Source organism: Carettochelys insculpta, chromosome 1 (genome assembly GCF_033958435.1).
Source record: "Carettochelys insculpta isolate YL-2023 chromosome 1, ASM3395843v1, whole genome shotgun sequence".
Lineage (NCBI taxonomy): Eukaryota > Metazoa > Chordata > Testudines > Carettochelyidae > Carettochelys > Carettochelys insculpta.
The window spans coordinates 359,773,519-360,897,500 of NC_134137.1; the positions used below are offsets into that span (position 1 = coordinate 359,773,519).

General features: G+C 43.4%; 2 protein-coding genes and 1 long non-coding RNA gene across 5 annotated transcripts; all 3 read right to left on the reverse strand.

Moving 5' to 3' along the window:
• Nucleotides 1-39,871: 39,871 nt before the first annotated feature.
• On the reverse strand, nt 39,872-45,687 carry LOC142025022 (uncharacterized). The gene is made up of 2 exons (XR_012648585.1): nt 43,789-45,687; nt 39,872-42,052 (listed from the first exon to the last, which is right to left on the reverse strand). It is a non-coding gene; the product is annotated as an uncharacterized LOC142025022 (long non-coding RNA).
• Nucleotides 45,688-63,294: 17,607 nt separating this feature from the next.
• On the reverse strand, nt 63,295-160,245 carry HGF (hepatocyte growth factor). The gene is made up of 18 exons (XM_074984166.1): nt 160,075-160,245; nt 151,516-151,681; nt 145,975-146,087; nt 144,819-144,933; nt 133,683-133,810; nt 129,705-129,825; nt 123,828-123,946; nt 111,095-111,269; nt 103,329-103,456; nt 99,358-99,460; nt 97,535-97,674; nt 95,363-95,401; nt 94,814-94,910; nt 90,774-90,848; nt 86,967-87,110; nt 85,153-85,259; nt 84,132-84,277; nt 63,295-67,925 (listed from the first exon to the last, which is right to left on the reverse strand). Exons 1-18 carry the CDS (start codon nt 160,148-160,150, stop codon nt 67,764-67,766), a joined length of 2,154 nt encoding a protein of 717 aa, XP_074840267.1. The 5' UTR covers nt 160,151-160,245; the 3' UTR covers nt 63,295-67,763.
• A 91,207-nt stretch (nt 160,246-251,452) lies between these two features.
• Nucleotides 251,453-972,209, reverse strand: CACNA2D1 (calcium voltage-gated channel auxiliary subunit alpha2delta 1). 3 transcript variants are annotated; one of them, XM_075017417.1, is made up of 40 exons: nt 971,508-972,209; nt 875,211-875,292; nt 847,236-847,352; nt 658,981-659,040; nt 594,646-594,690; nt 544,838-544,967; nt 461,352-461,483; nt 442,129-442,198; nt 440,285-440,335; nt 438,441-438,540; nt 398,334-398,492; nt 393,468-393,572; nt 362,866-362,944; nt 360,591-360,640; nt 357,237-357,326; nt 353,385-353,453; nt 350,315-350,389; nt 349,550-349,624; nt 340,078-340,134; nt 333,878-333,949; nt 332,140-332,211; nt 324,245-324,306; nt 320,445-320,521; nt 318,402-318,462; nt 316,434-316,531; nt 303,314-303,398; nt 302,984-303,046; nt 300,441-300,544; nt 298,810-298,896; nt 298,373-298,440; nt 295,935-295,973; nt 293,803-293,874; nt 292,304-292,456; nt 292,160-292,212; nt 289,333-289,388; nt 289,088-289,217; nt 279,817-279,929; nt 270,509-270,591; nt 268,445-268,533; nt 255,709-255,825 (listed from the first exon to the last, which is right to left on the reverse strand). In XM_075017417.1, exons 1-40 carry the CDS (start codon nt 971,651-971,653, stop codon nt 255,789-255,791), a joined length of 3,366 nt encoding a protein of 1,121 aa, XP_074873518.1. In that variant the 5' UTR covers nt 971,654-972,209; the 3' UTR covers nt 255,709-255,788. The 3 variants fall into 3 exon arrangements, with proteins under 3 accessions (XP_074873500.1, XP_074873508.1, XP_074873518.1); XM_075017399.1 differs by lacking the exon at nt 268,445-268,533 and having other exon boundaries at nt 251,453-255,825; nt 971,508-972,193; XM_075017407.1 differs by lacking the exons at nt 268,445-268,533; nt 340,078-340,134 and having other exon boundaries at nt 251,453-255,825; nt 971,508-972,194.
• Nucleotides 972,210-1,123,982: the final 151,773 nt, after the last annotated feature.

Here is a 1,123,982-nt window from a genome sequence, read left to right on the forward strand (position 1 = left end):
ATAGCGCCCGCCACGTCTACAAGTAGCGAGCGCTATTTCGAAGTTGGAATCGACGTAAGGTGGTGAGACGTCGAAGTCACTATCCCCAACAGGAGATGGGAATAGCGCCCTACTTCAACATTGAACGTCAAAGTAGGGCACGTGTAGATGATCTGCGTCCCGCAACATTGAAATAGCGGGGTCCGCCATGGCAGCCATCAGCTGAGGGGTTGAGAGACGCTCTCTCCAGCCCCTGAGCTCTATGGTTGCCACGTGCAGCAGCCCCTTAAAGCTCCCCGCCCCCTGAGTTCCTGGGCAGGAAGCTGAGAGCACGTGCAGGCAGCAGCACTGCCACGTGCTCAGCCTGCATGCCCACAGCAGCTGCAGCCCAACACCCTGCACCGATGGCAGCCCCCAGCCCCCCAAGCACCCCCAGGGCACCCCACCCAAGGGGAGTCAGGACTCCCAGGCTGGCAGCCAGATGGGGAAGAGGCAGCGGGGCCCCTCCTGGACAGAGGCCGAGATCCAGGACCTGCTGGGGCTCTGGGGCAAGGAGGAGGTGCTCCAGGTAATGGGGAGCAAGAGGCAGAATGCGGATGCGTTCACTCAGCTGGTCGAGGGCCTGGCTGCCCGGGGTCATCCTGCCCACACTCCGGATCATGTCCGCAGTGAAGTAAAGGAGCTGCGGCAGGGTTACGCCCGGGCCTGGGATGCGGCCAGCCGATCTGGGGCCACCCCCCCGACTTGCCCTTTTACAGGGAGCTCAGAGCCAGCCTGGGCCCCCCTGGTATACCTCCTCCCCGCCCCCAGCCACTCTTGACACCTTGGCTGACGAGCCCCAGCAGGCTCCGGAGACGGAGTCCACCCCAGAGGCAAGCCCTGCACCCCAGGGGCCCCCCCAGGAGCCCACCCCTGGGATGCCAGAGAAGGAGGAGGGGGACTCCTCCAGTGATGGGGGGCTCCGCATCTCCCTCCCATCCCTCAGCTCCATCAGGGCGTCCGCCCAGTGGGTGTCCCCCAACCGTGGGAGCGGACTGTCAGGTATGTACCCCCAGGTGCACACCCCCCGGCGTTAAGGGGTGGGGACAAGAGACATAACCAGGGCCCTCCACATGCCCAGATGACCATGGCCCCAAGGACAGCAGTGGCATGTCCCTCAGAAGAGTGCATCAGCCCCTGCCCCCCAGCACGACAGTGCCATGCCCCATCCCTGGGGATGGGGGGAGCAGAACCTAGGGTCTCCCGTTGGAGGGGGACACCCAGCAGCAGCAGCAGCATCTTCGGGGGATGGGGATGGAGAACCAGCAGCAGAGGGGTGGGGGGACAAGGGCCACGGGTCAGGGACCCCATTGACGGCTGTCTCCCCTCTTCTTCCCCCCTGTGTTCTGCAGCTGCACCATCGGAGGGCCCAGAGAGCGCCAGCGAGGTGTCCGTGGTCCCGGAGAGCCCACCAGGGCCATCCCAGCAGGCCAGCCCCTCGGCGGAGCACAGACAAGCCCCAGGACGAGGCCAACGGAGGAGCCACCCGTGTACGGCCATGGACCCACAGCTGCTCACGACCCTCCGGCATCAGCTGGAGGTGTCAGAGTGGCGCCTACGGGTGGAGGAGTGGCGGCTAGAGCTCCAAGAACGAGCGCTGGCCTGGTGCCAGGAGGCTTGGGGGGGCCTTCATGCGCACCTTTGAGCATATAGCGCAACACCTGGTCCCCTCGCCGCTGTGCCACCCGCCGCTCCACCCACCACTCCGCCCGCCGTCCCTCCACCATCTGCCACTCTGGGGCCTGCCGCCAAGGGGGACCATAGGCCTGCGGACTCTGGCCGGCCGTATTTGCTGGTTCTCCCTGCCCCCACCCAGCCTCGATCAGGGCTCCGGCCAAGACGAGGGTCGCACCCCACCCCCAACACCGGGCGCTGGACATTAGGGTGCGGGGCCAAGGATGTGGCCCCCCCTCCTTTGTACATATCCCCTATTTGTACAAAGTTTTTGTTGGACCCCTGTTTTGGTAGCTGCCCCCCATGTAAATTGTTCCCCCCTTTTTTTCTGTGTTAATAATAAGAGGTTGCACTGTTTGGTTTGAAGCAACATTTCCATTTATTTCAAAGAAAAGGTGGTGGGGGGGGTGCTCTCGGGTGCTCTGTGGTGTGGGCGTGGGGGGAGGGAGTGTTGTCGAGGATGGGGTGGGTGCAGTGGGTGGCTTGTCTGCAGCTGGCCCTGCCAGCGTTCAGCCCACAGCCTGGTCAAAATGGGCTCGCAGGGCCTCCCGGACCTGGATTCCCTAGGGGTCGACCTGGCGACTGGGGGTAGCGGGTGGCTGGACGTCAGCCCTGCCAGCCTCCATAGCCCAGCCCTGGAAGAAGGCCTCTCCCTTGCTCTCCACCAGGTTGTGGAGTGCACTGCACACGCCCACAACCTGGGGGATGTTGGTGAGGCCTGCATCCAGGCGGGTGAGGAGACACCTCCAGCGCCCTTTGAGGCGGCCGAAAGTGCATTCGACCACCTGGCACACATGGTTCAAGCGCGTGTTGAACTGCTCCAGGCTGGCTGTGACATGGCCCATGTAAGGGTGCATGAGCCAGGGCCGGAGGGGGTACGCCGCGTCTGCAATGACGCAGAGGGGCATGGTGGTGTCCCCCACAGGGATTTCCCACTGGGGGATGTAGGTCCCCGCCTCCAGCTGGCAGCACAGGCCCAAATTTCTGAACACCTGGGCATCGTGGGTGCTGCCAGGCCAGCCCACATAAATGTCCAGGAAGCAGCCCCAGCTGTCCACCAAGGCCTGGAGGACCACGGAATGGTAGCCCTTCCTATTGAGGAAGCGTCCTCCGCTGTGCTCCGGGGCATGGATGGGGAAATGGGCCCCATCCAGAGCCCCAAAGCAATTTGGGAAGCCCAGGCTGGCAAACCCCGCGATGGCAGCATCCGGGTCCCCAAGCCTCACGAGCCTGTGGAGGAGCAGGGCATTGATTGCGCGGACGACCTGAAGGGGGAAGGACATGAGAGAGCACCAGTGAGGGGTGTGTCTGGCCCTCTCCCCCCCGGGCTCCCCCCAGGGCTCCCCTCACCCCGGGTCCTCTTACCTCCATGAGGACAGCCCCGACGGTGGCCTTGCCCACGCCGAATGGCTGCACTATGGATCGGTAGCTGTGTGGAGTGGCCAGCTTCCAGACAGCGATGCCAACCTGTTTCTCGACGGTGAGGGCATGTCACACGGAGGTGTCTTGGTGCCGTAAGGCAGGGGTGAGCCACTGGCAGAGCTCCAGGAATGTCTGCCGGCTCATCCGGAAATTCTGGAGCCAGCGGTCATTGTCCCACTCGCTGAACACCAGCCGCTCCCACCAGTCCTTGCTCATGGGGTAGCTCCACAGCTGGCAGTGTGCGCGGCGGGGGGGGAGGGTGGGGCTGGGAGGGCAGCAAGGTCTGGGGCTACTTCCTCATCCCCTGGGGGCAGCTCCTCTTCCACAAATAAAAGATGATCAGCTGCCTCCTGCACAGCACTAAGCAGAGCAAGCACTGCTCCTCCAGGGGCGGGTGTGTGGACCTCTGGCTGCTGCTGCTGCTGCTGCTGGGGGTCAATACTGCTTCCATGGGGTGTGCGTGCTTGTGGCTCTGCAGACCGCGTGCTGTGCAGGCTGCGTGTGCCTGGGAGGGGCCCTTAAAGGGAGCGGCTTGCTGTTGCCCCGGAAGTGCTAGTCCGCCCTGTGACCCTGTCTGCAGCTGTTCCTGGCACCCTTATTAAAATGTGGGCCGTTTTGGTGTGTAGACACTCCCCTGCAGCGCCTACTTCGATGCAGTGCTGCCCAACGTCGACGTTGAACGTCGACTGCATGAGCCCTGAAGGACATGCAGGCGCTATTCATCGAAATAGCTTATTTTGATTTCGCTACATCGAAATAAGCTATTTCGATGTAGCATCCCCGTGTAGATGTAGCTAATAGGTAAAAATAAAATATTAAAAGCTTTAGAAGAAAAACAAACACAGTTTTCATGAAAGAACATTCAGAATAGTTAGTTTCTCTTTCATGAGCTTTCCAGACATATTTCCATTTCATCACTCTTTCATTGTATAACATCAATGAAAAAAATGTTACTCTATTTATTTGTTAGGATCCATTTCCATTAGTTTCGGATTGCAGAAGAATGCCATTGATGGAAAAAATGATCACTGTATATGAGGGGTTTGGCTGGAAGTACAATGAAAACTTTGTTGATACTCTTGCTGAGAACAGCCAATATCCCATTAGGCAGGAATTGTATATTTTTGGTATAACTGTGTAGTATTTCAATAGTTTTTTATCCAAAGAACTTTACAGTTTCTTCAAACAAGAATCACTTAATCCATAACTGAAGCACAGCCACCTCTTGGAACAGAATTGCTGTTTAACTGTGCATAGCCTGTTTTTGACCACCTTTAGGGTGCCTGATGGGATCACTGCCTAGATATGGTGGGGTGCTTGCATTTCTCAGGGACCCCCAGAGCTATGCCAGTGAGAGCCTCGTGCTCCTGGTATGGTCACCCAAGCCAGACAGGTCAACAGATAGAGACCAGACAAAAAGTGATTCCTTGGTCCTCTAGGTTGGGTATTGGGGGACGGGCTAACAACTCATCCTCAGAAAAACAAACAAACAAAATGTTACAGAAACCTTTAAGGAGGCCCTATGCTCCTCTAGGATCCCAAAGGATTAAGAAGAAGAAGAAGAAAAAGAAGAAATGCAACACCAGATTTTAAGGCAAGGACATAAAGAATGCAGCTGATACAGGAGGAAAGGTATTTCAAAACAGAAAAATTTCCTCGAAACTCTGGGATTAAGCACCATTGTCTGTATAAAAAGTGCCTACATTGCTTTGCAGGTAGCATAGGTCTTCATCCAGGGTACCCTGTATGCTTTTCCAGGATTTATTCAAGTTCAGTAAGTTGCAATTATTCATACTTTTGCTACAAAGGAGTCATTGCATTGAATCCTGGTGCCATTGATGTCAATGGCAGAACTCCCATTGACTTACATGGGTCTGGGATTTTGCCTGCCTTTCTATTTATGGGGTGCATATACACTGGGAACTAACTTTGAAGTTAAGTACTATGTCGAAGTAGCCAGCAGAGAGTCTACACACATTTTCCCGTACTTTGAAGTTAACTTTGAAGCAGGGAGCCCAAATTTGAAGCCCTTACTCCAGTCCCGGGAATGGAGTAGTGCTCTACTTTGAAGTTTAACTTCGAAGTAGGGTGTGTGTAGACACTCTACTTCAAAGTAAGCATCAAGCATGAAATAGGTGGCTTGATTTTAAGAGGTGCTGAACACCCCTACTGCCTTTAATATCACTTTCAGATGACTAAGAGTGAAAAATCAGGACACTTTTTAGGGGGGTGAATAAGAACTTTGATGCATCTAAGTCTTCAAATACTTGAAAAACTCCTGTAAAAAAATGGGGAAAGGTCTCTCTTGTCAAAGAGCACACAATAAGAGTCAATGGTTTCAAGCTTCAGCATAGCAGAATTAGGTTAAATCTCAGGAAAAACTTCCTCACTGTCAGACAATGGGCCAACAGTGAAAGCTCCTTCAAACTAGTTGACCTTGTGGTCCCTGCTAACCCTATAGACTCATAAAATTATAGAATCATAGGGCTGGAAGGGAACTCAGGAGGTCATCTAGCCCAGCCCTCTGCTTCAAGCTGGATCAACCCCCACTAAGTCATCCCAGCCAGGACCTTGTCAAGCCAGGACTTAAAATCCTCGAGGGATGAGAATTCACCATCTCTCTTGGCAATGCATTCCAATGCTTCACCATCCTGCTGGTGAAGTAGTTTTTCCTAACATCTAACTTAAACGTCTCCCTCTTCAACTTCAGACTCATTACTTCTTGTTCTGCCATCTGACACCACTGAGAAGTTTCTCACCCTCCTCTTTAGAGCTCCCCTTCAGGAAGTTGAAGGCTGCTATTAAATCACCCCTAAGTTTTCTCTTCTGTAAACTAAACAAGCCCAAATACCTCAGCCTATCCTCATAGGTCTTGTGCTCCAGACCCTTAATCATTTTGTTGCCCTCCACTGAACCCACTCTAGCACATCCACATCCTTTTCACACTGGGGGGCCCAGAACTGGACACAATATTCCAGATGTGGCTTCACCAGTGCCAAATAGAGGGGAACAACTACTTCTCTAAATCTGCTGAAAATGATCCGCCTAATGCACCCTCGTATGCCGTTAACCTTCTTGGCTACAAGGGCACACAGTTTACTCATATCCATCCTTTCATCCACCATAACCCCTAGGTCCCTTTCCATCATACGGCTACTGAGCCAGTCAGTCCCCAATCTATAACAATGCTTAGGATTCTTCCACCCCACGTGCAGAACTCTCCACTTCTCCTTGCTGAACCGCATCAGATTTATTTTGACCCAATCCTACAATTTATCTAGTTCACTCTGGATTATCTCGCTACCCTCCAATGTATCTACCTCTCCCCCTAGTTTTGTGTCATCCCCAAACTTGCTGAGGGTGCAATCCAGTCCCTCATCCAGGTCATTAATAAGGATGTTGAACAACACCAGCCCCAGAACCAAGCCTTGCAGCACTCTGCTTGAAACTGACCACCTTACAGATATTGAGCCATTGATCGCTACCCATTGGGCCCAACCACCTAGCCAGCTTTCTATCCATCTTATAGTCCAAGGATCCAATCCATATTTCCTTAACTTATGGACAACAATGTTGTGGGACACTGTATCAAAAGCTTTGCTGAGGTCAAGGTAAATCACATCCACTGATTCCCCACATCCACAGAGCTCATTACCTCATCATAGAAGCTAATCAGATTGGTCAGGCAGGACTTGTCCCTGGTGAATCCATGTTAGCTACGTTTGATCACTTTCCCCTCTTCCAAGTGGTCAAAAATGGATTCCTTGAGGATTCACTCCATTATTTTCCCAGGGATTGAGGTAAGGCTGACTGGTCTATAGTCCTCTGGATTATCCTTCTTTCCTTTTTTAAAGATGGGCACTAAGTTTGCCTTTTTCCAGTCATCCAGTATCTCTCCCGATCTCCAAGAGTCTTCAAAGAAAATGGCCAAAGATTCAGCAATGATATCTGCCAATTCCCTCAGTACCCTGGGGTGCATTAAATCCAGACCCATGGATTTGTGTACATCTAGTTTTTCTAGATAGCTCAGAACTTGTTCCTTCCCCACAGATGACTGCCCTCCACCTTCCCATACTGCATTGTCTAGGACTGTCGTGTGGGAGTTGACTTTGTCCGTGAAGACTGAGGCAAAAAAAGCATTGAGTACTTCAGCTTTTCCTACATCACCTGTTGCTAGGTTACCTCTCTCATCCAGTAACAGCCCCACACCTTCTCTGATAACCATTTTATTGTTAACATGCCTGTAGAAACCCTTCTTGTTACTCTTCACATCCCTTGCCAGCTGCAGTTCCAATTGTGCTTTCACTTTGCTGATTACTCCCCAGCATTCTACAGCCTTATGTTTATACTCTTGCTTAGTCAACTGTCCACTTTTCCATTTCTTGTACGCATCCGTTTTGAGTTTAAGCTGACTAAGGATTTCCCTGTTAAGCCAAGCTGGTTGCCTACCATGTTTGCATTTCTTACTATGCAGAGGGATGGCTTGTTCCTGTGCCTTCAGTAAGACTTCTTTAGAATACTGCCAGTTTTCTTGAACTCTTTTCCCCTTCATCTTTGTTTCTCAAGGGATCCTGATTCTATGATTCTATGCCTGGTTTTAACAAGATTCTTTGAAAAAGTTGCCCTCAGTCTTTCAGGGTACTTAGTTTTTCTAGTCCTCTGTGTTTTACAGTTCACTGCTGTGTCTCTGGTACACATGCAATAAAAATGTGCATATATTTTACTAAGAAGCTTTCTGTGTTTGTGGTGATGTTAAGGATAAAATCCAACAATTGGGAAGAAAAACCTATTCTGTTTCAATTTTCCAAGTTTCATGATAGGGGAAATCTTATGCAAAAGAGAGGATTGTGAAAACTGCAGCTTGCAGATGGTTTCACATGACAAATACGATGATGAAAACAGAAGGAATTTCTAGTAATAAACCACATGTCAGACTGCAGCTACGATTCAGACAGTTATCAACTTCGAAAACAAGCTTTAGTTACAAATCACGGGATAAAGATATAGCTACTTTATTCAGAGTGATCAGTAGAAAAACAAACAAAAGTCTGACCCAAAGATGAGTGTGAGAATAAACAGAGGAACCTGCAAATACAGACTCTACTGTTATACTGATGAAAGGAAGAGATGCGCATCTTCTTGTCTTTGACAATGTTTAATTAGCTTACCTAAAGTAAGCTACAGAATTTCAAAATTGATGTGCTGGCACTTTAATGAGAGGAGAATGAAAGGAAAGTCAGCACTAGGAAAGAAGAGACCATGGAAATGGTCTTTGAATGGACTGTCATAACCTTTACTCAGCCCTACAGACAGTTAAGTGGAACCAGGTCTGTGTTTCTCCCCTTCTCAGCCCTTCTGTAGGCATCTTCTGCCCTTCTGCTACCTCCCCTTGCAAACAAGTACATGGGAAGGGGATGAAAAGAGTGACTAACAGAAGGAGCTATTATTTCCACTGTCCTCTCCCAGGCTCCATGTGCCCTGGGTTCTGCAATATTGGTCACAGTAACTGGTTGCACCATCATCGATAAGTTGCTTCCAGCACCCGAGATGGTGCACTCATGACATCTTACTCATCACAGATGATGGAAGCGATCACAATTCATGCCACATCTACATTATAAGATAAATTTGAATTTATGAAATTCAAACTTGTAACACTGGGTTATAAATTCAAATTTGAGTATCCTCATCTCCCCACAAATATGAGCAACTGCTGCCACACTAAATCACTAAAGATCACCTGCTGCTGCAAAGCATTGTGGGAACCTATCACACAGTTCCCTTAGGACTATAGCATTCTGGGTTTTTTCACTGGTGCAGTATGGGAAAAAATGCCCCACAAGTGGTGGTGAGTATATGATGTCATCTTTCCACATTGTATTGACCTAATTCTTCCTCATCAACAGCCAGCCCCCAAAATCTTTGCCACTGGGGGGAAGGGAAGACTACTCAGAAAGAAAATTAATTTGCATTCCTGATCCCATTCCAATTCAAATTCACAGGCTTCCTATTACTTTAGTTCCTCACACCTGGAGGGCATTGGACATGCAGCTGGCCAGAACAGACAATTGTAGGGCACATGTGGGACTCCTCTGGATGCCAATAAATCTGGGTTAAACAAAAGCTGTTTCCACACTACCATTAATCCAAATGTGTTTACAGTTGAATTCCTGTTAATCCCATTTGGATTGTGGGAGTAAGAATATTGGCTGTAGTTGTCCCCTAAATTTGAAATAATGGTATTTGAAGTGTGAACAGTCCCAATTTAAAATCGAGCTAAGTGCCTCAGATTTGAATTTTTGCTGTAGTGCAGACATAGCCTTAGATATGGTTGAGTCCAATCACAAAGCACCAAGCTTGATCCAGAAACTGCAGACTGAAATTGTAGGGTCTTTATTCTGCAGCATGAAAGATAAGGTGATCACAGTGGTACCTTCTGATCTCGAATGCTACAAAACACTTGTTGGTCTCCAGGCAGTCTCTTTTATGAGCTGGATTGCCCACAATGGAAACACACTTAGGGAAGGAGTGAGAAAGGGACCCACTTACACTCTCCCCATTCCACCCAACAGCTTTCGTCAACAGGGAACATTAAATGGATGTAGGTCCATCTTGTGTAAACAGTAATGATATGGCCTGCATCCCACAGTCCGTGTTTAAAGACAGTTAATGAAAGTAGGTCCAATCACAGAGGGCATCCCAGAGGGTAATTTCACCTCAAGCTCAAAGGGATCCTCCAATTTAGACACATTATTTTTTTTCCAGTTGATAAGTTTTGCAACTTTTTATGCACATCCCCAAATAATTAGTGCATTTCCACAGAAAATGTCTGGAAAAGCCTTTGTTGAATTAAAATATTCAAATTATGTCTCACTCCTTTCGGTGCCTTATTTTGTATTTGTGTGTCATCATCTTTTTGTTGTTATGATGACGAGGGTCCTCAAAAGCTGGAAGTGGCCCTGGCTTCTCTGGACCTTGGAGAAGAACTGAAAAAGGGTAAAACACTCGGCCAAGTATGAGTACGTCTATGTGATATATGTGCGTTTGCAATAACTGTTGGCTTCATTAGTTTAACTTTGTTTAAATAATAATTATTATAAGTTTAGCTACTTCACATTTCTTTTCCCCCCAATACAGTGGCATTCTTAAATAAAGCCATAAATGCGTTTAGACATCTTGGTTATATATTGAAGTTTTAACTGGCCACTTACAATCTAGTACCTTGTGATGCTGTATTTTAAAAGAGCACAGACATTTTTCTTATTTTAGCTTGTGTTCATTATTCCTTTCTGGATCAAGAGTCACTGAATCTAAATATTTACAATTTGAATGGAACTGTGTAAAAAATGGAATGTGCTTTGAGGAGTTGTTATATCCCTCCTACTAGGTGTAGTTGGAGTTCAAACGTCTACACTGCAATTAAAGAGCTCCTTAGCCTAAGTCCAGGGAGCCCAAGTCCGCTGGCATGGGCCAGCCACAGGTATCCAACTGCAATGTAGACTTGCCCTAAAAATTGGCTTCACACATGAGGTCACAAAACCCAGATTTGCAAGTGAATTATCAGAGTTAAACAGAAGTTCACTCCTATGCAAAGGGACCAGCACAAGTCCTATGTACCACTAAGCACCATAAAAAAAGATCTAAGTAGCACTTACGTGGTGTACAGATCTTATGCTGGCTCCTCTGCTTAGGGTGAACTTCATCCTTAAAAGAAACATAACATTTACCAATAATATATTCATGAACCTTTTTGATGCTTGTTTTTCAAACATGTTTGTATCCCTTGTTCACTATTTGCAAATATTTCCATGACCAAGACTTTTGCCATGCCAAATATTTGGAGAATGGCCATATTTCATATGATTACTGATATTCTCATATGAATAAGGACATTCATGTATGTTTCCCCATTATTCTCTAGCTTTAAAAGTTTCAGTCCACAAATACAAAAGCAGAAAAATTCCATGTGGCTTAGATGATGGTGAATACCTGAATTGGTAAACAATCTCAAGACTGCAACGAAGGGTCCTGTGGCACCTTATAGACTAACAGAAAAGTTTTGAGCATGAGCTTTCGTGAGCTCAGACTCACTTCATCAGATGCTGGTCTTGGAAATCTGCAGGGCCAGGTATAAATAAGCCAGAGCAAGAGTGGGGATAACAAGGTTAGCTCAGTCAGCAAGGGTGAGGCTTCCTACCAGCAGTTGATCTGGAGGTGTGAACACCAAGGGAGGGGAAGCTGCTTCTGTATTTAGCCAGCCATTTGCAGTCTTTGTTTAAGCCAGAGCTGAGGGCGTTGAAATTGCAGATGAATTGTAGCTCAGAAATTTCTCTTTGGAGTCTGGTCCTGAAATTTCTTTGCTGTAGGATAGCTACTTTTAAGTCTGCTACTGTGTGGCCTGGGAGATTGAAGTGCTCTCCTACGGGTTTTTGTATATTGCCATTTCTGATATCTGATTTGCGTGCGTTTGTTCTTTTACGTAGAGACTGTCCAGTTTGTCTGATGTATATCGCAGAGGGACATTGCTGGCACATGATGGCATAAATTATATTGGTAGATGTGCAGCTGAATGAACCCACGATGGTGTGGCTGATCTGGTTAGGTCCTGTAATGGTGTTGCTGGTGTAGATATGTGGGCAGAGCTGGCAACGAGGTTTGTTGCCTGGATGGGTCCCTGAGTTAGAGTGACTGTGGTGCGGTGTATAGTTGCTGGTTAGGATTTGCTTCAGGTTGGCAGGTTGTCTGTGGGCAAGGACTGGTCTGCCTCCCAAGGCAGTAGGGGGAAAGTGGGTGATCATTGTCCAGGATGGGTTGTAAATCCCTGATGTTGCGCTGTGGAGGTTTTAGCTGAGGACTGTGGGTGATGGCTAGTGGTGTTCTGTTGGTTTCTCTCTTGGGCTTGTCCTGTAGTAAGAGGCTTCGTGGCACACGTCTGGCTCTGTTGATCTGTTTTTTCACTTCCTCAGGTGGGTATTACAGTTTCAAGAATGCTTGGTAGAGATCCTGTAGGTGTTTGTCTCTGTCAGAGGGGTTGGAGCAAATGCAGTTATATCTTAGTACTTGGCTGTAGACAATGGATCATGTGGTGTGTCTGAGATGGAAGCTGGAGGCATGAAGGTAGGCGTAGCAGTCAGTAGGTTTACAGTACAGGGTGGTATTGATGTGGCCATCGTGTGTTAGCACCATGGTGTCCAGGAAGTGGATCTCCTGTGTGGACTGTTCCAGGCTGAGGTTGATGTTGAGGTGAAAGTTGTTGAAGTCCCGGTGGAATTCCTCCAGAGTCTCCTTCCCATGGGTCCAGATGATGATGTCATCAATGTAGCATAAGTAGAGACGGGGTGTTAGTGGAAGAGAGCTAAGGAAGCGCTGTTCCAGGTCAGCCATGAAAATATTGGCATATTGAGGGGGCCATGCGGGTACCCATAGCTGTGCTGCTGATTTGAAGGTATATATCATCGCCAAATCTGAAATAGTTGTGTGTGAGGATAAAGTTACAGATCTCAGCCACCAGATGTGCTGTAACATCATCAGGGATACTCTTCCAGACAGCATTTATTCCATCTTTGTGTGGGATGTTGGTATAGAGAGCCTCTACATCCATGGTGGCATCCCACCTGAGGAAGTGAAAAAACAGATCAGCAGAGCCAGACGTGTGCCTCGAAGCCTCTTACTACAGGACAAGCCCAAGAGAGAAACCAACAGAACACCACTAGCCATCACCTACAGTCCTCAGCTAAAACCTCTACAGCGCATCATCAGGGATTTGCAACCCATCCTAGAAAATGATCACCCACTTTCCCCCCACTGCCTTGGGAGGCAGACCAGTCCTTGCCCACAGACAACCTGCCAACCTGAAGCAAATCCTAACCAGCAACTATACACCGCACCACAGTCACTCTAACTCAGGGACCCATCCAGGCAACAAACCTCGTTGCCAGCTCTGCCCACATATCTACACCAGCAACACCATTACAGGACCTAACCAGATCAGCCACACCATCGTGGGTTCATTCAGCTGCACATCTACCAATATAATTTATGCCATCATGTGCCAGCAATTCCCCTCTGCTACATACATCGGACAAACTGGACAGTCTCTGCATAAAAGAATAAACACACATAGATCAGATATCAGAAATGGCAATATACAAAAACCCATAGGAGACCACTTCAATCTCCCGGGCCACACAGTAGCAGACTTAAAAGTAGCTATCCTACAGCAAAAAAGTTTCAAGACCAGACTCCAAAGAGAAATTGCTGAGCTACAATTCATCTGCAAATTTGACACCCTCAGCTCAGGATTAAACAAAGACTGTGAATGGCTGGCTAAATACAAAAGCAGCTTCCCCTCCCTTGGTGTTCACACCTCCAGATCAACTGCTGGTAGTAAGCCTCACCCTTGCTGACTGAGCTAACCTTGTTATCTCCACCCTTGCTCTGGTTTATTTATACCTGGCCCTGCAGATTTCCAAGACCAGCATCTGATGAAGTGAGTCTGTGCTCACAAAAGCTCATGCTCAAAACTTTTCTGTTAGTCTATAAGGTGCCACAGGACCCTTCGTTGCTGTTAGATCCAGACTAACACGGCTACCCCTCCAATACTTGAATCTCAAGACTGAAATTTGTTTGCGTGAACTGTTCATTGTAAACTATTAATTACAAATAGTGAATAGCTTTATAAAATTGGTTAGTGATCCCTAAAAAGAAAGGATAAATTTGCTTTAAACTCTTCAAACCCCTTAGTTACATCCAACAATTGCAGACATCTTCATTGTAAATATAGATGAGTGATGTGATTTCCCCTTTCTTGGTATTCCTTTGGGAAAAAAGCTCTCTTGAAAGCTATGGTGTAATGAAGTCAGAAGTAATGAATGTACTAACAAATGGCTTCCTCTCATAAGTGACTTTGTGAACCTACATCTGGCAGATGGTGACTAATGCAGGACAATCAAATTAGACATCATTGAGACATGAGGATCTAGTGACCACAAAAAGTCCAATGACTGACAAGATTAGCAGTTGCTATGTGTAAATCACAACTTGTTCTAATCAGATACAGAAGTAAGATTTCAGAGAGGTCATTTTGGGGAAGATGTCAAAAAAGCTTAGAAACAGTGGAGTGGGTTAAAAAAATGAAATACACTCTACACCAGAGTATAAGGAACTGATGGAGCTCTGTAGATGTAGGCAAGAACAATTTAAAGGCATAGCACACATAAGAATATGTAGGACTAATAACAGCTTTTTTCTGTCTATAAATTTTAACCAAGCAATCTTCTAAATAAAAAATCTTGTTTTAAATCACTCACTTGATAAATTTATTTTGTAATAATGGTCTATAAATTGCCACAGAGCAGTTTGGTGGTGATAGTTGACATTTGATATTTCAAACCATGTTTGTAAGATAGTTTAAATAGGATCCATCAGATTCTCCATGTGTTTCTGTTACCTGATTTGTAAGGCACGTCTACATTCCAATCTGAGGTTGGCAGTTATACGTTTAAAGTAGCAGTGTAGATGCAGTGATATAAGCTTCAGCATGGGCTAGCCATGCAAGAACATATCCAGGTTTGTCAATGTTTGTACAACCTATTTCACCACATCTCCATGGCAAGCAATCCTCAATAAACAATGGGTTCAGCAAATTGGCTATTGAGCAGAGACTAATTTAGCTAAAGCAACTTGTTTGCTCATCTCAATTCTCCAGCTAATATTTTGGGCAGACAAATTTCAGGGTGTGATTTGTTCCTCAGTGTTCTGAATATTTCTGAATATAGTCAATGCTGTGAGATTGACCAGATGAATCACATGGTATAATTTCTTCTCCTAGCTGCATGACTGTTCACCTCACAGATGTACCCAGAGATTTAATAACAACTATTTGAGTGCGGGGGGTCCTCTGAATTTACGTTCACTTTCCACAGATAATCTTGCAATAGCCATACAAAAACTCAGCAAATCATGGGAGTGGGGAGTAAGCATTTTTAGGTATTTTGCAATACTAGAACAGGAATCAGGGTTGCCAATGGTCTAATCACACAGACTTTAAGACCCCTGTCCCACCATTTGCTGAGACCACATTCCTGTCCAGCTCTTTCCCCAAGATCTAGATCCCTGGCTCCATTTTTTCCTCCGTTATTGGCCCTTCCCCTCAACTCACTTTCACCAGGCTGGGATAGAAAGTTGGTGTGTGGTAGAGGGTGTGGTCTCTGAGATGGAGTTTGGATGCAGTGCCTGGCCAATGGGAGCTATGGAGTTGGCACTCAGGGGCTGTGTCTACACTACAAAGAAATTTCAAAAGGGGGAACATCGAAAATCAAACCTAAATAAGGGATTTCGAAATAGCGCAGCTACACACACAAAATGGATCACTGTACCGATCCGCTATTTCGAAAGAACCACCCCCCATGCTTTCAGAGGGAGCGTCCACACAGGAACGCAGTCTCTTTTGAAATAATCAGCTAGGAAATAATCACCACACATGGGGTCACGTGGCTGACAAGCCCTTCTGGGTCCCACAGTCATCAGCCACCTTAAAGGGCCCCTACCAAACACACCCACCTGCACACACAGAGCACCGCAGAGCAGTACACAGCACTGTGTGGATCGTGCTCTGAGAACCGGAGAAGAATGGAGCAACAGCAGCTGCCTGAGGTCGATACCTCCACCCACACCGGGACCCAGGCGGTGATTGTCATCCTGGGTGTGGTGGATGCCCTGAGGCCCACCTTCCCCCCACTGGGGTCCTGCAGCGCCAGGCAACACGGCAGCCACCATTCCCCATCCCCCACGGAGCCTCTGGAGCCACCCCAGCAGTGGGGACGGTGGGAGAAGCTGGTACTGGGCCAGTGGAGTTTCCTAGTTGATTGTTTCGGAAAAGCCCACCTTCCTGTGTGGACGCTGTCACTTTTGAAACAAGGGGGGGCGGTTCTTTCGAAATAGCAGATCAGTACAGCAATCTGGTTTGTGTGTGTAGCTGTGCTATTTTGAAATCCCTTATTTCAATTTTGATTTTCGATGTTCCCCCTTTCCAAATTTCTTTGTAAAGTAGACACAGCCCCAGGGTGTGCGCAGCACAGAAACCCCCTACAGGGACCACAGGGACGATGCCGGCCAATTCTAGAAGTAGCACTCAGCCAGCTAGGTAAGTAAGCCTGCCTAAACCCCACAGTCCTGCCAGATTGTTTGCTTTTCAAATCTCCCAGGCTGGCTGTCATAGCCCCTAGACGATAGGGTGTGACTCCAGGAGACTCCTGGTGAAACTGGGAGGTGTGGCAACAATGTAAGTGTGAAAGCCTAATCCAGCCTTCATTGACTGGGACCTGTGATCACTCAGCAGTAATTTTCAATTGTTAAACAGGGGTATGGGTTGCATTGAAGAGTGATAATGTATGTAATTTTGCAATTATAGTTTTCTTATCAGATGAATAAAATATTTATAATTTATCTTCTGCTTCCTTCATGTACACACAAAAATATTTAGGACCTGTTTCTGCACCAATGGAATCAAGTCACCTCTCTTATTAGCTTTAATATGCAAGAGACCCAGCCCCTAGTCTCTATGAAAAATCCTAAAACCCGAGAAAATGTATAAATTATCATTGTACTCTAAGGGTGAAATTGTGGTTCCCAATGAAGTCAACAGGAGTTTTGCCACTGACTTCAGTTGGGCTTAGATTTCCCCCAAACACATTGTACCAAACAATTTATTTCCAGTCATAATTTCCCTCTACATTTGGTGAACACTGAATTATTTTATGTCTAATAAATATGTTTGGCAATACTTATATATTAATCACATTTATCTTAATTTTTGAAGGATAGAGAGCAATGTCTTTTTCAGTTCTTTGGTTGAATAAGCTATATAGTTCTAATGAAAAAGGATTGCCCAGATAGATACAGAAAAAAACAAAATGAAACAGTATGTTTAAATACCTGGGGATGTTTAAATACTAGCATGGCTCTGGACCAGGGGGTCTGCAACTTGCAGCTCCAGAGCTGCATGCAGTTATTTAAGGACTTCTTTGTGGCTCCCAACACTATAATTGCAAAGTAAAAAAAAAAAAAAAAACCTCTTAATTATTTTTGATATTTCAGTGAACATCTGAAAGCCGAGCAATGACTAACTCATATCAAAACAGCAAATGAAATGTTGGCTCAAAATATTGGCTAACTCCCCCTTTGATATGTGCAGTGCATTGTGGTTTATGTATGTGCGCTGTTCTTAAAATAACAGTCACAAAAAGTATGGCTTAATGTTATTTAATAAGGACTGTCTTACATTCACATGCATTGCAGCTCTTGAAGTATTGAGATTTTTACCAAATTCAGAAAAAAATGGCTCTTCTTTCTCTTTTGGTTGCCCACCCCTGCTCTATATATATCTAAGCTTTATATATCAAGGTGGGCTGTATTTTGCAAGAATTCAGATTAGATGGTCAGATTGGTCCTTTCTGCCCTTAAAACATTTTAGCCCTGGTCCACACTAGACATTAAAGTCGATTGTAGGTACGCAGTCCTAGCTGTAGCAATTGCATAGCTGAAATTGACTATTCCACACTCAACTTACCTGTCCATCCTCATAGAGGGAGGTTGATGGAAGAAACTCTTCTGCCAACTTCTCTAACCTCTCACAATATTGAAGAGCACAGGGGTCAACATTCAACCACAAATAGTTTGATTTCACGCATCCCTGCTAGGCGTGCAAAATCAAACCCTGGGTGATTGAACCTGACTGGGTCAATCTTCCACTTAGTGAAGGCATTCCCCTCTCTTCCCAATCTCATCTCACGAAGCTAAGACACTCCATAGCCGTGTCTACATGTGCACGCTACTTCGAAGTAGCAGCACTAACTTCGAAATAGCGCCCGTCACGGCTACACGTGTTGGGCGCTATTTCGATGTTAACATCGACGTTAGGCGGCGAGACGTCGAAGCCGCTAACCCCATGAGGGGATGGGAATAGCGCTCTACTTCGACGTTCAACGTCGAAGTAGGGACCGTGTAGTCGTTGCGCGTCCCGCAACATCGAAATTGCAGGGTCTTCCATGGCGGCCATCAGCTGAGGGATTGAGAGGAGCTCTCTCCAGCCCCTCAGCTCAATGGTGGCCGCGTGGAGCGGCCCCTTAAAGGTCCCTTCCCCCTCCCTTTCCTGTGCAGGAAGCTGAGAGAACATGCAGGCGGTAGCCCAGACACGCGGACAGCCTGCACGTCTCACAGCCAGCACAGCCAGCCACCCCAGCTATGATGGCCACCCAGCAGCCCCCCCAGCTCCCCCAGGGGACCCCCCCCAAGGGGAGCCAGGGCAGCCAGGGCTCCCAGGCTGGCCGCCAGGCCGGGAAGCAGCAGCAGGGCCCCTCCTGGACGGAGGCCGAGATCCGGGACCTGCTGGGGCTCTGGAGCGAGGAGGAGGTGCTCCAGGTAATGGGGAGCAAGAGGCGGAACGCGGATGCGTTCGCTTTGCTGGCCGAGGGCCTGGCCGCCCGGGGTCACCCTGCCCGCACTCCGGACCATGTCAAGAGTAAAGTGAAAGAGCTGCGGCAGGGTTATGCCCGGGCCCGGGATGCGGCCGGCTGATCTGGGGCCGCCCCCGTCACTTGCCCCTTTTACAGGGAGCTCAGGGACATCCTGGGCCCCCGGCACACCTCCTCCCCTCCGGCCACTCTTGACACCTCAGCTGAGGAGCCCCAGCAGGCCCTGGAGCCAGAGTCCGCCCCGGAGGTAAGCCCCGCACCCCGGGGGCCCCCCCGGAGCCCACCCCCGGGGCACTGGAGCAGGAGAAGGAGGAGGAGGAGGAGGGGGACTCCTCCTCCACTGAGACGGGGCTGCAGATCCTCCTCTCATCCCAGAGCAGCAGCTGGGCGTCCGCCCCCCGGGTGTCCCCCAGCCTTGGGAGTGGACCTACAGGTATGTACCCCCCCGGTGTACACCCCCCGGGGTTGAGGGGCAGGGGTAATAGATATGTGGCCAGGGCCCTCCACATGCCCAGATGGCCATGGCCCCAAGAACAGCAGTGCCATGTCCCTCACAGGAGTACATCAGCCCCTGCCCCCGACCCCCCAGCACGACAGTGCCATGCCCCATCCCCGGGGCAGGGGGGAGTGGAATCTCAAGGGTCCCCCGGGAGGATGGGGTGGGACACCCCGCAGCAGCAGCAGCAGCAGCAGCAGCAGCAGCATGTGATGGAGTGGGGGGAGTGCAAATGCGAGACTCAGGCTAGATATGAGCAACAAGCTGAAGAGCTCCCAGGGGCAAAGGATGATCATGGGGCTACAACTGGCAGGTTACACCTCTGCCCTGAATAAAGAGGAGGGAGGAGCCGAGCTGGCTTTGAATCGGGGGCCGCAGGTAGAGGCTAGGGGAAGGGAGAGCTGGAAGGCAGCCAGCCTGAGGAGAGGGAAAGCTACGCCCCAGAGGGGCACCCCTTGGGGTCTTCTCCCCAGGACGGGTTGGAAGGACTGTCTCTGACTGCTGTACTGTCACTTCTGGGAGAAACTGGGCATCTGTGGCCTAAGAAACCTCTCCTGTCAGACCCTGCTGAGTGAAGTGAGAGTCACTCCCACCGGGGGATGGGGTGCAGTGCAGGGGGACCCGTGAACCCCATCACAGCAGCATCTCCTGGGGACGGGGATGGGGAACCTGCAGCAGAGGGGTGGGGGGACAAGGACCACGGCTTGGGGCCCACGCTAACACCTGTCTCCACTCTTCTTCCCCCCCTCCTGTGTTCCGCAGCTGCACCATCGGAAGGACCGGAGAGCGCCGGCGAGGCTTCAGTGGTCCTGGAAACCCCTCCAGGGCCATCGCTCCAGGCCAGCCCCTCAGCGGAGGACCGACCGGCCCCACGGCGGGCAAGACGGCGCACCCAGCACCACCACCCGATGGCGAAGGACCCCCAGTTGCTGGCCATCCATGGTCGTCAGCTGGAGGTCACGGAGCAGCGCCTGCGGGTGGAGCAACGCCTCCTCCATCTCCAGGAGCGGGCGCTGGCCTGGCACCAAGAGGCATGGGGGGCCTACATGGACACGTTCAACTGCCTAGTGGACTACCTGGCCCCCCATGCCGCGCCGGCCGCCACTGCGCCTGCCCTGAGTGCTCCACCCGCCGCACCACCCGCTGCTCCGCTCGTCGCCACGCCATCTGCCGTCACCCTGCCACCCACCACAGAGGGTCAGACCGCCAAGGGAGACCTGGGGCCAGCTGAGACTCGCCGGACGTATCTTCCGGTCCGCCCGGCCCCCAGCCAGCCCCGGACAGGGCTGCGGCCAAGGCGGGGCTCCCGGCCGCCCACCCCCAGTGCCGGACTATAGGGGCGTGGGGCCCAGGACGTGGCCCCCACCTTGTATATAGTTTGGACTTTTTTATATGTGCCCCCCGTTTGCCCCCCTCCCATGTAAATAGTTCTCCCCTTCCTTGCAATCCCTGGGTTTTTTTTGTAAATATATGCATACTTTTTTATTATTCACTTATAATAGTTAGAAGTTCTTGTATATAGTTTGGTATTAGTTACAACAACAGTTAAAAGAAAACCAGTTTGATTTTACAAACAAGTGCGTGCTTTTATTTGTCCAGGAAAAGTGTGGGGGGGGGTGCTGTTGGGTGCTCTGTGGTGTGGGCGTAGGGGCAGGAAGTGTTGTGGAGGAAGGGGCGGGGCACAGTGGGGGGCCTGGTAGAGTTCACCCCGCGGCCTCATCGAAGTGGGCCCACAGGGCCTCCCAGACCCGGGTCCCTTCGGGGTCCACCTGCCGACTGGGGGCAGCGGGTGGCTGCATGTCAGCCCTGCTGGCCTCCACAGCCCAGCCCTGAAAGAAGGCCTCCCCCTTGCTCTCCACCAGATTGTGTAGGGCGCTGCACGCACCCACAATCTGGGGGATGTTGGTGGGGCCCACATCCAGGCAGGTGAGGAGACATCTCCAGCGCCCTTTGAGGCGGCCAAATGAGCGCTCCACCACCTGGCGCGAGTGGTTCAGGCGCTGGTTGAAGCGCTCCTGGCTGGCAGACAGATGGCCCGTGTACGGGTGCATGAGCCAGGGCCGGAGGGGGTATGCCGCATCTGCGATGACGCAGAGGGGCATGGTGGTGTCCCCCCCAGGGATCTCCCGCTGGGGGATGTAGGTCCCCGCCTCCAGCCGGCAGCACAGGCCCGAGTTCTGGAAAACCTGGGAGTCGTGGGTGCTGCCAGGCCAGCCCACATAAATGTCCTGGAAACGGCCCCAGCTGTCCACCAAGGCCTGGAGGACCACTGAGTGGTAGCCTTTGCGGTTTATGTAGCGTCCTCCACTGTGTTGCGGGGCGCGGATGGGGTTTGAGTCCCATCCAGAGCCCCGAAGCAATTGGGGAAGCCCAGGGTGGCAAACCCCTCAATGGTGGCATCTGGGTTCCCCAGCCTCACGAGCCCGTGGAGGAGCAAGGCGTTGATGGTGCGCACGACCTGCAGGGGAAGCACATGGGAGAGCACCAATGAGGGGTGAGTAGGGTGTGCGTGGCCCTGCCCTGCCCGGGCCCCGCTGCCCTCCCCTCCCCTCTCTTCCCCTCCCCTCCCCTGCCCTGCCCTGCCTGGGCCCCCCTGCCCTGCCAGGGCTGCCTCCCCGCCCTCACCCCATGGGTCCTCTTACCTCCATGAGGACAGCCCCGACGGTGGCCTTGCCAACGCCAAACTGCTGCCCCACAGATCAGTAGCTGTCTGGAGTGGCCAGCTTCCAGACAGCGATGCCGACCCGTTTCTCCACTGGGAGGGCACGCCGCATGGCGGTGTCCTGGTGCCTGAGTGCGGGGGTGAGCCACTGGCATAGCTCCATAAATGTCTGCCGGCTCATCCTAAAGTTCCTGAGCCAGCGGTCATCGTCCCACTCCTCAAGCACCAGCCGCTCCCACCAGTCAGTGCTGGTGGGGTAGCTCCACAGGCGCCGGCGTGTGAGGCGGGGGCGGGGGTTAGGGTGCTGCAGGGTTGGGGATTAAGTCCTGCTCCCCTGCGGGCCGCTCCTCCTCTGGTGTGGCAAGGAGGTGCTCAGCTGCCTCCCACATGGCATGGAGCAGGGCGAGCCCTGCTCCTGCAGGGGCAGCCGGGTGGACCTCTGGCCGCTGCTGCTGCTGCTGCTGCTGCTGCTGCTGCTGCTGCTGGGGGGTCCATGACTGCGTCGCCCGAGGTCTGCATGCCTATGGCTCTTCAGACTGCGTGCTGTGCAGGCTGAGTGTGTCTGGGAGGGGCCCTTTAAGGGAGCAACTAGCTGTTGCCCCGGAAGCGCTAGTCCGCCCTGTGACCCTGTCTGCAGCTGTGCCTGGCACCCCTATTTCGATGTGTGCTACTTTGGCGTGTAGACGTTCCCTTGCAGCGCCTATTTCGATGTGGTGCTGCGCAACGTCGATGTTGAACGTCGACATTGCCAGCCCTGGAGGACGTGTAGACGTTATTCATCGAAATAGCCTATTTCGATGTCTCCACATCGAAATAGGCTACTTCGAAGTAGGCTTCACGTGTAGATGTAGCTCATTTCAGTCAATGGGGAATTCTCCTCTTGAAATGCCATGACAAAGTGTTAGTACTTTGGCACCCATGGGGGTAGGATTTATTAATGCACACACTTAAGATGTCACATGTGAGGAAGTGCTCAGAAATCTAACCTGTAAAGCTTTGCAAATGCATTGGTTTTTCATAGTTGACAACTACTTTGTCTATTCTATTCTATTCAGGTTATTCTACTCCCTTCACCACTGAAGTTTCTGAGCACCTTCCAGCCAGGCCCACCAATGGAGCAGGGTAAAGGGACAAGTGCCCTGGGGCCTGGTGATTCAAAAAGGCCTGCAGCTACTAGCTGTGTCTACACGTGCACGCTACTTCGAAGTAGCGGCACTAACTTCGAAATAGCGCCCGTCGCGGCTACACGCGTCGGGCGCTATTTCGAAGTTAACTTCAACGTTAGGTGGTGAGACGTCGAAGTCGCTAACCTCATGAGGGGATTGGAATAGCGCCCTACTTCGACGTTCAACGTCGAAGTAGGGACCGTGTAGACGATCCGCGTCCCGCAACGTCGAAATTGCCGGGTCCCCCATGGCGGCCATCAGCTGGGGGGTTGAGAGACGCTCTCTCTCCAGCCCCTGCGGGGCTCTATGGTCACCGTGGGCAGCAGCCCTTAGCCCAGGGCTTCTGGCTGCTGCTGCGGCAGCTGGGGATCCATGCTGCAGGCACAGGGCCTGCAACCAGTTGTAGGCTCTGTGGATCTTGTGTTGTATAGTGCAACTGTGTCTGGGAGGGGCCCTTTAAGGGAGCGGCTTGCTGTTGAGTCTGCCCTGTGACCCTGTCTGCAGCTGTGCCTGGCACCCTTATTTCGATGTGTGCTACTTTGGCGTGTAGATGTTCCCTCGCAGCGCCTATTTCGATGTGGTGCCGCGCAACGTCGAAGTTGAACATCGACATTGCCAGCCCTGGAGGACGTGTAGACGTTATTCATCGAAATAGCCTATTTCGATGTAGGCTTCACGTGTAGACGTAGCCACTAGCTGCTGCCCTTTAACCCATTCCACACAGCTCTGAGGGCTGGCTGCCAGCAGCTCTGCCCCTTCTGCCCAAGGTCACCCTTTCTGGGAGTGCAGAGCCAGCCCCTCCCCCTTATGCATCTTGGTCAGGGTCCTGGCAAATCTGTCCGCCCCATTGCTTCCAGTAGTGCACTAAACGATATGATTAAATCATGGCACATGTCATTCTTTCCCTCTGTCTCCACAGAGAGTGAGGAGGGGGCTTAATGGTGGGTGAGGTGTCACTTTATTTTCTTTGATTTTTCAATCTGAATAGGCATATATTGTGTGAGGATATTTCAGCCTCCTGTGACTTGTGAATATATTTACTTCCACTAAGAAATCAACTATTGTCTATTATTCTGGAAATGAATGATTGGCATCACCTGACTCATATGGTAGTGTTTCTGCTAGTTTATTGTCTGAGGCTGTGTGTGAACATAGCAGGAAGGCAGACAGTATAGAAGCTGTAAGATGTTCTGAGCCAAAGCTCCACAATGAAGCAGAAATGGAGAAACACATGCCCAAAGCTGCATTTCCATCTTTCTAATAAAGTGTTCCTTGTTGAGTTATTGAGGAAGTGATTCTTTCTGGGATTCTTGTCCATGGCTACATGACAGCATCTTTATAAAAGGAAGTGCATCTGAAGGAAATAGCGATTGGCAGCACCCAACCAGGAAGAGTTCTACAAACTTCCACTCTTTCAATGGAAGTCTTGTGCCCTTTAGTGTTCTTCTTAAAGGCCCAGCTTGTGGAGCCGTGAGAATCTCAGGTTTCATTTATAAAAAAGCCAGTTTCTAACCATGATGGTTATGGGGGAGAAAAGCTTTAAAATGTGACCCAAGCCTAACAAAAAAAGTTAAAAATCCTGAAAGTAAAAAGAATAAAAAATATCAAAATACATTCTTTAAAATCTTACGATTTTAAATGTAATTCCATCATTTTTTATCCAAATCGTGATTACTGATCATGGGTGGCAACAGTCCATTAACCTTGTTCTCAAATACCAAAATAACTGTGAACACAAGTCTTTGCAGAAAGAACGGTCGTTCTCCAATATTCACATGAACAAAATGAGAGGACTTGGCATCATGAGTCCTGTTTCTGATCCCAGCTCTATCCCTAATTTATAATGTAGCCCCAAGCAAATCACAAATGGCACCGTTTCTCTTTCTGAAATATACTGGCAATGCAAGGCCTAATTAAATAGTTTATATAACATGTTGAGATCCATGAAGGAAGGGCATGAAAGCAGTGCAAACACGCGAGAGTCTGTATGTGCAGAAGATTAACTGACACAGTATTGGAAAGCACTCTTCCAGCCCTGGATCTGATGACTAACTATTTCTAACACATAATAAACACTCAGCCATCCAGTCCAGGTTGGCTGTCGTTGTTACTGTAGTTAATCTAAAAAGAGTGGGCAGAGACAATGTCTTGCACGGGCAAACCCCAGTGTGAAAAGGACAGTAATGTTGTTGGATTACGTGATGTGATTAGCAGGACTGCACACAACCCGTGATAGCTGCTATTGTTAGTCCTAAATTTGGATGTGGCTCTGAAATGCTATGAATCAGTGACGCCAGGGATGGAAAAAAAAGATATAGTGCTAGTCATGTAGTCCATTCCCCTTGCCAGCAACTTATTGTTCTCTAATGTTTTCTCCAGTCCTCTCTTAAAGGAGCTGCCATCATTTTCCTTGGGACACTTCCACATTTCAGTAGATCTGACTCTACGGATTTTTGATTTTTTTCTTTATTTCGTATAACCCTCTCATTGTACCTCTCTGTTCTCCCCCCAGATACATTCTCTCCTTCCTTAAGGCCAGGTGGCGACTGGCCCCTGCACAGCTGTCTCAGCAGGGCGCAATCAAATGAGTAGCAGTAGTCCCTGTGAGCAAGTAATGGCTGCACCCTGTAAACAAATCACCTGAAAGAGGACAAGAGTGGTGGGAGCTGACAGAAGGCAATGACCAGCTGTGGGAGCAGATCCAGCAAATAGTCTACTGTATGGTACAGAATGTGAAGCCAGAACACATGGTGGTGAGACAGTGAGAGAGGCTGCAGGATACAGTCTGCTCTAACTTACAGCAATCTCCCTGGGGCTTCTTACAGCCTACAACAACATTCAGAATTGCGCACTGTGTGTGTACCCCATTCTACTGCCGATATACACTGCCTGCCCATCCCCTGCTGAGCAGGAGCCATGCAAGAGCAGTGTAGGCGAACTTACATGAACTCCATGTTCCTCCTTTGCTGAGAGAATTTGCCCTAGATCAGGTCTTTATGGGGGCCCTTAACACCCAGACCAGTGTTATAGGTAGGGCCCTAGCAAATTTTTGGTCCATTTTGGTCAATTTCTCAGTCATAGGATTTAAAAAATGGAAAATCTCATGCTTTTAGACATTTAAATCTGAAATTACATGGTATTGTAATTGTAGGGATCCTGACCCAAAAGGGAGTTGTGTGGGTGTCACCAGGTTATTGTAAGGGGCTTGGGTACTGCTACCCTTACTTCTGCACAGCTATTGGCAGCAGCATTGCCTTCAAGGCTGGGCAGCTGGAGAGTGAAGGCTGTTGGACAGGAATCCTGATCTGAAGGCAGAACTACTGCCAGAAGCAGCATAGATCTGAGGACGTTATGGTAGGGTATTGCCGCCTTTACTTCTGTGCTGCTATCTACAGAGTTGGGCTGTTGAGCTGTTAGTCATTCAGCTCTGACAGCAGCATTACAGAAGCAAAGACAACATGAGTATGGTATTGCTACCATCACATCTATGCTGCTGCTGGCAGGGTCCTGCCTTCAGAGCTGGGCACATGGCTAACATTGCAGCCATCACACGCCAGTTGCCCAGTGCAGAAGTAGCGGTGGCAATATCATGACCCTCCTAAAATAACCTTGTGATCCCCCTGCAACACCCTTTTGTGTCAGGATCCCCAGTTTGAGAAATGCTGTGAAATCTGTATAGTCGAGGGTAAAGCACATGAAAGACCAGATTTCCCAAGAGGACACCAGATTTCATGGTCCCTGGAACATTTTGGATGGCTGTGAATTTAGTAGGGCCCTAGTTATAGGGGTGAGGCCAGGCCAGAATTTGTTTAAATTCTTTTAGGCTCTCATATTGCACCCCATACTGATCATAATGGGTCTAGTATGAGTAAATACAATTCATGGGAGCATGTATCTCCATCATCACTCAATTAATGTTTGCTGGGACTGTGCCAGCTACAATTCCTGCAATGGCAACAGTTTTTTAAGCAGAACATTGTGTGTATGGAGAGCTAGGGTGTGACCTTACTATTGCTAGGCAAACTCCAGTCCCAGAACAACAGCTCTGAGTAAAGGTGGCAGTGAGAATGAAGATCCATGTCCTGTTCTCACTGGATTGGTTAACTAAGGGGCAATTCGTGCCTGCTATTGAATATTCCCATATATATATATATAAATGTATGTGCAATAGCATGTTAGTGAACAGCTAGATGTCTTTCTGCACTTCATAGAAATCCAGACAGTGTTGTCCCTAGTAAATAATGGTGACAAAGCTGGAACACTGTGTGGAAATCTTTATTGTAGAAAACTTGTAGCAATGTTCTTCAATAAACACATCCTGTTCAAGTCAGCCTATGATTCCAAATATCATATTGCCCTGGACTGAGAAAATAAATCCTACATGCCTGTATCACCACAGAGTGTAGACAGCAAACTGAGCAACTGGTGTGCCCCAAAATGTTCCCCCAAAGACTGAAAAATTATGTATGTTAAATGATATGAGGGAAAAAGAGCTTATGGGAACTGCAACCAAGTCATCCTCAGTATTCACTGAACAAAGTTGGTTCAGACTGACCCTCACAGTGGATTTTGCTTTTGGGACAAAACTTGAAAATCAGCAGGATTTAATCCAGAATTCTGTGGTGGGACCATTGCAGTGGCAAAGACATGAATTTTTGACTTCAGAGTGACTTAGGTAAAAATGATACTTCCTTTCTCAATAAATCAGATCCCACTATGTATCTGATTTTTGTTACAGAGAAAAGTATTTTATTGCTGGACCTTTTGTATGGTCCTCCAGAATCCTGTAGAGTCAACAGAGCTAAGAGACTACATACATCATGCACCTGAATTTGTTTACTAACATGCAGTCAGATGTACCCATGCAACCTCCTCCTAGACAGCTGGCAGCATAGGTCAGGATGGCAATTAGAAATGGCTTTTTACATGCAGTGTAAATCAGTGAGTCAAACTAACGCGGAACCCCATGATGTCATTTGTAGAACCTTTTTGTAGGCTAAATGTACGTGAAGGAATCCTCAAAGTAGAATTACCATATACTTAGTAAAAAAAATAATTTTCCAAATGATTGACTGACTGTTCCTCTCCCATCAATCACCACTACCACCCCTGCCTACGTGCAGAATTGCACAGCTGGTTAAATATATCATGGGTTTTGTTTGGGTTTGGTCATCCCATCAGCAACTGGCTACTGTCAGGATGATTTAGTTGACTGGTAGTTTGAGCTGGTATGCAAAATCCCATTTCTACTGTGTATATTGCCTTCTGGGGATGAGCCATTTTTATTCTTGTCTTAAAGCTACAGAGTGCAAAAGTGTCAGTATCCTGATAAAGGCAGTTGGGACAAAGAGTCACGAGAGGGGCAAACCTACACTGAGAGCCGCAGAGGAGTTCACAGTCAAGTTCCAGGCTGGGGCTGAGACCAAGTCTGAGTGAGGATTCAGTGCCTGGATCAGGAAGTGAGGTCACATTAAGCCATGGTCAATACCAGGAAATCAAGAATAGGGAGAGAGAATGGTCATGGGAGCTATGGGAAATCCATGCTGGTGACTGAGTACTTCCTAGAACTTCTCTTGGGTTTATGTGGGGTGGGGAGCAGTGCTCTCTGTAAGCTGAGCACTTGGGTGGCCACCCAACAGAGATTCATATGCCACCCAGCTAATTAGCAGAGCATTCACAGCTGGCAGCATGTGTGTCTATTGGTGGACCACATCCACACATGCCTCAATGCACACAACAAAATTTATTCCACACATGGATTGAAGAAATTAGAGACAACACTAGTGGGGAACCAGTAGGGACCCATAAGGCTGCTACCTGTCAGACCCCTTAAGGAGTGAATTCCCAGGGCCCAAGCCCAGAACACATTGTGGTAATAGAGAACAAGTTGGTTAGAGCAGCCACTGAGTAGCAACATAGTATGTTTGCTGCCTGGCAGGCTTGGGTTTGAGACCTACTGGCCCTGTTGACCTGGACTTGTCTATGTGGACCACATGGAAACTGCCATGCGATCAGGAGTATTGATTGGGATGCTATCTCCCTGAATTGCTCTTCTGCTCCATAGAGCTTCCAGTCTACAACATACCAGAGGCAACTATGTTTGATAAAATGAAATTTCATACTGGTATTCATCATAAATAAAATTAAATTTTCCTACAACACTGGCAGGTGTCTAAATAACTTTCAAAAGCTGGTTACTAGTGGAATTTATGAAGTACCTAAACAAGTTAGAGTCCTAATGCCCCGCTCACTCACTTTCTTCATTCATTTTTACCTTTCTCCTGTGTTGAAGCTTTCTGTTTCTCCTTTATTCCTCCATTTTTCTGATTACTACATTTAACCTTTGGCCCCAAAAAGCAGGATAGCATTACTGTTGTGCTACAGATGGAATGCTGCAGCACAGCATGGCCCGAGACCTACCCAAACTCAAGATAATGTAGAGCTGAGATATCATTCATGACTTCATTCCTGACCTTCATCCCAATGGTTATCAGTGCACCAATCTGGTTTAGGGATCCCACAGGTAGCTCATCATATAAGGAAAACAAATATGGCATTGCAACACCATGGGCTGTATATTATTGCATTATGTGCAGACCTACTGACAGGTAGGGCAAAAGGGGTACCTGCCCTGGGGCCCAGCAATTTATAAGCCCCAGGGTTCCCAGCCACAGCTTCAGTGGAACCAACTGCATCTGGAGCCATGGGTCCTTTCAATCACTACCAGAGCTCCAGATGGCATGCCCTGAGAAGCATTGAAGTGCCGTCTGGGGAAGGCTAGCCCTCAGCCCCACTCCAGCCATCTGAGGCCCTGCCTCTTCCAGGGGCTTAGAGTCACCCCCCACACCTGGCTCAAGGCCCAGCATAGTCTGTCAGCCCCCCGACAATGGGCTATGTCCATAAAACCAAATTCTAATGTTCAGAGGACAAGGCAACCTCTAATGGACAGGGATTATAGAGACAACTCCCCTGTTGGATGATTAATAACTGTTTGCTATTGATTTTTAACCTCCTCCATATTAGCTGCTGCTGCCCAATCTTACAGACTTGGTGTTAGGATAAGTGAACCAGTGGTGTGAGTCACTATTTCAATTCCTACAGTTCTACATGGAAAAAAAATCAGAAAACAAATTCTCCTGTCTTGCTTGAAGTTCATTTTCCCTGTATCTAAAATCTCTAGAGGAATCTGAGAGGACGTGTCTTTCTTGAAGCTATGCAAAAGATCCACAGTAAATCCCCACAAAAAACTACTGTTTCATCTTTTCTATGGAAACCACAACATTGAACCGGATTGACCAAAAGCTTTGTGAGTCTAGTCTGAGTTCCAGTAGAGTCTGGACTGGTGAGTTTTGAGCCTAAAGCCAAATTATGATTTTGCATGGAAAGCATGCAAACCTGCTCTCAAAAGCAGGCAAAGTCAAGATTGTCTTAGCCTGAAAGCAGGATATTCAGCTATTGTAAAACAGTGCTGTTCAGTAGTCAATGAAATTGTGCCACTTCATACCACCTGAATCATAGCCCTGGAGCTTAATTTATTTTGTTTCTTATGGGGCAGGATAGAGAACTTTGTACAACCAAACAGCATGATGCGCACAATTTCAGAAATCAGTATTACACAGGGGATAAACAGAAAGCCCCCCTTCTTAACCTTACTTTGCCAAACAGACCCACACTCATTCTCAGTTCAATCAATAGTGTCTTATAAATAAAGTGAGCACATTCAAGATATTCTAAAAATAGAATTAGCCTACATATGCTTGCTTACGTGCTATGTTAACTAAAAAACAGGCTCAATTTTATAGCAAAACTACACAGAATTTAGACATAATTTGGCATTAAGATAATAAAAAGGCCTAAAGGAGATCAGAATCATTGTACCATTTAATACAGTCAAATACAATTGTAGAGATTCTTAAAATAGTACATAAATCTACATATGTCTACGCCATCTTATTCTGTTTGAACATTAAGAACAGCCAGACAGGGAATCACTCAGGCATCATATGTAAATAATACTTCTACATAGCCAGAAATAATATTTCTATAATGATAAGAATAGTCTAGATTCACCATTGCTGGAACAAAACTAGTCTTCTCAACACAACAATCTCCATGGGATAGTCCCCAAGTGAACTCCTGTCTCTGAGCCAAAGAATGTAGTCAAACAAGCTATATCAAACAAGATATATACACACATATGCATATATATGCACATGCACACACACATATTGTATGTGTGGAGTGTGCACACACACACACACACACGTACTGTGTGTATGAAGCTTGGATTCTTTCTTTACTGTCTCAGTTCAGTAAAAGACCTCATTTAATAATATTCCAGACATTACAGAACATCTTCCAGATAATGTTCTAACAGCTGCTTTCAGTTTAAATAGTTTACCGTAGCTAAAAGCTCTGATAGTCCAGGGACATTTTGCTATCCAGGTTTATCTCAACTTGTTAAAGTTTAGATAAGAAGTGGCCAGCTTTCCTGCTTCAAAAGAGACAAGAGTAACTGTCTCCCTTAAACTCCCTTATTTATCATTGAAATGCACAGTTTTATAGGACCAAGAGAAAGCATCTGTATCTCAGCAAAGATGACAAGGCACAGAGTATGCAGTTTTAAACTGAGACTGCTCGGTAGAGTAAATCACTTCAAAGAAGTGTACAGATGTTAATGTGTACTCACTTATAACCAAAAAAGAGAAACTAGCACATGCCTAGTCAGAAGATTGTTTGAAAGACCATAATAAGGCCCTCATCCTGTTTGGTACTTAAGAATCTTTGACTCTCCATTTACTTCAGAAGTAGCCAGTGACTCTCAGTACTTCATAGAGAGCACTCAGCAGCTCTCATAATCAGGCCCTGAACATTTTCCCAATATTGTTTCTCCCACTAGTTCCTTGTCATGAAGAGAATTTAATACTAAGCTGGTGTACTCATGAGAATGTTGGCTTCATATTTATTTATTACAATATTTTAGAAGATTTTGAAAGAAAAGCACTAAGAGAGTTTAGGAAGACTGATTAATTTAGGAGACTTATTTTCATCAGCAGCCAATTTATCATGTACTTGCCACATTAACAAAAATGAAGTCTACCTCATGCCTAAAGAGGTAGGATTCATGTAAGATTACCATGAGGACTGACCCACTGGAATTTGCTCTTTCCAAAGAAAACAGACCTTTCAAATAGCCATTTGAAATCTTTTCAAGACAGAAACAGCCCTTTGGAGAAATGGGTTGTTCTTTATCACCAGAATATAGGACTCCTAAGTTCAAATAAAGGTGTTTGCCAGAGGCTGCACCCCAAAGTAGCTTTCAGCTTCAATTTGCACATGTTTCAAAAAACCCTGATCCAGCATATTTAGCCTCCTTCAGTTCCCATTGGAATAGCCCGTGGATGGTTACTTGATAAGATACCATTAGTTTCACAAGCACAAGATGCTGCAGTAATTCTTTCAAATGTCACCTTTTGTAACTGCAGAAGAGGATTTGTGTTGACATATCATTCACCAGAAAAAGGCCTTGCCCTTATGGAGCTTGAACTGGTTGAATTTCAGGACACAGTAAGCTTATCTGTTTTTGTGGAATGGGTGTGACCAGCTTTCAATAAGATGTAGTTGACCATGCAAGGCTGAATGAGTTGAAGAAAATTATTATTGATACTGAGCCAAATGGGGACATTGAAATTTATTTTATATTGTTCTTACAGGGAAATGGTCATAATATGAATTTAAAGAAAGAGATGAAGAGACTTTGAGTCCTTTCTTACTGTTCTTGCATCATCGTTTTAAACAAGTTGAAGGGTGATCTCGCTCTGCTTTCATTGAAGTCAGTGTTTTACCCTTGATTTGAATGGGCCCTCTCAAGCAAACGTGAGAATCCCAAATAAAACCAATACCTGTAGTCTTATGTGGAAATTGAATACGGTTCTAAAGACAGTACCCATTGTATGCAATGGATACCATTATTAAATCTTAGAGGCCTCTAGGATTTATCATCCTAGAATGTAATATAGCCTTACAACAGAATTTTGTTAAGTGGAAATTAGAATTATATAGCAAGGTTACAGGTGAAATTCTAGTTTTCCAGAAAGGTCAGGCCAACCAGCATTGCCTAACAGGAAAATGGTATTGAGCCCTTTTCTGGGATTACTCTAGATTTCTTGTTATTAAATGTTCTATATTGTTTAAATGTTATTGCTGCCAAATCAGTTGGTAATCTCCGCATATATTAATCCCATAAATAGGGAATTATTCAGGTCTGTGAACAGTGACATTTCTGGTTTGGATCTGAGTTTTAAATGGACAAAGATACCAACAACATTGCAAGCCTATAATATAAAGACAGACTTTTGTATCTCCTTGGAGTCCCACTAACTTTAATGGAGTCCTACTCACTTTGCATAGATACATTTATCTGCCTGTATATCATAGAATCATAAAAATAGAGGGCTGGAAAGGACCATGAGGATTCAACAAGTCTACTCCCTGGTGGTATAACAGGACCAAGTAAATGTAGACCATCACGGGCAGTTGTGGGCCAACATCTTTTTGAAAATCTCCAGTGATGGTGATGTTACAATCTCACTTAGAAGTCTATTTCAGAGTTTAACTACCTTTATCGTTAGAAAGTTCCTCAACCCCTGCAAACTTGTATACACCTATAATATCTAAACATTTTTATACTCTTCATTCTCTACTTTGACTTAAAAACTTGTATCCCTTGTTTTTACTACCAATTGTGTTGAGCATCTGGTCATCCTTAACCTTATTAATAGACAAACTTGTCAGCCTTATTGATGTCATTAGTTGTTAGCTCTTCTTCCCAGCTAAGTAGACAAACTACATTTTCTTTCATCTGTCTCTTGCACCTAACATATTTAAAAAGTCATTTCTTGTTTACCTGTTACTAAGAGTAACATTAAATTAAAAATTCTACCTGTAATAGGTAGTGGAGGGTTTTGAAGCTCACATACCAAATCCGTACCTCAACATCCAGCTGTAGAGCATGCAGGATAGGGCACCAATTGTGAAAAGTCCTTGTCTCGCAACACAGGAAAATATATATGTTGTATTAAACCATCTCTAAAAGCTCCCACACTGCAGTCTTGAACCTATTTTAAAATTCCTTTTAAGAGCTGATGAACTATCCTAATGTATAATTTTGCAGCAGATTAAACATACATGTTAAAATAGAAAAATAAACCAAAATACAATAGTCTATTCTTTAAAAAAGAATGTGTACAATTTGGAGAAAAGCCCAGAGGAGAACAGCAAACATGATAACATCTAGAAAGCGAGGAAAGCATGAAAAACTGTGTTTGTTTAGTCTGGAGAAGACTAAGAGGGACACGATTACAGTCTTCAAATACATAAAAAACCATTTTAAAGAGGGGGCTGATACATTGCTCTTCTTAACTGCTGAGGAGAGGAGCAGTAATGGGCTGAAACTGCAGCAAGGGAGATTTAGGTTAGGCATTAGGAAAAAGTTTCAACCTGTAAGGGTTTTACAAAGTCCTTCATCAAAGGCTCTTAGGTAAAATAAGTTGTCATGGGGCATGAGGGAAGGTCCTTTCATGGATTGAAAACTGGTTAAAAGACAGGAAACAAAGGGTAGGAATAAAAGGCAAGTTTTCAGAATGAAGAGAGATAACTTGTGGTGTCCCAGGAGGGTCTGTACTGGTAACAATCCTATTTAACCTATTTACAAATGACCTGGAGAAAGGGGTAAACAGTATGGTGGCAAAATTTGCTGAGGATACTAAATTTCTCAAGAGAGTTAATAACAAAGCAGACTGACACTCTTCAAAAAGATCTCACAAAATTAGAAGGACTGGACAACAAAATGGCAAATATCAGAGGGGTAGCCATGCTAGTCTGTATCCACAAAAACAATAAGTCCTGTGGCACCTTAAAGACTAAGGCTGTGTCTACACATGCCACTTCTTCCAGAAGAAGTGGCATGGTAATTAGCAGCTCGGCTGAAACTAATGAGGTGCAGAGGTAAATTTCCTGCACCTCATTCGCGTATGGCCACATGATTCAGAGTCCGGAAGAAGCTCTTCTGGACTCCAAAATACATGTGTGGATACGCAGCCTATGGGGATATTCTGAAAGGAAACTTTCCTTACGAAAGCCCCCTCTTCCTCAAAATTTTAAATTTTCTAAATTTGTAATGTTTGTAAATTTTGAGGAAGATGGGGTTTCTGGAAGGAGGGTTTCGTTCTGCAAGATCCTGGCAGGCTGCTTGTCAGCACATGTATTTTGGAGTCCAGAAGACCTTCTTCCAGACTCTGAATCACGTGCCCATATACTAATGAGGCATGAGAAATTTACATCCATGCCTCAATAGCATCTTCCAGGCTGCTCATTACCATGCCACTTCCAGAAGAAGTGGCATGTGTAGATGCAGCCTAACAGATTTATTGGGGCATAAGTTTTTATGGGCAAAGACCCACTTCATTAGATGCAAAATGGCACATGAAATTGAATGTTGATAAATGTAAAGTAATGCACATTGGAAAAATAGTCCCAACTATACATACAAAATGATGAGGGGACCAATTTAGTTCTAACTATTTAAGAAAGATAGTGGATAGTGGATATTATATATCACTGTGGATAGTTCTCTGAAAAGAGTCACTCAATGTGCAGCAGCAGTCAAAAAAAAAACTAATAGAATGCTAGGAAACATTAAAAAAGGGGTAGAGAAAAAGACAGAATATCGTATTGCCTTTATATAAATCCATGGTACATCCACATCTTGAATACTGCATCCAGATGTCATCATCTCATCTCAAAAAAAATGTAGATACTTGGGCATTGGAAAAGGTTCAGAAAAAAAATGATTAGGGGTTTAGAACGGGTGCCAGATGAAGAAAGATTAAAAAGACTGGGACATTTCATCTTAGAAAAGAGGAGACTAAAAGTGGCTAGAGGTCTATAAATTCATGACTGGTGTGGAAAAAATGAATAAGGAAAAGTTTAATGGGCAGCAGGTTTAAAACTAAAAAAGGAAGGTTTTCCATCACACAATGCATAGTAGGCCTGTGGGACTCCTTGCCAGAGTATATTGTGAAGACCAGAACTTTAACAGGGTTAAAAATAGAACTAGATAAAGTCATGGATGCTACATCAATCAACAGCTTATCAGCCAGGATGGGTAGGAATGGCGCCCCTAGTCTTTGTTTGTCAGAATCCAAACATGGATGACAGAAAAGGGATTGCTTTTGATGATTACCTGTTTTGTTCACTCCCTATGGGGCATCTGGCATTGTCCTCTGTTGGGCTAGATGGACCTTTGGTCTGATCCAGAATGGCCGTTCTTAAATTCTTATGTTAAGCACTGGAACAAATTATCTAGTGAGGCAGTGGAGTCTATTTCAACTGAGGTTCTAAAAACAGGCAAGGCAACACCTGTCATGGATGGTATAGGTAATATTTAGTCCTACGTTCATGTCAGAGACTGGACTAGATAACCCGTCAATGTTCCTTTCAGTCCTACGCATCATAGATTTCTACAACACTATTTACTAATTTGTCACTATTTTTAATTGTTATTTCATATCCACAAAATGTCATTTCATGAAACTCTCACAGTGACATGAGAAAAGAATTCCTTCCCAGTTGTTTTGTTAGGCTGCACTTAAAAAATGGAGTCCTGGCCAAATTCCAGCTTCAATTCATCCTGCTTTTCTAAATGTGTCCTTTCAAGAATATCCTTCACTTTCTGTCCCAAGCTCTTGTGTGTGATTTTGTTTCACTTCAGCGATTGATAAATTGATTCGTATGTAAAATCCACATATAAATCACTATGGGCTTGTCGACACTTGCCCCCAACTCTGAAGGGGGCATGATAATCAGGGAGATGGGAGATTACTAATGAAGTGCTGCAGTGAATATGCAGCATTTCATAAGGCTAATTCTCCCTGGTGACAACTTTGAAGTGCCCAACTTTGAAGAGCTGGTATGCATGTAGCCGCGGGCACTTTGAAGTGACCACACTACTTCTAAGGGCCTTTACTCCCCAGACTTTGAAGTGCCCAAAGCTACATGCGTGCTGGCACTGTGAAGTTTGACACTTCGAAGTTGCCACAGTGGAGAATTAGTTTAATGATGTGCTGCATATTCATCGCAGCACTTCATTAGTAGTCTCCCATCACCCTGCTTAACATGCCCCCTTCAAAGTTGGGGGCAAGTGTAGAGCCAGAGTATGAAAAATATGGCATAACAGACTGATTGGGTCCATTATCTTCTAGACTTAACTACTAAAGTATAAATTTGTATTCACCTGCATGAAAGAAAGATGATGCTTGGCATTTTATTTACAGCACTACCATCATTTTTCTACCAACAGGGCAGTGCTCCCACATTGTGGGGGAAATGGCATAATACAGCGGAACATTTCCTTACATGCTGTAGGGCCAGTTAGGAACTTACAAGAGTGATTCATAGAAGAACAAATACAATGTTGTTGTTACTGGTTGTTGCCTGAACCAGCCAATAGAAGATACAGAGGAGAATGCATGCTTAAGACCTACCCCTCTCAGGACTTAAAGGCCTAAGTCTGGGTCAGAGGAAGGTGCATATCGCCGGTTGAGATGCATGGCTATGAGCCTTCTCCTCTCCTAATTCATGTCAGCCTTTTTCTCCCCCCTCACAATGACAACTATGAGCCCCACGGTTAAAGTCCTCATATGGGTGATGGGGCACCCAGGTCATTCTTTCTATTTCTCTCTAGCCCAATGACTAGTTAAATAGTAACGCACAGTGGAACAGCTTCCGCAGGAGAGGGCAAAAGAGCCCACTCAGAGCCCAGTGTTTAAAGAACTCCCCAGAGACATGGGAAATTGGAGTGCAAATTGCTGCCTCACATCAGGTTGAAGTTAGAACTGAAGATGCAGCTTGTGTGTTGGAGCACCCTAACCAAGAGGGAATCTAAAATTTATAAAGGGGTACCACTCTTCTGTGTTGTGTGGGTTTAGGCATGCTCAGAACAGACCAGGTCATAGGTGATGCAACATATAGTTTGCGAATCCTTCTGTGACTGTGTAAAAAACTGTACTAAGTGTCTGCCAAGAAGTAAGACTCTTTGAATTTAATTCATCTGTATGCTTGGCTGTTCTCAGGTGATGCAAAGCAGCCATAAACCCAGCTTAACAGCTAAACCAGTTGTATGGCTGCTTTGTGTCAGCAAAGCCACATAAAGCAGCCAGACTGTACCAAGTGAAACTGGCATTTGAGTTTTAAAGACTTTTTTTTTCACTCTACTGTTCCATTTAGTTTTGTCTTTATGAGAGTGAAGATCCAGCAGTTTTCTATCAAGAGGACAATGCTCCCACATTGGCTGGGCACAGGTTCTATGAAATTACATGATGACTGACCTTACGCTCCTAGCTACCGTAGGTGTTAAGTAAGGTCATGACTCCATCTCTCATAGTGTCATTTAATCTTGGTGAAACAGGTGTGCAGAAAACGCTAGCATGAAAGTTGGTGTTTTCTTCTATTGCTTGCTGAGTGGGCTATTCCTGAAGGGAGTGAGGGATGCAACTTGTATTTCTCAGTCTTTGTGCCAGAATATGCAAGTCATTCATATGCCTCATTTACAACAAACATTAGCAAGGCCTGATGGCTCAAGGAACTGAGAGTCTGCCTGTCTTGGAAAAAAGATGGACAAATTTGAATCTTGGTATCACATGATAGATGCTTACAAACCCTTTTGAGTTACCTCTCTTGCTATTGGATCTCTGCTGAGCGAAATAGTAACTTCTCATCAGAGCTGAATCTTTTCTTCCATTGAGCATGAGTTTAACTTAATAAATATAATTAGCACAACTTCAGTATGTAATTTACCAAATACCCAGGTCTACACTGTTGGAAAAAAGGAATGGTTTCATCTGTTTTCATCTTTTCTCCCAGGAGGCAAACAAATGACTAATTAGATTGCCAGGGTATTTTGGTTTCTGGAAGTCAGCAGTGCATAGTAGGGGAATCCAGTCGGCTTTGATTTCCTATCAAGTTTGCTAATACTGCTGCAGGTTGCAAAGCCCAGTGTTGTTGTCTGGCTTTTGTTTTTATGGCCCTGGCTATGTGTGAATTGGGGGTGTTGAAGGGCTAAATCCTCATAGGGATTTAGGGGTGTCAATGCCCACTATTACTTCCTGCCTTGCCACCTGCTGTAATCCTCCCCTTTGCATTAAGGGGATATAAAAGAGTCTCTTTAAATTAAATGCCTCAACCACTGGGCTATTGGGTAGTTTGGAACTCTCTCTCCTCATCAACTGCTCACCCTTGCTTCTGCCCTCTCCAGTGGTTAGACATGCTCTGAGCATGGCCTCCTGGAGCCAGTTAGTGGAACACCTAGTTTGAGAATCCTGCTGAGGATTAAGCATTTGAAAAGGCTCCAAACAGCTCCTGAGCTGCAAGGTGGCACTGGAATTAGGCAGTTTTGCAGCTGCTGACCATCAGAAACTCAGGCACTGGAAATAAAGACGAAAATATTTATATGTTGGATGCATAATCAATGTTTCCAAAGCAAGAAGCTTGTATGAAAAATTCTCTATATAAACACAAAACAGGTGTCTTAAATCACCTCCATATTCCTTACATGAACATAGTTTTGATGTCTAATAAAACAGATTAACGCCATTAGGAAAGAGATTTTTTTTTTAAAAAAAAAGGTAAACTTTATTGGGAGCAACCCAACAATAATATTTGTTACTATGTATTACTTACACAGTCACACAGATGTGCATGATGCTTGTTAGCCGGTGGCCAGGTAATGTGCGGTGAGGTACTCCCCTGGGTCCTAAGCAACCCAGTTTTTTACTGTTAGAGCAGGCAGCTCCTAGCACACTCACCCACGGCCAGGCTGTAGTAACCAAATGGTTAAAGTTCTTTTGTTGTGCCGGCTGTGTTGCAGTGATAAAAGGGTTAACAAAATAGTTAGGCTTGGATCTTAACTAGTTACAAGTTTATTAAGCTACAGTTATAAGCGTGCGGTTACAAAAGGCTATTGTTTACTTCTTATATGCTAGCAAAGTACAGGTGTTAACAAGTTACGTTACAATCCAATACAAAGATATCTGTTATCATCTAACACAATGATATCTTGATACTAGTTACAGAGCTCTAATTCTTTAGCTGTGCACAAAAAAAAAGTCAGAGACCTAGCATGGGTGTATCTTACCCTCTCTGCGTCTCTCGATACCAGCGTAGCCAAGCCGGATCGGTCACTCAATTCCACGGAAAGACGAATATGAGGTTGGGCGTCCCCAGTAGTGGACCTCGGGAGTCAATCACCTGACCCGACCAGCAGGAAGTTGGTTGAATGCACTCCAAGTTAGAGTTCTGCTGGACCCATCTTTTATACCCCTTTTGGGTTATGTATTCTCTTTCTTATCTATGGTGCCAGATCATACTGGTCTGTCTTTGTGACGCCAGTTTGTTACAAGGGCATTTCTATTTAGTTTGCACTTGTAAGACAAGAGATAAGCAATTTAGGAGTACAGGACATTCTTTTGTGCGGGCGGGGCACATCCCCTTCTGGGTGATTGTGTGTGTGCATCATATTGATCAATGCCAGCTGGGGTGATTTCTGAGGGTCCCACCCCCCCTCTCATGTTGACAGTCTGGGCTGTTAGCCTTCTAGCTGTACTTTCTGCTTCTCAGGGTCACGATAAGCTAGCATATCTGGGCCTCAATGAGGGCATCAAAGACTGTGCTGTCAGCAGCCATTTCCGTGCCCTGTGTGCTCCTCAGTGGGGGGGGCAACGAGCAAGCTGGCTTGTAAGGGGGAGACTTTGTCTGGCTACATTCCACCCCCTGATGCACCACACTACATCCCAGAACGCAAGGTGGTGGTGATGCCAGCACCTTTTGCCCTCCTTGGGGGAAGTCTAAAAGTGCCCAATGATCCGATCAGTACGTGGGGAATCGCGGAACTGGCTAGGATCACTTGTCAGCTCCATGTATCGGATTTGCGTGGAGGAGATAGCCACGTCAATTAGTCTCCTAACGATGCACAGTGTTATGCAAAACACAACTACTATGATAAGAACAATCAAAATAGTGGTTACAATAGAATGCAGGAATGGAGTAAGAGAAAATTCTAATTGTTGAGCTAACCATTTTAACCATGAGATCTTTCCATTCTTAGTTACAGCATGTAAGATTTTAACTGCATCTTTGATGGCAGATACATCCTGTTTAATCTGTTCTGAGTGTTTACCTAAAAGCAGTAAGATTGGTTAATTACAGCACAAACTCTTCCTTGTTGGGCCAGTACTACATACTTTGAGACCCACCCATCACTTGCTGACACTCAGACAGAGAACAATTAGACAGGAAGGCAGATGAGAATTATGGTCTAATCCAGAGAGTTCAAACCAGTTACGTCTACCCACACCAGCGTGGGTGGGAGGACGGGACAGAAGGGCCCAGCTTAACCTTGGAGCTTCCTCACACGCGATGGCTTCCACTCCGAGGAATTACAAGCAAGACACTCAGTTCCATGAAAGTTTAAACCGGTTACCTCTACCCACACCAGCTTTGCTAGGAGGACGGGACGGAAGGGCCCAGCTTAACCTTGGAGCTTCCTCGCACGCGATGGCTTCCACTCCGAGGAATTACAAGCGAGACATTCAGTTCCACCCTCCCAGCACCCGGGATAACAAGGTTGTCAGGGACTCAAATCCCAGCAAGCCTCATCCTGTTACAGGGTACAATAACAAAACCAGAACCAGAACTTCCCACCAATCATTCAGGTTCAGAGGGACAAACTTAATTCCCAATGTGGTAGAGGAGTTCAGCAGGGTACACATCCAGTAATCCGTGGCACCAGCGGTGGAGATGATGGGCTGGATGGCATTCCTGAGGGGATGCTTAGGTGTAGAAGAGGTCAGCGAGGTAGTCAGGAAGATGATGAGGAGTTGAGGTGCCATGCTGTCATCTGGGTTGAAGGTAGCTACAACACAACTAGGCCTATAGCAATTACTGTAAGTCTATTAGTATTAATATGGCATCTAGCAGCATGCATATATTATGTACATTAAAGTTCTTTGGTGTGTACTGATGTTACAGGTGGCCGTTGCCTTGCTTCCTCCCAGGGAGGTGTGTATTCCAGGTGGTTCCTTCTTTTCTGGAGAGAAAACACAAGGTCAGCCGGTCTTGGATGTGATCCAAGCCTCGGTAATGGTTATTGGTTCCCTTTTAGAGTCTAAAGCAGTCTACACCCCCACCTTTGTATGAGTGCAGTACATGAGTCTGTGTTCCCAGGCTAGGGTGTTTAATTACAACAGTATCTCCAGGATTAGATTTGGAGTCCTTGAGTGGTGCAACCGAAGTTTGAGGAATTTTCCCCTGTAGAGAAGAATCCTCTGCTGACTGGACTGCCTGTAGGGGTTTGCTCATTGTTTAGTTGCTGTACCACCTTATTCAGCCTGTTTTTCCAAGTGCCATCCACGGGCTTCAAGTGGCTTTTTAACAGCCCATTCCAGTGCTCGACTATGCCGTTGGACAGGGGTCGGCAAGGGCGGTGGTAAGTCCATTGAATTCCATGCTTAGTAGCCCACTCTTGTACTACTTTGTTTTTAAAGTGTGAGCTGTTGTCAGACTGGATTTCATGGGGTGCTGGGACAATTGCTGTTAAGCAGTTTAGTCCCATAATTGTGAACAGTCCTGTTGCCAATGGGGCAGGGTATGCAAAACCAATTCCTGAAACAACTTCCATTCCAGTCAAGAGGTACTTACACCTTTGCCTGGTAGTAGGAAGTGGGCCAATGTAATCAACCTGCCAGGTTGCCCATAGTGTTTTCCCATCTTTTAGTCTGGCAAATCGTTGTCCTTCAGCTATGTGTTTTCAGGTTTTAGCACAGATAGTACAGGCTTGCAACAGGTCTCTAGCCTTTCGGTGGGTGATAGGCCACCCCCTGATATGTGCTTGCCGCACCGGCTCATCACTCCCTGTGTGCCCCAGAGTCTCATGCAGCCATAGATACAAACGTTCCCAATCTACTTGGGTGGCAGAGATCTGGGCTGCTGCATCTGCCAGGTTATTTAGCTGTGCAGCCGGGGTGTTATTCTTTTGCTGGGCTGACGTATGTCCTATACTTAGGGGTTGCTCGGTGGCATGGTGGTACTCACTAGGCATTCCCACCTTCCATAGGGATTCCTTAATTAAGGTGGAGTTCTGTGCGGTGTTAGCTTTCCAGCATGGACATTCCTCTACCCATCCCGAGAACAAACAAACAATAACCAGCACATTTTAAAAAGATTTACATTTGGGTAGCTGAATGAAGCTCATTTATAACTTCAGGAACAGTCCTAAAGGCAGAGATCTGGTTGCCAGAACTGTCTTTACAGGTTTGCCCACATCATGGGCTTGGCAGACAGGGCAAGCCAGACAGTAGTTTGGGCTACTTAGGAGAATTTGGAAGCAAACCAATTTGCTTGAACAGCAGTAATCATCCCCCTGCTTCGCTTACATGAGTCAGGCTGTGGTGCATGCAAGCAAGATAAGGGAGAAGGACCTTGGGTGCAACCAGGCGGCCGTTCAGGGAGTGCCAAAGGTGTTCAGGATGCAAAAGGCATTCATCCAGTCTCCAGATAGTTTCTTCTGAATTTAGGGCCTGATCTTGGAATAGTACAGTATCAATAAGGGTTGCAATAGGAGACTGGGAATCTGTAAAAATGGGAAACAGGGAAGTGGTCCAAGAGGGGAAAAGGTCTGCAGCTTTAGCTGCTGTGTCAGCCAAGGCATTTAATAAGGCAGCAATATACAGACCATTTTGTTTTCATGAGCCCATATATATTCTAACTTACCAACATAGACAATTTGATAATGCTATTAATAAAATAAGCACAAACATAACATACAAAACCACGTTCTTCATTTTAAAAGGAGATTCATGATGTTTAGGTTGTTCTTCAGTAACTACCAGCTTTTCTCTGTGTTTCTGAAAGACAAAAGAATACTTTTCTACCCCCTTTGGGGTGGCAGGTTACATATTGGAATATTCCATTTACAAATATGCTCAGTTCTTTCTAAACTCTGCAAGTTACTGACTCTGACTTTTCTCCAGACCCTTTAGAGTTAAGGACTTACTCACTTACTCTTAACCTCAAATCACACGCTTATTTTCCAAAATGACATTTTATTGGATATTACCATTTTAAGTATTACTAAAGGGATTTAGATCTTTTGTTCCCATATTGAAAGGTGTCCATATCGGAAGGCGTCCCCTCCTCATGGATGCACCAGCAGGACAAACAGACAGACAACATTGAACAAAACTCCATGACAAGACACAAACACGTGTTAGCAAAACAATTAATGTGAACAAAACTCCATGACACATACACATACACCACAACATAAATGTTTACACAACTACACTTTGTACCACAAAGAGTTAAGAACTTGAACTAAAGCTTTCAGAGTTGGGCAGTTTCTTCAAGGTCTTATAATCTGGGCTTTTGTCCAAGAAGCTGTATCTCACAGCCAGATACAAAACTACTCCAATATTCCTTTTTCTCTTTTAGTTTACAAGCAGTTCTCTGCTTACAGAGCTGCAACCATAATTCCTCTGATTGTCCCCAGTTCTTTTCCAACATTTCCTCGTCCCATTTAGGGTCACGCCATCCTTCCTGGGTGAATTCCTTCTCTATGTTGGGGAAATCCATGTTGTTTATCATGACTGGTTTCATTTTGTCACTGTGGTACAGCCTGTGTCACAACCCTGCTCGCTGCGCCAATTCTGTTAGCCGGTGGCCAGGTAATGTGCGGTGAGGTACTCCCCTGGGTCCTAAGCAACCCAGTTTTTTACTGTTAGAGCAGGCAGCTCCTAGCACACTCACCCACGGCCAGGCTGTAGTAACCAAACGGTTAAAGTTCTTTTGTTGTGCCGGCTGTGTTGCAGTGACAAAAGGGTTAACAAAATAGTTAGGCTTGGATCTTAACTAGTTACAAGTTTATTAAGCTACAGTTATAAGCGTGCGGTTACAAAAGGCTATTGTTTACTTCTTATATGCTAGCAAAGTACAGGTGTTCACAAGTTACGTTACAATCCAATACAAAGATATCTGTTATCATCTAACACAATGATATCTTGATACTAGTTACAGAGCTCTAATTCTTTAGCTGTGCACAAAAAAAAAAGTCAGAGACCTAGCATGGGTGTATCTTACCCTCTCTGCGTCTCTCGATACCAGCGTAGCCAAGCCGGATCGGTCACTCAATTCCGCGGAAAGACGAATACGAGGTTGGGCGTCCCCAGTAGTGGACCTCGGGAGTCAATCACCCGACCCGACCAGCAGGAAGTTGGTTGAATGCACTCCAAGTTAGAGTTCTGCTGGACCCATCTTTTATACCCCTTTTGGGTTATGTATTCTCTTTCTTATCTATGGTGCCAGATCATACTGGTCTGTCTTTGTGACGCCAGTTTGTTACAAGGGCATTTCTATTTAGTTTGCACTTGTAAGACAAGAGATAAGCAATTTAGGAGTACAGGACATTCTTTTGTGCGGGCGGGGCACATCCCCTTCTGGGTGATTGTGTGTGTGCATCATATTGATCAATGCCAGCTGGGGTGATTTCTGAGGGTCCCACCCCCCCTCTCATGTTGACAGTCTGGGCTGTTAGCCTTCTAGCTGTACTTTCTGCTTCTCAGGGTCACGATAAGCTAGCATATCTGGGCCTCAATGAGGGCATCAAAGACTGTGCTGTCAGCAGCCATTTCCGTGCCCTGTGTGCTCCTCAGTGGCGGGGGCAACGAGCAAGCTGGCTTGTAAGGGGGAGACTTTGTCTGGCTACAATGCTTTAAAGAAATAAATAATAGAGTGCCTAAAAGCTCCTTTTCATCACCTGATTGTGTGGTCTAAATTTGGCTTGAGATGGATGTTTTGTTTACACAGTGCCCAAGAATGTGCTATTGGCTGTATTTAAGCAAAGGAACAAAGATGACACAATTTGAAGAGCTTAAATTAAGCAGTGGCACTGGAACTATTTTTAGGGTGGAGTGCTGAGCTACACACCCCTCATACCACACACAACTGTTTGTGCCTTTCACCCCCGCCCCCCCAGGCTGGGGTCACACAAAGGGTTACTAACTCTGGTGGACCAGACACCATTACAGCAAGTGGTGTCTAGTCCACCCAGTCCAGGGGGAGCTGGCACCTCAGTTGTAGCTGGAGGCAGTTGCAGATCCCTGGGCTGGTGGCAGGACTCCAAGTGGAAGCACAACCTCCAGGGTCAGTGGCCTGGATCCCGGGACCAGCAGGATGCAGCGCCTGTGAGGACAGCAGGTAGAAGGATCCCCGGGTGGGTGTCAAAGCCAGCAGGACCCTGCAGGCTAGAACCTGGGGCTAACCCATGGAAGCCAGATGGAAAAACTGCGTGTGATGCAGCACCCCCCCTGCACACACCTCTACTTCCTGTACCTATGAAATTAAGGTCCCAATACTACAAAAGCTTATACACAGTCCCTAAGTAGTTCAGTTAGCCTGAGGTACACTGCCCTTCCCTTTTGGAAGGGGCATGCAAAAGCAGCTGATGGGAAACGAAAATGAGGTGTGGATTTAAATATCTCACACCTCATTTACATACTCACCAAGATCTTGATACCTGAAAAACTGATTTTGAAAGGCAAAACAGCCGTGTAGACGGGGTTCATTCGAAAGGAAACCCCACTTTCAAAAGCGCCCTTCTTCCTAATCTTTTCAGGAACAAAGGTGCTTTCAAAAGCGGAATTTCCTTTCAAATGAAACCCTTCTACATGGCTGTTTTGCCTTTTGAAATCTGCTCTTCCAGAATCACGATCACGTGTGAAGATGCAAATGAGGAGCATTATATTTAAATCTGCATCTCATTTACATTTCCAATCTTCCACATTTTCATGCCCCTTCCGAAAAAATGGGGCAGCATAGCCACAGCATTAGAGTCTCTGGACAGGCTAAATCGCACACTTTACATTTAAAAGCTGTAGAAGCCTTTGCAGGCTTGAGTCTAGTTTTAAGTGTGACTCCGTGAAAAAGAGTAACAGACATTGAAGGGAGAGTTGTTGTGGTGAGGAAGGTTAAAGGTCACCTATTCCAGCAGTGCTTTTTTGTGCATTTCTTGAACATTTCATTTATTCTGCAAACAAGCCATGTGAATTGGAATTCATTTGCAAATTTGACACACTTAACACCTGAACAGAGATCTTAATTATTTTACACATTATAGGAGCAATTTCCTCAGCTTTGGTATTTGTAGGAACAGCACACATCCTACTTGACTTAATTTGCTTCATCAGCTGGTCCTACTAGTGACAAGTAACCCATTTTTTTCCCTCCTTCACTTCCCCCCCCCCACCCCCTGCTATATAAACCCTGGATTCTAATTGTCTACTCCAATATTCTGAAGAAATGGGTCTTACCCAAGGCCGTTCATGACTTAATACCTGTTAGTCTTTAATGTGCTAGAGGACTGCTTGTTAGTTGTGAAGAATAATCCATTTCTATCAAACCCTATGTACAAACAATGTAGCTTTTGTCAGTACTCAGATGGAATGGTGTGAAAATTGTAGTCGTTTTTTGTCTGGAAAACTGAAGCTTTACGGGAAGCGGGTAGCAGCAGTTCTTTGAAAATTCTGTGGCTGAGCCACTGTAGAAAATGGCATGCAGTTAGAACCGTCCAGGATGGAACTCTCATGTGGAAAACCAAGTTTGCATGAATGCTCATTGTAAATGTCAGTGTACAGGCTGTCTCAATAAAGTGAACTTGAACAAGTCTCATCTTTGAGAACATTTCTCATTCAAGTGCTGCTGCTGCAGCAGGCAATAAAGAAAATGTGGGAGGTCCCCTAGGCTGGCATTTAAATTTTAGTCTTCCTCCATGCACATACACCCCTTCTCCTTTCTCCAACAAGCTAGTCTCTTCCCAGGGAGCTCTTCCCCCAAACTAGGAAAGCAGGAGGGTGGCAGCATTCTGGAAGTTGAACCCCTGCTGCTACTTCAGGCTGCAGCCCAGGTAGTTGCAAGTCAGCAGTGCTGGTGCTTCCCCTGCTAAAGATGAGCTGCAGGGCAGGTTTTGGCAGGCAGCAAAGTTGGCTTTCTCAGCACTAGTGTGCTGCCCTTGAGTGGAGGGTCAGATGTGGTGACAGCGGTGTCTTTTTCCCAACTCCCTGTTCCAGTGGTTGCTTTGGGTACCAAATTCTTAGAGGCACAGTCAGTTTTTCCCTTAAGACATCAGAGTAGATGTAAGGAAAGTGTAATGCCTTGCTGGGGGACATCTTGGGCTAACACATGGCCTTCTGAGTGTATGCCTAGTTTAGGGTTATCTGGATTCTCTAGGGTGTTTGTATTACACAGTGTAGGAAATTAGCTCAGCTACTAAACAAATACTTGCTGGAAGTCCTGGCATAAGTCTTGGGGTAAAATGTACTTCACTATGGTTGTTTGAAATAGTTGGCTTAATTTTAGTTGAACTATATTTGACACATTGTCCTTACTGGCACAGTAGAAACTCATGAGGGGTCTTAAGGATTTGCTTCTACAATCTAGACTACATAAATATTAAAAAGTACTGCAGTTTCCAGGGTAGGTTTACTTGCTTGGAACTTTTGATCCACTGCACAAATTTAATGGACCATGATCCTCACAAACTCCAGCATAGTCACTCTGGGCTTGTTGACACTAGAGCGATTGGCCAAAATGTTCCCTAAAGACCAGTTTGTAGAGTGGAGAAAATCCAGTGTGTTACATCTCACACTGAGGTGACTGCCAGGCTCCCCATCAAATTAAATTGCATTGGGTGGTATTCAGGCTTAAATGTGAAAAAAAAATTTGTCATCAATCTCACTACATTTTAGTGTAGCAGAAAACTCTGATACCAATGCTACTGGAGAGGTTGAAGCCTAGTAATGCATGCATGAAGTGAGTACTTGGCGCCAGACATGAAATGGAATGATTTTTCCATGTAGTTGCTGCAACATCACATGATGATTGTTGAACTTTTTCATTAAATTTTCCTGCTGTGCCACTGTCTCATACATTATCAAAGCAAAAAGCAGTCAAGTAGCACTTTAAAGACTAGCAAAATAGTTTATTAGGTGAGCTTTCGTGGGACAGACCCACTTCCTCAGATCATAGCCAGACCAGAACAGACTCAATATTTGTTATGCTGGCAAGGGTGTTTAAAGTCTGGCTATGTGTGAGTGCAATGTCTTTGCTAAAAGTTGAAATGTATGGAAGCAAAGTGTGGTAGTTGAGCTAACAGTCTTATTAGATGTTGCTTACTAATGAAGTAAACAATTGTTTTGAAATGACAAGTCTGCAATTCTGGCGTATGGGGAGGGCTTACTGCCTTTTTACTTGCACTGTGAAATTTCAAAGGTTGAACATTCTGCCATTCTAAACTGTCAGGTATGAAGGTCCCATGTGATGCTGAGTATAATGGGAAAATCCCAAGCAAAGCTGCAAAACTTTTGTACTTACATATACCATTTACACGATATAGCAAACATTATTGTTGGATTATACCATTTGAAGTAATGTACAGGAAGATAGAATCTTTTTCTGTTTGTGTGTTTCCAGGTCTCTGAAGAGAAGAGCCTGAAGAGCGATGGGGGAAGGTGGACCTGGGGGCACTGACAGCAGCTTGGGGGAGAGGGGCAAGTGCAGTGAGGAGGGCGGACATGGGAGCAGATGGGGGTAGTGGGTTGGGGATGGTCCTATGGTGATGGTAGCTGGGGGGAGGGGCAGTGAAAGGTGGGGAGGAGGGTCCTGGGGTTATGAGGTCATTGCTCCACAGGCAGCTATGGTGACTTGCGGTGACAGAGAGGTATGAAGTAGTGGGATCCTTAACCACATTCTCCACACCCCACTGCCTTGTGGGTTATCCTGGGAAGGAGAGAGGCTAAGGGAGTAAACCCTGACAGAAAATCCAGAGTGGAGTCTGAAGGCGGTTTGGTGTCAACTTCTGGCACTGTCCCGGAAACTCCTGCAGCTGAGCTGGTACCAGATGTGGAGGTTATCCTCTCCTTTGGACTATATCAGTAAAGCCGAGAGGGGGACACTGGTGTCTGGGCAGCCCAGAGTCTCCATAATAAGTGCCCAGGCTCATGCCCAGAGAGGTACTCCAGCATCGCTGAACAGCGTTGCATCAACACAGGAGGCAACAGATACCGGTTATAAGCTCTTCCTCGATTGGCATAGAGAACGAGCACCAGGGGTTGCCTTCGATGGTGGGAGAGATCCTCGCATCTCACTGGACAGTCACCGCCCGCCTCCAGCTGGGCAGCCCCCAGCCAATAGAGTACTGTCCTGCCACAGTTCACCTGCCTCGCTGGGTGTGTGAGGCTTAAGGTTCCTAAACCTGACAAGTGACTGAAATTTGGGCACCAGGCAAACCAACAAGAAAATCAACAAGAAATGAGAAACATCAACAATTTAAGCTTGCTTGCTGGAATGTGCGGACCAGGCTGACTGGCTTGACTGAAGATCTTCAGGCCATCAGTGACACCCGCAAGACCGCTGTCAGCAACGAGGAACTGAAGAGGCTCAGAGTTGATATCGCTGCACTGCAAGAGACGTGACTCGCAGATTCGGGATCTCTAAAGGAAAAGGACTACACCTTTTTCTGGCAAGGTAAAGCCCAAGAAGAACCCAGAAAGCATGGTGTTGGCTTTGCTGTCCGAGACACCCTTCTACAAATGGTTGATTTAGTCACGGGCAGATCAGAAAGACTTCTTCGGATCACGCTTCAAACTTGCGCCGGTCCCGTCCACCTGATCAGCACTTATGCTCCAACCCTGTACGCCACACCAGAAGTAAAAGACAAGTTCTATGACGTGCTTAGTGCTGCTGTAGCACAAATACCTGCTCGTGAACAACTGTACATCTTGGGTGACTTCAATGCAAGAGCTGGAGCTGATTGGTCCTCATGGCCTTCCTGCTTAGGACACTTCGGTGTGGGAAAAATGAATGACAATGGACAGCGTCTCCTTGAACTGTGCACGTACCACAATCTGTGCATCACAAACACATTCTTCCAAACGAAGCCACAGCACAGAGTGTTGTGGAGACACCCATGCTCAAAGCACTGGCATCAACTAGATGTGGTCATCACTAGGCGTAATAACCTCAAAAACATCCTTCTGACACGCAGCTATCATAGTGTTGACTGTGATACAGATCACTCGCTAGTTTGCTCCAAGCTCAAGCTGAGACCCAAGAAGCTGTACTGCTCTAAACCTGCTGGAAGGCCCCACATTGATGCCAGAAAGATGAAAAACTTGGAGAAAGCTGAAAAGTTCAGAGAGACCCTCCAGGAAAATCTGCGCAGTGGCCCTGGGGGTGCTGATGCGACATCCAAATGGCAACATCTGAGGGATACAGTTTACAACACGGCCTTGTCGGTGTTTGGAAGAAGAGCTAGAAACACGAACGACTGGTTCGAAGCTAACTCCGATGAGATGATTCCAGTCATTGAAAAGAAGCGTGCTGCACTCCTGGAGTACAAACACTCACCGAGCCAGAGTACCCACAAAGCACTTAGAGAGGCCAGAAGAACAGTACAGCAGACAGCCAGGCGCTGTGCCAACAACCACTGGCTCCAGCTATGCAGCAACATCCAGACCTGTGCCGACTTTGGTAATCTCAGAGGAATGTACGAGGGTATGAGGAAGGCATTAGGACCCACCCAGAACAAGATGGCACATCTGAAATCCAAATCTGGTGAAGTCATTGCTGACAAAGCCAAACAGATGGAGCACTGGGTTGAGCACTAATCCAAGCTGTACTCACGCGAGAACGTTGTGGTTGACGCAGCCCTTGATGCCGTCGAGCTCCTACCAGTAATGGACGAACTGGATCAAGAACTGACTGTGGATGAACTGAAGAGAGCCATCGACAACATTGCAGCAGGAAAGGCCCCAGGTCAGGATGGTATACCACCAGAGGTAATCAAATGTGCCGCGGACACACTCCTGGAACCCCTAAATGAGCTACTGTGCCTGTGCTGGAAAGAGGGTGAGGTTCCACAGGATATGCACAATGCTAACATTGTAACGTTGTATAAGAACAAAGGAGACAGAAGCGACTGCAACAACTACCGTGGAATCTCCCTCCTAAGCGTCACTGGTAAACTGTTCGCTCACGTCATCCTTGGCAGACTCCAGAAGATTGCTGAGAGGGTGTATCCCGAATCGCAGATTCTGCACAGAGAGGTTTACCGTTGACATGGTCTTCTCTCTAAGGCAGCTGCACGAGAAGTGCAGGGAGCAGAGAAAGCCACTCTACATAGCCTTCATCGACCTGACCAAGGCCTTTGACTTGGTCAGCAGGGATGTTCTGTTCAAACTGCTCCACAAGATAGGCTGTCCTCCACGGTTACTCAAGATGATCCAGTGTTTCCACAAAGACATGAGAGGAACCATCCAATATGACAGCGCATTATCGGATGCTTTCAGAATCAGGAGAGGCGTCAAACAAGGATGTGTGCTTGCTCCGACATTGTTCGGGATCTTCTTCGCACTCCTCCTGAAGCATACCTTTGAATCTTCAACAGAGGGCATCTTGCTGCACACAAGATCTAATGGGAAACTGTTTAACCTTGCAAGGCTGAAAGCTAAGTCTAAGGTGCAAGAAGTCCTCATCAGAGACATGCTGTTCGCAGACGATGCTGCTGTAGTGTCTCACACAGAAGACCAGCTTCAAAAACTGCTGGATCAGTTCTCCAAAGCTTGCAACGACTTTGGGCTTACCATCAGCCTAAAGAAGACAAACGTACTCGGTCAGGATGTTGCTGAATCCCCATCAATCAGCATTGACAACTATACGTTAGAGGTCGTCCACGAGTTCGTTTACCTTGGGTCCACCATCACTGACACCCTGTCATTGGAGACTGAGCTAAATAGGACGATCGGAAAAGCAGCCACAACTCTGTCCAGACTCAGCAAGAGAGTGTGGAATAACAACAAGCTGTACACTCACACCAAAATGCAAGTCTACAGAGCCTGCATCCTCAGCACCCTCCTTTATGGCAGCGAGACTTGGACCCTGTATGCCCGCCAGGAAAAGAGGCTGAACGTCTTCCACTTGCACTGCCTCAGGCGCATCCTTGGAATATCATGGAAGGACAGAGTGACCAACACCGCCGTCCTCGAGCAAGCTGGAATCCCAACCATGCACACCCTCCTCAGGCAGCGTCGACTCCGCTGGCTTGGCCACATCCACAGGATGAATGATGGAAGGATTCCAAAAGACATCCTGTATGGTGAGCTAGCCTCTGGCAAAAGACCTCCCTGATGACCCCAGTTGCGCTACAAAGATGTCTGCAAGAGAGACCTCAGAGAGGTAGACATCGAGCTGGACAACTGGGAAGAACTAGTAGATGACCGCAGCAGATGGAGGCAGGGGTTACACAAGGGCCTTCAGAAGGGCGAGATGAAGATCAGACAGCTAGCAGAGGAGAAGCGAGCGCACAAAAAGCACAATAAGGACTTGCCAGACACCCACTACATCTGCAAGAGATGCAGTAAGGACTGTCACTCTCGTGTGGGTCTTCATAGTCATAATAGACGCTGTAAATGAAGTCCTCAATTGAAACTTTAAAGGGCGCGATCCATAGTCTATGCAGACTGAAGGATGCCTACTATCAAACCCTATGGTATGGACAACTATAATAATAATGGTAGTCCATCGATCTGATGATGACAAGTCTGTGCAGATCATCTGTTATTGGTCTCATGGTGTGCCCTCTGGTGACTGTATAAGCTGTTCTAGAGGTGCACATTTTGCCGCAGATGGTGCCTGGGAATTTTGCAATCTGTGGGTTGTGCATTGCTGATGTTCTGTGATGTCGTTCGCGTGCCTCTTGTAGATGCCGGTAGCAGTCTTTTTCAAAGGTAATGCAGGTATTTCTGACTGTTGCACGCCACTGTGTTCTGTCACTGGCGGTGTCCTCAAGGTCCCTAGGTTTGATACTGCTGTACTGCAGATTGGCTTTGATGGTATCCTTACAGCATTTCCATGGACGACCTATACGCCGGATGTCCTGGGAGAGTTCACCATACAGAAGCTGGCGAGGGATTCTGTTGGCATCCATGCGGCTGACATGACTGGTCCAACATAGATGTGACTTCATAATCATCATTTCGATACTTGTCATCTGGGCTGTCTAAAGGACCTCAACATTGGGCACTTTGTCTTGCCACCGGATCTTCATGATGGTACAGAGGCAGCGCATGTGGAATGCTTCGAGCTGCTTGATGTGACGCCTATATAGTATCCATGTTTCACACCCATACAAAAGAGATGAGAGAACAACAGCTCTGTACACAAGCAGTTTTGTTGACATCCGGATGTTATGGTGGTTTAGAACTTTGACTTGCAAACAGCCAAGTGCCTGGCTCGCTTTGGATATTCACGCATTGATCTCATTATCCAGTGATCCATCACTGGATATGACACTACCCCGGTATTTAAAGTTCTCCACTACTTTAAGCTGAGTGCCATCAGTTGAGATACTCAGGACAGGAGCATTTGATCCAGGTGCAGGTTGATGGAGAACTTCTGTCTTTCCAAGGCTGATAGTTAGTCTGAAAAGTTGCGAGGCCTCAGCAAACTTTTTGACAATGTGCTGAAGAGCGTTTTCATTGTGAGCCATAACGGCACAGTCGTCGGCAAAGAGTGCCTCAGAAAGGAGTTTCTGCACTGTCTTAGTCTTTGTATTCAAGCAACGGAGGTCAAAAAGTGACCCATCATTCTGGTATTTCAAGTATATACCTCGGCCCAGATCTTTCATTACATGGTTAAGGACACATGCAAAGAACAGGTTAAATAAGACAGGAGCGAGAACACATCCTTGTTTCATGCCGTTGGTGATGTTGAATGGGGCTGATGTGGCTCCCTCAGACAGTACTTCACCTGTCATGTCATCATGGAAAAGGCATATAATCTGGACAAATTTTCTTGGGCAGCCAAGTAGTATTAGAATGGTCCAAAGGGCTTCCCTGTTGACTGTATCAAATGCCTTTGTCAGATCTATGAAGACAGCATACAGGTGCGTGTTCTGTTCAATGCACTTCTCTTGTATTTGTCTGACAGCAAACACCATATCGGCTGTGTTCTGGCCAGGTCGAAAACCGCATTGACTTTCAGGTAGATTTGCCTCGGAAATACTGGCTATTAGGTGGTTCAAGATGATGTGGGCGATGATCTTCCCTCCAATGGAGAGGAGAGATATACCTCTGTAGTTTCCACATTCTGCTTTGCTGCCTTTATTCTTGAAAAGGGAGACAATAATAACATCGCGGAGGTCCTGTGGTATGTTTTCATCCTCCCAGATGCTGGTGATCACGCAATGGAACACTGCTAGTCCTGCTGGACTTGCCGCTTTATATATCTCTGCTGGTATCCCATCTTTTCCAGGAGCTTTTCCTGAACTCATCTGGCTAACAGCTTTCTTAATCTCATCTATAGTGGGCAGAAAGTCAAGATCTGTCAGGACAGGTTGTTGTGGAATTTCATTGAGGAAGCTGTTATTCATGGTCGATGGTCTGTTAAGGAGGTTGCTAAAGTGTTCTTGCCATCTTTCATTGATGCCCTCTTTGTCTTTGACCAGCTTTGTGTTGTCTGATGAGAGCAATGGAGTAGTCCTTGGTTTAGAACGTCCATAGACAGTCTTAATAGCACTAAAGAACATCTTTGAGTTGTGGGTCTCAGCATAGTGCTCAATTTCTTTGGCTTTGCTTTCCCACCAGCTGTCTTGTATCTGACAGAGGTCTTTCTGTGTTTTGCTCTGAAGGTGCTTGAAATGGTCTTGTTTGGAGGCTAAGGAGGGGTCATTTTGCCATTCAATAAAGGCTTTTCTCTTTACTTCCAGTGCTGAACATATTTCTTCTTGGTTCTCATCAAACCAATCCTGACGTATTCTTTTCTTTGGTCCAAGCAACGTTATTGCTGTGTCAGTCACTATCTGCTTGAACTGATCCCACTTTTCAGTTACAGTACCGATCAGTTGACCATGGGATGTTAATTTGCCATTGAGACTCTTCTGAAAGTTGTTGAAACATTGGGCATCCTTCAGTTTGGCTATGTTAAAAGCAGATCGCACATGCTTAAGGCATTTGTGCCGAGCGGGAGTGATGTAAAGTTGAAGAGACATCCTGACTAATCTGTGATCTATCCAGCACTCTGTGCCTCGCATTACTCTGGTGATCAGTACATCTCAGATGTCTCACCTTCTGACAATGGCATAATCTATCAGATGCCACTGTTTAGACCTAGGGTGCATCCACGTCGTTTTGTATTTATCCGCTTGTCAGAACAGAGTGTTGGTAATAATCAGGTCATTTTCAGAACAGAGGCTCAAAAGGAGTAGGCCATTGTTGTTCATTTTGCCTATACCCTGTGGCCCGGTTACTCTTTTCCAGTTCTCGTTGTCAGCCCCGACTTGGGCATTGAAATCTCCAATTTGAAGTAGTTTGTCTGTTGCAGGTGTGGCCTTGATCAGTCTGTTGAGATCTTCATAGAATTGTTCCTTTGAGTTTTCAGGGCATGTTAGAGTGGGTGCATATGCACTGATGATGGTGGCATGACATTTGACATTTAGTGGGAAGCGTAGTTTCAGCAATCTTTCATTGATAGCCACTGGAAGGTCTGGGAGTTGACACATCAATGAGGTTTTTATTGCCAGACCAACTCCATGTATTCTATCCTCTGTCTCAGTCTTACCCTTCCAGGAGAAGGTATAACCACTTCCTGGTTCTCTCAAGAAACCTTCCCCAGACAATCTTGTTTCACTTAAAGCTGCTATATCGATGTTATAGCAGGCTAGTTCATGAGCAATGAGAGCTGTCTTTCTCTCAGGTCTTGCAGCAGCTTCTTGATCCATGAGAGTACGAACATTCCATACACCAATGGTAGGTTTTCTCAAATTTTTCTTTTGGTTTCAACCGCAAGCAGGGTTGAACTGCCAGCCGCAGCTTGCTGGCCAGTTATTGTTGTAGGGCAGGCAATTTTTAGGCCACCTTTTCTAGGCCCCTCCCTTACTAGGGTGAGCAGTGCTGTCCTAAAAAGGACTGCTCAGACGCCCGGGATGCTGCTGGGCAACTCTGCTGCCCCAGGTACAGAGCTGTACGACCACTTGTCCACAGGCCACCTACATGCGGGAGTGGAACTACGACTCCCAGTGGTAACCTCCACCTGTCGCTTTGCCCCTCCTCCATCGCTGCAGGACTTGGGTGATGTGATGATATGATGATTTGCACAGGACCTGTGCTTGAAAGCTTTTTAAGTGGTAGAGCCGTTGCACAGGAGCAATCCCACTCTCTTGACCTTGGAAGCCAGGCACCAGTGGTACATAGAATCGTCACGACTGGTAACTTCTTTGGTTGCAGTGGATGACCTTGACATCTTTTGTGCCTTGTCAAGCCCTTCACTTTCTAAAAAGTGTTGCAGAACTGCCTTCTTGGCCATTGGATCTAAATGATCTCTTCCGCCCAGTCCACCGGAACTGACTTCACATGCTGGGTAGGCACATCCAAAATTTCACCGAGGGTTTGAGCCCCATCGGTTACACTCACCTGGTTCGGCCGGCCTGTCGAAGCTGTTGCCCGGGGTGTGGCCACTGCGCATGCTGCAGCTACTTGGAGCCACAAGTGAGAGCTGAGTGACAGGTGGGGACCAAAGTGGAGGGACTAGCCCCAAAGGGGTCTGACAAGTCCCTCCAACAGAGGTACTACCCCTCCCTGTACACCCCATACACCCCAAGTACATATGGACAACTACATGCCCACAAAGCCACCAACTACCTGATGTTAGCACATAGCCAACAAGCAGCCCTAGTTCAAGCAAAAGCCCCAGAGCCCCTCCACCATCAAACAGGGCTCCACATTTCAAGAAAGATGTGGAGAAATAAGAAAGTGTCCAGACAAGAGCAACAAAAATGATTTAAGGTTTAGAGAACATGACTTATAAGGGAAGACTGAAAGAACTTGGTTTATTTCATTGGGAAAAGACAAAACATGGCAGCAGTTTCCAAGTGCCTAAAAGGATGTTACACAGAGGAGGGAGAAAAATTGTTCTCCTTGTCTTCTGATGATAGCAAAAGAACCAATGGGTTTAAATTGCAGCGTGGGAGGTTTAGGTTGCACAACATTTGGAAAAACTTTGTAAATGTGAGGGTGGTTAAATACTGGAATAAATTTCCTAGAAAGGTTGGGGAATCTCCATCACTGGAGATATGTGAAAGCAAATCATATAAATATCTGTCAGGGATGATCTGGATGTTGCCTAGTCCTGCTGTGAAGGCAGGGAACTGGGCTCAGTGACTTCTCAAGGTTCCTTAATGTTCTAGTGTTCTATGATCCTATGAATTCTCCAGCTAGACAGGTGCATCTATAAATGTCAAGGAAGACCTGTTCCTGGGGGCATGCTCAGAGCATGCCTAATTGCTGACCCCTGTCAGACTGCACAATAAGAGGTCCAGAGGTAATTCAATAATGTGGGGTGTCCAGCATACACACAAAAAAACAACAGGAATGGACACAGAGAAATGGGATGCATGCAAGAGGGCATGATGCCAGAGAGCTGGCTGGCCAGGGAGTTTTGAGCAGCTCATTGACAGGGCAAAGGAGTAGTCCTGTGCGTTGCCGAAACCTAGCAGCCTTGGCAAACTGATGGGCAGCCTATTGAAACAGGTGTCTGGACTAGCAGGAAACCAGGCAATTTTCTGTCAGACACCTGATGAGGGGAAAAAAAAACCTTACGTCAAAAATGTTCCAACCAGCTCTAATAGGAAGCATGTTCAAAGAAGAGTTGAAATGACTCCACAGCAAGTGTACAAAACTGCCAGGAAGTTATGATAAAAATCAAAGCCTCTGAAGAAAGTCAAAGAAACTAATACTCATGGATTAGTGCTGGCGTGTGGTAACAACTGAGGAGTCATTAGCTTTAAGTGGGAACAGACGGTACTTAAGAATTAGATGTTTACAACTAAACCAGGCCCTCACTCTTAGGATCAAAGGAAGTGGGGAGTCTGGAAAATCCAGCCTGTGTTTGAGAAGGAATGTTCATAACAAAAGCAGGTGAGAGGGGGAGCCCAGAACAGACTTTGACGGCACACATACTTGCTGTCGCTGTGAAGCATACTAAAAGCTCAATTCTTGTATGTGTGCATATGCTACCAAAGCCAACCTCAGTGTAGATTGGAGCCCGCAAATGGTGAAAGCTGTGGTAACTGATGTGGCACTAAAGTGAAAAACAAGCATCCAGTCTTAAGAATAGTAACACCCTCAAATGTAATTTAATTCAATTGTTATCAGCCAGTGTGGAGCCACAGGCTCAGCCTATATATGAGACAATTGGTTCAGAGGCCATCCGGTTCACTCAAAAAGCAAACTTTTGATCCTAAGTTGCTTTGTTACATAGTGGCAATCCAAATAAGATCCCTTCCCTGCTAAAAAAGAAATTAAGTTTTAAAATGACTTTGTAATGAAAAAACCTCTTATTTTTATTTATTGAGGCAGACATCACTCAGAGGGTTGCTTACTCTGAGCTGAGCAGCAGCTGTTCCAAGTTTTCCTTTAATTCGAAGGAAAAAAAGTAGAAGCGAAAGCATTTCAGCTACTTCATGGCGTAACACTGTTGTGAAACTTGTGAATGTGCTGCAGATGGCACATTTACGCACCAGGCCTGATGAACCCATGCTGACACAGTCCTTATTGCCAAAGCTTATGTGATACATTAAACCCCATCTACCCCCGCTGCCCTCTCACCCCCCACCCCCCAGTTGTATTACATGACCTCAATCTGCCAGGAGACAAAACCAGATGGGCGACATTTCAACTAATATAATCTAAACCACATTAGCGAGTTAAAGTAACTCTTATCACCAGTGACAAAAACCTCACCCTGTCAAATCTCTGAAAATCTCTGCAGTTTTATTCTTTCTTTTAAAAAGACCCCCTGTAGCACCTAACACTTCGAAGTTCATGTTTCTTGGCTTAGCCACCTGCATATATAGCTTTATAAAACTGAGGCACTATCCTAAGCCACCCAACCAAGTGCAATACAGACTGGAAGAAAGGCCCCATGCTGACAAATTCCAGAAGCTTATGACAGAGACTGGGTGTCCTCCATTTCCATTGGTATGTAGGGATGCTCAGCTCCTAATAACCATTCTTTTAACACCTGCAATCACCAGGGACAGAGGGATGCCATCTAGAACAACCAGTTGATTTGCATATTAGCATAAAGACAATAGAGCTAGGTCATCAGCAGGTGGAATTGAACCTGGTACCTTAGAGGATAAAGGCCAATACACTCTTAGCTAAGGCTATAGAGCAGCTGTCACTCATTCTTCTCTGGGGGCTTAATGCCTCTGGGTTACATAAGAGAATTAAAGCCCTTGAAATTCAAACTGAACATGTACATACATGGAAAAAGTGGTCATATGGACAACAGATGCAGAAAGTCTGTTCAGCTTACTCATTGGGGCAGATACAGTAAAGCCTTTCTATGGGGCCAAAGCATGTGCTTTGCTGAACCAGGCAGGCCCACCAGTGGTGCAAGGTGTTGGGGGCAAAGGGTGCAATTGCTCTGGGGGGTGCCATGAGACTTCAGGCAGTGAGGGGTACTATGTGATCTAGGCAGTTCTGAGCGCTGGTTGTTCCCACCCCCACTTTCCACCTGAGGCCCTGTCCATTCCAGAACCAGCTCCTAGAGCAGGGTCAGCAGTCTGTGCAGGCGGAGTGCTGAAATTTGACCTTTTGACCTCTATGTACGGTCCGAGTGCCAATGATCCATTTTAAAGTCACTGGTATACCTACTTACCACAGCTTTGTTAATAAAACAATTAAGATGCAGAGCTTTACCATTTATATGGTGGTTCGGAGCATTAGCTGGTCTTTTATTAATCCACAGGTGGCATGGTTTGATTGAGCTCCCAGCTGCATGGGGGGAGGAGGGACGGGGCTGAGTTCTCACCTTGGCATGCCAATGAAACTCGGCTCATGTACCTTTCTTGGCACCCGTGACAGGGGTTGCTGAACCCTGCCATAGAGCAATTCTGCTGTACTCTGTGGAAAAGTTCATGGGAATAAGGGGAGAGACTTTGAGGTGTAACCACTGGACTCAACTGGGATTTGCCATTGACTTCCACGGGACAAAGAACAGGCCCCATCACTCTAAGGTAAAGTGTGCATGTCAGCCTCTGTGTGCATATGGAGAAGTCATTGCACTTCAAGTGTTTTGAAACAGTATGGATCATTTTTAAGTAAACTGAGGCTATGAGCCTACGCTAGGGAAGCTTTTCACACCGTATATCCCATGTTATAAAAAGTGAGACCACATAAAAGCATTTTATTTATTCATTTTTGAGTGTACTAGGTATTAACCTTTTTATGGCTTGCATTTTTCCTTCCAGATGTTTCCTTTCTTATTTATTGCAGCTGTCCAGAGATTCGTGGTTTTGAAGGCATGGGTGATATAAAGGACACAGCTTAATTGTCTGCTGTGTTTGAATGAGGATTGGAGAAAACAAACACTACACATCTGCATCATTTATGCTGTGCACTCTTCTTGAAACTCCTGTAGATAAAGCAATAACTACTGAATTTAATATGATAGCAATAACACTTAACAGGGATTTCTCACCAAACTACTATTCAACCATTAGCTAATTCTCACAACACTTCTGTGAGGTTACTTAAGCATTAATATCATTGTCACTTAAGACACTATGGTGACACCTAATTTTTGTATCATTTGCATTTCTAATTTTTTAAGAGGCAAATATTGACACATTGCTGCACCTGCATTCTTGAGGTTAGTGCCAAAATTCCCATTGACTTCAGTAGCCATAGTTAAGGAAACACTAATTTAAAATGTTCTTTAAAAACCTTTTTTGAAACCAAAATAGATTCAAGAAGCAAAATTCAAATCCAGATTTCAAAACACCCCACAATGTGTGTGAGTTTTGAAACCAATATTTGTGGTCTACCAGTGCTTTTTTTGTGCTGGTATTGCCAGTTGCAGCCCCAGCTGTAGGATTGGATGGGGGAAGAGCGAAGGGGCAGCAGAGAGCCAGCTGAGTACTGTCTCCCCCCCTCTTTCCCCCCAAAAATAAATAAATAAATAAATAAATATACAAACCACTGGTTCTACTAATAGACATGGGGTCTTTGGCCAAATTCAGATCTGGCTTTTGGATGTTAAAAAGCTGAACAGAGGTTTTCATTTGTGACCATATTAATTTTCAAAAGTCAAGGAGTAGATTTTTAAACTCACAGGCCGTTTCTACACAGGCCACTTTCTCCAAAAGTGGCATGGTAATACATGGCCCGAAATATGCTAATGAGGTGCAGATGCAAATTCCCTGCGCTTCATTAGCATATGGTCACGTGATTTGGAGTCCAGAAGACCATTCTTCCACACTCCAAAACGCCGTGTAGAAGCGTGGCCCCGGGAAAGCTTCCGGAAGGAAGTCCTTCTTCCGGAGGCCCTTCTTCCTGAAAATTTTTGGGAAGAGGGGGCCTCTGGAAGACGCCCGGGGGCCGCACTTCTAAACGGCATTTTGGAGTCCAGAAGAATGGTCTTCCGGACTCCAAATCACGTGACCGTATGCTAATGTGGTGCAGGGAATGTGTATCCACACCTCATTAGCATATTTCGGGCCATGTATTACCATGCCACTTTTGGGCTGTGTCTACACGTGCCCCAAACTTTGAAATGGCCATGCAAATGGCCATTTCGAAGTTTACTAATGAAGCGCTGAAACGCATATTCAGCGCTTCATTAGCATGCGGGCGGCAGCGGCGCTTCGAAATTGACGAGCCTTGCAGCCGCGCGGCGCGTCCAGACGGGGCTCCTTTTCGAAAGGACACCACCTACTTCGAAGTCCCCTTATTCCCATGAGCTCATGGGAATAAGGGGACTTCGAAGTAGGCGGGGCCCTTTCGAAAAGGAGCCCCGTCTGGACGCGCCGCGCGGCTGCAAGGCTCGTCAATTTCGAAGCGCCGCTGCCGCCCGCATGCTAATGAAGCGCTGAATATGCATTTCAGCGCTTCATTAGTAAACTTCAAAATGGCCATTTGCATGGCCATTTCGAAGTTTGGGGCACGTGTAGACACAGCCTTGGAGAAAGTGGCCTGTGTAGAAACAGCCAATATGGGGTCAATTCCCCCTTTTTATATGCATACTGTGTTACTGGTAGCATTAAATACACATCAAGACAAGCATGCGTCTGCAATCCCAATCCCACTTTCTTTGCACATCCAATATTCCCAACTAAAGTTGGGATTGGGCTTCTTGTCTTCTCAAGGTCACTTTACTTCTGCCCAACAATACAATTTCCAAACTCCGAATAAGAAATATGATACTGATTTGGTTGAGGTTTTTTATAAAATATTTTATTAAGAAGGATAAACAAGGTTACAAAAATACCAACTTTATTAACTAACAAAAATGTCATTAATTACATAACTTTTGTAATAGAAATTATAACCACAGTGTTCCCTTTTTGATAGGCATTCAATGAGTCTCATTCAATAGGCAACAATAGTATCTTCCTATTTAAAACAAGAAAAAGAATCAAACCATCCACAGTGTTTCATTGACAGTTCCCTGAAGTCAGATTCCAAGGTAGGAAACATCCTATGCATGTGTCCATGAGTCTATTTTTAAATACACACTGTAAAGGTAAGATGAAAATCGATGTTAGTTCTAGCCAGCAACCCCAGTGTTTATAGCGCAGTGCATGTGGAAAAAGGAAGAAAGTAATTGATAAAAATTTAGTAAGTCATCCAATAAACATTACACTGCTAAAACTCCTACTGACTCCCACTGGGGTCAGCTTGTTCATACCCTGGATTCTTGGCGGAAATGATTTTTCATGCCTTGTGATACTTGGGGATTATACAAAGAGGTGTGCGGCTGTCTGACACATTACAAAGAAAACTTCATGGTCAGTGCTGCAGTCTTTTGGCAAAATATCTAGCTAGCTAGATATTCATTACTTTTAATGGGAGTTTTTGCCCAAGTAGACTGTGTTCCTTACAAAAAGTAACTTTGGTCCTTATTCTGAAAACCCCAAATTACATGAGTAGCCTCATGAAATTTCGTGGCACTACAGGTTTTCAGGATGACTGCATCTCATCTTAAACCTGGGAAAATGATTTCAGCAGATCTAGATGCCTCAGAGCTTTAATTCCCTGGAGAGTCACAAGTTTTTTTCCCCTGAATCTTAAAGTAATAAAAGGAAAACAAAGTTTGGAGAGGAGATTTGTGGTAACAAAGGTAAGAGCTCTCAACAGGATCAAGGACAATCAGTAACAAAATTCCCATTGATTTCAATGGGGCAAAATAAGCCCATAAGTTTCTCAAAGTCCCGTGTCAATTATTAATTATTTTTTTGTGTCTTATAACAGCTCAGGGAATAGTTATTCTGGCCCAGTAAAAAAACTGAGAAAAAAAGCTGAGTTTGGGTTAAGACTATATCAGTGACTTGAGATTTTCTTTTGTTTTTCTTTTTGTGAGTTTTTTACATTTTTCTAATTACTTGTTTCATATCCTTTTCACTGACTACCTAATTACCTTCTCTTAAACATGGCAATGACCAACAATGCATCCACACAGCCCAAGAAAATGGACTTTTAAATCAGTAGGAGGCTTTCCCATGACTTCAGTGAACACTGGCTTCTACTTGTTACAAAAGAGAAAACTGTTAAAACTATGAAAAATCCCTTAACAGTGTCCTTTTCAAGGAGAATACTGTAGCTATAACATTTGCATGGTAAAGTACCATTGGTACCAACAACAAATATTCACAGGAATAAATGAAGTACAAATTCATTACCACGTTATTATTCTTCTCTTTCTTTGCTTCTCAGACTCTCAAATTCCCTCCATACTGAGAGAGAGAGAACATCTGATAAGCAAGTGCTTACAAACACATTAAGTTCTAGAACATTGACTCAGCACAACTCATTTTACTGAGACACTGCCCAGAACAGACAGGTAAAAATCCTTACATGTTGTCTAACAAAAAACAGAACATTTATCATATATATCTCTCTCTCTATATATATAGATATCTATATATATATAAATCATATTGTCTTCTGCACAGCAGATTATAACTAAAATACTTTAGGATCCAATTTATTTTATTTTTGGTAGACATAATAAAATGCCTGCAAATATAAGAGTGACCATATAACAAGTCTTGAAATAGGAAAAGTAAATATATAATTGTATACTTCAGCCATGCTCTTCTCCATGTGACAGAAAATAAAAACTCACTCAGAGTTCCTCATCTCTTCTTCAAAGTTAATCCTTTTCATTTACATATATTTAATTAGAACATATACATTACAAAAATGGCAACAATTTCTCATGAATGCTACAGGTTAAATCCAACCCTCTGCTGCACTAGAAAACCGGAGGATCTGAGGAAAAGAGATTGTATTGAACCTAAATCTCTATGCTAGGGGACAGAGTGGGAAGTACAGCCAGTTACCATCCAGGCATGCAAGCCAGAAGCCAGAAACTGCAAGTATTTACAAGTAGTCTTCTTCATTTGAGTAGTCACATCTTCCTCATGTGAGTAGTCCCACTGACCAAAGATTTTCAGGAACATGCCTATTTATCTGCTTTGTGCTAGTAGAATGTTTAGGTTGCCATTCAGCAAACATATGTGAGCCTAGACTCAAATTCACCCCTGGTTAGCAAAGCATTTAACTACGCATTTAATTCCCATTAAAGTCAAAATACTTTGCTCATTAGGGATACTTTGGGGAAATCAGAACTTTGTCCACCTTGCAGGTTATTTATGCCAGGAAGGATTCATCCCTATGTCACTTACATGTAATTACACTAAAATGTTCTTTACTTTAACGAATCAATACAATGATGTCAGTTTAGGGGCTATGTAGTTGGAGATGGTGCATACTTTACAGCTTGCTCACATATATGCAGTTACATCGTTCATGAATAAAGTAACAATGAAGTTCCTTATGCATTTTAATGTACAGTAATGGTAAATACACTGGGATTATATAACGTATCATTTTTTTTTCCAACAGGTACATGATAATTAGTGCTCTGCAACATAAAATATTGCCATTTGCTAATTGTTTAGTACTTTCAGCTATACATGTTCTAAAGGAGTACAAGGAAACCTCATAGATGTTGACTATTTGTTCTTTTGCATATTTTTCTTGAGCATAGAAAATTACAGTCTTCGCAGTGCAAGCAGACATGGAACTCACGCAATTAAGCGACTAGTGACATTTGCATCCTTTACAACAGGCCAGATCCATCTCTGCAATCATTGTTTTGGCTTCAAAGGAGTTATACCAGAGATGTATTGTTTAATCAAATGTTTAGTTTTTTATTAAAGATAATATAACAATTATAAATAAGACATATTCAATGTCATTGAAAGCAAAATAGGTACTCCACTCTATTTGAAGTATTAGTTCTGTGGTTCTGTTTCGTGGTTCTCTTTGTTAAATATGAAGGGCTGAGGCTGCCTTCAGAAAAGTATGTAATATCCAATACTCCCAGTTATACCTGAGGGCATAATTTGATTTTAAATGTACTAATAATGACAATAGTATTCTTTTTTCCGCTGTTGATGCTATCAGTTTATGGGAAGATTTTACTCTTACCTTCAGTGCTGTAAATCCAGAGTTACTCCCTTGAGTTACTGAGACATCTGACCCTAACTCTCTGTTTGAATGGAATTAATTTTAAAAGTAAAAATGGTCTAACATTAGCTAATCAGGATACCCTTCTAAGACCCTGTGAAATACACTCTTAGGGTTTTGGTTTTTTCTTTTAATCTGGGGGTTAATCTACCCTGCAGCTGGAGGGACAGCTCCCAGCTTTGATTGCTAGCATACTAAAGATAGCACTATAGGCATGACAATCTGGGCAGCTGCATGGGCTAGATGTCTGACTGCAATCCCCTCAGAGATGGTAGGTAAGTATTCAGGCAGCTAGCCTATGCCACCACCAAAGCTACACTGCTATTTTTAACATGCTAGTTCCATCAAATCATGCATGTGCAGGTCTGTCTGAGCAGTGAATTACACCTCCAGCTGCAGAGCAGATGTACTCTGTGACAATTAATAAAAGTATTGATAACTTATTAAGCAACCTGTTTCTTGGTCTCATCCCTCATCCGCAGGGTTCACTGGGACAGTAAATACAGAGGCAGATTCTACAAATTCAGGGAACAAGGAGCTCCCACTGATTTCAATGACAGCTCTGCTCATGGAGGGCTTGCTGACATGGGCTACAGTGAAGTGAGCAAATAAAGAGAGTATGCTTTAAATTTAGTATTTAGCATATATTTTGCATGTTGGGTAAGAGAATGCAGTCCATACCTGCTCTTCTCGATCAATGCACAAGGTCTCAATAGAACTTTTCCCACAAAAGAACAGTATATGGTACATAGCAAGGGTAAGGGTAATTATTTTTTTTTAAAAAAACCTTTCTTCATTTCCTATTGAGAAGCTGACCTCAAGAAGCAGCCTAAAGAGGCCACATGAGCTATTTCCAAAAGAATACTTCTGCATCCAGAAATGTTGTCTTCGCAATTTTTTTTCCCATTCAAGTATCTTCAGGAGATATGTCACCATACTTGCATATACTGTAGCTCACTTCAACATTTATAAAACAACACTGATAGACAAAACCTTCAGGAAAACACCCATAAATATCAAGAGAAGATCAAGAAACTTGACTATCAAGTAGTTTTAAAAATCATGGATCTTTACATTACACATTAGTTTCATGCTCTCTGAAATCTTCATGTGAATGGGATTGGTTATTTCGTGTGGAATATTTAGATACAACTGAGATTAGTAGGTCAACAAGATTTTGCGTATCCACTTGGAGTAATATGCCACTCTCACAAAAATGCCAGGACGATTTGGAATGGCACATCCACGGCCGGGAACGATAACACCAACTATTATTTTCATCCTGTTTTGTTCACAGACCAAGGGGCCACCATAATCCCTCTAGAAAAAATTAAAATAAAGAACATTAATTCTGGAACAGCTAGAAGACACAGTTCCCACTTGGTTTTTAAGGGTGCTCGGGGAGCACATCACTCCAGGAACCTTCAGTAAGACCTTCTATGGAATACAGCAATATATTTATTTATGCAGAGTATAAAAACAGGGCCTGGTTTCAGCCTAGGTTTTTCCAGGTCTCTATGCAAAGTGAAACATGAAAGAACCCAGTCAGATATCTCTTTACTTCCAAACTTCTACATCCCAACAATATTGCTTCCTTTTCTTGGCTACCTGTCAAGTGCCAGCTATGTAAGTTGTACATAAAGGCCAACTGGCAAATGGGGCAGATGGCTGAAACATCTCTGGTACAATGGAAGATTGCTGATAGAAGGGAGGTGAGAAAGCCAGCAATGCTCTCCCCATGTCATGTATTGAGCAGCAACGCCCCTGGGTGCGTAGAGTCTCACACAGGCACTACTCAGACTGACTCAAAAATGAAATAGTCCCAGACATAAAAGGAGCAGCCCTCTTCTCTCCTCAGTGCATATGCCTATTTCTATGGGTGATGTGCACATGAAGCCATCCAATTCTACATGTATGATGTTGACTTTGAATGTGTGAACTAGCATGTCATGCACTAATGGGCCCAAGGGGATGCTGATGGCACGTAAGAAAAGTCCCCATCTTCTTTTTCTTCTTCTTGGACTGAGCTGTCTATTGACGGATCTTATCCTCTCTGATGCCACCGGTAAGTGACTAAACCAATCATTGATTGGCAGATGTCACAAAAAAAGCTACCAACTGCAAGCATTGTACATTCATTTTGGATCCTACACTTTTCCTGTAGTGCCTGTATACCCTGACTCTCAAAGCAATTTAGAGCCTGTACAGTAGTTTGTCACAAGGACAGGACAATCTGTCCTGAACTAGAGTTTCCAGATCATTGGGATATATGCCGCATGACTTCACATTGGCCTTTAATGTGTCTTTATAGCACTTATAAGCTGTGTCTACACGTGCACGCTACTTCGAAGTAGCGGCACTAACTTCGAAATAGCGCCCGTCGTGGCTACACTCATTGGGCGCTATTTCGAAGTTAACTTCGACGTTAGGCGGCGAGACGTCGAAGTCGCTAACCTCATGAGGGGATCGGAATACCACCCTACTTCGACATTCAACGTCGAAGTAGGGACCGTGTAGACGATCCGCGTCCCGCAACGTCGAAATTGCCGGGTCCTCCATGGTGGCCATCAGCTGGGGGGTTGAGAGATGCTCTCTCTCCAGCCCCTGCGGGGCTCTATGGTCACCGTGGGCAGCAGCCCTTAGCCCAGGGCTTCTGGCTGCTGCTGCGGTAGCTGGGGATCCATGCTGCATGCACAGGGTCTGCAACCAGTTGTCGGCTCTGTGTATCTTGTGTTGTTTAGTGCAACTGTGTCTGGGAGGGGCCCTTTAAGGGAGCGGCTTGCTGTTGAGTCCGCCCTGTGACCCTGTCTGCAGCTGTGCCTGGCACCCTTATTTCGATGTGTGCTACTTTGGTGTGTAGACGTACTACACGTACCCTCGCAGCACCTATTTCGATGTGGTGCCGCGCAACGTCGAAGTCGAACATCGACGTTGCCAGCCCTGGAGGACGTGTAGACGTTATTCATCGAAATAGCCTATTTCGATGTTGCTACATCAAAATAAGCTATTTCGATGTTGGCTTCACGTGTAGATGTAGCCATACTGACCACTGATAAGGCATTTTCCATGAGCAAGTTGGTCAAGGAAGGCCATCTTTTGTTCCATGTGTCATCCATCCTCATAATGTGACCAGTCCAGCAAAACTGTCTGGCCATAAGCATTGCTTCCCCACTCATGACACGACACAGCTTAAGAACCTCCGTGTTTGGAGTTTTGTCCCACCAATTCACGTGGGAGATCTTCCTCAGATAGTGCATATGGAACTGAACAAGTTTCAAAATATGTCAGTAGTATATTGCCCATGACTCTGAGCCATACAACAAGATACTCAGAACTAATGCCTGATAAACTGCTACCTTGGTAAGGAGTTTAATACCATGGTCATTCCATAGGCATTTTGTTTATTTTCCAAAGGCAGCACTGGCTTTGGCTAATTGAGCAGATACATCATGATCCACGTCTATACTAGAGGACAGTACACTTCTGAGGTAGCAGAACTTGTCAACAGCCTTAAGGACTATACCAACAAGAGTGATCACTGGTGTTCTGGGCTCTTTCCAAACAGGCTGAGACACAACTTCTGTCTTTTTGAGGCTCACCATGAGTCCAAAGCGTGAGCAGAAGTAACAAAGAGATCCAAGAGCTCCTGTGAGTCCCTCACTGAATGAGCCAAAAATATACACTCACCAGCAAACAGAAGGGTACAGATAGTTGTAGTAACCACTTGAGTGCAAGCCTGAAGTCTCCAGAGACTGAAAATACTGCCATCGGTTCAGAACTGAATAGGTATACCCAATGGGCAGACCATAAAAGTAACTAATAGCATCACTCAAAAGTAGATGTTGCACAGGAGCTACAACAGATCAGGAAAGGGATCTTGGAATTATAGTGGATAGTTCTCTGAAAACATCTACGCAGTGTGCAGCGGCAGGCAGTAAAGCAAATAGGATGTTAGGAATAATTAAAAAAGGGATAGAAAATAAGACGAAGAATATCTTACTTCCCCTATATAAAACTATGGTACGCCCACATCTTGAGTACTGCATGCAGATGTGGTCTCCTCACCTCAAAAAAGATATATTGGCGTTAGAAAAGGTTCAGGAAAGGGCAACTAAAATGATTAAGGGTTTGGAACGGGTCCCATATGAGGAGAGGCTAGAGAGACTGGGGCTTTTTCAGTCTAGAAAAGAGGAGACTGAGGGGCGATATGATAGAGGTATATAAAATCATGAATGGTGTGGAGAAAGTGAATACAGAAAAGTTATTTACTTGTTCCCATAATATAAGAACTAGAGGACACCAAATGAAATTAATGGGTAGCAGGTTCAAAACTAATAAAGGAAAGTTTTTCTTCACACAGCGCACAGTCAACCTGTGGAACTCCTTACCAGAGGACGCTGTGAAGGCCAGGACTCTAACAGAGTTTAAAAAAGAGCTCAATAAATATTTGGAGGTTAGGTCCATAGATGGCTATTAGCAAGGGGTCAGGTATGGTGACTAGCCTTTTGTCGAAGGTGGGAGATGGATGGCAGGAGACAAATCACTTGATCATTGTCTTCGGTTCACCTCCTCTGGGGCACCTGGCATTGGCTACTGTCGACAGACAGGATACTGGGCTAGATGGACCTTTGGCCTGACCCAGTATGGCCGTTCTTATGTTCTCATGTAGGAGAGGAGCACGGACACATCTTTGCTTGGTACCATTTGATATTTCAAAAGGTGCTGCTATCTCTCCAGTGTTTAGGATATGAGCAAGCATGGCATCATGAAAAGATGGGACAATGTTGATAAATTTTTCAGGACAGCTAATTCACCCAAATATTTTCCAGAGCCCATTTCTGTTGACCATGTCAAATGCCTTGATCAAGTCAATGAAGGTCACACAGAGGTCCTGATGTTGCTCTCTACATTTCTCTTGTATCTGTCTGGCTGCAAATGTCATATCGGCAGTGCCTTGACCAGCACAAAATCCGCACTGGCATTCAGGAATTGTGCCATTTTTGAACACGTGTAGTAAAAGGTGGGTATTAAGGATGCAGGCCAGGACCTTACGAGCTATAGAAAGCAGAGAGATGCCCCGATGGTCAACACAACACTCATGATCACCTTTACCCTTGTATATGTATATAACCAAGGCATCTTTGAAGTCCTAAGGGACTAGCTCCTTCTCCCAAATGTCACTAAATCAGTAGGTGAGGTGGTAATGCAACTGGCCACCAGCAGCTTCATAAACTTCTGATGGATTTGCATCACTGCCAGGTGACTCTAGGGTGGCATTTTCAGAAAAGTTTCCAATTCCATGCACAGGGCCATGTAGGCAGGCAGAAATTCAGGGTCTCTATACATGGAAAAGATAATGGTGTAGGGAGGAGGGGCTCAGGTTTATTAGGAAATGGGAAAACTACTGGGATGGGGGAACCTATACAAGAGGGATGGACGCCATCTAAACCAAACTGGAACCAGACTGTTGGCACTGACCATTAAAAAGGTCATAGAGCAGTTTTTAAACTAAGAGATGGGAAAAAAGCCACTTGGTGCAGAAGAGCACGTGGATCACACAGAGACTTCTCTTAGAGGAAAGTCTATTGATAAATATTTTATCAGTTTTAGTCAGGAGGAGAGGATGGAAGAGGATAAAGTATGGGCAGGATCGGAAAAGAAACAATCACATGAAAAAGAATCTAACACGTCAGGAAAGGGCAGATGAATAAATAGTGACAAATTTGTAACGTGCTTATACACAAATGCTAGACGTTTAAATAATAAGATAGATGAACGAGAGTGCCTAGTATTAAAGGAGGATATTGATATAATAGACATCACAGAAACCCGGTGGAATGAGGACAATCAATGGGACACAATCATACTGGGGTACAAATTATACTGAAAGGACAGAACAGATCATGCAGGTGGGGGAAGTAGTACTATATGTGAAAGAAAATGTAGAATCAAATGAAGTAAAAATCTCAAACTCATCAAAATGTTCCATAGAATCTCTATGGATAGAAATCCATTCTCAAATAAGACTCCAGCAGTAGGGATATATTATAGACTACCTGACCAGAAGAGTGATAGTGACTATGAAATGCTTAGGGAGATTAGAGAGGCATTCACAATTTAAAAAAAATCAATTAATAGTACAGGATTTCAATTCTCCCCTAATTGACTAGGTCTATGGCACCTCAGGATGAAATGAGGAGATAAAATTTCTCAATACCTTAAATGACTGCTTCTTGGAGCAGTTGGTACAGGAACAAACAAGGGGAGAGGCAATTCTTGTTTTAGTTCTGAGTGGAGTGAAGGATCTGGTCCAACAGGTAACTGTAACAGGACCGCTTGGAAATAGTGATCATAATATAATAACATTTAACATTCCTATGGGCTGTGTCTACACTTGCACTCCTTTTCCAAAAGAGGCATGCGAATAAGGGAAATCGAAAATGCCAATGAGATGCAGATTTACATATCTGGTGTTTCATTTGCATATTCTTCTTTCAAAAGAGCTTCCTTTGAAAGAAGAAAAGCAACACACATGTGGCTCTTTTGAAAGTAAACCCCAACTTCAAAAGAACCCTTCTTCCGATTTTTTTATGGGAAAAGTTTCCATGCAGTTTGCAGGGATTTTACTTTAGTCACTGTACCTTTTAATTGCTGTTTCACTAACCTCATTTTTGCATAGTTCCCCTTTCTGAAATTAAATGCCACAGTGTTGGAATGCTGTTGGATTGCATTTTTCATGGGAACAAGGGTTCTTTCAAAGATGGGATTTACTTTTGAAAGAGCCATGTCTACATAGCTTTTCTTCTTTCAAAAGAAGCTCTTTCGAAACAATATGCAAATGACACACTGGGTATGTAAATCTGCACCTCATTTGCATTTTTGATTTCCCTCATTTGTGTTCCTCTTTCAGAAGAGGAATGCAAGTGTAGACACAGACATGGTGGGAAGAACATCTCAGCAGCCCAATACTGTGGCATTTAATGTCAGAAAGGGGAACTATGCAAAAATGAGGAGGTTAGTTAAACAGAAATTAAAAGGTACTGTGACTAAGTAAAATCCCTGCAAGCTGCATGGAAACTTTTCAAACTTTTTTTCAAAGACACCATAATAGAGACCCGACTTAAATGTACAACCCAAAATGAAAAAAAAAAACATAGGGACCCAAAAAAGAGCCACCATGCCTTAAAAACATGTAAAAGAAGCAGTGAGAGATAAAAAGGCATCTTTTAAAAACTGGAAGTCAAATCCTAGTGAGGAAAATAGAAAGGAGCATAAACACTGCCATTTTATGTGTAAAAATGTAACAAGTAAAGTCCAATAGGAGTTTGAAGAACAGCTAGCAAAAAATTCAAAAAGCAATAACAAAATGTTTTTTAAATACATCAGAAACAAGAAGGCTGCTAAACAACCAGCGGTCCCCCTAGATGATCGAGACAAAAAAGGACCACTCAAATATGATCAAGTCAGTGTGGAGAAACTAAATGAATTCTTAGCTTCAGTCTTCATGGCTGAGGGTGCTAGGGATATTGCCAAACCTGATCTGTCCTTTGTAGGTGGCAAATCTGAGGAACTGTCCAAGATTGAGGTGTCATTAGATAAGGTTTTGGAACAAACTGACAAACTTAACACTAAAGTCACCAAGACCAATAGCATTCACCCAAGAGTTCTGAAAGAACTCATGTGAAATTGTGGAACTATTAATTGTGGTTTGTAACCTATCCTTTAAATCAGCTTCTGTACCCAGTGACTGGAAGATAGCTAATGTAAAGCCAATATTTAAAAAGGGCTTTAGAGACGATCCCAGCAATTGCAAGTCTAATGTCACTACCTGGAAAACTAGTTGAAACCATCGCAAAGGATAAAAATGGCAGACACATAGAAGAACATAATTTGTTGGGCAAAAGTCAATATGGTTTCTGTTAAGGGAAATCATGTTTTATTAATCTATTAGAGTTCTTTGAAGGGGTCAACAAAAATGTGGACAAGGGAGATCCAGTAGATATGGTGTACTTAGATTTCCAGAAAGTTTTGCACTAGGTCCCTCACCAAAGGCTGTTATGTAAATTACGTTGTCATGGGACAAGAGGGAAGATCCTTTCATGGATTGAGAACTGGATAAAAGGTAGGAAACAGAGGGTAGTAATAAATGATAAATGGAGAGGGGTCATTAGTGGCGTTCCCCAAAGGTCATTCCTAGGAGCAATCCTATTCAACTTATTCGTGAAATGATCTGGAGAAAGGGGTAAACTGTGAGATGTCAAAGTCTGCAGATGATACCAAACAGCTCAGGATAGTTAAGACCAAAGCAGACTATGAAGAACTTCAGAAGGATCTCACAAAACCAAGTGACTGGTCAACAAAATGGCAAATGAAATCTAATGTGGATAAATATAAAGTAATGCACTATGGAAAAAATAACCCCAACTATACATACAATATGTTGGGGCTAATTTACCTACAACTAATCAGGAAAGAGATATTGGAGTGATTGTGGATAGTACTCTGAAAACTTCCATGCAGGGTGCAGCAGCAGTCAAAAAAGCAAACAGGATGTTAGGAATCATTAAAAAAGGATAGAGAATAAAACGGAGAATATCTTATTCCCTGATGTAAAACCATGGTATGCCCACATCTTGAATACTGTGTACAGATGTGGTTATCTCATCTCAAAAAAGATATACTATCATTAGAAAAGGTTAAGAAAAGGACAGGTAAAATGATTAGGGGTTTGGAATGGGTCCCCTATGAAGAGAGATTAAATAGATTAGGATTTTTCATTTTAGAACAGGGGAGATGAAGGGGGTATGTGGATATGATAGAGGTATATAAAATTATGAGTGGCGTGGAGAAAGTGAACGAGGAAAATTATTTACTTGTTCCCATATTATAAGGAGACGTCAAATGAAATTAATGGGCAGCAGGTTTAAAACAAATAAAAGGAAATTTTTCTTCACACAGAGCACAGTCAAAATGTGGAACTCCTTGCCAGAGAAAGCTGTAAAGGCTAGAACTATAACAGGGTTTAAAAAAGAGCAAGATAAATTCATGAAGGTTAGGTCCATTAATGGCTATTACCGAGGATAGGTAAGGAATGGTGCCGTTAGCCTCTGTTTGTCAGAAGCTGGAGATGGATGGAAGGAGAGAGACCATTATCTGTTTGGTTCACTCCCTCTGGGGCACCTGGTATTGGCCACTGTTGGCAGACAGGACACTGAGCTAGAGGGACCTTTGGTCTGACCCAGTAGGGCAATTCTTATGTTCTTGTGCCTTTCCAGATTTCATCAGGTTAACAGCTTTTAGTACCTCATCAAGAGTTGGTCGTATGACCAGCTGTAAATCATTAGCCCACTCAGGAATCTCTTCAAGAACACTGTTGCCAAAAGCTGAGGTCTGGTTCAATACTTTGAGAAAACATTCAGCCCAGCCGTCAAGGATTTTAGCACCATCTGTGATCAAATTGAGTCCATCAGCAGAGTGCACTGCTGTACAGCCAGCAATGCATGGCCCAAAGACTGCCTTCAGCCTGTCATAGAATGTTTTAAGATCATGTCTATCAGCCATATCTTGGAGTTTAACTGCGTGATATTTCCACCAGTGTATGTTAACATAGGCTCATTGCAAACAGTATTATGTTAGCACATGCTAGAGAACTTTTAGGCTACAGCTACTCTGCCTAGTTATTTCAAAATAACTGTAGTTATTTCAAAACAACTGAGTTGTCATCTAGACTACACACACGCTATTTTGAAATAATTTTGAAATAGCAGGTGCATTATTCCAAAACCGGTAAACCTCAAAGTGAGAGGAATAATGCCTGTTTTGAAACTGCTATTTCTAAATAGGCGGTATTGAGATATGAAGGAGTGCTATTTTGAAATAAACCATAATGGGCTCCAATAGCACTATTTTGAAATAGTTGTGTACTATTTCAAAACACATTTTAGCTTCCTCTACACTAGCCTCTTCCTTTCAGAATGGACATGCTAATGTGGTGCTCCATGAATATGCAGTCTCTCATTAGCATAATGGCAGCTGCAGCAATTCAAAAAGAGAAGTTACTCACCGTAGTAACGATGGTTCTTCGAGATGTGTCCCTGTGGGTGCTCCACGATAAGTGTCGGGCTCACCCCGGCGCCGCAGGTCGGATCTTTTCAGCAGTTTCTGCTGGACCACGCCTGTGCCGGCGCGCGCCGCTCCCTTGCGCGCTCCCGGCCGCATGCGCAATCCGGTCCCCGCCAGTTCCTTGACCAACCGCCTCGGATGCTCCTGAAAAATATGAAACAGAGATCCGAAGCGGGGAGGATGGGCGGGTGGTGGAGCACCCACGGGGACACATCTCGAAGAACCATCGTTACTACGCTGAGTAACTTCTCTTTCTTCCTTGAGTGTCCCCATGGGTGCTCCATGATAGGTGACTACCCAGCAGTAACCCAAGATAGGAGGTGGGTAATCGGTTTATGTGCAGCTTGTCCCCGAGAGGACCACTGTCGAGAAACGGGTATCCTCTTGGAATACCCTGTGAAGGGCATAATGCTTGGCGAAGGTGTCATAGGATGACCAGGTCGCCGCTCTGCAAATGTCTTTTAGCGTAATGCCCTTGAAAAAGGCTGTTGATGCCGCCACCGCCCTAGTGGAGTGAGCCCTAGGCGGGGCCAGTAAAGGGGTCTTTCTAAGTTCGCAGCACATTTTTATGCAGGATACGATGTGCTTCGAGATTCTCTGCGAAGAGAGACCTTCTTGTTTTGATTTGGGAGCGAGAGAGACTAGGAGTCTATCCGTTTTCCGGAAGGACTTAGTCCTGTCTATATAGAAAGCCAGCGCCCTCCTCACGTCCAGGAGGTGTAGGCGCGCCTCTTTGTTGGAGTTATGAGGCTTTGGATAAACGAGGGTAAAACTATAGGTTCGTTGATGTGAAACTCGGAAGAAACTTTGGGAACAAAGTCTGGATGCAGCCGTAAGGTTACTGCCTCCTTGGAAATTACTGTGCAGGGTGGCGTTGCCATAACTGCCGCCAGCTCGCTCACCCTGCGAGCTGACGTGATTGCAAGAAGGAAGGTCGTCTTTATCGTAAGGAGACGGAGGGAAACCGTGGCTAAGGGTTCAAACGGTGGTCCCGTTAGCGCATTAAGCACCAGGTCCAAGCTCTACGAAGGTGGAAGCGGTTTCCGAGGGGGGTATAGGTTTACCAGCCCTTTGAGGAACCTGGTAACCATGGGATGGGCAAACACCATGTACCCTTCCTCTTCATGTCTGAAAGCCGATATAGCGGCAAGGTGGACCTTCAACAAGGATAGGAAGAGTCCGCCTCTCTTGAGGTCCAGTAAATACTCCAGTATTACAGGTATAGGTGCAGCAAGGGGGGCTAATTGCTTGGTAGAACACCATGCAGTGAATCGAGTCCATTTTTGCTTATAGGGCTTCCTGGTGGAAGTCCTCCTGCAACTTTCTAGGACTTGTTGCACTCCCTCCGTACACGTGCTCTCTAGGGAGCTGAGCCATGGATTAATCATGCTTGCAGTCGCAGGCCTCGGGGGTGTGGATGCACTATGGATCCCTGGGCTTGCGTGAGCAGATCCGGCGCCACCGGGAGGGGCATCGGTGGACGGTCCGACATGCGCAGGAGTAGGGGGAACCATTGCTGTCGATCCCACGTTGGGACTATCAGGATCATTCGGGCTTTCTCTCTCCTGGCTTTCTGCAAGACTTTGTGGATAAGCACTGTGGGAGTAAAGGCATAGAGCAGGGGGCCCCTCCACGAGATCGCGAATGCGTCCCCCAGGGACCCCGTCCCAGTCCTCCCCTGGAGCAGTATTGTGGGCACTTCTTGTTGTGTTGAGTGGCAAACAGGTCTATCTGGGGAAATCCCCATGTGTGAAAAATCGGTCGTAGCAGATCGGAACGGATCTGCCACTCGTGTGTGAGTGCGAAGCGCCTGCTCAGCTGGTCTGCCTTCACATTGTGAGCGCCTGGTAAATACGAGGCTTTCAAGGTTATATTGTTGGCGATGCACCAGTTCCACAATCGGACTGCTTCCGCACATAAGGCACGGGACCGAGTTCCTCCTTGCCGATTTATATAAAACATGGTGGAGGTATTGTCTGTACTGATCCCGACTACTTGCCTTGTATATGGTCTCGAAAGTGTTTGCAGGCGTTGAACACTGCTCTGAACTCCAGTATATTTATGTGCAGTGACTGTTCCGTGGAGGACCACAGTCCTTGCGTCACCTTTCGCCCATGTGCGCTCCCCACCCTATGTGGGAGGCGTCGGTAGTGAGAAAAACAGATATTTGTGGTTGGTGAAAGGGCACCCCTGTTAGCATGTTCTTGGGGTTCACCCACCATTGCAGGGATCTGCGCACCTCTGTCGTGGGCGACACCACCCTGTGAATGGTGTGTGCTGCTGGTTTGTAGATGCTCGCCAGCCAGTGCTGCATGCTGCGCCTATGCAATCGGGCATTCTGTACCACAAACGTTGCTGCTGCCATGTGGCCCAGCAGCTGTAAGCACGTCAGAACCGGCACCGTAGGGCTGAAGGTGATGACTTGCATGAGGGAACCAATGGCGCGAAAGCAGGCATCTGGTAGATAAACCCTTGCTGTGATGGAATTTATACGTGCCCCTGTGAACTCTATGTCCTGTGCAGGGTCTATCTTTGATTTTGCCAGATTGATGACCAGGCCCAGCGAAGAGAATGTGTCTGCTGTGACGCATATCATGCGAAGTACCTCCTCCTTCGAGGCCCCTTTCAGTAGGCAGTCTTTTTTTTTTTTTTTTCAGATATGGGAATATAAACACCCCCTGTCTGTGCAGGTAGGCTGACACCACTGCCAAGGTCTTGGTGAAGACTCTGGGGGCCGAGAAGAGGCCGAACGGCAGAACCTTGTACTGAAAATGTTTTTTGCCTACCATAACCCGGAGAAAACGCCTGTGAGCCGGGTGAATAGTTATGTGGAAATACGCGTCTTGTAAGTCGAGGGCTGCGAACCAATCTCCATCGTCCAGTGCCGTAATTATAGAGGCAACTGTGATCATCCGAAAGCGTTGCTTGCGCAAGTACCGGTTGAGGCCTCGAAGATCTAGGCTGGGCCTCCAGCCTCCTGTCTTTTTCTCTGTGAGAAAGTATCTTGAGTAGAACCCTTTCCCTCGGAGTTGCTCCGGCACTCTTTCCACTGCCCCTATAAGCATAAGATGGCCTACCTCCTGCTTGAGTCTCGCTTCGTGGGAGGCATCCTTTACGTGGGGTCTGGGTGGAGGTCGTGGCGGTGGGAGCGACTGGAAGGGAATCGCGTAACCCGTGGCTATGATCTCCAGTACCCATTTGTCTGTGGTGATCTTTTGCCACTGGTCGTAGAATGGTCGGAGGCGATGGTGGAACAGTAGCTTCGGATGACATTGCACAATGGTAGCGATAGTGCAGCCCTCGATCTGTGTATCAAACTTGTGGCCTTTGGCCCTGCCCCGAGGACGCACGGCTCTGTTGAGATCATCGCCTGGGAGTTCTGTACTGTTGGTGCTGTTGATGTCGCCTTTGCTTGTAGCCCCTGTGGTACTGGGGACGCTGTGGTTGATACTGCAAACAGCTTCTGCGTGTCAAAGGGGAGATCAACGATCTTCGCCTGCAGATCCCTTGGGATATCCGATGTCTGGAGCCAGGACTCCCTGCTCATGACCACTGCCGTAGCTGTTGAGCGTGCTGCCGTATCTGCTACGACTAGGGCGATCTGAACTCCTGCCCTCGAGGCTGCGTAGCCTTCCTGCACGATGGCCTTGAGCACCGGCTTCATGTCCTCTGGAAGCAAGTCCATGAGGGAAGTCAGCCTGGGGTAGCTGTCGAAATTATGGTTCACTAGATGCGCTGCATAATTCGCCATTCTCAACAGTAGGGTAGAGGAGGAGTAGACCTTTCTGCTGAACAACTCTAGTTTCTTGGCATCTTGTCCGTTCCCCCTGTCTTGTACTGAGAAGTTTTCAACCTCTGTTGAGACGATTCCACCACCAGAGAATTTGGTTGCAGGTGGCTGAACAGGAACTCCATGCCCTTCGTCAGGACGAAGTACTTCTTATCCGCTCTCTTGTTTATAGGTGGAGTGGACACAGGGGTCTGCCATATTGTGGTGGCGGACTCCATGATTGCTTCATCAGCGGAATAGCTATTTTGGAAGAGGCCGGAGGTCTCAGGTTTTTAAGGAGCTTATGGTGTTTCTCCTGCACCTCTGCTGTTTGGATGCCTTGCGTGAAGGTCACCCTTTTAAACAGCTCTTGGAACTGTTTGAGATTGTCCGGAGGATGGACGTCCCCTGGGGCTGTGGCCTCGTCAGGGGAAGATAGCGAGGAACCGCTAGGGTAAGCCTCTCTGGACCCCTCTGGGTCCTGTTCATGGTGATACATCCTCTCGCTAGATACTTGTGAGGGAAAATCTCGGGGTTCCAGAATCAACTCCCCCTGAGATATCTGCGTTTCCGTCCCCATCCGCGATTGCCCTCGGGGATATTGAAACGTCTGGGGGGATCTGTCCCTGGGAGTATGCCTATGGTGTCTATGCCCCGCGTGATAGGGGCGACCATGGCAACACGGGCACTGTTCCAGAGATGGAGACCTGGACCACTCTGGAGGCACATACCCCCTGCGTCTGGGGAAGCGAGATTGTCTGGGTGATTGAGATAATGGAGAGACTGATTTGTGGCAGTACTCCAGGGGTTCAAAGCCCAGGAAGGGCGATGGTGGTCCGAGCCATGGCGATGCTGGCTGTAGGAATAGGGATGGGGGCTCAGAGTATACTGGAGGTGACCCCTGCCACCTTGTTGGAGTTTGCAGCATAAGCGGAGGGCTTAGAGCGAGTAGCCCTGCAGCCCTGTCTGGAGAAGGGCTGCGGTGCTGGGTTTTCTGTGCTGCCTGTCCCCTCCCCTGTGGGGCTGGCTCCGCCCCTTTCTGCGTCGCGGATCTCGGCCCCGCTGTCTGTGCTGCGCTCGGCACGCTCCGCTGCGGTGCCGCGCGGGTGGTCTCCCCCGGTGCCTGCAGGTCGCGTGCCTGCGAGCTCTGCACCACCAGTTCCCCGGGGGGCAGTGCCGCTAGCTGCGGTGCCGCCGGTTCCAGCGCTTGCCTGGCCGCCGCCCTGCCCACAGTGCGGGGCAGCTGTTTGATTATCGGAGGCTCAGCCTCTGCCACGTGCGTCTCCGCACCACCGCCGCTCAGCTGTGACTGCAGCTGGGGGCTATGCGCTCCACCCGTCCCACTCGCTGTGGCTGCCGGCAGGGATTGGGTTTGTGAAAGCTTCCTCCGTTTTTGCGCTGATGGGGTTAGGGAAGCAGCTTTCCTTTTATGGGCCCCTGCGGGTCCCTCCTGCTGAGGCCGCTCCAGCGCATCTGGCTGGAGAGCCTTGTCAAAGAGCAGCATTTTCAGCCGCATCTCTCTGTCCTTCCTTGCTCTGGCTGTGAGCTTTGCGCAGAAGGAGCATTTCTGTGCCCATCAGAGGCCGGCATCTCTTTGCAGCATGACTCACACTTTTTGAATCCTGAAGAGGACATTGTGGTGAGTCTTTGAGTTGTTAATAGGGTACTTAGCACCTTCTCTGTGCCTGTTCCCCTCTCGGACTCAGCCTGCCGCGGCAGGAGGCCTAATGGCCTTACGTCCCCGGGCCTCCGCTGCTCCGCTCGCTACTAAGGCTGTAAAACTTTACTTTTTACTCTCTTTTCTTTTTTTTTTTTGAAAACAATAACAAGCTAACTTAAGCTAAAGACTGAAAAAGAAGCTCTAAACACTTTAAAAACATTAAATACGCTAACTCTGGCCGTAGCCTGAGCGGATTCCGTCTGCAGCCGATGGCGGTTAAAGAGGAACTGGCGGGGACCGGATCGCGCACGCAGCCGGGAGCGCGCAAGGGAGCAGCACGTGCCAGCGCATGCGCGGTCCGGCAGAAACTGCTGAAAAGATCCAACCTGCGGCGCCAGGGCGAGCCCGACACCTATCGTGGAGCACCCACGGGGACACTCGAGGAAGAATTGCCACTTTCAAATCGCACACCGCCCATTATACAGGGGCCTTTCAAAAGGACCCCCCAGTCTTCAAAAGCCCCTTCTTCCTAACACCAGATAGGAGGAAGGGGCTTTCAAAGACTGGGGGTCCTTTCAAAAGGCTCCCGTCTACATGGGTGGTGTGCGATTCAAAAGCGGCCCTTTCAAATCACTCACTCATTACCATGCCCATTCCAAAAGGAAGAGGAAAGTGTAGACACAGCTTTTGTGTGTGTTTGAGTTATTTTGAAATATGATATTTTGAAATACCTATTTTGAACTATCTGATTTTGCAAAAGGGCTGCAGTGTACCTGCAGCCTTAGCGTGCCGCTATACATCTATACAGTTCAGTACGCAACACACCAACACACTAGTGTGACAAGAATTTACATCCTCTGGTGCTCACTAATGCACAATGTAGACAAGTCCTTTGTTGGCACTGAATTTTTTTTAAGTTTTGATTAACTAATGGCCTATAACATCATGCAGTCTTCTTTCACTGATGCCAGCTAGCAAAGGCCAATGGATTGGGCACTAAGAAATGTTTGTATCAGATCTGGAAATTCTGCCTTAAAACATAAAAAACAACAATTTTTCTGTCGTCTCCACATCACTTGAGAATTAACAGGGTTTGACCTTTGCCAAAAACAGATGATTTGCTTCGCTCTTGCTGCTTGCAGGCTAATTCACAGACAATTCATGTACTATTATAGCATTGCAAAGCACTGCTAGAGAAATATTTTCTGCTTGGGGTTTCATCTACCATTCTGATTAAACTTCTCCCTTTCTTATAGCTCTAAGTTTTATGCTCCATACTCAAAGAAGCTGCTCCAAGACAAACATAGGAAGAGAGAAACCATCTCAATATTAATTCACTCCATTTCATCTTACAGGACAAAATGAACAGATGGATTTCCTGAGAATTTCTATGCAGGTGCATCATTTATACCTTAGCACTCACAAGAACTTTTTTAAAAACAACCACATGTTTAATTTGGAAGAAAAGGGCTTGTTATAACTAAATGATCCTACAGAGGATTTATTTTAATGTGCCTCCTCATAAACAGGATCTACCTCCCTCAGGTCTTGGTGTTATCCTTGAATACAGAAAAGTCCATTGTTTTATTTATATTGAACCACTCAGAATTTCCTTTTGTGCATCTAAACCAAATGTGAACTCATACAAGTCACTGTTACCTCATCCACACATCACTTTGGTTAACAGATTGTCAGTTCCAAATGGTATAGCACTGCCAAGAAGAGGGTTTTAAACAGTTCTGCTCATATCTTTTCCTCTATGTTCTACCAAATCCCAGTCTAAGACTATGTTTAGAATGCGGGTGGTATTTCGGGATGCAATGTACCTTGAAAGGAAATAGCATCCAGATCTCCTTTCCACTTACAAACTATCTGTGGAGAAAATAATTAGGCAAGCACCAGAAAAATATTAGGAATAAAGACAATCAGAGCAGGTGTCTGTAGCTTATTACACTCTATCGCTAAACTTTTATACCTCACACGGTCCGGTGCCAGTGCTCTCAGCCCCTGCGCAGATTTCTGACTCATTCACCGTTATCTTTCCTTTGAGATCTTGGTTGCACTTCTCATTTCCCACAATAAACAGGTTTGCTACTCGGAGCAGGCCGTCAAAGTGAATCACTAACAGGAAAAACAAGAGCAACAATCAATTGGGTACATATTACTTTACATTTTAATTAAAAGGAACACTAAGTAAAAAGACTGTTTATATTATACGCTCTTCATCAGCTTCAGGTTCTCCCAAAATTCCCAGTAATATTCATGTATATTTTATACTTCTTACACTGATTACAGGTTGAAACTCTCTAATCCAGTGCCCTCAGGGCCTGATCGGGACTAGATGAGAGAATTTGCCGGACCATGGGAGGTCAATATTGTCTAGCAGCATTACCAACACTTCCACTTCTTATTGGGCTCTGAGAAGACATTTAGGGGTAAATTACAGCTAAATAACAGCAAAGAATACTGAGAGCCAGGACTGATGGCTGTAAGCAAACTTTATGGGATCATGGAAAACTTGGCCACACCCATGCTAAGTGGTCATCCAACTAACTAAAATCAAGCCGGATTATGGATGTTGCCACACAAGAGACAGGGATGGACCAGAGAAGTTCAACCTGTACAACAAAAAGAGAAGTAAGAAAGTTTGTCTGGCATGTTTATAATATTTTATACATTGAATACATAAACATGAATCTGCGTAACAGTCCTGGTCCCAGTACAGATCCGGAGGGGTGGGGGAGGGACACTGCTATTTACATATCAGATACAGGACTTCTTAGAAATCCTACAACTGCCCTTCAGCTGATAGAAAAGGTTAAAGTTTGTGAGAGGGAGCATGTATGCCAATACTCTAGGGGGATGGGACACTGCAATGTGGTTCACTCATTAGCCTAAGTTGCCTATCGCTGCTATAATAGGTTGGAAATGGGAATTAAGTAGGCTATAAACATAAATCGTCATTCGGTTTAAAAAAAAAACAACTAATCTCTTACATCCTGTGTATCCCCATCCGTAAACACTGCAAGTAGTCCTCTCTGGAATAGTACATCCAGAAATGGGCAGTCTGATTATATCCACAAAATTGTTTAATATTGCAGCTCTGCAAGGAAAAAAAATGAGCAGATATGATGGATCTTACGTGATACTTTAAACAACTTTTTAAAATATTATCTACATTAGTTCACAGCAGTAATTAGTAGTTGTGCCAATTTTTCTGCTTTTTCTTCACATGAAAATCAGAATTCCTTTTAACTCTTTTTAAATTGCAGCTGTTACTTTTCAAGAAGTTTTCCTGCAATGCTGTTACTGCTTTTATTCTGTTTAATTTGGGTTTTCTGTACAAAGATAAATAACACAGGCACAAAGAGAATACCCTTGATTTTAATAAACATTTGTAATAATATGACAGTACATATAAAGGTCATATGTACAAAAAGCTCTTACTTACAATCTGTTGTTTATATTATTCTATATATTAAAGCCACACACCATACTCATTCATGTTTTAAATTAGTCCTGGTTATCAAGAAAAAAGATACACATAGGCCATGATTTTTCAGCAATAGCATTTGCTTTTATTGATGCAGATGGTGAACTTGAATTACATGTGCATCCTAGACCCTCTGGTGGCTGCTATTTCACTCTGCTTATTGGGACTGCTGGATCAGTATAAAGATAGATCTGTGAGCCCCCACTTGGCCAGACTGACTCTGGCCTTTTATATTAAACTTCACGAGTCCAGTGTAAAAGCTGCTTCTTCAGTACATCGTGAGTGCACGGGTAACACTTTTAAGTTATTCCACTAGCAGATGCCAGCACAAGCCCTCAAAAGAGATCTTGCACTAGACATAAAAATCACAAGTTAATTCCACCAGCAATGGGCTCTTGGTACATATATAATCAAACTATTATTCTTTGAATCAAAAAAACAGGATGTCTGAAAGTTCAGGCACATACTGAGAAGAATATTAAACCAATCCCCAAAATAGGAAAACAAAGATTAGCTCCAACTCATCAAGTTGTAATTTATGTCAACATTGGTCAACATTTTCTGTCAATGTTTTTCAAAGAAAAATAGCTTTCCAACCACCAAAAATATATCCACAAAAAAGTGAGAGTTTCATCATTTTCCCCCTTTTTTGAAAGGGGAATTTTTTTCTACTTTTTTCATTTTATTTGGCTGTGGAAAATCCTAGTATGTTGTTGTTTTACTTTAACACACCCTTTTCCAGCAGGGTGAAGGAAGCTAGATATTGTAAAGTTCTTGTTATTTCTCTTCCCAACAGATTATTTTTGCTTTAAAAAATATGAAGAATTTCAAACACATTGACAATGTTTCTTTTGCATTGTTTCATAATCTATACTTACTTTACCTTTCTATGATTGGCTATGTCGAGACAGCGGGCACTATTTTGGGATACGGTGGTATCCTGAAGTAACTGTCCTCATTTATAGAATGTGTCCATTGCCTCACAATGGTTTTTGAGATGATGGTTGTGCTATTCCAGCATCCCTGTACACCTCATCGCATAAGGAGTACAAGGATTCCGCAAAATAGGGCTTGATTCTTTATTTATTTTACATAGTGACACATGCCAAAATAGCCTATTTCAAAATTTACTCAAAATAAGCTACCCAAATTTTGTAGCTTATTTCGAGCTTACAGCACCATATAGACGTAGCCTGTGAGTTTAATCTATACAGACATCATCCATTTTGCTACTATCAAAGTTGGAACTTGTAGTTCTTTCTTAGGCAAAGCACCCATCAACCAGACATCCTAGAGTTAGCAATATTAAGAACTAACCTAGTAAGTTTCAATAATACCAAATCAGACCCTTCAGGTCCATATACCAACTGGGAGATATTCAGAACTTGCTTATGTTTTTCATCTCTTCTTTTAATATTATGAACTCCAAGCCAAACTTCATAGTCTTTCAAATCTTTGTATCTGAAAAAGGCAAAATTAGTATGACACATTTGCATTTTACTTGGAAGAAGGGTTCTTTTAAAGATGGGGATTACTTTTGAAAGAGCCAGATCTACAATGCTTTTCTTCTTTCGAAAGACGAATGTGCAAATGAGGTGCCAGATATGTAAATCTGTGCTTCTTTTGCATTTTCAATTTCCTTCATTTGCATGCTTCTTTCAAAAGAAAAATGCTAGTGTGGATGTAGCCTGAGAGACATTATCTGACACTCTTTGGTACAGATTGACCCACGCTACCATTTCAAAGTCAAATCAGAACTTTCCAAATTCAACATATTGGCTATTTCTACACTAGCTCCCCCCCGTTTCGAAAAGGGGATGCTAATGAGACACTTCAGAATATTCTAATAAGGTGCTGTAATGAATATTATGCAATTAGGATAATTGTGGCTGTGGCACTTTGAAAGTGCCCATTTCAATCACACGTGGCTTGTCTACATGGGATCCTTTATGAAAGGACCCCACACACTTTGAAATCCCCTTATTCTTATAACCAAATAGGGGATAAGGGGAGTTTGAAGTGTGAGGGGTTCTTTCGAGAAGGACCCCATGTAGACAAGCCACGCACGATTGAAAGCGGCACTTCATTATGCTAATGGGGCACTACATATTCATTGCAGAGCCTATTAGCATATCCTGAAGGGTATCATTAGCATCTCCCTTTTGAAAGTGGGGGCGGCTCATGTAGACATAGCCATTCAAATATAGGGTTTTCGTTTGGAACCATTATAGAAAGAGAGGGAAACCAAAAAGTTCACATCCAGTTCCAAGGTTTTCCAAAATCCAAACGCATTTTGGTGAGAACACACCACTACTATTCCTGTATTCTTGCTCCCTTAGGCTATGCCTACACTAGCCCCCAACACTAGCCCCAGATATTTGCATGGCCATTTCGAAGTTTACTAATGAAGCGCTGAAATACATATTCAGCGCTTCATTAGCATGCGGGCAGCCGCGGCACGTTGAAATTGACGTGGCTCGCCACCGCGCAGCTTGTCCCAGGGGGGCTCCTTTTCGAAAGGACCCCACCTACTTCGAAGTCCCCTTATTCCTATGAGCAGATGGGAATAAGGGGACTTCGAAGTAGGCGGGGTCCTTTCGAAAAGGAGCCCCATCGGGACGAGCCGTATGGTGGTGAGCTGCGTCAATTTTGAAGTGCCGCGGCCACCCGCATGCTAATGAGGCGCTGAATATGTATTTCAGCGCTTCATTAGTAAACTTCGAAATGGCCATTTGCGTGGCCATTTCGAAGTTTGGGGCTAGTGTAGACACGGCCTTAGTTTTACATTTTATATCAATTCCACCAAGTCTAAGATTTTACTATCCCACTTTTCAAGAAATTCAGCTTGATAGAGAATCTGTTTACTGATTATGAAAGTTGCAGCATCAAAGGCTATAGCTTCTGAAGTATTATTTTTAAAAATGGAAGTGATCTTATTGCAGGTTACCCATCCTTTCTTCATGCCTAAGTTGGGAACATTTATGATAATAATTTGCAGTCCCTTCCACATATATTCATGGCAGACCTCTTAGTCTGTAAAATGGTATGGCTGTGGTAGTATAATATAGCTATAGTAGTAGCTGGGTAGAGAGGTGCAAAATCGAACCATCTGGGGTCGGCAGTCAACCCCTGTACTCCTTGCTATCACAAGGAGTAAGAGAGGCTGAGGAGAGAAACTCTCCTGTCGACCTCCCTCAGTGAGGACAGCCAGATAAGTTGCTTGTACATAAGTTGACTGCAGCTACGTAATTGCCATAGCTAGAATTGCGTATCTGAAATCAACTTACTTGCCTGATATAGACCAAGCCTCAGAGGCTTAGAAAAATCCTTACAATTCAGTTAGCCTGAGTTAGTTACCTTGGTGCCTATGAAATAAATGGAAAGATACAAGCTCCTTAGATTGATTCACAGAAGCCAATATGCTAGACAGGGAGCTAATGAACTAGCCAATGGGAGATGCAGACCAAAAGTGAGTCTTGAGTCTCATCATCACATGGAGATAGGCACTTAAGTCCAGACTGTGGGGAAGCTGCTATGTCGGCTAATAATTCTCAGCTCCAAACCCTCTCTTGCAGTTAGAAACCTTACACCATTGATACAAGTATTTGGAAGAAAAGGAGGAAGAAATCATAACTATAGCCAACTCATTAAGATATTCACCTGGGACTTGGGAGGCTCCCCATTCAAGTCTCCCATGGGCCCACTGACAGGGAAACAAAGGGGAGCAGTTGTCCCAGGGCCTGGTGATACAAAAGGGCCCAGAGTTCCTCGCAGTGGCAGAAGCGGCCAGAGCCCCAGGCCCTTCAAATCGCTGCAGTGCATTCGCAGTGGCTCTTAGGGCTGCCTGAGGAGGTTAGCACACTGCACAGTGTGCTCCAGGAAGAACTAAAGACTGGAGGGAATGGGGCAGGTTGTGGTCTGGGTGGTCCTGTGGGCTGGCTGCCTTCAGCCCTATCCCTTCTACCACAGGTCCCACCTTATCTGGGGGCATGGAGCAGTGCCTTCCCTTACCCAGGGGCCCAGCAACACTGTCAGCCCCATTGGCTCCCATTACTTGAGGGGGAAAAGAGATTAGAAATGGAATCTATCACGTCTAAGGTGACTGCCCTACCCACTGGGCTATGGACATTCTGAAGCAAGGCTCCTTCAATCTCTCCTGATGAAGCTGCTGCACAACGAATAGCTAGTCAGTCACTTGAGTGGGGGACTAATGATCTAACTATCAGCCTATACATTTATTCTTATACATGTTCTCTCCCTCCCCATCTCTCCCCCCTTCCACCTCCCAGCAACTCCAGGGGTTCAAACTCTGTCACAAAAATCTTCCTCTTACTTTCTTGTTTCCATTTCTTGGGGTAGTGTCCTAATAATATCCATACTTCCAGATTTTCAGGTGAACTGTAATTTTAAACTTTCTGGCTGTGCCCACACTACCCCCTCCTTTTGGAGAGCATGCTAATGAGCCATTTTGGCAGATGAATACGAAGCACCTCACTAACACAGAGGCAGCTGTGTGTGCTTTGAAACCACCAGTTTCAAAACACACAACACCCGTGTAACCGGGGCCTTTCAAAACGACCCCCTGATTTTGAAAGCTAGTGCTTCCCATTGGGTTTTGGGTAGAAGGGGCTTTCAAAATCAGAAGGGTCATTTTGAAAGGCCTCCAGCTACACAGGAGGCATGTGTTTCAAAACGGACACTTCCGAAGTGCTCATGGCCGTTATTATGCTAATGAGACACTGCACATTCATTGCAGTATGGAAGTGCCTCATTAGCATGCCCCCTCTGAAAGGAGCGGATAGTGTGGCCACAGCCTTTGAGATTCATTCAGTTCACCGCAGTAACATGAGGTTAAATTAGGAGGAAATTGTCCATCACACTTGAAAGAGATCGTCATACACCACACTTGTTTGTAAAATGTCCAGTGCTCTTTTGGATAAGTAGTAGTAGTACTACTAATAATAATAACAACAAATGTTCCATAAAGACATTCATTATCAAGAGAAAAGGACTAAAGATAAAGCAAGAGGGAATGCTGCAGAGTTTAAAGGAAACATGCATTGTGCCACAAACTTAAAGAAAAGAAAATATATCCCAACTATGCAAAGCTTCAAAGTACTGTACCGAGAAGGGAAACATTGTCTTGCAGTTAGAACCCAGTTTTCCTTTACCAAAGAACCTCCACAGATATGTTTATTCCTGAAAAAAACAAGAAGAAAATGTACTATGTACTTTTTACCCTGCCAAAACTTCTAAGAGAATTTCTAAGGCCACCATTCATTTACACACATCATGATATTTAACTGAATTTAATGCCACTAAAAAGTAGATTGACAGCCCCACAAATGAAGATATTCTTCTACAGTGCAGTTTTATCAGATATAATAGCAATGTGGATTTTGCTCAGACTGCCCAACCAACCACTCTCTAAAGATGAGAGGGAGGTTAATTCCTCTGTTCATTCATGTTTTTGGCCTCAATGCTGAGACTAAAATAAGGGAACCAAATGTAGAGCTCTGATGTGGCTGTTGGTAGGAACCAGACTGAAACAACCAGCTCATTTCACACTGGCTCCTAAACTGCCACCAGATGGTAGCAGAATTTGGTCATTACTCAGCCAAATCATATCCTGAGTATTGACCTAAAGGTAGAAAGCGCCTACATGATTACCAATCCTGTGGGTTATCCAGTCCCCACATATTTCAGTTGGAAACAATCTGCAAAATGTAATGATGACATGTGTGAGATTATAGACACTGCGACACACTATATCATGTAAAATTAAAAGGATTAAACATGACAGATATTCCAGGAATAAAGAGATTTTGGAATACAGATTAGTTTGCTTCTATGTACAGTATTTCCAAAATCGTTATATTTATTTACTGCTGCTCTTTGGAAAGAGGGTCTCAGACATCAGTACTTTGGGAAAAGCTTAACTTCTCACATTTTATAAATTCAAACCATACAGATGTCCAAAGCTTTAACAAGAACTACTGGAATGAGACCAAATTCACTTATGCTTATTCTATGCTTCAGTTCAAAGATAGCAAACTAACACAGATGTTTGCCTTCTAGTTCTTTTTGGACTGTATTTCAGCTGGGGAACAAGTTGGATTCTTTTTAAAAGAAAAGTTCTGACCATATTCTTTGTAACTGCTTCACAAGGGAGAGTACACATAAACTTTTTGTCAATGTCAATTGGCCAGATTGGCATTGTCTCATTTACTAGTTATACCTGACTGGTAGATTTATGCGAGCATTCACAGAGATCAAAATTTTGCTTTTCCAGTGGCACAAATCCAGAATAACTTCTCTGCAGAAGAAATTACTCCAGAATTACTGACATATCATCAGTAATAGAATCTGGTGCAGAACTCAGGATGTTCACAGTATTTTATTTATTTATTTATTGTGCATTTTTGAGATGGTCCTTTGCATGCTTAATATGGACCCAGATCTGGGTTTTAAACACCACAAAGGTTGGAGGCGTTCAGCTCTGATTTTGGTTTTGCCCTTTTTAAAACTTCCTAATACTTTCAAAATTAGGATTAGAAGACAGACTCACTTGTGAAACTCTTTCCCTTTATACAGAAATAAAGCTCTAGAGCGATCTGAGAATTTGGTTCAAATCTCTATTCTAATTATTCACGTTGTTTCTGACAATGCAAAAGTTGAATAATAAAACCATATTCTTATTCACCAAGGCTACAACTACACTAGCAGGATTTTTTGAAAAAGCCGGGGTTCTTTCAAAAAATCCCACAGACCGTCTAGACACAAAATGCGTTCTTTCAATATTAAATTGGAGGAACGTGGCACTTTTTCCAGCCTACCTCTTCAGCTCCTGGATGAGGAAGAGTACCTTTTTCTGAAAGGGTCTGACAGAAAAAAAAGTGTGGACCCCTCCCCGCCCCAGGGCCCTTTTCAAAACTGTAGTCCTCCATGGCACCAGATTTTGCAATCCATGGCATTTCCTGACCCATTCTTTTGAAAGAGTGGCCAGGGTATGATCACTCTCTATCGAAAGACAGGATTGATTTTTCGATCCACTTTTTTGTGTGTGGTCATGATATTTCAAAAGAAATTGTTTTGGAAGAGGAGATCTTCTGAAATAATTTCTTTTGAAGGACTGCTGTAGACCCTAGCCCAAAATATTTTTTCACCATAACATTGTTCCCTGTGAATTTTGCTCACCTTCCCTGCTACCACACAAATGAAAAGCTTTTTGGAATTCATCTTTCAGAAAAGTCCCCAAAATCTTTTAAATGTCTTTTGTCATTCCCCTGGTAATTCTGTATTGTTTGATAATGCACTGTGGTATGGCATGAGACACAGTGTCCAACGACACATTCTAATTGGCCATTGGATGGGCTTTTTCAATTACATCACCTGTGCTGCAATATCTGAAAATGCAGAGACGCAACCTCATTATAAACCCCCACCTCAAAAAAAAAAAAAAGAAAAAGAAAAAAAAGAGAAAGAAAAAGAACATCCCCTAAGGGGCTATCCCCTTTCTGAGTACAGTTTAGGTGAAAGTTACCGAGGAAGAACAAAGACAACTAGGGCCACAAGAGAAGCAACATTTGCAAAATGACAGAGCAAAGCATTTGAACAAAATGCCTTTTCTGCGACCATTTCTGAAGCCATTACAAGCTACTTTTAAAGACCAGCCAGAATAAAAGCTAAATTTGGATTCACTTTGGTGACCAAATATTCAACGTAGAGAATCAAGACATATGCCATAATAGGCAGGTGGAAGGTCGTTATGGAAAGGGGCAGAAGGAGAATATATGGTAGGGTGTGGGCAACAGTGGTGTAAAGCAAAAGCCATACTCACTCTTTCTATTCCCCTTCCTATATTCCTTTCCCTCTACCTCCTTTTCCCTCTTTGCTTGCTTATGCTGAACATACTAGTCTGGTTCAACACAGAACCTATGCACCTGCACAGCTTTGTCAGATGCCCAGCTCAAGTCAATGCTTCACATTTAAGCATGCATTCAAGAGTTTTTCTGGATTACACCTATCTTGCCGGGCCAAGACCTCAGCCAGCTGATCAGCAGCTTATTCAAGAAGACAAAAATATTGTTTTATATACAACCAACCAGGACCTTGAGACAGACCCTGAAATTATCATGAATTACCATTGTTGGTATTTTTGGCAGTGCCTAGGAACCCCATGCATGGACTAGAACCTTGCGTTGGTAAAGCTGCTATAAATGCATAAAACTCAAATTTGATGAGACATTCCTAATATTCATGGAATACAGAACTGTTTGATAATACAAAATTAGTTTTCCTAACAGAAAGCAAATTGGAGATGGCTTTTAGGACCACAGACTTCTGGGGAATGGGAGGGAGTACAAAGGGTTCAGATGGTCCTTTTTTAAAGCTCTGTGGACTAAGACAGTTATCAAAATAGCACAGAAATAGTGCATACATTGGAAAAAGCAAACAAATGGGTTAAGAACTGCATTTGTGGAGGAGCAGAATAATGAGTTTAAGAAACATTTGTTTTTATGTTGGTAGTTCTTAATAGGGTACTTAACAGAAAACAATGAGATAAAATATTACTATAATTTTATCAAATAAGATCCTGCATAATGTAATATATGTTTTCAGTTAAGGAAATTAGGGTCTTGTTTTACAAGGAGAAAAGGGATTTCCTTATTGCCCATATTTAATTCTCATGCATATTGCATTTCAACCACATGTAACATGAAAAGAAAACTTTAAAATTTGACACTGGTATAATTCCTTCATGTCAGTTTAGATCTTAATGCACTGCTGTTAATTTGCGGAAGGGAACATGCAACTCAGTTGTTTTATAGGAGTCTCTAGAACAAACATTTTAAGGCTGGACATGGTGCCAATGATATATATGGATCAACAGCAGCTAATTTGGAAATCAGAAGGTTATGTGTGGTTTTTAAAGAAGAGTTTTTATAAATAGGATAGAAATAATGAGCTTATAACCAGTTCATTGCCATAAGCTATACTGAATTGGATTCAACAGTTATTCCAGAATATTTATGCTTGCTTATACAGTATTTAACCACAATATATGTATGTCTTCACTCTAGGTCTATATTTTAGTGTAACTGAAAACTTGCTTTTTTTTTTTTTTAAAGTAGGGTCAGTTTTCTATGCAAAATGATAGTTACCTGTATGTCAAACTAACCATCCATCCTTTATTAGTTTGTGTTGGGATTCCATTTACAACTCTCAAATGTTTTGTTGAGGCACAAGAAATGACAGTATCTGAAAGCAGGTGCAGAGATCACATTATACTAAAAACAGCAGTATGAAGCCTTTACAGTTGCATATAACATAAGGACCACACAAAGGTCAATTTGAAATAAACAGATTTTTTTAAAAAAAATATATGAGTTGGAGTGGCATTATGCCATCAAATGCTTAATAGGCTGCTGGCATACATACATTAAAATAGATTCATTGTTGAGATTCATGCAGTTAATAGTAAAAGCTACCACCATACCTCATCACCTTGAAGTATGTCTATCACAGAACACAACAAAGATTTTTAAGTTTTTCTTTTGTAAATCTCATTTTCTTAATCCTAGAAGTAATTTGCTTTCTTTAGCTGACCTTTTGGCAGGCCAGTCAGAAAACAGATTGGCTAGTTTTAAGGGACTTACTCAATTACTTCATCATAATGGAACATATAGTGTATATATGTAACAATTACTTACTGTCTAAATTGGTTGTGGTAGGAGTTGTATCACCTTCACCTAGCAGATACACAAGACGTCCATAACAGTGAAAAATAAAAGAAAGTCTAAAATTAAGAGAAGTCACAATAGAAAAATAAATGCTATATTGTTGCTGATTTCAATAGCTCACAGATTAAGGTTTAAATGGGTTTTAGAAAGGGCCACAAAGGCACAGAGGCAAGAAAATGGGGTAAAATTTCATTTAAGAAAAAAATGGCAATGTTTATAAATGTTTATTTCACATTTTTGCTCTTGGATGAATTTTGGATACATCTGAACAACACAGACATTTAGCAATGCACACATCTGGTTTCACATATGCATCAGCCAATACTAATAAATCAGCTGGTGCTACTAAATGGAATTACTTGCCCAAATTCAAATGACTTTCAAAAGAAATCTGACTAACTTCCTTAACTTAGACCCCTTGGAAAATCTGAGCCTTAGGTATATATTTATACTAAGGAAAAAACACCTGAAGCCAAATTTGGTATCTGAAGATCAAGTCTATGATCCAATTGTATTTTTTCCGTTGCTTAAGCTTTCATTAAGTTAAAAGAACTTTCACTTCTAACTGCCAGTGGTGATCAAAAACAATTACCATTGCCACATAGCCCACCAGTGCTTGCTGTAAACAATCCAAAAGTACTGATAATAAAAATCAAACACTGAATAGATTTGACATTTGCTCAACTATTTCTTTTCCTCTACACTGACAAAAAAAAACAACCCACCTGTACAAGGTTTATTTACTTTCAACTGATATAACAGCACCTGAATCAGAGGATCTAACTCTAAGAGCTGGTCAATACTTAAAACTTAACCTAGGTGTATCAGCTGAGGCTAAACACACACCTGAGAGACAATGGGCACAATGGACATAATGGCCGTGTCTACACGTGCCCCAAACTTCGAAAAGGCCACGCAAATGGCCATTTCGAAGTTTACTTATGAAGCACTGAAATGCATATTCAGCGCTTCATTAGCATGCGGGCTCCCGCGGCGCTTTGAAATTGGTGCTCCTTGCCGCCGCGCGGCGCGTCCAGATGGGGCTCCTTTTTGAAGGACGCCGCCTACTTCGAAGTCCCCTTATTCCCATGAGCTCATGGGACTTCGAAGTAGGCGGCGTCCTTTCGAAAAGGAGCCCCGTCTAGACGCACAGCGCGGCGGCAAGGCACGCCAATTTCAAAGCACCGTGGCAGCCCTCATGCTAATGAAGCGCTGAATATGCATTTCAGCGCTTCACTAGTAAACTTCGAAATGGCCATTTGCGTGGCCATTTCGAAGTCTGGGGCACGTGTAGACGTAGCCAATGAGACGAATGGAAGAATTCATAAAACTTTGAAGGAAGTACCCCAGACATATATTCTGTAGTCACCATATATTGTAAAAATGCAGAAATTCACAGAGAGAAAAATACACAGAGAGAAGTAAAAGGTAATAAAAATTTATACTTTCTTCATATCGAATACGATAAACTATAGAAGATGAGTATAATGCGGCAAATAAACTCTTTGTACAATGAAACAAAGATTTCTTTGTCTCCTTAGAGCATCTGAGTTATTTAAACACTGTAGAAATATCAGAAAATCATCCCGTTAAGGTAGTTTTTATTAATACCACTTCTCCCAGCATTTGGACTCAACATATTTATCTGCCCAACTCCCATGCATTAGGCAAGTACTATTATCCTTTTGCAGGTGGATAACTGAAGCACGATGAGGTTAAGTGATTTGCCCATGGTCACATGGGAAGTATATGGGAGAAAGAAAAAGTAACTGAACCTGGGTCTCATGAGTCCCAGGCTAATAACCTAGCTCTTGAATCACCATTCTTCCTCTTCTTGCCTCACAATCACCAGTATCACCTTCTGCTGGGCAGGATTCTTTCATCTGCTACAGACCTTTTGTCCTGCTGTGGCATCATAAATAAGCCAATAAAGGGAGAACGTCCCTAGCACTGGCTTTGCACAGGGCAGTTCTGCTCCCCACTGTCCCCAGGTAAGGCACAAATTATTCAAGAAAAGAGTTAAAGTTTTGTGGTGTCACATATTATATACAGAACATAGACAAATGTACGTGACAACTCAATATAGTCAACATTGTAGAGCTGACACTAACTCCCAAGTGGAAAGGCATCTTTTGTGCTTACATCGAGAAATTGGGCAGTAGTCCCAGGGAATGAGAGGGTTGCTTGTGTAGCACCAGGGTCCATGAGCATCATCATCTGGATTGCGGCAGTAGTTTTTCCTCAGTTTGCTAATATCCGGTTCCCTGAATACTGGTATGTGCCTACAGGGAAAAAACAAGTAAAACATGCTACCAATAAGTATGAATGAACATTCATTCATAATTTACCTGAATTCACATTGAGTATATTCAAGCATAAGGACTATAGGAAAGCCTGCGGAGTTGCTTTGTAGTTGCTTCAAGGCCTGGCAGAAAAATTAATTTCCTCAGATTGATATGAAGAATCTTAGCACAAAGCTCTATATTCCAGCTGAGTGCTCAATGGGAAGCTTTGGGCCAACTTAAATGGGAAATCCTAGTTCCTTTCAATTCGGTGAGAGAGGCTGATGAATCAGGCTTCCACATTCCACACCAGAGATGAGAGAGTGGCCTAAGGAAACCACCTCCACATCTCAAAGAATCATTCATTCAGAGTATGCATGTACATACACACACACAAGTGCATAATCACAGGGCTTCTCTTCCGGCTAACCTGTAGAGCTGTTCTATTTATGCTGATGAGAATGGGAAGCACAAACATACTGAGTCCATTAGCTAATCCAAACAGAAAGTTTATAAGTCTCATTCAGACTATACATATTAGTGCATTCAGAGCATGAGAAATTCCCTTCAGTATAATTGGTTAATAATGATTGTCAGAAAACATATATAGCAATTCACGTTGACTATGGTTACACTACGGGGAACTGTGAACAGAAGTCACTATTGGAAGAGATTTCACAACAAAACTTCTATCGACAGAGTGTGGCAGAGAGAGTTCCATTTGTACAGGCCCAGTTCCATTTGTACAGGCAATTCTAGGCCGCAGGGCAATTTAGTGATAAGACCCCCACCTACTCACATGAGGCAGCTGCACAGATGCAGTCCACCTGACATTTGGGCAGTGCTGTACATGTGCTGGCTGGTGTGCAATGAGCTGCCAACTGCACTGTTGGGCACACTCTTCTGGCATGGTCTGGGCTTCCGGCATGGCCTAGATTGCACTGCCAGCGGTACCATCCGATGGACACCTAGGAGCCTTGCAGCCCACAGCCCTGGTGGTGGCTGGGGATGCCCCAGCCCTTTTAAATTGCCTGGACCCCTGGGCAATTGTCCCTTTGGCCCCTTCTCCCTGTTGCCAGACTTGCATTTATGATTAATCTAGTGTGGAGGAGCCGATGTCTTTAATGCATCTGCACTTTCTGCTGAAGGAGTTATCCGGAGCTCTTTTCTGTGCAAGTGGGAATACTGCTGAGAATATAGCTGAGTTATGGGCAGTCCAGACAGCTCTTATTCTTCCTTGGAACCCTTCTTGGGTTGTTTATCCATTTTCATCCTAAACTCAAACTGAAAATTTGTCTATTGAACTGAGTTGCCTTTTCTACCAGCTTCCCATTGAAGTCAATGAGACTCGAGGATGCTCAGCTAGAGCATTCAGCAGTTCACAATATGTCATCCATAGCAAGTAATTATGATACATTCCCCACCTCCCACCCCCACAACTGTAAAAGGCAGAGTTGGGAAAATCCCTCACATTTAGCGTACTGCCTGAGAGATCCCAAAGCCTGTAATTAGTGGCAAACCTGAACAAAGAACCATTGTACAATGTACCAAAATGTTGAAGGAAATTGTGCTTTGAACTCTGGGATATTTTGAAGTGATAGAATAAGAGAAAGATGTGCCAACTGCAGGCACTGCTTGTGCAAGACTCACTGGACATTCTCTATATATCTTGAATCTCCATACCTCCTTAAGTCTTCAATATTTTTGTCCCACATGGAGCAAGTTAGCCCAGATCTTGTCTTAGAGAAATTTCCCATGTAATTCTTGCCATTTCCACGATAGCAATCTGGAGAAAGTATATTGAAAAAGAGAAATATCAGGGGAACTTGTACAATGGTGAAAGGATTTTTTTTTCTTTTACAGCAAGCATCCAAGTAAGTGAAGACAATTAAATGCTATATTTAGCAGACACTATACCAGATAAAGCAAAACATAATCAAAACTAGAAAACTAATGAGAGAAACTGAACCCTTCTGAATTTAGATGGCTATATCCCTTTCATGAGGCCTAAAGTATTAATTAAAGTATATTATAACTTGCTTTTATTGTGCCTTCTTAGATAAACGGGGAGCTTTTCAGTTTAAATACAATTTGCTTACAGTTTGCAGGGTCACTGCAAATTATTCTACTTCTAAAAGCTGCCAGGATACATTTTGCTCTTTTTTAAAAAGTCTAGATGTCTTCAATTGAATTGAGAACAAAACTTCTGCACTCATTAAGAAACAGCTCTTGATTTTGGCAGCACCAGATAACACTGGAATTTTTCTGATCTCTGGCAGGGCCAAGGAGTAGCACACCTTCAACTTAAATACAATTTAGAAACATGTCTTCAAAAGGAAATATGATGTTCTGTCAAACATTCAGGAGTAAAAATAATTGGAAATGGTCTATACAGTAGAACCCTCAGATACGTGCACTCAAGTTGTGCATATCTCAGGTGAGCAAAGCTAACATCTGGGAGCTGGCACCTGGCTCTGAGGTGCCCGCCACTCAGGGGAGACAGGAAACTGACCAATGCAGCAGCACCTGTCAGTTTCCCGGCTCCTGGGAGTGGCAGGCAGTCTGGAGTCAGGCGCCAGCTCCCCACCACTCACAGGAGCTCTGGTCAGTTTCCCAGCTCCTCCCAGGGGAGGCTGCTGCCACTGACAGAAATAGGGAAACCACTCTTATCAGGGGTGGCAGCCTGACTCTTGCCACCCCTGACAAGAGTGGTTTAACTTCTCTTGTCAGGGATGGCAGCCTCCCCTCTCCTGTCAGGGGTGGTGAGAGTCAGGCTACCATCCCTGACAGGAGCAGTTTCTCAGCTCCTCTCAGGGACAGCAGCCTGACCCTTGGCTGCTGCCTCTGACAGGAGTGGGGAAACTGACCAGCACTGGTGGTCAGTCTCCCCTCTCCTGGGAGTGGTGGGCAGCCCAGAGCCAGGCTCTCATCTGCCTGCCACTCACAGGAGACAGGAAACTGACCAGCACTGGTCAGTTTGCTGTCTCTCCCAAGTGACGTGAAATTTGACTTATGTGGGGTTGTGCATGAACACAACACCTGCGTAAGTTGGGGGTCTACTGTATCTGAAAGACTCTGTATAAAATGATTGATTTAAATGGTCAACATTTTAACTCCTGACAGATCCTCCTCCCCTTTTTGATTTACAAATATATAAAAAGAGGAGACCAAAGCCAAGTTAATCACTGTAATACAAAAATGTATCAAACCCCTTATTCCCACCAAAAATCTTAATGAGATGCTAGGATAAATGGAATAAAGTGAAAAACATTTCTGATTTCTTAATATTACCTTTACATAGGTACTAAAATATGGTCAAAGCCTGAGCATGTTCTACAAAATGTTGAATGCAGTCAATACCCATTGATAGCAATGCAACTTGCAGGATCAGTTTCTCATACAGCAGAGAGCTAATAGGAATATACCTACAGAAAACTCACATAATGTTAAAGGTTCAGATTAGAATGGTTTCTGAGTTTGTTTAGAATTCACAGCTGTCCAGGGTAGGTTGCATGTTATTGTCTAAACAAAAAGCAGTCAAGTAGCACCTTAAAAGCCGTGTCTACACGTGCACGCTACTTCGAAGTAGCGGCACTAACTTCGAAATAGCGTCCATCACGGCTACACGTGTTGGGCGCTATTTCGACGTTAACATCGAGGTTAGGCGGCGAGACGTTGAAGCTGCTTACCCCATGAGGGGATGGGAATAGCGCCCTACTTCGAAGTTGAACGTTGAAGTAGGGCACGTGCAGACAATCCGCGTCCCGCAACATCGAAATAGCGGGGTCCGCCATGGTGGCCATCAGCTGAGGGGTTGAGAGACACTCTCTCTCCAGCCCGGGCGGGGCTCTATGGTCACCGTGTGCAGCAGCCCTTAGCCCAGGGCTTCTGGCTGCTGCTGTGGCAGCTGGGGATTCATGCTGCATGCACAGGGTCTGCAACCAGTTGTCGGCTCTGGGGATCTTGTGTTGTTTAGTGCAACTGTGTCTGGGAGGGGCCCTTTAAGGGAGCGGCTTGCTGTTGAGTCCGCCCTGTGACCCTGTCTGCAGCTGTGCCTGGCACCCTTATTTCGATATGTGCTACTTTGGCGTGTAGACGTTCCCTCGCAGCGCCTATTTCGATGTGGTGCTGCGCAACGTCGATGTTGAACGTTGACGTTGCCAGCCCTGGAGGACGTGTAGACGTTATTCATCGAAATAGGCTACTTCGAAGTAGGCTTCACATGTAGACGTAGCTAAAGACTAACAAAATAATTTATTAGGTGAGCTTTCGTGGGACAGACCCACTTATTTAGACCATAGCCATACCAGAACAGGCTCAATATTTAAGGCACAGAGAACCAAAAACAATAATCAAGGAGGACAAATCAGAAAAAAATGATCAAGGTGAGCAAATCAGAGTGTGGAGGGGTCAGAGGTGGGGAAGGTCAAGAATTAGATTAAGCCAAGTATGCAAACAAGCCCCTATAGTGACTCAGAAAATTCCCTTCTTCTCTGGAGGTGCCGTCACTGGACCTGGCCAGGTTGTTCGTGAAGTCGCAGGCGCATTCTCGTGCTCCTCGACTGGCATCACATGCGCTGTCATGTGCCAGCAATGGCCAGATGCTTTGTGTGTTGGGCAGACTTCTGGCTCCCTTGGACGGGGGGTTGATGGGCACGGGTTGGGCATCGGGGCACTCCAGATCCGTGGGCCAGTTGGTCAACATTTTGATGGAGTGGGCCATTCTGTTGGTGACTTAAGAGTATGCGTGTTACTGAAGAAAAATTTTCACACCACTATTCAAAGGGAAACGGCCAAGCTGTCTTTTATATTCAAATTCGGCACATTAACACATGGTTTGTACCAGGATGGGAATTTTCTGAGTCACCACAGGGACTCATTTGCATACTTGGCTTAATCTAATTCTTGACCTCCCCCCCACCCCCCAGACCCTTCCACTCTCTGATTTGCTCACCTTGATCATTTTTTTCTGATTTGCCCTCCTTGATTACTGTTTTTGGTTCTTTGTGCCTTAAATATTGAGTCTGCTCTGGTATGGCTATGGTCTGAAGAAGTGGGTCTGTCCCACGAAAGCTCACCTAATAAATTATTTTGTTAGTCTTTAAAGTGCTACTTGACTGCTTTTTTGTTTTGATACTATATAGACTAACACAGCTCTTTCTCTTTTATTGTCTAAGTCCATTTCCTGGTGGTCAGGAGTCCACATTAAAACAACCAACCATCTATACATCATATTTGGCAGCTTTGCCAATTTCAGCAGAGAGATCAAGTTTCAGCTGGGGCCGGAGAATGATCTAGAGATGGTCTGTCCATCTCTAGAAGGACACACAATAGGCCAGATATTCAACTGGTATAAAATATCACAGTTCCTTGTTTTCTATGGAACTGTACTGATTTGTATTGGAGAGGATCTGATGCAATAGGGCATCACGTGGTGGGGAACACTTTCACTGTTGCTTCCTTTGCCTGATAGCGGGACCATGACTGATTGAGATGTCATTTACATTATGCATCCAGTGAAATACAAACGAAGCCAATGGAGTTGCTCTTGGTTGCATAAGTGCTACTGATATCAGAAACTGTTATTCCAGTCTCCATGAAAGTCAATCTGGCACCTTGAATTAAAAATATTTGAGCTCCTTCATGTCAGTTACCTTGCTCACTTGATACATCACACTTAGGTATTTGGGAACAATAACCAATTCGGATATTTGGGTCGGTAGTAAAACACCAAGGTGACTCAGATCCATCTGGATTTCGGCAGTAGTTCTCTCTTAAATCCCTGTGAAAATAAATATGCTATTTTATATTAGGCATAACCTAAAACTGCTGCGTTCTATTGCTTTTCTATTAGAAGTTAATTTTAGTAGAAACTCCTTGAAGTCTGCTTGCTATTAATTGGTATTAGTGCAGAGTATCAGATGAGACAATAAGCATGAACTCAAAGCAAGGTAATTGTAACTAGATCATCTTAACTGGGAATCATCTCCAGTAGATCTATGTTTAGACTAGTTACAGGATTTCACTTGAAGCACAGTAATATTTGAAATATAGTATCTTTACATATGGGAACTTAACACCATGCTTTTCAAAACTTTCTCTGATTACAAAATTCTTACATGGCATCGGATACACTTAAAACCCACTAAAAGTACTTTTTAAAAAATGCAAACTATACCATACCGTTAAAAATTCTCAGTACTTTGAAAGGCTCTGTAGAGCATACAGAAATGATGTCCTGTAATTTCTCAGTGATTTAACTGGGAAACTGAATCTGAATATAAGAAAATAATTGTGTTGAAAATCTACACAGGTGTTACCTTTTGAATAAGGGAGTCTCTCTTTAAAAAATCTCTCACAGTTGAATTACATATTCAAACATCTCAAACATAGGTTGTAGTCTCTAGTCTCCTAAAAGGCGTTCTTACTTTCTCTGCAATTTCACATTCTACAGTATTTTCCCATCTCCAACAATCACTGGTAACTTACAGTATAATGAATAGGCCTGAGCCTATATGCCTTATTTGCATGGTTTTTCCTCAGTCATTCAAGCAGTTCCACTGACTTCATTATGACTACTAGCTATAACTAGCACATCTGCCTCATTATTAATTTCAGGATGAACTGCTACAGAGCTATTTTTTTAAAAAAGATTAGGAAAACTGTACACAGAACCTAATCTTACAGTGGTAGGAACTTGGGCAAAATGCCAAACAAAATTGGCTGAGAAAACACTGCAGGAACAGCCCCACAGATTGTCTTTCAGGTGGGCTCAGGAAGGTCCTGCTTAAAGTCCTATGAGATTTTTACAGAAGATTCAGGACCGTTACAAAAGGTTAACATGTGAGTGATTTTAACTTAGTATTCTTCCCTAAGAAAAGAACGCTTTTAGCTTTGCACCTATATCCAAGTGACTCTATTGTTCATTTTACTCCTAACTCTCTAAAACAATGTTTCTTAAACTATGTTCCATGGAACACTGATATTCTGTGAACAACTCACAGGTGTTCCATGACCATCTTTCACTTTTTTGATCTCATACACTGATGGTATATATGTTCTATGATTAAAACCAGATACAATGTTACTTCTTCCTAGCTATGATACCTCATCAAATTACTTCTTTTTGTTTTTACTGTAAGTGTTACTGTTTATTTTATGGGATGCAGGAGTCAGGGGGGGAGCTGTTTTGGTTTTGGTTTTGGTTTTGGTCTGACAACTGTTTTTTGAAGAAAATTTTCATAGGTGTTCCACATAAAATATTGTTGTTTGGTGTTCTCAAAGGCCACATCTACACTACAGCAATCTTTCAAAAGATGATCTTATGGGCAAAATCTTCCAGAAGATCTGTCAAAAGACCACATCCACACACAAAAAAGTAGATTGAAAGATCAATCCACTCTTCCAATAGAGAGTGTCTACACAGTCCCCCGCTCTTCAAAAGAACGTGCCAGGGATTGAAAAATGCAGCCACATGATGACTGCTCCTTCATAAAAAGGGTCTGCAGAGTGTCGACACATGCTTTTTTTCAAAAGAAACTTTCAAAAGGAGGCACTTTTCCTGATCTGGGAGCAGAACAGAGCTTCCAGAAGAAGAGCTGCATTATTTTGATTTCGGATCGAAAGAACATATTTTGGCCGCATCTACACGTGCCGGCTACTTCGAAGTAGCGGCGCCAACTTCGAAATAGCGCCCATCACGGCTACACGTGGCAGGCACTATTTCGAAGTTGACATCGACATAAGGCGGCGAGACGTCAAAGTCGCTATCCCCATCAGGAGATGGGAATAGCGCCCTACTTCAACATTCAACGTCGAAGTAGGGAACATGTAGTCGTTGCACGTCCCGCAACATCGAAATAGAGGGGTCCGCCATGGCGGCCATCAGCTGAGGGGTTGAGACGCTCTCTCCAGCCCCTGAGCTTGATGGTTGCCATGTGCAGCGGCCCCTTAAAGCTCCCCGCCCCCTGCCTTCCTGTGCAGGAAGCTGAGAGGGTGTGCAGGCGGCAGCCCAGCCACGCGCCCAGCCTGCACGTCTCTGAGCAGCCACATCAACCCCCCAGCGCTGTGATGGCCGCCCGCCAGCCCCCTAAGCGCCCCCAGGGCACCCCCCCCAAGGGGAGCCAGGGCTCCCAGACCGGCAGCCAGGCTGGGAAGCAGCAGCGGGGCCCCTCCTGGACGAAGGCCGAGCTTCGGGACCTGCTGGAGCTCTGGAGTGAGGAGGAGGTGCTCCAGGTAATGGGGAGCAAGAGGTGGAACGTGGATGCGTTCGCTCAGCTGGCCGAGGGCCTGGCCACCCGGGGTCACCCTGCCCACACTCCGGATTATGTCCGCAGTAAAGTGATGGAGCTGTGGCAGGGTTACGCCCAGGCCCGGGATGCGGCCGGCCGATCTGGGGCCACCCCCGTCACTTGCCCCTTTTACATGGAGCTCAGGGCCATCCTGGGCCCCCGGCACACCTCCTCCCCTCCAGCCACTCTTGATACCTTGGCCGACGAGCCCCAGCAGGCCCCAGAGGCGGAGTCTGCCCCGGAGGTAAGCCCCGCACGCCAGGGGCCCCCCCAGGAGCCCACCCTTGGGACGCCGGAGGAGGAGGAGAAGGAGGAGGGGGAGTCCTCCTCCAGCGATGGGGGGCTGCACATCATCCTACCATGAGGGAGCTCCAGCAGGGCGTCCGCCCACTGGGTGTCCCCCGACCGTGGGAGCAGACCATCAGGTATGTACCCCCCCGGTGCACACCCCCAGGGTTGAGGGGCGGGGGTAACAGACATGACCAGGGCCCTCCACATGCCCAGATGATCATGGCCCCAAAGACAGCAGTGGCATGTCCCTCACAAGAGTGCATCAGCCCCTGCCCCCCCAGCAGGACAGTGCCATGCCCCATCCCTGGGGATGGGGGGAACGGAACCTAGGGTCCCCCAGGGGGAGGGGGGGGACACCCATCAGCAGCAGCAGCACCATCTCCCGGGGACGGGGATGGGGAACCTGCAGCAGAGGGGTGGGGGGACAAGGGCCACAGCTCGGGGCCCTGTCTCCACTCTTCTTCCCCCCTGTGTTCCGCAGCTGCACCATCGGAAGGACCGGAGAGTGCCGGCGAGGTGTCAGTGGTCCCGGAGAGCCCACCGGGGCCATCGCTCCAGGCCAGCTCCTCAGTGGACCACTGACCAGGCCCACGGCGGGGATGGCGGTGGAGCCAGCCCCACTCCTGGACGGCGACGGACCCCCAGCTGCTGGTGATCCACCGTCGGCAGCTGGAGGTCACCGAGCAGCGCCTGCAGGTGGAGAAGCGGCGCCTTCAACTTCAGGAGTGGGCGCTGGCCTGGCACCAGGAGGCATGGGGGGCCTTTATGCAGACATTGGAGTGTATCGCAGACTACCTGGCCCCCCATGCCACGCCCGCCGCCACTCTGCCCACCCTGCCTGCTCCACCCGCTGCTCCATCCACCGTCGCACCGCCACCCGCCACCAAGGGCCCTTCCACTGAGGGGGACCTGGGGTCAGCTGACACCCACCGGCCTTATCTCCCAGTCCGCCCAGCCCCCAGCCAGCTCCGGCCAGGGCTGAGGCCGAGGCGTGGGTCACGGCTGCCCACTCCCAGCGCTGGACATTAGGGGGTGTGGGGCCCAGGATGTGGCCTCCCCCCCTCCCCCTTTGTATATATCCCCTTCAGTTTTATCTTCTTTTGTAAATAGTTTCTATTAGACCCCTGTTGTTATGATGTTGTTATGCTGATACCTGCCCCCCCCATGTACATAGTTCTCCCGTTCCTTGTCTTCCCCTTTTTTCTTTCATCTTATCTGACTTATAATATATATATATGTAATATTTATTTGGCCTGTAAATAGTTAGTTAGGATAATAATAATGAGAGTTCAACATATATCTGGTTTGACGAACAAATGTCTGCTTTTATTTACAAGAAAAGTGGGGGGAGGGTGCTCTTGGGTGCTCTGTGGTGTGGGCGTAGGGGCAGGGAGTGTTGAGGAGGATGGGGGGTGGTGCAGTGGGGGGCCTACCAGCGTTCACCCTGCGGCCTCATCAAAATGGGCCCGCAGGGCCTCCCGGACCCGGGTCCCTTCAGGGTCCACCTGGCGACTGGGGACAGCAGATGGCTGCACATCGGCCCTGCCGGCCTCCGCAGCCCAGCCCTGAAAGAAGGCCTCCCCCTTACTCTCGACGAGGTTGTGGAGGGCGCTGCATGCGCCCACAATCTGGGGGATGCTGGTGGGGCCCACATCAAGGCGGGTGAGGAGACACCTCCAGCGCCCTTTGAGGTGCCCAAATGTGCGCTCCACCACCTGGCGCGCGTGCTTCAGGCGCATGTTGAAGCGCTCCTGGATGGCTGACAGATGGCCTGTGTAAAGGTGCATGAGCCAGGGCCGCAGGGGGTATGCCGCATCTGCGATGACGCAGAGGGGCATGGTGGTGTCCCCCACAGGGATCTCCCACTGGGGGATGTAGGTCCCCGCCTCCAGCCGGCGGCACAGGCCCGAGTTCCAGAATACCCGGGCGTCATGGGTGCTGCCAGGCCAGCCCACATAAATGTCCAGGAAAGGGCCCCGGCTGTCCACCAAGGCCTGGAGGACCACAGAATGGTAGCCCTTCCTGTTTAGGTAGCGTCCTCCACTGTGCTCCGGGGTGCAGATGGGGATTTGGGTCCCATCCAGAGCCCCGAAGCAACTGGGAAAGCCCAGGGTGGCAAAGCCCACGATGGCGGCATCCGGGTCCCCAAGCCTCACGAGCCTGTGGAGGAGCAGGGCGTTGATGGCGCAGACGACCTGCAGGGGAAGCACATGGGAGAGCACCAATGATGGGTGTGCAGGGTGTGTGTGGCCCTCCCCTGCCAGGGCCCCCCTCCCCTTCCCTCCCCTGTTAGACCTCCCCTCCCCTCCCCTCCCCTGCCAGGGCTGCCTCCCCCTCCCCCTGTGGGTCCTCTTACCTCCATGAGGACAGCCCCGACGGTGGCCTTGCTGATGCCAAACTGCTGTCCCACAGATCGGTAGCTGTCTGGAGTGGCCAGCTTCCAGACAGTGATGCCGACCCATTTCTCCACACTGAGGGCACGCCGCATGAAGGTGTCCTGGTGCCTCAGTGCAGGGGTGAGCCACTGGCATAGCTCCAGAAATGTCTGCCGGCTCATCCGAAAGTTCTGGAGCCAGCGGTCGTCGTCCCACTCTCCGAGCACCAGCCGCTCCCACCAGTCGGTGCTGGTGGGGTAGCTCCACAGCCGGCGGCGTATGAGGCGGGGGGGGCAGGGTGCTGCAGGGTTGGGGGTTGCGTCCTCCTCCTCTGTGGGCAGCTCCTCCTCTGTGGCAAGGATGTGCTCAGCTGCCTCCTGCATGGCATGGAGCAGGGCGAGCACTGCTCCTACAGGGGCAGCTGGGTGGACCTCTGGCTGCTGCTGCTGCTGCTGCTGCTGGGGGTCCATGACTGCGTCGCTCGAGATGTGCGTGCCTATGGCTCTGCAGACCGTGTGCTGTGCAGGCTGTGTGTGTCTGGGAGGGGCCCTTTAAGGGAGCGGCTAGCTGTTGCCCCGGAAGCGCTAGTCTGCCCTGTGACCCTGTCTGCAGCTGTTCCTGGCACCCTTATTTCTATGTGTGTTACTTTGGCGTGTAGACGTTCCCTCGCAGCGCCTATTTCAATGTGGTGCTGCCCAACGTCGACATTCAACGTCGACGGCACCAGCCCTGGAGGACATGTAGATGCTATTCATCGAAATAGCTTATTTCGATGTCGCTACATTGAAATAAGCTATTTCGATGTCGTGTTCATGTGTAGACGTAGCCTTTGTGTGTAGACATTCGGGCTACGTCTACACGTGCACGGTACATCGAAATAGCTTATTTCAATGTAGGGACATCAAAATAGTCTATTTTGATGAATAACGTCTACACGTCCTCCAGGACTGGCAACGTCGACGTTCAACTTCGACGTTGGGCAGCACCACATTGAAATAGGCACTGTGAGGGAACGTCTACACACCAAAGTAGCATACATCGAAATAAGGGTGCCAGGAACAGCTGCAGACAGGGTCACAGGGCGGACTCAACAGCAAGCCGCTCCCTTAAAGGGCCCCTCCCAGACACAGTTGCACTAAACAACACAAGATACAGAGAGCCGACAACTGGTTGCAGACCCTGTGCATGCAGCATGGATCCCCACCTGCAGCAGCAGCAGCCAGAAGCCCTGGGCTAAGGGCTGCTGCACACGGTGAGCATAGAGCCCCGCAGGGGCTGGAGAGAGAGCGTCTCTCAACCCCTCAGCTGATGGCCACCATTGCGGACCCCGCTATTTCGATGTTGCGGGAGGCGGATCGTCTACACGTGCCCTACTTCGACGTTCAACTTCGAAGTAGGGCGCTATTCCCATCCCCTCATGGGGTTAGCGACTTCGAAGTCTCGCCGCCTAACGTTGATTTCAACTTCAAAGTAATGCTCAACACGTGTAGCCATGACGGGCGCTATTTCGAAGTTGGTGCCACTATTTCGAAGTAGCGTGCACGTGTAGACGCAGCCTCTATGTGTTCTTTCAAAAAAGGGACAGATTTTCTAAAAGAACTTGCTAATGTAGACACAGCCAAAAAGCTTAAGAAATGCTTCTCTCAAGGCTACAATGTGAATTGCACAAGCCTGATCATCCTCCAGGTCAATGAAGGGTCTGAGAGAGAAAGGATACGTGTCTTGCTCAAAACAACAGAGTAAGTGCACCTCAGAACCAAGGTTAGACTTCAGGATGGAATCCTTTGTGCTCAAATCTTTTACTCAGACCAGGGGATCACGGTCAGTAAATCCAGAGCACGGGATAAAAACATACCCTAGATATGTAATCATTAAAGAGGAGAAAACAGACCTGACACAAGGACAAAATAAAAACCTAACGTCATAAAATATTAGATATGTCAAATATCCACAGTGATATTGTTTAGCTAAAATAGTAGGGAAAACACAATAAGACTTTAACATCTGCACATCAAAACTTCAAATAAACAATTGTCCCCTTCCAAAAAAGAGTGGATGGTATGTTAATGGGAATTTGGCCTCATTATTGTAAACACACATGTACGAAACTTTGAAGTCAATCAGTCTACCCATATGGCCAAAATTAAGCTCATGGGAGTTTTCAGAATAAGGGTCTCCAGTGTGTAAAAACAAGGACAACATTGAACCAATTCATCAGTGACCCATAATAACCCATAATTTTTGTTTTCAAAGAGAAGGAATTATTTATAGTGCACTCTTCTAATGTTTGAATGGTTTCCTATGTCAGAGGCAACAATGAACATGTCAGCATGCAGAGTAATGATGATGATGACTACATTAAAGTAACAGTCGGTCTCTCAATACCCTTTGGCAACATCAGTGTTTAAATTGCAGGAACTGATCTCTGCCCTGTAATCTATGACACCTGCATGCACTACTCACTTGCACTTGAAGTTTTCTGGAGTGATGTTGTGCTGGTGAGGAAACTGGGAGTCCCAGTGCTGGCACTGGACTCCACTCCATATGGTGTTCACAGTACCTCGGTAGCCCTCACCTTGCCCCTGGATGCACTCTGTTGTTTCTACTGCAGCATAAGAGATGTTCACAATTGGCTGAGCTGTAAATGGAGAGAAAAAGAGCTGTTTTCTTTTCCTAAAAGTGAGTCTGGTTTAAGTGCATTGCAGATCATACTCTATAGGTATTCAAATCTGGGGCCTCTGATTACAGCCAAATCTGGCAACTCCAGAACAATTAATTTCTGGTTTAAACTTTTACATGACCAGCAAGATTCTCTGTGAGTGTTATGATAGCCCATTTGCTTTCAGGATTAGGGCATAAAATATCTGAAATATATATGGGTTCTTATGCTACTCTTGCTGCACAGAGAGACACCAAGCCACTACTACAGCAGTCAGTGTTAGAGTGATATTCTTAATTATTATAATCTCAATCCTGAAAGTATTTACACGCATTCTTAATTTTACACGATTGAGTAGCCCCAGTGAGACAACATGTTAAAATGAAGCATTCACACAAATGTTTGCAGGATTCAGCCCTAACATATTGTTTCAAAGTACCCAAAATACCAGTGACAGATTAATGAGCAGTACCTACTTAAAAGCCAATTAATCTTATTAGCTAATGACGTACTGGCTCCTTTAAGCTACTCATTTTTATGCTCAGAAAGTCAAGAAAAAGAAGTGTCCTAACTGCTGGAAATCTGAGCTGAGAATTCTCCATAGAGAGATATTTTAAGACCAATAAATATATCACACTCAAGAGCTTTGTCTACACTAGCCCCCTTCTTTTCAGGGGGCATGGTGATCAGCCTGATCGGAGAATACTAATGAAGTGCTGAGATAAATATGCAGCACTTCATTAGGCTAATTCTCCCCACAGCAACTTCAAAGTCTCAAACTTTGAAGTGCCGTCAAGCCATGTAGCTGTGGGCATGTCAAAGTGCGTGCACTACTTCGAAGTGCCATTACTCCCGAAAATTTTTAGAAGCACTTCGAAGTAGCATGGACACTTTGAAGTGCCTGCAACTTAACGGCATGCCAGCACTTTGAAGTTTGACACTCCGAAGTTGCTGCAGGGAGAATTAGCCTAATGGAGTGCTGCACATTCATCACAGCACTTCATTAGTATTCTCCAATCAGCTGATTACCATGCCACCTTCGAAGAAGGGGGCAAGTGTAGACATAGCCAAGAAGTGTCACAGATACCACTACAACCTGCACTAATCCTAGCCTGTTCTGAAATAATCTCATGCAAACTGTGACTTCTCAATTTCAATCACTTGAAAGCTTCTTTTTATTTCTTGTAATTGAAAAGTTGGTGGGACAGGTGTTGTAGCACAGATTCACTAAGTAATGCAAAACTAAACATGCTACAGTAATGTCAGTGTCTTCTAAAGGTCCCCAAAAATCCACCTTTAAATGATTATTCTTGAGTAATTTTGTATCTGTTGCTAATTGGTATTTGTTCACCATCTAGAGAATAATCTTACAATTTAACTTATCAGCTAAAGTTAGCAACTGTAAATAATGAGCCTCTAAATCGATTCTGGTATGTTACACCAATTACAACAATATAGATGCGTTGTACTGATAATGTCGTTCATTTTTAGTGCTTCAGTAACTCAAGCTAGCTTTATTAACTTGAAAAAGAAAATAGATCTCAAGAAGACTAAATGTTATAACACAGAGTTTCTGTAGGATTTGTTTTCAAATCCCTCATTGCATAAATCCCATTAACATCAATCAAGATGCAGGGTGGTATTACCTGTATCTAAGCTAGATTCCACATTTCTCTTTTATTCATCTGTTGGATGCTTTTCCCTCTGGTTAGCCAGATTAGCTGGCAGTCTCCCCTTTCCAAAACAGCCCAGCCTCAAAAGTTGCCCCTTTGCTCTAAGGTGATGATTCACAGGCTCACTTCAAAGTCAAAAAGCCTTAATGATAGCCCTTGCCTATCTAGGATATTGCAAGCTAGTAGAAGTCCCCTACAAGGTGACTTCACTAAACGGATTTGCAGCAGTTGTTCTTCATGTTTCAATGTTTAAAAATACTTTATTCAGTTTATAAATAAAGCAAGCTATGCACATGCATTGACAAAACTATATACAGTTACATATTTCATGCCACATCACCAAAGTATTAAAAAACAGAAATACATATTCTAGAGTAGTTCTCAAAGCCGTCAGACTCTTTGAACATGGCAATGAATACAGTCTAGAACCTGGAAATGCCCTAACCCTGAAAGCAAATGGGCTAGCGTGACACTCACAGAGAATCTTGCTAGTAATGTAAAAGTTTAAACCAGAAATTAATTGTTTTGGAGTTGCCAGACTTGACTGTGATCAGAGGCCCCAGATTTGAACACCTATGGAGAATGAACTAATTGAAGGTCTGAAGTTAATGTGCACAAAGAGCACTAAACACCCCAGTGGACGCTCTCATTCAAAAGTGTCTTTCAGAGGACTGAGCTACAACAAACATTACTTCTTAATGAGAGTATCACAAAGAGATAGTGTTTTATGTGCTCCACAACTTTAGTTAATTCATTTTAACTCCCTATCTAAAGTAGCCCTAAGTAACAGCTCAACATTTAGATCTGCAAGGAAATCTCTGCTACTAAAAAATTTAGTTGGCAAAATAGAGGTGGTCCATTTCCTTATCCAATCACCAGTTGTGCCTCTGACCCACTCTCTCAACCTTGTTGTTATTTCTGACTTCTCTTTTTTTCTTCTCCATCATCTCCAGGCTTTCACTGAGTCCTGCTACTTACAAACATCATCCTTTCTTCTCCGGCCCTTCTACAGTAACCCTGCTCTGGTCTAGGCTTTCAGTTCTTCTGAAACTGACATCAGCAGCCTTCTCTCTGGGCTCCCAACAAATACCTCTTCTCTCCTCATGCTACATCCCCTTTTTCGGTCATATTAGCCATGTTACCATGTTATGATATGCTACCCATGTTATAACAGACATCCACTCTCATTTCTGATTAATCCCCAATTCCTAGTCCTCATTTCCTCTTCACAATCTCTGTCCCATCTTCCATCTCTGCTCTGATTTCCTCCTACCACCTTTCTGGCTATTTTAATGCTCCTTTGTACCTTCTCTCCACAGTACAAATTGGCCCAAGACAAAACCACATATGTGAAAAGCTTCCTACCAATTATTGTGCTCAAAATCTCAATCCAGATCCCATTTTTGAATCCATCTCATCTCTAACTTCATTGTTTCAATCATCTCCTTCTCTCACACTTGGCTTTATGCCTTCGCTAATACTGTCTTTTATGCTTGGAAGAGACTTCAGTTTCTGATGCACCAAGTCTCCTCCTTCTGCCCTTCAAAGCCTTCCATAGACATTTATTTTACAGAGTCATCCCTACATCGATTTCCAAAATGTCACCATCTTTGCCTGAACCATTTTCTCATATACCATACTTCTAAATTCAACTGCAAAATGTTGAATGTGACCTATCAAATCCTGAGCTACTGCTGGCAGGAGTGTTCATTGTAGCTGAGGGGGTGAAGTGGGGGATTTCAAAAGTAATTTAAAGCCAAAAATTCACCTGTGCTGAGGAATCACATTGTAGCTGGGTAAGCCAGCTTCAAGGTAATTTTGTGCAATGCTGATCTAATATACAGTAAGATCAGGGGCAATAAATAATAGTAATATCAGTAACAACAGGCAATTTCAGGTTCATGTGCATATTAACTGATTATGAAGTTTTTCTAATTATGAGGTTTCATCATCTACTGTTAGTATTTATATGGCCTTTACCCTATACACGAGCACCTCACAATTTTTTGTTACCTTCACAACACCCTTGTGAAGTAGAAAGTGCTGTTATCCCCATTTTACTGATAGGAAACTGAGACATTGAAAGACTAAGTGACTTGCCCAAGGTCACACAAGAAGAATGTGGTTGATTGGGGTTTGAATCCAGGACTTCCAAGACCTCAGCTAGTGTCCTAACCACTACATCAGCCATTTTCAAACTTTACAGGCTCCATACCCCTTTCCAAATAATGTGGATTCTCACACACCCCTATCTGAAATAGACAGATAGATGGGGTGGATGCGCAGAGCATGGGGGTTCACATGTCCCCTAAGCAGGCCAGCTGGCAGGAATTCTGCCCCCCCACCGACCTCTCCCTCTGACAAAGCCACCAGCCACAATACACCCAGGGAAACCCTAAGCAACCCCCTTCAATCAGAGAACCCCCTGTTCAATCACAACCTCATGCCCCACTAGCCCCTCCCACCCTCCTTGCACTCTCTTCCACCCCTTTCAACCCTGCCCAGCTCTGTCCTCCCAATGATTCTGTTGCACCCCCTGACCCCACTTGGCCCTCTTCTCCCAGCCATCTCTGCCTGTCCCTGGTACCACCCCTCTGCTCTTTTTCCTTCCGAGCCTGGCTCTTCCCTCATCACCCCTGGTCCTGTGCCTAGATCTATCCCCAGAGCCCGGCTCCCTCCTTCTCTTCCCAGCCTGGATAACCACCTCTGTTCCCAGCCCAGTTCTCCCCTCCCAGCTTACTCACATGGTTACAACCTCTGGGCCCCCCTTCCCTCCCTGCAGCTCTGTGGATCCCAGCTTTGGGGCTTCCTGCAGTCCTACCACACTGCAACAGCAGCACTATGTATTAGGGCCCCCTTTAGTCCACCAGGCTCCAGCGTAATTGTCCCCCTTGACTCCCTGTCTTGGCAGGCCTGTTCCTAAGATTTCTGTCTTCCATTTAGCAACAACTGCTTGCAGTTTTCAAACCATGAAGCATGCCCCCTAGGGTGAGAGTAGGGTGACCACATTGCCCTTATGGCAAATACAGGACACCAGCCTCCAGAGATGGGGGGCTGCAGTCCCATGTTAGGGCTCCTCAGCAACTGGGGCTGCAGCCCTACAGTTACACAATGGGGATGAGGGTGGACACGAGGAATGGCTTCCACAGGGCAGGCTGGGGAATGCAGCAGCAGCCCTGTGGCAGGGGCTCCTTGCAGTGGGGAGCTGCATCCCCAGAAAACAGGGAAGTTGCCCTACAAATGAGCTTCCCTGCAGCACGAGCTGCCTCCCCAAGATGTGGGTTGCTGGAGAACAAGGCAGTCACCTCACAGAGGAGCTCTCTGCAAGTGAGGAAAAGAGGGGGAAAAGAGTTGAAGAGAACTAGAAGTATTTTAAAGAAGTCTTACTGAAGACATAGGAACAAAAAATCCCACTGCGTAGTAAGAAATGCAAACATGGTGGGCAACCAGCTTGGCTTAACAGGGAAATCCTTAGTCACCTTAAATTCAAGAAATGGAAACGAGGACAGTTGACTAAGGAGGAATATAAACATACGGCTGGAGAATGCCGGGCAGTAATCGGGAAACCGAAAGCACAATTGGAACTGCAGCTGGCAAGGGATGTGAAGAGTAACAAGAAGGGTTTCTACAGGCGCGTGAACAATAAATGGGTTATCAGAGAAGGTGTGGGGCCATTACTGGATGAGGGAGGTAACCTAGTGACAGATAATGCAGGAAAAGCTGAAATACTCAATGGTTTTTTTGCCTCAGTCTTCACAGACAGAGTCAACTTCCCAATGACGATCCTAGATGATGCAGTATGGGAAGGTGGAGGGCAGCCATCTGTGGGGAAGGAACAAGTTCTGAGCTATCTAGAAAAACTAGATGTGCACAAGTCCATGGGTCTGGATTTAATGCACCCCAGGGTACTGACGGAATTGGCAGAGGTCATTGCTGAACCTTTGGCCATTATCCTTGAAGATTCTTGGAGATCGGGGGGAAATACCGGATGACTGGAAGAAAGCAAATGTAGTGCCCATCTTTAAAAAAGGAAAGAAGCACAATCCAGGGAACTATAGACCCGTCAGCCTTACCTCAATCCCTGGGAAAATAATGGAGGGAATCCTCAAGGAATCCATTTTGGAGCACTTGGAAGAGGGAAAAGTGATCAAAAGTAGCCAACATGGATTCACCAGGGGCAAGTCCTGCCTCACCAATCTGATTAGCTTCTGTGACAAGGTAACATGATCTGTGGACATGAGGAAGTCAGTGGAAGTGATATACCTTGACTTCAGCAAGGCTTTTGATACAGTCTCCCACAACACTGTTGTCCATAAGTTAAGGAAATATGGATTGGATCCTTGGACTATAAGATGGATAGAAAGCTGGCTTGATGGTTGGGCCCCACGGCTCAATATCTGGATGGCGGTCTGTTTCAAGTGGAGTGCCGCAAGGCTCAGTTCTGGGGCCAGTGTTATTCCACATCTTTATTAATGACCTGGATGAGGGACTGGGTTGCACCCTCAGCAAGTTTGCGGATGACACAAAACTAGGGGGGAGAGGTAGATACGTTGGAGGGTAGAGAGAGAATCCAGAGGGACCTGGATAAATTGGAGGACTGGGCCAAAAGAAATCTGATGCGGTTCAATATGGAGAAGTGTAGAGTACTGCACCTGGGGTAGAAGAATCCCAAACATTGTTACAGGCTGGGGACCGACTGGCTCAGCAGCAGTACGATGGAAAGGGACCTAGGGGTTATGGTGGATGAAAGGCTGGATATAAGTAAACAGTGTGCCCTTGTAGGCAAGAAAGCTAACGGCATATTGAGGTGCATTAGGAGGAGCATTTCAAGCAGATCTAGAGAAGTAGTTATTCCTCTTTATTCAGCACTGGTGAGGCCACATCTGGAATATTGTGTCCAGTTTTGGGCCCCCCAGTATAAAAAGGATGTGGATTTGCTGGAGCAGGTTCAGCAAAGGGCAACAAAAGTGATTAAGGGTCTGGAGCACAAGACCTATGGGGATCGGCTGAGGGATTTGAGCTTGTTTAGTTTACAGAAGAGAAGCCTATGAGGTGATTTAATAGCAACATTCAACTTCCTGAAGGGGAGCTCTAAAGAGGAGGGTGAGAAACTGTTCTCAGTGGTGTCAGATGGCAGAACAAGGAGTAATGGTCAGAAGTTGAAGAGGGAAAGGTGTAGGTTAGATATTAGGAAAAACTTCTTCACCAGGCAGGTGGTGAAGCATTGAATGCGTTGCCTAGAGAGGTGGTGGATTCTCTATCCCTTGAGGTTTTTAAGTCCTGGCTGGACAAGGTCCTGGCTGGGATGACTTAGTAGGGGTTGATCCTGCTTGAAGCAAGGAGCTGGACTAGATGACCTCCTGAGGTCCCTTCCAGCCCTATGATTCTGTGATTCTGTGGCATCAGGGAATGAGGCAGCTGCCCCATGGCAGAGCTCGCTGGCAGTCAGGGCTGCCACTGTGGGATGCTGAAGAATGGGGCAGGAGCTGCCACACCAAAGCATGGGACACCAGGGAACTGGGCAGCTGCCCTGCAGCGGGACTCCACAGTAGTGAACACTGCTGCCCTGGGGCACTGGATGGTGGGGTACAGGAACCACACAAAATATGGGACATTTTGCCCATTTTCTGGAAACAAAAAAAAAAGAAGTAGGGATGCCTGTGAGACAGCTTAAACAGTGGACTGTCCAGGTAAAAATGGGATTGATGGTCACCCTAACACAGAGAAAAGTTCCAGAGAGTAGGGGCAATACCAGGCAGCTCAAGACAGTGAGCACAGGCAGGAGGGGGAACGAGTGTTGCTTCCATCCCTTGACTAAGCTCAGCGGGACACCCAGCTGGTCTGGGTCAGGAGAGTAGGCACAACCAAAACTTGAAACTCAGAGAGGGGCATTCAGCTTAGAAACTTTTGAAAAAGTTCACCCCGAACACTATTTTAAACCTGCTTACAGAGGGCACTCCACAGTTTGAAAAGAGCAATGCAACAGAAGGGAAACTTACACTAACACAGCTGCAGTTTTAATTGAAAGAAGATTAAACTCGATTACATTGCTAAATCTTACTAAATAAAATGCACTTTTGACCATAATATGATTTTTCTCATGTGCCCCCTGAAGAGAGCTCACATATCCCTAGGGGTACACTTACCCCAGTTTGAAACCAGTGCAGTAAAACATCCATCTTTGTTTAATGGAAAAGACTTGTAATTATCTGAGTTTTATTTAGGTTGTAAAGATCAAAGAAGTAGAGGGGTTTTTTTTTCTGATGTAAAAGTAAACAGATTAGAATACTGCTTAAAAGTATCATGTAATTGTCTGAATAGTTATATGAAACAGAATAGGGAAATTTATCAAATGAATATTTGTATTCTGGATGCATATTCACCTTACGTAGAACATAAGTTTATTGCAAGAAAAAAATAGCTTCAAGTGTGAAATTCCCACTACTGATGTCAAATGAAATCAAAGGAAGACTATGTACTCAATGCATGAACCCAACTTCATCACATTATCATGAGCAAAGTGGCTGGGATCATTAATGGAGGTCATTTGTTTTTAGAAAGGCTGGTACTGAGATTGCATTTAATAAAAGTCCAACATAATATTTACTCCTGCGGGAGGAGAATCACTGCTAGAGTTTGGAAAAGATCCTCTAGCATATGTCTTTTACGACAATTGGATCAGACTGATTGTTAAGACTTACAGTGATGGTAAGCTTACGTGACCACCAAAGGCAGATGTGAATCATCAAAACACTGACACATCAACTTCAAAAATGGCAAAGGATAAACATTTATAAAAGTTGTATTTGTAAAAACAGACAGAAATGATAACTGAGACATATTTTTAGTATTATAAACTCCACTACCCGAAAAAAGCATATGAATATGTTACAACAGAGAGTGTGTGTACGTTATAGAATTCTGAAAGTCATAGGGGTTAGAGGCAGATTAGGGGTTTGTGGGACCCTGTGAAAGAACAAGGGGGGAACATTCCTCAGCTCTTCCACCTGCAGTCACTCTTGCCTTCCCACAGAGCACTCCTTTCACAGATCAGGGGGACACACAGGGGCTTGCCCTGGCATTATCTGCCCAGTGCTCCTGCTGGAACACAAGGTTACAGTGTAGCGGGGGGAGCTTTTCCTGCTTCCTAACAGGAGTGCTGGGAGAGCAGGTGGAGTGGGGCAAGCACCTGTATCCTGACCCCATTACCCACAGGGCAGGTAGAGAAAGGAGGTCAGGGCACAGGGACAACCACTTTTCTAAAAGTCCCCAAATTGCCAATGGCCCCAGGGAATTGGCCCTTTTGGCCCAGCAGCTAAGCTGACACTATCCAAAAAAAAAAAAAGTCAGTAATGGTGACACACCCTCCTGCCTCCTTTTATTTTCCCTTCTTCTCCCTTGCCTCCACTATATAATTGTCTGTGATTATGTAATTGAAGTCTGCCTCATAATAAATACACTCAGAGGGGCTGAATTAAGAATGCACAGGCAAACTTCCTGTTGGTGTTTCCTAATCATTCTGTGCTTGATTGTGCACCTTACTGTTCTTTTAGCTTTGGTTTCATTGTGAGTACAGCCCAATAAGCTGCCCTTGGTGTGGCAGTTGGTGGGCAAAGACAGAATTTGGGGACATTCCTTATCCACCAAATGTGACTTCTGTTGGAGAATGGATGGACCCCATAGAATTCAAGACAAACACCTGGAGGGCAAGGAGGTGCAGAGACCTAGTGGTACCTTTAGAATCTGCTGGAAAAGGGTAAGCAGTACACGACAAAGTGACCAGGGCTAGCAGTTGAGCCAGCACTCTAGGTGCTGTTAGTAGTAATATTTAGGTTCTGCTGAAGAATGCCTAATTGGCCCGGGGTGTTCCCAACTACCAGAATAGATTCAGCTGAGCCACAGTCACCAGGGGCCCAGGGGCAATGTGGGGGTGGGGGGGTTGCTCCATGCCCCAGAAGGGGCAGCACCTCAGGTGAAAGAGGCAGGGCTGAGGGCACCCAGAGCACAGCCCTGAACCCTCCTCAAGAGCCCTCAGAGCTGTGCAGAGCTTTCAAAGGGGAGCAGGGCTCCAGCCACTGCCACTACCACAGTAGCAGTGGCAGCAGCTAGGAGATCTGGTCCCCTTTGAATCACCAGGTCCCTGTGCAATGACTTCCCCTCCTCCCTGTCAGTGGGTCTGGACAGATTGGGACTGGTGAGTGAATGATTCTATAAGCAGGGAAGCTGAATAAAAGGGCATATGAAGGCACATTCAAGGTGGAAAAGAGAAAAGAAACAGAAAAGTAGGTGAGACTGTCCCACAGGACTCTTTGATTAGAGATATCTTATCCCCTCCTCTTCTGGAAAAGGGGATATAAATTAAGATGCAGTATGGAAAGGTATGCAGAAACTGCCATATATTGGTGGAAGGTTTATCATAATGATAACACAGTGCTGTTTACAAGGCAGACGGTCTCAGTGCAGTCTACGTTTGTGGAAGAGGCTAGGGTACGGCATGTGGCCCTGTGACATGTGAGTAAAGGAATAACTAAAATAAGTGATAAAAATGCATTGCTGATTATACCTATTGCAGACTATATTACATGAGGCTGAAAAGGCAATTCTTCACTTACTGTACAGTAACAGAACCAAAGTAGTGCCATTGAGGCTAAACAACAATGTGAAAGAAGCAGTCACAGACAAAAAGGCATCCTTTTGAAATGAAAGTAAAGAACCAGTGAGGCAAATGGAAAAATCATAAATTCTGATGAAGGAAGTATAAAAATATAATTAGGAAGTCCAAAAAAATTTAAGACTAGCTAGCTACAGATATAAAAGTAATAGGAAATATTTTTTTACATACACCATAAGCACGAAGCCTGCTGAACAACCAGTGGGGCCACTGGATGATCAAGATGGTAAAGGAGCACTCAAGGATGATAAGGTCATTGCAGAGAAATTAAATTAATCCTTTCCATCAGTCTTCACAGCTGAGGATGTGAAAGAGATTCTCAAACCTAAGCCATTCTTTTAAGGTGACAAATCTGGAGAACTGTGCCAGACTGAGATGTCATTAGAGGAGGTTTTGAACAAATGGATAAACTAAACAGTAATAACCCACCAGAATCAGATGGTATTCACCTGAGAGTTCTGAAGAAATTAAAATGTGAAACTGTGTAACTACTAACTGTGGTTTGTAACCTGTCATTTAAATCAGCTTCTGTACCAAATGACAGGAGGACAGCCAATGTGATGCCAATGTTTAAAAAGGACTCAAGAAGTGATGCCAGCAATTACAGGTCAATATGACCAAATTCAGTACCCGGCATTTTAAAGGAAAATCATGCTTCACCAATATAAAAGAATTCTTTGAGGAGGGGTTATTAGGGGGTGGACTAAGCCCTGACGCCCCCTATAGGAGACAAGAGGCCTTGCCACAGCCCATCCCACAAAAAGGAGCAAACAAGATGTCCTCCGGGCAGGATAGAGCGGCTATCTCTGCTGCACCCAATCAGGATCCAGCAAGCCAAAATAAAAGAAGCTGCTGGCTTATGGCCTGGCAGTTTCTCATAAGAACTGGACCCAGGCAGGTCAATATACTTCTTGGGGGACCAGCAGCACTATAGACAGAGTGAATCAGATCCTATCCCCAGAACTTTGCCAGGTGACCAAGCAAAATCTTATCTGGCACTCCTTGGCCATGGGGATGCTCACAAGCGTGTGTATGCTATCGTAGCGGTCAACAAGCATGTGGGATGGGGGGTCCAGTGTGTATAGTGTACTTAGATTTTCAGAAAGCCTTTGACCATTACTAAAGACATTTAAGCAAAGTAAACTGTCACAGTATAACAGGTTAAAAGGTAGGAGATGAAGGATAGGAACAAATGGTCAGTTTTCCTAATGGAAAGAATGAAATAGTGGTGTCCCACAGGGTCTGTTCTGGGACCAGTCCTACTCGACATATTTATAAATGAGCTGCAAAAACAGTAATCAGTGAGGTGCCAACATTGCATATGGTCCAGAACTACTTGAGATAGTTAAGTCCCAAGCAGACTGAAGAGTTTCAAAAGGATGTCACAAAACTGTCTGACCAGGCAACAAAATGACAGATGAAATTCAATGGTGATAAATGCAAAGTAATGCATGTTGGTAAACAATCTCAACTACGCAAAAAAAAATGATGGGGGCTAAATTAGCCATTGCCAGTTGAAAAAGAGATCTTGGAGTCATTGTGGATAGTTCTCTGAAAACATTGACACAATATGCAGCAGCAGTGAAAAAAGAAAACAGAACTTTGAAATCATTAAGAAAGGGATTTATAATACGACATACAATATCATATTGCCTTTATATAAACCCATGGTATGCCCACATCTTAATACTGCATGCAGATGTGGTCACCTCATCTCCAAAAAGACAGTAGGTTTACAACAACTAAAGGGTGTATTTTTTGCATACAATTCACAGTCAACCTGTGGAACTCCTTGACAGAGGATGCTGTGAAGATCAAAACTGGTTTCAAAAGAGAACTAAGTAAGTTCAGGGAGGATAGGTCCATCAATGGCTATTAGGATGTGAAGAGATGGTGGCAATAGCTTCTGTTTGCCACAAGTTGGGAATTGGTGACAATGGAGGGCTCACTTGATAATTACCTGTTCTATTCATTCCTTCTGGGGCATCTGGCATTGAACAGTGTCAGAAGACAGGATATTAAACTGCATAGACCTTTGATCTGATCCAGTAAGACCAGTCATATGTTAAGTTCCTATTCTAAAATTAAGCAAAACACAGTGAATGAACATATGAATGAACCCACTGAGAACAGACTATGTGATTCCAGATTTGGGAAAGGAAAAGGAAGCAATAAATTTTTGCTTTAACTCACCACATGTTTTAATTGCACAGAACTCCCATGGGGTAGCAGGGTCAAGCGTGTAGCACCACGGTCTCGGCTTGCCATCAGGATTGCGGCAGTAATTATCATCAAAGCCTTTGTCAGGATATCTGCAAACCACACCAACAAATGTTTTCAGCACGTCGGACTGGCAATGCTACATGTAAAGACATGTAAAGAGCTAATTCCAGAAGAGTTGAGTTGGGTACAGTGCCTGCTGGCTTGGAATGTGATCCTGGGATATACCCTCTATTCCCACAGAGGGAAATGAGGGTGAAACCTCTTTAAGATGCACTGAGCAGAATCAGGCCCTTGGAGGATGGCATGAAGAGGGGGCCTCTCAGCTATGAAAGGCTACCAGCTGGGATAACTCAGCTAATTGCTTCACTGAATTAGACCATGGACATTGGCTGATAGACACGCAAGCCTCACATTTTTTTCCCCAAACAGCCCAATTAAGGGTGGATTATATAAACAGGGCCTAGCATGCCAGACTCATTAAGAAAACAGGTTCTCTCGTGCAATGACCCTGGGCTCAAAGTGGAAGCTATTTTCAATTGCTTTGTTACTAATGCTAGCTCCATTTTCGTAACAGGGCTTGTAAGTCATGCCCTCTTTTCCAGCAATGCAAAAAAATATTTAAAACTTCCATCTCCTTTTATCTGGTCAAGATTTAAAACTGTTATTTTAATTGTTTCCATATTTGTCCTGCCACCATTAATCAGACAAGTGGGGGACCACAATATGGTTTACTTTACTTAAGGGTCATACTAACAGACAGAAATGTCCAAATGTGGGGATAAAATTAAATTGTATTGATTACCAATAAATTCAAAATGCTATGGGTTTGCAGTTTTTTGGCAACGTGTGAAAAAGAACAAAAAGTTAGTCCTGCCCCAGGGACAACTGTAAACATTTATTCAAGGGGGCAAAAATGTTAACTACCTATGAACCTGAGACCTTTCCCAACTACAAGCAGATGTGCTTTTCATGAGCTGATGGACATGCGATTTACAAAAGTGTGCCAATGGGGAGTTTCTACCCACCATATATTCATTCCAAGGTCTGTTGGATAACCGTACCCAGACAGTAGTTATTAATGGTTTTCAATCCTGCTAAAAGTATAACTAGTGGGGTTCTGCAGGGGTCTGTTTTAGGACTGGTTCTGTTCAATATCTTCATTAACGATTTAGATATTGACATAGAAAGTACACTTAAGTTTGCAGATGATACCAAGTTGGGAGGGGTTGCAACTTCTTTGGAGGATTGGGTCATAATTCAAAAGGATCTGGATAAACTGGAGAAATGGGCTGAGGTAAACAGGATGAATTTTAATAAGGACAGATGCAAAGTGCTCCACTTAGGAAGGAACAATCAGTGTCACACATACAGAATGGGAAAGGACTGCCTAGGAATGAGTACAGCAGAAAGGGATCTAGGGGTTATAGTAGATCACAAGCTAAATATGAGTCAACAGTGTGATGCTGTTGCAAAAAAAGCAAACATGATTCTAGGATGCATTAACAGGTGTGTTGTGAACAAGACATGAGAAGTCATTCTCCCGCTCTACTCTGCGCTGGTTAGGCCTCAGCTGGAGTATTGTGTCCAGTTCTGGGCACCGCAGTTCAGGAAGGATGTGGAGAAATTGGAGAGGGTCCAGAGGAGAGCAACAAGAATGATCAAAGGTCTAGAGAACATGACCTATGAAGAAAGGCTAAAAGAATTGGGCGTATTTAGTTTAGAAAAGAGAAGATTGAGGGGGAACATGATAGCAGTTTTCGGGTATCTAAAAGGGTGTCATAAGGCAGAGGGAGGGAACTTGTTCTTCCTTGCCTCTGAGGATAGAACAAGAGGCAATGGACTTAAATTGCAGCAGTGGAGGTTCAGGTTGGACATTAGGAAAAAGTTCCTAACTGTCAGGGTGATCAAACACTGGAACAAATTGCCAAGGGAGGTGGTAGAATCTCCATCACTGGAGATATTTAAGAAGAGGTTAGATAGATGGCTTTCAGGGATGGTCTAGAAAGTGCTTGGTCCTGCCATGAGGGCAGGGGGCTGGACTTGATGGCCTCTCAAGGTCCCTTCCAGTCCTACTCTTCTATGATTCTATGATTCTATATGGAGCTCAATCTTGCCTTCCTTGGGACAAATGACACTCCCTCTGCTACAGTCAGGTTTGAGAGGTGAGGCAGGGAGAGACTCAAAAGGGTGCAGAGAGGACTGTGTCAACATTAAGAGGCTTTTATCAGCAGTAGCTGCTGTGTTCCCCAGTACTGAGAGCAGGAAGGTGAAATTTAAAAGGACCCTAATACTTGGAAAGAGGGGAAAAACAACTTCTCCAGTAGGGTGGTGAAGCATTGGAATGCACTGCCTGGAGAGGTGGTGGATTCTCCATCCCTTGAGATTTTTAAGTCCCGGCTGGACAAGGTCCTGGCTGGGATGACTTAGTGGGGGTTGATCCTTCTTGAAGCAGGGGGCTGGACTAAATGACCTCCTGAGGTTCCTTCCAGCCCTATGATTCTGTGATTCTGTGAAAGAGCTTTCTCTGACCCCCCCACAACTGATCAGTCTGTGGGATGGGGAGGACACTAGCTGGGTTATGATCATCAGAACCATTTCCCTAAAGGCTATTAGGTAACTACATTAAGGGCTCCATCTTGCAAAGTGCTGAGCACTCTGATGCCAATCCAGCAAGGCACTTAGACACAGGCTTAACTTCAATTGAATCACTTGTGAGCTTAACAGCAATCACCATGGTGGTCAGCATCTTGCCGGATCAAGCCATATAGACAGAAAAACAGGAAAATTTTCTGCACTATCCACTGACTGCATCCTCAATATCTACTATACCCTGAATATAACAGGATTCTTAGGGATCTTCTCCTTGAGAGGACTACAAAGGACCTGGTTTGCAAGAGGATATTTGGGTACAGAGGGTATTAGTCTGAGCATCCTACATGTAGAAAGGCAACAGGAAATAAGCCCCTTTTGACTTCCTTCTCTCCTTGGGGGAACAGAAGAGATCCAGTTTACATCTGTCATGTGCTCACATGCACAGAGAATGAGTAGGGAAAACAGTCCTGTCCAGTTACTGATTTTGCCTCCAGTGTTCTCAGATCTGCTTGCTCCTTTCCACGTCCAAGGGAGACAGCCAGCAGCTATGTTATTCCCTACTGCAGAAGACCATCTAAGCTATGTCTGCATGGCACACTGCTGCCAGCAGGGTCATGCAAATGAGGGCACTTGACAATGAAAATGGATACTCATTTGCATAGTCACATGAGATCGCTGTCCCAGCAGAGGCTTCTGTTGTCACAAAACAAGCTGTGTAGGTGGGGTTCTGTCAAATAAAACCCCTCTTGTCTACAGCCCCTTATTCATAATTTTTTTCAGGAATAAAGGCTGTCAACAATGAGCTTTTTGGTCGATAGAACCCTATCTGCACAGTTTGTTTTGTGACAAGACAAGCCTCTGCCAGTACAGCGATCTCATGCGACTAGCTAATGAGTGGCCATTTGTATTGTCAAGCGCCCTCATTTGCATGACCCTGCCAGCAGCAGCACACTGTGTAGGTATAGCCTTAGGGTGTGTCTACACAGCCAAGTTATTTCAGAAGAACAGCCACTATTCCGAAATAACTTTGCGAGTGTCTACACCACACAATTGCTATAGTGGACAGCTTGTTTTGAATTTGGCAACTTCATTCTGGCTGTGTCTACACGTGCCCCAAACTTCGAAATGGCCATGCAAATGGCCATTTCGAAGTTTACTAATGAAGCGCTGAAATGCATATTCAGCGCTTCATCAGCATGCGGGCGGCAGCAGCGCTTCGAAATTGACGCGCCTTGCTGCCGCGCGGGGCGTCCAGACGGGGCTCCTTTTCGAAAGCACGCCACCTACTTCGAAGTCCCCTTATTCCCGTGAGCTCATGGGAATAAGGGGACTTCGAAGAAGGTGGCGTCCTTTCGAAACGGAGCCCCGTCTGGACGCGACGCGCGGCGGCAAGGCTCGTCAATTTCGAAGCACCGCTGCCGCCCGCATGCTAACGAAGCGCTGAATATGCATTTCAGCGCTTCATTAGTAAACTTCGAAATGGCCATTTGCATGGCCATTTCGAAGTTTGGGGCACGTGTAGACGTAGCCTCTATGAGCAATAGTGCCTATTCCAAAATAGGTATTTTGGAATAGAGGCTGTGTAGATAGAGAATAAGGGATATTTTGAAATAAGCTCTAATGTGTCCAAAGGCTCTAATCCAAAACAGGTTTTCTTGTGTCTGCATGCTCTATATTGAAATAGCTGAGCACCATTTTGAAATGCATTGTGTGTGTAGGGCTATGTCTACACAGTCAGCATCTGTCAACAAAACTGGGTTTTGTTGACAAAACCTGCGGAGCATCTACACGGTTTAAAGCGCTCCATTGAGAGTTTGTTGACAAAACCCAGCTGTTCAACCGACAGCATTATACCTCTGCCTGATCAGGAATATTGCCTCTGTTGACAGTGTTCTGTCAATGGAGTGCCCATGTAGACACTTCTGTCGACAGAGTGGCATTCGGATTCCCCAGGCAGCCCTGCTGTGTAGACATAGCCTTACTGTCCCTTCCCTCAGAGGTAGCCATGACTAGCAGTTCGAAGACTGGGGGGGATCCTTCTGAAAGGCCCCTGTCTACACGGGTGGCATGCAATTCAAAAGCAACATTTTCGATTCATCATGGCCACCATTATGCTAATGAGGTGCTGCATATTCATGGAAGCACCCCATTAGCATATCCTAAAGTGTCTCATTAGCATCCCCCTTTTGAAAGGCGGGGACTAGTGTAGATATAGCCATGGTGACTTAACTGTAGTACAGAGCAGGCCTCAGACTTCTTTTTCCCAGATTGCTTTAATTTATTCACACACTTGAGCAACAAATAATGCCAATATAACTTTAGGCGATGTCTGCAGTAAAGCTTGCCAGCATTTTAGTCCAAAGCATGATTGCATTACATTATTTGTACTTGGTCATTTTTATGGGCACATTCAGAGGATCACAGATATTTTCAGACACTAATCTCAAAAACTTCCTTGCATGTTAGGTTAGCATCATTTTACCTATTTTATAAATGTGCCTACTCAAGTCAAAATTTTCAGAAACTCTTCTTTCTGTGGGAGCCCATGCAAGATTATCCTGTCCCAATGCAATATGAGATCAAAGGCCTTTATGTGTGGCCTAAATCCACCCACATAGCCTCTACAGAAGGGAGTGTCAATGTTGAAGATGGCTGCCTGCATTTCAGTAAATTTTACCCACTAGAATAAACCCTTTCTTGTCTGCATTTTTAAGGTTGTTTCTGACTCAGTTTTTGGCATTATATCTCTCTCTCGTCAAATTACTGTCTAAACATAAATCTATGCTCATAAAATGCTGAACTTAACCATGCACAATTGCTTTTCCAGGCTGAAAACCAGGCCTGATTTATAACACCTTACACTACATTAATTGAATAGTTCAGACTGATAATTACATGGGGTCTAACTACTCATTATGGAAGTAAATGGATATATTGTAAATTACTAATGTTGGAAGACTACGTCCATCAATATTTTTATAGAGGTCAATGTCTTATAGAGATCTTTGCTGGGTGAAAAGTATTATTTTCATTAATAATAATAATAATAATAATAATTTGTTTTGTTGTTATTATGTTAGAGTTTTCCCCAGAGTGACTCACTCACTCTATGACATATATATCTCTTCAGACCATGTAAATTCACACAGCTGAATTGAACTTCATGGACATTCTGATTTACACCAGCTGAGGTTAGGCCTAACAACTACTAGAGTATGTGTAATTTTAAAAGATAACAGTGAAGAAGTATTTTACCTCTCTGGTCTGAATTTGTGCCTGTGTGGTCTCTGAAGGTCCCAGCGCTGACATTCCTTGCCTGATTCAGTGTGATCCATTGGCCCTCTGTAACTTTCTCCATTGCAAGTCATGCATTCAACTGAAAACAAAAAATAGTGTGCTAGTAGCTCATAACTCTAGTAGAAAGAAACTGCTGCCATAAACTGCAGTCCTGCACTGAGAATTACAAAAATAAAAATTCCAAGATCATCGATTTCACTCAGGCATAAGAAATGCCTTTCAGAATAATGTCTCATAATGTTCAGATTTGGTACCAGGTTAATGCAAATTCATGTTACTTTTGGATGCATCTGGGTGGAAGAATAAGAGGCATTTACATACCTACAATCTTTTTGGGCCCTTTATGGAAATTAGTTTGAGTGTTAAATGAAGAGCCAGATTTCAGTGTTCCTCTGCAGCAAGCCGCACCCTTAAAGGGCCCCTCCCTGACACAGTCAGCCTGCACAGCACGAGGTCCGCAGAGCCGACAAGTTGCAAACCCCATGCACACAGCATAGACCCACAGCTGCAGCAGCAGCAGCAGTCAGAAGCCCTGGGCTAAGGGCTGCTGCACATGGTGACCACAGAGCCCCGCAAGGGCTGGACAGAGCATCTCTCAACCCCTCAGTTGATGGCCGCCATGGAGGACCTTGCTATTTCGATGTAGCAGGATGAGGATCGTCTACACATGCCCTACTTCGATGTTGAACGTCAAAGTAGGGCGCTATTCCCATCTTTGGATAGGAATAGCGATTTCGATGTCTCGCCACCTAACATCGATTTCAACATCAAAATAGCACACGGCGCGTGTAGATGTAACACGTGCTATTTCGACGTTGTGCCAGCTACTTCGAAGTAGCCGGCTAGTGTAGACGCACCCCAAGTGACCTATACTCCATGCTGCAGAGGAAGGAAAAAAAAATCCCACATTCTCTACCAATATGACCCAGGAGAAAATTTCTTCCCAATCCCCAATATGGCAATAAATTATATCCTGGGCATGACTGCCTTTAGTTCTTCCTGCATTGAGAGAAGCAAGACAATGTTCACTCCTTGTAAATAAACAAAGCTGCATCAAAGAATGTATCAGATTCCATCATTATATTCTGCTCCCAACTGAAATATCCCCAGGCCCAGAAAAAAATCACTTCAGACTTGTATATCACTAAATTTCATAGTGACGTCACTGATCTGACGTCAATTTCATCTGACGTCACTGAGGCAGATACTACCTACCTCAAATAGGAGGGATTCTCCCATTGGCATAGGTAATCCACCTCCCCCAGGGAAGAATTCATCTGTTGACCTAGTACTGTCTACTCAGGGACTTGGGTCAGTTTAATTATGCCTCTCATCCAGAAAAATCCATAACCCTGACCAATGCAGCTAATGAACCTAATTTTCTAGTGTACACCAAACCTTTAAAAATGACAATTTAATTTAGGGACTCTGAAAATGATTTCCTCAGTCAAATTATCAGTCAAAAGGGCCTTGATCCTAGATTCAGCCACTGGTCTGATCCCAGCTGGAGCTCACTTTAGAGTCAGACTGTAAATTTTGGTTCTTGGTCCACCAGAGCCTGGATCTGTTAGCCTTTCAAGCACATGGCAAAGCTCACTCCAAATGCCAGCAGTAAAGAAAGGAAAGGGCTGATAAGCAAGGTAGGAAGCTTGGATCTGAGGTAAGTAAAACAGTCAGATTAATATAGTACTGAACTATAGAACAGCTAATACCTATACTTAGTCTAGGTCTACAGCCATTATTTCGAAATAACTATCTCAACATCTACACAACACAATCACTATTTCAAAATAATTCCAACATAATTTTGAAATAGTGGTTGATTTATTTCAAAATTGGTTAACTTCATTCTGGCTATGTCTGCTCCTACAGAAAACTTCAAAATGGCCATGCTAACAGCCATTTTGAATAATACAGATGAGATGCTGAAATGCATATTCAGCCCCTCATTAGCATGCTGCCAGCCCCGGCACTTCAAAATTGCCATTTTTCACTCCCGTGTGGCTCATCCAGATGCGGGTCCTTTTCTAAAGGACACTGCCAACTTCAAAATCCCGTTACTCCTATCTGCTGATTAGCATGGCCATTTTGAAGTTTTCTTTAAGTGTAGACACGGCCATAGCATGTCCAGTGGCTCTATTTTGAAATAGGCTCTATGTTTGAAGACAACGGCTTCATGACAACGGCTTCAAGACAAGAGGCTAATACGGGGCAGATGCAAATTCCCCGTGCCTCATTAGCATAACGTCACATGATTTGGAGTCCGGAAGACCGTTCTTCTGGACTCCAAAATGCCATTTAGAAGTGTGGCCCCAGAGGAAGCTTCCAGAAAGAAATCCTTCTTCCAGAGGCCCCTACTTCCCGAAAATTTTTTGGGAAGAAGGGGTCTCTGGAAGGAGGACTTCCTTCCGGAAGCCCATCTGAGTCCATGCTTCTACACGGCGTTTTGGAGTCCAGAAGAATGGTCCTCCGGACTCCAAATCACGTGACATTATACTAAGGAGGTGTGGGGAATTTGCACCCGCACCTTATTAGCATCTTTCGCTCTGTGTATTAGCATGCCACTTTCAAAGGAAGTGGCCTGTGTAGAAACAGCCAATGTGTCTATGAGGAATAGTGCCTATTTCTAAATAGCTCTTTCAAAATAAGTGCTGTTAAGACAGGCAACAGAACGTATTTAGAAATAAACCACAGTGCATTCAATGACTCTATTTCTAAATAGGTCCTATATATGTAGATGCTGTATTTTGAAACAGCTAAGTGCTATTTCAACATGCATTTGTGCGTGTAGCAGCCTTACTTTGAAATAAGCTCTTTCAGAATAGCTCCTTCAGAATAATTTATTTTGAAATAAGGCTGCTATGTAGACATACCCTGGGAAGAAATATACTGAGTATTATTGGTCACATTCTGTGAAGTGCTGAAAGATTTAACTCTATAAAAATCAAAACTAATCAATTGCTATAAGAAGGACAGAAAAGCTTCATTATGAGGAGACATTAGGAAAGGTTGATACCGTTCATCTTAGAAAAAAAATGACTGAGGAGGATTATGATAGAGGGCTATAAAATCACATATGGTATGGAAATCACATATGTTGTGGGCAAAGTGAACAGGGAAATGTTATTTACCCCTTCAGATAACATAAGAACTGGGGCGACCAAATAATGTTAATAGACAGCATGTTTAATTAATTAAATGCTTGAGTATGTTGTGAAGTCCAAAAGTGTAAATGAGTTCAAAAAAAGAATTACAAAACCTAAGGAAGGGTACATGCATCAACAGCTAATAGCCAAGCTGATCAGGAGTGCAATCTCACAGTAGAGTTATCCCTATACATCCAAATACTGAAGTTGGGACAGGACAACAGGGAAGGAACACTTGAAATTTCCTTGCTGTGTTCATTTCTTCTGGAGCATCTGACAAAGGCTGTGGTCAGATTACAGGATGAACCATTATTCTTACCCAGTATAGCTTTCTTAAATTCTCATTTACCAATATCAGCTGACAGAAGGCATCTTATCAGAATGCTCTTTACTAATCTCATTGACCAAGGTTCCTCACAGATTGTCACATGCGCATTTTATTTGGAAGACGGAACAAAAATTCATGTGCAACATTTATCTTCAGAACCATTATCTAGATACATATAAAGCGCAAAACGCAACTCAGCATTTACTATGGACCTGAAATGGGTGCTTTCATAATGTACTGAACACAACAGAGATTGTTAGCTGATCTGTAGTGGACGAGAGAGCTGTTCAAATGATCTAATGTGTGTGGTAAGAACATCATTAATCAAATACCACATGCTAAATAGGTCATTCTTACTAAGAATTGACCTGTTCTTTGTTCAAAGACCATATATAAATATCACTAATAATTAATAAGAGTTACACTCTTGCTTCTAGGACGCAAGAGACTTTTCTGTGTTACCTTCTGAACAGAGAGGAATGTCACAGACTTCATGGCGTATCTCTGGATTGCTTGTAAAACACCAAGGCCCTCCTTCTTCCCCTCGGGGATTCCGACAGTAGTTTTCCTGCAGGTCTTTACCTCGATAGCTCGAAGGCAAAAAGCTAGTTTTAAAATGACAATCATTACAGTATAAGAGCATGCAAACTTCTTTGGAAAACTTGCTACTTTGATGAACAGCTACAACTTATCAAACACCTTCTTCCTTTCCCCTTCCCCTCTCAACACTACAGGTGCTTCTGCTCACACCCATGTAGCTCTACCTTAAACAATGCACTGTTTCTTATTTTAACTTAGGACAAGTCCAAAACCATGTTCAGCCATCTTTAGGAAGGTGTAAGTCAACAAAAATAGTCAACTAACTCCACTGATTTCACCCTGCAGCTACTACATTTATGTGTGCTTGTCAGAGAGATGCAGAGTTAAAGTAATGTAATTAAGTTTTATCAGATAAATGAGGCAATTAAACAGTAATCTATGCCACTAAATTTCTATTGTGTTCAGTACATATAGAGATAGCTAGATCCAGTGCTTTTTTGTGCCAGTGTTTGTCATTACTGAGTATGGGCACCTCAGCAGCCATGAGACAGGCTGAGGGCAGCAGGGACAGGGAGCTGGCTGAATACTGTCACCTCTTTTTTTTTTTTTTTTTACGAAAAAGGCACTGCCTAGATCTATTCGAAGGGGGAACTTGTGTGATAAAGTGCTACACAACCTGAGTAGAGAGAGCAGAAACTGTCCCTCAGCTTGTGTGTTCAGTCCAGGTGGCTCACTCTTATTTATAGATAGCTCAAAGACTAGTACTGATACACTTTCTGTTGTAATTTAGGTTTATGGTATGAAAACCACACTATGACAGCTGCTGACCCAGACTGTAAACTTTCATGTGTTATAAAAACAACATAATTACACTTTACACCTGGGTTAACCAGACCCAGGCATTGCATTCTGGAATGTGTTTCCATCTTGTTCCAATATAAACTTTAACATTGTGATGCCACATAGGAAGACTAAGGAGTAAATTAGCATTATGCTCCTGCACAGTTTTAGAACATTTCCAACAACCAACCAAGTAAAATATTTAAGAAATTACTTCACCCAATTTGTCTCTCTTACAGCCTGCAACCAACATGGCTATAACATCACTGCAAATAACAATGGAAGATATATTTTGCCATCTGACATGAAATCTCCACAACATTAAGAAGATGGAAGTCAAACTTAACATCTACAACCAGTAAAAATGCATGAAACAACACATCCTCAGAGGATTCACCATCTATAACCCTCTGACAACCACATAACTCTGAACTGCTCTGCCAAAAGATTTCAGAAAAACTGATGAGTGATATCTTGCATGCCACATACTCCAGAAGGAGCTGGACAGACAGACAGACAGACTTCAAACTCTCTTAGACAAAGAGTTAATGGGCACAAAACAGACATAAAAACACTCCTGACCCACAAATCGGTCAGCCAACATTTTAGTGGAGTGGGCCATTCTGTTAATGACTTATGAGTGCATCTTACTGAAGACGAATTTTCACACTACTTTGGAAAGAGAGGCTGCTGAATTATCTTTTATATTCAAATTTGACACATTAACACGTGGTTTGAACCGGGGTGTGAATTTTCTGGGTCATTATAGGGGCTCTTTTGCATACTGGCTTGATCTAATTCTTGACTCCCCACCACCACCCCTCTACTCGTTGATTTGCTCACCTTGATAATATTTTTTTCTGATCTGTCAACCTTGATTACTATTTTTGGTTCTCTATGCCTTAAATATTGAGTCTGTTCTGGTATGGCTATGGTCTGAAGAAGTGGGTCTGTCCCACGAAAGCTCACCTAATAAATTATTTTGTTAGTCTTTAAAGTGCTACTTTACTGCTTTTTTGTTTTTACTCCAGAAGGGATTACCTCAGTTGAGAAATTATCACATGCTCCCACACAGTGGCAGGGTAAATTCGGGAAAATTAACTGGAGATCATACAACAGGGGTTGACCACCTTTGGCACACAGTCCATCAGGGTAATCCACTGGCAGGCCCTGAGATAGTTTATTTACATTGACCATCTACAGGCACACCCCCCTACATTAGCCAGTGGCCACAGTTCACCATCCTGCACTGCTTCCTGAAGCCTCCATTGATTCAGAACAAAAAATATCACAGCCACAGGGAGCTGCAGGTGACTGTGCCTCTGAACAGTCAGTGTAAGCAAACTGCCTCATGGCCCACCAGCAGAATACTCTGATGGACCACAAGCCAAAGGCTGGCAATCCCCATCATACAAGAAACCTAAAGCAGCCATGAAATAATAATAATAATAATAATAATAAAACAGAAGTGGAATCATTTACTACTCCACATCACAGCAAACTTCACCTCCGGGATAAATCATGGCAGCAAGGCACTTCAAAAAATCCGTTATCTATAACCAGACAATCAGATGCCACAGAATATATGCTGAGAAGAAAGTCTGGGATACAAACCCTTAACACACTCAAATCCACCTTCAGCAAGTAAGGACACACCATTAAAGAAGCAGATTAGGAACAGGTCAGACAAACACCTGAAGAAAACATGCTTCAGCACAGACAAAAAAAAATTGACCCCCATATTCCTCTTTAGCTGTGTCTACATGTGCACGCTACTTCGAAGTAGCGGCACTAACTTCGACATAGCGCCCGTCGCGGCTACACACGTCGGGCGCTATTTCGAAGTTAACTTCGACGTTAGGCGGCGAGACGTCGAAGTCGCTAACCTCATGAGGGGATCGGAATAGTGCCCTACTTCGACGTTCAACGTCGAAGTAGGGACCGTGTAGACGATCCGCGTCCCGCAACGTCGAAATTGCCGGGTCCTCCATGGTGGCCATCGGCTGGGGGGTTGAGAGATGCTCTCTCTCCAGCCCCTGCGGGGCTCTATGGTCACCGTGGGCAGCAGCCCTTAGCCCAGGGTTTCTGGCTGCTGCTGCAGCAGCTGGGGATCCATGCTGCATGCACAGGGTCTGCAACCAGTTGTCGGCTCTGTGGATCTTGTGTTGTTTAGTGCAACTGTGTCTGGGAGGGGCCCTTTAAGGGAGCGGCTTGCTGTTGAGTCCGCCCTGTGACCCTGTCTGCAGCTGTGCCTGGCACCCTTATTTCGATGTGTGCTACTTTGCCGTGTAGACGTACCTTCGCAGCGCCTATTTCGATGTGGTGCCGCGCAACGTCGAAGTTGAACATCGACGTTGCCAGCCCTGGAGGACATGTAGACGTTATTCATCGAAATAGCCTATTTCGATGTTGGCTTCACGTGTAGACGTAGCCTTTGTCACCTAATACCCACATTAGAACTCAAGTGAGATATCAGACATTTTCCACTCATGCTTGATGGGGACCACATCCTAGAAGAAATCGTTCCCAAACCCCTTCTTCTGGCTTTCAAACCCAAAGTTCACCAAGGTCATTTTCAGAAGACTGCTCCTTATAGACCAGGACTTACCAACCCAAAGCAGCAACAGACCCTACCAGGAAACAGATGGAAAATATACAGATATATATATATATATATATATATATATACTGTTGAAATGATTGATGTCCCCAGCAGCACACTGTTCAAGATCCCTGTATCCTACAAATGCCAATCATAACACAGGGCATACCTCATCCAGAGCTTCAGATATCCCATCCCCTTTACTTTTTTCCTAGCTTAGATTTAATTGAAAATCTGTTAGGCTGCATCTACACTACAGCAACCTTTTGAAAGAAGCTCTTCTGGAAGATCTCTTTCGAAAGAACATTTTTCAAAAGAGTGTGTCCACACACAAAAAATGTGGATCAAAAGTATGATCTGTTCTTTCAAAAGAGAGTGTCCACACAGCTCCTGTTCCTTCAAAAGAATGTGCCAGGGACTGAAAAATCAGGTGCCATGAGGACTGCTCTTTTGAAAGAAGGGCCCGTGGAGTGTCTACATGTTTTCTTTCAAAAGAAGGCACTCTTCCTGAAACATGAGTGGAAGACTACTTTCAAAAGAACACTTTTCATGTGTAGACACTCTGCAGAATCTTTCTAAAGACCCCCATTCTTTCAAAATCTCTTTCAAAAGAACTAGCTAGGGCAGACGCAGCCTTACAGTAAAAGGATTTAAAATTACATGAAGCTCCAAAATGAAACAATCAGTGAGCTTGGGACTGGACAAATCTAACTAAGGCACTTCTACACTCTCACTCTCTTATCAGAGCTCCCATGGTAATGAGGCAATTTGAAGCACACTAATGAGGTGCTAACATGCATATTCAGTGCCTCATATGCATAATGACAGCTGAACGAATTTCAGAGTGCAGACTTCAAATTGCACATTGACGGTGAAGATGGGGGCAGCTTCGAAATAAGTGCCCCACTTCGATATTCCCTTACTCCCATAGAACTAGATCGGCATAAGGGAATGTCAAAGTGGGGCGCGTATTTTGAAGCTGCCCCCATCTTCACTGTCAATCTGCAACTTGAATACTGCACTTTGAAATTCGTGCGGCCACCATTATGCTAATGAGGTGCGGAATATGCATGTTAGCACCTCATTAACCTGCTTTGAATTGCCCCATTATCATGGTGCCTCCAAGGGGAGAATAGTAACAGAGAGTAAGCCGCGCTAGTCTATACACTATCAAAACAAAAAGCAGTCAAGTAGCACTTTAAAGACTAGCAAAATAGTTTATTAGGTGAGCTTTCGTGGGACAGACCCACTTCTTCAGACCAAGAGTGAGAGTACAGAAGTAACCTAATACTGTAACATAGCAGAGATGGTCATGTCCTGAGATAGATATAGGCAATAACAAAAAGGGTACTCAGAAGTTAGGAGGAAGATATGCTACTTGTCTGAAATGACTTAACCTAGAAAAAGCTGGAGTTTGTGTTATGGTTCTTTTTATTAATTAGCGTGCTATTTGAGCCATTTCTTAAGCTTCCAGAATCTGTTTTCCCATCTCTAATTCATGCTTTAATCCCATTCTTGTTTTGGTCTCATCTGCAGTGAAAATAGTTGAGGTTTTGTGAAAGAATAATTTTTGGAATCAAATCACTGGACAATTTCCAGGAAATATTCTAAAATTAAAATTTTAAACAAATATTGTTTTGGGGTGCAGCCACAGAAGACCCCCTTGGGATGTTCCTTGGTATGCTGATCATGCCATTGACACCCACCTTTTTGTTCCCTGAGGCTCCCCACCACCTTGTCCTGCTGACCCAGAGCCTGTTCCTGTCCTTTTTAGGTAATCAGCCATTGCCTACTCACTGGTGTGAATGTAGACAGCAAAGTTCTTTAGTTGTGGATCGCTACCCATTAAAGGCCCTTTGTTGGCCAGGTACTTCTAACCTCTCACAGGCCACACTTCACAACGGGGTAGTCACATCTCCTGATGAGGTCTTCACAGAGACAAACATTTGAAACACAAATATGTAGAAAATACTTATAACTTCAATTACAAAAACAATACATACACAAAAATAGGAATTTCAGATCCAGCAAATTATACCATTGAAAATGATAGGTTACAGGTCACATGTTGTACAAAGCATATGTCAGTTATGCATATTTATATTCATAACCCGTTTTCCATAAGGCATGAAGAAAATGGCAAAAAATGAATACGAAACAAAGAATATGGCTCATAAGACTGCCAATGAAAATCAGAGCCTTTCACTCTGATTTATAGCCCTCTCAGCCAAAGCTGGCAATGAGCAATTCTAGGATCTCTCTTTGGTAGTACAGAAAGAGTTGCTGTTCCCACTACAGTACAAGCTGAACCTCACTGATCTGGAACTGTCTCATCTGGCAAACTCCATAATGTGCTATGATTTTAGTTAGCTGGAAAACCATTTATCATGAGTGTGGCCAAGTTTCCTGTGGTCCCAGAAAGTTTGTTTACAGCCACCAGTCCTGACTCTCAGTGTTCTGTAGTTACTCAGCTGTAATTTACCCCAAATTTCTTCTAAGAGCCCAGTAAGCAGCAAAAGTGTTGGTAATGGTCTAGAAAATTTGACCTCCCATTGTCTGGCAAATTCTCTCATCCGGCACCACTCAGGTCCCAAGGGTGCTGGATGAGAGGTTCAACCTGTAGTTAATGGATGTGTTGCCACATGGCGAAACCATAAAACACCCTTTGATTAGTATGAATTGTCACATTTGTTGGCAGCTTTATCAGAGACCCAAAGACTGAGGGGGCGTGAAGTTTAAACTTAACTTTTAAAGTATACCCTAGAGGTGAGAAGAGAATTGAAGCACATGAGCATGAAGAAGCTGGAAGTGCTCCTGAGAAGTATCTGCTCTGTGAATAACTGAAGACCATATCCATGGTTCTCGGCCTTGCACTTTTCACAGCACTATACTCACTTTAAAAAAAAAGAAAAAAAGCTAATACAACTGTTTTTCTGCAGAGCCTCAAAATAAAAAGGTTAATACAGGGAGAGAAACAAAGGCATAAGATGCCATCATCTCACTGCACTCAGTAGAATGATTCCCATTGATTTCAGTGGATTTTAGATCATTTCCATAGGGAGATGGAGCGGCAGTAAAGTAAAAAAATATATTTCCTTTGTTTAGTGATGAGCCCTTTGGAGTGAGTATTTGTGTTTTAGGACTCGTCTTGATTAGGGATTTGCCCTAATTACAGCCAGTGGTGTAACAGGACTGGTAAAACTCCCAGGAAAAGAAATTATCAGCATAGGTAGAGATTACTCTTCCTTGAAACTAGAGTAAGTGCTTCTGAGTTAATGGCCACTCTGCTCGGCTTTTGATGGAGCTTACAATAGTGTGAGGGCTACAAATAGGACACAGATCCCCAATTTAGAACTATACCTTTACATTTTATTTTTAAAAATTAATTATCCAGTTGTTGCTCTCATACAACAGAGCTGCTCCAATTCATACAAGAACAGCACACATAGAGTTGCTGCCTCACTTGGCTAACTGCATAGTATGAATAAATAACCAAAGGGAAAAAAAGGAAAAATCCCTTTCTGACCATGCCCCGCAAAAATGTACTTTGTCGTTTTTTCCTCTGCTTAAATAAGTCTTGGAACAGACCGAGGTGGAAAATACCCTTTACTCACATCCTGGCTGCAATCAGCAATGTGTAGAAGCATTATTTAATAGGAGTTTTTCTTATTCTTGGTCCTTGCTGAGAACAATTTCCTCACTTTATTGCTGCCCATTACATATTTGGATTTTTTCTCTTCTGCACTCTCATCATCAAACTCTCTCAAAACACCTTAGATATTGTCTACATTTGCTATGTGTGGCAGTAAAAAGTAAGAAAAAGACAGCTCTAGGCAAACTTTTCCAATGGAGAATTACATCTTATGTGCACTAAGTGGTGTGTCACTCCATATTAAGAGTATTCCATTTTACTATTTTACCACTGGAGAGTCTGTTAGCTCAGAAATGATAGCCACTGGCAACGGTCAATCCAAATTATCCTGAATATACTCTCTGAACAAAACTATTTCTGAAATCATTCATACTATATAGCATTATGTTGAGACCATGATGGCTGAGAATATGCAAAAGCAGCATCAGTGTGTTAATACAGCACCATGGTGAAAATGCAGAATGAAGAGAACCAGCCAGGGCAAGACCTCCTGAGACACAGAACTGTTCTGTAAGACCCTTGCATCACCACCTTTCCCTAAGACGTGTGCTAAAGAAAGGAACAAATCTTCAGGCTACAAGCCAGAAACTCAAACCAGCAATAGCTAAAGAAGCAATTTCAGGTAGCATTGAAGTCATTATAGCACTAACAAGAAGCTTGCAAACATATCTAAACGATGTTCTAGATCAAAAGTGTGCTACACACTAGCTCTTCACCACATGTTGCTATTTGGCCAGTTGAGTGTGGCTTGAACAAAAACTCAAAATTGTTGCATTCAATTTTTTAAAAAATAAAAAACAAACATGTTAAGAAAATAAAAAAAATCCTCCCTCTACAATATTACCTGGTAATAACCAGATGTTGTGACAAAACTGACCTAAAACTCTCATCCTACATATTAGTAAACCCAAAACATTCCACTGTTTGCTTCCATCTCATCTCACTCAAGCCTCAAATGATTAATTTAAAATTCCTGATGTTGCGAAATGAAATTAGCATGTGGTCACTTTATTTATCAAGTGACCTTTTGAAACTAAATATATTGTGTAAGGCAGGAGTAAGTCAGCTTCGCAGCATGCTTCTCAGATGAGTGACCATACAACTTCATTACAACCATGCAAAAGTAAAACTGGTGAAGATATTTACAGTGACAGCAAACCAAATTACTCTATCCTGCTACAACTGCAGTCAATGGAATTTTACCAACGGTCCCTAAAAAAGTGCTATCTGAGCATGATTTTGCAAGATTCTGAGTGCTGAAGTCTCAGTTGCTTTGACAGCTAAGGATTCAGTTCCTTTCAGAATCAGCCCCTAAACTCAAGAATAAACTCCTGTTTACTGTACTTTTCTCTAGTTACTGATGTTACACACACATACACAATCCTAAACCTGAAAGTATAAACCAAAACAATTCTATATATATTTATTATGACTAATTCAAAAAATGATAGCCAGGACTTTTCAAAACCTCTACAAACTGCATGTAACTCTGCTTCAAGGCCCACTTAAAACATATTTAAAAAGGAGAGAGGGGTAATTAACCTCTGGAAGTGAATGACAAGTCATTCATTTATTTGTTAGTGATTTCAAATACCTATCCCATGCTCTAGGTACTTTAAACAAATATTACAATCCATAAGATTTGCAACATGAAACAAAAAATAGGGATGATTTTAAAACATGAACACCCACAAACCTGCCACCCTACATTCTTAAATTTATTCTTTTCCCAATGGTCTGGGAGAGAAAGTCAAAGGATGAGGTTTGCAGAATTTTACAGCTCATTGTAAATTTAAGGGACAAATTCTGCTCTCATTTAATGCTGACGAATATCAATGTAGTGTAATTTCACTTCTCAGGGTAAACGAGGGCAGAACTTGCCTCCCGGAATCTTTAACATCAAATTATAGATTTTTAATATCTAGAAGAGATTATCCTATTCATAATGCCAACATTTACATGTGGGGCTTTTCCCTGCAGAACTGAGCTTCTGTCACAAAAAAATGCAAAGCATCTACATGCAAAATGTGCTTTGTTGCTAGTTTGTTAACAAAACCCAGAATACCCACAGGCAGCATTATACCTCTTCCTGTTCAGGTGTAACACCTCTTTCAACAGTGTTCTGTCAACAAAACAGCTGTGTAGATGTTCTAAGGGCCTTATGTCAACAGACAGGGCTTCTGGTTCCCCAGGTAACCCTCTCTGCAGAACTTCCAGTCCGCCGTTCTGTTGAGAGAGGGGCAGGCAGTCTGGCTGCTCTCTGTTGACAGAGCAGATTATTCTTTCGATCCACTTTTATGTGTAGACGCAATCTGTCTACAGAAGTTTTGCCAGGAACTCTCTTCTGACAGTGACTTCTGTCGACAGAGGCTTCTCATGTACATGTGGCCAATGTGTATAGACAGCTGCAAACATATGATACACTGGCTTTCAAAAGGTAGAGAGTTTGATGGTTGCTGGTGTTGGTATTATGACTCTACTGTGGTTAACCCACATTTTAAAAAGAAATAGCCTAATTGGTTAGATGGACTGGTAGGATTTGGATGCAAGGGCCACCAGCAGAAAGGAAGGAAGAAGATTGCTCTATAATCCTCCTGATCAGCAATAGTGCAGCCCCTTGATTCTACCCTCTGTACACCTCCCATCATTTGTACTTTCCTCATCGTTCTTAGCTATGAGACAAGATACTGCTTAAAACTGTTTTAGAGCCAAGTGGTTGTACTGTAGCACTCAGCCTGCTGGACACACCTTTAGTCAGCTCCTTCCTTCACAGCAAAGTATGGTGCAGGTTAGAAACCCTACAGCCATCACCACCCACCATGCTTCCAATCAGAAACAGCATCCACTGAGTAATAGTCACACACTTCCTCCAACTAGCTCTAATGTCCACCCAGCACAGCAAGAAGCACTCTAAAGTCACTCCTGGATTGCTGTCTCTGCAATATACACCACCATGCTATCTCGGGGATCTTTGGGCATTTATGATTATTAAAACTAAACTTAATATTAAAAAATTGCATCTGTAAAAGATAATGAATTTGGAGGCCCTGGCAAAAGAAAATCTACCAGCAGAATATCATAGACATAGAAAGTCTGTGGATCTCAGGCTTCTTTAGTTGTTTGAGAGGGATATGAATTAGGTCATACATAGGTTACTGAATTCAATGGAGTTATTTAGTTATTTGGTGACATAACTGAATGTAGAATCTGATCTACCACCTGTCACAAAAAGTCTTCATTTAAAATACAGGTTGGTAACTGAAAAAGTCCCAATTAGAAAATACCTAATATTTCTGGTTCTAGTGACCATTTCAGAGACTGAGGGGTGAAATGCCCAAGACTCTGGAAGGGGAGTAGAGTTAAAGACTCATTTGTTAAATGAAATATAAAACAGAAGCTACACCTCATCATACATACTTGTATTCCATAATATACAAAATATCAGCACAGTTCCAAGAGACCATGTCTACATGACCCCAGAGCATAGTAGTTCTGCCAGCAGCACTTCGCTAATGAGTTTCAAGAAATTGCAAATGGTTTGTAATTTGAATACTCATGCAGTTAATTAGCATAGCCACATAAGATTTTGCTCTTGGCAGAGGGGACTGGCAGCAGTAAAGAGGCCAAATGGATGGACCTCTGCTGGCTAAACCTCACCTCCTCCCCGCAGCTCCCCCCACAGTTGCCAGTCCCTTAACCCTGAAAAATTCAGGGATAAGGGACTCTTGACGGGGGAGTTTAGCTGGCAGAGGCACATCCACACAGCCTCTCTACTGCCGGCAACCCCCTCTGCTGACAGCAAAATCTCGCGCAGTTATGCTAATTAGCTATGCTAAGTGCAAATTAACCATTTGCAATTTCTACAAACCTAATTAGCATAGTGCAGCTGGTAGCAGCACCATGCTCTAGGACCATGTAGACACGCCCAGAGAGTTTGTCCTTCTTATGTTCAGACTATGCTTACCTGTGCTCGTGGGGTATCATAGAATTCCATGCCTGACACTGGATGCCACTTTTTGTAACAGAAATTGTTCCCCTGTAGTTTGCGCCTTTACCAACGATACAATTTCTAATATAGTCTGTTGGCAGAAAGCAAGAAACAAAATAAGAACCTAGTAGAAAGTTTTGTTTACTTGTTAAAAATTACAGCTGGTCAACATTTTTCAACCAAAATTTTTTGCCAAAAAGTAGTCTTCCTCCCCCGCCCCCCGCAAAAGTGATTTGCTTTTCTAGGAAGTCATGTCATATCATAACTTTTATTTGTTTTCCACAAAAAGTGCCTTTTTCAAAATAGTTAATCCTAAACACTATCAAAAACACTACTGAAGAGATTAATTTCTTTTATCAAAACACATCATGGCCGTGTCTACACTAGCCCCAAACTTCGAAATGGCCATGCAAATGGCCATTTCGAAGTTTACTAATGAAGCGCTGAAATACATATTCAGCGCTTCATTAGCATGCAGGTGGCCACGGCACTTCGAAATTGATGCGCCTCGCCGCCGCGTGGCTCGTCCCGACGGGGCTGCTTTTTGAAAGGACCCCGCCTACTTCGAAGTCCCCTTATTCCCATGAGCTCATGGGAACAAGGGGACTTCGAAGTAGGCAGGGTCCTTTGAAAAAGGAGCCCCATCGGGACGAGCCGCGCGGCAGCAAGGCGCATCAATTTCGAAGTGCCGCGGCCGCCCGCATGCTAATGAAGCGCTGAATATGTATTTCAGCGCTTTATTAGTAAACTTCAAAATGGCCATTTGTGTGGCCATTTCGAAGTTTGGGGCTAGTGTAGACGTAGCCAATGAGTACTATCAATTCACAACGACAAGGGTGGCCTGAACAGGAGCAAAACCAAGTCCTTTAATTAGGCCCTTAAGTAAGCAAGCAGTTCAATCCAGCACACAATATGGTACATAAATACCAAATGTCACACAACTAAGGTTCTTAAGTATACAATCCATCACTGTGCTCAAAAAGATAAAGGGCATCATGTAAACAGAGTTCTAGGCACAACAGATCAACTCTCAAACGCACAAACCATCCTTCCTTCAGGCAAGACATAGTCATAAATATCACTTGCTGGCTCCCTTCTCAATAGCACTGCATTGGGGGAATAAATCAGTTACCTTTCCTTTCATACAGATCAAACGCATGGTCTTGCTTCTTCCTCACTCCATTTGTCATGCTGTTGAAAGCAAACCAATGGCATCGTTTTGTAGTTCTGTCAAAAGCAAAGGCCCTGAAAAGAAAATCTCAGTGAGGAATGGAATTCTACATGGTTTATAGCAATAGTAGATGGCATGACAAGAGATCTATTTGTTTTTGTTTGTTTTTTTTAAACTGGAAAAGGTACAGAAGCATCTCAAATTGGTATTTAAACCCTCAACTCAGCTGACAAGCATAAAGGAAAAAAGAAATTAAGTGGCTGTGGTTGTTGCACTAAATACCAGTTTTGCTGCTTGTACAAATGTCAGATTTGACTAGGTATTAAAAATCTCTATTTTAAAAGTGAAACTAATGTGGCTGAGGTAATATGTGAAACCCCAGGTATGTTCTTTTCTAAAAATGGCATTTCCTTCACATAGGACATCTGGAAAGAAAGAGGGAGACACACTGTATTGAACCTTAAAGGCCAAATTCACTCCTCATGCAATTAGATGCAACTCATCTTACTTCAGTTCAGTGGATTTACATGGAGATGAATGTAGAAGATTAACTTGAAAATAATGGCAATACCTTGCACCTATACAATATCTACCACCCCAAGACCTACAATATTAATTTAAACTTCCTACAGGCATACAAGTATTTCATCCATGTGGCTTAAATATCAATGGAAGCTCAAAGTGGAATCAGGAATATTATTTTTAATAATTGCAGTTATAAACCCCTTTCTTCCCATTCCAGCTTTTCTTGTTGTTTTGCTCCACTCCAGTTTTGGCTTTTTTGCCCCTTCTCTCTCACCCCGGTCTGTCCCTCTAAGCATAGTCACTTTTATCCATCATCTGCTTTCTCCACTCTGCTCTGCAGCTACTCAGAATTACTGTAGGCTCTCTCATGACCAAGTCTAGACTTCATCCACCACAAGCTCAGCAGGGAAGGATAGCTTGGCAGCTTGAGCATTGGCCTAGTAACCTCAGAACTCTGAGTTCAATCCTCAAGGAGCCCACTTAAGGATTGGGGCAAATAGATGCCAGGGATGGTTCTTGGCCGTGCTAGGAGGGCAGACTAGGCTAGATGACCTCTTAAGGTCCCTTCTAGTTTCAGGAGATTATACACAGCCTACTATTTAAAAAAAAAAAAAAGTTTGTCCACCTCTCAAAATAAAACCATTTTTCCAGCTTCACTGGCTTACACTATTTCTGCAGCCTTATTAATAGATTTTTAAACATTTTTGACTCCTTCCTAAAATCCCCCATTTCCTGGTGCCACAAGCCTCTCTTTCTTTGTAAGATTTCATTGCCTTTTTTCAAAGAAAAAATATTACATGATAAATTGCAGCCTCCCTCCCCTTCATCTTTTTTCCTTAACACCCCCACCAAAGTTTCTTGTCCTTTCTCTAATCATTCTGCCTGTTTGTTGGACTCCAATCACTCCAATTTGCCCATCTGCCCCTTCTTCAGCCTCTGTAAGCATATGTCTACACTACTGGGAAGACTGACCTGGTCAGGGTGGTTCTTCTGGAGTTTTACTTTGTGTGCCTAACAGACATGCACGAAATTGAATTGTCTGGGGTCGGCAGTCAACCCCTGTACTCCTTGATAATATGAGGAGTAAAGGTCAACAGGAGAAAGCTTTTCATGTCGACCTCTCTCGCTGTAGACGGCTGAGTAAGTTGACTGCAGATAAGTCGATTCTAGCTACACAACTGCTGTAGCTAGAATTGTGTATTTTCAATCAACTTAACTCCCTAGCCTAAATTCTGCCCAGATCTCCTGAAGATTCTATATCCAATCTCCTCTTTTCTCACAGTAATCAAGTATTGTCCCCACTGATCTCTAAACATGTTCTCATTTCTTCTCTTCAATTCCAAGCTCATCAAATGCATCATTTATAGCCATGTCCTTGAGTCCTTCCTCCAGCTCCATCTGGATATCTTCCAGTGCAGCTTTTTCCCTCTCCACACAAAGATCTCTAACAATCTTTTCCTGACCAGATCTTCAGGGCTGTTACACTCCCCAAATTATTCTTAGGTTTTACTATTTTTATTATTGGATCTGACAGCAAACCAAAAAATAAATTAGTCTTGCAGCTTGACTCATCGTTTTTATCTTATGTCTACAGTCAGTTTCATTTTCTGATTGTCTCACACTAGCACAGTGCTATGGATTGGGCTTGCAATAGTAAAAGAGAAAGTTAAATGTTTATACGTTTAAACATTTATATTTCAAAATATTTCTTTTTCACTGGCATTGAAGAAACCCTGTCACCCTACGTGGACTCTCCTGCCTTTATACCAATATTTAAGGCCAAATTGGCTTAGAGCCAAAACCCAGCCATACCAACAGAGGGCCCTTGATATGAAAAGTTCAGTTAATGCTGCATGGGAGATCTGGGTTCTGGGAGCCTAGGCAAGAACTGTGAATCTTCCCACAATGTATGGAGCTGAACAGCATGGAAATCTCTGCCTGACATTGAGAAGTGGGAGTTGGGTGGCAGCATAGAGAAGCAGCAGATGCAGGGCCTGTGGATCTACGAGGCAGATTTGTAATTCATTGTAACTCAGGAAGCACATACAAACCAGTAGTGGGACAGTGTTGCCACTCTGCCACGTGGATGAAGAATTCGTCCCATCTAACACCGTGCCCACATTTCTGTATCTCTCCCCAGTATGCCGCCTTTTTACTCAGGCTGTGCTCAGAGGAAAGGATTTGCCCCTGAATGAATGCAATAGCCCACTGTCATAATGGAAAAACCTTCACAAATGAGAACGTAATAAAAAAATATGACCAGTTATAGATTATTTTTCATAACGGATTAAAATAACACACATGCATTAACGTACTTTTCATGACACAACGGCCAGAGGAGCCACTAGTGAAAGCTTGAAGCAATTTCCTTGAGCAGATGTGGGAATTTAGCTTCAAATTCTGGCAGAGTTCAGAAATAATTCTTATATTATGAAACTAAATTAATCTTATTTTGGGCCCCATTCCTGCAATCCTTCACCTCAACTCACCATGCAGGATCCCATGATGATGTCTTGAAGCTCATGTATGACCTGATCCGGTCCCACTGAACACAATGGCCGCATCTACACTAGCAAGTTCTTTCGAAATATTTTGGAAAGAAGGGGCACTTTTGAAATATCCAGCAGAGCGTCTACATACACACAAAGCGTTCTTTCGAAATTAAATCTTGTTTGTGTGTGGAGGCACTCTTTCAAAAAAGTTCTTGAGATCTTCTGGGAGGACTTCTTTCAAAAGACTGCTGTAGAGTAGATGTAGGCAATGACTGTGGGTTTAATCCTGTTCTCACTAAAGTATGAGTGGGAACAGGAGTAAGCCCACAATCATTTACATCAGGTGAAAAGGAAGGTCAGGTAGGTGCAAAATGCTAACTACATTAATGTTCTCTGTAAGATGTGCACTTGTATGGCCATTCAGAAGAAATTCAAACATCACCCAGCTGATTAGTAGAACACCCATAAGTAGGGTTTGTATTTCTGTTGGTGGTGCACATTCACACATGCCTCATTGCACATAAAATTTATTCCACATATGGATGGAAAAGAATCCACACATTCTTGTATTCATTTTTCTTGGGTGTACATGAATGCACAAGTAACATGGCAGTGTGGGACAAGATCTAATGACTTTAGGAGTCAGAACTTACACCATCCAAGTTCTTGACTCCAGGGGGAGAACGATCAAGCTACATATGAAGATTTATGCAAGGAAGGGTCTCCAAATAAAGCATCTAATACTGCTCCCAGTTGTAGTCAATGGTAAAATTCCCACTGCCTTCACAAAACAAAGCCAGCAGTCATATAGTATCTTAAAGACTAGAAATTTTATGTATTAGGAAACAAGCTTTCATGGGTAAGACACTGCCTTCAATGTTGGTTGATCCTATTTTCCAGCACAGAACTTACCTGCATCAATCCTCAACAATCATTTTCTTACTTTTGTAGTCACAACCTCAGATGAACACAAAGGGAAATGCAGAGAAACTAGAGGAAAATTCAGGTCTGGTGCATAATGGACAAAACAGTGTGTTTTATTCCAAAAGAGAGTATAGAACAAGTGTTATTATAGGCTGGGAATCAATCAGCTTCAAGATGTGCTGAAAAAACTACAGCAGGCGCTTCGGGATAGTTATAGCTCAGAGCCTCCATTATGTAATTATTATTCAGACCAAATGTTTGATCACATTATATCATAAATTCTATGTACATGGCAATAAACTTTAGCCATTCAACCATGTTCCATGTATAGAATACCCACTGAAGTCAACAGGAGTAACATGCAAAGGATGAAGGCAGAACATGACTTAAAGTGGTGCTGCAGCTGTAATATAAAACAACCATTTTTAAGCAATGTAGAAAAGGAGGAAAAGAAACAAACATTCCTTTAACAACCACCAACACCATAAAGCAAACTATCCACATCTTAATTTGAGTTCTTTTCTTCAGTTCTACTGTGAAAAAAGGGGGACGGGGGAAACAGATTGCACTGTAAAAGAAGTCAGATCAACACCAATTTCAGATTAAGTGTTTGAAAAGAACAGAGAAACTCTGATGACAAAGAGCAAAAATCAAAGCTGTCAAAATAAAACTTCAGTCCATACAAGCCATAGACCTGATCTGGCCCACTAAACTACCTCATCTAGCTTGCCACTGGCCCACAGTTCAGAGCGAGCCTCAAGTAGGTTTCCAGCTTGCTGCACTCCTGCATACTACTCAAAGCAACTGGATGCAGAGCCATGTGCGTCTCTGTGCACTACACACCCTGGAGTGGGCATGCTTCGTGCACTGCCCCCAGCCCCACCATAGTCTCACAGCTCTCATTTGTCAGAAACCATCCAGTGGGAGTTACCTGTGCCCAGGCAGCAAGCAATGCCCACTCACAGAACACATGGCCTCCACAGCTAGTCACTCTGAGTGGCAGGTAGGGGAGCAGCAGGCAGGGAGCCTGCCCAAGGCTCTTTCTGGGACGCTGGCTGGAAGCCACCTATGGTCAGTACCTCCTGGCCAGAGCCTGCAACTGGCACCCCAGCCCCACCCACACTCCAAATCCCTACCTGAGATCACATCCTAAATCTTCTGCACCCCTCTCCTGCGCCCATTCCCCTCCCAGACCCTGCACCCCTTGCTACACCCCAATCTCCTACCCCAGGTCACAATCCTTTTCTTCACACATACTCCATCCCAGATCCCACAACCTCTCCTATGCCCTAGTACTTTGCACCAAGCTCCCTTCTCCACTCAACCTCCGTCCTGGCCCCGCACCTCCTGCATTAATATCATGGAAGAGTGTGGCCCTTGACCACTTACCAAATTGTCAAAGTGAACCCCCATAAATTGTATGGCCCACCTCTGCTCTATACACTGCTCTCTATCCACCCTGGCAGTCCTACTGATGCCAGCGTAAGTGGCGTCCTTGGCTAGAAGGCAGCGTCTGGGTCACTTTAATAATAAAACAAAAATATCAGATGTAATAACTTACTTGCAAGGGAATGAAAAGCTTTTATTCCTGCTGCATCTCTTAGCACATTGCTCTGTGGTGTTTAACAGCTTGGTTTTTCTCCCTAGTGATAGGTCTGATCCAATTAGCATAGTCTCAGCCATCTTTTTGAAGTCATGAAGAGCATTTCTCTTTTTCCCTTTGCCCTCTGCGGAAAAATTGAAGAAGACAAATGAAGATAATGATTTCACTGGACAATACATAAAGTTTGTGAAGAATCCAAACCCACACCAGACCCTATACCACAGAAGACATGTCACTTGCTGTCATTGATCTGCATTCATTCAAAACCACAGAGATCTCTAAAAATACAGCAAATAATTTCATATAAACAATTGAATAAGATACTAGTCTACAAGACTAGGCAAGGATTAATGCTAGGAGTACACCACTTTATTTTCCATGATTAACTTTCTTGTTTCTGCTTTTGTAATCATTTTTTCTCTTTTAGGAGTTGCAGCGATGCATATCACAAAAGATGTTTGGCAGCAAGAGGTTACAAAAGAGGTTCACTAGCATTTATTACTTTTTGCAAATATAGACCACAAGTCCAATTCTTCATTACCTTCCACCAAGTGCAGTTACTTGTGCCAGTGTAACATGAGTTAATGTTATTGTGTCAGAATGGAGTGATTTACATACACTGCGCAATGACATAAATGACTACACAAGAGAATCAGGCCTCCAGTCTCAGAACGGACGTCCACCAACAACAGGAAGGTTTCCAGAACTCCTGACTAAAATTGAACCCTCCTGTTGTTTGAAAGGCTGTAATACGCTCACTCCTTCACTGAAAGCTGCTCAACCAACCATTCAAGAGGTGATGTATCTGCTTGGCATCTCAAAAGTTTGAAGTGGTGTGTGTGTGGGTGGGTGGGTGGATGGGTTCTTGCCTTCCAGACTAAGCTTAAGATATCAAAAACAGCATTTTCTGAGACAGCCTATCCCTCCTGCAACAAAACTGCTGCCTGCCTCTCCCCCTCATTTCAATCTGTGCAAGCTGAAGAATGGGATACAGCTACATATAGTCATTTATTTTTCAAGGACAAATCACAATGACTGCCAGTTATGGGCAGGATGATAGAGACTTCTTATACCAGTGGTGCTGATTACATTCATGGGATCTTATTATTACATAAAAAAAACTTTTGTTTAAAATTAAAATGGTAATAGATTCCATCATTCCTCACTTTTTTTTCCTGCAACTCCTGCATTTCGTGGACAAAGAATTAATCACATGCTAAGGGGAGAAATTTATGGTGAGACCATTGTTAAAATATCAACAACATATCACTGATATATATTTTCCCTTTATTGTGTAAAACAGGGCAGCTTAAATGAAATTGACTTTTCCATAATACTGATGCTGGGACTACCAGCATAAAGCAATCCTTATTTGACAAGAAGTAGTACAATGCTGAAAACTCTTAAGAGATTTCTTTATTATTGCTGAATTAGTTTTATAGAACCTGAGCCAAGATTTCTATGACAAATGAAGGTGAGAATGCATTCAGTAATATCAAAATATTTCTTTCCAGTTTCTGCTGATAACATTTCCCACGCACTGATAAATGTCATTATCATAAATCTCTATGATAATGGGTTTTAACCTGTCAGTAGCTAGCATGAGAGAACTTGATAAAAAAAATCAAAAGTAGCTTAGTTAAAGTAGCCCAAAAATAATGTTACATAGAGGTGTTTTTCTTTCTTTTTTAAAAATGAACAGTTGCCCAAGGACGATTAAGAGTCTGATCCTGCATTTAGCAATTTTCAACAACCTGAAGCAACTATGTTCTGAGGCCCTCACTGCAATCCATGAGAAAAAAGAGTCAAATTAATCCTTCATGTACTTCCATGCAAGCCAACAGAGCTATACCATTGATGAATTTTAAGTGTCAGCACTTATAACTTTAGTAATAACCCTCCCACACAGAAATGGTTGAATGAGAGCATGAACTTTTACTTTAAAAATAATCAACTTGATTTATTACATAATCTTAAACAGTTCTCAATAAAAGTTCTCTATCAGATTAAAGCCCTTCAGATTCCAGGAGGTAGTCAGGAGATAATGCACAGCATGAAGGATGATCACTGAAGCATCTCTAGAGAACAGACGAACCCTCACTTGTCCCCATCTACACATGCCAGCATGACAGAGGCCTGGTCTACACTAGGGATCAAAGCTGATTCCAGATATGCAATTCTAGCCATGCCATTTGTGTAGCTAGAATTGACATATCAGGACCAACTTTCTGCCATGGTGTAGACCAGGCTTCTTCAGGTTTGCACCAATGTCCCTTACTCCACACGGCAGAGTAGAGTACCAGGGTTGACGGCCAAGGCCAGAGAGTTCAATTTTGCTGTGTCTTCACACAGACAGCAAAATTGATCCCCAGGAAAAAAAAAAACCAATCACAGCGCACCAACCCCCGGTAAGTATAGACATACCCGTATTTTCAGCTTTCTACGCAGCTTTCCTCAGAAATGAACAAGCTCTTGAGTTTTTGCTTGTTTCTGATTATTCTTTTTTTTAAACAAGATATCTACCCTGTTGTCAAATTCAGTTGTAAACAAGGCAACCTCAACATAGTAGTATTTTTATTTCAGTATAGCTGGTGAAGATGACCCCATGAGGCAAGAGAGAACCTATGGATGACCTGAACCATCTACATGAAGATAAAGCTAACATTTCCCTTGTCTACATGATGATTTTAAAATAAAATAGATATGTCTTTGTTAAAAGACATCTTTTTTGTATTACAAACACTTCCATAGAGTACACAGCTATAGAGTAACTTCAGACCTGCAGAGCCAAAATGAAGCCTCCATCTGTTTCATTTAGTTAAATCTCCAATTTCTACTGAGTTGTCAGATATCTCCCAAAATTTCAATAAAATCAGGGTTCTAATGCATTCTACTTGTCAGCTCCAAGTGTTTCCACTTACGGCCTTATTACTTCCAAGTTGTAATGAAGAGAAACTACAGAGAGTAAAATCTTCTACATTTCTACACGTAGCAAGGTCATCAGTACTGGAGACCTACCCACACCAGGATGTCACTTGGGAATGGCACTTCTCAATACAAACACAAGCTCACAAGTGATTCCAGTGATCATCATATTGATTATAGTGACCACAGTCACAAGTAATAAACTAAGTTCACCTCACTTAGAACTGGTAACAGAACAGTCAGAAGCTACGTCTACACAAGAAGGTTCTTCCAGCAAAACCAGGCTTTTTTTTGGAAAAACCCACAGAGAATCTACATGCAAAATGTGCTTTTTTGGCAGTTTGTCAAAAAAACCCAGCACAACCACCAGCAGCATGATACCTCTCCCCGTTCAGGTATAACGCCTCTCTTGACAGTTTTCTCTCGAGAAAACAGTGGTGTAGACACTCCAACACCTTTCTGTCAACAGACAGGGATTCTGGTTCATCAGGCAGCCATGTTTGCAGAGATTCCAGTTAGTCGTTCTGTTGAGAGAAGGCCAGGCAGTCTGTCTGCTCTCTATCGACAGAGTTGCTTGCTCTTTCAATCTGCTTTTATGGGTAGATGCAATTTGTCAACAGAAGCTTTGCTGAGAAATCCCTTCTAACGTCACTTCTGTTAACAGATGCTTCTCGTGTGGACATAGCCAGAGGGTAAAATTATTTGTGGTATAACTGTTACCCGTTCAATGTAAGAAAACTAAACTTTGCAAAGAATAGGAAGTAAATGCAGTGCTGATGTAAACTGTGCTTCACAAATGAATCGAGAAGCAAGCAATGAAAGGACTGAAATGCATCTAAATTTAAAATATTCACTGAGGCACAGAGGCGAAATAAACAAATGGCAAAGATTATATTCATTAGGAATAAATGTAAAAACAACCACAGAATATGATGCACATTGCCAAACGAAAGGAGCAACCCTTCTGCAAGAGAATGCTGCATATGTTCCACATTGCAAAAGAAATATAAAAGCAAAACATATTAACAAATATACAGCTGAAAGTGAAACCTGAATGGTGCCAATGTAGAAACCAAATTGTCTAGTTAGGCCTCAATAACATTTACAGAGCCAGATTACACAAAAGACCAGTTTCTGTCAAAGGAAATAAATGAAAAAAGAGATTTCAAAATACACCCTAGAGCTGAGTTTAGTATATACACAGAGAGCACATTGTTAAAATCAAAAACTATGCATTTAAATAATCCAGACAAAAGCTTATGGGGCAAAGCCACACTGGCATGTTTATATAAGAAGAGACAGCAGCTACCAGAGTTTGAAATAACTGAAGAGGAGTACCACACGTGTTGAAGAGTAGTCTGCAAATCTAAATGGTTAAATGGTGTAGAACTAGTCTACAAAACAGGATCTGAAATAATTCAATGAGGTTTTTAATGGACTAGTCTACTAGGACATTATTCATCGTGGTATATCATATATTGATACAGGTTGTAGCTTGCAACTACAAATATTTATGGAAGATAGAAGCTAAATTTGGACAGACAGAAAAATTAGACTATCAAAAGAATACTGACACCAGATGACTGGGTTAACAACATGGTCATCATAATAAAAATCAAACAAGTTGAAGATTTAGGTAGAATCAATTTTTTAATACTGCCATCAGACATTTTTTCTGAGCAACAAAATGATCAGACATGGTTCAAGTAGGCCATTCCTGGACTACTAATTTCAGGACAATCTTCAATTTTGGATGCAAGCCACAGTTTTTGGCAGACCCAGAGAAAGTATAATACTTAGCCTTTCCTTCATCCCTTTTGGTAGATATGTTCAAGTGACTTCCCTTTAGAACTGCTTCATCCCTAGCAATGTCCCAAGGCTTTGAGCATATGGATGAAATGAGTAATTACCTATGGCTGTTGATTTGGGGCAACAATGATCACCACAAACAAAAGTTAAAGGAAGTTCTGCAATGTACCAATGAAAATACTTTAAACTCAATCTGGCATTTTTTTTCATATTTAATTATGTAGGACACTAACTTGGTGAGAAAAGACTTTTCCTAGACCCAAGACAAGTAGAAATAATTGTACAGATGGAAAGTCACTAAATAAAGCAAGGAGACCATACAGATTCACCCTTAGATTGTCATGGTTAAGTGCTTCCCTCAGAATGCTACTTGAAAACAATACAAAATAGTTTGAGGTTAATTTTAGTGTTCAAAAGTTTTCTCTTGGCAAAACTGTTGTTGATAATGAACAGGTGCTTCTGTAACAGCAATCCAAAAAAAACACATATGGCTTGTTATTATTTTTGTGCTTTACTGGTGCTGTTGAGGTCAGTTGTCAATAAGGTGGGAGAAAGGAAGATAGTTTTGTTGACTGGTTCATTGGTACTCTTTATTTTACCAGTGACTTTTTCCTACAGCCAGCCCATCAGAAGCAGGGCCAGGATTAACCTTTCATTAAAAATCTGACTTTCAAATTTAGTAAATCCTATCTTCACAACTCATCTGTACACAGTACCAAAGCCCAGGAGGCTTAAGGTAACAGCAATACAAGATGAAGTGTTCTAAAGGCAAATATACATATGCACAGTTCTTCTTTTCCAGGGAAAGGTTATGTGTTCAGGAGGAAGCTGTGACAGACCAGAAGAACTGACTGTTCTGCTGTATGTTTTCTGACTTGCTGTATTTAGTCTCTGGCTATAAAATAAGCCCTTGCTTTAAAGATCTGTAGTCCTTCCACAGGAATAAGACCCACCCTTACACTTGACTACCCACAGTGAAAGCAACAATCTTGAAAGTGTTTGGTGTCACTTTCACTTCCAGCAGTGTGTGGTGTACATCTTGCTGCAAAAGGAGCTTGATGGCAGTTGTGTACGCAAGGCAATGGGAAAGGTTGCAAGACAGCCCGTCTCCCACACACGAGTATCGCAGCATAGTAGGCAGCCACAGAGTGGTTGAGGAGCAGAGAAATTGCTCAATGCTAGAACTGGGCTCCCCTCATCAGGTGGGGATGAAAAGAGGGAATGTGACGCACCCCTTTAGTTTCCATGCTTTCTAGAAGATTTACTCAGGGACTGCAAACAAAGTGTGCCGGTCCCATTTAGAAGATGGTAAAGTTGTTGCTGTAATATGTTCTCCCTGAGTGACTCATGAGGACTTCTAACTATGTTGGTCCTCCCCCAGATATTGCTGTTGCAGGCTAGCCCTAACGTGGATGCTCCTGGGACAAGTGCAAGTCTCTAGCTCCCCCTTATATCCTAAATTGTAACACCACTCTGCAGGGCCCAGAGGACGTGGTTTTGAGTTGACTGCCCTCCAACGACAGCAGGATAAGCAGGCCCATATCTCCTCATTGCCTGTCCTGTATTATCCCCACAAAGCCACCCTTCCTCACATACACAAGTATTACATTGCATATAATACTGAGCAAAAAAGGACTCAGAGGAAAAATGTCCTCCTCTGTGAGACAGATCCCCCATTTCCCTCCCAACTGTGGCCTCAGTTAAAGTGTTATCTCAATAAGAGATAAGCCTCTCTACTAAGAAGCTTTTCTTTCTCTGACTTCAAAGCACATTTTTCCAGTTTTTATGCAACATCCTAATCTCAAGTCTTTCTATTCTATTTTTCTCTGGTTATGTTGTACACAAAAATGCTATTACTGGAAACAGAAAATCTTTTTAAGTTCAGTAAACACTATACTGCATGTGAGAGCAAAACAAGCAGCCATTGTCACTCTGCACCAAATTGATTCTCTTAACCAGAAGGAATGTAGTCTTCAAACCAGTAGAGTACCATTTTGCTTTGCTAATGGCATATACTATAATGATTATTTATAACTAGGGAGTGAAGAAACTAAATCATATTAGACATGTAAAATACACACAGATATTCAAGCCCAGGAGCATGCAACACTCATATGGCTATGAATATTTGTACAAAGCATTTTTAATTTTTAAAAAACCTCCTGTACTTCATATTCATCTCATCCCATGTAACCCAGACAAAATGCTGTGAAACTTGATTTTAAGACAAATCCAATATTGGAGACCTCTTCCTGTGAAAATGTGATGCTTTTTTGTAAGTTATACCCTCTGTTGCATGTGCTAATGGCCAGTCCAGGGTCAGGTAGATATTTCAGTTCCACATTTTTTACTGAACTAAGCAGTCCTTTTTTTAACAGTGTAAAAGACATATTGCTTGGGAATACTTGGATATTATTAATAATCTCTAAATAGGCTGAATATGATGGGGAAAAACTGCGAGAAAAGTTTATAACTTATAGATTAGTTTCTCAGTGTAAGTGACAGATACCTACAGAATGTTAGCAAAAGGTAACAACTAGCTCCTAACTTCACATATTTATCTCATCTGTATTTCTATTATTACTTAAATGTTAATAAAGAATCAAACCTCTCACAGTTGACATTGTTAACTTGTATCAACACATCAATACATGTTCTCAGCAATGTATTCATTGCTTTCTCTTTTTCCCTCTGCGCACTGAGAGAATCTGATTTCTGAGTGCTGCAACTCAGTGACTCTGTGTTCATTTGGAACCTAACATGTTGGACCACCAACCCTTCACTGGACAAATTTAACATTGTTTATCTTCCCTGCCGGTCTGTGCAGCTATGTTGCCCATTGCTGCATGCTATCTTTCCTTCTGTCCTTAAGTGCTTCACTTAAGGGCCAATAAGAATACAGAGCCAGTCCATCAGCTATCAAATGGAGCACTTTAGGGAATCAATCTAACTAGACAGCATCCAAGAGTTGATTGCTTATTCTTGTTCATTCTTAGCACCTTCCACATCCTGATTTCAGCAGAAACTGAACTGAGACACAAATGAAATTAAAAATAATTTGGATTTAGAAATAACATCTTCCTGCTGCTGAATGTGCTCGCAGACATGCTTGCTGCTGGACAGTGATTCCAAGCCACATATCATCATATGTTTTGGATGCTCATTGTCATCTCAGGATTATTTAATCTATTACTAAGCAATAGAGCACAGATGTTTTCTCTCACCCTGATAAGAGCCTAGAGTTCCAAGAGGCAAGGATAAAATACACTCTGCCATTTTTAGTTCATTCAGTTCCCTGTCAGCTGAGACATCCCTAATTGTGGGTGTGAGTGAGAAGGTAGGAATCACAGAGCTAAACCACAACCTATCCTTGCAAATCATAGACACTGAAACACGCAAACGCAATGAAAACCCATTGCCCCGGATAGTATAATATTTCCATCCACTACTCCCCTTCCCACCAGAAGATCCCTCATGTTCAGAAACTATTTCCCAGGAGAAAGGAGAAGATCCCTTCTCTCTCCTTCAGTGCAGTCTGCCAGAGCAGAAGGGTTGCTCAGCTCCAGCGACACTTGGTTTGCAACGCCCCAGTTTGGGCTCTGCAGCCCTGTGGGAGGGAGAAGTGTGGCGTGTTTGTTTTACTGAGGTAAAGAGCCTCCGAGTGGAGAGTGGCTTTCGACTTAGCGTCCTTTCTAAGGGTTTGTAAACAACGCACACGCCTACCCACCAGCGCCCTGGGGAAGGAAAGCGGGATGGATGCAGGAGGGAGAGAGAAAAACTAACCTGCCAAAGGGAGGGCGATGGGCAGCAGCAGCAGCAGATGGAGGAGCAGGGCCGGCAGGAGTTTGGTGGCCCCCATGGTGCCCCAGCAGCTGGCCGAGAGGAGCGCAGGCGGTTCAAGGAGCCCAGCGCTCAGTTGGTCGGTCGGTGGGTCACTGTAGGAGGCTGAGCGAGCGGCGCGGCCTTTTATTGAGATGATCTAAGTTTGTTGTGTGATTAACTGGAAGGAGCTGGGTCCCAACTCCCTCTTACGGTAAGAGACTGTTTAACAACATCCCCTCTGCCTGCTCCCCCACCGCCCCGCACCCCCGCGCCGGCAGGGGCTGCCTCCTTCCTCCCCCGCCTGACCGCCCGCAGGGAACACGCTCCGGGGGCAGCGGGACGCCCCGCGAGCATGCATCGCCCGGGGCAGGGGCTGGCAGGGAGTTCCCGGGGGCGGGGCGGGGCGGGGCGGCGCCGAGCGCCAGGGTCCCGAACCCCCGCGAGTCACTGGGAGCTTTGCCTCGCAGATCGCCCAGCCCGGCCCGGAGAGCGAGCGTCGTGTGTCACTGCACCTCGGCGCGGACCCCCCTCCCGTCCCGCCTCAGCGGCACCCGGACCCCGCTCCCCCCAGCCGCCCGTCCCGCCTCAGCGGCACCCGCTCCCCAGCTCCCCCCAGCCGCCCGTCCCGCCTCACCGGCACCCGGACCCCCGCTCCCGCGCCGCCCGTCCCGCCTCAGCGGCACCCGGACCCCCGCTCCCCCGCCGCCCGTCCCGCCTCAGCGGCACCCGGACCCCAGCTCCCCCGCCGCCCGTCCCGCCTCAGCGGCACCCGGACCCCAGCTCCCCCGCCCGTCCCGCCTCAGCGGCACCCGGACCCCCATCCCCTGCCCCAGCACCAGCCAACAATCTCCCCCCTCCGCTCCCTGCCAGCAGCCGTGCCCCCCCATCACATCCTCACTAGCAGCTGGACTCCCCCTCCCCGTCAGCAACAGTTGTGCTCCCACCATCCCCTGCCTCATCACCAGTGGCCCCGCTTCTATGACCTACTTCACTGGCAGCCAGGCTCCACCCTCATACCCTGCCTCACCACCAGCCAGGGATCTTCCCCAACCCATCCCCTGCCTCACCAGAAGCGGTGGTTCCACCCAACTCCTGTATCACCAAAATGTACAGATCCCACCCTCCCCATAGTCCACTGCTTCATCAACTGTCAGAGCCCCCACTGTTCCCTTACCTGCCAGCAGCTGGGGTCCCCCATCCCCTTCTCATCGGCAGTCAGACCCCCATCTCCTGGCCCACCAGCAGCCAGACCCCCCCATATTCTATCCTCTGCCTCACCAGTACCCAGACCCCTTCATACACTCTATCCCCTGCTTCACAAACAGACAGACAGACCTCTCCTGTTTCTTGCTTAACCTACAGTGGGCCTCCCTCCTGCTTCACCTAGGGCAACACCCTCAGCCCCATTTCCTGCCTAACTTGCAGCCAGACCTCCCCACCTCTCCTGCAACCAGCCCTTCTCTCCATCTCCTGTCTCACCTGGGGCCTGACCATCTCAGCCAGCTGCCCACCTCCTGCCTCACCTACGGCCGGACAGCACTCATTTGTAGTTATATCCTCCTGGCTCACTTACTGCCAGCCCTGTAACTCACCCCTGACTCTCCTACAGCCAACCCCCTCCACCAATCTGCAGCCAAACCACCAACATCTTCACCCTGACCTAAGTCTCTCCCCTCAACGTTCAGACAGACCTTTTTCACTGCAACCTCCAGCTGGACACCTCCAAGTTCCCTCCCTCACCTGCAGTCAAATAACCCTTGTGTCCCATTCTCTTTCCTTCAGCTTCAGTTAAACCTTCAGGTCCCCTCCCTGATAAGCAGTCTTATTGTTTATTTCAGTCAAATTCTCCCACTGTCTCCAGATGACCCTGTTAAAGCAGCAAGATAGATACCCCACCGCCCCATCCCTCCACAACAATTAGCCAATTTCTTCCACAGACCACCCCAGCTCTTCCCATGCCAGGATGCCTGAACTCTCCTTCCCCACCCTCACTCACTCCACCAGCCAAGTTCCAGTTCCCTAAAATGTTAGAAAGTCAGAAGGGCAAATCAAAAAATGGTAAACACAAGCTGGTCTGGTGCAATTGGAAGAAACAAACAGCAGAACCCAAAGCCACGTTTATCATCACGTTTCACTGGCAAATGTCATCTAGGATTCTTTTTTTCCATCAAACTTTAGTGTTATTTACACTGAAGCAATCTCATTAATGCTGGATTTAGGTTGTAGATCATTTTAACATATAAAACTGTAGCATTCAAATTAGAGGGAAAATTCTGTTCAGGCTCCTATGCTGACCTTTACTCTGCCCCCTCATCACTGGAACCCAATCTCCTTCTCGCAGACAACACAAGCAGGAAGGAGATCATAATTCCCTTCATTTTCCACAAGCCAGCCAGAGACCTCCACTGTTGCCATGCCAACCTTCACAGCAGCCATATTCACTCTCCTTGTATTACTCAGAGAATCCTTCCCACTCCCATTTCTACTATCTACATTCATTCTACTCATTGCTTTTATCCCATCTTTGCCCTACTTAACAAATGCAAGCAATAAGTTTGAATTGACCTTATGCTACATATTACCATGTAACAACAACAAAAAAAAGTCTGACGCATATTTTGTATCTTATTGTGAGGTGCTGGCTGGTGTTGATGGCCTTTGTTATAGAGGAAGTCAGTCTCAATGTGCCTTCTGTTTTTAAACCCTGTGACTGTTACTTTTTCAAAAATTACCTTTTTTCTTAAACAGAGTACTTTGGAGAAAAATAATTCCCTATTTTTGAATCCCCAAGCATTATTTTTAATTTCTTCCTTCCATTTTATTCTCCTCATTGGTATAATGGAAAAAAGAGCAGGAGGAGAGAAGGTAAGGAAAAGTGAAATGAAAGAATAAAGGACATGAAGAGGTCTGTGCAGCTAAAATTTTTCCATAAGGAACATTTTGCTAACAATTGCAAAGTAAAAACAATGCTCCTTTTCAAAACTTACAAAATGAAAGTGATTTCTATGTTGTTTAAAAAAAAAAAAACTACAGTTGTGCAACAAGGTCCCTACTCAAGACTAGCAGCATCAGGAATCACCACTGCCCATTCTCTACATATGGGCCTGACACATTTCTTACCATCGCCAGACTTCCCCTATCATATTTTCTATGTTTGAGTTAAAACCTCTGCAATCTCATCCATCCTTCCAGCCTAAACTAGATAATCCACCTTTCCCACATGTGCCATCTCATAAGGGCTACAGACCCCTTTTTCTATCCCAATACTAAATATAGGCAAGGAGGGTGAACTGAAGTCATATTAGCATACGACAAAAACATTTTAATGCACAGGTCTGTCATCGTAGAAAAGTTATAATATAACATGAAATAATTAATTTTTGGTCCCTCTCTCCAAAAATGGTAACAATATAGATAGCAGTGGCATAAACAAAACCTCAAACCACTCATCTGCTAAGACTCACCACTTTATTGCTTTCTGTTCCTGGTCCTTGGTTATCCATTGAGGCAGGCAGTATGTTTAATACTCATTTTCTCTCTTTTGTGCCTGCCATGCCTTGAAGATGCAAATCATACCACGTAAACATCTACTTACCTGGATTAACCAATTAATCAAGCTTCGTAGAGTATAAATCTTGTCTTAATACTTGTCTGTAAAGAGCTGGACACACTTCTGATGCTATAGTAAATAATTACTACTACATTTTTTCTTCCTCCTGCAAACTGACAAAAACATTTAATATAATCTTGAGGTCTGCTTAAGAGAAAGCGAGGGCAGGTGGACATATGAGACAGACTTGAGGATGGTGTTGGATCTTTGAGAATTTGCTCACTTTTTTGAAATTCCATTGTTTTGTTTATTCAAAGAGATAGCCTCCAAACTCAACTTAAATTTCCATGGGATTTGAACACCTAAACTCCCTTTGCATCTTTTGAAAATTCCCACCCTCGGTATTTTTTCTATGAAACAGTTGTCAAACAACGTTTAAAGAAAAAAAATCAAGAAGCAAAACATCATATTTATTTAACTTGAGTAAAATTTTGAAAAAATGCCGGGACAACTTTTGAAAAATGTAATTGAGGCTTTTTTTAAATCTTGCAAGAAGTTGGAGAAAGATACCAAGGGGAAGCTTTTTTAGGTTTGATTTCAACAAATAGGAATTTACTGTTTGAAAATTTAAAAGTGTCAGGCAGCTTGGGTAGAAGTGATCACGAAATGTTAAAGAGTTCATGATTCTAATGAGTGGTAGAAGAGAGAAAAGCAAAATGAAGACAATGGATTTCAGGAAGGCAGAGTTTAGTAAGTCAGAGAGCTGGTAGGTAAGGTCCCATGGAAAGCAAGACTACAAAGAAAAGCAGTTAAAGTCAGTTGTCAAGTTTTCAAAGGGACATAACTAAGGGCACAAGAGCAAATCATTCCTCTGTGTAGGAGATAGGAAGTGTGGCAAGAAACCAGCTTGGCTTAACCAGGAGATCCTGAAGGACCTAAAAATCAAAAAGGAATTTCATAAAAACTGGAAACTAAGTCAAAGGACAAAGCAGGAATATAAACAAATAACACAGGAATGCAGAGGCAAAATTAGAAAGCCAAAAGCTCAGTCTAGCTCGAGACATAAAGGAAAACAGGAAAACATTCTACAAGTATATTAGAAGCAAGAGGAAGATCAAGGACAGAGTATGCCCATTGCTCAGTGAAGAGGGAGAAACAATAACAAAAACCATGGAAATGACAGAGGTACTTAATGATTTACTTGTTCCAGTTTTCACCAGAAGGATGATGCAGACTTGATGCCTAACATACTGAATGTTAGTGGAAATGGGGTAGGTGGAGAAGTTAAAATGGGGACTGAAAAGGTTAAAAAATTACATTAAAAAGTTAGCAAAACCCTCTTCATCAGATGCATGAGTTGGGGAGTGGGGTTCAGAGGAGTATTTAAAGAGTGGGCTCCCGGTATAAGGGAGGACCAGAGCTGACAAGGTCTATTCAGTCAGGGTGGAAATGGCCCATTATCAGTAGTATAGATCAAGAGAGGAGAAAAAACAAGTCAGATCAGTCAGGGGGTATGTGGCCCATTGTCAGATTCTAATGTGGAAGTGCGAACTTCCAGCACAGAGAAACTCCCAGTCTCTGTTTAATCCTTGGTTGACAGAGTCAAATTTGCAAATGAATTGCAGCTCAGAGATTTCTCTCTCCATTTTATTTCTGAAATTTTTTTGATTGTAGGACTGTTACTTTTAAATCTGTTACTGAGTGTCCAGGGATATTGAAATGTTCTCCTACAAGTTTGTGTATGTTGCCATTGCTGATGTCTGATTTATGTCCATTTATTCTTTTACGTAGAATTCATACCTCCACATTAGAATCTGACAATGGACCACATCCTTGCTGACTGATTTCAGTGGAGTAACAGAATCAATGGGAGAGTGATCTGCAGTCTATTTAGTGGGTCTTCACTAGACCTGCTAAATCAAACTTCATTGCATTAATCCCTGCAACATCGATCTCCAGGTAGTCAAAACAAGCCCCATAGTTGCCTATATTTCCTGTAGTCAGCATTTTCATTTGCAAAGCTACATAAGCCATGACATCACCCATCAGCTAATGAACAGCTCAGAATCCTAGTTTAAACTGAAGTCCCAGAGGCCCCAGTGCAGGATTTTTTAATTAGTTGAGTAAGTGCCTCTCTCCAATAAATGGCTATTAGCCAGGGATAAAGTATGGTGCCCTAGCCTTCATAACAAGGGCAGGAGATGGATGGCAGGAGATAAATCACTTGTCTTCTGTTCTCCTTCTCTGGGGCACCTGGCATTGGCCACCGTCGGCAGATGGGATGCTGGGCTTGATGGACCTTTGGTCTGACCCAGTATGGCCATTCTTATGTTCTTATGTTCTTATGTTCTCTCTCTCTAGGTTGGTCTAGTTTTGTGGGCACACTCTGAGTACACACAAGGCCTAATATCTATCAGGCCCCATAGTAGGTGGTCCAGATGGAAGTCACAAATAACTAGAGGGTTTTTTATTATTTCTATTTTGGTAGTGCCAATAAACCCAAATCAATTACTAGGACACCATATTGCTAGCTGGTGTCCCCACACAGAGTAAGAGATGGCTTGTGCCTTAAACAGCATACATTTTAAGCTTGTTTTCCTTCACATTTATCAACTTCTTCTTAGAGAGCAATTATTCTCTGAAAGGGAGTCTGTGAAAATGGAATTCCATGCTTATAATCAAGTAGTGATTTCCAAAATAAATTTGATGTTACAGGTAAAAAGATTAATAAAGATTTAAACATGCTGTAGCTGAACTAGAAGGTGTAGGTCTGACACAGAAATTGCTAGGGAAAAATGTATGGACTCCGCCATGCAAGAGATTAAACAAGGCTAGGTGACCATAAATGCTTGGTTTTGGCCTTCAAATCTAAGAGTCAAGCTTCCCTCTCCTCCCCCAACTGCCAGCCTTTCTAATTCACTCTGATAAACCTGTCCCCAGGACATCAGCAGGGTTAAAGATGAAGTATTTGGAAATTAGCACAATAACCTTGTGGACGATATCCAAGGAGCAAAGAATCTTGTTCATTTTACCCTAGAGCCATGTCTACAAGAGTGGCTTTTCCCAGTAAAACCAGAATTTTGCTGGAAAAAAATGCAGAGCATCCGCATAGCAAATGCCAGCACATCCACTGGCAGCATTATACCTCTCCCCATTTAGGTATAATGCCTCTCTTGACATTGTTCTGTGAACAAAATAGCCGTGTAGATGCTCCAGGGTCCTTTTGTTGACAGACTTCACCAGGCAGCCGTTCTGTTGAGAGAGGGCTGGGCAGCCTGTCTGTTCTCTGTTGAGAGAGAAGATTGCTCTTTCAATCTGCTTTTATGTGTAGACATGATCTGTTGACAGAAGTTTTGTTGGGAAATCCTTTCCAACCGTCACTTCTGTTGACGGAAGCTTCTCATGTAGACATGGCCAAAGAGACTGCCACATAGGTTCTGTTTTAATAGCTCTACTGTTTAACAGACATGGAACCTGATACTGTTCTCACTGAACTCAGTTTTAAGGGTTGTGTGTGTGCAAGTGCACTATATTTTCTATGTATGCATTTATTTAGATTATGTAAGCATCTATCGTACAATTGGAGTATTTTGTAACAACTTGATAAAAAAACTTAAAACATTCAATGAAGTTTGTCTTGTGATAGTGCTAGAAAAGTAAAACCCTAATGGCTATGGCTATATTAGCAAGTTTTTTTGACAAAGCCAGCATTTTATCTACAAAACTCACGGCACATCCAGATACAAAATGCGTTTTGTCAACAATCTGTCAAGAGAACTCAGCACTTCTGCTGGCAACCTTCTGCCTCTCCCAGAAGAGGAAGAGTGCCTTTGTCGACAGATTCTATGAAGAAAAATGCTGTTTGGATGCTCCATGGGGCCTTCTGTTGACACAGAGGGCTTCCAGGACAATTAGCAGCCCTGTCTGCTGTGCTTCTGATCAGCTATTTTGTTGTTTGAGCAGCTGGGGAGTCTGGCCACTCCATCAACAGAGAAGATCACTCTTTCAGTCCCCTTTTGTGTATGGCCACACTCTGTCGATAGACATTTCGTTGGAAAATCTCTGCTGACAGAAACATCTGTTTACAGATGATGCTAGTGTAGCTGAAGCCATCCTCTTTCCCTTAAATTACAACACCCTGAAACTATATCAATGATTCCTCATCTCATTGGCCCACTTCCTCCTTGCATCCCTGAAAGATAAAATGGGATGTATTTTCTTGAGGTTGATAATTGTTTAATTATTACTTGTAGAAGAAGAAGAAGAAGAAGAATTTACTAAGGAAGGCATAATACAAACAGGATACATTTCACAGAGAAGTTCAATTAAAATCAGTGGGACTTAATGCAGTAGTACTATGCAGGTTTGTTTATGGGAACAGGTATTTCCTGGTCTCTTCTCTCTGGCTGTTTCTATACATGCCACTTTCTCTGAAAGTGGCATGCTAATGAACGGCCCAAAATAAGCTAATGAGGCACATATGTAAATTTCCAGCACCTCATTAGCATAAGGCCACATGATTTGGAGCCTGGAAGATGCTCTTCTGGACTCCAAAACAATGTGTAGAAGCGCAGCCCCTGAGGGGTCTTCCAGAAGGAAGTCCTTCTGGGGGCCCTTCTTCCCAAAAATTAGCCCATTAGCATATTTTGGGCTGTTTATTAGCATGCCACTTTCTAGAAACAGCCAGAGAGAAGAGACCAGGAAACACCTGTTCCCATAAACACACCTGCAAATATAGTACTACTGCATTAAGTCCCATTGATTTTAATTGAACTTCTTTGTGAAATGTATCCTATTTGTATTATGCCTTCCTTAGTAAATTATTATTATTATTATCATTATTATTATACAAATGTATCCTGAAATAGCAACTACAGGGCTAAACACCACTTGAAATGGTGCTGCTATTTTGAGCACGGTATTCTGTTTCCGCTACCCCTCTGCACGAGAGGGGTAGCAGAAACCTTAAAATAGCCCCTTATTTTGAAATTAAATGGCACCAAGTGCGAAATAGGGTAACTCAAAATATCCTACACAATTTGCATTGCGCCAAGTGTGTAAGTTATAACTACAGTGTAGCTGTAGCCTTAGAGAATGTTTCTTCTTTTTGCAAAGATTTTGCCAGTTTGGGACAGACTTCCTGTAGCTAAAGACTATGATTATAAAAGCCCATCAAATTTTGTCATTAGGTTCACTGAGATTTGAATCAGGCTTAATCTGCAAAATTCTGCCTATACTGTTAATATATTTCAGACAGAGTTTTTTGACTTGTGCCCACTTTATGAAGAGAATGAATCAAATGCACAGAGAAGAGTGAGACTTAAAGTTTGATGAGTAGAGCTACTTAAAATCCAGAGACACATAAAAACGATAGACCTGGAAATTCCAGAGGATGAAGACTTCCAGGATCAGCTTGTCAAGTGTAAAATGTCTGAGCTTGGATATCAAAGGAGATCCTATATACCTACTGAGCTATTGTACCGTTCAATTAAAAAAAAAAAAAAAAACAACCAAACCCTCCAAGATGGGGGTGTAAGTCATTGTCATGCAATCCTCAGACATGAAGGAATATTAATAGGACAGAGCTGAAAAAATAAAAACAAAAGAGGAACTCACAATTCAGGGCCATAAAGTGCTGATATTTCCTGATTTAAGCCTGGAAATCCAAGGGCTACAAGCTCACAAAGACATCAGAAAAAGGTGTTATCAGTGAAGGAATCTCAGACTGAATTCTTTTAAAGAACAGGTCATGGGTCTTTCAGTTGAATCAAAGACTCCTGATTTGCCATATGATCTTTGCAATGCAGCTACTGAAAATTAGTTGGGGAGGAAAAGAGACATTTGACTGTGGATCATGACAGGAACTCTCAGAAGAAAACTAAAGACACCTTGAATTTCCTAGCTACTTGGGCTTTTTGTACTGAATAAGAAAAAAATTCCATATGCAGTTTATCAGTTAAAACGCTTAACCACAATTATTGAACAATACTGAATATGGTGTAAACTTGGGTATAATTATTTTGCAACTATTGCTTTGCAGCTATTGCAAGATCTGTTGCTTTTGTGTTTCATTCAGGTTCTGCACCTATCACCAAAGTATCCGAGTGCCTACTGAATATCTGTTCATATTTCATTTATTGTCTTTATATCTGGGCATTGTTTATTTTCATATATAGGGAGCACCTACTGACTGGATGAAATTTGAGCATGGATGAAACCTGGCTTGCTGAAGCTTAGTCCCAGATAAAACAGAAATTATGGCAAAAGGAGAGAAAGAGTAATTAGAAGATGTGCTGAAGAGTATATATACCCATTTGATATAACGTGTGTTCCATTGCTTACTCAGTTTTGTAATGTGTTAAATGCCTAGCATTTGTCATTAGGTGATCAAGTATCAGTAGTGGGCAGCATACCTTAATTCCATTTATGTCTGGCCTGGAAGCTGTAATAATTTCTTTCAGATTTGAATCTCATTACCATCATCCATTCAATTACCACATCTGCCCTAGACAACCTCACAGAGCCATCATTAAAATGAAGCTATCTTGACGTCAGCATATGAGAAGGAAGCTCTATCTCCTGCATAGACCATCCTTACCCCTTCTCACAGAGTCAGAGTCTGGTCTATAGCTCCAGCCTCACATTAGTTTCTTGGGACTGACCTCTTTGGTTTGCCAGGCCCCAACACCCACACAGCTCACAGGGGCAGGCCTGTGGCCTCCTCCAAGACTGGGCTTTTGGCACCAGCATCCCCCTCTCTCTCTCCAGGGCTTCCTGGAGACTCCTATAGCAGGCTTGTGTTGTATCTTTTCAGGCCACAAGGCTTTCAGAGGGTATTTACAGTGATACAGGGAGCCTTTTCAGAACAAGGCAACCATTTATTAGTTACCCGACACACAGAATCCAGAAGTTCTTAGGTTAGCACAGAGAAAGGAATATTCCAACTCCATTCCAGTTAGCAAGAGCCCAGACAAGTGGTAGTGAACCTCCTTATTCAGACCATGTTAGTCTCTCTGTCTGACTTCCTTTGTTAAATCGCAGGACAGGCCTGACTCCTTCTAGCAGCCATCTCTTATCCCCCGACCACACACCGTCCCATGCTGGGGGATCTTGCGTGATTTACCTATTGAGATGTGGAGAAATACATGTCCTTCTGGGTTATTGGTTACAAGGTGTCAGTGTCCTGGTGACTGACTTTGCCATTGTCATTTTGGGGTCTCTACTGAGATGGGGCAAGTCATCTCATCTATTTGTTTAGTTTGCAAACTTACTTAGAAGATTTTCCTGGAACCATCTTCCTAACCAATATGCATCCTCTATTTATGTTCACAGAATAAAAGGTAAGTTCTGTTACATGGGAGAATAGTAATTTTTGAACAGTTTCTCTTGATCTGTACTTAATGTATTTTAATTTCCACAAGATTGTTCATCAGTTCAACTCTCTCTTTTGCCATTGAAAGTGATTTAATCTCTAAACATAATTAGACAAAATTTAGAAGTGGGAACTCCAATTTCAAGTACTATAAGGCTTTTGCAGGTTGTTGTGCAGAGCTATACATTTCAGCTGTGCAAAATATGTTCAGGGTCCAGTGAGCCAACAAACTATGGGTCTTCACATATTTTTAGACAGCAAATGTAAAGTGGATCAGTTTAAGTATTTTTCATTAGTAAAGAAAACAATTCAAAACACTGTTTGTAGTTGACTTTTATCTATCAGATTATAGAATTCAATTTATGAAAAAAAATAATCTCCTTCCCACAAACACTTGGATTTTCCTGCATTGTTGTGGTTAGTTGCCTCTCAATTTATCATTACAGTGTTCACTTTAAATCAAGCATAGACATGCTTCTTCTCTTGTTAAGGCTCAATAAACACTTCCCATGTTCCTCTAAGATTATTTTGTGTGCAAAACCTTCAAATTTAGAGTCATGACAAATAACCCATAGGTAAATATGGATTAAACTCCCCTTAAAACTGTGGGAGAAAAAAATAAGCTGGGTTTCACAGCTTGTGAAAAATCACATCTATGCCTTTAAAAAAGTAGTGCCCTTTGTATGATACATCTGGAATTTATTCTCCAGGACTAAAATAACTATTAGTCTACCTGCAATCAAACTATGCCATATCCCACTGGAAGAATTGTTATGGAAAGTTGACTCTAAATCTGGAAATAAATTGCAAGATTAACAGAAGCATGCAATTAATGAATACAGTAAATGGTGTAAGTCACAAGTTTAAAAAATTCTAAGCACTGATTACAAAGGTAAGCCACTTCTCTTCAGGGTTTCTAAGAACTAAATGGTAAAGAATGTGGGATTTAAGTTGAATGTTTGAAATTAATTTTATAAGAAAAATCATTATTACATGACACAAATGTCTTCCAACCTATTAGTTATTCTTTAAAATGTCTGCTTTTCCATAGTAATAGAGATAACAAAATTTAATTAAATGTGACCAATAGCAATAAAATTACTCAGAAAGTTAATGAAGCATTGTGCTATGAGGAGCAAATCTTAGTCTGTACCAGCAAAACTAATGAGCATTTTATGTTAATTAAGGCATTTTATCAGGTTATTAAGAGGGATATCACCACACCAAAGCCTGCGCTAACCCTCTGAGCATATCCTATATCAGCTAGATCAGTGTTCTGCAACCATTCTGCTGTGGCACACTTGTGTGCTGTGAAGCAGCGCTTAGTGCGCCTCAGAGCTGCACGTCGGAAGTGCCATCCGCTGCTCTGCAGAGATACCCCACCACTTGGTGGGAGAAGTGCATGGTGGCAGTGGCAGCAGTGGTGGCGGCAGCCCTGGGGCCGCAGTGATGGCTCTGGTGAGTCACTGGCATTGAGTTAGAGTGATGGAGGGACTGGGGGTGTCTGGCTTGGGGTGGGGGGATTGGGTTATACTGGGTAGCTGGTGGTGCCTGGTTCTGGAGGAGTGGAGGGGAGATTGAGTTAGACCAGGGACCAGGTGGTGCTAGCTCAGGAGAAAGGGTGGGGGATGGGGTTATATATAATGGGTGTGTCGTGAAATTATAACAAGTACTGAAGTGTGCCACAGGGTGATAAGTTGCTGAGCACTGAGCTAGATAATTCAAATAACTACATAACTCCAGAATAATTTGCAAAGGCTACATATATACTAGAGTTTTTTCAACAAAAAGCCCCAGTTATTTGGACAGAACTCATGGAGCATCCATACTAAAAATGTGTTCTGTCGACAATAACCCAACAGAGCGTGACACTTTTGTCAGTAGACTTCTGCCTCTCTCCCGTGAGGCAGAATGTCTTTCTCAGCAGAATTTGTCACCAAGAAAGCTGTATGGCTGCTCCAGGGGGCACTCTGCGGACAGACAAAGCTTCCAGGTCACCAGGCAGCACTGTCTGCTGTGCTTCGGGTTGGCTGTTCTGTCAAGAGAGCAGCTGGGGGCAGTCTGGCCACTCTCTGTTGATAGAGTGGATCAACAGAGCAATCTGCTTTCATGTGTGGCCATGATCTGTCAACAGAAATGTTGTCAGAAGGTATCTTCCAACAGTAACTTCTGTCAACAGATCACTGTAGTGTAGAGATAGCTAAAATGACTAAGGGACCTACAGACTAGTGTGGGAAAAAACATTTGTAGAACCAACGAAATTAGTTAATTGCAAATGTGGGTTCTGAACAAATCAGTCTATAACAAACAGCTAGTCTTTGTGACATTTTAAAAAAATGATGGATGGGCACAAAAACATAACATTCAAAAGAGGAATGAAGGGTCATCTGACAGTCACAAATTCCCATGCAGTATATGTGGCTGAAAAAATACATCAAGAAACTGCCCAATGTTTGTAAGTATGCTGTAAATGCAGTAATGAGGGGAAAAAAACATTATTCAAAAAGTAAGTCATACAGTTACAGCTGAGTGACCATCTGCTTAAAGAACAGCAAAGCAATGACACAGTAGGTAAAGTCATTGTAGAGCAAACTGCTTCAGAAGGGCAAATGCAACTAATTGTTAATCACAGTATATTTTTTAAACTGAATACTATAGCAAAAATGAACTGTTACTCTAAAAAATAGGTAATACTATAGCTAAGGAAGTAGTACAAAAATCAAAAGCAAAGCTGCATCATAATCTAGATTTTAAAATGTGATAAAAATAGTAAATGTTAAAACTTATTGCAGAAATCATTACCAGTTAAGACGGCAAGGGTAACTGCAGATGTTCCTCTTGTTTGATAAACGGAAATGTGAATAGTCATAAAGTTAGTTAAATGAACATTTGCTTTAAATGCCTCAGAATGACAAATACAAAGAGGGAACAAGTGAGAAATCTCAGATGTCTTGCATGATGTCTGATTGGATACTACAATAAGAAATGCAAATCACTGACCACAGAGATCAAATCACACTGATACAATTCACTTGCCCTAACAGATGTCTGAGAAAACTTAAACTCTATAATGTAGAAAATCTGTGAATTATTAGAAAACCAAATAAAATAAGGATATGTGCCAATTCATACAATTTAAACACAGTAATAAAATATGAAATGAAAAAAAGTGTCAAAAAAGCTCCCAGAAGTGAAAAAATAGTCTCTGTCCTAGAAACAAGAAAAATGTTCTGTGAAATAATGTTAGATAAGCCCAATTCTAAGCTAGTGAATTTCCATAAAGACATTATGGATTGAATCTTCAGTTGATGTGAACTTTCATAGCTCCCTTGAAACCAATGGTGTGATGGTAATTGACACCACCTGAAGAGCTGCCCCTGTAAATTTAAGCAAATAACATTAGGTATTAGTTCTATTCCCAAGGTATTTCACAGGAATTGCACAGAACTTTAAGCAATTGCAAGGTGTTGAAGTTATAACAGATGATGCTTACATTTGTACTTGGGATCTTCAAAATGCAAGATTCATGCAAGTTTTACAGAGAACAAGAGAAAGACATGGGACAATGACCTTCCAAAAGTTAAAAATGTGGGGACGGCTAGAGAAAATTCTGTATATTGGACATAAGGTGAGCAAAGATGACATAATTGCTGATTCAGATAAAATAAAAGCCATGATTGAAATACACACTCCGCAATGTAAAGCAGACCAACAGATATGGAGATGGTAAACTCTTTGACTATAGTTACACGACAGCTATCTGTCCACAGAAGTCACTGTCAGGAAAGTTTACCTGACAAAACATCTGTTGACAGATCACGTGTTCACACAAAAGCCAATTGGGGGAGACTAAACACATGCCTAATGCAAAAAGGACAGTCAGAGGAATTTGAACTAAGATCTCTAAACAAAGAAGAATCAATAATTAGGCACCTCTGGAGGCCAGGGTTCAGCAACCTTTGGCAAGAAATCTGTAAGGTAACCTGCTGGTGGGTCATGAGATCGTTTCTTTACATTAAGGCTATGCCTACACTAGAATTGTCTGTCTATAGAAATTATTGTTGGAAGAGATGTTCTGGCAAAACTTTTGTCAATAGATTGTATCTACCCATAAAAGCAAATGGACCTTTTGACCCAATCTTTTGACAAAAGGGTCCCCTGAAGCATCTACATGACCTTTTTGTTGATGGTTTCTGTCAACAAAATGCATCTTGTATGTAGATGCTCGACATATTTTGTCAACAAAACACGTTTTGTCGACAAAACTCACTAGTGTAGATGTAGCCAATGTGATTAAATAACTTGGTCATGGCTGTTTTAAGAATAGAATCATGATCTCTTATTTGCAGCTGCTTTCACTTCTGGATACTTCAGTACAATCTAGATGTGATGTGTGTGTGTGTGTGTGCATCTGTGTTTTTTCTCAGATAGTTTTCCAGAGGGACACTGATGATTTGTACATAAGTACATTCCCCCCAAAGCAGCTGCACTTTTACTCAAATAACTGTTTAGGTACTTTTTCTACCTCTGGTCCTATCCCAGCCATGCATTAAACCTATGCACTTATGCACACAAACACATGAATAGGTGCATATAATGTAAATTACACTACATCAAGGATATTTTAAATACATAAAAGGCAAGAAGGCTGAAGTATGGTTTCCTTTGCAACTGTAAGACAGGTCCCTTGAGTAGGTAAATTATCTTCTTGGATAGAGAATGGCTCTAAATGAACTCCTAAGAATTGAGGTTGGAGAATTGGGGCTGGATGTAATCAGAAGTAGAGCTGGGTTGCACATGATTTTCCTTTTCTCTGAGCATCTGAGATTTTGAAATTTTTCCCATCCCAAACTGGGGTGAAAAACAAAGCCTTGAAAATTGTCGTGAACTGATAATCTAAGAACAATTCAGACTGATTTAACTCAAACACTTTTATCGCTTTCAACTATTTAATTTAATTTTTAGTCAGTTTTTTAATTTTTTAAATTTCCTTTTAAACCACAAATTGATTGCAGTTTTGAAACAGAAAATACAAGTTTTTGTTTTAAAAACCAGAAGGCAGGATGTTTTGAACAATTTCAGAACGCTTTTTTTTTTCAAAAAAACTCTTTTGACTCAGGAAATATGTTGGAACTAATCCTTTCCCATAAAATGTTTCAGTTTTGATTTTTGGCAATTTTCCCATGAAAAATTATTTTGTTAGAAAGTTCCTGATCAGCTCTGATAGGGCTTATGAAATTCAATAGGCAGGTGAATACTGCTCAGTATACAAATGCCATATTTATTTATATCACTTTGAGGTTCTGATCTTTTAATGCTTTCGTAAGGGTAGCCACAGTGTGTTTGATTTTCAAAACTGCTGAGCACACACATTTTTACTTACGGGAGAGGCAAGTATTCAGCTTCTCAGAAAACCAGTCATAATATCTTTTCAGCTCCCACCACCCTCTGCATCCTGCCAGCCTGCCTCTGTGGCTACGGTTACACTACAGCGCTGTGTTGACAGAAGTCACTCTCAGAAGACATTTCCCAACAAAACTTCTGTTGACAGAGTGCAGCCACACACAAAAGCCAATCAGGAGAGCACTCCAGTCTGTCGACAGAGCAGCCGAACTGTGCTCGACAAAACAGGCACCAGGAAGCACAGCAGACATGACTGCCCATTGTAGAAGATGCCTTGTCTGTTGAGAAGAGTGTCATCCTCCTCCTCCCCCCGAGTGTCCACACAGTGTTGTCATTGACAGAATCTGTCAACAGCAGCATTCTGACTCAAAGTTTTGAGGCAGAACACTGCAGGCAAAAGTGCTGTGTTTCGTGCAGATACTGTCGACAAAATGCATTTTGTGTGTGCACACTCCATGAGTTTTGTTGGCAGAATGAGGGTTTTGCATTCCATCTGCTCACAGGAATAAGGGGACTTCGAAGTAGGCGGGGTCCTTTCGAAAAGGAGCCCCGTCGGGATGAGCCGCGCGGCGGCAAGCCGTCAATTTCAAAGTGCCGCGGCCGCCCGCATGCTAATGAAGCACTGAATATGCATTTCAGCCTTTCATTAGTAAACTTCGAAATGGCCATTTGCGTGGCCATTTCTAAGTTGGGGTTAGTGTAGACACAGCCATGGTCAGATACAGGACTGGAGTATGGGTCTCCACAGATTGTATATGAAAATCAGGTGGGCATCGAAAATGATCCAGTTTTGCAAATTGTAAGTTTGATCCATGTGGTACACAGCTGTTCTTTACAGGAACAAATTCTTGAGGAGGTAATTGGTTGGAAGTAGAGTAAGATTCTTGAAACTCACAGTGAATATATCACAGTCCTGTAACAGTTTTTATTTGTCCCTATTCCATTGATAATTTGCAGCATTACATAAGATAAGATACTCACTGATTTGTGTCTTTTAAGATGGTATTTGAAAGCTCAGAAAAGTGATAATATGCAACATGTGTTTTGGGGGATGTAATGCCTAACAACCACAGAAAATTATCATAGAATGCCTAAGAGATGGGTGATAATACCTAGTATATTGACAAGATTATCTCTAGAGAAGATGCTTCTTGTTTTAGGTTGCTATTTTCAGGAGTGCTCCGAACTTGCCTAATTCTGTTTTCGTTGATATTTCTGGTTATAAAACTCTCATTGACTTAAGCAACTTTAGGTTAATGCTGAGTACTTTTAAAATCCCAGTCTGAAAAACTTACTGTACAAATATGAGATGGGAGCATTAGTGTTGGAATGACTTTGACCACAGTTTTAGTCTATCTGTTGAATCCCTAAATTAAAATAATTTTAGACCCTACAGACCACAACTGAGTAAAGCACTTAAGCATATGAATTGGAGCCCTGGAGAACAAGGTTCTCAGACTGGTATTTGTGGTATCATTCCACTGAAGTCTGCAGAGCAATGCCCATTTATACCAGCTGAGGATTTAACCCCAAATCTTTTTTATCTCTGCCTATGATAGTATGGCCCAGTCTCTCTCTACTACTCATGAGCAGTTCTGCCCTTCAGCTCCCTCAAGGTACTTGATTGATATGGGGCTTTCAATGTCAGGGGTGTGTAATGCACTCTTGCAACACGTTTAATGGGAAAGACCCAGACTGTGTGAAAAAGGAACATACCGTCCTCATAAAGAAACCAACACCCTGCTGGCCTCCACAATCAGATCACCAAAGCTATGGGCGATGAGAAGGAAGAGATTTATGGTGAGGCAAGAGGATTGCAGCAAAGTGATGTAGAGGGATTGTTTGTCTATCCTCGTGTAGGGTTGATAAATGTTTGAGGAAATAGGTGAGGTCAGGCCCACCGGGGTGGGGAAGCATGAAGGGGGCAATTTCATAGGGGTCTGGTGGATTTAAGGGGCCCCAGGGGGTGGTGCTGCCACCTTTGCTGCTGTAGCTCTGCCTGGGTTCCAGGATGTATAAAATGTACATATTGGGTGCCAGGGGAGTCCTCCGGGCGCTCCGTTACAGCCACCTGGGTAGCGGCCGGAGGGGTGTTGGAGGAGGGCGCGGGCACAGGGAGGGCCGTCTCGGCCTCTTTTGGCTCTGGCTCCGGGGCCGAGGGGGTGTTAATCTCCTCGGCCGCCGCAGCGGCAACCTCCGTCGCCCCCGGCAGATGGTTGGTAGCCGGGGGTTCGGCGGGTGGAATGGGGCTGGCGGATCTCTTGGGTGCCTTGCGCGGCACCTCCACCCCGTCCTCCGGCAGGGTGGGGTGCCGGACACACGCACCCCCTTTTTTCCTTTTCCCCCCCACCAATACCCAGTCCTCCGAGGAGGCGGGCTGGGCGGTAGAGGAGGAGGGGTCAGGGGATAGGGCCGACAAGGAGGGAGGGAGGGAGGAGTGGGGTGGGGCGGCAGGGGAGAGGGGCGACCCGCCCTGGGGTGGGCCCTCTTTTGGTCCTGCCGCCGGCCCTGCCTCCCTCTCCTCCGCAGGCCCGGCTTTTGTGCCCGCTCGGGCGCCGGCGCCCGCTTCTTCTCTCCCGGCACCATGCTGCTGGGCGCCCTCCGACGCCCGAGCGGCAATGGATCCATCCGGGCCTAAAGGAGGAGGGGCGGTCCCAGGGCCTGTCGCGGTTGGGGCACCGCCGGTCTCGTGGCTGACGCCCCCCGGGTCGGAGGAGGTCCCGGGCTCCTCTTCTTCGTGCCGGGCCAGGGGGCAATCCCTCCGGACATGCCCCGCTGCCCGGCACCCAAAGCACCGGGCCTCCCGCAGGGTGTAGAAGACCCGGTACTGGGCCCCTTGATAGGGCACCAGTATAGTCCCCTCCTGGGCCACCCCGCCCTGTGCTGCCGCCGGCGGCAGTTGGACTCGGGCCTGCCAGCAGAATGAGAGCACGTGCCGTAGGGCGGGGTCTTTGCAGCCTAGGGGGAGGGGACTCAGGACCGTCAAAGGCCGGCCCAGGGCGGTGAGGAAAGGCAGAAGGGCGGCGTTGGGAAGGAAGGGCGGGACGGACGAGAACACCACCCGCATGCCCAGGTCTTCCAGCGGCTCCAGGGGCACATGCACGCCCCCAACCGCCAGGCCCCTCTCCACCGCCTCCTGGGCAGCAGCCTCCGAAGCCAGGAAGAAGATGATCTTCCCGAACATCCGGGAGGCCGCCACCACGGTCGCGGACCCCACCACCCGTGCCAGCTCCCGCACGTAGGTTTCCACGTGGGGCGAGGCAGCCACCAGGAGGCAGCGGACCCCGTGCCTCCTGGTGAGCGCGGGGAAGGGGCCGCGACCGTCGGGGATGGTGGTCCTGGCGGAGGCGGAAGGAGCAGGGTGCGGGGCGGCGGCCGCCACCTGGGCATACGACCTGGGGGCCGAGATGTTGGGGCCCCCAGGGGTGATGGAGGGAGCAGGGGGAAGGGGAGAAGGGGATGCTGCGGTGAATGCTTGGGCAGCGGGGGGGAGAGTCCCCGCCACGGGGGGTTTAGCCTTCCGGGCGGGGCTCTTGCCCTTCCTTTTCCCCTGGCCCTTCCTGCCCTTTTGGGTGGGTGGGTGCGGGGCCAGGTTGCTGGAGGACGCCGCGGCGGAGGTGGTGGGAGCCCCGGAGCCTGCGCCTGCGCCCTCAGCCAACATGGCAGCAGAGTCTTGGGTGGCCCTGGATGAGTGGGCCGCCGTTTCGGGGGTGGGAGGGGTGACAGTGGAAGACGAGGGGAGGAGGGGGTCACCGGATGACCCTCCGGCGGGTGTGGGGGTCATGGTGGCGGGTTTATAAGATGGGGGAAGTTTGTTGGGCGTGGGGCCTTTAAGAGAGAGCGGGGGAGGGGAGGAGAGTGGAGTGGAAGGAAGGGTGGAGGCGTGGCTGCCCCTCCCCCACCGGCCAGGCTGAGGACCCAGTCAGGTGGGGGAAGGGCAGAGCAAGGGCAGTGAGGTCAGGGGAAGGTGAAACCTAAGATGGCTGCTGCTCCCAGCACAAGATGGTAAGATGGCTCCTTTTCTGCACTGGGATGTGGGGAATTAAAGTTTGTGCGTGTGTGGTGGGGGGCTCAGGCGCTTGGGTGAAGTGAAAAATAAAAGGGGGGTGGGAGGGGGCGTGGGCACAGCCAACCTGGTGGAAATGGGGGGTGGGGGTGCCCACGTGCGCCTGAGGGTGGGGGGGGGGGGCCCACAGCAGCTGCTGCAGAGCCTTCAAGAAACCAGGGGGAGAAGGAAGGGGCAGTTGGTTAGAAGGGGGCCTAGGTGGAGGAGGGGCCCCCAGCGGCGGCTGGGTGTGGGTGGGGGGGCAGTAAGGGGGGGGTGGCTGCAGGGGTGGGGCAGGGGCACACCCTAACACCCCACCCCTGGCTATGCAGCCACCCCTCTGGAGCCTCGGTGGAAAAGAAGAGCTCTGCCCAAACTCACCCCTCCCAGGCCACTCCACAGGAAGAGGCCTGTGGAGGGGGCCCAACCGCCGCTTTCAGAAGCCCCTTACCTTTCCTGGGGGGTGAGGATGCAGCAGCTGCTGGATGAGGAGGTGGGCTGCTCAAGTGGGGGGCAGCAGCAGTTCCCCCCTCTTTGGTTGTGTGGGGAATGGGGAGCAGGGGAACGCAATGCTGCTGAAGGCTGGGAGGAATGAGTCTCCCAGAGGTCATCTGCATGAGAATGCAAAAGGTGTGCATGTGTGATACCTTTTCAGGCAAAGCCTAATGGGTAGCAAGTAAGCCATGAGATTTGGTCTATTGTAAACACGTAGTTGTAAAATCACAATTTAAGCTGACACTTAATGTGGGAGTTGTGAGATCTCACCAATGCTCTGGGTTGTTGTGGGGGACAGGGCAGTCGCCTTAGCTGTGTAAGACATTGATTACACAGGGCTCCCTGGTTTAAAGCATTGTGAGAGAGAAGGGGAGGGGTACTGGTTGAGCCAGCTTGCTGAGTGCCTTGGCCCTGCTGATGCCTTGGCCATATAGTTATAAGCCTGGCTTGACTAACTCTCCCCACCTGTTAAAAGATAGAGCTGGATACTAGGGTGTTTGTGAAACCCCACACTAGAGATACCAAGAGCTGAAATCACAGAGTGGCAGCTGAGGCCACACAGAGCTGAAATCACTGGGTTCTGCCTTAGGGCAGTCCCAAGCAGTGGGGTTAGGACCGGCGGACAACAGCAGGACCAGCGGGCAGCCAGTAGGAGCGGCGGTAGATGACGGCGGGCGGCTGGTAGGAGCGGCGACGACGGCGACTGGCGGGCGGCCGGTAGGAGCGGCGGCGGCGGTAGACGACGGCGACCGGTGGGCGGCTGGTGACAGCAAGGGGAGGCTACAGACAAGTGGACAGCTAGTATTGCCCTGGTGATGTATCTGTGGGCTTTGAGTTTGGGACTGCCCCGCAGAGGGTACACCCTGTAACTGTGTGTGTGTGTAAAAGGGCCAAGAGCCCCAGCAAGAGACTGGGTTCTACTGCATATGGGGATGGTATCTGGGTAAAAGGGGTTTTGTCTCTTCTGTGCTGAGATATACTGCATCTGTTGCTGTAACCTTGGGGTAGGTTATGGTCATTAAACAAGCCATTTCTATCTCAGACTCTGTGCTTGCGAGAGGGGGGAAGAACCGCCTTACAGGCACCCAGCACGGGGGGTGAAATTGTCCCAGGCCACTGGGTGGGGGCTCGAGCCGGTTGATTGTATCCTTGATAGGAAAACCCCACAAGAGTTGAACCCGGCCCTTCTGGCAGGCATCTGGCGTTAACAGAAGGGTTACAAAAATAGCAAAGCTATAGCCATGTTGTAGGACTGTGAGGTGCCAAGGAGCTGCAGGGTGGGAGGGGGACCAAGAGGTTGTAACTGTGTGAGTGAGAGGAGCGGGGAGAACTGGACTGGGAATGGAGAGGGGCAAGATGGGAAGAGAATGAGGAAGCCAAGCTCTGGAGGTAAAGCCAGGCATTGGCCCAGGGTAGTGAGGGCTGAGGTGGGTAGAGGGAATGGAACCTGGCTGGGAATGGAAAAGAGCAGAGGGGTGGAGGCAGAGGTAGGCAGGAAGAAAAGATTCAATCTGGCAGAGGCACAGGACCGCTGAGGGGCAAAGTTAGGCTGATGAGGGTCAGGGAGGAGATGGAGCCAAGTTGGGTATAAGACCACTAAGGGCCAGAGCTGGGCTTGGGGGGCAGGACAGGGAAGGGGTAGAGGTGGACACAGAAGAACTGTGGGGGAAAACTGAGCTGGGGAGCAGAGCTTGACACAGGAACACGGAAGTGCAGAGCTAGGAAGAGGGCATTTGGAGGGGCAGAGGGGGGAAGGAACCTAGATGGGAACAGGATGGCATGGGAACACTGAAGGGCAGAGATGGGCTGGTGGGGAAGGGGCAGAGCTGTGCACAGGACTGCTGTGGGACAGAATTGTGGAGGAGTGACAGGAGAGGCAGAGATGGAAGAAAGTGGGAGAGGTACTTCCATGCAGGTGGGGGAAGTGGCTACGATTGATATGGGGGTCCTCTGATTCAGGGGTAGCACTCGGGGTTTATCTGGGTGTGAAGTGATTTGTGACTCTGTCCAAGTGAGGGGTCAGTGGCCCATTGATTGTGCTGTCCTGGGGCCCAGAATTCCTGTCACCGGGCCTGGATGAGGTGATAGCTTTTCCATACAAGTTCAGTCATCACTCATGAGCATGGTTTAAGTTCATTTTCTGGGCTACTATGTTTTTGCTGTGAGGACCAGGATACTGGGCTTCTTCCTAATCTTAGTGGACATCTTTGCCAAGGTCAGGTAGGGCACAGAATGGGCATCTTTTAAATATTTTGTACAAATTTACATAATTGAATGAATTAGGTACCAAAATATCTTGCTCTATTTTCATTCTTCAACTTCTTTTCAGCTCTTGATGAAAGATGCCTGGAGATAAATATTAAACCTTACTTCAAACAGCAATTTTTAAGAGTCTTACATTCAGAAACTTTTCTTTCTATTTTCTAAAATTATCTGTCATGAAAGTGTTTTCTTCCATGTTTTTCCACGTCTGTTTTCTTAATTATATTTTTTATTTCCCTGTGACATTTTATGTTCTCAGCCCTTCACTTTGCATTATAACTGCCCAGTAACATTCACAAATGATAAATGACTTGATAGCTTGTGCTGCTTTACAGCATGAAACCCACTGATATACCTTTCCTTTGGGGTCAATTGTCCTATGAAACAATATCCTTTACTTGAGGCATGAAGGTCCCATAAAAAGCTGGAGCTGAAGTACTTGCAGAAATTCAAAATACCTGTCTTTGAGCTACAGGATTTTTTCTGCCCTACTTTCCTTTTTCACCAAATATCAATCACTTAATTTCAATTGCTGAAAGGTAAAATGAAAGAGTACAAATTATTGTTATATCAACACTTGTTTGTTGTAGCATGGTTTATTAAAAACCAAAACAATTGGCTGCAAGACATACTTCATTATGTTTTATGTGTAATTTGGTTCAGTTATGACCTATTAAATACATATTATAAAAATATGTTTTTATAAATGTCTAATTTAGTTCTTTTACAGAAAATATAAAAATAAGCAGCATGCATATTTTGTATTTCCTCTTTGCCTGGTAACCATAAGATTGCAGAAGAATACAAGGGACAATTAACAGTAATTACATTAAACACACAAGTCTTGGGTACATTGGCTATACTGTGATGACACTTTGTACTTTTATAGGGTTTGAGTCTGCTCTACAGACATTAGTTTAGCTTAAAATTCGTGGTGAGTTAGGTATATTGACCCCCATTTTATAGATGAGGAAACTGAGAACAGAAGGCTAAAGAGCCTGAGAGCTGAAGCATTCATCTCAGGACCTCACAATACTTCAGTATCGTGATTTAGTCTGACTGACTTCTGTGGAATTGCTCGTATTTATCAAGATACATTTCATAAGAGTGTGGCCCAGGAGATTTGACCAAGATCACACAATTATTTTGTTACAGAGATAGGAATAGAATCCAGGTTAGTCTTCTTGGAACTTGATCTTCTCAAACTTGAACGCTTATCTGTGAAACATGTTATCAACACATATGATGAAATTACACCAATTTGGAACCCTTTGATGTTGCTGCGTGATATTCCATGAACAAGAAATTATAATATCTTTTAGTACAGTAAACTCTTTCATATCCAATAGCCCTGGAACTGTGAGGCTGCTGAACAGTCAAGTATTCTGGATAATAGAGAGTTATACCTAGCAATGCATAACCCTAAAGAAAAACAAGATTAGATATTAAGAAACAAACAAATATGTAGGCAGAGTACTTCATTTACTAATAACACTGGTATTGTACACTGTAAATGTGTACTGTATTTGATGTATTTATTTGTATTTACTTTCACTATACTATACTTATGGAAAATGTAACTAAATTTCCTTATGGTTACCATGCCAGTTATCTGAGAGTTCTGGATGGTAAAATGCTGGTTAAGACAGAGTTTACTGTATGCATTTCTCAGAAAAAGTTCTCCTATTTGCTGATAAATCAGTTTTGTAATCTTTAGAAGATGGGAAAGAGTCCATGCCCAGGCTCCTTCATGTTAGAGAGGTGGCAGGATCCCTGCACTAGCTTCCTGTGGAGATGGGACTTAAGAAGTGTTCAGCCCAGGTCAAACAATACATCCCCAATGGTTTTCCAATCTTTCAATAACATTAGCAAAAGGCAGCCCTCCCCCAGTTGATGCAACACTTCCTCCATGCAACAGGTGGACTTATGGCAGGCTGTCCCTACCAGCAGGGCCTGCAGAATGTTTGCCCACAGTTGCTCCTTTCTTCTGGCAGTTCTGAGCCCTATGTTCCTCTGGTGCAAAGCCTGTGAATGAGGAATCAGAGATACTTAGGAGCAGGACAGGTAGTGTTTGGAATTCAGAGATGACTCATGCCTTCTGATACTGTGGGGTGGCACAATGTAAAGGAGGGGCCATATGACCACCCCATGTATTGCATATGAAATAAATATTCCAGCCCCAACTCCATGAGGCAGGACAGCCAATCCTCTTGTCTTCTGGCCCTGGCCCTGGCCCTGGCCCTTGATCTGGGAGACACATAGCACCAGTGTCTTCCTGTAGCTCTGGCACTCAGGACACCTCAGTAGGAGGAGTAGTAGAGGGCAATGCTACTACCTCCAGATGAGCAGAGAGAACCTGCTCTCAGCACCTTCCCCAGTGACTCACTGAGCCCAGTCTGGGACCTCTGTGCTCTCCCCCACAGACTTATTTTGGGGTGCCTCTGACCTCATGCTGCACCTCTTCCCACAGCATATTTATGGCTCACTCAGCTCCTTGGCATTCAGGCTGGACATAGAGAAGAAGGGATGGGATAGAGACATTTTTCAAACCAGCAGAGGGTGGCTGCTTTTCTGGGCAGTGCAGCGAATGCCTGAGAGCAACCCTGGATAGAGGGGTGGCAGCAGCAGCCCCTACTCCTCTGTTCCCCATGTAGGCCTGACAGCTGGTGTAGAACATGCTCCTATAAAGTTTGCGGATGATACCAATCAGGGAGAGATTGCAAGTGCTTTGGAGGATAGAATTATAATTCAAAATGATGTGAACAAAACTGGAGAAACAGTCGGAGGTAATTAGGATGAAAATCAGTAAGGACAAGTGCAAAGTACTTCACGTGGGATGGAACATACAAAATGGGAAATGACTTCCTAGGAAGGAGTATTGCAGAAGGAAATCTGGGGAGTCATAGAGGACCACAAATTAAATATGTCAACAGTTCAACACTGTTGCAATAAAAAAGCAAATATTCTGTTATGTATCAGCAGAAGTGCTGTAACTAAGAAATGAGAAGTAATTTTTCCACTGTGCTCCATGCTGATCAGCCCTTAACATTTTAGGAAAGAGGTGGACAAATTGGAAAAAAGTCCAGAGAAGAGCAACGGTCAAGGCTGGTCCTCACGCAGGAACTGCGAGTTGCAGAAAATGGGGGCTCACAAGAATTTTAAAGTACCCTGCCACTAACAGCTTCTCCTGAAAAAAAAAAAACTCTCAAAGTCACAGATTCCCTGACCTTGGGTGCTGCTGCCACCCAGGTGCAAAAACCCCTTGGAAAATCCAAAAGGATATACTTGGGTTGTTTTCCTATAGGGTAGGCCCAGGCTCTTAGCCTTCCCTCAAGATACAGCTTGAAAACAACTACAGTTTCTTAATAGCTGTCATCTCAGTACCAGGCATGTGCACACGACATCCTGCCTTCTAGGATACAGAAATCAGATCATAATCTTAAAAAGGCATTTTTATTAACAAAACAAAGACATATTTGGAAAGTCTACCTAGTTCCTAGGTGTTACAGAGCAACTGAAAAAAGACAGATTAAAGTACAGAGAATGGCTTCAAAATTACAGTGGATGGGAGGAGGGGGGACAGACATCAACCAGAGAAGTCCCATAAACTAAATCCAACATTAAAAATAAATGGCCTGATTATGTCTGACTAAACACCCCTTTTTACCGACCTATCCACTGTTCAGAGATTCAGTGCTTTCTAGGTCTGAATATTACTAAAAACTTCTATACCTGGATCATTTCATCTTGGCATCTCTCCTCTGACCACACCTAAAGACTCACTCTCTTCCTATTGGCTAATCTGGCTCCCTGCCAACACTTCCTGGGACCCACTGCCTCTGAGTTTAATTTGGTTAACTGAAGGGTTGAGATGTCTAGAAAAGGTTAGTGGTCGCCCATACATCACAACAGAAATGGTTAGTCTAGAAAAACACAATATTTGAAGAAAGGTTGAAAACATGGGTTTGTTCAGTCTAGAAAAGTGAAGACTGAAGGGGCACATAAGAACAGTCTTCAAGCACCTACAAAACTATTACAAGGATGAGGGAGGTAAAAAGTATTCTCCTTTTCTTCTGATGACAGGACAAGAAGTATTGGGCTTAAACTGCATCACAGGAAGATTAGGCTGGACATTAGGTAACATTTCCTAATTGACAGGGTGGCTAAGCACTGGAATAAATTGCCTAAGAATGTTGCGGCATCTCCATCAATGGAGGTTTTTGAGAGTGGGTTAGACAATACTTGTCAGGGGTGGTCTAAATGGTGGTTGGTCCTGCCAGGAGTTCAAGGGGATTGGATTTGATGACCTCTTGAGATCCCTTCCAGCCATATGAATGGGGGAGAGGTCATTCAGCTTGCTCAGCTCCCTACCCATCCAGACTCCTATTGCACACAAGATTGTTTCCCAGTCACTGAAACCCTGCCCGTGCCTGTGCATATTGGAATACTGTGACTTCTGTTCCCCTCCCCTGCAGATATTCATCCCCACTCCACACCCCAATTTTTGTCTGTAGTGGGCATTTTTCTGTTTTGCCAACTGACCAATTCAGCAAGAGCAAAGTGGACAAAGAAATTGTAGAACAACAAGAAGTCTTGTGGCACCTTATAGACTAACAGATATTTTGGAGCATAAGCTTTCGTGGGCAAAGACCCGCTTCATCAGATGCACAGGGGGGGAGTGGTTTCAGAGGGATATTTAAAGAGCGGGGCCCCAGTAAGAAGGAGGGCCAGAGCTGACAAGGTCTATTCAGCAAGGTGCAAATGGCCCAGTATCAACAGTACTTATCAAAAGAGGGAAAAAACAAGTCAGATCAGATAGGGGGATGTGACCCTTTGTCAGCATCTAATGGGGAGATATGAGCACCCAGAGCAGACAAACTGCCTTTGTATGCTGCGAGCCACTCCCAGACTCTGTTTAATCCATGGTTAATGGAGTTAAATTTGCAAATAAATTGCAGCTCTGAGATTTCTCTCTCCATTTGATTTTTGAAATTTTTTTGTTTCAGGACGGTCACCCTTAAATCTGCCACTGAGTGTCCAGGGAGATTGAAATGTTCCCCCACAGGCTTATTAGGTGGTTCCTCAGTGTCTTAGAATGTGTGGCGCTGAGAGATTGTGCCACACACTCTCTAAGAAACTGAGGAACCACCTAATAAGCCTGTGGGGGGAACATTTCAATTTCCCTGGACACTCAGTGACAGATTTAAAAGTGACAGCCCTGAAACAAAAAATTTCAAAAATCAAATGGAGAGAGAAATCTCAGAGCTGCAATTTATTTGCAAATTTAACTCCATTAACCATGGATTAAACAGAGTCTGGGAGTGGCTCGCAGCTCACAAAGGCAGTTTCTCTGCTCTGGGTGCTCATATCTCCCCATTAGATGCTGACAAAGGGTCACATCCCCCTATCTGATCTGACTTGTTTTTTCCCTCTTTTGATAAGTACTGTTGATACTGGGCCATTTCCACCTTGCTGAATAGACCTTGTCAGCTCTGGCCCTCCTTCTTACTGGGACCCCACTCTTTAAATACTCCTCTGAAACCACCCCCCCCAACTCGTGCATCTGATGAAGCGGGTCTTTGCCCACGAAAGCTTATGCTTCAAAATATCTGTTAGTCTATAAGGTGCCACAAGACTTCTTGTTCTCAAAGCTACAGACTAACATGGCTACCTCTCTGATACTTGTCAGCAAAGAAATTGTAGGTGGACCGGGACAGGGTTTAAAAAACAGGGATCATCCTGGCCAAAAGAGTATGTATGGTCACCCTACACAGAACCCTAATACTTAGACCCATTTCAGCCACCTTTCTTTCACACTTCCCTCTTGTGAAAAAGGTGTGGGCCCAAACTAATTTCAAAAACCTCAGATAAGGCACCATTGCTCTGTCCCAAGAAGCAGGTTTCTAGGGCCTCTCTTTCATACACATCTAGCCACTTACAGTCTGTTCCTTCAGCTGCCTAGTGCCTGCCAGTTAAACCTGTTACCATAGGGGAATCTTTGAACTTGTTTTGTAGAGACTGGGTGCTTATACAGCAATGGGTTCTCACGCACTTGCTGAGAGTAGTTTCTTCCTTCAGAACATTCTTTCTTTTTCCTCTGCCATGCATTGTTCTATCTAGGATGTCTGCTCATGAAGCCGGTCCTTCTCCTTTGCTGGACAGGGAGAAACTGCCTGACTTCTTCTCCTCTGCTGCCCAAGCCCTTATATCCAAGATACCCCAGCAAGCTTTCCCCTTATTGGCTCCTAATAAGCCTTCTTCTCATTTGCTAGGAGGTTTTTGCAGCCTTTCTAAGGCTGCCTGCCATCTCTGTTCCCAGTGTGTGGCAACCACACCACCACACATGTTAAGAGACTTCTACCACAACAGGGGCCTACCTGTTCTTTCACACCTGCCCTACTTTTCTATGATTTTGTGTTTAGTTTCAGATTTGAAATCAGGTGCTTTCTGTGAAGTAAAAAGGCCCATTCCAGCAGCAATAGCAGTCAGGAGTTATTAATCTGGGAAGACTCTTCCGGGCTTTTCAGCAGTTGACAGAACTATACAACACTTAGCAGAGGGGTGGGAATACAACCAGCTTTGGGGAACGCACAACACTTCATCTCAAAAGTGCCAATGTTTAAATAAAGCATGAGGAAATGAGAACAGTGTTTATCCTATTCTTTGGAGTTGCACACTGTAGTCCTGTCTGTATACTGCACCCCTTGCCATCTGAATTCACACTGGCCTTGCTTCTCCTTGCACGCTTCCTATGTTGTAAGCAGTATCCTGGAGAAGAGGAGCCCCAGTGGACACTATTGCCCCTGTCCCCAGCTCTTGTCAGTGGGAAGAGAAATAAGCAGAGGCAATGTCCCTGCCACTCCGTACACCATGGACTGTGTACTCGTGCAGGACACTTCCCCTTCAGACCAAGGGGGAAACCAGGATACAGTCGATGGGTTACAATTTGCTTCTCCATCTGCTCATCAGGTTGCTCAGCTACATTCTGTCCCAGACATGGAGCTTATGGGGGAAAGCCACCATCTAGCTCTGAAACACCATTAATTTCATGTGACAACCCTTTATACCGCTCTAAATAATTCTCTTCCTTTACAGTGTTTTTAAATCTCTCAGACACTTGCAGGTACTTTTGTCCCAATGTCACAAATTGCTTCGCCAAGATGCAGATATTCAGTTATTTTTCTTTTGTGATCATTCAGCCCCTTGAGGAATTTATTTTTTATCATCTCTGAATTCCCTTCATCTTGTCACCATTCTTTTGCTCTTGAGAGTGCCCAGACTGAATGTCCTATTGAGATTCCAGTAATGCTTCATCTTAACATAAAACACAGATTAATAGAGCCATGAAATTGTGTTTTCCTAGGACTGATGGTGCTGAAATGTTAAATTGCCTTTTTATATGCACTTCTCAGAGTGGGGAGGGAGGTTACTTCTCTCTCTCCTCCTCCTAAAATGAGTAGCAAAAGCCACTATTCTCTTTGGAATAATTTATCAAAATACAAATGACTTTTTATATAAGGAATCTAACTAATGAGTGAAAATGAAACTGGTTCCTTTCTTCTTTGTGGGGAAGAAGACATCTGGATTAAAAGGCAGGGAAGTATTTCATTTATCTCATTAATATGAAATGCACAAGGGTTTTCAAAATCTGAGATGGAGGGGAAAAAAAGGACAGGTCTGGTAGGACTTAATGAACATCAGCCTCAGAGAGAGTCTGTGTTATTGCAGGTCCCAAGAGAGCTCAGTCAAACTGTGGTTGCCTTTCAGCCTATATGTAGGAGAATGAGCCTGGATAGGTAATGTTCACCACTGTTTGCAAACTGATTTATACCAGTGAAGTCAAAATGGGAGCATTTCTGTTGACATTGTGTTTAACAGAACACAGCAATGACTAAAGTCTTTTAAAGGTCACTCTGGCCAGATGTTCAGCTATTAGTCACTGTCATCCAACCAACTTTCTACAGTAAATACAGATAAAATAAGGAAACATTGCAACTTTCAACAAGATTTGTCCTCGGGGGTAAAAGATTCATGTATTTCTGCTTTTTTTTTTTTTTTTTTTGCTTTGCTAAATTTAGCTCCTCCATAGCACAGACTGCTACTGGAAGTTAATTTTATGTGACAAAGAAATAGGACAAGTTCTTGCTTTTCTCAAGCAAGTATTGTTCACTTCCGTGAGCAGCCTCATTACAGATTTTGGCACTATTTTATTCTTATCAAATTCTTTATTAGAGTGCTGATTGAGCCACAAAGTTCAGATCTGGAACCAAGTTCTTCCAAAGCTGTGGCATGTTCACATAGTACTTAGTACTAATTCTAGAGTTGTAGGTAATATGCATCTCTACTGTTGTGCCGATTTTGAACATTCATATTGAACATTCCACGTTATATAGTAGAAACTCACTGATTGGCACTTGGGTAAACTAGACAATTACCATTAGTACACAAACATCCATCTTCCCCCCTTGTCTCATGGATTTAATAATTAAGTCCTGCTCTGAGCTGTGATATTAATGACTATTCTTAGTCGTTAAAAAGCATGCCACAGTGCCTTTACAGAGTGCAATGGAATATTATTGCAAATAATTCAAACTAAAGTAGTTATCAAAATAATGTCAAAAGTACATTTGTAATAAAGTATTTGGGGGTATTATTAAATATGTTCACATATGGCCCAATCCTGAGGGAAGTAGTTTAATTCTATATTAATTGAGAGAGTTCAACATCTCCTACAAGGTGCTTGGCCCCTTGCCGGATTTAATCAAATATATTATCTATGAAGTATGAGAAATTACCACTACAGCACAAAATGAACTAAAAGGGACATGGAAAGTTTAGGGTTTGTGATATTGTTTAAAGTACCTCTAATTCTTTCATAGAACATACAAGTCTTTTACAAGTTTTCCATTGTGTAAAACTTTTTTAAAGCAATTATTTTTCTCTCACACTCAGACAAAACATGGATCTCAGAAAGGTCTGAAATGTCATTAATTATGGCATTCAGGATTCTTTTTTGTAAACTTATATAAAATTCAGCATCCCCAAAAGTACATGATCTGTTGAGAACTATTGTGCTAGCCAGAGTGATACAGTTGATGTCATTATATTAGACATCACAGAGTCACATTCCTGGATCTAGCTCAATCCAGCAAATTTGTGAAACTCTGTGGCAGCTCTCTGGGTGATGCCAGGTAGAGGTAAGGTGTGTACCTCTTTCCTCTTCTTTGAAGCCTTTGAGAGCACGGTGTGCAGGGTGGTTTTGCCCATCCTGGTGAAATGGCCAAACAGCATGTAAAAATGCTGCTCTTGAAGAAAGTGAATGATTGGACGATCTCTGGGAGATTATGGTACGCCATGCAAAATTGAGCCACTTTATAGACAGGAATTTGTGCTAACACAATATTTGGAATGCCTCTAGCTGCTCCAAACAGCCTGACTTACGTAGCAGAACAGGTTTGAGATAGCCTGAACTTTGTCTTAGCACACAGATGTTACTGCATCTGTATGCAAGACATGGGCTTCATGCAAGAGGCAGAAAGACAGTAATTGCAGTACATCCATTTTATAATAGACATTCATCATCTTGTACTTAAACATTTCAAGAGCCAACCCTGCTACCAGTACAAGTCAATGGCAAAACTCCCATTGACTTTAATGGGACCAAAACTAATATAATTGCAACTTCTCATGTAATACCCATGACTCAACCTTTGAAAAACAACAAAGAAATTCTCCTCACTTAACAGGCTGCTGCAGGCATTGGACCCAAATATCTTAAAAAACTAAACACTTTATTCCTAGGCTGTTTATAATTTATTTCTAGAGAGGATCTGGATTAAATGAAATCAGCTGTGCCACTACAATTTGAACTTCAAACCCTTTTCTTTTAGACATAAATTAATTATATTTACTTGCTCAAAGTGAACACTTTCCATCAGTATGCTAATTAGTAACTTAAAATATGACAGTGCAGTTGTTTGTCATTAAAAGCTGTACAATTGCTTCTTTGCAAGTAATTAACATGACCGTAGAACAGGGAATACTAGTAATGCCACAGTAACTTTAAATAAGGAAAGGGTGAAACTGCACAGATATTGTTTACTACTACACAAACAGAAAAGTGGTAAGACAAATCTATTATTTCTAGTGGATGATCAACGATGTAACACTTTCCCTTCATCAAAGGAAAATGACGCTCCTGAATCGTCCTGTCTATCCATCTTTGTGAGGGCTCAGTCATGCCCCTTATTTCTCAGCACTCAAGTTCCCACATGAGATAAACTACATTCTTTCAAAGATATATTGCCAGACATTACAGGAGAATTCATTTGCTGGAGTGATAAATCTAGAAGCGAGTTCCATGATGCTTGAATACAGTTCCATTTCATCTGGGAACATTGTCAAAATTTATGTAATGTGCTGCTCTAAAGGTTAACAAGAAAACATCCAGCCTCTTTTTTCAAATGTCAGCCACATACTTTACAGATTTCTCTCCAGCCCCTTCTGTAGCCCATTTAGTCAAATTAGTGCCGCTGCCTGAAAGATCAGATTTAAGGGCTTTGAATGTTCCCCGGAGCCAAAAAAAGATGCCTCAGGGGCTTGCCAGTCAAAAGGTAAGGTAAGTGCAGCGTGTTTTCCAAGCACACTGTGTAGACAGAAGTGACAGGTGGTAGGGCAAAGGTCCAGTCTGTCTACTGGGAGATTCTCAAGTGCCTGGAAACAAATTTACAAATTGCCAGTGGGCTACAACACAAAGGGCACCACTGCCCTTTATTTATAGGCACTGCAGGTCGTGGACCATTTCTGGCCGCATGTTGGTTCCTAAAGGGATATAAATGGCATGTGGCAGCTTGGCTCAGAATTACCAATGATATGGCACTACAGGGAACACACTTTGCAAAAGAGCAGTGAAAGCCTCTGGCCTGTTCATGCTGCAGATGACAACATGGCTGCTAACCAGAGGGCCGGATTGTTACATGCCCTCTTGAGACTTTACCAGCTAGTTCAGGAAAGCTTCCTTAGCTGTCCCTTGAGGTTTAAACAGGGTTATCTTTTTCTGTTACTTGGGAACTGTGACCAGAAGGTCCATTTCCCCTCCTTTATCACTAATAGAGCCACTCTGCATGGATAAGATTTTCTACTCAAAAGTCTGTAAAGCAGACAATATGTATGACAGAGAGAAGTTGTGAGATGTTTCTTATGCCCATTGCTTGACCTCCACCCTTGATTGTTGCACTGGTAGTCCCTGTGAGCAGGATTCCTCCATCAGTTAGCAAATCACCTGATAAAAGGCAGTAGGGGCCGTAGGTCAGCCCTTTTACACTAGCTCTCAGAATAGTGTCAGCACATGAGAGAGAAGTGATGTATCTCTCCCCTTGCTAACTAATTGAATGACTGATATGGCCTCCATTATCACAAGCATTTCACAATCCTCACTGTATTTGCTCTTTCCACACTCTTGTGAGTAGGGAACTGGTTTTATCCATATTTTACAGAGGGGCAGCTCATGTATTTAGATTATTGACTAGATATTGTTAAGGTATTTAGGTGCACAAAGGTGAAGACAGGCAACTAGGTGCTTTTGAAAATCCAACTAGATGCCTCTCTGCACCTGTATGCACACACAAGGCCAAAATTTTAATTGGTCATTGTCCAACAGAAAGAAGCTGAGAATTGAACTTGGCTCTTTTCAGCCCTTAGCTCAGGCTTTAATCAAAGGGCTGTCCATCTTTTTAGATACACCACATAGCCCACTAGGTATAAAGTATGTAGGGATCCCTGGTGTATAGTGCAGCTTCACCTCTCTGCCAAATACATGTGCAAATTCAAACTACAATGTATTGTGCATTTGTGTGATGGGGCAGTTGCCCCACATTGGAGGACCAAGGGTTAAACCCAGCCAGCCAGCCCTAGGAGATGAATGAGACTGTGAATTTAGCAGCTGGGGCAATTATGAGTCAAGTAGAGCCCAGCTGGGGGCTGTAAAATAGGATCTGTGGGAAAGGCTAGGAGAAGTTTCTTGATCCAGCTGTGGAGCAGAAGGAACTTGGCTGCCAGAAAAGCTACAGCAGTTTCCTGGGACAGAGTAGTGCTGGGTAAAGGCAGGCAGAGCTGAGGGAGCTCCGGCCTGATCCCATTCCAAAGCTGCAGTGCCAAAACAAGTCCTGAGGTTGCTAGGGCTGTAGGGGTCAGCTAGGGCAGAAGGCAGCCCATCCACAACCTCTTGCCAAGGATGAGTGGCCATTTCAGACTGCAGTTTGCCCCAGGGTAAGGGGCTAGATGATGATTAGGACTGTGTCACTGAGGCAAGGTGGGCATGGAGTGATGAGGTTGCCTAGGAGGGGAGGACCCCAGAGTGTAGGGCAGTGCCACAGGGCAGTGCCCTGAGGGAAGGGCACCATAGGGAGGGATGCAGGTCCTGAGATAAGTTAATGAACAGAAGGGAGGTGACAGCAGGAGAGACGCTGGCCAGAACAGGGTATTTTGTAGGCTGAACTGAGCTAATTCCCGAGTGACCAGCAGGAGGTGCTGTTACAGTGAGGGCGCTCCCAGTTACAATTTCTAATGGAAGTAACTAGTTACTGCAACTTAAGAAAATGAGACTGTGGTGAGGACCTTGGGGAAGATCTAAATCCCCCTAGTACACTCAGTAGTATATTCACAGAGTTGTCCAGGGATATTACTGATTGAGATCCACTTATTTTACAAATGCTCAGGTCCAGTCTCTCACTGATGCACATGCATGAAACCCATTAATATTATGGGAGATAGTGATGTGTCAAAGACAAGATAGACGCTATTATGAAGCCAGTCCTGCAGTACTGGTGCTGGCTTGTCTCCACTGGCTACTATATATAAACTATGAGGTGGACAGAAAGCCACTTAGATCATCATGCTCAACAGATACTGATCAATGGCTCAATGTCTAGCTGGCAGCCAATATGAAGTGGAGTGGCCCAGAAGTCAGTCCTGGTGCTGGTTTTATTCAACATCTTCATTATTTATCTGGATAATGGGATAGATTGCACCCTCAGCACATTTGTGATGAAAATAAGCATTGGGGGAGGTAGATACGCTGGATAGGGATAGGGTCCAGCATGACCTAGAAAAATTGGGGTATCGGACCAAAAGAATTGAGTGAGGTTCAACCGGTCAACTGCTGAGTCCTGCACTTAGGATAGAAGAATCCTATGCCCAGCTACAGGCTGGAGACTCACCAGCTAAGCAGCAGTTCTGCAGAAAAAGATTTAAAGATTAGAGTGGACAAGAAGAAGGGTATGAGTGAGCAATATGCTCTTGTTGCCAAGAAAGCTAACAGCATATCGGGCTACATTAGCAGGAGTATCGCCAGCAGATCAAGTGAAGTGATAATTCACCTCTTTGCAGGGCTGTTGAAGTATCGTGCCCAGTTTTGTGCTCCTTACTTCAGAAAGGAAGTGGACAAAATGGAGACTGTCCAGGGGAGGATAAGAAAACTTTTTAGGGGGCTGGGGTACATGAGCTGAGAGAACTGGGTTTATTTAGTCTGCAGAAGAGAAGAACAATGGAGGATTTGATAACAGCCTTCAACTACCTGAAAAGGAGGTGGGGGGGGCAGTTCCAAAGAGAATGGAGCTAGTCTGTTGACAGTTGCAGATGACCTAACAAGGAACGATGGTCTCAAATTGAAGTTGGGGAGGTGTAGGTTGGATATTAAGAAAAAAAATTATTTCAATAAGAGGGTGGTAAGGCACTGGAATGAATTACCTAAGGATGTGATGGAATCTCCATTCTTAGAAGTTCTTAAGACAAAGCCCTGGCTAGGATGGTTTAGTTGGCGCTGATCCTGTTTTGAGCAGTGGTTTGGACTAGAGGACCACTTGAGGTTTCTGTCAACCCTATTCTTCTATGATTCTATGTTATAAAGAATGAAGAAAAAAATTAAAAGTGCTTAAATTACACAGCACAGCTTAAATTACAAGTCCCACTGAAAGCCAATGAGATTTAGACTGCTATGAAAAATAGGCACTTACCCTGAATAATTTATATTATTGGTATTTAATGAGCAACTCTTTATTACAATAGGAAGGTCAAGATACATTAGCCACCCCCAAAAAGTGAACAATTTTGTCTACTCACTGCACTGTGTTAGAGACTGCACGACAGTCACTACCACTGTTCCATTATATGTCAGAAAAAAATAAAATCTGACAGGATGGATTAGATATATCTAAAAGACAAATTACATTGATCACTCCTAATCTTTGCTCTTTACACCAACCTCTCTACCAAGTCTAATTCAAATATTTCCAACACCTGAAGAAGTGTAGCTACTTTGGCTAGCTCTTTGTGTGTTACTGTGTTTATGCATGTGCATATACACCTTTCAGAACTGAGGCATTAGAAAAACTGCAGAAGTTGTAAAGAAAGAGAAATAAAATATATTTTAAACCCAGTGTAGGTGTAAGTGGATTTAAAGTTTATTTGAAACACTTATAATATCTTTCACTGGTCCATTTTCTTCTGACTTGTTTGCTTTAGTGACCAATATATAAAACAGATATATTACTAATTTAAACATAAAGTGTCTGTGTTTTTGTATATATTGGCAAGTTGGTTCTTTTTCTAAATCCTTCCTTGAATTCCCTATTTACATTCAATAAATATAATTTAAATTATGTTTAAAATGTGGTCAATTATAGACATAAATGTAGATTTCTGTACCTACAGATAAGACATTTATGAATAAAAATGGTTATTTTTAAACTACCACGAGAAGAATAGGATCATAATTTGGCAGAGTTATATTTGGCAGATATAATCAATTTAAAGTAATTTAAAAGTTCTTATCTTTTTAACAAATAATATTTTTCTTCAAATTCCAGATTAGCAAAATAATTCACAGCTATGGCGTACTTAGATCCTGGCTTCTTATATGTTCCCTTTTGCAAAGTTCTAAATATGAATAACCTAATTTACCAGACTCTTTCAACAGTTTCTCAGTTGTGCTGTAAGATTAGTAACTAGACTTTGGCTGGAAGAAGTCAGTGGCATTTAAAATTTACTTAGCTTTACAAGCAGGTTGTTCAAGCACTTGGGGTTTCATAAGTATTGTGAAACTTCCCACCCACCCCATGATTAAACTAGTATTTGTTTTTATGGAGTTTAAATTAAAAACATGGTTTTTTTTTAACCTAAAGGAAAGTCTGACTCAAGCAAACACAAAGAAAACTTAAAAAGACAAACTTGTATCATGTTACTTCTCCATTTAAAACTTTAGGCCAAGATGAAAGTCTTGCACTTGACATAGGGGGGTCAGGATTTCTTTATAAGAAATTAGGGAGGCCAAACTTTCCAAAGGTAGCATTAATTTTGAGTGTCATCTGTCTTGGAGTCCCCAGTGTTATACACTCTGGGTCTGATTTTTTCAGAGATACTGAGTTTTCAAAACCCTATGAATCAAAGAGAGTTACAGGTGATCTGCCCTTCTCTAAAGCACATCCAACCTCTCACACTGGACACCTAAATTATTGTAATACCAAAAATCAACAGACACTTTTGGAAATTTTGACATCATTTCTTAAAATAGAGATTGAAATAATCTCCTGTGTATATAGAAAAGTGTCATTATTGTTATTAAAATTAGCTGTGTGGAATAAATTTGAGAGCAGAAGTGAAAGTTGGCAACTGATGGGATCATGAAAAATAGCAGCTCTTTGCACTGTCTAAACCTGGCTTCTGTAACTCGTGACCCCTAATGCATGGCATTTTGCAAAACAGTTTGCATCAAAGAGATATGAAGAGTCTAAAATTCTAGACAACAGAAGTGACACATTTATAGCAATTGTGGAGGAGAGGTAGGAAGATTGAATGTGTTTAAAGGGCACTGTTAAATTTAGATTGGCAGTTTCATTCTCTTTAATCAAATTCCTCATCACAAGCTGTATTTTTTTCCAGAGCTTAAGCACACTGCAATCAATCATCAGCAAGAAAAGTCTATATGAAGATCTTCTGAAGATGGCAATAAACAGTCAATCCAAGAAAGTGTTAATTGCAAGATGTGGAATCACAACCAGTTCTGCTGAATGCAGTAGGCACTTAGCAATTTCCTGGAATGACCCTTGACTTAGGCCGTGTCTACATTGCATTCCCCTTTTGGAAGAGGAATACAAATGAGGGTGATTGAAAATGCAAACTACACACTGATTTACAAATCTCACACCTCATTTGCATAATCTCATGCAATCTTGTTTCCAGAAGAGGCTTTTCCGAAAGCAAAAACAGCCTTGTAGACGGAGTTCCTTCAGAAAAAAATCCCTCTTTTGAAAGAACTCTTCTTCTCAAAACAAAATAGGAAGAAGGGTTCTTTTGAAAACAGGTTCGTTTGGTTTTTTCCCTGAGGGAATCCTGCCTAAATGGCTGTTTTAGTTTTCAGGAAACAAAAACTCAATGTAGTAGAATGAAGTCTTCAAATCTCACAAAAGTAGAGGGAAGAGCATCCCCACATCCACAGAGAGCTATCCATGCTGCTGCTTTGTGGCTCTGTCTCATTGGAGGCATGGAATAGAAACCATATTGAGTAGCTGATGCAGCTCAGCTTTCCAGAGATCCAAATGGAAATATAAGTTGTCTTTGAGGGACCCTCCCTGCTCCATGCTTTATCAAAAATGGGTTATGAACATATATATGCATAAGTCAGAGATGCTTTTCACAAAAGGTGTCTTGTAACCTATCATTATAATCTACTGGTTTTGTAAATCCTATTTTTGTTCATGTATCATTTTTGTGGTTGAAGTTATAAGTATTGGCTACATATTTGTTTTCCAAATGTTTGTCTCTATGAAGACCTCACCAGGAGGTGTGACAACCCTATTGTGAGAGTGCGGGTTGTGAAGGAATAGCAGTACTTAGCTGACAAAAGGTCTTAATGGGTGCCAATACGAACCTGAAGAACTTCATGTTCAGACCAGCGAGTAGCAATGAGTGATTGCCTAAAAAGGACAGGAACAGGTGGTTCTCTCATGTGACAATCTCCATCTTGGAGTATACTCTTACACAGAAGCCGCATCTATACCACGCACCACCTCCTTTCCAGAAGGGGCATGGTAATGAGCAGAGTAGAAGATGCAAATGAGGCATGGATTGAAATATCTTGCACCTCATTTGCATAGTCCCATGAGATCTTACTTCTGGAAGATCCCCTTCTGGAAGCAAAAACTGCCATGTAGCGGGTATCCTTTGGAAGGAATGGGGGTCCTTCAGAAGGAAATCCCCCTTCCAGAAGACCTTCTTCCACAAACGTTTATTATAAAGGCAGCTGTTTAGGATAAGAACTCACAAGTAACTAGATTTTTAAGGGAATAGAACTAGCTCTATATTCTCTCTTAGCTTCATGTTTTGTTCATTTGGTAATTCACTTTGAGCTGCTGGTTTAATTTATAACTGCTTAAATCCTACTAGTTTTCTCAATAAAAGCTCTTGTTTATAACCAAGCCCAGTGTAAATTGCTGTAACCTGGGGAGGGATACCACTATACGGATCTCCCTTTCACTGATAAAGGGGGCTTACCTAATGAGCCCTCCCTGTGCAAATCTTTTGCACAGAGAGAGATTATTTGATCTGGGGGTTTGATCCCCTCAGGGGACTGATTTCCCAGGAGCTGTGCACTACAGGGGCATCAATCCAGAGCTGTGGTTAAACAGTGTCTGCATTGCTCTGCAGGGGGTGGTTACTCCTACTCTGTGCCTTGTTTGGGGGAGACCAGAGTATCTGGCTCAGCAGGACCGGGTGGTGGGAAGCCTCAGAAAGTGGAGGGGAGGAAGTGTCAGTGGCATGATCAGCACACAGGGGAACATCCCAATAGGTCTTCTGCAACCACACCCTATCACATTGACATGGCGGTGCTGCAGCTCCTTGCCCTCTTTTCCAAGCAGTGTTGACTGGGCAGTGCCATGAAGATATAACTCCTGTCTCTGGGACAATTTGTGCATTTAATGGTCCCTCCCCATATGGATCTTCAAGAAGTGATCTGAACCAGAGAGACACTGAACTAACCTGTAAGGCAAAGAAGCAAGAGTACAAGTACAAAGCTTGGCTAATGCGAACAGAATTATCAGTGGTTTGTCTCATTTCTTTTCACAAGCATATGTCTGCAGAACTACCATAACTGGTAAACTTCAGGATTTGAAAAGCTTTCTGTTATGAAAGCCTTCTTCCCAGCTGGTCAGAACTTAGTGACGCTCTCACTCGGTTTTCCAGGGTTGGTCGCTGCTCAAAGGCACTTTTTTGGGAATGCTGGGGTAAAACTTGAACAGTTCTTGGGTGAGAATGGAAAAAATAGTTTTGGGTTTGGGCTTCTTTCCCCCGCCCTGCATTATTAAAAGAAAAAAAGCTCTAAACATGAGAATTTTAAAAATAAAAGCCCAAGAGAATAGCTGAGGTTTCATTGCAGCATGGAAATAGCCTTCACAGTTGATTGTGCAATGGACAACTTTGTTCCAGACCTAACTAATTTTGCTCATTTGGAAAAAAAAATCACACGAGGAGACCTCAATGGGATGTTTTGGTTTTGATTTTGCTTAACTTGTTAAAGGCCTGATTCAGCTTCCACTATATTTCTACTTCTACTACATTTCATACAATCTTAAATAGGCTTGTGGAGGATTTAGTAGAATGGGGCATTAGCTACTCTCAGCCTGTGGAAATTACCAAGTAAGCCAAATTAATGCCCCATTTGCAGCACACAATGAAGTGAAGCAATAATTTAGAATTGAATTACAATGTTAACTCTTTAAATTACCATCTTGCTATGAAAAGTACTTCAGATGCATATTTTACTGTAAATACACTGTTCCAGTTTAACAGTTACATATTTTATACTTGGAAACACAAGGTTTGTATCCCATCTCACCGAAATAGTTTTCAACTTATTTATACTTGTCAGTTTTTGAGGTCTCATGATAACTATCAAATCCATTATGCAGAACTAAACATTTTGGACACAAAGTATAACTCATTTGTCTCTGGCGAAAAATTAAAAACCATTTTGGAAAAATACTTTAATGTACATTCAGTGCTCAAAGAAAGTATAAGCTAAATTTTTAAAATTACTTACATGCCAATCAAAGGAAAAATACAAATCAGTTTGACTCTTCTGTAGATATCCATCAAGGAATGTTTTGAAAAAGGTGCTATCAAGCATGGATTTATTGCCTTCTGAGTGAGATAATAAAAGTGCATATGTTTGCAAAAAGAAAGAATCCTGTGAAATATACAGTACATGAATTCTAAGAATACTAGGGCATAGAGTAGAGAAATAGGAACTTTATGAAGAGAAAATCACTAAATAGATATTAAACTGTGATGAAAATGAAATTAGTGTAAGTATGAAACAATGAATACATATTGCAAGGTGCTGCACGTGTTTAAGATTTCAGTAGGAAGGTATTTTTTATACTGTATCTGAGAATTATGGTGTCATTTACTAAATTATGATATACTGTACAAATGGGTAGAGGTAAGGTTGTGTTACTATTGTCACAGAACCAGAAATTGATCCTTTGACCTAGTTATTCCCCTGTTAATACAAACAATTAAAACATATCAACTGTTCTGGGATACAAAACACACAATGTTGTAGTTGGAAGTATTTCAAGCAAAATAACATGAAACAATATATTTATGGACCAAAGTCTTGACTATCTAGATAGGATTCTGATATACCAGCAGCTATACTTCTGTAAATCAAGAATAATTCCAATGAAGCTAATGGAAATAACTTCACTCCACAAATCTGTCTCCAACAGATACCAAAAAAACATTACACACCACTGTGATATGGCAATTTCCATCAAATCTGACAAACTCACTACTCCTACAAATTGAGGCCATAGTATTTATATCTAAAAAGTGTCTTATAAGGTAACAAAACCTAGTAACACACTGATCATTATTACCATAGTTATATGTTTGTATTAACACTATGAGGAATTATGGATACTTACTACTATTACTTTTTAAAGTCTAAAACCAACGTGAGAGTGAGGTTTTCTTCCAGAGAAGAAGAAAGGTAGTTTATCAATCTGCCTCTAATGTAAATTAAGCATAATGAAATCAACACAAAGGAAGCCATATTTCCATGTATGTTAAAAGGAAAAGCCAGGTTGCATGGGGGATGTGAAATAAGCATGGGACCAACTGGACTCTGAGTGCCTTCTTGACTCTGCAGCAAAGACGACCAACTGAGAAAAATATAAAACGAACCAAAAAAGATGCTGCAGAGTTCATCATTGAAGACAGCAAAGAGGACAGTGTTTTTGCATCCATGAAAAACTGTAAGCACACTCTTTCTTTGCAGATAGTGGGCTTGTTAGTTACTGCTGTGAGCAACCAGTCACAGGAACTTGATATGACACCACAGAAGAATGCTCTTCAAACAGTCACAGGCTACGTCTACACGTGAAGCCTACATCGAAGTAGCCTATTTCGATGTGGCGACATTGAAATAGGCTATTTCGATGAATAGCGTCTACACGTCCTCCAGGGCCGGCAACTTCGATGTTCAACTTCGACGTTGCGCAGCCCAACATCGAAATAGGCGCAGCGAGGGAACGTCTACACGCCCAAGTAGCACACATCGAAATAGGGATGCCAGGCACAGCTGCAGACAGGGTCACAGGGCGGACTAGCATTTCCGGGGCAACAGCTAGCCGCTCCCTTAAAGGGCCCCTCCCAGACACACTCAGCCTGCACAGCACACGGTCTGAGGAGCCATAGGCACACAGACCCCGGGCGCCGCAGTCATGGACCCCCAGCAGCAGCAGCAGCAGCAGCTAGAGGTCCACCCAGCCCTCCCGGCAGGAGCAGGGCTTGCCCTGACCCATGCCATGTGGGAGGCAGCTGAGCACCTCCTTGCCCCAGGGGAGGAGATGCCCCCAGGGCAGCAGGGCTCAACCCCTACCCCTGCAGCACCCCGGTCCACCCCCTGCCTCACACGCCGGTGGCTGTGGAGCTACCCTACCAGCACCGACTGGTGGGAGTGGCTGGTGCTTGGGGAGTGGGACGACGACCACTGGCTCAGGAACTTCAGGATGACCCGGCAGACATTCCTGGAGCTGTGCCAGTGGCTCACCCCCGCACTGAGGCACCAGGACACTGCCATGCGGCGTGCCCTCACAGTGCAGAAATGGGTCGGCATCGCTGTCTGGAAGCCGGCCACTCCGGACAGCTACTGATCCATGGGCCAGCAGTTTGGTGTCGGCAAGGCCATCATCGGGGCTGTCTTCATGGAAATAAGCGAACCCACGGGGGGAGGCCAGGGCAGGGGGGCCAGGGCAGGGGGGCCAGAGCAGGGCAGAGCAGGGCAGGGCAGGGCAGGGGGGCCAGAGCAGAGCAGGGCAGGGCAGGGCAGGGCAGGGGGGCCAGGGAAGGGGGGCCAGAGCAGAGCAGGGCAGGGCAGGGCAGGGCAGGGCCACGCACACCCTGCTCACCCCTCGTTGGTGCTGTCCCATGTGCCTTCTCTGCAGGTTGTGCGTGCCATCAACACCATGCTCCTGCACAGGCTCGTGAGGCTGGGGGACCCAGAGGCCACCATCGCCGCCTTTGCCACCCTGGGCTTCCCCAACTGCTTCGGGGCTCTGGATGGGACTCACATCCCCATCCGTGCCCCGCATCACAGTGGAGGACGATACCTCAATCGAAAGGGCTACCATTCTGTCGTCCTCCAGGCCTTGGTGGACAGCCGGGGACATTTCCAGGACATTTACGTGGGCTGGGCTGGCAGCACCCATGACACCCGGATTTTCCGGAACTCAGTCCTGTGCCACCGGCTGGAGGCGGGGACCTACATCCCCCAGCGGGACACCACCATGCCCTTCTGCCTCATCGCAGATGCGGCCTACCCCCTCCGGCCGTGGCTCATGCACCCCTACACGGGCCATCTCTCTGCTAGCCAGGAGCGCTTCATTGAGCGCCTGAACCGTGCGCGCCAGGTGGTGGAGCGCTCATTTGGCCGCCTGAAGGGACGCTGGAGATGTCTCCTGACCCGCCTGGATGCGGGCCCCAACAACATCCCCCAGATTGTGGGTGCCTGCTGCGCCCTGCACAATTTGGTCGAGAGCAAGGGGGAGACCTTTCTCCGGGGCTCGGCTGCGGAGGCCGCCAGGGCACACGTCCAGCCACCTGCTGCCCCCAGTCGGCAGGTGGACCCCGAGGGGACCAGAGTCCGGGAGATCCTGCGGGCCCACTTCGACGAACAGGCCGCGGGGTGAACTGTGCCCAGGCCCCCTACTGCCCGCCCCTTCCTCCCCCACACTCCTGCCCCAATGCCCACACCATGGAGCACCCCACCGCCCCCCCCCCCCCCACACTTGTCCTGGACAAATGACAGCACGCACTTGTGGCTGAACGTAAATTTTTTTTTTCCTTTCCGAACCTTTTTTTTTCCTTTCCGAACTTTTTTTTTTTTTTGAGGTAAATAAATGTATGTGAACCACAAACAGAAAACAACGAGGTACAAAAGTTCAAGAAAAGCAATATGTACAAAAATAAAACAATCCAAAGAAACAACTGTCTGCCATAAATAATAAAAAGAAAACCAGGGAGGATAAAGGGGAGAACTATGTACATGGGGGGGCGGCGCAAACAGGGGGACCAAAAACAGGGTCCAACTATATACAAGGGGGGGGCCACGTCCCGGGCCCCTCGCCCCTATAGCCCGGCACTGGGTGTGGCCGGCCGGGAGCCCCGCCGCGCTTGCAGCCTGGTCCGTGGCTGGGTGGGAGCAGGCTGGACCGGAAGGTATGGGGGCCGGCGAGTGTCAGGTGGCTCCAGGGGTCCCTCGGCGCTCTGGCCCTCTCGGGTGGGTGGCGGGGCGACGGCGGACGGGACGGCGACGGGCGGAGCAGCTGGTGGTGGGACTGCAGGAGCAGGCAGGGCGGGCGATGGTTCGGCCGGCGTGGCATGGGGGGCCAGGTAGTCTACCAGGCGGTTAAATGTCTGCATGTAGGCCCCCCATGCCTCCTGGCGCCAGGCCAGCGCCCGCTCCTGCAGCTGGAGGTACTGCTCCGCGATCTCCAGCTGCCGGCGGTGGATGGCCAGCAGCTGGGGGTCCGTCGCTGTCGGCGGTTGTAGGCGCAGGGTCCGCCGTCTAGCCCGCCGTGGGGCCGGTCGGTCCTCGGCCGAGGGGCTGCCCTGGAGCGATGGTCCCGGAGGGCTCTCCGGGACGACTGACGCCTCGCCGGCGCTCTCTTCTGGTCCTTGTGATGGTGCAGGATACAGGAGAGGAGGTGGGGAAGAAGAATGGAGACAGGCGTTAGTGTGGGCCCCGAGCCGTGGCCTTTGTCCCCCCAGCCCTGTGCTGCAGGTTCCCCATCCCCGTCCCCGGGAGATGCTGCTGTGATGGATGGGGTTCAGGAGTCCCCCTGCCCTGCACCCCGTCCCCTGGTGGGAGCGACTCTCACTTCACCCCGCAGGGTCTGAGAGCAGGAGAGTTTTCTTAGGCCACAGATGCCCAGTTTCTGCCAGGAGTGACAGCACCAGCTGTCGGAAGAGACAGTCCTTCCAACCCGTCGTGGGGAGAAGACCCCAAGGGGGGCCCCTCTGGGATGCAGCTTTCCCCCTCCTCAGGCTGGCTGCCTACCAGCTCTCCCTTCCCCTAGCCTCTGCCTGTGGCCCCCGCCCTCGCCCCCCAATTCCAAGCCAGCTCGGCTCCTCCCTCCTGTTTGTTCAGGGCAGAGGTGTCACCTGCCAGCTGTAGCGCCAGGATCCTCCTTTGGCCCTGGGAGCTATTTGGCTCTGGTTGCTCATATGTAGCCTGAATCTCCCTTTGGCACTCCCCCCACTCCATCACATGCTGCTGCTGAGGGGTGTCCCACCCCCTTCTCCTGGGGGCCCCTCGAGGTTCCGCTCCCCCCTGGCCCGGGGATGGGGCATGGCACTGTCATGTGGGTTGGGGGGGGGGGGCAGGGGCTGATGGATGCAGTGCTGTGAGGGCCATGGCCCTGGTGTCCTTGGGGCCATGGCCATGTGAGCATGTGGGGGGCCCTGGACACATATCTCTTACCCCCGCCCCTCAAGCCCAGGGGTGTCCACCAGAGAGGGGTACCTACCTGTCGGTCCGCTCCCACGGTCCGGAGATCCCCGGGGGGCGGAGGCCCTGCTGCTGCTCCGGGATGGCAGGAGAAGGATCTGCAGGCTGGATTCTGCGGAAGAGGAGCCCCCCTCCTCCTCCTCCTACTCCTCCTGCCGCAATGTCCCGGGGGTGGCCTCCGGGGGGGGGCCCCCGGGGTGCGGGGCTTGCCTCTGGGGCGGACTCCGTCTGCAGAGCCTGCTGGGCCTCGTCAGCCGAGGTGTCAAGGGTGGCCGGAGGGGAGGAGGTGTGCCGGGAGCCCAGGATGTCCCTGAGCTCCCTGTAAAAGGGGCAAGTGACGGGGGCGGCCCCAGATCGGCTGGCCGCATCCCGGGCCCGGGCGTAACCCTGCCACAGCTCCTTGACCTTACTCCTGACATGGTCAGGAGTGCGGGCAGGGTGACCCCGGGCAGCCAGGCTGTCAGCCAGCCGAGCGAACGCATCCGCGTTCCGCCTCTTGCTCCCCATTACCTGGAGCACCTCCTCCTCGCTCCAGAGCCCCAGCAGGTCCCGCAGCTCGGCCTCCGTCCAGGAGGGGCCCCACTGCCGCTTCCCAGCCTGGCTGCCCTGGCTTCCCTTGGGGGGGGTCCCCTGGGGGCGCTGGGGGGGCTGCCGGCCAGCCATCACAGCTGTGTGGGTGGCTGAGGGATGTGCAGGCTGGCCGTGTGTGCAGGCTGCAGCCTGCACGATCCCTCAGCTTCCTGCAGAGGAAGGGAGGGGGAGGGGACCTTTAAGGGGCCACTCCACGCGTCACCAGTGAGCTGAGGGGCTGGAGAGAGCGTCTCTCAACCCCCCAGCTGATGGCCGCCATGGAGGACCCGCTAATTTTGACGTTGCAGGACGCGGATCGTCTACACTGTCCCTACTTCGACGTTGAACGTCGAAGTAGGGCGCTATTCCGATCCCTTCATGGGGTTAGCAACTTCGACGTCTCGCCGCCTAACGTCGAAGTTAACTTCGAAACAGCGCCCGACGCGTGTAGCCGTGACGGGCACTATTTCGAAGTTAGTGCCGCTACTTCGAAGTAGCGTGCACGTGTAGACACAGCTACAGAGTCCCAAGATGTTGGTTTGGGGTAGCTTAGAGAACAGAGTGCCAGTGAGTTGTTCAGCTCCAGCAAGTCTCTCTTTAGCTAAGGAAAAGGGGTTAAAAAATCACCTAAAGTTTGTGCCTGGACTTGCCAGCACCTCAGCAGCCCCAGCCATGGGATTGGCTGGGAGTGAGAAGCTGGCTGAGTACTAGCTCCTCTTTTTTTTACGATTAAAGGCACTGCCTATACTACTGGGCACTCCAAGAAACTGTCATGATCTTGGATTCATCTGACTCATGCTCTCCAGCTCTACCTTAATGGTGACATCAAGACAGACTAACTTTCCAAATGAACAGTTGATGTTGTAGTGGTGGATCTTGCTACAATGTGGCTATAAGCGATAATAGATGATCACCATCAAAATTTTGGATCTGGATTAAGTTGGATGAAGCTGGGGAACGGATGGATAGTGCTTTTCAGTATCTCTTGGCCATGGAAAATAATGCCTTATGGAATGTCAGAGCTTGTTTGTGACAGCATTCTAGTCAGTATAATGGTAGGCAAGAATGCTGGAGGCTGTTCCCATAACTTCTTATTTCCATGTTTTGTGGGCTTATTGTGGGTTGATATGTCTTGTTGAAACTTTAACTCTCAGAAAACAAGGCTTTTGTTTGTGTTAATAATAAAATGTTTTATCTTGCCCAGAACCACTGAGTGAGGAGATTGGAATATTACCTTGATTTGCATCTTCACTATTACAAGTGAAATTCTATACCCAGTGATCAATGGCAAAACCCCAGTCACATGAATGGACTGGGATTTTACCATACAAATATAGCTAAATTATTTGGCGTATTAAGATCGTATCTTTTTATGATTGCAGAACTGCCATATCTGGGATAGATGTCGAAAACAGAAGAGGACAAATCTTGCTAGCTTTTACCCCTGTGAGTTGTCTTAAGGAAAGTTCCGTGAGGGAACGAGTACTTGACCCAAGATTAAAAGATCATTAAAAATCTGAGGTAGAAATAGCTCATAAACAAAATACTCTAAAATAATGGAAACATCTCCTAATTTAAACTTGTCTGCAGACAGGGACCCAACATACACTCTGTTGTATACATAATAAGATTGTTCTTCAATAAAGTAGGCCCCTTCTCACCTTGGGGTCTGAACAACATTAGTGAAAATTCTGTTAATTGTAACCAGCAGAGTATGAGCATGAAGTCCACAGAAATATATATTTTGGCTTGGAGAAGAAACCAATCCAAATGTGGGGTATTCAGGGCAGCAGGATGTTGTGGGGTTCAGGGCAGAGCAATGGGCTGGGTGGTGGTTCAATACATAGTCTACTCCAGCTTTTCCTAACTCCTGTTTCCATAGCAAGGTTTTGTAAAATAGTCCCTAGACCAAAACTCCCTTCTCACATTGGTCAGCAAAACACAGTAGAGCAATGTTAGCAACAGATTTTATTAAACATGTTTTTATTTGCCCAGTTTTGTTTCCAATGATCAGGAGTGCAAAGCATATACAGATCTGTATTCAGCATAGGCAGCTTTTGGAGTATTCATCATTGTAAATTTGGTCCTTGCCCTACTGTCACAGTGCTCCCCAGTTTTCATTTTGAACTTGTCAAAGAGACTCTTTCCTTTTCAATAGGCAGGGTCAGATTACCCTAGACTATTACACACAAAAGTTGATTCCTCAGAAGGATAGCAAGTGCACTTTTCAATTTTAAGGACTTTTTGACCACAACACCTTTGCTACCGGTTACTGTGCAGAGACAACAAATCCTTGCCGAAGCAGCCAGCCATTTTATAGTTGTGTGTCTCCTGTACTATCCTTCTCTTCCAACTGGTAAGAAATCTTAACTCCTGTTTACTTTTTAATATTTCTGAGGGTGGCAAAGTCTCTCAAACTTGAGTACCTTCAGTGAATGTTATGAAGCTAAGATTTATACTGTCAGGTCCTAAGAGAAACATTAGGATTGGAACCTCTTTCTAATCCTTTGTGTTTATTCATAACCAAGGTAACAAATTCCTTACAGGTAGCATTCCATTACAACCTTCGCCCACCTACCTTCAGGGTCCACTGTGATAAAACAGTGCCTGTAAGAAATGTAAGAGTTGAGTGGAGTGCTGGGGGTTCAGGGCAAAGGGATGGGCTGGGGTGGTGGTTCAGGAGGCAGGGGGTTGAAGAGTGGGTCACTGTTCCCTCTGAGATTTTTTTATCCAATCCTGAGGTCATGTGTGCTTGTTCAGATGTGTGCTACCATGGCACCACAACCATCAGTTAGTAATGGAGGTGTTTTTAAAGCAGGCAGCTGCATCCTACCCCCAAGGCAAGTGGGGAGCTCAGCCACACGTATATACATACACATACAGAGGGAGGTGGGGAGCCTACCCGCCCACCCATGACAGGAAGGTTCAAGAGGGGAAATTGTCCCGGGCCAGCCCTTTGAGGATCTCCAGGGTTCTTTGAACTGCCGCATGGAGCAGTTCACAGGGGCTGGAGCGGCGTTGTACCTCTCTGCCATTCCGCCCACTTAGGAGGGAGCCTGAGGTATGACTGCCCTCATCTCCCTCTTTCCCACAGACATGGATCCAGGTCTCCTCATCCTGCTCCTGCCTCCCTGCCCTCAGTGCTAAATTGATGCCTCCGGTTATGGCATTCCTTTACTGTTAAAAAAAATCACATGTGGAGTAAAATAGGTAGAGAGCTAGTGAAAGAGATGCATTTGAGGCCATCCATTCAAAACAATCAGAGGAATACAAATAATATAATTTAGATTGGTGTCTTCCCTTCCTACCTCTGAGTCAGCTCCCTGAGTGTCAATACTGCTGGCAGACCAGACTGATCAGCCCTTTTACTCCTTCTGAGGGCCACAGAAAACAGGATCATGCTTTGGTTTTGTTTTTAAAATTGGATAACAGAACATGTAACAGATGCAAACAATAGGAACAAAGGAACACAGCACACCATGAGTCCAAGTGTACTTTTTTATGGGGACAAATACCAGTCTAATAAAGCACAGGATCAGAATTCTCATTTCCTTTTTTTTCCCCATTCTCTCCTTTTAATATACATTGTGAAATCTATGATTCATTCTAGGACATTTTATGAGAGAGGTTTCCTGGTTGGTGGGATAGCACTCAAAATGATTAAACAAGGTTTTAATTCAGCAGGTTACTTTCATACATGCCTAATTTCAAGCATGTGAGTAGACCCTGCAAAATCAATAGGGCTATTCATGCTTAAACTTGGAGACATGCTTGATTACTTTGCTGGATAATGTCATAATCTTCACATTGAAGCCTTAAGGAAAGCCGAAAGGAGCCTAAATTGCCTTTGAATTTCTTCAGTTATTAGTACTGCCACCTACAGGCATCAGCCAAGATTGGGATGCCATTGTGCTAGGCAATGTGTAAAAATAGAGAGGGATGGTTCCTATCAGACATGTTCAGTGCATTGAATGTTTCAGGCCATTCTCCCATAGCTCCATGATTTAGAGGGGTCCCCTGGGCCGCGCTGGGCCAGCTTGAGGGATTACCAGGGGTCTGACACTTGCACAAGAGGCTGATCCCACAGTGATGGTGGGATCTACAGAAGTGGAGCAACCCAGCCACACAACTCCAGCTCTTCCATCTCTCAGCTGGGTCACTCCCCTGAAGAACAAAGCTGGAGCTGAGTCACTCTGCTTCCTGCGATTGTGGTGACCTCTGCTGCTGCTCCCAGGCCTCCCTAGTCACATCCCCCAGGTTACATTGTTCAGGAGAGCACGCTTGGAGGAAGGGATGGAATGGGTTGGAGCTCTGGTGGGAAGAGGTGGGCAGGAATAGACCCAGGGGTACTGGTGGAGTGAGGGCAGAAGAGGGGTTGGGAAGAGGTGGGACCAGAGCTTGTGGTGGAGTGTGGTTTGTCCTGGAACCTGCACTTGACAGTGCTGGGCTCTGTTTGGAAGAGCTACAGGAGGAAAAAGAGAGGAACTGAGATTTGCTGAAGATTGCACAGCTGGTAGCGATAGAACCTGGAGCAGAACGCAGATGTCTGAGCCCGAGTGTAGTGCCCTATCCACCAGTCCACATCCCCTCTTACACAAAGTAGTTACACCATATCATACCTACAGGCAGCTTTTAATGTATTAAATCAGCTGGACTCGAGGACTTGAAAAAGTGGTGGCTAATAACATGTAACACTTACCTCATGCTTGAGATCTTCAGTCCTCTATAAACACTGACATCATGATTAATAATCCTCCCATCTATAGTAGCAATTACTCCAAGTTCTTTTGCACATTTGATTGATCAGGAAATAGCTGCAATGTCTATTGAAAACAAAAGTATTGCTACTTAGGTGGGATTGTCTCCTATGGGTACTTGATTCTGTGTTTATTTTAAAATTCTGTTTCTTGGTTTTTACTAGTCAGCCTGAGTAGCAATTTCCTTGGGATTCAGGCTGTACTTCAAGCAATGTTTTACTTCTAAAAGCAAGGAATGCTTTCAGCAGTGCAAACTTCTACTAAATCTGGACCTTTGGGATATGTCTAAAAAGCAAACTAAGACCTGTGGCTGGCACCTGAAAGCTGACTGTGGCTGACAGGCCTGGGATAGTGGAGCTGTTTCACTGCTGTGCAGACTTCCAGGCTGGAGCCCAGAATAGAGGATCGTGTGAGATGGAAGGGTCCTACAGCTCCAGCTTTAGCCTGACCTTAGATGTCCATGGTAATGGACCAACTCCACAGCCCAAGTTCTGTGGGCCCAAGGTACCTGGCACATACCAGCTGCAGGTTTTTCTTTATTGTGTAGACCTCCCCTTCTGAGGCTTGATCCAAAGCCCAGTGAATTTAGTGGTAAGACTCATATTGACGTAATACAATTTAGATCAAGCCATAGGTATACTGCAGGCCTGATTTTTCATCCCATTGTTAATATCAGGCCTTCCTGTTTGCAGCTACAATTTCTGATTCCAAAAACATAAGATTGCCATTTCAGATCTTCAATTATCGAAGTAGTGCAGGTCACATTGTCTAGTTAGCTAAGCGGCAGATTTGTGGTACAACTATGGGCAGGGACATCCATAGATAGAGGCCAATGTTTGAAACAAATCAGTCCCTCAATTAGAAATGTATCACCCAACAACAACATGGCTGCGATTCAACACAGTTGGGTCCAATCTGTTTTTAACCTAGTTTTACAACAGGGTTTTCTCCACATGACATATTAAAATGTTATGTGGTATTGTGATATTCCCATACGTTTTCCCTTCTAGCTCCTTCTTTTACTCAGTTACATGATATGCATAAGCAGCAATTTAACACTTCTCATCTTCAACAACATTCTAGTCTCACTGCTCACATGTCTAATCATAGAGTCAAAGAGAGTTTGAAAGCCCTGTAGAAGACAAATATTTAGTGGGAGTTAGATACATTTCACTAATGTCCCTGGCTACTTGGTATCTGACTGGTAGTGCTGAGATACGATAAGAAACTATGGTAAAAGGCCACCTTGGCCTAACCAGGAATTTTACAGTGATCTGAAACGCAAAAGAGAGTCGCACAACAAATGGAAATTAGGTGAAATTACAAAGGGAAATTACAACTCTTCTGCACACTTTTCCCCCTAACCTTGCTTCCCAGGGAATCTTATCTACCATTTTGCTGAGTTTGCTGAAGTCTACCTTCTTGAAGCGCGCTGTCTTTATTCCACTGTTTTCTCCCGAACCATTCCTCATGGGCATGAAGCATCATTTCATTATTGCTTTTGCTCCAGTCTGCCTTCCACCTTCAAATGCTAAATTAGTTCTCCTTCCCCCACCCCCATGTATTAGAATGAAATCCATAATAGCCTCTCCCCTATTCATTATCTCCATCTCTGGTAATGAAATGTGGCCTCTAATACATTCCAAGAACTTATTGGATAATCTGTGCCCTGCTCTATTATTTTCCCAAGCCTGTGTAGTTGAAATTTTCCATCATCACCAAGTCCTGTGTTTTGGATGATTTTGAAAACAAAAGCCTCACCCACCTTTTCTTCCTGGTTAGGTGACTTGTAGCAGACACCTACATGACATCATGATTATTAACTCTTTTATCCTTACCAGAGACTTTCAGCTGCCTGCCTTCCACTACTATCTCAACCTCAGTGCAATGTATTTTCTTTTTGTTTCTCCTTTGCTGAAAACCACAGGGTAAGACAGTAGGACAATGTAGAGTTAGAACTCAGGACTCTCCTACTTCTGTCTAAGTTCTCAGTTCCTCAGCTTCCAGATGGTTATGCTTGAAAAAAATGTGATATATGGGATTGACATTTGGATACAACCCATCAACTGCCATTCCTTGTTCAGCGCCAAGAAAGATGGAGGCAAGATATGAGAAAAGGTTATCATTTATGCTCTTTGTATCCACTGCCTGGCTGCTGGCATCATGAAGTTAAAAGGCTCAAGAGGATATTTTTAAATTGCAGTTATTCTTTATTTCATTCAAGAGCATCAAGCTTATCATTGCTTTTGAGATTTATAACTCTTCCTTTCATAGCCAGCTTGATAAAAGTGAAATGCTTGAGAGCCCAGCATAGAAAATATGAGCAGTAAGTAAAAGTTACAACTGGATTCATAGTCCACTTCAGAAGCTTCCTAACAGCCTTCTCAGATGTGTGCTCAATCCATTGGCAACCCAAGGAGACTGATCACTGGCCTCAGATGTTCTCTTCTTGAGGTCATGCTACTCAGCTCCCTTTCCTGCCCAAGCATATTGTGATGAGAAATTATGGAGTAGAGAATGGCTGAGACAAAAGTGGTGGAGCACACAGAATCACAGAATCATAGGGCTGGAAGGGACCTCAGGAGGTCATCTAGTCCAGCCCCCTGCTTCAAGCAGGATCAACCCCTACTAAGTCATCCCAGCCAGGACCTTGTCCAGCCAGGACTTAAAAACCTCAATGGATGGAGAATCCACCACCTCTCTAGGCAACGCATTCCACTGCTTCACCACCTGCCTGGTGAAGTATTTTTTCTAATATCTAACCTACACCTTTCCCTCTTCAACTTCTGACCATTACTCCTTGTTCTGCCATCTGACACCACTGAGAACAGTTTCTCACCCTCCCCTTTAGAGCTCCCCTTCAGGAAGCTGAATGCTGCTATTAAATCACCTCATAGGCTTCTCTTCTGTAAACTAAACAAGCCCAAATCCCTCAGCCTATCCTCATAGGTCTTGTGCTCCAGACCCTTAATCATTTTTGTTGCCCTTCACTGAACCTGCTCCAGCAAATCCACATCCTTTTTATACTGGGGGGGCCAAAACTGGACACAATATTCCAGATGTGGCCTCACCAGTGCCGAATAAAGAGGAATAACTACTTCTCTAGATTGCTTGAAATGCTCCTCCTAATGCACCCCAGTATGCCATTAGCTTTCTTGGCTACAAGGGCACACTGTTTACTCATATCCAGCCTTTCATCCACTATAACCCATAGGTCCCTTTCCATTGTACTGCTGCTGAGCCAGTCGGTCCCTAGCCTGTAACAATGTTTGGGATTCTTCCGCCCTAGGTGCAGGACTCTACACTTCTCCTTATTGAACCACATCATATTTCTTTTGGCCCAGTCCTCCAATTTATCCAGGTCCCTCTGGATTCTCTCTCTATCCTCCAACGTATCTACCTCTCCCCGCAGTTTTGTGTCATCTGCAAACTTGCTGAGGGTGCAACCCAGTCCCTCACCCAGGTCAAGACAAGAATAGGAAAATAATATATTAAGCAGATCTTAAATAACTATGATCAAGGATCCTTTGCAATCTCATCAGCATTTGCTGCTTGGTATGATGTTTACTTGATTCTATCCTGTCTTCCTTCCCCTCTCCCCAAGTCACTGGCTGGATTATTTACAATTGCTGGATTGTTAACTTCCTTTCCGCAGTCTCACTACAGGTTCAGCTGCACTCCAGAGTCCAAACCTTGCCTTGGAGAGTCATTCTTGTTTCTTCTGCTGCCTCTGACATCTCTTTTTTGGCTTGGTCAACATCACTCCAGGCTTATCTCAGCCCAGACTAAACCAATCATCAGTCCTCCTTCAAACTCTTTCCACTATCTCCCTTATAACAAAAATGCTCGCCCCGCCTTTTCTTTTCAGCTTGGCTTGTGGTTTAGGAGATGAGTTTCAACTCCTCCCCTTCACTGACCCCAGGCTGTAGTCAAACCCTGCTGGGTTTTTTTCTAATTTTTTTCTGCACAACCTTTCTAAACGCTATGCCTTACCTTTTTTGACCACATGCACAAACCTCTGACCTGAGGTACCACAGTGGTGTTGTCAGAATTAACGTAGCACCTTTCTAGTTAAATGCTTCCAAAGTATTGATGCAAATACTGTCCCTCTGGACTGATGCTCTAATCATGCCAGCATCAAATCGGAACATCTTGTTATCAGTTCCTATCTGCCGCTGCTCCTGCCAACAGTTCTGACTTTACCATCCTTTTTGTTCCTTCCCTGTTATTCATACCTGCCTCCATTTTCTTTTTCTCACCTATTTCTACCATTGCCTCTGCACTTTATTCTACTAGCATGTTACCACATCACCACTAGGGAACCCATCCCTCCAGGGTTGGCCTGGAGTCTCCCAGAATCAGCATGAGTCTCGGTAACTCTTGAAATCAATCCTGGAGATTTTAATAGCATATTTTAAGAAAATTACTAAGTTATTTTGGGCAAAAATCTAGAATAGCTTCAGAGGTGGCAACTTTCGAAAACAGTCACATCCCTTCCAGAAATTTACTGATACCATCTCACCTACAAAGTGGAGAGGGGAGATCACTAAAAAAGCAGGAAAAATCAGATGAGTTGTTATGGGATTATTTCAGTATGTCCAAGCCTTGCTGAATAACTGAGTGATCTCATTGCCAGTTCCCCTTGTGTGCTTTTGACCCTCACCTGTAGTGCCATGTTGAATATAGGTTGTACTTTCTTTGTGTCATTGTTTGTTTTGTGAGACTATCAGCACAGCACAGGGCATGCAGGAAAAAAAACCCATAAAATGTTATTTGCTGCCCTGTTTAGGTTCACTCCAGGATAAATTCATGCCAGGCCCCAGCAGAGAAATAACAATCGCAACTGGCACTGATTTTCAGGTGTGTTGGAAATCCTTACAGTGAGCACAGGAACGGACTGGGTCATGGCAAGGTGACCATCTGTCCCGTTTTTCCCAGGGCCAGTCCCTTATTTAAGCTGTTTCACAGGTGTCCTGACTATTTTAAGAAAATTGGCAAGTTGTCCCAGATTTTGCAGGGTTCCTGTTCCCTGGCACACGGTGTCTTGAGGCAGCAGCCCCCAGGGAGCTCCTCCTTTGGGGGGGCTGCCCCATTCCCTGTCACCCCACGGAAGCAGCTCCCACTGCCAGTGAGCTCTGCCACGGGATGGCTGCCTCATTCTCTGGTGCTCCCCCACCTCCGCTTTGAGGTTGTGGCGCCCCCATCCTCCTTACCAGCTCATCAGGAGGCTGTGGAGCCCCTGTACCTGGTGCCTCACTGTGGGGCAGCCACCCCTGTCACTGAGGAGTCCTGACTTGGCCCCCCATCCCTGGAGGCTGATGCCCCATATTTGCCATAGGGCAATGTGGTTGCCTTAGTCACGTAGTGAAGTACTCTGATCTCCTTGTAGGTGTCTTGTGCAGACCTACTGATGGGGGGGTGGAGCTGTGGGGTCAAGGGCGGCTGTTGCATATGGGTCCGGTGATTTAAAGGGAGCAGCTACTACTGCCAGAGCTCAGGTCCCTTTGAAATGCCACCAGACCACTGCTCCTCTACTCCCTGCACCTCTGAGAGTCGGGGAGGAAGGCCCAATTCTATGCTCTGGGTAGCACTAAGATCTGTCTGCCCTCAGCTCTGCCTCATTCTGTGCATGTCTCCACCCCTTGTGGGGGCTCAGAGCTACCCCATCCATTGCCTCCAGGCCCACAGTGGCTGTCCAGCACTGCTGGCATTATGGCACATTGTCAGGCTAGCACAAAGTGAACCTGTGTCACCTACTGCTACTGCAATAGACAAACAGAGGTGTCCAGACACCTGGGCCTGGCCAGACGCCTCTCACAAATTCTTAGTTTCAGTCACACTGGACACAAATCTGCCTATCATAAAAAAAATCACAGACATGGACAAGTAATTGTATGCCACTTGATCTTATCTGGTTGTTCAGCCGAGTGTCTGGAGTTCCTTAGATTGCACTTTCACTTCCTGCTCCCCCCACAGCAAGGACAGAATAGCCTGTGTTGTTTATGACTCAACACCACCTCCAGAAACAAAAACTATTGTTCTCTGAGGATCTCAGTTCCTGTTCTCTCTCTCTCTCTTTCTCTCGCTCTGCTTCTCCCCTGCCCCCACAATCCCCCAAACACACACACTTGATTCTCAGGTTTAAATGTAATATTAGCAAAAATTGCATCCCAAACAATAGCTAGAAAATAAAACAAGAAATCTGTGCAATCTAAAATGAAACCAAATACACTATCCCAGCAAAATGATTAATTTTGTAGGGGACAGTACGCTTACTTTGTTATCTATTGATGCAAAATACTATCTAACTGTGAGGTGTTGTTAGTATTAGCCACATTTTCATTGCTATTTCTGTTTTAATCAGCAACTGCTTGCAAACATGCCAGACTCAGTGATGCTGATGTTATAAATAATTTGCTTTGTGCTAAAAGTATGTGAGATGTTTCATGGATAAATAACAAGAGAAGATTTTTGCTCCAGGACACTTACAGTTATGAGTATGGATGAGTGCAGTTGCGGGACCCACCGTGCTAAGCACTTCAATGACACACTTACAGGGGATGGGCCCTTGAACAAAGACTTTATAATCTAAGTAGACAAGAGAGAAGTGGAAGCACTGCCCCGGAAGTGAATGCCTGCATGATGAAGTAATTTTGCCCACAAATTCAAAAGGTGAATAATCAAAACTCCAGGAATTCTGTCAGAAGATGCAAGTGTCCCTGTAAAAATAATATTTAACCCTACATTACATAGATGCATATGATTTCTCATTCAGATCATCATCCTTCAATCTTTTATTTTATATGGAGATACACATCTCAAGGAGTTGGAAGGGACCTTAGGAGGTCATTGAGTCTAGTTCCCTGCCCTTTTGGCAGTACCAAGCACCATCCCTAACAGTTTTTTAATGTATTTGCCCCAGACCCCTAAATGGCCTCTTCAGGGATTGAGCTTGTAATCCTGGATTTAGCAGGCCAATGCTCAAACCACTGAGCTACCCCTCACCTCATTGTCCCAATCCCCTCTCCATTGTCCCAATCAACTCCTGCATTACCAGGGTGAGGCAAAAACTGGATTCATTTACTGTCCTGTCCTGAAAGAAAACTGCACTTCTGTTTCACCACTTGGATTCCCTGCACAAGTAGTAGGGTTACATATGCCCCTGGAACATCATACCTAGGTCACTGTGACATGAGAAGCAGGATGAAGTGGTAGGATAGAGGAACACTGTCAGTAGGTTCAGAGTAGATGACTCTAGCTGGGCATTTATTTCACACTCAGCACTGTGATACCAGTCCATATGAGGGTAGAACCAAAGATGGAGTGCCATGATTATGTTGCCACATAGGAACTTAGAAAAATTTGGGGAAGGTACCACATGGGCTCCAAACATGTTATGTTGTATGTGTGCCCCACAGAAATTAGACTACAAAACAAAGTGCTTATGCCAGATACTCCCCTCCCACCAGCCATCAGAAGGTATCACACAACTCTGCGGTTGATCTTCCTGGAAAATTGTCAGTGATGTTTAGCTCACTGGCTCCAGGCTACAGCAAGGTTTCTTCATGTGATGCTTTAAAACTTACAAATGAAGCGTTTGTCCAAAGAAGCTTTACAACTAATCCTCGTGCTGCTTATTAATGCGGCTTTGACAACAGATTTTTTTGAAATTACATCTACCCTGAAGCCCCTGAAAGATCTAGTATGCTCTGTTTTAGTCTCCCATGTACATATTGTCCCTTTCTGACACCCAAAGATAGTAGTAGTTTTATGTAGACTAACTATGAGTTAAAGGTGTGGTAAATCACGCAGCTTTTCCTAGTGCAGTATGTCTTTTTCACACACATGCGCTCTCTCCCTCTCTCTCTCTCTCTCTCTCTCTCTCTCTCTCTCTCGGTCTCTCAGGATGTTGCATGAATTTGGAAGATGCTGCTTTTTGCCACTTTTTTGGTTCATTTGGCCTAATGCAAGCACTGGAACTAGCGATGGCTTCCTGCACAGGGGCACACATGGAAGCAGACAGCCCAGACCATGTGAGTCAGCCGAAAGAGTGATGTTGGCTGCAGCTTCAAAAGGAAGCCTCTAAATTGCGTCTCATGGCTGGAGGAAGAGAGTGAGCACCAGCTATCAATGGGAGGAAGCAAGGTGAAGGGTGAGAGTGAAGTTCTGAAAAACAGGACCACAAGACAGCCCAACCTGTCTCATGTTTGTGCAAAAAAAAATGTCTGGAGTTAATTAAGAACCAACTTCCTGTTGAAGAAATATTTTGTGCAGATCCTCTTGATAGATTTCCTATTTTATTTCCTGAAAACATGAATTATAGGAAGTTCTATCTTTTACATGCTTATTTTTGGTACCAAAGGTTCATTTCCATAAGTGCTTGCTTAAAGAAGTTCCTTCGCCTGCCAAACACAATTAGACTAATTTAAACAAATATGTCAATGTAGGACAGATAGGCCATTTCATCTGACTGCTGGTGAATCAGTTTAAAAAAATGACTTGCTTGACATGTGTGAAAGGTGGACAGCTCCACTCAATTCTATCCAGGCAATGGGAAAAGGAATAGGACTGGGACAAATAGTTCCTTTCCTTTATCTTATTCTGCTTTGTTATGTATGCCTAGCACAATATTCATGTTTTATACTTATAAACATGCAAAGCATTCAATTATATTGGAGACTCAAAGATGCAAGTACTTTCTTCTGAGGACCTTCCTTTTAGCAGATAGCTAGCTACTTGTCACCTGGATAGACATTTTTTTAAAAGCTGGTACCTAAAGATATAGCCTTAACTTAGTGGTCCACTGCTGAAAATCTAGCTATTTCAGTGCCTAATAGTGGCTTAAGGGGCCTAACTTTAAGCATCTGGGTTTGAAAATGTTGATTGAGTCATTTTTCTTTGTCATCTGGTACCTAAATCAACTCACTTCCTTTTTGGGGCATATTGTACAGTTTTTCAAATGTAACAGTTTGGTTTTCAAAACCACCTAGGTAATTGGACACCTAATTCGCACTAAAATAAATGGAAGTTGGGCAGCCAAAACTTTTAGGCAAGTTTGAAATATCACTCCAGGTGCTCATTTGTATGTGGCCAGATCCTACTCCAGGTGCCATGGAAGGAGTCCCCTGACTATAGCTGGGCTTTTTAAATTTTCAGATGGAAAAAGGGAAACCTTTGCTGCAAAAGTTGTCATGAAATAGTTCCAATGTTTGGATTAGACCGATGACTAACAGCAGCATTACTCTCCTTAAACAGTGTAGGGCACGACTGGCTGGGCAAAGGCCAAGACTGCACAGGTTGAGCCTCTCTCCTCTGGCACCCTCAGGACCTGTCTGGTGCCAGATGAGAGAATTTGCTGAATGATGGGAGGTCAATATTTTCTTGCACACTATCAACAGTTCCTCTGCTTGCTGGCCTCTTTGAAAACATTTAGAAGCAAATTACAGCTAAATAAGAGCACAGAACACTGAAAGCCAGGACCAGTGGCCATAAACAAACTTTATGGGACCATGGAAAACTTGGCCACGCCCATATTGTGGACATCGAGCTAACTAAAATCATGCCAGATTACAGATGCTGCCACATTAGAGAGTCCTGGATTAGAGAGGCTCATCCTGTAGCATGTAAGCTGCTACTGAATGAGGTCCTGATGCTTCATGTTACATCTCCTATACATGTAAGTGAAGAGAACACTGAACCAGTAGACAGGAATATGAAAACTCTTTCTACTTTGTGTTCCTAGAGAAAACATGAGACCTAGTTTTTGGAATAATGCAGCATTATGAAATGAAGCTGCATTTAACATTATAAGGGCTTTTAAGTTGCTACTCTGTGTTCAGCTACTAAGCACTATGCCAAAGATGCTGCATGGGTGAAAAAGCATAATTTTTATGTATTGACTAAGAGAGATTTTTGTACTATTTCTGCAAACCAATGGCATTTGTGGTTACTGCCTAAGAACTGCAGACCTTATTTAGGAATATTTCAGACAGGGGCTAAGCATAAATGAAAGCCCTTCAACCTTCCTGAGGGCAAGATGCTTCTATAACTTCAAAAATTTAGAGCTTGCTAATCATAATAAGTGTGTGCAGTGTAGTATGCACATGCTTTCTGTGTGGCAGCATCACTTCAAATGGTGAGATTGTTCAGACAGACAACTTATTGACCAAAGAATGTGGTTTTGATCATCCTGAAAATTTTTTGTATCTTTGACACAAATTCTAATTTGTTATATCCAAAATGGATGTTTTTTTGATTCAGGGACATTTTGCAAAGGTTTTGAATTTTGTTCAGCTTTTCACAACAGCCTGTACAATGAAAAAAGAAATATTTGCCAGCTCTAATTAGCATGGTTATGGGTGATAGAGTCTATTGCTACCAAGAGTAATGCGTTTTAAATTTGCAAATTACAGTGTCTGCACCACTATGTCAGCATCTGCATGCCAATTGACATGAAGAAGTGAAAACTGTGCAGCAGAATCATTGAAGATCAGTCCCTTGATGTTTTATTGTGGTCATTATGTTTGAAATACATTTTTGTTTTTAAGCATATTTCTGCCTCACAGTCTTTTTGGAGCATGCACAGCTAGTAGTGATAAGCATCTTATTCTGTCCCCAAAACACAGCACGAAAAGCAGGTGTGAGCATTCAGGATTCTGCACCTCCCAACATGGGAATACAGGAAACCATTATGATGCCCAGATGACATCAGAATGACATGAGAGCAATCACAACAGAAACATGGATAGTCCTGAACAATAGAGTCATAGCTAAGCATTTTAGTGCTTGGGGCAAGCAATCATAGTTGCACTCCCAGACGGTGATATGTAAGCAGGCACACAGGGGGAAGCCCTCCCAAGATTTCTGCATCCCATTTAGCACAGAGGTTTTCAAACGCTGGAGCAGGCATCCCTAAGGGATGTTCCCCACAGTTGGAAAACTGTCACCTCCTTGCAGGAGCTTGCAGGTTGGCAAGATCACTTGGGCCTCTTACTCTCAGCCCTGTAGGTATTTGGGGACTAGATGAGTGGCCAGAAGCCCACCCTCCTCTGCTCCCTGAGCTGGCTGCTTCTGCATGGCTGGGCACTCACAAGGCAGGTAGGTGGCAGAGCTCTGAAGGTGCGAGGTGCTCCCACCCTGAGCCTTAACTCCACTTCTGCACCCAAGCCCTTGCCCCAGCCCAGTGAAAATGAACAAGTAAGCGAAGGTTGGAGAAAGTGAGAAACAGACGGCAGCAAGTGGAGTGAGCAGGGACAAGGCCTCAGAGAATGGGCAGGGCAAAGATATTCAATTATGTGGCAATTCTACCCAGAGCCCAAGCTACTGGTCCATCCTGCTAGGCCCAATCCTGTGGGAGGGCAAGAGGGAGGGCTGATCCTGTGCTCCCACTGGCTTTGCACCCCAGACAGTTCTCTCTCTTGCCCTACCTCACATGGAACAACCTATGGCTACGTCTACACTAGACAGTCTTGTCAACAAAACTTGGAACGTCTACACACAAAGTGCATTTTGTCGACAGTATGTTGACAAAATTTGGCACTTCTGCCAACAGTGTTCTGCCTCTCTGTGGTAATGAATAATGCCTTTTTCAACAGTTTTTGTTGACAAAAAATGCTGTTTATATGATCCGGGGGATCCCCTCACCTCTGGTTCACTGGGCAGCCCTGTTTGCTGAGCTTCCAGTTGGCCATTTTGTCAAGAGAGTGGCCAGACAATTTGACTGTTGCTGGAGTGGCTCACTTTTCTGATCTGCTTTTGTGTGTGGACGTGATCTGTTGCCAGAAGTTTTGCTGTAAGATGTCTTCGACCAGTAACTGCTGGAAGAGCTCTTCCAACAGATCACTGTAGTGTACACATAGCCTATAAGTATAGCCTGGCTGGTTCCTCATTCCTCTAGTACTAGCAGTACCAGACACAGCTAAGTGAGATGCTCAACCAGGAGTACATCTGCAGCTTAACTTGTGCCTCTGTCCCGGAAGACACTGCCACCTTTTTGCTGATTTATTTTTCCTAAGGGTACGTCTACACAGCAGGCTTATTTCTAAATAAGTTATTCTGGAAGAGCTTTCCAGAATAGCGTTTTTGGAAATAATGCTGCTACACAAAGATGCATTTTGAGCATCTACACACCTAGGACATGGCTCCACTGCCCTCCCCCACCCCTGTTTTAGGAAGAAGGATACTTTCAAAAGCAGGGCTTCCTTGTGAAGGTACCATGACTATACAGCTATTCTGCATTTCAAAAGCAGCACTTTTGACATAGCGAGTGGCTGACATTATGCAAATGAGGTGCTGAATATTCATATCAGCACCTCATTAGTATTTTCAATATTTACATTTCCCTTCCAAAAGAGAGAGGGACAGTGTAAACATAGCCAGACCGAGGTTTACCAATTTAGAAATAAGCCAGCTGTTATTTCAAAATAGTAGTTGTTATTGTGTAGATGCTAGGATAGTCATTTTGAAATAGCAGTTGTGTAGACCTACCCTTAGTTAGCCTTTCTCCACCCACAAATGTGTTCATCACGTCTCTCAGGCTGTGCTAGTTAGCTGACATACTGAGGGCATTCCTGGAAATCTGATATCTCAAATTTTAGGAACAAATTCTTCCACTTTTATTGATATTGAAATTCATAAGCTTCTTTCTGAGCCAGGTACTCATGTGACAGACACAAGGTGTATTTTCAGGACTAGTGTCAAGGGAGTGCAGATAATTATTTTGCAGCATTTTGTACCCAAAACAGCAGTTGCTGTTTTACTGCTAGTCATGGTTATGATTGGATATTTATGATTGTTTGACCAGGCCAAGAACGTTAGGCATTAACACCAAACTAAATGACATAACTTAATCCACCTTGATAAATACTTCACTCTGATTTCTAGACAGCTTTCAGACCGTGACAGGATAAGGGAGAGTACAAAAACAATAAAGATATATTTTAAAAACATGCAGTAGTCTTGTTAGAGAGGATTTGAAGTAATATAACCACTACCCAAAAATGCGTAGTGTTGACAGTTTCTATGAGGGAAGTTCAAGGAATCTGTGTTATAAAAAAAATCACACTAGATGACTTAATGGTCCATTCTGCCCTCAAACATTATGACTGTAGATTGATGATACATGCTACTTTATTTCGTTATACTGAACAATGATACCATTAACTAGTCAGAACAAACCATTTTCTCAAAGACTTAGTCAGTAAAATGGCTTCTCCAATAGAGCACTCCTTGTTCTGGAGGCCATAAAGGTGCCAAAAAAGAGCTTCTAACCAATGGTGTCAATAGCAGCTGAGAAATTTATATGTGATAGTGTTCAAGTACAGGGTGAACCTCTCCAATCCAGCACCCTCTGGACCTGACAAGTAGCAAACAAGTGAATTTGCTGGACCACAAGAAGTCAATATTGTCTAGCAGCATTACTAATACTTCCACTGCTTATTGGGCTCTTAGAAGATACTTAGGGGTAAATTAGAGCTCAGTAAGAGCACAGATCATCATGAGCCAGGACAGGAGGCTGTAAACAAACTTTATGGGACCATGGGAAACTTGGCCATAGCCATGATAATTAGGTATCTGGATAACTAAAACCATGTGGGACTACAGGTATTGCCAGATGAGAGCCTTCTGTATTAGCGAGGTTCAACTTGTATATTCACATAGGACCAGAGTCTTCAAGATTGTTGGACCTGCCTATATTCACTGCTTGACTATCTATTGAAATCGATGGTTCCCAAATTGTAGTCCATGAAGCACTTGCTGGTGAGCTACAACGACCTGCCTGGTTATATTGTGTCAGCTTGCTGTGTTATTTCCAGCTGCTGAGTCACATTTAAATCAGCTAAAAACACATTCTGCATTTTCTTAATCTTAGTTCTCCATGTTGCCCATTGCTTGAGCTTTTCCAAGGATGTTATGCAGCTCTGAATGGGAAGGGAGGCAGTCAATATGTTAATCAATAGGAAAATAGCTGTTATAAACGGCTCACTTTCAAGAAATGGCACCCAGTACAGAAGAGGCTCAGAAATTCCTGATTTAGACTCATTTAGAAGGTAATTCTGTAGTCAGGGAAGCCAAATACTTACAGAAGCTATCAGTTTGCCATTCCAAATGTATAGACCCAGCTTTCACTGGCTCTAAATATTAGTTGCCATTTTCTCCTAATTTCAACTGAAATCAGGATCAGATTTCTAGCACTCGGGATTCACAGCCAGGGCCACATTTTCAAGAGTCCAGTTCCTATTCAGACATTAAGTATTTTCAAAAGTGCTCAATGTTAAGGATTTTGCTGAAGAGCTCACCCCCTCACCCCCACCCCCAATTGCTGAATGTGCTTGAAAATCTGGCCACTGATTGGGGAGTTGAGTGCTTTGGAAAACCTGCCCATTCGTGCTATTACCTAGAATGCAGAAAAAGCAGAAAATTCACAATATGCTGGGATCGGTTATCGCACAGATAAAAACTGTGAGGAAATGTACAGGAAACATTTTTTGTTTGTGGTTACATTACTGACGTCAGTTCAGTCATCCAGTAACTATCTTGAGAACAGATGTCACTTTTCAAATGTTTTGTATTATAAATAAATTGGCGTCTGACCTGTGTCACAAGATAGTTGCATTATAACTGTAAGTACAATCACTTGAGCAGAAAGAGCAGCAGAGCAAGGCTTGTTTATAAAGCCAAAAACTGTTAGTTTACAAAAATGCATCGATCATGCTGCAAAAGATAAACATGTGGAGGATGGTGGGAAGAACACTCTTTTATGGGCACAATGACTGTTATGCTATGTATTAATGGGCAGTGTTTAAAAATATTAACTGGGATTGAATAAAGCATTAGTCATTTCCTATTTTATATTTCATTAGCAAGCTTCTCCATGGAACTAGCACTAGGCTATACAATCCAGAGATCTAGAAATGCCATGGTGAATTGGGAGAGGCAAGGCTTAAAGTAAGGGAAGCACCGTTCTGTCTTCTCTACTAAAAGCATAGTGGGGGGCTCCAGTGTTCCCACTATGTTTTTCCCCCTCCATGGGTAGAATAAATTTTATGTGCACAAAGACATGCGCAGATGTACACCACCTGTAGAAACACATGTTGCATGCCCCTGAATCTTTCGGGGGGGCCCATGCAAGCACTCAGCTTAGAGGGAACACTGGAGGTCTCCTCTCCTCCCGTTGACATGGCTGGGTCTCCTTTTCCTGCATGGACCTGAAAAGAGGCTTAAATTGAGCAGGTGGAGAGAAGCTGTTGAGTTTCTAAGGTTCCTAATATATTTGACCAGTTGATGGAGCCTTTGAGGACATTGATGATGGGGACTGATGTCCAATGGAAATTAGGAGCCTATATACCCTGGTAGATCTGGGCTCGAACGCTTGAATGTGACCTGGTATTCACTGGGTAGTCACGAAGAGGCAGAGGCCAGCATGGTGGGGTGATGTACTCTCAATCCATATGTTTCTGAGCCAACAGGCTACTTAAATACTAACCTGTCTCCTCAGTACATTAACTATAATGATCTATCCAGCCACACTATTCTGAATCAGTGGTAGCATATAGAAAGTTTTTGGTTACAGACCTGCAAACTGTAAAGACACTTAGAACACCTGTCCCGGATTTGCAAAAGCCTGGATCACTGGGTATTAGTCTGCCTCTAATAGAAGGACCCAATACTCTAGCCACCGTGTGGTGGGACAGGATTTTTTTCACAACAGTAGCTATTTGATATCTACAGACAACGAGGAGTCCAGATAGGGGCTTAGGCTGCAAACTGACTCATTGATCTGATGCCTCCAGTGGAAGTGTAGCCAGGGTGGCCTGACCCTCCACAGCTCCAGATACTGGGATGATGCCTCAAACTACCCAGTGGCTGGAGCCAGCATGTCCATGCCCTGCATGCTGGAAGTGGGAGGGAAGGACAGAAATAAGCAGCATAAAAGACTGACCTTACTGCTCAGTTGAGGAGGAGTGGCTGGAAACAATCAACACACAAGAGAGACTTCTGTGCCACAGCTGGAGACAAGCACCTGGGAGCCACTCTTGCCCCAGGTATCAACCCAACATCTGGGGAGCACAGACACAGGGAACCTACAAGCAAAACTCTTGATGGTGTTGGGATGCTTCCATGCCAGCTTGCTGGACTGGGAGAGAAAACAGGGGTGGGTGGATGTAAATACAGGCTGCATCTACACTATGAGATAAATTTGAATTTATTAATATCAGTTTTGTAATTTTGGAATTTTTAAGTTTGAATTTAACCATCCTCACTTCCCACATGCTCCTTAAAAAGTTGACTCATTGCTGCCACACTCAAATGGCTGACATAGACTGTTGCAGTAGTGCATTGTGGGAACCTATCCCACAGTTCACCTCAGCCCTGCAGCATTCTGGGTATGCTCACTGGTCTTGACATCATCTTCCAACATTGCATTTCTCCTCACTCCCCTCCTGTGCTAAGCAAACATCCATTTTTCCCGTTGAAAGGGAGGACAAGTAGATCAGCCACACAGATGGCAATAGCGTTTACAGAAATGTCTTTCTTCTGCAGCTGAATTCTCTACTGGTCATAAATGCAGGGTCCCCTGACTGTATACTCAAAGTTAGGAGAGGATAGAAAAGTCGAGGAAAAAAGATTTTTGAATTCATTGAAACGAACAGAGTCCCCAAGACGCACAAAGAAAGGGAGGCTAGGAAAGTTTTTCAGAAAAGAGAGCTGCTGATGGGAAGAGTCTCTGGCTTTCTGGTGCGCTGTAAGGCTGTGTCTCCACTTGCATTCCACTTTCAAAAGAGGTATGCAAATGAGGGAAATAAAATCCAAATGAGGCACAGATTTGCATATCTGGCACCTCATTTGCATATTCTTATTTCAAAAGAGCTTCTTTCAAAAGCAGAAAACCAGTGTAGACACTGCTCTTTCAAAAGTAAACCCCATCTTTGAAAGAATCCATCTTCCCTTTTTTCCAGTGGAAAGAAGGATAATTTTGAAGATGAGGGGCCAGATATGCAAATCTGCACCTCATTTGCATTTTTATTGCCCTCATTTGCATACCTCTTTCGAAACAGGAATGCAAGTGTAGACACAGCCTAAGGCTTCAGTGCAATGATTATGTTCCCAACTGGCCATGTGCTTAGTTGTCCACTTCCCATCGGTGCATGTGATCCCTGACTATAATACACGGGCCCAGACTATATTCTAAAGTAAGAAGAAAGAGGATATAAAAGCGTAGGAAAAAAGAATTTTTGGTCTGTCACTCGCTTTCTCCCCCCACAACTCCCCGCCCCCCCCATTCCATTTCTATTGGGCAGAATCTTTGGATTGCCAGTGCACCATAAGGCTTTTGTGCAACAACTGTGTTCTCAACTGGCCATCCGCTGTGGGTCCCACCTCCCCTCATTGCACGTGAGCCCTGACAATAATACAGAGGCCCAGAATGTATTCTAAAATGAGACGAAAGAGGATAGAAAAGTCTAGGAAAAAAGAATTTTTGACTGTTCCCTACGCTACACAGCTACTGCCAACATGGTTGATGTCAGTGAAATAGCATATACTGAACTTACAACAAAGAGGAACCGCAACTAGACCCACCCCCCGCCAGTGATTCTGAGGGAGTCAAGGCATGAAGACAGATAGCAGCAAAAAGATTTTATAACCAAACTATAAAACCAGAAGGTGTCTGCAATGGACAACAAGCGCCCGAAAATATTTTTGATGAGCCGTGAGGGAGGGGGTGGTCTGCGGCTGCTGTAGTAGCTGAAGTACCCCCCCATGTTTCTTAACCACGGGGGGAGACTTCCCCTCCCCAGCAGCAACTAGCCACATTATTGAAGTGGTCCACCCCAAGTATCTTAGTCACCAGGGGAGATGACCACCCCCGCCCCCGGCAGCAGCAAGCCATGCTGGGCGCGTACGGAGGTTCAGTGGGTGGTGGGGGGCAGTTCAGGTGGTCCTCCCCAAGTCGCTTAGCTGCCTGGGGAGACATCCACACTGTGGCAGCAAGCCCTCAAATATCTTAGCCGCCAGAGAAAACTTCCCCATGGTGGCAGCAAACCCCTCAGCATCTTAGCTACCAGGGAGACTGCCCTACGGCAGCTGCAAGCCCCCCAAATAGGTTAGCCCCTGGGTGGGGATGTCCCCACAGCCGCAGCAAACCTCCCACTGTCTTAGCTGCCAGGGCGACTTCCCTATGGCAGCGGCAAGCCCTCAAATATCTTTTCTGCCCATGGTGCTCTAAACCCATGCAATCTGTGACATGGTGCTGCCTGGAAGCGCAGTCAGCACCAAAGGGCAGGCACGTCCTTTCATTGGGTCGGGGCCTACCCACATGATGTGGCAGAGCGTGGGACAGACCCAGACTGTGCAGGGCCTGTCGGGGAGGGAAGAGGGTTTGCATACAAATGTAAACTGCTGAGAAGAAGTTTCTTGGTGTCTTATGCAAGCACGACCCCCCAGCACAGCCTTGCTGCCACATGATGCAGCAGGCCAGCAGCTGGTGCCAGGCAGCAAATTAAAAAATAACTAGCATAGACACAGAACCACGAACTCCCTGCAGGGGCTATTAGTAATGGGTAGATGTGCTCACAGTGATAATAGCAAAGAAAGAAAGACATTTCTCAGGCTCTCATATAAACATGAGCCCACAGCCAAAGGCTCACTGCTCTCGCTTTGAAATTCACAGGCTTCCTGTTACTGGACCCCCAGTTATAGGAAAGATGTGGATACACTGGAGAGGGTCCAGTGGAGGGAGATCAAAATAATTAGGGGGCTGGAGCATATGACCTATGAAGAGAGGTTGAGGGAATTGGTACTGTTTAGTCTGCAGAAGAGAAGACTGAGGGGGGACTTGATAACAGCCTTCAGCTTACTGAAGGGAGGTTGCAGAGAGGCTGTTCGCACTGGTCATGGATGGCAGAACACGGAACAATGGTCTCAAGTTGCAGTTGGGAAGGTCCAGGTTGAATATTAGGAAAAACTTTTTCACTAGGAGGGTAGTGAAGCACTGGAATGGTCTACCCAGGGAAGTAGTGGAGTCTCCATCCCTGGAGGTGTCTAAGTTTCACCTTGACGAAGCCCTGGCTGGGCTGATCTGATGGGTTTGGTCCAGCCTAGGGCAGGGGGCTGGACTTGATGGCTTTTTAAGGTCTCTTCCAGCTCTCTTGTTCTATGATTCTATGGACAGCAGGGGCCCGAGTAGAGCAGTGAGGGGCATTGTGGGTTACATACCCGGCACCTCTGGAGGCTAATACATTCAGTTTTAAGATGTTGTGATTCCACACTGGCCTTTAATCAAACTTCTGAATTCGAGCCTGATGCTATACTGTCAGGTAGCTGTGATTTTGTAATCTTGATATTACTGCACCCTAAAATCAAACTAATGGTATTTACAGTGAAGACAGTCAAGTTGTAATATCGAGCTAACTGCCTTAAATTTCAATTTATCTTAGTGTAGACGCAGCCACAGTCTGCTTGTGTGCGCTTGGATCTGCTAGATATCCAGCTGATCCAGTGATCAGTTGTAATCAATTTGCTTATTGTGGGTTATGTTAATACTAAACACAGGAACTGTGCTCACCTATGCCTGCAATTATTGTGGGAATACAGAAAACACAAACTGCGTTTACCCATTTTCTTTCAAAAGGGGACAGTCAGTTTAAACAACCTTGGTGGGTCAAAGGACACTTCCTAGAATCCTGTGACACTAGATGGAGGAGGGCAGTGCTCTGAGTTAGCAGGCTGCATGCCCTCCAGCCCTGAGCTGTAGGTTGAGCTGGTTTCGCCCCACTGTTCAATGACAGAGCTGAACCAGGCTCCATGAGGAGCCTCTTTTATTATTTTAAATTTACTCCAGTGGCTGCTGGAGGATTTGTGTGGCTGGACTTTGCATAGGGCCAAGAGCCAAATCCACCACAAGCTAGAATTAGCGAGCAGATGCCCAGTGGACGCAGCAGTGTGGCTAGAAGGTGCAGCGGTGGGTGCAGTGAGTGGACAGCCGCAAGCCAGTGGATGATGAGTGACCAGTGGACTGAATCAGATGATGCTTTACCTCCTGTACTCAGGATGGGGAGGGCAGGTGAGCCCTGCAGAAGCAGCCTGAAATTTGAGTCTGCCCTAACCAAGGGCAGCAACTGTGAAAAGGGGGCAGAGAAAGGTTGGGCATGTGAAGGGGACATTTGGGTTGCCCAGGCCACTACTGAACTGGCTCTATGAAAGCAGAGCCCTTGATTGCTAATTACCCTGTCCTGCCTAGAGGCCAGGGAACCCAGCCTCCTCTTGAATGGGTTCTGTCAGTCTGACTGTGAGAGCAGAGCCCCTGATTGCTTATTGCCCTTTCCTGCTGGGAGGTCAGGGAATCATGGCTATTGTTGGAACTGGATCTGTCTGATTGAAAGACCAGCGCCCCGGGTGCAAATCACTGCCTTGCATGCAGCTGACTCTCGTTGTTTGTGTTGCTGTCTGACTGAGAGAGCAGGGCCTGGATTCTTGACTTCCTGGCCCTGTCTGGAGTCTGAGGAGACTAACCCTGGTGGCCCCGCCTCATGGAAGGGCTGAGCTTGGGGACTGGTTTCCCTGCCATGGGGAAGGAGAGTGACAAACCCTGACCCCTGTCTGAACTCCTAATTCCCCACCTGGAGGACAGCTCCAGGAACACTGTAATGAAGAGGCATGGCCCATGCAGCTGCAGACACTGACAGGGAGGCTACTAGCCTACAGGAACTTTATATTAGAGATAATGAGTCCTTAGCAATCAAGGCTAAATCATGATTATTAGGAGGCAGAATGTGATCTGCTCACCAGATGGGATAGCACTTTGTCCGCAAGAATTATTTCCTAGGAACGAACATTTTGCTCTTTTTCAACAATGCGCTGCACAATGGAAATGACATAGCAGTCGTTACTAGAGCTACCCAAAGACTTGGTACTGAGCAAAATCCGATGGGAAAATGTTGTTTCTATGGATGTTTCCATTGGCAAAGTCCACTCTCTATTACGTTTTCTAGGTTTCCCTCAAAACCCCTCATGGAATCTTCAGGAAAGAGCTACTGAAAACAGAAACATTTCAGCAATGACTCCACTTTCCCTTACATTTTTTTTACCCAAAATGTGAATTTTTATTAATTTTTGATTTTGCTCCCCCCAAAAAATATAGAAAAGTGTTGCTGAAATTGTTCATATTAATGAATCTTTTTCAAGTAGGAAAAATTACATTTTGCACACTGGCTGTCACTTGGTGCAAGTGTTCTCTCGTATGTTTCACAAACCAGGCTCGTAGCGGCTGCTACAAGTTAAAACTCCCAAACCCAGCATTCTATCATCCAGTAACATCCATCGTCCAACAGGCCCATGGGTCTTGCAGGATCAGAAAGTCCTGGTCTGGGAAGAGGAGGGGCCAGCCAGAGTAGCAGCAGCAGCCCAGAGTAGGGCAGCAACAGCTGCTCTGGCAGCAAGGAGGGAGGATCAGCTGCAGCCAGAGAGCTTGGGCCAGGAGCAGCAGCAGCAGCAGCAGCAGGGAGCAATGGCCTGGGCTGGAAAGGTCACAGCCCAGGCTCACAGGAGCTCATTGCAGAGGTCAGGTGGGACTCTCCTGGCTGGGAGTGGTGACTCGTGATGGCTCACCCTGGGGCTTGGCTGGATGCTGCGGCCTGGGGAAGCTGTGGCCGGGAGACAGAGGCTGGGAACCCTACAGGGAGGGAAAGGGGGTTGGGAAACCAGGGATGGGGGGGCCCAGGAGCAGGTGCTGGATGTCAGCAGGGGGCCAGAATTGACCACCAAGGTCTGGCAAAATCCCTGGTCCAGGACTGTTTAGGTCCTCAGGGTGCCAGACCAGGGAAGTTGAACCAGTCTGAAGAAACGTGGAACAATGGCCCAGCGGTTAATTAGGTTGCTTGCTCATGAGTTGGGAGAGACAGCTTCAGTTTCCTACTCTGTGCCAGGCATTGTGTGTGACCTTGGGCAATACAGTTGGACTAGGTTTACACAACAGCATTATCTTCAAATATGCTATTCTGGAAGAGATTTCCTGGAATAACTTATTTCGAAATAACACTGCTGCACACAGAACGCATTTGAAATAGCTGAGCATGAAATAGATCATCCGGACACGACAGAGCTTATTTTGAAATAGAGCCATTGGAAGCCCTAGGGCTTATTTTGAAATAGACACTATTCCCTAACTACACAGTCCCTGTTTCAAAATACCTATTTCTCATTCAATGAGGTTTACCAGTTTCAAAATCAACCAATCACTATTTTGAAATTATTTCAAAATTGCGGTTGCATCATGTAGATGCTCACAAATTTATTTCAGAATAGCAGCCTTTATCCTGTGTCTCCCTGTGCCTCAGTTTCTCATCTGTAACACAGGAATAATAGTATCAGAGGGGTAGCCACGCTAATATGCATCTGTAAAAACAGGAAATCATAGTATTTCTCTAAATCACAGGCAATTTGTTGGACTAAATACATTTAAAAAATGTACAGCTGCTCCAGTAATTGGGGGACATATAAGCACTTAAATTGAATAGAAAATCCTTGCTAAATTCTACTAAGATACCATATATTTCCCTTCACTTAATGTATTAGTTGTGGTAACTACATGGTATTTAAGGGGAAATACTTTCACAGTAACTGGTATAATTGGATAGAGGGAAAAGGACACGCAGAAGTTAGCACTGCCAGAACAGCCAGACTTGACTACAATGTTTTATTCAAGGATAGGTCCCAAAAATGTTCTCATCCTGTTGTAAGTGACCCAGGCACTGGCAAAAATTTTTCTTCAAACACACCAGAGAGCCTCCCACTTTCATCCTTATGAATTCAAACTCTCTAGGATACTCCCCCTCCTGGAAAAATATGTTACAACTCCAGAGGCCAGCACTCTTCCTTTGATCCAATCTGATCTTCCTCTGTGGATTATCTTCAAGGAATTTAATAACTCATGTTGCAGAAGCGTTTCTTCAGTTCCAGTGCTGAAAGAGGGATCCTCTGAGAGTTGACCACAACAAGTCTAAAACTATTTACCATAAAGCTGGGTGCTGACAATGTAACAGCTTCTTCTCCCCTCCCTCCCCTTTTTGTCTCAACACTGAACATTGAACATGCTCACTGTCTCTTTTACCCTGTGGCTGCATCTATACTAGCAAGTTCTTTCAAAAGATTTTTTGAAAGAAGGGGGCTCTTCCAAAAGATCCAGCAGACCATCTACACACAAAAGGCATTCTTTTGAAAGTAAATCAAACGAATGCAGTGCTCTTTTCAAAATAGCACTTCCTTTCCCAATTCAGGAAGAGTGCCCCCTTGCAAAAGCTTCTTTCGAAAGAAAACATGTGTAGATGCTCCACAGGTCCTTTTTTTTTTTTTTTTCCAAAAGAGCAGCCCTCATGGGCCCCATTCTTCGAAAGAGCAGGGGCCATATGGATTCTCTCTTTCGAAAGAGCAGATCACACTTTTTCTCGTGTGTGGATGCATTCTTTCAGAAGAGGTTCTTTAGGAAGAGATCTTCTGGAAGAATGTCTTTCAAAAGATCTCTGTAGTGTAGACATAGTCTTTATGTTTGATGAAGCAAAGTGAGTACTAAAAACCCTTCAATAATCTATAAATGGCAAAGTGCTTTGTAAATAGAAATTAATGCTTGGGATTATTGTTATTTATTTTTGTTTCTACAACAATAGGGCTGAGAGGCCCCTCCAGCAGGGGCTGAGGCCCCACACTCTGGCCGTTTCTAGGCTGGCCACTTCCTTTGGAAGTGGCGTGCTAATACATGGAGCAAAAGATGCTAATGAGGTGCAGATGCAAATTCCCTGTGCCTTTTTAGCATAACATCACGTGATTTGGAGTCCAGAAGACCATTCTTCCAAATTCCAAAATGCTGTGTAGAATCGCGGCCCTGGCAAGGGCTTCTGGAACGACGTGCTTCTTCCAGAGGCCCCTTCTTCCTGAAATTTTTTGGGGAAAAAACAGCCTCTGTGTATGGGAGTTTAATTATCCACACTTGAAGTAGATCAATTAAATGAATTGCAAAGAGTGTACAGGAGGTTTTTAGCAAAGCCAACAAGGAGGAGGAGATCAGAATTAGAAAGAATCAAGAACAACTGACTAAGACCCAAAGCTTTCCTAATGAGTCAGGGATTTCTGTGCAAAATTGTTATCTTTCCTAGGCTGTGTCTACACGTGCCCCAAACTTCGAAATGGCCATGCAAATGGCCATTTCGAAGTTTACTAATGAAGCGCTGAAATGCATATTCAGCGCTTCATTAGCATGCGGGCGGCAGCGGCGCTTCGAAATTGACGAGCCTTGCCGCCGCGCGGCACGTCCAGACAGGGCTCCTTTTCGAAAGGGCCCCGCCTACTTCGAAGTCCCCTTATTCCCATGAGCTCATGGGAATAAGGGGACTTCGAAGAAGGTGGCGTCCTTTCGAAAAGGAGCCCCGTCTGGACGAGACGCGCGGCGGCAAGGCTCGTCAATTTCGAAGCGCCGCTGCCGCCCGCATGCTAATGAAGCGCTGAATATGCATTTCAGCGCTTCATTAGTAAACTTCGAAATGGCCATTTGCATGGCCATTTCGAAGTTTGGGGCACGTGTAGACACAGCCATAGAGTGGAATACTTGGGCCTAGTCTATGAGTAAAGGGGGATTGGTTTAGAAAGTCTGTGTCTTACTTGATTTAAGGACCTGTTTCACTTGCCCTTTCTTACATTAAAAGGTCAGATTATCCTTGAAAAGTGGGCACTGCATTTGGGAGCGACATCACTATTCACACATTCAGAAGATTTTATAGGTCAACAGCATTAATGCTGTTCAGGGATATACCACATCTGCCAGTTCCTCTTAAGGACCAAAAAGACACTGTATATTTCCTCTCCCTCCATCTACCAGACATAATTCTTTGCTCTTACAAAGCCTCTATTGATTTATTTTTGCCATCCACCATGTGTTTCCTCATGCTCTGTCTCCATATGGGCAGCTTCAAACAGAGTATAGGAACAAAGCTGAGCATCTTGAAAATGTGTGTTTTCAGCATCACGTTGTATATGGATGTAAGACGTGGGTGATAATGAAAGATTCAAAGAGAAGGATATTGGCATTCAAGAGGAGTTATAGAAAGATCCTGAGAATAGGATGGATTTAGAAGGTCAGCAACAAGGAATTATATAGGACAATACAGCCAAAAGAGAACCTACTACAAAAGATGGCGTAATGGATGGTTTGAACAGGAAAGGTAGACCCATGGAGAATGGGTAGATGATATAGTAGATTGATGTGGAGTTAGTCTACAGAAACTAAGCCATTCCGCACTGGCCAGGGAAAGATGGAAGGAATGGTGAGGGCGGCATTGGACACTAATGGTGCTGAGCCCATGAGTATTGATGATGATCGTGAAACAGAGTAGACATATTTGAAGCCCAGGCTGGAGTCAGGGTTTGTGACACAGGCATGGCACTCCTTTTCTTCTGGAATGTTACTGGCAGTGACATTCTGGATTCCCCCTTAATAGCAGATTTCTCAGAGCAGAAGCATTATTTTCTGCAGTGGCTTCACTTTTATTTCCCCAGCATGAGAATATTGCTTATGCTAATGCTTGGCAGCAAGAGTAAAGGAACAAAAAAACAAAAACAAAAACAAAAACAAAAAAAAGCCTTACCACATTGCTTGTGTATGCAGTTCTCATTGCTAAGAGAAATTATTCTGGCATAGCTGCTATCATTTTCCTGCTCCAGCTCAGTGTTCTGTGTATGTAAATACTGAAGGCCAAATCCTGCCATCTGTACAATTAAGTAGCATCCTATTTCACAGCCTGCCCACTTATGGCAGGTCATTAACTGAACCTGAGTAAAGGTGGACCTGAAAGAGCAGTTTGTCTGCTTGGTGATGTCCTGCTGTGCCTTGGTTCCCAAGCATCTGTGTCCTCTGAAGCACATGGACAGTAGCTGCAGGAGACACCCCTATCACACTCACGCAGATTTGCTTTTTTAGTGGGCGGCTCCTCCATGAGTCTAGGAAATGGAGTACCTGTCTGAGGATGGCTACCATCTCACTTCTCTTCTGTGAAGGGAAGAAACACGTAGGCTGACGTGCCAGGCTCACATTCCTTCTTTCGTTGAGGGCATCTTCCAAAACCTTTTCCTTAAAGAATCCTCTGCCTTCCTGCAGGCCTGATTCTAGTTTGGCAAATTCCTAACGTATGCAGAACAAATGGATCTAGGTGGTACATTAGTTTGCACCAGAGGGAAATATATTCAAATATGCACTAGAGTGTGGTGCACAAATGAGCCCATGTGGATGTTGCTGATGTGCACCACACATTTCCTAGTGCACTTTAAGGAAGTCCCCTTCCAAGCAGCGCTATACTGACACACTCATAAGAACATAAGAATGGCCATACTGGGTCAGACCAAAGGTCCATCCAGCCCAGCATCCCATCTGCTGACGGTGGCCAATGCCAGGTGCCCCAGAGAAGGAGAACAGAAGACAATGATCAAGTGATTTATCTCCTGCCATCCATCTCCTGCCCTTGTTCTGATGGCTAGGGCACCATACTTTATCCCTGGCTAATAGCCATTTATGGACCTAACCTGCAAAAATTTATCAAGCTCTTTTTTAAACCCTAATAGAGTCCTGGCCTTCACAGCCTCCTCGGGCAAGGAGTTCCACAGGCTGACTGTGCGCTGTGTGAAGAAAAATTTCCTTTTATTAGTTTTGAACCTACTACCCATCAATTTCATTTGGTGTCCCCTAGTTCTTGTATTATGGGAAAAGGTAAATAATTTTTCTATATTCACTTTCTCCACACCATTCATGATTTTATATACCTCTATCATATCGCCCCTCAATCGCCTCTTTTCCAAACTGAAAAGTCCCAGTCTCTCTAGCCTCTCCCCATATGGGACCCGTTCTAAGCCCCTAATCATCTTAGTCGCCCTTTTCTGAACCTTTTCTAATGCCAATATATCTTTTTTGAGGTGAGGAGACCACATCTGCACGCAGTACTCAAGATGTGGGCGTACCATAGTTTTATATAGGGGAAGTATGATATCTTTTGTCTTATTATCGATCCCTTTTTTAATAATTCCTAACATCCTATTTGCCTTACTAACTGCCGCTGCACACTGCGTGGATGTCTTCAGAGAACTATCCACTATAACTCCAAGATCCCTTTCCTGATCTGTCGTAGCTAAATTTGACCCCATCATGTAGTACGTGTAATTTGGGTTATTTTTTCCAACATGCATTACCTTACACTTACCCACATTAAATTTCATTTGCCATTTTGCTGCCCAATCACTCAGTTTGCTGAGATCTTTTTGTAGTTCTTCACAATCCCTTTTGCTTTCGACTGTCCTGAACAACTTGGTGTCATCTGCAAACTTAGCCACCTCACTGCTTACCTCATTTTCTAGATCATTGATGAACAAGTTGAACAGGATCGGTCCCAGGACTGACCCCTGGGGAACACCACTAGTTACCCTCCTCCATTGTGAAAATTTACCATTTATTCCCACCCTTTGTTTTCTGTCTTTTAACCAATTCCCGATCCATGAAAGGATCTTTCCTCCTATCCCATGACCACCTAATTTACATAAAAGCCTTTGGTGTGGGACCGTGTCAAAGGCTTTCTGGAAATCTAGGTATATTATGTCCACTGGGTGCCCTTTGTCCGCATGTTTATTAACCCCTTCAAAGAATTCTAATAGATTAGTTAGACACGACTTCCCTCTGCAGAAACCATGCTGACTTTTGCCCAACAATTCGTGCTCTTCTACGTGCCTTGCAATTTTATTCTTTACTAGTGTTTCTACTAATTTGCCTGGTACTGATGTTAAACTTATCGGTCTATAATTGCCAGGGTCTCCTCTAGAGCCTTTTTTTAAATATTGGCGTTATATTGGCCGTCTTCCAGTCATTTGGTACCAAAGTGGATTTAAAGGATAGGTTACAAACCACTGTTAATAACTCCGCAATTTCACATTTGAGTTCTTTCAGAACCCTTGGGTGAATGCCGTCTGGTCCTGGAGACGGCACTCCAGTGGACTGTCATGTGCACCAGCAGGGCCCACAACGCCCAGCTAATGGGCAACACGCCTGACCACACTAAAATTTATAGCACTCTGGGGCACATTAGTGTTTCAGGTAGAGAAACAGCAAGCGTCAGGTTGTCACTGTTCTTGCTTTCTGTCTGACTCGCATTAAAGTTGTCCACACTCAGGCTAACTGAATAATTTACTGCAGCATGTTGGCCTTAACGCTGTGATCTGCAAAGATTTGCAGATGTGAGTAGTCCTGAAATGAATAGGCTTAAGCTGGTAAATACAGTTAATCACAACAGAAATGGGGGTCCTCAGGTGGTCCTTGAGTTAGGTAGTGAATGCTTTTATGTGAAAGACTAAGCATTAATACAAAAGCTTTCCTCAACAGCTATGTTTTTGTGTGGCAGGGTTGCCAGACATCCCACAATGTGCAGGAGAGACCCAAATGTCCATGAAATGTCCCGCATCCCACATTTATGCAAAAATGTCCTGATGTGTCCTGGAAATGCTCTGCACCAGCCGTGTTTCCTGTGGCTGTGGCTGCTGGTGGGGCCCTGCATCTCAGATAGCTTCCAGCCATGGGAACCCCAGCTGGGGGTGTGGGGGGACCCCTAGAAGCCCTGCGGCTAGGAGCTGGCTGTGGTGCAGGATGCCCTGGCCAAGCAGTAGCCTCCCAGCCGCAGCAACCTCCAAGTCATGGGGGCTGCTGGTTTTCCTTCTCGCTCACCCTCCCCTCATGGATCCCAGCAAAGGCAGCCTCTCTGCTGCAGGGCTGCTGGTTTTCCCCCATCCCCCAGCCAGGGATCCTACAAGCTGGGGCTGCCTGTCCTGCAAACTCTCCCCAAAAATCTGGCAACCCATTGTGGGGAGAGTTTAAAGTGAGTTATTAGTCAGAGCCTGTGAATTTGCTGTCATGAAAGACAAACCAGACTTAAACCTCCCTCAGTGCACAGCAAACCACACCAAGCCCACAGTCTGGTTTTCAGAAATGTTTGGCTAACTTTGTCTTTTGTTTTTTTGGAACAATTGCATTTCCAAGTTTATGCCAGAGGTGGCAAATGCCAGAACGCCTTGTCAAAGACTGCCCTTGTGAACTAGCCAGGTCAGCTGAAAGCAAAACCCTGGTGCTGACCCACACAGTTATGGCTACTCATCAGTCGACAAGTCATACTCAGATTCATACCATTCAGCCCATAAGGCTACATCTGCACTAGAGAGATCATTTGAAAGAAACCCTTCTAGAAGATCTCTTCTGAAAAAAATTTTTTCGAAAGAGTAAGTCCACACACAAAAAAGCTGATCAAAAGAGTGATCTGCTTTTACAAAACAGAGTGTCGACAGATCTCTTGCTCTTTCGAAAGACCAGGTCATGCATCAAAAAAAATCAGGTGCTGTGAGGACTGCTCTTTCAAAAGAAGGGCTCTGAGAAGCTTCGACACATTTTCTTTCATCAGAAGGTGCGTGCTGTTCCTGAAACAGGAGTGGAATAGCCCTGCATTCATTTGATTAGTTTCAGAAGAACACATTGTTTGTAGATGCTCCACAGGGTCTTTCGAAAGAGCCCTTACTAATCTAGACACAAACTAAGTGTTTTATGAATGACAAGAAATCTTCCGGCACCTTGTCAGCTCTGGCCCTACCTTTTACTGGGACCCCACTCTTTAAATACCCCTCTGAAACCCGCCCCCCCATGCATCTGATGAAGCGGGACTTTGCCCACGAAAGCTTATGCTCCAAAATATCTGTTAGTCTATAAGGTGCCACAAGACTTCTTGTTGTTCTCAAAGCTACAGACTAACACAGCTACCTCTCTGATAAGTGTTTTATATTAGTAGCAATTATAAAAACCAGCTTTGTGTATCTGAAAAGATCATTTAAGCACTGGGTTACTCAGTTTAAGTTTTAAAGATCCTTAAGTGGGAGGCCTGTTAGCGATTTCTTTTCATATATGTTATGCAGTAGGGAAATACATTTATCCATGCAATTTTTACCCTTATACTAGTCACAGGCTACAACATAAAGCTACATCCAGGAAAGTCAAAGTTCTATGTTCTAAAACCAGGAACATTTTCAGAAAGTTTCTGTGCTCTTTCCCTCGCCAGTCCCATGGCTCGGGCTGCTGAGCTGTGCACTGACAGATACTATTCAGACATTATTTCCACATCAGAGTACACCTGCGAACTCATTAACTAATATAAACCCACCTATGTGTAGGTCCAGTCACTTAAACGATCAAATCATCAGCATAGCTCCTTTGTTTTCCCAGAGGACGTTGCCAAGCAGGCGTTGTTTTAACAGTAATAAAATCCTCTTCTTTTCATGCCTGGAGTTACATTTCTGTAGCCATGCCATGGACAGAAGCTCCCAATCTTCTTCGTCTTCAGGGAAAGATTTTTTTTTTTTAACAATGGATTCTAGTGTCAGAAACTGAACAAGCAGCTCTTGGTACAGGCACCATCCTGACACTTCAGGACCTTTTTGACATTGCGAACATAATAAGGAGTTTGCCACTGACCCCTCCATAAACCTTCTACAGAGCTAAGAAGAGAGCAAAACCACAGTGCAGTCAGACCCGAGTGATTCACAGTCACGTCGCACTGTGTTGTCTTCAGTAACTAACTTCTGTGGTGAGGACTCTGCAGACTGCTTGCCAGTTCTCAAATCTAACCCCATGCCCTGGGGTGCAGACCTCCTCCTCCCGCCCTTGGGAAGCCAGACTTCAGCTCCAGATCAGTCCAGTGACACTGTTAGTAGCAAACAGCTTGATCAGCAAAAATCTGCTCTCCACCAGGGCAAGGAGGCAGTGGCAGTGCTTTTTGCCTGGAGCTGTGCTATGTGAAAAATCATACAAGGGAGTGTGTGTGCATAGGTGATGGTGGCGGGGGGGAACTACCTTTCTCCTGCCTCCTGTCATGGACACTTAAGGGGTGAAGAACCTTAAAATTTTGGTCTTATGCAACACAAATGATACAGGTTGAACCTCTGTCATCCAGCACCCATGAGACCTGGCCAGTGGTGGATGAGAGAATTTGCCAGATAATGGGAGGTCAATATTTTTTGGCACATTACCAACACTTCCACTGCTTACTGGGTTATTAGGAGACATTGACGGGTAAATTACAGCTAAATAACAGCACAGAACACTGACAGCCAGGATGGGTGGCTGTAAATAAACTTTATGGGACCATGGGAAAGTTGGCCACACTCATGGTAAGTGGTCATCTGGCTAATTAAAATGAGGGTGGATTACGGAGTTTGCCGGATGAGAGAGTACCAGATTAGAGAGAGGTTCAGCCTGTGTTAAGGTTACTCCTGCTTCTAATGAAGAAATGTAGTAGGTCCAGCCTATGCAAGTCATTATGCATGTCAGTAACAGGAACAGCTCCATGGAAGTCAAGACAACTCACCTAAGGTACTCATGTGCTTATGTTTCCCTCCTGCTCATACACAAAGGGAGGCTGGATGGTGGGGACCTGATGTCCCATTTTGGGTCAGACTTCTCAACTGTCTTGAATTTCATAGTTCAGTATGCATTTTGGAGCATTTGTGTTCTTCGTGTACGAGCCAGAGAGGCAACATGGCTGTACAGAATATTCTTTGTTTTAGGACTGATGGCCAGAAAGCAACAGTTCATCACTTCCACCATGACTGTTGCTTAATTTTTTGTGCATCTCACAGCCTTTACTCTCAAGCACTGTTGCATCGGAGGGAATTGCTGTTTTGCCACTTTTTTTTAAGTGTCTGGTATATTTAATTCCCATACTGAGAAAATATCCTTAGCAGCAGACTTTTGAGTTCAGCCATTAAAATCTGAATGGGGTTGCAATGCACAGCACAATGCAGGTGGTTCCATATTTCACTCCTTTGTCACCCATTTCAATGCTCAAGTCATACATCAGGAGGTTTGAAGGAGAAGGAGTATGGTCTGGCATATGCAATACCCAAGCCTTTCTCTTAGCACTTAAGACAGTGTTAGGAGTGGTTTCTGCTTTATGGCTGCTAGCATTCCCACCAGGGAAAGAAACTGGAACATCCTCTCATTGCACCACACAAATAGGGATAGTATTTTTCCCCTAGGATTTAATCTATAGCATTCATCACTTCAAACTATGTTTAAAAATAACTCAAAGGCCGTTATTTTCATATTCCACTGCTAACAATCCCACTTATTCTTGGAAAATATTATAAATTGTGCAGGTAATTGTCTTCTTCACATCTTTGCCTCACATCTAAATGGTAACATACACGAATGAGCCCCCAGTGGGAGAGACTGAAGTGACAAATGACTGGATGTGCACTATACCAGCAGTTTGCAATATCTCTTTAATTCCCGGAATCATTCTTCAGCCTTCATCCATGAAATAGACTCAACATCTGTGCGTCCTACACACTGAAATCTATTACTCCTTAGTGGACATTATAGATCGATGATTTGTTTTGGACCATGTGGGAACTGACTAGAAGGTTATACTGCTATGAATAGGAGTGTGGAACTGGTATAAAGGACAGTTTTGTAAAATGCTTGTAGGAATTTAGCACAATTTAGTATCCCATTTATTTGCATTTTCCTAGGTTTGATTTAATTATAATGCATCATCAAGTCTCACATCAATTTTGGGATATCTTAGCATTTTAAATAGCAATTTACTCATGGATTTGCCACATGTTGGAATAGAAAACCATAAATTGTCAGAAAGAAATTTTCCCATGGAAGAAAGCTGCTGTTTTCGTTTTATTGCTTGGAATTATGACTCAAAATAATGGTGCATTTTATTTCTTTAAACCCATGAATGCATCTAAGTTAAGCACTAAATAAGCCAAATTCTTTATGAATTTAGGAAGCACAGTAGTTTGTATATGGCAATGAAAGACCTCTAGCAAGAGAACCCACAATACAGACAATAAGCTATTAAGTAATCAAGTTCCTGACTCAACTGAAAGGACAAGAAGTAGTCCTGTGGCACCTTATAGACTACCAGATATTTTGGAGCATAAGTTTTGTGGGCAAAGACCCATTTCATCAGATGCACGAGTGAAGGTTCCAGAGGAAGGTCTAAATATACAGGCTCATGAAAAGGAGGGAGTCCCAGTCAAGAGGAAGGCCAGAGTTGACAAGGTCAATTCAGTCAGGGAGGATGTGGCCCATTATCAGCAGATAATGTGGAGGTGTGAACATCAAGAGAGGAGAAACTACTTTTCTAGTTGGCCAGCCACTCCCAGTCTCTATTCAATCCGTGGCTGATGGTGTCAAATTTGCAAATTAATTGCAGCTCTGCAGTTTCTCTTTGGAGTTTGTTTTGGAAGTTTTGTTGTTGCAGAATGGCTACTTTTAAATCTGTTACTGAGTGTCCAGGGAGACTGAAGTGTTCTCCTGGAGGTTTGTGTATGTTACCGTTCCTGATATCTGATTAGTGTCCCTTTATTCTTTTACACAGAGACTGTCCAGTTTGGCCAATGTATATGGCAGAGGAGCATTGCTGGCACATGATGGCATATATTATATTAGTAGATGTGCAGGTGAATAGGCCTCTGATGGTCTGGTTGTTGTGGTTAGGTCCCGTGATGGTGCCACTGGTGTAGATATGTGATCAGAGATGGTACTGAGGTTTGTTGCAGGGTTTGGTTCCTGGTTTTGAGTTACTATGGTGTGAGTTTATGATTTAAATCTTTGGTAAAAAATATACACACAGATTCATTAGTCAATGAAGTATGCTCTCTCCCAGTCAATCACAATGTCAGTGTTTGAGACAATAGGGGAATTTATTATTTAACTGAATCAACAAAAGGTAGATATAACCCCAGTCCAGTCAATTAAAAAAATCAACTTTGCTCTGCTGGTGAAAAAAGAATGAGGAAACAGCTGTCTTTTACTTGCTAATATCTATAGGTCAGAACTGTGTTTATGCTTAATGTCTTATTAATTGAAATCTATAAATTCACATTTCAGCCATGTTTCTCTGTCTTTTAAGGAGCTATTGTTTTTTCTTTAGTCTGGGTCACCAATATGGGAACCAAAGATGAATCACCTTCAAAACATTAATCAGACATCTTAAAACCAGGAGACATAACATCAGTGAATTCACTTTAAAGATATTCAGAGGACTACAGGCTTTTTCCAGCAGCTGTATTTCCCTCAATTCCATAGTGACACAAGTTATACAGCTATACCCTCTCTGTCTCTAAGGGTTCTTTTCAAAGGTGGTCACGAAGCTGAACGTTTTTAAATAAGCTATTGAAGCAGCAAAGTTAAAAACTACCAGGCCATCTGCCTGCATTGCCAAAGATTATATTACCCTCAGCATAACTATAAACAGACACTCTAGACACACATTTCAAGTTTCATGATTTCTGGCTTTGATCATGTATTTCATTTGTGGGTATCTGCTTTGGGGAGGAAGTAGTACTATCTAAGATGGAGGGCTCAGCTGGTCCTGGTTTGCTCTACAAGGATTTAGAACACAGGGACCTGCAGCTTCTTGTGCACCGGGATTTATCCTTGCTAGCACACAAATGGGGTGAGATGACACAGAGGTCTGAGAGGTACATGTGTGTAAGAGTTTGCTGTGTCCTCCTGATGAATGGGACAGTGGAAACACTCCCCTCTGTATGCTAGTGCCAAGCTAAGTGCTCTGCTTGGCTCACTGTGCTCCATACAGCTATACGTTAATAGCATAATATGCCCTAAGATAGCTAAGTGCAATATCAAGCATCAAGCTTCTATTGGTCACCACTACATGGAGTTACTGACGCTTTCCATTGACTCAGCCAAAGTTTTCTAACTTGTTCCCCTGAAGTTAGGCACCTAAATTAATATTTATAAATCAAATTAGCCTCTTTTTGAGAAGCACTGAAGATCCTCTGATCCCATTCCAGTCATGGGAGCTGCTGTCAGCTGCAGGAGTTGACAGTTAAGGCTGCATGCATGCATACGTGAGCTTTGCTAGACTGGGGCCAGAATATTCAGTATCTCACAGGATCAAGTCTCAGGTTCCTAAATACGGACATAGGTGCATACCTTTAGGGACAAAAGTTAGAAAACTTGGATGCTATGTCTACACTTGCTCCGAACTTAGAAAATTTTAGGGAGTAAAGGCACTTCAAAGTAGCATGGGCACTTCGAAGTCTGACACTTGGAAGTTGACTTTGGAGAGAATTAGCCTAACGAAGTGCTGAATATTCATCACAGCACTTCATTAGTATCCTCCCATCAGCCTGATTACCATGCCCCCTTTGAAGTTTGGGGCAAGTGTAGACGTAGCCAGAGTGAGTCAATTGATAAACATTTAGGAACTGCATTTACTAAGAAATCATACTGGACATTCTGACCGTGGTGAGCGTTAAGTATTTTGTGCTATTGATCAAACTGCTAAGCAATTCAACTAACGTACGTTAACCACACATACCATACCTTAGTGTTAACTGTTAGTCACCACTCTAAACATAAAGTTGCTTCCTTCCCCAGCCAAAATATACAATTATACTCCAGGGCATTGGATTTTCAACTGTTAAACCACAAAATGTAGGCTGAGACCACACAAACATTCTGACTTAAGCCCATGCAAGTTAAGACTGGAACCCTGCCATTTGCTCTTTGCATTGCATACTGTATGCGCATTAATGGTAACCAATCCTGCGTCTGGAAACCGTCTGAAAGATTGTCATTAGAAAGAGATGAAAACCACATCTCAGGTCCTATACTTCACATTTTCTCTGCGAAGCAGCTCTCAGAGGCAGCCAAGATCAGCACCAAGAAAAGAATAGGGCATGAAAGCAATGGCAAAAGCAGCAAATGCAGCACATTCATGAGACTGAAGGCCTCTGATTTCCTGGACAGTTTGCTGAAGCAGCAGTACAATCATCACCCTTCAAAATGTACCGTAGGTTAAAGGATCTCTGACGCTAACTTGATTCTTATCTCTCAAGTATAAAGGTGTTGGCATATGTTAAGACTTCTCAAGTTGCAGTCAAGGCAATAAAATCACCAGCCAGAGCCTGCAATAAACACAATCAATCAGAAGACAAAATTATGACATGCCTGCAATTTTTCATATAGAACTGCCCTACACAGTGTTCCTCAACACAGCTAGGGGTTCAGTTGCCTTACAGAATACAGTTAAGGCCTTCCAACCTTGCAAGTTATTATCTTCTGACAATCACAATCAGGATGCAATGAATCATGCTAGTTGCAGAGCTGGAAGGATTAGGGAGGCTATTTATGACATTAAATGGACTGTTCTTATTTTTTTGCTTGTTTAATAAATGCCAATCTCTAAAAGAAGCTTTTTTCTTTTAGAATTTAGAATCTGTTATTCATGTTAAAGTAACTTCAGATTAATTCTATTGAAGGACTGAATCATTATGATAAGAGAAATCTTCTCCCCAAGTTACAAGCAGGACAAAAAATTACCAGATTCCCTCTGGACCAGTGGAAAAAGGCAATATGAATAATTTTGTCCTGTTTCAATTAGAGCTTAAACAAATTAGTGCTGGTGCTTCTGAAGTGTCTCCCAAAGTCCAGTAAGGCCCAATGGAAAGGCTCCAATCTACCTCAGTGAGTTTTGGATCAGGTCCCTGATTGGTTAAACTGATTAGGCAGCGCCAGAGGATTACTAATTGCCGGAGAGCTTCTTACTCAGTCAAGCTTAGCAAGGAACAACTGAACAAATGTGGTACTGAGGGATTTCTATACATAGCTACCACGTAACTTTGATTTACTTAGATTTCAGTAGTCCAGCTATGAACACAATGGATAAGGTGACCATATTTCCCTCGGCCAAATATAGGACACCTGGGGAGTAGGGGAGAAAGTGGCTCCCCAGGTGTGGCTGCCAAGCAAGTGCAAGTCCCTGGCTGCCCCATGCCACAGGACACTGGAACAGGGCTGCCACCTCACGGGGGAGCTTCCTGATTGCAGGGGTGGTTGCCCTGCGGAAGCAGGAGGGTTTCACCAGATGACCCACACCACTGGGCTCCAAGAATGGGGCTGCAGCCTCACGGGAGAGGCTCCTGATTTCTCCCAATGCTGCGAGGAGCTGGCTGAGGGGCTGCAAAACTGTGGTGAGACTCCCTACTTCTCCCCATGCTGCAGGGAGTCAGGAACGGGGCTGCTACCCAGCTGGTGAGGCTCCCGACTTCTCCACAAGCTGAGGGGAGCCAGAATTGAGGTTAAGCCCACCCTTGGTGTATGTGTGTCTCCACGACTCGAGGGGTGGCTGCCTGGGGCACCAGGTCCCATTAAAATCTTAAAAAGGACTGGGGGATACACACTACCCACTCCCGCCCCAGCATACCGTCCTTACTAACCTATGCACAGCCTGCTGGCTCCCTCTCCCTCTCCAGCTGCTGCCTGCAAGCTTGGCCATTGAGTACATGTGCCACATGCTCTCCAGCCAGCAACTGTGGCTGTGCTGACCTGGGGGAAGGGCAGCTCTGCAGGAGGCATAAATATGAGACAGCAACGAAGGGTCCTGTGGCACCTTATAAACTAACAGAAAAGTGTTGAGCACGAGCTTTCGTGAGCAAAGACTCACTTCATCAGATGCTGGTCATGGAAGTCTGCACGGCCAGGTATAAATAAGCCAGAGCAAGGGTGGGGATAACAAGGTTAGCTCAGTCAGAAAGGGTGAGGCATTTGGAGAGAAAGATGATGTCTGTCTGAGTTTGTGCTAGCTTCCTCGTGAGGTTGATAGATTTCATGCTCAAAACTTTTCTGTTAGTCTATGAGGTGCCACAGGACCCTTCGTTGCTGTTACAGATCCAGACTAACATGGCTACCCCTCTGAAATATGAGACAGTTATCCCCTTTGTTAAAATAAGATGGGATGCCTTCCTGGCACCTGAAATACAGGACTGTCCCAGCCAAAACGGGATGGTCACCCTAATGGTGGAGCAAAGTCATCTCTCAATATAATATGGTGGCATAGACATAGTATCATGATTTGCGCTGTCTCACCCATGAGACACAACGATGACCAATATAAAATATCTCACTGGGGCACAGACATTAAAACACTAGGCCCCTGAAGACAGATTTGTGTGCAGATCCTGGAAATAGAATATTCTGTAGTTAAAGCCTGATAGATGTACAATACTTCAGAATGAATGTAGGATGTATCACCACCATTTAAAAGAAACTTTTGTTAGGAGCTCTGAGTAACCTGGGAACAGAATTTTGACTATTTGTACCTCATCCTCATGGTGTGCATCACACACCACAACCTGACAATGTCATTCAAGCAAGAAAATGACAGAAGTACAGTTCCTCAGAAATGTTTGGCATGGTAGGTGCTTGTGACCTCTGAATGCTAGTCTTCAGCACCATGTGCTGCCCTGCAGTTTTACATAGAAGAGAGGATCTGTGTTTGAGTTCTTCCCAGCTTATCCCACTATTCAAAAAAAAAAAAAATAGAACTGCAATCTGCAACTGGCAGTTCTCTGAGATCTCATCATTTTAATCCCGGACAGAGTTACTAGACAATCAGAATTCTCAGTATGATTATTTCAGGCTCTCTGCAGAATCAGATGCAGAGCACGCAATGTTACATTTGATCTAACTTTCTAAAGGTTTTGCAGCTAGAGCTTTTTACTTTAATGAAAGCATAAAATTAAGAGGGTGATTTCAAAAGGCACAAGTGAAGTTAACTAAATAGTTCCTGTTGATTCTTCATAGAAGTTGGGCTTCTAATCTGCCATTTATGGTTTTTGATAATCTGCTCCTAAAATTCTGCAGAAAAAATTACGCAGAAAATTCAAAAGACAAATAATTATTTAGAAAGTCACAGGAGCTTTACTTACAAGCTATTATTCAAGATGACAACAAATCCAGACTTCTTCTTGATCTTAAATGATAAACTTTTATTCTGAATATACTGTTTTTGCACAAGAATTAACACAACATTTTCTAGGATTATAAACTTTTTTATAATATTATTGTACAAATTTTTACAAAATTTTATTTTATTTCTTTCAGACTTGCTAAGTTCCACAAAAGTGTCAAGAGAACACAGTAAAAGGGAGGGGAAAAAAAAAGGCCTGTTTGCTTAATCAGAGCAGTCAGGGGCCTTTTTCTGCAGGAACACACAGTAAGCACTTAAATAAAAATATTCCAAAAAGCATGATCCAGTCATTCCATACAACACAAAAGAAGACAGTTTTGGCAGATCACAGTCGCAAATTCATGGCATCTGAACAAGACAGTATCCCTTTAGCCTCAGTGAAATGATTTCAAGATATCCTTTAAAAAAATCCAGAAATGCTGGTAAGAGGGTGAGGCCAAATTTTTGAAACTCTGAAAATGTTTTTAGACACTTTATTGTAATTTTTTTTTTGTTTTTGTTTTTACAATAGTGTACATTGAATATTAACAATATTAACACTGTGATATTGAAAAAGAAACAAAAAAGAAATGTGGGCTTTGCTAAAGGGATGGTTTTCTAATGAAGGTTTTTAGGATAAAGTTTTATACTGTAAAAGGGCTTACTCACATGTAGTCTTCAGAAGACATTCAAAAAAACTTCACAGTTTTTTTGCAGTGGCTTGCCCACATTACCGGAATTCTGATTTACCAGTGGGTTAGCATCTGAATTTGCATGACTGGAAGGATTAATGTAGTGTTTTGAAATTAAGACATAATAATAATTCAGCTTTCTAAGCTTCAATGTAAAGGAGAACAAAGAATCTCAATATCCTTTAAAAGCTACTGAAAATTCTCAAACAAAGCAAGTAACACTTGGGTTGTAAAGGTCACTTAAAAGGGATACTGCCTATTTGAACCTAGTAAGGCCAGTATTTAAAGTTAGTAAAGGAATATTACAGGAAAATTTACAAATGGCAGCAACACTGGTTTTGTCAAGTTAAGCAATAAAGCCTCAAACATTAGAAACATGAAAAAGATTATACTAAAGGCTTAAGGGTACAGGACCTAAAAATCTCTTCACCCAAACTTGATAACAATGTCATGTTAAAAACCTGTTAGAAATATGGACCACGGTCAGTGTTTTGGCAGTAATGCTGGTTGTTCAAATGAAAAATAGGAAAGAAACCTTTCATGTTAAGTCCTTATACCTTTAGGTTTGCTTGTACAGTACAATGCTATAATGACTTGAACTGTGTTTAATTATCAGATATATAATGGAGTGTGTGACTACAGCATAAACTAAGTGCCAAGTTGGTCTATACCTCCTAGTGATGTTTAAAAGCTTTAAAAAAAATATCAATCCACCGTATTATTTGATACTGGAAAGAAATGGAAACCATTTATACAACATATTACCACTAACATCTCTTAATTTTAAAGACTAAGATTATAAACAATTCTATTATCTGAGAGTTAGAATTTATGATATCGATAATGTTTACAGTGCCTTCTTTGCTCTTCTAACAAATATATCAATATAATGCATTTTTGAACTTTAAATCATTGGATGCCATTTGCACACAATCCAGAAAATACTTAGTTCTCTGCAAACAGCAGCAAAAATTCAATTTATTTAATACTAAAACTATTAAGCCTCATGAAAAACAATTGTTCGGCCAAATCCTGAGTTTTCAATCTGTCACCACACAGACAAAACCTCTGTGGAAGAAAAAATTACTTGTACAGAAGGGGATTTTCTAATGTATCTATGTGAATTACTAGCACAACTCCTATTGACTTTCAGTGAGACTTACACTGCATAATCATTCAGCATTTTGATAATCGCACCCATAGTGAATGGGAATTGGCCTAGAAAAGACCCTTGGGCAGATCTTTAATTGGGGGTGTGAACAAGGAACCTGGCCATGTCAAGCGCCAGAAGAACTCTAAGAGCATTCTCATTAGCAGCATGTAAGCGCATTGTTGATAGGAGCATCAGTAATTGACTAACAGATGGAATTTTCTGTTTGGTGAGTTGGTATAAGGAGAGTGAAAGGAAGTCCAGCACCACTGGTGGAAGGGCAAAGTTCCACAATTATCCTCAATTTGTGCTGTTGAAATCAGCTCATCTTCACTAGGGAAGAAATGGGGCCACCATACTCAGTCAGTTGTATATTTAATGAGATTACTTTCCTAGAGACATTAAACACACAATGGTGATAATTAAACAATAGAGTTGTTGGGGTTTTTTTCATTTCCCCAGCATTGTAATCCTAAATATGGGATTACACATATAAAGAACACAGGGTGATGTGAAATCTTAGGCACGGCTACATGTAGTCATTTCATTTTGTTAGCCATGTAATAGGTTTGCATGGCTTCTTCAATTTTTATGGCATATGAGTGCATGCCTAATAATTTCTGTGAGCTTTTGACATGTTCAAGGTTAAAGGAGCCATTTGCCACCATATACATACCAACAATTTGCATTTTCATTGTTTAAAAGAACAAATGTATTGTACCATGTAAATATTTCCATATGGCAGCTGTTAGTAGAATTGCACGTCAGCAGAGTTGCACATTCATTGGTTTAGCTGTCTTGTAATATTGTTTTCTTCAGAAAACTAGAAAAAGCGCAAATCATATTTTGCATGTACACTATTCTACAGTGTAATATTATAATTTACTGCACCAATTTGTATCACCGACAAGGTTGTATAAAACATTTTTATTATTATTCACAATCAAGTATCAATGTGCATACATATAGATTCAAGGCTCCCCATTTGTTAGGATTACCTTCTAATTTCAGCAGCCAGGAAATCGTGTTCTGTTAAGCTTGCTATTTTCAATATAAAATAGCAACAGTAGGAATTTAAACATTAAGGGGTTAAACCATGCCATGAAAACAAAAGGGGAACCTGGCATGAATCTCAGAACAACATACTCTCCAAAAATAAATGTGTCAAATCTGATTTTTATATACTTAAAATATCTGTACATAGGTTTTCATGTGAGAGCACTAAATCTGTATAAAATCCATCTTATCCCTTTTGTTCAGCCATCTAAATTTATGCTACTTTCTTAGCTTTTAAATTGCACAGTATATTCAGAGCTCTGTTTAACAATATAATTAAAGATTATTTAACTGCATCACATTGCAATGTTCAGTTTCTCACACAACAAAAGAACCACTCAGTTACCTTTTCAATGGACTATACGCTACCATTCAAGAAAACAAACTTAAAAACAATAAAGTAGCAGCAGCATCATGCAAAATACCCTTGGAAACCAACATTCAAAAATCACAAAGACATTTTGTATTCACAAGCTTTTTCATTTGAGGATTTTGAAGGATTTGGCTAGTATTACGTAACTGCACTGTGAAGCGCTCGCTAACCATTACATGGAAATTAACAGCTTTCTAAAAGGGATATGACACTGAGCTCAGGAGGAAAATCACTTGGTCAGATAAAACATCAAACTTTCAAACACCTTTGTATTTAAAAAATCAGTCACTTCTTTCTTGATTTTGTTTCAAAAACTAATAGTTTATGAACCACCAAAACTTAGCTAGCCGCCTGTTTTGATTGATTTTGGCAGAATAAACCACACATTGTAAGGCATTTCAGTCATGGTGAACTTCTGACAAAAACATGAGCTAATATTTTCAAGTCACTAAGCTCTTCTGTACAAACTGAAGTCAGCCAACTATTTTATATTGTGGACACAACTGACGTTCAAAGCAGCTATAGAGGTACTATAATACAAGAAAAGAGGAAGGTTAAAGAAATGTGATTTCACAGGTCTTCATGTAAAAGCATATAGGGTCTGCAACAAACTCAATACTAAAATAAAAATAAATGGAAATCATACCATAATAGAACTGTTTTAAGGGGAGCCCTTTTACATGAAGTCATCAACAATACAACAATGAACACAAAAATCTTAGATTCCTCAATAAAGCACATATAGAATTCTGTTCTGATGGCATAGATGATGCAGCATTCACACAAGGTTAAGGATCTGACAGTCCAACATGCAGCCACTGCGGGTGCTTTTATGAATCTTTCACATAGACTGATACCAAATTATGGGCATTGCTGTTCTTCTGTTGTCTGAATAGCCGACCCTTTGAAAATGAAACTGAGGGCTAACGTTTTGGCAGGGTCTTGATCAGTTATGCAGGTTTTGGTTTCACAAGGTCATAACTGGCAATGTCTGCTGCCAGATAACAGCCAAAGCAGGACAAACTGGATTCCTACCATAGACCACAGTGATGGGCTCAGTCCAGAGACCCCACCACAGTCTGACGAATCTTCCTGTTGGCAAGAAAATTATAGTTCAGCATTAATTGACATTAAATCTTGAGTGAAATAATTTACATTTTAGCCTGTTACTTATTGATCTATTTGCAAGATGGATTTTGCTCTCAAATACATAATTTCCCCTAAAGTGCCACTATTATTATTAGAGGCATCAACCTGAATATTTCAACTAAAGGTACTAGAAAGCATACCTGGGACACCCTTGTATAAGCAAAGACAAATACTTATAGACTTTGGCTACTCACCATTAAAAACCAAAATAAATACATAAATAAACCAAACAAGCCAGGATGAGTTTGCATTCAGGTGAGAAATAAGTTGTGAAACTGCTCATGAGCTGTAAGTCACTCTGCTTATCTGGACTAAAATGAATTATTTTAATTCTTTGCATTGACAGTACTGTTCCCGCGCCCCCCTCGCCAACATCAGTTTACTGCAAGGAAAGGGGGAAAATCAGTTAAATCTTTGAGTAAGAGAAGGGAGTCTATTTAAAAAGAATCATGCCTGCCCAGAGCTCTGTAATGGGGCATGCTTTTGGAATGAGTGTGCTCTGCCAGATCAAAGGAAGGTCAGTCTCCTCTTAGATCCCTGTCATTGTATTCAAGTGCTGGAACCAAATCTCACACTAACTTACTGAGCACCCTGTGAAAATGCCAACGGTTTGATATTCAGGTCTGGTCAAGCTAGACACCACTTTACATTCTCCAACTCGGGGGCTGGCCAGAGGCTGCTTTTGACCCCACAAAAGCAACGAGAAGTCCTGTGGCACCTTATAGACTACCAGATCTGACGCAGTGGGTCTTTGGCCATGAAAGCTTATGCCCCAAGAAGTCTATAAGGTACCACAGGACTTCCTGTTGTTTTTGCAGATACAGATTAATGGCCACTCCTCTGATATTTAACCCCACAGACCTCTAACTAGCACCAAGTGATAATGGCCCCCAAAGGCTCTCTATGCTACTCTGGACTCATAGCTCTTGGACTGCACATCCCTCATCCCCTTCTTCTCCTGCAGAGATGCCCCTTAATTACCTGGCAGTTGAACTGTCATGAATGAAATATTTAAATGTTTGTGGATCTCCTCAGATGAGCTCCAGGACTGGCTGAGGTACAGTGGAGACAAGGGGTAACTGAAGTGACTCTATGGCACCGTTAGGGCTTCACAAGTCCCAAGGCTCATGAAATTTATGTCTAGCTACCCAGGACCCAGTAAGTGTTGCAGCCTCCTCCTCAACACCATCTCAGACCACATAAGGATTTCCTCTTATAAGGGAGAGATTCCCACATAGCTGGGTAAGGCAGTTGTATAGCTCTATGCACAACTAAGCAAACAAAACTTCTGATTTTGCAATGGCTTTATTCTGTATTGAGAGGATAAGAAGCCAAACTCTTATTTATTCATGCTCTGTCTACCTTCTGGAGTATCTCCTCACAGATGGAAATAGTCATATCTGTCTTCTGCAAATGGAAATGCTCAACTGGAAAGCTAATTATTCAGCAGTGGAAATGCTCTCAAACCTGCTCTGTACTGTAGAAGAAAAGTTGAGGGCAAATTCAAGATCCTAAAACTATGTTTGCTGGTCCAAACTCACAGCTGAGATAATTTGGTTTAGCTCCACTACCGTTACTTTGATTTATACCACAAGTGGGTCTGACCCAGACTTATGGGGTTTGACAACTCTAATAACATATAACTAAAATAAACTTAAACTTAAGCTTTTGCCTGAAGCTCGGCTCCTCCCAAGTTCCCTGCAAATATTTCTCTGTCTGATATCCCAATTTCCTCTGCCCAAAGAGCCATTTGCTTATACCATGGTGGAGTTAATGGGCCACATCTGCCACCATCAGTCAACAGGTATCAGTCACTATTTCCTTAGAGGCTTCTAAGTCCTCTCACAGAAGTTAATTTAAGTAGCCATCTCTATTACAACCACCATCAAAGAGCCTGACTGGCTCTAAAAAATCCTGAATCGGTATATGGAGTTTTTTAGCCATAATACACCTAAAAAGTTGACTTGCAACAACACTTTGTCTGACAGATTTTAAAATCTCTCCCAGGAAAATCAAGGAGTTAATTCAGAGGGTGAAAGGGGAGGTCCTCAGTTTTTCTCTGCTCTGAAGGATGAACTGCCAAGACAAGGTAGCAGAAGACCAGGCATATTTTTTTAACAGTGAGTATTCAAATGCTTCTAAAATCTTTTCATTTTCTTGCAAAAATAAAAATAAAAATAAAAATGCCCTACATTTCTTTTTGTTCTTTACCAAAGGCAGTCATTACTAAGACTATATATATTTCATTTGCCAACTTCAGTTCTACTGTTTGAAGTTTTGTTTGCTGAATGCACCTTAGACTTTAAAAACTACATATGCTGGTCAACAGATAAGCATAGCGTATTCTGTTGCACAAAGTTTGGAATGACATGCTGTGATTTGAAGATGCACTGAACATTCAGGGCTTTTATATTAGGCTTCCTTTTTGAGTCTGGATTTTGTTTTCTATTCATCATGCCTAAAAATAAGCTTATTGCTTTATCCTTAACATGAGCACCTCTTGAAAGAACACTACCAGTGACAGTTGCTTCTTTCTTAAGTTCCTCAATAAGCAATCTCTAATCCTTAAAGTCACATCACTGAAACCCTGCAAGAGATACCTTCCAAGAAATGGCTTAGAATGTTGATAAATTTGAGAACTTTCAATACAGAACGAGGGTGCCTGCAGCAGCTCATTCGTAGGAAGGAACATGATTTATTGGGCTCTTTATATTAAAGGTGTTACAAATGCCAGAGTGAAAAATACAGTATTTGGGTTGCATGCCACTTTCATTTTCTAGTCTCACTGTCCTACAAATGATGCAGATGGTGCAGAATCTGATAGATAGACGCAGCTTAAAAAATTTGGAAAGGAAAGAGCATATGGGAAACTCTCAGAAGGTCTGACATAGTTCAGTAGTAACAGTCTAAAAACATATAAGACGTTGATCGATTTTTTTAAAGATTAGTGAGAGTCTACTTTTTTCAGTTTTGCATGTTGTTTCTGACCTAAATAGATTTGAATTTCTGAGGCCTATGAACCAACTCATAATGGGGCATATATTTTCACAAGTTTACTCATTGCAATAGCTCAAGACTTCTGTGTGACTCAGACAGCGTCTTCTGTCCTACCAAAGGTCAATTAGTACAATAATGAGGAAATCAGTGATACTGATCTACATTATTTGTGTTTTTACAACAACAATGTATATTTTAACTAGCAATGTTCCTATGTGCTAAAACTGTGTAGATATGGGGAACAAAAACGGCTGAAAAGACAATTGCTGATTATGGTCGAAGGAAGAGATGAGTGAGAGACTGATTTTATTCTGATTCACATATACATTTACATCACTGAAACACATCAGTAAAAAAAGTTGTGAGAGTAGAAGCAAACTTAATGAAGCCACAGCCTTACATAGCCCACTTCAAAATATCTGACTTTTTTTCTTTTTTTAAGTTTCCCTTAACTCACCAGCTCAGCTAAAGGAGCTTAATTGTTCTGGAATTTCTCTAAACTTTCATGCCAAGATTTCTGCAGTAAGTGCATCCATAAGAATCCAAACATAGTGATGAAGAGTATCTGAACCACTTCTGTTATTTTTCCTCACATATTAATTTTAGAAGATCAGTTGATAGCAAGCAGCTTCCATACTCCGTTTCCTGCTCTCCTGCTCCAGAACATGGTGGGCTAACCTCTTGCAATAATTTAGCTACATGGAAGTCTGCCAAGAACTTCTTTTTCTTTCACAATCATTCTGTTATTTGCTCATAATTTTCGCTCATTTCTTCCCATCTGCCAACACTGGAGACACTGGATCTGTTCTTTTCAAAGTCATAGCACTACTCAGTCCTGAACCAGGATGTTTAACTGTGGCAACTCATCTCAGTTACCTTTTTATTAATTATTTGTAGCATGGTTTTCATCTCACGGACAAGAGTCCTTTTTTAATCACTTTCTGTGTGAGCTTTTCTGTAGTCAAAAATCACTTGCCAATCTTCCACATCAAGGGTTGAGAAGGCACAATGGGAAGAAAGGTAAATTCAAACACTGTTGTGCCCTCTTAGGCAGGCCTACCATAATACCTTTAGCTGGACTTATTTCCGACTGCATAGTACGACCTTAATTCAGTACCTTCAGGTTAGCAGTTAACGCTTTCACATAACCACACATTTATATCAAAGTCAATGTATCAAAATCTACAGGGGGACAGCAGTACTATCAAAGAAATGTACAAACAATTGTTACCCCTTGTGGAGCAGATGATAACTAAATTTAACTTCATGTTACAAAAGATCAATTTTGTTGATTACTTATATTGCAGTAGCACCTAGCAACCCCAGTCATGAACCAGGAATTTATTGTGTTGGGTGCACATTCAAAATGATGTTCCCTGCCTCAACGAGCTTACAATCTTTAACATATGCAATAGACTTTTTCGAAAGCTGTGTGTTGCAAGGAATGCTCCTTGATTCTTAGTCATACATAAATGTTGGGTTATTTTTTGACACTAGATGGAGCCAAAATTTGTACGTGTAGTAATTTCAATTGTCCAGTTCAATAACACCTGTATTAAAGTCGGTAAACAATATGGCACTTTTAGAAAACATTTTCTGCAGTGATTTACAATTTCCTTGGATGGTGCATTCCTAGCATTTGTCACATCACTTATCCTAGCTAACATAAACTTGTTTTGCAGCAAGATTACTGATCTTTCTTGGGGTACCTGCTGTGTTGATCATTTCACAAATGAAAACTTCAATTTAGGTCAATCCTAATGTTAAACAGTTTCACAGCTCCAAGTTGAAGGAGCACACTATCTCACACAAAGTGCTCAGGCACTTACACATTGTTTCCCTTTTTTAAAAAACAGCCAGGTACAAGTACATAACACAGGACAGCTACCCCTCCCAGAAAGATAACAAGAAGGAGGAAGTTACTCACATTATGCAGTATTGATGTTTCTTTGAGACGTGTGTCCTTGTGGGTACTCCACTCTGGTGGTGCTCAGATATGCTTCCATAACCGTGGTTTCCCACACTACACATGTGCAGTAGAGCCTCCTCACGTTATCTGGCACATACACAGCACAGGCCTCCCTCTGTTCCTTGTCTACGCTACCAAATAAAGGAGGATGCTGCAAAGCAGGAGAAGAAGGGAGCAAACTGGAACACCCATGGGGACACACATCTCAAAGAATCATCATTGTTGCACAAGGTGAGTAACTTGCTCTTCTTTGAGTAGTGTCCCCGTGGATGCTGCACTCTGTGTGACTGTGGGTTTGGAGCCCACTTTGGAGGCAGTTTTGGAGCCCAAAACAATTACAGTCAACAGAACTGCTTGTCCAACTTGAATGGAGGAAGCAATGGAAGATGAGAGAGTGTAGCGCTGTGCGTATGCGTTGCTGGAAGACAATGTTGCCACCTTGCATATGTCTGTAAGTGGTACATTCTTGAGAAAGGTGGTAGTGGAGGACACAGCCCAGGTAGAATGGGCAGTGACAGCACCCGGATGCTCGCTTAGGTAAAGTGCATAACAAGAGTGAATACAGGTGGAGATCCATTTGGACAGCTATTGAGATGAAATGGGCAGGCCCTTGGATTGCTCTGCAAAGGATAGGAAGAGCCTAGGAGACTTGTGCCAAAGCCTCATCCATTGATATAGAAGGCTCACTATATGTCCAACGTGCGCCACACCAAAGAGTGCAGCTTTGGGAAGAATGCAGGTAAATGGATAGGTTCCCTGATGTGAAATGGAGAGGGAAATTTATGGAGAAACATAGGATGAGGATGAAGAGTGACTCTCTCTGTGGCAAACACAGCATAAGGAGGTTCAGCTATGAGAGTGGTTAGCTCCCTAACTCTCCTGGCCGATGTGATGGTAACTAAAAATGAGAGCTTCATTGACAGATGGAGCCAGGAACATCTCAACAGGGGTTCAAAGGTCAGTTTGATGAGGCAGCTGAGTACATGGCTAAGGTCCCAAATAGGGTCCGGAGGACATACTGATGGATAGCTGTTTTGCAGACCTGGACAATAATGACAGTGAGGCCTGACTCACACACATGCAGCAGACAGTCGAGGACAGGAAGGGGTGCGGTGTGAGGAGGCACAGGATGTTTAGCACCCAACCACTGAGAGAACCACATCCACTTGTAGAGATAGGATTTATGGGTGGACTCCCATCTGCTGTCAATGAGAACACTTTTTACCCCCCTCAGAGCATGTGATCTCAACATTATGGTACTATGAAGGAGCCATGCACAGAGGTACAGCTGGAATGGAATTGGGGTGAAAGGTGAAGCCAAAGTCCTGAGACAGAAGGTTGTGGCAAGGGGAAAAGAGATATGGACTCATCACTGACAGCCACTGCAGGTAAGGATACAAAGTTTGTCTCGCCCAAACCAAGACTCTCAGGGTGCGGTGAGCCTGCTCCAGTCTGACCTTGACTAGCAGTTTGTGAATTAAGAGAAGGGGAGGAAATGCATAAAGAAGGGTCGCAGCCCGCTTGACGGAGAAGGTGATCCTGAGGTAGTGTCTCTCCAGACCCACTCTGGAACAATACTGGTGACACTTTCTGTTGACTTGGGTCACAAACAGGTGTATGCATAGCTGGCCCCAATGCTGGAACATGTGACTGAGGGCCACCATGTCAATTTCTTACTAGTGGTGATCACTGAATGAGTGAGAGGGGGCATCCATAGCCGCATTCATTACCCTGGGAAGATATGTGGCCACGGCAGTGATGTGATGCTGAAGGCACCAAGTCTACATTTTTACAGCTTCTGCACACAGGACTACACCCTGCCCTGATGGTTGATACACATACAAGCAGATGGTGTTGTCCATGTGGGTGTTGACTGACCAGCATGCAAGGTGCCATTGGAAATGCTAGCAAGTATAGCAGACTGCTATGATTTCCAGGAAGTTTATGTGAAGCGCTCGCTCAGTGAAGGACCACTTGCCCTGGACCATATGGGAACCCAAATGGGCCCCTCTTCCCATAAGGGAGGTAGCTGTAGTAAGGGTAATAGATGGGGGTGGCTGATGGAATGGCACCCCGGTGTGAATGTTGTGAGGACATGTCCATCACTAGAGGGAGGTAAGGACATGTGGTAGTATAGCCACAGATTTGGACCAAGGGTCCCTGGTTGGGGCACAGCATGTATAACCAGCCAAGACTGCATGAGAAGTCTGGCCAGTTTGACCACATATGTCGGATTGGCTGTGTGACCCAGCAGCTTGAGGCAAATAGGCACTGTGATGGTAGGAGACAGTCGCACCAACAGGATGAGATTGCACAGGGCTTGGAATCTTTGGAGTGGCATAGTGACCATGGCAGTGGTAGTATTTATGTGGGCCCTGATGAACTCTAGGGACTGTGTGGATTGAAGTGTGGACTTCTCATAGCTTATGTCGAAGATGAGACTTAGCAGGAGATCAGTGGTGACTTGCACCATCTGAAAGGCCTGCAGGAATGATGGCCCTTTTAAAAGACAGTCATCCAGATACAGGAAGATGATGACCCCATGCTGATATAGGTGGGTGGCCATGACCATCAGAGTCTTGGGAGAACACCTGGGTACAGTGGAGAGCCAAAACAGGAGGACATGACACTTATAATTGTGGGACCCCACTGTAAGCTGGAGGAAACACCTGTGTGCTGGGTGAACTGTCATGTGGAAATAGGCATCTTATGGGTTGAGAGCTGATAGCCAATCATTTTTGTTCAGTACTGGAATAATGGTTGCAAGAATCACCACCTTGAACTGTCAATATAGAATGTATTTGTTGAGTGCCTGAGGTCAAGAATGGGCCTGCAGCCCCTCTTTTTCTTATGGGATAAGAAATATGTGGAGTAAATCCCCCTGTCCAGAAACCCCATGCGGACTGCCTTTTTTTTTTGGGGGGGGGGGCTGGGGGTAGAGGTGAACGGCATAGAGTACCCCCAGTACACTATCTCCAGGACCCACTTGTATGAGGCAATGGTGGCCCAGTGGTAGAAAAAGGGGTGGAGGCAATGATGGAATGGATGGCACCAATAATGTGTGATGGCTGGACTTGAAAGATCTCTCAGGTTCCAGACCTCACCCTCAAAACTGCTGCTTAGGGTGTTGAGGGTAGGATGCTGTGGGCTGTTGCCTGTGAGGTCTTCACTGCTGGGACCTTTTAAGGAGGTTTGAAATGTTGCAACTGCTGCTGGAACTACTCCTATGGTCTCTGATAGGGAGAGTACTGGGCCCAGCTGAATGGGGATGGAGGTGCACATTCCCCGGATATGCAGTTTAGTGCAAGAATCCTTCGTAAAGTGAAGGACCCTGTCTGCCTTTTTGGAGAACAGATGCTGCTTGCCAAAGGGCAAGTCCTCCACTTTTTGCTGCAGGTCTTTAGGGACCCCTGAGGACTGGAGCCATGATGCACACCTCATGACCATGGTGGATGCAGTAACCCTAGCCACCATGTCCACCACATTCATCATGGACTGGAGCACAATGTGGCTAGTGATGTACCCCTCATAGATGATGTTCATTTGGGCTGGGAGTTGCTGCTCAGGTAAGGTGGGAACCATCTCCTGCAGTTTGGAGTAATTCAGATGGTCACAGTCGGCTAGCATGCCCACGTAATTCGCCACCTGCAGGAGCAGCGTTCCAGAAGAATAACTTTGCTCTCCATGATATTCCACTTCTTACTTGTTTTGTCCTGAGGACAACAAAAAAAGGGCTTGGTTTTATTGTGGACAGCAAACACTACCAATGAATTCGGCTGTTGGCGGGTAAACAAGAACTCCGCATCCTTAGAGGCCACAAAGTAACATTTGTCAGCCCTCCTGTTAGTGGGAGGAATGAATGCTGCCGTCTGTCAGATGACTTTGTAGGGGGTCCATACTGGCCTCATCCATGGGCATCATAATCATGGAGAAAGAGGGAGACTATAGGATGTGGAGAAGACTGTATTGTTTAACTGGCACCTCCTGCAGATTCTTTTTCGGGGCCTGGGCCACCCACCTAAATAACTCCTGGAACGCCCTTGAGTCTTCTGCAGGGGGAGCCCACATCGAAAGCACTATGTCATCTGGTGAAGATAAGGAGTGGTATAGAGGGGATCTATCATCACCCTCTGATAGGGAATCCACAGCCCCAGAGTGCTGTGATGAGGGACTGTCATCAAAGTGGTGGGCTGTGGTCACATGGGCCAGTCTCTGGACACCATGGATGGTGCTAGTGGAGCACGGGAGCAGGTCGACTGTGCCTGCCAATGTGACCACCTAGGCACTGGTTCCTGATGATATGGATACACGGTGGGCAGCACATCTTCCCAGTCGGAGGGCATGGGGCTGTAGTGCTTTGATGAAAAGACACTGCTACAGTCAGAACCACCCCCACCCAGGATTGGTGGTTTGGCCCCTGAGCCATGCAAGAACCCTGAGCATCTAGATGAATATGGGGCTTAGGATGCACCAGAGACATATGGTGCGGTGAGGTGGATGGTGCTGGTGCCAGGTGTGCTCTTGGTGGCAAGTCTTCATGGTGCCACTTAGAAAGCATATTGTGCTCCGGTGCTGGGGGCTTCACTACCAACTTCAGTTCTGTCTCCAGTGCAGTGCCTCAGCCCTGGACTTGCATGGTGCTGAGTCCAATGCCTTGCATGAATGGTGCAGAAACTTGGAACAGTGCTGTTTGTGCTCCAGGTCCAGCACTGAGGGCAGGGTCTTCGTTTTTGTGGACCTCTTATGCCCAGGAGGAGAAGCAGCTGAAGATGGAAGTGACAGAGGTGCTGAGTGTTGGGAGGCTTGGCTCCGAGTGCACCCACATCAATGGTACCAGCTTTGATGGTGCTGTGGACATCCTGGTGGACTTTTCAACTGCCACAGCCCATGAAGATGGTGACGGTGGCAAGTAATGCACTGGAGAAGGGCCCATCTTTGTGGATGGGTTGCCAACTGAGATAGACATGCAGAGTCCATACACTTGGTCTCCCATGCTGATTTCTCAGAGGAAGGCTACTTCAGGACCGGTGACTGGTGGGACTTTTCATTGAGATAAGTCTTGAGCCTGGTGGCTTTGTCCCTCCTGGCCTTCGCTGTGAGGCTGGAGCAAAGGGTGCAGAACTGGGTTGGTGGCCCTCAGCCAAGCACTTGATGCAGGAAGCACGGCCATCAGTGGCTGGCATGGCTTCTCTGCATGTTCTGCATTGCTTAAAGCCCGGGGAGTCGAGCATGGCAATGATGCAGCAACTATTTCTAATGCTAGCTAAACTTGTTTAGAACTTGTTTCTTTTATTCTTGTTAATAGAACTTTTAACAGGAGAAATAAATTGGAGAAAGGGTATAAAATGCTAAAATAACTAGCTAAACTCTTCTTGTCTTTCAGAGAGAGAGACAGCATGTGAGTGAGAGACTGAAGTGCTGTCTATAGCCAAGGATGGACGAGAAGGAACTGAGGGGTCTGCACTGTGCACATGCCAGATAGCATGAGGAGGCACTACTGCTCACGCATGTAATGGGAAACCATGACTATAGAAAAATCTCCAAGCGTGGGCACGAGGACACACCAACACCCACAGTGGAGCACCCATGGACACAACAAGAAGATATAGTTCATTAACCAGATTGCCCAGTTGCATAAATCATGTTTGGTTTCAGTAACTTCAACAAAACTATAGATTTATGCCAGATGAGAGCCTGACCAAAAGCCAAAAATTATTAAGGTCTAGACTAAGGAAGAAAAAGCTAACTTTGCTACTTGTCTCATTTCCATCTTCTGCTGCTGAGAATCCATCTTTAAAGCTGTACTTTAAGGGCTTGCTTCTATGGGTATTTTGGACTTCCTGGACACAGGATCAGGCCTTTAGCAATTATATTGACAGTCAGATTCTGAAAACCTTATGTATGTTTAGAACCTTGCTTGATTTCCGTAACACAACTTGCATAGTATGGTATAGATCCATGTGAATAACTATGTCAGACTCTGGCTGTCACATTTTATAAGGGGTTGGTGTTGGGAAAGAAACTTAATTAACTCTTTTCCTCAATCTACAACTGCACAAATTCACTTTCCTACGTTTGTTAGTCATGAGACCATTTAATATATTTTATGAAGTTCAGCCTCCCCCACACTCACACGACTATGAAGCTGAGCATGAAGTTGCCCCACTGCCTTGTGGGTTATCCTGGGAAGGAGCAAGGCTAAGGGAGTAAACCCTGACAGAAAATCTGGAGGGGAGTCCTAAGGCGGTTCTGTGCCAACTTCTGGCATTGACCCGGCAACTGCTGCAGCTGAGCTGGTACCAGACGTAGAGGTTATCCTCTCCTTTGGACTATATCAGTAAAGCAGAGTGGGGGACACTGGTGTCTGGGCAGCCCAGGGTCCCAAAAAAATTGCCCAGGCTCACGTAAAAATTGATCCATAGTCTACGTAGACTGAAGGATGCCTACTACTACTGAGCATAAAGTTGACCAAGTGACTTAGCTGCTGACAATACTAAAGGCAGTAAAGAATACTCTTATAAGTGATTTGCTTTATATTTTTACCTACTTATAAATATTACCCTATCAGCATAACTCTGTCCAAAACATGTCAAACTATTTTTAGAACCTCTGGTTACAAATTTAATGCATATATTGTGTTTTAACATTGAAACTTAATTCCCATCACAATAGAGTATAATAATTCTATTTGTTTGGTTTTTTTTCTTCCATTTTTGGCTTCACAATAATAGTCATGGTAGCATCTCCCTCTAGTGGTTTGCTGAGAATAAATACCAACAGTACAATATTCTGACACTCTTCCACTCTGAGGAATATGCTTTATGATAAAGCTACACACATCATTTAGTATATTAGCAGCAATGGTAGTAGTTCAGACATTCTAAACTACTAAACATAACATAAAAAGACTGAGTGTTCTTTATGAACCCTGATGTCTCCATACACTAGTGTTCTAGAGTCATAGCACTGAATCTTGTGTCCTGAAATATACATGCCCAGTATTATTAGAACAAAGTTATCTTCTCTCTATATTAGCCAGTGATACCATATTTTGCTGAATATTAGTTTTTATTTAAAATGCAAATGTAAGGGTTATTTAATTTAAAAAAACACAAGTAATGAATATTATTATTTAGATCATCTATCAGCCTGAATTTGGTGATGCTATAAATTTCCCCTTATGTTCTCCACTGCAATGATTTTAGTACACCCTAAAGACAGCATTCAGTTATGCTTTTCCATGTGTAGTTTCAGATTCATAGGAACTGTTATTTCCTCCAGCTACTTTGTACCTCTGCTTATTGCTATGGAGAAAGTTCTTCTTCTTCTTCTTTACCAGGAACATAGGAAGCAATACACATTTTTGACAGACTATACAGATGACTGAGTCCTGACTCTACAGTGTAGATTTAAAAAGCTCTTAGCAGAATTAGTTTTATAAATTCTCCTCCTAAATCACTACAGGAGTTTGTTCCAGATTCCTTTTTTTGGGACTCATTTCATTCCACTTTCTTTAGCTGGCTTAGTTAGTAAAAAGATTGTTTTGTTCTTTGCATAAGAAAATAACCAAAACAAAAATTAGAGAAAGTAACTGACCATCCACACCACATGAAAACTTGCAGAAAAATGAAGATAGGAGCGGGCATCATGGCAGAGGCACGACTCGTTGTGCATATAGGCTGATCCTATTAATAACGGGCAAAGTAGCAAGTAGAGGAAAGGAAAGAAAACAGAAAAAAAGACATACAAGATGAGATTTCATGCAGTTTGCTGGCAGTTAGCAGAATTAATGTGAAAGCATCCACTCAAGAGCAAGAGAATCATAGTGAGTACTGCAAATAAACTTAACCAAAATATTCCACTGTTACAGAGAACATATGACTTACACACCAATTAGCACATCAAGCTAGTGAGCAAGAATTGTACTTTCACACACAATAACACCTGGATTGATATCTGCTGGAAAAAAAATCATCTACTTAGGACTCTTTTTCAGTCCCTGTGGAAGCCAATTGTTTTACATCTGCTGATCAAAGTTTTTTTTAATTAAATATAAGACTTAATTTGTGAACACAAGTAGATTCACTGTCAGGTCTTAGGATTGTGTAAGCATAATGAATATCTGAGACATTACATCTGCATTAAGGTATATTAAGGGTCAAACAGTGGTACTGGCAGTAGCTTTGACAAAGTCATTTGTCTGGTCCTCTAAACTGAAAATAATCCCTCAAAATATGTGACTACTAAATTAGGGAAGGACAGGTTTAAGGATGTAGAAAGGTGTTCAACACCAAACAATGAATATTTCCTTAACAAAACAAAAACCAAAAACTACTACTAAACTGAACAGCATTTTGCAAATTCTGCAAACCTCTCACATTTATTAACTAATTTGGTGAAAATGCAGCTGCTAAGATGAATCTACACTTTTGGGGTCAAATGCTGCAACGTACTGAGTACCTCAATATCCAGCGTCCTTGCTGAAGGCTATAGAACCCCTTTCCCCCTGCAGGATTGAGTTATGACTGAAGACAATATTATGGATAAGGAGCAGTAACCACTCAGATTTACATTTTTTACTTAACACACTGTTCAACAACATATCCATGAATATTTGACACAACATTATCAACTGCTTTTCTCTATTTCATGCAGCATTTAAAAATGAAAGCGAAAAGGATGAATTATCCCACCATTTTTTAATTCCCTTAAGAAAAGATTTGTCTTTGGCTTTGTCCTTTAAAAGGGAAAAAGTGAAAATTGCATAGCACGCAGAAGGCCAGGTCATCAGCTTGTGTGAATCAGCACAGCTTCGCTGACTTCAGTGGAACCATGCAGCTACCCTTCAGCTGGGGACTTGGACCACAGTGTCAAAACACATTAAGGCATGCTTTCCCTGTATTCCTAAAAGGCATGACCAGGCCTGCCAATGTGAGGGGAGGAGGGAGAGCAAAGGGGGTAAATGCCCCAGGGCCCACTGATACAAAAGGCCCTGGAGCTCCCCACTGCTGCTGCTACTGCAAGCAGCAGCCAGAGCCCTGGGCCCTTTAAGTTGCTACCAGGGTACCACATGACACTCTCCAGGCACCTTGGGAGGAGTGCAGTGGGGGAGGGGTGACCACTGTGTTCTGCCTGAAGCCTTGCCCCTTCTGGGAGCAGAGCTCTCCCCCGCCCCCACGGCTTGCCTGGGGGCCGACGATGCTGTCAGCCTCACTGGGCATGATATTCTGTAACAGAATCCTGTAAGTTCCACATTCATAAGGCATGGAGGTGTCTAGCAGACTTGAAAAATCTGTCCCTAAGCATCTTTTCAGAATTCAGAGATAATGAGTACATGCCAGAGCCATGGAGGAATTGTCTTTGGTACCATCACGCGCAGAGCACTTGTATTTTGACTTACTATTACTGCCAGGAATCATGTGTGAAAGCACGGTGCTTGCAATAAAGGCAGCTAAAAAGCAGCTGTTAAGTTTATGTTAATCATGGGACATTTGAAATAAAGTGACTATGGTTCAGAGCGAATAGTATGTTCAATGAAAGATAGGTTATGTCATCATGTCAGGTACATTAAAACAGACGTTATTGTTGTTCTGAATTATCACCTCTCACTGCTTTTGCATAAAAAGCTATTAACTTGGAGTCTTAAGAGTTCAATCTTACCCGGTCATCTTTGTCAAAGCAGACGTCAGGCCCCTTTCTGTATCTGGGTTGCTTCACCATATCACAAGGATTTGGCCCTTCATCTGATCTTTGGCTAAGGAACATAACATTCTTTTCTTGTGTGCAATACATTAGCAGCAGCAGCAGCAGCAGCATTTTGTTTTTATGTTTACTATCCCAAAGCAGCGTGCATGGTATGAAACACTTATGACCTTGTTCATGGCATACACTTTGGCAGCTATGGCTGTGGGATGATGCTTGCATGACATTAACCACCCACTGTTCCTGTTCCCTATTAAAGAACAGGCTATTAACAGAGATCAAATGTGTTTTGTTTTTACTTGAGCAAGTCTTTGAACAGTCTGGCATGACTTTTTCATAAACAAATTGGGGAAATACAATTTAGTTTGAGCTACTAGAACATGGATGCGTAATTGGCTAGAAAACTATTCCCAATGATTCAGTATCAAACTGGAAAGACATGTTGAATGGGGTCCTGAAGGATTCAGTTCTGGGTCTGGTTCTGGTTCTGTTCAGTAACATTGACAATGACTTAAATACAATATAGAGAATACACTGACAGTTTGTGGTTGATAATAGGATGGGAGGGGCGGTAAGTGCTTCAAAGGATTAGAGTGAAATTCAAAATGAGCTGGACAAACTGGAGAAATCATCACAAGTGAATAGGATGAAATTCAATAAAAACAAATGCAAAAGTATTCCACTATGGAAGGGAAAATCAGCTGCACTCATACAAAACGGGAAACAGCAGCAGAGAGAAAGAGAGAGTTGAACAGGAGGCAGCCAGACAACTCTCCAACACCATGTTTTACAGATGTCTCTCACTGATTCCACTTTGGAATTCCAATAAGAAATTACAACTACTTAAGGAACTCCCAGCTGCCACTCAGGATCTTGTTCACTCAGACACACCATCTGAGCCCCAACCTGGATTATTCTATATACTTCTCAAAATCCACAAACGTGGAAACCCCGGACGCTCTATTATTTCAGGTATTGGCACGCTCACCACCAGACTATCCAGTTACGTGGACTCCCTCCTCAAACCCTATGCCACCAACACGCCCAGCTATCTCTGAGATACCACTGACTTCCTGAGGAACTTACAAAACATCGGAACAGTTCCTGACAACACCATCCTTGCCACCATGGAAGTAGAGGCTCCCTACACTAATATTCCACACGAAGACGGATTACTAGCGATCAGGAATACCATCCCGGATGTCACCACAGCCAATCTGGTGTCTGACATCTGTAACTTTGTTCTCACCCACAACTATTTCTGATTTGGGAACAACTTATACCTCCAGATTAGTTGAACTGCTATGGGCACCCGCATGGCCCCACAATATGCTAATATATTCATGGCTGATCTTGAACAATGATTCTGCAGCTCTCGTCCCCTATTACCCCTCCTCTACTTACGATACATTGATTACATCTTTATGATTTGGACCCATGGTATAGAGACTCTAGAAGAATTCCACAGAGACTTTAACAATCCGCACCCTACCATCCACTTATGCCTCAACTACTCCACGCGAGAGATACACTACAGTACAAATCAAGAATGGCCTGGTTGGCACCACACTCTACCGGAAACCCCTGATCGCTATACTTACCTACACACTTCTAGCTTCCATCCTGCACACATAACTAGATCCATTATTTACAGTCAAGCCCTTAGGTGCAATTGCATTTGCTCTGATCCTACTGACAGAGACTGAAAACTACACGATGTTTACCAAATATTCATAAACCTGAATTACCCACCAGGAGAAATAAAAAAAAATGTATCGACAGGGCCAGACAAATATCCAGAAACCGGTGACTTCAAGATAGGCCCAAAAAACCGAGAACAGAACACCACTGGTCATTACCTACAGCCCCCAACTCATTATTAAAGACCTACAACCTATCCCTAATCAGGATGCCGCAGTCCAGAAGCCCCTAGGTGACAGGCCTGTTCTCTCCTACAGACAACCTCCTAACCTTATGAGGATTCTCACCAACAATCACAGTCTATACCACAGGAACACCAGTGCTGGAACTTTTCCTTGAAACAAAGACTGTTGCCAACTTTGTCCACATATCTATTCTGAAGATACCATCACTGGACCTAACCAGGTTATTCACAGAATCACGGGCATATTCTCATGCTCCTCTACGAACATTGTACATGCCATCATGTGCCAACAATGCTCAGATGCTTTGTATATTGGACAGACTTCAAACTCTTTTAGACAAAGAATTAATGGACAGAAAACAGACATAAAAACACTCCCGATTCACAAACTGGTCAGTCAGCATTTTAATAGAGTGGGTCATTCTGTTAATGACCTGAAGGTTTGCATCTTACTGAAGAGGAATTTTCACAACAGATTGGAAAGAGAGGCTGCTGAACTCTCTTTAGTATTCAAATTCGAGACATTAATATGTGGTTTGAACCGGGATGGAAATTTTTTAGGTCATGGAAGGGACTCTTTGGCATACTTGGCTTAATTTAATTCTTGACTCCCCCCTCCGCCACTCTACTCTGATTTGCTCACCTTGATAATATTTTTCTGATTTGTCAACCTTGATTACTATTTTGGCTCTCTGTGCCTTCAGTATTGAGTTTGTTCTGGTACGGCTATGGTCTGAAGAAGTGGGTGTGTCTCACAAAAGCTCATGACCTAATAAATTATTTTGTTAGTCTTTAAAGTGCTACTGGACTGCTTTTTTGTTTTGAAAATGGGAAATGTCTGCTTATGAAGTACTGTGGAATGTGTTCTGCAGGATACAGTGGAGCACAGAGTAAACATGAGTGAACAGTATCATAATGTTCCATACCCACTGCCCCCAGCCAAAAAAACCCAACAACAAACAAAAAAGGGTTTGTTTAATCTGGAGAGAAGATGACTGTCAGAGGAATCATAGAGCTGGAAGGGACCTCAGGAAGTCATCGAGTCCAGCCCCCTGACTCCAGCAGGTTCAACGCCAACTAAGTCATCCCAGCCAGGACTTTGTCAAGCTGGGACTTAAAAACCTCAAGGGATGGAGATTTCACCACCTCTCTAGGCAATGTATTCCAGTGCGTCACCACCCTCCTGGTAAAGTAGCTTTTCCTTATATCCAACCTACTTTTCTCCTTCTGTAACTTCAGACCATTGTTCCTTGTTTTGCCATCTGTTACCATAGAGAACAGTTTCTTCAAGAAGTTGAAGGCTGCTGTTAAATTACCGCTCAGTCTTCTCTTCTGCAAACTAAACAAGCCCAAATCCCAGAGCCTCTCCTCATAGGTTGTGCTCCAGCCCTTTAATCATTTTTGTTGTCCTCTGCTGAACCTGCTCCAGCATATACACAACCTTCTATATTGAGGGGCCCAAGACTGGACACAGTACTCCACGCGTGGCCTCACCAGTGCTCAATAGAGGGGAACAACAACTTCTTGACATCTGCTTGAAATGCTCCTCCTCCTAATGCACCCCAATATGCTGTTAGTCTTCTTGGCTACAAGGGCACACTGTTTACTCATATCCAGCCTTTCACCCACCATAACCCCTAGGCCCATTTCCACTGTACTGCTGCTTAGCCAGTCGGTCCCCAGCCTATAACAATGCTTGGGATTCTTCACCCCAAGTCCAGGACTCTACACTTCTCCTTGCTAAACTGAATATTCCTTTGCCCCAATCCTCCAACTTATCCAGGTCACTCTGGATCCTATCTCTACCCTCCAACATATCTCCTCTTCCCCTCACTTGGTGTCATCCCCAGACTTGCTGAGGGTGCAATCCAGTCCCTTATCCAGGTCATTAATAAAGATGTTGAACAACACCAGCTCCAGAACCGAGCCTTAGGGCACTCCACTTGAAACCAACCACCATTCAGATATTGAGCCACTGACCCCTAACCATTGGGTGCAACCGTGAAGCCAGCTTTCTATCCATCTTACAGTCAATGTATCCAATCCATATTTCCTTAACTTATGGGCAAGACTGTTGTGGGAGACTGTATCAAAAGCTTTGCTGAAGTCAAGATATATCACATCCACTTACTTCCCCATGTCCACCAACTCTATTACCTCATCATAGAAGCTAATCAGATTGGTCAGGCACAACATGCCCTTGGTGAATCCATGTTGACTAGTCTTGATTACTTTCCCCTCTTTCAAGTTCTCCAGAATGTATTCCTTGAGGATCCCCTCCATTATTTTCCCATGGATTGAGGTATGGCTGACTGGTCTATAGTTCCCCAGATTATCCTTCTTTCCTTTTTTAAAAGATGGGCACTACATTTGTCTTTTTCCAATCATCTGGGATCTCTCTTGATCTCCAAGTGTCTTCAAAGATCAAGGCCAAAGGCTCGGGCATGATGTCTGCCAATTCCCTCAGTACCCTGGGGTGCATTAAATCCAGACTCATGGATTTGCATACATCTATTTTTTTTTTACGTATCTCAACTCATCCCTCCCCCTGAGAGCTGCCCTCCACCTTCCAATACTATATAGTCTAGCACTATAGTGTGGGAGCTGTCCTTGTGGGTGAAGACTGAGGCAAAAAAAGCATTGAGTACTTCATCTTTTCTTATGGCATCCATGACTAGGTTGCCTCTCTCACCTAGTAACAGCCGCGCACGTTCTCTGATAACCCTCTTATTGTTAACATGCCTGTAGAAACCCTTCTTCTTACCCCTTTACATCCCTTGCAAGCTACAGTTCCAATTATGCTTTCACTTTCCTGATTACTGCCCAGCATCCTCCAGCCATATATTTACACTCCTTCTTAGTCAACTGTCCATGTTTCCACTTGCTATATGTGTCCTTTTTGAGTTTAAACTGACCAAAGATTTCCCTGTTAAGCCAAGGTGGTTGCCTACCATAATTGCATTTCTTACTATGCAGTGGGATGCTTTGCTCTTGTGCCTTCAGAAATACTTATTTAAAATACTGTCAGTTCTCCTAAACTCTTTTCCCCTTCATCTTCATTTCCCAAGGGATTCAGCCCACCAGTTCTCTCAGGGAGTTGAAGTCTGCTCTTTTGAAATCAAGGGTCTGCATTTTACTACTCAGCTTTCTTCCTTTCGTCAGGATCCTGAAATATACCATCTCATGGTTGCTGCAGCCCAGTTTGCCACCCACTTCTATTTCTCCTACTAGTTCTTCCCTGTTTGTGAGCAGCAGGTCAAGTTGTGCATGGCCCCTGGTTGGTTCCATCACCACTTGTACAAAGAAGTTATCCCCAGTGTTCTCCAAAAACTTCCTGGATTGTCTGTGTGCTGCTGTATTGGCCTCCCAACAAGTATCTGGATGACTGAAGTCTCTCATGAGAACCAGGGCCTGTGGTCTGGAAGCTTCTTTTAGTTGTCTGAAGAAATCCTCATCTACCTCTTTTCCTTGATTGGGCAGTCTATAGCAGAGGACATGATAATAGTTTTCAAGTACATAAAAGGTTGTTACAAGGTGGAGGGAGAAAAGTTGTTCTCCTTAATCTTTGTGGAACAAACAAGAAACAATGGTCTTAAAGTGCAGCAAGAAAGGTTTAGATTGAACTTCAGGAAAAACAAGCTATCAGTTGGAGTAGTTAAGCACTGGAATAAATTGCCTAGGAAAGTTATGGAATCTCCATCTTTTGAGATTTTTAAGAGCAGGTTAGCCATATAGTTGCCAGGGACAATTCTACATAATACTTAGTTCTACTATGAGTGCAGGGCATTAGATTAGATGACCTCTTGAGGTCCCTTCTAGTACTATGATTCTAGGACTTATAGGATACTTATAGGATATAGTGCTCCCACCAAGGAATAAAGATACATACTGCAAGACTGTGTATGGGGAAAACAGGTAATCAAATAACAGAATGATTTTCTACAGATAATCCATCTCTCCAAAAAGTGGTAGTTAGGTCACTCAAAGAATGCTTGTCTGTGCAGTGGCTTAGGTTGCCTTAATTATTTTCTCTCAGGGGTGTGGATTTTCAGACAATAGCTAGGCAAAAGCTATGCAATGTTCAGTGTAGACCAGCCCACAGGAATGGATAAAGTTCTTAGGATTTCAGCTTTAGAATTCAATGGAAACAAATGAAATGTCATATTCAACATCACACATCATATCAGTGGTGGAAATGGAAAAAGGACCTTGGGCTCTTGAATCCCCATCTACTGAATCATTCTGCCTCATACAGAATAGGATCATCCCATTCCCTGAAACCATTGAAAACACCACAGATGAAACAGATGTTGAGGTTAATACTTCACTTGTGCAATGGCAACACTTCAAGTATATTACATTTCCAATAACATTCCACAGTCCTTAGCTGAAATATGCCATCTAATGTAGAGGTTGTTCTTTTTTCTTTCTTCTTTTTTTTTCTCTTTTGAAAACATGTAACACTTTAAAATATTTTAGGGCTTTTACAGATTTCATCTGAGCTCAAGTACACATGGGGCATTCCTTTTACACCATTAAAGAAAATATTACTCTAACCATAATAAAGTTATTATTACTGTCCCAAAGCAAGAGAGGGCACAACCCAGTTTACTGTATTCATGGTGTGGAATTTCGTACAAAACATAAAATGTTAAAGAATAAATAACTGGAAAGAGAACAAATGGTCAGTTTCTTCCCTAATTTACATGTGAGCAATATCCAATTACCCATTGATGCCATCGTTGTTTATATGTGGTAAGATTTATGTCATTGGAGAAAAGAGACAGAAACAGGGATGGTGAAGTAAAAGCCCATCTATATTAGCATATTCCTACCAGACAGAAGGAAGCAGAGCCTAATAAACACCTACAGATGAATAGCACTCAGAGGTCATCCCTCCCATCTGGGTGTAGTCATGCTACATCTGCATTTCATAATGGACCCTAGTTATGAAAAAAAAAGTTTGGCTTAAGTGCTGCTCAGGTGAAGGACACATATAGCAAGTCAGTTAGTGAAAAATTAGCCCAGCCAGCTGGTAAAGCTGACATCTACTGCTCCTAGCTCTGGGAAGTAAAGAGCCCTGTGGGAAAGTTACACCTTTTCTTATGAAACTCACTTTAATAAGGCTCTGTACACAACCTGTAGTCAGTAACCATAGTTAATCAAACTGACATGGAGCCAAGATGGTCATGGTAGCAACCTACATTTATATGGGGCTACACAGTTCCACAGATGTTGCTTCCATGGATGTAACCTCTCTTTCACCTGAAGTGCAGACAGCATCCTGAGTCATAATTAATGTCTTACTTCTGCTGAGGGATTTCCATCCTCTCCACCATACGGAGCTTTATCATCGGATATAGGATCACTAATGATTTTACAGGGATTTGCAAATCTCTCTTCAAAAACCTCCTGCATGTCAGGAATATGTATTTTAGCCACAATATTTTTCTACTGTCTGGGTTAACCAGTCAGATTTTGGCCCCCGCCACAACACCAGAATGCCTCTTCAGTGTGCATAAGGGCCAAAAAGGGCATAAGGAGGTTTGCCATAACACAGTTTGTACTACCCTATTCTGCTCCTGTCACTAAGGAATATGGCAGGGGTCAGCAACCCCTAGCACACGTGTCTAAAGAGGCACATGAGCTGATTGTCATCAGTATGCGAGGTGGGTGTTCAGCCCTGCCCCTCCTTCCCCATGCAGCTGGAAGCTTACAAAAAGCAATGCTGCCTGTGGATTAACAAAAGACCAGCTAATGCCAGCAACCATCACTTAAACAGTAAAGCTCTGTATCTTAACTTACTAATGAAGCTGCTGTAAGTAGGACTATTAGTGACTTTAAAAAGTATCCCTGGCACTCACACCACATATATATGTCAAAAAGTCAAATTTCAACACCACTCCATCTCAGAAAGATTGCTGACCTCTGGGCTATCGGCTGTGTTTAACATGGATGCAGATGAGAAGGAGCAGCCATCATTCTGAGCAGCTATAGACATGAGCGGGGCACCTGCCTTAATTTAGCTTAGTGCTCTGGAGGTGAGAGAAAACTTGTGCAAAGAACTCTATGCTAGAGTCCTGTGTAAGGCTATTTTTTTTTAAATCTCTTTCTCCTTCTACCCCACTCCTGCATTATTTCTTTCATTTTTATCTTGCTCCCTCCTGAAAAAACACTTAAATCCTAAAAATCCCACAAATGGTGCTTGAACCATGTACAAATATTTTAACTTCCATTGTAGTAAACAACAAAGCTCTTTCTATCCCTTGCTTAAATTTAAGTATTAAAACCTTTATTTATAAAAAGAGAAAAAACTTTTTGTACGTTGCCGAAATTCTATTTAGGACACACCATGAGATCTGGTGTTTCCCACAAATCACTGCAGTCTACCCAATCCCACTGCTACACAGTAAATTTGACCTGCCATTACAGCAGTGGGTCCTGAAGAACCTGTGGGTCCCAGTCCTCCTGCAAGGCATTGGCCCACGCTCTGCTTGTATTCCTTACTCTATGCTATGCCTATTGCCATCTGTGAAGAAGTCACCTGAGAAGCAAAGAAAGATACCACATGGCCAGAATAGCTCCAGCCCCAGAATAGAGGCCTATAGGCAATTGGGGTGTTCTTGACCCTGGAAAACATCAGCCACACTATATATCACATTAATTGGACAGTCCTGGCTGCATTAGCCCTGTCTTGAGCTGTGTCTTGTGTGTCGTGCTTCTCAGCACAAGTAATTCTTTCTACTCTGACAGCTCTACTCAAAAAGGCTGTGGACCATAGACGAGCCAATACACTTAAAAAGGAGCTGTTCACTTCTTCACTCTCCCTGTGGCGAGGGGAAGGAAACTAGCATGTGATTCATGCTTAATGTTTCTCAGTACATCACACAACATGCAACTGTTAAGCTCTGACCTCCCTCTTTCTGTTGCTCCAGATCAGCCACCAACGCTGGTGACAAACTGAGGGGCTTCAAATACACCTCTTTGGCCCTCTGCAAACTGGCCTGGTTCCTGCACATTGTACTAATACCAGGATATCATGGCAACAGGCTACTATACACAGCAGTGATGACTGCCCTGCCCTACTGACAAGTCATTCCAGTGCTCAGACTTCAGGTGATTTTGCCCGGTAAGACATTCAGCCCAACTTATCAAATATATGTATATACAAATTCTTAACACTGGAAGTGATTCCTATTTTGTCCATGATATGTTTTGTTCTATACAAAATACACCTCATACTCGCCTGCTGACTCTCATACTACAGTGATGTCTGTCAAAGAAATGAATATAAATAGCTCATATTTCTCCAAATACTGTTCTAGTATTCAGTAAACAAATATCTGCTTATGCCACGAGAAGTTCTGACTTTAAAGGATACCCGGCTTTTCTGCTTGCATCAAGGGCTTTGAGTCACATGAGCGGCACATCAGCTGGCTGTCGCTAATTATAAATACTAGATTGGTGTTTGAAATCTTTTCTGCGTGAAAAAGTCTGGAAAAGAAACACAACTCTAGTTAAACAAAGCCAACAGTATATCTTCAGGGACTTTTCACATTCACTAATGAGAGCACAGGTAACATGACTTTATAGATTGAACTCGACTGCTATACAAGGGACAGCTGGTCTTTTTTAAGAGTAACAAGGAACATTCAACGGGAAATTCTGTAATCTTTATTGACTGGAATGTTGTTCTGCATTAGAGCAGTGATTAAAAAACAGAAAAAGGGCACAGAGTGATCTTATCCCACTAGGCAGTTAGTTTCATGCTGCTAAATAAGTAACTCCTTTAAGAGGAAAATGAATTCAGCTACAATTTCTCTATTGCCAATGTGATGTGAAAAGAAAAGCCATGTGATAGAGCAGAATATGAGGGTTTCATAGGAGTTGTGAGAATACTGACATCTTTGTAAATCCACAAAGAGCCTTTTTCATTGAACTACAATGCATATGAACATACCATATCTCTAGTCAATATGGCATTTTAGACACTACATTTAAAATTATTAATTCACTTTCATGGCTCATTTTCAGTATTTTCACTGTATATTTAATCATCTACATGGTTGTATGGATAAGAGAGAAATAATGTAAAACTCAGGTGACAAAAAGGGATGTTAAACTTTTAACTGGTAAGCATGACTGATAAGCCTAAGGAATGGCTGGAGTGCTGGGCAGTGGGACCCCATGACTGTACTAGGACCTTATGGTCACATCAGGATGGGCATCAGGACATAAGTTAATAGGTTAAGTGCTTGTATTTAACTGGTTAACCATTTAAACATTCCTACTGACAAAGAGAATATTTCCTAATTGCTTAAGAAAAGCGTTTGTTGTTCCAAATTTAGAGAAGCTGATACACCTTTGTATTTAACTAACAAAAGCATGCGAAATGAAAAGAGAAGTTACTCACCGTAGAAACGGTGGTTCTTCGAGATGTGTCCCCGTGGGTGCTCCACAATAGGTGACGGGCTTGCCCGCCGCCGCAGATCGGATCTTCCAAGCAGTTTCTGCCGGACCGCGCATGCGCCGGCGCACGCCGCTCCCTTGCGCGCTCCTGGCCATGTGCGCGATCCGGTCCCCGCCAGTTCCTCGACCAACCGCCTCAGGTGCCCCTGCAAAACACTAACAGAGATCCGAAGCGGGGAGGATGGGCGGGTAGTGGAGCATCCACGGGGACACATCTCGAAGAACCACCGTTACTACGGTGAGTAACTTCTCTTTCTTCTTCGAGTGTCCCCGTGGGTGCTCCACAATAGGTGACTACCCAGCAGTAACCCAAGATAGGAGGTGGGTAATTGGATTATGTGCAGCTTGTCCCCGAGAGGACCGCTGCAGAGAGACGGGTATCCTCTTGGAATACCCTGTGAAGGGCGTAATGTTTGGCGAAGGTGTCGTAGGATGACCAGGTCGCCGCTCTGCAAATGTCTTTTAACGCAACGCCCTTGAAAAAGGCTGTTGATGCCGCCACCGCCCTGGTGGAATGAGCCCTGGGAGTGGCCGATAAAGGAGTCTTTTTGAGCTCGTAGCACATTTTTATGCAGGATACAATGTGCTTCGAGATTCTCTGCGAGGAGAGACCCTCTCCTTTCGATTTGGGAGCGAGGGAGACTAGGAGTCTATCCGTTTTCCGGAAGGACTTGGTCCTGTCTACGTAGAAGGCTAGCGCCCTCCTCACGTCCAGGAGGTGTAGGCGCGCCTCTTCGTTGGAGTTATGAGGCTTTGGATAAAACGAGGGTAGAACAATAGGTTCGTTGATGTGAAACTCGGAAGAAACTTTGGGAACAAAGGCTGGATGCAGCCGTATGGTTACCGCCTCCTTGGAAAAAACAGTGCAGGGTGGCGTTGCCATGACTGCTGTGAGCTCGCTCACCCTACGAGCTGACGTAATTGCAAGAAGGAAGGTCGTCTTTATTGTAAGGAGGCGGAGGGGAACCGTGGCCAAGGGCTCGAACGGTGGTCCCATCAGTGTGGTAAGCACCAGGTCCAAGTTCCACGAAGGTGGAATCGGTTTCCGAGGGGGGTAGAGGTTTACCAACCCTTTGAGGAACCTGGTAACCATAGGGTGGGCGAACATCGTGTGCCCTTCCTCCTCATGTCTGAACGCCGAGATGGCGGCAAGGTGGACCTTTAACGAGGATAGCGAGAGTCCTCCTCTCTTGAGGTCCAGTAAATACTCTAGAATTGTAGGTATAGGCACCGAAAGGGGGGCCAGCTGTTTGGTAGAACACCAAGCCGTGAAGCGAGTCCATTTTTGTTTGTAGGTCTTCCTAGTGGAAGTCCTCCTGCTACTTTCTAGGACTTGCTGTACTCCCACTGTGCATGTGCTCTCTAGGGAGCTGAGCCATGGATTAACCACGCTTGCAGTCGCAGGCTTTGGGGGTGCGGATGCACTATGGACCCCTGGGCTTGCGTGAGCAGATCCGGCGCCACCGGAAGAGGCATCGGTGGACGGTCCGACATGCGCAGGAGGAGGGGGAACCATTGTTGTCGATCCCACGTTGGGACTACCAGGATCATCCGGGCCCTTTCCCTCCTGGCTTTCTGCAAGACTTTGTGGATCAGCACTGTGGGAGGAAACGCATAAAGCAGGGGGCCCCCCCACGGGATCGCGAACGCGTCCCCCAGGGACCCCCATCCCAGTCCTGCCCTGGAGCAGAATTGTGGGCACTGCTTGTTGTGCTGAGTGGCAAACAGATCTATTTGGGGAAAACCCCATGCGTGGAAAATCGGCCGTAGCAGATCGGGACGGATCTGCCACTTGTGTGTGAGCGCAAAACGCCTGCTCAGCTGGTCTGCCTTCATGTTGTGCGCACCCGGCAAGTATGAGGCTTTCAAGATTATATCGTGGGCGATGCACCAGTTCCATAAGCGGATTGCTTCCACGCATAAGGCACGGGATCGAGCTCCTCCTTGCCTGTTTATATAAAACATGGTGGAGGTATTGTCTGTACTGATCACGACGACTTTGCCTTGTATGTGGTCTCGAAAGTGTTTGCAGGCGTTGAACACTGCTCTGAGCTCCAGTACATTGATGTGTAGTGACTGTTCCGTGGGTGACCACAGTCCTTGAGTCACCTCTTCGCCCATGTGCGCTCCCCACCCTATGAGGGAGGCATCTGTAGTGAGAAAAACCGATATTTGCGGCTGGTGGAAGGGTACCCCTGTTAGCAAGTTCCTGGGGTTTACCCACCATTGCAGGGATTTGCGCACCCCGGCTGTGGGCGACACCACCCTGTGAACGGTGTGTACTGCCGGTTTGTATACACTCACCAGCCAGTGCTGCATGCTGCGCATGTGTAACCTGGCGTTCTGCACTACAAACGTCGCTGCTGCCACGTGGCCCAGCAGCTACAAGCACGTCAAGACCGGCACCATAGGGCTGAAGGTGATGACTTGCACGAGGGAACCGATGGCTCGAAAGCGAGCCTCTGGTAGGTATACTCTCGCTGTAACCGAGTTTATGCGAGCCCCTATGAACTCTATGTCCTGTGTGGGGTCTATTTGTGATTCTGCCAGATTGATAACCAGGCCAAGTGAGGAGAACGTGTTTGCTGTGACGCGTATCATGCGCAGAACCTCCCCTTTCGAGGCCCCTTTGAGCAGGCAGTCGTCCAGATATGGGAAAATAAATACCCCCTGTCTGTGCAGGTAGGCTGACACCACTGCCAAGGTCTTGGTGAAGACTCTGGGGGCCGAGGAGAGGCCAAACGGTAGGACCTTGTATTGGAAGTGTTCGTTGCCTACCATGAACCGGAGGAATCGCCGGTGAGCCGGATGGATGGTTATGTGGAAGTACGCGTCTTGTAAATCGAGGGCTGCGAACCAGTCTCCATCGTCCAGTGCTGTAAGGATGGAGGCGATCGTGGTCATCCGAAAACGTTGCTTGTGCAGGTACCTGTTGAGGCCGCGAAGGTCTAAGATGGGCCTCCAGCCTCCTGTCTTTTTCTCCGTGAGGAAATACCGGGAGTAGAACCCTTTTCCTTGCAGTTGCTCCGGCACCCTTTCCACCGCCCCTATGAGCACAAGATGGGCCACCTCCTGCCTGAGCCTGGCTACATGGGAGGCCTCCTGGAGGTGGGGCTTGGGTGGAGGTCGCGACGGTGGGAGCGTCTGGAAGGGGATGGCGTACCCCGTGGCTATGATCTCCAGCACCCATTTGTCTGTGGTGATCCTTTGCCACTGGTCGTAGAATGGTCGGAGGCGATGGTGGAATAGCCGCTTCGGATGACCTTGTGTGATGGTAGTGATGGCGCAGCCCTGGATCTGTATGTCAAACTTGTGGCCTTTGGCCCCGCCCCGAGGACGCACGGCTCTGTTGTGAACGTCGCCTGGGAGTTCTGTACTGCTGGTGCTGTTGATGTCGCCCTTGCTCGTAACCCCTGTGATACTGGGGGCGCTGTTGCTGGTACTGGTACCGCCTTTGCTGAGGGTAGTACCTTTTCTTTGTGTATGGAGGGGTGTAAATCCCCAGGGTCCTGAGTGTGGCTCTTGAATCTTTACTGGAATGAAGGACCGAGTCAGTTGATTCAGCAAACAGCTTCTGCGAGTCGAAGGGAAGGTCAACTATCTTCGCCTGCAGATCCCTCGGTATACCTGAGGTCTGGAGCCAGGACTCCCTTCGCATCACCACTGCGGTTGCTGTGGAACGTGCTGCTGTGTCCGCAACGTCCAAAGCAATCTGAACTCCCGTCCTCGCAGCCGCGTAGCCTTCTTGCACTATGGCCTTGAGGACCGGCTTTTTGTCCTCTGGAAGCGAGTCCATGAGGGAGGTTAACCTGGAATAGTTGTCAAAATTATGGTTCGCTAAGTGCGCTGCGTAATTTGCCATTCGCAACGTTAAAGTGGAGGAGGAGTAGACCTTTCTGCCGAACAGCTCTAGCTTCTTGGCATCTTTGTCTGTTCCCCCTGTTTTAAATTGAGATGTTTTTGATCTTTGTTGCGAGGACTCCATCACCAAGGAGTTTGGCTGTGGGTGGCTAAACAGGAACTCCATGCCCTTCGCCGGCACGAAGTATTTCTTATCCGCTCTCTTTTGGACAGGCGGGATAGTTGCAGGGGTCTGCCATATCGTAGTGGCGGACTCTAAGATCACTTCATCAAGCGGTATTGCTACTCTGGAGGAGGCCGGAGGTCTCAAATTTTTGAGGAGCTTATGGTGTTTCTCTTGCACCTCTGCTGTCTGGATGCCTTGCGTGAAGGCCACCCTCTTAAACAGCTCCTGAAACTGTTTGAGATCGTCCGTAGGATGGACGTCCCCCAGGGCCGTAGCCTCGTCCGGGGAGGAGAGCGAGGAACTGCTGGGGTATGTCTCTCTGGACCCTTCCGGTTCCTGCTGGTGATGGTACACCCTCTCGCTGGAGGTTTGCGAGGGAAAATCTCGGGGTTCCATGACCAGTCCCCCCTGAGATGCTTGAGTCTCTGTCCCCGGTCGCAATTGCCCTCGGGGGTACGAGATAGTCTGTGGGGATCTTTCCCTAGTAGATTGCCGATGGTGTCTATGCCCCACGTGGTAGGGGCGACCATGGCAGTATAGGCACTGTTCTTGGGAAGGTGACCTAGACCACTCCCTTGGTGCGTACCCTCTGCGTCTGGGGGAGGGAGATCGTCGAGACACTGGAGAGAGCGATTTCGCATAATAGTCCAGCGGTTCAAACCCCAGGAAGGGTGAAGGTGGTGCCAGCCATGGTGAGGCTGGTTGTAAAATGGAGAAGGGGGCTCCGGGTAGGCTAGGGGGGACCCCTGCCTTCTGGTTGGAGTCTGCAACATGAGCGGAGGGCTGTGAGAAAGCAGCTCCACAGCCCTGTCCGGAGAGGGGCTGCAATGCCTCCTCTTGTGTGCAGCCTTCCCCCTCCCTGGAGGAGGTAACTCCGCCCCCTGACGCGCGGGGGATCCCAGCCCCGTCGGCACCGTGCTAGGCACGCTCGAAGGCGGTGCCGCATGTGCGGTGTCCTTCTGCGCCTGCAGGCTACGTGCCTGCGCGCTCTGCACCGCCGGTTCCCTGGGGGTCGGTGCCGCTGCCTGCGGTGCCGCCAGTACCGGCGCTTGTTTAGCCGCCGCCCTGCCTGCGGTGCGGGGCGGCTGGCTGATTATCGGAGGCTGAGCCGCTTCCACGCGGCTCTCCGTGCCGCCGCCGATCAGCTGTTGCTGCGGCTGGGGGCTGCTTGCTCCTCCCATCCCGCTCACTGTTGCTGCCGGCAGGGATCGGCCTGGAGAGACTTTCCTCCGTTTTTGCGCTGATGGAGTGAGGGAGGCAGCTTTCCTTTTAAGGGCCCCGGAGGGTCCCTCCTGCTGCGGCCGCTCCGGCACGTCTGGCTGGAGGGCCTTATCAAGAAGCAGCATTTTAATCCGCATGTCCCTGTCTCTCCGTGCTCTGGTTGTTAATTTAGCACAGAAGGTGCATTTCTGTGCCACATGGGACTCCCCCAGGCACCTTATGCATAGACTGTGCCCATCGGACGCTGGCATCGCCTCTCGGCAGGACTCACATTTTTTAAAGCCTGAAGAGGACATTGTTGGTGAGTCTTTGAGTTTTTAAGCGGGTACTTAGCACCTTCTTTGTGCCGTTTTCCCCGTCCGATGGCCTGCCCCAGCAGGAGGGCTGATGGCCCTAGCTCCTGGCCTCCGGCGCTTGTTACTGGGACTGGACTGAAGCTGTCCCGCTCGTAGTTTGTTTGTTGTTGTTTTTTTTTTTTTTTTTGCAAAATAACAACCGGCTAACTTGTAGTAGCCTAAGTACCTGAAAAAACTTCAAAGAAAAACAGATAAAGTCGTTGAATACGCTATTTGGCCTTAGCCTAGTCGGATTCCGTCTGCAGCCGATGGCGGTTAAGAGGAACTGGCGGGGACCGGATCGCGCACATGGCCAGGAGCGCGCAAGGGAGCGGTGCGCGCCGGCGCATGCGCGGTCCGGCACAAACTGCTTGGAAGATCCGATCTGCGGCGCCGGGCAAGCCCGTCACCTATTGTGGAGTACCCACGGGGACACTCGAAGAAGAAGTGTGGGTGCAGGTGGACAAAACTTCACTTATCTCAGTAGAGTTTATACCAATGTCTAAATTTGACCCAACTGCTCCTTCAAGTCATCTGTAATTTTACAAATGACTCATTCACACTAGTTGGCCATTTTACGGACCTAAATCTCTCTTCTGATTAACTTGGCGAAGGCACTGTTTCTGCCCATAGCAGCACAAATCCACCCGTCCTGGAATTCAGTAATTTACTCTGTGCTGTGATTGCGCCCAATTCTTTGTGTGTACTTTGCTGGATTGAAATCTCCTATGAAGTATTTTCTAGGTTTTCCTTAAGGCTTGGCTGTTTATAGTGGTTTTGTTGCCTCTAACACTTTCAGAAATTACTCGTAATTGTGAGGTCTTGTCCCTGTAGGCCCTGGCATAAGGCAACGTATTGTGTGTAAGCTTATTACACTCCTGGGAAAGGCCAAGCAGAGCCTACATGTACGCATATATGAAAAGAAGGGGTAAGATACTTTTTGGCATGAAGTGGAGGAATCAAGGCTTGAGATATTTGCACATTCACTCCAGTATTCTCAAGAGTGCCAGATTAAACACCAACCAACCAAAACATCTCAGCATGCGAGGAGATTAGGATTTAAATACAATTCTCCTCATGCTAATGAGGTGCTTAGCTCTATGATCCCCACTCTGATGCTAATGCAAAGGAGTAATCGGGAAGCCACACAGCCGTCTTCTTTTTAACAAAGGGCCAGATACCTTGTGCTGGTGATCACTTCTTACCTTCTACATTACATTACTTGTGCCATACCTGTGCCATCCTATAACACAGCCTGGATGTCCTCTCTTTTATCCATTTGTATTTTAATGTTTGTTTAGGATTTTAAACTAAATGTATTGTCAACCCCTCTACACAGAGATATTCAGATAACTCCTTTATTTAGGACACATGTTCATCCTTTGGTAATATTTTGAGTCTTTCACTTTAGAAAAATCCATCAATTTCACAATGTGGGATGGCAGACACTTTCAAGTCTCCAAAACTATATTGAGATTATAACTTCTTTAATGAAGGCAGCAGAACTACTAGACAATTAAAGGCAAAACATGAAATCAATATTTTATCATTATTTGCATTTAAGTAGATAATGAGATGCACAGGAAAACCTCAGTTTTGAGCATCTGTGATAGGATTCAAGAATTTTAATTAACAAACTAGAAAAAATACAGTGGAAAAACCAACTATCCAATTAAAATATATATGGAGACAATCCCATAAACCAAAAAAAAACACAAAACCTATTTTAGCTGAACACCAAGGCCACGTCTACACTAGCAAGCCCTTTTGAAATCATTTCCATAAGAAGGAACACTTTCAAAATATCCAGTAGAGAATCTAAACACAATAAGCGTTCTTCCAAAATTATGGGGGGAGAGATAGCTCAGTGGTTTGAGCATGGGCCTGCTAAACCCAGGGCTGTGAGCTCAATCCTTGAAAAGGCCATTTAGGGATTAGGGCAAATAGACATCAGGGATGGGGCTTGCTCCTGACAAGAGGGCAGGGGACTGGACTAGATGATCTCCCAATATCCCTTCCAGCTCTAGGAGATGTGTACCTTCAATTATAAAATCAAAAGAACACAGCGCTTCTTTCAAAACTGCTCTTCCACTCCCATTTCAGGAAGAGCATCCACAGGCCCTTTATTCTGAATAGAGCAGTCCACATAGCATCTGATGTTTCATGACACCTGGCCCATCCTTCCAAAAGAGAAGAGGCTGGATGGACACACTCTTTCTAAAGAACTGATCACTTTTTTTATTTGTTTTTCTGTGTGGACACTGTCTTTTGAAAGAAGAGATCTTCCAGAAGGACTTCTTTTGAAAGATCGTTGTGGAGTAGACGTAGCCCAACTGATGCTCAGCCAAGCTGTAGAGGAGACTCATTCTTTCTCTCTTTAAATGGTTTAAGTGCCACCACAAGGGGCAGCGAACCAATGCAGTAGGTGCGCGAGTTACAAGAACACTACAAATGTGTATCTTTACCATTCTTATGTACACATCATTTAGTTAAGACACAGTATAGTTTATCCTTCATACATAAAATAATTATCTACTTGTAATATTAATATGTCCATAAAAGGCTCCTCTTTACATTTTGTATTGAAGTGGAAAATTTACCTGGAACAGTTTACACAGTCTACTATTCCACTAAAGGATTTATCATCATTTTCAAAGAAATACTGGGTTTGCTCAGTAATGCAGCTCTGTTTGGATAGGGCAGCAGTGTAATCATCATCATCAGCCTCCGCTGAGGAGAAAGAAAAATCAGAAATATTTTTACCACAGAGAGTGGAGGGAGCAGGATTCTTATCTTCCTAGTTCATTCCAAGCTGGACCTTTCACAAACCTGAGTCTTGACTTACCTGCTTCAAGGAAACGGGGAAAAGTCAGGCCCAAAAACAGCTGTTGCAAGATAGACCTGAGAACAGAAATACAATTTTGCTAATGAAACAGCTACTTACCTCCCTTATGAACATAGCTTTACTAACACAGAAGCCCAGATTGCTTACAGGAGCCCTAAATACTACTGTGATAAAATTAACTGTTAACAACAAGAACTTAGGTTAACTGCACTTATCACAACTAATATGAATGTGTTTCTGTAATATGTTACATTCTATCTGTCACTGTCTTCTTCCACTTCAGCTGCTGTCCTACATTGTCTTTTTACTTGACAGGCAATATTCACTGCCCCTTTAGACATAATTCAGGTAGCACAGATGCCAAAGAGCAGTTGCACTGTCATTCTTTAAGCTCTCCGCAGAATGTGAAACAGGATACCTGGGAGTCCTCTTACATTTAAACTAATGGTGCTGCCTTAAATGACAGTAGTTATACATAGCTCGAAGGGACTTAAGGCACTTTACACTGATTAGGTCTCACAACACGCTTGTGAGGCAGATAAATGCTAGAGTGTTCTAACCATGTCATACAAAACTCATCTCCATGCTGGCAATTTGTATTGCTATCTCCATTTCTCCACTTCAGCATGTCCCTGTCATTTTCAACTCAATGTTAGGAAAAAAAATTAATCTTAACACAGATAACAGTAAGCTCTAATTTTTCTGCATTCATGCCCACACTACTCCCATTTCAACTGATGCAACACATCTAAAGCAACCTCTTCTTTTCTGTTTGCCTGATATTCAGATTGTCCAATCCCTCCTGTCATAACTACATCAGATTCCTCCCCTCATCACTGCCCCCTTTGAATCCCTCTGCCACCCCACAGATCCTTCTTCATCAACTTTAAATTTCCAGGCCCTACTTCTGCCACCACAGCTGTTTAAAACTCCTGTTATGGCATCCAATTCTCCCACATATGCTACTACTCATCAACACCAGTCCTGATGCCTCTTTAGTCTGCCAGTTATTTCTGTGGCTAGAGCACCTCAAATCTGCATCAAACACTGGGTTTGTTCATACAACATCAGGACTGGGATTGTTGCATGTGCTGCATCCTCATCTGCAGAGATGAAGAGAAACCCGATGTCATTCAATCGTGACTCTACTGGATGGCCCAGAAGAGAAGTCCATGTCTAGCCCTTTCAGCTTGAAAGAAAATGATCTTGGGATTCACTGCTGATGAGAGAGAGAAGCAGCTTGGAAAATGAGGAGACTCCTCAAAGTTCCAAGAGTGTGGAGGACAGAAGATATTTAGTTAACTGGTTCCTTATGCTCCCAGCTTAAGCCTTGAAAACTGTCACTCGCTATCCAATCCCAAATTTCTGCCCGAAATAAAACAGTTATTCTTAACCCAGCTTCTCCTATTTCTCTATACACATGCTGCCTTGCTGAACTGCTCTCTCATCAGCCCTTTCCTCTGTGTCCCTAAGGGCCTTGTCTGACTGCTTGCGGCCTAGATTCCATTTCAAAAATGTCCAATAAAAGCACTTTCTTGAGGCACTTTCAACTGAAACTGTGTTGAAAACAAGACCCAAGTCTAAATTGAGTCCAGACCCTGTGAGTTTGATTGGACCACTGATAACCCACATTTCTCTGTTTGAGCAGACCTTAGATTTCATCCCTGGATAGTTTCCCGTCCTTAGTTTTTGAGGTTCATTTTTGCTCCAGAAAACTAAGAGCTTAACTGTTTCTGTTAACTAAATGTAACCATTAATAAAGAGTAAATATCTCAAGTCTTCCCAGTGCCATTTGTGAGATAACTGTTCTCTATGTATTTGTTCAGCAGTAATATAGTGCAATGCTTATCACACTTTGGGTAAATTACTTACCATTTTGCAGGAGAATATGCACCACGACACTTTATCATCAAGAACAGATATTCTGAGAGGGTAAAATTCACCCCAGTGCAGAAGGCCTGGCTGAGGCCCAACAAACTTATGTTTCAATTAAATCTTTGCTGCATTGTTTTGGTATGATGAGGTACTTAACCTGTACAAAGCCAAATTTCATTATCTATATATTATGAAACTACCAAACTAATTTGTGTGGCTATTGCTGATTACTGCATGTATTTAATTCCAAAATGCGACAACACTGTGGTGTAGAATTTGAGATCAGTTTCAAGATTTATTCAGCACCGTGTTGCACTAAAAACAGTTACCGTTGAAATTGCTAAGAGGTGAAAACCTGACTCACAAAAGTCAAATACAAAATTCTCACAACCAAACAAAGTCTTCTCATGGTACCATATGCCAGATTCTGAAATAGGACTTCTTTATGTTTTCCAATAGACTCTCTTTTGTGCCTAACAAAATGGTTCACTGACAGCTCAAAAACTTCCTTAGCCTGCTTGCTTAATCATGCCCTTGAGAAAGAGCAATGTCGCATATGGAATTATGAAACCAACAAGTCCATCTGAAAGCTGCACAGGAGCAAACCAGATTTAAGATGATCCAACCCATATCGAGTCCTCCACCTACACATGCTCAGTACAGACTAAGAGCAGGGAATTACTACATCTGGGGAGTCTCATTTTTTATTCAAGATCAATAAAATTTAGGTTCTGATGAACCTGGGGTGGGACTAAAAATATTCACTGTATGAGGCTGCAGAAGTAGTACCAGCACTTAAGATTCTAGAACAGCTCCTAGGAATTCAAGAATCTGCTACTATTACACATAGCCACTACAAAAAGAAGAGATGAATTATTATCAAATTTATTTTCTTTTGACTGAATTGCTATTATTATTTTGGTGCAAACATCACTAGAATATTTTAACTTACCAGGCAGCTGCAGAAGCCCACCATCCAACATGCAAAATATCTGCTACTGTAGGCTAGAAATTGAAGTATAAAGATTTCATCATTAGTACAAACATATTTACAGAGGTAAGGAGAATGCTGGTAACTTGGAAAGGAGATACTGACCACATATGCAGAACGAAGACCAGCTCCTTGCTTTGGGTAGTCTTCTGGATCACACACAGACTGGTAGTCATAAGACTTGTTAAAGGCATATAAGGACATGTTAATCAGGTTTCGCATCAGGCCAGGGTCAATCTCACCAAAGAATCTTCCAATCTGGTGTAGAAATGTATATATATGAAAAGATGAGTTTAAACACTTCTAGCCGGATGTCACATGATAAATAACATACACATAATTTACATATACTGAACAATGCTGTTGAATTCAAAGAAGGTATAAATCCTACAGTTCTTACGATGGTATGATAATAAATTACAAAAGTCTTTCCTTTTACTTTCATTTTGCATTTGGCATTTACTTTACATTTTCTAAAATACTCAATTGCTTTCCAGATCTATTCAGGCAAAACTCTAAATGACTTCAGGGGAAGTTTGGCCTGATTTACAGCTGCATGACTTGGTCCATTGTTACTATTACAAAGCCCATAAGGGACTCATTTTGCATTGGGGCATCAACCTGACTATTTCCATATTTAATCTGAGTGGTTATGATTTTTTTTCTATGAATAAATGACTGAACATGCAATATTTTAGGTGCAAATTCCAAGGCCATTTTTCAGTCTCCTACATGGTGCTTACCCTTTTTTCCCAGGTGAAAAGGGTAGAACCAAATAGAAGTGTTCCATGGTATGTTTGCAACTTTGATATATAATGCCTGAATTCTGTCTCTGAGGAGTATTCAGTAGCACCCCAAACCGAATGGGAATCATCCCCTTCTCCAAGGATCAAAATTTCCCATGCTCAGGCTTTCCAATGTACTGGGAACAGACCTTCTGTTCTATATTTGATTATGGTTGTCTCTCACACAACAGTTATTGCACTGCAATATTAGACTGTGATAATGTGTTCCAGTCTGATTAAACAGATTTTTATGCAAAAATTCTTCAATTAGATCATTTACACTTTTTCATAGGAACTTTTTTTAAAAAAATGGTGTTTTGATTAAACGGACATTTTCAAAAACCAAAAACTAAAATATGTTTTATTTTTTGACAGAAGTGCTCAACGATACTGGGAAAAATGATTTTTCATAGAAAAAATACAGCTTTGTGTTCAGATACATTAAACCAGAACAACTTTATATTACAGGGCAACGATGCAAACTCTTTATCTCACTTCTTATTTGCCCCCTTAAATCACTGCAACCAAGGTCACATTAGCACAGGCCCAGACATTTGAGTTCTCTAGTAAGATGGTGATAAAAGGTAGCAAATCATATGAAACTTGAGATTTAGCAATTTTTTTGTGTGGTTTGGACATGAGCTTCTGATTCATCACCTCAAACTCTGGTAACATTGATTTAAATGAATGAAATGCTATCAATAACAGATGTACTCTGTATATTGAACTTTAGAGGCAATTTTTAATTATAAAGTTCTGTCTTCATGGAGAAGTGTGTCCATCTCAGCTTTAGAAACATGAATTTAAAAACACACATACCTGCTGGGTATATTCATCCCGATTTGACATCAAAAGAAAGCCACCATCATCAAGAATTACACAGTCCACGTGCTATTACAAAAAAAACCCATAAGTATCTTTTTTCAGGAAAGATACAGATAATACCTGAGAAAGGGCTAACATTCAGCATTTCAAAATCAATGTGGCTTGGATTGGCATGTCCCTAAATGACATCAGCTGGCCAACAAAGAATTTGTACGTTTAACCTAGTTTCCAGCCCTCAAGACCTAGAGTTTTTATATAAAACTTTGGCCTTTTGCAAATTTCACACACACAGGCTACATTTAGACTGTTTTGTTTCAAAAATAATTCATACAATTTGTACAACGCATATTGTGTAAATAAGTTCAAAATACTTTATTCCAAAATGGGTGCCATCCAATGGCACTGAAGTTCAGAATGAGGGGCTATTTCAAAAGTTCCATTACCCGTCTTGCAACGAGGGGCAGCAGAATTGGAATAGCGTGCCTGAAATAGCAGTGTGAAAAGCTGCAGCATTGCTATTTTGGGATACCTTTGCATCCTGAAATAGCACCCACAGTCTAAACATAGCCACGGAGTTCTCTTGTTCCTGTAACTTGACCCTGTTGTTTCATCAGTGGAGACTAGGGAAAGGTTTTTTTTGCACTTTATACTTGGTATTCGGAAAGTACAAGTAGGGGAAACTATGTAAAGCAGTCTACAATATGAGGCCAATGGCCCTGAATCCAAAGTGTTGAAAACATTTGGATCAAGAGACCCACTTGTGGATTAATTTTATGTGACTTGTTTTTGTAAATTGTTTGTTCAAGATACTTAACTAGCCTTAAAGAGTGTTATGCCCTAACAAAATCCCTTTGTCCATGGATGGGAGCTCATATAAAGGGATTGCAGCTTTTGATTTGGTCTTAGATCACCTTTCTGATCTGGATCTTTTAGTTGTGGGAGACTTTTAAAACAGGAGACGTGGGTGTGCTGACTATAATTTTTTTGCATTATTTATTTTGCCTTTTTCACTCCCCCTTCAGATGATGACCCCCTTCTTCTCCATCTAAGGCACCTGGTTCACACAGAACTCAGAGCTTTTCTCTTCTGCTGTTCCAGTGATATGGAGTGGATTCCTGCAAGTGGCAGGTCGTCCATTCATTAACGATAATACATTCACCGGCTGAGGTTGTAATGCTACCGCATGGATTTTGCAAGTAGCCACAGCTCCCATACTCGATCGTTATTCTCCGAACACCACAAAAGAATTCACGGATGCTCTGATTCAGAAAGGTGCTTAAGCACATAACAGAATTATGAGCTGCTGATATTATGGCTCTGGAGGCTGTAAAATTACCTCCCTTGAGTGCTGCAAGGGCCATGAACCCCAAATTCCGGGCTTAGTAGACAATGGAGGGAAGAATGCAGTGGAAGCCCTTGTATCTCCACATGCTGGCGAGGGCTGTGTGCATTATAGTGGATATAAGGTTAATGTCCCTCTCTCTCTCTTTCATATTATTTGAAAATACAGAATCCAAACTAGGCAGCAATATTAATATAACATGCATGCTGAACATAGGCTCCCCTGCCTTCTCTCCCACTAAAATGTACAGGATGCCTGTGAAAGAAACACAATAAGACAGAGGAGAACCCAGTTATGATCTAATTATTTACTAGGTGAAACCCTGTGCGTCTGTTCTTACTTTCCTCTTTTCACCTTCCTTCAACTCTTCTGTTTGTCTCTGTCCTCAGTTTCTCTTGCTTTCACAGTCTCTTTTTTTTGTTCCCTCTTCTTTCTCTCCACCACTTTCTTTGAAAAGCTTCATCCTCTTTTTTCTCTGAATCCGTCTTTTTCACACCTCTCCCATTTTCTATTATGTTTTTTTCTTCACTCCCCTTTAGTTCTTATAGTCCAGTTTTAATGATCCCTTTGCCTACCACTTCATTTCATTCCATCATGCTAGCATGCCCTGCTCCCCTTCAGAATCCTCACCTCTCTTCCTAGACACAAAAGACTGATAACTCCTTGCCAAGAAGCTTCTGTCTCTAATATCTAGAATGTGCTCTCAAGTTCTGAGAGCCCCAAAGAACCAGCAAAGGGGAGTTTTCCCTACCGGCCAAGTCTACATTAATAAGTTCATTCTTACCATGCTGTTTTTTTCACAGCCACATATTTCACTGTTGCACTGGAAAACAGAACAATAATGATTTTTAGTGAATAGCTTATTAAAAAGTCTGTACTATTATAATATTCATTAACTCATGAATATAAAACAGTTTGATTAATGGATTCAAGACAAAGCCAGGTGTTTTTTTAGATCTATATTTCTCCCTGTATTTAGATGTCTATTGACAGCTTTGGACTACTCCCCATTACTAAGGTGACCATCCGTCCCATTTTGGCCAGAACAGTCCCATTTTTCAGGCGTCAGGAAGCCGACCTGACTTATTTTAACAAAAGGGCAAATTGTCCCATATTCGGGCCCCCTTCTGAGCTGCCATTACCCAGTCACAGCTGCAAATACCAGGTGCTGGCTGGAGAGCATGTGTAGCACGTACCGACTGGCCGGATGTTAGGCTGCAGCAGGAGAGGGAGCCAGTAGTGGCCATGACATAGGGTAAGGCAGGGTGTGATGGGGCAGTAGTGTGTCCCCCCCACAGTCCTTTTTGCTGCCCCTCCAGCCAGGGAGATGTTGCCACACCCCAAGGCAAGGCTTGCACCTCATTCCTGGCTCTCCCCCCCGCAGCTCAGGAAAACCAGGAGCTCCACCCACAGGACTGCAGCCCTTTACCCGGCTCCCCACAGCTCGGGGAAGCCAGGAGCCACATCAATGGAACTGCAACCCCGTTCCTGCTGCTTCACAGCATGAAGCAGCCAAGGAGCCCCCCGGCCCATGAGGCAGAAACTCCCACAAGGAAGATGCCCCTGAAGCTTGAGAGCTCTCCTGCAGGACGGCAGCCCCAGTTGCTGGCCACACAGTGAAGCCAGAGAGCTCTCCTACAGCTGGGAGGCAGCCAGTTCCCAGCACCCTGCAATGTGGAACAGCTGGTGTGCCCTTTGGTGTGGGGCAGCTGTGAAGGAGCTTTTCCTCTTCTTCCTGGGTCAGCAGCCCCATTGTGCCCTACTGCTTGGGGCAGCCCCCTGCAGTCGGCCCCCTTCTCTGCTGGGCTGCATTCCTGGTGCCTCATGGCTGGGCAGCTGCACCCATAGCCAGGGAGGAGCCTTCACTGGCTTGCAGGCTGCAGCCTTCATCCCTGGACTCCTCTGCCCCTATTGAGAAGCTGCAACCCCTATGGCCAAAGCCACCACTGCAAGGCAGGAGGCCCTCTGTCCAGTGTCCCAGTGCAGGGCAACAGCTGGGAGTGGCAGGGCTCAATCCTGCATTCCCCATGTGCTCCCTGTGGAGAAGCCTCTGGATCTCATGGGGCAGAGCCAGGGCCAGATTAACTTTCTGTGGGCCTGGAGCCCAAACATTTATGTGAGCATGGTGCAGGACCAAGGCAGGCCCTTCTAACAAGCAGTAACTATTTACTGGTAAATATATATAAATGTATATTTTTATTTTTTATCTATTATTAGTTATAAAAATGGTGTATGTGTTTTTAATGGGTGCTCAGTAAACAATGCTATTTTGAATGCTTGTACAGCATAGGTCTGATTGATTTGCATTGAACTCGCTGACATCCAAGCAATTTTACCATGTGTCCCGTATTTGGCAAAGGGAAATATGGTCACCCTACCCATTACCATGGTATCTGAGCACACAGCATTTGCCTGTGAGTCTCAAAACTCTGCTTGAGGTAGATTTTTAATTTAATTTATTAATTAGTTTGCTAGTTGATAGATTCTACCAATCATCTGTGTGTGTGGGTGGTGTGTGTGTGAAAAGTACATCGGAACCAGTTTTTCCACTTTAACTCTGTTCAAAAATAAAGGAGGTTCACCAATTTTAAGGTTTGTGGCTTCTGTGGCCAAGGCTGTCCCCACCAATGCCATAAACATACTTCACATTCTCCGTGTTTAACAAAACTTGGTTCATGCATTCTTCAATTATAGGGATTACTCCCCCGCTGCTTTTCTGCAAGATTTGACTCACTGTAAAAACACAACACCGTCTCTAGTGGCTGACATATGCCATTGACATGCATTTTCATTTCCAAGCTGTTATTACACAATCATACTGAGACATATTCTTGCCTTCAGTGCAAGACATGTACAAGTGTTTAACTGAAAAAAATACTTCTGCTTTTAATAAAAGTATTTTGTCTTTTGAAAAGCTTTAAATGTAGGGTTATCATATAAAAACAGGACACACCTGAGAGGGAATGTAACTGTATCAGTATCTAAGGACTCACTAATAATACATTAATACAACAGGAGTTGGTAGATACTGATACACGTACATTTCCTCCCAGGGGTGTCCTCTTTCTTTTGAAAGGTCAAATATGATAACCCCATACGACACCACAAGTCAGCAACCAGGCACCACTGTGAAGTTTTAATACAGAGCAGCCTGCACAGAAGAGTAAAGCAAAGAGCGTAGAGAAAAAGCAAAGGAAGTTCAAGAGAAGTCAAATTCCTTACCTGGCTCTTGGTTGTGGTTTTGATGAAATTATCCATCCAGCTGATTGCATCAATTTTTATTCCAACAACTAAAATAAACAAACCAACAAAATCCGGAAAAAGTCCATTTAGCCAAATGAAAAGAAACAACAACAAAAGGCAAGGTCTTATAGCAGAGGAAAAATTCATAACAAAAGGCTGATAAACTGAAACTAATAAACTAAAAAAATTGTATTTGTGATCAGTCACCCTTTGTGGTTCTAATCAATCTTAACTAACACTCTATCAGATCTTTGGCTAGATTTTCATCAGCAAAATGGAAAAAAAAAGCCTTCTGCAGTAGACTTTAGGCAGACTGAGGCTGTTCTGGGAGTTTGGTTAGATTTCTTATGGACTATTGTGATGGGGAACAACAAAGTAACTTCCTTATTTAAAGTGCCAGCATCATTCCATCTTACCTGCAGGTTTAAGAAGTTTTCCATTAATTGTTATTTCCACAGCCTTGCTTACCATAATGCCCGTTTCATAGCTACTGGCATCACTTCCTGTGAGTAAGAAATGAAAATGGGGTTAAAAAGACATTATCTTTTTTGGTTTCTGCCCCTAAAAGAAAAGACGTGCTAACCCTCAACTCAAGCTCACTTAAGAAATTAACAACTATTTAAATGGCAACCATCATCCACAAACCCGTCTCTACTGAAAATGTTGTACTTAGTAATTGTACTTAACAGTTACCCTCAGCCTAGTAATCACAAACAATCAGAACATTTAGAGGAAAGTATGTTCTGCTCTTTGTTATTTACTTTGTGCATTTGACAGTTCTGTGCATAGAGTCAGTTTCACTGTGCCTGCAAACACAGCCATAATTCATTTTACACATGTGAGCTGTCCCATGAAATACAGGATCTGGTCAGGCCCATAGATTGTATGGTCATTAGAACAGAGCCCATGCTGTCTTCACAGCTACTGAATAGTTCACAGCCCATTAAAAACACTGTGACTGGCTAACTCACTGGCAGCACTGTTTAACATGGAAATTAAAGCAAAAATAATTTTGGAGAGCCTTCAGAGGAACAGGATTCCTATAAAGGCTTTGAAGAGGATCAGGTTACAACCTGGCTAGTATTTTTTTAATTGCAATAATAAATATGTGCATGAAATAATTGCAATAAAATACCCCTTTGTCTATGAATGAACAGTATCTCTTTCACAGAAGCATCGTTTCAAAACAGCATCATGGTTAATGTGTCTTAGCATTCAGTGATGGACCTCTTCTCATTAACCAGGTTATTCCTGCGGATATTTAGGCTTTACGTGTTACAAAAGGTGCCAGCAACCACTTCCGCAGCATAACAACTATCCGCATAAGAATTCAAGCTCAAAACTTTAAAGTGTGAAATAAATCAGTGGCACAATACTCTATGCAGGAAAAAAAGCTCACAGAACTGGACAGTTCTGGACAGAACTGGACAGTTCTGTGACTGCATGTGCCCAGAAAAAAATATAATAGTCTAACAACTTCTGCAAAAAAATAAACAACGTGGTGCTAAAGCAGTCATGAAAATTCAAGCCATCCCATCTGCACCTCCCTTTGGGCTGGTTCTCCCACGGATAGGTGTATCGAACACTTATAAGATCTAGGAAGCCCAGGTATGTAAGCTTGCTCTGGGATTCCCTCTCCAACTATGATGTGAACACATGAAACTGAGGCTCCTGTAAACAGTGAGATATATGGCCATGGTAGTTTCCTTCACATAAGAAGCTACATTTGAGACATCGATAGGAATCTTCCAAGTCCAATTAAATAACAAAATATATAATCATCAAGTCTTTTAAGCCTGTTAACCATTGTGACAAACAATGAAGAGTGCGTCACTTTACGGGGATGGATGACTGATTGTGATGACATTTTCCAAATCTCAGTGTTGTTTTCTTAGAGCTGTTTCCCCACTGAACTCGCAGACGGTTGCAATGTCTGCTCTGAACTATGCCACTGCAATAGTGAACTCTACTGGTAAAAAGGGAAGCATCCATGAATGTTTACATTGTTGACAGTCACCTCTGAAATTTCAAAGTAGTGATTACTTACTGTTGTAGTAGGGAGCTGTGAAGATATAGTTGTCATTATCCAAACTCCGTTTATAGAAACTCAGTTCATAAGTTTCATGCTTTTCCATCCAATCCTCTCCTGCCCTATACATGGTGGGGAAAAAAAAAGTCATATAAAAACTGTCAGATTTTCATTTAAACTGCAAGACAGAGGGTTTTTTTTCCTACTTAGTATAAATGTTTTGATAGGGAAACTCATGAGCTCCTTTTATCGCAAAGGTTCAGATATTGCATTTATGCCTATGCACCATAGAAGTCAGAGCTTTCAGAAACTTAAATTGCAAACTGCAGTAAGAAAAAACAAAGCTAAATGGAGCACAGAATGGAGAAAGGTCCTGAGAATAACATGGACCTAGCTCAGAATTTTTATATGGACACTTTTCTAATATACATCTATCACTGGGTTTGTTTAAAAAATAAAAACAGATTTCACTCGAATGACATCTTTTACTCAAAACTCCGCAAGCATTTTAACTGAGAGGGAGAGAGAAACTAAGCATCACTGGCACAGGAGACAACGGTCTTAGGGAACATACTCCATTAAATATTTTAATGGGTAAAAGGTACAAGATAAACTAAGGAAGAAGGTAAATTTATCATGTAACTTTATATTAACATAATGCCCCCAAACCCTATATCACTGAAGGATTTCATGATATGGTATGGAATTTGATCACTTTCATGTGCCCTCTATGCTGTCTATTAATGTTGCGTCATTCCTCTTTACATCCTGGGAGTACTTGTGATTGGCAGAGTATTCATGAATTTCAAGTTTGCCAATCAAATGAATGTTCAGGAGCAATTAGGGGTAAAAGTGGCCAGAATGCAGTTAAATTGATGCCCTTCTAAAAGCATTACTGTGCTAAGAAGTTTGGACTACTATGACCTGCTTCATCCTCAGTAGGAATTCAATAACATCACAGACTAGTTTCAAGTGGCTACAGAGCTAAAATCTGAAAATCAAGGCATGTATATTCAATTTCATGTGTAACAGAGCAAATTACTTCAGCCGTGACATATCTGACTACAAGAAAAATCAGATTATTTATTTTTAAATATGTTTCACCCAAATTTGGGCATGCATGCTGGGCCTATGTGTGAAAGCATTGTGTCCACGTTATTCTCCAATTCCCTCCTGTCTTCCATGGCAGCATATTTCCTTCTGGAACTTTGGTCCCAAACCCATTTCAGGTTGGGAAAGATGTGAACTCAAAATCGGATTCCATTCAATTCAGACATGGTCAGAATCATCTTAATTGAAAACTATGAGGGAAGGAAATGCTACGTAAAACAGCTCTTCCCTAGCTGTGTCTCTTCCTCACACAGTGTCAAGACCTTCCACCTAGGCACATACAAATCACGATGACCTAAGCAGGCTAATGTGTACGAGTACTGTTAGCCGATCATGGTTTAGTCTAGTTAGAGCCTAGGCTGTAACACAGCCAGATAGCATGATCAGAGAGAGTTAAGGGCTTCTGCAGAATCACAAGTGCAAGCAGAGGGGTGAGGGTATGGTATATGTGCCTACAAAACATGAGCTGTTTCAGTGGATCTTCAACTGTCTTCAACCCTTAGTAAGAAAAGTGGAGGGGATGACTTAAGCCTGTAAGTTCATGGCATAACCCTGAAGAAGACTGAAGAGGAATGATAAATGTGAAGAGCTCAATGCAAGCAACAACATTTACAGGGACAGCAAGAATAATGCAGACTCATATCAGCAAATTATAATAAATTGTTTTTCCTTTGTTCTCTTGGCTATGCTTTGACCTATCACGAAAATTATTGCTGGAATAGTGTCACCTAATAGATACAGCAAGATTATTTCAAATAGGAATAAACTGCATTGGCACATGCACACTGGACCACATCATGAAAAGTTCTCAGTATTTATTTCTATCAATAGAGACCTCCTGCCATGAGAGCAATATTTAATTATGAACATCACAAACAGCAAATCATGTCATAATCAGTTTGTTAAAAAGAAATATAGTTTTATTTTATTAAAATGTTCCTACTATTTCATCTAATGCAGATAAATTCAGTAAGTACTATCCTCATAATCTTAACTGACCTTTGTCCCTTGGGACATTACAATTGTTAGATTGTTTCACCAGAGAGTGACTAATGATAGAACTCGATCCTACAAACTCCCTCTGTTCAGGTTGACCATCACAATTACATCACTCTAATCAATGAACTTGGACAACACATAGGCACAGAGATCCATTTGCATGGTCAGATTTTTTGCACAGAGAATGGAGAGGGAATCACAGATAAAGTGAGAAAATAACTCCATAAGGATAACTTTGTGCAATGTCTCATGTACAATGTATACAGTGTCTATGGTATACAATTAACTCTTCTGAAATGCACAGAAAGGTACTACTGAAAGAAAACACACATAGCATCATTTCTTATTATGCAGCATTGGGGTTCTCAAAGACATTTCAGCTATATGCATTGCTTGGATATTCCTTTGGTATGGCTCATTCTGATATTATTTGAAAATAAAGTGACCCTTACCTTTTAGGGTAAACCCTAGTGATTCCACCATCTGTAACAATAAATTGTGCAACAACTCCTTTGCTATGACAAAAAGCAAAAGTGTTAATGAAAGGTAATTAGAACTATTACCAGCTCTAACTACCACCACTGAGGCACATAATTATGAGAAAAATATATAACTTTAAATCAACATTGAATATTGAATCACACATTGAATCACACATTTAGTATTATTTTTAACTTTGACATCTCATCACAAACTTTCATTTACACAGCCTTGAGGTTTAACATTCATAAAAGTTTAAAAATATTGCAATGACTATATAGTTAATAAAAAAGAACACTCACTGAGATTGTTTACTCCAATAATCCTGGACTAATTCATATGTAAATCCTGCATCCAGCAAAACTCGAATAACCATAGCAGTGTTACCTAGCAAGAGAGGCAACATGAGTCAATTGCAACCATGTGACTTTGTGATCTGTAAGTCTGTCCTGATGAAAGTACAAATTGCTTGATTCCTGCTACTTATTAATAAAAACTACATGATTTCTCAAAACCTTGATTAATCCAAACCTTTACACCAAATTTTCAAACTCGAGTGCCTCAATTTAGACTACCAGATCAGAATACAAGACAACTTTTTCAAACTTGTCTTTTAAAAATTGGACACCTAAATCTATTTTTAGTCAGTTTATTGGAATTGGCCCAAATATCAGAGATGTGAGCGCTCACAGCGTCAAAACTGCCCCCAGGACTCCCAGTGAGGGCAACACCACTAAAAATTAATTGCCTAACTATTGTGGTTTTAAGTGTAAATGGTTATAGCCACTACTCAGGACAGCCACTAGGTGGAACATAGTGAGGAGAAATAAGAAAAACTGGAAATAAGAAATAAACACAGTCCTGAATCCACCCTGACCAGTGACCACAATGTCCTGCATCTGTTTCATCTCCACATATAAACTTAAGGTAGCTTGGGTTAAATTTAGCTTTGCCTACATCCCATTCTATAAAACTAAGTAAGTGTCCATTCATTTTTAAAGGGAAAAGATCTCAATTTTGTGTCAAAGATGGAAGTTAAAATACTGTGAAGAGCACATTTCCATTCAAACAGCCGACATCTTAATCTTCTCGGGGCATGTAATTAAGCAACAACTTTGTTTTCCCTCTTCCATATGGTCCCCAAAATACACTCCCCAGTAAAACTGCTGCACTGCCTTTCCCAGAGGTAAAGAATAATTCTCTGTATTTAGAAAGCTTGTTTCTCTTTCCCACAAAACTTGGTTAAATAAAATTAGCTCACCCACCTCACCTTGCCTTACAAAAGAAGAAACACAAGTCAACTACAGTGTAAACCAGACAATTAGAACCTTCATTTTTATTTTTAAAATGCAATATTCATTTCTTTCTTCCCTTTATGCAAAAACTACCATGATAATCATATTTTACCAATTAGGGTACATCTACACTTATTGCAGTGTTGATGCTATGGGGTTTGATTTATCATGTCTAGTAGAAACACACTAAACTGAACATTGAGAGCACCCCCGTTGACCCGATATTCCGTAAAGTTGTGAGGAATAAGGGAAGTAAACAGGAGAATTTCCCAAAGCAACCTCTCACTGTAGGGGCAACAGAGACAGTCAACCTAATTTTTTTTTCTGGAGTTGGCATCTTAGGTTGACTTTCTTTTCTAGTGTAGACTTGCTCTTAGATGGTTTTTGTCTTCTGTATATAACCTTGAGCAGTGCTTTTTATTTTTTTTTTAAAAAAGAAAAGAGGAGCCAGTATTCAGCCAGATCCCCGCAATGCTTTCAAGTAAGCCGATGCCCTGGCTGGGGCCGCCAAGCTGCTGGTACTCAGTACTGGAAGGTACTGGCACAAGAAAAGCATTTATCTTGAAAAAAAAAATCAGAGGTCAGTGCATCTCAACTTTTTAATTTTGGGGACCACTTTAAAACAGAATCTTCTTTATATTTTTCTTGTGATTTAGGTAAATATCATAGACTCTTAGGCAAAATAAAAACACAGTCTCAACTTACTCATAAGTTTTGTGAACCTTTTCAAAAATAATTTCAAAAAATCCACTTCAAAATCTGAATTAGTAATGATCCTTAGAACAAACATCGTCACACAACTCCTAGGCATGGCGCTACCCAGTAGCCAACAATGTTTAAATTCCATTTTGATGAATTACTTTCATACTAATTAGGACACACTCACATTATTCTGATAATACCAGCCTGTTAAATCAGAATCCTGCACAAGTATATCACTTAAGGACTCCAGTTACTTCAGACTCAAAGTAAATTGACAGAGGTGATTTTCTGCACAAGCTGAGATGGTAAAATCCAAGTAAATGGACATTGCCATTCTAAGACTATGGCTCCACCTACCCTATGAGATAAATTCGAATCTAAGTTAGTTCTCGATATTACCACATGACTGTCTTCATTCTAAATACCATTCGCTTGATTTAGAGAGCACTAATATTGTATTATAATATCATCAGTACCTGCTGTGTGTAGCATCAAGCTCGAATTCAAAAGTTCAATTAAAGGCCAGTGTGGAAGCACCACATCTTAAAATTGAATTTATTAAGCCTCCAGAGGTGTCCCATATGTAACCCACAATGCCCCTCAGCACTCTGCTCTGGCTGCTGCTCTGCAGGTGCGCAGGAATTAGGTAACAGGAAGACCATCAATTTCAAATCAGGACTAGGAAGCCTGTGACTGTGAGCTCCTGTTTCTATGAGAGCCTGAGAAATGTCTTTCTTTGCTATTAGCACTGTGAGGGCATTTACCTATCACAAATAGCCCCAGTATGGAGTTTGTGGCTCTGTCTCTACACTTGGTATATTTTTGTGCTGCCTGGCGTCAGCCGCGGCCCTGCCACATCACAGGGCAACAAGGCAGTTGTGGGAGTCATGCTTGCATAAGAGGTCAAGAAACTTCTTCTCAGTGGTTTACACTTACGTGTGCCCTCCCCCCCAGGTGCCATACAATTGGGGTCTTTTCCAGGCTCAGCCACATCACTTGAGTAGTCCCCAACTCAATAAAAGGACATGCCTGCTGTTTGGTGCTGACCATGCTGTCAGGGGGGCAGCAGCTAACAGGGAAGGGAGTTTGCCTCTGGGCAAAGTGTCCTAGAGGAGCTTGGGTGAGTGTGGGATTTGGGGGGGCTGTGTGGTGAGCTGGTGGGTGAATGTCTGTCTGTCTGCAGCTTGATCAGCTGCCTAGGTGCCTGAGCTTGTGCTGTGCAGAGAAGAGCAGTTTGCAAGGTGTGAATTGGGGGAGTTCCCTGCCAGGTGAGCCTTCAAGGGCTGATTAGACTGGAGGCAAGGCTTTGAGCCAGGCCTGACCAGCTTGCAGCTCTCTCTGTAAGAAGGGAGCTCCCAGCGAACAGGGGGCAGCAGCTAACAGGGAACGGAGTTTGCCTCTGGGAGTTCGCTGAGGGAGGAGCCCCGTGTTTGTTGTCCTTTTCAGGTATGGTGTTCCACCTGTGCCCTGCAAGGCAGCACTACCAGGAAAAGGAGTCTCTGAAGAGACGAGCCTGAAGAGTGATGGGGGAAGGTGGACCTGGGGGCGCTGAGAGCAGCTGGGGGGAGAGGGGCCAGTGCAGTGAGGAGGGCGGACATGGGAGCAGATGGGGGTGGTGGGCTGGGGAGGGTCCTATGGTGATGGTAGCTGGGGGAAGGGGAGGTGAAAGGTGGGGAGGAGGGTCCTGGGGATATGAGGTTATTGCTCCACAGGGAGCTATGGTGACTCGCGGTGACAGAGAGGTATGAAGTAGTGGGATCCTTAACCACATTCTCCACACCCCACTGCCTTGTGGGTTATCCTGGGAAGGAGAAAGGCTAAGGGAGTAAACCCTGACAGAAAATCCGGAGTGGAGTCCGAAGGCGGTTCGGTGTCAACTTCTGGCACTGTCCCGGCAACTCCTGCAGCTGAGCTGGTACCAGACATGGAGGTTATCCTCTCCTTTGGACTATATCAGTAAAGCCGAGAGGGGGACACTGGTGTCTGGGCAGCCCAGAGTCTCCATAATAAGTGCCCAGGCTCGCGCCCGGAGAGGTACTCCGGCATCGCTGAACAGAGTTGCGTCAACACAGGAGGCAACAGATACCGGTTATAAGCTCTTGCTCGATTGGCGTAGAGAACAAGCACTAGGGGTTGCCTTCGATGGTGGGAGAAATCCTCGCATCTCACTGGACAGTCACCGCCCGCCTCAAGCTGGGCAGCCCCCAGCCAATAGGGTACTGTCCCGCCACAGTTCACCTGCCTCGCTGGGTGCGTGAGGCTTAAGGTTCCTGAACCTGACAAGTGACTGAAATTTGGGCACCAGGCAAACCAATAAGAAAATCAACAATAAATGAGAAACATCAACAATTTAAGCTTGTTTGCTGGAATGTGCGGACCATGCTGACTGGCTTGACTGAAGATCTTCAGGCCATCAGTGACACACGCAAGACCGCTGTCATCAACGAGGAACTGAAGAGGCTCCGAGTTGATATCACTGCACTGCAAGAGACGCGACTCGCAGATTCGGGATCTCAAAGGAAAAGGACTACACCTTTTTCTGGCAGGGTAAAGCCCAAGAAGAACCCAGAGACCATGGTGTTGGCTTTGCTGTCAGAAACACCCTTCTACAAATGGTGGATTTAGTCATGGGCGGATCAGAAAGACTTCTTCGGATCACGCTTCAAACTTGCGCCGGTCCCGTCCACCTGATCAGCGCTTATGCTCCAACCCTGTACGCCACACCAGAAGTAAAAGACAAGTTCTATGACGTGCTTAGTGCTGCTGTAGCGCAAATACCTGCTCGTGAACAACTGTACATCTTGGGTGACTTCAATGCAAGAGCTGGAGCTGATTGGACCTCATGGCCTTCCTGCTTAGGACACTTCGGTGTGGGAAAAATGAATGACAATGGACAGGGTCTCTTTGAACTGTGCACATACCACAATCTGTGCATCACAAACACATCCTTCCAAACAAAGCCACAGCACAGAGTGTCATGGAGACACCCACGCTCGAAGCACTGGCATCAACTAGATGTGGTCATCACTAGGTGTAATAACCTCAGAAACGTCCTTCTGACATGCAGCTATCATAGTGCTGACTGTGATACAGATCACTCGCTAGTTTGCTCCAAGCTCAAGCTGAGACCCAAGAAGCCGTACCGCTCTAAACCTGCTGGAAGGCCCCGCATTGATGCCAGAAAGACGGCAAACTCGGAGAAAGCTGAAAAGTTCAGAGAGACCCTCCAGGAAAATCTGCGCAGCAGCCCTGGGGGTGCCGATGCGACATCCAAATGGCAACATCTGAGGGATATAGTTTACAACATGGCCTCGTCGGTGTTTGGAAGAAGAGCTAGAAACACGAACGACTGGTTCGAAGCTAACTCCGATGAGATGATTCCAGTCATTGAAAAGAAGCGCGCTGCACTCCTGGAGTACAAACGCTCACTGAGCCAGAGTACCCAGCAAGCACTTAGAGAGGCCAGAAAAACAGTACAGCAGACAGCCAGGTGCTGTGCCAACAACCACTGGCTCCAGCTATGCAGCAACATCCAGACCTGTGCCGACTTTGGTAATCTCAGAGGAATGTACGAGGGTATTATGAGGAAGGCATTAGGACCCACCCAGAACAAGTTGGCACCTCTGAAATCCAAATCTGGTGAAGTCATTGCTGACAAAGCCAAACAGATGGAGCGCTGGGTTGAGCACTACTCCGAGCTGTACTCACGCGAGAACGTTGTGGTTGACGCAGCCCTCGATGCCGTCGAGCTCCTACCAGTAATGGACGAACTGGATCAAGAACCGACTGTGGATGAACTGAAGAGAGCCATCGACAGCATTGCAGCAGGAAAGGCCCCGGGTCAGGATGGTATACCACCAGAGGTAATCAAATGTGCTGCGGACACACACCTGGAACCCCTACATGAGCTACTGTGCCTGTGCTGGAAAGAGGGTGAGGTTCCACAGGATATGCACGATGCTAACATTGTAACGTTGTATAAGAACAAAGGAGACAGAAGTGACTGCAACAACTACTGTGGAATCTCCCTCCTAAGCGTCACTGGTAAACTGTTCGCTCGCATCATTCTTGGCAGACTCCAGAAGATTGCTGAGAGGGTGTATCCCAAATTGCAGTGAGGATTCTGCGCAGAGAGGTCTACCGTTGACATGGTCTTCTCTCTAAGGCAGCTGCAGGAGAAGTGCAGGGAGCAGAGAAAGCCACTCTACATAGCTTTCATTGACCTAACAAAGGCCTTTGACTTGGTCAGCAGGGATGGTCTGTTCAAACTGCTCCACAAGATAGGCTGTCCTCCACGGTTACTCAAGATGATCCAGTCGTTCCACGAAGACATGAGAGGAACCATCCAATATGACGGCGCATTATCGGATGCTTTCAGAATCAGGAGCGGCGTCAAACAAGGATGCGTGCTTGCTCCGACATTGTTCGGGATCTTCTTCTCACTCCTCCTGAAGCATGCCTTTGGATCTTCAACAGAGGGCATCTTGCTGCACACAAGATCTGAGGGGAAACTGTTTAACCTTGCAAGGCTGAAAGCTAAGTCTAAGGTGCGAGAAGTCCTCATCAGAGACATGCTGTTCGCAGACGATGCTGCTGTAGTGTCTCACACAGAAGACCAGCTTCAAAAACTACTCGATCAGTTCTCCAAAGCGTGCAAGGACTTTGGGCTTACCATCAGCCTAAAGAAGACAAACGTACTCGGTCAGGATGTAGCTGAATCCCCATCAATCAGCATTGACAACTATACATTAGAGGTTGTCCACGAGTTCATTTACCTCGGGTCCACCATCACTGACACCCTGTCATTGGAGACTGAGCTAAATAGGAGGATCGGAAAAGCATCCGCAACTCTGTCCAGACTCAGCAAGAGAGTGTGGAATAACAACAAGCTGTACACTCACACCAAAATGTAAGTCTAAAGAGCCTGCATCCTCAGCACCCTCCTTTATGGCAGCGAGACTTGGACCCTGTATGCCCACCAGGGAAAGAGGCTGAACGTCTTCCACTTGCGCTGCCTCAGGCGCATCCTTGGAATATCATGGAAGGACAGAGTGACCAACACCACCGCCCTCGAGCAAGCTGGAATCCCAACCATGCACACCCTCCTCAGGCAGCGTCGACTCCCCTGGCTTGGCCATGTCCACAGGATGAATGATGGAAGGATTCCAAAAGACATCCTGTATGGTGAGCTAGCCTCTGGCAAAAGACCTCCCGGACGCCCCCAGTTGTGCTACAAAGATGTCTGCAAGAGAGACCTCAGAGAGGTAGACATCGAGCTGGACAACTGGGAAGAACTAGCAGATGACCGCAGCAGATGGAGGCAGGGGTTACACAAGGGCCTTCAGAAGGGTGAGATGAAGATCAGACAGCTAGCAGAGGAGAAGCGAGCGCACAAAAAACACAATAAGGACTTGCCAGTCACCTACTACATCTGCAAGAGATGCAGCAAGGACTGTCACTCTCGTGTGGGTCTTCATAGTCACAATAGACGTTGTAAATGAAGTCCTCATGCCTACTACTACTACTGCTACTAGTAAGGGCTGCAAGGGCAGGAAAGAAATATGGGAGCTTGCAACCACCAGGGGAAAGTCTTCCCTTGACAGCTGAGATATTCAGGGGGACTAATTCAACTGGCTACCCACAGAATGTCCCCCACACCTCTAGCAACACACCAGTGGGTCTTGCCGCTGCTAGGGGGAAGTTTCTCACAGCAGCTAAGATACTTGGGGGCTTGCTGCCTCTGGGGGGGGAAGTCTCCCCCAGCAACTAAGATAGTCGGGGTGACTACATCGACTACAACATTTCAACTGGCTCTGCAGCTGCAAACCACAGCTCCCTGCCCCCACCAAAAATATTTTCGGGAGCTTGCTGTTCATTGCAGTCACCTGCTCCTTTGATATTTCTGTTACAAAATCTTTTCCCTGATATTTCCTATCTGTCTTCTTGCTTTGACTCCCCGCAAAAAACACAGGGTGGAGGGCCAGTTGAGATTCCTGTTTCCTTTATAAGTTCAGTGTATGAGATTTCACTGCCATCTCCCATGTTGGCAATGTGTGTGTAGTGAAGAGGGAAGACAGATTTTTTTTCTAGACTTTTCTCTCCTCTTTCTTCTAACTTTGAGAATACAATCTGTCTCTGTTATTTTCAGGGATCGGATACAATCACAGGAGTGGGGACACTCAGTGGATGGCCAGTTGAGAATTCAGCTACAGAAGAAAGACATTTCTGCTAACTTTTTTGCCATCCTTGTGGAGGCCCTACCCTTCCTTCCTTCCAATGGGAAAAATGGATGTTTGCTTAGCATTGGAGGGGAATGAGGAAAACGTCATGTGGGAAGATGATGATGTCAAAGACCAGAATGCTACACCACCATTTATGGACCTAACCTGCAAAAAATTATCGAGCTCTTTCTTAAACCCTAATAGAGTCCTGGACTTCACAGCCTCCTCTGGCAAGGAGTTCCACAGGTTGACTGTGCGCTGTGTGAAGAAAAATTTCCTTTTATTAGGTTTGAACCTACTACCCATCAATTTCATTTGGTGTCCCCTAGTTCTTGTATTATGGGAAAAGGTAAATAATTTTTCTATATTCACTTTCTCCACACCATTCATGATTTTATATACCTCTATCATATCGCCCCTCAATTGCCTCTTTTCCAGACTGAAAAGTCCCAGTCTCTCTAGCCTCTCCCCGTATGGGACCCGTTCCAAACCCCTAATCATCGCCCTTTTCTGAACCTTTTCTAATGCCAATATATCTTTTTTGAGGTGAGGAGACCACATCTGCACGCAGTACTCAAGATGTGGGCGTACCATAGTTTTATATAGGGGAAGTATGATATCTTTTGTCTTATTATCTATCCCTTTTTTAATAATTCCTAACATCCTATTTGCCTTACTAACTGCCGCTGCACACTGCGTGGATGTCTTCAGAGAACTATCCACTATAACTCCAAGATCCCTTTCCTGATCTGTCGTAGCTAAATTTGACCCCATCATGTTGTACGTGAAATTTGGGTTATTTTTTCCAACGTGCATTACCTTACACTTACCCACATTAAATTTCATTTGCCATTTTGCTGCCCAATCACTCAGTTTGCTGAGATCTTTTTGTAGTTCTTCACAATCCCTTTTGCTTTTGACTGTCCTGAACAACTTGGTGTCATCTGCAAACTTTGCCACCTCACTGCTTACCTCATTTTCTAGATCACTGATGAACAAGTTGAACAGGATCGGTCCCAGGACTGACTCCTGTGAAACACCACTAGTTACCCCCCTCCAATGTGAAAATTTACCATTTATTCCAACCCTTTGTTTTCTGTCTTTTAACCAATTCCCGATCCATGAAAGGATCTTTCCTCCTATCCCATGACTGCCTAATTTACATAAAAGCCTTTGGTGTGGGACCATGTCAAAGGCTTTCTGGAAATCTAGGTATATTATGTCCACTGGGTGCCCCTTGTCCGCATGTTTATTAACCCCTTCAAAGAATTCTAATAGATTAGTTAGACACGACTTCCCTCTGCAGAAACCATGCTGACTTTTGCCGAACAATTCGTGCTTTTCTACGTGCCTTGTAATTTTATTCTTTACTTTTGTTTCTACTAATTTGCCTGGTACTGATGTTAGACATTATTATTTTTGTATCAAATTCCAGTTGGTCAAAACAAAAACAAAAATAACCAACCCACTGAAGGCAAAGTTGTTGCATGGGGTGAAACAAGAGCATGACTTGAAAATAAAAGGATTTCCCAGATATAACTGGGCCTAACTTGGCTTTGAGAATCTTTATTATTGGTGATGATGCACAAGCTGGAAAGAATCAAGTTGGACTGCAAAAAAGCCCAGGCTGAACTTGATGAGGTGACAAAAAGAAAAATGCCGTTTTTACTTGTGAACTAACAGAGTTAGTTTCGAAATCACTGACAGACAACACACATGAGCTCATGCAGTGCCATTCATACTTTCCAAATAACTGCACTTAGGCCTTGATTCAGAAACATGCATAAGCATCTGAGTAGTCCACCTCGAGTACCAGAACTACACATGTCATTCAAGTTAGGCACATGCTTGTGGGGTTTGCAGGATGAGGGCCTTAAAGAAGAAGAATGAAGAATACACATTCTCTGATTGAACCTTCCTCCTCCCTCTATTTGGTGTATTAAGCAGGTAAGCTTATCTATCTTTGGAGAGTACCAATCACACAACTGACACTTAACAAATAGTAAATAATAAATTGACATAGTCGATTGAATTCACCAAGGAAAGTGTTTAACTGATATTGACTAAAGGAACCCCATTTTACAGCTAGATAATTTTGAAAAGAAACAATCCTGCATTATGGAAGTCTATGGGACTTTTGTTGTAGGTTCCATTGAGAACAGGACCAGTCTGAAGTGTTTTGCCCAGGGAAAGTGACAGCAAGCCAATGGAAGGGTCAATCACACCACATAGGAGTCTATGTTCTCTGCTCTAAGCACTAGCCAATTTAATGATAACTGTTTATATCAATGTGGAAAGTTCTTTATCAGCCAAAAAAATATACTGGATCTATATGGGAGAACTAGAGTAGAGAAGAGAGATAGAAAGTCCTTCCTTCACCCCAGTGAATTTACACAGGAGGAAGCCAAAACTGCGGTGCAAAGTGTTGGGTGAACACATCAGATTCAAGACCAGCCAGTGCAGCCAGAAGTGCTCCAAGCCATGGCTGTGGATTTTCTGTGTAGGAGAATGGGTAAAGTCTCATCATCTCCTTCCCAGAACAATGGTGAACACAGGCAAAGCTGCACCATTGGAACTGTAGGCTGCACTTTGTTTTTTTTAACATGTCGTGTGTTCCTTTGCTTTGTGGGCTCTCCAGGCACCAGGGGGCATGTAGCTTACATGTATGTGATGCCTCCATTGACAGTGCTAGAGGTGCTGTTTCTCATTTTTTCTGCTTGTGCTTCCCTAGTTTACAAAATCAAAGATTTAGGTCTTTGTAGCCAAATGGCAATATATTGCACTGGCACTAGGAGAGGTAGCTGGGATTAAGATAATGCATCAGACCAATTACAAAGGAGACGGCACTCTGATTTTGGTTTGTAGGTTCACTTTTTCTCTAAGAATGACAATGTATGACGATGCAATAGGAATCAGGGAAAGTGGGTGAGTCTGGTATTATAAAAACCCAGTAGGTGGAGATTGCAAGGCAGACGGTTTACAGGATTATGTTGAATGAGGTGGGTATAGGTGGCAAAATATAACTAATTGGAGCCTCTTATGAGACAGACCTCAGTGTACATGATCAACTGGTTAATACTGCCTTCTGGGTTCTCTTCGAATGACCTCACCACACATTGTCTGGCTTCTTGGAAAAAGCGTGCTCCCTTTTAAGGGCTAGAGAGAGCCATGGAGTGATTTCTATTGGAGCTCCAGACCAGACCAACATGGGAATACTGACCCATCCCCTGCCACGTGACTATAAGAGAGGGAGGACCTTATCAGTCCATGCTCATGCACAAAACCTCCTGTTACCTGGACATGGCAGAATAGCATCCACTTTACACCCAGGGAAGTTGAACAGTTCTGGATTTTATAAGGGTGAAGCAGGCATTGTACTAGTTGCTCCTTTCTCTTGGGAATGAGAAGAAATTGTTCCTTCAGGGCCAGACTGGCCAAGATGAAGTGTTTTTGTTTTTGGAGTGCAGATGCGGGAGGGGGTTTACTGTAGGTAATCCATATGGAAGAGTTCCAGGGATCGGGTAAATAGGATTGGTAAAGGATTTACATTAAGTATTTCTTAAAGAAATGGGAATGGGGAGGTTTCTATGACTAATACAGATGGGAGCCAGACACCTTTCTTTTCTAACCTATCCTTAACCTTCACTCAAAAGTGAATGGTGAGATCTGAGCAGTGCGTTGGCTGGGGATGGGAAACAGAAGCCCCCAAGGACACATACTGAAAGGATTTTGGAATTAGCTCACTATACACTTATGGTTAAGAACAAAATTGTGGACTCATTAGACCACACCCAACATCTCCTGTCCTTCTTCCAGCACAGTCAGACAAAGAAAGAATTGGAGACACCATCTGTTCTTTGCATCTGTCAGAGGGTCTGCCAATGGCCCTAACAACAGCTGATGGATCTTAACGAGTATCATGGGCATCTGATACACGTTCTTCAGCACAGAATCAGTATTAAATAACATAATCAGTGTATTCTCTCCATTCCCTGATGAGGTCTAAAAACACACCGGTGCTGTCACATACACCCAATGATTGCAGGTGCTGCCAAACTTCTTTTTTCCACATCTTTGTCAGCAGCCTTCCCTAGCATGGTAAGATTTGTGCTAGGGAGATAATTGGGGAGATCATAAACGTTGTAGGGCTTCCTCAGCTAGGAGCTAACAATGTGCAAACTATATCTTATCTAATTTAAAAGGACAGTGCATGTTCCACTTGTAAGTAACCTTTTATGAAGAAGTATTTTGAATTAATTTCATTTAACAAAGGTATGGTCTCTTAAATGTACCATGAAAAGTCCTTTGCAGAGAAGCAGGTTGAGTGATTCTTATTAAGTTTTAATAGTTTAAGTTTTTACATGGACAATAATCAGATACTAAAGTCGAAGGAACCCATGCATATGAAGGGAAATCATAAAATGACATTAAAAAAGGGAACGTGTCTTTGTAGTGAATAGGAATTGGTAGCATCTCTTCAAATTGTCTGTGAGCTCTCTAGTGAGCCTCCCAGTCTTCCACTGTAGAAGCCAAAAGACTCTTCACAGTAATTGCATCTTTACTCTCTACCTATTATTCAAAACAGGAAGAAACCACATGGACAAAGCTGAGTTCCAAATAACATTTACTAACTACAGCAAACAGAAGGCTTAGTGCACACATGCATACCTGCTCAGTTAGTTTCTGGTGCCTGCATCAATAAAATGTCCACTAGAGGGTTCACAAATTATTTGAAGGGATATGTTATAGACATTACAATAGATGTGTCTGTAAGGTCTTTATACTGGTCTTGAAACTTACTGGGGAAGTCAGTAAATATTAGATAAAAGTAAAAGATTACATTTTTTTAATTCTGCCTGTGGCATTGTGAGGGAGTGTAGAAGGGAACTGACTGGCATTTTGTCTGCTGGTAGAAAACAGTCTACCATGGAAGTTTGTATGTTGTTGAACACATTTTGCTGCGTATTATTTGGGGAGATTTCTTGATGTTCTCGGCAATCTGCAAACCAATCTTACAAGTGCTCTCCTTGGACATAAATACAACCTCTGAAAAGTTCAACATTCTTACCTGTGTGTAATTCCATTAAATACATAAAAAAAAATCTGAAAACACTGGCATAGCAAAAACTATCATCTTGGAACAGTTTTCATATTTGTGTACCTCCCTGTGAAATTAATTTTAGAGAATGAAACAGAATACTTACATGAAGGGCTGTTTGGGGTATTTTGATCAATAAACTTATTGAAATTTAAAAGAAATTCAGTGTTGTTGCCTGATACTTTTACATCATTACAGTATTCCCTGAAAAAGAACAAAACATTAATTTTGTTAAATTTGTTTCAGGTGCAACTGAGGCTGATAAGAAATGGCTTTACATTTCTGACAGGTCAGGCAACATTGGGTGGGCACTCAGCTCAGCGGTAGTGTATTGTAAAAGGCAATGGAATGGGATTCTGCAAAATTTCATTGACCCTTTGTGCAGAACTCAATAGGAAGAGGCCACTCTCTTAGCCAACTTCTGAAGAGTTTTATGTGACCCAGCCAAAGGAGCAACCCAAATTATTTATTAAGCACAGGCAATCTTTAGTCAAAATATACTGGAAATCTTATTATTTAAGTGATCTCTTAAGACTGGGGTCCTTGACCGGAGATTGTACAAAGCTAAAACTGCACCAGAGGCCACCTACTTGTTCCCCACCCCCCAATGAAATTCACATGGGTAAAGTGTGTTTAGTTACACAAAGTTGGTATGACCACATACCTTGCATGATTACCTGCAGCAGAGCCATAAATTAGTATGCTAAAAGTCAGTGTGCAATTTAAGGGGAAACATTAGCTAGCAAATGGGATTAAATGCATTACTTTCTAATTAAAATACACACTAGATTTTCCAGAGTGGAGTAAATGATAAAGAGATAACAGGTGTTGAACAATTAGCAGTGTATAAGTTTTCCAAATACAATTTATATGTTATACAAAGGAGAAAAAAAATTTGGTTCAAACATTTCTTTAGAAAGAAGGATGCTGTCTCTCATTCACCTATTCCAACATGGACCAAAAAGAATTCAAAGAATTTAGACCTCTGTCCTACAGTCAGCAATTTAATAGGGTTCTATCCATAGAGATCATTTGCAGGATGAAGAATCCTTCATCAATGCTACAAACTATTAACAATGTCTCTGTCCCATCATGAAAATTAATGACCCTGATGGGCTCTAGATAGCTTTAATTTTTTGGAGGGGACCAACCAATCAACACAACACACTTTATATGTCTTTATATGAAGCATTTATACTAACATGTTTCAGCTACACAAAGGTAATAGACTAAGAAAGCAAAATCCCTTGGGAAGGCCGAGGAAACTAATGCCCTCACTGAATCAGACTGATCTAGGGTTGCCAATGCTGATTAAAGCTATTCTGGAAGGTGGTTTTTTTTTTTGTTTTTGTTTTTTGCTCAACATGACAATGTCATTTTCTTAAATATCCTGCTAAAGTCTCCCATAATGCTTTCAAGAGTCACTGGGAGATTGATACTGATTCCAGGAGACTTCAGGTCAATTTGGGAGGGTGGGCAAGCTCAGATTTATCTCAGTTATAATTCCACTGAAGTCATTGGCATTACAACCAATTAATACTGTTCTTGTGGAATTAGTCTTCATCCTTAAACTTCAAAAACTTTGCAGAAGAGATACATATTGTTACACTGATTATATATGGGGGAAGCTTGAAGCATGGATTGGTTTTCACTAGCTTGTCAAATATCAGCTAGACCCAGAAATAGAACTAAGAACTTCTGAGTCTGAATGCTGTATCCACTAGACCACACTAACTTTCAATAAATAAATAAATGAGGCTTAGCGAAAGGTAGCTTTCTTAAAAATTTTATTCTTCCAAATACTGTAATACTGAACAGTATAGTGTGCTATATGATAAATTACAAGACAAACTAGCCCAAGAAGGTGCTATCCAGTCTTCCAATAGAAATGTTATCTGAACTTGGAAATTTGTGAATAGCTATTGCTCTTATATGGTTAACAATTTTCCCCAGCACATTTTTGTTCAAAATTAAGTTTTACTAGACAAATCCATGCTTCAGAAATGTCACTAACCTGATAAAGACTTCTTATTTACTGCTGTGTAAAATGCTTAGAACTGGGAAATTGACCAACCTTGGTGCTAGAAAGGTATAGCCAGCTTCATCAAAGTGATCAATCATTAGAGTTTCTGAATCTATAAAGATGAAGGTTGAATATTAGATAAACAGGATTTTGTAAATTTACTTGGATAATTTCTGCATGCACCTGTGATTTTTTTAAAAAAAAGTGATCTCTAAGGAACATTTTTGTAACTAATGTACACTATCATTATCAGTATAACACACTGTATGAAAAAATTATGTTATTATAAAGCAATATACCAAGCAATAACAAAACAACTGAAACAAGTTAAATCTGAGTAATTGTTTCATTAGCATGACAATATGATAATTTACATTATATGTGATAGTTCCATAAGCATTACCACGTGATAATTTGAAATATTTGCAATGTTTCAGATTGAGAACATTACTAAAACGTTTATGTCTAATATTTTCATCAATAAAGTTATAAAGCATCATTTTCACAATAAGTCCCCTTCAATGTTATTGGACAGAATGGTCTTAAAAAAAGCGGTGATATATCAGCATCAGCATGAACCAGCACATGATAGGATCAGACAAACAGGGCTTAGAGATTAGCAACGAATTGAAATGTGCATGAAAATACAAAAGCATTTTCTAGATTTCCCCCATTTCTGTTTGCTATGGTACCCAGTGATCATGGGAGAAGTCCAGAAATGAAGAATATAAAGGAGAACGTCTAGTGGGAATGGAAATATAAGTGGAAAATATCAACAGCAGTAAATGGAAGGAAATTGAGCAACAAGAATATACTTGCCATTTTTGTCTGTGAAAATCCATTTGAAAGAGAAAGCAGGGAAACAGAAAAAAACAGGGTAAAGCAAAAGGGGGCACACTCAATATTTTATTCAATCAAATTTTGAATAAAAATATTGTGAATAGATCATAGGTTCAGTTTATGCACAGCTATACCTGGGAGAAAGACAAACAACTTTGAAGACTGTAGTGTATGTACTTGTCTATTATTTCTGGTAACTTCTATGTACTGAGAGTATTTCAAGGCTCTATTTTGTAAGGTATATTAATGCCAGCCTGATATCAATATATCTAGTCCACAAAAAGAATAATTTTTCAACTCGTTAAAACTTTAGCAGCTAGACCCGATTTGACTGAATTCAGAAATAAATCATACAAAATGACCATTTGGTAAAAGCTTATCATGTTGTATCTCCTATCCAGTATGTGGGGTTAGATTGCACAGTTGTCAAGGAAACAACTCTTAAGCAAGTATTCTCTAAGGTAGTGAGAGCTATGACTGACAAAGAGACTTAGAACAAGAATGGAAAATGCTTTGTCCTTGCAATTAAGTTTTTACATACATATATTTCAAACTGAAATAACTGATATTTATTCAAGTTTGGATGAATGCTTTGATATAGTTAAAAGTCTCTGACAGCTCATCCTTAATTTAACACCTCAACTATGGTCAAACAAAATAAACATAAATTTTACAGCTGGAAATATATCATACATATTATTTCCAGTTCATTTTCTAGAATCTGGAAGTGGACTAAAATGCATGTCATCCAAATAAGATGTTACAGACATTCTCTGAAACTATTTACAAAGTGCAATATAACAGCTTAACTGTAAGACAAAACACAATAGCTCCTAATAATACTTTATTTGTAAGATCAGAATGAGAAACTGCTATATACAGCACTGTAATTTTTGCAAACTCTGAGAAGTAGCTTTGCTCTATAGACTACGTTTACAGGTGGAATATTTAAACGTCAGCTAGAAGACCCTTAAAACAACACCAACAGAGGATACATAAAGCAATGATTCTATAGGTACACAGCAAAAGGGAAGGAGCTGTCAGTGAAGTTGGGGTACCTGCACATATTCTAACTATGTAGAATATTTCTTGTACCTTGGATGTCTACAATGAGTTAGAATCATTGCTGTAGATTTAGGGTACATTATGATAACATTAGGGAACTTCACATGCTTTATGAATTTCAAAATTAAATTTAAAAACATCTGTGTTTCAGAAGTATGTCAGAGCCCAGGGAACCTTTCAAGTACTTACATCTGGCCTGAATTAATGGGTCTTCTAGTTTGGCTTTAATATAGTAAAAGCTGTAGGATGGTAATACCAAGGCCAAACTGCAATGGAAATAAGAAAGACATAAACAAAGCAATAAATACACATTTATGTGCATGAGAGAACACTTACGAGATTTCAGTACGCAGTTTCCACACATCAGGTTTGTATTGTTTTTTAAAACAATCAACAAGGTAGGGATGAAATGTATTATGAAATGAGATTATTTGATCAGATTATTATATATAGTCCCACACTGCCAACATTATAAACTTTGGGCAAGTAAATGGGGTTAAAATTATCTACATGTTAAAGGGGCCTCAAGTAAAATTAGAAGTATTTTGGGATCTGTATCCATCAAAAATTCATGGGCCAGTCACAATTTTTATGGATATAGCAAATGAAAGTTTCGGCTTAAAGTATACCTGAAAAAAAACCAATAATGCTGAACTGCTATGAAAAGAATATGATGATATCCGAGCCTCCTTTTAGTAAGAAGACAGTTACTAGTCTTTAATGCAAGAATTTGTAGTACTTGAATTTACATTATCTCTGAGAGACAGAATATCTTCTTAAAGAAATGCAGTCACTTCTGGATAAAATATTTCTATGAACTGGACAATAGAAGAATGTCTTAACATATGCAGTATATTTTATAATGTACCTTCTTTGATGTCAATACGTATTGTTTTAAAAGAGTCTTACTTTGCTTTTGTCTCTAATACATGCATCTGACAGCCGAACTTTTAAAAAAAGATGTTAAAGGCAATGAGTATAAATCCCCATCAAAGATGCATCTTCTTTATCCCACACCATCCTCTATGTTTGAACACAATTTTTAGTAACATAAATGTGCATTTTACCACTGATTTCTAATGGATGGCAACAGAAATTGACATTAAAAGAAGTTGTACACCTGGGCCATAAGCAAGATGATGACCTTTAATAATGCATTTGCCATTTAAACACCACAGGAGTGAGATTGCTGATTATTTAGTGATAGCCTTCTACCAATTTCCCTTGAGGGAAATCAGGAGAGGTTTACCTGCTGTTAACAGTTATTGCTAACAAAAACTACTAATTAGAATCTATAATTTTTTGTTTAATGGGACTGCTGCAATGTGACTCAGGAGATTAACTGTTGTGTTTCAGCTTGTGAGAGGAGCTGAGTAAGATTGAGAACTTACATCAATCAAATACAATTCTGCACTGCTTACCGGGTAGCATGATATGAAGGAAAAAAAAAAGGTGTTTTTCATTCTAAAATAAAAATAGGGAGTGATAATAGAAAAACAAAGTTCTGAGTTGCATAGGTCAAGCCAGATCTTTGTTTTTAATTCACACCAAGTAGGTTTGGAGGGCCTGGCTCTTTAACTTTAAATATTTTGGTCAAAGACTCTTGCTCTCAATATGTTTGCACAGTGCCTACTACCCCATCTTGGTATATGGCTCTACTCATCAAAGTAATACAAATATTAGTATTTTGGGTAAAATTTCCAATACCACTTATTTTTGTTAAAATAAAACAATATTTTGAATGTTGTTTCCACTTTCACACTATGTATGCCAAACAATACTCTCACAAAAAAGCAGTGCAGCAGCACTTTAAAGACTAACAAAATAATTTGTTAGGTGATGAGCTTTTGTGGGACAGACCCACTTCTTCAAATCAGAGCCACACCAGAACAGATTCAGTATTTAAGGCACAGAGAACCAAAAATAGCGATCAAGGTTGACAAATCATGGACAAATAGAGAAGGTCCAGAAAAGAGCGACAAGAATGATTAAAGGCGGTCTAGAGAATGTGACCTACGAAGAAAGGCTGACAGAAATGGTATTGTTTAGTTTGGAAAAGAGAAGATTGAGGGGAGACATGATAGCGGTTTTCAGGTGTCTAAAAGGGTGTCATAAGGAGGAAGGAGAAAACTTGTTCTTCTTGGCCTCTGAGGATAGAACAAGAGGCAACGGGCTTAAACTGCAGCAAGGGAGGTTTAGATTGGACATTAGGAAAAAGTTCTTAACTGCCAGGGTGGTCAAACAGTGGAATAGATTGCCAAGGAAGGTTGTGGAATCTCCATTGCTAGAGATGTTTAAGAACAAGTTAGATAGATGGCTACAAGGGATGGTTTAGACAGTACTTGTCCCTGCCATTGGGCCGGGGGCTGGACTCGATGGCCTCTCGAGGTCCCTTCCAGTCCCTGTGTTCTATGAGTCTATGAAATCAGAAAAATATTATCAAGGTGAGCAAATCAGAGAGCAGTGAGGCAAAAGGGTGGGGGAGTCAAGAATTAGATAAACCCAAGTATGCAAAAGGACCCTATAATGACCTAGAAAACTCCCATCCCGGTTCAAACCACATGTTAATGTGTTGAATTCGAATATAAGAGAGAGTTCAGCAGCCTCTCTTTCCAAACTGTTGTGAAAATTCTTCTTCAATAAAACACAGACTTTCAGGTCATTAACAGAATGGCCCACTCCATTAAAGTGCTGGCTGACAGGTTTGTGAATCAGGAGTGTTTATATCTCTGTTTTCTGCCCATTAATTCTTTGTCTAAGAGAGTTTGAAGTCTGTCCAACATACAAAGCATCTGGGCATTGGTGGCATATGATGGCACATATGATGTTAGTTGAGGAACATAGAATGTGCCCGTGATTCTGTGAATAACCTGGTTAGGTCCAGTGATGGTATCTCCAGAATAGATATGTGGACAAAGTTGGCAACAGGCCTTGTTTCAGGGAAAAGTTCCAGGATTGGTGTGCCTGTGGAACAGACTGTGGTTGTTGGTGAGAATCCTCATAAGGTTGGGCTGACAGTGATTCTTTGTGATCCTTTTTTCAGTCCTTCAGGATCTTGAGTGCCCAAACTTGGGACATTCAGAACTTCAGAGAATTTGGGCCCAGAGTTGGCAATTTAAAAGCTACTCATCTTTTGAACTAAAGTATGATAGCTTTTGTAGACCAAACTGAGTCCAAATACTTTAGAAAGGGGATGTATCCCTTTCCATGTCACAGTGATGGGTAGCAATATTGTCAGAAATCACTAAGGTCAGAGAAGCTGTGTGAGAGATGTATACCTCTTCCAAAGAGTGTTCTTTTTCTGTGATGTCAACTGTTGTTGCAAGATTTTATATACAAAATAACATAATTATTTAACAATTGTATATTGCATCATAAGTGCAACTGCACACTGGAGTGATAATACCACAACTCTTGCCTGCCAAGATCTGACACAGAAGGTTAGATATGACATGACCTGACAAATAATGAATGTAAAATTGAGGAGGTTTACTCGAAGTAAAGTTGAGATACTGCTTCTGTTGGAAAGGCATGACATTTTCTCTTTTATTATTTATTTATTTTAATTTACTTTCAAAGGTCAGCGTGGGAATGGAAATTATTGTCGGAAAGACCACAAAAAAAGTTGGGATTAGATGAGAGTCTGAGGGAGACGACCATGACCAGAGACACACTCACAAATCAAACACTACAAAGATGACCCTCTAAGCTTCCTTTGGTAAAACACTCAGCAGGGGCATTGGGAAGTTTTTGTTTTTATTTTCTTTAAGCCCCGAAGGACTGAACCTTATCCCACTAGGTGGTGAGCATTGAAAAATCTTCAAGGAAGATGCACTGCACCAATGTTTGTCTCTCTCCACTTTTTAGGCCAAAGATGGTCAGTTCCTATGCATTTTAGTGTTATATTCAATATCAATAACATGATTCATGAAAACAAACAAACCAAGACTTTCCATTAAAAACGGAAACAAGCAAAAACATTTAATTACCTGTAATCTGTGCCATTCACAGCAGTCCATGTATACGTGCGGTTTCCTTTGTCAATATACCTCTGGAAAGTAATTTTGATAAAAAAGTACATTATTGTCACTAGAGGCTCAATAAATAACAGGTTTTGGTTTATTATTGAGGAGAAAAGAACGTAAACCTCAGTAACAAACAAGGTGTTGGAAATGTGACCTGCTTTGCAATTGCCTTTCTTCAACCATTGCCAGGCTTACAAACAGAGGTTACAAAATCATCTGCATTCTTTACATCTAAAAGAATTTTAGAAGTGCAATGTCAAAGATAACCAATCATAAACTTGGCTGGTCCATTTTTCCCTTTAGCTGGGTCTACGCTACTAAAGCATGTCCACACTCAAATATGTTTTGTTGAGAATCTGCCGACAAAACACAGCCATTTTCCCAGCAGACTTCTGGAGTGACCATATCAGACATAGTGCCTCTGTTGACAAAAAAATAGCGCTGATGTTCCAGGAAACCCTCTGTTGACAGAGAGAGCTTCTGGTTCACTGGGCAGCCCTATTTGCAGAGCTTCTGGTCGGCTGCTCTGTCGACTGAGGGCTCAGCACTCTGGCTACTCACTGTTGACAGAGGGGATTGAAAGGGGAAGCCTATATTAGGTGTGGAAGTATTCTGCAGACAGATATTCTGTCACGAAATATCTGTCAAAAGAACTCTGCAGACACAGCTTTTGTGTCTATTTGTCAGATTACTTTTCTTTCTTCTTAAATACTGGAAAGACTGTCTCCTGTGCCACGCCCCACCCCCCCACCCAAGAAAGGCCGAGTGGTCTTCTAGCTAAACAAACAAATAACAACATTAGTAATAGCAGCAAAGCACTTACAAGCAACCCTATAAAAATGTGCCACTATGCCTGTACATACTCGTATATAATCAGAGTTATTCTTAGGATTTATGGGGCTTTATGGGATATTGTTAAACTGGTGCCCTATGCCTGATGGCAGCCCAGGGAAAATTTTTTAGAGATGTTATTTTACAAACTTCAATCAAATATTTGTAAAGTAAATTTTAAACTAAGATCCTGTAGACTAACTCAGTAAATTCAAAAAATAACTATATATGTAGGGTTGACAAATTCTTGTTAAATAGCTTTACTACAATTTGAATGTCTCTTTCCAGGTTCAATGTCTGCTAATAGATCTGGCAGGCTTTTTCACTTCTAAATTAACTAGGTCCACCCCATAGGAAGTAAAACCATAGAACAGATATAGAAAAAGGTGGATTTCTGGGAGGGAGGACATTAAGGCCCAGCAGTGCTCCAAATTTTCAGGTGCCCTAAGCAGCACTTGCATATTCTGAGTATGGATAAGGATGGCCCTGCATATATGAATGTCTACATGTCTGTATCTCTGAGTCATTATATATTCCTGTATATACGCTCTGGTCCTATATACACTTATGTATTTGCTTAACTGTAGGTACAGGAGAAATTACATTAGAGTGAACAGGACAACTCATTTGTGTACAGTTAAGTGTGAACATGAGTGTTTTTACGAAGTATGAGATTCAGCATAGCTTTTCAATTCACTTGCTTCTGGAATGAAAGATGACACAACAGACAAGTTTAAAAGGTCCCCTGTCTCCCTGTAGAAGATTTAATCATCATTAATGCACCCCACTGGATCAGTTTTACTCATTTTTCCACATTAAAAATTATAAGTGTATGCCAGCTGTAGCATATTACTGCTTTATAGTCAGAGACAAAGATTTATGGGGATGTCGGCAATAAAATCTATGCAGCTGCTGCATCGCAACGTTACTAAAACCATTCAAATGTGCTACAGTAGATGTCTACGTTATTTCTGTCCCTGTGCAAAAATAAAAATGTAAAAATTAACGTGATTAAGGGAAAAGGTAGTTTTGGTTCTGTTCTGACTTTTATAACTTGAACAAATCTCTCTTCTCTTGTTGCTTCTCAGCACGGCAGGGAAGGAGAAAACAATGTAAAAGCCATTATGCCAGAAAGCACGTGCTTGGAATAATGTGCAAAGCTTTGCGAATCTTTGACTAGAGACTTGTAGATTGTAGAATTTATTCTCCACAGATCTTCCCCATGTGCATTGACCTAGTACTGCTGCTTGTCATGCTGCTCACCCACTTTAAAAAAAGCAAATACATGTTATCTTTCTACTGCCACTTGTGACCTCACGAAAGGCTAAGAACAAAAGAAATGTCTCTAAGCCAAGATAACTGTGTGCATTTAACAATCTCACTGGCTGGCTATGTCTACACTAGCACACTACGTCAAAGTAGCCTATTTCGAAGTAAGGACATTGAAATAGGCTACTTGGACGTGTATCGTCTACACGTCCTCCAGGGCTGGTGCCATCAATGTTCAACGTCAAAGTAGCGACGGAAAATGTCGAAAGGAGCCGCCCCGGAAGGAGGTGCGGAGCGTCCACACACACAAGCACTCCCTGTTGAAATAAGGTGCCAACAAAACCCCGAGCCGCTCCCTTAAAGGGCCCCTTCCAGACACACTTGCCCTGCACAGCACGAGATCCACAGAGCCAACAACCAGTTGCAGACCCTGTGCACACAGCATGGACCTCCAGCTGTAGCAGCAGCAGCCAGAAGCCCTGGGCTAAGGGCTGCTGCATGCGGCGACCACAGAGCCCGGCAGAGGCTGGGACAGAGCATCTCTCAACCCCTCAGCTGATGGCTGTTATGGAGGACCCCGCTATTTCGACGTAGCGGGATGCGGATCGTCTACACATGCCTTACTTCGACGTTGAATGTTGAAGTAGGGCGCTATTCCCATCTTCGGATGGGAATAGCGATTTCAACATCTCACCGCCTAACGTCGATTTCAACATTGAAATAGCACACGGCGCGTGTAGACGTGATGTGTGCTATTTCGACGTTGTGCTGGCTACTTCAAAGTAGCTGGCTAGTGTAGACGCACCCACTATGTCTACACTAGCACATTTTTTTGAAAAAAGCTGGGGCTCTTTTGAAAAATCTCGTGGAGCGTCTACACACAAAGGCTACGTCTATACTAAGAGATAAGTTCAAATTCATTAAAATCAATTTTGTAACACTGCATTTTACAAATTCGAATTTGACTATGCTCACCTCCCTGTGCGCTCCTCACAAAGTTGACTTATTGCTGCCACACACAATCGGCAAACATCAACTGTGGCAGTAATGCATTGTGGGAATCTATCCCACAGCTCCCTCATCTCCATAGCATTCTGGGTATGCTTGCTGGTATTTGACATCATCTGCCCACATTGCACTGCCCTCATTCCTCTTCCGTGGTAAGCAAACACCTGTATTTCCAGTTGGAAGGAAGGAAAAGTAGGGCATCGACAAAGATGGCAAAGTTTACAGAAATCTCTTTCTTCTGTAGCTGAATTATCAAGGATTTTATAAAAATCAGCAAGTGTGTGCCTTCTCAACTGGCTACCTACTGACAGTCTCCCCTCCCTTGATTGTATCTGATCCTGGAAAATAACACAGAGGCAACGAAAAGCACGAAGAAAGAGTTGATAGTAAAGTTTTTGAAAAAAAGTTGCTGAGGGGAGGGTATCTGGCTTCCTATTTCATTATACAGCTTCTGGCCAGTCTGTATTCCCCTGAATGAAGGGGTGCAAAGTTAGAAGAAAGGGGACAGAAAAGACTAGGAAAAAAGCTTTTTGTCTTTCCTGAAGAGGAACATGAAGGATGGTAGCAACGTCATGAAAATCTTAGCTGCTGGGGGAGACTTCCCCCTGGCAGCAGCTAGCCCTCTGGTCTTTGTTGGGGCAGGAGGTGTGATGGGGTTTCAGTGCGGGACCAGTTGAAGTAGTCCCCCTGTGTGACAGGAAGCCCCCAAAAATCTTGACTGCTGGGGGAACCTTCCCCCCGCTGGCACCAGAAATGCTCCAAAAATATTTTGGTGGGGGGCCAGTTGACCTAGTCACCCCCTGAAGCAGAAAGGCCCCAAAAATCTTAATCACCAGGGGAGACTACGTCCCCCCCAGCAGCTGCAAGCCCCCAAAATTCTTTCCCACCCTTGGAGCCCTAACTACACACAAGTCAGGACATAGTGCTGCCTGGCAGCATGGTCAGCATCAAATGGCAGGCATGTCCTTTTATGAGGTCAGGAGCTACCAACATGATATGGCTGAGCATGGGAAGGACCCCAAATGCATGGCACCTGTGGGGGAGGGAAGGAGCATGCACACAAATGTAAACCACTGAGAAGCGTCTCAGACTCATGCAAGCACAACCCCTGCAACAGCCTTGCTGTCACACAGTCTAGTGGGGCAGCAGCTGGTGCCAGGCAGCGCAGAAAAAATACCAAGCGCAGAGACAGAATCACATACTCCTTGCTGGGGCTATTTGTAATGGGTAGATGCACTCACAGTGCGAATAAGAAAGAAAGATATTTCTCCTGTGCACCTGGAGAGCAGCGGCCAGAGCAGAGCAGTGAGGGGCATTGTGGGTTACATATGGGACACCTCTGCAGGCTAATACATTCGATTTGAAGACATGGCACTTCCACACTGACCTTTATTCAAACTTTTAAATTCGAACTTGACGCTACACCCAGGCTGTTCCGATGATATTATATCGACATTAGTGCTCCTTAAATCAAGCTAATGGTATGTACAGTGAAGACAGTCAGGTGGTAATATCGAGCTAATGGCCTTAAATTCAAATTTATCTTGTACTGTAGACATAGCCAAAATGCATTCTTTTGATATTAAATTGGAAGAAAGCAGCACTGTTTCTGGTGGCCCTCTTCCTCTCCCAGATGAGGAAGATCATCTTTTTCCAAAAGATTCTTTCAGGAAAAAAATGGTGTGGATGCCCCAGGTGGTGTTTTTTCAAAATAGCAGTCCTCTTGGTCCTAGATTTTTCGATCCCTAGCCTGTTCTTTTGAAAGAGCAGGGGCCACGTGGATGTTTTCTATTTTGGATTAATTTTTTCAATCTGCTTTTTCGTGTGTAGACGCACTTTTTCAAAAGAAGTTTTTTCAGAAGAAAACTTCTGGAAGAACTTCTGTCAAAGGATCACTGTAACGTAGACACAGACACTGTGTCCCACATGGGACTGTGAAGATGGGCAACGGAAACCATTCACTACTGGGTCTCTGGTTGTAGCACTGCCATTGTCAGTTGTACTTCTATATCACTGTCATGTAAGGGGTGCGAAATGAACTGTGTGAAATGAATTTGCTGTTTCAGGCTATTTTCCAGATGGCATGTGTCCAGATCACAAAAGTCACTATTATATTAATTTGCCATCATATCGGCACCTTTATTCAAGGTATCAGCAAATAGCCCAGGATTCATGGGGCATAGAAATTGAATATTCTCCCCCTCATCCCAATCCTCAGTACAAGCTAATGTTCTGCATACGGACAACAGTGCAGGAGAGCTTGTGTTGTGGTTATATCAACTGCACTGAAAATAAACAGAGTACCTCCATTTCCAGGGATCTAAATCCAACACATTCAGTAGTGTGGGATAAAAAAAAAGCCTTATCAACCTGTGCCAACTTGAACTCATCTTAAAAAAAATTAACTCATTCTTTCCCACATTGTGGTGTGCATTCCATCCCCCTTATTGTTAATATTATTTGTCTTAAGTGTCTGTTCACAATTTACCTTTTTAGTAAAGATTGCAGCTAACTGATCATTAAACAGTTCAGCCTTACGGATGTATTCCATTATTAGCTCTCCTTTGGCACTGGGTAGAAGTCACGTTTTCCTGCACTTTCTAATGGTCAATGCTTTTAAAGGACATACATGTATATTTAAAGCATTTTGTTGTATTGCTGTTTATGTCCTTTGTTAGGGAGAATTACTTTTGTGACTTAGCCTTTCTGCAGCATCATCTGCACTCAAACCTGAGCGGTGGGACCCTCAAGACTCACCATCTCCCAGAGCTCAGGTACCAGCCTGAATACGTGCACCTGCACAGCAATTGTACAGCTGTACAACCAAAGTCAGCTGACCTGGACCACCCACAGGTGTTTAACTTTTGTGTAGCTGTACCTTCTGATTTAGCCCCTACATTTTGTGCTATTCTTGTGTACAAATCCTTAGCAATTTGTCTGTGATTTCACTTTCCGTAGGGTTCCCTTATGATTTTAAGCTCATTTAAAAGCTTCTGATGCATTAAATCTGATTAGAAAAGAGTCCTGCACTCTGCCAGGGTTCTCAGATGTTAGTGGAAGCAATGGGGAAATTTTTATTATAATAAGTTGCCATGGATATGTGTGCAAGTTAAAAAAACTTAAGACACATATGCTTAATATTAAATAAAACCCTCAATTGTGCAGAACACTGGAGATGCTGTTGAAGATTAATCTTCATCATATGTAAACCTGACCATCTTATCATGCCACACTTACAGGTGAAGTAAATGCTGGCCCTATAAGTAAGACTGATGTAGGGATTCCTCAGGGATTTCAGGATTTCAGCATTCTCATTTGCATCAGATTCTGCTTTTCTCTTATTTCATCAGCTTATCATCTTCATGAAAAAGCCTTGCATCTGCTCATATTGCATTGTTATTCCAGATTCTTTGATTAAAATAAACGAAATGAGGTTTGGAATTGTATGTGCATTATCATAATTTTATCATGCTATATGATTACATATTATATAGGCAAATGAAATAATTGGGGCTTGACTCTGTCTTCTGTGGGGTTACTCCCATACTGCACCAGTGTACGAGCAGGCTCAGGGCCAAAGCATCTTACACCATATAAGTACAGACACAATGTAAGACTTGGCGGCTGTAAAACCAAAGGCTGTTGGCAGGAGAAGGGCACCAAGTTTTACAACACACAAAAGCACACGGCTGTCGCAGTCTGTGACGCATACCTATGAACGATTCTATTTACTATTTTATAGTTCGTATGTATAAATAGAAATTCCATTTTATGCCATTTTTTCCTGGTTTATTTAATTTATTTTTTCCTATGCAACCTTTATATATCCCTTGATCTCTGGGGCCACAATCGGTCCATGTAATTGTCTTCATGCTGCTTCTACAATTTACGATTTCTTGCAATAATCCCAAAGACCTGGTGCAGCAGGTAGGATTCAACAGAGTGCGGGCTTCTTTGGTTGTTATTCCTCCCCACCACACACCCTGTACTGGGGTTTTAAGGGATATGGCACAAACATAAGGAAGACCTACACTATGTATGGATCCTCCTATCACCAGGGGTGCTGCCAGCTCATTCAGTTTTCAGGCTTCTTTATGTTACTGCAAAAGCTTTTCAGGGTTGATGATCAAACTTCCTACTTCTAACTTCTTTGGAAAATAAAATTAAGCAACCAAGACAGGTTGTTTAGAAGCCTGTTTTATACCATAAGCACACCAAAAGCCAAAGTATAAGTTAAGTTAAACTAAGGGTGTAACTGTATGGATAATTAATTTGCTTATTGTAATGAATCCTAATACAGGAACTATAAATTGTACAGTCATTTCCCCCACCACTTTCTTCATATCCAACCAGAATATAAGGCTTTACAAAAGGAATGCATTCTTATACCACTTAAGATTTCACTAAGGGACTCATGTAAAGAAGTGCAAATCTCTGCTAAACCCTTGATAACAAAATTCAGCACACTTGTTTGAGTATGAAGCACCCAAGAAAACAAAAAAATCCTTGTTCTTAAGAAATGTGTGCTTACCCTTATTGCAAACCAGGAAGTTTGCAGCTTGAGCTGGGGTTGAAGGGCGCGCGTGTGTGTGGGGGGCGGGGGGCGGAGTATATCTGGACAAGAAAACTCCATGAGGCTCAAAGACTGGAAAAGCAGAATGCTAGTTTTTAAATACAAAAGATAATACAAAATGGAATTTCTTGTCATCATTTTTAGTCTGGATGTTGGACAGCCTATGTTCCAATCTTACCTCATCTTGAGACTTGACCAATGTTTTAAATGTCCTTTCCCCGCTTTCTCCATCTATCATTTTTTTCCGAATCTACACACAAGAAGGTGAAGAAATAACAAAGTAAAAAAAAGCCACTGAAAGAAAATAAAAATCTGCACTAGAAGCATTTGTCAACAGAAGTTACTGTCAACAGAGAAATCTCAACAGAACCTCTCCACAGATTGCTGCCACAAACACCTTGCTCTACAGAAACTGGAATGGCAGCTCTGCAAACAGGGCTGCCCTGCAATCTGGTTTTCTCTGTCGACAGACAAGGCTATGCTACACTTCTGTTGACAAAGCTCTGTAGTGATGCTATGACATTCTGTCAACAGATGCTTCTAGTGTAGACATAGCTTAAGAGTTATATACAACATGATTGATGTTTTCCAAGATCTTTTGCATCTTATGCTATCATTGTTAAACATTTGAAAATAGTAGCCCCATATAAGCCTATTTATCTGACCCCTAATAAAGAGAGCCCAATTCTATAATTCATACGCTTATGAACAGTTCTGATACTAGTGAGAATCCTCATGACAGTAAGGATTACTTGTAAGAGTAATGGTTGCGTGCCTGGAGTCAGTGAACCTGGGTATTAATTCGTGCATTCTTTGCACATCCAGAATGCCCTATGATGTAAATGGGAATTCTGGATGCAGAACTAATTCAGATTGCCTAATAGCTGCTGTTACTCTCATTACAGCTATTTGAAAGTCAGGTGCAGTGTGTCTTAATGGGTTTGTAAACTGTTGTGTTTCAATCCGTGCCAAGTTTAAGCCAAAAAGAAAAAAAAAAACTTTAACAAGCCTTGCCTGATGCTGGAGTTTTATAATGATTTCAGACACTAGGCAAGTCTTACTGCAGGGCCAGGGAGGAAGAGTGGTTGGTTTGTTCTTTGTGTTTGGGGCTTTGGGTTTGTTGTGAACACTGTGTATTGCTCAGTGCTTTAAATTTAGTTGTGTCACAATAACAAGTTTGCACTAGTAAAACGTAAAGAAATCATTTTTGTTTGAATATATTCAGCAGTTCATTAGCATCCTTTGGACATGTAATAAACAGAGCTTATCTGCTCACATGACAAAGTGGGTCCACATTGTTTCCACTGACTGACCATATAAACATTCTGGTCTTGCACTGGTTGCTTTTTAAACACCGTACTCTTTTGAATTACTAGAGCATTCACGATGGAATCTCCCATTATATAGAGAGAATAATCAGGGGTCTTAATCTTGAAACTGAAGTCCTGTGGCACCTTATAGACTAACAGATATTTTGGAGCGTAAGCTTTCGTGGGCAAAGATCCGCTTCATCAGATGAAGCTTATGCTCCCACGAAAGCTTATGCTCCAAAATATCTTAATGTGTAAGGTGCCACAAGCCTTCTTGTTGTTTTTGAAGATACAGACTAACACAGCTACCTCTCTGAATCTTGAACCTGTAATCTTTCTAATGACAGAGTTTTTAAAAATTTGCCTACTATATTGAAGAAGAAAATACATACATTTACAATTAACTTCAGAACTGTTCACTAAATCTTCAGGTCTCTTCAGACAATAATCATACTTTGTCAAAATCGGAAGTCCTTTGCCATTAGAAGAAAAAGAGCTGAAGCAAATTGAAGGATTCTGCAGTAGTTATTGCATTTCAGTGGTTACACACAGCAGTGAAGAAGACTGTATATCTCAAAGCAGGCACACTTCACTAGTCCGTCTTACCTCAACTTTAATATCATTTTCAAGCTCAGCATCCAGAAAATCAAGGGTAACAGGCTCCTGAGATTTAGGATTCTGAAGCACAAGACATTAAGCAATCAAATAATAAACATCTTTCACTTGATATTATGGACAGGTTACTGGAAATCATCCAAACTTTTCCTCAGATCAAAATAAAAACTGTTGAAATAGATTACTTACCCTTCTATCTTTTAATCAGATATACCATAATGAATTGCTAGCAGTGCTTTTTCACTTAAAATGGATTTTAAAAATAGAGCCAATCAGGTGAGTTATAAATCAGAATAATTGGATTAACCCTAGAAACCAGATCCTGGATATGGTCTGTCACACACTGTGTTAATAACTGATGGCTGCTTCCTCTGCTACTGGTATGCCACAGATTGTAAGCATGGTTACAGAAATCTAAGATGACCAGTCAAACAGGGGAGTCACTCCTCAAGTTTCCTGCCATCAAAAAGAGGAGAGACAGGGAGTAAAAACTTTTTCTGGGTAACTAGTAATATGCAGCACCTGCACTCCACCGTAATGAAGCCTACATCAGACTGCAGATTTGTGCAATGGCATGACATGGCTGTGGCTAGAGATGAAAGGGACAGCAAGCACAAGGGAAAGGGATTACAAAAGGATAATGTTAGATGAAAATAACCTCTGATGGGCAATGTGTTCATGGAACAGAGTTGCCTCAAACAAAAATAAAGCAAGGTAGTTAGCACATCTCTAACTTTAATCAAATGGTTACTTCCACTGAATTCAATGTCTTTCAGTACCTTATTGAACCGGGATCTAAATCATCTAAGAACTAAAATGGAAACTGCTGTAAGCTGCAGAAATATCTTCCATATTTCATATTCTATTTGCTCCTTTAACAGCAATGCATACATATTCTTTCGAAAAGAAGGTCACTGGGCTGCACTGAAATCTTTTCCTTCAGCAGCACTTGGTGAATTTTCCACTGGATTTTTTTTTTTAAACACACAGTTGATACAATAAAGGGACTAGCCAAAGGTGTGTGCAGAGTGGATTCTGACAGAAACTCAGAGACACTATAGCCAATGTGCTTCACACATTTGATTCACAGACCACATTGTGATTTTAATCTAAAGAACACTTTTTTTTTCTTAATTTCTTGCTGGAGTAGCTGAGTGCCCCAATCTTTAAGGCATTTATCTTCAAAACACAGCTGTGATTGATGTTGGGAAGTACTGTTATCCCCATTCTCCAGATGGAAAACTGAGGCATAGCGAAGTCAAGGAACTTGCCTGAAGAGGAAGACTCTGGATAAAGAGAATATGAAAACAACATCTCGCAGGTCCCAGGCTACTAATCTAACCACTGGACCATTCTTGCAGCACATGGGTGAAGCTAAGTATGAGTGTATATGTTTGCTGGGTAAGGATCTTTGTAGGATTTTTAATGTATGAAGTGGTACAGAGTGGGGAAATTTGCCAGAACATACCACAGTCCACCATCATCTATAATTTTACAACTCTCTATCCCTAACCATTCCTAGTCCTGGAATAAAAGCTCACAACTAATCCTGGTTACTCAGTAGTTATACGTGGGACATATGTTGTTTAGGCTTTTAAGGAAAAGGATTATGGGATATATTTTTTTAAACTCTGTGAACATGATACTATGAGACTGATTGGTATATCAGCATTCCTTGCAATGTAATTAGATGAGCAACCTTTGTTATTGTTTGGTATACTCTAAGTTCCATTTGCCTAGGCAGTTAAATCAAAAGGATAGAGGCATTTTCTTTCAGATGCCACAGGATCAACTGTCACAGGATCAATTTATTTTGCTAATAAGTCTAAAATGACATTGTTCAAAGCAATGATCATATCCTTTTTATCCGAATACACAAAAACTCTAAGGATGGCACTCTCATATTTTGGAGGCAGCAAATCATACTGCTGAAGAAAAATTAGGCTTTCTGCTAAATTTACATGGCCATTAAACAGCATCTGACTATTTTACTAAGTAGCGTGGGAATGAATCTCCTTTTGATGCCAGTTTCTCTCCATTAATTTTAATGTAGCTAGTCCCAATTTATGCTGTTGTGAGCAGAGGATCATGTCCTGTATGTCGTGTAAGCAAATATATTAATCTTTTGTGGGTACTGAGGGCCAAATAGCCTAGCTCTTTGTCACACAAATGCAGTAGTTCAATATAATTCACATGGGCATAAAAGATTTTAAGTCCCTAACATTCTAGAAAAATCAAATTATTTGTGCAATTTGTGCAATTATTATTTTGCAAATTATTGGATGTATGGTGTTCTTCATTCTTTCTCATAAATAAGGGTAATTATCTTGTAGGAGAAGGAAAAGAAATTTTATATTTAAAATTATACATTGGGCAGGTTTGAAGAAAGGACTCCAGGCTAAATACCGGCAGTTAACTGCTAAACATGTATTCATAACTGCATAGGAATCATCTGATCTTTTTCATATACAACATATAATTAATCAACTTTAACACAAAATCTATTAAATACATTTAAAAATTCATTATTATTTTATCTTTTGCAATTCATCAACTTTTTCCCAACAAAGTCATATTCAACCACACATAGCAAAAGGATAAAATGTAAAATCAAATAAAATTATGTTCTTACATGCAATGGATAATGAACAGCATGATCAAACCCAAACAGCATGCAGGAAGGCATTGCCATGGCAGAAGCGGCATTGCGAAGTTTGTATCCCATTCCAATACACAAAGGGACAGAGAAGAAAAGAAAATAGTAAAAAAAAAAAAAAAAGCCATCACATCAAATTAACATAAACTATTTACATCAAATGATAACCTGGGCTTGTCTTAGTTACGGAGTCCCAGAGGTTAGATGACTGATTCAAAACACAAAGAAAAAGTGGAATTAATGTAATAAAATATGCACTAAATGCATTTTGCTGTTTGCTTTAGGGTCTCAAATTGTTTGCTTCATTTGTACTTAATCTATACTAGCATCCTTATGAAGTGTATATTATTGTTCACATCTCACACGTAAGGAAACCAAAGTGAGTGAACATAGATCCTGAAACTTGCCAAAGGTCTTAAAAGAAATAGTAGAGATTGGAATACAAATGTTAACTTCTAGTCCAAGAGCTTAACCATAAACCATCTTTCTTCCCCCACCCTGTGATTTTTTTCATCCCTCAGATATTTGGGCTCCATAACTTTTCCCTTCCTCAAACTTCCCTTCCAGCAAACTGAGTGATTGGGCAGCAAAATGGCAAATGAAATTTAATGTGGGTAAGTGTAAGGTAATGCATGTTGGAAAAAATAACCCAAATTACACGTACTACATGATGGGGTCAAATTTAGCTACGACAGATCAGGAAAGGGATCTTGGAGTTATAGTGGATAGTTCTCTGAAGACATCCACGCAGTGTGCAGCGGCAGTTAGTAAGGCAAATAGGATGTTAGGAATTATTAAAAGAGGGATCGATAATAAGACAAAAGATATCATACTTCCCCTATATAAAACTATGGTACGCCCACATCTCGAGTACTGCGTGCAGATGTGGTCTCCTCACCTCAAAAAAGATATATTGGCATTAGAAAAGGTTCAGAAAAGGGCGACTAAGATGATTAGGGGCTTGGAAAGGGTCCCATATGGGGAGAGGCTAGAGAGACTGGGACTTTTCAGTTTGGAAAAGAGGCGATTGAGGGGCGATATGATAGAGGTATATAAAATCATGAATGGTGTGGAGAAAGTGAATATAGAAAAATTATTTACCTTTTCCCATAATACAAGAACTAGGGGACACCAAATGAAATTGATGGGTAGTGGGTTCAAAACTAATAAAAGGAAATTTTTCTTCACACAGCGCACAGTCAACCTGTGGAACTCCTTGCCCGAGGCGGCTGTGAAGGCCAGGACTCTATTAGGGTTTAAAAAAGAGCTTGATAAATTTTTGCAGGTCAGGTCCATAAATGGCTATTAGCCAGGGATAAAGTATGGTGCCCTAGCCTTCATAACAAGGGCAGGAGATGGATGGCAGGAGATAAATCACTTGTCTTCTGTTCTCCTTCTCTGGGGCGCCTGGCATTGGCCACCGTCGGCAGATGGGATGCTGGGCTTGATGGACCTTTGGTCTGACCCAGTATGGCCATTCTTATGTTCTTATGTTCTTATGTTCCTCTAGGTTGCCATTTGGATTATATATCTATTTTTGTAGTGAAGAAGAAACAAACTTTCTTTTAAGTTTGTACTATTTACCCATTTGGGCATGCACACAACTAAAGTAAATATGAACAACTATACTACAGCACAACTTAACAAAACGGAACAGAAGTACACCACCAGAAATGAAGCATGCAAACAAGGTTAGTGAAAAATCTACTTTCAGCGTGGTGAAAGAAGAGGATATGTTATTTTTGCTGAAAGAAGGAAAGAAAGAAAGCAAGAAAGAACTGGTGCACCAACATAAAAATAAGTTCATGAAACCATCAAAAACTTGCCACTTTGTGCTTTGAAAGGATTTTGGGTGTAGGCTTTGACTGTTCTCACACTATGGCATCTCTCTTTCTGATTTTGAATTATTAGGTTTTAACCTGTCCATGAAAGGGTAAAATCTGGAGATGTGGACTGGACAATTCTTAGAGACACTATAAGCTAACCCATCATCAGACTTAAGTTTGGAATCATGGCCCTAAAGAAGTAAATGGGAGTTACGTCAGTGACATAAACGGAGCCAAGATTTCACTCTTTGGCTACGTCTACATTACAGCGATACTTTGAAAGAAGTTCTTCCAGAAGATCTCTTCCAAATAAACTTCTTTTGAAAGACCACGGCTGTGTCTACACTAGTACCCAGCTTCAAAGGGAGCATGGTAAGTAGGGTGTCAGGAGAATACTAATGAAGTGCTGCAGTGCATATGTAGCACTTCATTAGGCTACTTCTCTCTCAAGGCAAGTTTGAAGTGGCAAACTTCGAAGTGACGGCTTGTGTGTAGCCGCAGCTAAAATTTTGAGGAGAAAAGGAACTTCGAAGTAGCCTGCGGAGCATCTCCACACAAAATGCGTTTTGTCGACAGTTGGTTGACAAAACTCAGCACTGCTGCCGACAGTATTTTGCATCTCCGCAATGAGGAATAACGTTTTTGTCGACAGTTTCTGTCAACAAAAAATCCACGTACACACTCTGGGGGCCCTTTGTTGACACTAGGCTCCTGGTTCACCAGGCAGCCCCTTCTGCTGAGCTTCCAGTCAGCCGTTCTGTTGAGACAGCAGCTGAGCAGTCTGGCTGCTCTTTGTCGACAGAGCAGATTGCTCTTTTGATCTGCTTTTGTGAGTGGATGTGATCTGTCACACAAGTTTTGCCGGAAGATCTCTTCCAACAGTAACTTCTGTCAACAGATCACTGTAGTGCAGATGTAGCCATATAGTTTAACCATTCTCTTTTATGATTCACTTGTTTTCAATAAAAAAAAAAACAAAAAAGCAGTCCAATAGCACTTTAAAGACTAACAAAATAATTAAAGTGCTACTGGACTGCTTTTTTGTTCTGATAGTATATAAACTAGCATGGCTTTCTCCATGTCTTCAGTAAGTTCTTTGTATGCATGTACTTTTATTATTATTGAAATTGCCTTACATGTCACATATTTTCTTTTCCCTGCTTAGTGTAACAGCTTCTAACTATTGATGTATGTACGCTGGTTGATGAGAGAAACCTGCTCTGAATGACAGATTATATATGCGCCACTTTTTGACTTCCACATTAAAAGTTACACAAATCACCACAAATTCACAAGGGTGTTATTATATAGCACATACTGTGCAATAGGACTTGGCAATAATTTCACAAAGAATGATGCAGAATCTTCCCCCCAGCTTTCAGATTTACTAAACCAAACCTAGCACAAGTAATCTTTTTATTTTCCAAACAGCACATTCATTTCCAAGTCCACAGAATAATGTTTACAGGCAGCACAACTCTAATTAGCAGCTATTAGTAATGCTTCATAATTTAAATGAGCATCTTCAGATACCATCATCAATAATCGTTTAACAAAAATGATGCAAGTCACATGCTTTGAAAGCTGTTTGTCAAAGTAAACAGTTTCCTAGTTAGGTTCCTTCTAATAAGCAGAGCAGAAGCTTTCTAAATCTTATCTCCAGCTCTATGCATTTTAATGCACTAATGATCACCTCTAGCCACAGTTACCTGGACATTGGGTCTCCTTTTTCTCACATTAACTTTTGGTATGCCCACACCAATATGCTGAAGTAACAGAAAAGCAGTAATTTATACCTTCACAACATCAAGATACAGTTAATTATTTATAGTCTAAGCTATACCCTCTAAGCTATACCCTCAAGATCTATTCTTCTCCAGTGGGCATTTTCCTGGAATAACATGACTAAGCTCATTTTGACTAATTAGTTTCAGAGTTCTGAGTTCTATGCTATTGTCATGTATTTCAAGCTGGGCAAACACATAAACAATGGTAAAGCAGACGAATTAAATTAAGAGAAAGCTCTCTATCTGCACATTCAGCACATTCTGCCAAAGTTTTAAGAGTTCACAGTACATTTCTTCTCACTCATCACATTTGCTCCTAAAAAAACTATCTACATTTTCGTTTTTCTTTACACACACACACACACACACAGACTTCATAAAGTACATATAACCTTACTAAAGTCAATGGGAACACTATTCGTAGAAAGATTTGGATAAGAACCTTAATGAACAATGGGGGGAAAGGACATTGATATCAACAGTAGAGCCTTATGTTGAGAGAAGTTTATTCCATTGTAATTCCACTAACTTCAGTGATTAGATGGATCCCCTGGGATATCTGATTGGTCCTAGTGACTATATCTATATATGTGACATTGAAAGTTAATAAACTGACCATTACAAGTGAACCCATTCTATCTTATTAAAAGGATGATTTTGTAGATTGTTTAACATACATGATGGAGTTTTCTCAAGAAAGTCAGAATAACAACCTTACAAGTTCATACCGAATGGTGGAGGTTGCTGGTTTGTGAGTTGTTACTACATGGCAATATCCCAAAATGTTAATTATGTTGAACCAGTTTTGATTTCAGGTCACAGATTTTAGGATGGAAAGCAAAAAGCATTGAGAACAAAGAACTAATGACACTCCAATGCACCCTCACCTCTTCAAAGGTAAATGCGTAGCTATGCTTTGGCATACCTCTAATGAACAATTTCTGGCAAAGAGGGTTAAGACGTTGTTGGTTAGTATATTAAGTGCAAACCAAATTTTTAACTAAAAATTAAGATAGTCTGTTAAGAGAAGATCAGGAGTTCTATACCCAGAAGTTTTTGTAGTGTACCTTTGTTTGAGAAGGCAGTTCTTGTATCAGTCTGAATTGCATGCACCACCCCAAACAAACTGGCAGTGATAAAGTCTACTTTGTTTTAACTGTTAACAATAATAATACACAGATGGAAGCATGTTTAGTACAGAGTTTGCACATACTGCAGAGGACATAAAGACACAATATATCATCTAAGAACTAGTAAGTAAGTATTTAAGAACACTCTGAAACAGCCATCAAAGAAGTACTTGGAGGGATATCTATATTCATCTTCATTGACCTTCTAAACTCCCTTTAATTAAAAAAAAACATAATACTAATGTGGTACTGAAGTTCAGTTTGAAAACAAACCCATATTTGGAAATAAATGGGGACTTCCAAGAAAACCAATCTTACTGTAATTGAGTTATCATGAATATGATCGTATTTAAAAAGGCAGATCAAGAAATTTAAGTGCTAGAAAGGTAATGAAAATGTTGGCTGCACAATATATCATGGTCCTTTGCTTTTTAAATAGTTTAATACCCTCCTTAAGAATAGTTTCTTTATTCTAGCATTTCATCTGGATGCATGTATAAAAGTTCTTGAACTCACACAGAGAGTATGGAAGTCTGCACCCTTGTAAACAAATGGTCTGATTTTGCAGGGTGTTGACAGACTTCAGTGGAAGGTTACCTCAGTGGAAGAGATAAGTGCTCTGCACCTAGAAAGACAGAGCCTCGGATAACAGTAGTGCATTTAATCATTTTCTTCTCTTTATCATTGGGCTTATACCAGTTGCATATAAGGAGATGGACAACGACTGACACGTCCCAACCATTTCGTTGATAGGATACCTCTAATAACCTCTAATGAAAACAAAATCATCCAGTAATGGTGCAATTAATGTATGTCATTAGTGAACTACTATTTCTCTGAAAACTATTCAACATGTTAATTTATCAAATGAAAGCTGAGTAAGGGAGTCCTTTACACTTCATCAAAAGCCTAATGCACCTATCCATTAAGCTGAAGCGTATGGCAATTATGAAACCAATAATCCAATTTTTCCTTTCCTTTTTTTAAACTAATTCCAATTTGAAAATGCAGAAAACATACAAAAAGTCGATAGTTTTATTAAACTATTTTATTTTATTAGATAGCATTTCTATTTCTTCCCCTTGCTATTATTAGAGAACATTATGTTTGATTTATTATCTTTCCTTCCAAGCTCAATTTCCTTTTCTCCTAGGTCCAGTAAGTAACTTAAAATTTTTGTGCTAATTACAGAATGTAAAATTTTTTCAGATGACTAATTTAGAGAAATGACTATCCTGCAGAATAAAATGCACCAATAAAAACCAAGATAAGATTATCACTCATTCTCTGTCTCTTTCAGAAGAAGTAAAGAGTTGTACAAGTTTAAAGAGGCTTTTAGAGCTATGGCTCTGTCTGTAGTTCGATTGCACTGGACAGGAACTGAGAAAGACAGTTGTAAGACAGACTTTCAATGGTGACCTTTCAAGCTCTGCCATAGGCGATGTCACAGAGTGGAAGGGATATCTTGAGGGCAAGGATGCAGAGGTTCCTGGCAGTCCTATAGCTTTTAGGCAGCTGGGACAGGTTCATCAGCATTAAATTATGTAGGAAGCTGAGGAACAGCCCACCATGAGATGCCCAAATGCACTATAGTTCCCACTTCCCCTGAAGTCACAGTTCTGCTTTAGCAGAATCTCACCCATATAGTTAAACACAAAAAGTTCTAACAATTTTAATAGCACTCTTAATATCTAATATAAAACTCTAATTTGGTTTTCACTGTTAATTCTGGTTGATTCTACCCCCCCCTTTTATTATGTATATTTCTCTGAGCCTGGACTGGTAACGTTTATATATATATATATATATATATATATATATATATATATATATATATATATACTAGTTTCTCTTTAATTTGACTTGCAATTATTGTGCATTAATAAAATTTGGAAGTGTGTGTGTATTGCAGACACTGTGGGAGGAATATATATGGAAAAATGTTTCTAGTGAAAATTATATAAAACTCACTGAAATATTTCTTTTGGATTAGGACACCTGGCAACGGCTCTTAAAAGAGCAGACCATGTGAACTAAGGAGGAGGAAAATCTTGTGAAAACAAAATTAAAGATCTGATCCAGCAAATAATTATATACAGGTTGAAACTACCTAGTCTGGGACTCTCTCATCCAGCAACAATCATAATCCAGCATGATTCTAGTTAGCCGGATATCCACTTGTCATGGGTGTGTCCAAGTTTCCTGTAGTCCCACAAAGTTTGTTTGCAGCAACCAGTCTTGCCTCCCAGTGTTCTGTGCAGTTATTTAGCTGTAATTTATCTGTAAATGTTGTCTGAAAGCCCAGTAAGCAGTGTAAATGTTGCTTTGCGACCGGGTGCTGGCAAACAGGGTGCGTGCTAACAGGAGGGAGTTTGGAGAGGCTCTCCTGGAGGAGGAGAAGGAAGGAGCAAACTAAAGCACCTTGGGGTAAGTGGCTGCTTATATTTGGAGGTTTTGGGCTTGTGTGTTTGTTTGGAGTTTGGAGTTTGGAGTTTGTTTGGAGTGCTGAGCTGAGTGTTTGTTTGTTTGTTTGAAAGGCCGTGTGCTCAGGCAGGCAGGCAGGCAGTTGGAAGCTGATTAGGTTTGAATTGAAACACCATGTGCTGATTGGCTGAGCTGTAGGCAGAGGGAGGAGCTATCAGGGAGGCCGAGCACTTAAACCCTGCTAGTAAGCGACCAGGTGCTGGCAAACAGGGTGCGTGCTAACAGGAGGGAGTTTGGAGAGGCTCTCCTGGAGGAGGAGAAGGAAGGAGCAAACTAAAGCACCTTGGGGTAAGTGGCTGCTTATATTTGGAGGTTTTGGGCTTGTGTGTTTGTTTGGAGTTTGGAGTTTGTTTGGAGTGCTGAGCTGAGTGTTTGTTTGTTTGTTTGAAAGGCCGTGTGCTCAGGCAGGCAGGCAGGCAGTTGGAAGCTGATTAGGTTTGAATTGAAACACCGTGTGCTGATTGGCTGAGCTGTAGGCAGAGGGAGGAGCTATCAGGGAGGCCGAGCACTTAAACCCTGCTAGTAAGCGACCAGGGAGCTTTGCGACCGGGTGCTGGCAAACAGGGTGCGTGCTAACAGGAGGGAGTTTGGAGAGGGGAGTTGAGAGGGGGAGCTTGGAGGGAGCCAGTGACTTCTGTTGCCCTTAAACTAAATCCTTTATAACAACCTCTATCTGAAACATTTAATTAACCCTCATATATAACTAGAGTAGGAAATGGAGGCAGAAGCCCAGCAGCAGAGTGGGGGCTATCCTGTTTATTGTGTCGAGTGCAGTATGTATGACTACCTACCCTGTGGGCGGGTGGCGTATGTGTGCGCTCGATGCAAGGAGCTCCTGGCCCTCAGAGACCGAGTGCGTGCTTTGGAGGCCAGGGTGGCTGAACTGGAGGAGCTAAGGAAGGCAGAGGTGTTTGTGGATGAGACTTTCCGGGACATAGTAGGGCTGTCCCACCTCCAATCTGACAGTCCTGAAGCTGTTACGGAGGATGAAAGGCTCAGGGAAGGAGAGCAGTCAAGGGGAGCAGAGGGAAAACATCCCGTAGTTGGGACCCTCCTTCCAGAGGGTGATGTTGTATCCTCTCGTGCCGAGGATACTTCTCCGGGGGAGGGAGCACCAGCTGTTAGGAAGAAGCAGGTTTTAGTAGTGGGGGATTCGATCATTAGAAATATAGATAGTTGGGTTTGTGATGACCGGGAGAACCGTATGGTGACTTGCCTGCCTGGTGCGAAGGTTGCGGATCTCTCGAGGCATCTAGACAGACTTATGGGCAGTGCTGGGGAGGAGCCGGTCGTCGTGGTACATGTTGGTACCAATGACATAGGGAAGGGTAGAAGAGATGTTCTGGAGGCCAAATTTAGGTTACTAGGAAAGAGACTGAAATCCAGAACATCTTTGGTGGCATTCTCTGAAATGCTTCCAGTTCCACGCGCAGGGCCAGATAGACAGGCAGAACTTCAGAGTCTCAATGCGTGGATGAGACGATGGTGTAGGGAAGAGGGGTTTAGATTTATTAGGAACTGGGGACACTTTTGGGGTAGGGGGAGCCTATACAGGAATGATGGGCTCCACCTAAATCAAGGTGGATCCAGACTGCTGGCATTAAACATTAAAAAGGTCATAGAGCAGTTTTTAAACTAAGAGGTGGGGGAAAGCCGATTGGTGCGGGGGAGCACCTGGATCGGACGGAGACTTCTCTTACACGAGGCTCCATAGACAGGGATTCCCTAGAAGTTAGTCAGATAGGGAACGTGGGAAATAATATATGGGCAAGATCAGATGTGAAACAATCGTGCATAAAAAAATCCACCACGTCTGTGAAAGGCGGACATATAAATAGTGGTAGTTTTCTAACATGCTTTTACACTAATGCTAGGAGTCTGTCTAATAAGATGGGTGAACTGGAGTACCTCATATCAAAGGAGGAAGTTGACATAATAGGCATCTCATAAACATGGTGGAATGAGGACAATCAGTGGGACACTATCATACCGGGATATAAATTATATCGGAAAGACAGAACAGGTCGTGCGGGTGGCGGAGTGGTACTATATGTGAAGGATAATATAGAATCAAATGAAGTAAAAATCCTAAAGGAATCAAAATGTTCCATAGAATCATTATGGATAACAATTCATTCCTCTAATATGAATATGGCATTAGGAATATATTACCGACCACCTAACCAGGACAGTGATAGTGATGCTGAAATGATGAGGGAGATTAGAGAGGCTATCAAAATAAAAAACACAGTAATAATAGGAGATTTCAATTATCCCCATATTGATTGGGTGCATGTCACCTCAGGACGGGATTCAGAGATTAAATTTCTTGATGCCTTAAATGACTGCTTCTTGGAGCAGCTAGTACAGGAACCCACAAGGGGAGAGTCGATTCTCGATCTAGTCTTGACTGGAACGCAGGATCTGGTCCAAGAGGTAACTGTTACTGGACCGCTTGGAAATAGTGACCACAACATAATAACTTTTAATATTCCTGTGTTGGGAAGAACACCGCAGCGGTCAAACACTCTGGCATTTAATTTCAAAAAGGGGAATTACACTAAAATGAAGAAGCTAGTTAAACAGAAACTAAAAGGTAGAGTAATTAAACTAAAATCCCTGGAAGCTGCATGGAAACTGTTTAAAGACACCATACTAGAGGCCCAACTTAAATGTATACCCCAAATAAAAAAACACAGTAAGAGACCTAACAAAGAACCACCATGGCTAAACAGCCATGTTAAAAAGGCAGTGAGAGAGAAAAGGGCAGCTTTTAAAAAGTGGAAGTCAAATCCTAGTGAGGAAAATAGAAAGGAACATAAACACTCCCAAATTAACTGTCATAATGTAGTAAGAAAAGCCAAAAAAGAGTTTGAGGAACAGCTAGCCAAAAATTCAAAAAACAATAGTAAAATGTTTTTTAAATACATTAGAAGCAGGAAGCCTGCTAAAAAAGCAGTGGGGCCCTTGGATGATAAAGAAATAAAAGGAGCAATCAAGGAAGACAGTGCCATTGCGGAGCGATTAAATGATTTCTTTGCTTCAGTCTTCACGGCTGAAGATGTTACAGAGGTTCCTAAATCTGAGCCAGCCTTTTTAGGCGACAAATCTGAGGAACTCACTCAGATTGAAGTGACATTAGAGGAGGTTTTGGAATTAATTGATAAGCTGAATAGTAACAAGTCTCCAGGACCAGATGGCATTCACCCAAGGGTTCTGAAAGAACTCAAATGTGAAATTGCGGAGTTATTAACAGTGGTTTGTAACCTATCCTTTAAATCCACTTTGGTACCAAATGACTGGAAGACGGCCAATATAACACCAATATTTAAAAAAGGCTCTAGAGGAGATCCTGGCAATTATAGACCGATAAGTTTAACATCAGTACCAGGTAAATTAGTAGAAACACTAGTAAAGAGTAAAATTGCAAGGCACATACAAGAGCACGAATTGTTGGGCAAAAGTCAGCATGGTTTCTGCAGAGGGAAGTCGTGTCTGTCTAATCTATTAGAATTCTTTGAAGGGGTTAATAAACATGCGGACAAGGGGCACCCAGTGGACATAATATACCTAGATTTCCAGAAAGCCTTTGACACGGTCCCACACCAAAGGCTTTTATGTAAATTAGGTGGTCATGGGATAGGAGGAAAGGTCCTTTCATGGATCGGGAATTGGTTAAAAGACAGAAAACAAAGGGTTGGAATAAATGGTAAATTTTCACAATGGAGGGGGGTAACTAGTGGTGTTCCCCAGGGCTCAGTCCTGGGACCAATCCTGTTCAACTTGTTCATCAATGATCTAGAAAATGAGGTAAGCAGTGAGGTGGCAAAGTTTGCAGATGACACCAAGTTGTTCAGGACAGTCAAAAGCAAAAGGGATTGTGAAGAACTACAAAAAGATCTCAGCAAACTGAGTGATTGGGCAGCAAAATGGCAAATGAAATTTAATGTGGGTAAGTGTAAGGTAATGCATGTTGGAAAAAATAACCCAAATTACACGTACTACATGATGGGGTCAAATTTAGCTACGACAGATCAGGAAAGGGATCTTGGAGTTATAGTGGATAGTTCTCTGAAGACATCCACGCAGTGTGCAGCGGCAGTTAGTAAGGCAAATAGGATGTTAGGAATTATTAAAAAAGGGATCGATAATAAGACAAAAGATATCATACTTCCCCTATATAAAACTATGGTACGCCCACATCTCGAGTACTGCGTGCAGATGTGGTCTCCTCACCTCAAAAAAGATATATTGGCATTAGAAAAGGTTCAGAAAAGGGTGACTAAGATGATTAGGGGCTTGGAAAGGGTCCCATATGGGGAGAGGCTAGAGAGACTGGGACTTTTCAGTTTGGAAAAAAGGCGATTGAGGGGCGATATGATAGAGGTATATAAAATCATGAATGGTGTGGAGAAAGTGAATATAGAAAAATTATTTACCTTTTCCCATAATACAAGAACTAGGGGACACCAAATGAAATTGATGGGTAGTAGGTTCAAAACTAATAAAAGGAAATTTTTCTTCACACAGCGCACAGTCAACCTGTGGAACTCCTTGCCCGAGGAGGCTGTGAAGGCCAGGACTCTATTAGGGTTTAAAAAAGAGCTTGATAAATTTTTGCAGGTCAGGTCCATAAATGGCTATTAGCCAGGGATAAAGTATGGTGCCCTAGCCTTCATAACAAGGGCAGGAGATGGATGGCAGGAGATAAATCACTTGTCTTCTGTTCTCCTTCTCTGGGGCACCTGGCATTGGCCACCGTCGGCAGATGGGATGCTGGGCTTGATGGACCTTTGGTCTGACCCAGTATGGCCATTCTTATGTTCTTATGTTCTTATGTAATGCAGCTCGACAATATTGACCTCCAGTTGTTTGGCATCGGTCACATCCCAGAGATGCCAGTCGAGAGAGACTCAACCTGTACGGTGTAATTTCACTAGTCTGAAAAGTCCAATTACAATCTATGAGGCTACTTAAATGAGTAAAACCATGCAGGATGTAAATATTTGAAAGATCAGGGTCATAATTAGTAGAGATGTACACAAACAAAATCTTTTATGTGAACATCCTCAAACTCTGAGAATAGTTATGTCTTAATTAGATCTAGAGCTAAATCTAAATTCCACAGAAATTGACTATCTCTCTATCATGGGCCAAACCAAATTCTAGCAACCCCTTTGAACAAATTTTCAATTAGATCTCAACTCTAGTAATTAGGAAGCAACAAAGGAAAAAAATTAAAAAAAGCAAACAGAATGTTATTACTATTTGTCATGGACTTATGTTTGAAATTTTTCCTCGGTATGAATGTTCCTCTTCAATCTAAATTTACAGTTGCTACAAAGAATAAATATAACAAACTAAATATTTTCAGAAGTAAACTCTCAATGGTTTTATTGCTGAGCTTCTAATTCGTGAAATAACCATGTAAACAATCCTCCCGTCTCCTCCTCCCCCTTTCCCTGTCAAAAGAAGATACATTTCAGAATAACTGTTAGTTGCTGTTATCACAAGTTATTCATTATATTATTAAAGTAACACATTGTATTCTTGACAATAATGGTGTAAGAGTGGAACATCTGATTTTCATTTTACATCAAAGGTCAAATCCCAGTAAAATCTGTGTGTGCATGGGGGCAACTTTATCAACTAAAGTTAAGTTTTGGATCAAGTCCTTAATCATTGCTCTGTACCATCTTAACCATTACTTGCAATGGGCTTCTTTTATGTCTGACAAGAATCCCAAGCTACCAGGATACAAAACAGAAAAATTTTCTTACCTTTGGTTGAAGATCTGGATGAAGCAACACATAGCCATTAGGATCAATTGCAAAATAGTACCCGTTTGGGCATAGCTGAAAGAGAAAAAGAAATTATGTGCATTTTTATTAGGCTTAGTCTAATTAAAAGTTTCAGTTACGTCCTTCTAATATGCAGAAAATGGAAAGCATACAGCTTACAGCAAAGTGGACAGCGTGTATGTGGGGGCGTAATCAGATATTAGTCTTACCTAGTATATATAGAAGATTTTTTAAAATCTTTGACTTCTATGGCTTTTGTTGTCAATAATGTTATTATAAATTAACTACTTACATATCTTGTCCTAAATGAGGGATATAAATGATACCTGTCAGCATGCAACCTGATACGTAAGGTGAAGAAAAGTTCACTAAATTCAGAATAAAGGCACTGTGTAATGTCGAATAAAAAAGACTGCCTTGACCAAACATTTGGATGCCAGCACTCTGGAGTTAATCCCAGGTTATTAAATAATCTAAGATCCACTAATTTCAATGCTGGCAAAACACAGGCATACTGTGCAAGTGAGCAGCATCCTGATGACCAACTTATACAGCAGCACTGATATTGGCTACACAGGAAGCAATCACTGGCTAAAGAATTCAGAGGAAAAGAGAACATAGATTATAGGAGATACGGTGATCTTCTGACTCCCATCTAGTCTGCAGTAAGTTGGTCCGTGAAAGTGTGTAAAGAATTCATCCATGCAGAGAAACAACCAATGGCACCAGAAGAGGGCTACGTACTGTAAACCGTGGTGTTAGTTTTTTTATGTCCTCCAGAGAGACGTCAACTCCCATAACTCCAAGAATCAGCTGGTTCTGGGATAAGATTAAGAAAAGTGAGTGTCTGTTTTTAAAATGTTGACAATACGCATGCAAACATGCAGCAACTGAATCTTAATTTTGCTTTCATCTTTTTTAAATGATAGATACTAGTTAAATCTTATGCGGGGTGATACATGGATAGAGAGTCTCAACTGGTCTTTTAATGCAGAACAACATAGTTATGTAAAGGTGGTGATCAACTACTGTACTCATATGAGCTTGATTAATGGACAGGAAGAAGAAAGCAGCTGCATGGAATTTAAGGTCCCTATTCCACAGCAGCCAATAAATGGCACAATATTAACACCAGCCTCTGAGTAAAATATTCCAGAGGGCTAATAAAAATGGGATGCAGAGATCCAAGTAAAAACTCCAGGCACCTCTATACACACACACACACACACACACACACACACACACTGTACTTTCATGGATAAATGAGTAACAATGTCAACAAACAAGAGAAGTATGAAAGGAATGGGATATTTCCATTCAAGTTATTACTATAAATATGGCCCACCAAATTTTTAAAATTTAAATGGCATAGTACAGCTTGACCCCTCCAGTCCCAAACTTTCTGGTCCAGCAACTTCCAGGGGCTGGCAGGGTTGGGAGTGGAGCCAGCTGGAAGCCTGGTTGGAAGTGGGAGTGGAACTGGGCCAGTGGACCAATAGCAAGAGGGCTGGTGGCTAAGAGCCCAGCTGGGTCTAGGGGAGGAGTCCAGTGCTGGTGCCAGCAGTGTGGTTGGCAGCTGGGATGGGAACCTGTGAAGTGGGGCTGGAAGCCAGGAGGAGAGCCAAACTGGGTGGCCGGCAGCCTGCCAGGAGAGGTTGGTGGCCACCAGCAGAGAGCATGACATTGACTTCCTCTAGTATGGCAAAGTCCCTTGTTTGGGACTAGTCAGGTCCTGAGCATGCCAGACCAGAGAGGTCCAATTAATTCTTTATGAACCATATTAATATTAATTCTTTATGAACCTTCTCCCATGTTTTGGAAATTTACATTATATGTTATTTCCTTCCTTTTTAAGGAGGGTGAAAGTAGAACCCACTCTAGTTTGTGGATCACATCTTCCGATGTGTCTGCACAGTATACAGCATAATGAAGTCCCAGTCCTGATGGGGACTTCTAGGTATTTCAGCCAAGGTTTTGAAATCCTGTACCCTGATGTCCCCAAAAGAGATCTGATCTTCAGAAAATTCCAGACACACACTATTAGGAGTCTGAAGCTGTACACTCAAAAATGGACATGTGCAAAATCAGTGCATATTTTGACTGTATGATAATGATCAATCAAACCACTGCATTTAGCAGCATAACATCAAAGCCTAAATGTATTGTTTGTGACAGTGCTAGTGAACATATGAGCTTCATGTGCAGCTCTCCCCTCTTCTATTTGGAAAAATAATAGGAGTTGTGCCTTTCCATTCCAACAGGGATGTCACAGAGCGCACTCCAACATTTGGAATGTGTGGCGCGTGAGCCAGCGGAGCGTTGATGCTTTTATCTTTAGAAGGTACATTGTGTTCTTCCCCACCCCTAAGGAGGTTACTCAAAAATGGTATAGTTCAGTTTAACTTTCCCCAAAGAACCCTTCTGTGCTCAGGAACACACAGCAAGGAACACCTCACTTTACAAGCAGACCTAGGGAATTGAGAAGGGTCTTTCTAAGGTATGGAACTATTCCATGATTTAGAGTAGAGGAACCTGACATTGACTAGGAGAGGTTTAAGAGCTTGTCACAATCTAGTTTGAAAAACATATGGATGTAATACTTTATTTTCTTCTGGGTCTATAGGTCTCTGATAAATTTCAATCAAAAATAGCTTTTTGCATAGTGTGTATTTTGCAAAAAGTGTATTTAAATCTACAAATAGTTAAATATAAAATGAAAACATCTATTTTTCTCATTTCCAACTCTGAATAAGATGTACATGACAGTTTAAGTAACCCAGATTAACGCTGAGAATATGTCAAATATATAGATATTTTTCTTTCGACTTCAAAATAATTAAGAAAAAAGAAAACAGTGTCACCATGGAGCAAAAAATACACAGTTTCAACACTGTATGGGGCTATGTAATGGAATTATAGCTATGTAATAACTGAATGTATTATACATGTAAACATATGTATATATGTACATATATAGAGAGATAGATTAAACTCTAACCTCTTTTTCTATATACGATAATGTCTACTTTACTTGTACAGCTGTGCTCTACACTTCCCAAAATATGTAATAATACAAATCAATGCCCCAAGGAGTTAATATTCTTTGTAACAGGTGAGGGAGGAACACACATAAACACAGATGAGGATTTATATATGTCATATAGATGATCTTCAATTCAGCATTGCCTACAGTTTACATTCACTTTGCAGTGAAAACAGGGCTGTTTTGTGTTGTATATACTTTATTACAAATGATCTGATGTGTAGTATCTGTGAAAGGCAGGAAGCATTCTATGCAGCGTGATGTCCTTCTATTACACGATTTTCATCATGTAACAGAAGAGGAAAAAATAGATATGTCTCTTCCATGTTAAGCAATTCACAGAAGTTTGTTGGCAATATCCTAGAAAACTGGCTATTCATTTAAAGTACAAGAGTCATTACAGTTATTGTGAAAATTCATAGCTTCCATAGCTTTTAATAAAGGGCTCTCGGTTTCTCTCATGGAAAGACTTATGGATTATCCTCACCTATTTCCTATGTATCCATTCACCCCCAACTGCATTCTCATTATCACCAGGTCACACAGACAGATCAAGTAATATCATATGATGAAACTCAGAATGAGCAATATGATTTGCATTTCCTTGCTCCCAGGTGGTTATCAGATAACTTGATATGACCGTTTGTTTCTGGTTGCATAAAATACTTAGACTGCACATAGTTCTTAACAGAAATATCTATTTCAACATGGATTGTTACATCATGTATTATTAATGTAAATAAAACTTTTCAGCTTTAACTAATAGATTACCTTGTTCCCTTGTGGATCTTCTGTTAGATTAAAGACAGGCAAAGTCCCGGTAATCACAAGGCCTAATTCCTGGAAAATAATCATGGGGGGTGTGGAAAACCCCACTTAATTACTAATAAATTTGAAAAAATATTTTTTTCAAACCCATCATATAAATCTGGGCTTTCATTTTGCTAAATAAGGGAAAGCTCTTAAATGAATAATTAATTCCAACTCTATTAAAGATCAATTGTCAAACATTATGTTTAATACATTGTATGATACTTTTTGAACAAATTATTTCAATAATATTTTTCCAGCTTCTGCTAGTGTGTAAAATGTGTGTGAATTTATATTTATATGTATATTTATATTTACTGGTGTGAACATGTGAAGACTTCCCTTCCACATGTAATAATTCGATTTTTAAGATGAGCTGTGTTCTACAATTTAGAATATAGTATCTCAGTCAAGAGTACTGCAGGCTGATGAAAACTTAATTAACACATACACATTAATTCCCTCTCTCACATGTACTCTAATCAGCAGTAGTTATGGGGTGGGGGGAGAACTCCTTAAAAGAAAGCTGTGGGAAAAAAGAATGGTTACAATTAAACCAAATCAATACGGAAACACAAAACTGCATATTAAGATACTTATAGCCTCAGCCTTGCTTCATTCCCAAAAGCATTGCTATCATTCCCACAAGCAATACCTTTAAAAAGGAGTAGGGCTGGTAGAATGTATACTAATCACAATGTGCAACACCTGCCGCATATAACCTTTGGGAAGGTGATAATGCCAGAGCACTCATTACGTGAAGGCATTTCAGTTGTATCATCCAGGGATGAGCAAATTATAAGCATATCTGGATGGCCTACATTTAATAATGAAGATGATTGAAGCAAGAACTAACTTGGGGATTTCACATAAAGTGCAGAGAGCCATTAATAGTCAGAATGAATGCTAATGAGGCACACTCATGTCTATGAAGCGTTTCAGAGAGGTAGCCATGTTAGTCTGTAGCTTCGAGGACAACAAGAAGTCTTGTGGTACCTTATAGACTAACAGCTATTTTGGAGTATAAGCTTTCGTGGGCAAAGACCCGCTTCATCAGATGCATGAGTGGGGGGTGGTGGTTTACTATCTAAGAGAGAGAAGACAAACTATGACAAGACACAGAATACAGGTCAGAAGGGTCTGGAGAGACTATCAGGAGCCAGAGGAGCAAGAGCTATCCCTGGAAGAAATGAGTTTTAAACAGGCATTTGAAGGAGGTGGGAATGGATGTTTAGTGGACCACAAGACGGAGCAAAGCAGAGTAGTTAAAAAAATTAAGGGAGCAGAAGGGAAAGGAGTGTGATGGGTACTGACTAACAGGGAGGTTAGGAGGAACTGAGAGCAGGGATCAAAGTGTGTTCCAAAAGATGTAATGCAACAAGGGTCAGGTTCAGAAGCCTGAAGAGGATGAGTGATGTGATAATGTTGTGTAGAGATTTCGAGGAAGAGATGACATAATTTGAGGAGAGTAATAGAAAAATTATGCCCTAAACTGTTCTCTAGTTGTGCTCACTGAAAACTCTTTTCTATTTTTCCTTCACCCCAGGTGGTCAGCATTGTTCCCCGTAAGCTGTGTGCTTGGGTAGCTGCTCAGGAGAAATTCAGATGCTAGTCAGCTGATTAGCAGAGCATCCACAGCTAGGTTTGGTGTGTCTATCGGTGGTGCAATATGCACATGCCTCAGTGCACACAAAAAATATTCTACACAGAGATAGAAAAAAAGCCATATGTAGCCCAAGGACTAGTGCATTTCAGCAGCAGCCCTAGGAACTACCAGTTGTGGACTACAAACTGTTGTCTGCTGGGAGACCTGCCCAGTTCCTGCCAGGATGTGCCCTCTGCCCCCAGCAGGGTCTCAGCAGAAACTGCGATCTGGAAGCAGCAAGAAGGCTGCAGGTAGAGGAACTGGACTACCGAACTGTGATTCTGTTTTGTGGTTTTTTTGCAGAATAAAGACTGTTCCTGGTGGTTTGTCTGAGTGGGTCTGGTCTGAGGTACACACACATTAACACACAACGCAGAGCACACAAAAGAGCCTCCGCCATACTCTCCCCAAGTTATATAGGAAATCACAAGGTTTCCCACATGCTGAAAAACCTCTCACTGGGCTAGTGAACAGGAGTGTTTACATGTACATGGATGGAATTAGAGGGAAGAGTGTTGTCACCCTGATCCATTCTGCACGTGAGATTGCTTTTGGTTAGCTTGGTGGGCTTGGAGAGTGAGGGAGGAGACCGGAAGAGATAGTCAAAGGGATAAATCACAATTATTTTAGTACTCTGGAAACCTTGGCAGTGCACAGAGATCAGTAAGCTCTGGTGATCCTGGCCCATGGAAAAATCCCATATGAGGCTGATCTAGCTGAGAAAGACAGGAGGATGACTTAGAACTACTTCTGCTTCTTTGTGAGGTAGGTTCAGCTAAGCACTGAGCCCTTGGACACGAGTCGTGATCAGAATTTTGCAACTTTGGTCCATCTCTGCTTAACTACATTTATACAGAGCACATTAGCTAGTTTACATATATGGGCAAAGACATTAAGTAAAGGCATAGAATGAAAAGTGTTTTGTAATCCACTGAAAACATAACGCAGTGTAATTGTTATTTGAAGGTATCCCTGTTTTTTTTCTTTAATTGACGAGATCGCCTCCCACTCCAAAGTTACAAAATTAGCTTTGACTTCAGAACAGGATATGTACAGAACACGTGAACTTTCCTCATAACATCCTTTATATTTCCAGTAAATACCTCAACAACAACCATGAGCATGTGGTCAATGAACTTCTGGCTATGAAAACTATAATGGCACAAAACTGTCTCCTCTGTGTTGCACACTGTTCGATGACAGACTGATAAAAATATATATTTTCTGGAAATGAGGCCAGAAAAAAGTAGACTTTGACATGACTCTAGATGACTGTGTGAACTTGGATAAATACGTGATTTCAGATGATCATTTTACAGTAATTTCAGCATGATTAGATGTACAGCAAGTTTATCTACTTTAGCAGTCTTGACTGCTGCTAATAATACTAAGCTTTACATAATTTCCTCTGTATGTTTGTTTTAAAAGACCAAAATGATAAACTAGCAGTGTGGAAAGTGCTGGATTATGCCCTTTTGGTTACTTCCTCCTTTACATACAATAATCCACTAAATAAGCAGTTGGCTGTGACAATAGGCATTGCTACAGCCATGTACCTCTGGAGTCCAAATGCTGTTCACATGCCATTTGAAAATCAGTTGGCTGGTTTTCAGCTTATTTTTCCAAACGGTGCATTTTTTCACAGAACAAGGTCTCCAGACAATTTAGCCTAACTGATGGTCTCTGCTGAGCAGAGGCCCACAATTGGAGAACATTTTTCTCATTTGTTTGTTTTATGTCAGCAGGGAACTGCAGTTAGAGATCAGCATGTGGGAGATATTCCTGGAACAAATTACATTTCTATCCATGTCACTATACTAGAAGGCAATGATAAAAGATAGCAAGGACAGAAAATGTCCAGCTTGGGGTATAACAGCAGTTCAGAAAGCTGATTTATGACAAATCAGTTGTGTTATATTTGGAGATATAGGAGTTTGAGTCTTTTGCAGGTGGTGGGCAGAAATGGGAGACCTCTTCATTTAGAAATGTTTTCCCACAAATGCAAATATACAAACATTCTGCTTTATCCAGAATATAGTTCACTATGCATTTCTACCTGAGCACTGTAAGGTTCTTTCCTTACGATTAAAAAGCAATGGCTATATTAAGCTTATAAGAGTGCAGACTTCAAAATGCTCTATACTAAAAGGATATTTTCCTTTTCATACCAGTGCATCCAAATACACATTGGTCCACTGGACTTGTTTTGCTTTATCTCCAGCTAAAACCATCGGTCTCCCCAACACATCCAAATATTCCTGTCAAAATAAAGCAAGAAGCCCAACAGAGGCAAGTCATTATCACATCAATATTCAAAAATAGTGCTAGAAAGGAAACAAAACATCTGAGAAAAATAAAATTAAGTCAGTATAAGGCCATGATTACAACATCATTGATATTGTAATATAATTATAAATATTCTCTGAAGATAGACATAAAAACCCTATCACATTTTGGTATGCGCTACATACCACATTGGTTTTCACAAGGAATATTCCCAGTCAGCCTCTCTTCTGGAACATAGATACATAAAAAATGAAGTTTAGGTGTAATAATAATATGACAACAACAGTGCAGAATCCTCAGCTCTGTGGAAACCAAGGGGGTATGTTACATGTTACGATGCATACCTTCAGAGAGCAATAACCAATAAGCATCTTTTCCCAAGTTACTTATCACAACAAATTACCACTACTGAAAACATCCAGTGATGCCTCTAAAATAATAAAAAAATCCAATCACAACAATAGCTTTCAAATGCGAGGAAAGTCAAACTGTGTGAGCAATAACAATAAAGAAGAAGATGACACTCCAGCAGTTTGTGAGTGGAATATACAAAATAAATAAAAAAGTAAATAAAAATAAAATATTTTCTTTACATTTTCTCCTAAGCCCTGGAAATTTACAGGCATGGGAAATGGAAGAAAGATACATGTGATATAGTGAAGGAAAGATATATATGGGTTTCCCTCATCAATGGATGCAGTAGATAATTCAGTGCTTCCTACTGTATTGTACATAAAACCAGTTGTTCATTGTTCAGAAATGCTGGAAACAGAACACTTTGCTCTAGCTGAGAGAAATCCCATCCATTGTGGCCACTCAAGAAACTATGGGAGATGGTATATTGGAACTACTTATGATATTTAAATCAAACACACATTATATATTGATCCAGATCTATTTCATTATGCACCACTACCAGTAATTTTCTTTCCCGGTCTGGAAAGTGACCACTGGGAACATCTTACAGGACACAGCTCAAGATCGTAGGGCTTCCTGATACAGAAGGCTTGGCCCTAGATTTTCTTTGTTAGTTGATGTAAAATGTGACAGTTTGAAACAGGACCATTGTTAGTTTGAAATACGACCATCCTGTGAAAGACCAAGTCTCTGAAGGTCTTCACTGTATTCAGGACTGTCTTCCTTTACAGCCATACAAATTATGTGTGAATGGTCTTCTTGGACAGATCAAGTAGTTTTAATGTAACCCTCTTCCCTCCTTCTGTGAACTTCCTAATCCTTTGTTTACTACAACTTGAAAGAAGGAATTTGCAAATCCTTTCCAGTTTACAGACATTCACTGAATTGCTCCAAGTGCAACTGGTTTGTTGTCCATCTATCGTTCAAGTGCAACGTGAAAGCATTTGTGTAGCTTGACACTGCTGTAATTTCATTGTCCACTGAAGTTGTGTGACATGTAAATTATAAATCCTGTGTCTGCTGTGAGACCCAATATCTACAGTATGGTCTTCACCAGGTTCCAGATGGTTTGGAAAATGTTCAAAACATGATTCTGGGGGAGGATCTTTCATGTGATGTGAGGCATTAGTGTTGATAACAGCACCAAGTGCACTGCAGAAATAGAATGTTGGTCTCATCTGTAGCACATTTAGTGGTCTTGTGGAGCCAAGGATTCAAGGTACTACTTGTGTCTAGGGTCTGTATAGATTAAATGCAGAAAAAAAAAATGAATGAATGGATGAATGAATGCTTGATGTTTGCTTTCAGCGGTTGAAAATCTGGTCTGTTATTGTGTCTGGACTCATCACCAGAAGAACAGGGTGGAATGATCTGCAGATTGTTCACTGAGTGGGCTAGTCCTGACATAGGCCTAGTTAGGCCCCAAAGCACAGGCAGTACTGTTTATTGTTTGAAGAATGGAACTGAGCACTGGACTAGTTTCCTGACGCATCAAAAGCATCAAACCTTTGATAGATTTCAGTGAAAATGACACCCAGAGCTCCAGAATCTTCAACACTGTTCAGCTGCTGTTTTGCGGTCCCTCCTGGAAAAGACTGCAATGTGGATAACACTGAGACTTTTGACATTTAGTGGGGCTCTCAACCCTTAATTTCTAGAAGTTCAAGCTTCAAGTCTTCTAGTCTACCTTCAGGCGGACATGAGTGAGGTGTGTGAAGAAAGCAGGACAGCTTTCAGGCACTTTGTTCAGGACTAAGCAGTAAGGAAGTCTACACAATTTTCTGTTAAGGTCATAGCAGTCATGTGACTGGGCATACACAATTTAAAAGCAGTTGCATCACTTTTTATGGCGATAATGAGCAGTCTTCTCCCCATAGCTACAAAACAAACAAACAAACAGGATGCGGGAAGAGGAACATACCAATCCCCCCCCATGTTTCCATACCACAGTTTTAAGAAACAAAAGATCTAAAGCTCTTTAACACTAAAGCAAATGTGGAGGGGAGAGTCAATTGAGCTATATGGTGCTAAAAACAGACAGAAGCAGCTCATGAGGCTTTTCGGTTGGAACTATAAATGTCGATGATGTAAATACTAGGGTTGAAACATCAGGTTAGCAACTGTGTATGCCCTTCTTCCATTGCAGGATCTTGTGCTGGACACCACTTATTGGAAACAATTGCTTTAGAACTTAGATCTGATCCTGCCACCCTTGAGCTGAGATGGGGATCTAATCAGAGGAAAATCTTCTGTATTGCTTTATGAGTGGATATGTTCAAATTTGTTTCACTCTGCAGCTATAGGCTTGGAATATTCCATCTGTTCCTGTGGGTCCTTTCAGGGATAGTTGAATGTAGTGAGGTAAAACAAGAGGCCTGCAATCATAACTTGCCTGCAACCTAAGTTTATATATACTACAGTGTCTGCTACATTATGTCTGATCTTGGAAATGGAAACACCAAAATAGCTCATATTTTATCATTTCTTGACAAACCAGATGGAGGAATTATCAAAATACCCTCAAGGATGACTGTTCATGTGATACTTTCATCTGACTATCATGGGTTTTCATATAGATACCAAAAAGCAAAAAGGATTTTAGTTTAATACCTTTGTAGATTAATTTCTCCATTATGAAATAACATATTGCTTGATATTACATGCATTTACAGTGATATCAAGCTTTACTCGGTTTATTTAAAAAGAGGGGTATTTAATTTTACTTATAAGGTGAACCAAAATAGTAATTGTAAACTTTCAGCTATTGTTACAGTATTTTTGACTTATGACTGTAGTTGTTGCAAGCACTATAAGCTTACCTGTGTGTTTATTCTTATTGCTCCAATGGAAGGAATTTCATAATAATAACCTAAAATACATAATGGAAACAATAACATTAGAATTAGAACATTCTACATTAGAATGCCATCCTGAGAGAAAAAAAAAATCTATATCTCTTTTACTTCGAATAGTTATGGAAAATATCTTAGAAGCATTTGCATGAAAGAACCTTTAAACCGTAATAGTTTAATTAGACTTCATCGCAATGAATAGACAGGTAAGTCGTACCATCACTACATGTGCTCCTTGCTGGCTATTCATAAGCAAAAACAAACCGCTTTGTCAACTATGTTTTTAATTTCAGTGGGAAGTAATGGAATTTTCATGTGCTTCCCCCCCCCCGCCCCCGACTGCATGTGCAGCTTTTTTGAAGAACAAACATTAAATAAGTATAATAATAGGTACTGACAACACTACAATTATATGCTGAATACGTGTTTAAATCTAATTAAATTCTACTCGGCCTTCACAATGAAGTGAACTCAACCACAGCATAAAATCACTGTTTATTGAGTGATAAGAATGAAAACATTCATTTGACATATCCTCTCACAAAATATAAGTGACATCCATTCATTTATCATTTGAATTGTTGTGATTTAATTCCATTACAATATCTCTAAAGGACCCAGTCACAACTGAGTGCTGTAAGAAGTCATGATCCCTGCAGACTACATACCATCAATCACAATAGGAAGGACAGAGGATGCTGGCAAAAGATAACTGTTCACAACTTCACTTTTTCTTAATGCTCTGATTTTAAAACAATTAAATAAAACCATTGCCTGTTTCTTTGCATGTGCAAATTCTCAAAATCCCATTGTAAACTGAATATAGCTAAAATATTTTGGGTCATTCGGTGCTCTAATACTAGATGAAGACCAAAAGAAATCAGACTGTCATAACATGGCGATATGCACACTACAATATACACAAATACACCTACCTAAAGAGGTAAACACATATGTTAATCTCCTCTAATAAAATACCATATAATTATCTTGTAATGATCTACTGATGACTCATAATTCTGAACAGGTAACTCAGTGGGAAACAACTAGGAAAAAAAGGGGGAAAGTTGATGTACATTTTCCATTATCACTAAATGCAACCATTCCCTCTAAAAATCAACAGTAGAAAAAATCTCTTTAATCACCTTTTCCTCTTGTTGATAATAAATCCTCAGCCATTGGCAATAACCACCACTCTTAAGAAGTGTTACCTGTATATGATAGTCAAATTCTGAGGGATGAGGAGCAAGCACACTATTCACTGAAGTCAAAATATATTGGATTTCTCCACACCTTATCCCTGGGCAATTTCTAAAAACACAAATTCAACTATGAGCTCTATCTTGCTGACTTCCAAATTTACATCTTTCTCCCTCTTTCCCCCATCCATCCATCCAAATCTCTCAATGGCTCATATCTTGATTATCACAATGTCCTTTCAGGCCTTAATAAATGTAGTCTTGCCCTCTTCATACTCACTCAGGCTATGACTACACTATAGTAGCTATTTTAAGATACAACTCCATGGCTAAACACTGCACTCAAAATAGCAGCACTATTTCGAGACCAGCATTCTGGTTGTGGTAACCCTCATTGTATGAGGGGTAGCAGACACTTAAAAATAGTCACTTATTTCAAAATAAATTATGCAATTTGCAAAACACAGACTGCATAAGTTATTTTGAGTTACGGCTACAGTGCAGCCATAGCCTCAGAATGCAGACACAAAGATCTTTCTGCTTAACCATCACTCTGACCCTTTTACCCCTCTTTTTGAATTGTCCACTTTCTCTGACACATCAAGGCCGTGTCTACACTAGCCCCCAAACTTCAAAATGGCCATGAAAATGGCCATTTTGAAGTTTACTAATGAAGCGCTGAAATACATATTCAGCACCTCATTAGCATGTGGGCGGCCATGGCACTTCGAAATTGACATGGCTTGTCCAGACGGGGCTCCTTTTCGAAAGGACCCCGCCTACTTCTAAGTCCCCTTATTCCCACCTGCTCATAGTGTAGACATAGCCCAAGAGATCCCTGAATAGATACAAATTTATATCAAAAGATGACGATATCCAGATATAAAATTTGATATCCGTGGAACCGTAGGTCTCTTCTGGGAACTACATCAGTGAAACTTCAAATCTGTAGTTCTGTGTAACTCCTGCAGAATAGTTTAGTTATTTTAGGGGGGCAATCAAATCTTTGTATAGGTATAAGCTCATATATGTACACACTTTACCTTTATTTTGGCAGGCCATCCATTGTATGGGTCCTTTGTCATAATTATGTTGACCAACAGAAAATGTGAATACACGTACCTAAGCAAATTGAAAAGAAGATGCATATGATTTTTCTCCATGGCATGAATCAGATGCCACTTTCAGACAGTGCTACTTTAATGTATAATTCATTTAATCAATGTGATAACATTCTAAAACTCCAGTATTGTATCCAATACCTTACAGCTGCTGCATTAAGTTATATTACACCTATTCATTAATATACTTGACATTTAAACGGTATTAAGACAAATGGGAAGAACATTCATCCATATTCTCAGTACTTGGAGTCCAAAACCCATGGTTTGTTTTACGAGACATCTAAGTGCACTTATCTTGGGGCATGAATTCTCTCATTTTTGAGCATTTTATTAAAATACTTAACATAAGCCTTCCTGAGCACTGCATTGCCCACAGGGAGATGCAGTGTGCACAGCTTAGGGAGAAGAAATCAATGCAATGCAAAATTACGTGTTCCAGGATATTACAGAATTTTGATCAGAACCTTTACACTGAAAGTGAAACTTGCAAACAATACAGAGTAAAGACTTCTCAAACCTGAAAAACTTGCACTCATTTCAGCAGGAGTTTCATATGTAAGGGCCTGTTTGATTAAGCTCTTTAAAACTCTTGACAAAAACATAGTCTTTTGACAATACAATTTTCTCTTGTTTCAAAGGTGCACACCTACTGACTTCCATGTTTATGTAATTGAGAGCAAAATTAGGTACAGGGATAGTAAAAAAAAATTCTATTTAGAAAAACCCTACTCTGTTAATAAAACTGAAACACTAGATTAGCATATGCATTTGTTAGACAATTATCTTCAGACTTTGTGATTCATAATTCAGATCAAGACAGTAGTGTGGTGTGATCTCTGTAGCAGTACTATAAGGAATTTGGAATCTCCTCCCACTCCAACAATGAAAAGGAGAGAAATATATCTGTGTACTGTTCTGCAGATACTTCCTGAGGATGAAAAGTAGGAAAGTTCAATACTGCAGTTTTTCTTTTTTTTTTTTGTGTCCTCTGTACTTATTTCAGTCTGTATTGGAAATGAGCTTGATCTGATGAAGTGGTTCTGTCCCACAAAAAATCATCAACGAACATATCATTTTGTTAGTCTTTAAAGTGCTAAATTTCTGCTGTTTTCTATTCACAGAATCACAGGGCTGGAAGGGACCTCAGGAGGTCATCTAGTCCAGCCCCCACTAAGTCACCCCAGCCAGGACCTTGTCCAGCTGGGACTTTTGTTGGAGTACAGACTGACATGGCTACCTCTCTGTTAATAGTTAAAGAAGTTAAGGGTTTGTTAATTTTGATTTGACTTAGAAAACCGCTAGGGCATTAGAAAATCACTCTCAGAATCTTCCTTTATCTATTGATTTATGCAGAACCAAGGAACATTGTCATCAGAAAAGAGGAGTTTGGAAGTGGAAGTAGAAGAATAAGGAACATACCAAAAATCTATGCAAGATACTGTCACCCTTGCACAGGCTTACTACTCACAAATTACTACTCCAAAACAAGCAGACTAAGTGATATACAATATTTAACTCTGAGAGATCTATCAGGAGTACCATCCAATTTTGTTAAATGGAACAATTGTATTGTAACCCTAAGGCACTGAGACAACTGACAAAAAAGGGTGAAGTCTCTGCTCTACCGCCTTTGCTGAGAACTAGCTGGCTTTCAGCTCATGTGGTAGGCTGCATGGCTTTAGCCCCTAACATCACAGGTTCATTTCCTCTTGCAAATAAACTGGGTAGTTTGGTCTTACACTAATTTCAGTCAACTGAATATGTGGACGTGTTGTATATACAGAGTTGCGCTTCTTGTTCTATCATGTTTGAATCAGCTGCTAGTAACAGCTAGTTCCTAGCTTCTCAAATTCTGATGACAATATTTAATTTATGTATTTAGCTGCACCTGGCACTTAACCAACCAGCATATAGGAAAAGAGGTCCTTGAATCAAAACAAGTAACTGGATGGAGGTCACATGATAAACACAAACCTTGGTCAGAGCACGGATTGCAAGGACAGAAGAAAAACAATGGAGAAAAAGAAGATGAATTGATGTTATAGCGAGAGTGTAGTTTTCCAAGAATCAAGCTAAGTTGTTTTGTTTAGCATTTTCCTCCAATTGGACAGGTGAATGCAGGTCAAGGTAAAATAAAAGCTTCTGCCTGACTCAGACATCCAAGGTTTCATGAACATGAGAAGCTGTTACAAAGGTAGAGGTTAAAAGCCACTATTAAACGAAATAAAATTTCTGCTTTGGTTAAAGACTAACATCTGAACCAATGTTTTTGTTTCTCCAATGTGCAGCAATGTAAAGTATGAAATAATTATGTGCCTTCCCCAGTACATCATGTACTGTTAATATAATACAAAAGAGATGAGCAGATGTGAGTTAGTCAGAAAAAGTAGTTACATAACAAATGGAACACAAATTTAAACACGCCTTGTATACTAAACAAAGCAGGGCAATTTCTTTATTCACAGTTGATTTCAAATGGTTGCATGGTATGAGATCAAACTTTGGCTCACGAGGTTCACTTGCCTTAGTGTAGGAAGAAGACATTTACTCATAAAACAACAGAACAAAAGCAACAGAAGTCAGTAGGAGTCTACATAGACTTCGAAAGACTTTGAATTAGGCCTGTGTTACTGAGGACAAAGCACCCAAGATCTACCCCTATATAATGTTAAAGACATTATAAAAGATTATTAAAATATGGTAAATTAAAGGGGAAATCAAGATCAGTGGAGTAAAGCATATCCCAGGAAGTTATTTTTCACTATTTAATGAAAACAGAGACATCTTGTTCACTTAAATTTCTGTTTTTGGTCATATTTCTTTTACTGAAAGAAGGTAACAGTACACCAAAGCAATGTCTCCGCAGCCCTCTAGCACAGCACTGCTGGTGGCAGCGCTGTGCTAATGAGGCTTCTAGAAATTGCAACTAGTTCCCCATTCAGGAATAAGGGACTGGCAACAGAGGGGGGTTAGCTGGCAGAGGCATGTCTACATGGCCTCTTTACTGCCAGCAGCCCCCTCAGCCAAGAGCAAAATCTCAAACGGCTATGCTAAATAGCTGTACAAGTATGCAAATAGGGAACCATTTGTGATTTCTATAAACCTCATTAGCATAGTGCTGCCAGCAGCAGCGCTAAGCTCTGGTACCATGTAGACATGCCCTAATTGACCCCCTCCCCTAAACATAAATCTTATGGCTGCTTTTTTCCCCCCATGACACAATGCAAAAGCAAGAGAAACTCTACGCCTTTTTAAGGCTGCCCTGCTTAAAACCAAATCTTTATGTATTGATTAATTCTGTGGGCGTGCTTCCTAGCCTTTAAGCAGTGGATTACTATGAAAAGGAAGATGAAGGATCTTCTTATGAACCATGTAAGACCAGAAGGAACATATTTCAGGACACTTTCCAAAATATGTGCATATTACACTTAGGTTGAGATTGCAAGCAAAAGAAGGAAATTTTAATTAATGATAACCAGGAAAACATCACAGATTGTCTTTCATTAAATCCCTATTTATGTCACTTAGGCTGCACTAGTGTGTGTACCGAAAATTTACCTCCCAAGTACTGCCTTAATTCATCATTAGGGGCAAGTGCCTAAATTTAAGCATGCAAGTAGTCCTATAAAACTTAACAAAGTACACATGATTAGTAAAGGTTCTGGCTGATTCAGACTTCAAAGATTAGTAAGGCATATGTTCAAGTGCACTGGGGATTTAAAGGTACTCTTCTAATTTCTTCAAAGTGAAAGCAAAGTCTGCTTAAAAATCCAGTGGGACAATCAAGACACTAAAGGAACAGTCAAGTATGATAAGACCTCTTGCAGAGAAGTTAAATGAATTATTTGTATTGGTCTTGCATGTGTTCGTGGGGCAAGTCTGGCAAAATAATTTCAAAATAGGGGATGGCTTATTTCAAAATAGGTTAGACAGTCTTTAACAAGATCCCTCTCCAAAGTCTTTTAAGCAAAGTATACTATCATAGGATAATATGAAAAGCTTCCCATGGATTATAAATTAAAAGATAGGAAAAGATCTTAAAAGATAGGAAACGAAGAGTAGGAATAAATGTCCATTTTTCAGAATGGAGGAAAGTTAATAGTGGTGTCCTCCAAGCATTGTTAGTGGGGTCAATCTTATTCAATATATTCATAAATGATCTTAAAAAAAGAGGTAAACAATGAGGTGGCAAAATTTGCAGATTCACAGAACTACTCTAGATAGTTAAGTCTGAAGCAGACTCCCAAGGATCTCACAAAACTGTGTGACTGGGCAACAAAATGGCAGACGAAATTCAATGTTAATAAGTGCAAAGTAATGCACATAGGAAAACAATAATCCAAACTAAAATGATGGCGGACTACATTAGCTGTTAACACTCAAGAAACAGATCTTGGAGTCATTGTGGAAAGTTCTATGGAAGAATTCACTCAATGTGCAGTGACAATCAAAAAGGTGAACAGAATGTTGAGAAACATTAAGGGCTACATAACAAGACAGAAAATATCATATTGTCACTATATAAATCTATATACCCACATCTTGAATACTGCATGCAGATGAGGTCACCCAGTCTCTGAAAAAGATATACTGGAATTGTGAAAGGTTCAGAAAAGGGCAACAAAAATTATTAGGAGTAGTGGAACAGCTGCCAGTGATAGGAGAGATTAACCAGAATGGGACATTTAAGCTTGGAAAAGAGATGACTAAGGTGGGATATGAGGTAGACAATCTCTGTCACGGAACTGGGGACTGATAAAATGCAAACCTAAATCTTTCCAGTTACTTCAAAAGACATTGGATCAGACCCTTGGTAATTCCTTGTGCATGCCTAGACTTTGTTTTATAAAGACATAACTGGGTAAACCGTTATTTTCCCCTTTCTCCACAATAGCTATAGGGAAATAAAAATTTCTCTGAACTTTCTTGCACGTGTGGTAACTCTATATCAATTTTATAGATGGGAAACCTGACATGAGAATATTGGGTCTGTAACTGAAATCAGCATTAGTGTGGAGACAGCATCTGAAAACTGAGAAAAGAGATACTATGGGGACTTCCCCCCCCCATATACACACACACAGACACGTGATTCAATGTTATAAGTATAGTGACTTATAGTGACCGAAATTAATTATTTTTAGTTAAAATATTGTATTAAAATGCTAATCTTGAATAAAACTTATGAAGAGAACGTGGCTGCAGAACTAAGCTACAAACTTTACTGACATACACAATGAAGTATAGACTTTTATGGACAGGTAAATTGACATCAGATTCTGATATGCTTACGCTGAATAAACTGTTGCAGAGTAAGGAACTACTCAACACGTGTAAAAGTATTAAACTCAAGCTCTTCCTGTTTCACAGAGTGTGGTCTACCATGCACCAGACAGTGCTTTTTACTATCAAATCTATAGGGCAGAATGACACCACGTCTGAGGATTATTTCTAAATCATCTATGTTACAATAGCACGTAGAGGTTCTGATTGAGATCTGGACCTCATGTGCACATACATGACAAGAGACAGTCCCTGGCCTGAAAAGCTGTTAATGTAAGCAGGCAAGACAAAGGACAAAGAGAGAAATGATCATCCCTGTTCCACAAGTGGGGAGCTGAACTTGAGAGAAATTAAGTAATTTTTTTTCAAGGACACAGGCTGAGCCTGTAACACTGCCAGGAACTGAACCGAAATCTTCCGAGTCCCAACTGAGACTATTTTTAAAGGAGGCTGCCTGGGGCTCAGCTCAGAAAAAAATCAAGACAGCTTTCTATGATAAGTCTTGATTATTAATTTGGTCTAGTTTGTTTCAGACTTTCAAAGTTTCTAAAGAGTGAAATTATATTAATTAGGATTTTTAGCAGTAAAGAACACAACTATTTTTCCACATCACTATTCGGTGAAGAGAAGATTGGCTCAAGACACTCAAAAGTTTCTAATCAAAAGGCAAAAGGAATGTTATTGTAATATTAATTGAAAAGTGAATGTTAATATTGGAAGTTGTCAACTCTATGCCTATTCGCATACATCCCAAAGCTATCTTTTCACTGACAAAACCCTTCACGTGATCTCCACTTCTATCTTCTTAGTGGAAAAAGTGTTTTTGTCTGTCTTTAGCCTTCTGGAATTTCAAAAAAATCAGCATTCAACAGGAGATATTTTATAATGCAAAGTCAGATAATACCATTAAATCGTGACCTGAGGAGCAACAGCTATATTAACAATCCTTTACAAGTGTCAGTAATACACTTTCATATCTTATTACCGCCACCTTGTGGAACAATTGGGGAGCTAACATGAGCACACAGATGACCATTTTTGAATCTGTCAGTGTAAAGCGCATGATGTCTCTCTCCCTTTTGAAGTTGGTAGTCTTTTCATGCCTCCATTATTATTATTATTATTATTATTTTCTTCACAAGGGTATGTAAGAAAAGAAGAAAGCAAGCTTGCATTATCAAACAAATACTTGTTATTAGCATGCCTCTCAATTTCTAAACAGAAAAAAGGCTTCCCACATTTTTCAATCCTTGCAGACACTTTAAAGTTTACAATATTATTTATAAGTTCAACCAGATGAAACTGGAAAGACTGAACACAAATATGTTTGTTTATCCTTCACTGTAGAATTATGATACTAAAGAGTGATAGTCTTATTCTCTATTACTCACAAAAACAGTAATTAATAATGGTGGCAGTGAGCATTCTCAGTGCTTGATTAGAGAGCATTAAACTGGAGATTTGATCTACCTGGAAACACTTGCCCAAATATATCACCTTAATAAAATAGTTTTATGATTTTATCTTGTAATGATTTTTATGAATGCTTTATTCAAGTTGGGTAAAATTTTTCAACCAAAACATTTTTCAGCAAATAAACACATACAGAGATTCAGCAATACAAAGATTTTGCAAATTCACATTCATTTCACTTAATTTATTCTGGTTTAAAAAAGGTACTGTTTCTCTGATTCTGAATGATCTCTTGTCTGGTATTTCCTTTAATTCTATTTTTTATATTAATAATGTTCAACATCAAAATGAAATGCTTTATTCATCCCAAAGTCAAGTTTGTTTAAATATAACCAAAGTTTTGGACTCACTGAAAAATTCAAAATAACTTTTTTCTAAACTGCAACATACATTTTTAACCTTGGCTGTATGTGTTACTATTATTGTTGATGGACAAAATTCCCAGCTGATATAAATCAATATATCTCCACTGATTTCAATGGCATTACATAGACATGAACAAGCTGAGGATCTAGCCCCTGAAATCCTCGCTCAGATTGGACTCCAACCCAGATAAAGTCACACTGCTGCTGCAAACAAATCAACAACATCTAGATTGGCTCACTGATAATTAAAATGCAGTAAAATATTATTGCTAATTAGCATACCACGTCCTCTGTATGCTAGTCTATCCTGGCATTTGACCCTTCAACCAGATGAATTTTTCACCTCAAACATTTCTCTGTGTGGACATAAAAAGAGCTTATTTGATTAGGATTCACTGCAGAATCAAATGGAAGGAAAGGATGACATAGTAGAGTTACTCATTTATTTTTTCCTCAAAGTCCAAAGTTCTCGATCAAGGTGTAGTCAAAGTCCAATCGCCAGAGAAAAACATTTAAAACAACACTAATCTTAATAATTATTAAGTAAAAGTATTTTGTGGTCTATTCAAAAACATCTGGTAGTCTGGATTTGGTGTATTAGGACCCACCCAGAACAAAACGGGACCTCTGAAATCCAAATCTGGTGAAGACATCACTGACAAACCCAAACAGATGGAGTGCTGGGCCAAGCACTACTCCGAGCTGTACTCACGCAAGAACATTGTGGTCGACTCAGCCCTCGATGCCGTCGAACTCTTACCAGTAATGGACGAACTGGACCAGGAACCAACTGGGGATGAACTGAAGAAAGCCATTGACAACATTGCAGTAGGAAAGGCCCCGGGCCAGGATGGTATACCACCAGAGGTAATCAAGTGTGCCACGGACACTCTCCTCGAACCCCTACATGAGCTACTGTGCCTGTGCTGGAGAGAGGGAGAGGTTCCACAGGACATGCGCGACTCTAACATCATAACCTTGTATAAGAAAAAAGGAGACAGAAGCGACTGCAACAATTACCGTGGAATCTCCCTCCTAAGCATCACTGGTAAACTGTTCGCTCGCGTCATCCTCGGCAGACTCCAGAAGATTACTGAGAGGGTGTATCCTGAATCACAGTGCGGATTCTGTGCAGAGAGATCTACCGTCGACATGGTCTTCTCTCTGAGGCAACTGCAGGAGAAATGCAGGGAGCAGAGGAAGCCACTCTATATTGCCTTCATCGACCTAACCAAGGCCTTCGACTTGGTCAGCAAGGACGGACTGTTCAAACTGCTCCACAAGATAGGATGTCCACCATGGTTACTCAAGATGATCCAGTCTTTCCACGAAGACATGAGAGGAACCGTCCAATACGATGGCACGTTATCGGATGCTTTCAGCATCAGGAGCGGCGTCAAACAAGGATGCGTCCTTGCTCTGACACTGTTCAGGATCTTCTTCGCACTCCTCCTTAAACACGCCTTTGGATCTTCAACAGAGGGCATCTTTTTGCACACAAGATCTGACGGGAAACTGTTTAACCTTGCAAGGCTGAAAGCTAAATCTAAGGTGCGGGAAGGCTTCATCAGAGAGATGCTGTTCGCAGATGACGCTGCTGTCGTGTCACACACAGAAGACCAGCTTCAGAAGCTGCTGGATCGGTTCTCCAAAGCATGCAAGGACTTCGGGCTCTCCATCAGCCTAAAGAAGACAAATGTACTTGCTCAGGATGTTGCTGTTTCTCCATCAATCAGCATTGACAACTATACGTTAGAGGTCGTCCACGAGTTCGTTTACCTCAGGTCCACCATCACTGACACCCTGTCCTTGGAGACTGAGCTAAACAGGAAGATCGGTAAAGCAGCCACAACTCTGTCCAGACTCAACGAGAGAGTGTGGAATAACAACAAGCTGTACACTCACACCAAAATGCAAGTCTGCAGAGCCAGCATCCTCAGCACCCTCCTTTACGGCAGCAAGACTTGGACCCTGTACGCCTGCCAGGAAAAGAGGCTGAACGTCTTCCACTTACGCTGTCTCAGGCGCATCCTTCGAATATCGTGGAAGGACAGAGTGTCCAACACTACTGTCCTTGAGCAAGCTGGAATTCCAACTATGCACACCCTCCTCAGGCAGCTGCGGCTCCGCTGGCTTGGCCACATCCACAGGATGAATGATGGAAGGATCCCAAAAGACATCCTGTATGGTGAGCTAGCCTCTGGAAAAAGACTTCCCAGACGCCCCCAGCTGCGCTACAAAGATGTTTGCAAGAGAGACCTCAGGAAAGTAGACGTCAAGCCATACAGCTGGGAGGAGCTGGCAGATGATCGCAGCAGATGGAGGCAGGAACCAAGGGCCTTCAGAAGGGTGAGTTGAGGATCACACAGCTAGCAAAGGAGAAGCGAGCCCACAGAAAGCACAGCAAGGACCTGCCAGACACCCATTACATATGCAACAGATGGAGCAAGGACTGTCACTCTCGTGTGGGTCTTCACAGTCACAGCCGATGCTGCAAATGAGGATGCCAAACGGAACTACGAAGGGTGCGAGCCATAGTCTACATAGACTGAAGGATGCTGCTACTATTACTACTACTACTCTACATATTGTCTGCCCTGGGATAGGAGCAGGGTAAAAGCTCTGTGTACAATAGTAAGAATGAGAATTCACAGTCATGTGCCGGAGGGGTTCTGGGGTCCTCTTAGACACTCATATTATAATTCTTCCACCAAAACCATGGGTTGAAATGATTTCCCTTCCTCTGAGGGAATATGGTCTCAGGAGTACCATATTTAGCCCATCCTACCAGCCAACCGCACAATGGCAGTGATGGAATGACACTGTGTTAAACATGCACCCTCAAGCTGCCCATATGTTTCACAAAATGGATCATGAGCACTCATTAGAAAAGAATCTTTTGGTTAAGCAACTGACCTCAGAAGACCTCATTTTAATTCCTGGCTTTGTCATTACCCTCTAAATATTGCTAACCTGACTCAGGGATGGCTTACATTGGGTTCTTTCAATATTTCTGAAGAATAAAGCATTGGCCTTTCAAAGGCATCAGATTTCAGAAGCTGATAGTATTGTCCCTTCAAACCCACACATACGTTCTCATCTCATCTCATCTCATCTTCAAATGATGGAAGCAGAAGACTGTTCTGTGTTATCAATATATTTTTCCAAGAACAATGCACAGGCATTTTAAAAGTTAACTGACATAGTTTTGTTTACCCAAGACCTCTTTCCTTTGTTATAATTATGATTAAATATTTCTTTAAGGGGAAAGCAAATGAATAGATTTCCCATGTCCCTCTCCTCTATATGAGCACATAGTCTCCGATATTCTGCTTTGATTACAAACCATAGGTGAAAATTGTGGGGGGAGCTCCTGGTTATAATGTGGTGGCATCCTCTGGAAAATATGTATCATTACGAAAAAGCAGATGGATTTGTACATCTTTTTCATGTTCTTGCCCCTGCAGTTAACTATAAACATACTTGGGTAAATAGTTACAGAGGTAGCTATGTTAGTCTGTATCACAAAAAAGCAGTCATGTAGCACATTAAAGACTAACAAAATAATTTATCTAGGTGATGAGCTTTCATGGGTCAGACCCACTTCCACGGATCTGGAAATTCTGATGAAAGTAAACTGGCATGATTAAATATATGACACACAGATAGAAAAAAAATGAAATGGAAACTGACAAATTAGCTACAGAAAGTGGGGCAAAGGGTGAGAAAGAAAACTACTCACTGCAAGTGTCTATTAAGTTAAGTGACTTTCTTGAGATCACTATGAACATCAAAGATGGGGAAGACGTGTTTGTAAAGTGCACGGTAATAGCTATCTCTATTAAAATCAAGCTGCAAGGTGTTGAACTGGGGAATAAACTTCAGTTCAGATGTTCCCCTTTCTAATCTGGTGTTAAACTCTCTTTGTTTTAGGATGCAGACTTTCAGGTCTTTAATACTACATCCTGCTCCACTGAAATGCTCACTGACAGGTTTATGAGTATTCAGATTCCTAATGTCTGATTTGTGTCCATTCATTCTTTGTCCAAGTAAGCAGGCTTAAGTAAAGTAAACAAGCAGGCGTGAGTAAGTAAGCAAAAGTAAGCAACCTTAACTAAAGTGGCCTCTACATCTGGATGGAGGTCTAAGAAAAGGGGCCGCTGTCAACAGCAATTCTTGACTAAAGATGGGAGGCCCTCTTGAAATGTTTGACAACAGTAAGGCTGGAATTTGACCATCTTAGTTATGATGATTTTCACTGTTCATATTACATTCCCCCTTTTCTGACCTCCTCTACCCCAGGGAAGAACCATTACCTATAAGCCTGTCATTTTACACAGCTGAGGATAGTGGGATAAATTTAGTATCACAATGAATATTATTTTCTCACTTGTTTCCACCATGGTCCTTTTCCAGCTACTACAGCTCAGTTCATTTCTGAATGCAAACAGGCTACTCTCCAGAAAAAAAACAAAACAAAACAAAACAAAACAAAAATGGTACTATATTCTTATAGCTTTATTTTTTCGTTTTCCACTCCCCTTAATCTGGTTCTTGTAGCATGAAAGGCTTGATTACAATTAAATGTTTCAAATGTCAAAGGGCTGCATTAAAATAGGAGTGAGGAAAAGGCCAGAGAACATTCACATTTCCCAGCAGAGCCTATTTACAGGAAATCTTCGCCTGCATAACTATCAGTTTCACAAAGTTCAAATCTAATTTCACAATGGACACATCTCCAAAGATTAATGAAAATGTTGATTCTGAGGAAAGGAAAAAGCAGCGAGAGAAAATTACAAGTAAATGGTTTGGTGATTTGGGCAAACCATTAATAAAGCAGAAGTCAGATGTAAAGCTTCTTCTCTTGCTGGTACCATATTACCCAGGGATTTCAAAGGTTTCAGAACAGCATACCATGGGTGAAGGTTCTGACTGAAATTACAGCGGGAAGTTTGAATGTCCTTCCTTTGTTAGTTTAAAAGAAACCCTCTCCATTTTCTTTACAGTCAAAACAAAAAAGCAGTCAAGTAGCACTTTAAAGACGAACAAAATAATTTATTAGGTGAGCTTTCGTGGGACAGACCCACTTCTTCAGATCATAGTCATGCCAGAACAGACTTAGTATTTAAGGCACAGAGAACCAAAAATAGTAATCAAGGTGGACAAATCAGAAAAAAAATTATCAAGGTGAGCATATCAGAGAGTAGAGGGGCAGAAGGGCGGGGGAAGCGGGGGGGGATGGGGAGAGTCAAGAATTAAATTAAGCCAAGTATGAAAACGACCCCCTATAATGACCCAGAAATTCCCATCCCGGTTCAAACCATGTGTTAATGGGTCAAATCTGAGTATAAAAGAGAGTTCAGCAGCCTCTCTTTCAAGAGTGTGCAACTGAACTCTCTTTCATATTCAAATTCAACACATTCACACACGGTTTGAACCGGGATGGGAATTTTCTCGGTTTTTATAGGGGCTCGTTTGCATAGTTGGCTTAATCTAATTCTTGATTCCCTGCCCCCTCCCTCTGCCCCTCTACTCTCTGATTTGCTCATCTTGATAATTTTTTTTTCTGATTTGTCCACCTTGATTACTATTTTTGGTTCTCTGTGCCTTAAATATTAAGTCTGTTCTGGTCTGGCTATGGTCTGAAGAAGTGGGTCTGTCCCACAAAAGCTCACCTAATAAATTATTTTGTTAAGTCCTTAAAGTGCTACTTGACTGCTTTTTTGTTTTGATAGTATATAGACTAGCACAGCTCTCTCTCTCTTACTATTCCTTTACAGTTCATGAGATTAAATTGTTCCATTCACATGCACACAACAGTATTTCTTGCAATGCCCCTACCCCCTCCATAACCAACTAAATTGACATTACACACCAACCTACCCCAATGCCAAATCTAGTCCCCATTGCAAGCCTTTCTTATCTCCTTTCTTTGTCCCCAGTATGCTTTTACCTTCATTCCCTTAAGATATGGCCTCAGGTGACTGGCACTCTCTTTAACGAGTTTTCTTCTCCAGAGCCCTGATATGAATTCAAGATTTCAGTTAAGAGGGAAAATCCAGAATGCCAGCAAATTTGCAGCTTCTGTTAGAGTTTTAAAAATGCACACTTCTACGTGAAGGATGGGGCCTGAGCAGAGTGTATTATCTGACTTGCTTTCCTTTGCCCTCTATGTTCTATATTAAATCATATAAATTTTAATAGTATTTCAATGTCATAATTTTCTAGGGTTTTTTTCCATGAGTATAAAAAGAGAAATGAAGATAAGTACTGTATATCAGAGAGTTCTCTAACATGTTTTGGAGAGTAACAGAGAACATGTTTTGGAGACTGTGCTGAGCACTATTTTAACCTTGTCTTCACTTACAGTTAAAACATTTCCAGGCTTGATACAGTTACATCCACTGCCACTAGCAACTGTCAGAAGCTGATATTTCGTAGTCTATCTGAAGAATTGAATCATAAATTTACACATGCAGTAAGGAATGCTCTTTGCAGATTAAAATAAAGGTAATGTTATACAGGCTAGCTAAACATGTTTGTAAAAGTTTTCTTTTTCTAAATTTGGTCAACAAAACAGCATCCAAAAATGTCAAGATACCTTCTGTTCATCCTTTTGTGTTATGAGGATAGTTAAAATTGTGGCATCACCATTAAGGATGTGCAAATGTAGACCTCATTTGTACTAGGAATGGATTAGGATAATAAAATTAATCTTGCCACAGGACAGACAGAAACCATGTAATTCTCACTGTTAGGTCCCCTTCATCCTAAATGATGCATATTTTTAATTATTTAAGAAAAAAAATCTATAGTATCTCTCTTAATTTTCAGGTGAAGAAGAAATGAGACCTTATCCTTTAATCACAACTCCAGTTAACTTAACCGTAAATGTTGTAAGCCTGAAGACCCAATTCTGAAAACATATTTGCATATGCTTAACTTTACAAAAATGAAAGCTGAGGAACAGGGCCTGATTAATGATAGCAAGATAGGATCTGTATTTAAACCCACCTCAACTGACAAAATGTGAATCTTGTTTCAACCCGATACGATGTCAAGTAGCGAGGGTTTTAACCAGCCCCCAATCATTCAGGGTTTCCTAATTAAAAAGCTGAAAATCCTGCTCAGTCTCAACTACCAAAAGGTAATAATTCATAACTTCTCATTTAGCTCAGCTCTGAACTGTAATGAAAGAACTATGTTTGCTACTTGCTCAAATGGTAATTAATGAAGACATGTATTATGGTTCCAGCTATTTGATTTTAAAAATTACAATATTCTGCACAGTCTAAGATGGCAACATTTTTTTCTTTATTTTGCAAATATGCTTTGCATAAAACAGAGGAGATGCGCTGGGAAAACTGTTTTTGTCAACAAAATGCAGCACTGCCATGAAGACAGACCAATCACAAGCAAAAATGCAATTGCCACAAACACAGCAGTTAGCAAACACAATACTCCATTGTTCTCTGATGCTCAAATGAAGTCCAATAAAAGGTGTTTTCAGCGCATACTCCACATTAATCCTTTGTTCTATGTGGGTGAAATTCATACCTGCGCGGGGAAGAGTATAAGGACTACACACCACACACTTCTCACTTTAGCCTCTTAAAGATGCTTAAAAATGTAATACATAATATTATGTGAGCTTAGGTAAATTCAGCACACTGAAGAGCGAATTAGTCAGAAAGGAAATACAGTGGGCTTGATCCGGAACTAGCTCTATTAGTTTTACAGAGCTCTCTGATGAGATATACCAACTGAGGAGACAGACCAGAAATTCTCCATGCATGCCTCTCCTTTCCAATTAATGCCAGCATTCTGTAGATGCTAACCTTCACGAACAGATTTCTATCCACTGTGGTGGGGTAGTACTTGTTATACGCAGTGTTGCTGAAGCTTTGTTGTTCCCAATGTGTTAGAGAGACAAGATGGGTGAGGTAATTTCTTTTATTCCATGTTTGTCTCCCTCACTAGCAGAAGTTGGTACAATAAAAAGATATTATCTCACGCTATTTTGTTTTTCTATGATTTGTTAAACATTGAATTAAATTTTGGCTCCATTGACTACAATGGGAATTTTGCCATTGGGATCAGAATTTCACCCATATAGCACATTTGGAGTTTATAACACTAAATTTGATAAGCAGCTTGATCTTTCTTGCCATGTTTCCATTTTGTTTTTTTATATAAATTTCTTTACAAAGGAGACTTCAGCTGGGCATAGCACTCTAGCAAGGACTCATCAAAATTAGTCTACAGTGAAGGCAGAATTTCCTCTTGTGTATATTGCATATTATAAAATGTTCCCATGCATTCTACTCTTATGGATTGCACTTTATTAACTTCTGATGAAAGGCTGTCATGGGTCAAACCTTAAATTATTTCCTGACCAGTGGTTTGTAGCATTACTGCCAATATATTCCCTATTACTGTCTGTATTTTTCTAATTTCTTTTTAATTGGGACTTTGCCCACAAACCTTGCATTTGTGTTATCTGAACCGCATGGCTCCTATGTTTTCCTATTCTACTCCCAGTAACTATTCAAATCATTTAGGATGATATCCTGAGTGTACTGAAGGACATACCAAAACAAACATTGATTTCAGTGGAACCAGGATTTCACCTTTAGAATTTTTATCACATCTTAAGGTATTACTTAAAAAATAGCCATCCATCTACATCATTCATTCTACATGCAAATTGGGTAGCCATCCAGCCACACGCTACCATCTGTGCCTATAATTAATTGTGAATGCACAAAAGAATACTGAGTTGAGACCCTTTTAATCCAGTATCTTTCTATGGCAACTGTCTCCATTCCCTTTCTCCTCCCCGCTCCACTACTCTCCCTTGTTTTAAATGTAGAGTTAAGTACATTTTTGTTTTAGTATACATTGTCATCAAAATGTTTTAAGAGACTCTTTTATTTCACAGAGAGGTAGCTGTGTTAGTCAGTATCTTCACAAAACCAAAAAACAAGAAGTGGGTCTGCCCCATGAAAGCTCATCACCTCATAAATTAGTTTGTTAGTCTTTAAAGTGATCCCAAATGGAACTACGAAGGGCGCAACCCATAGTCTACGTAGACTGAAGGATGCCTACTACTAAAGTGCTACAGGACTGCTTTTTTTCTTAATTTCAGATACCTTCTATAAGTTTCTTCTTCCCTTTCTCGGTTGTATGTTTTGCATTACTTTAATATTGTTCTACGGCTTTTTTATGTCCCATATTTCAATCACTTTAATTAGGCTAGAGTTTATTTTTCTTTTCTCCAATCTTTTTTCAACAGCCTTACTTTACTTGACCTCCTCGACTTACAACATCTTATTTTCAACTTTTCACCTGTTTTGATTCAAGTTAGGTTTTCTCCAGCATGTTGCTTCCTGTGGTGAAGCATTTTATAGTAAAAGCCTCTGCAATTATTTTTCATTAACGATAATAATTCTTATTCTCAATTATAATTCTTACAGGACATAATGTTCTTGAATCAACCAGATGCTCTCCTTTCCCCAAACAACTCCTCCTCCTAAATCCTTCCAAACAAGGTCGGTCTGTGGTTTACAACCTTTTTATTTTTTTTCACCTCGATTGTGAACCCCTAAACATTTTCAAATGGAGGTGCAGACCCCTTTAAAAAGCTTGGAAATATCAACCTGTAGAGATCACCTGACCAAAGGCTGAAAACTACTGATCTAGATTACTCAAATATTTAAGCTGGGGTGGTCAACCCATGACTCTCACGTTTTATGCAGCTCTTTGAGACATTAGTGCAGCTCCTCCTCAGAGCCGTGTGCTGGGAGTGCAGTCCACTGCGTCATGCATATGCCCCAGCATTTGGTGGGGATGTGTGTGGTGGAAATGGTGGCTCTGGGGTGGTGGCAGCTGTGGTGAGTCGCTGGCATCAAGTTGGGGAGGAGGGCAAGGGATGCCTGGCTCTGGGGGAGTGAGAGGGCACCGAGTTACATATTATATAACTACTTTTATCTATCGATCGATTGATCGATAAACAGACTATGTGGCTCTTTACACTCTATTCATGGGTCTTCATCCCTGACTGGTTGGCCACCTCTGATTTGAGCCTTATTTTCTACCTCCAGCAGGCTTAATTTAAATCTCTGATGCACCTGTCCTTGTTGAATCTCTTATTTCCTTCTTCACACAAATTTCTTGTTATTGGAATGGAATGTAACTGTTTCCTGATTAAGTGTTTAATTTTCCATTTCTACTTTAATTTAAACCCTTATGTCACCTGTTCATGGTACTAACCCTCTTGTTCCACTGCCTGTTTGTTTCAGCTGTTCTTCCCAACGCACACATACTGCAGAAGCTCCCAGATCCTCTTATCTATCCCCTTTGGCTCTACTTTGAAAAACCCCACATATTTCTATCTGTTCTCGCACCAGCACATTGGCAGACTTTCAGTTCAAATATATCCCATCCCACCTGTATTGATTCCATCTGTTCTGAAAAGAGACTTAATGCCCTGCACCTGCTTATCAGTTATCCTGACATGCATTTTTATGCTTCAACTCCCTTCCCATAGTCTTGTTATTTCTGGATAATTGCATCTGCAGTCATGTGCTTTAGCTTGCTTTCTCATTCCAGATCCTGTTGTACCTGTTTCATGCCATGATTTCCTCCATGGACTGAAATGAAAAAATCCATAGCTATTATCAGAAAAATTCCTACCAAGGATAGACTTTCCTTTTTTTATTTTATTTATTTATTTATTTTTAGATCCAGGACCTGGTCAATAATAACTTTAGACCATGGTTACATATATTATGCATGTCTTTAAAAATAATCAACAGCATTATCAGCACTCTGATTTCTTCTGAAGCCCAATTCTGCTTCTCTTTACACAGAACATTGCAACAGAGAGGTAGCTGTGTTAGTCTGTGTTCAGTCAAAACAAAACAGCAGAAATGTAGCACTTTACAGACTAACAAAATGATTTGTTCGGTGATGAGCTTTCCTGTGACAGATCCCCTTGATGAAGTGGGTCTGTCCCAGGAAAGTTCATCACTGAATAACTCATTTTGTTAGTCTTTAAAGTGCTATATATTTGCCTTTTTTTTTTTGATAGAGCATCGCAGTTTCATTGCTTTAACGCCTTCCATTCTGCTCGCCTTCTTATCCTAGGTTTTTTAGTGAAATGGAAGACTCAGTGGTGTTGGAAAATCTTGCTGAATTTTCAGTCTTTTCTCTTTTGAATCACCAAATATTTCCCTCACTTGACAAGAATGTCTGAGGAATTTGTCACCTTCCATATCCCCAACCTACACTGCTAAAGAGAAATGAACATAGTTACTGAGTGTCACCATGATTAGCTCTCTGTAACACATGCACACATGAATGTTCTTTCTCCTGAATAAAATCTCTCTGAGCCATTAAATTCAGCTCTTCCTCAGAGCTGTGTGCTGGGAGTGCTGTCTGCTGCTTCATGCATATGCCCCAGTGCTTGGTGGGAAATGTGTGTTGTGGCAGTAGTGGTGGCTCTGGTGAGTCACTGGCATCAAGTTAGAGCCCAAAGCCTCTTCCTTTGTTAGTTTTTCCCCATAGAAATGGAAAGGCTGGGACAGTGCTAGGTAATTCAGATCCAAAATTTAGGTTATTAAGAAAAATGGGTGCCAAATTATTAATAACTACTTTTGTTTGGATTTACACAGTCAGCTGCCACCCTCTGACTAACCATCTCCGTTTACCAATGCTGTTTCCCTACATTAGGGAAATGATCCCTAGCTGGGGAAGCTCATCTGATGCTACAAGTGACCATACCCAAATGAGTCTCTGCTGTGCTGAGGTAGATGCATGTCTGCCTGTGCTGATGTCTCTGCTCAGAAGTGGTAGCTGAAGCTGCTGCTTTACTGAACAAGTGTTCACACTTCTCAGTGTTCATCTTAGAACACTGGTGGACATGCTGATTGCATCTAATACCAACTGAAAGTTGTGAGGTTCCTCTGCATCCAGTCAAAGTGCTGCTATATTTCAATCACCACATACCACAAATTCTAGGCACACAAGTGCAGTTAGTGAAAATAACCCTGAAAGGAGACTGTCTTGGTTTGAGATGACCGAGACCCACTCTTGCAGCGCACTTACTAGCCTACGCTGACCATCACTGGCTTAGAGAGGCAGCACACTGACATACTCAGGGACACACAAACTGCATCTACATTAGCAAGGTCTTGTGGAAGATTTTTTGGAAGAAGGGGGCTCTTTCAAAAGCTGCCGTGAAGAGTCTACACACAAAGGCCGTTTCTACACAGGCCACTTTCTCCAAAAGTAGCATGGTAATACATGGCCTGAAATATGCTAATAAGGCGTGGATGCAAATTCCCCACACCTCATTAGCATACAGTCACGTGATTTGGAGTCCGGAAGACCGTTCTTCCGGACTCCAAAATGCCGTTTAGAAGCGTGGCCCTGGGGGAGCGTCTGGAAGGAAGTCCTTCTTCTGGAGGCCCCTTCTTCCCAAAAATTTTTGGGAAGAAGGGGCATCCAGAAGAAGGACTTCCTTCCAGAAGCTACCCCGGGGCCGTGCTTCTAAACGGCGTTTTGGAGTCCGGAAGAACGGTCTTCCGGACTCCAAATCACGTGACTGTATGCTAATGAGGTGCGGGGAATTTGCATCCGTGCCTTATTAGCATATTTCGGGCTGTGTATTACCATGCCACTTTCGGAGAAAGTGGCCTGTGAAGAAACGGCCAGAAAGTGTTCTTTCGAAAGTAAATCAAAAGAATGCGGTGCTCCTTTTGAAACCGTTCTTCCTTTCCCATTTCAGGAAAAGCACCTCCTTTGGAAAGCTTCTTTTGAAACAAAACAAGTGTAGATGCTCCACAGGCCCTTCTTTTGAAAGAGCAGTCCACTTAGGGCCTGATTTTTCGATCCCTGGCTTGTTCTTCTGAAAGAGAGAGGGGCTGTGTGGACAGTCTCTTCTGAAAGAGCAAATCACTCTTCTGATCTGCTTTTCTGTGTGTGGACACACTCTTTTGAAAGAAGTTCTTTTGGAGGAGATCTTCCAGAAGAGCTTATTTTGAAAGATCTCTGTAGTGTGTATGTAGCCACACTGTCCTTCACAGACACGCCCCTCAACACTCATGCTCTCTCTAGCTCTCACACAGTTGTACAGGTTGAACCTCTCTCGTCTGGCACACTCTGGTCCAGCAATATCCATGATCTGGCATAATTTTAGTTAGCCAGATGCCAATGTAGTATGGGTGTGGCCAAGTTTCCTGCGGTACCATAAAGCTTGTTTACATCCATCAGTTCTGGTTCTCAATGTTCTGTGCTTTTATTTAGCTCTAATTTACCCCTAAATGTCTCCTAAGAGCCCAGTAAGAAGTGGAAGTGTTGGTAGACAATATCGACCTCTCGTCATCTGACAAATAATCTGGGTTGGCACCAGTCAGGTCCTGAGGGTGTCAGACCACAGATGTTCAACCTGTATTGCTGTGGCTGTTGTTGCTTCTTGGTACTTCCTGCTAAAACATACAAGTGCAAATATATTCCCTTTAATTTTATTCTTTCAGAGTTCATTTAGGATTCTAGTGCTATTATACAGGGTTTTTGACCGGTCTGTGCATTTCATACTTTTACTTTTCTCTTATGCTTAAATTTAATTCTCTGAGTAGTGAGTTCTAAAATGCCTAAGCTGTCCTGGCTGGAGAAATTATCATTATTACTTTAGCTATCACATTGTGCTTTGCTATTAATTATTTAAAATGGTACAACTAATAGTAATCTTCTAGAATATATATTGTGCTTGTATTAATCATAACACTGGCAGTTTAAAAGAAAACATTAAATGAACACATAACTTTTGACATTGTGCTGAGGAAGGCCGCTGAGTTTCAAATTGTATTTTTAATTTTCATTTGTAAAATAACAAAATTTGTACAACAAAGTGGTTTAAAGTCTGACACTAAAGGTGATGATGTAGTCAAACGTTAGTGAGTCACACATATGACTGTAATCAATAAAAATAAATGCCAAAATAATTAGAAAAATAAATGATTGTTCTTAATAAAACAGGGAAAAAATAACCATATATGTTAAATTAACTAAATATGTTTTAATGGAGTGAAATACATTTGACTAAAATACATAACTGCAGTGACACTGAATAGGTCTGTTTCAGAAAAGACACAGATTTTATTGATTTTTTTTAGAATTTTTCTCTGCTGAAGATAATGTACAAAGTATCAAAGTTATGTTTCTGATCTCTGTGTTAAGGTATCAAAACTGGCACCTGAAACCTGGAATTGGGAATAATTTGATGAATTATACTTTAATTGCTCCAAACAAACAATTTTAAAATATGGCTTTAATTTGTGTCTTGTTCTTTATAACGGAATTGGACACAGTGCTCCAGGCATCTAAGTAATTATGTTTAAAAAAATTAGAGTTTTCAGGTGTTTGAGTAGCCTCTAGAATCATGGCTAAAACTGCCTCCCGCTTATCAAAATCTGAAAATAGCGCCCCTGCTTTCTGCCTGTCTAGTTCACACCCCCAGTGTGCAGCTCCCTGCCACAGAACTCCAGGCTAAGGATGGCAAACTGACGGGGGCTCAGAAGCTGCACAAACCCAACATTCATCCCCCCTTTGAATCCACTGCCATATCCTGCTACTGCTAAAGCTGAAGGACAGAGTATAAGCCTTCCAATTAACACCTCATGCAACACCTGTGCTCAGTAACCTCCTCTCTAACATTTAGGCTCTCTGCTCCAGAATGACCACAGTGCGAGCAGTATTATAAATCTGGGTCTAACAATCTTCTATATGTACTACTTTGCCATGAGCAGAAAGCGAACTGTAAAATATAATGCAGTGTTCTCCGATTTAAAGTAATTAACTATTAGTATCAAAACAAAAAGCAGTCAAGTAGCACGTTAAAGTCTAGCAAAATAGTTTATTAGGTGAGCTTTCGTGGGACCATACTTCTTCAGACCATAGCCAGACCAGTCTAGTGCTAGTCTTTAAAGTGCTACTTAACTATTAGTAGTATTTAATTCATAATTATCCCCAGAAGTTTGTATATTGATATTATTAATAGTATTATTTTTATTTATTGACTTAGGGGTTTTTGCATATGCGTTTCCTATGAATAAATGTTGTACCCCTGATCTCCCACCAACAAAATTTAAAACTGATTTATCTGTATATGTTTTTATTCTCCAGCCAGATTTTAAGAGGGCACTAATGAAATTTGCAGCCTATGCTTCCAAAGGCTAAACTTTTTGCGGCATGAGCTGGGCAATACCCATTCATCCCTGGATTTTGGAAGTAAAATTAAAAAAAAAACAAGCTAGATTAGGGTAAAAACAAAGTCTGAGGTAAAGATACACTCTCTAGACCATTGCAGACTCCTTGGTATTTTTAGGTACCGTAGGGAAGTAAGCCCTTGACTAAGCTACATTTGCTTGGGGGGAGGGGGGAAGAGGAAGAAGGAGAAAGCTATGTCTCAGAAGGTAAAGTTATTGTGGTATTACATGGAGTTAAAGATCTTAGGCTGATGACAGCTGAAGATGAAACTAGAAAGGCTGAAGGTTATTTTCATCTCAAAGGCCAATGCACAAAGCTTGATGGTGTGAGACAGAGACACCTGGTTGTCTTGCATCATCAAAAGAGAGCCATTTTCCTTACCTGCTTTCATTTAAAGTCTCTCTGCCTTCTAGGAAACAGACCTAAATAAACTGAGAGGAAACAATCCCCTCATGAATTTCTGGATAAAAGAGTGAGAGGACTGTGTGAGGATGAGTCATACTAGAACACCTATTAGGAGCCAAAAGATAACTCTCAAACATTCTGAAATTTCATAGTAACAGAGAGGAAGCCGTGCTAGTCTATACACTATCAAAACAAAAAGCAGTCAAGTAGCACTTCAAAGACTAGCAAAATAGTTTATTAGGTGAGCTTTCGTGGGACAGACCCACTTCTTCAGACCATACCCAGACCAGAACAGACTCAATATTTAAGGTACAGAGAACCAAAAACAGTAAGCAAGGAGGACAAATCAGAAAAAGATAATCAAGGTGAGCAAATCAGAGAGTGAAGGGGTGGGAGGGGGAAGGTCAAGAATTAGATTGAGCCAAGTATGCATTAGCCATTTCTGTGCACTCAAGTGTGACACAAGCAATACTTCGTTTAGTTGAAAACTGACACATGGCATCTTTGGTAAGTAATAAATTATATATGTCTATGTAGTCAAAGGGCAGCCTATTAGTAATAACAACAAAGGGAAGGAAATAGGAGGGAAAGAGGTGTTTGTTTGTCAGTATCCAATTTTTAAGATGCATGTTCCATTAAACATAGGAGTAAAATATCCAGGAAGGAAGAATAGTTTTTAAAGTGAATGGAATTAGGAGATCTGGGTTATATGCCCTGCACTGGCAAGGCCTTGCTCTGTGATTTAGGCAAGGCTACTAATTTCTCTTTGTGCTTAGTTGTCAGCTCTGTAAATGGCTCTGCTCAGGGGAAGGTCTGGCCCATATGATGCTCTGTATTTTTAAGTGGGCTAGTTTAGTTACCTGATTAATAGTGGGTGGTAATTCTGTACTTTGAAATTCATCTGTATTTTAACACCCTGTGAGATGTGTGTCATATAGGAATTGCAGAATAGTTATATATACTCTGTAATTAAAACGTACATGTAAATGTTTCTTCTGGTCCATTGTTTTTATTTATTTACCAGTTTCTCCAAAAATCTAATTGCCTCATATCACAAGGGATTAATGTAATATATATCAGATAAATACTGGTGAAAAATATGGTCCCTCAACAAGATACATTACTTGTCTACTTACTGTCTCACTAGAGAAAAGTGAAGCAGCAACATGTGATCCGCTGTCTACAACATCATTTTCCTTGGTTATTTTTTAGATTGTCTTTTCCCACCACACCAAATTTCTCCAAAGAGAGGCCTTCTACCAGTTTAATTGGGAAACTATGCTACATTTCAGCTCATATCAGAATTAAGAAGGCATTGCAGAAACCATCCTAGCTGATCTGCTGTAAAGATGCAGGAACTTGATTCACTCTGCAGAGCCTAGGATGGCTGACACCCAGCCAGAGAGCTATGTGGAGAAGGGGCCATGAAAAATATCACTCAGAGACTCAGAATCACAATAACTTGAAGCCCTCTGATTAACCATCTGCCCTACTTAAGCCTGGAAGATGTCCCAGGGAGTTGTCTGCTCAACAAACAGACTTTGGGCCTGTGGTGACTACAGATCTCACCAACTGCTCTCCAGTCTCTGAGACCAGTTTTACCCTGACTGGTTCATTCCTGATATCACTGCTAGAATCAGACTCCAGCCTAACTCCGAGCCTCCTTTCTGCCTCCCAGTTCCAGCCTGGATCTACCTCTGGGTCCATAACCCCAGCCTGAATTTGACTTTGGCTCTCGTGATTCTTTTGACTCTTGTTAACTGACCATTGTGCCAGCTTGTGGACCCAAGCCCAGCTGTGACCACTAGGCCAGCTTGCATATGCACTGGTCAATTAGAGTTTCATTACGCTAATACCTAGTACAAAGTGGTGGGGAGAGTTCCTACTGTGCGGGGCATGGGCTGGGCCAAGACCAAACGTCACAGTGAACCCTATGTTCTGCCTCATATTAGGGGTAATTAACAACTGATATAGTCCACACACTAGCTTAGCATCTAGGAAGCATAGATTTAACTTAAACCTTTGTCCCTCCTTAGACTATTCCAGGCTTAATTCAGATGTAGTCCAGGATCTAACCCAGTCAATCAAAATCTTTCTAAGTTTCATTCAGTTAACATTACATTATGCCCTTTTAGCACCATCTCATTCATGTAGAACACACACACACAGAAGTACTACTCTTCACTATTGAAATGCAGCCACCTTTGGGGCAGAATTTGACAGCTTTTAAATAACACTAATGAACCAAGTCAAAGTACGAAAATGCAAAATCTAATTTCAACTATGGGGTAATTACAGAAAATAGAACACGTGGAATATGGCCAATACAATGAGGCTAGCACTCTATCATGAAAGCATCATGGAGTTTTAATGGCTGTGCATAGTCAGAGCTGCTCCACTCAGACATTATATGTAAATATACCGCTGGCTTCATTGAAATTATCTACAGTCTGGTTGCACGCACAAAATGAATATTTACCACTTTCATTCCTGTAATTTATCACTGTGAATGTGGTATTTCCCATGTTTAATGTGAGCACTGTGAGAACGACAATAAAGGTAAACATGCTAATCTTTAAAGAGCAGCCTATGAAGTTGTATTCTGTTACTTTACATAACACTTTCTAGAAATGACAGTGTGATGAGGCAAGATTAAATGAATTATTTAAATTTCAAAAGGTATTACTTTATTATTTATAGTGCAATAACACCTTGGAGCCATTGGCGTAGCCAGAGCACCATTATACAAACAGAAAAAAAAAAAAAGTCCCCACATACAGAAATGTTAGAATGTGTCCCCTAAAAATACTAATGGTTAAGTTGGTTTTACAACAATCTCTGCATTCACATACTGAGATTTAAAGAGACAGAAATTGACTTGAAATACATACAGTGCAAACAGGTAAACGTCATTTTTTCCTGTCTTTATTTTCAAGGTTTGCTGTTTGTGTTTAATTCAAGTCTTTATTGTTTTCTTTGACAAGACAGCTTGAAGGCTGAGCTAAGGACAAGTTCTTGTAACAACTAAACAATTCAAAGAAGTGTAAACAGGCAATGCTATGTGATTGGCCAAAAGGTACTTAGCTCCCTTATGTGCCAAAGACACCAAGAAGGAAATAGAGTACTTTGAGAACTAAAATGAAGTTCATCTTGAGGATGCTGCAACAATACGAAGTAACAAGATCTCGTTTGAATAAAGAAGATGGAATTTTTTGTGCAATGCATAGGAAATAAGTCCTCCACTAAAAGGTATATATTACAGTATAACTAATTCTATTTCATTCATATAGGCATTCTTAAAGGGCAGCCATCAATGTGTAAGGAGAGCATCTTTCATGCATTAAACAGCATGATTAAAATTGATCTTATGTTTATTCTCTCCTTCTCTCTCCAAGGGGCAGAGGTGCACATAGTAGAGTGTCTTCTTTTTTGCTTGTTTTTTTTTAAATGTTAATTTATGCTAGAGAAAGCAAGGTTGGAGAAACATATCTTTCATCTGAAGTAGAAAGAGGAGAGGTTTGTCATGGCCTTCTAGTTCCTCAGGGACTTCATTCCACAGTCTCAGACAGGCAGTCAAAAAGGTTACATCTCCAAGGTAACCATGATTAATTTTACTGTGCTACAATAGCGAACAAAAAAAAAAAGATTTTTCTTTTACAGCTCCTTTGCTAAGCATTGGGAAAAATGCTCAGAGATGAGTGCATGTTATTCAAGAACAGATACCACCACTTGGTTCTGTCTTACTTGCATTATATAGCTCAGCTGCATTTTACTATCCTTGTAATGTTATTCCTGAAAAATAGATAGAATCAGATTCTGATAACCTTAATCGTCTTGAATAGAACTTCTGTTTATAATTTAGTTCCTATTTAGTTCAATGGACAACTTGTGGCATAAGCAGACTGGAGGAAAACTGATAGAATATAAACCCTAATCACTACCAATCAAAAGTTTTATCATTTCTATCACAAAAACAGCTTATTGTACTTTCTAATCTGGCACACTCTCGTCCAGCAACATCTGTAATCTGCCATGATTTTAGTTAGTTTGTTTACATCCACCAATCCTGGCTCTCAGTTTTCTGTGACATTATTTCGCTGTAATTTACCCTTCAATGTCTTCTAAAAGCCTAGCAAGCAGTGTAATTGTTGGTAATGCTGTTAGACAATATTGGCATCCTGTGGTCCAGCAAATTCACTTGTCTGGCAATAGTCAGGTTCAACCTATACAATTCTTCTCTGTGGTTATTTCATTGCAGGATAAAAATATTAATTTTCTAATCTTGGAATGCATGTGCCAGTGGCTCTACTTTTATCGTCTACCAGATTAAACCTTAATTACAGATCTAGAGAAAGAAAACCAGATACATTTACATATTTAACATTCAAGAAATAAAGTTTATCCTTGACACCAGATAGACCATGAGCTCTTGAATTGAATAACTTTTGCATTACTTTGAGAAACACTAGAACCTTGCTATAATGGCATGGTTATATGTAGGAGTCCACACAGATGAACTTCCCAACACAAATCATTGATCAGCCTCATTCTGTCTTTTGCTATAAAATATTTAAAGATCTTGAATTATATTTTGCAACCATGAATTAACCTGGAAGAATGAAAAGATATTTACTTGAATGAGGAAGCATTTGCTTTTTCCTTGAATAAACCTTATGCTTTTTTAAGTGGCACATGTCAAAAACTGTACTCCTTGTAATTTCAAAGTCACTTTAGAGCAAAGCAATAATAGACGTACTTTTGCTAGTACATTATTAGATAAGGAAAAAGGAATGTTGGCATTTACGAAGATTTAGATTAGCAGATTTATAAAAGTAATCTGACATAAATTGCTTCCATTACAGTTAATTATATCAGAAAATGTGCTTACTTAAGCATATATTCCAGCAAGGTGGCCATTATTATCCACAGATTATATTTAGTATGCAGTAACAAATTCTGTGTCAGAGAAAATAGTCACACACTTCATTTCTCATGCCTGGCTGAGGAATTTATTGTGGACAAAACTTTTCCTTGCAACAAAGCCTGCTGCCATCTTTCTCCACACATCCATTCTGGAGATACCATCACTGGACCTAACCAGGTTATTTACAGAATCACAGGCACAGTTTCATGTTCCTCAACTAACATCATATATCCCATCATGTGCCAACAATGCCCAGATGCTCTGTATATTGGACAGACTTCAAACTCTCTTAGACAAAGAGTTAATGGGCACAAAACAGACATAAAAACACTCCTGATCCACAAACCTGTTAGCGAGCATTTTAATGGAGTGGGCCATTCTGTTAATGGCCTAAAAATTTGCGTCTTACTGCAGAGGAATTTTCACAACAGTCTTGTAAGAGAGGCTGCTGGACTCTCTTTTATATTCAAATTCAACACATTAACACAAGGTTTGAACCAGGAAGTGAATTTTCTGGGTCATTATAGGGGCTCTTTTGCATACTTGGCTTAATCTAATTCTTGACACACACACCCGCCTTCTGCTCCTCTACTCTCTGATTCGCTCACCTTAATAATTTTTTTCTGATTTGTCAACCTTGATTATTATTTTTGGTTCTCTGTGCCTTAAATATGGAGCCTGTCCTGGTATGGCTATGGTCTGAAGAAGTGGGTCTGTCCCACAAAAGCTCACCTAATAAATTAATTTGTTAGTCTTTAAAGTGCTACTTGACAGCTTTTTTGTTTTGTTAGTATATAGACTATCATGGCTTTCTCTCTGTCACTTAATTATGAAGAAACTTAAGCTGAAATCAATTGTGTGAGGATTCAGCAGAACATGAGTAAAATAACCCACAGAACTTGAGACAGTGATATCTGCATATGTCCATACCTCCTGGTTGAATTGTAAGTTTTTAGAAAGGCTTTTAGTCTTGATTTGAAGAGTTCATCTGAGTCTACCCAATCCATTGGTAAATGGTTCCATTGGTTAATTTTGGTTACTGTTAAAAATATTCACCTTATTTCTAGTCCGAATTTATGTACCCTCAGTTTCCAGCTAGCAGATCTAACCTTTTCTGTTATACTCAAAAAAAACCAAAAAAAACATGCCATTACAAAGAAAATATCAGCTGTGAGGGCATACGTATCAACAGAGGCAAACAAAAACAAAACAGAGGAGAGCAGTGAAAGGGCAGATATTGGGTACTGTTACTTTGAGCTACAGCCCTGCAAACCTGTGATCAGAAAGCTTTAGGTAAATAAATGTTCATGTACAAAACTCCCTTACCTCTTTATCTGTTTTGTATGTGTGCTATATACAGTCATGCAAATGAATGGCTCAGTGTTTAACACAGGAATTTCAGTGGAGAGAGAGAGGAGATGGTGTGTAGGTGTGTGAGTGTCCAGATGAACAAAGATGACTTAAGTGGCCTTTAGCAAGTCCCTACATCTTCCTCGATCTCGGGTTCCTCACTCTGTAGTACAGGAATAATACCTACCTTCAGCACAAGAAAGCTTAATGTATTACAGGTTTACAAAGATTACTGCTGAAGGAATATATATCCTGGAAATAAAACCCCATAACTGCCACTGCACACATGCAGGAGAAGCTCTGCAGTTACACCTTTACCCCACCAGGGGGTGCTGTAGTAGGAAAACAGGTGGCTGGTTCACTGTTCACCTGTCATAGCAGTCCACAGCCAAGAGGAAAAGAGAAGGTGCTGCGTTCCTTACAGTCCTCTGTCTGTGGGGCCAGGTGACTGAGCATGGGGTAAGGTGTGGGAACAGACTGATGGGCACACATGGGGAGGGTCACATAGACTGGGGTTGGGAAGGGTTAGTGAGGGGCACAGACTGAGGCAGACGCTGAAAGAAAATGGGGCACAGGGACATGGGGAGATAAGAGGTGGCGGAGTGTGGGTGCATGGGCACATGGGATGGGGGGACACAGAGTGGTTGTGAGGAACACACCGCATTAGGGGAAAAAGGAGTACAGAGGATTATGGGGACAGGGCAGATGTGCCTGACTGACTGGGAGAGGCTACAGGTCAGACACGGTCCACATGGGGGAAGCTACCCAGCTTCCTGACAATCTCTGCCCCACACCCCGAAAAGAAAAACCCATGAATGTTCCATACTTCTCCTGCCCACACCCAACAACCCTCCAGGTTCACTTACAGACCCCTTCCATTTAAGTATTCCCCTGTCCCTCAGCTCTTTTGTTACCCCTGACTTCCCCAAGCCTTTACATTGCTTCTGAGTGGTGCAGGAAATGTGTTTCTGTGTTGTATTTGAAATGAATTATTACTCAAAGCACAATATCAGTGAGTCTAGTAAGGAATCTATTTGTCATAAACCATTTCCTAAATCTTGTTGGATGTATTCTTACAGACATACTTGCTGACAGGTGTTTTGAAATAAATTATCAAAATAACCAAAACTGGCATGATCATATTACGTTATTTTGACAAATAAAATATGAAGAATTTTAAAATATAGTGCACAGGATTTCTCATTTTTCGGGACAGGAGTAAAAGAGTTTTGAGGTAATAGGCAGTATGGAAATGCAAAATATTATGTAATAGTTCCACCTTATTTTCATAACAATATTGTTCACCAGGAGAACCTTTGATGGTGTATTCAATCCTCCTGTCTCAAAAGAGATGAATGTTTATAAAATGCATGCTTCTTTTTCCCCAGAAACCACCTAAATTTCCTCAATGAGTATCTCCACGCTGAAAAATCTTTGTAAATGCCACTTACTTTTTTGTCTTTGTTGTATTTGTGGAAAATCTCTTGGGCTCTTTCTTCACCACCATCAGTAAACAACATTATGATCTTATTGCAGTTAGCTCTAGAGACACTGTGCTATAAGAGACAGAGAAGTATACTCTTAGTTCTGGCTCTCAAAAACCCTACAAGGGTGTAATATAGTTCCCTGAAATATAGGTCAGGATCACTTTTGCTGCTAAAATACTGTATATACACATTGGTTTGGGCTGCTGCCCTTTCATATTAAAAAAGTAGTGTAATGAAATTAGAACAGTTACTCTATAAATATTGCAAAACACCTACCTTCATATTGATTTAACAGACATTTCAAAATAAATTCATAAGAACACTACAAAACTAACTGATTGGAGACCTCAAACTTTGTCACCTTACTCTCACACAGGATTTCTTAAAATCAAAAGGGGAGTGTGATGCTGAAGAGTTTGGAAACCACTGGTCTAGACAATGCTTGGTCCTGCCAGTCCTGACCCAGATGGATGTGGGGGAGCACAATGTCCCCCAAATTGTGGCTGCCTGTTGTGCCCTCCACAACCTTGTAGAGGGTAAGGGAGAAGCCCTCCTCTGTTGACGAAACACATTTTATGTGTGGATGCTTAGTGAGTTTTGTCATTAAAACTCTCTAGTGTAGACTTAGCCCCAGTGTCCTGTGGATTTAAAAGGCCAACCTACATGAGAAAGATGAAGCACGTTCTTGTTCTACCAGTTTTACTATGCATGTTTCAGACCACAGCTGTATTACAGCATTGTATCTTAAATTAGATTCGTGCTTCTATACTTGATATACAATAATGGGTTCACATGCATGGAGACAGAAATTTTCCTTACACTACTGTACTAAATGGACTTAACTCTGAGTCAACATCATTGCTAGCTGAAATAGAATTTTCTCCAGAACATATGAATGTTATCAGAATGCTTTATCAAACATAAGCTGTGTCTACACGTGCACGCGACTTCGAAGTAGCGGCACTAACATCGAAATAGCGCCCGTCGCGGCTACACGCGTCGGGCGCTATTTCGAAGTTAACTTCGACGTTAGGCGGCGAGACGTCGAAGTCGCTAACCTCATGAGGGGATCGGAATAGCGCCCTACTTCGACGTTCAACGTCGAAGTAGGGACCGTGTAGACGATCCGCATCCCGCAACGTCGAAATTGTGGGGTCCTCCATGGCAGCCATCAGCTGGGGGGTTGAGAGACGCTGTCTCTCCAGCCCGTGCGGGGCTCTATGGTCACCGTGTGCAGCAGCCCTTAGCCCAGGGCTTCTGGCTGCTGCTGCTGCAGCGGGGGATTCATGCTGCATGCACAGGGTCTGCAACTCGTTGTCGGCTCTGTGTATCTTGTGCTGTTTAGTGCAAGTGTGTCTGGGAGGGGCCCTTTAAGGGAGCGGCTGGCTGTTGAGTCCGCCCTGTGACCCTGTCTGCAGCTGTGCCTGGCACCCTTATTTCGATGTGTGCTACTGTGGCGTGTAGACGTTCCCTCGCTGCGCCTATTTCGATGTGGTGCTGCGCAACGTCGATGTTGAACATCAACGTTGCCAGCCCTGGAGGACGTGTAGACGTTATTCATCGAAATAGCCTATTTCGATGTCGCCACATCGAAATAGGCTACTTCGATGTAGGCTTCACGTGTAGACGTAGCCATAGTGCTATAAATTGAAGAATTCATGTTACCAACACATTCTGTTTAGTTTAGATATAACTATATTCTATTTTAGATTAAACAACACTTTTTTCAATATTGATGGTATGTTTTTCATACCTATCTAGATAGCCATGGGAAGTAACTAAATGTTCTATTTTAGACTTAGTACATTATTCAACATTGATGCTGTATTTTTCACATCTATCTACATAGCCAATATTGCAGAATATAATGTAAGTTTGCTAGTTATTAACAGTGGTCTAAGCAACAAGACAAGTTTTTCCTTTTTCCTTCATGTTTCCTCTTGGTTCATCTTCAGGCACACCGTTGAGGTGCCTGTTGCCTGTGCGGGGAAGCAGTGCAGAGAAGCCCGCAGAGAGTCTTAGCCAGGCCAGCCCATTTGGTAATTAAAGTTTTGATGGCATCACAGGGAGAGGGTGAACCTACTGAGTGCTACCATGATTCACCTGTGAACACCATGTTAGTGAGCAGGTTTATGCAACACTCCTTATCTGTTAATTATACTGGGCTATATTATAGCACAGCCCATATTTCTTCCCAATAGCACAGGGAAGGAGAAGACTCTATCAGGCCTGTGTGCAGATGCTCTGCATCTTGTGTCTGACTGAGCAGGAATAAGGGAATGATATTACTCACTGCTTCCCCTCCACATAATCTCTGAGTGGGAGTCTCCACTCCCACTATGGGTGAGAGAATCGGTTTCCTGAAAAGCCAGCAGATTTCCATTTTTTCTTCTGCCTCAAGGAGCCAGCAGAGAAGGCCCAGGCTCCCTTATATGGACTTGGCTATGAGCAAAATTCACAATCCAGCTCGCTGTAGTGATTCAGCCACCCACTGTATCAGAGATTTGTAACTAACCCGAAACAGTGTTAACTTACACGTATGAGTTTAATTTACACCTTTTCTGCATTTTCACTGTAGGATTTGATCTATCTTGTTACAGATTCATCTATTAAAGAATTCTTACTTCCAGCTGACAAGAAATAATATAATGCCCTGCATGAAGATGACAATATGCTGCAATACATCAGAAACAGTTATGATTTTCTTGATGCTACAGAATGACAGGATGTCTCTCTAATTTAAAGATCCTTTCTGACCTCCCTCCTTGAATGTTAACTGTACCTTTCTTTCTTTATTTTATATTTTTAAACTTCAACTAAGTAAGCAGCCATCTTTTTATTGTGTTTTTTTTTCAGTGAAGGTGCTATTACATTCATTTGTGGGTAAAATTGCTTTGCTTCAAGATCATTACCATATCCTAAAAATAGAGTTCACTTATGGATCAGGCAGAATATGAAGTGAACAACTACAATTGCATTGCAGCACTTCATTAGTAATCTCCCAACACCCTGATTACCATGCCTCCTTCGAAGAACAGGGGAAGTATAGACATAGCCATACTGAAATAGTCAGAAAATATTCTTGCAAATATTATATTGATTTTTTTTTAAATCTAGATTTCATTTGTATGGAAATTCTCCAACTACATGTGGCAAGATACAGAGTGACAAAACAGGTGTTCGGGTCAAGCAAATAGCTGGTGAGAGGAGCAGAGATTGAGGCCTCTATTAAGGGAGGTCACTGTAGTCAATAAAGTTTCACCAGGAATGAATACAACCTATTGGCTACATCTACACTAGCACGCTATGTCGAAGTAGCCTATTTCGAAGTAAGAACATCGAAATAGGCTACTTTGACACGTATCGTCTACACGTCCTCCAGGGCTGGTGCCATCAACGTTCAACGTTGAAGTAGCGACGGAGAATGTCAAAAGGAGCCGCCCCGGAAGGAAATGCGGAGCGTCCACACACACAAGTGCTCCCCGTCGAAATAAGGGGCCAACAAAGCCCCAAGCCGCTCCCTTAAAGGGCCCCTCCCAGACACACTCAGCCTGCACAGCACAAGATCCACAGAGCTGACAACGTGTTGCAGACCCTGTGCACGCAGCATGGACCCTCAGCTGCAGCAGCAGCAGCCAGAAGCCCTGGGCTAAGGGCTGCTGTATGCGGTGACCATAGAGCCCCGCAGGGGCTGGACAGAGCGTCTCTCAACCCCTCAGCTGATGGCTGCCATGGAGGACCCCACTATTTCAAAGTAGCAGGACGCGGATCATCTACACATGCCCTACTTCGATGTTGAATGTCGAAGTAGGGTGCTATTTCCATCTTTGGATAGGAATAGTGATTTCAACATCTCGCCGCCTAACGTCGATTTCAATGTCGAAATAGCACATGGCGCGTGTAGACGCAACGTGTGCTACTTCGATGTTGTGCTGGCTACTTTGAAGTAGCCGGCTAGTGTAGACACACCCATTATGTTTAGTGGGCCAAATAATAAACTGGTGTTAATTGGCATAGCTCCATTTACATCGGCTGAAGATCTGATCCATAATGTTAATTTGGATCAGATCCAAATAGTTTTGACAGAACTATCTTTGTCTAAGTAAACAAAATTTTAAAAACAAACTGTAGTAAATACACTTATTATGGCAAGTCGGCAACATTACTTCACTCTACTACTAATCAGAAGGAAACTGTGTGGGTGCAATTCGGAATTAGGTAACAATCAAAAGACGATGCCAATGAATTCTGCCTCTGGTGAGACTGATTCCTTTTTCCCCTCCCATCTTTAAAATATGGAACAGTCTTTTTTTCACCATCTAATATGCCTCTGCTAGCTAACAACTCTTTACAAACACACTTGTATTGTAATCATAGACAAGCTACACAATACATATGGAGTAGATATACAATAACTTACACCAAGAATTGTGGATTAAGTAACATTCTAAACTATGGTTTCATTGAATAATTCATCTGAGATATAACAACATGCTTTCTTCTTTGAAAACTAGCAGTAATGAAATCAGTAATACAGTCATGTGACAATTGTGAGAAAAGCCCAGAAGCCCAAAGTGAAAATAACAAAAAAATAGTATATCACAGTGACAAACAAGTTTGACCTTCACATATCTTAAATCAAGCTGAGCGAAGCTCCACCAAGGGAAAGCATGCTGATAGGATACATTTGTTTTGTAAGTAATTGCACCATAAAATATATCACGCTGTTTACTGCTTGTGGGGCATTCAAAGTGACCATCTGGACATTAAAGTTCTACTACCGCAGATCAATAGTATAACAGCAAAGAGGGAAAGCTTTGTAATACTTACATTTAGCAGCTGTTCAAAAGCATAGCTAAAACCTTTCTTGTAGTCAGTGATTCCTTTAGCTGAGATTTTGTAGACTGCTTCTTTCAGCTTCTTCTTATTCCTCACATTAGCTTGGACAAGATGATTAAAGCAACTGACGTTCTGTGCATTATTGTTAAACTGCAAAATAATTAATAACAAATATTAAAACCACTGACATTGATTTAATTCTCTTTTCTGCTCTATAGCTCAGAAGAGCTAAGTGCCAGGTGCTGCCTTCAGTTCCCACATACAACTCCTAGCAATGGGTGACCCTGAAAGATTCAGATTATGTGATAGAATGCACAAACTTTTTGTTATTTATCACAACTTTATTCAAAATAACAAAGTCTCTTCAGACGTCAACACTAGGCAGCAAATATTATGACTCTCTGCAACCTGTCCACATCTTTCATAAAGTGTGGTGCCAAGAACTGGACAAAGCATTCCAGGTGAGACCTGTGCTGGTGAAATTCACTCTGGTGAGGTCACATCTGGAAGTAATATATACAGTGCTTCGAAAGATGTGGGAAAACTGGAGAAAATCTGGAGGAGGGCAACACAAAAGATAAAAAGTTTAGAAAACCAGATCTATGAGGAAAAGGTAAAAAACTTCTGGGCACATTTAGTTAACTGAAAAGAGAAGTGATATAATAACACTCTTAATACATGTTTAAGACCATTAAAAAAAGGGGAGCAAACATTCATTCTCCAAGTTCACCAAAGGTAGGACAAGAGGTGGGTGCATCATTGGCTGGATAACCGTTCTCAGAGAGTAGTTATTAATGGTTCCCAGTCACACTGAAAGGGCTTAACAAGTGGGGTTCCGCAGGGATCTGTTTTCGGACCAATTCTATTCAATGTCTTCATCAACGATTTAGATATTGGCACAGAGAGTATGCTTATTAAGATTGCAGATGATACCAAGCTGGGAGGGGTTGCAACTGCACTGAAGGGTAGGCTCATATTTCAGAATGATCTGGACAAACTGAAGAAATCGTTTGAGGGGAACAGGATGAAGTTTAATAAGGACAAATGCAAAGTACTCCACTTTGGAAGAAACAATCAGCTTCATACATGTAGAATGGGAAGCGACAGTCTAGGAAGGAATACTGCGAAAAGGGACTTGGAGTCATAGTGGACAACAACCTAAATAAGAGTCAGTGTCATGCTGTTGCCAAAAAAGCAAACACAATTCTGGGATGCATTAACAGGAGTGTTGTGAGCAAGACATGAGAAGTTATTCTTCTACTCTACTTAGCGCTCATTAGGCCTCAATTGGAGTAGTGTCCAGTTCTGGGGATCACATTTCAAGAAAGATGTGGAGAAATTGGAAAAGGTCCAGAAAAGAGCAACAAGAATGATTAAAGGTCTAGAGAACATGAGCTATGAGGGAAGACTGAAAGAACTGGGCTTGTTTAGTTTAGAAAAGGGAAGACTTAGAAGGTACATGATAGTCGTTTTCAAGTACTTCAAAGAGGGTTACAAGGAGGAGGGAGAAAAAGTGTTCTTGTCCTCTGAGGATAGGACAAAGAGCAATGGGCTTAAACTGCAGCAAGGGAGGTTTAAATTAGACATTAGGAAAAGCTTCCTGTTGGGGTGGTTAAACACTGGAATAAGTTACATAGGGAGCTTATGGAATCTCCATCACTGGAGATATTGAAGAGCAGATTAGATAGACACCTATTGGGGATGATCTAGAGGGTGTTTGGTCCTGCCAAGAGGGCAGGGAACTGGACTTGAGGACCTCTTGAGGTCCCTTCCAGAGTAGTTGAGCTCTGAAATAGGTCTCTAAGGTTACATCTACACTAGCCCAAAACTTCAAAATGGCCATGCAAATGGCCATTAAGAAGTTTACTAATGAAGTGCTGAAATACATATTCAATGCCTCATTAGAATGCCTGCAGCCGCGGCACTTCGAAATTGACGCAGATCGCCACTGTGCAGCTTGTCGAGATGGGGTTCCTTTTTGAAAGGACCCCGGCAACTTCAAAATCCCCTTATTCCTAACAGCAGATAGGAAGAATGACTTCTCATGTCTTGCTCACAACACTCCTGTTAATGCAACCTTTCAAAAAGGAGCCCCACCTGGGTGAGCCGCGCGGTGGTGAGCGGTGTCAATTTTGAAGTGCCGCGGCTGTCGGCATTCTAATGAGGTGCTGAATCTGTATTTCAGCGCTTCATTAGTAAACTTTGAAATGGCCATTTGCATGGCCATTTTGAAGTTTTGGGTTAGTGTACACACAGCCTAAGAGATGAGTGTGGAATCCCTATCACTGGAAATTTTTAATAAAAGTCTGGGCAAAAATCTTTCCAGGATGATCTAATTTCACTTGATACTGCCACAGCTCATGGAGCTGGATTTAATGACTTGCTGAAGTCCCTTTCAGACTACTTTTCTGTGGTTCTATGAAAATGGATATTGAGTACTTTAGGTCTAAGAATAGATCCAAAGCTCACTGAAATTAGCAGAAAAAAACCAAACAAACTCTAATTGGAGTTTCTGGTACAGGCCTTACGAGTTAAACAGACTAGGAAGTTCAGAGGCATAGTAAAAAAGCAATAAAATAAAATAAAAAATAATTGAGGAAGAATGGTTGAAAGTTTTGTAAAACATTTACTCCTTGGAAAAGCTGTTAATCAAGTTCTAACTTGCTTTTTATTTTCTCAAAACTAGCTAGGCCCATCCTGAAACCTGTCATCACACAATGGGCAATGCAAATAAAGATCAAGTATATATGGCTTGCAAAAACAACATTCTTAGCAAAAAATAAGCACAACACAGTAGAGATATACATAAGAAGGAAGTTTTAAAACCATATTTCCATTTCTGTTTTATGCATGTTATTACTTTTTAGCACTATAGCCAATGATTAATGAGAGATTCTGGTACTTCATAGATTCTCGACTCATGTCACAGTGCTCAGATATAAACATCCAAATGTTTTTATGGTACAAGATTTTGCCTTCCTGAAATGGAGATTATCTTGTGACTTCTTCTAAATGTGGTCCTGTTTATAGTGACCTTTTACTATTTTTATGTGTATTGTGATAGCACATATCAATCACAGAGAACAACAAGAATAACAGTGCCACAGGACTTCTTGTTGTTCTTGAAGATACAGACTAACACAGCTACCTCTCTGATATCAATCACAGAGATGCTCTTGGACACTATGGTAGTAGATGTGGTGCAAGTACTGACTAATATTGCTTGAAAATCTCTTTTATAATTCTAAAACAACTTTTTTTAATCTAAAAAACAAATAAAGACTACATATATTACCAAAAATGACATTTTCCTTCTCTACAATTTCAATTGGCTTGCCTGGACATTAACACTAGATACAAGAGATATTTTTGCAGTTTTATATGCGTGAAGATTCTCACAAAAGCTGCTTTCTACCACTCTAGCATCTTAAAGAGAATGCCAGCCATGTAAAGTAGCTTTGGCATAACTGCGTATCAAGCCGCAGCAGTTTAATTCTGTCTTTACATCCTGAACACCCTCTTTAATCAACTTGTGTTGCATTCCAGCCAAATAACAAATTTTAAATTTTTAGCTGAAGAAGTTCAAATTATTTCTATTGTCTTACTGTACAATAAATTCAAAATTAAAGCTCCAAACCTATTTTTCTGACAGACAGGTTAGATTTAAACCAAAGAAGTAAAGAATTGAGAGCAACCTATTATAAATACATCCCCCTTTTATTCAAGTGCTAACAGGACACATATAATGGGTGAATATTCAATATGTGCAAAAATGTTGTACATCCCAACTCCTAAACAGGACAAAACACCTGATTCTAATATAAACCCAGAATTTGAAAGGAATTGTGAGCAAACCTTATTGTTATTTTGGGGAATAAACATTATAAAACTTATCGATTTTTAAGTGTTTGTACGCTAGATAAGAAAATTCCATTTTAGTGTATCCACTTGTATCCAGAAATCAAAGCAAAAATGTGAAGCACAAAGTCCAAACAGAGACAAACCAAAAAGATTCCTACAACCCCACAGCAACGTGGCGACACACCCCAAAATGTTTTTCCTGGCTCTTCCTCTATCCAGGTATAATATACCAACCTAGAGTATAAAATATATTTGAGTTTCCTTCTAGTAAGTAACAATGACTATGTCAGCTGCTTCTTTATTTTACAGCTAAAGAGTTGCTCTTGTGGCTCCCAGAAGCTCTGGGTTTAGCACTGGTGATCTGACGACTGAGTCAGCACTCACAGGTATGGTGTTTGTACACTCCTGTGATCACATAGATAATTTCAACTAAGGTCATAGCATTAACTTCAATTATCCCTCTCAACTTTGAAATTTTTGTTTGTTTGTTTGTGTTGGCATCTCCCTTCAGAATAGCAATTACTTTGTGACTGAAAATACTTCCACTGAAAGTAGGATTCTAAAGTTTCTCTCTGGACCATCAGGACTTTTTCTTATATCAAAAAAGGAAGTTGAAATATAAAACTAAAGGGAAAGAACCTCTGGAAGAAAAATACAAACAGCACCTAGGACTGTACAAGGATGGAAAGCATATATCTCTTTGTGTGCATCAGTGATTGCAAATATTCAGCTGTATTTGAAACAAGATAACTAGGTACAGAGATAATGCAATAGCAGAAAGGGTTTGAATGCCATTCAGTTGTTATTTGTGATGTGTTGGAGGAATACATCATACCCACTCAGCCATTTGTATCATTATTCGAATATGGCAACACGGTATATTCATTTCTCATTACTGTCTTACTATTATTGAATATGTAAGTGTACACAACTCAAGCAGGAGGTGCATATTATTCATTATAGCTCTAAGCATAGATGAAATATTGGGACATAATCATATTAGGATGCTAAGATGTATCAATTTCAAGAGGGACAGATTCTGTGTTTTATAAATTATGGACATGGTATTAAAAAACAATCCTTTGCATTTGCATCTGTATGCCTTGATTGCCATGTGCCGTTCTGGCTGCCTTATGCCAAAAAAGATACATCAGAACTGGAAAAGGTGCAGGCAAAGGCAACAAAAATAACGAGGGATATGGAACAGCTTGCATACAAGGAGAAATTAAATGTCTGTGATTATTCAGTTTAGGGGGAAAAAAGCAACCACAGGAAAATATGATGGAAGTCTATAAAATCATGAATGGGTGGATAAGGAAGTATTATTCGTTGGCATAATGTAAGAACCATGGGTCACCTGATTAAATTAATAGGCAGCATGTTTAAAATGAACAAAAATAAGCACTTCTTCACACAGCACAGGGTTGATCTATGCAACTTGTTGCCAAGGGACATTGTGAAGGCCACAAGTACTCCTGAGTTACAAAAGAATACAGTCCATCAACAGCTATTAGCCAAGAGCATGGGGGACACAACACCATGCTTTGGGTGTCCCTAAACTTCCAACTGCCTGAACGTAGGAGTAGATAATTACTCTGTAATTTCCCTGTTCTCATTTTGCTGAAATGTCTGGCACTGGGCAATATTAGAAACAGGTAACTGAGCTACACAGACCATTAGTCTGACCCAGAATAGCCATTCTTATGTTGCTGTGCCACACGAAAATAATTCTGGTGATCTTTGCATTGCAGAGCTCCCCTAGCATCCCCACACTTTGGAACACGGGCTTGAAATTTGGCATGAACAGCCTTTGTTTGTCAGGGGAGTCTCTTTTATTGTTCCTAAGAAAGTCTGCTCGAATTTGGCTAAGTTATAAGCTTCTGAAAAATCAATTCAGATGCTAAGTGGAGACTTTGAGTTTGGCAGGTGAAAATAGCTGAAGAATTTGTCATCACCATCACCAGCACCTCACAGCTTCTGTTGCTGACTATAATACACATGTACCCTCACCACAGCATGGCCGTGTTTCAGCCCAGGGTTACAATGGAGAAGCTGAACCTCTCTGGAAATGTTTGTAAGTCCTTGGTGCCAGGGATGAGGCCAGGCACTGAAACTGAAATCTGGGTGCCACTCTCTCCTGAGTTGCCAATGATCCCCTCCCTCTTGGTGCACAGGCAATGTGAAAGAGGAAGCCGCCTTACTCAAAGAGTGGGACTGAGTGAGATAGAAAGGAGTGGCTTGGGATAAGAAACCTTGTGAGACTGGGGCTGGAGGTTGCAGCAACAGAGCTGCAACTGGGAATTGGGTGCAGGGAGTCCAGGAAAGAACTGAGGGCCAGAGGCCTATAGGACGCTGGACTGGCTACGCAGGGAGACAGCCCCCTCCTCCAACACCCAACACTCAGAATGCCATATACTGCTCCTGTAGAGATTTAAAGGGTTTTGGGCTTCAGACTTATTGCTCCTGTGGTACTAGTGGTGGCTGGGAGCCCTGGGCCCTTGGGAAACTACTTCTTTTGCCTCCCAGTCAGCAGGACTGTGCATGTACACTTTGCTAATGAACTGAAGTTGTACTGGAAACCTTAAGTGCTGCATTTCCTAACTTTTTTATTTTTTTAATTCTTGACTTTGTAATAGCAATGTTTTTGTAACACAGTTTTTGTGTCTAATGCACAGACATGCATGTACACACAGAATTTTCCAGTAAATTAATTATTACCTCTGAATCTTGATGTAGTTAAAATATATATGTTAATTATATGGTTTCTCAAATTTACAATATATGTCAAAGCAATATGACAACAGATAATTACAGACTAGGACCGATTTCTTCACTAGTATTTAAGAAAAATGTGTAGAAACCCCCTGTTTAAAGCAAGCATGTCAGCCCTGTGATACCAAATGCAGTTATGGTATGATACCAAAGAAAGCAATGCATAAGAAAATTTCCATAAGGAAGAGCCATAAGTGGATAAGGTGATTTCTCATTAAAGCATTCCTGACCATACCTGTATGTTTTGTACTATCAGTCAATACTTGATCTTAGAAAGTATATAGTTTTCAATGGCCTGAAATCAGATATATGTGGATGTATGTTTTCTGCTACTGTGCACTGCAGAACTGCCAAATACCAGTTCAACAACAAATGATAGTAGAAGAAATATGAATTATTAGTGGGTACCATCAACGCCCGAATCATGTACCACTTTAAATCAATGCGAGTTCTTCCACTGACTTGGTAGGAGCAGGTCCAAGACTACCAAGAAAAATATGATTTTTGATAATGAAAATAGTCAAGCTGAAAGATATTTCTGCCAATTGAAACACATACTTCAGTCTTATTTTAGGTTTGGTAATAAAAATACTGCTGATTGAATTGTTTTTATATTCTTCTCATACACGGTCATGGTTTTGGGAACTGGAATGAAGGATATGGTCTTAAAATTGATGACAAAACCTTTTAGTGTGTTTTCCTTTTTTAGTATACTGTCAATATCCCAGAGAAGGGCTGGAGCTGATATATTAATGGAAGAATTAATAAAGCCAGAGAAAGTTTTAACTCGGTAGAGATCCAGAATGAAATCATAAGCACGGGACTTGATAATTCTGGTGATTACAGAATCCCTTGATGTCCACATGTGGTGAACTGGACAACACAGCGTGGTGAAGCAGCTCATCAGAGTTGCCCACGTGGAGCCTCCTCCGCCCACATGCCACACCATTTGATAGGACAAGTGCATGATGGCAACAGCAGAGGCAGCTCCTCCTGCAGCACAAACCCAGGCATGGGGGTGATGCCAACCAGAGGACAGATTGTGCGACAGGCTTTTTATAAATACATTAGAAACAAGAGGAAGACCAGGGACAGGGTAGGGCCATTGCTCAGTGAGGAGGGAGAAACAGTAACAGAGAACTTGGAAATGGCAGAGATGTTTAATAACTTCTTTGTTTTGGTCTTCACTGAGAAGTCTGATGAAGGACTGCCTACCATAGTGAATGCTAGTGGGAAAGGGGTAGGGTTAGAAGTTGAAATAAAAAAAGAACAAGTTAAAAATCACTTAGAAAAATTAGATGTGTGCAGGTCACCAGGGCCTGATGAAAGGCATCCTAGAATACTCAAGGAGCTGACAGAGGAGATATCTGAGCCTTTATCTATCATTTCTGGAAAATCATGGGAGACAGGAGAGAGTCCAGAAGATCGGAAAAGGGCAAATATAGTGCCCATCTATAAAAAGGGGAGTAAGAGTAACCCAGGAAACTACAGGCCAGTCAGCTTAACTTCTGTGCCAGGAAACATAATGGAGCAGGTAATTAAAGAAATCATCTGGAAGCACTTGGAAGGTGGTAAGGTGATAGGCAATAGCCAGCATGGATTTGTAAAGAAAAAATCATGTCAAACCAATCTGATAGCCTTCTTTGGTAGGATAACGAGCTTTGTGGGTAGGGGAGAAGCAGTAGATGTGGTATATCTAGACTTTAGTAAAGCATTTGATATGGCCTTGCATGACATTCTTATCAAAAAACTAGGCAAATACTACTTAGATGAGGCTACTATAGGTTGGTGCATAACTGTCTGGATAACCATACTCAGAGAGTAGTTCTTAATGGCTCTCAATCCTGCTGGAAAAGTATAACAAGTGGGGTTCCTCAGGGGTCTGTTTTAGGACCAGTTCTGTTCAATATCTTCATCAACGATTTAGATATTGGCATAGAAACTGGCATATGCTTATTATGTTTGCAGGTGACACCAAGCTGGGAGGGGTTGCAACTGCTTTGGTGGACAGGGTCATAATTCAAAATGATCTGGTTAAATTGGAGAAATGGTCTGAGGTAAACAGGATGAAGTTTAACAAGGACAAATGAAAAGTGCTCCACTTGGGAAGGAACAATCAGTTTCACACATACAGAATGGGGAGAGATGTCTAGGACTGACTACAGCAGAAAGAGATCTAGGGGTTATAGTGGACCACAAGCTAAATATGAGTCAACAGTGTGATGCTGTTGCAAAAAAGGCAAACGTGATTCTGGGATGCATTAACAGGTGTGTTGTGAAAACGACATGAGAAGTCATTCTTCCGCTCTACTCTGCGCTGGTTAGGCCTCAGCTGGAGTACTGTGTCCAGTTCTGGGCACAACAGTTCAAGAAAGATGTGGAGAAACTAGAAAGAGCGACAAGAATGATTAAAGGTCTAGAGAATGTGACCTATGAAGAAAGGCTGAAAGAATTGGGTTTATTTCGTTTGGAAAAGAGAAGATTGACAGGTGACATGATAGCCGTCTTCAGGTATCTAAAAGGGTGTCACAAGGAGGAGGGAGAAAACTTGTTCTTTTTGGCCTCTGAGGATAGAACAAGAAGAAATGGAACTGCAGCAAGGGAGGTTTAGGTTGGATATTAGGAAAAAGTTCCTAAATGTTAGGGTGGTCAAACAGTGGAATAAATTGTCAAGGGAGGTTGTGGAATCTACATCACTGGAGATATTTAAGAATGGGTTAGATAGATGTATATCAGGGATGGTTTAGACAGTACTTGATCCTGCCATTAGGGCAGTGGGCTAGACTTGATGGCCTCTCTTCCAGTCCTAGTATTCTATGATTCTATGTGGTGGTGGGGCTTCTGGTGGTCGTGGAGGGGCCAGCTTGGGTGGTACAGGGGGGCTCCAATGAGTCACTGGCAGTTTGCAGGGGGGGCAGGTGCCTGGTTGGAGGGTGCCTAGCTGGTGAATAAGGTGGTGTCTGTCTCTGAGTGGGCTGGCATCTGGCTTGGGAGGGAGGGATGGTAATCCTTAAATTTCTTTTGGACACTACCAACATATCTGTAGTTTGAAAAGCTTTGCAGTGGAAACCAGAGAAAACAAAACATAAATATGTGATTGTCATCCTAAAACAATATAATCAGCATCAAGCAATAACTCATGCTATCCCAGACAAGACTCCCAAGCACAAACTGAAGGATGCCTTGACTAGGACTGGGTTTTTTCATGATTTTGTTTTGCTCCTTTTTAAACATTTGCTAAAGAATGTTAAATATGCATTTCAATGGATAAAAATGGCAATTTATGAGAATGGACCCTTGCACTTTCATCTTAGTTTGGCATTCATTTTCAGCTAGCGGTTGGGGCTTTTGACATTCCTTATATCAGTGTTATAATAACGATTTTCTCCTGCTGTTTCCTATTCCCTGTATGGCAACTTACTTTAAAAAAATCAATACTTATATATTAGACAACTCAGTTTTATTGTTTGGCTTATTGATAAATATAATGGGTGTCATTGAGCTATTCATAAAAAATCACGTTTTTTTGTTAATGAAAAGTGTGGTTCCAGTAATATTGATTAATTGATTAAAATTCAGCAGCTGATCTTCAGTAACAGTGTGAGAATCAAAGAGACACTGGGAGAAAGGCAGGAACAAGGAGAAGTAGAAGTGATTGATAACAGGAATCAACAGTCGCGCAAACAAACAGTTGTCTTCTAAATTTTATCTACTCATCTTGTGATATAGGGCCTGCTTCTCCACTCCCATATGGCTCCGGCTGAGTTACTGTAAATGATTACCCAAACAGAGTGGTAGCATGTTACTACTTTGTATAGGTGTACATGATGCAAAGTGGCAGTAGAAAACCATGGCCGTGGTGGGAAGAACAGTACAGCTGGCAGTATTGTAAGATATTGTTTATAGGACTTCCCCCATCCCCTCTGAAAAAGTGTTTGCTCCATTGTCTGAAAACAGATTTTAATTATAGGACTAAAGAGGGCCTTATTTTATAGTGAAGGGCTATTGACTGTGTCAACAGACAGCTACTGAGTACAGTCTGTCTGAGAATTCACACTAATAATGATGAACTTTCCGGTGCAGTAGCTCTGTGCCTGTGCAGTATTTATCGAGCCTCAGAAAAAGTTTTATCTTTGTCCTGAAACCTAGATGCAGAGTTAGGACCTACGCAGGAAGAGACCTAGAGTGAAATACTGGCTCTGTAAGCAGAGTTTTGCCACTGAGTTCAAAGGGGCCAGGATTTCACACCAAGACAGCCACTTTCTCTCTTTCCATTGCTCACTCGAATACTTAAAATGTCATGGTGATTGCATGCATTCAAAAGACACACAGATAAATCCTGCAAGTGTAAAATCGTTTTTTTGAAGGGAAGATGACCAGCAGTGGAAACAGCCTACAGAAAGGATGTGTATGCAGCTCCATCTTCCTCCTAGGCTATAAGTGAAAAAGTGCTGTTCACATTACTATATATTCTTAGTCCTCCATGCACTATTGCTCACATAATTTCTTTTTGTTATAAAACACGTTAAAGTGCCATGTAAGCTTGAGAGTATAAGCTAGGCTATATGGCAGGAATTCATTTGTTGTTTTCCAATGGCACTGTTGTTTCATCAGTCATCCTTGAATTAATATAAAAACTAATCAAGAAAATAAAACCTCTCTATTTCTTATTTTGAATATTGTATTTTTAGTACCGATCCAATACTTTCTCATCTTCATGTTGCCTCTGCTTTGCCAGGCAAGTGATTGGATTCACTCCTTGACGTAATTAGTGTTGGCCTTCAAAAGTTTATTGATACTGCTTCCTAGTGTATAATCTGTTTTCTCCCAGGCATTTACCCCCCAACTGCTTTCCAAAAATTGGTGGCAACTCTTGATATATAGCATAATAAATAGCTAACAAACCATCCACGAGTTTTCTTCCTGATCAAAAAGAAAATAGAAAACAATTATTCTATGGTCCTGATACAATGGCCATGAAAGTCTATAGGAATCTGTCAGGCGCCAAGGAGATTGGATCTAGTGTTATATTTATCACCATTAGGCTCTGAGGAGTCTGGTCTGACTCTCTTAATTTGTCAATAGATAGCATCTTAGGCTCCACAAGCAACACACTCATGGGAAAATATGAGAAGACTGACAGAACACAAGCAGTGCAGACCTTCGCCATGTCTGTCCAGGAGAGAAAGCTACACTTACTCAGAAATTTTGCAGTAGACTTTCTCTGCACCTGTTATGTCATTATCTGACATGAGTAGAGTAGGCTGCTTTTTGTGAAACTTGTTCAAATTGAATTTTAGTTTTCAGAAGGCATGTTTTGGACGAAGAAGAGAGCAAGGATAATAACAAAGATAAAACCTGCCATTTCTCACCTATCTCTAGACAAAAAACCAAACTCATTATCAAAACAAAAAAGCAGTCCAGTAGCACTTTAAAGACTAACAAAATAATTTATTAGGTGATGAGTTTTCGTGGGACAGACCCACTTCTTCAGATCATAGCCATACCAGAACACACTCAATATTTAAGGCACAGAGAACCAAAAATAGTAATCAAGGTTGAAAAATCAGAAAATTATTATCAAGGTGAGCAAATCAGAGAGCAAAGGGGGGGGGGCAAGTCAAGAATTAGATAAAGCAAAGTATGTAAATTAGTCCTTATAATGAGCTAGAAAATTGCCATCCCAATTCAAACCACGTGTTAATGTGTCGAATTTGAATATAAAAGAGTTCAAAGGCCTCTCTTTCCAAACAGCTGTTAAAGTTCCTTTTCAGTAAAACACAGACTTTCAGGTCATTACAAACTCATTATGTTTATGACCCTTGCTTGACAAAAAAAGTGACAACATTGGTTAATTCAGTTCATAGTTATTTGCACTATTCTTTTGAATCTATTATAACACACAGTGGAAAAATAGTAACAGAGAGGGAGCCGTGCTAGCCTATATACTGTCAAAACAAAAAACAGTCAAGGAGCACTTTCAAGACTAGCAAAAAAAATTATGAGGTGAGCTTTTGTGGGACAGACCCACCTCTTCAGACCATAGCCAGACCAGAACAGAACAGAAATACTGAGTCTGTTCTGGTATGGCTATGGTCTCAAGAAGTGGGACTGTCCCACGAAAGCTCAACTCATAAATTATTTTGCTAGTCTTTAAAGTGCTACTTGAGTGTTTTTTGTTTTGATAGTGAAAAAACAGTATCACACTACAAGCATATATCCAGAGTTGGTATTGGAACTGAGTATTACTAACAAGAAAACATTCAAATTATTAACAGAGTCCAGCCCTTTCCGAAAGATTTTTCACAGTCTTTTTATTCCCTCTCCAGAAATGCTTGTTTGTGGTGATTCTGATTTAGAAGCAGTATAATGTGCTCTGCCCAGACAGCAAAACACAAGTGCACACAGTGGGGGTAAAACAGGCTTTCAAGTTAAGAACTGACACACACAAATGCTGTTTCTTATAAAAGTAAAGGATGACTCATCATGTAATTATTAGGTGTACCGATGATGTGAGAGTACAAAACATTTCTGTGCTAAGAAAGTCTTTCAACTTGCGTTGGCCTAATTTGGAAACCGGAGAGGGCAGCTTTACACAAGATAAAGTAATTTTTTAAAGGAATTTTCTAAGGGACAATCAAGACTGAGTGGGCACTACAGTCCGAATGTCAGCACATGGATAGAATATCTGATATTTCGTTCTGCTCTACAAAATCCAGTTCTTTCTTTGTAAGAGAAGAGTGGAAACAACAGTCTGATGAATGAAGTTTCACAGAAATCTAAGAACCAAACTCTGGTGTAATATACTGAGCAGTTATAACTATACCATGGAGGGGATGAGGGAGCTAAGACCAAAAAAGAGCTACTCCTTCCACCTCAACAGTCTGAGCCCCAAGCCATGAAGACTACAACCTCTCTCTGTGGACACCATGGCACTTGTGCCTTCAGCTCTACCCCTTTCCCCCACCCCAGTGCCAACATGTGAACTCAAAGAAGAAAATTGGCAGGGAGAAGCCAGCTCAAAAACAGAAATAGGGAGCTAGAGCAGAAACCTTTAAACACCAATGTCAGACTGCTTTTTCTTCAGCTTTTAGTGTCCTTACAGCTCTGCAGACTGGCTGTTTGTTCCAGTTCCCATTGTTACAGTTTCTTCACTGAAGCCTCATCCAACCTGGCCTCCATGTTGATTTTCTTCCCTGCCTTCCTCCCATGTACAACTCTCCCCCTCACTCTTTTAGCTAATGTCCTGCCAACAACCTGCCTCTCAGCTTTGTGGGAAAAAAAGCCCACCATGGAACTAACATGCTCCTTCCAACTCAGTGTTTATTTGGCTTGTATGCTTCATGCCTTCCTACCAACCCAGAGCTGTCAAGCTTTCGTCTACTCCATCTACGATATCTTATGTCAATTTAATACATTAGTTTGTATAAAAGGTACAAGCTTATGGTGAATATACCCTCACCCCACCTTGGGTGGTAATGGGGTAGGTAGATGTATGCTGAAAGCAATATGTTAATGGGTAGCAGTTAGGACACTGAAGGGTAGGGGGAGAGTTCTCAGAAAGGAGGGCACTGAGGCTATTGGGGACATGGGGATACATGACGGGGTTAGGTCAATCCTGGAACTGTTTGGGTATTTATGGGGAAGATTGGCTGCAGAGAGTGTGGAAGTGGTATGGGTCTCTTCACGGTATGATTGCTGTCCCAGGTGCTTTCTCCAGCCACTGTTGTCACTGATTTCTGATCTAATAGGCATCACAGCAGCCTCTCTGGGATAAAAGGTCACACCACACACAAAACACCAGCCACATTCCTGCCTCTCAGCTCCATAGGTGGGAATCAAGCTAAAGGTATGGCAAAGTGTGACAGGGCTGAGAGATGCATGACTTCTTGCCCACACAGACTATCAGATCGCCTGTCTTTTACTTGCACAAATACCTAGCTCAGTTAGGCCCTGATTTTGTATTCCAGGGGAGCAATGGCAATATTAATATAAAGACAGTATTACACAAATACCCGAGAGTCAGGATATATTTGCTGACAAAGGAACCTTAATGTTATCCACATCCTAGCCAACAAAAGCCACTTGCAGTATAATCTAGTGCAAGCAGATATAAGGGGAACTGTTGCTGTTAAGGTGCACGTGAACAAAAACATATGACAACAGTGTGTCTTTGGGTTTGTTTCTACAGGAGAGGAATAAGGAATAGTGCAGATGACATCAATCCCATGTCTCCAAATCTGAAGGGTTTGTTTTTCATAAGAGGTCTGATTGGTTAGAAAGCAAACTTGCACTCTTTATTCTAAATTTTCTCTATAACATCATTTTTATAAAATCCAAAGTCAAAAGCTTTTATTTGTTACAGTGCTGCACAAGGTATCAAATACAATTTTTAAATGTATGTGATCCTTCTGGGATACTTCCTTATACTTTGAAAAAAAAAAGATAAATTACCTTAGAAATTTATGGCAGTTATGGTTCCAACTCTGGATGCATCATGCAGGGGGGAAAAGAACTGTAGTGAGCAACACTGACACAGAAAGTAAGCGAACAAAGATAAAAGGTCAAAATGTCTGCTTTTACTGAGGGAAGAAAGTTATAATGAAGAGAGAAGTAGCACATTTGCAAGACAGAGTGTGAGACCAAGAAAATAAGAATCTTCAAGTGCTAGACTATAAACAGAAGCCAGCAGGCTGAAGGAAGGAAACAAAATAGACAAGACTAGTTTTCTATTTCATAAAACAAATCTGTTTAGGTGAAATCTCCACACGAACATCAGTCTGTCCTTCAGGAGAGGAACCCCAAAGTCAAAATATCAAAGTACAATTGACAAAAATGGCTGTAGGGAGTAACAAAATTCAGGGTTATGTCTAATTAATCTGAACTACAATTAATTAAAGAACTGAACAAAATGAAGCACGACATGTATAAGAGCCTCCAGACTGCCCCTAGAACTGGTTAGTCCTTCCTTTTCCACAATACTAAAATAGTGCAGTGCTCTACCCCTCTGACAATGTGACAAATACTACACTCATCCAGAACCATTTTGAACATCAAATGGAGTAAGAAATATCCTATTTGGCCAGTTTTCTGTTATATTCATTGGAAATTAGATAGCACTAATTTCACCATCCATCTTCCAAACACTTAGGTACAAAAAGCAAAAATATATGTGTAGGGAATGTGGCAGAAGGAATGCAGTGCTGCTGAAGGCTGGGAGGAATGAGTCTCCCAGAGGTCATCTGCATGAGAATGCAAAAGGTGTGCATGTCTGATACCTTTTCAGGCAAAGCCTAATGGGTAGCAAGTAAGCCATGAGATTTGGTCTATTGTAAACATGTAGTTGTAAAATCACAATTTAAGCTGACACTTAATGCGGGAGTTGTGAGATCTCACCAATGCTCTGGGTTGTTGTGGGGGACAGGGCAGTCGCCTTAGCTGTGTAAGACATTGATTGCACAGGGCTCCCTGGTTTAAAGCATTGTGAGAGAGAAGGGAAGGGGTACTAGTTGAGCCAGCTTGCTGAGTGCCTTGGCCCAGCCTATGCCTTGGCCATATAGCTATAAGTCTGGCTTGACTAACCCCCCCCACCTGTTGAAAGATAGAGCTGGATACTAGGGTGTTTGTGAAACCTTGCACTAGAGATACCAAGAGCTGAAATCAGAGTGGCAGCTGAGGCCACACAGAGCTGAAATCACTGGGTTCTGCCTTAGGGCAGTCCCAAGCCGTGGGGTTAGGGCCTGCGGACAACAGCAGGACCAGCGGGTGGCTGGTAGGAGCGGCAGCGGATGACAGCGACCGGTGGGCGGCCGGTAGGAGCGGCGGTGGACAACAGCGACCGGTGGGCGGCCAGTAGGAGCGGTGGCGGATGACGGTGACTGGCAGACAGCTGGTGACAGCAAGGGGCGGCTACAGACAAGTGGACAGCTAGTATTGCCCTGGTGATGTATCTGTGGGCTTTGAGTTTGGGACTGCACCACAGAGGGTACACCCTGTAACTGTGTGCGTGTGGAAAAGGGCCAAGAGCCCCAGCAAGAGACTGGGTTCTACTGCATATGGGGATGGTATCTGGGAAAAAGGGGTTTTGTCTCTTCTGTGCTGAGATATACTGAATCTGTCGCTGTAACCTTGGGGTAAGTTACAGTCATTAAACAAGCCATTTCTATCTCAGACTCTGTGCTTGTGAGGGGCAGGGAGAACCGCCTTACAGGCACCCAGCAAAAGAGATCCCGGACGAGCCCCCACTTACGTAACCCTTCTGTTAATGCCAGATGCCTGCCAGAAGGGCCGGGTTCAACTCTTTGTCGGGTTTTCCTATCAAGGATACAACCAACCGGCTCGAGCCCCCACCCAGTGGCCTGGGACAATTTCACCCCCGTGCTGGGTGCCTGTAAGGCGGTTCTCCCCGGCCCTCGCAAGCACAGAGTCTGAGATAGAAATGGCTTGTTTAATGACCGTAACCTACCCCAAGGTTACAGCGACAGATGCAGTATATCTCAGCACAGAAGAGACAAAACCCCTTTTACCCAGATACCATCCCCATATGCAGTAGAACCTAGTCTCTTGCTGGGGCTCTTGGCCCTTTTCCACACACACACAGTTACAGGGTGTACCCTCTGCGGTGCAGTCCCAAACTCAAAGCCCACAGATACATCACCAGGGCAATACTAGCTGTCCACTTGTCTGTAGCCTCCCCTTGCTGTCACCAGCCGTCTGCCAGTCACCATCGTCGGCTGCCGCTCCTACCGGCCGCCAGCCGGTTGCCGTGATCCGCCGCCGCTCCTACCAGCCACCCGCTGGTCCTGCTGTTGTCCGCCGGTCCTAACCCCACTGCTTGGCACTGCCCTAAGGCAGAACCCAGTGATTTCAGCTCTGTGTGGCCTCAGCTGCTACTCTGTGATTTCAGCTCTTGGTATCTCTAGTGTGGGGTTTCACAAACATCCTAGTATCCAGCTCTATCTTTCAACAGGTGGGGAGGGTTAGTCAAGCCAGACTTATAGCTATATGGCCAAGGCATAGGCTGGGCCACGGCACTCAGCAAGCTGGCTCAACTAGTACCCCTCCCCTTCTCTCTCACAATGCTTTAAACCAGGGAGCCCTGTGTAATCAATGTCTTACACAGCTAAGGCGACTGCCCTGTCCCCCACAACAACCCAGAGCATTGGTGAGATCTCACAATTCCCACATTGTCAGCTTAAATTGTGATTTTACAACTACATGTTTACAATAGACCAAATCTCATGGCTTACTTGCTACCCATTAGGCTTTGCCTGAAAAGGTATCAGACATGCACACCTTTTGCATTCTCATGCAGATGACCTCTGGGAGACTCATTCCTCCCAGCCTTCAGCAGCACTGCATTCCTTCTGCCACATTCCCTACATATGCTTACTCACTTTATAACTATCATCTGTACCACTTATCTAAGAAGAAAAATCAAACTATTTGCCTCATATTTTTTGGTGACATTTATAAACAAGTACAATAGAAACAGTGCAGGGAAGTAGTATGCATCCCTTACACTGCCTTTAGATGTTTGTGAGAAAATATATTTCACATGTACACAGTGGCTTTTATGTAATATGATACTCAGAAAAAGGAGGGGTTACATGACCTGCTCAACAAGACAGTGCAAGTCTATGGTATAGCCCTGAATAGGGCCCAGCGCACTGGACTCCGAGTCCTATCACTAATCCCTACACTAAACTTCTTTTCACTTTTTAACAGAGGAAAGTTAACTGGCCTTGTACTCTGCATCTTTGCGACTAACTGGACAAAATAACTTTCGTCCGACTAACTTGAATTCTATGTTTTTCATACAAACTTCCAGTTAATACACCCCAGATGATATTAGCCTTTTCATAACTGCATCGTGGGAAAGAAGCAGCTTGATTCTCAATCCTATGGTGCCCTTTCAGCCCCAATTTCCCAGTCCTCAGATTTGTTTCAAAAAATATGTGCCATTTTTAAAGTCCACACATACAAATCCTATTCATACTATTGTCCTATTAATGATTTAAGATCTGAGCTGTTTAAATTCACGTTTTATTCAAGAATTATTTTCAGGTCATCTATAATAAATGCATGTTGGCTGGGCAATTGCCACTGATATTTTCCCCAGGCTGATCATACTTAAAGTAAGCATACTGCATTCAAGACATTTCTCTGAGAAAAAGAAATTAAGATGGAGTTTTGGTACTGTGCTGTGGGCTGAAGGGGCCATCTCTAGAAGAGTATCTGACATTTGCAAGTAACACTCAACTGCTATGAGTAGAAGTCGTGTTTACTATGCAGGTCATTTTACAAACATGAATGACATTTTCCAGTTTCCTTGTGGAACAACCATGTATTATTCTGGTTTAATTTGTAAGGAAACTGCAGCAAAAGGTGCCTTGCCCACCTCCATTAGTCAGTAAGCTTCTAAGAGAAGCTAAAAAGCATGGCTCTCAATCCTATGCAGACTCCCACAGCTCCTATTCCCCAGTCCTCAAATTTGTTCTTGAAGTTGATCCTTGTTAACCCAGTCTATCCTCTTTTTAACCGTAGGGGCTAATAGGACAGAAATCCTTAAAGCATAAATTCTGATGAGGCTCCCATAACCAAGATTTATTCAAAAAGCATACACTTCAAATTTAATTCATTCTGAATAATACAGCACCATCAGAAAGAAGTCTTCGGTTTCAGAGATGATGTATAAATTGGTGAACACTTTAAATTCTCTCTTTACATCTGAAGATCCAGCGGGGGTAAAGAGAGTTTAAATCTGGAGTTCAATATTAATCTTTCTTTTGAGGAATATGGGAGGCAATTCAAATACAGATGAAATATTTCAATTGAATTTTCTCCTTTTATTACATGGAGGTCCAAAGTGACCTTTCATTCTAACATATAGAGTGAACATTTCTGGCAGTGCCAGGAAAACACGGAAGCGGCAGCCATCCAGTCACCAGCAGTAGCATCATTAAGAACAGAACATATAAAGAGCATCCTCTTTGGACATGGAGAAAGTTCCATCAATCATTTATTGTTACGTACATTCAACTTATATTAATCTGCTGATATTTATGGGAAAGTGCTGTATGTACATTATGTACAACATGTTCATATACATTTCTAGATAGCCAAAAAGATGTTTCCCTTTTATCATGAGGGATTCTCCCTATTTATATAGTTCTTCAGACTCTACCTCTGAATCAATTTGTTTCTAAGCTATTTCTGATACAGATGAGGGCAGAATATACCCATGTTGAGACATACTGAAAATCAGCCAATGGGAGAGTAATTAGTACATATGAGCACAAGTCATCATAAAAAAGCCTTACCTCAGTGGTGCTATACAACTGTTTTTTACAAAATATCAAAATATTAGGGATATCATCTCAATGATGAAAACACAACATTACTTATTAGTTAGATGAGACATAATGACATCTTAGAACAAACCTTTCAGCCTTCAACCACTAGGTGGCACTATAGTAGAAAGCTTTTCCTGATTGGACTTAAACCAGCATTTTACTTTCCCAGTGAAGGTTTTACATTTTGTTCTTTTTCCTCCCTCTCAGTATAACAATCAGAATCACAACTTCTTGTGCAAGCTTGTTAAACAAGACTCATTATTACTTTCCCTTTTACACCAGATGGGCTGAAGGACCAGAAGCATTAACACATTAATAGAGAAGCCTCTATGTCTTGAAAGCAGGAGGTTCATTGCTATGGGGACAGAAAACCTTGTTTATTCAGCTGCAAAGTCCATGCACATTACAAACACATGTCTATTCCTTTCAAATGAATACTTCTGAAGTGTCTGCAAATACTCGCTGATTATAGCCGTAGGCTGAATTTTTACTCAGTTGATGTGCTGCCTAAATGCCCCTCCTGACTTTCCGAATACAGTACAATAGATGATAGTCCTAGTGCTTGCTTATCTAAGCCATTTTAAACCTTAGCTCAGATTATAAACTCAGACCTCCTTCTTTGTCAATTTCTTAGTTGCACCCCCTGTTGGTTTTCTAGCAGTTATTGTAGAATGAAGCCAGTCTAACTGGAATCTCTTTAAATGAGAAGTCACTGACTAAAAATGAATATTAAACAGACATTTTGAAATCTGATGGGTATTTTTAGACGTTCAGCACCACGTGGTATGCAATAAAAATTAGAAGCACTTGCACAAATAAATAATTCTTACCTCTGGGCCTGCTAGAGGGCCAAATACTATATATTTAAAATACTGCAATGGGGATATCTGAATAAATCTATACATTACTCTGGAAACACTGAAAATTGGAAAAAAAATCAGTCAGCATGCTGGAGTCCTAATATGATAATACTGCTGCTGATTTTTCAGTCTACTGAGGGTTGTTGCTATGCTACTCGTACCTCATAGCTAAAGGAGCTTGGTGACCTAGTTGTATCTATACATATGAAATGAGAAGGAGTGAAACAGATCTGATTCTATAAGGCTTTCCCCTTGTAACTAAACCCTGCTTTACTGCTTTCCTTTTTTGTGTGTTTACTTTCTGTCAGCTCTGTAATAGGATTTTAGGTTAATCCAGAGAACACCTGAACCAAAATGGGGCCAATTTCCTGAACTATACATTTATCTTACTAGGTGTTACTAATATTTCTCATAGGCCATTTAAGCTACGTCTACACATGAAGCCTACTTCGAAGTAGCCTATTTCGATGTGGAGACATCGAAATAGGCTATTTCGATGAATAATGTCTATACGTCCTCCAGGGCTGGCAACGTCAATGTTCAACATCGACGTTGCACAGCACCACATGGAAATAGGCACAGCGAGGGAAAGTCTACACGCCAAAGTAGCACACATCGAAATAGGGGTGCCAGGTACAGCTGCAGACAGGGTCACAGGGTGGACTAGCACTTCCAGGGCAACAGCTAGCCGCTCCCTTAAAGGGCCCCTCCCAGACACACACAGCCTGCACAGCACGCGGTCTGAAGAGCCATAGGCACGCAGACCTCGGGCAACGCAGTCATGTACCTCCAGCAGCAGCAGCCGCTGCCGCCAGAGGTCTACCCAGCCGCCCCTGCAGGAGCAGGGCTCGCCCTGCTCCATGCGATGCGGGAGGCAGCTGAGCACCTCCTTGACACACAGGAGGAGGAGCGGCCCGCAGGGTAGGAGGACTCAACCCCCAACCCTGCAGCATCCCGACCCCCCCGCCCCGCCTCACATGCCACCGCCTGTGGAGCTACCCCACCAGCACCGACTGGTGGGAGCGGCTGGCACTTGGGGAGTGGGACGACGACCGCTGGCTCAGGAACTTTAGGATGAGCCGGCAGACATTTATGGAGTTATGCCAGTGGCTCACCCCCGCACTCAGGTACCAGGACACCGCCATGCAGCGTGCCCTCCCTGTGGAGAAACGGGTCGGCATCGCTGTCTGGAAGCTGGCCACTCCAGACAGCTACCGATCCGTGGGACAGCAGTTTGGCGTCGGCAAGGTCACCGTCGGAGCTGTCCTCATGGAGGTAAGAGGACCCACGGGGGGAGGGGGGGGAGGCAGCCCTGGCAGGGCAGGGGGGCCCGGGCAGGGCAGGGGAGGGGAGGGGAGGGGAGGGGGGCCCGGGCAGGGGAGGGCCACGCACACCCTGCTCACCCCTCATTGGTGTTCTCCCATGTGCTTCCCCTGCAGGTCGTGCGCGCCATCAACGCCTAGCTCCTCCACAGGCTCGTGAGGCTGGGGGACCCAGATGCCACCATCATGGGCTTTGCCACCCTGGGCTTCCCCAATTGCTTCGGGGCTCTGGATGGGACTCACATCCCCATCCGCGCCCTGGTGCACAGTGCAGGATGCTACATAAACCGCAAGGGCTACCACTCAGTGGTCCTCCACGCCTTGGTGGACAGTCGGGGCCGTTTCCAGGACGTTTACGTGGGCTGGCCTGGCAGCACCCACAACGCCCGGGTTTTCCGGAACTTGGGCCTGTGCCGCCGGCTGGAGGCGGGGACCTACATCCCCCAGTGGGAGATCCCTGTGGGGGACACCACCATGCCCCTCTGCATCGTCGCAGACGCGGCATACCCCCTCCGGCCCTGGCTCATGCACCCTTATACGGGCCATCTCTCTGCCAGCCAGGAGCGCTTCAACCAGTGCCTAAACCATCTTGCGCCAGGTGGTGGAGTACTCATTTGGCCGCCTCAAAGGGTGCTGGAGATGTCTCCTCACCCGCCTGGATGCGGGCCCCACCAACATCCCCCAGATTGTGGGTGTGTGCAGCGCCCTACACAATCTGGTGGAGAGCAAGGGGGAGGCCTTCTTTCAGGGCTGGGCTGTGGAGGCCGGCAGGGCCGATGTGCAGCCACCCGCTGCCCCCAGTCGCCAGGTGGACCCCGAAGGGACCTGGGTCCGGGAGGCCCTGTGGGCCCACTTCGATGAGGCCGCGGGGTGAACGCTGGAAGGACCCCCACTGCACCCCCCCTTCCTCCACAACACTCCCTGCCCCAACGCCCACACCACGGAGCACCCAACAGCACACACACCCACCCCCCCACTTTTCCTGGACAAATAAAAGCACGCACTTGTTTGTAAAATCAAACTGGTTTTCTTTGAACTGTTATTTTAACTAATACTAAACTATATACAAGAACTTCTAACTATAATTGAATATTAAATAAGTATGCATATATTAACCAAAAAAACCAGGGATTACAAGGAAGGGGAGAACTATTTACATGGGGGGGAAGGATCAAACTGGGCAAACGGGGGGCACAAATAAATAAATCCAAACTATATATGGGGGGGGGCACATCCTGGGCCATGCCCCTATAGTCCGGCACTGCGGGTGGGCGGCCGGGAGCCCCGCCTCGGCCGCAGCCCTGTCCGGGGCTGGCTGGGGGCCGGGTGGACCGGAAGATACATCCAGCGAGTCTCAGCTGTCCCCAGGTCTCCCTCGGCGGAACGGCCCTCAGTGGCGGGGCGATGGCGGACGGCACAGCGATGAGCGGAGCAGCAGGTGGCGCGGCGGGTGGAACACTCAGGGCGGGTGCAGCGGCGGCCGGCACGGCATGGGGGGCCAGGTAGTCCACGAGACGGTTGAAGGTGTCCATGTAGGCCCCCCATGCCTCTTAGCGCCAGGCCAGGGCCCGCTCCTGGAAATGGAGGCGGCGTTGCTCCACCCGCAGGCGCTGCTACGTGACCTCCAGCTGCCGGCGGTGGTGAGCCAGCAGCTGGGGGTCCGTCGCCATCGGGTGGTGGTGCTGGGTCCGCCGTCTTGCCCGCCGTGGGGCCGGTTGGTCCTCCGCCGAGGGGCTGGCCTGGAGCGATGGCGCCGGAGGGGATTCTGGGACCACTGAAGCCTCGCTGGCGCTCTCCGGTCCTTCCGATGGTGCAGCTGCGGAACACAGGAGGGGGGGAAGAAGAGTGGAGAAAGGTGTTAGTGTGTGCCCCGAGCCGTGGCCCTTGTCCCCTCACCCCTGTGCTGCAGGTTCCCCATCCCCGTCCCCGGGAGATGCTGCGGTGATGGGGTTCAAGGGTCCCCCTGCACTGCACCCCGTCCCCTGGCGGGAGTGACTCTCACTTCACTCAGCAGGGTCTGACAGGAGAGGTTTCTTAGGCAACAGATGCCCAGTTTCTCCCAGAAGTGACAGTACAGCAGTCAGAGACAGTCCTTCCAACCCGTCCTGGGGAGAAGACCCCAAGGGGTGCCCCTCTGGGGTGTAGCTTTCCCCCTCCTCAGGCTGGCTGCCTTCCAGCTCTCCCTTCCCCTAGCCTCCACCTGCGGCCCCCGATTCAAAGCCAGCTCGGCTCCTCCCTCCTCTTTTTTCAGGGCAGAGGTGTAACCTGCCAGTTGTAGCCCCAGGATCATCCTTAGCCACTGGGAGCTATTCAGCTTGTTGCCCATATCTATCCTGAGACTCGCATTTGCACTCCCCCCGCTCCATCACATGCTGCTGCTGTTGCTGCTGGGTGTCCCACCCCCTCCTCCCGGGGGACACTAGAGTTTCTGCTCCCCCCAGCCCCGGGGATGGGGCATGGCACTGTCATGCTGGGGAGGTGGGGCAGGGGCTGATGCACTCCTGTGAGGGACATGGCACTGCTGTCCTTGGGGCCATGGCCATCTGGGCATGTGGAGGGCCCTGGCCACATATCTATTACCCCCGCCCCTCAACCCCGGGGGTATACACCGGGGGGGTACATACCTGTAGGTCCACTCCCACGGTTGGGGGACACCCGGGGGGCGGACGCCCGGCTGCTGCTCCGGGATGGCAAGAGGATCTGGAGCCCGGTGTCGGTGGAGGAGGAGTCCTCCTCCTCCTCCTCCTCCTCCTGCTCCGGTGCCCTGTGGGTGGGCTCCAAGGGGGGCCCCCGGGGTGCGGGGCTTACCTCCGGGGCGGACTCCGGCTCTGGGGCCTGCTGGGGCTCCTCAGCCGAGGTGTCAAGAGTGGACGGAGGGGAGGAGGTGTGCCGGGGGCCCAAGATGTCCCTGAGATCCCTGTAAAAGGGGCAAGTGATGGGGGCGGCCCCAGATTGGCCAGCCACATCCCGGGCCCGGGCGTAACCCTGCTGCAGCTCTTTCACTTTACTCTGGACATGGTGCGGAGTGCGGGCAGGGTGACCCCGGGCAGCCAGGCCCTCGGCCAGCTGAGCAAACGCATCTGCGTTCCCCCTCTTGCTCCCCATTACCTGAAGCACCTCCTCCTCGCTCCAGAGCCCCAGCAGGTCACGAAGCTCGGCCTCCATCCAGGAGGGGCCCCGCTGCCACTTCCCCACCTGGCTGCCAGCCTGCGAGCCCTGGCTTCCATGGCTCCCCTTGGGGGGGTCCCCTGGGGATGCTGGGGGGGCTGCCGGGCGGCCATCGCAGCTGGGGTGGCAGACAGTGGTGGCTCAGAGACGTGCAGGCTGGCCGCGTGTCTGGGCTGCCGCCTGCACGTTCTCTCAGCTTCCTGCAGAGGAAGGGAGGGGGCGGGGACCTTTAAGGGGCTGCTCCACGCGGCCACCATTGAGTTGAGGGGCTGGAGAGAGCATCTCTCAACCCCTCAGCTGATGGCCACCATGGAGGACCCTGCAATTTCGATGTTGCGGGATGCGCAATGACTACACGGTCCCTACTTCGACGTTGAACGTCGAAGTAGGGCGTTATTCCCATCCCCTCATGGCGTTAGTGGCTTCGACGTCTCGCTGCCTAACGTCGATGTTAACATCGAAATAGCGCCCAACACGTGTAGCCGTGACAGGCGCTATTTCGAAGTTAGTGCCGCTACTTTGAAGTAGCGTGCACGTGTAGACACGGCTTTAGAGACTTGAAAGCCACAGCAAAGCACTGGGAAGTGTTAATCACCACCAGATTTAAGAGTGCTGGAAAATATGAGAGAATTCAGCAAACCACAGAGGTTTTGCTTGTATTCGTTACACCACAAACAATAAAATGTTATGGTAAAATTTAAGGTTCATATTTTGTTACGGAACAGTAATGTTTTCCTCTTATGTTAGCATGAAATTCAAAACGAAGTCTTCAAGAGGTGCTTCATACGTACACATGTTAAGTAGTGACCTAAAAAACAACCCTCACTCTCTTAGGAATGTAATATTTCAAATAATTCTGCACCTTCAGATACCCTTTAAAAGGACTATAAATTTATTATACTGTGTGCAAATTTGTAACATCTTATCTCCTGATATTGTAACAGTTTTTCCTTTTCATTCTAAACATATTTAAATGTTTTGATGTGTAAAAGGTACACACATTGACAGATAAACACTTAACACTGCAATAAATATTTAAAGAAGGTTCAGTGAGAGATACCTATTGAACAATGTATCAATAAGGTTTATCCAAGAGGAACTATATCTCTGTTACATAGTTATTCAAGAAAAGGAGACATGTAACATTCAGGATTAATTCTGGGCCAAACTCGGTATGAATTTGCACTAGTCTATTGATGACAAGATTATAAAATCTGGATTGCACAGAAATTAATGCAAAACTACCAGTTGGCAAAGGAACCAACAACTGGAATACAAGACAAGATTCTGTGCAGTGCCTCCTGCAATTTCTGCATAGAATTCACAGCCCAAAGGCACTGGGAATAATGTTGTTTTAATTCATCTTTGTGCCTCGATGCTGGGATCTTTGGGAATCATAGGGCTTGTCTACACTACCACCTCCCTTCAAAGGTGTTGGGAGTTTACTAATTAAGTGCTGCCATGCATAGGCAGAACTTCATTAAGCAAATTCTCCCACACGGCAACTCCGAAGTTTTACTCCTGGAGTAAGGGGACTTGGAAGTTGCCCCAGCACTTCGAAGTACTGGCGGGTGTGCCACAGCTAGACGTGTGCTGGTACTTCGAAGTTTAAAACTTCGGAGTTTCCACGGCGTGTGTGTGTGGGAATTTGCTTAATGAAGTGCTGCATGTGCATGGCAGCACTTCATTAGTAAACTCCCAACACCCTAATTGCCATCCTTCCGTCAAAGGAAGGTAGTAGTGTAGACACAGCCATAGTGTAATTTAGACACCCATGGGCATCTGTCAAAGTTATGACAGCCTCCCCTGTCTGCCTTTTGCAGACTGACACTCCTTTCCTAGTCTCTCTACCTCATGGCAGCCGACTACCACTCTGAAATGATCAAAGAATGCATTTATTCCTCCTTTTAAAAAATTACGACTCATAAGAGATTAGAGAACAATCAACCTCTTTCCCCTGGAAATCCAGGTAGTGGTCCTTCCTCCAATGGGAATAATCACTAATGCTAAAATGAAATGCAGGAAAAGTAATAAAATCTATGAATTAAATGTAGATGATTCTAGTGACGAACTTGGGGATTCCACATCAAGTGCCCAGCCTCTCTGGAACACCAGGGCCAAGAATTTGGCAGTTGTTCCTGGAGCTTGCTTATCATGGCACCTAGAGCAAATGTGGTAAAAGTCGCTTTCACACACAAAACAAAAATCTGAGAAATCTGTACTCATAGAAAAGTTTAGTAGTTTAGTTCAATATCCTGTTGAGGAAGATCATGTCCAAAAGTGCATGAGATTAGCACTAAAATAGTACGTACAACAGCTTGCAGGCCTGGGTCTGGCAAGACTTCCACATTTAAAATAGCTATGGAACTGGAAACAGCAACTTGATTCACTAGGAAGTGGAAGCACAAGGTAGTCCCATTTTAGTCTAGAAATCATCGTCATTTAAGCAATTTATGTAGTTTGGCTGGTTGATAGTGCTAGCTATAAACAGAGACAATCTGAGACAGGTAATTTCTGTTGTGCTGAAGCTCAAACCAAGCACAAGTTAATGTGGTCTACCTAGCCTCCCAGAGGCGGAAATGGTTTTGTTCTGGTTATACTGCTTAGCAACAAATATGTAATTTTTAATAAAATCTCCAATCTCCAGATTCCAATTTTTAGTCTACAGTTTCTAATTTCATTCAAATTGTCCATTGGCCTATTCAGCTATTTTCCAACCTAGCCAAATCCAAAATTAGACAGTTTATGTTTTGAAATCTGTACTTTCCTTTTCCCTTCTCTTCCACTTTCTTTTCTCTCTCGTCTTCTCTACTATGTTTTTGCAACCCCTTTGCTTCACATCTTTAATAAAACAACATTAAACAACATAAACCTTATCCCAGACAGTCAAAGGTAAACCCCAAATTAAGCGTCTTAACCAACACATAGGCATCTACCTTATTTTAGCCGTGTCTACACTAGCCCCAAACTTCGAAATGGCCACGCAAATGGCCATTTCGAAGTTTACTAATGAAGCGCTGAAATGCATATTCAGTGCTTCATTAGCATGCGGGCGGCCGTGGCACTTCGAAATTGACGCGCCTGTCCGCCGCGCGTCTCGTCCTGATGGGGCTCCTTTTCGAAAGGACCCTGCCTACTTCGAAGTCCCCTTATTCCCATGAGCTGATAGGAATAAGGGGACTTCGAAGTAGCCGGAGTCCTTTCGAAAAGGAGCCCCGTCTGGACGAGATGCGTGGCAGCGAGGCGCATCAATTTTGAAGTGCCGCGGCAGCCCGCATTCTAATGAAGCGCTGAATATGCATTTCAGCGTTTCATTAGTAAACTTCGAAACGGCCATTTGCGTGGCCATTTCGAAGTTTGGGGCACATGTAGATGTAGCCTATGAGTATTAAATAAGCTTTTCCAAGGTATTTCTATTTCATGCACTGGGAACAGATAAAGATAAATGTTGATACTGTTTGTTCATGAAATGCCCATCACTGTGACAGAACAGAAGTAGTCAAAGTTTGGTATCTGATTCAGTACACCTCTATGAAGATGAACTACTTTGTTCTTTTATGCTACATTATATGAATGGAGCACATTATATTAAAATATGGTTCACAGGGCTAAGGAAAATAAGGAGTTTAAATAAATATATTAGTACCAAACAGATGAACAAGATGGTAAAATTGTTTTCAAAAGATGCAGCAAAGATAGACATGTTCACTAATATTTCTCTTTGGGTTTTGGAAAGAAGCAGGATGATGTGCTCATATCCTATGAGAATGAAGAATTAATTTCCAGTCCACAAATAACTCAGGGGGGTGTTAAATAACATTTACTAGAGGTAAGTCTTTTTATGTTAATAGACCCAGACAACTGGATCCAAAAGTCCTTAAAAAAAGCTGACGGAGGAGACCTGTGTCTCAGTTATATTTATTTTAAATTTGGAATACAGGAGACGTTTGAGAGGATTGGACGAGTGCTAATGTTGTACCTATTTTCAAAAAGCTCAAGTGGGATGAGATGGGTCACTACAGAGTGGTTAGCCTGACATTTGTCTCATCTGAAATAACGGAAAAGCTAATACACTATTAAATTAATGCAGAATCAAAGTGGCAGAATACAATGAATGCCGGCCAATATAGCTTAATGGAAAATAAGTCTCAAACAAATCTGATGCTTTTCTTTGATGAGATTACAAATTTGCTTCATAAAGGTAACTGTTCAGATGCAAAACACATAACCTGTTGTAAAGAATTTGAAACGTCATACAACATTCAGATGACAAAATTACCACTACACAATAGCAATCCCCCCCTTCCCTCCCCCAGTCCTCAGATTAAATGGATTCAGACCTGATAACTGATAAGTGTCAAACAGTAGGGCTGTGCCCATACTAGCCCCTCCTTTCAGAGGGGCTATGGTAACATGGCACTTCAGAATATGCAGCACTTCATTAGCATAATGGCAGCCACGCAGGCTTCGAAACTGCTGGTTTCAAAATACATGACGCCCACGCAGCCAGGGGCCTTTTGAAATGACACCCCCCGCCCCCGATTTCAAAAGCCCCTTCTTTCCAAAACCAAATGGGAGGGGTAGTGTGGCCACAGCCTAGTTCACATTGGCAGATGATCATTGAAGGGGGGTGTCCTTTGTGGGATTCTGTAGGGACTGATATTAAGCCCAGTTTAAATCTCTGCTTCCACCCCCCCCCTCACATTTTCTCTTTTTTGAAATAAAAACCAAACCAAACAAAAACATTTCCTCTCTCTTTCTCCTCTCCAGGACTTAATTCCTTTCTTTCTATTTCACTCTGAAGACTCTCTCTTTGCTTTTCCAATCAGTGACATCTGACTGCTTCCCACTTTCTCACCTGTCAGACCTCACCTATTCGGCTGCCCAGTCTGGTCCCTCCACTGCCAATCCTCCCTCATTCAGCCCATTTCATTCTTTCCTCTCAATCGCTTGCTGTTATTTCTTGACCTCAGTGATCCACCCTAATATCTCCTGCAAGCCTCCACCTCCTTTCAAACAGCACGGTTATTTAGAATGCTCTCACATCACTGAAACTTGAGGGAATTTCTAGCAGCTCCATGGGACCACTGCTGCTCGTCTACTACATCGCCTATTAACCTTCACTAAGATTTTCCAAGAAGTCTCAGAGAATGCATCAAACTCTTCTTAAAATTCAACAGAGGTAGATGTCTAATTCCCTTGAAGAATTCAGCCTACAATTTGAATGACTTAATAGGAGTGCTGGGAAGTGTATTGTTTCAAAACAATTCTGTCCCCCACTCCAACCTCCCTCTCACATTTCCAAATCTCAGCACAATAGCTAGAGGTGAACTTTCAGTTTTCCCAAAGCATGATTCTTTTATCCCTCACATACTCATATTTCCCCTCCAGTTCCTAAACAGTAAATATTTGGTTGTTTTCGTTTTTATAAAGGGTAAGTGATCCTCAACAGCCCTACAGCTTCTGACCTTTAATACATTTGTTGCTACAAGTTAGGGTTTTCCTTGGTGCATTTTTTTATCCTCTACAATCTTGAAATTGAAATACATTTCTCCAGAAACTGCAGCCTACCCACGATCATAAACAAATTACACTCTCTGTGTCAACATTTGCAATCAAGTCTCTAAATCATAGCGTGCTGGGATTGAATTGCTACCCCTATCATCTACCACTTACTGCTATCAAAGCATATAACTGGATTAGTGGGAAAACAGCTGTATTACTCATACATTTAAGCTATTTCTAACAGCAGGTTTTCTTTCTGCAACAAAGCACAGCTCTTTAGATAGCAAGAATGCAAATCCCAGAGGAAATTATGACATATTAACCCTTGACAGTCTTTACATGACTTAAATAGTCCAGGGAGCCCTTTCTCCTTGGAAATGAATGCAAGTACTACATTAAATATGTAGAACTAAAGTGTTTAGCATATGAAGTTTTAAGCTTGTTGTTCCACAGAATTTTTATATCAACCTAGAATGACTGATTAAATCACACCGTGCCAGTTCCTAGAGATGATTGACATGACCTTAAATCCCAGTCTCTCAGGTGTGGGCATGAATAGTAACATGAGTGTTCCACAGAGGCAACATCTTGTTGGAGTTTAGCTGTAGAACTGAGATGTGAATAATTCAAACACCTAATTGCTAAATGCTGCTGTGATTATTGAATTGAGCCAATTATAAAATATTGTTACTTTCTTGGCCAAAAATGCAGAAGGAAAAAAGTGTAATTGCAGATAAAGGGACATTACCCTCCATAACTAGTGTTCTTTAAGCTATATGATCCCTATCTGTATTTTACCATAGGTTCATATGCACTCCAGGCACTTGAGAGCAGAGATTTCTAGCAAGATTCCTGCTTTGGATTCTGGTCTCCCTAAGCATATTTCACTGTTGACAAATGATTGGCAGGAGTCAGATATGAAAAGGGTACAAGGATACATGGCTGCTTGCGCAATCACTGTCCAAATGGACGAGCCAATGGAGGAGGTATGGACCAAGGTCTTCCCAACCTCGATCTGATTGAGGGCTATTGGCATGTTCTATGTGGTGCTTTTGAAGGCAAAGTCCTTACATCTCTGGAATTTGGCTGGGAATGTATTATGAACGTGTCTGTGTTTCTGCTTTGGAAATGTCAAAGAAAGATACTGCTTCAAATGATGCTATGAGTTTGTCTGCAGTTTTGTAGGGTAAGCACGACTCTCCCCATGGAGGAAGAAAGTGTGCCAGGTGAGCTACATTCTGAAGACCCTCTGACTCATTCTGGTATGGCCAAGATTGGCTTAGGTAACTCATCTGTTTTGTCCTCTCCTGGTAAAAGACCAAAACTTCTCTTATCAAGGGAATGAAGTATTCTTCTTATGCTGGTGGCATGGAATTTTAAAAATCTGAAATCACACTGGAATGAATATTAGACAGTAGTCATACTCACTTTCTCTTTATGAAGTATATTAAAAGGGGCACCTGCAATGAGGGACCAAAGATCCAGTATCTGTTTAGCCAAGTTGATGGCAACAAGGAAGGCAATCTTCATGGATGGGTCATGCAGGACACCAGTAACCAGGAGTTCAACGAATGTTTCAGTGTGTGTTCTAAGCGCTACGTTAAGGTTCCATAGACAAAGTGGTTTTAATACTAGTGGGAAAATTCTAATGATAAGCCCTTTAAGAACCTAGAAGTGACTGTGTGATTAACAGAATAGCTGTCCAACGGAGGGTGCCACATATTGACTACTTCTTGGCAAACCCATACTGAGCTAAGAAAAGGACTCAATTACTTGAAGGTAAGGAAGTATTCTAAGATAACCAGGATACCCACTGACTCAGGAAAGGGAGTTTGGGGCTGGCAAATCCAGACACAGTAGAGAGACAAAAGATAAGGAAAGGTTCAAGGAAAAGACAGCAAGGTTCAGGATGGTGCACATCTTCACTCCTGATAGAGAGCCTTTGATGGAACTCTGTGTAGAAGACAGGCCTGGGTTCCCCTGCCACCCACTGGAGATGTGGCACCATTGGGGCAGGAACCGGGAAGACTGCTGGAAAGGAAATGCTCGGAACGTTTCTACACAGGCCACTTTCTTCAAAAGTGGCATGGTAATAAGCAGCCTGAAATATGCTAATGAGGCACAGATGCAAATTCCCCATGCCTCAATAGCATAACGTCACTTGATTTGGAGTCCGGAAGACCATTCTTCTGGACTCCAAAACGCTGGGTAGAAGCGCGGCCCCAGGGGAGCTTCCAGAAGGAAGTCCTTCTTCCGAAGGCCCCTTCTTCCCAAAAAGGCGTTTTGGAGTCTGGAAGAACGGTCTTCCAGACTCCAAATCACATGACCGTACGTTAATGAGGTGTGGGGAATTTGCATCCATGCCTCATTAGCATATTTCGGGCCATGTATTACCATGCCACTTTTGAAGAAAGTGGCCTGTGTAGAAACGGCCTCTGATACCCAGAAGGGAGAAGCATACATAGTGACTGAGCAAGAGGGCCAAGTAAGGAAAAGGAAGCACTGAGAGTCACTGAAAGAGAGTGAGAAAGAGAACAAGATAGCAGTAGCTGTACACATAACAGTTGGCAAAAAGGGACTTCAGACCTAGAATGAGATAACTCGCTGGATTGGCAAGGTACAGGTATTATCTTCAGGGAGTGGACCCCATGACAGAGGAACTATGAAAACTGCTAACAATAACTACCAATACAAGCTGTCAAAGATTTATAGGGAAGAATGCCAAAAATCAGTTCCAGAAACTGAGAGGATTCCAGTTCAGGCCACGTGGCAATAAGAAAGAAGAGAAGAGGCTTTGGTCCACATCACTGCTTCTTGCCTCAGCATGAAGCATGAGCACAGCAACTGTAAACTCTACTTGCCCATCTCAGATATACCTGCAGAACAATACAGATAGGGATTGGCACATGAAGAAGAAACCACATTTTTTGCTTCGGTTACTAAGCTAGCGGACTAATGCTGTACTGATTACCAGTCACATTGATATTTATTGGCTATGTTTATCAATATCCAGGTTGTTTTAATCCAAAACATTGTTAACCAGTAATATGGACTCACTGAATAAAGTTACATTTCACATGAATAAAGAGCTTGGTTTTATTTTAGGGGGAATCAATTTCGAATTATGAGAACATAAGCAGTTTGAGTGAAATCTAACAAGTAAATTAGGTATTAAAATTAATAAATTACCACACCGTTTAATGTCAATTTTGTACTGGGTGAATGCCACTTAAGTTACATAAAAAACTTTATAGTGGAATAATTTTCTCATTGCCATTATCATTTATACACATTTAGTGCCATGCTGTTGGTGTTTGACTTGGTTTTGGAATTTTGGCTGTGTTTTGGAAAAATTAAAGAAAACAAATAAAATAAATAAATAAATAAATAAATAAATAACAATACCAAAAGCATAATATGACTGAACCAAAGTTGTTCCATTTTTACTTCCAGCGCCTGAAGAAAACTTTGTGGTGATAAAATCATTTCAAACTTGGTTTACTGTTTGTGGCATATACATCCCATTTTCTTGTAACAGACAGGCAAATGTCATAGCTGATATCTAATCTTGTCTTATGATTCAAATCCAAAATCGTACTTTAAACCCTTATAACATAGCTTATAAAATAATGGTGAATTGTAATACTAAAAGGATACGGACTATTTTAAAACAGTATACGTACACAATACCACCACCACTTTCCAAATAGCAATGCATAAAAAAAAAATTAAAACATGCCATATACTGTTATATTCAGACCCATGAGCCTTGCTTATGTGGGTTGGACTAGGCCCTGAGGCCCCCGATGGTGGCCTTGTTGCCCTGCTACATCCCACCTGAGAAAAGGGCAATAGAGACATCTTCCCAGCTGCCTACAGCAGTGGTTTGGGAAGCAGCTAATTAGGGCCGACCAGGCTGATATCAGATATGCTGCAGGGCCAGAGTGAGTTCAGTACTTTGCCAGGGCTGGAGGATCATGGATGGTGTGTAACCGGATGAGGGAGCTGCAGGGCTTTGGACGAGGTACAGTAGTGCTCCCAGAAGCCTGTGGAGAATGAGAATATGCCTTGGACATCATGAAAAGGCCCTGAGGTAAGGGTGAAGTGCTTCAGGTAATTCTAACAGGGGAATGACTGAGCTATAGGCTTAGGAAATTAGAGCAGTCTTGTAACTTAGATAAAGGGACTTTGACAGCTACTCTCTGTAGGGCCCCTCAGTTGTGACCTGAAGTAGTAGGTAGGTCTGTTTCCTCCCCAGCTACCCATTAGTTACAGGGCATGTAGCCTAGACATTTATGTACCCCAGAAGGAGGAACAAGTGGACCAGCTAAGAGTTGCGGCCAGAAAGGCCCTGAAGGTGTGAAGGCAAGTGTTTCCAGGGAATGGAGACAAACTGACAGAGGCAGTGCACTGAGACAGCCACCTGTTGGACTTATACCCTAAAAAGGGGTTTACTTTGCTTCCATCTCACAGACAGACTGTGTATAACTTGGCTGGAGGATTGAGTCAGTGAAGATCTTGCAAAACAGACAGCGAGAAAGGGCAGCGATACCCATGCGTCCAAGGAGATGCTCACGATAGGTATGTGCAACTCCCATGCGTTGCTATACAACAAAATATCCTCGACTTCCACAATGAAGTCTGCGAACTCTAGCACACAGCACAAGACCATCACAAATATTCACTGGATTAGAAAATATATTCATATTCTGAAGGTTACAGTTCAGAAGATGAGTTTACTATGAAAGCATTCCAATGGTAATTAATTCCTTTGAGGTGACAAGTCCTTATTTTCATATAGTGCCAGGTCTTGCTTGCCTTGCTAACTTGAGCAAAGAAAGCAGGATTTTCTCACTATTAAAGGACATATGAGCAACGGAAAAAGCAATTGTTCCACGTTAAAAAAAGTTCAAGAAAAAAATAAACAGAGCATACATTCCCCTACCTACATGACTGTGCATGTATGTTCATATATGCAGACACTCTGGTCATGTCTAGAGTTGGGTATGTATTAGTAGTGAACTATGTCCACCGCTCCAAATTATTCAATTAATAGTTCATGCAAACAACATTTCCATTTACAACCTCTTCATGAGTTTCCAATGAGTAATTGCTATGTGAGAGTTGGCATACTAAAAAGTTTTCAAATCACAAGCTACAGACATTCAAAAACAGATGCATCCTTTGAATCAAATGGCAAAACTTGGTCACAAACAAGGAGCTTTGGAACAGAGCAGGACGACTGGGTGCGGCAAAGACACACTCTCAGAAAGCCATCTTTCAGCAAAATCTGGCAAGCTCTCAAATGGAACCCGCAAGGAAAATGTAAAAGAGGAAGACATTGGACAATGTAAAGATCTGCTGAGATTGAAGGAAAACAACTAGGGTTCTCCTGGGACGGAGTGAAGTAGAGGAGATTAGTAGATGACCTATGGTCCACTCAGAGGTCAAGGGTTTAATGATAATATATAATAATCAGTGATGCACGGTTAGAGTGTAGACTAAAGGGGTCCTGGATCAAGGCAAGATCTAAACCTGGTTCTCCATTGTGGTAATGCCAGAAGAGTGGGAAACAGGCCAGAGAAGCTGAGAGGGAAAGTCTGGAGAAGCCTTACACAGGGAAAACTCATTGTCAGGTCTGTCATCCTAGATAAACCATACTAAATGGCAGGTATTTATATAGTCCCTTCTCCTGCCAATTACATGATAGATTGCAAAGACATGAAATAATGCAACCAGATTAAGTTAAACACTGATTGCTACCAAAAACAACCCATCTAAACAAACTGAATAATTATAATTAATCAGCCTTTCGATTCTGATAGACATTACCAACCCAGGACAATATAATTGAATAATATTGAATTCTTTGATTGATAAGACCATAAAGTTCCTGTTTAAAGTAACAGGACAAGAAATAAACTTGTAATCAGATCCTGAGGTACCAAAACCTGATATAACTTTGTGGAATGAAACACAACATGCTAATTTATACCAGCTGTGGACTTGGTCCTTTTATTTTAAGCTGGATATGTTCCAGAAGGACAAAGTTATGAGATTTCGAATCACTTTGGCAGGCATCACCATTTTCATTACTGAAAAGGTTTTTCTGCTACAGTAAACAACTGAACATGAGTCGTGTCCCACCCCCATAGCAGTTAAACCAAAGAAAAACACAATATCTTGAAGAGTTCCACATATTCGACATCGTGCCACACCAGAAGCCAGCTGCAGGACAAGTGTCTGCAGTTTAATTAGACTCTTGGCTCTTGATACCAAGAAGAAGTTTGTTAGCAATGCAGTTGTCTATTACAAGACCTACTCTATGGAGACTGGTGCTTTGATCTGCCTTGTAATCCAATCAGCAGAAATTACATTCTTTTTCTTAAGTGAATGTCTGTCATAGATCAGAGTGGTAGCAGCATTAGTCTGTTAAAAACAACAAGAAGTTCTGTGGCACTTTACTGAATAACAGATATTTTGGAGCATAAGCTTTTGTGGGCAAAGACCCACTTTGTCATATATATATATATATATAAGGAAATAGTGAGAGAGGCATCACACATTAACACATGATGGTTGTTGTTGATGATGATAATGATGATGATCATATAAATACATAAATAAATAATATATCCGTTCAAAGTGGGGCCGTCAGGGATTCCTCCCCACTCTACACTCTGAGTGCAGTAAGTGAGGCACCACGGAGACTTAAAACAGAAAACAACCTTTGGCTATAAACAGGTTTTATCTAAAAACTGCTCAGGGTCACAGATTTCCTGGCCCTGGGAGTAGCTTTGCTGCCACTGCCGAGTGAGATGAAAAACCCTTACTCCAAGAAAACACTCAGACGTCTTCCTGTGGGGGGTACTCCAAACTCTTAAACTTCCCCTCAGGAGAGTGCTCGACACAGAAACCTGAAATTCAGTAGCTGACCATTTGGTCTGAGGCCCAGGCTCTTCTTAGGACACAGAAATCATATCAGTTGCTTACAAAAGTGATTTATTCACAAAATATGAGAAAAATAAATCATGGGGTTACACCCAGAGAAAAATATTTCCCTGGGATTCAGCTTAAATGTTACAGGGGGAAAATTTCAAGTCAAACAACACCACAAAGAGTAAAAGGCAGAGCAGCCACAACTTAACAAGGTAATAAGCCACAGTCCATACAAATTTAAAACAACCAGAAATCTGAATGCATCTAACTATACATTGTCTTTGTGCTTACACACTTATGGCTGATTTTGCAATGGTCAGGGTATTTTGATTATACTTCAATTGCCTCTCCCCTCTGGGATTTTCCCCCTGAGGAATGCAGAGACAAAAGCCCCAGGAACTGCAATTTTCTCAATTTAAAAAGAATTACTTCACTCCTATTGGCTCACCTGGGATTCAGGCTACCTTACTAGATTAACACCTTCCCTGCACTCATTTATGACAGGTAGTATATATCTGTGGGCACCCCAAACACATTGGCATATCAGCACTCTCAGGAGATTTTGGCAGTATGATGAGAACATTTGAAATGTTAGGGACCACACCTGATAAGTCAGCAAGTCTTGTAAGCACATGCCTATGGACAGAGAACGCCAAAGTTTTTCCATCTGCTGTGATGCTTCCACTTGGGACACAGCAAGCAAAAGCCTCATGGCTGAAAGGATATAAAAGGCAGCTGCATCTTGTCAATTTGGTCTCCAACCCTTCTCCTTATCTTGGGATCAAATTTTGCACAAACAAACTCTGAACATAGGAACTGAATAATCTACCCAAGATTTTGGTGCACTCCAGAGGGACTGTTAAGCCATCAAACCATCAACAATACTGCTAAAATGCTTGATACATGAACTTGGAAATCCCTATACACATCTGAGTACTTTATCACTGAACAACTCTTCTCATTCTTATTTCTTTACAATGAACCTTTGATTTTAGGCACTGAAGGACTGTCTGGCAATGTGATATTTTGGGTAAGATCCAAAAGCATATTGACCTGGTAAGGTGGCTGACAATTTGGGGTGAAAAGAACATTTTGGGTATGTAAGCAGAGTTTAGAAATAACCCCTCCTGCCCCCGCCCCACGCATACTATGCTTGACCTAGGTGAGGACAAAGAACTGGAATGCAATAACAGGGCTGCGTATTTTTTTTTCCTTCTTGATAACCAATGTGAAGATCAGAAGCACAGTTAGTGACTGGTTGTGGAGTTTAAATTCACTGTTATCCACCAGTGTGGGGAGTATCGACTCTCCTTTTTTGCAACCTGCTTTGAACTTGGCATTTCCAGTGAGGGCCGCTCCAGGTACACCTGTGTCACAGCCAAATTCTCAGGCTTTTGGCACTGCCTAGGAAACTCACACCACTAATCTCTCCCATGAGCAGTTGGTGAATAATGAAAGTGAGATACTGGGAAAGTAAAAATGGCTGGTAATGGTAAATTGTCCATGGAATGGACAACCTTCAGTGCATAGTAGCAGGATGCACACACTTGAATGTCTCAACCTTTATCCAACAAAGAGTTGAGGCTCAACAGATGGAGGGTGCTGTATCTACCCCACAGTACTTTTCAAGATGGCTATGTTGCTCCTGCCATTGGTTACAGAAAGTTGTCTGTTAGATACCTGAGGCTTCATAGTCATTGAGACATGTTATGATTCTTCTCGACATTTAAGCCCTAACCATTCAACTAAACCATTAATTTCTATTGTAACATACACTCTTAATTGTTATGCAACACAAATTGCACTAAATAACATCAGCTGAAAATCTGGTAAGTTATGCTCAAGTATAAATGATTATGCAAGGTGAAAGGCAGTGGAGAATCAACTCCTTACGTTCATCTTATTGTTCTATTCCCATAAGCAGCTCTCATATTTTCCACCATTGAAGCTGAGAAGAATGCAGGATCACAGGAGAATTTGTGTGTGTAAAACAAAAAAGAATGTTCAATACAGAGCAACGGTATGGAGGGGAGAGGAAAATTTTCCTTTAATAAATCCAAATTTCATAAAATTATGTTTCCTCACATCACAGTGAAAAGCAAACTCTGCCTTGCACAGTGCTTGACCTCAGCCAATCGCTTTCACTTCACATCTCAGAGCTCTTCATTATATTTAACATAATATTTTCATCACATATTTCAGCTTGGTGTCCAGTTTAAGACATAACCAAGTATTCAGCTCTGAGCACGTAACCCAGTAAAGAGCCTCCTTGTAGCATTGCTGGCAGCACCAGTTACTGAAAGAATAGATACTCACTGAAACAACATTCACAAAGTCATCATCTGACAAGGTTTCTAGCATCTCAATGACAGAGGTTCGGATCAACTTCAGTGTCAGTCCACTAACGCTCCCACTGCTGCATAACAGAGAATTAAAAAAAAAAAGTTGATTGAATAAATTTAGTTGAAAACATGGAGAATAACTAGACTTTATAAACTGGTTCTCAGGTTTCCACACTAAAGTTTGCTCCAGGAGTGCTTATTCAGTGCCAAGTCTCACCTTTAGGAGTTGCTCTGCAATGGCAGTGTGTGATCTCTCTCTCTCTGGCCTGGTCTACAGTACATGGGAAAATCAGTGTAAGAGATGAAACTCCAGCTACGTGAATTGTGTAGGTGGAGCTAACACAGGCTAAATCTATTTTCCTGCTGTCCCCACAGTGGGAGGTTGACAGGAGAAAATCTCCCATCAATTTCCCTTACTGTTCATGACTGTGAGGAGTACCAGGGTCAACGATGGAGTTCTGATGGTTTGATTTAGTGTGGCCCCACTAGGCGTGCTAAACCGAACCCAAGAAGATTGACTGCCACTGTGTCAATTTTCCAGTAGGTGTAGATGTTCTCTCTCTCTCTTTGTACACACACACACACACACACACACACACACACACACACACACACACACACACACACACACACACACACACACACACAGCTTTGTGCTCAGAGGAGTAATTTTGTCACTTGGACCATACTGACACATCCTTTACTCATTTGCAGTTCCTGACTGCCATTATAATTTATCACATGCAAATTATATGTTTTGTAAATATTCTTCTACTCTCTTATACTCAGTCAGGGCTTTCAGATTTCAAGGACTTAAACTGCAGCTTGTTTGTTTCAAGGCAAAGCTTAAACTTTAGGTGAAGGGGTGGAATTTCAGATGGAGACAAAACCCACCTCTGCAATATGGAAGTATTTGCATTTAAAACCATCAAATGTAATCTCTCCTACTGAGGCAAAGAATCAATGAACAGATTTTTTTTTTTTTTCAGTACAAAGCAATCTGTGAAACACTCCATGGCAGACTCTTGACATTAACTTAACAAAGGAAAACTTGACAGGAGTACAGAGAAATATTTCTTTATTATGATTTCCTTCATGACTCTTCATACAGCATGGAAGAAATTTCTGAATATAAATTAAAAACGGGCAAATGTATTTATATAATGTGAAATGGCAACTGTAAATTTGTCATGGGATTTTATAAAACTATCTTAATTAATATTGTAAAACAATCCCCTTTGAATAATAGATGAATGAATGAAAATCACTATACCTATTATCCCTAAAATATGCCATTTTACCCTTAACATTGGTTCCCCAGGTATTTAATTTTGGCTTTATATCCACAACTGTTTAAAAACAAGAGTATCCACACATTAAAGTATTTATTTTGACAGCATGGGGATTAGTGTTTTGACACCTGAAGAGGTTGGACTTTTAGGCTTTTGAACAGCATAAGATAAACCGGAGAGCTAGAATACAATACATTAATCATAGGTGAGTTCACTCCTTTTTGGTCTCTAATTCATGTTAATTAATTCAGACGAAAATTAGCTCCTGCTTCTAGCAATTTCTTTTACGTTTGCAACTAGCTCTGGCATTCACCTGACATATTTTCATTTGGTTACTTCAGTAACCGAACCTGACAATATAAAACATTAGATGGACATAAAAACATCCTAAAATCAAGGCTGTTTTTTATCAACACGGCATGTATTTTTTAACAACCTAATCTCTCCTGCAACTTGCAATTTGTTCAAAAGATGCCAAATATCTGTTTAACTCTGCAGTATTAATAACCATTCTTTAAACACTTACGCATCAACTAAAATAAGCATGTCTTTTGGAGATGCAGCTCCTTGGATGTACCTGAAATAAACAAAAGAAAAAAATGTGAGCATACTACTCTAGCATTTGATCAAAAGACTCTAATACAAAGCCAAGTTAAACAAAAGGAACTCTCCAATTGCAGATCAATAGGATATTCATATACTATAACTTTTTCTCTTATTGCTTCTCTTTCTAGGTAAACCAAGGTTCAAATATCAACAGCAAGGCCTGGAAGTAGGACATAGGAATTCACTATTTTTATATGTTGACAAGAGAGAGCAGGGAACAGGTTTAATTCCAGCAGTCCAACTTCAGCAAAGATATTTTTTTCTCATGAGAGTATAATAAAAGGTGGCAAAAGAACCACTTTCCAATATTTCATGTTCATGTGCAGAATTAATTTTTGATGTGCAGCAATATGGAGCTGATCTGTGACATATCACCTCTATATTGGTGCACATAACAAAATTCATCCTGCACAGACAGCATGTGGCCGGTGTGGGGTTGAAGGATTTGGAGTGTGGGAGGGAACTCAGAGATGGGGTAGAGCTAGGATGTAAGGGGGTGAGGGCTCTGACTGAGGGTGCAGGATCTGGGGTGGGGTCAGGTACGAGGGAATTGGGAGATGGGCGAGGCTCAGGACTGAGTTGCTGGGGGGCGTGACGACTCTGGCTGGGGATGTGGACTCTGGGATGGGGTTGGGTCCAGGTAAAAGGCACCTTTTTACTGCTGCAGCAGTTGCAGAGGGGTCAGCCCAGGAGAGGGGCAGCTGTCCCCCTGGCTTCAGCAGGTCCATGCTGGTGTCAGTGGAGAGAGGCACCTCTCCCGTCGTGGCAGGCTTAGGTGAAAGGATCTTTCCCTGTGGCATACTGAGCCTCTCAGTGGGACTTAATAGGAATCTGCACAGCCAGCTTAGAGAGGATTTAGCTCATGGGGATTAGTAAATGTGGTTGCTCATAAGAGGTTGTCTTTCTTCAAAGGAATGGTGCTAACACTTTTATTTCTGCACTGCTTGTAGCCATGACACTGCCTTCAGAGGTGGACATGCAGAGAGTCATTTCTTCACAATTATGCTATAAAGGGGAAACATTTCATGGCCTCTGCAAATAGTTGCTCATGACAGTCGACCTCTTTTCTGAGACTTGTGGCCTTTCCCCATCTCAAAAACCATAAAGAAGTCCTCCAAAATCATAGAGAAATCCTCCAGTAAGGCTAGAGAAGTGCCCAGAAGAAGCCAACCAGGAGGCAGAAAGGCCTGTAAAAAGGCCAGAGCCAATTCAGTGTGGTGGGAGTGCAGCAAACCCTGTTGCAGGTGATCACTAAGGCAGGCTTGACTTTATATTGAAATAGTAAAAACCCATGAAGCAGTGAGCAAATAATGGCATAATATACTGATGGAAAACTGCTAAAAATCAATATGGACAAAAAGCATTTTAAGAGACTATACACTGCTAATCGTAGTACTGGCTACCCCCTTAGGGCTGTGCTTGCTCAACATTCTGGGCAAGAGAATGGTTCATTTTTATCGTCTTAATTTGGTTTGGTCTGGTTTGGTTTGTAGTGGTCGTATCTTCATGCCATCTATGTGTATGGCTTTAATAAGAAAATGTCTTATGTTTAGAAATATGGTATGGCATATATGTTACCTGCCCAAAAAGCAGAACAGCCTTACAAAGTGAAACTATTTTGAAATTAGAATTTTTAGTTCTTAAAAATCGTCAGACATGGGCTTAATATGGGCTTAGCACATTTTTACTCCTTGTTTTGAATTTTATCAGAATATGTTCCATGTTGCTAATTTCACATGCTTCATTCCTCCAAAGAAAGCTTACCATGGTCTCCTGCGAACATCATATAGATCAATCTTGTTTGGAGTTCGGCTTTTATCAACCCATGGGGATGCTAGAAATGAAAGATATATTGTAATCATTTCAGTATATTGCACATTATTTCACTAACATAACAAAGAATAGTTTAAAAATATTGTATATGTGTTATACCAATATTTCAAATTATTAGCACTATATAAGTAACAAGCTGTGGTAGGTAAGAAGTTAGAGTGTTCTCTAACTTAATACCCATTACTATAAAGACATTTTTATTACAACAATTATAAAGGAAAAAATTCTGGCTCCACTGAAGTTAATGGATTTTTTGGAATTGACTTCAAGAGAGACAGTATTTTACCCCAAGTATTTAAGGGATGATAGATAAACTTTTGGGACACGGATGTCCTTTATTAAACAAAATTTTAAAAATATTTTGGTCTAAGGAAATGTGAGCCTTATCTAAAGTTCACTGAAGGTTACAGGACTCTTCTCACTGATTTAAATGTGATTTGGCTGAAGCTCCAAAGTAGGAAACAAATATATAATAAAAGTATGGTGGACATGACATGCACCAAAAGCAAAAAGGTCTGCAGAACTGCAGAAGAGGGAAATCTAAAGAAACCAGGAAGATTTTTAATTTTTGTAAGCCAACAGCGCCTTTATCTACCCTCTACACAAACAGGCTAAGACAAGCTGTTTTTCAAGAATAAAGATATTGGCCGTGTCTACACTGGCCCAAATCTTCAAAATGGCCATGCAAATGGCCATTTCATAGATTACTAATGAGGCACTGAAATACATATTCAACGCCTCATTAGCATGCTGGCAGCCATGGCTCTTCGAAATTGCCGCGGCTCGCTGCTGTGTGGCTCATCCAGACGGGGCTCCTTTTCGCAAGGACCCAGGGAACTTTGAAATGCCCTTATTCCTATCTGCTGATATTTGAAAATGTTGACAGGAATAAGGGGATTTTGAAGTTCCTGGGGTCCTTTTGAAAAGGAGACCTGTCTGGACAAGCCATGCAGCAGCGAGATGCGGAAATTTCGAGGAGATGCAGCTGCCTGCATGCTAATTGCATGCCATTTCGAAAATTTGGGCTAGTGTAGACATAGCCATTAAGTTCTCTCTCTGCAGTTTTGGAAACTGGAGTGACTTTGGGTGGTTAAACAAAACAATACAATTCAAAACAAAACAATAAAGATACTAGGGACAATTCTGTAGGTTGACTACAGCATTGTAAATCCAGAATAACTAGTTACTATCAAACCATGACCAAATGTACCATCAACATTATCACTATTAATCACTGCAAACCTACAATTGGACAAAACTGTGAATAAAGAAAGAAGTGATGATCTTCATGCAATGGACAAAGTAGAATTGTCCCTCCTGATATTAGATTTGCTGTTTATCAGAGACTCTCTGACATTTCAAATAGTATCTCTGTCCTTTTCCACATCTCTCAAATCACACTGAGTTTTACTAATGTTCCTAAAATGACTAATATCATCTCTAACACAGGACATATGTTACTTTTGTCCAAAATAAAGTGTAAGCTACTTGAATAGGGAACACGTTATTTGCTCAGCACAAATAGCATTGTTGATGTTCAATATATTATTATAGAAACCTTTAAAAGCCTGAACACTCATAATATTAGGTGAACCGGATCCAAAGACTCAGCTCCAAACTTGTCTGTACTTCGATAAGTTTATATCCAATATGAGATTTATAGACTGGGTTCATCTCTACACCAAAGCTAAATATAAAGCAGTTACATAACACTGCATGCGGGGAGCCCAGATATGAATTACCTGTACAATCAATTCATAAAGGAGTATAACAATTCTAAACGGTTAACAACAATTATCTCCACTAGCATCTGACTTTCTAACTACGAACACTTACACTTTGATTTACACAGAAATCACACAGCATACTCTTCTACACCTCACAAATTTAATCTATCCTTGGAACTACCTTTCAAGTTAACTTTGAAGTTAGGCGCTACTTCAAGGTAGCCAGCAGAGAGTCTAGACACATTTTCCCTTACTTTGAAGTTAACTTTGAAGTCCTTACTTCATTCCCATTAACTTTGAAGTAGGGTGTGCGTAGATGTTCAACTTCGAAGTTATTTTTGTAGTGTAGACACAGTTTATGTGAAATTTCCAGGTCTGGGACAGTATCATTTTTAAGAATGACTGAGCTTCAAATTTCTGGGCAGTTTTGACTGAGATATGCAGACACGAAACACATAGGAAAACAGTAACTCATTAATTTTGATGCCCTGGATAGCACAAGAAGTTGTGTTTGCTTAATGTTGATTACATCTAGTTTCATATTTGGCATTTGGGGATCCACACAGATTAATTAAAATATGATCTGAAGATTCTTGTTTGAAATATTCCCTCTGTGACTTGAGAAATTTCTTCATTCAGGTTCACTTAAATTATGTAGCCTAGGCAAACATACAAAATGTAATTCAAAATACAAACATAATCTAGTTGTACCAAGGCTGACATTTATAGACTTTGCCTACAGAATACAAGATTATTTCTTACAAAGCCTTCCCACAAAGAGTTTTGTTAAGAAAGACATGGAGAGCAGATAGAATCATAGAATCCTAAGACTGGAAGGGACCTCGAGAGGCCATTGAGTCCAGCCCCCTGCCCTCATGGCAGGACCAAGTACTGTTTATACCATCCCTGATAGGCATCTATCTAACCTATTCTTAAATATGTCCAGCGATGGAGATTCCACAACCTCCCTTGGTAATTTATTCCACTGTTTGACTACCCTGACAGTTAGGAACTTTTTCCGAATGTCCAACCCAAACCTCCCTTCACAGAATCACAGAGCTTGAAGGGACCTCAGGAGGTCATCTAGTCCAGCCCCCTGCTTCAAGCAGGATCAACCCCCACTAAGTCATCCCAGCCAGGACCTTGTCCAGCCAGGACTTAAAAACCTCAAGGGATAGAGAATCCACTACCTCTCTAGGCAATGCATTCCAATGCTTCACCACCCTCCCGGTGAAGTAGTTTTTCCTAATATCTAACCTACACCTCTCCCTCTTCAACTTCAGACCATTAATCCTTGTTCTGCCATCTGACACCACTGAGAACCATTTTTCACCCTCCTTTTTAGCACTCCCCTTCAGGAGGTTGAAGGCTGCTATTAAATCACCTCTAAGTCTTCTCCTCTGCAAACTAAACAAGACCAAATCCCTCAGCCTATCCTCATAGGTCTTGTGCTCCAGACCCTTAATCCTTTTTGTTGCCCTTCGCTGAATCTGCTCTAGCAAATCCACATCCTTTTTATACTGGGCAGCTCAAAACTGGACACAATATTCCAGATGTGGCCTCAGCAGTGCCGAATAAAGAGGAATAACTACTTCTCTAGATCTGCTCCAAATGCTCCTCCAATGCACCCTCGTCTGCCGTTAGCCTTCTTGGCTACAAGGGCACACTGTTTTCTCATATCCAGCCTTTCATCCACCATAACCCCTAGGTCCCTTTCCATCATACTGCTGCTGAGCCAGTCGGTCCCCAGGCTGTAACAATGCTTGGGATTCTTCTGCCCCAGGTGCAGGACTCTACACTTCTTATTGAACCGCATCAGATTTCTTTTGGCCCAGTCCTCCAATTTATCCAGGTCCCTCTGGATTCTCTCTCTACCCTCCAACGAATCTACCCCTCCCCCTATATTTGTGTTATCCGCAAACTTGCTGAGGGTGCAATCCAGTCCCTCATCCAGGTCATTAATAAAGATGTTGAATAACACCGTCCCCAGAACTGAGCCTTGTGTCACTGCGCTTGAAACAGACTGCCATCCAGATACTGAGCCATTGCTGCAGTTAAAGTCCATTTCCTCTTGTTCTATCCTCAGAGGCCAAGAAGAACAAGTTTTCTCTCTCCTCATGACACCCTTTTAGATACTTGAAGACCGCTACCATGTCCCCCTTCAATCTTCTCTTTTCTAAACTAAACAAGCCCAGTTCTTTCAGCCTTTCTTCACAGGTCACGTTCTTTAGACCTTTAATCATTCTTGTGTTCCAGACAGTTCCAGTTACTCAAGTAGCTCAATCTGGGCTTATTTCAGGGAGGTCCATTAATATTAACCCAAAGCATCTTTTTAAAATAGTTTGATTACACCTTTAAAATTATGATTATCCTGAACAATTTGTTGTGACAACAGAATCTGAAAAATGCTTGAATTTTCTCGAATTGTTAGTTTTGTTTCAGACAGAAACATGTCTGACTCCTTAATTGCTACGTGCAATGTTATGTTACAATTAATCTTAATTCAGATAGATTTGAATGCATCAGAAGTCTACCCAATGGTTCTGTAATTTCTCAGATCATCTTTTCCTTCTTTCTTTAAAAAAAAAAATTAAAAAAAAAAACCCAAAAAACTATATTATCAATTCTCTAGTCATAGGGAATAACCCCTGGTGGAAAGAGGCACTTATCTCCACAGCCTTCAGGCCTTTTCTGGACTTAAACATCTATACTTTGTTTTTTTAAAAAAACATTTTTTTTGCTATTTCCATCCTTATAATCTTTGTCCCCAGGGTTAGAGCATTCATGAAGGATGAGGAAGGCCCATGTCCCATTCAGGTGAATGAATCTGTGTCTCCAGTACCAGGGGTTTTCAACTTCTTTTGTTTCTGAGGCTCCCTGAAAATGCTACAAAAACTCCATTGCTTAACTCTGGCACAACTACTTTTTCCTCCACATTCAAAAAAAGAAAATCCCACTTTGGCATGAAGGGGCAGCAAAAGTGGCAAGTTCTCAGGGTTTCATGTTACCACATGCCCCTGAAGGTAAGTTAGAATGATAGAATCCTAGGTCTGCAAGGGAACTTAGGAAGTCATCAAGTCCAGCCCCGTGCCTAATGCAGGATCGCCCCTATCTAAATCATTCCAGACAAGACTTGTCAAGCTGAGACTTAAAAACCTCTAGAGATGGAGATTCCACCACCTCTCTAGGTAATACATTCCAGTGCTTCACCACTCTCTTGGTGAAATAGTTTTTCCTAATATCCATCCTACATCTCCCCCTCTGTCACCTGAGACCATTGCTCCTTGTTCTACCACTGGTCACTCCTGAGAACAGCCTCTCTCCATCATCTTTAGAGCGCCCTTCAGGAAGTTTAGGGCGCTATCAAATTGCCCCTCACTCTTCTCTTCTGTAAACTAAATAAGCCCAATCACCCAAATCTCCTCATAGGTCATGTGCTCCAGCTCCTTAATCATTTTCATTGCCATCTGCCTTTGCCATTGCATCCACATCCTTTCAATACTGGGGAGCCCAGACATGCATGCAATATTCCAGATGTGGCCTCACGAGTGCCAAATAGAGGGGAATAATAACTCCTCTAGATCAGCTGGAGATGCTCCTCCTAATGCACCCCAATATGCCATTAGTCTTGCCTACAAGGGCACATTATTGACTCATATCCAGCCTCTCATCCACCATAATCCCCAGGTCCTTTTCTGCTACACTGCTACTTAGCCAGTTAGTCTCCTGCCTATAATAATGCTTGGGATTCTCTCTCTCCAATCTGTCCTTGTTGAACCTCACCAGATTTCTTGTGGCCCAATCCCCCAACTTATCTAGGTCACTCTGACCCTATTCCTACCCTCCAATGTATCTACCTCTCCCTCTAAATTAGCATCATCTGAAAATTTGCTGACAGTGCAATCCATCTCCTCATCCGGGTCATTAATAAAAATGTTGAACAGTACCACCCCTAGAACCAATCCTTGGGACACTCCACTTGAATCCAACCACCAACCAGATGTTGAGTCATTGATCGCTACCCATTGTACCCCAGCTATCTAGCCAGTTTTCTATCCACCTTACAGTCCATTTATCAAATCCACAGTTCCTTAACTTACAGGAAAGAATATTGTGGGAGACTGTATCAAACACTTTGCTAAAGTCAAGGTATATCACATCCATTGATTTCCCCATGTCCACAGAGCCAGTTACTTCAACATAAGTGCTAATCAGATTGCTCAGGCATGATTTGCCATTGGTGAACCCACGTTGACTATTCCTGATTACTCTCACCTCTTCCAAGTGCTTCAAAATGGATCCTTGAGGATCCCCCAAAATCATTTTTCAAGGGACTGAGGTAAGGCCGACCAGTTTATAGTTCCCTTGATTGTCCTTTTTTTCCTTTTTTTAAAGATGGGCATATATTTGCCTTTTTCCAATCATCCAGGACCTCTCCCAATCTCCACAAGTTTTCAAAGATAATGGCCAGAAGTTCTGTAATTACATTTGCCAAATCCCTCAGTACCTTTGAATGCATTAAATCCGGACCCATGGATTTGTGTATGTCTAGCATTTCTAAATAGCTCTTAACCAGTTCTTTCTCCACCGAGAGCTGCCCACCTGCTCCCCATACGGTACTGCCTGGAGCAGTAGTCTAGGTGCTGATCTTGTCCTTGAAGACAGAGGCAAAATAGCATTGAGTACCTCAGCTCTTCCCCCATCATCTGTCACCAGGTTACCTCCCTCATCCAGTAAGGACCCTATACACTAACTGATCACCCTCTTATCATTAAAATGCCTGTAGAAACCTTTCTTGTTACCCTTCACATTCATTGCTAGCTGCAGTTCCCATTGTGTTTTCACCTTCCTGATTACTCCCCTGCATTCTCAAACAATATATTTATACTCTCCTTAGTCATCTGTCCAAAATTCCACTTCTTATATGTGTCCTCTTTGAGTTTAATCTCACCAAGGATTTCCCTGGTAAGCCACGTTGCTTGCCTACCACATTTGCTTTTCTTTCTGCGCATTGGGATGGTTCAGTAAGGTTTCTTTAAAATATTGCCAATTCTCCTGGACTCCTTTCCCTTCATATTAACTTCCCAGTTGCTCAGGCTTTGGCTTCACTTCTATACGTTGGGGCTCAGGGACCCAGGCTTCTGTCCCATGCAGTTGCCCTGGTATGTTTAATTATAGCCCTGCTTGGTAGATTCCCTGGAACCTGCTTTTTCTCCCCCATTGAGAACCACTGCTCTATGCCCTCAGGAAGTGCCTTAGCCAATGGACTACAAAAATCATTCTCATTGTTTCTCAGATTCAATAACTATAAAAAGTATTTATACAGAGTTGAACAGCTTTAATAGGAAAGACTGATATCTTATAGCCTGGTGGGCACTAGTCTGAGCAATGGAAGGTTGGGAGTTCAAATCCTTGCTCTGTATCACAAAGAATGGGGAGGTGAACGGGATCTGTCTTATCCTAGATGAGCGCTCTGACCACTAAGCTAAATGCATTGGCAGAGGCACCTTGTTCTCCCCTCCTTTTTTTGTGCAAAGCCCACTCCAGAAGTTATGTGTTAAGGTGAGATTCAGGTCCCATTGGGTTTTTGCACCATGGTGCTGATGCAAGTCCATTAACCGAACCATCCCAGAGCTGAGCAGATCTCAGTGTTTATATTATACTCACAAGGACTCTGACCCATCTCTGTCCCAGTGCTAGAGGAGGCTGGAGTGCCTATCTCAACAGGATAAAGGGTTGAAGAGTGCAGGAAGGTTGGCTCATTTGTATTAGAGTACATCAAGTGACAGTCAGAAGGGGATTTCTGACCAAAACCATCACAATTATATGGACACTTCATTAGAAGGTATGTCCTCCTTTAAGGGCTGCATGCTGCCCTAGATCTACACAGAGAACATCTACTGCCGTTAAGAAGGACTGCATCTTTTCAACCCTGTCTACAGTGCAATGAAAGACCTGGAGCATGGCCAGGGCAGGCCCAGGTCAGCTGACTCAGGCTTGGGGCACTTAGGCTGCCAGGCTAAAAATTGTAATGTGCCAATCTGGGTTTCAGCCTGAGTCCAAATGTTTACACTGCAGTTTTTAGCGCTGCAGTCTGAGTCTGGCAAACTGGAGTCAACTGATTAGCGGTCAAAGATTCAGGGCTTGTCTGTACTTCTGTGAATATTGAGCTGGTAAGGGTTGATCTTCCAGAGTTCAATTTTGTACATCTGGTAAAGACACACTAAATCGATCTGTCTGGGGTTGGGCAGTTGACCCCTGTCTCCCTTGCCCTCACGAGGAGGAAAGGAGGTTGATCAGAGAAACAGTTTTGCTATACTGTCTGCAACATCATCAGTTTTGCTGTACTGTCTGTAACACTATCACTCAATGTGCTGGGTCATTTGAAGACCACACAACAACCATGAAGAAGCGCAAGCTGAAGCACTACTCTCATGTCATAAGATCCTCTGGCCTATCCAAGGTCATCCTCCAAGGATGATATACAGTGGAAGAGAACAGAGAGGAGATGACTGACTGCATAAAAGACTGAAAGACATGTATGTTGTGGAGAAATAAGCACTGGTGCAAAACCATCTGGGATGGAGACAACTAGTTGATTGCTCATTACTAATGGCGCCCCATAGGAAAGTTTAAAAAGGTAACTAGATAAACTCATGGGGGATAGGTCCATCAATGGCTATTAGCCAGGATGGGCACGGACAGTGTCCCTAGCCTCTGTTTATAGGAGGCTGGAAGTGAGTGACAGGGAAGTGATCACTTGATGATTACCTGTTCTGTTCATTCCCTTTCCTGCACCTGGCACTGGCTGCTGTCAGAAGACAGGATACTGGGCTTGATGGGCCTATGGTCTGACCCAGTATGGCTGTTCTTATGTTCTAATGACCAAAGTTATGGGAATATTGGGATTGTAGGGATGATGATGATCATTATGATGATGATGATGATTTTTGTATTTTATGGTTTTCACACTTTAGTTTTTGTTGTCTGCTACTTCCCCTCCTTGTTGTATTCATGGATATTTTATATGAGTTTACTGCATTTTAATATATTTATTAGAGCTTTGATGGCACCAGATCCAATATGCCACAAACTTCTTAATAATCTTTGGCTCAAATTATCCATAACTTAAATTTTAAATCATGTTTTCCCTAATATGGAAAATTTTAGAAGGCTTAATAATTAATGAGAAAGTTGGCAATAGTATATGATTTCTTGAACATAGATCAGACAGCTATTTTTTAAAGGAAATTGTATTTTACAATTTCTAAAGGAATTGTTCACATTGGGCCTGACATCACTGAGGAAAATAAGCCTAAACCACTCCAGTGCCAACTAAGATAAAAATGCCTATCATGATAGGAAGGCTCTGATACAACTAGCAGCTGCCTACACACTTTTGCTATTCCTATTTTAGCAGGAATTTTTATATTATGTGAATACACTCAAAGATCTCCTAGTTTGGAATGTGATACTTCCTACTTTGGAGGTAAACTGTACTCAGCAGTTAAGCTTATTCTATTAAAATGAGTGTTGGCCTGGAGTCAGTGGTTGTAACAGTACCTCCACATTATTATTCAGCTACATTTCACTAAAACATGCAAAGCCTTATGAATAATCTGAATGACAGATAGCTGTCATTTCATTAGCCACTAACCATCATGAACTACACAGCAGGTTCTCTGTATGCAACACAGATTCTGCACAAGACCCCACACAAACCCAGTGTGACTCTTCTGACATTAATACTTAGTTATATCTTGAAAATTCAGTTTTTTTCCATATCAGTGTTTCCTCGCCCATCCACAGGAGAAATCAGACAGCCCAAGTGCTCACAGATGATTGCACCTTCCTCCCAGGTCTTCAAAACTCCACGTCAAGCAACTGACATTCAACCCTCTTGAACATGATCAAAAGGAAATAATCTGTTGCAGCTGAGTGAATGAACTCCATCCTGTGTAGGCTGTTGCAACTAAGAGATGGAAAATGAAAGTTCCAAGATGAGATGAGATGATCACCTAGCAGTGAGGAATCCATCCAAGGGTTGGCAAGGACAGGGGAGTGGGAGAAAGGACAGAGAGGGAAAGGAGGTCAGTTTAAAGGCAGTCTTCTTACTAACACTGATGGCACTGCTGCCAATTAGCTGGGACCTGAAGAAGAGACATGTGATTGCAGGTAAGAGAGCCATCCCTGACCACCAAGATGACCTTGCCATTGATGAAGAGTTGAATCTGGGGTAGAGAGATGGTGGAAGGGACTCTCAAGGAAATACTTAAGATAACTATACAAAATAGACAACAAAACACTCTCTCACTTACACATGGTTGCAAAGTCTTTCTGTGTCAGGATCAGAGAGAACACTCCTCCACAGTTCTTTATTTTTAGCAAATGAATGGTATCATCCAAACAACTGGGCACAGGAAAGAGAGCACAGACTGCAGCAACACAAGATATATTTATGCTAGTTTACATGGGCAAAGGCTTTTTAATTTTTTTTCAGGCAAAATTCACTTTAGCAAAGACTGTCCCATGTAGGCCTTGACACTTCTGCCCCACATTTGTTCTGAGGAGATGAAAGAGAGGAGACAAAGCAATGACACATTACTCAGCACCTCACTCTTATCTGGTTTCTACTGCTTGGTTTCTGTTCCTGGTAGCCTCTACTCCAGCCCCAAAGAGTCTGGCAATGCAGCTTGCATTATGGAAGGATTCCACTAGGGTAGGGGCAAATGAATCCACAGAATCATAGAATCACAGGTCTGGAAGGGACCTCAGGAGGTCATCTAGTCCAGCCCCCTGCTTCAAGCAGGATCAACCCCCACTAAGTCATCCCAGCCAGGACTTTGTCAAGCTGGGACTTAAAAACCTCAAGGGATGGAGAATCCACCACCTCTCTAGGCAACGCATTCCAGTGCTTCACCACTCTCCTGGTGAAGTAGTTTTTCCTAATAGCCAACCTACTCCTCTCCTTCTGTAACTTCAGACCATTGCTCCTTGTTCTGCTATTGGAACCTATGATTGCACAGGTCCAGTCCTCCTAGCACCCCAAGTGGTGGACGGGGGGACTCTGTGGCTCTGGGCACTGTGATGCAGCCATGTACTTTGTTTTCAGCTGGAACAAATTTGGTCCTCCAACTCCTGCCAAATCATGGGCATGGAACCTAATATTTCTGTTTTCATATGGGCAAATTTAATTTCATCCTTCACATGCATCTCTAGCTGGTGTTAGTTATATCTGTGAACTAAATACTACACTGAATGGGGTAAGAATATCTATTGGTTTGAAGGCTATAAAGTACTTCAACAATGAGCCTCACATTTCTGAATGTCATTGGTGAAGATGACATCCTCCTTGGCATTTGTTTTGTTCATGAACATTAACTGTAGAAGCTTCTATTTAAATGATAAATGCATTGTGGCAGCATTACTTTCCACATGACACATGGAGAATGGCCAGGGTGAGAACATTTTATTACCAGAAGTAAAATGGATTCATGCAATTGATTTGGCTTGCTTGCATAACAGCAGGCATTCAACATGATAGCTTTAGAAATATGAAACCCAATTAAGTAAATTGTTAAAGCATCTATATCATGAACACTGAAACAACAAACACTGTAGTCCTTGGCCTTTTTCTCCAGATATTAAAAAATTATAAAGTGAATAATGGTCAGATAGAGACCCATTCTACATGTGATGAAGCCATTCTGACTAGCACATTAACTGCACTGATAATTTACAAGCTGAAACACTTGGAAGAGTCATTTTACTCACTCTAAAGTCTCCTTTACATTTCTAGTTGTACAAAGGGGAAAATGTCAGCTACACAAAGGGGTATGAAAAAGCCCACAAAATTCAATCCTCAACTTTCTTTTTGCAAGGCCTCAGATTCATTTTTGTATGGATTTTTCAGACTTTCTAGTCTTCTGTTATCTAATACCATAATGACTTTCTTTGGAGAGTTCAATATCATGGCAAAACTATTACATGGCATTAATGGTTAATGTAAGAGCAGCTGTGCACAGCAAGTCCTTCATTTACAGAGATTCCATTTTATTTTATTAGAAATTGATTTTAAAGCTGTTCCATTATTAATTTGCCTTAGCAGTGAAATCTTCAGTAGTCGAGAGAGGCTGGCTTCCATTGACATCCAGAGTGATGTTCAAGAGATTTTTTTTTTGGTGTTTTAGAAAACTTACAACTGGCTCTTATCTAGTTATCTTTGGCTACATCTACACTAGAGAGTTTTGTTGACAAAACTAGCATTTTGCTGACAAAACCCACAGTGCATCCACATTCACAAGGCATTATGTCGACAGTTAATCAACAGAATGTGGCACTTTTGTTGACTGCATTCCACCACTCCCCCATGAGACAGAACACCTCTGTTGACACATTCTGTCAACAGAATGCTGGTCTGGACATTCCAGGGGCCTTCTGTCAACAGACAGGGTTTCTGGGATGCCAATCAGCCCTGTCTGCTGTGTTTCCGGTTGGCTGTTCTCTTGATGCTCTAGTGGAGACATAGTCTTTAAGCAAAGCATTTCAGTTTACACACAGTAAGGGGAAAACTTCTCCTTCCAAATGCTCATTTTCACCATTGTGCTGCCATTAAAGTCTATGGATCATCTAGCTATAGACAAAGAGCTCAGCATCCCAAAGGCGTGTCCATAAGGACTTAAAAGAGAATTTTAATCTATGTATTAAATTTCTCATTGCCATTGGGTTACGGGTAAATATCATACCTATTTTTCAAATGGGTAAACTGTGGCAGTGAGGCTAAATTTTATGGCTATGGTTACACTGACCCGAACTGCCAGAAGAAGTATGCAAATGAGTGATCTCAAAAATGCATATTTGCTCACTGGCAGACACTGCTGGTGGCACAAAAAAAGCTGGGTAAATGTGGTTTGACATGCGAAATGCCCTCCTTGGCAATAGACTCTTATGCCTGATTTTTTTTCCTCGTTTCCTTGTTTTCCCACCTGTAAAATGTGGATAATTATACTTCTCTCTTTTGTTAAGCTCTTGAACACCTACGCTGTGGCCACACTTGGCCAAAATTTCGAAGGGGCATCAGAGGATACTAATGAGGTGCTGGAATGAATATTCAGTTCCTCATGAGCATGCTGCCAGCAGCAGCACTTCAAACGTGCCGCATTTCGATCACGCTTGGCTCGACTCCACGGGGGTTCTTTTCGAAAGGACCCTACAGACTTCGAAATCCCCTTATTCAGCTGATAGGAATAAGGGGATTTTGATGTCTGTGGGGTCCTTTTGAAAAAGGCCCCCCATGTAGCCAAGCCACGTGCTATTGAAACATGGCACTTGCAAAGTGCTGCAGCTGGCAGTGTGCTAATGAGGCACTGAATATTCATTTCAGCACCTCATTAGCATCCTCCGATTTGGCCATTAGCATGGCCCTCTTGAAATTTTGGCCAAGTGTGGCCACAGCCCTGATGTCATATAAGAATGGAAAGCATGATGGGGGGAGAGGGGGACAGCTATATTATAAGTAGGAAGCTGTCCAGGAACGGCTGATCACATTTTTGTCAGAAAGAGAACAACAAACTTCAAACTAGCCAACTAGTCACTCTGTATATCCTATCTTCCTATTGTTTCAGTAATAAGATAGAGCTCCCACCATCCTGGATTTTTTTTTTAAAGTTCAAAACAAAAAAGCAGTCCAGTAGCACTTTAAAGACTAACAAAATAGTTTATTAGGTGACGAGCTTTCGTGGAACAGACCCACTGAAGAAGACAGGGGGACAGACTTTCGCAGGAGAAACTTCTTCAGGGGGTCAGTCCCATGAAAGCTCATCATCTAACAAATTATTTTGTTAGTCTTTGAAGTGCTACTGGACTGCTTTTTTGTTTTGATTGTATGTAGACTAGCACAGCTATCTCTGTTACTTTTTAAAAGTTGTTTGAAAATCATGGAGACTGAATCATCCAAGGGGACTAAAATATCTATGAGCAGTTCTGATGCTGGTCAGTACTCTGAAATTTTGGACCTCCCCATGTGACACTCCATGTGACTCTGTCCCATCCCCAACCCAGAGCCCCCACTCTCTGCCCTATCCCCTCTCCATAATTAATCTTCATGTATTATCAGGGAGGGCATCTGGAGGAATTTTATTTGCTGGAGGAGCTGCTAGGTTTTGCCCCTCCAGCAGGGAAAGGCCCTGAATTCTGGCAGCTCCGCCACTAGCTATACTGCCGTCAGCCTGGGCCAGCCCTGTTCTCCAGCAGATGGAGCCGGGGTGGGGCAGCTCCAGGGGACAGACACAGTCACACCAGAAGAGCCACAGAACTACTGACTCCTCTTGTATCTTTCAAGTCATTCCATACCCAGAGATAAACAGCCTTCTAGTATGGTGTACCAGATGGCAGCAGTCTACTTGCACTGCTGCAGATATTTAACAGGAAGTAGAAAATAAGAGTCCTTGAGCTGCATAAACAATTTAAGAATTCTATGACTAAAATTATGATCACAGGTTCATCCTTTACATTGTTGCTATACCTGTTAAATAAAATAGTAATCTTGAGGTAATCAGTGATACCTAAGAATTTCTGCTTTCCTGAGAATGCTATTCCAGCCCCTTTCTGATTCAACATTGATAAATTCCATCTAATCCACTCTCCGGAGACAGATGGTTTTGTTTTGCCGCCTATAACATCTCACATAGTTACCCACTTATCAGAACTGAGAATTTGCTTTGATCTTGCCTTTTCTCTCAGCAAACTTCTGCAGACAACCTTTCTTAAACAGTATCTGATAACATAAGCACAAGCACGTCTAGATCATATTTAAACCAAGAAATACTTCCCATTAGTTTATTTAACTGTTGTCCAAAACCTTGAATAGTCCATTATTAAAGGTCCTATCCTCTGAGCACCAACATAAATAAAAGGAAAAACGAGGGAATGACTAATAAGGTATTGAGCAAAGGCCATAAAAGACAAAAGTAATTCTTGAATGTAATTAGTAATTTATAAACTGAAAATAATGGGCTTCCCATAGTACCATTATACTGATCCACTGATTAACAATTACAATCTCAATTACCTCTGTAATTAAGAAGGATTTCAAAGGTGATAAGGAAAAATAGTTGGTCTGCATCTCGAGTTCCATGATACCACCTACCAATAATTGTATAGTTAATTTTCTTTTGGGCAGTTGCTGTTTAGAGCCCTAAAGTGAAATTAGATAGGACAGATGATACACAAAACATGAACATCTTGGGGTATATCTACACTTAACAGGTAAATTGACATGCCTTTGGGGTCTATCTTCCAGAATTTGATTAAGCCCACCTAGTGGGGCTGCATCAAGTGAATTGTCATGCCTCTAACATCCACCCTGCTACTCCTGGTTGTCCTGAGGAGTAACGGAAGTTGACAGGGGAGTTTCTCCATTCCACCTCCCACTGCCATGATGGGAAACATCGATTTCAGATACGTCAAATCCAGCTACACAATTCTCATAACTGGATATACATATCTAAAATAAACTTTTTCTCCTAGTGTAGATCTGGCCTTAGTATCTGTCATATGTTCTGTCCGTATGGACCCTTCTGTCTTCACGAAATCCTACCAAGGACAGGGAAGCTCTATATGAGCACAAGTGTCAGCCCACATGGCACTAATTGCAAGATCAATGCAATGACTGAAACCACCCCAGAACCAACGGGCAGGCAATCCCTTTTCCTCCATACCCCACATCTAATCTCAACTTAGTGAACACCAAGCAAAATTCAGAAAAGGGATCTCAATGTCATAATTTTCTCATTCTAGAGGTATTACTTTAGCAAACAGAAGAAAAATAAGTCACAATGAACATTTCAGAGGCTTTCAAAGGAAAGCATAAATCTAATCAAATATAAATAGTGTGTTTTGCTTCTTGATCAATGTCCATACTGAAAGATATTTACCATCAAGTCTATAGCATTCCCACAAGAACTACATTAGGCACAAGCCTGAGAAAAGAGCTGCCTTACATCACATTTGGACAACTAACAGGCTCTAGCTGTGCTGGATCAATGGGGAAAGTAAATTTGGCAAAAGGCCTTCTATTCAGAAAGCTGAAATGTTCAAGTCTAGGAACTGGTAGTAAACTTATTTCAGTTGTCATGGTGGCACTTAAGGAAAAAGTTGGTTTCTCAGCTTATCCAGGATTCTTATTATATCGGGCTGTATATGTCAGAATAAAAATTGTGAAATGGATCTGGATATAAATAAATCTTGCGCAGTCTTGGTGTAATATATTTCCTGTTGCTTAAACTGGTAAGCAGTGTTCCCTGTAAGCTGAGTGCTTGGGCAGCCACCCAGGAGATATTCAATTGCTAGTCAGCTAATTAGCAGAGCACCCATGGCGCCACAGCTTGCAGCATGTGTTTCTAATGAAGATGATCATCCACACATGCCATGGTGCACATAAAAATGTATTTTGCACCTGGACAGAAAAAACAGAGGGGATGTTGCTGGTAAGGAAATGGATGGCTTCTTCTGGATATTTTGCAGCTTTTGATTAGCCTTCAATGTACGTCTCATAAAAAGTCGATTGCAAAAGTCCAATCTGGAGGCTATGAAGGTATGGATAACCAGGACAAAGTAGATATGGGAGAAAAAAATGGGACAAATGGTTTATTAGGTACAGGTGGAGAGGAACGATAATTTTAACCACTTTTTCTCCAGGAAAATCAAAGAGCAATTTTGAGGTAGTATTGTAAGATGAACTAACAATTCAAAAGGAGATGCAATTTACTCCCAAAGTACATGTTAAACTTGATCAATGCCATCTTCTCTCAATGATGATATCTGAAGTGAACTCTTTCAATTATGCATGAATGTATCATAAGCTTCTAAAAGACAGTGTCACCATTTGCACTATTTTATGCAAAGTCCCAGCACTTGGAATAAACAAATTAGGTGAGGATATAAGTTTTCATTGAAAAAAAGGAAATTTCTAACTCTGGCAACTGCTGAAAATATACCCCATTAGAAGCCCACTTATCTGATCTAACTGGGATGGGGACCAGATCAGATGCTTCAGAGGATGGGCAGAGATTGGGCTGTTAGTCCTGGACAGTGGGGCTCAGATTTCAGCAAAAACCTGAGCCCCTCCATTCAGGGCTACCAGCAGAAGCCCCACTGCCTGGAGCTGTTGCTCAACCCCTGCCACCTGGGTCATGGCTTTCAGTCCCACTCTGGTTAATATGGACAAATGGATAATGGAGGCTCAGGAAAATGGATTTCTAGTGTACGTGAAAATAACAATTGAGTACACAATGAAGCCTCAAAACACAGAAAGAAAGAAAAAAACCCTTCACACTATACAAAACCAAACAAACATAATGCTTTTTATACCAATCACCTTATAGTTTGGAAACTGACACATTTTTGAACACCTATGGTTGGTGATATTAAATAGGATGCTGCTACTGGGAAGAACTAGCAGATGACCGCGGCAGATGGAGGCAGGGGTTACACAAGGGCCTTCAGAAGGGCGAGTTGAAGATCAGACAGCTAGCAGAGGAGAAGCGAGCGCACAGAAAGCACAATAAGGACTTGCCAGACACCCACTACATCTGCAAGAGATGCAGCAAGGACTGTCACTCTCATGTGGGTCTTTACAGTCACAATAGACGCTGTAAATGAAGTCTTAAATTGAAACTTTAAAGGGCGCGATCCATAGTCTGTGCAGACTGAAGGATGCCTACTACTACTGATTTATACATAAAATGGGGTGACTAGGATCCCTTCTTGTGGCATATAACATGAGCACCCCTCATATCAGTGGGCCACTGACTGGAGGGAACAAAAATGATTAGGGGGCTGGAGCACATAACACAGAAGGAGAGGCTCAGGGAAATGGTCTTATTTAGTCTGAAGAAGGTTGAAGGGGGCTTTGATAGCAGCCTTCAACTACCTGAAGGGGCGGTTCCAAAGATGATGGAGAGAGGCTGGTCAGTGGTGACAGAAAGGGGAACAATGGTCTCAAGTTGCAGTGGGGAAGGTCAAGGTTGGATACCAGAAACAAAACATTTTCTCTAGAAGGCTGGTGAAATCGTAGAATGGGCTTTCTAAGGAGATGGTGAAATCTCCATCCCTAGAGCTTTCTAAACCCCGGCTTAACAAAGATCTGGATGGGATGATGTAGTTGGGATTAGTCCTGCTTTTAGCGGGTGGTTGGATTAAATAATCTCCTGAGGTCCTTCCAACCTTATGATTCTATGAATGTTAAGTCAGATGTTGGTCAGGACCTCAGCACATGCCAGAATTAGTGATGTGCTACAACAAACACAGCTTCCCACTCCACTCAACTGCCTGTTTCTAAAACAGAAAAGAAGCGACTTAAAATCGTAGCTTGCATGTCCTCACATTTGAATGAATGTGTATTTCAGCAGGCAGTGACTACTATTAGCTAAGAGAATTCTACTTGTATTCAGTAAATTCCTTCAATCTCACTAATATGTTTTCTTTTTTCTCTTGAAGTTTCAGTTGCTGCTCAATAATGCATGTTTTGTATGAGTCTCTCTCAGATTTAGGTGATAGTCTAGCAGACAAATATTTGTAAACATGTATCTTCTTGGCCACTTCTTCCTTACAAGATCTCCTTATAGTCCCCTGAGCTCAATAAGCCCTGACTTCATACATATTAATAGAGAACACAAGGATTATATAAGAGATGAATTCTCAAGAAGTTATCTAGTTCACCAAGTCTCTGTAATGCTAACTCAGTCATAATTTAGTTTATGTACTAAAATACTTCCAGTTCTTTGTTTACTCCCCATAAACCTTGAATTTGTGCACAGACATCGAAAGATTAATGTAAATGAGGAATTTTAGCATAACTTTTGTCATTCAAGACTGTTGGTGGGGAAAAAACACCAAACCCTGCACAGCATAAGTTTCACTGACCAAAGTTCTGGTGTGGACAGTGCATGCGAGAACATCTCTCATTGACAGAGACACTGACAAATTTTGGGGGGTGGTTTAACTATGCCAGTGGAAGAGCTCTCTAACATCATCACAGAGTAACATTGTAGTCTTCACAGTTGCACAGCTGTGCCTCTGTAAGATCCATAGTGTAGACATAGCCTAAGCTATAGAGGTGCACCTGATGAAGCAGGTCTTTGCCCACGAAAGCTTATGCTCCAAAATATGTTAGTCTATAAGGTGCCACAAGACTTCTTTTAAAAGCTAAAACAACTTCACTGAGTTAACAGAATTGCTTCTAATTTACAGTAGAGTAACTAAGAAGAGAACCAGGCCATCTCTAATTTTATTCTGAGAAAATTATGTTACCTTTAATCATCATAAGATTGCTTTGATAAACAAACGGAACAACTTACTGTATTTCTGGGAGACATGCTATGTGATTATAAACTTGCATTTGATTATTGGCTATAAACATGGTATTACCTGGATAATACCTGGCTAGGCCAGTTGCACTTCCAAAAACCTGCCACAACAAAGTTGGGTCTTCTTCTCTGTTCTTTCTGAATACATCATCCAATGCTCCAGTCCAGTTGAGTTCATTTAACACTATTGTAGCTGTAAAAGAGGAAACACATTTGGTACATTACAAAGTTAAGTATTTATATAATTAGCATCACTTCTTAAAAGAATTTACAATGACAATAGAGTGCAGGGACACCATATTACACAGTAAACGCTTTCATATGCGGCAGCCCCAGGACTGGAAGCTCGCCAAATAGTCAAATATTGTAGATAATAGAGAGGTAACTCTAGCAATGCACAACACTAAAGAAAAACAAGATTAGATGTTCAGAAACAAACAAAAATGCATGCAGAGCACTTTATTTACCAACAGTAGTATTATACATTGTAAACTTATACTGTATTTGCTGTATATTTATTTGTATTTACTTTCACTATTCTGTACTTATGGAAAACATAACTAAAATTTACTTATGGTTAAAATGCTGATTATTTGAGAGTTCCAGATGATGGAATGCCAAGTTTACTGTAACAGCTAATCTAGAAAGAATACAGTTTAAGTAACCGGATAGTAAATTTGAGGACATAACAGTTCTACTCCTTAAAACTATTAATATTCTCATACTGTTTTTTTCCCACTGCCTCATCTGTATACAAATATTATTCTTATTCTTTTGGATACTATGAATTATGTTGTTTCTAGCAGGTCATTCTATTCTTGATTCCAGTTAAAGGGCTTGTAAATTTGAGGAGGTAACCACAAGATCTATTTAGTCAGAAGATACAAACATGAGACAAAACAAGGTGATACTGAAAAGGATGCATAAGTCATAGGAAAATGTAGCAAAGGTCTCCCTTTCAAGCTGAATTCTATTATTTAAGATGGAATCCATGAAAAAGACAGACAATGACATAAAGTACATTAGAGTTGTAAAACTGAGCTGGGACTAGCAACCAAGACAGGATTTATTATTCCACATTAACACGATTTCATGTTTATGGAACACTCACAGAAAGATCAATTCTGTGGACATTAATATTCATGAGCAGGGTCAATTCCACAATGAACCTGAGATACAAACAAATTCATATGCTTAAGCATGATCAGCAGTAAACACCAAGCAGCCAGTGACATGGAAATTCGTATTCACAAGGCTGTCCGGGACTGATGCTTGTGTTGCTTTTGCAAATATTTATATTAGCATGTTGTATCTTCATGGGGACAAAAGATCGTAGGGGCTTTATGAACAATACTATGCTCCAGAGCTAATCACCTGAACAAATAATGAAGTTGAGTTATGTTACCATGCTTTAATCAGTTTTCAATCCACTTAATTTCCGAAGAGATCTCAATCACATTAGACAGCAGCTTGGCATCCAGATTCTCAGCACAGAGCAAGGTTTCATGTAGAAGTTGGTCACTAATGCTTTTTCTTTTTCTTGTATGGTGGCATCATAAATAATGCTTCAAGAGTGAACAACATAGGTGACGAAGATGACAGTGATACATGCTTTATTAAAAATGAATGCAAAAAGGGTGTGTGGGGGAAGGGAAAAAATATATCGGAAGTGAAAAAATACATTAAGACTATTGCTTTTAGTAAGAACTTGCTGTTGTGTTTCTACAGAAATGTCCATAGGAAATTCAAAGTAGATGAAATAAAGTCAGTCCATCTTTCCAACAAAGAAATGTCACTGCTCTGCAAATCTTTATAAGCTACAGTGGTGAGAAGAATCAAGAATAAATATTCTGTACAATATCTGAAGTTAGTATCAGCTTCTAACATTAAACTTCCTGGCTACAGCTACACTACAGCAATCTTTGTCAGAAGTCGTCGGAACAAATTCCCCAACAAGACTTCTGTTGACAGAGTGCGGCCATGCACAAAAGTCGATCAGAAGAGTGCTCTGCTCTGTCAACAGCGTGGCCCAATTGCTCTCTGGACAAAATAGGCATCCGGAACCACAGCAGGCTGGGATGCCCATTGTTCTAGATGCTCTGTCTGTTGAGAGAAGGCCCCATCTAAAGCGTCCACACATCTTTTTTGTTGACAGAATCTACTGACAGCAGCGTTATACCTCATGGCTGAGACACAAAATGCTGCCGGCAAAAGTACTGAGTTTTGTCAACAAACTGTTGAAAAAATGCATTTTGTGTGTGGATATTCCACAAGATTTGTCCACAAAACTGGGGTTTTGTCTGCAAAACTTGCTAGCGTAACTGTAGCCCACAGGTATTTTTTAAGGCTAATAAGACATTTGGTGCACTGTATATTCAGAGATAGACTTATTTTTTAAAGTTTTAAAAGTACTTTCTGTTCTTCTGAGATGCAGACTTTTGTAGAAATATGAAATTAAATTTCATTTTGTCCAGATTCCCTGTCCCCAATACACATTTACTGTATACCTGGTCTCTTTATAACAGATGTAATTAAATATATATTTACTTGAGAAAGAAGAACATTTCCCTCAGGTACAGTAAGTACTTGGGTATTATTTTAAAAATGTTTATTGTGCAGTTATGTTTTTGAAGCCAGTCTCATCCAACTGTATAATTACTTAATAAAGCAATGCAATCTTTGTAAAGTCCTAGTAATGCATTTTTTAAAATTTGTGCAGTGATCCTCTCCTGGACCTTACTTACATGATTTAACACCAACAGTGGAATCTGGGCTCTAACGAAGTCGGTGTAAGTTTTGGCGTGAAGATCCCTGTGAATTGTGATTTTTGTCTATGGTTTTATATGGCACACCCACTTCTCTACTTCAGATACTCGTGGAAAAAAGGTGCTATGCAAGTCATGTTAAGCCTCTTTTTTAATTCATAAGTTGATTGATTCCAAAACACCCTGTATCCTACTCTCAGAATTTAGAATACACATGGTACTTTCCCTTAAGATAACATTTTTCCAAATTTAGAAGAGACTAATTTATAAGGAAAACCTAGTGTACGTGTGGGGGGGGGGGCAGCATCTGTTCCCTGAGTGAATGCCTGAAAACAGGAATTGATAAGTAGAGTTAAATTGGAACAGCAAAAGCAGCTCAGTTCATCCTCACTTATAGCAGTAAAAACCTGGGAGAAAGCTGCTAACAATACAAATAGTATCTTTACTGTCACATTTTCAAAAACAAGTCTTTCTCCATTCCAGAAATTAATACCTTGATTGTTTCAACTTTAAATTGCAGAAATAGCTCACACAATTGTGCACTTCAATTTGCATCAGCTTCCTATTAATTTGCTTTGGTCAGCAGGGATGGTCTGTTCAAACTGCTCCACAAGATAGGCTGTCCTCCACGATTATTCAAGATGATCCAGTCGTTCCACAAAGACATGAGAGGAACCATCCAATATGAAGGCGCATTATCGGATGCTTTCAGAATCAGGAGCGGCGTCAAACAAGGATGCGTGCTTACTCCGACATTTTTCGGGATCTTCTTCGCACTCCTCCTGAAGTATGCCTTTGGATCTTCAACAGAGGGCATCTTGCTGCACACAAGATCTGATGGGAAACTGTTTAATCTTGCAAGGCTGAAAGCTAAGTCTAAGGTGCGGGAAGTCCTCGTCAGAGACATGCTGTTCGCAGACGATGCTGCTGTAGTGTCTCACACAGAAGACCAGCTTCAAAAACTGCTGGATCAGTTCTCCAAAGCATGCAAGGACTTTGGGCTTACCATCAGCGTAAAGAAGACAAACGTACTTGGTCAGGATGTTGCTGAATCTCCATCAATCAGCACTGACAACTATACGTTAGAGGTCGTCCACGAGTTCGTTTACCTTGGGTCCACCATCACTGACACCCTGTCGTTGGACACTGAGCTAAATAGGAGGATCGGAAAAGCGGCCACAACTCTGTCCAGACTCAACAAGAGAGTGTGGAATAACAACAAGTTGTACACTCACACCAAAATGCAAGTCTACAGAGCCTGCATCCTCAGCACCCTCCTTTATGGCAGTGAGACTTGGACCCTGTATGCTTGCCAGGGAAAGAGGTTGAACGTCTTCCACTTGCACTGCCTCAGTCGCATCCTTGGAATAACATGGAAAGACAGAGTGACCAACACCGCCATCCTGGAGCAAGCTGGAATCCCAACCATGCACACCCTCCTCAGGCAGTGTCGACTCCGCTAGCTTGGCCATGTCCACAGGATGAATGATGGAAGGATTCCAAAAGACATCCTGTATGGTGAGCTAGCCTCTGGCAAAAGACCTCCCAGACGCCCCCAGTTGTGCTACAAAGATGTCTGCAAGAGAGACCTCAGAGAGGTAGACATCGAGCTGGACAACTGGGAAGAACTAGCAGACGACCACAGCAGATGGAGGCAGGGGTTACACAAGGGCCTTCAGAAGGGCAAGATGAGGATCAGACAGCTAGCAGAGGATAAGTGAGTGCACAGAAAGCACACTAAGGACTTCCCAGACACCCACCACATCTGCAAGAGATGCAGCAAGGACTGTCACTCTCGTGTGGGTCTTCATAGTCACAGTAGACGCTGTAAATGAAGTCCTAAATTGAAACTATAAAGGGCGCGATCCATAGTCTACGTAGACTGAAGGATGCCTACTACTACTACTGCTCTGTCACTATGACCACAGCAGCTTATCATGTGCTTTGAACATATGTAAAATCCAGTGGAAGAAGGCTCTTACCCAGATACCAGAACCACCATTTTTTGGAGGATGTTTGCTATTTGTCTGTTTATTATTAAACAATAAGCTCGTATTACAAACAGGAAGTTGAAGAAGTAATTGTAAGGAATTTTAGCATTGATCCTGACTTTCAAAATTTGTATTTATTCAAGAAACTTTCCTTTGCAGTTGCTGCTGGATGTACCTTTACTTTAAACAGGCAAAAATGCCAAAATGTGCTGACAATGAGATCTACCATTTCTCAGGTAGCATACAACTACTAACAGGCAATTTCAAACTGAAGCCTCTGATAGCTGATTCTTGTCAAATTACTAAGAATAATGCTTCCGAAGCTTTCCACCTTAAAAAAAGCCAGCTTATAAAAAACAGACAAACAAAACCCCCAGAATTCCTCAAACTCTCCCCCACCCCTCCAAGATATCAACTCATTAGAAAGAGAATTAAATAACTCCCTCCAGAGACACTGAATCCACAGACCATGATTTAAATAGTGCAATTTGGATTTTTAGTGGCTTCCCAAATGTGTTTCTTATATAACCTATAGCATATTTTCATTTATTTTTCTGTTGTTTTGAAAAAAAAAAAAAACCTTCCTAAAATGGACATTTAATAAAGTTGTCATGTCCAGGCCAACTGAGACAGGACATTTGCTAGAATCGTTTGCCTTATCTTTTGAAGCACACCATTGTAAGAGGAAGGAGCTACTGATGATAATGGCAGAACATTGACTTTTAGTTAACTAGCTTACTTCTAAATCCTCTTAAAAACAGTCCTTGATCTCTGGAGATTGACTCTTCAATGTACTTCTGTTGCTACTTTCCACTTGACATGGACAGGGAAAGAAAAGTAAATTTATCATCATACAATAGGCAAGAACATTCTTTCCTGCTAATTCCACTGAAATACATCCATCTTTTTTTTTTTTAATTTTTCTTGAACCCCTCTTTTGTTTATGACATGGGATTCAGGAGCCTTGAGAAGCCCTCAATTCAATCTGCCCCTGAAAATGTAATCAATAAAACACTACACTATTGTTCTCTTTTAAACAGAGCTGGAAGAACATAGTTTTGATGATTTATTCAATGTACAGGCCCTAGCCTGAATAGAAGACAATGCATGACTTTATTTGAAAAGCCTGGGAGCTATTTACTATCTCTGAAAAGATGTCAGCTATTGTTCCCTAATGATGCAGCTACGAATACAATGGAGGGAACAGATAGCACTTCCTCACCAATTCACACACAGTAAACCCTCCATTTTATGGACTCCGATTTAGTGGACATCAGAAACAATGGACATCCCGTATTGTTCCCAAAATCCACTGGGGTCCGTAAAATCATTGTTCCCTCCAAAACAAATTAAAGGACTTACCACTGGTGCAGCCTGGAGGAGCCACCATGCATACATAGGAGATCCGGCGACAGCTCCTCCAGGCCACGCAGTGGCTCCTCTAGCTGCATGCAGTGAAGCGGCCGTGGCCAAGCGGCAGGGCGCCTTCAGCCGCATGTGGTGAGGCAGTTCCGGCCACGCAGCACAGCACCTGCAGCCATGCGGTGGGGCACCTCCAGCCATCTACAGTGAGGCAGCTGCAGCCATGAGCTTCTGGTTGCATGCAGCGAGGTGCCTCTGGCTGTGAGGCAGTTGCAGGCACGTGGCCAGGTGTTTCTAGCTGTGTGCGACCAAGCGGCTCTGGCCATGCAGCAGGGAGCCTGCAGCCATGTGTCCAGCTGCCTCCAGGCAGATTTACTGTGGTAAATGCTATATGTAATTCTCATCAAATATTGGGAAATTAAAGGGAGTATATATTTGTATGTTCATATTTATTCAGGCATTTACACTTTTGGTCATTACCACTCCATCCCCAGTCAACAACAACCACACAATACAGAATTTCTACTGAAAATGGATTATAGTGTTCTTTCTGCCTCCTAGGTTTTATTACAAAGCCAGTATATGTTACTTACATTTTCAGACACTTTCTGGTGCCTGTCAAAGGAAATACAGTGCTAAATATGCTCTTCAATCACTGAAAGCTTTTACTAACACATTTTATGTGGGGCTGAGAATAAAAGGAATTTCCTGTAAGTTTCTAAACAAACTTAGGTATGGAGAGAATTTTATTAAGTGCTTGGGTGGTCCATGCATATAAATCTGTAGATGCTTCCATAAACCCTAAAGACCTGAAGGAGCCATTTAAAAATACAGCTTTGTGATTTCCGGAGTTTCAGATGAAGATAGTGGGGTAATTCATCTCAAAAGTTACACCCTGGTGAGTTACAATGTACCTCATGATATAAAACTCAAAACGAGCAAAACATCTACCATACATTTAAGTGAGTCCTTCCCTCAGTGTGCTACTTTTATTACGGTTGTGTTTATGTAAACAGGAAGCTCTCTGAAGAACCTGTTGCTTCTACAGGAGCTTTTTCCAATGCTATCTGTCCTCCTATCATTAAATCAGTCAGCAGCTGTAGGGTCCTCTTTCTTTCAGATGCACACATACTGGCAAGCCCTCCTCCCTCACAATTTCCATCTGTGATTAGCCAGAACCATGAACCCTGCAATATTAGTCACAGGCCAGGCCACAGTGCTGACCTCCAGATAACTAATACAAATTATAGCAAACTAGAGGCTCAGTTTCAGCTTTACCTGCAAGCGGAAGTTGGGTTGGAAGAAAGTTCTAGACAGAAACTTGTTGTAATACACATCCAAAGTGTGTGGGCTGGGCCATGAGCTGCCCAGAGGAAGAGCTCTGTTGGGGGCTGGGCCAGGTCCCATGCTGGCCAGGGAAGGGGCTGGGGCTGGCACAGTGTGAGGGCATCTTCACTGAGGGTCTGGGCTGAGTCCTGCACTGGGTGGGAAAAGGGCTGGCATAATCTCTCCCTCTCCCAACATGACCTGACACAACAGCTGTGTTCCACTATAGTGATGAGTGCAGGAGACAGAACTTATGGAAAACAAAGGTTACCATGGACCTAACCACCTTCATATCTTCATTGAGGATTTGTTTCTTAAACATGTCCTTTCCTCACTAATAACAGAGAGAAAGCCATGCTAGTCTATATACTATCAAAACGAAAAACTAGTCCAGTAGCATGTCAAAGACTAACAAAATAATTTATTCAGTGATCAGCTTCCATGGGACACACCCACTTTTTCAGACCATAGCCATACCAGAAGAGACTCAATATTTAAGGCACAGGGAACCAAAATTAGTAATCAAGGTTGACAAAGCAGAAAAAAAATTATCAAGGTGAGCAAATCAGAGAGTAGAGGGATGCGGGGAGGGAGGGAGTCAAGAATTAGATTAAGCCAAGTATGCAAAAGAGCCCCTATAATGTTCTTTCTTATATGCTCACCAAAAACAAACAAACAAACAAACAAGCACAAAACATCTAAAAACAACAAAGATATTTGACAAGCCAAGAAGCAACAGCAGCCAAGGGAATGAGGACAAGTACTATTGCAATTTCTTTTTCAAATATATAGGAAGAATTACAATATTAAGGCATTACAGTCACACAGCTATCTACACAAATACTGAAACCCCCAAATTACCCCCAGATTTTTGTTAAAATAAACAGCATATAAGACATAATTATTAATACGACATTGAATAATTCTAAAAAAGGTAGTATTTTCTCTTCACTGCTTGGTGCTTTGTATATAAATGCATTCTAAGCAATTTCAAGATTCTCACTTAATTGTGATATTCCATTAGGCCAAAGCACATTTGTAGCAAATGGGCAGATTATATTAATATGCACAAAAAAAAAGAGAGAAGACGAGTAATGGCACACAATGTATAGCATTCTATTTTTTCAAGATTATGACAAACATGAGCAATTATCTGCATTTTAATTTATTTAATCCTAATTCACTAAAATAATCTCTAGAAGTGTTACCTCACTGAATATACATACATATATATAAAAAGTCACATGTAAATATATTGTTTATCAAATATTCTTAATTCATGCTCTAATTTTAAGATTGTGAATACAAAGGAATACAAATATTTCCAACAGAAATTATCGTGATCAGCATGCTATATTCAAACTGTATACATTTGGTTTGTCTGTTTTAAACAAAAACTACACAGGCATCTCTAAAGATGTAACAATATCCCTTTTATCATTTTGTCCAAGCACCATGTCAGCATTTAAAAGACAGAAAGAATTAACGAAGTATGATTCTAAAACTGCCCTCTCTACTCAAAAATAGCTCAGTAAGCAGGGAAGAATTTTTCAGTTGGAAATTTTTGCAAGTCCATGTAACAGTTTCTTTCTTTTTTTGAACTATAAATCAAGGTGAAACCTTGGTTTAAAATTATTGTTAGTCAGTGATTCATCCCATAGTAAGATTTAAAGTTGTAGGTGAATCTGAATTTTTCAGACAACATGCTTGCAACATAGCATAGAGAATACATATAAAAGTTATAAAAAGAATTACAAGTTTTTGGAAAAAGCAATCACACTGAATAATTTCAACATCAGAGATTGCTGAAGTATAATTCTTTGATATACAAGAAACACTCTTAATTAGATGTTCCAATGGTAAAAACACCATGCCCTTTCTCTTTAAAAAAAAGTATGAGTTCTTTATTCCCCATTACATAAGTGACAGTATGGATTAGATTCTCCTGTTAATGAATCACCAGAGAAGACACTGAAATATAGCATATAGTTGTTTCTTATGTCAAATCAAGAAAATTAATTGGCAATGCCATATGATGTAAGCTGACAAGTGTAGCTGCCACACACTGATAGCAAGAATGACACACTAAAAGCTCATAAAAAAGATAAATGCCCAGGAGAAGGAAATGAGAATAAAAATGTCAAGAACAGAGGATGGAACTAGGCTTCTGTTACATCTTCACAAGAGCAATTAATAAAATGTAAATTAGGCATCAAAAGCTTCACCAGTGCAAACTCACAGTGTTTAAATGAATTATTTCCAACTTTACCTAAAACAATAGAGAAACCTTTCTAAATGTACCCTGGTCTACTGTCAATGGCAGTGTACATTTCTCTACTAATTAGCGATGGAAAAAATCTTATCACTGCACGTGTTTTACTACCTTGTAAAATCTTTTTTTTTTTTTTAAATAAAGCTTGAATCTCTCTCATCTGGCACAGTCGGGACCTGACCAGTGCCGGACAAGAGAATTTGCCAGGTGATGGGAGGTCAATATTTTCTAGCACATTACCAACACTTCCACTGCTTACTGGGCTCTGGAAGATATTGGTAAATTACAGGTGTAAGTTACAGCTAAATAACAGCACAGAACACTGTGAGCCAGAACTGGCGGTTGTAAATAAACTTTATGGGACCACAGGAAGCTTGTCCACTCCCATGATAAGTGGTCATCCAGTTAACTAAAATTAAGGCAGATTACAGATTTTGCCAGATGAGAATGTTCTGGACTAGAGAGGTTCAACCTGTACACAAAACTAAGTCAGTTTGCAAAAATTATGCCTTTATAATTTAAAAATATTTCTTTTCCGAAATGGCTTCAACTTAAAATTATATGATTTTGTTTATTTTTGTAATTTATTGGAGCCATATAACCCCTATTAAGAATAAAATAATCTAAAAACTAGGACTGCACAAATGATACCCCAGGATATGCTATACCCAATCTATTTTTGGAGGCTATTTTTGCTACTCCCTATTTTGCAATCTTTTTAGTCTGCCAACTCATTTTTCCAGCTGGCACCGTCCCTGCTGCTCCAGTCTCTTCCAGATGAAGCACAAACATGCTAACATTAGTTTGCTCTGAACTTTCAGTTTTACAGTTATAACAATGAGGCTCCAGACAATGCAAGGAGAAAACCAAGTGTCAAACTCAAAAACAAGATATTGAATCAACTCGTTGTACACAACTGCTGTTATATATAAATATAAATATATGTCAAGTAAGGTAATCAAGAAGGAGAAGGCTAGTTGTTTACACAAAACCAACATCCCATACCATCCATTTTCCAGGCAGGAAGACTCAATGATTCAAGTTGCCAATAGGTGGTTCTGTAAACTGTAAGTATTAATTACTGGTACATATCCACTGGTGAACTGAGCTCATAGAGGCCTTGCAGTGTCTGGCTATATAATTTAAAAAATATGTTGCCAATACTTTGAGGGGACTGACAGGCAGGACTCCTAATCCCATAATTACTTACTTATGCTTTTCTAGATTATTACAGTAATTCAGACTTCAAAAGTTCATTTAAAAACTAGCACACTCAGGGTCTGCTTTTTTTCCTTGTCCACATAGCAGATTGCCCTGACTACACTTGGCCACTGGTGTAACTACATCACTGCAAACCTCTAGTGTAGAAGATATCACTATTAGCACTGTTGCAGGTTACTCTTCAAAAATTAAGGTAAAATGCACTAGTACAAGCCAACTGGTATAAGCATATAGTTGCTCATTCTGTTTGATCGAGGAGTTTGCACTGGTGCAGTTATATTGCTGGCTGGCCACTGTTGGGCAGAAATTTGGGAAAAAGCAATACTTTCAATCAGTTAAAATAAAACAAACATAAAATCCTGTTGCATATGCACAAAGATTTAAAACAAAACTTCAAAGCTACGGCACCAATTTATTTCAAGTTTGGCTTGTTCTTTGGTCTTCCAACTATCTCTACTGAACTGAATTTAGAGCAACACATGTACAATATTGACAGCTGAAATAGCTCAGTCAAACACTATACTCGTAATTCAAAAGCTCCTGCAAATATTTTTCTAAAACATTATCCCAAAATAAAATAAAATAAAATAAAATAAAATAAGACTTTTGGCTAAGAGCACATTCAAAGTAATCTGCTTAGGAAAGTATGAGAAAATAGAGTTTCAATGGATATTACATTTCATCATTAAAAGGTTGAGTTAAAAATAATGGACTTGCTATTCATTGCTGTTGCTTGTCTTTTATGATGTATGAAAAAAGACCTAAAAGGGTAGTTCTTTTGCTTTTGTATGAGATTTTAAAGCTTAGAAATATCAAGAGTTTTTTCAGCCTTATAAATATCAAGTGTTCCACTCTGTTCTTCCCTCATTTTGCTGCAGGCTTTATTTGGGATTTCAGAAGATGCACTTTATTAACTCTGAAATGTTACTAATGAAGTAGGGACCTTGGACCCTTAACACAAGCTTCGTTCACTAAAATGTTCATTGGATATTGACAATAATTAGGGGTACCTAAAAAGGAAACAAAACCAAAAGACTCTTTTATGAATCCTTTCCCTTAAAAATTCCTCACATTTCACTTTTGTCTCTAGTGATGTCACCATTTCACTAATTCTCCAGTATTTACAGAGCCTTCCAGGCCTTCTCCTAGTGTGGGTGGGCAAAGAGATGACTTGCAAGAGGGAAAGTCCTTAAAAAAAGAAAAAGTATGTTTGTCTGCCTTAATACAGCATACGGAAGCCAAAACAGCACAGGCTCTCTTTCCTCTTGGCAGTTAGCTCTTAACTGATATGCTCACTTCCACTACAACTTATATTATTTATAGTCTGAGGATGCCTCGAAAGTAGAGATGTTATTACAAAATAATTTCATACAGTTCACAGGGTAAACAAACACTCAGAAATTTACTTATGTCAACTATACTTGACAACAGTGTTCATTCCCTTTATTCTTAATGGCAGTGGCAGTATGCCAAACATATGTTTCATGTTTTTTACAAATAGATGAAAGGCAACTTTAGCATGCTAAGTTTGATAACCAGAAGCATTGCTGATATTTTACACTGACTCTAATCAACTGAAAGGTACAGCAGTCTGTAATAAACCTGTTCATTCAATTAAATATATAGAGACCTACTTGAAAGGATGCGATGTTTCATAAATATTAAAAAGATACAGACAATTCCTGTGCCTTTGTCTAATGGAATTTAATCAAATCACCTCATAAATGGAAGATTAACGAGCAATGGGGAGATGGGCATACTGCTTTAATCCACCTAATTGTATCTTAGGCTATAGAAATCCAAGGTATACCAAGTAGGAGGGAAATACAAAGAACAAGCATATGTGAGAAAACTGATTACAAGATAAAGCCTGTTCCTTCAGCGTATGCAGCTATGAAAGATGCTTGGCGTTTGACGATAGGCTAATATTCTCATGGTTGAATTTTCCAGCATAAATGATAGTGTTCCAGCCTAAACATCAGCACAGTTTTTACAACCTCTTGTAATTTTTGCTTGGCCAAAAGTTACACCCTGATTCTCTCTCCATCTTTTTGGAGAAATTGGCTGATAAAAGAATGGATGGGAGAGTGGATGCTCTGGAGAAATCCATTAACAGAGATCTCCTCCCTCAAAGGAAATCAGTTAGAGGGATACAGAAACAATAGCACTCTACGCGACAACAGCCAAATAGTAAAATAAAGGAGGCAGAAAAACCTCTAATCAAAGCACAGATGCACCAAGCAACTGTTCTACACACAGAATGATAAGTAAGGTCCTTGTTATTTTTGAGTCCTGGATGTTTATTTGAAGAATTAATAAAACTCCTGTCCTCTTCAAAGGGCTATGGGATTTTGGATGGGTTAAGAGTTGAAGCTAACAGCCTGTGCATGCTGTGATGTTACTTATTTCCCCAAGGACTCCTCCAAGATTCTTTTTGCTATAAATACTCTTCCTGAATGTATACAAAAGAAACAAGTTATGTTTTACGTAGTCTACAGTCGTATTCCAAGTGGAATAGAAGACCGATACACTCCCATGCATAGTTCTTCATGATACCGAATTACGTTCTGCTCTCAGGGTGACATCCTGGCATGATTGAAATGAATGGCAAAACACTCACTGACTTCCATGGGGCCAAGATTTTGCACACAGACACACACTCCCCTTCACAGTTGCATCAAATAGCTTTTCCTGCATCTTTCATCTGTTGCATTATAGTCAGTAGATTGGTAGCAAGGTTTAGAGAACCGAGCACAGCATTGGGAATGAGAAAGTCCCAAGGCTTATCATTTTTTTAGATTTAAAATCAAATGAAACTTTAGAAAGCACCATTCCAAAAGCGCATGATGTCTTTGACATGAAAGACGCAGAGCACTTAATTATGTGGGTGCAGTATTTTTTTTCAATCCCATAAAATGGGGATGGGGAGAAACCTGCCAACAACTACGCCTGACATACAATGCAAACCACCCATATTTCAGACTTAGCTCTATGACACCTATTCTTTGGGTGTTCTGTAAACACCTATCCCAGCCAGACATGTTAGATACTTACCTGGCCTCCTTCACCATAGCGCTTGAAGGTCATACAATTTTTAATGGCTTTAATCTCACAATTCACACACACAAGATTAGGAAGTGCTATTGTAACCCACACACCTAGGTGTGGTTAACCGTCCCATGTAGTGGTACCTAGAACGCTTCACAGAGAAAGAATAAGACTGCATCTACATTACAGCCAAATTTCAAAAGGACATATTTCGAAAGCAAATGTCGAAAGACAGCCATTCGAAATTTAGTGTCCACACATCACATTGCCCTTTTGCACTTCACTCACCACACTTTCGAAAGAGAGCATTTACAAGTCCGAGAGCGCTCTTTTGAAAGAACAGGGGCAGGAAGCATCATGGGAAGGGTCCTTCTGGGGTCACCGACCACTGTCCCTTTAAAGGGACCCACCACCCCACGCCTCAGCCTGCACATGCCAAAGGCCATCAACCTGTCCCCAGGCATACAGGGAGAGTGAGCAGAGAAGGCATCCTGGGCCCCCGTGGACCCCGAGCACATCCCTCCCCCCATTGAGGCTGTGGCTGGCGCACCGGCCACAGTCCTGGCCGCTGTGCACCAGTGGCTCCGGGTGGCTACCCAGCTAGCCACTCTCCTGGAGGCTGTCCTCAGGGTGCAACATTCCCACCCAGTCCCCCAGGTCATCCGCTGCTTGCGGGGCTTCCAAACAAGCAGTGACTGGTGGGACTGGCTCGTGCTGGAGGACTGGGGCGAAGACCAGTGGATGACCAAGGCCCAGCCCTTCACGATGACCAAGGCCCAGCCCTCCAGCACTGTGACACCCGCATGAGGCCATCAATCCCACTCCAAAAAAGGGTGGCCATCACCCTATGGAAATTGGCCACCCCAGACAGTCACCGATCCATCGGCCACCAGTTCAAGGTGGGCAGGGCCACCATTGGAGCCGTCCTCAACGAGGTAAGCCATGGCCAGATCACACCCCCACACTGTATCCATGGGACAGGGGGCGCCCTAGCAAGGGGCACCATTGGGGACTGGTGGGGCATCCCCCACCAGGGACAGGAGCAGGGACTGGTGGGGCATTCCCTGCCAGGGACAGGGCGAAGAGGGGGATGGGTATGCATGTTGCACCCCAGGCCACACTCATGAGCATGCCCTCCCCAGCCCTGCAGGTCATCTGGGCCATCAGCAAGATGCTCCTGAGGCAGCTGATATGCTTTGGGGACCTGGACAACGCCATGCAGGGCTTCCAAAAGTTGGGCTTCCCCAACTGCTTTGGGGCCCTGGACGGCACCCCCATTGCCATCAGGGCCTCGGAACACAGTTGTGGGGCCTATGTAAACTGCAAGGGCTACCACTCCATGGTCCTGCAGGCACTCGTTGATGCCAATGGCAGGTTCCAGGACATCTGTGTGGGCTGGTCCAGCCATGCCTATGATGCCAGGGTGTTCCGGAACTCGGGTCTGGGCCACCGCATGGCCGAGAGGACCTTCATCCCCCCATCAGGAACTGGCAGTCAAAGACACCACGATGCTGCCCTGTATTGGGGTGGATGTGGCCCACACCCTGCAGGCCTTGTTTATGAGGCCATACACAGGGCACTCCCAGCTGAGCCAGGACCCTTTTAATGAGTGGCTGAACTGGGCCCGCAATACTGTTGAGCAAGCATTCTGCTGCCTCAAGGGGTGCTTTAGGTGCCTCCCACGTGAGGCTGTAGGTAAGTGAGTGCAGGTGAGTGGTCGGGGCCGGTTGCATACTGCACAACCTCGTCGATGCCAAGCATGAGCCATTTGTGAGGGGTGGGCTGCTGATGCAGTGTGTGGGTGGAACAGGTAACGAGGGCTGGGGGTAATTATTTACAGGGGCAGAGTGGCCCCAGCTAGGCTTCCTGGGAGCCTGGGGAGGACTCCTTGGAAGAGGGCAGCATTAGCCCTCCAGGGGGCTTGATGGGCAGGATCCCCGTTGCCCACCCCTTCCCCCCGGTGTTTGGGGGCCCCATTGGGGCCAGGCCAGGGCTGGCGGTATGGGCAGGTAGGGGCATAGCAAGGTTAGGCATTGGGGGTGTTCACTGGGGGGGTGGGTTCAGAGGGCGGAGCAGTGGGGAGGTTGGAGGGGAGGAGGCTGACTGGGGAACTGGAGAGTTTGGAGGCGGGGAGGTGGGAGGGCGACTGTGTTATGGGTAGATGGAGGATGGTGGGACTGGAGCGGGAGAGGAAGCTGTGGGAGTGGGTGGTGATGGGGCAGCAGCTGGGGCCAGGCAGCTGACCACAGCCCCAGTCAGAATGTTGAGGTTCACCACCACCCAGTCCCAGGCCTGTCGCTCCATGGTTAGCCATTCCCGCAGCATGCTGGTAAGATCCTGCAGTGCTGCTGTGTGGGTAGCATCCCCCCTCTCCTCCTCCCCACCCTGGTGGTGCTAGTGGACAGCCTGGCAGCAGGCCGGAGCCACTCCTCCTCACCCTCGGTGGTGGGGCTGGTCAGGCTGCTGGCTGCAGGAGCTGTGGAGATAGAAGGGGAGAGGGGAAGGGGCCATTAGTCCCAGGCACTGAACCCTGTGGCCCCCACCCCCCTGGGGACACTGTGATGCCCATGTCCCAGAGTTCCCTGCATGGGTGCCAAGTGTGCTGCCCCCCACCCCCGCTGCCCCCTGGTCCCTCCATGGCAGGCTAGCCTGTGGTGCTGTCCCATCCGTGTGATGCTGAGTGCCACACATCACTCCCCGGTCCCCTAACCCAGAGAGTGCAGCCATCTGGGGTCCACAGGCACCAGGGCTGTGGCCACAATGGGCAGGACCAGATGTTCCCTCCCCAGTCCCCAAGGTATCTGGTGTACACACCACCTACCTCTGGGGCCCTCCAGGTAGTCGGGTGAGGCACAGGTGGATGGGGCCTGGCTGGATGGCCCGGACGGGATGTCAACGATGAGGGGTCCCTCGCCTGAACACTCATCATTGCTGGTGGTCTCCAGCTTCCACGGATGCCTGGTGCTGGCCACAGGCCTGGGATGGTCCTCACCCTTAGTCTCCATCTTGGGCTCCTGCTCTGTCCCCAAGTCTGCTGTGTCGAGCAGCACAGCTGGGGGTCCCGCCTCCTTGGGCCCAAGGAGGCGGTCCAGGTCCTTATAAAAGGGACAACTTGGTGGGCACTGCCCCAACTGCCTGGGCATGACCCGGGCCCTGCAGTAGCCCTGGGATACCTCCTTCATCTTGGGCCTCACTGGCCAGGGTCACCACACCTGAACCAGGTGAGGCACTGGATTGCTGCTTTGTTCCTGAGCTGGACCCCCATCTGGTGCAGTACCTTTCTGTCTGCCCAGAGGGTGAGGAGGTCCCACAGCTCGGCCTCCATCTTGGGAGGGCTCCCCAGTGTCCTTGGGGGGCAACTGGGGTGGGCAGGGGTTGGGAGCACTGGCCATGGTGCCAGGGAGGGCGATGGAGTGCCTGGAGCATTGCATTTATGCATTGCCTGTATGCTCTCAGCTTCCTGCCTGAGGATTTCTGGGAGCCTGCTTCCTTAAACATGGCTGGACAATGAAGCCATAGAGCTCTGCTTGTGCTGTGAGCAGCACTGCCCCTGCCAGCTGATTGCCACCATGGAGGACTCTCTCTTTTGAAAGAGCAGGCCGCACAGCATCTACACTTGCTCTCTTTTGAAATAATCTTTCAAAGGAGGGCACTCTTCCCACCTCGGGAACAGAGGACCAACTTTGAAAGAACTCCTCCATTCTTTTGAAGTTGCTTTTGAAAGAGCCTGGTGTGTTTGTGTCGATGTTCCGTGGGTTCTTTCAAAAGACTGCGGTCTTCTGACCTGGATTTTGAATGTACTTGCTAGAGTAGATGCACCCTAAGTGTCCTCTGCAGCCTAAGCTGAGAGCCAGCTGGCCTTTAGCTCAAGCTGTAGAAGCACCTGCACTAAACTCCAGAAGTTCCAGGTTTGAGTCTGCTTGTGGGCATTTTATAGATGGGGAAATGAGGCACAAAGTGTCTAAGTGATTACCCCAAGGTCACCCAGGAAGTCAATAGCAGAGTAGGGAATCAAACAACTGCATCCCAAACTCTAGGTTATTTGCCTTATCCACTGAACCGTTCTTCTCAGCATTATAGGAAGTAGGGATTGTTAGAGAGCTCCTATTGATGTATTGACTAAGGCCTGGCTTGCACTAGAGAACAAAGTCAATCCCAGATATGTAGTTCTAGCATAGCTAGAATCAACATACCAAAATCAACCTTGTTCCCTGGTGCAGATATGGGCTGTTTGGGCTTGTGCCGATGTCCATTACTCCACACAATAGTGTGGAATACCAAGGTCAATGGCTTAGCCCAGAGAGATCAATTTTGCCATGTCTTCACATATCTTCACACTGTCGATTGCGGCATGTCAGATGTGCAGTAAGTGTAGATATACCCTTAGAAGGACCATGTTTAGCTTGTGAGATGTTACAGAATCAAAGCACAAGAGGTATAGCTGTAGAAAAAGATTTAAGCCACTGGAATGTTAGTAAGAAAGAGAACAAATGATATTTCAAACAAAGAAATATATATTTGTTTTAAATTTTACAAATTTATTGTAAAACTTGCAGGTATTTTTATATTCAAAGTCAGAAGACCACTGCTAATTAGTAACAATTACATAAAGAGAACTTTGGAATCTTACAGACTGTTGATTATTGATTCTTTTAAAGTTTAGCTGTGGAGATGTAATTCATTCTACAAAACAGGCAGAGGACTATAGTTAATTGTCTTTTAGAAATTAAAAATGTGGAACAATTACTGAACAGTGAAGAGATGCATCCGGAACCAAAATGACCTGAACAATTTTTTTTTAGCACCTCAAATAACTTGAGAATAATTTAAGTATCTTTTCCACCACATGCTGGGAACAAGGAGTGAAAATATTTCATAATCACAAGATGAAGAAAAAAGCAGTCATGTTGCACTTTAAAGACTAACAAAATAATTAATTAGTTAGTTTTAAATTGCTACATAACTGTTTATTTGTTTTGTAAAGATACAGACTAACACGACTACTTCTCTAACTATAAGATGAAAATTACATTAAAAGGGAATCTGGGTTTCATATATTTAATTTGGAGCCATACTTCATAATAAAATATAAAATAAATATGAAATATATAATATATTATAAGAACACAATAATGCACTGATTCTTAACCTGGGGTGCATGCACCCCCTTGGGGATACGTGATGCCCTTTCTGGAAGCGCAAGACATGCCAGATTTTTTTAGAAGGTAAATCACTGAAAACACGAATTAAGCACAGGCATGTAAGTATGACTACTTTGTTTCATCAAACCTATTTATTTATTAACATTATATTTTTAATGGTTACTGTAACATACAAAAAAGATTTATTTTCAAGTTTTTAAGCTAATTGTAGTGAAATTATCTTGCTACAAAATACAGTGTACCGCCACATTGCAGGGTATTTCTTAATGCATGCACAGATGATGATGTGGCAGTGCAGCAGGTTTGTTTGAATTAAGGTAGCCACTAACCGTTAGTGCGCTGGTTACAGTTTACTTCCACAGCAAAACTCTGCAACATCTCTGGGTAGTACTTGCTTATTTTTGTATGCCTACTGTACTATTATTTGTGGTGAGTAATAACATAAAACTATTTTACATATATTTAACATGTATTTAAAAATGTATAGCTCCCCCCCATTTCCATTTTCAATTTTTGATAAGGGGTGCAAGAACATATTTGATTTTTGATAAGTGGTGCAAGAACATATTTTGAGAACCAAAGGGGTGCAGGCTGCAGTAAAGATTAAGACCCACAGCAATAATGACATATTTATATAATAATTTTCTATTATAATATTAATATATTTAAATATTATAATAATACAGTAATCCCTCAAGATATGCGCATGTGAAATGCATGTGTCTAGCATTTACATGAGAGGAGTTGTTGGGGGCGGGGGTGTCAATGCCATGAGCCAGGGAGACCCCACAGCCCTGCTACTGGAAGCTGGCAGAGCCAGTCACGAGGTCCATGGCCAGGGGGCAGGGAGACCCTGCAGCTCCATGGCTGAGAAGCAACTGGGCTCCCAGCCCAACCCCCAGATGCAACCCCAGATGAGGCTGCTGCTTGGTTCCCTTCTCCTCATTGCTTGCAGGACCCGGGAATCTGACCAGTCATGAGCTGATCAGTTTTCCAGTCCTGCAAGCGGCAGGGAGAATGGAACCATGCTGCCCCTGGCTCCCAGCCACTCTGGGAGCCAGGAAACTGACCAGACATGATGGGCTGGTCAGTTTACCAGGTCCTGCAAGCCCAGAGGACCCACCTCCCCTCGACTGGCATGAAAATTTGAGTTACATGGGGGTTGCTCGAACACAACCCCTGAATAACTAAAGGTTTACTGTATATAATAAAATATAAAATAAAATATAATAAACATAGTCGCCAAGCTTTCAGACATTTGTGCACCCTTAATTTTTCATATGGTACATTAAATATTGGAGTAAGATTGGGGATAAGATCCTCAGCAGGTGCATTTTGGCATAGCACCTTTGACTTCACCTGAGAATAGGATTTTAGAGCATTGTGGTCCGAAGTTACAAGGCCATCCTTGCTGGACTGGTTTAAAAAGGAAGATAAAAGAACCATTATTCTTGGAATCAACTAAAATGAATTTATAACTAAGCAATGCTGGACTCGCTACAGGGAGGTACCACAGCCTTGATTTGCGATTTGCGTTCATTGCATACAATGATTAGACAGCTCAGCCATAATTCTGGTTTGGTGAACTAAGAGTGAAGGGTCAAACAAATTAAAACAGATACATAAACCACAGCTGAAAGAAGGGAAAACTGGGCTTGCCAGTGATAGAAGATACGCTGTCAACAGGCAGTACAGTGCTCTGTACTTAAATAAATGTGTCAGTCCATCTGGAAAAAAGTGTTGCCCAGTGATTTTCAGCAGCAGATTTGAAATGCTCCAGCTATGGCCATATTAATCTGCTATAATTGACAGCATCATGCCACACAGTTTCAGCTAGCAGAACAGAGCCATCCAAAGATAAAAGTACAGAACATGACAAAAGGTATCATATCAAGTTGTTCAAAACAGATCATTGATATACAGTATAAGAAATAACATTTGCACCTGGTTCTTCAGGTACTCCACCACTTTCTTAGAAACCAACTACCACCTATTCATTCTACACTGAGAGGCACATTCTTGGTGCAAATTGTTATAGCTAAGCCAATGGAGATTTGGCAATTTTCTTAGCTTCAGCTATAGCGAACGGAGCAACGACAATTTGAACACAGTGAGAATCTACCTCAGAGCCTGAATAGGAGCTATGCAGAAGGGGGGCAGCAGCTCTGGGCCCAGGCACCTCGAGTCCATCCCAGTGTGTGTGCGCGGGGGGGTAATCATGAGCCTGGCCCCTGAGCCCAAGCAGGACCTCTGGTGGAAGAACAATGGGGAGGGATAGGTGGATGCCCTGAGTCCTGGCTGGAGCCCTGAGAATTGGCAGCTCCCAGCCCAGGTCCCTGAGCCCAGTCACAATTCAAAGAGGAGAGAAGTCCCGAGGCCCAGCTGGAGCACAGGTACCCCCAGCACTGGCAGGAGCCACAAAAGGAGCAAGAGGGATCAGCAACCTGGAGCCTGGCATTCCAAGCCTGGGCAGGAGCCATGGTCGGGAAGAGACTCAGAGCTAGGTTGCCCAAGCTCAGGTAAGAGCCGCAGGAGGTAGCGGCCCAGAGCCCATCTCTGTGGTTGCTCCCATACGTAAGTAAAGGTGATCACCCTCACTTCTGCATTGTCTGTGGAGGTAGGTGTGGTCTTCCCAATAACAGACATGCAGAGGAAGGACACGTTCTGTCCCTCCCCTGCCCGAGATCAGATTGCACGTGGATGGGCTTATTTCATGGTCTGTGCCATATTTTTCAGAATTGTGAACTTAGCAGGACCCTATTCATCAATGCCTGTGAAGCTATGCTGATTTGCACCAGCTACGGATCTGATCCATGTGGTCCTAAAGCTTGGTTCCAACACAAACTTCCTGTGCAACCTTTGGTTTATGATAAATATACTGAGACTCACACTGCACATCTGCAGAATGGGGACAAATGTATTTACCTACTTCTAAGTGATGTGGTCAGGTTTAATTAAATATTGAATTCTAACAGGAAGATCTTCCATTTTAGTGTTCGCAAAGACACTTTAAATGATTTCTTGATGTAGCACAGTGACTTAAGCACCTTGGAGGGCGAGGAGACATTTTATATATATTATTTAGATATTTTACTTGTAACTCTGAGGCAAAAAACAAACAAAAAAATCAAAATCCCCTCAGAACTCTTTTTAAAGAATAAGACTTCTCCACATGACTAGATGTGGTTAACTGAAGGAGGAAAGGTCGAGCATTCAGCAGACATTGAATCCTTTTGTGCTGAGCAACAAGAATACAAACAAGATTCAAAGGGGGATAGAAGCCTCAAAGCTCAGCAGGAGCACAGGTACCTCCAGCAGTGTACAACAGTTATTTGTATTCTTATTGTTGTTCAGCTCCAGGATTCAAAATCTGCTGAGTGCATGGTTCCTACTTCTTCAATCAACACCATGTAACTGTATGGAAAAGTCTCATATGAAAATGAGGGTGAAAAATGATGTAGTTCTTTTCCCTCAGAGCACAACATGGACCCACAATGCTTTCTTATGTTTTCAGAGCTTATTGATCAAAAACCACTTTCTTTGTGGGCCTTTGCAGGGCTGTGGTTTACAAAGTATACAACAAAATAAACCAAATGTCTTTCGTTTTAGCTGCATGTAACCAAAATGACAAACTTACAAATGGTATTGATGTTTAAGTTGTTGCTGAAGCCATACTGGTTATTAGACAGAAAAGATGGGTCAGATAGTATCTGTTATTGGACCAACCTCTGCTGCTGTAAGAGATAATCTTACAAGTTATACAGAGCTATTCTTGAGGTATTTATTATTATTATTTATTTTCTATTATTGGTGACAGGACTCTCTTTAGGATCCAGAAATCTGCCTGAGATAAAAAAGCACAGACATATCAAAGGAGGAGATTGACATAATAGGCAACACAGAAACCTGGTGGAATGAGGACAATCAGTGGGACACAATCATATCGGCATATAAAATATATCAGAAAGACAGAACGGGTCGTGCGGGTGGTGGAGTGGTACTATATGTAAAAGATAATATAGACTCAAATGAAGTAAAAATCCTAAATGAATCAAATTGTCCCATAGAATCATTATGGATAGCAATTCCTTCCTCTAATAGGACTAGGGCACAAGGAATATATTATCGACCACCTAACCAGGACAGTGGTAGTGATGCTAAGATGTTAAGGGAGATTAGAGAGGCTATCAAAATTAAAAATTCAGTAATAATAGGGGATTTCAATTATCCCCATATTGACTGGGTACATGTCACCTCAGGACAGGATTCAGAGATAAAATTTCTCGATGCCTTAAATGATTGCTTCTTGGAGCAGCTGGTACAGGAACCCACAGGGGGAGAGTCAATTCTCGACCTAGTACTGACTGGAACGCAGGATCTGGTCCAAGAAGTAACTATTACAGGACCACTTGGAAATAGTGACCATAATATAATAACATTTAATATTCCTGTGTTGGGAAGAACACCGCAGCAGTCCAACACTCTGACATTTAATTTCAAAAAGGGGAATTATACAAAAATGAGGAGGTTAGTTAAACAGAAATAAAAAAAGTTAGAGTAACTAAAGTAAAATCCCTGCAGGCTGTGTGGAAACATTTCAAGGACACCATATTAGAGGCCCAACTTAAATGTATACCCCAAATTAAAAAACACAGTAAGAGACCTAAAAGAGAGCCACCGTGGCTTAACAACCATGTAAAAGAGGCTGTGAGAGATAAAAAGGCATCCTTTAAAAAGTGGAAGTCAAATCCTAGTGAGGAAAAAAGAAAGGAACATAAAACACTGCCAAATTAAAGTGTAAAAATGTAATAAGAAAGGCCAAAAAAGATTTTGAGGAACAGTTAGCCATAAATTCAAAAAACAATAGTCAAATGTTTTTTAAGTACATTAGAAGCAGGAAGCCCGCTAAAAAAGCAGTGGGGCCCCTGGATGATACAGATATAAAAGGAGCAATCAAGGAAGATGATGCCATTGCAGAGAAACTAAATGATTTCTTTGCCTCAGTCTTCATGGCTGAGGATATTACAGAGGTTCCCAAATCTGAGCCATCCTTTGTAGGTGACAAATCCTGGCCCTGGCTGTGAGCTTAGCACAGTGGGAACACTTCTGGGTAATGTGTGATTCCCCCAGGCACCGAATGCATTCGCTATGCCCATCGGAGCCCAGCATAGCTTCGCGGCAGGACTCACACTTTTTAAAGCCTGAAGAGGACATCATGGTGAGTCTTTTTGTTGTTAATAGGGCACTTAGCACTTAATTCGTGCCTGTTTACCCATTGCGGACACCGGCCTGCAGCGGCGAGAGGCCTACTGGCCTTCATGTCCACGCGTCTTCTCTGCTCCTCTCTCTCTTTTTATTATATATTTTTATTATTTTTTTTTTTAAGAAAGAATAAAACAACAGTTTACACGTAAAACTCTAGCTAATCTGACTCTGGCCGTAGCCTGAGTGGATTCCGTCTGCAGCCGATGGCGGTTGAGAAGGAACTGGCGGGGACCGGATCGTGCACGTGGCCAGGGACGTGCAAGGGAGCGGCACGCACCGGCGCATGCGCGATCCAGGAGAAACTGCTGGAAGAATTCCGATCTGCAGCGCCGGGCGAGCCCGCCAGCTATTGTGGAGCACCCACGGGGACACTCGTAGAAGAATGTCAGTACCGGGCAAATTAGTAGAAACAACAGTAAAGAATAAAATTGTCAGACACCTAGAAGAACATGATTTGTTGGGCAAAAGGCAGCATGGTTTCTGTAGAGGGAAGTCGTGTCTTACTAATCTATTAGAGTTCTTTGAAGGGGTTAACAAACATGCAGACGGGGGGATCCAGTGGACATAATATACTTAGATTTCCAGAAAGCCGTTGACAAGGTCCCTCACCAAAGGCTCTTATGTAAATTAGGTGGTTATGGGATAGGAGGAGAGATCCTTTCATGGATTGGAAACTGGTTAAAAGACAGGAAACAAAGGGTTGGAATAAATGGTAAATTTTCACAATGGAGGGGGTAAACTAGTGGTGTTCCCCAAGGGTCAGTCCTGGGACCAATCCTGTTCAACTTGTTCATCAATGATCTGGAGAAAGGGGTAAGCAGTGAGGTGGCAAAGTTTGCAGATGATACCAAGCTGTTCAGGATAGTCAAAACCAAAGTAGATTGTGAAGAACTTCAAAAAGATCTCAGCAAACTGAGTGATTGGGTAGAAAAATGGCAAATAAAATTTAATGTGGGTAAGTGTAAGGTAATGCACATTGGGAAAACTAACCCCAATTACACATACAATGTGATGGGGCAAATTTAGATACAACAGATGAGGAAACGGATCTTGGAATTAGAGTGGATAGTTCTCTGAAGACATCCACGCAGTGTGCAGCGGCAGTCAGTAAAGCAAATAGGATGTTAGGAATTATTAAAAAGGGGATAGAAAATAAGACTATCATACTTCCCCTATACAAAACTATGGTACGCCCATATCTTGAGTAGTGCGTGCAGATGTGGTCTCCTCACCTCAAAAAAGATATACTGGCATTAGAAAAAGTTCAGAAAAGGGCAACTAAAATGATTAAGGGTTTGGAAAGGGTTGCATATGAGGAGAGGCTAGAGAGACTGGGACTTTTCAGTCTAGAAAAGAGGAGATTGAGGGGCGATATGATAGAGGTATATAAAATCATGAATGGTGTGGAGAAAGTGAATATTGAAAAGTTACTTACTTGTTTCCATAATATAAGAACTAGAGGAAACCAAATGAAATGAATGGGTAGTAGGTTCAAAACTAATAAAAGAAAATTTTTCTTCACACAGTGCACAGTCAACCTGTGGAACTCCTTGCTGGAGGAGGCTGTGAAGGCCAGCTCTCTAACAGAGTTTAAAATAGAGCTTGATAAATTTTTGGAGGTTAGGTCTATAAATGGCTATTAGCCAAGGGTAAAGTATGGTGCCCCTAGCCTTTAGTCAAAGGCTGGAGACAGATGGCAGGAGACAAATCACTTGATCATTGTCTTCGGTTCACCTCCTCTGGGGCACCTGGCACTGGCCACTGTCGGCAGACAGGATACTGGGCTGGATGGACCTTTGGTCTGACCCAGTATGGCCGTTCTTATGTTCTTATGTACATCATTTAAGAAGGCATAAGAGTCCCAGCCAGGGATAGAATTTGTTTTCAACACAATTGGATTTCAGATGCTAGCAGTCAAAAATTCTGGTTAGTAATGCACAAGTATTAGCAGATTTGTAAAGAGAAGAAGTCTAATTTTGCTTTTTGTTCAAGGCAAAGTTCAAGCCTTGATATTATAAGCATAGGAAATTCATCAATATTCTTATGGTAACATAATGCTAAACAGAAAGAAAAAAAGTATTTAATCTATACGGTCTGGCAGCAGACAACAAAAAGAGGAAGCACATGACCTATGCATTCAGAAGCCACTGACTAATATGGTAGGGGGATGAAAAGAGGAAGTGTTGTTATTACTCAATCACTTAATGCATTCTTTGTAACAAGGCCACATTTTGCTAAGGGCCACACAAACACATTAGAAAGTAATTTTCATGCCCTGGAGATCTTAAAAATAAGATCTTAAAAGCAAATGAGTGAAAGAAATAATAGGAGAGAACTGGGGAATGAACTGCAGCCATTATTATCATGCAAAGAATGGGTAGTCTCATATAGTAGGTATGTCCACAAGTGAGCCGTTTAAAGGATCCCCCCTCCTTATATTTTAAATATATATGACAAATTTTCCATCCCAGGAATCCCTATCAGAGATTACCTCACCTATTCTGGACATGCTTGCTATAGGCATTTTGTAGAAGTGAGAAATGATTTGAAGGTGGACAACAAAGTATGCATATGAGGTTAAGAGACATTCTGTGCAAAGCGGCACAAAATTGTGTTGTGGGAGAAGCAGATACTCAAGGTTCACAGTGTTGTCAGAGTGGAGGCAACAGAGAAACTGAGATGCAATAAAATACAGAAGCAGCAAAGTTGGAACAGTCCAGATCTGGTAAGATGGATGGAGTAGAAAGAGGGGACAAAGCTGACAATCCTCTTCCAAGAAACATAAGGCAAGATTAATTATCTTCAGCTGTGTGGAGACAACCCTAATAAAACAGATGAACCAGGCACACTAATTAGTCACAGGGAAAAAGGTAAAATGTGACGCTACCTACCCAACCAAAGCACAGTAAGTTGCAAAACAGGACAATGAAAGATGGTTGGCCAAATGTCTCCTTCGTGTAATTTAGTCTGCCACTCAAATATGCTACAGGGGCAGAATACAAAAAACATCACCTTCTCATGTGAGACTTGTTAACAAATATGTGACTGATCTATGATTTTCTCTACGTAAAAAAGAAGCAGCAGTAGACTAAAGCAAAAATACATTGAAACCTCACAGGACCTTGTAGAGAAACCACAAGTGAGGGTGAGGAGTGGGGAGAAAAACTATAAACCAAACAAGCAATAAATGAGCAACAAGTAAAGAAATCTCATTGTTAATACTGGTTTACTCTGAAGAGACTTAAAAAAAGAGTTTATCTAAATGAGACTATGTCTAGACTACAAAATAAAGTTGCTTTAAGTTAGATCAACCTGCTGATGGGGCAACAAAGGGGACTTTAGTTCACTTTCTCATGTTCCAGTGGGAGATTTCCAGGGTTGTGAGCCAGTTCCCATAACCCAGCTACGGATCTCTGCACAAACACCAGTGTTTCCTCCCAGCAGGGTCAGCTAACACCTGGAACAATCACCAGACCTACTTACCAGGAGGACGCTTCTCTAACCCTGTCAAAACCAGGAGCAGAGCCAGGTCAGTCTCCAGCCACAGACTCCCTCCCCATGGAATAACAAAACAGTTCTCACCCCTCTTCTAGCTAGTAACATAGACTCACTGCCCTGAATCACTGCAATCCCTTCCCTCCCTTTGAGACAGCCCAACTTGTCCCTGAACTCTGGGCTGGTACAGATACGTTAGGTGAGTTCTGAGTGGTGGGTTTTTCATATGGACACAGTTTCTGTTAGCTCCAGATTATTGTTTTAACAATGACCACCCCGCAGCTGAGGGCTCCAGCCTCCTGCACCTGCTGCTTCATTTGTCTCCTATTCCAACCTTACCTGGATTGTCCATCCTCCCCCACGCCCCCAACCCCATCTGCTCACTGGGTGTGCTGGAGCGGAAGCTCCCTGCACCCCACCCACAGTAAGCTTTGTACAGAGAACTGGGGGAGGAAGAAGAAAGCTGAGCATGATTCTTCTCACCAGCTCCATACTTGCCTATCAACGTTGGCCTCATGCATTACGACGGATGCTGCAACGGGCAGGCAACACTGCAGGCACTTAGCATAGAGAAGTACAGTGGGATGAGATGGCCCCCTTTTCTGTTGCCACTCCTGCTAAGTTGCCTGATTGCAACTAGTGGATGGGAAGGCAGCACTACAACCAGGTTACCATAGGCTTGCCTGATGGTCAATGGCACAGCATTCTTCTGCCTGGTTACTGTAGACCTTGCTTCATACAAACCCTGGCACAATCATCTGCTGTTTCTTTGTAACTCAGTTGGACAGGCGCTTTTAAAAAAATTTGCAAGAGGGAAAAGCAATATTAGGTACTTTTTACCTTTTGCTCCCTTCTTTGGGGTCTCTTTCTGACATTATTCTGAGGTGAGAGGACAAAGAGAATGTGACGTCCCAAAAGGTAAACCTGGAAGTGTTAGAAGGCCAAGGGGAAAGGGACATACTCCAAAAAATTAAAAACTTGAAGGTTTAGGGGGACAAGTCCTTCAGAGAGAGAGAAAAAAAAGGTGGGGGGAAGGAATTTGAAAAAAGGTTACAGGGCTGTTGTGCTTCAAAGGAAGCATGGAGTACGTCTTGTCTGCAGAAATGGCATTAGAGAACTCTGAGGGGTCAGCTTGGGAGAAGATGTTAAACAACTGCCACAGATACCCTCCTCTAGGAGCTATGGGGAAGAGAATGTCACAGCCACTTTAAAGAAAGAGAGAGAGAGAGAGAGGTGGGGGGATGAGAATTTGAACTCTTCCCCTTATGTTCAATGATTTTCAAAAAGATTAATTAAAAATTAATAATCAGGGAAACACTATTGCCACAGAGTGGCAATTCTTTGCAGAGTGACTAATTGAAAAGAAACATATTACTAAGAGTAGTAGGCTATCAGAATAATAATGCTTATATTTGTATATCATTATTGTGTGTCCTGATGTCTCTTATGAAGCAACAGCCATCTTCACAACCTTTTCAGTACTGTATATATTTTCATATTAATCTTATTCCTGTAACAACTCTCAACTTCCTTGTCAGTTTGCATTGCATCTGTTTTAATATCGATCTGATGCAAGCAGCGATCTGTCACTTCACTTGCCAGTTTCTATTGCTTCCTGTTTTTCATTCATCTTATTCAAGCAAAGGGCTTTCACTTCCCGTCAGCTTCCACTGAATATCCTTTTATATTGATCTGACTGAAGTAAGAGCTTTCAACTTTATCATTTTCAGATATACCACATTCGTTTTTAATATTGACATGTTTATATCATCATTACCTCATTGCCTTACCCCCAATTTTATGCTGTCTACAATTACAAGCATTTTAAATGTACTATTATTAGTACTTATTACTGCTGTTTAGATTGACAACTATAAGAATTAAGTTTGCTTTTGTTTGAAGTTCTGCCTTTATATCACTATCATATTCTGTCTCCCTTACTTTGATTTCAATGAGACTGCACGGGGCACAAAACATAGGATGAACCTCTCTAGTCCAGCACCCTCAGGAACTTACCAATGCTGAACAAGAGAACTTGCTGGACCACAGGAGGTCAATATTGTCTAGCACATTACCAACACTTCCACTTTTTAGTGGGCTCTTAAGACGACATTTTGGGGCAAATTACAGCTAAATAGCAGCACAGAATGCTGAGAGCCATGACTGGTGGCTGTAAACAAACTTTATGAGACCAAGGGAAAGTTGGCCACACCCATGATAAATGGTCATCTGGCTAAATGAAAGCATGCTGGATTACGGATGTTGCTGGATGAATGTCAGACTACAAAAGTTCAACCGTGAGGGCAGGGGACTGGACTCAATGACCTCTCAAGATCCTTTTCAGTTCTAGAGGTCCATGATTCTATCCTGTAGTACCATTTGGCACAAGAAACAATGTGAGACTCTGGCCTGAATACATTAAAATTCCACAAATCAACATGTTCTCATTCTTGAGTATATCAGAAGGCTATACATTATTTTAAACCTTGGAACACTAACCAAAATCTGCTACAAACAGTTTATCATTTCAGCCTACGTTTAGGGTCTAGTCTTTACCCAGGCAAGACTCCCACATAGAGTAATTTTGCCTCACAGAAAAACTGAACAATTGGCCCTTTTAGGCCCTGCACCTTGCTAACACTTATAAATGTGTGCTATTTTTTGCATAACCCTTGAGTTAACTTTTTGTCCTGTTATCTATCTAGAGGCTAACAGCTTCCCAACAGTCTCAGAAAACTGACTGTCAAAACAGGTTCTCATCCCACTTGGTGTTGGTAAGCCCTAAGACATCATCAAAGTAAGTGGAGTTTCTTCAGACACCAGCAATCTGCAATCCAGACCTGTGCTGGGCAGCACTGACTGTAAAAAAAAAAAAAAAAAAGTTGCCAAGTATCCAAGCTGCAGGTATCATGCTAGGAAGTAGTACTTCCAAACCATAACTGCTATTAGAAACACTACCTGCCTAAGTAACAACATTTCGGTGGAACTTCTCTCTTCTTTCATCTGCTGGTGGTCGCTTTGTAAAAATAGCCCTCAAGCCAAAATCGGATTATCTGAGCATGATTTTGCATTGATTTCAGATGTGTGGGTTTTGTTGTCTTTTGTTTCTATGAACCAGCTGGTGATAAAATGTCATTCAACAAGAGGATATAGACCCATTTTTTTGGTCTTTTGAAACCAATGTGATTGTCTGAATGCAACACTTGATAATATAACCAATGGATAAGGAGTCAACGTAAAAAAATACTTAGGTATGTATCACCAACAGTGATGACTGGCTTGATATGAAGGACTCAAGATTCATTGGACACATGGATTTATCTTTGTGCTATTCATTGGTCACTCAGGCAATGTGACTGTTAATGAACATCACTTTCTGTCCAGTATGTGCACAAAAAGCACAGCTACAGAAAACAATAAATTCTTGAATTACTTTCTTGAGAATCTTTGGATTTTTATTCCCACTGACATTGTGAAGTAGACTCTGGATTCTATTTAAGTACCTTAATTTTGTTTAATTTATATGGAGACATTCTGCTTACACAACAGGCTACTTGGCCATCAGCAAGACATTTATTTGGTTTACAGGGTAAGTTAAATGGTTTCTAAATGGGAATTTCATATAATTGTATTCCTCGATACTCTCTTGTATAGAAAAGAAGCAGAAGCAGAAGCATGTCCCAGTATTGGCACTGAGTTTCTAGGATTCAACAAAAGTGAACACATTTATATTTAAAATGTTCTCAAAGACTTTTCATCCCATATTTCAATCTTTGTCTTTCACTGTGAGATTCAGATGTTTCTGAGGTCTGAAAAAGAGTTCTGTGTTGCTTGAAAGCTTGTCTTTTTCACCAACAACATTTCACCTGTCCCACTTTCCTCTGGAAGCTCATTTACTTCTGTAGGCCCTGGCTTCATATTTGCAAAGCTGGAGATCGTAATACGTCTCTGCTACACAGTGGCAATGGGAGAATAAATTAACTCATGTTCGTCAGGTCTTCAGACACTGTGGTGATGAGGACCTTAGAAAAGCCCATAAGAAAATGAAATAAGTAAATGGGGCTATGATTCAGTCTCTTTGAATTCCATTTGTTGATCAAGTCTTACTGACACCTAAAAATTTCTCCCCTCAAAAAGTTACCAAGTAAACCAACATAAACTTCTTTTATTCAAAAGAGAGCACTCTGTTTTGGTTGTCAGGTGTACGCCACAGATCTGACATACTAGTAAATGCTCTGTTTGGTCCATCTGAGCAAAATGCAATGGTAAACTACAGCATTAATTTTTATACTGAAGTGAGCACCAGAAGGCTATTTGACTGATTTTTCTGCTTAGTCCCATCGAACAGAATGCAAAAAAATATGATCGCTTTTAATGCTATTTGGCCGCTATTACCATTACATAAACAGTCAAGAATAGAGACACACTGCTCTGCTCCTTTGACTAGCAGTGAGTCCAAATCGCCACCTTCTCATGTGGTTTTATTAAGTGGTAATTTACCTCCTCTTCAGAAACTGTTAATGTACCTGGAGTGCAAATAACAATGTGGAACTAATGCTTGATATAGCTGCACATACTACATTGACTGGCTGGCTGTGGCTAATTATGGAGAAAGATCACACTGTGGAATCCAGTAAAAGAATTAAAAAAATATATAAAACATATCTCTGATCAAATTATTGATGGATTTTTAAGTATGTATGTATGTTAAGAGCATACCTTAAAACTGAACACATTCATCTGAAATATAATATATATGAGGTCAGAGGTCTACACCCTGGTACATTCCTTGTCATGGTGAGGTGGCTTGTGTCTCTCAAGGACCCAGAGAGCTATGCCAGAGACAGCTACAGCTCCTTGAGACTAAACAAATTTGGATCACCTGTCCTCAAGGTAAAAGGGGAAGGCGTAGGGTTAACAACCAATTCCATTAAAAAAGAAAAGAAAAAAGTTGCAGAAACATCTACAAAGAAACCTACTACACAAGTCTTGGGAGGAACTGGCAATCCACATGGACTGATTATGAAGCATGGTAGGGAAAGCCAAAAGGAAGCTGTCCTGCAGATGACCTTTCTCTCACCCAAGATAACCACATACTTTGGTACTTGGAACATCTGGACCATGTATCAAGAGTGGAAGACAGCACAGACTGCAGCAGAAGTGAAGTAGTACAAGCTTGCCGTTTTGGGCTTGTGTGAGATAAGATGAAGGGAAGACAGAGAAGGTGTGTGCTTGATGTTACCAAGAGAGGCATCTGGTATTTTAATGGAGTGGACAGCAGTATCATCATCATAGAATCATAGAACACTAGGACCGGAAGGGGCCTCGAAAGGCCATCGAGTCCAGTCCCCTGCCCCGACGGCAGGACCGACCACTATCTACACCATCCCTGATAGACATCTATCTAATCTGTTCTTAAATATCTCCAGCAAGGGAGATTCCACAACCTCCCTTGGCAACTTATTCCAGTACTTGACCACCCTGACAGTTAGGAACTTTTTCCTAATGTCCAACCTAAACTTCCCTTGCTGCAGCTTAAGTCCATTGCCTCTTGTTCTCTCCTCAGAGGCCAAGAAGAACAAGTTTTCTCCCTCCTCCTTATGACACCCTTTAAGATATCTGAAAACCACTATCATGTACCCCCTCAATCTTCTTTTTTCCAAGCTAAACAAGCCCAATTCTTTCAGCCTTTCTTCATAAGTCATGTTCTCCAGACCTTTTATCATTCTAGTTGCTCTTCTCTGGACCTTCTCTAATTTCTCCACATCTTTCTTGAATTGGGGTGCCCAGAACTGGACACAATATTCCAGCTGAGGCCTAACCAGCACAGAGTAAAGCGGTAGAATGATTTCTCGTGTCTTGTTCACAACACACCTGCTAATGCATCCCAGAATCATGTTTGCTTTTTTTGCAACAGCATCACACTGTTGACTCATATTTAACTTGTGATCTACTAGAACCCCTAGATCCCTTTCTGCTGTACTCCTTCCTAGACAGTCTTTTCCCATTTTGTATGTGTGAAACAGATTATTCCTTCCTAAGTGCAGCACCTTACATTTATCTTTATTAAACTTCATCCTGTTTACTTCAGACCATTTCTCCAATTTATCTAGATCATTCTGAATTATGACCCTATCCTCCAAGGTAGTTGCAACCCCTCCCAGCTTGGTATCATCTGCAAACTTAATAAGCGTACTTTCTATGCCAATATCCAAATCATTAATGAAGATATTGAACAGAACTGGTCCCAAAACAGACCCCTGCGGAACCCCACTTGTTATGCTTTTCCAGCAGGATTGAGCACCATTAACTACTACTCTCTGGGTACGATTAGCCAGCCAGTTATGCACCCACCTTATTGCAGCCCCATTTAAGTTGGACTTGCCTAGTTTGTCGATAAGAATATTATGCGAGACCGTATCAAATGCTTTACTAAAGTCTAGGTATACCACATCCACTGCTTCTCCCTTATCTACGAGTCTCATTATCGTGTCAAAAAAAGCTATCAGGCTGGTTTGACATGATTTGTTTTTTACAAAACCATGCTGGCTGTTCCCTATCACCTTACTACCTTCCAAGTGCTTGCAGATGACTTCCTTAATTACCTGCTCCATTATCTTTCCTGGCACAGAAGTTAAGCTGACTGGCCTGTAATTTCCTGGGTTGTTCTTATTCCCCTTTTTGTAGATGGGCACTACATTTGCCCTCTTCCAGTCTTCTGGAATCTCTCCTGTCTCCCATTACTTTCCAAAAATGAGAGCTAACGGCTCAGCTACCTCTTCTATCACCTCCTTGAGGATTCTAGGATGCATTTCATCAGGCCCTGGTGATTTGCAGACATCTAATTTTTCCAAATGGTTTTTAACTTGTTCTTTTTTTATTTCAAAAATTAACTCTACCCCTTTTCCACCAGCATTCACTATGTCAGGCATTCCTTCAGACTTCTCTGTGAAGACCGAAACAAAGAAGTCATTAAGCATCTCTGCCATTTCCAAGTTCCCCGTTACAGTTTCTCCCTCCTCACTGAGCAATGGCCCTACCCTGTCCTTGGTCTTCCTCTTGTTTCTAATATATTTGTAAAAGGCCTTCTTGTTACCCTTTATGCCTGTAGCTAGTTGGAGCTCATTTTGTGCCTTAGCCTTTCTAATTTTACTCCTGCATTCCTGTGTTATTTGCCTACGTTCATTCTTTGTAATTTGTCCTAGTTTCCATTTTTTATAGGATTCCTTTTTCAGTTTGAGATCATGCAGGATCTCCTTGTTAAGCCAAGGTGGTCTTTGCCCATATTTACTATCTTTCTTAAATAGGGGAATAGCTTGTTTTTGGGCCCTTAATGATGTCTCTTTGAAAAACTGCCAACTCTCCTCAGTTGTTTTTCCCCTCAGTTTTTCCTCCCATGGGATCTTACCTACTAGCTCTCTGAGTTTACCAAAATCTGCCTTCCTGAAATCCATCATCTCTATTTTGCTATTTTCCCTCCTACCAGTCCTTAGAATTGTGAATTCTATGATTTCATGATCACTTTCACCCAAGCAGACTCCCACATTCAAATTCTCGATCAAGTCCTCCTTATTTGTTAAAATCAAATCCAGAACAGTTTCTCCCCTGGTGGCTTTTTCAACTTTTTGGAATAAAAAATTGTCTCCATTGCAGTCTAAGAACTTATTTGATAGTCTGTGCCCCACTGTATTAGTGTCCCAGCATATATCTGGATAGTTAAAGTCCCCCATCACCACCAAATCCTGGGCTCTGGATGATTTTGTTAGTTGTTTAAAAAAGCATCATCCACCTCTTCCACCATCATGCATCATCACAGCCAGATTCTACAACAAAGTGCAGAAGGTACAGATTGTGCAATGTTATGCATCAACCAATGAAGCAGCTGAGGAATGTAAAACAGACTTTTATGAGAAACTACAAAGCGCTGTGAATCAGAAAGCAAAGAAGGATATCTTGATTTTGATGGGAAACTTCAGTGCGAAAATTGAAAGCATAAATGTATACAGACAACAGACCATGCAAAAAGGCAGCCTCAGCAACATGAACAAAAATGGAGAGCGCTTCAGTGATGTTTGTTCTTTCAATGGAGTGATGATAGGCGGTGGTGATTTTCTACATAAAAGGATCCATAAGGTCATTAGGATTTCACTGGAACACCTGAAAGAAAACCAGATTGATTACATCTGCATTAGCAGTTCTTTCATGAGATTGATGTAGGATGTCTGCACTATAAGAAGAGCAGATGCAGGTTCAGACCACCATGTGGTCATGACAAAACTCAAGTTCAAGCTCTAGAGGTACGCCACAAAAGCGATCAACGTGGGGTTGAGATTCAACACAGAGCAGCTGAAAGTTATAGAGACAAAAAGCCTGTTTCCAAGTGGAGCTTTCTAACAGATATCCACATCTAACAAACCTCATCCTGGAAGATGCTACCATGAAACAAATTTAGGAACACCTAATCAATACAGCCTAGAAAGAGGCCTGTGATAAGACATTGGGAAAGAGGACAAGGCATCACAAAGAATGGATCACAGCAGAAACTCTGAGAAATGCAAAGGAACAAAAGGACAGAAAAGCAGTGGTCAACAAGTTCTGACCGATCTAGAAAAAACAGATGTTCACAAGTCCATGGATCTGGATTTAATGCACCTGAGGGTACTAAGGGAATTGGCAGAGGTCATTGCTGAACATTTGGCCATTATCCTTCAAGACTCTTGGCGATCAGGAGAGATCCCAGATGACTGGAAAAAGTCAAATGTAGTGCCCATCTTTAAAAAAGGAAAGAAGGACAATTCAGGGAAATATACGTCAGGTAGCCTTACCTCAATCCCTGGAAAAATAATGGAGGGAATCCTCAAGGAATCCATTTTGGAGCACTTGAAAGAGGGGAAAGTGATCAAAACCAGCCAACATGGATTCACCAGGGGCAAGTCCTGCCTGAGCAATCTGATTAGCTTCTATGATGAGGTAACAAGCTCTGTGGACATGCGGAAGTCAGACGATGTGATATACCTTGACTTCAGCAAGGCTTTTGATATGGTCTCCCACAAAATTCATGTCCATAAGTTAAGGAAATATGGATTGGATCTTTGGACTTTAAGATAGATAGAAAGCTGGCTTGAGGGTCGGGCCCAACAGGTAGTGGTCAATGGCTCAATATCTGGATGGCAATCAGTTTCAAGCAGAGTGCTGCAAGGCTCTGTTCTGGGGCTGGTGTTGCTCAACATTTTTATTAATGACCTGGATGAGGGACTGGATTGCACCCTCAGCAAGTTTGTGGATGATACAAAACTGGGGGGAGAGGTAGATACGTTGGAGAGTAGAGAGAGAATCCAGAGGGACCTGGATAAACTGGAGGACTGGGCCAAAAGAAATCTGATGCGGTTCAGCAAGGAGAAGTGTAGAATCCTGCACCTGGGGCAGAAGAATCCCAAGCATCGTTACAGGCTAGGGACCGACTGGCTCAGCCGCAGTATGATGGAAAGGGACCTAAGGGTTATGGTAGATGAAAGGCTGGATATGAATAAACAGTGTGCCCTTGTAGCCAAGAAGGCTAACAACATACTAGGGTGCATTAGGAGGAGCATTTCAAGCAGATCTAGAGAAGTAGTTTCTCTCCTGTATTCAGCACTGGTGAGGCCACATCTGGAATATTGTGTTAAGTTTTGGATCCCCCACTATAAAAAGGATGTGGATTTCCTGGAGTAGGTTCAGCGGAGGGCAACAAAAACGATTAAGGGTCTGGAGCACAAGACCTATGAGGATAGGCTGAGGGATTTGGGCTTGTTTAGTTTACAGAAGAGAAGACGTATGGGTGATTTAATAGCAGCCTTCAACTTCCTGAAGGGGAGCTCTAAAAAGGAGGGTGAGAAACTGTTCTCCATGGTGTCAGATGGCAGAACAAGGAGTAATGGTCTGAAGTTGAACAGGGAGAGGTGTAGGTTACATATTAAGAAAAACTACTTCACCAGGGGGTTGGTGAAGCATTGGAATGCATTGCCTAGAGAGGTGGTGGATTCTCCATCCCTTGAGGTTTTTACGTCCTGGCTGGACGAGGTCCTGGCTATGATGACTTAGTGGGGGTTGATCCTGCTTGAAGCAGGGGGCTGGACTAGATGACCTCCTGAGGTCCCTTCCAGCCCTATGATTCTGTGATTCTGTGAACAATAGCAAAACAAGAGCAGCCAAGCTGGAAGCTCAGAGACTGTCTTCAGAAGCCAATAGATAAGTTAAAAAGGCTGTAAAATGGGACAAGAAGACCTTTGTGGAAAACTTTGCAGAACAAGAAGACAAAGCTGCAGGATGGAGAAACCTGAAAGTGCTGCATGACATCACCTGAAAGCTGGCTTGGTTATGAGGAACTTTAAATAAAACTGGATAAGGAGGTACATGTACTAACAAACCCAAGTGAGCAGCTCAGTAGATGGAAGGAGCATTTTGAAGGGCTGCTGAATCATTCAGCCTACATGGAATCTCCCAACTTACCACCTGCAAATATACCAATGCAAATTAACAGCAGGAGACCTACAAAAGAAGAAATCAGAAAAGCCATTCCCCAGTCAGAAAAGCACCTGGTCCAGACAACATCTCCACAGAAGCAACCAGGGCAGGTAGTCAGACATCAGTCAACATGATGTACAATCTATGTGGGATACTGAGGAGATCCCACAAGACTGGAAACATGGGTACCTTATCAAGCTAAAAAAGAAAAGCAACCTGAAGTAATGCAAGAACTGGCGGGGGTCATCACATTACTATCTATTCCAGGCAAAGTGTTCAACAGGATTCTTGTGGAGAGAATGAAGACAGAAATTGCTAGACCGCTCAGGGAAGAACAGGCTAGCTTCTGAAGCGAGAGATCCTGTACTATCCAAATAGCAACTCTCAAGAGTAAGCACAAAACAGTCCCTTGAGTGGAACTCCCCCCTTTTACATACACTTCTTAGACATCAAAAAAGCCTTCAACAGGGTGGATAGAGACACTTTTGTGGAAACTGCTGCAACACCATGGCATCCCATCCAAAATTATTACACTGATCCATTCAGTGTACAACCCTCAACATGCCAATTTGTTCACAATGGTGTCTTGACAGAATCCTTCAGCATACTCTCAGGAGTGCAACAAGGGTGGCTACTGTCACCTTTCCTGTTCTTGATCACAATGGACTGGATTATGAGCATGGCAACAGATGGCCATCAATCGTGCATTGAGTGGACCCTTTTGAAACAACTAGAGGACATTGATTTTGCTGATGATGTTGCTCTCCTTTCACACCAACATGAAAACATGGAAGGAAAGGTTGCAACACTAGACAAAACTGCCTCAGTGACTGGACTGAGCATTGACAAAGGAAAGACCAAGACAATGAGGATCAACCTGTGTAACAATAATACCATCATATTGGGAGGGGATACCTGGAAGAGGTGGAGTTCACCTACTTGGGGAGTATGATGGGCAGAGATGGAGGAACAGACAAGGGTATCAATGCCAGAATAGGGAAAGTAACAGCGGCTATCAAGACTCTTCAACCCATATGGATTTCTCAAAAAATATCTGTGAAGTCAAAACTGTGATCTTCAACACATACGTGAAGAGTGTGCTCTTGTTGGATGCAATACATTCATAAACAGATGCCTGAGGTACATCCTTTGCATCAACGGCAAAACTTTGTCATAAATGAGGAGCTTTGGAACAAGGAAGAACAAGAACCACTTTATGTTCAAATCAAGAGAAGAAAGTGGATATTACTAGCTACACTCTCAGAAAGCCACCCACCACTGACCTACACATCACTCATAATACAAGAGTATAAGTCAAGTAAGTCAAGGTCAGCAGTGGACAACCAAGGCTAGTGAAGGGGCGCTTGAGTGGCCCTCCATCTCAGTGGACCACAAGATTGTTGTAACCAGAAGGGTCCCCCATGTTAGGGTAGTTTTGCTACTTGCTCTTGCAAAACTAGAATTTGCAAGGTGTGCCAACTGAACGGTAGCAGTACTTTGATTAGTTACAGAAGGCACACATAGCTCTCCTGGGTTGTGCGTAATGAGCATACACATCATTCCACATGGTCTTGCTTTACATGTCCATTCCATGCTTTACTTATGGGCTTTACTAATACTGGTAGGAACAACAACAACAAAAGCTAAGCATACACACAAAACAAAACAAAACAAAAACAGAAGAATCTGGCAATCCTATGCATGGGCAACAGCAAACGAAAAGTTTTGCAGGCCACACACAGGCCATAAGCTACTCATGGCTATACTAGGCCACACCAGTGTCACTATGCCTTCCACTGTCATCTTATTGTCACTCTCACGATACAAAGCTGTTTGAAATGGATAAATACAGCAGACCCTTGATTTACATGGGGCGGGGGGGCTTTTTCCCCAGCAGAGTGCTCATTCTGCAGCCGGGGAAGCAGCAGGAGAACCTGGGCGCTCCTCTTGGAAGGTAAGTCCTAGGGCTAGGGGGGCAAGTTGGGGAGGATTAAGCCTGGTGGTGGGCTGAGGCTGTGGGAGCAGGGCAGGGGGGCGAAGCCTGGGGCGGATTATGGCTGCAGGGGGTGGAGTTGAGCTAGAGCTGCATCCGGGGTTGGGTGAGGCATTGAGCCAGAGCCACGCATGGGGATAGCGAGCCAGAGACCTGCTCGGGTAGTGAGCCAGGCCACAGGGAGTTTGAATCTGGGCTGGGGCTGGGGGGTTGCACTGGGGCAGGAGGATAGAACCGGAGCCGCCTGAGGAGTATTTGTACTGGGGCCGGGTGGGGAACAGGGGTTGAACTGGGGCAGGTATATGGAATCAAGCCTAGTGCAGGACGTTTGAACTAGGGTGGTAGGGGAGGTTGAGCCAGGGCCATGTGTGGTTGGTGAGCCAGTGGGGGGGTTCAAACCAGGGCAGGGGGTGGGGGTGTTTGAGCCAGAGCTGAGCACTGGGATAGCAGAGGAGCTGGAGCTGTGCGCAGGTGGTAAGACAGGTTGGGGGGGGCTGAGCCAGGCTACCCAGGGCTGGTGGGGGGTTGAGCCAGGGCTGGGGGGAAGCAGGATTCTGAGTTGCGCTTAACTTGTGTTAATGCAAGTTAAGCACAACTCGAGATCGCAAATTTTGAGGGTTTACTGTACCTAAATTTTGTTTTGTTTTATTTAGTGCCCTTGGCCATCGTGTCAGACGGCCAGCCATTTAGTAATGAAAATGTTAATAAATCCCCCAAAACACATGAATTTTACCATGAATGTTTGTTCATCTGACAATTCAAAGCAGAAGTATATTACCATGTTTTCTTATTTAAAAAATAAAATTAGAACACATTAATAGGAGTGTCTGATGTGGTAACTGCTCAAACACAAGGAACATCAAATAGTTAAAAGTGAGCAATTCACAGATATCTCCCTTTTGAAATGTTGGAATTTCCTGCTGAACAGAAGTTCTGATTTTCTACTAGCTATAATATATGAATCCATGAATATCACACACACACACACACACACACGGACGCACAATGTATAAACAAGAGCACTACCATTGCTTATACACACCTGCAATTTCCTGGCAAAACATATTCACCATATGGAGAAAAAAATAAAAAACTTATTTCCTTTTTTGTTTCCACATATAAACATTGTATTTTCCTCCTGTTTTGTGCTGTATTTATATTATATGCAGCCATAAAGGCCTTTTGTACTTCTTAAATATCCATTCAAAATAAAAGTCAAAATAAAAAAAAAATACTAGAAAATAAATTGGGGACCCCATGTATTGTATTATTTCAGGTCCTGCCCAACTGTGCACACAGTTCTGGCTGTACTGCATATGCGTATCTGTTTCCATTGCTCTTCCTAGAGTGCCAACTGAAATCAGAATACACGGGTCTTCATTAACAGCTAGTTTTTATTTAGAAATTACTTAGGCACTTTAGTAAAATGGCATAAGTCTTCAATAATTATTGCTTCAATCATAATGGAAAAATTAGATTTATTGTGATGTAGAAACAACTCTCAGGAACAAATTAATTAATCCAAATAGTATACATACAAGGCTGTTTAAACATTTGTTTCAAATTAGGCTATTCTGCAACATAGTTAACTGCTTTATGAAGCAAACCAATGGCAGTTACTATAAATGGAGAGTGAATGATGCTTCCCTTAGGGAATTTCAAGTATGTTTGTTTTAAGTGTAGAAAAAACCTGCATTTTTCCAAGTGGAACATGACAAAGATAAATAAATTTCAACATAATACCTTCATTTTAGAATATTATTTCCCATCACCGAAAAGCTATATCCCAAAGCAAGAAATCGATGTTTACACACCACCACCAGATGTGCATACTAATATAATTCAGGAAACACACTTTCCCTGCCTGTGGGGAAAGAGAAAATACATGCTGTCTCTTCAGGAGACTCAACAAGTGCATTCAAAAGAAATTGTCCACCTTGCAGCAGTAAAACCTTATGATTCAAATGCTCCAATAAATGACTGAAAACTTGATCCCACATATTAGTGTCTTGCAAAGAGCTTTACATCAGGCATCTGATCCTGCAGCAGTGTCCAAATGTTCAATCACATTTGCTGAAATTTAATTAAAAAAACTGCCAAACAAGAATATCAGTTGTGTCTACGGTGTTGAGATTATGCTGTATGCTACAATACAGAAAGAAATGAGAACAGAGCCATCCGCATAACTTCTGGCATTGTGATTTGGTAAGATGAAGGTGTTTGATACTAACTTCCTAAATTGCATTTGGGCAAATGATTTAAGACAACAGCTAATTCACAGGCACAAATCTGGGTCTCTCATTTGCTGTTGCAGCACAGATGTCTCACTACAGTTACGCAGGGTGGGCACTGGAAAAGTCTATGCTTATAACCCCAGAAACTGCAAATTAAACCAACAGTAGATATATTACTTATAAAAAGCTTTTAGTCCTTTCATTAACTTTCTAGGTCTGTCACAAACTGCTATTTGTATATCATGGAGGTACTATCAGTTTTATTGACTTCAGTGGAGCTATAACAATTTATATCTGCTGAGGATCTGATCACTGGTGTTTACCGTTCATGGTTTCCTTATTCCAGGCTCATTCAAATCAATGGGATAGTAAAACCCCGAAGCTAGAAACTGCAATCGCCTTTTTTTTGTTGTTGTCTCTGTTATTACATTGCACAGTCATGTATGATTTTCCATCCACTATCATCTTTCAGTCCTTTTTGCATACTGCATTTTACGTTGATAACTTACACGTACCTGAAGTGTTGAAACACTAAGGACAGAATTATGAAGTTGAATTATAATAAATTGAATAAAAAAGTATTGCCAAGGCTGAGATGACATTTAAAAAGGGAAGACAAAACCTCCTGATAGTCAAATTGGTTAAGACATAAAATAAGGGATCATCTAACAGATATTGTCCATCTCTGATCCACAGGATGACAGGAAATGATGAAGGCTGCATCCAAAGGGATTTTCTCATGGACAGAGGTAATTTATACAGAGCTGGAAGGTACCTCAGGAGGTCATTAAGTCCAGTCCCCTGCCCTCTTGGCAGGACCAGGCACCATTCCCAACAATTTTTTTTATTTGTTTGTAATCTAGTTGCTCTAGAGCCCTAAATGGTCTCCTCAAGGACTGAGCTCCTGACCCTGGGTTTAGCAGGCCAATGCGCAAACCACTGAGCTATCTTTTCCCTCCCCTCATGTGATTAGTGAAATCTTTTAATTACAACATACAGCCATATCGTCAGCCCCTCAAACAATAATCAAGAACTGGAACAAGTCTGACTCACAGGGTAACAATCACCACAGACTCTAAAGCCAGAAGGCGCAAGCACAATCATCTAATCCAAAATTATGAATAATACAGGCAAAAGAAATAATTGCTGCCAAACAAGTACCCATCTTTTAGAAAAGAATCTAATCTTAATTTACAAATGATCTGTGATGGAGAATCTACCATATCCCTTGGTAAATTGTTCTAATGTTTAATTAACCTCATTTTAAAAAAAATAAAACTTTATTTATAATCTGAAGCTTTCTAGCTTTAACTTTCACCCACTGCACCTCGTTACATTCTTGTCAGATAGATGAAAAGCTGATTGTCAAATATTTGCCCCCCAGAAGGGAATGTATGGACTGTAATCAGATAACCACTTAATTTTTTTCATTAAGTAAATAGTCTGAGCTTCTCAAGTCCATCACTAGGAGACATGCTTTCCAATTCTTTGATCAGTCTCATGGTTCTTCTCTGAATCCTCTCCAGTTCAGGAACATCCCTTCTAAATTGTACACACCAGAACTGGGCACAGAATTCCAGACGTGATCACAATACCAAGCACAGAGACAGTGTAATTCCCATACTCCTGCTTGAAATTCCCACTTAGGCATCCAAGTAATGCATTTGTCCTTTTGGGTCATAAATTAACCAAGCAGCTCATGCTCAACCTATTGAATGCCATGATTGCCAAGTCTTTTTATCAGTGCCTTCCAAAATGAAGTCCCCCAGTGTCAAACATGGCTTTTATTCTTTGTTCCTGGATGTATGCATCTATATCTGGCTGCTCTAAAATGCACATCCTTTGTTTGCACTCAGCTTACCAAGCAATCAAGATCCCTCAGTATCCTGTCCTCATCATTATTTACCACACCATCTATTTTTGAGTAATTTGAAAACTATAAATGTGACTTTTTTGTTTTTGTCCAGGTTACTAATAACATGTTAAATAGCAGCAACGAAGGGTCCTGTGGCACCTCATAGACTAACAGAAAAGTTTTGAGCATGAGCTTTCGTGAGCACAGACTCACTTCATCAGATGCTGGTCTTGGAAATCTGCAGGGCCAGGTATAAATAAGCCAGAGCAAGGGTGGAGATAACAAGGTTAGCTCAGTCAGCAAGGGTGAGGCTTACTACCAGCAGTTGATCTGGAGGTGTGAACACCAAGGGAGGGCAAGCTGCTTCTGTATTTAGCCAGTCATTCGCAGTCTTTGTTTAAGCCAGAGCTGAGGGCGTCAAATTTGCAGATGAATTGTAGCTCAGAAATTTCTCTTTGGAGCCAGACATGTGCCAGGAAGCCTCTTACTACAGGACAAGCCCTATAGTCTATAAGGTGCCACAGGACCCTTCGTTGCTGTTACAGATCCAGAATAACACAGCTACCCCTCCGATGTTAAATAGCAGAGGACTAAGAACAGAGAAACGCACATTCTTGATCAATATTCCCAGTTTAAAATCACATTTTGAGACGTGTTGTTTACCCAGTTATAAAATCTGTGTGTGCCATGTTAACTGTACACAAGAAAGGTAAGTGATGAGGAAATTGCTTTTATTAGATCAACTTTTGCTGGTAAAAGAGTCAAGCTTTGAACCTATACAGATTTCTTCTTCAGGACCTTGTGTAGGTTGAAAGCTTGTCTCTTTCATCAACAGATGCTGTTCCAACATGGGATACTACCCACCTTCTCTCTGTATTACCTTGTGACCAGCAACATTGCCAAGAATTTTGATTTCATATAGTTGTACAGAAAACCCTTATATAATATGGTAGTTCAGTTCCTAGAAAACTGCATACGAAGATTTGTAAAACTGAAGAATATATGGGAAAAATAGAGTTACGTACCCAGACATGACAAAGTTGCACATATTGGGCACATGGGAGGGAGTGCTGGGCACAGGGTCTGAGAAGAATTTATTTATGGAAGGATGGTTGGGGTGGGGGGAGGGGTGCATGGGGAGCACAAGACAGGGTCTGGGGTGCCAGATCAAGGGAGCACTCACCTCATGTGGATCCCTGTAAGTGACTCCTCATACCTGATACTCCTGGTGAAGGCATGCAACCAGTTGGCTATGCCTGCTCTTTCCGGGTTGGATCTGGAGGGTACTTAACTGGGGTGTCTCCCATGCTGTACCTGGAGGACCACCCAACTCCCTGTGAGTGCACACTACATGCACACACATACCCGAGTGCACACTATAAAAAGATAGTACAATTAACATAAAAAATCAGTAAAGATCAATAAGCTTTCTGCTATCTTGATTTTCACATATATAAGTATAAGTGTATAAGCCAGGTAAGACTTTGAAGTTGGGCTCCCTTAAATTGGGCTCCCTTAATTTCAAAGTAAGGGAAAATGTGTGTAGACTATCTTCTGGCTACTTTGAAGTAGTCTAACTTCAAAGTTAGTCCCTAGTGTTCACGCACCCTTGGCTATGTTACATTAAAATATGGGGCATCTATTTTCCTTGAAATACATGTAGCCACAACTTAAATAATTTTATTTATGTTTACATATTATAGTTAAACTGGAAAATATATTAAGCTATGGTTCAACAGATGCTGTCAGTTTCAGCAATTTAGCAGCCATGTTGACATTGTAGTCCCACCAGCTTTATATGTGAACCATTCCTTTCCCCCTCCCTTCCAACCTCAGGCACCTGCAGTAAAATAATTCCATGGTTACAGAAAGAAACACAAGAGACCTTAGGGAAGCTCCAACATATTACATCACTGTCTTTATAATTGACAAGAAGAGGAATAAACTTATCACGTACAGTTACACCAGCAAATTCTGCAGACAAAACAGAGTTGGGAAATAAATCCAGATCTTCTGACTTGTAGTCCAGTCTCCTAATGATAAGGCTACTCCTTTCTCCCAGTTGCCCTAATAGGATATAAGAATGAGATTGCTTGCTTGTGCTAATGATATAAGATGTTGTTTTATGAGGAGCAGAATTGTCTCAACAATAAATAGCAAATTTTACCTTATTAGATAGACAACTACGACGGGATGGTTACTAAATAAACTACACAGCTTTGCTCTTTATGCTGTTAGCAGCAAACAGATATTTTATAGTGTGATCCCCCTAAAAATCTTCTCAAGAAGCATGATAATGAACTCTTTGAGACCATCTGGCTCTCATTCAAACATATATTTTCACTCCATATCTAGCAGAATTGAAACACATGATAAAAAAGAACTATTTTTGATAATTAAGCTCGGCTAATAAGCTGAAACTGCATCTTTTAGCACCAACTTCTTATATCAATTTGTGAAACCACAGGCTCAGTGGCACTTCATGTAAAACTCAATTATCCAGTAACATAATACCCTGGCCAGTAATTAACAAGAAAATGAAACTGAACCAACCTTTATTTTATAATCATCCCCATAAGGGGATCAAGTGGTACACATGATTAAATTCGCATAGCCACCCACTGGACACCCAGAAAAAGGCAAATCCACAAATCTCTTTTAGACTGGGGTTTGTATAGAGGAAATGTGTGCATAAATTGGTCTGTTGAGACCTAAAACTTCTGTTCATAAAGAACTCTTTTGCATGAAGCAATACCACATGTTCATTATAACTGTAAGAGGCATAGCTTGGTTACGTTTAATTGGGAGTCAAGTCAAAGCAGATTTACTGAATGTGGCCTTAGAATGAGTCTTTTTATCACAGCATGTTTTACTTTTCATTTTAATATGTACATTGCTTGAGGGAACTTACAGCTTCTTCCTTTGAGTCCTATCTTTTAAAAAAGACTGCTCAGTTTTTATTTCAATGTTTACTGACCACTATAAGGTATTTCAAAAAGAATGCCTAGAAACAGCCCATTTTATAAGTATAATCTCTTTTATGAATCACAAGAAAGGGCTATGAACTGTTAATTTAACAGTTAGTCAATACTTGAGATAAAATTTGACTAATATATTTATCATTAACATTACAAACACGTTCCTGCAAATCAATAGAATCTTTTTTTCTTTCAAAATATGATTTTGGTGAATTTTCAGTATTCATCAAAGCAAAAGGTTGAAAGTATAGTCTACACTACATCACAATATGGGCAGAAACTGTGTATACGTCCTTCCATAATACTTGGAAGCCACATAAACCCTAGGCCTATATGTAAGATGGACCTTCCCATTCGTGCCAATTATATGGATTTATATTATTAATAAAGTATATGCCAAGAACAACTCTGATATTTACCAAGCAAATTAATTCAGTGGCAGACTAAAAATAATTGTTTTCCAGGAATACAGAAGTCAGAGGGCACGGCATTATGCCTCACCAGCTAAAACACCACCAAGATTTTTTACAAACAAAATGAAGTAAGCACTTTCCTCATCTTCCCTCTTACTGATTTTGCAGTTCATCCAATTCTGGATCTCAGCTCTTGGTATGCCACTCATAGGGATCTCTATGAAAAACAAACATCTCCTATAGAGCTAAATATCTTAGTTAGATCAAAGGAGTTTTACCACACCGGACACAAAAAATCATTAAGAATTAAGTCCTTTAGACTCTGTCAGACACAGAAAAAATGAACAAGCTTCTAATACTTCAAATCACATTACTAATTTACAAAGCGCAGACAAATCCATATTCTATGAAGTTCATGTGAAGAATGCTTTCTGATGCGTTTCAAATTGACTGGGAGATCGATTTTGCAAGACACAATCATCCCATTTGCTTTCATATATAGACATACAAACATGTGCACACAAACACACCCTTTCAACCTCTCTGATAAGTGATACCCTTCGGCATTTCCTGTCATCTTGAGATGTACTTTGTTCAAAAGGAAACATGGGCTTTGTTCTCTTACAATAAGATTCCAATCTATGTCACACAAAGAAAACTCAACATTTCCATTTTACTCATGAAAATGCAGCTCACAAATAACTGAGAATTCCACATAGATTATTTTAATATATAACCTACTAATGTTAAATTTTCCAGAAAACTTAACAGTATTACAACTATTTACTAAGGATACTACTTAGAATCACTTACCACACCATGGCTATGTTTACAATTGCCCCCTTCTAATCAGCCTGATCAGAGAATACTAATGAAGTGCTGCAATGAATATGCAGCACTTCAGTAGGCTAATTCTCCCTGTGGCAATTTCAAAGTGCCAAACTTCAAAGTGATGGCATGCCGTGTAGCTGCGCTACTTCGAAGTGACTTTGGAATTATTTCTGCTAAAGCCTGTGAAAGGATTTGTAGACACCTGAATACATGCGAGTAAGAAATATTGCACAACAAAGCACAGTGAACCAAACTCAGCACTTTTATTTGCAAGACTATTTATTACTTACTTTATACATGACAAAACTTGATATAACACATTTGTTGAAAAATCCGTTGTATCATCCCCCTTCAACTCTTTATGCTGCAAATATGGAATAGTAACATAAAATGTTTACAAACAAACAGAACAGTCATGTGTTAAACTTTTATCAAAATGTCCTTTGTAAATTGATAAGAAGAGTTGCAGTAGGCTTTCAACATTAAGCAAAATGCTGCATGATCACTGTACTCTGTGAAAGTTAACTGTGCTGAGCTACCAAACAACAGAAAAAATAGACTCCTAACTGCTTCACCCTGAACCTGGGGACATGGTAATACAGCCTATCTGAACAGAGTCTATTATCATTCTAAAATATCCAGATTAATATCACTGCCTGTTCAATTTTTCCATATGTACTTTTGACTGGGGCAAAGGAAGCAGGGTCTCTCTAACAGGAACCAAAATTACAAGTTAATGAAAATGTGTAGTTCCATATGTAAAGAAACCATTTTTGTAGAATACTGTACATTTGTGTTACTGTTCTTGCTATAGAGAGAAACATGTCTGCCGTCACTTAGGCTATGCCTACACTAGAATGACCTATTGACAGACGTTACTATTGGAAGATGTCTTCCAACAAAACTTCTGTCACCAGATCATGGCCAGACTGCAAAGTGTACCGAAAGAGTGATCCACTCTGTCAACAGAGTGCAGCCAGACTGCCCAGCCACTCTCTCGACAAAACAGCCAACCAGAAGCACAGCAGACAGGGCTGCAAGGCATCTCAGAAGATGAATAAGAAATACTCATCAAGACTCAAAGGTGGACTGGATGCCTGTGTAGTTAAGACTAAAAAGAGTATTGAAAGGTGTCAAAAATGACAGAAGGTCCCCCAGAACATCCATATTGGCTTTCTGTTGACTGATCTCCTTCAACAGAGGTGTTCTGCCTCATGAGGGATCAGCAGAATGCTGTTGACAAAAGTGCAGCGTCTTCTGATTTAATGTCAACAGAACACCTTTGGAACGTGGATGTTCCATGGGTTTTGCTCACCAAATGGCAGTTTTGTTGACACAACTCTCTAGTGTACACATAGCCTAACCTTATGGATGTCTATCGGCATATGAAAGCTAGGATTAAGATTTCATGCTGTACATTTTTAACAGCTGCAATTTATTTTACTTCATAGTGCTGTAGCCATCTCCATCGTACTAGTGTATCTTTTGGGCAGAGCTGTTACTTTCAAATTATTTGCTCTTTAGGACAATCAAAATGTAACAGTTATTCTGTTAAGACAGATACAGTTCTAAGACTTGATGCTGCTTCCATTAAAGCAAAATTCCTATGGACTTCTATAGTGCAGGATCAGAGACTAAGTGAAAGAGAGCCCACAGCCACCTTAAAATAACACAGAAAGGTGTCCTTATATATGACCTAAAAATAAGCACCACAAGTTAGCTATAAAACAAAATGATTATTGATATGAGACAGACATTGATTGCAAGCCAGAGTCAAGGTACATTGGAAAAGATGTAAAGAATGCTAACACACTGGCCCTTTCCTCGCTGCCTGAGCCCTGCTCTGACCCAACATCTTAAAGAAAGATAAACAATAATACTTGTCCCTTTGCGGCCAACTTAGTTCCTCTTCACATTAAACAGTCAAGAAGTCTGTCGTCTGAACCAAAAAGACATCAGCTGTAAGGAGAATAACAACAGCTAGCTCAATAATTTGCGGTAATAGAATGCTGTTGCTGAATCAGTGCCTCCAGTTTAGAAAGTAAATGTTTCCATTTCACCCCCAGCATTTACACTAGTGGTGAGAGACTACTGTGACTTTCTATTACAATGACATTTCCCTCTGTTCTCTCTATACAGGAAAACCTGCTTACAAGACTAAATGGTACCCACCAATTTCACTCTCTGAAAATCCGAGGTAAAGGATTTTGTGTAGGAGATGAAGGAATCTTTCCAAGGATCCTTGACCTAGCAGCCTTGTTACATATAATAATGTTATACACAAAGCATGTTGAGGAAAGGAGAAATACTTCTGTATAGTACACATTTTAAAAGAAATAAAACTAATGTGTGAAATAACAAACCTGGTAATGAAAAGTACTTAGTTCTTTCGGTGAGAAGACAATTTCCTGCAATACGTTTGAAAAACATATTGAATTAAATTAAGTATCTTTGGAGTTCCTTGTTTTAAATGCAAAATTTGTACTATTGTGTGATTGCAGGTAACTGCTCCAGGGGGAGATGTGTCCACTGTAAACTTTGGAAATGTTATGACCATTCTAAACAAACAAGAATGAACTTGGAGAAGAAACAAAAAATGTGGGTTTCCTAGGAAATACCTGGTGGGAGATGAATAAAAATTCCTGCCCCTGGACATAACTTTCTGAAGTTACAGCCTGAGGGGAGACTCATGTCTGCTCAGTACCTCTTCCTGGAATTTGAAGATCAAAGTCCAAAGACATATAAAGGTGAGTAACTTATTCATAGAGGACTTTTCTTCTGAGCTAACACCACAGGTGAAAGTAAGCCGTGCACCCAGAGGAGCTGCTCCAGCAAAGGGCTGGCTGACTGAGGAGCTCTGCTGCCGGAGGAGGTGCTGTGAACTGCCAGTCAGATTCCTAGGACTCTCCTGCAGGCTGCCTTGCTAAGCAGCAGGTAGCTAAGCACGTTAAAGGGGCTGGCTGCCCCACCCACCATAGAGGAGTGCCCCAACCCTGAGCCCCCCAAGGCACCACTTAGAAAGGGTGCGGGAGGCTGATACCCCCACCCCCCTGAGATTCATACCTGGACACTGATTTCCTATGTACCCTTTACTGTCACTCTCAGGGCATCAGGTGTGTGCATTCCTCTCACTCCCAGCTGGGGAGCAGAGGCAGATGAAGAGTGAGCGACACATATTGTGAGCTTTCCTTTTGCTCCATGACAGTGATGATGGGGACCAGGAAGCAGCATCTCAGGGGGGAGGGCTGCAGTCCTCTGTGCCCTCCCTAAGTAGCACCCTTCCTCTCCTGCACTCCCCCCATAGACATAACCCATGCCCCTGCCCTCCGCCCCTCCTCATGTATCCAGCCCTGAATCCTATGCCTCCCTCCCTACCCTTAGCTCTCTGCCCTGAGCTCTCCTATGTCTCTCCTGGAATGGACATCTAAGTATTCTCATCAGAAAGAAAGCATAAGGAAATGAAGTGACTTGTTCAAAGTTGCATAAAATATTACTGGCAGAGGAGGAAATGAAACTCAGATCTTCTGCCTCTAAGTCCAATACTCCACCCCATGGACCAAGCTGGACTCTGTGTAGAGAAGGGCAACATGAAAGAAACAAAACAATTATATGTCTTGAGAACTACAACTAAGAGAAAGAGACAAAAAATAAATAAAGGTTCCTACAGAAATAATTCCACTTGCATTAAAAAACAAGCCGAACCTCCACACATACTCATCATCCATTTCCCAATCATAAATCAGACAACAGCCAAATAGCTACAGCAGAGCTATAAAGCAGCACATATCAGACTAATAGTGGGTCAGCTTCTTACCAGCTCTATATTATAGCCCACTGCTACTACAGATTGAGGAAAAATAAATATTTCAGTTTTTCAATGGTGTCATAATGAGCTAGACAATTTTATACTTGTTTCTTGTAATAAGCCAAATATTATTATTATTATTTTGCCTCTATAATGAATTTTAGAACATCCCAGAGTTCAATGGTATATTTCATTGGAATCTTCACAGATTCAGACTGTAACTCACTATTCTCTGAAAATATATGCTTGCTACTGTCTTTGGCTGTGGCCACACTAGCCCCTGCTTTCAGAGGGGTTATGGTAATGTGGCACTTCAGGATATGCTAATGAGCTGCTGCAATGAATATGCACTGTCTCATTAGCATTATGGCAGTTGTGCATGCTTTGAAACTTCCAGTTTTGAAATGCAGCCGGGAATGCAGACAGGGGGCCTTTCAAAACGACCCCCTGATTTCGAAAACCCCTTATTTCCATCTGGTTTTGGGAATAAGGAGCTTTTGAAATCACTGGTCATTTGAAAGCTCCACCCCCGCAGCTACACAAGCGCAGTGCGCTTTGAAACCAGCAGTCTTGAAGCGCGTGCAGCTGCTATTATGCTAATGAGGTGGTGCATATTCATTGTGCCTCATTAGCATATCCTGAAGTGCGACATTATCATAGCCCCTCCAAAAGGAGGAGCTAGTGTGGTCACAGCCTTTGTGGATGAAGGCAAACACATATTTGAGATATTGCTGGCCAGATAACCACATAAGTTGGTGTACGTACAAGAGAAAATTTAGTTTTGAGAGATCAGGAATACATAAAACCTAGGAGATATATTCCCAGATCTGCCACTGATTTATCTTGGATAAGTCACTTAAACATCTGCCCGTAAGTTTATCATATAGATAAATTGAAACATAAATAGTGAATTTTATTCACTGATTTCAAAATATTGTACACGTATATTCAATTTAATAGAGAAGGAGAAGAGTAAATGCAGGGGGATAAAGTGAATTGACAAAGACAGTAACAGAGCTGGGAATACAACCCAGGTTTTCTGACTCTCCCTGGTCTTCCACTGGATAACACAAACTCCTCAGTTTGAACAGATTTGAAATTCTAAAACATGGGTTGCTTCCTTTCTTTCAAAAGATCACTACTTGGATGACTGTCCTACCCACAAAGTTCTACATAAGAGAAAATCAGCAAGGAAATACTCATTTTATGAGGCACAGTAGAGTTTTGCCTGTTCAAGGTCTGGCATCATAAATTTCACAGCAATAGTCTGACAAACAGCAAAAGCTCATCACCTAACAAATTATTTTATTAGTCTTTAAAGTGTTACAGGACTGCCCATTTGGGTTTTTTTTTTAATTTTTGTGAAGATACAGACTAATGCAGCTACCTCTCTGCAGCAAAAGTGATGGTGACCTAAGGCCCACAGGTTTCAAGTAATTCATAATAATATCTTTGAGATTTTTTTTCCTTTGGCATCTCATTGCAATCTAAAGGACAGATGGAATAGGCTAGAAAGAAGAGAATAGCTATAAGCCAGCTTCAATTGTTTTTAAAACTTTTACATTAAGCCTAAAAAAACATATCTTTTATTTAGTAAAAATGTATTTGATTCTGTGCATCAAGCCTTGAAGAAAGAGCTACTAGATAATGACAGAGGCATTTTTAAAATTTAAAATATCAAATGTATTGGATGGAAATGCACTGTAACGTATATGAATTTGGTTTAAATAAAGTGGATGATCATTCCAAAGCGAACACCACCACACTGATTGCACTACACTTTTAAGCCAGGGAAGTAGGTAGTTGCCTGAGATGGTCAAATGAAGGGAGCAGTAATTTATGGCTGGAGGCAGGGAATGAAAACTGCTGTAAAAGGGTGAGTGTGCTTGCTGCCTTATCCTCCATGAATGCACCTGTTGTGCTTGAAGCCTTCTTTTTACACAGAACAGGCTGAAGAAAAGAAAAGAAAAGTCTAGGCCTCATAGATCCAGCGGATTAAAGCTTAAACACATGGCATAACTATACCCTACAATTACACAATTGTCCATGCACACAAACAAGGCCCATATTTGTCAGTCTTTAAATCTCTCTGGATCTTTAAACCAAACTCATGACTTGTGTACAGTTTTGCTCATACTTTCTAGATTTGAAGAGTTGTCAATATTGTGGCACAAACCAGTTTTCATACCATCATCACCATGGAAACTTAATTTTTTGTCCATCCTGTTTAAATTTCAAGGACCTAAATAGGGTAATATGGTCAGATAGAGTACAACCTTAAAAATAGCCCAAGCACCATTTTTGTGCGCGCTTTTTTCTAATCAAATTTGCTCTATGGTTAAAATGCATTTTAGCTTTCCATCACATGGCACTGTGGAATCCACCTTGTTCACACTCCTCAGGCAAAACATACAATTACCCACAAACTCTTTAAAAGCAGTTATAGCTTGCAAATATTCTATCAATAGATATAGGGTATTATGCATGCCTTTACCAATAATCCGAACTACTATGCTTGATCACAGAGTGGGGCAGGGAGAGTTGGACAAATACAAACCATTTTACCTGCAAATTTTAATTTTAGAAAATGTCACTGCTGAGTTACACATAGGAAAAAAAAACAAAACAAAAATCTGTGTTTAAAATCAGATCAGAAGATATACTGATTAGGGGTTAGGGGAGAATCATTAGGACCAAGATATTTGTGGATGTCAGAACAATTTTTATGATGAATGGTAAAAACATGAAAGTGGATTTGGGAAAAAGGACTGAAATGTGATGCACATTGATAATACACCTTTTGACAGTAGCAGGGTAAACTGTATTTCAGTATTTAAAACTGCTGTGCCAGTCTGGAGAGGCATCATGGAACTATCAGAATTTATTCACACCGCTCAGTCTATGACTGTGGGCTCTCAGTCATCACAGTTAGTCCTTGAAAAAGGAATATTTAAAAGCATTTGTTTGATCTATTATGTACATATACAAAAGAAATTTCAAATGCTTTTCCTCTGGTCTTTTCAGATATCTACAAGTACAGTGGGATAGGGATTATAAAGCCTGCATGAAGTCACTGATAGCCCTGTGACTGACATATTCTTGTCCTGAGAGGACAACAGACTGATATAATCAGATCTCCAGATGAAGTGAAGTAGACAGGAAACATAGCACAAGAAGTCTTCTTGTAAATCCTGAGGGATAGACGGTAGCAAAGGTTTACTTCTATAAGTAACATTCTTCTCTTTAATAAAGCCTACTCTACATATATTCATATTTATCCCAGCTGCACTCAGTACCACACATACAAAACAGCTACCAATGTTAATCTTATAGCAATCTGAAGTTTATCTTTTCAGAATGGTACAGAAAGCCTTACTTTAATCTCAATCCACCTTGTTTTCTAATGATCTTATATTACATTATGAGCCAGAGAATATGTGAATTTTGTTCACGAAGCCCACAGTGTTTTCTCTATTATAAATTTATATAATTATATTATACCTGCACGGCCTAGAGAAATATTTCTAGCAGATTCTTCTATTAGCTTCAAACCAACAGTCATTTAACTCTGGTCCAGATCATCCCGCACAGATTCACATGCAGAACAGACCTTTACGAAAAGGCTAAATCCTAGTCTTTGTAGGCAATTATTTCTAGTGCTGATAAGTTTTATATGGGATTCTCAGTGGAAGGCTACAATCAAACAGTTGTTGTTTGTTTGAAATGGGGTTCATGAACACAGCTCACAGGCCCTTTATCCCATAAACCACTAAACTACAGTTCATCATCAATTACAGTTTGAACCTCTCTAGTCCGGCATCTTCAAAACCTGACTGGTGCCGAACAAAAGAATGTGCAGGACCCGGAGAGGTCAACATCATCTAGCGCATTACCAACATTTCCACAGCTTCATGAGCTTGTAGAAGACATTTAGGGGTAAATTACAGATAACTAACAGCACCGAATACTGAGAGCCAGGACTGGAGGCTGAAAACAAGCTTTATGGGACTGTGGGAAACTTGACTACACCCATGAGAAGTGGTTGTCCAGCTAACTAAAATCATTCCATATTATGGATGTTGCACGACAAGAGAATGCCAGACTAGAGAGGTTCAACCTGAACCAACAAACAATTCATATGAAACCAGGACTCTTTCCTCCACTAGACTATTCCCTGACAAAAATCCGGAAGTTACATATCTCACTTCTTAGGCTCTGATCCTTCAAAGACTTGCAGGTGCTAAACTTGACACATTGCAAGCAGTCTCAGCCAAATTAATGGAACTACTAAACAGGGCATACAGTTAAGCACATGCGTAGACTCATTGCAGGATCCAGGCCTTGCTCTCCCTATGCAGGCCAGAGACATTATTGTCCCCATAAAAATGACGAAAACACCTTCCAGATGTACGTGTACCATATCTACCCTACACATATGGATGTCTCATAACAGTTACTTCCTATAACAAATACCATTTGGAGCAGGATTATAATTTCTGAGACAAGGAAGCTTTGGTTTCCTTTTTTCTTCTCAAATTAGGACTCAAAACATGAGTAACTGGTGCAACTTGTGCACTCAGCTGGGCAGATTAATTTCATGGGGCAAATAACAATAATACTTGGAGCACATGGAAGGTGGATAGGGAAACAAATGAGTTTCATTTGGTAGAGGTCTCTTAGCGTGCAATTTCCTTATATCTAACTGTTACTACATACTTAACTCTTACAAATTCTGTTGATATTCTATGGCAGTCTACTTGTTATGCGTGTACTGTACCTAACTCAAGGAGACCTTGATCTGTTATTAATCGGACAACCAAAATTAATTTTTAGAAGTATTATGTATACTGCTAAATTTTTAGCTATATTGTCCTTTCCAGTTCTATAATTCTATTTTCTCTGGATTCTTGGAAACTGATTTTATTTTTGTTGGTTGGCAATTATAGCATTACACTATTTGTTCTTGCAGTAAAAGAAAAAAAAATCCCTCCCCTACTTTGGGGTAAATAAAACTGTCTGAACAAACCAAACATGCAATCTGTACCTGATGAACCAGTGGAACTAGACTGCATGTCAAAACACAGTTTCTATTTTCCGAGGCAAGTGGGATTTTCATGGGTATCAAATATAAATTTTTCATGCTAGTGAGAGCTACAGGATATGAAATTTAAAGATAATAAAGAAATAATTTAACAGCTACATTGTATATGTCTCAGCTGATCAACTCTAAATATAGAGCTGGTATCCTATAATGAAGTTTCTCATTTATTCACTGTCCAATCTATTACACTCAAGCTGAAACTAATGAGACTTTCCAGGACAGAATTCTATCTCATTTATAAGTTGTCAACAGGAAGTTATTTAGCTTTCCCTATTACTTTGTTCACATGCAAGAACCAATTGCAATATGGTGTTTTTTAATATTATTGGAGGATTTTTCAGTCCTTTCAAAACATATCTCAGTATTTGAGCGCCTCAGACAGTCCTAAAGTGAGCCCTCTAAAATTTGTTCATAAAAAATGTAGGAAACGTGTTTTACGTTGGAAAATGGCAATACCAATTTTTTTAACGAAACACTTTGGGTGAAATCCTGAACTCACTGAAGTCAATACAAATATTAATGCAGACTTCAATAGAGCCAAAATTTCACAGGTCTGGTGCTTTATTTAAAGGGTGATGAATAGCTCACATATTCCACTGACTGCAATGGGAACTCCCAGGACACAAATGACTAATTCCATGCTTGCTCCTGGGCACCTAATACCATAAGGCTCTTGCAAATCCAAGCTTAGATTTAGTATCAGGCTCGAACTGCAAGTCAGTAAACAAGGCCAGAATCTGTCTGGAATCAGAGGCCAGAAATCAGGAGGCAGGGTGAAGTCTGGAGTTAAGGGAGGCGAGAATTAAGTCTGTGTAACTCCCTGAGATATCTCCAGGGATAACTAGGATGGTTAGCTAATCTGAGGGTTGCTAGGCAGCGTCACTCTGGATCCCTTGGGCAGTACATTCTGCAGTGCATGCTCTCCACAATACACTGCAGTTATGGCTTTGCACAGGCCACTGGTTGCAATGCTTTGGCCCAGGCACCTAATCCCAATCTGTACATTTTTACTTGATCTCCTGCTTACTGAACCCAGCTCTAGAGATTCCTCCAACCCCTGCTCACTAACTACCAACCCTGATATGTGGACTCCGGCCCAGTTGAGACCTATAGGGCAGATTGCTTATGCCCCAGTTCCTTGCAAGGATGAAAATGGACAATAATGGACAACAAACGTTAAAATGGCCCTACAGCCTTGTAGTGAGAGCATTCACCTAGGATGCAGGAAAGCCAAATTCAAGCCTGTGCTCCAATGACTTTGTGCAAAATTGGAACAGCTTCAGTACGAGAGACTGAGAAAACCCTATACTAGAATATTGTATAAGCTGGTACTATGGTATGTCTCTTGAATAGGATACAAACATTTAATTCTTATCCAAATTGCCCCTGCTGTGAGTCCATAAACGTGGATTGGAAACCAAATTGTAGCTGATTCAGTTATCAAATTTCAAGCATTTCTCACTTCCAGTAGAGCCAGAAGAAGAAAGGCTAAAATATATAACATATTTATAGAAGTTAATCAAACTTCTTTTCATCTCCAGTTTCCCAACTCATCCCATCAAAAAAGTCAATTTTAGACAAAATACTTCAGGTCCAAACCCATTCACCCATTTCTAACCCTTAACTGGAGTACTAGCTTCACACAAAGAATCAAAGAAAGATAAATACAAAAATCTGTGACAAACACAGTATTCAGTTAAAAATTGTCTCATATAGCAAAACAAAAGCTACCAAATGATGATGCAGACCTGCCACATAATTAACAGGAATTCTGGAAACTTGTATTCAAAACTCAGCTCCAACTCTCAGAAAGCATATTTGTGCAGGAATTTATTGTGAAATAAAATGCTGAGCTTTAAAAAGTCACTTTTCTTCTTCCTGGTTCTTATTCCCTTCCTCCTCTACCTCTCAATTGTCAATGACTACATGACTTTTTTTAAAAAATGCTTTGAGGAGTTCTGTCAGCCTGCTTTGGAGGCTATTCTAATTTAAGATTTCATTATCTTCTTTCCTTGAGTCTCTGAATGGTCTGTCACTTGCTATAGCCATCACACTGAGCTACCCAAGTGTGCCTTTGATTTCCAACCACCAACTGAGAGGAACAAGGTCTCAGTTTTATGTTTTCCTCTTTGCATGCTCTATTCCTGTGGTCAGCCACTATTCAGACTTTTCCCATCATTAAAAGTGTGCTTAAAAGATCTCACCTTATATGCTGCAGAGTACCCTCAAATCCTACTGGATTCAATGGACAATCAGCACTTCACAGGTCTGGGTCTTAAAGTTCAATAGTATTTAACAGGACTGAAACCAAGAGAGTTGTACTGGGTCAAGGATGATCCGCATTCTGACACTCTGGGTGCAGAAAGTGGGGGCCTGCAAGAGACCTTAAAATACCTTGGCTCTTTTATAGGCTCTATTAAAGGTCACAGATTCCCTGACCCTGGGAGGTATCTGCCACCACCTAAGTGAGAAAACCCCTCTTTAAAACCCAGGCAGACACACACTGCCGAACCCTAACCATGTGGGGCAACCCCAAGCTCTTAACCTTCCCTTGGGAGAGATCTTGAAAACAAAAAGGAAGACATTAAACTGCAATATTAAGCTATGTCTACACAAGGCAAAGTAAGTTTATCACTGATGTGCAATTCTAGCTATGGCAACTGCATAGCTAGAATTGACATATCTGTGCTTGGGTAACTTGGCTGACCCTACCAGGTAAAGTTAATGGAAGAGTTTCTGCCATTGCTCTCCCTTACTGCTTGCATCTCCCGAGGAGCAAAGAGGTTGACTGTGACCCCTGAGAGGTCCATTGCGTTCGTCCATGCTGGATGTGCAAAGTTGAACACCGGGAAGATCAACCCGGAGCGGTTCATTTTTCTGAGCCAGCACAGACATAGCCTTAGGTATGCATATACATGGACCCTTCTCTACGACACAAGAATTAAATCACTGTCATTAAGAAAAATGTGATTTAATCACAAAACAAAATCTTTACGTGATTAAAGTGTACATGGTTACAAGGTGTTATAAGCTGTGTCTACACGTGCACGCTACTTCGAAGTAGCGGCACCAACTTCGAAATAGCGCCCGTCGCGGCTACACGCGTCGGGCGCTATTTCGAAGTTAACTTCGACGTTAGGCGGCGAGACGTCGAAGTCGCTAACCTCATGAGGGGATCGGAATAGCGCCCTACTTCGACGTTCAACGTCGAAGTAGGGACCGTGTAGACGATCTGCGTCCCGCAACGTCGAAATTGCTGGGTCCTCCATGGCGGCCATCAGCTGGGGGGTTGAGAGATGCTCTCTCTCCAGCCCCTGCGGGGCTCTATGGTCACCGTGGGCAGCAGCCCTTAGCCCAGGGCTTCTGGCTGCTTCTGCGGCAGCTGGGGATCTATGCTGCAGGCACAGGGTCTGCAACCAGTTGTCAGCTCTGTGTATCTTGTGTTGTTTAGTGCAACTGTGTCTGGGAGGGGCCCTTTAAGGGAGCGGCTTGCTGTTGAGTTCGCCCTGTGACCCTGTCTGCAGCTGTGCCTGGCACCCTTATTTCGATGTGTGCTACTTTGGCGTGTAGACGTACCCTCACAGCGCCTATTTCGATGTGGTGCTGCGCAACGTCAAAGTTGAACATCGACGTTGCCAGCCCTGGAGGACGTGTAAACGTTATTCATCGAAATAGCCTATTTCGATGTTGCTACATCGAAATAAGCTATTTCGATGTTGGCTTCACGTGTAGACGTAGCCATAGAGTAACAACAACAACAACAAAAAGGTAGGCTAAAGAACAGAAATTACTTCTCTAGGATTCAGTTTAAAAGTTACAATGTATGGGAGGGCGGGGGATGGTGGTACATCCGTGAGCCTCGGAAGTCCTGCACCGAATCCAAAACAAAATAAAATGAAATAACTAACATTAGGAAAAAAAACTGATCACACCTGAATAACATTTCCCATTTAACTTAAATATCTGTACACCCAGGTTTCCTTGGTGGAGTCTACACTAGCAAGCTCTTTTGAAAGATTTTTTGAAAGAAGGGGGCTCTTTCAAACCATCCCATGGAGCGTTTACACACAAAAATGTATTCCTTCAAAAGTAAATCGAAAGACTGTGGTGCTCCTTTGGAAATCGCTCCTCTTGTCCCATTTCAAGAAGAGCACCACCTTTCAAAAGCTTCTTCCGAAAAGACAATGCAGGTAGACGCTCCGCAGGCCCCATTTTTAGAAAAAGCAGTCCTCATGGAGCCTGATTTTTCAATTCTTGGCCAGTTCTTTCGAAAGAGCGGGAGCTGTATGGTCACTGTCTTTCGAAAGAGAAGATCACTCTTTTGATCCACTTTTTTTTGTGTGCGAATGCACTCTTTCAAAAGAAGTTCTTTCAGAAGAGAACTTCCAGAAGGGCTTCTTTTGAAAGACTTCTGTAGTGTAGAAGGAGCCCTTGTGTCCTGCATATTTACTGAACTCCTTAAGCCTGCTCAGGATTAAACATCTCTTCCTCTAGCCATACAAAAGAAAGACCCCTCAGCAAGTTAACTGCTTCAATCAATTTAAAAAAAACACACAAAAAACCTCAGAAACACCTCTTTTCTTCCCATTGCCTCACTTGTCTGCTTGCCAATAGAGAACACACACTCTGTGAGTTTAACTCTTCACAGGTATTCATTTATGACACACTGGAAGATAATGTTTTATATACATTCCTATAAAATGCACAGAATACCCCTTATAGTAGTATTTTTAACCTGTGCATGTACTACAATTTAAAAAAAAAAATTACTTTCACTGACATAAACTAAATGTTAAAGATTTTTGCATATGAAAACTAGATGCCCTTCAAACCCTTACCCCTTTGAACTTTTGTATAGGAGTAGTACACTATTTTTTACTCCAGCATCCTGTTGTTGACATCAGAGTCACTCTTGTTCCAGGATCCTGGAATCTTGCAAGTCTGCCTTCTAGAATCAATAACATGGAGTCCAGGTATAATTTCAGCAAAAATGGCTACATGCATATATATATTCCAGTTCTGGAATATAGGTGGTCCAAATGCCACGCAGGCACAAATACCATTCAGGAATCTCAACTGACAGGCCAATGTCTGGTTCCCAGGAAGCTATTCTGCTTTGGTAACTGGGTCTAATCAGAGATGTTAAGGCTGAGTATAAGTTCTAAGGCAACTTGCTCCTGTTTCTTTCAAAGACTGCTTCTATAACAAAAATCAATATATCCTTACTTTAGAGAATAAAAACTTGCTTGCTAAGAAAAAAAATGTAAAACACCTAACAGTGTCATCCAGCAAGTCCCATCATAATTATTACTAATTTGTATAGTTGTATTTCCGTCATTCCTAGTCAATGACTATAACCTCATTATGCTAGGCACTCTACAAACGTAGAGCAAACATATGGTCCTGGTCCATGGAGCTTACTTCAGAATTGTAAAACAGAAGACCACAGACAAATGGAGGCACACAGACGGGAAGCATAAGGAGAAAATGGGACAATACTGAGCAGCACAACAGGCTGAAGTTATAGATTACCACAGTCTTAACTACTGTGAAGTTTCTTTGAGGACAACAAGAATGCAGATGCTTTACAGATGTTTACAGAGATCTACTCCCAGGCATGAATATCTGCAAAGGACAGAGCACAACCATATTTGTTTCACATTTTAAACGCGTAGGTGATGAAGGCAAGCCTCGCTGGCAGATTAACAGCAGAACAGAGTCAACATCTTTATAGCATGGTAAATATTGTTCCATTAACTTATTCTAGATGAAAAAAATTAATAAAAACATGAACAGAAACAAAAAACAGAAATTTATCATTTTGATCTAAATTTCCCAGTATTTTAAAACAAAAAAACTGAGAAAAATGGTTTCTATTCTCCACTTCTTCCTTCCCTATTCCCTTCTCTTCTAAATGGCGAAATGTATTTTGATTTTTTTCTAATTTTGTTGAAATGAACCTCCCCCATTTGCCAAAATCACAAAAAAGCCCTCCATATTCCATTTTTAAATCTGAATGAAACAAAAAACTTTGAAATTATGTCACTTATTTCAACCATAGAAGAGAAGACAGATTAGGAAAATGATAAAAGTAAAACTAAAATAATTTAAGTAAAAGTTTGTTATAAGAGGACAGTGATCAACTGTCCAATGAGGGTCAGAAGAGAAGTAACTGTCTTAATTTTCAGCAGGAGAGATTAGGTTAGATATTAGGAGATGCTGGGGCCAGGAACCATTACTTGGACCTCTGCCAGGAGATGCCAGGGCTGGGCAGTGCAGCCCTGTCCCCACATTGACCAGCTCCCTCTTCACCACTGAGGCTACCCGCGTAAGCCTCCTGAGATCCCTAAGCCCCCTGGTCTGTGACTCCACTCTCCTCCTGCCTTAACCCCCTCTCTCAGACACTCAACTTACTCCCCTCAGCCCACTGCCCTCACTCAACTACCCTCCACCTCTCCCTGTACCACCCAAAACTCCCACTTTCCGACTATAAGGAGAGTTAAGTAGTGGACTAGTCACCTTGAGAGACTGTGGCATCCCTGTCATAGGAGGGTTGCAAGGGCAGGTTACTTTCAGAGATGATTTAGGTATTTATGCTCCTGCCTGAGATAGAAGAGTTATCCCTTCCAGCCCCACATTTCTATAATTCTATAACAAGCTATAATTTTGTCATGGCAGCATGCTACTATTTAATTAGAAGTTACTGTAATGCCTTCTAAAATGCAGGAAATGGCAACATATGACATGTAGAGTGAACTAGATACCGCTGACTAGTGAAACTGGTAATAATAAAATAAGAATATAATTCTTAAGATATTCTGCATGGGAGAGCTCTTGGAATTGTGCATCTGAGAGGGGGGACAGAGTGTTCATACAGACGGCGATGTCATCTTATTAAGCAAACTTAGATGCACAGAAACACTGCTCCCCTGGTTGGTCTCGCCCTGCCTCTATCTACTTTCTTCCCCATCTGCATGTTAAATCTTCCATATCATTACTTGAAAACATGATACCACGTTTTTGAAATGGCCATACAAATATGGTATACTGGATTACATAAAATAGATGCTATCATTATAGTTGATATCTTTTATTCTATCTAATTTTATTCAGTAGCGATAATCCAACCAACTTCTTAGTAAACATCACAAAAACACATTCCAGATGACTATCCCAATAGGGAAATTTTAAACTGTCGCAATAGGTATGATGTCTCCTTTTTAATATTTCATCCTATCAGTTGTCTTTTTCAGTATTAAATTCTCTGAATCCTAATTTTTATCTTCTGCACTTCTATATTTTTTAAAAAAAATCCTCATTTACTTCCCTGTGAATGTCCAAATGAGTGATATGTCCTTAGAGGGATTAACAGGCCATATTGTAAATCTTTTAAATCCAATAACCCAAAGAGGTAATATCTACTGAAGTGTTGTGTGGAGGAAAAGGGGAGTCATAATTCATGGCCATTTTGGTATCACACACTGAAATTTCTTAGTTATGACATCATGGACTTGAAGTAAGAGCATTTGAGACACAAAGACAAGTACTAACAATAGATTTTCCTGGTTTCCTGTACTCCTTCCCTACCCTGCTCCGTGTTTCAATAGCTCAAAAGCAGCTTTTCTTTTCAAAAGAAAACCTTGCAGCATTTTGTTCCACAATTTATGTGCTTATTCCTTTGGATATTAGAAACAAATAAGTAAACCTCCTTGACTCTTTTGAAAACCCATCACTTTGCACAGACAGAAACGTATAAGTCTTCTTTACAGTCCTAGAATGTAAAAGTGGCTAATATGGCAGAGCTTTGTTACTTTGTTCTCACCCACAACTATTTCAGATTTGAGAAAGAGAAGTTACTCACCGTAGTAACGGTGGTTCTTCGAGATGCGTCCCCATGGGTGCTCCACGTTAGGTGTTGGGCTCGCCCCGGCGCCGCAGGTTGGATCTTTCCAGCAGTTTCTGCCAGACCGCGCATGCACCGGTGCGCACCACTCCCTTGCACGCTCCCGGCCACGTGCGCGATCCGGTCCCCGCCAGTTCCTTGACCAACCGCCTCAGATGCTCCTGCAAAACACTAAACAGATATCCGAAGCGGGGAGGATGGGCGGGTGGTGGAGCACCCACAGGGACACATCTCGAAGAACCACCGTTACTACGGTGAGTAACTTCTCTTTCTTCTACGAGTGTCCCCGTGGGTGCTCCACATTAGGTGACTACCCAGCAGTAACCCAAGATAGGAGGTGGGTAATCGGATTATGTGCAGCTTGTCCCCGAGAGGACCGCTGTCGAGAGACGGGTATCCTCTTGGAATACCCTGTGAAGGGCGTAATGTTTGGCGAAGGTGTCATAGGATGACCAGGTCGCCGCTCTGCAAATGTCTTTTAGCGCAACGCCCTTGAAAAAGGCTGTTGATGCCGCCACCGCCCTAGTGGAGTGAGCCCTGGGCGGGGCCAGTAAAGGAGTCTTTTTGAGTTCGTAGCACATTTTTATGCAGGATATGATGTGCTTCGAGATTCTCTGCGAAGAGAGACCTTCTCCTTTTGATTTGGAAGCGAGAGAGACTAGGAGTCTATCCGTTTTACGGAAGGACTTAGTCCTGTCTATATAGTAAGCCAGCGCCCTCCTCACGTCCAGGAGGTGTAGGCGCGCCTCTTTGTTAGAGTTATGAGGCTTTGGATAAAACGAGGGTAAAACTATAGGTTCGTTAATATGAAACTCTGAAGAAACTTTGGGAACAAAGGCTGGATGCAGCCGTAAGGTTACCGCCTCCTTGGAAAACACTGCGCAGGGTGGCGTTGCCATAACTGCTGCAAGCTCGCTCACCCTGCGAGCTGACGTGATTGCGAGAGGAAAGGTAGTCTTTATTGTAAGGAGACGGAGGGAAACCGTGGCTAAAGGTTCAAACGGTGGTCCCATTAGTGCACTAAGCACCAGGTCCAAGCTCCACGAAGGTGGAAGCGGTTTCCGAGGGGGGGTATAGGTTTACCAGCCCTTTGAGGAACCTGGTAACCATGGGATGGGCAAACACCGTGTGCCCTTCCTCTTCATGTCTGAAAGCCGAAATAGCAGCAAGGTGGACCTTTAACGAGGATAGGGAGAGTCCTCCTCTCTTGAGGTCCAGTAAATACTCTAACATTACAAGCATAGGCACAGCAAGGGGGGCTAACTGTTTGGTAGAACACCATGCAGTGAAGCGAGTCCATTTCTGCTTGTAGGTCTTCCTGGTGGAAGTCCTCCTGCTACTTTCTAGGACTTGTTGCACTTCCTCCGTACATGTGCTCTCTAGGGAGCTGAGCCATGGATTAACCATGCTTGTAGTCATAGGCCTCGGTGGTGTGGATGCACTAGGGACCCCTGAGCTTGCGCGAGCAGATCCGGCACCACCGGGAGGGGCATCGGTGGACGGTCCGACATGCGCAGGAGTAAGGGGAACCATTGCTGTCGATCCCACGTTGGGACTACTAGGATCATTCGGGCTCCCTCTCTCCTGGCTTTCTGAAAGACTTTGTGGATAAGCACTGTGGGAGGAAATGCGTAAAGCAGTGGGCCCCTCCACGAGATCGTGAATGCGTCCCCCCGGGACCCCCGTCCCAGTCCTTCCCTGGAGCAGTATCATGGGCACTTCTTGTTGTGTTGAGTGGCAAACAGGTCTATCTGGGGAAAACCCCATGCATGAAAGATCGGTTGTAGCAGATCGGAACGGATCTGCCACTCATGCATGAGTGCGAATCACCTGCTCAGCTGGTCTGCCTTCACATTGTGAGCGCCTGGTAAGTACGAGGCTTTCAAGGTTATATTGTTGGCGATGCACCAGTTCCGCAATCGGACTGCTTCCGCACATAAGGCACGGGACCGAGCTCCTCCTTGCCGATTTATATAAAACATGGTGGAGGTATTGTCTGTACGGATCCCGACTACTTTGCCTTGTATATGGTCTCGAAAGTGTCTGCAGGTGTTGAACACTGCTCTGAGCTCCAGTATATTTATGTGCAGTGACTGTTCCGTGAAGGACCACAGTCCTTGCGTCACCTCTTCGCCCATGTGTGCTCCCCACCCTATGTGGGAGGCGTCTGTAGTGAGGAAAACCGATATTTGTGGTTGGTGAAAGGGCACCTCTGTTAGCATGTTCTTGGGGTTCACCCACCATTGCAGGGATCTGTGCACCTCTGTCGTGGGTGACACCACCCTGTGAACGGTGTGTGCTGCCGGTTTGTAGACGCTCGCCAGCCAGTGCTGCACGCTGTGCATGTGTAACCTGGCATTTTGTACTACAAACGTCGCTGCTGCCATGTGGCCCAGCAGCTGTAAGCAAGTCAGAACCGGCACCGTAGGGCTGAAGGTGATGACCTGCACGAGGGAACCGATGGCTCGAAAGCATGTCTTTGGTAGATAAACCCTTGCTGTGATAGAATTTATACGTGCCCCTATGAACTCTATGTCCTGTGTGGGATCTATCTTTGATTTTGCCAGATTGATGACCAGGCCCAGCGAAGAGAACATGCCTGCTGTGACGCGTATCATGCGAAGTACCTCCTCCTTCGAGGCCCCTTTCAGTAGGCAGTCATCCAGATATGGGAATATAAACACCCCCTGTCTGTGCAGGTAGGCTGACACCACTGCCAAGGTCTTGGTGAAGACTCTGGGGGCCGAGGAGAGGCCGAACGGCAGAACCTTGTATTGAAAATGTTCTTTGCCTACCATAAACCGGAGAAAGCGTCTGTGAGCCGGGTGGATAGTTATGTGGAAATACGCGTCCTGTAAGTCGAGGGCTGTGAACCAATCTCCATTGTCTAGTGCCATAAGTATAGAGGCGACTGTAATCATCCGAAAGCATTGCTTGCGCAGGTACCGGTTGAGGCCCCGAAGATCTAGGATGGGCCTCCAGCCTCCTGTCTTTTTCTCCGTGAGAAAATATCTGGAGTAGAACCCTTTCACTCGAAGTTGCTCCGGCACTCTTTCCACTGCCCCTATGAGTATGAGATGGTCTACCTCCTGCTTGAGTCTCGCTTCGTGGGAGGCATCCTTTAGATGGGTGGAGGTCGTGTGGGTGGGGGCAACTGGAAGGGGATCGTGTACCCCGTGGCTATGATCTCCAGTACCCATTTGTCTGTGGTGATCCTTTGCCACTGGTCGCAGAATGGTTGGAGGCGATGGTGGAATAATAGCTTCGGATGACATTGTGCGATGGTAGTGATGGTGCAGCCCTGGTTCTGTGTGTCAAACTTGTGGCCTTTGGCCCTGCCCCGAGGACGCACGGCTCTGTTGGGAACGTCGCCTGGGAGTTCTGTATTGCTGATGCTGTTGATGTCGCCCTTGCTCGTAACCCCTGTGGTACTGGGGACGCTGTGGTTGATACTGGTACCGTCTTTGCTGAGGGTAATACTTTTTCTTACTGTATGGAGGGGTGTAAATCCCCAAGGTCCTAAGAGTAGCTCTTGAATCTTTACTGGAATGAAGGACTGAGTCGGTTGATTCAGCAAACAGCTTCTGCGTCTCAAAGGGGAGATCGACGATCTTCGCCTGCAAATCCCTTGGGATACCTGATGTTTGGAGCCAGGACTCCCTGCACATGACCACTGCCGTAGCTGTTGAGCGTGCTGCCGTGTCTGCTACGTCTAGGGCGATCTGAACTCCCGTCCTCGAGGCTGCGTAGCCTTCCTGCACGATGGCCTTGAGCACCGGCTTCTTGTCCTCTGGAAGTGAGTCCATGAGGGAAGTCAGCCTGGAGTAGTTGTCAAAATTATGGTTTGCTAGATGCACTGCGTAATTCGCCATTCTCAACAGTAGGGTAGAGGAGGAGTAGACCTTTCTGCCGAACAACTCTAGTTTCTTGGCGTCTTTGTCCGTTCCCCCTGTCTTGAACTGAGAAGTTCTCGACCTCTGTTGAGACGATTCCACCATCAGAGAATTTGGTTGTGGGTGGCTGAACAGGAACTCCATGCCCTTCGCCGGGACGAAGTATTTCTTGTCCGCTCTCTGTTTATAGGCGGAATGGACGCAGGGGTCTGCCATATCGTGGTGGTGGACTCCATGATTGCTTCGTCGAATGGTATAGCTATTTTGGAGGAGGCAGGAGGTCTCAGGTTTTTAAGGAGCTGATGGTGTTTCTCCTGCACCTCTGCTGTTTGGATGCCTTGCGTGAAGGCCACCCTTTTAAACAGCTCTTGGAACTGTTTGAGATCATCCAGAGGATGGACGTCCCTTGGGGCCGTGGCCTCGTCAGGGGAAGATAGAGAGGAACCGCTAGGGTAAGCCTCTCTGGACCCCTCTGGGTCCTGTTGACGGTGATATATCTGCTTGCTGGAAGCTTGCGAGAGAAAATCTCGGGGTTCCAGAATCACCTCCCCTTGAGATGTCTGTGTCTCTGTCCCCGTTCGCAATTGCCCTCGGGGATATGGAACTGTCTGGGGGTATCTGTCCCTGGGAGTTTGCCTATGGTGTCTATGCCCGCGTGATAGGGGCGACCATGGCAACACGGACACTGCTCCTGAGATGGGGACCTAGACCACTCTCGAGGAGCATACCCCCTGCACCTGGGGGAGTGAGATTGTCTGGATAATTGAGATACTGGAGAGACTGACTTTTGGTCATACTCCAAGGGTTCAAAGCCTAAAAAGGGCGAAGGTGGTCCGAGCCATGGTGAGGCTGGCTGTAGGAACGGGGATGGGAGCTCAGGATAGGCTGGGGGTGACCCCTGCCTTCTTGTTGGGGTGCGCAGCATGAGCGGAGGGCTCAGAGCGAGCAGCCCTGCAGCCCTGTCTGGAGAAGGGCTGCGGTGCCGGGTTTTCTGTGCTGCCTTTCCCCTCCCCTGAGGGGCTGGCTCCGCCCCCTTTTGTGTCGGGGATCTCGGCCCCGTTGTCTGTGCCGCGCTCGGCACGCTCCGCTGCGGTGCCGCACGGGTGGTCTCCCCCGGTGCCTGCAGGCCGCGTGCCTGCGCGCTCTGCACCGCTGGTTCCCCAGGCATCGGTGCCACTGCCTGCGGTGCCGCTGGTTCCAGCGCTTGCCTGGCCACCGCCCTGCCAGCGGTGCGGGGCAGCTGTTTGATTATCGGAGGCTCAGCCTCTGCCACGTACGTCTCCGCACTGCCGCCGCTCAGCTGTAACTGCGGCTGGGGGCTATGCGCTCCACCCGTCCCACTCGCTGTGGCTGCTGGCAGGGATCGGGTTGGTGAGAGCTTCCTCCGTTTTTGCGCTGACGGGGTGAGGGAGGCAGGTCTCCTTTTATGGGCCCCTGCGGGTCCCTCCTGCTGCAGCCGCTCCGGCACGTCTGGCTGGAGGGCCTTGTTGAAGAGCAGCATTTTGAGCCGCATCTCCCTGTCCTTCCTTGCTCTGGCTGTGAGCTTATCGCAGAAGGAACATTTCTGGGTGACATGAGATCCCCCAAGGCACCTTATACACTGACTGTGCCCGTCGGAGGCCAGCATCGCTTCGCGACAGGACTCACACTTTTTGAATCCTGAAGAGGACATTATGGTGAGTCTTTGAGATGTTAATAGCGTACTTAGCACCTTCTCTGTGCCTGTTCCCCTCTCTGACCCAGCCAGCCGTGGCAGGAGGCCTAATGGCCCTATGTCCCTGGGCCTCCGCTGCTCCGCTTGTTGGTAAGACTGGAAGCTTTACTCCTTCCTCTTTTTTTTTTTTGGAAAACAATAACAAGCTAACTTAATCTAAAAGACTGAAAAAGAAACTCTAAAACACTTTAAGAACGTTAAATACGCTGACTCTGGCCGTAGCCTGAGTGGATTCCGTCTGCAGCCGATGGCGGTTAAAGAGGAACTGGCGGGGACCGGATCGCGCATGTGGCCGGGAGCGTGCAAGGGAGCGGTGCGCGCCGGTGCATGCGCGGTCCAGCACAAACTGCTGGAAAGATCCGACCTGCGGCGCCGGGGCGAGCCCGACACCTAATGTGGAGCACCCACGGGGACACTCGTAGAAGAACAATTTATACCTTCAAATCAGTGGTACTGCTATGGGCACCAGCATGGCCCCACAGTATGCCAACAATTTTACGGCTGACCTGGAACAATGCTTTCTGTGATCTCATCCACTAGCGCTCCTCCTCTACCTGCACTACATTGGTGACAACTTCATCATCTGGACCCATAGAAAGGAGGCTCTTGAAGAGTTCCACCATTTCAACAGTTTCCACCCCATCATCAACCTTAGCCTGGACCAGTCCACACAAAAGATCCACTTCCTGGACATTACTGTGCAGATAAGCGATGGTCACATAAATACCACTCTATACCAAAAACCCATGGACTGTTATGCTTATCTACATGCTTCCAGTTTCCATCCAGGGCACACTACATGATCCATTGTATACAGCCAGGCACTAAGGTACAAACGCATTTGCTCTGATCCATCAGACAGAGACAAACATCTACAAGACCTTTACCCAAGCTTTCCTCAAATTACAATACCCACCTAAGGAAATGAGGAAACAGACTGACAGAGCCAGATGGGTACACAGAAGCCACCTGCTACAAGACAGGCCTCGCAAGGAAAACAAGAGAACATCACTGGCCATTACATACAGCCCCTACCTAAGGCCTCTCCAACACATCATCACTGATCTGCAACCCATCCTAGACAATGATCCTTCACTCTTACAGACCTTGGGAGGCAGGCCTGTCCTTGCCTACAGACAGCCTGCCAACCTTAAACAAATTCTCACCAGCAACTATAGACCACAACACAGTAACTTTAAACCTGGAACCAATCCCTGTAAGAAACCTTGCTGCCAGCTCTGCTCACATATCTACACCAGTGATATCATAACAGGACTTAACATCAACCATACCATCAGGGGCTCCTTTACCTGCACATCTAGCAATATAATATGTCATCATGTGCCAGCAATGCCCCACTGCAATTTACATTGGCTAGATTGGACAGTCTCTACGTAAAAGAATAAATGGACATAAATCGGACATCAGGAAAGGTAATGTACAGAAAACTGTGGGAGAGCACTTCAGTCTTCCTGGACCCATAGTAACATATTTAAAAGTAGCAGTCCTAAAACAAAGAAATTTCAAAAATCAAATGGATAGAGAAATCTCTGAGCTGCAATTTATTTGCAGATTTGACTCCATCAACCAACGATTAAACATAGACTGGGAGTGGGTGGCCCCTTACAAAAGCAGCTTCTCTGCCCGGGGTGTTAACAGCTCCAGATTAGACTCTGACAATGGACCATTTCCCCTGTCTGATCTGACGTGTTTTTTCCTCTTTTGATACATACTACTGACAATGGACCATTTCCAACTTGATTGAATAGACCTTGTGAGCTCTGGCCCTCCTTTTTACTGGGACCGCACTCTTTAAATACTCCCGCCTCCACCTCATGCATCTGATGAAGCAGGTCTTTGCCCATGAAACCTTATGCTCCAAAATATCTGTTAGTCTATAAGGTGCCACGGGACTTCTTGTTGTTGTAAAAGTGGCTAATGTGATTTTACTGATCATTTAAAGACAATGTGTACTTCTCTTATCACTTCTTTGTTCCAAATAAGAGGCAGGACTAAATTTTTCCTCTTCTTGCCTCCCTGTATCTGTTAGCACCAGAACCATTCTCAGGTTATCGGTGCTGAGTTACTTCCCTCCCAAAACCTGTCTTGAAAATAACTTTATCTATCTATTTGCCACATGAGAGACAAACACTAGCTGGAAGTATAAGCAAGTGGTAGAGACAGTTTTTTGCCCTGTGAACAGAAAGACCAAACTAGGATAAATTACTGTGCGATAACAATGACCTTTTCCGCTGATGCAGCATAATTTCTTGATACGTCAGAAGTGACAGCTATAAGAACAACTGCAACCTATTTCAATTTGAAATTTATATTTAGCTTTTTAAACTGACATTTAGAAGAAATGTCTGCAGACTATTGTTGTGCTGATCTGTCTGCTTCATTTCTGTAACCAGGCACTCCCATAATTTTTGAGGCTTCCCTCATTTTTAATGCCTGTCTGCTTTTGTGTACAACAGAAACTCAGCAACTACCAAACCATCCATTTAGTTTCCCGCAGATTTCCTATGCTACTGTACCTCCACTGACATCTGTCTCCCCTACTTCATCTGATAGAATGATGATTCATTTCTGCTTTTCTCTAAATGTATAAAACAAAAAAACAAAAAAGCTATGACTCAGTCATATAGTAATTATTTTTGAAATTCTCTTTTGCACTGAATTCAAATGATCAGATTACCATAAAGAAAAATATGACAAAGATTATCCATGCTACTCAATTAGCAAGTATAGCACTTCACCAGCCATGTCAGTAGCTTCTTATAGGATACATTTTTACTGCAGAAATGTTTGCAGCCTGACCTAACATAGGCCCGTATCTGATAGAAAACGGAAAAAAATGTATGATTTACTTCCAGCAAATAACAAAAACTACTTGAAATAAAAGCTATCCAGGATGTTTCATGTACAAGCTAGCATTAAATATGTTATCTGCCTCTTTCTATCCTTCTCTGCCTTTTGGACCACAACCATTTTATTTAAAGCAATGCAATAAAAATAATGAGTATTTGATGTTCCTTGAAACATACTGGTGAGTTGTAATTAAGTGAAGTTAAAATCTCAAGGATTTTGTCTCACCAAAAAAACCTGGTTTTACCAAAATTGAGTGAAATTTGTGATGAGTGATCTTCAAAAAAGTTCAGTTTGGGTTAATTTCAAGTAAGTGTAACTCTGTTTTCTGATTTCCTTGATTTTAATGTTCAGCCTAAAATTTTATGGGTAACCATCTCCCTCACCTCTACTTCCCCCGGAACCAGGAAGGGCTGGCAGAGGCAGGATGGAAGCTGCAAACAAGGAGGGTGAACTGACAAGGGAAGATCCTCAGCATTCAAAACTGCCTTGCGGCATTTAGAGGAGAAGAGGCAGAGGTGGGGGAAAGCAGTTTTTACCTTTTTCATGTAGCAGATGTATTGCAAGTAGAAGTATGGGAGAATCAGGCTGCAATTTTGTCAGGTTGTGAGCAAGTTAATGCTCCAGAATCTGTATCCTTGCTGGAATGGGGATAACCAGAAGCAGCAAATGCAGCACTAGGCAGTCCTTATATAGCCCATGGACTGGAGGGAACCCAAAGGAAGTCCTACTGCAACAGAGGTGAGGGATGGTTACCAGGACACAGCCTGCTAAAGCCTTGAACACTGCATTGGATAATCCAAGGCAGCCTCACAGACTGAGAAGTGGATACTTATGGGAAATCATCCAACGTATTCAGGTAGGCAGGCTGTAGGGTTAATGGGATAGTCAGTGGCATGGTGCTGTATGTGGTCAGTGAGGATGTTTCTAAGATTGTTTCATAATTCTGTGGGCCTTCCAGAATGCATAAAGTCACCCAGAACCAGAATGTCCTTCTCCACCAAACACAAAGGCTGGAGGCAATTCTGATTCCAGTACCAAGTGTGATCAAAATCAGATGAAGTTTAGGGGGATGGTTTGTGCATGCCATATTCCGCCTTTCAGTATGGTATTGACTGGCAGTTGGAGAGGCCTTAGCAAGGGTACTTCAGTGAGTGCACTTGAAGGGAACAGGAGTGGGCTTGGAGTGGGAGTACCAGAAGCCAGGGCAGACCTGGCTTCTCTGTTTGGTTCTGGTAAGTAGAATTTTTGCACGAGTGAAAACTTACAAAAATCACGTGTATGCCACCAGACTCAGACAAAATCTGCCTCAAAACAGCTGAGTAGAGAATATGTAACTTTCCCGTCATCTCCTTCCATGGCATTCATGCTTCACAATAAAGGAAAAACTGGGTAATAAGAAAGAGTCAAGGAAACCTGCTACATTAGCGATTGCAGTATTACAAAGCCTTCTTATCATATGGCATAACCCTCAACTTTAGTTACAGCACATGAAAGCAAGTGGTGGTGTAGTGTCTTCACTCTTCTATGCAATGATAAATCCATCTAGAATAAGACAGGCAAAGAATATTCAACAATTAAAATCATGTAACAAATAATAAGGATGGCAGAATACTATAATTGAGATATTTTGTTTATTAATTTTCTGTAGAAAATTGTTCTGCAAGACTTATCCATGGTTCCTTGAAACAGTAAAATAAAGCTTGGTTGTAAGTCTTCACAGTGTCTCATCTCACAAATATTCTTAAACCATGATAATTTAGAAAGAAGGTGGAGCAACCATGACATCAGAAATATTCTAGATTAACAATAAAATTAATGTGATCTAGCTGTGAAGCTCACAATAGAGGATACAAATCAAACTGTTTTGCCTTCTGAATTTTTGATAGCAATAATCTTTTTTTTTCTCATAAACTGAGAAATATTAATTTAATTGTTAAGGTGGTAGTGCTGAAGTATTAATCATCATGGCAGCTCACTAACTTGAATTTTTTCTTCTCGCTTTTTGTGACATTTAAAAGTCACCTGACTCTGGGAATTTTAGTAAGCTGCCCACACAAAAATAATAAGTCAAGATTTTCAGAATATTAAAAACAACCATGAGCCTGAATTTCTGGGCTCAAGACTCATGCTTCAATAACTTCTTTCCAGGTTCAATATTGGTTCCTGCCAGCCAGGCAGGGAGTGCATGAAGGCTTCATGAAACTAATATTTGTTTTTTACTGACCTCAAGCCACAGTGTTTGGTATTTAGAATATGCTGACACAGAGAATTCATTTAAAGATCCACTTTACTGATTATATTTATTCCCAAAATGCTTGGTAAGTAAATCATAACAAACATTAAGAAAATTTAGACAACAGTGTTATATGAGACATGGAGCTGTATAATGATCCCCTACTTTTATAGCTAGAGATCTGTTCTCAAAGACTTAGATATTATGAAACATTCTGTGGTTTAAAATGATTTTGTCTGTCAATATCAGCTTTAGCAGAACAAGAAGCCCCTATGTGCACTCTTCAGAATATAGAGGAGAGAGCTCTATTTTAATAATATTACATTAATAAATTATTGTATGTTTAGGTCATTACGTTTATTTGTGGTTTTACAGCCACTTAGGGGATATTTACTTTTATTTATGTATGCATGTATGGGTTGGTCGGGGGGCAGGGAGAACCACATTTGCCAGTTTTTTGGTTAATTACGGCAGGCTTCTGCTCTTAGTCATTCTGGAGACAAGCAAATGTCAGGAAGACGAGCGTGCCTTTATGGTTAAGGAGGGATCGTCACCTCCAAAACTGTTTATACCAACTCAGAAAATCTATGCTATGACATTTATCTTGCTTCAACTCTTTATCCCAGTTTGTTTTATATTAATTTTTGGAACAAGGACATAAACTTGGATGTGATTGCTACTTTCGATAGAAAATTTGATGAATGTTTTAATTGTCTAGAATGCCACTTGCAAACATAATTGATATAAATAATTTCAAAGAAAAGTCAGAAAGAGCCCTACCTTAAAATCTAGATGTAAATGAACCCAACCCTCCCCATCTTCTATAAAATATCAGTTTGAGTCAAATATAAACGATAACTCAAGACAACAAGCATGTAAAACATTCATGTTTTAGGCAAAGTCCTATGAAAAATAATATAGGGTTTTGTTATCAGAGCAATAAATCTAGGTGTAACGTGGGTGTATTCACCTTCTTAAGGAAAACTCTTAAGTAAACACATACAAAGAATTATAGAAATATTCTCAGTAAAGTAACAATTATAAATATTCTTTTGGGAACAACATTTTCTACTCTACAGGCTTGTCTACACTACAACCCTCCTTCGAAGGGAGGATGGTAAGTGGGGTGTTGGGAGTCTACTAATGAAGTGCTGCGCTGCATATGCAGCACTTCATTAAGCAAATTCTGCCCCACCCTGGGCAACTTCAAAGTACTGGCACGCATCTAACCATGGCTAACCCGCTGGTATTTTGAAGTGCCGGGCAACTTCGAAGTCCCTTTACTCCTCAGAATTTAAAACTTCAAAGTTGCTGGCGGGGGGAGGGGGGGGATTTGCTTCATGAAGTGCTGCATATGCAGTGCAGCACTTTATTAATAAACCCCCAACACACTACTTAACATCCTCCCTTCGAAGGAGGGCTGTAGTGTAGACAAGCCCGTAGAGTAGAAAATGTTTTAAACCTTTGCTTACTTGTGACAATGAAAAACTGTTTTGGATGGCTTATTTACAAGTATTTTACCAAAATGTTTATTTAATATAATTCCCAATATTACTCCTATGTAAATCTTAAAATGCTTAATGCCCCAAACTCAATTTAATAATCTTGCTAAAATGATTATTAATACAAGAAACCATTTGGGTATATTTATATTAATGTAGAATAAAAGTATTTACTAGTGGTGCTCAAATACCTCCCTCACCCATCTCAGGAAGATAATTCTTCATGATAATTTTTGCAAAGAGGATATTGTTAATGTATTTAATAATTATTTACACTAAAATCTCTCAAACAATTACTTAATTTCAGAAGACTGATTTGCGAACTAAGAATTCATATAGAGGGCTAAAGTGTTTGGACTTCTGAAGACAGAAATTCATTTCCTGTTGAACTCTAATAAAACTGAAGGAATATCTCAGAAAATGGACTAAACAGAAAAGAAAAAAAATAGTTAAAATCCTGAACCTAAAGATTTTCTGATAATCTCTAGCAACAAAGGATGAAGAAAATATAACTCTGCCAATATTTACAACTCTAGTGCATCTATTTGTTATCTTATGAATGTATAGCTTCTTAAAGTGGCACCTATGGAAAACCAATGAAGGTTCTGAGGCAATGAAAAGATGATAGTAATCAACTTCTAAAGCAGAATGAAATAGGCTTCTTTCCCCATAGTTTCATGCAAGCCGGAGGCAGAATGTTATAAAAATCTGAACTCTGCATCCCCTACTCACATGCCCCTTTGCTTTCCTGCTTAAACACCAAGCTCTCCCCAACACATCTTGTCAACCTCCACAATGAAGATGATATAGACAGTTAAGATGAACGGAGAAGATTCAAGAAACCCAGCTTAAGGGAAACTTCCTGAAGATTTTGACATGTATTAATCAGACAAAGTTAACTAAGACTCTATCAAAGGATTAGATTTAAAACTCTTGTAATGTTTTATTTTATTAGGATATTGGTGAGAAAGAGAAGCTACCGAGCTGGAGGCCTTCAGCTCTGGAAAAGTACTAGCAGTATCACAAGTAAATAATAGATCAAACAGGAAATTAGAACATATTTTTAAAGGAACATACAAAGAGAAAGGGCACATTAATAACCTCGTAGTCATGAAACAAAAAGGGGTTAGTAGGTTACAGACTGTTTCAATAAGCTGTGAATACAGTGTCTGTATAAAGACCATGAGTTTTAGTGTCTAAGTTATTAAAGTAAAGCTTCCACACTCATCTTTTGAAAGTATTGTGCAGTTTCCTTTCAGGGTGGCGACTGATAGGTCAGATATAGAGGGAGCATTTTGTGAAACACGTTCGCCCAAAAGTGATATGGTGTTTTTGTCTTTTATCATTTTATCTGTGAGAATTCATTCAAAAGTATAGTGATTGACAGGATTCACCCAAAAAAATTGTTACTGGGGCATTCAGTGCCCTTGGATGTGGTACCTCACTTAAGGTAATGGGCATTTGTAGGACCCAGGGATCTTGAAAGATGTGTTGTAGTGGGCATTCATTATTGTAGCAGTGGAGATATGTCTGCAAGTTTTGCATCTGTTGTTCTGGGCATGTCTAGTTATGAATTGAGTTGTGTGTCTGGAGAAGCTTGTGTCTGAGGATGAGCTTAGAAACATACCACTTCAACTCTCTTACCAACAGAAGCTGGACACATAACAGTCACTACCTCACCCAACTTGACTCCATATCATGGGACTCAAAGAGCTACTACAATACTACATATTTTGATTCTGATTTCACCTATTTGGCAGCAAAAGAAAACAAGTAGTAAGAATGGCCCACCAGCAAGTTTGAGTTTGCCATAAAAATGAAAAGAATGCAACTTAAAATACCAAATTCATTCAGGATAAAAATAACACACAGATATTTCACTGAACCAATTCGATCATCTGACTACTCCTAACTATTTATCACTGTTCTCAAATATTTAAGAGAGTTGCTGCTACATTATCAGAAGCTGGCTAGACCTATTTAAAGTGGTGTCCTTAGGTTGAAAAGCACTGTGTTGCTTTGATATGTAAGCAGTGTTGAACTGTCACTTTCATCAACACATTGGAACTAATCAGATGCTGAAGTGATGGCAGGGTTGGTTGCTGAAAAATTATAAAGCTTTAACTTAGAGTGAACTTTTATAACAACTAAAGCAGGAATGATTATGTAAAACTATCTGAATTGGTGCCTCATCCAGCATCTTTTCCAAAGTCTACATTGACACCAATACAGATGTTTAACTGGAGCTACCACTGACTCACACAATTTGCCATTTGCTAGAAACTGTGAGAGCAACTTGGGGGGGAGGGTAATCTCTGAAGCAACTAACTTTTCTTGCCTTATAATGAAGATTGGTTCTGTTTTGGCTCTCTGTTCTTCTTATATGCTTACAGAGGAGAAGGGTAAAGTTCCATTGGATTGTGTAGAAAATTTGACATGAAACTTATTTAATTGTTAACAGGAGATGAATGCCTGGTTTCAAAAAAAAAGTTGATTCCAGGGCCCTTCTTGTTTTGAACGAAATTTTGATATTATCTTGAGACCTAAATAGACCCTTTAAAAATGCTGAAACTTATACAACAGATGTGTGTCAGTTTTAAGCAGACTGATCCAAGACCTTTCTTTCAGCAAGATTGCCAGTCAGGCAAGAATTGGAGGTTAAGGCTCTCCTTATTTCCCTGCTTGGCCCCATTCACCCATTATATGTTCAAGAGCACAGACCACTTGCTTGATATTCCCTTTTGCAAGCCACTGGGCAGGGTAGGAATGTAGAATGGTGAACAGTGAGACGAAACTTGGTTTTGACGTTCCTCACATAGCAAGGAGTAAGCTGCTCCATGGGAAGAGATGGCATAACTTATTCCCTCTCCACACAAACAGGAATTAATTGTAATTCTTGGCAGTCCCAATTTGTTCTCCAGTCTGTTTCTGTGATGGGGAAGCTATGTATCACCCTGATGTAGTCCTGAGGAAGCCAGTACACAATCTGTGCTGAGGAATCGGTAATTTTAATAGTCAAATATTGGCAGCAAGAAAGGAGCTGGAGCGAAGCTCAGAAAGACCTCAAAGGGCATGCAGGCCCATGAGGAGAGATGTGCCCCCCGCCCCCAACAAAGCCATTGTTTCTAGCCCTTGAAGCCAAATGCATGGTATGTCAGGAGATGTGATCTGTAAAAGCAAAAAATCCATGGAGGGTAGTGTATTCAAGGGAGTTAGCCTCAAGATTCTTCTGTGAGATACAAACATACAAATCTATATTCTTTCTCCCCCCAAAATATAAGAAAACATACAATGCTGAAAAAAATTGCTACATGCTAAACCTATTTCTCAAGCTATAATTCATTCACAAAAGTCATTCAATATCAGACACTAAAACTTGTAAATTATCTCTCACCCACAGTTTTTCACAGCTATTCACAGCAACAGCCCTATCATGAGAGCTCCCAAGCAGTCTAGTTATGGTCAAGGAGTTGCAAAGCAAACTGTTCTCAAGACTATATAGGCATTCATTATGGAGTGTGTGTTAAAAAAGCTGAGTAAGAAAGCAGCAGTTTATTCATTTGAACAGCAAGGTGATGAATTAACACCAATTTGAAAATATATTATTGCTCTCCTTTCGGTTACGAACAAAAATGTTCTTATAGTTGAAAAACTTTCCTTTTGATAAATGCTGGAGATTATAGGCCTGGCTTGTGTTAGTTTTGTTCCCAGTCATTAAAACAGTATTTGTTGAGATGATAGGTGTCCAAATTTGTTTGCTACATTCCAGATGTTGCAGTCCTTTGCCAGAAAAACTTAACTCTGGTTCTGGCATCCATGCCCACTAATATACAATCTGTAACTTGCAAAAGGCATACACTTTTTTACAATATGGGGACCAAAACAAAATTCATTTGTAATTTTTACTTATAAAGTTACTAGTTATTACTGTGTGGAGGCTGGGATGCTGCTGACAGAGAGTAAATCCTGACACGTTTAAGGACTTCTAGGAATCTAAATAAAAAATCCTATCATCAGGCAATGAACTTTGGTGCTTAATATTATGGTCAGCCTTAAAAAAAAACATGGATTTCTCATAAACCACATCTATCACAAATTGTGCAACAATCTCCTCTCATGAAGCATTTACCTTTGTAACTTTTAGATACATTTAATTAAGTATAAAAGTTATAATTGCAGTGCAGAAGTGACTGTTTTCACTTTAGATTAAGCAAACTATTTGTTAGTAAAATTACCTAAGAAATATTTCTATGAGATACACATGCCTTTCACAAATCCTGCCTAGAACCTTAACACAAGATTCAGACCTTTTTAATCTACCTGTGACCACGAATCACATCTCAATCCAAGGGGCACTAATAAAATTAGCCTCCCAGTGATGAGAACCATTTGCTTTGTCATAAGATTTTAGGAGGTAAATGTAAAAGCTCTAAAAAAGAAGGAAAGAAAATGGCTGCTGTCTTCACTGTAATCCTTCAATTAAAATGCACTTTAGCATTTATTAAACTCACAATCCCAGAATAATCCTCTAAATCAGTGTCGTTCAGGCACACCATACAAGGAACACTATAATTGCCCCTTCCCCAATCCTGCTGACATTTCCATTTTCATTCCTATGCCATTTACAGATGCAGAGACACAATGGTGGTTTTGAATTTTAAAATAATACGGGTCAGATGAGAGTCTCCTTCTTGTTGATGAGATTTTTGCAGACTGGGAAAATCTGCAGAATAAAAATGTATAGGGCTAACTACAGAACTAAGAGACAGATCACTCCTTCCTTAATTTTTCAGGCACTGCTATGAGTGCATCACATTTTTTGTGTCTTCCTATCCAATGCCATACCTTTTTTATGAAGTTGAAGACAAGAAAACATTTCTATTTGGAGAGAAAATTTAATATGGAATTTTGGGTTGCTGTAATCAGTTACTTGGACACATGAGCACTATTGTTTCCTGTAATGGCTCTGTTTGAACAGAACTCATTTAGCCATCGGTGCTGAGAGCCGCTGCAGGCCCCTGGGAAAAATGAGAGTGGAGTCCAGCTCCATGCCCTGGTAGGGGTGGGGCCAAGAGTGGAAAGGCAAGGCCAAGAGCAGTCCATCCTCAGAGCTATGGCACTGGGCCTCTCCTGACCCCATTCTAGTCACAGGCAGCCACAGCAGTGCTTCAGTGGCGTTTGAAAAGGGCCCAGAATCCTGCCTGCCACCACTGCCACAAACTAGCCTCACTCTGAAAGACCAGACCAGGGCACATGTCCTCATGGTCCCCCTTGTCAATAGGCCCTGCATTCAACGCTGTCTGCCAAACGTCTGTACTAACAAAAAGTGTTTCATATAAGCTACATGCAGCATAAGTACTACTATTTTCAACAGCATGCTATTTCAATGAACTGCATATCTGCTTTTGGAATATTTCAGATATTTTCGGTGCTCATCTCTGCCAGAGGCTGAAACTGTCTACGGAAGAGCTGTCGAAACCAATTTGGATTAACTGAGAGAACAGCACATAGAGTGAATGGATGAGACAATTAGGACACTCACAAGAATTCACTTTCACAGTTCCTGCTCTTGGATTCATCTCCCAAATTCCGATCTCCTCTCATCTGATCTTTACCTCCCTCACGTAGCTGACAGTCTAAGCTCATAATATGAATTGCGTGTCTCAAGCATCCTATATGTGAAGCCATTTAAAAGAAAAGTGTTCAAACAAATGAAAATATAGGCACATTTATCTCATTGTTTTTATGAATAGGGTTTCACATAATAAGCTTATTAGCTTTACAAAAACCACATGTTCACATGCTACTTACAGCCTTCGTAAATATCTGTTGGTATGTGGACTGCTGCATGCTGGTAAGATATTTGTCGCCCAAAAACAGCATCTTCTTCGAACACTGGTCTGATTCTCTGGCTTCCAGTTTCAGTCTCATTCTTTTCAGGCTTTTTAAAGAAAGACATTCAAAGGGCAAAATATTACAATGTATGTTAAGAACAATATTATTCACATTTGCCTCTTGGCATAGAATTGGCTCACAATATTTCTCCTTTAGCTAGCTGAGCGTATGTGTATCTGTCTATGTCTCCCTTTCATGTGCATGCGCGTGTGCGCACGCATGCACACACACACACACACACGAGGATAATTCCTCTCTCTTATATTGGTTCAAACCAAGAGATGCCCTATTAAAGTCAACAGAATTAAAACTGATATAAGAAAAAGGTGAATGCAGTGCTATGCACCCAGATGCATATTTACTCTATAAGACACGCATGCACGCATGTGCACGCACACACACACACACACAAACAGAGCAGTGAAAGAGCATTTAATTTTAAAACATGGCAATGATTCATAATAAATTAGAACTACAAATTCATTCTAAAGCTTTGGGTGGAAAACTGTAAATATAATTTATTTCTATTAGGAAATTATCTTCCAGATTAGAAATCCTAAACTGTTACAACAATGCACATTTCAAAAGTAGATTTTACATAAATAGCTTGTTTAGACTAAAATAAGAGGCAAAAAGAAAGCAATGTGATATAAATAAGAGTTCTGTTGCTTTTTTTTTTCCTGACTCACGGTAACAGTTATCTACTAGGAACAGCAATAATATTACAGTAAAACATCACTTCATTGTTATTTTTAATATTATAGAAGATTACACTGATTTTGTAAGAGGGATGATGTTTTGAAGAACAATACAGATTTTAACCAAACACACCTGTCTTTAAATTTAGATGTTATGTATATTTAGATGCTGTGTATTTATACCCGGCCTCAAGAATTTCCACTACAGGCAACTGATGAAGGGAGTCTGTTCTCATAAAACCTTACACTCCAAAAAAGTCTGTTAGGCTGTGCCTGCACGGGCACATATTGATTACTAGTGAGGCACTGAACTGAACATTCAGTGCCTCATTAGCATTAGGACGCTTCCAGCCGTGGTGCTTCGAAAGCACCGCTTTCGAAAGCGTGTGGCTCGGTGTAGCTACATGGGGGTCCTTTTCGAAAGGACCCGCACCTTTCAAAATCCCCTTATTCCAATCAGTGATCGGGATAAGGGGATTTTGAAAGGTGTGGGGTCCTTTCAAAAAGGACTCCCGTGTAGCCACACGCAGCCACGCGCTTTCCAAGCGCCGCGGCTGGAAGCGTCCTAATGCTAATGAGGCACTGAACATTCAATTCAGCGCCTCCTTAGTAATCTTCGAAATGGCCATTAGCATGGTTATTTCGAAGACTTGTGTCCGTGTAGACACACCCTTAGTGTTCGTCTAGAAAGATATCACAGGACTTCTCACAGTTTTTGTCTTTAGATTACTAATGATGTATTTCTATGGTGTCCAATATCGTCCTATTTAATCATATGTGATCAAATATTAAGGCAAACACAGAGCTGGTTGAATGAAATATCATTGCCGTAGCTGCTCTGCCACTTGTCTTATTGCAGTACAGGTACTAGGTAAAGACTTCATCATAGATCCCATAATAAAGAGTAGTGTAACGTTTCACTGCTTCAGCAGAAGAGTTGGGAGGTACTGTACTTTGGGAAAGAGAATACCTTCCAGAGTTCTGGGGGCAGAGAGCCTGGGTACCCCCAATACCTGTACTGACTATGTTTATGGTATGCAACTGACTGTTCACTGAAAAGCCAGATGTGTTGACCAGAGCAAAGAAACAGCCGTGTTCTTGCCTGTTTCACTCACTCCCTTTGGGGCACAGTGGTCGGGGGCAGCAATCCTATAATCCTTTAAGTGTAAAGAGCAGGAGTGTTTTTGTTTCTCTTCAGGCAGTGCAATGATGTCAGGAGATGCCTAACACTGCTGTCCCACTTGAGTAACTATATAAGCACCTATTGGAATTTAAGTGAATAGTCAATACGTGCAGAATATATAATCCTTACTCCCCATTTAGGACCAGACGGGGACATACTCGCTTGACCTCAAGCCACTGGACTAACACAGTGGTCTGCAACCTCCAGCAACCACATGAGGCTCTTTAAGGACTTTTTTGTGGCTCCCCTCACTGTAATTGCAAAGTAAAATAAATCCCTCCTGATTATTTTCGATAAACGGTAAACATGTCAAAGCCCAAAAATGAACAACTCATATCTAACTATCAAACAACATATGATCTCGAAATGTAGGGCAACTCCCCCTTTAATATGTGCAGTGCATTGTGGGATATGATACTGCATCAATGTTTTGACTGTGCTGCTAATAAAGTTTTATTCACATTCATTGCAGCTCATGAATTACTGAGTTTTCTACTGAATTCGAAAAATGGCTCTTCTTGTCATTTTGGTTGCCAACCCCTGGTCTGACTTATGTCAGCAGCTGCAAAGTGTTCATAGGCTAACCCGTTGATATTGTACATAGAAAGTTCTGTGTGTGTGCACACAGGCATGTGTGCATATGTGTGTGATGGCATGTAGTGTTAAAAACAGGAAAGTAGATATAGTAGCAAATTTTGAAACAGTTTTTTGTGAGACAGTGCAGTTTAACACATTATCCATTGCCCTTTAATATAGCAGAAGTCTCGATAGGAAGTTCTTCCTCTTATATCATGATTTGAAAGATCAGGATTCTCCTAGAACCAGAACCAGTGTTATGATTCAACATTATGGAACATTAGCATCACACTGGACACAATGTAATTTGGCCCAATTAGTGATTAACTATAATTCTGGGATAACAGCCTTGAAGGGACAGCCACGGTGATAGACAAAGCAATTCAGCAGACTATTCTGAAATAAGAGAAAGTCAATAAGAAGTGGATTATGCAGGATACACTAAAGTTGGTCTAAGAGAAGAGAGTGCTGAAGATCAGAAGGGATGTTTCTGAGAAGGAGGAACAGCAACACAGGATGAAATGCAATGAGGTAAGGAAAGCAGCCAGAAAGGATAAGGCGAAATGGTTAGAGGAGCAGTGTGAAGTGATAGAGAGGTATTAAAGCAAATGTAAGACCAGGGAGGTGTATACAATGATCAGGAATATTAATAGGAAGTGGCAGTTGAAGCAGATGGTGATCAAATATGAGAAGGAAGAGGTGCTCACGAACAAGAAGATTGTGCAGCAACAGATGAGATATTACACTGACCTATACAAAGCACAGCTGGACCCAAGTGTCTCAGAGAGACTGATCAAAGAACTGAAAGAGAGATCTCTGCTGTGCATCGAGAGCAAGACCAATATTTTGAAGGAGAAATTAGAAAGAGCAATGAAAAGGCTAAAGAACAATAAGACCCCGGAAAATGATAAGATCACAGGAGAGATATTAAATATGGCAGAGAAAGTATGATTCAGGAAGCACACAGACTATATAATATAGCATGCAAAGAAGGGAAGGAACCTAAGGAATGGACAAGATCCATGCTTGTGACAATACATAAGAAAGTGTACTGGAGTGCAAGAACTGAAGAACAATTGCCCTAATGAGCCATGTAGGCAAGGTGATGATGATGATGGAGAGAGTAAGATTGCAGATAGAAGAACATCTAGCAAATGAGCAAGCAGCATTCAGGAAAGATAGAAGTACCATACAACAGATACTGGCACTAAGTTTGATAGTGGAGAAAGCCTGATGAAAGAACCAGAACATCTGCACTTGCCTCATTGATTTTCAGAAGGCATTAGACAGTATAGATGAGAAAGTGACTTGGGCAGTTTTGGAGTCGTATGGAGTGGATAGCAGACTGATACAGTTGTTGAAGGATATAAATGACAACGCAGAGAAAGTGGTGAGAATGTGTGGCAAGTTGGGAACTTGATTTAGAATGAGTAGAGGTATGAGACAAGGAGATCTGATATCACTGAGTATCTTCATCACACAGCCAGAGAGAATGATGGACAAAATCAAGGAAGAGGTAGAAGGGATATCTGTGCATGGGATAAGAATTACCATGAGGTTCACAGATAATATACTTATCATTGAGAAAGATGAGGAGAAGCTAGCAAAAATGGTGCAGGTCCTAAATGAGGAAGGAAAGTGGTACGGTCTGATTATGAACATTGATAAAACAAAAACAATGGTATTTGGAGATAAGGAAACAGGAAGGAAGATCAGTGTAAATGGGATTGAACTAGAGAACGCAGAGAAGTTCACACATCTGAGGAGCAAAATAATGTGTGATCTAGACTGTAAGAAGAAAATAGCAACTAGAATAGTGAAAGCAAGAATGAGTTTGAAGGCAACAGATAAGATCTGGAAAAGCAAAGCAATTGGTTTAGGAATAAAGCTGAGCATCTTGAAAATGTGCATATTCAGCAGCAGGTTGTACAGATGTGAGACATGGGTAATAACAAAAGATTTGAAGAGAAGAATATTAGCTTTCGAGAGAGCTGTTATAGAAAGATCCTGAGAATAGGATGGATGCAGAAGGTCATCAATGAGGAATTATATAGGAAGATATAGCTGAAAGTGAACCTACTGTAGAAGATTATACAAATGCGAGTTACAGTTTTTCAGGCATATTTGCAGAATGAACAATGAACAAAAAATCAAGACCCTGATATTAGGCATATTGGACAGTTTAAATAGGAGAGGCAGACCCCACAGAGAATGGGTAGATGATACAGTTGATTGGTGCAGAGCTCGTCTACAGAAACTAAGCCACTCCGCACTGGACAGGGAAAGATGGAAGGAAATCTTGAGAGAGGCATCAGACACCAATGGGTGCTGAGCCCGGTTGTTGATGATGGTGATATAATTCTTGCTTTTCAGTTGGGCTACGGCCACGCAGCAGAATTATTTTGCAATACGAGACATTTCAAAGTAACTTTGCTAGCATCTGGACTACACACACGCTATTTCAAAATAAATTTGAAATAGTGGACACATTATTTCGAATTCATAAACCTCATTGCAGAAGGAATAACTCCTATTTTGAAATAGCTGTTTCCAAATAGGCTCTGTTTAGACACAGAATAGTGCTATTTCAAAATTAGCCATAATGATGTCCAATGGCACTACTTTAAAATAGGCACTGTGTTCATTTCGAAATGCATTCTTGTGTGTAGATATGTTATTCTGAAATAATCTATTTTCAAATAGCTATTCTGGAATAGATTATTTCAAAATAAAACTTCTGTTTGAACCTAGACCGAAAGGGCAATGTAAGTATTTCCAAGTTTGAAATGCCACCTAATGATTAGCTAATGCTGGTGTGCTTTTCCTAAGTTATTTTCTGACCTCATGCTGTCCAGGCTAATGAACCAGACTAATTCTGTAAATAAGATCCCAAGAATTGGTTTATTTCATATGGATAAACCATTTGATTAAAAAATAACTCTAGCACTGTCATTTCTTTCGGAGATTACCACCCATGGACTCTCATGTGCATAACTCAGAAAGAATTCTGGGCTCCGTCAAGTCATACTACCACTATAAAACACCAGAAACGTGTACTGTTTTGAGTTTAGTAACAGAGAGGAATCCGTGCTAGTCTATATACTATCAAAACAAAAAGCAGTCAAGTAGCACATTAACTCGTGGTTTGAGCCGGGGTGAGAATTTTCTGGGTCATTATAGGGGCTCTTTTGCAAACTTGGTTTAATCTAATTCTTGACTCCCTCCCCCTCCCCCGCCCCCTACTCTCTGATTTGCTCACCTTGATAATTTTTCTGCTGATATGTCAACCCTGATTACTATTTTTGTTTCTCTATGCCTTAAATATTGAGTCTGTTCTGGTATGGCTATGGTCTGAAGAACTGGATCTGTCCCACGAAAGCTCACCTAATAAATTATTTTGCTAGTCTTTAAAGTGCTACTTGACTGCTTTTTGTTTTGTTTTGAGTTTGTGTGGTTTATTTATTTCACAGTTTCACTATCGTCTATCTTCCAGTTAAATATACAAACATGTTCGTGGAAGCACTGCTATTACGGAAGGATTCTTAAAACTCTGTATTCCTCTGCACCTCATTCTCCACAAACTCTTTTCCGCAGGGTTTCAGCTCAGCTCTGAGTAAGAAGTATTAGAATATCTCATTGCAAATACAGGGTCAGGTCAAAACAAAAAAGCAGTAAAGTAGCACTTTAAAGAGTAACAACATAATTTATTAGGTGAGCTTTCGTGGGACAGATCCACTTCTTCAGACCATAGCCATACCAGAACAGACTCAATATTTAAGGCATAGAGAACCAAAAATAGTAATCATGGTTGACATATCAGAAAAAAAATTATCAAGGTGAGCAAATCAGAGAGTGGAGGGGCGGGGACGGGAGAGAGTGAAGAATTAGATTAAGCCAAGTTTACAAAAGAGCCCCTATAATGACCCAGAAAATTTGCATCCCCAGTTCAAACCACGTGTTAATGTGTTGAATTTGAATATAAAAGAGAGTTAAGCAGCATCTGAACAGGCTCAGGTGATTGCCTCTTACAAAGAGGGGGAAGCCACACATCCAGAGGGCTCTACAGGTGAGGTAATTCCTTCTCGTTCCTTCCCTATTGTTCTTTTAGGGAAAAAGAGGGAAGTTAGCCTGCACACACCTCACCAATTGGCATGAAGAAGAAGTTGCAGTTCCACCCTCCTCCTATTGTTTGGTCCATGAACGTCATGAGGCATTACACAAGGGCTTTGTGCTTTCACACAAGCTCCAGCCCCAAAGAACCCCTGAAAGTCCTATCAGCTCTCTTCTCTCAGAGGAGAACTCTTGCTGTAGAGGGAACCAAGACAGGGTGTGTAGAAAAGTTACTCTCTTGTGTAGTAATGATGGTTCTTCAAGATGTGTCCCCATGGGTACTCCACAGTAGGTGTCGGGCTCGCCCCAGCACCGCAGATTGGAGATTTCCAATCCGTATCTCATCGGATCACACATGCGCTGATGCGCACCCGTCCTTCATGCGCTTTTGGTCACATGCGCAATCCGGTGCACGATCAATCACCCCAGGTGCTCCTGAAAAATATAAAGCAGAACTACGAAGCAGGGAGGAACAGCTGGGTAGTGGAGCACCCATGGGGACACATCTAGAAGAACCATCATTACTACACAAGTGAGTAACTTCTCTTTCTTCTTTGAGTGGGCCCTGTGGGTGCTCCACAGTAGATGACTACCTAGTAGTGACCCCAGAAAAATGGAGGTGGGTACTTGAAAGGACTGCTTTCGTTAGACATGTATCCTCTTCCAGCACACGATGAATCGCGTAGTGTCCGGCGAAGGTGTTGTAAGACAACCACATCACCACTCTGCAGATGTCCTTTAGGAAGACTCCTTTAAAGAAGGCTGTCGAGGCTGCTATCATTCTGGTAGAGTGAGTCCTGGGCAGACCTAGCAGGGGATCTTACGCAGTGTATAGCACATCGTTATGCAGGATACAATGTTATTTGAAATTCTCTGTGATGATAGTCCTTCCCTTTTTGATCTGGATGTGAGAGACACCAGTAGTCTATCCGTCTTTTGGAAGGGTTTAGTTCTGTCTATATAAAAGGCCAGTGCCCTTCTCACATCACAAGAATGCAGCCATACTTCCCTACTCAAGGTGTGCAGTCTCAGGTAGAAGGATGGTAGAATTATCAGCTCATTAATGTGGGACTCTGAAGAGATCTTTGGAAGGAACACTGGGTGTAGGTGTAGAACCACCGCTTCCTTGGAGCAGGTTGTATAGGGTGGAGTTGCCATCACCACCACCAGCTTGCTCACCCTGCAGGCTGATGTAATCGCAAGAAGAAAGGCCATTTTCATGGTAAGTAGACGGAGAGAGACAGTGGCCAGTGGTTCGAAGAGTGGTCTAGACAGCATGTCAAGGACCAGATCTAAGTTCCATGAAGGCAATAACGGTTTCTGTGGGGGGTATAAGTTCGCAAGACCCTTCAGGAACCGTGCTTTGGTGGGATAAGCAAATACGGTTGACCCATCTACCGTATGGCGGAATGACGATATAGCCGTAAGGTGGAACTTCAGTGATGATAAAGTGAGTCCACCTTGTTTGAGGTCCAATAAATAATCCAAAATTGTAGGAACTGGGACCTCCAGAGGGGTCAGTTGTTTGGACAAACACCAGGATGTAAAGCATTTCCGCTTATATGCATAAGCTTTGCTGGTAGAGGCCCATTGACTGCATTCCAAGACCTCTTGCACACTTTCTGAACATGTTCCCTCTATGGCGCTGAGCCAGTGATTAGCCATGCCTTGAGGTGAAGCATTCAAGGCTGAGGGTGTCTCACGGTCCCCTGGTTTTGTGTGAGGAGGTCCGGAACAATCAGGAAGGGGAGTTGTGGGCAGCATGACATGTGTAACAGCAGAGGAAACCAATGCTGTCAATCCTATGCTGGGGCTATGAGTATCAAGCGTGCCTTCTCTCTCCTTGCCTTCTCCAAGAACTTGTGGATACTCCATCTTGTGTGGGCTCCATCATTGACTTTTGGAAGTTGATGACTAGGCCCAGTGAGAGGTATGTCTTCGTGGTGATGTCTATCATGTGCAATACATCTTCCTGTGAGGCACCCTTCAATAGGCAATTGTCCAGATATGGAAAAATGAATGCGCCCTGTCGATGCAGGCAGGCCAACACTACGGAGAGTGTCTTTGTAAAAACCCTGGGCGCTGAAGACAGGCTGAAGGGCAGGACTCTGTACTGGAAATGCTCCATGCCCACGGTGAAGCGGAGGATGTGCCTGTGTGCTGGGTAGATAGTTGTGTGAAAATACACATCTTGCAAGTCGAGGGCTGTGAACCAGTCTCTATCGTCCAGTTCTGTGACTATGGAAGCAACTATGGTCATCTTGAAGCGCTGTTTGAGGAGATAACGATTGAGAGCCCATAAGTCTACGATTGGTCTCCACCCTCCTGTTTTCTTCTCCATGAGAAAGTATCAGGAGTAAAAGCACCTTCCTCGAAACTCATCTGGGACTCTCTCCACCACCCCTACGGACAAGAGATGGCCCACCTCTTGCTTCAACATTATCTCGTGAGAGGGGTCCCTGAAGAGGGACTGGGTAGGTGGTTTTGGTGGAGGGATGGAGCGGAATGGGATGGTGTACCCCATGGCAAGAATTTCTAGAACCCATTTGTCCGCAGTGATACTTTCCCATTGACAGTAGAATGGTCTGAGGCAGTGGTGGAATGTATGTTGTGGCTGGCACTGAAGGATGTTTGTGATGTCACAGTCCTCAATATAGCAGTCAAACTTGCTGCCTAGCAGTCTGTGATACCGGTGTGCGGCCTTGCTGGGGGCGTCACCTGGGTGGCTGCTGTTGTTGTTGTTGTTGATGGTAGTGCCTCACTGGTATTGTGGGTGCTGAGATTGGTAGGTGTGACATTGTTGGTTTGAGTAGAATCTCTTCCTCCTGTAAGGAGGGGCGTACATACCCAGTGTTCTGAGTGTGGTTCTAGAGTCCTTGCTAGAGTGGAGGACTGAGTCTGTGGATTTGGCAAACAGCTTTGCCCTGTCAAAAGGAAGGTCTTTAATTTTTGTTTGTAGGTCTTTAGGAGTGCTGGATGTTTGGAGCCACGAGTCTCTACACATCACCACTGCGGTGGCCGTAGAGCATGCAGCTGTGTCTGCCACGTCTGATGCAACTTGGATGCCTGTACGCGAGGCTGCATAACCTTCCTGGACTATTGCCTTCAAGACCAGCTTTTTTATCATCTGGAAGGAAGTCCATATAGTTGTCGAAATTATGGTTAGATAGATGTGCAGCATAGTTGGCCATACGTAACAGTAGGGTGGAGGATGAATATACCTTCCTCCCGAATAAGTCCAGTTTCTTTGCTTCCTTGTCAGAGCCTGTGGATTTGTACTACGGTGTCTTTGATCTATGTTGAGAGGACTCCACCACAGGGGACTTTGGTTGGGGATGGTTAAACAAAAACTCCATCCCCCTCGATGGGACAAAGTACTTTTTGTCTGCCCATTTGTTGGTGGGCGGAACAGAAGCTGGGGCCTGACAGATGTTTGTGGCAGCCTCCATGATGGACTCATCTAGCGGAATGGCAATTTTTGATGATGTAGAAGGTCTTAGATTTTTGAGCAGCGTATGTTACTTCTCCTGTACCTCAGCCACCTGTATGTCTTGGGACTGCGCTACCCTTTTAAAGAGTTCCAGGAATTGCTTAAGATCGTCCGGGGAATATATCTCCTGGGACGACTGCTTCGTCTGGGGAAGATGAGGAGGCATCGATCTGATATGCTTCTGCTTGCGCCTCAGACACTTCCTGTGCCTGTTCCCCTAAAGATTCCAGGGAGAGGTCTATGGTTGATTCTGGGCCCATGCCTGGTGGAGAGACATGTGCCCCTTTTGAAGAAAGGGGTGAAAACTGCCTGTATGATGAGCATGGGTGCGGGGATCTATCCCTTGACCTTGAGTAGCCTCAGTGCTGAGAATCTTCACGATGATACGAGTGACTGTAATAGCAAGGATATGGACCTGGTGATGAAGATCTAGAATGCGAGTGATGTCTGTACCTGTAATGGCGAAAGGAGTACGATCTCCTGGATGATGTGGACATCGAAGGAAAGGCTCTGTAGAGATGTTTGTGCAGCTCCTGAGAGGCAACAAGTGGGGGGTGCCTAAGCCAGGGGGAAGATGGCTGTTGGAGTGGAGATGGAGGTCTTAGAAAAGGGGATGGTGGTGTTAACGGCCATTCTGGCATGCACACTTCGGAGGAGAACTGGGAGAGAGTGGCACGATGAGAAGATCCGGCGACAGACTTTGGTGCCGAGTTTTAGATCTCGCCTTTACCAGTGCGTAGGCCTGCTTAGTCAGTGCCGATGCATGAGTTATGTCTGGTGCCTGAGATCTTGGTGCAGGTATTGGTGCCAGTGGTGACATGCCTGGTGCCACTGACTGTGGTTCCACATGCACGGCAGTCTCTAGCACTGTCGGGCCCCGTGCCAGCATGCCCAGTGCTGGGGGTCTCGGTCCCACAGTCTCCGGTGCCTGTCGTTTAGATGCCTGCGGAATCCTTGGTGATGCCTCTTTACCAGTCTGAGCCCCAGGCGCTGCCTTATGTTCTCCGGTCTTCGTGCTGCCCTTAACAGCAAGCTTTTGCGGCTCTGTGCCTCACTCGTCCTGCTTGCAGGTAGTACCGACAAGGCTCAAGTAGGGGATATTTTCTTCCTCTTATGAGTTGAGGAGGTCAAAGAAGTCGCCTTCCACTTATGTGGCCCCGAGAGCCCTTCCCCTTCGGGGGTGTCAGACAGTTCAGGCTGAAGAGACTTGTCAAATAATATCATTTTAAGTCTCAACTTTCTGTCCTTTCTCGCTCTGGCTGTCAGCTTAGAGCAGTGAGGATATTTCTGTGGGACATGGGTCTCTCCCAGACAACGAATGCACTTGCTATGTCCATCAGAGGCAAACATAGCTTCACGGCACGAGCCGCATTTCTTAAAACCTGCAGGAGACATCTCCTTGTAGAACTACTTAACAATGTGTAATTTAATGATGGTATTTAACAGCTACTAACCAGATAAACGTTCAACAGTCTATTGTGGAGATAAGCAGGCCGCAGAAGTGGCTGCTCCTTCCCTCTCTCTCAACTTCCTCCTTTTTTTTTTTCTTAACTATATACAGGAATAACTTTAAGAACAGTTGTAAGAGAACAATTTTTAACAAAAGGAACCAATAATGGTAACTAATAACATATTTATCTGTCTTTGGCATTGGAGCTGAAGCAAAGTCCATCTGCAGCCATTGGCGGTTGAGAGGAACTGGTGTGGACCAGACTGCGCATGTGACCAAAAGAGCATGAAGGACCGGCACGCATTGGCACATGAGCGATCAGATGAGATACAGCTTGGAAATCTCCGATCTGCGGTGCCAGGGAGAGTCCGACACCTACTGTGGAGCACCCACGGGGACCACTCGAAGAAGAAGTTCTGTTCCCGCTATGCTCCACAGGCACAAGCGGAGAACTACACAGATCTGTGAGTTCAGTCACTCACTTCCCCTCAACCTACCTAGATTCCCTCCCCATAGGCTGGGGTGTTATCACTATCTCTGTGGGTCTCCTGGTGCCAGGGGTTGGGCCCTGTCAGATGTCAGTCAGGCCATATCAGTATGACTGGCCTCGGGTGCATAGCTCAGGCACTCTACCTTTTAACCTCAGCTACGGGAAATGAGGAAGTGTCTCAGCGAGACAAGAAAAAGGGGAATAATGGGGGGCCTCTTTGACCACATGTGATAAACATGGAGCCTGGAGAAACAGGAGCAGTTAGCAACCCCTAATGCAATGAATATAGTGATTAAGCCAAAGCTGGTGAGCCCCCCAATTCCACATCTCAAATAAGCAATCAAGTGAAATGTGTTACAATACCCTTCCCCTAGCATATTCCATATAAGGGAAAAAGCTAAATGTGTTGTAAAATAATTGGTGTATAGGTACACATCACCCCAGGAAGTAGTGACATCAGAAGCCCTATAAAGGAGCAGATTCCCGATGCCCTGGAGAAGCTGAGTACTGCTTCCGCCGAGGACTGATCACCCTATGCCACCCCCCACCGCCTGCTCACGAGTTAAATAGAGTAGTGTGCAAATACCTATCCATACCGCGAAGAAACCTGTATTAGTATAGCTCGAGCAACATAATGCAACAATGTATTGTTTTATCTTTGTACCTGCTCAACTGCTTAAGTAAACCTCACTACTTGTGTTAAATCTGTTTATGTTTTGTCATTTGTCATTCATATCCATACTTTTATCCAGTACCCTAGCCAGTGGATAAAGGGAAGGGTACTCTCAACTGTGTATTGTGGTGTGTTTATGTTTTAGTTCATGAGCCTGTAAAGGCCACGTGTAAGGCTGAGGCAAAAGACGCCCCAGGATCCCTGAAAGGGCTCCGGCCCAATGACTGGGAAGTTCTGAAAGCAAGCTGCCTCAGCTAGGAAGCGTGTCCCGCTGAACCTCCACGTTCTACAGGACAGAGTGTTGTGTGTTTGTATGTCAGTACTGACAGGTGGGCTGCAGGCAGACCCACTACTGGGGCCCCTTCTTAAGTTCACCCTTTCTTAGTGCACCCCTTTTAGGTAACCCCTTCTAGTTTACCCTTTCTCAGTTAACCCCTTTTTAGCCAACCCCTTTTTAATTAACCCCTTATTTCAACCAAACCCACTTAGAGAGCGCTAGAAGGACGTGGGAATCTGTGTGCGTAATAGCAGAACCTCAAAAAACGCACACATCAGGCCCAATGGATTCATATAGAATGCACTAGTGGACTTCCCTCAAGTGCCTACTTTTGACATTTTATGGGCTGACACAAAGAGCCATTGTGATCACCCCACCACCATCTGTCCTCCACAATGCACAGGCTCCAAGTAGTTTAAATGGTCCCTAGGTGAATTTTATGCCTAGTCACTAATTAGCAAGATCCAGTTTTCATAATAATTTCTTAGTAACTCATAGGAATTTACCATTCCCCCCGAAAAAAAAACGTATCTAAATTAAAACAATGTAAACTTGGAATAACGCTGTCCAAAACAAGGGAAAAACAGTATATTTACATTAGCATATTAATCATACAACAACAAGAGCCCAAATAATTACTTTTTCAACAACAGAATAAATGTTTTGGTTATATTTTTAATATTGAGACCAACTCTACTTTCACAAACATACCACAAACCACGTATATTGTGAAGGAAAGTAATCCAATGTAGCTTGTGAATACAATTAAAATCTAACTCCAACCAATTTCTCTCCTGAGGCAGAAGCTTGAAATGCAATCAATAATGGCATAAGAAAATCCCAAAGGAGACAGAGGCTGAAGATTAATTTTCCATCTATTCGAACTTGGCCTACGCTTATTGAATTACGTTCTTACTACCACTGACAGTCAGCAAAATATCTCACTTATTTCTCTGAAATAAATCTCCAGACCAATTTCTCCCTGCCCTGTGTAGCAGATACCATCCATTTCACCTTTCAATTCACATTTGTACCACTTTAGGATATTAACTTAAAGAAATACAATTTTTTTCCCATGCGGCCACAGTTCAGCACCAGAATAGAAGGAAGTGGATATTGTGACTAAAGCATCGTGTTGGGATTCAGAAAGAATGGATTCTCCCAGAATGCTTCTTTGTGTCCTTCACCAAGTTGCTTATTGCTTGATCTGAAGTAAATTGGAGATTCCCTCCCCACCTTCTCCTTCCAATCAATCACCCCTGAATTTCTATGACCCGGAACAAAAAAGACACTCTTATGTTAGTTGCAAAATTGAGCACTGAAACATGTATTAGACAGGCTCACTGACGGGGAAGGGGCAACAGGAGGCAGTTGCCTCACATGGCTCTTAGGGCTTCCTGGGGAGGCAGGAGCACCAAGCAATGTGATCCAGGCAGCACTGAGGGCTGGAGGAAATGGGGCACACCATGGCCTGGGCACGGCTGAGGACTGGCTGCCCCTAGTCCATCCCCTTCCAGCTCTCTCTCTCTCTCTCTCTCTGCCCCACTGAATTACATAGGGAGCTAGGCACCCACATGAGGCGCTGTCCCTTCCCATCTTGTCCAGGGGCCCAGTGAGGCTCTTGGCCATTCTGCTGTTAGACCAAAAAATCACTGGAATCCACAAACCCTGGGATATGTGACTAACTCCTTATATAATGGATGCAGGGGGTGGGAAGTCAAAGAATGGGATACACAAAGACTAGCATGTTAGACAGGGAGACATCTAAACTGAGCAATGGGAAATGCCAATAAGAGGGGAGCTGCCTAAGCTAACCTATGGGAGATTCCAGTGAGAATGGTATAGCCTAAACCCATTCTTCTCTTGTGATTAGACACCTAAGCCTGTGGTGCAGGTAGGTATCTATTTCTGCTTGTGAACCACAGCTGTAAATCCCTCCGGGGGTCAGCCACACTCAGGTGCCTCAGGTGTATATGCAAGAAGTGTGGGAGGAGGAACAGGTAGTGTCTCCATTTAACTTTCAGACCCATGGTTAAAATATTCAGCTGGAAAGCAAGAGATCTGGGTTCATTTCAGAAGAAAGATCCCTGTTCAAATGCAATGAAAGGATAGTGATCTAACCAACGTGCTGCAGGATATTCTGATATGGCTGTTCCTCCATCTCTCTTGTTGAAGCAATTCCACTTCAGAACAATAATTAAATAATCATAGGAGCAGGGGGACTGGCCCTTTGTCTCCCACCACCCTGATGAATATCCTGGCCATTGAGCCACTCTCACTCATCTCAGACCCAGTGACTATTTAATTATTTCTTCCACAGTGGAACGGCGTCAGCAGAAGACAATGTTGGCACCCGCATCATAATATCTCATGGCCTAGTGGTTAGGGTACTTACCTAAGAGGTGGGAGGCCTATATTGAAATCCTCTCTATCATGTCAAGGGGAAATGGAAACCAGCCTTGAATACTCTGAGTAAGTGCTCTAACACAGTATTGCTCAGTCAGGGATGCAAGTACTTTTGGGGGGTACTCCAAGGTCTTCCAGGTAGTACATCATCTCTTCTAGATATTTGCCCAGGCTTACAACAGGCTACATAAAAACACACTACTGAAGTCAATATAATCTAAAAGTTCATTCCAACAGTGTCTTGTTTCTACTGCTTCATAGGTCTTCCGCTGAAATGTAAGTACGATATTTCTATTCCAATTCATTTATTTGATAATAAAATGGTAGAAAGCTGGCAAGTTTTCAGTAGCAGTCTTCTGTGACAGTTTTGCATGTTTTTGTAAGTAGTTTTTAAGTGAGGTGTAATTTGAGATGCAAAACAAATCTAACTCCTAAAAATGGTACAGTAATCTGGAAAGATTGAATGACACCTGTTTCAAAACGTCAGATTACCTTACAGCCATTTTTCAGAACTGGTGGCATGCACACACTTAGTGCTATGTGAGAGAAGTCTGGGGGGGGACTTACTTTTTTTTTTTTTTTAAGAGGCACTATATAAACAGAGGTTGAGAAACACTGTTCTGACCACTGGGCAAAGGCTACAAGGAAGACACCACAAACTGGATTTTGAATGGATCACAGTCTGCACGTGAGATAGGTGGGAGGCACCTATATTTCCCCGATTTGAAGATTGTGTGGGATGGATGCCTAGGGTGCGAGACTGAATGCATGCCCAAAAGCAGCTGTTCAAGTACACAGAGACTTTAACCCTGAAACAGGTGCTTACTGAGTTCAGGCAGGGATAGGCACAATTCAAGTGTGGGTTTTGTGGGTTGCAATGGCACCTAAACCTCAATTTTTACACACCTACATCCCTGTGTGGATTTAGGCCTATCTGACTCAGTAGCTACTAGCTTCCCTACTTCACTCAGATTGTCATCAGTACAAATTCATTCAGACACGAGTTGTTCAGATACTAGGATGTAGAGTGGCACTAAGAGACCTATATAGAAAACAAACCTAGAGAATTAGATACAGAGAAACACCTTTAGAATTTTAATGTTGTGAGTGGGTGAGGTTTTGACTATTTTAGGTTTCCTTTGTTTTAGGCAGGGAAGTAAAATACAATTTTCTATTTCAGCATGATGTTAGCAGCCAATTTTTCCCACTCCACTTAAATAATTTTAAGAACAGTGGTTATGCTGTATTCCAGCAAATATCTAGTAGAACGCATTAAGACGGCAATAAACAGAAATTCCTTCCATAGATACATCATAATCTTTTTGATTCCTTGTTCTTGTAGCTGTTAACAATGGATGGAAAAAATTTAACTGTAATTTGAAAAATATATAAGTGAAACAAACAAATTTTTTTCTCTTTTGGCAGATTACTTACAAACGCACACCCAGTTACTTGTGAAGACTCATGGCTGATTTAACTCAGGGGCCAAATCACACAAGGTAGATGTATGCAGTAAAATGGAGAATTAGCCTTATAAGCTGGTACACAGGTGTAAATCTAAACCAAAAGCAAATAGCTCCGGACAACTGTTGTGCTTCTGTGGCGTGAACTGGGATTGACATACTTAGTATTTTCAAATGATTCTGCTCTCCACAGAGTATATATTGTATGGCTGCAAAACTTCCTTTTTTGTGAATAGCATCAAAGACTAGATGCAGGAGACAGAATTCAATCATAAGAATTGTGTTATGAATGTAGAGGAGTAAATGGTACTATTCTGTATCACTCTCCTCTTTGTCTTGTCTCACAAAACTCATGAGAATTTAAATGAATAAATAACCACCCGACACTCCCTTTAGTACATTTTGTGTTCAGCTTGATTCAAGAGTTTAGAATTCTCAATGTTTCTTTTTTTTTTAGCTTAAATAGCTTGCCCTTCATTGTTATAAGTCCACAAACAAACAGATAACAAACAACGCTGTTTGAGAATTCCTAATGCTCATACACACACACATGCAATATATATTGATGTGTCTATCACTTAGTTTTTAAATCCTAACAAATATGTTTTATTAATCAAATAAAGAGAAACAGATCATATCCAAGACTTTTGCTTACAGGATACGTGGTAATGCTCACCATATCTTTAAATTTTCACATTTATCGTTAAAGATAACATATGCCATTATGTAATATGAGCACCACATTTTAAATGAAATAAGCATCCCAACAAATTTTATGTGCCCAGAATGTTCAGAGCCAATTGCTGTTAAATCTCATGTTTTGTTTTGTTTTGTTTCAAATAGATTTGTAATAGAAATATTATTCTCAGGTAGGGCTTCAAGTTTTACAGTTATTACGTACAATCCTTCACCCCTAATATCTGTGCCTGAAAACAATTATCACTCAATTATATAAGCTGGATTTAGAATGGGAAAAGTTTTCAGAATTTAGGGAAATTCAAATAAGATTTACATTTCACCGTATCTGATGGGTGTACTATGCTCTATGGCCACATACTGAAGTGAATCCTCTAGGTGGTCCAGAAGAGCTATCGAGGAGCAGCCAATCAGGGACAGGTTGCAGGAAAGAGTCAATCTGGGACCATCAGTCTCATATATAAGATGCTGCAGAGCTGGAGAAATTCAGTTAACTGCCTAGTACTGCAAGAACAAGAATGGCATTCCTGGTTGGCTAAGCGATCTGCAGTACCAAGTCTGAATCCCTACCATCAGCCACAGGTCACATGGCCTACTCCCTGAAGAGGATGTTGAACGAGGCCTAGAGAGGGGACTGAAAACCCTGAAGGAGCTCAACAATTATTAAATTTTGATATACCCCAAAGGTGAGATCTATTGAAGTGATATAGTGAAATGGCTCAGCTGAAAGGCTGGGATCAAAGGAGATTGCTCAATAATAAAGCAGGGCAACAGCTTTGAAAGAGAGCCCAGAAGAAGCTGAAACTGAAGGACTGAGCACTGAGTCCAGGAATAGGGCAACAGGTAAGAACAGGACAGAGGGTCAGTTACCCCAGAAGGAGTCTGATTGATATGGACACCTATCGACTGCATTAGCCAGAGGGCTGAGTCATTGAATCTAACATGAGAAACCGCCTACAGGGGTCACTGCAAGCTGAGAAAACTGCGGACAAACCTGGTCAGGGTAGGACTGAATGAGGTAAATGCACTGAGTTACACGATTGTAATCTTCATGGCCTGACTTTTCATAACACTCCTGCAAGCACACATTTGTTCTCAAGTATGTACTAGGAAAGTGATTTTCAAATCTGGAGCCAGGATTCATTCATTTCATGATACGATGATGCTAGATTCAGGGGATGCAAAAAATAAAAGGCTAGGCTAGGCAATCAGGGAACCTGTAAGAATGTCGTTTGACTTTAGACAAATAAACAACATAAAACAAGGCATGAATATCAATGATCAGCAAACTCTGAAATCTGCTTGTACAGATACACTGAACTCAGTATAATTAACAAAATTTATACAAATTGTAATTTCTTCAAGGTCAATATACATACAGAAATGAAGAACTAAAAGCCAAATAAGTAACTTATAATGAATAATTTGATGATCCCTAATAATACTGCAGTTTTATATTAAATAGAGATATTGAAAAGTTAAAACAAAAAAGTCTCCTAAGCAATTACCTGAATTGTAAATGTTTAATTGTTTTTAATAATCTCTTTTATTGGCATGCAACAGTTAATTTAAATGCACATGTAACATGAACAGGACAACATCATTCATGGAGCTGGACAGACTGACAATCTGCAAAGCAGTCAGTTCATCTTCCCACCTCCAGAGTCATCAAGTCCACGGTAATATATTCAGCTTCATGACACATTCTGGGCTGCAATGATGATACAATGATGCTCAGTGTCATGCATCTCTACGTGGTCTATCAATTGTTTTAACAGCCATTGGTGATTAAATTTACAGCTGAATTATTTTTTTCATGTCATCACTCCTTTTTGGTAAGAGCATTATCATTAAGAGCTTGCAGTTGACAGAATCTTGTCATTTATTTCTGTAGCTGAACAAAGTATAGTCCCCTGCTCACTCACACACATAAAAACAGAGTAAAACCATTTATACTTTTGTCAAGCCTTCTACGTATATATCGCAATTTTCTAGTAGCTGAAAAATTCCATTACATAAAATGTCAGTGAAGAATTGCTAATATACCATATAACAGTTAGAAAGCTATGAAACGTCTATGGCAGTATAAAAATATACCATAACTGTTCTTCCAGAATAAGTTAGATTGTAGTTAGCCCATGCACAGTTGTAGGGGCCAGTAATGACCTAGTTTTATTCACATCGGCTGGCTCAAGAAAAGCCTAACGTAGGGGTGGGCAACATACAACTGCAGGCTGGATTTGGCCCATCAAGCCTTTTAATCTGACTCATGGTCTACCCCGAAACATGAAGAAGCACTGCTCAAAGCAGCTGGCTGCTCCCTGTGGCTCTCTATATTGTGGTGGGAGGAGGGCTTTGCACACTGTCCTTGTCCTCCAGCAAAATCTCTCCGCTTCTATTGGGCAGTTTCCTGCTGTTAGATGTTTTCCATTGGAAAATCCCCAAACAGGTCCAATTAAAGCTCCTTATGAGTTTGGTGTTACTTCAAGTTAGCCAGTAGGTAAACCTAAGGCACAAATCCATTTGGTGCAAGTACCTGAAACTTGCTTCTCTACATTTTTTAAATTTGAAAACATTGACCTAAGTACCTTGCTCAAGATCACAAAGTGAGTGATTGTCAACACTCTTACTAAAACCCAATATTCCAGTCTACACATGAACCTAGATGGTCCTTCCAAACAGGTGACTTACTTATACCTCCCCCCATATAAAAGAGGGGAGAAGGGGACAAGAGTGTCATTCTCGTGACTAGCTTATTATTAGTCACACATTAATTTATCTGGAGCAATCCAAGGAATATTTTGAGGGCTAAGACATCATTTGCTAATGCATTACTGAAATAATATATAATATGTTTTTTGTTAAAAATGGAAGTTAATAGGAGCACAGCAACTAGCAATAAACCAAAGCAGTAACTTTATTTTTAAAAAATCTGGAACAATTTTTCAAATACGCAAGCATTTTATAATCTCTAGCTGTCTGCAAAATATTAGTGAAGTAACAAAGAGGCACCGTGTTAGTCTGTAACTTCACAAAACAAAAAAGCAGTCATATAGCACTTTAAAGATTAACAAAATAATGTATTGGGTGATGAGCTTTCGTGGGGCAGAGTCATTCTTCAGATACATCTCTGGCTCTGGGGAAGTGGGTCTTCCCCATAAAAGCTCATCACCCAATAAATTATTTTGTTAGTCTTTGAAGTGCTACATAACTACTTTTTTGTTTTGTTAATGAAGTAAAGTTCACTATCATTATTTTACAGATGGAAAAATATCACAGGTTTAAGGACACAATTTCCAAAAGAATGGACCAAAAATCAATGATCATTTCAGAAAGTGTTTTAATAATTTATTGAAGATAACACAGGAAGTCTGTGGCAAGACACAAGTGAGTGAAAACCCAATTTAGTGGCTTAAAAATAAAGCCGTCCCCATATCACTGATGATCTTCTAGAAAGCTCTGAAACCTGCAGACTTTTATGCACACAGTCACTTTATTCATCAGTGGTCCCACTCATCTGTGTAAAATTAATCATGTAGCTATGGACCTGAAGAAAGTCAGTCACAGAATATGGTCATTGCCATCACTAACACTTAGAAACAGACTGTATTCCAATAATGCATATAAAATCATTGAGAATTTAGGGCTTACAAGAAAAAAAAATTAAGGGTTTAAGAGTTATGTAACCTAGGCAGAAATTGAGAATTTAATCTACCTATTTTTCAAAAGACAAATGCAATGTCATTATCTTCTCAAATAATGAAAGTGATGCGTTAGCTAGCTGAATTTACTCACATCTTGAAAACCTTGATTTTTAAAACCAGAAACTAAAAGCTTTCTCCCATCTTCCACAAAAAAACCAGAGAGTACTGTACAACCTAAATGTTGGATTAGGTTGGATTTCCCTCCACAATAGTCTAGTAAACAATATATTTCCAAGAACCTTTTTGTTTATTTAAATGGTATAGCAAAAGCCAGGAGTGTGCTTACTTAACAAAAGAAATGTTGTGCCCATCTTTAAAAAAAGGAAAGAAGGACAATCTAGGGAACTATGGACCAGCCTTACCTCACCTCAGTCCCCTGGAAAATAAAGGAGGAGAGCCTGAAGGAATCCATTTTGGAGCACTTGGAAGAGAGGAAAGTGATCAAAAGTAGTCAACATGGATTCATCAAGGGCAAGTCATGCCTGACTAATCTGATTAGCTTCTATGATGAGGTAGCAGGCTCTGTGGACAGGGGAACTCAGTGGATGTGATATAGCTTGACTTCAAAGGTTTTGATACAGTTTCCACAAAATTCTTGTCCATAAGTTAAGGAAGTATGGACTGGATACGTGGACTATAAGATGACTAGAAAGCTGGCTTGACGGTCAGGAGCAACGGTTAGTGGTCAATGGCTCAATATTTGGATGGCAATTGGTTTCAAGTGTCGTGCTCCAAGGCTCAGTTCTGGGGCTGGTGCTGTGCAACATCTTTATTAATGGCCTGGCTGAGGGACTGGATTGCACTCACAGCAAGTTTGCAGATGACACTAACTTAGGGGGAGAGGTAGCTATGTTGGAGGGTAGAGATAGGAGCCAGAGTGACCTGAATAAATTGGAGGACTGGGCCAAAAAAATTGATGTGGTTCAACAAGTAGAATTGCAGTCCTGCACTTAGGATGGAAGAATCCCAAGCATTGTTATAGGCTGAGGACCAACTGGCTGAGCAGCAGTACAGTGGAAAGGGACCTAGGGATTATGGTGAATGAAAGGCTGGATATGAGTAAACAGTGTGCCCTTGTAGCCAAGAAGGCTAATGGCATATTGGGGTGCATTAGGAGAAGCATTTTGAGCGGATCTAGAGAAGTTGTTGTTCCCCTCTATTTGGCACTGGTGAGGCCACATCTGGAGTATTGTGTCCAGTTTTGCCCCCCCCCACCCCACCAGTATAGAGATTATGTGGATGTGCTGGTGCAGGTTCAGTGCAGGGCAACAAAAATGATTAAGGGGCTGGAGCAGAGGACCTATGAGGAGAGGCTGAGGGATCTGGGCTTGTTTAGTCTGCAGAAGAGAAGACTGAGAGGTAATTTAATAGCAGCCTTCAACTTCCTGAAGTGGAGCTCTAAAGAGGATGTAGAGACACTGTTTGCAGTGGTGACAGATGGCAAAACAAGGAGCAATGGTCTGAAGTTACAGAAAGAAAGGAATTGGACACTAGGAAAAACTACTTCAGCAGGAGGGTGAAGGAGCACTGGACTGTGCTGCCAAGAGAGGTGGTAGAATGTCCATCCCTAGAGGTTTTTAAGTCCTGGCTTGACAAAGTCCTGGCTGTGATGACTTAGTTGGGGTTGATCCTGTTTGAAGCAGGGGGCTGGACTCGATGACCTCCTGAGGTCCCTTCCACCCCTAGGATTCTATGATTCTATGAAAAGAATGAGCAAGGTTTTCCTAGTAGATAGTAGCAGTGTAGTATGAGAAACCAGAAACTAACATTCATACAAGTGATTTCCACAGCTGGAAAAACACGACAACAACTTATGTTGAGCAATGTCTTTGAAGAATAAGATCATTTTCAACCACAGTAGAAGTGCCGAGCAACAATCAAAAGAGAGCTTAAATGAAAGTACTACACTGCATCAGCAATTACACTAGACTAGACAGCAACTTATCAGCAATTCAGACTACACAGCGAAAAGGTGCTAGAGCTAGACATGGACACAACAACAACTGCAGGAGTTTTAAGGCAGAGAAGTGCAGACAGCAAAAACTGCCCTTTTGAAAAGATGAAAGCAAATTTACACAAAGGAATTTCATCAGCAGGTAAACAAGGATGTTATGTTTCACTGACGATGTGCAAAATTATCCTGGTATATGGACAAAATGTACTTGAGAGACTCAGAAAGAACTTTTGAAAGGTGCTAATTATTGGTGAAACCCTCACAGGTGGGGAGAACAAGATGTATGGCCCTTTTTCTCAGACATGGTGAAGCAGAGACACAGTAGTTGGTGTGCCTGCCTGACACTACTAGCAAGATTGATGAACACATCGTCATGACACATTTTACATAATTAAAACCAGTTCCTATGCACTGGAGATGAAAGAATTGCCTGGTTCATGAGCAGTATCTTTTCTGCTGGCATTGCCTATGCTGGAATCCAGCTGTCTTCCTCCTGGCTCTGATTCACAAGTATACTCACACCCTTTCTTCCAAGTCCAGAGTGCTTCGCATTTTCCAGGCCAGATTGTGCAGGCTGACAACACTGCGGTGTACAGAGAGGATACTGAAAAGTAATGGCTGTGGATCACTATTCTGCATCCTTACTGCATTCACCTCCAGATGTCCTTATATAATTAGTTATTACTGGATTCACCTGGTGTTGCTCAGGTCCTTAACACAAATAATTTTTGTTTTTCTTCTTTTAAATCATTGCTCTTGGGCAGGGCTGGGGATGAGGGGTTCATTAGGCACGATGCCCTGGGGAGAGAGGACAGCCCAAGCCATCTCTCACCACAGCAGCTTCTGGTCAGGTAAGAAGCACCTGTCCATGGACAATGTGGTGTGTATAGCCAGGGGAGGGGTTCATATCTCTGGTCTGCGGGACAGACAGACAGACTCACAGATGAACTCTTTCAAATATATAGTAGACATGTCATAGTAACAAGCAGATTTTGGTTAATTTTGAATTAGCTGGTTTGTTGGTAAGGCAGAATCAAGGCTCCAAGTATTTCTAGCCTCTGCACTTGCAGTCATGGACTTTGCTGTCCTCACTACAATATAACCCACAACAGGGACAGGCTGCTGTGGGGAGTAAGGGAGGAATATGAGATGGGAGCATATTTTCTTGTGTGTTTACCCTGCAAGATTCTAAGGGGCAAAATGACCACAAAATAGCACCATCAGCTATGTTTTCTGCCTACCCTGTGTTATGATTTATTGATTTTGACTGTTTCAGTACTAAATATATCTTGTGTTCATTACATTTTAACCATTTTAAATGGATTTTTGTAGTCCCATTGCTTAACATCTTCAACAATTTCAAACTAGACTTCAGCTAACTTTTCCAGAGAGTTCCTGTGCCTCTTTCTAACATTTGCATGAGCTTTGGTAACATTCTGAGGGGGTCTTTCCTTTTGTGCTTCGCTGCTCGTGACAAATATTTTGCTACAGTCTCTTTGGCTCTGATAGTAGGTGATTAATAGCCTATATGGGAATGGATGACTTGGTCAGAATGAAATATATTATTACTTCAGCTAAAACAAGGTATAAACTTTTATGGAAGTCCAGAAAAAATATTTTGGTATGAAACAAAACAAAACAAAATCAATCCCCTTTTTATTCCCTATCTTCCTTGGAACTGGTTATATTGAATTCCCATGACATATTCAACCAGACGCAATGTAACTTTTTAAAAAGAAGTAGTTCCAGGTTTGCCAAACTTACACTGAGAACGCCTGATCTCATGAGGTTTTCAGCCCAAAGTATTTTGGATGAATTAGTACATGCAACAGATACACATCAAACCAAAACTACAATGTAAAGCCCGATCCTGCTTTTTACTGGAAAAAATTGGCAGAATTCCTCCCCCTCCTCGTCTTTGGATTGCACTGCTGTTTGTCTGATACTAGCATTGTTTACAGCATGTCCCTGGTTCTTACTCCCTCCCACTCCACAATTTTACTAGCCTTCTGTGTTGTCAGCAGTACTATACAGCTCTATAAATATTTAAGACCCTGCAGAAAATAAAACGTATTGTTAATAGTTGCTATATACTCTGGCTGTTACTACCGTTATACCCAGATAACTGGAAAAGAGAAGTTATGCACCTGGGTGGTAACGTTAGTTCTTCAAGATATATCCCCGTGGGCGCTTTATATCAGGTGTTAGGCCAGCCCCAGTGCCGCCGATCAGAGATTTGCAAAGCAGTTGCCACTTGGATTGTGCATGTGCAGAAGCATGCTGGGCCCTTTGCGTGCTTCTAGTCATGTGCGCGATCCGGTCTGAGCCAGTTCCTCAAAGCTGCCTCAGAAATACACGTCTGAAAGATATAATGAGACAAACTCCAAAGCGGGGAGGGCAGGTGGGTACAGGAGCACCCATGGGGACACATCTCAAAGAACCATCATTACCAGCCAGGTGAATAACTTCTCTTTCTTCCTCAAGTGGTCCCTGTGGGTGCTCCATATTAGGTGACTCCATAGCAGCGCCCCTCCACCTCCCCCCCAAAAAAACATGGAGGCAAGTACCGGAATTAGATGTCTCTAGCCCCTGAGAACATGGCTGTTGAGAGGCTTGCGTCTCCAGCCATCTGGCAATGTATGGCATAATGTTTGGCATAATGTTTGGGGAAAGTGTCATAAGATGACCACATTGCTGCTTGGCAAATGTCCTGCAAAGGGATGCCCTTGAAGAAGTTTGTGGATGTTGCCATCACTCTAGTAGAGTGAACGAAAGTTTCTGCAAAGAATAACACGTAGTTATGCATGACGTGATAATGTTCAAGATTCTCTGTGACAAAAGCATCACACTTTTAGATCTCTGTGCGAGAGACAGTAATAGCCTATCTGTTTTTTGGAAGGGCTTTGTTCTTTTTAGGCAGAAAGCTAAAGCTCTTCTCACAGCCAGGCAATGCAGTCTCATCTTCCTACTGGAAGTATACAGTCTGGGGTAAAAAGACAGAAATATGATCGGCTCGAAAATGGCCTTTGGGATGAAGGCAGGGTGCAACCGAAGTGTCACTGCCTCCTTGGTAAATATCACATATGGTGGAGAAGCCACGAGGGCAGCCAGCTCGCTAATTTGATGAGCAGATGTGATAGCCAAAAGGAACACTGGTTTTAAGGTAAGAAGATGTAATGGAATAGTCTCTAATTTTTCAAATGGAGGTCTAGATATTCTATCCAGAACTGGGTCTAGACTCCAAGGAGGTGATACAGGCTTACAAGGAGGGAACAGGTTGGTGAGACCATTTAGGAAATGCACCAAATTCGGGTGCACGCATACCGACATCCTGTCCGTCATGCGTCTAAAAGCCGAGATGGCTGCTAGATGCACCTTTAATGATGGCAGAGCAAGTCCCTCTTCTTTAACATAAAGTAAGTAGTCTAGAATGGATTGTATAGGGGCTTCTTCTGGGTGCTCGCCCCTTGTGGAGCACCAGGCCTCAAAATTTTTCCACTTGTATGTAAAAGTCTTTCTTGTGGAAGTTCACCAGCTGTGCATCAAAACGTGTCTAACCTGTTCAAAGCACGAGGCCTCTGAGGGATCGAACCAATTATCAGCCAAGCCATGAAGTAAAGCGTGTGCAGCTGTGAGTGCATCAATAACCCGTGGTTCTGAGTGAGTGGGTTTGGAATGATAGGGATCGACCATGGAGGGCATGCTGACATGCGTTGCAGGTTCAGGAACCAATGATGTCGAGACCATGCTGGAGCTATGAGGATCAGATTGGCTCCCTCTAATCTGGCTTTCTTCAACACTTTGTGGATGAGGACCATTGGGGGATACGCGTATAAGGGAGGACCTTTTCCAAGGGATTAGAAAAATGTCACCCAGAGACCCCCACCCTATGCCTGCTCTGGAGCAATAAAGGCAGCATTTTTTTGTTGCTGTAGGTTGCAAACAAGTCTATGGACAGAGTGCCCCAAGACCAAAAAATAGGATGGAGAACGTTGGACGGTATCTCCCATTCATGGTCTGGTGCAAATTGTCTGCTCAGCTGATCGGCTGTGACATTGTTCGCCCCAGGTAAGTATAAGGCCACCAGTGTTATGCAATTCTGTATGCACCACTTCCATAATCAGAGGGCCTCCGCACAAAAAGAACAGGATCTCACTTCCCCTTGCCAATTTGTATAATACACTGTGGCAACATTGTCGGTAATTATTCTTACCCAGGCCCCTCAAAAGCGAGGTAGAAAGTGCTTGCAAGCATTGAACACTGCTCTTGGCCCTTCATATAACCCTTCTGGAACTATTTCCCAGGGAGACCACTGGCCCTGGATGGAGATGTTACCCATATGTGCACCCCAGCCCACACTGTATGCATCGGTGGCTATGGATACAGCAGGTTGGGGCTGGTGAAAGGGGACGCCAGATAGAAGATTGCCGTGTTTCGTCCATCGCAGCAGGGATTGCAATATCCGTGCATTTTGGGATAATCATTTGTAACTTTCATGCCTTTTGGGAGTATAGACAGTTACTAGACAATGTTGTAGGTACCAGAAGTGCATCCTGGCATTCTGAACTATGTATGTGGTGGCACCCATGTGACCCATTAATTGTAAACAGGTCATCATCTGCACCATAGGGATGCAAATGAGTACCTCGATTAAGGATTGAATCACTAGGAAGCGCTAGACAGGTAAGTATACTCTTGCTACTATCGAGCTGAAATGAGCCCCTATGAACTCTATGTTCTGTGTGGGCACGAACATTGACTTCTGTAAGCTGACAATGAGGCCCAGGGACTGGAATGTCTCCATGGTGACAGATATCATCCAGAGGACATTCAATGGAGAGAACCCTTTGAGAAGGCAGTTGGTCCAAGAATATTAGGAAGTCTTGACGATGTAGGTATGCTGACACCACCACAAAGGTCTTCGCGAAAACTCTGGGTGCTGTCAGAAGGCTGAAGGGCAGTACCCTGTATTGAAAGTGTTCTGTTCCTACCGTAAACTGGAGGAAATATCTGTGAACCCGGTGGATTGTTACATGAAAATATGCATCCTGCAAGTTGAGGTCTGTGAAAAAATCTCTGACATCAAGCACAATGCTTATGGAAACAATAGCAATTATTTTGTAGTGCTGTTTGCATAGGTAGTGGTTTAACATCTGTAGATCCAAGATGAGTCTCCATCCCCCTGTCTTTTTCTCCATGAGGAAGTAACGGGAGTACAAGCCTTTCCCTTTGAATTTATGAGGTACACGCTCCACCACTTCTATCGCAAGGAGATATTTGACCTCTTGTTTTAACAGGATCTCGCGAGAGGGATCCCGGAAGAGGGACAGGGTAGGCAGAGTATTGGGTGGTACTGTATGGAACAGGATGACATAGCCCACTGAGACTATTTCCAGCACCCATTTGTCTGCAGTGATCTTTGACCACTGATGAAAGAGACACTGAGCCAGTGGTTTGTGTTAGGCTATGGAGATGGTAGCGTGGGCCTTTATGGAGTAGTCAAAGTTGCTGCCTTGGGTTTTGTGGAGGTGGATTGCATTGTTGTTGGTTACACCTCCTAGACAGCCTATGGGGTTGTCTGGATTGATCACAGACCCTGTGCTGACAGGACTGCCACTGGTACAGGTAATTGTATCATCTCTGATATGGGTAATATCTCTTCCTTTTGTATGGTGGAGTATATGCCCCTAAAGTTCTCAGTGTTGTTTGAGAATCTTTATTGGAATGAAATACAGTATCTGTAGCTTCCACATATTATTTCCTTTTGTCAAAAGGCAGGTCTTCGACTTGGTCTGTAATTCTTTAGGTACCCCAGAGGTCTGGAGCCAGGATACTCGCCTCATAACCACCGCCATCGCTGTGGACTGTGCGTCAGTGTCAGCCACATCTAAGACTATCTGTGCACCTGTACAAGATGCTATATAACCCTATGGACAATTGGCTTCAGAACAGGTTTCTTGGAATCTGGCAGGTAATCCATGAAGGTTGTTAGTTTCGTATAGCTTTCAAAGTTATGATGAGACAAATGCACTGTGTAGTTAGACACGCGCAATAAGAGGATAGAAGAGGCATAGACTTTTCTCCTGAACAGGTCCAGCCTTTTGGCATCCTTGTCGGAGACTGTGGATTTATACTGGGGTTCCTTAGACCTCTGCTGTGATGATTTTACCAACAGCGAATTAGGCTGAGGATGGTTGAATAAAAATTCCATCCCCTGGGAAGGCACAAAATACTTTTTGTCAGACCTCTTGTTAGTGGCTGGGATAGAGGCAGGGGTTTGCCAGATGTTATTCACTGCCTCCGTTATAGCATCATCTAACAGGATGGTGACCTTGGATGGTGCTGGAGGTTTCAAGTTCTTTACAAGTTTGTTTTGTTTTTTTTTTCCCTTGGATGTCAGCTCTTTGAATGTCCTGACTCTTAGCTACTCTTTTAAACAGTTCTCAAAATTGTCATAAATCATCCAGGGGACAGGGGGAATCACCTGGAATAACTGCCACATCTGGGGATAAGGAGGATATGTCTGATAGGTTTCCATGTGTTCCTCTATGTCCCCTGGTTGGTCCTCCACCGGTTCCAATAGGGCAGGAATTATGGATTGGGCCTGTGGAGATGGAAGTGATGGCAGTGGTGGAGGGGTAGTTAAACGTCTATATCTTTTCTGGATTCAGGAGAGACATCTTGAGATCTGCTGTGATAGTGATATTGCTGAAGGTGACCCCTTTAGGTGTGAGGGTAGCAGCATGCTCGAGTATCTGGAGATGAGGAGCAAGAGATGGAGCATCTCCTGTATTCATGAGGGTGATAAGAGTAAGTCAGGTCTCACAACCTCAAATATGATGGGGGTGAAGGGAACCTGCAGTAACCACGGCTGTAAGTGTGGTGAGGTCTTTCTAAGAAAGGTGGTGGTCTCAGAAATGGTGACGGAGGAGATATTGTACTTTGAAATGATGGTACCATTAGAGAGCACAGAGACATAGGTTGCGGAGAGAATGTCAGAATCGGTGAATGAGGTGGTGGGCTACGGTGCCCACACCTTCAGGTGTTGGCTGGTCTGCTGTATCAGTCTGGAGAGCTTTTGCAAAGTGAATTATTCTCAGTCTCATCTCTCTGTCTTTTCTAGCTCTCGCTGTAATTTTAGAGCAATGTGGGCACTTGTGAGGCACATGAGACTCCCCTAAACAGTGTATACATTGAGAGTGGCAGTCTGAGGCTGGCATTGCCTCCAGGCAAGAGTCACACTTTTTAAAACTTGATGCAGGCATTTCAACAGAACAATGGAGCTGTTAACAGCTTAGCTCTTGGAATTGCAAGAGGTGATAACACAAATATTAAACATACTAGCTACTAGAGAATTTGTTATACAACTTTTTTTTTTTACTATAACTATTAAATATAAAACTACACCTAGAGGAAAACTTGTTAAGAACTATGAACAATAAATAAGAGAGATCAAAAATTGCTTTTCAGATGTGCTGCTGAGGAGCACAGGAGAAATCCATCTGCAGCCAAGGGCAGCTGAGAGGAACTGGCTGAGACCAGATTGCACATGTGACCAGAAGCGCATAAAGGGCCCAGCGCGCTTCTGCACATGCACGATCCAAGTGGCAACTGCTTTGCAAATCTCCAATTTGCAGCACCAGGGCTGGCCCGGCGTCTGCTACGGAGCACCCAGAGGGACCACTCGAAGAAGAAGCCATTAGATAATACCAAATGTAGCATACATCCTATGAGTTACACATACAGCATGTGCAGATTTTAACCCTAGGTCCCACGTGGTAGATGCTGAATAAATTGAAAATTCTCTGCATGTGAAACTGTAGAGTTAAAGTCTGGTAACGCGTCTAGAAAGAAGTTCCCTAAGAGACTTTAGTAAAATATTAAGCATGAGTAGAGATGCACAAAAAGACATAAGGATCAGCCTCAAAATGTTGCCAAAGCTCATGCAAAATGTTTGAAAGAGGAACTGGACGTAATAAGGAATTTTCTGAAAAAAAGTCAGCTGAAATCAATTTTGGAATCTATTGAAGCTGAGCAATTGATCTCTTCACATAACAAATTTCACAGAATTAAAGAACAGCTAAATATAATTAACACAATAAGACAGGTGTAGGATTAACTAACAGCTACGTTTTCTTGAACCATCGTTAAGAAAGCTGAAAGTCTAGGAGTCTGCTGAGAGAACACAGGAAGAGTTGAAGCAGAAATGTAGTTGACCTTTCACAGTCGCACTGGGCAAGAATTATTTCTGCAGCTAAACCAGAGATTGCTTACTATTCAGCACATGTCTGGAAAGATATGACTTGGATGCAGAAGTACTGTCTGAAAAGTGTTACATAAAGGATTGTTTCAAGTCCCATACCTTGTCTGTAGTTGACAGTTTTATTTATGGAAACTATAGAAACTATAAAAACAAAAAAGCAGTCTAGTAGCGCTTTAAAGACTAACAAAATAATTTATTAGGTGATGAGCTTTTGTGGGACAGACCCACTTCTTCAGATCAAGAATGGGTATCTCTTTGTTACTATAGAAACTATAGTAGATTATAGTTTTCATATGCTCTGAAATGGAAAAGAGGACAGCACTGGAAAGAACAATCACAGAATCATAGCATACTAGAACTGGAAGGAACCTCAAGAGCTCATCAAGTCCCATGTCCCTGCAATCCTGACAGGACCAATCACCATCAAGATAATCCCTGACAGATGTTTGCTTAACCTGCTTTAACATCTCCAATGCAATAAGACTGTAGATGTACTCATCTTCAAATACTCAATGTTTGTATTTGTCTTTATCTTCTGGAGACTGGTTACACTTACCTTCTGTTCTTAAGTGGATTAGAGAGAGTATGATCCTGTCTCAAACTGCTAATGCAGGCTACCTGGACCTTGGGAGCATTCCAAAGGAGACAACAACTCTCTTATACACCATTTCCAGAGCAAATGGTTGTGAAGAGATGAGCACTAATCAGTACCGTGGCTCCACCCCAACTCTGGGATCAGAGCACATGAGCCAGTGGGGGAGTAATATCTTTCTAATTTAGGCCAACAGAAAATTAACACTCCTCCCACAAAAACACACACAACACAGAGGCAAAGAAGAAGAAGGTGAGAAATTATGGCTCAGAAGGATGACTCTGCCAAAGCAATTTCCACATCACCCAAAGTCATCATGTAGCTTTTAAAATATATCCAAGGTCGCTTTAGGGCAGTGTGACATTCTGCCTTGAATAAAAGCAATACATCAAGACTCTGGCGCAAAACAAAAGTACTTATTAGGCCCACACTTTGTTATTAGTTTTGGGGCATTTCCTACAGCTAAAGCACCTTTTTGGATTGTTGCCTCAGTTGTCTCAAATATAACTGGAATATTTTAACTGATTTTGTAACATTTCACACATTAGTTATCACTGTTAAATTTGTGATGAAACCCACAGTGCATTGTGCAAGATTATTTCCCTCAGTTTTTTTCAAGTAGATACCATATATATAACGTGAGGTTTAATCCAAGTTAGGGGTTCTGAACACAACTGTCCACATAAAATGTTAAACTCACCCACAAGGACACATTTTATTTAGATATTAATCTAAATGAGGTCTTCACTTCTTTGAACTTCTGAAAATAAGAATCTTTAACGGCCCTATGTGAGGGGTTCCCCCAGGGGTGGTGCCACCTAGAAGTGGGTACTTCTGAGCTGTCTGACTCCCCTCTAAGCACTGTGCTGCTGTGACAATCTATAAACTGCTCCTGGTCCTACATTCCCACCAATATTCATAGACAGGGACACATCCAGCTGCAATTGCATGCAAGCTTTGGCCAGCCACTGCATGAACCAACAATAAAGAGATTGCACTAGGGCGACCATATCTCCCTGTTCCAAATTTTACAGGACAGGGAGATATGGGGGGGAAGGGGCACCTCCTCTAAGCCCTGGGGAGCTGGAAAGGAGGCCGCAGATGCTGGCACTCCATGAGAGCCCCAGGAAAGCTTCCAGCCCTCTCCTGGTGCCCCCAGGAAGCTGCTGTTGCTGGTGCTCCCTGTCAGCTCCGGGGAAGCGGCAGCCCCCAGTGATCCCTGGAAACACCAGGGAAGCAGCAGCCACCGACCCTCCCCCGGAGCCCCAGGGGAAGCCACAGCTGCCAGCCTCCCTGGGAGCCCTGGGGAAGCCGCAGCCCCTGTGCTCTCCAAGCCCTGGGGAAGTGGCAGCTGCCCTCACTTCCCTGAGGCTCAGGGAAGTGACTCCTGCCAGCAGATGTGCCTGAGCAGCTGCTGGAGGAAAAGGTGCAGGGGGAGGGGACAGCCCAAATACAGGGCTGAGTCCCTTTTAAAAAATAAGTCGGGGTGCCTTTTTGGTGTTCCAAATACAGAACCGTCCCTCCCAATAAGGGATGGATGGTCACCCCACCTTGCATCCACAACATCCCCCAACCTTTTGAGCCTAGGACCCCAGAGCTATACTATCTTACCCTACTCAAAAGCTTGACCAGTATGGATTTATTACTCGGTTTGCATCTCTCTTGATGTGGAGAAGAATTTGTGCTTATGAAAACCAAGCTCAGATTTCACGCAGAGATATCAGTCAAAGGCAAACTGATTAAGATTAAAACATAAAACAAGCTTATTAACTACAAAAGATTGCTTTTAAGTAAATATAAGTGACAGCAAACAAATCAAAGCAGATTGCCTAATAAATTAACAAAACCACAAATTAAGGCTAGGATGCCAAAAGCACTGGATATGAATTAGTGAGTTCACACCCTGACTGATGATACAAGCAGGATGGGAGATTCTCCAGACACAAGGTGTACTGATTTTGCAGCTTGGATTCCTACCCATATTTCTAGTCATTTTTGGAGTTTCTTTCAGGTGTTCAGTTATAGAGGAGTAAAGAACAATGACTGATACCCTTCTTTATCTTATATAGCTTTTCTGCATGGCAGCAACCCTTTGTTTCAAACTTGGTTCCCAGACCAGTTTGTGGAAAATATACAGGTACCAAAATGGAAATCAATATTCTGTGGGCTGGTCACGTGCCCTTTCATACCTTACTGAATCATAGCAGCCATTAGGTATGGGCTGTGTGGAATGTTCACAGGAAGGCTCAATAACTGGAGAATAAGCTTCTGCTAATGACCATGTTTTATCTAATGGCCCATTCTCAACCAGCTACGCAGACCAGAAACATCTTGCTTACAGATTACGTCATTCAAGTGTAACTACATTTTAAACACAGATAGTCAATATTCAGACATATACAAAAGTGATACATGCACAAAAATAAGAATCATATTCATCAAATCATAACTTTTCCAGTGACACTTAACATAACTCATCTTGTAAAAGAATCATCATATCAGTCATATCAAGCTTATGATCATGAAAAAATGTGGATTCCAGCATCACACTCAATTCAGCCTTTCTTAGAGAAACCTGAAATCTTCCCATCTCATGTAACCCTCAGATTAACTACATAACAATTTGTTAGATTTAGTCAATTGTTAAATTTTATGCCAGTATTTATGAATGCAGTCAGAGTAACACACCACAACATTCATATAAGTAACATATTTGTTAAGAATTAGGGAACAAATAACTTTGTCTGAAAATACTGTTTCAGTGAGAGTCCAAACACTAAACTCAATCAGGACTGACATTATTTACAGAGAAAAAAATTATATTGTATTTTTTATCCTCACTCATGTTTGTAATAAATCTAAGATCTCAAAGAGAGGAATGCTCCATCAAAATGGTGAATGACGAATCACTAGCTTTAGGGTTGAATTTTGATCTACAGTATGGGATAAACTTTAATTTCCACTGGGAGACTTCCAGGGGTGTTCTGATGCACATATGCCTTGAAGGTAAGATTCTCACCCTCATCATCTTATGATATTGACTATAACAGCACTCTTGCCATTATTATTTCATAACACCATTTCACAGGTAGGAGATAGCTCTGGGCACAATCATATCTCATCATGTATTTTTCAGGCAGCCCAAAATACATATTCATACATTGGATGTGGGTGAGAGAGAGAAAGAAAGGAGGAAAAAAAAAGATTGGCATAGTTTGGAGTAACAGGATTTGAGCATGGGGTATGATTCACCCCCCAAATTCAAATAGGGCTTGTCTACACTACCACCTTCCTTTGAAGGAAGGATGTTAATTAGGGTGTTGGGAATTGGCTTAATGAAGTGCTGCTATGCACAGGCAGCACTTCATTAAGCATATTCCGCTCGCCCATGGCAACTTTGACGTTTTAAACTTCGAAGCACCAGCACACATCTAGCTGCGGCTCACCGGCCGGTACTTCAAAGTGCCAGGGCAACTTCGAAGCCCCCTTGCTCCTTCACGTTTGAGGAGTAAGGAGACTTCAAAGTTGCCCCAGCACTTCGAAGTACCGAGGGGTGAGCTGCGGCTAGACGCGTGCCAGTGCTTCCAAGTTTAAAACTTCAAAGTTGCCATGGGGGGGAATTTGCTAAATAAAGTGCTGCCTATGCACGGCAGCACTTTGTTAGTAAACTCCCAACACCCTAATTATCATTCTTCCTTTGAAGGAAGGTGGTAGTGTAGACAAGCCCATAGAGTATTAGAGGAGTACCTGCTCTTCAAGCATAATGATTTCAATAGCAGCATCAAAAGGAGCTCATTTCTCAACCACTGGTTAGACTCAAACTGCCTCGTAATAACCTTGATATGGAAAGGCTTGACATATCTTCCAGCCACATGCTTGGCAGGTGTAGAAGAAGCTCATTTTCAGTGAGTCACCTGACAATCCCTTGATAGTAACTAGCCAACAGCAGTCATCTACTCACTGTCAGTTCAACTGATCAACTTCCCAGGAATGGCATTAATTCACACTGTCATTCAAAATATTCTGTTATTGATATTAGCTTTCAGACAAAGGGAAAATGTACACTCTAATCATAGAATGCCTATGTTACTAAAAGAGGTGGAAGCAACATCACTGGGAAACTAACAGAGACTGGAAATAATTGTCATGGAGTGTATTCGTACACATAAAAAATGTGAATGGTACAAAGTTGGACAACAGAACCAAGAGAAATGTGATTCATTTGTTAATTTGTCATTTAATAAACACTGATCACATCTCGTGCTGTTTTAGAGCAAAATGCATTTTGTTTACCTGTGCTCCGATGAGAATTATTAATTATTTACATTACCTAGGAATCCTACTCATGGATCAGGATCCTGCTGCATCCCCAAACCAGTAATCTTTTAGCTGTACAGCTGAACATCATACCTCTCAAACTATCTGCTAATAATCAAATTGTAACAAACATAACACACACCCAGAGTGAGTGTGTAAGTATTGTGTCAAGAAAGGAGAGTTGCCTGGCATGGGTCTTATCCAATGTTGTTCTGTTTCTAGATGATGGCAGCTAATTGAACCAGGCTTGTGGTGCAAACAGCACACAAAGTTCCATGCTTACATGCAGTGCATAGACACACAATACCACAGCAACCAGCTCTGTTGAGTGGTCCCTATGGGAGCAGAAGGTCGGAAGCTTGCCTGAGGGGTGCCTCTGCACTGCTGGCCAGGGGTTGCCTAAGGTAAGACTGTTTGGGCCAGAGCTTGCATCTGCCACACTACACTGTCTCCAACATCCCAGCTCCTGACCCAGATCACAACTGTCTCCTGCCCCAGATCACAGTAAAAACTCTCCGCACCCGCACCTGCATCCCTGCCCAAGGCCACAACTCTCTTCTTCACCCAAACACTTTCCCGGACCCGAGATCCCCTCCTGTACCCAACCCCTTACCTTGAGCTCCCTTCTGCACCCAACCTCCATCCCAGACCCTCCACCACATAGAAGTGTGGCCCTCCATCACTTACCAAATTCTTGGAGTGCCCTCCATAAAAACTTGTTGCCCAGCTCATCCTACATTCTAACTACTAACACTACTATAACTGTAAAACTATGAACTACTTACAATAAAACACTATGAGAAATTACTAAGATGCTTTGCTCAAGAATAAAAGGGGAAGTTCCAACAGCCATATGGACTGCAAAAAGGAATTGAAGAACATATGTTAGGTGTGGCCCCCTTATACCAGCATTATGAGTGTGCAGCACCAGGGGGTGCCAGAGCTAACCCAATGGACACCACAAAAAGGGAAAATATTTGACATCTGACCTTGGAGTGTACACATACCTAAATCAGAATGAACATGTGCAAGTACTTGAAGAAGAAACTTCAAGTGTTCTTGGAGTCATTCCTTTAAGGTACACAATGTTTTCTATAAAGTCAGTTTCATAACTATTTATTTTTCAAATAAGCTTCACTGCAAATGAGAGATGATATCAAGTAGGGGTAGAATGTATGTAACTTTGGCCGTGTCTACACGTGCCCCAAACTTTGAAATGGCCAAGCAAATGGCCATTTCGAAGTTTACTAATGAAGCGCTGAAATGCATATTCAGCGCTTCATTAGCATGCGGGCGGCAGCGGCGCTTCAAAATTGATGCGGCTTGCCGCCGCGCTGCACGTCCAGACGGGGCTCCTTTTCGAAAGGACCCCGCCTACTTCGAAGTCCCCTTATTCCCCATGGGGTCAGCGCTTCATTAGTAAACTTCGAAATGGCCATTTGCGTGGCCATTTCGAAGTTTGGGGCACGTGTAGACGTAGCCTTTAGGTGTTAAGATGAGTGACACTTCTCAAAATTAGGCACTTTTGGGGTATATGCTCATCACAGATATCTGTACTTCTGCTGAACAGCATGGGATTTACATGCTCAACACCCTGTCGAAACATGCTACCGCACATTGTAGTTGTCTAGTTACTGAACGGCACATTGCACAAGGAACATGTTGCATTAGTTCTCTATAGCTTGTGATACGTTTATGATGAGGAAGGACAGAAAAGGAGTAGAAAAGAACTCAATGTGTGGTTGTGATCTATAAAACCATATGGGACTTGGAAGCAGGCTAGCTGAAACACTGCTTTTATCACCATGCGATAGCACACCAGTTATGACTGTCAAGCTAACACCTCCTAGAGCACTCAACATACACACAAGATTAAAAGTAGCACAGCAGCATTTTTAAGCTTCTTGCCTCTATTCTATTGCAGATCATCAAAGCAAAATTGGCATGACACCCGAAGCATTGTCTGAATATTATTTTCCTTTGTTGCTCCTCCCCAACATACAGAAGAAGAGCAAAGGAGCAGAGTGTAACAAGTGGATATACAAAAGCAGAGGAAATTATTTTATTTTCACACACAATTTGGAGGGGAGCAACATTAAAAATTTGGTAACATGAAAAATGACTTTGGTGAAGAGCTTAAGCAAGCACGGAACAATCAAGTGACATTCCATAATATTTTATTCTACGTGTTTCCTCCCCCAAAGCCTCGTCAAATTTTAAGTGTCAGTATCTAGTTATTTATTCATGGTATTTCTAAAGTGCTTGATATTTTGGTACCCAAAAGAGGGGGTTATAAGCAAAATATCTTCTCAAGAAATATATAGTGTTACTAGCAAAACACCCCAATGGAGTTCTGTTCTAGTAACACCTGTCTTAGAAGGAAGTGGAATGGAAATCCCAGACTGCTTCAATACATCTCATTCAGCTTCCATAGCAAGGTTTCACTCTCTTTACAGCAAGTTTCACTATGCCCGTGGCAAATTTCATTGCAGTGATCCCACTGGAATCCAAACAGCATAGCCAGGCAGGGGATCTTCATTTGTTTTCCACTCTGTTTTTACCCTGATGATACTTCTAAACTGATGAAGCAGCAGAGGGAAGAGATGTAGACAACATGATATTGGGATCCGCAGCTTCCTGTTCTACTGCAGACATTCCAAGCAGGCAGTGAACAGAAGATGGCCAAATTTTAAAATAACTGACATTTTTAAATTACTGAAACTCAGACCCATAATCACCTCTAGAGGCTCCCCACACAGCCATGGCAGTTCCCTTGATGAGACTGAGGTAGCAAAATTTCTTGACTTCGCTACTGAATGAGAAGATTACAAAAAAGATTAAGTGTGACTCAGATTGTACTACTCATCCTAAAATAAACAACACCGTAAATTCCAAATTATTGGCCAACCACTTCGTCCAAAAGGCACAATAATAAACAGACTAGTTACTACTGTGAATTTATGAAGAATGAAAAAGGAAAAAAAAAACAAAGTAATACATCAATATTGAAGGTGAAAAGAAATATAGGTCTGTGCATTGAAAGTTAAGTGCAAAGTAACAGCGTGAAGATACTTCATTGATGTTCAGCCAACACTTTCCTGTTTTTGTTGTTTGGGTTTTTTTGTTTGTTTGTTTCCCCCTCTTTCCCTTTTTTGATGATCTGCACTTTTCTGTTTTTATCCCAGAAGAAGCCAGGTACTGAAGAAGTGCAGTCAAGGGAAAAAAAAATCTAGCTTTTCTATCCCCATTATAGTGGTAATAATTTTAGTAGTTAGAATATAGGACTAGGGATACTCTCCATACTCTGAGAGGCAGTCAGTCCCTCCCTCGGTACTGGGGTATGCCTGAGGCATCAGTGCTTATGCAGGGCTCTTTATGTGGCAAGTGTATGCCAACTAGTGACCATTACTTGTATTGCCTCAAGAATCTCTTCTAAAATAATTCATGTAAACAGCAAACAAAAGAGTACAGTGAATCATTATTCAGTATTTAAAAGGAAGGATTGGAGAAGTTAAGAAATGTGCTATGTGTCTTGTTTGGCAACTGCAATTAGCTTGCTTCTCTGCTCTATATTTTGAAAAGAAGACAGAATCAGATACAGAGAGAAATTAAAATGGAGGGCTTATTTTTTATGACAAGTTTTAAAAAGTAATGAGGGATAAGGGGACCTCAACTTGGCACACCAAAGGTACCTACTTGTCAGAGAATGGATCCTCACCTCTTCCTGAAAATCAGTCTTTGTAGGGTATATGAGGTTCAGTACCTAAAGATTGTGCCATTCGAAAATCCACTAAGCGCTTCTGAAAGATCACGTTTCTATCTCCACCTATATTCAGAGAGAACCCTTCCCTTCATCCCCTGTCTCCCCATTCCTGGTTTATCTAATGATTTTGAGCTGAAGATATGTGCCTCTGTTGCCTGCATTTGCAAGGAGGTACAGAACTCTATTTATGCCACTGCTTCATATGTTTCAGAGAGTTTGTGTTTCAGGTATTAGCCATTGTTCTGGGGATAAACCAGAAGTGCCATGTAACTCCAGAAGTAGAGCTAAGACACTTTTAAACAGATTTAAGAAAGCTTTATAGAAGTGACAGTGTTTCATATATAACAAAATAATTAGCTGCAGGCATGACCTTATTTGATACAGAACTGGGCTGCTTCCCTGTAGGTAAAATCCACATTTTAGCTGTAGTCCCTAATTTGTTTAATCTCCTGTGGCACTTCCATTCTGAGGCCTCCTCCTTTTAGTTCAGTAAGAAAATGAATAAAATACTGCCACTGTTGTTTTACCTATTAGTAAATGATCAGCATCTGCACAAGCAGTGCTGCTCCATCAGTCATGGCTGCTTTCCAATATGGGGCTGATGAAGGAATCCTCTTCTCTAATAAATCACTTGCGTCAATTACGGAAACATCCCTTGCCAGGAGATGCAATTGACTGTTCCCAATTAAGGCCTAATGAATTAGAGTGAAGGGGTGCTGGAAGATTCCAACCAGGCATAGCTGTTCTGGTTTAAGGTTAAGCTGAATGTTAAATAAAAAGAGCAACATAGGTAAAAAGAACAAGACTTACTTCTTTGAGTTAATTAGCTAAGTCACTGTAACTCTGTGCTCCCTTTTTCCTTAGGGTATCATATCCTTTTTTGTGGAAAGGATTATTTAAAAAAAACATAATCAGAATAAAAGGGGGAAAAAGTAGATTTGCTCAGGACACATGCCATTATCTGCATTATAAATTACACATGGTATTGACAATACAGGTTTTCTCTGCCCTAACTTATCATTTGAGAAGCAGCACAGCAATTGATAACTGACTTATATTACAATTTACCACCATATAAAGCAAGAGCAGTTGTCTGTGCATAATGAAGACTTTAATGGGCAGCTCTGGAATGGTCCAACACAACACTACAGTTTTCATAGTTACTTCAGAAATCTCCAATTACAAAATAATAAGTACCTTTACACAGTGCTAAATTTATAGCATTATAGTTTATAGTGGCAATTTGACAGGTAAACCTGGTGCATGTTTCGTCTCCAGAACGAAACACAGAAAATAATTCCATGCACTATCACACACAATACACCTGAAAATACTGAATTTTAAAGTTAAAATTAGTGTTTTAGGTTTCATTACTGCAGAAGCTGGTACAGCTATTTAAAATACAAAGAAGGCTCCTGCATATACACATAACAGATACATAAACTGTGCCCTGTATGTGTGGTAGGAGAAGTGTCCTCGTTACTACAGTTCAACACAAAGAAGGAGAGACTTATTTTTAAAGCAAGAAAGAACAGAACACAAAGGGTGAACACAGGGAAAGGGAGTAATTAAGGACATAATAATGTGATGGTTCTTAAACTGTGGGTCACAACTCCAAACTGAGTCACAAATCTGTTTTAATGGGGCTGCCCCCCAACACTTGTGTTAGACTGGCAGGGACTCAGAGCCAAAGCCTGGCTCCCACCACCCAGGATCAAAGCCCAACGCCCACCACCCACACTTTCGCTTTGCCACATACATGCACGTCAGGAACAACAGGGCTTGGGTGGGCTCAGGCTTCAGTCCTGGGATTATGTACTAACTTTTGTAGTCATAAGGGGGTCACAGTACAATAAAAGTTTGAGATTCTTTATACCAGAGGAATTGGTTTACATGAGCAAATACAAAAAGAATTTAGATTTGTGAAAGATCAGGGAAGAAAAGATGATGGCTGGAAATATAGCAAAGCCACTACAAGGCAAGAAGAGAGGACTGAGTAGTGAGTCAGATGAGACTAAATAGAAAGGAGTGGAAAGAGCAAGGAGACAAAATGGAAAAAGCAGAGAAAGAGTAATTAAAATGTGTGGAAGAAGAATGACTAACAGTGCTGTTCAGCTGTCACACAAAAGCACTGTATCTTTCATATACTTGTACTCTACACCTTCAAATAAAAAAGCAATGGACTATTACTTGCGAAACAGGACAGATAGGGAATATGCTCTAGTGAGTGGAAACCTACTGGTTTAGTCACAGTTATCTGCTGTGACTTTGAATATGAAGAAGTGAAACAAAAGAAGCAATGTAGTTGTAATTCCACCAAATAATCCTAGATGAGATGGGAGATGTCATGGCCAATCGTATTAAATGCAGCATTAAAAAGAAGTGGATTTAGGGCACAAATGTGGCCAGAGACCCCTAAGAAAAGATAACTGTCCAAACTCAGAGGGATAGTTGCAATTCTGCAAAAGCAGTAGCTGATAGAACACATATTTGTGAAGGTGTTAGAAGCTGATGCTAGTGGCGTGTGATGTGTCCAGCAACAGGACCCTGTCCAACTCCACACCAGTGTCAACCTGGATGCTTTCACTGCTGGCATCTGAACTGTGATAGAAAAATTGAGACTATGACTGTACAATGATATTAATCCAGTAACTTTCACAGATGTGATGTTGTTGGGGAGCAATAGACAGTAGAGACAGGAATGAAATTAGATTAAAAGGACATATAAGAAAAAACAGAGTATTAAGGCTAATTTATTGCAGACTGAAAAGTCAGGATACATAAACATAAGTATCTGCAGAATAAAGGAAAGTTTAGTTGAGAGCAAAGAAGAAAAGAACATGCAAAATTTGTACCAGCACTGAATCTTGCAGCACATTAGGTGGAACAAAATTTTACTGAATTAACAATCTAGGGAGACAAATACAAAATGATTTCACTGGGAAAACCAACAGTCAACGAACTAACTGAAGAGTCTGAGCAGGCCAACCAGAATGTTCAAGATAGTTTGGTTATACAAGATCAAAAGAATTCTCCACTGGAGTTGGTAAGTCATTTGAATTGAAGACATGAGAAAACAAGTTTCCACTTGCTTCAAGAATAGATAGGTCTAGAATTAATCAAGTCAAATGAACTAAAGATCACAAGAATTACCAGAGTAAGCACATTTCAAACAGACTCCAAGCAGGCACACAGGCTATAGATTTAAGAATTTAGTTAATAAAGGCTAGTAATGATGCACTTCTTCATTGTGACTCCTTTCTGCTTACTCTGAGATAAAGTTTATCTAAGCTTCAGACATTATCAATCCTTTGTGGGCTTTTTTTCCTTTCTTTTAACAGATAAAGGAAGTTACTCACCTTGTGCAGTACGATGGTTCTTCAAGATGTGTGTCTGATGGGTGCTCCACTCTGGGTGTCGATGTGTCCTCGCACCAATGCTTGGAGATTCTTCCATAGCTGTGGTTTAACGTGCCATGCATGCGCAGTAGCACCTCCTTATGTTATCTGGTGCACATGCAGCACAGGCCCCTTCATTCCTTCTTGACCCCAGCAAATAGAGCAGGATGATCCAAAGCCTGGGAAGGAAGTAGGGAAGTGGAGCACTCATGGGACACACATCTCGAAGAACCATTGTTACTGCACAAGGTAAGTAATTTCCTCTTCTCCTTTGAGTAGTGTCCCCGTGAGTGCTCTACTCTGGGTGACTATAAAACAATAGTCGCACATTGAACGTGGGTTTGGAGCCTAGTAAAAATTATAGTTGACAGAACTCCTTGACCAACTTGAATGGAGGAAACACTCAAAGATAAAAGAGCATAGTGCTGTGCAAACGTTACTGGAAGACTATGTCTCCGTGTTCTATATGTCTTGAGAAATGTGGTGGTGGAAGATACAGCCCTAGTAGAACAGGCAGTGACAGCACCCAGAAGCTCTTTTCAGTGCAGCGCACAGCACATGTGAATACAGGTGGAGATCCAGTTGGACGGTCATTGAAATGAAATGGGCAGGCCCTTGAATCACTCTGCAAAGGATAGGAAGACCCCAGGAGACCTGCACCAAGGCTTTGTGCAATCGATGTAAAGGTTAATGCCTGACAAATGTCAAGAGTGTGCCACACCGCAGTGTGGCTTCGGGAAGAACACAGGTAAGTGGATAGGTTCGTTGATGTGAAAGAGAGAGGAAATCTTAGGCAGAATCTTAGGATTAGGGCAAAGAGTGACTCTTTCCTTGGTAAACAGCATATAAGGAGGTTCAGCCATAAGAGCGGCAAGCTCACCAACCCTCCTAGCCAATGTGATGGTGACTAAAAACAAGACCTTCATCAACAGATGGAGCCGGGAACATGCCATCAGGGGTTCAAAGGGTGGGTTCAAGTGGCAGTTGAGTATATGATTAAGGTCCCACATAGGGACCAGAGGGCATACTGATGGAAAGGTATTTTGCAGACCCATCAGAAAATGTTTGGTGATGGGATGGGTGAGGAAGAAAATCTCATCCTCCGCTTGGTGCAATGCCACAACATGCATCTGAACAATACTGAGAGTCAGGACTGACACACACAGACGCAGCAGGTAGTCCAGGAGGACAGGAAAGGGTGCGGTGTGAGGAGGCATACAATGATTAGTGCCCAAACACTGACAGAACCATGTCCACTTGCAGAGATAGGATTTGTGGGTGGACTCCCATCTGCTGTTAACAAGAATCTGCTTTACACCTTCATAGCATGTGATTTTGGCATTCTGGAACCATGAAGGAGCCACATATGGAGTTGCAGCCTGAATGGAACAGGGAGAAAGGTGAGGCCAAAGTCATGAGAGAAAAGGTTGCAGCAATGAGGAAAGGGATACAGTCATCACTGACAGCCAGTACAGGTAAGGATACCAAGTTTGTTTCAACCACGCCGGAGCTATCAGGATGAGGCAAACCTGATCCAGTCCAACCTTGACCAGAAGCTTGTGAATCAAAAGAAGGGGAGAAAACACATAAAGAAGAGGCCTGTCCCCTTTGAGGGATAGCTGAGTGGCTTGTGCACTAGCCTCCTACACCCAGTGCTGTGAGCTCAGTCCTTGAGGAGGCCATTTAGGGATCTGAGGCAAATAGATTAAAAAAGGGCTGGTGCTTGGTCCTGCCAAGAAGACAGGGGACTGGACTTGATGACCCACCCTGCCCAAGGTCCCTTCCAGTTGTAAGAGATGTGTATTTCCATCTATTTATTTAAACTAGCTGAACTCTCCTTTGTCTTTCACAGAAAGAGCAAAGCTCCAACTGCAGCCAAGGATGGTAGCGAAAGGACTGAGGGGACCATGCTATGTGCACACCAGCTAGCACAAAGACAGCCAGGAAACTATAGCTATAGAAGAATCTCCAAGCACCGGCACGAGGACACACTGACATCCAGAGTGGAGCACTATGGGGACACTACTCAAAGAAGAACATTCCTTTACTCCTGCAGACGTGTCTTATACTTAAGTTTAACTCCATATTAATGGAAGGATAAGTCGGTGCACTGCAATATCCCCATCCAAATGGGTGGGTATTTAGATAATATTCTACAGTAAGAGGTCTGGAGAGGAGACAGCTGAAGTAGGACTTCAACGCAGTGCAGTTGCGTATTAGAATTTAACTAGAAATCAAAGAGAGATATATTGGAGAAGGGTTTCTGAGCGTCATTCATTGTAGATGCTTCAGAAGAAGACTGCAAATCAGTTCATCTAGGTAGCTGGACAACAAGATTTCTGGTCAAATCTTATGTTCAACATCTGCTCTTTTAAAATAGTTTTAAAAATTGAGAAATTTTATATATCTTTGACACATTTGAAGTGCATTGCAAAAAATGACATCCATCCACAGCACCCCATGAGATAAATGTTGTTCTCTGTTTAACAGATGCAGAAACCATGCTAAAGTGGTTATGAAATTTGCTGAAGGCCACACAGTCAGATCCAGTGCTGGAATTAACAACTCATATGATCCTTCATCCCTAAACTGCTCTCACTCAAGTAGGTCATACCTCTCTGGATCTAAATTTACTGCATTTAAAATAGACATTTAGGCCAAGATTTTCAAAAATGGTAGTGATTATGTGTGTTCAACTGAAACTCATTATAGAGGCTCAATATTCAGAGAGTGGATGCTCAGCAGAAACACTTCTAAGGTGTCTCAAGTTGGGCTCACAGAATCAAGTCACTCTGAAAACCATTGGGTTTTTTTTGTATTATATTTTCTGACTGTGTGTTCTATTCACATGTATGCTAATATAAACAAGTCTCCTCCTGTTTGTTTATAACCAGTGAGTGCACGGCTGCTTTAAAGGTGATAGAGGTTAGTGCTAACATGAAAGCTTCGCTTTTGATGAATGCTGAAGAAAGGCTTTACAGGAATTTATCCAGGATGAGCGTGTCCAGCATGTCAGTTAGACATACTGAACAGGCATCAGTGGCAGTGAAATGTGAAGATGAACTGAACTGTCAGGGCCTAACTAGAACTCATGGGGGACGTCATTAGTGGCATTTGCGGAGTCAGAGCATGAGTTTCAAAGGAAGCCAAGCAGTTTCTCATTAGTCCCGTTACAAAGACTGATCTGGCAGAGACAAAGCACATGCTTCTCAAAGCAATCAGCGACTTTCAGATCCAATGGCTTCTTGGTGTCTAATTGTTTCCTGAAATTTTCTGTTTTTTTTGGGGGGGGGGGAACTAATGCCTTCTGTCATTGCTATCTTTTGAAATGTGAACTGTTAGGAAAGGAGGAAATGCAGTAAACTCTATTAACATATGTGACTATGTAAATATATCCTGCTCATTCAGAATCAGATGCTCTGTTTTGCTTGCCTAACCTAGCTAGCTAGTATTTATATTACATTCATCCACAAAGCAACTGAGAACATTGCAACAGTATCAATGCAAAACACATAGCCTCTTCTCTGGTGCTGTCTTGTTTAATTTCTTTCTTTACAACCAATTATATAATTAACTATATTAACTACTGAGTCTCGGCAACTTGATCTTAAACTAAACTAAGGTCCTAAGAATTGCACTGGGTCTAAACTACAGTTCTTCGCTTTCATCAATTTGTCAAGTTTCTCTCAGGATACAGATGATGAATGAAAAAATAAAAACACAAAATATACAAGGACTAAGTACAGCAAACAGGCTCAAACGTTACTGACTTTTGCACTGGAAAAAAACAAAAAAACACTAAAGCTATCACTCTGGGGAATACGGCAGCATCTGACTGAATCCCAAGGATTTGTTCAGAAATTGAACTTTGTTCATAATGGTAACTTTCATTTGTGCTGGTTTTTGGAATTATATGCTGTATTGTTGATGTCATGTTAAGATTTTTTCTTATATACTGACAAATTGTCCGTCACTGACTGAAAACTGACATTAACTCAACAATAATAATGTTTCTTAGTATTTTCTTTTGGTGTCAATGGCTGTGGAGCTCTACAAAGGGAAAGAGTCTAAAGCAACACAAACAAGAGGGAAGGAGCAATGGACCTATCAGAATAAAATGCCTTTTCTGGGAATTTCTTTTCTAAATGGGGGAAAACCTACAGGACTTCCAAACTGAGCAAGATATAAGGTGGTGGGTGATGTTTACATTGCATCTGTGCCAAACTGATTTTGAACATTACTATGAAAACAGAGAAACCAAAGAACCTTGCCATATTTATCTATCAGACTTAAAGCATCAGCTTCTGTTTTATGGCTGAACTGTTCAAACTTGAGTGCCCACATTCAGAACCTTAAATGCATACAAAGGGCTCTTCTACACCGCCACTTCACTAGGCTGTAACTTTCACACACAAGGGAATGGAAACACACACTCCAAGAACAGCAACTTTCAGTTCTGTACAGCACCTGTGTAAACAGGCTGCCAGTGCTGTTAGCTACTCCTCTCACAGAGGTTTTCCTACAGTGCTGGGAGCTGTGACCAAACTGCTGCATTAAAATGCTGTTAAAGCAACGCTGCCACAGCTGAGCTTTAAACTTAGACATGCAGACAAAGTGTTTAGTCACTTTAAGAGAATCAACCTATTTTCAGAAACGCACAACACCTGAAAATCACATTGTATTCCACAGGACGGGTACTCAGCTTCTTTCAAACTCATACCACTTTTACTTTGGTGCTTGACTATAGAGTCTATTTTCAGGCACCCAGGTTTGAAGATTTCTGTCTCTGAGTTTTGGTTCTTTGTGGAACAAACTGTCTGCACTTGCATCCCAAATGATACCCATATCTGACATAAGCAACTCATATAGTTTTGTGTGACACATACTATATATTTCTCATTTAATTACCTCACAGCAATAGCATTAAGCTATAGTGATGCCATCAATCTTTTACCACTATGTGACTACAGACTGCAAATGAAGCATGTTAATTCATCTGATTAAAATAAATTCACTCGCTTTGCCATTCCTTCGTAAATTAAAACTATAATAAAAAAGCAACTGTATTATCTCAAGTGAAGGGGAACAAAATGTCCCTCCCAAAAGACAGCAAGATGTTACTTAAAGTCATGGAGGGAAACGGCAGATACTTGACTATTCCTGGGCCAGATTCTCCATTGCTCTGCACCTTTTAGTCATTTCGGCTACATCTACACTAGCATTCCTCTTTCGAAAGAGGCATGCAAATGAAGGAAACTGGAAATGCAAATGAGACACCAATTTACATATCTGGCATATCATTTGCATGTTCTTCTTTTGAAAGAAGAAAAGCAATGCAAACACAGCTCTTTCAAAAGTAATCCCCATCTTTGAAAGATCCCTTCTTTCTAATTTTTTTTTTAAGGAAGATGGGTTCTTTCAAAGATGGAGATTACTTTACAAAGAGCTGTGTCTACACTGCTTTTCTTCTTTCTAAAGAAGCTCTTTTGAAAGAAGAATATACAAATGAGGTAGCAGATACGTAAATCTGTGCTTCATTTGCATTTCTGATTTCCTTCATTTGCATGCCTCTTTCAAAAGAGGAATGGTAGTGTAAATGTAGCCTTCCAGCAAAATATGTGCAAAATGGGTGCAAATTGCTAGTGTTAGTATTGTGCTTCCATTCTCATTCATTTTCCACTCGCTTTCCATTGCAGTAAATGACTACATGGGGTTCAATAATAAAATTAGTTATATGGGAGCAATGCAGAATCTGGTCTGCAAAATTGGGTTAGGGACCTTGCTGGAATAGGCTTTTTCATTATCTTTTCCTGCTGTGATTTTATTCCCGCTCAGAAAGAATTACTAGAAGCAAAATAAAAAAAAAAAACAATTCAAGCATTTTTTTTAAATTGTTATGTTCTTGATTCTATATTATTACAATCCAGATTTTATAGTTTGTTTCTATGCCTAGGCAATGAAGTTCTTTCCCTAAGCACATGCCCTCATTAACAACCGAGAAGGTCTAATGAGGGAAAATGCAATGCTATCAAACAAATATGAAAAGCAACCTAACAGTCTACCAAACTTTGTACGTACGTCCCAAAATCCAAAATATTCCCCAGAAGTAGTTGAAAATGTCAGCTTAACACACTTAGAATCTTTAATATCCTTTTCAATGTTCTGAGGACTACAGCAGCCTAGAGTATGCAGGTAAAACAAAAAGGTAACATGCTACTTACATCATTCTGATCATCTTTTGCATTGTAATAGACGATATCATTATTCTGTGGGGAGAAAAGAAATCGTTCCATTAATTGAAAAGTGAGGATGAATACAGAGATTGCACAGGCAAAAGTGAAGTTGCACAGGGTAAAGTAAACCTGCATACATACATTTTAGGATTTATTCTGAATTTTGTCCACAACCAGCAAGATCAGGCCCCTTAGTTCTATGTTATTGTGAATCAACAGATAGGATAAAGGCATGTCATTTATTTAGCGCTTTTTCCCTGAAAACTTACAAAAGGCATATCCATAACTGGAAGAGTATAAGATACGGTGGAGGGGGTGGTCTGCAAAAAGAAGACTTATAAGAGAAATTTCTAAAGATATATGAATAATTCAAACACTTAAAGTGATAATAGCTGCACCAAAACAACCTATCAGGCAGCAGACATAACTCACCACCTTTAGTGGGTTTTCGAGTAAGTGCATTATTAAGACATGCTTGCACATATTTCATTCTTCATGCAGAGTAGTAAAAATAAGCCCTGGGACTATGCATCAGAAGGACAATCTAATTGTTACGGCATAAAACAGAATGTAATGCTGTGGAAGATAAATTGTAACATTCTAAATCTAACAGAGCCATGAACTGGCATAACATTAGCCACTCTTGAAGTATCATTTTGAATCCTGATTTACTATGATTTCTTGAGCGGGTGAAATATTGGCAAATTTTCCCATGAAAAATCTGTCACTTGTATTGTCTTTCTACCAGTGCTATAGAATTACATGATGTGGACTTTACTTGCCGTTACACTGTGTTTGTCAGCCAAAATTTTGCACTTATTCAGACCATTCTGCTCAAGGATCTCAGGGGTGCTATGCTGAATAACTAAGTCAGTGAAGTGCTTAAATATGTGCTTAAAGTTAGGCACGTGCTACAAGAATATGCATGCATCAGAGCCTCAATCACAAGGCAATCATTACTGCTGATTGAGGTCGACCCGCCCCCCAGCCCCCAGAAATATCATTTGCACTTTTAATCCTATTTATATTGAATAGCCTTGTAGATTTGAGCTTTCTATCATGAAATAAATAGTACCTAAGTGAAATATTAGCCTTAACCTACGCTCACAAAACTGACTGGCCAATAAAGTGGAACAAGAAATACAGTGCTGATAAATGTCAAACTATGTACATTGAAATATATGATTCCAACTATACATATAAAATGATGGGATCTAAATTAGGCTGTTACAACTCAAAAAAGATATATTGGAGTCACTGTTGATAGTTCTTCAATAACATCCACTAAATGCGCAGCGGCAATCAAAAAACACAACAATATTGGGTAATCATTAAGAGAGGGATAGATAATGTGACAGAAAATGTCATACTGCCTCTACATAAATCCAGGTACAGCTACAACATGAGTACTGTGTGCAGATGTGCCTGCACATCTCAATAAAGATATACTTGAGTTGGAAAAGGTAGGAAAAGGGCAACAAAATCATCAAGGGTACTTATGTTCATTAGCTTGTTCATTTATAACCCGATCCCCACGCAACGATGGAGAGGTAAAAATAGCAAAAATCTGTACGAACCTTTCAGAAGGTGACCCTATATTTAAGGGATTGGAAAACTTTGGTTCTGCTCTGTCAAGATAAGCCACTGGTGGCTGGGACATTGTGCTTACCTGCAGCATCCACTGGCATAGAGCCCCTCAGCTCTGAGTAACTGCGGTTTGCTGTTCCCCGTCAATGGAAGCTACAGGAAGTGACACCAGCCAACATGCTGGATGCCTCTTTCCCCAGCTCCCATTGGCCAGGAATGGTGAACCAGAGACAAAAGAAGCTGAGCAGCTCTGCGCCTGCTCACATGCCAGGTGAACAAAATCTCTCAGCCTGCCAATGGCTGATCATGAGAGGTTAGAAGCCAAAGTTTGCCGACCCCTTGATCTAAAATGATAATGTACTGGATATTCAATTCAATAATTCAATAGAGCTAAAAATCATCAGCTGTTGGTCTAGCCCCACTGATCAGTGGACCTCCACTCCTTAATGCTTAACTTTGTTAATTATAATAATTCAGTTTAAGAACATGCATATACAGGTACTCCTTGTAACGCAAGAACTAGGGGTCTCTCAAAGACATTAAACAGGCAGCAGGTTTAAAATAAACTAAAGTAAGTCACCATGTGGATCTCTTTGCCCGGGGATATTGTAAAGGCAAAAACAGTAACAGGGCTAAAAAAAGAATTAGATATGTTCACAGAGACCAGATCCACCAATGACTATTAGCCATGATGGACAAGGATGCAGAAAACATGTTCTGAAATGTCTCTATCCAGAAACCAGGAATGGGCAATATGGATGGATTACTTGATGATTATCTCTTCCGCTCATTCCCTCTGGAGTAGCTGGCATTGGCCACTATTAGACAATAGAGTACCAAGCTAGATGGACCATTGATATGATACATTACATATGGCCATTTTATTCTTATATAAATACAGTGTACTCCTCCATCAATTGTTCTTTTAAAATGCACACCTTTATTCACATGAATGCATCTTACTCATATGAGTAACCCAGAATACTCATATGAGGAAAAAAATTGCAGGGCCTGGCCTCTAAAAGGAAGAAAGACACAACTATTTAGTCTCAAACATCAAAATGAGACATTGATCTGAAGAAGTCTAATTAGGAGTAAAGCCATTCAGAACTCCTAGGCCAAGTAGACTTTGGGTTGTTTTTTTTACTACGACTACTACTAAAGCCACAATGATGTGTAGTTTTAAGTAATTTCATTTCATGTCGCCATCTCTTAAGTAAAGATAATGATACTTACTTTATAAAGGAAAGGTTTTTTTTTAATTTTATACACAGTAATTGCTTATGAGTTAAGTATTATCAGTGAAACCATTCTTCTCATTTTCCCACATAAACACCATTTTAAAAGCATATTTTCAGAAGAATTTCACACATACAGTGTTGGGTTTTTTGCAGACGTAAAAGGAAATATGAGGCACAAGTACAAATAGCTCCTAATTTATCACACTCCGCCATCAGTATTCAATTCTTTTCTCGTTAGTGCTGGCTTTCTACCAGAGCTAGGATTGTTAAACCACAGCTCATCACATGCAGAGACACACAAGGAAATTCCTTGTACCAGTAGACATCAAACCTAATTGCGAGTGCATTGATCTTTGTCTAGCTTTGCCAGAAGCAGGACAGAAGACAATGGGTGTGGTTTAATTAGGGCACAACATTTCAAAATGGCTGGATGTATCTGACAGATAAAATTCTATAGTGCAGGCTTTTCCATAAACATTTACATCATTGATACAAAGACCTCAGTGATTCAGGAGCCAAATTAGTGATCGTCATTGACTAAGAGAGGCACAGAAATTTGAATTCATTGTTTTATTTACTCTCTTGATATGCATATAATCATTCTCACAGAAAAATGACTGAGCAAATATTATTTTTCAACTACAATAGTTTAACACCATAAAAAAGTGTCCTGACTGGTTAATAATTGAGACTGGTTAATAATTAAATCACTCAGGGCTTGTCTACACTTGTTCCCAACTTCAAAGGGGGCATGTTAATCAGGGTTATGGGAGACTACTATTGAAGTGCTGTGTAAATATGGAGCACTTCATTAAGCTACTTCTCACCCGTGTCAACTTCGAAGCATGAAATTTCAAATTGCCAGCATGCCCTGTAGCCACAGGCACTTTGAAGTGCCCACACTACTTACAAGTGCCTTTACTCACCAAAATTTTGAAGTGACCACAGCTACACGGCAAGCCGATACTTGGAAGTTTGACCCTTCAAAGTTGCCATGGTGGAGAATTAGCCTAATGAAATGTTGCATATGCACCGCAGCACTTCATTAGTAATCTCCCATCACCCTGATTAACAGTGTAGACCCATCTTTAGTGTTTTAAAGCTTATGCTATAAAAGAAACAAAGAGAGACCTGTGCCTTGTATGCCTCAGTATGAGAATCAGCGGTTTATATATGCCCAAGATATAAGAACGGCCATACTGTGTCAGACCAAAGGTCCATCCAGCCCAGTATCCTGTCTGCCGACAGTGGCCAGTGCCAGGTGCCCCAGAGGAGGTGAACCGAAGACAATGATCAAGCGATTTGTCTCCTGCCATCTGTCTCCAGCCTTTGACTAAAGGCTAGGGGCACCATACTTTACCCTTGGCTAATAGCCATTTATAGACCTAACCTCCAAAAATTTATCAAGCTCTATCTTAAACTCTGTTAGAGTGCTGGCCTTCACAGCCTCCTCCGGCAAGGAGTTCCACAGGTTGTGCGCTGTGTGAAGAAAAATTTTCTTTTATTAGTTTTGAACCTACTACCCATTCATTTCATTTGGTTTCCTCTAGTTCTTATATTATGGAAACAAGTAAGTAACTTTTCAATATTCACTTTCTCCACACTATTCATGATTTTATATACCTCTATCATATCGCCCCTCAATCTCCTCTTTTCCAGACTGAAAAGTCCCAGTCTCTCTAGCCTCTCCTCATATGGGACCCCTTCTCCAAACCCCTAATAATTTTAGTTGCCCTTTTCTGAACTTTTTCTAACGCCAGTATATCTTTTTTCAGGTGAGGAGACCACATCTGCACACACTACTCAAGATGTGGGCATACCATAGTTTGATATTCTTAGTCTTATTTCCTATCCCTTTTTTAATAATTCCTAACATCCTATTTGCTTTACTGACTGCCACTGCACACTGTGTGAATGTTTTCAGAGAACTATCCACTATAATTCCAAGATCCCTTTCCTCATCTGTTGTATCTAAATTACACATTGTATGTGTAATTGGGGTTATTTTTCCCAATGTGCATTACCTTACACTTACCCACATTAAATTTCATTTGCCATTTTTCTGCCCAATCACTCAGTTTGCTGAGATCTTTTTGAAGTTCCTCACAATCTACTTTGGTTTTGACTATCCTGAACAGCTTGGTATCATCTGCAAACTTTGCCACCTCACTGCTTACCCCTTTCTCTAGATCATTGATGAACAAGTTGAACAGGATTGGTCCCAGGACTGACCCTTGGGGAACACCACTAGTTACCCTCCTCCATTGTGAAAATTTAACATTTATTCCAACCCTTTGTTTCCTGTCTTTTAACCAGTTTCCAGTCAACTAAAGGATCTTTCCTCCTATCCCATGACCACCTAATTTACATAAGAGCCTTTGGTGAGGGACCTTGTCAAAGGCTTTCTGGAAATCTAAGTATATTATGTCCACTGGATCCCCCCTGTCTGCATGTTTGTTAACCCCTTCAAAGAACTCTAATAGATTAGTAAGACACGACTTCCCTCTACAGAAACCATGCTGACTTTTGCCCAACAAATCATGTTCTTCTAGGTGTCTGACAATTTTATTCTTTACTACTGTTTCTACTAATTTGCCCGGTACTGACGTTAGACTTACCAGTCTGTAACTGCCATGGTCTCCTCTAGAGCCCTTTTTAAATATTGGCGTTATATTAGCTGTCTTCCAGTCATTGGGTACTGAAGCTGATTTAAAGGATAGGTTACAAAGCACCATTAATAGCTCTGCAATTTCACATTTGAGTTCTTTCAGAACCCTTGGGTGAATGCCATCTGGTCCTGGAGACTTGTTACTATGTAGCTTGTCAATTAGTTCCAAAACCTTTTCTACTAAACACTTCAATCTGGGACAGTTCCTCAGATTTGTCACCTGCAAAGGATAGCTCAGATTTGGGAACCTCTGTAATATCATCAGCCATGAAGACTGAAGCAAAGAAATCATTTAGTTTCTCTGCAATGGCATCATCTTCCTTGATTGCTCCTTTTATACCTCTATCTTCCAGGGTCCCACTGCTTTTTTAGCGGTCTTCCTGCTTCTAATGTACTTAAAAAACATTTGACTATTGTTTTTTGAATTTATGGCTAACTGTTCCTCAAAATCTTTTTTGGCTTTTCTTATTACATTTTTACACTTAATTTGGCAGTGTTTATGTTCCTTTCTATTTTCCTCACTAGGATTTGACTTCTACTTTTTAAAGGATGCCTTTTTATCTCTCACTGCCTCTTTTACATGGTTGTTAAGCCACGGTGGCTCTCTTTTAGGTCTCTTACTGTGTTTTTTAATTTGGGTATACATTTAAGTTGGGCCTCTAATATGGTGTCCTTGAAAAGTTTCCACGCAGCCTGCAGGGATTTTACTTTAGTTACTCTAACTTTTTTATTTCTGTTTAACTAACCTCCTCATTTTTGTATAATTCCCCTTTTTGAAATTAAATGCCAGAGTGTTGGACTGCTGCGGTGTTCTTCCCAACACAGGAATATTAAATGTTATTATATTATGGTCACTATTTCCAAGTGGTCCTGTAATAGTTACTTCTTGGACCAGATCCTGCGTTCCAGTCAGTACTAGATTGAGAATTAACTCTCTCCTTGTGGGTTCCTGTACCAGCTGCTCCAAGAAGCAATCATTTAAGGCATCAAGAAATTTTATCTCTGAATCCCGTCCTGAGGTGACATGTATCCAGTCAATATGGGGATAATTGAAATCCCTATTACTGAATTTTTTATTTTGATAGCCTCTCTAATCTCCCTTAACATCTCAGCATCACTACCACTGTCCTATATATATATGTGTGTGTATACACACACACACACACACACACACACACACAGTATATGCTGTCAGCCCTACCCCTTTCTCCAGCCTGGTCCTCAGCCAACCCACTGCTGGGACCTTGCCACTTCCTCCCACCACTAAATGAGGGTTAAGTGGAAGGCATACAAAGGAATGGCAGGTTGAAATCCTGCTGTATCACTCATAGGAGACCCAAACTCCTCTGTTTCTGTTCCTTTAAAGAACATCACCTGGAAAATCTTTACCAAACCATTTTATCTGATCACCTTATTCCACTCCACATTTACAAGCTGGAACATCATAGCCTAACCTACATTTCACTTTCACCCCAACTAAGCTCCCAACCTACTATGGGGAAACATCCTCATTTTCCCTTGGTGAGTCTGGTAAGGAGGGAAGTAATTTCTTCCCAGCCCTCTCCACAAGAAGCAAAGATGTGATGCTCAACGGAGGTTTCGACTGGATATTAAGAAAATTTTCCTACCTGTCAAGAAGAATAAGTACTGTAATAAATTAGCTAGGGTGCTGTAGAATCTCCATCACTGGAGAAATATCTAACAGGGATGACAGATAGCACTTGATCTTACCATGAAGGTAGGGGATTGAACTCGATAACCTCTTGAGATGCCTTCCAGTTCTAGGATTCTATGATCATGAGAAATGTGGTATTTAACTTCTTTTCTCAGTGGGAGTGCTGCTCCACATGGTCCTGCAACATTTTTCCTGCAACTGCGTAGACTTGAATAGTCTTCCGTCTCTTCTGGTCACCGGGTAAAAGATGGGTCAGTATCCCCTCAATGCCCAGGGCTGAAGCTGCCACAACAAGTTGCTCTCTAGCCCGTACAGGGGAATAGGTATTCCCACAAGCTAAACAGCCCCGACTGCTTGATATGCCATAAGGTCCTTTCATAACATGATTCTTCCATAACAGGAAGTAGTTTTAGTTTAGTACTTTAGCAAATGACTTGTGAAGAGAATGGAAAGAAGCAAAACTTTTAATTTCCTTCCATCCTAATATTTCATTCACCACTGTGTACAGACACACTTGGTGATAATGAAACTGTCTGTTTAATTAACATTTGTTGAAGCTCTAATGCTGCAAGATGCTGACTGTATCATACAATGTTATGAATTAGCCCATTACTACTACTTTTTACGACAATACTTTGAAATATTAATAACCATATTTAAGCAAATCAAATATGAGGACATGTTTAAACGAGTGAAGTGCACAAGGAAAAAATAAACACTTGTTTACTGATACACTATACAGATATTACCTACATGAAACATAAACCAGTAAGAATATTTTGTCTGTTTCATTGCACTTGATGAAGAAAACATGATTTACACTGTAGTATGATACATTGAAGCCAGTACAAAATCACAAAGTAAACTCCTGGATCAGTTACAACTTGCGGCCTTTTTTTCATATTTAACCACAGCTTGATAAGAAGAACACATTGTTTTGTTTCTGATTTTCAGCCAAATAGCTAGGGACTTTGAATCCACCTACTGATATATGTTAATACAATACCATGCCATTATGGAAGTTACAGACGGTTCTCAGCAGGTCTAAAAGGGAAGTTGCCTCCCTACAGCACCACTACCACATTCTACATCAACAAAGAAGGAAGTCACCATTCCCATTTGTGGACACAGGGTTCATTTGCGAACACAGGACTTCTAGTCCAGTCCTGAATCATATTTATGGAATAATTGAATTCGGGTGGTTCTACATTCAAATGAGACATTTGTATGTGACCACAATGGTTTTATATACCAATGAGCAATTCCCTGGGGTGAAACTATGAAATCCTATTGCATAGCAAGCAATTTGTGCATCGAACAATATGAAAGAGAAGTGAAGATTACATCTAGCACCAATTTAGTAATGTCACTTTTCTGGGTATCCTGTGAGCCTTCATTAATCCTACTGTCTGGAAAAAGTCACATTGACTTATCATCAGATCTTCAAATATTTCCAGATCTGAAGGAGTGGGTCTGCCCCACGAAAGCTCATCACCTAATAAACTATTTTGTTAGTCTTTAAAGTACTACTGGACTGCTTTTTTGTTTTGCCATTTCATTGTTAGTTTTGGATATGATGTAATCCCCATGGGCATTAAGGGTTATATACATTATAAATTATGTCTCTAATACTCAGCTATTCAACATATATCCACTGCCCCTGATTTCCAAATCTTTGTAGAGTTTTGGGCAAACAGAGATAAAGTGTGAGAAAATGTTCACTTTCAAAATATTTGCAGACAGAATCTGGACACACATCACAGTCACTAACATAAAGAAGGCTCACCATTTTGTCTCTTATAGAACAATTTAAGGCAGTGGTTCCCAACATTTTTATTAGTGTGGCCCCCCAGTCACTCCTCCAAAACACCTGCAGACCCCCAAAGCCAATTCTAGCTACTATGCGCATTTCATTAAATGAAAAAGGAAACCACAATATAAATTTTTAGATAGTAGTTAATAATATTATTGGAAGATATTTAATTCAAAATAATAATTGATTGTAACCTTGCAGTTTATTTAAAACTTATTTTCTATGATCATTTTTATTTCTCTTTTATTTTTTTCACAGACCCCCTGAAATACCCCTGTGGGCCCCCCAGGAGTCCACAGACCCCTGGTTGGGAACCGCTGATTTAAGGAAAAACGAGAAATCCTGTGGCACCTTGTAGACTTAACAGATTTATTGGAGCATAAGCTTTCATGGACAAAGACCCATTTTGCCCATGAAAGCTTATGCTCCAATACATCTGTTAGTCTATGAGGTGCCACAGGACTTCTTGTTGTTGTAGATAAAGACAACACGGAGATCCCTCTGATACTGATTTAAGGGATGCAAGTAATTGACCCCACTAGTTACAGTCTCAATTTACAATGAAGTTGAATATAAGCGGAAAGCTTCCTCTAAGTAAGCACTTAAAACACTGTAGGCTCAAGATCTTTCAGAAAGGATATATACGGAGTAAATCTATTATACAGCACATTTAATGTTATTTTGTACTAAATGGTGACAAGTTGCTTGTTCAATCCCACTTATACAACAGCTTATGTATCCATCATTAATAGATCACCTGAAGAGAACACCAAGCACTGACTGCAACATCTTAGTATTACTGCCCTCATTACTTGGTAGAGGGGTATGATGAGAAGATCCTTGGTTCAAAGTCCCATAATGGTCTATGAAGAGTATAGTGCCCACTAGTCTTGATCAAAACTGTGTATCGGTAGATAAATGGTTTCTTGACACATACCTCCCCCTTGCCCTGCCCCACTCCTGAAAAAGAAATACTGCTTTTGACTGAAAAAATATTGACATTTTGCTTCAAAAAAAAAAAAATCAGAAATTCTCTCAGATTCTCTTAAGGAATCGGTAGTTATGTGCTTTGTGAATCCTTCCCTGACTCTTTTTCTCCCCATCCAGGCTATGCAATCCAACAACGTTTCAAGTAGGAGAACGGAGACATGAAGAAGTCAAACTATGGCAGCAACGTGGTGGGACTTCCACATCCGAAATTTTCAGATTTGGCCAAAAATATGTATTTTCTTTTCACAATGTCACATAATGCAGGTAATGAAAGTATTATAAGTGTGGTTTTAAAAAAAAGTCACACAGAATAAATGAAAGAGTACTGAAGTAACAGTTCTTATAATTGTACAGAGCTAAAATTGTATTGACTCTCCTCATCATTAGTTGCCACAGAGCTGTTATACAATGAGAAATAAGAAAGGAGACATCCCAGGCAAAAAATCACTACTAAGAAGTTTCCCATACTATGAAAATTTTCGAGAACTCTTGTTTTATAGATTCACTCTATACAGTACTGGAATCAATTACTGCATAAGTTTTATTGTAGTGGAATACAGTGTGCACAAAATACATACAAAATAAACTGAAGTGCTTTGAAAGTCTTAAATTCAGATTCTTGTTTATGTATTCAACATTACTTCCTTCAAACAATCATTTTTTCTACATCCTTCACCCTATTTTACATAAAATGCTGCCAAAGCAACACAGAAGAGGCAAAGCATAATGTCACTGTTGACTGCTGTACACTGACAGCAATGAGAAACACCAGGAAACATCTGGATAAATATAGGAAATTGGGGAGGATGGAGAAATCTGTCTGTCTGTCTGTCCATCTCTTCCTCAATGTTATATATCACATTGTCCTTGTTTTGAGCATAAGGATTAGAGACGAGCAAAATTTTTCAGACACAGCCTTTTTTCAGTGAAAAAAGCATAGATCCTGCAACAGCAAAACATTTAATTAATTCACGTCCATTTTGCCAAATTGTTTTAGTCAAAAGGACTAAAACATGAAATCATAGAATACACAATTCTAAGGACTGGTAGGAGGGAAAACAGCAAAATAAAAATGATGGATTTCAGGAAGGCAGATTTTGGTAAACTCAGAGAGCTGGTAGGTAAGATCCCATGGGAGGAAAAACTGAGGGGAAAAACAACTGAGGAGAGTTGGCAGTTTTTCAAAGAGACATTATTAAGGGCCCAAAAACAAGCTATTCCCCTATGTAGGAAAGATAGTAAATATGGGCAAAGACCACCTTGGCTTAACAAGGAGATCCTGCATGATCTCAAACTAAAAAAGGAATCCTATAAAAAATGGAAACTAGGACAAATTACAAAGAATGAACATAGGCAAATAACACAGGAATGCAGGAGTAAAATTAGAAAGGCTAAGGCACAAAATGAGCTCCAACTAGCTACAGGCATAAAGGGTAACAAGAAGGCCTTTTACAAATATATTAGAAACAACAGGAAGACCAAGGACAGGGTAGGGCCATTGCTCAGTGAGGAGGGAGAAACTGTAACGGGGAACTTGGAAATGGCAGAGATGCTTAATGACTTCTTTGTTTCGGTCTTCACAGAGAAGTCTGAAGGAATGCCTGACATAGTGAATGCTGGTGGAAAAGGGGTAGAGTTAGTTTTTGAAATACAAAAAGAACAAGTTAAAAACCACTTGGAAAAATTAGATGTCTGCAAGTCACCAGGGCCGATGAAATGCATCCTAGAATCCTCAAGGAGGTGATAGAAGAGGTAGCTGAGCCGTTAGCTCTCATTTTTGGAAAGTCATGGGAGACAGGAGAGATTCCAGAAGACTGGAAGAGGGCAAATATAGTGCCCATCTACAAAAAGGGGAACAAGAACAATCCCGGAAATTACAGGCCAGTCAGCTTAACTTCTGTGCCAGGAAAGGTAATGGAGCAGGTAGTTAAGGAAGTCATCTGCAAGCACTTGGAAGGTAGTAAAGTGATAGGGAACAGCCAGCATGGTTTTGTAAAAAAACAAATCATGTCAAACCAACCTGATAGCTTTTTTTGACACGATAACGAGACTCGTAGATAAGGGAGAAGCAGTGGATGTGGTATACCTAGACTTTAGTAAAGCATTTGATACAGTCTCGCATAATATTCTTATCGACAAACGAGGCAAGTCCAACTTAAATGGGGCTGCAATAAGGTGGGTGCATAACTGGCTGGCTAATGGTACCCAGAGAGTAGTTGTTAATGGTGCTCAATCCTGCTGGAAAAGCATAACAAGTGGGGTTCCGCAGGGGTCTGTTTTGGGATCAGTTCTGTTCAATATCTTCATTAATGATTTGGATATTGGCATAGAAAGTACGCTTATTAAGTTTGCAGATGATACCAAGCTGGGAGGGGTTGCAACTACCTTGGAGGATAGGGTCATAATTCAGAATGATCTAGATAAATTGGAGAAATGGTCTGAAGTAAACAGGATGAAGTTTAATAAAGATAAATGTAAGGTGCTGCACTTAGGAAGGAATAATCTGTTTCACACATACAAAATGGGAAAAGACTGTCTAGGAAGGAGTACAGCAGAAAGGGATCTAGGGGTTCTAGTAGATCACAAGTTAAATATGAGTCAACAGTGTGATGCTGTTGCAAAAAAAAGCAAACATGATTCTGGGATGCATTAGCAGGTGTGTTGTGAACAAGACACGAAAAATCATTCTACCGCTTTACTCTGCGCTGGTTAGGCCTCAGCTGGAATATTGTGTCCAGTTCTGGGCACCCCAATTCAAGAAAGATGTGGAGAAATTAGAGAAGGTCCAGAGAAGAGCAACTAGAATGATAAAAGGTCTGGAGAACATGACTTATGAAGAAAGGCTGAAAGAATTGGGCTTGTTTAGCTTGGAAAAGAGAAGATTGAGGGGGGACATGATAGCGGTTTTCAGATCTCTTAAAGGGTGTCATAAGGAGGAGGGAGAAAACTTGTTCTTCTTGGCCTCTGAGGAGAGAACAAGAGGCAATGGACTTAAGCTGCAGCAAGGGAAGTTTAGGTTGGACATTAGGAAAAAGTTCCTAACTGTCAGGGTGGTCAAGTACTGGAATAAGTTGCCAAGGGAGGTTGTGGAATCTCCCTCGCTGGAGATATTTAAGAACAGATTAGATAGATGTCTATCAGGGATGGTGTAGATAGTGGTCGGTCCTGCCGTCGGGGCAGGGGACTGGACTCGATGGCCTCTCGAGGCCCTTTCCGGTCCTAGTGTTCTATGATTCTATGATTCTATGACTACTTTAGAAAAAGTTTCTTTTTTTACATTTTCAGAACAAATTCTTTCAATTTTTCAGTTCAAAATAATTTTGTGTCTTTTAAAGTTTCCTTCAGCTCTAAATATATTCTAAAACATTTCAAAATAGTCAAAATCTAAGGCTACGTCTACACTAGAGAGTTCTGTAGAAAAAACTCACAGCGTCTACACACAAAATGCATTTTGTCAACAGGGCAGATCAAAACATCGATCCACTTTTATGTGTAGATGTGATCTTCCGACAGGAGTTTTGTCAGAACATCTCTTCTGACAGTAACTTCTGTAGACAGACGCTTCTAGTGTAGATGAAGCTCTAAATGTTTATTTCAACCCAAACTTTTTTTTAAGCATTTGTTGACTTGTTGGAAAAAAATCAGACCTATATTTTTTTTTATTTTTTTCAGAATAGTCACCAAATCGACTCAACTATATCCGTATAGCTTTACTAAGGCTAAAGGAACTTCATAGATGCAGACAGACTTCTCAGCTGTGTTATGGCAACATATAACGCAGAGTAAGACTCAGTGTACCTGCACATGCCCCTACGGATTTCTTTCAACAAGAAGCAGGGAAGACACATCTGCTTGGCTGTGGCCACACTACCCCTTCCCTTTTGGAAGGGGCATGTTAATGAGCGAGTTCAGAAAATGCTAATGAGGTGCTGACATGAATATGCAGCCCCTCATTAGCTTAATGGCAGACACACGATTCAAAAGTGCTGCTTTCGGAAGGCTTGTCGCCCGTGCAGACAGAAGCCTTTCATAAGGACCCCCTGACTTCGAAAGGCCCTTCTTCCTAAAACCAAGTAAGAAGAAGGGGCTTTCAAAGTCAGGGAGTCCTTTAAAAAGGTCTCAGCCTACATGGGGGGCAGGTGTTACAAAAGCGGCAATTTTTAATCACGCATGGCTGCCATTATGCTAACGAGGAGCTGCATATTCATATTAGTGCTTCATTAGCATCTTCTGAACTCCCCCATTAACATGCCCCTTCCGAAAGGGAGGGGTAGTGTGACCACAGACTTTCTTAATACCTGTAGTCAGATTACAAAGTATTAGCTTGTCTCCACCACTTTTTTCTCGACTGTACAGTGTAGCCATTGAACTGCTTTAAGGCTATGTCCCCATACAAACTTTGAAAACAATTTATGTCACACACCAGTCCTAACTATTTAGCAAATAAAGAGAACATGTATTCAAGTTTTGCGAACCATATATTTGAATACCAAGTAAAAATGATACCAAATGATATAATATTTTGGCTCTCTTTCTGTGGTCATATCAAAATGGTTAAGCAATAAAAGCTGAAATTGTCTATTAAATGTTTAAGAAGTGTGAGTACATACTTCCTTTTTAAAGTGCTAGTTAAGAAAAAAGCTATTTTTTTTTCTGCACACATTTTTCTGCCTCCCTAGGCAGATTAAGGGCTAGTATTTCTGTTTCCTTTAGCAGTGTATTCAATATGAACCCCTGGGGTCCTAAGAGAAATAAGCTCAGTTCAATTCTGCTCAGTGTCTGACATATTCTAGTCAGGCACAGTTAGATGCAGCACAAAAGAAAGCAAGATGTGACTTGCAATAAAGACTAAATTACTCCAAGCTATCTGAAAGTGTCTGTAATAAAGTATTACTAGGTAAAAAGCTTGTCTAATTCATAAAAAAAAGAGACAAGCATTACAACTGATTAATTTTTGTAATAATGTTTTAAAGATTTTGTTTAGGTTAAATCATGCAGGAAAAACAAAGAAGAAAAAAGAATATCAGCTAATAATATTTCTCTCTTAATCTTTGAGTTGAAACTCTCAATTATCTTCTGTCTCTACAACCAACTTGAAAAAGCACAGTAATTTAATAAGATAAATTGGTTAAATCAGGAATAGCATGTGAAAATTATACAGGTTCTCAGAAACAGACAAAAAGCAGGCTGATCTTGTTATGTCAAAAAAGGAACTTTAAAAAAAAACAGCTATTTTTAATGGGATTGTTGGACAAATGTCAAAACACTCGAGCAAGTTCCTTCTCAAGAGATGATTCCCAAGGGCTGTGTGATAGATAGTCACCGTTAGGTTTGCCCAAAGCTTTTGACAATCTCAGGAACAAAGACCAGTATTTTTAATATTACCTTTCATACAACAGTATATGAAGTGTTCAGTTTTTCCAGTTTGGTCCTCACACAAGCTGTGGACCAGTTCTGCCTATTTTGTGCACCAGGATCGTGTTAAGCACTTACTCAAACCGTACAGGGAATGATCAATGTTCCTGTGATAATGCAGCCACTGGAAAAATGTAATGATGGAGAATTAAAAATGCTCCATATTTCTCATTAAATTCACTACCCTTCAGAATACTTGCCTCTGTTTCTTCCTGTAGGGTCCATCCTCAAATTGTTCCTTTGCTCAGATGAACAAAGAGGTTACCAATCTGTAGCAACTGGGTAGTGTTTTTTGCAGGCCCAGTGACAGGGGAAGCAAAGGGTGAAGTTGCACAGGTGCCCAGACATTCAAGCAGCAGCAGTGGCTGGGGCTCCAGGCCTCTTTGAACTTCAGCAGCAGTGCTACTCTATTGTTATGCACGGCTCTGAGGGGCAGGGAGAGCGCAGTAGTCTGCGTGGTGCTAAGGGCTGGCTGCCACAGGCCCCGCCCCTTCCGCTCTTGGTCTCACCCATTCCAATGCACTGAGCTGGGTCCTCCTCCCACCTTGCCTGGGGATCATGGTGGCTTTCAGCGTCGCTGGATTTTGTGATGTGAACCTCTTGTAAAAGCCTCTCATAAAATGGACTGAGATGATCGATTAATGGCACTAGAGAGAGGCCGATGGTTCACTATTTGTCATTCCCAAGACACGCCGGACTGGTCTGTCATATACATCAAACTGTTCATCAGTTGTTAGCAGTCATTGTGTCACTCAGAAACCTTACTAATAAGCACATAAAAATAACTGGCCAAGACAGACTTCGGCCCATAAAAATACATTTAAAGCCACACAGACCCAGAAACCCTGTGGCAGGAAGCTGAGAACATGCTAAGAAAAGCAAACACAAGAGCTCCTGCAGCACGCCCTCAGTGCAGCCACAGAGAAGCAACATTTACTTATGGCCAGCAGCCAGCTACCTGAGGAGTATCAGGGCCCCTGCTTAGAGGCCTAACAGGGCTCGCAGGACCCTGGCCATCCCCCACAAAATAGGGTGTCCTCGTGGACTGAGCCTGAGCTCAGAGACCTGCTCAGGCTCTGGAAAGAAGAGAAGGTCCTAAAAAAATGGGGGTGAAGCGGCAGAATGCAGCTGCATTTGCCCAGCTGGCCAAAAGTCACCCTGCCCATACCACAGACCAAGGTGAAGGAGCTGCAGCAGGGATACACCTGACTCTAATACAGGGAGCTTCACTCCTCTTGGGGCCCAGAGACAGCTCCCCCTCCACGCTTCATCCTGGACACAGCGGCAGATAGGCTGCACCTCAGGGACGAGCAGGATCCCAGATCCACAGAACACCCCACATGCCTGGAGCGAGAGGCCACCATTGAGGTCTCGAGTGACGAAGGGGACCTGGTGATTGAGCTCTCATCCCAGCCGTTGAGTTGGGTGATGGGCAGCTGGGCATCACTGGACTGTGGTTAAGGACCTTCTGGCAATTACCCAGCAGGGAACGCACCCCAGCACCCCCGCCCATGGGACAGGTGCATCACAGCCACCAGTGGGCCACCCACAGGCCTAGCAGACTTGCACCAGACACAGCACAGATGTCCGTGGCTCCCAGCACAACACAACATCCACCAGTGACACCCAGCACACACTCTTCTGGCAGCTCTGCGAGCTGCATGTGCAGCGATGAGGGCTGACAGCGATGGGCCACCACTGGGGACTGCCCCACATGGTGGGGACCCCTGCGGCACGTGTGATATCCCATGGCTGCCTGCTGCTGGACAGGGGCCGTTGCCCATGCGGGGGGCATGGCCCTCATACCATAACATGGGACTGGTCATGTCTTTCTCTCCATCCCTGCAGCCACGCTGCAGGAGGGCTGGGAGAGCCCCAACCCACCCATGGTCCCAGACATTCCAGCAGAAAAGAGGGACCACTCACCACCCCCAACTGCACCACAAGGAGCCCAGAGCAGGAGGGCACAATGACAGGCTAGTGAGGACAATGACAACAGAGCTGATGGAGTGGTGCTTCCGTATGGATGAGGCACACCATATATGGCAAAGAGCTTCATGGGATGACCTGATAAGCCACCTGTGGGGGATGACTGGGGTCCTGTGGGAGCACTCAGGGCTCCTGACCCACCTGCTCTACTTGCCTGCCCTTCCTGCCAAGCCTGCCCCCCATGGCCTTACCTCTCCATGCGCCCCGCCCCTTCCCAGTCTCACCAGGGATCCTAGACCAGGTGTGGGAGGGGACCCTGGGGCTGATGAGGCTCGTGGCCATCTACCCGCACCCTAGAGTAGTGCCCCCCTTCCCCTTCCATATTGAAGTCTCCCCTTCCTCCACCTCAGCTGCACCACCTCCCCCTTGCCCAGCCACCCCACAGTACATCGTTTGCCCCTGGCTCCCTGCTGTAGCTAGTTTTGTTGTGATATTATTAGACCACACAAAGTTGATAGTGAAAGCTAAAGTTTTATTTTCACACCAGCCCTGTGTCCTGCGCTCTTGTTGTGTGGGTGGTGGAGGGTCGATGTGGGTCGGTGGATGGGTGGGTGCGGTTGGTGGACGGTGAGGGGTGTATGTGTGGAGAGGGGCTGCAAGGGGTCCTGTGGGTGGGGGTCACTGTGGCCCGTGTGTGACGGCCTCCCAAATGCAGATCCCATCCTGGTGGGCCTAGTTAGCCCTCATGGCTTGGGGCAGGGACTAACTATTTGAAGCCAGGGCCAGACTCAGCCAGTCACCATGGGGGGAATGCATCACCCTTTCCCTCCACAACATCGTGGAGGACACAGCAGGTGCCCACTTCCTGCAGGACATTCAGGAAACTGACCTCAAGCTGAGCAAGGAAGCACCATCACCGGCCCTTAAGGCACCTGAAGGCCCACTCCACCACATGGTGGGCCTGGTTCAGGTGTCTGTTGAACAGCTCCTGGGTGGAGTCAAGGTGGCCCATATAGGGCCGTATAACCAGGCCTGCAAGGGGTAGGGGGCATTCACCACCATGCACAAGGGCATGGTGACGTCTTCAACCTGGTGCTTCAGTGGTGGGGGATATGTCCCAGCCTCCATCTGGTAGCAGAGGCCAGAACTCTGGAACACCCAGGCATCACGTGTCTGGCCACCCAGCCCACATAAATGTCCCAGAAGCATCCCCTGGGGTCCACCAGCGCCTGGAACACCACTGAGTGATAGCGCTTCTGAATTATGTAGGTGCCACTGCTGTGTTCTGGAACACCAATGGGGATGTGCATCCCATCCATGGCACCAAAGCAATTTGGGAAGTAGAGTGCTGCAAATCCCGTGACTGCTGCATCCACATCCCTCGCACAGATCACCCTGCGCAGCAGCATGGAGTTGACGCCATGCATGACCTGCATGGGAGGGAGGTCATGCACTCTTGTGAGGGTGTGACAGGGTGTGCCTGGACCCCTCCCAAGGTTCTCTCCCCCAGACCTGTTCCCCGGGCCCCTCCCCTGGCCCACAGCTGCCAATGGTCTCCCTTGCCCAGGGTCCTCTCCTGCTGCCCCGTGGCAGGCGCATGCCTCAAGTATGCCTTACCTCCATGGTGACAGCCCCGACAGTGGCCTTGACAACCTCGAACTGGTACTCCACTCACTGGTAGCTGTCCAGGGTGGCCAGCTTCCAGACGGTCATGGCTACCTGTTTTTTGAGGGTTAGGGTGGGCCGCATGTGACTGTCCCAGTGTCTCAGGATGGGGGAGAGCCAGTGGCAGAGCTCTTTGAACATCCACCTACTCATGAAGAAGTTAGCATCCACCTGGCATCATCCCAGTCTCCCATCAGTCCATGCTGCTGGGGTGGCTCCAGAGGCAGAAGGGCACTTGGAGGGGATGCCAGTGGGATCCAGGCTCTAGGGGCTCCAGAACTGCTGGGGTGGGTGGAGGAAGCAGAAGGTGGCTGTGAGAATCGTGGCCAGCCGGCCGAGCACAGTGTCGAGAACAACCAGCTCAAGAATGACAAGCTGCTGCTGGACTTCCATGGGGACTGGCTTCCAGGCACCTTTGGGCTCTGTTGGGCTTGTGGCAGCTCTGCAAGCCACTGCGTGTGCACGGTGAGGGTGCTTGGGAGGGGCCCATTAAGGGAGTGGTTGGCTGAAGGATCCACAAGGGTTTGTCTACCATGAGACCCTGTCTGCAGTGTTTCCTGGCCCGTTCTTTCAAAAGGGCACCTGTAGCTGTATGGACGCTCTCTTTTGAAAGAGCGGGCTGGTCTTTCGAAGGGGTGGATTGCTAGTTCTATCTGCTTTTTCTGTGTAGATGCTCGCTTTCGAAAAGTGATCTTTCAACGTCTGCCTTTCGAAAGACTGCCTTCCAAAAGTATGCTGTAGTATAGACATAGTCGGGAAGTTTACCAGTTTCGAAATAATGCACCTGCTACTTCAAATTTATTTTGCAATAGCATGTGAGTAGTGTAGACACTAGTAAAGTTATTTCAGAATAGCAGCTGTTATTTTGAAATAACTCTGTAGTGTAGACATGCCAAAACACGGCCCTGCAACTAACTGTACAAAACACTAACATGTTGTTATCCTGTTCAAACTTTCCCTCGAGAAATGAGGATGGAAAGTGAAAATGTATTAGAAAAGAACCAGAAAAAGCCTTCAGTGTCGTCAAACTTCACATAATTTCTCCTATTAGAACTCTTATAAGAAATAGTCTTTTGACAACCCTGTCAAAATTATTCTTAATTTTCTTCTGTAGTAGTTTCTACTTAAAAAAAAAAAAAACTACTTTAGATATTGTAGGTTGTACCTCACAAAAAAAAAAAAAGTGTGTGTGGGGGGCACACTCTGGTCCACCATCATACTGGTTCAGCAGGACCAGGGATGCTCCTGGACCAGGGAGCTGGGGCAGAAGGGCAAGCAGAGCCAGCCTCCTCACAACCCTGCAGGAGGCAACAGGGCTGAGGCCACAGCTGGCATCTCCCTGCCACCCCACCAGGGGCTGGGGCAAGAGTTTCAGCATCCCCCAGGCAGCTGGGCAGAGTCAGAGCACTGGCGTCCAGACAACCACACAGGGTCAGGATACCATCATCCTCTGGCAGCCACGTGGGGGGCATTAACTCCCACCACTCCAGGCCTGGCAAAATACCTCATTCAGGCCCACTAAAGTCCTAAGGGCATCAGACTGGGAAGGTGCAACCTGTACCTACAATTAGGCTATGGGATAAAACACAAAAAGAGATTATTGTGGTAAAATAAAAGTACTAATTTCTGTGGCCACAACCACACGGAACAGCTGCCACAACTCAACAAACACCTTTGATATCTCAAAACACATGCTTGTGTCATACCAGTGTCTTCAAAGAAGCTTCTCCAGGTACTTGTTGTCTATTCTGACACATTACAGTACTTTTTTAAGAGTCGCACCTATATCTCTTACTGTCCAATGTCCTATGATCAAAAACTAATCCCCCTTGAATACAAAAACAACTAGCATCAACAATGAGGAAAACTTTTTGACTGTTCAGATTTCTGTTCCTACTGCAAGTGAAAAAATGCACCTAGAACTGTTTGTTACCGAGAGAAGTAGTTTAAATATAAAATTCCGAAGTCCAAATATGCTAATGATGTAGGGAGGAAGACTGATACTTCAAAACCTTTCCTGATGTTAAGCTCTGCCACACCTGACTGTGGCATCAGGATGGTCACTAAAGCATCTGAAGTGAAACTTTGACTTCAAGTGTAGGACTCTGATCTGTGATAAGCTACAAGTGCTGTACGGCATAGCTACACTTTAGTTGCACACTATGTATGGTATACTTTTACCATAAAATGCTCCAGCCAAGATATAGGTGAATAAATGCCTACAACATAATTTTATGTTATAAACTTTTAAAATTCTGCTGTGACACAAATAGGACATGTTTTGCTCTTGCTATATTCATCAATAAATTTCATATTGATACAACACCACCTTTGAAGTGGAGAGCTGGTGTTTCTAACTAAAAAGTGAAAAGATATAACCAAGCTGACAACCATCACGTGTGCACACCTCTTGTCTACAAGTCAAGCAGTGTTCATCTGAATAGCAGCTTTTTTTCTTTCTTCATGAACACAGAGACTCAACTAAGTGAATTAACAATGACATTTGTTTTTACTTCTAAGCAATAGTTCCATTCACATGAGACAGTATATTAATCTATTTCACAAAATGTGATTGTGCAACAAGTTCCCGCAGAAACAAAGGGCCATCACAAACCTTTCTAATTTCTGGCCTAATGTTCTGTATTTTGATCTTGCCCTCTCTAACACGTGTATCACAACAGGTATTGGTGATTGGCTGGATAGATGTTGCTATATTTTTTAAAAATCCAAACTAAAACATTCTATTGTGCACACCTCTCCCCTGGGGAAATCATGTGAGAACAAACATGTGACAGACATTAAGTCACATGGCTTAATGCACTTAACAGCACTCAGATATTATAGATACGAATGTGGTATAAGAATCGCCATAGAGACTGGTATATAGAAAAGAATGATTAGTAGAATGCTATGTATTCATCAACTATTTGTACATAGAATGAAAAAAACTTAATCAGTGTATAAATGTGAATACATAACACCAGAAACATATTTCAACATTTTTAAGGAGACAGAGAGTGAGAGAGAGAGGCTGGGTCCACGCTTACCTGAAATATCGACAGCTGCTACACAATTTTAAGTATGCCAATTGTGCACCAAAAATCGATTTTCAATCTGTCAATATTTGTCTCTGTCCCCACTGCAGAATGCTGACAGGAGCTCTCCTCCCATCAGCATTCCTTAATCCTTTCAGCTCACCAGGAGTTCTGGGGTCAACATTGACCCCAGAATGCACCATTTCACACTCGTGTGAAATGGAACCCTGGAAGACCAAACCTAAGCGTTCAATCCTGTGTGTAGACCCATTACCTGCTTTGCAGCTCCCATTGGCCCAGAACCGCAGCCAATGGGAGCTACGGGGGAAGTGCGGGAGCCAGAATCAGGGTGGATAAAAATCATAGATTTAAAAAAGAAAGATGAGTTTTATTTAAATCTGTTTTTGATAAAAAAGATACTAAATTTCTCATTTAAAAATAACAGTTGCAATTAAATCTCATCACAAACACTTACAGTCTCATAAAAATGAATTAATACCAGTCTGTGCAAAGTAACGACCACGTCTTGCTTCTTCAAATTCTAGATAAGAGGTTTTTCTGTTCTGTGCTGATGTGATGGTAGACCTTGGCCAAGTGTGGCAGAGGAGTTAGTTAAGACATTGTATTAAAGACAGGGAGGCAATATATAGAGAAGGACAGAGGCAGAATAAAAAGGAACAATGGAGTGGACTGGAATCAAAAGGGAAGACATTATTCAACACACACAAAGCTTTCTACATTCCCTTACACTTGTCACAGTAAAACTGCCATTGCTTCTGAGTGTAAGAGAGACTATCTGGGAATAGTTTGAAGAAATATACTCCCTGGGTAATAAAGGAAAATATGTAAAATGTAAGTAGTAAAACAAGATGATGCAGGGCCTAGTTATAAGAATGACACATCATGAAGATGACTGCTTATGCTTCCATAAAACATCAACATTGATTCCTTTTGCTTTATTTTTGTATTCTATTAAATTATTAATATATTTTGGTTTTCAGTCATAGTTAATTCAAATTATTAAAGCAAAACAAGTTAACTCAATTAAAAATTAAACATAATTAATCATAGTTTTAATCATACAGTTAAATGAACAGCATATCAATTTAAATGCATTATAAATATTATAGATGGTTTTCTACATTTTCAAATATATTGATTCAATTACAGCGCCGAATACAAGGCATACAGTACTCACTTTATATTATTTTTATGACAAATATTTGCACTGTAAAAAGATAAACAAAAGAAATAGGATTATTCCATTCACTCCATATGGGTGATGTAATCTGTATGAAGAAAGTGCATTTTACAGCTTACAAATGAGGACTTGTATGAGCTCAAGTTGCACATTTTTACACTCAATTTGTTAGCTGGACTTTCACCAAAAAAGAGATTGCTCTAAGTACCTCTGTTCCACAAGACATGCACAACGCTAACATCATAACCCTGTATAAGAACAAAGGAGACAGAAGCGACTGCAACAATTACCGTGGAATCTCCCTCCTAAGCATCACTGGTAAACTGTTTGCTCACGTCATCCTCGGCAGACTCCAGAAGATTGCTGACAAGGTGTATCCTGAATCACAGTGCGGATTCCATGCAGAGAGATCTAATATCGGCATGGTCTTCTCCCTGAGGCAGCTGCAAGAGAAATGCAGGGAGCAGAGGAAGCCACTCTATATTGCCTTCATCGACTTGACCAAGGCTTTTGACTTGGTCAGCAGGGATGGACTGTTCAAACTACTCCACAAGATAGAATGTTCGCCACGGTTACTCAAGATGATCCAGTCTTTCCATGAAGACATGAGAGGAACCGTCCAATACAACGGCACATTATCGGATGCTTTCAGCATCAGGAGCGGCGTCAAACAAGGATGCGTCCTTGCTCCGACACTGTTCGGGATCTTCTTCGCACTCCTCCTTAAACACGCCTTTGGATCTTCAACAGAGGGCATCTTTTTGCACACAAGATCTGACGGGAAACTGTTTAATCTTGCAAGGCTGAAAGCTAAATCTAAGGTGCGGGAAGTCCTCATCAGAGAGATGCTGTTCGCAGATGACACTGCTGTCACGTCACACACAGAAGACCAGCTTCAGAAGCTGCTGGATCGGTTCTCCAAAGCATGCAAGGACATCTTGTATGGCGAGCTAGCCTCTGGAAAAAGACCTCCCGGACGCCCCCAGCTGCGCTACAAAGATGTTTGCAAGAGAGACCTCAGAGAAGTAGATGTCAAGCCAGACAGCTGGGAGGAGCTGGCAGATGATCGCAGCAGATGGAGGCAGGAACTATATAAGGGCCTTCGGAAGGGTGAGTTGAGGATCAGACAGCTAGCAAAGGAGAAGCAAGCCCACAGAAAGCACAGCAAGGACCTGCCAGACACCCAAAACATATGCAACAGATGCAGCAAGGACTGTCACTCTCGTGTGGGTCTTCACAGTCACAGCCGACGCTGCAAATGAGGATGCCAAACAGAACTACGAAGGGCACGATCCATAGTCTACATAGACTGAAGGATGCTACTACTACTACCGCTGTGAGGTAAACTGAAAAATACCACTTCTTTTATCTTTTTATAAGACAAATATTACTACTCATAATTAATAATAATAATTGAGCACTGTATGCTTTGTAGTCTTCATTGTCAGTGAAATCAACACATTTGAAAATTGAAAAAATCACAATTATTGAAATAAATGGAACTCAATGTTCAACAGCATGAATACAATTGACTAAGATTTTTAAGCTCATGAATAATTGCAATTAATTTTTTAATCTTTACAAAACCCTCAAAAGAAAGCTAAATATGAAATATATCAATATAATGTAGGTTGAACCTCTCTAATCCTTAACTGTTGCATCCAGTAGCATTCATAAACCAGCATGATTTTAGTTAGCTGGATGATCACTTATCATGGACATGACCAAGTTTCCCAGGGTCCCATAAAGTTTGTTTACAGCCATCTATCCTGGCTCTCAGGCTGTGTCTACACTTGAATTCCTCCTTTGAAAGAGGCATGGAAATGAGAGAAACTGAAAATGCAAAAGAGGTGCATATTTGCATATGGGGCACCTCATTTGCACATTCTTATTTCAAAAGAGCTTCTTTTGAAAGAAGAAAACCAGTGAAGACACTGTTCTTTCGAAAGTAAACCCCATCTTCGAAAGAGCCCTTCTTCCCTTTTTTTTACAGGAAGAAGGATTCTTTTGAAGATGGGATTTACTTTTGAAAGAACAGTGTCTACACTAGTTTTCAGGGATGCAAGTGTAGACACAGCCTCACTGTTCTGTGATGTTATTTAGCCACAATTTACCTCAAATGCTTTCTAAGAGCCCAATAAGCAGTGAAAGTGTTGGTAATACTGCTATACAATACTGAGCTCACATAGTTGGGCAAATGCTCTTGTCCTGCACCAGTCAGGTCCTAAAGATGCTGAATGAGAGAGATGCAACCTGTGTATGCAGTTAATATTTAATAGAATGTCAAAGTTAAAATTAATCCACACTAAAGTCAAAATAAAATAAATAAAAAAATGAAAATGTGTTATTTTATTAAATGATAAATTTACTTAAATGATTCATCATTTTAGAAAGTATGATAGTTCTAATTTCTCATAAAATTTCTTAAACAGGAAATTTCAAAACTGTGGCTTTTTGTTCTGGTTCGCTTTTTTAAAAAATCATAATTGCCACACAAAATGCAAGTTAGTTCTTTACTTATCATTCCTTATGAAATGTTTTGATATCTGAAGATGAAAAACACTCTAAGGGTGTGTCCACACTACAAAGAAATTTTGTAAGGGAGAACATCAAAAAACAAAATTGAAATAAGGGATTTCAAAATAGCGCAGCTACACACACAAAACGGATCGCTCTACCGATCTGCTATTTTGAAAGAACACTCTCCATTTTTCGAAAGAGAGCGTCCACACAGGAAAGCAGGCTCTTTCAAAATAAGCAGCCGGGAAACATCACACACGGTCTCACATGGCTGACAAGCCCTTCCAGGTCACACAGCCAACAGTGCCCTTAAAGGGCCCCTCCCAAATACATCCACCCTGCACACACAGAGCACATCAGACCAGTACACAGCACTGCGTGGACTGTGCACCAACAACTGAGAGGAGAATGGAGCAGCAACAGCTGCCAGAGGCCAATGCTGCCACCCTCACCGGGACCCAGGTGGTCATCGCCATCCTGGGCGTGGTGGATGCCCTGGAGCCCACCTTCCACCCCCCCCCCAGGGTCCTGTAGGCCCTGGCAAAGGGGCAACCACTGCTCCCCATCCCCCCGTTCCCCACGGCGCCTCTGGAGCCACCCCAGCAGTGGGGACTGGTGGGACAGGCTGGTACTGGGCCAGTGGGACAACAAAAGGTGGCTCGTGAACTTCAGGATGACAAAGCAGACATTCACGGAGCTGTGTCAGTGGCTCACACCCGCCCTGCAGCACGTGGACAGCTGCATGCGGCCCGCGCTCCCAGTCAAGAAGCGTGTGGGGATTTCACCCTGTGGAAGCTCGCCACCCCGGACAGCCATCAGTCAGTGGGGCACCAATTCGGGGTGGGCAAGGCCACCGTGGGAGCCGTCCTCCTGGACATAAGTCAGACAAGTGCCCCACACCCTCCCCAGGAAGGGGCAGGGGGACCCCAGGTGAGGGGCCTGCAGGGGCAGGAGGCCTCTGGGTGGGGGGCCTGCAGGGGCAGGGGGGCCCCCCAATGCACAGGCCCACATGTCAGTGCCCCCCCACAGGTGGTCCAGACCATCAACCGCCTCCTCCTGTGGAGGGTCGTCCACCTTGGCAACCTGGATGACGCCATGGCGGGATTCGCAGCCCTCGGATTCCCAAATTGCTTCAGCATGCTCGATGGCATGCACATAGTTATCTGTGCCCCAGACCATAGTGCAGGATGCTATATAAACCGCAAGGGCTACCACTCGGTGGTGCTCCAAGCGCTCGCTGATGCCCAGGGCCAGTTTACTGACATATGCGTTGGCTGGTCTGGTCGAGCCCATGATGCCCGGGTATTCTGCAACTCCTGGCTGGGGCAGCACATGGAGGAGGGCACCTACATCCCTGCCCAGGAGTTCCCCGTGGGGGACGCTACAATGCCACCCTGTATAGTGGCCGATGGGGAGTACCCATTACAGCCATGGCTCATGCGACCCTACATTCAGCTCACCACCACCAGCCAAGATGTTTTTAACAACCGCTTGAACCAGGCCTGCAACACTGTTCAGCGGGCCTTCAGACGCCTCAAGGGGCACTTCCGATGCCTCAACGCGTGGCTGGACATCAGCCTACCCAACACCCCTGGGGTGGTCACAGCCTGTTGCGCTCTGCACAATTTGGTGGAAGGAAAGCAGGAGCGCTACATGCCCAGGTGGGCTGAAGACTGTGACCCTGGCTATGAGCAGCCGCCCACGGCCCCGTGCTGCTAGGTACTTCATGAAGGGGTTAGGGTCCGGGAAGCCCTCTGGGAGTCCTTCAAGCAGGAGCCACGCTGACCTCCACCTGGCACATGGCTCACACCCACCCTGCAGCACAGCCCCCCCCCCACACGCACAGGGGACACTGTGGGGCATGAAAAGGTTTATTAACTGAGGACTAACTATATGTAAATAAATGGCTGACCAATGGCGTGGGGTCTTCCTTTTGGGGCTAAACATGGGGGAACAGGGAAATAACTATATACAATGGGGCAGGGGCATGCCCCCATGGCGGGGGCCACAGGCATGGGCAGGCCTAGTCCCCCCCGGGGGTGGAGGGGCGAGATCCCCAGCAGATACGGGTGCCCCTGCCGTGGGGGCCCTGTCAGGGCTGGGAGAGGGCTGGAAGGACAGGGAGACAGGGTCGGACAAGGTGCTGAAGAATGGGGTGGGCTGGGTGAGGCTGGGGGGATCCTCCTCCTGGCTAGCACTGGCGATCAGGGCAAGACAGGCGGATGGGCTGAGGGTGGGTGGGCTGAGGGTGGTGTGTTCAGGGCCGGCAGTGCGAACGGGTCTGGGGCAGCAGTGGGAGCAGGTTCAGGAGCGGCAGGAGGGTCAGCTGGGGGGGTCAGCTGGGGGGCCAGCCGTCAGAGGGCTGCGGCCGCCTCGGCCCAGACCTCCCTCCCCCAGGCTCTGTCCTCCCGCTCCATGAGCGGCCACTCCTGGAGCACGGTGGTCTGCTCCTGGATGGCTGCGGTGTGGGCCTCCGCCGCCGCCCGGGGGTCAAAGTGCCGCTGGCTCCATCTGATGGTGGTGTGCGTGTGGTCCGGCCCTCAGAGGACGATGCTGTGTAGACACAAAGGGAGAGCGGCCACCTATCAGTGCTGTCACCTGGGCCTGCGAGCTCCACCCACGCCACCCCTGCCATCCCTGTGCCATCCCCCGAGGTGGTGCCTCCCCTGCCAACCCCCCTTTGGGGCTCCCATGTGCCCATTGGGACCTTGTCTGAGGGGCAATTGCTGGCTGCAGCCTGGCCCCCGCATCCTCCCCGGCTGGGCAGGCTAGGGTACTGTCCATGGGTGCAGGTGCTTGATGGCACCGTGCTTGGGTCTGGGACGGGGCAGGGTACCGTGGGATAGGCCCTCCACCCAGGCCACCCGATCCACCTGTCACCTACCCAGGGATCCGGAGAACAGGTCCGGGGACACAGGCCTCGAGGGCATCTGACTGGAGGTACTGGAGCTGACTGCAATGACTAATGGGCCCCCTCCTCCAAGTCGCTCCCGGGTCCCACAGGTGTGGTCTGGCTGGAGGGTCCCAGCTGCTCCAGCGGGTCTGCCTCCTGGTCGGTGTCCGGCCTGCACATGTCCACCACCACCGATGCTTCTGGGACACCCTTTGGGCCAAGAAGCTGTTGCAGTGCCCAGTAGTGTGGGCACCTTGGGCCAGCCCTGGCCCCCAATCAGCTGTGGACATCCTTGGCCCAGCTGTAGGCCTGCCTGAGCTCCTTTACTTTGGAGCGGACCTGAGTGGCCATGCGCTGGGGGTGTCCACTCTTGCGTAGCCCCAGGGACAGCTGCTCAAAGGCAGCTGCATTGTGGGGCCTCCCTGTGCTTTGGAGCAACACCTCCTCCTCCACCCAGAGGCCAAGGAGGTCTTCTACCTCGGCCTCCATCCAGGACAGGCCCCTCCTTTCTGGCCCTGGCTCTCCTCCAGCGACCCCTTGGGCGGGAAACAGGGGGCCCCCTGGGGTTCTCCAGAGTGCGGGGGGCTCGCCATCCCACTGATGGGCTTGGTGGCACATCAGTCTGGCTGCTGGAGCATGTATAGGGCTGAGCTTGTGCTTCTCTAGCCCTGTGCATGCTCTCAGCTTCCTGCAGAGTGTTTCCGGAGCCATGCGGCTTTAAGGGGCTGGCCCAGGGACCATAGAGCCCCGCCGGGGCATGCTAGAGCATCTCCCGCGCTCCCTGGAGCTGCCACCATGGCAGACCCACAATTTCGAAATTGCAGGCCTGAAGCGTCTATACGTGCACTATTTTGAAATTTTTATTTCGAAAGGGGCCGCTCTTTCCAATCCCGGATGGGAAGAGTGGTTTCAAAATTCGGGCCCATTTTCACCAAAAACAATTTCAAAAGAGGCTGTTGGGCGTGTAGACACTTTGCAACCACTTTCAAAATTGGGCCCACTTTCAAAATTAATTTCGAAATACAGTGCTAGTGTAGACGCACCCAAACAGTCATAGCAGAGAGGAAGAGCGAGAGAATATTAGACTGGACATTTTAAATGAAACATCTTGGAGACAATACCTTAAAGGAAAAAAAACAGAAAAACTAAGGAGTTGGGAGATGAAGGAAGACAGGCTAAATTTCCTCTGTTACTTACACCTTCACACAGTACAGTAGCCTCTATCCAGCAATCTGGTGTAATGTAATGTAATGACAAAGTAAGACAAAAAAAATTACACCATTCACATCTGAAACTTTTACTAAAGTTTTATTGTATTTCTTTCCATTGTATTTCAATTGCAGCCACAAGTGGAGAATCTGTCCGCACATCTCTCTGTGTATGGAAGCATGTGTGTTTTGTATTTAGATAGACAGATATCCACATGTGCATATGAAGAGAAAGAACACACTGTACTTCTGTTGGCAGATGGACTACGCTCTTCTCAGCGTTACATCATTGCGGCCACATCGAATATAACAGATTTTGGCCTTTACATACCAATTATGGGCCAGATCCAAAGGCCATTTAAGTAAGTGGAAGAAATGATTTTGTTGAGCTTGGGACAAGGCCCTACTTGCCAGACATTCTTTTTAAAAATAATTTTTTTCTTCTTTTTTTTTCCTATAATAAGTTTAAATTTTAGTTCTGGTTTATACCACCACTTAAAGTCTATCCACAAAACTTCACAGAGTTATTTACAAATGTAAAAATGTTATGCTGCAGCTGGACCTCATGTACTGCTAAGACTGTAGCCAGCTAAATTTCAAGGATAATTAAAGAGAAGCTATTAAATCTCTCCACTGACTCTAAAGTATTCCCAAAAGGTAATGCAATTCAGGTCATTTTAGACCACATCTTTTCCAACTGCTTAGTCTCACCCACGTACAAAACATAACTGGCATAATGACAATTATTCTTATGGGGCTCATGTTGAGATTAATCCTACCCTCTTTGTAAGATTTATTTAAATACATTTTCCTAAACCTCTAAGATTTGTCACAATGACAGCTATTGCAAGTGGGGAGTCGCCAGGTTTCAGAAATATCCAAAATTCACCTAGTTAATAAGAAATAATCATAATTATTCAGCTGTTACATCTGTTATATGCATGTCCTCCCTACAATCTCTGCAATAAACCATTAACTGAATATTCAGTATTTCAACACCACCAGGTAGCCACACCCTGTGTCTACACGTGCCCCTTCCTTTCAAAAGGGGCATGTTAATGACCAGGTTCAAAAGATGGTAATGCGGTGCTGCAATGAATATGCAGTGCCTCTCTAGCATAATGGCAGCCACGGCGATTTGAAAGTGCATCTTTTCAAATCGCATGGTGCCCATGGAGACGGGACCTTCTGAAAGGACCCCCCCTAGTTTTCAAAAGCCCTTCTTCCGATCACCACATAGGAAGAAGGGCTTTTGAAAACTGGGGCGGGGGTCCTTTTGGAAGGTCCCGTCTCTCCGGGCGGTGCGCAATTCGAAAAGCTGCACTTTCAAATTGCTGTGGCTGCCATTATGATAATGAGGTGCTGCATGTTCATTGCAGCACCTCATTAGCATCTTTCGAACCCGCTCATTGACATGCCCCTTTTGAAAGGAAGGGGCAGGTGTAGACCCAGCCACTCAGTTTATATAAGTACAATTGATTTTATTACCTTTTAAATACAAAAAGGAAGCTAAAGGTGATTATATTTTTCTGGATAGTTAATGAACTACACCAGGGAAACAGAGTTTTTAAGTAACAAAGGTCTGTGTTACTAACCATATATTAGTAATAGTTAAAGGTTTTCTCCAGATTACTAATACAATTGCATTGTACAAAAATTTTCATCAACTCATCATATTCATAGGACATATTCTAGGATTCCCAAGTAATTATATTTTATATGTAAACAAGTTTAGTAAGTGAATTCTTAGGACTTTTAATTCTTTAGACCTAATAGGAATTCTTGCCCATATCTCAGGCTATGTCTACACTACCTCCCTATGTTGAAGGGAGCATGGTAAGTAGGGTGTCAGGAGATTATTAATGAAGTGCTGTGCTGCATATGCAGCACTTCATTAAGCTAATTCTCCCCTGCAGCAACTCTGAAGTGGTGAACTTCAAAGCGCAGGCTTGCATGGAGCTGCAGCTAACCCGTCAGTACTTTGAGTAAATTTAGAAGAGTAAAGGGACTTCAAAGTTGACCAGACACTTTGAAAAACCAGAGGGTTAGCTGCGGCTACATGCGAGACAGCACTCTGAAGTTTAATACTTCGAAGTTGCCACAGGGGAGAATTAGCTTAACGAGGTGCTGCATATGCAGCGCAGCACTTCATTAATAATCTCCCGACACCCTACTTACCATGCTCCCTTTGAAGTAGGGAGGTAGTGTAGACACAGCCTCAGTTTGTCTTCAATGAGAAAAAAGATATTAAAAACTTGTGTCCTCCAATACTAAGGTGTAATGAATCTAAAGGCTGCAGAGATTTTCTTTTAATGTTCTCAGTTCTGCAACAAAACAGAACTACTGAAGACTTGATCTTTGGAAAATGGAAAGCAGAAAGAAAGAATCACATACGTCAGTTGCAAGTCACATAATTCAGTGCACTTCTCAAATACTCTGTGCTCAGATACTAAATTGATAAGGACCATATAGCAAAAAAGAATGGAACAGAATGACTCATTTCCAGCTCACCAGACTAGAAGACCTATATGCTTCTTCTCTCAGCCCCTCAAGAGCTAGAAGTGTTTACTTTAACTAATATTGTAATTTCAGTCAGCGGAGATATGACAGATTTTTTTTTATTAAAAAGTGCTTTAAAAATCTGAACTTGAAATAACTAACTCATTCATTTTTACCTAAACTTATTATAACAGGCAGAATGCACAAACACAAGATAAAGAGATAAAAAGAGTCTATCAAGTTAAAGTATTGGAGGGGTAGCCATGTTAGTCTGGATCTGTAACAGGAACGAAGGGTCCTGTGGCACCTTATAGACTAACAGAAAAGTTCTGAGCATGAGCTTTTGTGAGCACAGACTCACTTCATCAGATGCTGGTCTTGGAAATCTGCAGGGCCAGGTATAAATAAGCCAGAGCAAGGGTGGGGATACCAAGGTTAGCTCAGTCAGCAAGGGTGAGGCTTACTACCAGCAGTTGATCTGGAGGTGTGAACACCAAGGGAGGGGAAGCTGCTTCTGTATTTAGCCAGCCATTCGCAGTCTTTGTTTAAGCCTGAGCTGAGGGTGTCGAATTTACAGATGAATTGTAGCTCAGAAATTTCTCTTTGGAGTGTGGTCCTGAAATTTCTTTGCTGTAGGATAGCTACTTTTAAGTCTGCTAGTGTGTGGCCTGGGAGATTGAAGTGCTCTCCTACAGGATTTTGTATATTGCCATTTCGGATATCTGATTTGCGTGCGTTTATTCTTTTACGTAGAGACTGTCCAGTTTGTCCGATGTATATCGCAGAGGGGCATTGCTGGCACATGATGGCATAAATTATATTGGTAGATGTGCAGCTGAATGAACCCACGATGGTGTGGCTGATCTGGTTAGGTCCTGTAATGGTGTTGCTGGTGTAGATATGTGGGCAGAGCTGGCAACGAGGTTTGTTGCATGGATGGGTCCCTGAGTTAGAGTGACTGTGGTGCGGTGTATAGTTGCTGCTTAGGATTTGCTTCAGGTTGGCAGGTTGTCTGTGGGCAAGGACTGGTCTGCCTCCCACGGCCTGTGAAAGTGGGGGATCATTGTCCAGGATGAGTGCTGGTGGCATAGTGTCTGAGGAGCAAGTCCACATAATTGTTTGCCTCACAACCTCAGTCGTGCGGAACGCAATGCCACCCACAGCCTCAGAAACAACCCTGACATTATAATCAAAGAGGCAGATAAAGGAGGAGCTACTGTCATCATGAGCAGGTCTGACTACCAGAAGGAGGCTTCCAGACAACTCTCCAATACCAAATTTTACAGGATACTTTCCTCGGATCCCACTGAGGAATACAATAAGAAATTACACCATCTGCTCAGGACACTCCCTACACAAGCACAAGAACAGATTTATACCAACACACCTCTAGAGCCCCGTCCAGGGCTATTCTACCTACTACCCAAGATCCACAAACCTGGAAATCCTGGACGCCCCATCATCTCAGGCATTGGCACTGTCACTGAAGACTGTCTGGTTATGTGGACTCTCTCCTCAGACCCAGTGCCACCAGCACTCCCAGCTATCTCCGAGACACCACTGACTTCCTGAGAAAACTGCAAGACATTGATGACCTACCAGAAAACACTATCCTACCCACCATGGATGTAGAGGCTCTCTGTACCAACATCCCACACAAAGATGGAATAAATGCTGTCCGGAACAGTAACCCTGATGATGCTACAGCACATCTGATGGCTGAGCTCTGTAACTTTATCCTCACACAGAACTATTTCAGATTTGGCAACGATATATACCTTCAAATCAGCGGCACAGTTATGGGTACCCGCATGGCCCCTCAATATGCCAATATTTTCATGGCTGACCTAGAACAGCGCTTCCTTAACTCTCATCCACTAACTCCACGTCTCTTGTTACGCTACATTGATGACATCTTCATCATCTGGACCCATAGGAAGGAGACTCTGGAGGAATTCCACCGCGACTTCAACAACTTTCACCCCAAGATCAACCTCAGCCTGGAACAGTCCACACAAGAGATCCACTTCCGGGACACCACGGTGCTAATACACGATTGCCACATCAATACTACCCTGTACCGTAAACCTACTGACCGCTATGCCTACCTTCATGCCTCCAGCTTCCATTCCAGACACACCACACGATCCATTGTCTACAGCCAAGCACTAAGATATAACCGCATTTGCTCCAACCCCTCCGACGGAGACAAACACCTACAGGATCTCTACCAAGCATTCTTGAAACTGCAATACCCACCTGCAGAAGTGAAAAAACAGATCAACAGAGCCACACATGTGCCATGAAGCCTCTTACTACAGGACAAGCCCAAGAGAGAAACCAACAGAACACCACTAGCCATCACCTACAGTCCTCAGTTAAAACCTCCACAGCGCATCATCAGGGATTTACAACTCATCCTGGACAATGATCCCCCACTTTCACAGGCCTTGGGAGGCAGACCAGTCCTTGCCCACAGACATCCTGCCAACCTGAAGCAAATCCTAAGCAGCAACTATACACCGCACCACAGTCACTCTAACTCAGGGACCCATCCAGGCAACAAACCTCGTTGCCAGCTCTGCCCACATATCTACACCAGCAACACCATTACAGGACCTAACCAGATCAGCCACACCATCGTGGGTTCATTCAGCTGCACATCTACCAATATAATTTATGCCATCATGTGCCAGCAATGCCCCTCTGCGATATACATCGGACAAACTGGACAGTCTCTACATAAAAGAATAAACGCACGCAAATCAGATATCCGAAATGGCAATACACAAAAACCCGTAGGAGAGCACTTCAATCTCCCAGGCCACACACTAGCAGACTTAAAAGTAGCTATCCTACAGCAAAGAAATTTCAGGACCACACTCCAAAGAGAAATTTCTGAGCTACAGTTCATCTGCAAATTCGATGCCCTCAGCTCAAGCTTAAACAAAGACTGCAAATGGCTGGCTAAATACAGAAGCAGCTTCCCTTCCCTTGGTGTTCACACTTCCAGATCAACTGCTGGTAGTAAGCCTCACCCTTGCTGACTGAGCTAACCTTGTTATCCCCACCCTTGCTCTGGCTTATTTATACCTGGCCCTGCAGATTTCCAAGACCAGCATCTGATGAAGTGAGTCTGTGCTCACAAAAGCTCATGCTCAAAACTTTTCTGTTAGTGTATAAGTTGCCACAGGACCCTTCGTTGCTATCAAGTTCAAGAGTCTATTCTTCTGTTTTAAGGACTTTCAGAGCTGTAGTGACCTTGTCTACAATTACACCTATAGGGACAACAGGCATAGCTACATAATACAGTGAAATACAGGCTGCCTTTACTCTGCAGTGGGTAGCAACAGTCCACACTGCTCTAGCAAAGGGAGGTAGAGGGGAAGGTTTCAGGCAGCAGGGAGGCATCAGGACACTACCACTAATCTGGGAAGCACTACTTGTTAGGATACATACTTGAACCATACCGGATACAGAGGGCCATTCATTTTTAATTTTTACTTTATTTTTCCTAAGAACTTATGTTTGTTTACTATAACAACAAGAGCCTGTAAAAACTGGTGGGAAAACTATTAATAATTGTGATGGGTAAATACTGGGACTTATTTTGGCCAATGGAAGGACAGGGGAAATGCATTCAGTAGATGATGGAATTCAATGTGGCTTGCTGCAGAACTAAAGGAGAACTCACAACACAGTGCTACCTTTGGATTTAAAACTATAAGGCTATATCTAGACTAGCCCCTGCCTTTCAAAAGGGGGATGCTAATAAGACACTTGGGGATATGCTAATGAGGTGCTGCAATGAATATGCACGGTCTCATTAGCATAACAGCCACCGTGGCACTTCAAAAGTGCCACTTTCAATCACAAAAGGATCCCTCACACTTTGAAATCCCCTTATTCTTATAACCAAATAGGAATAAAGGGATTTTGAAGTGTGTGGGGCCCTTTCGTAAAAAAACACCAGGTAGACGAGCGACATGCGATTGAAAGTGACACTTTCAAAGTGCTGCAGCCATCATTATTCTAATGAGGTGCTGCATATTTACTGCAGCACCTCATTAACATATTCTGAAGTGTCTCATTAGCACCCCCATTTCAAAAGGAGGGGGGCTAGTGTAGACATAGCCTATATGTTTACGACCCTAAAAACACCTTTCAATTTGAATAGTTTAGTGCTGTAGACTTAGAATAATTGCTGTAAATATCCACATTTAAAAAGCAGTCCATAGCATATGCAGTATGTACATTCTGCTTCATCCTTTTCTCCTGTTTTTATTTTTAATTGTTTGAATACTTCCTTGTGTTCTGAAATATTCTGATACAGATTTTCACCTTCTTCCCATTTTAGCATGTCAGATCTTTAAACATTATCTGCTACTAACCTGAAATGAGTAAGTGAGGCCATGAGATTAACCAGCTCAGATGCACATATAGGTCAGATTGTATGTGTGCCTGTTTTATGCATGTGTTTACTGTAGATGAAATACATACTCTTAGTTCAGAGAGCTGCTTTGCACAGACAGCCTAATGTATTATCCTAAAACATATATCTTATGCAATGTACCATACTTTTTCAAAAAACATGCTGTTTTTATATAGGTGAATGATACAAGCCTGGGTGTAAATTATGAAATAAAAACCTTTTGTAAAACTCAAGATTTTTTTTTAAATCAAAATATGTTTAAACTGAAAACAAAAGGGTTTAGATATATACCCTAAGGCACTGGTATAGGTATATTCTAGTTGCCTCAGCATCTGCACTGCTATTTATACCCATACTAGCTGAACATGCACAGGGGGGCTGACAGCCACTGCAGGGCTGAAGGCAAAGTGTGTGGGGCGGGGGGGCAGGGGAGCTGGGGCTCCACAACCACACAAGGGACAGGGCCTGAGATGGAAGGGTCAGGGCCAAGGTGTAGCCTCTACCAGCATATAGAAGCACATTAGTTTGATTTAGGTTTATACTCTTATGCTTTTAAATATATTAAACCTACACAGCTTATGCAACCATGATACTTTAGTCAACCTAGGCCACGTAGGCCTATGTTTTCTATCCACTTCAGCAGTAACACAAGTGACCTGCAGGAAGACTCTCTGTCTCCCCACTGAGGCAGAACGCCTGTCCTAACAGATTCTGTCAACAAAACTGAAGTGCAGACACTCCAGGAGGGACTCTTCTTGACAGGGGGCTTTTTGCAGGGGGAATTTGTTCATTCGTCCTGTTTACCAGAGCTGTTTATTGGTCTATTGGAACCGTTAAAGTCAAACAAGAATGTACTGGCCGATTTTTAGCTATTTGCGTCAATTTTCTGCTTCTCTTGCAACTGTGATCAGGGAGGTGTTATATTAACATGAAAATATAATGGTCCGTTGCCCTACTGACTAACCAATTTCATCAAAGGTCAGTTAAACTGGATCTTCAAGTACCTCCTTAACCCTGTTCCAAAACTCCAACCTGAGGACTGATGCATGGGGTGCACTCAAAAGGGGAGACCCCACATTAATGTCAGCTGTTAATGTTGGCATTTCAGCAAACTAGTTCAGGGCAGACTGGTATAAATAACACCCTGTTGCCTGTGAGAAGTGTATGGTCCAGTACCGAGGGTGTTCTCAATACCCAGTGTCAGTTGGAGCATCATCTTTGGCACCAATCCTCTATACTACTTAAGACTCTCTTATCTGTACTGTAATTTGCTATTTGTAACACCTTTCTCACCAATGGGTCTCAACCACGGGTCTCCGCTGAGGAGTAGTGAGTGTGGTAATGTTTTCTCATAGCATAGCATCACCATGAATGCATTTAAACCATTGACTGTAACTTAATATCATTAAGTTTGTATCTGCTGTTTCTGTTTACTGTTTTATCTCGTATTTCAATACCATCATGCTGCTAAAATAAACAAACCATAAGAGCTGCTCCTCTGGGGACCAGGGAAAGGACACGTAGGAGCCACTCTGGGAGTCAAGGAAGTGGGTCCCCTCCTGGGCAGGGCCACAGATCAGGAACCTGCTGGGACTGTGGGCAGCGGAGGCCATCCTCTTACACCTGGCTGCCAAATGGCAGAATGCCCTAGGCTACAGGTGGGCTGCCGCTGCCCTGGCAGCACAAGGCCACCCTGCCTGGACATGGAACAGGCCAAAATAAAGGAGGTATGCCAGGGCTATACCAAGACCTGGGGTGGGGAAGCTGTCTGTACTACAAGAAACTGCTCCAGATCCTGTGGGTTGAGGACAATTCACCACCAGCAGCATCCCAGGACACCTCTGAGGGGGCCCACCTCTCCAGAGCAGGATGCATGGCTGGAGGACCAGCAGCTTGGACCCAAGCAGACCCCAGGCCGGACTGCATCCTGGTGATCATCCTGGCATGCTCACGTGTAGGCAGGACATGTTGTGAGCCTTGCCAGGCTGGCTCGGGTAGGACCCCACCCTGTGGGTCCAGCATATGCACGTGTGTAAAGCAGCATGTCCCATCTGGTCCATCCATACAGCCTCAGGGCACGAGCACCTGCAGGAAGGGTCCCTGTGGCCAACACTTCTCGGGGTCCCACTTCCCCATGGGGTAGTAGTGGCCCCCCACTCACTTCATGGACTGAGCCTCCCCACCCCCGTTCCATGCCCCACCTTCCAACTTCAGACACCTGTCACCCCCGTCCCAAGGCCCTCCCCCACGTATATAGTTACATGTAAATAACTCTTCATACAGTTATGTTTTCCACAAGTTTTTTCTAAATTCAGTAAAGGTTTTATTTCTTCACAACCCACATGTCCCTCACTATTGTGTACGGATTGCAGGGAGGAGAAGGGAGGGGTTGTGAGGGGGATACGGGGGGGCTGCCAGCCCAAGCCCCCCACCCACTAGGGGTGTTCTGAGTGGTTATTGGGGTCCCTTGAAGAATCTCTCCCTCAGGGCCTCATGGATTCACAGCCCATCCTGGAGGGCCTGGCAGATGGGGCCCACACCTGGCTGTTGATAGATACAGCCTGCGTCTGCCCCCCTGCCAGGAAGAAAGCCTTCCCCTTCCCCTCCACAAGGTTGCAGAGAGTGCAGAACCCCCACAACTTGGGGGACATTCTGCTCCCCCATATCCAGGCATGTCAGGAGACATGTGAACAATGACTTCAGATGGCTGAAGGCATGCTTGAACTGGTTTTGTGCCTGGTTGAGGCAGGCATTAAACAGTTCTTGGGTGGGGTCCAGGTGGCTGGTGTAGGGCTTCATCAGATGGCGTGAGGGGGCAGGCTGCGTCTCCCACCATGCACAAGTCATGTCCACATCTCCAATGGCCAGTCCGCAGTGGGGGACAAAAGTGCCCGCCTACATCCTGTGGAACAGGTAGTAGTTGTGGAACATGCGAGCATCATGTGCCCAGCCCACCCGCCCAACGTATATGTTGATGAACCATCCCCAGTGATAAACCAGGGCCTGCAGCATGATGCAGGAGTACCCCTTTTGGTTTATGAACCAGGCTGCACTGGGACCCAGGGCACAGATGGGGAGCCCCAGGACATCAAATCTGGCCACAACCTCATCCTCATCTGCCAGGCGGATGACCCTCTGCAGCATGAGCCGGCTGATGGTCCTCACGACCTGTGAGGGGAGAAGACGAGACACACAGGTGAGGAACTGGAGGAGGTAAGACCTTTGCCCTGGAGGGTTCTCCATCCTCCTCCCATGTCCCCCAGGATTCCTGGGGCCCACACTGGGAGGCTGAGCACTGGCGGCAGGGCTGTGTGAAGGTGGGATGGCATGGTCCCCTGGGAACAAGGCTCCATCCTCACCGTGCCCCACCCCCAACCCTGCTCATGTGGGAACCTCCCACTTCAGCCCATGAGGGGTTTGCAGCCCGGGAGTGCCTTACCTGCCAGAGGACAGCCCCAACAATGGACGTACCCATGTCAAACTGGTTCTCCATGGAGTGGTAGCTGTCGAGGATAGCAAACTTCCACAGGACAATGGTAACCCTCTTCTCCATGGCGGATGGTGGGCCACAGGTGGGCATCTTGTCTGCTGAGGGCAGGGGAGAGGCAGGTGCAGAGCTCCAGGAAAGAGTCCTTCTACATTCTGAATTTCTGGAGCCACTTTTGGTTGTCCCGCTGACACATGATGAGCTGGTCCCACCAGTTAGAACTGGTGGGGTATCTCCAGACCTTCATGCTCACCCAAAGGGGCAGGTGCCAGTGGTACCCTGTGGCAGTGAGAGTGTTCTTCTCATCAGTGGTGTCAGCCTTACCCTCTGGAGGAGGAGAAGGAAGAGGGCCAGGATGAGGTGCAGCAGAAGCTGCAGCACCTGTGTGTGGGGCCAGCAAGAAACCCAGGGGATGGTGTGGCACAATGGCTCACTGGACAGATGAAACTCTCTCTCAGAAACAAGAAGTCCTGAGGCACCTTATAGACTAACAGATATTTTGGAGCATAAACTTTTGTGGGCAAAGACCCGCTCCATCAGATGTATCTGATGAAGCAGGTCTTTGCTCATGAAAGCTTATGCTCCAAAATATCTGTTAGTCTATAAGGTGCCATGGGACTTCTTGTTGTTTTCCAAGATGCAGACAACATGGCTACCTCTCTAATACTTCTCCCAGGAAGTGTATGAGACCTGTGGTAGCTTTGCTGCCCCTCAAGGAGGTAGACAAGCTTGAGCAGGGCAGGGAATGCACGTTGCAGGGTGGGGGGGGGGCCTTTAAGGGTGCACTGGACCAAATCTCCAAGATAGGGTCCATGAAACTGTGCCTTTTGGGGCACTAGGGCCCTTTCTGTACAGAAAGCAGCTGGGGAGTCTGACTGCTTTCTGTTGACAGAGCAATCCACTTTTGCATACAGACATGCTCTGTCAACAGAGGCTTTTCGGGGGATCTCTTCGGAGAGTAACTTGTGTCAACAGATTGCTGTAGTGTAGACATTGCCTTGGAGTTCAGCCCAGCTGCCATTGACATCAGTGAAGTCTGGCTCAGATTCATAACCCTTACCTGAACAGTGCTTTTAATTAGATATTTGTTCAGAAACCACAGTAAACAATCATATCCAAAGAAGGTGATAATGCACATGTGCTTATTCTATTGGTTTCTAGAAAGATGAGAAGATTTATATTACACTGAGCCCAGTCACCTCTCACCTTTATCATAAGCAGAAAAAAAAATTAATTAGCTGGCATGGTCAATATGGAGAGAAGATATGCGATGTATTTGCACTATAATTTTTTCAGATAAAGAGAGTGTTTGAAAGATAAAATAGTAACTGACTGCTTTTCTAGTCACCTGAAAGGGTTCCTGGCACCATGCTTAGCAGTGAAATTTCTCTTTTGGGTGGAAGCAATTTTTGAAATGATTTATATTAAAATTAAGTATTTAAAAGGTACTAAAATATGACCCTAAGAGACATATTAGAAAATGGGACAGGTCAGATTCAGCACTTCTCAAAAGAGTTTCTCGGGCCCATTAACACATCTTTTCCCACCTGAAGGCATACCAACTCTTCTGACAGCTTCCTACAGTACTAGCAAGTCAAGAAGAGTATATCTGAACAGCAACAAATTAAAATCTTCAGCTATCATAGCTCCACTGAGTCACTAAAGTCCATAGAGCTACCTCAATTTGCACCCACTGATAGTCATGCATGGTATTTTTTACACTAAGAAAAATGCCTCTTAAACACACAAGATGTTGAGGAGACTTTGCTCTAATCTGAACAGATACATGGCAATCAATTAAGGGTTCTAACACACAATCGGAGAACTGAATTAATGCCAGACTAGGTACTGTTTGGTTATAAGAGGTGAATTTCCAAAGCAGGGATCTCATATTTTATGGTACTTTGAAACCATTATTTATGAATGACAATTTAGATGAATGATCTAAAGCTGTAAAGAGATTTTGTGGTAGCTTTAGGATTTTCTGAAGTGTATTTGTGGTCTCAGTGTTATAGTGACCCCGTCAAAAATACACTGTGCTGACCCCATTGGGAGATCAAATACTGAACACTTACATATGTCTGTAATTCTGCTCTTAAAATTAGTATTAATCAGGAGCGACCATTTTGAATTGAACCACCTGGAATGGGAAAAGGTACTACAAATTAGATCAAATAGTGCAAGAGCTTCTGACCAAAGCCCTGAAAGATAAACCACAGGTAGAGCCCTGCAGCTCCTCAGATATCTGTTTTATACCCATGGCTCTCCCCATCCACGAATGTCAACACATTGCTAATTTTTGCAGATACAGATGAAGATATAAATTTGAACCCAAACAGGGCTCTTACCATATGGAGTGGCAGCCATTCTCAGGAAGAGAGGAATTAAAGAGAAAAAAAAAAAGGCTGCATAAGAAGTCTAGTCTAGAATTCTAGTATTTATCAGGCTTCATTCTCTTCTTACACTAGTCAAGGGAAATTCCACTGGCATTCAAAGTTATTCTGGATTGACACACATTAGACAGATAAAAATCTGGCCAAAGGAATTAATATTTTTTTCCTAAATGGAAAAAAATGCATAAGGAAAGCCAAGATGTTAGCATTTATCTCTTGTTGCATAATTGTCTAGGCCAAGTCTCAGTCTGGTCACATTCTCATACATTAAAAAAGAGAAGTTACTCACCTGTAGTAATGATGGTTCTTCGAGATGTGTCCCCGTGGGTGCTCCACAATAGGTGTCGGGCTCACCCGGCGCCGCAGATCGGAATTCCTCCAGCAGTTTCTCCTGGATCGCGCATGCTCCGGAGCACGCCGCTCCCCGCGCACCCCGGCCACGTGCGCGATCCGGTCCCCACCAGTTCCTTGACCAACCGCCTCAAATGCTCCTGAAAAAAACCAGACAGAGATCTGAAGCGGGGAGGATGGGCGGCTGGTGGAGCACCCACGGGGACACATCTCGAAGAACCATCGTTACTACAGGTGAGTAACTTCTCTTTCTTCTTCGAGTGGTCCCCGTGGGTGCTCCACAATAGGTGACTACCCAGCAGTAACCCAAGTAAGGAGGTGGGTAATTGGTTCATGTGCAGCTTGCCCCCGAGAGGACTGCTGTCGAGAGACGGGTATCCTCTTCGAATACCCAATGTAGGGCACAATGCTTGGCGAAGGTGTCATAGGATGACCAGGTCGCCGCTCTACAGATGTCTTTTAATGCGATGCCCTTGAAGAAGGCTGTTGACGCCGCCACCGCCCTGGTGGAGTGAGCCCTAGGGAGGGCCAGCAAAGGAGTCTTTCGAAGCTCGTAGCACAGTTTTATACAGGACACAATGTGCTTTGAGATTCTCTGTGAAGAGAGAACCTCTCCTTTTGACCTGGGAGCGAGAGAGACTAGAAGAATGTCCATTTTCCGGAAGAACTTAGTTCTGTCTATGTAGAAGGCCAACGCCCTCCTCACATCCAGGAGATGCAGGCGTGCCTCCTTGCTGGAGCTGTGAGGCTTCAGGTAAAATGAGGGTAAAACCATTGGTTCGTTAAGATGGAACTCCGAAGAAACTTTTGGAACAAAGGCTGGGTGCAACCTTAAGGTTACCGCCTCCTTTAAGAATACTGTGCAGGGCGGCGTTGCCATCACTGCTGAGAGCTTGCTCACCCTGCAGGCTGATGAAATCGCAAGGTGGAAGGTTGTTTTCATCGTAAGGAGACGGAGGGGAACTGTGGCTAACGGTTCGAAAGGTGGACCCGATAGCGTGCTGAGCACCAAGTCCAGACTGCATGATGGTGGAAGAGGTTTCTGAGGGGGGTACAGGTTTACCAACCCCTTCAAGAACCTTGTGACGATAGGATGGGCGAATACAGCGGGCCCTTCCTCTGTATGCCAAAAGGCTGATACAGCAGCGAGGTGGACCTGTAGCGAGGATAGAGAAAGCCCGCCTCTTTTGAGGTCCAATAAGTATTCTAGTATTACAGATATAGGAACGTCAAGGGGAGCTAACTGCTTGGCGGAACACCAGGCTGTAAATCGAGTCCATTTCTGCTTGTAAGTCCTCCTGGTGGAGGTCCTTCGGCTACATTCCAGGACTTGTTGTACTCCCTCCGTACACGTGCTCTCTCAGGAGCTGAGCCATGGATTAACCATGCTTGCAGACGCAGACCCTGAGGGTGCAGGTGCACTATGGACCCCTGAGTCCACGTGAGTAAGTCCAGCGCCACTGGCAGAGGAAGCGGTGGGCGGTCCGACATGTGCAGAAGCAAGGGAAACCATTGCTGCCGATCCCAAGTTGGGACTATGAGTATCATGCAAGCTCTGTCCCTTCCGGCTTTCTGCAGAACCTTGTGGATAAGCACTGTGGGGGGAAACGTGTAAAGTAGAGGGCCCCTCCATGAAATCATGAATGCGTCCCCCAAGGACCCCCGTCCCACTCCTGCCCTGGAGCAGTACTGGGGACACTTCTTGTTGTACTGGGTGGCAAACAGATCGATCTGGGGAAACCCCCATGTACGAAAAATGTGCCGTAGCAGATCGGAGGGGATCTGCCATTTGTGCGTGAGTGCAAAGCGCCTGCTCAGCTGATCTGCTTTCACATTGTGAGCGCCCGGCAAGTACGAGGCTTTCAACGTTATGTTGTTGGCGATGCACCAGTTCCACAAATCAGACTGCTTCCACACATAGAGCATGGGATCGTGCTCTTCCTTGTCGATTGATGTAAAACATAGTGGAGGTATTGTCAGTATTGATCCTGACTACTTTGCCGTGCAGGTAGTCTTGAAAATGTTTGCAGGCATTGAACCTTGCTCTGAGCTCCAGTATGTTTATGTGCAGTGTCTGTTCTGCAGGGGACCATAGGCCTTGAGTCACCTTGTCGTTGATGTGCGCTCCTCATCCTATGCGGGAGGCGTCGGTAGTAAGAAAAATAGAAATTTGTGGTTGGTGAAAGGGCACCCCCACTAGCAGATTCTTGGGATTTTCCCACCACACCAGGGATCTGCGCACCTCTGACATGGGCGACACCACCCTGTGGACAGTATGGGATGCCGGTTTGTAAACACTTGCCAGCCAATGCTGCAGGCTTCGCATGTGTAACCTGGCATTCCCGTACCACAAACGTCGCTGCCGCCATGTGGCCCAACAGCTGTAGGCACGTTAAGACCGGCACCGTGGGCTGCATGTGATGCCTGCACCAGCGCACTGATGGCACGGAAGCGGGAGTCGGGCAGGTATACTCTTGCTGTGAAAGAGTTTATGCATGCCCCTATGAACTCTATATCTTGTGTGGGTTTGGTCTTTGACTTTGCGAGGTTGATAACTAGGCCCAGCAAAGAAAACGTGTCCACTGTGATGCGTATCATGCGTAAGACCTCTGCCTTCAAGGCCCCCTTCAGCAGGCAGTCGTCCAGATATGGGAAAATAAACACCCCCTGTCTGTGCAGGTAGGCTGACACCACTGCCAGGGTTTTGGTAAAGACTCTGGGAGCCGACGAAAGGCCGAACGGAAGAACCCTGTACTGGAAGTACTCCTTGCCGACCGTGAAGCGGAGGAAGCGTCTGTGTGCCGGGTGGATTGTTATATGAAAGTAAGCATCTTGTAAGTCGAGGGCTGCAAACCAGTCTCCATCGTCCAGTGCCGCGAGTATAGAGGCAACTGTGATCATCCGAAAACGTTGCTTGCACAAGTAATGGTTGAGGCCCCGAAGATCTAAGATGGGCCTCCAGCCTCCTGTTTTCTTCTCTGTTAGGAAGTAGCATGAATAAAAACCTTTCCCCTGGAATTTTTCCGGCACTCTTTCCACCGCCCCTATGAACATAAGGTGATCCACCTCCTGCTTGAGACTCGCCTCGTGGGCAGCGTCTCTGAGGTGAGGCCTGGCAGGAGGCTTCGTCGGTGGGAGTGACTGGAAGGGGATCGTGTAACCCGTGGCTATGATCTCCAGCACCCATTTGTCTGTGGTGATCTTTTGCCATTGGGAGTGGAACGGTCTGAGGCGATGATGGAACATGAGATGAGAGTGGCATTGAGCGATGGTATTGATAGTGCAGCCCCCGACATCCCCGTCAAACTTGTTGCCTTTGGGCCTGCCCCGAAGGTGTACAGCTTTGTTGAGAACGTTGCCTGGGAGTTTTGTACTGCTGCTGCTGTTGATGGCGCCCCCTGGTTGTAGCCTCGTTGATATTGAGCACGCTGTGGTTGATAAGTGTAGCATCTTTGCTGAGAGTAAAATTTTTTCTTCCTGTATGGGGGAGTATAAATGCCCAAGGTTCTAAGTGTGGCTCTCGAGTCCTTACTGGAATGGAGGACCGAGTCGGTGGAGTCTGCAAACAGCTTTTGTGTATCAAAGGGAAGATCCACGATCTTCGCCTGCAGGTCTCTGGGGATACCAGATGTCTGGAGCCAGGATTCTCTACGCTTGACCACTGCTGTAGCTGCTGAACGTGCCGCCGTGTCCGCCACGTCCAGGGCAATCTGTACTCCCGTCTGCGATGCTGCGTAGCCCTCTTGAACAATCGCCTTTAACACTGGCTTCTTGTCTTCCAGGAGTGAATCCATGAGGGGAGTAAGCCTGGAGTAATTATCAAAGTTGTGGTTTGCTAGGTGTGCCGTGTAATTTGCCATTCTCAATAGCAGGGTAGAGGAGGAATATACCTTCCTGCCAAACAGCTCTAGCTTCTTAGCATCTTTGTCCGATCCCCCCAATTTGTACTGAGAGGCCTTCGACCTCTGCTGGGATGATTCGACCACCAAAGAATTCAGTTGTGGGTGACTAAAAAGGAACTCCATGCTCTTTGCCGGGACGAAATACTTCTTATCCGCTCTCTTGTTCGTAGGCGGGATAGAGGCCGGAGTCTGCCATATGGTAGTGGCTGACTCCATAATGGCTTCGTCCAGCGGAATAGCAATTTTGGATGAAGCCGGGGGTCTCAAATTTTTCAGGAGTTTGTGATGTTTCTCCTGCACCTCTGCCATTTGAATATCTTGCGTGAAAGACACTCTTTTGAATAGTTCTTGAAATTGTTTAAGGTCATCCGGGGGCAGACATCCCCGGGGACCATGGCCCCATCTGGGGAGGATGAGGAGGAACCACTCAGGTAAACCTCCCTCAAACTCTCAGGCTCCTGTGGTCGATGATACACTTGCTCGCTGGAGGATTGTGAAGGAAAGTCCCAGGGTTCTAAAACTAACTCCCCTTGAGACAACTGTGTTTCCATCCCAGATCGAGAATGTACATGGGGGTATTGAGCAGCGGGGGGGGGGACCTGCCCCTGGATGTAGGCCTGCGGTGTGTGTGTTGAGCATGATGAGGATGACCATAGCAGCATGGGCAAGGGCCCGGGGATGGAGACCTGGACCACGCATGGAGAGTGTACCCCCGATGTCTGGGAGAGCGAGACCTCCGCGACGACACAGAAAGAGGCGAAACTGGCTTGTGATAGTACTCCAGGGGATCCATTCCCAGAAATGGTGAAGGTGGCCCAAGCCATGGTGACATTGGTTAGAGGAACGGAGAGGGAGGTTCTGGATAAGCCGGTGGAGTCACAGGCCTTCGGTGTGGCGTGTGTATCACGGGGGGAGGGCTTGGTGCTAAAGGCAGCGCAGCCCTGTCCGGAGATGGGCTGCGGTGCCGGGTTTTTGCTTTAGCCTTGCCCCTCCCCTGCAGGGCTGGCACCGCCCCCTCCCATGCTGGAGATCTCGGCCCCACTGTCGGCGCCGCGCTCAGCACACTCAGCTGCGGTGCCGCGTGGGTAGTTTCCTCCGGTGCCTGCAGGCTCCGTGCCTCGCGTCCCTGCGCTGTTGGTGCCGCAGGGGCCGGTGCCGCCTGCGGCGGTGCCACGGATTCCGGCGCTTGCCTCGCTGGTGCTCTCGGCGCCCTGCATGCCGGCTGTTGTGTAATCGGGGCTCAGCCTCTGCCACGTGCGCTGCCGCGCCGCTGCTTCCCTCAGCTCACGGCTGGGGGCTCTGCGCGCCGCTCGTCCTGCTCGCTGAACTCACTGGCCAGGATCGAGCTGGGGAGAGTTTCCTCCTTTTCTGCACCGAGGGGGTCAGAGAGGCTGCCTTCCTCTTATGCAACCCAGAGGGCCCTTCTGGGTGAGGCTTCTCCGGCAACTCCAGCTGGAGAGCCTTATCAAACAAGAGCATTTTAAGCCTCATCTCTCTGTCTTTCCTGGCCCTGGCTGTGAGCTTAGCACAGTGAGAACACTTCTGGGTAACGTGTGATTCCCCCAAGCAGCGGATGCATTCACTATGCCCACTGGAGGCCGGCATAGCTTTGCAGCATGACTCACACTTTTTAAAACCTGAGGAGGCCAACGAGGTGAGTCCTTTACTGTTAATAGGGTACTTAGCGCGTAATCAGTGCCTTTTCGCCCCAAATAGCAATCACCGGCCTGCAGGGCAGCAGGCGGCCTAAGTGGCCTTCTCGTCCGATGGGGCTTGAACCAGGGCTAGCGGTTCTTCTCCTCTCTCCTTCACTCCTCTCTCGTTTTTCTTTTTTTTGGTGATATTCTCTTTGTCCTTGTTTTCTTTTCCTTTTTTTTTTTTAGTCACAAAAACAACAAATTACACGAAAACAGCTATCTTATCTGACTCTGGCCTTAGCCTGAGCAGATTCCGTCTGCAGCCAATGGCGGTTGAGAAGGAACTGGCGGGGACCGGATCGCACACGTGGCCAGGGGTGTGCGGGGAGTGGCACGCGCCGGCGCATGCGCAATCCAGGAGAAACTGCTGGAAGAATTCCAATCTGCAGTGCCGGGCGAGCCCAACACCTATTGTGGAGCACCCACAGGGACCACTCGAAGAAGAAATCTCTCTTCCTGTCAATTGTTGACATCCTACGTAAAGAATGGTAAAACTGGTTCAAATACAGTAGGAACTGTGTATAAAAATTTGTAATACTTTTCAGTTAACATAAGGGATAAGAATTGTAACTTGGCTTCAGATGAGGGCTGATGTACTGAGAGAAAGACTGTAATTGAGATACTTCCTACCAGATTTAAAGCAGGAAGTACTGGAAATCTTTTTCCCACAAACAATTTAAGCCCAGTTGCACAGATCCTGAAGGTTAGGATGAATTGGCTAAGCATCAGAGAAACATCGGAACAATCCACGTCTGCCTCATTTCAACATGTTATGCTCTATTTGTATTTTTTCTCATCATCTCCATTACACGATGCACAATTCTGTGAGTAGTAAGACCAGAAAGTGAACATACAGCTAACAACAGAATGTCATTTTCACACTATTTCAATAAGATCTATGACATGTCTCATTTAAATTATGCACAAATCAAAGATGTGTGTCACATAAATGAAGGTAGCACAGGGCCTTTCAGAGGAAAACATTCTTCTGCCTAAGACCATGACCATCTATCTGTCAATCCAGAATTATCACACTGAGTTAACTTCTCATTCAGAAGCACAGGGTCTCATCCAAAACCTCTGAAACCAACAGAAGTCTTCTCTTTGATTTCATTTGGTTCATTAGGTTACTGCTATAAGGTCACAGAAAAGACAGACACACTCCATCATGGGCCTGATTCTCCACTGATTTGAGCCATTTTTATTTTTTGTCGGAGATGCCCCCACCCCCACCGCCCATCACAGAGCTTGAAATCTGCAGTCATTGTGCTTAGTTCTCCATTTCCCTGAAGCTTGTGTACACATTTCTACAAGCTCAAAGTGACTAGAAAATGGTACCAAACTGGAATGATTGCATTTCCCATCTATGTTGCTCTGGTGCAATCAACTGGACAAGACCCTATCCAGCAGAGAAGCTGGACCACTTTGTATAAATACAAATAGCCACAGGAGGTACAAACCAGTGAAGAACAGTGTCCACCTCTGCCTCTGATATCTGATTTCTTTCAGCCATCTCAGAAGCTGAAAAATCATGTTAGGCAATCTACCTCTTTTAACCCAGGCAATCAGCAATACAACTGGAAGGATTTTTCAGCTGGTGCTTTTAAGGTACAACTTTTTGATCCTGACTCAACACTTGAGAAAGATTATAAACAGTTCTGGAGACTGAAGTCTCCTATTCTTAGGAAAGGTCAAGCAAAGCAAGTTCCGTCTACTGCTCCCCCCCGAATACATGGACACTATGACCTGAAAGAATCACCTCTCATGTTAGGAGAATAAATCTCGATCATCTTTTCTATCCTTTGCCTCTCTGGTGAGCAACTCTGCATTACAATTTTATGCAGCCAACCCTCTCTCTTCAAGAAAACTAAAAAGGTATGAAAATATATGACCCAAAACAGCATTTCTATGACCTCACTATACCTCAAACTTAAGCTCAACTGGTAATCAAACTTTAGTCGATTTTCACATCACACTAAATATTACATCTGAAATACGAAGATACAGGACATCAACATGGTCCCTAAAAAGTACAGAACAATACTATTGTTCTAAAGAAAACACACATATTGAAAGGAATTTTTAAGAGCCTCTTTTTACATGGTAATTAATTCCTACCAGTCTGCATCGCAGTCTCCCTATAAATAAGTGGATGCTAATAAGCCATGCACAAAGACTCTGCTCGTTAAAATACAAATGAGATGTTCCTTAGATTTATACATATGTAAGTACAATTAACATTATGGGCCCAACTGGAAACAAAATTGCTTTAGGTAGCAAACCATTGCAATGCAATCAAATGTGATACCAAAGGTAGTTGGAAGAGATCCATTTGAGGAATCACAGCAATTATTTCAACACAGAACATTTTCCTTTCACAAGCTATTCCTTCATTTTTAAAACCCCTGAAATCCAGAAGAATAATCAGACTATTAAAAGTTACAAAAAAGACTTCCTTTCAAAGTCTCAAGTAATTCAGAGTAGTAGCTGATGAGGTATGGCCTATTTAGCACTACTGGTTTGTATTTCTGATAGCTGCATTAATCCAAGCTCATTTATAAGTACAGATTTTGTTTCTCCAGCTCTATATTCAGCAAGGGGATTGTGAGCTGCTGGGTGTGAAGGAAATTAAGTATGGCAGTAAACTAAGTGGGCTTCCCCTCATCCCCCTTTTCTTGTTATGCTTCTGCAGTTCAATATTTTGGATTCTTCCTTACAGTGTCCACATGGGTCTTCATAGACCGGACACTTTTATAAGAGGCACATTGTATTTTATGGCCTCAAAGGCAAGCACAAATCAGATATATTTTAACTGACATTGTGTTTAATTAGAAAAATATATTCTACAAACCAATATTTAATGAAACCTACCATCCTTTACTCCAGAAAATACCCAGGATCTCTAATATTCCTTTGAAATGTTAAGGCACCTTTTCAGTAATTATTCCCATTGCTCCAATGTTAAATTATTGATGCAAGGCATTAAGAAGTTATTAGACTCTATATAAAAGTTAAAACTCTACATTATTCTTGTTAAAATGGGTCTTTAAAAGAAATTCTGTAAAGAAATCCTTTGGTTTCTATTTAAGATTGCAAAACAATTTCAAATAAAGACTTATTGGCAAAGTACCTGCCTCTTAATACTTAGTTAAAACTCTACTAACAGAGTAAAATTTGTTCCATCCACACAAACCCAGAGCATTGGAGCTCTTTGGTTCTAATCCATTGCTGCTTAAGTCAACAGAAAGATCCACTGACTTCCATGGGTTTTGGAGTAAACTCTATGAAGATTAAGTCCCATGTGGCAATACTGATCCTCAGAACCAAGATGTTTGGTTTGTCATGCAACACTTCCATGTGCTATTCCAGGCCATAGGCTGAAACAGCAACTGCCTGAGACCTCTCATTCATAGGACAGTTTGGGGCAACTTCCTCGAGCCCTGTGATTTTTTTTGGGGGGGTATGCTTCAGGGGGACATGGAAGTATGGAGTGTAAGGTGGCTGGGGTGGGGGGGAAAGAAGGGAGATTAGAAAGGGTCCTTGGACCAGCATCAAGGGTCAGGACCACTCCTGCATTCACCAGCCCTGTCAGGAATCAGAGCAATCTGCCCCCAACCTATTCTGCTTCTCTGGCTCCCAGCACCTCGGGGGGGGGGGGGCAGGACATGAGGAAAGGGAATTTTGAGGGCAGGCTGGAGTACAGTGGAGGAGGGAAGAGGCAGAACAGCATCTGTCTAGGGGCAGCCCTGACTACCACAGTCCCTCTGTGCTTGTTACAAAGAGCACTGAAGACACTGGATGCATGTATTTCCCCAAGCCACATGCACAGGCTTACTTTTAGTCACATAGGAAGTCCACTGCATTAATATGCCAGCCCTATGCTCCAGGTGTGAAGTTCACCAATAAAAAATATAGTCATAATTAATTTGCATTTTGTGTTATGTTTAATTCATGATTTTCTTAATTTCAAGTCCTTTATGAGGCCATGCTTCCCTCCTCAAGTCACTACAGAATGCTGCAGTTTTCAGTTTATACTGCTACACAAAGCAAGTTTATGAAATGATAAACAGGTCCCCTGTGCTTATATTTAAGGAAAATTCATATATTGAGACTGTCACAAGAATACAATGTGCAATGTTGGCAGATTCATTGCAGCTTTCAGGAGATTTCTGAACCTGAAGTGTTCTGCAGTCTCTACTTGTTATCTCAACCTGCCACACCAAAACCCCACTATCCATTGAGTGGAAGTACATCTTGCCCACATGCTCAAAGTCTGAGATCACTAGAACTGGGACTGGGAAGAATTTTCCCTGGGGGCCAGATTTGGCAAAAGTTGTGAGAAGAGAAGAGAAATATGCATCAACACTGTTCAAGTAAAATAAATACTGATCTGAAGCTCTAATACCTTTTCTTTCAAAGCTCAAAATCTCAGAGTTTAGGAAAAACTGAAATAAACTTCATTTACTTTTGCTTGCAGTCCTTGTATAGTAACAGTTCTCCATTTCAGCTGGAAAATGAAGCTAGAAACTAGAAATATTTCTGGAAAGTCTGCTCTCACGGCATTAAATCTCACTGGAAAATAGGGACTCTTCTCAACAAAAGTCTTTTTTTTTCTGTCAAAATTTGAATTTTATCTGTATTCTTCTAATCAACCACCTACGTTTCATACACCTCCCCCACTTAAACCCCCCTCCAGTCTCCCAGTCAGAATCTTTATTAGTTATACATGAAAGTATCAGGAATTTTATAATTACGGATAAACTGGATATTTAGAGTTCCATATCAATTGAACCTTTGGAGATCAGCCCCACACTAATTAGATGATGCTAAAATAATTAACCAATGCTACTAGATCTCTGTCTCAGTACAACTCTAGGTCAGAGACATCTTAGAATCTTAATTTATTTTAAACCAGGGCTGTTATACCATTTAAAATGTTCAAGATTAAACATGCAATTAAAAAAAAATCTCCATTAGTCACACTGCTAAAACAGTAGGACGCTAATTGAAATTTATTTTGTATTTTGGATGCTTTTAATGCATTTTCAAATGTGTTAATTTCAATTATAACAGAATAATAAGTGTGACTACAAAATACAACACAAAACTTACATACAGACAAACGCAAAAAATTAAACAATGTGAAACTTTAGAGCCCACAAGCACATTCAGTCCTACTTGCTCATCCAATCACTCAGAGAAACAACCTATTTGGAAAATAATGCTACCTGCTTCTTTTTCAAAATGTCAACAAAGTGAGAACAGACATTCACGTGGCAGTGTTGCAGCCAGTGCTGCAAGATATTTATGTCCCAAAACCTGCTAAAGATTCATATTTTAACCACTATTCCAGAGGACATACATCCCATGCTGCTGAGTTCTCCTTGATTATGATCCAAAGAAATACAGACCAGTGCCTGTTCATTTTCATCACCTGAGTGAGATACCAACAGTAGAAGGGTTTTGGTGGTTCAGGTTCTGTAGTTTTCACTTCAGAGTGCTACTCTTTTAAGACTTCTAAAAGCATGATCCAGACCTCATCCCTCTGAAACCTTCTCTGTGTTTGTCAAAATTGCAGTAACAGTGTTTTTAAAACTAAGATGTCCTGGATCATCATCCAAAAATGGCTATAACATGAACTATATGGCAGAATGCAGGTAAAACATCAAGATATTTGTAATTCTCAGTCAAGGAATTTGATCAGAAATGTAATGAATACATTTTTTTAAACATAATTGGCATGTGCTCTGGAATGGTGGCCAAAGCACGAAGGGGCAAACAAATATTTAGCATATATATAAATACCATGGACTGCTGGCTACAAAGTGTCACGCGAACCCCTGTTCTTACTTTCACGTGACACTATGAGTAAGAAGTGGGCAGAATTATCTCCCATAATTTCTTCTCTTAGTGGTTGGCTGAACAAGAAATAGGATAGTCAACTTGGGGACATTGTTTTGTTTCTGAGGCCAGTTATGTAACAAAAAAAACCAAAACAAAACAAAACAAAAATCTACATTTGTAAGTTGTACTTTCACAATAAGGATATCACATCATAGTACCAGCATGAAATGAACTGAATAAAATACTATTTATTTTGCTTATAATTTTACAATGCAAATGTTTTAATCAAAATAATACAAAGGATGCTCTCTAACACTGTATTTTGTGCTGCAATTGAAATCAAAACATTTGAAGAAAGGAGAAAAACATACAAAATATTGAATAAATTTCAACTGGTACCCTATAGTTCAACAGTGTGATTAAAACAGTAATTAATCAATATTTTAATTATGATTAATTTTTGAGTTCATTGAATGACTTGATGAACAACAAATGGCATTATTTTAAAAATGCTTCCTTTTTCTAAGGTTGGTATATTTTGCACACTTTTGTGGTGTAACTGTGCAAAACACTTGCATGCAGGACAAGTTGCTACAACAGATGCTCAAACTTTTCCTACTGGCATACTTCTTCTGTACCTCTACACAGACCTCAGAACTTACACCTTTTACCCTTCCTCCCCAGAGCTTCTTCCACTGAGATCAGCCCACAGAATCACTTTGTACAACTTAGCTTCCCCAGTTATAATGGGGATGCGGGAGGGTTGCTTCCCCCCGCCTCCGCCACCAAGCCCTGTGGGCTATCATTGTGCTGCAGTATGGCTGTCAAGACCATTGCTGATTGTGACTTAATTTAAATCAGCAACAGACTGTGTCCAAAAAAAAAGCTTTTTTCTCTTCTAACTCATATGTATGGTGCTGAAAGAGTTTTGATCACCTAAATGCAAGTCCTAAAAAAGAAGTAACTCCATCCAACAAGGCAAGCAAGTTCATTCACTGTGCAGCCATGAGCAAAACAAGAAATAGATGAAACAGACTCCACAGAAAACCTACAGTATAGCTTCTGTTCCCAAAACAGTCATTAGGAGAATGAATCTTGCCATGAAAAGTAAAGTTTATCAAAAAGATCTGTGGGCAAGCTAATTTGATCAGGCATTTCCTAAAAAGTAGGCCAGAAAAGAAGAAAGATTACTTCTGGCTAAAATAGAGCAAATTAAATTATAAGACGCTTAATACATTTATTCTAAATTTAATTGTATAACCTAAGGTCAAGGTTATTATATTCTGCAGAGTGTTCTCATCCCATTTCAAAACAGTTAGGCACAAGCTTGGTTTGCTGATACTTTATTACAAATCCAACTGCAGATTCTTTCAGCTTGTAAGATACGGGCTACGTCTACACGTGAAGCCAACATCGAAATAGCTTATTTCGATGTTGCGACATCGAAATAGCCTATTTCGATGAATAACGTCTACACGTTCTCCAGGACCGGCAACGTCGATGTTCAACTTCGACGTTGCTCAGCCCAACATCGAAATAGGCGCAGCGAGGGAACGTCTACACGTCAAAGTAGCACACATCGAAATAGGGATGCCAGGCACAGCTGCAGACAAGGTCAACGGGCGGACTAGCGCTTCCGGGGCAACAGCTAGCCGCTCCCTTAAAGGGCCCCTCCCACATACACTCAGCCTGCACAGCACGCAGTCTGAGGAGCCATAGGCACACAGACCCCGGGCGCCGCAGTCAAGGACCCCCAGCAGCAGCAGCAGCAGCAGCAGCTACAGGTCCACCCAGCCCTCCCGGCAGGAGCAGGGCTTGCCCTGCTCCATGCCATGTGGGAGGCAGCTGAGCACCTCCTTGCCCCAGGGGAGGAGATGCCCCCAGGGCAGCAGGGCTCAACCCCTACCCCTGCAGCACCCCGCTCCAGCCCCCGCCTCACACGCCGGCGGCTGTGGAGCTACCCCACCACCACCGACTGGTGGGAGCGGCTGGTGCTTGGGGAGTGGGACGACGACCACTGGCTCAGGAACTTCAGGATGACCCGCCAGACATTCCTGGAGCTGTGCCAGTGGCTCACCCCTGCACTCAGGCACCGGGACACTGCCATGCGGTGTGCCCTCCCTGTGGAGAAACGGGTCGGCATCGCTGTCTGGAAGCTGGCCACTCCGGACAGCTACCGATCCGTGGGGCAGCAGTTTGGTGTCGGAAAGGCCACCGTCGGGGCTGTCTTCATGGAGGTAAGAGAAACCACAGGGGGAGGCCAGGGCAGGGCAGGGGGGCCAGGGCAGAGCAGGGGGGCCAGGGAAGGGCAGGGCAGGGCAGAGCAGGGGAGCCAGGGCAGGGCAGGGCCACGCACACCCTGCTCACCCCTCATTGGGGCTGTCCCATGTGCTTTCTCTGCAGGTTGTGCGTGCCATCAACGCCATGCTCCTGCACAGGCTCGTGAGGCTGGGGGACCCACATGCCACTGTTGCCGCCTTTGCCACCCTGGGCTTCCCCAACTGCTTCGGGGCTCTGGATGGGACTCACATCCCCATCCGCGCCCCACACCACAGTGGAGGACGATACCTCAATCGGAAGGGCTACCATTCTGTCGTCCTGCAGGCCTTGGTGGACAGCCGGGGACGTTTCCAGGACATTTACGTGGGCTGGCCTGGCAGCACCCACGACGCCTGGGTTTTTCGGAACTCGGGCCTGTGCCGCCGGCTGGAGGCGGGGACCTACATCCCCCAGCGGGAGATCCCTCTGGGGGACACCACCATGCCCTTCTGCGTCATCGCAGATGCGGCATACCCCCTCCGGCCGTGGCTCATGCACCCCTACGCGGGCCATCTCTCCGCTAGCCAGGAGCGCTTCAACGAGCGCCTGAACCGTGCGCGCCAGGTGGTGGAGTGCTCATTTGGCCACCTCAAGGGACGCTGGCGATGTCTCCTGACCCGCCTGGATGCGGGCCCCAACAACATCCCCCAGATTGTGGGTGCCTGCTGCGCCCTGCACAACCTTGTGGAGAGCAAGGGGGAGACCTTTCTGCAGGGCTGGGCCGCGGAGGCCGGCAGGGCACATGTGCAGCCACCTGCTGCCCCCAGTCGGCAGGTGGACCCAGAGGGGACCCGGGTCCGGGAGGCCCTGCGGGCCCACTTCGACCAACAGGCCGCGGGGTGAACTCTGCCCAGGCCCCCAACTGCCCGCCCCTTCTTCCACCACACTCCTGCCCCAATGCCCACACCATGGAGCACCCCACCGCCCCCCCCCCCCCCACTTGTCCTGGACAAATGACAGCACGAACTTGTGGCTGAATGTAAACTTTTTTTTTTGTCTTTCAGAAACTTTTTTTTTTTTTGGCTCAATAAATATATATGTCAAACACAAACCAAAAAGTAGGGACAAACGTTCCACAAAAGCAATATGTGCACAAATAAAACAATACAACAAAGCAAACAACTGTGCGCCACCAAGAAAGGAAACCAGGGAGGAGAACGGGGAGAACTATTTACAGTGGGGGGACGGGGCAAACGGGGGCACCAAAACAAAAGAGTCCAACTATATACAACAAGGGGGGGGCCACGTCCCAGGCCCCTCGTCCCTATAGCCCAGCACTGGGCGTGCCCGGCCGGGAGCCCCGCCGTGCCTGCAGTCTGGTCCGCGGCTGGGTGGGAGCGGGCTGGACCGGAAGGTATCGGTGCCGGCGAGTCTCAGGTGGCTCCAGGGGTCCCTCGGTGCTCTGGCCCTCGCGGGTGGGTGGTGGGGCGACGGCGGACGGCCCGGCGACGGCCGGAGCAGCTGGTGGTGGGGCTGCAGGAGCGGGGAGGGCGGGCGATGGCTCGGCCGGCGCGGCATGGGGGGCCAGGTAGTCGACCAGCCGGTTGAATGTCTGCATATAGGCCCCCCATGCCTCCTGGCACCAGGCCAGCGCCCGCTCCTGCAGCTGGAAGTGCTGCTCCGAGACCTCCAGCTGCTGGCGGAGGATGGCCAGCAGCTGGGGGTCCGTCGCCGTCGCCGGTAGTAGGCGCGGGGTCTGCCGTCTAGCCCTCCGCGGGGCCGGTCGTTCCTCAGCCGAGGGGCTGCCCTGGAGCGATGGTCCCGGAGGGCTCTCCGGTACAACTGAGGCCTCGCCGGCGCTCTCTTCCGGTCCTTCGGATGGTGCAGGTGCAGGTGCAGGACACAGGAGAGGAGGGGGGAAAGAAGAATGGAGACAGGCGTTAGTGTGGGCCCCGAGCCGTGGCCTCTGTCCCCCCCGCCCTGTGCTGCAGGTTCCCCATACCCGTCCCCGGGAGATGCTGCTGTGATGGATGGGGTTCAGGGGTCCCCCTGCCCTGCACCCCGTCCCCTGGTGGGAGCGACTCTCACTTCACCCCACAGGGTCTGAGAGCAGGAGAGCTTTCTTAGCCCACAGATGGCCAGTTTCTGGCAGGAGTGACAGCACCAGCTGTCGGAAGAGACAGTCCTTCCAACCCGTCGTGGGGAGAAGACCCCAAAGGGGGCCCCTCTGGGATGCAGCTTTCCCCCTCCTCTGGCTGGCTGCCTACCAGCTCTCCCTTCCCCTAGCCTCTACCTGTGGCCCCCGCCCTCGCCCCCCAATTCCAAGCCAGCTCGGCTCCTCCCTCCTGTTTGTTCAGGGCAGAGGTGTCACCTGCCAGCTGTAGTGCCAGGATCCTCCTTTGGCCCTGGGAGCTCTTCGGCTCTTGTGGCTCATATGTAGCCTGAGTCTCCCTTTGGCACTGCCCCCACTCCATCACATGCTGCTGCTGCTGTGGGGTGTCCCACCCCCTCCGCCCGGGGGCCCCTCAAGGTTCCGCTCCCCCCTGGCCCGGGGATGGGGCATGGCACTGTCATGCAGGGTGGGGGGGGGCAGGGGCTGATGGCTGCAGTGCTGTGAGGGCCATGGCCCTGGTGTCCTTGGGGCCATGGCCATGTGAGCGTGTGGGGGGCCCTGGACACATCTCTGTTACCCCCGCCCCTCCAGCCCAGGGGTGTCCACCAGAGAGGGGTACCTACCTGTGGGTCCGCTCCCACGGTCCGGAGATCCCCGGGGGTCGGAGGCCCTGCTGCTGCTCCGGGATGGCAGGAGGAGGATCTGCAGGCTGGATTCTGCGGAGGAGGAGCCCCCCTCTTCCTCCTCCTCCTCCTCCTGCCGCGATGTCCCGGGGATGGCCTCCAGGGGGGGCCCCTGGGGTGCGGGGCTTGCCTCCGGGGCGGACTCCGGCTGCAGGGCCTGCTGGGGCTCGTCAGCCGAGGTGTCAAGGGTGGCCGGAGGGGAGGAGGTGTGCCGGGAGCCCAGGATGTCCCTGAGCTCCCTGTAAAAGGGGCAAGTGACGGGGGCGGCCCCAGATCGGCTGGCCGCATCCCGGGCCCGGGCGTAACCCTGCCGCAGCTCCTTCACCTTACTCCTCACATGATCAGGAGTGCGGGCAGGGTGACCCCGGGCAGCCAGGCCATCGGCCAGCCGAGCGAACGCATCCGCGTTCCGCCTCTTGCTCCCCATTACCTGGAGCACCTCCTCCTCGCTCCAGAGCCCCAGCAGGTCCCGCAGCTCGGCCTCCATCCAGGAGGGGCCCCGCTGCCGCTTTCCAGACTGGCTGCCCTGGCTCCCCTTGGGGGGGGGCCCTGGGGGCGCTGGGGGGGCTCCTGGCTAGCCATCGCCACTGGGTGGGTGGCTGATGGCTGTGCAGGCTCGCCGCGTGTGCAGGCTGCAGCCTGCACGTTGCCTCAGCTTCCTGCAGAGTCAGGGCGGGGGAGGGGACCTTTAAGGGGCCGCTCCACGCAGCCACCAGTGAGCTGAGGGGCTGGAGAGAGCGTCTCTCAACCCCCCAGATGATGGCCGCCATGGAGGACCCGCCAATTTCGACGTTGCGGGACGCGGATCGTCTACACTGTCCCTACTTCGACGTTGAACGTCGAAGTAGGGCGCTATTCCTATCCCCTCATGGGGTTAGCGACTTCGACGTCTCGCCGCCTAACGTCAAAGTTAACTTCGAAATAGCGCCCAACGCGTGTAGCCGCGACGGGCACTATTTCGAAGTTAGTGCCGCTACTTCGAAGTAGCGTGCACGTGTAGACACAGCTACGCAGAGATTGTGATTACCTTAACCCCAAACGCTCACGGAGAAGTGCATTAATATAAAATTACATTTCAAAAATTACTTTGCGATCTCTCCCTGGTGAGGAATTCTGATGACAGCAGAAGTTATGCTAAAGGGAGTATGCCAACCTGCATCTTTCCTACTGAATGTGAAGGGGGGGAAAAAAAACAACAAAAAACAAAAAACAGGCAAGTGCCCCATGATCAGAGTATCTAAAGCTATCCAGACTCTTATGCACTGAGACCACCAAAACAGCAGATTGTTGCACATTTAAAAAACAGGCTCTTCTGAGCTAGTTACAAGATCTGAATTTGGCCTGACCCTGAGCTGTTTTATTCTCTCTTGGTGCATGTGTCACTATGTATATGGAATAGTGACAGAGAGATAGCCGTGTGAGTCTGTATTCTATCAAAACAAAAAAGCAGTCGTAGCACTTTAAAGTGATAGAATACAGACTAACACGACTACCTCTGTCACTATCCAACATGCAAGGCACTACATTCAGCCGTTTGGACTGGAGACCCCTCAACTAAATGAAAAAACTCACCCAGATCCAGAGAGACACCATCTTTCTCTCCAAACGCAAGAAAATGAACATTGCACCCAAGGGACTGTCAGTGAAAAAGCCATTACAATCAATGTACTACACCGACCTCAGCGAGAATCTATGCCACACACTATATTTTGTTAGTCTTTAAAGTGCTACTTGACTGCTTTTTTGTGTATATGGAACACTGAGTCTAAGAATGATGACATGGAACTGTCTGTCCTGTTTTTAATTGTGTGGGCATATCATTTTAGTGTACATATGAACACAACACGGGTTCATAGCAAGTGTACACAGAAGCATGGCCTGTTCTGCAACACAACATTTTAGTGCACTTATCTGAAGCTGCTCTTGACTAGAAACAGTGTTTTGACACCAATACAGTAATATCACTTCTATATCAGTAGGTACTATGTCAGATAAGTGCCCGAACCAACTGGCAAAAGGTTGCTTCAGAATATAACATCCAACAGGCTGGAATGACATGGCGGCCTGGTAGGCCATTGGCAGTGTTTGTGTTTGGAAATTATGGAGAGAAAGTATGAGGATAGATAGGTAGAGTTGGACTGAGGGAGTCTAAGCCTGTTGGATGCCTGCAAACAGGGCTGTACTTCAGATTTATGGGGGCCTACACAGTTCAGTAAACCCTCGAAATGCGCGATTTCGAGTTGTGCTTAACTCACATTAATGCAAGTTAAGTGCAACTCAAAATCCCACTCCCCCAAGTCCTGGCTCAACCCCTCACAGCCCCAGTTCAAACCCGCCACCCGGTTCAACTCCCCCCGCACGGCTCTGGCTCACCACCCCTGCACACGGCTACGGCTCAACCCCTCCCCAACCAGCCCCAGTTCAAATCCCCTGCCCTAGTTCAAACCCCACACCGCCTGGCTCACTACCCAAGCATGGCTCCAGCTCACCGTCCTGACATGTGGCTCTGGCTCAACCCCCTGCCCTGGTTCATCCCCGCAGCCCCAGTTCAAATCCCCCATGCGCGGCTCCAGTTCAACCTCCCGCTAGCCCTGGTTCAAGCCCCCCACAAACGGCTTTGGCTCAACTCCAACCCCCCATCCCCTGCAACCCTAACCTACCCCAGGCTTAACCCTCCTGCTCCCCTCCCACAGCCCCAATCCACCACCAGTCTTAACCCTCCCCAACTGCCCCCCTCCCAAACCCAGGACTTACCTTTCAAAAGGAGCTCCAAGTGCTCTTGCCGCTTCCCCAGCTGCAGAACGTGTGTTCTGCCGGAGATAAAGCCACCGCCCCCGACCTACACGAAATTCAAGTTATGCAAGGGTGCTCGGGAATGCAACCCTTGCATAACTCAAAGGACTACTGTACTATCATACAGGTGCTCCATGCTCTATTGCAGCCCAGGATGCAGTAGAAAAGAATTTTTTAGTGATGTGATTTTATAATCTTCAGCAACACACTAATGAAATATTATAAAAGTAAATTTTTAAACTAAGATCTTGTAGAACCAACAGAGTAAATTCAGAAAATGACAATATATACCTGGGGTTGGCAAATGTCTGCTAAATGGTTAAGGTATCACTTGGATGGCTCTTTCACAGGTTCAATGTTCTGCTAAAAAGTCTGACAGGCATTCTCACTTTTAAGTTAACTAGATCCTCTCTGGAGGACACAGAGCCACAGAAGAGGTATAGGAAGAAGGAGGTGTGTAGACATTAAGACTCAGTGGTGACTGTATATTCTACATATGGGTAAGGATAGCTTTACCTGAGAACCCTCTCAGCTACTGTTTTCCAGGTGAAGAAAAATGTTTATTTCCCACCCCCCAACCCACTTCACTGCCAATGGGACAACTAATGAAGAGTTTCAATGGCAAGGAGAAAAACTATCTGGTAGTATCTATTAATCCATCTCAGAGATCCCTTTACCCTAGTGTTTCTCGTGGGCATCTTGAAGTCATTAGAAGGTATGTGTACACAAATGTTGCCAGGCTGGGCACTGATAGTCTTTGAATACACCTGAAGAACATTCAACCTATTCTTTAGCAATGCAGCTCATAACGGGCTGTAACAGTCACCACATGTCATGAAGGCGGTGTTTGAGAAGGAACAAAGCTGGAAGTTTCCTGAAGAAACTCTCTGCGTAAAACAGCAATATTCTGAGTATTAGTCAAGCGAAGAGTTTTCATATTCTCATCATAATGCTAAGGTCCTGCTACAAATTGACTAAAATCAATGGGAGTCTGGTTCCTGCCAAATTCATGACCATGAAAAATGGGTCAGACAGTGAAATTTGATCTCCCACTTGAAGTCTGGCACAAAGCCCAAGGCAGGTTCCAGATGTTAGTCTTGGGGGGGGGGGGGATGGGGGAGATGAGGAAGGATAAGACTTCCTCCTCTCCTGCAGGGGTGCTCTTGGGGTGGGATGGATGCATCTCCTGACTCCAAGCTCCACTGTGCCACATGTTATTTCCCCTGCTGTACAGGGGCTGCAGCTTCAGCTAATGCTGAACCCCAGCTGTCAGCTCCTCAATACAGCAGCAGACTGCCAGAAAACCAGACATACCGTTACCCACCCCCCACCCCATACCTTGCAACCCTCATATCTGTGCTGCTGCTGTGGTGCTGGCCTTAGAGCTGGACACCCACCTGCAGCCTTCCCCTCTCTGGTTGCCTATCTCTGAAGGCAGCACTCCCTGTCAGAAGCAGGTCAGAAGTCAGAGTGGCAATGTTTTATCTGCCCCCTCGAACAACCTTGGGATTCTCCCACTCTGAATTGTTCGGGTGTTGGGATCACCATGGTTACAATAGCAACCAGAGTTTTAAGTAACTTCTCATTTTATTGGACCTAGTCTCCAATTGGGAGTCAGAGGAATGCAATAAAGGGGGAGAGAATGATTTTTTTTTCTTCTTTCCTAGCTTCTTGATAACCAGTGTAGAGGATGAGGAATGCTGTTTTGTAACTGGTGAGTGAATCTCAATATGGTGTTAACTATCAGTTCGGGGAGAATTCGCTTTCCTTTTTTGCAGCCTGCCATAAACTTGCCATTTTCACCCCAGTGTTCTTCAGAAGCTGATTCACCTTAAATGTGTGCATTGCTCACTGCAAAGCAAATTAACATAGCTGAAGCACTGACACATCCATTATTTTCAGTGGAAGAGGTCCCTACCGATATACCTTGTTTGAAGTTAGGCTTGGAAAACAAAACAAAAAAAAGTGAATGGGAATTTTAAAGTGGGAAATTATGCAAAAAGTGCATTGGGGAAACATGAAAAACTTACCCCAAACTCATCCCTCCACTGATGTGATGCTTGAAATTTTTCTGCTTCTGTTGCAAGGCGCTGAGGAAAAAGACAGAGAAGACATCCATTTTAGTATTTTTAATACGTGTCTTATATTATGATGGTTTGTAAACAATGGTCATTATGGCTAAATCTATACAGCAGCCTTATTTCAAAATAGGCATATTCCTCCTGCAGTAAAGTTTACTGATTCTGAAATTATGCATCCTCTATTTCAAATTTATTTCAAAACAGCATGTGTGTAGTGTAGCAGACAGCAAAGTTATTTCAAGATAACAGCTATTATCCTGAAATAACTTGGCTGTATGACCATAGCCTACAAGAAAACCTATTTTTCCAGCCCTAGTAACAGCCAGCTGCATAACAGTGCTGTTAAGATGACACCAAGGTGTCGCAGTTGGTAGCCAGTTTCCAATGTATGGTTTCTTAATTTTTTTTTTGTGGGGACATTAAACTCAAGAGAATATGAGAGATCACTGTAAAGACTGAACATCTGCAGCTGGTACGTACTCAATACAGTAAACTCTTTCATATCTGGCAGCCCCAGGACTGGGAAGCTGCCAGGTATTCACATACTCTGGATAATAAAGAAGTATGCCTAGCAATGCATAACACTAAAGAAAAACAAGATTAGATATTAAGAAACAAAGAACCAAGTATGCACAGACCTTTATTTACCAATACTAGTATTGTACACTGTAAATGTATACTGTATTTGCTGAATTTATTTGTATTTATTTTCACTATACTGTACTTATGGAAAACGTACCTAAAATTTTCTTATGGTTAAAATGCTGGTTATTTGAGAGTTCTGGATGATAGAACGCTGGTTTAGAGAGTGTTTACTGTACATTGGACCCTTGGCTGAACATCCAGTTGAGCCCAAAGGGTGAAGATCAGGCCATATGTATAAAGCCCAAGAAATAATGCTTTACTTAAGTTGCTCCACCTGCTCTGGTATATGAGAAACCAATAATACACAGTTTCTTCAGCTTGGAAGCAGGACCCTGGGCTTAGGAATAGCAGCATTGCCATATTAATGATCTTCCTCATTTCTTCTTGGCTGCTAGCTCAGTCTGTTGATTCAAACAGCTACTGCTAGCTCACTGAGGCTTCAAGTTATTTTTATCTGCCTAATACAAATTGATATTAGAAACATTCATTTTAATCCATCACAGTGGTGTCACAGATATCACAAGATATTCTGAGATCTTAGCCATCATGATACAATTAAAACGGCCTCTGTCAGAAACCCCACTCTTTGTTTCACCTCCTTTCCTGCCTACTCATCGTTAAGCCTGTCTGTCTCATTAACAGCAGTTGGTCCAATAAAATATATTACCTCTCCCACCTTTTCTCTCCAATTCCCTGGGACCAACACAGCCATAACAATGCTGCACATTGACTGTAAATAATTTAGCACCTGAATTTTTCCCTTCTAAGTCAAAGAATATTTTCAGAAACCCAACACTAGTGGTAAAACTTTTTAACCCCATCTCTCTGTTGCTCAATTCACATGTATTTACCTAAAAGATAAAGCTGAAGTCCTCATCACTGAATTACCCACCGGGGGAAGTAAAAAAACAAATTGACAGGGCCAGATGAATACCCAGAACCCAGCTACTTCAAGATAGGCCCATAACAACCAGCAACAGAACACCACTGGTCAATACCTACAGCTCCCAACTCAAACCACTGCAACGCATCATTAAAGACATACAACCCACCCTTAATCAGGATGCCACACTATAGAAGGCTCTAGGTGACAGGCTTGTTCTCTCCTACAGACAACCTCCCAACCTTATGAGGATTCCTACCAGCAACCGCAGACTATTCCAAGCTAATACCAATCCTGGAACTTTTCCTCGCCAGCAAGCCCCGTTGCCAGCTTTGTACACATATTTATTCTGTGTTAGTCTTTAAAGTGATACTGGACTTATTTTTTGTTTTATTAGGAAACATGGAATTCCAAACCTAGAGCAAGCCTCTGACCCTATCTAGCTTGTTGTCCTCCCTCTAGCAATAGCCAGTCACTGATACATCAGCAGGTCAGGACAATAAACTACTTACACAAACAGAATGCCTTAGTCTAGGTATCAGAGAGGTAGCCGGGTTAGTCTGTGTCTTCAAAAACAACAAGAAGTCTTGTGGCACCTTATAGATTAACAGACAAATAATGCCACAGGACTTCTTTTAGTACAGGTAATCAGTGCATAAGCACTGGGACAGACCTCAGTTTATTATCTTGATCATCAAGGGACAACTCCAATATCTGTTAAAGCAGTGGAAAGATCCTCATTGACTGCAATGGGCTTTGGATCAAATCCTATCTGAAATAAATTGGTGATGTCAGTTTCATTTCCCATGGACTGATAACAACAATGGATTTAGAATGTGTACATTCTCACTCTGGTTTGCAGTCTCAGCAAAGAGGCCAAGACCTGAATGATCCCCTCCCAGTTGCCGGTGCCTTTAGGAAAGAGTGACTACAGTAGTTGGTGAGAAAGTAGTAAGATGCTTCCCTTGTGGCTGTCAGTGTCGGACCAGCAGTGTGGACAGAGGAAGTCAAATTCCAGGATTGGCAGGCTGGCATGTTTCATAAGCACAGCATTCATTTTAATTCATTATTATTATTTGTTTGCAATCATCCTATAAACAATGTCAGATACTACCCTGTTCTGCTGCCAAAGCAGAGCTGTGCCCCCTCTACTTTTGTTAGGCAATTCAAACCATTCACAGCTAATAGGAAATTACTGATGTGTTATCAGCATTGCCACCCACAATTACCTTCCAAGTGGCCTGCTTCCATATTTGCAAAACAAAAACATTTTTCTTATAATACAATGCACTATGCTAGGACAAAGCATAGCTTGCCCCCATATATTTCATTAGATTAATTCATTACATCAAATACGTGCATGTGACAATGCATGAGCATAAGACATTGGGATGGGAATTTATAAATTCCCATTTCTTTGCTTGATAAGCCCAGTCCTACATGAAATTGTAGAAGATGTGCTCTGATGAGCTATAGCTGCTTCAAAGACATATTTTACAGTAACAAAGCAAAGGAGGACAGAGTGATAGCATCGCACAAAACCATACAAACAGATATTTCTGTGTATGGGCTTCTTGTACATTGTCTCAATATGCCCTTGAATGACAGCACTGAACTGCTTCTGGTTTGTAGAGACAAGAGGAACTCAACTGGTGGACAAAACTTGTAAATGGGTTACAATGGAGGAATCTCCATTTGCATTGCCTCTAAAGATTTCAGAGGAAGTAAGCAGCAACCACAGATAAGCCTGTCTTTGAAATCTGAAGAGACTCATCTTAAAAAGTTGTCCATTTTTTGTGCTAAACTGTACTTTGCAGTGGAAGCACCAAAAGCCAAAAAGAAAGTCAATTCTCACAGTATTTCTACTGAATGGAGGAATTAATAAACCAAAATCATGAAAGATTCTCTTCTCTTGACCTTCCCAGCCAAGCTTTTCAGTCATGGCGTTTCATGTACCTTGGATAAGCACCTCTATGTGTGCAATCAAATCTAAATAAAACTACTTAGCATAGCGGTAGTATTTTATACCTCTAGGTCTCAAAATATCTTACAATATCTACCCACCTTTCTATCTACATTTTGTATTTGGAGACACTGAAACAGAGAGCAGTACAGCCCCGTGTTTACAAACTTGACATTTAATGCCAGCTGCCCAATATTACATAGCTGGGGCCCAATTTTCTAAGACAGTCACATGTCCAACTGCAGATGTTCAATACCTCTGCAAATCAGGCCCTAGTTGGTCAAAGCTAGGCATGAAAACACACAGCACCTTTAGAACCTTAGGCCAAGTTCATAAATAAACTGGAAATAAAAAATGGTGAACAAGGTGAACAGAGCCAGTACAAGTCTGTTGCTTTATTCACTGGCCAACACTACTTTTCCATTCACCTATTCTAGTCCCATGGTCCTCTGGTATCTGTGCCTTATTGTGGCTGAACAACTTCCATGCTCTAATGACCCTCAGAACTTGTGTCATTAGAGGCATTTTGTCTTGTCTGTGGGGAAGAGACCAGACAAAACAGACACCATGGTCCTCCAGGACAGGAGTTAAGCACAAGCTTAACAACCCTGATCTATTAAAAAAATGTATTGGTTACAGAAACAATATAAAAAAAATTGACCTTTGCAGCATATGATATCAGGAGTCAATGACCCACATGACAGACTCTATAGCTATGTCTACACGTGAAGCCTACAACGAAGTAGCTTATTTCGATGTAGCGACATCGAAATAGGCTATTTCGATGAATAACGTCTACACGTCCTCCAGGGCTGGCAACGTCGACGTTCAACATCGATGTTGCGCAGCACCACATCGAAATAGGCGTTGCGAGGGAATGTCTACATGCCAAAGTAGCACACATCGAAATAAGGGTGCCAGGCACAGCTGCAGACAGAGTCACAGGGCGGACTCAACCGCAAGCTGCTCCCTTAAAGGGCCCCTCCCAGACACACTTGCACTAAACAACACAAGATCCACAGAGCCGACAACTGGTTGCAGACCCTGTGCATGCAGCATGGATCCCCAGCTGCAGCAGCAGCAGCCAGAAGCCCTGGGCTAAGGGTTGCTGCTCACGGTGACCATAGAGCCCCGCAGGGGCTGGAGAGAGCGTCTCTCAACCCCTAACCTGATGGCCACCATGGCGGACCCCGCTATCTCGATGTTGCAGGACGCGGATCGTCTACACGTGCCCTACTTCGACGTTCAACTTCGAAGTAGGGTGCTATTCCCATCCCCTCATGGGGTTAGTGGCTTCGACGTCTCACCGCCTAACGTCGATGTTAACATCGAAATAGAGCCCAACACATGTAGCCGTGATGGGCGCTATTTCAAAGTTAGTGCCGCTACTTCGAAGTAGCGTGCACGTGTAGACACGGCTTATGTGTGCTGAATGGAAGCTACTGACGTGCCCAGTACCAAGAACGAAATTTGTTTCTTGGAACCAATGGACAATACATGAAAAAATGAAGCTAGATTGGGTCACAAGCAGAAATTAGATGCCACAGCACAAATGTCAATGAAAGCAGATGGATGGGCTCAGGTAGATTAACAACAGCCTCAGGAGAAATTCTTCTGTATTCTAGACAGGATAATGAACAACACCATAAAGGGACTGTCATCCTTTCTAGGATAGGGGAAAAGAAGAGTTTGAGTGGAAGTCCAACAGTAACAGACTTATGAGAGCCGCACTGAAAGGGAAACACAACAGTAATATCACCCTGATTCAGTGCAATGTCCCTGCAAATGACAGTGAAGAAGCAGCAAAGGACAAATTCTACCCTACACTACAGGAAGAGCTAGAGAGTGTATTACACCACCACCTATCTTCACAGGAGACCTGAATGCTAAGATAGATACAGACAGCACAAATGATGACAGAGCAATGAGAAGACATATGTAGTACCATGAATGAAAATGGAGGGAGGCTTGTTGAGTTCTCCAGTACAAACAATATAGTCATTGACAAAGATAATGAGAAATCCTGTGGGACTTTATAGACTAAAAGATACATTGAAGCATAAGCTTTCCTGGGCAAAAACAGCTTATGCTCCAATATATGTTAGTTTATAAGGTGCCACAGAACTTCTAATTGTTTTTACAGATACAGACTAACACAGCTACCCCTCTGATGATAGTCACTGGCAGAATCCTGTTTCAACATCATGAAATTCACCAGCTGATATGATGTTCTCTAAGTAATAGAGATAACAAGACAGACCATATGGTGATCAATAGCAGTGCTCACTGTAAGATGTGGAAGTAAGAACGGAAGCAGATGCTGCCAGCCACCTTTTTGACAGCCTTCATCAAGCTAAAAGTGGGTGGGTGGGTCCACCAATAAGGGACAGACATTATGATATCGACAAAAGGCCTTCATTCTGCAGTTAAAGAACAGGTTTCAAGCATTTGCAGACCTTGATGAAGAAATGGGAAATGCACATAAGAGTACAGCCAGCACATGGAACACCACAGAAACAAGATGAGCACCTAAAAATGTTTTACAAGAAAAATCTCAGAAGATATAGGACAAATACCACAAGCAGTATAGCAAGGTCCACTGAAAGGTCAAACTTTTTTTGTTTGTTTTTGTTTTTTGTTTTGAGAGCAAACAAACTACACTGTATTAGTAATCTGGCAACAAAAGCAGAGGGAAAAAATGCACTGACCACAGCATTTCAAAGAATTGCAGTACGGCAGCCACCTAAAGTAGCAGCAAACATCCAGGAAGAAGATCTTGATATCAACACAGATCCTCCAACTAAGGAAGAGAACACTGATGCCATCAAATTGATTGCCACAAGAAATATAATGGGACTTTCAGTGTTGTCCCACCATCACCAGTATGGGTAGAAGACCATGTTCTCATCAATGTAGAAATAATGACAAATTTGGCAACACCATCAGCCAGGATGGTGAAACAAGCCAAGACATCTGAAACAAAATCAGTAAATCCAGGAACATCTTCAAGGGGTTTTAAATACAGTCTGGTGATCGTCAGAAAAAAAAATCAAAATTGATCAGAGCTGTGTACTTTCAACCCTATTTTACACTGCAGAATAAATAAATAAAAATATATGGAGATATGCATCTCATAGAGCTGGCAGGGACCTGGGGTGGGGTCATTGAGTCCAATCCTGTGTCCTCTTGGCAGGACCAACCTTCCCATTTTTCTTAAATCTAGTTGCCTCAGATCCCTAAATGGCCCCCCTCAAAGAGCGAACTCACAACCCTGTGTTTAGCAGGTGGAAGCTTGAATCACTGAGCTACCCCTTCACCCACAAAGTGATTTTCCTTATTTTTTAAATAAGAGTGTTGTGAGAAAGAAATATGGAGATATACTTATCACATAGAACTGAAAGGGACCTTAAGAGCTCATTGAATCCAGTCCTCTGCCCTTATGGCAGGACCTATCACCATCCCCGACAGATTTTTCTTTCAATATGTTTGCCTCAGATCCCTAAATGGCCCACCCCAGGACTGGGTTCACAACCCTGCATTTAACTAGCCAAAGCTCAAATCACCAAGCTATCCCTCCCTGCAGGAACAAGACTTGAATGTTGGGGAATGTGAAAGTATGACCTGTCCAAACTACCTTAACTCCATACAACCTGCCTCAGTATCTTTTGGCCTTGAACAATCTCAAACCAAGATGTCTGGACACAGTGCAGCCAAAAGGACATGGAGTGCCATCATTACAAAGAGATGTTGGAGATGGACTGGCTATGGGCCTCTGACATAAACTGATTACATCACCAGGATGGCAACGAGATGTACATCTGAAGGCAATTAAAAATGAGGCCACCCAAGCACAAAATGGTGAAGAGCTCTGGACACTGAGCTGAAAAACTTCTGCACAGACGGTAAACCACTGAAAAACTTGCTAGAAACAGAGAAGTGGAGTAGCTTCACTGCTACCTAAAAACTTACTGTTAACAGAAAGAATATTAAAAATTATCCCATAGAGGTAATACTTAACATTGCTCCTACCTGAAATTATTTTTATTTATTGTTTATTTTTAAAATCAGATCTGCTGTCCCTTGTTTTCTTGATACTTGCTGTTCAGTTGTGCATTACCTTCAATAACCTTCCTGTCAGTGAGGCGACAATTATTAATATGAAAACTACTAGCTTTTGAAACGCTGTCTGTTCACAAGCAGGTATTCTCTTCCACACACTGAAAAGGAGCATTGCTTGCAGTTACATTTCTTTGAATCTTTCTGAGAACTGCTACCTGAAAGTAAAATATCCCTTGTGGAAGACTGCAAGAAAATGCAAAGAGATCCAAGGTTTAGGTTTATTTCTACTTTTCTGTAACTTTAAAACAAGTTACAAAAAAAAATACTACATAAAATCTGCTAACAGTCAATCTTAGAACTGTCAGTTTTAAAGGTCTAGTCCCCAGATCCCCAAAAGACCTTTGATGAACCATAGTTTGCAGGAACAAGACCTGAAGAAGCTTTATCTGATCGGTGGAAAGATCAGCTCCCTAAAAGGCCTATTCATCTTCCAACGTTCCCCTTTCTTGTGTGTCATATTTTTATCTCCCTGTATCCAGCACAGACTTCTGACAGTTAATGGCTCTATCACAATTATATTCAGCACAATGAAATCAATCATCTTGTCCTCCCTACTTCCCCTCCTCAAGTATCTCATCTTGAAATAATATTTGACTACTCCTTGTTACATTAAGCCATAATGAAATGTGCAATCCATGTTATTAGAACTCGATAGTCTGACAAAAACTTGCTAAAATACTGAATTGTAAGGAACTTTTTAGGTCATTTAAAAAGAGAGACACTCAGGGAAACTAGAACAGCATCACAGCTGGCTTCAAATAATTTAGAAATATAGAATGAACTTCAAATGCTTTTGTGAATAACATAAAAGATATCAGAGAAAAATATGTGCAAATTATACATACATATAACTATTTCATATTATAAATGAAAATATACTGTTACACAGATATTAGTGTATTTTAATAAATAATAAAACACCAAAAGTGATGGAACTAATGGAAACAAAGGGGTTGGGTTGGGCACTGGGTAAACAGTTCCTGCTGGAAAGAGGCAGCAGTGAAAGAATTTTCAAGAGAATGCTGTTTTTAAAATGTTTTAATGAAATCTGATGGAGCACTGAAAGTTATAAGAATGATTTCTTGGTTCACAATGCTTCTACTTTCTCTCTATAAAGGTGGTCTTAATTAACCCCTGCTAATGGGACTAGATTCTGCTACCTTTACTCACCTATGGTAACTTAATCTGTAAGGTTATGTCTACATGGGCACCCTCTGTGGACAGGTGGTGCTATTGGCAGCGTTACCTCAGCAAAACATGCATCAACAGAGACTACACGCATTAAAGTGGCTCCTGTTCCGTCGACAGAGAAAATCTCCACAGCACCCAGACCTGTCGACAGAAGAAGCCTGTTAACCCTGGAAGCGCGGCATGCATGGTGGGCAAGCCCTTCCAGGTGTGCCAGCTCCACATGCCCTTAATGGGCCTCCTGCCAAGACTGTCCCTGTATGAGGTGAGACTGGTAGAACCCTGCTGGATGCAGCTAAGCACCTAAAGGGACTGCAGCCGGATCTCACATATATGCTCCCACTGCCACTAGTCCTCATGGGGGTCTTCTACCACATCTGGGAGGACAGCCATGAGGAGGACCCCGCAGACAATGGTCCCATGTCCCTGGTACCCTTGCAGCCCTCCCCCTGTCGGGGCCCTAACTAGTCTGGCGGTATCCCACCAGCAACACCTGGTGGGACCGTCTAGTCATGGGGCAACGGGAAGACCACGACTGGCTTCAAAATTTCCAAAAGTGGAAGGCCACCTTTCTCAAGCTGTGCCAGAGGCTCACCCCCATCCTGTGAAGACAGGACATAAACATGAGGCTCACCCTCACCCTTGAGAAGAGGGTGGCCATAGTGGTATGAAAACTGGCAAAACCTGACAGCTACTGCTCTGTGGGACACATCAGTTAGGGGTCAGAAAGTCCACTGCTGGAGCTGTCCTGATGCAGCTGTAGCAGCCTCGGGCTGCATGGGGGAAGAGGAAGAGAGGAACAGTGGGCAGGGGAGCTGGAGAGGACAAGGGGGGTATGGCACACCTGGGACCATGCTGAGCTTCCCAGATTCCAGGGGTGCCATACGTAAACTTATACTATGTGTCACTGGGGGGTATCTGTGGATGTCAGTGAGGAAATCTCTGGCTCGTTACTGAAGATATACATTTTGTATCCATGCAGGGCTCTACGAGAGAGAGGCATCATGAAGTCAAGAGCAGAAGCTCTAAGAAATTGATGAATATGTATTTCAGTGTGCTCTTGAACCACAGAGGATGTTGAGGTTGTGTCAGCCCAAGCTAGCCAGCCTTACTTTATTTCAAGCTCAAGCAGCTTCATCTTTTTGCTCTGGAGGTCCCTAGTATCAATCAAGATGGCATTGGTCAAGAAACAATGGGACACAAAGTGCAATGGGAAGGCTATTATGGGAACAACTTGCAATTTACAACTGAGACTAAAGGTGCAGTTCATCTGCAAACACTTGGAAGGTGGTAAGCAAATAGGGAACAGCCAGCATGAATTTGTAAAGAACAAATCATGTCAAACCAATCTGACAGCTTTCTTTGAGAAGATAACAAGTCTTGTGGATAAGGGAGAAGCGGTAGATGTGGTACACCTAGCCTTTAGTAAGGCATTTGATACGGTCTCACATGATATTCTTATAAATAAACTAGGCAAAAATAACTTAGATGGGGCTACTATAAGGTGGGTGCAAAACTGGCTGGATAATAGTACTGAGAGAGTAGTTTTTAATGGTTCTCAATCCTGCTGGAAAGGTATAAAAAGTGGGGTTCCACAGGGGCCTGTATTGGGACCAGTTCTGTTCAATATCTTCATCAACGATTTAGATATTGGCATAAAAAGTACGCTTATTAAATTTGCAGATGATACCAAGCTAGGAGGGGTTGCAACTGCTTCAGAGGATAGGGTCAAAATTCAAAGTGATTTGGACAAATTGGTGAAATGGTCAGAGGTAAACAGGATGAAGTTTAATAAAGACAAATGCAAAGTGCTCCACTTAGGAAGGAAAAATCAGTTTCACACATACAGAATGGGAAATGACTGTCTAGCAAGGAGTATGGCAGAAAGGGATCTAGGGGTTATAGTGGACCACAAGTTAAATATGAGTCAACAGTGTGATGCTGTTGCAAAAAAGGGAGGCATTAACAGGTATCTTGTGAACAAGGCATGAGAAGTCATTCTTCCCCTCTACTCTGTGCTGGTTAAGCCTCAGTTAGAGTATTGTGTCCAGTTCTAGGTACCACATTTCAAGAAAGATGTGGAGAAATTGGAAAGGGTCCAGAAAAGAGCAACTAGAATGATCAAACGTCTAGAGAGCATGACCTATGAAGAAAGGCTGAAAGAACTGGACTTGTTTAGTTTGGAAAAAAGAAGATTGAGGGGGGACATGATAGCAATTTTCAGGTATCTAAAATGGTGTCATAAGGAGGAGGGAGAAAACGTGTTCTTTTTGGCTTCTGAGGATAGAACAAGAAGCAATGGACTTAAACTGCAGCAAGGGAGGTTTCAGTTGGACATTAGGAAAAAGTTCCTAACTGTCAGGATGGTCCAGCGCAATAAATTGCCTAGGGAGGTTGTGGAATCTCCATCTCTGGAGATATTTAAGAACAGATTAGATAAATGCCTAACAGGGTTGGTCTAGACAGTACTTGGTCCTGCCATGAGGGCAAGGGGCTGGACTCGATGACCTCTCAAGGTTCCTTCCAGTCCTAGCATTCTATGATTCTATGATTAAGGTGAAAAATTGTCACCCAATGGCCTTTGTTCAGTGTATGGCAAATTAAGTTTGGCCGTGAATGATAACTAGGCATCTGATTATACTTTTCACAGTACAGCTACAGAATTGCCATATCTTTTCATAGCATACCTTTAGAATTGTCATACATTTTCTCACCTAAACATTCACTAGGCTTTTTGTCAATATTGCAATAAAGCCAAGAAGCCTCAGGCATGGACTAGAGCCCCACTGTGCTCACTCCTGTACAAATGAAGAGTAAAAAGGCAACTGCTGCACCAAACAGTTTACAGTCTAATGATAAGACAAGAAACAATGTGTATAGACAGACGGACGGATGAATTCAAGGATGAAACACTATTGATCAGCATGATAGACAGATTAGGAAGATTTTGAAATAAATTCACCAGCACTTCATAGATGCTCAGATGTCAAAAAATTCCACTGACTTCAACAGCATCAGGATTTTACCTACTACTAATGGGTGCCAGGCATAATATAAGCCTAAATAATTGCCATCAAAATTCATAATTAAAGAAACAGATTATCACGTATGTTGCCAAGTCCTCAACTGATGTCTACTGATTTAATGCTATTGAATTCACTGGAGTTATGCTAATTTACACAAGTTGATGATGTTATGGCCCAGAGAATGACTGAATTACTCAATTACAGTGTTTTACAAAACATCGTGTCACTGCTCTGATTAGGACTGAATAATAATAGTAACATTGATCCCTTATACTCTCGAATGGTTTCCATCTTTTTTAAATGCTATACATATACTAACCTACTAGTATTAAAATATTTGAAGTATAGTTCTGCAGTGTCTTAAGTATATAGTGCGTGTATTTGATTAAGGGCTCTGCAGCTATGTGCTAATCACCTTTTTATGTAGGAAGAAGACTTTAAGACCAGACGTGTGTAGGAGTAAAAATAGTATGGAGAAGAGAACTATCCCATAATTATGTAGTAGCCTCGCTGGCTTGGCCCAATACAGAGTACATACACAAACTCTGAACTATTTTAGAAGGCAGCATTCAGCCCTGAAATTCCAGCAAACAGCAATGAATATTACGAGGGAAAAAATCAACTCATGCACTTGCCACGCACAGTGATTGTTTTAAAGGATAAGCAGCTATGAAGGAACAATTAAAGGAGAAGGTTGCTCCCTGAAGTAACAGGATGCTTCATACACACAAAGTTTCTTGAAAGGAGATTCAAACCTGTATTAACAGCATGGAAATCTTAAATCGAAGAAAACAACATACAACATAAATGATGTTTGTAACCATGCCTTTTAGAAACTCATTTCATGGTAAATGGAGTTAAATCATAGGCTATGTCTGCTCTATAGGGTTTGGGTCGACAAAACTCACAGAGCATCTAAACACAAAATGTGTTTTGTCAGTCTATCAACAAAACTCAGCACTTCCACCAACAGCATTCTGCCCCTCTGTGATGAAGAATAACGCCTGAAGCTCTGCAAATGCTCTGAGGTCCCTCTGTCGACAGACAGAGCTTCCAGTTCAGTAAACCCTTAACATACATGGCTTTAACACAAATTAAGCACAACTTGACGCTGCTCTCAGCCCCTTCTCCCTGCCTTCTCCCAGCCACGTGGTTTTCAACCTGACAGCTGTGTCACGGGGGGAAGGCTTTTAGCTCGCTTAGCTTCCTGCCTTCCCCCAGCTGCGTGGCTGTCAACCTGTTGACAAAAAAAAGCCATGTAGATGCGCCGGAGGTGCCCTCCGTTGACAGATGGGGCTTCTGGTTCACTGGGCAGCCCTGTTTGCTGAGCTTTTGGTTGGCCATTCTGTCGAGAGAGTGGCCAGGCAGTCTGGCCACTCTGTCAACAGAGCTGACTGCTCTTTCAATCGGCTTTTGTGTGTGGACGTGATCTGTTGACAGAAGTTTCACTGGAAGATCTCTTCCAACTTTAAGTTCTGTCAACAGATCACTGTAGTGTAGATGCAGCCCTACTGAAAACAATTTGAACTCATGAACGTCCCCCCAAATTAGCCAGATCCCCATACTAATCCATGCTGAAAAGAGTGTTTCTAGTCACAGCATAAGAGACTAAAAAAGTTTAAACTTAATCTTAGCGTACCAGTGAGCTAAATACAATTTTACACATTTTATATCTTTGCCTAATGTCTTCCAAGCTCATCTTTGTAATCACATGAATAATAATAATAATATTTCCAGAATTTCTTAATCAGTTTTTTTTCTAACAGGATGACTTCATGTCTAACATGAGACAATTACATCAGCGAATACAATCTAATGGGTAAATCTGATTATACTCTATAAATTTGGAAGACTGCACTGAAAGTAATTCTGTCCACTGTCAGTTGCACAAATGTAACGATCATCTTCCTTTTTTATGATTCAAACCAGCTTTCATTAGTATGGCTTAAAATGGACAAAGGGAAAGTCATACTGGTTTCCACTGAAAACTCTGGTCCACACTTCCAAGATGGATTCCCATTCCACACAAGTAGACCTGGAAACTTTTATTCCTTGACTGCACCATTGATTTGATAAAGCTACTCAATGTTACATGACATTAATAGTGACTTAAGAGCATCTGAATCTCTCCTCTGACCCTCAATGCTCGAGTTAAAAACAAGTTTGAGCACATTTAGTGCTTTACTCCATAAATAACCCCACCAATGTCACTAGTTAGAATCTGGCCTTCCATGAAGTTCTCACACCCTACTCCCAAATTGTTGCACAGATTTAGTTCCAAAAATCAGATAGGCTACTTCACATATCCTGCACTGCTTGCTATGTTCAGAGAAATGCCCACTTCATCAGTAGTGAAACTGATACATTTTTATATGACGGAGGATGTAGCAGATTTAATTATTTTGATGTTGCAAGCCAAGTTCATGAATTCACTGATTTTACTGGGTATTTATGCAAAGTAAATTAAACGTTCACATTTTAAGGTTCAGCCACCACTAGCAAAAGCTTCTCTCTTACTAAACTCTAAATCGATGATGTGAAAATGAGTTTTAAGAGCATAGCAACTTCTTTACATGGTGAAAAGTGAGAATTTCTTCTGAAACCCCTACGCAAGCAACTGATCAAATGCCATGTAGAAAGTGGGTTTAAAGCATGTGAGATGTTCTCCCTTCTAATTCTGCAGAATTACTCATTGAAAGCTTTCCAGAGACTTCCAGGGATTTTGGAATGAGCTCTTAGGCTAGAGGAAATAAAAATCATTTTGATAGGGCACAGGGGAACCTACTTATAGGTAGGGCCCCCCAGCATGCAATAGGAAATAGAATTGATTGAAGTCATCCTCTCTCTAAACACAGATACTATCATTTAACAGTAAATATTTGATTTATTCCACAGAAGCTATAAGCAAACATGACAAAACGTCTAGTACTCGTCATAAAAGTAATGCTGAATTAAACCTGTATATACTTAGTAATATGTAATGCAATTCAGCACAACCCAATCCTTTTTGGCAGAATATGATCATAGCCTCACATTTTACTTCCGAGATGTATGGAACAGGGCATTCCTTAATGAAAACTTAAGCAACAAGTCTCTCTCTCAAAACAAGAGGCTGAAATCAGACCATCACATTCTTCTCTTGATAGGATGCACGGTAAGTAAGAAAAGTGAAGCCACATGGCTTCAGTCTGGTGTTGGCTACAAAGGTTTGGGTCTGGATGAGCTGTGCACTATAACTGAAGGAGAGGGCTGTGGAAATCAATCCCAGAACATGAAAAGAACTGCACCTTTAACTCCCCAAACACATAAATTAGCTTACTGTTAAAACAGACAAAGCTAAGGACAAAAGCAGCCTGAATTCAATAAGGATTCCTTTACCTGGTTAAAACAAAACCCAGACTATAGCAACGTGTCTGCTTCTAACTCCTCAGTTCTGTTCTGTTTGAAACAATCAAAAAAGCCTAGTCAGAGAGGAGAGTCTTGCAGCATTGCTGCTGGGTAAGAGAAAGTCTATTATTGTTGAATTTTGAAAATAAATTAAATTAAATCAGGGTTATTTTAAATCCTCTGGTAAAACTCCTTTCTAGAGCAAGGCTATTGTTCCTCAGTCTCTCCTATAGCTCTTTTGACACACATGCACAGAGCACATTGCAACCATTAAGCCTCATGTGTCTCTGTGAAGAAGGTATTATAATAGCCACTTTACTGATGGGCAATCCAATGAGGAGCAAATGCTGCATCCCCATATAAGACCTCTATATGTGACCCTTCAAGGAAAGACTGTGTGATGAGCAGCACGGTCAGCACTAGCCTCCTCACAGTGGGCATTTGGAGCCATGGCTCTTTTAAGCACAGAGGTGAGCGGATACCTTTAAAGACAGCAAAGCATAGCATCTCTCCTGTGTCCTAGGAGCTCCATCATGGGTGGTTCAGCACAAAGGGGGTGGTGAATCATTTTCAGTGAGTCCCAGGGCTCAGGCTGGGATGGCATGGCTCCAGCCTCACCCCACCACTGTGCCTTAAAGTCTCAAACTGGTGTTGACCCAGGGGGAAGGGTAGTAGGATTTGTAGATTTGAGAAGACTTGCCAATCTGACTTGAGGTTTAAAGATCAAGGTTTGCATCTCTTCTGAGTTAACAATGGAATTGGAGACAAATGCAACAAACATTAAAAAGACACAAAATGAACTACATGCTTCTCAATCATTTTCTTGTTCAAATGGTGTTCTCCCAGAGTTTTCTGCAAACACATTTCTCTTCAAGCAACCAGAGAAACCCTATTGATTTTTCCCTCCCTCGCATTTCCCCTTCCATTCCCTCACACCCAAGCCAGAGGCAGCAAAAGGAACTCTGGACATTGACTCCCTGCTCAAAAGATGACGTTCGTTTGTCTCAAGCAGCAGTCATTAATAAAATGACATGCAGTCAATGACCGTTTGACTCTCTATTGGGGAGCATATCCACCTTGTTCATATTTAAACATAATTCAGGTGAGAGTTTAATTGTAGTGTGGATGGAAAGCAGTCATGTCTTAGATCGCTCTAGGAGTGAAATGGAATGTATTACATAATATAAAAGGTTAGCAAACATATCAAAGATGATTTAGCAAGATATGGTGTTTATGTAAAACATTTTCAATTTGACATTTGTTTTGTACTTTTCTTTTGTACTTTTGTTGTCACACCAAGTTGCATTCAAAAATTGTTAATAAAAATAATGAATAAAATGTGTGTTTGCTTGGCACTGGTTCATTTTAATTTGTTTATATTTGAAAATTAGATATGGCCCTCTGTTTAGAGAAACACAGCCAAGTGTGTCAAGTAAGTCTTTTAAGTAACTTTTAAGCACGAAGGAAATTGGGGGCACTTCAGTAGCCAGGGAAATTAGTAATTCTCAACAAGTATAGTCATGGGAGCCCAAAGAGCTTAAGGACTTCATGATCTATCACAATGTAGATGCACGGTGTTATCTGCTTTTTACAAAATGGATCTACTGAAATGTAGACTTACTAATTGAAACTGTGATAACATTAGGATAACTTTCCAATTTTCTGGCCTATATTCTGGGTGCTCTGAGGAAGTTCAGATCTCTGGCTTTCATTTTAGAAGTACCTATGGTCAGAAATATTGTACAGGGAAAATGGCAAAGAGTACGATGTTTCAAATATTTTCATTTCAAAACAGAAGTATGGAAATGCACAGAAAATAGCCATAAATTCTCATTAATTTTATTGGTGATCAGAAAACATTAAGAGTAGGCCATTTATGTAACCTTTAGTGGAAAAACATTTTTTATACAAACTATAAAAATCGGCATTTAGAGACTTGGCAAGAGAGCTGGTTCCCAATTTTAAACTTTGCAGATTCTTTGTTTGGCATCTAAGTTTCATCCCTGAAAGAGCATCATATATGCATACAAATGAAATAAGATAATAATCTGAAGACCTCTAAGTGGATAAATATAATTTCCCATCTTCAGGAATGGGCAAAGTTTGTAAGAAGTCAGATGGTGTGTGAGCACTCACACTAGAAGAGCAGTTAATGCCATAGTTTACACACCAGCAAGCTGGTTCTTTTCTGGGAGTGAGGTGGTGGAAATGGGGGCTTTGAAAAACTTCAGAATTCTGACAGCCTGAGTGTGCCAGAGAATGTCTCTGTCAAGGAACGGATAAAATGAAGAGGGTGCTAGATAATGGCAGGAAGAAAAATGAGTAGAAAGGGAGAATAAGAAATAGTCTGTCAAATCTGTCTTGATATGTAGCAGGGGAATCTTGGTAGAACAGTTTATCCAATCAGTAAAAGGCCATTTCTTTTAACATACAATTTATCCTTCTCACTCCCAGTGTTCTCAAACCCTTAGGGTGTTTCTTATTAAATTTGCACACTCACAATTCAAATGTTTTAAGAGTGGAGCACATTATTGTTATATTAAAAAAACTTGTAGAGTGAGGGACAAATGCTGAAACTATTAGTCTGAATTTGTCAAATAATCTGACAAATCACAAATTGCAGAACACCAGCAGTTACTAGTCCCTGCCTACCTTAGTGACACCCGCAGACAAAACTCAACAACTGAGCCACTAACTTTGCAGCCATAACAAGGTGTCCAGAAAAGTGACATGTACACTAATTAAGAATGCCTTGTTACTGCTCTTTTTGCCATTTCCAGTATCTGTAGCATAAAGCACAGAATTCTTCCAAAAATCCAACTAGTCCAACTCCCATAAAAAGGTTTTCTAAAATTCCAGGGGCCAGGCTCTCCTCCTTCTATACAAGTGCAACTCAATTGGCTTCATTCAAACTACTCCTGATTCAGCAAAGCACTCAGTCACATGCTGTATGGATGCAAGCAGTGCCACTAACATGAGTGGATCTGGATCCAAACAGCCAATTAAGGCAACAGGTAGCTTTCACTGATTTAAGTGGTAACTGACCAGTCAAATGGGATTAATGTTAAACACTGCTTAATTTCAGGACCTTACACAGGAGTAGGAAAAGAATATAGGAGTGGTATGGAGGACAAAGAAGAAAAGGACACAGCCTCAAACTCTGATTTTAGTTATACTATATGTGCCTTAGTCAAGTCACTGGGATTAAATGGTACTTTAAAAAATATCAGTGGGAGTTCAGATTCAGACCCATTGTCTTTTGGCGCTCTCAAAATGCTATGCCATTCCACAAACTGTGTTCTGACAATATATTTACAGGGCATCCTTTCCCATCCCTCTCAGGGCACTATACTACCTATTCGCCATTGGGGTATTCTGTAACACATCTTTCTCTTTCTCCTGTTAGAGCTGTTCAGTTATTTTGGAGCAGGAACCTTGATCTCATATAACCTACATGAGCAGTCAGATCACTTAACTATAGATTCTATTGCCCATTCTCCATTCCAATGACTGTTTAATATATAAAATACAGTTTCAACAGGAGAGACTGAGAGTCCCCTATCCCAAAATACAGCCCAGCCCAGTGTTAAATGTCCTCTCCTTAGACATAGTGAAGGAACCAAGGATTTTTTTTTTCTTTCCATGAGGCAGAGATGGGAGATTGAAAATGAGTTTCCCACATCCCAGCTTAATGCCCTACCCACTTGGCTAAAAGTTACAAAGGAGGGCACTACTTTCTCTTGCTTTTCATGCAAAAATGATCAGGTACGTATCTTCATTGTTACAGGCTGGGGACCGACTGGCTCTGCAGCAGTACGATGGGAAGGGACCTAGGGGTTATGGTGGATGAAAGGCTGGATATGAGCAAACAGTGTGCCCTTATAGCCAAGAAAGCTAACTGCATAATAGGGTGCATTAGGAGGAGCATTTCAAGCAGATCTAGAGAAGTAGTTATTCCTCTTTATTCAGCACTGGTGAGGCCACATCTGGAATATTGTGTCCAGTTTTGGGCCTCCCAGTATAAAAAGGATGTGGATTTGCTAGAGCAGGTTCAGTGAACGGCAACAAAAATGATTAAGGGTCTGGAGCACAAGACCTATGAGGATAAGCTGAGGGATTTGGGCTTGTTTAGTTTACAGAAGAGAAGACTTAGAGGTGATTTGATAGCAGCCTTCAACTTCCTGAAGGGGAGCTCTAAAAAGGAGGGTGAGAAACTGTTTTTAGTGGTGTCAGATGGCAGAAGAAGGAGTAATGGTTTGAAGTTGAAGTTGAAGAGGAAGAGGTGTAGGTTAGATATTAGGAAAAACTACTTCACCAGGCGGGAGGTGAAGCATTGGAATGTGTTGCCTAGAGAGGTGGTGGATTCTCCATCCCTTGAGGTTTTTAAGTCCTGGCTGGACAAGGTCCTGGCTGGGATGACTTAGTTGGGCTTGATCCTGCTTGAAGCAGGGGGCTGGACTAGATGACCTCCTGAGGTCCCTTCCAGCCCTGTGATTCTGTGGTTCTGTGATTCCTTTTAAAGGCCTAGGGGGTTTGGCCACACCTCTCTCCTCTTTTTCTTCTGGCTAGGTTAGGTGGTTCTCCACCCACTGCGCTGGCTTTTGGGAATCTCAAGCTTAGTTGTTTAACTCTGTTCATGCATTGCTTGGGTAGTCTTGGCATGGATTTCACAGGGTAGTGGTAATGTGCCTCAGAGGCTATCAACTGTGATGCTGATCACTGCAGCAGTTAAGTTCTTTTGTGGATCAAGCCCTTTGGATGTGAAGTGTCAGATATAACTTTGTTGCGCTCTGATACAATAGTACTCCGACTATTCAGCTGTCTCTTATACCATCAGCTTCTTCCTTCCAAAGTATAACTAACTTATTTTCTAACTATAAACATAAAAAAACCTCATATTTCCCAAATGATAAAAATCAATAAAATACAGGTGCAGCTCTTCAGCTACAGAATATGCATCCAAGCAATTGGTATTGCTAGCACATGCTCAGATAGCCTGTGATGAGACAATAGGGCCCAACATAATTAAATGTTTATAATCAAAGTCAGATGGTATTATGGTATGCATTAAAGTTTCAACAACAAGCCCAAAGAATGTACACTGTTATTTTTAACAAAATCCAAAGGTCAGGGGAAGGAACAGTAATATGAGCTTCAAATAAAATAAATAAATAAATAAATAAAACATTCTGTTTCAGCTGGTACAAGCTGCACAGCTCTGTTGATGCCAATGTATGAATGCTGAATCACACTAGCAGAGGATCTGGCCTCCTAAATTTAAAAGTGAATTAACTCCTCCACAAAAAAAAAAAATAAAATGTAAAAATACATCCATAATCTCAGCCGCCTTCAAACAGTGTGGATGTTGACTTTAACCAGAGAGAATATTGACAGCATAAGTGATAAATGAGCCCAGGCCCCCCCCATACAGTGTATTAACAGCTTTGCATGTCCAGGAAGAAAGAGAGCAGGTGGTAGGATGTAGCTGCTGAATAATCAATTTAACCCCTTCAGGAGTGAGAAAGAGTCAAAGAAACATGTTACCAATGGCAACCACAGAAACAAAAGGTACATTGAAACTGAGTTTTCTTGTCAGACAGCACTGTTGTGATCGAAGTAGCTTTCAGTCACCAGAAAGACTAAGAAGTTTAACCCATAACCTTACAGAAATATGTTGGAGGAGGAGCAGGAAGTGAATGTATATTCACCTTAAGAAATAAATACATACTTTGTCAAGGGAAAATGTGCCACAGTTATCAAATTGGGAAGGAAAAAAAAAAAAAAAAAAAAAGCAAAAAACCACAAAAGACCCAGATCTCCTCCCACGCTGGTTTTGCACTGATGTAACACCATTGATTTCACTGCTCACAGAGAGGTAGCCGTGTTAATCTGTATATTCACAAAACAAAAAAGCAGTCCTGTAGCACTTTAAAGACTAACAAAATAATTTATCAGGTGAGGAGCTTTCATGGGGCAGACCTGCTTCTTCAGATCTGGAAATAGTCAATGCTGTTACTGCTGGTTACATTAGGGTATATGAGAGGAGAATCTCTTATTAAGAGAAGCTATCCAGCCAAACCTAACAGTGGCCGTGTCTACACGAGGCCCAAACTTCGAAATGGCCACGCAAATGGCCATTTCGAAGTTTACTAATGAAGCGCTGAAATGCATATTCAGCGCTTCATTAGCATGCGGGCGGCCGCGGCGCTTCGAAATTGACGCGCCTCGCCGCCGCGCGGCTTGTCCCGACGGGGTTCCTTTTCGAAAGGACCCCGCCTACTTCGAAGTCCACTTATTCCCATCAGCTCATGGGAATAAGGGGACTTCGAAGTAGGCGGGGTCCTTTCGAAAAGGAACCCCATCGGGACAAGCCGCGCGGCGGCGAGGCGCGTCAATTTCGAAGCGCCGCGACCGCCCGCATGCTAATGAAGCGCTGAATATGCATTTCAGCGCTTCATTAGTAAACTTCGAAATGGCCATTTGCGTGGCCATTTCGAAGTTTGGGCCTCATGTAGACACGGCCTAGCTGTCTTTATGCGTCAAAGGATAGCACCTGGTTCAGAAAAACATATTCAGGAAAGCATGCGAATGCCTAGATCACTGATCACAAGTTTCCACAGCACTTAGTGATACGCATAAAACTATAGCACATCCTTGTGTTCTTTCCTGAATCTGGGCTGTGTTTGGTTAATGACCAAACTGACCTCACTCATATCAAAAACAGGCCATCCGAACCAAATTGGAAAGTGATCCCCTTCTTTGCTTCTACCCCATTTTTGCATTTTGTCAGGTGGCTGACAAGCAGGACCCAACAGAGAAGGGTTCAGCAAGGGCCCTGATTTCCTTAAACAATGGCAACTATGCTGACCTGCTGGACTTTTAGCATGATCTGACAATATTTGAACAGTTCCAAACCTCTTTAGCTTCACTGATCCACCAACAGTATTATGGAGATGATACTGATCAGACACATCACCTCAAGCACAACTTGCCTTCTGCCTAAGCAGAGATACTCAAGCACCATAAGTGACTGTCATTACAGTATATGTACAGTACAAGAATCCATCCATCCATCTGGTGTTGTCAGTCATTTTATATCTGCCAACTATCGCACAAGCTCCTATGTTCAAACAAATCCCACTCCTTATGAGATGAGGATCTGCAAAATCTATTTTTGTCCAGAGGATTTCATTCACTTTCCTAAACATTAAAGTCCAATATCAAAGATTTATATCTGAGGCTTAATGTAATCAGAGTATTACATCTAAAAGATGTTAAGATCAGAAGAGATCATCATGATCATCTAAACATGACCTCCCATACATTGCAAGCCACAAAACCTAACCCATGTACTCCTGTAATAGAGCCTAACCTCTGGCTGAATTACTGAAGCCCTCAGATCATGATTTAAACACTTCAATTCACAGCAGAGAGTTCGCCATTTATACTAGCTGAACCCAACAAATGACTTGTGCTCCACACTGAACAGTAAGGCCAAAAACAAAAAAACAAACAAAAAAAAAAACCCCCCACACTTGAATGTTCTGCCAAACTGAGCCAAATATAGCAATCACTTCGAGTCTGAGCATAACGATGAGACCTCCCCAACTCAACACCTGGAAGAACATCTGAACAACAATGACTGAATTGGGGAAGGTGATCATAGGCTTGAAATGGAGTCCAGTCTGCGTACTGAAGTTCTGTAACCTTCTTGTACCATCTGCCAGGGTGAGACACAGTTTAATTAAATTCCTGTCTAGTTTGTACAACTTAGACTACAAATTTGTTCTTATTTCTCAAGTGGCCAACTTTGACTTCTTCACTTGCTACTTACAGGCTGTGTCTACACTAGCTCCCTACTTCGAAGGGAACATGGTAAGTAGGGTGTTGGGAGTTTATTAATGAAATGCTGTGGTGTATATGCAGCACTTCATTAAGCAAATTCCCCCCTGTGGCAACTTTGAAGTTTTAAACTTCGAAGTACTGGCACACACCTAGCTGCAGCTCACCCGCCGGGACTTCAAAGTGCCTGCTGTGCTTTGAAGACCCTTTACTCCTCAAAATAATAATAAATAATAATAAACTCCCAACACCCGACTTATCATAGAATCATAGAATCATAGAAGAGTAGGACTGGAAGGGACCTCGAGAGGCCATCGAGTCCAGCCCCCTGCCCTCATGGCAGGACCAAGCATTTTCTAGACCATCCCTGAAAGCCATCTATCTAACCTCTTCTTAAATAGCTCCAGTGATGGAGATTCTACCACCTCCCTTGGCAGCTCGTTCCAGTGTTTGATCACCCTGACAGCTAGGAACTTTTTCCTAATGTCCAACCTGAACCTCCCCTGCTGCAATTGCAGTCCATTGCCTCTGGTTCTATCCTCAGAGGCCAAAAAGAACAAGTTCCCTCCCTCTGCCTTATGACACCCTTGTAGATACCTGAAAACTGCTATCATGTCCCCCCTCAATCTTCTCTTTTCCAAACTAAACAAGCCCAATTCTTTCAGCCTTTCTTCATAGGTCATGTTCTCTAGACCTTTGATCATTCTCGTTGCTCTCCTCTGGACCCTCTCCAATTTCTCCACATCCTTCCTGAACTGCGGTGCCCAGAACTGGACACAATACTCCAGCTGAGGCCTAACCAGTGCAGAGTAGAGCAGGAGAATGACTTCTCGTGTCTTGTTCACGACACACTTGTTAATGCATCCTGGAATCATGTTTGCCTTTTTCACAACAGCATCACACTGTTGACTCATATTTAGCTTGTGGTCCACTATAACCCCCAGATCCCTTTCTGCTGTACTCATTCTTAGGCAGTCCTTTCCCATTCTGTACGTGTGACACTGATTGTTTCTTCCTAAGTGGAGCACTTTGCATTTGTCCTTATTAAACTTCATCCTGTTTACCTCAGCCCATTATAGTTTACTAGTTATACTTTTCCAGCCGGATTGAAAACCATTAATAACTACTCTCTGGGTATGGTTATCCAGCCAGTTGTTCACCCACCTTGTAGTAGCCCCATCTAAGTTGTATTTGCATAGTTTATTGATAAGTATATTATGTGAGACCATGTCAAATGCTTTACTGAAGTCTAGGTATACCACATCCACCGCTTCTCCCTTATCCACAAGACTCATTCTTCTAGCAAAGAAAGCTATTAGATTGGTTTGACATGATCTGTTTTTAACAAAGCCATGCTGGCTGTTCCCTAGCACCTTACCACCTTCCAATTGCTTGCAGATGATTTCTTTAACTACCTGCTCCATTATCTTTCCTGGCACAGAAGTTAAGCTGACTGGCCTGTAGTTTCCCACGTTATTCTTGTTCCCGTTTTTATAAATGGGTACTATATTTGCCCTTTTCCAGTCTTCTGGAATCTCTCCCGTCTCCCACGATTTACCAAAAATGATTGCTAAAGGCTCAGATACCTCTTCTATCAGCTCCTTGAGGATTCTAAGATGCATTTCATCAGGCCCTGGTGATTTGCAGACATCTAATTTTTCTAAGTAAATTTTAATTTGTTCTTTTCTTATTTCAACTTCTAAGCCTACCCCTTTTTCACTAGCATTCTCTATGTCAGGCATTCCTTCAGATTTCTCAGTGAAGACCGAAACAAAGAAATCATTAAACATTTCTGCCATTTCCAAATTACTGTTCCTCCCTCCTCACTGACCAATGGCCCTACCCTCTCCTTAGTCTTCCTGTTGTTACCAATGTATTTGTAAAAAGCCTTCTTGTTTCCCTTTATGCTTGTAGCTAGTTTGAGCTCATTTTGTGCCTTAGCCTTTCTAATCTTGTTCCTGCACGCTCGTGTTGTTTGCCTATACTCATCCTTTGTAATTTGTCCTAGTTTCCATTTCTTATAAGATTCCTTTTTTATTTTGAGATCATGCAAGATCTCCTGGTTAAGCCAAGGCAGTCTTTTGCCATGTTTTCTGTCTTTCCTACACAGTGGGATAGCTTGCTTTTGGGCCCTTAATAATGTCCCTTTGAAAAACTGCCAACTCTCCTCAGCCGTTTTTCCCCTCAGTTTGGCTTCCCATGGGACCTTACCTACCAGCTGTCTGAGTTTACCAAAATCTGCCTTCCTGAAATCCATTATCTCTATTGTACTGTATTCCCTTCTACCCTTCCTTAGAATTGTGAACTCTATGATTTCATGATCACTTTCACCCAAGCATGCTTCCACTTTCAAATTCTCAATAGTTTCCTCCCTATTTGTTAAAATTAAATCTAGAACAGCTTCCCCTCTGGTAGCTTTTTCAACCTTTTGGAATAAAAAGTTGTCTGCAATGCAATCCAAGAATTTATTGGACAGTCTGTCCCCTGCTGTATTAGTTTCCCAACATATACCTGGATAGTTGAAGTCCCCCATCACCACCAAATTCTCGGCCCTGGATGATTTTGTTAGCTGTTTAAAGAAAGCTTCATCCACCTCTTCCACCTGGCTAGGGGGCCTGTAGTAGACTCCTAGTAGGACCTCATCCTTGTTTTTTACTCCTCTGAGTCCAACCCAGAGACTTTCAACCCGTCCATCTCCTTCGTCCATCTCCACCTCTGTCCAAGTGTGTACATTTTTAATATACAAGGCAACACCTCCTCCCTTCTTTCCCTGTCTGTCCTTCCTAAGCAGGTTGTACCCTTCAATACCAACATTCCAATCACAAGTATTATTTCACCAAGTTTCTGTGATGCCAACGATATCATAGTTGTATTCATTCATTAGTACTTCCAATTCTTCTTGCTTATTTCCCATACTTCTTGTATTTGTATATAGGCATCTCAGACATTGATTTGGTCTTGCCTCCCAGTTTTGCCCTGGCCCTCTTTTTACTCTCCCAGTGTAGCCCATACTCCCTCCCATTTCAAATTCATCTCCCATGTATTCATGCTGTCCTCTTACCTGCGGGCTTTGCTCCCCTGCCCCCGTTGAACCTAGTTTAAAGCCCTCCTCACTAGGTTAGCCAGCCTGTGTCCAAATATGGTCTTCCCCCTCCTCAAAAGGTGAACGCCATCTCTGCCTAGCAGTCCTTCCCGGAAAAGGATCCCGTGGTCAAAGAAACCAAAGCCTTCCTGGCGACACCATCTACGCAACCAAGCACTCACCTCCAGGATACACCTGTCTCTGCCTGGGCCCCTACCTCTGACAGGCAGGAGTGAAGAGAATACCACCTGCACCCCAAACTCCCTGACCCATGCCCGCAGAGCCCTGAAGTCACTCTTGACCTGCTCAGCGTCACACCTCGCAGTATTATTAGTGCCCACATGGATGAGAAACATGGGATAGTAGTCAGAGGGCCGGATAATCCTCGACAATGCCTGCATAATGTCTTGGATACGGGCCCCTGGCAGGCAGCACACCTCCCGAGATGAAATGTCAGGGCGACAGATGGGCGCCTCCGTCCCCCTCAGAAGAGAGTCTCCAACCACCACCACTCTACGTTTCCTTCTTGCAGGAGTGGCAGTAGACTTCCCAGCCTTGGGGGTACGAGGCTTCTCCTCATCTGTACAGGGTAATTCTTGGTCTCCTGTATCGAGTACAGCATACCGGTTTTCCAGTACCACGGTGGGAGGGTTCTGAGCAGGGGTGGGACACAGCCTGCTGCGAGAAGTAACCAGCTGCCAGTGTCCACCCTGGTCCACCTCCTCCACTCGTTTATCAGCCGTCCTGTGCACTGGGACAGTTACCGCCGCAGTCTCCACCTGAATACTATCCAGGAACTGTTCATGGACTCGGATACTCCTCAAACTGGCCACCTCCTCCTGTAGCTCCCCCACCTACCGCCTGAGAGATTCCACCAGCAGGCACCTTTCACACTGAATATTCCCCTCAGCGTGGGTATCAGTAAGTGGGAACGGCAAGCCACAGTCCTTGCAGAACCACACCAGGATCTGGGTAGAAACATCCATGGTCAGGCAGTCTGTCTGGCTACAGGCTCAAGTGGAGGAGACAGCAGTAGTGCTGGCACAGGTGTTGCGGGTCTTCCTAACCATTATAGTCCTCTGTCACACTCCCTCTGTCAAACTCCCTCTTTAAACTCCCCTGTCTGCTCATGCTCCCTTCAAAGTAGGGAGCTAGTGTAGACAAGCCCATAATCACTTAAAATCTATTTCCTGTAGTTAATGAATCTGTTTTATATTTTACCTAAGCACTGTGTTTTGGTTGAAGTACTTGGGAAATCTCAGTTTAGTTTACAAAGGTAGAGTTACTGAATTTGAACTCTCATAGAAGAGGAAAGCCCTGACAGGGACTGTATCTATATCAGTATCTACCAACTTGCATTGTATTAATGTTTTACAGTATAATACATCACAAAGACTTGCATGGAATTGAGGGAATGGTAAGCTACTTAACAAACTCACATTGGCCAGGCATTGACTAGCACAAGTCCCTGGGTTTGAAGGTGGCGAGCTGGTGGGAATTGGCTGGAGCCTCCCTATTGATAGTTCCTGAGAGTCTGGAAGGTCATTTCTGTAACAAATCTGTGTACGTCTCAGTCTGTGGATGTCTGTGCAATTACAGGGCCAGTCAGAGATTTATAGCTTGACATCAGTATCACACTGTGAGAAGCAACCCAAGGACTCAGAAGTCCCACACTCATCACACCCTTCCCATCTAGTGTCTAATCACCAGCCATTGGAGATAATCAGTTGCATAACTACTGCAGGCCTGAGAAGACAGCCTCATCATCAACTTACCAAAGCCAGTCTTGAAGCTAGTTTGACTTTTTCTCCCTACTAATCGTCATGGAAGGTGCTCCAGAACTTCACTTCTCTGATGATTAAAAACCTTTGTCTAGTTTCAAGCCTAAGTATACTGAAATAAATTGGCCATCAAGAGATTTAGTTACAAAAGCATATCGTTTTCCTGAAGACTCTGACATCTGGATATCCCCTCTCCTCTGCAGGATGCACATCTTAAAGCAGGAAGGAAATCTTAAATTCTAAAAGCAGAAAGGAAAATGTGGTAAATCCTGGCAGACTAGCCTTGAATTAGTTCTGTCGCATCACAGATTCATGAACTCATATGGCATAATTGTTAAAGCTACTTAGGTGCATAATAGGATTTTTAAAAGCATCTAGGCAGGTAGATGCTTTTTGAAAATCCCACTGGGTGCCTAAATAGCTTTTACTATCTTGACTCATAGGTTCTAAAGCTACAGGTGCCCACTGTGATCATCTAGTGTGACCTCCAGCAGAACAGAGCGTGTAAGATTTTTCACGAATTAATTGTAGTTTGAACAAGGGCAGATCTTTTAGAAAACTAAACATCTAATTTTGAATTTAAAATTGCCAGTGATGGAAAATCTGCCACTACTCTTGGTAAGTAGTCTCAGAAGGGTAGCTGTGTTAGTCTGTAGCTTCACAAATAACAAGCATTGCTGTAGCACCATAAAAGACTAACAAATGTATTAGCTGTTAAAAATCTCCACTTTATTTCCAGTCTGAATTTGTTGAGCTTCCCATTGTTAAAGATGCCAAACTAATTACAGAGTAGGTACTCAGAAGTGTCATGCAGAGTATTCGAACACAAAGAAAGTAAGTTCCACAGCTGGCCAATTATAGTCCACTTTCCACATCCCGGTTAATTTACTTGGTGAAAAGTAAACAATACCTTATGCCTTGTCTCTGAAACAAGATTTTAATGCTATCACTACATACAAATAAAATATCAGTTTACCAATTAGTCCTTCTAAATGTGAACCAATGTTTAATTGCATACACTATGAATACATTGTGCTACAGAAAGGCTGTTTTGCACTGAAACAAAGAAGATTAATTACTAAAAGACAATAGTAATTTTTTGGCAATCAATCACATATGCAGAAAAGTGAGGCATTCTAATGAAGATTATATTTCATTAAGAGCTTTCCTTAAGTCTCTTTTGAAATACTCCACACTGCAGCATGTAGTTTGAAAACCTGTCAGCACCCCCAACGGTAAAAGGAATGAAGTTGGAATATATTTAGAATAATTTTATGGTTTTGCCCTATCCATTTTTCCAAGTTCTTGTTATGCTGCATCTATAAGTATTGGAGATATTCAACTAAAAGGCACCCATTTAAAAGGTGATGGGCTATTTTCCATGAGGACAGTTGAATACAAATTTAGCTGCACACTGGGTCAGAGATTCACTGACTCAGGCTATGTCTACACAGCAGCCTTATATCATAATAAGCTATTTCAGAATATCTATTTCAAAATAGGGCTGGTACACACAAAAATGTATTTTGAAATAGCACTCTGCTATTTCAAAATACGTACTATACACACAGGCTACATGTACACGGCACACTGCTGCCAGCAGGGTCATGCAAATGAGAGCACTCGACAATGCAAATAGCCACTCATGTCAACACCATCATACTACATAGTTAGGTCATTTCTAAATGCTGCTGCTTTTCTTACATAACAGTTCTAAAATCCACCCTCTCCTTCAACCACAACTGCAAAAGGCTTGTTTAGGGTCTTCTTTTCATAATGACTACTACTAACTTATCTTTTCTGGAACTGAATGTTACTATATTATCTCCCTTGAATCTATTCAGAATGCTTCTAATAACTTTATTTTTCTTGGCTCACTACCCTGGCTGTGTCAATCTTCCACTAGTTTCCTGTTCAGCATCAAACACAAGCATCATCTCTTTACTTTTACAACCGTCCATAACTGTGGCCAGAAGGGCTTAAACCAGGCTTCTGGGAGCCTGCACAAAGCCCTGGCCAATCCAAAAAAGGCAGGTAGGCAGCCAATGAGAGTGTGGGTGTAGCCAGACAGAACCCCCCCTTTTGCTCTACTCCATCTTGCCTTCCCTAGGTGCTTCAGAGCACAAAAGGGTTAAAAGGAATAGCCCAGCCCTGGAATGCCAGAGAGCACAGATGGGCTTATCTTAGCCATGGTCTTTGAAGCTCCGGGAGCAAAGCTAAGAACAATGGGCTAACTGAAAGCTGGGCCTTGGACTGCCCTTGGCTAATTACCATCAGTTGATTCGCCAGGACACTTGTCCCAGACAGGAGGAAAAATCTCTGGCCCATTAAGCCACTAATGCCCCTAATTGTCTACCTCACAGGTGTGAACTACACCCTTGAACTCCCTGTGAGAACCAGTATCAGACAGTTTAATTCAATTAAACCAAGGAAGAAGCCCACGTGACTCAATGGGTATAAAAGAGGGGTCCGGCAGACCCCCTCTTTGAGCGCCAATCATCTTTCCTACCAGACAGGAGGGTGGGGGTCTCCCCAGGTCCCTGGGGATGCTCGACTCCTGGAAAAAAAGGACAAAGGACTTCTTCCCAAGGGATTAAGAGAGAAAAAATGGCCAAGCCACGTTGGTAATGCAGGGGTAAGAATAAGACCTGCTAGGTATTTTACTTTTCATTTCTTTTGTGGGCATTCAAAAGTATAGATCTATGAATTAGAGTGTATGCTAGCTATTTGTAATCAAAGTATAAACCTTGTAACAATTGTAACCACAAGAGCTTAACTCACTAGGTAAACAAATAAAGCAACATTGTAACACTAAAAGATTAACTTGTTAGATAAATAAACAAAGTGATTGATTAAGTGGTAACCTGACTCCGCCTGTTACTGCGCAAAACCGCAAAACAAAGAACTTAGCTGCTTTTCAGCGTCTCTCAGCCTGGTCACTAGTGAGCTCTGCCCTGGCAGTTGAAATCTCATATTAATACAAGGGCATAGTGGCATCTCACCTTACCATCAGCTAACAGTGGGTTGCTGGAGTAGCCCTTGTTCTAAGGAGCTGCTCAGCAGAGCAAAGAGCATTTGGGTCCTGACCGGAGTGGGTGCAGGACTGATTCCTAAGAAGAAGTGCCTTAGAGAGACCACTGTTGGGCAGGCTCAAGGCAGTGGGAGACAGACTCCAGCAGGATACCTTCCAGGCTGCAGGCCTTGATATAGGGCCAGGAGGGTGCTGGGGTTATGGGGAAGTTCCCCAGGGAATGCAAGCACTTAAGGGAGAGTGAAGGAAGGCAAGACAAGGCTGCCACCAGAGGGTACCAACCCAGGCCCTGCTCTCTATCATCTCCTTATGTTAAAAACAAAAAATGTGCAATCCATGTAACTAACAAGTCACAGCCAGGCCCTTACCATTCTTATTTCTTTCTACGTTGTAACCCCATTGCCTGCCCCTTGTCTTTTTGTGTCTAGGTGGTAAGCTCTTTAAGGCAAGGATCATCTGTTTCCTGCATTTGTACAGCACCCAGAGCAAATAAGCCCAAGTCACAATGAGACCTTTGAGTGCTCACATAGTAAGTTTACAAATAACAATTCATCTACAACTAAAAATGCTTTCCTTTATCTGACAAAGGAGGCAGTTGTTCTCTGGGGGTGAAATCCAGATGCTTTTGAAATCAAATGAAAGCTTAAAGCACAAAAAGCATAGGGCACATACAATGTAGTAATATTACTGAAATCCCTGCATGAGACTGTATTTTTTCACAGAACCATGAAAACTTTTTGAGATAAGTTTTATTAATAGTATTTTACATATGGGAAAAATGAGTCAGAGAGAGGTTACATGATTTGCCCAAGTTCACATAAGGAACAAACGGCAGATTTGGGATTAGAACTCAGTTTTATCTGGCACCCAGCCTCAAGCTAAGTGCACATGCACGCTATACTTTTGAGGAGAATGTGCTATGCTCTACCTTAATAGGACTCTCAGGAACCATACCATTTTTTGTAAATCAAAATCTACTAGACATTAGCTCTAGTTCTACTTCGAACATAAATTATCTCTAGTGAAAAGTGGCATGAACTGCAACATGCACATTTGGTTCAACACCCAAATTACAATTTCCCTCCAATCTGAAGAGAGACGTCTGAAAAGCTATTTCTGAAAGACATTTGTAGCATAAGCCTTCTGGGTAAAAGAGCTACCCCAAGCAATCTGGATTTATCAGTGATGATTTCCAGGAAAAGGTGTTTAATTAGGATGTCTCACACTTCTCTACATATGTAAATCTAATCACTTTCTAGCTCAAAGAACACAATCAAATAGCATTATCCCATTTCAAAAAAGACCTTTGTTCCCTCCTTATATTGCTTCCACATCTGGTATTACTTTGTTTTGCTAGTCTTTCAAGCTCCTTACCTACAAAGAAAAAATGCATAATAATACACAAGTGAAAACAAAAATTTAACACCCCTTATGAACTTCCAATTTATATCCATTCCACCTGAAGCTCTTAACATGGGTTATCTTCAGAATCTGGTTGTGAATATCAAAGATCAATAAAAACAAAGACGTGAGACTATGACAAAAGAGTATACACAAGACAAATGAGTCTATGATGAATGTCCTAATACAGTGTTTCCCAAAGTTTTTTTTTTTTATAAAATAACTTCAAACTTTTTTAGACAAAGAGTTAATGGGCACAAAACAGACATAAAAACACTCCTGATCCACAAACCGGTAAGCCAACATTTTCATGGAATGGGCCATTCTGTTAATGACTTAAGAGTTTGCATCTTACTGAAGAGGAATTTTCACACTACTTTGGAAAGAGAGGCTGCTGAACTCTCTTTTATATTCAAATTTGACACATTAACACGTGCTTTGAACCGGGATGCGAATTTTCTGGGTCATTATAGGGGCTCTTTCGCATACTTGGCTTAATTTAATTCTTGACTGCCCCCCACCCTCTACTCTCTGATTTGCTCACCTTGATTTTTTTTTTTTTGATTTGTCAATCTTGATTACTCTTTTTGGTTCTCTGTGCCTTAAACATTGAGTCTGTTCTGGTATGGCTATGGTCTGAAGAAGAGGGTCTGTCCCACGAAAGCTCATCACCTAATGAATTATTTTGTTAGTCTTTGAAGTGCTACTGGACTGCTTTTTTTAAAAAAATAGTATCCCCAGACTTCTCTCACATAACCCTACAGGTAGTACCACTGGTTAAGAAACATGGTACTAAGGAAATCTGAGGTCTTAGAACAAGTGCAAAAAAACACACAAATATTCACAGAAGACTGCCACTGAATACCCGCTGACTTTCTACCATCTGATTATCAAATAAATTAATTGGAACAGAAATATTGTTCTTACACTTCAGCATAAGGACTATGATGCAGTACAAACAAGTCATTGTCTGAGTGAACTTTCAGATTATACTGACTTTACTAGTGTTCTAATATAGCCTGTTCTGGTATAGCTATGGTCTGAAGAAGAGGATCTATCCTGTTCTGATATGGCTATGGTCTGAAGAAGACTGTCTATGCCACGAAAGCTCACCACCTAATAAATTATTTTGTTAGTCTTTAAAGTCTTTAAAGTGCTACTAGACTGCTTTTTTGTTTTGATAGTATATAGACTAACACAGCTATCTCTCTGTTACTAGTACAAATATATTTGAGTTAACGCAGAAATAACATTTCCCATACCAGTTCAGACCACTCACTGGTCCATCCAGTTCAGTATCCTGTCTGACAGTGGCCAACACAGGGTCCTAACCTGCTGTGACAGTTTTCATAACTGGATAAGGTAACAAGGTGATTCTCAAGCATTCTCCTCTGGGTTCGTGCCAGCCCTTCCTTCACCTTGCAAATTAGTAAGAGCGATGATTTAGTTGGGGTTGATCCTGCTTTGGGCAGAGGGCTGGACTAGATGACCTCCTGAGATCCCTTCCAGCTGTAGAATTCTATGATTCTATGACACCTCAATCCTCTGTGATATGTATCTCCTGACACTGCTTACAGACAGAAGTTCAAGTTCCTCTGCACCCAGTTTTACCTTGAAGTGCTGCTCCTGTAACCAGACAGCACTTGTGAACACTTAAAAGAAAACAAAATTAGGCTTACTTATGAATGAATACAGACAATTAGAAATGAAAGAATGGTGGAAACGTACAACACAAAACTACACAACATGAACCTGGATCTACACTTCTTATAGTTAAGATAATTTGAGCCCCAATCCTGGAAGCATTTGTTCAACTTTATTCAGATGTGCAGTCCCATCGAACTCAACGACACTAGTTGCATGAATAAACTTAGACAAGTGCTGAAGTGTCTGTAAGATCACATCCTTGGCTAGCCTAAATATGCCCAGAAGATGTCACTTTTGCCCTGTGAAATATCATAATGCACAGCTTCTTGCATAAGTGAGATTTATTATCTGTTCTTCACACAGTACAATTGCCATGCACTGCAGTATGTAGCACTAGAAGATGCCATCTATGCCTAGCTAAAGTTGTAGAAAACAAAAATGTGTAAAACCATGGTGTACATTTAAATAGCTGAATAATCAGTAAGGTTATCACATAACGTGTGCAAAGTTTCTCTATGAAATTCGAGTACACATGTTGCTCTGGTGATTTCCCAATGTTTCAGATATACAGTATTAGTAATAAAATCCAGCATTTATTATATGAATAAAGAACTTTGATGTTTTCTGCCTTTTGAGTGTAAACATGCAATCTCCTATGCAGGTAGTTATCCAGTGTTTCCCCAACTTAAAACATTCGCGTACCCTTTTCTGATTTCAGCCTTATCAATGTTCCCCCTTTCCCAGTGTTGGGCCAGTGCTTATCTTCTGGTTTTTAGTAATTTGTTTTCTCCCACATACCCCTTGAAATCTCTTTGTGTATCACCAGTGATACACATGCCACACTTTGGGAAACACACTATTGGTTAAAAGGTTTCTTAGTTTGACTTAAAGAGAAGGAAGGGAGATTTTGAATAAATAAACAAATAAATGAATAAACAATTAAACAAACAAACAAACAAATAAAAGAATCACTTTCCAGGATGTATTGTTTGGCATTAGCACAAGCAACTTTCATATACCTCAGACTGCCTAGCACTGAACATTAAATGGCCCCTACCTGGACTGTTACCTGAAGGACCTCCGGATCTAAAATCATGAGTTAACATTCCCTACCTCCAGACATACGTCCTGTGGCACAGACACAGAGGAGTGCTTGTAACACACACTTGCCAGTGGTTTCCAGCCATGACAATGGCTTTCTCCACTACGCTCCTCAGATAGGAGAGTTGTCTTCCTCCCATTAATATCACAAAGCACTTATATTCCAGGAAGATGAAAAGTACTTCTCACCGGCCTCCTACTCAAAAATGCCCACCCCCAACCCCCCAAAAAAAAACACCTTTCTTTTGGGGAAGAAAATTGAAGGGAATTTTAAATGTAAAAGTTGAAAGTCCCAGGAATGTATGAACTAACAAATTAATATTGGGTTAAATGGTAATAATTTTTCACCCTTAGCAGTAATTCCCCACACTCTCTGATCCCTCAAAAATGGATGAGTGATTTTCTTCCAGCCTTCCAGTAATGCTCACCTTCTGGTAGAGGTCTGAGTCTCTTTTGCTCTGAAAGGTATCACCATTTACCCCACAGTAGAATGAGTGGTAAGCAGGCAGAAAATACCAGCAAATCAGGTTAGCAATTGGTTGGCAGTACAGTCATAGAATACAAGGACCGGAAGGGATCTCGAGAGACCATTGAGTCCAGCCCCCTGCCCCAATGGCAGGACCAAGTACTGGCTAAACCATCCCTGATAGACATCTATCTAACCTGTGCTTAAATATCTCCAGAGATGGAGATTCCACAACCTCCCTAGGCAATTTATTCCACTGTTCGACCACCCTGACAGTTTGGAACTTTTTCCTAATATCCAACCTAAACCTCCCTTGCTACAGTTTAAGCCCATTGCCTCTTGTTCTAACCTCAGAGGCCAAAAAGAACAAGTTTTCTCCCTCCTCCTTATGACACCCCTTTAGATACCTGAAAACCGCTATCATGTCTCCCCTCAATCTTCTCTTTTCCAAACTATGAACATGATACTCATTTGGTTTCCAAATTAAGTACTTTATACTCATTTGAAGCTGATGCAAGCCAATGGAGAAACTGAGCCTGAGTGTGGAAAACATCCCTCCCCACATACTTCCTCCCAATGTAAAAGTCAGAAAGAGAGGCAAAACCTTAAATATAAGGGTAATAACAAGAGCACCTTATAAGAAATGTCTATTTCAACCTTATATATCTGTCTATTGCATGTATATGAATTGTCTATATAAGAAATCACAAGGGAAGAATGACTAATGCTGCAGGAGATTAAGATACTGCTTTCTCAACAGCAAAGCAGGGTCTTCTGCAAATATGAAGGGCTCTTAAGACAGCCGGATCAATCTGAGCTGCCTATAAAGTTCTTCTCTTAGGAACAAATGTTTTAGATTTAATTAGCTCGATAGGTGCTATAATCAATCCCCTGAAATAGCGAGTATTTCCAGATACCCGTTTTGCTTCTGAAGTATTTAAACAGAACAAACGTTCTGTTACAGAGAATTAATCCCAATGTTGGTAGAACAATTGCTCAGCAATTAAGATTATTTCAGTGGCTGCATCTCTTTAAGAGAGCCACCTCTGTCTCTCTTCTATCACAGATGTGAAGACAGTAAAATTAGGCCTGCCCTGGTGTCTAGTGATTGGAAGGGGCCTGGGGCTCCCAGCTGCTACCACTGTAACTGTGGCAGCAGTGGCATCTGCAACCCTGACCCCTTTAAATTGCTGCCAGGGCCCCAGCTGGCACACTCCAGACACCGCTGGTGCGCGGGATGGTGTTCTTGGTGGCACTGAGGGTCAGCTGCCCTGGCCCAACTGCCCAAGGCCCTGCCCCTTCTACAAGTGTGGAGCTGCCCCCATACATCTTGACCAGGAGCTCAGTGAGGCTGTTGGCTCACCTAAGAAGAATTAAAAATTTTATGGATGTGTATGTTTTTAACATAAGGACCCATTTCTTCTGTCCTTAAAACATTAAAATTCACTGTTTCAATGGCGGAATTGGGCCATGAATGCGTATGTGTTTTCTTTGATATTTACATCCCTCAAGTTTTGGATGAAACCTAGTTAAACAACTCATTAATAAAATGTCTTAAAACGGACTCGAGAGTTACATTTGGAACAATTTCTACTTTGCCCAACCTCATTAGAAATATACACTAGACAGAAAGAGAAATTACTCTCTCCAAATGCAATACATTTGCTGGAGTCTTTGTCACTATTAATAATTGTCACTCGGCACACTTAAATTTCCATTCACACATTCTGGATTGAATTCTGCTACTCCCTAGCAGACTGCCAAGCCTGCAATAGATCCAATACACTCTACCAACTTCACTCATGTATATCTGATCTACCTAGATAAAACAAAGCAAATTATGACCTATTGTACCGGTTCCAAAGACATACACGCACACACACACACACACACCCCTTTATAGGCTTTGGGTTCACTGGAACCCAGATAATATAAAAATGTTTCTGTGCCAGGCCACAGAGAGCAGCACCGGTAATTCCATTACAGCAGGAGGACTTTTACATGTAAACTGATTCTTCAGCTGAAACCCAATAATTAAGACCCATTACACAAACAAATGCTAGTTATTAAAACAGAAACTTGACAACCATATTTTGAGGGCTAAATTATGGCTCTCAGAGCTGGTGAAGCCAGGGGAGTAGGCATGGTAACAGTTAGAAAGCTGCTGCTGCTGAATGGAGGGAAGTATTATGACCACACAAGATATGACTTCTGCAAGAATGTAGGCAGGAGGAATGTGTTCAACAGCAGAAACGACCTTATACACAACCGCTGTCATATGTCTACCTCGGTACAGCTGACATACAGGGGAAAAGGCCTGGGTTTGCTAACTGCAAGCACTGTGCTCTGGATTTTAAACCAACTTAACTGACATTGGAATATAGCATCAATACTGCTACCAATTTCACTTCAAAACCTTAAACTTATACAGAACTTTGACATAACAGTGTGATGCAATATCTCTTTGGCACTCACACAGCCCTATTACCATCGTATCAGAGCAACTCACAGTCTTCAATGTCTTTATCTTCCTGTAAAGAAGGGAGGTGCTATTCTGATTGTAAACCATACGGACAGAGACTGTATTTTTGTTCTGTGTTTGTACAGCACCTAACACAGTAGAGTCCTGATGTATCATTAAGTTTCTAGCACTGTGTGCCCAGTGACTTTCTCAAGATCACACAGGAGGTATATGGCAGGGCAGGGACTTGAAGCTACATTTTTCGAGTACCAGCACAGCACATGAACCACTGGACAACCCTTTATCTGCCAAACATAAAAGTTGTGTTTACGCTCATGTCCCTCAAATAGTATTGCAACTCTTAAGAAGAGTGTAAATTTTCGCTGAGGCAACACAGGACAATTTTGCTACACAGATAGGTCAGCTTCTGTGCATGTCTATAAATATAACTAATTTCAATTGAAATACGCTGATTTTCACTTCAAAAGGATTGTGGCCTGATGGATTGAGACACAAGATCAACATGACAGGACAAGAGGATAAGGAAGTATGAGTACAAATTCAGCAACTGTAATTGCTTTACATTTATTTAGTCCTGCTTACTCCCTTTGTCAGTCTTGTATCTAATTCTGCATTCACAGCTTTATCATCAATAATTATTTACTTACAAAGCTAACTAAATAAACCTTATGCTTGTGCATAAATAATAATATATCTCTAACCAAGATATACCTGCTAAAGTATCCGTTTATGAAGGTAAATACTTTGTATTTCAACTTGGGTGGGAGATATTTTGATTCCAAACCTTATTTTTTCTTTTGTCTCGTTTTATGGTAACACTAGAGGCATCTTCTCTTAAACAATAAATAATTCATGCTGTAAACATTCTCTGCGACTGTATATTGCTCTGCTTCTTGGTACTGGCATGGAACCAAATACCAATCAGCAGAACTGCTTGCTCACCACTAATACAAAACACAGCACTTGATCCTGTGTAAAATACATACACCAAACTTCTAAGGGGTTTATATGCACAGTGACTGCAGGACAGGGCTTTTAAGATTACAAAGCTAAATCTGTCTACACAAATGAAACGTCATGCTATCTGGAACATAACTGCTGAAAATCCCCATCGACTCAAAATGCTCTATTTCAATGCTATAGCATGTCCTGAATTGTAATTTGCATAATAGCACAAACTGAGCCAAACTGATTTTCTACAGCTATTTAAATTTAATTATATATGCCCTATTTAATTCTCTCTCCACTTAGATTGACATGAAACATTAAAACTTCCTGTAAATAATTTAGTGCGAAAAATGCACAAGCTAATTAAAAGCTACAGGTCCAAACCCAAACACATTATAAATGTGTTTCTTAGAAACTGACTTTCCCATTCAGATTTGAAGTACTGTTTTGTGTTAGGAAACATAGTGTATCTTAAGGGTATGTTTTAAAATAAGCATGTGCTAATGAAAGTGTTTAAGTTTCAGTTCCTCTGGTTTTGTTCTCCCCTGGAGGTGCATTTCTTTAAATAGAGCTAGAATTGCTATTATGTGGCTAAAACCTAGACCTTGTATTCTTAACTGCGCAATGCAATTTTTCACAACGTGGAATTATTAACCACCCTAATCATTCTAAAAATTAGCTCTTATGCAGCACCTTACATCTTCAAAACACTGCACCAAGTAATGTGTCCTTATCCTGAAATCCAATTCAGTGCCCAATGATGATGCTCTATGCAGGCCAAAGGGCCCACTTATCATTAATATTTCACAGCAATATTCACACAAGAGTTCCATCTCCCACAGTTTTCTCACACATAATGAATCTCACAACAGATATTTGTGTACAGGAAGACAAACACAATCATCAGCATTAAATGCTGTTGGGGCTGGTTAAAATAAAATCAAGCTTTCCGTTAAATAAACATTTTCTTGGAAAGTGTGTACTTTTTAAATTTTTCATTAAAAAACAACAAAAAAAAGGGAAATTATGTGTTTTCAGGGGAGGCAAAAGTGTGTCAGTACTGTGTACTGGTTAGAAAGTGTGAGTACGTACTGGCCAGTACACACCTTACTGAGGAGCCTAGCCACTCAATGTATCAGTAAGTCCTTTAAGTTACTTTTTCACCTGTACTCGTCAGTCAAACGTCTTCTGGTGTGTATACACACACACACACACACACACACACACACACACACACACACGAGAAACGTGCTCAGCAGGAAATGTCAGTCAGTAGTAGTTTTCAGTTTTCCAACCAGGTCTATTGTCAGCAAAGGGCCTGAAAGATGAACATTACAGACAGTCTGGTGAAGGAAAGAGCACACAGGCGAAAGGCTCAAGAGTCCTAGCAGGAAAAGGAGAGGAAGATACACCTGGACACCTTCTCCAGCAGCTAACATAGATGTTGTTAGGTCTTAGGGATGGCTTGGTAATCACGACTTTGCTTCCTTTGTAGTCTATGGAGAACTCCATTTCAGTACTTCCCTACATACCTCTCAGCTCTCCATGTATCATCTGGGGCCACATCCCTATCCATCAACCCAAGGGGATATTAAGGACAATCACAGCTTCACATATCTTGGCCTGTGAAAGCCACTGTTACTCTTTGTGTATTTAAAATGAATAAGAATGTTCTTTTCCCTCGACAAGTTCTGTCCCATTAAAAACTTAATGAAGTGTTTGCTTTTAAACTGCACAGATTTTTCTTTGCACTGGTTTTATTTAACTCTATAAAATTCTATTTGGAAAATATTTCACCTTTATTAGTTTACAACACACGCTGCAAAGTGCCTAGCAGTTCTGAAAGCAACCTTGCTGGTAGACAGTGTGAAACTCATAGGAACAGTGAGAAGCACATTGTAATAATCAAATGTACAGCAAGCATAGCAAAAATAGGTGCAATGACCACGTTCTATTCACAAATGTACACTAAGCAGCACATAATTCCTAACAGGCAACAAAACATTGGTACCAGATGGAGTACAGTACACCAGCACACAATACTGGGGCTCATTTTAAAGTGCTCGTTCAAAGACTCCCTGAGCCTTCTAGTTCCCCACTGAACTCTTCTAAAAGCCCTTATGTATGGCTGTTCAAACTCAACTGACAGCAGCTCCACATCTGCCCATGCAGCAACTTTTTCCCCTTTGCTTCAACTATTACAGCGGGATTGGTTTTCACTAAGACCCAATCTTGTGAGTAAACAGTGCCAGCATTCCTTCATTCTTCCAAAAGAACATTGAACTCTCATTTGTTACCTGCTGAGCCAGTAGCTGAAGCTTCCCCTGGTGCTCTCAAGGTGGCCAGTATATTGTTTTGCGTGTCCAGGGAGTGAGGCATAGGCTGGGTTCACCAGGATCCCCATCTGCTGATCCAAAGCTTGCTTGAAGCTCTCTGAATAGTCATGTGTTCTTACAGATGTGAACACACACACCTTCCCTGACCAGCCAATATGGAGGTTGGGGTATACGCTCAGGGCTAAGATCAGGGCTCCAGCACATATTTTCAGACCTATGTGAACCCCAGAGTGTCCCAGGAAACTAAAATCTCTGGGTCCAGGAAATAATTTAAACTCTGTCCATGACCCACAAGCACTTGCACAACTATAGAAAAGTAACCCTATCTGTTGACTTACTCTGTAGCTAGGACGACCATATCCCCCTGTCCCACATATAGGACAGGATATGGGGTGGCTCATCCTGGCTCCACCAACCCCCAAGGAGCCGGAAAGGAGGCAGCAGCTGCCAGCCCTCCTTAGGAGCCTCAGGGAAGTGGCAGGGACACATCAGCAACCCACAGTCTCGCTGCTTCCACGAGGCTCAGGGAAGAGACTCCCACCAGCAGCTGTGCCTGTGCAGATGCTGGTGGAATAAGCTGGGATGCCTTTTTGGCTTCCCAATTATGGGACCATCCTGCCTAACACAGGACGGATGGTCACCCTATCTGTAGCAAAGTGGTCTTATGCCAAAATAAGACTATGCATGCTGACTATTGCTCCAACACATCTCAGGAACCCTATTCCTGTAAATCCCTCCACTATGCAGTGAGTGCTTGGTAGGCCGGCCAGGAAAGATTCAGATGCTGCTCAGCTGACTAGCACAGCCACCACAGTGCACACACAGCAGGTGATTCTACTGGTGTTGCACATTCACACATGACTTGGTGCACAAAACACAACTGATTCTGCCCCTGGATGGAAAAAAATTAGAGTGTACACTGCCACTTCGTCCTGCACCTTACAAAGAATCAGAGTCACATGTAGCAAGAGGCAATTGTCCCATGTGGCCATGATAACAGCCCCAGAAATGGATTTTCAACTCCAGGATGATTTAGCACTGACTAGTAGCAATCTAGCATTGCTAGTTTCCAGTGTGATCACCACTTGCCTCTCCACTGTCATTTCAGCTCTCATTTTAGCATCCATGCTTTGTAGGAGTGGGATGCGCTAGGCTCACAGATTCAGGAACATGGTTTTGCACATCTGAAAGATCTACAGCCATTGCTCCTCATCCAAGACTGTGTTATGATACGATCTCAACAGTCAAGGCTTTCCTCTTGGGCCCAGTGGCAGCATTCCAGCATCTACAACTACTCTGTGAACACCAATCACCACCTTGCACTGGTTTTCCCTGTGTTGCACAGCAATCAGTTCTTCAAGAAAGCAGCGTGTTCCCTGATGAGTCAGTCCTTCTTAAAGATATGAGCACATAAACCTTCCCTTCTTCGGATTTTTCAAATATTGGAGGATGATGGATCACGTGCATGTAGTGCTCATGACAATAATGTAGAACTGTGCAAACTCCATGCTTCCAGGTCCAGACTATGGAGATGGCAAAGAGTGAGGAAAGCCATGCAAGGTCAAGGTTTTTTTTAAAAAACAGATGTAAAGATGATGGGATATGGAGACATTATGAGAATGGAGACACTGGGACACACTGGGAAGCTGACCCTTTGCTGTCACTCATCCTTACTCATCTCATTTCTGCTCTACCATGTGTTGTCAAACTTCTCATAGACAGTATACCAGATAACTACCCCTCATGAACTGCACATCAACAAACACTTGGGGTGACTAAAAGCAGTGCAGGTGCAAGGAGCCATGTACATACACATACAAGTGATACACTGACCATGGCAGGTTTACGCCAACCCAACTTGTGTTGATAAAAATTTGTCATGCAGACATGTCCTAAGATCCATTTAAACAGCACTGCTACCAATGTAGCTATCCTTACCTAGCTTTCAAACAAGCAAGAGCACAACGCCCATTCCCAAAGCTCATTCATTATCCAGCTCATCACAACACACACAAGAATACACACAAGAATACACCACCCTCAGAACACAATAGTTCCCACAGCTGGCTTAGTTTTACTGGCAAAGGATGTAGTGCTGGATGACAGCTTGACTTTACGCTGACAACTTGAGCTTCAGATCTGAAATGTGAGAAGAGACAAAAACCACTTTTTATTTGGAGAAAAATTGCTTTGTAGCTTAATTAAGGTGGTGGCTGACAGTTCAGAAGAAGAGAACATGCTTCTTCTGCAAAGTTTGACAGTCTCCATCGCTTAAATGTGATAATGCAGCTTATGCAAGAAATACTGAAATGTGACATTAAACCCTAGGCCTTAACAGAATTCAGGCTTGTACAGGCTGATAATTCTTTTTAAACTTAGCCAATTTATTTAACAGAAATATGTGCATGTTTAGTTGGCAAATGGATTTATCTAGGATCTGTTAATTGAAAATGAAATTGTAATATCTCTTTCAAATAATGCCTGTAATAATGCTTTGAAACTGGTTCACCACACCAAGAGTTGGCTTTAATAAAAATGTGTAGCATTTCAGATTTGTTTTAGGGCTGCTGTGAATATCTGGCATCACATCTGACCAATGGATGTTTTCTTGCTCATCAGCCACCCAACCTCCTGGGAAAAATAACACTACAAATTAATAAAGCACAGAATATTGCCAGGTGAACTGATCAAATGACACGACTGATGGCTTAGTGCTGGTAGAACGTTTGTTTTTTGGTCAAAAATATTTTAATGGCAACGTAGGAATATTTGCAATAAATGTAATTTGTCCACGAGAACTATCTTGGAAAATGTCACTATAACAACCTCAAAGTTCAAACCCCCCCAAAATTTAGATTCAAACTAAGACTGCAGTGCCTCACGGGAGTCTTGTGTTTCCATTCTCCTTTCTGGCTGAATTAGTTCTCTTGTGATTAGTTCTCACAGCTACTCTTGCAATTTTCCCTCCTCTTGATGAGATGAGGGAATAAACTGGTGTATCATGGGAGATGGAGTTTGTCCAGAGAGCCCAGACTTCACTAGAAAATGGGAAAAAAGGGATTCAAACTTCAGCTCCCAAAAGGCACTGAAGTGCCAGTTTGAATCTAGTTTTGGGCTGGAGGATTGCCAAAAATTTTTCACTAAAAACCCTCTTACATTTTCTATGGGGAAAATATTGCTTAATTTTCAGCAAGGTCTAGCCTTAAGCCATTGCAAATTTCACACACTGAAGAAGAACTAGCGGCCCTGAATTTCTTCTCTTTAGTTTGGAGTAACTAACTGCAAACCCCTCTTAGATTTGGGGTGGATGGAGTTTGAGCTGTGTCTTAAATCAATTCATTCCTCTGCCCAATAGATTCAAGAAGTATCTTGGTGTCAGATTTTGTGTTGCAATTCCAGGAAGCCTTTCACAGGCAACACAAGATTCCTCATGCACTCCTGTTGTAGGCCAGGATCGCTAGATGGGGGCCACCACGTAGCTGAATACACCTTGCTCTAAGGCAACCATCCATCCCCTATTTGCTGGGATAGTCCCATATTTGGGATGCCAAAAAGGCATACCTACTTATTTTTTAAAAGGAACTAATTGTCCCGTATTTGAGCCCTCCCCCCAACGGACCTTTTCTGCCAGCAGCTGTGCAAGTACAGCTGCTGGCCGGGGAGCAGGTAGGTCACTTCCCCACCTCTCAGGGAAGTAGGGGGAAGGTGGGCAGCTGCCAAGTCCCTGACACTTCCCCAGGGCTCCAAGGGAGGGCCAGCGACTGCCAATTCCCCAGGGCTCAGGAAGTTCCAGTGGCTGCCACTTCCCCAGGGCTCCCAGAGGGGGAAGGCAGTTGCTAGTTCCTTCCCAGCTCTCTGGAGTTTGGTGGAGCTGGGAGGAGCCACCCCTCTCCACCCATATCTCCCTGTCCCATATTTGGGAGATATGGTCGCCCTGACACTCTCTCTCTCTCTCCCTTACCCCCCCAAACACACACACACACACACACACACACACACACACCCTTTCATTTGACTAGTGACTGCCAGCTACACTAAATACATACATGGCTTTCAATGGAAAATAAATTAAAATGATACTGACTTTTCTTACTATAAACTTCTTTCTTATCTGAAGATGCAGAAATAATCTGGTGTAAGTCTCAACTACAAAAGTCAATTCCCTGTAAGTCTCAGAGAACAGTTATCTACTTTGCATATAAAGGAAGAAAGTGAGGCTCAACTTAGGACTTTCCCATCCTTGCTACAGACAACAACATCTCGATGGACATGCATCCAGTGACAGTGAAATGGGAGATGGAAGTTGCTCCAGGATGGTCAGCGCACTCCCTCTTGATTTTTTTCTTTCAGTAACAGCTGTCAAAATTGGGATTAATATGTCCTAAAATTCCCAAGAGGGCAATTCATCATAACACAATGTTGAGTCGGAATAATGGACGTCCAATGAAGGCTCAGCTGACACAGAGAAGTGAATGATAGGTGAATTGAGGTCACACTCCTGATGTGAGGTCATTGGACGATGTATACCAAGGCTGTCATTCAAGTCACTACAAGGAGAAACTACATGAATATGGAAGAGGGAACAGACTGATTTTTGTTTCCCATTTCTAACGGCTAAAGGAAAGTAGCTTCTAGAGCTAACGAGCATTGCTTGCTATGTACCAGTGTAAGTCTTACTCTAGTTATTCTGCTTAGGGACAAAGGAAAATACCCAATAAGGGCTTCGGTTATGCACTAATGAGTGCCAGTGCATGTTTTGCTATTGCTGTAGTGGCCTTTTTCACCTTTTTCCCCCCACTCTCCACACACTTACTGTAAGATATCAAGATTTCAGTAAGAAGTAAAGAATTTAACAATGCTTATTCTATTGTTTTGGTATTATTATGTAAAATAACTTCAGTTATATTTAGAAGGCATAAATCATACCTTTAAACTGAATTTAAAAATTAAATTGGAGGTGGTAGAAAATATGTTGACATTTTCTGGGAAAGAATGAGATTCAACTGAAGCCTATATCCTTGGTCAAGTGTAAAAATCACCACAGAAGAAAAGGGGGTGGGGTGAGGGTTCTGAATGTCATGACTTTCTTTTTTGACATTCTGAAAATTAAAAATTTTTAGTTTGGGTTTTAAAATTACTTTTGGTGGTATAATAAAAAGTCAAGAAGGGTGATAATTTCAATCCAAAATTATGTTTTTCAACACTTTCTTTCGAGCAAAATTAAGAAATTTCTAGGGTTTGCACCTAAATCAGAACTATTGTTACAAAACAAAATGGGGTTTTGTCCTCAGTGCTACTTAAAACCATGCCCATGCTATAAAAATAATGCCACTGAACATTTTATTAGGGAGATGGGTGCATCAGGCTCCTAATTTGATTTCAGTAGGAGCTAGGCACCTAAGCAGCTTTGCAAATCCCACTAGAAGGCCATCTGAACTTTTGCAAATCTGAGCCATAATCTGCTATTAACACAGAGAGCGGGTCTGCAGCTGTAAAGACTGCCCTTGAGTTAGAGGTGCTGTAAATGCTTAGAGCCAACCCAAACTTTAATGAGAAGAGCAACTGCACTAAGCAGTGAATTAACATTCATGTGCCAGGTCCTCAGCTGACAGAAATAAGAGTCACTTGACTGGTGTCTATTTATGCCAGCTTGGGGTCCAGCCCTATGGCTGGTTGCCTTGTAATACAGAGATCTTAATTCACTACACATAGGCTGCAGTGTTGGTGCAGTTCAAGCAACGCTATTTACTTCTAGTTTGATGTCTGCACTCCAATGATAAATGAAACTTCAGAACCATCTCAAGCTTCTTAACATTTTGGATCCATTCTTACACTTTCATGGTTATTTTCATTAAATGTGTTCGTCGAGTCTAGTAGGAGGCTTGTGTAAGAGGTCCTTTAGCTTGTTACTTCTCTTCCATAAGATACAAACAGATGTTCAAAATCAAAGAGAGTTCAGTGCATGGAGGGTCTGCAGCATCAGTCGGCGACTATGCCCTAATCAATGTTTGTGATCCACTGTTTTTCTCTATAATGTTTTCTAAGTATATTATGTATATACTAAATCATGTAGCCTTGGATCACACTGCACTGTAACAGGGTTAACAGCACTGGACTCTGGCTCTGCCTCAGTTTCTCTACTGGCATGTAAGTCAGCAGAACAGCTCAATAACCAGCTGCAGCAGTGAAACCTTCCCCTGCCTCAGCCAAGTCTCCCCTTTGCTCAGAGATGTAATTATTCTTCAGATACAAACATATCTCAACATTAAACAAAGAAGGTAAACCAGGTCTTGCTGCATAACCCTTTCAGCCTGAGACCTGTGCCTTAGAAGGCTTTTGCTGCCACCCAAACAGCAAATATCACCAGCCAGGTTTTCCACGTGGCTGGTAGGGCAAGCTCCTGCCTAGAACCTTCTCTTGGTCCAGAATCTCTGGGAGGAACCTCCCTCTTGCTGCAGCTGAGTCCCAATCTCCTTAAAATGACCAGCTCTCCCTGACAAAGGCATACTGAAGAAGAGTTAAGGACCCTGGATCAAATGAAAATAACAGAAATCTTAATGAAAAATGCTGAAACTCAAGCAGAGTGACAAATTACAATGATTAAAAGTTTAATGTATACTACACCCTTAACATGGCTCTCTTTCATGACATCATTTCAGTTTTACATCGGGGAAATATTTAGTGTCCTGTCTTTCAGAGACCATGGAAATTTAAAGAGATGCTTTACATTATAAACATTTCTACTGTGTCATTTCATCCTGAATAATGTGTAACTTTTGATTTCAATGGAGTACTAGCACTAAAAATGCTAGCAAACAGCATGCTTCTGAATCATGAGCACCATTTTTCTTACCAGCAGTTCAGTGGAATTCTTGCTTACTTGCATCATTATTCCTACACTAAAAGCAACCTCCTTTATACAGGAACAATGTATGTGTGTGTGGCAATGCACAAAGGGTCACACTCACAGATGGCGGTGGGAAACACAGCAACCTGTCCCCAGCCTGCTCCACATCTAAGGCTCCCCCACAGCCATGTTGCTCAGGGGAACAGGGCTTAGGGAAGGAGTGGGACCACCCCAACACGCACTGGTGGCAGAAAACAGAAAAGGCAAGGTCTGAAGGTAGAGTCGGGGTCTCTTCCCCAGACTAAGGGTGGCATGGAAAGGAGTCACATAAGTGCAGTCACATGATCAGTGCCCCCCTTGTATCCCGCCATAACAGTGTAGAAGACCTGAGGCAAGGAGTTGCACCATACAGTTTAAGCCCAATTTGGGCACAGTGAATTTCAGTAATATGTATAAAGGCAGTCCAGTTTTTGTAGTAATTGATAAGGTGAATGTGTTTATTAAACAGTGATAAAATACTATGACTTTCTGACTTACTCGAAGCATCACCGGAGTGCAGAGTTAAGGTAGTCTGAATACTTTCCTTCACTGTTAATTTCCATACTTTCATGGGTTTGGGCTCCTTGTCAGTTAACCTTAGCCTCTGACTTTCCTATTTCTAATGATTTGTGAATAAGACTATAAACACAGTCAATTATTCATACTTGCCTTCAGCATTAACTTTCCTCCAACAAACTTCTGGTTTCTCAATAAATTGAGACTGCATTTCGCTTTCTTCATCTAAAATGAGTCCTCCTCCAATAATTCCCTTTGCTGTTTTAAGGTCATGTTTAAGTTACTGACTCAATGTCACTACATCAGGGTTACCATAACAGACTCCCAAACTCTCACAGTGGTCATTCTTATTCCTTATATGACAACAAAAAAGTTACGAGACGCATGCCCAGCTGTTAAAATAACGTGTGAGATTATACACTGCGATATTCAGATGACATGTGTCCTCCATTTTCTTATCCCAACATAATCCCTTTGTCCTCCCTTTTATTCCCCAAAGAAAGATGATGGTTCCTTTCTGGGGGCAGGGCGAAACAGTTCCAGGATTTCTTCTCGAGCCATAGTCAAGTTTATAAGTGATCAGTAGGAGGGACGCTTTCCTACAGGTGTAGGAAAGTTACACCAATAAAAGGTAATAGAAGAAGTGGAGCTCGATGACATGCTGCTCCGGGTGGGTGGAATTATTTTGGCTGCGAATAAGGTGTTTGATGCAGTTGAATCAGGTTGTTTATGAGAGGTGAGCCTCACCTCTCATAAACAACCTGATTCAACTGCATCAAACACCTTCTTCGCAGCCAAAATAATTCCACCCACCTGGAGCAGCATGCCATCAAGCTCCATTTCCTCTATTACCTTTTACTGGTGTAACTTTCCTTGTTGCTACTAATTCTTCCTTCACAATGATGGGGATTAGTGTTTCCTGTTGGTTTATTATATGGCTTCTTCATATGCTATAGCTGTCCATTCGCCTGATAATGCAAAGAAATGGCAGATTCTGGGGGATGGTGTAGAAAAAGATACAAAGACAAAGGGGCTGAAACCTACATTCACTTCCTGAATATGCATGCTCTTTTGTCAGTATCTGATCTGTGTACACTGTACCAGCACAGGAGCATTCCTAGAACCAAAATATTGGAGTCTCTCTCTCTCTCTCTTTCACCTATTAAGTAAAGTTTAATTTGATTTTGATTAATATGTTCTGTTTTTATTAAAAACTAATTAATGGCAGACTTACAATGAATAAAGTGGATGGACAATACTCAAACAGTTATTCCCCCCATTTGATTTTTACTTCCTTACAAAAGGATTTTATCTTAAGAAATATTTTTCACGTACACTATTTTATCCTATTAAAGTTGTTTAATCTTGGAGTAAACTCGATAGAGATGGATGCACTGTCTATGCACATTCTCCCCAAGGCAAATGCACTGTACCAACTGAATCTGTCCTTGGCAATGACAGAGATCAGATTCCACTAATTATTTCACCAGCAGTTGAACACATAATATCACTCTTACCATGGGATTTTCAAAAGTGCTTAAGTGATTTAGGTGCAAATGGCAAGGTCTTCAAAAGGCACACGACAGAATCACTGATGTCAATGGATAAAAGGAACGTATCATTTAAGCTCCTAAAAACTTCCCTTACAAACCCCGTCAACTTGCAACAGGTTTGTGCTCCTAAATCACTTAGGTGCATTTGAAAATCCTACACCTAGTGGTTTCAAACCTCAGTAAAGTCAAATATTATTGATTTAATGGATTTTAGATTAGGCTATGTGTGCAGTATACTTTGTTATTGATAGTATTACTAGAGTGCACATGAATCAGTCACAAAAGGCACTACTTTAAGAAAGGAAGTACACACGAGAAAATGTGGCATGCTATGGAAATCTCTACTGAGCTTAGGAAGAGGTATTGAGTACCTCTGATTAGCCATAGCAGCTTTTCAAGGGGTCATTTTATGCAGTCAGTGAACCCAATAAAATTATTCCACAGCCTATTCATTTTAGAGTCAAAACAGAAATTACTACATAAGACACTTAATATAACATAAGGACCTTTGAACAACAAAAACTGTGCATGAAGGCTTAGAGTCATTTCATTTCAAAAGCATAATGAAGGATACCCAGATATTGTCTCATTAGCACTTTGGCTCCACAGTCCCACAACACAGGCAAACAGACACTGATTTTTAAGAGCTTACCACCACTTTAAACAAAAGCACACCTTAAGGGACGCTTTGGTTGAAAATAAGGAATTTTTCAAAGGAATTATGAAAAGGTTTTCTGAAAAATCATTTTCTTCATCTGTAACTTTAACACTGTTTTTTCCTGGGGGGAGGGAGGGAAGGAGGGGCGGATGTTTCATTTTCATGGTGGCACAGTAAATATTCTCAAAGAGTCTAAGACTTTGAAGGATTAGATTTTTATCAGTAAGTGCACATAAGCATATAATTAATGCAAAAACACAAAGACTGACAAAATATTTCCAATTATAGTAATCAAAATGTACAGATAAATGTACAGAAAAAAGTGTTACTTGAGAGCTTATTAAAGGTTTAATAAAGAATATTCACTTTGTATAATTTTGACGTGATATTTATAATTTTGTTTTAAAAGTAATATAGCTTTAAGTTTTTGAATCTCAGCATCCACTGTCAACAATTACTCTGACATTTTCCATAATTTCAGCCTGTTAAAATTGAAATAAACACAAAAACATTTAAGCCCATAATTTTGAAATTAAAACAAGAAGTTATCATATTTGTCACTTACTGAAAATAATTTAATCGTGCCAGATCTACTCGTATGACATGTAAACAAAATATTATTTTAGAAGATGCTGATATCTCCCTCCAATGTATACAATTATTTACAGTGCTTTTTTGTGCCAGTACAAGGCATTGATTATTTGTATGTTTACTCACTGAATATACACTCTTTCAAATAGGTTTTCTTTACAAAGATAACATCTTATTCAATCCATTCATATGAAGATTTTTTTTCACGTCAGAAGTTGTTACTCCATGTGGTACAAGTAATAGGGCTGCACATCAGTGTGTGACTAACTTAAAGCATAGGGGCAGTCCAACTGGCATCAACGGAACTTCTTCCATGGCTACTATCTTGTGGAACAGGACCTGAGGCAGTGAAATTCAGGAATAGGAATCATGGTGACCAGAGCTGAGCAAAGAAATTGTTTTTGGTTCAGTGGCTGACACAAATAAAAACTGGAAAAAAGGACTACTTATAGTTACAATTTTGGTTTTCTTCCCCCTCAGAACAAACTTCAAAAATTTTGCTGGTCATAATAAAGAACTGAAAATTACAATTCAAAAATTTCACTTTTAAAAAGTTGATTTTCAGCACAACATTGAAACTGTTGAAATTCTGAAGTTAAACTTTTCAATATCCCAAAAACACTTATCCGACACACAACCATTTACCAAATTCACCCACAATTTGTGAATAGTTTCAGCGCCTCAAAAATCCATTTTTCATCCACTTTTATTATTTGACATACAAATTTCATCCAGCTCAACTCATAATTCGTAGGTAGGGGCTACACATTTTCAGATGCACATGTCCAAATCCCACAAACTTCAGCAACAGTTGTGGCAGATCCTTCATGGCATTATTTAACCTTTGCCCGCTCACAACATAAGCCAACCATTAACTAATAACCGGGAAGAAACCTTCCCTAACAACAGGCTATCCCTCACCTGCACCTCCTTCTGAAGCAGCTGTACTGGCTGCTGTCAGAAACATGTTATTGGCAATCCCTCCATTCCAACCAAAACTTGTGTTCTTCCTGGCTCACTTGCAGAACCCCACCTCCAGCTGTGACGTGAGAACATCGCCCTAATTGGCATAACAGATAAAAGCTAGTTTCTCGTTGATCCACTAAGTCCTAAGCATGGCAGAAATATATCCTTCTTCCCTGAGTCACTGCATATATTCGCTATTTTGTTAGTACCCATAAGCCTGGATTTTTTTTTTTTTTAAAGTTACTGCTTTCTTTAAGTTTCTTTTTCATAGAGGCTGATGCAGCTGCATGTTAGGGGCTTAATTAATGCGTGTCTCACTGAGCAATAACATCCGATATGGAAATGTTAGTGCATTGGCCAGAGCTCTTGTAACTCAATCACAAGCTTGTCAGACCGAGATGCAAGCTGCTCCCGGTCATACATTCCAAGGCAAGAAGCAATCACTGTAGTCATCTAACACAGGCCAGAAAACTGCCACAAAATATTTCCTAGAGAATATCTTTTAGTCAAAAATCCAGTCTTCATTCAGAAATTGCCAGTGATTGAGAATCCACCACAACCCTTAGTAAGTTGTCCCAACGATTAATTATGTACACTTTTTAACTATGCACCTCATTTCCAGTCTGAATTTGTCTTGTTTAAGTTTCCACCAGTTGATGATGTTACACCTTTTTTCTGCTAGACTAAAGAGCCCATATGAAATATTTGTTCCCCACGTGGGTAATTAGAGTGTAACCAAGTCACCCCTTAAGCTTCTTTGTCAAGCTAATTGTATTAAGCTATTTGAGCCTACTATAAGGTATGTTTTCCTGTCCCTAAATCATTCTCATGTTTGTCAGACCACAGTGATATATTTCACTTCAGCCCAGGGAAGCAAGAAGACCATGCAGCTCTTAGCTGCAGAGGGGAACTCTGTCGCTCTGAGCCATCATGGGAGGAACCCCAAAGCCACAGCAATGGTGGGTGCTGGGTCCTTCCTCCCTACCCATTTTGTCATGGCTATCTTTAGTAAAAGATCACAGGTCACAGGCTTCTGAGAATTTTTTTTTCTTGCCCATCACTTGTCTGAGTTTTCATAATCTCTGGGGCCTGGAATACCCACAGAAAATTAGGGAGTGCTCAGGACCCATAAGAAGCCAGCTTCTTCCCTCCTGCCAGCACCTCCTCTCTGCAGGTGACCCAACTGACCAATGTCTTCCCCTCCCACCCAACACCTCCCACCCACTGCAATCTGCTGTTTTATGGTGTGAGGGTGCTCTGAGAAGGAGGGGAGGTAGCACGAACAGGGCACACTTTTGGGAGGCAAGACACAGGGTGACGACTTGCTGGAAGGAGTAGGGTGGGGTGAAGGCCGGGGGACAGCTGGGGGTTGAACACTCCTTCAGCCTGGAAGAAGCTGGCACTTAGGGTAACTTTTATTAAAAAGCATGACGAAATTTTAGCCTTAACTACATCTGAAAAGGAGATGAGAAGGATATTCAGAAAGTGACAGGACTTGTACCAAAGCTTGGAATGAACATTAACCAAGATTATCCATTTTCAGAAATAAAAATGATCCCAAATTTTTCATCCCAAAGTCCAATACACACCATTCTTAGCATCACCCTGGATTTCTCATCCTTCATGTCACTCCATCAAAGTATGCCATTTCAGGCTTTATCTGATGTACAAAGGCTTTAGGTAGATAAAGCAATATTCAAAGGAAAATATAAAACTTTATCGTTTTGTTTTCTTGCTAATGCTTTGTTTTAAAATCAGCTAGTCCAGCTTTCCAGATGGGTCTATTATTATCAAATCAGGTTATTGTAGTCATAAGGGTCTATTTTGGATGCCAAGAAAATGTCAGCCATTGTTGGAAAAACTAAGACAAAGTTGTAGTTAGCTAATTTAAAAAAAAAAAGTAAATGGTGACAACATGTGTGAGTTTTCCCATGTATGTGGCACATAGTGATATTTTTAGAAGTGAGCTTGGCAAAGTGTCATTATTACAATATTGTGAAGGAGTAAGAAATTATGGGTACTGCAGAGCTATCTAAGATGATTGCATGGCCTCCAATACCACACACTCTAATGTACTTATTCTCCTGACCCATGTGTGGTAGGGAAGCATTTTTATCCCTATTTTAAAGATAAAAAACAGAGGCACAGAGAGGTTAACTGGCTTGCCCATAGTCACATAAGAAGTCTGTTACAGGACAGGCAACTGCACTTGGCTCTTTTAGTTGCCAGCCTGGTGCCTAAAGCATTAGACCATCCTTTCTCACACCAGCCTAGTTTTCTGATGTTTTTACTCTACTGCCTCCTTTAAGATTTCCCTCTGGATCATGCCTTCTATGCACTTGTTGTCAAGCTTGCAATATCTCTTGTGAAGGAATTATTTTTTGTGTTACAGTGGGATCTTTAGAGTTCAGTACCCTCTTTGTGTTAGACACAGTACAAAGATGTATAAAACAGTACCTGTCCTGAGAGGCATACACCTTAAAATAACCAAGGTTAACACAGCGAGTTAGGGACAGGAATACAGCATGCAAACAACAACTCATCAGGATGATGGCTGGCAAATATGACTTGTATTTCTTTTTTGAATGGCATCAAACATTGTGCTTGAAATAGACAATATTTCCTGATCAAGAAAATCACAGCACAGAATAGCCAACATAATACGTGGTAAATGTTCTCCTCTCACACTACATTAATTCTTGATTCAGCACCAGATTCTGCAACCCTGACCTATGCCAAATGCACACTTAAACAAACTAAAATCTTTTCTTGACTGCAAGACATAGCAATGCTCACAATCTTCATAGAGCCATACAGTGTAGCAAGCAGAGATCACATCACCCCTACAAGTAAAACACCATTTCTATTACTTAATGACCATTCTGCACCAGCAATATGAAACAACTGCATTTGAACCAGGACCAGCCTTACTTAAAGGATGAGATTACAGACTGCAGTGTTTTCTAAGAGATAGTGAAGCTAGGGTCAGGAGAAATAAGATAAAAATCTGGTTCCATTTAAACCTAAGTTATTCTTGGTATTTTTGGCTGAATCAAAGAAAAGGAAAAATAAACATGCTCAACAAAGATCACTCAGAAACAAACAAAACATCAGAATAGTTTGGAATTCACATACACCCCCATGTTTTTCATATCCATTCACCTGTTTTGGCACCTTGTCACCCTTTGTGGGGGATGGGGAGGAAGGGTTAACTTAACAGGAAACATCTCCGCATACTGAAAATGCAACATCATGAAAGTTTTGATGTTCCAAATTTCTTTTGTTGTTTCTGTTATATCTGCTGAAATTATTCAGTGGGTTTTACCCAAATTTCTGAATAGTTTCTCAGAAGGGGATAAATGCATGTGGAGATGGAGAGAAAGGCAGATTCTATTCATTATAAAAGTCAGGAGATAATGAATCAGGAGGCCAAAGTTTGCATTCCTGTTTCTTTACCTGTTGTATGTTACTTATTGGGGAGCTCACCGCACCTTTCTCTCTACCTTTTGCTCCCAACCTTTGCCTGTCCATTACTTGTTTTTATCATGACTCCTGGATACAAACTATTACTACACTACCTTCCACAATGGAGCCTCAATCTTAGTTGGATTGTGTACTGTAATACAAATAATCATAATGTATTAAATAAACTGAGTTTCCAATATTTAAAACTTTTTTTTAAACAAAGTAGAATTCTTAATCAAGTTCAAGACTATTTATTCTGCAAGAGCATACTGACACTACCACTTTTGGCAGTAACCTGGAAAAACAGCCATTAAAATTTACGGCACTTCAACTAGGCTAGACAATGAATCAGTAGTGTCTTGACAACAGCTTCATATATATATCACAGCAAAAAGCAGCTGCAGATTACTGACAAAGACTGGCAGCACGTCCACAAGTTATTTTAGAACGGGCTGCTATGTTAACTCAGTGGATTGAATTGGGCTTAATCTCTGCCAAGCCAATCTGAGGCTAGGTCTCTTTGTGCTGGGAATGCTTTGCTCAGCAGTAAGGAATGTCATAAGATTTAGCCACTCCTTACTCTCACACACATTCTCTCTCTCACTCATAGAAAACAGAACAAAATCACACATCCACTCGTGAAATGTGTCTGAAATGGCAGAAAAACAAGCCTACTGTTTTTCCTTAGCCTTAGGTCTGGTCTACGTTACAGAGGGTTCCTAACTCTCCTGGACTGGACACACCAGATGTGATTGCTGTGAGTGGCTTCCAATCTATCCATCAGCTAAGGAGTGTAAAAAAATCTACTCCCTTAAAGACACAGTTATACCAACCTAACCTCTGGAGCAGACAGCGCTATGCCATCAGAAATGTTTCTCTGGTTCACATAGGCCAGGGCTACACTAGACATTAAAGTAGACTGTAGATATGCACTTCTAGCTTCAGCAATTGCATAGCTAGAATCTACTTATCTACAATCGACTTACCTGGCCATCCTTGCAGAGGTAGGTCATCAGGAGAAACTCGCCCATCGACCTTCCTTACTCCTTCCAAGAGTGAGTACAGGGGTCGACTATCAACCCCAGATAGTTAGATTTCATGCCTCCCCAGGAGGTTCACAAAATCAAACCCATGAAGATCAACCCTGACTGGATCAATCTTCTGTGTAGTGAAGCCGTACCCACAGATACCGCCTCTTGGGAAGATGGATTAACTATGACAATGGGAGAACTCTCTCCCACCAGCACAGATAGTCTTCATTAAACCACTGCAGTGTTTTCACTGTAAACCTGCCCTTACAAACCAACTAAATTCCAATATAGAGCAAGAGGACTGAGCACCCTGAGCTCCTAACAGGCTTTCAATAGGTATGTGAGCTGCTCAGCATCCCACACGATTGTTCTCTGCTTTCATATTTCAATCTAGCAAATCCTCTGCTAAGGTCTCAATTCAGCATAGTATTTAATAGTATTTAAGCATGTGCTGAGATAGCATACAACCAAAGGGATTCAAAAACACAATAATAACAATGTGCTTCAAGGCTTTGGTGAATGTGTCCCTTTGCTGAAGCAGACACATTCCAGTAAGAGATAACAGTGTATTAAACTTCGACGGCAAGCTTTTCAGAAAAGGCCATTTTTGTTCATTATTTGTTCTGCACCTAACACAATGGGGTCCTACTACATGACTAGGATTCCTATGTGTTACATTAATAAAAATAATCCTACTACATATGTGTATTGAAGTCTTTGTCCCACTGTATTGAATAAAATAAGCCAGAAGGATCCCATTTTACTGGCCACTAACCTAATCTATTATATCATTCACTTTTTATTTAGTCCCATCATATTCCTCTCGGCAATATTGCTATTTTCTGTCCCTTTGGGGTAAGAAAATGGTTTCCTGGTTCAGCTTCAAATTAATGTCAGAGTAATGTATCTTGCATCACCCCTGCTGAATAACATAATCCTGGTGAGAGACTGCTGTATCCCACAGCGCACAGAAAAAAAGTGTGGGGAGGGAGGTTAAAAACTACCATAGAAATAGGAAATTGTGATGTGATTTTCCCAATTACAAAATAGCAGGAAAATTAGCAAAGCTTCTTTTGTGAGTAAAGTATGGCCTATCAATCCTTAGTAATCTTCTATTCACAGCAGGTACTGAGAATAAAGCATCCAATTTGAAGCATCTGTCAATACCTCAGGCTGTAAGAAAGCTGTTTCTATTTACTGGCTAGGCCTGGCTCTAAGAGTTCCCCAGGGAAATTCGAATATTACAGGCTGGTGCTTAAAAAAAGGAAAGGCTACTGAAACAAGTCCATTTTTGCTTGGCTGAGATATTAAAAAGTGATGCTTGACCAATAATTAAATAAGCTGCTGGGTAACTTCAAATGTGTTGTATTAGCTAATATATGAAGATGTCACTATAGAGAGTGAGCTGGGAAACAACATAGGAAACAAACCATATTAACCTTTATGGGTGAAACAGATTGTGAGCTATGAACACTAAACAGTTTTTTTAAAATTCAGTCACACGGTGAAGTTCTCACTACATGCAACATGCAAATGCGCAATTAGTTTGCTCACAGTTCCCTTGCTCTACAGACGAGGTCCATGTTCTGCAGGCAGCCTGGCTGTCTTCTGTGTGCCCCCTTGTAGCCTAGGATCATGCCATAGGCAGCCTGTGTCAGTTCCAAATAAAACTTCACTTCAAGGTTGTGGGGGGGAAGGGGTGGTTTGTTTGCTTTTGGTTTGGTTTTTTGGTTAGAAAGTACTCTAAAGCACTGGTTTATTAATATACAGTAAATTGTAAATATAACTCATCCCTTCCCCTGAATAAAATCCATTCTGAAGCCCTCACAACCCTGTATTCCCTTCGGATAAGTCTACACAGCAAAACTATTTCAAAATAACAGCTGTTATTTTAAAATAACTATCCTATCGTCTACACAACACAACTGCTATTTTGAAATAATTTCAAAATAGCTGTTGGCTTATTTCAAAATAGGTAAACCTCACTGCACAAGGAATAGCACTTATTTTGAAATAGGTTCTGTTAAGACAGGGAATAGAGCGTATTTCGAAATAAGCCACAGTGCATCCAATGGCTCTGTGGCTATTTGTACACTAGCCCTCTTCTTCGAAGAGGGCATGGAAATGACACAAACTGGAGAATATGAATGAGGCACTGCTATGCATATGCAGTGCCTCATTAGCATTATGGTGGCCACACAAATTTCAGAGCTGCTAACTTCAAAGTGCTGACAGGCACTCTGGCTGCAGGCACTTCGAAATATGCGCCCAACTTCAAAATTCCCTTCCTCCTAAAACGATGAAATGTGTCTGCCAACAAATTGATGGCATTTACAGCCTACCCAAAGGAACAATCCCTCACATATACAGTGTAGAGCTTCACAATATAAGAACTAATCTTTTTTCTAACCCTAAGTTGATGGGCAATTGAAATAATATTGTCAGCTTTTTAAATGCATCATCAATGGCAGGCGAATTTAGTACCCTTGAAGTGAACATCATAGTTCAAATCTCAGAGCCAATGCTTGGGCACCCTCCTGGGAGAGATTCAGATGCAGGTGCAGCCTACCTGATTAGCACAGCGCCCACAGCCAGCAGCATGTTTTTTTTACTGGTAGTGCACTTCTGCCCATGCATCAGTGCGTGTAAGAGAACTGATTTTGTCTACAGATGGAAAAAATTAGAGGGAACATTGCTCAGAGCTATTGTTGAAGGTTTTGAATTCAGCCTTTGCATTTTTGCTTTCAGTCAGGTCATGTTTACGGGTTTTCTTTGCAAACATATCAGCTAGAAACTTACTTCTGGTTTTGTCTTTTAATGAAAAGAAAGACAGAAGAGAACAATAAACAGGCCTACCCAAGTTCCCCTGGCTAATGGTTCAGATTTCAAACTTTGGGAACCTGCAAAGAGAAATGATCTAGAGAAGTAGTTGTTCCCTTCTATTCGGCACTGGTGAGGCCACATCTGGAATATTGTGTCCAGTTTTGCCCCCCCCCCCCCCCCCCCCCCCCCCCCCCATAAAAAGGGTGTGGATGTGCTGAAGCAAGTTCAGCAGAGGGCACGAAAAATGAGTAAGGGGCTGGAGCACAAGACCTATGAGGACAGGCTGAGGGATTTGGGCTTGTTTAGTTTGCAGAAGAGAAGACTTAGGAGTGATTTAACAGCAGCCTTCAACTTCCTGAAGGGGAGCTCTAAAGAGAAAGGTGAGAAACTGTTCTCAGTGGTGTCAGATGGCAGAAGAAGGAGTGATGGTCTGAAGTTGAAGACAGAGAGATGTAGGTTAGATATTAGGAAAAAACTACTTCACCAGGAGGGTGGTGAAGCATTGGAATGTGTTGCCTAGAGAGGTTGTGGATTCTCCATCACTTGACGTTTTTAAATCCAGGCTTGAAAAGGTCCTGGCTGGGATGATTTAGTGGGGGTTGATCCTGCTTGAAGCAGGGGGCTGGACTAGATGACCTCCTGAGGTCCCTTCCAGGCCTATGATTCTATGATGAAGGTTGTTAGGAAAGTTTGGAGTGAGAGGAAAAAGAGCAGGTATCTCTCGTGCACTATTTCTAAAATGTCTCTGTACCATGTGTAAAAGATTTACCATGGCCACTGGAGTCATGCCAATTTTGCCTTACGTAAGCAGATACAAAGGTTTTTTGCTATGTACTAAACTTCTATATACTTACTATTACAGTAAAAGTACTAAGCTTGGAGGTAGGAATGGTACTTACCTGTATGCTTGTACAGTGCTTAATACAACAGACAATTAGATTACACTACCATCCATAGGGTGATTGACACATCTACATAAATTAAAGATCTATGTGGACAATTACTCTGTCTCTGACATTAGCTGATGTTGTACAGGAAAGGAGTAGTATCTGCACCCACAATGGACTTGGTAATTTTGTGATTTTTCAACAGCGAACCATGAAATATTCTGTCCTGACAACAACTGTTGATGTCTAGTACATGCAGAATGAGAGCCCTTATAAATTTTATAGTGAAAGTTTTGCACACATAATTTAAGGCACAGAGAACCAAAAATAGTAATCAAGGTTGACAAATGAGAAAAAAAATTATCAAGGTGAGCAAATCGGAGAGTAGAGGGGTAGGGGGAGGTGAGTCAAGAATTAGATTAAGCCAAGTATGCAAGTATAGGGGCTCTTTTGCATACTTGGCTTAATCTAATTCTTGACTCCCCCCGCCGCTCTCTGATTTGCTCACCTTGATAATTTTTTTTCTCATTTGTCAACCTTGATTACTATTTTTGGTTCTCTGTGCCTTAAATATTGAGTCTGTTCTCGTATGGCTGTGGTCTGAAGAAGTGGGTCTGTCCCACAAAAGCTCACCTAATAAATTATTTTGTTAGTCTTTAAAGTGCTACTTTACTGCTTTTCTGTTTTGGGAGAGGTGAGTTTGTGTATGCTGTTTTAGTACCTGTTAATAAATAGAGATTAAGGTTATTACTGTAAAAGGATCTTCCACTGGCAAGAATCCCCCATAAACACACAGCAGATTATGCCCTAAATCCTAAGAAACTGGTACTTAAATTAACCAGGTTACTCCTTGAGCCCTTGGGATTAGGTAAGGATAGGTCTCTTTCACCCAGCATCATAGAACCTGAAAAAGAGTGGGACGTTGTTAGCCGGTGGCCGGGTAATGTGCGGTGAGGTACCAACTATGCCCTTGTTATCATCCAAGTGTAAAACTACAAGAGCAGAGAGCTCGGCTGCAAGCAGCCAAGACAGGCTGACGGATTCCCCTGGGTCCTAAGCAACCCAGTTTTTTACTGTTAGAGCAGGCAGCTCCTAGCACTCTCACCTACGGCCAGGCTGTTGTAACCAAATGGTTAAAGTTCTTTTGTTGTGCCGGCTGTGTTGCAGTGATAAAAGGGTTAACAAAATAGTTAGGCTTGGATCTTAACTAGTTACAAGTTTATTAAGCTACAGTTATAAGCGTGAGGTTACAAAAGGCTATTATTTACTTCTTATATGCTAGCAAAGTACAGGTGTTAACAAGTTACGTTACAATCCAATACAAAGATATCTGTTACCATCTAACACAATGATATCTTGATACTAGTTACAGAGCTCTAATTCTTTAGCTGTGCACAAAAAAGTCAGAGACCTAGCATGGGTGTATCTTACCCTCTCTGCGTCTCTCGATACCAGCGTAGCCAAGCCGGATTGGTCACTCAATTCCGCGGAAAGACGAATACAAGGTTGGGCGTCCCCAGCTGTGGACCTCGGGAGGCAATCACCTGACCCGACCAGCAGGTAGTTGGTGGAGATGCACTCAAAGTTAGAGTTCTGCTGGACCCATCTTGTATACCCCTTTTGGGTTACGTATTCTCTTTCTTATCTATGGTGCCAGATCATACTGGTCTGTCTTTGTGACGCCAGTTTGTTACAAGGGCATTTCTACTTAGTTTGCACTTGCAAGACAAGAGATAAACAATTTAGGAGTACAGGACATTCTTTTGTGTGGGCGGGGCACGTCCCCTTCTGGGTGATTGTGTGTGTGCATCATATTGATCAATGCCAGCTGGGGTGATTTCTTGAGGGTCCCCCCCACCCCATGTTGACAGTCTGGCCTGTTAGCCTTCTAGCTGTACTTTCTGCTTCTCAGGGTCACGATAAGCCAGCATATCTGGGCCTCAATGAGGGCATCAAAGACTGTGCTGTCAGCAGCCATTTCCGTGCCCTGTGTGCTCCTCAGTGGGGTGGGGGGCAACGAGCAAGCTGGCTTGTAAGGGGGAGACTCTGTCTGGCTACAGACGTGCCTAAATTAACCAGGTTATGCCTTGAACCCCCAAATGGTAAAGGTAGGCTACCTTAGAGTATGAGGGCAACAAATTGGACCTAAACACCTCATTTCAAATAGTCAGACAGACAATTTCCAAAGCTGCTCTCTCAAAAGTGCTGTTACAGTATACTCTGAAATGAGCTCTCATTGTCTCATAATACCATACACATTATAAATAAAGTGAATGTTCTCCTGGGGAAGGACCTTAGAAAATGAATTATCCTGAACTTACACAAGCCTTTGTTGGCAGGAATTAAGACAGAAGTGGCAATGATCTAAGTTTTGCAACACAGTCACATTGATTAGTATCTCTAATTCTGTGTGCAGTCGTACAGGATTAGATCAGGGGCGGGAAAGGGAAAACCCATTTTTGGGTCAGAGGCTACTAACGAACAGAAAAATCAGGCAGGGGACACAAGTAAGTGAGAAGCAAAGGAAAAAAAAAACACTCACTAATCTCCCCCCCAAGTCAGGTAAAAGAAACCGAAAAAACTCTCAGATGTTGTCCTCCAGCTGAGAATCAGAAAAAAACTTTTACCTCACTACCCTGAAGTGCCACCCCAGAGCCTAGGAAGACTGGGACTAGTAGATTTTGTGAGCCCTTCTAGGTTCTGGGTGGGATCAAAAATGATGAGTTCAGTGCATGCAAGTAGCTGCCAGGGATCAGGCTGAGGCTGGGGGTTTGGGCATAAGGTAGGGTGCAGGAGTGGGCTGGGGTTGTGGGTGATGGACTCTGGAGTGGGGTATGGGAACAAGCTAGAGGTAATTCCCTCAGGCCATGTCACTCGTGGCAAGAGGCCTGAGGGAAGGGATGCAATGGGGGTGGGAAGGGTTCCACTCAATAACAATAAATGTATCAGGCAGAAAAACTTTCTGCAATCCATAGTTTCCATTGTCTAGAACTAATGAAATTCCACATACACACACCCCTTGGATAATTCAGTTTGGGTTGTGTAACATGCTGCAAGTAGTGGGATTTTGTGCAGAAAAAAATGTTTTAGACAGTGCGGACGACATTACCATTTGTCTATCAGCTGTTTGGTAAGCACACAGCATCAGAATGTCTGGAGGCTTTTTATTACAGCTAGGCTTAGTAGAATTCAAGGTTTTCAATAATTTCAGTAGACATTAATGTTTATTTTCAGGAATTTTGTTATTTTTGTTGATTTTTTTTCACAATTATGGGAAATTGGGTGGGAAGGAGTTCAGACAATTATTTAATGACAATGGATGTTGAGATTCAGAAAGTAAAAGTACTATAACTGTTGCTGCTTGAGAACTTACCAGTTTGCATGTCCATGGGTTTTGATTATTACCAGCACAACGTTGTGTAACTGACATTTACCTAATCCTACCAATAAAAAGCTAATCCTTCCAAATTTAAGTATAATCTACTGAGGCTACATCTACACAAGAAGCCTCTGTTGACAGAAGTCACTGTCAGAAGGGATTTCCCAGCAAAACTTCTGTTGACAGATTGCATGTACACATAAAAGCAGATTGAAAGGGCAATCCGCTCTGTTGACAGAGAGCAGCCAGATTGTATGGCCCTCTCTGGACAGAACGGCTGACCAGAAGTCCTGTCTGTCAACAAAAAGGCCCCGGCACATCTACACGGCTGTTCTATCAAACAGAACACTGTCGAGAGAGGCGTTATACCTGAAGGGGGAGAGATATAATGCTGCGACAGATGTGATGGGTTTTGTCAACAAGTCATCAACAAAGCACATTTTGCCTGTAAAACACTCCACAGTTTGTCATGACAAAAGCCCAAAGACAAAAGGACTGGTTTAGGGGAGGACTGAGGGACCGCAGGAAAAGTTGACTTATGGAGGGACACAAAGGATGAGAGAGAAATTTGTTGCATACAGGATTATTTTGTGCACAGGGAGCATCTGGTGGAAGGGAGGTGGATTAGTGGAGTGGGGATTTAATCAGAAGACTGGTAGAAGATTCATGGTGATGAGATCTTTAGAGGCAGAGCTATGCAATGCCTGGAACGTGAGGACCAGGAACGTGAAATTAACATCGGCCCACAGATGAGACCTCTACTATAAAGGGTGATGAGGTCAGAGCTGTGGATAAAGAGCTCAGTTTTGTCATTTGCAGTACTGTGGTAGCCATTATGGTCCTGAGATACATAAGAGAGAGAGACAAAATGAGTGAGGTAATTTTTTTTTTTTTGATGTGGTTCAGTGAGTGGAAAATACAAGTGTTGGAGCTTTACAAAGCTCTTATTCGGGTTTGGGCAATGTAACCAGAGTGTCAAAGTGGGACATACTTTTAGGCATAAGGGGTTAACACCTGTTGCATGAAGCCACTTGAAATGGGCAATTAACACCTCCAGCCAGGCCAAGACAAAGTCAGTAAGTTAAAAATTGTTGGGATCAGGCAGAAAACCAGTGTCTCTAAGGTGGTGATTTTTTAGCATCTTGCACTAAGGAATTTATGTTCCCATGTTCACCTTACCAAAGTTTAATGCAGATTTTCCTTGAAGATGAGGACCTTGCTTGTGATGTTGATTTTAGGGCACTGTCTGAAGGTCAGAAAAGGGGTTCAGCAACTGATTTCGATTAGGGTGTAAGACAAGACAGCAGGTTTTACCCACAGCCTGATCTGAGGGGAGAAGGGAAGGAGGAAAAATGCTATCAAAATCGTTGGTCTAGGAAACAGGAATGACTGAAAAACTATCAGACATGAAGAAGAAGAGAGGGACTGAGGAGAGATGAGGGTTTCAGCGTTCCCTACACAGAAGAGAGATAGCAGCTATACTAGCTCGATTCCGCCAGACTAGGAAGAATAAAGAGGTGCAGTGTAAGCAAAAAAGTGGTTCAAACAGGAAACTTGCTGAGATTGCCCCTACTGGTACAGCATAGAAGGGGAGGAGACAGATGAAGATAAAAGTTAAGGACTGTGAAAGAAAGATGAACAGAGCCCCAAATTTATGAGATGTAAAAAATTCACAGCTTGAAAAAAAATAGAGAGAGAAAGTGGAGCATGTGCATGTGAGAAGGAACCCAGATCTGCTATACTCTCAAGGGCAATGGCTACACATCAGCGATTTTTCAAAAGAAGCCCTTCTGGAAGATCTTTTCCTAAAAAACTTCTTTCAAAAGAGTGCATCCACAGACAGAAAAGAGTGATCTGCTCTTTCAAAAGTCAGCTCCCACACAAAAGTACAGGCCTGGGATTGAAAAATCAATTGCCATGAGGATTGCACTTTTGAATAAAGAGCCCGCAGAGCACCTAAACACATTTTCTTCTGAAAGCAGCTTTTGAAAGAAGGAGCTCTTTCTCAAACGGGAGTGGAAGTGCTCTTTCAAAAGCACTTAAGTGCTGTATTCTTTTCATTTAATTTTGAAAGAACTTGTTTTAGCTGTGTCTACACTAAGACAAAACTTTGAAATGGCCATGCAAATGGTGGCATGCTAATGAGGTGCTGAATCTTCGAAATGGCCATTTGCATTTGCATAGCCATTTCTAAGTTCTGTCTTAGTGTAGACATAGCCTTTGTGTGTAGGCACTCTGCTGGATGTTTCGAAAGGGCCCCCTTTTTTCAAAAAACTATTTGGAAAGTACTTGCTAGTGTAGACACGGCCAGGGTATGTCTACACATTAAAGTTATCTTCAGAATAACGTACACTATTCTGAATTAACTTTGCAAGCATCTACTCAGCAAAAGCACTATTTTGAAATAGTGGACGGCTTATTTTGAATTCTGTAAACCTCACTGTATGAGAAATAGCACCTCTTCCAAAACAGATATTTCAGAATGGGGCCGTATAGACAGGGAATAGGAGCTAGTTTGAAATAGGGGGCCTCCAGTCCCACCCAGGTTGCCCTTATGGTCAATCAGCTTGGAGGTTCTATTTTGAAACAGATCAGCACTATTTCAATGTACATTTTGTGTGCAGATGTGCTATTTCAAAATAAGCTATTCCATAAAATGTCTTCTGAAATACCTTGTTCTGAAATAACACTGCCTTCGCTGCTCAGAGAGAACTAGAATTAATGGCAGATTCAAATATTTTTTTCCATTGGTGTATGTCATGAATGAATGCCAGTAAAGAGTTAAACCCAGAGACAGTGAGCTCTGTGTTGGTAAGCAGCTGGATGAGCCAATGGGTAGAGAGGAGAATTCTTGAATTGAAGCAGTTACCGGCTGAGAGAGTCCTTTGCGTGGCCAGAGGAGAGAGACAAAAATGGATTAAGTCTGCAAGCAGGCTTAGAATTTTCCATAATATCCAGGCCTCGAGAGCAATCTCGGAATAACAATAGGCAAGTAGAAAGGAAATATTTAGATATTTAGTTAGACGCAGGTTTTTATTTATTTATAATCTACCTTGTTTTGGTTGCTCTGTAACACCTAGCAACCAAGTATGCCTTATCAAGTATATGTTTGTTTTGTTAAAATAAATCACCTTTTTAAGGCAATAATTGCACTCCTGTGTCTTAGACAAGGGATGGTGTATATGTATGCCTAAGACTGAAAGGACAGCTATCACAGATTGCAGTTTATTTTTTTCTTTATTTTCAAGCTCTCTCCTAAGCAAGTGTTACGAATGTGGGGTTACCCCACTGGGAGAAATGCCAAGTGAGTCTTCCTGGGTTCTAAATGTTTCTTCACCTGGGTGGTGGCAGCAGCAGCAGCAGCAGCAGCTGCTATGTCCCAGGCCAGGGAACCTGTGATTTGGGAAGCTTCTAAGCAGAAGCCCATAGAGGCAAGGTATTTTTAAAGTATCTTGCAGGACCCTGCTTTCTGCACTCCAAGTATCAGAGTGGGGAACAGTCTTGATAGTGTATAATTCACATTTACCTAAATCTTCTGGAAAAAAAAAAACTACTCCTTCCAAGCCTTTGTTTTATTTCAGTGCTACATTCCTTTGTTTTAATATGTTTACACTTGCCTATCAAAACACAAAAAATGTATCACTCACGGTGTGGTGATGATCAGTTCTTTAATGACTGGCTGAAAGAAAATTATCTTGCAATTGGTTAAGTGCTGTTGAAAATGATAGATTCTTTTGGTAGGAAGCTGCAGAGGCTTAATGTTTTCATAGGATTCATGCATCTGTGCATTGTAACGGAGTACCTGATCTTTCTCATCCAAAGCTTAACTCTGAGGCTGTGTCTACACTTGCCCCATCACCCTGATCAGAGAATACTAACAAAGTGCTGCAATGAACATGCAGCACTTCATTAGGCTAATGCTCCCTGTGGCAACTTCAAAGTGTCCAACTTCAAAGGGCCGGCATGCCATGTAGCCACAGGCACTTCAAAGTGCCTTTACTCCCAAAATTTTGGGGAATAAAGGCACTTCAAAGTAGTGCAGGCACTTCGAAGTGCCTGCAGTTACACAGCATGCCAGCACTTCAAAGTTGGACACTTCAAAGTTGCCATGGGGAGAATTAGCCTAATGAAGTGCTGCATTTTCATTGCAGCACTTCATTAGTATTCTCCAATCAGGCTTATTACCATGACCCCTTCAGAGAAGTGGGCAAGTGTAGACGTAGCCTGAATGTAGCTTTTTCACCCCCTAAGATCTTTTTTCTGCAGACTGGACTTTCTGTTGGAAAGTACTTTCATAGTATCAAGGATTTTCATCTCAAGACAAGGAGAGGCGTCATCAAAAATTTTATCTGAAGTGCCATGGATTGGGAAGACGATTAATGCCCAGACAAAATGACAGCATGCTAAATAGGAATCAAAAGAACAGCAGAGTCACACACAAAAAGGCCCAATAAGTAGTATAAGCCACTCTTTCTTTCTTTCATCAGCCCAATAAGAAATTATCTCATCTTCTCATGAAAGCCAGTATATATTATAACCTTTCCTTTGAAATGATGTTTTATCTAATGACTGATATTACAGAAAGCTCAAACGGTTATCACGTGTTTGACTGCTATTCTTCTTTTCCATCAAGAATCTCCAAGTGTGTTACACATAATGAGGAATCAGTTCTCAATTACACTGAGGCCCTATTACAAATTCTCTTAAATATAAATAGGCCTTAAGTGGGTGTAAAGGTTTGCATCCCATATTAATGACCCTTTACATTGTCAGAGTGCTGTAAGTGGGAGCATCAGAGGCTGATTTGCACTGCACCCATGGGAATTAGACATTTTTATAACCATTTCACATGAAATAAAGGGAGGCACTGAAAAAATCAGGTGATTGGCACATGGCCACAAAACAGATCTGTGGCAGATTAAGGAACAGAACACATGACTCCCAAGTCCTTCACTTTACCCAGAACTCTGAAAATCTTAGCCCTTAATGAAAAAGTGTTTTTTTTGCCACACTTTGGCAAGAACCTATGCCAGGGATTGGTAACCAATATACCAAGAAGAGCCATTTTTTCCAATTTGGTTAAAAACCTCAATAATTCCAGAGTTGAAATGCATGTGAATACTAGATGGTCCTTAATACAGGACTGCAAACCATACTTCTTGTAACCCCTATTTTAAGAACAGTGCACACACAGTGATTTGTAATGGGATACATATTTAGTGCAGGATGTTCACAAACTCCTTTACATATTCTATTTCCTCACACTTTACATGTTTGTTTGTATCACTGTGTTCCTGACTTTCACTCCTGAATATTGTGTTTCTCTGACGGATGTGAGGGGGATTTACCCAACTTTTCAAGATCACATATTGTTTGCTATTTAGATATGAATTGTTCATTTTGGGGCTTTTAGACATTCACCGTTTATCAGAAATAATCAGGAGGGCTTTAAAAAAAAAACTTGCCATTATAGCATTGCGGGCCACAAAGAAGTCCTTAAAGAGCCACACGTGGCTCTAGAGCCACTGTTTGAAGGCCCCTGCCCTATATGATTCGTAGCTCTGGCTTTAGGGCTGAGTGACCCAGGCAACTGCCTGGGGTACTGAGGTTGGGGGGCACTGGGCTCAGGATGTTTTGTTGCTGGGGTCAAAAGGGAGCACAAAATGTATGAAGTCACATGTTTCAGATATTCCATACATAGACCCATTTTTTCACTAACCTGTTACAGTGTTCTGGACTTTTTTGGAATCTTGTAAAATGTTCCAGACTTTATGAGACCATATTTTCCTCAGCCTGCCTAGATTTCCATGAATGAATGAATGGAGATACACAGACAATAAGAACAAACTGAAGTGAGAGCTTAATTGCCATACTGAGAACCTCGTTTTATTCATAATTCTGAAAGTGTACTTGTATTTAAGACGTAAAGAGCATAGCCAGCGACTAATAAAAGTAACATTTAATGAGATATCTATTGAACCCCTATCTGTGCAAGAATATAAAAGAAATAATATATTATGTCTTTTGTCATGCTCACCACATAGTGTTTGATGAATTTCACAGCTATGAGGTGCAAGCACAGCTTTTCAAAGCTAAGGCTCATTAAAACAGATCTTCAACATCCAAAGAAAGAATGACATTGCTTGTTATTTTGTCCCTTGAAAATGCCACTGACCAGCCTCTGGATCTCTCTGACACTGTGCTTCAGTTTGTGAGAGTGATGATAAGAAATGGAGCCTTTGGAACTGAAGGATTAGGGTTAACATTCAAAGGCTGGCACTTAGGATAACATTTTTAATGCTCATCCACTCAACTTTGGTGCACAGTGCAATTTACTTATGTTAGTGCCTTTCAGTTATTCATAAAATTAAAAAGATTTATTAGCTTAAAGAAAAAATGTTATTTGCTTATAAATGGCATAAATAAACACAGATTCACAGAACCCAGTGGGCAAATGTATTGATTTCTATGACTGGGATAAAATCATTCATGAAAAGCATGCAAAATTGTGAAATGGGTTACAAAAGCAGTAAAAAATAAGGTACCTCAAAAGTTTAACAAAATGTGGGTGAGGGGCAATACTCTTTACTTGGGATTCCATGTGGTCTAGAGACATCCAAAACTGTTAAAAATTCCAGCATCTCCAGAAACTTTAGTACCAGAGAAGAGATCCAGACATTGCCATGTGATCAATTCTCCAAGAAAGATTGAGAGTAAATAAATCAGAGAACTTCGGTAATTCCAGTTCTGATTTTTAAATCAATAGGAGGACTGTAAATATGGAGAGAAATTCCCAGTCTGTGGTTCTTATGTTCAAATACCAATGAGTCATGTATGTACAAAAGTAAGTTGCCCGTATATAGCAGATTTTTGCGTGTATTTTCTTTGAATCAATAAGCATCTTAGAACAAGATGCACAAGGCAGGAGTCTGATAGCAAACTCATACAGTGGATTTAAAAGTTCAGTGTTAAAAGACTGGGAGACAGTAAGCACACATGAATTCAGGAGCCTGATCTTCAACTGCTGTAAATCAGCATGGCTCCACTGACCTTACTTGGGAGAGAAAGCATCTGCATTCACAGAACTCAAGGGAGCACCAGCTGAGGATCTAAATCGGTGTAATAACAAGGACCTGATTCTGTTCTAGCTTTAGACTTATGTTGTTAATTTCAGCTGACTTTCTCTGGTGTCGTTAAGAGCAGAATCAGACTGGTATTGTTTTACATACACTGTGCACAAGCAAAAAGAAACCAGCCTTCACAGAAGACAGTAAACTTCAATTTAGAGCTGAAGACAAGTATCAATGCATGCAGCCCTTAATTCTTTTGCACCTCCCTAAAGGCTGCCCTCCCCAAACTGATAATAAATATATCCACTCCCTCACCTGCACCAAACCTCCCTTCCCAGGAGCCTCACTCCTCTGAAATCCTTAGAGTGCCTCCAAGCAATCTTATTTCCCTGTTGTTGCTCATTCCCACCCACTATTAACCAACAGAAGGGCTTTTATCAAAAAATTCAACCTGAGGCAGACACACGGCATGGAAAGATTCAGCCCAAATGATTAAAGTTTAGCAAAACCTCAATAAATAAAATCAGGTTCTTATAACAGAAAGTTTCAAGCAACATTAAGAATAAGCAGCCTTGCCAATACTATAATAAGCAGCCCTGCCAATACCATACTGGGCTTCTTTAATGCAATTCTGACAAATGGTCATTCTGACAGCACTGAGATGATATTCTGCAAGGCAGTGACTGAAAAAGAAATTGTACATACACAAATCATAAGCATCCAGTGCAATTATTATTTGTATTGTCATAGCACGTAGGAGCACTAAAGAATTTACAGGGTAAGTGATACAGTGGCAAAAAGGGTCAACATAATAAAATGATTACATTAATAGAAGATTGTTGAGCAGGCATTTAAAGCACTAGTGAAACTACTGGTGGAATACTGTAGCACTTTAAAAGGATGCTGCAAAAACTGAGGAAGGCTCACAAAAGAACTATAGAATGTTTCTTACATGGAAAAGCCTACAGTAACAGAACTTTTAGCTAATGGAACAGAACACCGTCACATTTTAATCAGTGACCCAAGCATGACATTTGATCCCTGTAAACAAAGGACTGGAATTGAGTCAAAGATGTATTGTGATCACCTGGGTACAATGTTTCACACTCCCTCGCATTGTGCCTTTGCAAAGAGCAATTTCATTCTTACTAACATTTGGGATTAGTGAAACCATCCTGCAGCTAGGCCAGGTACAGAACCAGGTCCACTATATGAGGTAGTTAACACAGGTCTGAATTTGTCCCCTCTATGCTAAGAGCAACCTGTGCGAACTGGTTGTCTATCATGTTGTCGCTGTTTACTTATCTCAGGGCCATCTGCCTTGCTCCTCTACACCTTGTCCTCAGTGTGATAGAAGGAGTTAAGATGCAGAATGCCAGATGAGACCCTATTTTCAAGCTAGTGGGGATTCAAATGAAAATTTAGATTTCCCAAAGGATGCAGCAAAGATGAAGAGCTGTCTGATTATATCAACGTGGCATCCAATCACAAAGGACAGCAAAATGCGCATGGATAGCAGAGGATTAGCTACAAGACACTTTTACTGCAAAGCAACCATCACAGACTGTGCCCACTAAGGGCTTAATTTTGCAAGATGCTGAGCATTCTGGCCCTGATCCAGCAAAGCATGGAAACACATGTTAAAGCACATGAGTAATCCCACTGAAGTGAATGAGGCAACTCATACACGTAGGCTATGTCTACACGACAGCGATCTGTCAACAGAAGTTACTGTTGGAAAGGATCTTCTGGAAAAACTTCTGTCGACAGACCACAACTACACACAAAAGCCAATGGAAAGAGCAATCCGCTCAGTCAACAGAGAGATGCCAGACTACCTCACCTCGGTCAACAGAACAGCCAACTGGAAGCTCAGCAAACAGGGCTGCCCGGAGAATCTGAAGCCCTGTCTATAGACAGAGGACCTCCCAGAGTGCCTACACAGCTTTTTTATCAATGGAAACTGTCAAAGGCATTATTCCTCATCACAGAGAGGCAGACCGCTGTTGGCAGAAGTGCCGAGTTTTGTTGATACTGGTGGCAAAATGCATTTTGCCTGGAGATGCTCCTCAGTTTTATCGACAAAACCCCAGTTCCATAGACAAAGCTCTCTAGTGTAGATGTTGCCTTACAGTTTAGAATGCACTTAAAAGCTTTGCTTGATTAGGACCAGAGTTCTCAGTACCTTGCAACATGGAATGTAAAGCAAGCTTCTCAAATAATACAAAAAGTTACCCACAATAATGTACAGATTAAAGTAGCAAATGTGTTTGGTTACTTGTGGTTTTACAAAAGTTTTAGAAAATGTTAATGGTTTCCAAAGGTTTTATAATTTTGCTGAATTTACTATAACTCTTAAAGTACATTTGTTTTGTTATTTGGTATCCTCTTCCTTATCCTCCTTTTACAACCCAATCCAGTTAGGAAGCACAGACAATACCATGTGATCTAGGTGACCAATCACAAATCATAATTAATGAAGAGCTATAGAAATAGTTTTGTAAATAACCCACACATTGAAATGTGTTTGCCTAAAGTATTTGGTGACCACTTACAGTACATACATTCACAGATACCAGAATTAGCCTGCAATAGATTGTGAACAGAAATAAATAGTAAAAAACAAACATCGGCAACGGAAAGTTCAACAAAACATGTTCAATGGTTAAAGCAGCTCTTCTGCTAATATACCCTGAATTCTAGCTAAAAGTTACACTCAGGACAAAAAAATTACAAGGGGTACATCATTGAATTAATAATTTCTCTTGGGTAATTCTAATCCTGTCAGATGAGTTGCACAACTGGAGATTTTAACATGGAAACTTTATTACTCCGAGGCTGTGTCTACACCGGAGAGTTCTGTCGCCAGAACTCAGGGAGCATGTACACTCATTAAGCTTTCTGTCGACAGAGTCTCGAGAGACTTCTGCTTTTGCCTCGGCAGAGTTATCTCTCAAACATTTGAGGCATAACTCTCTGTCGACAGAGCACTATCATCAGAAGTACAGCGTAGACACTTCTTTTGACAGAGAGGGCTTCTGGTTGCTGGGCAGTTCTGTTTGCAGAGCTGCTATCCCACTTTCTGTCACCAGACGGCAGTGCAGCCTGGCAGTTCTCTGTCAACAGAGCAACTTGTATGTAGCAGCAATCTGTCAACAGAAGTTCCAGCGAGACTTCTCGGTTGACAGTAACTTCTATTGACAGATTCTTCTAGTGTACACAAAGCCTGATACTGTAAGTAGTGGAAAAATTAAGGGTGCACTAAATACTATAGGATTTTTTCCACTTAACAATTTACTACTGCACACAAGAGCAGGGAATTAGGCTACAGCTAAAGCTACGCTGCAGACCTATTTTGAAACAGCTATTTTGAAATAAGCACCTCATTACTATTCTTCGATTGGGCCATTAGCATGGCCATTTTGAAGTTTTTCCTAAGTGTAGACACAGCCATTTTGTAATAGCAATTTCAAAATAGGCATTATTCCTCTCACTTTGAAGGTAACCACTTTTGGCAATAAAGCACCTACTGTTTTGAAATTATTTCAAAATAGCGTGTGCGTAGTCCAGATGACAGCTCAGTTACTTTGAAACAGCTGCTGTTACTTCAAAATAACTAGGTAGTGTAGTCATAGCCTTGCGGAGCTACAGAAGTCCATACCTTACAGAGTGACACTCAAAAAGACAACCCATTTATGGCCATGGCTGCACTGCATGGACCAAGGAATATCAGTGAGGCGCTACCATGCATATGCAGCGCTTCATTAGCTTAATGGCAGCCACACGAATTTCAAAGAGGCTAATTTCAAAGTGCTGATGAGCAGTCTAGCCGCAAGCACTTCAAAATACATGCCAAACTTCGAAATTCCCTTATGCCCAAAATTAATTGGGAATAAGGAAATTTTGAAGTTGGATGCATATTTAGAAACACCCATGGCTAGACTGCCTGCCAGCACTTTGAAGTTAGCTGCTTCGAAAGTCACGCAGTGGCCAGTATGCTAATAAGAGGCTGCATATGCATGGCAGTGCCTCATTGATATTCCCCGGTCCATGTCACTTCCACGCCCCCTTCAAAGAAGGTGGGTAGTGTGGACACAGCCTATGTGTGTGAGAGAGAGAGAGAGAGTGAGCACAACACTGTATAGCAGAGACAAATGTTGAAGTTGTAAAGCTGAGCTCTCAAAACTTGGAAATTCCATTATTAGGGATGCCTGAGCAACCTTAACTCCCCCCACTCACTCCCCAGGTGTATGCGTTCATGACAGTCTTGAATTATATGATCCATTTTTCCCTTCAGCACTCTCAATTTCATGAACAGGATGGACACTAAGTGAATGATCTGCTATTCAGTATTTCACTCCTTATCTATTGTAGCATAGGTAGTCCGTCGCGTCCGATGATGAGGTCTTGAGCTTGCACAGGCTCATCGGTTGTGGACTCGCATGTGAATGAGGAGTCCAAGCTTTGAACGGCATGGGCGTTCACCACGGGGGCAAGGGAATTGTCCTGGCTCTGTTGGTGTGGCTGCTGCTGTTGCTTTCTTCCTCTCATGAGCATCAATGACGCATACATGTCACTGCTCTTCAAAGTTGTCATATGCATGTCATATGAGAGCATGCCAGCCTGTTCGGTCTTTTGCATGCTTCTCTAGCTGATCTGGTTTTAAACCAGCATGAGCAATGTTGGCCTTCATGCAGTCTTTATATCTCTCGTGAGGCCTACCCTTGATTCCTTTTGCCTTGGGAGAGTTCACCATAGAGGAGTTGCTTAGGGATTCTTGACTCCTCCATTCGTATGACATGCCCTGTCCAGTGATGCTGGGCTTTCAGAATCATGGCTTCGATGCTCATGTTTCCTGCTCTGTCCAGGACTTCCAGGTTTGTAACTTTGTCCTGCCATTGAATGTGCAATATTGACCTCAGGCTGCATGCGTGGAAACGTTCCAGCAGTTTTATGTGTTTTCTGTACAAGGTCCAGGTTTCACAACCATACAGGAGACTGGTCAGGACTACAGCCTTGCTATTGCATAGCACACAAATACCATTCTGAATACAGAGTTCTTTCTGTACTGGTTATGTAACTCAGTAAAAAATCATTTTGCTGTTGGAGATAGCACAGAAACCCTGACTAGCTCTTTGAGGTCTAAACACATCTTCAGCTTGAGGTGTCATGCCTTTATGGATGACACATGCACAACCAATAAATACACTAATACACTGAATTTGCCTATGTTCCCAAGAGCCCATCAAAAATAAAAAGGCATTGAATGAATACACATTGACAACCATGTATTTATCTATATAAGCACGTCTTACCCTATTGTATTCTCTTTCATATTGTGTTTGAAACAACTGTTGAAAATTACAACTATTATGCAAAACTATCATCCACAGAAGACAAATATATGGAGACAGACCAGTACAAAAAGGAGATTAATGTAATCTGTTCATTGATTTTTACGCCCATCAACCTCCAAGCAACTGTGAAAATTCACAGAACATCCTTAATGGCATTTTTGGTTGTTGTTTTTTGTTTGACTTTTTTTAAACATCTGGGGGGCTAATTAAGCAGAATGATGTGTAAAAAATCAATTAGACAAAAAGCTAACTAATGGCAACACAACAGGAGAGAGTTAAGAACATTATATACTCCAAGGAATGTTTAAAATAAAAACTGTACCTAATAAAATTATCCCTCCAGATTCACTTGTTTCAGAGTGCATGTATTCTACTAAAACTTCACATTTTGCCATCATGCTACTTTCCTTCATGATAATCCAGTATCTCTAGTATGGCAGCAATTCCTCTCCTGTACTCAACTGTACACACTGTGAATTTCTCCTCTGCTTCATTTTTCTTACTGGTTCAGACATGAAGGGGTAAGCACTCTTCTGGGATTCTGCTGACATGTTCAGAAGGGGGCTCAGGTGTGTTGCTCATCTGATACATAGGCTAAGATTGACTAGCATGGCAATATAATTATGTCCACGTGTAACCTCTCAAAGGTAGACTTGAACTTGAGACCAATGGAGCTTAGTGTATGAACCTCTACAGTTTGACCTAAAAACCAGCTGGCTCTCTTAAGGCTATAGAGGAGAGTCATTCTTTCTCTCTGTGTAAGTGGTCTTTGAGCCACTACATGGGACAGTGTACCACACATAGGTGTGTGGGTTACAAAAGCACACCTGTTTCACTCAAGCACTACCCAATACATAAGCATGGAAAGAAGGACCCATATACATTTGTCAAGGAATGTAAAGGAAAAGAAACTCACATGGGCACACTACTAGTGTCTTTCATCGTAACAAAACTTCAGTTCTGAACAATGTCATCTGCATGCCTTAAAGTTCCAATGTTTTTTTAGCTTTGCCTAACATTCAGTGATGAAATTTTGGTGACCACTCTAAAGAAAACAAAAGTATAGCTAATGATGTAAACATGACACTTGTACACAAAAATGTACTGAATGATCAGTAATACAAACAATTTTAAATATACATGTCTACATTTGGGTTGAAATGGATTAACTGATAAATTATAAAAGATGATAAAAAGAGAAGTTACTCACTTGTAGTAATGATGGTTCTTCAAGATGTGTCCCCGTGGGTGCTCCACAGTAGGTGTCGGGCTCGCCCGGTGCCGCAGATCGGAATTCTTCTAGCAGTTTACACTGGATCGCGCATGCGCCAATGCGCGCCACTCCCTTGCGCACCCTCGGTCATGTGCGCGATCCGGTCCCCGCCAGTTCCTTGACCAACCGCATCGGATGCTCCTGAAAAACACCGGACAGAGATCCGAAGTGGGGAGGATGGGCGGGTAGTGGAGCACCCACGGGGACACATCTTGAAGAACCATCGTTATGACAAGAGAGTAACTTCTCTTTCATCTTCGAGTGGTCCCCATGGGTGCTCCACAGCAGGTGACTACCCAGCAGTAACCCCAAGTAAGGAGGTGGGTACTCAATTCATGTGCAGCTTGCCCCCAAGAGGACTGCTGTCGACAGACGGGTATCCTCATCGAACACCCGATGTAGAGCGTAATGCTTGGCGAAGGTGCCGCAGGATGACCAAGTCGCCGCTCTGCAAATGTCTTTCAACGCAATTCCCTTGAAGAAGGCCGTTGATGCCGCCACCGCTCTGGTGGAGTGAGCCCTAGGCGGGGCTAGCAAAGGGGTCTTTTGAAGCTCGTAGCACAGTTTTATACAGGACACAATGTGCTTTGAAATTCTCTGGGAAGAGAGGCCTTCCCCTTTCAACCTGGGAGCGAGAGACACCAGAAGCCTGTCCGTTTTCCGAAAGGACTTAGTTCTGTCTATGTAAAAGGCCAACGCCCTCCTCAAATCTAGGAGATGCAGGCGTGTCTCCTTGCTGGAGCTGTGAGGCTTCGGGTAAAACGAGGGTCATACTATTGGTTTGTTAATGTGGAACTCCGAGGAAACTTTCGGAACGAAGGCTGGGTGTAACCGTAAGATCACCGCCTCCTTTGAGAATACTGTGCAGGGCGGCGTTGCCATCACTGCTGCGAGCTCGCTCACCCTGCAGGCTGATGTAATCGCAAGAAGGAAGGTCGTTTTCATGGTAAGTAGTCAGAGGGGTACAGTGGCTAATGGTTCGAAGGGTGGTCCTGATGGCATGTGGAGTACCAAGTCCAAACTCCACGACGGTGGTAGCAGTTTTCGAGGAGCATACAGGTTTACCAGCCCCTTCAAGAACCTTGTGACGATAGGATGGGTGAATACGGTGGGCCCTTCTTTGTGCCGAAAAGCTGATATAGCTGCAAGGTGGACCTTCAGCGAGGATGGAGAGAGCCCGTCTTGTTTGAGGTCCAGCAGGTATTCTAGAATTACAGTTATAGGGACGTCAAGAGGAGCTAACTGTTTGGCAGAGCACCAGGCGGCAAAGCGTGCCCATTTCTGCTCGTAAGTCCTCCTGGTGGAGGTCCTTTGGCTACGCTGTAAGACTTGTCTCACTCCCTCCGTACACATGCTCTCTAAGGCGCTGACCCATGGATTAACCATGCTTGTAGGCGTAGTCCCTGAGGGTTCGGGTGCACTATGGACCCCTGAGCCTGTGTGAGTAAGTCCGGCGCTACCGGTAGGGGGAGCAGTGGACGATCCGACATGTGCAGAAGCAAGGAAAACCATTGTTGTTGGTCCCAAGTTGGAACTATGAGTATCATGCGAGCTCTCTCCCTTCTGGCTTTCTGCAGAACCTTGTGGATAAGTGTTATGGGGGGAAACGCGTAGAGCAGAGGGCCCTTCCATGAGATCATGAAGGCGTCCCCCAGGAACCCCCGCCCTATTCCTGCTCTGGAGCAGTACTGAGGGCACTTCTTGTTGTGCTGGGTGGCAAACAAATCGACCTGGGGAAACCCCCAGGTACGAAATATGAGTCTTAGCAGGTCGGAGCGGATCTGCCATTCGTGCGTGAGTGCAAAGCGTCTGCTCAGTTGATCTGCCTTCACGTTGTGGGCGCCCGGCAAGTACGAGGCTTTCAACGTTATGTTGTTGGCAATGCACCAATTCCACAATTGGACTGCTTCTGCGCATAGCGCACGGGACTGTGCCCATCCTTGTCGATTGATGTAGAACACGGTGGAGGTATTGTCGGTATTGATCCCAACTACTTTGCCGTGCAGGTATTTCCGAAAATGTCTGCACGCACTGAACACTGCTCTGAGCTCCATTATATTTATGTGCAGTGTCTGTTCGCGGGGGACCATAGACCTTGCGTCACCTTGCTGCCAATGTGCGCTCCCCATCCTATGTGGGAGGCGTCGGTTGTAAGAAAAATGGAAATTTGTGGTTGGTGGAAGAGCACTCCCACTAGCAGGTTCTTGGGATCTGCCCACCACGCTAGCGACTTCCGTACCTCCATTGTGGGCGATACTACCCTGTGGACGGTATGGGATGCCGGTTTGTAAACACTCACCAGCCAATGCTGCAGGCTTCGCATGTGTAACCTGGCATTCTGTACCACAAATGTGGCAGCCGCCATGTGCCCCAACAGTTGCACGCACGTTAGGACCGGCACCGCGGGGCTGTACATCATGACTTGCACCAAGGATTTGAAGGTGCAGAAGCGGGCATCGAGCAGCTATACTCTTGATGCGATAGAGTTTATGCGCGCACCTCTTAACTCTATATCTTGTGTGGGTTCGGTTTTTGACTTTGCAAGGTTGATAAGTAGGCCCAGCGAAGTAAACGTGTTCGCAGTGACGCGCATCATGCGTAGGACCTCTGCCTTTGAGGCCCCCTTCAGTAGGCAGTCGTCCAGATAGGGAAAGATAAACACGCCTTGCCTGTGCAGGTAAGCTGATACCACTGCCAGGGTTTTGGTAAAGACTCTGGGTGCCGAGGATAGGCCGAACGGAAGAACCCTGTATTGGAAATGTTCCCTGCTGACCGTGAAACGGAGGAAGCATCTGTGTGCTGGGTGGATTGTTATATGAAAGTAAGCGTCTTGTAAGTCCAGGGCTGCAAACCAGTCTCCATCGTCCAGTGCCGTAAGTATGGAGGCAACTGTAATCACCTGGAACCGCTGCTTGCGCAAGTATCGGTTGAGGCCCCGTAGGTCCAAAATCGGCCTCCAGCCTCCTGTTTTCTTCTCTGTTAGGAAGTAGCGTGAGTAAAAACCTTTCCCTTGGAATTGTTCCGGCACTCTTTCCACCACCCCTATGAACATGAGGTGATCTACCTCCTGCTTCAGCCTCACCTCGTGAGAAGGGTCCCTGAGAGGAGGGCAGGTGGGAGGTTTTGTCGGTGGTAGTGACTGGAAGGGGATCGTGTAACCCGTGGCTATAATTTCCAGCACCCATTTGTCTGTTGTGATCTTTTGCCATTGGGAATGGAACGGTTTGAGGCCATGATGGAACATGAGGTGAGAGTGGCATTGAGCAACGGTATTGATAGTGCAGTCCTCGACATACCCGTCAAATTTGCTGCCTCTGGGCTTGCCCCGAGGTTGTATGACTTTGTTGAGAACGTCGCCTGGGGGCCCTGTACTGCTGTTGCTGTTGATGGCGCCCTTGGTCATAGCCTCGCTGATATTGTGCGCGCTGTGGTTGGTAAGCGTAGCGCCTTTGCTGAGGATAGAATTTCTTTTTCTTGTATGGAGGAGTTTAGATACCCAAGGTCTTAAGTGTGGCCCTCGAATCTTTGCTAGAGTGGAGGATCGAGTCGGTTGATTCCGCAAACAGCTTTTGCTTGTCAAAGGGAAGATCCACGATCTTCGCTTGTAGATCTCTGGGGATACCAGACGTCTGGAGCCAGGATTCCCTACGCATTACCACTGCTATGGCTGTTGAGTGTGCCGCTGTGTCCGCCACGTCCAGGGCAATCTGAACTCCCGTTCGCGAGGCCGCATAGCCCTCCTGGACGATCGCCTTTAACACTGGCTTCTTGTCCACCGGAAGGGAATCCATGAGAGAGGTGAGTCTAGAGTAATTGTCAAAGTTATGGTTTGATAAATGTGCCGCGTAGTTTGCCATTCTCAATAATAGGGTAGAGGAGGAGTAGACCTTCCTGCCGAACAGCTCTAATTTCTTAGCATCTTTATCCGACCCCCCTGATTTATACTGAGACATCTTCAACCTCTGCTGGGATGATTCGACCACCAAAGAGTTTGGTTGCGGGTGGCTAAACAGGAATTCCATGCCCTTGGCTGGGACGAAGTATTTCTTATCTGCCCTTTTGTTCGTAGGCGGAATAGAGGCAGGAGTCTGCCATATGTTAGTGGCTGACTCCATAATGGCTTCGTCCAGTGGGATAGCGATTTTAGATGAAGCCGGGGGTCTCAAATTTTTCAGGAGTTTATGATGCTTCTCCTGTACCTCTGCTATTAGAATGTCCTGCGTGTATGCTACTCTTTTGAATAACTCTTGGAATTGTTTAAGGTCATCCGGAGGGGAGACATCCCCGGGGACAACTGCATCATCTGGGGAGGATGAGGAGGAACTGCTGGGATAAACCTCCCCCAAGTCCTCTAGCTCCTGAGTTTGCTGGTATGCTTGCTCCCTCGTGGGCTGTAAAGGAAAGTCTAGGGACTCTGGACCTAATTCCCCCCGGGGACAGCTGCGGTCCTCTCCCAGAGCGAGAGTGTACACGGGAGTACTGGCGAGGAGTGGGAGGGGATCTGCCCCTGGATCTAGACCTCCGATGTCGGTGTTCAGTATGATGAGGATGGCCATAACAACATGGACAAGGGCCCAGTGATGGAGACCTGGACCACGATCGGAGAGTGTACCCATGATGTCTGGGAGAGCGGGATCTCCGTGACTACTTTGATAATGGTGAAGCCGCTTTGTGATAGTACTCATAGGGATCCATGCCCAAAAAGGGTGAAGATGGCCTGAGCTACAGCGAAGGTGGTTGGGGGAATGGAGAGGGAGGTCCGGAATAGGCCGGTGGAGTTGCCGCCCGGTGACGTGGCATGTGTATCTCGGGGCGGGGGGGTGGGCTGGATGATAAGGGCATTGCAGCCCTATCTGGAGATGGACTGAGGTGCTGTGTTTTGGCTCTAGCTTTCCCCCGCCCCTGCAGGGTGGGCACTGCCCCCTCCCGTGCTGGGGATCTCGGCACCGTCATAAGTGGTGCCGCGCGGGTAGCTTCCTCTGGCGCTGATGGGACCCTGTGCTGGGTGTCCCTGTGCCGTTGGCACCGCGATAGCCGGTGCCGCGTGAGGCGGCGCCGCTGATTCCGGCGTTTGCCGCATTGACGCCCGCGGCGCCCTCCATGCCAACTGCTGCATAGTCGGAGGCCCGGCCCCGGCCACGTGCGCGACCACGCTGCTGCTTTCATCAGCCCGCAGCTGAGGGCTCTGCGTTCCGCTCGTCCTGCTCGCTGGAACCGCCGGCAAGGATCGAGCCAGGGAGAGTTTCTTCTTCTTTTGCACAGAGGGGGTCAAAGATGCCGCCTTCCTTTTATGTGACCCAGAGGGCCCTTCTGTGTGAGGCGTCTCCGGAGGCTCAGGCTGGAGGGCCTTATCAAACAAGATCATTTTGAGCCTCTTTTCTCTGTCCTTCCTGGCGCTGGCTGTAAGCTTAACGCAGCGCGAACACTTCTGGGTAACATGGGACTCCCCCAGGCAATGAATGCACTCACTATGCCCATCAGAGGCCGGCATAGCCTCGCGTCATGACTCACACTTCTTAAACCCCAAGGAAGCCATCACGGTGAGTCTTTACTGTTAATCGGGTACTTAGCCACTAATCAGTGCATTCTACAACCCAAAATAACATTCATGGCCTTCAAGGTAGCGGACGGCTTAAACAGCCTTCTTTGTCGGCTCCTCTTCCCTCCGTTCCTCTTAACTCTACTATTTTGTATGTTTTTGTTTTTTGTTTTTTTTTAATCATAGGAAAAAACAACGAGCTAACAAGGAAAAACAACTATCTTATCTGTCTCAGGCTTTAGAGCCAGAGCGGATTCTGTCCGCAGCCATTGGCGGTTGAGAAGAAACTGGCGGGGACCGGATTGCACACATGACCGAGGGCGCACAAGGGAGTGGCGCACATCGGCGCATGCACGATCCAGTGGAAACTGCCAGAAGAATTCCGATCTGCAGTGCTGGGTGAGCCTGACACCTACTGTGGAGCACCCACGGGGACCACTCGAAGAAGAACAACCTTTTTTATTATTTTAGCTTCAAAATGTGTAGATTCACAATGTTGCTCTCGGACTTAATTTCTAACGCATTATTGAAACAAAGAGTTCTCTGGTAACTATAAAGCTATTAATATATTAGCTGCAAATGATTTGCATTAATCATTGCTTATTACAAAAGGCAATTATCCATAATATTTCTCATTATACCACAACCAAGAAAGCAACTTACAGCCACAAATAGTGGGAAAAATGTTTTGAGATCATAGTTATTGTTATCTTGCTAAATTGCTATTAATTTTAAAATGGAGTATAGAGTAAGTCTGCAACAAAATGCACCAATGACACTGTTAAGTCAAAATGCTTTTCTTTTTTAGAGGCTTATTCAAAATTTAAGAAAATCTGAAACAGAGCTGAAGAAAAAAAATCCATAATAAGCACTTTGGCTGATCACTGAAACTGCATTTAAACCAGAATATGGCATATTGGTATGTCATTAGGGTGGTAGAGACTGCAAAAATAGGTAGGAAGGTGTGAAAATCTGGGTAGTCAAACCTAGAAAAACATATCTCCACTGGCTTGGTCATTATTACCATAGGGCTAATAGGCACATTCCAAAAGACCTCCTGTATAGAGAACACGCAGATGCTCTGAGGCCACTAAGCCTCAGATTCAAAGGTGTTTCAAATTTTGGCATTGCAAGTTGGAAAGATACAGCTTGCAACAGGCCGCACTGGAGAGTTATGCTGCATGACAGAGTAAAAGACATGGAAAGACAAGCAAGCAACAAGAAGAGGGAAGCAGCATTCTGTGGCCCAATATGTTATACCAGCATTATCTGTGGAAAGGATGATTGCTCAAGAATTGGACTTCTTACCCACATATGATGCTGCTGGACAACATTCAGTGACTGAACTGCTTTGGCACTTACACCATTGCATTTCAAGATAAACAACTGCCATTGTTATTAATAATCTGCATGTACCAAAGGCACTTCATAAAATTACCTTAGCTTTATGCTATTTTACTGATAAGAAAACTGTGGCAGAATACTCACTTGCCCAATGTTAAAGCACCACGACCACAACTTGATGACTTCATCCCTCTGTTTAATACATGTTTGTGGGAGTTTCCTTTGTTGTCAGGAGGTGTACTATTAGAGTGTTTTGATAGTCCTTGGGTCCATTGGGCCCAGTATTATTAAAAATAGCTATGTAAATTTATGGCTGGATCACCACAGTAACTGAGTGCTTTGTAATCCTCAGTATGCCCTGTGAGGCAGTGGAAGGACTGCTGTTCTCATTCTACACTCCTGGAGGGGTAAGTGACTTGCCTAGGGTCACATGGGAAGTATTTATCAAGGCTTGAATTTGAAATCAGGTCTCCTGTAAGTGAGTGTGCTGTGCTGACCTTAGGACCACTTGTATCAAAAATATGTTATGTTCCTGGGTGACACCCAGTCAGTTAGAATTTACATTAGGGCTAGACAGTTATGAAGTGATGGCCTCTCAAGGAAACGTCACTATCACAATGGGCCACTGAAGAAACTCACCCCACCCAGATAGCTCTTCCTAAGGAAGCTTCAGACAGCAAGCAGCCACCAGTCACCACCTGTAATTCAACAAGCCATACAAAGACAAGTGATCTGTTCATGTGACCCCAGCCTCCATCTTGACCCAGTAACTTTCCATTTTTTCAGGCTGTGGGCTTTGTGTGGGATAATAAATGTCCATGCACTTGGAACAGAATATGAAGAGACATCTAAAATTTCCATATTATCCCTTTCCCACTCTAGTTCTCTGGATTGCGGATTTATAACTACAAGAAGCATCTTGAACTACGGAGTGAGGACCTTCCATTCTTTTGGGAGCTACCAGAGCTGCTTTGCAAACCAGCAGTCTACAAACCAGCTACTCCATCACTGTTACAAATCTGAAAACAGACTTTCCAATTATTCATATGTGTATGATCTATTGAGCACTTATAACTTCATAATTTTTGTCTGTCACTAAGGACTGGCTGAGTGACATTAAGATATGATCTGAGATTCAATATTAACCTGGGGATAGGTGTCTGATCCTTTGGGATCAAAACCTTACATATTGTAAAATTGGTTTTCAATAAATTTCTATTATATTAGGCTTGATTGTCTGGCTGGGAGCCAAAGGCTAGAATATCTGTAGAGGACTGTGTTTGCCTTCAGGTTAACCAGTGTGGTACCGCAGAAGCACTTTTGTTACTGGTTTTATTAATCTAAATATAGACCTTTACCAGCTTTGGGGCTTGTTTGTTCTATTTCTTCCAAGCTGTCCTGACTGTGCTATTGTCAGTGTGGTCTGTCCCTGGTACCCAGTCACAGAGAGCTCAACAAGGATGAGTATATCACGAGCAAGTCATTCCAAAGCCACGTTCTCCTCAAAAGAACATGCCCTGCTTATTGACCTCCCAAAGTTACATTACAGGAGTACCAGAACCTCCAGTACTACCCAACAGAAAGAGAGCTATGGCAATTTATTTTCTGTGGCAGGACACTAATTTGTGTTATTAAGAAATGAACTAGTAGCATGAGACAGTTTGTCATAATATGAGTGAAGATCCTTTATAACAGCTTGTGTACTTTATTTGATGAGGGGCTCAAAATTAACCACTGAACCTTTAACAACAACGAAGGGTCCTGTGGCACCTTATAGACTAACAGAAAAGTTCTGAGCATGAGCTTTCATGAGCACAGACTCACTTCATCAGATGCTGGTCTTGGAAATCTGCAGGGCCAGGTATAAATAAGCCAGAGCAAGGGTGGGGATAACAAGGTTAGCTCAGTCAGCAAGGGTGAGGCTTACTACCAGCAGATGTCATCATCAACAGGTCTGACTACCAGAAGGAGGCTTCCAGACAACTCTCCAATACCAAATTTTACAGGCTACTTTCCTCAGATCCCACCGAGAAATACACTAAGAAACTACACCATCTGCTCAGAACAGTCCCTACACAAGCACAAGAACAGATTTATACCAACACACTTCTAGAACCCCGTCCGGGGCTATTCTACTTACTACCCAAGATCCACAAACCTGGAAATCCTGGATGCCCCATCATCTCGGGCATTGGCACTCTCACTGAAGGACTATCTGGTTATGTGGACTCTCTCCTCAGACCCTATGCCACCAGCACTGCCAGCTATCTCCGAGACACCACTGACTTCCTGAGGAAACTGCAATACATTGATCACCTGCCAGAAAACACTATCCTAGCCACCATGGATGTAGAGGCTCTCTATACCAACATCCCACACAAAGATGGAATAAATGCTGTCCAGAACAGTATCCCTGATGATGCTACAGAACATCTGATGGCTGAGCTCTGTAACTTTATCCTCACACACAACTACTTCAGATTTGGCGACGATATATACCTTCAAATCAGCGGCAAAGCTATGGGTACCCGCATAGCCCCTCAATATGCCAATATTTTCATGGCTGACCTGGAACAGCGTTTCCTTAGCTCTCGTCTACTATCACCCCATCTCTACTTACGCTACATTGATGACATCTTCATCATCTGGACCCATGGGAAGGAGACTCTGGAGGAATTCCACCGGGACTTCAACAACTTTCACCCCAACATCAACCTCAGTCTGGAACAGTCCACACAGGAGATCCACTTCCTGGACACCACGGTGCTAATACATGATGGCCACATCAATACCACCCTGTACCGTAAAGCTACTGACCACTACGCCTAACTTCATGCCTCCAGCTTCCATCCCAGATACACCACACGATCCATAGTCTAGAGCCAAGCACTGAGATATAACCATATTTGCTCCAACCCCTCCGACAGAGACAAACACCTACAGGATCTCTACCAAGCATTCTTGAAACTGCAATACCCACCTGCGGAAGTGAAAAAACAGATCAACAGAGCCAGACATGTGCCACGAAGCCTCTTACTACAGGACAAGCCCAAGAGAGAAACCAACAGAACACCACTAGCCATCACCTACAGTCCTCAGTTAAAACCTCCACAGCGCATCATCAGGGATTTACAACCCATCCTGGACAATGATCCCCCACTTTCACAGGCCTTGGGAGGCAGACCAGTCCCTGCCCACAGACAACCTGCCAACCTGAAGCAAATCCTAACCAGCAACTATACACCGCACCACAGTCACTCTAACTCAGGGACCCATCCATGCAACAAACCTCGTTGCCAGCTCTGCCCACATATCTACACCAGCAACACCACTACAGGACCTAACTAGATCAGCCACACCATCGTGGGTTCATTCAGCTGCACATCTACCAATATAATTTATGCCATCATGTGCCAGCAATGCCCCTCTGCTATATACATCGGACAAACTGGACAGTCTCTACGTAAAAGAATAAACGCACACAAATCAGATATCAGAAATGGCAATATACAAAAACCCGTAGGAGAGCACTTCAATCTCCCAGGCCACACACTAGCAGACTTAAAAGTAGCTATTCTACAGCAAAGAAATTTCAGGACCAGACTCCAAAGAGAAATTTCTGAGCTACAATTCATCTGCAAATTCGACACCCTCAGCTCAGGCTTAAACAAAGACTGTGAATGGCTGGCTAAATACAGAAGCAGCTTCCCCTCCCTTGGTGTTCACACCTCCAGACCTACTGCCGGTAGTAAGCCTCACCCTTGCTGACTGAGCTAACCTTGTTATCCCCACCCTTGCTCTGGCTTATTTATACCTGGCCCTGCAGAGTTCCAAGACCAGCATCTGATGAAGTGAATCTGTGCTCACGAAAGCTCATGCTTAAAACTTTTCTGTTAGTCTATAAGGTGCGGCAGGACCCTTAGTTGCTGTTACAGATCCAGACTAACATGGCTACCCCTCCGATACTTGACACTGAACCTTTGTCTTTCATTTATTTTGTGCCCACCTTGGGTGCCCCTAGGACAGTCTGCTCAGAAAGCATTATTTTACCAATTCATCCTCACATACAGCAACAGTGAATGAGGCCCATAGTGACAATACGTTCAATGCAAGAGCAGAAGAAATACTGCAGATGTGATACTGCAGACAGGTTAAGCAGTCAAACCAAAGCCTTGTGCAACTTTATACATCTAAAAACAAAACAATCTGGTGCTATGACCTAGGAACTAATTAGTCACAAACAAAGCTCTTCTCACTGCAAGACTCATTAAGTCATCAGGAAAGCAGACACGCAGTTTGCCCTTGGCAACTCTACCAGCAAAAAGGAATATTCTTTGCTCCCTTTCTGAAAAAGCAACCTTCTCTTGGTCCATGCTTTGACTCCAGGCTACTATATTTGCTTTGTTATTCTATTTAAAAAAAATCCCATGACCTTCCCAGGCTAAGACCTTCCTCAGGCCCTGGATGCTCTTCCACACACAGTCATCATAAAAATATACAGGTAATTAGCTTCTCTTCTCAAATAAAAAGGTTCCTATTTTCTGTTCTCATGGGTCTTTGACCAAGGTGTATGGATATAGGAAATACATATACTATAAAGATACAATTAGTATGTATGAGTTCGAAGAAATCCTGGCTTCATATCCTATTACCCTGTTTTTATTGAAAAAGGCATTAATCTTGACTCTTTCCCTTTGATCTTGTGCAACTGCCCCTAATAGCAAGTGAGGAAAGGAGGTTTGTATTTTGGAACTGATATTCATCCATTCACATTTAGCTTGAATCAATTACCTTGGGCTTCTGGCAATGATCAAATGATAGTTCGCTTGATCAATGCTCTTCAGAAACTCAACATTGCGGAATCAGAACTAAGACTACTCACCAGCATAAAGCATTAACCTACTAAGCCTGGAAATAAATGGAACAAAACCTGAATGACAAGAAAATACCAAGTCATGGGGCACTTAAATGAAGCTGAAAGCCCACTGAGGACATTTCTGCAAATAGTGACAGACTCCACTTATTTACAATAAACTTCCTTCCATTTCTAACAGATAAGTAAGCACCAGATAGGACATATTTAAACTCCTCACCATGTAATGTACAGCCTAAATTACAACCTCTTCAGTAGCAACCTTGGGGAGGCAGCATAGTCTCAAAGACTAGGGTTGGAAATTCAGTTCTATTCCAGGTTCTGATATCATCCCTGGTACTTCTCTGTGCCTCTGTTCTGTCAGCCTGGTTTAATTAGCACAAAAAATATAAACAATTCATTTCCTGCAGGAATCAACATGTCTCAATGGATAATCAATATGGATTAATACTATGAAAACAAGGAATTATATCAACTTCCAAATAAAATGTGTCTGTTTCCTTGCCACTATGTTCAACAACCTATGAACAACTTTGCTAATACATACATTGCAGCATTCATGATTTCCACAAGAATGGTGACTAGTCTCAAAGAATTAAAAAACTGAGTACATGTATTCACAAAGACAAAAATCATCCATCTTATATTAACAGTTGTAAGGCAAATTAACAAAAGAAGAGAAATTCATGGCTGATGAAAAATGAAGAATAGAGTGCTTTCAGGACTGGGGTATTCAGTTGAAAGCTTGTCTCTGTTCATTTCCCAGCTTCCCCTTTTTTGCCATCTTCAAACAGTTTTTATACGTCATTGACTTGGTTTGGGGAGGATATTAACAGCAGTTCTGAAAATAAAATGATAAATAAAGCCAGACTCTAGCGTGCACATGTGTGAGTGCTGGCATGATACACAGTGCTGGCTATTTTGGGATCATCACAATCCTGCCTCATATGTCATCCTTCTTCCAAACGCCTCCCCTAAACACTTTGACATAATTGGTCATTCTAACTAAAAGCACTTTAATTTCTACTAAAGTGCAACCATATCTGGGGTGAAACATGGCAACTGTTTATCCTAAATGAAAATTTAGGGTAGGGAAGTGAATTTAGGTGAGCAAGAGAACAGAAGCCTTGCATTTTCTGCTGTGGGAGCAACTGATAACCAAAGCTCAGATCTCCAAACTGATGTTGGATCCCAGAAAAGCCAGAGAAGCCAGTGCCTGAAGTCAGAATGCTGGCATTAATACTCCAGCTCTCGTAACAAATGCCATGGAATTTTTAATAATTCCAGTTGTCAAAGTTGCCCATCCATATTGGAGCTATTATCATAACTTAATAAAAGGGTACCTCACTATAATAATGTATCAACACCCTGAGTGCCTTAGTGACCATGGCATTGGGATATACACACCTACTGCATCGGAGAGGCCTGCATTCACATAGTCAATGTTTAGTCTCTATCTTAGGTGATCTAAGGAACCTAAGGGCTGAAAACAATTGCATTGGTTTGCATTCTTGTAGTTTGCTGTGGTTTAAGGCTCCCTGCCGAGGGTTGTGTGCCCATACATTGTTTCTTTCTAATAAAATCTGCTGTTGTGAACTGTCAAATTCGGATGGTATCAACTGTCACACTGCATCAGAAACCCACTGATCGCTATACTCACCCACACCCTTTCTAGCTTCCATCCTGCACACATAACTAGATCCATTGTTTACAGTCAAGCCCTTAGTACAATCACATTTGCTCTGATCCAACTGACAGAGACAAAAACTAAAAGATCTTTACCTAATACACATAAACCTGAATTACCCACCAGGAGAAATAAAAAAACAAATTGACAGGGCCAGACAAATACCCAGAGACCGGCTACTCCAAGATAGGCCCAAAAAAGCCAAGAACAGACCACCACTGGTCATCACCTATAGCCCCCAGCTCAAACCACTGCAACAAATTATTGAAGACCTACAACCTGTCCTTAATCAGGATGCCACACTCCAGAAGGCCCTAGATGACACGCCTGTTCTCTCCTACAGACAATCTCCCAGCCTTATGAGATTTCTCACCAACAGCCACAGTCTATACCGCAGGAACACCAGTCCTGGAACTTTTCCTTGCAACAAAGCCCGCCGCCAGCTTTGTCCACATATCTTTTCTGGAGATACCATCACTGGACCAAACCAGGTTAGTCACAGAATCATGGGCACATTCTCATGTTCTTCAATAAACATCGTATATGCCATCATGTGCCAATAATGCCCAGATGCTTTGTATATTGGACAGACTTCAAACTCCCTTAGACAAAGAGTTAATGGGCACAAACCAGACATAAAAATGCTCCAGATCCACAAACCTGTTAGCCTGCATTTTAATGGAATGGACCATTCTGTTAATGACTTAAGAGTTTGTGTGTTACTGAAGAAAAATTTTCACACCACTCTTGAAAGAGAGACTGCCAAACTGTCTTTTATATTCAAATTTGACACATTAACACGTGGTTTGAATCGGGATGGGAGTTTTCTGAGTCACTATAGGGGCTTGTTTGCATACTTGGCTTAATCTAATTCTTGACCTCCCCCCCGGCCCCGGCCCCCGCTCTCCTCTACTCTCTGATTTGCTCACCTTGATCATTTTTTTCTGATCTGTCCACCTTGATTACTGTTTTTGGTTCTCTGTGCCTTAAATATTGAGTCTGTTCTGGTATGGCTATGGTCTGAAGAAGTGAGTCTGTCCCACGAAAGCTCACCTAATTAATTATTTTATTAGTCTTTAAAGTGCTACTTGACTTCTTTTTTTTTTTTGATAGTATATAGACTAGCATGGCTCCCTCTCTAATACTATTCACCATTTATAATAGTGTTTCCTTCCAACATCTTATAGGGGCATTGGTTTTGAGGGGATCCATTAGAAAGTTGTGGTCTGAAGATGAAAAGCACTACAAGCTGTAGGTGCTAAGCATGGTTGTTCCATAAACATGGGTTGATTAGACCTTCCCCAAAATCAGCTTCTACACTGCACATGACTGACAGCTGTTCTTCCCAAGGTTTCTAATGGCCTCTTCCAAACCAACGCTCAGAGCCAGTCCTCCATCCGTATTTTCCTTGACCTGAATGTCATCTCCCATCTCCAAGCAGCCAATGGTGCCCAACTTCAGCATTCACTTGTTAAATTTATACAAGCACTTTAATGCTTTCTCCCATAATGCACCTCATACTTAGAAGTGCTCCCTCCAAATATTCACAAAGCCATTGTCCTCTTTAAAAAGCTTCCTAAAATTGTCCTGTGCCATGAGGCTTTCAAAGAACATAAGTGTTAGGCTTCTGGTGCACTGATACCACTGCTTTTTCCCATGGACCAATATTGTCTCACTGTTTCCTTGTACCTCCCCATCCATCTGTATCTGCCTATTAGATCAAGGTGAAAGCGGCAGGCAAAATACAGCCTGCAGGCCGGATCCGGTTCGACAAGCCACAGGATCCAGCCCACAGCCCAGCAGGAGCTTCAGCCAGGCTCCCTGCCTGACCAGGACTCAGAAAAGTCAGCTCCGGAGCCATGTTCATCTCTGAATGCTGTGGTCCTATGGGGTAGGGCAGAAGAGACTTTTCAGGCTGCCCCCGCCCTCAGCACAACCTCAGAACTCCCATTAGCCAGCTTCCAGATTATGGGACCTGCTTGTTTGAAGAGTAGCCAGTATGCAAAGTACCCCTCTGCCCTCCCCCTCAGGCTCACAGCCTTCAGACAAGCACACACACAGTCCTGCAGATGACTGCTCTAGCATGGCTGAGGAAGCTGTTGGCCACGAATCGTCCAGTCTCCTGGCCTGAGCCTGCCTCTGACACTCCAGCCCCTCACACCCCTGCAACCCTCTGCCTCCACTCTCCCATCCCCACCCTCATGTAACCCTTTGCACTGCTGCTCCTGTACCTATACCCCTTCCCAGACCCCGCACCCCAATCTCCCACCCCGGTCACAGTCTGTTCCTTCTCTAGGTCACAACCCAAACCTCTGCACCCGAGTCACAATACCCTCCCTCATTCAGTCTCCCACCCGGATCCCACATCCCCTCCTGTACCCCAAACCCCTTTCTGCATCTAACCTCCATCCCAGACTCTGCACCTCCTCCATTAATATCATGGAAGAGTGCAGCCACTGACCCCTTGCCAAAATCTTGGAGTGCCCCCCCCCATCAAAAATTATTGCCCACCCATGTTATATCCTTGCAAGCTTATGGGGACAGGTGCCATCTTTCTGTTGTGCTTGTACAGTGTTTAGCACAAGGGAGTCCTATCTGTAACTAGGCCTCCTACGTGTTCTCAAAACAATGGAATGTTAAGGCTAGTTCACAAAATTTGCATGCACTCCCCATATATCATACAATTGTTTGTTAAAGAATTTTCAAAGCTAAGGTACGATTTAACACAGCTTCACCCTTCAAAAATACTTAACTGTTATTTGTGTAAGATGGACAGGAGCCTTACCCCTGGTGGTAGGCAAAGCTCCTTTAGCACCACCTACTGTTCAGAAATATGGGCCCAAGATTTCCTGGGGCACTAATGTTATTGACATGACAAATGAATATCCAAAAGTTCTAGTGAAACTTTGCAAATTCAGCAAGCTAAGACAGAAAGATCAAGTGAGTCAAAAATGTTAACTACCTTTGAAGGGAAAGAACATTCTGATCTGAGCATTTCACAACATTCAATCACAACATCATCTATACAATGGCATGTTCATATACATACCAAATACATGATTCCTTTGTACAAAATGGAAATGCAAAGAACGTTGGGCACTCTATGGTTGCCTTTTCCTGACATACTTTACAGAATCAATTGCTCTGTCATAAAGGCCAAAACCAATGTTATGTTCAGAAAGTCTTAAAGGGAGCTCAACACACAAGATTCATCCTCAGAAACTCACGCTTCGGACATAGTGGGTTTTTGCCCATGAAAGCTTATGCTCTAAAACATCTGTTACTCTATGAGGTGCCACAGGACTTCTTGTTGTTTTTGAAGATACAGACTAACTCAGCTATGTCTCTGATAATTCTCAGACTGTCATTTCAATGCTGTCTATGGGTGGGACTGAAATGTTTCATGCTTAACCACTAGAGGGCCAAAAGTATCCTTTTTCAGATGTGCGATAGAAAAAAGCAGCCGTGCAATGTACAACAAAACAGAAAAGAGAAAAACAAAAGGAAAAGAAAATCAATGATTTAATTTTCTTAAGTCATATAAGCTGTGTCTACACATGCACGCTACTTCGAAGTAGCGGCACTAACTTCGAAATAGCGCCCGTCACGGCTACATGCGTCGGGTGCTATTTCGAAGTTAACTTCGACGTTAGGCGGCGAGACGTCGAAGTCGCTAACCTCATGAGGGGATCGGAATAGCGCCCTACTTCGACGTTCAACGTCGAAGTAGGGACCGTGTAGACGATCCGCGTCCCGCAACATCGAAATTGCCGGGTCCTCCATGGTGGCCATCAGCTGGGGGGTTGAGAGATGCTCTCTCTCCAGCCCCTGCGGGGTCTATGGTCACCGTGGGCAGCAGCCCTTAGCCCAGGGCTTCTGGCTGCTGCTGCAGCAGCTGGGGATCCATGCTGCAGGCACAGGGTCTGCAACCAGTTGTCGGCTCTGTGTATCTTGTGTCTTTTAGTGCAACTGTGTCTGGGAGGGGCCCTTTAAGGGAGCGGCTTGCTGTTGAGTCTGCCCTGTGACCCTGTCTGCAGCTGTGCCTGGCACCCTTATTTTGATGTGTGCTACTTTGGCGTGTAGACGTACCCTCGCAGCGCCTATTTTGATGTGGTGCCGCGCAACGTCGAAGTTGAACATCGACGTTGCCAGCCCTGGAGGACGTGTAGACGTTATTCATCGAAATAGCCTATTTCGATGTAGTGTGCACGTGTAGACGTAGCCATAGACACCTACTAGATGAAAGCTCTTGATAGTAACATCAATGAAGTATTTTGAGTCACACTGTAGTCATTCATGTCTGGACTGCTCGATACTACATGCTCAATAAAAATGAAAATTATTGTCAAACTACATTTAAAAAAGTTTATTAAAAACAGATGAATTAGACTATGCCAGTTAGAATAATTCCACCAGATAATGATGTAGACATAGTGCACAGCAGCTCAAAAGAAAATTACAAGAATTAATAAATTGATATAATTATAATTAATAATTGAAGAGGAATCTTTATATTGTAAATTTAATGGAATACGATCCTAACATATGTAAACAATGGTGTATGAGTGGAGAGGAAGGCTAGCATGTCATCTTTACGTGTCAATCCTCCTTTCCCCTGGCCATTTCTGCTATTTGGGAATTTTTATGTTCTTCAGCAGGCTATCTTACAGTCTCATTACAGACAGTATTTGAAGCTAAAGTGCTCAAACATTTATACCAGATTTCTCTTTATATGGTGAGCGGGGGAATCTCTGCTCTTCGGATTATGAATAAGCAACATTGTAAGTGTTCTGTGTTTATCTTCTGTAATCACAGTCATGCATTGGTGCTAGCTGAACTAGAATACAACTTAACTAGTCATCCCATGCTGTGCCCTACAGTAATCACAGCATTTATTTATAGCCCTCACTTAAAACTCAACAACCACTCCACCCACCAAAAGTCAAGCAGTCCCAATGGGAGGTAACAGCCAACTAAGAACATCGAGCATCATTAATGCATTATCATTCGAACAGCAAGTCAGTGCCAGTGCCCACATACTCAGTGCTTTTAATCACTATGCATACTACAAAATGATTTGCTAGGTTTAAGCAGCAGATCCAGGAACATCAAAAGGTTAACACTGTATTATTAGGTTAATGGGTTTAGAGATTCCAAGTCCATGAAGTGCCATTGCGACCCTTTTGTCTGATCTGCTGTATAATTGGGGCCACAAAATGTCCCTTAAATAATTTCGAGGGGTTATTTTACAGAAAAATAAAATCTAATCTTGATTTTAAAATTGTCAGGATAGAGAATGCACCACAATGTCAATTGTTCCAACGGCTAATTACTTCCACCGAAAAATGTAATCCCTACTTCTAGTCACAATTTGTTTAGCTTCATCTTAAACCCATTAATCAGTGGAGTCCAACAGTAATTCAAAGACTGCCACACTTGTGGTTGTTGTCCTTGCATATTCACTACTCTTCTAAATAAATGTCTCTTCTACATAAACTCTCTCCTAAATAAATGCCCTTCCCCTGCACTACTCTTTACTTCCCAGCCCCCCGGCTCTTAGTGAATGCCAGCAACTCACCAGAGCTGCAGCCACTAGAATTGCAGGGGCCGGAGCCACAGCCACTAGAGCAGCACAGAAGTTGCCCTGGGGCCAGAGCGTCAGGGGTCACCACCGCCATGCACTTGTTCTACCACGTGGTGGGGTGTGTGCATGGAGTGGGCAGAGCAGGTGAAGAGCACATTATTTTCAGGCCTCATACTTTTACTTGGCTGGAGCATTGTTCTGAAGGGCTTTTCAGTGTTCGCTGGCAAAATCCAATGCTTTCAAATACACGTTCCTTGGCAGATCACATTTCCAATAACTGAATGCAGTCCTTCCCTTCCTGTGCTTGTATTACAAGGAGAAATGGAAGCAGGAACCAGTCCTAGTGCTCCTCAACTAGTGTAAATGAACACTGCTCTTGCCCTTTAAACCAGTTAATACATAGAGCCCTACACAGATACATATTGGTGCCTGAATCTATGTAAATGATCTGCACATTCATGCAAATTTTCAGGGTTCTATTAATGTGAGCAAACGATTTGTTTCATTATGTTTTTACCCTATGCTGGGCAGATTTAAATAAAACAAACTGCTGAATCATATGGCAAAAATTACAGGGGCCCCTAAATTAGTGGTATCAGGAAGACCACAAACAGGACTTAGGACTGCCAATGCAGTTTCCCAATAGTATGCTGGATTTCGTAGAAACTGGACTGCACAAATCCTACATTTCACAGTTTATTGAAATACAGTAGACACCAAGTTATGAAAGAGTTGTGCTCCTGCGCATCCACGCATAATTTGAATTGTGGTCATGTTGGGGGTGGGCGGGAACCAGGTGGCAGCCTGGCTCCCAGCTCCACCGGGCTTGTGAGACCTGGGGGAAGCAGGTGAGAAGCTACTCCGCAGCTACTGTCTTCCTGCCCAGCTCCAGCTGGGGAAGCCGGGCAGGCAGAAGACTCCTGTGTACAGCCTCTCCCAGCTGGGGGAAACCAGGCAGAAGACGCACCACTGCAGCTGTCTGCGCACCCAGCTCCCACAGCTAGGGGAGCCGGGGGCTAGAGCAGGGAGCTGAGCTCCTTTCGATTTACACTTAACTCGTATTAACTTTAGTTAAGCCACAAACTGAAATCGTGTTTATCAGGGATTTACTGTAATACTACATCTTTGCATATCTAAACACACACAGATATTTTACGGCTATCCACAGGAGGGTGAAATATGTGGTGTCCAACAAAAATAATGCCATCATTTTCACTACTACCACCTTAAGACAGCAAATTAGATTTTGCTACTGTAGCCTTATAATGCACAATAAAATAATTAGATATAATCAACATAAACAATGTAATCTTATAGTTTTGTAGGTAACGTTAGATATAATGAATGTATGTTGTGATACTAATTACTTGCATGATGTAGGCCTTAGCACCAGACAGCTTTGTTAACTTTGCTCCAAGGTTTGTGTAATGGTGGTGTATTTGGCTGTCAAATTGTAAAGCATAGTGAGGATAGTATTAGAAAGAAACTTTGTTACTCTTCATTCTATGCTACAGTTATGTAAACGTGAAGTCCCTGTGAATGGGAGGAAGAATGCTTTTAGAGAGATAGGAATAAAGACCACTGCATACCCAGATGACCAGAGGTAGGGCTGAAGAATTGGGGCACCAAATAACTATGAAGACTGGACAGGGAAGACTGGACCAGGCAGACTGATGAGCCTCAAAGTTAGGAACAAGCGCCCCTTGATAGACAACTGATAATAACTTTCCCAGAGAACACCATCCAGGAGGGGCTGTCAGCGTACTGCTATCAGATAACAGCAAGAACAACTTTATATTGCAAAAGGACTGATTGTGATGCTAGGTGACTGATTAAGGCCTAATAGAGCAAAATGCATAGACTTGCGTGGAGGAAAAACCCTATAAAGAATGGGGGTGTCTTGTAGTATTTTTTGGTTTCGTGCTCCTAACATTTGGAGCGACAGTCCTGACTGGAAGACCCCCGCTCCCCCTCCTCACACCTGACTTACCTGATCAATAAGCGAGCAACAGACTGGTAACTATAACACATGGAGAGAGAGCGTGAGAGAGAACTTAAAATCATATGCTAATTTTTTTTATCATCAATAAATGTGGTATGTTGCCTTATCCCCCTGAAAAAGATACCATGTGCTTTTTTAAGCATAACACTACAGAAATACTGTATAGAAAGCAAGCACTGTACCTGGCTGACTGCAAAGGAATTGTTGACTACTGATTAGAGAAGAGGACTGGAAATCTCACCTGCTGCTTTCTAATAACACCCCACCACTGGATTCCTTTACATAGTAGCAGGCACATCAAGTAAACTGCCTGTTAAATTAGTTTGCTATAAAATGCGTGTAAAGCCTGACACTTAAGTATTGGGAAAATTAGTTATCTATCCACAAAATGAAAATATAAAGTGAAAAATTTAATTGGAAGAAAAAGTTTAAGGATTCAGACCATGTTACAAGGCATGTGTTATACACAGAGATCACCGGTGTTAATTTGTTTGCCCCCTTGTGTTTTACACTAAAACTGCATATTAACTGTAAGCTCATGCTGCTTTGCAATATACTATAGTAAACTCTTTCATATCTGGCATTTTATTATCCAGAACTCTCAAATAACCAGCATTTTAAACATAAGTAAATTTTAGTTATGTTTTCCATAACTACAGTACAGTGAAAGTAAATACAAATAAATATATCAAATACGGTATAAATTTACAGTGTACGATACCAATGCTGTTGGTAAATGAAGTACTTTACATGCATCTTTGTTTGTTTCTTAATATCTGTTTTATTTTCTGTAGTGTTATGCATTGCTAAGTATACATCTCTATCATCCAGAATATTTGAATATCCAGTAACTTCCTGGTCCTGGGGCTGATCGATAGGGAGGATTTTATTATAATAAGTAAATGCAATGCATGTAAATTGTGCTTTACTCTAACCAAAAATACATCAGCCAAAATTAGATGATTGCATAGCTTTTAACAGCAGTGAGATTACTCTACTGATCTAAATGAGATGCTGAACTGCTGAACCTATTTTCATATAATAAATATAACTCTTCTTTCATACACCATTTTTCTTTGGTATTTGGCTCACAGAGTCACATGGTATAACAATAAAAATATTGCATTTATACGGGGTGTTCCATCTGAGCATCTCATCTTGCTCTTCACACAACTTAATTTGGACCCTGAAGTCCTCTGCCAGCTAGATGATATTATCAAGATTATACATACATACTGTTACAAACAGATTAAGCGGCCCACCCAAGATCACAAAGGAATTCTGGCAAAAGCAGAATTACATCTCCCAAGTTCTTTGTTTCAACCATAAGACTTCATACCCTAAATGCCAGAAAGGTTTCAGATGCTATCAATGAGCCTCTGTATGATCCCAGTCATGCACCGCTATCTGTCAGGCAATGTACAAATTAAGAGTTCAACCTAAAAATATCTACTGTAGAAGGAGCAATAGGTGTGCCTCTCCTGGCCTACACGTTTTAATGTAACAGGAGACTCAGGTTAGACAGCGAATTATTCTATTTCAGGTTTCCTCTGTCTTTCTCTGTGGTGGTTTCCAGAGCTTCCCCTACAACCTCTTGAACCACATTTCCAGATTAATAAAGATGGCTCGACATTTTAAAACACACAGGAGTCGTTATGGATTTCAGCAGGATGAACACTCTGTGTCTCTTACGTCTACACTAGCCCCAAACTCGAAATGGCCATTCAAATGACCATTTCGAAGTGTACTAATGAAGCACTGAAATGCATATTCAGCGCTTCATTTGCATGCAGGCAGCCACGGCACTTCGAAATTGACGCGGCTCGCTGCCGCGCGGCTCGTCCCAATGGGGCTCCTTTTCGAAAGGACCCCGCCTACTTCGAAGTACCCTTATTTCCATGAGCTGATGGGAATAAGGGGACTTTGAAGTAGGCATGGTCCTTTCGAAAAGGAGCCCTGGCGGGACGAGCCGTGCGGCGGTGAGCCACGTCAATTTCGAAGCGCCGCAGCTGCCCGCATGCTAATGAAGCACTGAATATGTATTTCAGCACTTCCTTAGTAAACTTTGGAAAGAAAGGTTACTCACCGTAGTAACGGTGGTTCTTCGAGATGTGTCCCCGTGGGTGCTCCACATTAGGTGTCGGGCTCGCCCGGCACCGCAGATCGGATCTTCCAAGCAGTTTCTGCCGGACCGCGCATGCGCCGGTGCGCGCCGCTCCCCCGCGCGCTCCCGGCCATGTGCGCGATCCGGTCCCCGCCAGTTCCTTGACCAACCGCCTCGGATGCTCCTGCAAAACACTAAACAGAGATCCGGAGCGGGGAGGATGGGCGGGTAGTGGAGCACCCACGGGGACACATCTCGAAGAACCACCGTTACTACGGTGAGTAACCTTTCTTTCTTCTTCGAGTGTCCCCGTGGGTGCTCCACATTAGGTGACTACCCAGCAGTAACCCAAGATAGGAGGTGGGTAATCGGATTATGTGCAGCTTGTCCCCGAGAGGACCGCTGCCGAGAGACGGGTATCCTCTTGGAATACCCTGTGAAGGGCGTAATGTTTGGCGAAGGTGTCACAGGATGACCAGGTCGCCACTCTGCAAATGTCTTTCAGCGCAACGCCCTTGAAAAAAGGCTATTGATGCTGCCACCGCCCTAGTGGAATGAGCCCTGGGCGTGGCCAGTAAAGGAGTCTTTTTGAGTTTGTAGCACATTTTTATGCAAGATACGATGTGCTTAGAGATTCTCTGCGAAGAGAGACATTCTCCTTTTGATTTGGGAGCGATAGAGACTAGGAGCCTATCCGTTCTCCGGAAGGACTTGGTCCTGTCCATATAGAAAGCTAGCGCCTGCTAACGTCCAGGAGGTGTAGGCGCGCCTCTTTGTTAGAGTTATGAGGCTTTGGATAAACAAGGGTAAACAATAGGTTCGTTAGTATGAAACTCAGAAAGAAACTTTAGGAACAAAGGCTGGATGCAGCCGTATGGTTACCGCCTCCTTGGAAAAACAGCGCAGGGTGGCGTTGCCATAACTGCCTCAAGCTCGCTCACCCTGCGAGCTGACGTGATTGCGAGAAGAAAGGTCGTCTTCATCATAAGGAGGCGGAGGGAAACCGTGGCCAAAGGCTCAAACGGTGGTCCCCTTTTCGCATTAAGCACCAGGTCCGAGTTCCACAGAGGTGGAAGCGGTTTCTGAGGCGGGTATAGACTTACCAGCCCTTTGAAGAACCTGGTAACCATGGGATGGGCGAACACCATGTGCCCTTCCTCTTCGTGTCTGAACACCAAAATGGCGGCCAGGTGGACCTGAAACGAGGATAGCGAGAGTCCTCCTCTCTTGAGGTCCAGTAAATACTCTAATATCACAGCCATAGGCACCGAAAAGGGGGCTAGCTGTTTGGTAGAACACCATGCCGTAAAGCGAGTCCATTTCTGCTTGAAGGTCTTCCTGGTGGAAGTCCTCCTGCTATTTTCTAGGACTTGCTGCACTTCCTCCGTACATGTGCTCTCTAGGGAGCTGAGCCATGGATTAACCACGTTTGTAGTCGCAGGCTTTGGGGGTGCGGATGCACTATGGACCCCTGGGCTTGCGTGAGCAGATCCCGCGCCACCGGAGGGGACATCGGTGGCCGGTCCGACATGCGCAGGAATAGGGGGAACCATTGCTGTCGATCCCACGTTGGGACTATCGGGATCATTCAGGTTCCTTCCCTCCTGGCTTTCTGCAACACTTTGTGGATGAGCACTGTGGGAGGGAAAGCGTAAAGCAGGGGGCCCCTCCATGAGATCGCGAAGGCGTCCCTCAGGGACCCCCGTCCCAGTCCTGCCCTGGAGCAGAATCGTGGGCACTTCTTGTTGTGCTGAGTAGCAAACAGGGTCTATCTGGGGAAAAACCCCATGCGTGGAAAAATCGGTTGCAGCAGATCGGGACGGATCTGCCACTCGTGCGTGAGTGCGAAACGCCTGCTCAGCTGGTCTGCCTTCACATTGCGAGCGCCTGGTAAGTACGAGGCTTTCAAGGTTACATTGTTGGCGATGCAGCAGTTCCACAACCGGACTGCTTCTACACATAAGGCACGGGACCGAGCTCCTCCTTGCCGATTTATATAAAACATGGTGGAGGTATCGTCTGTACTGATCCCGACTACCTTGCCTTTCAGTTGGTCTTGAAAGTGTCTGCAGGCGTTGAACACTGCTTTGAGCTCCAGTATATTTGTGTGCAGTGACTGCTCCATAGAGGACCACAGCCCTTGCGTCACCTCTTCGCCCATGTGTGCTCCCCACCCTATGAGGGGGGCATCTGTAGTAAGAAAAACCAATACGTGTGGTTGGTGGAAGGGTACCCTTGTTAGCAGGTTCTCGGGGTTTACCCACCATTGCAGGGATTTGCGCACCTCCGTTGTGGGCGACGCCATCCTGTGAACAGTGTGTGCTGCCGGTTTGTATACGCTCGCCAGCCAATGCTGCATGCTGCGCATGTGTAACCTGGCGTTCTGTTCTACGAAACGTCGCTGCTGCCATGTGGCCCAGCGGCTGTAAGCACGTCAGAACCGGCACCATAGGGCTGAAGGTGAAGCCTTGCGCGAGGGAGCCGATGGCCCAAAAGCGAGTCTCTGGTAGATACGCCCTCGCTGTAATAGAATTTATGCGTGCCCCTACGAACTCTATGTCCTGTGTGGGGTCTGTCTTTGATTTTGTCAGATTGATAAGCAGGCCGAGCGAAGAGAACGTGCCTGCTGTGACACATATTATGCGTAGTACCTCCTCCTTCGAGGCCCCTTTGAGTAGGCAGTCATTCAGATACTGGAATATAAATACCCCCTGTCTGTGCAGGTAGGCTGACACCACTGCCAAGGTCTTGGTGAAGACTCTGGGGGCTGAGGAGAGCCCAAACGGTAGGACCTTGTAAGTCGAGGGCTGCGAACCAATCTCCATCGTCTAGTGCCGTAAGGATGGAGGCGTTTGTGATCATCCGAAAACGTTGCTTGCGCAGGTACCGGTGAGGCCTCGAAAATCTAAGATGGGCCTCCCCGTGAGGAAGTACCTCGAGTAGAACCCTCTCCCTTGCAGTTGCTCCGGCACTCTTTCCACTGCCCCTACGAGCATGAGATGGTCTACCTCCTGCTTGAGCCTCGCTACATGGGAGGTCTCCTGGAGGTGGGGCCCCGGGTGGAGGTCATGGCGGTGGGAGCAACTGGGAGGGGATGGCGTACCCCGTGGCTATGATCTCCAGCACCCATTTGTCTGTGGTGATCCTTTGCCACTGGTTATAAAATGGTCGGATGATGGCCTTGAGCACTGGTTTCGTGCCCTCTGGAAGCGAGTCCATGAGGGAGGTCAACCTAATGTGGTTGTCGAAATTATGGTTCGCTAGATGCGCTGCGTAATTTGCCATTGGCAACAGTAGCGTGGAGGAGGAGTAGACCTTCCTGCCCAACAGCTCTAGCTTTTTGGCATGTTTGTCTATTCCCCCACGTTGCGACGACTCCACCACCAAAGAATTTGGTTGTGGGTGGCTGAACAGGAACTCCATGCCCTTCGTGGGCACGAAGTATTTTTTTTTTTTTTTCCGCTCTTTTGTGGACAGGCGGAATAGTCGCAGGAGTCTGCCATATCATAGTGGCAGACTCCAAGATTGCGTCATCAGCGGTATTGCTATTTTGGAGGAGGCCGGAGGTCTCAGATTTTTGAGGAGCTTATGGTGTTGCTCTTGCACCTTTGCTGTCTGGAAGCCTTGCGTGAAGGCCACCCTCGTAAAACAGCTCTTGGAACTGTTTGAGATCGTCCGGAGGATGGACGCTCCCCGGGGCCGTAGCCTCATCCGGGGAGGAAAGCGAGGAACCGCTGGGGTACGTCTTTCTGGACCCTTCCGGTTCCTGTTGATGATGGTACACCCTCTCACTAGAGGTGTGCGAGGAAAAATCTCGGGGTTCCATAACCAGTCCCCCCTGAGATGCTTAAGTCTCTGTCCCCGGTCACAATTGCCCTCGGGGGTACGAGATCGTTCGTAGGGATCTTTCCCTAGTAGATTGCCGATGGTGTCTATGCCCTGCGTGGTAGGGGCGACCACGGCAGTATAAGCACTGGTCTTGGGAAGGTGACCTAGACCACTCCCTTGGTGCATACCCTTTGCGTCTGGGGGAGGGAGACCGTCGAGACCCTGGAGAGAGCGACTTTGCCTAATAGTCCAGCGGTTCAAATCCCAGGAAGGGTGGAGGTGGTCCCAGCCAGGGTGAGGCTGGTTGCAGAAATGGAGAAGGGGGCTCCGGGTAGGCCAAGGGGGGGCGGACCCCTGCCTTCTAGTTGGAGTCTGCAACATAGCGGAGGGCTGTGAGAAAGCAACTACACAGCCCTGTGCGGAGAGGGGCTGCAATGCCTCCTCTTGTGTGCAGTCTTCCCCCTCCCTTGAGGAGGTAACTCCGCCCCTGACATACAGGGGATACCGGCCCCGTCCGCACCGAGCTCGGCACACTCGAAGTCGGTGCCGCATGTGCGGTGTCCTTCGGTGCCGGCAGGCTGCGTGCCTGCGCGCTCTGCACCGCCGGTTTTCTGGGGGTCGGTGGTACCGGCGCTTGTTTAGCCGCCGCCCTGCCTGCGGTGCGGGGCGGCTGGCTGATTATTGAAGGGTGAGCCGCTTGCACGTGGCTCTCCGTGCCGCCGCCGATCAGCTGTTGCTGCGGCTGGGGGCTGCTCGCTCCTCCCGTCCCGCTCGCTGTTGCTGCCGGCAGGGATCGGGCTGGGGAGCATACAGGGCATTCCGGCGTCCGCACCGAGCTCGGCACGCTCAAGGGCGGTGCCGCATGTGCGGTGTCCTCCAGTGGTGGCAGGCTACGTGCCTGCGCGCTCTGCACCGCCGGTTCCCCAGGGGTCAGTGCCGCTGCCCGCGGTGCCGCCGGTACCGGCGCTTGTTTAGCCGCCGCCCTGCCTGCGGTGCGGGGTGGCTGGCTGATTATCGGAGGCTGAGCCGCTTGCACGTGGCTCTCCGTGCCGCCGCCTATTAGCTGTTGCTGCGGCTGGGGCTGCTCGCTCCTCCCGTCCCGCTCGCCGTTGCTGCTGGCAGGGATCGGGCTGGGGAGCATACAGGGGATTCCGGCCCCGTCCGCACCATGCTAGGCACGCTTGAGGGCGATGCCACATGTGCGGTGTCCTCCGGTGCCGGTAGGCTACGTGCCTGCGCGCTCTGCACCGCCGGTTCCCCAGGGGTCGGTGTCGCTGCCTGCGGTGCCGCCGGTACCGGCATTTGCTTAGCCGCCGCCCTGCCTGCGGTGCGGGGTGGCTGGCTGAGTATTGGAGGCTGAGCCGTTTCCACGTGGCTCTCCGTGCCGCCGCCGATCAGCTGTTGCTGCGGCTGGGGGCTGCTTGCTCCTCCCGTCCCGCTCGCTGTTGCTGCCGGCAGGGATCGGGCTGGAGATACTTTCCTCCGTTTCTGCGCTGATGGAGTGAGGGAGGCAGCTTTCCTTTTAAGGGCCCCGGAGGGTCCCTCCTGCTGCGGCTGCTCCGGCGCTTCTGGCTGGAGGGCCTTATCAAGAAGCAGCATTTTTTTTTTTTTTTTTTTTTTTTTTTTAAAGCCTGAAGAGGACATTGTTGATGAGTCTTTGAGTTTTTAAGTGGGTACTTAGCACCTTCTTTGTGCCGTTTTCCCCGTCCGATGGCCTGCCTTAGCAGGAGGGCTGATAGCCCTAGCTCCTGGCCTCCGGCGCTTGTTACTGGGACTGGCTGAGCTGTCCCTCTCCTAGCTTGTTCGTTGTTGTTTTTTTTTTTTTTTTTTTTTACAAAATAACAACCGGCTAGCTCATAGTAGCCTAAGTGCCTGAAAAAAACTTTAAGAAAAAACAGATAAAGTCGTTGAATACACTACTTGGCCTTAGCCTAGTTGGATTCCGTCTGCAGCCGACAGCGGTTAAGAGGAACTGGCGGGGACCGGATCGCGCACATGGCCGGGAGCGCGCGGGGGAGCGGCGCGCACCGGCGCATGCGCGGTCCGGCAGAAACTGCTTGGAAGATCCGATCTGCGGCGCCGGGCGAGCCCGACACCTAATGTGGAGCACCCACGGGGACACTCGAAGAAGAATGGCCATTTGCGTGGCCATTTCGAAGTTTGGGGCTAGTGTAGACACGGCCTTAATGTCTTAACATTGAGAGAAAATTGGTAATAAATCTCAAATTGTTAGATGTACATTTTTTGCTGGAGATAAGCAATCTGTGTCATCCACAATGGGGCAAATTCGGCTTGTCGTCACACCACAATAAACCCAAATGCCTACTGAGCCGCAACAGATTTACAAGGATAAAGAACAGAATTTGGCCTGACAAATTCCAATGCCTAGCATTCTGCACCCTGTCATGTTTGAAATTACTTTTTCTATCTTCAACTACTGCTTTCACTGTGTGAAAAACCTGGCCTATTGCTATTGTCTTGTTTTACGATGAACTGCAGAACAGAATGCGCATATTGTACTTCAGCTGAGAGTCTAAAGAGTTGTCCAACTCCCGCGCTTTCATTTGCTTATTTTTGGGTTCAGTCCCCAGCAAAAAACATACTGTACATTTCCTGCACAATATTTCATAGCATTTCTATGCAGAAGGGATTCCTGAAGTGCATTACAGGAAGTAAAAATACAGAAAACCCTTTTACTGAACATGACAGCTGTTTAACAGCTCACTACACCACCATTCATCACCTTAGCTCCTTTACTCATCTGGAGGAATGATAATTTTGTCCTTCGCATCTGGTGTATTGCCATAGGACAGTCAGATCAGGAAGACTCCCCCGACACCCAACTCTGAGCTCTGCTTTTCACTCTGTGAATCATCCTGTAATTTAGGCTATAAGCTGCCCTTTCTTTAATTGCCCCCCTCCAAAAAAACAAACAAAAACAAAAACAAAAAAACTAATTCTCCTTTGAATTCCAAGAAGAAATTGCATGGCTAACAATAGACAAATTGCAAGGCATCCAAGTATATATTCTATGTATTTTTATATATATGTTAAGACTATGTACATCAAAATGTATGCTGTACATAGCAAAACACCACATATTGATTGTGTCCCTTCACCCCACCATCACCATCATCTTCAGCTAGTTACTTGTTTTCTTATGCTCTCGCTAAATTTATAACAAGATATGCAATACAGACATTATACACCGAAGGCAGTGAAAGACTCCAGCATATGGGAAGCTGCAGAACATTATACAGCTAAAGGGAGTACTGTAGACATTCGGAAATTAGAATTAACAACATCCCCACTGGGTGAGAACAATGACCCATCCAGCCTAGTTTCTTGTGTTCTCACAGCAGCCAATGCCAGGTGCCCCAGAGGAATAACTAGAATAGGATTAGTGCCCCATTGCCCAGTCTTCCATTTCCAGCTTCTGGCAATCACAGTCTAAGGACATTCAAAGCATTCTAAGGGCATCTTCCATAAACTTATCTGTTTCTTTTTAACCCTGGTTATGCTTTTTACTGCACCAGATAACTGGAGGATGACATTTTTTAAAAAGGCTCCAGAGGCAATCCCTGCAATTACAAGCAGCAAGCCAAATTTCAGTACCAGGAAGATTAGGGTCTCCTGCACTCCAACCCACTTACCCAGGCTTAGCCCACAGCCACCTCTCACACTCCAAACCTCGTAGCCCAGAGCCCATACCCCTCCAATGCCACACCCTCCTGCCCCAGCCTAGTGAAAGTGAGACAGAGTGAGTGACAGGGAAATGGGGGAGGGAGTGAGGTGGCTGATCATCAGGGAAGGTGAGGATCAGAGGCAGGGTCTTGGGGGAGGTGGCAGGAAAAGTGTAATTGGGTTAGCAATTCTGTGACTGCACAGTTGGCAACATCACCTGAAGTTTGGAGAAGAATGTGCTCACATAGGAAAAGGTGATCAAAAATCTACCAAGTCTATAGGCAGAAAGAGTCCACTGAGCCCATCAGCCTTCTCTTTGTTTACACACGTCAGAAGGTCCTCGACTGTTTCTGCTTATAGACAAGGAAGAGAAATCCAGGACAGTGCCTCTTTGGACAATAATCCTACCACGGTTCAGCCAATTAATGTCACATGGGCATCTCAGTGGACTGCTGCCAATGAAGTAACAAATAATATCAACTCCAGCATTGTCTTAGCTATAATGGATCATATCAAGAGCAAATTGCTAACTACTAACACATTTTGAGCCTAAGGTTAAAATACCTGAGTTTTTTGACATCCAAGGGCTAAAAATAAAATACCATCAGGAGGGTTAGCATATTGATAAAGACCCTTAATTCAGCAGTATGAGGTTTAAATTATAGACTCCTGCTGTGCTTGTATTGCTACAATGTTCCTTTCTTATACCTATACAAGTGATTGTTAGTGACAAAGATTAATCTGATGACTGGCCTCTTGAGTGTCAGGGTGGAGAAGCTATGGGAGATATACGGAGTGTTTAATGATGCGTGTGCACACTAGAGGGAATGTATAATTTGCTGGGAGAGAGGATAATGGAAAGAAAGCCCTAATGATGCCTTTCTGTTCCTTGATTCATTCCCCCCTGCCCTTGTTCCTTTCCCTTCTCTTCCTATGAGCCACTTTCAAAATGCTGTCTTACACAGGAATACTATTGCAGCTATATTTGCATTTACTGGAACTTGTGCTCAGTTGTGGGAGCCGAACACTTAAAAATTTGGCCCCTAGCTCCTTTTGAATGTTTGAGCTGTCTTGTCTGAGACTGAGGCTTGGGTTACTGTGATCAGTCCTCACGTGTGGAACACAACTGGTAATAATGTTTGCAAACAATGTGTGCAAGTTCAACTACACCTACGTATTTCCATATCACCACACTTCAATGAATACAATCCACACAAATTTGTTTTACTTTTCACTTTTCTTGAGGCAGGAGGGAGGCACGGTGAGAGTGGGGCTAAGTATACTCCACATTATTTAAGTACCTCTGAATATTGTGGCTGAGATCCATAAAGGGCCCTTTGGCACCCTGCAACCCACTGGAATTCATAATGCTGTCAGGTTACACGCTCCCCATAACATGCATGGGGACTGGGAGAGACTTAAGAAAGTGATTCACAAAAGCCCACCAGCTGAAGGGGGCACTGCCTAAGCTAGCCAGCAGGGTATGCAGAGGAAAGGGATGTGACCTAAGCCCCACTCCTGAAAAGGAATTAAATGTAGGCTGGAAGGAGGTCCATATCTACAATCAGGAGTCACGGTTGTGAACCTTCTCCTGGAATTAGACATCATAGCCAGGTAAGCCTTTTTTCCCCCCACAACAAAAGCCAAGACGCTACCTTTTAGTGCCATACCCAAGCTATTCATCTAGGATGCAACAGATCCATGTTCAATTTCTCTCACTCCTACGGCCAAATGGGCGCCTCACTGCTCTAGCCACTCAGCTATGGGGTAATTACAGGCCACGATTCTCTCAATCTTTCCTGGTGAAGCTTTTCAACTTTGTATAAATAATTAAAATATTCACATGAGCAGGGGAACCACAATCAGCATCTCTCACATGAGTGATCTAACAACCACAGGAATATAGAGTCATTCTCCCTTTCTCTTTGTCACAATGACTATTTAATTATTTACACAAAGCTCCCAAGTGACTTCTGGCACATTTTTTTCCTCCAGGCCCAAGATACTATAGTTTTGAGAAATTTCAGATGAATATACACTTAAGAAAGAATAAAGGGAAATATTTAAAAGTACTCACGTTGGAATAAAGACAGTGTCTGCCATTCCAGCAGTAGAAAGAAAATGTCACTGAATTAATGATGTGACATAATTAACTATATTATGGACATTCCACGGCTCTTTGTTTAGAGTATATTTTATTTCTCTCTTGATTCATTCTGATAGCCTAAATGAAGTTTTGGACAATAGCATTTTTCCTTCCATGACTTTTCTTAGTATTGCTATTGGCTCACCTCAGACAATAGGGAATGATTGATGGGCTAACAATTTTAAAGAGTTCACTGCTGTGTTATAGCAGCCTTCTCTATGATCAAGTTGCTCTAAAATGCTCTATGTACCTTTTGTTATTACAGCTGCCGTAACAATAAGATGACCACACATGAACAGTGAACCTTTCTAAACAAGATAAAAGTAATAACAAACACTTCTGTGGCATATGTAATAATATATAATAATAAATAAATAATAATAATTTCTGGCATATTTCTTAGATTCAGTGAAGTTTAAGGCCAGAAACCTTTACATCTTCTAGTGTGGCTGTTAAATTTCACCCATGTACCCCTCCACTGAGCCAAGAAACTTTCAGCTGACTAAAAATGAACTTGTATTTGACTAAAGCCTGTTTTCCAAAAAGCCATCCAGTTTTGATTTGAAGGTGTCGCAAGAGAGATAATCCACCACTTTCCTTAGTAATTTGCTGAAGTGGTTAATTAGCCTCACTGTTAAAAATGTGTTTCTGTTATCTAGTTTGAAGCTGTCTGCCTTCAGTCTGTCTGTGCTATGCATAAAAAGCCTTTTTGTACCTGGATGTTTTTCCTCCATAAAGGCAGTTCACTGTAATTAAGTCATCTTTCAAACTCTGACAAATCCTCACCCTCAAATATTTCTGCATGATTCTTTTCTGCCTCTTCTCCAATTTGTCCCGCACCTTTTCTAAAACATGTACACCAGAACTATATACAATCATCCAACAGCAAACACTCCCATGTATTACAGTAAAATCACATACATATGTCTAGTTCCAACTCTCACATCTGCCTTTCATCTACTACATTCAGCCTGTGGAGCTCAAAAAGACTTGGCCTTGATTAATAAAATAAGCCTTGTAACATACAGATATGTGAGTAGTAGTACTCTACTCTTCAGAAAGGAAAATCGAAAACTGAAGTACAAAGAGGCTTAGTGGGGTACCCAAGGAGACACCAAAGACCAAAGTAATGATGGAAAATTTACTCAGAAATCTTGCCCAGTTTTCAGAACTGAAACATTGGGTGAATCTTCAGAATGTCCCAGTTCAATTTTAAATATTCATCAGCACTTCCATATTTGCAGAAGTGCGGGGAAAAGTTGATCAAGCAGGAGCCAATTCACACTGGCAGGCAGCTGAAATGCTGCTTCCCAGCCCAAACAGACCAGCAGGGAGCCCGCTTCTCCTCCCAGCTGGGGCAAGAGGGAAAAGAAGCAGTGTGGGAGCCTGTTAAAGATGGGATACAATTTAAATACCGTATCCCAGCTCCAAGAGCTGGTGGATAGGGAAGCCTGTTCTTTGGAGCCACCTCTTCTCCTCCCCCAGGGAGCAATCATTGACGCACGCCGTGTTGCTGAAAAGTGCTGCTTGACTGCATTTTGTTTTGATAGTGTTGCTGAAAAGGTTGGGAACCACTGGTCTAGATCCTTCTTTCACATGGCATTCTTATTTAGGAAACAGGCTCACAGCATATTAACAACAAAACAAACATCTCACTCTGGTTGGCAGAGGAGATAAATACTGGAACAAGCACCATGATTTAATATAAACAGAGATGACCCCTTCTATCTGTTTGACACATTACTGAGACTCACAGTCACTGACCCATTGGGCAGAAAAAGCTCTCAGCAGTTGTCATTCCCATACTTCTCGCATACACTAATTACACTGATTTTAAATGCAATTGGGAAAGGCACAAACAATTTTCCAGTCTTCTCAAGATCATAAGAATGAAAAAGAATAAATTCATTAAGTAACTGAAGGGATAATGAGTAATAGTTACTGCTTTGATCATTGCCAATTTATCCAAGCTATCTGAAGGGAGAATTTTATCTTACGCGCTCCCATCCGTCCTTCTCAGATATATTTGCAACTGAAAACTTAAAAGCAAAATTAATTACACTGAAATCAGCAGACAAATTAGAAAAACTCAGTGAATTCATTGGATCAGTTGGCAAGGCTAGTCCTCAAGTAAGCATCAAACACAAGAGGAAGAGATCAAATTCTCCCAAAGATCTTCATTTTAAGACTCCTTATCGGTGTTTTCCTAAGCACTTATGCCTAATTCCAACATGATTTTTAAGAAGTGGGAGATTTCTACGGTGAAGCAGTTTCTCAAAATAAAGAGAAAACCTGGATATGGCAAGTGCATAATGGCAAAGTGATCCTTTAGTACAGCCTGTGTTTTGTAAATCATTAATTCATGAAAAGAAAGACAACTCTAAAGTGAACATGACAACTAATGTACTAGTCTCAGAGGATGAAACAAAACTTTTTCCTTGACATTTTCCCAACTCCCCCTTTTCCCCACACAACCCACCCACTGCCATCCCAAACACTGCTCCCTCATCTCCAACTCACAGAGCTTCCTCCTTACTCTTCAACTCTTGCCCTGAATACGTAAGACCCCACATTATGACAGATACACACCAGTGGGATTATTTCCTCTGTTCTCTGATTGCTTTCCATAGCTAATACCTGCTTACTCTGCTAAACACCTATCTCCATTCAGGTTCCCGCTCCAGCTTGCATGATCCCTAGCTAAAGACAACCACTTCTGGGACGATGGACTGAGAATTTTGGACCAACTGCAGCAAGGAAGAGGCTACTTATGCTCAAGGCAATATGAGCAGCCAGAAAACTTCATAGAAATATCCATATGGAAGAAGTGTCTAACCCAACCAGGATACTTTTTGGTCTGCACTGAAATATGAAAATAGAGAGAAAGTGTGCTTATAGCATTAGGCTGCAATTTGGGATACTCAAGGTCAATTCTCTGCCCTGCCAAAGTGTGACCATGAGCAAGGTGTGTGTGTGTGTCACCTGTGTGTGACCATGAGCAAGGTGCTTTGCTTCTGTGTTCCCCATCAGTAAAAAAGTGATTTTCCCTATTTTATACGAGTGCTTTTAGAAAGCAAGAAATTTTCCAGATATTTTGAATTTTAGATATAAAAGTGTCTAGTTTCAAGTAATTTCTTTTTGTGAAACCATTTCATGAAACGGTCTGCCTCGTAGTTTTACTGTAGACAGCTGAGTTCCTGAAAATGCTGTTGGGCTGGTATGTGGGCAGTACCAGTTTCCTTCTAATATCCTGATAATGCCTTAAACCAGGTGTAGAGGCACTATATGCGTACAACACAAGCAAGAGGAGGAGGCGTCATGTGGCTATTACAGAGAACTTGTGTATAATGAATGCAGGTTTGGTTCCCAAATGCTTACCCCCTGTGTTTTGAGGCGTTCAATTAAAGTTCTAATTAGTGGTAAGTGCTGTTTTCATGATATAGACATGTATCCACTATTAGATAAAAAGTTGGAATGCAGGCATTTATTCCTTCCTCATAGGACATTCACAGTTTCAAGTTTGTTTTTAAACTCCAACCATATCTATATAAAGAGTATTGGAAATGTTAAAACTCTGAGGCAATTAAGGGTCAAAGTACATTTACATCCATATCCATTCAAAATCACTTTTCTCTACTTAAACCCTAAATCTGCAGCTAAACCTAAACAGAGATCCTTGCCCTGGTTTATTTCTAACAAGGTGATTTCTAACCAGATTTCTATGAGTAATCTGGTTAAATCTAATTGCCAAGGGGGTTGGAGCTTATTTTTGTGCAAGTACATTGTGCTTAGACAAAAACAACCCCAACTTGTCTGTAGACAGTTTCGCTTTCTGGTTCTCCTACATGACGATGCAGCATCTGAGCTACTCCAGGGAAATATCAAAAGAGGGCAAAAAAGAAGCTTTAAATAGTATTTTCATAAGGTCCATTAAAATTTAGTATTTGACATTAAAAAAGCTGAACACAAAAGACTTAGGCCTTTCAGCATTTACTACACATGCAGGTAATATTATGCGTGGAGCAAGTAATAAGGCAGGCCTCCAAGACCTCATAATAGCTTTGAATAAAGTATAAAGCATAGCCAGTCATCTTTCATCATGAAATTTTAAAAGCTGCTTTAAAGAGCGGCACCTCCAGTTCAGTGGAGCTGGGGATGTCAGTGTGTTTTCAGATGTTTCTCTCCCAAGTTAAATTCTAATTAATGAAACCCGTTTCAAATGTCCTTTTTCTGGATTCAAGAAGGGCCTTCCTTGAACCCTGATATTAACCATACTTAACTACTGAAGGCAATGAAGCTAAATGAATGTAGAGAGGAGAATCAATCAATACATTTCATTTTTTGGTTTATTTAGTTCTTGTATTTTACTCTCGTATTTCTTCTACCTCTTTAATCTGAAGTTTTAGGTTATATATTCCAGTTGAACTGTTTTTTCCCATTCCTGCGCCTACTATTCATGACTCTAAGAAAAAGAGATACAGTAGAGTTATCTCTATCCCACAAAATTCACTAGAGGTTGAACTTCTCTAGTGCGGCACCCTGAGGAACTGACTTGTGCTAAGCCACAGGAGGTCAATATTTTCTAGCAGCACTACTAATACTTCCACCACTTACTTAGCACACATTTAGGGTGTAAATTAGAGCTAAATAACAGCACAAAACATTGAGAGTCAGGACTGGTGGCCATAAACAAACTTTATGGTACTATAAGAAACTCGGTCACACCCAATATAAGGTGCTAACTAAAATCGTATTGGACCATGGATGTTGCAGACGAGAGCACACCAGACTAGAGCGATTCAACCTGTACCTAACAGCCACGAAGAATCAGGGATCTAACCCCTGAGTGTTATACTCAGTATAGTACTGTTAATTATAGTGAGAAGTGGAATACATTTTCCTAATTTACTCCTCATGCAGAAGCAACGGTAGCACAATTTTTGCATAATGAACTCTTTATAGTAGCAGAAAATGTGCAGGGAAAATATTTTTAGTAAAAGTTTAAAAATTATTATTTCCATAGAGAGACATGATTCTGATTGGGAAAAAAAATCTTTGAAGAGTGTATTTTAGTCCATTAATAGATACTGTACCTTTAAGGACTGAAGGCATTGATGCACTCAGATGGAGACTCAATAAACAAACAACTGTTCCTCAGAGAGCCCTAATGTAAAATTTGCATTAGAAAACTCTTTAAACTTTCCCCTCTTCATTCTTTCTTCCATGTGGCTATGTTATATTAAACACTAATTAACAATTGCTGGGACAAATCCTCAGCACATCTAAAAACGTTGACAACAACCCTTAGGAGCAGCGGGCAATTCAAACTATAGTCTTTGTCCTTTTTTTTCATTTGTGCTGGTTTTTTACCATCTAAATTCAAAATCCCACTTAAATACATTGTACAGGTTAAAGAGGAAAGAATCTTTGGTCAAAAAAATTTTATAGGAAAAGGCCTAATAAAATATGAAACAACGACAAAACAAAGGTAATTTTTCACTAGATTATAACACATTCACCAGTGTTCACACTGGAAGGGTGGTATGATTAGGCACTGCTAGAACCAAATGCTATGAAACAGCATCACTAATCACATAAGCCTTCATATCACATTCATTATCTGAGGGTGGCCATCTGCAACTTGGAAAATTGACATTGCTTTGCTTATTTATTATATTTATTGGATTGTTGCAATCCGTTCTCACATACAATATTCCCCTGCAAATGAGGCAACATTTTTGCATTCCCCTTGGGCTCCCAGCTTGCTCAGTTCTACACTGGAGCATAATTCTTTTCACCATGAAACAAAGTCTTTGACAATCCAACAGACTTACAGGAGACTGCTGTACAATTGAAATTCACCAATAATACCTTCCAGCAATAATAGCCATCTACATTCTATTCCTCCTGGGATGCAGAGAGAGTTCTAGTACCTGAATAATAGAATATAGCTCCCGGTAACAAAAAGTAAGTTAGAATGGACAAGAAAGTTGCTTTATTAAAGCAGATAAAATATGTCTGCTCTGTCCATGAGAATTAAGATTTTTCTCTAAAGCCGCTAATACTGTATGTAACAAGAATTTGAGTTCGTAAATGCTCATCTTAATAGTTTTGGTTTGTCGACCACATATAAGCCCTTGGCTCGTTCAAACAGGTTACATCAGAAGTTGGGAGTGAACAAGAAGGGAGTGGGGGGGAGGAGATGGATCTCCTGAAATTCCCCTGTTCAATTCAATCTCTGAAGCATCTGCACAGGCCATGATCAGAGAAAAGGTATTAGGTTAGATGTTCCATTGGTCTGACCCAGTACAGCCATTCTTATGTTCTTACATATGCTTCAGGGAAATCTTGGAAAATCATAATTTGTTTATCTTCTAGGCAGCAGTTCCATAAAGTCTAAATTCTCAATGAAAGCCAATAGCATCTTATGGTTATATAGCACATCTCATCCTGAAGGACCATAAATGCTATATAAAATATTGAAGGTGGGGGGAAGAGATATTAACGAGACATGAAGGTTGCACAGTTAAGCTCTCAAAAGTCATGAAATGTCAAAAGTGTCAATGCGTTACTTTACTGCGGCTCCCACTGCAACACATCTGATATTACAAAAATAAATTACCATGTTCACAATCAGCCTGTGTATTATTGAGGCTAAGAGCTGCACAAGATTGTAAAAAGGAATTGGACATTTCTATCTATCTATATAGGTATTTACAAAATCTCCCTCAGAACAGTCTAAGTGCTTCCCAGTCATTAGCAGATTTCATCCTCAGAACAAACCTCTTATGTAGGGAAATATTAGCCTCATTTTATGCATGAGCAGTTGAGACACAGAGACTGGGTCTACTCTTACCTTGAATATCGATGGCTACTACGCAATTTTAGATACATCAACTTCGAACCAATAATCAATTTTGCAGCTGTCGATATTCATCTCTCTCCCCACTGCAGAATGCCAACAGGAGCGCTCCTCTCATTGGCATTCCTTAATCCTTGCTGCTCTCAAAGAATGCCCAGGTTGACACTGACCTCGGAATGAGCCATTCCACACATGTGCAAAATGGCACCCCAGAAAATCGAACCTAAGCATTCGATCTTCCATGCTGAGTGCAGACCCAGCCAGAAAGATGAAGCGGCTTGCCCAAAGTTACACAGGAAATTTCAGGTAAAGCTGTGAATTAAACCAGATCTCCTGAGTTCCAGTCATCTGCCTTATTCACAAAACTAGCCTTCTTCCATATATTTATGTGGATAATTTAAAAAAATATCCAGAGTAAAAAATATCCAGTCATAATAATAAATACTGTACTAAAACCAAACAAGAGTTTTGGAAGGACTACAAACTCTCACAAGAGTTAGGAAGAAGCTTCCCTTAACTGCCAACTGCTGAGTTTCTTGCACCAATATTTGAAGCAACTGACACTGGCCAGACTGCCAGTGAAACAGTGCATTACACTGAGCACTGGTCTGCTCCATGCTGGCAATTGCTAATAAACAGATCCCGAACATATCCGTATATTATCTAGATGCTGTCAATGCAATCAGCAAAATGTGAATGGCCCCTTGTGCCGCCATGCAGCCACACCGACTTTACGAAGACTTTAGCCTGTGGCCTTAGATGAGGGATGGGCAAAATATGGTTCACCATGCGACCAGATTAAGCCTGCAGAGATGAGGGAGCCTCAAGCAGGATCCCTGCCTGCCTCACCCTCCACAAGCTGCTCAGAAAAGCAACTGCAGGGTGCCTATTTGTCTTGAGCAGGTGTGAGCCGGGGTGAGGGAGAGGCTTCACATGCTGCCCTCACCCCCTGAACAATAAGATTGGCTGCTCCCACTGGTCAGAAAGCAGTCAATTTTGAAGCACAGGCAGCACATAAAAAATCCTTCCTCCTTCCCTCAGGCTAGCGGCTATTGACAAAGCCACATGACCCCTGCCTAAGAAACCTGTTGGGTTTCTGACCAGGAGTCACCCAGATATGTCCCACAGCTTGAGACTGCCCCAGCAGCTCCCTCCCCACAATCCTCTGCCCTCCTACCCCACCTTAGCCAAACCCTCTGCCCCTCCTCCTCCACCAATACCCCTCCCAGACCCTATACCCAATCCCCTGCCCTAGGTCACAACCCAAACCCCTATACCCCTTCAACTTCATGTCCCAATCCAAACCCCATACCCCTTGAACCCCAAGTCATAACTGCCTTTCACCCAAACTCCCTCCCAGACCCCACACCCTCTTCTGCACCCTAATCCCTTACCCGAAGCTCCTTTTTCCACCCAACTTCCAACCCAGTCCCCATACCTCCTTCATCAATATCATGCAAGAGTTCAGCCCTTGCTCATTTTCCAAATTCTTAAAATGTCCCCCCGACACATCCAAAATAATTGCCCACCCCTGCCTTAGATCAGAAACCACAAGGGGTGGATTCTTGTGTCTGTACAGAAATTCCCAATGAAATCAATGAGGGGTTCTGACACACAGATCTCCCTAGGGCCTTAATTTGCACTCTAGTAATACAGATTTTCATATTATAAAATCTAATCAGAAAATCAGAAATACATGTTACATCAACCTTAGCATGTTGTGGTCTTTATTACCTAAGCTACTGTTTACAACAAATTGCTAATCAGTGTATTACTTTTTACTATTAGATATCTGAGAAGAAAGTTCTGGATTTACATGAGAAGATATTCATCACATCATTGCTCAGTGAAGTTGTATTGTTATTCTCTGAATATAATTTTTTGTTGACGGAAGGGTAAAAATGATGATTGATTCAATATGTAACATGCATTTATTCAATAATTTATGTCACACTGGTCTTTGTAACAACTGGACATGGTTACACTTATTTTAATATGTCTACTGCTAAGAACTGTCCACCGAGCAGCCCAATCCTGCTAAGACCCCACTGCTGAAAAAAATAAAACCCACACCCTGTCTATTTCAGATAAAGCAAACTTTGGCGGTGGTGGGCAAGATAATTGTGCTCACTACTGGCACTTCTTCTCTGATGAAGGTCAACAGTTTGGGAAGAATTTAAAATGACCCTTCAAATAGATTAGAGGTAACTGAAGTATTAGAAAATGGCCCAGAAGTTGTCTTGAAATAAGCACTTTGAGCGCAGGCTTAGAAAATTCTGTTACTTTTCTCATTCACCATACTCCTGATCAAATGTGGAGTTTCCTCCTAGTCTAGATCTTCTAAACAATGCCGCATCTTACTACCATTTAGCAGCAACCTAAATATATGAACGTCTTGCTGTCTGTCTCCACCATTAATCTTCTGGAAGTGGACTACAAGGACTCTCATTCTTAGAAGTTCTCTGCAGCTAAACTCATTCCTTCTTGCAGTCTGCCAGACAGGAGGCAGACAGAAAGAAAACTGCAGTGGTTTTGTACTCATACTCCACGTGGAATGGCAGGATTTTTTTCTGGTAAATGATCACCAGTGAAATACTTGATTACAGGGCTGATCAAAACCTGAAAACCTATTTTTCATCACAATTTTTAAGTGCGTTTTGTGTCAAAGTGCTCAAAATTGAACTATTTTTCATTTTTAGAAATTGTCCTTTTTACTATACTCTTCAGTCAGAACCCAGGATGCCAACAAGCACAATCAGGAAAAAGGGTCAGAACAGGGACAAACCTGATGTTAGGAGTAGGAAAGAAGTGTTTAGGTTCAGGCAAGGGTTGTTCAAAATCAGAATTGGCTGTCAGGGTCCAGTGATAAGGAGCAGGAATGGTCCTGGCAGCTAAGGAAGAGCCACGCATTGCTGGAGCACCTCTGAACATTCCCTTAGGTTTATGAGGTGGTGAGCCAATTAGGATGCGTGAGAACTTTTGCCTATCAGGCCCCTTAAGAGTAGACATCCCATGACTTGTGTACACCACAGGTCACGGAGTGCAAATGAGTTACCTAAGCCGCGTCTACACGTGCACGCTACATCGAAGTAGCGGCGCCAACTTCGAAATAGCGCCCATCACGGCTACACGTGTTGGGCGCTATTTCGAAGTTAACATCGATGTTAGGCGGCGAGACATCGAAGTCGCTAACCCCATGAGGGGATGGGAATAGTGCCCTACTTCGACGTTCAACGTCGAAATAGGTAACGTGTAGTCGTTGCGCGTTCCGCAACATCAAAATTGCGGGGTCCTTCATGGCGGCCATCAGCTGAGGGGTTGAGAGACGCTCTCTCCAGCCCCTGAGCTCGATGGTGGCCGCGTGGAGTGGCCCCTTAAAGCTCCCCGCCCCCTGCCTTCCTGTGCAGGAAGCTGAGAGAACGTGCAGGCGGCAGCCCAGACACGCGGCCAGCCTCCACGTCTCTGAGCGCCACAGACACCAACCCCAGCTCTGATGGCAACACGCCAGCCCCCCAAGCGCCTCCAGGGGACCCCCCCCCAAGGAGAGCCAGGGCTCACAGCCCAGCAGCCAGGCGGGGAGGTGGCAGCGGGGCCCCTCCTGGATGGAGGCCGAGCTTCGGGACCTGCTGGGGCTCTGGAGCGAGGAGGAGGTGCTCCAGGTAATGGGGAGCAAGAGGTGGAACGCCTATGCATTCGCTCGGCTGGCCGAGGGCCTGACCGCCCGGGGTCACCCTGCCCGCACTCCGGATCATGTCTGGAGTAAAGTGAAGGAGCTGCGGCAGGGTTACGCCCGGGCCCAGGATGCGGACGGCCGATCTGGGACCGCCCCCGTCACTTGCCCCTTTACAGGGAGCTCAGGGACATCCTGGGCCCCCGGCACACCTCCTCCCCTCCAGCCACTCTTGATACCTTGGCTGAGGAGTGCCAGCAGGCCCCGGAGGCGGAGTCCGCCCCGGAGGCAAGCCCCGCACCCCGGGGGCCCCCCCAGGAGCCCACGCCTGGGGCACCAGAGGAGGAGGAGGAGGAGAGGGACTCCTCCTCCAGTGACGCCGGCCTCCAGATCATATTCCCATCCAGGAGCTCCAGCTGGGCGTCCGTCCCCCGGGTGTCCCCCGACCATGGGAGTGGACTGTCAGGTATGTACCCCCCCGGTGCACACCCCCGGGGTTGAGGGGCGGGGGTAATAGATATGACCAGGGCCCTCCACATGCCCAGATGACCATGGCCCCAAGGACAGCAGTGGCATGTCCCTCAGAAGAGTGCATTAGCCCCTGCCCGCCCCAGCACGACAGTGCCATGCCCCATCCCCGGGGCTCGGGGGAGCGGAACCTCTAGGGTCACCCGGGGGGATGGGGTGGGACACCCAGCAGCAGCAGCAGCAGCAGCAGCAGCATGTGATGGAGTGGGGGGAATGCAAATGAGAGACTCAGGCTACATATGAGAAACAAGCTGAACAGCTCCCAGTGGCTGAGGATGACCCTGGGTCTACAACTGGCAAGTTACACCTCTGCCCTGAACAAAGAGGAGGGAGGAGCCAAGCTGGGTTTGAGTCAGGGGCAGCAATTAGAGGCTTAGGGAAGGGAGAGCTAGAAGGCAGGCAGCCTGAGGAGGGGGAAAGCTACACCCCAGAGGGGCACCCCTCGGGGTCTTCTCCCCAGGACGGGTTGGAAGGACTGTCTCTGACTGCTGTACAGTCGCTTCTGGGAGAAACTGGGCATCTGTTGCCTAAGAAACCTCCTCTTGTACCTGCTGAGTGAGAGTCACTCCTGCCAGCGGACAGGATGCAGTGCAGGGGGACCCCTGAACCCCCTCACAGCAGCATCTCCTGGGGACGGGGATGGGGAACCTGCAGCACAGGGGTAGGGGGAAAAGGGCCACGGCTCGGGGCCCACACTAACGGCTGTCTCCACTCTTCTTCCCCCCCTCCTGTGTTCCGCAGCTGCACCATCGGAAGGACCGGAGAGCGCCGGCGAGGCTTCAGTGGTCCCGGACAGCCCTCCGGGGCCATCACTCCAGGCCAGCCCCTCGGCGGAGGACCGACCAGCCCCACGGCGGGGAAGACGGCGGACCCAGCACCAGCAGCCAACGGCGACAGACCCCCAGCTGCTGGCCCTCCACCGTCGGCAGCTGGAGGTCACCGAGCAGTGGCCGTGGGTGGAGGAACGCCGCCTCCTGCTGCAGGAGCGGGTGCTGGCCTGGCGCCAGGAGGCATGGGGGGGTCTACATGCGGACTCTCAACCATATTGCGGACTCGCTGGCCCCCCATGCCGTGCCGGCCGCCGCAGCGCCCGCCCTGCCTGCTCGACCTGCTGCTCCACCCGCTGCTCCAGCAGCTACACCGTCCACCGTTGCACCACCACCGAGGGCCCTTCCACCGAGGGGGACCTGGGGCCAGCTGACACTCGCCGACCGTATCTCCCGGTCCACCCGGCCCCCAGCCAGCCCCGGCCAGGGCTGAGGCCGACGCGGGGATCCCGGCCGCCCACTCCCAGCACTGGACTTTAGGGGCGTGGGGCCCAGGACATGGCCCCCCCTCCCCCTTTGTATATATTCCCCCCAGTTTTTAAGTTACTTTGCTGTAAATAGTTTGTATATTTGACCCCTGTTACCATGGTGATCCTTACCCCCCATGTAAATAGTTCTCCCCTTCCTTGTCTTCCCCTTTCATGTTATCCCTATTTTTATAATGTATATATATATTTATTAAGTTAGAATTTCCCTGTACATAGTTAGTTAGTCTTGTTGATAATAATAATAAGAGTTCTAAAGATATTTGAGTTGACGAACAACTGTCTGCTTTTATTTTTACAAGAAAAGTGGGGGGAGGGCTCTTGGGTGCTCTGTGGTGTGGGCATAGGGGCAGGGAGTGTTGTGGAGGATGGGGGGGGCCGTGGGGGGCCTGCCAGCGTTCACCCCGCGGCCTCATCGAACTGGGCCCGCAGGGCCTCCCGGACCCAGGTCCCTTCGGGGTCCACCTGGCGACTGGGGGCAGCGGGTGGCTGCACATCGGCCCTGCCGGCCTCCACAGCCCAGCCCTGAAAGAAGGTCTCCCCCTTCCTCTCCACCAGGTTGTGGAGGGCGCTGCACGTGCCCAGAATCTGGGGGATGTTGGTGAGGCCCGCATCAAGGCGGGTGAGGAGATACCTCCAGCGCCCTTTGAGGCGCCCAAATGTGCGCTCCACCACCTGGCACGCGTGGTTCAGGCGCTGGTTGATGCGCTTCTGGCTGGCAGACAGATGGCCCGTGTACGGGTGCATGAGCCAGGGCCGGAGGGGGTATGCCGCATCTGCGATGACGCAGAGGGGCATGGTGGTGTCCCCCACAGGGATCTCCCGCTGGGGGATGTAGGTCCCCGCCTCCAGCCGGCGGCACAGGCCCGAGTTCCGGAATACCCGGGCGTCGTGGGTGCTGCCAGGCCAGCCCACATAAATGTGCAGGAAACGGCCCCAGCTGTCCACCAAGGCCTGGAGGACCACTAAGTGGTAGCCCTTCCTGTTTAGGTAGCGTCCTCCACTGTGTTCCGGGGCGCGGATGGGGATGTGAGTCCCATCCAGAGCCCTGAAGCAATTGGGGAAGCCCAGGGTGGCAAAGCCCGCGATGGCGGCATCCGGGTCCCCAAGCCTCACAAGCCTGTGGAGGAGCAGGGCGTTGATGGCGCGGACGACCTGCAGGGGAAGCACATGGGAGAGCACCAATGAGGGGTGTGCAGGGTGTGTGTGGCCCTCCCCTGCCAGGGCTGCCTCCCCCCCTCCCCGTGGGTCCTCTTACCTCCATGAGGACAGCCCCGATGGTGGCCTTGCCGATGCCAAACTGCTGGCCCACAGATCAGTAGCTGTCTGGAGTAGCCAGCTTCCACACAGCAATGCCGACCCGTTTCTCGATGCTGAGGGCACGCCACATGAAGGTGTCCTGGTGCCTCAGTGCGGGGGTGAGCCACTAGCATAGCTCCAGAAATGTCTGCTGGCTCATCCGAAAGTTCTGGAGCCAGCGGTCGTCGTCCCACTCTCCGAGCACCAGCTGCTCCCACCAGTCGGTGCTCGTGGGGTAGCTCCACAGCCGGCGGCGCGTGCGGCGGGGGGGGGGGGGGGGGCGGCGGGGTGCTGCAGGGTTGGGGGTTGCGTCCTTCTCCCCTGCGGGCAGCTCCTCCTCTGTGGCAAGCAGGTGCTCAGCTGCCTCTTACATGGCATGAAGCAGGGCGAGCACTGCTCCTGGAGGGGCAGCTAGGTGGACCTCTGGCTGCTGCTGCTGCTGCTGCTGGGGGTCCATCATGACTGCGTCGCTCAAGGTGTGCGTGCCTACGGCTCTGCAAACCGCGTGCTGTGCAGGCTGAGTGTGTCTGGGAGGGGCCCTTTAAGGGAGCAGCTAGCTGTTGCCCCAGAAGCGCTAGTCCGCCCTGTGACCCTGTCTGCAGCTGTTCCTGGCACCCTTATTTTGATGTGTGCTCCTTTGGCGTGTAGACGTTCCCTTGCAGCGCCTATTTCGATGTGGTGCTGCGCAACGTCGACGTTGAACGTCGACATTGCCAGCCCTGGAGGACGTGTAGATGTTATTCATCGAAATAGGCTATTTCGATGTCGCTACATCGAAATAAGCTACTTCAATGTAGCGTTCACGTGTAGACATAGCCCTCTAGTGTGGCAACTCATCTGCACTCCACGACAGGCGGGAACTAGCTGGGTAGCAGGATGGAACCAGCTGCTACTTAGCCTCTTCACAGACCCAGGTTCTTGACCCTGCGATCTTAGATAAGAACTTCTTCAGTATGTGTGTGTATTATAAAATGTCTTAACCGCATAGTGGGCACACTATGAGCCGTGCTAAGCATCTGAAACCTCCATTAATTTTAATTCCCCTTAACTTTCATGAGAGTTGCAGGAATAAAGTTCATCTACAGAATTTGCAAGACCACTCCAATTAGAATTGAAATATTTACATTTTCCTTTTCGTAGATACACAGAAAGGAACCACAGGAGGTATGTTCCACCTGACTCTACAGATCATTAAGGAAATGGGATACAGTGTTTAAAGGAATGGGTGACCCTGGGTTTCTTTTGCTGCGTGCTGGCTCAGAATGCCATGCTGTAACAAGAAGAGCTGTTGAGAAATATCCAAACAGCATGCTTTACAACCCATAATTTTTATTTTTATGTATTTGCTGTTGCAGCCTGCTTTAATCCTCGGGTTCTGCAAAGCACTAGTAGTGCTGTTGCAGAGACAGGAGGAAATAAAGAGCTTCAAAATCCTGATTTGCTATATGATAAACCCCTGAGAAAGAAGTACAATAATCCAATAAATACTGGATTTTTATGATTGGATTAATATTGACTGTGTATTAGTCCAGTAAGAAGCTGCTTCTCCTACCCCCCTCCAACCATCCTTCCCAGAAACATGGTTCATCTAAGCAAAGGATTACAGGATGAGTGTTGTTGCTCACTGCTTATTTCCCTCCCATTTCTGTTGGATTACACTGAATAAGGGAAGGGGCAGAGGCTGTTCTTTGGCTTGTAATTTTTCATCCAAGAGTCAAATCCTAGACCAAGCAAATCAGTCAAAAAAACTATTGCTTTTAGATTAATGACATTTCTCACTGACTCTTTTTTTTTTTTTTTTTGCTTCTGTGGTTATAACTTTTTGTCACTTCTCACCACAATATTTTAACCTGCGACCTTACAGTCTGAATATCACATGCAAAAACATAAAAAAGTTCTTGGACATATTTAAACATACAAGTACTTGGGCATTTTTATAGTCTGTATCCCAGAGTGATTTTTTTCTTTTTCATTCTGTCTTCTGTGTCACAAGAAAAATTGGAGTATCTTTTAGTTTCAGAGAATAACACTAATTATAAGAAGAAAGGGTAGTACATAAAAGGCTCATTTCATAACTGATATATACACAACATGCAAGCTTGGTAACTTGATTACAATTGTATGGGATGTAACTCCTCAAAGAATTTAGTTCAAAAATATAGTGATCAATAGAAAGATTTTCATTTTATGATATATTTATGTTACACCCCAGAGCAAATAACTGAGTACTTCCCATCACAGAACTTGGAAAATTAGACCTAGAGAAGACCTGTTAGTCTAGCAAGTCCATTTCCTCTTCAAAAGCTGACAACAATATAATCACCAATACTTTGTGAACACCTCTTTCAAAGACTAAAATGATGGGACTTCTGAAATAGCCGTTGGAAGATTATTTCATCATGGAGTAAGTATTTTGGCTGATATTCAACCTAATATTTCACCTCAGACCATTACTCCCATGGAGCAGCCCATGCTCAACCCCAGTAGCACTTCAATACATTCATAGCTCTGTCAGCTGCAATGGAAAAAAGTCAAGTTGTTTGTGAATGAGAGTTCCATAATCCCTTTGATTTAGCTTTCCCTTCTGTTCCCCTTTGCTGTTGCTGCCGCTTTATAACCATGTATTTTGAAGTACTTGGAAAGTATCTTTTCTTTGTACTGAATAGATGGCTAGTCTTTTGTACCACAGTGACTGAAGTATTTTGTTAAGTCAATCAACTATATCTTAATATTGTTAGTACCAAATGGCAAAAGCACTTTGTGGGGAGCGAGGAAGAGACAAAGTGGATGAGGTAATAACTTGCACTAGGCCAACTTCTCTAGGTGAGGCAGAAAAACAAAAAACCAAAAAACCAAACACAGAGCTCAGTCAAAAAAAAAAAAAATCTCCTCACCTGCCTTGTCTCTCTAATATCCTGGGACAGATATGAGTGTGACAACATTGCACAGAAGAGACACTACTGGAAACAAAAGCTGTTATTACACACTATGTTAGTCTACCCTCTGCATTGTCTTTTTCACAGTCTGTTCATACAATCCCAACAGATCAGAGAGAGCTAGATCACAGCTTTACAAGCTACCCCCAAACTGAAAAAAATGGCAATGCCCCAAGCCCAGTCTACAGAATGTATTGTTAATCAAAGTCACAGCGCTTCCTCTGCTTCCCCTTTCCTTGAGGAAGGAGTGAAGTACAGGTTGAACCTCCCTAATCCAGATCTCTCTCATCAGGCAACATCTTTTCACGATTTTAGTTAGCCAGAAGACCACTTATCAGTGGTGTCTTCAAGTTTCCTGTAGTCCCATAAAGTTTATTTACAGCCACCGTCCAGGCTCTGACTATTCTGTGCTGTCATTTAGCTGTAATTTACCCCTTAATGTCTTCTAAGAGCTCAGTAAGCAGTGGAACTGTTGGTAACGTGCTAGACAACACCGACCTCCCATGGTCTGGCAAATTCTCTCATCTGGCACCAATCAGGCCCAGAGGGTGCTGGACAAGAGAGGTTCAACTAGTACTTCATCACTTTTCATAGAACAATTTAGTCCCTGTGTGTTGAGCCATGTACTCTGTGAAGCAAGCAAGGGAACAAAGCCAGGTTGGTTTCCTCTCTCCTCCTCCTCCCTGCACACTTGAGCAAGCAGCTGCAGTCCCCTAGCCACCATTTCAACAGGGCTGCACCAGGGACTAAGGGTATGTCTGCACAGGGATAAAAACCTGCAGCTGGCCTGAGATGAAAATTGCTGTGTGTGTGTTCAGACACAGACTGGAGCCTGAACACCTGCACAGCATTTTTTTAAACTGGTCAACTGGAAAAGCTCACCCAGTACAGGGGATGCTGGTGAATGGCTGTCAATAGGCTATGCCCCAGGGTGTAGGAGTGGAAGAGGTTTATTATTACTACTCACCTCTGTGAGTTGTAGCTGTGATACAAGGCTTTTATCCCTCTGTACACATACCCTAATGAGGTCTTACTCACAAAATGCAGCCAACTCAGGACTGTGGCCATCTAGCCAAAGGGAAGATGCAGATACAACAGCATCTCATTTGGCCTACGCTGAGATCAATTTTCATATCAAATTGAGGTAGAGTCAACATAGTTGAAAGGATATTTGGTGACACTTCATTTGGTGTCATAGCTCCGTAGTTTCAACTGTGGAAATGTGCAGCTGAACTAAAGAACATATTAGGTTCTCAGCAAGGTTTGGCACTGAGCATAAGACAGCATGCTGGCATCGAGCCGGCAGTAGACTATGTTTTACAGCTAATGATATATATTACCATAGACTTGACACTAAAAACCACATACCCCATTCCAGTCATTCCATTGCAGTCTAAAAGCACATACATCGCAAGATATTTTCTATTTATACTGGCAGTCAAAATGTAGTGAATAAGGATGCTCCGCTCTGAAGATAAATAAAAGCAAAATGTGGGATGTACATAAAAGGATTTAACAGTCTGGGATATATTTTCTAACAGGGTTAAAAATGATAACATAGAAATGATGGCATTATTCAAAACAGGGACAAAATATTGACGAATTCTATGCTATTTGCCAAGCCAGACGAGAAGGGGCACCAAAACCTTTCAGATCCCCTTAGTGTTCACAAAATTAAAACAACTAAAATGTGATACTCTGCATTTATTTAGTGATTTTTCATCTGCAGATCTCAAGGCACTCTGTACACATGTGAAAATAAAAAAGCTGTCAAGTAGCCTTTAAAAAGACTAACAAAATAATTTATTAGGTGAGCTTTCATGGGACAGACCCTCTTCTTCAGACCATAGCCATACCAGAACAGACTCAATATTCAAGGCACAGAGAACCAAAAATAGTAATCAAGGTTGACAAATCAGAAAAAAATTATCAAGGTGAGCAAATCAGAGAGTAGAGGGGCAATGGGGCAGGGAAGAGTCGAGAATAAGATTAAGCCAAGCATGCAAAAGAGCCCCTATAATGACCCAGAAAATTCACATCCCAGTTCAAACGTGTCTAATTTGAATATAAAAGAGAGATCAGCAGCCTCTCTTTCAAGACTGTTGCGAAAATTCCTCTTCAGTAAGACGCAAACTTTTAAGTCATTAACAGAATGGCCCACTCCATTAAAATGCTGGCTAACAGGTTTGTGGATCAGGAGTGTTTTTATGTCTGTTTTGTGCTCATTAACTCTGTCTAAGAGAGTTTGAAGTCTCTCCAACATACAAAGCATCTCCAGGTTATTCACAGAATCACAGGCACATTCTCATGTTCCTCATCTAACATCATATATGCCATCATGTGCCAACAATGCCCAGATGCTTTGTATATTGGACAGACTTCAAACTCTCTTAGACAAAGAGTTAATGGGTACAAAACAGACATAAAAACACTCCTGATCCACAAACCTGTCAGCCAGATTTTAATGGAGTGGGCCATTCTGTTAATGACTTAAAAGTTTGCATCTTATTGAAGAGGAATTTTCACAACAGTCTTGAAAGAGAGACTGCTGAACTCTCTTTTATATTCAAATTCGACACATTAACACATGGTTTGAACCAGGACGGAAATTTTCTGGGTCATTATAGGGGCTCTCTTGCATATTTGGCTTAATCCAATTCTTGACTCTCCCCCCCTCCCCGCCCCTCTACTCTCTGATTTGCTCACCTTGGTAATTTTTTTCTCATTTGTCAACCCTGATTATTATTTTTGGTTCTCTGTGTCTTAAATATTGAGTCTGTTCTCGTACGGCTATGGTTTGAAGAAGTGGGTCTGTCCCACAAAAGCTCACCCAATAAATTATTTTGTTAGTCTTTAAAGTGCTACTTGACGGCTTTTTTGTTTTGATGGTATAGAGACTAGCACGGCTTTCTCTCTGTTACTGTACACATGTGGTATCACTTTACATATGAGTCACAGAGAGGTAAAGTGACTTGCCCTGAGTGACACTAACCACTGCAGAACTAGGAACAGGCACCAGGGCCACATCCTGAGCTCACGTAACTCTTTTAGACTTAAGTAGAGCTGTGATGGTTTACCCGCAGGTGACTCCCCATCTGGTGACCCATCCACAAGAAGACAGTACCTTTCCTGATGTCCACCCATTTATTTTATAGGTTTCTGCACCATTGTATGTGAGATTCTAGAGTAACATGAAAAGGGGAAAGAAAATTACAAAGCTTGCTGCTAATGTATGCATTTTTTCTTTTTTTTTTTTTGTGGGGGGAGGATCAAAACACACACCACACACACATTAGTTTGTCCAAGATATACCATTCCCACAGCTCAGAAAATATGCCTCCACCCTAGAAACTACACCTGCAGAAAGAAAACTATAGAAGATGATATATCAGCAATGGAGACAATTGTAACCTTGAAGTTAGAAGTAAAAACCATAGAAAACGTCTCCCGATACACCTTCTTTATTATGACATCACAAGAAATTGCACAGGCAACCAGGCTAACCAGTAACTGTCTCATTATTTCTTAAAGGCCTGTCTTTACTTATCTGTTTACTCTTATCTTAGACATATAGTCAATTCTGAGGTCTCCTATCTGGGGTTGTACGGTCTCACTGGCAGCGCTGGCTCCTGGGCATGCCAGGACCACGCTTTCCTCTATTGGTCAAGGTTGCTCTTGGGAGTAGACCCCTGTGGATACTGATGTCTATCCCATGGGCATCAGCATCAATGGGCAGACATTTCTATCAATGAAGGCATCTTCTTACACCTGGATTGCAAGCTCTTTCGGTTTGTTGGCTCCATTTTCTGTTTTGTGCCTGAAAAATATGTAGCAAATGGGGTCTTCACCCATGACTGGGGTACCAAAGTGCCAGTGCCATACGAATAATAGTAACAACAACAACAGAATCTAGATTTTACACCTATGACCTCAAAGGATTCCATGGAGTTTATTACACGATATCTACAAAGCAAGGGGTGTGCCTCTTTAAATATTTCGGCAAACCAAAAAGTGGGATGGGAATTTTATCAAGAAAAGGAAAATAAAATGATTTTAGAGAACAAAGGATATAATAATAAAAGGCAAAGTTCTAAACACTCACTTAAAAAGTAACTAGCAAATCCTACTGCACTTTCCGTTTTTACACAAAACACCCACGAACATGAAGGCATGTCCCATGCACAGATAGTGAGTACAATTCAGCTTTTATTCTTCCATTAGATTTTATTTATTTCCATTGGGTTGATACAGATATAGATATATAGATTTTTTTTTTGAGAGAGTGTCTTATAAGCCACTGTTTGAAGAATAGAACCAGAGGCTCAGTGGGAAAAAAATTATACACCAAGATCAAAGAAAAACAGGCTCCCTGCTTTCAACATGACAGAATAGGCAAGCTAAGAGAAAGAGTATAATTATTTTCACACATAGCAATAATAGGATGTTGTTTAGGAGAATTAGACTGTTAAGAAAGGAAGATAATTCTTACCAAATATTCTAGAAAAGGAGGTCATTTTATGTTCCTTACTGAAATGTTATCTACCCACAGCGAGCATCTGGGCTGTGGACACAGAACGATCGGAACAAAACTAAGAATATCCTAGCCCGAAGAGAAATCTTTACCATGCTTATAAAAAAAGAGAATGGCGAGAGATGCCCTTATACTTGGAAACTGTTGTGATGGCTTGGGCTTTAAGCATGACCATTTCTTAATGACGTATTCAAGGGACTGATATTTGAAAACAGCTGAAGGAGATTAAAAGCTTTACTTGGCATTTCTCCACAGCCCTTTGAATAAGGACATTTTCAAGAGTGATTCATCATTTTGAGTGCCTCATTATTTGGGTGTACAACTTCAGACACCTCAAATGGACCTGATTTTCAGGGAGTGAGTGTTCAGCACTTTCTGAAAATTAAGTCAATTTAAGGTGTTTCACATTGAGTAGCTTGAAATTAATGGTGCCAGCATTAAAAATCCGGTATTATATATATACCCAGTACTACACAATTACAATGCAACCCTGCATAATACACCTGCACAAAGATTGCTGGATTAGGTAAACGATGGCCAATTCTGACTAGCAAACTTAACCCGGGCAACTCACACACTATGTCAAGTCATTATCCTGTCTTCAGTGGTGTTTACTGTTCACCTTTTCTCATAAGTCACAATCTCAAAATTCAGTAATGAGTTAATCTTCTTTTTATGGAGGGGACATTAAGAATTCACTATGGCAATTACTCATTAATATTGAGCAGAACTATAATTACCATGGGAACTTCCAGCATAACTTGTATAACTAAAAGCAGCTTCAAGTAGTTTCAATTCTGCATACTAAGCTTCTGTTCCAGTCAATTTGTATTAATTAATGCATCTGTATTCTTATTGTGCAAAATAATGCCAACTCTCATCAGATATGGTTTTAAAAGGTGCATTTATTTTTCCTGGATTAACTGAATACACAATCAGCTCAGCCACCCAGAGCAATGAAAGGGCTGTGTTAGAAACTCATTTGAATCAGGTAACAGATTTTTTTCCAGCTGTCATGACCACAGGAGGACACAAAAAAAGGTGAGAGAGAAAGAAGGAATAATGATAGGATTCTGCACCTCCCCGCCCTGCGACTGCCCACGTGCATGAGTGCACATATACATACAACACAAAGGATGCACTCTTATTGTCTAATGCACACTAAAACCAATGTATACAACATATGAACAATGCACACAGAAGAGATGACATGCATGTTTCATTTTCAAATTGGCTCTTCACATACAGCCTGTAGGCATGTTTCCACTATAACTCTAATGTAATTCAAAAGGGACATGCTACAATATCAGTCTTATTTGCCAGGATTACAAAACTGGGAATACATTTCATGCAAGCTCCACCTCACAATTAAAGCAGTCTTCATGAGGAGATGACCCTCGCACATGCACAAACACAATACAATGCTTATCATTAGACTAAATAGGCCTTCCACAAGTTTCAGGCTGCATGCAAGTAATTTAATAAGCCACATTCAAATACACAGAAAGATACTTTTTGTTTTTTGGAATAGCTCACCCACTTCCCCCAATGCCAGAATTCTTACTACTGCATTGCCACTAGCACATTTACTATTAAATCTAGGAACTGCTAGCTTCAGCAATTCAGATTACCTGAAATGCCCAGATACGTCACTTCTCTCACCGTGACCTTTCGAATTTTTAGGACTTAGCCATGGAAGGACCAAAGTCAGTACCTTCAACTGCACCTTAAGTGAATTGGAAGCTGGCAGACCAGGCTGACTTTGATAGGACAATTACTGCCTATTTTTCATATTGCCTTCTTATAAAGGAAAATTTGTCAAAGCAGAAATAATCCTGCAGCTAAAACACTTCGCTCATCACGGATCTCATTTATTAGAGTCCCACTTATAGATGTGCCCTTATTACCAGAGAACATCACATAAATAAAGGTCTTGCTCTGTTATTTTAAAATAGGCTCCCTACCATACTAGTAGAATACTATGTCTTAATGCTATTAAATGAGATCCCACTGTTTTCAGAATCTTCATTAAGCTCATAAACTCCTCAAGTGGATGGATAAATTAGTGTCCTCACTTTCCTAATGTCCAAAGCTGTGCAATGAGTCACAGGCCATGTCCTTCCCTTTGTCCTCTCAATATACCCTTTGGCAGCAGATCTCTGTCTGTAGTTGTATCACCCCTATAGATCCCATCTTTTTTTTTTTTTTAAATCCAAAGCTCAAAGCACATTAGGTTGGTTTCCAGGCAGTCAGTTGAGAAATCATTTACTGTGAATGAGAGCAGCAGATACTGCAGCTTTGTGTCACACTTCTGCTGTCTCTGGCTAATCTGCAAGCCGCCCACTTTAATGGTTCTTCATAAATAATTATTTTTTAATTATGCTACAAGCCCCCTGACCTGATGTGAAAGAGACAGGAGGGAGGCCAGAGAGAAAAAAGTGCATGGGTTGGATCTACCAATGACAGCAGCATCTGAGTTATCACTATGCACATTCCCCTATGCAAGATGCACCTGCTATCTAAACTTTGAAGCATTTTTCCAACTAATCAAATTCCCTTTCATTCCTCCCTTCCCACACTACACGCCACATCTCAGACATGCTATTGTTGGCGGTGTCACTTTTACTCACCGCATTTTCACTATGTACCTGCTCACAACTCAAGCATAATCTAGGCTTGAGAGATCCTGTGAGTACCACTTTTCCTTCCCTCTTGGATTGCTGCTTTTCTATTTAGCACTTGTCAGGAGAAGTTCAAAGTCTCCCTTGCCTGAGAAGTTGAGATAGCCACAGGAAGACAGGGAGTAGCAATGGCCGACATTCACGCTGACATACGCGAGCGCTACCAGAGACCAAGTTATGAGCTTCCCTTTGAGCCCAGGTCTCATTTCTCCTGCATACAGTGCTGTTGCCAAGTCAGCCGCCAGCTATGGAGACCTGCTTTTTTTAAAATCCAATTACATCTGTCACACAAAAAGCTGGTCAAGGTAGAGATGACTGCACATACACAGCTGAATGATCTCCTCCCACCTACAACTATTTTTAATTGCAATGAGATCTCTCAATACACAGCAGAGCATCTGCTCATTAGCACAAAAGCACAATCTCTGCAACTGCCTCCCCCTCCCCCCATTGCAATCTCTTTACAGATACTCCTAAACCACTGCAAATTAGAACTCCTGCCTGACGTTTGGCATTGGATTTGTATTGTGAATATTAATTTTTAAGGCCCCAGCCTTTCCTAAAAAAATTGCACACAAGCCACATTGATCATGGTGCTGATTCAAGAACCCACAGACAACCACTCTGAATGGTTCTCTATTGTGTCTGTCTTAACTCCTTGCTGAAATGATACAACTACATATTGATTTTAGATATAGAGCTCATGTTTTCAATTTGCTTAGGTAAGGATTCAGGTTGTTTTATGTAGCCTATACTGTTGTATAGGCCAAAGCTCATACCACTGTGTGAGATCTAGAGAATATGCCAAAATGGGACAAAGATATTTTATATACTATAATTTAAACAGTGAAATAATTCCAGCATATAATTAGCCCTTAAAGGGGAGTAGGCAGGTTTCTCTCTCTCTTTTTAAACCAATAGTTTTAAGCCAAATAGTTACTTTAACTTCATTGTGCTTTTTTGTCTAGCTATTCCTCTGCAGTATTAGTAAATCAGAAATATAATTAACACATATAATTCAATCTGGATCAATCCAGTTATTTTAGGTGTTTGTACACTCCCCAACGCCATCATATTGGAGTACCTTGCTACCCTGAAGGGGTGAGAGATAGGTCAGATAAGTTAGAGTACCGGCCCTGTAAAACTGGGTTGTGAGCTCAGCCCCCAGGGAGCTATTCAAGGATTTGGGGCAGGTTAAATTTAAAAAAAAAAAAAAAAAAAAAAGAGTCTGTCAGGGATGGTAATAGGTCCTGATGTGAGTGCAGGGGATTGGACTCAATGACCTCTTGAGATGGTCCCTTCCAATTCTAACAGATACATACATCTCCATTTTTATTTAATATACTAATCCACACAACACTCTGGAGGCTGAAAAGTGTTATTACAACCATGCTGGGAAACTGAGGCAGGAAGCAGCTGAAGCCAAATCTGCATTAGGCATGCTTACCCATTGTACCTATACACCCCTATATTTCAAAGCCAAAGTACTTCTAGCATGGAATTAGCTTTTGCTAGTATATCTTATTCAAGCTCGGCTGAGTAAAATATAATATGCCAGCAAAAGAGCAATTTTGCTGATACAAGTCCATCCATATGAGGAGATGTTGACATCACAGCTATGCCAGTCAAGGAACACACCTTTGACAAACTTTTTCTGGCATGGTTGTGTTGGTAAATCATATGTCTGTGGTCATACAAAGAATGGGGCAGAACAGGGACTTCAACCCAGATCTCTCAAATCCTAATTTAGAAGCCTACTTGCTGATTAACTTTTCTCTGAGTGGCCACTATCCTAATCCTATAAATCACTTTGTACCCATGAACAATAAAGAGGACCAAAAAAGCAGACTGTAACATATGCACAGGGTTCCACAGAGTCAATTTGACACAATATTGGTGATATGCACAAAGCCATTCCTTGGTAAATTGTGAAAAGCCAGAACCAAAAACAAAGTCTTTGGATTTCAATGTAATCTATGGGGTTGCTGCCCTCATTTTTCCTACCACAATCCCATGTTAGTCAGGATCTGGGGAAGCTTTGCCCCTCTGGGTGATGAACTTAAAATCAGTGTGCTCAACACAATGCTCCAACTGGTACGAGGAGCTGAGACGGGGTAGGCTTGACACAGAAACTTTTCACCTTCCTTGCAGAAGTTCAGAATCTCAGAGTTAATGTTCAGGCTCCTTTGGGTATTCTCTCTCATGAGAGCATCTGAGATGAAAGAGCTAGTTCCTGCCTCTGGACCTGCAGCTTTGAAATCTGAAACCCACCCTGTGCAGAAACCCGAGAGTGAACAGAAAATAAAACATTTGTGAAAAATTTGCCTCTAACCCAGGTTGAGTTTTGGTTTTCTTCATTCACATTCATTCACTATATTGGCATTAGAAAAGGTTCAGAAAAGGGCGACTAAGATGATTAGGGGCTTGGAAAGGGTCCCATATGGGGAGAGGCTAGAGAGACTGGGACTTTTCAGTTTGGAAAAAAGGCGATTGAGGGGCGATATGATAGAGGTATATAAAATCATGAATGGTGTGGAGAAAGTGAATATAGAAACATTATTTACCTTTTCCCATAATACAAGAACTAGGGGACACCAAATGAAATTGATGGGTAGTAGGTTCAAAACTAATAAAAGGAAATTTTTCTTCACACAGCGCACAGTCAACCTGTGGAACTCCTTGCCCGAGGAGGCTGTGAAGGCCAGGACTCTATTAGGGTTTAAAAAAGAGCTTGATAAATTTTTGCAGGTTAGGTCCATAAATGGCTATTAGCCAGGGATAAAGTATGGTGCCCTAGCCTTCAGAACAAGGGCAGGAGATGGATGGCAGGAGATAAATCACTTGATCATTGTCTTCTGTTCTCCTTCTCTGGGGCACCTGGCATTGGCCACCGTCGGCAGATGGGATGCTGGGCTCGATGGACCTTTGGTCTGACCCAGTATGGCCATTCTTATGTTCTTATGTTCTTACTTTAGGGAAGTGTAATCTGAGTACAGCAGAATGCTGAGGGGGTGCTGAAACTGTTTTGGAAAAGAAGAATGCTCAAAGGAAGGGGAGGAGTGATTCAGGGTGCAAAAGCAGGTTGTTAACAGGGGAAGAGAGGCTTGGGTTTGAAGCAAGGGCTGGGAGAATCATTGGGAAGGGATAAATGAGAATGGGTGTTCATGAAAGGAGGAGGAACTGGGTGCTCAGCCAAAGGGACTGAGTTGGAGAATACGATGGGGAGAAGAGGAAGCTAAGTATTCAGGAGAGGGGTAGATTTATCATGCCTTCTTTTTTCTACTCTACATGCGGACCTAAGGGAGCTCTACCTCTCCGCAGGGATCTGAGCCCCTGAGCCTACCCATTATGGGTTCTGTTGGACCCTGCTCCTCTTGAGCTGCTTCCTCTCCTTACCCACTCCCCACCCATGTTAGCTGACATCTGTAAGACGAGAACTGAAGGTAACACAGACAACTATTTACTTCCTGGATTTCACATGTTTAAGATACACCTCATCCCTGTAGTGAGAGGAAACAGACCCCCAAGTTTGGAGGACGTCAGACTGGATGGACTTTGGACATGGTTGAGGAAAACTGTCTGGAGCAGGGACAGGAATTCTAGATGGAGAGTGGTGGCGAAAATGAGGGACCCAGCTCAGCATGCAGCTCGGGAGACACAACAACAGTAGTTTGAAATGTGTGTACACAGCAGCACTGGGCAGGCCACAGCAAGGATTTTATTATACATTAATGACTTCCACAGCATTAACTAATAGTTTAACAGGATGGGAACAAAAGGAGAACTGGAATGTTGGTGGATGGAGTGCCATGTTTCAGGGAATAGTGAAGCAGGGGCTGGAGAAGGAGACAGAAAAACCAGTCTTCCCTCACACAGTTGAAGTTACTGTAACAATCGTATCAAAACTGTCAAGGTTTTGGGACGCAGCTCACAAATGAGATTTTTCTTCCTGGCCCTTTGAGCTACCATACATAAGAAAATACACAGGAAGGGGAGGAGTATAGGGGAAATATCATAGCAGCCATACAGAATAATGGAAAGGCCTCAAAACAAGGAATATTTCTAACCCCACCACTGATTTGCTGGATGACCTTGGGCAAGATCTTCACTTCTCTGTCCAGCAATTTTTCCATCTGTAAAACGAGGTTAATGATGGAAAGATATGAGATCCACAGATGAAAAGCATTATATAAAAGCTGGGACCTTTGTTTATTACATAGCCATAACTGCTTATGAAGGCTGTGTCCTAAGTGACCATTAACTCCTATTAACAGGTCTCCTTCTAAAAAAAAATTAGAAAATCAAATGTCTAAAAGCTTCACCAACACAGAGTTAAGGGTGTCTGGCAACAGAATGTCAAGGACAGAAAAATTCAAAACTTCTAAAAAGCAGAAAATTCAGAGCTAAGTTAAACACCCACACAACCTTATCTCTGCCTACTCTGAATGATGCCTGGATATGCTCATTTTACACATACGTCTTGCCTTTCTACCCTGTACTCAAAACACCAAAGCTACTCCCTGACAGAACGCCACACTGGTAAAATACAGCCACTTTATACCCATTTACAACCTCTTCATACAGTGTGGATGAAGCTGGCAGGCAAACTTATAACTTTATTGCAACCTGGCTCCTGGGCCAATTCAGCTACGCACTGTCTTCAGCAAAGAGTTTAGGCAAACCCACAAACGACCCAAGTCATTGGCCCATTTATTCAGGACTTCTCCATGGCAGGGGTGAGCAGACGTTGTATATTGGGCCCCCCTTTCAACCCGTCAGTTAGGAGAGCCCCCAAAATGTTTAATGTAATCCAAACTGATGGAAATGTTAGTTATGTTCATATGAAAAGAAAACCCTTTCAGCTTGTGTAAGAAGAGTATGTAGAATGTAAACAACTTTAATTGGTATATAAATGTGAATATACATACATAAAAAGAGTAACATATTCCAACTTTTTTAATAAGATGGATGAGCCTGAGACCCAGTAGCCCTTACAAAATTTCCACACCCCTGCACCCCTTTTGCTCACCTCCGCTCCAAGGGACATTGAAATGAGAGCTCAGTATTCTGGTCCTGTGCTTTTAGATTGAAATAATTAAATAAAAAGCATAGAGCTCCAACCGTGATTGTGCTATTGGTTAGGAATTGAAACAGTCTCCTGCAGTGTCTACAATGCAAACATTGCAGTGTGGTGCTTGCAAATACATACATGAAAAGCCAGGGAAATGGGCCAGAACCAAAAGGACAAATGTAAAATTTATTTTTAACAAGTGTATTTCCTTTATCTAAAATGAAAGAAGTGCCAAATGTAAATACACTGAACTAATGCAGACATGCCATGGGTTTTGTTTGTATTTAAATCAGCTTGAATAATATAGGCACAATAAAGGGATTTTTCACATGCATGGTTTTAAACTTAAAGAGTATCCTTTGAAGTTAAGTGTACATAAGTAAATCTTAAATGAAAAGTTGTCTAATGAAATCAGTTTCTTTGCACTTACATAGTTAAGTAAAAGCTCTGATTTAGTAAGTGAAAGCTGGCCAAAACTTGGCCCATTAGCCAATTTTAAAAAACACACCTTAGTGGCACAAAAAATGAGGTTGAAAAAAGTTCATGACCAATTATGGATGTAAAAAATCCCATTTATCTGATTAACCAGCGAAATGTGATGTTCATCGGGTTAAACAATTAAAGGGGGAATAAGAAGTGGTGGGAGGGCACACCAGACTGGTCGTAGCAGCCCCTGCCTGCAATGCACCTACAGATAGAGGCTGTTTCAGGGGGCTGACTCACCTGGATTTGCTGTGGAGATGAGCTGCTCTGTATGACTGGAGCAGTCCCAGTCCGTAACAAGCCTTGTGGGGCTGGAACAGCCCTTTGCCCCCAGTGAGTGGAGAGCTGCTCTAGTCCCCCACTGGCCAACCTTTCATACCCCTACGTGCAATATTTTCATCGTAATGCATATTTTGTCTCTACTTACAGAAGGATGTATGGCAGCTGGACTGAAGCAGTAGCACCTGTAAAAGCCAACTGGATCAATAAGCAACTGAATTAAAATGCATTTCTGTAATAGACCTTAATGTTGCTAAGTTATTAGCCATAAAATGGCTCTCCCACTCCACCAAAACTCCCTCAAACATCAGAGGCTTTGGCCCGTACCTCAACTTTTTAAAAAGTTTATCTGAGAGACTGACAGAATAAACCATGTTGACACAGAGAGATCTGACAAAGCAAATAGGTAAATAACATTTTCCAGTTAATAAGCATATCAAAGTGTGTGTGTACCGACTAAGAAGCTATTATAGTTCAATGGAAGAATATTGGTTCACAAACGCATTTAGAGAGCCCTAACCAAAAAAATCATTAGAGAGAGTAAACACCATACTTTCTCTAAAACAAAGCCAATAAAATAATACAGCTGAAATCCAAGACTGCATGTCTGGCCAATGTAAACTCTACACCCTAACATAAACTGCCTTCGCAAGGCGGCAGGAAGTCAAATTCTTGCAATAAAATGGATTTCTGAAAGGTCTCCTTTGCATGCAAATGCCCAGAATTTTTCTTCACTAGACATTCACTCACACCTATGCCAGGGTCCAACCAGCTCTGGAAACAAAGCGAATTGTTAGGTAAAACTTGTAGGAACAGTAAGTACAGTAAACCCTTCATTTAACGGACTAATTGTGGGAAAGGGGTGGCTTAATGCCAGAAGTCCATTAAATCCAAATCCGCAGGACTGAAGACACCTTGTAAGGAGCACTAGGAAGCCCAAAAACCACAGCTGCTGTGGCAGCCCTGGATGAGCCTTGGGAGCCGCCAATCACAGACGCTGAGGAGACCCCGGCGGCTCCTCTGGCCCTGGCCACTCCTGTGGCTCATCTGGCTCCAGCAGCAGCAACTCCAGTGGCTCCGGTGAGTTGCCAGCATTTATGAGGGGGTGGAGGCCGGCGGACAGTGTCTGTTATTTCCAAAGTCTGTTAAATTTGTGTCCGTTACATCCAGGGTTTGCTGTATAAGCTAGGATTGTGGGAGGCTTTCCCTACTTTTTTGGTCTAAATCCCCATGCTCATGTGAAGATCTATTTTAACTTTAGTTGCAGGAGTCTTGGTGTGTTTTGGAAAAGCATGTGTATTTTTCGTTAACTCTCACAAGGTGCCATTTGGATTTCAAACCTTTATCTATTGTATATGAACTCTTAAATGGTGAAAATTGTAAATCTGTGCTGAATAAGAATCTGACTACATGGACAGGAAGGTTAAAAGTGATTATCTTAGAAAATTACTCAAACTTTAACATGACAGCTTCCTCACTTAAACTTAACTTGAAAAAGATCTGGCATGATTCTTAACCTGTATGAGCTGTGTGCTCAATCCTGCAAAAACAGACAGCAATTGAGAAGAGGAGCTATGGGCTTGATTTGAAAATAAGTGGGTGAAGTTTCATACCCTCTGTTATAGATGGGTCAGATTACTTTGTCACTATAGTCCCTTCTGATCTAAAAGTTAAAAAAAAAAACCCACTACTGAAACCCATATTCGAGACATATGAATCTCTACTCTTAACTGCAACCTACAAGAGAACACAAATGCACTTCTCTAGCAACATTAATAAAGTCTGGACTGAGTTAACATATGAAGGTCCAGTAATTAAATACTGAATTATTTTCAGCAATATATAACGTAGCTTTCAAAACAGACTGGGTAGCTCTTATGCTGCAATGACAGAAAGGTTCATGAGTCAACTTTAAAAACCCTGCTTGTTTGTTCACTGAGTATCTAGCACTAACAATATTACCAGTAAGTGCACTGACACTTTCATTTTAGGCTGCAGGCTAGCACTATCACACTGATGGCCTAGGAAGCATGTATGGAAGCGTCTTTACCTCTGTAGCTCAAAACTGCTTTTGCATTCACACTTTGAACAAAATGCTTTATCAATAATTCAAACAACAGTGCCTGCTAAGCATTAACTTACAGCCAGAACACTAAACAAGCATTGGAGGTTGGCACAGTGGATTGACACTATTAGCAACAGGATCATGTTTTAGTGAATTACAATCACTTTAGTAATAAGATATCTTCGTCGTCTCTGATCAGGTGAACTCAAGAACCTAAGCAGGCAGCTATTCTAAAACAAGAGAGCTGGAATGCTATAAGAATGGCTGTGACAGCTGAGCAATATAGAGTGGTAAACAAAATGGTGACACTTCTATTCATCCTTTCTTAGAGTAAAATAAAGAACAAGAATTGTCACAAGTTGCTCTCCAGCACAAGCAGTCTTGCACAGCAGCAATCTTCCTTAATGCTTAAAAAAAACCGGCACATTTAATGTGGCTAAAATGAATTACATATTTAACACACATTTCACAAACCAGAATCAAAGAATGAGCTTTTGGTGATAGCATAAGGACATACAAGGAAAAACAAGGAGAAATGTGTCCACCTGTCTTAAGTACAAAAGAAAAATTCTGCAAGTTAAAGAATGGACCCAAGATCAGAAGTGAATAATAATTCTGGAGTGGATATAAGGTTGACACTAGTCTAGCCACTTTTGGCCCAGGCCATTCTAAGCTAAATTCAGTGTTCTCATCAGGGATGAGTAAACCAGTTACAAGAAGTATCAATAGCAGAGCTGTACATATACCTAACTTCAAGAGCGGGGAAAAAAGGAACAACTTTTGTCATGAACTCTCAGAACATTTCCAAATCAGACATGGGCTATTTTGAGCTTTGGGATCCTTTAAATTTTCCTGGTAAAAGACTTCATAAAAGTGCTACAAAGCATCACTTTACTGCTAATTGTGTACCTACAGAATTTCAAGAAGACGTGGAAGCAACCCCGGGGGCTCTTTTCTTTTCCTTTAATAACAAGCAAACAATAAGCCTTGAGCACACAGGGCACCTACAAAGAGTTTAGGCACTGATCTGCAGCTCTTCTCAAGACTAGTTTAATAATTCTGATTCATCCCCAGAGCAGGTCCCTCATGCACCAAATGAGATGGCATTCCTGTGGGGAAAAAATAGTATCCGATTGTATTATTAAGGGCAGCATCATACATAAAAAGACCTGAATTAAGATTGCACAGACAATCTTCTAGCATTTTCTAAACTTCTGAGTGCCTGAATTTGCAACATTACTGTTCTTTTAAAGTATTTTTATTTGTGTTACACACAGCCACACACAGCTTTATTAGAGAAGAAGTTTGGAATTCTTTAATCCTCACTGCTTTATTTTCTTAGCACAAAAACTTTGTTTGATTGAGCACTTTATTATACCAGTACACTCTCTACACATATAAAATCCTAAAGGCAAACAAATCGTAAATTACTGGGAAAATCTCCAGCACACTATGCCACCTTGTCACCGGCTACTGCTAACACACTCCACCACACCTGTAAAGACTTAGTTTCCAAAAGATACTGAAACATAATATGCCCCCCACCTTCACAGAACAATCTAATGCAAAAGCTTAATAGCAACCTTATGTCCTGTTTTAAACAGTCACATCTGAGTATCACACTGTCCATTTGTTTGCAAAATTAACAGTACTCCGTTTGCCATGAAGGATTTAGGACTAAAAAAGCCCCTACAATGCACATGGAGAATTTCTACTCAAAAATGGAGATTTCTTTTTTTGTTAAATATCAGTTGTGTACATAGCAGAATTAAAACCTACCATGAATAGCTATAATTACCTTTCTAAATTAGCTAGTGAGAATCTTTCAATAAGTTCCCCAGAAATACAGGTGACTTCTGCTATTAGAAAGAAACATTCTTCCAGGGAAGCCTGGAGGTCTAAAAATAGCTTTCGTATTGACTGCTCTGCCAACATGATTGCCCTACGACTGACTCAAATCTCTAAAAATATTTCAGTAAGAATATACACTAAAACAATTTATTAGGCTCACATTGTTTCCTATTCAAAGAAGAAGGACTTCTAGTTTAGTTTAGCAATTTTACAGAAGTGTCTTTAGTAAATGTAGATTTTGCAAAGGTACATTTACACTGGATCTGGAGGTATAACTTCTAGCTGAGGCAGGCATATGCATCATAGCTCAGAACATGTAGCATGCTAAAAATAGTAGTGCTGACGGAGGAGGGATGGGCCAGCTGTTCCAACTGCACACCTAGGGTTTCAGATGGGAATGTAACTGGGGCAGCTAGTACATCCTTTCACTAGAGAAGTCACAGCTACACCACTATTTTTGAGCCAGCATGGATACATCTACCCAGGCTGAAATTACACCTTTAGCATAGGCCTTCCCAGAATATTGGAGCTGAGATTAGGGATAAAGTTTTCAAATGTGCCTAAGGCTAGGTTTATATTATCATGCAAGATTGACCCACTCAGGGTTGATCTGCCAGCGTTTAGTTTCACGCATGTGCAAAACGGTACTTTCCAGGGTCAAAATTGAGCCTGGAACTCCTCACGAGGAACAAGGATTACGGAAGGTCAATAGGAGAAACACTCTCATCAACATTCTAACGTACAGACAGACATTGATGTTGACTGCTGGTAAGTTGATTTTAGCTACCAACTGGTGTAGCTAAAATTGCATATCAGCAGTTGACTTCTGTGTCTAGTACATACATAGCCTAAGTGATTTAATCACTTATTTCTGTTTTGCAACAGTAATTTAGAAGTCTGTCTCACAAAAAGTCAAAGTCACTTTTGAAAAATAGGACTTAAGCACACTGAGAAGTCTACTCTAGGAAAAAAATATGTGTCTGCTCTCTTGAGATGGATAGTGGTCACATGCCAAACTCTCAGAAGAGGTGACAGCAGTTAACATTGAAGAGACAGATTTCTGCTTTTTTTTCCTCCCTCTCCCTACATTTTATTATCCTCTGAACTTCTGTTAACCTCACCACTCATCAGTCCATAGTGCATTCCATAATGCAATCTAGCTTTTCCTCTGCTATCATTTTCCTTAGTTCTTTTACTCACATATCACGTTTGTTTCGTTTTGGGGGTTTTTTTGGGGGGAGGAGGAGGGGAGGCAGGGGACACCATCATACTACCCTCTGTGAACACAAGCTCTGGTAGAATGTGGGGAAATATCACAGTTTGCTCAAACGGAAAATATAAGAGGCACCAAATGTCTAAGTGACAATTTAATAAGGGATGGTCTGAAAATTTACAGATACAGCAGACCCTCGAGTTACATGAGGGCTCCGTTCCATGTCCCCTTGTGTAACCCAGATTTCATGTACGTGGGGGGTCCGGCTTTTTCCCTGGCAGAACACATGTCCTGTAGCTGGGGAAGTAGCAGAAAGGTAAGCCTGAGGTGGGGGGGCAGTTGAGGAGGGTTAAGCCTGACAGTGGGTTGGGGCCATGGGAGGCGGGCATATGGGGGTTAAGCCTGGGGCTGCAGGAGGGTGAGGAGAAGAGCTGAGCTGGAGCTGTGTGTGAGGGTGGTGAGCCAGGCCACGGGGATGCGGTTTGAACTGAGGCCACACACAGGGGGTTTGAACCAGGGCGGGGGCGAGCGTGAGCCGCACGTGAGGCGTAGTGAACTGGAGCCAGAGCTGGGCATTGGGGTGGGGAGGAGTCAGAGCCGTGCAGGGGTGGTGAGCAGGCGGGGGGTTGAACTGGAGCCGGGGAGGTTAAGCCGGAGTTGCGCCTGAGGGGTGGTGAGCTAGAGCCAGAGGCAGAGGTGGGGCATGAGCAGGAGCTATGCACAGGTAGTGAGTGGAGCTGTAGTGGGGAAGAGGGGGCTGTGCCAGGGTCATGCAGCACCGGGAGGGTTGAGCCGGGGGGAACGAGTTAAGTGCAACTAGAAATCACACATTTCCGGAGTTTACTGCAGGAATTGGGCATCAGCCACGTAAGAGCAGGGTCACATACTCTGGGGTGGCATACTCTGAGACCTTACTGTAATTCACATTTAGTTTCAAACTGTTTTATTTTTTTCAAAGATTATTCAGTTGTTCAAGCTATTTGCTAGTTTTATATTTCTGCCTCACTGACAATCACCACCAACTCATACTCCATTCAGCAAGTACCTAACAATTTCAGCTATGCAAAGTTAGATCCATATTGTCTGTTGATTTGAAACCAATCAGGGCTAAAACCTGGGTTCAAATTGAAGATCAATGAAATTTTGCTGTATTCTCAAGATGTCAACCCAAAATGTCAGAAATCACATACAAACAGCTCTTCTCACACATTCTTAGCCATCTTGCACACATCTTGCAAAAACAGCTGTCGTCATGAAATTCGCACTGCATCCAAATCGGAAATGAGGCCCACAAACCCCTTGAATTTATAGATCCAATCCAAAGTAAGAGCTACGGAGACCGGTTCTTAGATCCAGGAATTCAAATATGAAAGTCAACATTCAAAGGTTTTTAGATTCTATGCTCTGGTTCAGACCGTATTTAGTATGTATTAAACTGGCATCTACTCATATTTTGAATATGAAATTCTACAGCAGAAAGAGTGCAGTAAATATTGTCAGGCTCAAAACACTGCCACTTGCCAGCCCACCCTGGTTAAACATGCACATGCACATATATATACTCTGAAGTAGTACTAACAACCTGTCTATAACAAGCAAAACGTCATCCGACAAAAATTCCAAGAAAGGTGGTAGTCTCTCACTAAGAAATATTTCAAAGGCTTATGTTGGAGCTATTTATTGCTCAGTAGTTCTGTTTTGCGCTGGGGTGAGGTGGAGCGGGTATAGTGCATTTTCTATCAAAATATTTTCACATATTTTCTCCAAAACCAAAAAAGAAAATCCATGTGTTTAATAAAATAGCCATTAAAATAAAATACAAAGACTGTGTGTCTTCTTGTAAGATGCAGTATATAGCCCAGAGGCCCGTACACTTCATGCTACTTTTAAGTCCCATTTTCTGGGGTCCCCCAAAATCTTGTACAGAACCAGAGGCGCTGGCAGCAGCATATCGTCATCTTATTTTGTGTTTGTTTCAGTCCTGGTTTGCACATGACAGAACTTATATTATCTCACTTAGGGTCTATAAAGAGAACATCAGTCTTCCATGCACAGAGCCCTTCAATGCCTTCAAAGCCCTTCTGCCTCAGCAGAAACCCAGTGAAAATTGACAACCTGTCGAACTAATCAGATTGCCTGTGATTCTGTTGCCATCTCATGTATTCTCCCAGAAGGGATTTTTTTTCCTCTGTTTCTATGGAAGTGAGAGTCCTTTTGCCAGCACTAATGCAAATTCTCCCACCCCAACTTCAGCTTGCAAGCAAAGCTGCAAATGGGCCTCTAGTGTATATTCTGATTATTAGAGTGGGTTTCCCAAATCATACTTGCCATGGAAAACATTGTGATGTTCATTTATGTTCTCTAAAAACAAGTACCACCAGTAAGTGGTAAATGAAATGTACAGCTGTCTTTGAGGCCTGGATCTCAGCAAAATCAGAAGCAAGAAACCAAGGTACCTCCAAAGTCAGGTAGTTTCTCCAATGCCACAGACTGCTGTATGTCAACTACAGTCAGACAATTATACATCCCCCATGATTTACTTTATTAAATCACCACAAATAATTAACCTATAAAACCCAGCAGCCTATGGAACACATACATAGATCTTTGACTCAATAACCTAATTCCTAACACCATGGAAGGAAGCAGCATTGAACACAATACCATATTTATGTTGCCTGCCATTTTACAGATCAAGTCAGCCACATGCGATCTTTATACATTCATTTTATAGGCCACACCATCAGGTGGTGTGAATCAGCAGTTTCATCAATTTCTCTGGATCTACACCAATGTATGTCAATTGAAGATCCATCTCAGCTATATGCCCAGAGAGCCTGCTTGAATGCAGACAACAATCTGAGCCTTATTTAAGGCACATACTCAAACACAAGGTTTATTTGCTGCTTTGGCCACCAAGCTGCCATATCTAATAGCTGCCGTCATTCAGACTGCATTGTATACCTTTATTACTTTAATTAAATAGCAGAACTGACACAGGACTTCCAGCTGCTCTCAGAAAGACAAGTTCCTCAAACCACACGCAAAATTTTTGGAAGTTTCCTAGAAGATCTGTGTGACAATAATTCTCCTTTTTACCCAAGTTATTTCGAATGCAAAGACAACGCACTGAAGGAGGATTCAGCACAGTTTGCCTATTTGACATTTCCTTCTTAAACTTTCCTGCTTCTCTTCAATGGCTATCACGCAAGATAAAACAGCACTTTGCCCATCAGGTTGCTGCCCAAACTCCTCATTCCCCGAAGGAGCTGTATCATTATCTCAGAAAGGGGCTCTTCTGCAGAGAACCCATGCACTATGTAGGCTATTCATACTCTTCCCTGTATGATGAGTGCCATCCAGAAAACTAAACTCTGCCATATTCATTGAGAACCTGTAATTACCTTCCACAAGCAACACTTCAACCTGTTTGAGAGATTAAAGGCCAAATACTCTGGATTGCACAGAGTGAAGTAAATCACAGAGAGAGTTTGGGGAGTATCTTTTCAGGGTGAATGCACCCTGGGAGAGAAACTAAGTTAGAAGTATTTGCATTGCCAGTGCAGCATAATGCATTTCTTCCATTCAAAAGGGATGATTCAGAACAGTGATTTCAATCAATTAATCATAGGGTGACCATATCTCCCTATCCCAAATATGGGACAGGAAGATACTGGGGGGCGGGGGTGGTTCCCCAGCTGTCTGACCAGCTTGAGCTGTGGAAGTGCAGATGGGGTGGGGCAGGCAGGGCAGGGAGCTGCTGCACAGGGTGGCTGGAGTGCAAAAGAGAGGGAGCTGTGGACATTGCTCTCTGGGGGCTGGGAGAAACCGAGGGACCCCAAACAGGGGAATGGCACTTGCTGTACAACCAGGGGCTGGACTCCACAGGGTGCCCGGGGCACACATGTGGGGTGGGGTGGGGGGGTAACTGCTCCTAGGAAGCTGACGGCAGCACTGCCCTGCCCTGCTCTGCCCAGGAGGAGCAATTTCACGGCGGGGTGCTGGTACCTTCAGAGACCCACCAGAACCCAGAGTAGAGCCCCTTATCCCACCTCAGCTCCATCAGCCCAACCTGGATCTCCACCACTTCTGCCAGTGCCACCCACTGCACAGCCCATGGGCACTGGGGGTCTGGGTGCCCCAGCCAACCTCCAGGAGCCTGCCTATGTGTGGGGTGGGCTGGGCCAGACACATCGCATCCTGCAGCTGCCCCAGAGGAAAAGGCCCCAGCAGGGCACACGTTGGGCCCTGGGCACCCTGGCTTCAGGGACCCGCCAGGCAGCATGTGGCCCTTGCTCTGCGTCGGGCTGGGCGTTGGACTTCCCAAACCCTGAGCAGCTCGTGGGGCTGCTGGGAAGCACAGGGACAAAGGAAAGCAGCCGGGACGCCCTGTCCCTGCAGGCTGGTACAGTGCCCGGGACACTACAGAGCCTCGGGGCTGGACTCCCGGCTTCCTGCGCCTTGGGGAGCTGTGAGGAAGGAGGCAGTCTCTCTCTCTCCCTCTCTCTCTCTCTCACACACACCCTGCACCCCAGCACGTCTGCCTCTGGCAGGGCCTCCTACTGGCTTCCTCTGGTGTGTCAGCAGAGTGTGTGAGTATGTGCTCTGTAGTCATCATCTGTGCTTCTGCACCAGCAGGGGGCCAAATCCAGGGCAGTTACTCTCTTTGCTCAAATAAATCAGGATGCTTTCTGGCACTCAGTATTGGGGGTCGTCCCACCAAAACCAGGATGGATGGTCACCCCAATTAATCAGTTATAATCTGTGTTTTGTAGGAGGGAATAGAATAATGTTCTGATCTGATTTAGATGCTTTCCTTTAAAACTTGAGGGCCACACACTGCCTTGGAACCATTACACAGTTCTTACCAATATCTACAAGGTTTGAGGAATTAAGACAGTATTTAAAAACACTGTCTTCATTATCCCACAAAATATCAGGCTGAAACTTAGGCACTGCACTACTGATGCAGTAAACTCTTCCATATCCTGCAACCCCAAGACTAGGAAGTTGCCAGATATTTAAATATTCTGGATCATAGAGAAATATACCCAGCAATGTGTAACAGTAAAGAAAAACAAGAAGAGATATTAAGAAACAAACAAAAATGTATCCAGAGTACTTTATTTACCAACAAAATTAGTATTGTACACTAGAAACCTATACTGTATTTGCTGTATTTGTATTTACTTTCACTATTCTTCTTCTAGGTGGTCAGTCGATAAGAAGTAGGAAGTCTTCATGACACTCTCCTATTTGTGTGTCTGTTGATGGATGATCAACCCAATTCTGGAGCTGCAGGTCTGATCATCACACAGGAGGGAGGTGTTAATAACTGTTGGAGGAGTGTGGGGCAGTTTGACACTTCTTCTTGGCCACCTGTCCTCATTTGCACTCATTTGCCTCACACCCTCACGTATTACCCTTCTCCATTAGGCACAATCCTCCCAAGTGTCAACACTGATGCTGCACTTCTTTGCACGTGCCTTCAGAATGTCTTTATATCACTTCGGCTGGCCCCCAACACTCCTCTGTCCTTCCTCCAACTCGGAAAACAGAATCTGTTTTGGGAAGCGCTGATCGGACATCCAAACCACATGACCAGTCCAACAAAGTTGCTGTTGAATGATAATGACCTCAATGCAGGTCATGTTCAAATCTTCCAGGATGCTTGTATTCACGCATTTATCCTCCCAAGAGATATTTTGGATTCTCCTGAGGCAGTGTTGATAATATAGTTCCAATGCCTTTAAATGACACTTGTATGTTGTCCAGGTTTCACATGCTTACAGTAGCACTGGAACAAATACTGCACAGCACACAAGTACTTTGTCTTGGGATAGATGTCCCGGTTCTCAAAGACTCTTTGTCTCAGGAGGGCAAAAGCAGACCTCGCACGGCTCAGACGATGCTGGATTTCTGCATCAATGTCAACTTTAATGGAAAGATGACTGTACATATGGAAAACATAACTAAAATTTACTTATGGTTAAAATGCAGTTATTTGAGGAGTTCCAGATTACAGAATGCCAGATAAGAAAGTTTACTGTACTAAGAATCACAATTATGTGGTTCCTTGTCATAAAATGTGGAAGGATGGGGGAGGGGGGCAGCGGAATCCAGTAGGTTTACATAGCCCTTGTCATCTGAAGCGAAGCATACAAGGATTTAATACACCAGCAGCTGATATGTAGCTGTTCTTGCAGTTGAATAAAGCAAAATTTCTGAGAAGTGCATCAAAAAGCTACAGAGCTATTTGGGACAGGAAGACATAAAAAAAAATACAGTTATTTGTTCAAAACTTCAGGAAGCATTCACAGTAGATAAGCAGAAGCCAGTGTCCTAAATTGGAATTTGACCATGTGAGTTAACTCAGATTACTAGAGTTAAGAAAACTCAGGCTCGTGAAAGGTGTCATGAGCTCTTTAATTATTACTGTTTTCAATGCTCTCCCTCCTTTTCAACAATGGTGCTGCAGAATTGGTTCCGTGATGACACAGAAGCATATCATGCCAGTAATTCAGATTTCCTTGGATGGCTCCCATTCTTATACTAAACCAAAAAACAGGCCCAACCCTGCTAGACTTGTGAGACCTGACATGCATTCCTTCTACTCTGAGGCACCTGCAGGCAGCCAGCCAACACAAAATGTCTGACAGTATCATATTGCTATTAAATGCTCAAGAACCCTTCCTCCAGCAATGCAGATATTAGAGAGCTAAGGAGACATGATTCCACTTTAAACTGGGGGTGACTGCAGAATCTACAGTAACAGCCACCCCTGGCTGACATCACAAACAAACCTTTTTAACCAACATTCATGATAAACTTTCATATGCCAAAGCAACCTTGAAGGCTGGTAACTCAACCCACACTTTAGAGATGACGCAAAGTGTTTTGCCATGATCACTTTACTCTCTTTGGTTCAGCACAAGCTATTCTAATAGCCTTCCTTGGACAGACAGAAGGAAAATCAGAGTTAACTCCTTGCCTCCTGGGATCACAGTATGGCGCTTCTCGTCCACCATGCTTATCTAAAGTGGAATTATCTTCCTCAGCCGCATCTCCTTTCTTCTGGATGAAAGAGTTAATCTGCAAGTCTAGTTAAGGAAAGATCCAATAGTACGGTGATTCTCAAATTCTGTTCCATCAGATCTCCACTTTATGAAGGCTAAAGAGCTCAAGCTTAGTATACACTCAAGACACAAAGGTCTCCATGGAAATCAAGTGTGAGATTCCTAACATGTACACTGTTGCCACAGCCTTTACCTTGAAGTGCTTCAGTGAGAGGGGTGGCAGCTTATTTCTGTGCACAGACCTCATGTAGCTGTGGAAATATTTGCCCCAATCAGAAATGGGAGAGATCTCCAGGGAGGAGGGAGAGAATAGGTTTATGGAAGACCAGAATTCACCCTCAGTGTTATTCCCCCTTGAGCTCATGTTCCCTTCGTCTGTTTCCTCCAGTCCCTTCACAGAAGACCCTGAAGGACTCAGTTGCTATTTTCTCCTCCCTCAGTAGTTCCACACATAGGCTATATCTACACTAGGGGTATCATTTGACAGAAGTTTTTGTTGGAAGACATTTTGCGACAAAGCCTCTGTCAACAGATCACATCCAGAGTGCCAAAGTGGATTGGATAGGTGATCCACTCCACCGACAGAGAGCTGCTGGACTGCCCAACCATTCTACCAGCAAAATGGCCAACCAGGAGCAGAGAAGATAGGATTGCTCAGTGTCCTGGCAGACCCCTTCTGTTGACAGAAGGGTCCCTGAAACGTCCAGACCAGCTTTTTGCCAACACATCTCCATCGACAGCGGCATTCTTCCTTGTGGCAAGTAGGGTACAGCTGTCGACAAAACTACTGCATTCTGTTGACTTACTGTTGACAGAGAACAACAAGAAGTCCTGTGTCACCTTATAGACTAACAGATATTTTGGAGCATAAGTTTTCGTGGACAAAGACCTGAACTGAACACTCCATGGGTATTGTGAACAAAACCCTTTAGTGTAGACATAGCCTAACTGGGCACAGGCAAGAGCACCGAATGCAGCAAATGACAGAGACATGGTGTCTTTGTACCAGCACTATTGTGGCTTCCAGCAGGCAGAAGGAATCATGACTAATAAAACGCTGATGAGCCCCTGCAGCCATGCAGGGGTACATGTGAAAGACTTCAGCAGAAGCTGGAAGACGCACACAAGGAAACTAAGGCAAATGCCTCAAGCATCCTTTTGCATTTTTAAAGCTGTAAATAACCAAGTAAGGCAAGAGTTTAAGGTCCCACAAAGACAGGGACCATCTGTAAAGAACTCAGAAACTGTCTCTCCAGTCCTGGTGATAAAGTTGGTACCAGGTCAGATTCCAGAGAATGAAGCCTTATTTCACCTTTAGGGAGCATCTGAACATCATGAAAGCTGTCCTGTAAAACAAACATCTTCAATAAGCAAGCTGATGTGGCACTTGAAATGATTCTTTCTTCCACTGAAATTCAGAACACCTGAAAGTGATTCATTATTTAAGCACTGAAAGTAAACCAGGCATAAGCTTCAAGTGGAGTTGTGATTCCCATATTTGCAAGGTTTATGTCTCCAGAAAATATCTTTAAATTTTCACAAGCAACTTAAGCTCTGAACCAAGCAAAACCTTTTGTTATCTGCATTCATTAAAAAACACATTACAGAAAGCAAGCCCCAGTAATTATGTTTGTCTACATTACAGTGTCCCTTGAGGACACCAATATACCCAGCATTACGAAATATTGAGCCATAGTAATATTTCACAGAAGGAATTGAAGGCTTACAATATTGATCTTTATTCTTCTGAGCCCCAGTACTCTAACATATTACTGTCTTTTCGATTTACTGATTTTCAAAGGCTTCTCTCCCAGTAGCCATGCTACAGTGAAAAGCAAGATGGAAAGAGTGTTGAAAAGGGACTTCAGAATTTCTACCTCAGGTGATATTTTCAACACATGGTTGGGTCTGTGGGAGCAATTAGTTGAAGACACATACTGAAATATAAAGTTCTAACTGAAAAGGTGAAAGAAAACATCAGACGCAATGGAACCCCAAGGATGGCAACTTACAAGACAAGAAGTTCTTTTGCACTGCTTGACATAGCTTAGCTGGCTTTAACAGCAACACTTCATAATAAAAATGTCTGAAAATACTGCAGGTGGTCAGGATGATAAAATTAACCTTTAGCATGAGGACAAAGGTGCATGTTTCCACAGTGCCTGATGCAGACTTGGACTTTTTTTTCCCCAAAAGATCCTCAGTGACTTAGGAGGACGGGCCAAAGTTTTTAAAATTCATTGTGTGCCTCCATTTTTGGTGGGCCAACATGAGTCACCTTCATGGGACCCGATTTTAATGTGTAGTTTAAAAATGGCTTTTTTTAAATTAAAATATCTGTACAAAAAATTCTCTCCATTTATACCTAAGTACTCTGACCACTACTACAAAGAAATCTACATTTGATGAACAATACTTAGTTATGCCAAAAATCTATTGCAACCTCTCAATACCACATCTGAGGTTGTCAAAGAAGAGAAAACCTTATTTCCCACATGGTATATGAATGCAGACATTCTTATCTCATTAGAAGTACAAAAGCGAAGCCAATTTAGTACTTAGCTTTTTTTTTTTTTTTAAATTATATTTGACTAAAGGCATCATCTGTCTCCCTTAGGGTGAACAGTGCTAAAAGAATGGCCTCTCTGCGAAACACAAAACAAAGAATTTGGCACACAGTCTCCAAATGGAGGATGTGCAAATGTAAAAAAACAAAAACAAAAACAAAAACAAAAAGTTATTAACCACCTACAACTGCTGCTTCAAGATGTCTGTCTCTTGTCCATTATAGCAGAGGTGCGTAAACTGGGAGGCATGACATTTCAAAAGCAGGGGAGCAGCACAATGAGCTCCCCTCCCCACAGGGCCCTCCACTGCCTCCATGCAACCTGTCACCTCAGCTGCCCTGTGCATCACTGCCTGCCTCCCTGCCTCCACAGTCACTGCCATTGATAGAAAGCCAGATTCATTTCCAGTCCCCCTACCACCACTCCACCCATGGACCTCTGCAGCCTCCCTGTAGCTTCTTTAGGCTAGGCTGACCTTGCTGCCAGCCCTCCTACCACCTAGGAGTCCAGCATCCCCTGGGAACACTGGAATCATTGCCGGTCTCCTAGATACAGCAAGCTGGGTGGCCCGTGTGGCAGAGGCATTTAAGTAGAGGTAAAAAGATGTGAGCTTTTACCCAGACAATCCCTTGTTTCAGCTTCCTGGAGAGAGGCTTTTTACAAAGGGAAATTATGTTGATCTTTTGTTAAATTTGAAAGGGCTGCCTGGGAGGGCTGGAAAAGATCAGGGGGTGAGGAAGGAGGGCTCTTTAAACAGCAAGGAGCTGTTGGATTTTTCCCAGCCCCAAGCTGGAGAATGGTAGAACTGGCTCTTGAAACAGCAACATAAAGAGCCCCCTGGGTCTGCTGGCATTTGGAGAGTCTTTAAAGAGTACTTTGAAAAAAAAGAGTTCTCTGGCATCCTGCAACTCAGGGAGGCAGCTCCTGCAACAGGGAAACTCCTCTGTAGGGTGACTGCCTCATTCCCCAGCATAGCACCCCCTTCTGCCAGAGACCCCTGCTGTGGGGTGGCACTGCATTCCTTGCCCCCAATAACCACCACTCCTCCAGGAGGTTTCATAGTCCCTATTCTCAGCAACCCTTCCCCCACCACAAACAGGAGGTTGTGGAGCCCCCATTCTCCACTCCCCACCACCATCTCTGGTGCTTCCCCATCAGGAGGCTGTGGTGTCCCCCATCTCTGGTGCCTCATGGTGAGGCAGCAGCCCCCACTGCCAAGCAGCCAGGACGCGGGAGAGCAGACCAATAAGAACTATATATCATACCCCAACTTGCAACAAATATTTGCACTAAACTTCCAACACTAAAAATAAAGAGACTGAAAGCACCGGGAACAAAATCTTGCCATAACAAGAAAAGGTTGTTTTAATAGCTGTCACACAGTGCATATGGACCCAGCTCCAGGGAACACTCAAGCCAGATCAACAGATACCACTAAATGAAAATCCTCATGCAACAACGCATACGGTGTGCACATACCTAGAATGGTACGGACATGAACAAGTACTCAAAGAACAGCCCACTAAAGAAGGTGCATTGTGTTCCCCCCTCCAAACACATTCTTCAGAGGTATACATCTGTTATAGGCCTAGTTAGAGCACTCTCTCCTTAGTTCCTGCCTTTTAACTTTTGACATTCCCAGTTCAGTCCCCAGGATATTGGCTAAGATGGCAGCTATCACACAAACCATCAACCTATATACCAGCACAGGAATGAATTGTCCCTGAATATCTCAGGGCCATTTTTCCCCTTTTGGCTTAAGAATTCTTTAGTATTTATGAAATCTACCTCCTAATCTTGCTTTCGCTGTAAAGCAAAAATTCCCAATTCAAATCATGAACATTTTATACTCATTTACTGATCAATACAAGACAGATCTGGACAGGGCAAGATGGAATGCCTCATCATTTATGCACAGCGCTAGTAAGATATAGGACACGCCAGTATTTTGAAAAATAATTACATTTCTTCATACATACTATTAAACTAATTAGCTGACAATGCCTTGAAGGCCAGTTCTAGAAATACTGTTTTTGACAGGAAACAGTTGTGAAGATAAATCCACCATAATGTCAATTCATATTCTAAGCAGAGGAAGAAAGGATGCACCTTCCTTCCAAGTGCTGCCCATACCACTCACTTTAGCCAGGAATCATAGCCGATGAGAATGGTGGGCCTGGGACCTGAGGGTGGGGCAAGTTCTCAGAGCCACCTGGCCGCACCTCTGCATAGAAACCAGAAGGGGAACATGCCGGCTGCTGCTTCCAGGAGCTGCATGAAGTAACTGCCACCCAGACCTAGCACCCTGATCCCTCCCATACTCCTACAACAGCCCTAACCCCCCTCCCCTCCGCTGCTCTGAATTCTCAGCCAGGGGCATGCTTCCACATCCCAAACTCCTCAGCCCCAACCCCACCCCAGATTTCACACCCCCAGGCAGAGCCTCACCCCTCTTACACCCCAGGCCCCAGCCCAGCACTGATCCACCTGGCAAACCCCTCATTCCCAGTCCACAGCACCTTCCTGCACCCCACACCCCCATCCCAGAGCCCCACACCTCCAGCTGGAATCTTCACTCCCCCTCCCACCCACCAACCCCTTAAGTCAGCCCAGTGAGAGTGTGTGAGTGATGGTAGGGAGAGTGAGAGACAGAGTCTGGGTAAAAGGAGTGAATGGAGTGGGGCAGGGCAAAGGAGTTAAGTTTTGAACAAGTAATCTTAAGCCACTACAAAATCAGTCCCTCCAGCTTTTCTCCTCTTCCTTCCACCTTACCTTGAATCTCCATTTTTGGCACTCTGTTTTGCACACACAATCTGAAAAAGTCACATTCATGCACATGGTTACATCTCCATTTATATCTCAATAACTATCCAGATCACTAACATTATTCCTGCACACAAGTATTGACAGGAAATGGGACTCTCTCATTTGCTTAACTGAGCTGCTATCACTTCAAGATAGCTCTGAAAATTAGTGTAAACCCCTCCTTTGCTCCTCCCCGCCCCCATTCGCATACAAGCTCTTTGCACCAAAACGTCATCTCTGGTATCTCTCTGATTTCAATGGAGTGATTCTAGGGATTAAGTTCCTCTTTGCTTTAACACTGGAAGGACACAGCACAATGATTTTTGGTTCAGTTCCCATAATCATTCGTCTTGCAGTAGTATTGGCTGTCTGAACATACTGAATCATTTCTAGTGACTTCACTGTTTACAGAACTCCGATAGACTGAAGGCAAATGAAATTACACTAAGGTCCTTACAGAATTATCACAGAAGCACCCCCCTCCCTTTCCCAAGGCTGGTGATATTTCTGCTCTTTCCTCCCACATGCTAGTTCATAGAGCAACAAAGTTCTACCTTCCATTTGAGTCTGTTAACAATAAACAAGTTCTATTGTAATGTCTGGGGTTTAGGGTTTTATCAGTAAGCAGCTTCCAGCTGTAGGAGCTTTCAGAAACCACAAAGAGCATCTGATGCCATTTTCAGAGCACCTCAAGCAGCCTCTTCCCTAGGCACACTGTGGCATTTGATGGATCATCCCAGACACACAGAGGACAACACATATCCACATTTGGGAAAAAAATGACATTTCCCTCCTCCATAACCAACAATCAAGAAAATCATGAGCGTATCAACTGGCATATCCTATGGATCCATGTGGCACTGAGAGCACCAAATTTTGAATATTCAGAAAAACACTAACAGTGGAGATAAGCCCAGTCCCAGGTATGGAAAATGTTGCATGCAGCTAGCAGAGGAAAAAAATGACAAAAATAAAAGGACTACAAAAAAAGAGATTAGAAACCATTTTTTCCATTTGCTTTGATGTCATCCCTCTTTCTATCAAGAGTTTCACAGCCCACACCACTGCCAAGTATCCAGATGTAATATATCCCCTTGAACCAGCCCAGAGAAGGTTGACCTACCTACAGAGGTTAGAGCACACCAGCACCAGGTCACAAGACCAGACAGCATACAGGTGATGCATCCTCCCATGGCTAGTAGAGAGATGAAGAGAACATACTTCCAGTTTATTTACTGTTCACTAGGTTTGGCCTTTGAACACTCCTTTTTATCATCACCTTCAACCCATAGCAGCAAAAATTAGCAGGTAGGTTTGTTTGTTTGTTTCCAGAATATTGCCTCAAGAGCAATTCCTGAGAACAAATCCATACGTGTACTGTGGCTCAGACCCTTCCTTTCCGGCATAGCTCTGTATTACTAGACACATTGAGAGAGCATGATTTCACATTAGCTAATTCCTTTTGTGCAGGCAGATGGAGAAACAACTCCATGTAGACCCGGCCCTGTGTGCTGTAATCTTTTTCTCTTCTGATGACTCAACCAGTCAGGTTCTACTGCTTGTGTCTGTGCATTTTGTTGTCATTTTCCTTCTCAGTCCACAACATCATATATCTAATATGCTTCACTGCACAAACTTTACAATGACAGAAACCAATGTCAAAGATGGATTGAAAAAAAAATAGGGCTGTCAATTAACTCATGTTAATACCTGTGATTAATGCAGGGCAGAATTGGAGGATTTAAAAAGATAATCTCAGGCTTTAATGCTGCCTTAATTGACAATTGGGCCTGCTGGCCAGGCTCCCACAGTGCTCTCAGCCAGGGCTGCTGGTTCTCTGCCTCGGCTGGGGTCCAAAATGCCAGTGGGTCTCCTTGTCCCAGATGGCTGCCAGCTGAGGGGCTGTGTAGTGGGGTGAAAGCCCACTACTGCAAAAGAAGGGGTAAAACAAGCTGGAGGGAGTACGCACAGATCCCCAGCCAATGAATGGAGGGCTTCCAGGGAGAGCCAATCAAAGGGCAGTTTTCTGGAGCAGCCTAGTACATAAGGAGAGGCTCCTGGAGAACACAGTCAAGTCCAGGGCAGGGAAGGGGCAGAACCAGCTCACAGGTAGGGCAAGTACCTCAGCAAGAGCAGAGCGGCACTGGGCAAGCCAGGGAGAGGCTCCAGCCTGATGCCTGCCAGACTGCTAGTCCCACAACAGAGGCACAGAAATGGCCCGGGGGAAGAAGGGTGCTTTTGAAAGCAGGTCTTCCTTTCAAAGGAACCCTCCCTACACGGCAGTTTTGCATTTCGAAAGCAGCTCCTCTGGAATGGCAAGGGGCCACTGTCATGCAAATGAAGTAATGAATATGCAAATTAGACCCTCATTTGCATTTGACCTGCCGATTTGCATGCCCCTTTCGAAAGGGAGGGGACAGTGCTTGTGTGTTGCAGATTGTATTTATTGTTCAAAAGCATGAATAAGCAAACAATTAATTAACATTAATTTTTAATCACATGATTAATCAAGATTAATTATTTTAATCACATGACAGCCTTAAAAAATAATTCAGATCCATCCTCAGGAGCTCATCCAAACTCTCAAAAATACAGAAGTGCTGTATCTAGTACTGTAAGTTTGGCTATGCTTCCTGATGGCTCCATAACCTTGCAACAACATTTTGCAAAGTGCCACCAAAATCATCAGTTCTGCTGATCTGGGAATGAAATTTGCTTCATTTGGGGACAGTACCACCAACCTCCTAGGTGACCAAGACCCCATTAACAGAGGTATTTAGGAGTCTTAATATCTTAATTCTGGTACCTAGTCTCATTAACTGCAGCTGTTTGCGCAAGGGATAGTCACAGAAGTAAATATTTGCAGGTTCTGACTTTTACTATCAAAGAGACAGTTTTTAACCTTTGTTTCTCTGTTACATCTTGGGGAACACCATCATTATTTTCTGTGTTATGGATTTCTGAGGTTGACTGGGATTACTGAGAAACTCTTGGTTCATAATTTACAAGGATCCCTGAAAATTTCAGAAATGGTACTAGTGTATGGTGATGGAAACAAATCTCAGATTTCTCTGGTGCAGTAATCCCACTTGCAAGAGCTAAAGCAAAAATTTACTCCACTAACACTTTCAGCCTTTTCCATCTCCAATCGGCTTCTTCCTTTAAAATCTCTGGACTTTCCTTCAAACTGTCCTACATGCATTGCAAAACTTTTCCTTTCATATAGATACTACTTTATTTTTTTTCAACTCCCTTCTTAGAAATCTACAACAAAGGCCAATAAACCCATCCTGCTGTTCATGGTTACGTGAGCAACAGAGAGTTATTGGTCCCTTTTCCCAAGTCCTTTATCCACACGCAACCTCCAGCTAAAGAACTTGTACTAGTTCTTCAGCATGATCATTTCTCTATGTTATAACCTCATCCCCTACCCCCATTTTTTAAAATGGTTTGCGTCTCAAAACTAGTATTGTTGTGCTTCTCTGGGCCAATGCACATTACGAAGTCCAAGAAAAAAAAAAAAAACCACACACACACCAAAGTCGAGGACAAAACAGTTTCAGTTGAGGGGACTGGACTACAGAACATGTCTGCACAGTATTAGGTGAACCTGAAGTCTGACGCTCTTTAGGAATACCGCAAAAGCTTCATCTTTGGAAAGATATCCTCCTCACAGGAATTCACCACACTGATACCTCCTTCTACCCAACGATTTAATTGGGGTTGGTACTGCTTTGAGGAAGGAGCTACATGAGTAGATGACAGCCTGAGGACTCCCAACCCTAATCCTCCATGATTCTGTAAACTCCAGACAAAAGCAAAAGTGGAAACTAAAACAAAGACCTCTAAACAAGTCAGCCTAAATAAAAATTAAAAAAAACTAAAATATCTTAGAACCTACCCCAGGCAGATTTTTTACCCTGAAAAGGGAAACCTGCCGAAGACTCAAAGTCCACTGGGGACTTTGCTATTCCTACTGATTTTACAGGGAATGGCTCTCAGATATTAGGGTGATATTATAGGGTTTTATAATCCCAGTTCAGACTGTAAACCTTTGGGGTAAGCTCTTTTTTCTGTTTGCACAATGATACTCCAAACCCACTAGATGTCTCTACGCAATGGCATAGTATTTTTAAAATTACTTTCTTAATTTTGGACCAAGGTAGGGAATCTTATCAAAATTCTGAACACCTCTGAAGTTAGCAGTCAACAGGAGAGAGTGCAGAAGAAACCAGCTAAAATGACGACAAGCTGCACGAGGGATCTAGGAAATGACAGGAGATAAAGATCTGTAGAGATATAGGGTGGCTGAGTGGCAATTGGTGTGGCGGGGAGAGGAATTATTTTGGGTGACAAGACAGTGCTAGTGTGAAATTTAAAACTGGCAATAAGGAAGCTAAACATAAGGAAAAATACAGGATATACTATTTAGGGGAAAGTCTCCAAAAGGCAAGTGTTGGTAGCCAAATCATTCAAAAAGTGAGAAAATAGACTAGAAAAAAAAACTATTAGAATGCAATCTAGGACAAAAATCTTTCCTTAGCGACTCCATGAAGATAACCCCTGTCAAAAAGATTTTCTAATGCAACCAACCTTGTATCAGTTTCATTGAAAGTGTGTGTGTTCAACCTGTTTTCTTGAAACCTAAAATTAATGTTGTACCATGTTCTAATTGGCAAAAGAAACAGACCTGTTTGCCACAAACACAGCCAAGTCACCAGAATGGTATGACATGAGCATTTTAAAACACGGTGCTCCTTTCTCTTTAAGTTCAGATGCTTACTGTGTGTAATGTACAGAAGATATCAGAAGATATCAAACCTTTTCAAAATGGACAGAATCTGCACAGATGGTAATTTACCCATTGGTTGCAAGATACCTATAGGAAAACTACTAACTAAGCATGTCTTCTTCTGGTATTAGTTTTAATTCAGTGTCAGACTCTGAAATAGTCTACTTTCCCAGTTGACAAAGGTTAGTCAGTGCAAAAGCAACCTTTGGTTCTATGCTTACATGCATATGCTAGGAATTCTACAACAAAATAAAGCTAGTATAAACCAGTTTTCGATCTGCAGTAAAAAGTTATGAGAATAGATTCTGTGGAAGGTGCAAGCAGTCATGAATGATAACCAAGTGAGTATACAACAGTAGCTTCACACACACACAAAGACAAACACAAACACACACACAAACAGCTGACCCAGCTACTGCTGCATTCTGAGACTGAGACTAAGAGAAGCCTCAGCAGAGACAGCTAATTGCTCATCTATACTGAATCTAGCAAAAGTGATATTATTAATGCATAATAATATCTAGAGCACAATTTTCAGATTTGTATTGATTCACAAAAATGCCACTAAGGCTGTGTCCACACTAGCCCCTTTCTTAGAAGGTTGGCATGGTAATCAGCCTGAGTGGAGATTACTAATGAAGTGCTGTGATGAAAATGCAGCATCACACTAGGCTAATTCTCTACATGGCAACAAGGAAGTTGCAAACTTCGAAGCGCCGGCATGCTGTTTAGCTGCAGGCACTTCAAAGTGCCCTCGCAACTTTGAAGTGTCTTTACTCCCAAAACTTATAGTATTAAAAATTAGTATTCTCCACTCAGGCTGATTACCATGGCCCCTTTTTCAGATGGAGCAGTGTAGACACAGCCTAAATAGGGTGACCCCCTGTCCCACATTAGGCAGGATGTTCCCTTATTTGGAATGCCAAAAAGGTATCCCAAACTTATTTTTAAAAAAAGAGACTAATTGTCCCATATTTGGGTCCTTCCCTCCCCTTCTGACCTTTTCCACTAGCAACTGCACTGGCAGGAGTCACTCCCATGAGCCACAGGGAAACATGGGCAGCTGCCACCTCCTTGCTACTTCCCCAGGACTCTAGGAGAAAGCTGGGGGCTGCTGCTTCCCTGGGGTGCACTTTAGGCTGCCGCTTCCCTGGGCTCCAGGGGAGGACCGGCAGCTGGTGCTTCCCTGGACAGAGCTTGGAGCTGTCACTTTCCCAGAGCTCCTGGGGCACACTGGAGTCAGCCATTTCCCTGGACTCCAGGGGAGGACCAGCCGCTGCCACTTCCCCAAGAAGTACTTGAGGCTGCCACTTTCTCAGGGCTCTTGGGGCTGCCGCCTCCATCTCCGGTCCCTTGGGATTGGTGGAGGCATGAGAGGCCCCCCCGTGTCCCTTATTTGGGACAGGGAGATGTGGTCGCCCTAAGCCTAAAAGACAAAAAAGATAAACAAATATGGTGTCTCATGGACACTGTCAAGGCTGAAAAAGCAAAAACATAGCTGATGGGAAATGGTGATTTGATACGAAATGTAACTAGTTTTAAATAGACTGAACAGCCAGTATGATGCACATATGCTTTTGAGTATGCAATGCAGTCCTGGATCCATATGTTAGAAGCGTAGAAAAGCTGCTGGCATTTTCTAATGAATGATATTCATATGTTTATATGGCGACTATTGTATGAAAGTGTTCAAAGGGCCTTTCCACCTGCTCCCAAGGCACAGATCACTCAGTCTGGAAAACTGAGTATACTGGAGTTTTCCATATGGTGCTGTGAGGAGCCAGTGGCATAGCTCAAATACAGTTTAATATTACTGCTAAAAAGAGAGGCAATATGTCCACACAACACCCATGAAAAATTACAGTTCCAGTGATACTAATGTAATTGTACATGTATTTCAAATAACATGTTCCTTTAATAGCATATTTGTTTGAGAGGCGAATGGAAGCTTTACATTCAAATTCCATGGTGAATTCTATCAACATAGGCATAATTACAATAATCACAACTATAGAGCTTTCTTTAGAACCAAAACAGTATTATAGGCCCTGATTCTGGGAAGGTGAAACTAACAGGAAAACTCATGGGCATGACGATTAGCACGTGCACAATTGTGTGAAGGATCAGGGCCACAGTTTTTACCCAGAAACCTTTACACAGAACGGAATACAAATGGACATACACATGTACATAAACATACAACAGCCAATTTGAAACACTGCTTAGGATGCTATAGCCACAACATGCCAAAAGTAAGAACCATAAAAAGTACGGAAATGAATTGTTCAGCCATCTGGCAGTACATTACCTCAATTCCCTCAACCACAAGAGCACAACAATATAGCAGACAATGAACTATAATATCTCTGACTATACTTGCTGCATACTCCCCTTGACCAAAATATCTCCCCCCCACATGCACACTGTCCTGACACTAGTAGTTGTAGAGCTCTGTTGCTACAGTTGGAAGAGGGTAGTTTACTACGGTGTACTCGCAGCCTGGTAGTTAAGGCATGAAAGGTGATGAAAGGTCAGTATTTTGGGAACGTCATAGAGCTGCAACTGTGGTGCAAGGTCTACACAGAAACTATGTAAAAAACTCAAAAGGTACACAAATTAGCCCACTGTGAAATCTTCCACTGATTGGAACCCTAGTTTTAGAGGGGAATAAAGCCCTAATAAATACTGTAATGGGGTTCAGGAATGGGGCAGCTCTCACCTTTCTTGAGAGCCCTCACCTGGGTAAATGCCTGGGTCAGTGCTGATACAGTTTCAGTGATCTCTCAGATGATCTAGTCCCCTCACCAAGTCACATTGTTACACACACACACACACACAGCACCCCCCCACAAAATCGCCTTCCAGGGCATCAGTTTAACAAGGACCTATCACAGTGCCCTCAAATTCCCACCACAGACTCTCCTCAAGTGGGGAATGGAGTGGTGACTCCAGTCCATCAAACTTATCAATAGTATTGAAGTCTCTCTCCACCTCTCCACAGTGACCTCTCCAACATGCTGCTTTAACTCCAGCGGACAGTCCTGTAGGCCTTCACCCCTGAAGAGCTTCTACTGCACTGAGCTGGCTTTGGTACTGCATCGCTTTTCATAGGGTCTTCCTGGCCCCTGATTGGCTGCTTTCTTTGGCTGCCTCTCTATCCTGTGTTGGAAGACTCCTCTGTGGTTGTTGGGTTCGAGTGTGGTAGGCCCACGAGCCTCCAACAGGGGGCTGCAAGGCCCGGTCCACCCCATCACAAATATATTTTGGCACATGACCTTAATTATGCAGGTGCCAGGTGGTGCTCCGTATTATACATGCATAACATTTAAGAAGTCTGAATACATGTAAGAAAACAAGAATGCATGTGGATCTCTCTTCTTTGCAAATAAGGACTTTGAGCCAACGCACCATGTCATTTGACTGTTAATTTTCCCTAGATTTCTGACAAGATTACGGCCTATACATCTGACCTCCATCTCACGACAAAACACTTTACTGTGCCAGGTGTGCTTCAGTTGGTTACGTACCAGTACATTGCACATATGTTTAGGGTGGAACAAAAATCATCAGTGCATGATGCCACACGTTCCCTCCCACACTCTCAAAAATGTGTTAACCTAATACAGGGGTCTGCAACCAAAATATTGAGAAGAGCCATTTTTTCAAAGTCAGTTACAAAATCAATACATCAAAAGCTGCAACGCATGCAAATATGAGAGTCCTGAATAAATAACATCAAACTATACTTTTTTTTGTAACCCGTTCTAAGAACAGCGCACACACAATGATTTGTACCAGTTCGAAAGTTTAAGTTATTTCACCCCTGGACTGGAGCACAAATGAGGACAAGGGAAACACTGCACCTGGGGATAGGCTCTTAAGCAGGAAGCAGCAATGTTCACATCAACCCTCCATGCCCCACCCTGCCCCATTCCCAGCCTCTACTCCCTCTTTGCCCCCAAACCTGCCCCCTCTCCAGGCTTTACCCGCCTCAGCCCTCAGCTTCCAAATCTGCCCCCCTATACCCAAGCTTTACCCCACATCACACAAACCCACCCTCCCATCCCTCGGCTTAACCCCTCTCAGCTCCAAACCCGCCAACCCACCCCAGGATTAACTCGCCTCAGCCTCAAACTGCCCTCCTCCCCATCCCCCCCGGGGACTAACCGATCCATGGTGCTGGCTTCATTTAGTGTCAGCAAGCTGGATATGGCGACATGGCCAGACAGCAGGAAGCATGGGCCAGGACAGAAGAGCCCCTCAGCAAGTCAAAGCCTGTAAGCCCAGGTCTTGCGACAGCCAGCTGGCTGGGTGTGGGGAGGTCCCCTCTCCAGGTGGGAAAGGGTAACAGTGCACAGGGGTACAGCCAGCTCCCCAGGGCTGTGCTGAGAGCACAGGGCAGAAGGAACACATGCAGCCAGCCCAAAAAGAAGCTCCTTGCCTGAGTTACAGCTGGGAAGGGGCACAATGCAGTTGGCTCCAGCTGTCCAAGCACAGCTGAGGGGAACGGGAGCGCTCAGAAGATGAGGAATCATTGCTGGGTGGCCATGTACACCTACCAGAAAGAAGGCTGCCAGGGTGTTCCGCTGGCAGGGGAGAGCTGAGCCACGCCCACTGGATGGGTGTGGCCGCTTGCGTAGTGGGGCAAGTGAGGGGCTCTCTGCTGCTCCCTGCCATGCCACCACTGAAATAACAGAACTAAATTTAATTGGCTTAACTGCTGGAACCCCGCACTGCCCTGCCAGCTGTTAAACCAATTAAATTTAGTTTCACTGTTTCAGCAGCGGCAGGGCAGGGAGCTATATGAGGAGTCAGCAGCAGCAGCAGCATCCGGAGCTGCAAATGCCTCCTTAAAGAGTCACATGTGGCTCCAGAGCCGCAGGTTGCTGACCCCTGACCAAATATAAATAATAACTGGTAGTAACAGTAATGCAACTGAAGCAGAGAGCTCTCTGGAGAAGCTGAATGAGATCTTGTAAGAGGCACAAGGCATGTACAAGTAAAGCCCATATGTTTCCAATGACTGATCCTCTTTGAAAATTGACTGCAAATAATTAGCCCCTAGGATTTCAGCTGGAGCTCACTTTATCACCCTCCAGACAGGTAAACATGCTACTCTAGCATTTTCAGTCCATTAATTTTTTAAAGAAAACAAATCATACAACAGAAATAGATCCTGACAAATCTACAACTAATGCAAATCCTTCAGAGAGCTGAAAGAAAACAAAAATGTCAAAGGGTAAAGCCCACTGCACGCTCAGCAACCAGAGCCCCAGGGCCACCCACTCCTGTGACCTCATCCCCAATATGTCCAGCAGGTGAAATCTTTGCTCTCCAGCGGTCTGACTCAAACAGTCTACTTGGGGAATAGCTACTGAATTTAGCAGCAGAGGCTGTCTGTTCAGTACTTTACGCCGGACTGAGCATTAATGAGTCACTGCTGCTGTGATACCGAATAACTCTGTGACAGTACGAAGAGCTAAGGTAAAGGAGCCTATCTGCAGCTGGTATGCAAGCAAAAATCGACATGGAACAGTTATGTAAGGTTTCTTTGAAGGAGTGGATGGGTCCTAAAGCACCACTGCTGGTATTCTTTAGGTCTGAGGTAACGTGCCCCCTGCTTCCTTCCTGAAAGATTTCTTCAGGAATGAAGTTATTACCTGAAGAGTGTGAAAAGGAATCATACAGGCTCACCACAGAAGGGAAACAGGTGAGTATAAGGTCACCAAATGTTGACATCATTGCAAGTCTGAAACATTCAGGCCAATGTAACTACAATTAAAAGGAGAGCTGTATATGTTTGACTAGCACCACTGGTCTTCTACATTTTCCAATGTAATACCATTTGGGGCTACAGCAATCTCTGTGGCATTCCTGAGATAATTTCTAATACGTGGTTCGATCATTAAGCTGTATGGAAACACTCTTTTTTTAAAAGAAGGGGGAAATAATGGGTGGGGCAATTTTCAAATTAATTACTTTTCACTCACCTTCATACCCAACCTTATCACTGCATGAAAAACAGCAATATATGAACAATTTGATTTCCCATAATTATGCCTGTCATATTTACATGAAACAAAATTTATTGCCTAGGGGTGGCTTTAATTACAATCAAGTGGGAAGTGAGTGAAGTTTTAATAATAAAATACAGTAGTACCAAAGAACATAATGGAAAAAAAAAAACCACACACACACACCCCTCCCTCACTGATGGGCAATGGCTGCAAAGAGCACCTGGAGATCAGTGGCATTTTTTTATTATTGTGGTAAAACAGAAGAACTATCACCACTAACTAAAATAAAGTAAAATTCTGCTGAATGGCTCACGTAGGGTGTGTCTACACTACCTCTCTGCTTCAAGGGAGGATGGTAAGTAGGGTGTCAGGAGATTATTAATGACGTGCTGTGGTGCATATGCAGCACTTCATTAAGCTAATTCTCCCCCACAGATATTTCAAAGTGTTAAACTTCAAAGTGCTGGCTCACATGTAGCTGAGGCTAACCCGCCAGTACTTTGAAGTGCCTCAACATTTTGAGGCATAAAGGGACTTCGAAGTTGCACGGGCACTTAGAAGTAGCGGTGGGTTAGCTGCAGCTACACATGAGCTGGCACTTCAAAGTTTAACACACTTCAAAGTTGCTGTGGGGGAGAATTACCTTAAAGAAGTGCTGCTAATGCAGCACAGTACTTCATTAATAATCTCCTGACACCCTGCTTTCCATCCTCCCTTCGAAACAGGGAGCTAGTGTAGGCACAACTGTAATGAGTCATCAGATTTAGAGAGCAATGAAAGAAATCAAACAGAATTTTGGAGTTTTACTAATTTTCAAAACTTTTATTTGAAAACTTCTTACACGTGTTAGGAAAATGATCCATAATGAACCAAAGCCACATTTCCCCTGCCTTCATACCACCATCACCTCCTTCAAAATTTCCAGGGTGTGAGTTGCAGCATGTACTGAAGTGCTCAGCTGCAATTCTCCAATGTAGCTAAAGCAAACTAAAAGGTACCATTAACTTAGTACTGCATTATCCACAGTCTGCATCACAGAGTTGCGTAGACAAGCCCACAGACCACCTTTCGCCATTTAAAAACAATTTCTTCCCATTTTTAACATTGTTTATGCAACCCTATTTTCCCTTTCTCCCTTCCACTTTCCTAGTCTAGCTATCAGGAGACAACATGGTCTAATGGACTGGGCTATGGACCTGAATTCAACAGGAACGGCTTTTATTCCCAGCGTTGTCAGTGTTCCACTGAGTACTTACCTCTGAAGCAGGTTGTATCAGTCCCTGCAGTGACACAAATTAGACCAGATAGACCACTAGTGTGATCCAGTGCAGCAACGACTAGCCCCATGCTGTTGCTACATGTGTGCATAACATAGGGTGGGAGAGGCTGAGCAATGTACTCCATTCTTAGCCTCACCTTCCCTCTCTTTCCTCCCTGGTCCCATTTCAGCAGGCAGCAGAAGTGAACAATTCCTGTGCTCTCTAGAACATAAACTGCTTTTGCGTGCAGTGCATCAGCAGTTGTGCAAGGGGGTGGGTTGGGGGGTGACAAGGAGCTTCTCACTGTGGGAGCACGAGCACCTGGTGGCCGGGCCTCACTCGCAAGGCAGAATGACCATACACTCCATCTTGGAACGCTATCATACAACGGCGGGAAGGTCTGAAGTCAGGCCAGGAGAAAGAAATCAGAAAGTTGACAAGTAGTTGGAGAGTCCCCAAAGAGAACATCCTGACAAGCAGATAGTAAGCCCCCAAAGAGAACAGCTGGGGCTAGTAGCTGGAAGCCCCCCAAAGAGAACATCTTGGTTGTGCAATATCAGAGGGTCTCGGGGGGAGGTTCAGAAAAAGACCAAGGACAGAGGAAATCTTGTAACATGTTCTGATAGGACAGGAAGATAGAAAGCCCAAATTAGGTAACAAACGCTTTAATTGGCCAAGCATCGAACCCCCAAGTAAGAAACAGTATAAAAGGTGATTTAGCAGGAATAAGGGTATGGGCTCCTGGACATGAGGCGGAGGCTAGCAACTTCCAGTCCAGACAGCAGACCCTGGCCTGATCACCCGGACGTCACCACCACGAAAGGTCCCAACCAAGCCGTATCTCTGACTTGAAGGGCCGCTGTAACGTAGTTGTTGGTGAGATGTGGGAGCATTGGATGTTATTGGTAAGTCACATGTAATTATACATAGCTATATGTAACCTAGTGTTTAGCCTATGCCAAATAAATAACTACATATATATATATATATAGTTAACAAGTGTTAAGTAATTGTAGTTACGAATAAATGAATCAATCACTATCGGTAAATACCACTAGCTGGGGCTGTATAGAGAATTATTGGGACTTAGAACAGCCACAGGGCATTGTGGTGTTCACAATCGGAGTGTTATTGTTCCTGGTACTCATAATACTGTGGAAACCTAGGTTTTAAAGTAGATACACTGAATCACATATTGCTGCTACATTATATAAGGCTGCTATAAAGGTGGGGTGGTCAGTCCCAGGCCACCCGACTCCCCCTCGCTGTATCACACACCACCCACACCCACGGGACCCGGAGTAGGTCGGCACATCGTCACTCACGTACCACTTCTTTCCTTGACCTCTGACACCCCTGTAATATTATGGGGTGTTACATGATTACTGACCTCGTGTGCAGATTTAGCTGCAGCTACACCATATACGAGAGGCTCTGCTTCATTTTATAAAGGGACCAATAACAAGCAGTTAAAAAATGGATGACTCACTTCTGACTAATGCATGCTTTAAAGGTGAAGCTTTTATTTGTTTATGGGAAAATTTACAGTTGGATTTGAGTGAGTTTGAATAAAATACCATTTGCACCTACAGGACACAAGGTGTTTTACTATACTGCTTTCCTAGAGACATATTCTGCCTTCTGAGCCTTTAGGTCTTGGGTTCCCACAGAAGTTTGCTTTCTGTACTAACAAGTACATCAAAGGTCACTGTTGCATAGCAAGCTGAAAGAAGCCTCCCTTGAGGAATATTTTAACATGGAAATTACACTACAAGGCCCAAAAGGCATAATAAAGGAAGCAGATGGATGCCTTACTATGAACAGAAAAGCGACACCTATCACAGAAAGATGCCAGATGAATCTGCTACTGGAGTCTGCTTTGTACTTTCCTGAAGACAGAGATCTGGGTGGTGCTTCTTAACTAGCTCTGCAGCAAGCAGTTTCCTGAAGATTCAAACACTGATGATCCAATTTTCCTTCGAAACTTACTCAGAAATGCCCCAGATTTACCCGTATTCTTCCCTGAGGCTTGCAATTAATAGCATGCCTGAAATACAAATTGTGCAAACAAGATACTGTAAGGAAAAAAAAAAAAAAACTCAAAAATTGTTCCAAGAAAAAATTTTCCACACCACTGAACCCATAGTATTATGTACTTCCGTAACACCTATCATCTGCAAAATTCTAAAGCTCTTGATGATGTTTACAGACATTTTACAGAGGGCTAAAGTAATATTTAGGACAACACCTCCAAGATGGAATGGAAAAGAGAGGGATGGTTGAGCCAATCAAGATATTGTTGCATAGTTTTTCTGTTATTACTATAAATTAGCATCTAAATTGAAGAGTCACTGAGAATGTCCGAGGGTTTCTCCAAAAACACACAAAAAAGTCATTCCCTGTCCTAAAGAGCTTGCAGTCTTCAGGTCAAATTCAGATAACTTTACTCCAATTTTATATCATCTTTTTGCAAGAGTAGTTACAATTGACATTGAGATCACTGCTTGTGCAGTCAGGTACTATTTCAGGTTGAGAAATGATATCCTGATCTGGACTTTAAATATTAACACATATGAGAGGGTGAAGAAAAGTAAACAACATACAAGTTAATTCTGCCCACCTCTTACAAAGAAACGCATCTTTCATTTCAAAGCAACTCACTTCAAAGTGATGAACTGGGATTGCCCCTTTCCACGTCACTTGCTAGTGTGGCCACGGCCCATGTGTTGCCATGCCTAGGCATGTATTGTATATTTATTTTTATAAATCTATGGATAATATTTATCTCTTTGCACTCTTTCCACTGTTATTTTGGCTCTTCATCTCTAACTTGTTGGCCACCCGATACTCCCTTTAAAACTGTGCTTAATGTATTGACACATTCTATCCTTTATATAAGCATCTGGCATTTTGGCCAATGACCTTGCCACAAAGTTGACCTTTAAGATTGTTGGTGATATAGAAAGAAAAATTCTCTAGGAGCTAACGGCCTCTACACTTGAGGAAATCAACAGAAAGATTGTGCTAGTGGGACTACTGTATGAGAAATTCTATGTAGCACCTTTTCATATTTCATTCTTACAGCTGTGGCTTACAATAACTCTAAATTTACTATAACTGTACGTCAATGAATGTAAATATTTACAGCTGTCCACATGTAAATAATATAATATTTTATAAACAGTGACACATTACCACAGTTTGACTATACCACCTGTTTGCCACTTACCTGTCTTAACAAAAAGTGGCACTTTCCAGAACAGGTGTAAACAAAAGGACAATTAGCATCTAATCAGTAAACAGGCTGGGTTAAATTTCTCAGAGTGATTTTTGCATGCTTTAAAAACAAAAAAGCAGTCAAGTAGCACTTTAAAGACTAACAAAATAATTTATTAGGTGAGCTTTCGTGGGACAGACCCACTTCTTCAGACCACAGCCATATCAGAAGTTTTGCATGCTCAGTCTAGGACATCTGCCTGAACAATTGTATTAATACCCAGCTCCTGAATATCAGCCTAGAATAAATTATGCTTTCATTCGCATGAGATTAAAATTCAGAGTATCTCTATAAATCACTGTAAACCAAAATGAGAATCTGGCCTGGAGCACCTATGTATTTATTAGTTTAAGGAATACTAATCAGTGATGCTGATCATTTAAAAACATTTGCCTCAAGCCCATCTCAGCCTGTCATTACAGTCAGGTATGTAAGCACTCCACATACAGTCCTGTTACTGACTGCGCCAGGAGGCTAGAAAGTCAGCAGGAGGTACTAGATAGCATCTCAGCACTTCTGTGGTCTTATGCCACATTTCATCAGAATGATGAGTTGTGATTGTCCATGTAGATATTAGTGAAAGGGCCCCCTTTAACCTGTTAGCAGGGATATAAAATCCATTGCAAACCAGCAGAAAAACAACAGGGAAAGAGCACAACCATGTACCGTAAACTCTGATATCCAGCACCCATGGAACCGAGAGGCTGCTGGGTAGTCAAGTATTTTGGATAACAGAGTACTCATGCTGGGAGAGCGGAGAGCTGCCAAATGCACTCAGATGCAGCACGGAGGGACACAAGGCAGCACTGGGAGGGCTGCGCCACCCCCACACCTGGGCCAGGCATTGCTCTCCCTCTCTCTGCACAAACACCAGCCCTGACACCGCTTCTCTGTGCTCCCACCCGGTGTCCACTGACCAGCTCTGCCCAGCTGTGAGTCACGCCAATTACTCAAGTGTGCCGGTTAATCAAATGGCAATTAAACAAGACTTTACTGTCGTCTCCATTTTGATTTCCATTGCAAACCCTTGTGGTTTACTTTCTTGAACCTGCTCATGGGAATAAGGGGACTTCGAAGTAGGCAGGGTCCTTTCGAAAAGGAGCCCCGTGGGGATGAGCCGCGCGGCGGCGAGGCGCGTCAATTTCGAAGTGCCGCGGCCGCCCGCATGGCTTCATTAGTAAACTTCGAAATGGCCATTTGCGTGGCCATTTCGAAGTTTGGGGCTAGTGTAGACACGCCCTGTGTGTGTGCACATATGTAATACACATATGCATGTACAAATGCAACAAAACCAATTTGCCTTGAGCAACAATTTATTCCATGTATCTTGCACTTCTTCGTCTAATAAAACGAAACAGCAGTAATGTAGCACTTTAAAGGCTAACAAAATGATTTATTCAGTGATGAGCTTTCGTGGGACAGACCCACTTCATTGATCTGATGAAGTGGGTCTGTCCCACAAAAGCTCATCATTGAATAAATTGTTTTGTTAGCCTTTAAAGTGCTACATAACTGCTGTTTTGTTTTGTTAGAATACAGACTAACACAGCTACCTCTGTTACTATTCTTCCTCAAAAGACAATGCATTTTTTCCTCTTAATTGTGTCTGTGATCTGAGAAGCATGAAACTGTGGCTCTCTTATCACCCAGCAGAGAAATCCACTGCTAGCTACCCTTAGGCTGGACACCTACTTTGAGTGACAATAAAATACTAGCAAAGTATGCAGAAGGTTCCCTTGTGAGCCGCTTTCTGAAAAGAAAAGTAATGCCTACCTTCATTGCTGTCAAGCTCTCCTCCCGCCCAACTTTTTCTCAAGTGCAAACTCTTCTAGTGCAGCTTGATGGTGTCCAAAAAAGAGGGATGTAGGGGAGAAATGAAATTTTTAAAGCTAAATTTAAAACTGAGATTTCTTCCAGACAATCACAATCCTACTACTCTACCTACTGATACAGGTTCTGAAACCAACTGGGCTGAAGGGAAAGAGACTACAACTTGCCAGGGCTGGGTGTGGGGGAAAACCTGATCTGATGAATCCTATGGAATCACAGAAATTCTTAAGCCCTATGGAATTGACTTGTGAAAAATCATTGACTTAAAGACCAGGCATGGGCTCAATAAAATCACTGCCACTTTGGTAACTACTTCAGTTCCCTCCCTTGAGAGAGACTTGTTTGCATTCACTTGACAAAGTTTACCCAAAATGTGCACCAGCTGACTCCAACTGCATGTAGACTTACCTTGAAGGTTGACAGCTGCTACATATCGGAGGGGTAGCCATGTTGGTCTGGATCTGTAACAGCAACGAAGGGTCCTGTGGCACCTTATGGACTAACAGAAAAGTTTTGAGCATGAGCTTCCGTGAGCACAGACTCACTTCATCTGATGAAGTGAGTCTGTGCTCACGAAAGCTCATGCTCAAAACTTTTCTGTTAGTCCATAAGGTGCGACAGCTGCTACATGACTTTTGGTACGCCAATTGCAGATCAAAAATCAGCTTTGCAGCCATTGACTTCTGTGCCTGTCTTCACAGTAGAAGGTCAACTGGAGTGCTCCTCCTGTCAACCTTCCTTACTACCATGAGGCTCAGGAGGCGTTCTGGGGTCAACGTTGACCCTGGAAGGTGCTGTTTTGTACATGTGTGAAATGGCACCCTGAAAGATCTACCCGGAGCAGTCGATCTTCTCCAGTACATGTAAATGTAGTCTCCCTTGAACCTCAGCAAGGCTTCAGTACAAGGAAATGAAAAAGATAGGAGGGTTGGCGACCATTCTATGTGAGATACTACTGGAGCTCTAGGTCTTCATTACACCAACAGTTAGTGTATGGCAGGCCAGGGCACAAACTTACCTGCCATGCACTTACTGGCCTTATGGACCCTACTACCATGCACTGAAAGCTCTGTAGTGCACTTTAGATGCACAACAGCAGCATGTCAAAATACACTATGAAAATTTAGTGCAGAGTAGACAAATACCATGTTTGGAACTGGTATACGGAGTTGTCACTTTTGTGCCTACTGTCGTTTCCCACAGCTCCAGATCAAGTTGGGAGGGAAATACTGTTATCTTCTGGCCCTCCTCTCTCAGAAATCCACTGATCTGCTCCTCCCATCAAGGTACTTCAGTTACTAAAGTCTGCCTCTTCTTTATCCATCCTGTCACCAGTCTGATTGTGGGAGTGAAAATACTGGACAACTCTACCTAGACTGAAGACTCTTTCTTTAGATGAAGCTTGAGCACAAGATCTCCCATATCACTGCTCACAAGTGTCAGGTCATAAAACAAGGTGCATAAGAATTCTCTCCCAAAAAGCCCATGGTGCTTTGCAGAGGAGCTAGCTGAGAAATGGCAACTGAATGAACTGAATGAACAGATAAGAAAGTCAGCTCCATGCGCATTCTCAGTTCTCATTCAAAGTATTGAATGAGCCTGGAATTTTTGCTGAAAACAGTGGCAGAACTTCATGAGTTGATTAATCTGGGCGTGAGGGGGCAGGTGGAGGGGGAGGACCAGTTCTGCTAATTGTTATTATCTTGGTGCTCAGGTTTCAAGGAACCCCTGTTGCAGCTGTAAAACACAACCTGTCTTTCCCATCTAAGTGGGCCTTGCTGATCTAACATTGGCTGCCATTACAAGAGCTACTCACAACAGGGGCACCCAGTGACAGTGCAGCATTTCAGCACTTTGCCAGTCACTGTGAGCAACACCAGCTGATCTGACAGATGTTCTGGCATCTGTGAGCTGTAACTGAACTTCACAGGCTGATAATCTTTTCTTGTCTTTGGGAGGCATCTGTTAGCACGACCTAGCCTATTATTCCTCTGCTCATTATTTTCACACAGACTACATTGTACTCTGGAATGGTAAGATCCTAAAGGGCAGCTAGCCAATTTTTTATGTAATGCGGTAAGTTATGGCATGTTAAGGTGATATTCTGCAATCCTTTCTCATGCAGAATCCAGGTAGTAGTTAACAGCCCTCCCTTGTGTGTGTACTGGGCTAGATGACTTTGCACATCAACCAAGACTTGCAGTCCTTCTCGACTTTGCCATATCAGCTCTATATTGCTGTAACACACATCACATGGCATTCAGTCTTGAGATGGTCTGCTAAAGGGTTTTGAGCATCTGAAAGGCATTTGCCTTGGAAAGTATTCTAAAGGCTGTCTATTCTAGGAAAAGGAATAGAGATCTTGCTCCAACCTGGTGGTTTGTGAGAGACTGCAGTACACTTGTCTGACATCACTTGGACATGCAGAGAAGGAATGAGCAGAAGAAACATCCTTGAAGGTCAGGTGGATTACTCTCACTTCTAGTATAATGACATACAGGCTAGTCTCAAGTGGGACCTAGGTACAGTACAGCCTCCAGAGTTGCAAACAACTCAGAAACAGAGGCTGTTCTTAACTCTGAACAAAACATTATATTTACTCTTCGAAAAGTTTACAACTGAAACTTGACGATACAATACAACATAAATGAAACAAGAAACCATTCCCTTATGTTGTCAACCCTTTTCTTTAAAAAGTGTCCCTTCAGTATTTTAGAAATTTATGTTTAACACAGTACTATGCTGTATAGTATTTGCTTGTTTTTGTTTTTTTGGTCTCTGCTGACTGATTGCATACTTCTCGTTACAAAAGTAGTTTATAGTTTAGCGGTCAATTCATAACTCTGGTGTTTGTAACTCTGAGGATCGAGTGTACTATGAAAACTGTGGCTGTTCAGGCAAGCCTCCTAACCCTGAGGAATGCATCTGTTATCACTTTTGCACTGTGGGGAGCAGGTGATGGGATGAGTAAGGAAGGGAACACCAGTCCTTACTTGACAGCAGTTTGAACCCCATGATCCTATCATCAAGATACAGGAAAACCTGGAACCCTGACATCTCATTTGGGCTGCCACCAAAGAGAAAACTTTTGTGAATATTCTTGAGTGTTATTGCTAACACAAAGAGAAGGCCTCTGAACTGTAAATGTTCCTGACCCACTAGACACTGAAGGAAATTTATGTGGCATAGCTCTTCCAGAGGGGTACTTCAAACTTACCTAGACAGCAACCTACTTTTACACAAGAAGCACTGGCAAAGTCAGTACAAACTAAAACGTCACACAATGACTTTTTTATAATGCTTTATATCCACTATATATTGAAATGTAATTATAATATTTAATAGTAACAGAGAAGGAACCATGTTAGTCTATATACGATCAAAACAAAAAGCAGTCAAGAAGCACTTTAAAGGCTAACAAAATAATTTATTAGGTGAGCTTTCGTGGGACAGACCCTCTTCTTCAGACCATAGCCAGACCAGAACAGACTCAATATTTAAGGCACAGAGAACCAAAACAGTAATCAACGTTGACAAATCAGAAAAAAATTATGAAGGTGAGCAAAACAGAGAGCAGAGGGGCGGTGGCGGGGGAGTCAAGAATTAGATTAAGCCAAGTAGTCTTTAAAGTGCTACTGGACCGCTTTTTGTTTTGATAGTATACAGACTAGCGCTGCTATCTCTCTGTCACTACTACAAGAACTACTGCTGTGCCATGTATGCACCAACAGACACTGTTTGTTAGAATTTCTGGATGCAGGCACATGGCACATATATGAACCTATGTGTAGAATACACATAGGAACCAGCACTTGAAAAACCGGACAGGGTGTATGAGCTTTGAATTCCAGAGACAGATCTAGCTCTCTCACAAACTCTCTCTGTGACCTTAAGAAAAGAGCTGGACTCTATCTGAATTTGTTACCTATGAATGAAATTAAAAATGGTAACTATATTTTGAAGCCATATTGTAAAGCACTTTTGAGATCCTCAAGTTACAGAGGATTCAGGTAGGTAAGGTGTAGCTTTCATTTTAATTTTTTTAAGCACTGAAAAAATGGAATATTGCCACAGCAGGGGCATGACAACCTGGGAAGCTCGTACAGTATGTGTGGAATCAAGTAGTGGGACAGCTGGATTACAGTTCCAGAGCTAACAGTCTGTAAAGGAGGAAACCATAGCTGTCGTTTGAGAAAGATTCATCTGAATTGCTGGGAGTTTGAAAATGTTCTGATAATATGATGCCCAGACCGCAAGAAAAATACTATGGTATTTTCCAGCAAACAGTGCAGGCATAGCCAGTGTAAGTGAGGGTAGGTGAACACTAGACCCGAAAGCTGATTTCAGATATGCATTTCTAACTATGGTAATTGTGTACCTAGAATCAACATATTGGAAATAGACTGTCTTCACTAAGGAAGGCTGGCAGGAATGTTTCTCCAGTCAACCTCCCTCACTCCTCACAATAGTGAGGAGTTCAGAAGTCAACTGTCGACCCCAGACAGATCAATTTTGTGCAAAAATCAGACTCTGGAGATCGACACTCATCCAGCTGATCTTCCCGCAAGTGTAGATGTACGCCAAGAGCGTTTAGTGCTACTGCTCTCAAGTAATACAGTGTCCCTCATTTTTAATGTAAATTTTCATTATCAATGGGTAACAGTTTTCAAAAGCTCTTATGTGACAGAGGAACCTTTTGTTCACTTTAGTTACTCAAAGGCCTGATTGTGCTAGGCAGTGAACAGAGAAAGTGTAATGGGCAGTCCCTTACCCGAAGAGTTCAAAATCTAAACTCACAAGAAAGACAAAAGGGGTGCAAGCACTGGAGGATTACCACCCCTATTTTATAAAAGGGAACTAAAAGAGAGAGATATGAAGGGATCTCCCCTCAGTCACGCAGAAAGACTCTGGAAGGACCAGGAACTAAACCCATATCTTCCAGCTGTGTAGCCACTGCCTTAATCTTCTTCCTCTGACACCAAAAGTAGTGTGTCCAGAGATGGCAATCCCTTTTGCAGTGATCATCAGCATGGCAGGCATGCAGTTTGGATCAGCAAAAGGGGGAAGAAAAAAAAATAACTAGAAAAAGATGTTTGTGTACCAACAATAATTTTTTGGACACGAACAGTTATTTTATAAAAATGAGGAATCCAAAGCTAAAGAGAGACTGAATTATCTTTGACAGAGAGAAACCTGTTGTAGACAGTATAGATTATCGAGGAGAAAACGGAGAGAAAATTAAAAGATGTTCAGATAGCATATATATTTTTTCACTCTGATATGCACATTTAACTGATGACAATGAAATAGCTCTTAGCAACTACATTCAGATTTTCAAGAGTATGGCTGATTTATGCAAAAAGGAAATTACAGGAGAAGCTATGAAAGTACAAATGTTCCCATATTTTGATCCTATCCAAAAAAAAAGTAATAAATAAATAAGCTACCATACAGAATTGTAAGCCAAAGTAAAGATTCCAGTACCACTGTACACTTTCATAATGTCTCTGATGCATGGATCTCAAAGTACTTCACCAGCAATTCTTAAACACCACAACAGCCTAGTGAGGTATTCTTAGAATCCATTTTACAATTGGGCAAAGATATTATACAATCTGCCCAAAGTTGCATTGTGCTCTAATGACTAAGAACCCAGGTGTTTTGGCTTCCACTGCAAGAGTGAACATCCCTGCAATCATTTTAAATCACTTGTAGGCAGGGCTTAAAACTGTCAGAAAAAAAAAAAAAAGGGAAAAAATAAGCAAAAAAATGACATTAACAACTGAAAATAGTTGCAGAAACAGAAACTGTTCTCAGAGTCTGATGTCTTCCATAAAGGATCAGGATGCTCCCTTGGAGTGTGGGTAGCAAACAGAACAAGAGGTTATTAATAAATATACACCCTGTCACAGATGGTTTTTAAACGAACAGTCAGCTCCACTTTGTTGCTGAATTTGAAAGGAAATAGCTCGATTACATGTGACATGAAATTAAGAAATACCCTAAGTATCCAAACAACTGCAAACAATTAACTTCCCTGCCAAGAGCAACCTGTTTGTGAAAATGAGACTGCATTAAAAACACAGACAGAGATACAGGTACTTGTTTATTATGGGCTGTACATTCAAGGAAGCATCATTCCAACTTCCATTTGTTCCAATACGACTGTGCACAATCTATGGTTGGTTTTCTTTAATCAGAAAGCTGGCAAACACCCTTGCACTGAGGCCTTGCCCCATCTGAGGGCCTATCCCCACTCACTCCATTCACCTTACCTTCACCACTTTCCCTCTGACACCCTTGCTCACTTACTCATTTTCGGAAGCCACAGGGAAGCTGCCTTAGTCATGCTGTGCCACTGACCAGATTTCTAATGGCCTGGTCAACACTGCCTGAAAACCGGATGCCTCACAACTCTATCATTGGTGCATGCAATCATTGCATACACCTGGAGAAGTCATTTTCATTTGTGTTGACTAAATTTTCAGATGCAACTTCTCTCATATATGCCCATTAGGCCATACTCAACTTCTGTTGAAATCAGTTGCATTGAGGAATGGGTTAGCCCAACAAGTAACATGACACAAAAATAATCCATGCAAGACCTAATGCAGGGATGCTAGATTTTGATGAGCTGAACAATACAGATTGCACTTCAAAATCATTGGGTAAAAGCCCATCACCTGCCTACATCACAATTCCGCTTATACTAAATATACCATTGTCCATCCCAGCACATTCCTGAAAAATTCATCAGTGTTATTCCCAACATATCTTTTCTTTTAACTGTTAGTATTACTAGCAAATTTTACATTGGGATTTTTTTTAAATAAAACCTATCCAAAATAATTCCTCTTTGAAGTTAAATTTACCTTCCATCCCTTTGTTACACTGAAGGTTAGATGAGATGATTATGATGGTCTCTTCTGGCTTTGGAATAATTGGCAAAAGGTAATATAGCTGCACTCACAACATGGAGGGAACCGTTCAATTACACACAAATATTAAGGAGACTACAATGGTCTTCTAAAAATTTTAACTGTCTGCATGGTTGAGCAAGTATCTATTCAGGAGGGGCTACGTCTACACTTGCATTCCTTTTCGAAAGAGGAATGCAAATAAGGGGAATCAAAAATACAACGGAGGCACTGATTTTCATATCTAGGACTTCATTTGCATAATCTCTTTTCGGAAGAAAGAAATCAGTATAGACAGGGCTATTTTGAAAACAGACCCCATCTTCTAAAGAACACTTCTTCCTGAAACAAAATAAGAAAAAGGGCTCTTTCGAAGATGGGGTATATTTTCAAAATAGCCCCATCTAAACTGCTTTGTTTTGAAAGAATATCTTCTGAAAAGAGATTATGCAAATTAAGTGCAAGATACGTCTCATCTGCATTTTCCATTTCCCTCATTAGCATTCCTCTTCTGAAAGAGGAATGCAAGTGTAGGCATAGCCAGGTAGTATTAATATAACCATACTTAATCTCAGAGACTGTACCTTCACTGGCAAAAAAAAGTGCATTTTTCAGTTGTTAAGCTAACTCAACTGAACTGCCTCCACTCCCTTAATATCTGAGTATACAGCTTAATACTAAAGAGCTGTGTCTACACGTGTATTCCTCCTTTGAATGAGGAAGGCAAATGAGGGAAATTGGAAATGCAAATGGGGTGCTGATTTACATATCACACACTTCATTTGCATAATCTCTTTTTGGAAGAGATTCTTTTGAAAGAAAAAAGGCAGTGTAGATGGGACTCATTCAAAAGTAAACAGTGTTTTCAAAGAAACCCTTATTCCTAAGTTTTTGTAGGAATATGTGTTCTTTTGAAGACAGGGCTTATTTTTGAAAGAGCCCATCTACACTACTTTTTTTCTTTCAAAAGAATATTTTCCAAAAAGAGATTTATGCAAATAAGAGTGTGTTATATGTAAATCAGTATCTCATTTGCATTCCTCTTTTGAGGGAGGAATGCACATGTAGGCACAGCTAAGCTGAGGAATAAACTGCATTTGTCTCATGGGAAATTCTGGTACTTCAACATTCCCAAATCACAACAAAGTTGAAATATCAAAAATATTTTGTAGAGTGAAAAAACGTGATTTGGAAGTGTCAGAGCAACTTAGTTTGAATCAGTTCATCATTCAACTACATCTGCCTCTAGTGGCTATGTCTCAAGCTTGTTGTTGAGGCAGCCCATGCCTTCCTTCTCTACTATGTCTCAGCTCCCTGGCTGGACGCCATCTCCCATGATGCATCCATTGACAGAGGGGAGACCACATTCCATAATGGGAGACGTCCAGTCGGGAATCCCAGTCCACAGAGGAGAATGTCTGCATCAGACACCCAAAATATTCACCCAAAATCAGGTAACATGGAATTATACTTTCATGTTGTGCTTCTTCAAAACTAAGTGGAAAAATCAAATTTTTTTCTTGCAAAACTGACATTTTCATACAAAAATTCCTATTGCACAGAAAATGAATTTTTCATTCAAAATTGTTTTGACAGAAAATTCCACAAAATTCTATTTAGTGTCTTTAATATTATTTGACCTGGTCATGTCCCAGTCACCTATATTAAACATGTTAAACAGAGCCCATACAGGCATGAGAGGGGCTTTTGAACTGATTTAGTACAAGCAAACTAGCTTAATTCATTTGAAGAACACAGCTTTTTTGCCCACATGACCAGGAAAATTCATACATCTAAAATATTTATAATGTTGAGGGACATCATTCATTTCAGATCCAAGAATACTTACATTTAATATAAATATGGTGCCCCAGACTTTTAGTGCAAAAATTACTTCCAGTAGAAATGAAGATTCATGGTTTTATGACTGCAGAAACATTTACTAGCAATACAAGAAGAAACTCCACTGTATTTCCTGCACAACTCTAACATTTGTATGCCTCTCATTTTGAATTTTATGACACTGTGTATACCATATTTGGGCTTTAACCAATTATGAGGTGTAGACAAGCTAACCTTCTGGCAATAGTAAATATATGAATCTAACTGAAAGGAAAGGTAGATTACATTTTATTAGTCATTGTCTCCTTTCTAGAAAAGCGTCTTCTATCTTCACCTATTTTTCACAATCATTTTTCCATAGAAAATGTCATACTATTTTCTCAACATATGCAGAATGAAACAGAAAAATGAAACCCCTTTGAATTACCCCAGTGCTTGATAGAGGCTGTGTCCATGCTTACCAAAAACTTTGAAATGGCCATGTTAACGGCCAGATCAAACAATACTAATGAGGCGCTGAAATGCATATTCAGCGCATCAACATGCCACTGTCTGCAGCACTTCGAAATTTCCACATTTCGCTCCCGGGCGGCTTGGCTACATGGGGGTTCTTTCCAAAAGGATCCCACCAATATCAAAATCCCCTTACTCCTACGAGCTGATAGGAATAAGGAGATTTCGATGCTGGTGTGGCCTTTTTGGAAAGGACCCCCATGTAGCCGAGCCTCACAGGAGCAAAACGCGGCAATTTTGAAGTGGCACAGCCAGTGGCATGCTAATGAGGTGTTGAATATGCATTTCAGCACCTCATTAGTATTCTTTGATCTGGCCATTAGCATGGCCATTTCAAAGATTTTGGTAAGTGTAGACACAGCAGAGTGACACTTTAACGTGTCACACAAAACCATCAGCTGATGTTGTTCAAAGTGTCTTAATCATAGAGATTTACAGATGCTAAACACAGGGATGTATTACAAGACTGCAAATTTTGTTATAGAAGCATTAATCTTCATTTATAATCACCTTGGCAATCTCAAGGAAACTAGTATATCACTGGAAATGCTACCAACTAGTATTTGCTATAACTTTGCCCCCAACTTTTTTCTGCTATATGCCTAGGAAAATCATTTACCCAGTGGAATTCCTTGGCTATGCCAGTTTATGGACAATGAGACCACTGATGTCATTCACTGGTATCTCCCTCGGAACATCACTGAAATCTATACTATCCTTTTGTGTGTGCTCACTCTTAATTAAAACTTTGACATACTTTAGTCCCAATGGTAAGACAACTGTGCCTGACTCCCTCTAATCTCAGAGTTAAAGCTGTAGGTTTAACCATATCCACATTTCAGATCAACTTTATGCAGCACAGATCATCCATTTACAAAAGACATATGGGAAAGCTACTGCATGATACAGAAATGTTCCCCCAAAGTGAAGAACTGATAGTAAGAGGTAACAAATTAAGATTTAGAAATGTGTGAAAATGGCTTGGACAGGGGCATAAGCTCAGATGTCATTGTGTGCACTGATGACAAATGCAGGAACCTCTTGAACAAAAAAGCAAAATATCTCAACCATTAAGTTTTATGGTAAGATGAATGAAACAGGTGATTTAACATAAGGTAATGGAACAGAAGTCAGATTGGTAATTAATGAAGAACAGAAGCCAGCAATAAGAATGAAGCTGGTAATAGTATTACCAAATCTCATGATTCCGCTGGGAGTATTGCAATATTTGCCATATTTCTGAAGGACCCAGCTCCCGGGGGCATTATATATGAATCTCAAGTATTATTTTAAAAACACTTCTAGCTCATGAGGCAGCAGGGAAAAACTTAAAAATGTGACTTGAATGTGCCTTAATGGATCATAGCCAGAAAGTACATAAAAAACTAACCCCATTTTTTCTTTTTAAACTTATGATTATTAAGCCACACTTTTATGCCTATGTACCCATAAAGAGACAAAAAGTGTGTGTCTTTCTATATATATTATATATAGACACATGGCATGAAAAGGCTAAGCAAAGATGGGAGAGCATTTCATAGGAATAGAGGTAAACACTTAAACACGGGGAGTCTGCAGAAGTCCAATACAATGCTTTGCCAACTGGAGCAGATGAACATGCAATTGTGGTAGGCTAGATGAGGGCTATATATACCCAAAATATGCTCATCCAAGAGGGGAGGGGGGGCTGATACATCTGTTGTATTTCCTTAATTAATGTTTGTAAATCACAGACATCCTCAGATGATTAAAACACTTAATAAACGCCATCTAAAAATGGTAATTTCTGAGCTGTTTCAGCACCAAAGAGGAAACTTCAGGATCAAAGAGACTGCAAGCAACATTCACATCTGCTCAGAGTATTTAAGTGATGTCTAGGACCAATTCTGGCCTTTGCAAGATGAATTTCACTTCTCACGGATAAAGTGGCAAGGTGAATACAAACACCAGGAGTCTGCTCTTACCATGTTTCAAAAGGAGTATCTCATATGCATCAGGAGACTACAAGCCCACTGCTCTAAATAATGAGCAATGTAGTAGGTGCCCCTTTTTAGTAGCATTACCAAAACTAAGCACTGAGAATCATGATTCATGCCCCAAAAGATCATGAAATTGGATAGAAAAATGAATGATTTTTTAAAAGAATCATTTTGGGGTTCTTTTGCCTTGCCTTCTTGTGGGTGAGCCTTTAGTGTATGTTCATGTGACTTTTCAAGGTTTTTCTCAGCAACTTAGATTTCTCCAGCTTAGATTTTAAGAAAAAAATACAACAAAACTCATGGGATTAACAATAAAACTGCAAAAACTGGCCATAATGCCTTAGGTGTACAACAGTTCAAATTACTGGACTGGGAAAGCAGCAGGAAAACAGACATGTTTTCAAATGTGTAAACAGTAGTTATCTATGTGACAACACCATGACTCACCATACTACATCTTCCATGCAAAGTTCATGTGTGATGTGAACATTAAGACAACCTCAGAACACCTAAGGGCACATTGCAGGTTCCCAACATCCATTTTACACTTGGGTAAGCTAAGGCACAGAGGAGTTAAAAGATTGTATTCAGGATGGAGAAGACTAGGAGATCTAGAAGAGTAATCAGGAATACCTCCAAGTGGAGTACAACAAGCAATGGCAGATTTAAATGGGTATAGAACATGGTGATCCCCTTAGTTCAGACAATTATAGTGGGAAATGCAAGTGCACAGCTTTCCTCACCACCTGTCAGGAGGCTAGTACTGAAAGCTAACACAGAACAATGGTTTCAACAGTGGTTTCACCAGCCAGCTGACAACACTTGACCAAGATACATCTCACGTGGGTGAAGGTTGTTTGTGTCCTCTCCCCCAAGTCCTAGATGGCCAACTACAATCTGAATTTCACTTGTCCCATGCTGCACTAAGAGTTAGTATGAAGAAAACCCAAGTGACTCATCTCTCAGGTCTATTGTTCCATCCATTTTAGACCCAATTCCAGGCATGCCTGTTCTTAAATCTAGCAATATGGAAGACACAGGAGTGAGCACACCTGGAACGTCCCATGCAAATCTGGTTAATGTCTCTTAGGAAGGGCGCTGTTCAGATTGAAAATGGCAGCATAAGACTACTCTAAAATTAATCAAGATTTTGTGGGTATGAGTTATGGGAAGGAATTAGCCAAACATGGCCTATTCAGAAGAGAAAGGAAAAGGATCACTGCCAATGTGCAGTTTGAAATAGCAACTACATGGACTTCAAAACACTGGATCATGAGATTAGAACTATGGACAGATTTCTTATAAATTCAAGGTGGACTTCATTTACACAATGAGTGTTTGAAAAATGGAGTAAAATGGCCAGCCAGTAGCAGAATACACATTGTGAAGTGAATCATCTCCAGAATACACACGAACACATTATCATTGGAAGAGAAAAAAATCAGATACCATCATCACAAAAGACATGGGGGTTAAAAAGATAAAGACATAAAAGACTGACTAGTTTACTTAGGGATAAACGTCAAATTATATCAAACTTTTATCGGGTGTCTGTCTCAAAACTCAGCTACCCAATGGATGATGTACAAATATTATTTTTAAAAATAAGTCATTTTATAGGAACCAGTACTTACTCAATGTTTCAAGGTTTTAATGACTGTAGAATACAATCATCTTTACATGATAAACAATCATGTGCACCATTCTGAGGAAAAATTTTTCACCCTACTTATCTTTTGATTTGCCACTTGGCCAAAGTCCCTATTCTGTCAATCAATAATATAAATGTCTGCCCTAACTAATGAGTTGATTTTCTATCATGAAGTTGCAAGCCATCATTCTGCTCATGCCACATCCTGTACATGTCAGGCTGACACTGCTCCTATATTTATAAGCAGCAGAAATATACATCAGTAAAACACAGTCACTCAAACAGAAAGAGAAATAAGAAGAGAGGCATCCCTTTTGTACTCACCACCAGGGCTTTCGATCTGTTTCTCAGTAGTTTTTCAATATCTCCTGCTGCAACTTCCACCAATTCACGTGCATTGTTGGCTTCCACGGTATAAAAATGGGAGTATTTCATATAAATCTGCAAGAGAAAAGGTTGGGGGCAGGGAAATCATTCAGAATTACATCAAGGCCTGTTTGTTTATTTTGTAATAACAGCCCAGTGACCTAGAGGACTATGAGCCAGTAAGTCTTCAGTTATGATCTAATTCTCAAATTAACTATGCTGAGTTGTGAAAGCCACAGCCTCCCTGCTTCAGAAATTACATCCCTACTGATTTGGGTGTTATGTGGGCATAATAAAGGGCTGAATTTATTATCATAATTGTTAAAACTAATACTAAACACTTATGAGGTTATGATAATAATTACTAATTATTTTCATCGCAACAAAGCCTAAAGGACCAAAGGCCAGGATCACATTCTGCTACTCACTGTGAACACATAGATGGACCCTGCCCCAGGGAGCTTTGAACTTCTGTTACTCACTTTTCCTGTCTCAATAAGGGAGATTGAACTTACATCTTTACTACTCATCTCACAAACAATGGCTTAAGGATTGTGGACTCTGTTAGTCTTTGGTGATCTAGAACACATTTCTTCAAGGAGATGAACAGATCAAAAATCAGTGGGATTTAACACCCCCAAGAAATGCAATGCTCCTTTCAGGATTAAGCCTTAAATTAGATAGCCCAATTTTTGAAAAGTAGTTAATAATTCTGGGTGCGTCTGGTGTTTTATTTTGGGATTTTTAGTAACTTAACCTGAGACTTTAAAGGAGCCTGACTTTCACAAAGAACTGAGCATCCTCAATCTGAAAATCAAATGCTTAAAAGAAGCCTAAAGTTGAGCCCAGAAGTCACCAATGTATTTCGTTATTCCTGAAAGATTAAGATAGAGACATGCGGGATGAATCAATGTAACACCGCTGAAGTAAACATAATTATATGTGAAAACTACACATATCATGCATTAAGGTTTTGTTTAACAGGCCGTATCTACACTAGCCAAAAACTTCGAAATTGCCATGCAAATGACCATTTTGAAGTTTACTAATGAAGCGCTGAAATACATATTCAGCGCCTCATTAGCATGCGGGCAGCCACAGCACTTCGAAATTGACGTGGCTCGCAGCCGCGCGGCTCGTCCAGACGGGGCTCCTTTTCAAAAGGACCCCAGCTACTTTGAAGTATCCTTATTCCTATGAGCAGATGGGAATAAGGGGACTTCAAAGTAGCCGGGGTCATTTCAACAAGGAGCCCTGTCTGGACAAGCCGCGCGGCGGCGAGCCACATCAATTTCGAAGTGCTGCGGCCACCCGCATGCTAATGAGGCGCTGAATATGTATTTCAGCTCTTCATTAGTAAACTTCGAAATGGCCATTTGAATGGCAATTTCCAAGTTTTTGGCTAGTGTAGACGAAGCCACATTGTCCTCACCTCCATGATTTGAAATCTTCCTTGGTGCTGAAGAAAGGGGTTTTCTGTGATGTTTGTAAGGGGGATAAGTACCTAAAAACGAAGAGGAGTGGGGTTCATTTGTTTGTGGTTTGTTTGTTTTGTTTTTTTAAAGAACACAGCTTCTTCTTAGACAGCTTCATTAAAAGGGGGAGAAAAGCCCTGATGACAATCTGCAAAAAGAAAAAAAGTGTGTACCTTATGACTAGATGGTGGATGTGAAAAACTAATTTATGCAACCAACAGGTGGCCTGAAGTTACACAAGTGTGTTGCCTCACTGAAACACTGCCCAATGGGGGTTATATTGTCTTGTGGAAGTAATTCTAGGCACACACACAGGAACAGGTCCAAAATTAATTCACTGGCCAACCAAGTTCTAGCAGGAAGAATTCAGAAACTATCCAGCAGACTGATTCTACCAGCTGTGCTAGGTGTCTCAGGTTACAGTTGTATGGTGGTTTTAATGAGATACACCAATCTAGGGCTCGCAACTTGAGGCTGGTGAATTTTGAACCTTGCCAGCTTTGAAGCCATCCTGATGAATGAAACCAATTATATCTGATAGGTCTTGTCAGTTCTCTCACTCAAATGAATTACCATATGTTTCAATGAGTTTTGATGTCCAGAACATTGAATTATATATATATATTTTTTCCAAAAAAAAAAGGCAAAAAACCTCTCTCTCTAGAAATTGATTTAAAAAAATAAAAAAGCATTTCAATTCTTAGTTTTGGAAAGACATCCTCCAAACGCCAGTACAAAATCCGCCACCGAAGTCTATGATTACGTAAGATCTCCCAAGCAAATATAAGTTCACTGTGCTGCAATAAGCAGTGTAGTGATTCAGTCGCAGATGCTTCTTGTTGAGTTGATAGCCAGTCAATGTCCCAGTGAGGTGCATGGGGATCACACTAAAGATCTCATGCCTCACTTTGCAAGTCTCACTATCTTGGTCAAACTCTAGCGTGGCTAATTATCTCACACCTTCATTATGCTCTCATTGCTGGTTCAAAACCAAATTAGACATCATGGACAAGATAGTGTGATGGTAAAGCATCTACAATCCAAAGACAGATTTTCTAAGTTCAGTTCCTACTTAAGCATCTGAATAAGGGACAGATTTTCAAACTTACTCATCATCCAGCAATGACAGGTATAGCCAACGTGCTGATGTCTTATGAAAATACAATATTTAAGTAAGTTAGAGATTCAAGTTGGCAGTGTCTGACGAAATTCACACTAAGGTACTTCAGGAACTAGCTGAAGCGATTACAGAACCATCAGCAATTATCTGTAAGAATTTCAAGGACAGCAGGTGAGCTCCCAGAGGAATGGAAAAGGGCAAACACAGTAACTAGCTTTAAAAAGAGGACTGGGGGAAATTATAGATCAGTCAGCCTAACTCTGATACCTGGAAACATTTAAATATTCTTTGTTGGCAGGGATTTCTAGAAAATTGCTGGTAACTGGATGGCTGTTTAGCCAGAATGCTGGGTGCCACTTTTAAGAACAAGGAGCCATTCTCGTCTCCCTTCTCCAGATTCCTCTCCAAAAATAATCCACCTGATTACAGCTGAGATCCAACCCTGGCAAATTGGAATCTATTACCCCACTGAGTGAAAAGCTTCACAGCAAATGCTCTGGGTCCTGCAGATGAGAGGGGCTTGATCTACTGAGGATCATATTTCCAGAGACTCTGCCTCTTCATCAGGGATTTTAAAAAGTGCTGGTGTCAGATGAGCTAACCTGGAACTTGCTACCATAAGAATAAACATTTCCAGGATGGAGTACTTTATCACAGACCACACTAATACTCCTCATTTCATCCTATCAAAATTACTCCTCCTTTGCCCACCACTAACTCCAGTGGGAGACATGTCCCTCTATTTACTGAGCATATGCCTGTTCCAGGTTTTCAGAGTGCTTGTAAATGTTAACACACTCACTGATCTTCCTCAAAAATAAGGTTTGTCTCAGCTATCAAAGTAAGAATAATGGAGGAAAGTGTCACTGATTACTGAAGAGTTATTTACATAAATTTATGTGTTTGCTTCCCTTTTCCTTGAATTCCACTTTGATACTGCACTAAATTAGAGCAGCAAAGGAAGGTTTCACGATCAGCTACAAAACCAACTTTTCATTTTCAAAGCCTTCCACCTAGTTGTCAATTAGCAAAAGCTCCTTTCTAATACAGGTTGAACCTCTCTAGTCCGGGATCCTTGGGACCTGACGAATGCCAAACCAGAGAATTTGCCGAACCATGACAGGTCAATATTGTCTAGCAGCACTACCAACACTTAGACTGCTTGCTGGGCACTTAGAAGACATTTAGGGGCAAATTACAGCTACATAAACAACACAGAACACTGAGAGCCAGGACTGGTGGCTATAAAAACAAACTTTATGGCAATGCAGGAAACTTGGCCACACCCATGGTAAATGGACGTTCAGCTAACTAAGATCATGCCAGATCATGGATGCTGCAGGACCACAGAGTGCAGGACTAGAGAGGTTCAGCCTGTAGTCATAAAGGTCCTTATCAGATAAAGCATGTTTAGTCACCTTTTAAAATGCAATTTGATTATCTACAAAGCTTCTTAAGAGCTGATTTGAATATATTTAATTATATTGCTTTGATCAAGTGAATTCAAAGTTTTTTAGTTAGATTTCACATCTAATTTCATTTTCAGTATTTTAATTGCTGTCACTGAACTACGCCAGTTTTAGTGAAACAAAACCTCATTGCATGGATAAGTGACATCTGTAAGGTTGCAGCTAGAAAAATACACTTATTTCTCTCTTATTTCCCTTCAAAAGAGAATGTATCAAAATTGTTTTCTAAATGCTGGATATAGCTAAATTATAGCTTTTTAAAAAAAATCAGCATGAAACCACACAAGAACAAGAAGAATAGTCTAATGTGCTGAAGATTAGAAGAACGGCCAATTCCACCACAAAAAGCGCCGCTCTCCACTCTGTCTTCAAGGGCATATTTACAAAAGAGCCATTGTCGCCGCTTGCTGCAGGGTTGCCAATGAAAGTCAAACATTTTCATATGAATCAAGAGTGAATTAAAGATGTACACATAATGTGTGCTCCTTCTTATATCTGTCTTACATATGGAACATGCTACAACTGAAATTCCATTGAAATGGCTTTAATAAATTATACCACTCAGAAAAGTTGGAAATTTGTGTGGGAGGAACTGAGTGTACTCCACGTGCTCCCCATTCAATGGCCAGCATCCTCAGCATTCTATGCACAGATTGCCCAGTAACATAGTAATAAAGGAGGACCGAATCATTCCAAACTGAGGTTGAACTCCTCTGAATGTTTTAATAGGAAGGTTGAATGGTTTATTGTGTTTTGCAACTACTTCTATTTGTCTGTTTAAGAACCAAAGGGTCCTTTTCCGAGGAAGGATGGCAGTGTGGTTAAGCCACTGGACAAAGGTTTAGAAGATGTGAATTTTTTTCGCAGATGGCCACTGAACTTCCTGCAGGAATTTGGACAAGTCACATGGATCCAGATCTTCAGAAAAGTTCCAGTGTTAATGTAATGCCAACGGGTGAAACCACACTTGTGACCTCTGGAGTTCAGTGTGTGAGCCTCTACAGCTTGAGCTAAACTCTTCGCTCAGGCTGGACAGGAGATTCTCTCTCTCTCTCTCTCTCTCTCTCTCCGTGTGTGTGTGTGTAAGTGGGATAATCACAACTACATGGGACAGTGATCCACACCAAATAAGTGTGTGGGTTACATTAAGTACCAACAATTAATCTTTGTATAACTCAGGATACCCTCCTGTAAATTAGGGACTATTTAGCCTGTCTAGATCAGAACGATGTCGTGCAGAAAAATCTACTGATGTTTGTGAGACACTCAGATGCTGCAGCAATGGGGGCCATGCGGGTACCCAAATACTTATCTCACTCCAGTCTTGTGTTGGTGCAACAGTCTAGCAACAATTATTGGATTATTACCAATATTTTAGCTTTGATACATTATACTGCTGCCAACTATATTGTTCAAAATTGCCATCTGCTGGCTATCATACTGACCAACGTCTCACTGTTTACTTGCCTGTTGATATTCATCCATTCGACCTTTTTAATTGTAGAGACTGTATTTTAAACCATAGTCTACAGGGCTCATAAGAGTTAGGCAACCCCAACCAGCCCCCTGAAAACAGCTGCTAGAAAAGCAACTTAATTCTTAACGGAGGACTTCAATCCTGGAAACTGAATGGGGGAATACCAAAGGATCCTGAAAGTTCCCCAGCCCCTATTAAACCCAAGCACAGGAATGGGAATTTGTCCTTCCAGGTGGGTTCTCCCTGCTCATCACGGCTTTCTATACAATACCTGCTTCTACAACCCGCTGTTGATCTCCCAAAAAGCCTGACACTACCTCTTTCCTAATACATGACCTCCCTTCTGTCCTGCATTGGACTCTGATCTCCTGGTAACTCATCTGATTCCTGCTCTGAACACTATGTGAGATTGCCCACATGCCAGTCATAACAGATACTTAGGCTGTGTCTACACTTGCATTCCTCTTTCGAAAGAGGTATGCAAATGAGGGAAATTGAAAATGCAAATGTTGTGCATATTTGCATATCTGGCACCTCATTTGCATATTTATATTTCAAAATCGCTTCTTTTGAAAGAAGAAAACCAGTAAATCCCATCTTCGAAAGAATCCTTCTTCCCATAAAAAAGGGAAGAAGGATTGTTTCAAATATGGGGTTTACTTTCAAAAGAGCAGTGTCTATGCTGGTTTTCTTCTTTCGAAAAGAGAAGTTACTCACCGTAGTAACGGTGGTTCTTCGAGGTGTGTCCCCTTCGGAGGATGGGCGGGTGGTATAGCACCCATGGGGACACACCTCGAAGAACCACCGTTACTATGGTGAGTAACTTCTCTTTCTTCTTTGAGTGTCCCCGTGGGTGCTCCACATTAGGTGACTACCCAGCAGTAACCCAAAATAGGGGGTGGGTAATCGGATCATGTGCAGCTTGTCCCCGAGAGGACCGCTGTCGAGAGACGGGTATCCTCTTGGAATACCCTGTGTAGGACATAATGCTTGGCGAAGGTGTCATAGGATGACCAGGTCGCTGCTCTGCAGATGTCTTTAGCGCAATGCTCTTGAAAAAGGCTGTTGATGCTGCCACTGCCCTAGTGGAGTGAGCCCTGGCCGTGGCCAGTAAAGGAGTCTTTTTGAGTTCGTAGCACATTTTTATGCAGGATATGATGTGCTTCGAGATTCTCTGCGAAGAGAGACCCTCTCCTTTTGATTTGGGAGCGAGAGAGACTAGGAGTCTATCCGTTTTACGGAAGGACTTAGTCCTGTCTATATAGAAAGCCAGCGCCCTCCTCACGTCCAGGAGGTGTAGGCGCGCCTCTTTGTTGGAGTTATGAGGCTTTGGATAACGAGGGTAAAACTACAGGTTCATTAATACGAAACTCTGAAGAAACTTTGGGAACAAAGGCTGGATGCAGCCGTAAGGTTACCGCCTCCTTGGAAATTACTGTGCAGGGTGGCGTTGCCATGACTGCCACAAGCTCGCTCACCCTGCGAGCTGACGTGATTGCAAGAAGGAAGGTCGTCTTTATCGTAAGGATATGGAGGAAAACCGTGGCTAAGGGTTCAAACGGTGGTCCCATTAGCGCATTAAGCACCAGGTCCAAGTTCCACGAAGGTGGAAGCGGTTTCCGAGGGGGGTATAGGTTTACCAGCTCTTTGAGGAACCTGGTAACCATGGGATGGGCAAACACCGTGTGCCCTTCCTCTTCATGTCTGAAAGCCGATATAGTAGCAAGGTGGACCCTTCAACGAGAATAAGGAGAGTCCGCCTCTCTTGAGGTCCAGTAAATACTCTAGTATTTCAGGTATATGCGCAGCAAGGGGGGCTAATTGCTTGGTAGAACACCATGCAGTGAATCGAGTCCATTTTTGCTTATAGGGCTTCCTGGTGGAAGTCCTCCTGCTACTTTCTAGGACTTGTTGCACTCCCTCCGTACACGTGCTCTCTAGGGAGCTGAGCCATGGATTAACCATGCTTGCAGTCGCAGGCCTCGGGGGTGTGGATGCACTAGGGACCCCTGGGCTGCGTGAGCAGATCCGGCGCCACCGGGAGGGGCATCAGTGGACGGTCCGACATGCGCAGGAGTAAGGGGAACCATTGCTGTCGATCCCACGTTGGGACTACTAGGATCATTCGGGCTCCCTCTCTCCTGGCTTTCCGCAAGACTTTGTGGATAAACACTGTGGGAGTAAAGGCGTAGAGCAGGGGGCCCCTCCACGAGATCGCGAATGCGTCCCCCAGTGGCCCCCGTCCCAGTCCTGCCCTGGAGCCGTATTGTGGGCACTTCTTGTTCTGTTGAGTGGCAAACAAGTCTACCTGGGGAAAACCCCATGCGTGAAAAATCGGTCATAGCAGATCGGAACGGATCTGCCACTCATGTGTGAGTGTGAAGCGCCTGCTCAGCTGGTCTGCCTTCACATTGTGAGAGCCTGGTAAATACGAGGCTTTCAAAGTTATATTGTTGGCGATGCACCAGTTCCACAATCGGACTGCTTCCGCACATAAGGCATGGGACCGAGCTCCTCCTTGCCGATTTATATAAAACATGGTGGAGGTACTGTCTGTACTGATCCCGACTACTTGCCTTATATATGGTCTCGAAAGTGTCTGCAGGCATTGAACACTGCTCTGAGCTCCAGTATATTTATGTGCAGTGACTGTTCCGTGGAGGACCACAGTCTTTGCGTCACCTTTCGCCCATGTGTGCTTCCCACCTTATGTGGGAGGCGTCGGTAGTGAGAAAAACAGATATTTGTGGTTGGTGAAAGGGCACCCCTGTTAGCATGTACTTGGGGTTCACCCACCATTGCAGGGATCTGCGCACCTCTGTCGTGGGCGACACCACCCTGTGGACGGTGTGTGCTGCCGGTTTGTAGATGCTCGCCAGCCAGTGCTGCATGCTGCGCCTATGCAATTGGGCATTCTGTACCACAAACGTTGCTGCTGCCATGTGGCCCAGCAGCTGTAAGCACGTCAGAACCGGCACCGTAGGGCTGAAGGTGATGACTTGCATGAGGGAACCAATGGCGCGAACGCGGACATCTGGTAGATAAACCCTTGCTGTGATGGAATTTATACGTGCCCCTATGAACTCTATGTCCTGTGCGGGGTCTATCTTTGATTTTGCCAGATTGATGACCAGGCCCAGCGAAGAGAACGTACCTGCTGTGACGCGTATCATGCGAAGTACCTCCTCCTTCGAGGCCCCTTTCAGTAGGCAGTCTTTTTTTTTTTTTTTCAGATATGGGAATATAAACACCCCCTGTCTGTGCAGGTAGGCTGACACCACTGCCAAGGTCTTGATGGAGACTCTGGGGGCCGAGGAGAGGCCGAACGGCAGAACCTTGTACTGAAAATGTTCTTTGCCTACCATAACCCAGAGAAAACGCCTGTGAGCCGGGTGAATAGTTATGTGGAAATACGCGTCTTGTAAGTCGAGGGCTGCGAACCAATCTCCATCATCCAGTGCCTTAAGTATAGAGGCGACTGTGATCATCCGAAAGCGTTGCTTGCGCAAGTACCGGTTGAGGCCTCAAAGATCTAGGCTGGGCCTCCAGCCTCCTGTCTTTTTCTCTGTGAGAAAGTATCTTGAGTAGAACCCTTTCCCTCGGAGTTGCTCCGGCACTCTTTCCACTGCCCCTATAAGCATAAGATGGCTTACCTCCTGCTTGAGTCTCGCTTCGTGGGAGGCGTCCTTTAGGTGGGGTCTGGGTGGAGGTCGTGGCGGTGGGAGCGACTGGAAGGGAATTGCGTAACCCGTGGCCGTGATCTCCAGTACACATTTGTCTGTGGTGATCTTTTGCCACTGGTCGTAGAATGGTTGGAGGCGATGGTGGAACAGTAGCTTCGGATGACATTGCGCGATGGTAGTGATAGTGCAGCCCTCGATCCGTGTGTCAAACTTGTGGCCTTTGGCCCTGCCCCGAGGACACACGGCTCTGTTGAGAACGTCGCCTGGGAGTTCTGTACTGTTGGTGCTGTTGATGTCGCCCTTGCTTGTAGCCCCTGCGGTACTGGGGACGCTGTGGTTGATACTGCAAACAGCTTCTGCGTGTCAAAGGGGAGATCAATGATCTTCGCCTGCATATCCCTCGGGATACCCGATGTCTGGAGCCAGGACTCCCTGCTCATGACCACTGCCGTAGCTGTTGAGCGTGCTGCCGTATCCGCTACGACTAGGGCGATCTGAACTCCCGTCCTCAAGGCCGCGTAGCCTTCTTGCACGATAGCCTTGAGCACCGGCTTCTTGTCCTCTGGAAGCGAGTCCATGAGGGAGGTTAAGCTAGAGTAGTTGTCGAAATTGTGGTTCGCTAGATGCGCTGCGTAATTCGCCATTCTCAACAGTAGGGTGGAGGAGGAGTAGACCTTTCTGCCGAACAGCTCTAGTTTCTTGGCATCTTTGTCCGTTCCCCCTGTTTTGAACTGAGACGTTTTTGATCTCTGTTGAGACGATTCTACCACCAGAGAATTTGGTTGCGGGTGGCTGAATAGGAACTCCATGCCCTTCGCCAGCACAAAGTATTTCTTGTCCGCTCTCTTGTGGACAGGCGGAATAGTCGCAGGGGTCTGCCATATCATGGTGGCGGACTCCAAGATTGCTTCGTCAAGCGGTATGGCTATTTTAGAGGAGGCCGGAGGTCTCAGATTTTTAAGGAGCTTATGGTGCTTCTCTTGCACCTCTGCTGTCTGGATGCCTTGCGTGAAGGCCACCCTTTTAAACAGCTCTTGGAACTGTTTGAGATCGTCCGGAGGATGGACGTCCCCTGGGGCCATAGCCTCATCCGGGGAGGACAACAAGGAACCGCTAGGGTACGCCTCTCTGGACCCCTCCGGGTCCTGTTCACGGTGGTACATCCGCTCGCTAGAAGCTTGCGAGGGAAAATCCCAGGGTTCCAGAACCAACTCTCCCGAGATATATGAGTCTCTGTCCCCATTCGCGATTGCCCTCGGGGATACGGAACCGTCTGTGGGGATGTGTCCCTGGTAGTATGCCTATGCTGTCTATGCCCCGCATGATAGGGGCGACCATGGCAACACGGGCACTGTTCCTGGGATGGTGACCTGGACCACTCCCTTGGTGCATACCCCCTACGTCTGGGGGAGCGAGATCTTCTGGAGACCTGGGACGCTGGAGAGACCGATTTGTGATAGTACTCAAGTGGCTCGAAGCCCAAGAAGGGCGAAGGTGGTCCAAGCCATGGGGAGGCTGGCTGTAGAAATGGAGATAGGGGCTCCGGATAGGCTAGGGGTGACCCCTGCCTTCTCGTTGGAGTCCGCAGCACGAGCAGAGGGCTCAGAGAAAGCAGCTCTGCAGCCCTGTATGGAGAGGGACTGCGGTGCCGTGTTTTCTGTGCTGCCTTTCCCCTCCCCTGTGGGGGTGGGTCCGCCCCCTGACACGTCGGGGATCTCGGCCCCGTAGTCTGCACCGCGCTCGGCATGCTCCTCAGCGGTGCCGCACGGACGGTCTCCCCCGGTGCCTGCAGGCCACATGCCTGTGTGCTCTGCGCCGCCGGTTCCCCAGGGGTCGGTGCCACTGTTTGCAGTGCCGCCGGTTCCAGCGCTTGCTTGGCCGCCACCCTGCCCTCGGTGCGGGGCGGCTGTTTGATCATCGGAGGCTGAAGCTCTGCCACGTGTGTCTCCGCGCCGCCACCGATCAGCTGTAGCTGCGGCTGAGGGCTGTGTGCTCCACCCATCCCACTCGCTGTTGCTGCTGGCAGGGATCGGGTTGGGGAGATTTTCCTCTGTTTTTGCACTGATGGGGTTAGGGACGTGGCTTTCCTTTTATGGGCCCCAGAGGGTCCCTCCTGTTGCGGCCGCTCCGGCACATCTGGCTGGAGGGCCTTGTTGAACAGCAGCATTTTCAGCCGCATTTCCCTGTCCTTCCTTGCTCTGGCTGTTAACTTGGCGCAGAAGGAACATTTCTGAGTGACATGGGATTCCCCCAAGCACCTTATGCACTGACTGTGCCCATCAGACGCTGGCATCGCGGCACGACTCACACTTCTTCAATCCTGAAGAGGACATTGTGGTGAGTCTGAGTTGTTAATAGGGTACTTAGCACCTTCTCTGTGCGTGTTCCCCTCTCAGATAAAGCCTGCCGCGGCAGGAGGGCTAATGGCCCTAGGCTCCCGGCCTCCGGTGCTCCACTTGTTACTAGGATTAGAAGCTTTGAATTCCTTTCCTTTCTTTGTTTTTTTTTTTTTTTTTGAAAACAACAGCCGACTAATTTAATCTAAGACTGAAGAAACTTTAAAACAATTAAAAACGTTAAATACGCTAACTCTGGCCGTAGCCTGAGCGGATTCCGTCTGCAGCCGATGGCAGTTAAAGAGGAACTGGAGGGGACCGGATTGCGCACGTGGCCGGGAGTGTGCAAGGGAGCGGCACGCACCGGCGCATGCGTGGTCCAGCAGAAACTGCTTGGAAGATCCGACCTGTGGCGCCGGGGCAAGCCCGACACGTAACGTGGAGCACCCCGGGGACACTCGAAGAAGAAGAAGCCATTTTGAAACAGGAATATGCAAATGAGGTACCATATATGCAAATATGTACCTCATTTGCATTTTCAATTTCCCCCATTTGCATGCCTCTTTTGAAAGAGGAATGCAAGTGTAGACACAGCCTCAGAGTATAAGCTTCTGTGGCAGGGAGTGTTTGTACAGCACCCAGCACTGTGTGGCCAATGCAATGATTAGGACTCTGCAGTTGTGTAGTAATGAAAATAGTAAGAATGTGCATACAGAATACTTCCTGCTATAGGCATGAAGTCAAAAGAAAACAATTTCTATCTTTGACGGAATACCATAAACATAAAAGTCACACTAAAATCTCTTGCCTGGGTTCTAGTACTGCCTTATAATATTAAAGTGAAAATGTAACTAATTGGCTAGTCATCATTTATGTGACTTCTTTAAGAGTATTCCATCTTTGACCAAATGGCACATAATGTTTGATTTGGGTGGTTTCATGAAATGATGCAATACTTTTGTGCTTATGTGCAGGAAGGGCGATGGGAGGCCTGCTCTGCTACATGCTTCTTGTATGACCTCCAGCAAACCCCAAGGCCACAGGACTTTCCTACTTTGCCAGGATTAACACATTAACACTTGTGAGTGTCAGGGTCTACAATAGAACCAGTCTCCAGGCAACTTAATGACCAGAGCTGCCCTGTGTGAGGCTGACTGATCACAGGAGTCAGCAGACCACCCCTGAAGCCAGCAGCAGTAGCAGGTTGGCAATTGCTCATAGCATCCAGCCACCGCTGTGATAACAGGTTTTAACCTGTTCCTGTCTTAAACCCAACCATGTCTTTGCCATCCTCACTCCCAGTAACCTCGCTCTTGTCCTTGGCTCCAAATTCTGACTTTGGCTTTACTACTTGATTTTGACCTCTGACCTGGACAGCTGATTCCTGCATCAACCACTAGACCCATACCTGGTCACTTGCAGCAAGTCACTACGGAACTGGAGGCCATATAAGTTTCCAGCACTACAGAATATTCCATTTAATTTATAGCATGATTTGTTTGTTTGCGGCTTGTTAAGCCTCTCAAAATGAAGGGTTCTACCCTGCTGCCAATGTAGGTGATAAGAACTTTTGTCATTGATTTCAGCAGAAATGAGAAGAGTCCGAGAACAGACATATTCACCCTAATATATTTCAGTGTGTCCCCTTATTATTTACGATTTTCCATTATATTGCACATTTCCTGGAATCTAATCTGCAAATAGCGCTAAGGACTGAACAAAATAATTCATGTCCTCTTATAGTCCATAAAAAATTCCTAAAGGAACAGGAATACTTTCTTTATTTAAGTCCATAGCCTGAGGCTTTTTCTTATGACTACCTAACTTGCTTGCAACTAACTAATGCAGTATAAAGCATAAACACCAAACCATCTCCACAAATCCTCACCCATTTTTTTCCAATGTTTATGGAAGGAAAAATCAGAGATCATATGTCAAATAAATAGTCTAAATGAAATTACAGTAGTTTCCTAGCAACCCACAGATGTCTTTGTTCTTGAAACTCTTATCAGCACCACAAAAGAAGAAAATGCCCTGGTATTTTACATTATTTGTGGCTTTTTCACAACTACTAACCTAGTAATTGATTATACTGTAGTGATCCAAGCAGACATGACAGAGCAGAAAATTTCTGCACTGCTCATTCGGAAGTTCTAGAGCTATGATGAGAGGCAGCCCACTCCTAATGCATACACTCATCAATGCACAGGCAGCAGTGGGGGCTTGATCCTGCAAAGTGCTCAGCATTCTGGCCTTAACCACCAAAGCACAGAACCATCTGCTTTACTCAAACCACATAAGCAGTCCCAAAATCATGGAACTGCAAATATGCTTAGAGTTAAGCAGGGCCTCAAGGGACATTCTGCAGGACTGAGAACTTGCACAGCTTCATCCTTGACCACCCCGCTATGCAACCTGGAAGCCTGTAAAGGCTAGACATTATTTCCATGATCTCCATTGCATCTGTATAGATAAGACCAAAACAGAAATTCTTTACCTACTACACAATGAAAATGAGAGAATATTCCTTTCAATAAAAAACTGGTCTTTCAAAACATCTCATTCGATGCCATATAGACAACAATCAATACTATACATTCAACATGTACACAGCTTTTTCTTCTTTTAGTCAACTTTGTACTTCTACGAACCCTTAATGAGCAAGGATCCTTGAAAATTAAGCCTGATACTTCTCTGGGAGAATATGTAAAAACTGAAGCCAACAAAAGTTCAGTGGTTTCTCCAGCATACAACAGTAAAGTTGATGGCACAATCAAGAACAGAATCCAGGAGTCTCTACTCCTCAACCCTTACTGATAACATGCTCACAAATACATGTGGAAGTATTATCAGGATCAGAACAACAGAGAACTTGAGCACACACAGCAAATTACTTCAATAATCCTTCACTACTTTCATAACTGGGCTAAAGAACATTTATTTATTTAATCTAAACACAATAATACAAAGGGCAAAACCTGTCCCCAATCAGGACCCAGCACAAACTAAAACCTGATATTAACCTTCTATACAGAAGCAAATTTCACTCTCAGAAAACTAGATTTCCTTTCTGGACTCTGACTGACCACTATGTTCAGAGAGCAATGAATGCTTCTGGATGAAAGAAATACACCCCTACTGCCATGATAGCAAACAGAATGCAAGTGTCACAGGAAGCTGAAATAAGATGGGTTGCCAGTTATAACTGCAGGTATGATGAAAAACAGGAAAAAACACCTCCCTATACCAGGAATAGTAACGTGCTCAATAGTGTCTCTGCTCATCATGGAGAAATAACTGAAAATTGGCAATGTCAAGTCACCCTTTGACTGAACTTTGTTAATGCAGCCACCCATTCTTACACTGGCATAACCGACTTCATATCCTTGAAGAAGGAGCACTTCAAAATGACAGTTTATTACTAAGGGAGCTGAGGGAGAGTGGTATGTGCAAGTTATAAATGACATGCCTGGTGTTTTGCAAACCTCTTAATTTCCATTCGGATAATAAGGCTAACATGAAAATATGTCTTCAAATTTCCCAGCCTGTATTTCTAAAAGTGACTACATTTCACGACATCTTCATATCGGTTAGCAACATGAGAGTTAGCAATACGACAGCTCAGCAGAACTTAATTTGGAGGATGCAGTTCTTAATTTCCACTCCTTTGGTAGCTGGCTTCACATAAAACTATATGGCAGTGGCAGTGAGGGGCCATAAATAGGATGTCTCTTTGGAACACAATATTGTTAAAACACTATCCTATATTTTAGAGCCCCCTAGTTTCCCTATCCTATCTTGTCTATTGTCTGAAACTCTACCCACTGGACTCTGTAATTCATCTCAACAATTGCATGAAATGCCTATTTTCAGCTCCCGTGTTCATTACCCAACTGCAAAAATCCCTTAATGATAATGCTCACCAGTGCTAAGCCATTATATTTTTAAAAGTGCTGTGCAAACCTCAACAAATGAAGCCTCACAAGAGCCTTGGGATTGTCAAGTATTATCCCCCTTTTTACAGGCAAATTAAGAGAGACAGACTAAGTGACAGAAGGCCACAAAATAAGTTGATGATACATCCAGGATTAGGATTCAAGAGATTTTTATCACCAGCCCTACACTCCATTGGCTCAACCACACTAACTCTCCAGTAACGAGCCCTGCTGTATTGATGCCTAAATGAATTCTGTGCCACTTCATGTGCTCGGAATTCAGACTTCCCACAGAGTTCCTTGCTTGCCCACAGAAAAATTATTCCTCAAGGAAAGCAAAGGGAAGCTGCAAGAGTGGTCACACACCCTCGCCATCAGCACAAGCATGTTGTTTAGGGCATCTGGAGTAGCTGGTAGAGAGGTAAATCATTGCAGGTGGCAACAGGGGAACTGGGTATACCCTGACGAGTGGCTCCTACTCTGTGCCCAGTTCAGCTGTTAGTCCTGTCTGGGTGAGGATGTGAGAGAACAGAACTTCCTCTTTCCCTGACAGGAGCAGGCACAACTGGGTCAGATCCACTGCAGTAAATTTCCCCTGGTTGCAGAAAGCTCCCCACCCCTGCACTTCCTGTCCCTATCATCACTCCTGAGCTGTAGCAGGAGGGTCACTGTATCAGGAGCTGCTCCTCCATCCACTCAGATGCCATATATCCAGAACCCCCAACCCCAAGACCTATACCCAGAGCCAGCTGCTGACCCTCACAGCCTATACTCAGAAATCCCCACCAAGCCCTCTCCTGAATTCAACCCTCCTGGCTCCCCCACTGTGACCCTCCCCCACATGCCCCTCTGCCATGCAAGCCTACATATGTATTTATACACAAATAAAATATGCAGAATTTTTAAATATTGCACACAGGATTTTTAGTTTTTGACACCAAATTCCCTCAGAGGTATATTATGTACAACAGAGAACACAGCATGGCAAATATGTAGATACACTGGAGGGTAGAGATAGGATCTAGAGTGACCCGGATAAATTGGAGGATTGAGCCTAAAGAAATCTGGTGCGGTTCAACAAGGAGAAGTGTAGAGTCCTGCACTTGGGATGGAAGAATCCCAAACATTGTTATAGGTCGCAGACCAACTGGCTAAGCAGCAGTACAGTGAAAAGGGACCTGGGGTTATGGTCTGAAGTTAAAGAAGGAGAGGTGTAGGTTGGATATTAGGAAAAACTACTTCACAAAGAGGGTGATGAAACACGGGAATGCGTTGCCTAGAGAGCTGGTGTATTCTCCATCCCTGGAGACTTTTAAGTCCCAGTTTGACACGGTCATGACTGGGATGACATAGTGGGGGTTGATCCTGCTTGCAGCAGGGGGCTGGACTAGATGACCTCCTGAGGTCCCTTCCAGCCCTATGATTCTATGAAATACTTTGTTGCTTTCAGATTTTCCCCTTCATGCTCATACATACCAATTAACTGGCTCTGCCACTGGGTCTCCGAACAGGGAGGCAAAAGTCTCTTTGATCTGATTTCTGAATCCATAAAATCTGTCTACCCAACTTCCCGGCTTTACAACAGTATGTACAAACACACTGGCCAACTATGAAGCTATGTCAGGGGGACAAATGCTGATCTTCAGGAGGCAAGGTAGGATAGGAGCGAATGAACATTGTATAGGTCCATAAGTCCGAGGCTGTTTCATCCAACATACGATGAAGACGCAGATGTGTATTGACCAGAAGGTTCAAATCAAACTAGTACTTTCGGAGACCATGGAATTTTATTGGGCAGCTAAATATAAATTGATTGCTCTACGTATTTAATTCCTTACCCCATGATGTTCCATTCAACAGGTCTCCCATATTTCTTCCTCTTTATCTAATGTCTTCAACCTAAAATTATCAGACCCTCCACGAAACTTTCTTGTCACCTTGCAGGCACTTCTGAAGCATGGCTGAGTTTCCCCTCAAGCCTGTCTGGTGGGTCACCAGAGAATAACTTCAGAGGCTCTTCATATTTCATCAGGGATCAAGGAGCTGACTCCACAGTGCCCCAGGTATCCTGTTTCTCCTCACTCTCAGGAATATGTGCCATAAAAGCCATCTGTCCATCCAATATACCATTAAAAGATAGAAAGTGTCCTTCCCATAATGTCTGTCACCACATCAATAATTTCCCTTTCTAATATTATTTGTCCGTGTGAACAAAGGATTTGTATTTTAAAAACTATCTAAACCAAAATAAAATCCAAATGTATTCACAATAATACTTACGAGAAGGGAAAAAGAACAGAGCTTGTTGAAAATAAACAGAAATTTCAAATAATGTGAGAGGTTCAATTTTGTAATTTAGGTTCCTACTTCAGTGATGCCACCAATTTGCTCAAAGTCAGGAATCGAACCAAAAACTTCCAGAGTTAAAAGAATAAACAGAAGAACAAGACTGTCAAGACAAAACACAGCAACACAGACAGGGTCACAGAATCACAGAACACTGGAACTGGAAGGGACCTCCAGAGGTCATCAAGTCCAGACCCCTGCCTTAATGGCAGGACCAAGCACCATCTAAGACCATCCCTGATAGCTGTGTGTCTAACCCCCTCTTAAAAAATCTCCAGAGATGGTGATTCCACAACCTCCCTAGGTAATTTATTCCAGTGTTTAATCACCCTGACAGTTGACAAGCTTTTCCTAATGTCTAATCTAAACCTCCCTTGCCGCAGTTTAAACCCATTGCGCCTTAACCTATCCTCAGAGGGCCAAGGAGAACAAATTTTCTCCCCCTTTCTTGTAATCCTCTTTAACGTAAGTGAAAACCACTATCTTGTCCCCTCTAAGTCTTCTCTTTTCTGAACTAAACAAGCCAAGTTCTTTCAGTCTTCCCTCATAGCTCGTGTTCTCTAGACATTTAATCGTTCTTCTTGCTCTTTTCTGGACCTTTTCCAACTTCTTCACATCCTTCTTGAAATGTGCTGCCCAGAACTGGACACAGTACTCCAGCTGAGCCCTAATCAGTGCAGAGTAGAGTAGGAGAATGACTTTGCATGTCTTCCTCACTACACTCCTGTTAATGCATACCAGAATCTTGTTTGCCTTTTTTTTTTTTTGCAAGAGCATCACACTGTTGACTCACATTTACCTTGTTGTCCACTATGATCCCTAAATCCCTTTCTGCAGTACTCCTTCCTAGAGAGTCGTTCCCCATTCTATATGTATGAAGCTGATTGTTTCTTCCTAAGTGGAGTACTCTGCATTTGTCGTTATCAAACTTCATCCTGTTTACCTAAGACCATTTCTCCAGTGTGTCCAGATCATTTTAAATTATGGCCCTATCTTTCAAAGCAGCTGCAACCTCTCCGAGCTTGGTATCATCTGCAAAGAACACTGTCTATACCAAAATCTAAATCGTTTATGAAGATATTGAAAAGAACCGGTCCCAAAACAGATCCCTGCTTATCCCACTTGTTATGCCCTTCCAGCGTGATTGCAAACCATTAATAACTATTCTTTGAGAATGGTTATCCAGCTAGTTATGCACCCACCTTAAAGTTGCCCCACCTAAGTTGAATTTGCTAAGTTTATTGGTAAGAAGATCATGCGAGTGTGGCATATGCCCTAATAAAGTCTAGGAATATCACATTCACATCCTCTCCCTTATCCACAAGACTTGTTATCCTGTCAAAAAAAGCTATCAGATTAGTATGGCATGATTTGTTTTTTACAAATCCATGCTGGCTGTTACATATCACCTTATTCTCTTCCAGATGTTTGCAAATGAGTTCCTTAATTATTTGCTCCATTATCTTCCCCAGCACAGAAGTTAAACAGACTGGTCTGTAGTTTTCTGGGTTTTTCTTTTCTCCCTTTTTTATAGATGGGCACTATATTTTCCCCCTTTACAGTCTTTACAGTCTGGAATCTCTCCTCATTTCCAGGACTCTTCAGAGATTATAGAGGAGGTTTCTGAGACGTTAGCTATCAGCTCCTTAAGTATTCTAGGATGCATTTCATCAGGCCCTGGTGACCTACAGACATCTAATTTTTCTAAGTAATTTTTAACTTGTTCCTTATTTTATCTCTCAACCTACCCCCCTCCCACTAGGATACATTGGCCGTGTCTATACTAGCCAAAAACTTCAAAATGGCCATGCAAATGGCCATTTCGAAGTTTACTAATGAAGTTCTGAAATACATATTCAGCGCCTCATTAGCACACGGGCGGCCGTGGCACTTCGAAATTGACGCGGCTCATCCAGACGGGGCTCCTTTTCGAAAGGACTCCGGCTACTTTGAAGTCCCCTTATTCCTATCTGCTCATCTGTCATCCATACAATCCACGAACGTTCTGGATAGTCTGTGCCTTGCTGTGTTAGTCTCCCAACACACATCAGATTAAAACGAAAAAAAGCAGTCTGGTAGCACTTTAAATACTAACAAAATAATTTATTAGAGGTGCGTCTACCCTAGAATGCAACATTGAAGTAGCAAGCCCAACTTCAAAATTGCATGCGCCGTGTCTACACACGGCACATGCTACTTCGAAGTTGAAATCGAAGTTAGACGGCAAGACGTCGAAATCACTATTCCTGTCAGAAGATGGGAATAGCACCCTACATTGATGTCTAACAAACATCGACGTAGGATGCGTGTAGATATTCCACGTCCCGCTACTTCGAAATAGCAAGGTCCGCCATGGCACCAATCAGCTGTTAGGTGAAGACATGCTGTCCAGCCCCTGCGGGGCTCTATGATCTCTGCACCCAGCAGTTCTTAAAGCTGCACAGACCCGGAAACCCCATAGCAGGAAGCTGAGATTGTGCAGGCAGCAGCCGTGCCACAAGGTGCCCCTGCACGGCCCAGAGGGAGACCACGGAAGCAAGCCAGCCCCCCAAGCACCCCCAGAGCTCCCCCCACAGGCCATCCCAGGGCTTCCAGGCCTCCAGCCAGTGGGGCAGGAAGCGGGGCCCCTCCTGGATCAACTCTGAGCTCCAAGACCTGCTGGGGCTCTGGGGTGAGGAGGAGGTGCTGCACATAATGGGGAGCAAGCAGCAAAACGCAGAGGCGTTCGCCTGGCTGGCCAAGGGCCTGGCTGCCTGGGGTCACCCTGCCCGCACTCCTGACCATGTCAGGAGTAAGATTAAGGAGTTGTGGCAGGGTTACACCTAGGCCTGGGGCTCAGCCTTCCAGTCTGGGGCTGCCCCCGCTGCTTGCCCCTATTACTGGGAGCTCAAGGCTATCCTGGGCCCCTGGGACATCTCCTTCCTGCCAGCCACCCTTGACACCATGGCTGACGAGCCCCAGCAGGACTCAGAGCCAGGGTCGGGTCCAGATGCCAGCCCTGCACCCCCAGGGCCAGAGCTAGGACCCTCCATCCCGGCCACGGAGTGGTCCAGTGAGGAAGGAGAGCTCATGCTGGATGTCCCTTCCCGCAGTTCCAGTTGGACATCCGCCAGACGGGCCTCCCGTGACCATGGCAGTGGACCGTCAGGTACGTAGCCCACAGGGCACACACCCTCAGGGCATGGAGTGGGGGCACCACTTGACTGAGGGCCCAACACATCCCCAGAAGACCCCAGCCTGCCATGGCCTGGACAGACCATAGCCCAGGTAAGGGCATTGTCCATGGGTGGAGGTGCAGATGGGCACTGGTGGCCCCAGTGGGCTGCTGCCTTGCGGAGCTGGTGGGTGGGGTGGCAGGCGGAACGTCAGACGGGGCAGCAGGCGGGACATCAGGCGGGGAGGCAGGCAGGGTGGCAGGCAGGACAGGCCACCAGTGCCCATCAGCACCTCCACCCGTGGACAGTGCCGTGCCCCACCCCCGGTGGGAGGGGCGGACCACTGGAAGGGGCCACCCACGGGGTCACTGCACGCACCAATGGGGGACAGGGACCAGATGCCCTTGTGCCACAGGTCAGGGCTGGGTAATCACAGCCTCCCTCTCCCCTTCCCCCATTTCCGCAGCCGCACCATCCATGGTCCCGGACAGCCCCCGAGACCCCCAGACCACCACCACCTGGGGTCACCGCCTGCGCCAGGATGGACCCACCCCCGTCAGGGCCAGAGGCGCACCATGCACGACCCCGAGGTGGCCGCTGCCCCCTGGCACCACGCGGACATCATGGAGCAGAAACTCCCCTTTGAGGAGGGAGGCCACCTGGCACCAGGAGGCCTGGCGGGACTTTATGGCCACCTTTAACCAGATGGCCGCCACATTCAAGAAGCTGGTGGCCCAGCTGCCCCCCCCCCATTGTCCTCTGTGCTGCCCTCCCTGCTGCCCTGCCTGACATCCCACCTGCCGCCCCGCCTGACGTCTCACCTGCTACCCCACCCCACCCACCAGCTCCACGGGGCAGGAACCCACTGGGGCCGACGACTGGGCCAAGGACCTGCCTCATCCGTACCTCCCCATCCTCCTGGCCCCCAGCCGGCCTCACTGGGGACCCCGGCTGAGGGGGGAATCAGCCACTCGAACACGGTGGGGTCACGCCCTTCCACCCCCATCCCAGAATGATGGGCTGATGTCTGGCATGCCCACGTCTCCACCATGTATATAGTTGTCCCTGCCCTGTATATAGTTATTGATAGTTGCCCCCCCCCATATATAGTTTATTATAGTTGTCCCCACCTGTATATAGTTATTTTCCATGATGCTGTTTGTATTAGTTTTATATGCACAGAGGTGAGGTTTTTGGTTATTTAAACAATGAGGCAGTTTTATTTTTCAAAAACCAGTGTCCCATGTGCTTTCAGTGAGGGCGGGGTGCGGGTGCTGGGACGGTGTGCAGGAGACCCACCAGGGATGGCCTGGGTGGCACTCACTAGGCTCCCTGGTCAAAGTACTCCTGCAGGGCCTCCCAGACCCGGACCCCGTCCCGCTGGGCCTGGTGGCTAGGGGCAGCGGCCGGCTGGGGGTAGTAGCCTGTTCTGGCCTCCAGTGCCCAGCCTTGCAAGAAGGCCTCCCTCTTGCTTTCCACCTCCATCACGACAGCCCCAACTGTGGCCTTGCCAACGCCAAACTGCTGGCCCACGGAGCAGTAGCTGTCTGGAGTGTCCAGCTTCCAGACAGCTATTGCGACCCTCTTCTCAAAGGTGAGGGCGCACTGCATCCTGGTGCCTCAAGGCCGGGGCAAGCCACTGGCAGAGCTCCATGAAGGTCTGCCGGCTCATGCGGAAGTTCCACAGCCACTGGTCATCACCCCATTCCCCCACAACCAGGTGCTCCCACCACTTGGTGCTAGAGGGGTAGCTCCAGAGCCAACGGGACACCCGGAGACAGGGGAGGGGAGAGGGAGGGCCCAATGGTCCGGGATGTCCTCTTGTGCCCCTGGGGAAGGCTCCCATTCCAGAGCTGTTGGGCAGCCACCCGTGCAGCATCTAGCAGGGCACCTGCTCCGCCGGAGGCAGCTTGGAGGGCTTCCAGCTGCTGCTGGACATCCATGTCTGCAGACTTGAGGTCTGCGAGGCTTGTGTCACCAACACAGGGCTCGTGCAGTGCAGGCCGGGTGTGTCTAGGAGGGGCCCTTTAAGGGAGCAGCTTGCTGTTGCCCCAGAAGGGCAAATCTGCTCTGCGACCCCAACCGTGAGCTTTCTTGGCCCCTTATTCCAAAGAGGGGTGCTTGTGTGTGTGGACACTCTGCTTTTCCTTCCGGGGCGGCCCCTTTTGATGTTCCCCATTGCTAGTTCAACATCGAACATCGACAGCACCAGCCCTGGAGGATGTGTGAACGATACGCATCAAAGTAGCCTATTTCAATGTTGTTACTTTGAAATAGGCTACTTCAACGTAGTGTGCTAGTGTAGACGTAGCCTAGGTGATGAGCTTTTGTGGGACAGACCCACTTCTTCTGATCATAACCACAAAAGCTCAATATCTTTGTCTCCTGCCTCCATCTGTACCTCAGTCCAGGTGTGCACATTTTTAACACATAAGGCAACATCTTTACCCTGCCTATTCTTCCTCAGTAAGTTGTATACTTCTACACCAATCTTCCAATTGTCTTTTATCCCACAAAGTCCCTGTAACACCAATTATGTCACAGTTGTGTTTATTAGGATTTCTGGTTTTTTCCTGCTTATTACCCATCCTTCTTGCATGTGTATATAGGCACCTAAGATACTGATTTGCTTTTGCCTCCCAATGCTGCGTAGTTCCTCTTTTTTCTCTGCTGTTATAGCCCATGATACTTCCCATTTCCAATCTAACTCCCAGGTCACCAGGTTTTGTACTTACCTGTGAGCTTTGGTCACCCTGTCCCTGTAAAACCTAGTTTAAAGCCTTCCTCCCTCGGTTAGCCAGTCTTGATCCAAATACATCCTTTCCATTCCTCAAAAGGTGAATTTCATCCCAGCTTCATGGACTAGCATCCAGTGACCAATGAAGCCAAAGCACTCCTGGAGACATCATCCTCGCAGTCAGGCATTTACCTCTAGGATGCACCTGTCTCTATCTGGTCCCCTACCTTTGACTGCAAGGATTGAGAAGACCACCACCTGTCCCCCCCAAACTCCTTCACCCATGCTCCCAGAGCTCTGTAGTCATGCTTGATATGCTCAAGGTTACACCTTGCAGTATCATTTGTGCCCACATGGATGAGTAGCATGGTGTAGTAGTCAGTAGGGTGAATAATCCTTGACAATGCCTCCACAATGTCTTTGATACAGGCTCCTGGCAGGCAGCATATCTCCTGGGATGACATGTCAGGAAGACAGATGGGTGCCTCTGTCCCCCTCAAAAGAGAGTCTCCGACCACCACTATCCTATGTTTCTTCCTCGTAGTGGCGGCAGCAGACCTCCCAGCCTTCGGGGTACAAGGCTTCTCCAATTCTGCTGTAGGCGGCGATTCCTTATCCCCTGTATCTCCTGTATCCAGAATGGCATAACAGCGTCCCCAGACCATGGTGGGGGGATTCGGAGCATGAGTGGAGCACTGCCTGCTGCCAGAAGTGACCAGCTGTCATTGCCCCCCGAACCATCTCCTCATCCACCGATGGCGTGTCAGTACACTTTTGAGGTGGGACAGCCATCTTAACCTCAGCTGGCACCTGAATACTGCCCAGGAATTGCTCTTAGATTTGGGTACTCCTTCGCCTAGCCGCCTCCTCCTGCAGTATATCATGAAACATACTGAAGACTGGACCACACCTGTGACTGCAGAATCTCAGCAGGATGTATGACAATCAACTCTACATCACCATAAACCAGTTATGAGATAAAACAAATAAAACCATGTAATTTGATTGCTTCTGATAACAGAACTCAGATCTACCCATCAGATTTCCATTCACACCTTCATTTAATTTTGCAGATGAAATCTTGTGCCTACGTTGACATGAATATGATCTGGAGACCAAGTCCTTTATCTGTAGAGGTATACTCTTTGGCTCCTGGAATGAATTAACAGCATGTCTCATGAATATCATGCATGACTTGCTATTACTACTATATATCAAAAGGGTAACATTTAGAAGCTAGCTCCTTGGAACAGTCTCTCTGCAAACTGATGTTGCATTCAATTAGCCTGTTGCTTGAAAAGGTTACGTACCATAAAGCGTTATTTGTTGCCTCTGCAGTTCACAGTACAGCTCCTGTGTATTTGCCATGTCAAAACTTGTAACACACTACCACATTTTCACTCTGATCTTTATGTACTATATGCTCCTGGTCATTCAGTTTGAAATGGACAAGCTAGTGAACTGATTTCAGTCAGCTTGCCCACTCCAAGAACCTGATTTCTAACTGATGTTAAGTGTCTCGCCTTTCCTTCTCATCCCTTAGCCCTAGAATTAGAAACACATTTGCCATAGTTTATTGTAAAGAAGTGTAAGTTAGCTCAGTCGTGGTCCCCTGTTTCAAAAGGTTTCTATAACAGTGCTCCACAACCAGTGTGCTGTGGCAGACTGGTATGCTGCAAAGCAGCACTCAGCTTGCGTCAGAGTCGCACGCCGGAAGTGCCAGCTGCTGCTCTGTGCACACACTCCACCTCTGGGTAGGAGAAGCACGTGGCAGCAGCGGTGGTGAGTTGCCGGCATCAAGTTGGGTGGGGGGTGTACCTGGCTCTGGGGGAGCAGGAGGGGATTAAGTCATATATATTGGGTGTGCCCTGAAATTATGAGTGCTGAAGTGTGCCACAGGGTGATAAAGGTTGCTGAATACTGCTCTATAAAATGGAAGCTACACGTACATTTTAAAAAACAATTACTGTTTGTGTAGTTAGCTCTACAATTCAAACCACTCTCCACGCACTCTCGAACAATGCAGCAGTGGCTGTCCAGGATAAACGTGTATAAGTTAAAACTTTGTCATGAAGATTTTGATCCCCCTGAAGAAAATGACTGAAGATAATGGTATCACCTGAGTCTTCAGCACATCTGAGAAACAGTGTCCTGAACCCATAATACAAGTACCAAAATAAGAGGACTAGCTATAACCACTAATTTTAAGGAAATCTATGTTTTTATTGTTAAAAATATCCAAGGAAGCCTGAAGGTACATTTCCTAACCAGGTCCTTCATATCATTTACACTGTAGTTGCTTTACCCAGAGCTCTTAAAGTGAACAGCAATTATGTTTACACTGTGTAACACCACCTGCATACTGTCAAAGCAGGTCAAAGCAGACAGTGTAAATAAGAATCTGGACCCCCACACCCTTCTTTTTTTCCCCATTTTTATGGCCTAAAACAAGGGTTGCCACCTTAGAAATGCAAAAGAACTTGTCACCCTCCCCCCATGCCAGATAAGCCCATCAAAACCCCAGTCACAAGGAAATTCCATTGCACCTCCTTTCAGAACCCACTCTGAGCCTCTAGAGCAGTGGTGGTCAATAAAACCATGGCAGTTCACCAGGGTTGGCCACTAGCAGGCCACTATATTTAACCATGCTTCCACAGATACACGCAATTCCCCAGGGTAGCAGTCAACTGCCTTAACTGTGGAACTGTTCTTTCTCTCCCTGTGTTCTCCTGTCATGTGCTATACACCTTCCAAATTCTGAAGCAAATGAGGTAGGGACCCTCAAGCAATATTCCACTCCACTGCATAACCCTGATTCATATTCCAAGTAAGTCTATTCTTTAAGCGAACTGTGGCAGAGGTCCTACCAAAAAAAATAACATTTGACCATGACATTAAAGACTGTTATTACAGTGCATATGTGAAGCGAGGGTGGATTACGTTTGTACAGAAAACCTTAATTCTGGCATTTCCCAACTTTTGAGTGCTTGACTTTTCAATCTTAATAACGTTATTTTAAGTTCTTTGTGTGTGACAATAATATGTACAGTAATATGGGTATCTCATCTCCATCATAAAAGTAATAATTTGTTCCTTCTGTAAGTTGAGTTCTGCATTACGGTAGCACAGCTAAAGGAAATTAGTTATTCTCTTCCATAGAAACTGAGCCAACAAAGACTTCACCAGTTCAGACAATTTAGATCAGAAAACTGGTCTCTTTCAATACAGAGAAGAGCTTTCCATAAACATTCCTTAAACAGATGTTTCCTGGATACCATATTGGACAAATATGCAATGTAAAGAGAGCTGGGCTATTGTATGTGGATGTTTTAATGATCATAAACCTTATGCCTGGTACTACAAAGTTCAGATGACCATCTGTCCCTTTTTTACTGGGGCAGTCCCATATTTAAGCTGTCTCACAGATGTCCTGACTTTTGAAAGAAAATAGACAAATTGTATTCTGATGGGCTCCTGTTCCCTGGCACCCTATGTCCTGGGGTAGCAGCCTCGCCTGCCAGGGACCCGTTTCCTGGAAATCTGCACCTGGTGGCAGCAGCTCCTGCTGTGAGGTGCTCCTCTGTGGGACAGCTGCCACATTCCCTGGCACCCCCATGACTTCAAAATGGGACAGCTGCCTCGTTCCCTGGTGCCCTACACTTAAAAGGAGGCATCTCCTGCTGCAAGGGAGCCCCTCCAAGGGTCGGCTGCCTCATTGCCTGGCCTCTCACACCGCAGGAAGGCAGCTCCTGCTTCATTACCTGATCATCCCCCCCCGCCACCCCACTGGGAGGCTTTGGAACATCCCCCCACAAGGGGGTTCTGAAGCCCCCATCCTCCACCCCTCCCATCCCTGGTGCCTCACCCTGGAGCAGCAGCCCCATCACCAAGGAGCCCTGACATGGGATAGCAGCCTCACTTCCATCCCTGGAGGCAGTGTCCCATATGGCAACATGGTCACCCTGCACAAAGCTGATTAAACATCAGCTGAAACATAAAGAGGAGGAATTAATGGATGTCTCCATTATTCATTTCCTTCAAAGTAACAGTAGAGAAAAGGGATATTATATGTTGAATTCAAAAAGAAATTATTAGGAGGACAGGCTGAATCACTTGTTTCCGCTACATGACGAGCAACATCCCATTATTGACTGTTCTGGCTGTCACAAAAAAACAGAGTTTCCATACTTTAAGACTCACCTTGGCAAGCTGCTCCACCCCACTTGCATTTTTTGCCAATGTTACAAGATCCTGTTGCATTTTCTCCACCCATGACTTTATTCTACAGAAGTAAAAAGAAGAGAGAAGAAATGTCCCGTCAGATCAATAGCAAATATCTATGATGATGACAAAACACAAATGCAGGCTGACAGAATATCTTCCAGGTGGCAGATTGATGCTGAAGTCCCCTCCTTGATGCAACTATGAATCTGTTTTAGAAATTCTCTGTCTCTCTTGCATGCACGCACACACGCACACAGAAGTTGCCTGCCTTGCAGTACAGGGAGCAAGCAAGGGCTGTGTGGACACTTTCTTTTGAAAGAGAAGATCACTCATTCAATCTGCTATTTTGTGTGTGGATGCACTCTTTCAAAAGAGTTCTTTTGGAAGAGATCTTCCAGAAAGGCTTCTTTCAAAAGATCTCTCTGTAGTGTAGCTGTAACCCGTGTTTTGATTCAAAGTCTTTAAGTGTCAGTGAACTTTTCTGTAGCTGTATTTCTCATAGAATTGTCTAGTAACGAGACCATCTGTTTTCTGAGGTATCAAGCACACTGTCAGCACTTAGTATTACTATGGTGCAGTCTCATTACTCTAGTATATGAGCACATTCTAATATTTAATGTATTTATCCTGACCAGACCCCTCTGAAGCATAGAACTGATTTTATCCCCATTTTACAGGAGGAAAACTAGGGCACAAAGGGATTAAAGGAGAGGTTCACAGGAGACTTAGGCATTGGAAGGCTGAGTGTACAGTGCTTCACTTTTAGGTGCCTAGACAGACACAGGAACAACACAATGACCCACAAAGCTAAGTTATGTATCTTGACTCCCTATACAATGAATGGGGAAAGAAATAATTTTAAAATGTAATCCAGGGTGCAGTAGCAGGCATCACAGAATCATGAAACAGCCTTCACCCCATCCCCAGTTTACCAGAATGGATTTCCCCACTTGGCATGCACTTAACCCATGCTAAACACAAACATGGGCACAAGGCTGTATGGAGGGTTTGACCCAGAGAGATGCTCTCACCCTTGGTCACAACAGCAGACACAGAGTAACAACATTGTTGGATGGCTTTGATTCAGCTGAAAGTTCAGCTTTTATCACTAAACCATAGATAACCCAGAAGACATGTAAATTGCTTTGCATAGCAGCTGCACACAGTGCATACCCTTTGGGCTGCACTTCAATGCCACATGAACAAAGTCTAGTTCTAAGAATATAGTTCCCGGTCCTTCATCCCATGCATGCTAGGTCTTTTATGACCCAGGACATTTGTGCTTGTAAGGAGAGGTCACCTAACTCTAGAACCCATGAAATGTTCTTGTGTCAAACAGGTAGCATAAACAAGTCAGAACATGCAGCTGTTAAAGTTCCAGACTTGTAGGGATTATCATCATTATACTCTTACACACGGCAAATCAACTGAAGCACATGAATAGACTGTCTCATTCAAGCTTTTTTTAACATTATAAACCTGCTCTCTCCATGAGAGACTCTCCACACATTTAACACTATTATCACATCTGAGGGTGCAATCTAGGATGAGGAGTTGTTTCACGTCCTGCTCTGTAAACCTTATGTGCACAAAAAGATGTGTTTACTGTAACTCTCTGCCTGGGATGTTCACAGTCCGTGACTAGAAGGCCCTGAATGGCTGTGTACAACTGCAGCCTTAGTCCAGCAACTCTGATCCCAGCAGCCAGACAACAACATGTCAGTCACATTCCCTGGTTTCTACCAGCTTTGATTCCTACTGGGAGAGTAACCTCAGCACAACCCCAACCCTCAATTTCCCCAAAGCCACATACTCTGCAACATCCAGACAACTCCTGGCCCACTCAGAGGGATACTAAATTTCATTTGCTCCTTTAAAGAGCTAAGCGCATAACTGGGATAAATTCACTCTTCTCTTCAAAAGCAGCACTGAGTTGGTTATTTATAAAAATAAAACAACGATTATTAACAAAGAACATAGAGAGTTCATCAAAACAAAAAGCAGTCAAGTAGCACTTTAAAGACTAGCAAAATAGTTTATTAGGTGAGCTTTCGTGGGACAGACCCACTTCTTCAGACCATACCCAGACCAGAACAGACTCAATATTTAAGGCACAGATGTGTATGGGTATTAGCTTTTCTGACCAGCCTGGTTGTCAGGCAGAGGCAGGTAAGGTCTGTTTGCATATCAGGTAAACAAAACTCCAAGTAGGAGAAGAGACTGCTTGGTGTCTACGGCCTAGCAGGAGAGAGAAGCTTAGTCTGGGTTTTAGTTTGGTAAGAATAGATTGTTTAAGATCTTGCCCATCAGATAGTGTTTGTGTGTCTGTAGCCCTTTTAAATTTTATTCATTGTGCTTGATGTTACTAAACTCTCTATAGTAACAGAGAGGAAGCTGTGCTAGTCTGTACACTATCAAAACAAAAAGCAGTCAAGTAGCACTTTAAAGACTAGCAAAATAGTTTATTAGGTGAGCTTTCGTGGGACAGACCCACTTCTTCAGACCATACCCAGACCAGAACAGACTCAATATTTAAGGCACAGATGTGTATGGGTATTAGCTTTTCTGACCAGCCTGGTTGTCAGGCAGAGGCAGGTAAGGTCTGTTTGCATATCAGGTAAACAAAACTCCAAGTAGGAGAAGAGACTGCTTGGTGTCTACGGCCTAGCAGGAGAGAGAAGCTTAGTCTGGGTTTTAGTTTGGTAAGAATAGATTGTTTAAGATCTTGCCCATCAGATAGTGTTTGTGTGTCTGTAGCCCTTTTAAATTTTATTCATTGTGCTTGATGTTACTAAACTCTCTATAGTAACAGAGAGGAAGCTGTGCTAGTCTGTACACTATCAAAACAAAAAGCAGTCAAGTAGCACTTTAAAGACTAGCAAAATAGTTTATTAGGTGAGCTTTCGTGGGACAGACCCACTTCTTCAGACCATACCCAGACCAGAACAGACTCAATATTTAAGGCACATCTGTGCCTTAAATATTGAGTCTGTTCTGGTCTGGGTATGGTCTGAAGAAGTGGGTCTGTCCCACGAAAGCTCACCTAATAAACTATTTTGCTAGTCTTTAAAGTGCTACTTGACTGCTTTTTGTTTTGATAGTGTACAGACTAGCACAGCTTCCTCTCTGTTACTATAGAGAGTTTAGTAACATCAAGCACAATGAATAAAATTTAAAAGGGCTACAGACACACAAACACTATCTGATGGGCAAGATCTTAAACAATCTATTCTTACCAAACTAAAACCCAGACTAAGCTTCTCTCTCCTGCTAGGCCGTAGACACCAAGCAGTCTCTTCTCCTACTTGGAGTTTTGTTTACCTGATATGCAAACAGACCTTACCTGCCTCTGCCTGACAACCAGGCTGGTCAGAAAAGCTAATACCCATACCTTTATCTCAGGCACACTGCTTACACATCGCTTGCAAAACACATTTTAAGAATATAACTCCAGGCTCTACCCATAACTCCCTGTATATGCCCCACACATAGACATCACAAAAATATTAAATCTGGTACCTCACTATTTTCCAGTATTTTACAACTCTTACATGCCACATTATAGAAACAGATTATGAGCACAGTCCGTTAAGTGTGGTATGCCAGTCCTAATAAGAACTGTTCGTACACAGCACTGACCTACATATGGACCTCACTGTTACAACTCTGCTTCAATAGTCTTGACTGTTTGCATTCAACAGTGACACAAAACAGTGCAAATTATGGAATTACAAACCAGGACCAGATTTCCTGTTGCATTCTGGGCTCTTTGTATAACTCTAATGATGAAAAGAGGACAGCTTTGCCCAGATGTCTATTCCCCTGGCATGGACCCAGCCCATGCACCACCAGCCCACCTGGTATCAGTGTGGTGGGATATACAGAGATACCTCAATGGCCCCAAGCATCCCCTCAGATGGCAGATGGTCTCTTAGGGAACAATGCCAGCTGGTGTAATTGTTGCAGCCTCCAGGCAACTAATTTAGGCTATAGTGAGAGGCATGGGCAGCACACATAATTAAGAAGTAACAGGCTCCCTGATGCGTTTTCCTCTACTTTGTGAAGCAGAAACTCTGAGCAGGAAGGAATCTGGGCTTAGATCTTTAAATGAGCAATCTCCCCCTTCCCCTACAGTAGCAATGGGAAAGGCAACTTCCTATGTTTAAATAGGAAAACTGGACATCTTTAATTTCTATTGGATCATCTAACTTATTCCCTGACACTGTGGCTTGGTTCCTCCTACTCCATTTTAGAGAGCTTTGCTCAGTCTACTTTTCAATGGATTTGCCACAACTTTCCTTGGAAGACTATGCCATTGCCTACTTGCACTGGAATTTCTCTTGCTTAATTTCACCCTGTTAATCCTATACACATCCTACTAATAGGTCTCCTGGTTTGTTATTATTCCTAGTCTTCAGCATTCACTTATCTATATATTTCTACCCAGTCTGCTGCTATTAAAAAAAAGGCTCTCCAAAGGGGGAAAATGTAATCTGCACACACAAAGAGAGCTGGTTAGACATCAAGGCTACATCTACACCAGCCAAAAACTTCGAAATGGCCATGTAAATGGCCCAGTATTTTGGGCCACGTCTACACTAGCCAAAAACTTCGAAATGGCCATTTACATGGCCATTTCGAAGTTTACTAATGAAGCGCTGAAATACATATTCAGCGCCTCATTAGCATGTGGGCGGCTGTGGCACTTCAAAATTGACACAGCTCGCCGCCGCGTGGCTCGTCCAGACGGGTCTCATTTTCAAAAGGACCCTGGCTACTTGGAAGTCCCCTTATTCCTATGAGAAGATGGGAATAAGGGGACTTCGAAGTAGCCAGGGTCCTTTCGAAAAGGAGCCCCATCTGGACAAGCCGTGCGGCAGCGAGCCACATCAATTTTGAAGTGCCGTGGCCGCCCACATGCTAATGAGGCGCTGAATATGTATTTCAGCGCTTCATTAGTAAACTTCGAAATGGCCATCTGCATGGTCATTTCGAAGTTTTTGGCTAGTGTAGACATGGCCCAAAATACTGGGGATGAGGAGAAAGCATGGATCTTTAACTCTGAAGAACCTAGAGATCGACAGGTAAATCTGGCCTAACTCCACCGATCTCAGAGTAAGGCACCTTCAAAAATGCCTCTCTAATGGAATTCATCCCTTGCTGACCATGTCGGCATAGGGCCGCAATTCTGAGCCATGCTGCTTTTGGCTTCCCTTTTATGCCTTTGCACATTCATCTCTGGTACTTCTTAGAGGGGTGGAAATCCTGGAATTGAATCTGCTATCCTGGAAATATTAATGTTGTAAACAGTTCAACATTAAACAGAAATTGGCCATTTTTCATCTTTGACATGGTCTCTTCCATATTTGTAGTTATGTTAGATTCAGCTACAAAGCAGATGTGCTGTATCTAATCCAAGAAAGCTATGCCTTTGTTAAAGAGGGGGAAAAAAAAACAAGAATGGGTTACATCTCATTACAACACATCCCGTCATGTTCCATCAGCTTGGAATGTGACACAAATTATACAGCACAATACGATGGAAATGTAACACAACTTACTTTACAATGCAGCTTGATCTAGTGACCCCAAAGTTTGAAGGGGGCAGTGTCCACATTTGGATTGGATGGCAGCACTCACTTTCAAAAACAAAGGTTTGCTCTGAATTTTTGACATTAGCTATAATACTTACAGGTCCTCAATGGACGACAAAAAAGAGGCTCCACTGATACTTCCAGTCTACTGTAATCCCACCATGTTGGAGGCTTCAGAGAGGGGGGAGTGGGTAGGGATGTTGCATGGAAAACAATGGAATTTCTGGAGATTCCCTGCCAGCACCCTTCCAAAGAGATGGGGTTTGCCTCACCCTCCCTGGGACCCCATGGACCCACAGAAGGCTAGGCAATCTATGAAGACATCATGTACCCCTACAGCAGCTCTAGTCCCTAGTGCCTCCCACAGTTCCACTGGATCCATATGATGGTGTTTTACAGCAGGGCTATAATGCTCCATTATATTCTGTAAAATTGCTCAAAGAACAGCCAAGAGAAAGGCCCTCATTATCTATGAGAATTCAAAGGGTGTTTTCATAGCAGTTCAAAGCCTTTATTCACCCACTTAGACCCAGCAGCCCTGCCTACAGTAGAGCTTCTCTTAACAGTTTCTCACCTTCTCATTAACATCAGTGGGAGTGATAGTCAGGACCTAAGCAACAAGTTAGTTGAACAGATAGTGTGCCAGTATCCCAGCACACTAATGTTGCTAACACTGTTGGAACCTGCCTTGCAATAATGCAAGGGTGGGAAAGTTTAAAATAAATGCTATCATAGAAACTAGTAGGTAAAATCTTGGCTCCAATTAAGTTAATGCTTTTGTTCTCTTCAGACTACATCACCCGCCTTTTTTTTACCCCACTAATTCCTACTCCCCTCATTGGAAACACTGCTTTTTCCCCCCCAAATTTTCTGTCTCACTTGTAACCCTTCACTACCCAGCCTCCCAGCCAACCAAGGAGCAGCCCCCTTCAGGTTTAGTATTAACACTCTTTTGTGAATCAGATTAGAAGGCATGGTTTGCTCCCCATAGATATAAGTGTGCTTTGCTTTTCCTCTTCAGCAGCTTATCAACAATAGTTCATACACATCAGCTCCCTTCTTTGCTCACTCCCCTCTTGAGACTCCCATATGGCAAAACAACATGCTGCTGATGTGTCTCTGGTTTTATTGATTACATTCTCACTGACTACTGTAATTAATTCAGACATTATTCTGAAGCTTTTCCATATTATTTTCCATGTTTCAGTTTTCAGAAGCATCACATATAAATTATTTTAACAGTCCTGGTTCAAACCTTCTACATTTTACACCAAGTAAACATTAGTCTAGTATTTTCGATTCTAGAAAACTGCTTGTAAATGTGGGTTCTTTATGAAGCATTCTGTGTGCACCCTGCAGCTGTGATCTACTAAGCCTACCATCTGCTTCAGCAAAAGGAACATCAATTTGAAATCTAGTGACTTAAACTCTACTACCTACTAAGTCTCTCTCCCTCTTTTTTTTTCTTTTTTGCTTAATTGGGAATTACATTTTCCCCTGAGATCATATGCTAATTTCTGTGGTTTTATATTTTCTGTGGTTTTGTGTATGCAACATCCACAAAAAAGAAAACAAAAATCGAAACAGTGCCATCCATTATTCAAAAAGTGTTTCCCAATGCATAAAATGAAGTAAACTGAAAAAAAAGATTTTTTCTCTGAATTATTCTAGTTAAAAAAAATAGGTCTTATTTGTAACAATAATTGATAAAATCATCAAGGACTGATTTTTAAATTGACAATTTCCAGTTACCACAGTTGTACTGTCTGCAGTTAATTTTTAATCAGTATTGTTGAGTAGTCAGATCTGGGATGATATAAAAACTAGTTTTATTAAAATTACGTTAAAAATGCATACTTTAACATGGAAGATATGCTCAGCTTTTCTATTACTATCAAATTGTATATTAAATAAAATCTCAGGCCTGCTGCTGATCTCTGTTAGGCCCAATACTGCAAATGGATCTACACAGTTAGATGGAACAACAAAACTAATAAATTAAAATTAACAAAGGACTATCTCCCTCCCCACTCTAGCTTTATCTACAATAATTTTGCACATTCAGATATTGGTTTATAATTTATATCGATAACCACTGTTGTCTAAAATATTCATCCTCGATGGCGTGCTTTCTGTGATCTGTGCTCTCTTGGTATTTTTTTTTTTAAATAATTGCTAATACAATGAATAATAAAGAATAATAAATCAGATCTTTCCCCCAACTAATATGAAAAGTGTCACACTGTGGGAATGTTAAAACACCATTTAACAAACATTAATGCAATGCTTTCTCATTCTCACAACAATCCAAGCAATATCAGCACTTACTAATATTGCCTCTCATTTGTAAGGGTGAATGGTAATCCTCCACCTCACTACCAGAGGTAAATGGCTTGGCAGCATATTTTAGATATTCCAAGCTTTTCTTAGGGGTGGCTTGTGAAATAGACACAGTCTCAATCCTAAACCTGCATGAGAAATTCTGCACAATACTTGCAAACTATAATCCCAGTCCAAAATGGCAATTTCTATTAGGCATATACAAATGCATTGTATTTTATCTCATTGACAATTTTTTTAAAAGAATGTCAATGTAAAAAGAAAATGAAAGAAATGAGATTCATATCAATGAAATGCTGGTCTGCTGCTTCCTTTCACTTGAGCCGTCAGCGTAATATCTGTCTGGCAGTTGCTCCTGGTCAAAGTTTATTTAACATTAGAAAGCTGTAACAACAAACAGTTCTTACGACTTAAAGCGGCAGCAATCTTTTTCTCCCCATGTTAACACCAGCAACAGAATCTCAGTGCTGAAGAGATGTTTAGTTCTGACTGCTTAGTAGAGCATTAAAGTTGCAGTGAGGAATTTTAAACACAAAATCAGACTATTTTAAGTTCAAAAGATGCAACATATTATAACACTATAGCTCTGGATCCCTGTTTTTATCATTTCAGGCACTGAGAATTACTGCAGGAATAAATTACCGAGACTGGGTTTTCTTTGAGACAGAGTACAATATGCTATACATTCAACATAGTGAAGAGGCTCTCACTTGCATATATGATGTTATTCTCAAAGACAATGATCAGTAAGAAAAAAAAACAGTTTTGCCTAGTGGCTAGAGTGGGTAGGAATTCACAAATCCTGGAATCTGTTCTGTTCTTTACTCCACCACTAGGCATTCCCCTGTGCCTCAGTTTTCTACTCTGCAAAATGGGAATAAGACTTACCACCTTTGTTCAAGGGCTTTGAGATTTATGGATGAAAAGTTCCATATAAAAAGACTATATATAGGATATATAGGATATACATTCCACAAGCACAGCTCCTTCTGACATCACTGGGAACCTCACTGAAGAAGTGTTCAACAGCAGAATATGTCCTGATATTTCAAACAAAGGACCACAGCATGCCATGGGTTTTACTACAGTAAATTCACCAGACCATTCACTTAGTCAGTCAGTCAACAAAGATTACAATGAGGTTTGAGACCTTAGTTGTATGCTTCTCAAGACACAGGCACATCTTGTCTGTGATTCTGAATGGTATCCAGCACACTTTTGAATATCTAATAAACAACTGTTCAAATAATGAAGAGACAGTGGATTGCATGAAGAAGGAGAAATGCTTACAGAACTGTTCAATATTTCTTGATCAACTCCCCCCCCACCCCACCCCCAAAGTGCAGACCACATGTTCTTAGTTCAACAGAAGAGCCATGTTTGAAAAATAAAGATAAAGGAAGTTTGACTCAGAAGTAATGAAAAAGCAAGCACTGCTGTATTTATCCAGCCTATCCTTACTCTTTGTTTTCTGCTCAGAATAACCTTTACTTTCAAAATCAGATACTTCTGGAAGGTATCCTATCCATGAAAGAAGGAAGGAAAGGGGCACACAGAAAAAACCCTGCTACAAAATTATCATAAATACAGAATTGTCAGCCACAGTATTTCCCTCTCAGACAAACCTAAAGGGTAAGTAAAAATTACACATTACAATGGAATTAATTTTCTATAAGGAAATTACCAGCTTTGCTAGTATATGACTCTTTGTTAGAATATATACTATCATTAAAACTCACTATCTATCAAGCCGACAGTATTAGTGTCTCATGTGTGGGTGGCTGGATGGATAGGATTTGAAAAAATAACCAGAGAGAGGCAGATCCTGTGAGGTGCTGACCAAAGTGCTTTACAACAGGCAATAGGGTTGACAGCTGCTGTGGGCCCTGGGGCAAGGTTGGAGCGGGGCCTGGCCCCACATCCTGGAAGGGACAGGGCTAGGGACAGAAGGGGCAGGGCCTAGAGAATTCAGCCCTCAGCACCAACCAGAACCACGGTGTTACCTGCCCGCCCACCTGCCCACCCACAAACCACAGCAGCACTTCTGTGGCACTTCAAAGGAGCCCGGAGCTCTGGCTGCCACCTCTGCCAAAGTAGCAGCAGGAACGGCTGGAGCTCTGGCCCCTTTGAAAGGCTGGACCCATGGGCAACTGCCCCTCTTTGCCTCCCCTCTTCTGTAGGCAGGCCTGGCAACAAGCTGACTGCCCTCAGCTCTCAAGTCAAAGGGAAAGGAATGTGCTCAGCATCTCGGAAGACTGGACGCACAAGACCAGATCCACAGAACATTCAGGTCAATACAAAGACTCAGATCTCAATAATGGGCATGAGATTAATCCCTTAGCAAAGTGGCATTACCTTGGACCACACCAACTGTATCAAAAGATGGGTAAAAAATTGTCACCTCCGTGTTAAAGCCCATGTGTAACATGGAAGCTACATTAACGAAAAATCAGTCAAAATCCCAGGAAGTGAAAGTCATAGCTCTGACTAGCTCACATGCTAGTGCAATACACTTTTAATGACTGATTCATTCTGATGTCACACTGAAGGAGCTTTACAACTACAATCAGAGACACGCTGAACTAATTACATAACCTTTGGCCATTTCTGATCCTGAGCCCTCAGTTTCTCAAATATTCCAGTATAAGATATTTGCTGCCAAAGGACTGCAGGCATGTGCACCAAATTTGCTAATACTGAATGAAGGTGTATGGAAAGAATCATGTCCTTTATCCCAAGTGATAAGGGTTTGTTCCGTGCATGCTGAAGATCCCTGTTTTACCCACAGATAACAATGGGGCACATGTGAATGTACAGAGACCTGTGCAGATACCAAATCTGTATCTGCGTCCGATCTACAATCCACAAAAACGATCGGGGATGTGGATGCAGATACTCATCGATACAAAGTGGATATCTGTGGACTTGCAGGGCTCTGTGCACATGCTGTACCAGAGACTCATGGAAAACCTGCATATCAACTAGGACTAACTCTTGACGATGACTGGAAAAACCTTTTGTCTAGCTAAAGGCTAAACTGAGGCCTCTAGCTACTGCACTGCCTGGGGAGTAGCTGGGATCCATGTGTTCATGAAAGAACTCTCTAATGTGCAGGTGGAGTGTACACATTGCAGCATCCATTGTACCGTAACAGTGGAGACACTACCTTCTTTCTTCCTCACACCTCTCTACCCGTCTTGTCTATGTTATTAAGGGTACCACAATGCTCCCTTTTTTATACCAGAGTGCCTTTCCCCTCACATGACATTGAGTACCAGTAACCAAGACTCTAGAGTACCACGGAGTTTCCCAATCTTCTCACTTTTCAGGGTATAAATACTTTACTTGAGGTAGGCTTATTTATTTGGATGGTTGATTTGTCTGTAGGTTTGGAGGGGGGCATGGGCATCTGTATAGTGACTGTCATTCTTGTTCTGATGGAAAGGATTCCTTTAGTGCCTATTTAGACTGCAAACTCACCAGGGTAGGGATTATTTATGCAATGTTTGTCTAGTGTCCAGCTCAGTGATTAGTTGTAGCCTCCTGGCACTGACGGAATACTAATAAATACCACCTGACTTCCCCCCACCTTTAAATTAATAAACTTCTACATCAATCTTCCATGCAGTGGCTCACAGAACTTGCTGCCTGCAATACATTTTAATTTTAATAAAATATTGACTAATAGCATGCACCGTGTTTTTCACCCTCTATGTCTAGAACAACTGTATTCAAATGAATGAGTTTTATTTTGAAGTTTTATTTATACAAGGCTAAAGCCACAGAAATTAATGGTGTTACTCTGAATTTACACAGTGGTAATGAGATCAGAATTGGGCCTAATGGAATTATTCCCAATATACAATGATATAAATAAAATATTGTTTATTTATTTAGGTACCCATCAACCTATCATTGTGACATCCTGAATGTCAAAGCACAGTGCACATGGGTTAGCATCGCTATCCCAACGTTACAGAAGTAGAAACTGAAGTACAGACATGCTGGGGTTGCCACCAAAAAAGTGACTATCGGGGAGTGATATGGAGCCATTCCCTATCGGTACCAGACTTGAGCCAATGAACTAGATATATGTATCATGATATGTTTGAGTGCCATGTCAACTTAGCAGTCCAGTTCTTCTAGTGAGGAAAGGAGAAGAGAGAGGGTGAGCCCTCCCTCACATCCAACACCCCTCTTTTCCCAGAGGAGGCATTTCTGCACCAAGCAGAAGACTTTAGAAGGCAAATACCTGGAATTTACTCTCAGGAGCGAAACTGAAATCTAGGCTTCTTCAGGTGGGCTCGGGATGCTAACAACCCAGTACAAACCTAGGAGGCGTATTAGCTGCAACCCCTCAACATCCTTGACTGGAGCTTCCAGAATACTGAATATGCAAAGACATGACTCTTTATGTCCCTGTCCATTGAAGTCTGTGCTGCAGATGTGGTTCAGAGAGCTCCATGAGAGCTCTGTCAGCTGCTCCAGCAAATAACCGCAAAGTAAGGCTTATGTGATGTCATGGGATTTCTGCACGTCAAGTAAACAGTAGGAGCGCAACGCAACAATCTTTACAGCAGCGGAAGTTAGCAGACAAGTGGTTCAATGTTTAATACACTACTCTAGGACTTCAGAAATCTGAATCTGAGCCCCTGCTCTACTACAAATTTACTGTATGACACTGACCAAGTCATAGACCTTCTACATGCCTCAATTCTCCATCTGGGAGATGGGGATAACAGAATGCCCTAGCTCACAGGAATGTTGAAAAGACAGACGTTAAGACCAGGAGGTGCTCAGAATCTACAGTAATGGGAGCCACATTTGCCTGCGATAAATTCCAGATTTCAACAGAAGTTCTGCTGCATTCCTTGTGACAGCATAGTTAGGCATCATTTATGCTACTACTTTCTATAAGCAAACTTCTTAAGCAGGTGCTGCTTCACAAATATCTTTTTTTTTTTTTTTTCGGTCATCAAAAGAGTCTCCTTTCGAAATCTCTAGCTTTCCAGTGTAAAAAAACATTCAATAATGAAAACTACTGTTACAGGTTGAACCTCTCTAATCTGGAACTCTCTTGTCCAGCAAACTCCATAATCTGGTGTGATTTTTAGTTAGCTGGATGACCATTTACCATGGGCGTGGCCAAGAGTCCCATGATCCCATAACATTTTTGTACTGACACCAGTCCTGTACTGTTATTTAGCTGTAATTTACCCCTAAATGTGTTCTAAAAGCCCAGTAAGCAGTGGAAGTGTTGGTAATGTGCTGGACAATATTGACTGCCCATGGTTCAGCAAATTCTCTCATCCAGCACCAGTTAGATCCCATGGGTGCCAGACAAGAGGGGTTCAATCTGTATATGGAGAATCATTTATTATTTCAAATTCAACACACCTGACACAAACTGATTAAGATCCAAATTAACATATATCCTAAATGGGAGTCCATAAAATTCTTAAAGTGTAACCAACTCCACCTAAATGAGAGAGAGAAGACTTAATGAAGTTACAGCTCATTGATTGCTATTGTTTCCTAGATGTATTCCATCACAGACTCATTGGATATCCATCAAGTACATTTATTGCTTATAAGAAGAAAATTAAATCAAATACAGTCTTCCCCCGCCTTACGAGGGTAATTCGTTCCTGAAAAACTCCTCTTAGGGTGAATTCTCGTAAATCAAAAATGTAATTACCATTAATTTTAATGGGAAAAAATTTTATGCATTCCTGAGCCCCAAAATGTACACCCATTTATGCTAAAACACCACCAAATCCCATTAAATCTGTGGTGCAAGAGGGCGGGCAGGGCAGAGCAGGGCATGGGGAGGCGGTGCTGCCAGCGGCTGGCCGCATGGGGAGCTAGGCAGGCACAGGGGGTCCCCAGCTGGTGAGGAGCGATGCCTCTCTCATGCGGGGCTCCGCCGGCAGCAGCCGAGGTGGCAGTGGCAGGCGAGCCATGTGCTAAATGGGAGAGAGAGACCCACAGACAGCAAGCAGCACCCGAGGCGCAGCTGTGCAGGGCAGGCAGCGGTGGCCCCCTAGCCACCCGAGGGATGAGCGGCAGCAGCGGGGCTGGGATGGGCTGCACACCCAGCAAACACATCTTGCAGAGTGGCGTGATCTACTGCCAGGACTCGGACAAGTCTACCTCCCCGCACCAGACTGCCACCATCTCACAGGGTGCTGCTGCCCCCCTGCACGGCCTCTTCATCAAGACCAAACACAGCCAACTCCATCCCCTCGGTGCTTGCCTACCAGAGCCGCCAGCCTCCAAATCCGATCCCCATAAATGTGAAGAAATGCCTTGTAAGCTGAAGTAAGGGTATTAAATGAAACTCCTCGTAAAGTCGAATTCTCATAACTCGAATGGGCATATCTCAGGGTATGACGGTACTCAAATCTACTTAACACTCGCATAGCCCCAAAACTAGAACTGTATCATGCATGATAAGGAGCTTGTTTCTAAATCTACAGCACATGGAGCTTCATGTATACATTAATATTAAAATAATAAGAAATCTGGTCCAGTTAATAGAGCACATTAATAGAACACCCAGGTTTCTTTTCTAGCTTTTTATTTTGAATATTTCTGCACGTATGTAATTGTTGATACACAACTGTGACTTCTAGTACAAGTTAGACAGTGTTTCTGGTAGTCTCTTCCAAAAATCCATCATGCAGTCTCTACATTAAACATTATATTCAAAACTGTTAACACATAATACATGAAACTAAAAAGCCAACTGCAGTGCAGTGAGACACTGGCAAGTCAGAGAGACTCACCTGTTCCCACATCTCCAAAATTGGGTTAATGATACTAACCTACGTCAAGTGCTTTAAAATTCAGGACGTTCAGAGAATAGGATGATGGGGCCCAAAGTAACCAGATTAGATAATTAACAGTATTTTCATCTGCACTGGTGTCATCTGGGAATAATTCCACTGGGCTTCTATCTGATCTCAGCTACAAAAGTGAGAATTAGGAGGAACTCTGCTGACTTCTGTGGATTTACACTTGTGTAAATGAGATAAGAATTAAACCCATTCTTCAGAAAGCATTTTTTCCAGATTTACACCAAAGGAAGAAGGATTAGAATCTGGTCCCTCTGGATGAAAAGTGCAATGTAAGTTCTGCTGAATATTATTTTATAGTGTAGTAGCTCTGTTTTTGCTGGAAGGGAAAAAAGTATCCTGAAAACACTGATTGAAAAATAAATTTCCCTGTAATGGGATTTTTATAAAGTGCTTAAAATGCACCATTTTGTTAAGTCATTTTATGCATGAAAAAGTTTTATCAATTTCATTTTACGCATCAGGTTAACATGCTAGCTATCATTTATACTGAAGTGATTTTTTCCTCCAAAAATAATAACAATTACATCTTAGCCTTAGTCAAAAATATAATGAAATTAAATTATGGTAGACTGAATACTAGTCATGTGATTAGATATTAACAAGAACAGAGGCTTATACAAATGTGAATCAAAATATGAAGCATGACACATATATACACTCCTAGGGCAAATCCAAAAATTTCACCTGGGCCACACAAGCCGTGTCTTTACACGATAACACAGTCTTACCTTCATGCAGCTAGACTCTGTACGTTTTGGCTGAATTACTTATTCAAGCCTTTGTATGGTAATACATATACAGCAGTCATGATTAAGGTCAAGAATTACCTCACACCAATATCCAAAAAGAAAGGTTACTCACCGTAGTAATGGTGGTTCTTCGAGATGTGTCCCCGTGGGTGCTCCACATTAGGTGTCGGGCTCGCCCGGTGCTGCAGATCGGATCTTCTAAGCAGTTTCTGCCAGACCGTGCATGCGCTAGTGCGCGCCGCTCCCTTGCGCGCTCCTGGCCACGTGCGCGATCCAGTCCCCGCCAGTTCTTTGACCAACCGCCTCGGATGCTCCTGCAAAACACTAAACAGGGATCCGAAGCGGGGAGGATGGGCAGGTAGTGGAGCACCCACAGGGACACATCTCGAAGAACCACCGTTACTACGGTGAGTAACCTCTTTCTTCTTCGAGTGTCCCCGTGGGTGCTCCACATTAGGTGACTACCCAGCAGTAACCCAAAAAGAGGTGGGAAATCGGATTATGTGCAGCTTGTCCCCGAGAGGACCGCTGTCGAGAGATGGGTATCCTCTTGGAATACCCTGTGAAGGGCGTAATGTTTGGCAAAGGTGTCATAGGATGACCAGGTCGTCGCTCTGCAAATGTCTTTCAGCGCAACGCCCTTGAAAAAGGCTGTTGATGCCGCCACCGCCCTAGTGGAGTGAGCCCTGGCCGTGGCCAGTAAAGGAGTCTCTTTGAGTTCGTAGCACATTTTTATGCAGGATATGATGTGCTGCGAGATTCTCTGTGAAGAGAGACCTTCTCCTTTCGATTTGGGAGCGAGAGAGACCAGGAGTCTATCCGTTTTCCGGATGGGCTTGGTCCTGTCTATATAGAAGGCGAGCGCCCTCCTCACGTCCAGGAGGTGTAGGCGCGCCTCTTCTTTACAGTTATGAGGCTTTGGGTAAAACGAGGGTAAAACAATAGGTTCATTAATATGAAACTCTGAAGAAACCTTAGGAACAACGGCTGGATGCAGCCGTAGAGTCACCGCCTCCTTGGAAAAAACAGTGCAGGGTAGCGTTGCCATAACTGCCACAAGCTCGCTCACCCTGCGAGCTGACGTGATTGCGAGAAGGAAGGTCGTCTTTATCGTAAGGAGGCGGAGGGAAACCATGGCTAAAGGCTCGAACGGTGGTCCCGTTAGCGCATTAAGCACCAGGTCCAAGTTCCACGAAGGTGGAAGCGGTTTCCGAGGTGGGTATAGGTTTACCAGCCCTTTGAGGAACCTGGTAACCATGGGATGGGCGAACACCGTGTGCCCTTCCTCTTCATGTCTGAACGCCAAAATGGCGGCAAGGTGGACCTTTAACGAGGATAGCGAGAGTCCTCCTCTCTTGGAGGTCCAGTAAATACTCTAATGTTACAGGTATAGGCACCGAAAGGGGGGCTAGCTGTTTGGTAGAACACCATGCCGTGAAGCGAGTCCATTTCTGCTTGTAGGTCTTCCCGGTGGAAGTCCTCCTGCTACTTTCTAGGACTTGTTGCACTTCCTCCATACATGTGCTCTCTAGGGAGCTGAGCCATGGATAAACCACGCTTGTAGTCGCAGGCCTTGGGGGTGAGGATGCACTATGGACCCCTGGGCTTGTGTGAGCAGATCCAGCGCCACCGGAAGGGGCATCGGTGGACGGTCCGACATGCACAGGAGTAGGGGGAACCATTGCTGTCGATCCCACGTTGGGACTATCAGGATCATTCGGGCTCCTTCCCTCCTGGCTTTTTGCAAGACTTCGTGGATCAGCACTGTGGGAGGAAAAGCGTAAAGCAGGGGGCCCCTCCAGGAGATCACGAATGCATCCTCCAGGGACCCCCGTCCCAGTCCTCGCCTGGAGCAGAATCGTGGGCACTTCTTGTTGTGTTGAGTGGCAAACAGGTCTATCTGGGGAAAGCCCCATGCGTGAAAAATCAGTCGTAGCAGATCGGGACGCATATACCACTCGTGCGTGAGTGCGAAACGCCTGCTCAGCTGGTCTGCCTTCACATTGTGAGCGCCTGGTAAGTACGAGGCTTTCAAGGTTATATTGTTGGCTATGCACCAGTTCCACAACCGGACTGCTTCCGCACATAAGGCACGGGACCGAGCTCCTCCTTGTCGATTTATATAAAACATGGTGGAGGTATTGTCTGTACTGATCCCGCCTACTTTGCCTTGTATATGGTCTCGAAAGTGTCTGCAGGCGTTGAACACTGCTCTGAGCTCCAGTATATTTATGTGCAGTGCCTGTTCCGGGGAGGACCACAGTCCTTGCGTCACCTCTTCGCCCATGTGTGCTCCCCACCCTATGTGGGAGGCATCTGTAGTAAGAAAAACCGATATTTGTGGTTGGTGGAAGGGTACCCCTGTTAGCATGTTCTTGGGGTTTACCCACCATTGCAGGGATTTGCGCACCTCTGTTGTGGGCGACACCACCCTGTGAACGGTGTGTGCTGCCAGTTTGTATATGCTCGCCAGCCAGTGCTGCATGCTGCGCATGTGTAACCTGGCGTTCTGTACTACGAACGTTGCTGCTGCCATGTGGCCCAGCAGCTGTAAGCACGTCAGAACTGGCACCGTAGGGCTGAAGGTGATGACTTACACGAGGGAGCCAATGGCCTGAAAGCGTGTCTCTGGTAGATACACTCGCTGAAATAGAATTTATGCGTGCCCCTATGAACTCTATGTCCTGTGTGGGGTCTATCTTTGATTTTGCCAGATTGATAACCAGGCCGAGCGAAGAGAACGTGCCTGCTGTGACGCGTATCATGCGTAGTACCTCCTCCTTCGAGGTCCCTTTGAGTAGGCAGTCATCCAGATACGGGAATATAAATACCCCCTGTCTGTGCAGGTAGGCTGACACCACTGCCAAGGTCTTGGTGAAGACTCTGGGGGCCGAGGAGAGGCCAAACGGTAGGACCTTGTATTGAAAATGTTCTTTGCCTACCATGAACCGGAGGAATCGTCGGTGAGCCGGATTGATAGTTATGTGAAAATACGCGTCTTGTAAGTCGACGGCTGCGAACCAGTCTCCATCGTCCAGTGCCGTAAGGATGGAGGCGATTGTGATCATCCAAAAGCGTTGCTTGCGCAGGTACCGGTTGAGGCCTCGAAGATCTAAGATGGGCCTCCACCCTCCTGTCTTTTTCTCCGTGAGGAAGTACCTCGAGTGGAACCCTTTCCCTTGCAGTTGCTCCGGCACTCTTTCCACTGCTCCTATGAACATGAGATGGTCTGCCTCCTGCTTGAGCCTCGCTACGTGGGAGGCCTCCTGGAGGTGGGGCCTGGGTGGAGGTCGTGGCGGTGGGAGCGACTGGAAGGGGATGGCGTACCCCGTGGCTATGATCTCCAGCACCCATTTGTCTGTGCTGATCCTTTGCCACTGGTCGTAGAATGGTCGGAGGCGATGGTGGAATAACAGCTTCGGATGACCTTGTGCAATGGTAGTGATGGCGCAGCCCTGGATCTGTGTGTCAAACTTGTGGCCTTTGGCCCTGCCCCGAGGACGCACGGCTCTGTTGGGAACGTCGCCTGGGAGTTCTGTACTGCTGGTGCTGTTGATGTCACCCTTGTTCATAACCCCTGTGGTACTGGGGACGCTGTGGCTGGTACTGGTACCGTCTTTGTTGAGGGTAGTACTTTTTCTTTCTGTATGGAGGGGTGTAAATCCCCAGGGTCCTAAGTGTGGCTCTTGAATCTTTACTGGAATGACGGACCGGGTCAGTTGATTCAGCAAACAGCTTCTGCGTGTTGAAGGAAAGATCGACGATCTTTGCCTGCAGATCCCTCAGTATACCCGAAGTCTGGAGCCAGGACTCCCTTCGCATCACCACTGCCGCAGCTGTGGAGTGTGCTGCTGTGTCTGCAACATCCAGGGTGATCTGAACTCCCGTCCTCGAGGCCGCATAGCCTTCTTGCGCGATGGCCTTGAGCACCGGTTTCTTGTCCTCTGGAAGCGAGTCCATGAGGGAGGTTAACCTAGTGTAGTTGTCGAAATTGTGGTTCACTAGATGCGCTGCGTAATTTGCCATTCGCAACAGTAGTGTGGAGGAGGAGTAGACCTTTCTGCCGAACAGCGCTAGCTTCTTGGCATCTTTGTCTGTTCCCCCTGTCTTGAATTGAGATGTCTGATCTTTGTTGCGACGACTCTACCACCAAGGAATTTGGTTGTGGGTGGCTGAACAGAAACTCCTTGCCCTTTGCCGGCACGAAGTATTTCTTGTCCGCTCTCTTGTGGACAGGCGGAATAGTCGCAGGGGTCTGCCATATCGTAATGGCAGACTCCAAGATTGCTTCATCAAGCGGTATTGCTATTTTGGAGGAGGCCGGAGGTCTCAGATTTTTGAGGAGCTTATGGTGTTTCTCTTGCACCTCTGCTGTCTGGATGCCTTGCATGAAGGCCACCCTTTTAAACAGCTCTTGAAACTGTTTGAGATCGTCCGGAGCATGGACGTCCCCTGGGGCCGTAGCCTCGTCCGGGGAGGAGAGGGAGGAACTACTAGGATACGCCTCTCTGGACTCTTCCGGTTCCTGTTGGCGATGGTACATCCGCTCGCTGGAAGCTTGCGAGGGAAAATCTCGGGGTTCCATAACCAGTTCCCCCTGAGATACTTGAGTCTCTGTCCCCGTTCGCGATTGCCCTCGGGGATACGGGACTGTCTGTGGGGATCTTTCCCTGGTAGAATGACGGTGGTGTCTATACCCCGCGTGATAGGGATGACCATGGCAGCATGGGCACTGTTCTTGGGAAGGTAACCTGGACCACCCCCTTGGTGTGTACCCCCTTCATCTGGGGGAGCGAGATCGTCGAGAGACATGGGACACTGGAGAGAGCGATTTGTGATAGTACTCCAGCGGCTCAAACCCCAAGAAGGGTGAGGGTGGTCCCAGCCAGGGCGAGGCTGGTTGTAAAAATGGAGATGGGGGCTCCGGGTAGGCTAGGTGGGACCCCTGCCTTCTAGTTGGAGTCCGCAGCATGAGCAGAGGGCTCAGAGAAAGCAACTCTGCAGCCCTGTCTGGAGAGGGGCTGCGGTGCCTTGTTTTCTGTGCAGCCTTCCCCCTCCCTTGAGGGGGTGGCTCCGCCCCCTGACGTGCAGGGGATCTCGGCCCCGTCTGCGCCGCGCTCGGCACGCTCTTGGGCGGTGCCGCACGGGCAGTGTCCTTCAGTGCCTGCAGGCTGCGTGCCTGCGCGCTCTGCACCACCAGTTCCCGGGGGGTCAGTGCCGCTGCCTGCGGTGCCACCAGTACTGGCGCTTGTTTAGCTGCCACCCTGCCTGTGGTGCGGGGCGGCTGTTTGATCATCGGAGGCTGAGCCGCCTCCACGTGGCTCTCCGTGCTGCCGCCGATCAGCTGTTGCTGCGGTTGGGGGCTGTGCGCTCCTCCCGTCCCGCTTGCTGTTGCTGCCGGCAGGCATCGGGTTGGGGAGACTTTCCTCCGTTTTTGCGCTGATGGGTTGAGGGAGGCAGCTTTCCTTTTATGGGCTCCGGAGGGTCCCTCCTGCTGCAGCCGCTCCGGCATGTCTGGCTGGAGGGCCTTGTCGAATAGCAGCATTTTAAGCCGCATCTCCCTGTCCTTCCTTGCTCTGGCTGTTAATTTTGCACAGAAGGAGCATTTCTGCATGACATGGGACTCCCCAAGGCACCTTATACAGTGACTGTGCCCATCAGACGCTGGCATTGCCTCTCGGCAAGACTCACATTTCTTGAATCCTGAAGAGGACATTGTTGGTGAATCTTTTAGTTGTTAATGGGGTACTTAGCACCTTCTCTGTGCTGTTTTCCGCCTCTCGGACAGCCTGCCGCAGCAGGAGGGCTAATGGCCCTAGGCTCCTGGCCTCCGGTGCTCCGCTTGTTACTAGGACTGGACTGAATTCCGTCCCGCTTGTTGTTTGTTGTTGTTTTTTTTTTTTTGAAAATAACAACTGGCTAACTTAACAATAGACTAAGAACTTGAAAACTTTAAAGAAAACAGCTAAAAACCATTGAATACACTAACTTGGCCGTAGCCTAGTCGGATTCCGTCTGCAGCCGACGGCGGTTAAGAGGAACTGGCGGGGACCGGATAGCGCACGTGGCCAGGAGCGCGCAAGGGAGCAGCGCACACCGGCGCATGCGCGGTCCAGCAGAAACTGCTTGGAAGATCCGATCTGCGGCACCGGGCGAGCCCAACACCTAATGTGGAGCACCCACGGGGACACTCGAAGAAGAACACTAAAGTTATTTCCTACAATAGAGTACTCAGCAAAGTGGTGGCATCCTGTGTGGTAGAAGTGTATAAATATTGCCTGAACAATGCAGCAGCAAAAGAGTCACTGAGTACTGGTAAGATCACCCCATCAATTCAGGGCCTAGTCCTGCACTCAACACCCTGCAGCAAAGGTTGTGCCTGAGAAAGGACTATGGAACAGACCCCAAATCAGAAAAGCACTCAAAGGATCTTTTTAAAAGTATATTGTGACATTTATTTACAATTTATTTATTGTTGTTTTGTAGCTATTTCTAAGACCATTCATCACTGAAGCTGCATGCTTGCCAGAAGTGCATGTATAAGTCTACTTAAAATAATATTCTCTCTTTCTCTCTGACACACAAAACACACACAAAATCCTTCTCTAATTTAGGCCTCTCAAATCTGCTCCCCTTGTAGTCAACAGCAAAGCTTTCGTTCTCTTCTGTTGCAGCGGAAAGCCCTTAGAACTGTTCAGTCCTACCAACGTTAGTGGCTCTGAACAAGGTAACAGTGTTGTAACCAAGACAGTCTCCCCGGTAAGGTGGTTTTTGCTAACTGAGCTTGCATGCATAGAATTTGCTGGGTATGCTGATTGATCCAAGGGTGGGCACTTGCGTTCAAGTCCTGGAAACTAAATATTAATCGGCGCAAAAGGAAAAAAGGACCAAATATTAAAATACACATTTTATACCATCCATTTCATAGTCCAGGTAATTTACAGAATGATTTAAATACAGCCAATGCAGCAAATAAGTAAGCAAACATAGTGGCTACTATGCAACCAAGAGCAATTCACCAACACTTGATCCTTAGAACCTGTTTCAAAAAAAAACAAAAAAACAAAAAAAAAACCCCACTGTGCTGCTGATTCCTCCCATTTAATCATCACAAGGCATCATAAACAAACATCGATTATCAGAAGTTACATGCTGCTGTATGCTATAAGGTCACACGGTCAAAGAAACAAAATCTTTGACTCCACCTACCTCACCTCATGACCCTACAGTTACTGCCACGCTAAGCTACAAAAGCGTTTCAAAGTGTTGTATGAAGGGAAATCTCTTTGCTGTAGAATATTCTCCAGACTAATAATGTACTTCATTTACAAATACCTTATCACCTTCAAAGGCTGAATTCCAGTCTGTAAATGCTGTCACCTCACTAACATACCACCACTATAATGGCATAAGGAGACTTTGTGCTCCAGAGATGTAAACAGACTCCATCTTCAAAAAGGTAGAGCTTACCAATATTCAATGTGGGCATTTTTTTAAAAAAGGTAATTGGAAAATAAAAACAAATGGTCAAATCAATAGGATATAAAAGAGATTGTTAAGCATCCACAGCAGCATAACCGAGTGTATACCTGCTCAAGTCTTCAAATTGCTCTAGTTCTTTAAGGGCAATTGCACTGAAATTGCAACGAGCTCCTGTTTGAAAGAAAGAAAGAAAAATAGAGAGAAGCCAGTGGAATGTTACCATCTAGCTCCTGGACTGCAGACACATTAATGGCTGTCATTATCCTTGTCCTTCCCCAGAAAACTTGTGTAAGGAAGTCACCAATTTTCTTTCCTCCTTGCATAAAGAGCTAGTTTAGTCCATTATGCCATGCAGCCTGCTGTGCTGAGAAACAGGGTTGAAAACAGTTTATAGATAAGATCAGACCCACGTCAGCAAACTCTAATTGATTTGTGTAGACTCTTGATTTCAATGTGCAGTCACATGAGTGAACATCACTTGTTTTGACCTTAGGATCAGGTTCATGGCTGTACCAGTCAGTGTGGATATGCCACATGTGTATTAAAGCCATGTGTCGCTAACTTTCAGTATTTTATAATACAAACCTTTAACACAGTTACCAACTGGCTTCACAGGCCAGAATAAGTCACCAGCAACATTGCCAGCTCTGTAGATTTTATTGAGAATCTTTCAATATCAGTATTTCTTGGGTTTTTTTTTCCTTAAAACTCTGGATCATAGATCCTTGCGATGACACCAGAATATCAGCTACATGTAAAAAATAGGTAATTTTCCAGTTCTCATGGTTCCAGGGGGACAAAACAACATAAAAAAGTGACAAGACCCAAAAGCCAGCAGGGAAATAAAAACACGTAAAAAAAAAATTAAACCCACACCTCATGATTTTGAGCTAACGTTCATAATTTTAGGAGGGCTCTCACCCACAATTTTTGAATGCCTGAGGTTGGCAATAAAGTCTATGCTCTGAAACAGATTTTAAAGTCCAGGTTTGGGAACGATTTCTGAGCATGTAGACAAGGCCAAAGTTCAGCAAATGTCACTTCACAGTAAAGCTGGATAGGGACGTTATTAAGTGTAATTCAGCTTTAGAACAACTCCTTACACAGGCTCGAGCGCAGGCCCTACCCCCAGAAGGCTACGCTGTCAGTACACTCAGTGCACATTACAAAGCCAGACTACTAAAGAAGAGCATGTGCTATTTACTTACGAGCCACCCCTCCCCCGTAAGTTTCCTCCCCTGCCTCCATCTAGATCTATTTCCTAATTAAGCTTCAATACAAAGCAACGTAATTGAACAGATGTAGTAGTCATTAACAGGACTTACCCATTCGCCTATCAAATCAGAGAGCACAGGCAGAGCTCCGTTTGTAATAGGTGAACTTAATTGCCCGATGTTCCCCAAGAGGGATGTACACACAGATCAAGACATCACATATGCATAAATGATCTCAGCTCTGACACAAGCTTTTTGTCACTCACTCATCCATCTTTGCTCACCGAGGTTAACAGTGGCTGGAATCAGAACAGGATGATTTAATAAATAAGGGTAGTGGACTGTTTCAAATGAAGCATACCACAATGCAGACCGTAGTGACATGTTGATTAAAGGCCTGTACCTAGCACAGGTTTTTTATAAGGCAGCTGCTTAAAAACCTATTTGAGTAAAAAGAAAACAGAGTCACTGGTATCCCTTAGGAATTTACGGTGAAACATTTGTTTGCTTCGCAAGGATCTGATTCACAATCACTACCCTTGCATGGTTTGTTGATTAAATCAGTTTCTCTAGTAGTTATCAGCATGAAAACCGGAGGGATAGGGGAAGTGATAGGCTAAAGCCGCAGTGTCCAATATGTTTTTACTTGCCACAAGTGGTAAACAGGACACTGCACTGTGACGAATGCATGTGTACCTAATTCATGAGAAATAATAATTCTTCAAATTCATCATGTGCTCAAGATGATTAGCACAGGTGCAACGCCGTGGGGAGCCTGCCATTCAGTGGGGAATCCCTGTGGGCACGCATGCCACCTGCGTTGCAAGGGAGCACTGAAGGGCATGGCAAGGATGGGGGTTTGGTATCACACCCTCTGATGTGTGGGGGCAGCGCCGCTGTCTGCACGCTTCTTGCAGGGAACAGCTGGAGCCGCTCTCCACTCCTAGCCACACCAGGGTGTGGTTTTTACAGGCTATGCAGGGCTCAGGGCCTTTCTGTAGTTAGCCTTTCTTTGCAGCAACAAGTCATGTTGTCTGTGACTATTATGTCATCACACCGTTTCATGTGAATTCAATGGCCGGAAGGTATTTATTTTTCTACTATTATTAAATGAAGTTTTGTATAATATAGTGTGTCATATATGGAAAAACAACCACCACAAGTGTCATGCTTTGAATTCCTATTGGACACCACAGTGCTAAAGCGATTCTTCGTTCTGTGTTAACGCAAAACAGATGCATCACAATACTAACCTGATAAGGCATCCCTTTTCCATTATAGGCACCCTCCCTCCTATTTCCATTGCCTCAACATAAAAAAACTGCTGTATGTGAGTTTGAGTAACAGAAGTATCTCATCAGAAACTAGGCTAAGCCTGTGTCAGTGATGGTGGTTGCTCTGAGGGGCTGTGCTATCAGAGGTGTAACTGAAGTTTGGAAATCAGACACGGCTTTGCACTCACTCATGTTGGACCAGGAAAGGATGGATGAACCTTGGTTCTAGTAAAAGGATACTGTATTGCTGTCAGATTTCAACATTTTTGGCAGTGGTCTTAAAACCCCAGTTACTGGAGTCATGTGATCACATGAGACTGCCATTTCATTTTTTTTTAAAAAGTATTTAGCTCTCAGAAAACTTGGAAATGTGAACTGTGGGGTATGAAAAAGCAGGTGGCAGTTTAAAACCCTAAAAATAATTATTTAAAATGTCATGATATTTAAGTCAATCTTGTGACTTTGGGGGATTTATGATTTTTTGAACTGACTGACAGTAAGGGACTTGTTAGACATCTCCACTCCAATTAGTAGAGTCAAAGACAAGGAAGACAACTTTTTTTTTTAACCCTACACACAACATACACTGAGGGGTCCTTATCCTCAGCTGGTGCAAATGGAGTTGACTCTACTAACTTCCCATCATAGGGACAAGGCAGGCTGAATATGCATCTCACCCACTGTGTTGATGTCATATAACCTCCTAATCAAAAAAGAAAAGCAAACCTAGTACCTTCCAAAGCACACCTGAAACTTTAATGTAAGAGCCTGGCAGCAGGACAGGCATGGGGTTTAAAACAGGCTGCATGACCCTCGCATAGGTAATCAATTTTTATGAGGAATAGACTCTCGTGCTGGTCTTGATGTGTCGAGAATCGACTGGACAAAATTTGGATAATGGATTAGTGCTGACTGAAATTAAGTAATTTTATGTGACTTTAACATGCTGCCTGAGATGAGTCAGTCAATAGTACTTAAAACAGAGATGCTCCAATATCAGAGGGCAGTTTGTAGTTAGCAGCCAGCATGGTCTGCATAGTTCTGCATGCATAAAATCACCCCCCACATGCCTGCCAGGGAAAGGGGATAAAGCTGAAGGAAGTGAGTTAGTAACTCACTACTATTCCAATTTGAGTTTTGCAACTGATGAGTCATCTTTACAAGTAGGAAGACCAGAGATAGATCTCAGACCTGAACCATGACTAAATTTTAAGTCAATCCAACCACAACACTCAGGGCTGTGAAAAATGTCATGCCCTAGTTGAGATAGTTAAGATGATCGGTAGATGCAGTGAGGTCAGCAGAAAAGTTTGTGTATCACCTTTCAAGGGGTGTAGATTTAATACAATAATTTCAGAGGAAATAACCCGACCATCATCCATGTAGCTGATGCTGTAGCGTACATAGTTGTAGACAAAGCTTTAGTTATCAACACGTTTACTGCAGCCAGCAGCACCAATGAAAGCCACAGATTATATGTTTCTATCACTGAGGAGGCTAGGATCAAAGTGTGTTCTAATAGTGGGGGAGGCAGGGGGGGAATCGGAAGTGTAAATATCAGATACATTTATGCGCTTAACACTATGCCTTTTCTGAGAGATTGTAATATGACAGAGGCACAAAAGGTATGAGGTTCCTCCCAGAAAAGATAAGGGGCTAGATTATTGCCCTTAGTGAGTAGATGCCTGATAAGGAAATGGACCTGCTGCTTCAATTATATCCCTTTGGTAAAAAAAGGCAACCCAGCTGGGCCAAGGTTACTCACACTTAGGCTTCCCTACTGTAGGGAGAGTGTTAGCTATTCAAAGACTTGGTGGTGATTAACATGTCCCCTGAACACTGTGTTGTCACATAAAGGTGCCCATCTGTTCTATTACGGATTCGACAATGAAGTTAAATTTGGTCTACAAAGCCTCTTTACTTCTCCAGCAAGAATGGCAGCCATTTTACTGCCAATTTTACTGAGCTGCTCAAGAACTGCCTCAGATTGTCAGTCTAAAAAAACAGCTGTCAACCTTTGGTTCTGGTACAAAGTAGACAAATCCACTCTTTATTTCCTCAGTTTATCTTCCACTCTGTTGCAATGGTGATGCCTCCCCTACTTGCACACATTTTTAGCCATCGGTAGCCTTACACTGTTTTCTGGTCATTGTCACACACTCAAGGGTAGATCAAAGCTAAATAATAAGGCCCTTGGCTTTTCACACCAGAAAAATGTCTTTCCTCACCAAACTCGACAATGGCCTTATTTTCCCCCTCAGTCCCTACTGCATGGCTAGCCAGACACTTCACATTTGGCAGCATGCTGCTGTGGATTCCTTTCTTCCCCAGGACTGAGCCTGCCTGTTGATGACAGCCAGGCTGAGAACCAAGGATCCTACCTTCAGCTGCCACAGCAGGGAAGTAGTGCAGCAACTTTCCTTCCGAGGGAGAGAGCTGTTTCTTTTGTGGCTGGTGATATATGCAATGTGGCAGAGCTCGCACTCTGGGTATCATTGTGGTTTCATTCAGAGCTCTTGGTTTGTATTTGTCATCTTTTCAATTCATAGAGGGTGTGTGCACAAAAGTTAAAACAGTGCTGGTTAAGCAAGTGGCCCTACACGGTGTGCACAGCTAGCTCATGTGAGAGCATGTGTGCTGTATTGTAAACTAACCCTCATCACCATCGCCAGGGTCGGCAACTTGCAGCTCCAGAGCCTCATGCGGCTCTTTAAGGAGCCACATGTGGCTCAGAGCACTGCTGCCACTGACTCATCTTGCTGCACTGGAGGCTGCTGCCACTTAAATGAAATTTCAGTTTTTTGTTTAAGTGGTGGCAGCCTCTGGAGCCGCTGTGCAGTCAGCCCTGGCACGGAGCCCTGCACAAGCCAGCCAGCAGGGCAGGGGGCCCCAGAGGAGAAAGCCAGCAGAGAAAGGAGCTGCACACTATGCATATGGGGGAAGCCTGGAGGAGAGCTGGGCAGAGAGGCAGCTGAGCCTGCCAGAGCTGCCAGAAAACAAGGCAGCAGGGTAATCTGCTGCCATGACGGGGCTGTGGCTCCACATGAAGCTCTGCTCTGAGGCAGGTTAAGCCCGAGGTTGGGCTGGGTTGGGGGGGACAGTTTAGGGCTGACAGGGGTTAGGCTTGAAGATAGGGGGGTTGTGGCTGAAGGGGTTAAGCCAGGGACAGGGGACAGATTTGTGGGATACGAGGTAAAGCTTAGGGATGGAGGTAACAACTTTCTAACTGGTACAAATCACTGTGTGTGCACTGTTCTTAAAACAGGCATGACAAAAAGTATAGTTTGATGTTATTTATTAAGGACTGGCTCATATTCACATGCATTACAGCTCTTTAAAGTATTGATTTTGTAACTGTATTTGAAAAAATGGCTCTTCTCACTATTTCAGTTGCAGATCCCTGACCATCACCCTGATTCATCTGTCTGGTGCACCTCTTTCACCTACACTGTGAACTCTTTAGGTAGGTTAACTATGGCTTTGTACAACACTTAACACAATGGGACCTAGAACCCAGACTGGGGCTTATAGTTCTCTCTTTAATGACAATAAATTTCATATCTCTAATTTCTCTAATTATACTAATAGCAACAGCTTGTTAATATTCCCTAAGTGATTTTGTTTTTAAAAAATCATTGCTTGAAAATTTAGGGCACCTCAGAACTTCTGATATGGGCATCTCTGTTACACATAGACGCACACACACAAGCATATGAAGGTAACTAAATCAGGTTTTTAAACCTTTCCAACTACATAGTAGGGATGCAAAATCCCATTTAATTAATTAGTCAACTGGTTAAATGTTAAGTTTAACCATTTAATTAATTAAATGGGGGGGGGGGGGAGGAGGAGGATGACTGGAACAATCCCCCCGACATAGACATGGGTTGCTCAAACTGGGCTTGAATGCTTCCCACTGGTTAGCCTGTTCCATTTAGGTTCAGGTTTACCGGTTAACCATTAACGCCTTGACTAGTACATCCAGGATTCTGGGCAAGCAAATGGAGATAGTTTACCTTTCTTTATTCACCTGCAGAATAAGCATGCTGCTTCCCTGTCTCTCATAGATGCGTAGCTGGAATTGATGCATATTAGATCAATTGTTCTGGTTGTCCCCATAGCAGGAGCTCGATGGAAGAAACTCCCCCATCAACCTTCCTTACTCCATGCTACAGGGAGGAGTAGCAGGACTGACAGCAGAGCCCTCATGGTTCGATTTAGCACTTCCCCCACTAGATGCACTAAAGCGAACCCCAGAAGATCAACAGCAATTGAGTTGATTTTCTGGAAAGTACAGACTTATGCTTAGTTAACATTTTCAAAGCCTCCTGAGATCCTCCACTTAAAAAGGCTCTAACAGCACGAAGTATTAAAACCTGATTTATCTATGTGTAGCCTCTTTCTAAGGCTGTCCTTGAAATGTAATCCCTGTTTTATCCTCAGAAGAGAACTCCACTATATGAGATCTGTGCATGGGCCACAACAGATTACACAGTGAGAAGAATGGAGAGGAGCTGGCTTTATGTCTTGTACAGGTAACAGACCAGATTAACTAATGAAGGTCCTGAGTCTATGCTTAACATTTTATCATCTTAGGACTCTGACTTATGCAGACCACTGTATACCCTCAAAGGGAGAAATGGAGAGCACTTTTAAGGAAAAGCACTGAGGGGAGAAGAGCGTATGTTGATATTTCTACTCAAGTTCAGCTCCGAGTTGTAAACATACCTGATACACTTCTGTTCTCCTGAGCAGCTCACCTTTCACTTTGCAAAGATGAAAGCAGCAATTCCCAAACTGTGATGAGCGCTCTGGTCACACAGAACTTATTTCTCCTTACGTCCAGCTACAAACCTACATTAAAAGCCAACCAAAACTAATAAATGCTTTCCTACTGCTACTTTTCTGTGCACAAAACTACTACAATTGCCAAAAGGATCATCAACAGGAGGGGAACTACACCAAGACCATCCCTGAATTAAGACATGACCTACACTAACGAACCAATTCATCTCTTAGGGTGTGTCTACACGACAAAGAAACTTCAAAAGGGGGAACATCGAAAAACAAAATCAAAATAAGGGATTTCAAAATAGCGCAGCTACACACACAAAACGGATAGCTGTACCGATCCGCTATTTTGAAAGGAATCCCCCACCATGCTTCGAAAGGGAGCGTCCACACAGGAACACGGGTTCTTTCGAAATAAGCAGCTTGGAAACACCACACTTGGGTCACATGGCTGACAAGCCCTTCTGGGTCCCACAGCCAGCAGCCACCTTAAAGGGCCCCTCCCAAACACACCCACCTGCACACACAGAGCACCGCAGAGCAGTACACAGCACTGTGTGGATCGTGCTCCAAGAACAGGAGGAGAATGGAGCAACAGCAGCTGCCCAAGGCTGATGTTCCCACCCACACCGGGACCCAGGTGGTGATTGCTATCATGGGCATGGTGGATGCCCTGGGCCCCACCCACCCACCCCCACTGGGGTCCTGCAGGCCCTGGCAACGGGGCAACCACTGCTCCCCCTCCCCCATCTCCCACAGCACCTCTGGAGCCACCCCAGCAGTGGGGACTGGTGGGAGAGGCTGGTACTGGGCCACTGGTATGATGAAAGGTGGCTCGAGAACTTTGGAATGACAAAGCAGACATTCCTCGAGCTGTGTCAATGGCTCACACCTGCCCTGCAGCATGTGGACACCTGCATGCGGCCCACACTCCCAGTCGAGAAGCATGTGGGGATCGCCCAATGGAAGCTCGCCACCCCAGACAGCCACCATTCAGTGGGGCACCAATTCAGGGTGGGCAAGGCCACCGTCGGAGCCATCCTCCTGGAGGTAAGTGAGACAAGGACTCCACACCCACCCTGGGAAGGGGGGTACACGGGGGCCCCCTCACGTGTAGGCCCCACATGTCAGTGTCCCTCTTCAACAGGTGGTCTGGGCCATCAGTCGCATCACCCTGTGGAGGGCCATCCGCCTCAGCAACTTGGACGACGCCATGGCGGGATTCGCAGCCCTCTGTTTCCCAAACTGCTTCAGTGCACTCAATGGCACCCACAAAGCTATCCGCGCCCCCGACCATAGCGTGGGACGCTACATAAACCACAAGGGATACCACTCGGTGGTGCTCCAAGCGCTCGTTGATGCACGGAGCTGGTTCTCTGACATTTGTTGGGGCTGGTCCAGACAAGCCCACGATGCCTGGCTACTACACAACTAGGGACGGCACATGGAAGAGGTCACCTACATCTCTGCCTAGGAGTTCACCATGGGGAACACAATGATGCCACCATGTATAGTGGCTGATGGGGTGTACCCTTTGCAGTCAGGGCTGATGCGGCCCTATGCTGGACACACCACCGCCAGCCAGGACACTTTTAACAACCATCTGAACCACGCCCACAACACTGTTGGGCGGGCCTTTGGATGCCTCAAGGGGCGTTTCCAATGCCTGAATGCATGGCTGGATGTCAGCCTGCTCAATGTCCCCAGGGTGGTTGCGGCCTGTTGTGCTCAGCACAATATAGTGGAGGGAAAGCATGAGCGCTACACGCCAGGGTGTGCTGTGGACTTCAGCCCCGGCTATGAGCAGCCACCCACAGCCCCATACCGCCAGGCACATCGAGAAGGGGTCAGGGTCCGGGAAGCCCTCTGGGAGGCCTTCACACAGGAGCCACGCTGACCTCCACCTGGCACTTGGCTCACACCCACCCTGCAGCACCCCACCTACACACACACAGGGGACTATGGGGTGTACAAAAAAGGGTTTAATAACAGAGGGCCAACTATAAACATGTAAATAAACAGCTCTGGAAAAATGGTGTGGGGTCTTCTTATGGGAGCTAAATATGTGGGGGAACAGGGGAGAACTATATACGAGGCAGGGGCATGCCCCCATGGCTGGCGCCACAGGAACGGGCGGACCTAGTCCCCCATGGGGGTGCGGGGGCTAGACCCCCAGTGGGTACCAGGGGCCCCTGCCACCCTGGGTGTGGGGGCCCTGTCGGGGCTGGGGGCTGGCAGGACAGGGAGATAGGATCGACCAGGGGCTAAGGGATAGGGTGGGCTGGGTGAGGCAGGGGGTCAGGGTGTTGTGGGGGAGATCCTCCCCCTGGCTCGCACTGGCAAATCAGCCAGCGGTCCAGGGCGAGCCCAACAGACAGGGTGAGGGTGGGTGGGATGAGGGCACTGAATTCAGGGGCAGCGGGGATGGGTTCGGTGGCGGCAAGGAAAGGGACGAGGGCAGCAGGGAGCGTCTGGCAGGGGTCTGACCCTCGGAGAGCTGCAGCCTCCTCGGCCCAGACCTCCCTCCACCAGGCCCTGTCCTCCCACTCCATCTGCGGCCACTGCTGGAGCATAACGGTCAGCTCCCAGATGGCTGCAGTGTGGGCCTCTGCTGCCTCCCGAGGGTCTTAGCGGCATCACCATAAGGCCTCCAGGGCTGGGCAGGCAGCACCCTGGGCGATGGGGAGGAGGGTTCTCTGGCTCCATCAGATGGTGGCATGGGTGTGGTCTGGCCCTCAGAAGATGATGCTGTGGAGACACAAGGGGGAGAGAGGCCACCCGTCAGTGCTGACACCCAGGCCCAGGGGCTTTGCCCAGGCCAAACCCGCCATCCCCGGACCATCCCCCAAGGTGGTGCCTCCCCTGCCAACCTCCCACTTGTGGCTCCCATGTGCCCGCTTGGACCTCATCTGTAGGGTGACCGCTGGCTGCAGCCTGGCCCCCTCATCCCTTCCCAGTCGGGAGGGCCAGGGTGCTGTCCAAGGGTGCGGGTGCTGGATGGTGCTGTGCCTGGGTCTGGGATGGGACAGGGGATCGTGCGATATTCCCCCTCCGATCCACCCGTTACCTACCTGGGGCTCTGGAGAACAGGTCCGGAGACACTGGCCTCGAGGGGGCCTGGCTGGAGCTACCACAGCTGACTGCGATCACGAGCAGCCCCTCCACCTCCGAGTCGCTCCCTGGCTCCGCTGGCATGGTCTGTCTCAAGGGTCCCAGCTGTTCGTGTGGGTCCGTCTCCCGGTCGTTGTCCGGCCCGCCTGTGTTGACCACCACTGACGGCTCAGGGACGTCCTTCAGGCCGAGGACCTGTTCTAATACCCAGTAATGTGGGCACCTTGGGCTGACCCTAGCCCCCGATCGCCTGTGGGCATCCCTGGCCTGGCTATAGGCCTGCCTCAGCTCCTTCAACTTGGATCGGACTTGAGCGGCCGTGTGCTGGGGGTGTCCCTGCTGACACAGCCCCAGTGACAGCCGCTCGAAGGCAGTTGCATTGCGGGGTCGCACGGTGCTATGGAGCAGCACCTCCTCCTCTGCCCAGAGGCTGAGGAGGTCTTTTACCTTGGCCTCTATCCAGGAGGGACCCCTCCTTTTCTGGCCCTGGCTCTCCTCAAGTGACCCCTAGGGCTGGGAGACGTGGGGGCCTCCTGAGGGTCCCTGGAGTGTGGGGGTCTCACCATCCAGCTCATGGACTGTGTGGCACATCTCTTTGGGCTGCTGGAGTGCGTGCAAGGCAAAGCTCATGCTCCTCAGGCCCCGGGCACGCTCTCAGCTTCCTGCACGGGGTTTTCGGGGCCGTGCGGCTTTAAGGGGCTGGCCTGGGGACCATGGAGCCCCACCGGAGCTTGCTAGCGTGTCTCTGTGCTCCCTGGAGCCGCCGCCATGGCGGACCTGCAATTTCAAAATTGCAAGCCCGGAGCATCTACACATGCCCTATTTCAAAATTTGTGTCCCTTTTCACCAAAAACAATTTCGAAAGAGGCCATTGGGCATGTAGACGCTCCGCAGCCTCTTTCAAAACCGGGTCCCCTTTCGAAATAAGGGGTGAGCGTAGATACAACCTTTAGGTGAATTCTACTGGATGCATATTGAAAGACCATGCCTGATTTAGGGTTACTCTGGAGCAAACTGACCACTCTGCTCCCACAGAAGGCAGATTTCACATTGTAAAGTGCTGCAAGATAGTCCTGAAGGGAAAAGCTCAAAGAGCGAAGGATGCATTTATACAAAATGTATTACTTAAACAGACCCCAGCATTTTGCTGTCCAAGTTATAGCTAACACTGCAAGGAGTAAGCTTGGGGTTTTCTCCAGTAATGTTGAGAGATGCTTGATACTGTATGACAAGAAAAACAGTGCCAGACACAGGTTATCTGAACAACAATAATATGGATGTTCCCAGTTTTGTAATGAGTTGTGAGGTGATCTTACGTTATGAAGTATTTGAGCATAACTTCACCTGACATGCTCAGTCTTTATTCCAAACCTTAGGTTACTGGATATTTAAAGAGGGGATTGCAGTATTCAGTGGTATGGGGCCAGCATGCTACTGAAACAAAGTAGTATGTTTGTTTGTTGACTAGAGCAGTGATTTTCCACCAGTGTGGCGTGAGAACTGTCCAAGTGTGCTGTGATATTTCACCAATTTACCCTCACCACAGCTCTAAAGAGGAAACACCAACCCAACAGGAGCCCATATGTGCTGGGAGACAGCTGAAATGCCGAAGGGGCTGGCAGGGAGCCCACTCTTCTTCCCGATTGTGGCAAGAGAGGAGGGACAGAAGGAGGGCGGGAGGCTGCTGAAGCTGGGATTCAGTTTAAATACTGCATCCGGGCTCCAACAAGCTAGCAGGAAGGGAAGGCTTCTCTCTGGATCCACCTCCCCATCCCACAAATGATTCGAGCACTTCAGTGGTTACTCAACATTTAATCCCTGTTTAGCTTGTATGCACTACTATGCTGCAAACCTCTCAAGTAAGACTGTGACAATAGTAAATGTAAGTAAATGATGTCTGTGAGCAATCAATTCAGCTAAAAAAAAAAGTGGGTGGGCCATGGAATTGTTTGTCTCATTGAAGCATGCCACTTTACAGAAAAGGTTGGGAACCACTGGACTAGAGCAGTGGTGCACAACCTGCAGCATACAGAGGTTCTATGTATGGCCTATGAGACGTTTTGTTTAATGGTGCCCATACACGAGGGTTGCCAGATGCTGCTGGTTTTCCTTCAGATCGTGGGGGGAGGGAAAAACCTAACGGTATTACAAAAGGGACAAGCATTTAATGAAGGGGTACGTGAAGTGAGTTGTATGCTGCTTGCACACAACACTGTAAGAGTCACGAGCTCCCTCTTCATCCAATCAAAGTGCTGCTACAGTTCAATCGGTGCACCCCACAAAATCTAGGTATGCAAGTGCAGTTAGCAAAACTACCCTACCCCAGAAGATCACCCTAGTTATGGCAATCTTGCGGCCTACTGAGATGAAGGAGGGCCACTTATGAAGCCCACTCACTAGCCTAGGTTGCCCCTCACAGGACTAAAGGGTGCCAATCCATGAAATAACACAATTCAGACAGTGTGTACAATGAAAAGCAGAGGCAGGACAAGACTTTCACTAACAAGCATGTGACAACACACAGAGATTATTGTTTTCTAGACTTAAATAAATGTCCTATGAAGTAACTTTGCACCACTCTCATTCCAGTATGAGAAACTAAGGAAAAACAGTGACATACTACGCTAGAGGCTAGAGATTTAATTAGTGACAGAGCTGGGATGAGATCACAGAAATTGACAATCCCCAGATCTACTTTCGTTTTGGCTTTGTTTACAAACATAGCTTATTTCTGCCAGTATTTGTGAGGCACGAATTACATTTTTCCCCTGGACCAGAGGTCTGCAACCTGCAGCTCCAGAGCCACATGCAGCTCTTTAAGGACATCTTTGCGGCTCCCAATGTTATGACAGCGAAGTCTATATATGGCATCTCAAACAAAGGTATAAATCCCCTTTTAATATGTGCAGTGCATTGTGGGATAGGCTACTGTATCTGTGTTTTGATGGTGTTTCAAAATCAAGACTTGATTTTGAAAAGGAAAAGGAAAACTTGCAGCATTCCTGCTGTGAAGGGCAACAGGCATTTTAAAGAAAGAAACTGAAATTACATGTGAAATAAAATGGGCATAATTAATGTAGGACTGGAATGGCTTCAAAAAAAGAAGAAAATCGAAGATGAAAACAGAGAATTTCAAAATGAATGGACTCAATCCTTCGATTTTATAATCAAGTTTGGTTGGGCTCCCTTATGTCTCATTTGCAATAAATTTGCAAACAATAAAAAAAATGCAACCTTGAGAGAATATGTAAGAAGTTTATGAACGTCCTGCAGTAAATATGCATCGCATTACAAATCATGCGCACCCTGTTCTTAAAATAGGAGTTACAAAAAGTATGATTTGACGTTACTTATTCAAGACCATCTCGTATTCAAGTGCATTGCAGCCCTTGAATTGCTGATCTTACTGAATTTGGAAAAAAAAAAAAAAAAAAAAAAAGGCTTTTCCTGCCATTTTGGCTGCTGACCCCTGCCCAAGACAAAAATGAATGATCTTCACATTTAGGTAGTTCCAATTAGACTATTCTGGACAATTACTGATTTCAGAGCAATGGGGCAACTTGTTTCAAGTTTGCTGAGTAGACAGTAATATCCTAAGCAAACACCACCAACAAAATGTGGTTAACCAACACTCCGATGTAAATCTAGCCACTCACCACGTATTAACATGTGTCTCCAATACCTTTGGCATAATCCTCACCAATTGCCAGATATGTATGGATGTTTGCAAAAAGGCTGCATGCAGGAGAAGCTTATCTCACACAGAGATTTAGCATTGCAAGTAATTTGCTCCTGTGAATCATCCATTCAGTAGAACCAACACTGGTGGTAACAGATCAAGCATATACACTTCTTAACGGCTTTCTACACTTTAAACTCCTTCTTTTGAGGAGCACTATTACATTTTTTCAGCTTTTAGTTCTAACTTTAAAAGGACCACAGAGCCCACGAAAATTCTCTCTTCTCCAAGTCAGACCAGAAACTTCCAGACTGGCCCTGTCTCTCTCTAAAATGCCTTTTCTATCTGAAAATCTCCATCGTATCTACTTCTGACCTTAACTATTTCTTTTTAAGAGCTACATCTATTATGATGAAGAACCCCCGCTAAACAGAAGCCACGCTGGCCATTCACAGAATTCATTCATGCCAGTCTTGGGGAGGGGCAGTAGGCGAAATGTTAGTGCTCCTAGTACAAAGAGGCAAAATGACCTACTCAGTACAAATCTGATCTTTTTTGTTACCAACCATCTAAACAAGTGTAAGAGACCACCTCCCTTTGTAACACCCTTTGTGATATTATCAATCTTACATCGTCTACAATGGTTTAGCTGAAGACTTAAACAAATTACAAGTAACTTGCCAAAAGACACAAAGGGATCTAATATTAGAGCCAGGAAAAGAACCCTTGCTTCAGCCATTTACCCGCAAGACCCTTAGAATAAAAAGGAACTGCAAGGAAAATTCAGCTGACCTACAGGTGCAGTTCACAACAGGATTACTCAAATTGACAAAAAATAGATGACTAAATACTTACATTTAAATACATTTACAACTTCCCATATTCAACCAAACCCTCAGCAGATACCTTGCTGCTGCTGCAATAAGTGTAGGAGACTGATTCTCCATAGCTTTACGTCAAATTTATGTTGCTATAACTTCATTAGTTGTACTGGTATTACACCTACATAGAACACAATAGAAAAAAAAATCAAACCTTAGGATGCTATATATTTTTGAAAAGAGATGTGTTAAATACAAGCTGAGTTGCTTGGAACAGACTGGTAATTAAACAAGAAAGGCCCCATAGAATACACTGCAGGGAACAACTTCATCTAGTAAAGGGGTGTCCAGATGAAATTACATTGCTTGTGTGACAAATTTCTATTGACCAAATCCTGCGGTCCTTACTCACAAAATCACTTATCATGGACACCTTTGCTGTTTAAACAGCTAGCAGTGAATCACGAGTGCAACTTGGAAAAACTATGTGGTCTCACTTTGCACATTTTCTCTTGTGAAAAATAATTTTCAGCAACAAATGCATGTATGTGTACTAGGCAAAAATCGACAATTCACACACCCCCCAAAAATATCCTTATTTTGAGGATATAGGAGGAGGAAGAAATCAAAACAAATTTGGAGAAGTCACATATATTTTGCTATTTGCAAATTCAAGGAAGTTGTGAGCTATTTCATCAGGTTTGCTCACAGTGTAAATATTATTCCACAGAGCTCTGAAAATAAAGTGCCTGATCCTGAACATACAAGAGATGCTGTTTAAAAGAGATGAAGCAACTTAAAACCATTCTACTCCAACAGCAAGAGCACTTCTGGATTTTAACAAAACTCTCTTGATTTTAAATCAACGTGTTTCACTATATTTTTTTCAGCACAAAAAAATATACTGAATATGTGTTTCTGGACTGTGCTAGCATTGTCTAGTCATGAGTACGAAAAAGATGTGATTTTTTTTAAAGCGAGGGGAAATATCCATAGGCACAATCTAACAAGTTTGTGGTAGATTCTCCATCAATGACAATTTGAAAAATCAATAATTGATGGGCTTTCCCCCACCACAAATGACCTGCTCCAGGAATTATTTATGAGGAAATTATCTGGCTTGAGTTACACAGGAAGCCTGACTAGATTGGTGGGGGAGAGGGGAAACGTTCTGTTGGACAGAAAGTCAGGGGCCACATGCAATTGAGGAGCAGAAGCAGGGGGGAAAGACACCTCTCATGCAACTCTGAGCACCAGCATTCCCCTCATGCTCCATCCTTGGGGGAGGGTTCACTGAGGCTCAGGATCCCTTCCCAAGGCCAGATTAATTCTTCATGAGGCCCAGGTCTAGTAAATTTTGTGGGGCCCTCAGGCTCTGGGGTGAGGCCAAAAATGATGAGAGAGTGTATGGGAGAGGGCTGCTGGGTAGTGGGCTGGGAGCGCAGGTACTGGCTAAGAGGGTGCAGGAACTGGCTGAGGTAGGAGGGTTTGGGAGGGAAATAGGGAGCAGGAGAGGCAGAGGGTGAAGAAGGGTGCTGGAGATGGGGGTACAAAGTATGGGTACAAGTGGGGTCTGCAGGGTGGATCTGGCCCACAAACAGTAGGTTCCCCACCCCTGTCTACAAGATCATAATTGTCCTTTCTGGCCTTAGAATCCAATCCTCTCACAACAAAAAGCATTTAAGCACACATTGAACAGGATGAACTGATAATCAGGCCCCCCCTTCAACAGTGCTTATACCCTGATTCACTAAAGCATTTAAACATGTGTTTACCATTTAATTGCATGTGCCAGTCTAAGCACCTATGCATGGGCTCTGCTTCTATACTACATCCTTAAGTCTCACTGACGTCCATAAGACTTAATCATATTTTTACTTTTAAATCACATCCTTAAGTGGTTTGGTGAAATTGGGCCCAAAGCTGAATAAATAGTAACTAGAAATAAACCTAGTTAGCTAGCATTAATGGACACAAAATAATTTTACTCAAGTTTAGTGATCTGAAGCTTTCCATGCTTTCTGTAGTCAACTAATTCTCATAAGAAAGCAACTGAAATCACAAGAAAATAGATTAAAATCATGCTAATTAAGAAAACGGCTGAATAAAATCAAAAGGAATTACTTTAAAAGCTCAAAGTCTTCTTATTAATGTCATCATTAGACTGTCAAAGTTTCTAGAACAAGAATACAAAGCTATGCAATACAAGAGCAATGGCAAATGTAAATAAGGAGCATGGAAATTTGGAACCACTTGAACAAAGAATTATCACTTCTGCTTGGGGTTCTTTAGAACAAAAATTTGATAATCTCTTATTTCAGTCTAGTGATAAAAAAATGGACATTCAGAAAGGACAGGGCAAAAAAAAAACACAACAACAGAACAGATCAACAAAGCATTAAGCAAACAAGTTATGGGGAGTTGCTTTGCTTAAGGTTATGTTACTTTGCTTACAATGGCTTTGATCCCAGAAAGCACCAAGCATCTCCCAGGAAATGCTGACTGCCCTCAGATCCCAGTAGCTCTGAGCACCTTGTGCAGCTGAATTGAGCTTGTAACAAAACAGATGAGATGAAATCCTGCCACCACTGAAATCAATGACAAGATTCCTATTCTCCTCAGTGGGGTTGGACAAAATAACCAACAGAGCAGATCCAGCTTCTAATGAAGCTAATGGGTACCTTGTCAATTACTTAACTGGGAACACACTCAACTCCACCCTCATTAGTAAACATATCACTATGTTCTCTTCCTCCCTCCATGAAAGAATAGGGTTTTGCCGTGGCTCAGGAAGGAGAGTTTTAGATACTAAATGTTATTAAGGAAGAGAAGCTTGCTTTTACCCTTTTTCATCCATTTTATTAGTTTAAATGCAATAATTTTAACAGCTGCAATTACTGTGAGATATGCAATATGGTTCACAGCATACAGAACTGATTCCTTACAGTCATTTTATTCCTTTTATCATTCAAACAACTACGGCCTTCTCCGTAATTATTCCAGCAAATCATAACACTAACAAAATAAATCAAAGTGTGTTCTATTATTATAAAGAAATGAGCACACTACAAAAGCCCTTTATCAAAAGCACTGTCAATTAGTATACAGGAGCTCTGCTATAGTTGTGGTCAAGGATGCTCTATTATTACAAAGCTTTGTTTTCAAATGCTTCTAGCTTTATGAAAATTAACCTCCAGTCTGAAATTTCTCATGCTTCTTAGCAGAAGAAGGGAAACTTGTGTGTACAGTATATATAAATCTAGGTCAAATTATAGTCAGATATCTCTATTTGATTTTAAAATAATCCCCCAGTGATTATCCCGAAATAAATTTGAGTTTTTTGCACCTTGGCAAATGTTGTATTTTAGTTTGTAACTATCACTCATTATTATGGACTAATTAGAAATACAGTTATAATGTTTAAAACTCTCAGGATGAACAATTCTTTGCAAGGCCACCTAAAAAAGAGGCGCGCAGCTTCAGACTACTCAAAAAATCTTAAGACGCTTCCAAAAATTATGAGGTTAACTTACAAACCAAAATCCATTTGAGGTTCTTTTTATCTCTTTTTTGATCTTTCAAACCTTTAGGCTTCACATTTTCAAGCTTCCTCCAGTCCTCATAAACAGGAGTTGGAAACTCTTTTTTTTTTTTTAAAACAAAAGCTACAATTCTCAAAAAATAACCTGACTTCAGCAGTTGAAAATTCAAGAACACTTCATGATAAAATAAAAAAATCACAAGACAGTGGCAATCCGATGGATGCACAAACATGAATAAAGCCCTCCAGCTCATTCAGTTTTTTACCCAAGAGGCACACTTTGGAGCACAGTATATAAACCGACTGGACTCTACCAATCCCAGACCTGAGCAGTCATCTCCTCTTCGTAGTCCCTTATGTTATTAACATGGGAATAAAAGAATCAGACCTTTCATTCAGAGTTGCATACTCTAAAATTATACAGCCACAGTAGCTGTACTACACCTTGTGTTTGTACAAAACACAAAAAAACTAGGAAGCTGTAGGTGGTATGGGATATATCAATAGAATTGCAATATCTACTGTCAATATCTTAGCAAGGCTGGGGACCAATCATTCTGGACTACAAACTCCTTCTGCAATGCGTACTTAAGTGAGCATGATACCCCCTATTTTTGATTTTATATGTTAAAAAAAAAAATCACACTCATAGATGATATTTTAAAAGAATTACATGCAGGAGGAAATTAAATTTAAAGAAAACCCCTACATTAATAGAAAGTATATATATACTTAAAAATGAAGTTATGATTCCTACAGCAAGCACATCTAACTCAACATTGTACAACTGTTCATTTCTACAAAAGTCAATGTACACAGATATAATTATACAATATAAAATTCCATCAGTGAAGTTAGAGGTCTTCTTTTAAAAAAGAATAACATTCTTATGATTTATGTTATTATTGGCATAATTTTAAATAAACAATTGCACATACTTTCTCAAACAATTATTTACACTGTAAAATCTTCACCAACATTATTTTTAAAACTGTGGACAGAATTTTACTCTTACAAATGCCCCACTGGAGAGTACAAGTGGAGAATTTCTCAGCTACATCTTAACATGAACACAACCTTAAGATTTTATCAGAATTCGTGGAATTTACTGAAACTAATTTTTTTTCCATTGATGAAATCCCATTCTGATATGTTATCTGGTGCTAAAGCAGACCTGGAACCTGGCAAGCTGCTTCACATGGAACTACACTGATGTAAATAGATTCACTTACACCACATTGAGCTTATTGCAGCATTGCTGAATTACTTTGTAATTTCACAAAGGGCTTGTCTACACTACCTCCCTACTTCGAAGGGAGGATGGTAAGTAGGGTGCTGGGAGTTTATTAATGAAGTGCTGCAGTGCACGTTAAAGTGTTAAACTTCAAAGTGCTGGCTCGCAGCTAGCCGTGGCTAACCCACCGGTACTTCAAAGTGCTTGGGCAACTTCAAAGTCCCTTGACTCCTCAAAATTTTGAAGGACTTCAAAGTGCCTGAGGCTACACGCATGCACGCACTTCAACAAAGTTTGACACTTCGAAGTTGCCGTGGGGGAAAAATTAGCCTAAGGAAGTGCTGCGTATTCACCGCAGCACTTTATTAGTAATCTCCCGTGGCCCTGATTACCTTGGCCCCTTCGAAGTTGGGGGCAAGTGTAGATGCAGCCAAACAGAGCAAAAAGGGCAGCATTCGCCTTTCCGCACAGGCCACGAACCACAGCCAAAACTCTCTCCTCCCCCTGCAGTGCATATCTCCCACCCGCAGTTCAGTTCACCAATGGACATTTCTCACTCATCTCCTACATACAACTTCCATTAGCCCACAGATAAGGGAGATACAATGGAGAAGATTGTTTTGCCCTTGTTTTATGTTGCATTTTCTTATACAAATTAAAATAATTTGAACTCAGGAAAGTGTCATCTTAGAACACAGGCTGAGTTGTGACATGCAACCCTACCGGAAAAAAAGAAGACTGTCGTACACTAATGGACTAGATGTACAAAAGTGTCAAAGCACACAGTGAATCACATGAGCTATAAAAAAGCACTAGTGCAGACTTTCACACGTGTATGACATTTACATCTATGTAGGAAATCAGCCTGGTGCCACCAAATGGCTTCAGCTGAGTTGTGCTTTAATTTATAACTAGTAATGCTATATCAAATTAATGACCGCTTCAGCCACTGATGGTAAAGATACCAAGGAACATTATAATGTTTTTCCTTCAGCTGTTTCCTGCAAGGAAATAAATGAGTCTTCAAAGCCATGTGGGTCCTTCAGCTTGCTATAGACTCTTATATTCTCTCTGCACCACTTATGCTTTATGGTACAAGGGAGGGAAAGACTGGGCAGATTCTCCTCCATGCTCAGAAACCAGAGTAGCGAAAAAACCTGGTAGTAAGAGCACTCAGCTGGGATGAAGGAGAACAGGTATTCCATGTCCAAGGTGAGAGGAAGAGACCAACCCTATGGCCCAGGGGCTACAGCACTCAGGTGGGACAGGGAACTAAGCTTCTCATAGCTGATCCAAACGAACATCATTTATATGAAGCAGTTGAGCTCCCAACAGGAGCCACTGAGAGCACCCCCATCCTCACAGATGTGGAAAGATGGCAGACCAATGCTCTCAGAGGCCATATGCCAGCTTGAGTGCTGAAGGGCTAGGAGCTGGATTTAAAATTTCACATATTATTTACATGAACTGTACTGGAACCTAGCAGGCCAGTCATGTACCAGAAGCCATTTTCCTAGGCACTGTACAAGCATAGAACAAATAAAAAAGGCAGCTCTTGCACCAACGAGCCAACAGTCTAAGTAACACACCTCTCTCCTGCTTGCATAAAAATCTCAGACACCTTTAGCAAATCAGGATTGCTGTGTGCATGCATGCAAACCACTATTGATGGACAGTCCCCTCAGGTGATCATATGTATCTCTGTTGCTCCATAATTGCCTGGCATAGCATCTCCATGAAAGCAGCTGAATAAGACTCTTGCCTTCTGCTAAGGAAAAGAAACATGTCTAAATGCTCACAAATCTTGTTTCTTTTGAAAAAAAGGAGGATGTGAACAATTAGAATAAAAATGAATACCAAATGGTATTACATGGGAGTGTATCTGGGGACAGAATTGGGCCTTGCTGTCAAGCACTAGCAACATTAAAGAACTGATGTCCGGATTTGCTGAGATCGGATCATTCCACTGTACGTTCATAGGACCATGCAGAGATTCAGATTTTTCATTAGCATAAAGTCATCACACTAGGTGGAAAAAAGTCCATACATCACACCAGAAACCTGCACCACCAAGCAAGCTAACACTGACTTTAACAAATGATTCCTTTGGAATTTTACCGTATGTTCTTTGCTCCGTACTTGTCAGTACTAGCCATCACTTAGACTTCAGACAGCCAGAGTAAACTTGCAGGCTCCAAAACACTGCACAGAAGGTGGCAAGCTTTGCTACAATACTGTGTCCGTCCTCTTAGCCTGGAAGCAAATAAGCTAGCACAGGGGTCGGCACCCAAAGTAACAAAAAAGAGAAGTTACTCACCGTAGTAACGGTGGTTCTTCGAGATGTGTCCCCGTGGGTGCTCCACCATAGGTGACGGCTTGGCCGGCGCCGCAGATCGGATCTTCCAAGCAGTTTCTGCCGGACCGCGCATGCGCCGGTACGCGCCGCTCCCTGGCGCGCTCCTGGCCATGTGCGCGATCCGGTCCCCGCCAGTTCCTCGACCAACCGCCTCGGTTGCCCCTGCAAAACACTAACAGAGATCCGAAGCGGGGAGGATGGGCGGGAAGTGGAGCACCCACGGGGACACATCTCGAAGAACCACCGTTACTACGGTGAGTAACTTCTCTTTCTTCTTCGAGTGTCCCCGTGGGTGCTCCACCATAGGTGACTACCCAGCAGTAACCCAGATAGGTGGTGGGTAATCGGATTATGTGCAGCTGGTCCCCGAGAGGACCGCTGCAGAGAGACGGGTATCCTCTTGGAATACCCTGTGAAGGGCGTAATGTTTGGCGAACGTGTCGTAGGATGACCAGGTCGCCGCTCTGCAAATGTCTTTCAATGCAACACCCTTGAAAAAGGCTGTTGATGCTGCCACCGCCCTGGTGGAATGAGCCCTGGGAGTGGCCGACAAAGGAGTCTTTCTGAGCTTGTAGCACATTTTTATGCAGGATACAATGTGCTTTGAGATTCTCTGCGATGAGAGACCTTCTCCTTTAGATTTGGGAGCGAGGGAGACCAGGAGTCTATCCGATTTTCGGAAGGACTTGGTCCTGTCTACGTAGAAGGCTAGCGCCCTCCTCACATCCAGGAGGTGTAGGCGCGCCTCTTCGCTGGAGTTATGAGGCTTTGGATAGAACGAGGGTAGAACAATAGGTTCATTGATGTGAAACTCGGAAGAAACTTTGGGAACAAAGGCTGGATGCAGCCGTATGGTTACCGCCTCCTTGGAAAAGACAGTGCAGGGTGGCGTTGCCATGACTGCCGCAAGCTCGCTCACCCGACGGGCTGACGTAATTGCAAGAAGAAAGGTCGTCTTTACTGTAAGGAGGCGAAGGGGAACCGTGGCCAAGGGCTCGAACGGTGGTCCCATGAGTGTGGTAAGCACCAGGTCCAAGCTCCACGAAGGTGGAATCGGTTTCCGAGGGGGGTATAGGTTTACCAACCCTTTGAGGAACCTGGTAACCATAGGGTGGGCGAACACCGTGTGCCCTCCCTCCTCATGTCTGAACGCCGAGATGGCGGCCAGGTGGACCTTTAACGAGGATAGCGAGAGTCCTGCTCTCTTGAGGTCCAGTAAATACTCTAGAATTGTAGGTATAGGCACCGAAAGGGGGGCCAGCTGCTTGGTAGAACACCAAGCCATGAAGCGAGTCCATTTTTGTTTGTAGGTTTTCCTAGTGGAAGTCCTCCTGCTACTTTCTAGGACTTGCTGTACTTCCACTGTGCATGTGCTCTCTAGGGAGCTGAGCCATGGATTAGCCACGCTTGCAGTCGCAGGCTTTGGGGGTGCGGATGCACTATGGACCCCTGGGCTTGCGTGAGCAGGTCCGGCGCCACCGGAAGAGGCATCGGTGGGCGGTCCGACAGGCGCAGGAGTAGGGGGAACCATGGTTGGCGATCCCATGTTGGGACTATCAGGATCATCCGAGCCTTGTCTCTCCTGGCTTTTTGCAGAACCTTGTGGATCAGCACTGCGGGGGGAAACGCGTAAAGCAGGGGGCCTCCCCACGGGATCGCGAACGCGTCCCCCAGGGACCCCCGGCCCAGCCCTGCTCTGGAGGAGAATCGTGGGCACTGTTTGTTGTGCTGAGTGGCAAACAGATCTATTTGGGGAAACCCCCATGCGTGGAAAATAGGCCGTAGTAGATCGGGACGGATCTGCCACTCGTGGGTGAGCGCAAAACGTCTGCTCAACTGGTCTGCCTTCACGTTGTGCGTGCCCGGCAAGTAGGAGGCTCTCAGGATTATATCGTGGGCGATGCACCAGTTCCATAGGCGGATTGCTTCCGCGCATAAGGTACGGGATCGAGCTCCTCCTTGCCTGTTTATGTAAAACATGGTGGAGGTATTGTCTGTACTGATCCCGACGACTTTGCCTTGTATACGGTCTCGAAAGTGTTTGCAGGCGTTGAACACTGCTCTGAGCTCTAAAACATTGATATGCAGAGACTGTTCCGTGGGTGACCACAGTCCCTGAGCCACCTCTTCGCCCATGTGCGCTCCCCACCCTATATGGGAGGCATCCGTAGTGAGGAAAACCGATATTTGCGGCTGATGGAAGGGTACCCCTGTTAGCAAGTTCCCGGGGTTTACCCACCATTGCAGGGATTCGCGCACCCCAGGTGGGGGCGACACCACCCTGTGAACGGTGTGTACTGCCGGCTTGTATACACTTGCCAGCCAATGTTGCATGCCACGCATGTGCAACCTGGCGTTCTGTACCACAAACGTAGCCGCTGCCATGTGGCCCAGCAGCTGCAAGCACGTCAAGACCGGCACCGTAGGGCTGAAGGTGATGACCTGCACGAGGGAACCGATGGCTCGAAAGCGAGCCTCTGGAAGGTATACTCTTGCCGAGACTGAGTTTATGCGAGCCCCTATGAACTCTATGTCCTGTGAGGGGTCTATCTTTGATTTTGCCATATTGATAACCAGGCCAAGTGCGGAGAACGTGTTTGCTGTGACGCGTATCATGCGGAGAACCTCCCTTTTCGAGGTCCCTTTGAGCAGGCAGTCGTCCAGATACGGGAAAATAAACACCCCCTGTCTGTGCAGGTAGGCTGACACCACTGCCAAGGTCTTGGTGAAGACTCTGGGGGCCGAGGAAAGGCCAAACGGCAGGACCTTGTATTGGAAGTGTTCGTTGCCCACCATGAACCGGAGAAAACGTCGGTGAGCCGGATGAATGGTTATGTGGAAGTACGCGTCTTGTAGATCGAGGGCTGCGAACCAGTCTCCATCGTCCAGTGCTGTAAGGATGGAGGCAATAGTGATCATCCGAAAACGTTGCTTGCGCAGATACCTGTTGAGGCCACGAAGGTCTAAGATGGGCCTCCAGCCTCCTGTTTTTTTCTCCGTCAGGAAATACCGAGAGTAGAACCCTTTCCCTTGCAGTTGCTCCGGCACCTTTTCCACCGCCCCTATGAACTCTAGGTGGGCCACCTCCTGCCTGAGCCTGGCTACATGGGAGGCCTCCTGGGGGTGGGGCTTGGGCGGGGGTCGCGGCGGCGGGAGCGACTGGAAGGGGATGGCGTACCCCGTGGCTATGATCTCCAGCACCCATTTGTCTGTGGTGATCCTTTGCCACTGGTCGTAGAATGGTCGGAGGCGATGGTGAAAAAGTCGTTTCGGATGATCTTGTGCAATGGTGGTGATGGCGCAGCCCTGGATTTGTATGTCAAACTTGTGGCCTTTGGCCCCGCCCCGAGGACGTACGGCCCTGTTGTGAGCGTCGCCTGGGGGTTCTGTACTGCTGGTGCTGCTGATGCCGCCCTTGCTCGTAACCCCTGTGATACTGGGGGCGCTGTTGCTGGTATTGGTACCGCCTTTGCTGTGGGTAGTACCTTTTCTTTGAGTATGGAGGGGTGTAAATCCCCAGGGTCCTGAGTGTGGCTCTTGAGTCTTTACTGGAATGAAGGACCGAGTCAGTTGATTCAGCAAACAGCTTCTGCAAGTCGAAGGGAAGGTTGATTATCTTCGCCTGCAGATCTCTCGGTATGCCCGAGGTCTGGAGCCAGGACTCCCGTCGCATCACCACTGCAGTTGCTGTGGAACGTGCTGCCGTGTCCGCAACGTCCAAAGCAATCTGAACTTCCATCCTCGCAGCCGCGTAGCCCTCTTGCACTATGGCCTTGAGGACCGGCTTTTTGTCCTCTGGAAGCGAGTCCATGAGGGAAGTTAATCTGGCATAGTTGTCGAAATTATGGTTCGCCAAGTGCGCTGCATAATTTGCCATTCGCAAGGTTAAAGTGGAGGAGGAGTAGACCTTTCTGCCGAACAGCTCTAGCTTCTTGGCATCTCTGTCCATTCCCCCTGTTTTAAATTGAGATGTTTTTAATCTTTGCTGCGAGGACTCCACCACCAAGGAGTTTGGCTGGGGGTGGCTAAACAAGAACTCCATGCCCTTCGCCGGCACGAAGTATTTCTTATCCGCTCTCTTTTGGACAGGCGGAATAGTTGCCGGGGTCTGCCATATGGTAGTGGCGGACTCCAAGATCGCTTCATCAAGCGGGATTGCTACTCTGGAGGAGGCCGGGGAGCTCAAATTTTTAAGGAGCTTATGATGTTTCTCTTGCACTTGTGCTGTCTGGATGCCTTGCGTGAAAGCTACCCTCTTAAACAGCTCCTGAAACTGTTTGAGATCGTCCTTGGGATGGACGTCCCCTAAGGCCGTGGCCTCATCCGGGGAGGAAAACGAGGAACCGCTGGGGTACATTTCTTTGGACCCTTCCGGTTCTTGATGGTGATGGTGCGCCCTCTCGCTGGAGGTTTGCGAGGGAAAATCTCGTGGGTCCACGGCCAGCCCCCCCTGGGATGCTTGAGTCTCCGTCCCTGATCGCGATTGCCCTCGGGGGTACGAGGTAATATGTGGGGATCTCCCCCTGGTAGATTGCCGATGGTGTCCATGCCCCGCGTGGAAGGGACGACCATGGTAGTATAGGCACTGTTCCTGGGAAGGTGACCTTGACCATTCCCTTTGCACGTACCCTGTGTGTCTGGGAGAGGGGGATTGTCGAGACACTGGAGAGAGCGATTTTGCATAATAGTCCAGCGATTCAAATCCCAGGAAGGGCGAGGGGGGTGCCAGCCATGGGGAGGCTGATTGCAGGAAAGGAGAAGGGGGCTCCGGGTAGGCTAGGGGGGGCCCCTGCCTTCTGGTTGGAGTCTGCAACATGAGCGGAGGGCTGTGAGAGAAGAGCTCCACAGCCCTGTCTGGAGAGGGGCTGCAATGCCTCCTCTTGTGTGCAGCCTTCCCCCTCCCTTGAGGAGGTAACTCCGCCCCCTGATGGGCGGGGGATCCCGGCCCCGTCGGCACCGTGCTAGGCACGCTCGAGGGCGGTGCCACACGTGCGGAGTCCTTCTGCGCCTGCAGGCTACGTGCCTGCGCTCCCTGCACCGCCGGTTCCCCGGGGATCGGTGCCGCTGTCTGCGGTGCCGCTGGTACCGGCGCTTGCTTAGCCGCCGCCCTGCCTGCGGTGCGGGGCGGCTGGCTGATCATCGGAGGCTGAGCCGCTTCCACGTGGCTCTCCGTGCCGCCGCCGATCAGCTGTTGCTGCGGCTGGGGGCTGCTCGCTCCTCCCGTCCCGCTCACTGTTACTGCCGGCAGGGATCGGGTTGGAGAAACTTTCCTCCGTTTTTGCGCAGATGGAGTGAGGGAGGCAGCTTTCCTTCTAAGGGCCCCGGAGGGTCCCTCCTGCTGCGGCCGCTCCGGCACGTCTGGCTGGAGGGCCTTGTCAAGAAGCAGCAGTTTAATCCTCATCTCCCTGTCTCTCCGTGCTCTGGTCGTTAACTTTGCACAGAAGGCGCATTTTTGTGCCACATGGGACTCCCCCAGGCACCTTATGCATAGACTGTGCCCATCGGACACTGGCATCGCCTCTCGGCAGGACTCACATTTTTTAAAGCCTGAGGCGGACATTGTTGGTGAGTCTTTGAGTCTGCTTGTGGGTACTTAGCACTTCTTTGTGCTGTTTCCCCGTCCGATGGCCTGCCTCCGCAGGAGGGCTGATGGCCCTAGCTCCCGGCCTCCGGCGCTGGTTACTGGGACTGGCTTGAGCTGTCCCTCCGTAGCTTGTTTGTTTTTTTTTTTTTTTTGCAAAATAACAACCGGTTACTTATGGTATCCTAAGAACTGAAAAACTTTAAAGAGAAAAACAAATAAAGTCGTTGAATACGCTATGTGGCTTTAGCCTAGTCGGATTCCGTCTGCAGCCGACGGCGGTTGAGAGGAACTGGCGGGGACCGGATCGCGCACATGGCCAGGAGCGCGCCAGGGAGCGGCGCGTACCGGCGCATGCGCGGTCCGGCAGAAACTGCTTGGAAGATCCGATCTGCGGCGCCGGCCAAGCCGTCACCTATGGTGGAGCACCCACGGGGACACTCGAAGAAGAAGAGCAATTTTTTTCAAATTCAGTAAAAAACTCAATAATTCAAGAGCTGCAATGCATTTCACTGAGACGGTCCTCGACAAATAAACTCAAAGCATACTTTTTGTATCTCCTGTTTTAACAATGGTGCGCACACAATGATTTGTAATGCAACACAGTTTTACAGCTGGATATCCTCAAAATTTTTACATATTCTATTTCCTCACTCTTTACACACATGCATTTGTACCACTATTTTCCTGACTTTCACTTCCCAAAGAATTTTAAATGATGCAAATTTTACTTCACGTTTACTTTATTTTTTCTTAAAGTGAGTTTTGTCCTTCACAGCAGTAATACCGCAAGCTGCCTTTTCCTTTCTAAAAATCAAGACTTTATTAGCAACTCAATCAAAACACAGATACAGTACCACATCCCACAATGCACTGCATATCTGAAAGGGGAAAGCTATCCTACATTCTGAGATCACATCTCATTTGCTATTTAGATATGAGTTGTTCATTGCTAGACTTTTAGACATTCATCATTTATCAAAAATAATGAGGAGGGTTGTTTTTGTGTTTGGTTATTTTTTTTTTAACTTTGCAATTATAGCATTGGGAGCCACAAAGAAGTCCTTTAAGAGCTGCATGCAGCTCTGGAGCCACAGGTTGGAGACCCTTGAGCTAGTACGTACTCCACCTGCACATGAGGTGCCACTGAGGACCACCACTGCAACATATAATTTATGAATTATAAAGCTTTTCAACTATAAATGAATTTTGTCTTAAGAATATTTAAAAAACAAGCCCCAAGTGCAATATTCAGTGACGTTACCTGCAACAGTAAGCACCACAAACCCCTTCTACATTCCTGTAGTCAGAGATGGATTTGCACACAGATTAAGTAAACTACGTTTCAGCTTATGAGGGAGCTCTAAATAGACCGAGAAGAACAAATGAAACAGTAAAAAACACTATCATTTACTGAAAGGGATTTATATTTTTCTGTTCATGACAATTCAGTCCACCTTCAGAAAAGTATCAGGCTCCTTACCTGTTACTCTTTCAATTGTTTTCCATAGCCACTTAAAGGTTTGCTCATTGTACAACTCTCACGTCCCCAACACTCCCAAATCTACCATGGGTAATTCATGCCAACATGTACAATACAGAGCAGAATAATCCAGCTCAGCAGTTACTGAAAGGCATTGCCATCTACTGGTTATTCATTAGTCTATGTGAAACTAATGGACTCTGTCTGTCCAGATCAGAGAGTTGGCACTAAAACTGCCACCAGTAAAATTGTTGTCAGCTCTCTCAATAAGGGCCAAGAAGTGAATGGCCATGATGACTGAAATGTCTTCTTGCCAGCAGAAATTGTCCTGCTACTTCATAGTTCTTCTGACATACAACCTGCTCACTGTGTGGGAGGTTTGCAATAGTGCTTTCCATGTGAAGCTTCAGCTACAGATACATGGAAGCCTCCATTCTCTGGATTTGCCAATCCACCATCTTCCATAGTGCTGAAACACGGAGATATACATGTCTCAAAGAGCTGGAAGGGACCTCGAGAGGTGATCAGTTCCAGTCCCCTGCCCTCACAGCAGGACCTATCACTACCCCTGGCAGTTCTTTGTTTTGTTAATCTAACGTCTACCCCAGAACCTTGAAAAGACCACCTCAAAGATTGAGCTCACAAGCCTGGGTTTACAAGGCCAATTCTCTAACCAATGAGGCCACCACAGTAGGCTGGGGGTGAGGGGGGTTGCTGCTCCCTCTTTCCCTAGCAGGAAGGACCTGCTGCCAGCAACCACTTCCCACTCCCACCAGTGACCTAGGGGAGAGTGTGCATGGGGCACCCCAGGCGCCTCACTGTGTCAACCTGTAACACACTTGGGAGGGACCCAAAAGCAGGGCCCAAGAGCAGTTCCCAGCTGCTGGCTCACAGAGGAGTCATGGGGGCAAAGCTGGGCTGGGCAGATGGCTCCTGGATGGGTGAGAAAGGGAGGAGGAGGCTTGGGCATTGCAGCCCCAGGCTGGTGAAGAGACCTACTGGAGGGTTGTGCCTGCCTGTCAGTGGGAACATAGTGCAGCTCTCAGCATACGTATGTGTGAGAAGATGGGCTGGTGGTGAGCCGGGGGGCAGCGGGAGAGCCTAGGAATGGGGGGAAAAGAGCAGAGAGGTGTAGCTGGAAGAGGGGCTGCAGGGCAGAGGAAGTGGAGGGGTGGGCAGCGTTATAAAGGAAAGGAGGGGCAGAAAGGCTGCAAGCGGGATCCCAGTGGTTTTGGGTTGATGCAGTATGGGGGCTGTGGGAGGGAGGTATGGGACAGGGGATGGTTCCCTTCCAAAAGCTGCTTCCTTGGCCCCAGGTTTCTTTCTTCCTTTCCTAGGTAACCTGCCTCCCTCATGGAGTGTGGAGAGGTGGGCAGGGAGATGCCCCCATGCAAAACCCATCCTGGATCTCTGGTCACAGGATGGCGAGATGAATCTCAAGAATATTCCTATTTGTCATGCAGTGTCAACCATTTCCATTCAGGTCAGAATTTCCAAAGACAACAAATAAAAGTCAGGGACAGAGTCTAGAGAAATGTGGAATATATTTACCTGCACCAGTTTTTACCCATGGTCAGTTATATGTGGCTATGAGTCAGGTAGGCAAACCCAGAAACCTGAAGACATATGCAGATTAGCAACCTTTCCATAGGACACTAAGGTAGAACATACAAATTAGATCTAAGAATGTGCTTACCCAAACTGCTGTGTATACAGAAGTGATAGAGATGTAAAGAGTGCTTGCAGGATAGACTGCTGTAGTGTTTGTATATTGGACAAGATAAAATGTGATTGAAAAACCAATAGGGTATACTTTGGCTTACATAGTAGAAACAATCAATTCTACCTGTGCCAATAGGTACTTCACTGTAGCTGCCACAAAGGGGTGGGCCCTGCTAGTATTATATTAATCCTTAAATCATTCCAGTATTATAGGCCATCATCCAGCTTGCAGATGGCAAACTGAGGTACTAAGGACTTACAGTTACCCTAAGGTCATACAGTGAGTGAAGGGGAGAATTATGGAATTCTAACAGCAATTCCCACAAGAGCAAGGACTGACTTCTGCAAAAAGTGAGAACCACTCAGTCTCAGAAATGTTTTTGTATTTTCACAGGAGGTGGATATCAGACATGAACTGCAGGATGTCCAGAGGTAATGCTAATAACTTCTCCTGGGACTCACCTTTTATAGCTAAGTCTTTCAGCCAGTTTTGACAACAAAGTGCTGCCTTTTTGCCTTTCACATCCACAATCCCTGCTCACACTGATGGCAAAGACAAAACTTTGACCCTAGGCTTATCACAATCCTAGCTAAATTAGATAAAGTAATGTTACTCAAAACCATCAGCTTACATGACAGTGGCTGCACGAGCTCTGTACATGGAATAATCTGAACATTCCATTGACCCCGTGGCATTTGTGTTGGCCATCATCTTCATCAAGAAATCAATGAGCAAATGGCAGCCAATTTGGAGGAGTATCAAAGTCTGATCTTTTCTGTGTTTTTACCCCACACTGCACAGATTTCACAAGGAGACCAACATTTCTCAAATTGGGGGTCCTGACCCAAGAGAGAGAGGCAGGGAGGTTGCAAGGTTATTTTAGGGGGTTGCAGTATTGCTACCCTTATTTCTGTGTTGCCTTCAGACCTGGGGGGCTGGAGACTTGCTGCTGTTATCTGGGCAGCCAGCTCTACAGGGAGTATTCAACCAGCAGCAGTGAGGAAATAAGGGCAGCAACAGCACAAACCCCCAGCAGTAACCTTGCAATCTCTTCACCCCGCACAACTCCTTTACAGGCTAATGACCCCCACAATTATAACATTTTTAAATTTCAGATTTAAATAGCTGAAATCATGAAATTATTTTAAAGTCCTATGACTGTGAATTTAATCAAAATGGGTAGTGAATTTCATAGGGCTCTATTAATAGGATATCAGGGTGTGGAGGGAATATTGTTCTCCTGTGGTCTGACCAGGCTTTCTTGTGTCCACCTTAAAGAATGGAAACGCTCTGGTCACAGACAGATCGTGTTTTTCTCTTCTGATTATGAGTCTTCCAGAGCACTGGATACTCTCTAGACCACTGTGCAAGAAACATTGTGTGACAAAACCGAAGCAATGCTATGTATAAAAGCCCTGCCCTCCGTGTGAATTACCTCTCCAGGAAGATGTAACATGCAATATAAACATAGAAGGCTTGTTTGCCATAAGGGAAAAAAAAATCCCTGTTTATACTCACAGTGTCACGAAGGACACACAGGCTTGACTGTGCAAGGAGAGGACCAAATGACTTAGATGTGCAAGTCAACACTCGGCTTCTTGGAAGGAGTCAAAGAAAAGATATTGTAATATAGCTTCCAGAGCAAACAAATGGCTATCAGTACCTGTACTGATATATCAGGTGATGACTTTGGCAGGCTAATTTCAGAGGCTAATTCCCTAACAAGCTCAGGTGATGTCATTTCTGCTATATACACTTCCAGAAACAGACAATTTTATACGTTGGCTTTATGAGGTTCTAATAAACCCTGCAGAGCATAAAAGAGGACTGCAAATTCATAGCTCATATATGACTCTCTTTCTATTTTCTTCATGAATTTTCACCCATAGAGATAAATACAACAGAGATAGTAGGGCCAGAAATGATCATTAGAACTAGAGCCGAAGCCCCAATAATGCTCTCTACTCTTCTACTGTGTAAAACTATGGTCTTAACAATTTCTTATTCTCATGAACTAAGGGTGATCTGGCCATTGGCTATGTGCTCTTGCTATTCAATAAGATTTCTTTCCAAACAGCTAGCTTGATTTTTTTTTTCTATCTTAGCCTCAAGCCAATGCTCTTTTGTCTACCTACTTTGAATACTGAATAATTCCATCATTTCATTTATACCATTTCCTTGAAGATACTTATAGGCCATGACTATGTCCCCAGTCTTCTTTTCTGGGCTATTTAAGCGTCCTCAAAATGACTTACACCCTTCAATTTTTGTATCTTATTTTAAACTCCTTGGAAATTTTTCCAGTTTTCCCACATCCTTCTAAAACAGTTGGGAACTGCAAGTAAACACATTTTTCCAGAGACATGCAGAATGGCACAATTACTTTCTTAGATCTGCAAGATACATGCACCGTCAATATTTTCAAAAAGCAGTTATGATTTTGGGTATCTACTCTGAAACACCATAATGGGGGACGATTTTTAGAAAGCACTGAGCACTTGTCATTGGAACATCAGGCACCTCTGAGACATCTCAAATTTGGCAACTGTAACCGGGCAATCAAAAATCATGACACATTTTGAAAAAAAAACATCTTTACCCCTCAAAACACACACCTCACCAGTGAAGAACATTTCTATACAAAAATGAGACTTCATGGCCATCATATCTCATTCTTTCTCACTCACTTCCAGATAGCCATCCCCTTATTTACAACTGTATTATTTAATCTCTTCTTTCTTGTGAGTTTTTATTCAGTCCATCAAAATGAAGCTGAACTCACTCCACTTACCCAATCATTTCAGAGTCTCCAGGCCACTTTGCAGCTGGGTTTGATGTTTGTGCTTGCCATGCCTCTGAATGTTGGTGCTATCAATGCATTTAAGAATGATTAAAAAGTTACATCATGTACATGTCATAAGTGAAAACCTTACACCCAAAGAAAGGGCCTTTCTGTGAAACCAATGAACTATTAACTTTTACTCCTGTTCAACTTATTTTGAATCCATGCTACGAAGATTATTAATGAAGTGATTAATCATGTTTATTCGGCTTTGGTGAGGCCGCATCTGGAGTACTGTGTCCAGTTCTGGGCCCCCAATTATAGGAAGGATGTGGATACACTGGAGAGGGTCCAGCGGAGGGAGACCAAAATCATTAGGGGGCTAGAGCATATGACTTATGAAGAAAGGTTGAGGGAATTGGGACTGTTTAGTCTACAGAAGCGAAGACTGAGGGGGGACTTGATAACAGCCTTCAGCTTACTGAAGAAAGGTTGCAAAGAGGCTGGAGAGAGGCTGTTCACAGTGGTCATGGATGGCAGAACACGGAAGAATGGTCTCAAGTTGCGGATGGAAAGGTCCAGGTTGAACAACAGGAAAACTTTTTCACTAGGAGGGTAGTGAAGCACTGGAATGGTCTACCCAGGGAAGTAGTGGAGTTTCCATCCCTGGAGGTGTTTAAGTCTCGGCTTGACAAGGCCCTGGAGGGGCTGATCTGATGGTTTGGTCCTGCTTAGAGCAGGGGGCTGGACTCGATGGCTTTTTTAGGTCGCTTCCAGCTCTGTTGTTCTATGATTCTAAGATTTTATCTGATTACTATTTGTTTTCTTTCCAAATTTATGACAGCATAATATCACACTTTGGCCATGTCTACACTAGCCCCAAACTTCGAAGCGGCCATGTAAATGGCCATTTTGAAGTTTACTAATGAAGCGCTGAAATGCATATTCAGTGCCTCATTAGCATGCGGGCGGCCGCGGCACTTCAAAATTGACACGGCTCGCCGCCGTGCGGCTGATCCTGACGGGGCTCCTTTTCGAAAGGACCCCAGCTACTTCGAAGTCCCCTTATTCCTATGAGCAGATGGGAATAAGGGGACTTCAAAGTAGGCGGGGTCCTTTCAAAAAGGAGCCCCATTGGGATGAGCCGCGCGGCAGCGAGCCGTCTCAATTTTGAAATGCCGCGGCCGCCCACATGCTAATGAGGCGCTGAATATGTATTTCAGCGCTTCATTAGTAAACTTCAAAATGGCCATTTACATGGCCGCTTCGAAGTTTGGGGCTAGTGTAGACATGGCCTTTATGACTACTGATCAAGTAGGCAAAGGAAATAAAGGCAATCATCACAATGAATGTCTTTTGTTAAAGCATTTTTTTCTGCTGGACATTTATATCCAAAATATATGTTATGAAGATTCCCAACTATGTTCAAATACTTTACCCAGAAGAATAGATGGCTTCCTTTGCTGGGGGATGCTCAACACCCTCACCTGATCCAGATGTTTCCCCTGCCCCATCTCTTCTCACCCCTGCTTCATCCCCACTCCACCTCTTCCCCGCTCCCTTCCCTGACTGTGCCTCATTCCCATACCTCCCCTGCCCTCACAGATCTTGAATGCCACAAATCAGCTGTTCACGGCACTCTGGAAGTGCAGAGAGGGAGACACAGGAGTTGAAAGTGCAGGGCCACGGGCGTGTGGGAGACACAGGGGCAGTGGGTGGGAGGAACTTGGCATGTGTGTTTCATGCCCATTAATTTTTCCCCATGGGTGCTCCAGGGATGGAGCACAAGACTCAGTGCCTATGCCCAGGACAGAGACTAACTGACTAAATGCTTTTGCCTGCCCTCAAGTAGCTCCCTTGATACAGATGATTTATAGTACTTCATTTTCCAAAGTCCTGAGGCTCCTTTAGAGCTCCCTTAGGTCAGAGGCATTTTGTCCAAACTTGCCTGAATATTTACAAACGGTACCCCAGTTAAGTAACATTTAGTTACACCTCCCTGGAGGTGAGGGTTTTGAGAGCTACATGGCTAGCACAGAGATCTTTAACATATCGTTGGCCCAGGTATAGGGATCTTGGGCCAATGAAAGCTGGCTATTTACTTTTCCTATTCATCCATCTCCTCAGAGGTAGCTCAAAAACTTTACAACAGAAGATAACTGAACTATTTAAGGTTCTGAGAGTCTTTTGCCATCCCCTTCTTCCCCCACTTATTTTTAAACGCAGATGATTGCTGCTAATATTGCCCTTGCTCTTTGAGTCATTTGTTTTTATCCTTCTGGCTGAAAGAGATGACCAAAGATAGTTAAAAGTTTTGCCAACCTACAGCTGTGACCTGCCAGTTACCCTTGCTCTTTTATTAGCAGCCCTGTTTTATGCCTAACTTGATTTTAGCTGAGTGAACTTAGAGAATCCTTTTATGTACTCCTTTGTTTCACAGTATCATTATATGGCCATATCTTCCCTATTGTAGGTCTTCCTTCCTTCCAGTCCCACCTACTTTTTCATTCCTGACCACAGCTTTTTTTGTACAATCACAGAATCATATGGCAGGATGAGACCTCAGGAGTTCATTGAGTCCAACCCCCTGCTAAAAGCAGAGCCAAGCCCAACTAAATCGTCTCAGCCAGTCCTTTGTTAAACCAGGATTTAATCTAATGGCAATCCTTTCATCTACCCTCCTTGCTGCCTTTCACATGAATCGAATTATTTTAAAATAGGACTGGCATTTTTATCCTCTGGCATTTCTGTACTGTGTTCAGGCTCCTCCATCAAAAATAATAAAGGAAATTAAAAAAAGCAGATCACATCATGGCTTGTTCATTCTGAGAAATATAGTTTTGGAACATATGGGGATAATGTTTAGTACTTATACGTAGGACTCGTATTCTGGGTAGAAAAGTTTGCTGTAGATTTCACACTCTACTATAGAAGTTTGCTTCAGGATCTAAGCAGCACTTTGAAGGACTCCTAACTCCCTTACTGGGATCTGCAACTATACGATTAAGGTATACTCAGGATTTTAACCTGTCAGGGGCCCGCTTCTTTTTCACATGTTGGATTCTGTTTCTCAAGAGGAGCTTTATGAACCATAAAATAATTACTATAGCCAGGCCAGAGTAGCAACGTAATCTGTTACGGTGTTGCCAAAAAAGTCATACTTTTAATCTCAAAACTCACAATGTGTGGTAGTTTTTGTTAAATCCAGGCTCGTGGATTGTAATTTGGAGTTTGTTGACATGCATTCCCTCTGATCCTCAAGTGAGCTCAGGGAATGTCCAGAAAGAACCATTAGACCACTGCACTCCCGGAGGCAGATGCTGAGATGTGAGTGAATGTAATCAGAGGCAGATACCAGAACACTAGCTTTACAGGCAGCTGCACTGTAACCTCATTGGTCTTGAGTATTTGTCACTTTCTTAGTTAGCCGACTAGATCAGGTGCGTAACGTTCCAGATGATCACTAGGAGAGGTCTTAAACCCTGGGAGGCGCCAGTACACAGGAATGGGCTCCAGAGTGAACATAGCAGCTTAGATATGAGTCCCTTCACATTTGGCACCTGCACAATTAGCTGGTTATTGAGAAGCAATTAAGTTCCCCTTCTAAGTCTCCAGGCACAGGCTGCTGTAGGCACATTGCAATACTCTGGGGAGAATCCTTTGCTTTTTGTGTCTAGATTATAAGAGTCTTATTTTAATTTATGTTGCTTTGGTGTTACAGCCTCTTGCTGTGGTACTGAAGAGGTTCAGCACTCACTGCACTCACTGCCTCCTGCTCGTCCGGGAATTAGCTCAGAATCTCAGCAGGGTGCCCTCTTCTGGCCAGTGTCACACCTGTTGTTGCTCTGTGCTCTCCACTCTCTCATTCTGACACACATCACTCCCAGGACCACAGCATCCTCTTGAGGACACTGACCTCTGGCAGTGCCCACTTCTTGGTTTCTTTCCCCCTTCTGGAGGTGTTGGCAGTCCTCAGTCTCACACCTGCCACCGTAGCCAACCGCAGCCAAGGTCTGAACCTTCATTTCAAGGGTAAGTTGCAGTCTGTACAGGCCACACTCCAGTGGTGGCTAGATGCAGTGCAAGGAGGGGAGAGGGGCACACAGGCCCACTCAGTACTCTGGGTCCCAGCCCAGGGATCTTCTAGTGGCAGCCTTTTCCTGACCTTCACTTCTCTCTACTGCCTCCTGTTCCCTGGGTCACCTCCCCTGTTACCCTTTGCACTTTTTTGGCCTGTGAATCAAGGCCTACAACCTGGAAGGTATCAGGCTGGAGCCTCTCTTGCTCTGCTCCCTGAGGCACGCCCAGCACTACTTCACATAAGGTGCTTCTCTCAAAGAAGAAGTCCTGCATCCTCCCTGGTCAGGACCCAACTATCCACTGCTCTGCTGAGCAGCTATTTATAACAGGGCTCTCCCAGCAAGCTGCCCTCCAACTGGCTCCCTACAAGCCTCTCCCTGATTGGCCAGAGGTCTGCACAGACTCCCTCTAGCCTGCTTTAACCCCTCCCAGATGTAGTGCAGCAGGTATTTAAATGTTCTCTAACTCCACGGAATCTGATAATCTCCCAGGTTTAGTGTATTTATCCTTCTTATGAGTACAATGGAAGCTCAATTATGCCCCCATTTTACAGCTGGGGAACTCAGGCCCCAGACTGAGAGAGTGAGTTTTCCAAAGTCACACAGGAAGTCCCAGACTTCTACTCTTGCCACTGGAACAGCCACCTGGACAGCCATGGAATTGGATCTTGGATGGAGCCAGCGAATACATTGGAATGGACTGGCACCTTGCGATCCAGTTGCCCAAGCACAGAGCAGACCCTAACCTGTGACTCAGAACCACAATTTGGTCACTGCTTTTCCATAATTCCATGGAGGCTGGAGAAATCGCCTGAAGCCCTTTTCCTGGCACAATCAACTTCCACTTACACGTTGGCTCAACTGTGATGGATGAGCGCTGGAGACAGAGTCAAGACTCTTACTACCACCCACAGATGTTCAACTGCTCCCCATAAACCTACCCAACCATCCAACACGAGAGAATGATTCTCCTTTACCTCCTTCCTCCTGTGTATGGGAGCACAGGCAGAGTCCCTGCCTGCCTCCGTGTGGTTAGATACCATCAGCAGCAAGCCACAAAACATATTTCCAAGAGAAGCAGCCAGTCACCTCCTCCAGTGAATATTCCAGAATAGCTCTAGGTAGCACTCAAGCACAGCCACATTCACATTAAACAAAACTGCAGGACCAATATCCAGTGGGGCTTCCTTTCAGGCATCACTAAACGTGTTCCTGAGCCCATGATGTTGGGAGTATCAGCAGAGATTCCAGGGAGTAAACGGGCCTGGAAACACAACGTCTCATCCCTAGAGGTTGCAAGTTGGTGGCCTGGTCAGGGGAAGGTCACACAATCATTGCCTATGCTATTGTTCTTAACATCATCGATTCCAACAAAAAAGCAGTCCTGTATCACTTTAAAGGCAAACAAAATGATGTAGTAGGTGATGAGTTTTCATGGGACAGACCCACTTCAGAGCTATAGCATTTCCAGTCCCGTTTCACTGATTACAAGCATTAAGGGTTAAAGCTGTTAAATCAGACCAGAACTAGATTCATCCTGATGAAAAAAAATAATGGGTTACTGTCCACAGAGAGCTAGATTTTAGTATTGAACTCTGACACACAGAGTGGACCTGCACTTCTCCACGAGGCATTTCCCTGGGGCTTCTTCTTAGTGTTGAGCAAAGGAAAAAAAAAACCGAACAAATTTGTGACATCCCTTTAAGGCATTAGAAGTACAGTACCCTGGCCATTATGCAGGAGGCTGAAGGGCTCCTGGGTCTCCCAATTCCCTGTCCCTCCAATTTCAGCCAAGTGGTTCGCAACAGAAAGAAGAATCTTAGTAGTAGCCCCTGCACTGCTTGCAAATGCAGACAATGCAATTCTAGCCGGTCCTCATGAAGCCCACTAAAGCAGCAGGAAATACTTTCCTCTGTCCTGCGACCATGTAAGGGATGACAACGGGGTAGCACATATAAGATATGAAAAAATGAGCTGTGTGCATGAAGCACCTGTGTTACTGTTAAAGGAAGAGCATAGCAAATATCACAGCAGGTACAGGCAAGTTATTTACAGTTTTATCTTATTTAAAGTCCTGGCAATTTTATGAAATGCTTATTCCATTTGTTAATTAAAAGGGAAAGACCCATGATTAGTTTGAGCTCAACTGTTTCAAACGAGCTTACAAAACTCTATTTGCAAGAACTAATTGCAAAATTAGAACCATCAAGCAGCTACACTGCCAGGTGGCCACATTCCTCTCATAGGAAACTGGATTCTCCCCAACCCACTTTGCTGAAAAAGGTTTATACAGCATTTACACAGAGGAGTAGTTTACATGGCATAGCCTTTGCACAAAGAGAAAAAGCGTGTGGTCATTCGCTATGCTGGGTCTCCTTTTCACTCACAGAAACAGAGTCCATAAAATGGGTAATATAGAGACATGCATAATTTGTGGTGTGCCTCCATCCTCACAGTCCTATTAAAGAAAATTTACAATTGCTCTTGTTACCGTCCCACTTGTTTTGTTTTACCTTAGACAACTGAAACTGTAGAACAGACTAGACTCAATCAAGCCTGAACAGAGAAGCATCAATTACATCCTTAGGCAGGTGTCTTTTACAATCTTTTAACCTAAAGGACAGTATTTGGCATGGCCTTCCCCATAACATTGCTATTTGGGATTCCATAACAGCCACAGTAGTGGAAGCTGCTGACAAGATACTCTGAAGCAACACAATCCTCCAGCTAGAAAGGTCTGGCCTTCCCCTGAGCCAGTTCACTCATGTTGAGACTGTTCCAGCAATCCCAGCAGAGATGGTTTGTTAGTTCCTGGCCCATGAACAGAAGTTCACATCACCACACCATTTGGCGTGACTCTCAGCCGTGAATCCCAGCCTCACGGCAGACTGACAAAAAGCAGAGCAGAAACGCCAACCTTATTATACATTCTATAATCAGATTTCACTACTAACAAGGATGTATTCCTAAAGTACTCTACCAATCTTGCCACAAAGTCATTGGGAATTCAAACCTGTTTTGGCAGATCATGTGATAGGTGGTCACTTGAACTATAAAAATCCAAAAAATATATAGGTTTCTCTCAGTCCCCAAGGACCAGTCACTACCACAAGACAATTGTACTCTGACCTCAAACCAAATTAATTAGTGATAAACTAGCTAAAGATGAGTTACTTACAAGATTAAAACAGGAAAAACACGCACGCTAATCAGCTGCAGTCTTAGATTTAAAAACATAATAGAAGCTTCTGTTAAATAAGCAGTCTTCTATGTTCTTTAGACGTGGCCCATACCAAACAGCATGGGGTTTTTGCTAATATTTGGCAATCTTTGTCCTACAGTGCACACAGTGCATAAAGATCCAGTTTCTCCTTGTCAGAGATCTTTATCCCCTTCACCCCAGGGGATAGGAAAGGAGTGAGGAATGCAATCAACAAGGTCTTTGCCCTTCCATGCTATCCATTTGATGTTTCACATGCCTTCAATGGGACACTGTGTGCAACATGAACATTTCATGTATAATTAATTCTTTTGTTTTCTGTTTGGTGAGTTACACAGTTAGAGAGCTTTACCATTCAAACATGCAGTATAACTTTATACTGTGGGATTTAGTTATGAAAAAGGTAGGATTAATACATGCAGCATGCTACAAGCTTCCTGTAAGGTCTAAACACTGAAAAAACATTCTTGTTACACTAATATCTCTTTTAACTCTCATAACCCACAGGTAAGCCAAAGTGATTTCCAGCTGCACATTTTCCACAGCAAGAGCGGACGATTGGTCCAATAGTATTTCACAATGCACCCTTAGACAGATATGTGCACACTTTGTGATCTATGCTGGCTTAGTGTCCTGGTGGAAATTACAGTTTTGATGCTTATAGCCCTTCTATGACTTGCCTACCTGACAAACCATCCTGGCTCTCTGTGGCAATAGTCCCACAGGTGTGCTCAGTAATGGCACGCAGGTTTCAGTCTGGGACTGCCCTATTTGTAAGTAACAGTATTTGATATTGAACTAACTATGTTTTAACTATATGAAAGGAATTAATGTCCCAAATCTAGAAATGCAACTCACTTCTATTTATCAACATTGTTCACTTTCAAACACCTGAAAACTATTTCAATTTCTGTTGACGGAAAGAAGAAGAGTACATTGCGCTGACCCATAGATTGTGAGAGCTTGTAAATCCTGTATCAGGAGTGGCAGAAAAGATGTTACAATGTAATCACCTTAGCTTAGACATACATTCAAACAGGAAAACTGCCCGTTTTCCTTGCTTTTTAAAACTGACACACAGCCCATCTGTTTTTTGAACCTTCTCCTTTTCCAACGTGGAGTCTGGCATCTTCCATGTGACTAACTGAGGAATCCTGTGATATAGCAGACAGAACCAAAATGTCAATTAATTTAAAAACCAAGTGAGAGAACTCATCATGAATAAAGAATTCCATTTGCTGCTACCTCTAAAAGCATTAGACAGGAACCCAATACATTTCATTCTCCTTCTGACTGGTAAAATGCATAAGCCAGGTATCCTTTCATGAGGGCCTCAAATCCACCAACATGCAAAGCCTAGGAAACAAAGTATCATAGATGCACAGTAATTTTTTGCAACTTATACAAGGTTTGAAAATCATATCATCTATTTGATCAAGTAACTGCCAGGGCATCTCAAGTGAATGTCTTTGCAACATACAACTACTAAAACACACCATCTGTTCAGGTGGTGGCAGGCCAGACCTTTGCTTTATACAAGCTAGGTCACATTGCAGCATTTAGCCATAGACTTTAGAGGAAAAAAAAAATTAGGAGGGACTGTGCCTGTAAGAAGATGAAAATCCTCCTCAAGATGCACAGTATGAAGAAGGATTGTGCAGGTTTAGGAGGATAGAACCTTCTCTATCCATGCCCAACAAGCTCCAAAGTTCAGGGTAAGGGCGGGGGAAAGGACATGACCTCACTTCCTTCCTGAGCCAGAGCAGATGATACCCTAAAGAAGGAGTAGACCTTGCTGCTGCACAAGAGGGCTTCTAGCTTCCCTTTCACTCATGCATCGGGGGGTTAGGGATAAGCTGGTTTTATACTTTCTAGAATAAGCAATGACAACAGATCAAAGGTCTTAAAACCACTGATAGAAGTATCGACAATTTTCAAGCTCAAACTGCCACAGAACCACATACACAGCAACATACCTTGTAGGTCAGTATTTTCCAGATAACACATGAAACACTTATCTCCAGGAGGTCTATTTTTATTAAGACAATCTTTGGTCTTTATGCTCATGTACATAGTTACCATGTATCCTCTTATTAACCTTCTTACATCCTTAAGCTTGCATTCATAAGCTTACCTCCCTTTAATCCTTTTATCTTTTTACATGGATGAAACAGGGAGGTTATTTCCTGTTTAACACAGTCTAATGCTAAGGTTTAGCCATTGGTCTGACTATTAGTTCCCAAATTCACCTTTTACTAGGACCTAGTCTAGGATTCAGCTCACCAGCTCAATGATATTTCTGCTCAATGCAATTTTATGCTGCGGTGAAATGCACTGACAGAATTATGTCAAACAACAGAGACCCCATTCAGTCATCTCTGGATCTGGCCCTGAATTATTTCTTCTATTTAGCAGTTGTATCTTCCACTCAGATAAAGTATGAGGGTGTGGGGGAGGTTGGATTGATTCTGGTCTGGAAGGGTTATTTGGATAAGAGTGTAGCAGACTGATTCTCCCCAATGCAATCTGCAAAGCAGAGAGCAGTAAAAGAAAAAGTCATTCAAATTCCAGACCCAGGGCTGCCCTCACAATTTATGGTGCCCTATCTGGAGGCAGCGAGGAACAGAGAAGCAGCTGTTCCACATGGTGGGGGTTACAGGAACAGAGCAAGGTGGCATAGGAATTGTTACATGAGCTTCCAGATGCCATCAGCCCTGTGGCCAGAATCCCAGCTGTTACATGGGGCTCTGCCACTGGTTCCATGACTGGAGGCCTTTCACCCAAGGTCCTGACTCCTGCCCAGGCGCTGTTGATCCCCTCCCCCCGTCGGCCTCAAGCCTGTCACTCCAGCAGCGTTAGGGTCTCTGCTTCCCAGAGACGTGGCCCTGCTCCTGACCTCAGTGACTGGAGCATATGAAGAGCAACTGGACACACCCAGGGTGGGTGCACAGGCTGGGGCTGGCCACTCCCTGCACTTTGCTGTTCCATACCACAGCAGTAGCTGTAGGCTGAGTTGGCCAACCAGTTAGAGACTAAAAGCCAAAATAGCTGTGGGCAGACTGCAAAGAGTCACGTGTTATATGACTGGATGGATGGATAGATAAAAATGAATACATAATACATGGCTCAGTGCCCTTGCCCAGAGCAAGGCACCCCCAATTCCCCTACTCTAACCCAATCCACCTCCCCTCCCACACAGCCAGGAAGCCCCAACCCCTCCCTATAACTCAATGTACCACTATGCCTGGGACTCCCCAGAACTGCTGGCACTCCTGCCATGTGGTTCTCCCTCGCGGGGCTGGGGAGCACGTGCAGAGCCGCAGTGAGCAGTCCAGGCGTGCGGCTCCAAGCAGGAGTCGCATTTCATTAATCAAAGAGCTACGTGCAGCTTGAGAGCCACAGGCTGGGCACGCCTGCCCGAGTGTATGTAGCATGCAGCTGTGTAGGGCACCACTAAATTTTATATTCTACATATGACTAAGGATGGAGCTACCAGGCAGAGGAGAGGTTGTTGGAAGAAAAATGTTCTAGCCATTGGAGAAGTGAGACTGGCAGAGACCACAATGGGAAGAAAGAATGAAACCAACATTAGACTTTTTTTTTATAGCCAAATGCTCCTGTTTTTCCACGGTGGAGGTTTCTTGGTGACACAGAGCAAGGCGATAGCTTTAGGTGAAAGGTCAGTGTTCTCAGCTGTCATTACAGATTGATCCCATCTGTGAACAAGCAGCCGCAGCTGTGCAAAAAAAGGCAGCAGTTTCAAGTCACAAGTTCTATTTTGTGCTGCTTTTGGAAAACAGGTTCAGTTCTCTTGTGTCTATGCCTCCTGGAGTTTCAGATGCATTTGAGCTTAGACACATGTAAGGACTCCAGACCAAAACTGCCAGATTTCAGCTGGAGATCTTAATGTTTAAACTCACCCTGCACGGTTGAGGCTTAATGGTTACAGCTAATCATTGAGGACTGGAGCAGTCCTCATCTTCAGTGCCCCCAGAAGTGCTGTGGGTGGGGGCATTCCAGTCCAAACAGAGCAGCCCCTGCCTCCCACCCAATTCACTAGTTAACTAAATGAGATTTTACATGGGTAGTTTCAGCAGGCTTTGCTTCTGAACTGCAAAGAGCCAGTGAGTTTAGACCCAAGGCTTCATGGCCCATACCTGAGAACATAAATCCCAGCCTGGTACTCCATTCAACTTGCTGTACCAGAGGGAAGGAGAAGTATCAGAGTACACCTTGAACACTTGGGGAAGGGACAGAAACCACTCCACCTTCCCAAGCATCCTCTCAAGTGAGACCCTGCTGCTGTTGGCTTCCTGCCTTTTTACCTCACTCTGGGGACTTAAATCAACAGAGTGAGCCATGCTAGCAGATAATCCCAGGCCTGGCAAGCAGCCAGTAACAACAGCACAAGGAGGAGTATTTCCTGTTTCCCTTAAGAGGTTTTCTAAGTAACTGGGATTTTAGGGACACAGTCCAGCTGGTTGCCCATGAAGATATCAGAAACAGAGGCGGGGTGACCCCAAGGTGATGACAAAAGGAGTGGGGAGAACAGGCTTATATGGAATGAGGATGCAGTGTGGGATCGCCATGCCATTAACACAAGGCAATAAACTGTAGCAAAGCAGGAGCAACTAGAGAGGCCACCATTAACAGAGTTAACAGAGAAAATTATTACTGTGGTCTTAATCTATTTAAAGGAGAGGTCCTCAAAGTGGTCTGTAGAGTTTCTGATTTGACATGCAAATTATAAGGGAGGCAGAACATCCTCCATGTTAAGAATTCCAACACCTCTCCCTACATCCTGTACAACCCCCACCACTGAAATGAATGGTGTACAGATAAATGTGAGAGACAGATGAGACCTCTTTAATTCCTGAAGGCAATCTAAACAGAAAAGCTAGGTGTGCCCTTAAATTTAAAACCACAGGTCTTTACCAACATCAGAAACATTGTATACATTAACAAATTAAGATTGGCCAATTAATATTAAGCATTAGTAATGCACTGACTCAGCTATGTCATTAATGACTGCACTTCATGAAATAAAATGATCATGCTTTATTTTATTTTTCCTGTAATGTTTTCATTAAAGCAATATAAAACATCCAGGCTACGTCTACACGTGCCCCAAACTTCGAAATGGCCATGCAAATGGCCATTTCGAAGTTTACTAATGAAGCGCTGACATGCATATTCAGCGCTTCATTAGCATGCGGGCGGCAGCGGCGCTTCGAAATTGACGAGCCTTGCCGCCGCGCGGCGCGTCCAGACGGGGCTCCTTTTCGAAAGCACGCCATCTACTTCGAAGTCCCCTTATTCCCGTGAGCTCATGGGAATAAGGGGACTTCGAAGTAGATGGCGTGCTTTCGAAAAGGAGCCCCGTCTGGACGCGCCACGCGGCGGCAAGGCTCGTCAATTTCGAAGCGCCGCTGCCGCCCGCATGCTAATGAAGCGCTGAATATGCATGTCAGCGCTTCATTAGTAAACTTCGAAATGGCCATTTGCATGGCCATTTCGAAGTTTGGGGCACGTGTAGACACAGCCCCAGAGGGGAGAAAACTGCATTTCCCACCATGCACTGGAATTTCATTCTTGTCTAGGATACAAATGATTAATGCCCCCACATACCTATCACACTTACTGTTACTCTATATACTTTGGGAAATCCAAGAAGAATACAAGCACTGAAAATCAATACATCATCCCATACATAAAGAATATGCTTATTTATTTCTCCTGACTTTCCTCCTAACCAACAATCTAACATCGCACTAAGTGGCTAAGATAGAGGAGCTGTTTAAAATGCATTTTCTGTCCCTTCCGGATGTACAACACCATCACTGCAGCTTAAGCAAACAATTCCTGACAGTTTTCTATTGTTTAATAGACATGCCTGCATATGGCATAGCTCACATATCCAATCTGCAGATAATCTTAAGCACACCTTGTAGTTTAATATATCTGTAAATTAAAAAAATACCAACCCTATCATTTGGAACTTAACAGGTTAAGAGAAATGCTAAATCAGTGACTGCTGATTGCTGAAGCCAGCTGATGGGTGGATTCTATATTTAGGATCCTCCTGACACCTGTCAAGAGACAGAGACAGCCAGAGAGAGAGCACACAGCAGACCAAGCAATCCACAGCCCCATCTCTTATAGGAAAGAGCTAAAAATAAAAGCAACAAGAGCAGTGAAGAACACAGAGCAAATCCTTATTAGTTATATCACCCCGTTGTTGTGTCACATGCTGGCAGGGAGTGCACACCAAGCACAACATGGACTTCATCAGTGATCCCAAAGGAAAGAGAGACAAGACTGAATTCAGCCCAGATGTGCCATACCAGATCTCTGTAGGTGGAGCCAACTCCCTGCTGCTCCTTAGCAGGACACACTATGCCCCTGCCACAAGGTTTAAATGCCAAACTGAAGTTCAGTTACTATTCAACCTTGAACTTAACAACCGCACTGCAGACTGGCGCATTCAAATTTTTGATTGTCATCTGTCTGACTCCAAACTGTTCTCAAAATGCTAATTCTTTTTATACTAAAGAATCTTAGCTGCATTTTCAAATGTCACACAATGGAGAAAAAAACAACAAACAAAAAACAAAAAAAACCACACACTATCATCCTTCACATTAACATGCAAGCAATTAATAAAAATCACTCTACCAGAGATTCCTCCGTTCCTTTATCGTCTTTAAATAAAATGTAACAATATCCAGCTACAGCAGCAGCTTCAGCCGAAATGAACATTTCTTACTTACCATCCTTTCTGTACTACTACTTTCAGATTTCCATCCAAGAGACAGCAGAATCACATTGTTTATCATTAATACTGCATAAAACAAAAAGTGCAGCAACTGAATTGGTGAACAACTACCGTAATTAGCCTTATATACACATCCCTTCCTTTAGATAATCTGACAATTCCTAGATAGAACCCTGAAATTGGCCACTCCTCTGTCCCGTTTCCACAACTACCAAGAACTCAGCTCACACACCCATAAAAAAGGGTCTGTCACATAAACTCTCCCATGCTCTTTCTGCGAGGGAAACCCAATTGCCTTTTAGAGTTGTCTAGAAGTCCAATCAACCAGAAGCTAGATATTACAGACCAAAAGGTGACAATAATTCCATTGCTGAGGGACCTTCACAAGACCATCCTGTCCTCTCATATCTGATGAGGTCCAGTTTAGGTGCCAGTGAGGACTACAACTACGGCCACATGTTGTGAGGAGAGGAGGGAGCTCTGATAAATAGGTCTTAGTTGACTTTTATAACCAGCCCACAAAAAACAAGAGATTTATTTTTCCTGTCCTAGGAGTAGCAGGTACCTACCCATGCTTTTTTAGGAAAGTTACATCCCGCTTGTCAGGATGTACGGGTGGGATGGAGAGAGAATTTTTAATATTTATGAAGGACATATGCCATCCCTAGAAAATGGGAGCACATGCCTTGTCCACAGAACTGGTAGAGCGATAGCTCAAGGTTCCCCAGCCTGTCCTGTGGATCCTGAACAATAAAGGCCAATCTTTGTGGTCTAGTCAATGGCAGACCTGACCCCCCCTCAAAGAAAGTGACAATGTAAGGTTTACTCACTAAACCACATTCTCTCAAGCGACATACAACCTATTTATTAGGTAGTTTTTGTGAAGAAAAGGGCAGTGGGTCTTACATGCAAAAGCCTGTTACTTAATAAAAAACTGTGTTAATCTTTAAGGTGCTGCAGGACTGTTTGTTATTTGTGAAGCTACATAGGACAACCCAATCCATCTCTTACCACAGCAGCCTGGGGCTAGGTAAAATACAACTACAGGTGGTGGGGGTTCATGTCCCCCAGATGGGGGACAAACAGACACACAGCAGACAAAGAAGCAGAAAAACTGTCCAAAATGCGTAGAAAATAGCTGTCCCTTTCTCCACCCCTCTCCCATGCTGGCCCAGTCAGGTTATAGCTGTCTCAGTCCCCATCTCTGGGCCCTTGCTGCCCCCATGTAGTCATCATACAACATAACTATCCCTCCTACCAGAACCGTCCCCTTCCATTTTATGAGAAAAAAAATCAAAAGCCACACACATCCCATTGTCCTTGCACAACTAACCCCTAACCTTGCTTTAACTTACAATAAGAGGAAGCTTCATATAAAATTTGGTGGTCCTGGCTCTTACTGTTTAGGAGGAGTTCTCAAACAAATGGACTCACAGACGGATGGACAGGCAGATACACATTTCTGAAATATACAGTGAGACATACATGTGCAGCAGTTACATCTGCATACTATTTCAAAACTCAAGAGTGAAATCCTGATACCATGCAAGTTTTGCCATAGATTTTAGTGCAGCCAGGATTTCATCCACGGTCCCACACCGGAAGCAGGTAATTTAGTACTTGCTGGAAATGAGACAGGAAATAATCAGTCACTGAGCCTTGCTTGCTCTAGAATGACAACACACTGTCTGCAACCAATATCACAGGCAAGGTAACTGAGGCTAAGAATGGCTAAATGACATGTCCATGGCCATGTAGTTAAAAAGAAAACAGTAAAGTAATGGAGCATATGTAATATATATATAACATCTTATTGGGAAAATTCAGATGCCTCATCAGTGTGATGTTAATGAGAATCTGTATTCCACCTCTGCATTTAAAAAATTCATTAATAAGTCACCATCTGCAGTGGAGCAACACGTTACTCCATTACTGGTCCATAACATGAAGAAAGGCGATAGCAAATAAATAGCAGTAAGGCAGAGGCACACATTTTCAACCTCTGATGAACATTTCCCACTGAAACTAAAGGAGGCTGCATATGTGAGTGAGAAAGTAGTTAGTTACATGTAGATCAATTGCCCATATGAAGTGTGTGGTGGTCTTAGGTAATTTCATAGCTATCCATGGCACGAGACACCAACGCCACCATTGAGCATTATTTTTTACCGTTACCAGCAATCACAGAAAAGACACCAAGGTTTGATTGGGCATGGGGTGAATTCATCCCTCCCTTCCAGGTGTGGTCTCTCCAAACCACAACCTTTCTCTGTAATCATCTCTTATTGTGTACTTAGTCCCTGCCCCTAAGAAGCTTACAGTCTGTTTGTTTTGTGTTTGTTAAGTGCTTAAACAAGAGGGTTCTAAGTCATTACTGAATCACTCATGAGCAACAGAAATATAAATAACTGCAACAGAGGCACTATGTAAGGTGACCAGAGAACACATCCACAACTGGTGCCCCAATTCTGGGTAAGAGGGGACCTCATTCTCCAGGTCTTCCTACTTGGCGCAATACACACTTGTTCTGTTAACTGTGATGTAACTGACATCCTAAAATGCAACTGGCAGAGTAATGGCCTGAATGACCCAACTGACCCCCTTCTATTTTTAATTTCTGTGATCTTGTTTGTCACCAGAATAGTCAGTAGAGGATGACTGCATATATGTAGTGTTTAACAATATCTTGCCACAAAGCATGAATAATTGAAAAAGCTGCATTTTATTTCATTAAAAGATAATGTAGACTGAAACCAGACAGAATAACAATGATTGCCATGGCATTCCTCTAGTGAATATTAGCAATAAAGATGTTATATGCCGAGCCACACTGAAGTGGCAAATCTCTTTAGAAGAACATAAGAACGGCCATACTGGGTCAGACCAAAGGTCCATCCAGCCCAGTATCCCGTCTGCCGACAGTGGCCAATGCCAGGTGCCCCAGAGAAGGAGAACAGAAGACAATGATCAAAGTGATTTATCTCCTGCCATCCATCTCCTGCCCTTGTACTGAAGGCTAGGGCACCATACTTTATCCCTGGCTAATAGCCATTTATGGACCTAACCTGCAAAAATTTATCGAGCTCTTTTTTAAACCCTAATAGAGTCCTGGACTTCACAGCCTCTTCCAGCAAGGAGTTCCACAGTTGACTGTGCGCTGTGTGAAGAAAAATTTCCTTTTATTAGTTTTGAACCTACTACCCATCAATTTCATTTGGTGTCCCCTAGTTCTTGTATTATGGGAAAAGGTAAATAATTTTTCTATATTCACTTTCTCCACACCATTCATGATTTTATATACCTCTATCATATCGCCCCTCAATCGCCTCTTTTCCAGACTGAAAAGTCCCAGTCTCTCTAGCCTCTCCCCGTATGGGACCCGTTCCAAACCCCAAATCATCTTAGTCGCCCTTTTCTGAACCTTTTCTAATGCCAATATATCTTTTTTGAGGTGAGGAGACCACATCTGCACGCAGTACTCAAGATGTGGGTGTACCATAGTTTTATATAGCAGAAGTATGATATCTTTTGTCTTATTATCGATCCCTTTTTTAATAATTCCTAACATCCTATTTGCTTTACTAACTGCCGCTGCACACTGCGTGGATGTCTTCAGAGAACTATCTACTATAACTCCAAGATACCTTTCCTGATCTGTCGTAGCTAAATTTGACCCCATCATGTTGTACGTGTAATTTGGGTTATTTTTTCCAATGTGCATTACCTTACACTTACCCACATTAAATTTCATTTGCCATTTTGCTGCCAATCACTCAGTTTGCTGAGATCCTTTTGTAGTTCTTCACAATCCCTTTTGGTTTTGACTGTCCTGAACAACTTGGTGTCATCTGCAAACTTTGCCACCTCACTGCTTACCTCATTTTCTAGATCATTGATGAACAAGTTGAACAGGATCAGTCCCAGAACTGACCCCTGGGGAACACCACTAGTTACCCCCCTCCATTGTGAAAATTTACCATTTATTCCAACCCTTTGTTTTCTGTCTTTTAACCAATTCCGATCCATGAAAGGATCTTTCCTCCTATCCCACGACCGCCTAATTTACATAAAAGCCTTTGGTGTGGGACCGTGTCAAAGGCTTTCTGGAAATCTAGGTATATTATGTCCACTGGGTACCCCTTGTCCGCATGTTTATTAAACCCTTCAAAGAATTCTAATAGATTAGTTAGACACGACTTCCCTCTGCAGAAACCATGCTGACTTTTGCCCAACAATTTGTGCTCTTCCACATGCCTTGCAATTTTATTCTTTACTATTGTTTCTACTAATTTGCCTGGTACTGATGTTAGACTTATCGGTCTATAATTGCCAGGGTCTCCTCTGGAGCCTTTTTTAAATATTGGCGTTATATTGGCCGTCTTCCAGTCATTGGGTACCGAAGTGGATTTAAAGGATAGGTTGCAAACCACTGTTAATAACTCCGCAATTTCACATTTGAGTTCTTTCAGAACCCTTGGGTGAATACCGTCTGGTCCTGGAGACTTGTTACTATTCAGCTTATCAATTAACTCCAAAACCTCCTCTAATGTCACTTCAATCTGGGAGAGTTCCTCAGATTTCTCACCTAAAAAGGCTGGCTCAGATTTAGGAACCTCTGTAACATCCTCAGCCGTGAAGACTGAAGCAAAGAAATCATTTAATCGCTCCGCAATGGCACTGTCTTCCTTGATCGCTCCTTTTATATCTTTATCGTCCAAGGGCCCCACTGCTTTTTTAGTGGGCTTCCTGCTTCTAATGTATTTAAAAAACATTTTACTATCGTTTTTTGAATTTTTGGCTAGCTGTTCCTCAAAATCTTTTTTGGCTTTTCTTACTACATAATGACACTTAATTTGGGAGTGTTTATGTTCCTTTCTATTTTCCTCACTAGGATTTGACTTCCACTTTTTAAAAGCTGCCCTCTTCTCTCTCACTGCCTTTTTAACATGGCTGTTAAGCCATGGTGGTTCTTTGTTAGGTCTCTTACTGTGTTTTTTTATTTGGGGTATACATTTAAGTTGGGCCTCTAGTATGGTGTCTTTAAACAGTTTCCATGCAGCTTCCAGGGAGCTTAGTTTAGTTACTCTACCTTTTAGTTTCTGTTTAACTAGCTTCCTCATTTTAGTGTAATTCCCCTTTTTGAAATTAAATGCCAGAGTGTTTGACCGCTGCGGTGTTCTTCCCAACACAGGAATATTAAAAGTTATTATATTGTGGTCACTATTTCCAAGCGGTCCAGTAACAGTTACCTCTTGGACCAGATCCTGCGTTCCAGTCAGGACTAGAGCGAGAATTGACTCTCCCCTTGTGGGTTCCTGTACTAGCTGCTCCAAGAAGCAGTCATTTAAGGCATCAAGAAATTTAATCTCTGAATCCCGTCCTGAGGTGACATGTACCCAATCAATATGGGGATAATTGAAATCTCCTATTATTACTGTGTTTTTTATTGTGATAGCCTCTTTAATCTCCCTTAACATTTCAGCATCACTATCGCTGTCCTGGTTGGGTGGTCGGTAATATATTCCTAATGCCATATTCATATTAGAGGAATGAATTGTTATCCATAATGATTCTATGGAACATTTTGATTCCTTTAGGATTTTTGTTTCATTTGATTCTATATTATCCTTCACATATAGTACCACTCCGCCACCCGCACGACCTGTTCTGTCTTTCCGATATAATTTATATCCCGGTATGATAGTGTCCCACTGATTGTCCTCATTCCACCATGTTTCTGTGATGCCTATTATGTCAACTTCCTCCTTTGATACGAGGTACTCCAGTTCACCCATCTTATTAGACAGACTCCCACGGATGTCTAATTTAGAGAAGCCTTACAAACTCAGCTGAGGAAAGCATGTTGTAACGTGGATTTCATTAATTCCAATTCCTCCGAATCACTGACAGTTGACACAACCCACAATTCAAAAACTAGAGAGGTAGCCATGTTAGCCTGTATCTTCACAAAACAAAAGAGCAGTCCTGCAGCACTTTAAAGCCTAACAAAATAATGTATTGGGTTATGAGCTTTTTGAGGGACATTTCCAGATCTGAAGAAGTAGGTCTGTCCCACAAAAAGTTCACCACCTAATAAATTATTTTGTTAGTCTCTAAAGCGCTACAGGACTGCTCTTCTGTTTAATTCAAAAATACATTTGGCTATATTATCAGACATTTCATCCATAGCATGACCTAATTTTGAGCTGGGTTGGAAAAGTAAAACATATTTTACTAGTATAAAAGCCATTTTCATAGCATGCAAGTGAGCAATTAGAAACTCGTAAAGGAGTAGGTTTTACATTGTATTTCCACATCTTGTGCAGAAATACTTTAGAAGTCTCAGATTGGAAATATGCACAAAACTCTTTAAGGGATGATTCCACAATCTAAGGAGCGTATCAGGACATTTTTTCCTTGATTTTTAACCTAGCTTTCCTGATCTTAATTTGAAGCCAATAAATGAATAAAATGGCTGAAAACAGTAATAACTGTATGCTGTGTAGTGGTAACAGTGCCAGTCCCACGATACTAGACAAGATGTGTGAGGCAATATCTTGTCTCTCTTGCAAATACAAGTTGGTCCTATAAAAGGTATTACCTCACCTTCTCTTCACAGAATCACAGGGCTGGAAGGGATCTCAGGAGGTCATCTAGTCCAGCCCCCTGCTTCAAGCAGGATCAACCCCCACTAAGTCACCCCAGCCAGGACCTTGTCCAGCCGGGACTTAAAACCTTGAGGGATGGTGAATCCACCACCTCTCTAGGCAACGCATTCCAATGCTTCACCACCCTACTGGAGAAATAGTTTTTCCTAATATCCAACCTACACCTCTCCCCCTGTAACTTCAGACCATTGCTCCTTTTTCTGTGGTCTGACACCATTGAGAACAGTTTCTCACCCTCCTCTTTAGAGCTCCCCTTCAGTAAGCTAAAGGCTGCTACTAAATCACCCCTAAGTCTTCTCTTCTGCAAACTAAACAAACCCAAATCTCTCAGCATATCCTCGTAGGTCTTGTGCTCCAACCCCTTAATCATTTTTGTTGCCCTCCGCTGAACCTGCTCCAGCAAATCCACATCCTTTTTATACTGGGAGGCCCAAAACTGGACACAATATTCCAGATGTGGCCTCACCAGGGTCAAATAGAGGGGAACAACTATTTCTCTAGATCTGCTCGAAATGCTCCTCCTAATGCACCCTAGCATCCCGTTAGCCTTCTTGGCTACAAGGGCACACTGTTTACTCATATCCAGCCTTCATCCACCATAACCCCTAGGTCCCTTTCCACTGTACTGCTGCTGAGCCAGTCGGTCTCCAGCCTGTAACAATGTTTGGGATTCTTCTGCCCCATATGCAGGACTCTACACTTCTTGTTGAACCACATCAGATTTCTTTTGGCCCAGTCCTCTAATTTATCCAGGTCACTCTGGATTCTCTCTCTATCCTCCAACGTATCTACCTCTCCCCCTAGTTTTGTGTCATCCACAAACTTGCTGAGGGTACAATCCAGTCCCTCATCCAGGTCATTAATAAAGATGTTGAATAACACCAGAACTGAGCCTTGCAGCACTCCACTTGAAACTGACCAAACAAGAAGAACACTTTTTAATCTCTATCATCATTCTAAAAGTTTCCCCCTCCCCCGCACATATAACTTTTTCTCATCTTCTCAAATGTAATAGCCATCAGAATTTCACATTTTAAATTATCATCACTAAACCTGTGATGGGCAAGTATTATTACCCCACTGTGTCAGTGCAGAACAAACAAAACAAACAAACATCTATCAGAGTCAAGACTCCATGCTCCACCCTACAGGGCTTCTGCACTGGAGTGAGGCATTCTAGACACAATCCCCTCCTGTGACTCACACCAAGAGGACACAAACATTGGTACCTAGCTTTTGGCTGCAAGGTTTGAGGTGGTCTCTTAATCTACGTTTTCCAGTAAATGATAGGCTGTTTAACCCGCCTGGCAGCATATGAAAGCTAACGAGGCATACACCAAACCCTGGGGTGCTCTCCAGCACCACACCACAGCACCTGCCTCTTGGACTGTCTCCCCAGAGATGGTTCTCTCTGAGCCACCCCCTTACTATTCAGGTTCTGAACGTGACAATACCTTTCAACTGAATGCAAAATCAGATGGTTCCCCCTCAAAAAAAAAATACGTGATGTGCTACCAGGCTCCTGAGTATTCTTATGTCCTAGTGCACAGAGTTGCTTCACTCTAGCCTATGTCACAGAGGTTATATAAAATATACATCCATCCCTTCCATGCACACATTCCAGAATAATACGCTTTCCTAAATAAAGCCTATTTGTTTGAAGATCTTCTGTTTAGATAGAGCTGAGTGACACACAGCCTTTGTAATTGCTCCCCTCTGAAAATACACAGTATTTTCAGCCAAGAAAACCTCCATTAGTTTATGATCCAATTTTCCCAGGTGAAACAAATGTCACACACAGGGGTACATGTCCATGTTAATTAGAGAGTGCTAACAGACTAACGTGGCAATGAACCAAACTGCTATTGAACCAGAAGTCTCATGTAAAAAAAATTCAATATATACACACTGTAACCAGTCGTACATACATTGCATATACACACATGATTTATGCATTTTATGAATATGGATCAAAATCTACTTACAAGCCTGCATGGAAAAATTAACAGGCCTATTTCAGTTACTGTAGAGCTGTTATTATAATGATTATAAAATCCCCAGTTATTAGTTTATCAAAGCAGTGTACCAGACATTTTTGTAACCAGTTTCTCTGTATTTTGATCAGGTTTGGGATTAATTATTTTTCAGTTGATCTGCAATTTGTAGCTCACCTGATTTCAAATAAGTATATGCTGGACTGGATTCCTGCCCAAATGCAGTCTTGTAAGTAGAACACTCTGACAGGCTGGAAACAGTTATCTCTGACAGGGAAAGCTATTGAAAAATCTCCTGGTAGCCCAGTAAAGGCAGGTACCACTTAAGTTTAGGTACAAGGTTTCATCCAGAATGCACTTGTGCCTACTAACTCCCGATGAACAGCATAATTAGTGACTTCCAGAAAGAGGAATGATTTTTATGGAAGTATCCATATGACCATTTATTTAAAGATGGGATATGCAGAAGAGGGCTGAATCAAGACTGCCTGGGCAACCTAAAAGCTGACCTTTCCTAACTGTGGAGTACTTGATCTTGCAATCTGAATAACGTTCTATAACTTAACATTTCCTTTGGCTCACTTCCTTGTTTGTTGAATTTTTAAAAATGCAAATTATTTTAGACACAATCTTCCTCCTCATCATTCACCATCACTGTGTGCAGACTTCTACCACTTGGACTACAGGAGTAACAACATCAGTTAGCAAACTGTAGAGGGAATCCAGGGTTCAGTGGTGTGTTACACCACTTATCTTCTGTGAAGTTTGGGCAAAGCTGTGCTTGTTTCCCCTCCCATTCTGTCTCATTTATGCACACTTTAAGTCTTTCAAAACTGTTCTCTAACTATATGCAGTACAAAGGGGAACACATCTCAAATGGGGCTTCTAGGCATTAGAAGTAGTCTGTGATGATGGTTATGCCCATCTATGAGGGGCAGTCCGGCAGGTCAGCGCTAGAGCCAGGAACAGAAACCAACTTCCGAACTCACTTTTTTGTTTTGATTTAATGTCTGATTTTAAGGGAAATTATATTTTTACATAAAATACTATGCCCTTCTTTCGCATGTTGCAATGCAGTAGACCCCTCCCGCCCCCCAAGAGACATCAATTCGACTTACATGTTTCTCATTTTAACCCAAGCTGATGGGGATCCAAGAGAGCTGCTGCTAGGGCCTGGGAATCCCAAGGTTAAGGGGGATGGGAGCTGGTAGAGCTCCTCCAGCTTCCATCCCCCATAATCCTGGATCTCCCAGCCCCAGCAGCAGGCCTCTGGGGAGCTCCGCCAGCTCCCACGCCACTTCACCTGGGGATTCCCCAGACCCAGCAGCTCCCTGGGGTGGAGATGATGACTTCGCCCCAACCTCAACTGGCATGAAATTCGAATTACATCTGGTTCCCCAGGAACATAATTAGCATGCAAGTAATGCCACCAAGGAAGTGAATTTTCAATATAAATGATCGAGGGATAGGGGACTCCTGTAAATAGACTTGGATGGACTCACCAAAACTAATAAATTCCTATTTTTTTCCATTTTACCACTCTTCTATGAGTGTGTGACCCAGAAGTAGCCCAATCAGTGCCAGAGATCCTAAGGGGCATGTTCTGATACTATTCCTCATGGTGCATAGCACCCTACTCCATGAAGAATACAACTGATTTCATGAAATACTACAGTAGATGAGTAAGAGTTATTTGAAGGTGACTCATCACGATCTGGGGTAGTTTTACTACATAAATCCACCAGACATTCTTTAATAGAGGTCTGTCCAAGTAACAGCTCAGAATATGAGTGAAAATGAGTTTTTATTCAAAATGGAAAACTCTCTGATGTATAGCAAGGATCCATATACATATTAAATTTAAATTAGGCTGAACAAATTTTATAAGTGAGCTGAAAAAACTAACTTACAAGTACACTGTGAGCCCACTTCCAGACCCAGTCCCTTCAATAACAGTATTCTATTGTCCTTAACAGAGTACTTGAGGAGTAAGATACTGCACTCAGTACAGGTGTGGCAGACCATGTTTGTCATGGGTGGAAATCTATCCATAGCTAAAAGAAGAGAACCTTCAGCCACACAGGGTAGCATGATGATTACTCACAGCAAAGGAAAATTCTCAGACCTGGAATAAAAGTAAACTATGAGTCATCGGTGACATTCACTGACAGAAATGTCTAAGGAAGTTTGTATTGCACTAGCTTGTGAACCTACCCAATGTTGCTAGTATTTCACATCTTGGACTACTAAATTTGCATATGGAGATATACCTGTTTCATAGAACTGGGAGGAACTTTGAAACATTGAGTACAGTCCCCTGCCCTCACAGCAGGACCTATCACTACCCCGACAGACTTTTTAAAAAAAAAAAAAATATATATATATATATATATATATCTATTTGCCCTCGATCCCCTTAAGGACTGAACTCACAACGCTAGGTTTAGTGGGCCAATGTGCAAACCACTGACCTACCTCTCCACCCAAAAATGCCTATGACTACAAAACTGTAATGAAAGCACTGATCAGCAAAAGATTCACAGAACTGAGTTAAAACCCAAAAAAATAAAACCCCCTTTCTGTGACTTACACAATCTTGGAGCACACTCTTCCAGCGAATGGCTATTCCATATGGACACACCCTTGTTATTTAATATTTTATCACTGTTCTACCTCTTCTGTTTCCAATTTGATATTCTCCATCTCTGTTTTTTTCAATCATGTTACTATCATTTCACTTGATAAATTATCAGCCTAATTTTTCCACACACTGAAAGCCCAACATGCCTTGCCTTTTCTGCCAATAATCTTTCCCTAACTCCCTCTTTTTCACTTGCACAGCTATATAGCTCTCTCTACCTGCTTAGAATGTTACCATTGCAATTTCATGCAGATTATTAACAGTGAGCAATTTTCTGAATTTTAGTGGGTTTTCTAATTTTGTGTCATGTTTCATCTCATCTAACATGTTGCACCACCCTTGTCCAGCAACGTCGGATCTGACAGGTCCCCAAACAACTGCATTTGCTGAAAAAGGGGAGGTCCAGGGCTTCTGCCCCAGGCGGCCCCACCTTCCTGCACCCCTGGACTCTGACCTACCACAGGGATCTGGTCCCCGGCCCCACACTCCCACAGGTGTGACAGGGCTCTGGCTACAGCCCTGCACTCCAAGAGGGGCTTCAGTCACCCCTCTCCCCACACTGTAGTAGAGCCAGCAGGGCCTCCATCTCTAGGCCTTGCCAGACTGCCAGCCACTGCTCTGGCCCCAGCCCATCAGATGCAGGACCAGCGTCAGGGCTCTCTGGTCCTGCAACATCCCCGGTTATTCCAAAAAAGAGATGTTATTGGGCGAGAGCGAGAGAGAGAGTGTACAGGATTTAAGAGGTTCAACCTGTAGTTAGTAAGTGCAATCTTTAGATTAGATATTCACCTTTAATACTGGGTACAGAAACACTTAACAGCTTTTTTATATGATATACAAGTACCAAAATAATTTTAAACAAAGATTTTACTGTGTGTCACAATTGCTACACTTCTTTTTTATTATGTTAATAATACCTTCCTCTAGGGGCAGTACTACATTCCATTGTTTATAACCATCGTTTTAAGTAACTCTTTGAAGGAGCTCAACCAAAAAGCCAACATATGACTGGGCAACTGAATGATGGAAAGTATCCATGCACATATTAAATTTAGATTGGGTTGAAGTAATTTTATAACTGAGCTGAAAAAAACTGAGTCACAAGCATACTATACCCAGTCCCTTCATTAACAGTGTTCTACTGTGTTTAACGGACTACTTGAGGAGAAAGTTACTACACTCTGTAAGTGTGGCAGTATTAGGCTATGTGTGAGTATAAACATGGACTGAAGTTTCAGTTATTGGTGCTTAATCTACATTGGCAGAAATGGCAGGAACAAGATCTCTGTGCGATGCATAATGGACACGTGTGTAAAAATGCTGAGTGGCCCTGTTTGCCCAGGCAAGTACTTACTCCCGTGAGCAAATTCATTAATTGCATCTTCTACAGCCCAGTGAGGTAGTGATGAGTATTGTTAGCCCCCATTTTGCATATTTGGAAATTAAGGCACAGAGAAGCTACCAATGCTGTTCTGACTAATGGTTATAGCTCACCAACTCACACGATCAAGATATAAATCACTTGCTGAAGATCATACAGTGACTCAGCAGCATACAAGTGCACCTAACTCCCAGCCCACTAAATATAATCCAAATATGAAGTCATTCTAAATGCCAGTCTCACCCTGAGACCAGTCTTCTCTTTAAACCCCACTGTATATTTCAACTCCTAGTAGAGAATAGAGAAGGTAAATAGTTTCCCATATCTCTATCGCAACAAAAGTCAAGATTTTATTTTGCAGAACTTGGATGCTTTTGACTGCTGAACATGTGAAATATAAATACCTGACGGGGGTTGGGGGGGGAAAACATCAAGATTTTGCACCAGATGGTGGACTAGGTAATCAGCTCTGCATAATGATGGGTTAAAATAAATCACTTTGATCATTCCTCCCCTTGCAGAAATGAAAAGCTGGATTGTACAAATAATTGCCTCTTATGAAAAAATAAAGCAAAATGTGTCAAAGACATTTACATTTTAGACTTCTCAGTATTAGACAATATGCAGTGTTTTAAAAAAGGAAAATATTTCCTCTTTAAAAACATGTATGTATACAAAAATAGCATTTGTTGCTAATCTGAAAAAAAAACAATTTGCCATGCCTCGTAGAGTGTTAAAAACTCCTTTTACATGGACACTTGTTCAGCAATATACAGACAATGAAGTGATGTCAGAGCTGATAATTTAAGGGGAAGACAAATGACCACATCTGATACTATGCATGGTTTCCTTTGTGATATGTTACTATTTCCCTTTGCATAGCCTACTATGATCACGTAACCCATTTTATTTTATAAAATCTACACAATTAGGCCTTGACAGTGATGACTCATTCCCCAAGGATTAAAACCTGCATGTGCACAATAAGAAATTAGTTTTATGTAGATTCATCCTGAACCTTTGTTGTACAGGGTATAGGCCTGATTCTCTTCTGAAATTGACCAATATATCCCTATTTACTCCAGCAGAAGGAAGAACGTAGGCACTTCCTAAATTCTATCTAATTATACATGCAGTGGGCCAAATTCTTGCTTTGTGTAATTCCACTGAAGTGGGTTAATTGAGCCAGATTCTCCCTCCAGACATAGAGTAGAATTCAGTGGTACACAGTAAGTTAAATGTAATGTCCTTAACACTCTCTCATGAACACATTAGTGACCCTTTCTGCAGATCACTCACTCCCTGCAGATCTAACTGGTGTGCAAAAGCCAAATGCAGCAAAAAGAAAGTGACTTTGAGAGTAAGAAATTAACAGGGTAAGGATAATACAAATATCCTTCTGGTGTCCATGTCAACAATGATTACTACAAAGAGGCCTGTTATTCACATTTACAATTTCAGTAGTTATCATTAGTCAGGGCATTAATTCATAGCCTGTAATAAATCCCCCACGCCCTTAGGACTGGGGCACTACCAGCTATAGTGTACTTATTCACACAGCACCCCCGCAAAATGAGATGGGTCCAAGGCCAACATAATGAGCTGAGCACCCCTAGATTCAACAGCATTCAGAAGGAACTCCAGATGCCCATAAGTCCAGAAATACACCCCCACTCAGGTGTACTCACCTGGGGCAATGATGGCAATGTAACACAATGAGTAACTAGTGGCTGGCATGAAGCAGATAGGCTGGTGTTTTTCAAGTGCTGTCTGAATTTGTGCTGACTCCTGTGTTTGTTTCTAAAAATGTTACTGAGCTTATGTTTTACAATCTGTGTACATCCCAAGAGTAAAGATTGGGCTGGGAGGAGAGGCACTAATTCTAACTCCCCAGGCCTTGTCACCAAAACTGGAGGGAGGAGGTGTGACAGCAACTTTTAATTTTTCTATAAAAAGCACCTGCTGTTTGAAGCAGATAAATCCGAATTACTATCCTGTAAGGAAAAATCACATGTACACAGCTTTCAGAGGCAAAAATGGGAATATAAAAATAAAACCTATTTTCATTCATAAAGGGTTTACCTACCATAAGTAACAAATTGATTTAGACAGTCCCCACCCTGCCTCCAAAACTGGCTAAGAACCAAAACCCTCATCTGTAAAATGGGACATCTGCCACCATTTAATAGATGAGGGAAACTGTGGTATTGAATTTAAGTGACTAGAACAAGCCCACAGAGAGAGACAGCATAAAAAGAGTGGACCAGTTTAAGCAGAATGCAGTATATTTGCTAGGGGTACCTAAACAAGAAAAGCAACGCCCCTTCCTCCAGGCTCTCTCTTTTTCTACAGAAAAAAATACCATTGAAACTGCATTATACAGTCCGGGGATGGATTTAGCCTCAAAGAAAGGGGGCACAGCTGGCAATACCAACAGATTCACTAGTAAATGCATGTGGATCTGTGCATATGGACCCCTAACCCTCTTTATGCAGTGCTTCAGTGTTCCATCTTAGCCAATCTTAGCTACTCTCCCTAGCAGCGCAGCGCCGTTAACATGCTGGCTCGCAGACCTCCATTTTAATCCCTCTTGAAATGGAGTTATACTTACGGACTGAAAGTCCTGCTCCCACAAAGAAAAGAGCTACAGAATGTAATAAGGGTCAAACGGTTCTGCAGACCTTATGCGCCATACTGTCATTTAGCTGGGAGTGGAAGGGTGCTCAACACCCTCCCTTTGCTCCCATTCCCTCCTTCCCTCCAGCCCCCACCCTGACCTGCCTAGAGCTTCCTGCATGCCACAAAATCAGGGGTTCACAGCACTCTGGAAGCACTGGAAAGGCCGGAGAGGAGTCGGTAAGCTGGGCAACCAGTGGGTGAGAGACACACAGGGAAGGGAGATGGGGGAACTTGGCTGTTGGTGGTGCTAATATAATGGAAAACATGTGATCATACAGCAGCAGCACCTATGTTTTCTGCAGATTCAGAACAAATATGTATTGAACCATCGTGGCTTGCCTGCATTTTCATTACTAATTCCACCACTTCCATCTGTTAATGAACCAATATTACAGCTAGGATTCTTTGATTCCTAACATACTTGAATTTACAATGCTAAACTGCTGCAGGTAAAGTTCTCCTTGTGTTCCTTCACTGCCAAAAATCAATTCTTAACTATTCTTGGCTTCTGATTTATATTCGTTATTCTCATTCTTTCATTTGTTATATATTTTTGTATCGGCCTTTACGCCTCTTACAAATCAAGTTGGCTTTTAAACCAAGATATCTTTCTTCCTTAATTGTGAGATTGCAGATTTTTGGCATGGGGTAAAGTGTTCTTAAACAAGTCCCAATAATGATTCATATTTCTAATTAAATTCTTCTTCCCCACTGATCTATCTCATTATTGTTTTCAATTTTGTGAAATAGGGCCTTTTAAAGCATCAAGTACACTAGACTGGATTTTATTCAGTTTGCACATTAGAAATGTGATCAAATCATGTTCACTGGTACCTAAGCTAACATTAAAGTATATTTCTGTGGCCAGTTCCTATTTACCTGTCAAGATGAAGATGTGGTCTAATATAGAACTCCCTTGTGCTCGATGCAACACTGAATTTGAACTGAATTCTGTAATATTTAGAAGTGCCAAGGATGTTTTAATGCTGGCAGCGTGAGACTTCGAACATATGTCGCTCATACTGAAGTCCTCATGATCAAACAGCTTTTTTCCCCATGCACAGTATTTATAGGTGAGTAAGAAGCTCATTATTCTGTTCCCTAGTGTGATCTGGTGGTCTGTGACAGACACCAGCTAATACTCCACTATTGTGCATTACCTACTAGGGTACTGATTCATAAGATTATTTTCACATTAAACAGTGATTTGGAAAGAATGCTAACTCCTTCAGAAATGACAGAGACCCTTAAAAGGAATTTTATTCTACAGAAATTTTAATAATCATAATAAAAAGTACACTATATTGTACAGGGTTGTCTCTACCCGCATCACTTCCTGCACTGATATCTTTTGGGTGACTAGTAGTGTACAGAGGAGAACACGGCACACGCAACAGCTGAACTTCCAGAATAAACTCAGAGCCCGACCACTAGTGACGTCATTTGGAGGAGCTATCCTATATTGAAAATTGTTGCCTCAGAAAGCATGGCTACAATAAGGCATCCCTATCAGAACACACTTGCAGCAGCATTCCAAGGGAACTGGTGACTGCAGTCACCAGTGTATCCTGTCACTTGCTCAAAAAATAAAAAATAAAATAAAAAAATTTAAAAAGTCTATATCTAGAGAGAGAGGGATTATGATTTTTTTAAATGATTGGATGGTGAATCCCTCCCCTTATTTTGCCCAATATCAGCTTTTGCTAAACATGAGGCAAATTTTTCTTGCCTTATTCACACAAGTAACACAGCTTAAATTATAAGAGTCAGGTGAGTAAGGGTTGCAGAACTGGGTTCTGAACAAACCCAAGGCAATTTCAGGTTCAAGAACCCAAATACTTTGCAAAATGTGTATCTATCACAGCTGATCTGCACTCTCTGCCCCTTGAACTTTTTAAAAATAGGGAAAGGGAGAGAGAAAGAGAAGGAAATTAAAGAGGGTAAAAAGAGCCCCAAAGAAACAAGGTTTATTATAACTAGAAATCTCTCATATTCACATGCTAGGAGTATTTCAGGCACTGCCTCAAAGACAGTGTGACTTTGAATTACTGTAATTAACTGCAAAAGCTTGCTGATTTGTTGATGCAATATAATGTCAATCTTTTTCATAAACTTGTTACATTCTTTGTAAATAAATAGCAAAAATCATATGAGGAACAAAATCCCTGCTTCCTGACTCTCTTTTCCACAACTGGCACATAGCTAAGAGTTCTTTAGAGAGAAGTGAGAAAAAGGGAGGAATTTTGGGTCTGAACCTGTTCCCACTGAAGTAAATGAAAAACTCCTGTTGAACTGAATGGGACCAATATTGGACCATTATTTCTGGTTACCTGAAGAACAAAACACAAAGAGTTATAGGCCTAACCCACAAGTCCTTACCCACATGATGAGGTCTTGCCAATGCAAATAACTCCAGACATCAATGTTATTTCTCAATACAGATTAATTGATAAGGAATCAGTAGCTGACCCTAAATCAAGAATATAAAACATGGGATTTGTTTTGATAAAACTTGCCTCAAATAAGAAGTCACTGCTCACGGTCAATATCTCATTGAAGAAAGGGAGTTATTGTATAGTAACAAATGTTCACATCTTTTAAGGACACATTTAGAACAGATTTTTGTCATCATAGAAATGTGCTCAGGAGTGAAATGTATGAAACATAACATCTTAACTCTTAGTCATCCCATCATTACAGAGTTAAATTTACCATTAATTCCCATTTAAGATAGTGGATTGTAAACGAATAAAGCAATCTTGTACAAAGCCATGGTTGACATATATCCCTTTGTAAATCATGCATATTCTCTGTGCTCCAGCACTGCACTGTACATTTAGGTAGGGTCTACACAAGAGTTCTGTCAACAGAAATCAGAGAGCTTTTACACTCAAACAGTGTTTACACTCAAACTCAGCAGAACTCTGCTTTTGCCTCAACAGAGTTATCCCTTGAAAATTTGAAGAATAAGACTCTATCGACAGAGTTCTGTCAACGTAAGTGTAGTACAGACACTTGTGTTTACAGAGAGGGCTGACAATTCACCAGGCAGCCCTGTTTGCTGAGCTTCCAGTCAGCGATTGTGTCAATAGAGGGCAGGGCAGTCTGGCTGCTCTCTGAGGACATAGCAGATAGCTCTGTAAATCTGCTTTTGTGTGTAGATGCAGACACTTTCTGTCAACAGATGCTTCTAGTGTTGATGTAGCCTCTATGATGTCTCAACAAAAACCCAGGGAAAAAAAAGTAATCCAAAAGCTTTTGGGTTCAAGTTTGTTATATTAGCATAGGTGCTTTTATATTAGCAAACATCAGGGCCAGAGTTGGCCTGTGACTGGAATAAGCCTCAGCACTCTTATTACACAGAAATGCTCAGTGTCCCCTGTAACTGATATACCTACTTCACAGGGCAGCTCCTTAGGGGGCATCCTTTAGCCAAAAGTTTCACCCTCATCAATTGTCAGCTCCACCAAGGAAGTTCCATTCTGGTCAATCTTACTAGGGGAAGTGATTTGTATCATCCAGGCAACCTCACTCCATTTTGGGATCACCCAAGACCTGCATCAGGCTTGCTGAGCCCCAGACCCGTCCCTGCACAAATCCAAGCTCCCAGGGTACCAAGGACCTCTTCTGCAAGCAATCTTGGGGAAAGAATCTGAACTAATCTCAGTTTCAAAAAGGGTGTAGTACTCCACGTATGGAAAAGGCGTAGGCCACAACCCCATCAGTCCTCTGTGCATGCAAACCTGTCATGGGCATTAGCTTGGAGAGGGTTTATGGAATCAAGCCACTAAATACATATTCTGATACAGACTGGGAGTTTTAAAGGTACTGATGTGATTTAGAAGTACAAGTCCCAATTGATTTTCAGTAAAGTATAGCTAGGCTCTTAAGTCACTCTAGCTTTTCCAAAAGTCCCACCTGTGATCCCATGCAATATTGCATAATTAGCTGGCTAGATCTAACTGAGTGTACTAGAACATTAGACCTACTGGGCCTGATTTTGTCCCCAGTTAAATTTAAACCAATACATTGATGTCATCAAGGTGTTACAAATTCAACTGCAAGTAGGATTCAGCTCTTATTATTACATATTTGCAGTTTGTATTGAAACCATTTCTACAATCAGTGCAGTGTTATATGGAAATAATTATGCCACTGGAGCCAAAAAGCTGATACAAAATAAGATACTGGGACAATTCCATCTTCATTTATATGAGTACCAGTCACAAGTGATGAGGATCAAGTCCATAAAGTGTAATAGCAGCATTCAATTCATTATTACTTGAAATGCCATTTAGTGCTACAAAAGCCAAGCTTTGGGCCCAATCCTGTTAATCACAGGAAAAGTCAAAGGGACAGTGGGACATAGATGTGAAAGAGCTGTACATCTGAAAATGGTGTTGTAGGATCAGGTCCTATAATAAGCACAAAAAGAAAAAACTGGGCCTACATTTTCAGTTGCATGTAATTTAAGTAATCATTTAATGACAGGAGACAGAACAAAGTGCTCATGGGGGAGAGCTTTGAGAATAATCAGGGCATTCAGAATAGGTATTGCTCAAGAGAGGAAAAAAAACAGAAATAGTGGGAGGGGTCCTTAGTAATATCTGCATTTTTTTCAAGATGCTAGAGTCACAAATTGCTGAAATCCTGAAAATAAGTTTGCATCATTTCTGTAAATAAGCCTGATTCAGTATTTACTAGAGATAAAAATAGAGCACAGCATTCATCTTAAGCAAATTACAGGTGGGATCCAAGTAACAATTTGATTCCCAGCATTGCAGATTGGTGAACAGTTTCTTCTTCCTAAGCAGAGGACAAGGCTTTATTCCAGGTCTAAAAATTGGCATTAATCATGAAGATCTTCATAAACTCACTAAACAAAATGCATATACAGGCAGGCATACAGGGATGAGAAATTCTAATTCATCTGTACAAATATAAGGGAGTCTGGAGCCTGATCATGTTATAGCCACCAGAAGTAAGATTGGTCTCATTTCTTCTATTACTCAGTACTGCAACCCTGAAATATTTTCAGAGTCCATTGGCTTAAATGGGATTACTTGCTTTGGGAAGGGCTACTCACGTAAGAAAGAGATGGAGGCTCAAGGCATTAGAAGGTCTGACCTCAGTTATCTGTGGATTTGTGTAACATAGTTTGCTGTATCTTTTGCAAAACATTAAACTATAATTTGACCATTTGCCTACCCCAAATTAAAGTGTCCAGGTACATTAATATTGTTTTAAAAATCTAGATCAAAGGCCTTTTTAAATGAACGCATATAAACCTAACATACTGCCAAGCTCTCTCCCGCTTTTTCTAGCAGCTGAATTCTTGGATAAAATCATTTTGTAGGATATGAGCAATGCAGTTCTGAAAATAGCATCACTGTAAAATAAAAGATGGCAAGAACCCTAGAACACTGACTGATTTCAATGAAATTCTCTCATCAGTGACTATGTTGCAATTCTTCATTTTAGGATTTTCATACCTAATAAAATATTAACAGCTGTAGGTCTGAAAACCCCAGAAGAAATAATGACAAAGGATGGGGGGAGGGCATCAAAGCACAATTCGAAAGAAGTAAAAGCCAAATACTAAAAAGCTCCCATTCACTGATAATATAATAAAAAGGGAATAATGTTCTCTGAATCCAAATAATTTATACTGATAACCATCATGCACACTGATACACATACACAAAAAGAAAACACTCCCCACCCCGCTGTTTTGTGCTCTGCTTTACGTTTATTTCTACTAGACATACATTCAAAAGATTCTATTTTAAGCACCTGTAGTTTTATACATCTTGTGTAGTGTTTGGCACTCTGGCCCATGATGCTGAAAACACACCAAGAGGTAATACTTCACATCCCTATTCTAAGTGCACTACATTTTTGGCTCCCTCTCCGTTTCATTTGCATGAACACTCACACCAGAGGGTTTTTTGTTTTGTTTATTTTTATGGCAGAGAATATTTCTGAATACACCAAAACAATGCTATTTTGAAAATGGTTAGTACATGATTTGTGGCACCAGCTTCAAGACTAAATAAGATTTTACTATCCATGAGTTTTTTTAATAAAAGGATCAAACAATTATTATTCTGAATGCATCAAAATTAAGCATGTAAGTTTATAAGGATATTTAAAATATACATTGCGAACATCTTCTCTACACCCTTTGTGCCTAATCACTTCATATAGAAAGTGATACAGAATAATCAAGTCTGGCCTGTATAGTTCTTATTGGTAGAATTAACTTGGTAGGACCATGTACAGAACACAAAAGACAAAAATCCCAATCCTTTTGTGTGTGTCATCCTTCTGCTAATGGTAATCCTAATGAAATAAAAGAATAAGCATGATTCATGTACGTGTTTGCAGGAGTAGATCTTTATTTACTAAATATGTGCTTGGCTGTAAGTATGTCACAGTGTCACTGATATGCTGACATATTTTGAATAATATTAATAAGTCTTGTAACTCGAAGTGTGAAAATCTGTTCAGTTATGTCAGGAATGCATACTTCCTATTTTAAAACCCAAATATTAGGGGAGGAACACTAAAAAAAAAAAAAAAGAGAGAGAGCTAAAGAAAGAAAAAATTGAAAAAGGCTTTGACAGAATCAAGCTATGAGCCCAATCCTGCAAACGCATTAACAAAAGCAGCCCCATTGAATTTAACAGGATCCAACTCTAATTTGTCAAACACTTGGCTGTCAAGATCTTAATTTTGTAACAAAATAGCCAGATTAGTCCTCTCAAAGCATGGAGTGCATATTTACATTCTGTGTTAACCAGTGTAGTTGTAAATATCAACACTGTTGTATGCACTGCTGTATAGCTGACCTCAAAAGTACAACTATTTTTTAAAGTCTGAATTAAAATGGCTCTTATTTTGTTTCTATGACTGTTATGTTATTCTTATACCACCAATAGTGTACAATGTTGTCCTTAACATTATATACAATATCCATAATTATAGCTAACATTAAATATTGTATGTAGGTATACCTACACAATAAAAGGACATTTATACCTAGACAGAACAAAATCTATTTTATACTTTCATCAATAGTTCATTTAAAAAGCATGATAGGTCTGTCATTTAAAAATATCATACAAATGCATACTTATACTTAACACTGAATTATTGGCAGTAGAAATAAGAGACCACTGTACAAATTAATGAATTTATAATTTTATAATTCCTTAATATTTTGACACAGTGAAAGTTATATTTTAAACTATATGTGTAATATATATTAATTAGTTGTCAAATATATCATAAGATCAAATTACAGCTATCACTATAACTTGAATATCCCAGTACAAAAAAAAAAAAAAAAAACACACACCTTCATTCCATTTAAAATATTCTAACACTGAAGCGTTGTGTGACTATATTCTGATTTTGAATGAACAGCTCAAATTTTTATATCATTCAATATAGTGGTTTCTAATAAGATGGTTCCCCCTTTTTTGCTGGGTAAACTATGAAAGCCATAGTAGTGAAATTTATCATAGTGCCAGAGATTCTATCAAAGATACACTGGTGAAACCTTTTGTTTTGGGGGGAGTTTTAAGCCATATTTTAATATCATTACTGATTATATGAGTTTCTTGAGTTCTGCAAGAAAGATACATCTCATAAGAATGAAAGTACTGATGCAAAATTCACAGGGTTGTGGGGTGGGAACAGTTGTTTATAAAATCATAAACTATGCTAGCAGGGTTTTGTTTTGTTTTTACAGTACACCTGCCCAAGGAATACTCAAATGCTCCTTACACCAACTTTTCAAATAAATGATAGAGAGAGGTACACATTAAAAATAGTGAGAAAATACTTATATATAAATGTCAAGTCAGGTATGAAACAGCATTCGATTTGAAAACAATTAGTATCTCTTCCCCCGCCCCCTTTCCAACCCACAGTCTTCTTCCCCCCCCCATTACTAATAGTATTTACATCTTAAATTATTACCACTCTCAGACTTTCTTATTTGTGTCATTTTCACTGTGGTCTTCCCGATTTACACTATACTTTAAACTAGCTGTTATTAAAAGGCAGTATCCTAGCATTATTTTCAACTTTACCTCTTACATCATTACTTTCACAAAACAAGCACTCCTACCAGCCTGCTGAACTGTTCCATAAATGAAATGACTTATTTGCTCTTTGGTTTCATTTAAGTGAGAAAATACATTTTAAAAAGGTAAACAGACACTGTGGCTTATTCCTACAATATTGCAATGGTTTGATTATTATTATTTAAAAAAGACAGTTAAGTAGATAGTGGAGAACAAACACATGCTGTTAACCAAGAGATATTTCCTATTGTGTATTTCTTATCGTTAAAGCTCTTTGATTAATGAATACTTTATTCTGCTGATATTTGTTCTTATCATGAATAGTAATAGTAACCTCAAAAGGTAAGAAGCAAATATGAATTCAATGGACTATTAAGGGTGAAAAACTCACAGTAAAAAGCGATCCATAATTCTATTTGGAATTTATAGTATCTGCTTCCTATCATGTCGGTTTTAGTATTTCTTTACCTTTTACAAAAGTAGATCAATTTAAGAAGCTCAATTGCAAATAACTATGTATAGCATGATGTATCAATTTGCTAACGAGCTAGACTTCAAAATTCTAGATCAAAAAACTAAGAGTAGCAAGGATTTAAAATAAGCGTATCTTAGCATTATTTTTACTTAACTCTTCTTGTTTCACACAGCAATCTTTGTAAGTAACTCTTCCAAACCAAGGAAGTAAATCCTTCAAGCATCAATGAAGGCGAGTCTTCATTTACACAGTCTAAAAGGTTATTTGGTTATGTGCTTATCTGGTTATTTGGTTGTCTTTTAATCCCTTTCTTTCTTGTACCAGCACGTGCCTCTTTTCAGTCTTAGTCCAAAACATAAATGGAACCAATACTGTACTGAGAATTGAAACCTATTCTAAACACACAAGAAGCACTAACTGGCAAAAAAGCACCACGAGATGAGCAATGACAGCAAAATCTGCCTGTTATCAAACAAGACAGAATACTACTCTTAGTATTGATTATCTTATCGAAAATACATTTAAATCCATGTAAAGTTACCTGATGATAGGTTAACGCAGGAACTAAAGCACGTTAACAGAAAATGTGGTCATTAGCCCACATTTTTCTTCCTTAGCCTATAACTGTCTGGTTGAAACCAAAATATAACATATTACATTATTTCCTGTATGCCTTTCTAGTTTCCCATTCTTTTCACTATGAGATCCTTCATTTGACCAAGGAAACATCTTCATGTTAATAACTATGCAACACTTTGAAATTTTCTGTTCCATCCATGCAATGTAGCAACATAAAAACAACTATTACTAAGACAACTCCTCTTAAAGGTGCAAAGGTGAATTATAATGAAAGCTCACCTAATCAACTATTTTGCTGGTCTTTAAAGGGCTACTTGACTGCTTTTTGTTTTGAAGTCATTATTGTGAGAGATAATGTTTGAGAGTGTGCATCATGAAAACACAGCTACCTTACTTATGTCGCTTTAAACATGCAAAAAAAAGTCTGCTTTTTCACATGACTGCATGCACACAAAACTATATACAACAAACAAACCCTGGAACTGTCAAAATATTCATGCTGGGAACTGGAGGTGATCCATGTAGGAATGAGCACATACATACATTTAAAATCCCCAGCCAAAAATTAAAATAACAGTCTTGCAAACACGCATGGGAAAGGCAAGAACATGCATCTTTTTTATTATTTTCCAAAAGAAAAAGAAAAAGCTCCCGCATTTTTAAAAATAGAAAGTGTTAAAATCCCAGCCCATCAGAAATAGCCCTGGAAGCTCGTGGGGGCGGGGAGGGGAGAACGTGTGCAACTAGAAACTTTCCTCTGAGCATAGCTAAACTGCTGGGGGTATATTTAGAGACTGGGAGCTGCTCTGGAGTGATGTTCTCACGCAAATCCCTTGACTCAAAAAGTATAGCAGCACTGGGCTTTCCTGTGGCCGTTCTCAGGGAGCCTCTATGGGACAGCCTGGGTCTTTAAAAGCAAAGCAGCCAAAACCCTGCCATGTGCCCCAGTTACCACTCCATGACCCGGGCTCCTCCAAAGAAGGAGCGCTCCCCTGCGGTCCCCTCCCCCTCCTCCCTGCCCAGCACCCCGTTACAAACCAGCCCACTCGGGACCCAAACTCGGGCGGGACTCACGTTGCGGCCGACGGGAAGGGCCCTTCCGAGGCCAGGTTCAGCACCAGGGAGTGGAAAAGGGTCAGACTCAGGAGCAGCGGCCAGCCAGCAGCCATCTTCCCCATCGAAGCCCGATGCCCCCCGCCTCGGAGACGGAGCACGAGCATCGATCACCGGCGGGCGGCTTCGCTTTTTAAAGTCTCCCCACCGCCTCACTGAGGAGCCGCCCAGCGCTGGGCGCAGCAGCAGGGAGCGGGTCTGGGCCGGGCCTGGCCGGGGCGGGGCGGAGCAGAGCTGAGCGCGGGCGCCAACCGAGAGGGAGCGGGTCGGAGTCCCCACTACTCCGGCGCTCTCCGATCCGCCGCCATCAGGGCCACTCGGGGAGCGGAGCTCGGCGCGCTCTGTGCCTGCGTGGCTCCGTCCTGCCCTGATTTATCCCCGCCGGCGGCGGCAGCGGGAGGAGGCGGGCGCGGGGGCTGGCGGAGGGGGTGGGAGCTTTCGCCTGTGTTTCTCTGCCGCCGGCAGCTGCGGCGAAGCGGGCGCCGGGGAGGGGGCCGGGCCGCTCGCCCTACAAGGCCGGGGAAGAACTCCCGAAGTGGTCAGCCCCCGCGCTCCCGGGGGCGGTGCCTCGCCCAGCCGGCGCGCAGCGGGCACATGCGGGAGAGCCGCTGCGCCAGGCAGGCCGGCCGGCCGGCTCCGATCCGCTCCGCTGCGCCGCGCCGCGCGCTGCTGCGGCTCCTTTTGCGGGCCCGGGGCAGCGGCGGGCTAAGGGAGACGCCTGCTTCCTGGCGGGCCCCAAAGCTGCTGCTCCCCGGCGCTCGGCCCCTCCCGCTGCCTGATCCTCGCGCAGCCCCGGGAGGGTACAGTCCGTCCCGCCCCCCGCAGAGCCCGGCCCGCGTAGCCCGTGTGCTGCCCTAGGCGAACGGGCCCTTCTGCCAGCACCGCCCCGCTGCGGTTCCCCCGGGCCTGGGCGTGGGGTGTAAAGCGCCCAGCGCTTGGGGACACCCGTCTCCAATTCTGGGCGCGCGGCGACCGGCCCCTGCCCCCAGTTCCATCCCAGGCCCAGACTTCGCAGCTTTGCGCGCTCCTGTGAGCCCGGGGCCCCGGTAGGCGCGACGCGGAGTGGGGAGGTGGGGATATGTATCGGCCCAGCGTTTGCTGGTGAGAGAGACTAGGCTGCCAGCCGCATAGGAGCCAGGCCCAGGAAGAGCTCTCGGTAAACTGGCAAACGCGTTGCTCTCACCAGCAGAATCTGGTCCAGTGATAGATTTTAGCCGTTGCCCCTTGCTGCACTTCACGTTAACCTAGAGATCATCTTAGGCCCCAGGGTGTAAACAACTGAGAGCTGGGGAGAGGCTTTAGCACTACTAAAAAATTAAGGACTCAGTACATGAAAGCACCCTTTGGCGTAGCAACTGGCCTACTTTACTCTGTTACAAGTGGACCAATTTAGTCATAAGAAAATACTACTAAAGTCAGTTCTAGTTAACTCCGCTTCCCCTCCCACCGTCAAAAAGTTGTCTATGCCCCTGTGGGAGCCACCATCTCTTCCATTCACAATCATGCAGAGCAGCCACTCCCACAGCGTCCATTACCCAATTCATCATCAGTTCCATTCCCATGGAAACCACAATTGTTTTACAAGGTGCAGGAACAGTGGGGAGAATTAGTTCATGGGTATTTTAATAGAGCAAGAAGGAAAAAGAATGACTTTTAAAAAAAATCAATTCAATACATAGTCCTGAGGAGGTGGAGCCTGCCACATCTATCTCCAGTAATTATATGGCTCCCATTATGCTAGTGCCACATAATCTTTAGTTGTTCCACTGGACACCCTATGAAGTGCTGTTATCCCTATTTTACTGTTAGCAAAGAGATTAAGCAGCTTCCCTAAGGTCATGCAGGAAGCCTGTGACAGAGCAGGGAATGAAACGCACATATCGCACATCACAGCCTTGTGCCTTAACCACCAAACCAGACTCATACTCACGTGGGCTGACCGCTCTCTGCATAACTGACAGCAAATACTCCACAGACCACACTTGAGAATCTCTGCCTTACACTGCATTTGTAGTACAATTTGTTGTGTCTACGGGATATCTCAGTAAGATAGCTGAGGGTTTTGGTCAGTCTCATTTGAATTATTTTAATACAATGCAGCCTCCTCCTATTCCTGGAGTGTGCTGAACAAAATCACTGTTAACTCACTGGATTTTCTGTACTGGAATTTTTCCACTTCTGAGCCTTCCCTCCTGTCTAGCCAGGACTCCGTTCCATTTAGCAATGTGGGAAGAGTATGGTGGTCAGAACCACCTGGTCTCAAAGAAAGAATGTTTCAGAGCTACCTCAGCACTGAAGTAAAACTCTCAGCCAAGTTCAGTTTCATTAAGCCTGATGGTACTGGTGCCTTCCCTGAAAACCCAACTCCCCGAGTTATGTAATTATGTGAGAATCTGACCTTCCACTTTAAAATAGGATGTTTCTAGTCTTCATAATTGTAGAGAAAAGTTTATATATGTGACCCACAGAAGGTTCAAACACAAGGAAAAAGCGGGGAAAAACTATAACAACTAATTATAATATGATTTTAAGCTAATGTTCTGGTTTGGGGGGCTTGACTGGAGGTTGAACACTTGGGGTTAGCAGTGCTGACATGAGAGAGTCAAATAATGAGGCAAAATGAGGACTACTAGGGCAAAAAATCCAGAAGAATAAAGTGACATGGGATCAATTTTCTTCACATAAGCACCATATTTTTAATCTTTCTAATGCTGCATTTTTCATCTGTGCAGCTCATTAGGGCAACAACTGTAAAAACAATTAGAGTAATGGTAATAGAAATAGCTTCCAGGAGCAGGCCCCATGTAATAAAGTAGTTGTTTTTGACCACATCTACGCAAGAGTGACCTTTCGAAAGAAGATCTTCTGGAAGATCTTCTCTCGAAAAAGCACGTCCAAACACAAAAAGCAGCTCCAACTTTCGATCCGCTCTTTCGAAAGATCAATCTGCCCTTTCTAAAGACAGCAGCCACACAGGCCAGGAAACACTGTAGACGGGGGGCGTCGCATGGCTGCCAAGCCGTGAGAGCAGCAGCCAGCTGCTCCCTTAAATGGACCCCCTGAACGCTCTCCAGCACATGCTGCCAAGGCCTGCTGTGCTACATGCAGCACAGTAGAGCCCGTGCATGGTCCCGAGGCTCATAGCCGAGAGCCCTGGATCAACGGCACCACAGGATCCGCATGTTCGCCCCAGCTGGGCTGCTGGCCACCACCATTGCAGTTGCCCTTCATGTTCTCCCATGGCAGAGACCTGGTCCTGGGGCTCCCAACCCTCTCCCACCACACCTGTCACCCATCCACTCTCACCCTATGCCCCCACATTATGCCTCTCACCCATCCACCCCTCATCTCGCCCTCCCCAAAATGAGGGACATGGGGGTATTGAACCAAGGAGCTATTTAACTAACAGAAACCAAAACCTTGCAAAAATGAAAAACAACCTGACAACTATTTACAAGGGGAGGGGGGGAATTATATACAAGTGGGGGCTCAGGACAGGGCGAGGCCTCATTCTGTGGGAGTCAGGTTCAAGTCACAGAGGCTGTGGGATCCCCTCCTACCCCAGCCATGGGGGCCCCATTGAGGCTGGGATGGGGCAGGGACCATGGGGAGGTAGCAGCGTAGGAGGTGGGTAGTGGGCTTGGCCTCCGTGGAGGGGGTTGTGGCTGCTGCCACAGCAAGGCCCACTCTGGCCTGCTCAAGCCCCGCATTACAACAGACAGGAGGTCAGGTGGAAGCAGGGCAGTAAGGGCAGCTTGGGGGGGGGCTGTTGGAGGGTGGCCAGGGGGCAGTTGGAAGGGCGAGCTGGTCCCCAAGGGCTCTGCAGATGGGGCACAGGATGAGTGCCACCTCTCACCAGATGAGCATGGTCCAGGGCCAGCCGCTCTCAGAGAAGCTGGTTCACCTCCCAGAGAGCAGCTGTGCAGGCAGCTGCCTCATCAGCCTGGCCATGGTGATGGTCCCTCCAAGAACAGCCCCTCCCAGGCACTGCTGGTGGCAGGGCTCTTCCAGCCCTCAGATGCCACACCTGCAGGGGTGGAAGAGGAGAGAGAGAGGAGTCAGTTCTGTGGCCCAGCCCCGGGTGCCATGTCCCCCTCCACCGTGGGCAGCAGCCCCCACCCCCAGGCCGAGGGCTGAGGCTATTCCAGGAGCAGTGGCATGTATACCCTGCATGGGGGGGCCTGCTGCACATGGACCACACTGTCTTTGGGGATGGGGCTGACCACTATGAGCCCCATCCACCCTCCCAAGGAATGGCCTAGTGGGCAATAGGCGGTATGTAGCCACAGAGGGGTCCCCACATGGGTGGCAGGTAAGCCAGGCATAGCCTGGCCTTTCCCAGCCCCTCCTCACATGCGTGCAGCCTGCTCTACTATCCTCAGGGGTGGTTGCTGAGTGTTGCCTGCATGTGTGCCCATGCACCAGAGTCATGCTCCTCAGTGGCACGTCTGGGGTCAGGCTGTCACTGTGTGGCTGGCCCACTTGTAGCCATGGCAGGAGCAAGCACAGATCTCCCCACATGCCTGCAGGAGTGCAACATGCCGGGCTCTTACCAGTGGGTCCTGGGGTGATGTCTGGCAATGCCCGTCTGGAGGACCCCAGTGCGATGGCGATCACCAAGGTCCTGTCAGTCAATCTGTCGTCATCCAACAGGGCCTCAGTCTCTGGCTCCCAGTGGCCGCCCCATGTGGGATGGCCTGGGCTGGTCTGGGGATGGCCCTGGCTCCTCCTCACTCTCCACCGCTGGGGTTCCTCTGCCACCAGCTCAAAGATGGTGGGTGGCGGGGACCCACCCTCGTGCCCAAGGAGGGCACACAGCTCCCTGTAATAGGGGCAGCTGGCTGGCCCTGCCCGTGAGTGCCTGGCAGTGTCCCGTGCCCACACGTACCCCTGCCTCAGTTCTCTTACCTTAGAGCAAACTTGCTCCAACGTGTGGACTGAGTGGCCTCGGGTGGAGAGGGTGGTGGCCAGCCAGACATAAGCTGGCCATTCCTCTTCTTGCTCCCAGGTGTGTGCAGGACCTCCTGTGTTGGGGGAAGTAGTGCTGAGGGTCATGCGAGGGCTTGCTGCTCACCATGGGGTATATCTTTGCTGCAGGGGATGGCTCAAAGGCATGCTACTGAGCACCTCATGTCTGTGCTCCAGCCAGGTTCTCAGCTTCCTGCTATGGGGTTTCTGGGTCCCTGTGGCTTTAAAAGTGACTGGATGCAGGGAGCATAGACCTCTGGGAGCACTGGCCAGGGCACCTTCAGGCTCCAGGTGGCTGGTGCCAGGGAGGGCTGTTCTTTCAAAAGACGGACCTGCAGAGCACCTACACACATTTTCTTTAAGAAGACTCTCTTCTTGAAGTGTGAGGGAAGAGCACTTTTGAAAGCAATGCGGTGTTCTTTCAATTTACTTTCGAAAGAAGACTTCTGGCGTGTAGACATGCCAAGGGATCTTTCAGAAGGTCCCCTTCTTTCAAAAAATATTTTTTTTGCTAATGTAGACATGGCCTCTGTGTTTGTACAGGCCCAGCATATTGGTCTATGACTAGAGATCCTAGGTACTAGGAGTAAGCAGTAAACAATTTGAGAGAATACAGATAAAAATGTTCTTACTCTAATACAGTAGTACATCCAAAGGCACCAATCAATATCCCAACCCATTATTCTAGGCTCTCTACAAACACATTACAAGACACTCACCCTCAAAACACTACAAGCCCAGGCTTTCTTCTGCCTTACTGGTGGCAAGGTCAACATGAAGCTCATTGCAAGACATGGGCCCAAGTTAGACTACAGCCTGAATCCTGTAATTGATTGCACTCATGCACAGATGAGGGCATAAGAGTTGTTGAAAGGGGCACATATAAGTAAAACAGTCAGGGTGATGACCAGAATATGCCCTATTAGCTCCCCGGTTATACATATGTATGAAATTGGTTTGGTGGAGGGCATTTCTTTCCTTCTATTGATAGAATAATTTTTTGTTTGACCTGCCCAGGTAGAAATGTAGAGATGGGAATGGCAGGGATGGGATAAGTTAGCAGGGGTGAATCAAAAGGAGAGGAGGTGAAGGAAAGAAAAACATGATCTCCATTAGCAGCAGCTAGTGCAGGGAAAGGATTCAGAGCAAAGTATTGTTTATCAAAGGGCTTGGAAGCTCCACACAGTCAGATGAACAGGTGCCATTGGGCAGAAGTGGAGACACACAGGGATTTAGGATCTTCTCCAAAGGGTGTCTAGGACAAGTTAAAGCATTAAAAGTTTTGTCATTGACTTTAGTGAGAGCAGATCAGATCCAATACATACTGATAAAACAATCTCATTTTGAGATGAGAAGATGGACCACTGAATTTTATACTACTATTGTTATTACTGCCTTCACACACTTTCTGGATGTATACATCACGAGTAACTCCCCTGAAGTCAAGGGAGTCACGTGGGTGCTGAGCCTGCGGGAGTGGAGAATCAGAGCCTTAGAATGCTATTTAAGCAGAGAAACCCTAGTTTAGGACTGACGACAGAGTACACAACATCGAGAGAAGGCACTGAAGCACGATTTTAAATAATATGTAGAAGTCCTTTGGTTTTAAAGTCAAGAGTAAACCTATGTAACTACATAGAATACTGTGAATCACCTTGACACATCTTTTTAATGTCAGATGTATGCGTGAAATAGCAGAGCCACCTTTACTTATGCTCTATGCCCATTGTTTTCTTGAAATGAAGTGATCATAAATAAGAATCAGGGAAGTCGTGCTCCTTATTTCCAGCGTGAGATTTGGTCAAACATACTTTGGCACTGAATAACTGTTCGGTCTGCAAATAGCTATGAATAGAGGTGGCTTCTTAGAGCCCATCTGTCTGCAAAATGCTTGTACACTCCACTCTGGAAAAGTGTTCTGTCCCTGGCTCTTCCACATGACTACAAGGAGCTCTCTCACACTGCAGGTTTTGAGAGTGTTCCATGGTCACAGCCTCAGCTGATATAAACTGGAGAAGCTCCGTAGCTTATTCTTGAGCCAGTCTGGCAGCTATTTGATGAGGAGTATAAATACCTACAAGAAGATATACAGATGTCTACAGAGTAAACATAGCACAATAGCAAGACATCAGGGATGACACACCAGCACATATCTTGATTCTATCTTGCCCTGTTGGGGTGCTCAGGAAGTAGGGAGGGTATAAAGAGCCTGCTTCCTTCTGTTTCCATTAAAACTCTGTGTAAGGACCAGGACTGTGTTTAGCTTTTGTGCTCCTACAGCCTAATATGAATCCCACTGAAACTAGCGGGTGATGCCCATTGTCTTCAGTGGGATCTGGAACAAGTTTCTGGTACTGGAGGACCACAGAAAACTGGCTGTGACAGCTGTACTAGATGTCCCCTTCATTCACATTTGCACTCACAACCATAAACACATTGACACAAAAGCTGGTGAAGTTGCAGAGCAAGGCCTGAGCCATGACCCAGCTGCCCTCCACCATCACACCTGGGCTAGTAAGGGTGGAGAGCACTACACACTGCCAAAGCTACAGCATGCATTTTCCCAGTCCTCCTGGAGGATCTGAGCCTAGCTCTCACACCATGCCTGTCAGAAGCTAGCAATATACTGATGTTCTCAAGACCACCAGCATCCCCACCCAAACCAAATGAAATCCGGAGCCTCTGTCTTATATTTAATGGGTGGGATTTTGGAGAGCAGCGTAACATCACTTAGGTACTTATGAAATTCCTAGACAAAATTCTTTCCATCAGAAAACTCACTATTTTTATTTGGCTAATAAAAACAAAAGAAATCCTGTTCTCATGAAGAATTTCCTTGCACAGACTGTAATCTGTAGAGTCAAAACACTACAGCGGTATCCCATAAAAGAAGAGATCTGGATGCAGCTCTTCCTAATGTCATGTAACTCACTGTGCCTCCCTGTAAAAGAGGTTATGGATACTGCTCTGAATTTGGCAACTCTCTGACAGTACATGTTTTAGCACACACAGTTATGGATGGGAAGAAATAGTGGAAAATTTTGAAGTTGTGCAAAACGTCAATTTCTACAGAACCACATAAAATAGAGAAATTGGGATCATATGGGACATTTAGCAGGCCAACAAAAGATAAGTTTAGTATAACAGAATACAAAAAGGACAGTGCAATAGTTAATGTGCTAGCCATTTCCCTGTTTCACAGGAGTGTTGTGAGGTTAAGTACACTGATAGTACCATAATAGGGCCATTTAAATAACATGAGAAAAGACAACACACCTGAGAAAAAACAAAGCCCAATCTACCCATCAAGTGTGGATCTATTACTTAGAAAGTTCTAATGAAGAGATAAATCATCATCATCATTCCCAAAACTTAACATTTAGATTGGAGTAGTGCCTAGAAGTTTCCACTGGGGCAGGGCTCCATTTCATTGGGCACATCAGTGGAAGAGGAGTACAAAGTGCAATGCCTATTGTAAAGATGACCTATTCTATTTTAAGACAATCGTATGCAGTATGTTATATAGAAATATAATAATATAGACAATAATATGCAGTATGTGATAAGAAGTGTCTCTTGTTAAATAATCTTGATATGTAAAATCTTAACTGAAACTCTGTTGGTACCTTTTGGAGTTAACTGGCTGTCCCACAGAGAAGAGAAGAAGGTATCTATTTCTAGTAGCTCTTATGCTGTTTGTCTCATCAGAAACCTGAGAATCTGCCTTTTCCAAAGGGATAAAGTTCCCTTTTCTAATCCCATAGGATCACTTGAGATCTGACTTAAGAATAGTGACACTTGACTACAGAATACAGAGAAGCTCTCCATGGCCTAAGGATGAATATTGTTCATGGTCAGGTGTAGTTTTGAACTAAAAAATCACATTTGGGAGGAAAAAGAAGAAACATTTTTGTGATGGGTAGATTTAAAAAAAAAAATAAAGAAATAAAGCAGTTAGCTGTTTGCAGGTGCTCTAAGGGACAGAATACCTTCCAGCTGAGTTGGACTACTGGGTTGAGGGAAAATAAAACAGTCAAAGGTGCATGATAACATCATCATTTTATACAACTTATCCTCAAGATGTCACCTCCACTTAGAGTAGTAACAAAGAGGAAGCCGTGCTAGTCTATACACTATCAAAACAAAAAGCAGTCAAGTAGCACTTTAAAGACTAGCAAAATAGTTTATTAGGTGAGCTTTCATGGGACAGACCCACTTCTTCAGACCATAGGGTTCTGGTCTGGCTATGGTCTGAAGAAGTGAGTCTGTCCCACAAAAGCTCACCTAATAAACTATTTTGCTAGTCTTTAAAGTGCTACTTGACTGCTTTTCCACTTAGAGTGTGTATGTATGTGTTATGATGCCAAGCAGCACACACCAAAGCCCCTAGACCTCACTGGTGTCAGCTTCAGCTGGTATAAACTGGAGAAGCTCCAGAGCTTATTCTTGAACCAGTCTGGCAGCTATTTGATGGGGATATCTAAGCACATAGAAGAAGATGTACAGATATCTACAGAGTAAACATGTAGAACAACAGCAGGTCATCAGGAATGAAGCACCAGCACACATCTCAATTATATCTTGTACTGCAGTTTCTACTTACCCATCCCCTGTGTTCCAAGGTGATACAGACTTTAGTCAGAAGTTTGCCTGAGAATGGAATTCATAAATTGCAAGGCCAAAAGGGATCACTGTAATCATCTAGTCTGACCCTCTATAGATCACAGCCTATAGACCTTCCCCAAAACAATTTTAGAGCATATTTTAAAAAAATTCAATCTTGACTTAAAATGGTCAGAGGTGAAGAAACAACCATGTCCCTTGTAAATTAACCACTGGCACAATTACCTTCAGTCAAATGTATATCTTATATCCAGAACAGGCTTTTATTTCAGCCACCATTGGACTCCTGAACTAATTAAAAATTTGATGTGCTTAGTCTCTCAAGCCCTATGTAACCGAAATGCACAAGGAAGATACTGCATGCCAGGAGTAATACGGTATTTTTGTGATCAGTACATCATTTGCTGAGGAACTTGGCAGTCATTTTTAATATATAAGCTTTCACCAGACAGCTTCTTGCTGTAATTAATGGCTGTGTCTACACGTGCCCCAAACTTCGAAATGGCCATGCAAATGGCCATTTCGAAGTTTACTAATGAAGCGCTGAAATGCATATTCAGCGCTTCATTAGCATGCGGGCGGCAGCCGCGCTTCGAAATTGACGCTCCTTGCCGCCGCGCGGCGCGTCCGGACGGGACTCCTTTTCAAAAGGATGCTGCCTACTTCGAAGTCCCCTTATTCCCATGAGCTCATTTGCATGGCCATTTTGAAGTTTGGGGCACGTGTAGACACAGCCACTAGGAGTCTTTGGGACAGCCCTGCCAAGGCTGGTCCCCTTGCCAGAGTCAGTGTTCAGGGTGCTGTGCACCTCTCAGGATCAGGCCCTGTAAAAATGAAGTTAGATTATTTAAAAAAACATATGTGAGGGATGGTGCTTGGTCCTGCTGTGAGTGCAGGGGACTGGACCTGATGACTCCCCAAGGTTCCTTCCAGCTCTATGACTCACTTGAGTGAGCAGGACTAAGATGTGTTTGCTGTGTGGGCTGGGTCCCAACTTCTTTACTGCTTTGGATCCTGGCTCCAGATTTCCATTTCATCATCAAAATGATGACCTATTTATCCCAAGGGTTGATGTGCGGAGATATATCCCTGTTATTAAAGCATGAGGTGAGGTGAGCTGAGCTGAGAGCGGAGTATGATGCTAGCTCAGTGGTTTGCATATTGGCCTGCTAATCCCAAGGTTACAAGCTCAGTCCTTGAGGAGACCATTTTGGGATTTGGATAAATAAATGCTAGGGATGGTGCTTGGCCCTACCCAGGGAACTGGACTAGATGATCTCCCAAGGTCCCTTCCAGTTTTAGGAGATGTGTGTAACAGAAGACCTATCATACAAATCCAACCTTAGGAACCTTTTAAAAATGAGGAATTCAGTTCTGCAGACCAGAGTAGGTATTTGGCAGTCATTACAGGGATAATTAGGCAAAGCTTACCCTGGTTTTGGGGCTTATGGCCATCAATTTCAAGCCTGGAGGCTGACAGTGCTTAGCTGCTGCTTTCCCATTTTCTTCCTCCTTCACTCCATCTCTCTCCTGGCCTTTGAACTTGTCTGCTGCACATGTGTCAATGCTCATTAACATGCTTCAGTGGGGAAAGTTTTAAGGAGGAGAGAGATGAAAGAAGTGGACAAAGAGTCAGATGGACTAGAGGATGGATATAAGCGAGACAAGAAGAAAAAGTGAACACTGGGGGAGGCAAGAATGTAGGAGGAAAAGGACAGTGAAGAAGCAGGGGGAAGGAAAAAGAGGAAGGGGTAAGAACTGGATGAAGCAATTAAGGCAGGGAAATTAGAATGAAATGCAGATAAGAAAAGGAGGAATAATGAGAGAGAGGGAGGGGAAAAGTAATAGAAGGAGAAGTAAAGTGAAGGAGAAGAAAGGGAGAAAGTTATGAATAGAAGAGATCACCTGAGAAGATGAAAAGGGGATGAAATGAAGGAGATGGTGGAAATAAATAAAAATTTGAGAACAGAGAGAAAATGAGAGGAAGAGAAAGGTGGAGACAGGTGCATACCTTGAATATACACACTATTATTGGTTCAACTTAAAAGTGCTTTTTAAACTAGTGTAAGTTTGTGCATATGTAACCTTCATGCTTAATAATACCACATTGATTTAATTTTTGTTCCAGAAGAGGGTGGAGGGGAGAAGCAATGTGGAAGAGAGATGAATCATACTTGAAATAGGCTGCAGTAACCTTGGTTCACTTGAAATAGTGTGACTCAGCAGACATGAAGGGAGAGTAGGGCTGGGTAACTCAGTTAGAACAATCCAGGAACATACAGGAGTAGGCTGAGTAGCATTCTCAGATGCGTTACAAGAAACCTTCATTGTAAGGAAGGAATATTGCAGGTCCCACACACATATTCACCATTTAAGAACTGAGCCAAACACTGTGTGGGCGCCAGGGGGTGGGAAAGAATGGTTATAACAGGGGTGAGCAAAGTAGGGGCAGACCTCCTTGGAGGTATGAAATTTCATAATGGGGGCACAGCAAGATCATCTGCTTGGTCTCAGGCTCATTCATCTAATTAAAAATGTTGAAATATGTTACTGTTTTTATGCACATGTATTCACATTTATATACTGAATAATGAAGTTTTTACCTTATACATATTTATAATTTAACACATGCTGGAAGTTTTTTTTCCCCCATATGAACATAACAGAAATGTTCATCAGTCTGGATTACATTAGCTAGGGTTGGGGGGCCCCTGCTAATTCCAGAAACAAAAAGTGGGACCCAGTGTAAACAGTTTCTGGCCCCTGGTTTATAACACAGCAGTTAAAGACACCCTGTGACCATAGCACTTGACTGAACAGGACTAAGATATGTTTGCTGTGTGCGCTGGGTCCCAACATCTTTACTGCTTTGGATCCTGGCTCCAGATTTCCATTTCATCATCAAAATGATAACCTATTTATCCCAAGGGTTTATCTGTGGAAATCCACAAACTGGCTTTGTGTTCACAGGCCCCTGAAGAGTTTGAATGGACTGACATGTCAAACTCAGAAGAGTCCAAGTGACACAGTCTGCATATTCTGGTCACACTATTGTAAGCAGCAACGAAGGGTCCTGTGGCACCTTATAGACTAACAGAAAAGTTTTGAGCATGAGCTTTCGTGAGCACAGACTCACTTCATCAGATGCTGGTCTTGGAAATCTGCAGGGCCAGGTATAAATAAGCCAGAGCAAGGGTGGGGATAACAAGGTTAGCTCAGTCAGCAAGGGTGAGGCTTAGTACCAGCAGTTGATCTGGAGGTGTGAACACCAAGGGAGGGGAAGCTGCTTCTGTATTTAGCCAGCCATTCGCAGTCTTTGTTTAAGCCAGAGTTGAGGGCGTCGAATTTGCAGATGAATTGTAGCTCAGAAATTTCTCTTTGGAGTCTGGTCCTGAAATTTCTTTACTGTAGGATAGCTACTTTTAAGTCTGCTACTGTGTGGCCTGGGAGATTGAAGTGCTCTCCTACGGGTTTTTGTATATTGCCATTTCTGACATCTGATTTGTGTGCGTTTATTCTTTTACGTAGAGACTGTCCAGTTTGTCCGATGTATATAGCAGAGGGGCATTGCTGGCACATGATGGCATAAATTATATTGGTAGATGTGCAGCTGAATGAACCCACGATGGTGTGGCTGATCTGGTTAGGTCCTGTAATGGTGTTGCTGGTGTAGATATGTGGGCAGAGCTGGCAACGAGGTTTGTTGCCTGGATGGGTCCCTGAGTTAGAGTGACTGTGGTGCGGTGTATAGTTGCTGGTTAGGATTTGCTTCAGGTTGGCAGGTAGTCTGCAGGCAAGGACTGGTCTGCCTCCCAAGGCCTGTGAAAGTGGGGGATCATTGTCCAGGATGGGTTGTAAATCCCTGATGATGCGCTGTGGAGGTTTTAACTGAGGACTGTAGGTGATGGCTAGTGGTGTTCTGTTGGTTTCTCTCTTGGGCTTGTCCTGTAGTAAGAGGCTTCACGGCATATGTCTGGCTCTGTTGATCTGTTTTTTCACTTCTGCAGGTGGGTATTGCAGTTTCAAGAATGCTTGGTAGAGATCCTGTAGGTGTTTGTCTCTGTCGGAGGAGTTGGAGCAAATACGATTATACCTTAGTGCTTGGCTGTAGACAATGGATCGTGTGGTGTGTCTGGGATGGAAGCTGGAGGCATGAAGGTAAGCATAGCAGTCAGTGGGTTTATGGTACAGGGTAGTATTGATGTGGCCATCGTGTATTAGCACCGTGGTGTCCAGGAAGTGGATCTCCTGTGTGGACTGTTCCAGGCTGAGGTTGATGTTGGGGTGAAAGTTGTTGAAGTCCCGGTGGAATTCCTCCAGAGTCTCCTTCCCATGGGTCCAGATGATGAAGATGTCATCAATGTAGCGTAAGTAGAGACGGGTTGTTAGTGGACGAGAGCTAAGGAAGCACTGTTCCAGGTCAGCCATGAAAATATTGGCATATTGAGGGGCTATGCGGGTACCCATAGTTGTGCCGCTGATTTGAAGGTATATATCGTTGCCAAATCTGAAATAGTTGTGTGTGGGGATAAAGTTACAGAGCTCAGCCATCAGATGTACTGTAGCATCATCAGGGATACTGTTCTGGACAGCATTTATTCCATCTTTGTGTGGGATGTTGGTATAGAGAGCCTCTACATCCATGGTGGCTAGGACAGTGTTTTCTGGCAGGTCATCAATGTATTGCAGTTTTCTCAGGAAGCCAGTGGTGTCTCGGAGACAGCTGGGAGTGCTGGTGGCATAGGGTCTGAGGAGAGAGTCCACATAACCAGACAGTCCTTCAGTGAGAGTGCCAATGCCCGAGATGATGGGGCGTCCAGGATTTCCAGGTTTGTGGATCTTGGGTAGTAGGTAGCATAGCACCAGACGGGGCTTTAGAGGTGTGTTGGTATTAATTAATCAATCAATCAATTAATATTGTGATAAATTAATTAATAAATATTGTAAGCAGGAGCTGGAGGAATGCTTCCCTTACAGCTAGTTGGAAGAGAGGAGAGACCTTGGGTTTGTCTAAGTAAACGCAAAAACAACAAGAAGTCCAGTGGCTCCTGAAAGGCTAACAGATATTTTAGAGCATGAGCTTTCATGTGCAAAGACCCACTTCGTCAGATGCATGAGTTGGGGCGGGGAGGTGTTTCAGAGGAGGATTTAAAGAGGGGGTCTCAGTAAAGGGGAGGGCCAGAGCTGACAAGGTCTATTCAGTCAAGGTGGATGTGGCCCATTACTGGCAGTTAATGTGGAGTTGTGAACATCAAGAGAGGAGAAATCAAGTCCGTTCAGCTGGGGGGGCGGGGGGGGCATGTGGCCCATTGTCAGTTGCTAATGTGGAGGTGTGAACATTAAGAACAGAGAAACTGCTTTTGTAATGGGCCAACCACTCCCAGTCTCTGTTCAATCCTTGGTTGATGTGGTCAAATTTGCAAATGAATTGCAGCTCTGAAATTTCTCTTTGCATTTTATTTTTGAAATCTTTTTGTTGTACAACTGCTACTCTTAAATCTGTTACTGAGTGTCCAGGGAGATTGAAGTGTTCTCCTACAGGTTTTGTATGTTATCATTCCTGATATCTGACTTATGTCCATTTATTCTTTTAGGTAGAGACTGTCCAGTTTGGCCAATGTAAATTGCAGTGGGGCATAACTGGCACTTGATGGCATATATTATATTGGTAGATGTGCAGGTGAAGGAGCCCCAGATGATGTGGTTGATGTTAGGTCCTGTGACAACTTCATGAGGATTCTCAGTAACAGCCACAGTCTATACCCCAGGAATACCAGTCCTGGAACCTTTCCCTGCAACAAATCCTGCTGCCAGCTTTGTCCACATATCTTCTCTGGAGATACCATCACTGGACCTAACCAGGTTACTCACAGAATCACGGGCACTTTCTCATGCTCCTCTACTAACATCATATATGCCATCATGTGCCAACAATGCCCAGATGCTTTGTATATTGGACAGACTTCTAACTCCCTTAGACAAAGAGTCAATGGGCACAAACCAGACATCAAAACACTCCAGATCCACAAACTAGTTAGTCAACATTTTAATGGAATGGGGCATTCTGTCAATGACCTAAAGGTATGTGTGTTACTGAAGAAGAATTATCCCTCCGTTCTGGAAAGAGAAACAGCCAAGCTGGCTTTTATATTCAAATTCGGCACATTAACACATGGTTTAAATCGTGATGGGAACTTTGTGAGTCACTGTAGGGGCTTGTCTGCATACTTGGCTCAATCTAACTCTTGATCTTCCCCCCCACCCCTACACTCTCTGATTTGCTCACCTTGATTATCTTTTTCTGATTTGTCCTCCTTGCTTACTGTTTTTGGTTCCCTGTGCCTTAAATATTGAGTCTGTTCTGGTCTGGCTATGGTCTGAAGAAGTGGGTCTGTCCCACAAAAGCTCACCTAATAAACTATTTTGCTAGTCTTTAAAGTGCTACTTGACTGCTTTTTGTTTAAATAGTTTTGAAATAGCAACTGAGTTATTCTGAAAGCAAGTCTGAAATAGTGCTATTTTGAATGTGGTATTCCATTGCATATTTTGAACTTTGGTGCCATTTGGAGAGCACCAAGTTTGAAACAAGTTAACTTAAAACAATTTATTCAATTTGCATTGTATAAATTGCATAGATTATTTTGAGTTATGGCTATAGTCTAGACATAGCCTCATTCTATGAGGAATAGCAGTTATTTCAAAATAGCTATTTCAAAATAGGAGCTGTTAAGACAGGGAAAAGCTACACTATTGTTTCTATTTTGGGATACCTTTGTATCCTGTGTTTTGTTCCAAGTAACCCTTGAATAAGCGCTACTTTTGAACCCCAGTGCACTGTAGCTTGCACTGGGTTTGAAATAAGATGCTCTGGAATAAGTTATGCAAAGGGAGGGAGGCCCAGCTCCATGTCCACTGAAAGAAGTGGGGCTAAGGGCGGAGTGGATGGAGCCAGTTACATTTGCCCTTAGCACCACCTGGACAGCAATGCTGGGCTCCCTACAGCCAGGTGGAGTAGGGGAGCAGCACTACCAGCTCTTCAAAGGGGCCTCGTGCTCCCACCACCTCTGCTGCTGAAGTCACAGTGACAGAGTGGCTGATGCTCCAGGCCCCCTGGAAAGGCTGGGTCCCAGGGCAACTGCCCCCTATGCCCCCTGCCACCATCAACAGGCATGTGGGCATGTGAAAGGAACATTTAGATTGCTCGACTTTAAGACCCTGAGAGGAAAAGGACACTGCCCAACCTACTTGGGGTGAAACTTTTACTCATGTGTTTATGAACCCTGTTTTTGATGTTTTCCTATGTTAATACAAAGTTACTTCCCTCCGTTTTATTAAAAGTTTATTTTCTACACTCATACTCTGTGTTTGCAAATGGGAAATTATTGCCTCTTGGAAATGCCATAGGTGGTGTGAGAATTTGCCAGGTTCCTGGGTGGCAGCTCAAGGTGGCTGTGTGTTGGATGGATGGAAAAGGAACCCCTATATATTGAACCTGGCCCTGGCTGCTGCTGGCTCCACCTGGCAACAGGGTTACATTATAAAGTCTGAGAAACCATATTCGGATGATCAGAGGGGAGTATGTGGTAAAATACAGAAGTTTGAAAGTTATGTTGGAACGTTATATTTGAGTCTATGTAACAGCAACAAAAGGGGAAATATGTAGAAGAAACCCAAGTATAATTAATAGATTTGTGTACATTTGTAGTATTTCAAAACCCTACTTATAATATTTCAAGCTGTTAATAGTGTTTGTTTAACTATAAAGTGTAAAGTACTTTCTTTTTGAAGTTAACTGGGAATAATTAATGTCTACTGATCAGAAGTGTGTATACAATAATCCTGAGGCTGGTTGGTTGGATCAATCAATCCATATAAATAATATCTACTATACATCGTAGAGTGTGTCTGTCAGTCAATGCTACGTTTGTTCAACAACTCCTCTTAAACTGTGAAAGCTATGACCACGAATTTTGATATGTCATCATCATCATCATCATCAATAACCATGGGCTCAGCACCTGTTGGTGTCTGATGCCTCTCTCACTATTTTCTTCCATCTTTCCCCATCCAGTGTAGCGTGGATTTGTTTCTGTAGACTAGCTCTGCACCAATCTACTACATCATCTATCCATTCTCTGTGGGGTCTACTTCTCCTATTTGAACCATCCATTACGCTGAATACTAGGGTCTTGATTTTTCGTTCGTCGTTCATTCTGCACATGTCAAAATCGTTGTAGCTTCCATTTTATAACTTTCTACAGCAAGTTCTTTTTTGGCTGTATCTGCCTATATAATTCCTCATTGGTGACCTTCTGCATCCATCCCTATTCTCAGAATCTTTCTATAACAACTCCTTTCGAACACCAACATTCTTTTTGAATCTTTTGTTATCACCCATGTCTCGCATCCGTACAACATGCTGCTGAATACACACGCTTTCAAGACACCCAGCTTCGTTCTTAAGCCAATTGCTCTGTTTTTCCGGATCTTATCCATCGCCTTCAAACTCGCTCTTGCTTTCGCTATTCTAGTCGTGATTTCCTTCTTACAGTCTAGATCATAGATTATGTTGCTCCCTAGATATGTGAACTTCTCTACATTTTCTAGTTCAGTACCATGTATGCTGATCTTCCTTCCTATTTCCTTATCTCCAAATACCATTGTTTTTGTTATATCGATGTTCATAATCAGTCCGTACTGCTTCCCTTCTTCGTTTAACACCCACACCATTTTCGCTAGCTTCTCCTCATCTTCCTCAATGACAACTATATCATCCATGAACCTCAAGTTGTTAATTCTTTTCCTGTGCACAGATATCCCTTCTACCTCTTCCTTGATCTTGTCCATCACTCCCTCCAGATGTGCAATGAAGATACTTGGTGATACTGGCTCTCCCTGTCTTGTACCTCTACTTGTTTTAAACCAACTTCCCAACTCCCCACATGTTCTCACCGCTGCCTCCTCATTATCATTGATATCTTTCAACAACTGTATCAGTGTGCTATCCACTCTGTATGACTCCAGCACTGCCCAAGTGATCTATACTGTCAAATGCCTTTGGAAAACTGATGAAGCAAGTGTATACATTTTTGTTCTTTTGTCGAGCTTTCTCTGCTATTAGTCTTAGTGCCAATATCTGCTGTATGGTACTTCTATCTTTTCTGAACCCTGCTTGCTCGTCTGCTATATGTTCTTCTATCTGCGATCTTAAACTCTCAGTCAGTATCATCATCAGCACCTTACCTAGATGGCTTGTTAGGGCAATCATTCTGTAGTTCTTGCACTCCAATGTACTTCATTTCTTGGGTACTGTCACTAGCACAGATCTTGTCCATTCCTCAGGTGTCTTCCCTTCTTTCCATGCTATATTACATAGTCGGTGTATTTCCTGAATCATGCTTTCTCCACCGTATTTGATCATCTATCCCGTGATCTTATCATTTCCAGGGCTCTTGTTGTTCTTTATTCATTTCACTGCTTTTTCTACTTCCTCCTTCGAAATATCAGTCTCGCTCTCAATGCTTGCTGGAGATATCTCTTTCAATTCTTCAATCAGTCTCTCTGAGACACTCGGGTCCAAATGTGCTTTGTATAGATTGGTGCACCAATCTTCTCCCTGTTCATGAGCACTTCTTTGTTCTCATCTTTGATTGCCATCTGCTTCGGTTGCCATTTGCTATTAATATTCCTAATGATCTTACACACCTCCCTAGTCTTATATTCGCCGTAATACCTCTTGATATCTTTGCATTGCTCCTCTAACCATTTCTCCTTATCCTTTCAGGCTGCTTTACTTACCTCATTGTATTTCATCTTATATTGCTGTTCTGCCATCTCAGAAACATCTCTTCTGATATTCAACGCTCTTTTCTCTTGAACCAACTTCAGTGTCTTCTGGGTAATCCACTTCTTATTGATCTTTTCTTCTTCTGGAACAATCTGCTCAATTGCCTCTTCTATAGCGATGGCTATCCCTGCGACTCTCTTATCTAGGTCTTTCTCTGTGGTGATATTCTTAATCTTCTCTTTGAGTGCTGTTCCAGATGCATTCCTTGTTTCTCCCTCGCAGAGCCTCACCACATCTCTTCTTTTCTTAAACTGTGTCTTACATTTTCTTTTGAGTTTTATCTTGAAGTTTGCAATCACTAGACTGTGGTCTGAGTCTATATGCGCTCCTTGGAAAGTTTGGCACTGCTATACCGATGTTATCCATCTTCTTCTTATCAAAATCATATCTATCATGTTCTTGGACTTCCCGTCATTCGATCACCATATCCACTTCCTACAGTCCTTTTATTGGAATCGCGTATTGCAGATCACCATCTCTTGCTCTGTAGCAAACTCTAACAGTTTCTCGCCTCGTTCATTTCTTTCTCCGTATCCAAACCTTTCCATGACTCTCCCCCAACCTTCATTATCTGTTCCAAACTTTGCATTCCAATCTCCTCCGATGATCAACACATCTTTCTTCAGTATCCCCTCCATCGTCTTTGTCAAGTCTTTATAGAATAGCTCAATCTCTTCCTCTGTACTGTCCAACATGGGTGCATACACCTGAATGACTGAGATGTTGAATGGTTTTACTTCGAATCGCGCGACCATCATTCTTGCACTCACTGGTTTGTATCCTAATAATGCTCTTCTAGCTGTTTAGCTAAGAAGGAATCCAACTCCTGCTTCATGCTTTGTTTTGTTTCCTGACCAAATGACTTCGCAACCGCATATCTCTCCTGATCCTGCCAGTCCAAGTATATCACATTGGTATCTCTTCATCTCCTTTCGAAGCAGCTCTAATTTACCAGTTGCTCACAGTGTTTGGACGTTCCATGTTCCAATGGATAGCACATGTGTTAAGTGTAATTTTCTTTCGGTAGCCAACTTATCGACCCAACCCTTATTGCTCGATTGGTACTGCAGTCCTTGTTTGTCTGGGCGACGTCTGAGCCAGCATCTTTTAACATTTAGTTGTACTGGCATCAGATTTCATTTATATTGTTCTTTGACAGTCAGCGCATTGACACACATCTGACCAGCCCTCCTCCTTTATCCAGGCTTGGGACTGGCATGGAGCTCTCAGTGGCTTCATGGCAGAATTTTTTTATATGTAGCTGCCTCTTACTCTAACTTTAACCAAGTGCTGGCTTGGGTTGTGCCTGGAAAGTTAGAAATGCCTGAAATCCCAGAACACGGAAGAGGAGTGGACACCAACAGGAGAGCTGACATATTTGAGACTCACCACAGCAAGTGCAGGGAATAGCAACAGGCACAGTGACCACTGGGGCAGCCACAGCAGGAAAACAATGACGTATGGGGTGGGGCTTTCAACCCTGCATGCCTCCAGATGGCTAAATGCCCTCCTCTGCACTCCACAGGGAGAGCCCTGCTGCTCCCTTCTACTCAATTAGTCACCCACCTCCCATACAGGGTCTGGTATGGGGAAAGTGGCCCAGCCTTGGCTCTCCTGCCTGCAGCTCTGGCCTCCCCCACCCCCATTTCACTGCAGGGAAAGAGCCACAGCTTGGCCTCCTGCTACCCCCAGAGCTCAAACTGTGGCCCACTGTGGCCCCCCCTGCACTTGGAGCTCAGGCCAGGCCCAGAACTGATGCTCAGCCCACCCACATCCTGGAACTATGCAGGGACTGGGGAAGGCAGTCCAGCCCTGGTCTCCCTCCCAGCTCATGCCAGGTCCATTGTGGGTTGGCCTCTGCAGATCTCAGGCCATGAGGCCCAACATGCCCCCACCTGGGAACAGGCTTGGGGGCTGGAAGCCATGGTCCAAACAACCCCCACCCTTGAAGGCAAGCAGATGGGGCAGGAGCTGGGGCCCAAACCAGCCCCTCCTCTGAAGGCAGGTGGTGGGGCCAGGAGTTGTGATCTGACTTGGCTCCCCCCTGAGGGCAGGCCTGATTTAGACTCCCACCCAACCCAGGGACAGGTGAAGGGGGTGGGGCAGAAGCCATGGCTCAAACCACATCACCCCAGAACAGGAAGGGGGAGCTGGGAGCTATGGCCAAAACATGTCTCCTCACCCTCCCAGGATGCACATGGGGGGGCAGGATCCATGGGCTGCCCTGCCCTGCCAGGGACAGTTGGGGGCAGGGAGCAGGTCTGGGACCAGAAAAAAATCCCTTCAGCTATGAGGAGCCTGAGGAAAGCCAGTACATCTGCTAGTCTATCTATATATAAATAGATAGCAGATAGCTACATCAGAGTACTGCTGCTAATATTTGTAATGCTTCCTCAAGCTTCTGAAAAGACAAAAATCTGACCTATGCTGGAGTGTGTATCTGATGGTTGGCAGCTGTGAGCTCTCGGAGCAGAGTATTATATAAGGCATCTGGTACTGAGAGGAAAGGGAGGAGCCACGGTGTGGAAGGCTCTGTTCCCCTACAGCTGGTGGTTTGGCTGTAGAAGCTAGTGGCCCTAGAGTGCGGAAGCAGGAGAAGCTCACCTGTGACCAAGAATTGCAACATGGAAGGTGGTGGAACTTGTTACACATAATAAAAGCATGGGTGCCTGTAAGCTGATGGGTCTCTGCCTAGTCTGTAAACAGAAAAGAGGCCTGAAGCCCAGAAGCCGAAGAGGCCACACTACTCTTTACATAATATTGCCTAACTCCCTCAACCCCGTTACAAATAGACACCCATATTTTGGGTTAAGAATGGCGTCTTTCAATTTAGCCTAACCTGGTGAAAATAAACCAAAATAACACTACCTTAATGTGAAATAAGAGTGTCCACACAGGATTTTTCACTAACCTGAATACTAATTTAAGATAAAAGGCTACAACTTCTGTGCACAGATGTAGCAACCCTAAATAGATACACATATTTTAACAGAAACTTTGCATTACCGTGTATCTCTGTATTTCCCTGTATTACCCTGTATCTCTTGATAGGAGCTTTGTACTATTTCATACCATTGTATTACTCCATATATTTGTTATTTTATACTACTTTTTATCTTTGTATCAGCCTTTATATGTTTTGTATTCATAGGCACTTTGTATCTGACTCCATATTGTATCTAAGACTCCACTTTGACGGATGTGGTCAGCTGTATTAGCCTGTAAACCTCGTGCTGTCTCTGTGGGATGATGGGTATGTGTGAGATGCCTTTGGAAGCATGAATGTGGATGCTTACGAAGTTAGCCTCTGGAGCCAGCCTGTCTGGACAACTAAGACTTGGTGGCTGAAGAATAATGAGAACTGGATGCTGCAGCAATAACCCACCTGGAGAAGATTAAGTCCCATCTCTAGGTGATGAGTCACACCCAAACCTGGGCCCTGGGAAAGGATGAAACCCATCTGCCCTTGACTGGTGACTCAGAGTGCCTGGGGAAGTGGGACAGAACCAGAACTATGGACTAAACCATATAAAAGACGTATGTGACACTACAGAGTTGAGTTCTTGTCTTGTCAACATTCGAGCATTGATCTTGATCAATAGAACCTGGCTCCACTCTCACATCCAACCCATCTGGCCTGTGGATTAAAGTGAGTATCTTTTGGTAACTATAAGCAACCACAGGCCAGTGTATGTATGTGTATATGCCTGTGAGTAGACTGAGTATATTACATGCATATAATATGATTGTGTACCATTCTCAATAAATAGGCATTCTTGCCCCATCCCTCTGAAAAAGATCCCATGTGCTTCTTATAAGTATAGTATGGACAGGGCCTGGAGGAGGAGGAGGAGCAAAGGGACAGATAAAATACATTTAAGAAATACAAGTCACACACCAAGATAAGTTACAAGAATTCGACTTTATGAGGGGTTTCATTTAATACCCCTACTTCAGCTTTTGAGGCATTTCTTTGCATTTACAAGGACCGATTTGGAGGCTGGTGGCTCTGGTAGGCAAGCACAGATGGGATGGAGTCAGCTGCATTGGTCTTGATGAAGAGGCCGTGCATGGGGGTGGCGGCGCCCTGCAAGAGGGGTGGCAGTCTGGTGTGGGGAGGTAGACTCGTCTGAGTCCTGGCAGTAGATCACTCCACTCTGCGAGACGTGGATGCTGGGCGCACAGCCCATCCCAGCCCCACTGCTGCTGCTTGCCCCCCAGGTGGCTAGGGGGCCATTGCCACCCAACTGCCCGCCCTGCACAGCTGTGCCTCGGGCGCCGCTTGCCAGCTGTGGTGGTCCCTTCCATTTAGCGCCTCGCTCGCCCTGGCAGTGCCTCCTCCCGACTTAACCTAAGCTGCTCTCAGGCCGGGCTGCCTTCCCGTGCCCTATTCTGCCCTGCCTGCCCCCTTGCACCAAATTTAATGGGATTTGGTGGTGTTTTAGCATAAATGGGTATACATTTTGGGGCTCAGGAACACATACAATTTTTTTCCATTGAAATTAATGGTAGTTACATTTTTGACTTACGAGAATTCTCCCTAAGAGGGCTTTTTCAGGAACAAATTACCCTCGTAAGTCGGGGGAAGATTGTAATAAACATTCCTTCTCTGAAGAAGCCAGTGGCAAGCCGGCTGTCAGCCATTTTGAGTTGTATTTAAAAATCAAAGATGAAAGTAACTGCAGATAAGTGAGCACTTCTGACCACCCCCTGGATCCCATGTCTTCCTACTGAACTGTCAGCTTGATGATTGTGTTTATGCTTGCTGCAAGTGTACAGTGCATCCTTCACATACATCCCTAATATATGTCAAGTCCAACCCCGGCCTGATTCGCAACCCACTCAACCCTGTAATAATGTAATCCATCTACATTAATTAATTCCCACACAACTATTTCACAAATCATGATACAGAATGGTAAGCCCTTCATCTTCAATGATTTCTGCCCAGCCAGACCTTGGGACTGCAGCTACTGGGGCCCACTGTGGCTTCAGGGCTTAATTATATACATTGACTTTACCCTGCACTTGCAGACATCGCTAATTACTGCCACTCCCGACTCTAGTGTTGTTTCCATAGTAACTAACACATTTTAAGGAAGGTGGAGAAGCGACTGAATTATGTGTAAAGAGGAATGAAGATACAGATGCCAAAAATGACAGAGAAAAATATTTCAACATACAAGATAATCTGATTGTAACTTGTGATGTTTTGACTTACTTGACTTAAACCCTTGTACACTTAGTGGAGCATAGGTCATTTACCAACCTCCTCCTCTTCACGCTGTCTGGAAACAAAACTTCTAGCTGACTCAAGCAGTACACCAGTTGTTGCCCTTCAATCTCAATAGATCTTCTCCAGTTTGTCCACGGTCTTCCTCTTTTGCATTTTCCTTGTGGGTTCCATTTCAGAGCTTGTCAGGCTATAATGGAAAATAGTCTTCTGAGAGTGTGGCCTAGCCATCCCCACTTTTTTCTCTTGATTTGAACATCAAGTAGTTCTTGTCCTTCTCTGTTCCAAAGTTCCTCCTTCCTGACAAAGTCTTGCCAGATGCAAAGGCTGTACTCCAGGCATCTGTTTATGAACGTCTGTAGCTTGTGATTTAAGGACCTTTAGTACAGCAGGTCTCACTTCCATACAAGAGCGCACACTTCACATTTGTGTTGAAGATTTGCAGTTTCATCTTCGCAGATATTATTTATGAACTTCATATGAAACAAAGAGTCTTCAATGCAGGTGTTGCTTTCCCTATTCTGGCACTGATGTCTTTGTCTGTTCCTCCAGGTCTGCTGATAATACTCCCAAAGTAGATCAGCTGCTCCACATCTTCCAGGTCATCCCCTCCCACTTGTAATGCTGGTGGTGTTGACTGGTTGATTTTCACTGTCTTGGTCTTTCTTTTGTTCATGCTCAGTCTAGTCATTTAGGCAGTTTTGCCTACTGTTGAAACCTTTTCTTCTATGCTTTCATGTTGGTATAAAAGCAGGGTGACATCATCAGCAAAATCAGTGCCCTCTAGCTGTTTGAAAAGTGTCCCCTGAATGCCCCATTGATGGCCATCTGTTGTCCTTCTCATAATCCAGTCCATTTGATCAAGAACTGGAAATGTGATTATCTAGAGTGCCCTAAAATTTTTTATTGGGATTTTCAGAAGAGCCCAAGGGAGTTAATGCACCCAAAAAGTTCAGTGGGAGTTGGGCTTTAGATTCTTTTAATTTAGTCTTTATTTCAGTTTGTTTCACACAGCATACTTAACCCCTTCATGAGAAACAGTCACCTTGAACTCATGGCCATAAATGCTATCATTCTATTCCCCCCTAGATTCTCTCAACATACACATTGAAACCATTCTACGCACACAACTTTGTGATTCCAGCAACACTACAAACACAGGAACTTACGTTACACAGAGACAGGCTTGTATTACTTATGAAGAATCTGTTATTTGTAGAAGCATTAGACACTATACTCTGTGTGAGGTGGCCAAAATCCAAATACATCTTTTAAAATCATCTGTGCTGACTTTAAGTGCAAAAGATAAACAGCAAAATGAATCAAGCTAACATAGTACATCCTTGTATGATCTGCAACCATTTCACTCCATCTCTATGTCCATTCTCTGATCAAACTCCAGATACTGCTAATAGAGAAGTCTTCTGAACTTTGACAGGTGGAATATTTCAGACCAGAACTGTCCCACACTTCCATCCCACAAGAAATATTGATGTTTTGACACATTTTCCTCCTGAATTTGTACAAAAAGTCAAAAGGCTGAGAATTTTTGCTGAAGAGAAGCTCCATAAAAATACTAATTGGGGAATGGTGAAATTTCAACATTTCCAATAAAAATATAACCTCAATATTTTGAAATGAAATGCCGATTTGAAATAAGATATTTGCTTTCAAATTGGCATTTCTAAATGTTGCTTCTAAAAAAGAAACTTAAAAAAATAATCCAAGTTGACATTTGCCTGTGGGACATTTCAATTTCAAGATGACCATGTTTTCTGACAAAGTTTGTTGTTGAAAAACTTGTAACAGGCACTATTTGAGATCTTTCAGGTGCAATATATCCATTCTCCTTCCACATGTTTCCATGTGCCTTTTTTCCCAAGCTCCAAAGGCAGAATAGTTTTAGGTATGAAAGTCTCCTTTTTCTACATGCTTTCCTCTGAACAAAACAAAAAAAGCAATCCTGTGGCACTTTGAAAACTAACAAAATAATTTATTAGGTGATGAGCTTTCATAGGAGAGACCCAATCTTCAGATCTGGAAATTCTGAAGAAGTGAGTCTGTCCCAGGCAATGTCACTTAATAAATTGCTTTGTTAGTCTTTAAAGTGCTACAGGACTGCTTTTTTGTTTTGTGAAGTTACAGACTAAGATGGCTACCTCTCTGATTCCTCTTAACAAGCTCCCCTGGGACCTACTGCAGGAAACCTACAACCCATACAGCCATTCTCATGAACAAAAATGAGCAAAAGTCATTCTGGTGCAGAAGACCCACAATTGGCCTATACATAGCTGAATGTAAGTAGTGTACAATCCTCATGCTGGTATTCTGCCGAGGGTTGAATTTTACCTCAAATACATATGCACATTCCCCGGACAGGTGCTTGAAAGCATCATCAAAATTCTAGATTTAATATAGCCAAAAATAATTAGAAATTTGAAACACATCAGACATTTAATGGTAGAAAAATAGAGAGAAATCCTTTATATACCCTTTTTAATGGAGTATATCTCATTTGGCAATTTTCCTGTGCAGAGTCATTTGCCCGCATTCTTTTCCAGGGAAGGGGCTTGCTCTGATGTATCAACCAGTGTTTGCCTGATGGATTGGTATGCTTCACAGGACCCTGTGCCCAGATCTTCAGATATATTTAGGCACCTCTCGTTGATTGGAATGGGAGGTAAAGTGTTTCAGCACCTTTCAAGATCCAGGCTCGAGAGCCAGAGAGCCCATTGGTGCATGCTTTTTTACAGCAGGGCCCACCACCGTGAAGCAGAAGTAGGCGGTTCCCAGAGGAGATCTCTGCTAGATGCTGTTCCCTCCTGGGCATCCTTGATTTGTCTGTTTAACTCAGATGAAGTCTTGTGCAAACTCCCAGTGTATCACCATACTGAAGTTGATTCCTTATGATTTACGCACACTGAAATAGGACAGGTCGTCTTCTTCTGAAACTGCAAAGCAATTCTGCATATCCTAGTCAGGGAGAAGGGGGCTACTCCTCCACTTTTAGTTGTGTTTCCGTTAATTGAATCTGAATGTCTCCCTGCCTCCGCTCTTGCATACAAAGCTCCCATGGTCACCTCTCTAGGGATAGCAAGGAAAGAGACAAGAGGGAGAAAGGAGGGTGGGGGATTTCAAATTTTTGAAAGGAGGGTGGGGGAAACTCTGAGGAAAAGTGTAAGAGGAAGAGGGTAACTTGAATATGTGGGGCCAGGAGGGAGACAACATGATGCAGGAACAGAAAAATGAAAGGGGAGGCTGTGAGGATTTATCAATTCATGTTCACGGAGTTCTGAAGGTGAAAAGGGGCTCTAAATGACAGATATGTCTCTCTTTTTTTTTAAACAAACAACCACACACAATGGGGGAAGCACAGCTTATTTGAATGGAAATTTGCATATCAATATTGAAATAGCCTCTTGCCATAGTAGAGAGAGAGACAGGGCAAATAAAGGCTAGGGCCAAATATCACTGGCTTTTAACCCTCCCATCTATTTAAAATAAGAACTGAAAAGAGTCACAGTGTATGTTTGTCCTTGGTTTCCCCCCAATAGAATGTTAATTGATGTGTTCACATGTTTTGAAGTGAGGTCTGATCTACACTCTGTAACTCAAAGATTGGTAATCAGAATGCTGAGCCTCACTTCACTGGGGAGTCAACTGGCCTGAATATAGTACTCTAAAAATTATTGCTTTCTAAATGTGTGGGTGAAATTATTAAGCAGCAATCTTCAACAGTACAGCTCATGGGTGGGAGTGGGGTGGGGGCGGGGAAATGGCATTCTGAAAATAGCTAGTGCATCTGCCTGGAAACTATTTTTTTCTTCCAACTGGAATTATTCTCTAGTGTCTCCAACAAAAAATAGGAAAATCCAGGCATGTATTAGTCTTCACAAAGAACTCATTTTCTGTCATTTTTAAAAATGTGGTTTTATGTGGTACCTAGAAAAAAGAATGAATATCCAGAGTCAGTTTAAAAAAATTATTTCTTCTGATTTGTATTTTTAAAATTGCGTTGCAAAGCTGTAAATGGCCTGAAAACTTGTAAATTATAGTTTCATCCAATAAAACCTACCATGGCTCACTTATAACCCCTGAAAACCAAGGTTATAATGAAAAAGAGTGAAAGCACCTAAACTATTGCTGCAATATCCTATGCTACTAGGCACATCTGGGCATTTTATGTTTTTCATTGTAATTTTCCAGTGCTTTTCATTGTAATTTTATTGTGTGCAGAGATACTTAACCAGGAATATTTTTAGAAAAATATTGTTTTATTTTTCATGTGCACAGGTTTCCATGCTATTAAATGAGTTTCTCTAAAGGGCTGTGTGCAAGAGAGAAAAATAACCATGAGCTTATGCTCTTACTTGCTATTTCTGTTTATGCAGGGTAATTTGATAAACAAATTTCAGAACCTGCGATGGATCATTTCTATTCACTCCAGGACGACTTCAGAAGACATTAACAAGAAGCTGGAATTACTGCCGTTGTGCAAATTTTTGAAAAAGGTGGATAGTGCAAGTAATCACAACTTCTTAGTGAAGTAAGCTAGTTCAGCAGCTTTATTTTTTTTATTAAGCAATGAGCAAGTGTTAGTAAATTTTGATAACCAGGTGCTTCTAAAATGCATGCCTGCATTATCCTTTTCATGTGAAACTAACACATAAATTTGTTTGTCTTATCCACATGAATGTATAGGCTCTCATCTTTTGTAGCATTCAGGCAACATAACCCCAGGTACTTCATCGACTCTGTGCCAGTTCAGCACTCTACTCACACATTACAGTGCAGGTTTGGGGCCCAAAGGAAACACTGGGCCAGATGTTAGAGGTACTAAGGTGCCTAAAGATTGAAGGGCCTTAGGTCAGGCACCTGTCTCATATTTATTTCCATAGGATTTAAGCACCTAATTGCTTAGGCACTTGTGAAACTCCTCTTAGGGGTCTGTCAGCTTGTATCTATAGGTGTTTAAATAGCTTTGGAAATCTAACCCCCTCCCCTATTAACATCTTATGCTGATGGGGACACTGTCGAAGTCAAGCCACATCTTCAAGAGCACACAAAGAGAATTTCTATCCATGGGAGACAGAACAAATACCAGCTGCCTTCTATTACATTTTTACCGCTCTGCAGCCTGACTCCCATTTTCTCTTTTGTAGAAACACAGATGCTTGGTTTTTTTCAGGGGACAGAGGACCTGATTCACCAATGGACTCTGGCTTGGCCAGTGTCGCTACACCTAACTTCTAGGTGTCCAGAAAAAAATAGTTACTGGGATTCACAAAGCTTGCTTAGGTGAACAAGTTTCTTGTGCAACAAGTGGGAAGAGAGGGGGATCCAAGAATGGGATCCAGAAAAGTCAGCTCCTTACTTAAACCAGTGCAGGAGACACCAAAGCAAGGAGGGTCCCCTAAGCCCCAACACACCTCAGGGAACTAGGTGTCTAAATCCAGGCTGGACAGAAGCTCTTGCTACTTGCTTAATGTTCTCAGCTGCAAACCCTCTCTTAGGTGCAGGCACTTGTGCTGCTTATGTATTGGAGCAGGGGGACAAGATGCTGGGAGTCTTAACCCTGTTCTTTGCACCAGCTGGCTATGGAGTTGTCCTCTTTATTGAGCTTGGTCTTTCTGTCCCATCCACAATGGAACAGTTTCAACGGGAGACTGAGGGACCCTGCATAAGAATATCCCCTAACCTAGTGATTAGGGTACTCATAGGAGAGGTGGCTGATCCTTGGTCAAGTCCTTTCTCAGGCAGAGCAGGGGTTGAACCAGAGATCTTTCACATCCCGGGTGAGTACCCTAATCCTTGCACTAACGAATTGTGATGCACCTGGATCAACCTACTGGGGCCTGATCTAATAGTTGAGTCCTGTGCATGCTTGCCAGATTGGGCCTTGTAGAAGAGTTAGGCAAAGGAACATCTATCTTCCCTCATTTTGTGAAATGTTTGGGGTTTGTGCCCCCCCACTTTGGGCATAGGGCTGCAGTGTGCATGTGCACAGGCAGAATAATTCCTAGGGCGTTTTTACTACACAGAAGTTGTAAATTTAGGCTCCTACAGGGATTAGGGATATTGTGAATCTCATTGGAGCCTAAGCCCTTTTATGAACCTAGCAGACAGTCCCTTCAAAACAAATCCTTCTTTCTGAAAATACGCTACCTGCCATGCTTGAGAGTGACATTAAGATTATTACAAAAGCAACAAAGGAAACATTTATTTTTTCCAGTTTATGTTGTGCATTGGCTAGCACTTAATGGTGAAGTTCTCCATTTCCCATTAAGGTAGTCACTTTCCTTTATTGTTTGGTTAAATCTTTTATACAGCAACAAAGGGGAAAATTATATTTTCCTGTGTATTATAAAACCATAAACATAGGCTGGAGTCGGAGGTGGGTGTGACTTGAAACCCAGGTCTATGTTTAACTCCTAAACTGAGATTTCTGACTTCACAATAACTCGTAAAAAACACCATGAAAAATCTCTTGGGAGAGGATAAGATGGCTTTATTAACACAACATCACACATATTTGCCCCCATTTATTTTCCCCTTCATTTCTCTTTTTATGTCCCTTTACTCTGCCATCTTATATTTCTCCCTTGCCTCCTTCAATACCATTTTGTCAATTTTTTTACGTTTCTTCAACTCATCTCCTTTCCTTTACATCTACTTCTTTTCTCTTTACAAAAAGCAATAAAAACTGAGGCACAGCACCAGACTAATACATCATACTTGAAAGACCCTCAGCCTTAAAGAAGAATCACCTTGCTTCCTATACAGCTTCCACACTAGCAGTAACTACCACAGCTAAAGGGTCTGTGAGCATGGGTACATGTTTAGTGTTTTTTAAAGTATTTGGTAAGTGGGACAGTTGAGAGTGTTCGGATAGCAAGGGTGAAAAATTGGGACAGAGATAAAGCTACAAATGTTGGACCAATGTTCCCTCTAATTTTCTTTTACTGTCAATGGGTGGAATAAATTTTGTTATGAAAACCAAAGCCTGTCAGATGTGCATCACCAGCAGAAAAACATGCTTCTAGCTGTGGGTGGCTGCGAACACTCTGCTGATCAGCTGATCAGCTGGGGGGCACCTGACTGTTCCTATGACCCAGGGTATCTGGTCACTTTAGGAAAGGCTGGGCAGAAACTCTCCACTGTGGCAGAGTATTTTTAGGGATGATTCTGTTTTCTGTTACTCTAATAAAGTCCCTTCTTTGGTCTCAGGAGCAAGCAACTCTTTTTGCAATTCTCTGTAATTGACACATGACAGGATAGAGGTAGAAGCCTTGAAATTTACCATATGGGATATGGAAAAAAGAAATGAAATAAGTCACATTCTGTATGAGAGGTTTCATTCTTCCCAGTACACAATTAGCATCAATGTGCTCTCTCTCTCACACTCACAGTTTAATGTCGGGAGCCTTTCACTTAAACACACAGCACCTTTTTTAGAGTCAGGCAGTCACATCTTTAATTCTGCCAGAGGCACAACCAGCTCTCCCAGCTGCTTTCTCTCTCTCTATTATTTCCCAGCAGAAATAAGTTCATCTTCAGGAGGATAAAGATTGCAGAGCCATTACAAAAGTGATCACATTGTGTCTCCTTTCCCCTGTTCAATGAGAGGGAAAAGTGCAACATGTTACAACAGTAGACAGCTATTTTTTCTATTGTGCCTTCTTCCAACAAACCTTTTGAACCATGTTGATTTTAAATCCAAAACTAAAGCAAGGAAGAATTTTGAGCAAAAGACAGACATTTGATTTAAAAAAAAAAGTCATGAACATTAACTTGGCTCCTGGGCTGTGGGAGGAAGGCAAATAAAAGAGGTATTCCCAGCATGAAGTCAGTTGAATTCACTGCTGTCAGATAGGATGGATTTTCACTTGCTTTAAAATCAGTGATCTCTAGTTAGTACAGGAGCCATCCTCCTCATTTCCCTGGGGGCACTCAACCTTCACTCCATCCCAGGCCCCATCCACCCTAACTTCCCCCATCCCCAAGTCTCCATCCCACCCTGCCTCTTTCCACCCTTTCCTGCCTGTTCTTCTACCCTTTCTTGCCTGTTCTGCTCTCTTCCAAGTGCCCCCTGCCCTTGCTCCTCTCCTTCACAGCACCTCCTGCACAGGCAGGAGGTGGTAGAGGGGTAGGAGTAGGAGTTACTTGGTGGAGCTCCCAGAGGGTGCTAAGCACCTCCACAGTTTTTTTTCTGTGGGTGTTCCAGGCCCCAGGGCACCCATGAGTTGGTGCCTATGATATACAAGCAGAGATAAGAGTGAGTGGATCTCTAAGCTTCTAGTGGGTTAAAAAATCAGATGGAATTGACTGCACATCACACTGCATTCCACAATTGGCTAGGTGCACCATGAGTGATCAGAGGTGTTATCACCTGTGCATTGCCAGAGGCAGGCTGCTGCTCTCAGCTGGAGCCACTTGGAGGATGGAAGTTCCTATTCACCAAAGATTTTGAGATTTCATCATTTATCATTGTTCCAACCAGAAACAAAAGCCATTTTTTTTAATGCGAAATGAAATTTCAGTGAGATCAATAGGATTTCCTATTGCATTTCAGTTGCCATGAAACTGCATTGTACGACAAAAAGCGGTTCTGTCACCATTTTTCCAACCATTCCCACTGTTCATCTGTAGGGGCTAATTGTGGAAGAACTTGGTATGCAAGAGTTTAGGGGTGGTTTGGCATGCACTCCCCCATGTCAGATGAGGCAGGAGCACCTATGAAGGAATCCCCCACTTAACATAAGTGGCAACACCACTACAGCAAAACATATGTAGATAAGAATAAGGGAACAAACAAGTTGTGACCTCGCATAGGCAGATGTGGCAATTTCACATAAGCAAAATAAACAAAAAGAACCAGTAATGGACAATTAAAATGAATACCTTAAATGGTAATGAGTAACCATAGCAACTGCCTGACCAGACAGAAAAGAACTGCGTATAAGTCACACAGAAATGAATGCAATTTGGATTTCACCAATGGACCTTGGTACCGGTGCCTTGGAACTGTGAGAAGAACTCCTGCCCATCCGCAGCTGTCCAGAGTCCCTGCTGCTGACGGGATGTAAGCATTGCTTTCTTGCCATATCTTTTAGTTAAGGGTCTAGTTAATACTTGTCAGGCAATAAACTGTTTGTGTCAACAAGTACCTGGTCAGCATCTTTATACTCAGAGAACCCAGTGTAGAACCTAAATTACTTTTGCTGGCAACATCATCTGAACCAATAAGGCAAATCTAACAATCGTCAGAGTGGCAGCCAGCCCTTCATATCTGAATGGTCACTGGGCCAGAGAAATGGCATAAAACTGTCTACTTATTTTTTTTAAAACACATAACTGTATCAGTAGGTAAGAACTTTGATTTTATGATCACTCTTAGTGATGCTAGAGCCATTTCAGTCAGTCTGTGGGAACTGGATGGCTCAGAGTTCATTCCTAGGCTTTGATTTAAAACTTGTGAACTATGGCGCATTCATGCACCATTAAGTGGGGGAAGGTGGGACCGTAATCTTTTTGATTTGAAGGACAGATGTTTACTTGCAAAAACCTAAATCAATTTGGTCTTGCTGGAAGTTGTACAGTATGTTAGGGGCATATTTTGTGGTGATGTAGACAGAAACAAGGAGCATAGGTAGCAATTTCTAATGTGCCATGGGGTGCTTGACTCCTAGCTCTGACCCAAGCCCCACCCACCTCATATCTTCCTGCCCTGCCTCTTCCCACCCTGTCCCACACCCTCCTCTGAACGTACCATTCCCTTTCTCTTCCCTCCCCCGGCACCCCAGAGCCACATGCCATAAAACTGCTGATTGTGGGGGTGGGAGTTGCTGATCAGCAGGGTCCACCAGCAGGTAAGAGGTGCTGTGGGGGAAGATGGGAGATGATGGTAGGCAGCCAGTGGCTACTGGGCATCTACCATATTTTCCCCAGAGGTGCTCCAGCCCTGGAGCACCCAGGGAACCAGCACTTATGGCAGGGAGCTTAGTTGCCACCAGAGGCTTTGTAAAGGACAGAAGTGTTAGGGGACACGAGAGACAGAGCTGATTCTATGGGGCTGCACCTCTCCCGGGGGTGGGGCAGGGAGTGGGAAACTGGTAAAACTTGTACTATAAGCACACCATTCATGTCCAGTGCAGGGTGACCGCCTTTTCAAATAGCAAAAGCAGGACACATGCTTGAGCCCTGTTCCCATTCGCTCTGACCCTATCCAGTCCCAAAGCTGGAGCTGGGTCATGGTAAGAGCCACTCAGGGAGCCCCCCTCAGTATGGCAAGCCCTGGAGTCTCCTCCTGTCCTGGACAGGCGACAAAGAGCATCCCCAAAACTGTCTCTCTGATCATCTCTAGGGGGAGAGCTGTTACCATCCTGAGCATAAGGCAGGTAACAGAGCATGCTGCAGGGAATCTGGGATGAACACTGTCCTGGAGCCATCCAGCCCAGGACCAGGACTTGAAGTCTGCATTTCAGGACTATCCTGCCCTAGTCAGCCTGGGTAGCCACCAAGTCCATCTGCTGGAGCAGATTATCTCCCCTTCCAGGGCTGGGGTGAAACATGGCCGGTCTCCAGATGTTGACTTGGATACATGTTAGACCTTCTCCTAGGAAAACAACCTGAGGCTGTTCCTTACACCAGGCTTGCAGCAAAACCACAGGTGAATAATAATTTAAAGTGACACAGATAGCCCACAGTACTTCAGAATGCAATTGGACCTAGGGATTAATTCTCTTTTTAGGTGCTTTATGGCAGTATTCCTCCACTTTTTTTTTTTTAAATAAAGTACTCCCTTTTAAAAAAATGTATAAGTAGCCCTAGACTTCTCTCACACACCACTAAGTATACATGTACTACCAGTTGAGAAACATTGCCCTAAGGTGACTGGAGGTCTTAAAACAAGTGCCATTCAACCTTTCCAGATTCCTGTACCCCTTTCAGGAGTCAGATTTATTTTGCATACCACCCAGTTATACTTCACGTAAAAAAAATACTTAAAAACATGCAACAGTATCACAGAAAACTACTAGAGAAAACCATTGTATTGTCAAATAAATGAACTTGAATAGAAATATTGCACTTACATTTCAGAGTCAGGCCTATGGAGCATATGATGTCCTCCTCATTATCAAGTCACTGCCAAAAAGAAGAAAAAGGAATAGGAAGCAGTGGAAACAAGTCACTGTCTGAATGAACTTTTAAATTGCACTGACTTTTAGTGTTTTTATGTAGCCTGTTGTAGAAGTAGGCAAATATCTAGATGAGTTGATGTACCCCCAGAAGACCTCAGTGTGCTCCTGAGGATACTTGTACCCCTGGTTGAGAAACACTGCTTTACGGCACATCTTCCCACTGTGGAGACTGAACTGATCATATGAACTTGAGTGCAGGACAATTTAAGGTTTCCAAACTTCACTACCTATTGGGAGGGTTCTTTTGTCCCAGTTCAGCCAGCTCCATACTGTGACTCACTTCTTTGAGCTCAGGCTTAGGTTCTCATTCACTTTAGACCTTAACTTATTTCCTCCTCTGTCTGACTTTTCTTCCCTGACTGGCCCAGTGCTAGTTTACAAGGATGTGTTTCATGACTGTGTATTTAAGCAGTGCTTTACATTTGCAAAATTAGCTATTTAAGCCTGGGGACACTAGTGTGAGCTAGGTTAGGACTGCTCCTCCATGATGGGTGACATGTGCCAGAGTTTTTCAAAGGGTCACATCCAATCTGCCTCAGCCTGAAAGATGAATCATCTTAATAGACTGCATTTGAGAGGGATGAAAATTAGTTATGCCCCCACTGTGCAGAGGAAACCAGAACTCTTTAAAAAATTCTCCTGCTGGCAAAAAGTATTTACTTTATAGGGTTTGTATTACTGTTTTGGCTGTATTCCTCTTTATACTGTGAGATCATCAGGGCAGGGCAAGTATACGGGTGAAAGCTGTGCTGGAGTTGCCACAGGCCTGTTGTGTAGGCAGGCTGGAAAAAATGCAGATGGGAATGCAATGCATGCCCTCAATTGAAGGTCACTTCTGATGTGTTGCTGTCTTCTGAAAGTGTAGTGCCTCTCAATGGGAGAAATGACTTCAGTTGTTGGTCTTCTTTCTACTAATCGCTTACCTACTCCTCTGTCCCAGAGCATGGCTTCTCCACAGCTTCCAAACAGCCACTGCCATACCATGTCTCCTTTACAGAGATTCAGTCTCTTAACATTGGCAAGTAAAGCCACAGAAATTTCACTCGTTTCTATCCGGCTTCAGGGTCATCACTCCCAGCTGTCCCTGGGAACCTCAGAGACACTCCTAGAAGCTTCCTAATTCTGGTCTGGTCTGGTCTGCTCCCTTTTGAAAGCTGTAGCCCCAAAACTGCCTCTCTAAGCACCTGGTCACTTACTCCAGGGCCAACTAAAAGAGTTAAAACTGTGTCTGCTCTTCTGCAGAACACAACGTTTCCCAATCATTCCTTTCTATTACTTATTTTCTTGCAATGCCAGCCATTTATAGGCTCAGTTGGAGCTCAAGCCCCTTTAATTGGCTGCACTGGGCACACCCGTCCAGAAACAGGTATGCTGGGTTCAAGTTCTAGCCAGAGGGGTTGGCTAAGACATATTCAGTTTATTCTGAGGAAACAAGAGAAAGCCTAGAAAAGAGGTGTGGTCTCTACAAATGGAAATCTGCATGGAAGTGCTATCACCTGTGTTTTGTTTTCCATTAGGATAAATGATCTCCCACATAGTGTGCAGATGAGAACTGGTATTGCTTTTTTTCCCCACCCCAGATGACTGTATTCTATGGATTAATTATGAAAGCCAATGTAGCCTTAAAACAAGAAGTGAGGCACTTATACAATTTTTAGAGGGCAACATGATTGGGAATTTAAATTCACAGTTGCAAAGGAAATGCTTTTCATCAGGAAGAAAGTTAGTCAAGAATAGGACTTGCTTTTATATGGTGAAAAAAATGCAGATAGTTCAAAAATCTTTGTTCATAGAACTGGTGTTTGATAGTAAATTTAGTCTGGAAAGGTCACATAGAATACAAAAGTAGGATGGACTTAAAAGTATAGCTTGAAACAAACTGGTTCAGATAAGAAGTTTGCATAGAACATTGATAACACCAGTTTTAGACCATGGATGCAAAGATTTTGTTTCACCCTCAGAAACCTGAAATTACTCCAGGCCAAAGCTCTTCAATAGTCATGCAGAGCTGTGGTAACAGCACCAATGCATGTACTGCAAATAACCACAGGAGAAGCACTTATGAATAAGGATTAAACTGTTAAATGTAACTTTTTGGGTAAGAGGAAAACAATGAAAATAGAAGTACACAGATTTATCGGAACTGCTGGGAGCTTAGTAGATAAAATTATATGACTGGCACAGACGTCCTCATATGAGCAGTGTCAGAAACTGAGTAAAAATGATGCCAAAGAAATGTTGAAAGAATAAAACATTTTAGTCATAGGAAATTAGACAGAAGGACAGTTATTCCTCCCATCCCTTAAAAAAATGCATAGAATTCCAAATCCACAAGGGAAGTAAACAACTTCATGTTATAACCAAAAACATTTCTGAATTTATGCATGAAAAATGGGACCAGCTTTGCCTGGTCTAAACAGATGGATCAAAAGTTGACAACTTGGGTGAACTGAGAACAGCCTTCTGTGTTCCTAGTCTGGGAATCCAGAACTCTAAAAGGCGATTGAGTTATGTGACCATTCTGATAGCTGAACTAATGGGGATAAGGTTGGCACTAACATGGATAAGAGATGTGAGACCAGATGTAGCTGTACTTTTATCAGATTACTTGTCAGGGATAATGACAATAAGAGCAGGGAAGTTAGATAGCAAAAGTGACATAATAAGTGAACTAATGTTTCTAACTATGGAAGTAAGGCAGGCAGAGTAAGGCATCTGTTACAATAGCATGGATTCAAGCACCTATTAGAATACCTGATAGTGAGACGGCTGAGAAAGCAGCAAAACTGAATCTGAAAAGGAGGGGATGGAAGTGATGTTATCTAATTAAATCCAGGCAACTGCCCAGAGCCTGGTGATACAAAAGGGCCCAAAGCTCTGGGCCGCTGGAGCCACAGGCCCTTTAAATCAGTGCTGGAGTGCCATGCGGCACACCCGGGGCAGCGCTGGGGGAGGGAGGTGCACCATAATCTGGGGGCACTGAGGGCTGCTGTTCCAGCCCCAACCTTTCTGCCTAACACCTTGCTTCCTCCAGGGTGCAGAGCAACCCCGTTCCCGCCAAGCCTGGCAATGCTATCTGTCTGGCTGATGGGACTGTGTAACTGAAGACATTCAGTGCATACAGACAAGGAAACTGAATTAAGGTTACTTTGACAGAGTTAAGTCTGGTGTGACAACTTCCAAGTGCTTGATTTTGCAACCTTAACAGTGTTTTTTTTTTAAATATAGTTTGTGTGCACAGAATACATTTAGTTTCCCAGAAAAGCTGCATTTGGCACGAACTTTGTCACCTGCATTAAAAGAAGCAATTCAATAGGTCCATGACCCAGACTTGGCTTGTGTTGCTGGGTCTCTTTGTGGTGGCTTGTGCTACTCTCAGTCCCCACAGTTGACAATAAGATACAGAAAGAGCTTGTCTTCTAACTTCCTGCCAGCCTACTTGTTCACTTTGTTGTGTTGATCTTGGAAGATGTCCCCTGTCTTGTCTGACTACTTCGGAATAATTTTGTGTGCAGACTGTCACCTTTAACTTTGTGATACAGGAAAAGTGCCACATTGGCTGCTGCTTCTGGATTTTACTAGGCTTGGTCATTTCTCCTTACATCTGCTTCTATTGCAGGAGTTAGAGCATAAAATAGACATTTGTGAATGACACCCTTTCACCTGAGGCCATTCCTTTTCTCTTCCAACTCCTGGATCTTTAGCTATGTGCCAAACCAAAATACAAAGAGGACTAATCTCTGAAATGTTAGATACTTGCTGATGCATGAAGATCCTTTAACTATAAAGTCATCCTGTATTTATGTGACATATTGCCTATATCCTAAATTCTCCTACAAGGTCCTTCCTCAGTACATCCAAAATCCCAAAGCAGTGCACTTGTGTCAGAGATTTCCTATCAATTATAATATCGGTCCAGAACATGCAGTTGTGACTTTATTGGCTTACATGGTCTGAGAGTGCAGCAGTGATTGAACAAACATAACTCTTCCTACACAGTTCTGTGGGTCAGTTTTTACAGTAGATTTGAAAAACAAACAGAAGCCCACACCTTCACATTATTCTTCTCCCCACCTCTTATAATCCTTACATCACTTTAAAGGTCTGTTCACATACTACTACTACTACTACTTAAATTTGTACTCCACTTGGAGCATAGGTCATCTACAAGTCTCCTCCACTTCACTCTGTCTTGGGCAAAACTTGTAGCTCGCTCCAAGACTACCCCTGTTGTTGTCCTTTGGTCTCAGAACACCTTCTCCACATTGTCCAAGGTCGTCATCTTTTGTGTTTTCCTTGTGGGTTCCATGTGAGAGCTTGACAGACTATTCTGGATGATGGTTTTCTGAGAATGTGGCCTAGCCATTCCTACTTTCTTCTCTTGATTTCAATGTCAGTTGGTTCTTGTCCTCCTCTGTTCCAAAACTTATCATTTGTGATGAAGTTTTGCCATTTGATGCAAATGATGTATCTCAGGCATCTATTTATGAATGTCTGTAGCTTGTGATTTGAAGACTTTTTAGTACACCAGGTCTCACATCCATACAAGAGCACACTCTTCTCATTTGTGTTGAAGATCCACAGTTTTGTCTTTGCAGATGTGATTTGTGAACTCCATATGGGATGGAGAGTCTTTAATGCAGCTGTTGCTTTCCCTATCCTGGCATTGATATCCTTTTCTGTTCCTCCATCTATGCCCATAATACTCCCCAAGTAGGTAAACTGCTCCACTACTTCCAGATCATCCCCTGACATTGTGATGGTGGTGTTGTTGGCCTGGCTGATACTCATTGTCTTCATCTTTCCCTTGTTAATGCTCAGTCCAGAAACTGAGGCAGTTTTGTCTAGTGTTGTGATCTTTTCTTGTTGACATAGTCATATCTTAAATCTGAAGTGGCAGTGTTACAGCTTTTGAAAAAAGAACTCTACTGCTTTTCTGACATACCTGGTTACAAGCCTTTAAAACAATGGTCTCCAGTCTTTTTAATCACAAGATCCCTCTTAATTTAGGCTTAGTCCAGGATTTACCTCAGACCCAAATGCACTTGCCTCACCTTCTTCGCTCCTCTTTCTCTGAGGCACCACCCCTGCTCCACCTTCTCTCTGAGGCCCCACCTTACTCACTCCATCCCCTGTGACTCCCCATCCCTCACTCCCTTTCACCAGGGGTTAAGTACGCAATCTCTGGCAGGGCACTACTTACCTTAGGCAGCTCCTGGGTGGTGGTGCAGTGGAACTAAGCCAGGTTCAACCCAAGCCTGGCAGGGATAATGACTTTGGCCACGTCAGGTTAGGTTTTTAGAACTCAGTACTTGAATTAACTACATTTAAGTAACAGAGACAAACAAAAATTATGAGGCGCACAGATCAGTCAAACCCCTAAAATAATGCACATATGTTTGTGTGAGTGACAGAGGCTCACATTGCCCTTTTAAGCACGCTGAGCAAATTCAGAAATAGGAACAGTTGCCAGCAAGCTCCCTCCATCCCAAGCCCTATCATGTCCCCGCTCTCTGTGGAGATGGGGCAGAGGGGTAGGAGAGGGTGGCAGCCTGACATCAGCACCCCCTCTTCTCCTTTCCCCACCCTCCAGAGCAAACAAATTTCTGGGTATGTGGGGGCTGTTCCCAGGCAGAGGAGAGAGGAAGTGGAAGTGCTGGGAATTGATAGCTCCTGAGCCAAACCAGTCACCAGTCCGAGGCTCCAGGATCTAGCAGTACTGCCAATCCATTGGCTGGTGACCACTGATTTAGAGTAATCTAAGCAGCAACCAGTTCCTTCTCATATCCCTTCAGGGCACAACTCTGCTGGCATCTGCTGGTCAAGTGTCATCCCTCAGAGATCCAGCACTATGATGCTTTAGCCCTTCACCTGTAGCACACTTGAGCCCTGCCCTTTCTGGAGTGAGAGAGTCCAAAACAAAAGGAAAACAGTGAACTGAAAACAGGGTCAACCCCCAGATTAAGTGGTGGGATCCCATCCTTCTGCTTCAAGCTGGTTACCACACAGCTAATCCCTTTATGTCCATCTTTCTGTGCCCAGTCACGCCAGGCATGAAATGGCTCAATCACACAGCCAGCTGCATCAGGCTCCTGGTTGGAACTAGCCTTCCCTCCTCAAGGACATAGAAAAGCTTTGCTTTCCTTCAGGGTCAGCCCCAAACTGAGTTGAGCCTCCTTTTAACTCTCCCCTCCACTCCTGACACTGGCCTCAGGCATAGCAGGGCAAGATCCAGTGGGTTCATAGGGTCTTGTTTATACTCTTCTTGCCACTGTGTAGCCTACCTGCCTCTTTATTCCCCATTTCACCAGTGAGTGGTTTATCTATCCCCTATCAAGGCCATGTGGCTTAATTAGAGAAATACATCCAAACTGTGTGTAGATCACTGGCATCACAAAGTCTGGCTCAACCCAGAAGGGGAATTTAATGGAAAGGGAATATAAAACAGACTGCTTTAATAAAAATATGGTTTAAACAATGCCTTTTTTTATACTGATACTTGCCAGTACTGAGTACTGGCCCCTCAGCAGCCCAGCCTCGGGATTGGCCCCAGGGAGGGGCAGGGAGCTGGCTGAGTATTGGCTCCTCTTTTTTTTGAAAATGTCACTGGTTTTGAACAATATTAAATAAAAAAAGAAGTGGGGAGCGAGGGTGAATGAGAGAGAAATGTCTGTCAAACAACCTTCTGGATCTGCAAAGATTCTGAAATTCCTTTTGAAGCTCTGTCTGCCAACTGCCAGTTGTTACACAGCTTCAGATAGAGAACTGCAGATGTCCATAGCAAGAAGGGAAAAAATACCTGGCAGACATTCACATGTTAATTTTTGAAAAGATGCTTTTTTCTGGAAAGTAACACTGTTCTCCCAATGATTGTAGTAGATATGGCCACAATTTCTGTGTGATGATGGTTTCTTTCAAGCTCTAGAGTATTCCTGATTCCTATCACGTCAAGTGTGATGGGCCAAATACCAAATACAATGGCCAAAGGATCTTTTATGTCCTGAAAATGTGTAACTGATGATCACTGGTGTTTTTCCATCATCCATATCCACATATCTGCTGCGTTTTGCAGAAGGAAGTGCTAGAAAGGGTGCTCTTAGACTTACTCATTTTCTGTAATATGAATGTTTGTTTCAGGAGCATATAAATCCTGCCTGTTGGCAGATTAATGCACTGGGCAGATCATACTTGACTCCTGTTGCAGACCAGGGGAGGAAGGAAGGTGGAAATAGAGAAAGAGAGGGCCCTTTCTCTTTCTCCCTGTACTGTTGCAGAGCACCTCAGGCATTGCAGTGGGAAGGCCAGACTGTGTTAAAGAATGGAGCAAACTGCACGTGCTCTTGTGCAGAAGGAGTATGAGAGAATTAATTCAGACTCCGCTGGCTTGGCCACGTCCACAGGATGAATGACGGAAGGATTCCAAAAGACACCCTGTATGGTGAGCTAGTCTCTGGCAAAAGACCTCCTGGACGCCCCCAGTTGCGCTACAAAGATGTCTGCAAGAGAGACCTCAGAGAGGTAGACATCGAGCTGGACAACTGGGAAGAACTAGCAGATGACCGCAGCAGATGGAGGCAGGGGTTGCACAAGGGCCTTCAGAAGGGCGAGATGAAGATCAGACAGCTAGCAGAGGAGAAGCGAGCGCACAGAAAGCACAGTAAGGACTTGCCAGACACCCACTACATCTGCAAGAGATGCAGCAAGGACTGTCACTCGCATGTGGGTCTTCATAGTCACAATAGACGCTGTAAATGAAGTCCTCAATTGGAACTTTAAAGGGCGCGATCCATAGTCTATGCAGACTGAAGGATGCCTACTACTACTACTACTACTCTGAGACACAATCCACCACTAAGTCTGTCTTCCTCCTACATCAGTGCAGCACAGTCTACTCCACCCTTTATGGCTTTCTCTAATGTGCAACTTACAGGGAATGGGGTTGCCAGGAAAGGGATTACGTATATCTGTTCTTGGGGTGGAAACAACTATGTTTTTACAGCTTCTGACACAGGTTACATAGCTCCCCTATGGTTCATACAATAAAAAAGAAAATAGTGCCTTGATTCCTAGTCCCCTGTTCTAGCCCCTGAGCAGTTGAGTAATGAGTGTTAGGAGTATAGACTATATAGAAGAATCTGTCTATAGTGAACTTGAATATAGTAAAATTCCATCTGTGGTCAAGAAGGGTGCCTTGTAATGGACTTTTATGCCTCTTATGAAGCCAAACACCAGTATAAACAGAGGCTTCCTGGATAATTCTGATGTTTTTTTTGACCTCTCTGATAGGCATGAAGTTCTGCATTTCAGGTGGATTATCTTCTTCCTGCTCTCTTTTATCTGGCCATCTCAGAGGGTGAGGAACAGCAGATGCTGGCATACTTTTGCACATAGCCCTGGTGGGAATCTCCCTATTAAAGTCAATTGAGTCAGTGGCAGTGGACGCAATAGGGGACAAATAGGATAGTCATCACTTTTCAAGCATATTTTTCAATTGTTGGGGGGTGGCGGGGAGAGGCTCAGAACAGTCTGTGGGTTGGTCTCTGCTAGTCACGCTTTTAATGCAAGTTAAGCAGCCCAGAATTACCCTTGAGAACTGGCAGAGTTATGCTTTTTCCTGACCCATCTCTAAAGCCAGTGTGAGGTGGGGTAGTTGGCAAATAAATTCACTTTATGCTAACCAAGAGATCACCCAGCCTGGGTGTTCACCCAATCAGGCAGCCACCTAGCTATGACCATATAAGAGAAGAGAATCAGGTGTTGGGCTGCAATGGGCTGATCCAGAACTCAGGAGCAGAATCCTCACAGGCTTTGGGAAAATTTGAATCTAGATTTGAAGGTTACCTTTAACTTTAAGTAAAGCTCTTGGTTTGTTTGGCTTTCTTCTTTTAACTAATCAGTATGTGGGCCACAGGGATGTTGCAACGAAGTTTCAGTATAATTAACAGAAGTCATTGAGCTAACTCTTTATGTCCTGAGCTAAAAATGTGTCCCTAAAAGGAAGAGATAAATTATGGAGGCTTAACCATATGAAGGAGTAATTTATAGTCTCTGCACCCAGAGCCCTGGTTGGACAGGGAGCTGGCATGAAAGCCCTCCTCTGATTCCATCTGCTATTACTTTTCCACTTGTAGGAGGGCCTGGAGAAGTTTTGGGTATGTGCTGTGTTTGTACTATTTAGGTATGAGGTATGTAGAAGGTAAAATATGTAGGTGGATGTGAGACAGTGGTTTGAAGGCTAAAGACTACATGAGGGCCCACAGGATTAGTTCGAGTGCCCTGCTCCATATTTGTTCAAATGAGTACTGTGGCTGGGAGGGTGTGTGGAGAGGTGGCTTGATCCAGGCTTGTGGGGGATAAGGAAGGTCTTGCTGAACTCCAAAGACCAAGGAGAGGAGAACTTTGGGCTGCCAAGAGGGTAACATTGAGAACAGATAGAGATAACTTCTGTCTACAGGACTTATGAAAAGGAAGCCTGCACTGGGAGGTGAAATTAGACTTCCTAGGGCTTGCAAAGGATGGTAGACCCTTCCAGCCAGTCAGTACCAGAATCCATTCAGAGCGTTTTGTGGTAAATAATAAATCATATATTCGGTCAGGAGTGGCATTGTGGGTTTCTGCAGCAGAGTTTGAAGACCACTGACCGTGCGTGAAAGGTCACTCCCCCTCATGTGGACAGGGTCCTCCTTAGAAGGGAGCAGATGGAGATTGGTCTGGCTTAAAAGATCTTAGTGAGAATGGGGTCGAAGGTAATGTGTAGCCATCACCGGGGAAAATGCCCTCTGTGAAGGAAGCAAGTAGGCTGCAGATGTTACTGCAGAAAAGCACCAGCATCAGAGTCTGAGCTTAGGACTGAAAGTCAGGCCCAGAGATGCCCATTGGTGGGACCACTATGAATATGTCTATACTGCAGTTAAAACACCTGCACCTGGCTGGCCCCTGTCAGCTGACTTGGGCTCACAGAAATCAGGCTGTGGGGCTGTTTAGTTGCAGTCTATATATTTGGGCTCAGGTAGTGACCTGGCTTCAGGGGCCAGCTCTCCTCACAGAGTCCTAGAATCCAGGGTTCAGCCAGAAGCTGAATGTCTACACTGAAAGTAAGCAGTCCAGTAGCCGAAGTCAAACTTAGCTGACATAGACCAGCTCTGGATATTTAATTGCAATGTAGACATACCCTAAAAGCCTACACAGCTGGGCACATGAGATTCAGCCAGAGCCCGAAGAGATGGAAGCCCCAGATCAGTGACTGAGAGGCAGGGGCTGTTTGTTCACCAATAAAGATGGTAGAATGATTTCTGGGAAGCAAGAGAGTTCTTTATCCCAAAAGAAGGGAGAGTAGTTTGGAGCCAACCATAAGAGAGATTTTTCCCCACCCCAAAAACATGGATGCTGCTGAAGTGTATCTAGAACAACACCAACACTATCAATAAATACTTGAAGGCCGTGTCTACACTAGCAAAAACTTCGAAATGGCCATCTGCTCATAGGAATAAGGGGACTTCGAAGTAGCCGGGGTCCTTTTGAAAAGGAGCCCCGTCTGGATGAGCTGCGCAGCAGCGAGCCACGTCAATTTCGAAGTGCCGCGGCTGCCCGCATGCTAATGAGGCGCTGAATATGTATTTCAGCACTTCATTAGTAAACTTCGAAATGGGCATTTGCATGGCCTTTTCAAAGTTTTTGGCTAGTGTAGAAACAACCAAAGAGTCCATTGACTGTAAAATTCTAACAGGAATATGGCTGATTTTAACCATTTTTGGCAGTAGTGAAAAAAACAAAACAAAACAACATTCTTCTGCTGAGAGCTGAACATCCAAGGATTCAAAGTTTGAGAGGTATTGATAAAATCTCTGAAAATTGGAAAATTGGGTGAAACTTAAACAAAATCTGAGGCTGAACCAGCACCCCATTTGTACTGTCTGGGAAGTTTATATGCTGCTGTTTGTATTATGTCCGTGTCTGGGGCTCTGTGGTGCTGGTGATGTGCAAACAGATAGTAAGCAACAGCACTTGCTGCAAACAACTTACAAACCAAATAGTCAAGAAAGGTGACGGGTGGAAGAAATGTCCATTTTAAAGGTGGGAAACTGAGGCACAGCGTGATTGTGACTTGCCCAAGATCACAAAGGAAGTCTGATCTTTTAATCCCCATTCAGACAAGGGCTTTAACTGCAAGATCATCCTTTCTGCAGATCTGAATTTTACTGTTGTACCCAATCTCAGGTAAAACTGGAAGAGAAGTCCTGGACAGGGAGACTCCTCAAACTCTGTATATTAATCCATTCTTTGTTGTTTGGCCCTTGTCTTTCATTGATCCTTTTGACTCAGCGAAGCTGGGCTGACTCTCACTCCAGAAATAGAATAGAGGCACCATTGGGATGAATATGTTTGTATAGAACACACCAGATTCCATGATGTGAGACACTTCTCGTCATTCTGTAGGCCAGTGTTTCACATTGCACTAGAACTTTGGGTTCACATGCTTGTTGGAAATGGACATTTCAACTGTAGCTGAACACTCCCAAAACTTGGGTCAAACTTAGTGAGTGAGAAATGGCTAATGGCTCTGCCAGAGAGGGTATTTATTACATCTGACATCGCTGGCCCATTATTAAGATCAGATTATGTGTAGCCTTGCAATGAAGGTACAGAAGAGGACGGCATGGCAGAAGATCTCCCTCCATTTAGCACCATCTGTGCGAGGGCTATATATAATACCACTAGCATATCATCTCTGGGAGTTCCCCAAGGTATAGGAAAGTATGCAGACTGCACCCTTTTTGGAGAAGATGCAGCATACACCCACTCACCAGCTGGCCATTTTCATAGGCCAATAAGGGGAGGGGTGCCATGGCTTTTTTTCTCCTTTCACCCCTCTTTTTCCACTCTTCAGTGACTTATGCTCTCATGGACACTGTTTCTATGCTCCAAGTGTGGACACTGTGGTTATACTTGGCAGAGGTGTGCTCTGTAGGCCCTCTCTTTCCTGTGTCCTGCACAAGGCCCAGAAACAAGCTGGTCTTAAGAACGAGGATGGGATTTAAAAGAGTTGGGCACCTAATTCCTGTAGTCCCCTTTGAAATCACTGGCATAAAAATAAATACTTACTGCGATAAAAGCAACACTAGAAAATTTTAAAATAAGCTCTTATAAAATGGATGGAGAAATCAGTAATTCCTGACTGATGAACAAATGGCAGCTTGTATGTATTCCAGTAACACGAGCTGTATTTAGTTGTTTCTTAAGGCACAAATGTTGTCTGTTTTGACTGGTATTTACAGGTATTGAGCTCCCGATGCCAATAGAGACCTTTCCATCATCCTTCTTAGTCTTATATGAATTAGCTATTACCTTTTTCTCACTAGCAAGCAGTCACCAGACAGCCTGAGGGGCTAACCATCTGACATCCATATTTTGTTCTCATCAGGTCTGTGACTCATGCTTTCAGGGGAATACAGAGGTAGGTCGGCCCAATTCCTCTTGAGCTGATGATGGATATTATTTTATTTCATACCTCAGCTGGACAGGCAGCACGGCTGTTTCGTTTTAAAGACATCCCAAGCAAAGCCATTTAGTTGCACCGTTAACTTTATTGGTAATACACGATCACAAAATGTTGCAAACTAATGCCTCCTTACTGTTTTAAATTGAGATCAAGCACTTATTATTAAATTAATTCAGAGATAAGAAAAATGAAGAAAGGAGATTTATGTGCAATCACACTTTTAGATTGTTTGACATAACCTCTTGGGGTAAGTATCGGAGGGGTAGCCGTGTTAGTCTGGATCTGTAACAGCAAGGAAGGGTCCTGTGGCACCTTATAGACTAACAAAAGTTTTGAGCATGAGCTTCTGTGAGCACAGACTCACTTCATTAGATGCTGGTCATGGAAATCTGCAGGGCCTGGTATAAATAAGCCAGAGCAAGGCTGGGGATAACACAGTTAGCTCAGTCAGGAAGGGTTAGGCATTTGGAGAGAAAGATGATGTCTGTCTGAGTTTGTGAAAGCTTCCTCATGAGGTTGATAGAGTTCCACTCCATAAGGCTAAATGCAGTGCCTTGCATGGTGTTAAGTGTCAGAGGGGTAGCTGTGATAATCTGGATCTGTAACAGCAACGAAGGGTCCTGTGGCATCTTCTAGACTAACAGAAAAGTTTTGAGCATGAAATCTATCAACCTCACAAGGAAGCTTGCACAAACTCAGACAGACATCATCTTTGTCTCCAAATGCCTCACCCTTCCTGACTGAGCTAACTTTGTTATCCCCAGCCTTGCTCTGGCTTATTTATACCTGGCCCTGCTGATTTCCATGACCAGCATCTGATGAAGTGAGTCTGTGCTCACGAAAGCTCATGCTCAAAACTTTTCTGTTAGTCTATAAGGTGCCACAGGACCCTTTGTTGCTCTTGGGGTAAAACTCGCAGCCACAGAGCAAGATAATTGTTTTGTATTGCATTAATGCCTGCTCAAGAGTGGGACCCTTTGTTTTAGGTTTTATACTGATACACTGAGGAAGACCATCCCTTCCATTGAGAGTTTATCATCTTAGTTAACAACATAGGCAAAGAATGAGAAACAGAGGCACACTGAGTTGAAATGACTTGCCCTCACCCAGCCAGGCAAAACGGAGCCAGGAATAAAATGCAAGTTTGCTCATTCCAGCTGGGTCTACATGGAGAAGTCCTGCCAACAGCTTCATGCTAATGAGCAGTCTTGCAATTGCAAATGGATGGTCATTAGCATATTCCTGCAGGTCATTAGCATAGCTGTGAAAGATCTCACTGCTGGCAAAAACCCCCTCTGTCACCGGCCCCTTATGCCTGAATTTTTTCTCTGTGTAGACCCAGCTGGAATGAGGAAACTTGCATTCAGGCATAAGGGGCTGGTGACAGAGGGCATTTTTGCTGGCAGAGGCATGTCTACATGGCGTGGTTACTGCCAGCAGCACATTCTGCTGGCAGTGAGAGCTTGTGCAACTATGCTAATGAGCCATAGGAATATGCTAATAAGCAACCATTTGCAATTGCAAAACTGCTCATTAGCATGAAGCTGCTGGCAGGACATCTCTGTGTAGACCCAGCCTCCCAGTCTAATGCCTGAGCTATTCACCCATAGTGGCACCAATAGCCATTGGGTGGGGAGGGCTCAGGGAAGATGGAACGGGGGCTCAGCTCTGTACCACAGAAAGCGCGGGGCCAAAGGCAGTCAGGCCTCAGCACTGCTTGGACCCCAGTGCTGCACCTACCTCTGCCCCTGCTCCCTGAGAGGCAGGGGCAGCATGAGCAGTGCTGCTGTGGTGTTTTGAAGGGGTTTGGAGCTCACGCTGCTGCCATTGCCAAAGTAGCCTCCCCCCACTGGTAGGCCTGTTCACCCACAGTGATGCCCAGGAAAATTCTACTAAAAAATAAAGTCTATAGGGAAAGCACCAGAGACAAATAATTAAGCATCAGTTCTAGGCTCACCAGCAATTTCCTTCACACCACTTCCAAGGATTGAAAGCTCCTCCTACAACTTTTAAGTGACCATCTCTTTCTTTCTGCTCCATATTCTTTCTTGAAACTCTTCTCTGCATTAAATCATCCAGTGACAGGCCCCTTCTCACTCATGATGTCTCCATACTCCTGTGTACTCCTGCCTTTCTCAGTTCTTGTCCTGTGTTTCATCTGGATTTCAATGTACGGTATAACTCTTCAGAGCAGGGATCATTGTTCTTTTCTCTGAAATGTAATAGTTACAGCTAAGGCCAAACCATGCATTAGTATTTGCTCCAGGTAATCCTATGGGGCAAGGCTAATCTGAACCCTTTACTATAACTTGCACAGTCCTACTAAGTTTCCTAGAGAGCAATATAAACTAGGAAAGAGAGTCAACTAAACTAGAATCCTTTGTCTTGCTTCTCACTATTCCAAATTCTTGATGCTTCTGTTGAATGAACCAGAGCTGAGTCATCCCCCGTTTGGTGGTTGCAAATTAAAGCCTGAATGATGAGGGTTAGTAAATTCAACACCGAAAGAGATCCTTAGATCATCTCCAAACTAAGTAAATGAACAATTAAGTCATCATCATTATCAGATTCCTGTTAATAACGTGACACTTCCTAGCACTGTCAAGTCCAAGAGATTTTTGTTGTCATTTTAGATCTTTGCTAATTAGCAAATATAAGTGAAGCTTACTGATGGATAATACCTTAGAACAGGGCCCTCTTTTCATGCCCACCCTGCTTCTCAAATTCTTCCACTGTATGAGAAGTAGAGGTGGGACTACAAAGTGTCGTACCTAGAACAACATCCATTTCCCTGCTCCTTTCCACATCTTTGCTGTGGATTCCAACTCGGAGTGATCACTCTGAGTTTCAACAAAGCTTGCACTTAAGGGGCATGCGCTTCACTCATGCTGCTTGCTAACCGTCTGGTACCCAAGAAAACAGACTCGTTTTTAAATACAACCTTAGGCTTCTTTTCAAAAAAGTGAAACATGGCAGTGACACGGCATGAGGAGGACAACAGTCTACTTTTCAAAGTTAACTGAGCATTAACTATTTGCTATACAGAGTATTGCCTAGCTAATAGGAAATACTGGCTAGGGGTGTAGATGATCTTACAGGCTAGTAACCTGGTTATTTCTTAACTGTCCACAAGGCAGCTCTCAAAGGCCCCATCCAAAGCCCACCGAAGTCCAAGGAAACATCAATCAACTTCAGTAGGCTTTGGATCAAGTGGAAGGTGAGCTGGGTCTCTCAGAAGAATTGCTGCAGCACATTCCAGTAAATAATACTAATGAGCTCTTTGAAAGGCCAAAAATAATGCAGTGAGTGACAGAAAGAAACAGAAAAGGGAAGTCAAATGTAGATAGAATAAGAAATCAATAAATTAATGGACCTGGTCCCACATTTTGCCATGTGTTCCTCCAATTTACCATAATCCCCTCTACTCATGCTAAGGCCAGAAGAGATCATTGTGATCATCTGGTCTGACCCCCTGTAAAATACAGGCCAGAGAATTTCTCCAAAATAATTCCTCGAGCAAATCTTTCGGAAAAACATCCAATCTGCATTTAGCTATTCTCCATGGCAGGAAATCTATTATGACTGTTGTTAAGTTGTTCTAATTGTCAATTAGTCTCATGGTTGAAAAGTTACAGCTTTTCTCTAGTCAGAATGTGCCCAGTTTCAACTTCCAGTTATTGGATTATTGTATACCTCTTTGTTAAACTGAAGAACCCATCACCAAATACTTGTTCTTCCTGTAGAGGCTATTCAAATCACCGCTTCACCATCTCCTTGTTAAATTAGTAGACTGAGCTCCTTAAGTCTTATCTGGCCTGAGCTATGCCAGTGGACTTTAGAGCCAAAATTCAACAAAGTTGACACTGCCCTGGTGGAAGCAAAAGTGCAGGCAGCAACAGAGACACCATTTCCTAGACACTCCAGCCATTCACTTAGCTGACATATCACAGAATCACAGACTCATAGGGCTGGGAGGGACCTCAGGAGGTCATCTAGTCCAGCCCCTTGCTTCAAGCAGGACCAACCCCTACTAAGTCGTCCAGCCGGGACTTAAAAACCTCAAGGGATGGAGAATCCATCACCTCTCTAGGCAACATATTCCAATGTTTCACCACCCGCCTGGTGAAGTTTTTCTTAATATCTAACCTACACCTTTCCCTCTTAAACTTCTGACCATTACTCCTTGTTCTGCCATCTGACACCACTGAGAACAGTTTCTCACCCTCCTCTTTAGAGCTCCCCTTCAGGAAGTTGAAGGCTGCTATTAAATCACCTCTAAGTCTTCTCTTTTGTAAACTAAACAAGTCCAAATCCCTCAGCTTATCCTCATAGGTCTTGTGCTCCAGACACTTTTTCATTTTTGTTGCCCTTCGCTGAACCTGCTCCAACAAATCCACATCCTTTTATATTGGGAGGCCCAAAACTGGACACAATATTCCAGATGTGGCCTCACCAGTGCCGAATAAAGAGGAATAACTACTTCTCTAGATCTGCTCGAAATGCTCCTCCGAATGCACCCCAGTATGCCGTTAGCTTTCTTGGCTACAACGGCACACTGTTTGCTCATATCCAGCCTTTCATCCACCATAACCCCTAGGTCCCTTTCCATCGTACTGCTGCTGAGCCAGTCGGTCCCCAGCCTGTAACAATGTTTGGGATTCTTCTGCCCCAGGTGCAGGACTCTACACTTCTCCTTATTGAACCGCATCAGATTTCTTTTGGCCCAGTTCTCCAATTTATCCAGGTCCCTCTGGATTCTCTCTCTACCCTCCAACATATCTACCTCTCCACCTAGTTTTGTGTCATCCGCAAACTTGCTGAGGGTGCAACCCAGTCCCTCATCCAGGTAATTAATACAGATGTTGAACAACACTGGCCCCAGAACCGAGCCTTGAGGCACTCCGCTTGAAACAGACCGCCATCCAGATATTGAGCCATTGACCACTACCCATTGGGCCTGACCATCAAGCCAGTTTTCTATCCATCTTATAGTCCAAGGATCCAATCCATATTTCCTTAACTTATGGGAAAGAATGTTGTGGGAGACCATATCAAAAGCCTTGCTGAAGTCAAGGTATACCACATCCACTGACTTCCTCATGTCCACAGAGTTTGTTACGTCGTCATAGAAGCTGATCAGATTGGTGAGGCAGGACTTGCCCCTGGTGAATCCATGTTGGCTACTTTTGATCACTTTCCCTCTTCCAAGACATCTTTACTCGAGTGTTATCTCTTTAGCTCTGACATGAGTTGCCTTCCCTAGGAGAGTTAAAACCACAGACAGTGAGTACTAGAGAGTCCCCAGAAATGCTTAGGGAAGCAGAGAGTTAGTTGGCAGGTAATTGAAGGATGGGCTTTTGAATTGGAAGCAGTGGCCCTTCCTCTTCCTGTTGAATGGCCAGAGCAGAACTCTGGAGGGACCTATAAGAAGCCAGGGAGCCAGGCATAGAACATCCACCAACATCCATGCCTAGGGAAGGACTAAGTCTTAATACTGCAAGTATATGAGTAGAATAGGGAATGTTTAGTCAGACATGGTCAGGTTATTTCCATTTCTTTGGGTTTGGCCTTCAGTGTACTGAGCGTATTAAATTACCCCCTTTAACTGTAACTTTACAAGCTGAATCCCTAGGGAAGCAATTATCTATGTTTTTAATCTTTTTCTCAGATGTTTTGTAACTCCTAGCAACCACTAAATGTTTCACAAAATGTTTTCCTTTTTTTTTAAACATAAACATCACCCTTTTAAGACCCTGATCTGATTTGAGTCTCTAAAGCTACGTCTACACGTGAAGCCTACATCGAATAGCTTATTTCGATGTAGCGACATCGAAATAGCCAATTTGATGAATAACGTCTACACGTCCTCCAGGGCTGGCAACGTCGACGTTCAACATCGACGTTGCACAGCACCACATCCCAGTAGGCGCTGTGAGGGAACGTCTACATGCCAAAGTAGCACATGTCGAAATAAGGGTGCCAGGCACAGCTGCAGACAGGGTCACAAGGCGAACTCAACAGCAAGCCGCTCCCTTAAAGGGCCCCTCCCACACACACTTGCACTAAACAACACAAGATCCACAGAGCTGACAACTGGTTGCAGACCCTGTGCATGCAGCATGGATCCCCAGCTGCAGCAGCAGCAGCCAGAAGCCCTGGGCTAAGGGCTGCTGCACACGGTGACCATAGAGCCCCACAGGGGCTGGAGAGAGCGTCTCTCAAGCCCTCAGCTGATGGCCACCATGGCGGACCCCGCTATTTCGATGTTGCGGGACGTGGATCGTCTACACGTGCCCTACTTCGACGTTCAACTTCGAAGTAGGGCGCTATTCCCATCTCCTCATGGGGTTAGCGGCTTCGACAACATCGCCGTTAGGCGGCGAGACAACATTGAAATAGCGCCCAACATGTGTAGCTGTGATGGGCGCTATTTCAAAGTTAGTGCCGCTACTTCGAAGTAGCGTGCACGTGTAGACACGGCTTAAGAACGCAAGAGGTTCTGTGGACGTGTGTGTAAGACTGCGTAGCCAAACTACTCAGAGAAGCTGGAGTTCCATTTTCAGCTGATCTCCGCATCTGGGCTTCAAGCTTTCTCCAGAGGAAGAGCTGAAGGAGCTTGGGGATACCTCACACAAAGGAATTCCCAGGTCTACGTTCCTGGGTTCTCAAAGGGGTTTTGCATTTGGGTAGAGGCAGTGATTCCGATCCATGGCTAGGGACTCTATAGCTTTGGAGCATTATGGCAAGGTATTTTAAAGTCTCTTGCAGCCCCCTCTCCCCCCACCTCATCTGCACTTAAAGTGCCAGAGTGGGGAACAGCTGTGACAAGAGAGCTGAAACCGAGGGTTGACGGAATGGTAAGAATGTAGGGGACATGACGACACTACATCTACTTGTTGGTGGAGAAATGTGTAATGTCACTGTCTAAGGCACAAAATCCAGCTCTGTCCCTTTCCCAACACCTTCTCCTGCTCTGCCCCTTCTCTGAGGCCCCACCCCGAGCTCAATCCACCCCGTTCCTCCATTGCTTGTTCTCTCCTGTCACTCCTTCTTAGTGGGTTAGGGCAGGGGGTGTTAGGATGGGAGGGGAAGAGAACTGGGGGATGATCTCTGAAGTGGGGCCAGAAGTTAGGAGTTCAGGGTACTGGAGGGGGCTCCACGTTGGGGCAGGGTTGTGGGCTCTTAGCTCCAGCAGGGGGTATGATTTCAGGGGTAGGGCTGGAGATGATGAGTTTGGGGATGCAGGAGGGGGCTGAGGGCTGAAGAAGGCAGCTGGGGTGTAGACTCCAGGAGGGAGTTTGGGTGTGGCAGGGACCTCAGAGCTAGGGCAAGGGGCATGGATGAGGGACAGGGTGAAGGAGGCATGTTCTGGTCAGGTGGCACTTTTCTCACACAGCTCCTGGAAGTAACTGAAGGGGCTAGGGAGCTTTGCACAGTGCTCATGTATCTCCCCCAGCCCTGCTTTCCAGCCAATGGCAGCTATGGAGCCAGCGCTTATGGAGTCCCAGTGATTGACCCTGCACCTAGGTAGCAGACATGCTGTCCACTTCTGGGAGCCTGCCTTAGCCCTGCTGCACTGTCTACTGGATTTTTATTGGCCCAGGCAGTGGTGCTGACAATAGCTGCTCGGGTCCCTTTTCACCTGGTAACCACGCAGTAGCTTCCACAAACTGCCTATATAAAAGAAACCAGATCCTGAGGTGCGTATAGAGATTTTTTCCTTCCTCGGTAAACCCATTCCCCCTCATAGTAGTCAAAGTGAATATGGTGGATTGAGGATGAAAGACCCCTGGATTTAGCTCTACGTGAAGTATTTTTGATTTTGTCTTTGTCGTCAATTTATCTTGAGGCATCTGTCATTCTCCTATTATGAATAGTAACAGAGGGTAAGCTGTGCTAGTCTATACACTATCAAAACAAAAAGCAGTCAAGTAGTACTTTAAAGACTAGCAAAATAGTTTATTAGGTGAGCTTTCGTGGGACAGACCCACTTCTTCAGACCATAGCCAGACCAGAACAGACTCAATATTTAAGACACAGAGAACCAAAAACAGTAAGCAAGGAGAACAAATCAGAAAAAGATAATCAAGGTGAGCAAATCAGAGAGTGTAGGGGTGGGGGGGAAGATCAAGAATTAGATTGAGCCAAGTATGCAGACAAGCCCCTATAGTGACTCAGAAAGTTCCCATCATGATTTAAACCATGTGTTAATGTGCCGAATTTGAATATAAATGTCAGCTCGTCCACTTCTCTTTCTAAAACGGTGCGATAATTTCTCTCCAGTAACACACATACCTTGAGATCATTGACAGAATGCCCCATTCCATTAAAATGTTGACTAACTGGTTTGTGGATCTGGAGTGTTTTGATGTCTTTTTTGTGCCCGTTGACCCTTTGTCTAAGGGAGTTAGAAGTCTGTCCAATATACAAAGCATCTGGGCATTGTTGGTACATGATGGCATATATGATGTTAGTAGAGGAGCATGAGAAAGTGCCTGTGATTCTGTGAGTAACCTGGTTAGGTCCAGTGATGGTATTTCCAGAGAAGATATGTGGACAAAGCTGGCAGCGGGCTTTTTGTCTCCTATTATGGTACAGCATTAAAGGGAGGGACCAATGAGTTTTGACTATATCTTTTATTATTCTGAACACTTCATCTATGACATAGATATTAAATGCAACCAACAATGCTTTACCTAGCTGGGTTTGGATTTCTTGGGAGAAAGGATTTTATTTGATTTTATTTTCCCATCAGTTTGTATTATTTATACTTTTTATATCATGGAAAGTAGCTCAGCTGTTGAAGGGAATATGTGAGTCTCAGAGATCTCTGGAATAAATAAAAAAGAAAACAAAAGCAGACAAAAGCAACAGCTGTAAGCTCTGGTTTCTTGGTTGCTGGGAACTCCCATTAGCATGGTACAAGTGCCAAAAGATATATATACAAAAAAAATCCACACAAAAGACCAAAATTCTCTTGATCGGTTTGCTAAATAGTGTGTACATTGCATTTCTAGGAAGAATTTAGGGGCCTGAGTTGAAGCTGTGACTTGTTACCATGGTAGGTGTCCAACTCATCCAATTTATAGATATCATCTCACTGAACAATAGAGTTTAACTTAGATACTCTTTAGAAGTGAGGAAGAATTGGATGCTCAGTCTAGATTGTGTGTTATTATGTTTGTCATCTTTTGTACTGGCTGCCTCCCTCAAACCTCCATGGCAACTGGAAGAAAGGACTCCAGTTGAACAGAAGGAGCCTGACTGGCTTCCAGAATAGATAAAGTAACTAGAGGTCCTACATGGAGTGGGGTCTTAGGAGGATTGGGATCCCATTGCATTGATTGTGAAATATAATACACTGTCTTAGACTGTTGAGAGGTGATGAAAGCCTGCTATTTATTCACAATTAAAGGAATGCTTTCAGGAGAAGTAATCATAACTCATGTTTTTGGGCTGAACTTCCTAGTTTTGGCCCAGCTGATACCATGGTGTCATAGATATGTGGGTCATTATTGTAATGGCAACCTTGGTTAGTTTCTCTGAAGCGACTGACTTCTGCATAGGACCTTGGAAGGTATGTCTGCACTGCAAAGTCAAACAAACAAATTAAAAACAACCAAAACCCACCATAGCAGCAAGCCTCAGAGGAAGAGTCTACCATCTCACCTTTGCACTACAGTTATAAAAATAAGATAGATATTCACAGCTGGACTCTAAAATCCACCTCCCTGAGGGCTATTTTTAGCATCATAGCATGAGCCTAAGTCTTGAGACCCAGGTTTTAGACCCTCTGCCAGGAATGTTTTTTGCAGAGTAGTCAGAGGCTTAAATTCAGATTATGTGCCTCTTCTCTGAAGCTAATGGATCAAATCTGTTATTCAGAGGCAAGTTAAGACTACATGTGCTATAGTCACTGGATGGAGACAAAGAACCACTCTACTGACATGGGTTAAATCGCACAACTACCATCCCATTTATTGAGATGTGATAACATGACATTCATTTCAGGATAGATTCAGTGGGTTTTAAGTAAACATTCAGAGAAAATGCTAACAATGCAGACACAAATACAGGATGCACCTCTCAAATCTGGTACTCTCTCGTCCAGCAACAACGAGTGTTCCAGGTTGAGAGAGTACCAGGCTGGGGCTGCAGCTGGGAGCTGGAGCCCCTGCCTGCACCACAGCAGAGCGGGGCTGGGATCGGGAGCCTTTGCCAGCCTGGCAGCAGAAAGTAGTGGGAACAAGAGCCCCCTTCCTGCTCTGCAACAGCTGGGGAGGTGCAAGAGTTCCACCCCCTCCACATCCTACAATGCCGGGGAACAGAGCCAAGTCCCCTGGCTGCCCTGTGGTAGCTGGGGAGGCAGGTGTTGAAGCCCCGTGGCAGCCCTGGGAGTGCAGGGCTGTTGCCTGGCAGAAGCCCTCAACTTCCCTGCATCCAGCAAATTGTCTTGTTTGGGACCTGTCAGGTCCCGACCGTGAAGGACAAGGGAGTTGTGACCTGTCTACTTTGGGGTTCAAATATATGATATAGGAAAGTAGATATGTCCTGTCACAGCTTCTCCAGTCCATACTTGTGGGATCCCATACTGAAATTAATTTTTCCTTTAGTTGTGCACAAGAGAATATTTTCAGAAAATCTTCAGTTGCCTCCTAGTGCTTTCTATTTGGCCAACAAAAATTTGGAACAGAGAAACTGATCTAAATGGTGTTATAAGTTACATGGGGGCTTTGGATTTTGGGGCAGGGCCAAGTGGCAGACCGCAACTAATGGGTGGTGCATTGGTGCATTGAGGCCTTCTCAATAAACTGGCTAGTTGTAGTCCCCAAATTGATTTCTTCCTCCTCCATCTCTGATGTCATATATATGCTGCCCTCCTGCCTGGTTTCTATTAATTGGTTGCATGGAGGTGTCGATTTTCCTGTTGTTGTGTTTCTACTGTGTTGGGTTCTCCTGTGGTTTCCCTGGTAGATCATCTGTTGGGGGGTGGGTATCTGTGACTTTGAAACAATTGCAAATTTCCATGTTCATTAAGCATGATTTACTAGCTGAATAAGCTTGTGATTCTTAGATCACTGCTTTTATTGTCTCACATGAGCACAGCTTTGGATTTATGTCAGACTTTGGTTTCTTTTCCTATTTACAAGAGTCTTCATTGACATGTAACACAACGTCTGGGTATGTCTAACCATCAGGTGTCAGGGAATTTTCCTTCAACATACCCTGAGAGAAATGTTTCTAACTTTGAAAATATAACTACTCTTGACCTTGTTTCCAGGCTTGCTGTCATACACAAGAACACAGAAAATGCTGTATTGATCCCACCCCTGGATTCATATTGCAAGTACAAGCCATATCACACTAACGGGGCACAACATATCTCATTTCCAGTCCCTTCAATTGTCAAATTCCCTTGACAGACAACATCACTCACTTGTACAGCCACCATTGTTAGTACTGCAGTTGTTCTAAATCATGAATGTGAATGCACTTCTATCTCTTAAAGAAAAAAAATTCCCACTTCATGCTTGCTACTTTGAAATCTCCTCCATTTTTAGACAAAGTTACCTCAGTTTCTGCCACATCATTTTCTATACTTACTTCAGGGGGATATTGATACATAGTTATTCACTTGCGGCAAGTTGTTTTTCAGTGTGCCAATGGTCAGTGCTTAATTTGTAAGGAAGAATTGCCAGAGCTCGAGCAGTATTTCTTTTGTACACTTTCATAACTGATGCAGAAAGCTCAGAGGTTCCAGGCCTATGAATTGCCAACCCTTGAGAGGCTGGAGATCAGCCTTGGCAAGTCCCAGCACAAATTAAGCTCTGCCCACAGTATGAGATTTGATTAATAGCGAGATTCCCGGAAGGACATACTGAAGGAGGAATTAATGATATTTACACTACCAAGGGTTCACTTCGTAGCCATCCTAATCTGCACTGTTACCTGTCTCAGAATTGCTTGTTGCTATTAAGCAATATCATCTATTAAAACAAAACCTATTATCAAATATTAATTTCCTAAGTGTCTTGATTGTAAAGTTATAATGCAATCCAAATACGAGCAAAGACCCAGGCTGTGCCTACATTGCAATAAAAAGCCCCACAGAACCAAGTCTCAGAGCTTGGGTCAGCAGCCTAGTGCTCAGGCTATGGAATATAAAATTGCAGTGCAGACGTTCAGGTTTAGGCTGGATCCTTAAGTCTGAAATCCTACAAAAGAGGGAGGGTCTCAGAGCCTGAGCATCTGTCCTGCAACTTTATAGCCCTACAGTCTGATCCCTTAAAGCCTGAATTAGCTACAGTAGCATTATTTGAGGCAAACTCTACACCCCAATAAGAGTCAGAGTCTGGTTTATGCTCAACCCTTGCTCCAGGAGGAACGATGTATGGTGGTCCTCCTGCTGCCACAGATTACTAACTCCTGCTGTTTGTCCACTCTTGTCCACCTGTGTGGGAGGGGAAGTAGCAGACTACTTGTGACTGCTGTCTTCCTATCCAGATTTTCATGATGTGGATAGCTTGGGGGGAGCAGAGGAAGGATATGAGGGGCCTCCTTGTGTCAGTGAAGGAATGTAACAAGGAATGCACCTTAAATTTGTGATGGTATTAGATAATGGAGTGAAAAGGAATGCCTACGACCAATTATCAACAGGAAGTTCAGATAATTAACGGGAATTTAAATACCTATGAGTGGTTCAGTAATGCCCACAATAAGCTAGGCACCATGCAAATATGAAGGGACAGATTCTGATATCCTCATTCCCATGGAGTAGATGGCAACTTTCTCAACAAATAGTCGTTAGACTTTAGTGGAACTGTTTTATGTAGCAGGTATTATTCAGCATGACTATGAACAGTGACATGTGGCCCAAAGGATACAAACTCCTTGACTTGAAGAGCTCACTATCTGAAAAGCAAAACAGAAACAGTGGGGAAAAAACTGGTAAGAGGTGCAGAGGACACACAGGCTATGTGTACACTAGCCCCTTCTTTTCGGAAGGGGCATGGTAGTGAGCGAGCTGGAAAGATGCTAATGGGGCGCTGCCATGAATTGCGCACCACCCGTGTAGATGGGGACCTTTCAAAAGTCCCTTCTTCCCATTTGGTTTTAGGGAGAAGGGGCTTTCGAAGTTTGGGGGGTCCTTTTGAAAGGCCCCTGTCTATACGGTCAGCATGTGATTTGAAAGTGGTGCTTTTGAATGGTGTGTGGCTGCCATTATGCTAATGAGGTGCTGCATATTCACGGAAGCACATCATTAGCGTCTTACCAACTTGCTCATTATCATGCCCCTTCCAAAAGGAAGGGGCTAGTGTACACATGGCCATAAAGTGGCCAGGTACTGATTACCCACATCATGATACTGCAGAGGTTTAATAATCCAATGGTTACTTTTATATAATATTAAAGACTATTCTAAGTACCCCACAAACTTGCAACAGTCTCGAAGTTAATTTCTCGTAGGCATTACAGAGCGTTTTCAGGATGGGATTTGACTGGACAGATAGTACAGATGTATAGGGTGGTCACGTTCCACTTGGGCCCGGTCTGCTTGCATAAACCCAGACTACGATGGTGATGGGTGATGGTATTTAGTTAGGCATTTCTACTGGTGATTCTTAAGACATATGAAACAAAGTCCAAAATCAAAGTATGCAAGATTCTCAGGGGTCCTGCATTGTCCAAGGGTGATTTCCTCTCTGCAGCTGTATTTCCATCGCTGAAAGTAATTAGTTTAGGTATTATCTTATTAGTACGAATTTAATTTGAATTCCTTCCCCCTCTCTTCCCGGGAAAATCACAGAGTAGAGAGAAAAGCCTCGAGCATTTTGAGACTGTTCTGCAGTTGGGTTCTCCTACCTGGCTACATTTCTGCACCAAACTCCTAACTTAAAAGGAAAGAATGAGAGAGAGTGCAGATTTTACAGATCCTGTGTCTTGAGTCCTAATCAATAATTTCTTAGACTTTCTACACAATAAAATCATTTAGGATTTTCTTATGCTGTTGAGAAATCAATGGACATAGAAAAAATACCTGATTTGGACAATGGTTTATTTTGACATCAAAATTTCTAAAGATGAAAATGACAACTCAAATGCAAACATGTTACTTCCCCCATTTTGCAAGTTACATTTGCTAACATATATGCTGTTACTATGTGTCATGTTCTCGTAGACTTCCATTTCTTCTTAAATGATAATATATATTTTACATTGTATATGATACTGAAAAGAGACCACTCAACACGCCTTGTATTAATTCTTAAGAGATCTATAAAAGAGGGAGGTAGGAGCAAAGCACTTTCTCTCTGCTGTGAAGCTGATAATACTTAAGATAGTGCCAAAACACTTCTAAACAATTCAGAAGCTGCCAGTCTGCACCTCTTGATAATGTGTACAGGGAGGTAAGATATGACCCTAATTTATTCCTGTACAAACTTTGGAAAAAGTGGATGTCGAATCTATCTGCAAAAGATTTTCATTTGACTAAGGTCAGAAATGGGGATGTGTGTAAGTATGCCTAGTAGTTGGAGACAGAGGCCAGATGCCAGAGTCAAGTGACAGTGTAAGAGGTCAGGAATCAGAATGTGGAATTAAACCAGTGTTACCTGGGGTGAGGAAAGGCAGGAACAGGGCTGGGAACAAGCTGATACAGGCATTATTGCAGCCATGGGCAAATGGCTTGCATAGCCAGCAAGCTCCTTCATGAGGTTTGAGGCAAAGTAGCCTGGCTTGCTCAATCTCTGATCATGGCTGACACCATAGATGATTCAAGAATTGAAGCCTTTCACCTTTCCCTGTGTTTGTAAAGAAATGCAATATTGTACTTTTTAAAAAATAGGGCTACATTTTCTTGATGCTCTTTCTAGCTGTTACAGTACAATCTGTGACACTTTAAGGCTCTAAGCTTTTTATATTACCATCCCCCTTTCCAGACTACATGCTTTGCACTCCCAAGGGAAGCAATCAGCCACCAACCAAACTGCTGTTGGGATTAAGAGCTGGTCTGCTGACTTGCACCACCAATCAGGCATGTTGTTACAGGTCAGATGCACTCATTAGGTTGCCTGAAGACTGCTTCTGTTGCAGGCCCTGCTTCCTGACACCTAGTATTTGAAGATGACAACAAAAGAAATAAAAGTACAATAGTTCAGAAAAGAGGGGAAGTGTCTGACTCACTGGTTAAATTTAGTGATTAACACAATTACTGTCCAGTTTGGCCAATGTAAATTGCAGTAGGGCATTGCTGGCATATGTTATATTAGTAGATGGCATATATTATATTAGTAGATGTGCAGGTGAAAGAGCCCTGATGACGTGGTTGTTATTAGGTCTTGTGCTGATATCGCTGGTGTAGATCTGTGAGCAGAGCTGTCAGGGAGGTTTATTGCAGGGACTGGTTCCAGGTTTAGAGTTACTGTGTTGTGGTCTATAGTTGCTGGTGAGAATTTGTTTAAGGTTGGCAGGCTGTCTGTAGGCAAGGACAGGCCTGCCTCCCACGGTCTGTGAGAGTGAAGGATTGTTGTCCAGGATGCATTGTAGATCACTGATGATGCTCTGGAGAGGCTTTAGTTAGAGTCTGTATGTGATGACTTTGGGAGGCAGGCCTGTCCTTGCCTACAGACAGCCTGCCAACCTTAAACAAATTCTCACCAGCAAATGTAGACCACAACACAGTAACTCTAAACCTGGAACCAGTCCCTGCAACAAACCTCACTGCCAATTCTACTCACATATCTACGCCAGCGATATCATCACAGGACCTAACCACGTCAACCATACCATTAGGGGTCTTTCACCTGCACACGTACTAATATAATATATGCCATCATGTACCAGCAATGCCCCACTGCAATTTACATTGGTCAAACTGGACAGTCTCTACATAAAAGAATAAATGGATATAAAGCAAACCTCAGGAATGGTAACATGCTAAAACCTGTAGGAGAACACTTCAATCTCTGTGGACACCCAGTAACAGTTTTAAAAGTAGCAGTCCTACAACAACAAAACTTCAAAAGTAAAGTCTAAAGAGAAACTAACAAAGAGCTGCAATTCATTTGCAAATTTGACACCATCAACCAAGGATTGAACAAAGACTGGGAGTGGTTGGCCAATTCCAAAAGCAGTTTCTCAGCTTTTGATGTTCACAACTCTACATTAATTGCTGATAGTGGGCCACATCCTCTGTGACTGAATAGACCTTGTCATCTCTGGCCCTCCCCTTCACTAAGACTTCCTCTTTAAACCCTCCTCTGGAACTGCCCCCCCACCTTATGCAGCTGATGAAGCAGTCCTTTGCCCATAAAACCTTATGCTCCAAAATATCTGTTAGTGTGTAGGATGCCCTAGTACTTGTTGTTTTTAAGATAGAGATGAACTCATCTACCCCCTCATACAATTTACTGTGTGCATCACTTACAAATCAATATCTGATTAACTTACAAGTCCTGAAGTCACTCTTCCTCCTGCCTTACGGTAATAGGATATCTTTCAATCCAAGGGGCTTTGATAGATATTTGCCTGGATATAGATACAGCAACACTATTAAAAAAGTCAATATTCAACTATACCGTGGCATATGAGATAATGCAGTTATGTCATATTCTAGGGCCAGAAAACAGTGAGGGTTGCCAGGTGTCTGGTTTTTGACTGTAAAGTCAAGTGAAAAAGGACACCTCATGTTGTCTGCTCAGAGTTTCTGGTTGCTAACTGAAGGAGTAGGGGTGGCATGTAGGTGTGGTATGTTGAGGCAATGCCCACCTCCCTGCCCAGATTGGCCTGGCAGAGGGCCAGGTTTAGAAAAAGAAGAGAGCCCTCCCCCCCATAGGTAACTGCTATGGTGTGGAGACACCAGTGGTCCCTGTGTTGGGCAGGGAGAGACATGAGTGTAGGGTAGGATTTTGAAGGACTGGGTGAAGTAAAGGGCAAAGCCTCTGTGGGTGGGGATAGAGTAGGGGCAACCCTTTTCTAGAAATTGGAAAGTCAGCAATCCTAGGAACCACTGTGATCCTGCTGATACCACTGTGTAGTGGCAGTGGCTGTCATTTTATATGGTGGCAGCTTTGTATTTGCAGAGGTAGAGCACATATAAACATGAACTGGCCATCCTGTCTTGTGGGGAAATTATAGGAAGGACCTATTTGTGCATTTCCCTCATCTGTCATTCTGTCAGGGCAAAGTGGTTATAGATTTTAAAGCCAGAAGGGAACATTAGATCTAGTCTGACCTCCAGGATATCACAGCCCATTTAATTTCACCTGTCTACAGATTCATTTTGTCCAGTGATATGTATTGGACAAAAGCGTAACTTGCACTGCACTAAAGCACATCTTCCAGACATGTGCTGATCTCTACCCATCCATAAGATAAGTTGTAGGGCCAGCTCTTTTATCATGGAAGTCACAAGGAGACCAGAGAAGTTGCCATGGAGACCATGTGCCCCAATTATCTTCAATTCCCAATCTCTCTAACAGTACGTTCCTGTCAGAGACATCATCAGGGCTTTTATACTCAGAGGTTGTCCAGTGGAAAGATGGCATTTGGAAATACATTCTATTTCCACCCTAACAGCTAGAGGGCTGGTGTGTGTGTATGGGTAGAATGCACAGGGAGAGATGTACTTTCCTCAGTAGCCTCATCACAAACTGGTCCACTTTTCTCAACCTCTCTCTTCCCTGGCATGAATTCCTGGACCCTGGACCCTTTGAATTCCTTCCATGCCTCTGTAAGAAAATAAATGAATGCTGCTATTCCTGCCTCAAGAAATGGGGTGAGAGTGCAGCATGAGAATGTTCCCCAGCCCATGTAGATGAGAGAGACAGGATCCATGCCACACTTAGCTCACAGAAGAATGGCATCCATGTGCCAAAGTTCAGGCTCTTCTACAAACTGATTTAATGAGGTTACATTCATGCATGATGCAGCGATGAGTTAGTGCTAGCTTATTAATTGATTGGGTTGTGAGGTAACCTTTCCCAGCTACAGTGATATCACAAGTACAAAGAATTGTGTCAGCCTTTGGTTATTCTGGGTCAGCAGCAACAACACCATAATGCTTGCTTAAGCAAATAACCTGAACTTTATCTGTTTGCTGCTTTTAGTGTATGTATAAAATATACCCATACCCAGGCAGCGGTCCCCAGAAAAATTTCAGCTTGTTTTTCATGCTGAATAAATAGTATTGGAAAGAGCAATCTTAATACTGAGACTGGAAAAAAAAATAAAATCTAGGAAACGGGGGAACCCCCATATAGCATCAATCATAGTTATAAGATTTATTCCTATCACCCAGGTTGGAAAATCTGGCATTCAGCCTTTTTCATATTTACCCAAAATAGGACAAATAGCTAACAAAGTGGAAAGAAATTAGACAGTTGCTGCTGCATTGGAGGGAGCAGCAAAAAGGGTTTGTTTTGATCAGTGTAGTTGTTGTCATTTGCTGGTCTGTTCAAGGTTACCTTCTGAGCCAGTAAGTCATTCTTTGATCACACCCCAGTTTAGTATAGAAAACACCTGAACAAATGCTGCCACTCTTCTAATGCAGCATTTTCCAAACCGAGAGTCATGACTCTCCTTGGAGGTCATAGAGGGCACTAGGGGAATTGTGAGACTTTGAAAAGAAAATGCAAGAAAACCAGAAAGAGTCATGGTTGAAGTGATTTGTGTTCCCCTGGGCTTGGTTCACTGCTCTGGCTGCTGTGACTTGCCCCTGGCTTGTGCCACTCACTCAAAATGAGCCCTGTCAAGTGAGAACAGCACTAGCTGACCCATATGTGAGGGGCCAGGATGTAATCCCCAGAGCGGGAGCTGAGCCCAGCCGGGCCATACCACACAGGCTGCAGGAACCATGGTTTGGGGAAGACACAGAGCAAATTCACTCCGTTCCTTGCTTCTCCACCCCTGGCAGGCAGGGCCCACTTGTTATTTATTTTAATTTTTAATTCATCGGCAGTAAGACCCCTGAACACAAGACTAAGAGAGGTGAGCCCAAACTGTCTGTGCAATAGAGTATTGGCATGAAAAAATTAGGGAGCTACCATTCTAAAGGGAACTACTGGTAACATCGACAAGCACAGATCTAGGCTTTGTCTGTCCCCTACCTATTGACTTGCCAGATCCCACAATGGAAGGCAAAAAATGATAAAAAGGGTTCAGTTCTTCTAACCTTACTTCTGTTGGGATTGATCCTGCTCTGCTCAAGTGAATGGAGGCATTGGCATTGACTTCAATCGGTGCAGGGGAAGGCCAATTTAGTAGTATCTGACAGAGTGCAATAGTCTCATTGATTTTCTGGGGGCTACTTACAAGGCAAAGGGCTACTCATTTTGAGTAACTCTGTCAGAATGCACTCTAAATACAATTTAAAACATTATTACTAACCATCATGACTTGCAAAATGATAACTTCTGATGTGCTTTTATGCAGTGGTATAGCTGCATTGGTCCCAGATACTAGACAAACAGGATAGGTGAGGTAATCTCTTTTATTGACTCAACTTCTGTTTGTCACAGACACATGCTTTTGAGCTCACACAGAGCTCTTCTTTGGGTTTGTATAAGCTTAAAAGTTTGGCTCGGTCACAAGCAGAAAATGGGTCAATAAAAATAAATGTTTCCTCAACTATCTTGTTTCAGTATTGTTTTTATGATTTTTGAAAGGAGAAAAAACTTCAGCAAATACAGGGAATTGGATTTGCTCGTGGTCTCAGTTAAGAAATTAGTAACTCCAGCAGCATTTTAACATGACACAGCACCCTCATGGTGTGTCTACACTGCAGTTATTTTGGAATAGCTGCCGCTAATGCAAAATGTCTTTGTGAGTGTCTGCACAGCAAAACCATTATTTTGAACTAATTTTTAAACATCTGACAGCCTATTTTGAATTCTGTAAACCTTGTTCTAAGAGGAATAGCACCTGTTCTGAAATGTATTTTAGAATAGGGCTGTATAGACAGGGAATAGGAGCTATTTCAAAATAAGCTATAGTGCTTCCAAGGGCTCTAATACAAAATAGGCACTATTGTGTGCCACAGCTCTATTTCAAAGTAGCTGAGCACTACTTTGATACATATTTTGTGTCTAGGGCTACGTCTACACGTGCAGCCAACATCGAAATAGCTTATTTCGATGTTGCGATATCGAAATAGGCTATTTCGATGAATAACGTCTACACGTCCTCCAGGGCCGGCAACGTCGATGTTCAACTTCGACGTTGCTCAGCCCAACATCGAAATAGGCGCAGCGAGGGAACGTCTACACGTCAAAGTAGCACACATCGAAATAGGGATTCCAGGCACAGCTGCAGACAGGGTCACAGGGCGGACTCAACAGCAAGCCGCTCCCTTAAAGGGCCCCTCCCAGACACAGTTGCACTAAACAACACAAGATACACAGAGCTGACAACTGGTTGCAGACCCTGTGCCTGCAGCATAGATCCCCAGCTGCCGCAGAAGCAGCCAGAAGCCCTGGGCTAAGGGCTGCTGCCCACAGTGACCATAGAGCCCCGCAGGGGCTGGAGAGAGAGCATCTCTCAACCCCCCAGCTGATGGCCGCCATGGAGGACCCGGCAATTTCGACGTTGCGGGACGCGGATCGTCTACACGGTCCCTACTTCGACGTTGAACGTCGAAGTAGGGCGCTATTCCTATCTCCTCATGAGGTTAGCGGCTTCGATGTCTCGCCGCCTAATGTCGAAGTTAACTTCGAAATAGCGCCCGACGCGTGTAGACGTGACGGGCGCTATTTCGAAGTTGGTGCTGCTACTTCGAAGTAGCGTGCACGTGTAGACGCAGCCTAGATGTGCTAGTCTGAAATAAACTATTCCAGAAAATCTCTTCTGGAAGAGCGTATTCTGAAATAACGCAGCTGAGTAGACATAGCCTAACAGAAAAACTACATTAAAAGGTTGCAATTTACCTCTATTTCCATTAGAAGACCAGTAGCTCCAAAAATCACTAGCACTAGGACGCAACACTATGGTAGCCCTGTTGCTGTACCCTAAAACAAGATCATATCAGCTCTTCATTTGGTATAAATCTATATAGATCCAGTGAAGTCAACAAACACTAGTTGACAGTTCAAGCTCTTTTAGTTTTGCTCAGCTTGGATACTTGTTCAAGTTGTTAAACATCAGTTGTCTCGAACATTCCTTAGAAATGACCTTAGAAATGTTTTTTTATGGCTAAGCCAGATATTACTTCATTAGCATTCAGCACTACTGCAATAGCAGAAGGAGAAAAACTGCAGAAAAAGAGAGAGATTGAAAGTAGAGGATTAGGGGAAAAATAATTTCTTAAGTGATCTAATGAGAAGGAATAGGTGAAGGAAGGCCACTGTTCATGAGAACATCTTTTAATCAATCTCTGGCTGAGGTAAGAGTGAAGCTGCCAGTAAAATCTTTCATTCCAGCTCAAATGCAAGAAGTCACTGATAAGCAATTTTAAATAGGGAGCAAAATATGCACAGTAAATGGGCATAGCTGCTGCCACCATCTTAATATATACATGATAAATTGGCAGCCTTGTCTCTGGCATAACATTTCTTAAGTACTACCAGTACTTCTCTTTGTTTAAGTGAGGCTTTCTCCCAGATTTGAAGTACAAAAGATTTTTCTAGTCAAGACAGAGTGCCTTCATCTTCTGCCTGTGGGTAAAAAGTTAATCAGCAAGGCCAGCTCCCAATAGTTTGGGACCAGCATGGCCAATGTCCATAAGAATGCATGGGACATATGCTGCTTGCATGTGGGGTGACACGCTACTGATGTTTTCTTCACTTTTCATTAATTTTTAAAGTATAAAATAGAGTTGGAAATATCTTATCATTTTAAAAATTAATATGATTCTACTCCTGCAAGGTGGAGGATAATTAGACAAGTCAGAAACTATCAAGTTCTGCTAACAACACACTGAAGCTGGTAAAGCTTTTTGAAGAACTGAGTTCGCAGCCAATGGAACATTATGTATAGCATGTCTATATTTGTTTTCATTCTCATTCAGAATGAAAAAAAATCAAAATATCAGATCAAAACACTGAGAAAAAAATTTAATTTGCAACAGTTGAAGTGAAAAATGTTGATATTTTCAACAAAACGGTTTAGTATATTAAAATGGAATCAAAAATAATTTTAAATGTTAATTTGAAATGTTAATTTGTTTCATGTCAACATTGCAACTCAGAATAATAATTGTAGATGTTAATTTGAATTAAAAACTTGTTTGCATCAAAATTGTGAAATGAGAAAAATTATCTAGTTTAAAATTGTTAATTCATTGATATTTCAATTCCTTGACAGAAAACTGAAGCATTTAGTGGAAATAAATCTAATTTCAGTTTTAACTAGTAATTGTTGACAGCTGTTGAACATTTAAATAAATGGTTTCAGAGAACTATCCACAATAACTCCAAGATCGCTTGGTAACAGCTAATTTGCACGCGTCATTTTATGTGTATAGCTGAGGTTATGTTTTGTAATGTGCATTACTTTGCATTTATCAGCATTGAATATCTTCTGCCATTTTGTTGTTCTGACACACAGTTTTGTGAAATTCCTTTGTAACTCTTTGTAGTCTGGTTTAAATTTGATTATCTTGAGTCATTTTGTATAATCTGCAAATAATTTACCCCTTTTTCCAGATCACTTTTGAATATATTGAACAGTATTCATCATCAAACAGACACTTGGGGGACACCACTATTCTATACCTCTCTATTCTGAAAATGGACCATTTATTCCTACCTGTCCTCGATCATCACATGTTGTCTTTCAGTACTAATACTTGCAAGTTTGTATCCTCCCATTGCATATGACCTCAGACTACTTACCCCCAGATGGGCATTAATTAGTAGTTTTTCAAGTTGAATCTTATATTGCTATTTTATGCTTGTGTTTCAAAGTTCCCTACATCTTTATATTTGTATCCTCAGTAATGTTGACTACTCCTCTCCACATAGTAGAGGTTGAACTTCCCTGATCTGGCATGGTTGGGACTTGATTGGTCTCAAACAAGAGAATTTACTGGGCCAGGGAAGGTCCGCGGCTTCTAACACCAGGCGGCCCCACACTCCAGGGGGCTGCCATGTCCCCAGACTTGTGCTTCCCAGGGACTCTGGGCTCCACCCTGCACTGCTGCGAGGCTGCCGTGGGGCTGCCACAGGGCTCTGGCCCAGCCCTGCATGGCCGTGGGGCAGGTGGGATACTCCTGCTCCCAGCCACATGGGGCAAGCAGGGGGCTCTGGCTTCACACTGCTGCAGAGCAGCCAAGGGATTCTGGCTTCAGCCCCAGCCAAGCAGCCAGATTCTGCTCTGACCTCTGACGGACTGCTGGAGGCCATCCCCAGCTGGCAGAGACTGGCTTCGGCTCCAACCCCTTGGATTTTGGTTCCGGCTGGGCTTACAGACACCAGCTCTGTGGGGCCAGCCCTAGGATTCTCTGGTCCTGGAACATCCATGGTCCTGACAGACAGTGGATGTTGCTGGACAAGAAAGTCCTGGATTTGAGACATGCAACCTGTAATACCTGGAATGCTAGCATGCTGCTCTTCACTACCTCTTCCCAGATGCAGTAATGTACTCAATATAAACATACCAATAGATACATGAAGCATGGAACTGTGATATTCATTTCCCTTGGTATGCCCTATGTGCTATGTGGTAGGATGGGTGACTACACCACTCCAGGGGCCCTGTGCAGGAAATATTTTAACAGCCCAGGTGCCTGAATATATTGGAGAGAGCCGGGGAAAGTGTAACCAAATAGAGTAACTTGAACCGGTGTCTGACTGGAACTAGATTATCAAAGAAATGGCAGCTCAGCAGTATATAAAAGAGGAACTCTGCTATTACTAGAAAATGGATGGTAGACATGCTGATGAAACAGTGCTGAATGCATGGGATGGAGGGAAAGTGAAAGAATCAACTTACCCCAGACTAACTGAAAAATAACCCCTCTTCACATTGGCAGATCACTAATTTTTAAGGATTTATTTTCAATCTTATCCACGCCCTCCTAAACTGATTCCTATTCAGCGAATGACATAGTGGTTTTGAAAGAGTATCTTCATATGATTAGCTCTTCCCCATTCCCACAAGAAAAGTGACAGTTACATCACGCAGTTTCTCTTCTGGGGTCAATTATTTAAAAGACACGTACTCTGTGTTTCAATGACCACAAACATGTATCACCAAGCTCACACACTTACACACTGACCAAGGCCCTATGCATGGATTTTGGTTCCATTTTCACTGCAAGAGAGTGACGCTAATTCAAACAAGGGCATTTTGTCTAAGTGACAGGGAACTTGGTTTTGATAGAAAATTGGCTTTGATTTCTTTGCACACTATTAGTAAGTCTGTATTAACAATATGTCTCTTATGTCTCATATGCAGTATGTTGGCTTGCTTCACACCTGTGCAACTGCTGCACTAAGCCTTTTCATCGAACAGAACACATAGGTTGGGTCTACACTAGCAAGCTTTTTTGAAAGATCCCATTGAGCTTCTACACACAAAAAGTATTGTTTCAAAAGTAAATTGAAAGACTGTGGTGCTCCTTTCAAAAGCACTCTTCCAGTCCTGTTTCAGGAAGAATGCCTTCTTTCAAAAGAAAACATGTCTAGGTGCTCCACAAGGCCCTTCTTTTGAAAGAGCAGTCCTCCTGGGCCCTGATTTTGTGATTCCTGGCCTGTTCTTTCCAAATAGCAGGGGCTGTGTGGATGTTGTCTTTTGAAAGAGATCACTCTTTTGATCCACTTTTTTGTGTGTGGATGCACTCTGTCGACAGAAGCTCTTTCAAAAGAGATTTTCTGGAAGGGCTTCTTTCAAAAGATCTCTGTAATGTAGATGTAGTCATGATGTTTGTCACATGACTGATGATCTCGGACACCCAGAAATGGGACAAGGAAATATTGAGCAATATGAGAATGGGTGTGAGAGAGAAATATTATCCTATGTAAGTCTCTTTTTTGTATGACTATAACTGCTCTGCATCCTGGGGAAAATAAGACTGTCTTTGAGAAAAGAGCTAGCAATTATTTTCCAGCATGTTATCAGTATCACAGGAGGATATTTTGTTTGAAATAGCGTTTGCTTTGTATATCATCCTTTGAAAACATGGAGCCAGCATGATCACTAACTAAAAAGAAAGTAAAGAAATACTCTTTAAAACTTCTCAATTAGCGCCCATGAGGAAATGGCTGGAACTTGAACCTAAAAACACTCTAACTGGAACAAAGGCTAGGGTCACCATATCTTCCTGGCCAAATACGGGACATGAGGGAATGATGTGGTACTGGCCAAAATGGGATGTATGGTCACCCTACATTGGAGTCGGGGTGGCTGCCATGTGGCGGCTGCCACCCCGCTGGTGGAATGTTTCCTGGCTGCAAGGGTCAGATGCACCTCTCGGCTGCTCATGACTTGGGGCATCAGAATCGGGGCTGTCACCCCCCAGCAAAGCTCCTGGCAGCTGTGCCTCTGCATTGGTTAAGCTCCCAGCTCCCCCAGCTCTGGGGAGCCAGGCAGCAGCTGTACTGGGATGCTGGGCCGGTTCCTAGCTCCCCCAGCAGTGGGAAGCTGAGTAGCAGGTGTGCCGCTACCCTGGTCCAGCTCCCCCAGCTGAGGGGAGCTGGGTAGCAGCCATATGGCCACACCAGTCTGGCTACTGGCTCCCCCAGCTGAAGGAAGCCAGAACTGGGTGGCAGCTGCCTGTACATGGGGAAAAGGTGGAATACACGGCAATTAGCTCCTTTGGCAAAATAACATGGGGCTATCCAGCCCAAAATGGGACAGATGGTCACCCTTACTGAGGCCCAATTTTCTTTTAACAGTGCTGAAAGTTAGCCATTGGAGTGGCTTACCGATTGGTCCCACAGATTCTTTATCACTTGATATCTTTCTGAATGATTATCTATCTAAATGATATATTGTAATTTAACCACATGTTGTTAGACTGTGACTGCAGGATTCATGACAATCTTTTCTGTCCTTAAAATCTGTAAAAGACAAAGGATTATATGTGGTTCTGGGATACAGCATGAAGTATGCAACTGAAGGGGCAAGGTTTGCTTGCTGGGTGAAAGCTAAGGCCGTTTCATCAGGTAGCATAAATGAGCACAACTGCATCAAAAGCAATAAGGTTGAATTGATTCACACTAGTTGAGAATCTGGCACTTTTTTTTTTTAATTTTTGCTTCAGCATGAGCTGCTACGTAATGCATAGTATTTAAGTTACTCTGTGGTATAAGTACAGGTGAATTAAGCTTTGTATACAGATTTCTGATTAATAATGCACATGTATAGATACATAAATCTTCATGCCAGTTGTGATGAAGGGGGAATTATCTGTATATTTTTGTTCAAACAAGGAGCATGCTTCCATGATTGTTTATGATGAGTTACTTGCTATAGAGTTAAATCAAAAGGGACTGTGAGGGTAGCCAAGCAGGGAAGACAACATGATGGCCAATGACCAAAATAAGGAGCATTGCAGCAAACACACACAAGAGCCAGGTTTATAGTGGCAAAGAGACAACTCTTGCCCTGGTCCTGGTGACACAGCTGTTTTGTCTAGGCTGAAAAGAGAGATCAAAAGGAATGTTTGTCTATTACAGGACTCAGGACCTTTGAAATGGGAGGGGAGTTGAGTGAGCTAAGGGAGGCTGCCTAGGGAGTCATAAATCTGACAGGTTGGCAAAGAAGCAGAGGAGACTATATGCTGTGAGCTGGGCAGTCTACTTTTTACAGCCAGATGGTGGTTATTGGGACAGAGGGGGACTTAAATATGATTGCTTAGGGACCCCCCGCAGTTGTTTTAAGCCTTTCAGTGAAGGAATAACTAATGCTTTGTTTTAAAGAAGCTGAGTATTCTCCTCACTGCTTGCTTTAAGCCCCTGAGTGGTCACAGGTCCTGAGAGAATCTCAGTAGCTGAATTGGTTTGGGCTTGTCTCATTAGCATGTCTGGGAAATGGGTGGGGAAGAAGGGAGCAATGCTTCAATACCTGTCTCTGTGTGGATGAATTGTGTGGCTCTGGTCAGAGGAAGATGCAAGAAATCGGGCGTGTCACTTAAGGAGCTCACTGGAGATAAACTAAAGAAGCGCTAAACAGTTGCCTCCTAACCCTGTTATGAACATACCAAAGAGCAATTTAAACAGGTATTAAGCTGCATAACCCCATGAAGGAAGTATTTTTTTTCAGTGGGCTTTAATCACCCAAGTCTTTTTTGTAAAAGTGCCACTAGGCAGCTATGTGCATTTTTAGGCATCTCAGTACTTTTGGGGAAGTGGCTTTTTCTGTCTTGCCTGAGACTTTGCAGGAAAGCTGTGTTAGAACTTGGAACCAAACCCTAGCTTACTGGCTCCTGCTACAGCCAACTTCAGGGACACTTTGGGGGCAATCCTGGTTCCACTGAGGTCACCCGCAGTGTTACCAGAGGAATAGGGCCAGGATTTCACCCCTTTATTTAAAATTGACACTTTAAAGACTGCCTGATTTTCAGAAGTGTGGATTTGCTGCACTCTCTGAAAGGGCTCTCAGATTAGGCACCCAAAATCACCAATCACTTTTGCAATTTCTTGTTCAAAAATATGTACTTGTCACTTCCCAGTAAAACCACTTCTAAACCCACTAGTATATTATAATTATATTAAAATAGTAGCTGTAATAAAGAAAATTTCAGCACCTAGTATGGAGGTATACAGACTACCACTCTCAAGTTGTGACCCCATGCATCTCTAGTGAGATATGCACCACTTGCTGAATTTTTCAGATGATCTGATCTCACCCCTAATCTCAGCCAGAGGCTATATTGTACTATTGATCATTAAGCAGAACTCTTCATTGATTTTTACTGGGGAAAACTGGAAAATCAATTGCACAATATGTCCCAAATTTGACTTAAAGTCTTCCTAGGGTAGAGCTACATTAAGAAAACCAAAACAACTCATGGCAGGAGCTCTCAGACCCTGTATTAGCTCACCTAGGCTCAAGCTATGGGGCTAAAAATAGGAGTCAAGACATTTCTACTCCTGCTGGAGCCTGGACTCTGAGTCCCTCCACCCCACACTCAGGTTTCAAATCCAAGACTGAACAGGAATATCCACCCGGCTATTTTTAGCTCTATAGCAGGAGCATGAGTCAGTTGACTCAGGGTCTGAGACTAGCTGCCTCAGGTGATTGTTTTTAGTGTAGACATACTCTTTCTGATCAGTTTATTTGAAATGCACCAAGGCCTATATGGCAATTTTTTTGGTGTTCTCTGTTTCACAGCATTCAGGTATAGAAAAAAGGGTAACACACATGGGGGTGCAGTTCTCTGTTCTGCCCCTTGTGTCATCCCAGAAACCAGAATATAGTGCAGAGGTCAGCAGCCTTTCCAAAGCTGAGTGCCAAAATTTCATTTTTTGACCTTTGAGCTGAGTGCTGGTGATACTTTTTAAAGTCACTAATAGTCCTTCTTACAAGAGCTTCATTAATAAATAAATTAAGACGCAGAGCTTTACCATTTAGGTGGTGGTTGGTAGCACTAGCTAACTGTTTGTCAATCCACAGGTGGCATGGCTTTGAGCAAGCTCCCAGCTGCATGGGGGAGAAGGGTGAGGATGAAGTGTCACCTTGCATGACAATGAAATTCAGCTCATGTGCCAGTCTTGGAATACATGCCAGGAGCTGCTGACCCCTGGTACAGGGGTTGTGAAATGCTGCCTTTGCCACTGTACTCACTCTCAGAGGTGTAACTGACTACCCAGTTGTAAGGAAAGAGTGAATCAGGCTGGTTTGATAAGTTAAAGACATATTTTAGGTGTGTTATAAAATATGACATTTCCTCTATCATAATTTCTGGCTCTGATGGCTAGTTATTAGAGCAAAATAGTACTGCCAGAGATTCTGCCTCTTGTCATGTCACCTGTCACAAGGGGTTGTTTAGAGAGAAAACATGGTTCCATGGTTAGGATGAATGTGGAAAGATGGAGGGTTCAAGCCTCTGACCTACTGGGTGAGTCACTCAGTCACTGAGTTATTTCTGTAAAATGGCAAGAAAGGAGCTGACTTTTCTCTGTGGGGTTATAAGGATAACTACATTACAGCACCATCACATTGTCTACTCATATTTAATTTCTAATCCATTATATCCCCCAAATCCCTTTCAGTAGCACTATCCCCTGGCCATGGGGTTACCACTTTGCCCTATGGCAAATATGGGACACCAGCCTCTGGGGCTTCTTGGCAATGGGGGCTGCAGTTCCCAATGGGGAGGTACCAGGGATGGGGACTCTGCAGACTCATGATGAAAGTGAGTGAAAGATGGTGACTCTGCAACCTCCTGGCTGGGGAGGGAATTGCCGAGAATAGGGGCTCCATAGCCTTCTACCAGAGGAGGCCAGGGAATGTGGCAGCCTCCCCTCAGAAGGGGTGCCTGGCAGGAGGGGCTGCTGTGCTGGGGAATAGGGCAGCCTCCCCACAGAGGAACTTCCCCTTAGCAGGAGCAGCCTCTCTGAGGTGCAGGATGCAAGAGAACAAGGCAGACACCCTGCAGAGGGGCTGCTGCCCCAAGACACTGGGTGCTGAGGAACAGGAGACCTGCAAAATACAGGACAATTTGCCCATTTTCTAAAAAAAGTTGGGATGCCTGTGAGATAGCTTAAATAAGGGACTGTCCCATTAAAAATGTGACAGATGTTTACCCTACCTGGTCAGTTATTCCCCATTTTGTAGCTGTACTTTGTATTCTCCATGTTGCACTTTTATGTATGGAATGTCGTCTTGTTGAATTCAGGCCAGTTCTCCAATTTGTCAAAGTTATCTGAATATTGACCCTTTCTGGGATATGTAAGAGTTAATAAGGGTCCAGGAAAGAATACAATAGTTGTAGGGGTCTGACCAACTGGGGTTTTCCCTTGATGATTTATAGGCATGTATTTTTCCCCTCCATTCTTGTGGCCTGGGAAGATAGAATAGCATACAGTTGCACCAAGGCTGTATCTCGATGAATGCATCTTTTGTTAAAAGGGTATTTTGTGTTGCTTGGTTAAAAGGGTATTTTCTTGCTTGGTTCATACTTGCTCTGTAGAAATACTTTCAGGGTCACATCCTCTCTGCCTTCTGTAACCTGCTGATTAGGGAAGAACGTAATGTAGAAAAGTGCTGATTTAACTGAAAATCCTGTAAGCAGTAAACAGAGGTGGGTAAAATAATATTAATTGCTTCCCTACTAATATTCATTGTATGGGAGTTAACAGGGGTTTTACAGAAGTAGTTATAGACATGTGGATTTACATATTAAGGTGGATAAATGTGTGTAACTGGTGCCATATTATTGCTCACTAGGAACAGTGTGTTGGGGGTCTGAGGCAGAATGAGCATTGGCAAAAAGAGGCCCGTTTTACTCCATCCTTTCCTAAGTCTCCTATTTCTTCTCTACCAACCCTGTCCTTCAAAAAGCTAGCAATCCCTTCCACCTTGATGTCATCTGAAAATTTTATAAGCATACTCTCAGCTACTTTATCCATGTCATTAGTGGAAATGCTGAATATTATTCGCCCCAAGATCTAACCCTACTGGACTCTACTAGATATATCCTCCCAGTCTGAGAGTGAATCACGGTAACTGTTCATTGGCTGTGCCTACATGTGCCACTTATTCTGGAAGTGGCGTGGTAATGAGCCATCCAAAAGATGCTAATTAGGCATGGAAGTAAATTTCCCATGCCTCATTAGCATATGGGCATGGGGTTTGGAGTTTGGAAGAAGCTCTTCTGGACGCTAAGATACACATTCAGATGTGCAGCCTATGGGGATCTTCTGGAAGGAAATCCTCCTTCTGGAAGCCCCCTTCTTCTGGACTCCAAACCACATGCCCATATGCTAATGAGGTGTGGGAAATTTACATCTGCACCTCATAAGCATCTTCCGGACAGCTCATTACCATGCCGCTTCTGGAAGAAGTGGCATGTGTAGACACAGCCACTGAATATGGTCTTTGTACAAGTTGTGCACAAGCCATCAAATGATTTCATCCAGACCACCCTTTCCTAGTTTGGTTATGAAAATATCATGTGGGACTGTGTCAAAAGCCTTATTAAAATCAAGATGTCACTTTTACTGTCCCCTCTCTGGTAAGCCAGAAACCCTGTCATAAAAGGAAATTAGTTTATTGTGTCATATTTGTTGACAAATCCATGCAGCCTATTCCTTATCACCCTATTATTCTCTAGGTGCATATGAACCAGTTGCTTAATAATTTATACCAATACCTTTTCAGGTATTCTGTTAGGCTGACCGCTCACTACTTCTCTGGGCCCTCTTTGTCTCCATTTATAAGGACAGATTCTACTTCTGTCCTACTCTAGCCTGCTGGGATCTCATCCATCTCCCATGAGTTCTCAAAGATAATTATTAACAGGTCCAAGATTGCTTCATCTAGGGTCTTAAGTACCTTTTGGAGGAATTTCATGAGGTCTTGGTGACTTAAATAATCTAATTTATCTGTTCTGTTCCTGTTTTGGCTTTGGGTCCTTTCCTTTTATTGGTAGAATTAATTATGTAGAATATCTTGTCACCATTAACTTTTTAGTGAAGACTGAAGTGGAATAAGCAAAACTAAAAAAAAAAACCAAAAAACAAAACAAAACCCCCACAATTTTCCTGTTGCCATCAATTATTAGCTTTCCTTCTCTGCTAAGTAGAAGACCTACCCTTTCTTTCATCTTTCTCTTGCTCCTAATGTATTTAAAGAACCTCATCTTATTTCCTTTTATGTCCCTTGTTAGGTGAAACTCATTTTGTGCCTTCATCTTTCTGATTTATAGCTCCCTTATTACCTGCTTAATTGGCTGATTGGACCCCCACCCTGCCTAATTCAGCCCTCTCTGGATCAGCCTAGGGAGTACACCCCTCATTGTGATATAGTACACCTATCTCACTGTTGCTCAGAGTTGAGTGCATGATGTATATGCTACCCATTTCCATACAGTATGTTATTATAGAAATGTAGGATTGAAAGAGCTCTCAAGAGTTCATTATGTCTATCTCCCTGTGCTGACACAGGACCAAGGAAATCTAAACCATTCTGGACAGGAGTCTGTCCAACCTATTTAAAAAAACCCTGTAATAATGGGGACTTCATAACCTCCCTTGGACTCTATTCTATATCTTTACTATTTCTGTTGTTAGAAAGTTTATCCTAATATCTAACTTAAATCTCCCTTGCTGCAAATTAACCCCATAACTTCGAGTTCAAATCCTACATATTTGTGCCTATGCTTTTCTATTCATCTGTACTACTTTCCATTTTTTGTAGGATTCCTTTTTTGATCTTCAGATCATTAAAGAACTACTGATGGAGTCATAATAGCCTCTTACTATTCTTCCCATATTTCCTTTACAGCGTGGCAGTTTGCAGTTGTTCCTTTTTAATATTTGTCCTTGAGAAACTGCAAAGTCTCTTGAACTCCTTTGGTCCATGATATAATACAAATTTAGTTATGTACTTTTATTGTACATCTCTGATGAATAAATGAGTATGTTATGTTGCCAATGGCTCAGCCACTCACAACTGCCAAGAGTTCCATTTTTGCCAGACTGCCCTGGTTTTATAATTCAGGCCTGGGCAGTGTCCCAAGCATGGCTGTCTGATACTGGTGCTTACACTTTATTAAAAGAATGCCAGTCTCTTGCAACTTCATTGGAGAGCATGCAGTGAGGCGCTATGAGATTGATTAAAGGATTAGAAAACATGCCTTGCAGTCAGCATTCCCCATGGCTGTGCACTTGTGCATCTGCTTAGGAGAAATGCAAATGCTGCCCAGACAATTAGCAGAGTGTCCATGGCTAGGTTATGTGTTTCTATTGGTGGGGCACATTTGCACATATCTCAGTTTACCTAAAAATTTATTCTGTACATGCATGGAAAAAAATGCATACACGAATGGAAAAGATGAGAGGGAACATTGCTTGCAATGATAGATTGAACACCTCGAATCTATGTAGCTTAACAAAGAGAAGGTTGAGGCAAGACAATTATAGTGTAAAAGTATCTACATTTAACAAAGGGCTTAAGTTTAACAGAAAAAGGTATCAAACCACACAACAGGGGAATCTGATGATAGACAAACTCAGCTTGCAAATAAGATGTAAAGGTTTCATCAGTGTACAGAATTAACCGCACAACCTTGAAACAACTTACCTAGGTCTTAATGATTCCCTCACTGACCATTTTAAAATCAAAATACAATGTTCTTCAAGAAAGACAGGATCTAGGAGTTACTTTAAGGGAAGATTTATGGCCAATGTTACATAGGAGGTCAGACTAGACGAACACAATGAGCCATTTTGACTTTGGTATCTATGAACTGGGAGGCACTGTACTGCAGAGATGGAAGAAAGGTAGGCAAAGAAAGACCTGTCTTTTCCCTGGTGGTGTCTGAAGGCAGAGTGGAATGGGATAACTCAAAGGTATAGCAGGGGGCAGTTATGGCTCCTAACTGCCTAAGGGTGTGTCTACACGGGCACAAATCTTCGAAATAGCCATGCTAATGGCCATTTCGAAGATTACGAATGATTCAGTGCCTCATTAGCATTACAACACTTCTGGCCACGGCGCTTCGAAAACACCACTTTCGAAAGAGAATGGCTTGGTGCAGCTACACGAGGGTCCTTTTAGAAAGGACCCCACCCCTTTTGAAATCTCCTTATCCCGATCACTGATCAGAATATGGGAATTTTGAAAGGTGTGGGTCCTTTCGAAAAGGACCCCCGTGTAGCTGTGCTGAGCTGCACGCTTTCGAAAGTGGTGCTTTGAAAGCGCTGCGGCCAGAAGCATCCTCATGCTAATGAGGCACTGAATATTCTATTCAGTACCTCATTAGTAATCTTCGAAATATGGATATTTCGAAGATATGTGCCCGTGTACATACAGCCCAAGTGAAAGAAGAGGGGAAAAGGCATTTGTTGGTTTCTTTTTCCAACCCACTCTTCCTAGTAACCTCCAGATCTAAGATGCAGGGGATGGAACAGTAAGAGACTCAGTGGCATTTATATGACCTTCATTACCATAATGGCTGAGCACCTCACAATCTTTTAACACATTTAATCTCATGTGAGCTGTGTGGTAGGGCAATGCTGCTAGTCTGTTCTACAGAAAGAAAACTGAGGTACAGAGCAGCTAAGTGATTGGGCTAATGTCACTCAGGAAGCCTGTGGAAAAGCAGGTGCTTGAGCCATGGTCTCCTTGTGAGAAAGAATTGAGGAAAAAAAATGATTTCAGAAAAAAAAATAAAAAGAAGCTTGGAGGAAAGAGGTTTTGTTCCAAGGCATACTTCAGTCGTGCCCTTCGTAACTCCATTTAAGACCGTCATTTGCAGCATTGACTGTGACTGTGGAGGCCCACACAAGAGTGCCAGTCTTTGCTACATCTGCTGCATATGTGGTAGGTGTCTGGCAGGTCCTTGCTGTCCTTCCTGTGGGCTTGCTTCTCCTCTGCCAGCTGTCTGATCTTCATCTCACCCTTCTAAAGGCCCTTGTGTAGTTCCTGCTTCCAGCTGCTGTGGTCGTCTGCCAGCTCTTCCCAACTATCTGGGTCGATGTCTACCTCCTTGAGGTCCCTCTTACAGACGTCTTTGTAGCTTAGTTGGGGGCGTCTGGGAGGTCTTTTGCCAGAGGCTAGCTCGCTGTACAGGATGTCTTTCAGGATCCTTCCATCATTCATCCTGTGGACGTGGCCAAGCCAGCGAAGCCGACGCTGCCTGAGGAGGGTATGTGTGGTTGGAATTCCAGCTTGCCCCAGGACGGCGTTGTTGGGCACTCTGTCCTTCCATGATATCCCAAGGATGTGCCTGAGGCAGTGCAAGTGGAAGACATTCAGCCTCTTTTCCTGGCGGGCATACAAGTCCAAGACTCACTGCCGTAGAGGAGGGTGCTGAGGATGCAGGCTCTGTAGACTTGCATTTTGGTGTGAGTGTACAGCTTGTTGTTGTTGTTGTTCCACACTCTCTTGCTAAGTCTGAACAGAGTTGTGGCTGCTTTTCCAATCTTCCTGTCTAGCTCAGACTCCAGTGACAGGGTGTCGGTGATGGTGGACCTGAGGTAAATAAACTCGTGGATGACCTCTAGCATGTAATTGTCAATGCTGATTGATGGAGGTTCAGCAACATCCTGACCAAGTACGTTTGTCTTCTCTAGGCTGATGGTAAGCCCGAAGTCTTTGCATGCTTTGGAGAAATGGTCCAGCAGTTTTTGAAGCTGGCCTTGTGTGTGTGTCACTACAGCAGCGTAGTCTGTGAACAGCATGTCTCTAACGAGCACTTCCTGCACCTTAGACTTAGCCTTCCACCTTGCAAGATTAAACAGTTTCCCGTCAGATCTTGTGTGCAAAAAAACGCCCTCTGTAGAGGATCCAAAGGCTGCTTCAGGAAGAGTGTGAAGAAGATCCCGAACAAAGTCGCAGCAAGGACGCATCCTTGTTTGATGCCATTCCTGACGCTGAAGGCATCCGATGATGTGCCATTATATTGGATGGTTCCTCTTGTGTCTTTGTGGAAATACTGGATCCTCTTGAGTAGCTGTGGTGGGCAGCCTATCTTGTGGAGCAATTTAAACAGTCCATCCCTACTTGCCGAGTCGAAAGCCTTGGTCAGGTCGATGAAGGCGACATAGAGTGGCTTCCTCTGCTCCCTGCATTTCTCCTGCAGCTGCCTCAGGGAGAAAATCATGTCAATGGTAGATCTTTCAGCACAGAATCCGCACTGGGATTCAGGATACACCCTCTCAGTGAGCTTCTGGAGTCTGCCAAGGATGACACGAGCAAACAATTTACCAGTGATACTTAGGAGGGAGATTCCATGGTAATTGTTGCAGTCACTTCTGTCTCCTTTTTCTTATACAAGGTTACAATGTTGGCATCCTGCATCTCCTGTGGAACCTCACCTTGCCAGCACAGGCACAGCAGCTCATGTAGGGGTTCCAGGAGTGTGTCCAAGGCACACTTGATTACCTCTGGTGGTATACCATCCTGTCCTGGGGCCTTTCCTACTGCAGTGCTGTCAATAGCTTTCTTCAGTTCGACCACAGTTGGTTCCTGGTCCAGCTCGTCCATGACTGACAGGAGCTCAATGGCGTTGAGGGCTGTATCAACCACAGTGTTCTCGCATGAGTACAGTTTGGAGTAGTTCTCGACCCATCGCTCCATCTGTTTGGCTTTGTCAGTGATGACTTCACCAGATTTGGATTTCAGAGGTGCTGTCTTGTTCTGAATGGGTCCCATTACCCTCTTTATGCCCTCATACATTCCCCTGAGATTACCAGAGTCAGCACAGGTCTGGATACTGCTGCGTAGCTTAAGCCAGTAGTTGTGGGCACAGCACCTGGCTGTCTGCTGTACTATTTTTCTGGCTACTCTGAGTGCTTGCTGGGTACTCTGACTCGGTGAGTGTTTATACTCCAGAAGTGAAGCGCGCTTGTTTTTAATGACTGAAATAATCTCATCAGAGTTAGCTTTGGACCGGTCGTTTGTGTTTCCAGCTCTTCTTCCAAACACTGACAAGGCCATATTGTAGATTGTGTCCCTCAGATTCTGCCATCTGGATGTCACATCAGCACCCCTGGGGCTGCTGCACAGATTCCCCTTAAAGGTCTCTCTGAACATTTCGGCTTTTTCTGAGTTTGCCGTCTTTCTGGCATCAATGCTGGGCCTTCCAGTTGGTTTAGAATGGTGCAGCGTCTTGGGGCTCAGCTTGATGTTGGAGTAGACTAGCAAATGATCTGTATTGCAGTCAGCACTATGGTAGCTGCATGTCAGAAGGACGTTTTTGAGGTTGTTGCATTTGGTGATGACCAAGTCTAATTGGTGCCAGTGTTTCGAGCGTGGGTGTCTCCATGACACTCTGTGTTGTGTCTTGATTTGGAAAAATGTGTTTGTGATGCACAGATTGTGGTACGTGCAAAGTTCGAGGAGATGCTGTCCGTTGTCATTCATTTTTCCCCCACCAAAGTGACCTAGGCAAGAGGGCCATGAGTCACGATCGGCTCCAGCTCTTGCATTGAAGTCACCCAAAAGGTACAATTGTTCATGTGTAGGTATTTGCACTATGGCAGCACTGAGCTCGTCATAGAACTTGTCCTTTGCTTCTGGTATGGCGTTCAGGGTTGGAGCTTAAGTGCTGATCAGGTGGACAGGACCAGTGCAGGTTTGAAGTTTGACCTGAAGGAGTCTTTCTGATCTGCCTGTGACTAGTTCCACCATTTGCAGAAGGGTGTTTCTGATGGCAAAGCCAACACCATGCTCCCTGGGTTCTTCTTGGGCTTTGCCCTGCCAGAAAAAGGTGTAGTCCTTTTCCTTGAGGGATCCCGAAGCTGAGAGTCGTGTCTCCTGCAAAGTGGTGATCTCAGCTTGGAGCCTCTTCAGTTCCTCATTGATGACAGTGGTCTTTCGGTTGTCACTGATGTCCTGAAGATCTTCAGTCAAACTGGTCAACACGTCCATACATTTCAACAAGCAAGCTTGAACCTTTGATGATTTCCTTTCCTTAATAATTTTCTTGTTGGTTTGTCTGGTGCTCATTTCAGTCACTTGCCAGGTTTGGGAACCTTAAGCCTCATGCGCACGCACCCAGTGAGGCAAGTGAACTGTGGCGAGAAAGTATCCTGCTGGCTGGGGGCTGCCCAGCTTAAGGGGGGCGGTGACTGTCCAATGAGATGTGATGATCTCTCCCACCGTCGGAAGCAACCCCTGGCGCTTGTTCTCTATGCCAATTGAGCAAGAGCTTATAACCTGTATCTGTTGCCTCCCGTGTTGGTTCAATGCTGTTAAGCGATGCTGGAGTACCTCTCCAGGCATGAGCCTGGGCAATTTTTATGGAGACCCTGGGCTGCCCAGACACCAGCCCCCCCCTCTCAGCTTTACTGATATAGTCCAAAGGAAAGGATAACCTCTACGTTTGGTACCAGCTCCACTGCAGGAGTTGCCGGGACTGTGCCAGAAGTTGACACAGAACCACCTTAGGACTCCCCTCCAGATTTTCTGTCAGGATTTACTCCCTTAGCCTTACTCCTTCCCAGGATAACCCACAAGGCAGTGGGGCGTCTTCCTCTGCCTTCACAGGAGTTGTCGATTTGCAGCACCACACCTCCTGGTCCACCGTTGAGACTGTGCATTAGAAGGGAGAAGGAACAAGTCCCTTCATAAGATCGGTATGTGAGACAGACCAGACCCCCCTCACTGTGTTTCGCCTGCGAGCTGACGCAGTTGCCTGGGGTGCCATCGCTGTAATGCACAACAGCTGCTAGGAGCCAACAGTGAGAGTTGAGTGGTGGGTGAAGACCAGTGCTTCCATCCGCCTGAAAAGGCGCGGCTGCCGGAGAGTCAAAGGTACTACCTGTACCCCAGACATCACATATCCACCAGAGGAAAGAGTATAGGAGTTCTAACTATAGCCAGCACATGCTATTAAAGCAGAGGATGGACTGGAGATATCTTCCTTCAGAAAATGTCAGGGGTATCAGGACAATTTGAGAATTATCTCCGTGCATTCACCCTCATCCCCAAAAGTCAGCAAATGTGAACCGATCTGCTGGATACTGTTAAAGCCTGACATGAGTAGGTTTACTCACTGTAATAGGCAAATAAGGTGAGGCACAGTAAGTTCTTTGATGCTGCTAATTAAGTAGTCAGTTATTTAAAATTAGCCTCTAGCAAAAATGTTTAAAATGTCTATCTTGATGCTGAAGGATTCTTTAGATTCAGTCTCAGACAATGAATAAGTAAGCTTAGCCCTAGGCTCTAAAGAGAGAACATATTATCCTTATATTACAGTCATCACATCATGGTAATCTCATCCTGTGATCCTGACTGAGCATGAGGTGTAGGTGGGCATAAATTCTTCCTTCTCGGCCCAATGGTTTTTATCAGCCGTTACCCTCCCGCCATGTAAAACAGATGTCTGTAAATGAAGACTGACAGCCTAATTGTCCTCTGCACCCTGCATAACTCCATTAACTTTAATGGACCTTCTCCTTGTTTACACTAGCAAGATGGAAATATTAGATCTGTAGTCTGCAACAATATTTCAAAAAGGCCACCTTGTGGTTCTGGAGAGATTTGTCTCTTTTGCTTTCACTGACTGAAGACGAACAGTTTGAGGAGTGAGAGCCAGGGCTCTCAGCTGCATGCTGCTCCGCCCAAGGAGCCCTCCTGCCCCTGCCCCAGGGCTTCTCACTGCCATGGCAGGCAGGAATGTAGGAGGGGGGTGCCTCCCAGGGCTTCTTGCCTGTACACTCCCAGCCATGAGTGGGTGAGGAAGCTGCCATGGGCATAACAAATCCATCAGGAAGATCTACACCTGGAGTCCAGTCAGCTGCTATGTTCCTGGCAGGGTGAAAGGAGCCAGGACCCCAGGGGACAACATAGCTTGCAGTGAGAGGGCACGGAGCCCAGGTGGATACCCAAGCTGGGAACCTGGGTGGCAGCCCAGATTGCAGCACAGACCAGGAAGCAGCCCAGCTCCAGAGGACATAATGGAGATCCCATACTTGTGCTCAGTCTGTGTGTCCTCTGCCACCATCTTATAGCATCATATGGATGTTCCCTTGGCTACAGAAGCCTTTGACCTTAATGGGGAGTATTCCAGTAGGAGGAGCCTGTGTGCTTCTATCTAGCCTTAGAGAATACAACTCCCAGAAAGCCTTGGAAAAAGGGGAGAGACTCCTGTCTTCCAGGTGTTGCAAAGAGAGCAGGCATCGGGCTTCATTTTTGGAAAAGGAGTCAAATTGCTGGCGTGGGGCTCTGTCCTTATCAGGAGCAGCTGCTACAAAGCTAGAAGCTCCTCTGAGAGCCTGAGGGGGCTCTGATTGAGCAGGGAGTTTCTGATAGGGTTGGTGGCTTCTTTAGAGTGAGGGGAGAGACTGTTGCTGTGCCTAGAGTTGTCTGAGATGGGCCTGCAGTGAAGGACCTGTAAGTGACCTCCCACTCTTGTTTGGGAAAGTGCTCTCAAGGGAGGGGGCACAGCAGAGACTCAGTCTGAACAAAGGCAAAGTGATCATCTCATTGGCTCAGGCCCTAGAGCTGCTGGCATTTGATGTGGCCACGTCCTATCTTCAGAAGGTTGTATAAATTGTTGCCTAGTTTGGAGATACACAGAACCTGCACAGTGATGCCTCCAGCTGCAAATCTTCAAGCAGAGCAATGTATTTGGGAGGGATATGGTGGCAGTGTAAAAGCCAGTTAGATAAGCTTAGTTTCTTGTTGAATCCTCTATTTTTAATTCATTTTATTTAGCTGCTCCCCATGCTTGTAAATTAGTACTCACATTTAATCTGTTAGACCTTGTTTCTTTAAATTGTTAAGTAAAGCTCTGTCACGCTATTATTTTTAATTGTTAATTTTTAGTAAGATCCATGCCACAATTAATTAGTAGAATAGAGGTTCCCAAGGTAAGTTATGGAGCGTGGATGGGGGCAGCCAGGTGGACTCATCCAAATTTTAAATTATTTTAGGAATAAAGGACTGCAGCAGAAGGGCAAATAGAGGATTCCCACTTATCCAACATCATTAGTGGGATACTCAGGATCTCCTTTGATATCAACAACAGTAGGGACCCAGGCACACAGGTGAGTGTTGCCTGCTCCCATGTAATCCAGGGAGGAAAAGGAGGTTGTAATAGAACTAAAGGACTGTCAGGGATCTCAAGAGTTCATCTAGTCCAATCCCCTGCATTTGTGTTAAGTATTATCTAGACCAGGAGTGAACTAACTTTTTACATTGGGCCCCACTTTGTGTCCCTGCAATTAGCAGGGTCCCCGCCACCAGCTTGTCTAATGTGATCCAAACTGACTGAAATTTCAGTTATGTTCATATAAAAAAAGCCCCTTTTGGCACGTGTAAAAAAATAAGTATATAAAATGTAAAACTAGGAATTGGTGTGTAAAAGTGAATCCATTTCAACATTGTTCTTGAGCTGGATGAGACCCAGCAGCTGATCATGCTGCATACCCAGTTAGGAAATCTCACGCCTCACCTCCCCCAAGGGGTCCCACCCCCCGCTTTGCTCATCCCTGCTCTAGACCATCCCTGAAAGGTGTTCGTCTAAACTGCTCTTAAAAATCTCTAATAATGGAAGTTCCCCAACTTCCGTAGGCAATATGTTCCAGTGCTTAACCAACCTGACAGGATATTTTTCCTAATGTCCAACCTAAGCCACCCTTGCAGCTGTTTAAGCCCATTGCTTCTTGTTTTATCCTGGACAAAGTTAAGAACATTTTTTCTTCCTCCTTCTAACAACCTTTTATGTACTTGAAAACTGTTATCATGTCTCCTCTTTTCCAGACTAAACAAACCCAATTTTTCAAGTCTTCTTTCACAGGCCATTTTCTAGACCTTTAACCATTTTGTTGCTCGTCTCTGGACTTTATGTCATTTGGCCACATCTTTCCAGAACTATAGCTTCCAGAACCAGATACAATGCTCCAGCTGAGGCGTAATCAGTATGCAGCAGAGCAAAAGAAGCGTTTCTCGTGTCTTGCTAATACAACCCAGAATGATATTTGCTTTTCTTGCAACAGTGCCACAATGTTAACTCACAGTTTGTGGTCCACTATGACTCCTTCTCCAGATGTCTTTTTTCAGAACTCCTTCTTAGTCATTTCTCATTTTGTATGTGGGCAACAGCTGCTCCTCCCTAAGTGTAGTACTTTGCATTTGTCCTTATTGAATTTCATCCTATTTACTTCAGCTAATTTCTACAGTTTGTCCAGATCATTTTGAATTGTATCCTCCAAAACACGTGCAATCCCTCCAAGCTTGTCATCATCCACAAACTTTATCTGTTTACTCTCTAGGTCATTATATAAATTGTTGATGAATATGTTGAACAGAACTGACGTCTATGGTACCCCACTCATTATGCTCTTCCAGCATGACAATGACCTACTGATAACTACTTTCTGGGAATGTTTTTCAGCCAGTTATGCACCTACCTTATAACAGTTCCATAAAGATTTCATTTCCCTAGTTGTTTATGAGAAGCTTGTATGAGACAGTACCAAAAGCTTTGTTAAAGTCATACCATGTTGGCACCTTTCCCCCGATTGACAAGGCTTGTTACATTGTCAAAGAAAGTTACCAGGTTGATTTGACAAGATTTTTTCTTGACAAATCCATGCTGATGGTTGCTTATCATCTTATTATCTTCTAGATGTTTGCAAATTGTTTGCTTAATTATTTGCTCCATTATCTTTCCAGGTACAGAAATTAATATGGTTAGTTTGTAATTCCCTGGGTTGGCCTTGTATTGCTAATCTGAAAAAGGAAAATATTTGCCCTTTTCCGGTCTTCTGGAATCTCTCCCACCTTCCATAACATTTCACAGATAATCACTACTGGCTCAGATATTGCCTTTTCTCACCTTTGCCTGCAGTTCAGTACTGGTGAAGGCTGCTGCTACCTGCACAGATGTTTCTCTGTGTTATTTCCATAGTTATTTTCAAACGTGTTCTCAGATCACTTGTTCCCTAGGGCCTCTCCTTCCCTTTGCTAACACAAAGCTGATTGCTTTGCTGCAGTCCTTTTGATTTAGAGAAAAAATATCCATGTCTGAGATAGAACTTTGATTTGCTAGCAATTATATTTGCCAAGTGGGAACTCTGTACTTTACCCTGCTGAGATTCATGGCTAGTTTTGAATCTCCTCTTCCCCTCCTCCCATGCCACGATTCAAGAGAAGCCTTTGTTACTTATTTATATAATGCCCCCAAAGTTATATGATTCTCTGCATGTGTAATATTGGGAGAGCAGCTTTGGAGACATGTACCACATATAAAAACACCTAGAAAACATTTGGGTACTGTGTAGAGAATGGGTTTGTCTATGTGGATTATAGGTAATCTTACAACAGCATGTTAAAGTTTCTTTCTTTCTATTTTTAGAAAGAATCTTTTCAGCACTATCAAGATCCATAATGAACTTCTATTGCTTTGTGAATCCCCCTGTGGAAAGAGAACTCTTAGGATAAGGATTCAGAAGCCAGATCAGATGCCTGTGGGATTCTCCCCACCTGGGATGTCAGTGCAGAGCTACACCCATGCTACATGTCAGAGGATACTATGATCCTACTAGAAATCATGTTAGGGCTTTGGCCAGGAATCAGGACATTTAGCACAGGAGAGTTTCTAGTCCAGAGGCTGTCTTGATAAGTGCAGTTATCACAGGTTTTGAACCTGGGTCCATGAGCCACAGGTATCACCCAACAGCTGGCTACTCCCAGCCTAGAGTGTATGTGTGTGGCCCCTAATTCACCAGTGACACCACCTCATAAGCTCCTGATTGGAGGAGCCGTCTGGACTTTCTAATAGGCTTAGACTCACTATTTAAGTCAGAAGCAGACACACAAAGATGGTTGAGCGATTAGGTGGATTTTTGTTGACAGCTAATTTGGGCCCTGCCTTCTCACCTTGATCCTGCTTCTTACTTGTTCCAGATCCCTGATTCCACATCCCACACCTGGCTGCTTATTCCAGTCTTACAGCTTAGCTTGATTCCGGATTGTGACTTCATTTCTAACCCTTGGCTTAATTTGTCTCCTAATTCATACTCTGGCTTAGACCACTAAACCTGACTACTACTGATCCTAGGCATGACCATGTCCCAGTCCCTGGCACAAGTATGTTGTGTGTGAAAAAGTATTCAATATTAGGCAGAGGACTGGAGGTGTACCTGGATCTCAGCATAGCCCTCATTTAGGAGATTTGCATGCCGGGTGCATGTTATGTACACATTCCTTTTTGGCATAAAGCAACCAGATCAGAATACCACAGGAAAAACACAGAAGGTTATTAATCACTCAATTTCCACAATGGCTCAGCACAAAGCTATTGAGCGCAGCCACTTCTATTGTTTTGACACATTGGAGAAAATTCACAGGATTTAATTGGCTTTCAAACTCCCACTTGCACCTATGTGGTTTTGTAATCTATCATTAGTACACAGGGGATGTAATAGCAAACATGTAGTATAGCCATACTGAATGGCACCAGGGTTGCTAAAATGTTTTTATTTTGTGCGATCTAATTGCCTTTCTCCATCTCACTCTTTTCTACTGTATTTATGAAATAGAAAATAGGTCTTTCAGACTAGCTTTATTGCTACAGATCTTATCCTGTATGGCAGTATAAAGGATTGGCAACATATTCTGGTTATATCCTACTAGCTGAAGCCCATCCTATTGCACTGGTTTAATTTCTAAAGTCATGTGGAATGACAGTGACAGCTGGAAGGCAAGAAAGAATACGAATGCAAAACATGTACATGGTCAAACTTCCATGTGTGCACGTGACAACCTTTTCTTCTACCACTGAAACCAAACACATTCTCCTCCATCCCAGTTGTTTATTAAATTTCTTTGGTACTTATTGCTACATATGTGTTCTCAGTAGTGTCTCTTTTTAATCGCCATCTATCCCTCTATGGCTACATCGTCATGGCACCCTAAATTCGAAATAAGATATGCAATTTGCGCTATGCAAATTGAATATCTTATTTAGAGTTTATTTAGAAATAGGCCATTTTGTCTAGACAGAGCCAAATGTCAAAATAATACACTGTCTTGAAGCATTGCTAACTGCTCGTGCCATGAGGAGTACAGGGATGCTGAAAGAGCATGCCCTTATTTTGAAAAATATTTTGCTATTTTGAAAAATAGCTCTGCCCAGTAGACCTAGCCCCGAGTGTGCAAGAGCTTCTTCAAGACTTTTCTAATGGATACTTTCCTAACCCTTTCCTTACTCTTAAGACAGGGATCTGCCATTCGTTTCTTATGACTGTCTTGACCCTGCAACAAAACTCCTCTGCTGCCTCCTGCTCTGTGACTTCTCTACCCAGCACCACCACTTCCTCATTTTTGTTCTCCACTGCTGCTTACTGTCCCAGAACCATCTGTGCTGTAAGTTTGTATATGAAGATGGGCTCAGAGGCAGAACAAGTCTGTGGCCTCATTCCTGAGGCTCTAGCACAGCAGTTTTTCTGCTTGCCCACCCTGATGTTTGCAGGATCAAAGGAACCTCTCATACCATCTGTTTTCAATCACTCTCACCTTTGTCATTGTATTTGCTGCTCCCCACAGTTCCTGTGTCCTTCTGAGCTCCATGAATCATGTGATGGCAACCATGAGTAAGGTCTTAGTCTAACTGAAGAAGAAGCAGCAGGTGGCAGCCAGCTTTCTCAAGGGCAGCACCACTTTCACAGGCAGATAGGTAGTCAGGAAATGGTGGATATCTTGCTAGCTTCAGTTATGTTGATAGTAGCAGGAGTTGGAAGCTATTTTGAACAAGAAAATGGCTAAAATGTCAAACTCAAGACTGCACAGCCGAGTGACACCTGAACCTAGTGGTGTTTTGAACAACCATGACTAGCTATTTCCAGCAATTCACACTGATTTACTGGACATTCTAGGTTTCAGTATGAAACAAAGAATGACAATCCTGTAATGTTGTGAAGTCGTTTCAATGGCTTACTGACATGTACAGTAACCAAGGGTTTAATGATGACTGTGTTTCCATGGTATGTACATCCCTGGATGCCCTTATATAACCATTCCAGAAAGTATTTGCTTATACAAGTACTGGCAGTGGAGAGGAACAGAATATGGGTCCATGGTGTGGCCCCATATTGGCAGTTTCTCCAGCTTGGCTGCACTGCCCTCAGCCTCACCCCCAGCCTTGCCCTCCAGTGGTACTAGTGTACAGATGGAGGAGATGCAGCTGTATGGAAGAGCTGATGGCGGGGCTGATGGTAGGATAGCCATTCTGAAAGAGCTGGTGCTGTGGGTCTGCTCCATATTCTGCTTCTTCTGCGGCTATAAGTATCTTGCTGCCATGGTGGAGTGAAATGGAACACAGTACTTGTGCTGCTGTACACACAGAGTCACATTTGGCTTTCACAGTTATCTTCGTGAGCTCAGTGACTGGAAATTTAAAAAGGTCGTGAGTCACTCTGCTGCCAATCCTTGTGAGCATGAGGAAGAATGGCCACAGAATGGCTATATTGCTTTTTCTGTCTATGTGTCCAGCGGATAGGTGGAACTATTGGTGAATACGGAAAATATGGCTCTACAGAAAATATCATTTGCATAAGTTTCTACCCAGAATTTCTCCATTGACACCTTGAGTGAACCAGTGCACAAAGGACTGGTCAGTAGTAGAACTGGACCGAGAGTGAAGAAAAGGGACTCTCCATCATGGCAAAGAGTACACCCCCAGTGGCGAGGATTTGCCTCAGGGATCCAGTATGCTACTGATTTCCCTCTATTTACATGTTGGGTTACAGCCCTAGATGGTGAGGTTGAATGCTCAATGAGTATAATTCAGCAAAGGCTCTTTGCTGAAGCCTCAGAGGAGAAGAGTGCAGCTGAATGACCTCCAGTGAAGCTGTTATTGTACAGCCACTCGATAAAGCTGAAATCACTATATAGTTGGGTTAGGTAGTGGTGCCTAAGGATAAAAAGGGGCAGTATTGCTCAAGGAATATGAGACAGCTCTAAGTGCACTTCAGGGTCCTGTGACACCAAACAGTGGGTAAAGTCAGAAGCAGGGATGCTGGAACAATTTTCAGAGTGGGGCTGCTGAGAACCATTGAACCAAACTGTAAATGGAAATCACTTCAAGTCAATGGATGTTGTAGCACCTCCTGCCCTAGTCTTGGCACTTAATGTTAGATGGGGCAGATGGAAGTGATGTGGTAAAGAGACATTTGTCTATTGGACACCCATAATCATGAGTGGGGGAACTAAGTTAATATTGTACTGCCAATGTTACTGTGCAGGCTGGGTAGCTATTGTTTTATTTGTCATCATATAAACATGCTGTTCTATCCTCCAAATTCCAAATTTCCTGTGTCCCTTCCCCCCCCCCAAATAATTTTTGTCTTGTTTTGTAGAGACCCAATATTTGCAAGTGGAAAACTATTGCATAGTACAGGCAGCCAGGGAAGATCTCAGGAATTCTGGGTGGGGCTTGAGCCAATGGTGCTTCTTAGGTTATGTCTACATTAGGAAATAAAATTGAATTTATTAAAGTTGACTTTATACCACTAGATTTTATAAAGTTGATGGTGAGTGTCTATGCATGTTTAGAAAGTCAACATAGTGTGTCCCACTTACCTTTGCTAAGTTTGACAGTGTCAGCAGTGCATTCTGGGCACCTATTCCACAGTTCCAACACCCGTGGCTTTGCATTCTGGGTTTCTGTGCCAGTGTGCTGTAGAAAAAAATGCACCAGAAGTGGTTGTGAGTTTCTGATGTCATCATCCCAGAGTGCATTGCTTCCACTCCTTTTAAAAACAAACTGCCAAATGCATTTTTGCACCATTTTTCTACAGCCTGCCCCGGTGCACACTGTTAAAGGCTAGCAGGCCAATTCTGAGAAATGTTAAATGCAGAAATAAAAGTGTGAAATGTTTCAATTTGGAGTTATTAAAGAGTTGTTTTTTGGTATTGTTGAAATGCTTCATTTTGAAAGTGTTATTTTTATTCATTTCATTTTGACCCATCAGCAATGTGGCTGGGGGGCAACTGTGTGGTGCAGTGGCAGCTGTAGAGCCTGGAAGCCACATGATGTGGAGGGCAGCTGGAGAGCCTAGCAGCTGCATGTGGGGATGCAGCCATGAGGGGTGAGGGGCAGCCAGAGAGCCTGACAGCCACGTGAGGTGTGGGGCAGCCAGAGAGTGGGGCAGCTGCAGAGGGCAGGGGGCATCCAGAGACCCTGGCAGCCATGTGGGGCGGGCGGCAGTTGGAGATCCCAGGCTGCTTCCTGCTTCCTGTTTCCTATTTTCTGTGCACCTGGGCTGTTTCTACACATGCCACTTTCCTCTGAAAGTGGCATGCTAATAAACAGTCCAAAATATGCTAATGAGGTGTGGATGCAAATTCCCAGTGCCTCATTACCATAAGGTCATGTGATTTGGAGTCCAGAAGACATTCTTCCGGACTCCAAAACAACGTGTAGCAGCGTGGCCCCCGGGGGGTCTTCCGGAAGGAAGTCCTTCTTCTGGAGGCCTCTTCTTCCCAAAAATTTTTGGGAAGAAGGGGCCTCTGGAAGGAGGACTTCCTTCCAGAAGGCCCCCGGGGGCTGCGCTTCTACATGTTGTTTTGGAGTCTGGAAGAATATCTTCCGGACAACAAATCATGTGACCTTACGCTAATGAGGCATTGGGAATTTGCATCCATGCCTCATTAGCATATTTTGGGTTGTTTATTAGCATGCCACTTTCGGAGGAAAATGGTATGTGTAGAAACAGCCCTGGAGAGCAGCAGAGGTGTATGCGATGGTCAGAACAGACACTTTGGGGGTACCGTGGGATACTTCTGGAGGCCAATAAAATCAAATTAAATAATGAATTTGTCTATACTAACATTAAGTGGACCTTGTAAATTTAAATTTGGTGTTACTCCTCATGAAAATACTGGAGCAGAAAAGTCAACCTAATGATATTTGTAGTGAAGACAGGTACATTATAAAATCAACCTAACTCCCTTAAAATTGACTTTATGCTCTAGTGTAGACATAGCCTTAGTTTTAAGAGGGTCCTTAGCTATGTGAACTCATTCTTTGTTGCTGCTCACAACTTATGGCAGAAGGGTTACAGTTTGCTCTGTAAATCTAACTGAAGTCTGCAAAACAAGCAAAGTTTGCAGAAAATTGGCCAGTAGCTTTAATTAGAACTGGCTGAGAATTATGCAGCAACACATCATTTCTTCAAGAAAGGCTGATTCACTGAACTTGTTAGCAGGAAAAGGGTGAGTGTTGATGATGATGTTCACCATGCAGAATTTTGGGTAAAAAGTTGAAATTTTTTAAACAAATTTAATTTTTCATTTCAAAGTTTATTTTTAGTATTTTTTAAATGGTCAAATTTAAGATTGAAACCTTAATAATTGATCAGAACAAACCATTTTGTTTGGCATGATCCAAAAAACATTTCCAGATTATTGGTTTGCAGATATTTTTGAGATTTAGAATTTTCATTCTGAGTTTGGATGGGAAAAAAAGTTTTGAAATCTTGAACTATTGCAAGACAGGAAAACCAGCTCCATCCTTAAGGTTGTTCATGCTGAAATGTATTTAAAATCAATATACCAGTTTGAGTGCTTTGTCCCCGTAATGGGAAATAAACTTTCTTTCATAACCTTTGTCTGTCAACAGAGAAAAAAAGAGTTCTTAATGGGATGAATAGAATTAGCCATTTTTGCCCTGATTCCGTAAATGTGTATGCAAAAGTACTTGTGCACATTCTTCATATAAATTTAATGCTGATGTTGTATACAAGTACAGAAATTATACACACACGAACACTTAGCTATCTGTGTACATGCTATCACAATCTCAACAACTGAATTATGTTTTCTTGTTTATTAAGGTCTGGATCTACACTGCTAATTTTTGTTTGAGCCATTTCTTTTGTTCTGATGAAAGATGGTATAATTCCAACACTTTGGGGGGATGCACTCACATTTTCACTTAGGTTACATATGCATTATGGAGATCTTTCAAAAAAAAGCCCTTCTGGAAGATCTCTTCTGAAACAGCTTTGTTTGAAAGAGTGTGTCCACACACAAAGAAGCCGATCTAAAGAGCGATCTTCTCTTTCAAAAGAGAGCATCTACCTGGCCATCGTTCTTTTGAAAGAACGGGCCAGGGATTGAAAAATCAGGCCTCGTGAGGACTGCTTTTTTGAAAGAAGGGCCCACAGAGCATCTACACTAATTTTCTTTGAAGGAAGCTTTCAAAAGAAGGCACTCTTCCTTAAATGGGAAAGAAAGAGTGATTTCAAAAGGAGAACCACATCCTTTCAATTTACTTTCTAAATGACACCTTTTGTGTGTAGACACTCCATGGGATCTTCCAAAAGAACCTCCTTCTAGTGTAGATGCAACCTTAACCTGCTAGTGTAGATGCAACCTTAATGTTTTCAAAACATTCAAAGCTATGAAGACTTACTAGAGGGATGTGTTTGTATAGTAATACATTTTCCTATTGCAAAAGACGTTACTTCTAGTTCTAAAACACAGCATGTGCATTACTTGAGCTTCCATTCACTGTTGCATTATAAAGTCCTAAAAAATTATGTTTAAAAAAATACTGGTTAAGACAGATGATGAAGATGAAGACTGTCACACTTTGCCTGTGGCCAAATTACCGCAACATGCGAGCAGGCAGAAGTTATATATTACTTATGCTGACTCATGGAAGTGCAATAAGAAAAGATCATTTATTAGCTAACAGTCAACTGTCTGAGAAAGACAAAACTGACAGCTTGTCATATTGGCACAAACTAATGAATTTACAGTTGAATGGATAAAGATTATAATGAGGCCTCAAAGTACATAAAGCTATGGAGTAACAAGGAGGATAATGAATGCTAAAACAGCATGGCAGTGTCTACACTACATTCCCCTTTTGGAAGGGGAATGCAAATGTGGCCAATCAGAAATGCAAATGAGGTGCTAATTTTCATGTCACACATCTCATTTGCATAATAGCAGCCATTCGGTGTTGCAGAAGTGCTGTTTTTGGGAAAAAAAACAAGCAGTGTATATGAGGTTCATTCATAAGAAAACTCTGTTTTTCGAAATCACCTTTCATCCTCATATTTTTCAGGAAGAAGGCTTCTTTTGAAAAAGGTGTTTCCTTTCGAATGAACCCTGTCTATACTGCTTGTTCTTTTTCAAAAACAGCATTTCCAGAACAGTGAGTGGCTGCCTTTATGCAAATGAGGCACATGATATGCAAATTTTTCATTAGCCACATTTCCCTTCCCCTTCCAAAACGGGAATGTAGTGTAGACACAGCCAATGTGGGTTGTGACACAGCTGCTCTGGCTCCAGGCCCCAGTTTGGCCCACTCTCCTATGGCCAGGACACTGGTGCCCTTGGGATGGGGGAAGGGAGCGTGGAAGATGGTAGTCTGGGGGGAACCTGGGTCCCACCCGCTCGTTCTGGGTTCCCACCCACGGACCCTGTGTGGCTGCTGCTGGTGGGGGAGGGCACTGCAGCTCTTCTCTGGGCCACTTCCTCAGATGATTCCTCCCTCCCCCATACCTCCTCCAGGTTGTGGCCGTGAACGTGGCTGTGGCCATAGCAGTAGCAGCAGCAGCAGCTGCCTGTCCCCTCTTCTGGTTTGGCTCCTCCTATGTATTTGGCCTGCTTGGCCTTACACCAAATCTCAGGGCCTCCTGGGCAGTGGCTTTAGCTCCTTGCAGCTGAGCACTCCTCTCCTCCTCTTGGTGCCTCTAGAAAACTCCTTTTGCTTTGCTTTGCTTTGCTTTTTTCTTTCTTTTTCTTTTTCTTTTTCTTTTTCTTTTTCTTTTTCTCTCTCTCTCTCTGCCTACTGGGCAAGGGTTGTTTTAAAAGCAGGCTTAACTGGAACTAGCTGGCCCCAATTGACCCAGGGTGGCTTCCTCCCCAGCTACTCACACTCTGCCTGTTTGCCTTCCAATAGGTTTTCCCCCTTGTTCTTAGCCCCTCTGAGACTTACCTTACCAGAGGGTATAGAGCTGAAGTCCTCCATCTCCCATTTTACAATTTCTCACTCCTGCCAAAGTTCATTTACTTTTTACTGAATTAATCTTACTTTTTAATGTATTACAATGGGTCAGTAACAATTATGAACTATTCTTGGAATATGGGAAAAAAATCTTTAGCATTGTTTCCAGCTCTCATGATTTTATCACAAATCTCTCTTGATTTTAATTTAAAAAAGGAAAATCCAATAAATGAAACTAAAATGTTGTTGTTACTGTCTGTTCCATTCAATAACAATGCATAAAGAGTTATGTAATGGTTTTGCTTTGTTAAAATCATTTTGTATTTGAAATCAATTAATTGTGCAAGGACTTCCACTAAGAATTAAGAGGTTCTAAATATTAAAATAATAACTTGTATAGCCAATTACTGTAAATAAAAAGTGAAATAACCAATATGACCTGTCTGTTGCTTTGTATTCAATGAGATTAAAACTTCACTCATAGGCAAAATGGTTGCTATAATATAATTAAGGATTTAAAATCCCATCTAATTAATTCCTCAGGGTGCTACACTCAACAACAACAAAATCCCATGACCTTCTGCATGGCATAAATTTGTAGATGCCCATGGTGCACCATTCATGAAGTTTGGTTTCACATTTGGGCAACCAATTCATCAGAAAATCTGCAGTTTTATCATGATATATACACAAATATTGTGGGCCATAGCCTTAGCTGATGTAAATAGGCATTGCTTCACGGACTTCAATGAGGCTGCAACACTTTGTACTAGCTGAGGCTCTTGCCCTGTTTGACTCCCTGATGAAGTGCAGATTTATTTTGAGGCAAAAATATCTCCTTCATCCACTGGTTTGTTGTATTTAGCCCTTTTCCCAAAGCTTGTTGAAGTCAGGGGGGATCTTTCATTTACTTCAGTGAGTTTTAGATCAGCACTGTTTATTCCAGAACATTAAGGGAAACTGAGGACTTGTTATGTAAACAGCATTATAACTAAATTAAAGCCAGGGTGATTCTCTCAAAAATTCGGGCTACATCTATATCTGTTGACAAAAGTGATTGTCAGAAGGGATTTCCCAGGAAAAGTTCTGTCGACAGATTGCGTCTGCACATAAAAGAAGATAGAAAGATCAATCTGCTCCATCAACAGAAAGTAGCTAGACTGTCCAGCCCTTTCTCAACAGAGTGGCTGACTGGAAGCTCTGCAAACTGGGCTGCCTGGTGAATCAGAGGCTCTGTCTGTCGACAAAAGGGCCCTGGAGCTTCTACATGGCTGTTTTGTCAACAGGATACTATCACGAAAGGCATTATATCTGAACATGGAGGCTGGGGCCACACTGACCTGTTGTCCCAGCAGCTTCATGCTAATGAGCAGTGTCACAATTGGAAATGGTCAGTCATTAGCATAACCCCAGGGCTAATTAGCATAGCCACATGAGATCTCCCCATTGGCAGAGGCTGCTGGTGGCCTTAAACAGGCTGTGCAGACCTGCCTCTGCTGGCTAAAAGCCTTGCTGTCGCCAGCTCCTCATGCCTGAAAAAATTCACTTCCAATTATGAGACTGTTCATTAGCATGAAGCTGCTGGGAGAACAGGTCAGTGCAGAACTAGCCAGAGCTGTATGATGCTGCTGGCAGGTGGGCTGAGTTTTTTAACAAAGCACATTTTGTGTGTAGATGCTCCGAAGTTTTTTTCTGACAAAAGCCCATTTGGCTGGAAAAGCCCTCTCATGTAGATGTAGCCTTGTAGCCTAGAAGTACACTTGCACACAGCCATGTAGAGAAAGACCTTTCCCAAAGTAAAGATTCACTTTCTTTGTCTTTTTCATCAATTGTAAGATCCTTTAGTTGAAATGTCGTTGCTAGGAAGTGAATTGTATATTATCTTGTTTGTTTATGACTGTACTTGTGTGTCATGGGAATCTACTGTGCCTATCAACTTACAGAGCATTTAAAATGCCAATAACCAGAACAGATGAGTGTGTGTAAATCCAGGATCCAACGGCACAACATCTATTTCAGACACACAGGGCCCAATGCTGCATCACTGAAATCACAAATTTTGCAAATAATTTCAGTGAATACTCACTTATGGGTAACCCCAGCAATTGTACTGATTGTCCATTGTGGTCTAATGCAAAGTGCATGGAGGGTAATAGTAGTTTTCCCATTGATATTAGTGGGCTGTGGATCAGCTCCTGGCTGTGCTGCAATGGAAAGGAGAATAAACAGTTGTTCAGCATCTGAATGGGTAAGTGAAGGCTTTCTGGTGTGAACTTCATCTGCTTTATACCTGTGCCAAGAGGGAACGGGACCAGCTTCATTCCTATATCTCTTTAGGAAGTCAGCATGAAAGAGGCTGTCTTGGATAGGCTACATCAATTTTCTTTTCCCTTCTAGCCAGATCTCTTCTGAGATGTATGTCTGTGAGATTACACAAAAGGTGCAATTGTTAATCTGAAATTTTTGAAGGTGAACAGAATTTGGGTGAAAAGCTGGAGAACAGAGCCTGGAATACACCAGCTTTATTCATCTGTTGCTTTGTTACAGTAAACCCTTGAAAGACGTGATTTTGAGTTGCGCTTAACTCGCATTAATGCAAGTTAAGTGCAACTCAACATGTCGTGCCCCTTGGCCTCAGTTCAAACCCACTGCCCTGCGCGGCCCCAGTTCAACCCCACCCAACCCCTCTCATCACCTGCAAATGGCTCAGACTCACCCCCCACCCCTGTGTTTGGCTCTGGCTCTAGCTCACCGTCCCTCATGTGCAGCTCTGTTTCAGCCCCCTCCTGGCCCTGATTCAACCCCCCTGCTGGTGCAGCACCCATTTGCAGCCCTGACTCAACTCCCCCACTCCCCCCACCTTGGTTCAAACCTCCCACACGCAGCTCCAGCTCAACCCCCCAGCCCCAGTTCAACCCCCTCCACCTCTTTCAATCCCCCAGGCCCAGGTTCAACCCCCTTCACTTCAAACCCCCCATGTGCAGCCCCAGTTCAAACCCTCTGTGGCCTGGCTCACCACTGCTGTGCATACTTCCAGCTCAACCCCCTGGCCCTGGTTCAACCACCCCATCATGCACGTTGCGCCAGCTCAACTCTGCCCCCTGGCCCCTGCAGCCCTAACCCACCCCAGGCTTAACCCCCCTGGCCCCCGCCACAGCCTCAACCCACCACCAGGCCCAACCCCCCCCAACAGCCCCCCCCCCCCCCCCCCCCGAAGGACTTACCTTTCAAAAGGGGCTCCAGGTGCTACTGCTGCTTCTCTGGTTGCAGAATGTGTGTTCCACAGGGGAAAATAGCCACCGACTTACGTGAAATCTGAATCATGTGAGGTTGTGTGGGAATGGAACCCTTGCATAAATACAGTATTAGTATTTTAACAGTGTCTAAGGGCACTGCTGGGGGATAAGGGCCCCCATTGTGCTAGGCAGTATACAGATACACAGAATGGCTTTTGCTAACTTTCTACAGAAGTGAAATTGAAGTTAGAATTTGCCCCTCCCCCCCGGGCACTGCCTCTTTGATACAGTTGTAAGAAACTAAATAAAAATATCAACATTTAAAGGTAAGCTGAAGCAATTTCATGTACACAAGAAGACATCTTTTGCTACACTCTGCCAATTTAGTAACCTCACTGGCTAAATATTCCTACAATTGTCTGTTGATTGGACCAAGTTCATTTAGGACTGGAATGATGGAACAAATAAAAATTGCACTGCCCTATTATTTGCTACTGTGGACTGGGCACCAGTACGTGATCTCATTATGAGATTTCAGATCAACTGCTGACATTCATAAGGAGGAAATATCAGATGAAGGAAGTCGAGTTTCAGTAACAGATGTGGTTTTTTATTGTTTTCATCTTCAGCCTTCCATGATAACAAAAGAATTACATTCTGCGTGCAAAACATGTAATCAGCTCATGGGGTGCATATTTTGTTCCATTATATGAAACCCTATTTTCATGCTCAGCACAATGATGAGTCAATGAACAAAGCTAATTTCTGATTTCAAAAGAGGAGTTGTCTAAAATGACTAAATCAAGAACCAGTGAATTATCCTTCTGGTGTTAAATATGGAATTTTTCTCCTATGTTCTTCATTTTCTATGGGCAGCTTTGGATTGATTGCTGTTGTGATTTTGTGTTGTGATACATGTATGTGCTTATCTGACCTATATGTACATTACCAAATGATTTAGTGTGACCCCACCCAAGAATAAAAACATTTCTAGGACTTAAAAAGAGGGTACCTCACCTCCCTTTATCTTTTTCACATTGCATTCTCCTCCACCACCATCAACTACTTCCTTCATTAATTTCTGTACAGGTAGAGTCTGGGAAAACAGAAAATTTTACAATATATGATAGTGAAATAACAAATACGTTACAAATTCTGGAATGTCATAACATTCAAAATGTTGTTACAGTTATGACTTTTGTTTCCTTTTCTTTTGATTATTAGTATTTGGATTACAATATATCTTTAAATAGAATTATTACAGAGAAGATTGTTAGTCTGATTTTTGCCATGCAGCATTGTGAGTACTTAGCCGTGTCTACATGTGCACGCTACTTCGAAGTAGCAACACTAACTTCGAAATGGCGCCCGTCACGGCTACACATGTTGGGCGCTATTTCGATGTTAACATCGACGTGAGGCGGCGAGATGTTGAAGCCGCTAACCCCATGAGGAGATGGGAATAGCGCCCTACTTCGACGTTCAATGTCGAAGTAGGGAACGTGTAGTTGTTGCGCGTCCCGCAACTTCGAAATTGCGGGGTCCTCCATGGCGGCCATCAGCTGAGGGGTTGAGAGATGCTCTCTCTTTCTGTGCAGGAAGCTGAGACAGCGTGCAGGCAGCAGCAATAACACACAGCGCACCTGCACGCTCTTCTTCAGCCACCCACACCCACAACCAACCTGATGGCCGCCTGGCAGCCCCCCCAGCGCCCTCAGGGAACCTCCTGAAGGGGAGCCAGGGTTCCCAGGACAGGAGCCAGGCCGGGAAGCGGCAGCGGGGCCCCTCCTGGATGGAGACCAAGCTTCGGGACCTGCTGGGGCTCTGGAGCGAGGAGGAGGTGCTCCAGGTAATGGGAAGCAAGAGGTGGAACGCGGATGCGTTTGCTCGGCTGGCAGAGGGCCTGGCAGCCCGGGGTCACCCTGCCCGCACTCCGGATCATGTCTGGAGTAAAGTGAAGGAGCTGCGGCAGGGTTACGCCCGGGCCCGGGATGTGGCCGGCCGATCTGGGGCCGCCCCCGTCACTTGCCCCTTTTACAGGGAGCTCAGGGACATCCTGGGCCCCCGGCACACCTCCTCCCCTCTGGCCACGCTTGACACCTCGGCTGAGGAGTCCCAGCAGGCCCTGGAGGCGGAGTCCACCCCGGAGGCAAGCCCCACACCCCGGGGGCCCCCCCAGGAGCCCACCCCCAGGGCACCGGAGCAGGAGGAGGAGGAGGAGGGGGACTCCTCCTCCACCGACACTGGCCTCCAGATCCTCCTCCTGCCATCCCGGAGCAGCAGCCGGGCGTCCGCCCCCCAGGTGTTCCCCGACTGTGGGAGCGGACCGTCAGGTATGTACCCCCCCGGTGCACATCCCTGGGATTGAGGGGCAGGGGTAATAGATATGGCCAGGGCCCTCCACGTGCCCAGGTGACCATGGCCCCAAGGACAGCAGTGGCATGTCCCTCACAGGAGTGCATCAGCCCCTGCCACCCCCAGCATGACAGTGCCATGCCCCATCCCCGGGGCAGGGGGGAGCAGAACCTCTAGGGTCCCCCGGAGGGAGAGGGTGGGACACCCAGCAGCAGCAGCAGCATCAGCATGTGATGGAGTGGGGGGAGTGCAAATGTGAGACTCAGGCTAGATATGAGCAACAAGCTGAATAGCTCCCAGTGGCTAAGGATGATCCTGGGGCTACAACTGGCAGGTTACACCTCTGCCCTGAACAAAGAGGAGGGAGGAGCCGAGCTGGGTTTGAATCGGGGGCCGCAGGTAGAGGCTAGGGGAAGGGAGAGCTAGAAGGCTGCCTGCCTGAGGAGGGGGAAAGCTACACCCCAGAGGGGCACCCCTCGGGGTCTTCTCCCCAGGACGGGTTGGAAGGACTGTCTCTGACTGCTGTACTGTCGCTTCTGGGAGAAACTGGGCATCTGTTGCCTAAGAAACCTCTCCTGTCATACCTGCTGAGTGAAGTGAGAGTCACTCCCGCCAGGGGACAGGGTGCAGTGCAGGGGGACCCTTGAACCCCATCACAGCAGCATCTCCCGGGGACGGGGATGGGGAACCTGCAGCAGAGGGGTGGGGGGACAAGGGCCACGGCTCAGGGCCCACACTAACGGCTGTCTCCACTCTTCTTCCCCCCGTCCTGTGTTCCACAGCTGCACCATCGGAAGGACTGGAGAGCGCTGGCGAGGCTTCAGTGGTCCCGGAATCCCCTCCGGGGCCATTGCTCCAGGCCTGCCCCTCGGTGGAGCAACGACCGGCCCCATGGCGGGCAAGATGGCGGACCCAGCAGCAGCAGCCGCCGGCGACAGACCCACAGCTGCTGGCCCTCTACCGCCGGCAGGTGGAGGTCGCGGAGCAGCGGCTGCGGGTGGAGCAACGCCACCTCCACCTGCAGGAGCGGGCTCTGGCCTGGCGCCAAGAGGCATGGGGGGCCTACATGCAGACATTCAACCGCATAGTGGATTACCTGGTCCCCCATGCCGCGCTGGCTGCCGCTGCGCCCGCCCTGCGTGCTCTACCCGCTGCGCCACCCACTGCTCCAGTCGCCGCGCCGGCTGCCGTCGCCCCGCCACCGAGGGCCATTCCGCCGAGGGGGACCTGGGGCCAGCTGACAGTCGCCGGCCATATCTCCGGTCCGCCCAGCCCCCAGCCAGCCCCGGCCAGGGCTGCAGCCGAGGCGGGGATCCCGGCCACCCACCCCCAGTGCTGGACTGTAGGGGCGTGGGGCCCAGGACGTGGCCCCCCCGCCTTTGTATATATTCCCCCCACTTTTTTGGTTTTTTGCCCTGTACATAGTTTGTATTTATTTATTTGTGACCCCCGTTTTCACTGTCTGATCCTTCCCCCCGCATGTAAATAGTTCTCCCCTTCCTTGTTAGCCCTGTTTTTATATTAATATACATACATATAATATGTAAGTTAGTTAGAAGTTCTATAGTTATTATTAAGAAGAGTTCAAGTAAACATGTTTGATTTCACAAACAAGTGTCTGCTTTTATTTGTACCAGAAAAGTGGGGGAGGGTGTGCTGTTGGGTGCTCCGTGGTGTGGGCGTCGGGTCAGGGAGTGTTGTGGAGGACGGGGGGGGTGCAGTGGGGGGGTCTGGCAGCGTTCACCCCGCGGCCTCATCGAACTGGGCCCGCAGGGCCTCCCAGACCCGGGTCCCTTTGGGGTCCACCTGGCGACTAGGGGCAGCGAGTGGCCGCACAGCAGCCCTGCCGGCCTTCACAGCCCAGCCCTGAAAGAAGGCCTCCCCCTTGCTCTCCACCAGATTGTGTAGGGCACTGCACGCACCCACAATCTGGGGGATGTTGGTGGGGCCCGCATCCAGGCAGGTGAGGAGACACCTCCAGCACCCTTTGAGGCAGCCAAATGTGCGCTCCACCACCTGGCATGCGTGGTTCAGGCGCTGGTTGAAGCGCTTCTGGCTGGCAGACAGATGGCCCATGTACAAGTGCATGAGCCAGGGCCGGAGGGGGTATGCCACATCTGCGATGACACAGAGGGGCATGGTGGTGTCCCCCACAGGGATCTCCCGCTGGGGGATGTAGGTCCCCGCCTCCAGCTGGCAGCACAGGCCCGAGTTCTGGAACACCTGGGCGTCATGGGTGCTGCCAGGCCAGCCCACATAAATGTCCTGGAAACGGCCCCGGCTGTCCACCAAGGCCTGGAGGACCACTGAGTGGTAGCCCTTCTGGTTGATGTAATGTCCTCCACTGTGCTCCGGGGTGCGGATGGGGATGTGAGTCCCATCCAGAGCCCCAAAGCAATTGGGGAAGCCCAGGGTGGCAAAGCCCGCGATGGTGGCATCTGGGTCCCCAAGCCTCACGAGCCTGTGGAGGAGCATGGCGTTGATGGTGCGGACGACCTGCAGGGGAAGCACATGGGAGAGCACCAATGAGGGGTGAGCAGGGTGTGTGTGGCCCTCCCCTGCCAGGGCTGCCTCCCCCCTCTCCCCCCGTGGGTCCTCTTACCTCCATGAGGACAGCCCCGATGGTGGCCTTGCCAACGCCAAACTGCTGGCCCATGGATCGGTAGCTGTCTGGAGTGGCCAACTTCCAGACAGCGATGCAGACCCGTTTCTCCACAGGGAGAGCACGCCGCATGGCGGTGTCCTGGTGCCTGAGTGCGGGGTGAGCCACTGGCATAGCTCCAGAAATGTCTGCTGGCTCATGCAAAAGTTCCTGAGCCAGTGGTCGTTGTCCCACTCCCCAAGCACCAGCCGTTCCCACCAGTCGGTGCTGGTGGGGTAGCTCCACAGCCGGTGGTGTATGAGGTGGTGGTGGGGTCGGGGTGCTGCAGGGTTGGGGGTTGCGTCCTCCTCCCCTGCAGGCAGCTCCTCCTCTGTGGCAAGGAGGTGCTCAGCTGCCTCCTGCATGGCATGGAGCAGGGTGAGCGCTGCTCCTGGAGGGGCGGCTGGGTGGACCTCTGGCTGCTGCTGCTGCTGCTGCTGCTGCTGCTGCTGGGGGTCCATCATGACTGCGTCGCCCGAGGTGTGCGTGCCTATGGCTCTGCAGACCACGTGCTGTGCAGGCTGAGTGTGTCTGGGAGGGGCCCTTGAAGGGAGCAGCTAGCTGTTGCCCCGGAAGCTCTATTCTGCCCTGTGATCCTGTCTGCAGCTGTGCCTGGCACCCTTATTTCGATGTGTGCTACTTTGGTGTGTAGACGTTCCCTCGCAGCACCTATTTTGATGTGGTGCTGTGCAACGTCGATGTTGAACGTCGACGTTGCCAGCCCTGGAAGACGTGTAGACGTTATTCATCGAAATAGCCTATTTCGATGTCGCTACATCGAAATAAGCTACTTCGATGTAGGCTTCACATGTAGACGTAGCTCTTATTTCCCAACTCACCTCACCCATAGATGATCTATGACTGAGGCTTCTTCAGGGGCAAGAAGACATGCCAAGGGATAACATATGCAAACTGCTGTATGGATGAGTTGGCAGCACTCTTCTCTTGATAGCTAGGTGGTAGTTCTTCAATTCTGATTTGTTGTATTGGGGTCAGATAATGAGATTCCAGCTCCTGTTGAGTAGCTTGTTGTTCTTCAAATAGCCCCATTATGTCAAGTAGTATTAACACTTGAGATCACAATCTACCCCACGATGGAAGTGTTTGCTTTTTTTGGGGAGCCAAGTTTCTCATATAAGGATTTTCCATTAAAGACATTAACTATAGGTAACCATGTCACCAGTCTCTGCTAAATTGAGTCATTTTTATGGGTTGTAAATGTTGAAATATTCAGACTAAGCATGTATATTATGGGCAAAAGTGTCCTATGCATCTTAAAATATGCTGCTTTTCAACAGTAAGTCAAATATACTTTCAATTCTACCCTTCCATTGGGATTTCCCACCACTTTGAAAACTTCAGTGTGATGGGGAACTGGCTTGTAAGGAGTTAAAAGAGTGCTAGGGAGGCTGCACAAAAAGCAGCCAACAGGAGGCACTCTGTGTGGACCAGCTAGTCAAGGCCTGGCAGGTACATTTAAGGATAACAGCAAGGCAGAGCACGTGCGCTGGGTGCTTGGAACTCAAGGAAGCAAGATCAAGCTCTGAATAAGAGGAAGGGACACCAGCACTCTGGACGGGGATTGGGGAACCTAGGGAGAGCTTCTGGCCCTGAGGAAACAGTGAACAAGGTGCTGAAGCTGTGGGGAAGTGGTGCAGGAAAATGTTGGAGGAGGTTGGAAGAAGTTGGAGAAGATGCAGAACATGGCTGTTCTTCTCCAGAGTTCTGGGCTGGGACTTGGCATAAAGGATGGGCCTGTGCTCCCCTCCATTTGCTGTAGAGGCAGTGGCTGGATAATTGGGGTATGTTACTGGCCCCTGGAAGGGGAAGTGCACAGGTGGTACAGCTAGAGGACTGTGGCATGAAGACGGTGCCTTGGTCCTTGAAGTGATATGGTTCCAGGACCAGGAGTGATGGCTGGTGGGACACCACCCATAATGGGTGTACCAACCCGTGGCGCTGATTCTCAAGAAAACCAGCATGAGTTGATCACTTGGTGTGCATGGAGCTCTCTCACAATCATTTAACCAAGAGTTGTCCAGCTCTTTTCAGGTAGGCAAATATTACTGTTCTCATACAGATTAGGAAACTGAGTCACTGAGTGTAAAATTCAAAGACCGCAGTAGCCAAGTCTGAAGTAGAATCCTACTTAACTGCTTCCCACTTTTCATTCTTGGATTACAAGACTCTCTATCTCTGATAATTTTGTTGCAACAATCTACAAGTTAACGTTACATTGCAGTTCTCATCACAAGGTGTCTTTACATGTTTAATGTACATATTCCAGGAAAAACTGAAAGCATTTCAAAGCTGATCGGAGGGTGTAATAATAATCTGAATCAGGCATGCTGTGTAATATGGAAGGCATTATTCAAAATCCTTCACGTGGGTTAGTTGATAAACCTCAGTCCAAACCTACAACACTCCTTCTGTTCCAGTCTGTGGCTGGTTGTGAATGGAGACTGCCAATTGTGCGGATTTGCCAAAATTATGTGGTAAAATAGAATTCAACAAATGAACAGTAGGGATCACAATAAGACCATCTAATCCTTTTTCACATGTAAGGTAAGAACAGCTTTTGTATGTACACAGCTCCTTTGGGGAAAGCAGTGAAGGGAAAGGCATCATGGGGTTAAAAACTGAGAAAGCAGAGTGCAGAAGGTTGGGCTCTACGGGAGGCTCCCATTCATGTTATCTGAGGCTTACACACAGTTATGTGTATTAACAGAGAAGTAGCCATGTTAGCCTTTATTCTAAGAAAACAAACCAGCAGTCATGTAGCATTTTAAAGACTAGCAAAATAATTTATTAGCTGATGACCTTTCATGGGGCAGACCCACTACCTCAGATCTGGAGATATATCTGAGGAAGTAGGTCTGTCCCAGAAAGCTCATCACCTAATAAATTATTTTGCTAGTCTTTAAAGTGCTACATGACTGCTGGTTTGTTTAGTTATGATTATGACAAACTACAATGAGTCAACGGATACAATTATTGCAGGAAGCCACAAAGGGAGGCTGTAAGAGAGAAAGATCACAATCTTAGCCATACAGCTGCTCTTTTTAGCCTTACTCCATCAAGTAACCTGTTGCTTATGTTGCAGTCATCATCTATAAGGTGCCACAGGACCCTTCGTTGCTCATCCTTGTATTAGCACACAACATGCATTTTTAATTGTAAACATAGATGAGATTATATACATAGGAGAGGAACCACTTATGAGGCACTGAATTCACTCTAATCAGCCTAAGTGGGCTATTGGCACCAATGTTCAGAACCATTGTGTTCATTGTAACACATGAGACTTATATTACATAGCCAATACATTCTTCACTAGTGCATAGATTTGTGGAAGGGGTAGCACAGTGCTGCAGTCCATCATATCTGCCTGGGTGTATGGAAGCACATAATCCCAACAGAATCTACTTGTCGTTCTTGGGGAAGGCCACTTGCTCCACTTCATGTTAACAGCCTACTTCCATTTTTAAGTTCTAGCGTACCGTCTGGTTTCATTTGTGGCTGCCTTTAAAATAGCTATAGTGCCTGAGTTAATGGCACCAGGTTTTAGCACCAAGGGCTGGAGGTAGGACATTTTCAGCAAAAGAACTTTTGAATTGGAAACTCATTCCCTTTGCTGGTCCAACAGCATCCAAAGCTTCATGTAATGTATGAACTTCCTGCAAAATTGGCTACCCATGTGAACTACAAGTGACCAGCTGCCAAAGAAGGTGGCTTTTAATGCCAGTGACAGAGGTATGTTTGGTCAAGGTTCTAGCCTATGCTCAGCGTGTGTGACTTTATTAATAGTAATTGTGTTTGCAGGCTATGCTCATTAGGGGTGGACCTTCAGGAATTCTGCAAGATTCATCTAATCACAAGCATTTGCTGAGTTCTCTTTTTTGTTCCAGTATAAAGACTTAGGAGAAATTTTTGCTTCCTGGTTCATTTTTGCTGCAAGTTCATCATAATCAACAACCATGGGCTCAGTGCCCAATGGTGTCTGATGCCTCCTCACTATTTCCTTCCATCTTTCCCTGTCAAATTGCTGCAAATTGGGGGTTTAATTCTCAAAGTTATTTATTGACTTTAAAAGCGAAAAAATTCTGCTCAGTATATTTTATGTGAAAACATATAAAAAATTGAAATGAGTGTGTTATTTACTGAAGTACAGGAGTCACCAAACAAATAATTGTTGCTTGAGAATCTGTAGTTTACAGTAACATTTTTCATTAGGAAATCACAGTATTTTTATAGAGAACTGTAAAATAACTCCTCCTACATTTCCCAAACCAGATAGGTCATTGTAACACATGAGACTGTTACATTACATAGCCAATACATTCTTCACTAGTACTTCATTATCATTTCAAGCAGAAATACATGATTCTTTTCGGCTCATCTCCCCGCTGCCATATACACTGGGTATATACTGAATACTATCCAGAGGTGAGAGTGATGGACAAGATCAAGGAAGAGGTAGAAGGGATATCTGTGCATGGGAAAAGAATTGACAACTTGAGGCTTGCAGATGGTATAGTTATCATTAAGGAAGATGAGGAGAAGCTAGCGAAAATGGTGCAGTTAAACGAAGAAGGGAAGTGGTACAGACTGACTATCAACATTGATAAAACAAAAACAATGGTATTTGGAGATAAGAAAATAGGAAGGAAGATCAGTGTGGATGGTATTGAACTAGAAAATGTAGAGAAGTTCACATATCTGGCGAGCAACATAACGTATGATCTAGAGTGTAAGAAGGAAATAGCGACTAGAATAGCAAAAGCGAGATCAAGTTTGAAGGCGATGGATAAGATCTGGAAAAGCAAAGCAATTAGCTTAAGAATGAAGCTGGGCATCTTGAAAATGTATGTATTCAGCAGCATGTTGTACAGATGTGAGACACGGGTGATAATGAAAGATTCAAAAGGAAGAATATTGGCATTCGAAAGGAGTTGTTATAGAAAGATTCTGAGGATAGGATCGATGCAGAAGGTCACCAATGAGGAATTATATAGGAAGATACAGCTGAAAGAGAACCTGCTGCAGAAGGTTAAAAAACGGAAGCTACAACTATTTGGACACATTTGCAGAATGAACAACAAATGAAAAATCAAGACCCTAGTATTCGGCATAATGGATGGTTCGACTAGGAGAGGCAGACCCCACAGAGAATGGATAGATGATGTAGTAGATTGGTGCAGAGCTAGTCTACAGAAACTAAGCCACTCTGCACTGGATAGGGAAAGATGGAAGGAAATAGTGAGAGAGGCATCAGATACCAACGGGCGCTGAGCCCACGGTTATTGATGATGATGATCCAGAGGTGAATTAACTCACTGGCTACATCTACACTAGCCCATATGTTTGAAATGACCATGCAAATGGCCATTTTGAATATTACTAATAAGGGGCTGAAATGCATATTCAGTGCCTCATTAGCATGCCGCCAGCTGTGGCTGTTCGAAATTGCCGCTTTTCGCTGCTGCATGGCTTGTCCAGACAGGGTGTCCTTTTTGAAAGGACCCTGGGAACTTCGAAATTCTCTTATTCTAGCGGATAGGAATAAGGGGATTTCAAAGTTCCCGGGGTCCTTTTGAAAAGGACCCGCTGTCTGGACGAGCCGTGCGGCAGCAAAAAGCAGCAATTTCAAAGAGCTGTGGCTGGTGGCATGCTAATGAGGCACTGAATATGCATTTCAGCCCCTCATTAATAATCTTCAAAATGGCCATTTGCATGGCCATTTCGAACATTTGGGCTAGTGTAGACAAAGCCACTGTAACATAAATTTCCTTGTGGGTTCCTTTTAAGTTTTTTGTGTCGTTTAATTATTTTAAGGGTATAATTGTTTTTTGGACTCAAAATCTGATCATTCTAGCCACAAAACTGTTCCTGGTGTGATTATTTGTGAGTATTCTCATGTAATTACATGAGTCTGGAATCTGGGGCAATACATTAAAAATAATGTTACTAACGATGCATTGTTTTAATTGCTATATTGTTAAGTTATTTGTTCATATTTGGACTTTGTTCTCTCAGGTTTCTTTCTAACAACATTGTTTTCGTATCCTCCAGCTGTATCAATTTATTGACCTTCCCTTTGCCAATTTTTTCAGAACTTTATGTGTGATTGACCTTCACTTTGTAAAGGTGTGCACAATTTTCTTTCTAATCACAACTGCTAGTTGCATCTTTTCTCAGGTCTACAGATTATAAAATGGGTTATAAAAAGAGGCTGGCAAATATTGTAGTGGTAAATTTAAAAGGGCCACAAGAAGATAATTTTTTTATCTGAAGATCACAAGATCTTCCTTCTAGCGTATGCACCAATGCAATGTTCATGGAAGATGAAATTGAAGTATAGGCTGTATCTCCCCATCTTTTTTAAAGATGTATGTAACTGATTACTGGTTTCATTTTTAATATGAGGAAAAGAGAATTTTTTTTCTGATTGTATCACAGGAAAGTGAACGAAGGCACGAAGATCTGGTCAAGTTCACACAATGTCAATGGCAGAATTAGGGATAGAGTCTACGTCTACTGCCCTATGCCCTGAACCATAGAGTTATAGATGGTGTGACATCATGAATAAAGACAGTATTTCTATGACTGATTCCTCTCTGACATTTCATTCAGTTTCAAGACACTTAGCTTTAAAAATAACTATAATAATGTTACAACCCAGAATGGAAGTACTGTGTGACTTGTGATATATTGAAAGATAGTATGAGATTTAATCATATGCCCATTCAGATAAAAGCGGTTGGGCATCATGATATAGAAACAGACCTAATGTGCCAGTACAATTCAAAGAGGTAGTTCATCAGGGATCATAAAAGCCAGGCTGCTGGTAGTGCTGACATTGCTAATTGTTCCAAATAGCCTGTACCTTTGGGCTATAGTTACATTACAGTGATCTGTCAACAGAATACCATCGGCAAGATTTTCTGACAAAACTTGCTGTAGATGGACTGTAGCCACACACAAAAGCCAATCAGAAGAGCGCTCCACTCTGTGACAGTGGTCAGACTGCCTGGATGCACTCTCAACAAAACAGGCACAGAGAAGCACAGCAGACAGGGCTGCCCATTGTTCTGGATGCTCTGTCTGTTGAGATAAAGCCCCCCAGAGTGTCCACACAGCTTTTTTGTTGACAGAATCTATCGACAGCAGCCTTATGCCTCACAGCCGAGAGGAAGAATGCTGCTGGTGAAAGTGCTGAGTTTTGTCGACAAAATGCATTTTATATGTGGACGTTCCACCAATGTTGTCAACAACATAAGGGTTTGGTCAGCGAAACTCACTAGTGTAACCATCATCGTCAGCATAAGTAAAAAACAGATAAGAATTGGCTTTGTCTTTTTGTTAGTTTTCTATAATTTGGCATAGTCACATGATGTGCAGTGTTATTATGTCACAGTGTATTGGGAATAATAAAAGAAACATTGATTTGTGTGAAGGACTTTGATTTTCTTACCTATCAGTAAAGATAAGAATAATGAGGAGAGTAGAAAACTGAATGATAGAGGGTTGAAATGAAGGAAAAGCTGACAAGTAAATAATACCATTGGAAATATGGTGCTAATAATAATTGAATGAGAGCATCATTGCAGAGGGACTTACAGGAGAACAAGTGATCACAAGCAGTGCTCAATCATAATGCAGCAGGAGGGGATCATATGGAAGAGCAGTCCTTCATAACAGATTTGTTTCTCTTGTAGAATTAGTGAACCCCAGTTCCAACATAGCTTGACTTCTTGGTTCATTATGACATGAGTTTTCTGGAGAAGAAGGTGGGAATCCAGCCCAAACTCACTACACTTCCTCCACCTGGATCTCTGCCACATGGTGGACTGGACACAGAGGTCCCTGGTGGAGGCCTCAAGGTCCTTCCACACCCATCCCAGGAAAGGAACAGTAGAGCTACATCCTCTGAGCCTAGAGAGACTACAAAATACTAGTCAATTAGGGAGCATCTATACTTAACAGAAGATTCTCTAGGGGAGAATCGATCATGATTGATCTTCCAGGGTTTGATTTAGCTCATCTAGTGGGGACATGCTAGATCGAATGATCAAGGCTCTACTGTTGACCTTGGTACTTCTCACTGTTATGAACAGTAAAGGAGGTTAACAGGAGAATTTTTCCTGTCAGCCTCCCATTGTGGGGATGGCTAGAAAAATTGATTTACGATATGTCAATTCCATCTATTCAATTGTCGTAACTGGAGTTGTGTATCTTTACTCAATTTTTTGACATAGGGTAGACCTGGTGTCAGAGAGGCTGCAGGGAGCCTTACACAAGGAGCCGGGCCCTGTCTCAGACTGTATTTTGTATGGCTATAGCTGTATATAATTTGACTCACACAAGTGGTCTTAATCCTCATTTACACTGGTCTGAGTGAGATCAGAAGTGCTTTGGCTTCAAAAGCAGCTCTTAAAATATCCTAACACAGTTTTCATTCCCATTTCACATTCTTATCCTAGAATACTCAAGCGTTATTCTGGCAAATTATACCATGGTAAAGGGTGGCATGCTAATAATGACATGCTTTACTCTTGGTGATTTCAGGCACTCAGTCTTGTTTAACAATCTCCTTCACATCATAATAGCACTTGCAAAAATTTGGAAACCCTCGTGGTTACATGAAATTCCACTTAAGGAGTGAGGACTTACAGATATTAAAAATGAATCTGTCATAGAATCATGAGCGGAGATTTTTGCAAAGCATGTATAGTTACTTCCAAGAGAGAAGAAAATCCAAGGATAAGTTCTGAGTGAATCAGCGCTGTTGGCACCTACTAGAATATTGTCAAGGCTTTGTTGTCTCTCACTGGGAGTTTCAGTTTGCCAAACTAGTGCCCATGCTTTCTGCTTGATACAATGGAGTCTTGGAGGAATTTGGAAATATATGGAAGGAATAAATCAGGATAATAGTAATAACAATGAATAGAAAACCATGTAGGGTAGGAAGTAAAAATGAGAAAGAATTTTCCACAGCATTATTGTCTTTTCAATAAACCAAAGCAAATTTTCTCTCTCTGTTTTCAGTTGTTGTCTGAAGGGTGAAAATTCCTGAGGCAGGCCATGGTGTGTGCTAAAGACCCCCTATTTAAACCCTAAAGTCTGGAGTAGGCCTATAATTCTACAGTTCAGAAACCCAGTTAGCATGAGTGGAAACATACCTTGCTGGGCCCCCTCCCTCATATTTCTCACAAGACCCAAAGAAGGTCATCCCAGCTCAGACAGGCAGGACCTTGAGGTCTGAAGGGAGGGATAGTTGCCTCAGCAATTACATTCCAAGGAGAGGCCCTGTATGTAAGAACCAATTGTTGGTACTGTATGCTGTTAATGTCTTTTGCTTCAATCTTCTAGATAAGGACCCCATAATATAACAGTATGGAGGCACCACCGTTACTCCTACAACCACCTCATCCACTCTAAACCTGTCATCACATATTTGTTTTGTTTCATTAACATGTAGGGAAATAGCCTGTACTGGAGATAAGATGTTTTGTAAGCAATGGATGGGGATACTTTGTAATCTTTTTAGACTATTGGCTTATTGTGCTCATTTTGTCTTGCTGCTAGAACCTATCCAGGCGTGGGTAACACTGAAGTCGTGGTTTCCCCCATCCATCAATAATCTATATAATTGATTGTGACCTATTGTCTGGCAGTGCTCCACTGAGTCCTGATGGGTGAAGTGGCACTCCACCAGCGCAGTGTGTAATAAACCCTCCTGCTTGCTTCATACACAGAATCCAGACTTTGTTCCAACATTGTCTACCAATATTAAATGATACTTCAGTCCTTTTTGGGGAACACTGTGTTATTGTGGGTATTTGACATGTGCCTGCAGGATGCTGTGCCTGGAGCGCATTCGTAATGGGAGGAGATCATCCTGACAGCTAGCTTTCAACTCCTGCAGTGTTCAAGATCAGTCCATATTTTGCTCAGAGATTTTTTCTGTGAAGTCAATCAAAGTGAGTGCAGCATGGGAGATGCTTCCAGCTCATTGAAATATTAAATGAAAACATACTGTGGGCATATTGGTGAATGCAGTCACAATCAATTGGGGCTGTTGACTTACTAGCTAGCTCATTGTTCTGGGGTAGGAGTTTTCATTAAACAAACATATCTGGGGCTGCAGGCAAGTGTGTCTATGCAGGTGAGCAGTCTGGGGATTTGGTTTTTCAGGAGTTGCCTAGCAACACAACACAGACACTATCTCTGCACAACTGTGCACAGGAAACTCATGGAGAAGAGAAGCTACAAATGTTGCAATGAGATTTGGCTGTAGTAGTCTTGGGTACATTGAAACTCCTTTTGTGTGGGCGTAGAAGGAAGTTCCACCTGGTTTCACTGTATTAAAAAGAGTTCATTTAATGCTTATTATAAGGCCTGATCCAGAGAGATGATGAGAGGTATCAACTGAACTGACATCTGTAACATGGTTAATTCCTCAATGGGAATGGATAGCCCAGAATAGCTTGCAGAATAGAGCCCATTGTGAGTGTCTGCTAAGTGTTCTGTGAAAGGTTAGTTAGTTAAAGCCCGTTATGCTCGCTGGTGTGTAGGGCAGCAATGAACATCCTCCACTTCTGTCTGTCTTTGGCCATTTTCTCCAGTGTGTCGCAGTTGTAGTTCATTCTCTTCATATCTGCTGCAACAGTATGCTGCCATGTTGTCTTGGGCCTCCCACGTTTCCGTCGTCCTTCAGGCATCCAGTGAAGTGCTATCTTTACAATGGTGTCTGCCTCCCTTCTCGTCACATGCCCTATCCATCTCTAGTGTCTTCTCATGATGATAGTGGTCATGTCCTCGGGATGGCACTGCAGGAGCAGGTCGTGGTTGGAGATTGTCTTTGGCCAAAAGATGCGAAGTGTCTTGTGAAGGCTAGTGGTGTGAAAGGACAAGAACTTGGCAAGATCACACTCTGTCATCCACCAGCACTCTGATCCATACAGTAGTGTTGATATGACACGGCTCTGGCACAACTTAAGCTTGGTGTGGACACTGTACTGTGAAAGGGCTTCACCAAAAACACCTCAGCTGGCATAATAGGGCAAAGTTTAAATACTGTTAATGGAATTATGTCTATTTATAGTGATAGGATACAGTTGTATATGTGTACATGTTGAAGGGCTTATTAGTGCAAATATGATCTCAAAATGTAGGTGCCTGACTATACATGAATGAAATTCAAAGACTAAATGTGATTACATCTACTGTAGGTCTTTTCCAGACAACTATTTCCTTCAGACCCACTTCAAAGGTGATTGTTTGGTCAATCACAGGTCGAGCTGGAGAGACGGGTATTGTACCGAATTAGGAAGCACATCAAATTTGGATTCCAGACAGCGTTACAGAAACATCGACCTCCCGGAGAGCACCTACAGAAGTCAAACATCAGAATTAAAAGCCAAGTTACACTGAGACTGTGTCTACACTACAAAATAACTTCGAAGTTGCTTTCTTTGAAGCACAACTTTGAAGTAAGCAACTTTGAAGTTGAGCGTCTACACACACCCTACTTCAAAGTTAAACTTTGAAAAAGGGCACTACTCCATTCCCAGGAATGAAATAAGGACTTCGAAGTTGGGCTCCCTACTTCAAAGAAAGGGAAAATATGTGAAGACACTCGTCTGGCTACTTTGATGTAGTGCCTAACTTCAAAGTTAACTTTGAAGCTAGTTCCTCGTGTAAACGCACCCACAGAGTTGGAGCCATGAGACAAGATGTGGGAAGAAAGGTAGAATTTAGATAGCTTGATCTCAGTATTGTTCTTTCTAACCCCTGAGAACCCTGGCAATGCATGGCATATTTCATGTTGGATGTGTGCTCCTTCTGACACTAAAAAAGAGAAGAATTTAATTCAATGAAATAACTGAATTAAGAACATAAGAACAGCTATACTGGGTCAGACCATAGGCACATCAAGCCCAGTATCCTGTCTTCTGACAGTGGCCAATGCCAGGTGCCCCAGAAGGAATGAACAGAACAGGTAATCATCAAATGATCAGTTCCCTGTGGCCCATTTCCAGCTTCTTGCAAACAGAGGCTAGGGACGCCATCCTTGCCCATCCTGGCTAATAGCCATTGATGGACCTATCCTCCATGAATTTATCTAGTTTTTTTTAAACTTTAGTATAATTTTGGCCTTCACAACATTCTCTGGCAAGGAGTTCCACAGGTTAACTGTGCGTTGTGTGAAAAAATATTTCCTATTGTTTTTTTTTAAACCTGCTTCCTATTAATCTTATTTGGTGACCTCTAGTATTGTGAGAAAAAGTAAATGACAATTCCTTATTTATTTTCTCCCCACCAATCATGATTTTATATACCTATATCATATCCCCCCTTAATCGTCTTTTTTCCAAACTAAAAAGTCCCAGTCTTATTAATCTCTCCTCATATGGCAAATGCGCCATACCCCTAATAATTTTTGTTGCCCTTTCCTGATGGGGCAACCACATCTGTATACAGTATTCCAGATGTGGATGTTCCATGGATTTATATAAAGGTACTATGACATTTTCTGTCTTATTATCTAATCCTTTCTTAATGATTCCCAACATTTTGTTAGCGTTTTTGACTGCCGCTGCACACTGAGTGTATGTCTTCAGAGAAATATCCACAATGACTCCAAGATCTCTTTCTTGAGTGGCAACAGCTACGTGAGACCCAATCATTTTATATGAAAAGTTGGGATTACGTTTTCCAAAGTGCCTTACTTTGCATTTGTTAGCATTGACTGACACCTTTCTTCCTCAGTACTGTAAATTGTCCCGAAAGGGGTTTCATATGCAGGAACATTTTCAAAAATGTTTATCACAGATGAACTCCCTACAAATTCTACCCCTGGGAAGCTCACGGTTTTTTTTTCCCCCCACGGGAGTGATTACCCATATTCTGTGCCCTAGTGTTTATTTGCTCATGTAAACATGATTTAGGAACACTACTTTTTTGCAGCCATTTTTATCAGAGGGTCTGAGCAATGTTATATTAAATATAACTATTTCTGTGAGGTTTTCATGTGAAGAGAATGTGCATGTTTTCACTCTGAGACTGCATGTTTGCTAAAGTGAATGGGACACACTCAACTCAACCATAAGATGAATCTAAAATGAGCTTTTCTGAACTGTGCAAAACAACATAGCTCATTTCCAAAATGACATACCTTAGGCTTTGCCTGTAGACTTCAAGTGGATTAATTGTTGCTGAAGCATTCCATGTTGTGATGAAATATGTTGTCCTTCCTTGGTTTACTCTCTTTGGTGATCATCTGAAGCCCATTGAAGTCAAGAGAATTTTCTGATGACTTCAGTGGGCCTTGGATCCTGTTGTCATTTTCATTTGCTCTTTAAAATTCTGAGAAGCAATAATCTTTATCTAACCAGTTCACTGAGACTGAGCAGATGCTTAAATGTTACCACTGTTGTGTTTCTGTTAATTAGACCACCATGAAACCCACTGTCCTTTTAACAAGAGCAATATGCAGTGATGCCTTTGCTCTCAAGGGAAATGTCCATTTTGTATGCATGAACACACTAGCCAAAACATCATCTAGCATGTGTCAGACACATTTGTCATGTCTAGTAAAATAATTAAATTACATAGTTTGCATTGTAACAGCGAACAAAAAACCTGTGTAGATGAACTAACATCTATTTATAAATGATCTGTTAAAAGATGTACAATGTAAGATGTACCCAGTATATAGTAAAATTAATTATACATGTGAAGAGAAGGAAAATAGGATTTTGTATAAAATGGGAAGATGAATGGCCAGTCTGAATTTTATTTAGATGTGACACCTGGTTAATGATACAGTCTTTGGATTTCTACCAGATACATTGAACTTGAATTTTGCTCTACTATACCCTTGCAAGTATAAATTAAAACAGTAATCAAACAGCTCTTTCAATCTTCTTTCAAGTTCAGTGCCAATGAGGCAAAAAATATGCAAGCAAGAAATCTGAAGTGACTAAGATGTAAGTGTACACAGGATGAAACCCTTAGTTTTTTAGCATCTCACACTGCATTTTAGTTGAGAATGGCTTGAAAATACAAATGTAGTCACAGTCCTCCCTAGTCTTGAAAAAAATCTTAGTTCATTTAGCTAGATTTGAGCTTGTAATTTTCTTCAGTTGCAAGTTCCATTGCCATCTTGCTATGCTGTGGCGTTTTCACTATATAATACTGTCCTGGCTGATGAATAAACCAAGACACTCCCAAACTTGACACATCACTGTCACATTAGAGTCTGAAGAGCAAAATCTGTTTCTCTTAATACTTGAACAGCATGTTGCTGTGCTGGATCAATTTGAAATTAACATCTAGTGGTGTTTGGGAGAAAATGGATAAGTATTCCCAGTAAATTTAGATGGAGATTTTAATGCCTGACATTAAATTCCTGTTCTCTTACATGGCTGAGATGGTTATGTAGAACACTATGTGATTCTTCCCTACTGTAATTCTGCCAGGGCTTGAAAAACTATAGACACGTATCACAGAGATTGAACTTCGAAATTTCTAGTTTTCTACTAGAAACCCTCAACTTTTGCAAATACCCAGGGCAACTATAAACCTGGAATAGTGGGAGGTTGGCCAATCCGGAGTGCTCTGCTGGATGGTAGAAGGGAAGGAATCAGATACATTTGAGGGAGGGAGTCTTTGGCTATGTGGAAATGGTTGCAGAAAGGATCAGGAAGATAAGGGTCTCTGGAGTGAGGAGAAAGAAGCTGGGCAACAAGAATTGTGGGACCTGAGCCTTGCACAGGGAGGGAAGCAGATTAGTTTCAGCAACCAACGAGAAGCCTGATGATCACTGAAGTCAATGAAATCATCCAATGAGAGTCAGATCAGGCCTAGGGCATCCAGGCCTTGCATTATGTAGTAACTAATGGGGGAAAGCCAGGCAATAGGGAGGAGTGTGGTAAATACTAAACTTGCATGATTAGAGGAGATGGTTATGTGACACCCCTATGTACCTGTTACCTCCTTTAACACCAGTCTTATCAGTTTTGATGGACAGGCCTAGATTAATCAGGATCCTGCCTCCAGCTCAGCAGAGAGTAACTTCCTTGTTTTCTTCCCATATGAATGTCTTTGTGAGCACCTCCATTCCCATTGCTCCTTCCTGGCACTTACTTGTCAGATAATCGGAGATTGTCAAGAAATAAGACAAGCACACACACAATACCTACTCACCAGAATAATTATATTAAACAGTAAATAAATATGACATGAAAGGGTTAAACACTACCCCCATAATTCCTGATGCCTATGCTGGTTGTATCCCTGAATTTTCCCAGTCACATGACCTGACAGAGCATTAATAAAGTATAGTATCCTGTTGTTACACATACATCATACTTCATATAGGCCCTTGATAACAATGATATCTTCTATAACAGTGACAAGCAATCTGACTGATGTGGTTCAGCACAGCCCAGAGGACTCATACATGGGAAAAGGTAACAAATCCCTCCACAGATTCCACTGTCAATGATTCTCCCTCAGGGCTACTAGAGCACAGAGACCCAGGTGAGCTCCTTGGGGTTACACCTGTATAGCTAGCCTGTATCTGTGTGGGTAGGCAGCAGGTAATAAAATCCCCTAACCTTTGTTCCCTGACTTGAGGACACAGTTCAGCGAATAGGGGTCCCCCAAATGATTCCCTGACTACTTCACTGAAGGATGGTGTATTCACAATTCCATGAATGATCCCCGAGGCTCAGAGATGGAGCTGTACTCCACAGTTGAAGGGCTGAGAATTGTAGCTGGCAGGGATCCTCTTCCTGCAGGCATCAGGTCCTGGGATTTCCCATCACTAGAAAGGGACGCAGGGATCAGGTAGAGACTCCATGACTACTAAATATCCAAACTCCTAGAGCTAAGAGACACTCTTAACACATAGGCAGCCCTGAACTGAGAGCCAGAGCAGAATTTGCTATGAGGTTACTGATTTATTTGGGGAGTTGAAGTACTAACTCAGCCTGGTTAGGTGGGGAGTTTTCCCAACCTGGGAAACACCTTGACAATGGAAAGGACCAAGCTGAGGGTTGCTGCTTCCAGGACCTCAGAGGCTGATAAGCTTACCCACAGCAAGTCCTTGCTTCTTAGTTGTTGACTCAACACCCCTCCAAAATGGCTTCTCCTCTCACAGTGTTCTGTGTTTAGTTCATTAAAGGCCTCCTTATTGCTCGGCCTACCTCTTCTTTTTGGGCTTTTTCTTGTCAATAGTTTGTCTCTCACTCCACCCTTTCACTCAGACACTGTCCCTCTCTTGACCAGGTGCACCGCTGGCCCACCCCACACACCTGCTATTCTCTCATAAGCTGGCAGATCCCCTCTTGGCTGAAATAGTGTTTCTCCTCATGACATCTTGTTTGTCTTACAGAGTAAGTCTACCCTACACTTTCCCTTCCTCTTAAGGACAGTGATTCTCCTGCAGGGCTACTAGAGCACAGAGACCCAGGTGAGCTCCTTGGGGTTACACCTGTATAGCTAGCCTGTATCTGTGTGGGTAGGCATGGTACTTGCTTTTGTATTCAGAAATAGATACAGAGCTGATGGTATTTGCACATGAATGGAATATGAATCAAGGATTTGGCATTTCAAGACAGAATATTTAATAAGTTCTCTCTGGATGCAGACTTCTATTTTAAAATCCCTGATTTCACTTACAATTTCCCAATAATTATTCTTTTGTGGTGAAAGTTTCTAGGGTTGGTCTCAACATAAAAGGGGAAATTCAGATTATGTTTTTGCCTTTTTTTTAATTTGGCTTCTGAGCATATGAGAGGGATTCCTGTTGACCATTTACCTACTAAAAGTATTTGATGGGTAACAGAGGATCTCTTGTCCCTTCTCAGTGTGCTGATAGCTCAAACTTATTTACCAGACTACTGGGTTTTTCTCTATAGGAAAGGGAAGGTGATAGAGCTTTTTAATATAGGAGCTGAAAGAGATATCTATCTCCTAGGGAAGTACTCCTGTACAGAACTCCTAAGTTTTATTCCTACCTGAAGGGAGAGGTATAACTAGATTATTTTTTCCATCTCAAGGCAGCCTGCTACCTGTTAACCCTACAACAAGAAAAAGCCTACGTTGGGTGTTTCCATGCCTTGGAAACTCACCAGAGAATGACTCATTGAAAGTTGGAGAGTTTTCCACATCTTTACCCATGGAAGATTTTCTATGATGGATAGTGTGAGAGTAACATGTCACAAGGATTGAAAAGGGCAGCTTTGATCTTATAGAAAATGCCTGTGAATATAATTTTATATACAGGTCTAAATAACAATCATGTAATAAGTTAAAGAAGACACTTGTAAACCTAGTCAAAAATAGCGATGGGGATTTTTTCCACTCAGAAAATATTCAGAGCTTTTAATAACTAAACTGAACTTCAAACATATGAAGTCAATTCTTATTTCGAGCAATCTCTTTATAGCTATCCTATTCATCTGTCTCTTTTGATTGTACTGACATGCAAGTGAAAGCCACAAATATAGCATGATGCTGCAATGCTCAGCCTTATCAAGTAGATAGAAGAAAAGTAGAGTGCAGTATCCCATAATTCACCAGAACTCGGTTAATACAATGTCATACCCTTTCCATTACGTAACTGAGTAATGGCTGTGTCAGCTGTTGAACTTTAGATAGTCCCCCGTTATATGGCAGACAAAATGGAATAGAAAGACTCAGATTACTAATGCATGCTCAGTATTCACTTGTTTGGGACATAGGCAAAGGTAAAACACTGAAGCTGATTTTTTGTTGTTGTAGTACAGATATTTTCCCACATCATCTTAATGCAGGAAAAAATAATATAATTGAAAGCTACCTAATCAGGCTAAAGTGGATTTGCTAGGATGGGTCAAATTCCTTTGGGATTTTAAATGAGATTATTTTGGCTGCAACACTGATTGTTTTCCTACTTTGCATCACAGAGCCTTACATCAACCTTTTACATGAAAAGAAAATGACACTGCCTGATGTCACCAAGGCCCATCTGTGAAGCATCATAGAGATTTATATTTTTAATTACATGCAAAACTCACAGTGTTAATGCAGCTCTGGAGTCCTGATCTTGCAAACCCATATGTGCTCACATGGATAGCCTTATAAAATTAATCGTGTGTCATATTTTTTTGCTTGATGTAAATTTGCAGAGTCAAAATCACAAGGGTGCTTTGAGGCTGATAGGAGCCCTACCAATGCCTAGAGGAAACTTATCTCTGTCCACTTTCACACCAGTGGAGCATAGGTGAGAACAGTCCAGCCAGACCTATGCCCTGCTTCCACTCTCTGGCGCCTAGACATCAGCAGAGAAGGATGTTGCATCCAGCAGGTCCCCTTCTCCAGCCTTATATGCTGAAGGAAACAGCAACCACATTTACTGGGACAAAGTGCAATACAGCCCAGTATCTCAGTGCACAGCATGGCTGAGCCAATGATGAGGTGTTATTCTGCCAACTCAAGCCAGAGACAGGACTGGTAGTAATGGTTGGGAAAAACAGTCTGTTGTCTGGGGCATCAAATGGTAACTTACATGGGGTGTACACAGAGATACTCTATTGGCCAGAAACCACAATTTGCCTTCTTTAATTTTGTACTTAATTCACTGATGGTTAAGTTTCTGTAGAAATATATTAAAACACTTGAGCTAAGGGATGTGAGACTCTGGGAGAAAGAAAAATGAGCATTCACTTCTCAGAGATATTTGGAGTTCAGAAAATCGCAGCAAGATAATTTCTCTTATATGTGCTCAGCACAGTAATAACCAAAAAATACTGAGAGATCCTGCCTCAAACAGCTTAAAGTCAAAACAAGACAATTACAGTCTAAACAGGATTCTCTGGCAAACTCTATGGTCAGTTAATATGGTGTTTTAAATTAAAAATAATTATTCCTCATGCTTCTTGAGGAAAGAGATATATGTTCTGTGGTAATGGGCACATGCTACTATTTTTAATGAGCCACTGACTTCTCCTGTAAGAACAAGGAGGAGGGTGTGACTATGTACATATTAAGAAGTCATAATATCAGAAGATGTTACATTTCTAAGTTGGGTGAGTCTTTGAGGCTATGTCTACATAGAAGCATCTGTTGGCAGTAACCTCTGTCGACAGCATTGTGTTGACAGAAACTCTGTTGACAGACTGCATCTACATACAAAAATAGATTGACAGAGAAATCCATTCTGTTGACAGACAGCAGCCAGACTGCCCTGCCCTCTGTAAACAGAACAGGTGCAGAAGCATTATTCCTCAAATTTTCAAGGGATAACACTGTCAAGACAAATGCAGAGTTCTGTCGAGACTCTGTCGACAGAATGCTGTATGTGAGTAGATGCTCCGTGACCCTGAGTTATGTCGAGAAAACTTTCTAGTGTAGACACAGCCTCGGAGTATACAGTAGCTTTACTTTGCCAGCTTTTGTCTCTTGAGATTTTGCCTGCATAACACAGTGTCAAGGTCAAAAGAAAATGCATCATTTCCATAGTTTTACAAGACATTAGTTATCAATGCGGGGGGCACAGCCCACAGGGAGTCACAGGTGGGTCCAGAGGGATCATGACTACCCTCTGTTTCTTTCTGCTTACTTCCCAGGGATCCCCAAGGCTATGGTCCTGCAACTCTTTTCTAGTGTAACATGGCACGGAAAGCACTGAGAACGATATCTTCAGAACTCCATTGCCAAATCTTCAACTCGTGTTGGTGGTTGGGGCTTTAATGGAGATTTTCACTTTAATACCAGCTATTGATCTTGTCTCCAAAGGATGACTGCCAGTGAGAGCTATGGGTTCTCATCCCATCCAAAAATATGGACATTTGGTTTAGCTATCTAAAGTTGTTCACTTTTTTTTGGGGGGTTGGCTCATGATTTAAGCTTATTAAAAAGGAGATTCTATGAGATCCCATTTTATTTACAGTGTTGTTATCACACTGGGGAAAATATACAATACTTACCACAGTTAGAGAGAATTCACATTCCTCTATGAATTGTTGTGCTATGTAGAATCCACTCTAATGACTCACTGATGTGCAAGAGGGAGACTTTTGGTAATGACCAGCTTATCATATTACTTTAGCTCCATAACCAAATAGAGGATAAAAACTTTTGACATAAATGAATGGTGTGAATCCTCTCTTTTTCTCCAAGACAGTGTGTCCTTTGTTGAACAGCTAATATGCTTCACCATTCATCTGCCTGAAAGAGCAGCTGATGTCGCTCCATGGCCAGCTGGCCAAATAGTACCCATGCACATCTTTGCCAACATATTCCTTGGAGATAGAATAAATCAGGCAACTAGCACCTGCGACACTGGTATCTGCTTAACGATTTCTCAGTCAGTGATATTTTAAACTGCACAGAAGGGAACAGTCAGGGAATCTACTTTCCTTTGGTGTAACAAGCCAGATGGATATCTGCCTTCTACTGCTACAGAAAAAGAGAAGTCCGTGCTGGTATGAGAAGCTGAGTGCATATTGACTCCTTCACTCTGTTGATTAACTTATAATGAGGAGGAAATAAATGAGGGATGAACAGAATCAGAGACCCTCTGCTACTTGGGGTAAAGCCTAGCTATAGAAGACATTATTTCCCCGTATCATTTTATCCCCACTAAGTACAGTGTCTTATGTTTTTTTCTTTTTTCTTTTTCAATATGCAACACTGGTGTTAACAGGAACATTGGCAAACAAAGACCCAGCCAAGCCTCATGGTTAAAGAGCAAAACATTAGAAATCCCATTGCCTTTTACTTACCAGTCAAAAGTGTTCCATGAAATTAGCTCATCACAGCATGATCACAACAGGTGCCACACAGCCAACAATGGCCCGAACAGTCCCTCCCATGGAGGGGTGTAGGTTGAAGCAGAAACCACCAGCAGCCTTTTTTTGTTATACAGTATGATGGGGGAAAGGGTTTTTCATGTCATATCCTCATATTGAATGGTTAGAACATTTAGCCTCACCCAATTTGCTACGTAAAGTTTGCTCCAAACAAACTCTAATAAATGGAGAACCGCCAGACATATAAATTCTGTTGTTCCTCTCTGTGCTTCACCAGAGCACCACTTAGGAATCTGGCAATTCCACCATTTAGTCTTTTTTTCTCTGATGGTTTCCAGCCCCTGCTGTGGTGACACAGCACAGCTATCTCAACAGTAAAGTAGACTGTTGCCCATAAGGAGCAGGGAAGATCCAACTAATTAGGACTTGTGCTTCTATGAAAAGAACCTATTCTCTCTCAGATGCAGTGGTTGGCCCAGTGTGGATTCTGTGAGTGGAAAGTTGACAACAATTGGTTCCCTAGTACCTTCATGTCATGCCAGTGCAGGCTTAGGAGGCCATAAGGCCAGAGGTTTACCCTCCACCCAAGTAATTTGCGAAAGGGGAGAGTGGATCCCAGGCTGATTTCCCTGTTTCTTGCACTTAATTCAAAAGTTTCAGAATATCTTCATCAGTGATTTACATATTGGCATACAAAGTACGCCTATTAAGTTTGCAGATCATACCAAGCTAGGAGGGGTTGCAACTGCTTTGGAGGATAGGGTCAAAATCCAAAACGATCTGGACAAATTGGAGAAATGGTCTGAGGTAAACAGGATGAAGTTTAATAAAGACAAATGCAAAGTGCTCCACTTAGGAAGGAACAATCAGTTTCACACATACAGAATGGGAGTGACTGTCTAGGAAGGAGTGTGGCAGAAAGGGTTCTAGAAGTTATAGTGGACCACAGGTTAAATATGAGTCAACAGTGTGATGCTGTTGCAAAAAAAAGCAAACATGATTCTGGGATGCATTAACAGGTGTGTTGTGAACAAGACACGAGAAGTCATTCTTCCACTCTATTCTGCACTGGTTAGGTGTCAGTTGGAGTGTTGTGTCCAGCTCTGGGCACCACATTTCAAGAAGGATGTGGAGAAATTGGAAAGGGTCCAGAAAAGAGCAACAAGAATGATCAAAGGTCTAGAGAACATGATGTATGAAGAAAGTCTGAAAGAATTTGTCTTGGTTAGTTTGGAAAAAAGAAGATTTGGGGGACTTGATAGCGGTTTTCAGATATTTAAAAGGGTGTCATATGGAGAAGGCAGAAAACTTCTTCTTCTTGGCCTCTGAGGATAGAATAAGAAGCAATGGGCTTAAACTGCAGCAACGGAGGTTTAGGTTTGACATTAGGAAAAAGTTCCTAACTGTCAGGGTGGCAAACACTGGAATAAATTGCCTAGGGAGGTAGTGGAATCTCCATCACTGTAAATATTAAAGAACAGGTTAGATAGATGTGTATCAGGCATGGTCTAGACAGAACTTGGTCCTGCCCTGAGGGCAGGGGGCTGGACTCAGTGACTTCTCAAGGTCCCTTCCAGTCCTAGCATTCTATGATTCAAGAAGAGGAGGAAACACTTTTCTCTCCCCTCTCTCCCTATTATTCAGTGTTTGATAAGTGTATGATAAAGATACTGCATAGGTGCTCAGATGTACATTGAGGTGCCCCAGCCACCCTTCCACTTCTTTCCCCAAGAACTCTGTTAGACTCTATTTTGGTCACTCAGGCTTTTTGGCATACAGTAAAAATACGCAGAGTTGATAGGGCTGAACATATCACACGTCCAAAGTCATACAGCAAACTTTTTTCCTTTCTATACATTTACACATGACATTGCATTTACTATACACTTCATCACATAGGTTGGGACTGGCTTGGCCACTTTCTAGGAACCAATTTCTGTACAGCATACTCTGTCCACTCATTGTGCATTCACACCTCTTTATCTCATTTTAGCTGCGTCTACACGTGCACGCTACTTCGAAGTAGCGGCACCAACTTCGAAATAGCGCCCGTCGCGTCTACACGCGTCGGGTGCTATTTCAAAGTTAACTTCGACGTTAGGCGGCGAGACGTCGAAGTCGCTAACCTCATGGGCTACGTCTACACGTGCACGCTACATCGAAATAGCTTATTTCGATGTTGCGACATCGAAATAGGCTATTTCGATGAATAACGTCTACACGTCCTCCAGGGCTGGCAACGTCGATGTTCAACTTCGACGTTGCTCAGCCCAACATCGAAATAGGCGCAGCGAGGGAACGTCTACACGCCAAAGTAGCACACATCGAAATAAGGGAGCCAGGCACAGCTGCAGACAGGGTCACGGGGCGGACTCAACAGCAAGTCGCTCCCTTAAAGGGCCCCTCCCAGACACACTTTCATTAAACAGTGCAAGATACACGGAGCCAACAACTAGTTGCAGACCCTGTATATGCAGCACGGACCCCCAGCTGCAGCAGCAGCAGCCAGAAGCCCTGGGCTAAGAGCTGCTGCACACGGTGACCACAGAGCCCCGCAAGGGCTGGAGAGAGAGTATCTCTTAACCCCCCAGCTGATGGCCGCCATGGAGGACTCCGCTATTTCGATGTTGCGGGACGCGGATCGTCTACACGTCCCTACTTCGATGTTGAACGTCGAAGTAGGGCGCTATTCCCATCCCCTCATGGGGTTAGCGACTTCGACGTCTCGCCGCCTAACGTCGATTTCAACTTCGAAATAGCGCCCGACGCGTGTAGACATGACGGGCGCTATTTCAAAGTTGGTGCCGCTACTTCGAAGTAGCGTGCACGTGTAGACGCAGCCATGAGGAGATAGGAATAGCACCCTACTTCGACGTTCAACGTCGAAGTAGGGACCGTGTAGACGATCCGCGTCCCGCAACGTCGAAATTGCTGGGTCCTCCATGGCGGCCATCAGCTGGGGGGTTGAGAGATGCTCTCTCTCTAGCCACTGCGGGGCTCTATGGTCACCGTGGGCAGCAGCCCTTAGCCCAGGGCTTCTGGCTGCTTCTGCAGCAGCTGGGGATCTATGCTGCAGGCACAGGGTCTGCAACCAGTTGTCAGCTCTGTGTATCTTGTGTTGTTTAGTGCAGCTGTGTCTGGGAGGGGCCCTTTAAGGGAGCGGCTGGCTGTTGAGTCCGCCCTGTGACCCTGTCTGCAGCTGTGCCTGGCATCCCTATTTCGATGTGTGCTACTTTGACGTGTAGACGTTTCCTCGCTGCGCCTATTTCGATGTTGGGCTGAGCAACGTCGAAGTTGAACATCGACGTTGCCAGCCCTGGAGGACGTGTAGACGTTATTCATCGAAATAGACTATTTCGATGTCGCAACATCGAAATAAGCTATTTCGATGTTGGCTGCACATGTAGACGTAGCCTTTATGTTCTGGGCTTATCTTGCCCATTGCTATTTTTGTTCATTTTAAATGGTTCCCTGGTAGTTCCCCCTTTTTTTAAGTAGTACATGCATTCTGTTTCCATGCTTCTGACCCATTTACCAGCCCAGTTCTGTTGCCCAAGAAATGAGTCCTCACCCACATACAATTACTCTATTTGTTTTTATATTTCATTTTCATTATATTTTTGGTTTCCTGGGCTTTTAAAACATTCACTACTCAGCAACACATTTCCAAGACCACACTATTTGTAATTATTTAAACGACCATTAATAGTAAGTTTAAAGGACAACCAGAGAGTACAAGCTCACCTTCTCTAGTATAGTCCATTAGGATATAATCAAGTATCAGAAGGGTAGCTGTGTTAGTCTGGATCTGTAACAGCAACGAAGGCTCCTGTGGCACCTTATAGACTAACAGAAAAGTTTTGAGCATGAGCTTTCGTGAGCACAGACTCACTTCATCAGATGCTGGTCATCGAAATCTGCAGGGCCAGGTATAAATAAGCCAGAGCAAGGCTGGGGATAACAAGGTTATCTCAGTCAGGAAGGGTGAGGCTTACTACCAGCAGCTGATCTGGAGGTGTGAACACCAAGGGAGGGGAAGCTGCTTTTGTATTTAGCCAGCCATTCGCAGTCTTTGTTTAATCCTGAGCTGAGGGTGTCAAATTTGCAGATGAACTGTAGCTCAGCAATTTCTCTTTGGAGTCTGGTCTTGAAACTTTTTTGCTGTAGGATAGCTACTTTTAAGTCTGCTACTGTGTGGCCTGGGAGATTGAAGTGCTCTCCTATGGGTTTTTGTATATTGCCATTTCTGATACCTGATCTGTGTGCGTTTATTCTTTTACGCAGAGACTGTCCAGTTTGTCCAATGTATGTAGCAGAAGGGAATTGCTGGCACATGATGGCATAAATTATATTGGTAGATGTGCAGCTGAATGAACCCACGATGGTGTGGCTGATCTAGTTAGGTCCTGTAATGGTGTTGCTGGTGTAGATATGTGGGCAGAGCTGGCAACGAGGTTTGTTGCATGGGTGGGTCCCTGAGTTAGAGTGATTGTGGTGCAATGTATAGTTGCTGGTTAGGATTTGCTTCAGGTTGGCAGGTTGTCTGCGGGCAAGGACTGGTCTGCCTCCCAAGGCCTGTGAAAGTGGGGGATCATTGTCCAGGATGGGTTGTAAATCCCTGATGCGCTGCAGAGGTTTTAGCTGAGGACTGTAGGTGATGGCTAGTGGTGTTCTGTTGGTTTCTCTCTTGGGCTTGTCCTGTAGTAATAGGGTTCGTGGCACACATCTGGCTCTGTTGATCTGTTTTTTCACTTCCTCAGGTGGGTATTGCAGTTTCAAGAATGCTTGGTAGAGATCCTGTCGGTGTTTGTCTCTGTCGGAGGGGTTGGAGCAAATGCGGTTATATCTTAGTGCTTGGCTGTAGACAATGGACCGTGTGGTGTGGCTGGGATGGAAGCTGGAGGCATGAAGGTAGGCATAGTGGTCAGTGGGTTTACGGTACAGGGTAGTATTGATGTGGCCATCGCGTATTAGCACCATGGTGTCCAGGAAGTGGATCTCCTGTGTAGACTGTTCCAGGCTGAGGTTGATGTTGGGGTGAAAGTTGTTGAAGTACCGGTGGAATTCCGCCAGAGTCTCCTTCCCATGGGTCCAGATGATGAAGATGTCATCAATGTAGCGTAAGTAGGGACGGGGTGTTAGTGGATGAGAGCTAAGGAAGTGCTGTTCCAGGTCAGCCATTAAAATATTGGCATATCGAGGGGCCATGCGGGTACCCATAGCTGTGCCGCTGATTTGAAGGTATATATCGTCGCCAAATCTGAAATAGTTGTGTGTGAGGGTAAAGTTACAGAGCTCAGCCATCAGATGTGCTGTAGCATGATCAGGGATACTGTTCCAGACAGCATTTATTCCATCTTTGTGTGGGATGTTGGTATAGAGAGCCTGTACATCCATGGTGGCTAGAATAGTGTTTTCTGGTAGGTCATCAATGTATTGCAGTTTTCTCAGGAAGTCAGTGGTGTCTCAGAGGTTCCAGGTTTGTGGATCTTGGGTAGTAGGTAGAATAGCCCTGGACAGGGTTCTAGAGGTGTGTTGGTATAAATCTGTTCTTGTGCTTGTGTAGGGAGTGTACTGAGCAGATGGTGTATTTTCTTAGTGTATTCCTTGGTTGGATCTGAGGAAAGTAGCCTGTAAAGTCTGGTATTGGAGAGTTGTCTGGAAGCCTCCTTCTGGTAGTCAGACCTGTTCATGATGACAGTAGCTCCTCTTTTATCTGCCTCTTTGATTACTACCCAAGATCCACAAACCTGGAAATCCTGGACGCCCCATCATCTCGGGCATTGGCACTCTCACTGAAGGACTGTCTGGTTATGTGGACTCTCTCCTCAGACCCAATGCCACCAGCACTCCCAGCTATCTCCGAGACACCACTGACTTCCTGAGAAAACTGCGATACATTGATGACCTACCAGAAAACACTATTCTAGCCACCATGGATGTAGAGGCTCTCTGTACCAACATCCCACACAAAGATGTGAGGCAACAGCTAGCTGCTCCCTTAAAGGGCCCCTCCCAGACACACTCAGCCTGCACAGCACGTGGTCTGCAGAGCCACAGGCACGCACACCCCGTCGAAGGCTGCGGGGTGAATGCTGGCAGGCCACCCACTGCGCCCACCCCATCCTCCACAACACTCCCTGCCCCCACGCCCAGACCACAGAGCACCCAAGAGCACCCCCCCACTACTTTTCTTGCAAATAAATGGACCTGTTATTTGAAACCAAACAGTGCAATCTCTTATTAATAATACAGTATATATATATATATATATATATATATATATAAAGGGGGGAACTATTTACATGGTGGGGCATGTACCAGAACAGAACAGGGGTCCAACACAAACTGTATACAAATAATGGGGAATATGTCCAAAGAAGGGGGGGCCACATCCTCAGCCCCGCACCCCTACTCTCCGGCGCCCGGGGTTGGAGGGCGTGACCCTCGCCTCTGCCGAGGCTGGGTGGGGGCTGGGAGAACCGGCAGATACGGCTGGCTGGTTTCTGCAGGCCCCAGGTCCCCCTCGGCGGCAGGCCACAGGGTGACAGACGGTGGAGGGATGGCAGTCGGAGCGGCGGGCGGAGCGGCGGGTGGCGCGGCATGGGGGACCAGGTGTTCCGCGTTGCGCTCGAAGGTCCACATGAAGGCCCCCCAAGCCTCCTGGTGCCAGGCCAGCGCTCGCTGTTGTAGCTCCAGCCACCGCTCCTCCGCCACAGGCGCTGCTCCGACACCTCCAGCTGATGCTGGAGGGTCGCGAGCAGCTGGGGGTCCATGGCTGTCCTCTGCTGGTGGCTCCACCATTGGCCTCGTCCTGGGGCTGGTTGGTGCTCCGCCGAGGGGCTGGCCTGCTGGGATGGCCCTGGTGGGCTCTCTGGGACCACTGACACCTCGCCGGCACTCTCCGGGCCCTCTGATGGTGCAGCTGCGGAACACAGGGGGGAAGAAGAGTGGAGACAGCCGTTAGTGTGGGCTCTGACCCGTGGTCCTTGTCCCCCCACCCCTCTGCTGCTGGTTCCCCATCCCTGTCCCCGGGAGATGCTGCTGCTGCCGATGGGTGTCCCACCCGCCCCCCCGGGGGACCCTAGGTTCCGCTCCCCCCATCCCCAGGGATGGGGCATGGCACTGTCCTGCTGGGCGACAGGGGTTGATGCACTCTTCTGAGGGACATGCCACTGCTGTCTTTGGGGCCATGGTCATCTGGGCATATGGAGGGCCCTGGTCATGTCTCTTGTCCCCACCCCTTAACCCTGGGTGTGTGCACCGGGGGGGGTACATACCTGACGGTCCACTCCCATGGTCAGGGACACCCACTGGGCGGATGCCCTGCTGGAGCTTCGGGACGGGAGGGCAATGTGGAGTCCCCCGTCGCTGGAGCAGTCCCCCTCCTCCTCCTCCGGCATCCTAGGGGTGGGCTCCTGGGGGTGCCCCTGGGTTTCAGGGCTTGCCTCCGGGCTGGACTCCATCTCCAGGGCCTGCTGGGGCTCATCGGCTGAGGTGTCAAGAGTAGCCGGGAGGAGGTGTACCGGGGGCCCAGGATGGCCCTGAGCTCCCTGTAAAAGGGGCAAGTGATGGGGGTGGCCCCAGATAGGCTGGCTGCATCCTGGGCCCGGGTGTAACCCTGCCGCAGCTCCTTGACCTCACTCCTGACGTGGTCAGGAGTGCAGGCAGGGTGACCCCGGGCAGCCAGGCCCTCAGCCAGCCAAGCGAACGCATCCGCGTTCTGCCTCTTGCTCCCCATTACCTGGAGCACCTCCTCCTTGTCCCAGAGCCCCAGCAAGTTCCGGATCTCGGCCTTCATCCAGGAGGGGCCCTGCTGCCTCTTCCCAGGCTGGCTGCCAGGCTGGGAGTCCTGGCTCCCCTTGGGGGTGCTGCCCTGGGGGCGCTTGGGGGGCTGCCTAGTGGCCATCAGTGCAGGGTGGTGGGTTGGGGCTGCTGCGAGATGTGCAGGCTCTCCGCATGGCAATGCTTCTGCCTGCATGTGCTCTCAGCTTCCTGCACAGGAACGCAGGGGGCGGGGAGCTTTAAGGGGCTGCTGCATGCGGCAACCATAGAGCTCAGGGGCTGGAGAGAGCGTCTCTCAACCCCTCAGCTGATGGCCGCCATGGCGGACCCCACTGTTTCAATGTTGTGGGACGCGCACCATCTACACGTGCCCTACTTCGACGTTGAACATCGAAATAGGGCGCTATTCCCCTCTCCTGATGGGGATAGCAACTTCGACGTCTCGCCGCCTTACATCAATTTCAACTTCGAAATAGCGCTCGCCATGTGTAGACGTGGCGATTGCTATTTCGAAGTTGGTGCGGCTACTTCGAAGTAGCCGGCTCGTGTAGATGCGGCTAATGTTATGTTTTTTAAAAGTAATTATACTATGATGTACATCATATAGTCAACAAAGCTTTACTAATTAGTCTTTGGTTTTGCTCATCTAACGGATGAAGAACTTTTGCTGCTGCCTTCCTTTGAAATGTTTTGTCATGTTTCAGCAGAATAGCTGTGTGCTATAGTCTTGCCAACCCTATTAAGTTTCTTCTGGTTTAGTTGTCCCTTGCTATGGCAATTTTACACATTCTATAGTATACATTTTTATTCAGAAAGATCTTTTAACAGTTGTGAACTGTATTCACTAACATTTTGGTGGGAACAATTTTTGAGTAATTTCAGATTGGTACAAAGTAATAATTCTGAAATATATAAAATGAACATTTTGTACAACATTTTAATAGGTCATCTCAAAACTATATGGACCTGCTCTAATCTATGTTATTTTCTTTTATTTATAAAACTTCACCATGTTGTTTTGGTTTTTGCTCCCTTACACTTACTATACACTTCAGTTAAACAGAATTTTGTGTGGGATTTTAATGGTTGGAAGTCTTGTCATATTTTGCATGGCTAGTACACCATTTGCAATAGCATCAGTATTTATAGTCATTAATCTGTTAGCAGAAAATAATTTGGATGGCATTTTTATATAGGAATCTGGTGACTGGGCTTTACCTCTTGAATTTACTTTTTTGTGCTTGGTTATCTTTTGCTTTTAAAACATATGGTCATTGAAAAAGAAAACTTTGTGTGGCTCCTTTTTGAAGCCCTTATCAGATTTCAGTGAAGTGTCATGTTTTATTTACTTTTTTTTACTGTATGCAATGCATGCTTTGTAATTTTAATTTTACTTTTCATGTACTGTAATATTTAAATAATATAATATACTTATTTAGATCCACATTTATTTTTGCCATAACAGATTTAAAAAAAGCCCTAAAACAAAGGAATTTCAAAAATCAAATGGAGAGAGAAATCTCTGAGCTGCAAGTTATTTGCAAATTTGACTGCATCAACCAAGGATTAAACGGAGACTGTAAGTGGCTGGCCCCTTACAAAAGCAGCTTCTCTGCCCTGGGTGTTAATATCTCCCTGTTAGACTTTGCCAATGGGCCCACATCCCCTTGTCTGATCTGACTTGTTTTTTCCTCTTTTGATACATACTCCTGATAATGGCCATTCCCACCTTGCTGAATAGACCTTGTCAGCTCTGGCCTTCCCTTTTACTGGGACCCCACTCTTTAAATACCCCTCTGAAACCACCCCTCCACTCATGCATCTGATGAAGTGGGTCTTTGCCCACAAAAGCTTATGCTCCAAAATATCTGTTAGTCGATAAGGTGCCACAGGACTTCTTGTTGTTCTCTGTTGACAGAGGTTCTGTTGAGATTTCCCTGTTGACAGCAACGTCTGCCGACAGATGCTTCAAGTGTAGACATAACTCCAGATCGTCTTTTTGCCGACAGATCTCTGTCGATAGAGGTGTTATGCCTCATGGGCATGTGTCTACACTTGCATTCCTCTTTCAAAAGAGGCATGCAAATGAGGTGAATTGAAAATGCAAATAAGGCACAGTTTTGCATATCTGGCACCTTATTTGCATATTCTTATTTCAAAATAGCTTCTTTTGAAAGAAGAAAACCAGTGTAGACACTGCTCTTTCGAAAGTAAACCCCATCTTCGAAAGAATCCTTCTTCCCATGGGGAGTGGGATAAGACTATTGACAAAAGTACTGCATTCTGTCGATTTGCTGTTGACAGAATGCCTTGGGAATTAGGATGCTCCCTCGGTTTTGTTGACAAAACTGTCATTTTGTCAACAAAGCCCTCTAGTTCAGATATAGTCTTATGTTCTTTGATAGGCAGTTTTAACTGCTGGTTTTTATATTTTTCATTAGCTTAGCCCTACAATTTGTAAGATTTTCTTGTTGTGCCCAAGTTACTTCCTTACTAGAATATTTGGAAGGAGTTAAACCGTGTAAAAATGCCTGTTTCGTCTCCCTATTTCAAGTAAATCATTTCTAGTTAGACAAGTTAAATTAGATTGTCTTTGCATCTGCAGCAGCCAGCACAATTGATTATTTATAGACAGATTAATTGGGAAGGGCCCATTTTTTTCCAGAATGGCTGTAAAGGCTTTTATGGAGGGAAGAGAGAGCATAGTGATGCTAGTTGTTATCCCAACCTCCTTTGTATATAATTTGCTTGATCACTAAAGATTTCACCAGGCCTGTATTGTATTATACTGCCATAAGAGGAATTCATTCTTAAACTAAGAATTCTTCTTTAAAAAACATTTTAACATCCTTTTAAAATACTTTATGGCTTTCATTACCCCAGCTATTTAGTCTTGTCAGAATTTTGCAGTATTACTTGTGCAGAAATTTTTTCTTAAATTACCTACTTTAGTTTTTTATTGCTTAATAAGACACTTTTTGAGTTTAACAGCTACTAAATTCTGGGACCATAACTCATCTATCTTATTTCCTAGGGTAACTCATATATTAGCTATTTTTTCATGCTGGTTCTAAGCTTATATATATACATTAGATACCAAAACAAATCCTTGTGAAATTGCTGCCTTGGTTTGGACATTGTTGTGTGCCTTTGGATTAACTCCCTTGCCCCTGCCCCCGCATACCCTGCCCCCACAAATACTAGGGTTTTTACTATGGTTTTTTTCATGGTTGCCATGGTTCATGGATTCTATTTTTTTAAATCAGTGTTATTCAACATAGTCTTGGTGTATTCTGCCAAATGTTTTCTTATTTATGGAACTTAGCAGAGTTTTGACAAATATTCTCTCCCTCTTCCACACTAAATTCCCCATTTTATAACACTCTCTCAAGTTTCTTTTTCACCTAGTCCCCATCTTTATAGCCTGCGGGGATATAAAATTGGTATCTGCATCTGCAAACATGACCTGTAGATAGCTGCATACACATCCATTGATAAAAGCAGATAGCTGCAAATCTGAAGGTTTCTAGAAACAAAATTTAAATCAGTATCTGCAAAAAAGAGCTGCAGATATATGCGTCCTCATCTGCAGAAGTGGATACCCAGAGATATAAAGCAGATATGTGCAAATTTATAGGGTTCTAGATACAAAAATACGTATAATTCACAATGATATTTGCAAAAATTAGCCGCAGATGTCTGCATCCACACACACAAATATGGATACCCACAGATAAAAGGCAGACATCCATGGATGTGCAGTGCTCTACTAATCTTATCTTAATATTTCTCTGGGGAGTTCAGATGTTCTGCCCTTAGATTTAACCTATTTCTGTAGCCTGGTGCTAACTTTCTCACTTTTAAACCCTTCCAGTGCCATTTCTCTTATGTTAGGTATTGACCCTCACAATAAGAGGTGTGTACTTAATCTACTAAAAATGAATGATTTTTGGGTTAAGGCAGGTTCATCCCTAGGACTACTTTACCTACTCCAGACAAGTGGAGTAGGCCTGTTTTGAGAAATAATAGTGTTGGGATTCCAACTGAGACCTGGTCCATTTGGCTTATTTAGAATCGACCATCCAGTCTGGGAGGAGACTTTATTCAGTTCTTTGGAAATCAGATCCACTCAGGACTAGTCACAGGGTATGGCATAATAACTTACATAGAATACATTGATCCTGAATTCAATTCACTAAACCCAAGACTAAAAATGTGCCAGATATCAACCAATCACAGGATTAGCCCTATCAATCAGAGAAAAAAGCTAGGGGAGAGGGAATGCTAATAAAGTCCAAGGAAAATACCCCAATGAGATACTCAACTCCTAGCTGAAAAAGTGCTGATTATGGACCTTATGCCATATTTCATATAACCCTTTATATAGCAAATGTCTTATATATTTCAATCTCCATCCTTCTCTGAGTCCTGAGATTTTATTCTTTGTGTCTCTACTCCAGAGTTGCCTGACCAGTGTGAATGGGAAGGTCTCCACTGCTCTACCCCTCCTCTAGCCTTTTGTAAAGAGGGGATTATTCTAGCAAAGGTCTCTGACCTTTAATTTTTGGTCAGCTTTCCATCTGCCTGTTAAGTTTTTCCAGGAGCAGTAGCAATGATTCTGTGCTGTTTCCCTGTTGTCATCCTGGTCTGAGCAATGCTAGTAGAACTGAACACAGGCTTCTTATTTCATTCTGAGGCTGCTTGGCAATGCTATGAGCAGCAGGAGGGGAACTGGAGCTGTCCGTCTTCAGGAAAATGCTGTGTTGGTTTATACTCAGGCTGAATCTACACTACAAGATGAATTCAATATATAAAAAAACAAATACTTAATTTCAATATCATGAATTTGAATAAAGTGTCCTCAAAACTTCTTGAACTTCGGCCCACCTTTCCTCCATGTTGAATCTCTGCATCCCCATTGCCCTGTGCAAATTTAACAGCATGAGCTCTTCATTATGGGAAGGTGGAGGGCAGCCATCTGTGGTGAAGGAACAAGTTCTGAGCTATCTAGGAAAACTAGATGTACACAGATCCATGGGTCTGGATTTATTGCACCCAAGGGTACTGAGGGAATTGGCAGATGTCATTGCTGATCCTTTGGCCATTATCTTTGAAGACTCTTGGAGATCTGGAGAGATCCTGGATGATTGCAAAAAGGCACATGTAGTGCCCATCTTTAAAAAAGGAAAGAAGGACAATCCAAGGAACTATAGGCCGGTCAGCCTTACCTCAGTCCCTGGGGAAATAATGGAGGGATCCTCAAGCAATCCATTTTGGAGCACTTGGAAGAGGGGAAAGTAATCAAAAGTAGCCAACATGGATTCACCAAGGGCAAATCCTGTCTGACCAATCGGATTAGCTTCTATGATGAGGTAACAGGCTCTGTGGACATGGGGAATCAGTGGATGTGATATACCTTGACTTCAGCAAAGTTTTTGATACAGTGTCCCACAACATTCTTGCCCATAAGTTAAGGAAATATGGATTGGATCCTTGAACTATAAGATGGATAGAAAGCCCCTGGGGTAGTGGTCAGTGGCTCAATTTCTGGATGGCAGTTGGTTTCAAGCGGAGTGACACAAGGCTCGGTTTTGGGGCTGGTTTTGCTCAACAGCTTTATTAATGACCTGGATGAGGGACTGGATTGCACCCTCAGCAAGTTTGTGGATGACTCAAAGCTAGAGGGAGAGGTAGATACATTGGAGTGTAGAGAGAGAATCCAGAGTGACCTGGATAAATTGGAGGACTGTGCCAAAAGAAATCTGATGCAGTTCAACAAGGAGAAGTGGAGAGTCCTGCACCTGGGGTGGAAGAATCCCAAGCATTGTTATAGGCTGTGGACTGATTGGCTAAGCAGAAGTACAGTGGAAAGAGACCTAAGGGTTATGGTGGATGAAAGGCTGTATAAGGGTAAACAGAAGGCTAACGGCATACTAGGGTGCATGTAGGAGGAGAATTTCTGGGAGATCTAATGAAGTGGTTGTTCCCCTCTATTCGGCACTCATGAGGCCATATCTGGAAAGTTGTGTACAATTTTGCCCCCCCCCCTTATAAAAAGGATGCAGATGTGCTGGAGCAGGTTCAGCGGATGGCAACAAAAATGATTAAGGGTCTAGAGCACAAGACCTATGAGGATAGGCTGAGGGATCTGGGCTTGTTTAGTTTACAGAAGAGAAGACTGAGGGTTGATTTAATAGCAGCCTTCAACTTCCTGAAGGGACGCTCTAAAGAGGATGATGAGAACCTGTTCTCAGTGGTGTCAGATAGCAGAACAAGGAGCAGTGGTCTGAAGTTACAGGGGGACAGGTGTAGGTTGGATATTAGGAAAAACTATTTCACCAGGAGGGTGGTGAAGCACTGGAGTGCATTGCCTAGAGAGGTGGTGGATTCTCCATCCCTAGAGGTTTTTAAGTCCTGGCTTGACAAGGTCCTGGCTGGGATGACTTAGTGGGGGTTGATGTTGCTTGAAGCAGGGGGCTGGACTAGATGATCTCCTGAGGTCCCTTCCAGCCCTATGATTCTGTTGTGGGTACGTATCCCACAGTGTCTTTGCCCTGGTTGCTTGTGGGTGTTTCATGTTGGAATCCCAGAATTCCAATCACTGTCCCATAATTCACTGCATCAGTAACCATGCAAAAAAAGGACTGGAGATTGTGCCATTTCCTGCTGCAGCATTCCAGCGTGAGCATGCATCCATGAACGCTCCAACTCATAGCACAGATTATTTTGGCAACCATAACCACTGTCACGTAATTTGTCCGTCAATTCCAAAGCTTGATGGTGCTTGTCTATTCTACTGGTGCTGCTACTGCTGCTGCTGGTGACAAGGATGGTGTTTTGGAACAGCAATTGTGCCAACTGCAGACCAAGAATGCAGAGCTGGTGGCTGCCATGAATGCACTGAAGACAGTGGAGCTGCGTTTTTGGACTCAAGAGACCAGCACACAGTGGTAGGATCACATGATTTTGGAGTCCTGGGATAACCAGCAGTGGGTTCTGAACTTTTGCATGCACAAGTCTACCTGTATGGAACTTTGTGATGCACTGGTGCCCACCCTGAAGCACAGTAACACCAAAATGAGGCAGACTTTGATGGTACAGAAGTGAGTGGCAATTGCACTGTGGATGTTTGCAACCCCGAACAGTTCCTGGTCAGTGGCAAATCAGTTCAGGGTGGGCAAATCTACAATGGGGTCTGTGGTGATGGAGGTGGCCCATTCAATCTGTTGGTGTCTCCTCAGGAAGGCTGTGACCCTGGGAGATGTACAGGCCATAGTGGATGGCTTTGCTGCCCAGGGCTTTCCTAACTGCAGTGCAGTAATAGATGGCATGCACAACCCCATCATGGCCCCAGCCCACCTTGCCTTAGAGTATATAAGTTGACAGGGGTACTTCTCCATGGTCGTGCAGGGGTTGGTAGATCACAAAGGTCATTTTACCAACATCAACATTGGCTAGTCAGGGAAGGTTCACAACATGCGCATATTCTGAAATCCGGGATTGTACTGAAAGCTCCTTGATGGGACTTTTAACCCTGATCAGAAAATCAAGATTGGTGAGGTGAAGATCCCCATTGTTATATTGGACGGCCCTGCTTAACTTCTGCTTCCCTGCTTGATGAAACCCTACACAGAATCCTGGGACCCCTCAAGGAAAACTTTAATTACAGACTGAGCAGGTGCGGAATGATTGTGGAATGCACCTTTGGATATTTGAAAGTGAGATTTAGATGTTTATTGACCTGTTTGATGTTTCTAAAGCTAATGTCCCCACCATTATTACAGCATGCACTATTTTGCACAACATATGGGAGTCAAGGTGGGAGAGTTTCCCATCTGTATGGCATTTTGAAGCAGAGGCAACAGGCAGGGCTTACTCACAGCTGTCTCTCGTGCCATCCACCAGTAGCCATGTTCAGGCTGCAGCAATAAGGGAAGCTTTAAAAAATAGCTTTATGACTGATCTGTAGCACACATGGTACCTGTGTATGTTTCTGCCACAGTGCCAATAAATCAACCATACCATAATGAATGAATGCTCTTTTTTGGTGGAACAAGGCAGTTTCACTGTCCTTCCCTCAGTCCGGTTCTCTCAGACATGTGTTTCACTGCTTAGCTGTGCCTTTGGTGGCACTAACCCTCCCCCACACCACCCGGTTCCCTCAGCCACGTGTCTGCTGAGGACCAGGGAGTTTCACTGCCCAACTGTGCTTTCAGCAGCACTCCCCTCACCGCCCAGTTCCCTCAGTCACGACGATGGGAGTGGGTGCCCTCTCCTCAGGGGACTCTGGCCAGTGGGTATCAGCTGATGCCCTGCCGGTTTGGGAGTCCCCCTGCAACTCAAGTAGGGAGTGCAGGATCTCTGTCTGCTGAGTAACGGCTGTTATGAGCTTTGCAGTGACCTCTGTCTGCTTTGCCACAACCTCATTCATTTTGGACAACTGCTGCTGCTGCAGACCAAGCATTCTCTCACTGAAGTTTACTTGACTCTGATGCCACTCAGCTGTACTATGATGCCACTGAGCAGTGTCCTCTATCAAATTCTTACATGCTGCATGAGTGTCTTGCATGTGCTGCATGGTCATATCTTGTTTTCCTTTCCTGCATCTCCTGTTTTCTTCTGCAACACCAGGCACTGGGTCTGGAAAATGAAGGTCAAAATTAAGATACAATTGACATAATGCACTTTGAAGGGCAATGAATGGGTCTTTCTGTGTACTATCACTGAAGGTACACTTTTGAAGGACACATGGGTTATTACGGATGGGACAGTAAGTGTGTATTTCACAATACCTCAGTTGCCATCACTTCTCCAGCACATTGCTTTGTGGACATGGTAAGTTATAAGCAATTGTCCTGTTTTGGTGGGAATGGGAAGACATGCAAAGCAGGGGCTGCCACCAGGTGTCTTGGACGGGTGTCCTGTGGTAGTGACAAGTGGACGGCTGCATGTGGGGTTTCAATACACAATAAAAATAATGTAATGAAAAAAAATCCAAAGAAAGGTTGGATGTAAAGGGACATGGGAGAGGAAATGCACGGCAGAGGAATCCCCTATGTGGTTCAGGGGAATTCCTGAGAACTGAAAACAAATTATGCTTGGTAAGGGACAGAGGAGAGGAAACGCTCAGCAGAGCCCGAGAGCTGCATGGCACCTGAGAGTCCTGCAAAATCCAAAGAAACTCTGGGGGAAGGGAGTTGGGATGGGAAACGCCCAGCAAAGCCTGGCAGCAGCATGGTGAGGGGGAGTGTCATGACAAATGAAAAGAAATGCTGGTTGGAAAGGGACATGTGGGGGGAACCCCCCAGAGCCTGCAAAACATGTTGTAGGGTGGGAACAGAGCACCCGCTGGCTGCTGCAGGCCAGCGTAAAGGGGCAGGAAGCATTTTTTGTAAAGATGTTAATTCCTGTATTTCCACGGGTTGCCAAAGAAGACATCACCCTCCTAAAAGTAACAGATATGGAGAAAGAGCAGCTACTCCTGCTGTGTGACCAAAAGCCTTGAAAATTTGCTAAAATGTTGTGTGGTGCCATGACACCAGATCGCTATCTAGTTGCCTGGTGTGGCAAGGTGTGCTACCGTGGAAGCCGCAACAAGTCAGGCCTGCTGAACAGTCTTGTGAAAAAAATACAAGAATGCCTGGATGAGGCCTTCAAGGAGATCTTCCAAAAAGGAGAAGTGTTCCATCCCAAGAAATATTAACATGCTGTTCTGAGCTAGCAAACCTGTACCTACACAAAACCCTATAGGTATACCCACCCCTAACCCGCTCCTAGCATGCAGAATAAAGACTCACCTGAACTGCTTGCTCCAGGCGTTCTGGGACTGGTGTGGAGGTGACCCACATGGAGGGGCCTTCCTTGGACGGGCCCACTGTGAAGCGAACTGGTGCCAGATCTATGGTGATGAGCTCAGGGATACTTGGAACAACTTCCTCTGTCTCCTGCTCCTTGCTCCCTTCCTCCTCTCCACTGCCCTCTTCCTGCAGACCATACTGCTCCTCCATGCTCAACCCAGAATCCGTACCAGAGCCTCCACAAGTGTCATAATTCCGTTTGGGCTCTGGGGTGCGGTTGTTGCCCATAAGTATGTGGAGCTATTGATAATAGTGGCAGGTCTGTGGAGCCACCCCTGACAACTGGTTGGCTTCCAGGACTTTTTGGTAGGCCTCCCGAAGTTCTTTCACCTTCACCCAGCACTGCATAGAGTCCTGGGACAAGACTCAAGCACCATCTGATCATAGATGGCCACGTTTCTCTTGGCCACCTGAAGTCTCTTCACCACTGATTGATCTCCCCAAATGGCAATGAGATCCGGAATTTCATGGGTGGGCCAAGCTGGGGCTCTCTTGTGAGCCTGAGAAGTGCTAGTCAGATCACTACCTTGAGTGCTTATGATTGTAGTACAAGGCTACTGATAATTGCTACTGAAGTGTAATGGCTACTGATGCAGTGTAACATGATGGGCAAAGTGCAAAGGGATTTTTTTCATAATGGACACACTTTTTATTTGTAGGGCTGGGCTACTAAATTCCAATTCAAATTTTCATTAAAATTCAAATTCAATCTAAGCTTCAAAGGCTCTCTTTGACCTTCTTCCTGCACACCTCATAGCAGTGCACAACGAAGAGGCCATACTTGGAGGGTCACCGAGTAGCTTTGCAGGATATATACAGGACACTTCTGGAGGCTAATAAATTCAAATTAAGGACTTCCACACTAGCCTTGATTTGAGATTTTAAATTCGATATACATGCTATAGCTATCCTGTAATATCGATATTCTCTAATGGTCATTATGTCTCAATAAATCGAGTTAGTAATACGTGTGAAAACAATCTCATTTTGAACTAAAGCCTTGAAATTCAAATTTATCTTGTAGTGTAGACACAGCCTCAGTCGTAGTTTAGAACCATCTGTGTTAAACAGTCATAAGCAAATAAATAGCAAAAATTAAATTCTACGAAGACAGATCCTGTCATATCCATCATTTGGCAAGGCAAGCTTCCCACTCACCAGTGGGAGTGGGTGATGGTATTTTGAGTCTTGCCTTTGCTGTATTGCCTTTGTACTCAGTTTAAAATCTATAATATCTTTATGTAAACTGCCTCAGAGTTAGTATAACAAGAAATATGGGTTGATTCCCTCCCAATTTCAGTTTTGTCATTAACTTCAGCGAAAGCAGGATTGGGTCATGAGTACCGAGGACTACTTCTCTGAAATATGTTTCAAGGGGCAGCATTTGTCTGCTTGCCACATTGAACCAATGTCTTAAGTTAGACAATGCCTTTTTATTGTAAATATCAAGAGATAATGACAATGTGGGAGTTTTATATTTTTTGCCAGATTTTCAAATGACTATTTTTGACTGCCTAGTATGTGAAATACTGGCATATTTCTCAAGGCTTCTGCATGATCCTTCATCTCTGCTATCCCCTTCTCCCCCTCCCTGATCTTCAAATGCTTATTTCTAGCTGCCTGTGTATAAATCTGTGCAAGACATCTGTGTTAACCATTCAGTGATGATTTTTGGCATTCCCCGTAGAAGCAGGCCAGAACCAAAATCTCAAGAGCAAACACTTCTAATCTTTGGGAAATTTTGTCTTTATACTAGCACCTGAAATGTTATGACATGCTGCTCTCTCTAATTGTGAACCAGAAGAAAACTGCATAGTTTCCACTATTTCCAATCCGGTGAAAAGTAATTTTTTCCCCCACAGCTGGAATAACTAGGTAATGAGTGAGTGACCCTTTGATTCCGTCTGGCATAGGTTTGAACGACAGAGGTCCTGGTTAGAATCTGATCCTCGGCCCTTTTTTTTTCAAGACATCTTGTCTTTCGTTTGGGGATCAACCAGCTGAACTAGATCTCCAGTTACTGCAGTGTTATTGCAAACTTCTAGCATGCATCAATAATTCATTATTTTTGTAAATAAGCGAGTAGGTATGATGTCTAGACTGGTAGATTTGACTAGTGAAAAGTGCTAGATTTTGTATTATGTATAACGAGCATGCTGATGTTTTGTGTGAGTTTGGGAGGGTGAGGTGTGCGGGAATCAACATTTAACAGTTAACAATACTTTAACATTGCAAAAGGCTGCTCATTAGCATAATTGTGTGGCTAATTAGCATAGCCACGTGAGATCAGGGTCAAGGAACCGTCAACAGAGGGGCTTTTACCCTGGAGAGGCACATCCACACAGCTTGTTTACTGCCAGCAGCAGCCTCTGCCAGAAGTGAGATCTCACGTGGCTATGCTAATTAGCTGTGTGATTATACTAATAGATAACCATCTGCAATTGCAAGACTGCTCATTAGCATGGCACTGCCAGGAGAACAGCCCCGATGTACGATATTGAAGTACGTTTTTAGTATTAATTACACATCACAACATTAATATATAGAAGTTAGGTTTGTTCTATCTGTTTTAGAGAAGGAGAATGTTGAGGCACAGTGAAATTAAATGACTTTTCCAAGGTCAGCAGAGATGGTATCTGAACCCAGGTTATCAGATCCCTATAGTCTGATCACTAGAGAATGCTGTCCCTTAAACTATCGGTTTCCTGATCAAGATTCCAAGATACTGGCACAACTAGTGACCTTTCGGTCGTCTGGTAGTGCCCTGTATGTGATATTTCAAAAGATGCTGATAAACTGTAGATCATGCATATGCGCCAAAACCAAAAAAGAAGATGCAAGAAAGAATGCTGCACAGCTTCATTCCAATGGCTTTCTTGTTAGTATGGTGCAATGAAAATGCCCATCTGTATTTCAGTGCGCTCACATTAAACACCATATATTATTCAGCAAACTTAAGTCTTCCTTCTAGTCTGTTTAGACACATGCCACTTTCTTTGAAAGTGGTATGCTAATAAATGACCCCATATATGCTAATGAGGCATGGATGCAAATTCCCCATGTCTCATTAGCATAAGGTCACATGATTTGGAGTCCAGAAGATGTTCTTCCGGACTCCAAAATGCCATTTAGAAGCACAGCCCTTGGGGAGTCTTCTGGAAGGAAGTCCTTCTTCCAGAGGCCCCTTCTTCCCAAAACTTTTCAGGAAGAAGGGGCCTCCGGAGGAAGGACTTCCTTCTGGAAGATCTCCCGGGGGGCCGCACTTCTAAACAACATTTTGGGGTCTGGAAGAACATCTTCTGGACTCCAAATCATGTGACCTTATGCTAATGAGGCATGGGGAATTTGCATCTGTGCCTCATTAGCATATTTTGGGCCATTTATTAGCATGCACACCACTTTCGAAGAAAGTGGCATGTGTAGAAATGGCCCTAGAGTCTAGACTTTATGCTCAGTTAGGAATTTCTCATTTAATTTATGGCTTGCTGCAGTGATTACATGAAGTCACTGGAGTCCTTCAGACAGACAGGAACACCAAGCAATGCTTTGCCATTACTGCTGTGCTTTGCAGTGATACAGAGCTGGAAAAAAGCAGCCTGACTTTTGTTTCTTCAGCCTTCTTGGATCCCATTTGCACAAAGCATCAACTCTCTGGATGGCCTTTAACATTTTCTCCAGGCTCAGTCTTTGTAGTGAGCAGGATAGATATATTTAGCCCTGCACAGTGGCTGTAGAAGGTGACTAACGAGGCTCACTGGTTTGGAGAGGGCAGTTTGCCACAGCCTGACAGTGAACAGAGCATTAATCTGTGCGCTACTTTATCCTCTAGAGCTGAGATGCAGTCAGAAATCTCCACCAAGTGCAGACAAAGCATGGTATAAAAACATAGTTTAAAAATAGGATTAGATTCTCCTTTGCAGTTTAGCTGTGCTTAGTGCAAAACCATACAGCAGGGCCAGAGGTGCCTTTATATTTCCTCTATTCCTGGTCCCACCTGGCAATTGAGCTGATCCCTAATATGCATTACAGCAGCCATGGGACGAAATTAAACTTACTCCCACAGACCTCTCCAAAACAGCCAAATGATTGCTGGAGCCAAGATGAAACCAGGCCACACCCATTTTGTTCTTCCTATGCCCATTTGCGCTGGAGCTTGGTGTAGGAAACTATGACATCTCTACATCACCCAGGGATTGTCCTACACCGAAGAATGCCTCAAGGAGGCCACTTTGTGATTTTACTCATTTTAACCTCAGTTGTCAGGTATATATTTGTCTGTGAAGAGTAGCATACCAGGGCTGTGTCTACACGTGCCCCAAACTTCGAAATGGCCATGCAAATGGCCATTTCGAAGTTTACTAATGAAGCGCTGAAATGCATATTCAGTGCTTCATTAGCATGCGGGCGGCAGCCGCGCTTCGAAATTGACGCTCCTTGCCGCTGTGCGGCGTGTCCAGACAGGGCTCCTTTTCGAAAGGACGCCGCCTACTTCGAAGTCCCCTTATTCCCATGAGCTAAGGGGACTTTGAAGTAGGCAGCGTCCTTTCGAAAAGGAGCCCCGTCTGGACACGCCGCGCGGCGGCAAGGAGCGTCAATTTCGAAGCGTGGCTGCCGCCCGCATGCTAATGAAGCGCTGAATATGCATTTCAGCGCTTCATTAGTAAACTTCGAAATGGCCATTTGCATGGCCATTTCGAAGTTTGGGGCACGTGTAGACACAGCCCAGATGTCCTGTTTTTAAAGTGATAGTCCCGTACTTAAGCCCTCCTGCAGGTGTCCTGACTTTTTTTATTTAATGGCCAGTTATTCTGTATTTTCTGCCTTTCACCTTCCATCACTACTGGTGGGCCCTGTTGTGGGACAGACACATGATCACCACCTGCTCACCCACCAGTGGTATGGGGAGGAGTCCAGTGGTTGATGGGGTTGGGAGTGCAAGGCCGGTGGTTTGGCACAGCTGCAGCATGTGGGGCCAGCGACTCTCCCTGCTTGTCCATTACTGCAGTCTCTACTGCAGTGCCTCCTCTTGCCCAGCAGGTCCCCTTCTTCCCCTGTACCATTTCTAGCAAAGAGTGAATGCTTGCTGCAATGGTTGGTGAGTGGGAGCTGGCAGTGGCCAGTTACATGTCACCTTTGGAGAATGGACACACCCCAAACTTTCCTGTAAAAAGTGTTTCAAGCCCTCAGGTTTGCAGAGAAAAGGCTGAAAACATGACCTGAGTGTGTCCTAAAGGCTCAGAAAGCAATGATCCATTAAAAGACCTTAAATGAATTGTTTTTTTCTCTTCCATCTCATTTTAAGCCAATGTCATGATTTTGTTTTTTATTTGGCTCATGAGGTTGGTCTGCCTAAGGTTGGCGATGCTCCCAGGATGAATAATTTTGCATTGACATAGCATCTCTCAGAGACTAAGGTTCATTTCTGCTATTCCACCAAATTGAAGAGGAGAGAGCAGGTGGCAGGAGACTACACAGTTAGTGCAGGGTTGCATAAATTCTGGCTGACACAAGTGGCAAGTAGACACAATATTTTTGTTCCTGGGTAAGTAACAGCTTTCTTTGTAAATGATGTATATGACCACTTAATACAGGGGATGCTGATGTTCAACAGGCATAACATGCACCTGGGTTTTCCTGACCATAAGCTCCTTTTTGGTCCCTCAGTCTCAATCCAGACAGATATATGAAATATGAAAAATTTCCCTGAGAATCTACAGCCACTTCCATGGAAACTGTGGGAAAGTCTGCCAAGAACTACTGGCAGTGCTGGACCTCGGGGTCATAGAGGAATCCTATAGTGCAGCGTTTCTAAGACTGGGAGGGGAGGTCCCATGTCAAAAGGGTGAGTGCAGGATGGTCACTCCTTG

What these genes read in the sequence shown, in the direction of transcription:
- HGF (XM_074984166.1), bottom strand. Translation starts at nt 160,150, where the DNA reads ATGGGGGCCACCAAACTCCTGCCGGCCCTGCTCCTCCATCTGCTGCTG. An exon ending in TGATCTGTATGAAAGGAAAG is followed by an intron (nt 144,934 to 145,974) that starts GTAACTGATTTA and finishes TTCTGCCAACAG; the next exon opens with ACTATATTAGAAATTGTATC. An exon ending in ATGGTTAGTTTGACATACAG is followed by an intron (nt 90,849 to 94,813) that starts GTAACTATCATT and finishes TGTTTTTTTCAG; the next exon opens with GAATAAACATATCTGTGGAG.
- CACNA2D1 (XM_075017417.1), bottom strand. Translation starts at nt 971,653, where the DNA reads ATGCTCGTGCTCCGTCTCCGAGGCGGGGGGCATCGGGCTTCGATGGGG. An exon ending in AAGATCCACAAGGGAACAAG is followed by an intron (nt 350,390 to 353,384) that starts GTAATCTATTAG and finishes ATCTTATCCCAG; the next exon opens with AACCAGCTGATTCTTGGAGT. An exon ending in ACTAGGGTTTACCCTAAAAG is followed by an intron (nt 300,545 to 302,983) that starts GTAAGGGTCACT and finishes CACCATGTATAG; the next exon opens with GGCAGGAGAGGATTGGATGG.